The sequence below is a fragment of the Rattus norvegicus genome, chromosome 16, assembly GCF_021556685.1.
Source record: "Rattus norvegicus strain SHRSP/BbbUtx chromosome 16, alternate assembly SHRSP_T2T, whole genome shotgun sequence".
Lineage (NCBI taxonomy): Eukaryota > Metazoa > Chordata > Mammalia > Rodentia > Muridae > Rattus > Rattus norvegicus.
Genome location: NC_141549.1, coordinates 87537501 through 88552500, shown reverse-complemented (window position 1 = coordinate 88552500; position 1015000 = coordinate 87537501). Strand labels below are relative to the sequence as shown.

At 42.8% G+C, this 1015000-nt stretch overlaps 4 protein-coding genes, 3 long non-coding RNA genes and 2 pseudogenes across 20 annotated transcripts; 6 read left to right on the top strand and 3 right to left on the bottom strand.

The window, feature by feature from the left end:
* The first annotated feature begins 45183 nt into the window (after window positions 1-45183).
* On the top strand, window positions 45184-54327 carry Slc25a5-ps1 (solute carrier family 25 member 5, pseudogene 1; annotated as a pseudogene).
* Window positions 54328-215866: 161539 nt separating this feature from the next.
* Window positions 215867-738428, bottom strand: Nalf1 (NALCN channel auxiliary factor 1). Of its 2 annotated transcripts, NM_001402489.1 has the most exons (4): window positions 737340-738428; window positions 242404-242575; window positions 219297-219342; window positions 215867-217893 (listed from the first exon to the last, which is right to left on the bottom strand). In NM_001402489.1, the coding sequence occupies exons 1-3, from the start codon at window positions 738279-738281 to the stop codon at window positions 219320-219322; spliced, it is 1137 nt and encodes a 378-aa protein (NP_001389418.1). In that variant the 5' UTR covers window positions 738282-738428; the 3' UTR covers window positions 215867-217893; window positions 219297-219319. The 2 variants fall into 2 exon arrangements, with proteins under 2 accessions (NP_001389418.1, NP_001389417.1); NM_001402488.1 differs by lacking the exon at window positions 219297-219342.
* On the top strand, window positions 665606-667737 carry LOC120097419 (uncharacterized). The gene is made up of 3 exons (XR_015640482.1): window positions 665606-665681; window positions 666539-666711; window positions 667486-667737. It is a non-coding gene; the product is annotated as an uncharacterized LOC120097419 (long non-coding RNA).
* Window positions 738429-800482: 62054 nt separating the features above from the next.
* Window positions 800483-800901, top strand: Rps23-ps10 (ribosomal protein S23, pseudogene 10; annotated as a pseudogene).
* A 61508-nt stretch (window positions 800902-862409) lies between these two features.
* LOC120097573 (uncharacterized) lies at window positions 862410-876353 on the top strand. Of its 3 annotated transcripts, XR_015640122.1 has the most exons (4): window positions 863097-863961; window positions 866985-867057; window positions 873137-873241; window positions 874721-876353. It is a non-coding gene; the product is annotated as an uncharacterized LOC120097573 (long non-coding RNA). The 3 variants fall into 3 exon arrangements; XR_015640123.1 differs by lacking the exons at window positions 873137-873241; window positions 874721-876353 and adding an exon at window positions 862410-862928 and having other exon boundaries at window positions 863299-863961; window positions 866985-868397; XR_015640121.1 differs by lacking the exons at window positions 873137-873241; window positions 874721-876353 and having other exon boundaries at window positions 863063-863961; window positions 866985-868397.
* Window positions 876354-925986: 49633 nt separating this feature from the next.
* Lig4 (DNA ligase 4) lies at window positions 925987-933559 on the bottom strand. Of its 2 annotated transcripts, none has more exons than NM_001106095.2 (2): window positions 933273-933559; window positions 925987-929702 (listed from the first exon to the last, which is right to left on the bottom strand). In NM_001106095.2, exon 2 carries the CDS (start codon window positions 929671-929673, stop codon window positions 926938-926940), a length of 2736 nt encoding a protein of 911 aa, NP_001099565.1. In that variant the 5' UTR covers window positions 929674-929702; window positions 933273-933559; the 3' UTR covers window positions 925987-926937. The 2 variants fall into 2 exon arrangements, with proteins under 2 accessions (NP_001099565.1, NP_001421363.1); NM_001434434.1 differs by having other exon boundaries at window positions 933405-933559.
* A 1725-nt stretch (window positions 933560-935284) lies between these two features.
* Window positions 935285-950118, top strand: Abhd13 (abhydrolase domain containing 13). 5 transcript variants are annotated; one of them, XM_087588548.1, is made up of 3 exons: window positions 935301-935568; window positions 938124-938195; window positions 945120-949830. In XM_087588548.1, the coding sequence occupies exon 3, from the start codon at window positions 945140-945142 to the stop codon at window positions 946151-946153; it is 1014 nt and encodes a 337-aa protein (XP_087444674.1). In that variant the 5' UTR covers window positions 935301-935568; window positions 938124-938195; window positions 945120-945139; the 3' UTR covers window positions 946154-949830. The 5 variants fall into 5 exon arrangements, with proteins under 5 accessions (NP_001258001.1, XP_087444674.1, XP_087444676.1 ...); XM_087588550.1 differs by having other exon boundaries at window positions 935301-935731; NM_001271072.1 differs by lacking the exon at window positions 938124-938195 and having other exon boundaries at window positions 935285-935568; window positions 945120-950118.
* On the bottom strand, window positions 949596-959565 carry LOC148000659 (uncharacterized). The gene is made up of 2 exons (XR_015640120.1): window positions 959042-959565; window positions 949596-950252 (listed from the first exon to the last, which is right to left on the bottom strand). It is a non-coding gene; the product is annotated as an uncharacterized LOC148000659 (long non-coding RNA).
* Window positions 959463-989582, top strand: Tnfsf13b (TNF superfamily member 13b). Of its 6 annotated transcripts, none has more exons than XR_015639529.1 (7): window positions 959463-959965; window positions 960053-960137; window positions 966323-966418; window positions 973512-973626; window positions 984474-984586; window positions 984667-984817; window positions 988909-989582. XR_015639529.1 is itself a non-coding variant. In XM_087588989.1 (7 exons), exons 1-7 carry the CDS (start codon window positions 959603-959605, stop codon window positions 989019-989021), a joined length of 978 nt encoding a protein of 325 aa, XP_087445115.1. In that variant the 5' UTR covers window positions 959463-959602; the 3' UTR covers window positions 989022-989582. The 6 variants fall into 6 exon arrangements, 4 of the variants coding, with proteins under 4 accessions (XP_087445115.1, NP_001382650.1, XP_087445116.1 ...); XM_087588989.1 differs by having other exon boundaries at window positions 973512-973568; XR_015639530.1 differs by lacking the exon at window positions 966323-966418.
* Window positions 989583-1015000: the final 25418 nt, after the last annotated feature.

The following is a 1015000-nucleotide window of genomic DNA, read 5'->3' as shown; positions in this document are numbered from 1 at the left end:
TCCCAGTGCCTTCCTCTACTATTCTCTGCCTTATTATCTTGAGACAGCATCTCTCAGTGGGCCAGAAAGTCTGTTTTTTGATTAGGCTGAGCAGCCAGTGAACTCTTGGGATCAGCCTCTCTATACTCTAGAATACTGTAGTTATAGGTACACACAGCTACACATGGCTTTCTGGCTGAGCCCTGGGATTAGAACCCAGGTCCTCATCGCTGTGCAGCAAGTCCTCTTACTCACAGAGCCACTCCCTAGCCCCCACCTGTGACTTTCCACCACAGATTTTCAGTATTTTTTGCTAAACTTCTTCCTTCCCAATTTCTCTGTTAGCCCATGTCTTCCACCTTGGTTACCTGCTGGGTCAGATCTTGCCTTCGGTTCTTCTCTGAGTTGTGGGTGAGGGCAGCAGAGATGCGAGACAGGCAGCCACAGCTGGGCATTAGCAATGCTCTCATACCTGTTCTGATAACCAGACCGGCACTTTCATTTTGGCTTGTTCTGAAGTTTGTATTTAAATATCCGCCTTTACCAGCAGGGCCCACTCCGGGCAGCACATCCTCTATCCTGTAGCATTGGAATACACCTCTTCCTTGTCTGGGTTTGGGCTATCTATTTCCTAAATTCTGTGATGTGGTATCTTGTCCTTTCCCAGTTGCTTTGTCAGTGTGTGATGGCAAGGTTTTTCAGAGAAGGCTGTAGGGAAACGAAAGCTTCCTGGCCTCTCACAACAGACTGGCAATTCTGAGTGCCAGATATCTTGAATGATTAGAGTTTGATCCCCTTAATCCCACACGGTGAAGGTAAAGGACCAGTTTCCATAAGTTGTCCTCAGCTGTCCACATGTATCCTATGATGAACCCACATACAAATAAAACAATTGTTATAATTTTACAAAAAAAGTTGTCTTTGCTGTCGTGAACATGGTCTCTGGCATGCTCTCACCTGTTTTCTGACGGCTTTCTTTCCTTCGATGCCCCCACCTGCCCCATTCTTTTTGCCTTCTGCTGATTTGCTCCACATTCAGGGAGATTTCCATGCTTTACTTTCACTCTCCTTCTGTCAGGAAGGAAAACATCATGACCAAATGTAAGTTGGTGAGTGAAAGGTTTATTTGGCTTATACTTCCATATCACTGCTCAATACAGAAGGAAATCAGGAGAGGAACTCAACTAGGGCAGGAACCTGGAGGTAGCAGATAATGCAGAGGCCATGGAGGAGTATGGCTTACTGGTTAGCTCCTCCTGGTTGGCTCAGCCTGCTTTCTTACAGAACCCAGGACCACCAGCCCAGAGGTGACCTCGCCCACAGTAGTCTGTGCCCTCCTCCATCAATCACTAATTAAGAAAATGCCTGCAGGCTTGCCTACAGTGAAATCTTATGGAGGCATTTTCTTAGTAGAGGCTCCCCCCCTGCCCCCTTCAGATGACTTTAGTTTGTCATAGAGCTAGCCAGCACACCTACACCACCAGTCACATGACCCACTTCGCCAGTCACATGACCTACTTCACCAGTCACATGTGATTCCTCATCTGTTCTCTGAATATAACTTTGTTACATTAGCCATTGTAGATAGGACAGTGGTTCAAGCTTCACTGATTCTTATTCATGAAAGGGTTTTAAAAATGTTCATTTTCAAGTCCTTATTTTCTAAATGGCTTACCTCTTGGATTCTGTGTTCCTTACTTCTGGGTCCTGCCTACTCCCCATACTGATGGCTTTCCCTCTTGGCAATCCACTCACTGATGAGACTGAAAGCCGAAAGAGTTAACTGGGACCTTCCCCACCTCTCTCCTTGAGCTCTCAGACTTTCTTCATGTGACTGTCACACAAGGAGCCCTCTTGATCTATTTCCACATGGTCTATGTTTAGTGAGGAGGCCAGGCACTGGCTCTCCCTAGCTCCTGGCCTCAGCTAAAAGGCAGGATCATGAGCTACAACATTTTACACTGAATTCCCAGGGTCACTGCTGCTTTTCCTATGTCATTTACTGGAATCAAATTCCCAATTAACTCTATGCTAAAGATTCTCAGTTAAGAGGATCTTTGGTGTGGTTAAAGCCAAATTGTTTTTGGAAACCTCCACCTCCCTGATACCCCACAGCCTTTTCATGGGAGACACCTTTTTCCTGAAGTCCCATCATAGCACTGTGCTGTGGGTTGTTCTTAGGCCTCTACTCCTTACACCTATAGACTTTGCTTGCTGTTTTCCAGTAACTCACGTCTCTAATGACTTCCTTTCCTTTCTTTATTGCTATGGATTTATTTCTTTTTATGCTTGTGATGGACTTAAAGAGAAATGAGAAGCCATCTAGTCCCCCTTTTTGCCAATTTGAATTTGAAGCTCTTTTAAGGAGTTAAAAAATTCATGAATGAAGACTTTTTAAAGGAATTATTAATTATTAAATACAGCTCTCAGAACTTATATTTTTTTATTTCATCCACCTCTTATAATGTCCCTAAGTATCTCCATTTTACAAGTGAGAAGACTGAGGCCCAGGATATCTCTTTATTTGTCTGAAGTTGTATGTCTGGTAAATGGTTGATCCAGTGTTTAAACCCAGGTCTTTCAAGTCTAAATTTATGCTTTCTGATACAGCTGGAAAAAAATAATAGCAGGGCTCATAGATTAGGGGGAAGGTTATACATAAGGAAGATTATGTATAGAATCACCTCAGTGACAGACAGTCTCCAGGGTTGTTGCTGTTGTTTTAATTACAAATGAACAAACACCAACCTCAATTGTGTCCTTGGGAATTCACTTAAGCAGGATAGTAACTTACTTGACAGTCAGGAATAGAAACAGTAAGTGTGAGAGCCAAGAACATTTGAGGACAGACCCCAGGTGCAAATTGGACCCAAAAAGCCTGGCTAGAAAAACCAGATCAGATCCAGACATTTCCATAGGGCAGGATGGCTGAATTTTGTAGATATGGCCAAACAGTTAAATTTGAGTTTTGGAAAGACACTAAATAACTTTTCTTCACATAAGTAAGTCTTACTTAGTGTGTGTGTGTGTGTCTCTGTGTGTGGTGTGTATGTATGTGTGTGTGTGTTTGTATGTGAGGTATTTGTATGTGTATGTTGTAAATGTATGTTTGTGTGTATGTGTTCTATGTGTTTGTGTGTGTATGTTGTATATGTGTGTATGTACGTTTGTGTATGTGTGTTTATGTGTGTATCTGTGTGTGGGGATGTTTGTGTGTATGTATGTGTGTATGTATGTGTATGTGTGTGTGTGTATTTGTGGGGGGCGTTTGTGTGTATGCGTGTATGTATGTGTATGCATGTATGTATGTGTATGTGTGTGTTTGTGTGTGTGTATCTGTGGGGGGTATTTGTGTGTATGTGTGTGTGTGTTTGTGTATGTGTGTGAGTGTGTGTGTGTGTGTGTGTGTGTGTGTGTGTGTTAGCCTTCAGATTTTATGGGTCACCTATATTTCACCTGTCAGCACTCCACAGGAGTAATGTAACCTTTTTCAATTTAGCCTTTAACTGTGGTTAGGGTATTTGGTAGGGTCTGTGTTAGATGTTCAGGTTGGTTGACATCAGTCTAGGTCTTGAAGCACAGTAGAACTAAAGAAATGGATTGAAGGCCACATGAGAACAAACCAGGCCTCTATAAAAACACTTCTCAAAATAATCAGAGTTTGCTCCTGATTGTTTATTTAAAAAGCAGCTTTCTGGGTCATTAGAAATGTGAGTTTCTAAGAAGAGGGCTTAGATGTGTCTATTTTTAACCAGTTGCCAAAAGTCATTCGGGTGTATATAAGTGTTTTAGAATTGCTGACACAGGTGAGCCAGCGGCGTCACAATGAACACACCGCTCAGTTCCCAGAGCTGTAGGCTAGGACCTTAGTGAGTGAGCTGTATGGCCCTAGTGCGGCTGGGGTGTAGGCTAGTATACCGCAGACACAGACAGCCATGGCTGTTTAGCCTGGAGAAGTTTCAAGATGACTTGGCTGCATTCTCTGCATACTCTTGCCGAGGAATGCTTGTGTATTTTTCTGTCCGGTGCCCAGATGTTAAAACTTTGACCAATGAAAATGAAGATGAACAAATTTGGGCTTAGGAGAAGGGTCCATGGGCCAGCCATCCTACTGTCTGACAAGAATCAACCTCTTTGGGAGACTTCTCTAGCTCCAGGCTTATTTGGGAAATGGAAGATGAGGGCTTGCTCAGGACTCTGTGGCTTTGCTTCTCTCTGAGTCTGGCCTGAAGGTCAAGGCTTTGAGTCACTGCCAGACACTTCCTAAGGCCGTGACCCATAAATCCCTGTCGGGATTGGGAACCAGTGTGTTTTCCCTGAGATCAGTGGAAGTAATTACAACGTTGGAACGTACGAAACAGAACAAGCCCACAAAGACGCCCTCTGGATTTTGACCAGCAGGAGAAAACGTTGACAGTGACTTTCAAAATCACTCCAGATGCAGTTGAGAGCCTACAAAGCCACCAGGTGATCATTATTCGAGGTCCTTTGTTCAGGGGCAAACAGGAAGCCCTCATCTGGCATGAGATCTTGCTGAAAGAGCCAAGATTTTTGGAGTAGGGGGCAGGAATCCTGTTCTCTGGGCAATGTGAGTTTGTGCTGCTCCTAGAGACCCCTGTTTAGTTTTATTTATTTTTCCCCTTTTAAAAGTAAATGGGCACAACCAGAGTTACAACACAACATTTCTTTAAATAATAAGAGTTCTTATTCTGCTTTGACTTGGAGTGTTTGAAAATGCTGGCTTCCAGTTGTCCTTCAGTTCAAACCAACATACGACCCCAAAGACACATTTAAAGCCAAAAGTGCCTTTAAAAAAAAAGAAAGAAAAAGAAGGGAATGACTTTTTTAATCCTTACAGTTCATGTCGACTTCAGTGGGAGAGGTAGCTACTCGGTTTTTTTTTTTTTCTCCTTTTCATAATACAATGAATTTTAAAAAGCAAGCCCACTCATTACTGAAATTACCCCAGTCCTACTCACCGAAGTCAAATTGATTGACTGCAGTTACGTAAGGCGCAGCTGCCTTTGTTTCACGCCACCCTTCCTGTGCTCATGTTAGTCCTTGGCCTTGGAAGAGACCAAGCCAAGGAAAAATCCCGTGTGTGAACAAGGAGAGAAGCAGAGGCAGGCCTTAGAACAATGGACCGAAAGTCGGGGACCCACCGACTTGCAGTGGTCGATTTTTGAAGGGGAAGGTCAAGGGAGAAGCTGAGTCCGAAAGAAAAGGCGGGTGAAGCCTGTGGGAGGGAGGCCCTCATAAATGTTACTTGTGCATTACAAGAGACAGGAGACTCAGGGGCTGAGCCCCAAGAAATGTCTAATCCAGTATCTCCGTTAAAGTTCATAGGAGAACCTGAGGCCCAAGGGCGAACCAGAAGCCTTGCTTGGGATTGCGTTTCCTTCAACCCTCAGTGAGCAGCAGGCAGACGGTTCCCATGATGTCAGGTGTACAGTGAAAACCCGGAGAGGGAAGACAGTAGAGAAGGATGCTGCTGTAGGAGGGAACCGGGTCAGCTTCCCGCGGGGATGCGAACACATCTCTATACTCTTGTGGGCTGCTGACTGCAGGCCTAGCTGACATCAGCCCCTGCTGATGCCTGTTAACACTGAGCAAAGACATCCTGAGCTCTTTCAGAATACAGCCCCGGCCCTTTCTGCTGCTTGGTAGGTTGCTACTAAATTAAACCAAAAGCTAGGAGGGGAAGTCAATTTCTATTTCTGGCTGCTTTAGACAATATGGAGTCCTGGGTGGGAAGGTTCACCAACACAGTGGATTTTCCAGGAAGTGCTGAGGTCTTCCTGCGTTTTGACGCCAGAATGTTGGCAATAGCTTCACTTTAGGACTTTTTTTTTTTGCCTACTAGAGTAAGATTTACCTTTTAAGAAAGCAGAAATTTCCCTGGGATATACTGCCCTCTGCTGGCCATGGCAGGTACTTCCCTTCTCTTTCATCAGCTGCAAAGGATAGAACGAAAACTGAGATAATTTAATAACTCTTCTGGACAATGAAGAAGTCACATGTGAAATCTCTTAAATAAAAACGTACTGAGTTTATAATAAACGAGTAATAAATAAATAAATTAATTAATTAATTTGGCTCTTTACCTCCTCCTTGGCAACTCCTCAAAACATAAACAATACCATTCACAAATTCTCACTTCCCCCCAGAAGTTTAGGGATTTATTTTATATAACAAATTGATAAAAGGATTCTATTCAGCTATTTATAAATCTTCCCACAACCTCCTAAAACATAACAGGGGGGTTATTTTAGGTAAACTCTGGCTGTCTTGTATTTATGCTTTAATGAGCTCCCAGGTGGACAGTTTCATAAATTCACTGTCACTGTGTTCAGCACCTCCTTGGTTAGTTAATATTTACTGAAGACTAGACCATTCGAGCTCCCTAAACAGTAGATTCCATCCGTGCTCCTCACTTCGCAGAAACTGCTATAGTCAAACAAAACAGGAGAAACCCCAGAGCGTGTTTCAAAGCCCGGCAAAACTCCCCCCACCGTCTTTGAGTCACAGCGCTCAAGCAGGAGAGACCGTGGAGTAGCTCACCTGCAGCCAGGGACTGGTTTAGAACACTCTGATATGATCAAACAAATGCTCAGAAACTGGGGTAGATCAACACTTACAGGAACAAAGCCGCAGAGAAAACTCGGCAGCAAAACCCGGATGAGAATCAATTGTCTCAAAAATCCTCAGCCCATGGCTCCATTAGCCAGACGAGGCTGTGTCTTTATTAGTAATCAGAAGGAATTTGGTACATCGAACACTTTACCACCTGCCCATGCTCATGGGCGAGTTCTAATTAAAGCGGTTTTATGGCTTGAGAGACATATTTCTTGAAAATATTTTTAAGAAGAGGAAGCTGCTGCAAAGCCAGAACTTGTGAGCGGATGGATCTAGGTTTGTTTAACCCAGGTGGACTCTAGAGTCAGTTACGTCCTCTTGTTTATAATTATTTGGGGGTTTGGAGCAGCCTCGAGTGCCTTTCTCCTCTCTTCTTTAAATTAAAGAGCAGCGCTCGGGCTGCTCCATTTGGTTCTGCTTGGGTAAGCTTCTACAGTGAATTGGGGTGTCCCATCACTTCCTGGAGGAACAGTTGGCTGCCAAGAGCAGGTTTATTTAAAGCAAGAAATTTCTTTAAATAAGTCTTTGGTCACGCTGCGGAGGGGGGTTGCAAATGCGGCCTGACTGAGTCTACCCATGCATGGAGAAGCATGTAAAGGCATCTCTGCTTGTCTGGCCATGTAAGTCCTAAGGAAGGCTTTATTTTAAATGCAAGACTTTATGTTCATTTTATTATACACAGTCTTAATTTGCCCCTCAAAAGAGGGGCTCCAGGGCGGACATAAAATTAACTTCTCTTTCAGTGTGCTAACCTTTTGGTTTTAATTTATTCACTTGTCAATCTTATGAATGCCTGGTGAACTCAGGCTATTGATTTCCGTGGCCAATGCTATTTTTCCTGTTTATTATAATATATTGTCCCATTGTTACCGGCGTTTGCACTCAGCTAGATTTCCCACACAGTGGACAGGAAACCGTTCCATGGCATCAGACTTCCTTAGATTGATTTTCCAGAGGCTGGGAGGGACCTACCCACTCCTAGCTCTTTGTGCTGGGACTGCCCAAGGGCCCCAGCAGGCCTCCTTGGACACTTCCTCCCAGGCCCCAGAGTGGGGGTGGCCTGTCGCCCCTCCCGAGACAGTCCCCGCAGCCCTGGGAAACGCTCCTTATCAGTGCCAAGGTTATGTCATTTCTTTTTACATACGATGTTTATTGTTTTTAGAGCCAGCACTGTGGGAATGTTCTTTTCAAGCAGGACAATAGGGGAGCCACGGAGACACACTGGTGAAACCCCAGCCCAGAGTCCCGCAGGCCTTCCATGCAGCTGGGTAGGGTGGCTGTGCGCAGGCTCCTGAATTAATTGATTCAGAGATTTAGCACGCTAGTCTTTAACCAGGATCTTGCCCGTGGGTTGCTTGAAACACCAAGAACGCGTTTAAGGTGGCCAGGAAATGAATCTGTTCCTTACTCCTCCTCCCTTCCCCATACTCTAACTCCTTCCGCGCCCCCCCATCTCTTCTGTCTCTCTCCCTCCTCTGTCTCTCTCCCTCCTCTGTCTCTCTCCCTCCTCTGTCTCTTCTCTCTGTCCTCCGTTCGCCTTTCCTTCTCTTCCCTCCTCCTCCCTTTCTCTTCCCTCCTCTCCTCTTCCTCTCTCTCTCTTCTCTCTCAACACTGCTGTTACTATTTTTTCCCCAAATACCCCCAAGCTTTGAAGGCAAGTATCAGCACACACCCCATGATTTGGGATTTAAGAGACACCTGCCCTACATATAGGCTCCCAGTTTGAAATAATTTGAAACTCAACAAATTGCCTGAGACAACACATGTGGGGTTTTCATATTTCAGAAAAGTAGGTCGCTACAATTATTGACTTGCTCAAGTATGCACCATCAAACTAAAAAAATCATTATAATTTTTCTTATCATAAATTTGCTTTCTTAGGAATAGTTTACTGTGAAAATTTGCCCACACCACATAGTAGACAATATTATGAAGAAAAAAAACTGGGTGCCATCCTTTGGAAGGAGTTATTAATTTACAGCCCGAAATCACATATCCCCCAAGGAATTCATTGTCAATTAGAGAATCTCCTCCAGGAGGCGGGCAGATAAAAGAGTTCCAACCACAGGCTCAGTCCTCTGAGGCGCTGATGTGTGAAAGGCACTTTGGAGTCTCCTGGTTCCTCTGTTTTGAAGTGCAGGGGTTTGCATTTGTTCTAAGGATTCCATCAAGGGGAACCCAGCTTGGGCTTCTGTGAACACATCCTGGGGCCAGGGACGTAGCTTCTGCTCTAAGATCCCAGTTGTCCAATGAGCCCTTGCTACTTGAGAGAGACCCAGGGAACTCATTCAGATTCAGATCAGTTGAAAAAATAGATCCCACTTGTTTGCCTCAGCAGGGGTGGCACTCACAGGGGGTATTGCTCACAGTGTTCTGCAGAATTTCTGTGAACCCTCTTGGGGGTTTAAACTGACTAGAACTGGAGAGATCTCAGACAGGCTTTCAGACTTGTATACATTGGAGTTCTTCTTTGACTTATTTGGAAACAGGAGATATTTGAGACCCACTTTTGTCTTGGGAAGAAGCCACCAAATACATGGTTTCCCTCTTATGAGAGTACGCATTTCCTTCTTAGTGAACACATACAATGAGTCATACTGGGTTTAGCTTGACTTGACTAGGTATAGGGGGATATGTGGGTAAGTTCTGCTTCACTGCAAAATAGGAATATCCACAGAAAAGATGCCTCCCCTTTCTCCCTCCATGAAGGGGCTGACATTTACCTCACAGAGCTGGACTGAGTCACAGGAGGAGCAGGCCAGAGAACAGGTCATTTGTGGAATTCAGTACTTCATTTCTAAGGGGCATTTCCCGGAGGACTGGTCTTTATCACTTCTTTTTAAAGACATAGTTGTAAAGATTTACATTCTGTTTACCTTTGCATTCCTGTGTGAGTGTGTGTGTGTGTGTGTGTGTGTGTGTGTGTGTGTGTGTGTGAGAGAGAGAGAGAGAGAGAGAGAGAGAGAGAGAGAGAGAGAGAGAGAACATACCCCCATGCATGCAGGTTCCCACAGAGGTCAGAAGAAGGTATTAGAGCTCCTTGGAGTTGCAGTTAGAGGTGGTAGTGACCTGGATGCTGACAATGGATTCTGGGAACAAAGTATTGATTCTCTTAGGGGGAAGTCAAAAAAGCAGTCTGTCTCTATCTTGGGTTTAAAAGCCATTTTACAGTAACAACAAACTAAGTTCATCCTTGTTTATAATTAAATCTCTGTTTTTCAAGGATTGGGTGATACCTGACCTGTGACCTTACAAATGGTTCTTTATGGCTTGGCCCAGGAATGGAAATCATGTTTTGTTTGTTTGTTTCGAAACATTGTTTATAACCATCTTGCAACCCTACCTTGGTTTCAGAGGGTTGTATGACCACCTATGATCACCTTGCTCTTACTACCTGCTATTATGACTGACTTGTTATGTCCACCTTGCAACTGTGTCTGTTTCAGGAGGGACTAACTTGTTATGTTTATGTTCCGCTGCTCTAACCCCACCTGCTTTGCCCAACAAACCGCCCATTTGGAAACCCCTGATCCCTGAGCTATAAAAACCTTGTCTTTCTCACATGCAACGCTGACCTCTCGAACCCGAGGTGGGGAGGCAGCCCACGCACATGATAAGAAAAGCTTGCCTTAATTAATTGCTTATTTTAGTTAATTTGGCTGTGATGATTTGGGTCAGTGGTCTTTCTCCTGCCATCTTTGGGACTAACACAGAAAGTGCCCTTAACTGCTGAGCCACCTCTCCAGCTCATTTGCTTTTCCCTTACCCCTGGTTTTTCTCTTATATAAGCCTTAAGCAGCAGCCTGGCTGGTGGCTGGCACACATCTAGAATCAAAAGCACTTGGGTGGTGGAGGCAAGGTCATCCTTGGCTACATAATCAGTTTCAGGACAGCCTGTGTTACCTGACACTCTCAAAAAGGAGCATACAAGGAGGGGAAGACTTTGACCAATATTAACAGATCCACAGATTAAAAGGACTGGATCCAGAGGATTTTGTTTACAGTTTTCATAGAACAGCCCCCAAGAGATCCCCACCCAAAGGTTACAAAGATGCCATCTAGAGGGGTTTTGTGGAGTGGCCATTGTTCTCCTGGCAGAGTGTTCAGCCGCAGACTTCTCAGGTGTTTTCCTTCATCTGTTATTTTGAAACTAAAGATGCATCCAGGAAGGGTGAGGAATTTAAATATGTGGGGAAGGAAGCACTGGAGCATGAAGGGGTCGGGGTGTAGTCAAGACCTGGGGCACACAGACAATTCTGCCTTATCCACATGGCTGTCATCTAGAAGTTCTTCCCTTTTCTATCCCGTCTTGCTCCACATCCCAAGTCCTATGAATGGAGGTGCCGAGGGTACTAGGTAGTCACTGGGAGGCACTGACTTGGGCTGGGGCCTGAGGGAGTTCACAAGCTCAGCAGAAGGGACCCTGAATCTTCACTGACAGACTGATGCTCTGGGTGGTGTGGGAATGTAAGGTACTAGGATGACAGGGAGTTTCCGAACTGTGATGTCAAAACCTTCAAGCTCTGTGAGACCCCCTGGGTGGAGCAGATCAGAACAAAGAATCCAGGGACCATAGAAACACAAGCAGACCAACGGAGGGCCGCAAGTCTTAGTTAAGTGGGAGAATGACAAAAAATCTGGCAGAGCCCTGACTGAGAAGGCCCATTTGTCATGGAGCAAAGTGTCTTTTATCTGGAGATTTGGTTAAGGCCTGATGTGGGAGTATAGACTGTCACATTTGATCCATTCTGTGTTCCATGGATGATTTACAGGGGTTTTACAATGGAGGGAGGACGTCTTCAAACGAGGGAATTCACCTACTGCTCTGGGGACTTGTTCCATGCTCCGATCTCCATACGATGTTTTGCTAAAGAACAGAGGAAGCCCGCAGCTCAGAGCCCCCATATATGCACAAAAGGTTGTCATACCATATCCTTAATGTGAATCATCTCCAAGTCAAAACAGGAGGCAGGTCACCTCACAGGGCAGAACATCACACCTACCAGGACAGGCAGCAGGCAGACTTCTTTCCTTAAATAGCCTTTGCTCTGCCTCAGTTAAGGAACAGTCCAAGGAAAAGGATGTCACCAACAAAGGGAAGAGGAACCAGCTCAGGCTTGAGCAGGAAGTAAATAGGACTTGTTAAAGACAAACAAGTCTGATTGACAGCTTTCTTTGACTCTTTCAGTGTGGTGTCTGTCACTAACTTTCGCAAACAGAGCAGGCTAATTACTACATGGACATTGGAGGGGAGAGAGAGAGAGAGAGAGAGAGAGAGAGAGAGAGAGAGAGAGAGAGACTAGAGACCATCTCTTGAGAGTTGTCCAAGGGACATTTTAAAACAGAAGGATTGTAGTTTCTGGGAAGGTAAAAGCTGGAAAATGTTTGCGGGCCCAGATGATACACGTCTCAGTAGCACTTTCCAGAGTCATTTCTGTGAAGTTCTTGAGGCAGAAAAGGGAGGGAGGAAAGGGAGGGAGGGAGGGAGAGAGAGGGGGAGGACGGCTTGAGAGTCACTTTTATCACCTGGAAGCAGCAAGTCTGAGAAAAGAGCTGAAGATCTGCATGCTGGGGGGCTTTGTTTATTTTATTTTAGGGAATAATTGAGGGTGCTCAGAATTGAGAATAGGAGGGTGGGGGAAGGAAGGGAGGGGGGAGGGAGAGAGAGCGAGAGCGCAAGAGAGAGAGAGCGAGAGAGAGAGAGAGAGAGAGAGAGAGAGAGAGAGAGAGAGAGAGAGAAGGAAAAGTAGGGAAGAGAGGTGAGGGGAGTAGAAAGGAGGCTTCATCCTCAGGCTACTGATGTGTTTATAGTTATAGCAAGAACCCATATGAACTGATAAATCTTAAAGAGCATACATTTACTTTTCTCCATTCTTAAGTCCTCAAGGTCAAGGAAAGCTCTTTGATAAGGATGCTCTTCTGTTCATGGACAAAATATCTGGCTACCACTTTGGCATGGAAGACAGGCGATGGAGTTTGGCATGGTCTCTGTCAGAAGAAACGTGAAGATCCTGCTTTACTGGTGGGTTAATGACCCCATTTCTCAGGCTGGAACCCTGTGGCCCAATTACACTCCAGAGTCTTCTTACCTTCAAACGTTGCTGCGTTTGGGAGACAAGATTTCAAATGTTCAGTCTGTCTTCGCCTCAAATGTATGTCTTTCCCATGTACAAAATAACAAAAGTGATACATACATCTCAAGCCCCTACCCAATCAAAACTCATTTTCAAAATCAACTCTAAATTTTTAGATCTGTACAAATTTTGAGCTCCAGGACAGGAGTAGAACATGCATGAAAAAGGTATTTTTTAGTCCAGATGGGAACAAGGGAGATCAAGAAACAGAAGTAATGGGAAAGGGGTTGTCCTAGTTAGGGTCTCACTGCTGTGCACAGACACCATGACCAAGGCAAGTCTTATAAAGGACATTTATTGGGGCTGGCTTATAGGTTCATAGGTTTGGTCCATTATCATCAAGCTGGGAACATGGTAGCATCCAGGCAGGCATGGTGCAGGAGGAGCTGAGAGTTCTACATCTTCATCTGAAGGCTGCTAGCACAATACTGGCTCCCAGACAGCTAGGATGAGGGTGTTAAAGCTCACACCCACAGTGACACACCCACTCCAACAAGACCACACCTACTCCAACAGGGCCACACCTTCTAATAGTGCCACCCGCTGGGCCAAGTATATACAAACCATCACAGAGGCCAACTATGGTTAACCTTCAGATAGAAGTCATAAATCTGTAGGACTGGAGAACCATCTTCTTTGGCTCCATGTTGTGACTTCTAGTCCCACAGTGTCCACCCCATGATTAGAGACAGTGGCCTTGTGGCCATTCCCTGCTTATGACCTGCCTGTGGTTGTCTGTCTTTAGTGTCTGCATTCATCACTTTTCTTCTGGCTGTGACAAAACACACAGCAGGAGCAACTTCAGGAGGAGAGGTTTATTTTGGCTCAGAGCGTGAGGCCACCCTGTCCATTGTGGTGGGGAAAGCATGATGGTAACATCACGCAGCGGCTGGGCGCCTTGCACCCATAATGAGGAAGCAGAGAATTGGATGCGTGTGTCCAGCCTGATACAACTTTTACTCAGGCTCCCAGGCCATGAGATGAGATGGTGCCACCTCTATTTGCCATGGTTCTTCCCCTGTCACTTAAAGTTTTCTGGAAACACCTTCTTAGACATGCCCAAGAGCGTGATTCCAATTCTAGTCCAGTTGATTAGCCGTCACAGTGGAGGTGGCTGTGAGTTTCAGATCTCTGTATTCTGTGAGCCAGCGGAGGGTGCTGCATGTTGACACCACTGTTTTGAGGTGGCCATATAATTGTAAGACGTCCTGGTACTAACGTAAAGTAGGTCCTAGTACCATGAGTGAGGAGTGGAGTCTGGGATGTGGTGAGGCACCAGATAGGGGGTGTAGGGTTGTGAGCAGTCTATTGCTTTTCCCTAGAGACTAGGCTTCACTCCCTCCCCTACTTCAGGCTTCTGCACTGTGGGCTGCGACATGGGAAAATATCTCTTGAGACTGCAGGAGGAGGAGTGTCCTCTGTGTGCCACCTTCAGAGTCACTCTTCCCCTGCCTGAGAGAGCCACATGGGATCTCTGTTGAGATGGCCGATTCATGCCGATCTTTATCCGTTGACCACTTGGTAGGATTTTAATGTCTGGCTGTTAAGGAATGAGTAAGCAGAAACAACCCCAGGGTTTAGCTTTCTGCTTTTATCTTCAGATCATCCTTCTCCATTCACTGTAAACGTCCAAGGACCACCCATTCAACACTGGAAATCAGTCCCGCTCAGTGTCTATAGTCCCTGCTTGCGAGCTATGCCTTCCACAGAACATTAGAACGCAGACACAGTTCATTATTCTCTGCAGGATTGCCCAGTCTCCAAAAATGGCTGACTCTCCCTCTGCAGCTGTCTGTTTCCTTTTCTGAGTTTTGTCAGACTTCCCTACTGGCTCATTTTCAGAGTTAGAGATTCTTCCCCAGAATATACCTCAAGCATTTCACCCATTTGTCCCCTGCATACCTTGAAAGACACTCAGGAGTTTGGTCTACATGTTCCAGAACACCCACCCTGCTCTTCCATGAGTCTGTCCTGTAGCTGGATATCACAGACTATGTGGCTTTGGAACAAAACAGTCCATGACCTAGAAGTCCAAGGCAAAGGCTTGCATGGCTCAGACATCTATCCATGTTCAGTAGACACTATCTTCTTGCTATGTCTTCACACAACCACACAGTAGAAGAGACTCTCTGGAGTGTCATGTAAAGAAAGCACCAATCCCATTCCTAATCACCCACCAAAGGCCACTTTCAAACGCCTCACACTAGGAACTAGGAGTCAGTATTAGAGGTCGGGGAGGGAGGCCACAAATATATCTATAGCAAGAAAGAGAACATGTCTGCGCAGGTGACATGTTGTCGCCATTCCTCTAACCCTGAAACACATCCCCAGGGTTCCTGATACAGTTTCCACCCCAGTTTTCTCGCCTGGATGCACCCTCTGGCTGTCCTCTCCTGACGAATGCTCCATCTCCTCATGAACTTTGCAAAGGAAAACCCCACCGTGTTTGAGGAATCCTTCCCTGCAGCACAGTTCTCTTAAGGTTCATCCCCACCAGATTGAAGAATGATTGCATCTCACTGTCATAGTTTCCCTGTTGGAATTAAAATACCCAAGAAAAGCCATTTAAGAGAGGAAGGGTTCAAGGTTACAGTCTGCCCTGCTGAGGGAGCCAAGGTGGCCGGAACCAGAAGCAGCTGGTCCCATTGCACCTGCTAAAGAGAAGTGGGAAGAGAGATGCATGTCCTGTTCTCAGCTCCCTGCTTTTTATTCCATTCAAGGCTCAGCCCCAGGGAATGGTGCGGCTGTCCTTTAGGGTGGGTCTTCCCTTCACATCTAACCCAGGGACTTACAACCTTGCTGATTCTAGGTTCTGTTACACTGAAAATCAAAATTAACCACCAGAGCTGCTGACACAGCTTTATTAAAGGGTATTAAAAAAACAATTCTTCATTAGCTACATTTAGATAAAGCCCAGTGTCTTACCTTGGAAAGAACAAGAAATGTTACTCAAACCTCTTCAGGATCTTGTAGCCTTACTTTTTACACTCCTGGTTTATGGCCAGACTAGACTGTGCCCTATTTTTAAGCATGTTACGCAGACCCTAGAGAATGTCAACTAGGGTCAGAGCTCTCACTCACTACCTGTCAGTTTTATAGAGCTAAGCAATAAAAATATTACCAAGTTTTCTCATCTGTAGTGTGAAACATACTGTATGTACTCTACTGAGTCATGGGGAGAATTAAATGGATCAACCCAGCCCAAATGGGGAGCTTCCACCTCAGTGAAAAACTGTGTCTTATGGCAATAAAGTGGACAGCAATAGAGGAAGACACTGGTGACTTGCTCAAGTACAGGTGCAGGAAAGCCACATTCACAGGTGCACAGACCCCACACTCACAGGTGCACAGACCCCACATTCACAGGTGCACAGACCCCACATTCACAGGTGCACAGACCCCACATTCACAGGTGCACAGACCCCATATTCACAGGTGCACAGACCCCACATTCACAGGTGCACAGACCCCATATTCACAGGTGCACAGACCCCACACTCACAGGTGCACAGACCCCACATTCACAGGTGCACAGACCCCATATTCACAGGTGTATAAACTCCACTCTCACAGGTGCACAGACCCCACGCTCACAGGTGTATAAACCCCACTCTCACAGGTGTATAAACCCCACACTCACAGGTGCAGAAACCCTACACTCAAGGTCACATTACAAGCACAAGCCCTTCCAGACAAACAAGCAGACATGTAAATAGAGAAGAATCGTGTCAAAATGATACCTCCTTATTTTCTGTGGCCATCATGACAGTTGAAAGCAAAAGTTTCAACCCTCTGGTGAAATAAAACCAAAACAAAACCTGTCGTGAGTCCTGAAGGTAAGCAGCAGAGTTGGTAAGAGAAAAGAATCTGGAAACACGGGCCCGTTTTCCTGTTCTACAAAGGGAAAGTCCCTTCTCTGTCGGACGTCACAGTGCATGAAGTATGTACAGCAATCAGTCCTGGAGGCTACAACAGGAGTTTCCAATGCTAGATGTCCAGCACAGATGGAGGAAATCATTTTGGGAAACTTCTTAAGTTGTCATTGTACTGACCTCCCACTGTCTTGGTAGGTGACTTTCACACTCAGTGTCACTTAAGTAAGACAATATGGACTCTTCACACACTCTCTCCCCAGGCTAAGATTTACCTTCATCTCTCAGAGTTCTCAAATAATCGTCTGTGCATGGTTAGTAGTGACAGCCAGCACAGTGCAACCTGGACAAGAAGAGTGTCTAGTATGGCAGGTCAAAGGCCAGAAGAAGGTATCTCTAGAACTGGAGTTACAGGTTGGGAGCTGCTGGGGGTTGACTGAGACTCAAACCCAGGTCCTCTGCAACAACAGTCTGTGCCCTTACCTGTCCGAGCCATCCCTCCAGCCCCAGGTCATTAAGGATACCTTTGCCACTTGAGTTTGTGAAACAAAAAGTAATCAACATTGTGATTTTAAGGAGCACACACAGATGTGATTGCTCTCATCTGAGAATAAGGAGGCTAAAATTGGACTCAATTAAAACTTTCAATGAATTGAAACTTTGTGCAAAATTAAGTAACACTTGAGCCCTTTCCTGCTAAGTTCCTTTTTGCAGAAGCAGTGAAGGCAGCTGGTTCACTACTGCTGTGCTCTGCACAGGCTGACACGACCCACAGTCCCCTCTTCTCCTTTCCCCAGTTGTCACCATCTTTTAGATCCTTAGGAGCAGCCCACAGTGGATAGCCAGTTCTAAACCCAACTTAGTCCCAGGGAAGTTGGGTATCACTTTGAATCAGCAGGTCCGGTGTTCGCACATAGCTCTTGCCAGTAGTGTTAGGGTTACTGACTTTATAGATGCCATGGTTTGAGTTGGATGTGTCCCCTACGTGGTTCCTAGTTGGTGGCACTGTCTAGGAAGTTCTATGGCATTGGAGACCTGATAGAAGAGGGTCACAAGGGTGGACTTTGTGATTCTATAGCCATGTCTAATCTCTGTCTCTGGTTCAGCTAGGACATCAGCAAGAACCCTCATTTCTGTCAACTATGGTCGTAAGCCCTGACCCCATGCCTACGACTATGATGAACTGACATCAAAGCACGTCAGAAATAAACCCTCCCTTCCTCAGTTGCTGTTCTACAGGAGTCTGTTTGTAGCAAGGTAAGACCCAACCTGTACAATTGGACTGGTTGACCTGATTTTACCTGGTACCAGCAATTTCTTGTTTTCTCTCTTGCCCACAATGCATTTTCTCTCAAATATAATTGTTTCCCACAAAACGAAATAAGTAAGAACTTGGTTTTGTTACAAGCAATATCCTAGCCTGAGGTATAGTGGATCTATTCCAAATTGCTAACATAGACAATGAGCTTAACTGATCAGAAGTGTGTGTGTGTGTGAGTATATATGTGTGTTTGTATGTGTGTGTGTATATGTGTGTGTGAGTGTGTATGTGTGTTTGTATGTGTGGTATGTGTATGTGTGTGTATGTGTATGTGAGTATGTTCATGTGTGTGTAAGTGTGTATGTGTGTGTCTGTATATGTACATGTATATGTATATGTATGTTTATGTATATATGTGTGAGAGTGTGTATGTATGTGCATGTATGTGTGTATGTGTATATGTGAGCATGTGAATGTGTGTGAGTGTGTGTATATGTTTGTATGTCTATGTATATATGTGTGTGTGAGAGTGTGTATGTGTGTATGTGTATGTGTGAGTATGTGTGTATGTGTATGTATGTGTGCATATGCATGTGAGAGTGTGAGTGTGTGTGAAAAACTGTGGAGTGAAATATCAGCACACAGAGACAAATTACACACTGTGAACAAGTGACCACAGCTATAACCACAACCAAGGAAACTTTGAAGAGGAGGGAGGTCTTAAAAAGTTGAGGGAGAACTGGGAATCAAACTTTGAGGTAAGGTATGTGGAGGGAGGGGATGCATGATTCAGTTCTCAGCACCACAAAAAGAAAAGAAAAAGGGTCAGTGAGGTGTAAGTTACTCTTCCCTGGCAAATAGATTAATACTGCAAGGGTTACGTTAAGAAGGGACTGATTTGGGCTGGAGAGATGGTTCAGCCATTAAAGGCTAGGCTCACAACCAAAAATATAAGAAGAGACTGATTTTACTGTTCAACTTAAGTCTGGAAGCTTCACTTTTCTTAGGAGAGACTAAAGCTTCTCCCTGAAAGAAGACAGTGTCTTGAGTACAAGTCCAGAGAAACCTCCTGCCTGCCCTTGGGCATGGAAGGCAGGGAGAACACAGACAGAACCTGCTTCATACTGCACAGACTTAGAGGGCTGGAAAAAGCTGTCTGCTGAGGTATTCTTCCTCAGGCCATCTCAAGATCATGTGCTCCCATTGCAGCCTTTGAGAAGCAGCCCTGGGCTTGGTCAGCTAACCAGCCAAGGTTAAAGCAATTAGACTCATCCTGCTTTGACATCCTGGAAAAGACTGGATGAATGTGAGCTAGCCTGGGGTGCTGGGAATGCCATTCTTGCTGACTCCAGGTCTTTTATAGCCTTCTCTTTTTTGGGGACTCAACAAACAAATGAAGATTGGTCTTGTGGATGTTTTAAAACATTTATCCCTGGACTAGAAAACAGGGAAGTTGATTCCAAGGCACACTCTACTGATTAATCCATTTGCTTAACTTGATTTTAGCACCTTAAAACATTACAGATGCAGCACCCGGTTCTAAAGATTTCTTCTTCTTTATTACTTTCTAAGTCTTTGAATTTGCTTTTAAATCTATTCACTATGTTGCTGATGAGTCTTCTTAAAGAATAGTCTCCTTTGGAAAAAAAAATCATAATTTCCTTTTCTTCCTGGAAGTGATTGAGGGCCTGAAGTGTACTTGAAATATTGTAAGGATATTAACCGCATAAAATGAGAAAATGGGGACCGAGCTATGAATTTAGAAAGAGAATTTTTGTCATGCGGATATGTGCCAACTGGAGCTGTGAGGGGAAATCAGGCATTTGATGCCTGGTTCTCCTCTGCTGCCCCTTTCAGAGAATGCTTCCTTCTGTGAAAGGATGCTGCTCCAAATTCTTATTTATGAGTACAGATTCTTTCTGTTTGTCTAAGTTCAAAGACTAAGCTAGTTCCTGATTCACTTTCTCTTTCTTCAGAGACAAAACCAATGAGGTTACAGGAGGAAAAAGATACACTCTGATGATGTCATTGTCAGCTGGTGATGACATCATCTTTCCAGCGTTCACATTACTTTTTCCAGGTAGTTGTAATGGCTGGTTTTGTCAACTTGACACAAGCTGGAGTTATCACAGAGAAAGGAGCCTCCCTTGAGGAAATGCTTCCATGAGATCCAGCTGTAAGGCATTATTATCTTAATTAGTGATCAAGGGTGGGAGGGCCTATTGTGGGTGGTGCCATCTCTGGGCTGGTGGTCCTAAGTTCTGTAAGAGAGCAAGCTGAACAAGTGAGGGGAAGCAAGCCTATAAGTAACATCCCTCCATGGCCTCTGCTCCTGTTTCCTGCCCTGCTTGAGTTCCAGTCCTGACTTCCTTTGGTGATGAACATCGATGTGGAAGTGTAAGCTGAATAAACCCTTTCCTCCCCAGCTTGCTTCTTGGTCTTGATGTTTTGTGCAGGAATAGAAACCCTGACTAAGACAGTAGTCCTCGGTGCAAGTGTTGATGCAATAGATGGAAACTCTTTCTTTGAACTGGATAGTTTTGGGAGAGATAAATACAGCTGTGGTGTGGCAATGGATCTCATGCCATACTCAAGAAGTACAGAGCAAAAAGGCAAAAGGGGGTGACCACAGAATCGCCTGGAGAGTCCCAGGATGAAACATTTCTTGGGAGAGGCACTGAGCATCATCATTCATCCCCACTGGTGTTCTGAGACACATGTATGTGATGGTTAAGGTTCAACTCAACTGTCAATGCGATCTAGACTCTCCTGGGAAATAGGTGGGTGGAAGATGATTGTGATTAGGTTAATTGGGGTAGTAGGGTCCACTGTGGGTGTTACCATTCCTTAGGCTAGATCCCAGATTATATAACATGGGAAAATAAACTGATCACAAGCATCCATTCTCTCTTTCTTTTTTTTTTTTTCTTTTTTTCGGAGCTGGGGACCGAACCCAGGGCCTTGCGCTTCCTAGGCAAACGCGCTCTACCACTGAGCTAAATCCCCAACACCAATTCTCTCTGTTTCTTGACCATTTATCAGTGTGACCACCAGTTTCCAGTGTCTGCTACTGTGGTTTCTCCCCAGGATGGACTGTCACCTGAACTATAAACTAAGTCAACCCTTTCTCCTATCAGTGGCTTTTGTCAGCTTATGTTATTACAACCACAGGTAAAGTAAGATGTGTGATGCCTGTGTCTGAGCTACTATGACATGAGTTTTGATATCTCAAATTGATTTCTGTGAATTTAACAACAATTTGCATAATCTCAGGGTTTTTTTTTTAATTTTTATCCTACTTTAAGGAATCAAGGTAAAAACTAATAAAGCATAAAGAAGAGAAAACCTAGACAGTTTATGTTATCTATACTGGTTTTTTTTTCTTTAAAAATTGTAGTTCAGGGGTTTCTATGACAACTTCTTGGACTTTCACACCCCTCCCCTTTTGTCAAAAGACAAATACATTTGTTTATTCCTGTGTGAGCATTGCTTTCCATTAAAAGACAGGGTCTGAAAAAAAAAAAAGACAGGGTCTGTGAGTGATCCAGCCTTCATGACACTTTTCATATAGTCTCTAAAGCTCTTCATGTTTTCTGTTAATCACTCAAAAGCGTTCCCTCATAGTCAGGGCAGCACAAGAACGACTATACTGAACAAGAAAAGTAAGCTTTCCTCTAAGGCCATGTAGGAATTGGAAGAGTTCCTGTCCTCATCTCTCAGAACAGATGCTACTCAAGAAATTGACTCATCCCATCCTTCATCTGGGACACTTGTCTGAAAACTCACAACGTCCCTCGGACACTCGGAGGCTTCCTTAATGTCTCCCCATAAACTGTTTCTTAAACTCTTCATCCTGTGTATTCATCGTGCGTGGCCGCGTGTCACAGAATGACACTTTTACACAAGTCTGTGTGCGTGGCAGTGTCAACATGATAACGCTTTCACGCGAGTGTGTGTTCACATGAGTGTGTGTTCACACGAGTGTGTTATGTTGAGTACCCCCTGTGACCACTGCACAATCCCTCTCCTCCTCGTCTCATCCACCCCTTTACCCCTTCTGTTAATCTTTCTTCCCCATAGATTGAGTCTGCATCCACTTTCATGACATACATACATACATACATGCATACATACATACATTCATACATGCATACATGTCATACATGATCTTATGCATCTGTACAGGAACCACATGTGAGACAAACCACACAGGCTTGTCCGAGTGTGATTACCATCTCCCCCTCCCCATTCCCCCCAATGCACACACCTTTCCTGAGAAACCTCAAGCAGTTTTCACACCATTTGCTCCTTCTGGCTGATTGGTTATCACACAGGCCAGAGTCGATGAAAAGTGAACTTGCTTGAGAGTAAAACAAACCGACCCTCAGGCTGGAATGGTGGACTGCTGAGCTCAGCGCTTCTAATCAAGTTGATAAACCCGTTATGTTGGGGCCATGGAAAGTACCGTCCTTCAGACTTGTATCTGAATGACTTCCCTTTTCCAAGAGATTTTTGACTTCCCCTGTGCTCCCTTCGGGCACCTCATCCTCTGAGGGTGTCAATCTTAGGGGGAAGGGACTTTCCACAGGAGCAGTTACTTCCCCAGTGTTCCTTTGAAGAGTTGCCAAGCCATCCCATGGCTCTGTGAAAGCAGGGTCACTCGGTCCTCATGGTCACTCATTCACTCGGTCCCTGTGGTCACTCATGTCCTTGATTTCAGGGCACAGTGGAGAAAGATCGAGGCTTGTGAGGAGAAGTATGCAGAGGGACTCTCTAGACATGCTGGCTCCTGACAGGAGGCGATGGTGCGAGAGACAGTGAGAAAGAGGGCAGGGGAAATAAAAGAACACCTGACCCCAGTTTGTATCCACAGAAACCCTATAAATATAGACCAAGGAGTATTTTTAAAATCCATACAGGCCAAGCTAGGGTATGAGGACCTGGTGGCAAACCATGAGTAAAGCCACCGCACAGCAATGTCTGTGACCTGTTACCATGGCAAAGTACTTAGCTGAGGAGGTATAAATTCTGAAAAGACACAGCTACCCTATTTCTGTAGATGCTGGGGAAAGTTCACACACAGAGACCCTTCCTGTAGCATCTGCAGAGGACAGGGAGGAAGGGTTTTCTTCTGACTCAGTCTTGACATCATGTAGGATCCAAACTCACTGCTTTCTGCTGCATGGACTGTGTTCAGAAGCTGCCTGCCCTTGTCGTGGTCCCTCTGCCTGACACACACTGGGTGGTGGGACAGGATTGGACACACAGTTCCGTGGACTGTACCCTTGGCCTTTTCTCTTTCTGATGGTTGACTCTGTGTATGTGAACTTGGCTGATCCGTAGTTCCTGTATACTCAGTTAGACACTGTTTTAGATGTCTCTGTGAGAGTGTTTTAGGATAAGACTAACATTTAAATCAGTAAGTTTTGAGGAAAGCACATTGCTCTGCAGAATGTGAATGGGCCTCATCCAAGGCAAAGGTCTGAAGGGCACAAAACTGACCTCTCCCAAGCAGAACAGAGTTAGTTTTCCAGCTTGATGGCCTTCAGACTTGAACTGTGAGGTAAGAGCATGTGTATCCCATGCACACAGACATATACATGAACATATAAACACATAACACATGTGCACACACATACATGTATATATGATGGTTGCTGTCAGTTGTCACCTTGATAAAATATAGAATCACCTGGAAGACCAGTCTCTGGCATACCTGTGAGGGATTACCATGCTTGTGTCATTTGAGTTGGGAAGACCAATGCCACAAACAAGAGCCCGAATGTTCAACTACTGCAAATCTTAGAATGAATAAAACTATGGCACTGTATTTCATAGAAGAAATCAGGGATAACTGTGAAATTATGGAACTGGGAACCTGGGGTTGGGGATTTAGCTCAGTGGTAGAGTGCTTGCTTAGCAAGCGCAAGGCCCTGGGTTCAGTCCTCAGCTCCGGAAAAAAAAAAAAAAAAAAAAAAAAAAAAGAAAAGAAAGAAACTGGGAATACAAAGTTGCATGAAGAATAGAGCTCTGACCTCACCCATCTCAAAGTAGCAGATGCCGGGGTGGGCAGTGGTGAGCATTTGAGGATTTACCTGGACCACAACTGAGGTCAGGTATGAGCATTTCAAAGAAACAGAATTTTGCATCTGAAACATTTATAATCATTCTTACAGACAAAATTTGCAAGAGTAAATTCCCATTGGTCTCAGTGTTTGAACCAAGGTTTTATTTTGGTGTGATAAATACATTTTTCAATTAAACTTTTTATGGTTCTGGAGAGGACTGTAAGTGTTGTACTGTACAAGGCAGGTGACCCACTGCTGGCCTTCATCGCAGCCTCCTCAGTGGCCACCTCATCTGAGAATTAATTAAAGTTGGTTTTACATGACTAAACTGAGTGAAGCAAATTTGCTATGTCTGGAAAATATCACACCTTTTTCTTAATTACTAATATATAGGGTGCATCATGTTGAGCACAAACTGGAGTTGGCTGTGGTGGAGTTATCAATAGTGTGCTTATTAATTTTATGTCAACCTATCACAACCTATAGTCATCTTTAGGAGGGAGCTTCACCCGAGAAAATGCCTCCTTAGGATAAGGCTGTAGGCAAGCCTGTAGGGAAGTTTCTTAATTAGTGATCGATGGGGTAAGGCTCAGCCTACTGTGGGTGGTGCCATCCCTAGGCTTGTGGCCCTGGGTTCCATAAGAAAGCAGGCTGAGCAAGCCATGAGGAGCAAGCCAGTAAGCAGCACCCCTCCTTAACCTCTGTATCAGCTCTTGCCTTTAGATTCCTGCCCTGTGTGAGTTCCTGCCCTGACTTCCCTCAGGGATGGACTGTTGTCTGGAGGCAGAAGCTGAATAAACCCTTTCCTTCCCACATTGCTTCAGTCCTAGTGTTATTTAATCATAGCAATAGCAACCGTAGCTAAGAAAGGGAGTGAATACCTTCTGAACTATGGGGTGAGAAGTTTGTCTTTGTGGTTCTGTCCCCTTCTGGGAAGAGGTGTGTTGTGAGTTGGCTTCTTGTCATGTGTTTTGGGGGGAACTTGAGTCAGCTCTCTGTTCTGGGTGGGTCTTTATGAAAGTATACACTGGGAGCATCGTCCTGTCTGCCTCCTGTATGAGAATGGGAGTTTTCTGACAAATGGTACCGTACTCTGTCTGTAAAGATTGTTCCAGAGAGATCCTGTATGTATGCATGTGCCTTCTGTCAGGTGACTGGTTATTTCTGCTCTTGGTCCCTGTCAGACCTCCCTCTGTCCTGTCTGTTGTCATGAAATTCTGTCATGTCCTTCTGCTGTAACATTTCTTACCTTCCCAGCATGATGCACTGTGACCCTCTGAAGCTCAAAGAAATCTTTCCTCTCTTAGGTTGTTTCTTTCAGGCATTTTGCTGTAGCAACACACAAGTTAACACCAAATATTGGTACCAGAAATGGGGTTATTTTGATAAAATTGACCATGTGTTTCTTGGACCTTCAGAATAAAACTTATGGGAGAAATTTGGAAAAATTAGGAACTGTGGGCTACAGATTCCGTAGAATGTTGTAAACAGAGTTTGTAATTCTAAAAAGAGTCCAGGAATCCAAAATGCTGAGAGGCATGGACTGTGAGGGTCCAGAGCATGAGATTTCAGATAGGAACTTCGTTGTAGATTAGCTTAGAGGTCATTCATATTAGATTTTTATAATGACTCTTGCTACATTCTGTTCATGTCCTGAAACTCCGAGTGAGGCTGAATTTTAAAAAGATGGATTAATTTATATGGGAAAGGAAGTTTCAATATAGTATCTTATATAGTGTATTTCAATCTACTCGATCATCTCGCCCATGGTTATTGCTTGATGCTATTAGCTCTGTTTATGTAAGAACAGGGAACAAAAAAAGATGAGAATGATTTGGAAAGTATGCAGCTGGGCAAGGGAGAGAGGTGGAACACATTCAAAGTTGTGTACAGGATGAGTGTAGGTGTGGTGCTACAATTGCTAATGAGCTTAGTACCCTTTAAGAGAAGCCAAACACCACGCTGGATAATAGACAATGAGGCCTTGGAGGTGAGGCCTTACTCATACGTTACTAGAGTATAAACATGGATACACATTTGAAGGATTTTCTCATTGAAGAGAGGCTGGTGGAACTTGGTCAGGTAGGGATATGTTTTCCTCGGTTCAGACATGTGCGTACTGTGGTCAAGGAATACCAGGACCCTTCCTGATCTGACAGGGGAACTTAGCACTGTCCGTGTAGTGTTGGTATTGCAGACATGCAGAATGCAGGAATTATGAGGTCAAAAAGACTTGCACCTAGACTTCAGATAAAAGCTGAAAACATCAGGCAGTGTATAGCCTGGATGTGCTGGGTATGAAGCTTTGAGGATGAGACCTAAGTTTCAGTGGAGATGCCAGGATATTGGAGATACTAGGAATGTGGAAGATCCTCCCAGGAAAGCCGTAGTCAACAAGTATGGCTGGACCAAGAGAAAATCCATGGTACTACAAATGGCAGGGACACAAGCTTTCCAAGCCTGTAAGAACTTCGAGGATGGCCACTACATGCTCTGAATGCCAGGAATGGAACCGTAGCTTGGGAATTTATCCTGATGGTTTTCAGTCTCACTTCATCCCATTCACCACCCTCCTGATGTTTGTCCCTCTCAGGAAGGATAGCTTCTCTCATCCCATTTCATATAAGAAGCCTGTGGCTTGGACATTTCTCCTATCCCTTTTAAGTTTATTGGACCTTGCAGCTTTGCCTTGAGTCCCAGAAGAGACTTCAGGCTTGTGAACAGTTTTGGTATTGCTAACGGTTTGAGGACTTTTGAGGTTGGATTAATTGCATTTCGTATTATGGGATAGTTATGAGATTATAGTGAAATTTAGTGGTTTAAATATGAAATGTCCCTCACAGGCTCACATCCTGAATGTTTGATCCTTAGCTTGGTGTGTTAATGTGAAGTTCGTGGGAACAGACAGAGAGACAGAGAACAGACAGATGGAGAGTAGAACATATGAATAGATGGACAGATGGACAAGTGGAACAGACGGACAGGTGGAAAAACAGACAGACAAAGAGGTGGACAAATGAAGAGACAGACAGACAGAGAGATGGACAGACAGTTGGACACACAAATAGATGGGCAGACAAGAGACAGACAGAGATAGCACAAGAGACAGAGAGTTAGTGGGAAATTAGGGAAGAGACACATCTTCCTGTTTCTAACCTCCGAAACACCCATCTTATGTTTCATGGAGGAGATGAAAATCTTACCACTCATTATCAGCTGAAATTCAAGACACCCTAGTGACATTTGTTCACATCATGAAATCATTTCGTGCTGCAAGCAAATCACATGAAATCTAAGATTTCTAAATTGGAGGTCACTGGTTTCTCTATTTCAAGTGCTAAATTTCTACACATCTTAACGTGGCCATCTGTATTTTACCAAGTCACAGAGTGCTGCTTTATTCTTTCTTTGGTGATGATTTAATTTTCGTACCCTTTTGGATCTGCATGAGATAGTTTCAAAAGTCGTTATTTTTATAGTTCCCTACTAGAATCCAGTGACCCAGGGTGTCTACTATCACTGATGCCCCCACTCCCAGACTCTTCCCCCTGATCTGAGGTCTCCTACAATAGTGTCTTCCTGCGTCAAAGTCTTGGATCACCCCAAACCAATCATTGTAACACTCCCATATTCTGGAGAATATTCTGGGGATAACCATATTTTGACATGGTTTTTCCATAGAAACATATATTGCCTTTTTCGTGCCAGGGTTATTGAAGTATTTTAAAAGAATGGAGGTAAATGAGTCGGTCATGTGTAGATATCAGTCCCACTTAAATAAAAATCAAACAGCAGTTTTGATTTTAAACATTTTAATTTTCACGTGTGAAATATTTCAAACATGCAGAAATCATCTGGAATAATACAACAGACATCCAGGTTCTGACCACCCACACTTAACAGATGTTAATTTTTTTTTATAAGTGGCTTCAGGGATCTCTTTCACGGTTTAAGAGAAAGAGCGGACGTAGAATGGAGCCTGGGGCCTCCATCCGCAGCTCTTTCCTTCCCCGTGAAGGCCAACACTTTGCATACCATCCCTGTGCATAGCTTTGAGTTGTTCCATGTATTTATATTCAGAAGTGATTTGTATTATTACTCTGCTCAAACTTCTACTTCGAATTGTCTCATACAATCTTTAACCCCCTTCCCTCTGCTTTTTACAGTGAGCCCAAGTCTGTGCATGTTGACATAGCTAATTTAATCACTCCTTCTATGGAATTGTGAAGTCTGAACAAACCAGCTCATCTATACACCTCTCAGCTGAGGGGGTAATAATCTGGTTCAATTATCTCATTATGTCTTCGTTAGAAGAACTTCCTTTTGGGGGAGAGTCTCCCCCCTTTTTCTTTTATTGGATTTTTTTTAATTTACACTTCAAATGCTATTCCCTTCCCCAGTCTCCTGTTCATCAGCCCTCTATCTCATCCCCCTTCCCTTCTTCTATAAGGGTGTTCCCCTCCCCATCTACCCCCCTTCACACCCACCCCCACATTCGCCTACATTGGGTGTCTAACCTTGGCGGGGAGAGATTTAAAGTGAATTCCACTATAGGTTTATAGATGGGAATGAGAGCGGGGAGGGGAAGGGGAAGAAAGAGGAAGAGGGGGAGGGAGGGAGAAGGAGCAAGAGAGACACTATACTACTTGCATAGTAGGAGGGTTCTAAGGAAATCGGCTACTATCAAGCTTCTAGTATGGGTTCCTTTTGAAGGATCAGTGTTTTAGGTAAAGATCACATTTTATTCCCAGCAGGTGTGTGCTGTGTGATTTTATAGTAACTGATGACTAGCCTGGAATATCTCTACTGCTATGTAATGAATGTAACATCTGCCATGTATCATGTTTCTTCTAGAAGTGGGTTTGTGTTTGATCCAAACACTTAACACAAAATAACCTTGAACAGAAGAAACCTTAAAAGTGTACCTTTGTGCGCTACGTGTCTGCACGCACATATATGCACTATAGTTTATGGTGAAAGTATTTGAATCATAAGCAAGCTAACAGTATTTAACAAACGCACAACACCTTGTCTGACCTTCAGCAGAGTATGACTACGTTGTTTCAGGTTAACATATCGCTCACCACAGGAAAAAGAGCTGCCAATTCATGTTGTTTCTTTCCCTCTGACTTTGTTAGGATCATCTATAGATGTAGACTAATCTAGACACAATCTGGAGCAAAGGCTATCTGAATGGATACTTCAGCCTCTCTTCTTTCAGCATCAGAAAATCAGATACTGTAGAGACAGGTATTCCAAATCATATCAGCACATAAAACGTAGCATAAGTGTAAAGCTCTTTAACTTGCACTGGGTCCTGGATGCTTTTACCACGAGCAGCGAGATTCTCTGAGAGCATCTGAAAGTTAATAGGTCCCTTACATAAGACAGCTTGAGTTCAAACCCTCTGGAAGAGCATTAGTACCGGTTCACACCTTAGTAGAGATGTTTACTGCTTCCTGAATATCCATGAACTCCCTACATCTAACTACACTCTCCCAGAGATGTGTGGCCACATGACCAGTTCTAGAAAATGGGTTGTGAATGATGAGAAATTCTTAATGCTGTGCACACAGCAATGGAGAGTCCTGGCTGGCACCCTGCTGCCCGACTGCTCTGGTCCCCCAACACTGCAGGCAGCACCATCACTGGGAACAGAGCTGGACCCCTGAGCCAGAAAGCAGATCCCGGGAAGAACCATACCAGTGTACTTTAACTCCAGAGGTAGTGGTCTTTGTGGATAGAAAACACTGTGCCTATGAGCTGAGCACTCGTACCTCATGAGTTGTTCCCTCATGTAAGAGCATCACACACACTACCCAGGTCACGCATGTCTTACTAGACTGAGGTGAATGTGGAGGGGGTTATGGGAGCTTCATAAAATCACTGTGATGAAAGTATTCCTATCATCTAAAGAGTCTCAGGCTGTACATTTAGCTTGGGCTGTATGGACCTCTCTCTTCATACATAGCCGGGTGACATCATCCCACTAGGGAGGAGCATGTCCACACCCAGGACTCTGAATTTTGACAAGACATCCAGGTAGCTTTTGCGTACACTAAAGATGTAAGGTATGGTCAGCCTCTTGACGTTGCAGCACGATTTTGTCCCTTGTAAAGTTTGTGCTAAGTAAATCATACTGGGTTATCAAAATCTCCCCAAATCCTTCAATTTCCAGTAGGGCCTACAATTGGTTGATTCTGGGGTACATGTGAGCCATGGGGCAATCCGTTGCTGTAAATGTCTGTTATTCCGGTCACCATTGGGCTATGTTGTTACTTACTGCACAGCAGTGTCTCTGAACTACCTGAGCTTACAAGAAAAGAACAGAGAATAGTGTGTGTGTGTGTGTGTGTGTGTGTGTGTGTGTGTGTGAGAGAGAGAGAGAGAGAGAGAGAGAGAGAGAGAGAGAGAGAGAGAGAGAGAGGCGGGAGGGAGAGCGAGAGAGAAGTGTGTGTGGCACACAGAGACAGACAGACACAGACACACAAACACAGAGAGTAGATCAACTAGAGGGAAGTTTTCACTCAGGTGAGTGTAACTAAACGGTTAGACCATGACCTTAAGAAATCTGTTCAAAATGCCAATTGGTGTCATTGTTGCAGTTGCGATGTGTTACCATTGTGAATGAGCTTCATTGGTTGTATTATCCCCTTTTCTCTCTGTTTCTAAGTTAAAGGGATTTTGGAGGTGTTCTTTAGATGAAAGAGAAATACATTTTATATGTTATTTGCCACTTGAACATCAACTTTATATTGAAATGATTCTTGAGTGTCTTCACTTCCTGTGGGTGTTGTAACAAGTCACACATATTGGTGGCCTAAAAATTAATTTGTTCTTTTGTGGGTGGAGAGCCAAGTCTCAGTCACTATCTCTGCGTGAAGCCGTGTTCTCTGGGACACGCCCTTGCCACTTTAGGTCCTGCTGGCAGTGCGTGGCTGGTGGGAGAAGCTTGGGTTCTCTTTTTGGCTTCGTTGCACCTTTCAGAGGTGTGTATCAGGAGTCCCTCTCCTCCCTTCCCATCACACATCTGTGTTTGGACCCTGTCCAGATAATCTAGGACTCTCTCCCTGTCTGAAAACCATCAACTTTACCACTCATCCAGGCTGCCTTCGCCTTGTCTGCCGTTGATGGTAATATTTAGTTTCTGGAAATCAGGACGTGTATATTCTGGGGTTTAGAAGTGTAGTTTTTAAACCTCTACAGTAAACAGAAGAGTTCTACAAAGAAGAGTAGGATACCATTTGCTGTTGTTGTTTGAGGAAAACATATCACCTCTCTTCAGTTGTCCTTGGTCTATATTTTTCTGCATCTTGGCTCTCATCTGCCCCTGAAGCTCCATTTTTTTTTTAGTTAACTTCACATCTGTCTTCTCCATTGCCTCTATTCACACCCAGGTAGACCTTGGCTTCCGTGTAGGTAAACACTGTGTGAGGCAGCATTGGGAAGTAGTTTAAGCTGAAGCTCACCAAGCCCATCCAGATATTAGGAGAGGGAAGGAGGAGACTTATTAAAAATAAGCCTTTCAGGGGCTGGAGAGATGGCTCAAAGGTTAAGACTCTGCTCCTCCAAGAGGCCCTGAGTTCAATTCCCAGCAACCACACGATGGCTCACAGTCATCTATAATGAGATCTAGTGCCCTCTTCTGGCCTACAGGCATATATGCAGGCAGAAAGCTGTGTTCTGTATACTTAATAAATAAATATTTTTTTAAAAAAATAAGCCATTTAGGTAGCAGAGCAGAAAGTGAGGCTAGACTCCAACACTCTTTCCTGCATGTGAGGGAAAGCCAAGACCCCAGCACCACTCAAGAGTTGCACACTGCATAAGCATTTTCCTCATGGCTCCAGAGGAAGAGGGTCATGCTGGCAGTCACGTTCTCAGCCTGGAACAGAACCCGGCACATGTCCACTTTTGGACTTGTCAATCTGTCCGTCTCTCCTGCCTAAATATTTGGAGAGAAGTTATTCGTGAATTTTGATAAAATAAGAGTTAATCTTCACTTTGCTCTTGTATCGAGTCACACAGATTGAAGTGCTTGACACACAGTAGGAGCTCACTAAAGCATTCACATCTATGCTGGAAGGGAGAACACCAAGAGAAAGAGTGAGAAGAAGGTGGGGGAGTAGAAAGGGAAGAAGAGGAGAGCAGGGGAGGAGGGGGAGGGGGAGGAGGGGGAGAATGGAGAGGAAGGGGAGGATGGAGAGGAGGGGGAGGTGGGAGAGGGGGCAATCAAAGAGGAAGAAGAAAAAATAATATGGAAACCAACTAACTATATGATATAGAGGCCAGGTTAAATATTTTTTTGTTCTAAGCAGGACTTATGTGTTTTGGCCCAGGTTGAAGACAAGTACCACTGCCATATAGAGACATTTACGTCAGGTGTGTGGTGTCTCTTACTGAATATGCCACCATTGAAATTGCCCCCCCCCCCATATACCATGTGAAGCTTTGTTTGGGGTAGAGTATGGTCCAATACAAATTGATTACAGAGAATCACTTTTCTCATGAGGAATTTTCAATACCCATTGTTACTTGAAATAGAAGAAGGATTTATCCATGAGTTAAAGAAAACAGAATCACAGATGCGGAGAGATGAAAGGAACCCCAGGAAAATTTCCAAGCTTGGTAGTTTTTATCTTTTTGTTTAACATGATAAAAGTTAACACTAATGATAAAAGAAAATGGGCTGTTTGAATACAGTTCCCTTTACCTACCCTATTCTTGCTTGTGGGAGGAAGTCAATGTTAATGTTCATGTTTACTTTTCTGAAGTACTCTATTCAAGCGTATGCATTTATGTTCATGTATGTACATATTATATATGTATACACAGGTGTGTGCCTATATTCATATACATATTCCTGCACACAAAATGTTTGTGTGTACAAATAGAGCTAAATATACTTTCTAAAATGTTTCTTCTTTACTTTATGTATCTTGCTGCTCAAACGTATGGAATAGCAGTTTTTAAAATGAGCTTTGCACAGCCCTGGGCTCTGCACAGGTGTTTTGGGGGCTATGTAAATTAAATATTTTTTCTCCAAGAAATTAAAAGGCATACTGCCAGAGGGGTTTTCTAAAAATCAGTTTTATCTATTTTTTATATTTGGGGGTTCCTTAATAAAATTTCGCTTTAAATTAGGAAATCTTTATTGCAATGAGAGGTGAAATAGAGAAAGATAAACAGAATTGTTGAAAGGATTTGTCTGGTTTAATCTTCTCACCATATTGCCCAGGGGCTGGAGACCCAGTGAAGGGAACTGAAAAGCTATTGGGGTTGAGGAGTGCATCCCATTCGGCTTGGGATCTCACTTAGATAGTGTTTGGTGGATGTCTGACAGAATGTTGGTTAAATATTTTATTTTGCTTCTCCGAGGCCTGCAGACTGCTTGAGTCTCTGACCTCGCTTCAAGATTCAGTAGAAAAATGAGGGCTGGGCTATCTTAGAGAGTTATCTAGACAAATGTAAGACCTTCCTCAAGTTGTCCTGTGCAGACATTGCTATGGTTTTACTATGAAAGTGCTAGAGGCCTGGTGTCGGGTGCAGTGTAGAGAGGCAGAGTCATTGATGACACTGGAAGGTCACTGATGACACTGGAAGGTCACTGATGACACTGGAAGGTCACTGATGACACTGGAAGGTCACTGATGATACCGGAAGGTCACTGATGACACTGGAAGGTCACTGATGACACTGGAAGGTCACTGATGACACTGGAAGGTCACTGATGACACCGGAAGGTCACTGATGACACCGGAAGGTCACTGATGACACTGGAAGGTCACTGATGATACCGGAAGGTCACTGATGACACTGGAAGGTCACTGATGACACTGGAAGGTCACTGATGACACTGGAAGGTCACTGATCACACTGGAAGGTCACTGATCACACTGGAAGGTCACTGATGACACTGGAAGGTCACTGATGACACTGGAAAGTCACTGATGACACTGGAAGGTCACTGATGACACTGGAAGGTCATTGATGACGCTGGAAGGTCACTGATGACACTGGAAGGTCACTGATGACACTGGAAGGTCATCAGTGTCACAGGCAGAAGGGATTAGTGTAGTTTTCATTGCACCCTGGCTGGTTCTCGTGAGTCTAGTCTTAGATGGAAAGGGTGAACTTGGCCGCAGAAGTCCTACACTCAGAGCCACACTTCAGCCATGACTACCTGTCAGGAAGCCTTCACCAGGGGTCAGACTTCCGATAGGATCGGACCTTGAACTTCCTGCCTCTTGGCTCAGTGTAATAAGCCTCTATTCTCTACACATCACCCAGATTTCTGCATCTTCTGCGTCCTTATAACCAAAGGAAACACACTAAGATACAGATTAATCTGTGGCAGGGTCAGGTCAATAAGGTAAAAAGAGAACGTACGCTGGGGAGAAATCCGAGAGGGCGAAAGCTGAGATTTTGTAAGTTGAAGGTCTAAATGATGAAGAGAAGGAATCTTAGTGAGGGCATCTCAGCTTTTGTTACCGTAGTGAGGGGTGGATGGGGAGGGGCAGACTTGGACGTGCCACTGGAAGAATGTATGGCACGATTTAATGCTGTCACCTTATGATGAGAGGACCAAGAGGTCGGGCTTTGTAGAGGACACTGTAGATGGGATGAGGGAGTAGCGCTCGGACACTTACAGAAACAGACACAGCACAGGAGCGGTAGAGACAGAGAAAACACTCCAGAGAAGTGCTTAGCCCATAGGTCGGTGTCTCAGTGCTGAGGCTTTGGAGGGAAATTCTAAAGATGACTATAAGCATGAAATTTCCAGATGTGGCCAGGAAGAATGGAGGATACTGTCCCCAAGGCTCGGGCACACAGACAAGTGCATTCCACAAGAGGTGCAGAGAGGGAACCTGGAGAACAGGTGAGGACTCAGAGATGATGTCATTGTCACAAAGAAGGCTGAAGACCAGGAAGTGGCCGCCTAGAAGGTAGCACGAGGGATCTACACACAGCGAGGCTTTGTCTCGGGATGTGGGGAAGTAAGTTTGTCCCTAGACTCCTGATGGAATTCCCATGTAGAGATTCACCACACAGCTGGCTCAGTTTGCTGCATCCAAGCCCAGACTACAAGGAAGCTATAAGTAATACAAGTAAGGCACATGTCCCTACCAGCATGTGGTAAGTACCAGAACAAAGGGGGTTTCCCAGGCCTATGGAGGGGCTGCACCTGATGTGAAGTTGTAGAAGTGGATAATAAAGATCCCACATCATAGTGTAAGCATGTCACTGGGGCGGTGGTGGGAGGTTGATACAGACAGGCATTCTGGAGGTTTTGTAGACAAGACATGATACTGATAATCTTGGAAGGAGGGGTGCGATGGAGTTAAGATGGTTCTGGGGCAGGGGGAAGGCATCACCAGAAAGGCTGGAGGGCTCAGCACACTTGGGCCATTTGGGTGGGCTGGAAAGAGACTAAAAGGTGTCAGGGCCATCCATAAAGGGGTGCTTAAATGCAGGCTGCAGGCTGGGGACAGGCCTTTGAGAAGGAATGGAATAGCCCTCTGAAGTGTTTTTGGCAGGAGTTAACTATAATGAGGTCCAGCCACCCTAAGCGGAAGACTGTCCTGATTATACACAGCTGCTCTCCGGGTATACCCACTGAGAATCCTGAACAGGGGCTATAAGACACAATACATTAAACCTTTCTGACAAGTGTTCACTTGGCTCACTTGGGCATCTGCCATTCAGTCTGCAAAGCCAGGAGAATCTGCACACAAAGATCAGAGCTGCTCGTGTGTGCCTTCTGCCCATTAGCTGAGGATTCTAAAGAGTGCTGCAAAAATGGTAGTGTAGTGTGTGTGTGTGTGTCTGTGTGTGTGTGTATATGTGTGTATGTGTGTATGTGTCTATGTGTGTGTCTCTGTGTGTGTATGTGTGTGTGTCTGTGTGTGTATGTGTGTATGTGTGTGTGTCTCTGTGTGTATGTGTGTGTGTGTGTGTGTGTGTGTGTGTGTGTGTGTGTGTGTGTTGTACCCACTATCAGCATGTGGGAAACCTCCCATTATGTTTTTTTTTAATTTTTTTTTATTTTTGAGAAGTGATGTGCTGAAGATGTGGCTTTTGATGAAAAGTGCCCTCTTAGTACTTCAAAGAAGACTCTGTCACTTCTGCCCTGAGTGACAGGTGAGGCTCCTCTGTGGTCCACTCCATCTGCGGTCTGTGAGGACCTGATAGGAATCAGATAAGGGGAGACGCAGAGACAGTCTGGGTGGATTTCAGGCTTTTGATCAGGGGCAGCTCCTGGCAACTGCTCTTTAGTCATCTCAGAGGTAAACAGTGCTGTGGCCAGGGCGGCTTAATACTCTCAATACATAACCTATTAACAAGAGATATTGAAACGGGCTTTTATGGCCATCGACAATAAAATGGATATGTGTGTTGTAAATGTTCTGGAAGAGGGGGATCCATTCTAAAACAAACCCTGAAGAATTAGAAGAAGAAAAAAAGAACCGTGGACCATCGAGGTGCCGGAAGAGACAATTTCATACTTATACATTTATTTTTCATTGGTTGGCTTTATTTCTAACACTTGAGTCATGTTCATAATACTGGATCCTCTTAATGTTTTCCCAAACACCGCAATGGCTTTTTTTTTTCTTTTCATTTTCTGGAAGTGATCTTAAATAAACCTGCCACACCATTTATACGACAGAATGCGGTTTTCCCCACTGACTGAATATCCTCTCAGGTTTTTACTTCCTCCGAATATCTGTGGTGAAAAGGTAGGGTATTAAATTCCAAAGCTGCGCCAAAACCATGCAACTGAAATGACATACCAGGAAGAGAGAAGCAAAAAGAGAAGGAACGGAAAGCACAAGTGTCCCTTTTTAAAAATTAACTTATTTATTTTACGCATGAGTACACTGTCGTTGTCTTGAGACACAACAGAAGAGGACATCTGATCCTGTTATAGACGGTTACAAGCTACCATGTGGTTGCTGAGAATTGAACTCAGGTTCCTTTGGAAGAGCAGTCAGTGCTCTTAACCACTGAGCCATCTCTCCAGCCCCACGAGTGTCTTTTCTTTTCTTTTCTTTTCTTTTCTTAAATTACTGGATTCACCAGACCTAACTTCACTCTGTCACAAGGCTCTAAAGATTTCTAAGTGGTGACCCAGTCACAAGTCCTGATTAGGAGAGAAGGTGACAGTTCTGCCCTGGTGTACTGGGCCAAGGCGAATGCAGAGGCATTACAAATTGAGTAAAGAGGTCAATATCCTTCCTGCCCCAGTGCCTGAGCCCTGGCTCAAACCCGGCTCACAGTCAGAGGCTGAGTTTCTGATGCCTGCTACCAGAGACCTCAGCCTGATACAATGTAGCTAGAAGCCTCTTTCATTAGCTGATTATTTTTAACATCAGATGATGAATCTGGTAGTATAAACATGAGGCCTTCCCCACACCCGTCCTCTCCTAGAAGGATTGCTTGGCTGTATATCCATCACACACATTCTTTTTTTTTTTTTTTTTTTTGCTTTTTTGTTAGTCATATTGATTTTTCTTTTTTTTCTCTCCATCTTTATTAAATTGGGTATTTCTTATTTACATTTCAATTGTTATTCCCCTTCCTGGTTTCTAGGCCAACATCCCCCTAGCCCCTCCCCTTCTATATGGATGTTCCCCTCCCCATCCTCCCCCCATTACCTCCCTCCCCCCAACAATCCTGTTCACTGGGGGTTCAGTCTTGGCAGGACCAAGGGCTTCCCCTTCCACTGGTGCTCTTACTAGGATATTCATTGCTACCTATGAGGTTGGAGCCCAGGGTCAGTCCATGTATAGTGTTTAGATAGTGGCTTAGTCCCTGGAAGCTCTGGTTGGTTGGCATTGTTGTTCATATTCGGTCTCAAGCCCCTTCAAGCTCTTTTAGTCCTTTTCTGATTCCTTCAACGGGGATCCTGTTCTCAGTTCAGTGGTTTGCTGCTGGTATTCACCTATGTATTTGCCATATTCTGGCTGTGTCTCTCAGGAGCGATCTACATCCGGCTCCTGTCAGCCTGCACTTCTTTGCTTCATCCATCTTATCTAGTTTGGTGGCTGTATATGTATGGGCCACATGTGGGGCAGGCTCTGAATGGGTGTTCCTTCTGCCTCTGTTCTAAACTTTGCCTCCCTATCCCTCCCAAGCGTATTCTTGTTCCCCTTTTAAAGAAAAGGTGAAGCATCCACATATTGGTCATTCTTCTTGAGTTTCATGTGTTCTGTGCATTTAGGGTAATTCAAGCATTTGGGCTAATATCCACTTATCAATGAGTGCATACCATGCATCATGCATATTCTTGTTTGAACTTAAATCTGCTTTTCAAAGTGTACTCTGGGAGTTCTCTCAGTTTCCTTTCTGTGGGATTCTTGTTCCATGGTCCCCTAGGCTACCAAACTCCGTTCCATTTGTAATGTCAATACTAGTTCGAAGTCTATTACTGTTGTTAAAGGAATAATTTTACTTCTCAGGTCACTGTTCGTTTAATTAACACGTGAAAAGTCTATGTGCTAGGTAGAATTGGGTGTCTGAAACCAGCCCTCTGTCTCAAGTAGACTCCTAACAAAATCCTACTGCAGTAGGCTACAGAAATCTAAATGTAAGTACAGATTGATTGGTGTTTCTGTGAAACACTGCCACCATGCCTGTGTCCCTCGACTTTATTATGACCTCCAGTCCTAGGCAGATTGATTCAGATTACACGAGAATGTTACAAGGGACAGTAAACTTTATTGGTGAAGAAGTATGATGGCGTTTCTGCCCTCTAATTTACCAGGCTATCACAATTGCAGGGAGGAATTATAAAGCCCTGACAGCCCTTCTCCTCAGCACAGTCCCTGAGTTATTACCAGGTCCTGTATGTTCTCCTCAGAGCTCGCAAATTGATTTTTGGATGATTTGTTCCCGGTTTTCCAGGTAAGGAAAATAAGCTCTCACCTGGTGTTCCAGGGTCATAGTTCCTCCTGTTTTTAAATATAGACACATTTGCCCTTTGGGTGTCCTCTGGAACTCCCTGGTGTCCTCCAGGAGTTCTTATAAACGTTTCTGGTGGTCTTCCGCCATGCCCTTAAAGTGTGGCGTATGGAGTTGTTACTTCCATGAATGGGGACAGATTTATTTACTTGTTAAAATTATGCTTTTTGCCCCTTACTCAAATGTAGCACGCCGAACCAGCAGGGTAAAGACGACATTTAATGGTAGTTTATCCAGTTTTGAAGAGAACTCACGTACGCCAGGCACTGTGGTAAAACTCCCAGAGATGCCATTCCTGCTATTCATGTATAAGCAAAATGTTGTACCATGCTGCGGCAGGATGACTGTGTCCCCACCCTCATGCCAACATCTGTAGAAGGTGGACTAGCTCTTGTCAGTCTCATCAAAACTTGATCCTGATGGCAGATCCTGGACACTGGGGAGGTGCAGCCTGGGGCAAACACTGTCTCTGTGCATAAGAATCAAAGCTTGCTTGCAGTGCAGAAAGGACGGTGAGAAACAGAGGCCATGTTGGGGGTCAGCTGCAGTCCAGGACATATGGGGGACCCTGGATGAATGATGGCCCGAGGTGGGAGGTCACTGCTGGCCAGGGTGAATCAGGTCACCACTATATGGGGTTCTGTGTCCAAGAGCTGCAGGATTTTCAGAACTTGGTTGGGATGTCACAGGAGGCTCCTTCAGAAAATGGTTCTGTGCCTGTCCTCACAGTGGGCAAAGCAGTATGTCTCTACTGGTGGCAGATCACACGGTCAGTTCAGGACTCGGTTTAGATTTCCTACTAAGAGCAACCCAGTGAAAGGCTTGGGCCTTCAGAGACTCTGACATGTTCATGAGATTTCAAGGTGGTTCGTAATCAGAACGGCGGTGCGAGCCTGAGGAACCAGGGCCCCAAGACTCAGTTTCATTTAACTGTGTTCTCTGGAACCTATTCCGGAAAGACGCTGAACCAGTCATTTGGCAAGCTCTGTTTATGGGTTAATTTGCTTATAAAATATTTAGGGAAAGAATATCTGTTTCCTGAAGCATATAGACATTACCATACATAAATCTGGCTGCTTGGAGCAGATGCTGCCGCAAGAGTCTTCCTAACTGCGTGTCTGGGAGACACAGTATGCACACTTTCTAGGTTTTCAAACCATCTGGAGTCTGAGGGAAGGGAAAGTACTGAATTTCCCTGAGCGAAGTTCTAAAGCCCTTTCCTGAGGCCTTTTCTCCTCACCCACTTCCTCCCAGCAAAAGCAGGTTGCAGGTGCAAGCACAGCCAATGTCTCTTCTACAGTGTCCTTGCTGCCTACGAGTTCACTACCCGCGATCCACTCTATGCAGATCCAAATCGGCCACATGCAGTCAGAGCAGATGCGTACAGACGCTTCCTGCTCAGTCGCAGACCAGCTACCCATTGAGCAGAGCTGGGCCGCTGCTCTGTCCAGGACAGTTGAGAAAGTTACGGTCCAGAGGGCCCACCGGCCTCCCCTTTCATCTGTTAGCTGGCTCCGCACTTCCTTCCTCCTGGGGACGCGGAAGCCCTGAGGTTACAAGTCACCTGTTTGGCTTCATTTGGCTCTGTGTAAGATATGTGGATTCTTATGGAAGAACTTCCATTCCCGATTTAAATCTGAGCACCACTGGTTATTGTGCCTCACACGCATCCCCTCCCAGCCCCCAACCCTTACGTGCATGATTACAGCCTGGTGCTACTCTCATTGAGAATATAATCATATCTGTCGGGAAGCCTATAGGCATCAGGTTTTGCGTTACCATGGGGATTTGATCTTCAAGTAAAGAAAAAAAAAGGATAATGACAAAGGTAAAAGGAGAAAGAGGGCGAGGGAGGAGGAAGACGGGGGGGGGGGGGCGACGCAGAGAAAGGAAGAGAAAGGGAGGGAGACACGTTTTATCTTTTATCCAGTTGCACTGAAAAGAAATGGGCATCTGACGTGCCTGAACTGAGGGTGACCTGCCAAGCCAGCAGAGAACGTGTTTTGTTCTACCATTTAATGATCCCCAAATACTTCTACCAAGGTGTCCGAGGCACTTTTTCTCGTTCATAGAAATCTCATGTCAACCTTTGCTCCCCAGTGGTTTAAATCACATTCTTAAGGGATTAAACTGTTATGACAAAAGAAGAATGTTTAGATATTGTGCTTTGCAGCTCAAAATTTGTCAGATTAGAAATTGTGTGTTTTATAATCTTTGGATCAAAGACACTCTCCATCAAAGCTTTGTGTCTACTACAATATTTTCCCAACCTCTGCCGAACCTCAATTGTTTTGGATTATCTCACGTTGGGTTCACTGAGTCCGCCTGGATTAACGAGAAGAGAAAAGCTTTCTTCCAGGTATTTCAAACACTTCGCATGCACAGGACTTGGGTGCTAAGCCCCAGGAATTAGTTTGCAGACCTGTGTAGCTGCCTTGACAGTCTTTTTAACTCTAGTTTTATGCTCGATGCTTTCCGAGATTACAGTGACAGATACAACCCTATAGGGCAACCATTTATCTTCTATTAAGAACACTGCTTACTTTCCCTAACTGGCTGGCCAGCAGCTCTGTAAGGGGGCCTTTTTATAGAGTTTTTACATCCCGGTGGATTAAGTATCATTACCCCGTTGGAAAAAGAACAGTTCAATTTCCTCAGAAGAATGGTTCGTCAGGGTACAGCCGTTTGTCTCCAGCCACCTCTAAATCCAGCAATCATGTTTCCCAAGCAAGCACAAAGCAGTGATCACTCAAAGTTGAAATTGCCAATGAATTTAGAATTCGCTTCCCAAATTCTCTTATTATTATACTGCCCCGAATCCAGTGAGGAGAACAGAAAGCCAAGTGGATGCGATTGGTGATAAATATCTATGCAGCAGAAGAAGAACCGATGTGATCTTTCTTTCAGTGAAAGACAGGTTAAGAATCATAACCGTTGTAGGTGAGAGACTTTTAAGGAAAACTCACTTTACCATCCAGTGCCTTAAATCCCATTATTTTGATATAATCAAGGGCACAGCCTAGCACGTAGAAAATATGATTCGGTGTTATTTATTTCTGTACCTGCTGCCTTTCACTCTCATAAGTAATTACTGACTACTCAGCGTTGAGAGGTGAGTGGTGGCTCATTATCTTCCAGAGAAGCAAGCATTACAAATATGGACGCCGTTTCCCCTGAGTTCAGTCCTCTGCACTGTGACACACAAATGTCTTTCTCAAAGCATCAGCAAGGACCAGTGTTAAAAGGGCGCTGTCTATCCAGGCCTTTTGTTATGAGTAGAACCACGTCTATGATGTGAAGCTCATATTTGTCTCTGTCTGTCTGTCTGTCTGTCTGTCTGTCTCTTTTGAATCATAACTGCTTTGCTTCTAATCCAGGAGGACCATGCCTCCCTCCTGGCCAGCTCTTCCCATCTCCGGTCTGAGCATTTCAAGTGGGGCTTGTGCTAAAATTCTAACAGATAGAGGGACACGTGGCATAGACTCAGTCGTCTACCCTCAACTGCAGCCCAGACTTGAGTTTTGCCTTTCAGCCTCTCACATTCCATTAGTTTTCTGTTCTTTTTATCACCTGCTCTATATTAATAGACTATATAGTGCTGTACACATCTTTTAAAATGAGCACACAATTGGGAACAAAGAAAAAGTTGTGTTGCGGGGGAGGGGGGAATCTACTTGTGAATTGTCATGTGCAGTAAAGGTAAAAATAGAAAATGCCAAAGCAAGCACTGGAAGGACGGCCCAATGGTTAAAGCAAGGGCTGGAGGGATGTCTGTCTAGGTGGTAAGAGTGCTTGGTGCTCTTTCAGGGGGACCTGGCTACTTATGTCAAACAGTTATGAGCCTGACGCTCTAGGGAATCCAATGCCGTCTTTTAGCCTCTGTGGGTGGGCACACACACACACACACACACACACACACACACACACACAATATAAAGGTAAAAATAAATCTTTGAAAAGATAAGGATGTAAGACTGTATACTCATAGATGCATGGCATGAGGCTATCCTGAAATAGAGTGAATATAGTTCCCTCCCTTACTTTAATCAGAGCAGCTGGACATGAATTTTCAGGCTTGTCCACAACCCTAAGAGGCTTGAAAACCTTATCAACCAGTTGGGCATGAAGAAGTCGCATTATATAAATGTCTGTACTATGACTACAAGTGGATTCATGCTGTCAGAAAATCTCATTGACCACGAATTCCAGTGCTCTACTGAGAAAGACTGGAGATGCAGGGACAGAATCGAATCAGTGCACCACACAGCTGTGCAGAGACAAACTGATCATAGTTGGGTAGAAGAGCCTTATACCTACCAGAGAAAAACTTCCGAGATGGCTGAGGGAAAAAGAACCAGGGCACCGTGTGTGTGTGTGTGTGTGTGTGTGTGTGTGTGTGTGTCTGTGTGTGTGTCTGTGTGTGGTGTGTGGTGTGTGTATGTGTGTGTGTGTCTGTGTCTGTGTGAGGTGTGTGTGTGTGTCTGTGTGTGTGTGTGTCTGTGTGTGGTGTGTGGTGTGTGTATGTGTGTGTCTGTGTCTGTGTGAGGTGTGTGTGTGTCTGTGTGTGTCTATGTGTGTCTGTGTGTGTGTCTGTGTCTGTGTCTGTGTCTGTGTGGGGTGTGTGTGTGGTAAGTGTGTGGTATGTGTGTCTGTGTCTGTGTGAGGTGTGTGTGTGGTAAGTGTGTGGTGTATGTATCTGTGTGTGTATGTGTGAGTGTGAGTGTATGTGTATGTGGGGTATGTGTGTGTTTGTGTGTGTGTTTGTCTGTGTGTATATATGTGTGTGTGGTATGTGTGTATGTATGTGTGGTGTGGTGTGTGCATGTGAGTGTGTGTGTGTGTGTGTGTGTGTGTGAGTGTGTGTGTATGTGTATGTGGGGTATGTGTGTGTTTGTGTGTGTGTTTGTCTGTGTGTATATATGTGTGTGTGGTATGTGTGTATGTATGTGTGGTGTGGTGTGTGCATGTGAGTGTGTGTGTGTGTGTGTGTGTGTGTGTGTGAGTGTGTGTGTGTGACATTGGAATGATAATTAGAGGTCAGGGAGAATATGAGAACCTCAGAGGACACCTGCCATGCCTGAATGACATTGCCAGGCTTAGCACACCTGGACTGTCTCCATGACGGAAATCATTGAAAAGTAAACCTGATTCACTTTAGGAGTTAAAAAACATAATATGGGATGTTTCTGAAATTACAGACCGTGGAAACGACCCTCTTGCTAATTTGAAAATTAATGCCCATAGCAACTACCATTACTAAGGATTTCTCTGTCCTGTGGTTCCCATCTCGTGGTCGCTGTCCCATGCAGTCATTAAGTCTGTCCTGAGAACTAGCTGAGGGTATCTATTTAGAGATGAGGAAACAAATATATAGTCTCTGTGTCCCTCAGAGTTCTCAGGATAGACTGGAGGGATAGGATGGGATCTATTATAAATCCGCTACAAGGCACCAGCTCATGCAACTGTGGTGGCCCAGAAGCACACGGTAGATTGTTGACAAGCAGGAGATTGTGTTATAGTGTGAAGACTCCAGATCCAAAAAACGGTGTGTGGAAGCTTCCTGTCTGGGTCCAAGGGCCTAAGGACCAGGAGCGTCAAGATCCAGAGAATACAGATACAGGGCTTCATGCGGTCAGGCAGAGAAATTGACTTTCTCAGAGTGTGCTGGTTCTACTCAAGACCTGTGTGGACTGGGTGCTGCCAGGCTGTGAAGGCTGAACCCCTACGCTGCTAAGGCTACTCTTAGACAGCTCGTGACCTCCAAGAGGATGATTTGCCCCCCTTTCATTTCCCTACGCAAGAGTAGCTAATCACTACACGTTTCAAGAGTAAATTTTAGATGTCTCTTCATAAAAAATGACAGGCAAACCGATGGGATGGATATGTTAATTAGCATGATTTAATCATTCCACGTAGCGTTTTTATTAGTTGCTTTTCCTGTGGCTATGACTGAATATCTGGCAGGAAGAAATTTAGGGAGTAAGGATTTTTTTTTTGATGCACAGTTCTATGATGGAAAACGCTACGTAGTGGTGATGGGGACGGAGCTTCTGTCCATATGGTGGAAGCTTGCTCTACATGTCAGTACACCAGGTGGCAGAAAGACCAGGCTGAGACCTGAAGGAACAACCCTCACATCCCCAGATTCTCCCGCCTCTACTTCAGCCCCTCACAGCCTCCCTGAAACAAAACCACCATTAAGTGTAAGACTTGCACCCAGCCTGACCTGTCTGTAAAGCCCACCCCTTCCTACTCATAAGGGCACATCCATGGGCGACTGACATCAGTGAATAATCCACACCTTTCTGAGTCTTTTCTTAAAGACTGAAATTTACTTGGGTTTGCTTGCTTTACATAGTTCTCATAAATTATGCAACAGGTGATGTTCGATAGTTGAATTCTTGCGTGAGGTTTATTCTTAGTATCAGTCTATCAAGTATTACGTATCAGTTAATTCACTTTTGGTGCCATTTTCCAATTAAATTTATTTTAACTGGATGTCTTAGTTAACTGGTGTCTGTGAACGACCAAGGTAACTCTTATAAGGACAACATTTAATTGGACTAGCTTATAGGTTCAGAGGTTCAGTCCAGTATCCTCAAGGTAGAAACATGGCAGCATCCAGGCAGGCATGGTGCAGGAAGAGTTGAGAGTTCTACATCTTCAACTGAAGGCTGCTAGGAGAAGACTGACTTCCAGGCAGCTAGGGTGAGGAGGATCTTAAAGCTCACACCCACAGTGAGTGACACACCTAGTCCAACAAGGCCACACCTACTAGTAGTAGTGCCAGCCATGGGCTGAGCATATACAAACCATCACACAGGGATAACAGAAAAATATAATTGTTAGGTATCACCGAGGAAACATGGGTTTTCAGTACATTCCTGTCTTTGGAATCCTCATACAAGAGTGGACGTATTGATCAGTTCTTTACGGTGGAACGTTTTTCTGAATCCTCACCCCTCAATTTCACAAGTGCACAGAACAGCACAGCCAATAACACAGCAGAATCTCTTTGGCCTCCTACTATAACTTAGACCCCTCTCACCATCCTTCCCTGTCCCTCCTTTGCTGCTCCTCTCTTAAGCACGTGACAATCATCCTCCTATCCACGAAATTCCACGTATGTGTCTCTGTGTCTGGCCTACTCCACTTGACTTCACTTGTCTGGCTTCACCCACGTATTCATAAATGACTGGGATTCATCACTTATATTGCTCAGTGGTAGCCAGTTACGTGTGCTTCTCCTTTCCTGTTCACCTGCCCTTCAAAGGACATTTAGGCCTGCCTAGCACCGTCAAATTAAAAGACCATCCCACGTATCTACAACTGGCCCACTTATTCTACAGTGCACATTCAAGTTATGTCTAAACTTTGGTGATTATAAATATTTCTAGTGCATTTGTCCAAGTTTTGACACTTTTTTTCTTCTGTGTATAAACTTAGGATTTGAAATGGTAGGCTCAGCCTGGTGAACTGTAAACTTGTTTCTGGGTACCTTCAGAAGTGGTTGTTAGCTCATTGGTGTCCTGGTCACCTTTCTGTTGCCGTGTGTATCTTCTCTGTAAAATGTGTAATGTTGGCCTGCTTTCAGTAGGGCTATTTATATTTTGTTCTTTTCGTGAGGCATGGTGTTTCATACTGCAGTGTATGCAGGATATATGCTCATAAGTTAGCATGTGCAGCGGCTATAAAATTATAAAAAGTCTGTCTTTTATCCCACACTAGATCCGGCACCCTAGTGCCCCAAGATATCTGCTAGATGTCTTAATCTCAGTCAGCAAAGCGTCTCATCTGCTCTGCTCCATCCCATATGACAATGCCGATGGCTTCTCTCTGAGCCTGGCAGCCATTGCTCTACCCATCCAGTTCCCAAGGTAGGCTGCCACCATGCCAGTAATATACATCCCAATTTCGTGGTGGCCTAGTGTCTCTAGCTGCCACACACTCTTTTGAACTTAAATAGCCACATGAAAAAACACACAACACAATAATCTCTGATCTAATTGATATTATATAATTGCCTATTCAGACATTCAAAATCCTGTACACATCCATCCCATAAGAATATTCACAACAACCTGTAAATGTGCGGAAAGGAATCTTTTTTTTTTTTTCCCGGAGCTGGGGACCGAACCCAGGGCCTTGCGCTTGCTAGGCAAGCGCTCTACCACTGAGCTAAATCCCCAACCCCTAGGAATCTTAACATCTACCTCCATGTTCTCTTCATAACTTCTTCTGCTTCCCTTTCAGTCTCCTCCTCCTCTCTCTCTAAAACTCTTCTGCCCATCCTTCCTTCTCGTCCAATGACAGGCCTCTTTCTTTCTTGTACCGGTCTTCACCTGTATGACATCATCCTACAATGTGCCCTAAGTTTTATCTGGTATATGACTGGCACATTCTCTCCTGTCCCTCCTAATGTGCCCTCACTGTGTTGGCTTGCTCTTTCGCTGGCCAGGGTTTTGATTGAATGTCATCCTGTTTATTTACTTTTGCTTCAGTTGTCTCTGCTTGCGATGGCCCCTCCTATGAGGGCAGGAGGTCTCTTCTGTCTGTTTTCTTTTAGGGCTTCATAGCTTTAGGTCTTACATTTGGGGCTTTGAATGAATATTTTCATATATAATTTTGATTGTTATAACTTGGTCATATGTTCTGAATAAGAAAAATTGAGGTTGTCTTTTCTGCCCTCCCCTTCTTTTTCTAGAGATGCTTTTGATTATTTGGGTTGTTTTGTGTTTCCCTGTGTTTCAGAGTTTTTTTGTTTTGTTTTGCTTTGCTTTTGCTACTTTTCTGACACTTCTTTTCTCAAAGAATACATACAACCTTGGATAGCTTCTTTGTGATATTATTGTCCCTGTCCCCTCACCCCCAAGGAACTTTGATAGCCATTTTTCTGTGATTTCTAGGCTGTCTGTCTTTGCTGGCACCACACAAAGATTCTAGCCAAAAGAGTTATAGGGTGCTGTTGTTGTTGTTGCTGTTTTGAATCCTATTGTTTGCACAGTGGCCTGGGTCCATGGTCTGATCCAATTTGGGGGTCCTTATCAGGGAAGCCACTTTGAACATCTTTCAGCCTTATGGTGCCTTCTCTTACCTGTTGCCTTCCGTGGCGATCTCTGGTGAAGCAGTTGGCCTATAGTTTTGCTCCTTCAGTGATATGTCACCTTCTTCTAGCTATCTTCCCTCAAAGAACGCTATCTCCCCGTCAGTGTCCTTAAGCATTAAATACTTCCTGCTCCACTTTGTTTCAAATGAAGCCAGTGCTCTTGGGGGACAGCACGGAAGAACTCGGCCTAAAGTAGCATGTAAGGAGATATAAGAAAATAACTCCTCTGCCAATAGAATAAGGAACTAACTCCCAGATACTTTTTATTATTTCATTATTGGATTTGCTAGTGTCCCACGTCAGTCATTAAATGCAAATTGCACCTATTATTAATCCCAAAGTTACCTTTATGATACAGTGCACACTGACGCCAAGCTACCAGGTGGCATTTTTGTGACACCACTTATGTAAAGTGCTCAGCCACATTTTGTAGTAAATGGCAGCCATACCACGCATCCTTCAGAAAGAAGGCAGTAACATCACAGAGTTTCAACCTTACCTGTCCCTGCTGCTTATGGCTGCTCATTCCTTATGACTGACACCGGATGCCTCAGGAAACAATGGCTATTACCCACCGACTATCCCATATGAGGGGCCCTACACACAGAGACTACAGATATGCCATAATAATTTAAGTGGAGAGGAATTTAGGGGTGGTGCTGGCACTGTTCCTAACCTGCATCTGGATCAGGTACCTTTCTCTACACATGTAAAGGACTTCATAGAAAGAGTAAACAAATTCTTATGGCCAAATTAAAAAAAAACCGATTCCTATGCTAAGATATTTGTCAAATTTGGTATCGATTTCAGCATATCATCATCATGTTTGTATTCAAGTGTTCCCAAATAATATCGGTCTTATGTTTTCAACAGCTTATAGACTCCACTGCCGTCTGAGGCTCTCTTTAGATAAGTGTGCACAATGAGTTCACGTGTGTGTGTGTGTGTGTGTGTGTGTGTGTGTGTGTGTGTGTGTGGTGTGTGCCTGTGTGCGTACACATGTGTGAGCACAAGGACACCACTTTTCTCTGTTTTCCCCTTCTATTCTTTGTCAGGGGTAGGTATGTTCATTGCCCATGGGAAACCCCAGGAAAGTAAACCTATGAGCTCTTCTCCTAGTTCACTGGTTCACTGCTGTTGATGCCTCCTCAACTTTCATATCTGAGGCCATTCAAGAGCTATGAGATAATAGAAACTAACTTCATCAACATAGAGAGGCAATGCTTAGTTACCAGCTCTGCTGCCCATGAAAAGCTCTGGGCCTTGAGAATTCATGCTTGCGATGATAAATTTGTTGAGTTGGAGCTGAAAGGCTAACAAACTATGGTGGCCCTCAGGTACAGGAAGGCCTTCAATGCCATTCTTGGATTTTTGTCTTTGATTTTTAAGTTTGAATAAGGACAGACTTCCTCCGGGGGTGGATGATGTCATCTTGGCTCCATTAATTTCAGATGTCACCAATATGGAGCAAGACGGATAGCAAATCAGAGCGGCAGAAGACCAAAGGGCAGAAAGAGTTAGTCAGTCTAGGCACCTAGAGCTGACAATTGGGATCCCAGGGCTTGAGCAGTGCTAGATGAAACAGAGTCCAGTTCTCTACTAAACCCTTCAGAGTCAGGAGAACTGAGAGGCACCTCCTTGGGTTTCCGTATGGGCAAAGGAACCGAGGAGACACTGAGCTTCTTACGTATCCTTGACAATTACTCAGATCCCAGAAGCCTTTGCTCCAGTTTGTGCCATCACCATCAGGTAACTAGCATGGAGCTTAACGAACCTCCAGAATATTTGCAAGGATAGATCTGTTCCTCACTTCAAAATATATCATTTGCACCTCTCTCTCTTCTCTCTCTCTCTCTTCTCTCTCTCTCTCTCTCTCTCTCTCTCTCTCTCTCTCTCTCTCTCTCCCTCTCTCCCCCACAGTACCCATAGTCTCCACGGGACACAGTTAGGTTCTAGTCTCATATAGTATGTGGCCATCTAGGCGTGGTAACTTGCAGAGACAATCTAAGTACTTGGGAAACTGACACAAGAGGATTGCTGTGAGTTTGAGGACAGCCTTGGCTAAAAGTGAGATCTAGTCTGAAAATAACCAAACCCAGAAACAAACAAATACGCATGCATGTCACCATTGTGTCTGTCACCAACCTTCATTCTCCCCTCATTCCATCATGTCCAGATTCTGAAGAATGAGTAGCTGTGTCATCGGAAGAGAGGGACCTATCAGTCGTCCTGAGAATAATCACTGTTCAGATGAACTTGACATTTTAAAGGAAGGAACTGGTGTCTGTTGACCTTTCCTACTGCAAAACAGGACAAAAGAAAACAAAATACAGTCTCGTTATTTCTCATTTCACTCTGAAGTTCCCATGTCTGTGCTTTGCAACTATGCACCAAGTTCTCATTGCTCTCCTACAGTATTTTTATATATAAGCCTTAGAAAGTCTGTTTGGGAATTACTAATATAAACTGACCCTGACTTGCCCTGGAGGGGATTCCACAAATACTGGCACCTTTTACTCCCACCTATTTTCTCTTAAGGAGATGTTGCCTCTGGGAAAATACATATTCTTTTGTTGTCATAGGTCAACGTAAGAGTCTTTGGATTCTCATTCACAGTTTGTGTTGCGATTTTAAGGTAATGACATGAATGACCAGAGAGTTGCAGTTTTCCTCATCTGTAAGTCAAAAGAGAGCAGACAGTTCCCCCAACCCCCCACCCTGCAGCTACTTCCCTGGAATGCTGGGTTATGTCATCTTGAATGAAACTTAGAAGAAAAATAGTCCATTAAATGATGACATGCTTGATGCACATGAGTGTATACATCTATATAAGCACTGATTTGTGAGGTAGGAAGTTTTTTTCTTTACAAGTGTCAAAAATAATAATGCTTCTGAAACGTTTCACACACTCCAACATTCTGAACAAGTAGAAGGTCTTGGTCTTGTTATCATGATTTTTTGGTCTTTTATCTTTTGCTAGTATATATTAATTATACATAATGGCATGATATCCTCATACATATACAGACTATGTTTTGGTATTTTTCACCTCCCATCTCCTATCTTGTTCTCCCGTCTGCTGATGTACCTCTTCTGTCCTCCAGTCTGTTGATGCCCTTTCTGGTCAGTCTACATTCTACTTTTGCGTCTTCTTTTTTGTTTTAATGACCCAACAACTGTCGTAACGGTTGCTTATGATCTTTTAGTGGAGATTCCATTTTTATGCACAGTGTAGGTTTCTGCCCCATCTAATGACTTTGCCTATAATACAGATGCGAAGAGACAGCGTTTTAACAACTTGGTACTAAAGACATGGTCTGTGTACTTTCAGCATTGACGGTACGTGGGGATTGTCAGAAACGCGGAGTTTCTCCCTGACCCTGGTTGAACACACAACTGTCTCTTGTTAGTCTGGTTAACTGTCTGGTTAGTCTAGGAAGCATGAGTTTAGCAGCTACTAACCATTCCATTTCCACAGCCCTGTGGAAAATGGCACAAGGCTTGCAATCAGAATTGCTCAGATTGAAAAGCTGATACTAGATTTTCATGGGATGAACAGGCTGTGGTTAAGAACCCAACTATCTGCCTAAGACCCACTGATTCTGTAAGATGGCTGGCAGTCACCTTTAACCAGCAAAACTGGTTAAAAGAGGAATATAACATGGAGAGAGTTGGGACTTGTTTTCATCTGTGTCTCAGGCGTTGGTGACCATCTGCTCCATGTGCCCAGGGTCACTGTTCCTCCCAGGTTACCACTCCTCCAGCCAAACTCCTCAGGAGTGATGAGATACAATTCTGTGTGGCTCTCGCTGCCGCCCACACTGAGAGTGGTGACCTCCAGTTGATTTTTCTTTTTTCCACACACGCGCCTGAAGTTCTCAGGCTTGATCTTATCTTCTCTACATTCTTCATCTTGAGTCTTAAAGGAGATTCAAATTGACTCAGAGTTTCTGTAACTGTGAGCCTAGACCCACTCAGCAGGCCCAGGGTGCTGGAAACCGCTAGACCCCACTGGCTACTGTACATGTATGGCTACTGTGCACTTGTGGGGCTCAGTGGTTTCTTCTGTGTGCTGGCATACTGTGTTTGCTTATATATTTCTTTGAAAGCCTAGAATGAGATGATTTCATATCCTAAACTTTAGCATTTCATGCCACATTTTTTTTGATGTGACATTTTATGTTTTGTGTTGGCCTTCACATTCCAACTATTCTCTCTTGAACAAAAATAAAACGGTTTGCTACCCAGAAAGCACATAAGGGATAAAAGGCAAGGGGATTCAGTCCCGTGAACATTTGTAATCAAACTACCTCAGTAGTCTGTGAACACTTGTTATGAAAACAAGGCTACAGAAACACGTATAAACTGTACCATCAAAGAATGCTCTGTGCTGCATTCCAAAATAAATCATGGCACCTTACACCAGTGGAATACTCAAGAGAAGAACCTTCTTCAGACATTAGGGCCAATCCCAGAACAACCCCAGTCCTTTGCTCCCTGGTAGCATTTTTAGTTCCATGCTTTTGGAAAAAGTTACAATGTTTCATAAACTAAAGAGCTTTTCTTTGCTTTCCTCTCATATGCCCAGTCCTGTGCTGACACGTAAGTTTCAGCTCTTAACATGTGAAGCTCTTAACACCGGCTCTTCAAGCAGATGAAATCTCGTAGACTCAAAACGAGCTTTTCAGTAAAGACAAGACTTGAGCCTTCCAGGCCTCTCTTTGTTTCGGAAGACAGGAGAGTGAGTATTCATAATTAGAAATCCAGAGAGAATTCTGTAAAGGAAGCTAGCCATTTATTTCATGTATTGTTGAATATTTCATTTTTTTGAGGGAGAAAAAAAATTGCTAATAGCCATTGCTACCTTTATGATAAAATCAGAAAACTGTTTCTCAAAAAGAGAGTTATCTCCTCATATAAATTAAAGTCAGTGGCACATCTCTCTCTCTTTTTTTAAAGGTTTATTTATTTTATGTATGTGAGTATACCATCACTCTCTTCAGACACCAAAAGAGGGCATCGGATCCCATTACAGATGGTTGTGAGCCACCATGTGGTTGCTGGGAATTGAACTCAGGACCTCTGGAAGGGCAGTCAGTGCTCTTAACCGCTGAGCCATCTCTCTAGCCCCAAGACTTTTGATTGTTTTTTTTTTCTTTTTTCTTTTTTTTTTTTTTCGGAGCTGGGGACCGAACCCAGGGCCTTGTGCTTTCTCTGGACAAACAGCTCTGACTCTTAACCATTGAGCTATCTTTACAGTCCTGAACATTTACATTTACAGAGTCCAGGAGTCAAAGCTATTTGTCAACCCAGTCCTAGCCTAGCCGATACCTCTCTCTCTCTCTCTCTCTCTCTCTCTCTCTCTATCTCTATCTCTATCTCTATCTCTATCTCTCAACACGACAGATGCCGCTGTATCCTTGCTGCAGTATCTTCCCCACTGTGTCCTTCACCAAGGACTTCTTGGCTGGTGGAATGGTGGAGGTCATCTCCAAGATGGCGGTAGCACCCAATTGATGGGGTTGAGCTGCTGCTGCAGGTGCAGCATGCCAGTTAGCAAATCACAGCAAAGAAGCAATACAAGGGCACTCTATACTGCATGATTCGTATCCCCAAGGAGCAGGGAGTCTTGTCCTGGTGAGGTAACCTGCCAATGTCATCAGATACTTCACTACTCAGGCTCTCAACCTTTCCTTCAAAGATAAAGAGAAGCAGATCTTTCTGGGTGGGGTGGACAGGAGGACCCAGTTTTAGCGATACTTTGCAGGGAACCTGACATCGGGTGGTGATGCTAGTGCCACGTCCTTGTGCTTTGTGTACCCTCTTGATGCTGCCAGTACTTGTCTAGCAGCTGATATGGGCAAAGCTGGAGCTGAAAGGGAATTCAAAGGCCTTGGTGACTGCCTGGTTAAGACCTACAAATCTGACTGGATTAAGGGCCTGTACCAAGGTTTTAATGTGTCAGTGCAGGGCATTATCATCTACCGAGCTGCCTACTTTGGTATCCATGACACTGCAAAGGGAATGCTCTCAGATTCCAAGAATACTCACATCTTCACCAGCTGGATGATTGCACAGCCTGTCACTGCTGCTGCTGGCCTGACGTCCTATCCTTTTGACACGGTTCACCATCATTTGATGATGCAGTCTGGACACAAAGGAACTGACACACTTGACTGCTGACATAAGATCGTTTGAGATGAAGAAAGCCAGGCTTTTTTTCAAGGGTGCATGGCCCAACATTCTCAGAGGCATGGGTGGTGCCTTGGTGCTTGTCTTGTATGATGAGATCAAGAAGTACACATAGTTATGTCCTCGGTGTTCTCCCCAAGAGCAGGCTTGCTGTACACTATACCATGTTCTTGAACATTCTGGACAGATTCTCGGGGTTCATCTATTTTATCACTGACAGCTGTTTACCAGTTGAAAAGTGGGAAGCACTAATGTTCACCTGATCAGTTTTCTCTTAAAACCATCTCCATGATTACAATAATGGCAGGGCTAAATTATATTTTTTATTTCAGTCACTCCTGATAATAAAAATGGAAGAAATAAAATATCCAAAGCCAAAAAAGAAAAAAAGAAAAAAAAAGAGACTAGGCAAGTTGTGCAGAATTTGGCTAAAACTAGGTTTGCCCTGAAGGAAGAAATGAGGATGGACCATGTTTTAATTTGTGTATGTAATCACTGGTCATGGATGTGGTCACATCCTCTGGATGTCGTTCAGAGGTTTGTATATCTATTAGTTACTACATCAAATTATGAAGAGCATGATCGTTCATTTCAGTGTTAGAGGAAGCCTTGTTCCACCAGCCTTGCTTGTTCTCTTGGTATCACGTTCGGCGTTTGCCTCTGTCCGCTATCTCACACAGCCCCTCTCTTAAGCCTGTCGATGCTGCTGGCCAGAGTGTTGACAGAGAGGCTCTATCTGGCAATTGTGTATGCTTGCTACATTGTACTAAATCACCACTGTAATGATTAGAATCTTAGCGTTGACAGATGTGACATATATGCAATATATACGTTTATGAGCACATATTATAAACACAGATATACACATCTGTATTTATGTCTTTTTATGACTTTTAAAATTATAAATATTTGATGAAACATTTAATCAGGCCCCTTTGAAAAGCAGATATAATGTCACATCACAAGGGGTGACAATAATAGCCCATATAAACAGTAATTCCCCCCCCCCCCCAATTTGGAACCTAAGAGAGAAATCTCAGAAAGGAAGGAGTCAAGGTCAGTAGTGTAGGAGCTCATGTACACTGATTGCTTTGTTCAAGAAACAAGAAAAAACATGGTGATTTGATCAAAGGATTTCAACTAAGCCAGAACTCAGAGCAGAGGACACAAACCAACGATCCTAGCTAAAAGAGCACGCTCTGTGATGCGTTGATTTAATGAGCCCCTCTCATTCCATTAGTGCAGTGGAGATAACGAAGGACCGGACTGCTCTTCCTGGGTGACATAGACATCGCAGGATGGGTGACTCACCGACAGCTTGCCCCTTCGGGTGCTCTTTGCTATAACGTCTTCGTGTTTAGTGTCTTGGACGCAGACGTTTACGTAAAGGGCAACAGCATTTCACCTGGCAGCTCCAAAATGCTCCTGGCCTGATGTTACCTAGGAGCCACTGCCAAGGCTGTTTAGATAAGGAGGCCCCACTATCTGCAGTTCTGACCTTAAGCTGAGGCTGATATGATTAGATGGCTTTAGTTTGTAGTCAATAAATAATCTTGGTGCTGGGAAAACTATCATCTCAGGACAGACCTTGGATGGAGAGCTGGACAAAGTGGGATGTCAACACCTTCTCTGTCTTTACTTCACCTTCTTGTCCTTGTCCCCAGACCCTCACTCTTCGATTAGGAAAGATACAGACATGCTATCTGGGTTTATAACAGCACAGCAGACGACAGCAGACAAGCCGTTTGATTTTTGCTTAACTTCTCCTCCTCCCCTTCAGTTCTCTTGTTGCTAACAATCTCTTTGTTAGTGGATCTGAAATGCATGTCAAAACTGGGAGACCAGGAGAACATTGTTGAAACTCAGATTTATCGTGGGAGTCACCCTAGGATTTCGGAGTTAGGAGGTCTGCTTGGGACTGAGGAATATGTGTCTCTGACTGTGTTAATGTGCTATCCACGATTCCGAGCCCCAGAGAGCATTGTGAGCACCTCTGGTCCCTAAGGAGGGCTGTATAGGTGATCTAGGTGTTATTTCTGGGCTCCGTTGGAGACAATTTAATATCATATTTTAAAAGAATGTGTAGGGCTTGTTTTAAAAAAAAACGGTTCTGGGTTTTCCACAAATGACTCACAAAATGTTATTGATGTCTTCACGGATGTTACCACACAGCCCTAGAATACCCGAAAAGGTACAAGTATAATTTTAAGTAAAGCCTTAAGGTGAACATCAAATAGTTTTTTAGCTGTATCTCAGTGATAAAGTTGCTATATTTTGAGACCAAACTGAATCAAATAAAGTTAAATCCCTTTCTATTTGTTTTGTCCGAGAAAAGCATAACGTTTTTAATGAAGCAAACGTCACCATTTACAGCTCTATGACTTCAGTCTAGTGCTGTTAAATCCCTTTATGATCTTCGCAAACTGTAAGGCAACATTGGCAATTTTTAAATTTAAATAATAATATAAATTTCAGAGAATCACTCTGAATTAATTATAAACTCTAATTTCATTCCTTAAATGTCTCTTCCAAATGGTTCTCCCTGAGACACACTACGGATGGAAAGCAGCACGGTGGCTTAGTCTTCTTACAAAGCTCAGAACATTGAGAGACTTGGTGGATAAAAGAATATGAAGACCTCCAGATGCACCTGAGTGGTAATCAGTCTCTGTGGGGCTTCACGGAATCCATGGTGTCCATTTCCTAACTGGTAGGGTGGGTTTCAAGGGAACCACACTGCACATTTGGTAAATATTAGACTTCAGAAACGCAATGTTGAATTGGGACTCCTTGATCATAGTCGAGTTGATGGATGACAATGCTCGTTACAAAGGTGTTGCCATGTGGACTTGAAATGATGATTGAGTAGGAGGTCCTGTTTCCTATTGATGTGCAACTTCTAATAATGTTGGTGGGAGTTTCAGAAGTCTGCCCACATTGGGCCCACAGTTTCTGAAACGAATCACAATCTTACTGCAGAGCCGAGTTGTAACGCACTCCCTGTGTATCTCATTGATGAAAGAGAATGAACTATTATTAGAAAGCATACATGTGTACGTGCATGCGTGCTCACACACAACATACACGTGTTCTGAAATAGTATTCCTTTAATCACATTTATGTATCAACGGTGAGGTTACCCTTCTATTTATTTCTATTTACAGGTATAGAGTCCTAGTATAATATATTCCTTTTGGCATAAATGTTAGGAATCAAGTCTGGTTTCTACTAGTTTAAAAGCATCTCTGACTCTTGGTCCTAAAACCAATGAGTGAGTCTGACACCTTTTGTTTTCTCAGATTACAAATCCAAGCACCTCTCAGGTTCAGAATGTTTCCGACAGCAAGCCGTGCGAACCGAGAGAAATGCTGGTTTGATTCTTTGGTACTTGTTTGTACTCGAGAAAAATGCTTTAAGGTTATTCCTTGTAAAATAAAGATGCTAGCTTTCTAGGATTGCTTAGTAATCATACTCCCTCCTGTAATTCACAAGAAAGAAAGGCCTACAGCCTCTGGGGCTAGAGACTACATGGTGTTATTCTGGAGCATTCTCTTGGAAGAAACTTCACCACTGGAAACTTTGGAAATGAGATGGCAGTTGTTAAGCTGTTCTTGTCATTACCTGGGCTACACATATGTCCTTGTATCATTCAACCACATTTTTCTCAAAGCAAAACTCTTGTTGCCAAACTGTTAATTGCAAAGAATTTAAAGAAAGACAGCCATGATATTTAGAAACCAGCTTTGTCTTTCTCCTTTTTATTTCTCAGGACTCATGGCACCTGAATTCTCTGCCACATTCATCCTTGGAGTTTGATTGTAGACAAGCTGCCACTAACTATTGCTGAGGCCATGGCCTGGTGGATCCCCAGTCACCACACTGGTTCTCCCATCAGTAGGCAGGCACTTTGCCTCACTGTTCTCTCTGCTGTTCTCTCTGAGGGCTCCATTGCTTCCTGAACCACCTTCCATCACCTCTTCCCTAGGCTTCTCTGCTAGGTTCTCTGTCTTCCAAACATCTAATTCTCAGGGTTCACACCCATCTCTTCAGCATTTAACACCTGCGTGATCATATTCAGATCAACAGCTTCACCTTCTAAAGTGTCCCTACACTCACTTCTCTAATCCAGGCTTTTCTGGGTTTCAGAGTCAGTTTCTGGAGATTCTCATTTGATTGTCACACTGAAAATATCTGACCGGTCCTGCCTCTTGACCTGGCTGCCACCTCAGAACTCAAAGGGACCTTCCATTGTTCTACACAGTCAAATCAAGTTCCAGAGTACCATTCCTGAGTGGTCTTATCTCTTCTCCATATGTGGCCATTTTGCTTAGCGTGACTTTTCATCCTCTGTCATGTTGTTCTGTGCTCTGTTTACCATGACCTCTCAGTCTCTGTCATGTTGTTCTGTGTTCTTCTTCCAGTTTTAGTATGTAGGATTGCCAGTGTGCTGTTCCATTAATTTTTTCTTTTTCTTTTTCTTTTTTTTTTCGGGGCTGGGGATTGAACCCAGGACCTTGCGCTTCCTAGGCAAGCGCTCTACCACTGAGCCAAATCCCCAACCCCTCCATTAATTTTTATTTCGTCTTTGCCCTCCACAAAAAAGAACTTGTATCAGATCAGAGCCTTGTCTCTACTGGTCACTACTGTACTCTAAGGCCAGGGACAGTTTCTTAGGAATAGCTGCGAAGTATTTATTAGATGAATGGATGAAAGGATAATAAATCATACCACAGAAAGACTTACTAACTTGAAGTAAAATTTAAACATCAGAGAAGCAATATACTGGTCCCTTACCATCCCAGGCCTCATCTCAAATGCTGGTGTTAGGGAGACAAGTGAGCCATGAAAGATGAGAAAGACACAGGAAGCCACTGCCACTGTCACAGAACAAAAGACTTCACAATGACTGGTGAGTCTGTCCCCGAAAACACTCCCCCTAAGACCTGATCATCTCTATTGAAATCAGAGAATCCTGTAGACTTCTCTGGCCTCTTTAGTCACTGTCTCCTTTTAGCTGATGTTTTTACAGAGGACATTAATATTGAAGCAGAGTAGTTTTACTGCCACTTCAAGGACATGTGGAATTAGAAGCAATTAGGAGAAACTGCTGAAACCACAGAAATATGTTAGGTGATGGCTGTGTCATTTAGAGGCCTGCTGGAGATAGAGCTATGACGAGTGTACTATACAAGGGACACTGCCACCCCGGTTGAGGGATTTGACCCCATCACAGGATTGCTGAGAAATGATTCCAAGAACTAACAAGGGAAGGCATTCTTCATGCTGAGGACTGAATCCACAGTGGTCATTTCTTACAGTGTGTTCCCATTTTAAATTTTGTAGCATGTCGCTTACGAGAACTGTCGCAGCTTCTGACTTTCTTATCACATAGATGCTTTCAGTGAGAAGCTTCTAAACTGAGTGCATCGTTCCTATGCTGGTACTTAATGAAGGAGAGGGGTGAGAGGAACTTTCTTACAGAACAGCAAACAGGAGAGATCTCCTACGTGTGGAAGGCCTGTTCCTCCATGAGTAGACCACAGTAGTCAGAACGTTCAGATAAATACACGAGCATGCTTAAAGAGAAGTAGATAATACAATGTATTGGCTATTGCTAATCTTAATCAATAGTTAGCTACACAGTGGGCTTTGTAGAGACAGGCAGATATACACAGTGTGAGTCAGTGCTCATAGCAACCCAGGGAGCTAGTGCAAGAGAGAGCTTCAAGGAAGAGTCACTTGCCACAAGTGTGGTAAACAGAGACTTGCTGTAGCTGGTGCTGGGAACATTTCTAGAATCAAGGAGGCCATGTTTGGAAAGGAAGGAGGCCATGTTTGTGCATGAAGGCATGGCTCTGCTGCTCCTCTGTACCTCTCCTCCTCTAAGGTTGTCCTCATTTCTGTTGTACTTAAGTTCCCAGGATCTGTTTTAGTGAAAACTTTCTTCCCAGCATCACCGATCCCATTCAAGAGCAGGGCAAACGGTTCTTGGGTTTTGGAAGTACAGAAAGAGAAATTGCCAAACAGAGTCCAAGGGAGGACATAGGTGGGAGTTCTATGGCCCTCACTTTGTTCAGCATCATCGTCATTGGAGACTACCATACAATATGGTCCAGCCACCTGTGTGCATTTGACCATTGTATGGGAGAGTCTCTTAGATCCAAGTGTCCAAGTGTGTGGAACCATCTTCAGTCCTGTGACTATTTGATTGACTCTAAAACAGCAATATTGCCCAACGGTTGCATAAGTTGACTAGCCGTGATGCCTACCAGGTGTGGCTTATATTGCCTTATCTCTGTATCTACTATTCATTAAATGCCATTTTGTCTTGAAGACTTAATCTCTCCTCCTTCCCTGAACAAGTCTCTTAACTATGATCAAGAGTCAGGAGGTTAAACATCAGGGGTTGCAGAGATGGCTCAGGGATTAAGAACATTTGCCTCTCATTCAGACAGCGACGACGGGACTTCACTCCCAGCACCCACATCAGCAGCTCTCAACTACTTCTCTCTCCAGCTCCAGGGGAACCTGATGCCCTCTTCTAGCCTCTATGGGCACCTGTACTCTCACTGCATATGTACACAAAGACATACACACATACACATAATTAAAATAATAAAAGTAAGTCTTATAAAAACATGCCAAGCATTGAAAAGCTCGGCTCAGCAAGACAATCAGTAACTATAGATTAACTTTATAAGGCAGATTCCTGCTTCTCTTCCTGCCTTCTCCCTGCCCACCACCCCAACCCTGCCATATTGTACTGTACAGTGCTTTGCACACAGAAGCTGCCAGACCTGTGTCTTTATTACACATTTTAAACCATTTGTGGGGGGTCCGTTCTTACTGTTATTGCTGCCAATAGAAGGAAAAACGAGGAGTCATTTTACAGTAACTTGGTGTTACTGCAAAGCACAGGGACAGGGCTTTTTTTTTCCGTTGAAATATTTCTGAATTAATGGGTGATGCTTTGCTGGATATGACTTTGAACACAGTGATAACTTCTGAGGGAAATAAATCACCGAGTCAGATGGTGTTTATTAGCCGGTGTGCTGTCATTTCCTAAAGCACCCTATCCCTGTGATGGAATTGGCAGCCAGGGGCCACAATAAGACACACGGAAGTGCTACATCCACAGGTCCCGAAGAGTTAAAGACCTGTCGTGTGTGCTACATGAAAATGTCTGTTTGCTAATCTCACCTAGCAGCCTTAGAGAACATGATTTCAAAAGCACCCCTTTACTTTTCTCTACCTCTCCTTAATTAAAACATTTCACAATTACAATGTTAAGAAAATCAGAATTCTCTCATCCCCCTTCAACAACCAGCTCCTGGTGTTTGCAAATTGCTCGGTGGTCTATTATCTGGTTTCAATTCTGCAATAATTACTCATATGGAAAATTGCTGTCTCCTCAGTCATGGGAGTGTATTTCAGCTATACCATGTTGCTGTTGTTGTTGCAGCTTGAGACAAAAAAGGACCCTTCCAATGCCAGGAGACTGTGGTTGATAAGTTGCAGATTCACGTAACAGGTGGGAAGGATGCCCTGCTGCTTGGTCCCCAGAGGCTTTATGTAATGTCACCTCCTCTTGCTCTGATGTGCCTGATCAAGGACCCCCTAGATTTTGGGTTTTTGTAAAGCTTCTTGTGCTTAGAAGCTCAAGAAGCATGCAACTCAGGATGCAATTATCAAGCCCACGAGAGAGGCTAGCTTGGTGGCCCTGCGTGTTCTTGTCTGCTCACTCGTTTGCAGCTGCCTCCCCGGCATCTCAGTCTGCCAGCTTGCCTTGGCAGCACCTCAGATCTGTCGCCATCTTCCACACAGCAATTCTCCTTCCTGTCTTTTCTCTGTCTCACAGGATTGCGCAATCAACCACAGCACAAGGAACGCACGTTGCGAGGAATGAGTTTGGGTGAGTGTGTGTGTGTGTGTGTGTGTGTGTGAGAGAGAGAGAGAGAGAGAGAGAGAGAGAGAGAGAGAGAGAGAGAGAGAGAGAGAGAGAAGCAAGGAGTTCCTACATGCAAAGATGAGAGGACACTCCACATTCAAAGTCAGATGACATATTGACCTTAAAAAAATGTATCCCTCAGCATCAAAAGCATGGATCTCAGAGGTGTCTGACTGTGCAGAGGTGTCATCTGTCTGACCACGCTCACAAGCGGGCGGAATGTCTCTGACACTTTCTCTGAACCTGTGGGTCATGCCACTGGGATCAGGCAATAGGTCATCACCCTTCCTGTGTCATGAACCATCCAGATAAGACCGGTCCTAAAAGTGCTTTCTGTATTTTGAAATACATTTACGCTCCTCTGGATTTCAGTCAGATATCCTCAGCTCTTTGTTTTGTTTTAAAGAATTTCCGTCGTGTTTGGAGCTTTCTTTTGTCAGAAGCGAACTAGCTAAGGTAGGTCTCACTGTCCAGAGCCCTCCCGATGGGCAAACAAGATGCCATTGATTTCTTGGCTGAGTGTACTTGGGCTTATGCTGGCTGCTGGCTTCTGGCTGCACCCACAGCAGTGAACACATTTACAAATCTCACGGCAAGTGCAGGGCTGGGGTCTGTCTCTCCCTTCATTTGCCACTCACGGCTTGCAGCCCCGTGAGCGCTTCTGCCATCTTCTAACCACTTTCAAATGTAACCTCCTATTTGCAATTGGACCTCGTTGATAGGTAGCCTGCTGTGTCATGAGGAGATGCTGCCTGGAGAAACTTGTGCTGCTGGATCAAGCTGTGAGGAGGAGTGGAGATGCCTTAGAGGGGAGATGGGCAACCAGCAACATCCCTATCCTTTCCTCTGCGTAGCAGCTGGGAGGAATCGGTTCGTTCTCCAAGCACAGGCTGTGGCTGGCCCAGCTGGCAAGGATGCCACCATGCAACAGCACCAGATACTTAACAGCTGCATTAATGCTTATCTGTCTGTAGAGTGTGCCATATGCCAAGCCCGGGAGTGAGAGGGGAGAGGGCCCTTCTAAAGAGACATTTTCAAAGTCACCCAGAAAAAAAAAAAAACAACATTTTCCCATGTTGTAAAAGGCTTTGATTCTGGTACCCAGGGCTGGTGACCATGAGTTCCTCAGAGCTGATGCAGTGTGATGATGGGATAGGTTACCAGGCTGAAGTCAGGACACCGTTTCATCGGGTAACTTATAAGGAAGCCTAATACTGAACCCATTGAAATCTTTAAAAAGAAAAAGAATCATGCCACCTTTTCATTCAGAAATGCTTCTTGTGAAGTTCGAAAATCATCGTGTCGTAAATGTCTATACTCTGTCACAGCTTGAGCTTTGAACAGAGCCCTTCAAGTACCTTTGGGAAACTGTCTAGTTTACTAAATCTAAGTAATTTTAGAAGTTGGTAATCCACAGCGAAGGAACACTCTATCCCTAAAAGATCTTCTGGTAGCATTCTTTTCCTTTCCAAGGTCGCAGGAGATCATGAGAATTGAACTTGTGTGACAAGTTGATCAGACATCCCATTTTGTAAAAAATATGCATCCCCCTTAATGAATGTGAATTCTGAATTCTAGGATGAAGTCTTTCCAGTCAGGCTCTTATGAGATTACTTCCTCCTGGAGAGAAGATACTTTCCCACCCTTATGAACATCTCCAAATACAGTTGGCAAGCAGCCAGTGTTCATGAGAATGGGGACAGGACAGGCACGCAGTGGTCACCCGGGGAGGGCAGAATCATTGTTGGACTCAGAACCCAGTCTTCATGTGGTGTGGTTGGAGGTTTTGATGACCCTGTAGTTGCTGCCTGTCATGGCCTTCGCCACTGCAGTTCTGTTAGTCAGGGCACCAGTATCTTCCGTGCACATATCTCCTTTATTTCTTACTTCAATTTCTGAGTTTCCCATAACAATTAGTGGGAGTATTTTATATTTATAACCTACATACACATACATGGACAGATGTAAACACATGCATGTATGTCTTCCAGCTTAAGCATGAATTCACATCCTTGTAATGACATGTTATTTATCTTAGGACGCTAGAATTATAATTAATTTGTTTAATTTTTATTTTCAGGCATTCTCTAAAACTCTCCAACAGATATATTGAGAACACAGTCCAAATGACAGCAAAAACCATCCTCTTAGTCACAATTTCCCAGCATGCCACAGGAATGTATCAATAGGCCAATATAGGCAGCGAGACCCCAGATGAAGGAGATATCACCGGCCGCATGTCCAGAGAAGTGCACACAAGGCCAATAGTGTTGATCTCTGTTTTGGCTATGGCATCTTGGTCTGCTGAGGCTGTCATAACTACATGCAGAAGCAGATAGGATGTGCGACTGAGATTTGTTTTCCAGGAGTTCTGGGGACTGGAAATCTGTCATCGGGGTTGGTTTCTGGAAGACGATCACCTTGTCTCTCTACCCTCAAATGATGGGAATTGGCAGAATGGGGAGGGAGGGAGGAGAGAGAGAGAGAGAGAGAGAGAGAGAGAAAGAGAGAGAGAGAGACAGAGACAGAGACAGAGACAGAGACAGACAGAGAGACAGAGAGACAGAGAGAGAGTGAGAAAACCATGTAGATCACACTGATGCTTCACTAATTTCTGTCAGACAGAAGCCCTGTATAATTGACTATGCACAACATGAATTATTTCCTGAGATTCTCATCTTATGTATAAGTTTGGGAAGAAGCACAATTAGCTAAGGCAGACACATCCATAGTTCTACTTAGCAGCTTTTGTGGGTTCTGGTTCAAGAACAAGTTCAATATCTGGTTGGATAAGAGGCTTTCAGGGTTGTGGGGCATCTCGCCTGGAAGCATCCATACCATGACAGGGCTGCTTTGCAAAGAGCAACATGACCAACATGGAAATAGCATGGCTACCCCTTTGGAGCATCCTGGGGTGGTATTCTTCTAGAAACAGTAAGAGGTTCCTCAACTCAGTATGTTATTTTCAATTTGGTGCAGATAATAGGAAAAAGAGAACTATATACAAATTAAAAGAAAAACAAATTGGAAACAGATGTCAGGAAATACTTTGTTCCCAGGAGGAGAGGACTAGAAGACTATTTACACAAGGCACTTTACTGAATTAAGGAACTGGGGTCATCATTTAGAAATAGAGACTGGCTGCTGAGAGAGGTAGGCAGGCACAGAATCTAGAGGGCGAAACGCGACCTTCCATAGAGAAAAATGCAGCCAGTATGAGTTGGTTCTATTTATTATCCCACTTGCCCATGGCTGAGGTCTCTGCTTGGGCGTTTGAGAGGTGTACTAAAAGTGTGTTTACGAGACAGGAAATACAGGTTTTAGCAGGAAATAAATCTGTCCCTGCAGACACAGATGGCTGTGTATTTCATTAGTCCAGAGCCATTGTGGCCCTTTCACCTTTGTTTCCACTTCAGCCTCTACCACACTGAGTTTTCCAGACAAGAGTCTCAAGGCTGATTTTCTGAATGACTCCAGGTCAAGTTTACAGACCAAAATTTCCTGAGTGATTATCATGGGTACAGTCCTCGTGCAGCTCAGTGTTTAACACTGTCTCTTGTTTCAAGCATGAGAGGCGTGTGGGTTCAAGTGGAGGGGAAGTTTGGGGACCGAAAGAATGTTCATTTATTTTAGAGAAGCTTATTTAAGAAGACCAAACATTGTGAAGTACTCCCAGACTTGGCTCTGTGGGTACCATGAAGTCATGCCTCAAAGGGACTCAAGAGATCAGGTTGCTTATTGATGATGTATGAGGAGTGAGTATATGATGTTAGAAATGGAAGGTTTTTGTGAACTCTACGTGCAATTGAAAACAATGTGATGTCAAAAATACAAGATGATTAAAAACCAATAAAGCCCCTGCACCATGTAATTGTAGGTCCTATAAAACTCCACATATAACATCACTTCACTCACAGGCTTCCTCTCCGTGTCTGCTACAAGGCCTAGCATGGAATGGGGCTCTGTACCTTGCAATGGAGAAAAGATCCCACAGGGCTTGACCTGTGCTCAGATCACTTCTGTGTTTTGTTCTCCATGCCACATACTATTTAATATTTCCACTGTCCTTAAACTACATTTCCCAAAAGTACCCAAGAAGGTAGTCCCCTGCACCCGCTGTTTCTAACTTGAAAATGGATTTATCTTTCTCTCCTGAGCTCTTATAACCCACTGGGTATAAACCATCATAGCCATTGTAATATCTCACATGATAACTTGTATATCTGTCTTCCTCCCACAAAACAGGCTTGAGATGGGAGAGTGTTTCAGAATGGAGATTATATCCATGGATTCTGATATTCTACTGTAGAATTAGTGGCCAGTGGAACTCTCTGAAATAGTGACTTGAGAAATTGTCTTACTTTGGGTGTATACAAGGAAGGGAAGCTGGCATAAGGCCTTGAGTATAAATAGTCTTGTGACCAAGCTCATTCCAGGAGTAAGTCAACAGGGAGGAGATAGACCAACACAGCAAGCTTTGCATAGTTTATTTTGGTGACCAGCTGAGGTTTGAGTCCTGCAGGGACCCTCTGAGAAGTTATGAAGCGGTCAGCTCAGATTTTTTTTTCTTAGGGAGGGGAGGAGAGGCTAGAGGAGTCTTACTCTCTCTCTCTCTGGCATGGTAATAATGGTAGTTCATACTCTACACATTCCCCGGATGGTCAGTTTGCCAGAAAAAAAGCAAGTTGACAAAGCTGAGAGTCACACCAGATCACTTTGGATGAGAAGCTGTCAGCAATTAGGCTCAGCCCATCCCATCTGTTTTGGAGGGCCCAGGGAGGATGAGGTAAAATAGCATCTATCCGATATTTAAGAGTTGATTTTTAGTGGGTTGATGCTTTAGGAGTAAATGAGAGGCATGGAGATTGTTGAGATTGGATGTATTAGTCATGTCTAACAGGCATCACGTGATGATCACAGAATGATGATCTCATAGACGCGGCTAGAAGCAATCTCAAAAGGGGGTCAGAACATCCAACAATAAGAACAACTAAGCAGATTGCAGATGGGCACGTGCACACACATGGAAGACAGGGTGTCTGTTGCTGCCTCAGGAGATGACGAAGACATGCCTGTGTGTTTTCAGATGCTCACAAACATCAATTTAGGCCCACATTCATCACCCACGGGCCTCAGGTACTTAATGTTAAGTTGCAGAACGTGAGAGTTTGTGTCATACTTGTCTGGTGTATGTTTGCAAACTTACTGATCCCGTTGTGTCTTCTCTCAGACACCTCTGTAGGACGTCTCGGGTGGGAGACACCAGTTTGCAAGATGCACACTGTGGTGATGAGAGGAGTATTTCTAATCCTGGTGCTTTCAGCTGGAGTCAGCGGCCACATGGAGGCGGCAAATGAAACAAGCAGTAAGTCACAGCAAAGGCTCTTGCTGAGAAATGCTGGAAAATGTCCAAACAGTGGAACTATGGAAGTTTCGGTGTCTACTTGTGGTAGACTTTCACCAGATATCTTATTTATAGAGTATCATACCCCAACACCCCCAAAGCCACATTTGACTTTGGAAGCTTGATATTGACTTGTTAAAGAATTAATCTGACTTAGAATCTAAAAGGTTGGGATTACATGGAAAAAGAGAGTGCGATATTTAAAGGAGAGGATTCCAGAAATCTAATTAGAGCTGTAATGCTGCCTTTAAAAAACAAATGAGCCCTGCCTTTTCTACAAAAGACATTCAGAATGATGTTACACGTTAACATGTTCAGATCAAATCAGTAACAAATAAAGTATTACATTTCTAATTAGGATCTGTGGTGGCTTGAATATGCTTGGCCCAGAGAATGGCACTATTAGGAGGTGTGGCCTTGTTGGAATAGGTTTGGTCTCCTGAGAGGAAGTGTGTCACTGTATGCATGGGCTTGAAGACCCTGCTCCTGGCTGCATAGAAGCCGGCCTTCTGCTAGCTGCCTTCAGAACAAGAGGTGAAACTCTCAGCTCCTCCTGCACCACATCTGCCTGGACACTGCCATGCTCCCACTTGGAGGACAATGGACTGGACCTCTGAACCTGTAACCCAGCCCCAATTAAATGTTGTCCTGTATAAGAGTTGCCATGGTCATGATGTCTGTTCACAGCAGTAAAACTCTAATTAAGACAGGATGTATCATGGGTACAATGCAATGGAGACCCATTCATGCAGCAACATCAAGTTCCCCCTGGGACTACATGTGGAAGAAATCTAGAAGCCTAGTAGAAAGTGAGTAAGACTACCCAATTTATGAATGCCCTAATTCAAGAAATAAGGAACATTTGCTAAGAAGCAATCTTAGAAATTTGCCTTTCAGGTGACGGGGTCTTCTCAAGGCAGCTGCATCAAGACAGCAATATTGATGGGGGGGGGCGTGTCAACCCTGTCTAATCACATTCTGAGTGGTGACCTTCTCATGGATAAAGTTGATCTTGTACAAATAATTATGGACTAGGAAACAGAGATTAAAGCTATTTAGAAAAGATAAATTCTGGGCTAGTAGAACAGACTGGTCAATAATTTATTGGATCTGAAATGTACTCTGCATATCTTCAGGAGCTAAACAGGATGAATACCTTGTTCTTAAGAGAATGAGATAGTGAGAGACCAGCTGGGCTTTGCAAAAGGGTTCTCAGTTGTTGGCATAAATTTGAAATGTGTGCATGACAAAGTCCACACATGGACTGTCCTGTCCCTCATTAGAGCCAAAGAACCCCTTCCCCTGTGCTCTTTCAGCCCTTTCAGCTCCTTAAATAGGACACAGAGGGAAAAAATTACCATCTGAAGGAATTTCATCTTCTCTGGATTGCAAAATTCATTGATTTTCAAGTTTAATTGCTCATATGAGATTGGGGAACTTCTTATGACACATCTTGGTGGAGTCTGGGCATCTGTTGGGCATTCTGTGTTATTTCAAAGTTAGAGTACTCTTCAGACAGCAGTATTTTGTGTCTCGTGTATCTGAAGATAGTTTCATTTTTTATTGGGATGCATGAGCTCTCGGAGAGTTTAAAATTTCTTGAGTATTTCCCAGTATGTGGTTTAGTATTCTTAAAATACAGTGTCAGGGCACTCCAGAAGTGAACTGGATATTCAGAGCATTAAAATCACCATATTATAAATTATGCAACTCCTAATGCAATGGATAACAGATTTGCTGTGGTTTGGCAGTCATTCACATTGCACTGTTAATTTATAAAAAGCTTAATCTACTTATGACCCCCACAAGGTTCTCTTACGCCTGCTCCACTGAGCCATGAATTTTCTACTGTCTCCTCACAGACATTTTGAAAATCAGAGACTCTCTTGCAATTTTGAATTTGTATAATTTTTCTACTTATATAGCAAGTCAACTGGCATGCCAGGTTCTGTCTATGCCCTGTGTCAGCTCCCCCCTCTGAGAATCATGGCCTGGACCCAGAGGATGTGACTGGCATGGAAATAGGACAATGTTCACCTTTTGATGTGCTTGCCTTTACAATAAGCACTTGACTTTCATGCATCTGTATTGACAATTTTGTCCCCAGGATGCATTTGGCAATGTCTGAAGATGTGTGGGGGCACTATTGGCAACTAGAGGACAGAGTCAAGGGACAGAACAGAGTATGCTGAAGCGGAGAAGTTAGCCCGCCGCAGAGTTTGCATGGCCTAAAATGAGAAGAGGTGCAGGGTTAGAGCCCCTGGTGTCAATCATCAGAATTAAGATCTATAGTATTAATCAATGTCATGCCTGTGAACTCTTAGCATTTGGGAAACCCGGGAAGGAGAGTCGCTATGAATTTGAGACCAGCCATGTTTCCCAGTGATTCCCAGGCAAGCCTGGGCTACAAAGAATGTCTTTAAAAACCAAATGTACAGGGGTTGGGGATTTGGCTCAGTGGTAGAGCGCTTGACTAGGAAGCACAAGGTCCTGGGTTCGGTCCCCAGCCCCGGAAAAAAAAAAAAGAAAAAAAAAACCAAATGTACAAAGCAAAAGAAGATGAGGACCCTCGTTGACTGGCGTCTCCTGTAAGCCTCACTGTCTCTAAAGGGTTGGGATTAGCACCTGTCACCACATTCACACCGCCATAGCAGCCGCTCCTGAGCAGTGGAGTGGAGGTGGCTGCATCGCGGAGCACCTCACGAGGGCAGGAAGGCGCGCTGAACACCGCATTCCACACTGACACATTCTAAAATGAAGTTACAGTTTCTTCGGAGCCTGTAGGTGTCAGAAGTTCCTGATGTTGGCCTTACAGTTCCAACCCATGGAATGCAAGGACGCAATCCCGCACTCGACTCTGGAGAGCTAGCTACAGTGCGAGCTTCAGGTGTTAGGACTTAATTATTCACACTGATCTGGTCTATAACTCTTTACACCGGCAACGCTCATCATAACTCTAGGGAGTAAGACTTGTACACAAACCGTGTACAAAATTATATATATATATATGTATGTATATATATATAAATATAATATAAAATCTTACTGTTTAGGTTGGCCTTAGAGGAACGATGCTTCCCAGGCAAACATTAATTGTTTTCTGCAGGAATAAGAGCATGCTAGAGGATTTTCAGAAACCCGAGATAGCATATGTCTTTTAAGTGATACCCATGCATTGCACTGCTGAGGTTTCTCCACAGCAGTTCTGGCTGATTGAAATAGGAAGTATGTTTGAAGGACAGGACCTTGGAAGAGACTTCCTCTGGGTCTCATGTAAGCTGCCACCCACGCAGTGTTATTCCTTGGACGTCAACAGGAAGATCAGGAGTTCAGTCCTGTCATATTCTCAACAGAAGCTTCTGGGATGGAGGATAAAAGGTTCCAGCTACAGAGCTGGATCTAGAACTCAGCAAAGAAACGTAGGAAATGCAGGCCAGGCCTTACCTGAAGAGTGAGGGGACAGACAGTAAGAGATTATCTTCTGGAAACATAAAACACCAAGGAAGTGAAGCCACAAAGGGAGGCAGACAGAACTGGTGGACACTCAGGAGGGTATGCAGGCTGGGGACAGAGAGCAGGGAGTTTTAAGTTTTAACCATCTCTTAAGCTTCTTCACTTCCTTCTCCTGCATGGGATCTCACTCAAGGTCAAGGAAGGACTCAGGAATGCGTCTTAGATATTTTGCGCTTGTTAAAGATGATACACTGAGTTGCTGAGCTATGGCCTCTGGCAAACTGACATCAGCCCTAGATCCTTTTTTATTCTATAGTGATATGAAAGGGGATGGGTATATTTTTATATGGAAGAAAAATGTTAATCACACTTCTGTTATGCCAAATATAGTAAATATATAAATATAGTAAAAAAAATAGTCAAGAGCTAAATGGCAAATTCCTTTTTAATATTTTTGGAACATCAGAGTAAAACGGCTCCAGTATGTCTTTAAATACCAATGAACTAATAGTTATTTCCATGGCACGGTGTAGGCTCAAGTGTTTGAACACTTGGTCCCCTGATGGGAGCACTGCTTGAGAATGTTGTGAGACGTCTAGGAGACGGAGACTCACTGGAAGAAGGGAGCACTGGAGAGAGGAATTTGGGGTTTTAGTTCGGCCACACTTGTTCATTCTCTGCTCACTGTTTCTTGCTGCCAGGCCTTCTCACCGGATGCCATGTCTTCCTCGCCATGGTGAAGCGCATCTCCTTCAACCGTAAGACTGAGTCAGTACTTCTGACTTTAAATTTCATGATGTCAGCTGTTCAGTCACAGCAGAAATAACTAATACATCCAGCAAACACCACCGGGCATGTGCCCACAGGATCTGAAACCAGAACATTAAAGGGATATCAGGCTTTCTTCAGCAGGATCCAAAACAGCTAAGATATAGAACCATCCAAGTGTCTAGCTACAGATGGAGGGACTGAAAACTTATATCTCAAGTCTGGCACATCAGAGTCCTCCTGTATACGGTGTAAGCCTCTGTCTGAGCATGGTAGCCTGGTCCCAGAGGATGTGGTGCACTAGGCCTGGTGTTGGAAATAAGAAGGCATCTAATTCACTCCTTTCTGTGCATACAATGGAATGCAACTCAAGTATAAAAAGGAATAAAATCGTTTTTGTCGTTAGCAAATTTAGTTTTTGTCATTAGCAAAAACCGGAGGGCACTGTGTTCGGTAAGGGGTATCAGACTCTGAACACAGATACCGTATATTCTCACACATAAATGGAAGCCAAAACATTGGTCTTCGGTAGAGAACAGAATAGTGGCTGCCACCCAGAATCTAGAAAAAAATTGGTTAGGGAGGACTAGAAAGAGAGCAGCAAGTGGGCACAGGGCTGCAGCTGGGTATGAGGGCATTCATGATGCTCTTCTAGCATGGTAGGAGACTTACAACTGATGACAAGTGATTGAATCTTCAGAGGAAATTCATAGAAAGAATATCTATGATCCCAGCACAGAAAGGATTAATGACAAAAGTCATGGGTATGTCAATTATCCTGGTCATTTTACAGTGTATGTGTGTGTATGTATGTTTGTATGCATGTATGTATGTGTACATACATACATGTTTATATGTATGTATACATGTATGTATGTACATGCATGCATGTATGTATGTCAATATCATACTGTAACCCTCCGTTATGCATAATTTCTGTGTTGTTTAAATACACGTCTTTATTTTAACAAGATTCACAGACTGGTAACAGTATCCCTTTGGTGTTTCCCAGAAGGGGTGGTCACGGTTTCTGTTAATCTGACTTCAGCCTATCACATGTGAAACACTGGGATTCTGACTAGTTTATAGAGTGAACTATGTGTTCAGGTCAGTGTTAGGATTTCAAGAGGGTGACTGAAATGTGACATCCTGTTGTACTGGAAACTTCCATGTCTCCAGGGTGTGTCATTTCCCAGTTTAATGCTTACCTGCGAATGATTATACTGGGTACAGGTAATTCTCTTGGTAGTCTCTTTGGTAATATGCTTACATTAGGACAATTTCTGGTGACTTAAAAGTCCAATTACACAATTTGTTAGGTAGAACTAGTACTTGCTTGTAATAGCATTCAAAACATGAGGAAGGACTGTTTCATGGGGTATATTGGTCACACTGACAGTTGGTTAACTAGACCAGCCCACAGTCTGTCACTGGTGGGAAAGGAGTTTGGAAAAAAACCCTTTATTTTGCTTCTTGCCTTGGAGACCTTTCCTCTTTTTTTTGCATCAACAATTTGCAATTAACAGACTAAATGATGTTTCTGTTTTTGTTTTGACTGAGGTCAAATCATTAATGGCAAATGGGCTTTAGGGAGTCCTCAGCCAAATGTCTTGCAATGTGCAACTCTCTATGATTAATTGAGGAAAAAGCCCCTATACAGAAGATTGAGAAAGAGTTAGTTGTTTTCCCTGTGAAAAGAACTGAGATTTCAAGAGGGTGACTGAAATTTGAAATCCTGTTGAATTAGAAATGGGAACATGCCGTGTTTCTGGGGGTTGTGTGTGTGTGGGGGGTGTCATGTCATTTCCCAGTTTAATGCTTGCCCTTAAATACTGGATACAGGAGAGCTTGGGGAAACACAAGCTGAAGCTCTATGGTTGTGCTCTGCACACTGACCCCCTTTTAACTATGTCTCTTGATTCTTCATAGGTCACTTCTCCAGTTCTCTGTTGCTAGAACTCCCAGAGGTAGTGTAGCTCTTGTCCATGCCTTTGCCTTTTCCCTGAGATCATGATGGACCATGATTTGGGTGAGCCTTTTATTATCTGGACACCTTTTATTATCTGAAGTTATCCTCTTACTCATCTCTCTTCCATTATAAACCCAAGGAAAAGGCAAGGTCTTTAAGGGAGATGGGTGTTCAGTTCTGATTTTTCTGACATGGCCCTGGATCCACCAGGTATAGTAACCCCTCTCTCCTTACTTTCTGGGCATGCTCTCAACCTCAGGGCTCTCGGTCTTACTGCTCTTTCTGGTTTGAATGCTCTCCTATACATTTTTATGGACGTATGCTGCACTTCATTTTGGAGGGGACAGGGCATCTCCTCCTAAGAGATGACCTAAGGGCGAGACTTCCATTGAGTCTCTATTTAGAGTTTCAGATGCACTTATGTGTATATACACATGTACGGTGCATTGAACATTCCACTAAATCGGAGAAATGAAAAGTGTTAGAATCTTAAACTAACAGTACACAAAGCAGACACATATATGCAACAGGAAAGCATACCTAACGCCACTGATCTCTAACAAGTAAGTCTAAACCACACTCTCAAAGCCTTTCTTTGTCTGCCTTCTGCCCTCCATGGTTGTCTTGGAGACACTGAATGAGGGCTTCTGCCTGAGTGCTCTGGTCAGTCTTGTTTCTCCATCTCTAACCAACCAGGATGTTTTCCCCTACTTTCTGAAGCCTGCTCAAGCTAGTCAGATCTTGGACAATCATTGTTCAGACTTACACATACGCTAGCTAGTTTTCTTCAGAATAGGAACATATCTAGGTGTCACCTAGTCATATCATTGTCAATATTTTATTCAAAGAGCATTTGCTGGCCCACCAAAGAGAGACAAGAATAAAGAGACACAAAAGACTGACTGGCTCTATAGCTTTAAACCAGGATTTGTAGTGTGGAATCTGGAAAGAATTTATCCTTGGGCATATTAGAAATATCCCCCAAACGCCCTGATGGATTAGGCAGCTGATAGCTTTTAATCACACCCAGCTTGAGTGCTTTTTCTTCTGATTGAACTTCTTTTGGAAGAGATTATCTATTGAAAACTTACATTATCAAAGTAAAGAGCCACATTTCGAAGATGAGATTTCTTCTCCCTGCCCCAATAACGACTCCTCCTTATCCAATTGAAACTTTTCTTATTCTCATTAACCATCTTCAGCTTTAGTGCATTACTGTGAAGAAGGTTTCTAAACAGAGCAAAGCCATATGACAGACCTGTGTAAAGAAAAATAATGTCTGCATAATAACTCAGGTGTTCATTAGAAACATTATTTGTGTGAAACAGAACAATAAGAACGTGCATAGCCTGTAGTCGGGCTTCTCTGAGGAACGGCAGAATGTTGGGCAAAGCTGTGCTTGTCTGCAGGACCGGGCGCATACTGACTGCACACATACTGATGGTCCTTAGAACAGTAGACACATGCATTTGTGTACTTTAGTGGTGTGTTTGTGGTGTATTAGCAAAGGGACATTTGTTGATGAGTATAGGGAAATTTGTTTAAACGGCACCTCTGTCCATTGTCACCTGTGAGAGAACCATTATGTGGGAGGTGTTCCCACCTAGAAGTGGAACGCAGGTTTCTAGATGGTAACATTTAGTGAGTACCGCTGTAGTGGGTACTTTTGGGAATATGCTCAGGAGAGATACAGCTGGATCATGTGGTTGATCTATTTTTATTTTCTCGAGGCACCGCCTCACCGACCTCCACAGTTCTGCACCATTTTGCCTTCGTACCATCAGTGAATAATTTCCCCTTCCCCCAGAGCATTTGTTGTCTTTTTGTTTTAACTTAGCTGATCCGAGTGGGATAAGGTGAAATCCCAAAATAGTTTTAATTTGCATTTTCTTGATGGTTAATGATGCTGAATTAAAAAAAATTCTATGTCATATGGCTTTGCTCAGTTTAGAAACCTTCATATGTAGTGCACTTAGGCTGACGAAGGTGGTTAGTGAGAATAAGGGAAGTTCACTTTCAACTGAGTAAGAAGGAGTCTTTAGGGCAGGGAAAGGAAATTGCATCTTCGAAATGTTGCTCTTGATTTGTGTATCCTGATTTGAGAACTCTTATTTAGGTCCACAGTCAGTTTCTTAGTAGGGTTACGTGTTTTCTTCTTCTTCTTCTTCTTCTTCTTCTTCTTCTTCTTCTTCTTCTTCTTCTTCTTCTTCTTCTTCTTCTTCTTCTTCTTCTATTTTTCTTTAGCTCTTGGTTTATGATATATACTGACCCTCTGTTAGATATATAGTGCATAAAGATTTTTTCCCCATTCTATAGGCTGCATTTTTACTCTAATGATGATGTCCTTTGCTGTGCATAAGATTTTTAGTTTCCTGGGATCAACTGTTGGTCTTAAGGTCTGCGCTATTAGGTCCTTCCTGTTCAGAAAGTCCCTCCCTGTGCCTATAGCTCGTGTCTTCCCTGCGTGCTCTTCTATCAGACTCACAGACTGTGCTCTAGTGTTGAAGTGCTCCATCCATTTGGAGAGTTTTGCAACATGAACGATGAAGATCTAGTTTCACTCCTCTGCATGTAGTTTGACTGGCATCCCTTGTTGAAGATGCTGTCTTTCTCTATCTCAGCTCTAAATGGGACATTGATGCCACATTTCCTTTCTCCAAGGGTCAGGAATCACCGTAGAAGAGGGACTGGGAATATTGTACGAACCAGAGGGAATACATGTCTGTAGCTAATCAGTATTTGCTAGGCACGACAGGAGGTTACACAAAGAATTCACAGTAGCTGGGGCTGCATGCACAAGACATATAATATCAAGCCAGGGGAAACGGATGAGCAAAATGGATGAGATATTGACATTTCTCAATTGATAGCTTTTAGAGGTGACTGAGTCATTTATTTTTAGGGATTGGGGTCCTGAGATATTACCCCAGTTCCAGGAGATATTCATGCACATACATGCATCAATAAGTGGACTTGATGAGTATATACATATATATCCATGAACATATATGTATATGAATGAGAGATATATAGAGAAGAGAGAGAGACAGAAGAGAGCATGAATTGAATGAAGTTAGGAGGAGAAAGGGTTGGAAGGAAAAGGGGAGAAACTGCAGGGGAGTGAGTCAGAATTGGATTTGATCTAAATATATTATGTGAGTGTATTGTTAAATAACATACTTCAAAGTAAACAACTAGATACATATTTAAAAACAAACAAAGCTGATTTAAAAAACAACAGTGTTGCCATACCGGCAACTCCTTGTTGGATGGGTATTTTGTGACAAAGAGCTTCACTCCTCAGTAATAGTCCAAGGGAAAGTGTGAAACAAAGTCTGTGACTCCATCTTGCCGGAAAGCTGGGGCTCACTGGAAGCTATGGAGACAGTGAAGGTTAGTATCCTGACACAATCACAGTGGACCATGTGACTGCTGTGCTCGTGCTCTTCCAGAGACTTCGCCACCGTGGCCTAGATCACCTCCACTAATTTGGGAAAGTTATCTATTGGGTGTCATCCAGTTGGTCTCCCTGGAGAATAGCTGCTACGTTGTGTGGACCATGACATCTTATCTGCAAAGTGAGGAAGTCTGAACTGTCCAGTTAACTCTCTCACCTGTGCTGCATTTTCCACACCAACTAGGGCGTGACTGTCATTTAGCTGTGTTCTTAAGACAACCCAGAGTTTCAGGATAAATCATTGTGTGTGTGTATGTGTGTGTGTGTGTGTGTGTGTGTGTGTGTATATATATGTATATATATATGTGTGTGTGTGTGTGTTCAGCGTAAGTCATTATATATGTGTATGTATAAATATATATGGTTAAGTAACATGTGTGTGTCTGTGTATAAATATATGGTTAAGTCATATATATATATATATATCGTATATATATAATTTTTCACTAGTATGGATACTGCTATACTCAACTAAGAAAACACAGCTCTTTCCCTCTCTCATATTCCTTTGTTATAAACCTGAGTGCCATTTGATGCTCAAGCTTAATGTATGTCTTTGTCTTTTATTTCAAGAATAAGAATGAATTGATCTCGGACTTGTCCTTGATTTTTTTCCAGAACATACTTAATTTCTTTACTTACCAAACTAACCAACAATGAAACATTTGTTCTCCACACTGCAGTCTTCTCATTTCAAATCATTTCAGAGTACACTTTTGGTCAAGTGGAGCCGGGGAAATAAAATAATCTTTTGTTCCTATAACTTCACCCTGCCTATTTTTAGGTTGAAATTATTTAAAGGATTTAATCATTTGCTTTGCCACTGACTACAACTATTTGAAAAATTTCTCTTTTATGAATCAATATTTTTAATCTACTTTAAATACACTCACAAGTGTGGGTTCTTTTTTTTTTTAATAAAAGCTTTAAGATGCACAGTGTGTTCAGTGCTTTGAAGAAATCCTGTTGAAAAATGGGTGCTTCAGATCTCCACTAAGATGTATTTGTTGTGTAACCATCTGGCAGAGAGGGACAAGTTCAACTCCTGAACTTTGTGGCTGGCCTTCCTGTTCACCTTCCCCACTAGGACGATCCAGATCATTCCAAGGTGCACACCATCCTGAAGCTTGGTGGGGGCAGGGACACAGGTGCTTACCCACCTGTGCTGCAGCTGCGGCTGCTCTTGCCCAAGTAAAACGGGTCTTGTGAGTTCTCTTGGACAAATCACAAGTTTATCTTCTTGAAAGATTCTCCTCAGCTGAGATCTGCTTTTGACCCTCACCTCATGGTTTTTGTATGTGGACAGTGGTGGGGATGTCCAAACTGTCTGATGAGAGCAAACTTCAGTATCTAGCTCATGAATCATGGGGAGACCCATGCCTTGCTAAGGCCACTAAGAACTGTATTTAACTTAGCATTGGCAACTGGCTTTCATATAGTATATAAATTGGTAATAATGTAGAGCTTCTCTCTCTCTCTCTCTCTCTCTCTCTCTCTCTCTCTCTCTCTCTGTGTGTGTGTGTGTGTGTGTGTGTGTGTGTGTGTGTGTGTGTGTGTACTCTGTGTGAGAGGAATTATGCCAGCTTTGTCTTACGGTGTTATTAACTGTAGAGTGTCATCCAGAATCTTCTACTGTCCAATATTAGGACAATAACCCTGGGTTTTGTTGGGAGAAGAAGGGAGCTGACACCTGTTGTCTCTTTCAGGCACTGAGGCCTGTGCTAGTTTGGATACAAGTTAATTAATGTCCAGAAAGAATGAACCCATTTTCAGTCTCAATGCTTTTTTTTTTTTACCATATCCTCATAACTGAAAATCAGTAAACGACAATAAAGTCATTGTAATCATAGTTCTAGTGGTTTCAGAAGCCATAACCTTCATTGGCCAACCATGTCTGAAGAGTGATGCTCTTGCGTTTCACTCTTTCAGGGTCTTGAAACTTGCATCTTGAGGAATGTGCTACTGAAGTACCATGCTGAAAGAATTCAGCTGGAGCTGGAGCACTGACTGTAGCAGATGTCCACACGTACACACCAAAGCAGAGATGTGCCTCGCATTCTAAATCATGAAACTTTGCGGGCAGAAGTAAGTCCACAGTGACATGCATTCTCGTAAGCAAAATAAATTTGTTCTGCAAAGGCTTCAAAATAGATATTAACAGGTCGAAACGAATATAGCTGTCACAGCTAGCTTATTTATGCATACAATTTAAAAGGTGTGCTTATGCATTTATTTTGGAAAACAATGTGCACGGTCATATGAAGGCTTTGGAAACGTATTTCTCAATACACATTGTGTTACTAAGTAGAATTCTATAAGAAGCCACACATAAAAAAATCAAACATGGAAAACATTAGACACGATAATTTAAAATAAATGTTTTGGTACAGATTTGAGAAGATACACTCTTGAAGTGATGTAAGTGGAATACACTAATGTACAATGTGTGTGTGTGTGCACACAGGAGTAGTGCAAACAAATACATGTGCACATACAAAATTGGACAATAGAAAGCACCACTGAAATCAAAACTGGTAGTGTTATGGAAATACTCTTTTCCCTCTAGTTTGCTTGTGGTTTTGGCCAGCCTGATTCTCAGCACAGATTAGGAATAGTGTGTAAATATTTAATTTTAAGTGAGGAGAACTCGATTGGTGAGTTGTGAAAAGTCACTTTTGGCTGTGATGTGCTAGATGGACAACCTAGAGTTCGATGTCAAGTTCGATTCTGCTTCTGTGGTGTGTCCAACTGTTAGACTCTGGGAACTGGGAAAATAGCCCAAAGTTTTGAAAATTCACAGTTGGTAGCTCTCAGGGGTCTGCGATCTAAAACGCCACGAGGCCGAGACTTCTTTAGATGGAAACATCGCCTGTTCATAAGGTCAGCGTTTCTGATGGTCAGTTTCACCAACATAGTTCTTGTTTAGAATGAAAACAGTGTCTTTAGAAAGTGAGAGGAACTTTTGCCTTTCTTACTAATAAAGAATATATTATGTGACCAGAGCCGTAGTAAAGCTAGCATGAGGAGGGGAAATTGTAGCAACACTGTTGCTGTGTGCGAATATCCAAATCTGGCTTCCGTTTTCCATGTGAGGACTTATGCACAAACTATATTTCTCCTTCAATACTATCTTTTAATTTTTCTTCTTAAGCAGAACCGTACCTAGAGCTAGCCTTTAGCCAGTCAAAGGACTTGACTGCCGGTATCCAATCTCAGCGCATTTCATGTGGTATCAACAATTCGCAGCCTGTGGATGGAGTGGAGGTTCCTCCCAGCGGATGTAAAAGTGAGATAGGACTCCTTCAGCAAAACCTTCTAAAGTCCTAATCTAAAGTAAATAGTGTCTCCCTGTTCTCAGGTAGAGTTTGCATTCCTAGGGGCTTTCCAGGGCAAGGAAAAGGTCAGTAAACATCACTGGAATAAAAGACAAAGCCCATAAGACTACCTCACCAAGAGCAAAACCCTCACAACCATGCATGGTTAGTGGGGGCCTGGGGATGTTGGGTCAACTCCCAAGCCCTGAAAGGAAGCGGGGTGTCTCTGGAGTTCACTGCTCTATAAAGACAAAGTATTGATCAAGCAGGCAATTCCACCTGATAATCTTCAAACACTGGAGAAGTAATTGGTAACTGATTCGAAAGATACAATGGATAAATTTTTAGTAATTGCTTGGATGGGAAAAACAGTTTATATGTACGGTAGCCCATAGAACGGGGCTGATTCCAAGAGGCAGTTCTCTTTGTGTTTCAGGAAATTCTAAGACAAGAAGAGAAAGACAAACTCAAACCCAGACATGTATGAACACCTCCGCCCCGTAGACAGCGGCAAGGAAAGAGGCCCCTTTCTTCCATGGGCCATAAAATATCTGAATTACAAAATAGGTTCACTCCGCCTGGCATGTGAATCCAGAATCTAGAATCTTCATTTCTAGGCAGGGTGCTAGGGGATGGTGTGGTCAGTAGGAAATCATTTTCATAAAAGCTAGGGGAGGGGTTCTGTTTCACTTTGATTTGGGGGCCAAGACAATGCCAGAGCTGCTCTGACACTAGGACCATTGCTTTCCCACCATTAGGTCAGCTGACTTGAGAAGTCTCTAGCGTCTACCAGATTGCAAGAACGCACCTTCTGCCCTCCATGTCTCTAACCTACTTGGAGTTTATTATGAGTTCTGAATTTGTGTGGAGCTGGCAACTTGATGAAGGGAACAAAAAATACTGAAAAGATCCTTTTTTGCTTCTTTGTTTAAAATTAACATCTGCTGTCTTCCTGACCCGAATTCTGACAACACAATTGCTATGAAATATCGGTTTGAACTCCAAACCAGAAATCCTGAGTGTAGCTCTCTGCCAAATAGGTGCTAGTTAGAACCAGCTGCCCACAGCGGAACTGCTGAATGCTTCAAGGCTCCCTGTGATCTCAGCAAACCCTGGGCTCGGCCTTTCAAAGGGAGATTGCCATTTTGCAGAATTCTCCGGGACGGATGATGTCACCTGTGATAAATCAGTGTGTTATCTCTTTCCTTCTTGAATTCATCACTGTAAGGTAGGCATTCACGTGTACTTGCATGTGTGTGCAACACACGACTACATCTGTGAGTGTGTTCCTGCTTGTGTGCCTGAGAGCACGCATGCATGCTTGCATTTGTGTATGTGTGCATGTTCATATGTGGGTATATATGTGTTCGTGTGTGAGAATGTGTCTTCGATGTGAAACTCAAGAGCTAGAATCTCTGAGGTATTGATTGAGCACAGAGGCCGTGGCTGGCAATATAGGAGCAGTGCAGATCCCTGATGCTTGCTGTCTCACCTCTGTGGCCCCATCCCATCCACGTCTCCTGAATTTTACTAAGAAAAGGAATTCTCTGAAGGGTGACAGTGGCCATGGTCATCTCATTAAGCACAGAGTTCTGTTTTCGACATAATTAGTCATCTAATTACTCATCCAAAATTAGTTAGCGCATTCATATGCCTAATTAATTAAAATTTCATTCAAAGTACCCTGTTGGTAATGCTTTTGTTCTCTTGTTCTGACAAATCAAATTACTGAGGGACAGATTTGATTTGGAAATTGGTTTAGGTTGAGTCTCATCATAGGCATATTAAAATATTAATGAATAAAAACAGTGAGATATTAATTTCCATAATTAAGATGTACCCCCCAGATGTTAATGATTTCTAAGGAACACTGCTTTCAAGCACAGGAACCGTAAATCCCCCAGCATTTCAGATTGAGCCTGAGGTTGAAGAGAAAGATCTGAGTTCCACACTTCCATCCATTTCTAGAAACGAAGCTGTGAGCTTGGGGGGGTGAGGAGAACAAAGCTTAGAATGCAGAACCTGGGGTGACTATCAAGGCTAATTGCTCAGTATTGCACGCCCATGTTCCATGGCTACCAGAGGAGATACTTCTCAAAGACAGCCAGCCTCTAATAGTCAGTTTACACATTATGGATTTTCCTAGGACAAAGCAGTGACCAGTGGTGTGCAGGTCTGACCACATAGACAGTGCTGGACTCTCTGGTGCATATGAGCTCATCGAGTCTCCCTGAGAACCCTGTGAGGTATGTGCCACCTCAGAGATTCTGCAGAAGAGCAAACTGAGGCCCAGAAAGGAACCTTCCTGAAGCTAATGCATGCAAAGCAATAACGAGCTGTCTGCCTAGAAAACCACCCTCAAAGATGCAGTGTATCGCACAGGCTTTGCTGTTGCAGTGCCACAGAGACAGACGCCACCAGACGGAAGACAGCTGGTGCGGAAGATTAAGGAGGAATTGTCCTTTGCAGGGGAGAGTCATACTTCTGACCAAGGGAAGACATGGAGGCCCACTGCCTGTCTGTAGGTTAGCCCACAGGTCAAGAGGACAACACCTGGAGAGTGAAACCTGACATTTTCAGAAGTTGGAAAATAATTTTTCAGGTCATCTTTATTGATGTGAATATGTTTTAATAAGATATGAGAAGATTAAACAAGGGAAGCAATACTGGCTGCTTCCAGAGTGGCTTTGAGAAAGACAGGAGAAACAGAATATACCTGAGTTCTATATTCCATTTTGTCAAGTGTCCGTTACTAACCACTGAACAATACCAGAAACAAGCGCTACGGGAGTGCCTCGAGGCTCACGACTCATCTTCCATTACTGCCTCTGCTTTCTGTAGCTGTAGACCTCATCCAAGGTTCGCCCTCTACTTTCTGACCCAGTTGGGAGGTCTGATTACTGCTTTTAAGTTTGTTCTCTAGTTTGCTGTGTGTGCTGGGCTGGGGCCTGATTTCCCTGAGCCTTCCTTCCCCATTTGCAAGAGACAGGGTGGAGTCGTTTTAGATCTAAAGCAGAATTTTCTAAGTGATCTTGTAGTGACTAATGAGATTCAGTGTCCTCACATTGAAATGAGAACAGAAGAGATAACACACTCCACAGCAGAGGCTGGTGAGCATAGTGGGCACTGAGTTATTTCTCTGGATAGTGCAGCATCACTCTACAAACATCATTCGGACGCCCTACAACATTGTCATCTGTATTTACCTTTTCTCCCTTCCTTCCAAGTCAGAGAGCGAAGTGCATTCTCAGGAGGGTTCATTCACAGAGCAGGCTTTGGCATACATTGGGGTGATTTCCTTTATAACTATACTGTAAACTCTGTTTAAAAATCTAGCTCTGAAATACAAAAAGAAGGGCCACCAACTCATCTCCGTGTCACAGTCACAAAGGGAAAAATGTAAAACCAAGGGAAGGAGATAGCAGCGACCCCAGTTACCCAGCCACACAAATATAGGCTACCCGCCCAAGCTCAGACCGGTGGCTGTCAGGAGTCTTGTCTCCTCTTGGAGCCTTGTTTGGATCCGGCTTTGCTGTTTTCTCCTAAGGCAGCCCTTGCAATGCGGCTAGAGAGAGGGATGCTGTTTCTACTCTCAGCTGCACCTCTCAAGTTGGGCAAAAAAATATAATGCTTCCCTTTTCACGTTCATTTCTCAAGAGGGGTTTTGGTTTTGTTTTTTTGTTCGCCTTAGGGATTTTTTTTATTATTTATAAAGAGAGAAAAAAGTGAAGATGAAGTTTCAGAGTAGGCTTAAGCAATTCTTACAGAGGCAATTGGGTGGAAGGACAGAGGCAAAGGAGGGAGTCTGAGGGAAGAGGCTGGAGTGGACAGCAGGGTGGGTGGCGGACTGGAGGTAGAAGGGGGTGCAGACTCCCCTTTCTCCACTTGCTGATGCTTTTTATCCCTCCTCCCCTCTGTCTCTGATTCTGCCCCTAGAGCTTCACGATCCACCCCACAGTCACTGGGAGTGGGAAAGCAGCAAACAGCAGGTCCATACATAATTGCTCTGGGCTGCTCAAAACTCTCTCTCTCTCTCTCTCTCTCTCTCTCTCTCTCTCTCTCTCTCTCTCTCTCTCTCTCTCTCTCTGCAGGTAGTCTCACAGATTCCCTGCTGCAGTATTTCCATGTGTATAATATGCCTCCAATCTAAACCGTTTTCTCACCATTTTGCAAGTGTCCAGGGCTTGCGTGTTGGAGCCGAGACACTTTAATTATCAAATTAACACAATTTCATGGTCGATATGTTCAATTTCTCACCCGACTTTATTTCGACTTTATTTTCACTTTTAAAAACCAACCATTGCTTTTGCCCCAGTGCTTTAGAGAAGTGTATGGTGCCTCTGCGTCACGCTCAGGAATACTGAATACTTACCTCAAATCTCTGTACACGGAACCTTTAAATGCTCTGTCTTCCTAACCGTTCTTTATCCATGGCCGTTCCTCAGGTGCTTAGCATATTTCTATTCAGTAACATCCCATAAATCATACACACAGCGCTGGTAGACACACCAATATTCTTATATAACAAGTATGATATATACCCAGTTGCTCTTTTCTTCAGTTACTTGATATTTTAAATTTAGTTTCATGCGAAGTAGATTTTTCTTATACATTACTTTGTGAATTTTTCTTATATTATAATAATTTGTTCTTATTTACCTACCCTCATATATTGTCCTCCAGCATCCCTCTTCTCACCTTGGGCGCCTCCTTCCTTATCTCTCGCTCCGTCCCGCTTTCAGGATTCACGCCCTCCACATTTGCTAACAGGTTGGGAGCTTCAGCTCCGTTGGGAACAGCAACGCCTCCTAACGTTTCCTACTGCAAAACTGCTTGAGCTCAGTCTCATGGAGAGAGAGGAAAGAACTCTGCTCATGTAAGGAGGCACCAGAACTCCTGCTATTAAGTGACCAAGAGGTGTAGGGAGTTCTTTTGTTTTTAGGTTATCAAGCCGAAAAGATAGGACAGGACCGACCCAGTGGTGGTCGGATCAAAGCAGCAGTGAGTGCAGTGGCCGGAAGTTTCTGGAGTTCTCTGCCGAGCTTACTCAGTACAAAGTGCTTCGTAGGTTCTGTCTGTCCTGTGCGGGGTGCACATTCGTCTGCAGACACATCTACTTGGATATTTAGAGCTGTAGAGTGGACCAAGACACACATAAACAGAGGAACTGTGGTGCGCCTAGATTCTCCTGGAAGATGCCGTTTGGCTGAGTTTGGCGACCCACACCGCCATCTTGGTAACCATCACCTTCAGAACAGCTTTATTGAGGTGCCATTTCATTAGTGCCAAAGTCCATCTTTAAGGGTAGAGCTGGATTAGATTTGGCAAGTTTTCAGAGTCATGCAGAGAGCACATGATCTAGATTACTGTACTGGTCTTCTGGATTCACTTCCAGTGAACACATCCCTACCCTGCCCAGGACGTATTAAACTGCTGTGCTCTCCTTAGGTTTGTCAATACAGACTCTTCATGTAAACGCAGTCCTAAAGTCTTCGGCATAGTGATTCTGACGTTCATTGCATTATAGACACAGATTTCTTTTTACGAACCTGAGTTTTATCCTTGCACATGTTCTCGGTTCAAACTATCTGTCTTCTCATCCGTTTTGTCCAGGTGTCTACACAGCACAGCCCACATAGGGTAAATAAAAGATCATGTTAAGGCAAAGAATTTGATGAAGGAGATTCAGGAAGAGTAAATGAGTAGAAAGGGCATGCTCATGTGAAGTGCTAGTAGTTCACCATGAATCACTCACTCAGGAGGTGGCCAACGACAGAAAAACAGACCTACATAACTCCAAAGCTTTCGGTGGACAGGAAGGGAAATGGGAAGACCCTCGTTGGAGTCCTAGCTTCCAGTACATCCGCTACCACAGAAACAGCAGACAGGAAGTTTCCACAAACTTGACAGATTTCTCTATAAGACCTCGGGTCTCACTAAGATGCTTTATTAAAGATGTGTATTACTCAGCCAGAATACAGCAAATACAGAGGCGAATGCCAGCAGCAAACCACTGAACTGAGACCGGGACCGCCGTTGAAGGAATCAGAGAGAGAACTGGAAGAGCTTGAAGGGGCTCGAGACCCCATATGTACAACAATGCCAAGCAACCAGAGCTTCCAGGGACTAAGCCACTACCTAAAGACTATACATGGACTGACCCTGGACTCTGACCTCATAGGTAGCAATGAATATCCTAGTAAGAGCACCAGTGGAAGGGGAAGCCCTGGGTCCTGCTAAGACTGAACCCCCAGTGAACTAGAGTGTTGGGGGGAGGGGGACAATGGGGGGAGGGTTGGGAGGGGAACACCCATAAGGAAGGGGAGGGGGAGGGGGATGTTTGCCCGGAAACCGGGAAAGAGAATAACACTCGAAATGTATATAAGAAATACTCAAGTTAATAAAAAAAAAGATGTGTATTACTATACCAGGGGCGTTAGCAAAAGAAAGAACTTTTCAAGTTGGTAATATTTTAATTTTAGGACAAAATTGCTACCAATATAGTAATATTTTCTTTTTATGCCAGTATGTGTGTGTCTGTGTCTGTGTGTCTGTGTGCTTGTGTGTCTGTGTGTCTGTGTGTGTCTGTGTCTGTGTGTCTGTGTGCTTGTGTGTGTGTGTGTGTGTGTGTGTGTGTGTGTGTGTGTGTGTGTTTGTGTGTTTATGCTACAGTGGATTCTGGGATCTAACTCAGGTCATCAGGCTTGCATAAGTGGTTTTACTGACCGAGCTATTCTGCTGGCCTGCTGGTAATATTTTCTAAATTTTTGTTTTATTGTTAACAAGTCTGAAATTGGCTCATTATTACATTATGGGTTTTTTGGACATATTTTTCTTTTATTGGATACTTTTTATTTTCAAATGTTATCCCCTTTCCAGGTTTCCCCTCCAGAAACCCACTTTCTCCCCCTACTTCTCTGAGGGTGCTCACTCGCCCACCCCACCCACTCCCTCCCACCTCCCCACCCTAACATTCCCCTACACTGGGGCATCTATCCTTGACAGGAATAAGGGCCTCTCCTATTGATGCCTGACAAGACCATCCTGTGATACATATGTGGCTGGAGCCACAGGTCCATCCCTCTGTACTCTTGGGATGGTGGTTTAATCCCTGGGAGCTCTGAGTGGTCTGGTTGATTGATATTGTTGCAAACCCCTTCAGCTCCTTCAGTCCTTTCTCTAACTCCTCCATTGGGGACCCCATGCTCAGTTCAATGGTTGGCTGTGAGCATCCATGTCTGTATTTTTCAGGCTCTGGCAGAGCCTCTCAGGAGACAGCTATATCAGGCTCTTGTCAGCAAGCACTTCTTGGCATCCACAATAGTGTCTGGGCTTAGTGTCTGTATATGGGATGGATCCCCATGTGGGGCAGTCTCTGGATGGCCTTTCCTTTAGTCTCTGCTCTACACTTTGTCTCCATATTTCCTCCTGTGAGTGTTTTTGTTTCCCCTTCTAAGAAGGGTTGAAGCATCCACACTTCTTCTTGAGCTTCATGTGGTCTATGAATTTTATTTTGGGTATTTTGAGCTTTTGGGCTAATATCCACTTATCAATGAGTGCATACCATGTGTGTTCTTTTGTGATTGGGTTACCTCACTCAGGATGATATTTTAAAGTTCCATCCATTTGCCAAGAATTTCATGAAGTCATTGTTTTTAATAGCTGAGTAGTTCTGCATTGTGTAGATGTACCACATTTTCTGTATCCATTCTTCTGTTGAAGGACATCTGGGTTCTTTCCAGCTTCTGGCTATTATAAATAAGGCTGCTATGGACATAGTGGAATATGTGTCTTTGTTGTATGTTGGAGCATCTTTTGGGTATATGTCCAAGAGAGGTATAGCTGGGTCCTCAGGAAGTACTATGTCCAATTTTCTGAGCAACTTCCAGACTGATTTCCAGAGTGGTTGTACCAGTTTTCAGTCCCACCAACAATGGAGGAGTGTTTCTCTTTCTCCACATCCTCGCCAGCATCTACTGTTTTGATTTGCACTTCCCTAACGACTAAGGATGTTGAACATTTCTTTAGGAGCTTCACAGCCATTCGATATTCCTCAGTTAAGAATTCTTTGTTTGGCTCTGTACCCCACTATTCACACTGTGTATTTATTTAGCAAAGTATTCATTTATTTATGACTTATACATCTTCCAGCCCAGCACACACTAGTATCTTCTCAGACTCTATGAAAACAGTGAGCACATGTGTACACTCTAGGTGGGAATACTCTGGACAGGGCACCTCCAGTCACATAAATTGTAGAAACAGCCACTACCTCCAGCAGTCACGTGGGAGTGCAAGGCTAAATAGAAGTGAGTATTTTTTTTAATATAATGTCTTTATTATTTAAAAGCTAAACCTTATTTTTAAAGGCCATTTTAGAATCATAGGAAAATTAAACATAGAGTACAGTGTTGCCATGGTGTCCTTTCCTGCTTCCTCTTAGAGCGATGAGTTTGTTTTAATCGATGAATGAACGCTGATGTATCGTTGTTAATTAAAGTCTGTAGCTTACTCTGCTTTCCTCAGTTTTTATCTGCTGCTGTCTTCCTATTACAGAATCCTGTCAGGAATTAGGAATTTCACCTGGTTGTCATGCTCCACCAGGCTTCCCCTGGCTACAACACCATCTTTGGGCTTTAATTTTGGTGTCTTTGAGAGTTCTGAGAATTAGGTACAAGCTTTGAGAGGCCATTTTCTTCCTGGGGTTTATTCATGGTGGTAAGAATGTACTGGGGGCAGATTGCAGAGGTAAAATGTCATCCTTATCCTGCAGTGTGAAAGGGATGTGTGAATTCATCACTGTAGATGGTGTCTTCCGGCACCTGGCTTTGGTCATGTTCACCAGGTGTCTCAGCTGCAAACTCACTGCCCTGAGGTCCCCTTCTGTCTTAGGAAGTTGCTATTTCCAGATCACAAAAGAGGAAGACTTGTGCCCCACTTCCTTGAAGGCAGACTAGGAACATAAATCACTCGGGTTTCTTCTGAGTGAGGTTTAGTCTTCCTCTCTCTTATGTCACTGGGTGCTCGAGTATCTTTGTACCCTGCTGAATTCTGCTGGTTATTATTTATTACTTTACGTTACCACTTTATTTTGCTGCTGTTTCTCAAACTCATCTACTCCCAAACTTTGAGTTTTTTTCCTCTGCGTCTGTATCCCTCTGAAACATACCATCCCTGTAAGGATGTTTTGGTGGTGGTGATTTTCCTTGATTTTTTTTTCCCCAGGAAGATGTGGTTGTCTCATCATGTGTATTTCCTCTTTTTGTTACTGTTTACCCAACCTGGATCAACTCAGCAAGCCAGAGAACTCTGGTTCCTCTGTCAGAGAGTTGTATGAGGAGCACTGAGTGTTAATTGTTCTTTTCCATTTCTGGCACATACTTTTCAAAGGTAATTTCAAAAGACAAAGGAAAGAAAATATATATGATAATATTTTGAGATTATGAAAACGACTTTTTATACAGGTTGAGATATCCTATAAATCCCAAACAAATTTTTATTTTTGACACTAAAACATTGAAATATTCCAGACTAAATATTTTATCTCTATTGAATGTCTTTCAGTAAACAAATGTTTTCATAAGGTTCTTTTGAATGATTTTAAAGGAGTAGATTTAGGTGCTGCAAATTCATAGCCCCTTTGAATACATTCTGATTTACTAAATAAATGTATTAAATTAATCATACTATCCCAACAAGCAAAATTCATATAAAGACAGTTTCTCTTGTGCACTCCTTGGTGATAGAGATAGAGAAATTGTGTTAGGTAGTTTTGCGTTGTTATAATATCTTAGGATATCGGGGTTATGATATCCCTTGGTGATATGACCTTATGAGAGAGTAGTGAATCCTAACCGCTAGATGACAGGAAAGAGAAGCAGCCAACGTTTATATAGGTTCTTCTTGACTAATGTGTGGGTAGACAGCACATCATTACAGGATACTCAGGATATATTTTAAATGTAGGAGTGCTCTGTCTGCGTGTACACCTGCATGCCAGAAGAGGGCATCAGGTCACTTTATAGATTGTCCTGAGCCGCCGCGTACTTGCTGGGAATTGGACTCAGGACCTCTGGAAGAGCAGCCAGTGTTCTTAACCACTGAGCCATCTCTCTAACCCCAGAATGTTTTATTAAGCCTTGCCAGTTAATTTGTTTATCTTTTTCAGATACTTTCTAAGGAAAATGTTTTAATATCATCTATTAAGAAATTTTGCTTTAAATTATGATTTGCTAGAAGCTTCATAACCTGAAGATCTTGGGAACTCTTCATATTAAATAATATGAATAAATTTTTTCTACTGATTTTGAACAAGGTGAACATGAATATACCAAGGATCAGGATATGTCAGTTCAGTTTCGGAATGATTCTTCAAAGGCTCGTGCATCACAAAGTATCATGGTGATGGAGCACAGAGAGCCAGGGTGTTGTTATATGTACAGCACAACCAGACCTTTGCTCCGCCCCATGAAATTCTTGGCAAAATTTCTATTTTGTTATATCATAGCGGTAAGAACACAGACCAACGCACATGAGTTTATCTTCAACGCTGGACTTTCAGTCGGGTTTCATAGTGATATATTTACAATAACACATCACCTTGGTGAAGTAGATTTCTCTGACTCTGTGAGCAAGATTTAAAAGCAACTTCATTAAGGGAGTTACGGTCAGAGGCATCTCCTGGCACTTGTAGCTCAGGACATGGCAGGAATTATGTCTCCTACCTCAGGTATAGGAAAACCTGTAACACAGATGAGCGAGAGCTGTTTAATTGGAAGCTGCCACCAACCGATGAACAGCCACAGATTTCACAGTGTGTTAAAGGATGGGGGAACTCATCTCTGCTTTCTTGGGACTCCTTGGCTACTCTTCATTTCTAGAATCTTCTCACCATTCTAGAATCTTTTCATCATTTCTAGAATCTTCTCATCATTCATTTCTAGAATCTTCTCATCATTCTAGAAACTTCTTCTCAATCATTTCTAGAATCTTCTCTTCATTCTAGAATCTCCTCATCAATTCAATTATTTCTATAATCTTCTCATCATTCTAGAATCTTTTCATTTCCACAATCTTCTCATCATTCTAGAATCTTCTCATCATTCCTAGAATCCCATCATTTCTAGAATTTCTCATCATTTCTAGAATCTATTCATCATTCATTTCTAGAATCTTTTCTTCATTCTAGAATCTCCTCGTCATTCATTTCCAGAATCTTCTCATCATTCTAGAAACTTCTTATCAATCATTTCTAGAATCTTCTCTTCATTCTAGAATCTCCTCATCATTTCCACAATCTTCTCATCATTCTAGAATCTTCTCATCATTCCTAGAATCTCATCATTTCTAGAATTTCTCATAATTTCTAGAATTTCTCATAATTTCTAGAATCTTCTCATCATTCATTTCTAGAATCTTTTCTTCATTCTAGAATCTCCTCGTCATTCATTTCTAGAATCTTCTCATAATTTCTAGAATCTTTTCATAATTTCTGGAGTCTTACTTCTCACATCCCCCGCCAAGCCTGTTTCCCTGCAGTGCAGGACTTCCCGCCCCTCTGGTATGACTGCCTGATGTACAGAGATGGCAGTTTGAAACAGCCATGCTAAATACATTCCCTGCCCTCTTGCACTCCACAGACCAGAGGATTCACTGACCCAGCAGTCATTACTGAAGCCATGTTTTTCATGTGTATTCTCCTTGAAAGGAAACTGCTAGAGCAAACACTGTTTTCCTTCTTGTCTTTGTGCTTCAGCCTTGGGAAGAAGGTTTATGGGAGAGAGGAACCACTAGAAAACCACAGTTTTCCAAAACATACATAATGCCCACAGTTCTTAACATTTTCTCAAACTGTAGAGCTGGAGAGATGGCTCAGCAGGTCAAACACTTCCCGTGAAAAATCTGAAGGTTTTTGGTCCAGCCCTGGAATTCATGGTGGAAGAAGACAGTTAACTCTTGAAAGCATTCTCTCTCTAGGAATAGCATGACATGCCACACATGTGTTCTCACATGCACACACATGCTTGTATCCATGCATATATGATAATACTAATAAAATAATTACAATTAACAAAGATTGTTTAAAATCTAGAAATAAGGTAAAACATCACACCAAGGCATTGTCTGACCATCCCACCCAGTGTCTGTTTAAGGTTTGACTTTGTTGGTCACTGTCTGAGTGAGGCTTACTCTGAAGTTATATGTAACTGTAGACTTCTACCAGCGGTGAATACAATTCCCCAAGGATTCCCATCTGTTACTTAATGGGACACTAACCAGTTTTGACTGCAGCTTCCCCTGTTGCGAATATTCCCTGAGGGTCTGTCCAAACCTCTGACCCTCAGAGGTTGTAGGATTTGCCTCAAGTCCCCCACTGCTTCCAGCACTTGCCTGGAGCTGGACTCTCCCAACAAACAGCTTCATCCTTTACTGGTATGCAGAATGTGGTTTTAACCCATGACAGTTGAATATTTAATTTTTAATTTGTTTTTATTGTATGGTATGGCATGTCTGTATGCATGTGTATGTGTATGTGTGGACGATGCAGGGCAGGGACCTCAGAATACAGATTATCTTACTTTTGAGGCCAGGTCTAAAACTCACCAACTAGGCTAAGCTGCCGGTGCAGTACCTCTGTCTCCCCAGGGCTGGGACTGTGAGCATGTACCCCACACAGGGCTCTTTTAACACAGGTTCTGGGACTAGACCTCAGCTTATAAGCTCATAAGGCAAATGGATGTTTTAACTCCAGTTCAAAGGTAGAACTTTGATATTAACTGATATTATATCAATTGATATTAAGAGCCTACAGTGCAGAGAGCTGAATAAAAGATATAGTTCATCATGTGGTGAGCCTGCCCTTCCTTCTGCTAACTCCTGTCCGACCCATCACCAAGCAAGGGTGGGAGTATGGCCTTTTTAAAAATAAAAAACTTGATGCAAGCAAAAGTCTTCTGGGAAGAGGAGCCTCAACTGAGCAAACACTTCTACCAAATTGGCCTGCAGGCAGGGCTGTGGGAGCATTCTCTAGATTCATGATTAATGTGGGAATGCTTAGTGCCACCCCTAAGTAAGTGGAGTATAAAAGCAAACAAACCAAGCCAGCCATGGAGAGAAAGCCAATAGGCAGAGTTCTTCCACGGCCTTCTGTGCTGGTTTGTATGTTTGCCCCAGGCACTATTAGAAGTGTGGCCCTGTTGGAGAAGATATGACCTTGTTGGAGTGGGTGTGTCACTGTGGGTGTGGGCTTTAAGATCCTCATCCACAGACAGAACAAGTCAAATACAGAGGCGAATGCTAGCAGCAAACCATTGAACTGAGAACAGGACCCCTGTTGGAACAATTAGAGAACGATTCAAAGAGCTGAAGGGGCTTGCAACCCCATAAGAACAACAGTGCCAACCAACCAGAGCTCGCAGGGACTAAACCACTACCCAAAGAGTATTCATGGACAAAACCATGGATCCAGCTGCATATGTAGCAGAGGATGGCCTTGTTGGGCACCAAATGGGAGCAGAAGCCCTTGATCCTGCCAAGGTTGGATCCCCCTGTGTAGGGAAATGTTGGGGGTGCATGGGAAGGGGGAGTGGATAGGGAGGGGAACACCCTTATAGAAGAAAGGGAGGAGGATGGGATAGGGGGTTTATGTCTGGGAAACCAGGAAAGGGCAATAACATTTGAAATGTAAATGAAAAATATCCAATAAAAGAAAAAAATTTTTTAATTCAAAAAAAAAAAGAAAGAAAGAAAAGAAAAGAAAAAAGAAAAAAAAGACCCTCATCCTGGCTGCCTGGAAGCCAGTCTTCTCCTAGCAGCCTTCAGATGAAGATGTAAAACTCTCAGCTCCTCCTGCACCCTGCCTGTCTGGATGCTGCCATGCTCCCACCTTGACGATAATGGACTGAACCTCTAAACCTGTAAGCCAGCCCCAATTAAATGTTGTCCTTATAAGAGTTGCTTTGGTCAAGCAAGGGTGGGAGAATGGCCACAGCAGTAAAACCCTAATTAAGACAGATGTTGGTACCGGGGACTGGGGTATTGCTATAATAGGCCTGACCAGGCTTTTGTTTGGAAGAATGTGGATTTTGGGACTTTGGATTTGGAAAGCAGTGGAGTGCTTTAACTGGGACTTAATGGGCTATCCTAGTAGGAATAGGGAAGACTTTGTAGCTGAGAGTGATTTGAACTGTGCCAATCTGTCACAAGAGATTTCATTGGAGAAGAATTTCAGTGGCCTGGAGACGGTTTTATTTTTGTAGTATTTTGATGAAGAATATGGCTGGGTTTTGTCCTTGTCTGAAGAGTCTGCCCGAGGCTAAGGTGAGGAGATTTATATTAATTACAGTGACAAAGGAAGTCTCAAAAAGGCGCAGCAGAGACTTTGTTCTCTGGTAAAGTCTTTTGAAGAGCATTTTGGACAAGCATAGCAAACTTAGAAAGGAAAATATACAACAAATGGTTTAAAAATTAAAGGGTACCAGGAGGTAGAATGGAGCTGAATTGTATATTCTAGGAAATGGCAGATGAAGGGACTAGGATTTGGGGGCAAGATTGTACCCAGCTATATTTAGACCCAGGCATGGAGGTATACACCTTCAATCCCTGGAGATAAAGCCAAACAGATCTCTGAGTTCAAAGCCAGCTTGGGACTGAGCAAGTTCTAGGTGAAGAAAAGCTTAGGTCCAGGTATGGCAGACACCTTTAATCCAGCACTGCTCAAGTAATAGAACAAGGGCTTGGTGTGGGGGGCATGTTCCAGCTCCAGCAAGCAGCAGAACTCAGCAGTTTCCACTATTTGGCTCTGGCTTTAGTGTCAAGAATAGAAGGGGCTACTGGGATAATTGATGCTGGTTAGCTGGAGCTAAGGAAATGGTGATTTAGAAGTGACTGGCATCACTGAAATCTTCTGGGATGAGTTTTCTGAGAGAACAAAGGAACTGTGTTCCAGCGATAGCCAAGATTGTACCTTGTGCTGCAGCTGTACTTGGTAATGAATTACCTGGTGGTGCTGGTTTTGAAAGCATGAAGGCATCATGAAGAACAGCTGAGGCTGGGCTCTGTGAGAGGCCAGGGAAGGCCATTAGTGGAGAAGGTGCAGCCCCAGTTGCAATTGAAAACCCAGGACTGAAGAGGTAATGCAATGGAGTTGAGACTTGGCACCATGAAGAGAGCCTATGAGAGGCTATGGGTGAAGCCTAGTGGCAGAGGAATACCCCAATGTGTTAGAGATGCCAGTACCATGAGATGACCACCGAGAACAGCAGTGGCAATGGAGTGGACAAACCTGAGTTTAGAGTGCTACAGAGGCAGAGCTGGAAGAGTGAGGCCAACCCTTTGGAGGAGCCCAGAAGACTATGTATGGATCCCAGATCTTGGAACAATAATGTTGAAGTTGCCTTGGAGAAAGAACTTTGTTGCAGCCAACAAAGATGAAAAGGGAGTTGGAGTTTTAAATCAGACATGGAGATGCAGAGTTTGCCCAGCTGGTTTCCTGTCTTGCTTTGGGGATTAAAGTTAAGCAATTGGACAAATGTCAGAAGAGACTTTGAACTTTGGACTTTTAACATTGTTGTGACTGCTATTAGACTATGGGGACTTTTGAAGTCACTTTGAATGACAAAAAAATGTATTTTGCATTATGCTATGATTAGGTATGGCCCCCACAGAATCATATGTTTGAGCAAACCTATGGAAGCCAGGGAGTGGAATGTTATAGTTTGTATATGGTTGCCCAGGGAATGACACTAATAGAATGTGTGGTCCTGTTGGAGTAGGTGTGGCCTTGTTGGAGTATGTGTGTCACTGAGTGTGGGCTTTAAGACTCTCATTCTAGCTGCCTGGAAGTCAGTATTCTGCTAGAAGCCTTCAGATGAAGATGTAGAACTCTCAGCTCCTCCTGCACCATGCCTGCCTGGGTGTTGCCATGCTCCCGCCTTGATGATAATGGACAGAACTTGTAAGCCAGCCCCAATTAAATGTTGTCATTATAAGAATTGCTTGGTAATGGTGTCTGTTGACAGCAGTAAAACCTTAACTAAGATACTTCTGTTCCAGTTTCTACCTCCTTGCTCCTCCCTTCAGTTCCTGCCCTGACTTACCTCAGAGATAGAATGTGACCTGGGATGTATAAGCCAAAGACACCTTTTTCTCCCAGGTTGCTTTTTATCACGGTGTTCATCACAGCAATAGAAAATCAGACTAGACCATTTCCTAAACACAGCTGTAGTAAAGAAGATGGGTTTCGCTTTAGCAAGCAACTGATGTCTATATACTGTGGAGATAGCCTGGGGATTGGGATTCCCAGGTTCTTTCTTGCCAATGTCACTCCCGCTGGAGCATGTGGGCCTGTAAGAGATATGCTCTTCAGGGAAGCCAACAACCATAGTCTCTTTCCATGTTGAAAACACATTTAAGCATACTTGCCCATATGGGGCTCAAAGTTGCTGTCACAGGGAAGAGAGAAATGTATTATAAACTATGGAAGATCAGAGACATGTTCATCGATATCCTTATTCTGTCAAATATTCAGTAGTTAAACATGTATTCAAAAAGTATTTGTGAGAGTTTTCTTACAAATACTTACAAAGAAAGGTACATCTTTAAATGTTGAGATGTCAAAGTAGATGTCATTAACTTCAGGCCTGGGGAGTGAATATGGAGAACTCACTGGCTGATAACCTAGCTGAAATGCTAACTTTTTCCAGTTCATGGAGAGACTCTGTCTCAAGAGAATATAGTGGAGAGTGGGAGAGGAAGACACCCCTTGTTTTCTGATCTCTTCATGTGCATACAAAGAATTAGCTTTAGAAGGCTGTGTCTGGCTGGCCTGTGAAGGCCACTGAAACTAGGGAATGGATTACTGTAATAATTATGGTAGTAGGGGCTTGAATTATGCTGAGGGCAGTGGAAGCTACAAAGAAAGCAGAGATGAACAGCTGAAGAACTGAAGGAGCCTTAATGATTGGATGTGTTTGGAGAATCCAAGCCCACTTGTGGTCTGAAGCCTGGGCTGTTTATCACTACATATGTTTCTCGCTGAAATAGAGGGCTTGACACATCACAGGAAATACCAGTGCTTTGAATGAATGGATGGATGGACTGAATGGATGGATGGATGAATACAAGGGTGACATTGAAGATAACTCTATTATTTTGACCTACAGAACCTGGAAAGCATGAGACTGCCAGAAACAGAATGGTTTGAGAGTAAATCAAATGAATTGGATCCAAATGCACTGAATTAGAAGTGAAGGTATTTTCCAAGAGAAAATGTTCATTGAGCAATACTGCTCATGGAAAATCCAGGGCTGTCGCAAAAGCCCTGTGATGTTTTTGCATCAAGACAATCCAGACTGGGTATAAACCAGAGAGAATAAAATCAACAATAACAACAAAAGACTAGATTCTGGTGTGGATGGAAAATACCCTCTCCTGAAGTTTATGCTCGCAATGCACTTTCTCTTTAAATCTTTGGGACAGATCCTAGGAGGCCAATCAAAATTCACCTAGGGCCAGGAGGAAGCTGGGGGATGTGGGGCTACCTCTGAGTTCAATCCTCACTTTTCAGGTCCTTCTTCTCACAGGTTCCTATCTTCTCCATGGAGTATTTGTAGTCAGTGGTAGACAGATATCACTTTAGTTATAACATGAGTCATTAAAGTGACCAAGAAGGGCAAGGTAAATATTTTCCCACCAAGAGATTATACATTTTCCTTTTGAAAATACTTAAGGCTTACTCGTGGTTTCAGATCCTTCTTTTCCGGTGTATACTATTAGATCACTCTTACTGAGTGATATCAGAAGGACATCTTTCAGCCTACCAGAAGAGAAGAAACTTGTATCGAGTCATATCTGATGTTAACCATGTCTTGGCTGTCTGGGATCTTCTACTCGTTGCCATTGTTTAGCAATGAAGCCATGAGAAACATTCCAGTCTGACAGTAGAGAAGTTTATACATTAAGAATGGAGTGGGTCTGTTGAAGTATAGAATTCTTCAAATCATAGCACATCACCAAGAAGAGGAATCCATAGCTAATGTTGACTAAATCCCCCAAAGACCTAGAGGCATAAAACCAAAGCATGATTTGGAGGATGACTTACCAGCTTGGCCTGAACTTAAATTTGCACAGAACTTGGGTGTCGTAGGAACTAATCTTTTTTCTGCCAGGTGGAAACAATATTTCAGCAGCTTTTAATTTCAAAATGGTTCATTGCATGGAGATACCATTATAACTCAGATGGGGAAACTGAGGCTGGGCAGTAAATTGATTTTTTTAAAAAAATATCTCCTAATTTCCCTACATCTTTCTCTTTCCCAGATCAGAAACATTTACAACAGAAATCTAGATAATTAGAACTGCAATGTGAGTGGTCCTCAGAGGAGTCAAAAAGCAGGGCAGAGGTCTGGGAATGTTGCACTGTATGTCATCCTGGAGGAATTTTAATCCAGGAACATGGCTGCTCTAGCAAGGGATCACATCCAAAGATAAAAATCTGTCTGGAATGCAGACAAACCGCACACCTTTAGTCCCTCCGGCTGGAACAGAGACATGCCCTTAGTACATACCTTTGTTCACCCTGGCTGAAATACAGACACCCCTTTAGAACGCAACTCCAATCCTAAACAATGATGTTTAGCTGAGGGGCAAAGAAAGTGACGAATCAGAAAGATTTGTCAGAATGAGTCACAGATAGGATGTAGCAACTCTCACAAGAACAGACAGGAAGGAGAGGCTACAGTAAGGGAGAGAGAGTTCAGTTCAGTTCAGTTCACTTTAACTCAACTCAACTCAACTCCTCAACTCAACTCAACTCAACTCAACTCAACTCAGTTCCGTTTGGAGCAGTTCAGTTTTTGGAGTTCAGAAGCAATCTTTCCAAGCAAAGCAATACAGTCAGAAGCTGAGAGAAGCTAATTGAATCAGTCAGCTTGGAGAACAGTTTGGGCCAGAACAGCTGAGTTGAACCAGCCATCCAAAGTTCAAAAAGAGCTAGAAAGGGTAAGTTTATTCAGCAGGAAATCTCAGAGGCTGAAACATTCTAGGCCTAGGTTTGCAGACAGAGGCTGGAAGTTGAAGCCTTCATAGCTTGGGCTTGCAGATTGTATAGAGAGGCTAGAATCCTCAAGGCCGAGGCCTAGAGATCTTTAGGACAGAGAAGGAAACTCTCTGGGGTCAGTGCAAGCCATGTATTTGTAAAGCTTGGACATGTCTCTCATCTCATGCCTTTCTCTGAAGAAATAAAGAACATTTACAGTCATTAATCTCATTTACCTTCTGTTCATCTTAAAGTTTGCCTTTCAGTCACCACCATAGTCACACAGTCTACGAGTTTTCCTTGCTAGTAACATGCATATAACGCAGCACCAACAAAAACTAAAACAGGAAAATTGGTCAAATGATAGAGTGTATAATATGCAAATAAAATAAAACCTGAGTGAGACAGCAACGAAAGACAGTGTAAGAGAGAATATGTTAAAGTGCAAATAGAAAGGTCTAGAAGACTTTAATCCCTGGGCATGGTTAAATAAATGATCAAATGAGCAAAAATGGATCAAGCAGCATAACAGTATTTACTCTGTGTTCTCTCTTCCATTTCACTATAGTAGACGGTGACTATCTGTGATGTTTCTCAGAATGTGACTGAAGCCTGAGACTGTTGACTAAAATGCTTTGTGGATTGGATCCATATCGTGGAAAATGAGTGAAGCATAGTAGGGTAGCGATGAGACATAGTAGGGTTCACTTACAGATCTATAACTGAGTAGGTCATGATCCTAGCTGTGGTTGAAAAAAAGGAAAAGGAAAAAAAAACAATATAGAGGAACTTTACAGCAAATTGTGCATTTACAGTCACGAAATGTAACTCTATCCTGGGTCTAGATAATAGGCATCCATGTTTTATGAGTGATCAATCTCCCAGTTTATAGCTAACTCTGACAAGGGGTTTCCTGATTAATGACATGATATGACACAGATATGGCCTCTCTTGACATGATACAGACTAGGCCTCCCTTGATATGACTCAGACATGACTTCTCTTGGCATGATGCAGACATGGCCTCCCTTGATATGACATAGAAATGGCCTCCCTTGATATGATATAAACTTGACTTCCCTTGATATGACACAGACATGGCCTTCCTTGGCATGATACAGAGAAGGCCTCCCTTGATGTGACATAGACATGACCTCCCTTGATATGATATAAACTTGACTTCCCTTGATATGATACAGACATGGCTTCCCCGTGTAGAAGATACTGCCTTTCCTTTGTGTTTCTTTATCTATTTATTTGGAAATTCTTTAAAACATCACTGTGGGGAAGGCCACAGGGACTCTGTTCTACAGCAGAAAATCCTGCTAAGTTCACACTGAGCACAGAATACTGTCCTTACCTCCTCACCCACATGCCTCTCAGCTGACAGGGAAAGGCTTGGAGCACTTGCTAAGTGCCTCTCTGAATAACTTAGAGGCCCACACTCATTGTCTGAATGCAAATTGTGACTGTAATATCTCAGGGAAAACCGACCTTCCTTGCAAAACTGTTCATTAATTTCTTAGGAGACCTATTTTCAGGCAGCTTGCTACTAAATAAACTATGCCCATGTTTCTGTTATGATTTCTTGCTATCTATATTAATAGCACTTGGGTACTTTCTGTGTGTATGCAGGGCTCGCTCATTTGCATTCATTGCAGTTTTATCATATTCCAGGCCAGGAGCCACAAGGCCTGGCAGTGAGGAGATGGAGTTTTTACCTTTAGTAAGGATAAACAGAGCAGCCACAACCAAAAATGGAGTCGAATTCCTGAGTCACGGGCCAGGAGAGTATTGAGGAGAAATGTGTAAATAAGATCAGGTGCCAGAGAAAGAGGATGAAGGATGCAAGTTGACAATTAAAGAAGAAAAGTTGGTAGTCTGATAAAAAAGGGGGATGTAGGTGTGGCCTACGGGAGTGCATGTGTAGAGGGAAGACTTCTAGTGAGACCTGGAACATTGGCAGTGCACCACACTAGAGAAGCGATCCTTGTTCCATAGGTCCCCACAGTTTCCAACTGGTATTCTTGACACCTCTACAATTTATTCTATACCCCATGGACATCTAAAGGTCCCAATGGCTTTGCTATTGGCTTGTCATCCACCTCATTATGGGAGATGCATATGATACTCACAGTTCCATCCAGGCTCCTCTCTTCCTAACCTTATCTTCTTGCTCAAGCTTCCCTGCTGGCTGGCTCGTGACTGGTCTTTCCTTACTTCTAGTTAATTACATTAAAACCCTTACCAGAGAAAAGAGAACACACTAAAATCATCAACAATTTCACCTCTTGCCAGAAAACATTTTAGCCATGTTTGCTTAGGTCCTTGGTACCATCCTCCTAGTTCTGGGGAAGGACACAATCCCTCCCCACTCTTCCTGTCCTGACTAGAGGAGTACTCTGTGGAGTCAGCCTCTTTCTTACTGTGATACAGCTGTGTACTTAGAAACACATATGTGCACATGAAATGGCGGCTCCAGGAAGGAATTTAAGGTCTAGTAATGCGTATTATATAGCATGAGCAAATAAAACAGAAATCAGCACAGACCAAAGAGACAAAGATTTAAGACATTGATTGCCTACACACACACACACACACACACACACACACACACGGTTGTTGGGGTGACTTCCCTTACATTGTATGAAGGTGTTGTCCTATATTTTCATTTGTTATTTCTGTACAGTCAGAAAACTAAGTGCCAGCTAAATTTTGGTATTGTTATTTCTGTGACCCATTGGTGGTTTTCTACATATAAATGCTTGCCCTTCCTCACCTGCCCAAAAGATGAAGGGCAAGCAGTTCTCGTTACCTAAAGGCAACCCTAAGAGATGGATCAGGCACTGTGTTACTATTGACTGGTTCAGAATGGCATTTGGCTTTTTGTGTAATAAATAGCCAACAACCAGAAATGGGGCAGGACTTCCAGACAGGCAGAGTCATGGGCAAACTCAAAGAGAAGCAGAAGGGAGACAAAAGGAACTGAGAACAGGCAGCGATAACTGTGCGGCAGATGGCATGGCAGATAAGTCCGGGTAAGTTAGTAGCTAGCTGAGAGACAACAGCTTTAAACAGTGTAGAAATCTCCACGTCTTAACTAAATCACAATCAGGATCTAAGAAAACCCTGCAATACTAAGTTTCTATAGAAGCAAGGATCAATAATGAGTTAAACCATTGAAGAAGACAACCTGCCTTTCTTTTTTCTGAACTATTTTTTTAAATAAAAATATTTCCTTTCAGCGCTTTATGAAGCCAAGGCATTTGTGTGTGTGTGTGTGTGTGTGTGTGTGTGTGTGTGTGTGTGTGACTTGTTATCTGTGATGACAAAATGAAGTATTGCTGCATAATTCATTTCTTTTTCCCTAAAAGAGCGAGAGCTAACTGCTAAGACAACTCCCACGATGAGGCAGATAACACAGGCTTTAAATGTCAGAAAGAGCAGAAGTATCAGAACGTTGTTACTCCTGAATAGGCACTGAGGTCAGAGGACAGACTCTTAGAATAGTTGGTGAAGGTTAGCCGGAGGAGCTGAGTCTCCTTCTGGTGGACATATCTAGCTGTTTCCTGATCCTGTGAACTGGCCCACAAGGTCAAAGAGAAAAGAGTCCTACTTGTGTTATTGAGGAATCCAATCAAAATGACTCTAAAGCACTTGTCTGGAAGGGAAAATAAACAGGAAGACGTAGAAGAGAAAAAGATAAGTGCTGTATTAGAGAAAGCTCTTCCTGATGAAAATCCTCTCATGGGAAAATTTCTAGGTATTTTCTGAGCCCCACACAGAAAGGATGTCATTTTTCATGATCCCCAAAGTGACAGATTAAAAAAATGTAGCTAAATATAATTTGTTATCAGTATTTGCATTACATTTGCTCCCAAAGGAAACACTACTCAAATTCCCTAACTTTATACCTCTGTCCAGACATTAGTTCCAGAATGTTCCAGACACGTCATGATTGAACCTGGTATGTGCGTTTCTTGGACTTTGTTTCACATCTGCTCAGTGTTCTTTGCTTCCTGCACTTTGGGTGGAGAGTAGAATCTCTGGGTGACTTGCATCCTTGTGCAATTGCTCTGACACCTGCAGGCATCACATACTGAAGACAGGAGGCACCAAGTGCGTGGCAGTCACAGACACAGATAACCTCCTGCTGACCAGAAGTGATGATTTTCAGTGCAAGCCTCGTGGGTGATGCTCTGGCTGGGTCTGTGGTTTGGAACTGAATTATCCTTGAATAAGAGTGTTTATGCTTCCTGGCCCTGGACCATTTCAGAGTCGCAGCTGTCTTGATTTTTCCACACAGTGTTTCATTCTGGCTGCGTGAATGCCACACTATCAAGTTGAAGTGTGCTTTAAGAGAAGAAAGTGAGGCTTTGCTAGAAAGATTTTTTTTCAAGCGTTTTAAAAGAAATAAGTACATTCAGACACCAACTAACAAGTAATAAGCTGTCAGTGTCCTGCCAGAAGTAGTCTGGGGTCAAATACTGAAAGAAAAGTGAAAATTGTCAGAGCAGGAACCACACATGAAAGGTGGGATGCATTGCCTGGAAACCTGACTTTCTAAATGCATCAAACATTAAATTAACTGTGAAGCCCAAGCTCGCCTGCTCACACAGCTTCTGTGTTTCCTTTCAACAGCTACGGATAATGATTGAGAATGGCAGCCTATGCAGGAGACCACGAGGCTGACCCTCCCAGAAGTCCTGAATGCCTACCTCTATGCCATAATCACATCCTCAATGCTTGTGTTTCCTAGAGAACCAACACTGGGTTCTTTCAGAAAGAACTACCCCATGTAGCTCCTGGACCTGTGTGCCGACCGTTCTTCACCTTCCACTCGCAAGGGCTTCTGATTAATTTTAACAAACATCCACTCCTCTGCTTTTAAAGGCAGTCAAGTACTGCAGACTGATCAGCCATTCAAGCCATTCTCCCATTTCCACTCAGCCAGCTGTGATCCCTTCTTGCCAGCCAGCTGTCTTTCATCCTCTGTCCCAAGCAGAGTCTCTTCCTTCACTGGGAAAAATCCAAAGCAGACTTCATCTTCAAGGCGTCCTTTTTTTTTTTTTTTCTACTATTTTTGTGACGATGCAACCGAGGGTGATCTGTAAGTGTAGAGTGCCGCTGAGAAAGAATTTGAGAAGCTCACATTGACTGTAGTGTGAGGATCCCACAGTTAATAGCAGCATCTACCCACAGAGAATTTGTCAAAGTTAAAATCATGGTTGATGTTTATCCAGATGGACAGATTTAGGGTCAGAAAAGCCTAAAGGATTTGCCCCAAGTCAGCTAATCATCGATTGAGTTGGGAACCAATCCCAGGACAGTGTCTTTATAAAAGCCAATATTGCAAATACCCTTGTTCACCTGACAGCTAGTGTACAGAGATTACATAGAGCTGTAGACACCCAACTTTCAGAACCATACAATGGTTTAACTGTCCTATCTATCATCTATCTATCTATCTATCTATCTATCTATCTATCTATCTATCTCTGTAATTTACATGCTATATTATTGTATCACCTATATATGAAGAGAGAGAGATTAGGTGTAGTTCAATGGCCCCAAGTTTGTAGGGTTAGCAGTAGTATAGTGCAGGATTAAATAACAGGAGGAACAGAGGCTGCAGTCTTGTGTCTCAAGGCTGTTTTGAGGGAGAATCCTCTCTTTCTCATGGGAAGTGAACTTTCTAGGAATTTGCCATGCTTGAATGAGGTCCACCACATTGCAGAGGGCAATCCAATGTACCTGAAACTTACAGGTCCAAATGCAAATGTCACCTAAGAAATTCTGTCGAGACTGATGAAGATGAACCAACACTGGGAGCCACATAGCCAGCCAGTTGGACACAAGAAGCTCAGCATCACATTGATGGTGGGTGGATGTATGAAGTCAGTGACTTTTCAGAGAATTTATGATTTTACTACTGATTCCGTGAAGCAGAAGGCAGGGTATAGGCAACAGGATAGTGTGAGTATCTATACCACTGTCAGAGTTACCTGATAGTCTGCTAGAAATACAGAGGCAGATGCTTGCAGCCAACCGTTGAACTGAGAATGGGGTCCCTGTTGGAGGAATTAGAGAAAGGATTGCTGAAGGAACTTGCAACCCCATAAAAACAACAATACCAACCAGAGCTCCCAGGGACTAAACCACCATCCAAAGAGTACAGAAGGAAAGACCCATGGCTCCAGCTGCATATGTAGCAGAGGATGGCCTTGTTGGACACCAATGGGAGGAGTAGCCCTTGGTCCTGCTAAGGCTTGATCCCCCAGTGTAGCGGAATATCAAGGCGGGGAGGCGGGAAGGTGTGGATGGGTGGGGGGACACCCTCATAGAAGAAGGGGGAGGGGGAGGGGAAAGGGTTTAAGGAGGGAAACCAGGAAAGGGGATAGCATTTGAAATGTAAATTAAAAAAATCCAATAAAAATAATTTTTAAAAGAAGAAAGAAATCCACCAGAAGAGAGAAGGAAAAAGGGAGAGGGAGAGGGACAGGGGGAGGGAGGGAGAGAGAGAGAGAGAGAGAGAGAGAGAGAGAGAGAGAGAGACAGAGACAGAGACAGAGACAGAGAGACAGAGAGAATAAGAATACAAAGAAGTATTCTTAAAGGGCACATGTAAAATGTTTACTACACAAGTTCGAGATCTGAGTTTGACTCTTTTTTTTTTTCTTTTTTTCAGAGCTGGGGACTGAACCCAGGGCCTTGTGCTTGCTAGGCAAGCGCTCTACCACTGAGCTAAATCCCCAACCCCTTGACTCTTAATAGAACTCATAAAGCCAGACACAGCAGCATAAACAATCAGTGCTCCTACAGAGAGATGGGAGCCAGATGGAGAATTCCTGGAAGCTCATGGACTAGCTAGCCTGGCATATACTGTCCTGAACTCCTGGAGACTTTGATAGAAAAGAAGGTGGAAGGAGAGAACCATCACCTGAGGTTGTCTTCTGATCTTCACATATGAATACACACACACACACACACACACACACACACACACACACAGAGAGAGAGAGAGAGAGAAAGAGAGAGAGAGAGAGAGGGAATTAAAAGGTGAAATGTTTTTCTTTCTGTCATAAAAACTACAGGAGTTCATAGTGTTTTCCTGCCTTGACTCCTTCCCTGAGCTGAGGTGATCAGAAGAGGCTTTGCCTGACTGAAGATTTGTCAATGTGGCTGAGACAGAGCTGTGAGTATAATCTCACTCCCTGTCTTTGTCCTGCTGTCCTGATTTGAGTTTTGTCAGCCTACTGCAGTCAAGGCGAATAAATGATTCTGGGCATGAAGTCAAGCCTTGTGCATTACTCTGTCTTGGACTTCTCGTGGGATTGTAGAACTATGTATGAATCCCTGGCCATGTGGTGACCTGTTTTAGGTGGGGTGCTGTCATTTCATGTTCTGTTTCAAGGAAAAAACCACCTGTAGAGCAAAGAAGGGAGATCAGCCACACAGTCCCTCTGCAAATTGGCCATGCAAACAAATGACCTTCATGTCCATGGTCACACGAGAGACATGTATTCTATACCATGAAGATGGCATTGCTTACTGTCCTAGATCCCTTGATGACACCTAAGCCTGAGAGTGATGCTGCACATATTTTAGGTGTGAAATTAGCTCACAGCCAATGTGACTAAACATGGTCTCTGACTCTTGCCTACTCCAGAATTATTCTTCCAGGAAATCTCAGTTATATCTGGAAAATAAATGATCCCCTTGTATTCCTAGCCAGATTTATTGTACGACCTGTTTTATGACTCCCTCATCTTGGGAAAGGTCGCAAATCAGGACCCGAAAGAGACCGGCACCTTGTTATAGGAAAGGGTGCCTTCTAATAATAAACAGTTCTAGTTTACTTCTAAAGTGAGTAAGCCCTGGGCATCGTGGTGCACAGCTTCAGTCCCATGCAGTGAGGTGCAGGCCAGCCAGGTTACATGGTGACATTCTGTCTCCAAAAAATAAAAAAACCCAAATAATAAGATAAAATAAATGCATAAATAAAATAAGATAAATAAACCTGTAAAACGAAGCCACACTTTTGAAATAAAAGCAGCTCTCAGCACCTTTGGCTTTCTAATGTAAAGATAAGATTTTTTTTTGAAATCAAGTTACTTAAGAATCTGAGCAGAAACTTCACACCTGCATGTCATCTTAGAAATGTGCAAAATGCAGACACATTCTTCACAAATATAGAAATAGCATCCACACGTTGGAAATAGCAACTGAGAATCATGGGATCTTAGTAACTTCGCAGTAAACTTTTGAAATGGGAAAATTAAATGCCCCCCAAAAGAACAGATCAGTGACTTTTAATCCTTCCAATGCTGAGATGGGAAAGCATTTACCATAATTTCTAACACATTAATTTTTATCTGAAGACATTTGAAAAAAATGCTTGACTGAAAATATAGATGTAAAAATGTTTCTACTTGGTACTAGTCTTTGCTATTCGAGTCTTGCACTAAACTTAAGGAGTGAGATTTACTGCGTGCATCTCATTACATTGTAACAACAAGTCACCTTCACCTCCTTGAATTCCTGATGGCATGAGAAGGAAGGTTTATCCACAGGAGTCAGGAACAGTGCATTGGAGGATATAGAAGGATACATGGCAGATACATATGTGAACACAGAACCCAGGGACCAGCAGTGGAGTTAACGGCATATCACCTTGGTCATCCAGGGACTGACCTGTGCCTTTGACTCACTAATGAGCATCCATCTCTAAGCAACCTTATTGTCCAGGGGCTTTGAGTTAGTACCAAGTAAATTAAGGCTCACGTCTTCTCAGAATGTCACTCATGTTAGAAGGGACACAGCTGTTAAACACATGGATTTCATAGCAGTGGAATGAGCACATTTTAGCAATTTTGTTTCAAGTCGCAAAATTTAACGAAGAAAATGTTCAGATCAATGTTATAATACCTTTTTATATTGTTTCCAAATTTTCTACATGTTGGGCTCATCATAGCCCATGCCACTTCTGACTTATCTCACAAACCCTTAGATTATGCAACAGAAGGCTTCTTGGGGCTCTCCTGAGGACTAGGCTCTTGTCAAGCTACTGTCCTCTCTGGGAGTCTTGCTTCTCTCTTTTCACATTGCAATTGATTTGCTAAACTGACACAGTAATCACCACACAATGTAGACCTGACCTTCCACCACTCCCTGTTCTAATTCTGTTACTTTCTTCTTCCTTCCTTCTTTCCTTCCTTCCTTCCTTCCTTCCTTCCTTCCTTTCTTTTCCTTCCTTCCTTCCTTTCTCTTTCTTTCTCATTTCCTCTTTCTTTCTTTCTTTCTTTCTTTCTTTTCCTTCCTTCCTTCCTTTCTCTCTCTTTCCCATGCCCTCCCTCCCCTTCCTTCCTTCCTTCCTTCCTTCCTTCCTTCCTTCCTTCTTTCTGTCTTTCTATCTGTCTCTGTCTTTCTTTCAGCTATCCAAGGGCTACACCAAGTTGGGGTGGGGGTCAGCCTACCTGTCCCTCAACAGGAGGAATAGCATTGCAACATGTGCACTATAAAATTTATTCAGTAAGAAAGAATAAAAGGATGTTGTTGGTGAGAAAGTGGATTCCTCCTGGAGAGCCTATTAAATTAAGTGAAGTAATCCAGACTCAGGGAGGCAGAGAAGTTTCATGTTTTCTCTCATTTGTGGGTTCTAGATCTTGCGCAGGCACTCAAAACCTTGTATAGATGTTACACAGAAATAGAAGGGAGTCAAGGTGAAGGATAAAAAAATAGTAGGAGGTAAGAGAAAAGGGAGGGCATAGAGGTGTGGTCAGAATTTGTCCTTATGAAACAAGCTCTAAAAGTAATGAAATATGTAAAACCTCACTGAGTTTCCACAGATCCTCAGCCTTCAGACCAATTACTGAGCTTATCACAATAACACTCAGACTGCTTGTCATAGATTTTAAATTTTATTTCAATATTTGATGAGTACATGCTAGAAATTCCTGCAGAACCAAGAACACCAGGCCCTCCTCGGTGAGCCCCCTCCCACCTCTTGAATTCTAAGCTGCCCTTTCCTGTGAAGATTTCCCTCTTATGGTTCCTCTGTCACAGTGATGGCTTTCTGCAGCTGGTTGTGCCTCTCGTCAGCTTTGGCACACATGTCATCTCTGCTTTCTTCCTTCTGTCCATCTGCCTTTCTTTAAGATCCATCAGAATATCAACATTGCTTGCCACGCTGTGGAGGGCGGGGATCTTGATGGATACAAAGTCCTTAGGACAGTGCCCAGCCTACAGCAAACACTTGCTAAGTGCACCGAGAATGAGTGAATGAATGAATGAGTGAGTGAGTGAGTGAGTGAGTGAGTGAGTGAGTGAATGAATGAGCAAACCAGTATTGCTTTCCTCTGAGAAGCACCTGGAGTCTCTTGAAAAGTGAGTGGGGGTGGGAGTAGATGCTTCAGGACAGGACAGAGCGGCTCCATAAGACTTTTCTGAGGACTAGCTTGTGAGGAGGCAGAGGCAAGCTGAGGGTGCAGATCATTGAGAAGCTGCCTGTGTGGTCTTCAGATGAAGCGACCCGATCCACCTGTGCTTCCTCTGCGGTCCACGTTATTCTACTCATCCGTGATTAAAGTCGAGAAGGCCTGTGAGGAGAAGCAAGCTCCCCTTCTCTGTAGAACTTACAGAGGCAAAGTGAAGTGAAAACTTGAGGGAGGGTGGCAGGCCGGCAAGAGCAAAGCCAGAAAAGCCTTAGATCCATGACTAATAAAGTTTATGGAAAATACTGGGAAAAAATAGAGTTTAAAAAAAAAGAGGAAGCGCAGGACTTTGGATAATATGATGTAATGTTGGTCAAAGGCAATCCGTGCCATTCCCAGTTGATGTTAAAGCCTTTAACCCAGATAATTGTTCTGAACTGTAAAGGGCAAGGCAAATTTAATGGAAAAACCCCAAACTCAAACTGAGCTCAGAGAACATGTGCAACAGAGAAGGCCTTGTTGAAATCAATTCGGCTTTCTGAGTTCGGGCGCATCCCATCGGCCATGTGCTCGATGAACACAAGCCCAGAGACCTTATTTAACGTGCTTAAAAGTGTGTGAGTTGTACGAAAGCTTATTCCACTCCTGACTAGAAAATGGTAAACATCTTAAGTATTCTGGGACTCTGAGGAAGTAGAGACTGTTTTAAAGTTTTGTCATAACGAACCAGCTGACTCATCTGGGAGGGGGGGGGGGCGGGGGCAGCTGTATCCAGCTCTATCGTCGTCGCTTTCGGGCGGGGCGGGGGGACTGCTTTTGAGAGTTTAGAAAGGAACCTAGCAGTTCTGGGTTTTATTAGGATGTGCCATTACAGAATTTTGTCAGAGTTAAGAGGGATGGAAGCCACTGGGGCCACTACAGAGGATGCCCACAGCTGCAGTCTGCCTACTATTTAATTCTGGGCTTGCCTATGAAGGAGCTCACTAGTCCAGCAAGCCTCTGCCGTACTTTCCACCTTTACCAAGATGTCCATCCATAGCCTCAGGGAAGCACCGAGGACAGGAATCCTTATTCTACGCTGACAAACTATCTGATGCGTTACTAATACACCAAAGTGGATGCATACTGAGCCCTACTGCTCGTTTCAAAGTTTGAGAGATAATATCCAATTGATCATATTCAAGGGCTTGCAGTCTTTAATACTTTTGAAAATTGTAGAATGCTTTTGTTATTAAATAGCTACCTAGGTCTTAAAAGTTGTACTTACACAGTGACACTTTATAGATGGATTCATTGATAAAAGACTGTGGCTTAAACCATGGCTGTCTATCAGACCATTGTATCTCTCTCTCTCTCTCTCTCTCTCTCTCTCTCTCTCTCTCTCTCTCTCTCTCTGCAAACTCCCTTGAGTAGAAGCAGTTCATCTTGTCCTCTTCTTTGGGTCAGTGCCACAGATAACAGAACAATGGCACAGCCATTTGATGAAGAAGCTGATGATTACAGAACCATAGGAAAAAGAATCAGTGGAAATGAACCTCCAGAATTCTGTTCCTGATTTTCAGAAGTCGTGTTGTAAGATTTCAGTCAGGGAAATTGAGAGGGTGGAACTGCCAAGCGTCCTCGATGCTAAGCCAATGGATAACTCAGCAAGGCAAATGCTGTTTATCTAAATGCTCCACACTGGGGTAAACGTTAGTAATCCCAGCCCGGGAGGGCATCGTGGGAAATGTGAAATACCAGTACAGACTCATGTGTCTTTACGCTTCCACTTTTACCCACCCGCCTTAAGGACAGCTCTCTGAGCCTATTTTAACAGGAACTGTGGGTATCTCCCCTCTTTCCCTCTTTCTCCCTGCCTCTGCTTCAAGTTTTTATCCCAACTTTTAATTTCAAAGTCCCCAAAAGGTAGTTGCATCACCAGAGGACGGATTCCTATGTTTTGTCCTTCTAAAATTGGAAGTTATTTATTTAACGCTTTTCTTTTTTTCTTTTAATGTATGTATTTTAGAGTTATGTGTACATACACATGTGTATACATGTCTGCAGGTATGTTTACAGGCATACATTTCCATATACTTGGGTGACCAAGGTTAATGTAGGGTGTTTCCCCCATAGATTTCCATGTTATATATTGTACAAGGCTCTCTCACTGAACCCTTTCAGTTCATCTGATTAGCCAGCCTGCTCCTGGGTTTCCCTGTCTCTCTGCCTCCGATCCATGGCAGCCTACAGGTGGGCCACTCCATCCACCTGGCTCTTTTGTGGGTTCAGAGTTTGCATGAAAACTCTGGTCCTTGTACTTTCATAGCAAACACTTCACCAATGTTCCCTTCCTGAACAATCTTTTTATAAAGTGTTTAAAAAAATACCAATGCTGAATTTGTTTTGTTTTGTTTTAACCAAAGGAGCATATCATGTCCCCAGAAAGTTCAAATAATGGCAAGGAACTGAAAAATATAAGCCTACAATAAACTCAGAAGCCAAACGATCGACTTTCCCTTCTTGGCATAAAAAAGAAAAGCCTCTTTGCTTTGGTCAGGGGAGCCCTGTGAAATCTTCTAGAGTAGTCAGAAGTCATAACGTTCTCTCACTTTGGATTCAACATAGTGTTCTGTCCTGCAGGAAGTTCTCTCATGGAGACGTTCCAAACATCACCCTTCGTTAGCGTACATGCCAAGTTGGGTCATGCGCACTGCTCAGTCGAGTCTCAGAAAGAGTTGGGGGCACCTGACAAAGATCACAGGGGCAGCCCCTTGTTGACATAGAGGCACGATATCAGGTATCATGGTATCATAGAGGAGGTATCAGGAAATGTCAATACTGAGCGGCTGTCCTGAAAGCGCGGTCGGAAGAAGCGGGATCAAAGCCCCAGTGGGGGGAAGAGTCTCTCATTTAGAAGCAACAATTCAGCTGTTTTGAGGAAATGGAAGATCTTTGAAAAATGAAAGATCATGATTTGGGGGGAGGTATTCACAGAACCAGAACACAGGCTGGCTTTTACTAGCCAGAAGCTGGAGGCATAGAGGCAAAACCTGGAAGGGTGGGGATTAATGCTGAAAACCCACCATATTCCCAAGACACAGTACATGGTGACACACTAGAATTGCTTTATCCAAAGTGGAGTTGGGGCATGAGGTTTCTCACTTGGAAGTAAGAAAGTGGGGCGAGAACAAATACATGTGTTTTCACCCGGGTTCCTGAATTCGCGCGGAATCTGAATGACTGCTGGAAAGACAAAGCGATCGGTTCTCAGGTAACAGTGATGTCCTCACTGCAGCATCTTGTCCCTGACAGTAGGTGAGGGAGATCATTCAGGCACTTCTCAGTTACAAGCTGCAGAGGTACAAGATCACAGTGGCCAACTGGCTTTTCTCTCCCAAACTGTATTCTTGGCAGTGTTGGGGCTTAAACTCAGCTGGGAGTATAGCACCACATATCCCTACAACTTTCTCTTTATTTAACATTGTATTCTGTTTATTTTATTTAATAATTTACTCTTAAACAATGTAATATATGTGTATACACACACATATATATACACAATACACTATGTATCTATGTATGTATGTGTATATGTATGAATCTATCTATGTATGTATCTATGTATCTATGTATCTATCTATGTATCTATCTATCTATCCACCCACCCACCCATCTATCCATCCATCCATCCATCCATCCATCCATCCATCTATCTATCCATCCATCCATCTATCTATCTATAGTGATCCAACACCATAACGAAAAAGGACTTGGGGAGGAAGGGTTGGCTTATGTGACCTAGTCAAAGCCTGTCAAATATAAGCTTCATCATACTCACCTCACTCTGTATCTAGATCCCATCTCACCATCTCCTTCTCAACTCCATGTCCTCTCTCTCTTTTTAAAAATAATCCACCGAGATGAATTAGTGCTGTCAATAAGCACATGAATGTGGTATCATCCTCAGGTGGGGGTGGACAACCTCTCAGTGGTCACGTCCCTCAAAGGAAAGTGACTCTCCCTCACCCAGGGGCTGTCAGCTGCCATTAGCTATGGGTGGGACCTTAGGACAATTTTATTTTTATTTGGCAGCAAAATAGATTTATCCCAGAACCCTGTAAATATGCTGTCCTGTTCATCTGAACCCTGAATTCTTCAGTGGTGATCGTTTTCAATATAAACAAGGTTACTCCTCCATCAAACCAAAATGAAAACATCAGGTCAAAGCCAGGAAGATAGCATTCATACTTTTTTATTATTATTAAATAACATCGGTAGTAAGGCCCGTCAAACTAGTTTTTAATCTTTCCGAAAACATCCCTACAGTAGAGCATCACGGTCACGAGTCATATATTTCCTTAGGTTGTCATACGCAGTGAGCACATGGACTTTGGAGTCTCCCTCCATCTTTCTTTGGCATGCAGGACCTTGACGGTTTCAAAGTTTACAGCTTTGTCATTTGCAGTTCTACCTCAGTTGGAGTGAAAGCTGTCTGGACTGAGCTAGCTGGAGTGAGGGTTGCCTTGACTGAGCCCCAGTTCAGCAATTGTCTTAGTCAGGGTTTCTACTCCTGCACAAACATCATGACCAAGAAGCAAGCTGGGGAGGAAAGGGTTTATTCAGCTTACACTTCCACATTGCTGTTCATCACCAAAGGAAGTCAGGACTGGAACTCAAGCAGGTCAGGAAGCAGGAGCTGATGCAGAGGCCATGGAGGGGTGTTACTTACTGGCTTGCTTCCCCTGGCTTGCCCAGCTTGCTTTCTTATAGAACCCAAGACCACCAGGCCATGGATGGCACCACCCACAAGGGGCCATCCCACCCTTGATCGCTGATTGAGAAAATGCCTGACAGCTGGATCTCATGGAGGCATTTCCTCAAGGGAGGCTCCTTTCTCTGTGATAACTCCAGCTTGCGTCAGGTTGACACACACGGCCAGCCAGTACAGCATGTCTATGACAGGAGGATCTTGGCAGCCACACTATCATGCTTACTTTCATCCTAGATGGGACACTTCCATCCATCCTTCCTTTACTAACCTTAAGCATTTGGTTACACGATTGTCTTCCAGGTGTCTCCGCTCTGAAGACTTTCTCCTCCTTCATAATGGATAATTATTTGTGCGTGTAGTGAAGAGCACAGAGAATTTGAAGTTACATACAAAAGCTGTTCCCACCAAACTGCCAGTGTGTTCCCATGTGTGTGTTATCAATAGGCACCTCAGGATACCAGAGGTACTTGTGAGTAACAAGCTATTATAATCTTTACTGATTTTAGTGACCTAGATTTTTCCAACGCAAGGCTCACTCAGATGGCCCTGCGTTCCTTTGACTTGTTCCCATGATCTTTAGAGAACGTTTAGTGCTTTTTCGGCTCCAGCTTAGGGGTTAGCCAGGGTCCTGCTTCTGGGACGGAGGAGAGAATATATGAGAAGGAATGGTCAGTTACACTTCTCCTTGGGCTCCTCCTTTGGGGAGGCTGCTAACTCAAGCCTGCTTGTGGATGGAGCTACGGACTGTATCAGACAAAGAAGTGAATTGAGGATTATACGGTAGTTTCCTGTCTGTCGGGAGGAAGGAACTGTAGATATACACACAAATTATCATTTACATTACCAAGTGTGTATACATCAGACACCATGAGGCTACTCAGTGCCTCCTTGCCAACTTCATTGCACAGAATAAGTTCTAGAGCTTTCTCATTTCAGATTGGCTGTCTTCTCACCGAGCAGTGAGAACCAGGGAATTATTTACCCTTAAGTCTGCATTTTGTGGCTTCCACACCTTCCCAGCCAGTTGTGCTGTCCCTTGCTCATGTTTTAGCACTCACCAGGCTGGACTCGTGATCATTGTTCTCATTCTGTATGGGTACAGACTCTCTGGGTGGGGTTGCCACCTGTCCAGATGTTTCCTTTCTTGCTCCTCACCGACTGCAAGTTTGATGGCTCCTCAGGCTTTTAATTTTTCCTATTGTATTTTACATCAAATTCAGGAGAGAGAAAGTGACGATTTCATTCCCGTTTACAAGGTGCAATAATCAAATTAGAGTACTTAACATTTTCCGTCTCCTTAAATACTGTAAATGCATTGGAAAATACATCTTGATTAGACATGTTTATGGGCTATAGTGGGATATCGTATTATTTCAATAAGAGGTTTCCTCCATTCTCTGGGACTTAGAATGACATGATGTCAGGGTCATCAGCCAATATTACCAAGTGTCAGATGTGCACTGTTCAAGAAGTTTCTCTTTCTGCAAAGTGATAATCACATAAAACTAATCTGATGCTGACACTGTCAAAACTATGTATTAGGAAAATGTCCAGGTTAGTGATGCTGGCATCAGGCACTTTTGTTCTGCAGCTTAGAGTGGACAGCTGAACATTTGTCAAAAAGTGCATTTTCACCTCCTTGGTCTCTGTGTTTACGTTTCGGGATTTTTGTTATGAGGCAGTAATGCCCTAGTCATGTGACATTTTCTCTTAAATATATACAAAATCAGTCTCTGGTAATCGAGCATATTTTAAAGTAGATTTACATTTAAAAGAAATACTCTAAAGAGCAATTTTGCTTTGAACGGAATTAGTTTTTCATATAGTGAAGGAGAGTTCTATTTATTTCCAAAGCAGATGTGCTGTTCAGCTTTGGGCTGGACCCTCACCTCATGATCCAGCCTCCACCCAAAGCTTCCTCCCAAGCTCCCCCTCACCCTGCTGACCTGTAGCTCTGTGGTCACCAAAGAAAGGCACCATAGTGAGGAAACTGCAAGACGAAGTTCCCTTCGTGATTCGCCATTCAACGTGCTAAAATTTGTTCCTTTAAGAATGTAACTTTTAGGAGAAATCTTCAGGTCCAATTAGAGGGAAGTTTTACAGCCTGGTCTGTTTCAGAGAAAGGAATATCTGCATCCTGCTGGCCATCTTGAGCATAACTCACTGTGACCACAATCCTCAGGGGGAGCGGCCCATTGTTTACTTAAAAGAGAACACTAAGCTAGCTCAGTTACAAGGAAGGTTACCATGCTCTGGAAACACAGAGTTAATGTTATCGTGCTTGCTTATATTTTATGGTCAATACATCTGAAAAAGAATTCCACCTCGAGCCAGTGATTTTCCATCAGACTGAAATGAAGAGGAAGCTGCATGAGGACGTTGGCAAGGGGGAAGTGTTCTTCAGCATGTTGGGGGGTGAGGTGGGGCAGAGCTCTCAGCTCTGTTCAGGCAAGGAGTTGCCCATTTCCACACATTCCTCTGTCTCTTTCAAAGTATTTAAACTGGAAAGGGTAATGCCAGGGCGTTGAGTTTGGAGTGGGTGCATAGGAGTGGGAACATCCTCGTAGAAGCAGAACGGGGCGGGGGGCAGATACCATTTGAAAAGTAAATACATAAAATATCCAAGAAAAATAAAATTACAAAAAAAGAAATTATAAAATCATGAAAAAAATAAACTGAATTTTTATAAGTGGGTTCCGTGTGATCCAGATTTCACATGACAAAGGCCATAGAGGAGGTCAGTGTTGGACAGTAGCTCACTTATCCAGCACCCACAGTTCCAAGCCTTCTCTCAGACCATAAACCATATTCTATCTGTTGTTGGCTCATTCTTTCTTTTTACTGCCCATTGACCTGTGGTGGATTAAAATCAAATTTAAGCAAGTTATATAATGTATATATAAATAGACTCACACATGGGGTAGTCATTGGGTAGCCAGGCACCACAATGCCAAGGTAAGATCACGAATAAAGTAAAAAGTTGATTTAAAACGTGACGTTCATTAAGCATGCATTTTTCAAACCGGTGGGCTGAAATTTGGAGAACGATTATTAAAGGCCACACAACTTATAAACCTTCCATTCAGATACAAATGCAGACCTACCTGTGACTGAGTGAGCCGTGTTGTAGGCTGGCCCAGGGCAGAGCCAGCCTGCTGCTTCTGTTTCTTTTCAGGCTATCTTTTTCCCGGTGGTTACAAGAGGCAGCTCTTTTTGCAATCTTTTCTCCGTCTCTTGGTACAGATGCCATCAGGACACACCAAACTTCCATTTCAGGAGTCTGATCACCATCATGAAAAGATGAAGATGAGATAGAAGTTTAAAGAACATTCTGTGATAGTGACAGGAAGCTTTGAGTTCAGTAAGCCACTAATGATGATCTTGTTCTGATGGTCTGTCTCACAAATATAAATTGTTTGTTTTTGTTTATAAAAGGGTCTTATGCAGCCCAGGCTGACCTTGACGCTATACTGGCTGGAATGATTTTGAAATTCTAATCCTACTCCCTCTACCTCCCAAGTACTCAGGCCACAGGCATGCACCACCACTCTACTTTGGTTTTATACACTGCTGGGATCAAATCCCCATCACGAGTGTTTGACAAGTATCCTGCCAAGAGAACCACATCACCAGCCTAATTCTTACTCTTTGGAAAGATTGATTGATTTTTACCATTTATTTATTTGCTAATTACTTTGCTCTGAGTAAAAATGAACTTCTGAGTTTCGTATGACCAAGCGCAGACATTTTCCCAACGGGGTCATGTAGACAATCCCAGAGATCCCTCTCCAGGCCCCTCCTCATTTCCCAAGTCTTGGCCATAGGACTGCTCTGGGAGATTCTTGTAGTCACATGACATCCCCATCCCTCAGTAGAGGGTTTTCTCAAGTAAACTCCTTGGTTTGACTTGTTGTAGGACTGAGAGACATTGTTGCTTCTGTGTTTTTCTCCTCAGTGAAACATGTCATTTTCTCTGTGTGATTCCACACACACATAAAAAAATGGCAAGAGAAGATTTACTGGGCTGAGAAACTCTACCCTGCAATGAGAGGAGATTGTGAGGTGGAGAGGACATTTTCTCTAGGTCGGTAACTTTTCTTGGCTCAAAGGACTCTTCTGAAATATGGAAACGATGAGTTTGAGGGAAATATTAAATTAGAGAAAACCTGTCTGTTGTCCTACACCTGGCCATATCAGAGTCTCGAGGAGGAGAAGGTACTGTTAACCAGATAAGAGTGAACATAAAGGGTTCTATGAGTGAACTCTCATTTGTCTGCTTTGATCCACCGTTCTTATGCAATTACATCAATGAAGGAAACAGGAACGCGGCAAGTGGCGGGCGGGCCTTGGTGTTTATAGACATGGGGCCCTCTTTCAAGGTCCTCAGTGGTCTGCAGTACTCAATCTACGATCTTAAAACGAAGTGCACAGATCAAATTAGATATACGTGATTTAAAGTATCCTAATTGTAAAGGAAATATAAGTTCAGAACAGTTTAAAATACAAGAGTCTAATTACTAGGAGAATTCAGAAACTACTCAGCCGTGCCATGCTCCTGCAAAGGAAAGAGTGGGCAGACGCTAGTTCCTTGCTGCGGTAGAATGCTCGTTCTCCCAAACCCGTAAGCTGAAATCTCCTTCCCAAGCCATTGACATTAACCCACAGGCTGGGGGGAAGTGAGTAGAGCCTTAGTGTGGAGATTTTGTGGATGGCAAGTTATAGAAGAGGCCTTAGAAAGCTTGTATATCCCTTCCATGGTATAAAGACACAGCCATGGATACATACCATCGAGGAGAATTGGCCCCTTGGGACACAAGATGTGCTGGGGTGGGGATTGTAGATTTTTCCAGACTCGAGGATTTTAAGGGATTACTTCTGTTCTTTACAAATGACTTAGTCTAAGGCAAATTGTTTTCCATTATCCAATAGTCCTTTATTTAAAATGTTTAGATAGAGATAAATAGATAGATAGATAGATAGATAGATAGATAGATAGATAGATAGATAGATACAGATGCAGATGCAGATGCAGATACAGATGCAGATGCAGATGCAGACAGGTCCAGTTGCTCTTGTGATAGCCATGTAAGCTTCAAGGAAACTGTCTAAAACAATTCCTCTGCTATGGCTAACACAAGTGAATGACAGAGTGAGCTTGAAGGTTGTGTCTACTTTTGGTCTGGTCTTGAGACCTCTGGCTCCTCATCCACCCAACTCCACAATGGTCCAGCCACTGGGGACTCTTATCAGAGATTTCCCACCATGAGGGGCGGGAACCATGAACCCAAATAGATGTTTTTGCTTCGAGTTGATTTGTTTTATGATGGCAATGAGAATAGTAACTAACACAGGGGAGACTACGGGTAGAGAAAAATGTTGAAAAGAGAGGAAGGTGACAAGAAAGGCAGTTACCTGAGGACAGGACCTGGCCCTGTCCTGGAGCTATGGACTGGAAGAGATAAGAGGTCTCCAGTTGGCTCTCCACAGTCACTTCCTTAGGCTTTGGGGGCAGTTATACCAGAATATCATAAACTTGGCAGTTTACAACCAAAATAAGGTAATTTCTCACCATTCTGCAGCCTGGGAAATTTGGTGTCTGGTAAGGACCTTCTTGGTTTATATACAGCAATCCCTCATGGGGCAAAAGTAGAGGTAGAGAAGGAAGAACCACTGGGTGCCTTTCAAAGGAACCCAGTCTCCTAGAGGAAAGCATCAATAAATGAATTTTGATGGGACATACATACTACAGGGAGACAAAGTGTGTCTCAGTCTCAGAAACCAGCCCCAAGTAGTGTCTGTTCACCAAAGGCAATGCCCTCAGCTGGGAAGCAGAGATAGATGAACCAAGGGAAATAGAAGGAAGTTCCTTCATTTTCCTCCTCAGGAAAGTGTGGCTGGAAGTCCTTAGGAATTATATTTTTGCATTCAGGGTCTTCCTTAGACAAGTGACTGTAAGAACGATTTCAGCATCAAACAGCAGAATTCTGGCACCCACAGAGCCTGGAGACAGAAAGGGGTACCATGTCCAGTTCATCTACCTTCTGAGGTGTCTACCTGGAAGATGTCGAAAGACAGCGAGGACCTTTTGTCTTTTATATAAAAATCTGATTGTTTCTTCTACTAGTATTCCATTAATTCATCCCATTAATGGTCAGTTGGGAAAATCTAAGGTTATGGTTGTTGCTATAAAAGTTTTAGCTTGGCAAGCAGTGTAATTGTAGTATGTATGCATGTATGTATGTATATATGTATGTATGCATGCATGCATGCATGCATCTCTCTATCTCTCTATAAAAATAAATGAATGCAAATTGTCTAAATTTGTGCTAACATGTACATCTAAATATCAACTATTAAGTGTCACAGAAATGGTCTCAAAAATAGAAATATTGGAAATGCCAGTTCTTTCCTTATTTAAGGAAGCCTCTACATTTTCAGGTTATAAGCTGTACCCTTCATCAATCCTAACTTTCTGGCTGCACTGACTGGAGATCCTGCCCCAACAGGCCTGATTTCTGACATGTACATTGTCATACTGTGGCTCATTTACTACAGATGACACATGTCTATGTTCTACATGCAGGGTATCAGGAAGCATGTGACAGGCACTGCAGACCTGCTGGCACAGAAGCCATGGGAACATTCCTTTCCTTGGTATCAAGGTGACAGGGAACTGCCGACTGTCTTGTTCATTCCCATACCACAGCCTCTAAAAGAGTTACAGTCATGAATTAGGTGCCCGTAACTATCTATTAAGAAAACTAATGGCAGCAACTAATGTTTCTAAATGCTCAAACTTCCAAGCCATCTATTTAGATGTTTTAGCAGCTTTATTGGGCATAAATCACACACACACAATCCATGCACTTAAGCTGTAGAACTCAATGATTTGTAGTGCGCCCACCATTAGGCAACTGAAACAATCCATCTGAGAACATTCTCATCACTTTTCAAAGAAACTTTGTACCCAGCAATGGAAATTCTGCATCACTTCTCCATTTTCCCATAATCCTCTGCCTACCCTGGATAACACCGTAGGAACGTTTTGAACAAAGGTTCTATATACTTCCCAGCACATACTTTTGAACAGATGTATATCTTCAGTTTTCTTGTGTGTGTATGTATGTGTGTATCTGTGTGTGTGTATGTATGTATGTATGTATATATGTGTATGTATATATATATATACATTATTAGCATATATATATACATTATTAGCATTTGTAGGCCATATACAAATTAATGTTTTGACAAACTGCCAAGTGGTTTGCAATTAACTGTTATTTCAAATTCATACAGGCAAAGTATGAAGACCCCCAGCTTCTCCACATTCTCACCAACAATTCCCAGTGTCTGCTTTGTTGTGATTACTAAGATCAGCTGAGAAGATTGAAGTGGTCTCAGTGCGGTTAACTGATGCACTTCCTTAATGACGTGTGTGGTCTTTAGTAATTACTTACCAGTGCTTAATATTCATTTGTGTGCCTTTTATGAAGACATGCTTACCCAAACCACTTGCTAATGTTTAAATTGTGCCTTTTAACTCCATGGTTTTTGAGATCAGAACTCAAGTAGTCTAGGATTGGATTTCTGAGTCTCTTGACTCCACCTCTGATATAAACTACAGGAGTAGCCCTCTGTACCTATCGATGTGCTTTCTTTATGATATTGAATTGTCTGTCATCATTGTGGGCTCATTCTGCCTTGTCCTATCTATGTTTTGAAATATTTTATGTTCTGTGGGAAATTCTTTTTACCTTCTTGGTGTTGACTTTTGCAACAGCAACAACAACAACAACAATATATTTCTAGTTTTGATGAAGTCCAACATGTTCTATCTACTTTCCCATGTTTTGGTGTCTTGTCTAAGAAACTGTTGCCAAACTCAAGAACACTAGGATGTATACACACATTCCTTCTACCAGTTTTGTATTATAATGCTACCCTTGAGTCTTTGATACATTTCAGTTAGTTTTGAAAGCAACAGAAGGCGAACAATCTCATTTTTCTGTGTGTGGAAATCTACTTGCACCAGCACCATTTGTTGAAGATTTTCCCACTGGATTTTCTTGATACCTTTGTTAAAAATCAGTTGAACACAAGGTATGGGTTTCTTTCTGGGCTTTGGGTCACATCCCATGGCAGTGTTTCCATGCATGCGAGGGCCAGTAACTCTTCCCCTCTTAGAAAAGAACAGTTCTGTTTCCCCTTATTTTGAGGTTGCTATGCATCCTTTAGAAATTCTTTATAAATTTAAGGATGAGTCTATTGATTTCTGCACCGTTGACCCTGGGACTTTGGTAAGAATTGTGCAGAATCTATACATGGGAAAATTTTGCTACATTAACATGGTTAATTAAGACTTTTGTCTGTAAGCATTGCATGTCTTTCCTCTTATGCGGGTCCTGAATATTTTCAGTAACATCTTGTGGTTTTCAGGATACGAACATGGTGTTTTGTTTGCTAAATCCACTCTGAAGCTGTGTTCCCTTCCCCACCCTGTGCTAGAGACTTTACCCAGACCTTATAGGTGCTCTGAGTGGAGCACATAGTCTCTGTGTTCTTTGATGCCGTTGTTAATGGAATTGGCTTCTTAGTTTCAGCTTTGGATCACATATGGCAGAATCAATCATCCCTGCATTAAGTGGTTTTTCTCAGTTATTTGTCAAAATGACAGAAAGCAGCATAGCCAACCTACATCTGTCTGTAAATCCCTCCTTCAAGCAATTCTCCCGTTTCATTCTGTAAATTCTGAAATGTTGTGGGCTTTGTTTTTAGTTTATTTTAAGACTTTGTTGACTCAGTAGGTATTCAGGAATGCATCACCTCAACACGTTGTAAATGTCTCAAGTTTCTGTCCCTCATCTTTCGCTTCCTCCCATCCTGTTGGGAAAATATACTTTTGATTTTTAAAAATAAATTTATCGATAGACTTGCTTATGCCCTAAGAGATGGGTTGCCCCTGGGATGACTGAGAACCTTAGAGGTGGGGGATTTCCATCCCATTATTATTGTTGCTGGAATGTTCTACAGTTTTCTGAGAGAGGTAAGGCAAATCGAAGTCTTTATTTCTGCTGAAGTCACTGGGTTCCAATCACTCTTGCCACTAGCATGCTCGGATATTGTTTTGGCTTCATTTCTGTTATTGGGATAAAATACCCTGACATATAGCAGCTAAGGGGAGAGTATATTTTAGCTCACAACTCCAGAACACAGTCCACCATTTCTGGGAACCTGTCACATCACACCCACAGGCAACAGCAGAGAGGAATGAATGCATGCTCCTCGATCAGCTCCCTCTCCTCCCTTGTCTAGGTCTAGGTCTAGGTCCCAAGTACATTAATCAATGTGATCACAGACATGTCCAGAAGTGAAACTGATCAGAAAATCCATCATGGAGACTCTTTTGCCAGGTAATTCTAGATCACCAGCTTGACAAGTAAAACATAGAGGACAGATGCCACTCTCAGGTTCTCTGAGTTTTCCTTCCTTCAGTCCTGCTCATTTTCTCTTGTGTGTATTTGTAGAATCTGTGGTTAGGCACCACACGCCCATAAGCATTCTGTTTCCACTGTGGATTGACTATCATCATTAGCCAATGTCATGACTTAGATATAGTCATGGCTACATGTATCCCAGGATTCAGGAAGCTGAGGCAGGAAGATCAAAAGTAGATTCCTTATTTTTTACATTCTATCCACAGTAATTAATGACATTACTTAGACATTGAGAATACGCATGGATAAAATTAGTAATTAGTCTACCTTGAGAGCCAGCTATATCACTCTTGGTCAAACATCATAGAGGATGCTCCATCCTATCATGAAGACACTTGAACAACTATGTTCCTTGTGCCTTTATTCATAACAGTCAGAAGCTGAGAAACAGCATAGATGTCCCTCAACAGAAGAATGGATAAAGAAAATGTGGTTCACTTACACAGTGGAATATTACTTAGCTATTGAAAAAATTACATAACGAAATTTTGCAGGTAAATGGATACAACTAGAAAAATACATGCTGTGTAATTCAGACACAGAAAGACAAACATGGTATATATTCACTTGTAAGTGGATATTAGATGTTAAGTAAATGATAAACAAGCTACAAGTTACAGATCCAAAGAGGTTTAGGGAGGATGTATGCATCTCCCTGGAAAGGAGAAATAGAATAGAGTTTGTTTGAGTGGACTGGGAACATTTAGGGATATAAATGGGAGGGATCAGGTGGAGGTATAGAGGGAGAGAAGTGTGGTTGGGATATATTATATGAGAGATGAATCTATGTTCAATAAAAAAATGAAGCCTAAGTTCAATGAATCTATTAGAAGATAAAACAGCAATAGGAGATGGCTTCAGGATGAAGGTATAACTTTAACTATATATTACCTGGAATAATTGTTGTCTAATGCCATTAGGGTTGAGATTACAGATTTGTCTTAATATTTAGAGGACTGCAATCTCATGGTGTGTGACTGTATATTGTACATGTGCAGGAAAAGGTAGAGAGGCTCATCACGTGGGCATAACAAGACAACAGCTCTGATGAATAAGAAGCTTCTCAAAGTAGAGAGATGTTTGCAGAGATGCAACATCTCAAAGATGCACCTTGCACGAGGTGGTGAGCTCCTTGCTGCTGTCGTGTTCACAGATGCCCTTGAGTCTTGTAGAAGTTTCGTCTCTCACAGCAGAGTGACGTTTACACCCTAAAACGTGTCCTTACAGTTTCTGAATTAAAAGACAAGAGCTGAGACTATAAAGCTAGTGATGGTGTTGACTTTAAGAACTAAGTTTCAAATATGATGGGATTCAATATGGATCTGGGTGACTAAGGGAAGGGACATCTGGAGGAAACTTAGGAGGAGCCTGAAGTCACACTGTTGCTTTAGTGAAATCTACAGGAGACAGAAAACTATCGAATGTAGCCAGGGTCAGTGTGACTCAAGATTCATGTGGAAATACACACACCCCAGGAAGGCATCACCTCAACACATTGTAAATGTCTTAAATTTCTGTCCCTCATCTTTCACTTCCTCCCATCATGTTGGGAAAGATAAACTTTTGATTTTTAAAAATAAATGTATTAATAGACTTGTTTATGTCCTAATAGATGGGTTGTCCCTGGGATGACTGGAACCTTAGAGGTGGGGGATGTCAGTAACATGTATCATAACGTAAGACATGAGAGGTGGAGAGATTTGTCCCCTGAGACATTATGTAAGTGTGTCAATTAAGCATTCTCCTATTTTACCAGATGATAAATTTAGAAATCTTGCCACACATGATGCCCAGATCCATGAACTCAGCCTAACGCAAGATCACCAGTGTTCAGGGAGCAATGGGTATGCGAAATGTTGACACCCAAGGATGGGACACCTGAAGAAGAGAGGAGGAAATCCAAATTCCCACAAGAGTGTTATGCCCTCAGCGCACTGGACATCAAGGTGTGAGTTCAGATCGGGCTCTGTGGTCACAAAGGTCACAAGGAACAGTGAGAACTTCAGACACTATAAGGTGGCACCAATAGGTATCGATATTTTCCTGAGTCTATGAAATACTAATCTCCTTACTCCTTAATCATCACTGGGGAGCTCAACACCAAAACCTGGGATAGTAGTGAGGTAGAGAGGTTCTGGCCACTAAGGCTAGAAATCATGAGAAATAGGACACTGAAGAGCAGAGCTGTTGCCCACCCTACTAACCCTTAGAGGTCGGAGCAAACTTGAAGGCTCAGAAGATGGTTACTATGTCCGGTGGTGGCACAGGACAGACATCGGTTAATGAGCCACATGTTCGTCATGTTTTCACAAGACGGGTCTAAGCTAGAGACAGAACTCTGGAATGGATCAGAGTGTGGTGGACCTTCAATACCAAGGTGAAGTACAATGGCTTTTGTCTGAGAGCCATAGGCAATCCCTAGAAGATTGTGACTGAGAGTGGTGTTCATTTCTAATGTTGGTGGGGTGATTCTGCGGGTATACAAAAACCAAAACCAAAGCAAAACAAAAACACCAAACCAAAAACCAAACCAAACAAAGAGGCTGATGAGAAATAGCCTCATTTCTTCAGTATCGGTGTAGCCGCAGCTCTCTGGTTTCACCCCGGTGTGAGAGATGGGATTCCATGCCCTCATGTTAAATTTTCTGTGCACTGAGTTGTAAAAGCAATTGCCAATAAGAATTATTTCATGTACACATAATCCCCTGTGCAGCCCGCTGCAAATTTATTCATGATCTTCTCCAGCTAATACGAGGGAAACCAGCCGCTGTGCCCAAATGACAGGATGATTTATACGGAAAACTGAAATACACATTAAAATTCTTCATTTGATCTCCTGCTCTGGAATCTGAAGGGGAGCGCGAGGGGTGGTGGAAAAAAAATAACCGGTCTAAAGGTGAGATGCACTGGGAGATGAGCCGCACTGACACACGAGGCAGAATTTATGCGTTGCTTGCGAATACACCGGATAAAGATACCAAAGCAGTGCCTCCAGAAGGCAACAGCTAGAACAAGTAAGAGTTACAGACTTCTTTTTTTTTTTCAATAAAAAAAAAGTCTCAAAACAAGTCATGCTGCAAGCCCATTTTATTAAAGAAAGGGAGCCAGGCGCACTGAAGTTCTGTCGCTTAGGGACGAGAACGTGACTCGGTGATCCATAGATGCCCGTAATGCTGTATTGTCTCCTTAAGGGTCCCGTCTCAGCAGAATGTGCTTTGAGCCCTGTTCCGTAGGGTGTGCGTTCATTAGCGGCGGTTGCAAGGACTGAGCCTTTCGGTGCTGGTTGCCTGAGCTCACTCCTCCTGACCGTCTCCTGACCCTTGCTGCTGCTCTTTTGCGCACCAATTTATGCCTAGCTGGCTGATGACCCGGCGTTCGCCTTTGACTCTTCCGTTCTTCTTCATTTCCTCTTAAATTTCACAAATGGGCTTTGGTAAGATCATTCTAATGAGCTTGGGGGGCTCTTAGATGTTTTCTGTTCGTTATATCCCATAAACTACTGTCATATTTATATTTATAAAATGGATTTCATCCTTCTCTCCTGGGAGCAAAGCCTCATTGCCATCCAATTTCTTTCTGATTCAAATCCAACTTCATTATAGCTGTTCCTTCAAGGACAGCGCTCCACCACTGAACCCCAACTCACACCCTATCTCCAGAGAAGCATACCCTGGCCATGTATGTATGACTCTATCTGTGCGTACATGCGCACACACATAATACATACATATGTGTAGATACTCCTCACTTTATACACTTGTGTGTACTAATGCATCATTCCACTGTGCCAAATACCTCTTATCCTAGTTAGGGTGACTGTTGCCATGATGAATCGTCATGCCCAACAGCAACTTGGGGAGCAAAGGGTTTATTTCGCACACAGTTTCATGTAAGAGTCCATCATCCAAAGCAGTGAGGGCAGCAACTCAAAACAGGGCAGGAACCTCGGGGCAGAAGCTAATGCCAAGGCCATGGAGCTATACTACTTACTGGCTTGCTCATTGTGGTTTTCTTGGACGAGAATCACCATCCTAGGCCAAGAACCACCATCCTGGGCACGGCAACACCCACAATGAGCTGGACCCTTCCACATCAATTACTAAAGAAAATGCCTTACAGCCCAATCTTATGGAGGCATTTTCTCAGTTGAGGCTCCCTCGCCTCCAATGACTCTCACTTGTGCCCTTGATATAGGAACTATCGGGAGTACCTCTCATGGCTTTCATGCCAATCTGTTCCCAGAGGATTTGTGCTCCATAGCAGATCTGACTCAATTGTGACCATCACCTAGCTTCCTTCTTGCTACCCATAGTTTAGTGAGTGGGTGGAACTCTCCTCCCACCTGCCACTTTTACTTTATGTTTAGCATTCATTCGGTAGGTTTCTGACGAGCTGCAAAGTCTTTGGCATAGAGAAATCAAACACGTGGTACACGGAGAGATCCTAAGGAATCCAGAATGGCTGCCTGCTGCCCTCAACGCACCAAGACGCTCTGCATTTACTTCAACTGCGAGCTATCACTGCTTCACTGCCATTTTACATCCCAGAAAGTGATTTGACACTTTGTATAGGATGATCTACCTTATGAAAATTTTATTAAAACTTTGTGTGGTGTTTACGAATTTATAGGTGTGTGAGGGAGATGTTTTCTTCTAATTTCAGCGGTTTTCTTTTTTCAATGTTATTGGCCTCTTCCAAATACATCTGAGTAAAATCTTCAATAATGCTTAATTGAAATAAAGCTTTCTGATCTTCAAAACATATAGTGCAATTGCCACTTCATAAAACAGAAGTTCTATATTGAGTAAATAAGTGGGTTTTTTTTTTAACGTGAAATAAATATTTTTAACACTTTAGGTCTTGCAACCAGAAACAGATTTGGATATAATGTGGAGATGAGGCAGTTCCTCAGCCTACCCAATGGCTGTTTTCTTCTACATCTTAAAATTTAAAATAAAATTGCCCTGTTTATTTAAATTTAGAGTTTCACTACTTCTGAGTAAATTAAGTGAATATTATTATACATGTTTGCCATAAAGCTATTTCTCCTCTGGTTTTTAGGGGAAAATTAAACCACAAATTAAAAAAATGTATATCAAGATTCAATAAGAACGAATTTCACTCCAAAGGCAATCTGTAATCCAAGCTCTTTAGTTTACTGATTTAATGTGAAACATTCAAGCACAGCACAGCTTATATACACTGTATATCTATTTCCTCCTAATTGAAATGTTCCCCAGTGGAAGCAGAGGGCTCATGGGGTTCACGAAACCAATAACAGACTGAAAGACTCCTGGGTCCCCTCCGCATTGTAAGATGAGCGACTGTGTGGTGAAAGAGACTCTCTTTGGTGTTGTGCGTCTCTGGAGCTTGTGCAGGAACTTGAATAAAGGTGATTTCATGAGGGTTTTCCATGTTAAGACGGACTTCTCACCGGTCAGGTTGCCTGGATGACTCATGCTCTTATCAGTAACCTCAATAAACTTCTTAGTTCACTAAGGTAGTTTGGACAAAGCAGTTCTTCAATCTACCATCCCTCCCTATGCCTGGTCTGAACAGGAAAAAAAAAAAAAAAACGTTTCCGTCAAATTGCAATACTCAAGTCCACAGTGTAGAGAGCTGCCAGAGTCTTGGCTGCTCTGTGGTAAAGGGCAGGCTGGCATGCTAGTCTGACCCTGTTCAGCCTCAGCTAAGATGAAACGGGTATAGATTATCAACCTGGGGTGGAGAATGGCAATCAAGCTCAATGGGGTTAGGGATACAGAGTTGGCCATTTCTTGGGTTATCGTTTCTAAGTTTAGGAAAGGGAATATCATATTGATGAGATTTTTTTTAAATCCAACCTAATGTGTTAGGATCATCTGAGAAGAGTGAACCTCCACTAAGAAGAGGCCCCCATCAGATTGACATGTAGTCAAATCCGGGGGGGGATTTTATTGACTAGTGACTGATTTGAGAGGGCTCAGTCTATTGTGAACACTGCCACTTTGAGGCACGTGGTCCTGGCTTGTACATAAAAGGAGACTGAGAAAGTGTTGGGGAGCAAGCCAGTAAGCAGCATGCCTCTGCTCCTATTCCTGTCTGTGGTTCCTGTTTGAGCTCCTGCCTGGACTTCCCCTACATGTTCAACTGCAGGCTCTCAGAAATAATGGAAGTTTCCTTTGCAAGTCACTTTTGATTATAGTGTTTACCACAGCAGTAGGAAACAAACTACCCTAGGAATTGCACTTGTGAGAAGGCCATTGCCGCAACAGATCTGACCCTGTTGTATTTGGGGAGAGTGTTTGGAACTTTGTCCTAGAAAAGCCATTAGTGCTCAAAGCTTAATGGACTCTTCTGCAAGAGCTTCGAAAGTAAAAGTGCTGAGAGGAATGCAGACAGTGGAGGGCTGGATTGTGAAGGTCCAGAGGGAAGCTTGAGAGTCCCTCAAAGACTCTATCTACTCATGTCATATTTTGGACTGAGAAGTATGTGGTTTCTTGTCCACTGGGACTAAAAAAAAAAAAATCAGCTTTGATTAGCAAGAAACAAGCATCGTTGAGGTGAAATCTTCTGAGAAGTATTTTCTCAGGGCCAGCACACAGAGCTACCCAAGGGGCCAAGCCTTCATCTGATGCTGACAGCCAAGCTTGGTAATGTGTAAGAGTCTTTCATGAGGTACTGGTTTTGATGGCACACATGAAAGCTGTAAGACTGAGGAGTATTGGAAAGCAGAAGAGGCTTGGCAGTGTGAGAGGCCAGGAGGGGTCACTGGTGGAAGTAAGTAGTCTCCGTGGTAGAGAAGAAGCAAAATTTAAAGGGATCATGGAAAGAAGTTGAGGTGTGGAGTCATGAGGCAGGCTCCAGAGGCTATTGTGAAAGTATAACCTCAGTTATAGTGAGTATTCCAAGATATTGGAGAGGCCAGGATTATGGGAGACCACGAAGGACATCAACAAGTGTGGAGTGGAGCCAGGTTGAGCTTAAGGGACAAGTTGCATATGCTGAGGGAGGCATAGCTGGAGGAGCTGTTTTACCCACCTGGAGACCAGAAGATCATGAACCAGTCCCATATATTAGACATGGCTGTTCAATGCTGTTGGGTTTCAGTTCTGCATTGATCTACTTGTAACCATGCCTTAGTCCTTCCCTCTTGGAATAAGGAAGTATATAATTGATTGACTTTAGACTTTGAAAGAGATAATTGTTTTTAAGAGACTGAGCTCTCTTTAAAACTTGCTTTAGTTTTGTCAACATGACATAAATGAGTCAATGGTGAAGAGAGAAGCTCTTGTGAAATGATGCCTCCAACAGACTGGTCTATAGGTGAGTGTGAGGCACATTTCCTGCTTATTGATTAATGTGAGGAGTCTTATAGTGACTGATCTGAGAGGGCTCATCTTACAGTAGAGTGAGTCACCTCAGGGCAGGTGGTCCTGGGTTGTATATAGAGCAAGTCTCAAGCAAGCCAGTAAGCCATGTTCTTGCATAGTCCACTCTAGTTTCTCTCAAGGTTCTTTCCTGATTTCACTCACTGATGGATGGTGATCTCTGCCCTAAGAATCAGGGTGAAACTGATTGACCATGACCTAGGCCCTGAGAATCATAGGGTGAAAGAAACTCACTACTTCCCAAGTTGCTTTTGGCCATACTTTTTTTTTTAATCATAGTAGACTAGACTTGTAGAAAAATGCTAGTAGGTGAAAAACAAAATCCCTAGTGTTAGAGATCCCCTGAAAAGACGAAATACATCATTGCAACTTCATAGCAAAATATTTAACCTCTTTGACATGTAGTTTTCTTGTCCTCAATATGGTAACCACTTTTACCCAAATTTTCACTGCATAAACCTAATATAAGGCAAGACAAATGCTTTTTTGCAGAGCCAAAGAGGGCAGCCAATGTCTGAGTGTATCAAGCATTAAACACATGTGTTAAGAGCCCTGTTCCCCGTGGAAACCAGGGAGCCTGGCCTGGAAGGAGATCCTGAGAGCTGGCCATCTCTAACGAGACGCATTTTCACTTCCCTAGAGAACTGGCATTCTTGTGGAACAGGAATTTCAGAGTGGTTAGATGTTCAGAGAACACTATTGACCCGATGCCAGAGCAGAAATGTTCACAGGGGGGTCATACAGAAGTTACAGACACAGAAACCACCAAGGAGTGGAAGGGGCCAGAATGCTGGATTTGCCCCTCTCATACAGACTGCCAAACTCGGGATACAAGCATCTTGCTTCACACCCATGCCTATTGAGGCTCGAGTGTTTTCCCCCGTGTCCACCAGGCTTCACCACACTCCATTCAAGAGACTGTTGAGCAAAATGTACAAGTAATGGCTGTCCACTGTATGTTGGGATGGTCGATAATTTTAAAAAAAAAGTCCTTCTTGGACCACACCTTTTAAGATTATTATTCAACTCATTTAATGCACAGCCAGGATAGAAAACAACCGACGCTGATATGGTAGTCTCCAGCCAGAAGGAGTTGAAAGATTAGTGATTACAAATTGATTCTTTAGTTATAGGTATGCTTAATGCTGGTTATGGAAATAACCATTATTTTGGGTTCAAAATAAATTCTAATTTCATTTAGTTACTATCGATGGAACTTTCCCTTGGAAAATTCCCTATAACATACTTTCTTAAGTTCTGTTTTAATTTTAATGTGTGTGTGTGTGTGTGTGTACATGTGTGTGCATGCATATTCACACAAGTGTGTGTGTGAATGCATGTGCATATTCACACACACGTGTGTGTGTGTGTGTGAGAGAGAGAGAGAGAGAGAGAGAGAGAGAGAGAGAGAGAGAGAGCGCACATGCATGTATGTGAGAGCAGGTGCACATGGAAGCCAGATGAAAGGTTCAGAGCCCTTGGAGCTGAGCTCAGAGGCTGTTGTGAGCTGCCCGATAGAGATGCTAGGTACTGATTTCAGGTCCTCTGGAAGAGAAACAAGTGTTCTTAACCACTGGGCCACCTCCCAGTCCCATAACATGACCTCTTAAAATATACTCAGGATAACAGAGAATATCTGCACAAAGTATGAGGGAAATCTAATGTTGCAGGAACACATGAACTTGATTCTAAAATTAGATCACATTTGATGAATATCTTAAAACTTTCTCTTATTATTTCAAGTAATCTACTTGAAAGCTCTTGTGAGCACATGAAAGACTCTAGGATTTTGTGAGCCTTGCTCCCAGAAGTGCTTAACTTTCAATAAGGCCCCGTGCTACCTTCCTGGTGACATGTCACCATAAGTGACTTCTTGGGGCCAGTGTCTATGACTTTCATGGAAGTGTGTTTCTAGCTCTACTCCCATTTCATGCTTACCCCACAAATTTGTTGTCATTAAGAGTTATATATTTGTGGGCTGGGGATTTAGCTCAGTGGTAGAGCGCTTACCTAGGAAGCGCAAGGCCCTGGGTTCGGTCCCCAGTTCTGAAAAAAAAAAAAAGAACCAAAAAAAAAAAAAAAACAGAATTATATATTTGTATATTTGTTTATGTGATAAAGGTTAAGACAAGATGTCTTCCGAGTCACCCATCTGACCCTCTTTTTCCATGCTTTCCTCTGCAGCACACACGGAGGACTCCAACCCGCCCGGTAGGGAGCAGCACGCTGACTCACCTAAGTCCTGCATCTATGAGCTGTGGCTACAGTCTGTTCATTTACTATCAGTCCATATGGCCCATTGACAGCTGATAGCAACTTTGCCCATCATTATAGTTAAGTGGTTGACAGATGACAGATGTCAGCTCGAGATGTCTCCTTACAGAAGGACAGCCTATCACCAGCCCCTCCCTAAGGAGGGGACAAGAACCCAGGTAACAGACGGCTTGGCCCGCCTGGATTAGGCGATCATTGAAAATTCTGGCCAGGAACCTATATTTTAGGGTTTCCTTTAGGAACTTGTCACTCAACTCCATATGCACTGCTCTCCCACATCCCCAAACATTTTCTCACTGTCATTCAGACTCTTGACAGAACGTCACGCAAGTGTGTTCTCACAGATAAATAAACTGCAGATAATCGAATGGAAAGGCTAGCAGTATGCAAGGCACCACAGGGAAACACCCTTGCTCTGGAGAGCAGCTTCCCAGGGTGAGAGGTGCTTATTCACAGAGGCTTAGTCACTTTCCTTTCAAAGAGGAAGTTCTAAAGTAGTTCCTCCGTCTTCTCGTGGCTTCCTCCCTGTGCTGCTAAGGTTAAAGCTTCCAGAAGTCTCCTTTGTCCTTAGGTGGGGTTCTCTTGTTGATCATCTGGCACAGGCTGTTTCAGATTGTGTCCTCAGGGTTCCACACAGAGCACAAGCCAGCAATGGAAGGGATGGCTCTGCTCAGATGGAAAGAGGTAGCCTTCCTCAGACACCTGCCCCATCAACCCTTCCGGACTAGGTTGGGAAATGCTACCCCATCACATCTTGGAGACCCAGGCTGCTTCATGCTTTCTGTTTACGTTACATAGATTCTTTTTACACCACAGCTCTCTATTTAGCAACAGAATCTTTTGTTATTTGAGCTCTTTGTACATGGATACAATGTGTTTTGATGAGATTACCCCATTCCCTACCCTCCTGTCCCTCCCAATGCCATGTGGTTTCCCAGTGAGTCCACTCTGTGCTACTTGTGTGTAGGGGGGTGCAGTTTGACCCACTGGAGCATGGGAAGCCTTGTAGGAGCTGCATCCTGAAAAAACACTGAAAAAAAATTTAATATACATCTATTGAAGGAATACAATGTATAACTAAAAGAGCTATGACTATTTTGACATTAAGGTATGAAAGAAACTATTACAAAACCTGTGTGTTATCTATTAGTAAGTAAAGAAACAAACTTCTCCAGAACAAAAATGATTTTGTGTGTGTGTGTGTGTGTGTGTGTGTGTGTGTGTGTGTGTGTGTGTGTGTGTGTGTAGGTTTTCCTAGGAAAAAGAAAGTCCCTTTAGTAGGCCTTCCAGAGAAAATATATGTTAAATAAATGCATAAGCTTGACAAATCAAAAAACTGATATATAATCATGATTTTACATTTGTCATCTGATCTTTTGTTTCACAGATGTTTAATTCAGCCTAAGTATTTCCTTAAATAAAAGGACCAACAGAGGTACCTTGAATAGGACTACATGTTTGGTTTTTCATGGTGTTTCTTCTAGTGACTCATGTCTGCAGTTGTCCACATTTAATTTGTCACTGACATGTTGGGGGTTTGTAGCCTCCTCAAGTCTTACAGTGTGAGGCAAAGGTATACATTCTGGTTCTGTCAATCCAATGGTCATAAATAGTGCAAGAGCCTTACACTTTTTCAAATCCATGTCACTGCAGCCGAAGCTATTGGGGCCATGCAGTCACTTGGCAGCATGCTGTCCCTCCAATTGCTCTTACCTGAAACAATTAAATGTACCCAAGGGCTCACCTGTACACTAGTACTAGAAGCCTTTGGAATTTATGCAGCTCACTGAACCCAGAGGTTATGTGACCCATGTATTGGCAAAGGTTTTAGAATTCACAGGGGACTTCCAGGTCCACTTTCTATGCTGACCTTGGGAAATTCCTAGTTCCTTACCTGCTTGTACAAAGATATCACACGAGATATGATGCTTTGGTAAGAATTAGCATTGGTGGCTACTGTATACAAGGGTCTAGCAGGAGTCTCTAGTATGGCTGTCAGTTAGCACAGGTTGCCTTCTCTACATACATGCCGTTGCTTGCTTAGGATGCTTCCTGCTGGTGAAGTTCAATAGAGCATCTCCCTTTGGCATTTCTGATCAAGAACAATGAAAATCCAATACTCTTGCCAATTGTTCTATACATCAACACTGTTTAACCTGGTGTGTTGGAATCCATGATGTCTATAGAAACTGTGGAAGAAAGGCAAGCTGCATGCTTTTCCAGATAAAGGAGAGGCAGGATCAGATTTGATCTTCTTAACTGCTGGTTGACGTTGGGTTAGCTTTGCCTAAAGCATTTGTGCCATTTAAAGGATTTAAAGGATTTGTGGGGGTACCCTTGAGGATTAAGCTAGTTGGTATATGAAATATAAGCACGTGGAAGCAGTTCACTGGACAACACTAACACTGTGCATGCTGTGGTGCACACACTTGGTATTATTGCCGTTGTGCATGCATGCACCATGGGTATGTGTGGAGGACAGAGGTCAACATCAGATGTTGTTGTCGATGAGAAGTCTAAGTGGGTACTTCAACACGGGGTCTCTCACTGGTCTGAGGTTGGCTGATTCCACTATGCTCTCTGGCCACTCGGTCCTGGATTCTCCCGAGTCCTCCTGTCTCCACCTCCCTGGTTTTAACTATCATGGTTGGCCTTTCAGCATGGGTCATGAGGGACCCAACTCTGGTCCCATTGCTTATGGGATGAGTCGTTTGCTAGCTGAGCCATTGCTCTATCAACACCATCAGACCTTCACAGGCTAAGGGGTTCTATGGACAAAGCATGTGTGGCAGTCACTGCCGTGGAGATGAGATCTAACCAAGTAGACCTGGCTTACATGTGTGCTACGTCCTCTCCTGCAACTTGCCTTCCACATTGCTGTGTATTGTATACATGTCTCAGAGGTCAGACATCTTGCCCCTCCTCATCCGTGGCCTCTCTATCCTTTGAACTTCCTATCTCATGTACACTATAGTGAACCAGTTGAACAAAGCCTGATGCCCCATCAGAATTCCCAAATGCTGTCTCCTCCTACTTAGGTGGATATACACTGGGAGGCAAGTCTTGCTTCTCGGCTCAATGTTCTACTGGTAGCGCTTGTCCTAAGTCGCTGAATTTGTGAACAAGTCACCAATGCTGATGAATTTTATGGTTAAAGGTGTCTTAAGGAGAAACTGGAAATGAATAGACTTTTCAGAGCAGGACCACTCCTAAAGTGGCTGTGTCCCTATTCCAGAGTGGGCTGCGGTGAGGCAGGAAAATGACGGTCACCATGGGGCTGGTTAATGGCACCTCGTTAGTGCTGGGAGATAATGTGATAAGGACAAGATTCATTGACCTTTCAGAGGCTTTTGATTTACTAAATGACACTGTTGGATAAGCTAATTAAATTCATCTCTTCTCCTGCAGTGATAGCTGGGTTCTGATCTTATTTGATTAGCAAGAAAAATCCAGGGTTGTTGTAAGGCTATCAGCCTGATTTATTGCTACTCCTATCTGATAGTGCCTCGAGGCTCAGTAACTGATTGACTTTATTTTATTTATGGTAAAATGATCTTTCTATCGCTGGAGATAACACAGGGATTTGCTTATAGAGCAATGATAATGCCACTTCAAATAATGTTTCTCTGAGTGTCTCAGGATGCCTTCTTACTCAATATACTTTCTTTCTGATCCACTACACCTGCCGCCAAGGGAGATTATGAAAGATAAGCTTGCTAATGGTGACGATCTGGTGTGGCGGCAAATGACCCGGACACACAGGGAGACAAACAAATCAAAAAATCTAAGGATAAAGTAGAAAAGCAAACATGCTGATGGTGGTTTAGCATGTTACCGAATTATTCTCCAGGTCATTCTCGGTGTGTGCCCGCATCTCTTTTCATTTCTCTCAGCTTTTAATTTCCTCAGTTTTTAAAGCCAATTCGCCACTGTCAAGTCAAGTCACACACGGAAATACAGAGCTCTCAGTATGGAAAACAAAATAGCTTCATCTATTTTTAGGCCGAGACATAGATTTAGAACGTTTGACATCCACACGGAGCTTTTAATTCTATTCTTCCATCAAAGGAAGTTTTATTCTATTCTTCATGGACATTAGATTATAAGGAATATAAACCATCACGCTTTTCACATGAAAACAAGCTTATAGCTCAAAGCTCGAGAGTACGGATTTTTTTTTCTTTAGATGTTGAAAAAACACACCTGTAAATAGTCATAGAAACATTCCACCAAACTCTAGGAATGAAATTAATCATAGCCAAGAGACAGAAGTGTCAAAGAACAATGGATGGGGCTTCTGGTCTTTCTATTACAACGTGAAGGGACAGCATTAGATTAAGATATCATTAGCCAGCCACACAACAACCGGACAGTGACGTACCTATCTGCTTTGCCCGGGGGGCAGAGAATCATGTAGCAACACAAACGCTTGTACAGAAACATTCACAGTAATTTTATTCCTAGTAGACATGGCCTAGAAAGTAAGACCCTGGGATGGCCACACACAGGTGAATGGGTTAACAGCAAAGGAGGCATGGAGATACCTCACCTCATGGCTCTGGGGTTAAAAGAAGTCTAAGAGGACACTCTTAATTCATTTGTATGTTCTAAGAGATATGAAACCACTTGTAGGGATGGAAAATAGGCCAGCAGTTGCCCGGGGAGCAGCTATGAGAATGGATGGAGACAGGGTAGGGAGCTGGGTGTTTATTGAGGCCACAACAACCATGGTGCATCTGAAGAGTTTTTAACTTTACTGAATTGACTCACATGACTTGGGATTCATGGGAACAGAATCCAGTGGAGAGGGAAGCAGGCTGATGCCCAGGGAAGGGTCCATGAGATTAGCAGATTTCCTCCTGTCTTGAAAGAAGCTAGTCTTTCTTCTCTTAAACTTTCTACTAATTGGATATGGTTTCTCCACCACGTGGAAGCCCAGGAGGCTTATGGGAAGTCTACCTATTTAAGCATTCAGTTCATTCACAAAAACGCTTTCAAAGCAATGTGCAGAATAATGCCAGCCTCTGGCCCAGCCAAGTTAGCATGTAGAATTAACCAAAGCAACAAGGTTGGAGGGTTCCAGGTAAACACTGGTTATATTGGTTGTGTTGTTGACTTTACGGGTGCATACATCAGTTAAATTCATAGGCTTTATACTTCACACACATCAGCTATATTCCAATAAGTTTTTAAAAATTGATAGGATATAATGTTCTCATTATAAAATGATAGGTAACGACTCCCATGCTTCCTGAATGGACTGGTCTGTCAGTGTTTCTATACTCTGATGCTGTCATGTGGTGGTGGTGGGAGATAGGACCTTCTGTTATTGATCCACTGGAAGTGGACCGCTGTCATTATGCCTTTGAAGCATATTGTGTCCGTGCTTCCTTCTGTCTGTCTCTCTGTTCTCTGGTTGCCACCAGGTTCACAGTGTCTGCCACCCACTCCCACCTCTACACTATTATTCTTTACCTCAGATCCAAAGAAATGGAATTAACCAACCTTGGACTGAACCCTCTAAACTTATAAATCTACACAGAGGTGTGTCTCCTTGTAAGGTTTTTTTTTTTTAAATTATAATCTGAAAAAGAAAACCATGTTTGGGATGAATAGGATTCCTGACACCCTTTCTAACATAATTGAAACTTTTAAATTTCTAATGTTTCAATTTGTCATAAATAATGTAGTTCTTGGAGCCTGCTTCTTGGGCACATGGCTGTGTGGTGGTGATCAAGAGGTAATGGGCTTATCATAATCTGCTCACAAATCTATGCTGATAGGAGCCCTGTGTGTCAGGGACCATGGCTTCTGATAAGATAATTAACCTAAAAAAAAATTGGATGTTCTGCACTTTTCCTATCCACTTCTGCCCCTGCTAGCAATTGGCCAATAATAGTTTTAGTAGCAAAGCAAACATTCAAATTCAGTCCTCTTTCTTATGAATAGAGACAAATTAAATTCATTTCATGGTCATAAATGCTAATGAGAATCTGAGCCATGTGCTAAACGGAAGTTCAAATGCTAAGTTAATATTTTGTAGGCCCTGTGGGTTTGGGGCCTTCTGCAAGGGTGATCAGTGGATTTCACACTGAGGGGAATCATACTGTTGAATTTTAAAATGTGTTTTTAAGGACTTTTCTCATCTCCTAGGCCATCACTGAAAGTAGACAGAGCCTGCAGTGGCTATGAGCCCTTCTAGGGTGCCTTCTTCTACTGGGTTGAAAATCACCCCTAGTAACTGCCTACCTCAGTTCAGGTGAGGACCCTTTCCAGTCATGGGCCTCGGTATCTACTCAGGACCAGGTCACTAACCATGTGCTCCAGAGTCATAAATGATTTAGGACAAATTATCTACAATGAAAGAATATATCTGAGCCCACATATGGAATCAGAGGTGGAAAGGTTAATCTGTGAACAGTTTCTTACCGTCCAAATTCCAGTCACTCCCTTCTGAGTAGACACTGTCTAACCAAGGCCTGAGCACAGAACTTGACAGGTTCACATTGGAGGATGCTCCCTTTGCCTGGGAGAGAACCTGGCATGAGGCTATTCTGTGCTGAGAGCTCAAGATGTAACCTTGGTCCCAGGAGTAACCCAAGGGGCAGGGGCAGGTGGGGTGAAGGGGCCGAGTTAGAAAGCTGGACAAGGAAGAGGCAAGCGAGGAAAGCCTTGTGTTATAGACTGTCTTGCTCCTCCTGGGAAATCCAAATACCTTACGCTTTTCCACCACCCTCTGGTCTCCTCCTGCAGGAGAACCCCATAAATATCTGTCCTCTCCCATCTAACATTGCAACTGTGGCTTAGAGCAATGAAACCCCGAAGGATTTCCCCAGAGCCAGTCCATTGATCGACTGCTGTTTTTTCCTACAGCACTAATGACCACAGTGAGGCCCAGACCATCTTTGAAATCCAGGCAGAAGCATTGTGGGTATTTCCAGGGAGCTGTAGCGGTAGCACAGGGAGTCATTTGCTGGTGGGTCATTTATTCTTCATCACCGCGAGGCAAGGGGAGCCTTTCTAAAATGCTTGTCTACTGTCCCCTGATTAAAGCCCACATCTCTGTACAAGCCTTCTCTTTCTCACCCAGAATGTGCCTCCCGTGACCACTTCACTCCCTGACTGGAGAAAATGACTCTAGTAATTACCAACTGGATCGGTACGCGTGGCTCCACAGGCTGTTTAAGTGCCCCATTGTAGCAAGTGGCCCCAACACTCTCAGATGCTCCAGCAACATGGTAGTCCCAGGATGGGTCCTATACAAGACTGCCCTTAACATCCATCATATGAAATCCCGTGCTTTGCTCTGGTTTCAAAGATCTAGGCTTGAGAAAGAGCAAGAGATACTCATAGACAGACAACGAGGCATTTTGCAATGGGAATTATTTGTGCGTGCGTGGCGTGCGCGCGTGCGTGTGTGCGTGTGCGTGTGTGTGTGTTTGCGTGTGCATGTTCACACGTGCAAGCAAACTCCATCTCTGAAATCAGCTAAAAAATAGTAAGCGATCTTGGGGTGATCATGGTACCCTGGCACCATCACGTTGTAGGCAGAGAACACAGGTACAGGATTTCTTACCAGGAAGATAATGAAATTGCTCATTGAAGTTAGAAATAAAAATAATCTAAGGACTTCTGAGTTGAAATTTTGGTTCTGTGATGAAAACTGATTCAGAACCTGAGGTGAGGAAACAACTTAAGGAAGGCCAATTTCATGTTTTCACTTGCTTGAGGGCTTAGAGTAGTTTTGTCTTGGAGTCAGCTCTTGGATACACTTGATATGTAGGTGGACAAAGGGGGGAGTATTACCACTTACATCTCTACTGTGGAACTTTCCACACGGCATGCGATGTTTGAGGGATTCAGGGTGCTTCCTTTGGAAGCACTGCCCACTATAACTACTCTGAAGTCACAAAGCAAGCTGTTGGGGAAGCATTCTGCATCTAATCCTCTCTTCCTGTTTAAATCTGATTTTCTTTTTCTTCTTTTGTTCACCCTCTCTTTACTTAAAGTAAATCAAATTAAGCTTTTCAGGACCATAAATGGCTGCCTCTTAAAGCTCTCTGAAATCACTGTGTATTTATAATGCTGTTAAATTATATATTTATACATTGTCTCTAATGCACATCACGCCAGTTACTATGGAGAAGAAATATCAAAACCTCAAAGCTTCCTGGTTCAGAATCCATTTTTAGAGAGTTAGTGTTCTTTTAAAGCCATGGGGTTTAGATTGATCCAACAGCAACAAAAACGACATATGTGGAACTTTTATTTTTGTATTTTCCTTTTATTGAACATATGTATTTGCTCTATATAACATATAGTATATTATACATATACTATATATAACTTTATATAGTTATATATTCTAAAGGATATTAGTATTTTGGGGGGAAAAAAACCAAAACAAAACCAGTCTTGTAAAAATGTCTTCAAAAACTGATGCCATGCTAAAGAATAACTAAGAGTAGACGTCTCAGGTTGTATTAACTGTAGGAAAATTAAAGTTCAACGTAAGACACACTTAAAGATTTTTAAGCTGAATTGACAACCGAGCCTATCGAAAATGTCATTTTCTATCCCATGATGCCTTTAGTGACTGAGTTCTCTGAAAACTGCCACAGCAGCAGCTCTTCGATGAAAAACCACAAGCTTGGAGGAGAGGCAAACATGCACATGGGAACACTCTTAGGGAGATGTTTTACTACTTTTTATGACTTCAGTAGAATCGAAATTGTTCAAGCATGACTAAAATAAAACACTTTCTAAAGAACAAACGACCGAAAACTATCGAAAGCGAGCCAAAGGTCAAAGTCAGAACCCACGTGAGAAGCGTATATTTTAGGAAAAGCAGAGTTACGTGACAAGCTTGCAACGCAGAGATTTAAAAAAAAATAAATAAACGGTGTGCATCGGACCTTGAAAGCCCCTTACTCTCTGAGGAAATACCAGAGATGCCAGAGGTGGAATGGTGCAGGATGTGGATGAGCAGAGTCTGTTAGCCCGAACGTCTAGACCTGACAGGGAATGGAAGGAACACGCTTCATTGAAGCACAGCTGTACTTTAGTAATTAAGCAAAGTCGGGCAAGCACAGGAGCAGTTCATCCTACACGCCATTTGGTTTGATTAGGCCAGCTCCCCTTTCGTAGAAATGCACTTGGCCATCTAACTTCTTCACCCTTGTGCACTGTACACATACATGTACACTTTCCACACACTGTAGCTAGCATCCACAGAATCTCTGAGATTCCCCTCACCTGCACTGAACGACATGTACACCCACCTTAGAACCATAACATGCCTCGAGTAACAATACAATTTAGACAGTTTCCACCCAAGCGTATTCCCTAATGTGTCTAGGTACAAGGAATAGAAGGGCTGGTTTGGGGTGTATTCGCACTGAGGCAAACTGTCCTCTAAGTTTATTTTCTTTAAGGAAAAATCCCTTACTTACCACAATAGGGTGTGTATTGACTGAACTCAGATGCGTTGTGAGAAGGGACATGTGCAATAGGGAAAATAAATGTATGATTGAATCTATCAAAATAGAGAAACACCAAAACCACGTCCCTTAGTAAGCAGTTCTCCTCATGCATCATAAACAGAGGCTCTGAACAGTAACCAGGGGACTTCCCTGACATAGCCAACTGTCAATTTTGACAATGAAGGACCCTAGTTCTTACTGGAGTGTAAGAGCTATTAAGAGGCTTGGCCTGGCAGAAAGTAGGTAGGTTATGGGGTTCCCGTGAAGAACCCTAACGGCTTTCACCAGCTTTACACTCACAGCTCAGGTCAAGATTAGGCCAAGTACCAGCTTCCCGCCTCGGGTCAAGTCTAGGCCAAGTTCCATTCTCCACCCACAGTTCTTGGGAAGATCAGGGACATTCTTGAAAAACCTCAGAATGTACTGACTGATAGTCACCTGACCCTCTGGTCCCAGACAGAGTTTGAATACATGTCATATGCTTGCTAGCCAACAGATTCAAAGGCTGATATGCTTAGCCAATAAGTTTAAACTATAACCTTGCTGATGTAACCTGTACCCCTAGAAAATACAAAGGCTGCTTGTGATAGCCATTTGGGGACACCTTCTAGTCACTCACCACGAGGGGCTGATTGAGGGTCAACTCCGACATGCTGGAACCTCTTGCATTTGCATCGAACTCCTCCATGGTGGTAACATAGTCTGTGACCCTACACTGCTATAGCAGGTGGGACCAGTTGATTCAGCAAACCTGCTACCAACCAGGTAGGGGTTGGTTGGCATCAAGCCTAGATGGGTAGAGTGATGGGTCCTGCCATAGATGGCTGTCAAGGTTGTCATACCTAGATAGAGTGATGGGTCCTGTCATAGATGGCTGCCAAGGTTGTCATACCTAGATAGAGTGGTGGGGTCTATTGCACACATCAAACTATTTGGATAACATTTTATTATGAGTCCCGTGTCTCATTGAAGGCTTTGAGGTGCTTCATCCTTGTGAGGACGCAGGAGTAAGTTATTGGGGTCAGTGTGTATTTAAAGGGGCATCCTAAAATCCCTTCTGAAAATATGCCTCCAATAATTCAAGGATCTCCCCTTATGACTCAAGATTCCACTACCTCAAAACAGGGTACCTTGCCATTTGAGAAAAAAAAATAATGAAGACATGCCATTTGGGATGATAATGCTCTCCCCCCCCCCCAAACCATAAACAATCAAACAAAACCTCAGTGCCAGGCATGGGAAACCTCCTTTTCTACTGTTGTTGGTCAGAGTGGTTCAAAGAACTCCCCAAATAATATAGGCTGTTGCTATTACCCTTGGTCGGCTCCCAGAACTTAAAGACACACCACACATTTTGGACCCAGAACTTGGAGAAACTGAGCTGGAACTGACTTGGAAACCTCCTCCTTGAGGACTGTGTCTCACAGTTCTATGTGAAGGTTCTATGTAAGTTAGCAAAGGAAGGAAGCCATCAGTAGTCCTACCCAGCCATGATACTCATGAACCACAGCAGTGACCTGCACAGCCAAATATCCCTAAAGGTACAATACCTGTGTATTGATAATAAGCGGTCTGTCTAATTAGGCTTATGATCCTTTCACTAGGAGGAATTTCATGCCTGGTAATATAATTTTAGCCAACTACTCACAACTGGTGAGGTCATAGACACTAGGAGAGAACTCAACATTGCCGCTTTCTTAAGCCGTGCAATTCCTCTCTGCATTCTAAGTACTTAGACTTACTCGCTTAGGTAAGTGTGGCTCTCAACCCTCATTAGAGAAGTTTTTGTTTCTTCTTTGCAGTAGATGGAGAGTACTTCAGAGAGTTTCAGCTGGTCAAAATGCACAGAATAACTCTTCCAACCCCAGATACATCTGCAACACAACCCCTGCAAATTAAGGTTCATTTGGGATTCTTACACAGCCAAGGATGGATAGAAGAAGAAAGGGGAGACCTGCTGTTTATTGGGGTAGGGATCCTTACTGTGAAGAGTGCTCCAGGGGATGTATACACTGTGGTCATCCAAACAATTTCAGAGATGTGAACACCGTTGGTTAGTAAGATATTTGTTTGAATCTGGTCAAGTGGGAAAAGATGTTTTTTGTTGTTTTAATCATTTGGACATATAGAAACTCTATAATCTCGGTGAGGTCTCCCTTAGAGTGGACCTCTCCTGGCAAGCAAGGTTGCAGAGCTGGGGCCTTTCCTGTGCTCTTGATTTTGGTTTTTCAAACAAGTAGGTAAAGTAAACACAGAACCTCTTCTGTTGCCACTTGAAATGCGTACATTTGCAAATGCAACCAAGCAGTGCCACAATGACAATACTGAGCTTAACGTTCTAGCTATTCAGTCTAGAGATTCAGACAGTCCTCACTGTGAACTTGACCCTCCATATCCCTCTCCCACCCACCCTCCTCTTCTCTGCAGTCCCTGAAGGGCTCTATTCAGAGGCGAGAGTGAGCATTGTGTTGGGAGTTGTCTTTCTCTTTGCATCCTTTTAAATTGTACAAAATGTTCAGTGGGTCTTCCCAAGATCAAATGCTCCCACTTTGAATCAGTGGCAAGCCAACAGGGATAGGGTAATCCAACGCACATAGGTACTTAAGTCCTCGAGAAATAAACCGCCAATGGTAACTTGGAATTCGTTAAGCAGAATTTTGTGGGCATGTGAATATATGCTCTTTGTATAGTATGAATCAGACACATCTATGCACATCTAAAGGGCCAAACTCCACACAGGATTGACTTGTACTATGGAAAACCACTCACCAGTGTGGAGAGGTTAATGAGACTCTCTGGCCCGAAGGCTGTGAGTTAAGTTTGAAATGGGAAAAAAAAAGAAGTCGAGAGGTGATTTATGAAATCAGATGTTTTCCAGCTCAGTTTGACTTTCAATCTGAGGCTGACAGACCCATGTCAAGGTCCTCAGAACTTCAGAGACAGTTAGAGAAAAGATGTAGACATGAGAGACTTTCTGGTTACATAGAGCACACAAAAATTGGTGATTTGTTCCCAGTGAGCTGGAGGAGTCAGAATGGAGGCCAGAGCTTGCTGGCAAGCTCTTTCCTACTCTATGTGGTCAACATTGAGGTGGGCTGAGGGAGGGGGCCTGTGGGAGCATCAAAGTCCACATCGGGATCAGAAGGCTAACTCACAGCCTACCTCTGACAGGACAGAACCAGCTGCCAAAGACCTCCATGATTTCCACTGAGAGAAGACACCCTGTCACTATGACAGAATGAACATCTTAAGAAATTACACTGGACCCAAAATCTCTGTCCAAGTCTGAAGAGGTCTAAGGGATTTGAGCCAGTTTCTGAATTCTCTAGATGGGCCTGAGCCAGGTCCTATTATCATTACCCCAGGAGAAGATGGGACACTCATATTCTTGGTCTAGGCCAGGATTTTTTTTAAATAAAAATTAATGTTTCTGGTGTCTCTAATTTCCTATGAAAAATAAACCATTCCAGTTTCCTTCAGCCAGGGCCAGGGAAAAAAGACTCCCCAAGGGCTTGAAAATCTAGCTCTGCTGGTCACTAGCCATCTGGCTTTGGTCAAGCTATTGGAACTTGCAGAAGCTCATTTCTTTCCTCTTGAAAATAGGATAAATAAAGCAAGTGTTCATTAAACAAAATGCATGAACAATGCTCACTAATGCAAGGAGAGCCAAGGTCCTCTGTCGTCTCTCAGACGCTCCGCATCCATGCTTTGAGATGCTTCTGGTGATGCCTACATCTTCATTTCCTCTCTCCTTTCTTTTATTTTCTTCTTTTTAATCTCACCCTTCTTGGGTAAATCCATTTCCCTCTTCAGGAGACCTCCTTTGTCATCTCCTGCTCCAACCATACTCCTCAGCTCGGCACTGCAATACTTACTGTCTGTGGGGTCACTGGAGAGATTGTAGTAGGAGAGAAGGCTTATGTACTGGCTGGTTCTGTGTGTCAACTCGACACAAGCTGGAGTTATCACAGAGAAAGGAGCCTCCCTTGAGGAAATGCCTCCATGAGACCCCAGCTGTAAGGCGTTTTCGGACTTAGTGATCAAGGATGGACCCCTTGTGGGTGGTGTCATTCCTAGGCTGGTGGTCTTGGGTTCTATAAGAGAGAAAGCTGAGCAAGCCAGGGGAAGCAAGCCAGTAAGTAACATCCCTCCATGGCCTCTGCATCAGCTCTCACCTCTAGGCTCCTGCCCTGCTTGAGTTCCAGTCCTGACTTCCTTTGGTGATGGACAGCAATGTGGAAGTGTAAGCTGAACAAGCCCTTTCCTCCCCAGCTTGCTTCTTGGTCATGATGCTATGTGCCAGAATAGAAACCCTGACTAAGAAAGGTTAGGATGCCCTAAACTCTTATCCAATGCTACATGGTGCTCTGAAACTTGGCCCCTGTGTCTGAGCTCTTTTATCCATTAAGTGGAATAATAAGATATTGTTGGTAGGTAAGTTAGTTAAAACAAATGTTCCACAGATTACAGTGGGGTCAAGTTACATCAAGCCTGTTACTTCAAGTCATCAAGTCAAATGAGTTTTAAGGCCAACAAAAGGCCAACACAGTCTTGCTGCTAAGTCTGATGTCCTGGGTTTGATTCTCAGGACTCATGGTAGATGGAGAAAACAAACTCCTACAAGTTTTCTTCTAAGTTCCACATGTGCCTTCCTGATATGCATGTCCCAGTAGCCTCTGAAAAAATGGGTAATAAAAAGTCTAGATGCATTTTAGTTTATCAGATCCTACAGCTTGGTCTAACCTGCTATATATATACAGGCTCCCAATACTCATGATTGTTGGTTAGGTACTGTGATATAGTGCAGGACTTTATTTCATTAACTTACAAAGATGAAAATTTCAACTTCCTTGTGTAATTTCTACGGAGTGTGCGCCAACTTCGAACCAGCACACAATGTAAAAACCTTAGGTTGAGTTGTTTAACGTTGGGGACCTGTCGGTATGTATGAGGTAGTCACAGCATGTTGAAGCTGGGGGCTGTCTGTTACAGCATGTTGGACTTGCAGGTGGGCCTCAGCACATTTCAGAGCTCATGTCTACTGCATTTCAAGCACCCATTTCAGGTTCAACGCACCAAAACACCCCTGGGATTCCCGCCATGTTTGTGTCATTTAGTTATCAGCAAGTGTTCATAAAAAGGTTCTTTCATGGGCCTGGGGTACCCAGTAAGAAGTTTCTTATCACTTCAGTGCTGACGTTCTTGCGAGAGATCACTGTCCTCACATCTCCCCCCAGTCTCTAGTCCTCAACTTGGACTGGGCACACAGCCATTCCCCATCTCTTCTCCACCTAGCTCTTTCTTTCATGCTGCTCTAACCGCATCGGCCTGCTTCTCTCTGGCTCTTGAAGAGGTTGGAGATGCTCCAGAGCAGACACGATTTTCATCCTCTTCCTGGAATGTTTTTTTCTAAGATCTCTGTATGGCCAGCTCCCACTTGGCATCCGTGGCTTGATCCCAGCACCGCCTCCACAGTGAGCATTCCCTGGCCTGCCTGCCCTCGGCCACTCTGTCTTCTTTGGGCTCTTTTATTTACTTTCTTCCTAAGCCAAAGCCATTTATGCCCTGCATGATTTGCATTAATAGCCTCAGAAAGACAGGACTGTGTAGGTATGGATCTAACCTCTGACTCAGAGCAGGACTTGGCTGTGAAACTACTCAAAAGCTCTTGCCCACAGAAGAAGAAATGGCTGCCTAGGTAGTGAGCATTCCTCCTGCATGATGTCAATGTAGTATATACACACGGATCAGGATAGATCTTAAGGAAAGTATCCAAATTTATACTTTCATGGAACAAGATGAATAATTATTACGTTTATCTTGAGAAATCACTAACTCATTTTAAAGGAAAGTTTAAAACATCATAATTGAAAATTACATGCTGTTCAGGCATGCTCTTCCCCTGCCACTGCTTGGCCTTGCTCACCAATGCCTGAGATCCACCATTAGTGTCAGACATCATCTTGAGTAAGAAGGCTCGCACTCTATTGAGTCCTGTGGAATCTGTTTCTGATGTGTACTTGTGGACCAGTATGCATCTAAAAGGACTTTTCACATCACTAAAAGCAAAGGAGACAGGACTTCACAGTTCACATAACAGACATCTGGGCCACCAGAGTCTGCATTTGCAGGAGAGCCTCAAAGGGAATGATAATCTCCCTAACAAGGGCCATCACAAGATCAAATGCACCCTGTACAGTCATGGTTTTGTGAGCTATAGGAATGTAATTACAAATATCCTCGACTTGAGGTCACAAATGGGGTTTGGAGAATTCTTTAAACCCCGTTTACTTTGAAGCCATTGAGAGAACATGAAACTTGCATATGCTCAACTTGTGACCAAACTAAGGCATCAACAGAGCTCCCAACATCAGTCTACCTGAAGCTTTATGTATCAGGCCTCTTCCCAAGCCATGGGTGGAAAGGGAGGGGAGCCACTGATCTTGAGGGAAGAACCATGCTTCCAACCAGTAGAGCAGCTTACCTTACTGAGGGTAGGGATTCCTCAGAGTTCTGTATTAAAAGCTCAGCTGTCCAGCTGTGGATTCCCTAGGATGACAGCGACTGGTCAACATCGTGTGGTAAGTCTTTAAGTCAGATTCAAATCAGCACCCTCAGAGAATGCTCCTCACTGGGGTCAGGCCACACCGACTTGTCAGTGACTGACAAGAAAAGATTCTTACTCTTCCATACCTGGCCTTCCCAGACATATCCTAACCAAGTTCCTACCAAACATTCAAATAGTCTTCAGTGTCCCCTGAGTCCGGCCACCTTTTAGAGTCCTTTACGAAATGCCTAATAATATAGGCTACTCACTGGCATGCTGCATTTACAAATCAAGTATTTGGTGGATCAAACTTGAGCCCATTTCTGTAATTAGATTTCCATGTTTGTATCAATTCAAGATTTCCATCTGTGAAATCGCCTATAATTTGGCTAATTAAGGCTTGCTAGATGCATTTTCTATGAGTTCTTTCTACATCTTTACATGTAAATTTCCTGTGGATAACCTGTGTTACCCAGAGATCTAGCATAATAGCTACCTACTGCCTGGTTAAAAAAGAACAAAAACAACAAAAACAAAAACTGCCACACACTGAACCCCTAAATGCCATAATTTTCAGCATTTAAGTATAAACAACATTTAGTTGAGCCTCTTCTCAAGTTCCCAAGAAGGTATGAGAGACAGGGTTTGGGTTCAGCCTGTGACATTGGAAGCTTGTCTTTCCTTCTCAGATTCATTGTTAGGTTTCAGTACTGTCCTGCACAGTTATAGGACTGGGCCCCCTCAATTCTTGGGGGTTACCAGTCTATGGCCTTCTCCAATTTCCAGATCTGTCACCTCCTCTTTTGCTTTGAAGCTCAAACCTTTTGACTCTTTTAAATTGTTCCTCTGATGAGGTTTAAGGCCAAAACCACCTATAATAATCTTTTGATTAACTTAAGGTCAACAGAGTTAGGGACCTTATTGATATCTGCCAACGATCCTCCTTTGGTTCATGATGCATATACATAACAGTAACAGCATCTCGCCATGTCAGCAGTGTGGCTCATGTTCAAAAGGCCCAGACTCTGCAGTGGGTGCACACAGGAAAACAGAAATCTGGAGCCATCTACAGAACAAAGAGACACTCTTTGCTCTGCTCAGAGCAGTTGAATATATTATACTTAGCCGAGAATGTGTGTTATGAATTTGAAGTGATTTTCAGTACTGAGTGATCCTAAAGCACTTACCAACAGGACTGTGCTCACTGTAAATCAGCAAAATAAACGCCCTAACACTGCTGGGACTCTGTCTTTGCCTTCTGCTCCTGCTACATCAGGCATCATGGTTGGTGTCCCACCCTCCACTCATTCTTTAAGAACCAAAGAGTACACATGTAGGGAGGGACCCATGGCTCCAACTGCATGTGTAGCAGAGGGTGGCATTGTATGACATCAATAGGAAAAGTCCTTGGTCCTGTGAAGGCTTGTTTTCCCATTGTATGAAAATGACAGGGTGTTGAAGTGGGAGTGGGTGGGCCTGAGGGGGAGTATCTTTATAGAAGAAGGGGTAGGGGGAATGAAAGAGGAGGGAAAAGGGGATAACATTTGAAATGTAAATACATAAAATATCCAATAAAAATACATAAATAAATATAAAAAAGAAACAAATCAGGGAGGGAAGTGGTTATGGCACCCCCAGAACAATTATAGGTAAAATGTAAATGATATTCCAGGAACACTCATGTTCTGAGGCAGGACAGAGATGCGTAGAAGGAAATATTTTAAATATTAAAATTCATCAAAGCCCGATGAACACAGAGGCTGCGTTGATAACTGGAGCCGAACCCAAAAAGCCTTCTGAGATCAGAATCAGTGTCTTAATTTTAACATGGTGTCCGTGATACCTGCCTTGATCCAAAGCCTGTAGCCCAGGGCTTGCAAACATCTGGTCTACCAAACCATAGAAGTATTTGGATCTTTTATCAAAGGCATGGCTACTTATTGACTTCATTTGTAGCTGGAGAATATTTACCTTCTAAGTGCATGCCTCGAGGAATATTCCACCAAGAGATTCTTAGTGAATGATTAGGGGTTAAACTACCGGGTATAGAGAAATACTTCTTTACGTAAGCACATTTATCTGGCCCAGTCTGACTCCCTTATGGTCCTTTGAGAGCATCAAAGACTTTGCTTGAAGAACCAGACCTCTACTTGCCAACCCGGAGAGACCCACTGTCACCAGAGCCAAGTGGGAGCAGAAGAGGCTTTTAGAAACAAAATGGGTTGTCCTGGGTCCACCCAGCTCACCTCCTCTTTGACTTGTTCTTTTCCCAGACACACTGTTAAAATCTGTTACTTGCATCAGCTACATTGCTACAAAAGCCCTGGTGCTGCTCATGCATTTTAGAAAGTTGTAGCGAACTGGCTTTATTAATTAGCGTGCCTGTCCATCGGAACGGCCACCTCCATTCATAATTCATTGACATCCTTGCTAAGTAAACATTGGGTGTATTCACTCATCCCAAGGAATTATCGAAAAGAAGCTGTATCCATCATAAGGATTCATAAACTGGGAGACTGGAGCATAAAGAAATTCTAATTGAAAGAAGACTGCTTTAAATAGCAAATGTCTCCATTCTCATTCGAAGCGTTAAGTGCTTACCCACACTGAAAGTGGAACACCGGCTGGGATGGAGCAATGGAATACAGGAAGCAGCTCGCTGTGTGCAAATAGCACCCTGTCATGCTGAGAAAGTGTTCTTTGTCCCACTGGCAGTGGGCAGAGGTCAAGGCGAAGGGCCATGGAAAAGAGCCTACGACATGAGCCTTCCTTCCTGCGTTGAGGTGGGTCCTGTGGCACCATGGCATGCTCACACCACTCGGACGCACAGCAGCCATGCTATGCTGCATTTGATCTTCTATGAAAGTCACACCAGGAACCCTCATGTTCAAGTATCAGAACCAGAGGTGCTCAACGGGATGCTTTTGTCTCATTCCCCCTCTTCGATCCCCTCGGGAAATCTTAAACACAGTGTATGTATGCAGCTCCCAGCTCTCTGATTTTGAAGAGAAAGTCATGAGGTTTTCATCTCATGCTGTACCAGCTCCTGAATTGAATAAATCATACAACAGGCAGCCTGTCCCCACTTGGTTCTGGTGACAGTAGGTCTCTAGGGGTTCACAAGTAGGAGTCTGGTTCTTCAAGTAAAGCTTTTGATGCTCTCAAAGCTGTAATTCCTGTGTTGGGAAATGGCTTTCCTCTTTCTGATGACCCTCAAAGCTATTACTGGTCTTTACGTTTGGCCACGTGCAAGCATCTGTGTCTCAATGAGAGCAGCAATTGTTGCTCCAAGCATGCCAGTGTTTCATTCAGGTGTGACGCCCTCTGGCTTCTCCATGTATTCACTGGACACAACATGCTTAACCCTTGATATGACTGAAGGAGTCTACTCAAAATTACCCTAGACATTCGTGGTGATATGTTGTATGACACAAGGAGTCAGACATCCCACCTTCTTCAAAAACGGTATAAGCAGGTGTTGTAGATCAGGCTTGTGAGTATAGCAGTTGGATCACTGTTGTAGGATGATCATCAAAGGATTAGCCAGGGCTGTAAATCAAGAGCCTATCTCAAGAACCAAACCAACTAACAAAACAACTGAGCAGAAAATAATGCCTAGATTCCATGTGGCTCCCATCCATACCCAGCGTAGCTGCCTCGTGCAGCAGCAGTTGTCTGTTTGATTTCCTCATCTTAAACTGCAAAGCAATTGCTGCCCGCCAGATGCCTCTAAGAATTAATGAAGTACTTTTGTTTTTTTTGTCACTTGTTGTTTGTGTGTGCGTAGAACCTTAAATGTTTGAGTGGTTTTGTGTTTTGTTACTTGTTTAAGAAGATCTACAATTGAAAGCCTCACAATTGAAATTCTTCAGCCCTTTACAGTGAGCTTCAGCTGTGACTAATATTCTTGACGAGTGGGCCACTGCACGTGTGGTGCTGTGTGGGCCAGGAGTGCTGCTCATCCTGCTCATCCAAATGACCAAACAGTAAGTCTTTGTTGTAACATGAACACAGCTGAGGTGCCACCCTCAGGTTCATTCTTTGGAAACTAAAGCTCAAACCTGTCTCAAACCCCACCAGCCATCAGAACCTCACAAGGCTTCTTACAGAGCAAGTGGCCACATTGCCGACTCTTTCCAGAAAAGCGTGTTCCTGAGAGGACATGACCGTCTGTGTGCAAAGTATGACTTGCTGTCTTTATAATGGGTCCCTTCAAGGTGTCAAGTGTATGATTCAAAGGAGCGTAAGCAATCTAAAGCCACTGGAATGATTTCTTTAGCTTACGAGAATTTATTCTGAGGGAAACTTACAATCGCATAAGTCTTACTTTGTTGTTAAATCCCTGAGAGCAGGGTGGACTATTTTGAAAGAGAAATACAAAGAAATGGCTGGATAATTCAAAAGCTGACACTGAGTTCAAGGTAGAGTCTCGGTTTTTCTCTCTTAAAACTATTCTCTGACAAGAGTTGTTTATAAAACACTCAGGGAAGGAGCAGTCGGTTTCCCCGATGCCTTTCCCCTCCTGTCATTTTCCTTCTGTTTCACAAGTACGTATTCTACTCATTTGCTCACATCCGTTTATTATTCAGTGGACATTTATTAAGCATCTACTGGATGCTGTGCCTTGTTAGATGTTGGGGCGGCTATGGTGAATCAAGGAGGAAAACCCCATCATTGAACCGAGGGACTGAGGACAGTATACATCTTTCCTGTGTCTCTCTCGCCCTCACCTACACACTGGCCGTTGCATGTATTTATGTGTTTTATATGCATATCCACAGTACCTGAGATAATCACAACTACTACAGAAGGAAGTCATAAGCACGACGTCTGGCAGTAACATTCTCCTTTAATATAGCGCATGTTTAGAGGGACTCAGGACCATATGGAGCCAAGCTCTGAGCCAGAGAGAGGGCGAAGTTCCACAGCTCTCTTGTGTGGTGGGATGGTGGACGCCAAGGAAAACACTGTGATGGGGATTACTAAGTGGATAGATCTGCACAGACGCCTCCTCTTCTGGGATGATGGGCAATCAAACCTTCCACATCCCACCCTTCCTGACTGCTTCTTAAAGTCATGTGGTCTGTTCCGGCCAGTGAGTTTGGATCAGAAAGCCTCTGAATAATATTTTCTCTCCTTAAGGCATGTTTACAAAGGAGCATCCACCCTGTCTTCTAATATCATCCAAGAATAGTGAGAGGATTCCCTGCCGGCCAGTGTGTGGTGGTGACGGTAAAGAAACAAAGACTTCCAGGGATGGTAGAGAAAAGTAGTTGGTTTTCTTGTAATACATGTGCCCAGGTAGCTCTGAGATATCATAGGTGCTAAACCTCTTTTTGTTTTTTAAACATGTAGGGTTTTCTTTTTTTATAAGTATGAGGGGTTTGTCTACATGTATGTCTCTGTACCATGTGCATGCCTGGTGCCTTCAGCTGCTAGAGAGTAGATTAGATCCCCTCGGAGAGTTACAGGTTGTTGAGAGCTACCATGAGGGTGGTGGGACTTGGAGCCAGGTTCTCTGGAAGAACAGCCAGTGCATAGCAATTGAGGCATGCCCCGAGCCTCTACGTCTGTACTGAAGAGAAAATATAACTCATTTGGATATCAGAATAGTTGAATAGTATTGTTGTCCAAAATAACTGCAAGCTGAGAATGCAAAAGAAGACAGGAGACTACAAATGCACTGTGGACATTTTGCTGGGCATGGTGATCACTTTTCTATGCTAAGGTGACTGGGTCGAGGTGTACTCGAGTATCTGGTTAGATAATACTCTCAAGCATGACTGGAATGGTATGTAGGAATGAGAGGGTCACTGAACAGGCTGAGGGTAGAATAGCTCTTTATTGACTAGACCCTTAGGAGGCAGAATAGAGCAGATCTCCTTAAGTTCCAGGCCAACTGTGGATAGATAATGAGACTTTGTCTCCAAGAGAAAGAAGAGGAGGAATTCTTGGTTCCCCATGCTTTTGTTGGGGAACCCCATGCAGTAAAAGCCTGAACACAGGGATCTTTTTTCTTTGACGGTCTTTAAGCTGAGGGAACCAATGAGTCTGAGGCTTCAGACTCAGATGGGAACTTGGGCTAGAACTCAGACTATCAGTTCTCATGCCTGGGGCTTAGCCCCCACAGTTGTATGTCAATAACATGTGTGTTATATACATCTATATGTAGTCTGTATCTACACATAACACTTGTGTATTTTGCATATACCATATTCATTCTGTTCTTTGGAGAAACCATAAAGATGACCATAGTACTTTATACACAACCTCTGATAATGTTTTATCAATGACCTACAGAGGTTATTTCAAGGACTATGAAGCATTTTTTCTCCATTTCCTTCAATGAACAGGAGCCCAGAAACTGCCTGAATGTGACCGGGTAACTCACAGAAGCACACTCCCCAAGAGGCTGGTCCTGGGGTCTAGTACTGATGTCCTTTGTTGTCTGGTGGAAAGAGTGGGTCTCTGATCTTATTTTACTTGACAAATTAAATTCACCGGGATAGGGCTACTTAACACGGACTACTTTTCAAAGTTACTATACCTGAGTAACTTTCAGATTATTTAAATTAGTGAAGTGGTAGGGAGACAAGATCTGGTGGCAAACATGAACATAGCTCAAAATGTCCGCCCTTTAATTACTTTCATCAAGCCACACATTTCAGATTTGTCGAGTTCGAGAAAGGGTGGTCAAAGACACGAAAGATGGAAAATGTGTTTTCATTCCTGCGATGATGAAATGACATTGTTTTTTTCTCAATGCTCTGCCGTTAGCTGGTTTTTCAAAATTTATCGGCACAATTTCCCAGTCAGTCCCAGCATCGACCAACTTTATTAAATATTTATTTCCTGCCAAGGAAATAAACTTGAAAGTGAGATATTCTAATATTCAAGAGCATGAATGACTATCAGGGGAAGGGATGCTCAAGTGTCTAGTTCTCTGTTCTTCACTTCACCAAGGAACGGCATTTCTCCAATTTCTCCACACACATTTACTTTTCTCATAGATAAAGTTTCTATTAGAAAATTACAAATGCATTTTTATTTATTAGAGCTAGGTGCTAGGGCATTCACATACCTTTGATATACGGAAGTATTTAAGTGTCAAATTTAACAATATGCCATCAAATAAAGAGAAGACAGATGTGATTCTGGAAAAAGAAGAGATTAAATCATGTAATTTAGCTGCAGTGGGTGAATAAGTTTTAGGGAAGAATAATGTCCAATTTCTTAGGCTCAATGAAGGTTTTATTTGTCCAAAATTATCACTACCTGCATTGACTTTCAGAAAGTCAGCGAACTGGAAGAGGTTATTCTGTGCTATTCTTAGTAGTTTTCAAACCAAAAGATTGATATATTTAATTAGCAAACCACCTAGAATTCTGTCCTATCTCATGTAAAACTCTCTAATTGGTGCTATTAATAGAGTCATACTCCTTCAGAGGATTCCTTGCCTTGTGTTGCTTTTTGCGTTGATGTTTATTGCCTCACTGGTGCTCGGGGCCATTGACAAGTTTCTGGAAATTTGCTTTTCGCTGGAACAGACCTTGCATACGGTGAGGCTCTTCAGACTTGCACATCAAATCTCTGGGCACCGTTTTCCCGTGAAAACACATGGTGTGTTGTGGTTGTGGAACTGTGCATTGCATCTGTCTTTGCTCATTTGAGCTTCTGGCTATTTAGAAACACACGTGAGAAATTAGTTTAATTCAACAATATATTGAGAAAAAAAAAATAACCTCAAGTAATTACCCAACAGCAACAGCTATGAAATAGTCCAACATGGATGGAATTAGGCGACTCTCCTTACCTTGTTCTATCTCTCCCTCTGCTCATCCCAGCCTCCCCTCTCCGGTGTAAAAGCCTGTGATGGAAGCTGATAGATGAGAGCCCCTGAGCAGTTCTTGGTAAGGATAAGGTTTCTGTATGCACTGCTTTAGGAGACAGTTTTTAAAAAACTTAACTGTTGTGAAAAAGAAAGCCAATAATGTTCTCATTAGAAAAACAATTGAGAGTCCTTGATGTAGAGTTCTGTGGGACAAGACCCTGAGGCTGTCAAGGTCTGGTCCTAACTTCTCAACATTAACACCATGCCCATTCCTGAATGCAAAGAGGGAAATCCAGCCACACAGATATACTAAAATTCATTAAAATGCCCAGGCTTGTTTACTGGGTAGTGAACAGAAGAGAATTCTTGGTGATTTTTTTAAGACCTATATAATTTGATCAAATTAGTTAATTCTATGAGAAACAGGGAGAGGGATTTCATGTTTAGCATCTGGGAGATCAGGGGCAGAATCGTGTCTTGGGCTTCCCTCTATGTTCAAAGAATTGTCTGGTGATTGGTAGTTACACACCAACAGAGAGCAAGAGCCCTCTGAGAAGATAGTCCACCATGCATCATATGGGGCCCATGCATCACGACCCTGCAGATTACAGGTAAGTCAAGCCCTTCAGAAACCACCCATTAATGGTTAACTTGGGGTGAGAATCATCTAAGTCCAGGTGACACCCTAGGGAAAGGAACATGTCAGTCAAAACTGAGAAAAGCAGAGGGTAGAGATATGAAGGTGAACTATTATGAATTACCAAAGATGCAACCAGAATATTAACCTATAGGAAGAGATTCTATGAGCCAAATATGTGACTGTAGTACTCCCCAGCTCATGGGCTGGAGAGATGACTCAGTTGCTAACAGCCCTTGCGGAGGACTGCAGTTCAGATAGGACACACCTAAGAAGCTGAGCATCTAGAGACAGGAGGATTGCTGGCTTCCAGCATAGTTGAGACAAAGGTGAACGTCAGGGTGAGGAGGAGACATTGCCTTACAAGGTATAGGCTGAGTCCAGTGAGATGGTTCACAGATAAAGGTACCTGCTCTCAGTTTGCTTCCTAGATCCCACATGATAGAAGGAGAGAAGGGATTCCTGCAGGCTGCCCTTTGACCTCCATATATATCCTATCACACACACACACACACACACACACACACACACACACACACACACTAAAGTATATACAAACATGTCAATCAAGACATGGTAACATACATAGTGCATTCAGCCTTCAGATGAGAGAAATAACATACTTACCACGTGCAAATAACTCAACTTGAGGACTTGGAGATTTGCTAAGTGTGTAATTTTGGAAAATTAATTATTTATGCTCCTAAAATTTTGCTTTGATTCATGTTCCTAAGGCTTGTAGAGGTGGGTTGCTTATTGAAATTATGTCTATTTGGATCTTAGGAGAGCATTCCTCTCCCTTAAAAGAACTTGGAATACGGAATTGTTCCTTGGTCTCCTATTGATCTAGCCCCTTCAACGCTTACTTCTAAGTAAACAGATAAATACCAAGCTTCCAGGCAGGAAACCCAGAGACCTCAGCTTTTTCCTTCCAGGGAGGTGCAGGCTAGCCGACAGCAGTGCACATCCTCTCTACACTACCTGTGCTCCGAGGTCGAGGTCGTGATCACCAACACCCAGGCACCTGTGTTGTGTACTTCTGGAACCTGGAGGAGAAAGGAAGCTAAATGCGCCCACCTGCTGGGATTTTTACAAGCTCTGTAGGGGTGGTTTGTCTCTTTCCCAAATGCCATGTCACAGCAAGGATCAGCGAGTCTCCTCTGCACCTTCCTCATGAGGCTGTGCAGCATGAAGAGTGCTGTTCTTAGGAATCCATCCTTTGGGGAGCTTCTGGAGGGAGCCCTGTTGCCACATCCTCTGGAAGTTATGGCTGTTTTCTTTCTTTTTTGAAGACTGATGAGGTGCAGCCACAGGCAGGGCAGTCTGTCTCTACCGTCCCATAGGGTGTGCGCTATACTGCCAGTAATTTAGTGGAATCATGTGACCGCTAGAAGCCACTGTTTACATCCACCTTCTAGGCAATATGGCGCCCTGTTGGAGTTATTGGGATTGCCGCTGTGAGATGCTGATCCACCTGATGAAGGGGACTCTCTGCTCAGAAGCCTGGAATGAGGGTGTTAGAACTACAGTCGAGCCAGTAAATGACTTGGCAGTTTACAAATAGTTGGCATACTGACAACACAGTCCCTGAGTCCATACCGGGAAAAGCTCTGAAGCTGTGTCTGGCCTCTGTGGTGGTTCCCTGTGGGCTAGCCATATACACTGCCTGCAAAGGGGCATCGACCTTTCCTACCTCATTCAAGCCACTCACTTTAATGTGAGTGACCTGAGATTGAAGGGCAGAAGCGCCTCCACGCTGAACTTTCGCACCCAGAGCGCAGCATGCTGGGAAGAAAGACAAAGGGCTGCCTTATCAGCAGTGAGGAGAGCTGGTGCTCTGTTGGCCTCCTCACCATGACTGATAAAGCCTCCCTCCTTCAGGGAGTCCAGTTCTGTCTGAAAGCCCAGTGCCTCTGGTTTGGATGTGGAATACTTACAAAAGCCCGAAGCTGCACCTTGGATCTGATTCTTCACGAACATTTAGAAGAATAAAGATTTTATGTCTAATAAATTGCTTTGAAAAATGTTTAATTCTGGTCCTGCACATTGCTGCAATTGGCAATTGGCAAGGGACGACGATATGTAACGAGGGTGCCAGGGACAGGTTTTGAAGGGCTGTGCTGTATAAAGCGTGAGTGTTTGATGAGAGGCTCTGAAAGCCAAGGGGGATTTGGAATCGGGGACCACAGGGATGTGGGGCCAGGAAATGTTTTGAAGTGAGGGTGCTGCTACAGATGTTCTGGGTGTTTATCAACCTCCCGGCTTCTACACATGAAAGAAATAGCCACCCTCCCCACAAAAAGGGTATTGAAATCAGAAATATCTCCGGATAGTGCCAAGGGTCCCTTTGGAAAGAAGATAACCCCCGTGAAGAACCACCGATCTCACAACGGTAGTAAGAAACCCGTGGGGAGTCATCGCAAAGGGAAGGGTACCATGGGAATTTTCAAAAGAAAAATTAATCTGTCACCTGCAGCAGAATGGATTATTTATTTACACTCTATGAGCCAGCCATAAGATCGTAGAGCTTTTTAAATGGATACTTTGAAAGGAACGTAGGGAAGAAGATGTCATGTGGGAAGTGGCGCTATGCCTTTTGCTTATTGAAAAACACTTACCGACAACTCAATAAGGGGCGGACGGCAGTGAGAGTGGAGTGATGGAGTTCTTACAGAGGAACTCCATCTGCCTGGGAGGTCACGAGACAAGGGACCACAGTGAATTAGTGTTCTCACGAGTGCGGCAGCCCAGCCTCCTCCTGGATTATTTTTATTTAATTTTTATTAATCATTTTATTCATTTACATTTCAAATGATATCCCCCTTCCCGATTACCCTTCCGTTAACACTCCTATCCCATCTCCCCCCATCTCCCTCCGTTTTGCCTCTACGAGGGTGCTCTTCCACCCATTCATCCACCTCACCCCTCTAGCATCCCCCTAGTCTGGGGCATCCAGCCTCTTGCCCCTCCATTGATGTTAGATAGGGCACTCTGCTACCTACATACTTGGAGTCCTGGCTCCTCCATGTGTGCTCTTTGGTTGTTGGTTTTAGTCCCTGGGAGTTCTGGGTGGTCCAGTTAGTTAATGTTGTTCTTCTCATGGGGTTGCAACCCCTTTAGCTCCTTCAGTTCTCCCCCTAGCTCTGCCTTAGGGGTCCCCAGGCTCAGTCCTAGGGTTAGCTGAGTTTCTGCATCCGTATTGGTCAGGTGCTGGTAGAACATCAGTTGAGGAATGGGGCCACCCACACATCTCAAAATTTTAAACCAAGAAATGTTCCTGTTCAAAAGAAAGACAGGGATTAAAAAAAAAAGGAGGACTCAGAAAAAAAGGAGACCATAAAAAGTAATAGTTAAAAAAAAAAAAGAAGAAAAAGAGTAAGTTTTTTTTTCCAAACCAGAGGTATATTCATATTGCAAGGACACTTTTCGCATGCACCTGAGGTTCTGCGTGTAGATGCTACTACCCATGTAAAAATGTAAGGCACAGCCATATAAACCCGAAATCCTGGCATTTGATGCGGGGACATTGAAAATTAAGAATGTTACTGAGATTGATGGACAGCCAGCCAGGCTGAAACATGGTGATGGGAGGGGGAGAAAGAGGGAGGGGAGGGGGAGGGAGAGGGGGAGGGGGGAAGGGAAAAGGGGGAAAGGCGGAAAGAGGGAGAGAGGGAGAGAGATGGAGAGAGCAAGTGAACAGGGCACACAGCATCCTCGCTTGACTTCTGTGTATGTAGTAACACACACACACACACATATACACACATACACACATACACACACATACACACATACATACACATACACACACACACATATACACACACACATATACTCACACATACACATACACATACACATATATACACATACATACACTCACACATACACACATACACACACATACACACACATACACACACATATACACACACATATACTCACACATACACATACACATTCACACACACATACACATATATACACACATACATACACTCACACATACACATACACACATACACACACATACACACACATACACATATATACACACATACATACACTCACACATACACACACATACACACACATACACACACACATACACACACACACACATACACACACACACACACACACAACCCTGTCTGACTTATTTCTCTTAGCTTATTCTCCTAACACTCGCTGACATTGTTGCAAATTCCATGATCTCTCCTTTATCTCGGGGTGAGCAGTGTTCTATTATGTCACATTATATTCTGATATGCCATCTTTATTAATTGCTTGATCATACTCTTGAGGGCAGTGGCCCCATGGTACACAGAAGACATTATGTAGCTCCAGTCCCCCTTGATCTCTAGCTCATACTTCTTCCCACCTCTCTCTCAGTTGTCCCTATTCTTGGGGAAGGATACATTACACGTGTCCCATTTGTGGCCGAGTAGTACCTTTCTCTCTGCACTCAGAGCAGCTGTGCGTTATTGCTTTGCTCATCGTCTGCTCCTCCAGAGAATCTTCTGGGGTGAGCAGGGACCTGCCAGGTTACATCACATTCTGCCGGTTCCTCTGCAGGTTTTTAAAAAAGCCTAGCCAAGACGGAGTCAGATCAATTATCTTACTCTCAAACCCCAGTTTTAATACCTGACCCAGTGAGGTTGTCCTTCCACATGGACAGCACCAGACATGCCTTGGTCATTTTTAAGCCTTCTGATTATCCAGTGTCCGTGCCCAGTACGTCACAGTCAGTTTACAATGCCACCATTGCTGTCTGTCATGGCTCGCTAAGAGCACACTGATGCTTCCTCCTTCCTCCCGCATCTGCTGATAATATAAGGTAATGTCCCGTATCCCAGGAAGACCCAGCTTCAATATGCAGCCTTTACAACTGACTTTGGTGACAGCTTCATCCAATAACCTCGGCATGATGGATGTCAAGTGGTCTAATGAGCCATACGCGTGTGACCAAAACTATACAGCTTAGGATATAACTCTGGCATTATCAGGGTCAACCTGGTTACGTTTGGTGAGATAGTATAGAATTTGCTAACATTATCTGGGTGGTTAAATTCTAAAAGAAAAATTCTATGGATTTGATGCCCTTCCCTCAAATATCCAAGTCTGAGCTGCATCTACCCTTAAGGTAGTTTAAAACGAATCCATCTTTCACACCCTGTGGCAGGGGCGCCCCTCTATATGTTCAGTTAGGTGCTTCTGACCCTGGGGATTACAGACTGGGTCTCTGCAGTCTTTTTCTGGGCCGTGTACGCATGCGCGTGCGGGGTGCGGGTGGGGCGGTGCTTTAATGATGGCAAAACTTGGTATCCTGTTCCTACCTCAGGACCTCAAGCTTGGTTGAGCTAGTTTCTCCTTTAAATGTTTCTTCCAGGTGCTTGCAGGACACCAGAGGACAGTCTCTGGGTATGTTGGTTGGGAACCTGCTCTTTCACTGAACACACTAAGAAACATTTCAAACTATCCTGCCCACGGGCAGGCAGTCTGTGGTCCTCATAGGGAGTCGCTTCTCGCATGATCCACAGGCTTTCCAGAGAGCTATGCAGGATCTAGAGTTCTCTTCACTCGGTCTCTGGGGTTCATATTCATCTCCCATCTTTGAGCAGGAGTCCTAACCACCCTCAGACTCTGTGTTTCTAATTCAAACATGAAGTACCTCCAGTAAATCTATCCTAGTGACGTTCTTTTTATGAGAATATTAAAATCCCACATTTTGAAAATTGCGAAGGTTGTGTCCTAACATCTCACCATACCTTGCGCTTTCTAATTCAACAATCGAAACATTTACCCCACATCTTTGAGGGTATTGTTCTCCCAGGCGTCCTGTAATTCTTCAAAATGCACTTCTTTTAGACAAATCCCACAGAAGCCCTTTATCGGGTGCATGGTAAAACGTTGTGGAGAGAGCAATGAGAGAACAAAGACCCTTTCTAGCTCAGCGCTTCATTAAACAGACTGAAGGGCAAGGCCTCCGGAGGTCAGGTTATCACAATGAAAACTGCAGCTTCAGGAACCCACTGCAGCTAAAGACCCATCGGTGCCTGTGTGGGGACGATAAAAAAGAACAAATGCTGTGGCCCAGCCGGAGAGGAAGCCTTGACCCTGCCAGGCTTGGCTAGAAGCAGATTTGAGGAAGGTGAACCAGAGGGGCCGTTTACTTCCGTGTTACCGCACGTGTGGGGTGGCGCCAGGGTCAGACGTTGAATCGTGATCTTTGCAGGATGGACCCAACCCTATTCCACCACCATGCAGACGCCACGCTGCTCCCAGGAAGGATGCAAAGGCTTTGAAGATACTGCCTGCGTGCTTGTTATTAATAAAACAAACTGCAAGGTGACCAAATGACAGGATAATATCTAGTGGTAATAAATCCCTCCCAATAAATTCATCCTGACAAATGTTATAAGAAATCTACCGTGCCAAGCAGCACAGCAAAAGAAAGACCTGGAGGAAAAAAAAAATTACCATTCACCTTTACAGGGAGACAGTTAACTAGCTCTTTGCTAAGTTAGCATAAATCACAAAATCTTTTGATCTCTCCTCAAGAAGATAGAAAGAGTGGATTAAAAATATGTGCGGAGAGTCACAAGTCCCGGGCAGAAAGGCTGTGAAATATTAGACTCACATAGCAATAAATAGCGATTCCCAGGAATCGTTTGAGAGATTGCTATGCGCCCCAGCTTTCCCAGACCCAATAGCAAACAAACCCATGCCAGGAAAGTGGCTTAAATATATAATAAAAATATAATAAGTAATGATTTTTCTTGCTGTTTATCATCAATCTGACAGTTGAAAAGTTAAATTTTTTCTGACTTCGTTTACATAACGATCAGAGCTTTGCTGGGAAGCCCCATTGCTAGCAGTGTAGGCAGGCGACAGCTCAGTCCCGGGCACTGTTTGTCTCAGTGACAACTGCTCTCGGGGTGCAATACTGAATTTGAGACTCCTCATTGGAAAGAAAGTGATGGTCTAGTCTACCACGATAGAATCTAAATTTTATTACTTTTTTTATTATTTTTTTTCTGGTGGGAAAGGGAGGTTCACAATATAGGTAATTTTTAGATTGACATCTAAGGAAATAAAAGCCTTGTTTGTTTGTTTGTTTGTTTGTTGGACGCCTTAAAGAGTAAATAACCTCCCGAAAGCGTCCCACTAGTGTGCCCAGCTGCCTCACACCCTCCCAAATGCATCCAATTCCCTCATTTCTGAAGCTCTCATCCCACCAGATTGCCTCTCTTCAGCTGCTCAGCGGGGCCGAAAGCAAATTGAACTGGAATGGAAATCTTACTAGGCATAATTTTCTCCACCCTCACAAAGGAGAATTCTCAGGCAGAATCTGATGAACGGATCTCGCGGCTCCTGCAGCAGCTAGATAAGCTTAGAACCGATTCCCTCGCAGCCGGAAGTCGGGAGAGTCAAGCCTCAGCCTCTATCAGAGCAGGCATCCCCTGTTTACATGCACTCCTGTATCCTTCAAGGAAAAAAAAAATAATCCAATTCGTGCATACGTCATTGCCAGTCACAGTCTAACGGTAAACTCGCATTCTCGGTGTCATTGGCCTCCATGTCTCTCACTGGTCCTTGACATACCTTCACTGCTACTTTGCCACTGAAACCTCTGGAGACTGATTGTGCAGACCTCCCAGGATTTTGAATTAGCACATTCTTGGCCCCCCTGCTCAGAAATCTACAGCATTCAGGTTTATCCAGACCACAAGAGCTTCCCCGGGGTCTGCCATGTTGGTTACTTTCTGTATACCGGCCAGTCTGTACAGGGTTGAGCAGGTAATGTCATACAAGATGCTGACAGAGCACAAAGAAAAAAGAAGTTTCAGTTGAGACTACTGTGCTTGATTTAGGACTAGAGAAAAAGAAGTAACTGTTATTGACCCGTGTGGGTGGAATAGGCGGCCATTTTGAAACTTCATTTGGCTTGCAGCTGTGTGGGTCTCATGGGGGTAGGGCTGTTATCCGATCTCTCTCCCTCCCCCTGTGTGTTGTTACTGAAACCATCAACCCCAGTGCCTTTAATTCGGTTTACTGTAGTCAGTGACAAGAATCAATCAATCACTCCACACATGATTTATGTCTGACTCCAGCAAAAAACCTAATCTCGAAATAAGATAGGGAATTCACACAGGGTTTCTCTCCTGGACTTTTACTCTCACCCCGCCCCCACTTGGGCCAATATCTGATTATCATCTACCCTACCCTGAGTTATCTGCAGCTCAAGACACACAGATTGTTTCCAAGTTTCACTGTGGCACATATAATTTTTACATTTCATTAACAAAACACAAAACAGCCATAAAGCACAACACACACACACGCGCGCGCGCTGTGCAGCCAGAATGAGAGTGTGCAAGACGTTGGATCGTTCTGTGTCAGCTCAATGCAACATGACATTTGACAGAATCCGCCTTGCAACCTGCAGCGCTCAGGCCTGCTGTGGCAGCTTCCTCACCGCTAAAACATGGCGCATGTCCTGTGTGTTCTCCGTCGCTGAGAGGAAACCCTGAACAAATCCCTCGCACTGTGTATCTAGGCCTTCCACCTTATTAACAATGTTTTGTGGCATGGAGGAGTCACTGCTAATAACTGCTCTGTATGGATTGGGATAAGGTGATAAGCAATATTCTCCGGGGTTGTCCACATGCAGACTCCTGCCGCTTAGTGTTATGTGCAGGTAAGTGAAAGCATGTGCACAGGTGGGAGCCAGGACTCACACAGACGATGGCATGATACCATCAAACAGTACCCGTGACCTGAGAACCATAAAGGCTGCATATCCCCTCTTTTCCCTCTCAGGGCTATCTCTGAGTAGCATACACTTGTCTATTTTTCCTACGTCCTCGTCACTATATCACGTGCCTTTCGTAAAATCTGTTTATTCAGGCACAAAACCTTTGCACGGAATTAGACTGCCCTGCTGCCTTGATCTCTCCTCCGCTTAACCTTACTTCACAAGCCCCTGCTCAATTCCTAAGAAACACCTCCCAGAAGCCACCCTGACTCTGTGGGCGGAATTGTACTTGGGAGCTCTCTATGGTGCTAGGGGATGCTGTAGAAACAGCTGGGGCCAGGATGAAATACATCGAGTGGCATTGTGAAGAAACAAGCAATTTTGCAAGCAATATCTGGGGCCGTTTCTGGGTTTTAAATTCTAGCAAATGTGCGAGCGTTTAGCTAGCTGCTGGGCACCCAGCACAGCTGGAGCTGTGCCCTAGGAGAGGGGCCCGTGATTTCTTCACTCATTGTAAAGACAAAAGCTGGGTCTCTGAGGCAGGTGTCGCTGCACCCCTGCGTATGATGCCCATGGCATGGCACAGGTTGCTCATTGGCTGCTTTCTGACTCAATGACTTACAGCCCCAGTGCTCTGCTCAGTTGGCAGAGGTTAGATATCTCCAGAGCTCCCTCTGATACCTAAGCATCCTGTGGCACGGCAAACTTAGGGAGCCTGATGTCTTCCCGGTCTCCTTCCAGAAGGGTACAACACAGTTCCTAACACTGACACACATTTGATGTGTATCATAATGCACATAGTTATGTGTTCCCTCCAGTGGGTGATACATACTTCTTTGTTAGGGTTACTGTGAGGAAACACCATAACAAAAAGCAATTTGGGGAGTAAAGAGTTTCCAAATCATTGTACATCATCAAAGGAAGTCAGGAAAGGAGCTCAAACAGGGCAGGAATCTGGAGGGCAGGAGCTGATGTAGAGGCCATGGAGTGTTGCTGTTTACTGACTTGCTCATCATGGCTTGTTCAGCCTGCTTTCTTATAAAACTCGGGACCACAAGCCCGGGGTGGCCTCACCTACAATGAGCTGAGACCTCCCTATCAACCACTAATTAAGAAAATGTTCTATACTTGGATCTTGGAAGCATTTTCTTTTTTCAGTTGAGTCTTCCTCCTTTCAGACAACTCTACCTTGTGTCAAGTTGACATCGAACTAGCCAGGACACATGCTTAGAACGGGTAAACACAATCATATAATGGGTGGAAAGGGTAACTCAGCTATTGTTTGCATAAAAATCAATGCGTAACCTTTTAGCACTTGCTGACACTCCCAAGGAACTCCAGGCAGGTTGATTTTGAGAGACCCAGTCTCTCAAAATTTTCAGGAACCCCAGTACAATCTGGAGGGCTTTAGAAATTTATAGCAGAGAGATCACGAAAGAGTTAGTGGTCTGATACACCAATTAGACAGTTCGGTTCGTGAACTCTTTTGTCCTAAATAGAAAACTGCTTTGGAATGTTTCATCTTAGATTCTGAAGTTACTTAATGATGCAGAAGATTCTACTTGGAACGCTGCTGGCGTTAGCCAGCATTCTAACCCCCTCTTTTCTACTTAAGTTGTTGAAAACTGAAGATGTTTGTTGGGTAAGGTCAACGTGTCAAAAAAAATTTGCTTTGTTGAAAGATACAATTGACTTGAACTCCTTCAGTAATAGGCATGGTGATTTAACTTTAGGTGAGACAAAACATCAAAATTTCATAAGTAAACCTAATCAAAAATAGTTAGTAAAATTGACCATTTCGAATATTCCATATGGCAATTGTCTTTTCACAGCTGAGCACAGTTCATGCTGGCTCAGTGACCCCCAGTTTTTCACACTCTTCTGCAGTGTCTGGGGGTGAGGGTAACCCTTCCATTCATGGCTTCTCTTCCCTGTGCCTAAGCAGACCCATGGGATGTGTGTTTATCAAGCTGTAATTTTCCCCTGTTCTCCACCATTTTTGTTTAGTCTGTGGCCAGTGTCTGCACTGACTTCCTGTCTTGTACTGTTGTTTCCCTGTGAGACTGGAACTCTGCCCTAGACTCCAGGGACCTCCGGTGTGGCTTGATGGCCTTGTCTCAGGAGCTGGACATTTGCCCGTGTTCCCAGCCACCCACTGCTGGAGAGCACAGTGTGTGCGGAGGAAAGGTCTTGGGGCAGGGTGCCATGGTTCATTGCTGCATTTCCCCTGCCTAACACTTCATCTAGTACAGATTAGTTGATAACTATCTAGCCAATGAGTAGAAGAGTATATTAGATCCTTGTCCTGTCAGACAAGGACCCTGACTGCATCATGCCCTTCCCATAGTTAAAGTCATGAAAAGTCTGCCTCACGGGCTACATTTACAGTGCAAGGATTCTAATCAATTTTCCTGGAGGTGTTGAGTGCTTCCTTAGGCTTCAGTCTTCCACTGTACCACATTCTGGGATTTTCTGGTTGTCTATGAAGGAAAACATAACATGAAGCCAAGAACTTGTGCCTTCAATGGGTAGTCACCTTGGATGGCTAGTCACCCTTGGACCTCAGCTCTGTAGTCAGGCCCAATTCAAGTATTACTCCACAATCCTAGGACATCAATGATTAGTCTCTGGTGTCCCTAAAATGGGTCTGATGTGCAAGCTGGAATTTCCACTGCTTATTGGGTTTCAGAAAGTTTCCTGGGGGAAGTAGATGCCAACAGTAAGAGAAGAGATAGGAATGGACAAAAAAAAAACCCAAACAAACAAAAAACCCCAACAAAGCAAAACAAAGCAACAATAAAAAATCCCTCAAGGTCCTATTGCTAACATTGTAGGGCCACTTTCTTTCTATGAAATATGGGTACTATAAAGTTAATCTCAATATACCCAATGTAGTACCATAAGGAAAAATGTAAAGTGTTATTCAAATTAGGCTCAAATTATCAAATATCTCCTAAAGCCTTCTATGAAGAATTCTCCAAAACCCACTCATGAGATGTGAAATTATGTTAAATATGGACTCAAAGTATTCTCAGAAAAATCTTTAAATACTCATCTGTTGAAATGATCTTAGGATAAATGAAATAATTTTAACTATCAATTATCCTTGATTTTAATAATATAATTTAAGTACTCATCATTTAGGGAGTTCACAACTGTCTGTCTGTCCTCCCCCTCTCTTTTTAAATGTGGGGGGGGGGGGAGAGAGGGGAAAGTGTATACACATGGACACAATAGGATACTCCCGATCTTATATTTATTTTTTCTTCTACACCATTCTCTGAACCTTGGTGGTGGTGGGATTAACATAGATATTCTATTCTCTACATTGTGAACAGTTCTACACATCTCTGTAACTGCTGCCCACTACAAAATGAAGCTTTTCAGACCAAGGTTAAGAACAACCCAGATCTATAGATATAGGCGTAAATACTTAGAAGATTATCCAATAGCACGCCTATTCAGTAAATTAACAATAGCAGGTTCTTCCCTATGACCTCCCCAGCCTGGGACTTTAGACCAGGATTACAGTACCAGGCGTGTAATTCCCTTCTGTGGAGCAGGCCTACAATCCACTGAAAAGAGCTTTGTTACCCAGCAATATCTATCCCACTGTTGTTCCAGTAAGAATCCTTTGACTGAGAGCATTGCAACATGTAACATCTGGTAAGACCACTGATGTCTTTGCTCCCCCAGAAGCCTGCATGAAAGCTGACCGGCAGGGAAGACATTTCCTGGTGTGGTTGGAATTGATTTCTCTATGTCCTGCAACCTCTCTGTATAGGGTCTTACCATGTGGTTATGGTGGGAAATCACGGAATATGGCAAAAGCCAGTATCACTTTGGAGACCTTAGGAAGGTCTATAGGCCTTTTTCACAGACCCATGGTTTTAGTTGGTCTGCCGGTGGTTAACCAATTCCCCATACCCACTGCTAACCTGCTTAGTCATTTAACTTGGGGTACTTAACAACTCTTCAATTTCCCCTGTATTCTACTATCCCTCCTGTACTTTAAAAAGTGGAGGAGATGGTAGCTCCCATGTGGCTTGGCTTTTCCTGTTCTGTTAGATCAGTATCCCTCCTCCTGTACTCTCTGATTTCCTCACACCCCAAGTCCCTTCCACCTTGAGCTTTTTACACACAGCATTCCAACATTTACTTCTTTAACATATGACCTATGTCTCCCTCCTGTCACGAGCACCCTTGCTACTTCCCTGCCTTCCAATTACGCAGAAAAAAGATGGGAAGCTGGAATCTGCATATGAGAGAGATCACATGGCCTTTTTCCATCCAGCCGGCACACACTTTTCTAGTTCTACTTACCTGAAAATTTCTTCTTTTCTTCACAGTTAATAATCCACTGTGTATATATGCCACATTATTTCTTGTCCACTCTCCTGTGGACGGACTTCTAGATTTACCCACCCCTTAGCTGCGGTGAATAGAGTAGAAAAGAACAAGCCTGTTTCCCTTTGTCCACATGAGCATTTGCTGCTGTTTGTACTCTTGGTGGTGGCCATTCTGACTGAGGTGAAATAGTCTTAATTTGCATTTCCTTAACACCAAAGATGTTGAGTACTTTTAAGAATGTTTCCTAATAATTTACATTTTTTTTCAGAATTCTTGTTCAGTGCTATAGTTTTGTTTTGTTTTTTTAATTGGATTGTTGTTTATTTTTCTCAATGTTTAGGTACCTTTTCTATTCTTTGCCTGAGACACTAACCCTCTGCTTGGTGAACAGCTCGAAAAGGTTCTCTTCCATTCTCAGGGTTGGCTGTTAAGTCATTTCTGTTTTCTTTGCTGTAGGGAAACTCTCATGAGATCCTATTTGCTGTTTTTTGTTTGCTTGTTCAGAGACATCTTACCTGTGCCTGGAAGTTGAGGTGTAACCCTTACTTTTTTTTTCCTCCGGAAGATTCAGGGAATCAGGTCTATGTTGGGGCCCTGATGATGTTGAATTCTTTAGGGCATGGTGAAGGTTGAAGACCTGATTGCATCTTCTGCATGTTGAGATCCAGTTTTCCCAGCATTGTTTGCTGAAGATTCTTGTCTCCACTCTTGAAACCTTTAGGGGAAAATAGGTAACCGTTGTTGTGTAGGCTCCTTTCTGGGCCATCGGTTCTATCCCATCCATATGCTGGTGTGCCAGCGCCATGCTGGTCTTATTATGGCTCTCAGAGTTTGGAGTCAGGCATGGTCACAGCTCTCACAGTCTTCTTTTTGTTCAGGTTTTTTTTGTTTTTCATCTCTTGGTCTCTTACGTCTCTGTAGACACATTTGCATTGCTTATATTTTGCATTTGAAGGATGACACTGGTATTTTAACTAGGATTAAGTTGACTCTGTGTATTGCTTATGGTAGCATGAACATTTTCATAATCCCACCTCTTTTAATCCTGGAGTACATGTGAGTTTTTCCACCATCTGGTGTCATCCTTGATTTCTTTCTTCAGTGTCTTAACGTTGTCACTGTAGAGGCCTTCTATCACTTTGGTTTGAGGTGTGTGTGTGTGTGTGTGTGTGTGTGTGTGTGTGTGTGTGCGTGCGCACGAATCTGTGTAGGATGAGATGATCATACAATTTCTATATTCAAATCTATTTTGTGATAGACAGATGTATTGATTTATGTACGTTTGGTGAATAATCTTTTTGGCATGGCTTTGAATGTGGTTGGCCAGTATTTTATGAAAATTTTGAACCAATGTTTATCAGCTCTGTGACTTTTGTCTTTTGTTTTGCTTCTGCCTTAGGAACCTTCGTTCATGTTCTCTCTGGTGGAATATTTGAGTGGTATTGATGTTAATTCTGGTAGGATTCTCCTGTGAATCCATGTAGTTCTGGGAATGTTTCAGTTGGGAGGTGTTTTGTTATTTCTTCAGTTTTGTTGGGGGTTATAGATTCCTTTGAGTTATTCATTAAGTCTTGGGTTAATCTGGGTGTGTTGTTTAACTCTAAGAGGAACATAGGTTTTAGAAAGTTAAGTCCTAACAGTTTTCTGAATTTTGTTATGTGTGGCAATTTCTCCCTTTTCACTTATATTTTTATTGTGTTTCTCTCTCTCTCTCTCTCTCTCTCTCTCTCTCTCTCTCTCTCTCTCTCTCTCTCTCTCTCTTTGGTTAATTTAGCTAAGAGTCTATCAGTCCAGTTTCTCTTTTCGGAGAACCAACTATTGGTTTCACTGTGCGCAGGATCCAATTTTTGCTGACTTATACTTTGGTCTTGCCGGGTTGATAGTACAGACATTGAACTGTGCAATCCCCTAAATTCCTAAATTGTAGAAACCAGCAGGTCTTGCACATTCTGCTCAGTGGTCACCAACCACCCCTCTCCCCACCTTCTCTAGCCAAATCAGGTCCTGCCACTTGCTTTTATAGAAAAAGTCTTACTGGAACACAGACATGATTACTCGTTTGTGTTTTGTCTGCAACACAAAACTGTTTCTTTTTAACAGAGTTAAATAGTGCCAACAGAGACAATATGGCTTCCCAAATGAGCATCCTCTGTCTGGCCTTTTATGACAACTTTCCCATCCCCAATCTCAATCCTGTTCCAAGCATCTTTATTTTGAATGACAGCCCTGTCTCTGTTATTTCTGTTTCCTTAATGTGTACTCACAAACCCTTTCTGCAAATGTCTTCTTTTAGGTTTCTTACATCCTCCCAGTGTTCTAGAGCTCCCACACCGGTGCACATCACAACCGCAAAGCCACAACAACTACTCAGTTCCTGCGAATCTGCGTTTTTGCCTCTCCCGCTCACTCTGCACCACATCTCACCTTCAGAAGTCTGAGGGTGCTAATCACAGAGTAAGTCACAGGCTGACTGCATCCCTATATATAACGCAATCAAATGGCGTTTGATCTCTGAAAGATTTAGTAACCACTGAACTTTATATACTACCATGCTGCCTAACATACAAAAAAGTCCGCTGAAAGAGAAGACGTTAAATAACTTTTAAATAATACAGCTAGTCTGACTTCCGGGGCTGACAGTATGAAAGCACTTCTCCCACGGAGCATCCCTGACTTTTCTTTCCCTGTCTGACCTCAGAGAAAGCTCTGAAGGCTTCCTGATAACCTCTTCCAGAGACCAAATAGTTCTGAAACATTTCCATTTCCCAATTTGCACTTTAATTCTGATGTTTGTTTCATGCTTCTCGCCTTCTCCCTTTATTCCCCGGGGCTGCTCTAATGCCTTTCTCCATCGAACTTCTACCAGTTGCTTCCCCTTGTATGAGATTTATTGTTTGTAACAGGACTATAGATATAGCTTATACATTTCATTGATATTTTGCTGCTTAATGCTAACGATATGGTTATACTTTCCCTGGGTAGGCAATCTGTGGTCAGGATGTGTTGCGGGGCATGCTGGGACCCAGGAAGTGAGTGTGTTGCAGGGCATGCTGGGACCCAGGAAATGACTGTGTTGCGGGGCTTGCTGGGACCCAGGAAGTAAACTCAATAGTAAGGTGCTGGGAAGAGGCCTGGAGTAAATAGGATAAAGATTATAAAGAAAAAAGACTGACCACCAGAGAGCGCCAGTGAGGATGATGGCTTTATCTACTCAAATTTCTTTTTGTTGAAGGTTCTCGTGTATGTAGTTCCCATCTTGGCTGTGAGCATTCTGTCTGTGATGAATGGTCAATGTGAAGTGTGTCACGGGGAATGTCGTCTGTCACTTCAGCAGATAGTTCAAGGTCATGTACAGCCTATGGAGCCAATGGGACACGGGGGAAAGTATGACGACTCGGGCACATAAAGTCAGCCCGTGTATCCAAAAGGAAAGCCAGATGGAGACATGGAGAAAAAGCCGCAGTCCAGTCAGACATGATGAGTGAGGTAAGGTAAAGGTGCTGTGATTTGGTGGGCACATGGCTTCCTAATTCTCCTGGTGTCAGCATGAGAGTCAGTCTGGCTTGTGAGTCAGTCAGGAACAAGGTCTTCGTTGCTGGTGGTGCGCCTGCGGACCATAGGGCTCATGGAAGATGTGTCCATGTCCTCTCCCCAGCACCTCGATCCTGAGTACTTTCCTTTGAGTTGTCCGGCTCTCCACACACATCTGTCTCTGCCACAGATAAGGACTTCTCGTCACCTTGTGGGTATTAACTTACTGAGAAAAGAGTGATATCCGTGAGGGCCATAGAAACAGAAGAGTCAAGACTGAGCGACGGTACAGATGGAGGCTATCAGCCATTTCTGCCAAGACTGAGCGCAGCTCTTCGGTATCGTGCATTAACAGCCACACGTTCTTAACAATGAAAGGGAGACAGATCAGAGGAGGGTGCACACAGGGCAGGATGAAGGAGCCCCGACCTCAGGATAGAGAGAAGTGCCTGGGAATGTAACGACTCACTGAGGGAAACCGAAGAAAGGGGAAGGGATTTGATGAAGAAATGCCCACCTCTTGTGCTTTACCACACGGGGTTCACGCCTAGTATGTCTTCAGAGACACCGTAGGTAGGAAATACACTGGATCCCCTCCTCAACCCAAGACACCTTCTGTGAATAGGTACATGGCAGACTAGATGGTCTGATCACCGTCACCAAACGGGTCAAGTGGATTCAAGAACTTTAACATCTCGCCTTAGCTGGATGTCACGGCCTTTTACGCTTTCCCTGTTAGAGAAGCAAATAAACCTGTGGTCAGGGTGGAGAACAGTATTCTTCTATTGAAGGAGTGAGCGTGGCAGCAGGCCCACAGTAGTTGCCGCTTACCTAGAAAGTGACTAATACATAGGCAAGGGTAGAGAAGCACCTGACTACACTATGGGGAACCCAAGCTTAAACTAAAGATGTCACTGAGTCATTTTGGGTAGAATAGAACCCACAGCCAGCCCTCATGAAACCTCTGAGCCTGGAACCCGGACCCCAACAAAAACTCTGTGTTTATTCTAGTTGTTCTCTTTTAAAATAACCCCGGGCGTACCCCAACAGCTGCTGATGGAACGCTTTAATTTACAAACTGGTTTTCAGAAGCTTCGTGACAACTACTAGTTCTAGACACGTGTCTGCAGTGTCACCGTGCTCTGCCTGCTTAATACAGGCGATATTGTAAGCAGCACTCTGGGGAAGGTTTCAGAAGTGCATTTAATTGCATTTCACACTCTCAGAACAGCAAGGGATTAAGCTGAGACGGGCCAGAATGGAACCTGCCTCATCCTGTTGCCTGTAAGGGGAGGGAGAGGGATAGCCATGGCAAGTTTCTCACAGAGCATTCTCGTCTTCAATTCTGTGAGTCTGTGGGCGATTAAGAACCCATAAATTAGCTTATCCCTTAAGATTTCTGGTGGCCATGTTTCAGTGAAATTTATCAAAAGCAAGTCACATTCATTAAAGGTAATTTCCATTTCTGATAATGGACTCTTGATTCCAGAAATACATAAATTGTAATGGGTGTAGAATATACGGCACTATTTAAATTGTTTACTCTGCACCAGTCCACATACTGTACTGTAATGAATGTGGACTAAAGAGGAGATAGATCTTATTTGCTGAACCCGAGCTCCCCCTGAGCCACGATGGCTCCAGGAGCAACAGGAAACAGCAAGGTGACATGGGAGCTGGTTCCTAACGTTCTTGTTCCATCTCTCTGGTTTTGTCGTTTCTGAGATCTTGACCACATCGACCTCTGCAGTGCATACCCACCTGTCAGATCGTATCACATGTTCTTCAAGATTTACTTATCCGTCTTTGTGCACTTGTGTCTGTGTGAATGTGTATTATGTGTGTGCAAGAGCCGATGGAGGCCACTCGGAAGAAGACGTCAGGATACCGTTGACCTAGATTGACAGGTCACTGTGGGCTGCTTGACATGAGTGCTGGGAAACAAACTCGGGTCCTCTGAAAGAACAGAACGTGCTCTCAGTCTCTCTCGTCGTTATAGTCTTGCATTTTTATATTTAGTCGTGCAACGTCTTGACTGTATTCGTAAACGGGAGTTTAGGAAGTTGTTCTTAAACGGAATTAGCCATGACCTATCCCTGTCCACCTCATTTAAGAGGCCAGCAAAGGCAAAAAAATCAGGTCTCAAAATTTTGGAATTAAAGTCTGAGTTTTTCCCCAAAACCATTATTCTGCACACCAGAGGTAAGGCCTGGTGCTCCTCAGAAATACTTCAGGCCCTGCTGTTTCTTATCAGATTCCACCAGCCACCCAGAAATTACTGAAACAAAAAGATTCCCGCCTGGTCCCGAAGTAGATGGGAAAAGGTTCACAGATTTTCAGAAGTTCATGCCAAGCAGATGGACATTCCTTAATTGTATTCACGACTAAGACTTTGTAACTCGTTAGCACCAAACTGAATTCCAATCTCCTTAGGGTGAGATGCTTAAGCCATCCCCAACACTCTGGATCCTAAGCCCACGAGGCATCATTTCTTCCCCTGTGGCTGTTTAGAGACTAGAACATTGTCCCTGGGGTGGTCATGACCTGCCGTAGACCTCATCAGTGGATGTGCCACTGCGGAAGATGGCTCTGACCCTGGAGACTCATTCTTATGGTCCCATGTTAGTCACCTGGGCTCCGTATTCTAAGGACTCGACAATCTCACAAAACAGCATCCCCAGCTGGGGTTGAGTGTTCAGACACGTGAGGCTGTGGGCATCTTCCGCACTCAAAAGGCATCAGAGCCCTAAATCATGTTCCTAACCATGAAGTTAGTTGAAATAGAAAAGGCAAAGTGCCCCAGTGTGTTGGATGACATGCCCTATATACATAGTATAACCAAATCTCCCCATTTCTATAGTATTTACCAAACAATAGTATTCTGAATAAAATCATACTATAGGGAATGTTTTTGTCTATAGACTGTCTTCTATTTTCTCCATGGTAGAAAAACCCTTTGAGTTTTACATTTTAATGCATCCCCAATGTCCACATTAAAATTACAGAACTGAAGCTCCAGGGTAAAAGTCCAGTGCCTGCTGGCCCCTCTCAGGGTAAAACGTCTAGCACTGGCCCCTCTTGGCTAACAGTTTTTATTTCTAGGTTCCCATTCTCAAAGCCTACACCCAGGATGGCTATAATCCCCACTGTGTGCGACTGAAGTACTTAGCAAAGCATCTAGTAAATAACACATCATGTGATGCCTGTTTCAAGACAAGACATTAAAGGGCCAGCGTGCTCTGGTGCAGCATTCTACCCAGAAGTATTGCTGTGAACTCACCATAGATTTTCACAAGCATAGCACAACAGACAACTAACTAGGAGATCTGAAGTATTCAGGAACATAAACACAAATGGTACTAAATTGTATTCGCAAAGCCACAAATGCTGTATGACTAGTTACACTCTGTTCCTTCTTTTAATTAGATTTTTACATTCATTTTGTCATATTGTAAAAGTTAAATTCTATTTAAGAATTAATGATCCTGAGTCCTTGATGTGGAAGTTGGAGAATGACATGACAATTCAGAAATACCTCCGAGTCACTAGTAAGGAAATTTTAAAAAGTAATGTCTAATAACGTCTTTAGAAAGTTAATTTCGATCTATCATTTAGAACGAAAGTGTAAATCCTGATAGCATTTGAATGAGAAAGATCAGGGGAAAAGCAGGTAGTGTAATTGTCAGCAGGCAAATGTGATTTAGAATCCGTAATTATTAATATGTCAAAGTGGACTTGAATTTTCTTAAGCCTCGTTAATGAGAAAACCTTTCTTTTAGTTTTTTTTTTAATTAAGCATTAGCCTGGTATTTTTCTGAACAATATCTTATTAGAAATCATGATCTGGGCCTTTGTCTCCACAGATGATTTTATAGGACTATACACACACACACACACACACACACACACACACACACACACACACACAGAAACATACACACACAAATATACATACAAACACATACCTGCACATTCTTATACACACTTGCACACACACACACACACACCTGCACACACACACAATAGACACAGAAACACAAACACACCTGTCTGTCATACACACATACAAATACAAATACATCTGCACACACAAACACACACACACAAATACACATGCAGTCAAACATCATGCAACTATGCAGTCATATACACATGCACACAGGTGCACATACACACACTCCATATATGCACACACACAAGCACACACAGCCTAGATACAAAACAATTGACTCTGACTAGTGAAGTATTTGGCATTCAGGCTCAGGAGACACCTGCTTACTTTATCTTGAATGCAACCACAAGGACTGGCATAAAACTAAAGAGAAAAAAATAAAAACATTAGCTGAAGAACTCCATCATTAAATATAGAAGACCGAGATAGCTTGACTCTCCTTCCATGGAATGATCACAGCCTTCAGCCTAGGGACCTCCAGTGTCATTGTCCTTAAAGAAGCAGAAATGCTAAAGACAAACAGTGAACACCAGGAAATGTCACCGCCCAGTCGCATTATTCTACCACCATAAGGAAACTGGCCAGACCTGCAATATGTAGTTAGGCCAGGACACCACACTTGATCTGCCAGCTCTGATCCCTTAGGTGTAAATAAAGAACAGTAAGGCTCCTCTAGAGTTTTAAAGCCATTTCAGAGCAGCTGTGGCCTGAAGCAGTTACAGGAGCAATCACAAGCTCACAGGGACTGGGACAGCAGGGTCAGCCACAGCCTGCAAGGCAGCCCCTCAAGACGTCCATGGCACCTCACTTGGACATATCTGTTCAACTCAATGCATTCCAACTCGGTCTTCTTTCCAAAGTTCTTAAGTGACTCGTGCACCGTTATGCACCAACCTGGTTTTGTTCCCATCACGTGCTGTCAAGCCCAGTGAACAGTCACCCAGCTTGTGAGACACGCCCCAGTGCACGCCTGGCCAGCTGCTTCTCAATCAGCAGAGCAGCTAGGTTCTCTGGTTTGGAAACCAACAAGGTGTCTTCGTGCTAAGTAACATGACCGGATGCTGGAGGTTGAGCACAAACACTTGTTCTTTTTTTCCAGACTTATTCGTACCGGCCACCACTGAAGCCTTGCTTTCACGCGAGTGGGCTGTATATATTCTTAGGCAGCCTGAGCAGGACCAAGCTTAGGTTGGTGTAGAGTGAAAAGCATGGTTAGGGGCCCTCTAGAAGGCCTTGCTCGGAAATGGACTTGTTACAACGTAGAGAGTTCTGCTGCTCTGCCTGCAACCTTAGGAAACCCACCCTGTCTCCTCCTCATGTGACACAGATTCCACAGGGTGTGATTATCAGGGAAGTCCCAAAGGCATCAGAAGGATTATTTTATCTAAAATTATTCTTTTCCACACTGTTGGAGTTACTATGGTAATTATGGCAACAATTGTCATAGTGTTATTTATTATACTGCATAATTTTTTCTTTTTTACTTTTATTATATCCAAGGACTTTCCCACCCATCAGCCTTGTCTCAAATCTCACATAGAGGGGTTTGATCAGTATGGTCATTATCTCCACTGATAAATGACACGGCGGTCACATACCCTGTGAGTACTCTGTGAGTATCGTGCTATTTGGGCCCTGCATGCCGGCGTCTCTAATCTTATGTGAGTGCAGCTAACACTGGGCACAGTGTTGGGTCCAAAGTCACAGCCGAAATTATAGACACAAACACTATGGCCAGAAATGGCCTGATGCGACCACTAATTGTATCAGAAGGCGACACCGACAGGATGTTTACCATGAGCAGAATACTACGATGATTTCAGCTATGTCACAGTCTCTAGGAGCCGAATAACATTTGGTTGCGTTTTCCCACAAGGCACATGCTATTTCTCAGTGCTGCACATAGAATTTCACCGACAGGAAGAGATAAATATCTTGTCTTTGCCCTGCTGAACCTCAATGAATCAATCAAAATACTGGCATGGATCAAAGTCAGTCCATTTCACGTCTCCTTCAACTGTGCTAGTGAGTTAAGCAAACCAAGAGGTCTTTTTTACTAACTACCCAACGTTTTGGCAGATGAGTACATTAATGTCTGTTCTCTATGTACTTATAGTCCAACCAATTGCTACAGGGGGTCTACCCTTCCAGGTTAGATGTATTGTTTGAGGCTCACAGTATTTGGAACACATTAATCCTCAGTCCCTTAGACAGATGACGTACAGCGTGCAACGATTCACCGAGAGCCTGTCCTAGACGCTGGTCTTTACCGAGTGAAATGGGGCTGATGAGGAGCCTCTGGAGCCGAACACTGGAAGATGCTTGGGCACTGGCTGGGAAGAGCCTTGCGTGGGACAGGAACGGTGGGATGAAGGCTGTACCAACGCTGCAGTTTCATCAAGAAGGTCCTGTGATGCAAAGGGACCTGTATGAAATGGGACTACATACTGGGGTATTTCAGCACGTCCTATGTAGGAAAGTGACTGGATCTGTGGTGGTAGATGGGGGCTTTCCATAGGATATCCAGTAGAAACTTTGCTCTTTAATGTCCACAGATACAGGAAGGCAGTCACACTTTCGAAGAGAGTCAGAAAGTCAGCAGAGTGTTCAGAGAACAAAGTCAGTCCTTCAGAGACACACAGCTAGATGTTGCAACATTGGCATTTGGGACAGACTGAAGTCCTTGGAGGTTAACAGGAGCAGTGCCCATTGTGTAGATGTAACACATTTTCTTCATCCACTCCAGCTGAGAGACATCTAGGTCCCTTCCAGGAGATGCCCTCATGTGAAAGGGATAGCCCTCGATGATCCACAGCGAAGGTTGAGGTAAAATCTTCAAAGGGATGGCGAATTTGGAGGACTCTGCTCTATTTGCCAGCTCTATCCCTACTTAAAACAAAGTCAGCAGGACCAGTCACAGAAGCTGGGTGGGAGCTACAGAAGCCGGTATCAGGTAAATACAGACTGGGATTTTCAATCAACACCATGCACGTGGGTGGACGTCTCTATGAGAACTTCCCCCGAGATTTAGACAAAGATCATCTCAGCAGTCCAGGACAGGCAAAGGGCTGCTGGAGTTCAAGAGGAAATCTCTGAGTCATTTGCGAGGTCGGGATGTGATAACGCGTACTCCCAGGGCACCATCCCCACTGCGTACCCGGCGTTCCAATTAGCTATGCCGAGTCTGTAACTCCGATGCGGGAGAGCACAGAGTGCCCAGACCAATATTCGTCTTTTGTGTATATATTGAACTGAACAATATAGAATTACCCTTCCCAAAAGAAAACACTAAATTCTCTTCTTATTTTAACCTTATTTCATCCAAGCAGCTTTCATCGTCTTGCTAGGCAACCTAGAAGGTCCCAAACCCACAGGGCAATGGGACACGGACTGTGAATGCTCTAAATCATGGAGACAGCACATTCACATCCCCAGGCTAAAACGTGATGTATCTTATGTAGCTTGGGAAGCCACCTTGTCTGTGTTTTATACTGGTGTGTGCTAACTCATTGAGTCTGAGGACGGAACCTGAAAACCCAAAGAAACAAGCATCTCTGAGCCTATCAGACTCATTTTACATGTAATTAGAGCTAACAATTTCTTTCATTTATAAAACATACTCTGATGACCTTTGAGGTTGGTGGCGGGATAGGACATTAGCTTATAATTACGGTTTGATTTGCAAGGAAATGTTGAAATAACTTCCTGTGGAACTCAAAAGAGTAGATTTGAAGCGGTGAAGCACCACTGCCCCCTGCTGGCACACATTGTCACAATCCTTCCAGAAAAGGTTTCAACAAGAAACCAGAAAATTTTACGTGAAAATCAGTTTGCAAGCTAGAAACGAATACTTTCTGTCCAGGATTGCCATCTTAAAAAAAAACCGCTCCCATGCTTTCCTGAAAATTGTTCTTTTCCCATCGTTTAAAATGCAGCTGTAAATCGCCAATTCAGAAACTCCAGGGAAAGTCACGGTGGCCCGCCCGCTAACACCTTGCACTCACAGAGCCCTTTTAAAGAACAATTGGTGTGATCTGTCACTCACCCACCTTATCCCCAGGAAGAGGGAAGTCATCACCTTTCATTTGCTCAGCTTCTTGGGTCTGCTGCTGTTACCCCCAAATGCTGCCTCAGTACAAGACACAGACGTTTAATTTGCATGCCTTTACAGGCCAGTGTGTGTCCTTTTTTTTTTTTTTAATTTATTTATTTATTTATTTATTTATTTATTTATTTATTTATTTATTTATTTTTTATTAACTTGAGTATTTCTTATATACATTTCGAGTGTTATTCCCTTTCCCGGTTTCCGGGCAAACATCCCCCTCCCCCCCTTCCGTTCCTTATGGGTGCCCCCCTCCCAACCCTCCCCCCATTGCCGCCCTCCCCCCATAGTCTAGTTCACTGGGGGTTCAGTCTTAGCAGGACCCAGGGCTTCCCCTTCCACTGGTGCTCTTGCTAGGATATTCATTGCTACCTATGGGGTCAGAGTCCAGGGTCAGTCCATGTATAGTCTTTAGGTAGTGGCTTAGTCCCTGGAAGCTCTGGTTGCTTGGCATTGTTGTTCATATGGGGTCTCGAGCCCCTTCAAGCTCTTCCAGTTCTTTCTCTGATTCCTTCAACGGGGGACCTATTCTCAGTTCAGTGGTTTGCTGCTGGCATTCGCCTCTGTATTTGCTGTATTCTGGCTGTGTCTCTCAGGAGCGATCTACATCCGGCTCCTGTCAGTCTGCACTTCTTTGCTTCATCCATCTTGTCCAATTGGGTGGCTGTATATGTATGGGCCACCTGTGGGGCAGGCTCTGAATGGGTGTTCCTTCAGTCTCTGTTTTAATCTTTGCCTCTCCCTTCCCAGCACCCGCAAGACAATCCCTAAACTGCACAAACAAACGATGGGCCATTTGTGGAGCAGGATTGGTCTCCATATAGACAGAGCAGAACTATGAGACATTTCCCAGGTCTCCAACATCACATCCTATTAAAGTGGGAAACTGCGGTCAAAACCTGAGAATGGTCCCCACTTCTATTTAATTACGATTTATGACCCACCCAAGCATCCACATCTGCTACAAAGACTAGCTTACTCCTTATTATTTTGTATCTAGAAAGACAATCTCATCTGTTCTCGGCTTAAGGGTTAGAGCGGAAAGACTGCCTTTAACCTGGTTTGTATCTGTCTCTGCACAAGAAAGACCCAGATGGGCACTATTTGCTCTAGATATACAGAACATATTTTTGAGAGTTTTGTTTATGTTTAGTTTTTTTTTTTCCTCCTGTCTTCTGGCAACCATATTTTTTTTTTCAGGGTCTACAACTGTTCCTGAAGAAGGATGTTCCTGAAGGTCTAGTCAGACCATTTCACTAATCAGATTCACTCAGATGCTACAGTGACCTCATTTGAAAGCGTTGTCCTATCAGCTGCTCACTAGAAACCCGACTGCCTTTTGCAGCCCAAGATTGCTGTCCTGTTGCAGAGTGATCCGTTTTAGCACTAACGGCGGAGCTGTGCTCGCAAGTTCGTGTTTCTTGGCTTTCTCAGCTGCACCGCCTGAGGAATGGCGCACCCACGGTTGTCTAGGCTCTCCTACATCAATCAGAAACTAAGAAAATGCCTCACAGACCTGACCACGGAACATCAGACCTGGGCACTTCTTCAGTTGAGATTTCTTCTTTTCAAGTGACCCTGCATTGTTTTGAGTTGACAGTTGAAGCTATGACACCTCCCAACCACGAAAAGAGAAAAAATAATTTAAGCTTGAGATAAGCTCTGGTGAAGCAATGAAGAGAATCCTTGCTAGAGGAAATGACAGATATTTCGACTTAAGGCTGTGGTTGTGCCAATGAACCCTTCACATCTCAGACGTTCTGATTGGCAGACACGCTTGTACTATGTTTTCCACAAAGAAAACATGTGGCCAATTAAACCATGACCCCCATGATTTCCTTCAATTAGAATCCTTATACTCATCAGAAGTGATTATTCTAGATATATTTAGATGCAGCTTTTAAAATCAGGTGTCACCTTTAGGTGAATGTGCAGAAGAAAATGTAAGCCAAATAAATTAACTAAAGTAATTACAAAACTTTTTTTTTCCTGTTTACAGTTTAGCGGGGAGTGAGGAACAAGAGGAAGCTAAAAGACCAGACAAAGAGCATATAGAAAAGGCCTGGCTTATAGAAATAGAACCATGGTTGTCAGAAGCTTGCAGCCACCGCACTGTAAAGAGTCTTGGCGATTTGGATGAGAATGACTCAGAAGAGAATAAAGAGGTGGGCCTGAGCCCTGGAGCAGCAGAAGTGCTGTGCTCATTCATTCTCTCAGCCCCGCAACACAACACCCGGAAGAAGGAATGTAGTAGAAGGAAGGTTTAGTTTTATCTTACGGTTTCATAAGGTTTTCATTGATGGTGTCAGAAGCACTCCTCCCTGGAAACAAGAGACACCTGACTTACAAAATCAAAAGGAGCAGGAGAACTCAGGGTGTAGCACTCAGAGGCCTGACCACGAGAAAGGCCTAACCCCGAGAGCCACAGTGCACCCCTAAAGGTTCCAAGCCTTCAAAATAGTGCCCCAAGTCAGAGATTAAGTGTTCTGAACATGAGCCTCTATGAACATTCAGGTGGTATCACATCTCCTGCCCCTGCCCCTCAAAGGCCATCTCATAATACACAGTGAATTTGGTTGAATTTCAAAAGTCCTTGAAGCTTTAATAGTTCTCAAAACTTGAAAATGTTTATGTTTTTTTTTTAAACTGAGACTCAAGGCACCCTCTAAGCTATGAGTGCCTGCAAAAATCAGAGTTATATTTCTAATATTCTGTGTACAGACTAAACATGCCCATTCCTGTAGGTAGAAATAGAGTCACAACAAGAAAGACTGGACCAGACCAAGATCAAAACCCAGAAGGGCAGACAAATTCTTGCAGCTCCATGTCCAGCACTTACATGGTAGAAGGCCAATGGACTTAGCTGGCTCATACTACAGCCCTAAAATATGCAGTCCACATGGCATCTCTCTTGACCTATGTCCAGTAGGGTGCCTGTAGGTTGCTCCTGCAGACATCATCAGACATTCCTGAGGCGTCCAGCATCCTGAGACCTTCACTATAACTTACCCTTCCCTTTCAAAGCTTCATGAACAGTCCTCACGTGTGGAGTTTCACCAGGGGAAGGATGCGTAGCATTAATTGGTGGTAATTTAGGAAATTGCACCTGTTCCAGGAGGTGTGTAGCCAGCAATGATTTTGAAGATCTGGGGAAACAGAATATTCCTCCTTTTTTTATTGGACAGTACTGGTGGGCAGTTTCTCTCAGCCACATAAAATGAAGAGTGTAAGGAGGGCCACCTCCCTCATATCTCTCACTCTTCTGAAGAACTCTTCTCGTTAATTCCCATCTGAAACCTCCTGAACTCAGACTGTAGTATGTGTGTCTACAATCATCCAGGACTTCTGAACACCCTCTAGAATAGAGGGCGGTGAGATTTTTCTCATGGTGACACTCCCTGTTTCCTGTTCATATGATAACAGTTGAAAGTGTATAATGGATTGTTCTGTGATGCCCCTGTATGTGTTATTTCTATAAACCGACCCCCCTCCCCTGAATTTCTGTGCTCTGTTGATGGTCCTGTCTTCACAGAAGCTCTTGCCAGAGACAGCCTTTCTTTTGCATAGCAAATAGCTGTATGACAAGTCGTAATCTACTCTGTGTCTTTCTAGAACTCTCCTACAAATTTGGAACCATTCTACAGATGATGATGGTGGTGGTGGTGGTGGTGATGGTGATGATAAAAGAAACTAGCTAATCCACACCTTTTCAGAAGCATTTAACTCCCACGTATCCATCACAAACACCTCTGAGGCAGAGAGCAGCACACGTTCTATTTCACAGAGAAAGAAATGAAAGCACGTGCGGCGAAGGCGTGCCTTGTGTCACACAAGAAAGAAATGTCACCTCCAGGCTTCAGATTAGTCGTGTGGCTCCGGCGAGTAAGCCTATGAACTACGAACAATGCTATACATGGAGCATAGCAATTGCTGCCCGACTGCAGCATGACCTTTGAAATAAAGTTATTTACCATCTACAATTCTGCATTCTTCTCTCATGGGTCTCTGCTAGCCTTGTCCCCACATGAAGTCACTCATAAGAAGCAAAACAACAGGGCCACCATCCTTGGGTCTGCTCGGGATCACTCTCCACAATGAATCATTTACAGCACTTCAAATGCAATGTCCTGCATAGCCCCCTCCAAGGGTGCTCTGTGGGTGTTCCTGATCCTACATGTGCTGGTATGGTCTGTTTTAATCCTCCTTCCATCTGGCTTCAGAATCTCCAAGCTTACCAACCCTCTGGGTTCCCTCTCTTCTCACCTCTGTGTGCAAGGCCAGCTGAACTGATCTAAGAAACATGTCCCCACTTTCATCTCTTCTCCAAACTTCCTCTCTCACCCGGAAGCCAAAACAATCTCTAACCTCAGCGGTCTGACCTTTGCTGGTTTGTGAGTTGACCGGATGGCTGTACCAGAGTCCTACAGACTGGTGGCTTGGAAAGAGGGAAGTTTTCTTCCTAATTCTGGAAGCTGGAAATCCAAGATAAAGAGGTTGGTAGTGTGGGAGTCTCTGAGACCTTCCCCTACGGTGTGCAGGTAAGCTTTCCTTCCGCCCATATGCATGGGTCTCTCTTTGTATCTCCTTATGAGGAGAGCAGCTGCGTTGAAATAAGCCCAGTCCTTAGGACCTCACAGCTTCATCTTTAAGACCCAGTGCTTGCCGCGCTCTGAGATAACGGAAGTTCGGATTTCAGTGCCATTCCCTGTCGTCCCCTGTTAACTGGCTTTCATTCTTGTCACATTAATCTTTGCACAAAACTCCTCAGACCCTATCACCTCTGGGGCCTTAGTTAGAAGGCATGCTGCTTAACTTTTCAGTCACGGGAAACCATGGGGCCTGCAAGACCTCAGCATTTGGAGCCCCACAGCCTCTGCTCCTTGGAGAAGTGACTTGGGTTTAATTAAAGCAGCTCTATCGCTTGTAAATAGGAACAGCGGAAGAGTTGGTTCTCTTGTGCTCCGATGACGTGTGGATGTGCAGACACGGTTTATCAGCATCTCTGGCCTTGGTGTTAGCCCATGGATGTTAGTGGTCCGCAGGCTTCATGACATCACTCAGCATCTTGCGGGGAGTCTGCATCAACTCCCAAATGGTTCAGCAGTCTCTAAACTGTCTTTGTTTTTAATATCTCTCAACTGTTAGTCTTCTGGTCTCATTTCTTTGTAACTTGACCTCACTGTCTCAAAATCTCCTTGGTGACTGCAACAGTTTGGCATAAATGCCATGTCATGCTAATCATCAGTGATGGTGTTCACATCTTGAAACTACCTGGCTATCCTCACCCAACTCCTTCTGACCTGCCCTGATCTGCTCGTAGCTCTCCCCACAGCTGCCGCTCTCATTCAGGACATACCTGAAACTGTCTTACGTTCTGTTTTGAGGCTTCTCTTTGCTCAGAAACTTACACTTTTTTTTTCAAAGCCTCACCTCACTAGGAATTTCCTAGCATCCCCCTTGGCCCATCTCTTGGCCATATTCCCTGAGCACCATGAGGGTAGTCTGCCTCACTTCACCGAATAGGAATATAATGTAGAAGAACTGGATTATATGCTAAGACCAAGGACATAAACCTTTTTCTCACTTTATTATCATCATCATCATCATTATTACTATTAATTACTATTACTATTATTCTATATCCTCTCTAAAGTTTCCACTCCTGCCTCTCCTCCTAGTCCCTCCACCTCTACCTCCCCTCTTCACTCCCCCATTCCACTCTTCCTCCATTTCTCTTTGGAAAAAGACAATCCTTCCACGAATATCAACCAAACATGGCATACCAAGTTGCATTAAGACAGGGCTCCCCTCAGTTAAAGGCTTCCTGAGGTACCCAGTATGAGGAAGAGTGTCCCAAAAAAACACCAAAAGAATCAGAGACAGCCGCTGCTTCCACTGTTAGGAGTCCTACAAAGAAGATCAAGCTACCCAATTATAACATTTATATGCAGAGTCTAGGTCAGTCCCACATAGACCCCTGGTTGTCATCCCAGCCCCTATGAGCCCTTGTGAGCCCAGGTTAGTTGATTCTGTGACTTTTCTTTTGGTGTTCTTAACCCCTGTGCTCCTAAAATCGATTGAGAATTTCATACATCATATTTTTGAGTTTTTACCATCACCACCTCCTCCTAGATCCACCCTTATTCTATACGCACCCAGCTCCATGTTCTTGTTGTTAAAAATCCTTCGAGCCCGATTGTGCTTCAGGTTAAAACCATCTACCTTCTAAATTCCCTGTCATGGTAACTGTTCTATCATCTCTTTCTCCCAATGCCTCTTCTGTCTCAGTGTTCACTGTGCAGATTCCCAGCGACCAGAAGGCTCTCCCTAAGTCTGCAGCTCAGTATCTACGAAATTCCCCCCATGCCAACAGGTACAGCCCCTTCTCTGCCACCCTACGGATAATGGAAATACAGTGATACGGTTTGAACGCAGAACAACCCCCCAGGCCTCTTATACTTGGACACTTGGTTACTATTTGGAGAGCTTGTAGAACGCTTGGGGGATGGAGCCTACTTGGAGGACCTGGATCTATATGGGATGTGGCCTGTGGCTTACAGTCCAGGCTACTTCTGGTTCCACCTTTGCTTGCTGGTTTGTAGAGATGTAAACGAACAGCCTCCTCTTCCTCCGGCCACCACAGATGTCAACCGGTCCCCTGCCAAACCTTCTTTGTCATGATACACCATAGCCCCAAACTGTGAATTAAATAAAGTTACCCTTCTGCCTTTAAGGTTGTCCTTGTAGGGCATATGGTCAGTCAGTGAGGAAAGTGACTCCCATATGTGTTGTTTAGCTGTCGAGCGTCCAGTTACTGGTTAAGGCCTGGTCTGAACCATTTTAGTATATATGGAATTACCAAACATGGGTTAACGTGGCAGAATGGAGGCCTGGGAGAACCTGACTTCAGCATCAGGATAAGATATCTTGTCTACCCGTCTCTTGTAGACAGATGTCCAGCAGTGAATATCGACATGACATAAATAGCTTTTCTCTCTGCTCCTGCACTGGACGCCCTTCTGCAAACCTCGTCCCTGTCTCTCTAGGCACTGGTCTTTATTATTATTCATTTCCTGAAAGCAGACCCGTTAGCCACGCATCATAAATCAGTGCCAGCTTTTGTCTTGCGCCTCCCCTCCTTCCAAGGATGGTGCCCAGCAAGATTTATTGGTTTCCTTTGCCATTCCCCTCTTGATGGGACAATCATGGAGCAGAATCTCCATCTAGCTGGTGGCAATAAAATGTAAGCTGTGCAGAATGTTTCCTTCTTGGTCCACTTGCCACATAGAACACCTCATGAATACACGGGTGGAGCCGAACGACAAATCAGTAAAAGTCAAAGAGATGTCTCGGGAATATGAACCTGCGATGACACAGCTTGGTACAGAAGGAAAATCTTGGTACTGGATCTGCTGTGTGTGCTGCACATAGTCACTCACTGTAGAAGATCAAGGAAGCGATGATCTTTACTCGGCTAGAGTGACAGGAGAGCAGCAGGTTTCTAAAGCATGAGTCATCTACAGGAAAGACAATGAACCAGTGTCCTAATTCCACAGGTTCTTCTCTTGCTTTGTCTACCAGAGCCTATTGGGCTTTTCTGTATATGATTTTAGCTTTTTTCCTGTTAGGTTCACTGCTGGCTAGAGATTTTTTCCCTCTCTCCTATTCTGTTTTCATTAATTCCTCCCTTCCAAATATTCCGGTCTCTACCACCAGTATTCTCTCCCAATTTTACATGTTACACTGTTTGTTTGTTTAAGCTCACCAATATCCTTCAGTGCTGGTAGCATGTGTGGGTGTGTTGTGGGACTAAAGCCCTGGTAGCCTCTAAGGCCTGTGATTCCTAAACAAACCTGACTCTCTGTCTCCCAGTGTCTCCCTGGAGTCATTCACTGCCAACAGCTCCTTATCTAGGAGTGGAGTTCCAAGCCCACCCCTGCTGAGCAGGCTGGGAATTTGTTTCACTTGACGTCGGCACAGGTCTTCTGCATGCAGCCACAGCTCCTGCGAGTTCATATGTGCAATCGTTTTGTTGTATCCAGAAAACAGTTTGGCTGTAGTTATCCACTGACTCAGACTCTTATACTCTTTCTACCCCCTTTTCCAGTGACCTTGGATCTTTGAAAAGAGTGGGTGTGGCTTTAAGGTCCCACTCAGGGTTTAGCATTCCACAGTCTGTCTTTCTTTATGCATTGACCAGTTGTGGGACTTTCCATTAATAGTTATCTGCTGCAAAAAAGGCTTCTCTAATTATTGTTGAGAGATGCAATAATCTCTGCCTAGGTATAGGGATGCAACTTTAGAATTTGTTTGCAGAGTACTTGTAGGCTTTTGCCTAGAGTTATGACCTCCTTAGTCATGAGCTCTTGGCACCTTTTCTACTGTCAGGAGTGAGTTCCATCTTGTGGCGTGGGCTTTAACTCGTAACATGGCTGGTAACTCTCTTGACTATGTAGACCTCTGCTGAACTACTGAATATATCTACCCAGGCCAGTCCTTGCTGTCTCTGACACGGTTCATAGATGGCTACAACAACTAATTAGTTTTCTCCCCTGGTAGGATGAGCATGAGTGTCACGTCCACTCTATACAAGCTGGTCAGTACTATAGACCTTTTCAAGACTTCACCAACTTGAATTTTCCACACTCGGTGACTCAAGTGTTGGTCCCTTCAGCAATAGGATCTTGCCCCCAAGTTATAGAGAACAGGCATCGTCCTGTAAAGTTTGGGGACCTAGGGGACCCCTGCTGATCAACAACTCCAATAAAGGTTGCTCCAACAAAGATTTCTGAGTTTTCTTTTGATAGACTGTAGTGTCCGGGACAGGGATGGTCCTATACCACTCTTTCTATAGATGTGTATGTTTTAGGAAGCTTCTAGTTTCCCTGTGGCGTTTCTCAAAGGTCTGTCCTTGCCACTATACTTCTTCCTTTACCCATTCCTCAGCCACTTAATCCCCCTGTCTCACTTGCATTCTATTCCCCTCTGGAAAGACTCCCTACCATGGCCTCTTACTGGTTTTCTGAATCACAGTGAGCAAGGTTAACTATCCATTCCTCCAATGAAAACCACCAATGTTTATGACCAACCAAATTCAATTCCATCAGTTAGGTGAGGGGCTTACAGGCTCATTACAGGGATTCCCATGAACAGCTGAGAGATTATATAGTTAAACAAATCAATTGGCACTCCAATGCACTGCCCATCAATTTAGTCCATCATGTCTAATTAAGTGCCATGGCTCCTGTCATCTGTTACTGTCACACCATGTTTGTGTCTTTGCCACTTATCCCTGCCATGTGCCTCAGCCACTGGGGATGATTGACACTGAGACCAGAGAACCAATTTTAATGATGTGGTAGCCTCATCACGCCATCCCCATCCAGGAAGCACTTACCTCAGAACTTTGCAAAGGAGTAAGGTTCTTCCTGCTGTTTTCAGTTGTCTTAGTAGACTAAACATCCAGTTTTAGTCTAGCCTATTCTACAGAGTCAGGGCTACACAGAGAAATCCTGTGTCAACAAAACAAAACACCCCTATTAATTCTACATGTTACACACATTTTTTTTCCTTGAACAAAAATTGTTAGAACTTGTACCTACTGAAATCATACATCTACAACTAATCTATATTCCTAGGGAAGTTGGCTGAAGCATGCTCTACAAGTGCCACTCTTGAAATGCTGCTCTGGCCCCTATACCACCTGTCTCTGCATATTTATTAAATGCCAGGATTTCTCTCTGTATTAGCTTTCCACAGCTGAGTAACAAACGACCACAGACAGAACAGCTTAAAGCAGTCCCCACCTACCTTTGTGCGGGAAGCCCTTGTGACTTAGCTGGGATTGCTGCTTCATTCCTCCTAAGGTCATAATGTAGTGTTGGCCACTGCTGTACCATCTGAGAGACAAGTGGCACAAGATCTGCTTCCATTGGCAGAATTCAGTGCTTGGGATGTAGAACAGAGGTCATCAAACTGCTGCCAGTTACCGCTCCCCCCAACCCCCGATTTCTGGGGACTATCTCAGATCCCTCACCATCATGGGCTTCCCACGTGGCCTTCTTCAAAACTATCAGATGCTGAGGAATTGACAAAAGATGGCCACGACCGGTTCAGTTACAAGAGATGAAATCATTTTGTCCTAAGCACACACATTTATCATCTCTCCACGGTATGATTAGAGCAAAGTCACACACCCCTTCCCCCAATGTGTGTACACTCCAGAAGGGCATCACACAGCAGTATGCAGCAGAGGATGGGACTGGAGTCTTCCTCTTTTTCTCTTTTGTGAATGACTCTTTGTTTCTCCCGTTCCCTTGCCTGTTGATTACCTCACGAAGGTCTGCATAACCCAGTACCTGGCTGCTTGGAGGAAGAAAAAAAAAAACAGACACCACCATATCACAGCCAGTTCAAGAAACGAGTGGCTTTATTTCTTTTCTGCAAGGCCCCATTACCTACTATTCATGGCACAGAACCTTCTGCTTTGTCTCCGGATGCAAAAAACCTACTGGGAAGGTGAGTGTAAAATCAGGACTGGACTGTCATGGGCGCGCACCGGTGTGGGGGATGGAGCAGGGTTGGGATATCTCGAGAATTTGCATTGCCAAGCAAAAGAAAACTTTCCAGAAAACCTCCTACGGTTCTCTTCCCGGCTCAGCTTACTCTCGTTTTTGGGTAAAGGACGGCAGCTATTGATAGTCCAATTTGCTTTTCAATATTGCCAGGCAGTGTGTACTTGACACATTGTGACAACACATTTTTAAAATTCAAGGATTGCCTATCTCAGCTGATTCTGCTTCTAGATGGCTTAGCCACGTGGTCATTCATCAGAGCCCAGGGAGCATAATTTTCAGTGGTGAGCAAACATAATCGTCCAGGTGAGTCAGGTGCCAAAAGCATGAACTGCACACCGAAGCACACCAAAGCACACCAAAGGTGGGCGTGTGGCCATTCTCCATGCTCTTGTGATGTCTTGGCTTCTTCACTTCTCCTTTGGCATGGAAAAATATCAGCTATTAGAACTTGGAGGCAGCTGCTGTGCCGAAAAAAATAAATAAATAAGTAAAAATAAAATTTCAGCTCGTAGCATCCAATAGCTTCATTCTTTACAAATATTCCCCTAACTAGTTTGCTGCATGATTATTCCAAGATGTGTCCCTTCCGGTCCGATGTGCTCAACCTGGAACAAAGCAGCCCATTTGGCTTCGTCTAGCCTTTTTTTTTTTTTTTTTTTTTTTTTGGCTCACACAATATACACAACACACAATTGACTCTACACTTGGAGGAGAGAGATTGTGTCGCCAACTTCCCTTAATAATGCTATTGGTCTCTGCCACTGACTGCTAATTATCCTCTAGACAGAAGCAGGGAACTGCAGAGATGCTCAACAATTTTATAAACATTTTTTAAAGCCAGTTACTCTTCTTCTTTTTTTTAATAACAAAATAAGCTTTGGGGAAGAAAACTGGTTTGGGTCCAAAAGCTGATATTAAAATTACTTGCCTGGGAAAGTCAATGTGTTTTCCTACAGTGTAATACTGGACGCCAATGGCCAGATTCTTAGTTGACTAAGGAGCTGTCTCCCTCCTGCCTCACCAGCCTTTCATTGCTCCTCACTTCCTCTGGTGCCTGTTTCAACTCCTTCAGAATGTTCTAGTTTTGTTTCTGGTGCTGCGATAAAATACTCTGACCACACAGCTCAGGGGAGAAAGGGTTTATTTCAGCCAACAGTTCCAGACTAGTCATGTAGCTTGAAAGTCAACACAGGAACTTCTCTGGGGACCAGACTGGACTCATAGAGCTTAAGATATTTCCTCTTTGGAGGGAGGAAGGGTTGCTGGGGTCCAGCATCTCCCTTAGCTCCCAGCCCTCCTTACTCTTCGCTCACACGTGCTGATCCAGGATTCTCTCTGTTCACAGCACAGGCTTGTCTTTTTCATGGCAGTGTCCTTCTCTGGGACCAAGAGGCAGTTCTTTAGTAGCATCCTCAAAAAGAGTAGGAAGAGAGTCTCTGACGTGATTAGTTCTGAGAACTGTTTTCCTTGCATCTGCTTCTGGAGCCAAGAATCTCTGTTCCTAGTAAACAGGGTGGCAGATTAAAACATTAAAATCCATCTCCGTGAGCTCTGCAATCCAGAGCTGCAACTCAGACTCTTGGCCACGGTTACAAACAACCCCATATTCTAGAAATGCTCAGAACGGGAGCTCCAGAAGCTCCCTAGAAGAGCAATTCTGAACGGGCGTCCACTGTGGTACACCCAAGACACCAGCACCATCGATGTATAGAGGACATCCATTTACTAAAAGTACATTTTAAGAAGTCGCCGTAATCATACCCTTTTGGAAAATGTTTGTTTTAATTAAAGAACCAAGCGCTTCTTTTTTAAAGCATGGTTATGTAAAATGATTTCTTTGTTACGGAGACTGTGAAAACGGCTCCGGTGAGTTATTCACTCCCTGGCTCCAGATTCTGTTTAGCTTGTCCCTGCTTCACATTCGCAAACAAGTCTCCGACTTAATAATGTGTTTGCGTACTTCCTTCTCACCCTGCTTCTCTGCAGTCCTTTTTCTGAGCTGTCAGTTGCCTTGTGAATCTGTGTTTTGTTTCCTTTCCTGTTTGCTGCTGGAGTCTCCAACAGTGCTTATTGGGAATGAAGCCTCCTTTTAAAAATCAATTCTCTTCTCTCGAGCTCTTTGACAACCTAAATTTCAGCTTCAGCTAAATGTTGATATGAAAACCAATATTTATTGGCGTACATATGAGTTTCAGGGGGCAGCATTTGGAAATAGCCCATAATACTTGCTAAGACTTCCTGAGGTTTTAGATAGGTGGATGGACAATTCGAGAAGGCCCGGGATGGTCTTGACATATTTCACTGAGACATCTGGACAGGAAGCCATCATGAAACAACTCAGTCCAGGGGACTCTGGTTTGCCACAGGGCTCGTAGCCATTGTTCAAGAACAAGAACTCCCAAAGTGCGGATTCAGCACGGGCAGGTCAACGGTTTTCTTCCTTCTGCATCATTCCTTCACCTAAAGGAAAAGGAAACGCAAAGCGAAACCACGCAAGTTCCAACCGTTTCAAGGCTTCTCCTCACCTCACCATTTATCATTCTTCTTGCTTTATTTATCTTACCCAGCCATAGCTACGGACTCAGTCATTTTAATTCGGAGGCAATTATGTTTCCTCGGTTGTCTTCCTAGCTCTGGCTCATGTGTGAGAGAAGAAAGAATTCATATTTCATCCTTAAACACTGTTGAAGGAAGTGACTTCAAAACAACTCCAAATAAAATACTTACCAATAAATAATGCCATTTTGTTAGTATTAATATTGTGCTACCCATATCCAATAACTAAAACTAGACAGTCGTGGTATATATGTTCTTCTTCAAAGGCTCACTTGCAAAAATAAACCAAGAAGAGGTGTTAGGAGCAGTAACATTTCTTTGTTTCAACAAGTGTGGGTTCAATGGGCTATAACACGGTCTAGGCTGCATACCTCAGTCAGAGACAAATTTGATTCTCGAGAAATTTGGGAGATTGTTAACACAGTTTTGGTTGTCATGGCGGGGGGGGGGGACAAGAGTTCTGTGACATCTGGTAGGTAGAGGTGGGGGCACTGGGGCATGACTATCCCTGTGATAGACAAAAGGACAACCCTCGAAGGATGACTAAACTCAGAATATCAACAATACTGAGACTGGGAAACATTGAATAAAGACTTTGTTCAAGGAAGGACATCGGAGGACATGGTGAGGTGTTGTAAGGTTTTGTAATGTGAATAATCCCCAGAGAGGGGGGTCTAGTCCCAAGCTAGAGAGAAAATATCGGAGCTCTCAATATCTAGGAAGAACTCATTTTAAGTTCAGCTTGGGCTCGGAGTGAAGAGTCAGAAATGAAAGACTTTTCTGCAAAGTCAGTTCATGATCGGGCGATGGGCAGAATACTGGAGTCCAGAGGGGCCTCCAGGCACGTGAGATCAATGGGCGCCGCTTGCTACTGTTAACAGAGCCAACACCAGGTAGCTGAAGCATTATTCTTGCTTGTCAGCTTGACACACCTGGAAAGAGGGAAACTTGATTGAGGCATTGCCTCTATCAGATTGGTATTATATGGGCTTATATGTAGGCATTCTCTTGATTGATAATTGGTGGGGTAGCTCCTAGTCCACTGGATACAGTGCGACCCCTGGGTTTAGGCTCTAGGAGGAAGCTTGCAGAGCAGAAGCAGGAAGTAAGATAGTCAGGTGTGTTCTTTCCTGGTTTCTCCCTCTCATTTCCTGCCATGAGTCTTGGCTTCCCTTGGGGATGGACTGTAACCAATAAGCAAAATAAAGCCTTTCCTCCCCAGGCTGGTTTTGGTCAGTGTTTAACACAGCAACAGAAACCAAACTAGAACATTTACAATTCTTATTGACAATGAGCATTGGTGTTGTAAGCTAGTCATGTCAGCTCTAAGCTGCACTGCTAACCTGTAGATATTGACTTTATTCATTTGATGTTGAGATGGTTTTCTATTTGATTTTGTGTATAGTGTTTTGCCTGCTTTTATGTCTGTGCACCATATGCGTGTCTGGTCCTTGTGGAGGCCAGAAGCGGGGATAACATTCCCTGGAACTAGAGCTATAGTTCATCTTGAGCTACCACATGGTTACTAGAAGTGGAACCTAGGATGTCTGGAGGAACAGCCAGCACTCCTAGCTGCTGAGGTATCTGCAGTCCCTCACCCTTTATATTAAAAAAGAGCCTTTGTTGAGTTCTAGTAGGGGGTGGAGATTAGTCTCAGACACCAGTCAAATGATGCACAAGTCTGCATAGAGTAATGAGAAAGACAGTAATGAAAATCCAGTTCTTTTACTAAAAGCTAACATCGAGTACATGGATTTCTTATTAGCAGCAGTCAACACTGAACAGGAGGGGAAAATGGTGTATACTATTTCCGAAGCTTAACTGTAGTCGCCCAGAGGCAGGTTGCAGTCCTGCCTCTACTATTTCTCGTTCCACTGTTTATGTCTACTACTTGGAAACCAAGACTTTGCAGCTGGACTCCAGCTAAGATGAGGCCACTGGAGCGGTCCTCATTGAACTGAGGGGTGGAGGAAAGGGGAGTGTGTCACAAGAAGGACAAAGCGTGACGACAGACCTAGGGAGGCTAAGGGCCTTGAGGCCACAGGATCCTAAGAGGCAGGAGGAATCCCCCACTCTGGACTTGTCCATAGGATCATCGTCTTCCAACATTTTGATCTTGGGATTCTAACTTCTTTGCGTTCGACTGTCGTTTCAGACTCTTTAGCTTGTAATACTGTGCTTGGGCAGCCCTGTCAAGTGGGTGAGATAGATTAATGTGCAAACATTTGGGAAGGTGGCCTGGAGAGTCATTTTTTATTTATGGGAAAACTGAAACAGTCAAAATTGTAGAATTAAAAAGTCCAGTAATTTTCTTCCCATGAGAACTGCTCAACTGTAGTTCTGGAGAGACACAGCACCATCTCCTGGACAGCTGTTTTAACTACATCATTTGTTGAAAGGGTCCATCAATGCTTGTGAGAATTAAAAAAGAAGAAGAAAAGAAAAATACTACAGAGTAATTACCCACTAATTTCAAGGTATATTTAGGTTTCTTGGGAAGAGAGGTCTGTGGGCAAGCAGTCACATGACCAAAGTGTAAGAAAGAGAAGGAGAAAGGCAGAAGAACTCAGGAGTACAGCAGGCCAGTGTTAAGGGGACAGTTACAATCCTCAAAGGGAGTCCAAATCTCCTTCACAGCATATTATCTCAAAAGCATCAAACTGATAAGCCCCTTGCTTGGCAAAGTGTCTTATTCATACTATTTAAATCCAATTATTTTGTGTTAAGTCACACTCATATCTTTGGTAGCTGTATTCTAGAAAATGTATAAATCAATATATATCATCTATGTACACGAAAACATTACGTTCTGTGCAAAGTCACAGCCATTGATTTCTAAAGAAATACTAAATTCTAAAGTAAGTAAATATTGACAGTCTGCCTTACACTGTGAGCTTCCAAAAATCACACAAGAGGTGAGGAAACAACTTGTGCATATATTTCACTCTTCCTGCTCTGGTCCAAAGACTGCTTTACTCAATAAATGTGAAATTACATGGATCGCTCCACGCAGCTCTTCACATGTGTTAGCGACTATTCTCCAGAGTACTATTTGATTCATTTGCTCTTTGTGCGATGCCCATATGAGGAAATACTGATCCCTCCTGATGTCTCCAGTTACTAGTCATTGAGATGAGGGAAGGAAAGAAATGTGGGGGTGAGTGATGCTCTACCTCCATTGCTGTGTTTAAATTAGCACTTAGAATCAAATTAGACCAGGTAAGTTCTGCTACCACAAAGCCCCTCTTGGAGCTTAGCGAAGAGTAAAGTATTTTTAATATGGCTAAAATTCTTATAAGTTATGCTCTTTTTTGTGTGTACTATTCCATGAATACAAAATCCCATAGAGATGTAACTAATCCATATATTCATTGATTATACCAATAAGGCATTGAGGGAAAGATCAATCCAAACAAATAAAAAGTATCAAATTCTCTGGAAGTTGTTGATAGCCACAAATTAGACCCTACAGAGAAATAGACCTAGAGAGGGGTATTGACTGCTCTAAAGTGTTCAGGGAACAAGGAAGACCCGATAGAACCTTTGGGGTAGACATCATGTCGCTTGCACCTAGGGCTCTGTCCTTCCCAGTTCTGAAATATGGGGCTCTGTTTGGCTCTGCTTCGTTGTTGATACCTGAGAAGAAAACGTGAGACTGGGGGTACAGTAGAAAGTTGGGGCCAGAGCAGAGGCGGGAAGACCTTGGACTTCTTCCTGAATTATTTCTACAAAGAATTGAATGAGGAGCTTGAGTGATCTGCACCAGAAAATAGTATGTGTTTAATTCTCAGTAACTGTGTATGTTAGCATTGCCCAGTGCACTCTTAATATTTATTCAGAGGTCATATGGGCTGAGGATAAACTAGGAGACTGAAGGGCCTGACAAAGGAAGGGATGGGCAGACTTGGAATGACTACTGCACCCCACGGCTAACGCACTCCATGGCGAGAGAACCCACGGTCACTGCTTGTGTTTTCACTTGTTGAGATAGAGACCATTGGCCAGCATTCATCACTGAATGTAAGAGAGAGAGGTTAGGACCTGAGGGGGAAGTGGGGGCTTCGGGTGTGGATAAAACTCATGAAGTCACGGGACTGGGCAGGCTGACCAAAGAGAGAGTGTCCCACGGAGACCCAATTTTGGCTTACTTGGAAACGCAGAAATCAAGAATGCCAGAGAAGTCTGGAAAATGACTAGGGGAATGGTAGAGAGCTAGGAAGCAAACGGGAGAATCTAGCATCCTGGTAGCATATCGGCAAGAGGCACCGATGAGCTGAGGTAACTGAACTCTGTGACTGGTTCATCACTGTAATAGCTGAACTGTTCCAGTTTCTGTATGTTTACCTGACCTAGGAACTTTGAATTCTTCTGTGTTTTTATCTCTCCCTCTATCCTTCCTTCCCTCCTTCCCTCTTCTTCTCATCCCCCCTCCCTCTCCCTTTGTGTGTGTTGAATCGTGAGCACCGCAAGTGTGAGTTCCACCTCTGAGCTCCACTCCTGTTATATTTTTTTCTGTTCGCACTCCTGCTATGTCAGTACTGGCACAAGTGAGGATCCCCTCCCGTTTCTTCATCCAGGAGCTTTTGTTTATCCAGGACAGCCTTCATTTCATATCAATTTTGAAGACAATTTGTTGAATACACACCTTGGGTTGTTTTCACACATCCTCCGGATGTTTGGTTTTATTGTTGTTTTCAACAGTACTATTTGAGGGAAACAAATAGTTTCTCTCTCTCTCTCTCTCTCTCTCTCTCTCTCTCTCTCTCTCTCTCTGTGTGTGTGTGTGTGTGTGTGTGTGTGTGTGTGTGTGTGTGTATTGAATAGTATCATGAATAGAATCACATGTTACAAGATAGGATTAACCTTTCTAATATTCTTGGCTGAGTGTGTATAACCTCTGGCTAATGATGGAGGAAGAGCAGACAAATTCAATCCAGGAGTCATATTCTAAGAAACAACTACCTCATAGATTCTGCAAGGGTCAAGGTTATGGAAACACGGTTGTGCTGAGGAGCTTTCTTGATAAGGATTATGAAGGAGCAGTCACTCAGTGTTCCACTCAGTACTGACCTAGATTTTCTCCAATCGTGGTTTTGATGACAAAGAGTGAGACTTGGAGGGGACTGAGCTAGAGATGGCAATAATCCCCCAGCATGTGTTTCTGGTTCTGAATGTTGCATTGTGGGTATGAGGAAGCATGGCTTAGGCCTCTGAAAGACTGGCACCTCCATTCAGAAGTTTCACATCAGTAACTTACCATCAAAGGTTTGGGAGTATCTCTTATGATATTGCTACCAAGGCAATGAAGGGACACCTCAAAGGAACCAAAGGCAAGTCAACTCTGGCATTTAGCCTGATGCTGAAGGATTGTGTGTGCTTCCTTATGCCTCTGTGCTTGGAGCCATCAGTATTTCCTTCATTAGCACAGGATTAGGGCAGAAGGCAAGAATGTTTGCACCTTATCCTAGTGATAAGAGCAGATAATGATGATGGGAATCTTAACATGGCCACCCGGTGACCTCTGATAGCTGCCTAAACCCTCGAGATTAGGTATAGGACAGAGGGGAGAGGAGAGGAACCGAGGAAGTCTCTCCTGAAACATTCTCAGTAAGCCTCAGTCATCAGTGTTCCAAGACCAGTCAGAACAAGATCATGCTTCTTCCTTAGTTGGTTAAAAACCAGTACCTGTAGGGAACAAAGAGGAAGTGTTATGTGTTTTAGGTCATATGCAAGCATGTATATGAACACACACACACACACACACACACATACACACACAGTGCCATGAGAACAACAGATGACTATCAGGTAGAATAGTTGAAATGAAGAATAATGGGCATCGAATAAAAACAGTGATTCCAACTTTCTTTAAGTGACAAACCATGAAGGTTACATAGCTGGACATGACCTCGTTAGTCCACACTAGCTTTGCCATAAATAACACCTTTGATGAGAACACTGCGATTGCAGGTGCCTAGGTCTGTTTTGCTGGAACTTAACATTCATTGAAAAATATTGACTTTTCTGGGGTCTCCAGAGACTTGGCTTACATGCCAGCCAGCACGAGAGGCTGGGTGTTTCTGTGTCCGTATTATATATTTCCTTTGGTCTCTTGATCACTGTTTCGGATTCTACCCCCTACTGCATGCAGACTTAAAATATTTGCCCACATCGACAGCTCAAGACAAACTTGGCCTCAGCCTTTCGGTGGGGTCTCTAAGCATCTTCTTTCTACCTTCCCCCTGTACTTTTCCCACAACTTCAGCACCAAAGTACTCTGGGGTTGCAGTGAGGCCCAGACTGTAAACGTATTTGTTGAGGGTGAAGGTGCCAACCACACAGGGACTCAGTGGTTCTGGCGTTAGGCTGACTCATCACCAAGCGCATCTCAAGCCCTAAAGCTTGTGAACAAGACGGCCTCTTTCAACATGATCCTTGTGACCTGGGCAAACGTATGGAATGTCAGTCCACCAAGGCTGGTCTGTAGACTTGGGTTACTTCCTCCAGGGTGCAGGCTGTGTTCTCTGTCTCTGCCGCCTCCCTATGATTCAGCCCACATGAACTCCCTCTTCTTCCAACTCACCTGGGTCTCATTTGTGTTACTTGCACAGCCCAAGCCCCTGCCATCTGATGTCAACCATTCTGTTAATCTGGAGTCAGTCACAGGCTAGAATGTTACCTGTAATAAAAATATATGTATTTTTAGTAACTGCTGTCCTAGATTAAAGGACTCTAATTAGGTGAGAGTTCACCTTCACATCGTTATATTTAGAAGTAGCACAACACAGCTTTGGGTAAGTTCTGTACATTTTGTACCAGAACTATGAAATCTGCTTTTTCTTTTCTTTATATTTGATAGTATTTGTAGTTCTTCTCCCCCTACCCACAGTGGGAAAACCAAACCTGCAATATTCATTTCTTTTATCCAGTGTATTGAAGAGTGTTTCCTATTTACTATGTTTCTATCTTTGATATAGTTCTTTTCCTCACATCTCTGTTTAGGGATGAGAAGTTTGCCTTCCTCTGGGGCAGTTAAGTGGTAGCCGTGTACCTTGTGACTACCACAGCAGGGCATTCTTCAGTTACTGACGTGGATGGAGCAGACAGTTGATTTAAATGGTTAATTGTCTAATGCAGGGAGATAGGAAAATAAATTTCCATTAACCGATTTTTATCACATTATGTGACATTAAATCACCATTAGCAAACTGCAGACTCTCTTAAGCGTGCTCTGAAAGGGAGACTTCTAATAAGCGAGGCTATATAAATGTCAAACTGGAGATTGAGTCTCAACCTTTCCACAGATATTTTTAATAACAAATGCTTTTAAATGACAAATACAGCTCCATCAGTTCACAGTTCCCAATTTATTTCTCATCTGCATTCACATCCAACAAATTAACTCTGATGCCAACAACATAGTGACTGTTTCCTAGAGAGGCTTTTAATTTCGTTTGAGACAGAATCCCCTATGTCTCAGGCAGGCCTCCCACCCATTCCTGCTTCTGTAGCTTCATCCCACTCAGTGTAGAGTTACTACATCCCCTTGGCCAGTACATGCAGTGGTAAGGCTTGAACCCACAACCCCATGCATGCCAGGCAAGCACTTTACCAACTGAGCCCCACACGCCTGTTCTTCTTGTTTAGTTTTGTCTGTATCGCTGGTCATGGAAGCCTGGTGCTTGTGCATACTAGGCAGGCATTGTAACACGAGTTAATCTCGGGCCTCCACGGAGTTCTAGTTTCGTGTACTAGCCACAGAAAGACACGTCCTTCACCCAGTAGGACGCCCATCACCACACTGTTTACGGTACAAATGATTTAAAATGTTTGCACAGGAAAACTAGCAGACCTTTTTAAATATACATAATTTTGGTTTATGCTCAGAATGTAGGATAAAGCTGGAATGATGCAGGATGCCCGGAATCTTTGGAGCGTTCACATAATGAACAAGGAGCCAACTGTCATCACAGGTTTGGGAAGGTCAGAGGCCCAGTACTTTCAAGGTGAAACACAGTCCGATGGGATCAGTGGTTAGGAGGACTTATTGCTTGCCCTGGCTGGTTTTATATCAGTCTGATTCAAGCTGGAGTCATCTGAAAGGAGGGAGCCTCAGCTGAGAAAAATGCCCATAAGACACAGCTGAAGGGTGTTTTCTTAGTGATTGATGGGGAGGGCCTAGCCCGTTGTGGGTTCTGTAAGAAAGCAGGTTGAGCAAGCTTTGATTAGCAAGCCGGTAACCCCTGCTGGCCTCTGCATCAGCTCTAGCCTCCAGGTTCTTGCCCTGCGTGAGCTCCTGCCCTGACTTCCCTCAGGATGAACTGTTGCCTGGAATTGTAAGAAGAAATAAATTCTTTCCTCTCCAAGTTGCTTTGGTCATGGCTGCATCATCACAGCTCTAGTAACCTAACAAGATGTGGCCTGCAAAGAGGACCTAGGTTCATTTCCTACATACATACACACATAGTGTCCCATGATCTGGGCTCTGACCAGGCATGCATCTGATGCGCGTAAATGCATGCAGGACAAAACACACAATACCATTCATATTAAAAATACAATTAAAAATAAACATGAATAAATACCAATTACATATCTTGCCATGTTGTTTTTTTAAGTCTAGGAAAAAGAAGACCGAACAATCACTAGAAAAAATTAAGTGTTTTTCCTTCTGCAGTGCTGGGGTTAAAACTAGTCTTTCACACACACACAGGGCACACATGCTACTCACTGGGCTACTTCTTCAGATCTTTTGTTTAGTTTCCATTTTGAGAACAAACCTCACGGAGTCACCAAAGCTGCCTTGGATGCTGGCTGAAGCCCAGGCTGGCCTTAGCTCATGGTCCTCCTGCTCCAGGTTCCCTGGTCGGCTGAGGCTACAGCTGCACCACCAAGCCCTACTGAATGTTATTTCCTAAATAGCTCGTTAAGGGGCTCACTGTATCTCAAGTGATTGTGCTTTTGCTCAACACGTATGAAGCCCCGAGTTTGATCCCTGGAAACAACGACAAACCAGTATTAACTAACTAAAAACAGAATTTCACAGATTGGCAGCAGTTTTCATAAACGTGTAGATTACAGGAGAAAATTCAACTGGCTCTACCAATCACCCCTGGAGACAACGAGGTGCAGACAGCTTGAGTCTTCACAAACCTCTCCTGGGTTGGTCACTATTATTAGTTTCACTACTGTGCTGTCTTTAAAACATTTCCTTCTGGAGAGCAGTGTTTTTTCCCTCCACGAAAATTGAGAAAATGAATTATGAACAATAAGTTATTTCTGTGCCATTAAGGCACAAAGGTTCAGTTTTTAGCAACAACAAAAAATTGTTTTTATTTGTGTGTGTGTGTGTGCATGTGTGTATGTGTGTGTGTGAAAGACAGAGAGAGAAAGAGAAAGAGTGTGTGTGTGATTGTGTGTATGACTATGTGTGTAAGTATATGTGTGTGTGAGGGAATGTGTATGAGTGTCTGTATTATGAGTGTGAGGGTATGTGTGAGTGTGTGTATGACTGTGTGTGTGAGTGTATGTGTGTGAGTGTGTGTGAGGGTGTGAGTGTATGTATGACTGTGTGTATGTGTGAGAGAGTGTGTGTGAGAGTGTGGGAGAAAGTATGTGTGTGTGAGTGTGTGTGAGTGTGTATGTGAGTGTGTGTATGAATGTGTGTGTGAGTGTGCACACAAGTGTGTATTTCACAGGTAGGTGCCATGAAGTTAGAAGATGGGGCTGGAGTTACCACTGGTTGTGAACTTCTTGAGGGTGCTGTTGGACCCTGAGTCTGAGTCTCGAGAAGAACATCCAGTGCTCCCGATCGATGAGCCATCTCTCCCGCCTCCTAAAGATCTTTTGATTATGTGCTAACAGACATAAGATGGATTGTGTGGTGCCATCGCTTCTCTTCTGGATGTTCCCTGTAGCTCAGACAATTTATAAATGTCACAACAGAGATGGCCCATATCACTCACCTTGACCATCATCCTGAAGACTGAAGTCATGCTTCTAGGTTAGTATTGACTGATTTTTTTCCACAGTAATCCATAAATATATGGTATGCTCATTCCTGCTCAGTATTGAACACAATTCTCTTTCTCTGTGTCACACACACACACACACACACACACACACACACACACACACACCACATGCCATACACACATACTCAGACATACATACACACACCTACACACACACACTCATACACACCTACACACACTCACTCATACACACATACATACACACTAACATGTACCACACACACTCACACATACACACACACACACACACACACACACACACACACACACACTCCTGAAAAATATCACAAAGTCACCACAGAGGCAAGAATATAAGAAGGGTGATTCCTTTAATATAGTCCCTCATGTCGTGGTGACCCTCCCCAGCCATAAAATTATTTTCATTGCTATTCCATAGCTGTAATTTTCTACTATTCTGTAAACCTCTGACATACAGGATATCTGTTATTGTGATTCCTAAAGGGGTCGAGACCCATAGGCTGAACTGCTGCTATGTTGGGACATACATATAATCCTGCACATGGGAGGCTTCAGTAGAAGGGTTTCTGAGTGCAAGGCCAGCCTGGGCTTCTTAATGAGGAGTGGGCCAAGCAGAGGTACACAGTGAGACCTCATGCGTTTGTTAGAGAGTAGTTGTCACAACCTTATGTGCACTGAGAATAACAGAAGCCCCCTGAGAGAGGACAGCAAGGTTCGGTTCCTGGCAGGCGGACCCTCAGATAAACTGTGGGCGGGTCACTTTCATTCTTCCTTTGGGATTCACAGCAGACTAAGCTTGTGCACAGACTTGCAAAGGTGAAATCACACATGCAGAAATCCCCACAGTCACCTCTAAGGAAGACCTTTTCCAAACACCCCTCCACCCCGTTTCAAACCTCTCCTACCCAAGTCTGTTGGGAATATCCCTGCACAGACTCCCATGTGTTCCCAGGACTCAGGACTTAAAACCGCACCTGTGCCCTGTGTGGTGGCTCTCCCTTATCCCCCTACCTTTCCTGTCTTGCATGTAACACAATTCCCATCTGTCCTCTGTTTGCCAAAGTCCTAGTTAATTGTTAAATAAAATGCCACGCTGTTTGTGAAATTTGACTTCTGCTAGTCATAGTCAAATGCTTCCACAACATGGTGTACTTAAACTATCCATGACCAAAAAGAAAAAAAAAAAAAAAAAAAGGAGGGCCTTATTAATTTACTAATTGAATTTCCTTACAAGCCCAGTATATTAAACACATATTTTTTATTTGCTTTCCTGAAGCCTAGGATGGTTCTGGATATGAATAAAGGTTTTTTTTCTACTTTCTATAAACAATCCACAGTAGATATGTGTTTTGTGCCCACCTGGAAAGGCTCTAGGATCTGGATTTAACATTTGTAGGATCCTTGACACCTAAAAACTGCAGATACATACATAATATTGCTACCGCTGAAGATCAACAAAACCCCCTCCTTCGAGCTTTTATTGAAGCAGTTTTTAAGAGGATGGACATGCACTGGTGGTCTGACTTGACTCTTGTCTCCCTGTGTATGGCTGCAGCCTTAGGAGCCGATGGTCTCTGAGTAGTTCAGCCATAGGAATAAGGACTACTGCTTCAGCCCGTGAAGATGCAGCATTGCGAAGGCTAGGCTGACTCCACGACAGGCTTCACACAGGCAGTTTAGGAGACGAGGCCTACATCTCTATTTCAAAATACTTGACAACTCCAGGCAAGTCCAGGCCTCAGCTGCGGCCCCACCACCCAGCCTCAGGCAAGGACAATGGGTCACTAGCAATTTTCAGACTTCCTCAGCATCAGCTCCCAGCCCCCACACCCTGGTAATGGAATGTCCCTAGATACAAAGCAAGATAAAGGTCACCTACCACAAAATTCCCCTAATGTGCTCTAAATCAGGCCTGCGAGCTCAATTGGTTGTCTATTTTGGTAATGGGAGACACCAGCATGCTGGACTTCTACAGAATAAAACACTCTGCGTTTACATACTCTTTGAGTCCAGGCCATGATTCTTCAGCAAATCATGAACCCTTACACCATCAACCCAGAAATGCCAGCAGGCAGCATCTTTGTGACATGCCCAGATAAGATTGCATCCATGTCACCATTTCATTATCATGAAAATGAATTTTCAGTTGATAACTCAAATTTGAGAGAAGCTCAGGAGTAAATCAGGAGACCAACTAGCCAAGTCCTCGGTAAGGAGGAGAGTGAGTTCACCCGAGTCTGGGATCTCAGTCACATGCTGATCACAGACCTAAGTTGCACACACAGGATCCCGCCCTGTCATATAATTGCATGATAGTGAGAATGACACATACACTTATCTTCAACGAAGAAGCACTTTGCGAGCTTTTCTTAGCCTTAGACGTCTTAATGTATCTCTGAGCTTCAAAAAATAGCAGCATTCCCGCATGGTTTCCGAAGAAGAGTTTGGATAAATATAAAATCAATGGGATGGCTGGGAGTGTGCACATCAGTACAGACGTAAACATTCCAGGATTATTTAAGCGACATATGCAAGAACGGATTCATGGTGAAGAGCCGGTTTCAATTTTAGCTGGATTTGCTTTACTAAATTCAAAGCTGTGGAGTAAAAGTTTTATATTTACTACAGTACGTGAAAATTCCAATGGCCAATGCAGAAAACAGTCAGTTACTGTTCGCATCTTTAACTCTCCCCATGAGAATCGGGTGCTTCTCACGGACGCCAATACCTTCCTTAAGTTCTTATAGTTGGAAAGACTATTTCTTCTTAGTCATCGTAGTACATTACAGCGCCAGGGTTTCCAGTAGACAATTGCCAAGTCTTGATTTATTACCTAAACTTTTCCCAATACAATATTGAACGCATTTCAGAGCACTTAGTGCCATTTCCTGGTGGAGTCTTCTTTCCGACTTTAATGACATCTGAACAGCTCATCAGCAGAAGGTTGACCTCTGGCCTCCTCAGGGGTACCCTGATCTCTTACTGAGATCTCCACATGTGCACACCTGCATGCACTGTGAAACTCATATCAAATGAAGCTCTTCCTGAAGGAGAGGTGAGCAGGCAAAGGGAGGAGAAAGGGGACAAAAGGAGAGGGGGGAGGGGCAGGAAGAGAGGAAAGGGGAGGGAGAGCAGGGAATGGGATGGGGGATGGGTAGGGCCAGGGTGCTGGGAGAGTGCAGTGGGAGAGAAAGATACTAAAAAGGAGAAAGAAGCAGGATAAACAATGAGTGAACAAATAATATAATTATACTGGTGATATGAGAGGTTTCATCTACCAGATTAAAGGGCTAAAAATGAATGAGGATGTGTTAATCTAAATTTTTAATTGAGCATAAAAATCAAAACATGAAAATTGAAGATTGTGTATCTGTTAAAAGTGCCTGCAGCCAGACTTAAGACTTGAGTTCCATTTCTGCTACCTACCTAGGAGGAGGAAAGAACAGGTCTTCAGGTTGACTTCTGACCTCCTCATGTGCACTGTCCCTCTTACTGTGACCCCCACATGTGCACACCTGTATGCACTGTGCCCTCCACATGTGTGCCCCCTCCCACTTTGACCTCCACAAATGCACACGCCCACACTTTACTGTGACCTCTACACGTGCACACCTTCATGCACTGTGACCCCCACATGTGCACACTTTCATGCACCATGATTTCTACACGTGCACAACTGCATGCACCGTGACCTCCACATGCGCACAACTGCATGCACTGCGCCTGACTATTTTGCATATGCCTTTACTTGTATAAATATAATAATTGTCATGATGTGTTTTTACATATTCAAGACCTGATCTCTGTATACCAGTTAAAGGAAAAGAATTGCATTAAATCCCAGGGCTTGGGCTCAGCACTCCTTTGCCTGGAGCTGTAGCAGATATCCCACCGAGGTTTTTAGTGTGTGTGTGGGGGGGTGAATCAATGTGCAAGTGCTTGGGGGACAACTGGTTAGACTTACTTAATACACTTTTACACACCTTTTAGATTAAAAGGGGGAGGGAAAGGCACAGTGCATTCAATCTAGTCTCTCTGAATAAGAGGATACTTGGCCAGTGCCAAGTAGAACCCATATTAGATCACTAAACTGTCACTTGACTGGTCCATGTTCTCTCCAAGACAGATGCTCAACTTTGGAGCCAAATTTGCAACATTCTTCTCCTAGTCCCCCAGGCGTCTTCAGCTAGCAGTTCTAGGTCTTCTTATTAAAATAATAAAGCATCCAGTCAGCACGCATCACTCCTAAACGGCCTTGACTCAGTTCTCTATGCCATTCTAAACACAGCCAAGAATAAGAAATAAAAACAAGACCTGAGGATCAGATGTTTTCAGCTATGCTCTGGGAACATGTAGGCATCAAGGTACGGTAGTGAGACTGAATGAACTGCTCGACGACATCTGAGAAGAATCAATACTTTAATGGATTACTTTGTCCAGTTCTGTTTTGCCATCAGTCATTTAGATGGCCCACAGGGAAAGAACGGTATGAGGGGAAAAAAATGCAGTCAAGTTGTGGAATTCCAACAGGCAAAGGGCCATGGTGTCTTAGCTGGGGGCTCCATATCGCCTTAATATTTTATTGATTTTTATGTTCAGTATATTGGTGTTTTGACTGCTTGTGTGTGCGTGATATGTGTGCAGGGCTGGAGGACAGAAGAGGGCGTTGGATGCCCAGAATTGTTACAGACAGTTGTGAGCCTCCACATAGGTACTAGAAATGGAGTTCAGGTCCTCTGAAAAAGCAGCCAGTGCTCTTAATCTCGAAGCCTGTATATTAATGATTTTAGAGTCTGAAATTAAAAAAAAATATATGGCATCCGTTTTGCTGCTTGACAAACATTTATTATGATGCTTTGATTTCTTCCATGTTTTTTTCTTCTGCTTGCAGGTTTGATGTATCAGCACCTTGGCTGTTCGTGAATCCTTATTTGGAAACTGTGTTTGTGTAAATCCAGCAAAAACAATGTAAAAATAGTATGTTTGTATTTGTACCTGGTTTAGCTGTATCACACCTCATCAATAAATCTAAGAAAAACTGGAAAACAACTTTGAGTAAAAATGTTAAGAGGATTACCAGAACATGGGGATGAGAGGCATCTGGAGCCCAAACAAGGAGAAAAACAAAACAAGACAGAACAGGAATTGAAGAAGTCGCGGGGCTGGCCTTCTACTTAGACTATTACAGAGCTTTCATGTGCTGTAAATTTTACTTCCTAGTATATCATACATTTTGCATTGAAACATTCCAAGAAGGATGACCATGGACGAGACTTGTATAAGGTGAAATCTATGTTTGAGTCAGCTAGCTGTCCAATGCTAGAATCTCAAAGCCATCAGAGTGACCGTGAATGGGAGTCCTAAGGTAAAGTCACACGAGAGTCTTTGTCAGAGATCAAAGTTCACAATCTGTCTATCAATACAAACTGTAAACCTGAGGTTGGAGTGAGAAAAATATAGTGGGCAAACATTAACACAAGTGTATTAAAATATCCAGTGATTGCATTGAAGTCAGAGAGATAAGAGGTCTAGAAATAAGAAGACGTAATCAGTAGTCCTGCTTAATCCATTCACTCACTTCTCAAGAAATTCGTCAATGTCCTATTTTTCACACTGTGCTTCATTCTATGGAAATCATAGTATTAACTGAAGACAGAAGAATTACCTGTTTACTTTAGGATACATTCTCTCAGAATACACTGACATTCTGCACTGCTTGTTGTCGAAAAAATCCAGTCATCAAAGGTGTACAAATTAAAGTATATTTCTTTTAGGCTGTATTCTTATTTCTTCTACTATTATAGATGAGTATTCTATCTATCTATCTATCTATCTATCTATCTATCTATCTATCTATCTATCATCTACCTACCTACCTATCATCTATCTATCTATCTACCTACCTACCTACCTATCATCTATCTACCTACCTACCTACCTATCATCTATCTATCTACCTACCTACCTACCTATCATCTATCTATCTACCTACCTACCTATCATCTATCTATCTACCTACCTACCTACCTACCTATCATCTATCTATCTACCTACCTACCTACCTATCATCTATCTATCTATCTATCTATCTATCTATCTATCTATCTATCATCTATCATCTATCTACTTACTGGGACAAGTTACCCAAGCTTGTCCTAGATTCCTGGGTTCAAGTTTTTTTTTTCCATCTCAGCATCCTCTGTGGGAACAGTGCACACACATGGCTCTACCCCCTCTGTAGTTTACTTGAGTTTGAAAAAATGGTCCCACATTTTCATTTATAGGGACTTCAACTTGGATCAGTCTCAGCAGTTTTGAGAAAATCTAGAGAGACTAAACTATTTACACAAAAGGTTATCGCAGCTCACTTTCATCCTGTAGCATAAAATCTATATGGCTGTGGTCACTTTACTAGATTAACCATGTCAGTTATTTCTAAATATGTGTATCATAGAGATTAACCAGTGTAGTTTGGAAACAGAAAGACTTCCTGGCCCAGTTAATGCATGTGAGGTGATCACTGTGTGTCCATAGGGCCCTTAGGGACCTATAGTACTTCAGAGTGTTTCATACTTATTTGGTTGGAGCCCACCACAATTTCAGGAAGTGTTTTCATCTTTGAGGTTTCCAGCTATAGTCAAATGGCCAGCTCCCTGATCCACATATGAAGGGCCATAATTTCACCCCTGCCCTGGCTTTGGCTTAAAGTTCTGGGCCTCTTCTTCGTGTAGTCCCACTACTTTCTTGCAAGTACTGCTATGACCACAAGGTCTTCCTGGAGACTCTTCTGTGACCTCCAGAGTAAGATAGCAACAGACTAAACAGGAGTGTAGCAATTTGTCAGGAGAGTGATACATCCTGTAGACTTGCTGAATTTTTTAAAGCAATTAAAAGATATTTTAGAATAGACAGAGAAAACATTCAATCCCCAAAAGATTTAAGCACCCGTCATAGTCAGGAGCTAGCTAAGGTAAACTCTGAAGTTCCCGAGTACCTCTGTCCCACCAACCTGTGTGACCAGGGACAGAGCAGGCAGGAGTTGTTATTTAAAATCTCACTAGAATGTCTTGAGACAGGAGAAGACAGCCTTGAAGTGCCTCAAGGAAACAGATACATTTAACATTTTAGTCCTTGCCTTGAGTTGTACTCCAAGGGAGAAAGGAGTCTCTACTGGTTTTATTAGGATACTTTGTAGTAGTTTCAGTAGTTTGTATCAGCATTGGGGGGAGATTTCTTTAAAAGGAGCTCAGGGAACCCTTTTCCTTCCCTCTGCTTCCAGTCTTGTTTCTAGCATAGTCCAATACCTACAAGCCATATTCAGTTTGTCCTAAACATCATTAAAGCTTGGAAAATGGAGGAGATTCTGGTTATTTCAAGACTACTTTGCTTTTACTAATGGAGACATTTTGAGAGTCTGCTTTCCATATCGAAGGAGGCTGTCAGACAAGCACAATGCGCAGATGTTTGCACACCAATAGAAATAATTTATCATAATGCTGTACATGTGTTGTTGTGGACAGAGTGATTATGCTGCTGAGGTTTTGCTTGTGATGTTTACACATGAGTTATATATATTTATGTCTCTGTAAGGCTGTGCCAAGTATATATAATCTATTCCTTTTATGTATACACATGTATGCAGGTGAAATCAAATACATGGCTTCAGTTCCTGGAAAACAAGAAACACCTTTCATTTCTATGTATACTCAGTACTGCCAAGAACTCCAGTTGACTCAGTTACCTAAAGAGGGTGAAAATCAAAACTCAGAAAGATTAATGTTTGAGTGTTTCTCCGATATCGAGTATCACCCGATAATCCGTGCCTTTTGCACATGGCTCTGACATCTAATTACGTCTTTCATTTACTGCCCTCCTCCAGCAGGAGTTAATGATTCATTCACTTTAGAACCAATTTCCCTCCTTCCTTCCTCCTTCCTGTCCTTTCTCTTTTTTTCCTTTTTCTTTCCTACCTTCTTTTATTTAAGAGGGCAGGGTCTGTTGCATAGAAGCATGAGTTCATTAGTGAGGGACTAACGTTTTTGGTAGTGATCACGCAGAGGAGTAGCTTTTCATCAGTACATTGTGGTAGGGGGAACAATACTACCTTTGTTATGGTAGAAAATCCAACATAATGAGTTGCCCAAATGTAAGCGGCAGAGTGAATGACCTCTATGACGTTACTTGGTGATCTGCTTAGCAGAACCACTGTGGTTCATAGACTGGAATTCCCTTCTGCTGAAAAGGAGACAACAATGAACTCAGGGACACTCGTTCCATATACATCTACGAAGCAGGTACTATTTTCTTGATTTTCAACATGCCTGCACGGGTAACTGTTTTAATATTGCAACTCATTATCCAGTGTGCAGGGGATCCCTGCTACAAGGCAAACAGAACGAGATGATGGTGCCAGAGAGCAAGGCTGGAATTTATTCTACCACAATTAACATGCGTTGAAGTTAAACGCAGTCAGCGTACGCTGGGAAACCTGCTATGAATGGCTGTATTGTGGGCTAACCGCAGCCTGTTTAAAACCCTCTTCTGCTGGGATCTCCTTTCCTGCTTTCCTTTGTTTCTGGTGGAACTGTGTAAAGGGGGACAGCCATGGTAATGATAAACTTAAGGCATAGGGGGGGCCACAACTGAATGTAGCAAGGGCAATATCCCCTGGGAATTACAGATTACCCAGTAGATCTCAGCATTGACTAGGACAGGGTTCCCCTCCAGCTCGCTTGCCCTCTTTTTACCTAAGTCATGGTTTTGTGTTCAGACTTAGCAATGTAGGGTTTCAGCTAACACCTACACTTGTCTTTTGTGTGAGCTCAGCTCCCAGGAAAAGTAATGTAGTTTTTCTTATTTTTCCATTTTCACATTCTAAGAAGGAAAGCAAAATTCCTGTCTCTTTTATTTGGGGAGAAAGCATCTTTCGTGAGTTGCAAGAGGATATTAAGAGAAAGTAAAATCCTGTCCCTTCCCCCAACTATGTCCAGGGTTCTAGAGTTCAGTTGTTATCATGGTGTTCTATATTTACAAAGAATAAAATCTTCTCTTCATACCAGCAAAAGGGTTTTGTTTTTCCCCTTATGGCAAAATGTAACCATTTCAAGAATGCAATGGCTACAGCACAAGCCTGAAGGAGCTTGAAGGATATTGGAGAGATCAGGTATGGTTTTTCCACTGAGGGGCAGGCAGTCTTCCCAGGAGATGTAGCCACTTACCTTCTGTTGTTTGAGTACAGCTCTCTGGGCAAGTCTTCATTCAATAAAACACTGATAGGGATACTCAAATGCTTATTTCTGCATGTGTTTGGCTGTCAGTAATACAGTTACACTGTCTCCCCAAACCCATATTGCCATGTCTCATATCCCCAAAGAGTACCATGTCTTCACAAATTAAAATATAGTACGTGTGTGCGCACACACCTGTAAATAATTCTCTATGTTTAAGGGGGAAAAAAAAGAGAGAAAGAATTGTTTTTAAAGAAAAGGAAAAAGAAACTGAAGAGTTTTGCACTTTGGTGTTTTTTTTTCTTTTTGTATTTATGCAGACCATTTTAGGGTTTTCAGTCTCAACAAAACACTAGTAAAACAAAGAATCTAGTAAAATATTTGTGCATGTACTGCTAAACAATTCTAGCAATTTTATTAAGCAATACCTTTATTATTTAATATTCTTAACAGACTGGAACAAAACATTTTATTCAAAACAAAATATGCATACTGTACGCATGTCGCAGGGTTAAGCATGATGCAGAGGTTAGATCTGTCTGAACGAAAACAAACACCCGGGGGGAATTTTATAGCTATAAAGTTAACAACTAAATTTTGTTCACTAAGAGGACCTTGTCCATGGATTTCCTTCATCTCTCACCCACACAGCAAACCCACCGGAAGTGCACTTCCCACGTGTAGTTAGAGAACAGGAAGGAATGTGAAGTGTCTTTTTAAAATTATTAGTTTCGTTTGTTTGTTTTGTAAAAACAGCCCTTATTAACTCTCCCTTCCACTGGCCCTACTGTAAACCCATAAAAGCCTTTTTAGAAAGCAAATTCATACACACTCAGCAGGTGAAATGTTCCCACAAAGGAAAAAAAATACGAACAGTGATTAGACTTCTTTTTCTCAGCCACCTAGAGCTCGCTGGAGTAAGGACGCTTCTTCGCACTGTGGTAAAAATGGCTGATCTGTTGATTGCTTTGAAAAGATTCTCCTCTGTGATAACGCAGAGCTGTATACATTTTACACCTGAAAGAATCTGGAACCCTATGCTGGGGGCAACACTGAGTTAAAATGGTACATATTCTGTATACTAGGAGCCCTTCCACCATGAGAGGGGAAGAACAGAAGTCTGGATTTGCGTTCTTGGTCTCTGCTCTCATCCCTCGAGGCAAGCGCCTGATGTTGAAGAGGGTCTGCTTGCCCACATCTCGCGGGCAGTAGGCCATGGGCCGCTCCTGTCTGCCTGGCCAGGAAGAAAGAACCCGGGATGGGCACCGGAGCGACTTGTCCACGGGGGCGTGCTTCACTCTTCTATTATGTGTGGTGTATATGTGTGTTTCCCACATAAAACTCTGAACTGCCTGACTCTGAGCACACCGTTGGATCACCCAGAGGAACTGCTAGGCCCCTGGCTCTCTCTGCTCCGGCTTGTGCAGAATACACACCCACCATGCGAGACACAGACAGAAGCAAGCGGATGTTGTCTGCTTAGGGACAGAAGAAGGCGAGGGCCAGCAGGGCCTGCAGGGCGTGGCGTCCATGGGTTGGAAGGAGGCTTAGGGATTTTTTTTTTAATTTTTGTTGTTTTCCTTTTTTTGTCTTTTTTTGTTGTGTTTTTTTATTCTTTTTTTGATGTTTTTTTTTTTTGCTACACCATGAGGTTATAGCGGTCATTCCTCTATTAGAAACTGACAGGACATAGACAGAATTATCTGATGGACACACGATGACTAGAAATCGATAGATAGACAGTGGAGAGACTTAGTTTACCCCCAAAGAAACCCTGCATTAACAAGTGCAGAAAATAAAACAAACTTAAATTAAATTAAAATAAAAACGGAAAATAAACCCAAACCGAACTGAAAGCAAAGAAAACCTCCAAACATTAAAACACAGTGTATAAAATGGTGTGAGAAATTGAGTCACTTGCAGCCTTTTAGTTGGTAAAAAGCTGCGACTGTGTCCATGTTGGGGATCGGGCCCATCTTGTTAAATATTACCCACAGGCCTTGCGGGAAGTCCAAGGGTAGAGCACCCGGGTGGGTTCAGTCCCCGGGCTGCAGCAGGTGAGCATCCCGGGTGGGTCGCTGCTGCTCTGTGCACGCGCCTGCCCCTGCCCCTACCCAGTCCCGCGCTGTGCGCATGCCCCTGGCTGCGCTCAGTCCTCTCGGGTGGAGTTGTCCTCGAGCGTGGGGAGGCCGCCCAGGCCCAGCCCCGTGGAGTTCTGTGCCGCAGAGGCCGTGAGCACTGTGTGGAGGAGGATGAGGACGAGTACACACAGCTTCAGCCTGCCAGGGCACAGTCTCGTGGCCGAGGACACTGTGAGCGACGTCCTAGGACAGGAGTCTCTTCTGTCCACGGTCCCTTTGGGTCTGGGTGTGGATTGCTCCTCGCTCCTGATGTCACAGCATTCGGGTTCATCATTGGTTAGGAAGGTTTCGTAGAGCCCTGGGGGGAGAAGAACAGGATAGTTAGAGGCCAAGGATGCTAAGGGACTGGGGAGGTTGCAGGGGACAACCTCATCCCAGGGGGTCCTTCAGGAGGACTGTAAGTGTGGTGAAGTGTGCTCTGGGTTTCTGTGTGCCCTAGAGTGTGCCCTAGACCGACTTCCAGTTCCAGATGAACGTGGATATCAGTGTATTTGGCAACCATTCAACCCTTAACAGGTATGAAGTCACTAACCTAACCATATGCTAACACCAACAAGGCTTGCCAAGTGAGAGAGCCAAGAGGTCAGAGCCCTGGAAACCTTGCTTGTCCACAGTTCCCCGTGAACCTCATTCTGTCTGTGACCCTAAAAGAATAGGAGGGGCCTCTCCACATCTAACCAGCAGCAAGTCCCTGTTTGCTATACTTGGGTGACCCCAGGGATTGAAGATTTAATAAGTCAGTGTGGATCCTCACACACTGAAGCACTTGCTGCTGGTCGACCCCCCTCTTCCTCTCTCCTCCCTCTCTCTCTCTCTCCCCCTTTTCCTTCTCTCTTCTTCTCTCCTTCCGCTTATCTTTTCCTCTTCCCACTGAGTCCTGCTTCTTTCTCTCCTTTCTCTGAAACACGCATTACTTGTATATTAAAATTGATGCGTGCGAACTTTGGAACTGTCAACATGATGAGTAAAAGCTGTAATTTCTCTCATTTGTGTCTTGCTGTAGTGTGTACACTATAAGATGCTGTGTAAGCTGTCTGGCGGCCAGTGTGCGGTTGCTGCTTCCATTTTCTTTTCTGATTTTTCTCATGGGCCTTAGAATGAACATCCAATCACATCCCAGTGTTTAAAATCTTAGCGACAAGAGAAGAATTTGGTGACTTTTTTTTTTTTCATGTAAAGCACTTGGCTTGGTGAATAACAGAAATAGATGGATAATTTTGACTAACGTTAACAATAGTGGTTAGCCATGGCATTTCACCACCATACACCCAGGTCCAAACACCTTTCCTGTCTCTCACAGCTCAAAGTCCTACAGTCCTGGCTCTTATAGAACACCCAGTGGGGCCAGGCTGCCCTTCCTTCCTTTGACTTCCTCAATGTCTGCCTTTATCTCGATATCCCTCAGGAGTAGATGAGAGGAACCTTTGTGTGAGGTCATACTAATAGTAATTTACTCTTCAACACCACGATTGTTTTCTTTCAATCACAGTTGCCCAATTTTGTGTCAATTTCGAAACCCAATCATCAACTTCAAAGCATGAACTGAACATTTTCACCGTTACATTCCCAATATAAGACTACCTAGACAAAATACACAGTTCATGAGCACTTATTGCATAAGGAACTAAACACATCTATTCACTTAACTACAAAGAAGCTTTTCAATAGTGTACACCTCAATATGTTTATAGTGATGCTTACAATAGTCATTTCTTCTTAGGCATTCAAAGGTAAACTTCACCTTCGCCTAGGAAGAATATGGAAAAAAAACTGAATTAATGAGATCTGTAGCTCCGACATTTTTAATGTATATTTTCTTGCATATATCTCAGTGATAGACCAGTCATTTATTAAAGTATATGTTTACAGTACTGTACACTACAACAAGAGCTGTTATAGATATACAAGTAAGACCCCAAAGATCATTTGATCATTTATCAAAGCTAAGAATTGAAAAAGTTTTTTCACAAGGTCATCAAAATAAGAAGTAATTCTTGTTGGAAGTCGTCACTCAGAAGTTGGATTCCAATTTAAACCAAAACTGCTAGAGACAAAATAATACAATTGGTGTGGGTCAATGGCCCTTGCTTGGGACTGCCACAGCTCCCACATTCTCTCTTTCCCTCCTCATCTGGAGAGTTTTCACTGGGAGACATGTACACATGCTGAAGTTCAAATTATTCCCCAGGACATTTCAGAAAAGGGAGGAAAACAAAATTTCTGAAGCATTAAGTTTCAGGTGCTATCTTTTCAAGGGCAACATTGTAAAATCCTTCAGCCACAGCTCAAGAAGAAACAGTAGCCTCTACAACTTTGCTCCTATGGCTCTCTGATTTCCTTGGAACTAGTATTTCTTCTTGCACCACCATCCTTCCAGCCTAGCTCCAGACACACAGCTTCATCTACAGGGGATTCATGACAGCTCATCCTGAGGAAGAAACCACTGGATTCCCCACTCACTGCCCTGGAGGTTCCCATGCCTGTGTCTAACAACCACTCTGGAAATTAAGAAGCATATCTTGCTGTTCATTTTAGAAAAAAAGAAATGTATTAATAATATATCTAGTTAATACATGTAATTGCATTAATAAAGGAAAGTACCAGGCAGTGTTTTAATACATGTCTGTGTTGTACCAGGTTTGGATTAGGTTAATCATGGCGATCCTTCTTTTATCATCTCTCTATGGGACGATGTCTTTCTCCTTTTTGTTGCTGGTGGCCACCCCACTGTACACTATCACATCAGTACGTACTCTTGCTTTTGTTTGGAGTCCCCTGCATTTGGAAAACACCATTCTACTCACAATGTCTACAAGACCAACTGCGTTAGAGTCATGTGGTAGTGGCGATGGGACCCTGTTTATCTTCTGCACCAGGTTTATTTCTCTTCACAGGACCGTGTCAGTTTTTATTTACATTGCTGAAATGGCAGGGTTTCCCTAATTTCTTAGAATTAGAATGGTATACATCATCATCATCATCATGACATCATCATCATCACCATGACATCATCATCATGACATCATCATCATGTCGTCATCATCATATCCTCATCATCACCATCATCTTTCTAATCATATCATCACCATGACATTATCACCATGACATTATCACCATGACATCATCACCATGAACATCATCATCATTGTTGTCAGCATCATAGTCACCATCATCACCATCATCATCCTTATACCATATCATCATCATGTCGTCATCATCGCCATCATCTTTCTAATCATATGACATCATCACCATGACACCATCATCACCATTATCATCCTAATCATATCATGATCATATCATCATGACATCATCATCATCAATCATCATCATAAATGGGGGGAAGACACTATTATAAAATTTACATTTTTTTTACCAAGGTAAAAAATGGAATGAGCATGATTTGCAGATTTCATATACAAGACATTTCGATGAGATCATCTTTGGCATTTTCATCCTCCCTTTTGTAGTTGTTTTATTCTTGCATGTTCATTATAAGTAGGAGAGTACAGAGTATGTCTGATATATGTAGTTTCAGTAGCGTTAGGTATTTATGCCATAGCAGCAGTGATGTCTGCACGGAACCAGCGTTTGCTTGACAAGAGTGTTGTGCAGCTGAGCTCACAGCAAGTGGAGGAGGTGCTCCTGGACTCCCATCCCATCTAAGGAGTTCATGGCAATGCATAGCTGCTGGGTTTGTGGGTCCAGCAGTGCGGCCTCTGACAGGCTGCCCATGCTGCAGTGGAAGTTCCAGATCCAACAACCTACAGGCAGCACTCACTGAACTCTGTGTGTGTACAAAAGCAGTGTTGCCAGGAAAAGTGGTTCAGGGATGAAGAGGAAACAAGAGGGGAGATGGTTAGGGTGGACTACAGTGGAGACACTGTAGTCAAGTAGGAAATTCTTACACAATGAAAAATTTAAAAGGAAAAGCAAAGGTTAATAGGGGGAATTTCTAAACTTCATGAGTCTATTTTCTTAAAGGTAATTATAATGCGTTCCTGTTTTACTTTCTGATTACTAATGTGTTGAGGTGATTTTTTTTTAATTAGGATAGTTTGTGTTTTAAAATGATTCATGCTGTAAAGTTTGACACTTACAGAGTTCAAACTCTTAATTTATCTCATTGCCTCTTTGTGGTTAATGTTTCTGTTCTTCTTTTATGTCCTTGGTGAGATTTGAGTGTTGCATTTATTTTCTTTGTATTATTAAAGATGTACTCCTGCCCTTATCACATTATTCTTTCTGCTAATGCATTGATTTCTGTCTTTGTGTTGTTTTAATTTGTTTTATATATTTTAGAGAATACTTTTGTCATTCAGGAAAGTTTTATTTGTATTAAGTTCAGTGGCCTTTTCTTATACAGTCAGTTCTCCAAGTGTTTGACAAGTGTCTTGTCATCTCTTCTGCTTTTTGTTGTCTAATCTCTTCTGCAAGTGCTAGCGTATTATTGTCATGATTAGCATCTGTTTTGATAAATTTCTGTCTACTCAGAATACTATCCACTGAGAAATGTGTAACATAGATGCTCCTAATTATTTTTCCATATTTATTTTATGCATATGAATTTATAAATAATAACCTGTTGCTTCCCTATTTATTTTCCTGTTATGTCAGCAGGTACAAGAATTCATCATTTATGTTTCTCAGAAACATTTACTACTAACCAAGAAGACTGGAATTCCAACATTTTAGTTATAAGTTACATTTGTTGAGGTGTTTGCAATAAGATTTCTGCCTTGACTTTGGGTTCATTTTGTTTACTATCAATATTTCTTTTTATAACACAGCACATCCGCTGTTGAGTCTTGTTTTAATTTTTTATGCCCTCCCTGTATTTTTTCTCAGTTGTGTCCTATATCTCAGAGTTTCACACTGGCTGAAGAAGTTGATCCGTTATATTTATTGTCAGATCTGTAGTGCTTTGCTCTGTCTTCATCCCATAATATGGTTTCCGAGAAATTAATATTTTAATCATTATTCTCCTTCCCTGCCATTTGGTGTGTAAACATACTTAAGCACACAGTTTTAAAATTTTAGGAGTTCACACTGTCATTGTTTTAGATCCTGCCTTTAATTGTTGAATGAGTGAATTGACATGGATTCTTTTTATTTTGAGACAGTATGTGGCCATGTAGTCCAGAACAGTCTGGATCACATGATTCTTATGCCTCAGCTGCAAGGACAGGTCAGTGTGACTGCACCAAGCTGAAATTTTACCTTTTTGGCTCTAAGTTAGATATTTCAAATCTATTTATTTTCAATTATTGACATTTTATGAGCCCTCATTGAGCAATTTTTAACAGCATTCCCGTATCACCTACATGCCATAACTTCTCTTTCATTTGTCACTTAGAGATGTCTTGGCTGGAATAAATATCAGTAGTAGTGTTGTAGGCACACAAGACACAGCCAGACCCCATCTGTGAGCTCCTTCTCTGAGGAGACACCTCACACCATTCTGCAGTTTTCACTGTGGATTCCCTGGACTATGGAATCTGCCCTTTTCAGTCACATACAGGTTTTAACAGTCTCAATCCTAATAATGAACCACTTTTCAGGGCTTGTTATTTCTATAAATGAAATACTTTTAAAAAAAATTTTTTTACTTTAGATTCAGTAGAATTTAGAGAGAGATGAGAGGTAAAATTTTGGCTTCATATCACCACTTTGAGGCAGGAGCCATACTCACATTTAAATGCGATGACTTACTCATTGCTAAGACCCCCTCCCTCCCTCCTTCCCTCCCTCCCTCTCTCCTTCCCTCCTTCCCTCCTACCGTACCTCCCTCCCTTCGTCCCTCTCTCCTTTTCACCATTATGAGAATCCTGACGTAGTGTTGCAGAAAATGGTTTTGGAAATGGATTTTTTGATCTTGTCATTCCCTTTCCTTTCGTGTCTACAGCGATAGTTACTCTAGTAGAATCTAGGACTTTAAATTCACTCGCCACATTTTTTTAACTGCTCAAGTATTCAAATTGTATATTTTTCTCACAAACAGTAAAAAGTAAAATTTTTTTAACTGCTCAAGTATTCAAATTGTATATTTTTCTCACAAACAGTAAAAAGTAAAATCTATAGAGAACCGCTAGCTCTCAGGGGTTATTTTGTAATTGAGAAGTCAAAATAATGTGGCACGTGTTTCATCTTAACTGTATTGGCCTTCTGAAAAGAATCAGATTTTGAGTATTTAAATAGTTATAGTTTTTAACCAAGTCTTTATAAGCAAGATCAAATTTTAGTACAGAAGTTAATCTTTGAAAATGGCCAGTTTGAGGGTAGGAGACAGGGGCGGGGCATAGTCTCTAACTGGTCAAAGAGGAGACAGGGGCGGGGCATCATCTCTGAGTGGTCAAAGAGGAGATGGGCGGGGCAAAGAAAGCGCTATCACTACACACAGCCGAGTTAATAGGATTTGTTTTCTTCCAGTTGGCAGTGTGGATAATGTTTGCTCCTCTTATTCCTGTCCATTTTTGTATTCCAAGCTCATATCGAGGTAAAATTGTCTAAAAGGAAAAGTAGATATTTCTTTAATTAAAGAACCAAGGGAAGATTTGACAGTCGAATTCCTTGAATGACAAAATTATCTGGGCATAGCCAGAGAGTGAAAAAAAAAAAACTGCTAGTATGATTTGGCCTTTCAAAGTCACAGCTTCCACACCTGTGTATTATGCCATCATAGACAGAAACGTTTGAAAACCACTTCATCTGCGTTAAAAGTGTGCACACATTTTCCCAATATCATTCCACAAACAATACAAGGTGACAACCCTTTACATGAAGTTACTTATGATAACTTCTCTGGAGAAGATTTCAATAGTAGGGCAAGATTAGGATAGGTTACATGGGAATGTGTTTCTCTCTGTAAACACGGGGCTTGAGCAGCCACAGATTTTGGTGGGAGACCTGGACATTCTCTCTATATAAAGGGAGAGTAAACTTCCATCAGAAAGAAATATGACACGCACTCTTCAGAAAGCCAATACGTGAATCCCATTATACCAGGGCCACAGAGAGCTCACTGCATATTAGATTATAGATCACTTCTAAACTGTAAATGATACTCAGTGAAATTAAAATCAAAGATCTGCATTGGAAAGCCAGAAACGTGACATGGAGAATTTGCTCATTCATTAAGACTACAAGAATAAATTGGGCGTTTGAAATGGCTTGAGGCTAAGCAGAGAATTTCCTCAACCAGTGTTCTCAAGTTTTCCAGCAATTTACCGGAACAAAGACAGTTTGCAGCCAGAGAAGTACAGTCTAAACAGAAACCAATGTGCGCTGTTAAATATCACATTTCACATTGTTATTTTCCTCAAAGTCCTCTCAGTGATACTTTTTAATTATGAAAAATGTACTCTGAGAAAACGGAAAAAATATTATTGGACTGGGAGAAAGTACACTCACCAAATATATCCTTCATTTCTTCACCCCACCCGGAGTAACTCCTTGGTGAGCTGCCCGAGGGCTGCTTGATGATATGGGATTGTTGAGTGCAGGAAAACCACAAAGGTTTCAGAAGAAGTGAGCATATATGCTAAACCTCAGAGTCTTGTGGGTCTCCTCAACCAGTGTCTGGTTGGGGAGTGTGGAGCGTGAATGGGCACTTTCCCCTGGAATGGCTCCTGTCTTTCCTTGCCCTTTACCCCTTGACCGGAGGCCTCCAGTGGAGGCTGCCTTGCTCTCACACATTCCGGGAGAACCGGAAGAGCTTGGACTTGTCTGAGGATGTTCTGGCCTTTGTGCTGAACCTCAGCAGGGGTCATTCAAAGCGCCCCTTACCCAGAAGCCCTGCACCGGAAGGGAAGCCATCTCTCTTCCTAAGCATTGCCCGTTGCGCTCTGTTTCTATTTATTCTCTTTCATTTTCTCTGGGAAATGGCATATATCGCATATTGTAAATCAGTTTGGCTCACAGAGCATTCTAACCTGGAATTTCCCCATAACTAGGAGTCTGCTAAGGAAATATTCTTGAAAACAGGAAACTGTACGAGTAATTCTGCAGCTGCTGTTCTTCAAACGGTGAGATGTGATGGAAGAGGCAGCTTCGCTAATGCTTTGATCCTTCTCGGTATTTACTGCGCAAGCAACATTTCCTGATTTGTTTTTTGAAAGAAAACCAGACTCTGTATAATCACAGAACACACACAAACCTCCCCTAGGTCTGTATACACTCAGCCACACACAGACCCACAGTCATCATTTCAAATACCTTGTAAATAAGCTTGCATTTTAGATATTTGCTTTGTTGACTAAGAAATTATTTTCATAATTTATTTCAGTTTTTGAAATGTTAAACATTTAAATAAACAGTTGAGGCGTTAAGAAACCAATGCTAAAACTTAAGTTGGTAAGACCCTAGCTTGGAAAAAAAAATCCCACTAGTGTGCTACTAAAATAAAATAAATTATAGTAGTTTATAGACAAAGTAAAAAAAATTTTCAGTGTCAATTATTTCACAGTGAGTACTATTTGGGACTAATGTTGCTGTTCAGTGGCGGTGTACAAATTGCCAGCATGTATAAAGTGCTGGGTTTGATCTCAGTATCACCAAAACAATGAAGAAGAAAGAGTCCATATATAAATTAGCCAGAAAAAAACAAAAACAAAAACAAAAACAAAAACAAAAACAGAAAACTAAACCCACTAAACAAAACGACTCCTAGAGTAATTACCTATTGTTTTCAGATTTTAATTGAACTGACACCAAGTAGTGTTTTTCATTTATTTATATCACTTTTTAAACATCAATCAATTAATAATTAACTTTGCTGTGTAGAAGTGTTTTGCCTGCTTACGTGTCTATGAGACCACATGTAAACCTGAAGCCCTCCTAAGCCAGAAGGGGGCCTTGGCGCTCCCCTGGAACTGGGCTTAGAGACATGGTCGTGAGGCACTATGTAGATGCTGGGTATCGCACTCAGGTCCTCTGGAAGAGCAGCCAGTGCTGGTAACTGATGAGCCATTGGCGTCTGACGTCCAGTAGTCTTAACGCGTACGGTGCTTTCAAATGAAAACGTCCTAAGATAAGAAAGCAGCTTCCAGAGAGGGGTCACAGACATTGGAAGTGTTGAGTGTTCACAAGGAACAGGATAGGTTTCTGGGATGGTGGACCGATCTCCGGGATGGAGGACCTATTTCCGGGATCAAGGATCAATTTCCTGGAAAAGGCTCTCGCTCAGGCAAACTCCATCATTCCCTGGAAACTAAGCTGTTGTCTGAAATACCTGAAGGAATAGAGGTATTTATTTCAGATCCTGACAGGTCTTGTCACAAGGAACATCTTGGAGGCTTACACAATCCCTTAGTCACGGCATCCATCGGCCCCCGGAATCGCTTTCCTGTTTCGTTACTGGCTGCTTCCCTTGTCTATGAGAACTGCTGAAGACACAGCATCTACAAAGCTTAGCATAATGGAGCTGAAAAACATTCACTAATTGGCCAAGAAATAAAATTAAAGTGATAGGGTTCAGTATCCAGAAATTAATCTTTAAAAACTAATATTTACTATCCTTATTGCAACCCTTAATTGAGAACCAGGTTATACATCCTTTAAAACAAGAAAACAAGCCATTCCTGAAAGTTTCTATAGTTGTGTTTCTCCAGAATGCTCCCCAACAAACAAACAAACAAACAAACAATAAACCCCCTTCCCTAAACCTCTGGAAGTTCTATAAAACTAATAAATATGTCTAAGTGGTGATGGAGAGAGATAGACTGGGGGAGGATAGAGCAGGAGAGAGAGGGTTGAATTAAGAATCAGACATTAAGGCCAGGGATAATGGCACATACACATAGCCCCAGCACTAAGAAGCAGAGGCAGGAGGATTCCCATAGTGAGTCACTGTATGAAGAAAACAAATGAAAGAAAAGGGGTGTGTGTGTGTGTGTGAGTGAGAGAGAGAGAGAGAGAGAGAGAGAGAGAGAGAGAGACAGAGACAGAGACAGAGACAGAGACACAGAGACACACAGAGAGACAGAGACACAGAGAGAGACAGAGACACAGAGACACAAGAGAGACAGAGAGAGACAGAGACAGAGACAGAGAGAGATGAGACACATAGACAGAGACATAGAGAGACAGAGAAAATGAGAATATGCGTGAATATGTGGGAGAGAGAGAGAGAGAGAGAGAGAGAGAGAGAGAGAGAGAGAAATAGAGAGAGAGAAAGCAGCACCAATCTATGTTCTGGTCTCTCCATCAGTGCCTGCCTCCAGGTTCCTCCCCTGTTTGATTCCCTTTCACAACTTTCTTCAGTCATGGACTAAAATGTAGAAAGGCAAGTAAAACAACAACAACAGCAGCAGCAGCAACAGCAACAATGACAACAACAGCAGCAGCAGCAACAGCAACAATGACAACAACAGCAGCAGCAATAACAACAACAACAGCAGCAGCACTATATGTTTGAATGTCAGGTGGACAAGGGTCAGTCAGTTGTTCTGGCTAGCTTTGGTTTAACTTGGTACAAGCTAGAATCATCTGAAAGAAGGGAACTAAATTGAGAAAATGCCTTTATAAGGTCCAGCTATAGGGCATTAATTAGTGGTTGATGAGGGGAGAGCCCAGCCCACTGTGGGTGTTAGCATCCCTAGGCTGGAGGACCTGAGTAGTCTAAGCAAGCCATGAGGAGCAATCCAGTAAGCAGTACCCTTCCATGGTCTCTGCATTAGTACCTGCCTCCAGGTTCCTGCCCTGTTTGAGTTCCTGCCCTGACTTCTTTCAATTGTGGACTAAAATGCAGAAGAATAAGCTAACTAAAGCCTTCCTTCTCCAGCTTGCTTTTGGTTATGTTATTTTATCTTAACAATGAAAGCCCTTAGTAGCACAGTGATACAGTATGGTTTTTCTATTTTTTTTCACTCACCAGCAAGGAGCTGAATTCTGTGTGTGGGTGAAGGGCTCAGTAGATAAAGTGTTTTCCTTGTGAACACAATTACCAGAGTTTGATCCTCAGAACCCATGTTAAAAAATGAAAGTGTGGTCCCAGACGCTTTAACCACAGATCTGGGGGAATGGAGATGAGAGGAGCCTGGGGATTCCCTTGCCAGATGTTTTAGCCCCCGATGGTGAAACTCAGGACCGAGAGCAACTCTGTCCCAAACATGCGAGATGGACAGCAGTTGAGGAGTAGTACTTGAGACTGATGTGAGATCGTCCTCTGGCCTCCAGACGACTGTACATCTGTACATGCACACATGGGCACAAATGCATGAATGCATGCAGAGAGGTGGGGAGGGAGGGGGAAAGGAAGGGAGAGAATTCTGCTGACTGCCTTAAAGAAGGGAAAACTGTCCTAGGTGCTCTGAGAAAGTCTGTTCCCTGTTTGATGTTACCCAGGGAAGACCTTTGCTATGTTCTGGGCTACAAAGCTCTACAATAATAGCCTCATAACACTCAAATACTGGGCATTTTCAGCGATTTTTTTTAAATAGAATATGTGAAAACCCAAGAGTAAAGATGTAGGGTATACTTCAAAACCAGAACAGGAAGAAAAAAAAAACCATTATTATGAAGAAAGAATAGAAGGCTGACATGTTTGTTTGTATGGGTTACCTCCGACCACAGTGAGAGTTTCATTATCAAAGCAGGAAGGCAGTTTATGACCCTCTGGAGTCAACTCAGTAGCTAATTGGAAGGATGTCAGCTACTCCTGTTACAAAACCACATCCCTGTGGATCAGACTCGCAAGGGACTCCATCCCTGTGGATCAGACTGGCAAGGACTGCAGCTTTCTGATGAAAAAGCAAGGAAACTTCTACTCTTTGCTTTTCTCATTTGCTGACTCTAGTGCCTGAGCTATCATGGTGGAGTAAGAAAGCCGCTGAGCCCCTCTTCCCTCAAAGTAGACCTTTCTTTTCCAATATCATCCTGAGTGAGCACATCCAGCCCAAGACATCCTGAGTCCCTACAGTGTGGGAAACCAATTCGAGGACCACTGATCGGAGTTCGCAGTTGGATAAGCTGGCTGGTCTGTTCGGAAACTCTTGATAACTCTTATGGGGTCACCCTTTATTCTGTTGGTGTTAATTGATGAAGGTCCTGTGGCTCCATAGACAGGACTTTCCTTATTCTTGGGATAGTTAGAATAGACAGAGGTAGAAATCATCCCCTTGGTTAGAACTGAGGACCTTAGAGATGGGGACTGTCTCAGTAGCTAAACCCTTGGTCTTTAAGACCCACAGTACTAAGGTGTCAGTGGGGAGACCCTGTCTTCTGTATACAGCAAGAACCAAGAACCACCAGCAGCCAAGAAATCCTAACAATATGGTAACCTAAACAAGACCAAAACAATGACAAGCCAACATGGATCAGGGAAATCTCATGAGACCCCATCCCTAGATGAAGTGCTACAGTAGGTCAATGATAAGAGAGAATTAGTCTTCTCAATGCAATAGGTTGCCAATTCCAGATGGCAAGCAACACACACACACACACACACACACACACACACACACAAGCATACACACACACTCATACACACACTCAGACACACAAACACACACACACTCAGACACACTCAGACACACATACACACTCAGATACACACTCACACACACTCATACACACTCATACATACACACTCATACACACACTCACAAATACACACTCACAAACACACACATACACACACACTCACACACATACACACTCATACACACACTCACACATACACACACACAGATATATACATATCTCAAAATAATAATTAAGAGGGGGTGGAGGCGCAGATTAATAGAGGCTGAGATGTCAGTGATACAAATACAACACTCATACATACAATTCTGAAAAGAACACTTAAACGTGCATGGAAGTAGAGTGGATTTAGGGAAAGTGAAGTAAAAATAATAGATATTACAAAAATTTCAACCTATGAATTCAGTTTTAAAATGACAGGAGGGACACATCTCCAAACAGAAGACATCTTCTAGAGGTGACAAAGCTGAGGGCTTCCATTGCTGCCTACACCCATGCAGGCACGGTTATCGCTCTAGTCAGTCTTAGTGGATGAGATGTTTAAGAAGGAGGATGAGAAGATATGGATATAGAAGAGGGAAGCTCTAGGGGGGTGGGCTAGAAGGAGAAATAGGGGGTGGATATTGTTAGCATCCTGTCTAAGTTCTGCCCCACAGTTACCTGGCAACAGTCAGATATGCCTGACACTATAAAAGGGGCTGTTTGCCCCCTCCTCCCTCTCTTTCTCTCTCTTGCTCTTATCTTCTTCCCCCTTTGTCCCTCCTTTCCCCATTCTCCTCCCCCTTCTCTCCCCGTGTTCATCTCTTCCTCTCCTCTCCTCTCCTCTCCCCTTCCCTCCCCTCCTCTCCTCTCCTCTTCTCTCCTTTTCTTCTACTTCATTTTCTACTTCTTCTACCTCCTCTTCTTCCTCTTCCTCTTCCTCTTCCTCTTCCTCCTCCTCCTCCTCCTCCTCCTCCTCTTCTTCTTCTTCTTCTTCTTCTTCTTCTTCTTCTTCTTCTTCTTCTTCTTCTTCTTCTTCTTCTCTCTCTCTCTCTCTCTCTCTCTCTCTCTCTCTCTCTCTCCCCCTCCCTCCCTCCCTCTCTCTCCCTCTCTGCCATCCCTCTCCCTTGTCTCGTCCTTACATTAAACCTCTCCACATGGAACCATGTTGGCCTGGTGTGGTTTGTCCAGACGCAAGCCGAGATTTCTGCCCCAACAGACATGGCCATATTTCATTGCATACATATATCAAGTTCTCAAAAAATAATTCTCCAAGAACAAGAAAAAGTAAAATATAACAAACAAGAGTACACATGACTAGGTTTTCTCCTGCTTTTCTCTTCTTTCTGACTTTCTCTCTTTAAAAAGGCACTTTTACTTAGAGCAGTTTTTGTTCTCAGCCGTCTTCAGCAGCGTGCTCAGAGAGGGGCTGGGCTGTTTGAAGAGTATTTTCTGCTGTCTTTTCCTGCACTGAAGGGAAGGTCTCTCAGACTCAGGGCTAAACCACTCTAGTGACTGACAAGTGGGATTCTGGATATCACACACACAGCACACTGCAGATTCACTGTGGTGCTAAATTCCATTAAAAAAAAATGCTCATGGAGTTTCAGAGATCACTTTATTATCCAGACTAATGAGATCTGTAACATTGTGCCCTGTGTCCAACAATACCACTTAATCAGTCTCACTGCCTGCGTTCACCCCAGGGCCCAGGTCTCATAGCTCCTATAATCACCTTGATGCTCCCTGCCCTGTAATCTGGGTGAATTTTTGAAGGGTATGTTGAAAGTCTCTGTTTTGCTTCAATTTTGCAAGCCATTACTCCTTGACTAATCAGCGGGAGTGGGCAACAGGTTTCATAGACACAGAAGCCCTGGGTTTCCTCATCTCCTGGCTTGAAGAAGAAGCTACTGCTCTCTCATATGGGGCTGGAGTGCAGCTGACAGTGTTGTTAGTCATTCCTGGAGGTAGTGGGTGGTTGGTCTCGCCATACCAGAGGCTATCTTTTACACAAGTCTTCTTCACACTGTTTTCTTCATGATGTGTAGGTGTGCTCAAATTCCCTCCTTTCAAATACATGTCTGAGTTCTGAACAGTGCCCCTAAGACTCACACGCCTAAGCCCTAAATTCAATGTCCCTAGGTATGACTGTCTGTGGAGATAGTTTTCTCTTGAGTCAGTGAGTAACCTGCCTTTGCCTCACCTACCAGAACTCACACCATCTCTGTATTTTACAAGATTCTCCTTAGCTCAGGGGATACAGGTATTCACCACACACACACACACACACACACACACACACACACACACGCACACACGTGCGTGTGCGCGCACACACTCGATACAAGTAGATACATGTATGCACACTACACATACACACATATGCAAGATACATGTATGAACACTACATATACATAAAACTATACAGGTACAATACATGAATGCACAATGCATATACACACATACACACATGTGTGCACATGCACATACAGGCAAACATGCAATACATGCGTGCATATTACACAGACATACACATATACATACACCCATGCACACACATATACGCAGACTCACACACACTGTGTTCATTATGTTGAAATTCTAACTCATAGACTCAGAATTAAAGTTTATTTTAAAATAAACATTTCACCTTGCATTTACCTGAGTTCTGTGTCAGATGTACAACTTAAATTATGTGCCTATATGAATTATACATTAGAATTTTATAATGCATTAGTTACAAGTTGCTATAATATATAATTAATATATAATATATATTATATATATTATATATGGGGGTTATAATACATAGACTAAGGTCAGTCAGATTCACAGCAATATTTAGAGACAAGTATAGAAAGCTTTGTCTGACTTTTGACAGTGATATAACTAATACATCTATGTATTTATGTATCTGTGTGTGTGTGTGTGTGTGTGTGTGTGTGTGTGTGTGAGAGAGAGAGAGAGAGAGAGAGAGAGAGAGAGAGAGAGAGAGAGAGAGGGATGACAGGGGATGGGGCAAGAGCCAGGAAATGTGGGAGAAGCAGAGGGTGGGATCTGAAAAATCTCACTTTCCATCTGTCTAACAGAGCTGGCCATCTGACCACATGCCTTTCTAGGAACAGAGAGCTAGACAGTCTTGGTCTTTATTTAACCTAAGAGGAAAAAAAAAAGTCCATCAACATAGCTTCCTAGCCACAGCATGGCCCACACACATCAACATGGCTTCCTGACAGCACAGACTACAGGCATCTGCATGGCCTTTGGCAGTAACGTGGGCCACAGACATCAACGCAGCCCCCATCTGCAGCAGGACCACAGACCCAGACATGGCCCTGGGTAGCAGCACTGCCATGACTTATGCACCCACTGCCTGTAAAGAGTGAAGAGGCTAATTTTGTCATGGTATTGATGACCGAAGATTCACGGGAGGCTGTGCCACAAGTCCTACCAGCCCTCCCCCACCAAAAGTAATAGCCTAGACAGGAAACTGAAGAGACCTCTTAAAGGTTGTGATATGGATGCTGAAGTGTAGCTCTCCACCACTGATAGCTTCTGGCAGGGGGTGTAGGTGGGGAAGGATTCAGTCTTCTTTAAAGGGCTGGCCACTTGGAGTTTGACCATGCTCTGGTGAGTGTTTGGGCAACAGACTGGACTGGTTTTTCTTTTCTTCTCTTTTTATTGGGGCGGGGAAGGGAGTGGTCCTGGGAGGACTGAGAAGTGAGTATGATTGGGGTTCATGATGTAAGATTCCCAAATAATCAATAAAGAACTTCTGTGTCAAACTAGTCCATGTTGCACAATACTTGTAGCATCTGTTTTTTGATGTGATGTGTGGTGTGGGGGGCCATGGAGTGTTTGTGAATCCCGTCAACCTGAAGTGAAGAGGTGAGAACCATGGGCTTCCAGTCCTGTGAGCACACGGAGAAGCTCTGTCTTACCGAACACTAGAGACACTTCTCAGGAGCTGGTTTCAAGTTGGCTCACTGGCAGTTCTATCCCACTAACGATATGAACGCTGGACCAGTAGTTGTGACATTTGGACTTACTCTTGCTTTTGCAGTAACAGACTGGGAAAGGCAATCTCAGACTAGACAAAGATTCTTAAACACTTCCCAGTGTGATCCCTTTTATTCTACACATTTTCTTTTTTTGCAAAGCAAATATTTACACTGTTGGGGTAGATGTGCTTATTTATTTTTTGCATAAAGAATTGAATTGGGTGAATATTTCATACTGCAAGGTGCAACGTCTCCAATATTTCCCAGAGCTGATCGAGATTTTAATTCTACAGTCACAATTCTGAAAATGTCACATTGCAAAAAATCTTTAGTACAAAGTGACAGAGCAGTTTAAGGCCCATTTCAGAAATCTATGGAAATTTTGCCCTCATCTGAAGCCATGAAGCCATAATTATTCTGGTAATTTTTTCTGGAACTAAAGTTGATACCTCAAATAGCAATTTCTACAACCAAGTGTTACAAAACAAAACCACCCTATCTATCTATCTATCTATCTATCTATCTATCTATCTATCTATCCACACACATATATACACAAATATATACATATATATATATACATACACACACATACATATATATATATATACATATATATATATGATTGATATTGGTATATTGAGAAATGATGGTGGAAAACCTTTAAAGTTTTTCTCTTCTGTAACCAAGCCATCATGCCTCTATAAGAACAGAAAACTTCGTGCAAAAAAAAAAAAACACTGAAATTCATAGCATATTACAGTCTCCCATGTGAGCCTCAGTTTTCAGCAGGTTTGGTTGATGGTACAGAGTGGAGAGTGCAGTCCTACTGTGTGCTGCTGCATGCTCTTTGGAGTTACAACACAAGACAGGTGAGCTCTGAGGGCAATAGCTGGAATTCATTTCACAATTGCTTTTGGATTGTTCTGGGGGTGATTGTATTCAGAAACCTTTTACTTTTGCTGGTTTTTCATGGTCCCACATACGGCGATGTATCCCGTGGTTTAAGAAATGGTATACCAGATGGACCAGGTGACCCAGACTTGTCCTGCTGATGATTGGCTTTATTACTTGTGTGTGATGATAGCTGTGATCAAGCAAGTTCAGTCTGCAGCACCTACAGGCTGGGAATCAACTCTTCACAAAGTCTTCTACAGCACAAGTGAGTCAAGCACTAAGGGAATGAAGTCTCTCTGCCCCATTAAACCTGGCTTACGACACTATCTCTCCTAGTCTGAAAACCCTATACTCAGCAGACCAGCCCAACAAAGCTAGCTCTTCTAGAGTCTCCACACGGATGCCCATGGCTGCCAGCTACAGACAATGTCAGTTCTTTGCAAGGTTAAAGGGTGGCTGAGGCATGATGTCATCAGTAAATCCTCCTCAAAGGTACCGACCACTGTTCTCGCATGTCCCCTCATGGCTCTGAACATAGCCTCGCTGACCTGGAGCAGTGACCTCTGGGTCCCTGTGATTCAGCTCTTCTTGGGAATAGCTTGACTCCAGTTCCTGCCAGTGTTCCAGGCTCCAGTTCTTCTACTCTCCCAGTCTATGCCTTTTGATTTAATTCCTCCATTTAAATCACCCATGCTGTAGGATCCGAAGCAGAAGGTTCCCCGGAGGCGTGTCAGAATCTCCCCCAAGCTGTGGGGAGCAGCCAGCTTGTGGAGGGTAGCAGACCGCCACCTACAAATCTGGAGCCTTGTGAGTGTGCCCAGGCTCCCCTGGGCTCGCCCAAGCTCCCCTGGGCTCTCCGTCACCACACAGGATATACCTCAGTCCGTGCCCTCTGGTCTTCAACAGACAAGTGGGGGAAATCCCCAGCCTCCACTGCAGTGATGTCATCTCCCTGAAGCCATTAGATTGGGCTGGGGTGTGTGTCTGTCTGAGGGGAAACTCTTCCGAGCTTAAGGACATTCACTAACTGTAAAAAGAAAGGGGTCTTACAGTGGACACACATTTCCAAAACCCACGGATACTGGAAGGATTTAGACATCCTAAATCTTGTTCCCCGTGATGTGACCCCTTGCCAAAAGCAGATGTTTGAAGGCAGAAGACAAAAACCAGTCATCAGTAGGAAGGATCTGAACTGGAACTGTCAGACACCTGTAAGCACCAGGTTCTACGGAAAGGAGCTAGCACAACCATGCAGTGGCCACGAGTTCTCCACACTTTATTTTGCAACCTGTTGTTGGTTTGTTTCTTTTCATTTTGTTTTGTTTTTTTCATTTTATTCTGGAAATATCTTACTTCTTCAAATTTGTCTTTTGACTTCAGGGTTCATAATATTATTAAGTTTTTGGTCTTCTACAAATTACTTGGATTCTTTTCTCCAGAATTAAGTTTGGAAAAAAAATACTTAAACAAACGTGCATACACTTTAAATGTGGAAATAGAAAGTGACTGAGATACTCACACTAAAATCTGTAGAAAGCGTGTTTTCTACTATATTACTCCTTTAATGAGAATGGTATACATGATCTGTGTGTGTGTGTGTGTGTGTGTGTGAGTGTGTGTAGTGTGTGAGCGTGAGTGTGCATGTGTGTGATTATTGGCTTTCCTATATGCCATTCAGATGCCCTGCAGTAGCACGTACCTGCCGCGAGGCGGCACCATCCACCGCTTTACCTAACCCAGCAGGCAAGGGCGGAACAAAAGCAGCCTACGGTGTTTTCCCCAGAGGCAGAAACATAACCCTATCCTTGTCACAGCTAAAAGAATGGGATGCAGAATTTACACGGAATTCTCAAAATATGTTTTATCTTCGTTGTCAGTAACCCCCAAAGGACCAACTTCTACTTTTGTTCTTGGGATTTTGGAGCAGCAAATGACATCAGGCCTATTTTATCCATCAATCAAAGGGTAATTTCCCATGTTTGTTACCATAGCACCCACAGCTGTGGTACTCTACTGCGTCTGTCTCCTTAATCTCAGCTCTCTAGTGCCTGTAAGCAATCAAGGATTGCTCTAGAAGCCCTGGACCCCGGTGAGGAGGTGGGGGCGGGGCGGAGCAGAGAAGGAAACACTGTAATTACTACAGCAGAGGCTGGGTCACCGGTGAGACTCTGGTCACAGAGTCCACAGACCCTAACAGGGCAGTGTGTGATGGGATCCACAGCAAAACTAATGGTGAATAACTGAGATTCAACCGCCCCAGCACCGAATGACTGTCTGCCCTGATAACACCCGGAACTTCTTTTTTTTTTGGCTCTTTTTTTCAGAGCTGGGGACCGAACCCAGGGCCTTGCGCTTCCTACACCCAGAACTTCTTAATTACTCCTCAAATGCTCCTGCGGTCATGTCAGTTTTGCTGAATTAAGAGGCATCTCAGTTCATCGTCCACCTTTCTCCCAAAGCAAAATTAAACACAAGTAGAAGCCCTCGTGTCATGGTCAGAAGATTGGGGCATGCGTGCAACACACTGAATTGGACGCTTTACCACAATGGACGGGGACAGGTTTTCTTAACTCTTAAAACACAAATCTCTGGCTTAAACAGGGTCAGGTCATTCTGTAGATGATCAAAGCATTACTTTTGAGAGCTAAAGTTCAGGACATGTCTAAGTTTTGTAAGCACCAAAGGAATGATGGAGCAGGGGTGAGGATGAAGGTCAGGTAGCCTAGCGTGCTCCAGGCTCTGCATTTGATTCCCAGTGTCCTGTAATCCAGTATGTAGGAGATGGAGGCAGGAGGATGGGAGTTCAAGACCACCTTCAACCATGGAAGGAATGCAAAGCTAGCCAGAGCCGTATGAGACTACACCTCAAAACAAAACATGGGAGCAGACATGTGCTAAAATGTTGGATTTCATTCTAAATACCTCATCATCCTTTTGAGAAATTTTACGTTTTGAAACTATTGACATTTCACTAGCCACGGGCCCGAGCTCTACCATGTCTGTGGTTAAAGAAATCGGAAGCCTCCACCGATGTCTAAGGGAACTGGAGGGCTCCTCAACAGTCTGGGTCACCATCCTGCTGCCTTTCAGTAACAGTCCTGGGCTGAATGGGTCCCTCAGTATCATCCAGAAAGGGGCACATAAAGTCAAGGGCTCGATGGATACCAGTAGTTCTCACAGTTTGGAGGTTTAGAGAGGCCTTCCTTGTAGAGACCAGAGAAAACCACTTACATCAGCATTCCTCTCTCTCTCAATCTCTCTCTCTCTCTCTCTCTCTCTCTCTCTTTCCCTCCCTCCCCCCTTCTCCTCCCCTTCCCCTCCCCCTCCCCCTTTCCCTCCCCTTCCCTTCCCCCGTCTTCCTCTCTCTACTTATTTGAGAATCTTGCCAATATACTCTGATCATATCAACTCCTATAGCTCCTTTCACATACTTCTAGACCCTGCCTGCCCAGCTCTGTGTCCTTCATTTAATGAACCAATCAAGCCCAATTTCTGTTGCCCTTCCATTGGAGTATGGTTGTCTAACCAGGAGACACACACTAAAGAAATCGAACTCTCTGTCCCCTAGAAGCTATCAACCAGCTGTAGCTCCTCAACTGGGGCTGGGACTTTGTGCTCACCCTCTCTCTGCATGCTCTGACTTTATTTGGTTTAAGCTTGCATGTTCTTGCACACGATGTGACAGAAGCTGCTAGTTACTCCCCAAAACACTATTCCTCCTTAGTCATCTACAAACTCTGGCTTTTATAATCTTTCTGCCTCCTCTTCTGCTGTGATTCTCGAGCAGTGTGTGTGTGTGTGTGTGTGTGTGTGTGTGTGTGTGCGTGTATGAGTGTGTATGTGTGTATGTGTGTGAGTGTGTATATGTGTGTGCGCGTGTATGAGTGTGTATGTGTGTGTGAGTGTGTGTATGTGTGTATCAGTATGTGAGTGTGTGTATGAGTGTGTATGTGTGTCTGTGTGTGTATATGTGTGTGTATGAGTGTGTATGTATGTGTGAGTGTGTGTATGTGTGTATATGAGTGTGTGTGATTGTGTGTATCAGTATGTGAGTGTGTGTATGAGTGTGTATGTGTGTCTGCGTGTGTGTATATGTGTGTGTATATGAGTGTGTATGAGTGTGTATGTGTGTCTGCGTGTGTGTGTGTGTGTGTGTGTGTGTGTGTTTACGGCTGAGCATTCCCCAGTCTCCTGTTCTCTGCACCTTGGCTGGTTGTGGATCTCTGTGTTAACTGCAAATAGAAGCTCCCTGGTGAGGGTTGAGAGCACCACTAACTGCAGGTGTAATGATTAACCACCAGGATTCTATTTAATACAATGTCCATTCGTCAGAGTGATGGTGGTGGGTTCTTCCAGCATCGGTGGCCTGCCCAGTCTCCTGTTCTTAGTCTAATAACGGTGCTAGGTCCGAGTGCCATCTTGTGAGCAGAACTTAGATTCTTTTAATTCTTAATGATACATGTCTGTAGTTTTCAATCTATGGGTTAAAATAACCTTATTTACTACTTTTGTTTCTAAAGACCGGAATGAAGGAGCAAAAGTTCTGACCAACTTGGATGGTAGATTCATTTTATAGACAGGCTTGTTTAATGCTTGTCCTGGGCCCTGTGCTATATGTCTTCCTGTATGTCTGCTGTGAGGGACCATCCAGGTGGCCATGACAAACCTTCGGCCACAGGAAGGAGGTCATGCATCACCTCTCTGTTGAGCTTGTTCTCTTCTGAGTTTAGAAAACCTTTCTCTCACAGCATATAGAGGAATCTGACTGACTCACATTCACTCCAAGGTGGCATGTGGCTCTATGTCCTTGTCAGCATGGGGGTTCGGCAAGCATTTGAGCTGTCTTGGGAAGAGTTCCAGCAGGCTGCTCTTCCAGAAGGAAGTCCAGCCTGGGCTCATTGAGCTTCTGTAGCGGTCTAGGTTTCTTGCTTTTCCTGAGATGCAGTCTGTTTTTGGTAGTGTCTAGAACTCTCAGTCACACTGCCAGATAGCAAGGTGAGCAAATCAATTCAGCAAAGCTCCTGCTATGCAACTCAATTTGAACTCTGCAACCTCGGGTACGGATGACAGCCTGGACACAGTCTTCCCCAAAGCCTTGTCCCACCCCAGAAGAGAGCCATGACTCTTCCTGCTGTGTAAGTTCACAAAAATCCAACTTTAGAGCTCTGAGCTTAGTAGCATAAGGGTCACAAAGCCCACAGAAAGCCATCCACAGACAGGCACCAGGTGACTCTGAAGTCCTCATGGAGCTGGCATTGTCTTCTGGGCAAGTGACAGATTTCTCTTTCTGTCACCTTTCCTTAGAGATGTCACTATAACTACACACACGCAGATTTTACAAAACCTATAACAGCTAAAATCCAAGTTGCCCATAAGCCTTTGGGTGCAGAAGACACTTGTGCTAGCCCTTTGTGTCCCAGTAGCCTTGAAAGCATCTAGAGAGAAGAACTCTGCAAACACAGGTAGACGCTAAACGATGATGAAGGTCATGAACTGCAAATCTTCCTTAGGGCTTTTGTCTTCTGGGTTCTTGGTGGGGGCCCTGCTGACCAGTCTGGAAGAACCACATGCCATGGGGGCATGCTGCACAGTTCCCTTGAAGTTTAGACTTTTAGACGCATGCTTTCATTTTTTTACAGTCAGTTATGGAAACATCTATGGGAAGGTCAACATAATTTCTGGTGAAATAATATTTTTTTCTTTTTCATTCATCCTTCTGAGAATGTTTCCTTCTCTTTCTTTACTTAGCACCTCCTTTCCCCTTGAATCCTTCCTTCCCCTTCTTCTTTTGCTCTCTTCTCTCTTCTTCCTCTTCTTGCTATCCCTTCTTAATTCTACCCTTCATATTCCTCTTTCCCCTTCTTTCACACTCTCCTCTCCTTCTTTATCCCAATCCCTCTCCCTGTACCCAGCTCTCTCCTCTTCTTCATCCCAGCCAGCCCCTTCCCCCTGCCCCTGACCCTGCTCTCTCCTCTTGCCAACCCTGTACTTTTCCCTCATCTATATCCTTACAGCATGTATGGTGTCCTGGGCTGGCGACAGTTCCTATGATTCACCAGTGAAAAGCCAGGTTGTGTGATAGGAGTAATGCCCTGCTGTTCCTCAGGGCTGGCTCTCAGGGCACTCACTATATCTTGATAGTTTGTTACACTGAACAGTGAGGGCCTGTACACCACTCGATACATTGTTACAATGAGCGATAACCACTGGATACACAGTCACAGTGAACATTTCAACTTGTCCTTATTTTATCTATTTATGGTATATGGTGTTTTGTCTGCATGTATTTCTGTGCACCCATGCACACCTTGTACAGCAGAGGTCAGAAGCAGGCATTGGATTCCCCGGGAGCAGAGTTATAGATAGTTGTGAGCCACCATGTGTGTGCTGGGAAACAACCCATGGTCCTCTGCATAAACAAGTGTTCTTAACTGCTGAACTATCTCTCTAGACCCTTACCTTTTTATTATATTCATTTATCTTTATTTATTTTGTATGTGTGTATGAATGTACCACAGCATGCATGTAGAGGTCAGAAGACAGCATGGACAACTGGGTTCTGGCCCAGACACTGAACTCTGGAATTCAGGACTTACAGCCGATGCATTCAGTCACATGGCTGACTGAATTGGTCAGCCAGCATTTAGTGGAGCTTTTATAGTGACACATTATGCTGTAATGATATAAGATTGGATTGTTACCAAAACCACTTGCGCCTAACGTGGGGCTCGAACCCATGACCCTGAGATTATTAGTGGAGCTTTTAAAAGCCCAATATACACAGAGAATTTTCTTGTTTCCCCAGACTTATTTTTATGTTTAAAATTCAATAGTTAAGCATGCTATAAATCGAGTAAATTGATTTTAAAATTTGGGTCTTCCCTCCCCCTGTGAATTCCAGAGCATCAGCAGAGTGCTGTAAAGGTGCTCTCCCCACTGATGGCCTGTCAGGTGAGTCTGTTCTTAGCTTTGACCCTGTATTCTCTATCTGCCTAAACTTACATAGCGCTCATGGATTTCTGGACACCAGAGCTGCTGTTGACATCCTGCCTGTCTCAGTTCTTTACCAAAAAGGGAGATTTGTTATCAAAAAACATAAAAATCACCTGTCCTGGCCCCTTATGCACCAATGTGCCCTTTGTGACCCAGGCTGACATTTCTTTTTGTCTTCATACTGATTGGATAAAGTGAAAACATTTATCACAAGATACACAGGAGTTGTTAATATTTCCCCCTTTCCCCTGCAACTATCCTCAGGACACATTCACAGAGAGCCTCAGTTGCAGCACAGCTCTGTGGTGGCGACATCGGCCCTTGTTTAAACCAGTTTGAGGGGATTTTCAGATCTCAGGAGGCCACATAAAAATACCTTTGTGCAGTCTCAAGGCTAGGGGAACCGAAGGAAACAACAAATCGATGGAGATCAAAGGAGGGCCCCACCCAACCTGTACCTGTGCAGATGAAGCTGGAGAGGCCTCCGTAAATGACTTCGTCATTGTCGGGCAATATGAACGGACACCTCGTCTGCACCTCCAAACAATATTGCTTGCAAGGAATGGTCTTTCTGCAGTTAAACTGTGTGACTTCAAAATACTGGGAGCAGAGCCAGGCTTTGTAGACAATCTGAAAAGCAAAGAGAGAAGAATCAGAGATGTGGAGGGAATGCTACACAGGTCTCTTGTAAGGATGCGGCTGGGCTGGGAGAGCATGCTTCATGGGTCATAGACAACTCTGGGGTAGTGTTGTTTACAGCGCCACGCGTTAAGAATGCTGCTAATGAGTACCTGCCTATGGAGAATGGAAAAGGTATTTAATATAAAGCACTGTTGGAAAACGGTGGACCTCAGCAGATTCGAAGGTTTTCAGGATCCAGTGATATATAAAACAAATCACCCCCCCTCCACCGCGCCCCCAGAGGATAATGTAATTCAGTGCAGTGGCCAGGGAGATCCAGTTGCTTCCCTAGTTTTCCCACCTCTCGTACCTCGATTGGGCACTAGATGGCGCGCGCGAAGCGCTTTGCAAGGACTCCTGCAAGGGTGCAAAAAGCACGTGGGCTGGTTGCAGCTTGCTTTCCTCACTGCACACAGCAACATGAAATGGGTGTTTGCATCCGTGACTCACAGGGACTGCACTGAAAACCTCACCGAAAACGGAAAACACTCAGTACAGATCAGACGTAACCTGCTCCGTTTGATTAGAAGAATGGTCCCTCCACCAGTGTCCAGCAGTTGACCTTTGACCCAGTGCAATCTGTCTTTGCTAAGCATTGATGAGCTTTAAGGGCGTGTGGATTTCACTGATCTTTCTCTGTGTGATTATGGGAGAAGTAGGCATTGACGATTCACCCCCGCCCCGCAATGTGAAATAAACTAAGTCTGAATTTAAACAAAGCACAAAGCAGCATAGATCAGTGAAATTCAGTTTCTTTCCAGGTCTTTAGGAACGAGATTCTGCTCGTTTCCAGGGGTAAATAGTCCTATTAAGTTAACATTTCATCCATCACATACTACCTTGAAAAGCAGACGGCTTAGCAATAAATGTGCATGAAGAAAACATAAAACAGAATGAAAATGAAAAGTAATTAACAAACTTACGTATTTTTCCCAAGCGGGTTACTATTTTTTTTTCAGCCCCGATTCTCAGCATACATTTAGAATATATTGACTGATCACGTCTTTCTCAAGACTAGTATGTATGTACGTAAATGGGAATTTTCAGAACTTGAAGCCCAAATATGTAGATTTCCCAACTTTTGTCTTAAATGGTTATGCTGTGCTTGGTCAGAAAATGCTTTCAAAAGCATACGGCCCACAACAGGGTTTTCAGACAGCTGTAAACGACTTGCCTCACATACCTCATCCATCATTTATTATAAGCTGATCGTTTGTTCTGGGGTTATCTTACAATCTCTTGTCAGTTTCATAAAGATTTAAGTTTTATTCTTTGAATAGAAAGTCTCTAAAGGTGGCAAAAAATGAATATGAGGTCCATTAATAAATATAGATGATACAAGTAGCTTTTCTAGTAGTCAATAATGATCCACCATCATTCTGGTCACCTTATGCCTGTTTGCGTGGGGTTTTGGGTGACTCCTAACATAACAATGACTAAGGAGACTGCTGAGAAACCTTGTCTTTCAGCTGGGAAGTCCAGGTAGGACGTGGGTTCCCAGGGTGGTAGGTGTCCGGGTAGACCAGCTAGTGCCACAGACAAAGGGACAGAAACATTAGTTTCAGAAGAAGAAAAGGAGAAGTGATGTCTGAACTGGGCTTTGGGGTAAAGCTTTGGTGGTAGATGCTTTTTGACCAACCTAACCAAGTGTGACAAAATCTGACACGGGTACAGCATTTATGGTGTCAGTGGAGCGGTGGTGTCTGAGTGCCCTATTCGAGCCACTTTGTGATTTCTGGCTTAGGTCCCTTTGCTAGGTGTTAGAAGCAAGTGGACATGTTTGTATATACTGGCTAAGGATAAAACCGCATGCTAAAGAAAGCCCTCATTACATATTTCTGGGACTCTAAAGACTACAGTGGTTTGTTTTACTTGAAGAACTATTCCTACACATGCTAAAACACCCCAGGTATCCCATAGTCACCACTGTACGATCTGTTTCCAGTCCTGCTCAACTGGCTGTCAACCTCTTTTTTTTTTTTTTTTTAAACTTAAGACAGAATGTCAGGCTGGCCTTGAAATCACTGTATTATCAAGGATGATCCCCTCGTCTCCATGTCTCTGGACTTGCAGCATGGCAGCATACCCAGTTGTGCTGTGCCGGGGATAGAACCCAGGGCCTTGTGCATGTTAGGCAAGCATGTTACCAACTGAGCTATACCCTCAGGCAGCTTTTATATTCCTTCGGATCTGTAAGTCTCAGTGTCAAGTTATAACCATATATGTCCCCTCTCCACCCACAGACCATGGGGTGACATTTAGTGAAGCATTTTGTGACATGGGGGTATCCTTTGCATCCTTCCCCTGGCCACAACCCAGCTGAGGTGGACCCATTTTTATTCTCACTGGGTCATATTTCCGTTGCAGATGTTTTGTTTCTGCCTAAGCAGTGGCCGGAAGCAGGCTTTTCTCATCACCAGACTGCAGGCAGAAGAGAGCTCCCCACACCGTGGTGAGCTGCCACACGAGCAGCCAGCTTCCCTGCCCTTCGGTTTTCGACAGGCCTGAATGTTTGGACACGCCATAGAAAGCTCCCATCTGAGAAATACATTTCAGTTCCCAGGCTTCTGGTGAGAATCAGTGGAGGGAACATAACACAGAGAAGAAATATTTTATCATAACGTGAGAGATTAAGGCAGAGGAATGGTTTTATATAATGAAGGAATTTATCTTTTCCCCGTGCAAACATATTTGAGAGAAAAGAGGCAGCACCAGCACCGAGGACATTTGCTAGAATGTTCTAGCATTAACCAAAAAAGATTTGCCTGGGAGAAAAGGCAATTTCATAATTTTGCGAAAGGTGACTTGAAAAGTCAAACAAAACACATGAACAAACAAAAACCAAAGCACGTGCTAGCAAAAATCTGAATATTGTTCTAGGAAGAATGGAATCAACCTGAGACTATGCCGTCAAGGATAGGGGATAAGGGGTGGGTGCTAATAACTATCTCTGCTTTCACAGGGAGCTGCTGTGGGCTGTGGGCTGTGGGCTGTGGGCTGTGGACTGTGGGCTGTGGGCTGTGCCCATGGTGATGCTTTATTTATTTATTCAGCGTTTTTAATGTGGGGTCAGAATGGCAGGATACCCAGAAAGGAACTTCTGTCTTGGAATCACCAAGCAACTGTGCTTAAGGCTCATTAGGAAGGAACCCATGACCTGCACTGTAGACCTAGTCTGGTACCTGTGGTGAAAGAGGCCATGAGCCCTAGAGGATTCCCACATGGTAGAAGAAGAAGGCTAACTCTGCTAGGTGTCCTCTGACTCCCATGTGAAGGTGTGGCATACACATGAGGGAGTGTGTGTGAGCACACCCACACACACACACATACACACACACACATACATACACACACATATACATACACACACATACACACACATACATACACACACATACATACACACACATACACACACATATACACATACATACACACATACATACACACACATACATACACACACATACACACACATATACACATACATACACACATACATACACACACATACACACACATACACACACATACATACACACACATACACACACATATACACATACATACACACATACATACACACACATACACACACATACACACACATACATACACACACATACATACACACACATACACACACACACACACACACAGAAACCCCCCGCTACACACAGGCACAAACACACACACACACATTAAGTAAATAAATGCAACTAACCTTTTGTCTGCTCTCGATGAGTCATATCTTTGGATCCTCTATTCCAAAGGAGATAATCTTGCCTTTCAGAGCTTCCCATGGTGTATCCCTCATTTCTAAGCCTACCCAATCCAATCCAATCCAGTCTCTATGCCAAGATGTCTCCCAGGGTCATACAGGGGCAGAATTGTTCTCAAAGTTACGAGGTCACCCTACGCCAGGCTGCTACTCTGAGTGTGACAATCTTGGGTTCACCAACATGAGACCACAGGGCAGACATAAAACTAGTCACCCAACTGGCTTACATAGCAAAGGTGTGGTCTCGGGGTGACCTGTGTGCGTGGGGAACAGAGAGACTCAGAATGAGTTTATCAGTCTCTAGCTCCATTCAAGAGAAATTCTGTAATTTTTACAGAAAGTTGTGTTTCTTACCACTCCTACTTATTGAGAGAATGTCATTCTGCTCTGAGTCTGTCTGTCTGTCTAGTCTCTGGTTGTCTTTCCTCGCTCTTTCTCCCTTCTGACTTGGCTCTAGCAGGCCCCTCCAGGGGCCTGATCCTTTCCTGGCTGCTTGATTCCTCTGCTGTCATATCTAGTCACAGAAGTCACATGTTTCTTAATTGACCCCTCACTGACCAGGTTCAAAGGGCAGGTAAATAAATTCCTGAAATGATAGCATCTTGGCTTTGAGTCTTGATCTGTCCAGCCCTCTTCACCTAGAGCTTCCTGTTCATCCCTTACTTGCCCATCCTTGTTGACAGTGTCTATTGGAGCCTCTTTCTCGTCCCCCAAAGTAAGCATGCATACAGCCTAACTGCCCACTCTTAGGATTCAACTGTTCTCACAGTAACGGAGTCTACATACTTATTTCTACTCTTACAATGACCCTCCCTCTACCTCATGCACTGAGCTACCTAAAGCCTTTGTCCTGCCCCTCTTTATTACCCCAGGTTCTACAGAATCCAAGACAGAGGCTGGCCTGCTCCTTTCCGAGGACTGATAACCCATCTTGCCACTTCCACACTCTAGCACATCACAAGGCTTCATCTCTCACAAGTGTGTCTCCTGCCCACAAATTTCCAATTTCGCCTGGCACTGGCTTTGCTGCTGATGTCTCTCCCTCTCACATACCCAGTGGGTGAGCCCAACCAGAGTGACCTCTTCCTCCATGCTGCAGGTAGAGGAATCCAGAAGGGTTGGCTGATTTCACTACTCCATTTTATCAGCCAGGCTCTGAGGGAAACAGAGTCTAGCATACAGTCAGAGCTCTGTAGCCTTATCCTGTGAGCATCCTGTGGGCTCACAGAGAGGAGGAGGATGTTCTGTGGTAGAGAGTGGTTTGGGCAAAGGGACCAGAGCAGAAATAAGAGTGACTGGGGTAGAGAGAATAAGAGAAGGGCAGAGTGTGGAGGCCGGTGAAGTAACTGTTATCAGTTACTATTAAGTGTTACCCATGTACACCATATACCTTCATTCCAAACCAAAACAAGCTCAGAGAAGTCACAGAGTTTGGACAGGATCTCATAGCACAGACAACAGTTACGAGGACTTGTTTTCTGGCAGTTTTACTCTAAGCCAGATTCCACATATCAAAACACATCACAATCTACCGCGCTGTCAAGTGATAGTCAACGTTAGCTCCTGTTACTCTACAGCAAGTGTTTGGAAGTGGCAGGAAGCACTTCTTCCAAACTGGGACTCATGGTGTTGGCCTGTAGTCTTTGGTATTCCCAGAGCTGAGGCAGGGGAATTGGAATCACAAGTTCAGACTGGCCTGAGCTATATAGTGAGTTCAAGGCCAACCCGGGCCACTTGGTATGACTCTATCTCAAACAGCAAACAAAGGAGAAAACACAAAACGTGCCAGGCACATGGTGCCCTGTTACTGATCAAAAGCAAAAAGAGAGACGAGGAAGAAGGAAACTGTCCTGCTAGGGAGGAACTCTGGATATGGGACTGTGTTCTGCACATCTCTGATAGCCCAGCCACATCCTTCTGCAAGGGGCGCAAGTGTTGCTCCCCACAGTGAAAGACTTAATGTACGGCGAGGCTCACAGTATTCATGAGTTTATCGACACAGGCTTCCAACCCTATGAATTGCTGACATGAATAATGTAGTGGATAATGAGGAGGGAGCCAGAAATGTACCTGGAATTGTCTATTACCCAAATTAACAACCACCTCCAATTAAGAAGTATGTTTCTCCAGCTCTGATTTTCTGATGCACACGTGTGCCCTCTCTCCCTCGCCCGGCCCCCCACTGCCTGCTTTTTCTTCTCATGGATATTTATTCAGTCATTAAATTACGCAGCCGTGGGATCATTTGTATAGGTTTTAAACAGAACTTGCTAAGCATTTTTAGTACGCGTTCCACACACTTAAAACTTTTAGAATATGGTCTTCCCATAAACAAAAATGAGTAAAATACACATAAGACCTACGAGTGTATTCATCATAGACCACGACAGACTCCAACAGCTTCCCGAGACTGTGCAGCCGTGACTTCGACGTGCCGTCCAGGCCTGTACACAGCACTTCTGAGAAGCCCAGCACGATTGAACCGGGACTTTCACTTTCTTAAGTGATGAGAAAAATCATGTGCATTGTCAGATTCTATTGCATAAAATGTTTAAGACAGAACTTTTAAAAATGATGCACGCTGCTTTTAAAGAATTTTACCTATGACCATACAAAACACTGACAACCCCTCCTAAACCTCAGAAGAACAGACCTTGGTCTGACTTGAGTCACTTGAGGTTGCATAGAGACATGGTATGAGATTCAGCCAGTATCCTGAATGGGTAAGTGAGTGAGTGAGTGAGTGAGTGACTGACTGACTGACTGACTGACTGACTGACTGACTGAATAGTTGGAAGCATGCTTGCCCCGATGAAGGTGAATGCAAAGAGCACAGCTAACGCAGGCTAAGCTTGTCCTTCCTATTCTAGGCAGAGAGACCCAGTCTCCTTGGCCAGTCTTAGGCTTGTCTCTATTTTAATCTAGAAATGGATGAGCTCCATGTCCTCTGTTGCCCTGCTTTTTAGGCAAGCGGATAGGCAGCACATTCTGCGTCAAGTCAAAGTGTGAGGTCTTTGCTCGGGGATGACAGTTGTTCACACCACGATCCTGTTCCCAGAGGTATGACTCAGCAGTTCTAGAACCACCTAAATCCTGAATACTCAGCCATAAGCATGCCTTCGGATTGATGGCTGGATTCAATAAAATACAATCAACAGCCCATCCAGTGTGTCCTAAGTGCCTCACCGACTTTGGGAGACGGTAGGAAGGAGACCACAGTACTGTATTTCTTTGTAAATGGTGGGACTCAGAAAATGTAAGCTTCAGCATCTTTAACTCTTCAACTGCCTAGGAAATCAGGGTGAAAAAAAATCTAATAGGTGTTTGAGGTAAAATGGAAATAGAATTAATTTATGTAAGCTAAGATGGGTAATTACCTTGACCGGGGCTATAAGCATGCTGAGAACCAGCCACTGGAAGGCAGGCAGGCAGGCTTGCAGAAAATGGATCCTTCCTATTCCTTTCTCCTGTCTTAGCCAGAACTAGGTACCCACCAGATTGTGGCTTAATAACAAAAACAACGAAACGTGTTGCTGGAGAACCATTATCTCTTCCTCGGCGTGATTACTGAAGACTCTAACTGAAGGGATCCCTGATAATTAATAACAGTGTTCCCAGCAACCTGCAACCTGCAGCTTGCAGCAGCTTCAGAGCTCCAGGCCTCGGCTTCTTCAGAGCTGAAGCGTGCACGTTCGGGAGGGCAAGTCTGTACCCAGTTTCATTCTCAGTCAGAGTAAATCTCCACCGAAAGTGTGCAAGACGCTGAAATACGCCTTGGTTAAATCCAGCCAAGGACTTTCCACAGTTTGTACAATTTACATCGGGAAGTCTGGACATTTAACTCTAAGAATCATCTGTTTGGGAAATGAATATTCATACCCACCATAAAATAGGTCACTGCACAGATGAAGAACTCGCAGTTTTGTCTGTCAGACGCATGTTCGTAGCACAAATGGTTTCAGCTGACCCAAAACCCAAAAAGCATGTGCGCACAGTGAGTTCCTTAACCGTTAAAACTAGCGACTTGCCTCCTCTCGGTTTATATGTTTTGTTTTGCTGCCGTCGGGGTTCTCGAAATAAGCACATTAATAAACTTTATTCAATTACAGATAACATGAAGACTTAAGCAAGGTAAGGACCTACGGTTCAGAGCTGACAAGTTAAGGATTGTTTCAGGATTACGGATGGGCTGAAAAGAGAGAAAAGGCTAGCCAGTAAAGATTGTTCCCATGTAAGGAAAGTAACATCCGTCACAAAGGAGGCCACTCTCCTCATGTTTCTTTAAAAAAGAATGAAAGAAAGAATGAAGGAAAGAAAGAACGAAGGAAAGCAAACAAAAATTGCTTATAGAAATGAGCAGATCCGGGCAACATAAAAACTTAACTATTGATCAGCTGATGGGGAGGCAACCAAGAAGAAAACGGGAATATTTATTGTTTTTGTTTACTTCTTTTTAAGATGGGGGTCCCTTTTTAAACCACGCTGGCCTTGAACTTCCGACCCTCCCTCCTCAGCCCCCTAAGTACTAAGATGATGGATGATTCCTAAGTACTAAGATGGCGGCCACCACTCCAGGCTTTGGGATAGATTTAAAATACCCGCCTCTAAACTCTAAATTAGAATGTGAGCCTATTACTTAATCTTGTTGCTGCTAGAGATACTATGAACACACCCTAAAAGACCCACCTTTTCTCTGAATTCTAGTCATAACCCACCCTGATACTGATGTATTTTATCCTCCCTGCCCCGCTCCCCATCTCCCTCTCCTCCTCCCTCTCCTGCTCTCTCTCTCTCTCCACATTTGGCCAGATTGTATTTCTATTGTCTTATTACAAAGCACCTTATGCCTGTTTTTCCTCACAAAGGAGTTGAAACGACAAACACACAAAACACTGCTTGGCACATGTATGAGAGGTTCCAGTTCTCTGTCTAGGGTGAACTATGACCCCCCCCCCACACACCCACCCCTAACCCCTCAGGATGTTCTCTTGAATCACTGAGCCGTCAGTCAAACAGTCTGCCTTAGTGAGTGCCTGGAGTTTCCCCTCACAACCTGCCTAAGCGGCAGAACACCAGACTGTAGATTTCACAGGAAGGGAGCTGCCGCAGAGACCCAGAGGGAGAGAGCGAGCATATGGAATTATAAGCGGAGAGGAATTGGCACAGGTGAAAATACAGTTCAGTTTTATTCCTGTGACTTTAAGAACCTCCTTATAATTTAAAATCAGCAGGAATCAAAAGAAAAAAAAATCCTTTGTATTTTCCCCTGCAAGTAAAACAGTTGCTCAATCTGCACCTGTCAGCATGTGCAAAGGAAGAGACTCAGGAGACCGTAGAAATCTGAGAAGCCAGAATCCAATTCCTGTGGGCCGGACATGTGGCCTAAAGATATCTGTCACTACTGGACTCTGCAATTATAAACCGTGCCTTTCCGTGCCCAACCAACAGCTTGTGCCTCGTGTGGGATTCTTGCCGTGCATCATTGTGGCAAAACAGGTGAACCGTATAGGCTGGGTCCCTCAGCCTTGGCCACCACAGGAAGTTCTTTGAGGCTCTGTGTGTTCCCTACTCGTACTTCTGCTCCAGTTAGAGCTCAGACCCCCGTCTCCTTCCCTCCACTCACACAGCATAAATACTGGGCATTTTAAATTAGATTGAAGCTCATATAGAATGTTTTTCTCAGTACCTTTTCATGTACTGGGGTCCTCTTGGTTATGCAAGCAGTTCTGATGCCTTCGAGCCCCGCAGTGACCGTGCCCCCAGACCATCATTGACCCTTGTGCTTCCAATGTCTCGGCTCCTCGTTGATAATAGAAATGCAAAGTCATATTTTCAACACACCATTTTGTTATATAATACTTCTACTGAGTCTTCCAGCATTGATCTGCGTGTAGCCGTGAATGGGTTTGAATGGTGCAACGCCTGTGTGAGTCCTAAGGAACGTGCTTGGAAAAACCGTGCTTGTGGATTTGGCTGCAAAGCAGCAAAGTAATGATCGCCTTTGCGTTTGGGTCATCTGATCATGTAATCTTGATAATTTCATCAAGTTATAATTTTAGCCACAGGTTTTTCTGATACATCTCCTTCAACTCCAGGCTGTGCAGGACTGGTGGCTTTCTTGTCTTGCACGCAGTAAAGTAGATATTTTGAAAAGCAGTCAGCAAGTCTCCCGAGTGCATGTCATGTTTTACACCATGAGACTGAGGACAAAATGGGAAGAAGGTATCTGTGCTGAAGGGACAATTCCTCCAATAAGGAATTCCTGCATTGGCTCCCGTGTATGTGGCGGGAGGGTGTGCATTTGTGTTATCTAAGACTCATTTGGCAACACCAAACTTGCATGGACAAAATAACAGTCTATATGTCAGTTAAAATGAGTTCCAGTCAAGTTTAAGGAGGTTTTGCTGATGATAGGAGTTTGCAAAGCCCCATTTGTCAAAGCACAAGCTCTTCTGTGTGCATGTGGCCCTTCACAGTACATCAAATGAAGTCAGTCCTCAATGAACTTATTCATCTCAGCAATGGGTCCATTGCCTGGGAAGAACATAAGCCAGGCTTGTGGGCTGACAGACTGGCACCACTATTGACGAGTGCTTAATATAATATACTATAATATAATATTAATATAAGTAAACCTAGAAAAACAGTATTGGTGGGGTTTAGTCTCAAAGAGGGGCAATGACAACTATCATCTAATACAACCTATTTGGAAAACAAACTAAAAGAATGATGAAAAGAACGTTTAAGCCTGGAATCACTCAGAAGTTTCCAGCCATTTCACAGACATGGCCTCCTCTAGCTCTTGTAGCAGATCCTGGGTATCAAAGAGTAGAAAGTTTAAATCCTAGGGAAGCAGGAAAGTCCTGTTTCTTACCAGTCATGGGCTGGGAAGCTCCATGCAGAATCACTCTGCTTGCTAGACAGACCATGTATGTACAGAGGGCTGCTCCCTTGTGGCACCAACCCCTAGGGTGCCCAAAGCACTCCTTCAGCCATTTGGGCTGCTTACTCGGATCAACATCAACCATTTAAGCAAAGTGAGGGGGTTGGTTACTCTAGGTTGGCGGTGGATGCTCCTGCCTGCAAGCCAGGGCCTCCTTCCCCCATTTCAGATATTAAGGTCGCCCCTGAAAACTGATCATTTTCTCCAGCTCAAACAACCAGTTTCCTAGAAGCGGTGTTTCTGGATTGTTTTGTGGAATTTCCTCTCATTGTTTGGCCTAGGGGCTTCCAGTAGAATATTATCTGAACCATAAAGGGCTGAGATAAAATACAAGCTGTGCTTGAGACACCCCCGAGAATTTTGAAATTCTAACAGGCCTAAGTGAGCCCGTTTATTTCTGGTCTCGTTCTAAAACATTCAAATGAGGCCATTGAGGGGATACCCCGGATGCCGGTGTAAAATCAACACCAATCATGTTGATGGGGGGGCCCATGCTGCTGAGAAGTGCTCTGGGGAGAGCACTGTCTCCGGAGCACGGAGGGGCTTTCATTATGTCGGTCCGTGATAAAGAAAGCGTTCTAGACCTTTCTCACACTGGGGGGCACAACACCTGCGGTATAATTAGGTACTCAAAGTCCATGTATACTTTAAAGTGCTTTATATAACCGTTATTGTGCGTCGGGGGACGCCGTTGGCTCGACTGCTAACCTTTTCATAGCAGGGTTCAAGAGCGCCGGTGAGGGAGGTGTCCACAGGCGAGGCAGAGTGGATGAGGAATGTGGAGAAAGGCTTGTTTACTGAGAGAAAAAGGCTTGCCTTGCCCCGGGAACAACCACAGTCTCACCCCTGGTGTTAAATCAATTCCCCTCTCCACACCCTGGCTCAGAGCAGGGGTCATTAAGAAGCTGGGTAAGTGCTTAATTGGGTTCTGAAGGAGGTTCCTCCATTAACATTAATTAAGGCCTCTCTGGGTAGAGAGAGAGAGAGCATCTGTCAGGTAGGGGTTTTGGGTTCACCTGTCTCGCCTTGGCTGTCTCTGCAAAGCTATTGCGTTTTGGTTTTGCCCAGATTCTAAAGGAAGCTTTCAATGCCGGCAAGGATCAAGGGTAAAGGAACTCCTTCCACCTGAATGGAAGGCTTGGCCTACCAAGGGAAAGCAGTCCTTTCTCACCTGGGTTTGCCCTTCAGAAGAGAGATGACTGAATTGTGGAGAAAGAAAGTGTTGGCTGCTGCCATGAGCTGTATTTCCTCTTGAGGAGGCCCTGCCTTCCAAGTTCTCACGTGGGCACTTTCAAGTTAAGGTTGCCATTCTGAGCATTAATTAATTTCATTCGGTAGATTCAAACGGCATTCCTGATAGTCAACCCTTTTGGCTAAAAACTGGAAAGTTCATAAGATTCAATATAATAAATTCAGGAAATTCTCATTTTAAAATAAAAATGTAATCTCCTTAGAAAACATGGGGAGTCTTTTCTCTCTCTCTCATTTCTGCACCTCCTCACAGTCCAAAAGCAATTCTGCATGCACAGGAGCAAGAAGAAGTATAGCATAAAGTCACCAATTTTATCTCTGAGGACTGGATGGAGCAAAATGTCTTGTGCCCAAGAGAATTGGGAGGGTGCAGAAGAAAGAGACATGAAAGATGGGAAAGAGATGGATGGGTAGGTAGGTAGGTGGGTAGATAGATAGATAGATAGATAGATAGATAGATAGACAGACAGAGAAAAGGAGACAGACAGAGACAGGCAGATAATAAAGAAATAAATCTCCCTGAACATTCTGATGAAGAGACTGCATATGCAGCAACTGAAGAGACCCAGGTCCATGGCCTTTCAGTGAAACTTAAAGAGCATTGATTTTGACAAGGAAAATTGACAATTTAAGGCTTATAATGAAATTTTCTCTGTTTGGACTAATAAGGAGAACGGAATAGGGAACACATGATCTAGAGCTGTCTGCATGACAAGCTACAATGTATCTTCCAGTAAAAAGCTAGCTACCATCCTCCAGTCCTCTGCATATCTTGTGGTATCTCTAATTTCTTTTCATTTTGTCATTAAAAAGTGATATGGGAAAGGTATAGCAGAAAAACCTCTAGGAACAGTTAATGGTTCCTGTAAATTGTGTTTTCTCCCCTGTCCCCTATCACCCAACCAGGTCCCCTGTGCTGCGAATAAGTGACAAAAGTTGAAGTTATTATTATCAGACTAGGGCAAATAAAACTCTCCAGAAAATGTCACCAGAAGAAGCTATGTCCCATGCTCTTTCCTCAACGTTTTTCTTGCTTCTAAGCCCACACCTGGTGTTCACTGCAGGTGCTCTGGCTGTAAGACAAGGGAAGGATGTTCTCTATGTTTGAGAGGGAGCCTCAACATCTTTCTGAGAGCCTGCGTATCAGAGGTAATTGATGTCTTTGAAACTCAGAACTGGCAAACACGAGGTCCAACGGTGAAATCTGAAAGGTCTGGATGGCCTTCAGGACCCATCAGACCCCACCTTAGAGGTGACTGAGTCAGCATCCTCACCAGTCGTGGGCTTTCATGTTTTTATCTCATGAAAGCACCCTGGGATCTCTAAGTACTTGTCTGTTTTCTAATAGATGTCAAGATGCTGGATGTCAAAGAAATGTGTTATGACTACTAGGAGAGTTAGGTCTCTCATAGCAAACAAACCCTGATCAAGTCTAAATTTAAACTCTTACAAAGAGAGTCTGGAGAGAACGGAGACCCGACCCATGCGTCAGCCCTACAAATCAGCTTCCTCTTTTGTAGTCACCCTGACGCAAGCATTCGGAAGCAAAGCCAAGGTAATGAAGGGCATGGCTCACTGCCCCTGCTGCCTGGCATGGCCTTAGGGCTCTCAGGCCAGGCAGCTCAAAGCCAGGGGCATGTGGAGCTAATCAGTGGGGCTGCCCGCTAATGGAAAGCCTGTTTCTGAGAGTTGAAAGCCCTCTCTCCAGAGCTCATCTTTGGGAACACAGGAAGTCTTAGAGAGTCAAATACGGAGAGCAGGAGGAAATGTATTCGATGAGTAGATTTTGGCTGGTTTTAATCTTCTAGGCTAGTTCATCCAGACCAACCTCATCCCCCACAAACCCTCCCATCAGATCCCTAAGTACCGGGGTGGAGGATCTTAGAGCAAGATTGGAGCACATAGGCTATCCTCACATCCCCTGTGCCTCTCTACCTTCCACCCTGCTGCTTCTTTTGTTAACGTCAAACTTGATTTTATGCTCTATCCACTCAGGGATCGGCATAAAACAACTAAGATAGTTACATTGACTGGGACTTAACTTTTATTCTGAATTTTGAACAAGTACCAACGTAAAATCAGCTGTTTCCTGCACCGTAATTTCTCTCTCATGAAGATGGCACAAACAAGAATCTGGGAACCCAGAAACAGACATAGAATATGCCCCAAGAAACAAGCCCAACCAGAACTCCATCACATAGCTCAAACCCTTCTGTCGCTGGCATATAGCAAGAAGACTAAGCCAGAAGACGAGGTATTTGTGATTTTTCTCGATGAGATATCCTTTAACTCCTTTGATAAGAAGTATGCAGGTATTACCTTCCACAGTGTGGGCCTACAGGTCTCCAGTCTTTTAATCTCCAACAAAATCTTGAGTCAAATACTCCTCGGTTACTGAAATAGAACTCTGAGGTGGGGACACCCTCACAGATCATTACTGCTAGGAGTTGGGGGAATGGGGAGGACAAAAATACATGTGAGCGGTTTGCTTACAGAATTCCCAAGGCTTATTTCTGTCTGGCTAAGCTGCCTCTTACATAAGCAGATCCTAGTCAGGAAGAAGAGAGGCAGGATCGATAGCAGTTAAATTGAGTCCAGTGCAGGCACAACTCCGTTTACCACCCAAGGCCATGGAGTGAAGGGGTGGGGGTTCACAAATGGTCAGAGGCCTCATTACTCCATACTTTAATTACCAAATAACTAAACTGGTAATAACTTTATTCCTTTATATTAAAAAGCCGTATGCTACTATTGAAACAGTGTTACACAATCAGACTTAATTTTAGAAACTATGTTTCTATCATATGTTTCTAATCAATGCAAACCCCACATCCTTAGTGTATCTTCTCTAAAACTCTTTGTCTAAAAAAAAATCGATATTTAAGAATGCATAACTCTTAAAGACAAAGGAAATTCAGGAGACAGACATTTTACAATACAGAACGGACCCAAGCATTCATGATTGAGAGTACAATGCAAGACTGTAAACTGGATGCATAAAACTTACTTGTTAAAAGTTATTATTCATCACTAAATAGACTAAAAACGTAGATGATCCTCCACCCCCACCCCATCATTGCAGAAATTGGAAGTGAATGTACGCCGGTCATGTCATTTTATTACTTATGGTACCACACGGACTTATCCTGTTACCGCCTCACTCCTGTTATATTGTACCTGAGTAATCCCAATACTATACCAGCTACACATGGGAAGGGAGCAGCGTGGTGCTGGTAAGTCTTTACTATGTTTTCAGCATTCAGAGCTTCAAAGGAGAAATTAAAAGTAGAGGCGGTACTGTGTCTTAGACGGACCCAGAACGGGGAAGGGGAGGGATGTCTGTCTGTCCTCCTATTTGTAAGACTGATAGACTGACATTTTCTTCCAGCTGCTGTCTTTTTCTTTCCTCTTCCTGTTTATAAGGGAGCCGAGGTCCACTGTGTTAAACTCAGAGGTTGAGCGAGAGCCTTGGCAAGCCCCCTTTTCCAGGAAGGGCCCTAGACAGACCACGTGGTCGGGGGCAGGCGGAAAGTCCGGCTAAGCGGAGGAACAGTGACCTGATTATCCTTTCACAAGGTAGCAGGTGTCCTTGAGGCAGCAGGATTTTGTGTTCTCTGCTTTAATGAGGTTGCTGTTTTTATAAACATCAAAGACAAGTTAGACAGCCAGCCCCAGTAGGCAGGCTGCAAAAGGTTCTGTGAGCCAAACACAGGGTCAGACGCAAAGTAGAATAATCAATGTTCCCAAGATGTCTGCTGTCCTTGGCTAAGGGTCACAAGGCTGTGTTAGCAGCCACCAAAAGCGGTCTCCCCTGGACTTTGGCACAATGTTTGGCATAAGCTGAGCAGGGAAGCCATGTTGAGCCACCCCCAGTCCTGACAAGGTGTTTCCAGAGAACCGGCCTCTGACTTCACTATTTTTGGTAATTACAGTTTGACTGATTGACAGTTAGAATCCATTCCTTGGATTTCAGACAGGCGGGCTGACGTGAAAATCCGTGTGCTGTGCTTGCCTGAATGCTAACAAGCCACCGTAAGCCTCTCTTACCCACTTCGTCTCCACTTCCTGGCCAGTGATTCTCCAGGCAAATGAATTCCCAGTCATCCTTCTTCGTCTGCAGGCCTGAGAACACCGACTACAGCTGTCTCTCAGTTATCATCTTTTCCTGTATAGCTTTGCCGAGTTAAATTAGTTTAATTGACCAGTGGACTAAGCCACTAGCTATTACGTAACGTATCAGAACTCTCCGTAGAAATCAATAACACAAATAATGATATTCGTTATTAGAATGCACCCTGCCTGTTATTCAGATGTTTCCCGAAAGGACTTTGTTAATTATTTTGTTAACAATTTCACCCCAATTGGAATCTCCTGTGCCTGAAGCACAACTAAGATAAATCAGGTTTGCAAACACCAACTTCTGTCTCAAAATTGAATGCATACCATGCCGTGGAATTCTTGCTTTTATGACGCGGACATCTACAGAAGCACTTCCACCCAAACAGTTTTTTTTTAAAAAAATGACGACAATTAGACAATTACACGCACGCACAGTGGTCCAGACTCATATGCAGATGCTTGTGGTAGATGAACTCACTTTTCAAAGGAAACATACAAAAGAATACCACAGGGATAAAATGGCCTGCCAGTGTTCACCATCTCCTATGGTTGCCTGGGTGCAGTTTGTGCCTACCTGCTACTCCTCTGACTGTCATTTCCTGTCTGGTCAGGATGGGATGGAAAGTTAGCATGAGCAGACGGTATTCCCCTTGGCCTGCTGACTGCCACCTGTGTAGGTCACAGTATCCTGTCATATGGAGAAAGGACGTGGGTGGGGCTGGAAGATCAGTGCCACAAAGTCTTTGCTAGGCTATGAACAGTGAAGCCTTTGCTCTGTGGGGGGTTAACTTTAAAATGCTCTGGGGAGATGCCTTGACCAAAGGTCAGTCTTTTTGGCATCTTGCAAGGCCCCAGAGGCTAAAAGGTCTGCATCAGCATGCTTTCCTTCTTTGGCAGAAATAGCATAAGTTCTGGAAAAAATACCTCCATTTTGAAAGTTAGAACCCTGGCTTAAAGGGTCATATTTCTTGTCATCAAAGGAGCAGGCCAGGAACTGCAAGACCCTGTGTCTACTCAAGTTAGCCATGTTCTACCTGATAGTTAATGGGTTTTGTTCCTATGATGACTCTTCTGAAATGACAGTGTAAGCACGTGGTTAGGTGGCTGGAGGTATAACTGGATAGAACTAGATAAGAGAGCTTAGCTCTGTGGCTGGTGCATCAAACCATAGTCTAAGTCTTTAACATAGAATAAGGATGTTAGTCAAAAGAGCCAGAAGGAAAATAGAAACTATTAAAAGTGCTCAGTGCTGTAACTTCTCAAATGTATTATACCTTCCTTAGTCACATCCCAAAGAGACATAGACAAGATGAAAACACACGAACTATATGAACTGTCTACCCAGGTTTAAGATAATCTAGGATCAGTCAAACTATACACTAGGTAGATAAGTGGCTGGGTGTCTGTGCATACACACATGTATGTACATGTGTGCATGTGTGCATGCCTCTGTGTGTATATGTGAATACATGTGGCACATGTACTCATGTGTGTATGCATGTGTGTATGCATATATGTGTGTGTGCATATACATGTATGTGTGCATGTGTACATGCCTGTGTCTATGTGTATGTGCATGTGTACATGTATGTGTGTATGTGTGTGTGCATGTATACATGTATGTGTGTGTGCATGTATACATGTACATGTGTGCATGTGTGCATGCCTCTGTGTATATGTGAATACATGTGGCACATGTACTCATGTGTGTATGCATGTGTGTATGCATATATGTGTGTATGCATATACATGTGTGTGTGCATGTGTGCATGCCTGTGTCTATGTGTGTGTGCATGTATACTTGTACATGTGTGTATGTGTGTGTGCATGTATACATGTACGTGTGTGTGTGTGTGTGTGTGTGTGTATGTGTGTGTAAGTTCCTGTCCCCCTTTACACACTGTGATGCACAGATAATCTAGAATATGGAATGTGTATGTTAATGGCCCAAGAAAAGGGTCATTTCCCCAGAATGTTCTAGACTACCTTCAAGAGAGTTTCTACCTGTTAGGTAGATATTCCTTGTTGCCAAGGTCAAAGTTATGAAACAAGGAGCCAGCGTAGTGCATCGTACTGTCCTCAGGGAGTGAAGTTACTACTGGCTCCGGGGTGATAGTCACACAACTCCTGAGGGTTCCCTCTCCCTGGGCATTTTGCTTAGCATCCCTGAATTAAGGGATGCACAAGAGAGGGAAATGGTAGGGCACGACTACTTTCCTAGGAGGGTGGCTAGAAATCGCTCAGACTCAGAGGGCCTTGGGTAGCATGGGCTTTGTCAGGCTTTGCTGTTGAGGATGGCTTCTGTCTCAAGGAGCTCCTTGTCACCCAGGGGGGAGACAGGCAAACAATGATTTCAATGTAGGATGTGGAACAGTGTCTGCATGCAGCATATGTGGCCAGCGGTGGATGAGTTCACGGTACCTCATGTCCCAGAGTACCCTGAGCAGCAGGCAGAGACCATCAACGGGTGTGTTCCTGGGACCTGGGAGAAAAGAAGGCTTCCAGCCATACAGTTAGTACAAGCACAACACAAAGGCATCTTGGACACTGCCAATTTTTTTTGCAGTTAAAAACAGCAAGCCATTCTCCAGAGGACCTAGGGGCACAGATTTGGGGGTGACACCTACAGTTGGGTGGAAATGGCCTTATGATTTCCCCCATGAAATGTAGTTTTCCTTCCATATTTAAATAGGAATCACAGAAAATACAGCATGCTAGGAAGTAGGGACCTTTTTCAGAGATATTTTAGTTAGATGACTTGAACAGCTGTGTGGGGGATGGATTTTAATGTTGCACGATTATGGAGAGAGAAATAAAACGAAGTTCCCACAGCGAGAGATGAAGGCCCTCAGGAGGCTGCAGGGGTGGGGAAGGAAAGGGAGAGGGCCCTAAGGACTGTATAAGGTAAATAAAGACAGAAAACAGGTTCGATTGGATGCAGAAGACAAAAGAAAAATAAAAGATACTACCTAGAAGATTGTAATCCCCTTTCTAGTTCTAGCAATTAATTTCTACAAACTGGGTGGCTTAAAATAGAAGGAATTCACTCTGGATTCTTGAAGCCAGAAGTACAAAGTTGAGGTGCCAGCCATGGACACAGTCTTGCTGAGTAGGACGACTGCCCAGGCCTTCTCCCTGGCTGGCCCTGGCCACTGTTGCCAAGCCTCTGTGACTCTCAGGCTGCAGCTGCATGCTCTAATCAGGGTGACTGTCACATTCTATAGGTTTCTCTATGTGTCTGTCTTCAGTGGCTGCTTTTCTTATAAAGACACCAGTCATCACGATTAGGTCCATCCTAACGGCTTCACCCTAATCTGATTACAAGTTCAAAAGTCCTATATCTGAATAAGACTGCATCACAGACTCCAAGGATGTGGCTACAGTGTATCTTTTGGGGAAATACACTTCAAAGATTTCCTAATTTGAATAGGTTAGTGTCATCTATACTATGAATACATTTTGACTCAGAATGATAAGGGACCCAGTCGTGACCCCCGCTGAGAACCATGTGCCCAGACACATAAACCCATGTGGAACACTTTGCATTGAAACTACAATGGCTTTTCCAACTTTCTCAGACCTTTTGGCTTATGACTGGCAGGAGTCTATTTTTTCCCCATGTAGAACATTTCTGTGAGCTCTGGATTCATATTTGCCTCTCACTCCCCTTCTTCTTCCTCGTCTTTCCCACCTGCCAACATTACTTTGTCATCTTTCATTTAATACATCAATTATTACAGTAGGCCCTTTATATCACCAGCTACTAAAAACACTACAACCTGACTTTCTCAGTTGAATGAGGTTCAAACTCTACTTCAAATCATTTTCCTCCATGGTCGTGTTATTCCCCTAAATCTGACATCATCATTGGCTTTCTCCTGTGTAGGGCATGTAGGTTGATGTCATTATGCAGGTGAAGGCAGGTACAGGATAGAATGAGGCCTCTCACTGGATGAGAAGGAAGGATGGGCAGGTGAAAAGTTTTAGAGAGGCAGAGGAGGCTGGAGCAAGGAGTAGGCACCCGAGAGAACATGGTGGCAGATGTTAAGATTCCTCTCTGCACGCCTTACAGGTTGTTATGACTATTCTTAAGATGTGTACAGAATTTTGTGTTGTCTAGATGAGCAAATTATATCTTATCAATTGGGTCAGAGGATATTGTGTGATGTGTTCGTTCATGTGGCGACTTAATTGAGTTCCAGAGAGTGTATGGTAGCAGGATGCACCGGGCCCACCACGAAATTGGGATGTGTATGCCTGTCATGGTGGAAACCCGCCAAGAGAGCTGTGAGTGAGGGCGGAGCAGCCTGACAGGGAACGGCTCTCAGACAGCAGGTCTGAAAGTAGATGGGGGCAGTGTGGAGCTGCTAAGATAAATTAGTGCTCGTTCTAATGGCTTGCTGGAGCCGGAACTAGTGAGAGAGCACAACTGCCAGGGTATGAGAGGGAAATGGTTCCACCCCCCACCTTTTTTTTTTTACAACAGGAGCATAGACTTATAATCAACTAGAGCTGGGAGGGGTGTGGCATTACACAAGAGCCCAGTCATAAACCTGGGTTTCTATCTGATCTGCCTGGGTTGTGGTCTGTGGCATTGATTAAATCCTCCATTCAAGACTGAAGACATTGCTTCGTCCACTCGGGCTGTCACTGGTTCAAACAAACTCAGTATTTCCCTGGTGCCCAGGCAGTCTTCCTCCTCTGATGCTCTGTGGATGACTGAATGGCACTTAAACATAGTCCCACACACGGTAAAGCCCACAGTAGTAGTCAATGTCTTTGAAAAGATAGGAAGGCCTGCTGACTTGCAAAGGCCCAGGTTATCTTCATGGTCATATAGTTCTTCAACAGAGTGCAGTAGATAAGAGATAACATCTGAAAGACTTTATTCTAAGTAATTCTTCGGAGGTTTTTTTTTTTTTTTGGTTTTTTTTTTTTTTTTTTTTTTTTTGTAAAACTAATGACGATGACAATCTGAGGTATCTGGACTCCTGTGCAGCCACTGTTCGCTGGGTGGTAAGTCTTCTGTGCCTCAGTTTATCTATCATGTCAACATAGGCCACTTGTGGTGTGGAGCCCATTTTGGTTGTAAAGATCTACTTGTTAATACAGGTAATGTCCTCATAACAGTGCCTGACACACAGCTGTCTGTATTGTGTCAGTTTGCGTTGCCAGTTTGCTCTCTGTGAGATCATGGTGAGAGGCCAACAGGATTTGGGGGAGAGGTAGGTTCCCTTCCTCTGGGAAACAAGCATCAGGCTTCGAAGGCCTCCCAGCCTGGCAAACAGTAAAGCCAGTGAGAAGAGAAGCACCTTGGCTTGGTGTGGGAAGGGCCTGGTGGCTTAGAGGAAGGTGAGAATTATTTTCCAATTAGCTGCTTCCCACTGTGAAAAACAAGAGCAAACCTCCAGATTTTTGTATCTTCAGGCAAACAAAACAAGAAAACTGTCTGTCCACCCAACCTGACACCTCCTATTGTGTATTCCCATCCCAGAGAAGCACGCAAACATTTCTTTGAAGACAGCCATCGCCTATGATTCTGAGCCAAGAGTGCCTGTCTCTTTCCCTGCCTCCTCTGCCTGTCCACTTCCTCCTGTAAGCCACCATTGTCCTCAGCAGTGGCCACATGCAAGGGTAGGTGAGCCCTTGATGGGAAGGCCATTCCCTCACCCACTTCCATGCCCAACACCAGGTGAGCACCCAGCAGGCGCTGTCAAATTATGACAACCTGGAGGAACGAGGTACTTATTGTGGTGTGGTTTCTTCTGTGTGTTCTAGGGATGAACCAGGAGCCTCACAACCAGAGCTCTACCATCCAGTCACACTGCTGTTAGGATTAAGTAACATTAAGGCGCTGTCGGGATTCCATACTAAATTCATGTTGGGGTATTTCCATTTCCCATATTGAACAAGATTATATAGTAACCAGATTTTGTCTCATTATATTCCAGTAATTTTATTTTAGTTGATGATAGTAGGTACATTTTTAAGGTAAATAGAATTTTTCTTTTGACCTTAAAATTTTTTCTCTGTCGATATCAAATGAGAGACAATAACCATGTTTCTAATGGCTCATATGCTACCTCACCATCAAACATGTCAACCAATAGATGATGGATTAGTTAATTAACTGACTAATTGATCGTACCATCTCGAGAATTAAACCCAGGGCGTCATGCATGCAAGGCAAGTGAACTACCTATGAACTATGTCCTGAGTCACAAACAGATTGTTTTTCTGTAGCAATTCAAATTATTTCCTTTTTTTTTCTGTTTTATGTTAATCCAAGCAGATTAAAAAGGCCAAACTAATTTAAAATTAAATTAAGTGAGGAGACCTTATTCCCCTGGCTAGAAAATGCTCAGTTGTAAGTCTTGAGTAAATTACTACAAATGAGAAATAAACCCTTTGCCCTTGGCTGTAGAACACTGGAGTTTCTGGAGTAAAAGTTCTCTTCTGGAGATGCCTCAGTATGTGAAGGAATGTGTTTCTAGGGCTATGTGGTACCATTTAATTAGTGGCTCATTATACTGTACACAAAGATCATTGAAAGATGAAACCTTCCATTCCAGTCTGCATCCAAACATAGCATTAGGTCATTTATCATCAGGAATAGTGTTCGGAGTAGCACATTTCTTTATAAGCATTAAAATATTATATGTATACATATATATATACATATATACATATATATATATATATATATATAATTTAAGTAGTCTTACATCATTCTGTGTTAGCAGCAGAAGATTCTGGAACAAACACTCTGAAAGGAGAAATTTAGACCAAGCAGTCTTCAGTTGACCCCTAGAAGGCTTGAACTCTGAGGACGAGGTTGGCTTGCCTCTGAAAGGAACAGTTTCATCTCGAGACAGTTCTATTTAAATTTTTTTTGATCTTCAAACTGAAGAGTGATGAGAGAGTTAACGGGGCTCTGCATTCCTCTGTCTGCCTTGGTCTCATTTAATAATAAGGGAAACTTATACTTCCTATGTCACAGTTCCTATGGCGCTGACATAGGTAGAGCAGTGTGTCTGTTGCACTGTAGGGAGGACTTGCTGGTCAGTAATTTACATTGTTCACTATTCATATAGAAACTATATAAAAGCTCCCAGGAAACTCTGTGCTTCAGACACTGTGCTGGCTGGATTTGTGTGTCAACTCAACACAAGTTAGAGTCACCAGAGAGGAAGAAACCTCAGTTGAGGAAATGTCTCCATCAGACCCTTCTTTCTCAATGACCTATCAATGAGAAAGACTGCTCATTGTAGATGGTCCCATCCCTGGGCTGGTGGTCCTGGGTTCTACAAGAAAGCAAGCTAAACAAGTCACGGGAAGCAGCACCCCTCTATGGCCTCTACATCGCCTGCTGCCTTCAGGTTCCAGCCCTGCTTGAGTTCCTGACCTGCTTTCCTCCAATGATGGATTGTGATCTTGAAGTATATGCCACATAACCCTTTCCTCCCCAACTTGTTTTCTTGGTCATGGTGTTTCATTGCAACAATAGAAACCCTAAAACAGCCACACTTAGTCGTGTCCTCTGCACAGGAGACAGGAGTGCAGATGCCTGCTGCAGGAGAGTGGTAAATAACCAGGGCAAGATGGTTTGAAGAGGAGGTGGTGATGCTTGCTTTTGCTCTGTCAAGTTTAAGCACCAGGCCATACTTGCTCATGTAGGAAGCTCTATATATCCAGATGGGTAGGCAGAGCAGGCCTCAAGAGACAGATGAAACCAAATAGATCCGGGATGACAGGCGTTATCCACATAGAAGGGACGTAGCTCTGAGTGACAGGGGAGAGTTCTTACGTGCACCTTGTCAAAGAGATAAATCTCCCATACGAAAATTTGTGAGATGAATTATTTTTGGAGAACTTATTCTCAGAAAAACCCTTCTCTCTGCATGAGTGATTGACAGGCAGCACCCCAGCACAGCCTACCTGACATGATATTCGGTTTCAAAATAAAATGCAACACCTTGAGCGCAGAAACACCGGCCATATCAGCTTATAAAACAACATTTTTAACCATTACATTACGGAGAGAGTATATTTTATACAAAATCGTTTTTTAAAATGAGACACTTTGGAAATCACAGCTACTCGTGGAATGAACTACGTCTAAATGTAGACAGTAGATGGCACAAGAAGATCTTTTGTATTTATTTTGTACAGTGTAATGAAATAACACTTTAATTGGTGTTCTTCACTCTCAACTAAAATCACAGTGAAAAAGGATCTTTCAAGATCCCCTACCTGAAAACTTCGCTTTTCTTTATAAAAACCACTCGGGTGAAAATATAGTCATTTTTCACTTAACAAAATGCTTTCTAAATGCATGCTCAATTTTAGACACAGAGTCTCTAAGTTTCAAAGTGATAGCAAGAAACCAAACTATTACACACTGGCATGTCTAGTACAGCTCCCTGATTTCGGTGCCTCAAAATTAATTAGCCTGCCTCTAGATGTTACAGGATGTGCTTCATAAATTGAAAAACGCCAATGTTTTACATAAAAACCCCACTAACAGTTCTTTGTTACATAGGACATTCTAACTTAGTTAAATAAGGACTAGGAAAACCACACCTATGCATCTACCACCTGCCGTTCGCCACCTATGACCAGCTATAAACTCTTAGCACTTATCAAAACACAGCCCAAGGAAAAGCAGGTAGATATCATCTGTGAGCAGAGCCTTGGCTCTACTGCGAGACTATGATTTGTCATCCTTAAAGAGGGGTAGGAGGAGAAGCATCCAGGGTTGAAACCAGACCGTCCAACCTCAAAAGCAGCTGCTGTGACTGCCACAGAGCATCTTCACCAGAGGAGTAAAACATGGCGGCGGGCTTGATGACAATGTCCCCCATAGGTGTCCCCCATTGGTCCCACTAGGTGGCGCTGATTGAGGGAGTGTAGCGGCTGCAGCCTTTATGGAGGAAGTGCGCCCCTGGTAGTGAGCTTGTGAACAGGAAAATGCTTCACCTATGTCCAGCTTGCTTGCTCCACCCCGTGCTTGTGCTAAAGGATGTGACCGCTCAGCGCTGTTTATAGCCATGCCTGCTGCCATGCCTTCCCACCGTGATAGCTCTCTTATCCCTCCAGAACAGTTAGGCCAAATAAACATTATCTACCTTTAGTTGCCTTGGTCACAGTGTTTCGTCATAGCAACAGGAAATTAACTAACATCTACCTGTGCAGAAAAGTCCCATCTATTTCTGCATTTCAGATGGAAAAGGAGCCTCTGAGGTCGTGACAAAGTCTGGGAGGCACTGGATGGAGAAACAAATAGATTTGACACCTATCTCAGTCCCAAAGTCCGACTGGGTCCAGTGTACGCATCTTTGAATGTAAGACAGTCGTGCTATGCAAAGGAAACACTCCGCATTTAGCAGAGTGATTAGTAACTCCTTCCAGGCTAAGTCTCTTAACTGTGTTTGGGCCCAGGGTTTTTCGGTGTCGTTGGGCAGTCAGTATAAACTCTGTAGCGATTTATTCTGAATTTGAAAGCTTCTCCAATAGTAGGGAAATTATACAGCTAATTTTGACAAATAGCAGAGCACAGATGGCCGTGAGGGCTTTGAAATGCCTTTTGGTTGATAAGGTTCAACACAAAAGGCAACTTTCACATGGTCCCTGTGACTAAACTCATCTTCCTGACTTTGGAAGCTTGACATTTCCTCATCCAAGGTTTTCCCTCAGGAATTACTGAAGAGAGACACGAGGAACAGGACACAGAGCAATTCTAACAAAAAATGGAGATGGGGCTCCGAATACAAGGTACAGGATGCAGATGGTTCTCTGTTTCCTGCATCCACAGCAGAGTGACCTTCAGATTCTAATCCCTGACCATCATCCCTGCTTATCCATAGCATATTGCCCTCTGCTCCAAGTTACAGACAAGATAAAACATAATGAAGTTTCAAGACTACTGAGAGCTGAAGGAGGTAGTGTGTGTGTAAAGGCTCCCACACAGGTCTTCACACCTGCCCAGGTCTTTACACGCCCCAGGTATTCACACAGCCCAGGTCTTCCTACTGTACAAGTCTTTGAGCCTCCCAGGTCTTCGAAACTCCCAGGTCTTCACATCTCCAAGGTCTTCATACCTGCCTAGGTCTTCACACCTAACTAGGCCTCTATACCCACTCAGGTCTTCACACCTGCCCAGGTCTTTACACGCCCCAGGTATTCACACAGCCCAGGTCTTCCTACTGTACAAGTCTTTGAGCCTCCCAGGTCTTCGAAACTCCCAGGTCTTCACATCTCCAAGGTCTTCATACCTGCCTAGGTCTTCACACCTAACTAGGCCTCTATACCCACTCAGGTCTTCACACCCTCTCAGGTCTTCACACCCCCTATAGGTCTTCATAAGTCTTCACACCCACTCAGGTCTTCGCACCCACCCAGGTCTTTTCACCTGTATGAACATCCACTGCACTCCTTTTGACATCATTTCCTTACGCTATATCTGTTGAGTTTCTACCTCAGCTGAGGTCCCGTGTTGGGCAATAGGTAAAGACAGGTACAGCGTTGACTTAGACCTGGGTCTTATGGAGTTCAAGTTGAAGTAGAAATCAAATGGAAAACCCCAAGGACAGCCAGCATGGTTGGTGTCATTGAACAAAGCGGTAGAGCTGTGACAGGGAACAGCAGGACTGTGCACAGGCTGACACTGACTGTTCAGTCTAGGGATATGGGCTCTTTGACTTATTGACCTTTTTGCTAAGGTATGAGTAAGGAGAAGGATGAGACATGAAAAGGTGGCTGGTATTACACGTACAACCTGTAATATTCAGAGATCTCTGACTGTTCAAAGAATGGATCACAGAGAACAGAAGTTACTAGAAATGAAGACCCCATAAGAATACAGAGGGCAGCCACTGGACAGACGGCATGCACCAACAAGAGAAGCAATGAATGGTTGACAGGGATAGTGATATCATTGGGGTCATATTACTATCTGCTGTAAGGACAGCTGCCTAGAGACTAGAATGAGAGAGAGTGGCTAAAAGCACTGATGGCTTTACTTACACCTACAGTGGTAGTCCACAGAGGGTTCCTGGTGATGTTTTTATATCCTGTGAGATGATTGCCAGGTTGCCGTGTCGATCCACTTGCTCAAGAGACAACAGATATGGCACATTGTAATAGAAAAACTGAGAGCATTCACACAACTATGGTTCTGTCATCCCAGAAGGGAAGCTGGAGATATCAATGTTTTTTTTTTTTTTTTACCCATTGTTTGGATTTATCATACCACCCAGTAGAGTGGGATCTTTGGGTGAGCAGGGGGCCACAAATAATATGCCCACAGCTATCACTGTGAACTACTTATGAATTTTGTGTTAATTAATGTTACTCGATTAATGAAAATAAATGTAAATTAATTCAAAACAAACCACTTATGATTTGTCCAAATACCACATAACAAAAGTAATTCTCCACACAATCAATGGGTCCCTCTGTTCCATAAATGAGAAAGTAAAAACCCTGTCCTAGATATGCCTCACCGTTCTGCCGTCTCCAGTTCATTCGTTCCTCCAGGTTGTCATAATTTGACAGCGCCTGCTGGGTGCTCACCTGGTGTTGGGCATGGAAGTGGGTGAGGGAATGGCCTTCCCATCAAGGGCTCACCTACCTCTGCTGTGCATGTGGCCACTGCTGAGGACAATGGTGGCTTACAGGAGGAAGTGGACAGGCAGAGGAGGCAGGGAAAGAGACAGGCACTCTTGGCTCAGAGTCATAGGCGATGGCTGTCTTCAAAGAAATGTTTGCGTGCTTCTCTGGGATGGGAATACACAATAGGAGGTGTCAGGTTGGGTGGACAGACAGTTTTCTTGTTTTGTTTGCCTGAAGATACAAAAATCTGGAGGTTTGCTCTTGTTTTTCACAGTGGGAAGCAGCTAATTGGAAAATAATTCTTACCTTCCTCTAAGCCAACAGGCCCTTAGTAAAATGATAGATATTTTATTTTTCGGAGCTGGGGACCGAACCCAGGGCCTTGCGCTTGCTAAGCAAGTGCTCTACCGCTGAGCTAAATCCCCAACCCAAAATGATATTTAACATAAGAAAAAAAAAAAAAAAGAAAATGCTGTCTCAAATACTAGGCAAAAAGACTATTGTATATGTGTTAAGTGCAAACTGGGCTCCTAGCCTCGGAAGCGGCCTGCTGTCTCGTACGGTACTTGGGAGATATCTGATACGTTATTTGGACTGAAAGGGAATTTAATTAATTCAATGTAGGAAAGAAAAGACAATGATTGTGGAATGAGATTAGAACAGAGCAAGAGAGCCACAGATATTCAGAAATGACTCCCGGCTTTGGACGCAGGGAGGCAGAAACAGGAAACAAACAAAAGATCCACCCCTCAACCCCCACCCCAGCCCCATCGCACACCACCCCTGCCATTGTCTCTCTGAGGCCTGGACAAGGGCTGGCTCCGGTTTGTGAACTGTGAGATGCGCCTTGCAGGGCCTGCTGAGTTCTCATCTGCTCACAAGACAGGGTTAGAGGAAAGGAATAGCATTATCAGGCATCTTGAGGGGCCTTGACAGGAAAGCTGGGTAGACATACTCCTGTAAACAAGCACTTCCTGAGCGCATAATACCAGCCTGTGGCTGCGCTTGCCGACCCTCTGAGCAGCCCTGGGTGGGAAAGGGCAGCGCCTCTAAATGGTAAAGTGAAAAGAGGCAGTAAGAAGTTAAACCTGGCTTCCCAAAGGGGTGGGGCGACTGTCAGAACAATAAAAGGGGAACCTACAAGAGTGGTGGTGGGGTGGGGGTGGGAAGAAGATGTTTTGTGAGGGCTTTTACTGTATAATACCCAGGTGCTGTCTGAGGCGAGAATAGCAGGCTCAGAATTCAGGCCACAAGCTATCATTTCCGTGGAGCTCTTGCTGGCTTAGTTATCCAAATGATTAAGGCTTACTCAGGATTGCAGACAGCTCTTGAAAGTAATGTATTCACGAGCAACTCAAGATTCAAGATTCCCTGTGGCCCAAAGAAGAGTTAACCAAAGAACTTTTTAATTAATAAAATTTCTGCCTCTTTTAACTTTCTTTGTTTCTTTGTTTCTTTGTTTCTTTGTTTCTTTGTTTCTTTGTTTCTTTCTTTCTTTCTGTCTGTCTGTCTGACTGTCTGACTGTCTTTCTTCTTTTTTCTTCCCTCCCTCCCTTTCTCCCTCCCTTCCTCTTTGTTTCTTCTCCTTTCTTTCTTTCTTTCTTTCTTTCTTCCTTTCTGTCTGTCTGTCTTCTTTCTTCTTCCCTCCCTTCCTTTCTCCCTCCCTTCCTCTTTCTTTCTCTTTCTTTCTTTCTTTCTTTCTTCCTTCCTTCCCTCCCTCCCTCCCTCCCCTCCCTCCCTCCCTCCCTCCCTCCCTCCCTTCTTTCTTTCTTTCTTTCTTTCTTCCTTCCTTCCTTCCTTCCTTCCTTCCCTCCCTCCCTCCCTCCCTCCTTTCTTTCTTTCTTTCTTTCTCTCTCTCTTTCTTTCTTTCTTTCTTTCTTTCTTTCTTTCTTTTTCTGTTTCTTTTTCTTTCTTTTTTTCCCCAGGAGCTACCCCAAACCCCCATATGGTACCTACCCATGTGGATATTTAATCACAGACTAATGTAGAGTTAAACTCTAGCTCTTCTGTTGTACCAGACCTACTACAAGTCCTCCATCACCCACTGGTCAACACAGATACACAACCTTGCCACCCCATAGGGCATTCTAATGGACATCACTGTTCCAGTTTAATGAGAGAACCTGGTAACACGGGGGACTCTGCACATACAACTTAAAGTTCAACTTCCTATCACCACGGTATAAGACACTCAACCAGACAGCTTTTAAACGAATTAAGAGTATGTGAATTAATGTGAATGAAGACATTGACCACAGGGCTTGCTTTAGGACAAGCTAACAGGCACACTGATAACACATAAGTATATGTTGTGTTACTCATTAATGCGTGGTTATTTTAAACAGTACAGGGTGCAAGCAGAGACATCAGAACACTTCCTGGTCCAAGGATTTTTTGTCTGTTGATTTGAGACAGGGTTTCTCGTGAGCCCTGGGTGTCCTGGAACTCCCTCTGTAGACTAAGTCTACCCTGAACTCACAGAGATCTGCTTGCCTCTGCCTTCCAAGTGCTGAGACTAAAGGTGCATGCCACCACCTCCTAGCAGTTCAAGAATTTTTATTTAATTCCTCTGCAGAGAGAGTACTACTTCTGTGCTATTTAGAAGTGTCATTTAAGGTGACAAAAAACCCCTTTTTATTCAAGTGGTTATCAAAGCAACTTTTGACTTTTTTTTTTCTTTTTTTTTTGGAGCTGAGGACTGAACCCAGGGCCTTGCGCTTGCTAGGCAAGCGCCCAACCACTGAGCTGAATCCCCAACCCCTTGACTTTTTTTAAATTAAAATATTTTATTGTTTTGAGAATTTCATATGTGAATTGAGTATGTACGTCATTTCTATCCACCCCCTCCCATAAAATTCCTCCTATGTTATCCATCTCTCCCACAAACTCATGACCTCTTCTTCTTCAGGTTTTACATAAGAACAAAGCTGTGACAGAGAGGTCATTTTACTTTGTTACCGGCTTATAGTGGGAGGTTGTGACAATTCATGCCATAAAATGTTTATTAGATGGGGTTTATCAATCTTTACTGAAAGAATCCATCTAGAAAAATCGTCTGAAAAATCACACTTCAAAATGACCTGTAAACTCTGTCCAACAGCAATGTATAACAAAACGGTGGGCATTTGATGCCAATGAGCCGAACAGCTTTACGGAGTCAGAGACATCCCAAGTCTAAATTACATTTGCTAATTACTCATGGCACCTTTCAATTTCTGTTCGTGTGGACAGACAATCAATCATGCTCTAAGCATGATCTTCAGAGACACTCGGTTGACGTTAATCACCGCCTCTTAACCCCACATGCTTGTAGCGTTTCTTCGTACTTAAGATGATGTAATGCCTCTCAGTGAGTGCAGCAGGGGAGGCTCACTGAGTGCATTGCACTGGCCTTCTCTCCAGGTTTGTTAGTGAGCATGACACTCCCTGAAACTTGAGTTATGTGGATCAGACCCATTCTTCTCTGCCACTGGGGCGACGGACTTGCAAAGTTAACGGAAAGTTTTGCTTCTTTGAACTACAGGAGGGGACGGACCCACAGCCTTCACCAAAGATGACTAATGACATCACTTCCTACCTAAAACTACTGCTAGCAGATGCCAGCCAGGGGACCTGACCTGGAAGAAAAAGGGAGAGACTTTAATGAGGCTGTAAAGAGAGCTTCAGCCTGCAGAAACTGGAGCATACAAGTATATCATGCAGGGTCACAGAGATATAAGTGACACATGGACCGAGGGTCCAGGTGGGGTCACCTGGATGGTGACACAGTAGAAACACTCTCATCTATATCTCATCCATTAGGAATTTCACATATAGACTTTGAGAGAAAAGAGGTTGCATGTGCTTTTTAAAGAGTGGTGCCTGGAATGTTACTTTTGATCTCCTTGAATTACCCTGTTTTGTTGTGTGTGTTTTCCAAAATCTGCATCGAAGAGCTATAAACAGATCAGATCATGAAGATGAAGGCAAAGAAAGACATGGGATCTATAGGAGAGCTTGACTGGGTGACAAGGTGTGTTCCACTGGTAGGGGCCCCTGTGAGGAGTAAATCGTCACCTTCACCATTGGGTATCAGAAGGTAATGAGGGATTGGGACATGGGGCTTGTTGTCTTCCCATAGGAAAAGAAGATCTTCCCACACTTACATGATAGGATTGTGGCAGGAGTCAGTTTGTCACAGGAGCTGGGTAGAGGGAGGGCTTCAATTTTCATGAGCTATTGACCATGTGATATGGTCTCTTCACACAGAAGCTCACAGCCTGGTGGCTCACTTCTGGTGAAAGAGGCCGAGAAAGAGGGATAGTGGGGAGAAGGTAGGATAGAAACAGGGTAGAAGAGCGAGAAGAGAAAAAGGAAGGAGAAAAGGGAGACAAAGAAGGTGTAATCCTAGTGCCTTCTCAGCCAATACCCACAGTTCTGTTCTCTTCTTAGCTTCTATTCTGCATTTTAGAAGGACAGCTCACAGTCCAGGGGATAAGATTAGACAGGGCCCTGAATATCAGGACAGCACCTGGGGAACTGCTGCTGTAATAGTGGGATCAACAGCAATAGCGCAGACATGTGCTTGTTAAAGATGCCACACCAGTTCATTCTAGTCTCTGTCCTCAAGCCTATGAAGGACTTTGCAACAACAAGCACATTGGCCATAGGAAGAATGCAAGGAAAAATGACGTTCTTTGATCCTCCCTTCAACGAAGCGACTCACAGACCATTTCATATTCTATTCATCTCTGTTGACCTCAATGGACTACTCTGAATTGTTTTCATTTTAAATTCCTCTTTAGTCTCATATTTATGAACATAAGTATTCCGTAAATTGGAACTCACGAACTAAAAACTTAAATCCCTTTCAACTTTTAAAAATTTTCGGGTTGGTTTATACCCACAAAATTCTTTGAAATGAGCCTCTTGTTTTCCTCTTCCAGTCCCTCCTCTCCTTATTCAATTTTTCCCCTGTACTTGAAAAGTTTTATGACTTCCATTTACCCAGGGGCAGCTTCAGTTTTGGGGCACTGAAGCACAACCACTTAGTAAGACACCCAGCAGGCTCTTTCCAAATCGATCTGCCCATAAATCAAAAGTGACAGTGTATGACAGACATTAGTGCTTGCTCGCAGGCAACACCAGAGTGGTTTTTTTTTTTTTTTTTTAGATTCATGTGTCCTGGGGCTGTCCCCCCAGCTTCTTACCTTCCTCCCTCTAGAAAGGTCCTAAAGAGCCCACAGGACCAGTGAAAGCACTCCAGTCCTTTCTGCTCAGTTTTTCAGCATTTCTGAGAGTTGCTTTAATCTACTGCAATCTATGCTATTTCCTTCTAAAATAGTACCTGTCTCTCCAGTGGGCCTGCAGATGCTTAAACACAGGCCCCTCAACATCGTTCTTGCCTCAGTCTCCTGAAGCATTCTTTACGGGTATTCCATTCCAGGCATGGTTTTGATGAGTTCCTTCCTGATATAAAGCTTCTGTATGAACCCCTCCCTCATTTCTGACGTGCTTCTCATGTCCTTGAACTTGGCTGAAGAGCATCATTCAGAGAATCCCTCTCAGTGTCACCCTGGATCTCTCTCAGAAAGACAAAGAACCACATCACATTCTCCATCCATGCTTTTACCCCTACAGTGTATGTCTCCTGCTGCAGATCTGTGTGACAGATGAGAAAGGCCAGCAGACTACAGCTGCAACAATGTAACAAGTGTTCAACTAAGTAACAAACAACAGATGATGATGATCCATCACCTTAGCAACCTTCAAGGGTCAACTCTACAGACAAGACACCCCTGCTGTCCTCATTTCCTGAATCAGAGATAGAAAACCCAAAGCACAGGGTCCACAGAAGAATGGAGTGCAGTCAACATCTGGATTCACATGGTCAGAGCTACAGTGTATCAGAAAGCATCTGGTTTGTCCTAAGACTCAAGTAGGCTCTGAGGGTTATATGAAGAGAGGAGACAAACCAGGAGGTCATGGAAACTTTCCACATTCCAAGATTACTAATGTGGGCATGGAGCAGAAAAGCATTTGAATGGTACAATGAAAAGATCTAGCACCATAGCATAAAATGTATTAGTCTTGGGAATAGTGACTGGTGATTACTTATACAACTGCATGGGTCACCACTGCTTCCAGAGAGAGGGCTTCCTGTGTACTAGTCTGAGCTAACACAGGGAAAAAACTGTCAGACAGTACAACCTACGTAAGAGGACTCTCCCTGTTGATTCTGGTTGTCACCCTCCCAACACTTTTTTTTAATTCCTGATTCTATCCTTGCCAATGAACCTAGAATTGAGAGAAACAATGTAAACCAAAATAATACTATAATTACAAGCATTATTAGACTATTGGCTTATAACACAAGAATACTCAGTCTCATTGTCCTGACTCACAGTAGTGGGTGGTAAATATTATTTGACATATGGGAAGTCACATTTATGGCATTATTCATTTTCAAAATTATTTTAATTAAACGATGTAAGGTTGAACTCAGGATGCATTCAGTGTATCATAATTTTCTTAATCACAGATATTTAATACAATTTTTTCTACCCTCTGGCTCATGGGTAGAAAATGTAGGCATTTTATTGGAAGTATATGAACAATTTGCTCATAGATCTGAAATTCTTATTTTAAGGAGAATAAAAAGGGCATATGCTTGAAGACTTCTGATTTTTCTGCAGTGTTGTTTTAAGCTAGTGGAAACACAGCCAGGCTGACAGGCAGCTCCAGTTCCCCCTAAATTATGGACAAGAAGATTCAATTGATCTATGAACACATGAAGAAGATTCAACAAAAATTTACAGATTTTAACATTTATCAATATCTCATCTGTGCTAGGCACAAACCTCACACACAGTACCCCAGTTAATGCTTACAGCATGATTTGATGCTATCATAATTTATAATTTGAAGTCATGTAGAATAAGTGGTGATTTGAATAAGAATGAACCCCAAAGACTAATATGTTTGAATGCTTGGCCAATAGGGAGTGATACTACTAGGAGGTGTGTGACCTTGTTGAAGGAAGTCGTCAGTGTAAGGATGGGCTTTGAGGTCTCAATTGCTCAAGCTATGCCTAGTATGGTACACAATCTCCTTTTGCTGCTTGCGGATCAAGGTGTAGAACTCTTAGCTCCTCCAACACCATGTCTACCTGCATGCTGCTGTGCTTACCACCATGAAAATAATGAACTGAACCTCTGAACTATAAGCCAGCCCCAATTCAGTGTTTTCCTTATAAGAATTGCTATGGTCATGGTGTCTCTTCACAACAATAAGACATTAATGGAGACACAGCACATCCATGTTTCAACACGTGCAATAAATGACATAGACAAGATCCTTCAGTTTCATCTTCACTGAAGAATCTCTTAGTCACTTTTCTCTGCTACCTTCAGATAAAGACATGAAATCTTTTCCGTTAAGTAATGCCTCCAAACATATGAAGAACTAGAGAAATATTATACCCTTATAGGCCATGAAAACTAATAGTATTTAACACTTATGTTTTCTTCAACAAAGTATAGTTATTATACAACTCTTGGGACCAAGCCCTCTGCAACTCAAAGCAGCATTCTTTTTATCAGTGACATACATACAAATATGTGTGTGTGTCTGTGTGTGTGTGTGTGTGTGTGTGTGTGTAAGTATAAATGCATGTGTGTAAATGCATGCCAAGGTCTTCCTTGTAACTGTATTGCCATGGCTGAACTCTTCACAGTTACCATGGTCTCCTCTCAACTAGCACATGTGATCTTCAACTAGCACATGCTTGAGGATAGAATGGTAGTATATACAGCAGCTGTTGAGAGGCATGAAGGTGGTTTCAGCAATTGCCCTTGAATTTTTTTTCCTTTCTTGATTTTATTCTGAGATGAACTCTCGTAGAAAGCACTGAGGTAGTTATGCAGGACCTCAGAGAATCACCGAGAGATGAATTTCCCTTTGATCCTGAGGAACTGCAGCAGGGAGCTCTCTCATGTGTGAGGAGGCCAGCGACCTACTCTGGCTACATGCTGTCCCAGGTGGCCTAATGTCTGGGCTGGACTGCTGCCCCTCCCACCACAGCATAAAAATAATTTTTAACTGGGTGCTATAAATCCATATTTAAAGAAAAACAAAGGTTGGTTGTGTTTTTACAACCCAAGAATCCTCTTGCCTGCATAGGTTGGGAGCCAATGTAAAACAGAACATTTTCCATCGACTTAGCTGATCCGTTCCCAGTTTGTCTAAAGACGGAGCTAGGAGAGAGCCTGCAGGTCTGAAGGTCATAATGGTTAGCATTCTACGGGGCCTGAAACTTAATTAGCATAGATGTGAGGCTGCAGGCCCATCTCTGTAAGTGAGCTGCTCTTTATCACAGCTAATGGCAAGCCTGTGGTGAGCTCTCTCAGGCTGACGTGGGAGCGGGCACGCTTGCATGGTCTTGGCCTCTCACAGCTGGAGGCATTTCCACCATGAACAAGGAGGGGCCCACACTCCTTCTTCATGAAAGACATCACCTAGAGGAGCACTGCGCTACAATGACCAGAAGGAAGCTCCCTAGAGCAAGCAGTGATAGGTAGTGTGTGAAGGGACAACACTGGAGGAAGGGCTAAAAACCAACAGCACAGAGACACCTCTAAGCCACCTGCCAACGCCTAAAGGATGGTCACAGTGGAGTGGAACAACTGGACACATGGCTCCACATGACGAAAACTGTGACTTCCTAGAGTTCACTCGCCACTGGAAAGTGAAAGGTGGAATGGACTTGGGCAGGTTCTCTGAAGCAGGCATGGTTTCCCCCTTTCAGTTCAACATCTGTAAAGGAGTTTACACAGAAACAGAATGTTGCTTCACAAAGGACTCAGAGACTTGAGAGCTGAACCAGAAAGTTGTGGTCCTTTTCATATACCAGATCTGCCACTATACAAACTCTACCCAAATGACCAGACTCAGAAATGACCCCTGTGAGAGACGGGTGTTCAGGCTCATGCCGCTGGAAACTTGGCACTTAAAAGCCAATGAAGGGCGTTTGAAAAACATACAGAGAGGTTGGAGGGGCTCAAGGTGGGGAGAGAAAGACAAGGAAGGCCATGATGAAGCAGGCATAGTCAGATACCAAAACCCAGTATTGGTGCCATAAGGAGAGACAGTAAGGGATTAAGAGAAAGTATCAAGGGCAGAAGAAATGGACAACGATTACGAGCTCATACTGCTACTGCAAAGGACCTAAGTTTGGTTCCCAGCACCCACTTTGTGTGGCTTACAACTGCCTGTAACTCCAGCTCCATGGGAAATGATGCCCTCTTCTGGCCTCCACAGGCACTGCACTTACATGGGCCTACTTGGCATACATATACATGCACACATCATTTTAAAAGAGAGTGAGAGAGAAAGAAACAAGATATTCCTGGCCTAGTGTGCAGAACAATGGGCCCTATTTAAAAGCTGGTTATATCTTCCCACCTGCCCTCTGTTTACAGGTGACCGATGGACACCAGGCTCTATAGGAAGGATTCGGCAATCTTGCATTTTAAACGAGATCTTTCCTTATAAACAGATAGTACTGTATGCAAGAATAATTGTTCCCCTTGAGCTCTGGCTACCTGGAGGGATCAACCACATCAAAGAAAAGTGTGCACCACAGTCTGTGCCTTTGCTACTAAGGTGTGTTACTTTCTCCACATGCTGAAGATCTAATGGATGCTAAGGCTTTGCTGTCCTCCTCTGCTCTGTGTGCTGCACCTTATCAGGGGACGTATCCAGTTGTGTGTGGGGAGTATGGGGGGGTGTTTCTGTTTGCACTGGAACTGCCCCCCCCATCTGTGAGTCCAGAATCCATGGATCTGACACTAAAGAAGATAACATACCACCTTACCTCTCTCAGTTCTGATTTGGAACCACTTTTTTTTTGGTTCTTTTTTTTTTTTTTTTTTTTTTTTTTTGGAGCTGGGGACCGAACCCAGGGCCTTGCACTTCCTAGGTAAGCGCTCTACCACTGAGCTAAATCCCCAGCCCCTGGAACCACTTTTATGGGTTGGAAATCAGTAAAATTGGAAACATTACTTATAGTATTCACATTTTCACCTAGCGACAGGAGTCTTGAATGTCGTCTGCCTGCCTTGCACCTGTCACTGTGCTCAAAAGGGCTAAGACCAGTGTGAGTGCTCATAAAGTATACTGGACTTGATTACTGATTAATTTCTTCCTGTATCTATACCAGTTCCCTTTATATTGTTATGATAAAATATCCCATGAAAAACAACTCAAGTCAGAAAAGGGCTATTAGGGCTCACAGTAACAAGTTACGTACAGTCCATCAAAAGAGAAGTGTTAAAGAACTTAAAATATCTGGTTACATCACATCCTCACTCAGAGGCAGAGAGAAATGAATGCATTCGTGCATAGGGTGCAACCAGATTTCTCTATTTTATCCACTTGAGGACACAAAGGCTGAGGAATTGTCACATGTAGGTCTTCCCACATCATGTTATCAAAATAATTGTCCACAGGCATTCCCTCAAGTTAGCCATCCAATGCAGGCAGCCTCTCACTGGGACTTTCTCCATGGGGGATTCTAGATTGTAATACATTGGCCATTAAAGCTAAGCACACAGGGCTTTTGTGTAGTAGAAAAGTAATGCTGAACCACAGAGATATCTAGGAGTCTATCAACACCCTGTGCCTTCAAGATATTTGGAATGTAGGCAGCATAAGATATGATCTGAACAATGTCACCTCTCCCCACCCTCAGTCAGAAACTCTCTGAGGACACAGTGAGCCTTACTTTACTGCTTTGTTGAGACTGCATGTACTTATAGGAACATAATTGACTTGTCTCTTATGAATTGCTCAATGGTATCAGAAGACAGACAAAGTTTAGAAGAGTCGAATAGGAGGGGATTACATGGGGAACCCCATCTAGTTTGGACTTTTTTTTGTTCTTCTACATTCTGAAAGCTATTCTCCTCGAATCCTGCTATGTCAGAGGTCCATGGGAACCCCAATAGCTCACATTGTTAGTTACTTGTATAATCTGTCCCCTATCAATACTTCTTTCATTATCAGAGTACTTACTGAGCACTTTGGGAGCTGGTGCCTCTATACCCAAGTTCATGAATGGTCATAGGACCTAAATGCTCCTGCCAAGAAATTCTCAGAACCATTGATGGTGGTCCTGAGACAGAGGCGTCCTTCCACTTCCCCCTAGGTATCATAGTGTATAGGATCTGAAGATCAACAGCTACTTAATGAAGCTAACATATAAGAGGGGGACACCAGAGAAAATGGCAGGACAGGGAGAAAAGAAAGGGAGGGGCTGGTGACTTAACCTGGCTTCAGGAGATGGCTCACCCCCACGTGCCAGTTACTTGAGTACATCAGAGAAAGTATCTCAAATATTTCCACTTGAGGATGTCAGTGCCAAGGCCTAGCCTGACAGTCATAAGAACTTATCATTCTTCCTTCCTCCATTTTTACTAAGTATTGAAGCATGAAAATACATCTAAGCTATTTGGGTTCTTGACGGCACTTCTGGGACCGTTTGTCTATGGACAGATCATTAACTTCTGGAACTTGGATTAATTCTCCCAAGATTTCAGCATTAATGCCTACTTAACTAATTTTAAACCTGCAGTGTCAGATCTGGCTTTTCATTTTATAAATGCATCTTCACATAAAACATTAAATAACATTTGTATGTTTCAATTCAGTAAATGCGACCTACCGACAAGCCGTGTTTATTAATAAATTCGACACTTTTATTTCTTTAAATGCGTCGGAGCCGCATTAAGTGATAAACAAGATTGAATGAAATTCTCAACCCAAATACCACATAAAATTAAGCACTGTTTATAAAAATGTACCACTTAGATTATCTGCCTGTATGAATGGCCTACTTTCACGTTTTGTCCCATGTCACCATGGCAAAAGAACATATCATGAAACTATGGGCACTTACAGAGCACATGGGCACTCTCTTTCACAGCTAGACAAGATATCTTGGCTAGATATGGGTGGCCTTGGTATAATATGGGAGTCAAAGGGACAAGTCACACTGTCTGCCATCATTGCAATGTATGTGCTTGTTACCCAATGTGCAAGCATTTCTTAAGTTACGAGGATCATAAACAGTAGTGGGTAAGAGTTATGCAGGCACGTAAGTGTCAATATTATCAACCATGGCCTTGTATGGGCAGTAGAGGCTGGAAAAGGCCAGAAAGACATTGGTAAAGTCCTGTCTGAATTTTCCAGACTCTCCAGGGTCTTCTTTCAGGACCTATAAGACTACAATAGGTTTTTTTTTCCGGAGCTGGGGACCGAACCCAGGGCCTTGCGCTTGCTAGGCAAGCGCTCTACCACTGAGCTAAGTCCCCAACCCCAAGACCACAATAAATAGTGACCCGAGGATACTTCTGAATCATCAACTAAACTCTATAGTTTATATGTATATATTTGTGTTATATCCCACAAAATTACAAAATATATGGACGCACTTATTACTCACTATCTTGAAAATAAAGACACACAGGGTGGATTCACTATCCTGATGTCATTGAAGTCCTCTAGTGTGGGGACAGAGCATTCATCTGTCAATGGTCCATAGAATCCATCCTGTCATATCGCTACACTATGGGAATCATTCCAGCCCCTTTCCCTAGATGCGAAGGATGTGGGAAGAACTGAAATCCTAACTTTCATCTCCACTGGTTTCCCCAGCCTCCTCCTAGGAGCAGCCAATGCTAGTTGTAGGCAGGTTAAGAGTTTAGGAGAGTACTGTGCAATCAGAGAGAGCCTTAATCTGATTAATGCAAAGAGTGCATTTGACAAATCCAGAGACTAAATAAATTTGAGGGCGGAAAGTATCTTTAAATCATTTTGTTCAACGTTGATAGTCAAACCCTCCCATTCGAGGAGAAGCATGTTATCATAAAATTAAGTGTGTGTTCACGAATTGCTTACGATCCTGCCTTCTGTGAATTGATACATGCTCCTCCCACCTGTCTACTAAGTTGCTTTCCTTTTCCTCACTGGTTCATTTAATTTCCTTACGCATAACTTTTCTTATAGCTAAGTTACCAAACCTATCAAGGCATGCCACTTGATTCTCTTTATTTTAATGTGTTTTTAAAAAGACAAGTTTATCTGTAGATATAAAAATATTATCTTTAAACAGAAATTTAAGGCACCCTACAGGTTTTACTTCAAAATTAAACGTTTAGGGAAATAGCTGTAATTTCTTTGTCCTGTTAGCATGAGGTGCATTTTCACCATGTGGGTCATCTGTCGGATGACCTGTCCTTTATCCTTGAAGGGCATGATATAAATGTAATCAGCATTTTAAAGACGTGCTTGGACAAGGGAGTGTTCTCGATCAGCTGAACCCAGGGAACTCTGCTACTCTAGGAGGAGACAACTGAGGTACTGATTCACGAAAAATCACCGTTTTTTAGACTTGTTTTAAAGACAATGTTTCATGTGGCCTAGGCTAGCCTAAAACTCTCTGTGGCGAAGAGTGAGAATGACTTGGACTCCCGGCATTTCTGCTTTCGTTTCCCCAGTGACAGGATGAAGTCGCCGCTGCATCAGATCTGCACTGCACTGCACCTACGTGGTCCTGGATGAAGATTAAACTTGGGAATTTGCCCTGCTATACAATGCCCTCTCTTGACTACTGAGCCACACCCCAGCTCTGCATACATTATCTTATTGACTTTCAGGTCTGTGGGGAGTGGTCTTAGGTACGTAATCTCTTTCCTGATCTCACCAAATCAGAGCAAGAGAGGACAGGTGCTCTGGCCATGTCATGTAGTCAAGGGGATGTCATGTTGGGTGATGGGGAAGGAGCAGACAGATCATTTGCATATACTGCAGACAGTATGGACCTCCCTCTCTCCCATGACAGACACCAGCCACCAGGCTAGTCTTGGTTTCGCTTTGCCACCACCCAGCAACAGCGACAAAAACCCTCACACCTGTTTTGTGTAATTAAGTGCCATCTCCTGTTATATTCTCTTCCCAACACGAAACAAATCATAGCTTCACTGTATTAAAGCACATGGGTTTGCTCTGCTTCCAACTCCCCAGGGAAGTAGACGGCCCCTTGCTTAGCTGGTAAGATTTTCATTCTCTGTACACAGGTCTGCTTTTGTGGTTGAGTTGATTCTCTCCTAGCGTAGCACTTTGTTTGTTTGTTTTTCTGTGAGTTTCAAAACCCGTGGTTTGTGTTTTGTGGAAGAATCGGGTACTTATTACCTGTACCTGTGTATGATCGTCTGTCTGTGTGTACATGTGTCTGATTGTCTGTCTGTGAGCACATGTGTCTGATTGTCTGTGCATGCATGTGTGTCAGTGTCTACTTAGACTATGAACACTGGTGTACAATGTCACATATAGAGTTGAACAGGGTCAGAGCGTATCTCATTAAGTAGGATTCTCATAAAATGCCCTCCACTGCCCAGTGATGCTGTGGTCTTGACCCTGAGGTTAGGCTCACTCTGATCATCTTCTCTGTAGTGTAGCTGTAGTGCTGTCTGGGGCCCATCAGCAGAAGCTGCACCTTTGATATCACCCATAAAGCACAGCCTCCCCAACAGTGAGCAACCAGATGTTCCTGCCAGTGCTGGCTCATGTCCCAGCTGGTTTCACTGTGCGTCAGAGCCAATGGGAATCTCATGTGGAAGATCCAGTGCTGGGGTTTGGTTTGGTTTAGCACATTGGTTTCTGGGCATCACATTTCTGACCATGCGTTAGTTACTTTGTTGGCCTTTGAACTGCAGGAACAGCTGGACCAATGGAGTGATCTCCTTTGCACACAGCAATGCAGCTGAGATTGGAAGTGAGCTGCTCAATGAAACCTAAGCAGGACAGTGGCCACCTCATGAAAGCTGACAGGGAATGTACGAGCAGAGCGGCAGCAGACATATACATGGATGGTTAAAAAGGCATGAAAGGTGAAGTGAACAAATGAGTAGGTGTCTAGAAGAGGAGAGGAGAAGGTGGGGAAGAGTGCAATAGAGCAACACAGGATTCCTGAGATGAAACTGCACTATGTCTGTGGGGGCATGCACAAAAAACTACACATGTGAAAACACAGAACATGACTACGCACATGTGCATACTCCTTCCCTACCCTGCCACACACACTCACACACTCACTCACACTCACACACTCTCATGCTCACACACTCACTCACATACACATACACACATACATACTCACATACACACACATATATATACACACATACATACACACATACACATATACACATACACATTCATACACACATACACACATACACACATACATACATATACATATACATACATATACACATACATACATATACACATACATACACACATATACACACATACACATACATGCACACACACATATATATATATACACACATACATTACATACACACATACGTATATACACACACATACATACACACACATTTGCACACATAAGACACTCACATTCACACATAGACACGCTCACAAATATGGGGATGCACGTCAGCCACCCTGGGATGATCTACAGTGTTACTGTTGAAACCATGGTTGTGCCATTGGAGGAAATTGGGTGAAGGATTTGTGGAATTTCTTTTCATCGTGGCTGCATCCCTACCTTCTATAATTATATAAACAAAATGCTCACTTAAATCTGAGAGGCTATCTAACCAAGTCTGCTGAAAACTAGGACACTCTAAAAGAAGTCATATTTTTTTGTTTTTGTTTTTGTTTTATTTAAAGAACCAGTTGTGTGGGTGGGGAGGCACGGGATACATGAATGATTATCTGAATGATATAATTATCTGATATGATCTGATATGATGATTTGATGATATGATTTTCTGTATGATGATTATCTGATATGCTATGATAATCTGAATGATGTGATGATCTGAATGATTTGATATCTGATATGACATGACTATCTGATATGATAGGATTATCTGAATGATATGACTATCTGATGTGATAGGATTATCTGAATGATATGACTACCTGATACGATTAGCAATAGAGTAATCTGAAGATACGCCATGTTCAATAGTAAGGGCAGCCCAGACCACTGGGCTAGAGACAAAAGAATGAGCCAGAAAGAGTTCTCCAGGTGACTCTCCGGGAGCACAGAGACAGCACCCAAGCAGCAATATGTGTTGTGATTTCTCTTACTCCACTGGTAATTTACTTTAAGGTCGGGGGGGGGGATATGATGGTGAGATGAGTGTTTCTATTATCCCTCTGGCTGCAGAGTGGAGATAAGATGAGAAAGCAGGGAACTGAGAGTGGGAGGATGGTTTTAGGAGATGGAGCAATCAGCAGGGGAGGCCTTGAGAACTCGATGGGGTAGGAGAAATGTGTGCAGAGGAAAACAGACTTGGGAGGTGTTCAGAGGCAAACGAAATAGATTTGGAAGTGGATGGAACATTTTGTTCATTAGCTCAAGGGTTGTAATGCTATTTACCGAAAACAGAGACACCTCAGGAAACACTGGGGTCACAGGCGGGCCACTGCATGTAAAATTTTTGTGTAGGTTCAAGGTGTTTTAAAGTTAAGTTTGCATGTCAGGTTTAAATGTATCGTTCCGTGTAGGTAAGTCTCTTCACAGCCACTCTTCTGGAGTCCTGAGTCATGTTGAGGAGGATGATGGCTGCATCTCATTTCCACTACCCATCCACTCAGAGATGTCAGAGAAGGCACATTGCTGGTCCGCAAGAAACAGCGTCATGGGGAGGAAGCAACATCTACAGAGTCAATATGGGTGGGAATCTCTCATAATGTTAATACACATTCTATTTTGATAGACAAATAATATGAGGAAGAAATCTGTGCCACATGGTGGCACTCCTAATTGAATGGTGTACAGTTATTTAAGACTAGCCAGCTTTCTAACGTCCCTCTTCCAGGAATAATCAGTTTTTCAGAATATTGAAAATTTAATATCTTTCTGTCTCAAACTTTGGCCGTTCCTTTAGTTGAATTATTCATGGTCCTTGTCTCCGAGGCTAACTACGCTGCAGTGTTTTCCCTGGGGGTGATCCATGTGCCATGCACTGTGGTAATACTTCAAGTTGAACTTCAATACAAAGTCTATAAATTTTAATACGTGCATGGAGATATGGCATAAATTTTGATACATGTTACCTGAAGCTATCAGCCTTCCTGTTATGAGTTTTAAAATAATTATAGAGACCCCATTGCTATTCACTGCATATATAAAGACACATGCTTTATTTAGGGTTCATAAACTAGCCACAAAGAAGTAAGTTTTGATGTTTTATTCTGATCTTAAGGGCCCATTGACATGGTTCCCTAGAGGTTTTTGCCTGTCCCTGTCTTTTACAAACACTGTTAGTCACCTTGACCATTGTTTTTACTGTTCCTAAGGTTCTATGGTCATTCCTCCATGGCAACCCTGCTCCTTTCACAACCATCTTCTAGGTTTTCAGGCCTCAGATTTCATGAGGTCCCTAAGGCAAATGTGCAAGAAACTGATTAGGGCAATACAGTGCATCTGTCAACATATCTATATTTTTTTATATCTAACTGTTATCTCTGTCTATCTATCTATCTATCTATCTATCTATCTATCTATCTATCTATCTATCTATCTATCATCTTCTACATTTCTTTTATTTTTCATCTTTATTAACGGGTATTTCTTATTTACATTTCAATTGTTATTCCCCTTTCCGGTTTCCAGGCCAACATACCCTAACCCCTCCCCCTCCCCTTCTCTATGGGTGTTCCCCTCCCCATTCTCCCCCCATTACCACCCTTTCCCCCAACAATCACATTCACTGGGGGTTCAGTCTTGGCAGGACCAAGGGCTTCCCCTTCCACTGGTGCTCTTACTAGGCTATTCATTGCTACGTATGCAGTTGGAGTTCAGGGTCAGTCCATGTATAGTCTTTGGGTAGTGGCTTAGTCCCTGGAAGCTCTGGTTGGTTGGCATTGTTGTTCATATGGGGTCTCAAGCCCCTTCAAGCTCTTTCAGTCCTTTCTAAGATTCCTTCAATGGGAGTCCCGTTCTCAATTGAGTGGTTTAATGATATCATCTACATTTCTATCATCTATTCATCTATTTTCTATCATCTGTCTACCTATCATCTATCCATCTCTCTATTATTTATCATCTAGAATCTATTCATCACCTATCCATTTACCTACTATCTATAATAAAGCTATTTATCTATCTACTTGTTATCTATCTATTTATCTGTTATCTATTGTCTTTCTTCTATCTTCTATCATCTTTCTATTTACTATTTATCGCCTATTTGTCAATCTACTTAGCATCTATCATTGATCTATCACCTATGTATCATCTATCTACCTGTCTATCCATCATCTATCTATAATCTACCTATCTACCTGACTCTGTCAGCCTGTCTATCTACCATCTATTTTTCTATCTATCATGTATCCATCATTGATCAATCTATTGATAATTTTCTTCTGTCTGTCTATCATCTATAATATGCCAGTCAGAATACTCTACTTTGCACTATGAGAACACATGCATGGTTTGTTTTTATTCTTCTAATAACATGGCCGGTTTCCTTCAGACTTAGATATGCCTAAGATGATTAAATGTTAAATACTGAAGTGATGATATGAATCGATTAAATCCATGATTCTTTGAAAACTGGGCATGATTTTCAGTGTAGACTGTTACATTCCAGTGTGGATGTGAACATATCATTGAACTATCTTGATGGAATGGATTTTTTTGTTTCAGTCAAAGGGAAAACAAGGAAAATAATATTTTGACAGTTTTGTTTTTTGGAAGTTTAAAGCAGAATTTGCTGTGCTGGATATGAGATGTTATTCCTGTGGACACCAAAACCCATCAGTAACCCTGCTTTCTTATGTATGAAATCATGAGGGTATCCTTCATTTGGTAGCCAGTGGCCAGCAGAATTCTGAGCTATTCCTGAGGCTTTAGCCTTGATGTAGCTATAATACTATATGAAATTGATTAGAAGGCAGACAAAATTATGCACATTAATCATCTTATGTTGATATCAAAGACTATTTTGGACCTAATTTAATCTCTTAAACTCATTGAAAGCCTGAGGTTCTGACTGACTGGTAAAAGAAGTCAAGAAGATTCAGAGCATAGAGGTAGTACATGTTATGTAGGAGTTTGGCTGAACACAGAAGAGACACATGATAAGGAATGGGATCTCTGGATACTGAAGGCCCCAGCTGCTGATTCAAAGAGAACCCTGAGGTACTGAATTTATCCAAAAATCTGGGTGAGTTTCAAAGAGGGCTTAAGCTCCTGTTTAAAACACAGCCCACCATGATACTTGAAACATTGGGAAACCCTGAGTTAAAAAGCCAGCCAGTAGCTGTCTATGACCCATAAAACCGTGAGCAAACAATTGCCATTTATGGTAGTCAAGTCGGAGGATTTGTTAGCCACCGGTTAAGCGTGCATGCATGGGTTTTAGTGGTGAGCCACAACCACAAAGCTGCACTGACACAGACTTTGTGAATCTGCATCATTATTTTATCATCTCGTGAATCACAACACAAATATATTGGATTCTAACATCATACTAACGATTCATGGTGCTTACATGTTACAGATGAACTTCTTAAACATGAACTCTCACAAAACTGTGACACTCTACACATCATAAGTACATTCACATGACATTAAGACAAGCTCACCCCATACTTGGTTCTAAACTACATGCATTTATGATTAACATAGGCATGATATCAAATATGTACAATATGGTCCCACAAATATATACACATGCATATATAAAATTAACATGATTGCTGAAAAATTAGGCTGAACTTGGAAAGTTTTGCAAATGAGAATATTATTTCATCTATAGAGGCTTACATTTGTGTTATGAGTGTGAGTGTTTGCCTGTATGCAGTTATGTGCACTGTGTGTGAAGTTCTCACAGAAGCCAAAAGAGAGCATCAGGTCCCTAGAACTGGAGTTACAGTTTGAGTCACATGTGGGTTCTGAGAATTGAACTTGGGTTGTCTGAAAGAGCAGCATGCGCTCTTGACCTCTCTATACCCTCATATCTCCATTGTTAAGATTTTATTTACATTTGATAGTTCCTTATAAAATCCTACACAGTTTTGCAATGGTAATGAAGTTAATTGATGGAGATGTTTTGTGATTTGCAACCCATACTTCTTAGGTCTTCAGGAAGCTGTAGGTCAATATCAACACATATTTTCCATGATCTGGGGGCTGACAGTACTTGATAGACTGTCAAGCAACCCAAACTGTTAAAGAAAATCTCCAGGTAAGGAAACAAGTGCAGCTTTAAAATGCCCCTACCTCAGGAGGGGACCAGAAACAAAGACAACCATTAGATCAGATATGAAGACTAACACTTTTATGTAGCCCAGGCAAGCAGCATAAGCTGCAATGTAGTCATAGGATTATAGGCTACCCTATACAAAGCATTACAGTCTATAATATAAGAAAGGCATACATATGCACTTATAAAAGAGAGGAAGGCATGCTAATGTCATATCAGAACATGCCACTCCACTATACAACCCTATGACATTTTAGGAAAGACAAGCAAGGGTGTCCTCCACCTTCCTTGCTGCTGTCCCCTGAAGGTGCTCATAGGATCTAAGATATCTTGAGTGTCCTGTGAAACACGCCACAGAACTCTTATGTAAGGACTGGGCCTCCCTGAGCTTGGAAAAAAGCAGTGAAAGTCACAGAGACAAGGCTGGATCATAGGCCTTGCTGAGATTCCCTAATATATTAATTGCTTCTCTCATGGCTGTGGCAAAATGCTCAACTGTAGCAACTTATGGAAGGAAAGGCTTATTTTGGTTCACAGTTTGAGAGGATTTCAGTCCACCATAGTGGAGATGCTCAGTCTGTGTTAATGGATCTTGAAGAATCTGGTCACATTGTGTCAAAGAAACAGAGAGAAAGAGAGTGAGAGTGAGAGTGAGAGTGAGAGCGAGAGCGAGAGCGAGACAGAGAGAGAGGGGGAGGGAGGGAGGGAGGGAGGGAGGGAGGGAGAGAGAGAGAGAGAGAGAGAGAGAGAGAGAGAGAGAGAGAGAGAGAGAGGTGGGGGGAGGGAGAGAGGGAAGGAGGGAGAGAGAGCAGAACCAAGGCTAGGCTGTAACACATAAGGAAGATCCATACCCTGTCGCCTACTTCTGCCACTGAGAATCTACTTCCTGAAGAGCTCATAGCACCCCTAAGAGGCATTGCCAGCCATCAACCAATTGTTCAAGCACATGTCCTGTGGGTCAGATATTCTCTCCTTTTCCTGATCTTTTTATTCTGGAACAACCTGTCTTCATCAAACCTAGTACTAAAATATCCAAATTTTCTTTCCCTAAGGTTCTCCTTTTCTTTATAAAAATGCATGTGTCACATACAACTTATAGTAAACAAATCAGTATCCCGTACTCTTGTAGGTCACTCTTTTATTAAGGAGTCTTCAGCTGCAAACCTATAATATATGAAAATATACGTTCCTTCCCCAAACTTCTATACTGAATACAGAACTCTCATTTTCTATATCAAATATTCTGTTTCTAAAGAATTTCGAGAGTGTTTGTAACATCTATCTATGTTATAGTCACTTTTTATCAATGTTGTTTTATCAATCTCAAACTCAACTTCTTTGAAAATAATGACCAAGGATTATCAGAGACTGTGCCAAGAATCCAACTGTTACAAGTGCCTATCCTGGGAGAGATGTTGGGGACACACTGTACCTTTGCTCCTGGTGATTGAATAGCCTGTTTCCTAGATTCTTTAGTGACACATTATATCAACGGAAGAAGATGGACGGGAGAAACACTATGTGCTAGACACCACACAATATAAAAAAGAGCTGCCTTGGAATTAGCATAAAAATGCTACATCTAAAGAGAAAGTAAACAGGGGTCTACAAGCTCAAAACATGGAGCTTCTATAGCCTAAGCTTCACAGTGTTCTGAAGGGCATACTGTCATGTAATCATCAGAAATGAAAACCTGGCCTTGAGGGCTATTGACCTCCTTCCATGACAAATAAAGTAATAGAAACTGTACCCAAAATCCCTACAACCATATATCAAAAAGCAGCAAGAGAACTTTACATACAACCTGGTTATTATGACTTGTACCAATCATGTTAGGTGCTAGTATGTTTTAGACAGTGTTATGCACTGATCATTTATGTGTCTTAAAATGTGTGTGCTGATGTCTCAAGACCCAATGTGATGGGGTTAGCAGATGAGATCCTGAGGGCTGTGGATCTTGTTGCTTGAGTTCAGGATAAAGGAATTGTCATGATGACATCATTGGCCTTAATGAACTAACCAGAGTAGCCTCTTATAATCCTTCCTGCCCCCCCTTCCCACATTCATTCCTTGCTATGTAAATCAAGGCACATCAAGAAGGCAGGCAGTAACATCATTAACATTTTAATTTATAGTTTCATAGCATCATTGTCAACATAACAAATTTCTTCTGAGCATTCTTACTCTTTTACCATCGGGAAACATATACTACTCTATGTAGAATTGAACTATGATTAATGTAGCATAGTATTTTACTTGCTCTTTTGAGAGGACAGCTTCTAGATATATTTCTCAGCATTAATCAGAGTTACTGCTCGGTGCTGTGAACAGCAGTGAATGGATAAATGTAGAGGTTCACAGCTGCTCAAGGGGCAGAGACAATGTGTTGGTTAGGCCCTCACACTTAGACACTGGTTACATCTCCTCTATGGTGCAGGGAACATTGGTAGAAGGAAAAGATAGAGCTTAAGAATGACAAGACAGTACAAAGGACTGTGAATGCTGTTTTCTGGGCATGACACAGTCATTGCAATAATGTTTCTTGGCCTTTGTGACTGCTTACACTGGGCTTACAGGAGATTGGGCTTCTCAACAGTCAGTCATGGGTTGGGTGGGGACTCACAGGCCACATCCCTTCCTATGTATTACTGGCTACTGAAGGATTCTAATGACAGTCACTCTCTTTAGTTGTGTGTTCGGTGGTGAGTTCAGTAGGCTCACCACTTGGATGGTTCCAAGCTCATGATTGCACAGATTTCCTTGTTAAAATCAGTGGGTCCTAAAACAAAGCCAAATGGGGTGAATACAGGAAAAGAACTCACAGGGTGGAGGGTGTTTGATGGAGAAGAAGGAAGATTGAAGAGAGTAGAAGGGGGAACAGCCAGCACGCATTATGTACCTGCACAAAATTATCAAAGAAGAAGTAACTTTTAAAAATTAAACTATTAATTTCCCCATCATGTTTCTTACCCTTTTCTTTTACAAACTATTAATGAATTCATCAAGGCTCACACACATCCGCAAACCAATAGCTGTTGCTACCTTCCTTTCCTTTCAAAAAGTGCATGTTTTCTTTTTAAACGTACTATCAGGTTGATTGTAGAACAAAGACTTAAAGAATCCATAGCACTGATAAATAGAGCACGGTCTCGCTAATTACATTTTACTCCATGCAGACAGGAAGGGGAGCATTCTTATAGGCAGCAGGATGTCTCCTTAGCATCGCCATCCCCCAGTCACCCCAGAGGACATCATTGTTGTGGCTACTCCCTCCATCTTTGATTGTATGCCTTGAAGACCCACAGGGTCAAACATTATATAGAGAGGCAGGCATTTCAACTACATCAAAGACGCCCCATGTGTCTGTGTTGTGTGCTTCTACTTCATCTTGTGGGGAAAAGACTTCATTTCTGTGTTGATTATAGCCCCCTGGCAAGGTCCTGCTTGCTTGAAGAAAAACAATTGTAATTATTAGACCTGCTAACACAGGGGCAGTGGAGATGGGAAGGAAAGCAATTATGCAAATGACTTTGTAAATAAGTATAGTGTTATTCTCAATAGTCTTGAAGTCTATTTTTACTTATGCACAGGCTTATGCGCAACACTATGCGAGCTGTGGTAAAATTCCAACCACAGGACAGATAGATCAATGTTAGAGAATCACACACAACGATAACTGGGCTGAACAGTTTTAACCTTTCTATGTTCTCATACACCAGATGAGAGTGAAGAAGCCCCTGACACATCTGCTTGCAGACTGAGGATTTATTTCTCCATCATACAAAATAAAAAACCTCTGTTTCCCACCAGGAAAAAAAAAAACCATGACATTAATGTCATGAAGATAGATATTCAATAGGGTTAAAAACAATCACTGAAAATATTGAGCTGGGACACCTACAGTATGTACTCCTTTTTGGGGTGCAAAATGACAGGGTCCATTTGAAAGAAAAATGACACTGGGAAAAGGAACAAAAGTCACAAATAAAGAAAAATGACATGGAGCACCCTATGGAAATAACCTCCGTTTAGCGGGGACCCGCAGAGTACAACTGGATCATCCTGCCGAATGATCAAAGGCAATTTCCCTGCAGTGTTAATGTCGGCATCAGCTGCCCTCCAGCACCACAGAGGTGGGGGGAATCCTTGGAGAATGATCTCTGAAGTCTGCAGACGTCTGGAGGGACTGAGAGAGAGGAGTGAGCCTTCCTGTCGTCTTTCCGAGGCCTCCCTGACACCAAGGACCCAGCACTGCAGGGATCTGCTGTCCTATTTGAATTTCTTTCCCTTGAGTTTGAACCAGTGCTCCATCTTCATATACAATCTGGTTCTGGGAGGTGTGAGTTCTCCTGCAGGTCTTCACAGTGCCCACACAATGACATAATAAATATCCAAATGCAGGAGGAGGTCACATCGCCCACGCACATGTGACAGCAGAACCTCATTCTTAGATGAAACGTCTAGACTATTCTAAAGCAGTGTATGCCTCACTGCGCACTAATTCAATATCATGGCATAAAACACTGTGGGAAAGCAAACAGAAGATTGGTTAGGAGGTGCTGATTGATGTCCACTATCTGTCCCACCATTACGTTCCTCCTTCTACCGTCTACCTGTTTTTAACTTTCGAGATTATAATAATATTACATTTCTTTTTCCTTTTCCTCCCTCTAAATTTTGCCAAATAACCCTCTTGCTCCCCTTAAAACTCATGGCTTCTTTTTTCACTAGCTATTACATATATACATACACACACACACACACACACACACACACACACACACACAAATATAACCTACTCTGTTTGTATAATGTTACTTTCATGTACATTTTCAGGGCTGACCACTGGGGACTGGTTCTCTTTGCTCTGGTTCAGAGAGGGTGATGGCTGGAGGTTGGTATCCAATGGGAGCCCTGGTATAAAAGCAGGGATGGTAGGTGATCAGTCACAAGCCGTAGGGATCAGCAGACTCAAGAGGAACTTGTTTGCTGGGCAGGGAATGATTAGGAGAAGACAGAAAGGTTTTGGGAACATTCCTAAGACTAGCAGGATAGTATTTAGTGATTCATAAGATCCAAAGGGAGGAAGAGAACATTCTCAGGGACACTGCAATCAGTTAAAATTGTACCACCGATGGATTACTCTCATGTTCCTAGTGCAGGCACTAACTGTAATAAATTGCATATAGTTTTCATAGTAGCTTTGTTTGGTTCAGAATGGTAAATATTATTTGAGGTTTTTTTTTTTTTGTTGTTGTTGTTTTAAAATAATCCACTTCTCTGTTTACTATATATAACAAATACATTTTTAAAAACAATACAAATTCCATGCTACCCTTACCATCAAAATAATAAATTGTGTTTCCTCCCAGAAGAAAGGGGGAATGTAAAATGCTTACCACTGGTGCTGTATTCAAATTACCAATGAAAACCGGTGTCAGTAAACTGAGTGGAGTATGAGGATTGCTTGGACCCTCCAATAATGTTTATGTAAGATTTGTTACTTGTTCCTGAACAAATTGGACAAGACTTCTCTGCTTGAGGGAGGGTCATGAGTGGATGTGAGGTCTAGGAGGGTCAGTGAGTCTCAGACGCTGTATATCCCCCACAAAGGAGAGATTTACTCAGAAGCTGTCAAAGACTTATCCGGTCTTTCCTAGAGCTGCTTTTCTTGAAAAACAGACCATATAGAGGATCAAAGCCCACCTGTACTTTATAAAACCAGTAACAAAAAAGCGTAAAAAGAAAAGGCAGCTTGACTGGAGCTCACACATCTGAATTCTGGCTCTGGTGTAAGTGCTTTTAAGATGTCATTTCTATAAAGCTAGTTCAACAGAGATATTTTTATGCCTGGTGTCTGATGATTATCAAATCCTTTGACATCTCATCTTTGCTATCACATGAAATTAAGCTGTCTGAATCCCAAAATGTAAACTCACCAATGGTTAAGAAAACCAAGCATCATGTGTTTGTTTTGGAGGAAAAAAAGCATCTATAATTTGGAAAACATATTTAAAATTTACATAATATGAAAGTTTTAACTCTCAATTCTTTTTTTTCTTACTATGTGTATGGATGTCTGATTTGTTGACCCAACAAATATGTTTTAATCAAAATCAATAAAGAGGGAGAAAAATGTAAATGAAAAATCTCCCAGGAAACATTTCCAAATTAACAAGATGATGTTCCTTCCCGTATTTGGGTGTTATGCAAGATACAAAATGTTGTATTCACATTCTAGTTTTTCACCGAGTCTTGGAAATTACTTGCGCTTTCTGGTAATTTAAGATAATTGTCAATTTGAACTGTCATTTAGGAGTAGTGTACTCTGGATATCTTCCAGAAACACTCGATTTACCACTTGAAAATGACAAAGCCCTGTTTCCTGTTGTGATTACCTTCTTTATCTAAAGTAATATTTATTATCAAGCAGCTAGAACTTTACTTAGCACACACAACATGACTCTGAGAGTCAGGTCAGAGGTTATTATTTTTAGCTTCACCTCAATTCCCTTCTTGAGGAAAGGAAGCCTGGTGCAGCCTTTTCTACTTCAAGCTATTTCCTCTGAAAATTCAACCAGCAAGAAGCAAAGTTTCCTATCCTATGCCCCATCAACTGTCCCTGTTTTAAGATGTCTGCAAACCAAGAAGAGCCATTATGGGTGTCTAAATTTGGATCCAGGCTGTCAGGACTCTCATTAGTACTGCCTGGGAGCATGGCCACTTAAAGTCACTTAGCCTAGTAATGATACTGGCTTCTAAAGCCAGGGTCTGAGTGATGTAACAATGGGTCCTATTTCGGGCTCATTCCTTCTCCATGTCCCTATCTTCTACTTTGGTCACTGCCTACATAACGTCAACCTGTCCCTGTACTTCCAACCTGTTATTCAGAAAGCACCCGCAGGCCTGATTTATGAGAAAGATCATGACCTAATATACATGCCTTTAAGACAATGAGCAAAAAGAGTAGCAGGTGGGAAAGGTATTGCAAACTTGGATAAGCACTGCTTATTCTGTCCTACACAGTCTTTGTGTGGTCCCTCTCAAACCATTTTAGTGGATAATGCTCATTTTCTTTATTTATAATGATGATTATTTTTTCCACTGTGTGAAGAAGCAAGCCTACGGTCACATACATGCTAGGTGACCACTATTAATCTCAGAGCCACATTTCAACACGTCATGTTATTGTCTCTATACCTTTAACCATACTAATTTCATAGTTGATGAGAAGATTTGGTCATCCTTAGCCACCTGTCTTCATTTTCTATCGTGATTTATAAGTTAGCAGTAGTTTCTACAGGATGCATAAACCTATGTCATGAATTATCAGTCACCTCATCCATCAGAGGTCACATTGATGTCAAGTCATTTATCAGGCCAATTCGTAGTTTTAAGTGTGATTTGTGGAAGAAAAGTCAGCTACAGGCATGAATGTTTAGTCAGATATTTTACTCATGTCCCTGCTCTCAACCAAAGTTCATGGTGCAGTGTTCTTCCATTGATCATCAGTCAAATCAAATTGTCACAGAATTCCTTGGATTCTGTCATAATCCACCCACATCACTCAATATTTGCTCTTGTAGTGCCTAAAGTAAGCAGATTGCGGAAGACATGGGACTGAACACTTTTCGGAATCGGGAGTGCTACGTTCGCTCTCTCTCTCTCTCTCTCTCCTTTGTCACACCTCTTTATTCAACAGCACCACCGTGGGTCATGGATGGGTGGATGGGCAGGTTGAGTCTACCACAGTTTGTCATGTGAGAGCTCAGAAGGAACGAAGAACATCATGTTTTCTAAACACATTTGGATTCTCGATAAAGTAGCTTGTTTATACAAAATGGAACCAAATGAAACACACGAATTGCCAATTTAAAACATCTAGTAATGTTTGGGTTAGAGACATGGCTCAGGGGTAGAGTGTATCCAGCTGCTTTGAAAGCCCCGAGTACAACTCCCACATAGGAGGAACGGAGGTGGCCACCTCTACAAGTAAATGCAAATGTTGGGCTATGCCTCTACAAAGGCATCTCCTGTAGGAGGACCTAAATGAGGGCTTCCTGAAAGACCATGGATTGCTGAGGCAGACAATGCCAGCCAATCAGGAACTGCTGTTTAGAAGAGATGCTTTGTTGGGACCATTGGGGCATGAGTGGAGGGTATTACAGGAGCTTGCAGCAGTGTTCAGGTGAACTTGTTGAGGTGTTTCTTACCTGCTCACAGGGTCTGTGTCATTGAGCCTGCACCACCTCACCTCCAACACTCAAGGGCAGGTAGGGTTGGGCTGCAAGTTGTCCAGGGCATGGGTAGCAGCTCCCAGTCATGTCAGGTGGCTCTTAACTGCCTGTAACTTCAACTCCAGAGGCTCTAACTTTCTTACCTTCTTTCAATAGGCTACTGAATTTGCCCTGCTACACAAAAATCTTCCTTCTACTTTATAGGAAATACCTAGGAAGCCCAGAAGTAATGCTGAAGGCAAAAGCATGTGATCTGCCTCCAGCTATTCACCTGCTTGTCTGCTTATTCAAAACATTTCTAAACACTGCACTCCCTCAAGTTCTAAATACCGTTTCTAACTCATTCGAGATCAATATCACCTATTCCTGTTTTTAGTCTTAGTGTTGTCATCTGCTTTGCACTCCCCCCAGATCCTGATAAAGGTAGGGAGGGCCATTTCCCAGCCCTTCCAAGTGGGATATCCTCCCAGGATGCTCCCAACACTCCTCCTAGGCACAGGGCCACACCTTCATCTTCTCCTATATCTTCTGCTTTCCCCTTTCTGAGACTCAACTATGGCTACAAAATCCTCCCTGGTTCTAAAATCATGGTGCTCTTAATCATGGGTTTTGCAACATGCTTTTAAAATATGTTTAATCCTCCCATCATCAATCCCTTTAATGTCTAGATCTACTTCCTCAAAAATGATCTGTCATCAGCTTATTGACATTAATGGAAATTACTCTTGTCAGGGTCTCTAGTTGCTTTCCAAATGGCCACAAGAGCATAATACTTTCCAAGTCCTTCTTCTCCATTCTTCTGCAGCACCTAGCTGACATTTCTCTAAGCTCTCTACTCTCTCTCCACCCAGATGCAATGGACACAACCTTCCAATTCACCATGGAGCATATCAAGCTCCAAAATGTCCCTCTTTATCACCTAAAACCCAGCTTCGATGTTTTCCCCCCATGAGATAGACCCACTACTCTAAAATTTCAAGGTTCTTAGTTTTATCTCGTTAGTTACATTTTTAGTTGTTTGCATAATCAAGATATTCTTTTGCTTTTATAGTGATTTGCTTGATAGTGTTTAAGTTTTACTTGCCATTTTAAACAGTATTGTACCAGTACTATTAGAATTGAGACCCGAAAAACTCTTACAACTGCCCTACATTTAGTCATAATGCAGTGGTTGACTGATTGAATGATAAATGCAAATGTTTAACTATTGAAGCAAAATGACATGAATTGGCACTGAGAATAGGGACTGATTTTAAAGGTTTTTTTCTTAGAATTCTGCATTTAAAATTGATTCTTGGTAGTTCATCTGCTTTTATTTTAAGGAAAACTGATGAAATTTAAGAATATTTACATCTAAATTGCTACCTGTAGGAGCATTTTAATTATACTTTATTAGAACTAACATTCATAACTTTATGAGGTAGACCAGATGGCAATTTAGGATTTTCTACAAGTTGCCTTAAAGAACATGATGTGAATTTTTATGTCAAAATGAAAGTCTCACAACTAGAAATTGTCCCTGGTAGTGTCCTAATTGGCTAAAAGAAAGCACCTACTTTAAAAATGAAGGTTTTAGTTCTTTGTATTAACAACCCGGTAAAACAAGCTTTATGTTTGCTTATGGAAATGCTTTCACAAAATTCTCAATAAGGAATGTACATTATTTTCCATGTTAGCATCATATGCAAATAAGTGCTTTGCCTATCCATGAGATTCATTTCTAAATCTTGCTCATTGGTGAGCATTTTATTAATATTCTAAAATTATCTATTGGGTACCTGATGATGGAAGATACTGCTAGGCAACCTACGGCTATAAAGACAAATCAACCACAAAACCTACTCTGGAGAGAGTTTCCATATAATAGGAAACATAAGAAATGTCCACAAATAACTCTGCTGCTGGGTTGACAGTAGTGAGTCCCATGAGTGCTTCAGAGAAGAGACTAAATGTCTTGGGAGTTCTTGAAATAATGAGATACTTTCTACTTCAGGAGAAAGCAAAAAAGGCACCACACGAGGAGGTCTGGAGCTGATCCTGTTATAACTAGTATAATCTGAACATGAGGACAAAGTGCTGAACTAGAGGCAACACAATAAGGAAAGGCAATTAGGGCATTTAAGACCACACTGGATCCTGTTACAGGGCCAAGGTGCAGAGCAATGGAGCCCAAAGGCAAAGGACTGTAGAGAGCTGTAGGGATTGGAGCCTTAGGAGGTGAAGGGCTATCTCTCCTGGCAGTGGTCTAGCATCTAGACTTCCTGGATCCTGCTTGATACACAAAGATCTTTGTGATACAGTGACTAGCTGCACTGACCCCTAGGCTGTGTGTCATGATGAGAGAATAAGGTCGAGGTCATGGGAACTGAAGTCCCTCTGGTGGAATGCACATTTGGCCTTGCACATTAGCAGGTCTATCTGGTGACCATTTGATGGAAGCCACCACCAACATAGCCTTCCAGACAAGCCTTCAGTCAGGCTTACTCTTGCAGCAAGCAGCACTCCTGGGTGCTTCAATCAAGTGTTCCCAGGTTCTGGGCTGGGAGCTTTTAATCATACAGGTGAGTAGGGCCTGGGTTTGTGTGGTAACAATGGGGCTATGCTGTAAGGGATTGTCAGGAAAAGTAAAATTTTATGTGTGATTATCAGTATGAAGTATGCATGGAGTGGTAGCCATTCCCCTCTCAGCCTATCTCATTCTTGGCTAAGGCACTCACATCCTCACACAATTCCACCCCTTATCACTAGGGTTAGTGAGTTCAATCTAAAGCAGCATAGGTGCTGACACTGTGTTATTTGCTGTTTTGCTGTGTTCTGGATCATTCACTGTGAGAGAATGCCACACATGGAGGACACCCAACAGACCTACAGAAGTACCATGTAAAGTGTGTGTGTGTGTGTGTGTGTGTGTGTGGTGTGGTAAAGAACATGTCTCCAATCTCCAATACCCATGAGTAAGCTATCTTGGTGGACTCTTTTAATTTAGTTAAATGTTTAATATTGTTCAATCTCACAAGAGACCCCAAGCCTGTATGCGCCATTCAACTAATCTGTTCCCTAAATCCCCACTTACACATACTGAGTCAGAGGGCAAATACTGTTGTACCTGCCACTACATGTGGAAACTGAGAAACATGTTGCTCTACTGAGAACGTTATATCATTTTCCAGTTTTCATTTCTTTTGAAGAGAAAGCCCATTTGAAAATTACTATTTATCAGATTATATGTTGTAGGAAGTGTTAGCAGTTAACTGGATTCCTGTTCTCATGACTTTTGAGATTATCCGTATTAGGAGAAGAATTTCTTATAAAGAATTCTTATAAAGAATCATAGTCACAAGTTTGGTCAAATTGCTACACAGCCAACATCACAGTTGGGAACGTGCCCTGGAGTTGGGGGACAGTTCATTGTGGGGGGAAGCCCGGAAGCAGGAGCTTAGATAGCTGGTTGCACTGATACACAGTCATGAAGCAACAACAGATGGATTCTGGTACTCAGGTTATTTTCCAGTTTTGATTCAGTTTAGGACCCGAGAATGTCTAGGATTGGTGCAGCCCACAGTTTGGGTGTGGCTTTTTATCTCAGCTAACTTTTAGCTAGTCTTTCACAGACATCTAGCAAGAATCTAGCCTCTAATTATTCTACATCCCATCAAGTTGGCAATCAATATTCACCCTCACATTTTGTGACAGAGACATGATGTGACACATGCATACATACATACATACATACATACATACATACATACATGCACACACATACATACATGGATAAATCCGCATATCACATAAATGCATGTAGGAATGCCTTAATGTGTTGAAAGCTATTTACCGGTGGTTTAGAGGCTAGTGAATTTGAGGATAATCAGTTTCCAATTTCCCCAAGCTTTCCTTGAGGAGACATCTGAGCATTGCACACAAATCCATCAGGCGCCATCAGCTGCCATCCAGCTGAGAGCCATTTGGGGATAAAAGGAGCTATTTCCTGGATGAATTCGTCACCAACACTCCACCAGAATAGCTTGGGGTAGGGATGTTTCAATGACTAAAAGAACATTAAAAAATATGGTCATTCATTTGACTCACAAAGCATATATGAATAGACATTCAGGAATGAGTGAATTATAAAAAACAAGCCATTTCCTAGGGCTGTAATGAACCTGGGTGTGAGGAGGAGGAGAGAGCCCAGTGTCATTAATGAATGCCAAGGGTAAGAAGGATGGCTGGAAATGGTGTTGGCCCATCCATGTTCGGAGAGAAAAATGGAAAAAAATATTCATAGCTAGTGAGTGTGGACTCAGCAGACTTTATTAGTAGTAATGTCTTCATTGTGTTTTTAAATTTCTGAAGTGCCTATCTCTAGTCTCCCTTTGCTATTAGGGAAGTGGAAATGTATTTTGCTAGAAATTATGTTTAATGAATTCAGCGATGATCATGAACATTTTTATTGAGTTCAGCAGTCCATGGAATTTTCCCCTCCCCTTCTTCCTTACAAAAGAAGAGTAGAAAGGAATGAAAGAGACGCTTTGATGAACATGTTACTTTAAAGTGAACTCACTGCAGCGTGAGCACACAGTCATGTGGAGTCATGTGTTCATGCACACCTCACCTATAGTACTCATATGCTAGCATTGCCTCTGAGTTTATGTTCAAAATTTCACGTCACTGAATGGAAGAGAAAGCAGTGTCACAGAAAACAGTTATTAATTGAAGGGTTAGAGTACCCTGACATATCATATCAACCCATGAAACAAATTCCAGAAAACCAAGGCTTTTGATTGCTCCAGGTTGGGTAAACTTGGTCTTAATTCCCAGCATGGTACTTCTGTCATTCATTCCTCTGGGCTGATTACCAGTTTTCTACGTGTACAAATCACATGTGTGGAATCATTTCTCCAAGTGTATTTCTGATTCCTGGAAGCTAGCTCTTTTCCTGTTAGCAATATTGAGGCAAAGAACAAGTGGCACATGGTGTTCAAATGTCCTGCTTTCCAGGCCATGTTTTCCAGGGCTGAGAACTTCACGTTACTCTTCATCATGGCTTCTACTGAGAAATGGTGACCCAAGAGCAACCGAAATCCAAAGATTTGGAGTTGTTCACCTTTTGGGGGTTTTGGAAATTACTTTTAGTGAGAAATAAAGAAAATGCTTTTTTGGTTTTGTGTAAGTACATGCAGCTGTGCTCAAGTTACTGTATGTATAAGGGATCAGAATTCAATCTAAAATGTCACCCTCGATTGCTCTCTACCTAACTTTTGAGGTAGGATCACTCATTTAGCGTTGTCCCCACTGTTTGTGGAGTATGGGATGGCCACCAAGCTCCTAGGCTCCACCTATCCTATCTAGTCCCTCCCATGAAGTTCCTGTGCTTTTATTATAAGTAGACATGGCCACACATGCACACACGGCTTCTAGCATAGGTGCTGACTATCTGAGCTCAGGTCCTCATGGTTACTCAGTAAGCACTTTATCAACTGAGCCATTGCCCTAGTCCTCAAATTTAGTGTGTGAATGTGTGTGTGTGTGTGTGTGTGTGTGTGTGTGTGTATGCATGCCTGTGCATATGGGTGCACCTGTGTGTGTGCATGCACGTGTGGGTGTGTGTATGTGTGGGTGTCTAAAGTACTTTTTCAAGCCGGATGTTTTTATGCAAATAGTTATTTTTCAAATGCCTTAACATTAGTATATATTGTAATACTAATGGTATAATTTAATAATCAAATAAAGCACAACCTCCAAACTTATGAGTTTCTCATATAACCTACACTGAAATTTATAAATGAAATATCCCACTTGTGATGGCCAATTGTATCCACTGCATTGTCTGAAGACACACGTGGTACACTGGTGAGGAATGCCTTTGCATGCACATACGAGGACATTTCCTGGGGCATCCCAATCAGGAAGAGGAAAGATTCACTTGAGAAGTGGTGGCCCCATTGCCACTGACAGGATAAGTAATAGAAAAGGAGAAAGCTTCGCGTTCACGCTTCCATTGCCGATGAGCCACGTGCTACCACACCTTCTGCACAGTGATGGGCAGGATTCCCTTAAACTGTGAACCAGAATAAGCCCTTCCTCCTTTGAGCTGCTTCTGGTCAGGTGTTGAAAGCTAGCAAGGCGCTGTTACAGCAATGTTGCTTTTCATAAGGTGATATGGCCCTGAAAACTATGCTTTAATCTTAATTATTGTTTTAGCTTTTATCAGCAAATACAAAACATGTTATTCCTCCTTAAACCAAGGCAACATAATCTTTCATCAGGGCTTCTTGGCCTCATCATGGCCTCCCCACTCACTGGCACAGACATGGTTGGTCTCCACTACAGGAAAAAGTCAGTGGTGGGCATTCTCAACATCAAGGGATCCTCATGCCAGAAACCACGTGGACTTGAACTTTACATCATGGCTTTGGCAACTGAACAATCTCTTGGACTTGTAAATATATAAATTCTTGGACAGGATCCAAGAACCATGTCGTCAGAGGCTGCATTTGCAGGAACCTCAGTGTTTGAGTCAGGGATTCAGAGGAAACTAAAAACAAGGCCTTTATGTTTTCCATAGGAAGCATTTACAGAAATTTTATTTAAAGACTTGGAGAAACAAGCCTTGTCATCTATAATTGGAATACTTTGGTGCATGGAGAACCAGCTTATAAGAGAAAACGAGGGGAATTATGCTTCTCTAGACCAGCACTGCTACAATCCTAGACCAGAATATGGCAAGTCCCTTCTTTTGCCAGGGAAGTAACCAAATGGACTGTGTTTGAAACATCTCCATAGCCCTACCACAGGGCTGCACAGGTCACCCTGTGCACTGTACCCATGAAGGGCTTTTCCCCAAGGACTGTGTTCTAGCTCCTGACCTCTATTCAAGTAGAAGGGTTTTGACGTTTTATTACATTATCGAACTTCATATGCTGTTAATGGTCTCTGCCTTGTCTTTCCCCATTGCCACCTAAATCACCTTATACCAGTTGACCCCTTACCAATGCTTATGTAGCGATTTGCCATCTGATCTAAATTCAAGCTTTAGTCCTTACCATGGTATGAGCTATGGAGTTGAAGCAGCTAAGGCAGGAATGGCAACAGAAGGAGTTGAGTGCACGTGAACTTCCAGCCCCTCTCGGAGTTACTTCCTGCCTGACTATGTCAGGGACTCTCTGGAGCTTTGCTTGTTAGAATTCTCACAAACCATCAGGCCCTGGCATGCATGCATGCTTGGATCACAAGCAAGATAAAGACTAAAGATGAGGAAACTTGGAAACCGAGCTTGAGGCAGTTGAACATGCTTCTCAGGAGGTCTAATGCTCTAAGCTCTGTGGTACCCGGGCTGCTCACCCCTTCTTTATGTTCTATCTGCATAGACCTGGCTTCCTGACATCAGGGCCAGATTTAAACCCTTGGCTACTGTGCACTGAGTCACGGAATGGTGGTCAACACATTCTGTTGAGAGGACGAGAACATTCAGAGGACCTCAGGCTGGGCTTCTCAACAGCCTGCCTCGTGCCCACCTCACCACACTGTCTGCCATCTCCCTCCAGCGAGGAATGATGTCAGGAATCAGCAGTGCTCTCGGAGTTCTTGTGTGGTCACTGCCAAAGGCCTCCCTCAAATAATTCCAGTGGATGGAAAGGAACCCAGGAAAGAAGAGTGAGGAAGAGTCAACAAAGAAGGAAGAGGAAATAGAGGAGGAGGATGAACAGGAAGAGATGGGAGGGAGGAAAGAGAAGAGGAAGATGACTTTGTGGGGGAAGAGCAGAATCTGGTGTTGGCTGCTGGCTTTGTAAGTGAAGCACTGTGTGCTTGTGGCTTTGAATGTTCATTTTGTTTTTATATCACATCTTATTACTTTGTTTCAGACTAAACTCTAAGGTTATGATGTTCACCCTCACCTGCAAAGATTCAAGCCTTTGTACTTGGGGAAGAATAATTTTAATGTTTTCCAAAAGTTCTTGTAGAAACCTCAGGACTGATACAAGGTGAAACTCTGAACTATCCCTGTAAATTCTAGAAGAAGCCAGTTGAGGTTTCTAGAATGGGCCAGAGCTTACAGGACTGAAGAGAAATGCTTGCCAAAACACATTCTGAAAATTGTTGTATAAAGCTCAGGGGAAATTGAAAATATACTGCTGAAGAAAAAAACCATTGCAGTTTGGCTCCGTGTCTAATTGCATATGAATTTCCTTACCTGATTTTTTAAAAAAATGGATTAATTAAGCAAAAACAAAAATATACACTATCAAATTAGCAGCAGTCCTGAAGAATTTCTCCCTGCCAAAATTCACTGCTGAGGGAGAACCTATATCCCACAGCTACGGTTCACAGCGGAATCAGTTCCTGTGCTTATTTTTAAATGCATCAGAACAATGACTAGGCGATACCCTAACACGGTGCCATTGAAAGCAGTTACAACTGAATTGTACACAGCTTAGGTGGTGCTAAAACTTTACAGAATCTATGGTGAATACTCATTACCACAGTCCCAAGCCTGTCAGAGTATGTCATGGTATACTCTAGGGGTGACTGGGTTAAAGGCTGACTCAACTAGGAGCCAGTATTGATGCAAAAAAAATCCTTTTTCAAGTTTTTATTTTTGGCATTAGTTTCTGCAACAGGGAGGAATTTGCTCCCAGACAGTGTTTCACTTTGTGTACAGACCCTCAAGGGGTCAACAAGAGACTCTGAAGAGGTCAGCTTTAAAATGGACCTCTCTAGTATACCCTTCCTCCCAAGGCATGGACGACATTGAACAAGAGGGATGGACTCAAGAGGCAGGATGAATGGACAGCTACAGCAAAATAATATTTTCTGGAAGCAACAGCTCTGTGGTCCACATGGATTTACAGAAGCCAGGACTGTGTGCACAAGACTTGTACCAGACCATGGCAGCCAAATCCAAGTGTGGTGGAGAACCAAGTTCTGAAGTTCCACTCCTATCTGAGGAGCAGTTATTAACAATTTATGTCTTCTAGGGGAGGCCTTTGCTTCAGGGATGTAGGCACTGCGTGGCTACACGCTCCAGCAGACAGTCCTACACCTATAGATGTACAGGCAGTAAATGCACTCGATTTTATTGTTGTTGTTAAAGAGAAGGAGGACACATGAAGGAAGGAAGGAAAGGGGCTAAGAGTAAGGATAAGAGTAAGCATAAGAGTAAGGGTAAGAGTTGGAGGGGAGGAAATGGAATGGATTTGACCCAAAGAGATTATATGCCTATATGAATATGTAAGGAAATACTCTAAAAAGTAAATTGATATGTGCTGGATTCGACCTGAGGCTAAGGTGCTTTTACTTTTGCAAATGTTTACTCAGGATGAGTCGGACAAGGTCTGTGACCACAGCAGCACAGAGAGTGGAAAGTCTGTGCTAAGGCCAGAGGAAAGAACCCGGTAAAATGTAAATGAAATGTAGCCCTAGGGTGCCAAGAGCTGAGAGAAATGAGCAACGTGTACAGACTGGATAGCAAGGTGCGATTTGGTCCTCTGAGCCAGGCTGGAGTCACCCTCTCAATGACAATGACTGGTGGCCCCTCAGGTGACACTCAGGCTAAAAGAGATGTGCAGTAAGTTAGAAAAATGAAGGCCGCGTTGTTAGTCACAAGCCATTGCTGTCTGCGTCGGAGTCTCATTTTGGGCCTCACTGATTAATAAGCTGAGCTGGACACGCTGCTGAGTGGTGCCTTGGCTGGGCAACCTGGAGCACTCAGGCTGCACATGAGGCTTCTCTTGGACGCTCTGACTCCATCAGGACAGCTGATTCATTTCTGTTTTTTCCCCCGGTCTCTGTGGGAGGAAGGATCATGTTTTTCCATACCCCTTTCAGTGTGTTGTCTTCAGTGCTGACGACACATGAGGCATGAACTAGACCTTGGCTGAGCACTTTAATGAGGACCTTGAGGATGGAAAGATGTAGCCTTTTCCTCTGCTCTCCTTGACTAACATGGGGGATCTTGAGCCATGCATCCGAGTCTCCCTGTGAGACACATCTCTGAAATTACTTCTACCTCCAAAACCTGAAGAGGAGGAGGAGGACATCTGGCCTCAGAGGACTGAAGCAAAAGCCTAGCTTTCATTTGTGTCCAAGAAGGCTGACAGTAATTCCCAGATGGCACAGATTTCAGAAAATATCACTTGAAAGATGTCTTGAATGATCCTCAGTACCTCTGGAGGAAGGTCATGACTGTCAGAGTGACCATCAAACATTCAAGGGCAGTCTAGCCTGACAGCTGCCATTCAAACTGTCACTAAACTGACTTACTGAAGAGTTTCTCACTTCGAAAGTTAGGTTTATTTTTATATGGTTATAATAATGGCTTTTGAAGAATTTAACAGATGGAAAAGTGGAACTGACTTAATGTATTATTGTTGAATAAAGTCCAGACACGTGAATGCATACTCTGTGATATAGTAACTAAAATAAGAGAGCAGACCATATTTGCCTGTATCTTCACAGATCTATAGGGGTGAACACATTGTCTGACTCTGTGAGGAATTTTTTTATACAATGTTAGAAATTATGTGTTACTGTAAAAACCACCTGTTAGCCATCCTAATATGCCCTGAACTGTGGTCTAAATTGTTTCTATATTATTATTAATATGCTGAAACTTGGGAAAATTTAGTAAGTCAGATTTTGGCTAACATGAATCAAGAAACATGTACATACATATTCATTGTAATTCATGTGAAGTAATTTCAAACGTGAAGGAATTGAGGTAAGCAGCATCAAGATTTTGCATATATTATTTTCTATATAGTATTTAAACAAATTCTAATGACGACAACTTATAGAGCTGAATTGCTATCATTAAGACAAGACACTTTTCACTGTTGGAATAATATTAAGATTATTAAAATTTGCCCGGGCATGACTATTCACATTTGGAATTACAACACTCAGAATGTGGAGGCAGGGCCATCAGGAAGTCAAGACTAGCCCGGGCTATATAACATAATGCCTAAAAATTAGAGAGAAAGGGAGGGAAGAAGGGAGGGAGGGATGGAGAGAGAGAGAGGGGGGAGGGAGAGGGAGAGAGGGAGAGAGGGAGAGAGGGAGAGAGGGAGAGAGGGAGAGAGGGAGAGGGAGAGGGAGGGAGAGGGAGAGGGAGAGGGAGAGGGAGAGGGAGAGAGAGAGAGAGAGAGAGAGAGAGAGAGAGAGAGAGAGAGAGAGAACTGGTTAGGACGAATTCCCTCCCTTTCGGCCATTATTTCTCTGCCATCTGGTCTCTGCTCCAAGAACAATCTGGGACACACTACACTCTATATAGTGATTAGGTCCATTGTCCTTCTGTCTCTCATAGCTCATAGCTCATAGCTTCATTCCACATTCCTCTGCCATGAGCCGGATACCTGTAATTACCGGCTATTGCTTAGATCATGCTATTTGGGATTCCCCGACATCTCTCCCAGCTCCACTGAGCACATGGCAAATGCACTGTGGGGTAATAGGTCTTTGCTAGTGCACTTTCCCCAGAGCGCAGGGCACATGGCCATACCAGGACTATGGTGTGCTGGACACCCCATGGGGGCGCTACCATTCCTATCCCAAGGCTGGCCAGCAATGCCACATCCCTGTTCCTCCTAGGGACACTCAGACTCATCTAGGAAAGGGTTGTCCCTCCCACTTGTTTATTTTCTCAATGATTTACCCGCATCCCAGCATTCTGCGGATCTGACATCGTTTTATAAATTATCATGTAACGACCATTATTTTGACTGCTCAATTGTCTTACCGTTTTAAATATAACTACTGTTAGTTTTCCTGCCAATTGTCTTAGATTTGGCCTCTGAAAATTTCCTAAGGTTAACTTGTAGGTTAAAGGTTTTGTTTTGTTTATTTGTTTGTTTTTTTTTTGTAGTTTTTTGTTTGTTTGTTTTTAACCCTAATTTCTGTGGGAAGTTTCATAAGACAGCTATATCACAGCCCCTCTCCCAAGGCTGAGGTTCAGAGCAGAAGCGGCGGTAGAAGCCGTGTACGGGACAGAGAGAGTGGACATCTACAGTGAAACAGTATTTGCCAGACAGGACACGGATCCACAGCACAGGAACTGCGCGCACCGCACCTCCACAAAAGCCAAGCAGACCAGCCCCAGTGTGGAGCTGGAGGGGTTCGGAATCCACCCCTAGCTGAGGAGCTAACCAATGGGTGTTGGAGGAGGCCCTTGGTTTTCTTCATGGAGGTTGCCCTTGCTACAGAGGACCGCCCCACAGGATGCGTTATGGGCGGTACTAACTGAACTCAGTGGTGTTTCAAGAAGAGCACATGAAGTTGGGAAGGGAAAGTGGTGGGTGTGTAAGAGTATAGGGAGGAAGCTGAAGTCCAGGGATAGAAGGGTAGAACTGATTAAAACGCCTTATAGCACGTATAAGATTCTGAAGTTATATAAACGATAAAACTCATAAAGGAAAATGTCTCAGCCTCATTTTGTGGGCCCATATCCTAACGCCTAGACTCATTCACTTCCCAGAAGCCTTGGGTGAATGTTTCTTAGAACTAGAAGTTCAGGGAGGATTTAGAAACGTGGAATTCACATCTGTAAAAGCAATAGACTTTTACAACATTTTATTTACTTCAAGGTGTGTGAATACCATGCCTCTTGTGGAGGGCAGGTTCTACCTTTTCCCGACTTGTGCCCTAGGGTTGAAACTCAGATCCTCCAGCTTGGGGGCAAAATGGGTTCACCTGCTGTGCCAGACCGCTGATCGTAAGGCAAATTACATGCAGAATCCTGGAAGCCGATTCTTCTTCAGATTAGACATTGTGTCCTGAGTTAATAGCCAATCATTGTAATAGTATAATTATGGTATTTGCTTGCATTTGAACGTCAAGAGGCTTTATGTCTATTTATGTGATATAAGCCTTGAAGCTCAGTCTAAAATATTGCAGCATCGTGGGTAAGTCAAACAGACTAATATCAATATTATCCTAAAATACTGTTTGTTGATGGAAACACTTTAGGGAAGTTATTTTTGGACATGCAACTGTGTGTGTGTGTGTGTGTGTGTGTGTGTGTGTGTGTGTGTGTGTGTGTATAGGGGCCATACGCCTCTATGAAATGCATAGGTCGGAAATTCGAGGAAAATGGCCTCCACCTACCTGAAAAAAAAAAGCAAAAGGAAAAACAAAAAACAAAAAACGCTTCAGTTATGTGAAGGAAATGCTCAATCCAGAATGGGTTTTTGTCCCCTGTGAGGAAAGAAAGGCTGCCACTCATATCAAGGTCTCTAAATCCTGCCTGTTTTTATGCTGAAGGAGCAGAGATGACCCAGTTTACCCAGAACACAGGGGACACAGGTGACATCCATGCCATTAGGGGACTCGCTGCTTCCAATGAAAGGGTTTTATTTCTTTGTCCCTGCCACGGTTTGTCAATTGGATACAACTGGATACAATGTAGAAACATTCAGAGAAGTCTAAATGTGGGGTTGTCTAGATAAGCTCACCTTTTGCCAGTGTCTGTGGGAGACTGTCCTGATTCTGTTAACTGATATTAGACGAGAGTCTAAACCCCTGGCATGGGACTGGTGCCTGTGTAAGTTTAGAGAATTCCAGGGCGTCCGTAAGCATGCATGCTTTCCTTCTTCCCCAAGGGCAGGTATGATGTCGCTAGCTGTTCAACATCCTTGACTTCCTTGAAATAAGGGAGCATCACATGGAATATAAGTTGTATAAACCTTCCCTCCCCTAAATTTGTTTTGCCGGTGTTGTCATAGCAACAGAAGTAAAGCTAGGGCAGCCTGTATGCAATGGCCCTGTAGAAGCTTTCAAAAGGTGTGCAGGACTGGAGGCTTGCTGGGATAAAATATCTAGTCAGTGGCTGAAGTCTCACCCAGTGCATGGAAAGGGCATGAAGATGCATTAAATAGTCAAAAATACAGCAGACAAAATTCCTGCTCCAACCAGATCAGTCTGCATGCCACAGCTCTGTTCTCCTGTCTAACTGCCAACAAGACAGCGGGACCAGAAACTGATCTGAGATGTCTACAGTACAGAATAAAGACAGTGCGGACAGTTAGCCTCAGGCCTACATTTCAGTCAGGTGTGCTTGTAAGTTTCACTGAACAAGGTGAGCTGTCACTCACAGGGCTGGCTACTTTGAGCTCATAGAGACAATTAGAACGACTCATACCAGTATCTGCATTTTGAGGGATGGAAAGAGGTGAACAGACCTCCCAAGGACCTTGTTCTATGCCAGGCTATCTGTAAAGGATTTGCATTTGGTTGGTCTTGATAAAAAGACCAAACAAATAAACAAAAACAAAAACAAAAACAAAACCCCAGAAAAAATATTACTTTCTTCTTGTATTTTACCTGATGGCTGAAATACTTTAGAACACTTTAACAATTTCTATTTCCTTAGCAGTGGATCTCAGGATGATATATTAAAACATCCCTCCTAAAGAAAATGGGAAGCAGTGTGATTTACTTACTGAACAGCTCCTTGAAATGCCTGGCTCTCCTAAGGGTTTACCTTCCACTGGCTGAATTAGAAATGGATTCGCTGAAGTATGGTCTTAATGAGGAAGAGATTAGCTGTTCAAATGTTAATTTATTTCAATAAATCCCATAAAGCTAGAGGAATAATCACCTCGAGCCACCAACACTCGCCTCTGTGCTGGCAGAGACATTGAAATCACACGTTTCGTATAAATCAGATGAGAATGTTACAGGAGGCAGTGCTGGGATTCAACTTTGGGTGGGGCCAACCGGCCCTGCAGGATTTGTCATTTTCCTGCAATCCTCTCCTTCTGTAGATGTCTCTGTAGAATTTAACCTGGCCTTTGAAGGTGTTTCCACCCCATTCCTGAAGGTTTTAGTTAGTCCCTCGGCTGGCCTCCATTCACTTATTGTCCAGTTATCTGGTCATCCGTTTATTCAATAATTCATAAAACAGACCACTACTGAATACCAGAATGTGAAGACTTGAAGAAGAGAAACTAAAATGCATGCAAGAGGAGGGCTTTCAATCTGGTAGCAAGTGCAAACGGAAGTTAAAATTATTAAATGCAATCAGAAACATGGCATACCCTGCAAACACAGACAACAAGAAAATTGAGTGTGCTATAGAAATATTTAAAAAAAAAAACAACCCTCTTGCTTGTTGGGTGTAGGGGTCCCATGTATTTAATCTTAGCACTAGGCAGAGAGGCAGAGAAGCAGAGAGGCAGAGGAGGCAGAGGTGGAGGTGGAAGTAGGTGGATTTCCATGAGTTCAAGGTCAGCCTGGTGAGTTCCAGGTTAACCATGCTAAAAAGTGAGACCTTATCTCAAGCTAAACAAATCAGACAGGCCTCGCTCCGTGTTTCTGATGCTATTACTGTTGGGGAACCCAGTGGAAGCTGTTTCATCACTAGGGTCTGGAGTATGTAAGCAAGCCCCCCTTCCCCCACTGAGCTGCATTCCCAGCCCATTCCTTACTGTTTTGATCTCATGTTTCTCAGCACGAGTTCCAATATGGGATGGCACGCTAGGACACCATTACAGGCTAATGTATTCTGACTGCTTGCTCGAGTGTAGCTGTTTCTAAATAGCATGATAGTCTGTGATTTCTTTTTTTTCCCGTTTTTTTGGCTATTCTTGTTAAAATCTATATTTACATACTGTCTTTGCACATATTTTTCATGACAAAATAAACAAGTGTACAAGTGACGAAGGGAAATCCCTATCCTGGGGTATCTGAGTTGGTCACAGCAGTACTGCAGCCTAGAGCAGCTAGAAAAACCGGAATGAGATTTGCAAACACTTGGATGACAGAGCAGTCAAAGAGACACAGCTCCAAGTCTTACAGATGCTGCAGAAACTGGAGAGAGAGAGAGAGAGAGAGAGAGAGAGAGAGAGAGAGAGAGAGAGAGAGAGAGCGCCCTCAGAATTCTGTTATCTCCTTTGACCATGTGGATTTTGGGGAATCAAAATAAGGTTTTGGGCTTAGAGGGAGGCACCTTTACCAACTGAACCCTCATGTGAGCTGTGTGTGTCGGGGCCTTTGTCTTGAACTTTACCTAACTAAGCTCTAAGCTGCTGCATGCAGTGGTAATGGGAGCAACCGTATGTCCCGAGAGAGTGAAAGCACAGCTAAGATTTGAGAGTTCCTATATAGCTGCAGAAAAAGAAAACAGAACGAAGCATGTTAGAATCCAGTGCGGAGAATGAGACCTGGCTAGTATCTCCAGACACCAAATAAACAAACATATAAATAAAATAATGTGATAAACCTGAAACCCATGCTCGAAGCCATTTAAAATGCATTGGATTAAGGTGACCCTCTTAGGAGCTAACTTGCTTTCCAGAGCAAGAATAACAATCCAGTAGAAATCACGTGAGCGTTTGCAGGGCACGCACAGACCTGGTCCCAGGCAGACACACATCTCGAATATGTTTCAAGAAAGTCTCAGCTTGAGAACTGTGAAGAGAAGCTATGGACTGAAACGTTCTACCTCTGGTCTACCCTCTCCTCCCCTCCCCCTCCCCCTCTCTCTTCTCCTCACTTCTTCCCATCTCCTCTCATTTCCTCTGCCCAGTGCTTCCCTTCCCCCTCTTCCTTTCTCACTCCAACCTCTCTCCTGTCCTCCCTCTCTCTTGACCATCCTCTCTTGTCCTCCCCAAGTTCATCTTGTCCTACCAAGATGAACTTGTAGAGGGAGCTCTGCCTGCTTGTACACATCGGAAGTCCCTGCTGCCTTCTCAGTGAGATGCATATTGCTGTTGTCAAATCCCAGCTATCCTAATTATTTAAATGAGATTTCCCAGGATCCTAAGCGTCAAGGCTCTCTTGTATTCTATACCATCCTGGGACTTCATTTCTTCTAACGCCTAACAAGTGATTTCTTTTCTCACTGTTCCTCTTTTATTTATTACTTATTTACTGGCCCTTCCTTTGAGAGCAGGATTAGTGGCTGTTTATCTGTCCAGTTGACAAGGTTTTCTTTGTTCTTAAACAACTGGATTAAGAGAAAGGTCAACTATAAAACACAGTTTCTGGTACCTGTGAGCTGACTGGGAGGATTTTTCTTTACATCTCTAAGTGATAAACTCAGATACCGGCAAGGACAAAGTTTCATAGAATTTTAGTTAGGAAGCGTTAAATTGTTTCCTGATTTTATAATTCATCATCTGAGTCCCTTTTTAAAAAATGCATTGAGGGGCTGGGGAGATGGTTCCACATTTATGAGCACTTGCTGCTTTTGCAGAGGACCCAACTTCAGTTCCACATGCCCAGGTCTGATGGCTCACAACTGTCTGTAATCCCTGCTCCAGTACCAGTTCCTCAGTAAATCAATGGGAGACAGAACTCCAAGAGGGAATGAAATTACTAAAAACCCACAGAGAGAACCCATTCTACACTCTAAGGAACTCGACGTGTCCAGGGTGTTGGGTGCACCTTCTCTCAATGGGTGTTGACAGCCGTCTTCCAAATTCATAAAGGACACGTAGAGGCTCTTATTTATTTATTTATTTACATTTTTTTACAGCTGGCAGTGACTTTCACCTTAAATGTCACAAGCGGAGCTGAGCTCTCAGCGTTTATTTTCTTGTTCCTAGCCCACTGCTCCTTAAGAGGCCTGAGTAATAGCGACACTTAATATCAAGAGAAAAGTCTAATTAATGGGGGCAGTGTTGAGTGAGACCAGACTGACAAGATATGCATATGGCAGGGAGAGGCAGTAGCAAGCAGGTGGGGGTGATAAGAATGCTGACTGCTGGGAGGGTTGGGGTCAACCCCATGAGCGGATGCTGCTACCCATAACTACTCACTGATATTACTTCTCCTCTAACTCACCAAAGACATTAAAGAATTATTAGCAAAGACTCACCCATGGGAGATAAATGTGGGAGTCTGGGAAGCTCTTACTGAAAATTTTCCTCTAAATATTGAGTGATAAGAACCAAATAAAGTCACTCAGTATGCACCATGATGATGAACATTTTACTGAAGGGGACCATGGTTTATAGGTAAACATAGTAGCATAATGTAATCACCTTTCCTTTTCTTTAGATTTTATTTGAATACATAGTTTGTTCCTGGTTTTTATTAAGACAGTGTTTTACTGCCTAGTCAAGGCTGGCCTCAGAGCTGTAGTAATTCTTTTGAATGCTGGGCTGTGATCAGTGCATATTAAAAGTATCAATCAGTTGGGTTTAAATACAGGTGACATTAATAATGCCATTTACCTGTGTATCTGCCTTAGCCACTTTCTTCTTCCCTGTGAAGGGGGGGGGGGAGGTTTATTTGGTGCTCACCTTCAGAAGGATCTTTAGAGCAACCCACAGAGAAGGCTGGCGGGGTGGCTCTGTCCGTGGTACTGAAATCCAGTTAGGTAGTCAGAGCAGGAAGATGGGATTTCAGCAAGTCTAACCTTCAAAGACTTCTGACAGCTATCCACCCCACAAAGATTCCACATACCCCAGCAGGGACCAGGTGTTCACAGTGTGAACCTGCGGGGACATTTCATCCTAAATAATCAGTGATGGATTCTGACAGTGAGGTGATTTGCAAACCCACAGGCTTGAGTCCACTGCCTTTCATGATTACGCAACGTAAATGAACAAGCTAAAGTGCAAAGTGTCCATCCACCACAGCAATGCAGTTGCAGCCATAGTCACAACACAAACATGCTGGGCTGCCTCAGCCTGGGCTTACTTTTTGTCAAACTGACACAAACGTGCGTCATCAGGAAGAGGAAACCTCAATTGAGAAACTGCCCCACTAGGCAAGATGATGGGGCATCTTCTTGATTAGTGATTGACATAAATGCTTAGCACATTGTAGGTGGTGCCATCCCTGGGCATCTGGTCCTGAGTTGTGTCATAAAGCAAACTGAGCTAATCAAGGAGAGCAAGGCAATAAGAAGGCAATAATAACTCTTCTATGGCCTCTGCTTCAGCTCCTGCCTTGAGTTCATGTTCTGACTTTCTTCAGTGATAGATTGTGACCTTAGAATTGTAAGATGAAACAAATGTTTTCCTTCTCAAGGTGGTTTTGACGTGATGTTCATCATATGAAACAAGAACTACAAACTCAAGCTTGGCACAGGGATAGTGTCTGTATCCAGTCAAAAGCTGATGGAAAAGTTCTTGATACTGTTACCTTCAAAATTTTTAAAGCATCATGTCCTCTGTTAAATCTTATGTGGAAGGTCTGCTTAGACACTCACTGGTAGAGTGTATTCATAGCTATAAGTCTGTTTGTGAAGCTGTAACTGTCCACTCACCTAACCAAGACGTTTGGCTCTTTATGGCTGCGAGCTTAATTGTCTGCATAAAAATGAGATGTAAACCTAAGACAAGTTGTTCCATCCTTTGCTATGACTGGACTCGCTGGGGAGCTCAGAAGTCCCAGAGTCTATCTGTACCCCATCAAACAACAAGGAAGGGAGCGAGAATCTCTGGTTTGGGACTAGAATGCAAGTGATATCATTGCAATGTGTAGCTCCAGTTGTAAAGCACTGGCTTCTACCAAGCATTGTGTCACTCCCAGCTGACAAAAGAAGGGATGCGTGGAGTTCCGTTCTATTTGCAAGACGGCATATTATTAACCAAATGAAGAAAATGCATTCACTTAAGACAGAGAAAAGTACAGAGAGGAGGGAAAGTAGAGGCTCAATTGAATCGGTTGGACTCCCAAAGACAGCCATGCAAAGAACAGGACCTAGTTACCTAGGAACTAGGAATCATCTCCCTCTTATGATCCCTCTGTTGATTTCCTGTGTTTTCATATTTAATATCCTCTTCTGCGCCCTAGTCCCTTGATCGCTTGGATCACATTTTCATGGTTCTTTTCTAATTTTTGATGTTGTTAAAGCCACAGTGGCAGACACTGAACTTAATGGCAGAACATTAGGCAAGTATTTGGTCTCAGTGTTGGAGTCCCTGGTGTGCTTTGTCTTCTGCGCTGTGTTGTGGCTGTAGAAAGTGTGGATGATTAACTCTTTCACAGCTGAGGAACTGGCCACTCTTCATTCAGCACAGACAGAGGGCACATTACTAATCATATCTATATCTATCTTTCTATATATATGATTATAATTATATATACTATACTCAGGTGTATTTAAAAAAGAGTTATCTTCACATATTTTACATAAATGCTTTCAGTGGATGGTGAAGTTGCAATTTACAATTTACTTACCAAAAAGTGATGCGCTAGGCTCTATCCTGTGATTTTATTTATAACCACCATTAATGAATATTTCATTATTAAATATTTCATGCTATACTCTTGATGTAATTGTGTAAGGGGATGTGTACGTGGGACAATAAAGGCTGCACCTGGGTGGTAATGACAAATAATTTTCTACATTTCTTCTTACACAGGAATCATCTTCCTCTTATTATGCCCTGCTGATTTTTTTGTGTTTTCATATTTAATATCCTCTTATGTGCCATTTTCTTAATGTCCACAGTAATCTTATGTGCAAAATACTACAAGCTCAGAGTTGTTGGTGACAATATTGATTTTCCGACAACTTTCCATACCATTTGAAATAAGTAACGGTTTCCAATTCTGTATTTAAAAGTAAACCAAGTTTCCAAACCTGTATGGATAAGTGCAGCTATCAATCATTTGGATCAGAGGAGATATAAATGCCAACCATCTCATGCTTGAGAAAGAGATCAGTCTCAACTGAAACCACAGGAAGTGATTTATCTTATTGACACAGAAATATAAATACAAATCATGTATCACTTTTCCCAGGCAGAAATAAATATACACACCTTACTGACTACAGAGGAAAGCAGCACCCTCAAAACTGGTGAGCAAGGCACATCCTGGGATTCTCTTTCAGAGAGCAATTTCTAAATACACCAAGGGGCGGGGGCAGATTTCGATGTTCACAGCTATGATGTATTTAGTAACCCCTTAGAGTCTCTCCTAAAAATCAGGCTTGAGTATGGAAATATCCATTAACCAAAGAATTATCTTCAATGTTCTCTGTACTAGAAAAATATGGCATACTTGAGCAAGGGTGGACATCAAGCCAACATCCATCCATTATCCCCAGACTTTCTCCTTAGACCTTGGAACCACAGTTTTAATTTCATTTCTGTAGCTATTATAAAACACCCCAATAAAAGTAAATAGGATAGGAAATGTTTATTTTAGCCTGCAAGACAAGGTGACAGTCCATCACTGTGGTGAATGGAAACTTGAAGCAGTTGGTCACATGCATAGCCAAGAAAGAGGGAGAATAAGTGTTTGTATGCCCAGTGCTTAGGAACTTTCCCTAGTCTCATACAATCCGGGGCCCCAAACTAGGTAATGCTATCACCACCTTTGAGGTTGGTTTGACTTTAGACAATCAAGGCAATCTCCCACAGGCCAACCTGAAGTAGACATCCCTTATCCTACTTTCTTCCCAAGTGATTCTCCATAGTGTCAAGTTAATAGTTAAGGCAACCCATTCAAATTCGAATCTCCCAGTGATTTTAATTCCTATTTTTTGACTTAGAGCTTAAATTAATCCACTTAGTCTACAAACCACGTACCTGATCTCCCTGTGTATGAGCTTAGCAACCACAGGATCCTATTATAAATGCACCTATCTGCCTAACTAACTTGGTAACTCCCAAATAATGCCTTTTTCATTTTCTTTTGTATGTGACAATTTGCAGATCCTCTATGATGCTGAAAATGAGGAAACAATTCAGTAGTCAACAATACAGTAGTCATCAATGCAGTAGTTAGCAGTGCAGTAGGCAACAGTGCAGCGGTCAACAGTGCAGCAGTCAGCAGTGCAGTAGTCAGCAGTGCAGCAGTCAACAGTGCAGTAGTCAACAGTGCAGCAGTCAGCAGTGCAGTAGTCAGCAGTGCAGCAGTCAACAGTGCAGCAGTCAGCAGTGCAGCAGTCAGCAGTGCAGCAGTCATCAGTACAGTGGTCAACAGTGCAGTGGTCAGCAGTGGAGCAGTCAGCAGTGCAGCAGTCAGCAGTGCAGTAGTCAACAGTACAGTGGTCAACAGTGCAGCAGTCAGCAGTGGAGCAGTCAGCAATGCAGCAGTCAGCAGTGCAGCAGTCAGCAGTGCACCAGTCAACAGTGCAGCAGTCAACAGTGGAGCAGTCAGCAGTGCAGCAGTAAATAGTGCAGTAGTCAGCAGTGCAGCAGTCAACAGTACAACAGTCAACAGTACAGCAGTCAGCAGTGCAGTAGTCAGCAGTGGAGCAGTCAGCAGTGGAGCAGTCAGCAGTGCAGCAGTCAGCAGTGGAGCAGTCAGCAGTGGAGCAGTAAATAGTGCAGCAGTCAGCAGTGCGGCAGTCAACAGTGTGGCAGTCAATGATGCAGTAGCTACCAGTGCAGTAGTAAACAGTGTAGCGGGCAACAGTGCAGTAGGCGACAATGCAGTGGTCAGTGCATTTGCTGGGCAGAATGCTTTCTCAGTATGCAGAAAAGGGAAGAAAAAATGGACGTGGTAAGAGTAGTTCCTAAGACAACACCCAGCACCTCTGACTTTCCTTTTCTTCACTGGGATTCTGAGCCATTGGGACTGCAACCAGACATGTTCCTACTGCCCGTCACCAAAGGCCATTGCCCTTACTTATTGTGCTTTCATCAAAATTCTGAGGAAACTCCTGAAGCAACTGAGCCTCACATACTGATGAGAAAGGGCAATGCTTATTAGCTGATATTTAATGCACAAGAGCTCAATGTAAAGGCCGACTGTGGGCATGAGGACAGGAGAAGCAGACCCAAAGATCGCACTCAAGCACACGTGAAGGTTGCTTTATTGGAAGGAAGTTGGGGCATGAATAAGACAGTGGAGTATTTTCTACATCCACCCTGCAAACCACAGCACTGGCTGTACCCCAGTTGGAATGGAGCAAGTTCCTCATTGAAGCACTTAATTATTTTGTTGAACACGTGGCTCCCATTTCTCCCTTATGTTTAATGAGGTTGGAGTGACTTCCTTCTGTTATTATGACCATCTCAAGTTTCACAGAGATGATGGTCCCTCCTCTTCTCAGCCGTCTTTACAGGCAGAGCACTCCCGAAGATCGTCTCTGACACTTCAGGTATCAGTCCCACAGCCTGCTTGGAAGCAGGGGTTCCAGGCAAGCTGACATCGTGGTAAACTTTTAGCTTCTAAGTCTTGATGCTTCAAGCTAGTCGATGCTTCTTGATAGCTCTCCTAAAATACTGCAGAATAAGTAGATTTCCCCCCTACCAGTCAAGCATCTCCACGTATCTCATTCTGTCAAACATAGAGGAGGAAGGTCGCTCTCCCGATATAAAATTTATGCTATGAAAATAATGACAGGCAAGAAGGAAGTCTGGGTTTCTCTTATTTACTGCCAGATAAAAACATCAGTCACTAAGTCACTAAGCATGGTGATGTCATTTGTGTTCAGTGAAAAACACTCATAAGTGGAAACAATTCTAGGAAGTCAGAAAATGTGGCTACAGAGACAAAGGCATTAGTCTGATAAGGGAACATCTCCACGCTGGCCAAATATCCTGAGTGATGATTGGATTTTTCCTAAGAAATGATCGACCTGCCTGCCTGCCCATCTCTGCCATCGGTACCGCTTGTATTAATTTTGCCAGAAGAAGCATAGTCTAGAGACTGAATGAAGAAGAAAGAGAACAGTCTAGGACAGACGCTCAGCTCCCAGGCTCAACCTCTTAAAAAGATAAATGTGTCCTCCATCAAAGCTTAAACTGCATGGAAATCCACCCATCGGTTTAGAAATGTCTGAAGCCTGCAGTTCCTTTGAACCGAACACTGTCAGATTTTAAAACAATAATGTCTGAGAATATGTTAGCTCTCCATTTAATAAACATCTTCCTCCTCCATATTTACAGGGTTACTGGCTTCCACAGAGGCCGTGGTTCATTGCATGAAAAGTTTCTTCAGCCACATCACATTTAGTAGTTTACTAAATTATGATATCTCAGCAAAACCAGCCTGGCTGCCCTAAAGGCCCTCAATGAAAAATTATGAACAATTAAACCACAGTCATCTGGTTTTGAAAGTGACAAAACTTAGACTTCTTTAAATGTTGTCTTTTGAAAGTTATCCTTTTACATTAGAAAAATATGGGTGACGACACGCTGTTTTGATATGTGTTAATTTAGAAAAATGGTTTGCTACATTTGGAAGCCATGTAAATAAGACCAATTTGGGTCAAGGAGGCTCAGAGTGAAATAAAACCCACAGCTTGTATGAATATCAAACCCTTAAGATTCAACCTCGAGGAGCAAGAGCAAAGGAGGAAGCCATTGGCCAACCCTCCAGAAGAAAGCCTGACCTTGTTAGCATCCTCGCAGAGAACCCCACACAGCTTTCCGAAAAGACACAGAACTTACACCTACCAATGGAGACTAAGCCACCATCGTGACCATTAGTGTCTTAATTGATCATTAAAAAAAAATCATATCTCACAGTAGGTCTGGAGTGAAATTCCACCCTAAAATTATTAAGACCAAAGTGAATCAACAAGAGAAAATAAGGAGAAATTCAGTATTAGGTGAAGCAGAGAAAACGGCTAACCCCATAAAACCGACCTTCTCAGGAAACAAACAAACAAATTGTAATTATGCCATAAGGGTCAGAGAGCTGTGTGCTGAAAATAAGGGGAAGATTGTTTGAAACTTTAAAATCTAGTGGCTAAAGCTTTAATTCCCTGTAAACGAGAAGTTTGGAGCTGAAATGAGACGTCTAGGAACTAACAAGGATGAAGCTAAAAGGAGGGAGAAAGGGGACCTGCAAGATCAGGAATGCAGAACATAGTCGACTCATGTTCTCACCTCCTGTCAAAGCAAAGACCCCTTTTCTATGGACTGACAGCAACTCCTGTGCCCACCATGGCTGTGCCAGAGCTCCCACTTAGTTAATTGTTCTATTGCTGTGAAGGGACACACTATGGCCAAGGGAACTTATAGAATGAAAGAATGTATTTAGATCTTACCACTTCAGAGGGTTCCATCCATGATTATCACGACAGGGAGCAAGTCGGTAGGCAGGCAGGTATAGTGCTGAGGCAGTAGCTCAGAGATTACATTTGGTCCACAAACCAGAGGCAGAAGAGAGTGCCTACCAGTTGCTCACCGGCAATGAAATGGCAAAGCCTTCTGAACCCTTAAAGCCATCGCAGTGACACGTCTTCTCTGACAAAACCACACCTCCTCATCCTTCCCAAACACTTCTAGCAACTTGGGGTCATGTATTCAAAAATATGAGACTATAGAGGCCACTGTCATCCAGACAACTGCAGCTCCCTTCCAGAGCAGAGGGATTGCTTTCTAGCTACGTGTTGATTCCCAGTTTCCCAGTGCAATGCATCAATTAGACTAGGACAGGTGCAAACCCTTCTGTCCCCGGTAGCCTTGGAGCAAGCAACGAGTTTGCTCTGTCTTTGCACTGCTTAGCTTTCATTCAAGACATTCTCTAAATGTCTAGCTTCTCCCATATATACTGGTCTCAGTTCTGCACAGTTAGCTTCCTTTATATCACATCGCAATAAAATTATCTTTCCTATCCTATATCTTCCTGCGTTACTTTCCTTTCAATACATCCCACTCTTTCCCTCCTGTCTTACTTGTAAGTTTTCTTGCAAACATCCTTCCTCCTACTTCTTCATTAGCATCTACTCTATCTGCCTTTGAGTCCACCCTGCAGGGTTCACCATCTTCTCTTATATGTTCTCCCTTTAGACTCTGAGCATAGAAAGAACTGTGTATGTTCCCCACTGATACGGTCTTCAATGTATCTTGTGAAACGCAAAACAGTAGGCATTAAAACATATTGAATAAGGGGCTGGGGATTTAGCTCAGTGGTAGAGCGCTTACCTAGGAAGCGCAAGGCCCTGGGTTCGGTCCCCAGCTCCGAAAAAAAAAGAACCAAAAAAAAAAAAAACCATACTGAATAAAACTGTATTTTATTCATATAATAAAAATCCCTATCAAATAAAAAATCAGTGAATAAAATTGTCCCCTCATTCCTATGATCCGCCGAGACACAGTTTCTTTGCTTTAGCAAGAGTGCCAGGCATGGGTTCTAGCCTGTGAACTGTGCTAAACCCGATCATAGAATGGCCGATTACTTCTCTGACATGCCAGGCACTGTTGTACCCACGAGCATATCTTTCCCGGCTGGTCATTCTTAGAGCTCGTAGGCCTCACAGTTGACAATTAATTTTATGCAATTAAAATAGTGGAACCAAAGCAATACAATTGTTGTGCTTGGAATAAAGCCTTTGAATAGAAAGTGCCTTACTGTTTCTTTGTTTTCCCATGATCCCTGCACATCAGCCCTGAGAGGATGCCTGTGGGTTTCCATAAGCCACGAACGTTTGTGAATGCCATGACTTCCCCTTAACTTGAATAAGAAGAAAACTATGACCTCTCCCCTTATATTTATTCCTTTCCTCAGAAAAAAAGTAGCATTAAAGAACTGAGGGATCCTAATTCGGAGTGCATGGCTCTTACCAGCATCTCTCTGATTTCCCACAAGGCTTTGCTCCCAAGCCTGGCTCTCCGCAGGGCTCCCGAGGTGCCACTCTCCTCACAGAGAAAGAAAACTGTCAGATTCACTTTCTGACTGGCAACTTTTGATAACTCTTTCCATCCGCTTGTGAGTGTTACCTCCCTCTGTTAAAACACTGTATGGCCACCTTTATTGCCTTCCATCGAAACTGATTTTTGTCACAAAATGAAAAATAAAAATTATGAACTATTTCATTCTGGCACCGAGAAAATGCAATTTCCACTTTCCCCCACTTTGGAGGTTTCCCTTTATTGGCGCTTTGAATTTATTTTTGAAACAGTGATTTCCAGCCGAGAAATTGAAGTCCTGTCTTCCCACCTCTTGTAACCTCATCGAGAGCTAAGCTATAAACACTTCTGCGGCCTGTTCCTGTTAGCGGGATCTACTTTTCACTCAGGGGTGTTTTAAAAGTGTCCACCATCTTTTGATGCTTAAGAAATATTTATTGTTGTGGTGAGGTGTTTCTTGTTTTGGCCCTTCTCCAGAGTAGCAGACGTTAATGGTTTCTCTTTCCAGTTAAATGATAAACAGTTAAACACGGGAAAGGGGTGTCTGAAGCTAGGTAGTTTAGGGAGCAGAAGTGGAGAGGGGGCTTGACTAATGGAACATGGCTTCAGCAGGACTCAGCTAATCCTCACTGCCTATAAACAATTTCAAATGCTTGGCAGGCACACCAAACTGGACTTTAAAATTAAAGTACATGCATGTGCTAAGGTTTGTGTTTCTACACAGGCTCCTGAAATTAGTGGACAGTGGTTTGGCAAGTTCAACTTGCTAAGCCTTTATAGGCCTGGCTTTTCATAGGTGTTGGGTGGAGAGAACATGTATTGTTCAGTATTCTTCCCAGAGAAGTTTGAGGGGGAAAGTGTCAAGGGGTAGAAAATCGGGAGCAACCATCGTGGTGGCCAGTCGTGAATGTGCTCAGGGCAGACACCATGGAATCTAGGTGACGATGTAGAGATGTAGGAACTGAGAAGGGTTGACATGTTGGAAGATCTCTCTACCAGGAGCATCAAGGTTGGGCTCAGGCGAGATGAAGGGAAGGAAGAAACTAAAGTGCCATTTGTAGCGGGGGGCGGGGGCGTTGAAATGGCAAACCTGAGATTAAGCAAGGCATCCAGTAACTTTCTGGAGAGACACACAAGGAGAAAGGAGGTTTCCCATTGCTAAAAGCCATGAAGTAAAAGAAAGGGGACCTGATACATGCTGCCTTAGGCTATACGTGTAAACCACCAGGCCACAGTCATTGATACACTAAATCTAATGTTTCTGTAAGGCAGTTTCCAACAAGTCATCCTCAACGTGCAGGGAGCAGTCATCAGCATTGCTAATCTTCGGACGCTCATTCAGGGTGGTGCACAGGCACCTGGGTTCCACACTGAGCAGTGTGAGGATGTGCTGTGGGCATTTCACCACTAGCTTCCTTGAAAACTGAGCAGCTATGATGTGGGTCAGAGTCCACTATGCATGGCCATGGTAGCGGAGTAAAAAGACCCACCGCTATTCCAAACCAGAACACTGGAGGCCTGTTAGGAGGCCATTGTGACATGCTGAAGTGACAGATTTAAAAGAACCTTAGGACAGAGGGCAGGACACCATTGCAGATGTATATGCCAAGACTCTCAGTGGGTAAGTCATAGATGGAGATGTGCTCTCCCAGAAAGGAGATCCTTTGTGACCTGTGGCTGTCATGCTTTCCACTTGGGACACTTTCCCTGATGTTCCCCTCAGCCACAAATCCACCCACTACCACGCCCCATCCCTGACTACCTCACTGACTGCTCACAGGCTTTTAAGGGTCTCTGTCCTCTCCTCATATCAGCCGTCTTTACAGGGGATGAAACCAGAAAACCACACAAAAAGTTAGTTCATCACAAAGAGGCAGGTGGAGAATAAGCAGAGACTACGGAAAACTCAATTGTGGGACCCCCCCACCCCATTCTGTACTACAAGACTCATCCCATTTGCACTCAGGATTGAAGGTTCAAAGGTGTTTACTAACTCTTCTGTTCTGGGTGTTAATCTGCGGCTACACAAGCTCATCTATGTCACTGTAACTGATGGTGGATTTCCATGCTATAGGCTGTGCTCCATAGCTTCTGCCTCTGGGCCTGCAAGATTATATTAATACAATTACAATGTTGTTAAAATGTTATTCCATATCAATATTTGTAAAGGAAAAAAATCTAGAAGTTTACAATATGATTTGGTGCGTACATCACAAATGCACGAAGAATAGCTAGGGCTGGAGGTGTGGATCAGTAGTCAGAAGCACTGGCTGCTCTTGCAGGTTTAGCTCCCAGTACCCACAAGGTAACAATCTGTGCCTCCAAGTCCAATAGGTTTGATGCGGTCTTCTGTCTCAGTGGCAACCATATGCATATGGCGCACGGACACACATGCAAGCAAAACGCCATGCACATAAAGTGAAATAAAAATTAAAAAAGTAAAGCTCGAGGACGATATTTGTCTAAAATAAGTGATGCGTGTTTGTATTTTTCCTGATAATGTATGTATTTTGCTTTCCCCACCAATATTAAGCATCCTAATTATGGGCTTTTAAATCCGAAAAGTGGAATTTCTGAGATAAATTAACGAGTTGAGGAGAACAGCCTGCCTGAGAGAACAGAACAAGCAATTTTATTTTACTGAATATTGAGACAAAAATCCGAGAACATTGCTAGAGATTGATAATGAGTATTAATCATTTTCCCCGCAGTTTGTGCAATTTTCCCTGCTAGAAGAACATCTCGAACTCTACTGGAAATGTTACATTTGCTTTGTCAGTCGAAGAAAGAGCTTCACTTTGCAAGTTTGTATCCAATGTTTAAATGCTGGTTTCAGGAAGAAGCAGCCCGGTGACAGTCTGAGAGTCTGGCCACTGGCCACAAGTTGTCCATGGAAAGCAGCTGGCCCTGGGGAGAGGTTTCATCTTGCCCTGAGCCTCACCCTCAGCTGGGCAGCTGGCGCAGAACAGGTGTTTCCCATGACATACCTGTCGGACTCAAGTTCGAACCCAGGGTTGTAACTCTCCCCTGTGAGGGCAGCACTCAGGAGGCTGAGAAGGGAGAAAGCTGTGCGTCTGAATCCAGTCAAGTCCTCCCTAAATGGCATTATTGTGATTCACTCATCTACTACACACTTTCTTCTGTTGATCTTTTAAAACTCTTGTCTGTTTATAATTTGCTTATAATCAAGAGTCTGTGCATTTTGGTCTTGCTTTAGCATCCCAAGATGGGTGAGTTTACTCCTCTCCCTCATCACCTGAGCCTAATAGTTTAGTTCAGCTGAGTTTTGTGGCCATGGTACCCACTCTGTCTTCAGGTAAAAGAGTTTCCTCGAGCCAGGCCTCCTTGCTTTGTTTCAGAAACTGCTTCTAGACTTGGAATTCATCTCCTTTCTTCCTTCTAAATGACCTGCCCTTCATCTGGGGATCACGAGGATGGGGCTTTCTTTATATTTTCGTTCTGAGATATGTCTGGTACGTGTCTTTTCTTCCTGTAGATTAGAATTTTTTTATCCCAACTCAACTTAAAGATAATTTTTAAGCAGCTATAGACTCATGTACACCTATGATGAACAAACGTATATCTGTTATGCAACAGGCTGTCCTTAGACTTTGCTAAATGCTTTACTAAAAACAATCAAGAACTCTAGAATACACATCTTCCATGGCCCCATGTGACATAAACCAATAGTTACATTGGATTTTCATGACCTTCGTCTTTACCAGAGCAATTCCCAACACTAGACACCCACTGTGAATCCTCACTAGGTTCCCTGCCAGAAAATCCCTCCTGTTCTCCCCTTTCTCCTTGCTCTGACCAAACACCTGACAGATAATGACACAGGAGTAACAGTTGATATTGGCTTACAGTTTGAGTGGGGTCGATCCATGCTGGCGAGGAAGACACTGTGGTAGGAGTCTAGGTAGCTGTTCCCATTGCAGTCAGGGAATAGAATTTGGACAGAAAGCATGGCCAGCCTAAAAACGTTTAAGTTTCACCTCCAGTGAGCAGTGAGTCACCTCCTCCAGCAAGGATCCATCTCCTACAGGTTCCACAACCTTCTAAAGCGGCGCGAACCAGCTGGGAGCCAAGTGTTCACATGCACGAGCCTGTGGGGGACATTCACATCTAATACTCTTGTCTTACGTTCCTGGGGCTTCTTTCCTAATCTCTGGCTTATGAATGAAAACCAGGAGAGATGTGGGATGCAAAGGGATCACCACGGTTCTTCCAGAGTCCCCACAGGTCCTCCCAGCTTCTCTTTGGGTCTGGGTCCTTAGCTTGAGCTGTTCTCTGCTGACTTTCTGCACTCACCTCTGCACCCCATCTCCACTTCCACAGGCCGCTCTGTCTCCCTTTTTAAGACGAAGTCTCGAAATCTCGCAAGAGCAGAAATAGCCCAGGTGCGGGTAGGGTGGCTGTGCTATCTATCTCAGCGGAGCATGGTTCTCCATCAGCCGCAATTTCTGCCTGCATAGCAATGTTCTCCAGTGGTGTCCCTGTCATATCATGCAAATGTGGGGCTCTGAAGGACACATGCCGGTTTGATGTTTACAGAGTTTTGTGATGAACACCGCTGACTTCATTTTCAAGGAATATTAAATTAGCTGCTCATTGCTTGGGCACCTCTCTTTTATAAAGACAGGTTTGTTTTTCTTTCTTTTGCATGGCATGTCTATGTGTACATGTGTGTGTGCCTATGCATATGTGTGCTTGTGTGTGTGTGCCTGTGCATGTGTGTGAGCATGTGTGTCCCTGTGTGTGCATGTATGTCTGTTGGTAGATGTGTTTGTGCCTGTGTGTATACATGTATATGCATATGCATTCATGTTATGCATTCCTAGTTGCACCTTCTCCTGGGAGGGGAACATGTGTGGAACTGCACATACACCTGTGTGTGTATGTTTATAGGATAGAGGTTGATGTCTGGGGTTTTCCTCTCTCACTCTCTCCTTTATTGAGGTGGTATCTTTTGCTGAATGTGGCGCTCTCCAGTTCATCTAGTCTAGCTAGCCAGTTTGCTCTGGCATGCCAAGGGATCCCCATGTTTCTGTTTCACAGGTTCCGGCTGCCATGCCTGCCTAGCTTTTACATGGGTGCAGGCATCTGAATTTCTTCTCCTTGTGCCAATACAAGAAGCACATTAGTGACTGAGTCACCTCGCCACCCTCTGACAGAAGTGTTTTATGGCTTCACTAACAGTCTATGAACACACACACAAGGTCTCCATAGAGGAGTGCTGGCTTTGGGTTTCTTCCTTGGTTTTCCTGTGGCCAAACTCAAGTCCAGATCCCAAAAGGCATGAACCTACTGTGTGCTCTGGAGCTTCCCAGGAGTTTTACAGTGTGCTGCCATGCGACATAACGTTCTTTGTGTCTGCTGGAAACGCTACAAGCTCACCTGCTTGGAGGACACCTCACCCGTCTTGCTTGCCCTTAAACTTTAATCTTCAAGTTCCAACTTCATCGTTTCTTGGAGAAGACTCACCTGCACTCTTTCTGAGGTCACAACCCGAGCTCACTGCCACTCACTGGACAGGCGAGTCCACCAGAAAGGGTTTGAATTAATCTCTCATGTCTCCTTCTCTGTGCTTTCTGTTTTAACCTCAGAGTGTTCTCTGTGAGATGCAAGCATGGCCATTACTTCTGCTCACCGATCTTCCTGGAGCAGCACCTCACTGCCCACTGGTGTCCCCGTCATTGCCTCCCTGCCCCTTGGTGTGTCCCATACTAGACTATGGAGTAGAAGAGGATCTGCTTGTGTTCCGTGCCCAGAGCCCCCAGTAAGGGAGTCAGCAGAAATGATGCCGACAAACCAAAGGTTTGATAAGTAAATTGAGAAAAATCACTATTGTGCTCTCCTCGGCCCTCTAGTTAGTTTTACTATATGGATCCCCCACCTTTATTTTTCCTTTGAAATTGTAGATTATCAGGGAGACTTTGTGGTCTGTCTGCTATCTATTTCCCAGAAAGGTTGTCTTTTACTAGGGGGAAAAAAAAGAAGAGATCTTAAATAATTTCCATTTCTTTTCTTATCGTTCTAACTTGCTGAGGTATTTTCTACTATTTCCTATTTTGTGCATCATAGCACCTTTTCCGTAGAAAGACTATTTTCACATGGGTTCCTCTCTTTACCCTTGAAATACTCCTAAGAATTCATTCAGCACAGTATATGGATATTGCTTGATAGTGTCTGCTCTTTTGTTATCTGGGTCTCTGAGCCCGTGACTTACTCCCTTGTAAAAGTCTGTTAAAGATTTCCGTTAAGCATACCTCATTCCTTCCCCCATGTGATGTTTTCAATAAATGTCTAGCAAAAGTTAAGGACAGACACACAGACGCAGGTTCGGGGGCAGATTTGTAAGGTAGCATTCAGGGACACGCAGGTTCCGACTCATACAAGGCAGGAATAACAGAAGACTCAGGGAGAGAGATAGAAATTCAAATCTGGGCATGTGCCTTGTTAATTACACCAAGGGGAAGTGCTTTCAAGTTTCTTTTCCTTAATGAGACACTGGTGCATTGCTGGTGCCTCTGAGTTTGTGGTGAATGAGTTCAAACCAATTCATCTCCGTGCCTCATGTGGAGAATTACTGATGCATTCAATCTGTGCATAGCAGCAGTCACAAGCAGAGAATGCGTGCCCTTCAGTGTGACACTTAGACTGGCACCTCCACAGACTCTAGACCCACTCTTTATCAGAAGCATCACTCATATGACCAAACCTGACTGGGTGGATCAGATCACTGCAGTGTCTCCCATGACAAGCTTTCATCCAAGTATATATTAACAGGATTTGGCCAGGCAACTGGAATTTACTTGTTTTATAGACTGACTAGAATGGTTCTCTTTACATCCAGTTGTCAATATCTACTTCCTTAAAAAGGTTGATTCAGTTGTCATACACTCCCTGGAAGTTCTCTGGAACAGTGACCAGAGGCAACTGGAATTTAGAAGAGGCTCATCCAGTGACTGGCTCAGATCCATTGGCTACACCATTTGGACCTGCTTTTCACCTTCCGTGGCAGGATTTTGGGGGTGATCCATGAGTGGCATTGGTTTGTATGCTCTTCCAACCTGCACCTCTCTAGAACTCTACTTGTTTAAAACCAAAGCAGGATGGATGAGCTCCTTGTGTTCAAGTCATGGGTGTTTTGTAAAAATTCACCATCCGCATGCTTTAACACTCTTTTCTATCAACAGACTTGTGGCATGAGGACCACTTAATCAGATGTCACCAAGTGTCTAGATAATGTAATAAATCAGGCTTGTGAATAATTCCAGCTTGGGGGAAGAGGACAGCAGCTACACTGCTGGAACTTTTGACTGAATGAATCCTTGGGATCTTGGATGGGTCTCACCTGAGCATGACCCTCCTTCTTACCTGTGTGGGACCACATGGCCAATGTGAAATGATCCAGGTTTCTTCTTCAGCACGTGGTCACAATCAGGCTAAGCACACAGGTGAATCCCCCCCTTGTGACTTTTTGTAGGGGACAGCAAGTACAACTTTGTCATGGTTGCTGCTATTTCTTCATCTTAATAGGCTGTCACGCCCTCCACCTCAACCCTAGGGTGCTTCAGATCACAGCCAAAGAGGATTATTACCCTTCATTTTAATAAGATTAATTTTATCTTAGTGTGTGTGTGTGTGTCTGTGTGTGTGTGTGTGTGTGTGTGTGTGTGTGTGTTGGTGTGAATGTATGCCACATGGCTTCAAGTATGCACTGAAGCCAGAATTGGGTATCCGATCTCCTAGAGCTGTAGCTCCTGGTGAACTGTCCGATGTGGGCACTGAGTATCAAGCAGATCTTCAGGAATAATAAATACTCTTAACCACTGATTCATCTCTCAAATCTTGATATTCTTTTCTTCCTTAAAAATGCTTCTTCATGACTTCATGACTCCAACATACACATACATGCACGTGCACACACACACACACACACACACACACACACACACACACGGCGTGTGTTTTTATCCTGTGTCCCAGCCCACTCTGAGGAAGAACTTTGGTGTCCATCCTCTTCCACCCCTTCTGTTGGTTCACGGTATTTGAAAGAACAGAATGCCCCTAAGTGAACCACACACAGCACCTACAGAGGTTTGCGCCTGAGTTCTCAGAAAACAACTTTCCTCATCTCCTTTTGACCTTGCAGCCCACACAGCCTAGTGTTGCCATCACAGTGGGGAGTGAGCTACAATGGCTTCCCTCTTCCTGGGCTCTCACACAGCAGCTGTCTACAGAGCCAAGACTTTATCCCCTTTAAGAATCTGGAGCAATGGCAACCTCAGTGTCAATCAAAAGGAGCTTCAGAGGACACACATCCAGTCAATATGCCTCCCAAAACACCATTTTAAATTCCAGATGCAGGGCCTCTACCTTACAGACTTGAAACACAGTTCTGTGATTCAGAAGGGCGTCTGCAAGGAGCTGAGATATTGGTTAAGGTCCTGAGATATACAGTATTCAGGCAAAAGGTATGACATACATATAAAGTCCCTACTTTCCATATATATATATATATATATATATATATGTAAAATATAGATTGAGTTTTAGACCAAAACTATGCTTTGTAGAGTATAAAAACCACATCTCAAGGATAAGTGGCATGATGTGATAAAAGGGACAGACTTCGAAACTTTTCTCTAAGTATCTGTGTAGAAGTTTAATACCCCACTATTGTGGGAAAGGATCATTTTATAGAAGTAAAGGCGTGTGGTATTTGGATAACAATGCCCCCCTTAGGCTTATATATTGAGTGCTTGGTCTCCAGTTGATGGAACCATTTAGGACAGATTAGGAGGTATGGCCTGGTCAGAGGCAGTATGTCACTGGGAGGTGGATTTTGAGGTTTCAAAACCTCACATGAGGAGCCCCCCCTTTCTCTCCCTCTCTCCCTGCCCTGTGTCTTTCTGTCTGTCTGTCTGTCTGTCTGTCTGTCTGTCTGTATTTCTGTCTTTCTGTCTGTCTGTCTGTATTTCTGTCTTTCTGTCTGTCTGTCTGTCTGTCTTTCTGTCTGTCTGTCTGTCCGTCCCATGGTTGTTATCTCAACATGTAAGCTCTCAGCTACTGCTCCAGCACCGTATCTGACTGCCTGTTGTGCTCTCCTACCATGACGGGTATGGACTCTAACCTCCTGGGACTGTAAGCCACTAATTAAATGATATCTTTTATAAGTTATCTTGGTCATGATGTTCTGTCACTGCCCTTGAGTGGGCACCATGACACCAAGCATTAAGACTGACTGTTTTGCTGTACATGGGTGTTCACCTATCAATCACCAAGGCAACAGTTTCACTCCCAGAAGGTCTACCTTGATGAATTCACTTCACAAGCTGAATAACCGTCCCCACAGGTCATACTCTAAGCTCAGAGTTCCCAGGGAAGATATTTAAACAGGGAAGTTCTCCTTGGAGAATACTGATTCACCCTCCTTTTGCAGCCTTTAGTTGCCCATTGCTCTTCACTGGTGGATGGGGTTGTAGGGATTTCCTTCATTCACACTGGGACACCAACTGGGGTTGTCATTGTGCAGATCCTAATCCTATATATATGAGTAACGCTAAACAGACTGGGCAGGCTATATTTATAGAGTATAATTTTATTTATATATGGCCTATATTTATACATTTGTGTGTGCACATATTACTATAATAATTGAAGAAGTCACTAATTTGAAAGGGAGTGGGAAGACAGACGAGTAGGAGAGAAGGGGATGTGGGGTTGAAATGATTTAAATATAGAACTCTTATGTGACAGTTCTCCAACAATCTTTAAAAGTTAGAAAAAGAAAGAGAGAAGGTTTTATGGAAGCCTTGTGTATCTGGCAGCAATGTTCAACAGAGCACAAGGCCAGGAAGGTGGAAGACCCAAGGTCCCAGTAGAAGAGCGGCTGACCCAAGGCTTCAGCAGGACCAGGATGGCAGCCGACCCAGGGCCTTGCAGGATCTAGTTGTCTTGGCTCTGAAGAGGCCTTTGAAACTCCACTTAATTGATTTTGAGAAGAAAGCAATTCTGAGGACTGTGTGGGTGTTCTCTCTAAACTAGATATACACAAAGCTTTAAATTTAGTAAATGTACACAGGGTCACAATAAAGTTATGGGGAACAACACCCTAGATGAAGTTAATTTCCATTTCATTTTAATTAGGGTTAATTTCATCTGAGTGTCTAGAGGAATAATTTATCTTTCTAAAATGAAATTAGGAAACAGAAGCTAACAGGGCTGCACGGCTTGAGGCCTGAGTCCATTATGTTTTCAACCCTTCCTGAGCTGGTCTCTCAAGCATGGATTTCTGCATGAGGCTTCTGCATGAGGCTCTGTCTCCATAGTTACAGAGGATGTCAGGGTAAATGTGCTTCCAGCAATAATTGTTTCATATTTGTGTACAAACAGCTGAACTGAAATTTTTCAATTTCAAATGTGACCAGTCCAGATTCAAGCTCAGATAAGAGCACCCTCGACTGCTCAAGCAAGGGCAGAAACAGATTTATACTGGTGTAATTCTTCCAGACACACAATGGTTTTCCACTGTTATACGGAAATACAACATCTCTTTTCTTGTTTCTGTATTGATACTTTCTCTATTGATGAGTCTTTTGATGGCAAACTCTAACCTGTACTGTGGATAATAGAACCTGAAGAAGGTCTGAAGCTTTATAAATTACATATGATGTGATAACTGTGAGGTGCACAGAGTACAATAGTAAAGATACATTGATGGTTGTAAATACATTCTGTAAAATGTTTCAAATCAATTTTACAGAAGAATAACTAATACTACTCTAGGAGCTTTAAGTTTATAATGATGAGTCAAAATATTTGTATTTGATTGATGAATGAGGAAGCTCTCACTGAGTAGTTTTGCCTCCTTTCTCAGTAATGTCAAACGGAACACTGAAACAGTTAATTCAAAAATAAAAATTATTTGACATACGGTGTAGTGGTTCAAGCCTATAATGTCAGCATTGAGACTATGTAAATATACATGACATAGATATAGATATAGAAAAAGAGATTATAGATATATCTAGATATACATGTATCTATATATACATATATATTATAGTTATATAGATGTATGTACATAAATATATAGATATAAAATTAATGTATAGATGTATAGATTATATAAATATATACATTATATATAGATGTGTAGATTAGATATATAGAGATGTATATACCTATATATCTCCATGTGTATATCTATATGTTTATATGTTTATATATATAGGCATATCTATAGCTCTAGATCTACATACATGGATATATAGATATATGGGTAGAATACATATAGATGGTATAGAAATAGAAAGAGCTACATCTAAATATAGGTATGAAAGTAAATACTTAGAGACAAAGGCACATAGATGTATAGATATTGAGGCAGGAGGATTACTGGTATCCTATTAGCCAAGCCTACTGAGTGAGACTCTGCCAAAAAATATAGATAAATAAAATATAGATAAATAAATAAATAAATGTGAATGAAATTATAAAGAGGTTAACATGATGTGATTACTTACTAAATTCACAGCCATGGATTTCCATCAGTGGTAAAAACTCAGACAGAAACCTAGCCTCACCACCACGTCTCTTACATTTGGGATATGAGAATCATAAAATCAAGGAACCTGGAAAGTCTATAGAGTTCTCTAGAAGCAGAGCCAGGACTGAAAACCCATCCACAGTGTGTTCTTTCTCTGCACGTCATCAAGCACAACAATAACTTTTAATTACTCATTAGAACATGAAGCTGCTTTTACACAATAGAGACAATTTTCTTTCAACTAATAATTGGAAGAGATTATTATGCATAATTTAAAGACTCATAAGGGATCACACATTTTAAAAAAGAGAATTAAAATGTTTATAGATGTTTTCATTAGACACTATAATTTCCTATGTCTCCAGATATTAACTCTTGAGCCCTGAAGAAGATGTGATTGAAAGACAACAAGTTAGTCAATAAGAGAAACATGAGATAAACTAAGCACTTTGTGCTTATTGTCCACTCTAAAGAGTGTTAGCCCTCAAATATTTCCCTTGTAAAGACAATGGACAGTAAGTGTAAATTTTAGTCAGAGAGAAATCCACAGTCTCCTATTCTCTGCATTTTGGCCAGTTGTGGGTCCCTGTGTTGACCAACATCTATAGAATAAAGAAGCTTCTCTTTGACTGTCAAGAGATATGCTAATCTATGGGTAGAACTCATTAGGAGTAAGTGGGATATTATGTCAGCGAAGCAAAATAATAGTCGTAGGTTCCCCTATGGCCTTTGACTGCTCTAGGCACAGGTTCTTGCCCTCAGTAATGGCGGCACGTATGGGTTCCATACTGAGGAGTAAGGTTTAAACCAGGATGTAATTGGTTGTTCCTATGATGTTTGTACCTCTATGGCACCAAGGGCATGTCTTACCAGACCAGTTATTATTGTAGTTTGCAGGCCTCACACCTGGGTAAGATTGGTGATTATTTTTCTCCTTCAGTATGATGGACAGTATCTTCCAGCAGTATGAAAACTGGAGAGTATGAATGAAGATTCCATGCCTGTGCCAGCTTCATTTCTATGCTCTATGACTCAAAAATATTACCCTGTGAGCAATAGGGCCTTACAGCTCAGCATCGACTGTGTGTATCACACAGCGCTCCTTGCAAGGCTTCATGAGAAGAAAGACAGTAAGAGTTGGAGGTGATGAATGGATATAAAGAGCCTGTTTCTGTACAGATGGCACACACTAAGGCATCTGCACATATGAACTCACGGTGATTGGGATGCCATGTGTAAGACCTGTTCTAACTCAAGCCAGACAAAATCCTGGCATGGAGAAGGGTGATGGGTGCCAATCACACCCGTAGCCAAGTTGGTGTTGCTAGCGGATGGTTACTGGGGCAGCTTTCTTTAAGGGTGTGGTCACTGGTAGGTTGACCACACTCCAGTAGTCATACCTACAAATATATTGGTGTCATAAATTGGACTTGATGGTTTTTTCTAAAAATGAAGACAAAAATGGACTGGGATGTGGAATAGGGCAGACAACCTGATAGGGAATAGAGCATTCAGCCTGTGAGGTTTTGTGTAGTGGGAGATGAATTCGACCAGATAAAATGTGTGCAAGTCTTAAAGGTTTATGAAACAAACAGAACAAATAATATACAATCCAGATTGTGGTACCAGACTGTGCAGTAAAATTAATACACGCTTAAGTTAAAATTTCAATGAAACACAACTGTTAGACCTGGATAACACTCTTGACTGGTAGAACTGGGGCTCTTCAGAGAAGTGTAGCATTTCTAGGCATAAAATAGTCTGTTTTCAATATGTAACTTTTCTTAAAGTAACGGCGGTTTGGATTCAAAAGTATCCATCACAGCGCAAAGATGACTCTGCTATGGCCCTGCCTCATGCAAATCTCAGCGTCCGTCCAAGGGTCAAAGGCAGTAATGCTTGACCACGGGGTCATGTAGCCTGCAGATCCAGGATATAAACAGGAAAGGCAATTAAATGAAAACTGTTGGAATAAGGGGGAAAAAACCTGAAGTTCTGCAGAGGGCAGCAACTGTAGAAATAGAGTGGGGGAATTTCTCTTCCTGCGGGGAGCAGGGGCTCCTCATAGCCAACAGCAGAGATGGGATCACCCCTGGTGGAGGAAGGCCTAGTCTCCCAGTCAGAGCTGAGGGGCCAACTGTTCCAGCTAAATTCCCACCAACATCCAAAAAGGATTTGAGAAAATAAAATATCACTTTTAGACAAAAGCTCAAAAATGGCTCCAACGCATGCTCCTCAGTGGTAATGGCTGTTCTTCATGGAGGGTAACTCTGGAGCAGTCAACACTGAGCTGTGGCTCCTGGGGACAACGGTCAGTTTTTCTTACCATGTGTAGTCACATCTACATCAACCGCATTGCATGCCTGCCTCTGTTTATACATGATGTCATCTATAATGGTGTTCATTCCTCAACATGGATCCCAGTCAAGATCCCAGAGCTCTCCTTGAAGAAAGGTATCCTATCTCATGCACTTTCTCCATGAGGTATCTGGCTGCCTTTTTGAGCTTAGGGGCGCTGGGCGGGCTTGGCAAAACACTTGGGGGCCACACAAACAGTGATGTCATCAATGAGAAGCAAATCAAAAGTGAAAGAGCACTACCAGACGAGCCACAGAAAGGATTGGTGCTAACAACAGACGAATTGAGCTCAGAGGCCTGTGGCTGGGGGTGTGGGAAATCAGGTCTCCAATTCTTCTTGCTCTAAGGATGACTTTGAGCCACAGCGTCCTGCTATGAGCAACTTTGCAGGTAATGAATGCAAGTAGGTGAAATGTCAGTTACCAATTCATCTGCTAATGTGAGTGGACCATATCTGAGAAGAGCATACTAAGTATATGGATCTTGGAGGGGGTAAATGGCTTAGACAAAACTCACTGCGCACAGGGACTCCAGCACTGAACAAAGTGAAGTCAAAGCAGAAACCATCCACACCTTCCTGTCCTGTCCCAGGGAGGAGTGGAAACATGATCTTATCCATGATAAGATGGTATTTCCCTGCTCCTCAGAAACTTAGGGTGTCCAAGTTTCATAGATTTCCTCTCTGATGAATAATTCAGAAAAGGATGTGTTTTTATTTTTGTGTATTTATTTTCATTCAAGTTGTCATGAATAAAGGAGGTATATTCTGTTCACTCATGCCAACATTTCGTTTATGAAGTTGTGCTTAGAAGTTAAAAATGCCTCAGAAAATTTATGAATAAGCACCTAGAGGAAATTAAATATAAATATCCTCATTACGTTTCAATTAATGTGATAGCAGATTGAGTTCACAGAATTCAGCTATTTCCAGATTTAAAAAAAAAAAGCAATTTTTCTAAAGGGATATTTTTATGTGGGGAATCATTTCCATGGTAGAAATATCAGAACACGCATATTATAATGTCCTCCACCCTGATGTGTAATGTCATCTTTTAGTTGAGGACAACTAGCTCACTGGGGGGAGGACTCCCCATCTGGTTGGATGCCTCATCTGAATGGTCCCTTTTATACCCACATCTTCCTCACAGCCCTCTGCCAGATAAAGTCTGTTTATCTAGAAGTATCCTTCCAGATGATTCTGTGGCCCTCAATGAAGCCTTCCATGAGGCCACATGCTGTAAAGTTATTTCTCCAACTTTAAGAAGTGAAACTGAAGAAAACTTTTGAAATTTGTGTGGCGCTTTTGCCTATTCTCAGGTTCATGCACTTAAAAGAAAAAGGACTATGCTCCTTGCAGAAGGGAAACAGTAACAGTCTTGTGTAGAAGAGAAATAATGGAGCCACCAAAGCATGTAGGCTGTTGTCTGTGCTGCCTAGGCCTTGTCAGTGGCGCTGTTCTGACTGGAGAAATGATAGTGATATTCCTAACTCAGGTAGTATTCAGGGTGGGGGAACGGGGCAGACTCAAACTGCCACTGTTCCTGGTGGTGTTGATTTGTTTGTGTGTGAGTACCTGGGTGGGTGCACATGTACATGTTTGAGTGTGTATGTACATTTGTGTGTGAGTGTTTGAATGTGTGCATGTGTGTGTCTGTGAGTGTGCCTGTGTGGATGTGTGTGTGGATGCATGCGAGTATGTGTGTGTGCAAACATGCACAGGTATGAGCATGTGCATGTGTAGACATGTACATGTGAGAGCGGTACGTGTGTGCAGGTATGCATGTGTATGTGCGTGTGCATGTTTGTATGTGAGTTTGTTAGCATTTATGCATGTGCATGTATATGTGCAAACATGTGTGCATGTGCATGTTTGTGTGCATGTATGTATACATGTACACATGTGGGCATGTGCACGCATGTGTGTGCATGTACGAGTGTGTGTGTGTGTGTGTGTGTGTGAAGTTGCGACTTGAGATTTTGCAAGCCACCCTCAAAGATAAAGAAATGTGAGTACTTGTGCACTCATACCCTAGCCCCTGAGCCAGGAGACAATGTAAAGGGTTGGAAAGAGTATATTTCCATCATGGCGCAGTTAATCTTGACGGTCAGCTTGATGTGATTTAGGATCCCCATGGAAACAAATCTCTGGGTAGGTATTTGAGGGATTTTCTAGACTAAGTTAATTAATGTGGAAAGGCACACCCTAAATATGAGCACCACCTCTCTCTGGGCCCTGGAGCTCTGTGCTGCATAAACAGGACAGAGTTGACAGGACATCCATTTCTTTCTGCTTCCTAACTTTGGATGCAGAGTGACCAGAAGCCCCTGCTCCTGCTGCCATGATTTTTCCTGCCATGCTGGATTGTACCCCCAACCCATGATAAAAAAAGGCCCGCCTTTCTTTGGTCACTTATGTCAAGCGTTCTGTTAGAGCAACACCAAAGAAAGTAAAACGCCCCAGATCTGCCCAGCAACAGCAAAGAAAGTAACACACCTGAAATCCGCCCAGAATGAGCATCAGTGTGTTGGCTCCCAGCAGAGCCGGAGAAAGGACAGCTTCTGGAGAGGAGAGAGCAAGGGGACAGGGGCCATGGCTATCACCGTATCAGATAACCATGAAGTTAACATTAGTGGTACTGACTGTATAGAAACATTGTATCCCTTAGGCTTTTGTAGCGTTTCTCCACTTCGCAGGGCTTTTCCACACTAGCCTCAGCCCCTGAATCATTAGTTCATGTTATACAACCTGCAAATAAAACTGATTAAGTGTTTTGAGGGTACAGCTGATCCCCACTGGTCTTCATAGCAGCTGGAGGAAGCAACTGAGTGGTATCAGGTCTCACAGAGCAGTGGCCTTTCTTTTTCTTTCATCTAAAACGGAGCATCTCCTTCTAATTTGCTGCCACTTTAAAGGTAATTTAAAAATTCCGTTCTGGAGGTGTGTTTGTGGCTTCACAGCTGTCTCCAGGTGCATACCCACTAAAAAATATAATTGGTCGAATTTCCTTTAATCTTCAGCAGGATGTGCTGTTCTTCCATTAGTCTCTGGTTGACTACAAAGCCCTGCTTTGCTTTCAGTGGTTACTAAAGAGAACAAGCAGCTGGAGCAGGAGACAAAGTGTAGCCACACGCTCCCTGCTGCACGCTCTCGCCCCTGCTCCCTGCCCTGGCCTTTGTAACACATGCCCTCCACAGTTAGATGTTTGACCCATGGGAGAGGTGGGAATTCACTGTCTTCATTATCAGAGGTAAAACTTCCGAATGTGAACAAGCATCTCTTTCCTTATTAATAAATCTGTATCTCTCTGAGTTTTAATCAAGCTCTCTTTTGCAGTTTTACCCTGTTTGAGAGAGAGGTGGAGATTGCCCCTCAGCTCTGATTTTTTCCCCCCTGGGGAAGATGTTAAGACAGTGGAATTTTCCATGATTTGTTTGTTGGAGGGCATCCAGAGCAGTGACCACATAGCTCACAGTAACACATCCTCGTCCTGTGGAGGCAGCACTGTTCCTGCCTCCCAGATTGCCATGGGAGGTGTGTGGGGGCACCCACACTGTCTCTCCCTCCCAAGCTACGCTTTTATTTAAGATATGTGAACATTCATTTCATGTGCACAACATCCAGTTAAAGATCATTAGCAGTCATAGAATTTGTTGGTTTTATTGGCAAAAGACATGCAATGTAAAGGGTTGGGCTTTGTCCAACAGTGTGATTCAAATAGGATCCCCTAAAAGGAAGTGAATAAGTAATCCCAGGTTTGAGCATGAGCCAGAGGTAACCTTCAAGACATTCTGTTTCCTGTTACTGTACAGTGACAGTAGTGTCAAAACAGGAAATTTAGGACAGTCATCTGTGTCGTGATTTCTAATCAATACTAATCCATTGCTGTACAATGGATTAATTTAGCCAACTAAATAGAAAGAGTCCTCACAGAAAACAAGTCTAATGTCTCTGTTAGAGAGTGACGTTCATCTATGTCAAAGAATATATTCCATTTTCCTGGAGATAAATGTCAAAGAACACATTTCACTTTATTTCCAGGAAAACGAAATGTTACCTCCCATTAGCCAAGAAAACACTCCAGATGAAGAGACTGTAGTGGGGGAGGATGCCCAGCGTGAGATGGGCAACACCTAGGCCACACCCAAAGCCTATGCATCAGACACACACACACACACACACACACACACACACACACACACACACATACCCCTCTGGCCTACAGCCTGAACATAAATTCATTCTGTTGGAGAGAAACCTGAGGACCCATCTCCACACTGCTGATGAGGGGTCTGGGTCAGATCTCAGCTACACAGGACTGCACAATTCCATCACATCTTTATGAGTAGTAACAGGTTAGGTTGCAGCTGAGTAAAATTGATTGTCAACACGTCGGGGCTGAAACCTGGAAGCATGTCAATATCGCTTTGTAACGTCCTCGTTTATTTTTAGATTAACCTCCATCTGTTTAACCGATTGCATGCCTTCTTGGTTCCTGCAGGAGCGAAGGCATCTTTCGAACAGCTGCTTATGGAGTTTGGATTTGCTGGTGTGGGGCTTCCTTCCTGGATGCATGGAGCGCTAATGGCTGAGGAGAAAGAATCACATGGGACCCTTTCTATGTCCTGTATCTCACTGCAAGACCTCCTGTCTCTTCTCTCCCTCGATCCTAGAAACTGATTTCAGGCCACTTCTACAGCTACTCCTCTGTGGAAAACTCAGGATCCGAGAGCAGACCACCTCGTACAGAGAAGAGTCAAGGAAAGTGTCCTAAGATGAGCGGCCGCAAATGTGACCTGGCACAGCACAGGAAGAGACTTCAATCATAGGATGTCTGACTTTCAGTGAGGGTGTGAACTGACCTACACCTCCGTTACCATATTGGTGCAACAAAAATAGCAATAATGTCCCTGCAGATGGTCCTGGGAGCTGAAGGCAAATAGACGTGGCCCCTACCCCGTGATGTGCATAATGGCAACTCTACAGATGTGGCTGCGAAGGTTTACTGGAAAATCTGACACTCAGAGGGACTGACAAACTATCCAGCTAGAGTGCACGCTTCCTCCATTACGTGGTGCGTGCATTTGCATATTTTAACATCTCTTGAGTTGAGATATGTCTTACTGAAAACAGCTCCAGAAATTCAACGAACTACAGAACGCTCTCAATTTTCTTTTACTTCGTACAGCAATTTAAACAACAACAACAATAACAAGTTGCCAAATTTGAACTCTTACTGTTATACTAAGTCCTGAGCATTTAGTTTGGCATGGGTCATTCAGTCCAGTTGTTACAAGAACACGGTTGTAAAACCATAACCAAGATCCCTTCACAATAGAGCTGAGCATCTTTTGTGTGGTTGAAGCTCAGAATGGCAGAATGGCAAAATGGAAGCTTACATGAGGTTCGAGAAGAGGGACTTGATCTCTCCCTCTCTCCTCCTCACTCTCAGTGACTCCAAGTAAATTACTTACACACAGCATCTCCATTAGCAGTGGGCTCCAGTGTGGGTCTGGCTCAGTGTGCAGCCTTGTAGATGGTGTGACTCTGGCATTTGCTTAGCTCTGCCTGTGGCTTGTATTACTTATTTACAAAGCGGCAGAAATAACAGAACCTGCAGTTGTGGTAAACATTAACAAGAACAAGGATATGTGTACGTGTGTGTGTATATGTGTGTGTTGTGTCTGTGTGTGAAGTATGTAGGCATAAATATATAAAATTATGTTATTATGTGTGTGCCCTATAGATGGATGCATGAAATACATACATATTAACCAACACTGGCAGAATCAGTCCTTGATAGCTATTATAAAGTGGTTCTGGATGCTCCAAAAATGAAAAATACACACACACACACACACACACACACACACACACACACACTCAATCCCTTGTACGCAGTGAGGAATATCCTCACAGATGCTTTAGATACTCTCTAGATCAGTTATAATTTTTAAGAGAATGCAAATCCTGCGTGAAGACTTGGCGTATGATATTGCTTACACAATAATGACAGGGAAAAATATCTACACATCTTCATTCCAGATGCAGTTCTTTCCCAAGGGTGTTGACAGCAGAGGTGGCAAACTCTCAGATATGCAGCATCTGATTGCAAACACACACACACACACACACACACACACACACACACGCACACACACACACGCACATGCGCACGCATCTTTCAGTCTTACTACATTTTAGTTTAAACTGTCTCTTAAATACAGGAAGTGCTCAATACATGCTAGGTTGTAACAGGTATCAGCTTTTAGTTTAAGGCAGCTGAAACCTCTTGGCTCACTTAAACGGTTAAGAGTGTGGGTCTATTGCCAGGAAGATCAGAAATTTGCATCACTTGCCAAGCAATGCGTTAGGTCCTCACTTACTGTGGCAGTGGTTGCTCATTAAAAAAGTAATTCATGGGATGCAACTTGCTAAAAAGATAGCATGAGAGCATTAAGCACTTTTGGTTTAGAAAAATATGAATGAACAAAAGGACCAACAGCAATAATCCTGTTCTCAAGTACATTCTAATTGGACATATTATGTATTCCAATGTTACTAGGCAATTTTAAAAACCCTTAGCCCTTCATAAGATGACAGAGGTGGACATCTTAGCTTTTATCCCCACAGAGGGCCAAACTACCCTTACATGAAAAACCCAGAATTCAGAGTGAAATTAAGTTGAAAATCCTAGGGGAATGCAAGCACAAGGACACTCTTACTGAAATGGGTGCAGTAACACCGACTGGGGCTGGAGAGATGGGGAAAAGTAGAGCTCTATCAACAAAGTTCATTTGTTTTTTAGCTCAGACTGGTTGTGAATACCACAATGAGTTATAGGGAAACTCAGAAAAGGCCTGTGGTTTATACACAAAATTCAATGGAAATGGACCCAAGCAGGACATCGAACACCAAGAAAACACAGAGCAGTGAGGAAGGAAGGGGAGATAAACTAGGGAGACTGTAAGAAGAAGCACCAACTGCAAGAGTGCATCTGGGTCGACCAGTAATCTCTTTAAACATAGAGCAACTGAAGTGTCTGAATCTAGAAAAAAAGAGCCAACAGGTGTAACCCACATCGAACACAGGTCTCTGGGGTGAAATGATAATTGTGCAGAAGTGAAAGGGTGGAGGGAAAGGTTCCAGGAAAAGTATCGAAGGTAGGGTGTCCATATTTAGACAAAAGAGCTAGGAAAAAAAATACTGTGGAGGTGACAAAGAATGATGGTGTAGAGAGATCAACAGGACAGTTGAAGGGGAAGCTATAACAACTGCAGACTAGTGTGCCCCCAACAATAGAGCACCCAGTTATAGGAATCAAACAGCAACAGAGCTAAAGGAAGAAACAGAATTACAGTACCCCAGTGCTTCCCTTTCAGCAAGAGGACAACCACATGGAAAAGCCTATAAGAAAACAGAGATAGAGAAAAGCCCTCTACTAACCTGTCCTAGCATATTACATCCAGATAACTATTAAAGTAGCAAACCACAGATTGACTCTTGATGTGCACAGGACAGTAAAAGCCCTAGAGGGGAGACATGTTCCAAAGCACCTTGACATTGATTCTTGCCTGCTTGGTGAAGTTTAGTCCTGAGTGTATGTTGCTTTATTTAATGCAACTTTAAAGAAAACTGCTCTTTTACTTCCCATTTCGGGTCGTTCACTGTAGACAGAAACACAACGGATTTCTGATAGTTGGTCATTCGTCTTTGCTAATACAGAGAGCTTCAATTCTCTTTTGTAGACTTTATTTTTTTTCTTTTTCTTCTTTTCTTCTTCTCTCCTTTCTTTGCATATAAAGTGAATTCTTTTATGAACAGACATTGTTTCCTTTCTTTGTTTCCAACCCAGAGTGCCTTGGAGACAAAGACAAAAAACCGTTACTGTAAAATAACTCATATAAAATATGTCCTTACAGGGAGAGAAGAAACAGGCACATGCTGATTTATGAGAACCATCCATCATGTGATCTGCAGGCTAGTCTGCAATTTATACTCACATGGGGTCCAGGTCCCCACCAATCAGCAGAAGTCAAGATGGGGAGTACAGAACAGATTCTTGTACATGAAGGAGGAACTCTAATTATTCTTGCTGATAAGGAAACTGAGGCAGTGAGAAATGTGTGTCCTGTTAAAATAAGTTATCCGAGGGCTGAAAAGTTCCCCAGCCCAGGAGTGTTCTTATCTCTGTCGTGGGAGTCTTTCAGAAGCTGCTGTAGACTCCCTATGGCAAAGGAACAAGTCCAACCACTCGTTGTCTCTGACAGAGCAAATACCAGCTATGCTTTGAGCTACGAAAGGGGTGCAGGGACCAAGGCGTGTGAAGATCAGAGGCCTGAGGCAGGTCTGCATAAAGCTACAGCACAGTACTAAAACTTCACCATCTGCCTCTGCTGGTGTCTCCCCAGCCACATCAAATGACAGGGAACATGGAATGGCCCGTGGTGAATAATCAGTGGACCTGTCTTTTATGGGTTCTTGCTTAATAGCACACAGCACAAATAAAAATCTTGTGTTGAGTCAAACAAGAGGAAAAGAGACTTTCTAATCACTAAGCACACCTCTAGAAGTGACTGTAAATATTGTCTTACACTAATAACAATGTACTGTCTCAAAACTTCAACAGTGTCCACTGAACTTGTCCTGATGACAAGAGTTAATTATGGGTTGTCCTTGGATTCTTCCCAAGCTTCCAAGATTCGTGGTGGTTATGACGCACAAGCCACAGCAGGAGCACACCCCCAGCCAGCAGCTACACTCCCCCAGCGTGACTTCGGGACTCACTTGTCACACTTGGCAGGAGGAAAGAACAGATTTGAAGAAGTATCAGGTGCCACCTACGTCCCTCCTGACACTTCCAGAAGAGAGCAGCTATTTCACAGGCTGCACACCGTTACCCAGGAGCAATCGTCAGTTGTTCTAATGGGGTCCATATCTAGCCAGAGAAATTTTTTTTAATTTATCTCTGTAGAAAACAGCTGCATAGAAAGAGCTCTCAGAAGGATAGGATTGCTGAGCATTTAGTTGGATGTTTCAAATGAGCATTTCATTCTCATTAAAAATGTGTACACATATATGCATGTGATAACAATTCATGGAAAAATCAAGCCGTGATTTTGAAAGAGAGTAAGGAGGGGTATATGAGAGGTTTTGGAGGGAGGAAGAGGAAGGGGAAATGATGTAATTATATTACAATCTCAAAATAAAAATAATTAAATCTATGTGTATGTATAGACATATATATGTTCACATATATACACACATACATACACATGAATGCATGCATGCATACATACATACATACATACATTCACATGCATACATACATACACACATCTAGGGACAGCAAGATGGCTCAGTGGGCAAAGCACTTGTGATATAAGCCTGTCAATGTGTTCTTCATGCCCGAAACTCCTGTACAGGTGAGAGGAGAGAGAATCCAGTGACATGCACACATGTACCATGGCAAGTGCACACATGTGCCATGGCAAGTGCACACAATAATAATAAATAATCACGAACTATGCATATGCTCAGTAGCTACCTTAACACTGTAATGTGTGTGCCTAAGAACTTGGAGAACTTTTAAAGCTTACCGTGAAAACCCTTTTTTATAAAAAGAAAAAACATTAATAGAGGGTATTTTCTTATTTCATTTACTGCAAGTCATATTTTCATAAGAGGACATGAATTTTACATCCCGAGAGGCTTGTACATATGTGTGAGGTATTTTCAGAAGGATGCCAATCCACGACAGCCACTAAAATGGAACTTTGCCACGTGGTCCATGGCCCTCTCCCTCACAAGCTGCTCTTTCTGCTCAGAGGGGAAGGACGGCGAAGTTACAGGGACCCCGGGGTTGTCTTTAGTCTAGCTTTTCTCCGTTTGGCAAACTAGGAAGCAGGCTGTGCACTGTCAATGCCACAAAGGCATCCAACATTCCACACCGTGTGTGGGGGATGGTGGCCATCGGAGGAATGCTTGGGGTTTCAGGACATCTGTGACTTGTAACTGTGAAATGGGGTTTTCTGAGACACTCTTATCAACCTGACTCTATCTTCCACCTTGCAGCCCGTATATCTTCAGAAACTTCAGAATGGAAATAAGACATCTTCTCTATCTTCCTCACCAAGCTTCCTTCGATGAACCAATCAATCACATTCAGGTAAATGAACCACAGCCATCCAACCCCTGGTTCCTGGCCCTGTGGATTATCTCCATGGCTTTAATAGAACCCATTTTGCTCTTTGCTGCATTAGAGGTTCTTCCCTGCCCCACATGCTTCTCTGGAGAGCAAACTTGTGTGAAAGACAGGCCTATGAGAGGAGATGAGAAAACAGATATTTTATCTCCTTTTTACAAGCTATCTGCAAGGAGTCCCTCTTACTAACCTTCAATTGACCCCAAATTCACACATTGCCGTATACAGTCTCTGGTGTACGATAAGATGGTTTGTGAAATCAAGGCAAATACACTCATTATAACTAAATATACTTTCATATACTTCCATGCGCAATGGTATCTTAACCGTGTTGTAGCACGGTGGCTGGGGGAGGCTTTACATATGAAAACCGCAGTGCCTTGTGGGAAAAATCGCGGCAGGCATATTTTCAGTGTGTTCCCTGAAATTAACATTCCTTATTAAATTGAGAAAACAGTCACTCAGAGCTAACTTGTGCTGGTAGCCATCTTTCTGGCTACACAAGAGAGACAGAAAAGAGCATCTAAGAGAAGGCAAGCGCCTCTTTGATACTCCTCTGTCACTCAAGGCAAATGGGGAGCTGTGTGTGAATGTCCACTCTGGTATCCCATGCTGCCTCTCCAGCATGAAAGAGGAGAGGTGCCAGCTGCATAGGCTGAGTCGTGCGTTAGTATTTATTTCGGATGATTACCATACCTGTGTTGTCTCAGGTTCATGGTAATAAAGCTCTGTCACTTTATGTTCCTATTTTCTGAGTATCACACTCCCTCCATGGAGGCATGTTGTCAGATACTAAAAACTACCACTGTATGGCTTCACCAGGAGAACCGACCACGGGGAGGTTCCCATCGCAATCAACATCACTCCCGATTTTAATTCACTCACTTGCACACTAAGGAGCGACTTTACGACCCTCGGAGCTCTGTTTCTGTCATGATAAAACTCGCTTCTGTGAAATTCGAAGTCATTTCCACTATGGGCACAAGGGGGAAATTGGTTTTTTAAAGTTGAGGGCCACAAGTATTATTAAGCTATTGTGGTGATGTGCAAATTGGCAAGCGGCTTGTGGCAACATGCAAGAGACAATTACGGTTAGATGCCTGGCAACCGAAGTCCCCGCTTTCCGTGGTGACTATGTGCTACCAGGGAAGAGAGAAGAAACAGGGGGACTTGTGAGCACTCTTATGTCAACATGCTGCTCTTAAAAATAAAAGCAATAGGGATTTAAAGAAAATGTGCGGAGAGAGGTTAGCAAAGGCAGACAGGGTACTATCCTGAAGTATAAACGAGTCTAAACGCAGCCAACGAGGCCCAGGTGCTTACATCTCATCAGAAACCAGAGAGTGAGCTTCCTCCCTTCCATATAAAACCCACCGCAGCCATTCAATCCACTTGTGGAAAAACTGCTAATGAGAGAGATATCGCACCCTTTCACACTGACAAAACTGCTGGAGGCTTAGTCGCTGTCTACCAAGATCGGCTAATCTTTCTGTGTTTTAAAGTATGGAAATTTCCAGCTCAGGAAAAGTGAAGAGGATTCCGTGTGAACTCTCATGTACCCACCACTCAGCTTAACTCACACCACCTGACATTTGCCCAGGTCCTATACACCTCTGAATTATTTTGAACATCGGTTTATTTGTAAATAACAATTTGTTTTGTAAAGAAGATATCTTGACACTATTTTTTTTAAAGTAAGGTCAAAAATGTATTAGCAGAAATTGCACTGTCAACCTGCATAGTGCATGAATAAATGGGAGAATTCTGGGTCTTTCGGGGTCTGTCCCTCGGGGTCTCTCGTTACTAGAACGTGACCCATCGACACTGAACGATCAATCAAAGACAAGTCTTCTGAAAGGTGATAACAGAGGTTGATCATGGTATGCACGTGATCATGGGAAAACGGTTCTATTTAATCCTTAGCCTTCTCGTGTTGGGAACAGAATACCACTATCTGGCTTAACACTGCTCACATGTGTTGTGTCTTAGCTCAGTGGGGAGGGAGCCTGAAAGTAATGAGTTGTCAAGGATGACTCCAGTCTTTCTCCTGTCTGTCACCTGTAGGGGACAGTCTCTGTCCCACCTTCTGCTGACAACCCGAAGTCTTCAGTGTCGTCGGCTTGCAACTACACCACTAAGCTCAGTTTTTGCTGTCCAGAGACAATTTTCTGTTCTTATATGGACAGCAGTAACAAGAGGTTGGAGCTTCTCTTAATGACCTCGCCTCAACTGAATCATCTACAAGGACTTTAATCTCCAAATGAGGTTTCACATTCTGGGGGCTAACGGCTCAATGCATCTGTTTGGGAGAACACGATTCAGCCAAAACCATGGTGTTCCAGGCCTGTGTCACCGTGCTTCCATTAGACTTTCCCATGTGTAAACCTACATTAAAGTCTGGCTCTGCCTTGAACTGAAGGGTCCTGTGCTGAGCTTCTTTCCTGCATGAATGTTAAGAACTCCAGGCTCACCTGCCCCAGGAGACTGTCTCCAGCTCTACATAGGTGTAAGTGTTCTGTACCGACATTCAGTATGGACACATCACATCTAAAACCATCCCCACTGTCCATTTAGACACAAAGGACTGGGTGCTAAGGCTTCTGATATGCAGACTCACTAAACTCCTGTGTTCTCTGCATCCAGTACAGTGAGTTCTGTGACACGTACTGCACGTGTTTTGAACAACAATAAAAAAAAAAAAGGAGTTTAAATTGTGAAATGGGTTTGAAGCCAAAGAGCCAGAATTTCTTTGTACAGAGGTAAAGGAGCTTAACTTTCATATGGAAATGAGGCCAGGCACAATCTGTCACAAGTTCCTGCTGCCTGACAGCCTGACCTTGGAGAGTGTCGTTTCCACATTCAAACAGAATGGAGGTGCCTTTCATCATTTGTGAATTATGGGACTTTATTTCTTCCTATCTTTGCCCCACAGAAAGACTGGTAGCAAGTTTACTTGAAAAGGTCTCCCCAACCATATCATAATGGTCATGGATTTACTGTGAAAATGGAATGGACAAGTTTGAAAAGGTACAAAGGTGTACGCTGCAAGGCATCTTCCTCACAGTCTGCTTGTAGGAGGGAAACAGGACTAGGTACTGGCCTCTTAGCCCCTAATCTCTAGAGTTCAGTCACCAGATCAGTGCATTCCTGGCTTCTCTATGGGCAGCTGTGAAGGGTTGGAGTTGTTTGTTTGTTTTGTCTGTTTGCTTTTAAGAGAGGAAGAGAGAAAGGATGGGAGTTGGAAGTGTGGGAGGTGTGGAAAGTATCTGGGAGGAGATTTGACCAACACCAAGGAACATGAGAGCTTGACTCGACACAAAGACACAGGGAAAGTAGTAAAGCTGGGAGCTGGGAGAAGTGGTCTCCCCAGGGAAGAGCTCACCAATTCGTTGTCTAGTGTTAAAAGCCCATCCCTGAAAACATTCATATAAGAAACTTTATATGGACTCAACAGGTTAAAATTAGGAATATATACACACATATATAATTATATATAATTACATACACACATTCAGTAACAACTGGTGACAGAAGAGGCCATGAATTTGAAGGAGAACAGGGAAGAGCATGGGGGGCGGGGCGCTCCGGTGAGGAAGAGTTTGACAGGAAAGGATAGGTGTTTTAATTAAATTATAATCTCAATAACAAACAAACAAGTACATACAAACCCACAAGAAGTGAACCTCTGAAGGACTTTTAATGAAAAGCAGTTCTGGGCTCTTAGGACAACAGGCTCAGGCCTCCTGGGAGAGGAACTGGGTTAGCATGGGAGTGTGTAACATAGAGGAGAAGCCAGGGCAGACTGCCGATGCAGGATGGAATCGATGGAATCGGTCATCTCACAAACTCAGAGGGCCTGCTGGATGGCTTGCCATTCCAATGAGAGAGGACGTTACTCTCCAACCCAGACTCTGTGTTCTGCCGCGTCTCCCTTAGCAGGGGGAGGATGGACTCCATCAGGAATCATCCAGCTGGCCTAGTAGCATTTCTAAATACATCCAATTAAAGCATCTCTCCAAATTCTCAAGAATCACTCTTTTGACCACAGAAGGGATTTTTCTCCTGTCACTCTGAGCCTCAGCGTGGTCTCTGGAATAGCCACCAGGGGGCAGCATGACCGTCTCTGACCCTGACCCTCCAGGCCTCCTCATCCGAGGTAACACGTCTGAGTGAACACACGCAATTCTAACTGAAAAGAGCCAGCATTGTCTGCTAAGCACAGGAAGAAGGCTAAATTTACCACCCAAAAGTGTGTGTAGCTGGTGTATTGCATTTTTCGCTCATTATAAAATATTTGAAAAACATGTCTCTGTGCTCCATACTTTTAATACCATGATTATACCTTAAAATGGAACAGATTTTCCTCTTGTCCTCTAACACATCTTTATTTGAGTTGTCTTTCTCTTGATGAGGTGATTACATTATATTCAAATACCTATTTTTGTGCAACATTATTATAGCTCTCTAAAACATACAGTTCTCAAACAGTTTTATGACAATGAGGAGCATCCAGGGTGCCCTGAGCCCAATGCTCTACTCCTTCTGTTCCACCACGAAAGCCCTGCTCTGCTCCAGCCCACAGAAGCCAAGCAGCACCTCACAAGCCACCTCTATCCCCAGCGTTCTTGGAAGAATAATCTGTGGCTAAGTTCCTCTGAGATCATGGGGCTGCTCTCACGGGCGGGTTTCCCTGCGGTAACTACGTAACTACACTAGAGAACTTTCAGCCTTTCCCCTTAGAGTCCAACAGGAAAGCCACAGATAGTGTATCAAACTTCGAAACATAGTATATGTCGATGTTTCAGGGGCGTTAGATTGGAAGCTGCACCTAAAGGCCAACAACTTCAACAACACCCAGCAACTCTCCGTTTTAAATATTCTCTAATTATCGTGGAGTCACCCTCTGGAAAACTGAATGGGGTGCTGAGATGTGTTCTCCTCTTCTGGGCACGGAGGCTGACACTGACTCTCACTGTCCACACGGGCAGGGTGGAGAAGGTTTGTTCCATGATGTTTTGCTAACTTATTCCCTGGGATAATGCGACTGACAGTAACTAGATGAGAAATGGCGCCTGCCTGTTGTGCAGGTGTGGCAAGAGATACATTTTGGTGACACCACACCATGCTTTCTGCTGCTCCTTAGTAACTAGGCTTCGTATAGCTTCTACTCACACGTACAAATGTCATCATTTCATCTTCCTGGAAAACATACTTGCCTGTAAGTTAAACACATGCCATTTAAATAGAATGGCACACCTACTGTCTTCACAACTGTGATCCAAAGACTCGAAATCAGCGAGGATTACAAGTGGCGTGGGCTCTGCCATCGTGGGTGGGGATGCCAAGTGGGAGGTTGGAATCAACATCCCTTCCTACCTCGGCACACCATTAAATATACAAAGGCTGCCTGTGACATTTTCTATTTGGCCAAGCTAATGAAGATGCAGTGGAAATTCTTTCAGTATTTCTCATGTTCTCAGAAATAACTAGGAAACACTTGGTCACATCCCAAAATGTATCATTAATTTTTTTTGAAAATATGCATTAAAGAAGAAAAAGCAACCCAGAAAACATCTGTCATGGCGATAATTAGGAGGCGCTTTATCTTTGGAATTCTTCCAGTGTCAGTCGTTAGTTACTGAGCTCCACTGGCTATCATCAATCGGGGGAGACAGAGAATAATGACAATATATGGAAACCTTAGGGTGGATTTTTTTTAAAAAAATGATTTAATACTGCTGCTGGTGCTAGGGGACGTTACAGAGAGGAGCAAAAATGGCCTCAAGTTTTCACAACCAATTGACTCGTGCCTCCTGATAGACTCTTATAGCATAAGTAGAGAGAAAGGCAAGAGAATAATCTAGAGAAGGTTTAGAAAGGATAGAGCCAACTGGAAAATAGGACGGGCCCAGGGAAGGAGACAGGCCAAGCAACCATCCTGCAGGACTTCCACACGCTCCTAAGATGTATGAACCCTGCAGATACGAGAACCACTTGGATTCCACAGAGAGGACTGTGTGTGTCTCCAGGGCTAGGTCAAGTAGAATTCTATAGCTTTAGCCTCAATCTCCCTGAATTTCTCTTCCAGCCAATCAGAGCCTGTCTGGGGACAGGCTCTTCCCATGATCCTCTCCATCCTGTAGTCCAGTCCTAAATCCCCAGGGAGTCTTCAGGTCACTGCGGCTCAATAATGACCTCTGTGGGGGATCCATGGCACAAAAACCCATTGAGGGAACAGACATGGAATGCTTTGGGACACTGACTTCTAGAAGGGTAGATGTCGTGACAGGCAGATGACCTCTGAGGCTAAGATAACCATCTCATCCCATCTGAGTGTTCTACAGCATGGTTTCATGTAAGTCCAGTAGCACTGCAATGTACTCATCCCATTGGCCTGTGTCCACTCATGCCTGCCTCATCGGTGGCTCAGTGAGTGTCTGAAGAACCAATCTGCCTCCATCGTAGGCTCAAAAACCATCCTAGAGAAAAGACAAACTAGGTTCATTCCTGTTTATGATCAAACCTCTGTTTCTCGAGGATTGGTGCAGGCTTCACCAGTAATCTTAAATACAAATGGCCCTGCACTGCCTGTTCCAGGGAGCAGCAATCGCATCTTTGTTTCAAAGAGTTGACTCAAAGCATCTTATAACCAAGCCTACCTTTGTTTCAAAAGCCTTGTTATGACTACTTCGTTGCTACTCTCTTGCAAACACGCCTTTGTCTCAGGAGGAACTAACTTGTTATATGTATGTTCTGCTGCTGTGACCCCATCTAATTTGCCCATCACACCCCCCCCCATTTGGAAACTCCCTATCCCTGAGCCTCGTCTTCCTCACATGGGGTGCTGACCCCCCTCAAACCCCACCTTAGAGAGAGGCAGCCTGTGAACAAGAATAAAATGCATTTGCTTGCTTTAACTAACTTGGTCAAGATGATAGGTTTGGTGGTCTTCCTCCTCCCACCGTTAGGGTTAACACACCCTTGAATAGACTCAATTTTTACTTAAAATTGCTGCAGGTGAGATGGAAAAATGAGCATAAGAATTTTTTTTGCACATGTGACCTGATGCCCCTTCTCTGGGGAAGGCTGTTGTATGGTAACAGAGTCCACGGCTGTGACCATGGTTCTCAAGTCTCTCAGCTCTGATTTCGGAATAATGAGCTAGAAATCTATCGAAGTTCAATAATGAAAATCGAGAAACCCACTTATTAGTAGCAAGGCTACAGCTCAGACCTGGGATGCAGACTGCTGATTTACCTACCTTGTCAGGACACCTTAGAATATGGACTGCTCTGGGCATCTGCTGTGGCCACTGACTTAGATTAGGCTTTGCAAACTGCTCTGCAAAGGGACACAGGTTCTCTTGTCTCTAACCTCTGCTTGCAAAGCACAACAGCAGCCAAAAGCATTGCCTTTATTTGCTGGCAACATTTAATAGTGCAGCCTCTCTCTTCTCTCCCACCTAGAGCATTAGCTTATTCGTTTCTTACTGGTGAAAGGCAAGTGTCTGAAAGCAGCTCTCTCACTACAGCCCTCTGGGAGGTGCAGGCAGCTCTATCCTGAGACCTTGCACCTTTTAAAACTGGCGTGTATCAAAAACAAGGGTGAGTGCTGTTCGCCTGCCCTAAGGAGGGCTCTTTCGCCTGTGTGGAAGTTCAACTAAACCCTGACGGCTGGGCTTACGGTGTGGGGTCCGAGTTGGGAATGGACAGTTTCTATGGGTTGCTTCATGGCTCATCCATGCAGGACTTGCATCCCAAAACCGGGAGAGAAAGGAAAGAATGGCCAGCAACGTCTTCCCAAAGAGAGCTCAGAGACTACAGAGAGAGCCAAACAGGAAAGAGACAGAGGGACACCCAAGCCCTCCGGACTCTACTCCTAGCCTGTCCTGACTGGAGACAGCTTGAATTTGTGAGCATAGTGTCAGCTGAAGTGCTTCTGTGTATTGAAAATGACCCAGCAGCTTAGATGAAGCACTTTAGTTTTAAACGTTTGGGTGAACGTTATCTCTGACTCTGACTACAGGTGAGAGACCGAGGCTATGCAGCACGGGTGTCTGTGGACTCTGTTTCACAGTGTAGTTAGCCCTTTTCTCACTGTTCTCATTGTGGAGTTTGTCAGGCAGGATCTCTCTCCCTCAATCCTACCTTCCGTGTCTCCTGCTTCCTTCTCCTCTCTGCTCCTTCCTATTTTAACCAGACAGAACTCGACGTGTACCAGACAGTAAGTTCCGGGCTGTATGAACCGCCTCCCGGAGCTCAGCGAAGCACCTTTTGTTTTATTCTCCATGGAAATAATCAGGAGGGTGATTTAAAAAAAAAAAAAGAATGAAAACAGAAAAAGTCCCCCCTCTCTCTCTCTCTCTCTCTCTCTCTCTCTCTCTCTCTCTCTCTCAAGAGTAAACCAAGAGGTATTTAAATGTGAGTTGAACATCCCTGTAGCTCTGGTCCCTGAGAAAATCCACGAATGTCCAAGAATCCTGGTGTAGAATATGTGAGCTTTAGAGGAACTGTGAGTGACACTTATTGCCACATATCTGCTCTGGATCCAGTTAACAGCTTGTGTGCCAACAGGAAACATGTGATACGGCAAATTAAATGGTCGTATCCAGATATACCACACTGTGAGCTTTTGGGTATTCTGAAGTTAAAAAAAAAAAAAAAAGATTTCCAAAGACAACTTTTAATATTACTAGCTATGCAGACTGTAAGAAATTCTCTAAAATTCTAATTCAGCGTGGTAAACATTTAACCTGCAGGTTTTTAAAACCCGAAAACCAAGCCTCCGAAAACTGAAGTTAGGCAAGGAGTTTCTAACTAACTAAGCAACCAATTAACCTTGCAGGAAGCATGAAGAACTTCAGTAGACCCCCCCCCCCACCAATTTCACATCGCTGTTGAAAAACTGAGGAAGTTATTACGGTTTAAATGGGGGTGTCACTGACGGAGAAACAAATGCTATATTGATAATCCCATAACAAACATGTCAGGTAGCATGGTTGGGTTTTGTTTTTGTATGATGTTTGAAAATTAAGACTTCATTAAGTTGTACCCCACCCAGCCCCCCACCTCTAGCCATGAATGAGGGGCGATCACCACTGTGGGGTTGATAAATCATTGTTGATAGCACTTCTGCAAAGCACATGTACATGAAGGGGATCCATTTTCCTTAGAAAATGTCTCTCACGCTTCAGGTGCTTTTGAATGGGTAGAAACCCCATCTCCTTTTCAATGAGGAAAAGGCACTTCATGTTCTTCAGAGCAATAACTCAGAAATAACCGTGGCAGTAGATTGCTAATTAATTATAGCTTCTTCTATCACCAAGGGAACGGCCAACAACAACAACAGTGACTTTCAGTGTCCTAGTCCCCAAACTGGGTCTGATTTCGTTATTGCTATAGTAACTCTCGACTGCTTCCTCAGAAGCATGAAGAAGGCCTGTCTCCACAAAGCCGGGAGGATCCCACGTTTTGATCTTCCGCGGACTTTACAGCATTTGCAGCAAGCACTAGGAAGCTTCAGCCTAGGAGGCAATCGGAGGGAACAAAGGCAATGCACACTGTAGGGGGAATCCATCGCTGCTCCAGCAAGTGTCTGTCATGGGACCTGGCTGCTTCTCACCGGAAAGATGCTGAGACCCACAAAGTCTCTTCGGCTCGCAGCCACCCCTACCCAGGACTCACAGAGATCTTCTTCTAAGCAGTAACCCACTTGGAAAAACCCCCTCCCCTTCTCTCCTTCACTCTTCATCCAGGAACCTGTCTGATTAATTGCCTCCCAGCCTGATGCAATTTTTTATTCAACACCTGTTCGGAGTTAATCAAGCTTCAGACGAATGACATGTCCTAAGACAACCCATCGCAGAGTAGCTGCTATTCAGAGACGAACGGTTGACTGGGCGGATCTCGTGAGAGTCCCCCTCGGGGGGCGAGAGAGAAAAGTCTCTGCTAAATCGATGCCACTGGAGACACCACCAGCGGGCCCGGCAGAGATGAAGCCTCTCCCAAGACCTGGGGTTCCCTGAGTTTAGGAGGAACAGCTTTCGATGTTTAGGAAAGCGAAGTTTACCTACGTCGGAATTATTGTTTGTTATTTTAATGGCGGATCGGAGCCTCGTTTGCGCTGCTGGAAAAATCATGCGTCTGAGTAACTTTATGCTCTTGACTCTTGTTTATGCTTCTAAGTTGTCACCATTTGGGGCCCGTTTGATGCTTCAGCTGAATACACCTTATCAAAATAAGAGTCTTAAAAGGTAGTAGTACTTTAAAAAAATATGGTTCTGCAATTAAAATTAATCTAGCCTGAAGGCACCCACATTTCCTGGATTCCTTTGCACACCTAGAAGATGATGAATCTTCTCTACTGTTAATGTATTCCAAAGCCCCGGATGATCTCTTACGTGGTTAGATGACAAAAGAACGGAATGATAAGGCTGGACAGAAGAACCATCCTAGGAGAAGACATGAAGACAAAGGAAGAAGAAAGGTGACACAGACCTCAGGCGGTGAGAAGCAACCATGGGGACCGCAGACACGACACACCAGCTTAGGGCAGCACATGGGCACGGGCTAGGACAAGCTGTCCCGACCCCTCTCAGCAAAAGACACAGACATTTCTAGGTTCACTGTTGCTCTCTGCTGTGTTCACATTTCAGAACTGGGTCTAGCATATGGCTCACTCCACAAGTAAGCTATTGAGACGTTCTCTGTATCTTTTCTCTTCTGCCATTCTCAAATTCATGATGTTTTTTTTTAACATTTTTATTTATTTATTTTATATATGTGAGTGCGCTGTAGCTGTCTTCAGGCACACCAGAAGAGGACATGATAGATGGTTGTGAGCCACCCTGTCATTGCACAGGACCTCTGAAGAGTTGTCAGTGCTCTTAACCGCTGAGCCATCTCTCCAGGCCCTCAAATTCATGTCTTAATTAAAACCCTTCATACAATATATTTTGATTGTGTTTCTTTTCCTCTATCTCCTCCTAGATCCTCCTTATCCACCAACTCACCCCCTCTCTCTCCCTCCCTCCCTCCTTCTCTTTCTCTCCTGCCCCGAGAATATCTCAAATCCCTGCCATCTCTCTGGGTTTCTGAAGGTGGCTCCCCACTGAAATCCTCCTGTGTTCACCATCACCCTTGTAGCATCCTTGTTTTTCTAGGCCCCCAAGGGATCTGTCCAGCATTTGCACTCAGTTCATGTGACAGCCTGTGCTAATATCCTTCCACGGCTCCCTTTGCAAGCAGAATTAAACGCAGCCTCCTTAGCAAACATTACAGAATCCTACTGTCTGGACCACTCTTAAGTTTTTCAGGTTCATCTCCAACTAATACAATCCTTGCCACCTTCACTGACCACCATGCTGGCTTTCCTGTTGGTTGTCAAGGCATTTCTCTTAAGGTCATGGCCTTTCCTTTTCCCACAACCTAGAATGATTTCCATTTAGATCGTTAAGCAAACGTCGCTTTCAACAAGCAACCTTCCCATGCAGTTTACCCAGGCTTTGGAACCTTATTAAGAATTAAGAGAAAAAAAAATCATAGCTATAGTTTAGCACATCTTTATTACTTAAGACTGTAAGCCATTTTTGAGAGTTGGGAAACAGTATGCCGCCCCTTTGTTAAGCCATGGTAAATAGCTATAAATGTCAAGGTTGCTCCTTTTCTTAATTCATACCCAATAGTTACTATCACGCTCTCCTGAAAACGCTAGCTGACGATGTAGGAAGTGTGAGACCCCTTAGGGCAGTGGTTCTCAACCTGCGGGTCAGGACTCCTTCGGGAGCTTCCAATGACCTTTTCACAGGAGTCACATATCAGATATTTTGCATGTCAGATATATACGTTATGACTCATAACAGTAACACGGTTACAGCTATAAAGCAGCAATGAAAATAGCTTTATGGTTGGGGCTCACCACATCCTGTGGAACTGTACCAAGTAAAGGGTCACAGCATCAGGAAGGTTGAGAAGTGCTGGCATAAAGTGTGTCAGAATAACACTGGCTGGCCTTTGCTCCTCAACTTCTTAGCAGAAGGGAGTGCGCCAAGGGTCTGAAATGGGATATTTGCCAAAAAAAACAAAAAACAAAAAACAAAAACAAAACAAAAACAAAAAACAAAAAACAAAAAAAACAAAACAAAACAAAAAAACCAACAACAAAAAAACCCCCAAAAAACCCAGTTTTCGAATGAATGACATTTCATGTTTATAAATATAGGATCATATGTTCTTTGGCACACGCCACATGTACTCGGTGCATGTATGAGAGTGTATGCCAACATGTGGGTCATAGCCTCTACGTAATCCTCATCTCTCTTGATAACACCATCAGAAAGGAAGAGCTTGGCTCAATATCCTCATTAGTACCCTAGATCTGCCTCTCTTCAGTACTGTGGGTTTCTGTTAGCTTCCGAATTATTTTGATTTTCCAGCAGAGTCGCTGGATCGAGATCTTCCTCCAACTCCTGATGTTGGTACCTTACATAACCACAGAAATGTTTGTCAGAACTAAGAACAAGAATTAACGTAGCACTTTTAGCTCACAGTAGTTTACTCCTTACTGCCTCCATGATGACCCTCACACTGTCCTGATGCCCCTTGTCCTGAGGCTCCTCCTACCTGTGAGACCGTTCTACCTTTTCCTGTCTTAATCACTCTGAATTTCTTTTGAGAGCACACTAGGTCATTTGCTAGAATAAAGCGCTATTCACACTTTACCCATAGACACTAAGAGCAATTATCGACTGAGGGGAGTCCATCTTGTTTCCTTCCTCGTGCATGAACTGTTCTGCCCTCCTTGCGACTCATCAGCTTTGGGCTAAGTGGCTAGAGTGAGCTCTGCCTTAGAGTGCAAACACTGTGCGAAGCAGACTGAGGGGAAACTGCAACATCCAGAGGAATTGATTGCCCAGGTGCCCAAAGAGACAGTTCTGGGGCAGGGTTAATCAATGACCACAAGTTAAGGTGAAGGCAGATCTAAGATTGACAGGCACCACATGTCAGCCCTGCTGCTTTCCCCACCGGTTAAAATGCTACAAGTTAGTGGGTATCCACATTCCAAGTGCTCCGTGACCCCATTAAACTGTAAGCATTCTTTTTAGCGCATACCTACAGGACATCTGCGGCTTCTAAACAGCAGCTCTACCCTGGAGAAAACAGCAGGCCCTGAAGTTCTGTGCTGTTACTGCTCACAGCCTACTGGAGGAAGAAGTTGGCTAATGATCTCCTGAACCCTATCTTTAGGAATATAGCCATTACCTTTATAATAAACAATTAGGCTAGGCAGTCTTAGACTATTTATTGCACCTAATTTGCCATGTCAGATTTCACCTCATTCGCAAGCTAAAACTTTCTAGTAGTATTCAGCTGAACAAATTAGGGCCTCACAGGCCTATTGAATTTGCATAATAGCAGCCACTGTACACACATCTATTCTGTGCATCTGACATGTAAGGGCTACTTTTGATCTTTTTATTTAATTCTAAAGCTATCAAAAGTACAAGTTTAGCATGCACAGAGCCGCCATGCATTCCACAAGCAAATTACCTCTCTTCATTTCAAAGGAAATAATTCTGCCTTGCTGATGGGAAGTGTGTCTTTCAGGAATCACAACGACACTGGGAGGAGACAAGTTCCAATGTCTGGCTGTAAAAAGACAGTTTGCCTGGGAACATACGTCACTTCTATCCAGAAAAGCAAATATCTGGACTGTAAGTATAGTCCGCTTAAAATAAAAAGTACACTCCCGAGAACCAAGAAGAGCAACTGTAAAATTAAGAACAGCCTGTCTATTTACCTGAGAGATAAATTTGTTGAGTCATTTTAAATTCACTTTCTCCTTACAAGCTCAAAGCATTTGCTTTCCGGTTACATTCTTTGCAAATCATGCACTTTATGGGCTCTGTGAGACCGAGTGCCCCCACCTCTGCTGAAGATGAAATTGGCCTTCTCTTTGTGTTATGCAGAGATCTTGGGAGTCCATTAGCAAAACAATGCAGTAATTACTAAAGTTTTAAAGAAACAAGTTATTTATTTCCCCCCACATTTTATCAATTTGTCTCTCCTTAGCAACTAAAATAAAACCACATTTGTTGTACATTTACTAGCAAATAGATTATAATCTAATTAAGTGCATCTGAGCAATGCATTTCTTTCCTAATCAGACACAGGTAGTGTGAATATTCCGTATTGATTTTTTTCCCCTCAATTAGATACCCTGCATTTGCATGTAAAGTCTGAAAAAACAAAGCAAACTGGGCCCGCATGATAGGAAAAGAAGATTAGTGCAAGCAGACTGAATCCATCTGATCCAAAAACGTGAAGAAACTGAAGACTTTTGAGACATTCACAAACGGTGTCCTTGCTAAGGCAGAGGCCGAGGGAAAGCTGGTATCTCCTGATTTCACTGTGTGACTTGGCCTGAGCCTGCCCTTGTTAGTCTCCGCCCTACCGGTGGCCGCAGAGTTTCTAGCAGGCCAACCCTTCCCTGAAAATCTGTCTCCCTATCTGTAGGAATATGATAACATCCACACCTGCCTTATATGGTTGTACAAATCAAGTTATATAACCAACGTAAAGTGAGCAGTGGTGCTTTGGCACAAATCAAGGCCTAATTAAATGCTAGCTCTTATTCCCACCATGGTTTCCAAAGTCCAAAGTTACATAAATGCATCTTATCGTGTTAACGCCCAGCTGAAAATATGAGAATTTCTTCTTTATTCCGCTCTTTCTAAAAGTCCCTGATTTTCTTAATTTAAATCCACAGTGTGTCTGTTGTGAAGCAGGATAAAGATTTCTCTTTTAAATTCCTGAAAATTAATTACACTGAAAGCTCTTTTAAAATGATAGGTTTGGGTTGGCGAAAGCAGGTAAAGGCATTTGTGGCCAGGCTGGCAGTTCTGAATCACCTACGTGGTGGAAGGAGACGAAATTTCCTCTATTTGTCTTCTCACCTCCGCAAACTCGCTGTGGCATGCCCCCACCCCACAATCAATCAATCAATCAATCATCAATCAATGCAATATGTTTTAATAACAGGCTTTCGGGTTATTTATTGTTCAGTAATATTCTATTTGTGTTGTTGAGGTTTTGTCTTTTTACTCTTTATTGCAAAGTACTGGCCTCCAAGATTTGGAGTCTGCACATAGCCTGAGGGATCCTGCCCCCAGTTAATTCTGATTGGGTAAATAAAGATATCAGCAGCCAATAGTTGGGGAGAAGAGACATAGGCGGGGTTTAGGCTTCCCAGGTTAGAGACCATGAGGAAGGAAGAACGTGAGGAAGAGAAGCCACCACGGGATAGTAAGAACGTGCACGAGAGAACCAAGCAGAGCCACCATAGTGGCCCATGAGGACTGCCTTACGGGAGCTAAGAGCAGCCCAGAGGAACATAGTAGGTAACAACTTATGTTATCAATAGGAGGTAGATTCTAGCAGCATGGAGGGTGGGCAGGTACCCAGCTATCGTGCTGCCTAAGGAATCGAGGAAATCCCGTATTTCCTCTCACCATATTACGAACATATAAAGTCCGTTTTTGTATTTTGGGAAGGAACCCGCCCCAAAATTTTTTGGATATTATTTTTCTTACAACATTGTGTGTGACGATCTTTAGTATATAACTCTAATTTCCTCATTCTAGGCCCTACTAAGTACTGCTTCCTGGGGGGGGGGTAGTTTAAATTCTTCTGACTTAAGTCTGATATTATGTTGAACAGAAACGACTTTTCTTGATTAAATCCACTCACAACAAGAAAGAAACGATGACTCACTCGTGAGCCACAAACCACTCCTCTGTTATTCACAAATACCAGATCCAAGACGCAGGAGAGGGTACTGAGTTGTAAAACAGGCTGCAAATGGACGAAGCTTCCGTGGTCTGGCTCTGAACCTGGGAAGAATGTCCGCCCCTAAGTTCCTCAGCACCGGTTGCCATCAAGCATGCGGTGTGTGACATTGCTATGCTTGCGTAGGCTCACTCTTCAGTAAGAACTTGCTTTAGTCTAAACTGGATATCCGAAGTGATTGCTTCTTAGATCTCAGCCATAGCCTGCATGGATTGATCACTTCTGGGATCTCTGCCATAGCCTGCATGGATTGATCACTTCTGGGATCTCTACCATAGCCTGTGTGAATTGATCACTTCTGGGATCTCTACTGTAGCCTGTGTGGGTTGATCATTTCTGAGATATCTACTACAGCCAGATTGATCGATCCAGTTCCACAGCCACAGGTGACTTGTAACATGCTGTCCAACTGAGTATCTGCTCTGTGTTTACTCCCCCCCCCCCCCCCCAGCTGGGGACCGAACCCAGGGCCTTGTGCTTCCTAGGTAAGCGCTCTACCACTGAGCTAAATCCCCAGCCCCTCTGTGTTTACTTTTATCTCACCAGGCTCACCAGCAGTTCCCTCGGAAACTTCCTAAAGCTGAAGCAGCCCAAATAAGAAATGACGTATCATCATCACACATTTAATAGGCTACTGTCAGCTTCAGCTGAGTGGGGTTCTCTGCTCCCCTCTGCTGTTCTCTTTTATGACTTGAGATCAGTCTGCTAGATTAGGAAAGGGTGGGAGGAAATTCCAAGGGAGTCTTCTGGAGACCTGTTCAGTATCTGGAAATTAATCCTCCTGCCCCAGCACACTATGACACCATGCTACAGATTGATTCTGATCAGAGATGACCCGGGTATAGGCGACATGTCACAAAAGACCAAGTCTTCCTGGACCTGTTGGTAGAATGTGTGCCTCCTTTGCAAGTCTGGAAACCGAGCAACGGCTTAGGCACATCATGCTTCCTGTTCAATTAAAAAGGGGGTGCCCGTGTCGTGTCCATGAGCAGTCTCCAGGGCCACTGGGTCAGGCTCGTCTTACTCTTTGCTGAGGTTTCCATTGTTTCCTTCTTCCTTTTCGCTCTCTGAAGCCGCTGGCCTTCCCTGCCTGCCTCCTGCACACCAGTCAGCATTCACCTTGCTGGCTCTGTTCCCCACTGGTAACACCTGAACCAGTCAGCCCTGCCAGCCCCCCCACCGATTTCTCCAAAACAAACAGGTTGCTAATCTTTGGTCTTGGTATTAAGGGATCAGAGGCACAGTGTAAGGCTCCAAAGCTTCTCTTATAGTACTTAATCATTTATAGCGCAGAACACTTGAAATATACTCAAAATAGATTTCCTCGAGACTCTGATCTCATGTAGCAGAAAAGCCATCATGCATATTTTATTACCCAGAATATTTTATGTCCGTTGACCAGGGCACTGCGCTGAGATATGAGAGCTTACACATCTCTATTTTTTTCAAAAGCTCCGTGACAAGAGCTGTGTTCTCGCCTCCTTTGAAAACTGCCGGGTGCAGTAGGCGGTCAGCCGTGCTCATACATAAACTCGTGTTATTTCTTACCCAAAATGCTTGCCCTAACTTGGGCTCTTTTCAAACACATTACAATTGGGAAGACTGGTTCTTTAAGTCAGAAAAGGGAAGCATTTCATTTAAACAAGACACGGTTATCCTACTCAACAACCAGAGTTTAACCCAACCACAAGGGACAGCCACCTCTCTCCCTGGATAGAGATACTGCAGGCTTCTCAGTTAACGGACTTTCAGTCAGCTTATTCTGCCCAGTAAAAGTAAAGCCTGCTTCTCTATGGCTTCTTCAAAATACACAGATGTTTGGAGAAAGAAAGAAACCCGGGAACAAAGCTGTCAATGGCCGCAGTTCCGCATGAACTGCTTTGCCTTCCTTTGTAAGGACAATAAGGTATTTCTGGTGAACAAAGACAAAAACTAAAAATATAAAAACAATAACAAAACCCATCTCAAGACAAGGCAGCCTTATGTCTAGGGATCTACAGGATGGTAATCGTGTTTCTAAGTGGTGTTTTCGTGCATATGAAAAGCCAGAAGCCAAGATAATTCCATAGTCAAAAGCATGGTGGCATTACTAGGAAGAATGAGAAAAATGCCTAACAGATCACTACATGCAGCCTTTCCCCAAAGCTTATGCAAAGGCTAACCTACTGGTACAATGATTACCTGAGGTGTAGATGAAGGATTGGGATGCAAACGGGACGGCCATCCTGAGCCAGTGGGATATTGGTTGACACATAATAAAGTTTTTTCTTTGTTTTCTGTTTTGTGTCCTTTCATATCTCTTCTGGGTGAGTAGTTTCCTCCCTTTTGTGGAGATAACATTCAGTCTGTTTTCCAGAAAGTGCACCTGTCTTCACAGGGATTGAAAATGCTGTCAACACCTTGTGACTTCTAGCCACGGGTGCTCATTTAGTAAATAAAATTCCCACACCAAAGGAACAATAGCAATGTAGGTATGGCAGTCTTAAGCTGGGAAGATGGTGGGAAGTAGGTATTTCTAGCTCTGTGCTCTGTGGCACATTGAAGCCCTGCTCTTCCTCACTGCACTGAGTCCTCTCACCTCGGTCTGTCCATCCATGGCACAGTGGGGAAAGGCATCCTTGACGAATCAGTCCTTAGTCATCTAAGTAGCTTCCTTACAAGCAACTCTCCATTCCCTGCACACACGTAAGTACATATGCACATGTACTGTAAGTCTTTAATGCATTTTAACGTTCATGTGTGCGTGCATGCGGGTGGCTGGAGAGGGGAATTGCTTCTTATCATCCTAAGCTTGTTTCTTTTCTGTGTGTGTAGTTCACAGCCTGTTTAGAAAGTGGAATGTTTTGTCTTGCATCCTTGCCAGGTGCTTGGCAAACACGCTGCTCTTTGGTGTTCTGTTACAGGAAGATACAAGAAAGATCTGTACCAACCCTCCCTGGCACATCAAGTCACTGTAGGACTAGGCACATGGGCTGAGTGAGGAAGGGAACAGGAGGAATGGGGGCTTCAATCAGGATATTAACTGAAGGAATGAACGAACGAACGAACGAACGAATGAACAAACAAACAAACAAATGGGAAAAAAGAAAGATCTGTAGAAAGCAGGCAGGGAGGGTCAAAGGCTCTAGGAGGGAGACAACTTTGAAGGTCTGGTAAATAATAGCTAATTTTAAGAATGCTGAGATGTGCTCATGGCAACATTCCAAAGTCCAAAAGAAGGGAGAGAAGTGAGGGAAGAAGGGCCGAACATTTCTCTTGTCCACAAAAAAACGAGTAACTTGCTTTTCTCAAAGGCTTTTCTGTGAGGGCGTGGTCTCCAAGGAAGCACCAATGGAAAGTGGAGGAAGAGATGGGGCCCAGTGGAGGGTCCTAGGTCACTGGGGGTCACCCTTGACCTGGTTGCACTCATGCTTTTCTTCTTTTCTCTGTTTCCCGCGCAGAGGTGGGCGTTTAACCCAAGCCAGCAGCGGCAGCCAATGGGATCTTCCGAAATCTTGGGACCTTGCTGGTCTCAAGACTTTTGTCTGGCTTGAACTTGCGCAGGTTTGGTGCATGCCGCCACAGGATCTATGAGCCCTTATATGCACCAGCCCTCCTGCTCCAGACGATACAGTTTCCGTGGCGGTTTTCTTGGAGTCTTCCATCCCGTCTTCCTCCTGCTCTTCAGCATAGCTTCCTAAATCCTGAGGGGTGGGGCTTGATGCAAGAGTTGGGACTAAGCATTCCCCAGTATCTCCATGCACATCCTCAGGCTGTGTGTCTGTATGCTAATCGCCATTTACTGCAAAAGGAAGCTGGGAAAGTAGGCGTTCTCCAAAGAAATGTCTTTTGGTATATCGACCAAACTCCAGAGACAGCCACACGCTCAGTTATTGGTCAACTCAAAAGAGAATTCATCATTTTGTTGTGTGTGTGTGTGTGTGTGTGTGTGTGTGTGTGTGTGTGTGTGTGTGTGAGTTTTTTGCTTATTTATTTTTGACTTCTTTTATTTGTTTTATTTTAAGCTTGGTTTGACGTTATTTTGTTTTTAATTTTTTCTCATTCACTTGTTTGTTTTGAGAAAGAAAGAAAGAGAAAACCTGAAGCGGATAGGTTGGGTGTCAGATGGGCGAGGAGTTAAAAGCATTTGTGAACTGCCTGATGGGTGCGAGGACCCAAACTCTGGTCCTCCCACAGAACAGTGAGCACCTTTCACCTCGGAACCGTCCGTCCCTCCAGCCCTTCCGTGTTTTGAGCATCAAAAATGATGAAGAAATGATTACAAAATGTCCAAGATTTCGGTGAGAGCGATAAAAGGAAGCAACTGAGTAACAGGTATGGAGAGGTGTAGGAAGAGCCTGCTAAATACAGTCCGGGTGGAGGGACTCTCATGCAGGGCGGCACGGTGCTGCTGGACCTCCACAGATGGTGCAAATCTGGAGCAAGTGCTTTAATAAATCGCATCTCCTTTTTTTGCTTAGTTACACCCTATCCAGTGAATTGCTCTTCCCGGGCCGGGCATGCTCATGGGAAGATATTAATTAGAAACTATAATCTCCATTTTGCCAGAAAACTCTAGTTCACTAAGTTATGGGAAAAATACTTGGACCTATTTCTGCAGCTTTTCAACTCACTCTGTCAGTGAATAGCGAGTGAGCTTGGGGGAAAATGTGGTTTATAAAGGGTTTATCGTATTATTTTATGCATGCGTGTGTGCACATAAGTGTATTCCTTTGCACTACATGAACAAAAGTGCCCGCCGAGGCCAGAAGAGGGTGTTAGCCCCCCCACACACCCGGTAATTGGAGTTACAGGCAGCTGTTAGCCACCCAGCATAGAACTAAATCTTTGTCCTCTGCAAGAGCAGCAAGCGCTTGTTGACTGCTGAGCCATCTTTTTCAGACGCGAATCCAATATTTTAATGTCAAAACTGCCCTTGTAACTGTAAGAGATCTGTAGTGTGTCCAAATAATATGTCTCTCAAACTGGGACACTTCAGGGTGCAGAGAGGCAAAAAAGTAAAATGAGGTCTTCCAGGACCTTAGTCTATCTGATGTCAGGGTGAGTGATGTCATAACATCTAATTTCATTAGGAACATTTTTCTTTAAGATTTATTTCTGAAACAAATATACCTCCAGAGTCCTAATGCATTGTTAGCATTCGCAGTTCTCCGAGAAAAATCTTTGTTGCAGATTCTTGATCTCACAAAAGCGTCTGTTGATGGGTTTTCATAGGAGAATATACAAGGAGATGATTTTGGTGGTGGAGTGCCAGCACACAATGCAGGGGTCATTCAGGGTGGGTGGCAGCAGCCAGCTGGAGTCTGGAAGAAGCACTGTGCACAAAAAATTCAAAAAGGAAGGAGAAAATGGAGAGCAACCAGTGGTTTTTCAGTTACATCAGCTGGAGCACCGGGGAATGGGACTAATGGGGAATGGGCAAGTCTGATAACGCCATTTTCACTGAATTAGATGGCATATTTTAACCTCCTACTATGTGCAGTGTTAAGAAATATATATATATATATATATATATATATATATATATATATATATATATATATCATTGCTGGCATTGCTTCCTGTACTAAATAAGTGAACGAGATGTTGGAAAGTCACATGTGCAAATGAAGGTGCTGATTCTAAAGAACTCTTCCATTTAACAACAAGGAATACTAGGTGTCTGTCAGTTGCCTTCTGTCCATAGCAGTAGCTAGCTGAAAACGCTTCTTTAGACCTGAGATAACCTTACATGTTATGCTGATTGCTGTTCATGATGTGCTGCTGACTGAATTGACTAGTTTCTGCTCTGTTGTCAGATCTGGGGTGGGTAGGGGGATCAACGTCCCACAACACTACAGTTACAGCCATGTCCCAGGAAGCAGATGACAGCCCTCGTAATGGCTCCGAGATGTAAGTAGCACACAGTGACCTGGAGAATCTCTAAGGCCATGCCTTTATAATTTGCCACCGAGAACTGTGAATATGTTGGTCTGTATGCAAAGGGACTTCTGGATAGATGACGTAGTAAAAAGTTGTCAGAATTAGTTGGCTTATTTCAATCAGACTACTTGGATATAAACATATATGTCAGGAAAATATTCATAGAGACAAATGGCAGCACATAAGGTCATAAGAAAAGAAATCTGAGAGACCTTAGGGTTGCACTTAGAGGATAAAGTCAACTGTTAGTGGGAAGTCTGGCACATGGCACTCTTGAGTCTGACTTTGTAGCTGGCATTGCCTTCTCTGCTGCCCCTCAGCTGACTGGCTCTGAGGCAGCCATCCCAACGAGCTGGTCGTCAAAGGGGACCATCTTAAGTCAATGCTCCATATTCTATACACAAGAATCTCCTTGTCTACCCAAGAAATAACTGGAGGGAATAACTGCTCAGGACATTTTCCAGAATCTGTGTGCTATAGAATGTGAAGAGGGCACAGTTGAAAAACATACGTACTTCGGACCTAAGATAAAGTTATAGATGATGTTGAATGAGTGGAGTTCACTGTTAATCTGCTTACACTGTATGCTGTTTGTTGGATTCTCTACTCTCTGTTTACCTGTTAGACCTTGGGGAGACAGTAGGGTGCTAGAAATCAGGATCTTCCCAATATTCATTGTGCCCATATGGTAGTCCTGACTTAGACAAGCGCGTTCAGGAAATACCTTGATATAATCCAATCAAGAATGACTCTTGGGGGGTATGGCTTTGACCCTGGAGGAAAGTCCTAGGATCCATATCTAACATGTTTCCTGGTCTGTCTTAATTTCCATCCACATACCATATATTAACGAGTGGCTGTGCTTTCTTAATGTTGAGTTTGGAACCTCCCAGACATGTGGCATTGGGCTCACCTCTTACTTCATGTTTGACAACAAAAAAAAAAAATATGCAACTTCCCTTAACTTTAAGAATAGAACCTTACCCACAGCATCAGCCAAATTTTCTAGTGGTCAAAGATAAAAAGGGGATTAAGAAGACACTTTGAAATATAATATTAATATGACTTACTATTTATAGGAAATTTAAAATCCCTAGATAACTCAGGGATTGGCATATAAAGCTGATGAGATAAATGATGCCCGTCTTGAGAAGCTAAATCTGGAGCAGTTACTCCGCAGTTATGTAATTGAACTTGTTACAAATGAACTTGATTGATTCTTGCCCATTCTCCTTCAAGAGGCTTGACAGTGTTCCAGGATGGAATTTTAAATGGTCAATCCTTGCTTTAACACTACTATCCTGTTCAAAATATACTCTTGGTGCTTTCTTTCAACTTCCTAGTAAAGGGCACATTCTTCATGCCCAGCAATCCATTCTGAAGGACAAAGTATGGAAAACAGAATTTGCAGAATAATTGTCTTTTACCTGTGCTCTTAGTATTTTCAGATTGCTCTCTAGATCAACAGTTACAAACTAGTCAACATTGCAACTCTCCCCTTGATCCAACATAGTCAGAAAACTGATGGCCTTTTCCCACTTCATCTAGGAAAGGAGATATGGAATCCTTTATGTGGGTCCTTAGGACCCATTTCACATAAATAAGCACACAAATACCTCAAACAATACAGAATGAGAATGAATATGAACTATACTCTTCGGTAGTATAAACCCTCCTCACAGTTGTTTCTGGAAGCTAAAATGGATGTCTCACTGTTGTCTTTCTTGCATAAGGTAATAGAGCGAATATGGGAGTTGGACTTTACAAAAAGAAAAGTCAATGCAACATCCATCCACCTGTTATCGATGATAAGCAAATGGCTTCTAATCATGATCAATAACTGATTATCAGGAATGTATTGATCATCAGTGTACATCCAACACACAAGACGTAGGTTAGTATGTACTTGGAACTATATGAACACAATCATGAACTGAAGGCTAGCAAAGCCATGATCACGTTATTCATCCAATTTCAGGAAATTAGAGAAACATACCTTATCCTCAAATATCTTAGCCATTAAGAAACTCTTTTCGCTTATGGTTCCAATTTTCCTATCTGGAGGATGACTCCAGAGCTTGAAAAATAGGTTCTATCATTAGAACAAAAGGCTCAGTGGATCTCTCAAAGACCAATTCTTCTGCCTGCTGCTAATGCCTATCAGTGTCACCCCACTGTCTGCAGCAAGCTCCATTCTGCCACCTCAGAGACTACAGATACATGGGGATGAGGATGGAAATGTGAAGATGGGTCTTCCCAAGCCAATGATGATGGGAGATGGCACGCAAAATGTAGACCCCCAAGGAAGATAGGAGGGTGCTATTCTAGGAGTGTAACAGTGCTATTGAAGCCCTTATCTAAGCATCTGATTGTGTGTCTCTACACAAATAAGCAGTTCTTTGGGTGTAAACAATAAGAATTCAAAATGTAATGAGATGTTTGAGAGTCATAATTCATAAACACACATACACATAAACACACACACACACACACACACACACACACTTTCTGCTGCTAGCTGAGCTCCAAGTCTTCTCATGGTTCCATGATTCTGGCTAGTTCACCATGGTGACACATTTATCTAGATACGTGGTTCTTATGCAGTCAAAGAACCCTTCCTAGGGTCGCATATCAAATATCCTGCAAATCAAATGTTTATATTATGATTCATAACAGTAGTAAAATGAACAATCAGGAAGTAACAATCAAAAGTATTTCATGGTTGGGGGGTCATCACAACAAGTTAAGAATCACTAATCTAGAACATTCTGACCAGCCAAACATTTGTTGATCTAGATCCTTTTGTTTCTTATTCCTGAGAGGGACCAGATCTTTATAAGTCAGTGATATCCTCAGAGTTTAATGTTTAATGAGATAATACCCTGAGAAGAATGATGAAGAGGAAAATTAAGTAGTGAATACTTGAATTCCTATCATTGATTTATGTAAAATGTACAATTAACTTGTTATAATCATCCCTTCATGAAAATATCACTAAAAAAAAGAGACATGCTGGCTAATATGTAGGTGGAAATTTCCAACACTTGGGAAACTGAGGATGTAATGTGAGTCAAAGGCACTCTAGAAGCCAGAATTAGGTCTAGACTACAGTAAAAAAGCAAAACAAGGAATTTGCAAGAAAAAACAAAAATAATAAAATCCTGAGGTGAACAAGAGCAAGAATGCTCTGGTAACCTCTAATTTCAAAGGTGAATTATTTATACTGAGTAACTATTGACTAGAGTTGTTAACTACTAGCAACCTTTTAAAAACATGATAATGAGACAAGGATGTTTCCTTTTCCATTATAAGTCAAGGCCTCAGTAAATCATATAAAGACCACTAGAATCCAAATTTTGCTACTTATCCATAATGACACTCAATATATACTCTTTTTAGTTCATATTTCTATCTCAGAGCAGTACACTCAAGTATTTAATTTAGATTCACCATGATCCTCTATTTTTCAAACACAATTAGATGGATTAACACATCTGAATTCATCTGACTTTCAATTATTTATGCAAATTTAAGCATAAGTTATTCAATAGAAAAGCAAGCATTTTTTTGTTTTGTTTTGTTTTTTGTTTTGTTAACATCCGATCATTTTCTTACAAAACTATGTTTCCCTTAGGCACACCTTAGGAATAGCTTTCATTTAAAGGCTAAACATCAAGGAGATTCTGGAATTCAAGTGCAATTCTTGGAGGTCCAGGCAAAGACTTCAGGCTCCAGAGTTAGGATATCTGGGCCAAGCCTGAAAACTTGTAAGTTCCAAGCTGACACCCCAGTCTGGAGGCCTCATCTTAATGAACTCAGCCCAGTCCGAGGCCTTTATTTCTTGACTCTTGATGTTGGAATTTAAATGTGACCAGTCTCTGGTGCTTTACAATGACTAGTGTCATCAGATAGTTCAAAGTAAAAGTCTATCAATTCCAGTTGTTTTATTCCCAACAAACATAAGAAATAGAAGAAGTAACATCTTAGGAAATTACTTCTGTAAATAGTGAAACATTTCATTCTTTTCTAGCTGTCAGTTGAATCATTTATCTTTAATTTCAGTTTGGCGAACATTGAGGAAACGTTTTCTCTGTTGGGTAATCGTCATAGTCAACTTGACTGTTTAGGATAACTGAGGAGACTACCATAAAACACATGGACCTGTGTCTATGAGGGAGTCTTCAGAGGGGATCAACTAGACTAGAGGGAGACCCACCACAAAGGAGTAGCACCGTCCATGGACTGAGAATACACTGTAATAAAAGGAGGAGAAGGAGGAGGAAGAAGAAGAGGAGGAGGAAGAAGAAGAAGAGGAGGAGGAGGAGGAGGAGGAAGAGGAGAAGGAGGAGAAGGAAGAGGAGGAAGAGGAGGAAGAGGAGGAGGAAGAGGAGGAAGAGAAGGAGGAGGAGGAGGAAGAGGAGGAAGAGGAGGAGGAAGAGGAGGAGGAGGAGGAGGAGGAACCATTGGAGACATAGGATTCCCTTTCCCTGTAGATCCCTCTGAAACTGTGATCCAAATCACACTAGTCTTCAGTGGTTCCAGGGACACAGGGGAAAAGTAGCCAATGTATCAGATGTCAAGTTTGAAAACGTGTCGGACCCTGTAGACTTGTGCTGTCTTTTAAACAAACAGAAGGATTAATTTAACTTTTATATTGACAAAACACAATGGAGGTCCATTAACTGAGGTGCTGGGTGTGAACGGAGGGCCTGGCTCCTGTCTGCCAATGCCTCCCCACTGTGTTGCCTTCTGGCTGAAGCGGAGAGTTTTCAATCATGCCATTTCATACGCATCTCTCTAAAACATCTCAGCCTCTGATGAACCCTGTGCTGCTGAGTGTTCTAGGACGCTGAAAATAAGGCCTGTTGGGAAGGAAAAATGGAATTCTGTCTCTACGGAGGCCAGAAAAGACTAGGAAGTGAACTCGCTAAACAAAAGAGTGAGGAGATCACTCCGACATCATTCAGAGTTTAATTCTGATTTTCTAATAGTATGTGTTAAATCAAATATCTCTACTCAGGGAAGCATTGCTGCAGGACTGTTTTTAATTGATGCTGAATTTCTAATCTGTATCAGAACTGTGTGATAGGGCAGCTCTGTACTTCGAGGCATCTTGAATCATCGAAACGGTTAAGAGAATGAGAACCGAAATTTGGTAAGTTTTTTTTTTTTTCCACAGAAAATACCTCAGACAAAGATGGTATGGATTGAAAAACATCAAAGCGCGGTCATCTGTGGATTCAAATGTTTAACATTTGCATACAAACAGCAAATTTCAGAGTAACTCCAGTTTAGCTGATTCCGTTTACCTCAGCACAGGCAATGGCACGGGCTCTCTGTGAATTACTGTGTGGGATGATTTGAGTTAATTGAATGAGACAATATTTTCAAATCATGTGAATATTTTGTTTTATAAAACAAGAAAATGAAGCTTTGGTGAAGATTGAAAGCAATTATATATTTTTAAAAACCTTGAAAAACCCTCAGCAAAATAAGACAGGCGTAATATTTGGGGAAGATTGGCCGGGATACAAGCTAACAAGTGCGTGAAGATATAAGTATCTTCTGATGTCACTGCTCAGTAGTGAAGTGATTCCTATAAAGCCGTGAAGGGATGTTTCTATTTTGATATGTATGAAATCCCTTAGCTTTTAAGCTTAATTCATTAATTTCTATTTTTGCTCATAATCTTTTAAGGTCCACTGATCTAAAAAAAATCAACTTTTGGTCAACACAGAGACATCTTTTTCGAAGTGACATATTTTAACAGTCTCTTCCATTCCCGACGCTATATCTAATTGAGAGCTAAATTACACTGTTGGTGGAATTTTAGCAGGCATCTGTAATTTTCTGAAAAGTATGTGTTTTATTTTTACCTCTGAACTGCCCTTTCTTAGGACTCTATAAAACTTAATAAAAACTGATATTTACCATAACGCAGAAGAGGATTTGCTTTTGAATATGAAGAAATGCCATCCTCTTGGGCTGGAGAGACACTCGGTTGGTTCACAGCATTGGCTGCTCTAACAGAGGACCAGAGTTCAATTCGGAAAACCCACATGGAGTTCCCAGATACCCTCCAGTCCTAAGGGATCTGATGCGCATCTTCTGGTGTCAGGCTCATAAGTAGGCAAACCCGTGTAGGCAGAATACCCCATACATATTAAGTGATAAATAATAAAATAAATTTTAAGAAGGAAATGACATTCTCCAGGCATTATACAGCTAGTCTGACTTATGACAACTGTAGTAACCCCCATGGAGTCCCATGGTTAGACTTAGTAGCAAGCTTCCATCCTTGACCTTTGAACTATGAGCTGTAGAGAGATTTTGGGATAACCACTGTCTTTAGTTATGTGCCCTCTACTTAGCTCTGGACCATGGTCAGCCTCAGTGGGTCACAAAACGAATAGACATGAACATAAATAGGGATTTGTTGGGGGAGGAGGGCAGCAGGGTTGGTAGGGAGGTGGCAATAGACATGGTCTGTATACATGGTACATATGTGTGTCAACTATATATGAATCTATCACACTTCCACTTCCCCAGTACTGGAATTAGAACTCTTAAAGTTCTAAAGAAAATGGTAGTGCATGGCTTTTAAGATTCCCCTCCCCCCACAGGTATAACCATTTTGCCATTCTGCCAGGGTGCCTCATGACCTCTTAACTGTAGTCCGTTTCCACAGTGCATTTGACCTGAAGCAGAGCTGTAGAACTCGCCTGTCAGTCACACAGAAAGCCTCAGTCAGTGGTTTTGTCGGAATGACACTCCAGTCATGCTCCTGCCTTGCACATAGACCCTGGTGTCCCTACCTCACTCTGGACTCTCCATTTGCTCAGACTTCCCATCACAGATCCATAACCCCTTGCAGCTGCATCGAAGGAGGGATGCTGAGAACCCTCAGAGACACCTCAAATCCACCTGTTCATATTCTCCGAGGCGTTTGTTGTATTGACTGATCTCTAGCATCAAGTGCCATACGCATGCCTCCTCTGACACCGTCCCTTGTCCAGGGGCAATGTGGGAAGTGGCTCACTCACTAGCATCTGTGAACAACGCCAAGGTCCAAGATGAGTATGGAGCTCTCCGACAGGTCGGGATGCCTAGACCACTTCATCCCGGGCTCTTCTGCCCTTGTTTTAAATAGTTAACTCAACATTTCAAATGCTGAAATCAGAAGATGATGTGTGCCTTTCACACTCACACGGCAGACCTAAACACCACGTGTAAGCTAGTGACCACGTCAGTCCTATCAAGCAGGGAGAAGAGGTATTCCATTGTTTTAATAAAATATCAAAGGTATGGTCCTCTGTGAGAGAGCCAATATCTTTTCTCCCTCCAGACTAAAGAGCTCGGATCATTTCCAGGACGATTATATTTATGACTTTTTCCCAATCTACCTGAGACAACAGAGAATGTTTCTTCACTTAACCATACTCCTATGTTATGGACAATGTTGTAAGAATTCTGTAGTCCACAGAGAGGATAGAAACAGTGTTACGTCATGCCTTGGCAACTGCATCAATGGAAGGGGGAGGCTCATGATACACTGATGAGTTCTGCTCTCTGGCTTTTCTTCTTTCTCATTTCTTTACAGTAGTCCTCCCTTTGGCTTTTGCACAGCATTTAAGGTAGTCTGAGTTAGACATGAATTCCTGCCTCTACCCTGTGAGTCCTGAGGAATGCGCTCACTCCAGGTTCACCAGTATTGATGGTGGTTTTCATCTGAAATTCTGTACCCCAGAATCCCACCAATAAAAACTTAAACAGTAAAGGGTTATCTGCCAGGTACAGGGAAATCTTCCTGTAAGTCACAGGCATGGAGGTTGGGTACTGTCACAAGAAAGAATACCCCTGAATCCCAGCTTCATTTATAATTGATACAAGGTAAGAGAAGACCCCCTCATCCAAGGAAAGTTTTTCTCCTAATTAAAACTGATTCTTAAAATTTTTATGCACTATATAATTCTGTTACTATAAACATTGCAAATTGGAGGTAAAAATGTCTCTTCTCCTCCTCATCAGAAACTGCTCTAGGGTAGGGCTAATTTTAAAGTTAATGGTCATGATCTCTCTGGGTCTCTCACTGACACTGGGGTGATAAATCCTCTAAATGATGACAATTTCAAACAATTTGCCCACAAGACGATGTGGCTTATTGTCGAGAAGAAAAAAAATAAATGCATTAATTAAGATCGAAATGCTCACACAAGACTGAACATATTTTTCATGTTAAAATCAGTGAAGAAAATGAATCTAAAATTCCAAACAGGAAGTCATTTTCTGAGAAATGGGAAGTATATAGCAGGTGCTCATGAAAATTTAGGGAATAAAAAATAAATAATAACAGACATCACCAATCATGACATAAAATCAAGGCTATTTCTGAATATTCCTTATGATGTATCCTTATGATTTTTTTATCTTTCATGTTTTTCACTACAGTTCCATATATGAATAAAATCAATTTTAATGACCTATCGCATTCTTCTTTCTTCCACTGAAATTCACTTTGTCAACATTTCCCTACTTTCTTACCTATGTGCTTGTGTGTTCGGTATGTCTGTCTGTGTGTGTGTGTGTGTGTGTGTGTGTGTGTGTGTGTGTGTCTGTGTGACTGTGAGTATGTGTCTCTGTTTGCTCACATAGGTGTGGTGGTAGAGGTATTAGTGTGCGTGTCCATCACTGATTAAGTTACGATTGCTTGTAGGAATTTTAAGATTGCTGCAAGATTAGCTCTATGACTTCTTCTCATTCTTGTGCATGCTAACATCTGCTTTACAGCCCTAACTCTGAGGGGTGGGGCAGAGATGGGTGGGTTCTCCATGGCTGCCACCTTGCACAGCCTATCAGTTAGTTCCTGTTCACTGTTCTATGCTCAACAAACAAACTAACAACAGTCAGGCACCTTTAATCCTGGCACTCACGGGAGGCAGAAGCAGGCAGATATACTCTCTGACTTCAAAGTCAACCTATTCTACAGAGTGAGTTCCAGGACAACCTGGCCTACACAGAGAACCTTTTGCCAGAAAACAAAACGAACAAAACAAAAACATGGTGTAATGTGACAGAGGAAAATACCAAATATTGTCTTCACACACATATACACACACTCACATTCACACACACACACACACTCAGAGACACGAACACACACATGGTCACACACACAAACACACATAAACACAGACACATGTACATGCACAGATGCACACATACAAACACACATACATACATGCACTAACACACATGCTTGTGCACATATACACATGGACCCATTTATATACATACATACTGATAGACACACACATACACACAAATACCCACATACACCTACACACACATAAACACACATACATATAAACAGAGATGCACACACAAACACACATAAACACCAACAAAAAACAAAATAAGACAAATGGACAGCTGTCTTATTATCTTAGTATCTCTAAGTTCCTACTGCCCCCATCCTGGATGGTCATGTGTTCTTTCACTGTTGAATATGCTTCATGGAGTGTGTTGTGTGGCTAAAGGGAGCCATTAGACAAGTGAGTCTTTTCTTACTTGAACAGTGTCCTTGCTGGTGAGTCTCTTGTCTCTGCCAGTGAAACACTGATGTTCAGGCAAACACCTATTCTTGAAAGCAGGGACTTATAACAGCCACTGGGAAGACATTGGCGATGACTTGTGGTCTGCATGATCTACTAGGTGGGCCTGGTTTTATAAGAATGTGAACAAGTATTTGTGGAGAACTTGACCAAAGGATTAAACACACCCACACATATGTGCACAAGCACACACACAGGCATACACATACATGTATGCATTAAAGCTGTTAAAACTCTTGAAATTTTCTTGGGCAACCGAGAAACCAGACTCTAAATGTCTCAGAGGATGTATAAAGCAGGTTTTGTGTGATATTTAGGTGCGCACAATCTGGATTAAATGTCAACAGGTTTCAGCAGTTTTACGTCAGCTGCGTTTGTGGATTTTATTTAGACTTATAAAGGTGGGAGAGGACAGAGGACACAGGGACACATGGCAGCTCGATATGTACTCTAAGAGGGCAGTTAGACCCTGCCTGAGAGCTATCTCTATATCATATTAAGTCCATACTAAGTTAAGGAGCTCAGGCTGAGGAAGTAAGAGTAAGATGCCAGGCAGTAGAGTTTCTGCAGCCGTAACAGCTCCACGGACAGCAAATTTAAAGTAGGTTCAATCTGCAACAGAAATGCTTAAACCCGTTCTTCTGGAGTCCCTGGGTTCCTGTTGCAGGTACAGAAATCGTGCATTTCCTCTTACAGAGTGGTTATTTCCCTTTACGGAAAGACTACTTCTCAGGCTCGGGGCTCTCAGGAAGCACACATTCAAATTTCATGCAGGTCAGACTGGATGGGTACTTAAGGAAGGCTGTAGGGCTCTACACTGTGGGAGGTTCTTGGTTTACCTCAGCTTCTTCGTTTCTACAGATGCTAAGCTGTCAACTGACCATAGGGTGTAGGCAGAATGTACAATATTAATTAAGGGTTTAGTACTCATCAGACATTAGGGGTCTCTGCTCACTGCAAACGCCCCGCTGGACACTGTGATAATGCAAGGGAAGTCTCCATGGCTGACTCTCCTCCATGCCTCACTAGCAAGAGACACGAGTACAGCATGGCAGTTTGCAATTAGCATGCTGCCATACCTTATACCAACACACTTGCTGTACTATAGGCATATGTGTACACACACACACACACACACATACATGCATGCACACACACACTCACACACACTCACACACACACTCACACACTCATGCACTCACATACATACTCTCACACACATGCATGCACACTCATACACTTACACACACTCACACACTCATACATGCACATACATACTCACACACATACACGCATGCACACACACTCACACACTCTAACATACACACACACTCACACACACACTCACACACACACACTCACACACTCATACACTCACATACATACTCTCACACACATGCACGCACACACGCACACACACACATGCACACATGCACACATGCACACACACGTCACTGGTCAACATGATGCCAGAAAGGAAGAAACATTACACTGAAACCCTTGCTGTACCACATGAATATACACACACACAACATGCTCGCATGCATCCACACATGGGTGCACACACATTTCTGCCTCTACTACTGTGCTATTACAATGATATGTCCTTAAACTACTTCCCCAAGCATGAAAGTGGCATATGTAACTCCAAGTGCCTGCATGGAGCCATCCTAGGCATACAGAACAGCTTAGAGGGGGGAGAGAATGCAAATGGGGAACTGAAGAGACAGATCAGCAGTGAGAAGCATGTGCCGCTCTCCCTGAGCACCGGAGTTCAGTCCTCAGAACCAGTGTCAGGCACAGGGGCTCACGGTGAGCATCTGTAACTTCAGTCACACATGTCTGTAACTAGCCTTCCTGGGCACTTCTACACACACACACACACACACACACACACACACACAGAGCACCATATGCAGAAAAAATACACACAGCACCATTTGCAGACACACACACACACACACACACACAGCCACACCTAGCCACATGCAGACACTCTCACACAAAACCAAATACGTATGCACACACATACATGTATAGCCACACATAGCCACATGCACACACACACAGGTACACACACATACACACAGAGACACACATAGCCACATGCACACACACAACACATTCATACACACATACACACACAGAGATACACATAGCCACATGTGCACACACATGCGTGCACACACACACAAACTTACACATAATTAGAAACAGTAAAAACAAACCTTTTGACAAATGCAGGAAATTCTACAGAAGTGGGGAATACCTGTTGGGAGCAGATTGGTGGGGTTCACTGGGATACAGTGAAGAGTGTGGGAAAACTGATCTGCCAGCCTGTATCTACTGACAAGTAGCCTGTGATGTGGCCTGATTTTGATTTTTGAAAATCCAGCACTTGTCTGATAGTCAGTATATTCTGTCCACAACCCCAGCTAAACAGTCATGGGAACAAGTTACTGGGACAGACGCCCACTTTGAAACCTTATTGTCTCTCTAACAATGACAACGTCAGCTCAAACCTGCTGAGCATTTGTTTACACCAAGCACCAGGCTGAACATGTCACAACAACTGTCTCATTGTACTGCCGCACCTCAACTTCTGAGAATCCATTTGTCCAGGCACTTTCATCTAATGGAAAAAATGTGTTGTTGGTGGTACTTTAAAAAAATTGCTCAATTGAAAAAGCCATTTCTGCTTTGGTGTCCAGGATGCCTGGACACCCACTCATCACCTATTACAATATTGATTTGTTGTTGCCACTACAGTGCCATCACTGCTGGACTCTGGGGCTGTGTATAGCTTCTCTTCCCTCGTACTCTGGTCTTCTTTCACTGAGGTTTGTAGTTATAAGTTGCTTTGTTTGGCCCTTGCAGCAAGTCACAATTGCTGGGCTAGTTTCTTACACCATTTGATGTGGCATACACACCAGTGTCACCCAAAATGAGGCTGTTTTACCCCAGAAAATAAATTGTCCATGCAGTTGTTGCTTCAAGAGTACTTGCAGACAGCGACTAAGGGAGACTCTGAGGGCCGCATGCCTCCCAGAGTCCCGACTCAGAGCTGTAACTTCTCCAGTTACTTTACTCTCAATTTTAGTGGATGCAGGACAGAGTCTAAGTGTGCTATGCCTTTTCTGGGGTTTTGGGCTTTATGAGGCTACCTCACTATTGCTGTGAGGCTATTTAAAAGCTCTATGCTTAACTGAACACACACACACAAACACACACACACTTGTGCGTGCACGAGAGAGAGAGGAGAGAGAGAGAGAGAGTACACGAGCATAGATACACATAGACAAAAACAGACAGACACACAGATATACACTCACACAGATAAACATGCACATAGACACATCAAGGGGCACACGCATACAGACAAATAAACACACAGACACACACAGAGAGAGACACACAGACACACAAGACAGTGAGAGACAAAGACATAGACATACACACAGGCACACAGGCACAAACACACACACATACACACATACAAGAATACATAGACACAGACACACACACACACATACAAGAATACATAGACACAGACACAGACACAGGCACACAGGCACACAGACACACACACACACACACACACAGAGGCACAGACACACAGACAAACACATACACACACACACACCCGAATATACAGACACATACACACTTTCTCCTCTCCCTCTCCTTCTAAACAGTTTTCCAGCACTGAGGTTCTGCTTTTAAATTATAATGAAGAAGAAAATCACAACACAATAAGGTACAGAATAGAGATTTTTCCATTAAGGAAGAGCTCCTTCGTGGGTTCTCTGCCAGCGCTATCATCAGAGAGCATCCTTGTATGAGAGGCTCATCTCAAAGTGGGACGTGGTGCAAGGGTGCATATGTTTTGTGAGCCAGCAGGAACATTTTTCTTATGCTAAAATAAATGATGAGATTAAAAACAGACTATCTCCTCTGCTCTAGGCTTGGGGAGTCACTTTTTGCATCAGGAGGATAGGATAAGAATCTCTCAAGGAATCTACTTGATAAAAACTACATTACAGTTTTAAAAGCTCAAACTGAACTTGGCAAATATGTTAATATTAGTCTTCTTGCCATAGGCAGGCATGGGGAACACAATGTAATGAACGAATAATCCAGTTTTTAATCTTCCGCCAAATTGAAAAGCAGCCTTTAACTTCTGAATGAAATACATTTATTCCTTAGGTATGAATATATTTAGCCAAAGTTTCCTGAATGAATAAACTTTATGACTGATAGTGATTAAGCACTTAATTATAATTCCATGCCTTGCATAGTAATTAAAAGATGAAGTAATATGAATGCTCAGATTGCCCTTCAGTGGGTGAATCGTTCCTGAGTTTTAAGACCCGCTCCAGTCTGAGCATGTGTTGTAATAAAGTAATAATGAACAAAATGATTAAAGTAAAGCCATCCATCCTCATAAGTAACCACTGCAACATTTTCCATCAGATGAGCTGGAAAACACAGCAGTACATAGTTACCAACTCGGGTTAGTGTGTGGGAGGCTGTTTAAAGGGTAACACTGTAAACCCTCATTCACTGGCTTCTTTTATGGGTCACTCTTCATACATGAAACAGTGTTTCCATCTGAGGCTCCTTTTCCCCCACACTCAGCACACACTGAGAAATATTAAGAACATTAACACAGGGCTGCAGGATGGCTCATGGTTAAGAGCACTTGTTGCTCTTGCAGAGGACCTAGGTTGGAGTCCCAGCACCCAGATCAGGAGCCTTCACGACCATCTGTGACTCCAGTTCTAGAGGACCTGACATCCTCCTCTGGCCTCTGTGGGCACTGCACTCGTGTGGTGCAGATAGAATATGTGGGCAAATGCTCATACATGGAAACATACATAAGGTAAAGGCTATCATGCATGTCTTTCCTTCAACTTTAGATCTCTTAATGGGGATTTTGTTATGTGGAAATATTTAATATTCTATTTATAAAAATTATGTGCTCAAAATTACTAGAACAATCTCTTGTTTTAATTATATCCACTAAAACTTTTCTCAGTGAAAATTATTTCAAATGCTTACACACACACACACACACACACACACACACACACACCCCACCTCCACAATGTTATTTTAATGCTGGTTCTAACAATTTGGTAAAAGAAAAATGTAGCAATCCTATCTAGACCTATCCCTCTCTCTTTTTTTTTTTTTCATTCTTTGAACTTATGGATTCCCCATGTTCATTTTTTCTTCCCTCCCTCCCTCCCTCCCTTCATCCTTCTGTCCCTTTCCCTGCCTCGCTCCCTCCTGCTGTGCTTGCTGGTTTTTCTATCTCTCAGTCCTCTCCCTTGAGATGACCATCTGAAAGGTTAGTTTAGTCGAGAACTATGATGTTCAGTTGACAGATTCACCTAAACAGTTTCTTGGAGGAGACATAAGGAATTCTGAGGACCTGAACCCAGATACCCGGCTCTTCAGATTTGTCTTCATATCCTCCAGGGCCCAGGCTCCACTTTGCCCAGATGTTTCCCTGATCTGGAGGAAGGGAGAAGTATGATGTCATTGGAAATAGTAATATGAATACTCAAAAGGCACAAAATATACTAATATCATTCTACCCCAAAACATTTACACCAACCTTATACCTGTTCCATATTGTAAGAGCCTTTGTGGAATTAGTAAATTAAAAAAAAATCATTCTGGAAACAGCAAACTTCTCCTAAAATTGATAAAGGATAAGTGGAAAATAAAAAATTTTATTTAATTTAATTAAAATGATTAGAAGGAAAATGAACTATTCCAAATATCAATGAAATCTTTTATTTGTAGTAGCAGTAGGACCATCTTATTGTTCTCACATGGACTGATATAAAAGATATTAATTATTCAGATACAATGAAACAATCTGAACATGTTCCTGTTGATCCTACTTGTTAAAAGTCTATGGTAACTACTGTGTGGTGGCCACTGTGTGATGAGTGATGGTCACTGTGTGGTGTGTGAGGGTCATTGTATGATGGTCACTCTGTGGTTGTCACTGTGTGATAATCACTTTGTGATGGTCACTGTTTGGTGGTCACTATGTGGTGGTCACTGTGTGATGGCCACTCTGTGTTGGCCACTGTGTGATGGTCATTGCATGATAGCCACTGTGTGGTGGTCACTATGGGATAAGAATAATGTGATGGTAGCTGTTTCAAAACCTAAGTATCCCTTAAAGAGTTAGAACATTAATGAATTGAAGTTGTCTGACCAAGTAACCATCCATCAAGGGAGATAACTGTTACCCAGTGTGTGCTTAGAAGGAGATACAATTCAGTGATTTGGTCAGTTGAGTCTTTGGACAATGTCTGGTGTGCTACTTTGAAAAACCACCCTGATTTCTTCATTAACTTTGTAGCTGAATTATACAATCCAATTTGTAAAGATAAACACATTTTTTAAAAAGAGGCTCAATCCTCTCCCCACTCCTGCTAAGTATGAATAAGATGGTTGCTTCTCTGTCCTACTTCAGCTAACTTACATAGCCCTTCTCTCTTTGAAATGTTAGTCTCTTTAAAGGATAAATGGGCTTTGCAAACCCAACTCAATTTTTGTCAAGTTTATACCCAGGAATGTCTTTCCGAAGGCCTCAGGAGCTGTTTCTTTGAAATGTGAATGTAAAAGAGATAGCACTCAAGACTCTAGAGTTATCTCAGGTTCATGGACACTTGTTAGAAAATGACCTATTCTCATGAAGAGCTGAGATGTTTGTAGCTGCCCTGGCCAAAACTAAGTGGCTAATACATGTGACCAACCAAGCAGGTGAAAGTGTGCTGTGCTGTGCACCAAGGGAGTCCAGTTCTCTTACTTGAAAAGCAGTTGTTTATCTGGCAGAAATATTCAGGACTGGAGAGATGACACAGTTGGTAAAGTGCTTGCTGGGTAATCACTGAAGAACTGAGTTTGATCCCTAGAACTCTTTAAAAAAAAAGCCAACCATGGTGGCTCCTTGCTGGGGATGGAGAGATGGGCAGATCACTGAGTTTTACTGGACAGACAGACAAACAGACAGCTTTGTCAAATCAGGGACTTTGGAGTAAAAATCAAGATCCTACTGCACCTAAACATGGTTAATCCTGTGAAGGACAAAATCTGAGGTTGACCTCTAGCTACCACATGAATGTGTGTGTACAAACACATGCGCGTGCGCACACACACACACCCACCACCACCACCACCACCACCACCATCACCACCAACAACAAAAATAACAACAACAGAACACATGCAACCGACTAGACTATTTTGCTACCCCATGGGATGAGATGTTTCATGTGGCCAGAGTCCCTGCCAGAACGCGCATTCTGAGATAATTCACACTCAATGCTAGTAGCAGTCTCCATCTCTTCTAAACTTTGGAGAAAAGTATTGAGTTAACAGTAAAGCTGAGAATTTGCTTTTACTGTATTTGTCCAATAATTGCCAGATGAATGGATTTTGTCTACCAACTTTTCATTCTCTCCCTGAGGTTCAAATATTCATTTCCCTGCTTTATTTTCCTATATAAAGTTCATGGTTATTCTCTGGTACTCATAACAAGAGTGAGACTTAGACTGAGATTCCGGTGGCACGTATAGCATTGATACAATAAGCTAGCATTTCTGTCCTCTTGAACTTCCTACCAAGAAAATGCTGCTTCTTCATTTACTCTGGTCAGTTTCATTTTCCCTCAATTCTTTTGTAAATGTTGGATACTTGTCAAATGTGATCCTGTGTATCTTAGGGGAAATTGCTATCATGAAGTTATAAACTTGCCTGCCACATTCCTCCTGCTATGCGCAGGCAGATTTCCATATGTAAGTTTGAAGCTTCCTTATTGATGTGTGAATGAATGGTGGGTCTTCTCTTACTCTTTCCTCTCAGATCTTCATTCGGTTGCTTTGATTTTTCCTTGGATAATGTGACATTATTCCAACATCACTGTGAGTGGATTGGGGTTTTATTTGTTTTACTTTATTTTATTTCTGTTCCTTTTTATTTTAACATTTTTATATAAACGTTTGATCCTGTTCTTTCCAGTTCCTCCCAGATCCATGCCATTTTAAAGCCTTTCTCTCCATTTCTCAAGAGTCACACAAAAATTAAGAACAAACAAAAATTAGAGAATACAAGCAAAACATAGAGCCATTTTGTGTTGGTAACTGTTCCCAAGCATGGGATCTTCCCTAGGGGATGGCTGAGGTACCCAGTGTCACTCGGTTGAAGAGAACCAATTTCCCTCTCCTAGCAGCGATTCCATTGGAAATAGTTATTTTAATATTTTTATTCACAATTTTTATTCTATTTCATTTTATTTATAGGACACACTGCCATAGGCAGTGTTTTATTTGAATGTGTCTGGGGTTTTGGGGACTTGATCATTGCTGTGGGCATCCTCCAGCAGGCTCCTGTGGGGACACACAGTGATGGTGACTGTTTGACTACATGAGGCAGCCACTAGAGGCAGGATGAAGCTTCATATGTGTAGCACAAGATGCAACCAGTCAGCACAGCCAGGTAACAGATGCTATGGCAGCCAGCTAACCTGAGCACTCTCTTTACTTTTCAACACATAAATGATTTCTTTAAAATTTGACTGTCAGTTTCAGCCATAATTTTTTGTAAAATCATAGTTCTATATGCATAGAGGTATTATGTATATATGTATGTGTATATGTATTTAGTTAGTTAGTTTTGACTCAGTACTCAGGAGTGGAAGTTATAAATATCTAAGCCATGGCAACAATTTGTTTTAATGCCTTGGGATATAGATCATTGGTAGAGCACTTGCCTAGCAAGTACAGGTCTTGAGTTCCATCCTTATCACTACAAAACTTAAGTAATTAATTAGTAAATTAATTAAAATATTTAAACAATCTGGCTGTATATTGGAGTGTCCCAGAAGTGTTTTATAACTTCAGCCACACCAAAAAAAAAATTGGAATGTTAAATTGTGGTGTTTTATTTAAAAAAAAAACATACAAATGAAAAACTGAGAAAATTAGTCATCAAGAAACACTGGCAGGTTCTACAACAAAGTTATCCTAAGAATAGCAACTGTTCTACAAAATCATTTTTTTACAAAACAGGTTTACAAAAAAATTTAAAATGTATCCTAGATAAACAAGGACACACATTTTAATTACAAACTTGCACAGACGGATTGCATCAATGGAGTTTTCTAGTATTGTGCACCCAGTTTGGCAAATAAAAACTGCTTTACTTTATTTTCTACAAGGACCATAATTCATGCATTAGAGGAATGCAGTCATTGATCAAAAGATGATGATGAATAAGTTAGGATTTATAAACATATAGAGGCATCTGTGTGGAGGTTTGTGTACAAATAGCCCCCCTAGTCTCTTAAACCTCAGTTGGTGGAAATATTTGAGAAGAATTTAGAGGTGTGGCCATGTTAGAGGTGTGTCACTTGGGGGGGAGTCAGTTTTGAGGTTTTGAAAGCCTATGCAATTCCTAGTTAGTTCTTTCTGTGCCTCTTGCTTGCGGATCAAGATTCAAGACTCCAGCCATTACTCCAGCACCATGAATGCTTGTCCACTTGTTGCTCCCCAAGATGGTGGTCATGAACTCACCTTCTGCAACTGTAAACCCCAATAAACTGTTCTTTAGGGAACCTCGGTCATATAGCCTTTATGCAGCAATAGAAAAGTAACCATGGCAGCCCAGCGATCAGAAGATAAATAAGGACCAAAACCAACAACGACTTTGGAGAAACCACAACTCTCTGCTTGGAAACAGCAGAACATACTGTGCCACCTAGACCGAAACAGATTTAGGATCGGTCGTGGGTGAAAGCTGGCACACTTCCCGTGCAGGCATCTTGCTCACAACATAGCTGATCTCATTATCTTGAAGTAAAATCCTTGAAACTTCTCAAGCCAAAATAAATAAATAAATACGCGAACACATACTTGTGACATTTCACCTACAACAATTACCACGGCCCTCATAGTCACTCCACTCTGAGCACGTGGATAATTAGGTTGCACAACCCCTCATGGGGCATTATCATTCGTCTTTCCCCTAAACTATAAATAGAGAAATTAGATAGCCTAGTTTTGATTTTTAAAAAAAATTTTTTTTTACTTTCCATTTAAAATTGACTCGTGGAAAAAAACCAGCTAAATTATGTGTTCCAATATGTTCTGATTCTTCAGTGTTCCCCATATTGTCGAGACTCACTTATCGGGTGCAGATACCCTAGAGTGTTCTAGGCTGCATCCTGAGACCCTCTTCTTGAAGTTAAAATCACCTACAGTGACTGCTTCTCACAGAAACACTACTACTACTCCTGAAGACATGCTCTCTCGTAGACCTCCCTCTCTGTGAGCTAGGCTCCCAAACACAGGTGCCGTGTGCCATGTGTCACAGTTCATAGGCTCTTTCCCCTCTCACCCTGACATCTCATCCTTCACTAAGTTTCTCACATGACTGGCCTGTCATAGGATGCATTAATTTGTTTAAACTCTCCTTTGGAAATAACTTACATTCACTTTGACAACTGATATATTCATGCAGAATTTCTTTCCTGGGACCCAGCTATATAATTCTGAGTAACCTCATCCTACAGTCACAACCTCCTAGGACAGACATGGAGCTAATCCTGAAGTGTGTTTAGGAAGGCCTATTAGTGTAGGTGACAGAAGGAAGGAGCTGTGGGGAAGGGGAGAATGCAGAAGGACCACAGAGGCCAGAGTTTGGAGAGAGGTGCTGTGATCAGCATCTCCGGGACAGGACAAGGCTGGTATATCATGAGCGCCCACCCCTCACTGAGGAACTACGCATCGTTAATGAGGGGGAGACTCTCCCTCTTGTCAGTGGTGCAGGCACTGGTGGTTGCCCACATTCCAGGAAAGGATGCCTCCACCCACACACTCATGCTCATAGTGTTAACTGTAATTAGATCTTAATGGATGAAAAGGCATCAAAGGGCAAGAAGAGTGGGATAAATTCTGTGGATATGTGTATGAACTTAGGGGGGAAAAAAACCCTTGAAATCTGATCAGATATCTTATGAACAAATATGAGAATGCTGCAGTGAAATTTACAGTATATAATTATATGTGATGAATTTAAAAATGTCTTTAGAAAACGAAGGCATGGAGCTGAACAACAATCAGTTCTGTAGGCCTTTGTGGGAGATAAATCACTCGAGAGCTTCCTGCTCACGCTGGGGGACAAAGGAGAGGCTGCTGGGGCAGAGGGCAGAGGAGAAGGTGCTGGGGCAGAGGAGACAGACGATCTCATGTCCTTGGGCTTGGTATCCACTTTCCATTTTGACTTCCATTCAAATAACATTACTAAATGGTTTGGTGACTTTAATTTATTAGCTTAGACCCTCTCAGTTATTAGCTTCAGAATAAGAGTCACATCTCCACAGCATTCCATTAAGAAAACAAAGAGGCCATACTTTAGGTTTTCTGGGAACAATCAATCAGATTGGTAGACGAAATAATCAAATTATGAAAATGCTTCTACGATGGCAAAGGCCTTAGCTCTCGCATGCGTGGCTGCCTTAGTCACAGGTCTGTCTGGAGGAATGAGACCCCCCACTCGCCATGGAGGGTTGGCAGACGGATCAACTCACATTCGTTTCTTGGGAGAACTGGATCCAATTGTGCTTGCAAAACTTTTAGAGGTAGAAGAAGAAGGGGAGGAATGGAGGTGACTCTCAGTTTAAATTCGGAAAAGACATTTGGGCTCTTACTTTAGATTTCTATTCCCTGTCAGTATTAGGACCGTACAGTTAAATAGAGTCAAACCTGAGTGCTTCCAAATGAAATTAAAAATTGAATATTCCATGGGATTTCACTGATATTGGGAAGCGTTTTGAATTTATTGCAGGTGTTTATCATGAGCAATGGCAAAAAAGCATTTTCAATTGTAAAAGGAGTAAACCAATACACTTAACCACCACGATGCCTCGCCTGGACATTCGATTTGTTTAGCTCATTTCTAAAAGGGGCACCTTGCAAATACATCTCGATCCATTGTACGTTGGTAACTTAACTCTGCAAAAGGAATCTCTCTTTGTGTCAATGAAGCTGCAGCTATACTGCTTACATCGCGTAAAACATGACATATTTCGGGGTTTTGTTTTGTTTTGTTTTTTTTGTTTGTTTTTTTTTTTGTCATGAAGTCAGATACTTGCCTCTAGCAAAAGTGAACTCTGCTGAAGCTTGCGCATCTAGGACGCTGTTCCTAGAGAGTTTATAGCTGTCAACTAAGATCACGATGACTGTCACCAAGAAGATGACAACTGCATTTATGCCTTCATCTAGAGATGACAGTGTCTCCTTAGGGTTTCTAACAGAATCTGTTCAGCACATCAAAGGTAGGTTGTCACCCCAAACTCACAATCCCTTCTTACTGTTGTTCTCAACACACAATGACTGCAAGCCCAGGGAAACAGGAGGATAATAACTCACCGAATGTCCTCATTTTTCTTCCGAACCTAGGCAAAAATACATCTCACAAGACAAGTAGACTTGAAGATCCCTATGAGACCTTGAGGTATAGAGTAAGCACAGGAGGCAGAGGATCAATCAAGGAAATGTGGTGATATAAGCTAAGGTCAGAGAGATGCTATTGATACTGTGCGGTTCACCAACTGGAATACCAGGTAGCTGACGGAATTGCATACCTCCCTGCGGCCCTCTGAGGTGAAGAAAGTCTTGATGACTTCTACTTGTTAACTTACTGAAGCTTATCTGGACGTTTTGGCCTCTAGAACTACATAATAATAAAGTGACCAGCAAACGTCACAACATCTGCAGTGATCTGTTACAGCAGCCATGGGGAAACTAATACAGGAACTCTCCCCTGAGCCTCGTCAATTTTATTCACACATAGGATATGGCTAAGGGGATCTCTGCCCTGAGAAATTGGAACATCCTGACACATGCTTTTCAGCAGATTTAATGAAGGAAGCCCAATTCAGAACTAGGGACAGAGTTACTAGAGGGTTGGGAAGAGAAATATTATAGATGAGACATTAACTAGAAGCCAAAGGTTCTAAATCTCTAAGAGCGAGTCGCAGTGAGAGGCCATGGGTCAGAAGCAGGAGGAGCCGCAAAGCATGTCTCTCTCTGCTCTGCAGTCTAGGCTGTGGCCTCTGGTGGTGCTGTGTGGAATTTTCCACTTCCCTTGGTGGGGAAAACCCATTCTCTCAAGCAGGTCTCTTTCACCACCAGAAGCTGCTATTTCAACATGATCAAACCGACCTAGACCTTTGAAAACATTTTTCTACATTTCTCTGATGAAAGGAATGTGGATCATAAGATGGTGGGGGTCGCACAAACGAACCCTGCATTCAGCTTTGCCGGCGCTGAATCCACCTCAGCACTGTTGTTTTTGACTGAAAAAAAAAGAAAAAACTACATTCTCACGTTAAACCTTCTCAGAAAAATAAATCTTGGAATCCTAATAGCATTTTTTTTTTGAGATTTGAAATTACTCTGAAATGGCGATAAATTATTATTATGAGTTTACTTAAGAGCCACGCATAATCCTGCATATCTGCCAAAGGTTTAGAGCAATTTTGTATGCTGGATATCAATCTTCAAATTATTTCCCTGCGAGATGTTTTGTTGCAAAGCTGGATTGTGCTGTGCGCTTAGGATGCTCTCCTCAGGTCTCCGGAACCATAGCCTTTCCTGGCTGCTGCTGTTTTGTAACTAAAGTCTGTCTCCATTCTCATCATGAGCGTGTTCAGGGTGAGCTCTTTTGGGATGAATTACACAGAGAACAGTCTTACCGCCCCACTCACATCAGGGGAGTTCAGCCTTTTTGTAACCTGATGTCTGCTGAGTTTCTCCATCACAGGTTATTATTTTCTCTTATGTAATTAATAGATACCCCATGGGAAGCTACTCCAGGACCACAAAGACATCTCGGTCTTCACACAGAGAGAGCTGGCAGTTTGGCATTCCTGCGTGCTAATTGTCTGACACACTTGTTAGTGGGCCATTCCTAAGTGGTGGCTTTCTATTCCCACCCTTTGCCTGTTTGCTGAGTTACAGTAATAACACAAGATCAATACTCCTGTGATCATTAGAGATGATGGAGAGGGGGCTGGGCATACTGACATCCAGAGGGTCTTTAAGGGAAAAATGCAATCAACCTATCTCTTTCTATCTTATGAGACACCCCCCTTTCCCCCCAAGCTACTAGAGGCCATCTCTACTCAAACTGAATAGGCTGAAGGCTGATGGCCTTTCATTCCTTATCTGACATAATTTGCCACAGAGACAGTAATGACTAAGGTGTGATGGATGCTACCACTTTACAGGGTATCATTGTGTAGAGGATTTTACCCGAACGTCTAAGCATCAGTATCATACAGGAACTTTTCCATCCTTACTATGAAGATAAGAATAATGCAGTCAATTACAGTTTTTGTATCTTATATCAGGCCTCCAACTCCCTCCTTACCACTGCACTACGCCAACTCTAAGAATATCTGCTACCTACAGAGCAATCCCGATAGATTTAAAGGACTGCCACCAATGGTTTAAGAGCCATTACCATACGTGCAGTCTATTTAAGACATCCCAAAGGATGCTAAGACACTTACTCACGTGTCTTGTCATCTTAAATACACAAGTTAGCAGTTTACTTAACCGTTATTCAGTAAGAAACTCGAACTGGCCTTGGAAAGGTTATTATGATATATACTCTGTACAGTACACATATACTATACTGTATGTATAAACCTATGCACACCTTAATGCACATGCGGATGTGGTTTAAGACTGAATGAGATTTTCTCAAAGCATCAAATACATTTCAGTAGGTAGAGCAAGGAAGTGCCCCATATTACTTATTTGAAAATGGTTTTGCCATGCTGGACAATAACTGTGCTGTATGAAGGTTGATTGTTTCTAAAGAAATCTTTAAAAGGTATAGTAAAATAATTGTCATCCACTAATTGAAGAACCAGAATTGGATTGTCCTGGTGAGTATAAAGCAAAATGCATATGCGTACACACTTGCACAGCCATGCTTGTACACCCATATACACACAAACATGCACATGTATACATGCACATGAACATATAAACTTGTACTCTCACACATGCATACACCCATATGCACACAAACATGTACATTCACACATGTATACACATTCACATACTTACATATACACAAATGCATATTTGCAAACATGCACTTGCACACACATGTACGTGCACATATGCATACATACACACTGATTTGCAAAGCACGATTCATATTTGTCAGCATTCCAGAGTAACCCAACATTTTTCAAAATACCCCCTAAAAAGAACTAGCACATGTATGTACATAGAGTATGTTTGCATGTGATTACTAGACTGACAGATGGCTACTTAATTTATTCGTGATCTCGTAAAGCTAATGTATGTGTCTCATGCTGTTGACCAAAACTCTATTTTGTGTGTGTAACTGATGCCATGTTGGAGAGCACGCTAGCATTTTACATTTCCCTACGATATGCATTAGCAATCAACATACTTCTCTGGGTTGAGTCCCATAGATCTCAAGAAGACTGCTCTAAAGGGCTTCCTGATTTTTCAGAACTTCTCCAGGGAATCTTGATAATTGCAGCAAGATCTCTGTCATCAGACTATGGAAATTCTCATTTATAAGCACATCAGCATACTAGAAACTGAACAGACACACAGATAGGTGTTGTGTGTATCTCTGTTCATTAGCCTTTCCCTATATTGTTGGGGGTCCATGGAGAAAAGGCTAAAGGCATGCAAGGGGGTTTTCTGAACCTGGAATCCCCATTTTGCAGGGGTTCTGTGGGCAAGCTTTGAATTGTAGGACCTTCAGAGACTTGTATTTCACGATTGCTTCTTGCTACTGATCTGCCTTTCCTGTCACTAAGAGCCTAATGATTCCTGGGCATCAGCCCATCCTATCGAACAGATTTTCTTCAGATCAATGAAGATGTTCTATCATGTAAGAGTGCTGTCTAGACAAACTGACAATTTCATAATTCCTGACAATGATTTTATAGAATTTCTAAATTTATACAAGTGATTCCAGCTGTTTGAAAAGCTACAAATAGAGCTCTGTAAACTCTCATGTATGCGTCATGGGATAATTGCACTGGACAAGAAAGTAGGGTGGAGACAAATTGCGATCAAGGAAAAACATTTATTCTAGGTTGGGTCCAAGGATGAAGCCACAGGTGTACACTATGATAAGGCAAGGCCATGTGAAACTGTTGCTTTGAACTTATAATGAGCTTATAGAAGAAAACACTACATTGAACTTAATATCAACATCCTTCTGTAACTCCCCTTTTGTGTAACATTTTCTCTATGAGGTACTTTTCTTAAGAACTTCTGTCTACGAAGATATAAGGAGGCCAGAGAGAAGAAGTAAAGTGTGAGTTGGGGATTCCGTCCCATCCACCAAATGTATATGTCTGCTTGTCCATACATACATGTGTAGGTATATGTGTATATATGTAAGTATGCATGAGCCCTTGTAGAGTTGATGAGAGGTACTCGGGCCTGAATATGTGTGTGTGTATGTGTGTGTGTGTGTGTGTGTGTGTGTGTGTATGAATGTAGGAGTATGTGGACATCTGTGCATATTGCCTGTGTAAAACATTTTTTTCTGCATGCATGACTTTCTTTTCCTTTTTTGTTCTGATTCACAAGAAGTTAATGAACTCTGAGTTCTCTTGCCTAGATCAGTGAGGGGCATGTGAGAAAAGAACTAAGAACCAGAGTAATCAACTTCTTTTCTTAATTCCCCTGCTGCTGAGCAGCTGGACTTAATTACCAGAAGCCGAAGGCTTTTGGTTTAAGAATAGGAAAGAGTTAAGAAAGGTAAATACTACTAAAAGCAAGCAACTTTTACCTTTACTAAACCAAGTTTTGCCTCTGAAAACCATCAAGGCACCCATCACTGCTTTCCAGAGAGACCTGTGCTGGACAGGTTCCCGGTACTACGCATACATAGATACAGATAAAAATCAATGCTCTGCTTCATGGTTATTCCTCCTTGAGTTGGGGACAGGAGTATACCCGTAGACTCTCTGCTTCATAAAGCCAACCAAATTGTCTTTAGCTAGAGAGAGCTGTGTTTTGCTTTTACATTTATTCGCCTGCTGGTGCCATAAGAAAAGTGGATTTGAACAATGCCCAAGGTTCTGAGTAAGTATAACACGGGCAGAAGAGGAAAGCCATGATCTGGGAGGGAGAGGGGAAGAGAGAAGGAGGTGGAGCTGGAGGAGGAAGGAGGAAGGGAGGGGGGAAGCAGGGAGGGGCTAAGGGAGAGGGAGGAAGGGGGTGAACAGTCAGAAGAATGGAGATTTCCCAGGACCACCATAGGACATATGAATGCATGGTGATTTCACAACAAGTGTGCTAAATATATATTAATATGTTAACATACGTTAATAGGAGAAAACCACACTTTTAAGAGAACATTTTTGCTTTTTTTTTAACAGTGGCAGAGACGTTTGAAACCTTATTGACTGAAGCACTCTGTTCAGTCACAAATCAAAACTAAACAAAAATATGGATTCCTGTATCTCATTCATCAGTAATTAATTGAAATAAGGCAATTCATCCTAAGTGGGGAAACTATAGGACTATTCATCTATAGGACTTAAAATGCAAAGCTTTTTGTAATATCAGAGAATAAATTTAACATAAAGATCTTAAAGAACAAAGTAAATGGCAAATGTTGGGATAAATTACTAGAAAGCCTGGTTCCCTGCTGACTCTACTTCCACTTACTGATTTGTCTGTTTGTTTTTGGGGAAAGGAAACTTTGAGTAATTATGAATGGGAACATCAGTTTGGAGGGGCCCTTATCCCTGGAAACCCTCCTAGGTTCTGATAACCACAGGGTTTGTGAATGTTTCTAGAGAGGCCCAGCTCACCAAGCACACACCTGGACAAGAGTGTTTCTGTAGGAACACCTTCGGGATGGGGGCACACTCTTCTTCCTCCCCCAGACTTTAGCTCTCTTCCTTAGAGGAGACTCCCTGCCCCTCTCAACCCAGGTCAGGTTTCTTCCTTGTTTGTCTGTGGCAGAGACACATGTTACTGAATACAGCCCCTCCAGAAGTTCTAAGTGGAGGGGCATATGAAAGTTGATTTCCTCATATTTCCAGCAAGGACTCATTGAACACAGCCAAATGAACAGTGAATGCAAACAGGATATGAATTTGTAAAGTCAAATCACATGTACCTTTGAGAGACTGGTTGTGCCCTCACTTAAGGCCTGGGTGTGACCAGGCTGTGTCCTGGAAGTGTTAGTCTATCTTGAGGGCATTAGTCTTTCTTTTGACCAAAACAGGCTTTATCTTAAAGCATCTGCCCTAATTACATTCTTCAGACCGATTCCAGATGGCCACCTCTGATCTTTCTCTGTGGTGACAGTGCCACAAACTGCTTCTTGGATATACTTGCTCCCTAATACCAGATTATCCTGAGTCACATGGAAATTTAAATTTGGGTCCCTCATAACAGAACAAAAAGCAATACGAGGTTGATGAAAATTGATTGCTGTAAAGATTGCAACGCTTAGCACAGCAGGGGCTGTCTTCTCATACATACATACATACATACATACATACATACATACATGCATACGTACATACATCTCTTACAACCAGCACCTAGAACATTGTAGAATAATAATCATGGTAGCTAGTACTTCAATTTTCTTCACAGACTCTAATTTTGCATTTGAGAAAGCAACACAAAAACTAAAAGTATATGGCAATATCATTATAACGTTAAAGGACACAGTTAGCGTGTTTTAAAAAGACTATGAACATTCTAATAAATACATGCAAATGAGATCATCAACTTTGCCTTTTGTGATTTCTTATTCCATTTTACTGAAATTACACAATTTTGGGGCTTCCTATTATCTTACAAGCATTCTTGCGTATACAACACTGTGTTTGTTGTCCATTTTCATTGATTGACTGCACTGCATGTAAAAAACTGGAACATAGATGTCATCTTTTTAAAATAAGTTCCTTGACCAATTTTCAGCCAACCAACTTTGGGCGACAAGGAGGATGTAGAGGTGAAACAGAAAGAAAATGGAACCCTGAAGACCATCATAGCACGCATGCATTTTAGCATGTCAACAAAAACGCTGGAGACCATCACAGCTGGTGCATGCTAAGAATGTCAACAAAACACAGGACAGTGTGCTCTCTGGACTTGCTCAGGTTTGACTGCTTTGCCCAGAAAACTAAAATTTACTTTTACCCTTAAAACAGATTCCCTTCTTGTTTTGAATGGTCCAGAGTTGTTCACAGATTCAAAGAAAATTAAAAAGAATAAAAGGGGGGGGGGCCTTATCACCACCAACAAAAAACAGAACATCCTCAACCTCCCTAGAATAGTGATCCGAAGTACAATGCAGTTTAATTCGACAAGCCTCTGTTTGGTTTGAAATATTCCACTGGGTCTATGGTTCAAGCCACCCTTCCCAGGGAGAAGGACTGTGGACTTGGGAGATGCCTTTGGGCTGCCTGGTGAAGGAGTGTGGGGCGGGAAGTCTTTTTATAACAGAGCTTACTGTTTGGTGTGCACGGAGCTTCCCCATCACAGCTCCTTCTGCGCTGCTCCTGTCTGTAGCCCCAATCAAGTCTGGAAAAGTCTTGTGAGATGAAGCACGGGGATGTGCAATGCATTCCCAAACCCCAGATCTTTACCAGATACACTGAAGAAATGCAGCCTTATCGGCAAACGCTGAAATTCCAGGTCTTTGAAGAAAGTTCTTAGATATCTACTGTTGTTGATAATGGCCCATGCTCCTTTAAGGTCACCTAATTTCACAAACTGTGCATGCTCAGCTGTCGGTTCAGGCAAGGACAACTCTTCCCCTCTGCACTCTGTATCACGGCTGCAAACATCCTCAGACCCTAAGTCCTGCAGCTCACCCACTGATTATTTTATAAGGACTCAGGGCTTTGTTGGATCTTGACTATTATGCCATGTCTTTAGATAATTATTTTCAGTGTGAGTTATTCAGATCTTTTTTTTTTAATTATAACTACAGAATAGTCAAAGTATTTTAGGTGTTTGCTATGCTTTCTTGCCAAGCATCAATTAAAATTCCTAAACAGAACACCAATCTCTAAAGCTGTTGAGGGGAGAACAGGGGCACTCATGCCTGCTGTGCAGGATATGGTTGGACAATAGAGTAGACAGGCGGCCACACAGGTGGGGTTGAGTCACGTGTCACAGAATAATCACACCGGAGGTGATAACTGTGGAGAGAGGGATGAGTTCACAGTGAAGACACTTGAGTTCCATCCTGGGAAAAATTGTGTTGTCAAAGACTTCAGAAAACTTAATATGAAGAGACAGCAAGGTGAAGGTTTTACCAAACATATTCTATAGAGTTTAATGGGCACGTTAAGGAGTTAGGACTGTGGTACTATTACAGAGTACTTGGTAAGAGTCCTAAGTGGTAACCATCAGATGTTAGACTGGAGTGGGTGACATTTCCAGGCTCAGAAGAACTGGTAGCATGGTGAGAAGAAAACACAATACTAAAATCTCTATTTCGAAGCCTCCTTCTACAGTTTAGTTATTTAACCTCTGTAATGTGTTTGGATAGTAATGTGGATATTATCCTTTCCCTTGACAGAGAAAACCAAGGCTTTAGAATATGAAATAACTTATCTGGGGTCACTATCTATCTGGTAAGGGGCACAGTTAACTTACAGTATGCTGTAAACATGATGCTTTTCTCAGAAATATCGGAATGACGTGCTCAACTGTGTCCCAAATGTCTAAAGGAACCTGCTAGTTAGGCCATGAAGTTGCATTGGGGTTCAATGCTCCAAGCACCCAACTTGATCGATGCAAACGTTCCAAGGATAGGGACTGAAAGGCTGAGCCCATCAGATTGCAGGTAGTTACCAAGGGGAGAGGAGAGAAGGCCTCAGGAAGAATTGGTCATAGAGCTCCATGGGATCAAGACAGTAGTGTCTTGCTTTCTCTTACCCTCCCCCTCCCCCATCCCTGCCCCTATCCCTGCCCCTATCCCTCTCCTTTTCCCTCCCCCTCCCCTTCTCCCCTCTCCCTCCCCTCCCCCTCTCCTTCCCCATTCCCCTCCCCCTCTCCCTCCCTCCTCCCCTCTCCCCTGCTTCTGTTTTTCTCTCTCTGATGGCTTATGCAGAGAGGCAGAAGTATGTATGGTTTGGGTTGGCTGGTTTTTGCAACCTTTCCTGAGAAAAGTATGACTGACTGGGTACACCAGGCAGAGTGGGTTGGCAGCTGTATGTCTCAGTACTAGCTGAGAGCCACAGGGGTCACATTGGCCTACACTGACAATGAGGAAGGTCATCAGGAAATCTTCAGCTGCCTCTGGATGAAGCAGGTGCAGCACGTGCAGACCATCGCACAAAGGCATCTGGACCCTAATTCTCACACAAGGGGGCTGCTTTCTCTTCAGTGTGAGAGCTGGTTTCTGTCAGAGCCCTGCCTGCCTCGTGACGGGCCTCCAGCTTGAAAGGTCTAGCAGCTTGTCTTTCAGAAAGCTGATGAGCTGTCCTGGTGACAGACCATGAAGACTGCGGCTACCCAGAGCTTAACGCAGCACTTTAGCATCAGCCAAAGCACACATGACCTCTTTGGCAGAGCTCTGGGAAGACCTGTCATAATTAGACGTGGGGCAGAAGCAGAGGTTGCTTAAAAGGATGAGCATGTTCTGACAGTAGCCACATGACCCGTGCACTCTTCTGCCCCAGGTAGTGTGTGGTCATCTTATCTGTCTTAAAATAATGGCTGGACTACTTTGTGATCTGAATAATTTCTATCACATCTCTGTGTCTTCATTTTCACAGAGGAGAATTGGAGATGATGCTCTAGGTCATCAGGTTATGGAGAGATTAAATAATACAGTATTTGTGGTGTTATTCTTTTTCTTAAATTTTATTAAGTTTTATGTGTACATACATGTATGTGTGTACCTGCATGTATAAGTCAAATGGGAACCTTCTAGAGGGTTTCAGCCTTCCACCATGTGGATCCCAGGTATCCAACTTGGTTTTCACCCTTGGGAGCAAGCTCCTTTACCCACTGAGTTATTTTGCTCACCTTTGTCATTCCTAATATTAATATTGTTATTATAGACTCATAACTGGCATGCTCTGTCCTTCCCAGGCTGACACTGCTTTGTTCTTTTCTGTGCCTGTCCTTTTCCACAGTTTCTTGGGTTACATATTTCTTTTAAAATTAGCAAGTTGATGCTCTAAAAGCGCTGGTGTTTTGAATTTGGTAATGGCAAAGTCTTTCTGCTTTGGAGAGGCAGGCTGAAGGTGGCTTTGCGGGTCCATCTGAGGGATGATGTGTCAGTGCTGCGTTTGGTGACAGGGCACGTTCCCGAGTAGCTTCGGGACTCTTCTGAATGTGCATCTGGTGCGGGGAACCTCGTCTCCTCACGAAGTTCTCAACTGTGCCTTCTTTTTTTCTTGAAGTTATCCTTCCTTTTTTCTTGGTTATCAATAGTTACCTCATCCTCTTTGGCTTTAACTATTTAATCACTGGACTTTGGTTTGAGGTTTATTTCCAGGAAGATACCTACTACAGAAGATGTCCATCAGAAAGCAATAATGTGCGTAGGACTGGCTGGTGTAGCACACAAGGTCCTCTGTCAAGAAAGACACCGGAGGGTCCTTTTCCCTGGGTTTGCACTATCTTGGCTACATGTGCTTCTGGGGATCCTGAGGCATAAATGGCTCAGAACATTGGCCCTCATACCATGTCAGTAGACCTGCCCTGATCCTGTCGCCCTGCTTCCTCACAGAGTTTCATGATCTTTGCTAGGAGGATTCTCAGGGCCCTCCCAAAAATTTCCCTCTAGTTTCTGTATTTTGGAAATAAATACATTTGTCAAATTCATGTTAGCCCGTGCTGCTGAAATGAGAATCCATATGGAAGACTTGATTCTTCCAGGCCCAGGATGACCTCAAGCAAACGTAGCGCTGTTTTCCTGTCCTTGTAAAAGGGGTCATGTTCAGTGATCCTGGGGAATCAAGGATGCTTGTGACTGATATAGTAAGTACCTACTCATCATAGGTGATGACTTCTGATTCCTACATTATGGAAATGTAGGTAACACACACACACACACACACACACACACACACACACACACCAGCAAAATTGTTACTTTGGTGAACATGATCCACACAGCACAGAGGCTCCCGGACACATGCTGATTACTTCTCTTTGTCTTTCATAAGTTGGACGGATGACCAACAATATAGTTTAACAGTCAGCAATCTACAAACAAATGAAATATCTACATCTGTGTATGGGCATGTATGAGTTATCTGGCCCAACGAAGTCTCAAAGTCTTTATCCCGATTCATCTTACTTACCGTCTTTTTGTTTTTTGTGGTTATGGTCAAATACATGACAAATACATGGGAGTGTTTGTCTTGATTGCTTGATTGACAGCTCAGGGCACAGAAGCAGATCTAGCATAGGTGTGGCCATGGCACTAGAATAGCAAGGTCCCAGGCAGGAAGCAGATGTCACCTAGTTTCCTCCTCTTTCACTGCATTCAGTTAGGACCTGGGTCAAGGGATGCTGCCACCCCTATCAAAGTGTGCCTTCCGCCTCGGTTAATCCTCTCCAGAGCTGTGTCTCCCAGGTGATCCTAAATCCAGTCAGGTTGACAGTGAATGTTAACTGTCACTCTGCTTATGGGTCAAGTGCTTAATGGGAGACAAAGGCTGTATGACCAACCCAAAATCATTTCTACTAGGGAAAGTCCCCTGCGTCAGCAGGGCAAAACATAATCCTGAACTTGATGTTTCTTACTTGGCTGTTTTTAATTATATGTATATAAAAGTAAGAACAAATTTTATTTTCTGAAAAAGTGTCTGTTTCCAGGACTACTCTTAAGCTTCTGTTTCTTTTACTTGGAAGCATAGCATAAATATTTCTTGGGATCCTTTAAAATTTAAGAGTTTCGGTCCTAATTTTGTAGCAACATTTTTAACTCTTAAACTGTGTTATTTAATATTTAGTTGTCTAAAGACTCTGTGCGATCTTACCATATGTTCTATCTGTTGACACAGGAAGCTCCATTATGGGTAAGCAAAGCTAAGATTATAATTGAAAAACAACTTCAAAACAGATAGTGGGCCAGTGAGATGGCTCAGCGGAAGAATGTGCTTGTTTCCAAACCCTCGAACCTGAGTTTGACCCTCAGAACCCACAAATGCACTGTGGCACACATGCACATGCCATCCCCAGCAAATAAAAAATTAAAGACAAATATATTAAGGACGCCCCAGTTTTCTGATAGTGAGAAAGCAGGGAACATAATTAAAGGGAGTATCCCAGGGTTTGGGGAGAAAGCTCACTGTGTTAAGCTTGCTGTACACAACGGGATGATCCAGGTTATGCTGCTCACTCTCACAAAAGAAGCTGGGCCTTGTGTTCAGTGCTTGCACTGCCAGCACTGGCAGAGAGAAGCAGACAGGTGAAGCATTTGGATTCACCTGTCTGCTAGCCTAGCTTACCTAGTGGACCCCATGTCCCATTAGAGACCTTATCTCAAATGTCAAAGTTGACAACACAGAGGGAATGGTGCCCAAAGCTGACCTACAATCGGGCACAGGGACCCATATATTGTATCATATATACCTGCACCCACAAGAATATGAACACCTTAATTATTCACATGCATATAGAACCGATGTCATGGCCAAGTTTCATTGCAAGGTTTTTACTATTTTTAGGAGAAATGTGAAGGGCAGTCATATTTTAACAAATTCAGATATTAAGATAAGACTTGGTGTGGAGGTTTGAATAAGAGTGGCCCCCATAGGCTCATATATGTTAATGCTAAGTCGCCAAGGAGTAGAACGGTGTGGAAGGATTAGAAGGCATGACCTTGTTGGAGGAAGTGTGTCATTCGGTGGCCTTCCAGACGTGCATCCTGTGCCATTGTGTGATAGAAGTACGCTACCTGCTTTTCCATTTTGATTTCTACAGGGGGTTATCATTAGGACATCGCCATGAGTCTCAGAAGAGACTTTTAAAATGCTGAGACTGTGACAAACTGTGGGGACTTTGAAGTTGGACTGAATGTTTTTTACATCATGATATCCCTACAAGCATGTGGGAACAAGTGAGTGGAAAGCAGTGGTTTGAATGAGAGCCGCCCTCCCTCCACCGCCACCCTCCCACAGACTCAGATACTTGAGTGCTTAGTCACTAGGGAGTGGAACACTTTCCAAGGATAAGGAGTAATAGGAAGTGTGGTCTTGTTGGAGGAAGTGTGTCACTAGAGGTGGGCTTTTAAGGATTCAAAGCCCATGCTAGGCTCAGTCTCCCACCCCACCCCTTAAACACACACACACACACACACATACACACACACAAACACACACACACACACACCACAATTAACAATTAAAATTAAAGATGACTCCTATAGAAATATATGAAAACTAGAATTTATAATGGTGCATATAAGCAAAACGATTTAACGATGATGTTTAAAATACAGTTTACTATACACAGATAATAATTTATATAGGAGAGGTAAGATTTTTTTGAGGGTGTAATTGTTAAAAGGCTTACAGTAAACTTGCTTTATAGAAAGATATTTGTTTAAATGTCATTAAGAAACTCACAGTTGAAACTTAAATGTATACAGCTGTTAGCAGGAGAAAAAGAATTAATGTATATGTCAGTCCACATACGTAAAAGAAGCTCTCATCTAATTCTGTCTTATTTGCAATTTTGTCCCGCTACTAGTAAAAGTTTGAGGTCTATGGGCAGAAAACTTAGTCTCTGAGGGCATTCATGGCATATCTGTGATTAAACACCAGCAGCCCTTAGGAGGTCTCAGAAACCAGGTTCTAAATAAACAATTGTAGGAGGTTTCTGTCATAGAAATCATGAGAAAGCGTCCTGGAAGATATTTAAATTGTTTGCCAGTGTGTGTGCAACATAATTTCAGCAGTTCTTCTGGTAATATATTTAATCTATTTAAATTCGCAGGTTCCAATTTTATTAGTGACATGAGGCTTTATTCATATTAACCACCCCCAATGAGTTCTTCACAGTTTTAATTTCCCATAATTATATTCTTCCAGCTTTTTCTGCACATGACTTAATACTTTGACATATTGCAGATTTAAAAAGGTGATTATAAAATTGAGATATTCTTTATCCATGGAAAAACACCCAGAATCTCTCAGTCAGAAAATGATGATTTTTAAAAGGGAGTTTTGCCTGACACCTTCCTCGACTGGGCATTTTAACTTAGAAATGTTATTTTCTACAGTGAATGTTCAAGAGGGTTCTGATTCTTTTGAAGCATAGGCATGCAGGTAGAGCAACCTATGAGTGTTCTTGTCACTCTCCGGGGTTCTAGGTGACTGACAGGCTGGAATTTGACATTTCTATTTCACAGACATCAAAAGGCTATGTTCTAGCAGCCCCAGTATGAGAACCAGTGGGAAACCATGAACCAGACAAGCAGTTCACTTTCATTTTCCCTGGGTCTGAAGATGCTTAAATTCCACAAATTAAAAGAGAGTGTTGGGAAAATGGGAATAAGTTGTTAATAAACAAATAACAGAAAACAAAATTGAGAACCTAGGAACACACCTACTAGCTAACCATGGCCAGCAACCCTTACTGTGCTGTGCAGAGGTGAAGGGTGGATGGATCACCCAGCAGGGTCAGCATGAGGTTCTCTGTCCTTTCACAAGCCCCTGGCCTTAATTTCTAAGGACCAAAGAAATCATTGGGAATAACGTCCTTTTGCTTGACAACTTTCCAAATACATGGGAAAAGAGATATTATATAATAATAACACTTAATTCACTTGCGGCTCATTTTGACTCAATTTTTTTTATCATTGTGGGTTGCAAACATTGACCATGTTGCTTTGTATCCTTAATTCAAATTATCATGCTATGTTCTTAATGAATGTTTGAGTGTTAGCATCCATTTCTAATTAAAAGGTAATATGCATGTACACACACACACACACACAACTATACCTTATGTTCTTAATGAATGTTTGAGTGTTAGCATCCATTTCTAATTAAAAGGTAATATACATGTGCACACACACACACACACCACAGACACACACACACACACACACACACACACACACACACACACACCAATGGAGAAAGCAGAACAGATAGAACAGTGGAGTGTCTGAAATCCCCTCTTCATGAAATAACCCTGTACTTAAGTTGATACATTTTTTTATTAAATTGAAATTACCCTTCACATATTTCTTTGCCTATAAAAATCTGTCACCTTATCTTCATCCTTATTATCCTACACCGTGATTTTACAAGGCAGCATACACTCCACTACTTATTATCCAATATATTCATTGTATTTTACACTCAATATACATCAGACTCAATATAGTGTATTGAAATGGTTCTGTCCATCTCACAACCACCGGTACAGTGCACCTTCATGTACTATCTTAGCCATTGTTCTACTTGAGACACCATGACGGCGGCAGCAGCAAATCTTATATAGGAAAGCATTTAATTAGGGCTGGCTCACAATTCAGAGGTTTAGTCTACTGTCATCATGGCTGGAAGCATGGGTGCCTGTAGGCAGATATGGCGCTGGAGAAGCAGATGAGAATTCTTCATCCAGATCTACAGGCAGCAGGAAGAGAGACACACTGTGTCTGGCTTGGGCTGCTGAAACCTCAAAGCCTGCACCCAGTGACACATGTCCTGTAACAAGGCCACACCTCCTAGTCCCTTCCAACTGGCCAAACATTATTGGGCACATTCATTTATTCTCTAAGGTTAATATTCTGGAAATGGCATTGTTTTCTCAAAGGTCATCTTTATTTTCTAATATTTATTTTTAATTATGTGTCTGCATGCGTGTTTGTGGCATGTGTACATGGGTACAGTACTCAAGGGGTCTAGGAGAGCAGAACCCCCATCCCTCAGCAGCTGTGAATGACTGGATATGAATACAGGGAATCAAACCCCAATCCTCTGAAAGAGTGGTGAGCACTGTTACCTTCTGAACCATCTCCCCAGTCAACAAGGATGACGTCATAAAGATGGTGTCCTTTCCCCAGGGACACTTTGTCTTTTATCTGTTTGTTTTTTTCTTATTTACATGTAAAAATGAGAGCTAAAAATGTTTCAGAGGCTAAGTGGAACCCATGGCAAATCCTCATCACCTGGTTTGGTTCGCAAGCTTACCAGCGTCCCCTGCAAGAACAGAGACACACTGCTAAATAGTCACACAGTAAGTTGGTAGCATAGGAGTGAAATTTCCCATGAAAGTTCTGAGACGTATCAGAAGAATCAAACAGTGAGTGAAAGGGTAGGCTTGGTGTGTCAACATGACCCAAGCTGGAGTGATCAGGAAGGAATAAGCCTCAGTTGAGGAAATGCTTCTATGAGATTCAGCTGTAAGGCATTTTCTCAATTAGTGATTAGTGAGGGAGGACCTAGCCCATGGTGGGTGGTGCCATCCCTGGGCTGGTGGTCCTTGGTTCTATAAGAAAACAGGTTGTGTAAGGCAGGGGAAGCAAGCCAGTAAGCAGCACCCTTCTATGGCCTGTGCATAAGCGTCTGACTCCAGAATCATGCCCTGTGTGAGTTCCTGTCTTGACTTCCTTTGGTGATGAAGAGCAATGTGGAAGTGTAAGCTGAGTAAACCCTTTCCTCCCTAATTTGCCTTTTGGTCATAATGTTTTGTCACAGTAAAAACCCTAACTAGGACAGTGAGTACTAAACTGATAGATCACTGCCTGAAAGTCAAGATTGTGGGCGGCGTTCCTTCCCTGCATGCTTAGAACTTAGCAGAGGATTTGACACAGAGTAGATGTGAAACCCTCATTTGTCCTGTGAACAAGTGCAGTGCTACTTGGATGCGTGTGCTCAGCTGTCCCCCTGTGTCTGAACACTCTCAGTGCCTCTCTCTGGTTTCATGAGCTGGTTAAGGCAGTATAGAACTATAGTAAATATAAGCGTGTCAAATATTTCTTTTCCAAGCTTCCTCATCAATTTTCAATTCTCATTTATAATTTGGACTCTCCGCTGGCTCCTTAGAGCTGTCTGGTTCCTCTTTCCCTACAGAGTGGCCTTGATCTGGTCTATATTTGGTGTAATTCCCTGCCTCTTCTCCCCAGCCAAACGAACAGAAACTGTGGAACATCACTGATACTGACCGCTGGACTCCACCAGATTCATTCAGCGAGTGTATTGTGATCAGTATGAGAGCCAGCTTTCATTGGACTTCAACAATTTGCAAAGCTCTACTCGTAGTTTGCTTCATGTATTCCTTACCCCAGATCCCTCAGAGGTCTGTCAGAAGCATGTCCATCTCACAGGGATAACAGAGAAATAGAGAGAAGAAAAAGATGGACCTGAGTGGTCCAACCAAGCACCAGTACTACATTGTGATTTATCCTACTCAACATCAGGTAGTTGGTCAAATCTACTTGCCTGCCCTTGAAGCCAGACATCCAATATCAAAGCTCAGTCATGACGGTGCCCTCCAGCAGGTACAGGCTGTGTCATCAGAGCTAATCATCTGCCATCTTGCTGAGAGAGTTCAGGCTCTTCCTAGCTGTCCTTGACTGGACTGCTGCTTAGCAGTTTGCAAATCTCTGCTTCTAGGGACCCTCAGCAGGCTCTGTAGCTAATGTTTCTTTCTAAGGGTGTGAGGTCTGCTTATTTAGAGAGGGGTGCTGTCTTAAATCTGTGCCTTGTATCTCCCCACACCTACCCCCAGCAGCTCCTCTGGCTTGAATTTGTGCTTTCACTTGTGCATGTGATGGGTTCTTGGCCCTGCCACGCTCCTTGATTGGGTAGTGTACTTTCTTGAGTTCTCCTTGCCTCCTGTGGTCCACACTGAATGTCAAATAATTCTGTCTTTAGTCTTGGCTGGGAATTGACTTCAGATGGTCTCTGTCAACTTGTGCTGAGACCATTAACCCTGTAACAATGACAAGAGATAATCCCTCAGAAAGAAGAAATGAAGAAGAGATAGATGGGAAGGAGGAAAAGTTAAAAAAAAAAGAGGAAGAGGAGGAGGAAGATAAAAGAAGCGAGAGGGAGAGTGGAAACGGAAGGGAAAGGAGGGGAGAGGAAGGGAATAAAGGAAAGGGAAATGGAAAGGGAGGGAGGAAAAGGAAAGGGAGGGGGAAGAGAAGAGAGGGGTAAGGAAGGATGGGCAAAGGAAATGGAGGGAAGGGGAAGAGAAGGGATGAAAAAGAAAGAAAGGAGAAGGGAAAGGAAGGGAAGGGAGGAAAAGGGAAGGAGGAGAGAAGAGGGGAGGGAAAGGAAAGGATAGCTGAGTTGAAAGAAGGGAAAATAACACATACAAGAAAAAGAAGGGAGGAAGGCAAGGAAGAAGAATGGAAAGGGAAAAATGGGTGTGGAAGGGGGAAGGGGAAAGAGGAGGGAGAAAGAGCAATGGGTGTATACAATATATTAAAGAGAACCTGAATGTTACCCATTCCTGTTTCTCATTCATCTAACGCAGTAGAGGTGAAGTGTGATGGGGGGAGGGGCATGCTGATTACTTTGAACAATTTCACAGTACTTTACCATAGACTTGACCTTGCCCTGTGGGAAGAGGACAGATGTGTATTTGACAGATAATGCCAAGAGATTTGTCTGATTTCTAATCAATATGTATGTGGCATACTATATGCTTTTTCTTGTGTGTCTGGCCATTTAACTATTTTCTCCACACAACCATTTGAGAAACAGGATGGTCACCTGTCAGGAGCAGTCTTGGTGCCAGGTTCTCCCTTGGGTGGTGAAGCACTTATGAATGCAGATTGGATGAATCTGCCTGCATAAAAGGAGCCTGGGAATTTCTTTTCGTAAGGTCGAATGTCTATAAATCCCACAATGAACAATCTATGTCAGTGTCTCACAGAAATGTGTGGTCACCTTGTCCTCAACACTAGGCAGGCATCAGACTTTCAAAACTGACTTAACTGGAGGTGACAAACCTCTGCCTGGCTGGTCTGTGCCCTCACATGGGCAGATCAGAATAGCATAGTCAGCATCTCACACGGCTGCAGGGGCAATAACCTGCAGACTGTGTTGGTGGGCTGGAGCAGGACAACCAGATTACAGACTTCCCAGTAGCCTGAACAAGGGGAAGTAGCCTGATCTCATCACTGAGAACAGGAGAATGCAGAATGCCATGGACAGGAGAGGAAGAGGTAACATTTGGAGGGCAAAGAGGGGAAGAAATTAAAAGTGACAGACTTCAAGCAAAAACCCTGAGGTAGGCATATGGCACCTTGGAAAAACCTGAGAAGGCAATATACAGCAATTTCTAGAAGTAGATGAAGGTAACTTTTCCTTGAATCTCTTGTGACATTCTTGAAGTTTGAGACACCTTGCCTTGGTCTTAAGAGAGAAAGTGGAGCTAGAAATGTAGGCCAAGGAACAAAGCTGAATTTAATAATAATAATCACTAATCATCTAGCTCCTAATCTGTGTTACACACTACTCTTAGTCCCTGAAATACAGTAAAGGATTGTACTCTTCTGATAATTATATGAGGCAGGGCTTATTAATTCTCTTAATTTGTTCATTTGGAACAGAGATACCCCAAATCTGAATCCACCTTGATCTTGAGGCAAGGGTGTCAGTGTAAGAGCGCCTGAACAAACCACGGCCCATCAGTCAAGTTTGATGGGATTGATTTTCTTCAAAAGAGGTGGAAGTTGAGAGGAGACAATAAAGGGATGGTATAGACAGGGATAATATTCTTAGAAGGTGGGACAGACAAGTAGCCTTCCGCCATGTGCACCATTGGGAAACCACAGCCAGGGGCCATCCAATTGAAGCTCCTTGAAGAGAAAGGTTAGAATCGATGCTTGCAGTAGAGCAAGCCACCCAGGAAAGTTTAAAACTCAGCACACCGGAAGCAGTGGTAAAAGCAAGAAGAAACCGGAAGCAGTGGTAAAAGCAAGAGGAAAGCGGAAGAGGATGGAGAATGAGTCAGAACAAAACGCCCATCACAGAACCCGAGGACTGAGCATGAGCACAGTTGTGGGGAGACGGGGGACAGAACCTACCAGTGACGGGGGAGACATCTGGAGATGGCAACGGGCAGCCTGAAGGCTGATGATCTCCTTGTGCTGCGGGATATGGGAAGGGCAAGAGCAAAGGAGGAAGGACTGTAGGGAGAGCAGAAGTTCTGACTCCCTGGAATAAGTGGTGTGGGCGCGTCCTTGAAGGGGGAATAGAGGCTTTAAGGAGCCCGTGTCTGGGGCTCCTTAGGGACACCTGGGGTGAATTACCCAGCCTGCAGGGGCTTCACTGGCTTAACAGGGAAAAATGATTGGAGCTGGGAGTTTGAGAGGAAGCCTGTTTATTGCCAGCCTCATTAGCACCACTAATCGTTATAAACAGATAATTTGCAAGGAGATGAAAGAATCCAAATTTATGTTGCCAATACTAAATATTTAACTAATGAAAAATATAGGTTCTGAATTGGCCGTGTGTATCTCAAATGATGAGTTAAATTTTAAATACTCTCCGTCCTGGGGATGATATTTCAGCTCCTGATTTGCCAGATGGGCTGTGAGTCACAGCACAGGAAATGACACTGGATTTCAAACGGTTTGGCTTACAGGAAGGAACGAGGACCTTCTGAAGCCGATTGCCCTGTGGAGGCAGTGAAAACCCAGAGAGAGGCAAGTGCTGAACAAAGCAGGCCCTGAGCATGGACGTTGGGTTAGAGCTCCTGCAGAAAGACCAAGATGTCAGCTTGCCAGCAAGGAGGCTGTGGATGTAACTAAACAAAGGCCATCAGTGGGGTTAAGGGCGCCACTAGGACTTCTCGGCAGAGAGGGAGACAGCAAGCTCTGGGGTCCGTTAGCTTTTCCAGCCCCCTACTAACTTACCAGCCTACTTCTGAAGCCTGTACGTGATGTCAGACAACTGTAGGGCTTTAGCATGGCATGCCATGTCCCAATCCTTTGGGGATTAGAACACTCAGAACAAAGATTTATTAATTTCCCCGGTGTGTGAACTACAGGAGAGGAGACTCACGATTCTCCTCTCACTGTTTTTAGGCACTAAAAATGTCTGATGTTTGACACGCACGGTTCTCCTGGCGATCGCCAGTGCATTTACTGTCTGCTTCCGGCAATACCACAGTCAGAACCCTACAACATGCAGACTTTGGGGACTGTCCTTTCTCTTAGGAACACACATTAAAGGTGCCTCCATGCCTTTTTTGTAGCTTGATAACAATTCTTTGTACAATGAATAATCCTCTTGTCTGGATGGACCATCGTTTACTTATCCATTTACCTAAAACAATTTTTTTTTGGTTTCTTCCAAGTTTTGGCAACTAAGGAAAACACTGCTATCAACAGTGGTTTACATGTGTGCCCAACAGGACAATGAGTGACAGGCACCGGTGCTTTCTGGGTGACAACCAAGGAAGCAGAAGATGAAGACTTTGCCTCTTCTCTGGATGCTGCACTTAGTACACAGCTCAAGTACAAGGCATTTTTCTGCCAAAGTGTGATTGTATCAGTGACCCCGGAGAATTCTCTTACCCAGATTTGGCCCATGACAGTCACCATTTATGTGCATTTATGTACAGGATATATATATTCAAATCTCTTTTGTGACAAGTTAAGAATTTATTACTAAGAATTTCCAGGAGTCATCCAAACTAGTCTCACCATGTCTGAATGCAGGTCTCTGTCTGGTAACCTATTTCAGGATTTCAAACAGCATTGACAGGTCCTGTGCCATTTTATCCTACACTTTCAGAGAAAACAGTCCCACTGTTTTTGGTTTTGGTTTATTTGTGTGTGTATATGTGTGTGTGTGTGTGTGTGTGTGATAGTAAACAATGTTTTTTCTTGGCTTTACAATCTCCCTCAGAGTCTGAAATTTCTTACTGGTTTGTTCAGAGGACCTCATTAGACTTCCATTCTGTGGGAGAACTTGGCCATACACAGTAAGTCTAATCGCCTGCTGACATCTTCCAGAAATAATACTAAAAATCATGATATACAGGGGAGGGATGTGTCTCATTAAAGGGCTGAGATCTAAGAGGGGATCTTTGCCCGTAGTGCTTAGTGCTGAGAAGACCCCATGGAGAGGTTGAGCAAATGACCCTGACTTTGGTTGGCTAACTTAAACATTTAAAGAGATGTTCGCTGCCGTTGCCCGAAGGAGGCTTACAAGCAAAGAAGCTCTGGCTTTAGATAGAATTTTCACAAGGAGTCCTTCATGACTCAGCTTTCCTACTGAAGTTGGATAAATGCTGCCTTAAAGATGTTTCCATCCCGACAGTCTGACTAACTAAAACCTCTGCTTACATCAGACGCCTTAAAGATATGCGGAGAAGATTAGCATTGGAAGGACAGCCAAGGCCTTTTTGATCTAAATGGTTCCTTCTGTTGGTGAAGAATCTAAAACTCATGACTGTGAGGTTATGTACCAAAGGTCAGACCAACATCCACTAACCAGGAAGAGAAATGGCTCTCAGATGACCTGGATGTCAAATAAGCCAACTGCTGAGAGCTGGAGGAAATGAGACTTCAGACATCAGAACCAGGGCTGGCTTTGCTCCAATTTAAGAGGCTGGCTGCTTTTGATTGTGTCAGCACCATACTGAGCCCAGGGCCAGGGTCATAGGCTGCTAAGAGGCAGGCTTGCTTTATGCTCTGAGCCCTCATGTTCCCAGGAAAATGTCTTATCCTAATAGATCTTTGAGAGTGTTTAAGCATTTCCCGAAAAGATAAGTGTAACTTTTTAAGTCTAAGATAAATTAAAACCCTACATACACATGTGTTCCAAAGACAGCACAATGTACTAACTGGCCAATTACACATAAGAACAGAGGAAATGGGAAGCTAAGAGTTGGTTACTCAAATGGTTTAATATTTGTTTTCCTAAAGGAAACTGCACAACCAGTCACTTTCTGAGCAACCCGTGGTTTAATTTATTTATTTGTCTCCGGCAACCTCTGTCCGCAGTTGCTTTTCTGCCCTAGCAACTGAAGATGGTAGAACTCTTTAAAACACACTTCCAAATGTAAACACAGATGCTGCTCCCACCTCTCCTCTCTCATTCTCTGTGTGTGAATCTTGTTAGGTTGTGCAGACTGCATTGTTTGCCTGACAGACAGATACTCTCTGGCTGCTGCAGAGCCAAGCTTGCACCCTATACCCTTATCCTCCCCATTCAAAATCCAGAGAGGAAGCCACAACTAAAAAAAAAATGCCTTCCCCTGATCACTTCACAAACAATCCTTCAATACTGTTTCCTTTTGGGTGTGATATTAGAGAAAGTGAAACATAAGATACCCTATATCAGGAAAAAAGTCGGGGGGTGGGGGTGGGGGATAACAATAACCAGGTGAGACTTGGAACAGTCTAAGAATCTGCTCCTGTAGAAGAAATAAAAGAGTAGCCCGGGGATGGAGGGGACCTCAGGAAGTTTCCAGCAGAGGGTTAATCTTGTCTCCACCCAGCAAGTGTGGAGACATGCTCCTCTGGGAGGCAGCACTCAACAATGAAGGGAACTGCGAGCCAAGTCAAGGGCAACATGGGAATCTCCGGATAGGGAGCACACACAGGAAGGGATGAGCCTGGTGAGGCAGGGGCTTGCCACAGGGCAGGAGATATAGCCTCGGTAAAGAAGTGGCAGACAGCACAGGAGAAGCACGGTGGAGGGGCAGGCACACAGGAATCTCAGGACTCTGAATGTCTGCTAATGTCACTCACTCACGGCTTCTGATCATCATCAGAACATCCCGAGGCAGGGTTGGTGTTCGTGAACATTGGGCAGGTGCGTAGAAAGTTTCCTTACAGCCCCCAGGGTCTGCCAACCCCCATCTCCCCTTTAGGCATGCATGACCTGACGTTGGAGTAATGTGTTTACTACAGTCAAAGACTCAGAGTTGAGTGGCAACCTTTGAGATTCAACACTAGATATGTAACGCTGGAAAGAAAGAAAAAAGGTTATTGTATGAGTTCATTGAGTTTCAACACTTCTCTATGTGGACACGGAGAGATGCAAGGGAAAGCCAATAAGGCGAGAAAGATACTCTGGAGCAACTTCATAACATCTGCAAACTTCATAGCATATGTAAACTAGACAGTCTGTAAATCTAAGAACATAGAGAAATGGGCCTTATCAGAACATGGGCCACCTCTTAACCAAATACTTTGCAAGAATGAGTTGCCTTGAAGTTGACTACACCACAGTCTAGAGCGTTTAATAAATTACAACGATCACTTTTTAGAGTAAAAGAAGATAAAAGCGAACTCAAGATGGCGGCGTTGAAGGTGGAGTTGACTGGTTAAGAGTGTATGCTGCTCTTCCAGAGTATTCCAAGACCAGTTCTGGCACCCAGAGCAGGTGGCTCACAACCACCTGTAACACCAACTCTGAAGCATCTGATGTTGCCTCCTGACTTCCACCCACACTGTCCCGCACTGTCACTCATGTGCACAAGCCCACCCCCACACACACCCTGCACACAAATACACACAATTAAAAATAACGAACCTAACGATCTAAATCAACAAAAGAGCCGTTTTCTGAGCATGCAGTAGGGGCCCTTTTCAGCCTGAGCACAAGAGGTAATAAAACAAAAGACTGATAATATTAAAAGCTAACATTTTTTTACAGAGGCCTTTCTAACATGACAGTGCTTCTGGTGTTATGGAACTTCACTGACTGTCACTGAAAAGTTTAAGGGACATTTGCATACCAAGAGCACAGTGCAGAGAGCTAGCAAAGCAACACCAGACACCGGCACAGACTTTCTTCCGCAAATACCAAAGTAAGCCCGCATCCCTTGTGTGGAAGAAAATCCTCTCTAAGCCGTTCCCGCCCTGCTCCCACTGTCCTTTCTGTGCCTGTGAACTGAAGTCTTGGGTTTTTGGATCCAAACCAAATGTTTAATTAAAAAGTGAAATGAATATTCCTTTCTATCTCACATCTTTCATCTCAAGCCCAAGGAGGCAGAAGTGGGAGGATGACAAGATGATGAGTTGAAAAGCAAGAAACCCAGACATCTCTAGAGATGTGCTAGCTCCTCATGTATTCCTTGCCAGCACAATGGTGTGTCCCTCCAGCGAGCCTGCTGTGTCCCTACGGAGAAGCTACGGATGGGTTTCAGCAGCCTGGGTTACTGACTCTTTACATAACATCCAGTCGTTTCCCTAATTTAACACACATCTCAGAGTGCTTAGATCTAGCCCCTACTTCCAATATTTCGACTGAAGGAGACTGACAGTGTTCTTTGTCAGGAGTGGGTGCTACAGACCCACTGTCTTCACCTCCTCCTGGGCCTCTTGTTCCAAACAAGATGCTTCTGCACATCAAATTATACGTCTGCTGCAAACCCTCTGGATAAGGAGAGCATCGATCTGCTTTGTGCCCAGCAGATCTGGACAGAGATTTTGACAGGTGCTCTCTTTTGCGAAGTGTCCTGAAAGATCAGTCTGAAACTCCACCAGCGCTGTAATTTCACCTGACAAAAAATGTTCCAAAATGATAACTGGGGCAGAGAAATTACGTTTTCAATTAATATTCTGTATCTCTCTGGTAAATTTCCAAACACCTGCTCTATTTAAGAATGTCATGAGCGCAGCCTCCTTCTGCTCAAGAAGTAGATAGGATAATAATAATAATAAAAAAATCGATGATCCTTTTTTTCATGTCTGTTTTGTTCCCAATTAGATCAGAACTGCGTTTAGGAAATTGGGCTTCTTCCTTGCATCCTCATTCAGGTACCACGTTCACGAAATTCACTCCGTGTGTTTTCAGAGTCTGTATATTTTTTTGATCATTGCCTCTGAGATGTAGTTCTGTAGACAAACACACATCAGCAGCTCTCTTCCTTCCTGCAACCCTGGGCTCTGTCCCCAGCCTTCCCCATCACCTCACAGCCTTTGCCAAAGCAGCACAGTAACCCCACTCTGTATCAGTCACTTACATATAGATGGTTTCCTGATTATCCGTACTGCCTGTGACCGCTGTGTTGCTAACAATCAGAATTAAGCCAACTGTCCATGGAATTGTCTGCTGACTTTAATTCCATGCAGTTTCTCTTCTAAGGATTCGAAATTCATTGTCTGAATTGGGTATAGAGTTACCCTGGGTTGTGCTTTAACCACAAATTGCCAACCAATGTCCTTTTATTCAATATATTTTGATCATATTCTTTCTCTTCCCCCAACTCCTCCAAGGTCTTTCCTCTCTCTACCCAACTTTATCCCCTTTCTGTCTCTAAAAACAAATAAGAAATAACTAAACAAAAAAAGAGGCACAAACATATATCAGAGGTGAGTTTTCTGGTTCTTCACTGGTCAAGTTTCAGGTCATTTCCTAAGCACTGTTGCATGGCTGCCTGGTACAGCGAAACACCCTCCCAAGTTGCTGGAACATGTGGGTTGGCTAAGCCTAAGGTATTGCCTGGAGAGGGGCTGATTATTTACTATAGCAGTAAATGTTTAGAAAATGCTCTGTTTTGAACTTGTGAGGCCCTGGGGCACATGGTGTCCCTTCATTAGTAGGGCCTGTCATCTTCTATTAGTGAGATCCCTACACGTCCAAGCCCTTTACTCTCAATGAGTGCTTGCACAGAGAGGATAGGGCGAGCCTCCTTGATTGGATGACATCACTCAGGTGCTCTCATTTCATTCCCAAAGACACTACTCGGGTTGAGGGCCACCTGAGCTAGCTCCAGTTCTCTTGACTGTCTCATTCTGTGCCAATGCCAGTTTTATTATTTACCTTTATAATGCTGTGCTAAAACAGTGTTACCGAGGCAACATTCTGAAGAGTGTAATTCAACTTACGGTTCCAGAGGATTAGAGTTTATGATGGCTGAATGAAGGCCTTGTGGGAGGAACAGCTGAGAGCTCACATTCCAAACCACAAGGCAGAGAATGCACACTAGAAAGAATGGAAGTGTTTTGGAGCCTGAAAACCTGTCCCCAGTGATAGGTATTCTCCAACAAGGCCTTACCTCCTTTTGAAAGTCCCAAACACTTGCACCAATTGGAGGAACATTCAGCTATATGAACCTACGGGGACCATCTTTACTCAGAGCACTTGAGCTATAACTCCACAAAAACCAAGAGCAGGGCAGCTTCTACTGCTGAAGATCCATCCACAGAAATATTGGGCTTTTGGGTAGTCCTAGGGTCTGCAGACATACCCTTTCAGCTGTGCACAAAGGAGAGGTGGCTCTCGCTAGACACATAGGGAGGATGTCCGATAGATGATGTGCAATCTAGACTTTGAAGATAAAATAAATAAGATCCTCCCATTCCCCAAGGACCACGAGCAACTCACAGCTGAGAGGGCCTAATGGTCACTAACTTGATTTCGTACTAATTTTATTTTTGCATACTCTTACTTGTAAACTATTTACTTCTTTTTTGTTTGAAATTTTAACTGACTCTCCATAATTGTGCACGTGCAGGAAGTATGTCATGACATCCCAATGTGCATGGCGAATTGCGGTGATTACGTTGGATCACAATTAATCTGTGGAATTGGCTTACCCACATTGCTTCCTGGTGAGAGTGTTCAAAAGCCAGGCCTGGAGTCCCAGAGTTCTGTTCCCAGCACACAGTAGTGTCTGCAAGTCCAGCTACAGGGGAACCAACCCCTCTGGCCTCAGCAGGAACCTACCTGCACACACACACACACACACACACACACACACAAATATAAATACATCTTGGAACTCCACCTGTCTAGTTCTTTTGCCGTATACAATATATTGTGACCAGCACCAGTTGCTGTCCCTCTGTGCAATAGAACATTAGAATGAATGTTTTACTTTCTGTTCCTTTGCACCCATCTCTGCGTGAGTCCTCACTGTCTCTCCCTACTGCCCTCCTTAGCCTCTGGGAACCACCATTTTGCTTCCATCCCTGAAAGACCAACATTCTCAGATGCCACAGTGAGACCATGCAGCGTTTCCCTTTCTGCTCCCTGCTTATTTCTCCCAACACGGTGTATCTGAGACTCATCCAGAAGGCTTCTAAAACAGGATTCCATTCGCTGTACAGAGGAAGAAGGCTTCATTGTGTGTATGTGCCAGAACAGTTTTACAGATCCGCCCCACCGTGAACACGGAGGTAGCTATTGCCTCTCAGTTAGGGTGGACAGAGCCACCCTGGGTTGGATGAACTTGCGAGGCAGATGTCTTTAACAGACACCAGTTTCCTTTTCCTAGCCTACATGTGCAGTACTGGGTCAGCTGAACCACTTGACAGTTCTATTTTTAGTTTCTGGGGGAACCTCCATTCTGTTTCAGATAGTGGGTGTACCAATTTACATCCCCACCAACAACATTCTCATAACCATTTGTTATTCTTTCTATTTCTGTCAGTAGTGATTTTAACCCGGCTGCAATGATGTATCGGTGTGGTTTGCAATTCCGTCTCTCCAGTGATTAGTGGTGCAGAGCATTTTAAATATGCCTGGAGAGAGCCTGTAAATCTTCTCTTGAGAAATGTCTCTCTTAACATATTTATTGATTTGACAGTTTAGTGAGGTCGCATAGGGAAGTCTCACCTCTTCGTTGATTTACATCAACTAAACTCAAATATTTATGTGTGAAAGGATTATGAATCTCCTACCTCTGCGGCAGAATTTATTTCTCATTCACACACTGCAGATGGTGGGGACACAAGGTGACTGTGGGCTACAGATGGTGATGAACCTCTGTTCACAGAGAGGGTCTGTGCAAGGTATTGTTTATTTCCAATAAAGTCAGAGAAAACTGACCCGAAATCTCATATCCTCAAGCTCTCTTTTAGGAGCATTCAAATCTGTGCACATCTATATACAATCATAAAAGCTTACAGGTACAGTACTTGGAGTGTGTGCATCTGTGCAAGGTGTGCATATGTGCATGTCTGTTTATGTGCATGTGTGCACGAATGTGCACGCACAGGTATGCATGAACACTGTGCAACCTGATGTAGAAGTACAAATACTAAGATGATTTTATATAAAGTGACAGACTGAAAGAGAAGCATGTCAAACCTATTTATGAAGATTTATTTATTTTTTATTTTATGTCTACGAGTGCCTGCATGTGTGTATGTACACCCTATGAGTTCCTAGTGCCCGTCAAAGCTAGAAAAGTGTATTAAAGTTTCTAGAATCTGGGTGCCAGGTGGCTGTGGGTTACCATGTAGATGCTGCTGCTTGAACCCAGGTCCTCTGGAAGAGCAGCCAGTCCTTAAATGATATTTTTTGAGTCAGAAAAGTTTTTATGCAGTCCTAACATGGATCAGGTAATATGCACGCATACATATGTGTATGTCTGTATTTATGCTCATCCATAGAGAAATGCATTCATTCTTGGCAATTTACCAAGTAATTCAGTCAGTATTTTATTATTTTTTACATTGACAAGTTTTTGTAGTGAACGAGCATACATGCTCTTGCAGTTAAAAAAAAAAAAACACTGTGATTAAGCAGGAAATTACTTCACATATTTTGAAAAGTGGAACTTTCAGAAGTGTGGTAATTTCATGGCTGCACGCACTCTGTATATGGAACTATCTATTGTTCTAGAGAAAGACTCCATAGTTTCTGAATGCAGCTGTTTGGGTGAATAGCATGGTGCACTTGGTGAGGTGACTACTTTTTGGCTTTAGGCTTTTACTGTAACCATAAAATTAGAATTTTAAAAGAGTTGTGTTATATTCTGTCCTAAAATACATGAAGTTAGGAATTTCTACACTCGATCTTAGCCAAAAGGCCGAGAAGTGATAGGAATTTCAAACTAAATACATTTTAGTGACTTTCTAGTAATTGATGTTTCAGCACTTTTTTGCAAAATTAAACCTCGTGTACTTATAAGGAAGTAATTTCTAACAGCGCCTTTTTGAGCGCTCAGGGCAATAGCACGTGGCCAAGATGAGATGGCAGATAGTTGAAAAGCCCATAAATTTGAGAGTTCAGGTGTTGGCTTGATCACAGTGAGGGGTGTAACCACAGCAGTTAGTGTGAAGGTAAGTATTACACACAAGTTCTGCTGTGTGGATGTATTTAAGGGACCAAACATGGATAGAATATGATGCTAATATAATTTCCAGAATCTATTTTATTTCAGTCGTGTGCGTACAAGCGTGTGCATGTGCGCATCCATGTGTTGGTGAATGCAAATGTACAGGGTGCTGTGGTGTATTTGTTCAGAGCAAAACAAACAAACAAACAAACAAACAAACAAACTCTGCAACTGATTCCACCCTTCCACCCCCTGGCTGCTTGGGATTGAGCAGACCGTCAGGCTTCCTTGGCAACTGCTTTTACCCACTGAACCTTCTTGCTAGAGCCTCGTCATGATTTGAATTAGTAGGAAATTACTAATAATCTGTTATAGGCGGATTTCATACATGTATACTTCTGGTTTAGTATTAATTACAAAAGAGCAGGCTATAATCAGTATAGCCGTCGGTTAAAAAATTGCGTGCTGCTATTTGGGGGAGTATGTCTCTCCGTTCACAGTGTATAGAAGGAGACAGAACCAGCTCATGTCCTAAAACAGGCGTCTCCCTGGGGCAGTTTTACATTATTAAAGTTGTTTTTAATGATAGGTCATCCTGGAGTGTTTTTATTTACTTCTTTTCTAAAACTTTCCAGGGAAGTAGAAAAAAGTGAGCCTCAACAGTGCCACGGAAAATCTGTGCATGTGGGGCTGGAACAGTACTCGGCAATTGCTGGCCATCAAAGTGTAAAGTCACGAGTTCACTTCCCAGGAACCCTGAGACTAGCAGGGTGCAGTGGTGTGTACCTGCAGAGACTGAAGGACCCCAGGGTTTTGGGGAAGACAGTAGACGAGACACATGGGTAGGAGGCAGTGGTTGGCCCTCATATTTGAAAGTCTATCACTAGATTATCTTGCATTTAGCTCTTGGTTTCCTATAAAAAGTTGTCAATTCCAATGCCGTATCTGGCGCTGTCCATTTCTTTATTTCCCTTATATTTTTATTTAAATTTTAGACCCAGTCTCTAATGTAACAGGACAGATATCGAGCACATGCCTTTGCTTCCCCAGCGTTGGTTTTACAGATACACATCGCCGTGGCTCAGACTCTTGACAATAGGTTTATTCGGGGTTTCTTGTGGTCCTCAAAATTCTCTGTTTAAACCATGTTTGGAAGGTGCTCTTGAAGACCTGGGGCATGATCATAAAACTAACCCTAATCATGCTCTAATTTTATTTTAGAAAATGTTAAAAGAAATTCACAGATGAATTATCTTTTTTTTTCCCTGTTCATTCAAATGGACACAATAAAGAAAGGAAGTTGGGGTAGTCACGTGCTCCGAAGAGCGCTTTGATGTGACGCTCAGGCTGGAAGTTACAGCCACTCAGTAGGATGAGGCCAGGGGATCCTAAGCTTAATCTACCTGAGGTGTAAGAGTGAACTGCCACTTAGTGAGATTCCAAAGGAAAAGGAAAAGTGGCTGGAGATGCTTCCAGTGGTGTGAGAACCTGGGACCGATCTCCAGTTCTGCTGTACAGATGATATTTTATTGGCTCACAGATGACCACAGGCCGGCGCTATGCCAAGCCTTCCTCTGGAGCTCTGTACAGCGCCCTTTTGGTTTCAGCCATGATGGGAGGATAAAGGAAGAAAGATACGGTGGCCTGCAGTCGCCAACCCTGAGGCTCTGGGAAGCAGAAATTCCAGACCTGCAGACAACAGCGGGCTTTTGGAAAACGGACCAGTTCAGTAGACACATGCAGGCTGTGGAAAGTAACACATTTCAAAAGAAGGTATTTTAGGGTTCACAGTATGACTCTTGGGGTGGATCCTTTGAGGCCTGCCTGTGAACACTGCAGGTTGTATAAGGGGACTCTGACCGTTCCCAGACACTAAGACCTCTCTTAGTAAAACAACAGACAGTGATTATAAAATAGCACGTGCTACCAAAATACCAAGTAGTCAGTCCACAAGTCATATAAATACAAGTAAAATTATAACAGACCGAGAAGTTACGTTTGTGTGTCTAGAAATTTATACGCATATCAACAATAAAGAAGTAGAAGCCATGAATTTGAGAACAAGCAAAAAGTTGGTGCCTGGGGGGAGAAAAGGAGAAGGGAGAAATGTAATTATAGTCTAATCCTAAAATTCATTTAAAAAATAAAAAATAGTCAAAAATAAAATTTGCTATGTGGTTTAAAGAATTAGAATATGCAGGCTCAGAATTTCTGAATTCCCCCTCTGCATCTGACTGTAGCCTTAACCATCCGAGAATCTTTGGTTTTCCTCAGCAGAAAATTTAAGAGATCAAATTAAATTCATACCCACACGCATACGTTCTGCCTGCAAAAACAGGAGCAATATTACGTAAGGCTGATAAGTTTCAGCAGAATGTCAGCACATAGGTAAGTAATTTTAAGAACCTTGCAGTAGACTTTTGATATCTCATGGGTATCAAATCACCGGAGACATTTAGAGGGATCTTTCCTACCACGGGAAGAGCGTAAACAAGCTTTTCCATTTACCTCACGCTCTGCTTGGGACGTGGGGAGATGGGGATGTCTGGATTCAGCACCACCACATTACCACTGTAGACTTTGCTGTCAGAGCACTCAGGAGAATCACCTAGCATAATTCTCAAGCAGCCGAGGCGACTGCAGAGACCCTCTGCTGAGTCAATTAATACAAGTGTTCCTCTGGTGAGTGAAGAGGTGTGTGTGTGCTCAGGGGTCAATTAATTTATAAATCAACAAACAACCTAGAACGTAATTGAAGCATCTAAATGGACAGTGATTTCTTTTTAATAAAAACCATACTAATGTGGCCTCAATAGGACCTGGGGGTGCTACTGATAGCTATCAGGGAAACTGAGTCAGGAAAGTGTGCTAGAAACCAGCCCCTCTATTTTCTACAAGTCTATGTATGTTCAGCTAGACTCTTTACATGGAAACCCCATGACACCTCACAGTTTAACCAAGACCAACCATCAACTCTTTTCACAGTTACGTCCTTCCCTGTGTTTTGAACCAAGCATTGCCCAAAATGATATGACTGGAAATAAATCAACAAATCAGATTTTGCTACAGATACACTCCTGAACCAAGGAAGTGTCCCAACAGCCCATCACGGCAAGCTGCTTCCTTATCAAGTGAATTTCCCAAGATAATGCATCGAGATCTCCCTGCTCTGGGCTCACCAATCCTAACCACGGGAAGCCAGAACATTCTCGGATCACTAGAGGACAAGACTCAGCTTATATCCCTCGAAGTGCATAAAAAAATACACCCCTGGCTGCTCCTGAAAATGTCAGTTGGATTTGTCCTGGGCTGTTCCCAGTAACAGTGAAAAACAAGCTTTACCTGAGCAGAGATCCCTCCAGGTATCTGACTCAACCACCACACTTCCCTTCTGGATTTGGAGATAGGTTTGGGAAAGGCTACTTTCTGCTTTCATGCCCCAGCTTCCTTTTGCAAGAACTCATTCTTTGCCCTGTAAGAATATCTCAACTAGGTCTGTACAACCAGACAGGACTTGACCTCACTATGTGGTCCAAACCAACCTCAAATTCACTCTTCCTGTCTCTATACTCCTTAGTGCAGACATCACAGCAGTGCATCACCAGGACAGCTTCCCCATCCCTCTGAGATGAAGTTCTTTCCCCAGCCTCCTGACAGCTGTACAAGCTCAAGGTATTTTCCAAGAAGTCCCTGGGGAACCATCCTTCTGTCTATTAAATCTGCTAGAAATATTGACAGGCTGGATCTCTCCCTTTTAACTCCTCTGAGAAAGCAGAGATTAGATTTTAGGACTCCCTTGTACCGGTTTCTGAGGTGTCTTCTATGCAACAAAGTGTCCTTTTTTGAGGGAGAACAGTCTCTAGCTCCATTCCTCAGCCTTGTTTGCACCCAGCTCAGAATTCTCTAGCCCTGCTGGGCAGAGGTGAATTCCCGCTGTGCTCTGGCCTCTTTGCCTTTTTCAGTGGTGATGTATCTTGTCACCAAGCTGTTTCCTCTCAGCTTGTGCAAGTTTTGCTGTGTCATGCTCTTTCATGGAGTCTGCAGACAAATGGCATGTTCTCATATGAAAACTGTATTTTGAATGAATACAAAACACTGTCTGCAAAATTCATGCTTTCATGTTGAGATTCATTAACATGATTATTTTACAGCTTGTTGAAGTTTGCTTCTGCTTTATTTCAAATGATCCAAAACATACTTTAGATAAAATTGTTTATCTAAAGAAGGACACAGGATTGGTATCTCTATTCAGTGAGTACTTAATAGATGCCAGGCATTTTTCTTTTGTTTTTGTATATTTAACATTCACAAAACACTACTTTCAATTACAAAATACACATGCTAAACACCAAATAAGACAGTGAAGGGGAGAATATATCTAAGGTCATGGTAGAAAAAGCTGCACTGGGAGGGGGAGCAGGAAGTAGTAGAGGAAGGATCTTACTCTCTGCCTACCCTGGCTTAGAGCTCACTATGTAGCCCAATGTGGTCTGCAGTTCTCCTGTATCAGCTTCCCAGAGGCTAGATTATTGGTGTGAACTGATATACCCCTCTGATAGATTTTGTCTTCTATTTGTACTTAAATCACTATGTTTTCTGTCTTCTTTTCACCATGCTTTTTATTATGTGTGTACAATGTTATTTATGTGTGTACAATATTATTTGTGTGTATGTTATTTATGTGTGTACGATGTAATTTATATGTGTACAATGTTATTTATGTGTACAATGTTATGTATGTGTGCACAAGGTAATTTATGTATGTAAAATGTTATTTATGTGTGTAAGAGTAATTTATATGTGTACAATGTTATTTATGTGTGTACAATATTATTTATGTGTGTAGAATGTAATTTATGTATATACAATGTTATTTATGTGTGTACAATGTTTTCATTCCACAATTCTTTTTGCTTACCTGGGGCATATAAACAATATAAGCCTTTTTATATTTTCACTAAAAAGTTTAAGATTCCTTTCATTTCTCAAAAACAGCTCACCAAGATGTAAGCTTATCATAGAACTATATCAAATATTAAAAGCATCTGTTTGCAAAAATATACAGAATCTTTCAAAAACCAGCATGATCAACCAGATCCTAAGATAAAATGGTTTCTGATCCTTCCTGGGTAAGTTAATTTTAGAGGGGTCTTCAGAACTTCATCCAGGCAGAGCTACTGGCAAAGCTTTGGTTTGAATCAAAGTCCCTTTTTAATTCAAATGAGGTGCAGGTGTCAAAGGCACAGCTCCCCTGCCAATCTCTGGCTTCTTTAAAAGGCCCATCCAAACCAGTTTTAAATCAAGTAAGGAGGAGCCACCCCAGCTTCCACACACCCCTTATTGCTCCTCCAGATTGCCCCCCTGATTTTCGAAGGATCCTGGGTAGTTGGAGCATCTTCTATGTGTCCTGCAAAGTCTCCAGACCACAGACGCTAGAACTAAACCGGGCTTTGCTGCATGAAAACCTCTGGTGTTATAGCTAAAAGATATTCACCCCATAATCTCTCTCCACCCTTACCCTCACAGAGCTTCCTGTAGGAACATGCAAGGCATTTCCTTTGGTTTCATGCAATTTTGTTCCTCGGACATTCCTTTCAAACTCTGCCTTCCTTACACTAACTTACTGAGAGACAGAGAGAGACAGAGAGAGAGAGAGAGAGGCCTGCCACCAGCACACACTCTCTGTCATCCTGCTGAATGGTGTCTTTGCTTTCTGATAATTAGGAAGCACAGGCCATTGCTATCTAACCCAAATATCAAATGGAATTATCAATGAGATCTGTTCCAGAAATTATATCAGCTGAAGAGCAGTGAAGCTAAAGTGTCCTTTCCTACTGTAAACATCAGTTAAAACAAACAAACAAACAAACAAACAAACATAAAACAAACCAGCCTCTCAAGCTGGTCACTGTGCTCCCTTAGCTTCAGCTTCACTGTAAAAAACAATGTATAACGAGAAATGTTATGTATATGTGAATGTGTATATGATGCATATGTATATGATGTACATGATGTATATGATGTATATGTGTATATGTATGTGTATGTGTATGTGTATATGATGTATATGTATGTGTATGTGTATATGATGTATATGCATATGTATGTGTATATGTATATATACATATATATCTCCAAATTGCATGAAACTTTCCCTGTGGTTAGGTAGTATTTAAAGAAATCAGGAAGTGACTAATGGTCTTTCAAAATCACATGCATGTCTATGGCTTCCTCTCCTTTAGGTCTCACAAGAAGACCCAGAGGACGATGGGCCATTTGGTAACCTCAGGAGTGATGTGAACTACAAAGAAATTTTGATCCAAGGAATTCGGTTTCAAAAAAGAACAGCATCCACTGAAAAACATCTCATTAGCAGAGGGGTTCTTTTTTCATCACCTACATGTGGAAAGATGAACAGTCTAAAGCCAAGTGGGGTTACAGTGCTCATAGTTATACTGGTAAACTTATGTATTTGAGACCAGAGGTCAGGCAAGGTTGACTGAGAGGACCAGGGCTACACAGCTAATGAGTAGGTGAGCTGAGATGTGAACCAAGGCACACTGACACGGTACAAACACTGCAGATGCCCGCCTCCTGTTGCTTTTGCTTAGCATTAACTGAGCCATCCTTTTACCAAATCACTCATTATATAAATCTTCCTAGCATATCAGCCTCATGGTATTTCAACTCACTAAAAAATGTTACCATGTTGCCTGGATGGATCGGGTCTGAAATGCATGTATATGACAAGATAGTGACATTTTTAGTCTGGACCAAAGGGAAATTTTAAAGAAAACAAATAAAGATCATGTGACTACTAAAATTCTGATAATTATTTTTTTAACTAAAAGTGGTATTTTAAACATAATACACTTATGAAAGCTTTTCAAAATCCTTTGGCTAATGTCACTGTAGTCTGTTTATAAAAAAAAATTTCCAAAGAAAACATAAAACTAAGAAAGCTTGCATCATCTGATACTGAAACTGTAGTGTATGTTACAGTAAAGTTGAAGAGAGACTTAGTCCTCCTAGCAATTCATGGGAATTCTAGGGAAACACCTGTGTTTTGAGGTTGAATATTTTGTGAATTAATGTCAACCTGATCTGAAAACCCATCACCACTACATTGTCTGCTAAGGACTTGCTTAGCACCATTGAGGAACCGTTGGAACATCATGGAGAGAGATCTAGGGGAACTCACTAAAGGATTCAACATCTTGAGACTTTGCCTTAAGACTAAAAAGTGACCAGCCCTAAAGTCCCTGATAACTATCATACATTGAAGTGCTGAGTCTCTCTCAGTCACCAGTAAACACCTCAGGAGACATAACCCATAATAACTCACTCTTAAACTTCTTCCAAACTCTTGAAACAAGCAAGGAAATCCAGCCTTGTGTCCTCTTGTTTCAGCACGTTATTATTCTGTAAACACTATTATCTTATGCCAACAAAGCTTAGAAACAGATCCTCAGAGTTGAATCTGTGGCTGGTCTTGTGATCCTGCATGACAGGAGCTCTGAAGCATTTATTGCATAAAGGCTGTGCCCTGGGAAGACAGGAGATGTCTGACAAGCTGCCTTCAGCCCAGACTCAGCACAGTGAGATTCCAAGGAGGACATGCTGGGAGGGCTGGAAGAATAGATGGGCTCTATCTAATTAAGAGCTGACAAGGGTCCCAGAGAATGTGGTATTTGAAGGGCCATCAGGAGCCAAGATGTCCGGCTTCCTTTCTTGCATGGATATTGTCGAATTCTTACCTAAAGATGACATAGAATGTCAGGAACCTGAGTGGGGGCAGAGATTCTGACATTATCAAAAATGTCCCACTAATGGTGCCTCTGCTCTCTGCAGTAAACTGGTTAATACAGTATAATGGTTAGTCCTGATATCAACGTGGCTAAGCCATGGTAAAAAGATATGTGATCAAATACTAAACTACAACAAATGTGCCATGACAAACACCCGCCCAGTTTATAAAACAGATAACCCACCAGAGCATGGAGATCCTGCTCTAATCCTTTGAAGGCTTTATGAGGAATAAACTGACTGCCCTTGACAAAGAAGAAATTCTGTCTCCAGGTGACCTTTGGATTTGTTTTCCCCAGTCTCTAGCTTGCTGACCTCAAACTTCAGAGTGTTGGACCTGATGTCTCCACAGTTGCTTGAGGCAATTTGCCTGCTGATCATGACCCTCTGTAGAACTCTGACCAACACAGTTAATGAGAGTGTCACACTTCAGTAAGAAAATTTCCATAATATACTTCTGTGTGTAGAGTGGGGGGGGGGGAAGCAACAACCCAGGTAGGGTGTGGGGAATATTGGAAGAAGATACAAGTCAGAAGGAAGAGAGAGGGAGACCCTGCTGGATGCAGGCGCGTGTCCCAGGACCTCTGAGGAATGCCCTGGGCTTCTAAGCTATTCAGTTAATAAAAATGGCACATTCAACTCATGCCCGGTGTAATCACGGTAAGTCACCTTGAGTATTTCTCCCAGATGAGCATGGAAAAATAGCTGGAGGTCACATGTTCCAGAAAAATTGGAGGGCATGCAGTCAAAGCTGAGGAGCATATGTGAAGAATAATCCCAAAGAAACTACTCTGCAAAGTTCCCTATAAGTAATAATGTCAAAATATGAACTAATTGGCCATGCCTGCTGGTTCAGATTTGTAATTCCAGCTGTTCCAGAGACTGAGACAGGAGGATGGCAGGCCTGGGGACAGCTTGAGTTACAGACTGAGTTTAAGAACAACTTGTACAACTGAGGAAGTCCCTATCGTGTACAAAGTCTAGGGTTCAATTCTCAGCACCATAAAAAAATGTATGCATCTATACGACAAGCTCCTTTCCACTAAATGCTCTACCATGTTCCTGTCTCAGGTCAGGGTCCTCAGCTCAGGGGGACTTTCCTGTCTGCAGGCTGGAATACTGCACTGAACACACTCCTGGAGACTGCCTGGCCTGGTAACACTCAGGAGACCTGCCTCTGGGTCTTTAATGGGATTATGTGGTTGATAGCCACCTCCTCTAAGGCTGACTCTTTACCTGACTAAGCAGAATGCCTAGATAGGGCCAGGATTCAGTGTGGCTCTTCATGGAAAGGAATAGGAGTTTCCACTTTACTCTGTGTCCTTTCAACACTGCAGCATTAAAATTGCTATAAGAATTGTGAAACTCCAGCAATCGTGTAAGTATAAATAAGCTATATGAATGTCAAAACTGAAAAATTTTAGAGGTCAAAAATCCTAATTTAAGAAAATATATATATATTTGCTTTGTTCACAGTTTTATGCAATTTGAATTTTGCTTTATTCAGAGTCCATTAGTAAATAAATGGGAAAGTCATCGTTAGAGAGAAATACATTAAATTCAAAATCTCATCTTTTTTCTACCAAACCACCACAACATGGGGAAGAAATCCAAAGGAGCATAAGAAGTTCATCATTTCTTATATCTCTCTGACAGACAGGAGATATCAAAACAAAGAAATATCCATTTACTGTTACTTTACATCATATAGATTCTAGGAAAAAGTCTCATTTTCCTGAATATTTTATATTCCATGAAGAATTGATCTATTTCATGTCTGTGGATCTTTTGCTGTATAAACCCTCTTTTAAAAATTACTTTGCGGAATAGTCATACTTTCAATGAGAATACATCCCTAACCCTAACCCTAACCTTAAATCATTCTTTCATAGTTTGAAACTCTCCAGAGAATGTTATAAAGGAAAATACCAGGAGCAGCAGAGACCCCCACTACCACCCTTTCATCCAGGTTAACAGAAAAGCAGTCAGAACTCAATAGTGATTTTACTAGTGATAGATGTGAGAAATTCTATTTTGTCTCTCAAGTCAGATGACTCAGCCCGTCATCCAGGCAAGGAAGGAACAAACGCTCAGCTCAGGGCCGCAGGAATCTCTGACCTGAGTTGTTCACACCAGCGCACAGTCGGAATAAGAACTCAAGGTAAGAACCCAGGCCAGGTTTAACCAAAGACACATCCCAGTGGCCTGCTTCCTTCAGGGAGGAACTACAACTTAAGGTTCCCAGAACGACTCTAAATAGCGCCACTACCTGGAGAACACATTTTGAACCTCAGGAAATTTGTATTCCCTCATCTTTGGTTATCCAGTATCATCCTGCATAAATTTTGTTAGTGAATAGTTAGCTTTCAATTACTATTAAAAAAAATACCTGCTACAAAGAACTAACTTATGTGTAAGGGCTTGTTTTAACTCGGGTTTGGAGGACTGAAAACACCAGCAATGAGCCCCATTGTATGAGGGCCTATACTGAGGCTGCATCGTGACAGAAGTTAGCAGCCTGAAAACCACTCACTGGAGAACCTGGCAAATAACAGATTTAATAAAAGAAGGAAAGAAAGGGTGAGATTATAGTCTCCCAAAGAACCCTCACAGATACTGTCAAAATTCTCATCACTTCCCAACCTTAGGAAGGGAACTTTATCTCCTTGCCTTTGGAAGACATTTAAGATCCAAAGTATAGCCAGTGGTTATGCACTTAGATGCCGCAATCCTTTGACAGCTCTCCCCAGCATCCTGCAGGACTAACCCAGCATTTGGTGCTGTGGTTACCAGAAAAAGACTGGGAGGTAGGCCAGTGAGGTTAGTCACATACTGATACTTTGTTACTTGTTCAGTCTTAAGTAACAGGAGTTCGGAAAACAGCTCCTCTCTGGGTAGGGAAGCATTTATTGTCTGTGTCAGAACTCCATAAACCTTCAAGCATGGAATTCCGCCAGAGAATCGAGCATTCCAGGCAGTAACAATCTATTTGTAGTTAGATATGTTCTCAGTGAGATCCCTACTGCTGAGTATTTGTCTGTAGGGTATTTCCAGTGATCAAAGTGCTTGACCAGAGGAATACTATGGGGAATCAAGTTCGTTTATGTTTTCCCTTTCCAGGACTTGCAAGCCTAATCAGTGTTAGTTAGCTCACCCAGTGCCTGGGAAAGCTACATTTCTGCACGTTTCCTAAGCGAGCAGCGATGGCCTTGGTGCTCTGAGATCACTTCATACCCAACGTGTATCTTCTTGGTGACAGACCAGTGTGATCTTACCTGTGTCCAGGTTCATTTGGCAAAGGAAACAGAGCAGATTACTCCTGTCTCTCAGTGTTGGCCAATTAGTAAACCCTAATGACTCACCTACCTGCCACTTCTGATACCCTCTGCCAGCACAGCACTCAGATCTCAATCGCTTTCCTCAAATCTCCCAGCAACTCTAAGGCAGAAGACATCGGCAGTGACAAGCTATCCTCATGTTTGTGGAAGGTGCTTAGCAGTTCTCTGCAAGCAAGAAGTGAGTGAATGTGTGGGGGAGAGACTTGTCCTTTCAAACAAGGACTCTACCTCATTTCTTGGCAGTAGTACAGTCCTACTTATGGGCTCGGGTACTCAACCAAGACATTCTAAGGACAGGTATAAGTGAAAATGGCATACACATAAAACGAAGTTTTAAAAATCTAAAAGAAAAAAGCTGGACCTATTGAAAACCTGCCATTCTTTTTATATATATGGAATATTTGTTCACATGGTTTCATATACACATGCATGCTCGTACACACACATGCACACATGTATGCACACAGACATTTTTGTGTGCACTCACGTACACACACACACACTGACACATATTCACACACATACACAAATAATCTCTCACACATATGCACAAATGCATATACTCACACACTCACACATATTCATACACACATGCATACACACTTTCTCACACATGCACACACTCGAACGTGTACATATACACTTGCTCACACACTCACACATGCACACACACTCTCACAGACACATTCATACACACATGTGTACACACTTTCTCACACTCACACATGTATAACCCTCTCACAATACATTCACACACATGTATGCTTACTCACACACCCACTCTAACACACCCTCTCACACATATTCATGCACACATGCATACACACTCTCACATACATGCACACACTCGTACACATGTACACACACTCACACATACATGTGCATGCACACAACTCTCTCATACACTTGCGTACTCATGCAAAAATGCACATGCACTCTCACACACATTCACATACACACACACATATGCACACACACGCACATACACAAACTTCTCTTACATTATCTTACCTATGAGAATGGGAGAGAAATGTGTATGTGTAAATGGCTTCCTTGACTTCTATTACTTTGATCTAACAGAATTATATCATGAAATAACCATGATAGAGTTGTAGACTAGCAAAAGCACTGCTTTAAGATCCATAATCCTTAACCCATGATCATTTTCTATTAATTTGTGAACTATTCTGTCCTATGTGTCTCTATGTTCTGTATACCCTAGTATAAAAAAAAAAACCCTAGCAAATTCTGTATTTACAACCCAGTGTATCCCTACAAGATAGCTCAATTCTGGGTATAAAACTTTGTGCTCTCAACAACTCTGGGCTGCCCATCATTAGGAGGCCCCTTACAGCCTTACCCTGATTGCACACTCAGCCAGAGTAACCATCTGCCCAGCAGATCACATCTGCTGCACTGACAGGACACAGTAAGCTCTGCTTTAGGACCTAGATGTCAAATAGTAAGGCTCACCTAATAATCACCAACTGGCAAATACTAAAGAAGGCTTTGCATTTGGTGTGTGTGTGTGTGTGTGTATGTGTATATGTGTATGCGTGTGTGTATGTGTGTATATATATGTGTGTGTGTGCGTATGTGTGTATGTATGTGTATGTGTGTTTGTATTTGTGTGTGTGTGTGCACATGGGTTTAAATAGGTAAGCAGCATATTAAAGCATAAATAAGTAGAGGGAGGTCAGGAGATCATTGGAAGAATCATTAACAACATAGGAGAGCAAGCCAAACAGGATCCCAAGAATCTATAAAGACATAGATTGTTATTACTACTATAGTTTGCTGTTTTGTTGTGTTGTTGATGTTGCGGTTATATCATGCCCAGCTCTTCCTTTTCTTGTCCTTTTGATATCAAGGACGAGTCTGGGACCCACAGGGTTCAGCACCTGCCTTTCAAGTAGGATCTACTCTAGCTGTAGGAAGTCTTGCTGTCACAAGTATAACCTGGCCAAAGCTGCCCATGCCTGGAAGGACCCCCAGAGGAGAAGCACTGTGAGAGCCTGTGTTCTGGTTCTTTGCTTCCTCCTTCTCATCTGAGTTTATGGAGAAGCAGGAGTTAATAGGCATGGCTCATATGGGGTCTAGCTCTCCAGTTTATTATGCCCTAACACAGGGCACCAAGTGGTCAAAAAATAATAATGCAATGTTCTGTGGGGCTGAGGGAAAACATTCAGTGGAACAGACATAGCCCCAAGTATGCTGAAGATGACCCTTTCGATGTCCACTAGACAGAAAGGTTCTAGGAGCCAAGGAGCCCAGCCAGGGTTCTGAAAAGGAATTGATCTGCTTTTGCAGAATAAAGCCGTGTGCATTCTTATTCTCAACTTGGACAAGCAATCCCACTCCCCAGCACACAAGCAAATGAAGCACTGCTTAGGGGTCTGCAAGCCAGGAGATGGAAATGATGGAGACGCCTGCTCCTGCCAAGGAAAAGAATGCTATGCTGCTGTGACTATAACCCCAGCACTGGAAAATGAGGCAGGAGGGCCAGGAGTTTAAGGCTAGCCTCAACTACACAGTGATTTTGAGGATAGCCTGGGCTACATGAGAACTGCCCGCCCATCCATCTCAAAACTAAAAAGGACAAAATAAGGAACTATCCGGAGTTGACTCTTGGGAAGGCTAGAAAATGGGCCTCTGATAAAGGGCAAAGCTTCATTCCCTGCCTTAAGATCACAAATGACTTTGTCGGTCACAAAGGAATGACAGACATGGAAAGATCCTTACAGAGGATTGGTTCTGGGTGTTGGAGTCAAAAGGAGAAGGCAGACAAGGCATAGGAGCACACGACCTGTTACCCAGCACTCAGATGGAGGACACAGGCTGAGGTCAGCAACAACAAAGATGAAAAGTAAGAATTACGCCCAGGAGGACGAGGATTCAGGAACAGGGACAATGCCGACCGTTGCACCACAGGTTGGAAGGATCACAGACACCCAGAGTGAGAGGAAGACAAGGTCCTGGACAGGGAAAGAGCTATTAGAACTTCACTCCCGTTCGAAAGGCAGCCCTCTCTGCCTCTGACTGCATCACAAGTACAGTGGTCAGAGCAGAAAGGAAAACCAGAAAGGCATGAAAAGGGCTCCACCAGGAGCTTTTTGTCAAACCCACATCCCTCCAGAGTGTACCTCATAGTCAGTGGCCTCCCACCCCACATTCGCAGCTGCCCCTGCTCCCCGTATAAAGTCTCTCCTTTCAGAGCATGCCATAGTATTTTAGCAACCACGAAATGAGATGAGAGTAGCAGATATTTGAATTCCTACGAAGATTCCTGAAGAAAGGATAAAGAGGAAAAAAGGTTGTAAACATTCAAAAAATACAAGTCAAAGTAATAGAATGATATTTAAATGACATTTTCATTCTTCTAATTATTATTATTATTGTCATTATTATTATATCGTTATTATCATTGCCATCTTGTGGGACATTAGGAAGGACATCACTAGGCTTCCAAGGTGTTTGTCCCTTATTTTTATTGGTCTCTCTTAACCTTCACCTGTCCTAAAAATTGGTGGCACAAAACTTGTCTCTAAAGCTCACCTGTGTGCTCCTGCCACATCAGCTTTACAAAACCTTTCCAGGTACCACCTCCTCATGTTTCTCTGTGTACCAGACTCAGTTCCAGGGCTCCCTCTTTGAAGGTTCCCTTTCTGTGCCTCCCAGCTGCCTGGTCTGCATTCTGCCCAGGACAGCAGAGTTTCCCTTGCTTCAGCACTGACACAGGACCACACAGAAGTTGCCCAACAGGACACACTTCTCCCTCCCTAGTTTAGTCCATTGCTGTGGGTGAATGGGGCATTTTCAGAATAACGAAGCTACTACACTGAAACAGAACAGAGATGACTCTGCTGATGGATGGCCATCACGAGCAGGCAACAATAGATACCCCAATGTTTCTTTTGATTAAAAAAACAAGACCAATCAAAATTCAGAGAGAAAAGACAGCAATTTCATTTTCTTTGAGGGTAAAACATCTGTGACCAAAAAGAGACAGCTGTTGTAATGACTTCACAGTGATATTAATATGTACAATAATTATGAAAAACAGAGCAATCTGTTCCTGAGAACAAGCAGAGCCAGATGAGAATTGATCAGTGGGGTTTTACGTAATAGTGGACCGTCCACCGCCGTATAACCTTGAGGTTTGTTGATGGTGCTCTCAAAGTGACAGGCTGTGGCTTTATAGCCTTAGACTTCTGTAATTGTCTTCATATGCACCCCCCGCCGAAGACATTGCCACTTTCATTTTATGGACAGAGAAGTTAAAATTCATTGTGGCCAAGAGGCTCTCCCAAGCTGAGACGAGGTAGAAAATGGCAATGAGTGGCTCAGATAAGGTACCTACTGGACCAGAAATAGAACTCCAGAAAGAAATCACACCCAGTAAAATGTACTTTGAATCCCCACTCTCCCACTTCACGTAGGGTTTGAAAAGCAGATAAGAGGGCTCCTGGGGGTACATCACCTCAGTGGGGTGCTTTGTCCCCAATGCTGGAAGGGGCACAATGGAGAAAGCAACACTTTAAATTTCTAAAAGGAGCCGGCATCTTTATTTAGCTTTCAAAAAAATCACATATCTGAGACATAGATTGTCAGAAGGATTCATGAACAGGATTATAGATAGATTTATGTCCTGGGGGCTGGGTAAAGAATGTTACAAACAAACCAAGACTCTAGAGCTGTGGTTCTCATCCCCTTTGGGAGTCCAATGGTGCTTTCACAGGAGTGACCCAAGATAACGTGCGTATCAGACATTTACATTACAATTCCTAACAGCAGCAAAATTACAGCAACAACAAATGACTGTGCTGGTTGGGGGGTCCCCGCGACTTGAGGCACTGTATTAAAAGGTGGCAACCTTAGGAAGGTTGAGAACCACTAATCTAGAGGACGCCAGGCTTGGGCATGTATGCTTAGCTAATGTGATTTCCTGTAAGCAGTCTAATGATTTCATTATACCACTATTCTAGAGTTTAGTTTTCTGTCTTAATAACTGCAGTTCTGGAACTTTCTATGATTCAAAAGCCAAGTGTTTAGAAAAGTTGAGAGAAAAAAGGAGAAGAAAATGAGATATATAACTCAAATCACTCATACAGGACGGCTGTGTACCCCTTATCAATCACTCATACAGGACAGCCGTGTACCCCTTGTTAATCACTCATACAGGATGGCCATGTACCCCTTGTTAATCACTCATACAGGACGGCCGTGTACCCCTCATCACAGTTAAACAGACAGAAGTTGTCACGGTTCTAGCAACCTTGCCATACTTTGACAGTTGGTTGAGGATAGGCACTTGCTATGCTAGGCAGATGAAGGGGTAATTATGTGTTTCAGTTTCCTCAAATACAAGAGGCGTGGATGTAAAGAAGAGCCTGTTACCTGTAGGTTGATGTCTTTACCCAGGAAGGCAAGTACCGGATAGAACTAGAACAAAGCCTGTCACTGAATGAGAAGGAAAGATGGGTGGGGGAAAAGTTTTAGAAAGAGGAGGAGCTGGGAGAACAAGACAACAGGTGTTAAGATTCTTCTCTACACAGATACAGGTTGTTATGAATAGTTTTAAGGGAAGGGTGTGTACAGGATTTTGTGCTGCTTAGATGGGCAAATAATATCTTATCAATTGGATCAGGGGTTATTGTCTGGTGTGTTCTTTCATGTGGCGACTGAATTGAGTTCAAGAGAAGGTGCGGTGGTGGGAACGCAGCAGGCCTACCACAGATTCGGATGTGTGAGCCTGGTGTGGTAATTACCCATCAAGGGAACTGTGAGTAAAGAGAAGCTGCAGGGCAAGGTGCTATCCTGGGACAGCCTGAGGACCACCTGGGTCAGAGAGTACTTGGGGGCAGCGTGAAGCTGCTGAGATAAATTTGCACACTACTTTCCCCCTCATCCTCTCCCCTTCCCCCCACGCAATGGTTACCATTTTTAATAACAGAGAAAGAGAACACAGAACCTACAGCTGCATTTGAGAGTGCTGAGATAAGGAGGCCTGAAGTCCCTCTCTGCTCCATTATGCCTACTTTCTGTAAAACTGTGCCTATTGGGATGGTCCCCTGCTCCTTAGAAGGAACACACCACCACCCTCCTTGCTGTGCTATTCTGTTGGCCTAGCTTACTCAGTTTCTCTTCAGATATCAGCTCATAGGCTTATAAGTGTCCCTTGACTCTCTGACCAGGTCGTTTTCACCACCACACCCTTCTCTGCAATACTTAGAGCTGTATTTTCATTATTCAGGACATAGTTCTGGGAATAAAACCTTCTTCTCCATGATAGACAGGAGCCACATGAGGACATGAAGTGCATGTTGTTTTGAACTCGATGTGTGCTAGCCACCCCTGCCAAGAGTTTCCCTTCAGCCTTCCAGCTGTGGAACGCTGGATGATCCTCATTGCCAATTGTAAGGCTAATTGCTCCTGTCCTAGAAATCACAATCCTGTTCTTCACGCTCACCAGTTCCCTCATAAATAAATGAGCGTGATATCCTAATGACCATATCCAGAAGGCATTAAGGCTCCTCAAATAGGAAGAAACCCTGGGCAGCATTCTGAGATGGAGCTTTGTTGAAGACTCCCCTTGATCTCTTCTCTGGAGTTGCCAATGGCTCACTGACTCAATGCCACCAATATTCAGAGCTTTAGGAACCTCAGACTCCAATCTCTGCCAAACCCATTTACAATGACGGGCAACCTGCACACTTCCTGTCCTCCGTGAGGATAACTCTTCAGCAGAAAGCAAGAACTCACGGAGCAAATGGTCAGCTGTGGGATTTCAAACTGTGGGATTGCCCACCCTTTAGTCATGCTATTCTAAGGCACCAATCAATCAGCTGACCAAGACAATCCTTTTGCTTTGCCAAGGACAGGGTCATTTTTTAGGAAACCCTTCAACAAGACACAGGGGGTGAAGTTAGGCTTTGATACAGGTACTGTGGACTGAGAGAAAGCATGACGCAAGAACGACATCTTGTGGTCCTTGGCTTCAAGGACTCTCTCCTTTCCTTAGCTACCGGGACTGTTTTCTTGCCAACCTGATGCTGACATCTGTGCTTGGTCCAAAGTGATCCATCTCTCCTTCCACAGTTCTGAGGGGAGACTTAAATCCATCATAGTCTGGAATCCTGATGATTGGTTACATTACCTATGGGCTATCTACTGTGCTCATATAGAGATAGTACCAATTAAATGTCTAATGACAGACATTCTGAAGAATTCTGGTAGTAAAACACGTAAGAGTACATCATGCTAGCATGTCCCAGACACAGAAAAGTGCTATATGCCTGTGTTACTGCAATGACAGATAGGAGGATATGAAAGTTAGTGGAATAAAGAAGTCAGCGCCAGCCCAGACCAGACTGCACCATGCATGAGAACACTATGTTTGTGGGCATAGAGAAATGGGAGTGACTGAGTCTCACAAATCCGGCCTAAGACCTAAAACAGCTTCCAATCCCAGCCAAGCACCTGTCTCTTTAAAAACAAAAGAGGCTACATTTGTTTATTCATACCAGCAATATAAACAGGTACACTCTTCAAGATTCCCATTGTTCTGCAAAATGAAGTAAAGCTCCCTGAATGGGGAACAGGTTACAATAACTGAACAAAAGAGAGAATTTTGAAGACAGCTGTGCTGGGTACTCTTGCAGTGAGCTGATTCTGTGAGATTCCAACAGTTGGGTTCTTCTTCTGTGTGGAGATAAATCCACTCATGCATGGTACAACCATTACCAAAATAAAGTGCCTTCTACTTCTTAACTATGGATTTTGATTCAGAAAATGAAGTTTTGAACCACCAGCTCACTCAATTTCTTCTGGAGATGTTTTAAGAAGTTAATATTTTAAAATTCATTATTTGAGAATTAGAATACAAAGAATTGTGAATGAATACATCCTCAACTCACCATCCAGCTCCCTTTAAATCAACTCCAACATCTTCCCCTCCTAACTTCATGGCCTTTAAAAAAATAGCCCACTAAATCCCATTAGCACCTCCCATATATGCTGCCCATACACCGGAGCATGGACAACCCAGCCGAGCACACGTTCCCACATGAAAGCTTCTTTCTCCCATCAAGGCTAATCCCAAGAGCTCCTCAGTCAAGGGTGTGGCCTTTCAAGCTCATTTCTCCATCTTCTTATGAAAATTTTTATGAAGCCATCAGAAATATTGTCTATTATTTTACTGTGTCCACTGCAAACTAAACTCATATCATCTACCTATAAATTTTTCAGGAAACGCTAATGTAAATGTTAACAGTTTACATTGAGATTATTAAATCTTCAGATGGTTTTCAATGCTGTAATCCCTGTATGCCATGTTACCTCAGTGGGGTGCTATAACAGTGTTGCCTCAGTGGGGTGCTGTATACAGTGTTACCTAAGGAGGGTGTTGTATACAGTGTTGCCTCAGCGGGGTGCTGTATATAGTGTTACCTAAGGAGGGTGTTGTATACAGTGTTGCCTCAGTGGGGTGCTGTATATAGTGTTACCTAAGGAGGGTGTTATATACAGTGTTGCCTCAGTGGGGTGCTGTATACAGTGTTACCTAAGGAGGGTGTTGTATACAGTGTTGCCTCAGCGGGGTGCTGTATATAGTGTTACCTAAGGAGGGTGTTGTATACAGTGTTGGCTAAGTGGGGTGTTGTATCCAGTGTTACCTAAGGAGGGTGTTGTATACAGTGTTGCCTCAGCGGGGTGCTGTATACAGTGTTACCTAAGGAGGGTGTTGTATACAGTGTTGCCTCAGCGGGGTGCTGTATATAGTGTTACCTAAGGAGGGTGTTGTATACAGTGTTGGCTAAGTGGGGTGTTGTATCCAGTGTTACCTAAGGAGGGTGTTGTATACAGTGTTGCCTCAGCGGGGTGCTGTATATAGTGTTACCTAAGGAAGGTGTTGTATACAGTGTTGGCTAAGTGGGGTGTTGTTTCACTCCCTGTAATGCTTAGGCTTTCATAGTGAAGAATTCACTCACTGCTCAGCTTCCTTGGAATGAATACAAAGCAGTCATGAAGGGGGATCTAAAACCCTGACTGGCTGAAAGTTTGCTCTTGCATATGTGGGGCAAGGAAAGTGTCCAGTACTCATCTGCTTCTCCATTGAGCCTTGAAATAGAAGTAGTAGTGAGAAAGACACATATATGTCTTCTGTGTAGCTGATGGATGAGCACTGATGGGCCAGAAGGAGTAAGGCGTTGGCACACCTCAGTGGCTCCATATTACAGGAGGCTGAAGTAAGGAGTTAAATGGCTGATGGGGCACAAGCCTTTATCCTAATGGATTGAAATCTGAAAACCAAAAGTATTTCTGGAAAGTGAAGAATAGAGTAACCTTAACTTCTATATTGATCATGTAACTTAATAAGGAATCAAGTTTGATTCTATAAGTTCAGATCAAACCAGGAGTTTAACTATGTTTTTTTTTTCCTGCAGAAAGCCTGGTTTACATTGTCAAGCTCCTGGTGTTTTGGAACATTTAAGATTGTCTACCCTCTTAGACATATGTAGGTGGAGTGATGGATTAGTAGAAGCAAAGGGCCAGATTGACAAACAGCTGGTCATCATCTCAAGCCTGGGGACACAAATGGACAGATGTGTGCAGTATAGGAAACTCAGTCTGATGAGTTAGAAGTTTGCCCACGATACCCACAAAATCCCAGCTAACTCAAGCATTGGTACCTTTGCTGGAAGCTTGTTCAGCTTGGAATCTCACAGAGCCTCAGGGGCAGAGGCCTCAGCACTGTTAGCTAAAGGAAAATTGAGTTCAGATGCGTTTCAGTGTCCTTACAAAGAAGAAGGTTCGTCTTAAAGGCCACCGTCAGGGAGGGGAGATTGCCAAAGGAAGCAGAGACATGTCCTGCTTGCCCAACCAAACAGAAGGTGAAGGAGCACTGCATTTGACCTTTAATTTTCATGTGCTGATAAGATCAACTAAATCCGGCCTGTTTTCATTTCTGATCCTTTTATCATGACTCTTAATAATATATTGCATATGCGACCTACAAACACGCCCAATATAGTTCTTAAAAAAAAACAAACAAACAAAAAACAACTATGTTGTTATAACCCAGAATAGCAATAGCATTAAATGTGGTCATAGCTTAATTACACATATTATTTGGCTAGTTGCTTTCATGGTGATTTACTGTTAGCTAATCGTAATATTATTTTGCCTAAATTATGACATGTACTTAGCGAGAAGCGACTGACATAGCCTTAAACAAACATTTGTGTTTCATATTTCGTTTGGGCCACAATTCATATGTGCATAAATATTGTGTAATATTACATTTTGTTTACCTACTGTGATTGTATTTTGTCTCTAAGAATCCAGTCACTATGGTTACAAGCTTACCAGTCACTCTCAGAAGGAGTCTCTGATGTACACATACTTCTGTTGTATCCTTCAAGACGATTTAGGACGCATGTTCAAAGACATACCAATAAAAGGTACTTACTTCATTTTGTTTTATTTTATTGTTTTTGAGACTGTTTCCCTGTGCAATGCGACAGACCTTGAGCTCCCTGTGGAACACAATCTGTCCTATACTCATTGGTTGTCTACTGCCCCAGACCCCTGGATGACGGGATCTGGCTCCAATGGAGGCTGGTTTATCAGGAAATCCAAGGATTATCCTGTATGTCTCCATAGCATTTGGGCTATGGCTTTGTTGTCATTGGTATCCCTTAGACACGCTTGGCTTTGGGAGTATCAGACCACAGAGACAGTTATACACAGAGATTGTCTATGTCTATCATATAATCCTAGTCCAGTGCAGACCACGGACTGATCCCAAGCAATTTCCCTTACACACAGGATCGCTGGTACATGGAGGTCTTTAATGAATGGCAAATGCACTGCTATTGCCTTGAAAATTCAATATAAGATAAATCGTATCACAAGTGAGAAAGTCGACCATATGCACGTGTGGACGAGGATTTACAAGCTTTTTCCTTTCCCCTGTCAGCAGAATGTCTGCTCAGGGGGAACTCACGATTTCACGGAACAAGACAACACTGACTGCCTTACCGGCTTGCTGTCTATTGCAAAAGGACAGACCCATTGCAATGCCGTGATGCTAGCTGTGGGATGGAAGCAGTATTAATTATTTAACTGGCCACATGCCATATAAAGCAAACCTTGACTCCAAATGTATATAAATAAACAAGGATCGGAAGACGCGGAGTGCAAAGCGGACTCACACTTAGAGGGAAAACCTGGAGAAGCGATAATCAGATGGACAAAGGCAGACAGACAATGTGCATCAGGAAGCTCAAAGAGACGCTTTCCCACTGTTAAGCCCAGGATGCAATAACTGCCGGTGATGAATGAGAAGGCTGGGAAAGAACAGTAGCAGAGTGGAAGGGACTTACGTCAAGGGAGGGCCCCTTCAAGATGTCTGCTTTCTTCGTTAAAAATGGCCTCAGCTTTCTAAAAGTCAATTAAATTTGAGGAGCTATGTTAGAAGGTAAGCAGGTTTTGTGCAGAAAAAGGTGAGGGGATGATGATTAATGATCAGAAGGTAAGATTTATAACCACAATTTAAGGAGAGGAAACAGAAGGAAGAAGACAGAGGCAAAGAAAGAAGAATTGAGAAATAATTTCAGAGCAGGGCCACAGGTCCAACCAGAAGTTCTTAATCCCAAGGCAATGAACTAAGTTAGGACGGAGATTAGACAGTGGTTGGCTTGTTCACTCTTGCTGGCATTATTGTTTAAAAGCCAGCCCCTGTTTCTGCAGAACGGCAACACTGCTGAAGTACAGAGGCTCACAGCAGCACCTCCAGGTCAGCTCAGCAGCACTGGGAGGACCAAGCAGAAGTGGGTTTTATCCAGAACATTTGTGGAGAAGCTTCCTTATGATGCTATTAGGGCTTCATGCAGGCAAGTGTATGTCTAAAGTACGTGTATAGCATGTGTGTGTGCTTGCATGTGTACACACATCTACAGTATGTGCCTAATACCCATATATAAATGCACAGAATGGTGGGACACTGGTGACAGTTAGACCTTGAACAAGTCACCATCAGATACTATTTGAGAACATGACTTCTGTCATCTGGTTATTAGAAGATGTATTTGAGAGCCGAAGAGGGAAACACAGCAGTGACTTGCCTGCGCCTGGCTTTCTCTCCTTTTTTCTAAGCCCACTATTATCCTGCAAACACTGCATTCTGGTTATGGGCATGCATTTTCTCTTTCCCCCAGGGACATATGACTCTGGGATTTACCTTCTCTTTATACCACCTCCTGTAATTCTGCCTGCTGCGCTCAGTGTGGTCAGAGACTTCACTGTTGCCTCTTGGCAGCCGATTACAGTCCTTGGGAGCCATTCTCACAGCACCGTTAGAGGTCATGTACAAAAACTGCAAGACATCATCTATACATCGACACAGACACAGGCGACCTGCATTGACTATCACAGAAACCATAAATTTACAAGTGGGCTTCCGGCGACACGACCCTGGGTAGATTCAGTCTCCCATATAATGATGATACCAAGGAACAGGAGAGTGCCCCGCCATCTTGGTTTTACTGTTCCATTCCCTGGACCCATGCTGCGTAGCTCAAACCTACTAATGCTAACTTTAGGGGATCCAAGCCTCCTCCTGGAATTGTGGGCACCTACATGAACATGCACACATATACATATGTACACAGGCACACACATACACACACTGGGACATAGACACACACTCACACTCATACACACACACATACACACACACATACACACACGTAGACACATACATAAAAACACATGCATGCACATGCCCCTGCATACACACACACACACACACACACACACACACTCATACAGGCATACACACATCTTGAAATTTTTATCTTAAAATGCCACTTATACCTGTCTCAGACCATTTAAGTATTAATATAACAACACCAGAGACTAGGAAGTTTATAAAGAATGGGATTTAACTCTCATAGTGCTGGAAAAACCAAACCCAAGGCAGACACAGGTTAGGACCTGCTCTCTCTATTTCTAAGATGTCACTATGAACATGCATGCTCTCAAAACAGAAAATTGCAATGTCTTCACATAAGAGAGAAAGAAGGGTGCATGTGTGCATGTTTCAGTCATTTACTTTGATAAGAGAAAGAGAAAAAACCCGCTTCTGAAAGCCCTTTAATGGGATTCTTAATCCTTATGACCTTCCTGCCTCTTGTTGGACACTCTCTCTCTCCAGGTTCTATCCAGTAAATGGCACACTGAGACAGCAGTCACTCCTGTTTGCACTGTCTAGAAATTCATCTCACATTGTCTAATCCTTCCTTACATGCATGAGGCTATCTGCTAAGACTGATGCTATTGCAGCAGCAAATACTGTCAACAGCAGCTCAGGAACTTGGAGGGTTGAAAGGGAAGCTCCATTTGCAGAATGTCAAACACAGCAGGCAGGAACGGTTGAGGGTATTCACCAAGCCCATGTCCTCACACAGTTTTAAGCACAGCTGTATGAATTATTTACATGGTCACTGATGGGATCAGAGATACGCTTTCTAATTGAAAGCGTCTGGTTTTGAGGTGGAATAAGAAAAAAAAATCAGAGAAAGCCGTTTTGGCATCAATCTCTCCCGGTGCATATGTAGTTTCAGACACTTCATTTAATATGAATACATCTTTTCAATACATGGTAGGAATGATTAACAAGGTTTCTATCTAACAAAGAGAGTGGAAACCCTAAGGGCCTTTTATTGCATCTCCAATAAACAGATGTAAAAGTTGATTTGTGAGAAAGCAGGGGTTCCTTCAGAGTGGGGGGAGTAAATGACCCATGGCTGTTTGCAGACAGCATTTGAATGAAGGTAACCTGGAGAGGGTTTTGTGTTCACCGCTGGCCACCTGCTTATTCAGGACCATGTGATGTGTTCTGTGTGATGGAACTGAATCTCCCTCTTTCTCCCCCTTTTTCTCCTCCCCCTCCTCCTCCTTCTCTCCCTCCTCCTTCTCCTCTCTTATCTTTCTCTCCTTACCCCTTTCTCCTCTACAGTCCCTCCCTCTTCCTTTGTTCTTTCCCCTCTCCCTCTCTCTCCCTTTTCCTCCCCTTCCTCCCTTCTTCCTATTTGTAAGACAGTGCTGCATATACTCCCAGGTTGATCACCACATATTAAAGGTTTAGGTTGAACTCCTAATCCTTTAGCCTCTCTACCTCCCAAGTGCTAGGATTACATCCATACCCCCAATGCATCAGGTTTATTTTGTGCTGGGAATTAAGCCCATGGTTTTATAACACACTGAACAAGTGCCCTACCAACTGAGATATATTCTCATCCAGGGAAATTATTCGAGAGGGAGAGAGAGGGGGTAGGGGAAGGGGAGGGAGGAGGGGGAGAGGGAGAGGGAGAGGGAGGGAGAGACAAGTTCTTTGAAAATCCTTTGTACTGCTAGTATGGAAATTAAAAAAATATAGCTAGGGGTTGGGGATTTAGCTCAGTGGTAGAGCGCTTGCCTAGCAAGCGCAAGGCCCTGGGTTAGGTCCTCAGCTCCAAAAAAAAAAAAAAAAAAAAAAAAAAAAAAAAAAAAAAAAGCTAGTATCAATGTTTGTGTTTTTAGAAGGAAATTTTAAGAGAAACTTGCTTCCCAAGCTCCTTCTCTCCTGAAAATATTCCATCCTTAGGTAGCTACTGGCCTGAACCTCCTTTCCCTTCCATGGTCCTCTAACTTAACATCCCTCTGCTCTGTAGAATCTGTTTTTCCAGTTTACAGTTCTTCTGGAGCACCATGCTTTCCACAATTTTCCAAACAGTAAATTTTAGAAGTCACATTTTATCAAGTGATAAGAGAAAAGGCAAGATCCTGAGTGAATCTCGACTGCATATGTATCCCCTCGGACGCGCGCTGTCTTTGATGTGTACTCTCTTGCGTTCATGCTGCCTTTGAAAGCTAACTCCCTAATCACTTTTGCGAGGTACACTTGAATTAATACAGTTACTGTTACTTGATGAAGTTTTCTTTTCCAGCTTAAACATATCGACGAAAACGGCAATGGGCTCTGCTCACATCTGTTCTTGTGGAAAATAACCATTTACTGCTCTGTGGTTGACAGTTTCTGGAAGGTAGCCAGAGCACATCGAGCAGCTGCCCCCAGGGCAGCTAGAGACTGGTTAGCAGAACCTTGGTGCCTGAATCGCCCTCAGGCCCAGCTCTACCAGTCGCTGGCTTCTGTTCACCTCCAGGGTCAGAAAACAAAATTGAATGTCATGCCTGTAGGGAAGGCAGTTCCTCTCCAGTGCCACCCCCCCACCCCCGCAACTCATTTGTTACATTCCTGCCGGGTTCAGCCTTGCGGGCATTTGGAGCAGGAACCTTTGCAGAAGACAGATAAGACAAAATAGGCCAGCTTTTGAGTAGACATGTCAGTAGCTGTATCACTCAGTGTAAGTGCAGAAATAGCTATTTATTACCTCAAAAGCACAACTGCACCCACATGAAGAGTCCTTTCCAGTCTGCATCTGTTTGTAGAACGCCAAGTTCTCAATACCGATGTCTTCCGAAATAGAACTTCGATTTACTTTTTAATTTATAATTTAAATATGACTTCGATCTAGTTCCTTTTTAATATTATGCTTGGCAACATCTCGTCTCCTTTTATCGACGGCAACACCTCCCTCCACTACAGCCCAGCCCTCTTTGTAATTACTTCGGTTGGGTTGCCATCTTCGCCTGCAGCACCGCTCAAACTGACCTTGATGGGTCTTCGTGCATCCCAAGTCGAGGAACAAACAGGCTCACCCCGAATGAAGCTGATCCCAGGCCTGTTTCCCCTCGCTTCCTCCTGACCCATCAGCTAATTCTGTAATTTTTACCAAACAGGGATTGCACCAAGGGCCTCACTTTTAGACTCCAAGAACCAGCCCTGACAGAGGCAGATAGAGGTCCTGCCTTCAAGCGGGTCTTGCTCCAGACAGGCAAGCATGTTAGTTAACATGTACTAGAGGCAGCCTCAGGAAGCACATGGCAAGGTAGAGTTTAGAGCGAGCTCTGGAGCGCCTAACAGTGGCGGGGGCCAGGGTAGCACCATGCAGTGTGTAGATTTCAGTACAGTGCTGTGGCATTAAAATCAGCGCTGCCCATTTAGCGTGATGGGGGCCGGGGGGGGGGTGTCTCTGCAGCGCCTCAGTACAGAACAACTGCTTTGCTTAACTTTCTTAGGGGTGCATCTCATTCGGATAAATATTTCATTTAGTATCTCAGTTATATGCCTCCAAGACTGATTTCACACCATATTAAAACCTCAGTGAGGGGGATGAAGAAATTGATGAGAGTCTTGTGTTTTCTCCCCAAGGACCCAGGTTTGGTTTCCAACACTCCCGTGGCTGCTTACAACTTTTTCAAACACCAGCTCCAGGACAAAAAGCCCTCTCTACCTGTTTATCCGGGTACTGCAAGCAAGTGGTGCACAGACATGGAAGCGGTAAAACATTCATACAAATAACAGTAAGGACAATAAGATACTTAGAAATAACCTCAGTGAAAAAGGCTTTGCACACTGACAGATAAATGTGCAGATGTACCATGAGAGAAGCTGTATAACTCCTAACTGGGCTTATGACTGTACATTTTTCTTCATTGGTAATTTGCTTGCTATATTAATGTCAATCCTAAAGTCTTTGAAGCAGATTTACTCTACACACAAGCATTATTCATTTAAAATTATGACTCAAATGTCTTCCCATTACAGTTCGTAAACATGTAGACTATGATGTTAATTATTATAAGAACAGAGAGAAGTTAAGGTTCTGATTTTTTTCCCTAGGAAGTCCATTGATTAGCAATGAATTAAGAAAATGTAGATATACTTAATTTTTTCCACTAGAGACTTGTCACTTATTTTTTAAATGTCCTAGAATTTAACAAAAATAGAGACTTTAAAAATGAATACAATGTGATGGTTAATATTGATTGCTGACTCCAGGGAATATAGAACTGTAGGAGATAAGCTTAGACTAAGGTCTTGGGTTGAATGAAATGGAGCAAGTGAACTAGGTACTTTCTGATTCATGGTGGTTGACCAGTTGCCTCAAAGTCCTCACCATGATGGGCAGTAGCCTTTAGCTGTGAGTTGAAGCAGACTCACATTCCTTCCTTCTTTCCTTCACTCTCTCTCCCTCCTTAAGTTGCTTTTGGGAGGCATTTTATCACTGCACCAGAATGTAATTAACATGCACATTGATCGAGACATAATTCACATACAATGCAGTTCACTGATTTAAGGTAGGGTTCCACAGTAGACATATTTGTGTGACTGCCACTGAATTTAAATTTTAACACAGGCTGTTCAAACCTTCCAGATAAAATTTGTTTGCCTGGCACAGACATGTCACTCACCAGGGGACAGACAGACATCTGCAGCTTTGCTTATGTCTCTATCTCATGTCCCAGAGAACTCCTGTAAGCATGATGGTAAAATCATGCTCATGTATGAGTGTTGGAATTGACTCCTTTCAGTTTGACAATAGTGTCAAGATCCATCCATTTCATAGCTAGAATCGGTACTTCATTCCATACCATATTCACGTCTTCACGTCATCTTCAACAATCTCCATCACTCATGTTTCTACAACAGTTCTTCATGATTCCTGTTGCTTTTACTTTTTACCATAAGGATAAAATAATGTTGCTACAAACATTTGTCTAAAACTTTTCAATGCAGTTGGGTCCTTTCAGTTTTCTTAGATATATGCATAGTAATAGAACTTCTGGGTGGTTGTAGCTTTTAAAAAAATGGATACTAAAAACTTATCACATATTTTAGAAACTTTACCAGGAAAGTTAGCATACCTTAGTATTCTAACATGAGGGACGAAGTAAACCGAAGGTCTTGGGACACTAGTTTCTAAATACATGAGCTCTCTTTTCCTGAAAGCTATAAAACAAAAAAAGTAGCCCCTCTCAACCTTGAATTGAGGTATAGAGAACATGAAGTCATTTATCCAAGGGGAGACTGGAATTCTGATATAAAATAGAATTTTATGCTAAGCTAGGTGGGCTTAAGCATTTTCATAGAGATTTATTTCCTCACTGGTTATTCTGAGGTATTTGCACACATGTACTAGAATGTGGCAACAAGATGTAGCAGGGAGCTAAGACTTCTCCGAATTTACTCTTTAGAATATGGATCTTTGTTTATCAGCATCAGCAGAGGTCTGGGCCATTTAAGTACCAGAAGTTTGGGTGTTTTTTTTGTCATGATAGAGGAAAGAAGGTTATGAAGAAAAAACAAGCAGCACAGGCCACTCAAGTAGGACGCAGGTTTAAAACAAACATTCTGTATCTCTGTTTCCTTATCTTACGCCGGTCATACACATTGAAAACATACAACTGGTCTCTGTGTTTCCTTACCTTAATCTGGGCATAAATGTCCTAGTTTTAAGTTCCCATAAAGAAAGGGAAGGTGGTTATCCTCCACAGAAAGATCTACAGGACTGGTCAAATTCACACTCTTAGGACAGACAATATACTATAAACTCAGTGCTGTGTGTCCTTAAATTGTCTTACTTTCTTTATACTAATTTTTTTAAAAAAATTATACCATGTTGGGTTTATGGAAATAAATGCAGAAGCATTAGAATTCATTGTTGAGTAGATTATCAAGAACCAAGTTAGTAGGGAAGGGGGTGAATAGCTGTGTTAACAAGGACATAAAACATGACACAAATTGACTGTATGTTCCCAGGATGCACTACCCACTCATGCCCATGTCTGAGCCATTTCCCACACCACCCACTCTGGGTGCTACTGTCTCATTCTAAATCCTACTTTATACATAAAAAGAGATTAGCCCGGGGATTAGGAAAACAGAAATAATATCCACTGTGCAGTGCTATTTAAAAATGCATCCATCATGACTCATTGTATTGGAAAGTTTTACATGACTGTTTGGCTCTGGGTGGGAACATGGGAAGCACTTTTGCTGTTTTCTGTGATGCTCTAGAGCAGTGGTTCCCAACCTTCCTAATGCTGTGACCCTTTAATGCAGTCCCTCATGTTGTGGTAACCCCCTGCCACAAGACTATTTTCTTTACTACTTTGCAACTGTAACTTTGCTACTGTTCCGAATTGTAATGTAAATGTATGTGTTTTCCAATGGTCTTAGGAAACCCCTGTGAAAGGGTCCCTCGACCCTCAAATGGGTTGTGGCCTGGCCTTCAGGATGAGAAATGGTGGGCTAATGGGTGAACAACACAGATAATTCTCCACAGTCTGTAAAAGATCCAAACCATCAGAGCAGCTCCTCAATATTGCCGGTGCAATAATGAATTGTAGAATCTTTGAGGTTGGTCATAAATACTTCAAGCAAATAAGCAACAGAAGGAGATTACTAATATTTAACATGGTAATGCATATTAATATGTACATGTATTAATATATTTGTACACTAGTTGCATGATGTGATAGAATACACTTGAAAATGTAATAGTGGGGTCGTTGATTAAAATAGTAATGAACTAAAGTCATTTCAATGATAAAACATGAGTTGAGCTATCTGAATGGCAGGTGCTGTGACATTTCCCAGATCTGGTTTCTTTAGCAAATTCGTTCATCTCTCAAATTGCTCATTTTCGTCAGTACTAGAGCTTGGGATGAATTAATTGCTGCACAAAAATAGTAAAATGTAGACACAGGTGTCTTGGTCTCATTTTCTTTTTTTTTTTTTTCTTTTTTTTTTTTTTGGTTCTTTTTTTTCGGAGCTGGGGACCGAACCCAGGGCCTTGTGCTTCCTAGGTAAGCGCTCTACCACTGAGCTAAATCCCCAGCCCCTTGGTCTCATTTTCTTCTGAGTTAATTCTGCCTTTTATACAACAGTTTATGAAAAAGGCCACAGAGTAGGTAAACATTTAAAGGAAGAAGCTGGCTGGAGCAGGGTTACATCTGAGCCAGTGATGGTTGGAGTTAATTGTCAAATTGACACAATCTAGAATCATCTGGAAATTCTCAGTGAGAAATTCTTTAGATGCATTGGCCTGTGGGTATATTTTGGGAGATTTTCTTGGTTATATTAATTGATGTGGGAAAACCAAGCACCCTTTGGGCAGTGCCATTCCCTAGGCAGAGAGAACCTGTATTACATAGAGGGAACTGAGAAATGATAAGCATGCGTACATTTCCCTATACTCTGGAGATGTGACTTAGCTGCATCAAGTTCCTGCCTTGACATAATTGCAAGAATGGACTGTAACCTAGAACTATAAGGAGAAAAAAACCTGTTTCCCATAAATTGCTTTTTGTCTGGGCATTTTATCACACTGACAGAAATGAAACCAGGACAGACGTAAATGTCACAAATCTCCAAGAGCAGGCCAACCACAACAGCCTCAAAAATGAAGAACAGAGGGAGACAACTAAAAGGCAAAGAAACCCTAAGAACTTCCAACTTCAGACTTACACTTATGAAGTCTTTATTTTTTGCTATTGTTAGAGAACGCCATGAAATCAGCATGGCATGAAAAGCAAGTGATTATTTTCAGATTATACTTTAACAAATTAGATTTTAGCACTTCTCAAATGAAATTATAAATTATATACATCTTGTTTCCAAAAACAAATCAGATTTTTGGTTTCAAACGCAAATCATCTCAAATGTAGAAGTTCAGTCTGCTGTTTATGCACACATGAGCTGTCCAGGACATGCACCAGTGCACACAGTGACAGTAGTAATATGATAACTCCATGTCCTGGAGCGTCTTACAGAATCACACAGACACACAAGTATTCATGCACACACAGGTGATCCAGGATGTCCTGGACATTTTGGTCCCTATTCATAATATTATGTGGACACCCTAGTTTTCACAATTTATTGGTTTTATTCCGGGAAACTTTTTAAGAAGCAGGTTAGTAATCAAGGAACTGCAAAATAGTCTTTTTTTTTTTAAGTGGGAAAAGATGTTCTAGTACGTGGTTTGAAACTGGATACAGGGGTTTTCTGAACAAGCTGTTTTTTGAGATCACAGAAGCTCTGGTCAGTTTGTCCTTGAGTAGTATCTTCTCCCCACTTTCTACATTACTTCTAAGTTTTCTCCTCAAATGTCAATATTACTTATCACATGCAGTTTTCTCTCCTTCCTTTAGCCACTGCATAGAGAGAGAGAATAATACAAGAGACACTTAGCAAGACATTACTGTTCTTTGTTTACAAAATTTCCTTACCACTACCAAGAAAGCATCTTTAAGTTGAATCTCTTTGGAAAATTTTCAAGGAATTATTGGTTTAACTAGATGTAAGTTTGTTCTATTTGCCTGTAATTCAGGTGAGCAGCATGAAGTCAGAGTGGGGGTGTGCTGATGCCCCCTTAAGAGGTACTGTTCCCACTCCTACTTCTAGGGAGCATCAGAGTGAGGTTCACAACTTTCATGATTCTCAAGAGCTTCTTTTCAGTAGGCATTGAGAGTGAACGAGGGTTACCCCAATTAAACCCATAACTGAAGGCCCGATTTCATAGCTCTCAGATCGAAAAGTCAAGAAGAATCAAGGTAAGAGCAGGACCACGTGCGAAGCACTTTTCATTCTGCAGATGCCTGAGGCATCACAAAAACACAGCCACATTTTATTAAGTACTTAGTATTTCTTGGACACTCTGTCAAATATGTACAAGTATCTACATCTGTCCTATGGGTCTGTAACATCAGCATTATTATGTGTAGTTTATAGGTAAGGAGAAAGTGAACGAAGAAACAGCTGCTGTCTCAGGCTTCCTGGCCTGGCCTTCAGCTCACAGTGAGGCCCTGGCAGCCATGGATGGCCACCATTTCACAGAAATCATCCCAGAAGAGGCCACCATGGCCACAATAAATCAAAGGATCTCTGTAATCATGTCTAACCTCGGACAAAACCACCAACGCTATCTGAGGTTGAAAGAGGATCAAAGATCTCTCTGCTGGCCTGTATAAGCAAGTGGCCACCATTGTGGCAGCCTACAGTCTCCCCAGAGTTAGAAGTTAGGAAAAGCCTCAAGCACAGATATCTCAACACTTTTCTTGTGTGCTTCTCCAAATCATCCAACCCAGAACAAATTTCTACTCTAAATCCTGCCCCATATTGTATAACACAGCCCAAATTTCATAATGAAATGTCCCAACTCCCACCTTCTGGTAATTCTCCATTTTCCAGAATGAATTCTTCTTTACTTCTGCCACAAAACTATCATGAGCTGGCAGGCACTGACACAGAAAATCTAAAGCAGTTTTAATACCTAGTGACCAAATTATAATTATGGAAAGCAAGCCCCAAGCCCTGGTGTTTAATCATCTGCACTTGGGATGACTAGATCCTGTTGTAGCCCAGTGTTGGCTACTCATAAACCTTAGTTTATATAATATGGGATTGAAGCCACACTTACAAACAGGTTTACAGATATTCAGATTAGAAAGAAATCAAGAGATCTGGTAAAAGGAACAGAGAACAGAAAAACTTAGAAGAGAATTAATAATGCACAGAAGACGATTAGGTAATGCTACAGTATTGTCATTATTCCAAACACTGGTCAGTGACGACAGGGATAATAATCCAGGAATGCAGCACTCTGACTGCTTTACACACATTGACAGACCTTTATAACATGGTGCATCCAAGAACTAAGAGTTTTTTGCCTGCATATATGTAGGATGTAGATGTTTGAATGCATGTTGTATGTGCACATATGTGAGTATGTGTTCTCCACAGTAATGCAGAAAGCCTTAAGCTGACTTTGGGCATTCTTATCTGCTCTCCACTTTACTTAAGGAGGCAGGATCTCTGGCTGAAATTGTAGTTTGACAATTTCAGCTAGTCTAGCTGGTCAGCTGGCCTAGGGGATCCCATGTCTCTGCCTCCTGACTGCTGGGATTACTCTTAGCTACCACATCTGCCTGCTTTTACCTGAGGCTCAAGATCAGACCAGGTTCTCGGGCTTCTGCAGCAAACACCATCCCTCTCCCCAGATCCCAACAAATGGGGTAACCAGAAAGTTAGGCACTTTTGCTAAGGTATCACTGCTCTACCCAGAATTCACAGACATAGAACGAAACTGTGGCATATCACCGGACGGATATTTATTAATTTCATTTTGTGTGTTGAAGGTTGGCTAAAAAAGGGGAAATAGTTTAACATGCTGTGGCCTCGGGGGCTCTGTTTTATGGTATTATTGATATTAATTGTTATAAGAATGCAATATGAGAACCATTGTTTCTAGCGGGCGATACCTGAGCCTCACATCGCATTGGTGATGTGGTGCTTATGAAAAGCTGGGTCCCTTTAAGACCTAAAACTTTCCCCCATAAAGTCACACCTACAACCAGTAAGTAATACCCTCCACGAGAAAAGATAAACGTCAGGTGGGTGACCTTCTATAACTCAACACCAGAAGGTACTAGTTGAATTTGATTAAAGTCGGTTTGTTCTCCAATCATCTTACTCTTAAATAAATCACCCAGAAAATGACTCATGGGAGGAAGGACAGACTTACAGGACTTCAAAACAATGCCATTTCTGAGGCACGAGGCTCCAGAGTCTAAAGCTCTCTGTGGCACCAGGACTGGGAGGCAATTACTAATTCTGCCTGGTGACCATTCACCACTGTCCAAGATGCCATGTGGCAGAGAGGTTTTGGGTTTACTAACTCAGTTAGTGTTGTTATTTGACCTTTTTAGTTTGAAAACTCCAAATGACCTGTTCTTCGTGATGTTCTTGTACCATGAATCTATATCCTATCGTCTCTTCTCCAAGCATGCAGCCAGCCACATTTACTTCCTCCCTCTGACGAGATGGTACTGTGGGAAAAGAAGCCTCTGTTCAAGGCAGGAGCAGCCTGTCTTCAGTTTTGTTCGCTGGGTTAATTAAGGGCTGCTCCTGTCTTTGTGCTGGAGGAGGGACTCACCTTTCAACAATGAAGGATGAAAGACGTTAATCAAGACAAAGGAGAATTAATAAATGCTGGGGCGCTGAGCAGAGACCGTGGGTTCTCTTTCTCATTCTGTCCCTGCTTTTAGGAAGTGGCAGGTCCTCTGGGAAGATGGCTGCAAGTACCCAAGGGCTTGCTAAGCCAGGGAGAGGTTTGGACTTGTAGGATGCTAGCGTATAAATAGGAAAAACCGAGGTTGAGCTAAAACCGGAGCGGCTGCTCAAACCTGTCTGTCCTCCCTTCACTCTCTCAAGAACTGTACATGGGGAACAAAGACAAAAGGTCCCCACACATCCATACTCCCAGAACTAACCCTGTAGACAACCACAGACCTCTGCTGTCTACAGAAGGTTCCAAAGGACACACACTAATGAGCTTAATTAACCAGCCATTATCCATCATTCATTTATTTTCCACGGTTGCTTCCCTGAGAGATCCAAAGCCCGTTCTCTTTACCTTGTCATTTCTCTGAAAATGTGCAAGAGGTGCTCTCTAAAAATCAGAATTTAACACCACCTCCTGGACAGCCACTCATTCTGTCAATGTCTCCCAGCAAGAAATACAGATAGTAATGGGTTCAGTGTGTTTTCCTCTTGTTAATTGGCCTTTGCAACTAAGAGACAGGTTGAAACTAAGAACCTACAGTGTTAAGGGAAGAAACTATAACTCCTCCTCACAGTCTGCAGGCAAGTGGCCTATGTAAGGCACTATCTCCAAGAGCACAAGGAGAGTTTGTCAGTGGAGAATGGCTGATCTGGTGACTGATAAATTTTGATTTAAGTCCTTCCTTCCTCCTTCCTTCCTTCCTTCCTTGTTTATTTTATTTTGTTTTGTTGTGTTTTCATTTGGCTCAGGATAAGAACCTTAAGATCCATGAATAACTCCAAGTTCATGGATCATCTTGATCAAGAATAAAATTATCAATACTTAGAACTCAGTGTTCCACATGAATGTTAGATAACTTCGCTCAGGCCATGGAATTGGTTAAAGAGTTGCACCATCCACTGTGGCAGTTTGGAAGAAGATTGGGAGTTCATTTTACTTGCTAAATCCTGCTTTTTTCTTTGGTTTGGGGTTTAAGAGACTATGGCATAGCAAGTTGAACTTCAAATGCAAACCCTGGTTTGTCTGATGTAAAGACTGCATTCTTACCCAGACCTCTTAGCCTTCAACTCTAATATAACTGAATCATCAGCTAGATGATAAGACATAAAGAAGGAAAAGTTGTCAGGCTTAGAAACCATAGTCCTTTGGTAGGTAGTAGATATTGTCTTCATATTTCAGCAGCTCTAAACAATGGGGGTTTTAGTATATGTTTTCTGTGGACGATGCAGACATAGCCCCTAGTAAAGAAAAGTCACTGCTATATGCTCCAGGAACATCAAATGGCACCTGCTTTCTGGGAGTTCATAGGCTTATTCCTAAAGTCTCTGAGTGATAATTTGCTCATTTGCAACATTTTACAAGTAGACACTGACTCTGAACAGAAACTTGGCTCCCACATATAAAAGTAGAGTGTAGCCACCACAGAAACCACTCCTAATGAAGAAACAACCATTTTTAGGCATGGGGAGTGGTTTGAGGGGAAGATGGTTAGGGTTTTAGGGAAGGGATAGACATCATTAGCAATGTATCTTTGGAATCAATATCACACATTGAACATTAAAAAGTATGAGAGAACTTATGATGCCAGGCATCACAGAAGGCAGAGTGTATGAGCACTGACCCATTTGGAACGTGTGAAAGCTCATATGGCAGTTACTACCATGACTTACACAACAGGGAAGGGAGCAGTGTGTAAAGCAGAGAAACTTGCCTGGGATCTGATAAATGTGTTATCAACAAGGGCTGGGTTGGAACGACCTCCGTCTGGCCACAGAGCTCCCATTCTCAGCTGTCACAATTATCACTAATAACAAAGTGTCATTAAACAGACTTGTTGTAACACAGCCACTGTGATGGTGTGACAAGACCCAGCTCTGGACACAGTACAGTGGGGTCTAGCTTCATCTCCTCACCATCTGCTGAGCCCTGAGAACACCTTTCCAATGTTGGACAGCTCCCTTCTGAAAAGCAGCAGTGGAACTGGTTTGCTTTCTCTGTGTGAAGACAGACTAGGAAGAAGAAATAACTCCAGGTCTTTAAGACGGAAAGAGAAGGTAGCCCCACTTATTTAGAAGGAATTGTACCCTTGGCATGGTCTGTGGTATAAAAGGAACTAAGAAAGCCTCACAGGAAGGACAATGAATGGGATATTTTGGGCAAAGTAGAATGGGATAAAAAGCGTGACACATTTTCAGGATGGTCCAACCGGGTGGTTCTGACAATAAAGGGAAAATATTCTTTCTGAAGCTGTTGGGCATTGCCTGCAGGGTTTTAAGAGAGGGGAAAAAAAGACTTGACAAAGCTCTTGTAAAATGAGTGAGTCATAAGGGCTTTGTTGACCTGCGGAATTTTAAGGGGAAAAATACTCTTGGTGGCGCTCTTGTAAAATGACTTGGGCACAGAGGCTCTGACTTTGGAAATGGAACCATCCCCTGGAGGATTAAAAACTCAGTGGTGTTACTGGGAGACTGCGCAAACCTGTGCTGCTCCAGGTTGAAGAGAGCCTGGCACCAAAGGTATGCTCCTGTGTATTTTCCTCCCCTCCCCTGTCTCTCCTCTCCTCTCCTCTTCTATCCTATCCTGTCTGTCTGTCTGTCTGTCTGTCATCTATTTATTATAATCTATTATCGATCATAATTTATCATCTATCTATTTAATCTATCATAATGTACAATATATCATAATTTATATCTTATCACCTATCACCTATTTCTCTATATCTATCAATCATTCTCTCTCTCTCTCTCTCTCTCTCTCTCTCTCTCTCTCTCTCTCACCTCTATCTTTTCTTAACCACCATAATCTCATGAACTTTAATTCATGATGTCCTGTGTAGAAGTTCTGTCTTGACACAAGCCCACAGCAAGGAGGTAGCCAATCATGAGATAAGACTTACAAAACCATGAGCCCAGAGGCCTCCATCCCCTTAAGCCTTCTTGTTTAGGTGCTTTGTCTCACTGATAAAAGCATAACCCAGATATTTTCTTCAAACACAGTACACAGCATGCAACAAACAAGGGAGTTTCACTGACTTCGACAACTGAACTGAACTTTGCATGATTTGATTAAAATGTACTGCTTTCATAATTAACAGGCAGCTTCCAGATACAATGACATAATAAAACAATTTGAGAAATATCGTGTGCACAACAATCCCACTTTAGAAAAACAAATCATGATTGTGCCTACTCTATTATCATAACATGTTAAATCACAGCGAGTACAATCACGTTCCTAATCTTCATTTTCGCAAGTTTTCAGTTTTTAACTGTATGAACACTTGGCCTGCATGTGTGTGTGTGCACCATGTGCGTACAGTGCCTGTGGAGGCCAGAGCTGTCCATCAGATCTCCTGGAACTGAGAATTGAACCCTGTTCTTCTGGAAGAGTGGTAAGGGCTTTTAACCACTGAGCCATCTCTCCAAAACCTACTCCTACTCTTTAATCAAGCCACAGTGACTCCTGACTAAACATGAGGTCATTTGCTGAAGCTTTCTCCAGAAAAAGAGGCAACTTTGTGTTCTAACTGCAAGACTCAGTGTGAATTGCGCAGTAAATCCTAGATTTAAGATGCTGCGAACTTCATTATTTTGGATGAGCTTTGAAGGCTTTACAACGAAGGGGTATCCTGAGGATTAGGATAATGTCTACCTGTGGATAGCCTGTAGCCTTCCTCCATGACAGTGAAGTACAGAGGAAGAGATTCTTAACTGTTCCTATTTCTTAAATTTTTAATATTTTAGGTGAACTTGTATTATGTATATAGTATGCATGTGTAGATATTTATGTGTAAGTATGTATGTCTGTGTATTTGTATGTATGGTGTATGTATGTGAGTGTGTATATGTGTGTATGTGTGCATATTAATATTTATATTTAATATATTAATATATTTATTTTAATATATTTAATAATATTAATTGATATTAATATTCAATGTGTGTATGAATGTATTTCTGTAAATATGTATAGTGTGTATGTTTATGTACACTTGTATCATATGTTTGTGTATGTATTTTTGTATAGCATGTGCATGTTTATGTATGTTTATATTTTGTATGTTTATGTATGCTTATACTATGCATGTTTATATATGTATATAGTATGTGTATATGTGTGTGTAAATCTGTGTGTCTACTGAGCTTTGACCTTATTTAGGGGAATGTGAATTCTACTTAGTGTAAATCTCATTCAAAGTATATTTGAAAAACCTATCAGAATTTTTTGTAAGTTAGGTAAGATATATTTGAAGCCTAAAAGAAAAGGAAAAAAATTACTGAAGTAAAGCATGGCCAACAATGCTTGAGGTCAACCCCTCCTGTATTGCCGTGATTGATTTTTATAAGTTTAAAATGAAACTAAGACTTGTTGTCCATTCAAGAGCATAGTGTGAACTTTGGGGAGCATCAAATGGACAAGAGAGAGCCAGGACTCATGGGCAGAAGGCAGGACAAAGTACAAACGGTTGTTGATGATGCTGGACAGAGGTTTTCTGTGATTTTGGGCTTTTGCTTGTTTTCATGTTAGAGAATCAAATACTGGCATGTGATGAAGAAAAGAAAGCTGTTTCCGTTGATAAGCTAAAGTATTCTCTAGCAGGTATGAAGTAGATAGCTTTCTGGGGGCCAGACTCGGCTGAAGCTATGTCCAATTGCTTGTCTTTTTTCTACTTAGCAGGTTTTGGTGTTAGAATTTGGGGCCTAGGCTTAGGCAAGGGTAGGAACAATATTCCCGAAATTGTTGAAAAGAAACTTGAGGTTCTCATGTATGCACTCTAGGAGAAAAGGGGTGTCTAACCACACTTGGAAATACAACATCTTCATCATACTCTCATACAAGTCGGTGTTTATAGGTGGCAGAAAAGTTGTATGCTCTTCAAGTTCCAAAGAAAAAGTATGGCTTTCTTGAAGCTTTCAATGTAGGGGAAGCAGAAGGGAGAGGCAGCCATGTTTGGATGAATTCGATTGCGTCAGAAAGTGATGGCCGCTTCTCTTGGAGCATCAATAATGGAATGGAAGACAGTGTCAACTAGGGAGTAGGTGTTGGTCTATGCTCAGAGGGGTCTTTCATTGTCTATGGCTAAATAATTGCAAGTTTCTGTGAGTATGCTAAGGCTGTACATTTACTTATTGGGGGACTCACCAGGAATGCTCACTTTCAGGTGAAGTACCCTAAAACACATCTGAGAACATTTCCATCCCATAGCCCTCCATTTGGGAAGTGAATGTGAAGTATATTTGCACAAGGTAAAAAGACAAGAATGCTTTCTGAGAGAATAAGAGCAGGCTAGGAGACCCAAGAGAAATACACAGCCGGAGTAGCCCATGTGGGGAAAGAAATCGAGACACATGAGAGAAAACCTACAACACTGTGAGTAGACATTCAACATGGCGGTCAGGCCTTTCAGTAGAACCTCCAGTCTGTAGACTCACATGGTGCCCGGAGGACGGCTTTGACTCTATCCCATTGTGGCTTGTGATAAGCATTTAGTTGATAATAAGGAACAGGAAATCAGAGTTTGTGCAGGTTTCCAGCTAGTGTATCTACGCCTTTCAAAGGTGAATGGAAATGTCTCTGGGCATTAATTCCAGTCCTTTTGATCCTGAGATATCCACGGAGAATGGTGTTAGCACATGATGCTGATAAGGAAGATACTTAGTGAGACCACAGCAGAGAGACAGGGAAAGAAGAGATTAATGAACTCAGTGAGAGCAACTTAGAACTACAGGATTCAGAGCAGCATTGGGGTCTGGTCCAATGGCTCCTATGGGACATTTTACAATGATAATCACAACCAGCCTGGGTCTTTCCTATTCTCTATCACTATGAGCACTGTGTGAGTTGTTCTGTTGCCGTTGACTTGGACAGAAAACATTGCAGAAGGTCTCTCTGCTGTAATCTCGACAGGTAATTTCGTATCAAGCATTTCATTACATTTAACCTGCATTGTCTAACCAATGCTCTAGTCAATGCAAAATTTGCCTTTCACTCAAGTGTCTTTTCCTGTTACCAAGAGGAAGAGGGTGACGACAATGAAGTCTTCTGTGAAACTGTCTTCCAGATTCTTTCGGATTACCTGTTAGTTTATACAAATACAGAGATCCTCATAAGCTATAGTTTGAGAGTGGGCACTTTGACAAACATAATAGGCTGCTTGACACTGCCAACAGGACTTGGGGGTTTGCTCATAGGCACTGTGGTTTTCTGGACTAAGAAAATAGGATAAGTCATGTGAAAATGGACAGAGAATCTCCTTTAGTGCCTCATATCCAGGGTCGGCAGGTTGGTGAGCAATGCTGAGCCCTACAGGGGGAAATGACAGCCCAACTCGCATCTTTGAAATTGCTTCAGATAGGTCAACTGCATTTTCACATTTATAGAAGTGGGGAATGCACACGAAAAATAAACCAACAACAACCAAACCATAATCACAGCTGCCAGACACACTACTTTTCACTTGGGTGAGGCATTCCTCTCCTAAGCTTGTGACTAAGATGATACTAGCAGGAGCCAGGTCTCTGTGAGCTATGATCCCCTCGTCCCATGTTTCCTAAAAGTCAATGGACAGAAATAATGTTAACGAAATGTAAAGTGAAAAATCACCCAACAGAAAGAGAAGAGTCTGTCTGAAAGATAATTGAAGAAAATGGTCCCAGGAACTCCCAGCCGGAGTTAGGAAGCCAGGAACTCTTACAAGACAGTAATAGTAACTACAGCAGCTAACACTTATAACAGAACTACATGGTGCTGGAGGCCTAAATAGAATTCTAAATCGTCCATTCAATCCATAATCAGTGTTCAAGGCTCTGTCCACAGGTTCCTTTCTTCACTGGGTGGGGAAAGCTTTCACTGTTCATGTCTACACACTATTGGGTTCCTAGTGCCAACTCACAGCCTGATGCCTGAAGATTTTGTGTTAATAGTAAGACTCTATGGTCCTTCCTGAATCAATTCTATTACACTTGATCCATTAAAGAGTATCATGTGTAGAACATAATAGAATAGCTTCAAACAACTGTTTTGTTCTCCTTCAAACTTTGCAAGATGACGCCTCAACACAAGCCCTCAGCTTAGGAAGGGAAACACTCAGTCTGAGATCCCTGCAAGCTACACTCTTCCCTTTGGTCCATCTACTGCCCCAATCCAGCAAGAGACAGGTTCTTTCTTACCCGGATCAACCCTGCAGCAACACTAAAACACATAACAGAGGATTATCCCCCAATGTTAGCATGGTTCCCTAGCCCCAGTAGACCTTGGGAAACAAGAGCACGGCCATCCCCCAGCTCTAGCAGTAAACCCAGGACAGTTAAAATCATGTCTCTGTGGGCTCATAGGCACTCTGCTTGTCTCCCAGTATCTATGACATGACAACGAGAGACAGGATACATGGCCTGCAGTTTGACATGTGCTTTCTAAGATGCATTTATGGACTGTCTCTAAGGCATGGTTTTGTATCTCACAAACTTTGCAGAACACAGTAGGAGTGTGCAAACACAGCCTAAGCAACAAGGCAGCACACAAGAACACATCTCACCTGAGAACCTGCCTGCTGTTCCAAACCCCATGGAAGTGACAGATCAGATCCAAAGCCAAATATAAATCATGTAGAAGTTCCCAGTCCATTCTGTCAGAATTGACGTATTTACAAAACCCTTTAAGGGAAAATTATGAATTGTAGCGCATTTCTCTACATTTAAGTGAACCATAGACCCAATAACTCCATGCAGTGTCAAAGAAGTGACAGGGTTACCTTTCTTCAATTTACATATTAATAGTATAGGTAATTTACATGGATCTCCCCTCTAATAGCTGCTTAAAATTTAACAATGATTCTACCTTTGTGATTCCAGACAAAATTTTCCTATTCATTATAATTATAATTACTTTATAATTGTAACATAATTACATGAATTAATACAGTATATTAATTGGGTTGAATATCAATTACGTGCCCTTTGATAAATTACCAGTTTGAGTACCAAATTCAACTGATCTATTGTATTAAAGTGCATTATCACTATGGTTTTGTATCTCTACAGTCAATAACTAGATTAGACCTATGCCTTTATGTTTTCATGGGGGTCTATGTGTGGTTTTAAATATGAAATGGGTAACTGATGAGACTCCCAACATGGCTTCTGCTTTGTGTTGGCCCTTCATGCTGATCCCTTTGCCTAGAGCGTGATGTGGTTCATTCTGGCAGCGGGTCTAATTCAGCATGTGGCAGGCTCTGTCAGAGACGTTCAGAACACGACGTGCTAAAGTAAGGAAATTGATCACTCTGGCTCTTCAGAGAACGAAGCAAATAAAACCAATGTCTCGTAAAAATGGTCGGAGGAAATGATGTCAGCAGAACTGACACGGGGAGTCAAGCTGCCTTTCCTCTCCTGTCAATCATCCCACACACGATGCTTACCAAGACTCTAATGTCTACTGGAGCTACAGAGGAACTAGGAACAGGCCCTGCCTGCATTCTGAAGCCAAGGCATAGACACATTGTCTGGAGCACTCCATAGGGAGTGTATGTATGTCAGCCCCACAGGAAGCCTCTGTAAAGAACCTAATAACATAGGTGTTTGCAGATGAGGAGATTTGGGTATGAGAGGCTGGGAGTACAGTAACTAGAAAGTCACAGAGCATGAGTCCCATCCTGCTGGGGGTGCACCAGAGTCAACTCCTGGGTCCTCCAGGGGTCAATGACCTTGGAAATCTATACTAGGATTGTGCTACTAAATAAGAAATTTTCTTAATTAAAAATAAGTACATGATTGAGCTATGGCCATGACCTGGAAACCCAGAAGAAAGTATACACAGTCAGAAAAACTCTGAAGTTCATGTTTCAGTTGTTATCAGATAACAGCAAGGTGCTGGGTTGAAGTCTGCAGTCCAAGGAGACATTCCCCACCATCCCTAAGAACCAGCCTACCCAAGAGAGGGTGAGGAGGTAACTCATCAGATCTGTGAATGAGCAAGACAGCACGTTCCTCCCTCTTCTCAATTATCACCACCTCTGTCTGAGGCTTAACCCTGAGAGCCTACATTCAGCTGTCCCAAATCCTGCTTCTCAGATACACTTATCTTTCCTACCTTGTTTCTGCAGATTTTATGTACAGTAAGGAAATACGCATGCGTTTGCATGTTTTACATTGTTCGTAGGTATTTTGTATTCTCGTCTTTTTATTTTTTATTTTTTTCTTAATTTTTCTTTTTTAATTTATTTACTTACATCCCAAATGCTGCTCCCCCTCCAGGTCCCCTGCCCACAGTTCTTCCCTCTATCACCCCTCCCCTTCACCTTTGAGTAGGTGGCCCTCGCCCTGGGTATTCCTGTCCCTGGCGCATCAGGTCTCTGCAGGATTAGGTACATCCTCTCCCACTGAGGCCAGACAAGGCAGCCCTCTGCTGCTGTGCGTGCATTTCTTATCAACAGGCTTCTGGAAGGTGGAGGAGCAGGGACTGCTTTCCCTGTGGCTTTGATGCTGCAGTTATGGCCCAGGAGAAATCTTCCCAACAATTCATCATCTAGACCTGGTCCTGGGGCTAGGGTCCTGCTCCTTTCCCATGTGCTTAGAGTTTCAATTCACAGTAGCTACTTATCAAAACAGATGGTGCCTGCCCGTAAGTGCAAAGAAGACTTTTACATTACACAGGCATGGTCTACTTCCAAAGCTACATCTTCCTGAGGTAGATTTGCTGAGAACTGGCTAGAGAGAAAAGGGTGCCAGGATCTCCATGTTTTCCTCCATCATCACTGGCTTTGTCTCCAACACACACACTCCCACTCTGACACATACACATACACACACACACACACAAACACACACACATACACATACTCACTCTCTCTCACCCTCTCTCTCTTACACACTCTCTCTCTCTCTCTCTCACACACACACACACACACATATATTCATACATAACTCTCAAACACACATACTCTCTCACAATCTCTCCCTCATACACACACACACACACACACACACACACGAGCATATCATTCATCTATTATCTATGTCTATCTCTCAAAAGGATAAAATCTCTTCAGCTACAAAGGACAGGCATAATTAGAAATCATAGTTGAGGCCATCAGGAAGCAAATCCTCTTCTGATTGGATCCCAAATCCTTGGCGGCTCAAGGAGAAAATAATGGATTTATCAGTTGGCAACAAGGAAAACCTAATTTCTGAGAGGCTCTACTTATTTTTCTTCCTAATCCCATCAGGCCTCCTTCTCCCTGACAAACTGAAAACAACAAAGTGTTCTTTTCTTACTTCCTAAAGTCCATCTCATTTTCTCTTAGGGACTCTGTCACCGACCCTTAGAGTTGGCATCTCTTGTAATCAGTACTCATTCTCCATTTAACTTCATCTCTCAAAGGTTTTCCAGAATCTGCTTGTGTACGTGGGGGTCCTTCCCCACAAAGTACCACAGCTGGATTTAACACGTTCATCTTGTGACAGAATGTCATGCTGGGTTCTTCTCTAGAGGTGTAGTCCCTACACTCTTTCCAAAATGATTCTGCAAAACAAAACCATCAGCCAGACACACACAATCCGAAACCGCGGTCTGCCTTATCACCACACAAATAGCTGAGGGTGGGTAACGGTAAAATGTGGGTAAGCAGGTTGGCATTTGGAAGGGAGGATGGATGAGAGGACTTGGAGGAGAGAAAGCAAGTAGGTCATTTACAAATGTTTCTGGGGAGAAGCACTGGGTGGGAGCCGTGAGGGAGCAGGAATTCCAAGCTGCAGCTCTCTGCAGTTGCCCTGCCCATTCACAGCTGTCTGCGCAGCCTGCAGATACAGACAGATCAGAGCAACACAAGTGCGCACACCTCATACACTGCAGAACCTTGGGGGCCAGACAGCAATGGACACCTTCGCATGATGGTTCACTGGGTCAGCACTCTGGAAGAACCCCTGATGGAAAATCATTGCTCCTAGGTTTCCAGTTGATTCCTGCAGATCTGGGTTGGCCTGCTTCTAAATGGAAGTAAGGCTTGCCCTAATGGTGTCTGGGGAGTGAAACAACGGCTGTCATTTAAATCATGCCCTCAGTGGAAGAGCCATTTCATGTTATGAAAACATTTCACGATGACGTCAAAACTGTTAATATTAAAAACACATGATAGCTTGACCTGCTGTAACTTGTTGTTTCCATTGAAAACTACACAGGTGTGTCTTTATTTATGTCAATAGATATGATCACGAAAGGGATGTATAAAATTGTAATATATAAAATTAACTGTAGTCTATATAGACAAGTCCCTACTGGTGGATGTGGAAGTAGTATGTTTAATGTTTGCCTTAGAAAATAATGCCTTGGGTATAAATCTCTGAATGCTTATTTCATTTTCTAGAATACTAAGAATGTGCCCCCCAAAACGCTGCAAGTTTAGCTCCTAAATAGGATGCATGACAACGTCTACTGCAACCTTCTGCAGGACTGTGACCTAATACAGGAAGTGACGAGTCTTGTCAGAATAGACATTACCCAGTCGGTTGGCAATGGATCCCTAGAGCTGAATAAAGAAGCCAGAGCAGAGACTGTGAGGAACGCCGTGACAAATAACTGTTCTTTAAAGAAGAGCACCTATGGAGGGAGAGATCCGCTCCGCCCAAGCTTCTGTCTTAATAGGACATCTATGCTGAGAAGGTGGAAGGTGGGCGGCATAGAGATGAACGGGGATCATTAACCAAGTAAGAAGAAAGTGGAGGAAGGTGGGCAGCCTGAGAGCCAGTGAGCACAGGGGTGATTGGAAACTGGAATTGGAATAGCATGTAGCAGTAATTAGCACTTGAATCACTCCGGATCCCCAGGTCTCAAAGCACTTTGCAGTCTAATCATTTGAATTGTAGAATACCCTTGGCACTGAGGTGGTGATTCGATAGGAAAGTTGGATCAAAGGGAGGAACACCGGTGGCTTAAAAGTTGCTTGACATTGACAATTTCAAGAACTCAGGAGCCTTGAGTTCAGAGAGGAAATGTTGACTGGGCTAAGTTGCTGTGTATGTAACATTTACGCATCTTGCCTTTGAGATGATTTCCAAAGCCAGAGTTCAGCAGCTGTGAGTGGAAAATCTGTGAATTTAAACATCTTGGGAGAGCAGCCTAGAAACTTGCTCTCGGGAAGAAAAAAAAATTTAAAAAAGCAGTTTCCAGCCCTCACAATTTCCGAACATGGGTCTTCAGAGGATAGACATATAGAAAAGTCACTGGATCCTAAATAACCCAAGAAGGACAGTGGACCCCCTTTATAAACGCATATTAAGATTTAAATAAAGTTAAATTGGTCTTGGGTGTGTTGTGCTGCAAACCATAGCCACATAACCATTGTCTTAGTCCAGGTTCTACTGCTGTGAAGAGACACCATGGCCACAACAACTCTTATAAAGGAAAACATTTAACTGGGACTGGCTTACAGTTTCAGAGGTTAAGTCCATTGCTGGCATGGTCTGAAACATAGTGGCACGCAGGCAGACATGGAGTTGGAGAAGGAACTAAGAGAGAGTTCTACATCTTGATCTGAAGGCAGCTGGAGACTGTGACACACTGGGCAGAACTTGAGCATGTAAGAGCTCAAAGTCCACCCCCCACAGCAACACGCTTCCTCCACGAGGTCACACCTCCTAATATTGACACTCCTCTGGACTAAGCATTCATTAGGTATGGTGGCCATACCTATTCAAACCACCATAACCATCTTCATCAGAATATAGTTCATTACTCTCAAAGTACCCTTAAATATCATCACATGATCACGGTAACTGCTCCCTACTGAGACCCTTGATATATGCAGCCTTGGGTTTTTTCCTATAATGGAATATGGATGCAATCACATGTCATGTAAGTTTTGAGAACACCTTCTCTACTCATTCGCTCCCTCCCAGGGATGACTCTGGTTTACTAATACAGTCTCCATAGTCATTTATACACAGCTGTGTGAGCCAACAACATGTGTTCTTATCTTCCAATATGAGCAAATTCCTGGGATTAGGATGGTCAGAATGTAAGTACGTATTGAATTTGTTAAGAAATTGACAAACAGCTTCCCAAACAGCTCTAGGTTTTTTAGGCTGTTTCTGTAATGTTTCACTTTAATTATTGCTCCAGATACCTAGACACCCTAGTTTATCTGAAGGTGATTTCTCCATAGTAAACACTAAGAACAAGTGTCAGTCATTTCCACAGGCTGCAAAATTATGAAAGAATGTTGGTTCGCCTCTCTGATGGCTCGAGATGCTGAGTATTTTGTCTTGGGTTTACTTTTTAGTCATATCTCTTCTCTGGAAAACATCTATGTGTACTTCGATTTTAATTGTCTTTTCATTTTTTTTCTCATTTTTATTGAGTTGTTTATCTTTATTGTTCTGTTAACTCATAAACATTAATTTTACATTCTGGATGACTATGTCTAGACACATATGTCACAAATGATCTTCTTCTAGTTGGCAATTTTTAGTTTTATTTTTAAATTGCCTTTCTCAGAGCTAAATCATCTTCTTTTCAGTGCTCTGGTGTTGGTGATCAAACTTGGGGCCTTAGGCATGCTAAGAAAGTGCTCTACACTGAGCTATGGTCCTGGGCTGGTTCCTCTTCTATTGTCTTAGTTTCCATGTGGTTGTAATAATGACAGCCACCTATTCCCAATATGGTTTTTTTTTTCTGATAAACATCCATGTGGAGAACTGTTGGCCACATGCAGGACTGTGAGTGTCCATCTACTCGAACATTGCCTGGTAGAGACTGGCATACCACTTTTGGATAACTCCTTCTATGAGTTCAATTTCTCTGAGTCATTATACTTTCTGTGGGTCTTCTTGATCAGAAAAGGGAGCCCCTTATACACAATGGTCACTTGCGGATCATATAAGGTCCTTTGGTTTTCCAGTGTGTGGTGCAGCAAAGGGATGACAATTCTTGAGGATCAAATTGCATTCCAATCGCTGACAAGATTATTGTAGTCTAAAAGGTTGTAGCGTAATGAACAGTGGGAAACTACTAACAGGGGTTCCTAAAACAACAGCAGGAATGTCTGAGTCACCCATACAGCGGATCTGATAAAAAATGTCAAGATCACCTAAGATAATTTCCAAACCACCCATCTGGAATCAAATACAGAGATATCACACATGACTGTTTAGAGAACCTTAGAGTTCAGATGACAGAAGCAAGGCAATGATTGCAGAGTACCAGAGATCCTTAAAGGTAAAGAAACCGCATTTGCTACTTAGGGAAGAAAATGAATCAAGAACATACTTGACGTGAGCCAGATTGGACAGGGTTTGTCTGGTTAATGGAGGCATGAAGCTAAATTGAGAACAAGAGGGTCCTGACCTAGCGATGAGCCAGACTGCCTTGTGGTGCAGGCCCACTGAGATGTTTCAGTCAGAGCCCTAAAATCTAGGCCGGCAGGAACTGAACGAGACAGTTCTGTAACATGTCGCTTAGCATTCTCTAATTAACTCCAGTGAAATCCAAGCATGCTTTTTTTTTCTACTGTGATAAATGTTAAATAAATAAAAAATGTCGGATTTGACTCTGGTGTGTTGGTCTTTATTTGGGGAATTGGATCTGCCAACCCAGCGCTGTGGACTGGGTGGGAGTTCGGGTGACTGGATTGGGGACATCCATCCGCCTGCTGACCTGGCCTTCCTCAGCTAAATTGTTAACGCTTGCAAATGGTTTAAAGGAGCTGTTTGAGGACATTAATTCATAGCACACCTGGGCACATACTTGTACATATTTCTCATGGCTCCTAACTAAATATGGTCCCTTTGCCTCAATATGGAAGGCTACAGGCAGTGGAAGCCTACCGGAGCTCCCATTGTTTAAAAACACAAGATTCCTTATGGTTCAGAAGCTGAAGTGTTGCCCTCAGTGCACAGAATGTGAACATCACCGAGGCAGTAAGACGGAAATGATCTTTCCTCTTGTAACTTAAATACCCCTGATTTAAAAACCACACATGTGTAAAGACACAGATAGTCTTAAATCATACAGTGTTTAATAAGGCTGACTCAAGACAACCTTTGAAATTAATGCATATGGTACTGTGACACTTTGTAATGTCAGAAATGGCTATTTTGAAAATTAAATTAGGGGCTGCTATTAGCTCAGCAAGTAAAGACGTTGCCAGGCAAGTCCTCCAACCTGAGTGTGAGTATCAGAACCAAGGCACCATGGAAGGAGGCTCATGCACATAGACACACAACCTAAGTCAGTGAACTAAAGAGAAAAGCACATCTGATGGCAGAAGAGGCATCACGTCCCAGAGACTTTCTGCTCTTCAACAGTCATTCCGGTCACTTCTGAGTTTCCCAGTGTCAAATTTCCAGAGGCATGAAGGAAAATGCCCTGTCCCTACAAAATACAGTGGGAACAATAGCCACCACATAAAGATACCTACGCACCCAGTGGAACTGTAAGTTCTGACTAAGTGTGGGCCAATACGCCTTCCTAACACTGACTAACACCTGTACTGACTGACTTACGTAACAGTTGTCCATATCATGCTTAAAACCCAGAAAGCTCCAGGCATCCATCAATATGTAGTCCTTATAACTGGGACTCATTGACCCTTGGCCTCTTCTTCCTTGATCACTCTGTCTTCCATTATTTGTTGGGTTGTCTGGTTGGCTTTGCTTTATTACCTTTTGTTGTTGTTGTCTCGATTCATGTACAAGAGCCGATACCTCATCCTAAGGGCTACTAAGCGCGGCCTCCTGTAGGAGTCATACTGTCATTAATATTCTATTTTGCGTCCCCTACCTCCAAACAGGAAGCCACTAACAGCAGGACTTTGTGTGCTGAGGTTGGCTTTTCTGAGGACACAGCACCGAGAAGGCAGATTCTTGGTATGATGAAGAAGGAATGATCACCAAAGGTCAAGGTAGATGGGAGTCTGCCATTATCCGACAGTGCACTTTGAGAAATGATTAAATCCATCTAAGGATTTAGTGGAACAGCACATGGTAAGGAATTAGACACTTAGGAACAGAACAGTCCCGATAGGAAACAAGATGGGAAATGAACACTCAGGTAAGCAAGCAGTGTTCACGACAGAGGTGATGTCTAGAAATCTTAGCTGCTTCTCAGAGTCCATGGTTCTGACTCTGCTGTGAAGGAAACCTTTCATGTTATACAGAGACAGAATTCACCAATCTGCCCAGGACATTGGTGTAAAAAGAGGATGATTCTGAGGGTCCAGGTATTTCAGACGAGCACAGCACAGCAGCCACAAGCCATGGCTAGACTCGGAAGTGTATGGTGTGTACCTTAGTGGGTGGAGATAGCAATCCTGTTACATTTTCCTTTTCTCTGCATCTTGACTCAAGCTCTGATTGCCATTGATGAAGCCTATCATGGGAAGGGTGGGAAGATGACCCAGGAAATGTTGACAAGGATGGGACTTACATCCTACTGTTTGGATTTCATGGGCACTCCTCTGTGCTTTAAAATCCCCTCAGAAACCTTTGGACTCCGAATAAGTTTTCCTGAGAAGAACAAAGTACAGCTCTTGTCTTGACTGCAAGTACTCTTTCCATATACCCAGTGCTAGCGAGCACGTGAGATCCTGTGGCAAGAAACAAAGAGCCCGCTGAGCATGCTCTGCCATGTACCCACGGCTCATTCAGCTGTAGTTGGTTCACACAATCCAGCAACACCTCCGATTTCTGCCCACTGGGCCTTTCACCTACTCCGTGGAACACTGGCTTGGTTTCCTTTATATCTCAGTCACTGGGGAAAGGTCCAAGTCAACTGATTTCTTTACCCATAAGACACCCTCCTTTGTTTGCTTCTTAGCACAAACACAGGAGCTGAAGGACATCTGCCTACTATCTATGTCCCTCAATAGCATGGATGGAGTGAATTAACTGCACCACTCTATCCCCAGAGACTTAGGGCATAGTTTGTGCCCAGTGAATACTTACTAAGAGGATATTTCAATACATCCTTTTAAGAATATATAAAATCTATTCTTAAATGTATTTTATATAAGTAATATTTATATTATTAAGTAGAATATATAAAGCATAAAAGAATATATAAAATATATTCACACAGAGTGAAGCAACGGCCAAGCAATTATCTTTACTAAAGTTTAACTAAAGTTAAACAAGTAGCCTGTGTTTTCATGACTGAGCTGTGAGTATTTTAGCTCCCTGCTTGGGAAGGCACATATGTAGATCATGGACCTACTTTGAATAGAAGTAACATGGCATAAATTCCATCTGTTTGGGCAAGCCAACAGCCACTCCATGACAAACACCAGGGTAAATCCACAGAACTACTGGGTAACAACATTAATTACTTCTCATCATAGAACATGGCGTGTGTTCAGGGATCAAGGCTGATCACCCATGATAAGTTGCTGACAGCATAGGACAGAAAGCAAGAGTGTAGGCGCAGATGAGCTACAGACTGCTTCTGCCCTGTTCTCAATAAAATTCCAGAAAATAACACGAGGATCCTCATAGTTTCCAGAAACACGCAGAGTACCCGGACGGTTTTAGAGTGACTTATTTTATTGAAGTATTTCAGGAGCACAGACACTCTGAGACTGAAACCTGCCTTTCTACACTTACTATAATATCTTGGTTTGGGCATTCTCATCTGGAAGTATTTGTCTACATTGGGGCTATAAATCAAAGACGAAATGTACACAACACATATTCCAAGAGAAATAATGCTCTGGGTCATTGGTACTCATTGTCAATATTCTGCACGTTTTTCTTCTCAACTGAACATTTTAAAAATTGCATTTTTGATTACTGAATGTTGAATTTATATATTTTTTTATTTTAAAATTTTCTCCATTGTTCTTCCAGAATCTTTGAATATGCTGCACATTATTTTTCCAGCTTTTTACCTACAATTTTAGATTCACTGTGCTGTATTCTGTGAGGCTGTCTGCTGATATTCTCCCTTAAACTGTGTCTTCTTGTGTTGCATTCACTCTTACCATGCTTCCCGGTGTTTTGTGACTTGATGTTCACGCATTTGTCTTCCAGGTGACGTGGCATCATCTTTCTTCCCCCACCAAACTTTACAACATAGCTAATTAGTGTACAGCATTTACTGAAACATTTCCTTTCAAATGGTTACCCAAGAAATAATTTTTGAAAAATGCCACATTCCTCAATGGAATTAGAATCCACTCTACCAGACAGATCTAGTGAAGTGCTGGGACCTGGCTGAGTTCAAGGATGGTCAACCAAGAACAAATAATGGAGGAAGGGGAAGCGGGAACAGTACTGCGTCCCAGGAAGCTGAAGGAAATTTCCAAGTTTTCGAGAAAATGCTTCCGTTCCTTTGGAATCTTGGGACTTCGCTCTGTGCAATGTTTATTTCCTTTCAAGGCTCAGTTGATGAGGAGCCCACTTGATTTCCAGGGTTTCTGGTTACTTTCCTTTCACTTTAATGAATAAATCTATGCCAGGAAATTGTCTTAATACTTTGGTGAAAAATAGCCATTCTTATGGCATGTGCTCCTCACAATAAACATGAAACCTATACTCCTGAACATTGATAATTCAAGTGATAATAGTGTATTGGGCTTTTCCTATAGAGTAGACAAAATTCATATTCCATAAATTCCATACCTCTGAAGAGTTCATTAATGGGCACCATGTTAGCATTTTATATACTTGTTTTTATTTCAGTCATTTAAAATACTTGATTATTTCTCAGGAAGTTCATCACAGCTTTGATTTTTTTTTTCCCTTCATACATGCTTGGCCCAGTTATAAGAGGAGCCTTGGATACTTATAAAATTCTCAATCGGTTCAGTTTGGAGAAGGTATATAGCCCTGAAAAGTTAACAATTTAGAAATTAATTTAAAGATATGATTATAATTTCACGCTGACTTCCAACATAAAATCTCAATTACGTCATGCAAAGACAAATACTGACCCCTAGAAATCTCAATTACGTCATGCAAAGACAAATACTGACCCCTAGAAATCTCAATTACGTCATGCAAAGACAAATACTGACCCCTAGAAATCTCAATTACGTCATGCAAAGACAAATACTGACCCCTAGAAATCTCAATTACGTCATGCAAAGACAAATACTGACCCCTAGAAATCTCAATTACGTCATGCAAAGACAAATACTGACCCCTAGAGATCTCAATTACGTCATGCAAAGACAAATACTGACCCCTAGAAATCTCAATTACGTCATGCAAAGACAAATACTGACCCCTAGAAATCTCAATTACGTCATGCAAAGACAAATACTGACCCCTAGAAATCTCAATTACGTCATGCAAAGACAAATACTGACCCCTAGAGATCTCAATTATGTCATGCAAAGACAAATACTGACCCCTAGAAATCTCAATTACGTCATGCAAAGACAAATACTGACCCCTAGAGATCTCAATTATGTCATGCAAAGACAAATACTGACCCCTAGAAATGGCTCAAAATTGAATTAAACTCAGCAACAGAACTAGTAAGAAAACTACATGCAAATTATAGCCATTCAAATGTTTTAAAAATCCCACAAAAACAAATTAAGGCTAAATATTAACTTGAAAGTAGACCTCCATCACTGTCAAGGGTCTAGTCTGGGTCTCTAGGCTGTTGAGGTCAATGCTATTCCAAATAAGCCCTGAGAGTGACTGAAGGAAGGTCATCGTTGTCCTATGCAAAAACACTTAATGTTTAAAACCTGGAGACTGGGGAAAATGTCTCTCCCATGTTAAGCATGAAGCCACTGTAGCCAAGCTTAGTCCTATTCTGAATCAAGTTTCTAAGGGACTCATGCTGAGTGCTGGGCAGTGCTCCTCACAGCTACTGCCCTCCTCTTCATTGGAAATCTTAACTTCACCCAAGAGCATTTACTCACTCAATACATTTAGCTTTTTAAAGAATCATTTAGAATCAGCCATCAAATACATTATTTTAGTCTACGTTATATGCAGGCCAGAAAGAGCCACAGCATTTTTTTCCAATCTGTTGAAAGTGGAGGGCACTATAGAGGGTAGACAAGTGTCAGAGTGAAGTTCAGTAATGAGGCTGTATGCTCAGCGCAGTACTTCTAAAAAATAACCACTCAGATATCAAGTCGTCCCTGGTTTGCATCGCTTCTGAGGTTCTTTTATGAACCCCTGTGAGAGTGCTCAGCCTAGTTGGCTTTCCTCTTAAGTGAATCTAGGGGAAATGATGACTTTAGAATCGCCATTGGCAATTCTAGTCATTTATAGGTTCCCCTGAGGGAGAGCTACTTCTCACCGCTCCCACTGGTGCCCGGAAGGTAAGTGACGAAACATTTGATATTTCAAGTGCTTTCATTGGCCTGGAGCTGTCCTTTATTGTGGGGTTTCCCTAAAGTAGTCAGTGGGACTTGTAAGAAACAGCCCCTAGTTCCTAAGCTTGTAATACTCCCTTTAATGATAACTCAAAAGCGTTGGTTTCCACTCTGAAAGCACAACTTTGAAATCTATAACTTGTATCAGCAGGTCGATATAAGAAATATGATCCCAAGCTACACTAATTTCCATATTAGAGACTTTAAAGTATAGGTATCTCAGAGATGATAGACCTTGCATTACTTCTCAGTTCATTATGAACAACCACTTCCTGCCTGAAAACAAGTCCAAGTAACTATGTACAAGACATATCAACCACAAACTTCTGTGAAAAACAATAAAATATCTTCTTTATGAAATAAACAACAATGAGTGTTTTTTTTCATTGTTTCCAATTTTATGAAAAAGGAAAAACTATGTGGTTTTGTCACACTTCCTTTTCGCGTGAATTTGCTGACGGACGCTTGGGTTGATTCTGTATCTTAGCTGTCGGAGTAACGCTGAGTTACAGCTTTCTTATCCCTGAGAGCGAGAGACTGTATCTCTTTAAGGGATTACTGTACTATGCAACGGCTAATATTTACACAGGCCTAGAGTAGAGTTTAAATGCAGTAAATGGCCAGTATGATTAGCTTTTATGAAGATGATGCAGGGATCATTTAACAAAGACTGCCACCCTTTCTTCATCCTCTCAGCCCTTCTTTATTTAAGTATATGTGTCTGTGTCATTGAAGTAAATTTGCTAAGCCCTAAGTATGTGTATGAGTGTGTGCATACACATGTATGTGTGTAAAAAGGACAGGAGATATTGTCTTAATATTTTTACTTGTTACCTGAATTTTAGCATTTGACCTTTCCATACTTCATGGTCCTGTAAGAGACTCCCCTAAGTCTCACCCTTGCGTCCATGAGGTTCTGAAATAGCTGACAGTGAGCTGGACACAGAATCAATGCTCGCTCAAGTCAACTTATTTTTAGACTATTTATTCGTGTTATACAGAATGAGATAAGACACGATTTATCCAATGCATGTCAAAAAAAAAAAGAAAGAAATCAGTCCCAGTGTGTTGATATTTAGGAATTACAGGAAATATATCATTTACGTTAAGTATGAGAAATGAAAAAAAAATGTATCAACATCAGTTGAGTGATTTGCTTGTTTTTATGGCCTTTGCAATGTCAATGTACTTAACCATTTGACAGATGTTCACACTTGGGGTAGCCATGGTGATTATTGATGTGGGGATCAGGTACAGCTCCTCTGACTCCAGTCGTATACTTCAGGATCTTGTGTGTCTTTGCCTCTGCATCGTCAAGGTGTGTAATCTTACAAAGCCTTTTGCCTGACTCTATTGAACATTGTTCTAGTTGAATAAAATAAGGGAAACCACATGGAGCCACCTACTCTTGTTAACCTAGTGGAAATCTACATGTTAGCCAGACACAAGAGAAACGCGCACACCGAGATGCTCGTTACCACTTCTGAGAAATTAGTGTGGTCATTCGGCCAGTGAGAGCTCTCTGTCGGTGAAGGTGCCTGCCGCCAAGCTGGACCTGATGGACAGCCACTGATTGCCCATGACAGAAGGGAAGGCTGACTCACCTCAGCCATCCTCAGCCTGCCACATGCACCCTGTGGCACACATGCCCCTGAGACATGTAGAGAGAATACAAAAGAAGAAAAACGTGATTTTCAAAAGAAGTTAGACTCATCTAATGTCTCAACTCCGGCTAACGCAGTGTCTTTTGACAGGCTGGAAGATGTCCATTCTTGTCTCGTCTGTACAACCCTAATTAAGCAAAAAAGGAAATTCCAAGTGATGCTCCAATAATAACAATTTTAAAACACACAGGCTTGAACTTAGGAATTAATTTAGATGACAGGAGTTTCTGATTGAGGATCCATGAAAGCCCATGGCATTCTTTTTATAAAGACAATTCCAATAACATACCATTAGGGTTTACCCCTGTTAAATTAACTTTACAGACTTCTAATGGATTTCTTAATTAGACTTGTTATTAACAAGAATATTAAATGAATTTGAAACATCACTGACAGCCACTTGCAATAAACAAAAAAGTGAAAACCCAGATTGATGCTCCCCACTTTCTTCTACTCAGTCCAAAGCTTTTAATAAACTCACGAATATATAGCAATTAGTTACTCAGCCGTCAAAGGGAAAATAAAACAGGGTTGCTGCCTGTGTGTCGGAAGAAGGTATTCTCTTCACTTCAAGGATGAGGTGGGAGAGAGCAGCTATTGCTGCTATTGAAGAGGCCGCCCCAGCCTCACAGGGCATTGTCTTCAAGAAGCCATGCTGAAGGATACCAGTTAGGAGCTGCACCTGCAGGCTCCTCTCCCCTCCTCTTCGGAAGCAAAGGACATAGCATCGAAAGAGAGATACGCCTTAGTCTCTAATTCTAACTCCTGAATGAACATTTTGAATTTAGAGAGAGGAAGGAGGAGGGAAAGGATGCTTCCTTTTGGACCACAATGCCTCTATGATTTGATATTAAACTTCACTTTGTCTGGATGTGTGTATTTCTGTGAGTGTGTGTTTGTGTGTCTCTGAATATGTATTTATGAGTCTGTGTTTGTGTGTGTGTCTCTGTGTCTTAGTGTGTGTGTCTATGTGTCTGTGTGTCTCTGTCTGTGTGTGTCTGTATGTATCTGTATGTTTGTGTCTCTCTGCTTGTCTGTGTTTCTCTCTCTCTTTCTCTGTGTGTGTGTCTGTGTGTCTGTCTGTGCTTCTGGCTGCAGTAACAGTAAATGTGAATGCAGCAGACAGAGGACTATATCAAAGAACAGAGGTGTATGTGTTTAAATGAATGACCAAGAGCGAAGAATCCTTCAGCTGGGAAGTCTTTTCAGATCTCAGCAACAGTCTAGCCATGGACATGTGACAGTCTTCTCATATAAACATGGGACAACAGAGCGAGAGGGGACAGAAAGGCTTCCCCAGGACAGAGTGGCAATTGTCTCTGCTCCTCTCATCTCTAGAGCCTCCAGGGGATGACACTGCTTCTATGGGACTTAGAGAACTGCATGAGGCTATGCAAAAGGGCACAAGTGAAGCCCAGTAGTTCTGCTCCTATAGAATGCCCAGTCTATTGTGAGTTAAAGGGTGCCTGTTGTCCTGGTGCTCTGGGAAGGGAACACATACATGGCTGTCACAGGATGCAAGATCTGATGAGGGTGTCAGCTTGAGTAGCATATTTCCCTAGCATGCACGAGGTCCAGGCTTCAGCCTCAAGCAGTAAAGAAACAGTAATTGAGAATGAATTCTGGGAAGAAGGCAGTAAAGTGGGAATCATCATGGCTGCGTCAACGATATGATACAACAGGTGTTTCAAGAATTACCATATGATCCCAGAGTGCCCTTGGTAGAATTGCACTCTTAACAGTTCAATGCAAGTGTGGCAATAAAAACTTGTGTTGAATATTCATAGCACCACTCATAGTAGCCAGGCATGGAATCAAACAAAATGCTTACTGATAGGCGATTAAGTTTTAAAATGTGGTTTATTCATCTTGCCTGGAGTGGGTACAATGAAGTTGGCATTATCTAATGTAGAGTCCTGAACACCTCCTGGATCCTTGATGTCACATATCATAGGGATCGGTTCCTATGAAATAGCCCACAGATCATAAAGTGGACCAGTAATTGCTTTGAAGATTTACTTCAAGTAAGTAAATTTTATGGCATATCAAACACATATCAATGAATATAAGTTTAATTAGAACATAGTCCAAATGCATTTCCATTACAAAAGAATTAAGACTTTTCCTGGCACTTCCTTCCCCCAAAGAAGAACCAGTTCTCCATATCAATATGTCCACACAACCAGGTCCATTCATTGGTTTGATATATAGTTCATTGTGGTCTGTACCCATGAATTTTCATTAACGCACCATATTAGTCGAAAATGAAATGAAGACTGCACACGAATCGCTCTATATGCAGCTGCCGAAGTAGATGTGGGTGAACCCTCGTGGCTACTATAAAAATTGAGAATAAAATTTGAATTTCCACTTGGGGGAACCACTTAGGAAATTTGCTTGCACAGGCCTGTTAGATGCTAGTCCTACTTAATATTTTAATTTTTCTTTCAAGAGCAGTAGAAGGCATAGCTTTGGGTGGCTTCCTTATGATAACGTAGAGTGGCCATCTTTGTCTGTCCATTCATCACAACTTCCTCTTCGTTTGAGTTAACAAACATACATCCCTGGCACTTTGACAACACAACTGTGCACATCTATCTTTCCTAAAGAACCACCATGCAGACACTATCATTATTTAAAAATCACTCTACTCGCATTATGAAAAAATGATACTTAACAAAATACCCAAATATTAGTTTAAAAGTCAAAGCACAGAAAGTGAACCTCATACCAGAAATATAATTAATTACTTCATAGTTATTGCATCCATGCTTACCAGGGCCATCACTAAACGTATACTTTGAGACACACAGCTTTTTTTTTTTCCAGAGTGAAATTAAATCCAGAATAATTAGTTCTCATATCAAGCGCTCAACTTGAGTAAATCTAGCTCGAGATGTGTTTAGCACAGAAGCCTGCAGCTAATGGTACGTAATGTGCTGTAATTTCATTTCGGCTTGCTTTATATAAAATTGCAACAGCCACAAAACAAAACCCACACGTCTTGAATTAACTGTAATTAACTTTGAGATGTTACATAGGCCCTCACAGGAAGAGCAAATCCAAACTACCTCGTTCCTTTTCCACAAAGACACAATTATAATTCAACCATACAGACTTTTACTTACTAAATAATTTCTTAAAGGATAAAATAATTTCATCAATTTTTGGAGTTCTTAACATAAATTCAGAGGTGCAAAGATAGGCATAGGTCAAATAATGACAAACTAACATTGAAATATGTTGACCGGGAAGCTATTTTTATCACCCATATGGATAATCAGACATATTTACATAATGTAATAGCAGCATAGGTGACTACTTTAGTCAGTGAACAGTAACCTAGAAGAAGAAAGGTAACCAACACATTTGGGATTGCTAATCTACCAGAACACATCATTCTGCTAGAATTAATGAGATGGTCCAAGTGTGTAAACGTGAAAAAAGCATGGTAGTGTGAAACCATCTAAATCATGAAAAATTATCCTACACAAACTACCAATTTTCTAGAATTAAGAGGGTTGGCTGACATATGCTTTTAGCTAAGTGGCCTCAAAAATGTTCAAATATGCCCTGTAGGACATCCAAACAAATTGTACCATTTCGAGTTAAAAAAAAATCATTTTAGGATCTTGGCATCTGTGAAATTTTAATAAGCTCTAACCTCCTGGTTCAAAGAATACTTGATTTGAAATGAGTCTAGCCATAAATGAGAATAGATGTGTACACTATCCCAAAATAGCAATTTCGCTCAGACTTCTCCATCAGAATAAACAAAGTTATGTCCAATACACTAATGGCTAAGCAGAAGAGCATGAAGTTTTTGCAAAGTCAAAATTCTAGCTTTTTCTCTTCCTCTTTGTTCTGCTAAACTCAGATCAGTCTCGAGCCCAGTGAACCAGATCCGGGTTGAACTAAAAAGAGTGCAGTTGAACTGGACCTTGGGAGCAGCCAAGATCCTTGATGAGCTTTGGTTTTGCCATTTTCTCTAACATCCATGCAGGAACACATCAATTAAGCATGTGTACCCACTTTCCTGTTGACCTTGAAAAAAAGACTGAGGAGTCTTCAGTCATAAGCTGAGAAGCAGAAAGGAGAGTCACTGATACCATTTTCTGAACACCAGTCCTGTGCTAATCACTGTGAAGGTGAACAGTAGGAAAAGGAGACAAAATAGTGGAGAATACATCCCTTGCTGGACATAGGCTAGGACTAACAGACTTCATTATGAGTTGATAAGGAGATCCGTGTTGCTTACTGAAGAGGAGACTCAGACGGCAGTGTTATTGCCTGAGTCACCATCTCCCAAAAGATGCATTGAGATTCTAAACTCTGTACCTGCACATGAGACATTATTTGGGACAGAACTCTGTGGGTGGGACCAAGTTAAGATTCAGCTCTTTCGGTATTCTCCAAGCCTGGGTGACTTGGTATTCTTATTAGAAGAGGCATGGAAGTGACATGAGGTGAGGAAAAAATGAAGAGATTCCAGGACAGTGTTTCTGGTAAGGATAAGTATTCACAAGCCAGGAAATGCTGAGAACCACAGCAACCTGGGAAGCTGGTAGTCACAGGCAAAAGCTCTCCTAGATACTTTCAAATGGAGTGTAGTTCCCAGTATTGAGAGGTATGGAAGAATGGGATTCTATTGAACTGTTGTCCCAAGCTTCTGTAGGACAAAGAAACTGATGCCTGCTTTCACCTCAGTAAAAGAACCAGAGGCCAGGAGAATATCTGTGAAAATAGAAGGGGCTGGGGCCCATAAAGCTTACATACACAAGCATGCATATGTGTATATACACATGCCCAGAAATGTAATTATACTGGTTCATTCTAACCCCATAGTTACCACTGGTGAAAAAGAATTATTCCTCAGCCTAGATAGGATAGGATCTGTAACAGGTCATGTGACCATGAGATAGCAGACACAGTTGGGAAAGTAGGCACTCATTCTGGCCCTTATGGCAATGTCTGAAAGTCCTTTGGTCAACGTAGTAAATGCTCACTCCTCTTCCACATTCTGTCAATGCCAATCTTCCTTGACAATAGCGTGTTTAGCAATCCAGGCTGTTTCATGCTCCTAACTGCTTTTCTTTTAGATTTCAAAACTCTCTGTGTAACTCTGAGCACACCCTAGAGTCAGGGCTGATGTTTTTCTTGTCTTAGCCTCTTGTAACCCTACAATTCAGAGGAGAATCTAGGCTATTCCATAATGGATGCATATGATTTATGATGATAAGAAATAATTTGGTTAATTGAAAAGATAGCCTTTGATGATATTTTCAGAATCCAAATGTGGGGTTCATGTGGCTGCTTGGTGATAAATGTGATAAAGAAAATGGATTTTAGTAAGGAAATGTCCTAATTTCACAGCAGGCAGATACTAAAATAAAGGATCGGGTGCTGTATATACCTACCACTCATATTTGTGATCCAGGATCCTTAGTAGATCCTTGAGTATATAATAAATAATATATTCCTGTTACAGTATTGGGGTACATCTGACCTTTTCCTCCTTTACAATAAGTCTATATTGCTGTAAATGTTATATTCCTTTAACCAGTATCCTATTTGTTCCTGAGTCTACATCTGATGTTAAGGCCTTTTGTCAGACTGCATCTTATTTAGGGAAAGTCTGAGATACAATGTCATTTCTACACAAGTATAAGATACCATCATTCTATATAGAAGTGTGATTATCAATCAGGAAATTAATATCAGTACGAGGCTGTCCCCTGACTACAGAACTCACTGGGTTTGGACAGTTGTTGCTGTCTATCTAACATTTGTCTTAAAAAGGTAAAATAGACTTTGGCCTCTGTGTGCACATACATACACATAAGCACTTTCCCACACAAACACAACACAAGAATGTCAAGACCTCTGACAGGAGAGTGTTGAGTGCTACTCCAGAATAGAAAACTAAAACAAGTATTTGCGAACTGTTTCAGGTTGTGTCTCAGTAGAGCAAATCCCTGCTCTGGAATTGAAGGCGACTTTTGACTTGATAGGTATTCTAAAACCAATACTGTTATTGCTTCCTGTAGTGGACCTACCATGCATACCTTTTCACATCAGACAGATCCCTCCATCTTGATGGTCCTGCATGTGGTACGCCATAACCTTTGCTCAGATGCTATACATCCATCACCCCTACCTTCTTGCCCACATCAGCATCAGCCTCTGCTCCTTTTGATCATACCCTCAAGTAACTGTCCAGAATCAAGGTCTAGCACATCTCACACTGCCCCCACTAAGCAGAGAACTCTCGGTGATTTGGGTGTTTATCCATTTCCTCCTTAAATTTGCAGTATTCCAGCCCTGGGTGCATGGTTATGCAACATCCTTTTCCTCTGCCTCTGTGATCCTCGGCAAGAGTACATCGTTGACTAAAGAATAAAACAAGCAAAGAGCCAACCTGCCGAAGCCCATTTCCTTCTAGCATTGCCGAAGGGAGAAATGGATGACGTAAAACATTTGGTTCTTCTTACTGCAATCGTGGATGTGAAGGATGTCACACTCATTTTGTAAGGACCACAGAGAGGCTGTGTCTGCGGAGACAGAGTGACTGAAAAGAGCTGCAGTAATATGGAGAGATAGGAACTTTGCAGGCCCAGGGGCTAATTACCTCATATTGGACTAGTTATAACCCTCTGGAACAGGTCATTCCTTGCCAGTGTCTCTGTCAGAACTAACATCCTGTGACTAACAGATAAACCCTTTTGAAATCTAATAACTTGTCAGACCCTGAGCTTCCATCAGCTCCCAAGCCAAGAATGCTACAGACAGCACTGAGGCCTATGGCAAAGCTTCCCCTTCTTAGTGTAACAGCCTCTCTGATGTACTTGCTGACATATTCTAAACTTGCCTTCATTTTTGATATTCTTTGTTCTGCATAACCATAAAACTTCATGAAACTGCTCTTACAATGGAGCACGGAACTTAGAGTAACCTAAATCTGCAATCCTAGGTCATGAGTAGGCTTTAAGATGAGAGCTGTGGTTTGCTTTGTTTGTGTGTGCGTGCATGTGTGTGTGCTTGTGTGTGTGCTTGTGTATGTATGTGTGTGTGTGCTTGTGTGTGTTTGTGTTTGTGTGCGTGTGTTTGTGTATGTATGTGTGTGTATGTGTGTGTGTTTGTGTTTGTGTGTGTATGTGTGTGTGCTTGTGTGTGTGTTTGTGTATGTATTTATGTATGTGTGTGTTTGTGTTTGTGTGTGTGTGTTTGTGTATGTATGTGTGTATGTGTGTGTGTTTGTGTTTGTGTGTGTATGTGTGTGTGCTTGTGTGTGTGTTTGTGTATGTATGTATGTATGTGTATGTGTGTGTGCTTGTGTGTGTGTATGTGTGTGTGTATGTGTGTGTTTGTGTTTGTGTGTGTATGTGTGTGTGTTTGTGTGTGTGTATGTATGTGTGTGTGCTTGTGTGTGTTTGTGTTTGTGTGTGTGTGTTTGTGTATGTATGTGTGTATGTGTGTGTGTTTGTGTTTGTGTGTGTATGTGTGTGTGCTTGTGTGTGTGTTTGTGTATGTATGTATGTATGTGTATGTGTGTGTGCTTGTGTGTGTGTATGTGTGTGTATGTGTGTGTTTGTGTTTGTGTGTGTATGTGTGTGTGTTTGTGTGTGTGTTTGTGCTTGTGTGTGTGTTTGTGTATGTATGTGTGTGTGTATGTGTGTGTGTTTGTGTTTGTGTGTGTGTGTTTGTGTATGTATGTGTGTGTGTTTGTGTATGTATGTGTTTGTGTGTGTGTTTGTGTTTGTGTGTGTGTGTTTGTGTATGTATGTGTGTGTATTTGTGTATGTATGTGTGTGTGTATGTGTGTGTACTTGTGTGTGTGTTTGTGTATGTATGTATGTGTGTATGTGTGTGTGTGTTTGTGTTTGTGTGTGTGTGTTTGTGTATGTATGTGTGTGTGTTTGTGTTTGTGTATGTATGTGTATGTATGTGTGTGTATGTGTGTGTTTGTGTTTGTGTGTGTGTTTGTGTATGTATGTGTGTGTATGTGTGTGTACTTGTGTGTGTGTTTGTGTATGTATGTATGTGTGTGTATGTGTGTGTGTTTGTGTTTGTGTGTGTGTATGTGTGTGTGTTTGTGTGTGTGTGTGTGTGTGTGTGTGTGTGTGTGTGTTTTTCATCAAGAATTTCATACTACGTCATTAGGAAAAAGAATGTTACCTTGAGTAAAGTAAAATTTTTCCTTGGGCTCCTTTATTTCCTTGGAGAACTATGAACTCTTACCCAAACTCAGGTGTCCACTGCCTTCTGCAGACACTGAGAACGTATCTGGATGCTGTCTAGACTGATGACTTTACTCCTGCCATCTGTCTCCATGCTGGAGTCGAACAGTAATCACTAGCATTTTAGATTTTAATCCTCTACACATTTCTGTCAATGGAAGAACATATTTCTCTTGAAAGAGTATATTACACCGGCCCAGTTAGGTCCACGTCCCTTAGTGTCACTTTAAAATTGTGGCCATTTCTTGACTGGTAGGTTTTACAATCGCAAATAAATTATTTCAAATAAAAAATGTTCTTTAAAGTCCTGGGTACTCTCTAGGATTATAGTAGAAATCATAAAAGGACCGGAATCTACCTGGGCCCCCTTGTTTATTATAAGGTATAAAGAGATTTAAAAATCTATCATGCTGATATTAGAATAATAAATATCTTGTTTAAAGTGTGCTAGGAGGCACAGGTAACATAATGGAGCATAGGATCTCCCAGCAAGCCTACATCGCTCTAGAGACGTGCTGAAGACAAATGTGTTTTCCATTTGAGATAAGTGGACAGATTCTTTCACGCTGCATTTAGGGTTCAAAGAATTCAAAGTTAAATTCTGTGATACATATATTTTTATTAACAGATAAAGTATACATATAGAATCCATACTTCTAAAACCTAGGACCCTGTCAATCCATCACAGTATCCCCCTGGCATTCCTGATGTTGTGTACTACTTCTCACCACACCCCTCAAAGTTTCCTGAACAGAGAAAGACAGAATGGAACACAGAGTGCAGAGGTAAAACGTGTGTGCATTGAATGTATTGTTCAGCAATTCTTCAGAACCAAGATATTACCCTGTGGTTTTAATTAATGCATTGGGGAAGTAATTTACTGGCAAGTGAATTTACAACCAAAAGTACTGAAGGTTGAATATGGTTTCTTTCTTTGCAAGAGATAATTCGGTGATTTTAAGCATCATCCCTCTGAGTTCAGGAAAACACACACATGAACCGCATTCACTGGACTATTTTCTCATGACAGATATCAAAGGCACCTGCTACAGGCACGGCCGACACCTTAAGGTCTCTCAGTTTCACCTTTTTAAGGAACATCCCAGGTACTTACTCTAAGGACTCATAAAGGTGCTAACAATCCTACGAAATCACATCTGAAAACGTGCATCATTAAGTCACGGTTTTGCCTAAAAGTCACCTAAGTGTTGCGCACGTTTTTACTTCAGAGTGTGGAAAGCACATCAGTGGTATGTATTGTAATTAGGTCTTTACAAATTGGTGTATGTTGTGGGCCTGTAAGACGCCTCAACAAACAAACACAGTTGCCTCCGAGGTCAAAGACCTGAGTATGATGTCTGGTGCCCACATGGTGGAAGAGAGATTTAACCTCTGTAAGTGATCCACCGACAGTCACACCTGTGCATGCCACCTACGCAGGCACAGAAGCGCAGATAAACCAGCCGATGAGTCGATATAAAATGTTTTAAAGGAGCAGGTTTTGCCAGTATTTTTTTCCTTTTTATATAATGTCAAAATATGATGTAAAAATAAAGCTTAGAGATGGCAAACCAGAACTAACTTCCTTTAAATATCCCGAGTTGTTTTTAAGCGAGTAAACATAAACATATCAAAACCAAATATGTAGTAAACACCCCCCCCCCCGTTTAATTTGTGAGGCTGGAGGTTGAGGGTGGATACAGAGGGTGGAGTCTTCAACGACATTAAAATTTAGTAAAAGGAGCTCAACACAGGCTTGGTGGAAGGGCAGAAATGCTTTGCAGAGGAAGTGATTCCCGGCTTACAAATGCCGGGAATGTATCTCTCGATCTTTCCACAGAATTATTTTATAACATGCGAGGACACCACTGTATGTGATGCACTTCACTCTGTAATACCATACTGTTCTTTATAGTCTTCAAGCAGTCACCAAACCCACACCTCCAATAGCCCATCCACTGTTTGACAGGCTGTATCGTGAAGCTCTCAGCACTAGGTGGTTTTTCTTTATAAGATAATTTTTAATTTATATTTTAAATGTTATCCCCTTTCCTGGTTTCCCCTTCAGAAACTCGCTATCCCATCCCCTCTGCCCCTGCTTCTATGAGCGTGCTACCCCACCCACCCAGCCACTCCCTCCCTTCCACCTCCCTGCCCTGACATTCCCCTACCCTGGGGCATCAAGCCTTGACGGAGCCAAGGGCTTCTCCTCCTATTAATGCCCAACAATGCCATCCTCTACTACATATGCAGCTGGAGCCATAGATCCATCCCTGTGTACTCTTGGGATGGTGGTTTAGTCCCTGGGAGCTCTGGGGAGTCTGGTTGGTTGATATTGTTGTTCTTCTCATGGGGTTGTCACCTCTAGGTACCCAGCTTTGGATGCTGCACTGTGCTAAGAACATTGCTACATACTTAGAAAATATACTTCAGGCACTGGAAGAGTCCCTTTAGATGCCAGACTTGATCTCTGAAGAAACCTGACTCTTGTTTCTGAAATTAACACAGTGATGTGCTTCCCGTTGACATTGTTTGAAATGTGTTTAAAAATAGTGAAATTTCTCTTTTCAACACCCTGGCTCTATTTTTGCATCAGTTAAACTTTTCCAGTCAGAACATTCACTAATTTATTTTATATTGAATTAATATGACTAAGTTAATAAGCTTCACTAACTCATACCCATTCGTTGATATTGTTAGAACCCCATGTTGGTTATGAAGGAAGCTACCTGCACCCATGTCGGCGCCCGGGTGGGACACGCATGTGCTTGTTGCTGGCACCCCTCACCTAGTCAGCTCCTCCTTCTCGAGAAGCACCTGGCACGATCCCAGTCTACTTCCAAAGAGCCTGGTTTTCAATGAAGTCATGTGTCATGCAGCCTCTAAGTGCCTCAGTTTCCCCATCAGCAGGTGGATCTAGCCCTGTGACCTAATTCAGCACAATGGGCAAACTGGTGATCTTATAGAAAAGTCCTCGTTATGACCCAGGCTCTCCTGACCCTGTCAGACTGCATGTTTGTAACTAAGCTTGAGACCTAAGCTTGATTGTATCAGGGCCTAGACTTCTGAGATCCTGGGCTCATCACTACACAGCGTCACTGTCATCAAGTCTCCATAAAGTGGATTTGAGTGGCTGCTGTTCCCGGAGTAAAAGCCTACAAGAGTCTAAGCATCCGATGCTTTAAAGTTCCATTAAGGGAGGGCAGCACCAGTAAACCCATCCTGCATGGAACACAGCTCCATCTAAGGTATGGCTGTCACTGAAGCTCCTCCAGCCTTTGCTGGTTGGCAACGAGGAAAAGCCTCCCCACTCATAAAGCCCATTTTGCACTCGGTGAGCAGGGGCAGTGGGGCCCAGGGAAGCTGTAAGGGAGCTCAGAGTGAGGACAGAGGCTGGAGGAGTTATCAAAGCAGGGTCCTGGCCTACAGTCAAACTGGGTATACTATTTATAATAGTTTTAGATTCCGAATTGGAAACAGTCTCTGACAGGGCTTCCCTGAGTGCATTGGCTGCCCTGGTTTTATGCTGTGTCTCTATGAGTGCTACCAAGGCTGGATGATAAATATCGCCATGCCTTCAGTGAGGGAAAGGGTGCTCCTCTGCAGAATGCATAATCAGGCTGGCACACCTCGCTGGGTGAGAGCCTCAGGAGCTGACCAACCATGTACAGAATACTAAACCAGGGAGAGCAGAGCAGCCAGGCCAGAGGAAAGCCCAGTACTGCTGGCCTCTGGGGAGGCACTCGGGATCCTGTGTCCTTTTCCGGAGGGTGGAAGTACTCTGAGCCTCAACCAGCAGGAAAGCTACTACTGAGGGCTGTTTTGTCTCCTGAATAGCTCAGGTAAAAACAGACAAGGGTGAGCCGCAAAAGAATCACTTTAATTGGAGTGATTATTACTACCCCCTAATTATTCCAGCTGGTGGCAAACAAAGTAATGCAATCGATCATTTAGCAGACTGCTTAATTGCATGGTGATTCACTGCCCCTAACCTGGTGGACAGGGGAGCTCACTGGATAGTGCTAGTTTCTTCAAATTATAGCTCAGAATGCATTCTGTGATTGGAGAAAATGTCTGCTTGTTATTACATAAACCTGGAAGACTCTCTAGAAACCTGCTTCATTGGGCACTAATCATTAATTTTCTCTACTTATCAAGTGATCTCTTCCTTAGCCCATACATGATCCAGCCAATGTCCTTTCTGGGAATAATTACAACTAATTGTCAAAATATATGGGGGAAAGAATTAAAATCGAGGGACAAGGTTAAGAAATTAAATGGCTACTCATTTATTACTCACAATCATATGGTTATGAAAGAGCAATAGCTACAAAATAGATTATTAAATGTAACTTGTATTACTTATCAATAACTGTGAAATAGGGATCTTGAAAGCCTTAATGTCATTTAGAACAATTTATTTTAAGTATAGTTTTTTAAATAATATTAATTCAAGTTATTGTTTAACATTATTAAATTCTAAGACAGTTAATTTAAATTTGAACCTATGAGCATACTCTATTTTCAAAAATAAAGTACTTTCTTTCAAACTATCACCTTGGTTTATATGTTGTGCTGAAAAGAAGATAACCAATTTCTTGAATTTACAAAAACGGTTGGAGAATGATCAAGTGGTGAAAAGAACACAGATGCGATGTAGAGGGAGAGGTCATGCTGGACATGAGGTGTTTTATCTAGGCTCGAACAGAAGCCGATGTTGTTTGCATCTGTGTGGGAAAGCATCAGTAAGGAGTATTTTCGAGGAGTATTTGCATTAAAACCTTTCTCATTTTTCTTCAGTGGCTAAGTCCGGGAGACCATACCATATAGAGAGACTACTGAATGAGTAGCTGTGTTGTTGGTCAATAGCTTCCTTTGATTAAGTTCTGTTCATCTGACAGCATTCAGTAAATTCAAATCACAAGGGAGAAGGATAAGTACACAAGAAGGAAAGGAGGGTAACAGAGGTAAAAGAGGAGAAGCAGAGAAAGAATAATCTAACAGGTGTATAGGAAGAGAGTATATTCAGCAGAACGAAATCTGCAGAGTACAAACCACCTTCCTTCTGTAGCACTGCAGTGTGTTATCCTCTGCAATACTGTAATGTGTTATCCTCTGCAACACTGCAATGTTCTGTTATCCTCTGCAACACTGTGATGTCATCTTGTGCAACACTGTAATGTTACGTTATCCTCTGCAACACTGCAATGTCATATTATCTTGTGCAACACTGCAATGTTATCTTCTGCAACACTGCAATGTTGTTATCCTCTGAAACACTGTGATGTAGTGTTTTCCTCTGCAGTGTTGTGATTCAATTTGGTGAGCCCCAGTTGACCTTTCCAAACTACAAAACTGGATTAGATTTATCTATATCACCAAAAAGGTAATATCTGTTCTTAAACCCTTTTAAATATTGGGTGGTTGTTATTTTCTAAACAGGATTATTGTTTTCTTGGCTTTTGGTTGATTTCCCTTACTTGTTTGAAGAACATAACTTACCATAATTTCATGTTTACAAGGCCCATGTCAGTGTATGTCATGGCAACATACTAGTTAATAAGTACACAGACAAGTGTAGCATGTGCTGAGCCCATACCTTGTTCACAGAAAGATCAGATGTCCAGTAAAGGGTTTGGGTTGAATGGTGAAGGCCCACATGCTGCTAGGTGGGAGAGATAGACCATGTTTGTTATTGGTGGTAGCCTGTCTCAAGCAGCCCTCCCTATAATGTGTCACAGTGGGACCTCAGCCTACACCTCCCAGTTTAACTAGGAGTATTACATTTCCCCTTTCGTATTTTTGTATTTAGCAAAGAAGCTTAGTTTCTTGTTAGCATTAACCTTAATAAGTAAATTCTTTGACACGTTTTACTGTTTTTAACTGCATATTCACTTTACCAGCTTTAAAATGAGCTTTTCCCTGTTCTGTCCTTCAGCATATAAATTAACATCAACTCAGATTAGTTTGACAGCTGCTCGGGAGATGAGTTTGGGTATCGTTCTTCCTAATGGGAAATGAAAGCAGAACTCTGGAGTCCCTGTGTGACCTGGGCAGTCTGTCCTCTGATGGAAAAATCTGAGCAGCATGCTGGAGTGCCCATGACCCAGACGCAGGACCTCTCCTTGTCCTAACTTCCTTCCTTGGTGAGATGTGAGCTGGTTGCTACAGCTAGAAGTCTGTCTACTGAAACTGACAGCTGGAAGATGGACTTCTTCAGAAACAGGCTTACCTCTGCATCGGGGTTGATTTCCAGGGATTCAGAGACTGTCTCTACTATGAACACTTAATTTACATGCTGTCTTTTAAGAAGACTATAAAGAAAAAATATTTTTTGAGCTGAAGACTAAGGTCAGTAGGATCCATAGAACTCAGAAAATTTTCAACCAATCTAAAATACAGTTAGATGTTGGTTTTCACCGCATTCTTCTTACTTCATGTAGTATCCCCGTCATCACCAACTTCACTAACTGTCATCATTGCTATAACGATCATCACCAGCAGCAGCAGCAGCACCGTCACCAGCAGCAAAAGCTGCCTCGGCATCCGGACCTTGAGCACTGTCATCTTCATGCCCAGACTTATCGCCAACAGGGTCATCATCATCTGTACTGTCAGCCATACTGGTTGGTTATCTATAGATACCAAGATCTATTGTAGCATTGAACATTAAATGTCCTACATACCTTGACCCAACCCCTATCCCAATCATCTCTGGACTACTACTGACCATAAGAATCTCAGTATGCGGACATTCTAACTTTCAGGCAACAAAAACAGATCTTCAAATTGCCCAACATCCTGAAGAACTAGATGCACAGAATGGGGACAAGGAGTCCAGTTTCTGGCCAGGTTCCACTACAGAATCAACTGTCTAAGAACATGGATCTTCTTTGTGCTGTGTCTACCCAACAGAAGCATGGCTTCGGGCTTCTTAGTTGTTCCCACCCTACCGACTGGAGGGTGGTTACTCCTCCTTTCACCACATAAGTTTCTCGGAGACATGGTCCCTTTGAGAAAGAAAACATACTTTGTTGTACAGAACACTTGGGCACAGGAAATTCCAATGTTTTTCCTAGGGAACAGAATCCGCAGATCCCAAGCCGCATTTCAATATGCTTGCTACATACCATCCCCGTAACAAGATGCAAACAACAAGCGAATGACGGAAACACATATGCTTGCAGGACAGAATGGAGACTCCGCAGTGACTCTCATTATCTCCCTTCTACAAGGCATCCAGGGAGGAGAAAGGATGCTACTGTGATTTATTCTAAAAGTAAATACTGAGCCTGGAAGTGTGGACGTCTACTACAGTGAATGGTCTCGTCATCACTGTGGCACTCTGGGATGCCCTGGGGACTCGGAGACACTACGCTGATGAAACAGAATCCCACCACAAATTGTAACTTGGCTCATGAGCCCAGGCCGCACTACATGGTCATTCTGGAAGTTTCCCTAAGGAAAGGAGGAGAGTTTTGTAAAGGGTGAAAGTGAACTCTCAGGAAAGAAAAAAAATTCTTGGTTTGAATAATTCCGAAAATTTTGGTAAATCTATAAAGAAAATGTAGGGTTCTTCTCTGTACCGTATCCCAACTGGTACAATGCACCACCATCTTAGCTATTGTGCATTTCTTAAAAAAGAAAAAAAAATACATGGCCACATCATCTATATTGCTAAATTGGGGTTTTTTTTCCTGGTTCTTTTTGGGCTTGTTCACAGTGGATTCGATCATCTCTCTCCTCTCTGTCTTTGTCTGTCTGTCTCTGTCTGTCTCTCTGTCTCTGTCTCTCTCCTCTCCCCCCTCTCTCTTTCTCACTCTCTCCCCCTCTCGTCTCTCTCCCTTCTTTCTCTCTCCTCTCTCTCTCTCTCTCTCTCTCTCTCTCTCTCTCTCTCTCTCTCTTCCTCCCTCTCCTCTCTTTTCTTTCCCCTCTCCCCTCTCTCTCCTTCTTTGGATTGTGAGAAGATTTGAGCAGGACTTTGGAATTGTAAGGTAGAAAGGTAGTTATTTTTGTGCCAGCTTTACTGTGTTGATATCCAGAGAGTTCATCAATCATCACTTTCAGGGGACTCCAGACAGGGATACAGAGAAAGGTTAAGGTCAAGGATGTTTTCCCTTAGTGTCTGTGGAATCCAGTGACGGGCTGCAAAGGAGGCAGAGGAAAGGCCATATGCTCTTCTCTAGAAACAGGGCATTGGCACTCTTGGTCTTGGTCTTTTAGGCTCAGAAAGGGGTTTAATCAAGTGCTTCTGGGCCAAGGGACTCACACTGGGTCTAAAACACTGGCTGCCTTGGATCTCAGATGTTAGAAATCTGCTGTCTTCAAAATCACAGAAAAATTACTTGGGAGTAAGGGTAATTACAGAATGAGGGGAAACATGAAGATTTTATGTAATTAGATGTAATTAGTCTTCATGCTTCGAGGATAACAGAAGGATCAGCTAAAGATGTGACCAAGAGCACATTGAACAAATGATAATGTATATATACAAGTGGAAATGTGTATGTGTATATATGTGAATATATATGTATGTGTGAGTATATGCATGTATGCAATTCATGAGTATATGCATGTGTGTACATATGAATATATATATATTGTGTATATGTGTATGTAAGCAAAATGAACATGGATACATACATATATATGTATATGTAAATGTGATATGATTATACATGTGTGTGCGCGTTCGAGTGTACATGTATGTATGTGTATGTACATGTGTATATGTGTTAGGGATGATTTATGACTTTGTTCTGTAAAACTGCAAAAACCTCATGACTGCTTCCACGTCGGAACATGGAACTTAGGATAACCTCAGTCTGTGTTCCCAGACCAAGGTCACTCAAAATGGGTCCAAAATAAACTTCAATTTTCTTTCAGTGAGAGCTGTGGCTTTTGTTTTTGATTTTTCTTTATCGTATCACCATTGTGTACCCATGTGTACATGTGTGTATGGTGTGCATGCATGTATCTGTGTAGGTGTGTGTGTGTGTGTGTGTGTGTGTGTGTGTGTGTGTGTGTGTATGTGTACACAAGATAATTAACCTGGAGAGCACAGAGCAGTTGGAAGAACACTAGTTACTAGATATCTGCATGGCCTCTTTAGTCTGATTCTTTTAGCACTAGTAGCTACTACTAATAAATATTTGTTAAGCAATAATTCACCTATTTTTTAATATTTTATATAAAATATAAATATTTTATATTGGTTACTATTTAGGACATCACACATGCTCTAGGTGTTGAATGTCCTCATTATTATTTTAAATCCAGATCATTTGGTCCTTAAGATTCATATATGTTCTTCTGCCTTAAGAGTAAGGGGGCAACTGCGTCTGTGACTTCGGCTCTCTTCTAGCTAAAATACTGCATCAGAATTTGCTGAATGTCCTAACAACTACATTATACTGTTGATCTCTGCGGGGGTGTGATTCTGAAATGTCATCACCCCATCCCTGCAGCTCAGGTTTTGAACACTTGTTCTCTATTTAGAAGCTTGTGGGATATTTAGGAATAATGTATTAGAAGAGTTTAAGGATTGGCCATTAGGATCAGATTCTAAAGGGTCAGCATTTAAGGCACAAAGGAGGCTGAGTCCCTTGTCCATAGTGACCCAGGCTGATGGGAAAGTGACAGTTTCCTGGGAGCTTCAACTGCTGATTGAATTCAGAAGCCTCCGGGGAATTAAAAAGAAAAATCAGCATTTAAAGATCTATAAACTTAGGGATGCTGGAGGACACTGATCCAGTCGGACAAACACAGAAGCGCAGGCATACCTTAAGAAGAGAGGCCTGGCAGGACAAAAAAAAAAAAAAAAAAAAACTCAACCGGAAATTCATGAACACCAAACACTATTCTAATGGCCTCCTACGTGGTCAGGACCCTGAATATTAGCAGCATGGGTTGTGCTGTTATTCTCTGCATTTATCTGAATGGCAGATGAAGACAAACTGAAGTTAATGTCACGGGAGAGCATATGATGGATCCCTAGGGAGCCCAGTGCCCTTGACCTCTGGCCCTCTCTGCTGACCATCTTTGATGATCCTGCAGCTAAATAGCCCTGTGATTCCAAGGGAATCAAAAGCAAACACTGTCATTCTGGACGCTGGTAGCAGGGCCAGCTGGCACGTAATTTTGTTACAAAGCTATTTCCTGCTACAGGAGGGTTTGAAATAACATTTACTTGTATAATTCTAATTCTATTTAGTTTATCCATCCGGGGCTAAATAAAAAGCACAGATTAATCGAGCATGAATATGTCAGGCAGAAAACCACTTTAGGACATGAAAGAATTCAAAGTTGTTTACAATACTTTATAGTCATATATATATATATATATATATATATATATATATATATATATAAATTCTTCCCCAAGAGCTCTCCATTAACTATCCGCCCCATAGTTGATCAGTAGAGCAATAGCTTCTGGACCATTGGGGGTTACGAGCACATGTCAGCAAATCTGAGACAAGATGGCTAATAAAGATGAAACTGTAGAAAGAATACAGGTGTCCAATACGAACAGAATCGGGACATGAGACATCCTACATCCCTGTAATCTAAAGGTTCCTTTCCCAAGCTTGAATATATCACCAACCTTTTAGCTCTGAAAGTCCAATAACTCTAAATTCCGTTTTGCTTGGTTTAGGTCTTAGAAATGCATGCTGCAGCATACAGGGGAATGTGTTCACATACGTGCGAGGAGACAGTTGGCTCGGCTAAAACAGCTGGATATATTTAATCTGAGGAACTGTGTAAATATCACCCGTGAAGTCTCTGCCAGGAAACCTGACCTGGGCAAAGAACTCATATCCATCCCTTCCTCAGGGAGGGACTTGGAGAGTCTGAGACCCCATCACTCATTAGGAAGGAAGTAGGTGCTTCCCTCCTAGGCTGACAGTTCATGAAGCTCAAGTCTATGATACTTTGTGTAGACCTTAAAAGTATTTTCACAGAAGCTTTCACAATGATTTTCTGGAAACTTCTGTCAGCCTCTTCCAGGAAAACACTTGGACCATGGAAACATCTACTCAAAATAAAACCAAATTCTTCTCAGTCCACCCAGGGCATGGGTTAATGAATATGTCAAACAGAAAACTGAACTTTAACAACTGAAAAAATTTACAGATATTTTATATTCTTATAAAGAAAGCTTCTCCACCTCTCTACTCAGTATTTGGCCCATATTTGATCTATCTATCCATCCATCCATTCACTGTCTGTCTATCTATCTATCTACCTATCTACCTATCTATCTATCTATCTATCTATCTATCTATCTATCTATTTATCTATCTATCCTCTACCTATTATTTATCTATCATCTTTCATTTATTGTCTATTTTATGGCATATTGTTTACAATAGTACTCACTGAGAAGGGTTTGCTTAAGGAGATCTGCCAGCAGAGAACGAACATGTCCCCATAACATAAAGACTACAGTGTATTCTTTCTCACCCAATGTCAAAAATTGTTATAAACACATTCAGCCACAGTGACAGGGAAGAGTTCTCAACAGGCATTTCAAAAAACAAATTTATAATTTTATAGGCAAAGCAGGTTTAGAGGAAGACTTGAGGGGAGCATTCTGTTAGGAATGGGGGTACACTCCCAACACCCCCACCACCACACACACACACAATGAAGGCTTCACAGCAGCAAGCATGAGTGTTAACAGCCACAATAACAGACACTAGATTGAGTAGTCTATCACTCAGAAGGATCTCTGTTTTGATAACCATCATGGGAGCCATTTCAGCAAAGCCACAGATAGACAGCATTTGCAGAGAGCAGAGGAAGCATGCAGTACTCGAAAGGGGCTGCAGGCAGAGAATGAATGCATAACGTGTGTGTGTGTGTGTGTGTGTGTGTGTGTGTGTGTGTGTGTGTATGTAATGTATGTGTATGTGTAATCTGCATGTATATGTATATGCATATGTATGTGTATATGTATGTGTAATATATGTGTATATGTATGTATAATGTATGTGTATGATGTGTATGTGTATATGTAATGTATATGTACGTGTGTGTATGTTTATAAGTATATATGTATGTGACACATATGAATGTAAATGTGTATATGATGTATATGTATATGTGTATGTGCATGTGCATGTGTATATGTATATGATTATGAGCATATGTATATGATTATCCTCACATATGTGAGGATATGTGCATATGTTTGCCTTTGCATGTGTCTGTGGAAGACAGAGGAAGGGATTGGATGCCCTGGAGCTGGGAATGACTGACAATTATCAACCTCCTGACATGGGTTCTGGGAACCAAACTCTGATCTTGGCATTCTGTCTTATATGGTAAGAAAGTGCACTAACATTAAGCTCCCTCTCCACCCCCATGGTTCCCAATGTCATAGGTCACCATCATGAAAATGCAGAGAGCTGTGTAAACAGGGATATGGAATTGGTAGGTATGCTGAGCTCTCATGAATGAAGACCCCAGGGGTGGGGCGGGGCAGGGTAGGGCAGGGCAGGGCAGGGCAGGCAGAGATAGGGATCTCTGCCCTGTGATTCTGCTGTCCAAACACAATTACATTACTTGTGAAATTCTCATATTTGCATAAATACTAAAGCGATTTGGGTTATAGGTTTGCAACAAGTTTCATTTTATTTCTTCTTAAATTTTTCCTTTTTTCTGATTATAAGATCTTTGCTCACAGCTCCAGGTCCAGGGGACCCAATGACTCTCTAATCTTCATGGGCTCCTGCATGCACATGGTGCACAGATGTACATGCAGCCATGCACAAATATACATAAAAGCAAATACATAAATATTTTATATTGTTATTGGTAAGACATACAATTGAAAAATACCAAAGAAATATGGAATATAGGAAATAAAACTATTTCAGTAGTTTAATGTATAGTCTTCCATATAGTTACATGTTGTTAATTATTTTAAATACTCTATTATTATTAAAAAAATAAAAATGAGCTACTACCAATATATGTACATATATAGCACTAGATTCTCCATGTATATATATATGTTTTTCCATTCTTATCAAATTATATTATACATATTTTCATTGGTAACAAAATTTAAATCAGAGGACATATGACCATCATAGCCAAAATTAATATAAAAGTTCCCTTTTAATGTATAGGTGTATATAATTATATAGACTTAATATCTATTAGACTATGTAAGTAGATGTGAAATTAATGCTCAAGTGGACTTAATTATCTATTTAGGACTAGACAAATCTTTCCAGGTCTTTGCTAACTTTTGTTGTCACTGTGGTTTGACCCAGGGTCTCACTATGAACCTTGACTGATCCAGAACTCACTTTGTAGACCAGGCTAGCTGCCAGCCTAGAGACATAGAGACTTCCTCTGCCTCTTTGGTACTGGGATGAAAAGTTACCACTCCCAGCTCTTTGCTAACTTTTTACTTTGAAACAGTTGCTGATATACAGAAGTTTCTAGAGAACTATGCAGCTAAACCCTGTGCATGATACTTTATACAAGGAAAGGAAGACATTGTATCCAAGAGGCTGGCATGCCTGAGAAATATCACATGTGTACCAAAGTCCTGATTACACACACTTCTGTGTGTGCAGCTGTGGCTGCGTCAGACCTTCCATAGCTCTTGGACATCTTAGAGCACATGGAGATTTGTGGGATCAGAAACAAAATAAAAATTCTCCAGAGAAACAGCTCCATCAATTATCCCTAGAGCCAGTGCTATTCCAACCCCCAGTCAAATCCCTGGCAATGGGACACTCTCCACCTCTCTGGCTGTGTGGGGTCTGGAATATGACTTAAGTAGAAATTTGCACTTGTATTCTTTCAAAACATTTTCCCTTCTGTAATTTACTTGAGAGTCACCTAAATCATTGTTAGCAATCCCTCCTTATTGCTTATAAAAAGTAGTCCATATTAGGAATGAACCACATAATATTCAAACATTCACACAATTGCAGAACATTTAAGTAGCTTCTACTTTGGGGGCATTTCATGTACACATTTCTAAAAGACTGAACTACTGACTTTTGAACTGTTTGGTAAAAATCTTGGAAAGAATTTTTGTGTTACAAATGAAGACAAAAAAATTAATAATCTTAAATGGGGTTTATATTCTGCCTTATAGCAACCCAAAAATTGAATGCATAATAGAAAACTTTTGGTTGGTATGAAGATACCTTCAGAATCATCAGTGTAAATAACAAGAATGGGCACTGTGGGCACATAACACCTGGATGTAGTCTCTGTTCGTCCAGTCACTGATATTGTGCTTCTAAAAACCACTACAGTGTCCTGAGTTATTGGGGTGAGAGAAATGTACTTCGTCACATTAACCACTTTGCTTTTCATACTTTATGCTCAAATGATGACCCACAGAAGACAAAAGATCGATGCTGGCTGCTTCAAAAGTCGGTGCTAGAATAGAAAGTGTGAGCTTTAATTCATTCTGTCCTTGTAGAGCAACTAATCACCTTGTACCAGTGACTTAATGAATCACTACTAGGTAATGGTGGCTCACTAAGATCTACAGAGCTTTGGGTTATTGGATATGCAGATGCTTGGAAAGGACAGGAGCCTTGGGAACAGGTCCCACTCTTCTCACTTCCATTTAGTCTAAGCTGTGAGGTTTACCTTTTTATTCATTTATTTTTAAATAAATTACTAGTAGGAAGATCTTTGAGTTCCTTCCCTTGTCCAATAAATAACAGAGGCTGAGGCAGACGGATGAAGACCCTGACTTCATCAGTGAAAGAATAAATTTGGGCCTTGCAATCGGCGTGTGCAGTGTGTCAGTAGTGTGACCTTCAAGTATGATACAGATGCCCAGGCAGGCAGCATATGCTATTGTGAAATCTAAGACATTCCTGAAGCTTTTGTTTGTCAGGTTACAAAGAATCCTCTATGTGTCTATGGTAGCGTCACATTTCAGCATCAATTTAAGTAGCTTCCTATTTATGAATTACAATAGAACAAGTACAGACTATCATTTTTATTATAATGATAATACTTAAATCATTAATAAAAATATCTTGCAAACATACTTTCAAATGGTAGGATGAAAAACCGCAATGACAGGAGGCAATTCTCCAGGACTTCTTGGTAATTCTGCATGCTTGCAGAGAAGGCAGAGGCTCCATTTTTCAGTTTCACTGGTGTGACTTTTTCCCCTCTTTGGTCTTTTTTTTCAAGGGCAATGAACAAAGGAGAAAAAGATTCTCCAGGGGTCAAAGACAGGGTCATGCCTAATGCACATTATCAAATATTGTTCTCCCCTGTTCTGACTCCTGTTCTCATAATGGAACCTCCTGGCACCCTACTTCTCGGAATGGCCCTCTCTGTGCTGCACCGAGGGTACAGACTGTCAGGACCAAAGGCAGGGTGGCTTCTACTGTGAATAAAGTAACACCCATCCCTTTGTTCTGATCCAGGGTCCTTGTGACTTTTACAAAGCCGTGGCAGGCTACTATACCAGCTTCCAAGCCAGGTTGACCTCAGATTCCTCATGTTCTTGACTAACACATGATCCCTACCTTGAGCAAAATAATTAGCAAATAGACTTCAATTATGATGGCTTAACGTCCCTAGAAAGTGACAATTTATATAATGGTGCACTCATGTCTGGGAACCGAATTTATCGTTCAGTTTGATTTTAATTTTTCTATTTTTAAAAACTGTTCACGTAAGAAATACTTTTCTCCTAAAATGTATGTCAAATCATGTCACTCCCTCAAAACACACTGGTGACAGTGTCTGCATCCCACTCAGAATAATATTCAAGGTGCTCCTCACAACCTACAGGCGCCCTTCGGATCTAGTCCTGGAATCTGCAGGAGCTGCATTCCCAGTGCAAACTGTGCACAAGCCCCAGGCCCGCGCTCTTCCTGCCCAGGACCCTCACTTGGTACCCTCATCCCCACCCTTATCCCCACCGGGACAATATCTGTGCCTTTGTTTGCTCTATTGCTGCTCTAGCCCAGGCAACCACAGAAGGAACAACTCAGTTCTCTGCTTGAAACAGAATTGCTTTGTGTGAAAAGAAACATTTACTAACCTACTTCCAATTATTCATGTGTTTTTTTTTTTCTTTACTTGGTGCATTTTGGTGTAGACACTTCTTATGGAGTAACCCAAATTTAGCTTTCCTTCTAGGTATTGTTCTGCCGAGGGTGCAAGTCAGTCACTGACAGAGAGAACCAAAATATCAGGTACTTAGAATACCATTGGTAGTAATTAGGCAATCCCGGCCAAAATGTGGTCTTACCCATCACTGTCTCAGCTGTAGTTCTGGAAGTTGATCAGAAGTCCTCATGAGAAGACAGAATGTTTCTTAGGGGACAGTCACCCCTGAGGGTAATTCTCCAGGGTAAAGATTCACCCTGGGGTTACTACGCACACTTGGAGGGGGATTGTGTGTCTGCCCTGGACTATTCTGCTCTTCAGAGAAGCTGAGGTGAAACAGAGAAAAGGTGAGCGGCAGTGTCTTATCTTGGATCATCTGCCAGAGTCAAGGAGAGTGACGTAAAATGAAGGCAGAGGTACCAGGCTTCACTCATCTTGTGGGCTCAGTGCTCAGCAGAGACAGCTTATGGGTGCTTGTGCCATGGGGAAACCAAGGCCAGAGGGTACAAAGAAGCCACAGTGAGGGCTCATGCCTTGTTTTTCAGATCCACAGTAGAAAAGAAAGGCAACTTCCTGTCCTGCCAGTGCCAGGGTCAACTAGGGATTTCTGATTGGTGCTTCAGCGTGGATCTAGAATGGCATGCTCCACCCTTTCCTGTGACTCCACCCACATCGTTTCATTCTGTAACTCGCCAGGTTAAACGGTACACCTGGCTTCTGTCAGTTTCTTTCCACCTCACAGGAGCTAGAGTTTGAATTCTTCAGTGCCAGAGGCTTTCTGGGTGCTGGGTATATTCCCAGACCTTGAAAGCAGTCAGTCAGAGAGCGTTGGCGGTGTGGATGAAAGCATTTCACTTGGTACTAGCATCACCACTTTTGCAATAAAGACGTGTGATGGAGTTCATGCTTTACTTTATTATGCTAAGTGAGGCTCTCAGACAAAGCTAGTGTCTCCTCCCCAGCAAATCAAAGCCCCTTCTTCACAAAAGGCTCAATGACCTTATTGTCTCCAGTGCTCCATTTCAACTTACAGCTTCTGCAAGGACACTTTGATTCTCCAATCTGCATATCTATAAGTGGCCTTTCTTTGGGAAGATGTTATCTTTGAATTACAAATGGAAACTTGCCCTCCAAGGAAGACAAAGGCTTGGGAAGAGTGCTTAAATCTAAGTTAGGAACCTCGGAGGAGGTCTTAACAACTCAAGTTGGCAGGTGACCAATTATCATCCTATACTTCTAGTGTCTTGAACTGCAGCTTTATGAACACATCTTGATTTTATGACTAGTGAGCTCCAGGAAATATAGTCTGTAACTTTTCTTGAGATCCAGGCAGGGGTCAACATTTTCCAAGGTTTGATTTCCAAGATCATAGTTGAGAATGTTAGGAACAAGGTCAGTGGAAAACTCTGCTTTCTACAGGTAATTTGAAACTGAGAAAAAACTCAGACTCTGATGAGACATCTTATAATTAATGGAGACTTCGGATCATAAATGTTTCACATCATCATAGGTCCAGGGGAAACAGAAAAAGGTCCCAGTCTCTAAGGGGAGGCATCACTCTGGAGGCATTCACTGCGTACTTGAAAAGACGAGTGGAAAAGATGGAATGAGTGAACCAGAGAGATCTGAGAACACAACTCAGGCTGCCTTCCCCACTCTACAAGCCCATCACAGGAACTCTGTTCCAATGGACAATTGGCCCAGCTTCCCTGGTGTGCGTGCGTGCCTGTTTCTTTTCAGATCTTCATGAGGAAAACTAACCACAAGATCCTAAACACAATTACACTGTCATTGAAACCAGTTCCCAGGGTTCCAACATTGGTAGTTAGTAGTATTGCTTCATGTGATGTGTTTTACCCTCCTGGGAATGGCTTTGTTCTTCTTTGCTGTTCTCTCTCTCTCTCTCTCTCTCTCTCTCTCTCTCTCTCTCTCTTTCTCTCTCTCATACAATAGATGACTATCACTTTTAACCATCAATTAGTTGGCGGTGAGTGGGAAAGCATGAAAATACCAGATTTTGGAATATTATCTAAATCATATTTTTTTCTATCCGTAAGACAACCTCGAGATGTTTATTTCTAGTTCAAGATTGATGTAAATCATAGCCTTGGTAAACCGAAAATACATGAATATATGTTTGAAATGCAGTGTGTGTGTGTGACATCACATGTGTATGTGCATATATGTGTACATGCACATAGAACACTTAATATTGGGAACTTGATCCTATGTTGGGACATGAAGAAAACTGATATGCCAAGTCCTACTCAAGTCAGGAAGTAAGGACACAGTCTATCATCTTTTCCAGATTTTACCTAATAATGAAAGTGACTCTATTGTCTCACAGGTCTTACCATTGTAGGAACACCTCAGTCCCTGTCACATCAGACTGGAAAATACCAAAATGGTTTGCTTTAGAGAAAGGCCCAAATTAGTAACTTTTATGTAGACACTAGTGTTAGTTTCTGTTTCTACAATTCCTTAAATCTGGAGACCATTAATCTAAAGAAGAGGAACTGGATATATTTTCCTGAGAAATCTTTGTTCAAACAAAAATTACAGCACATGCTATGGACTCCAAAAACAGCAGGGTACAGCAAAGGATTCTAAGCTTGGCAATGTAATCAACAAAAAGAAAGTAAAGTAAGAGAAAGATGTCACGCAACCTGAGAAACCACAAACTCAAGTACGAAGTTCCCATGAGGAACAGTAGGTAGGGCTACTGAGCCTTTAACGACAAAGCAGCTTCAACAAAACACTAGCCTGAGTAAAGAGACCCTTGACCTCTATCGATTGTCTGTAAGGCAACAGTGGTGGCCTTAGAAGGTTCTGATGCTGTAAACATAGAGAAGAGACTTACACTTGGTACTAAGACTCCAATGACAGAGTCATCCACACATCCAACACTCATGGCCTGCCTATGGGTACCAGTCACCCAGAGAGAGCATTTGGTACTGGAGAGCTTCAAGTCTAGTTCCAGCGAGGTGGAAAGAAACAGGCAGCAGCCTAGTGCACAATCCCATCAGGCAAGGATAATTTACAGGATGAAATGATGTAGGGTGGAATCATAGGCAACATCCGGTCACGTCTCTGAGTATCTTTGAGGACCATTCCTAAGGCGTGAATAAGGAATCTCCAACTGGCCCTGGCTCACCTGGGACAGGAAGGCTCCTCCTTTCCCTGTCGTGGATGTGTAAAGCAAGGCCATGAGCCCTTGCAGTAGGGCTCTGAGTACCTTCTGGTGCACACTCCCCCTGTCTCCCAATACTCTCACTCATAAGGGCTTTTGCTTTGCATTGCACATACCGCTCTTTATGGGCTCTAATGCTCTACCTGGTGCCTACTCAATGCCTTCACTATACACAGCCCACTTCTGATGACGCACCCCCAGGAACTCACCCTGGCTGATTATTGAAGAATACTTTCCCTCCCACTGGTTTTTGAACTTCTTGTTTCTCCAAGTCCTTTCAGTCTCTCCATTTATTAATCTTTGATATGATTTTAGTGTGCCTTCCCTTGTGCTTGTGCATTCTCTGGAAGAAGGCACCCTGCCTGGTTCCTTGCTTCATTTCTCTCGGTAGAAACAATTCTTGGCATATGTAAATTCATCAACAGATATTTGCTTGATGGGTAAAACAATGAGCAGACATTCTTTATGTGCTGGATAAAAAGTTTAATGTCATGGCGCGCGGGGGGGGGGGGTGGATCATGTAAGTGCACAGATACGCTCCCATTCTTTCTTAGTTATAACGGAACATTCCAGCAGCAGCGGAAAGGAATGACAGATTTTCTTCCATGAGAGATAGAGACTGAGTGGTGAGTCACAAATCAGGGAAACAATCCACTACCCAACAAAAGGAAAGGAGTCATAGGGACAATGCAAGAAGCCCCACCCTTTCCCACGCCAATTTAAACAGGAGTCAAGAGGCATAAACGCACTGAAAACTAGAGACAAGTGCTCAACGGGATAAGCTCAGGTAAGAGCTAGAGAGCAAAGGCTCTGGCAAGCAAAGACTGCAAAGCGAGACTAAAGCAAAGTATCAGATTAGAGCTCCCCCTGCCTTGTGCACAGTTGCTAATTACTTGAAGGCATCTGAATGAGGCTAAGTCAGGCAAGCTGTTACTTCAGAATAGAGCTGTCAAGGCTGGGGAGCCTCTGTCTTTTTTTTTTTTTTTTCCTTCCTTTCTGTTTCTTTGTTTCTTTATCTTTCTGACTTTGTTTCTTTCTTTCTTCCTGCCTCTTAAATGTTGCCATAAAATTAGTTTTCACATAAAACAAAATTAAAATCTATCCAGTAAAGGCCACAAAGACATGGCTGAATTGAGACAAAGCTCTTCCACTTTACAATCTATTTCTGACATCTGACAAATCAAGAGTTTACCAGTTGTTACTTCTTGACTATTATGTCATGAATATTTAATAGTGTTTGTTTTATCAAGAAAGAAGCAGACCACAGGACCTGGCCTTGTTGATGAAACTAATATTCGACCTATAAAACCTTGAGGAGTAACTAAAAATTATATAAAAGTAAAGATACTCAAATTATGAACAAAGTAAATAGACTATTCTATCTTCATATGGGACAAAGTTTTAATGACACAAAAACAAGACAAAACAAAACAAAACCCCTGCATTCCCTGCAAGAAGTCTTCAGGATCTGATGACTCTTTTTCTATAAGCAAACTTGATCAATTCTCTTCTCCTACAAAATCCCCATCCTCATCTTCTTCCATGGTTGTTGGATATTCTCTTGCTAACTATCCTCATGTCCCTTATGAAAGCCTATAACAGGGCCCCATCCTCTCATGCAAGCCTGTACCTGGGGGTGAGGGGGAAGCCCCATCCCCTCATGCAAGACTGTAGCAGTGCTCTTTTGCTTCTCACACAACCATCATTGCCTCATTGTTGAAGGACCCTCCACCGCCTCAGGCACCCCTTCTACATTACATACAAAATTAGGAACATGACTGGAATTTTAGTTGAGTCATGGTATCTAAGAATTACTATGAATCACACAAATCCCAAAGAAAAAACCTCTAAACCTATTAAGAGCCTACTATGAATAGATAACAAAAATTTTGTGGGCCTATATATGTCCTCAGTCCTGTCATCATTAGGATAAGACTACTGGGAAACACACAAACACCTCATAAAACAACTATTTCAAGTACCGCACAAGCACTAGATTGTTTAAGAAGGAAGAAATGAGTGGTGAAGAGGTTGCCTACATACCCATTATCACATACTGTCTAACCACACTAAGAGGCTAGCTCTGGAATTGAGGTTGGGCTCTCCTCTCTCACACCCAAGCATATGTGATCTAATATCCTTAGACTGGAGATAGGCTAAGCCCCATAATTATGTGGCATGGAGAAAATGACAGCAAAGCAGCCCAAGAGTAAAACCACATGACAACAGGGAGGAGGTAAGCCTTTCCAGACATGGATTACAACTGTTGATTCAATGATAGGAACATGCCTGCATTGGGAACAGAATGCTGAAAGTTTGGCTATGGAGAGGAAGCTTAATCAAGAGTTCTAGGGAACAGCTTCAGCTTCTCCAGTCAACTCCTGCTGGATGTTCTGAGCCTGCAACACATGGTGGTTTGTCCACTCCTTTATTCTGCATACTCTAATGGACACTCTTGGACTCTGTAAGAGTCTTATTTCATAATGTTTGACTACCAGCTGCTTCTACATGGTGGTTGCTGCTTTTTCTTTTATTATGCTTTAATTAACAAACTCAGTCTTCTTCCAAATCTATAATAATTACAGCTGTTATAGACCATAGTCTAGACTATATAGAGCATGTAAAAATTGTCTGGTCTCAAATACTGAGTGTGTTCTGGATCCAAAGGACTTAGGGCCAAGATAAAACACAGGAAAATGCAAAACTGTATGTTGTTATGTGATTGCATATACATTATACTATATGCACAGTGAAGTGTAAATTGAATTTGTGTTAAGAAGTACAGTTAGGCAGACCAAAGTTGACACAAGCTTCTTCTTTGATCCATAGTTGTATAGCATTTCTATTTTAAAGTTTTGCTTGGCAGTAGATTTAAAGAAATTTTCAAATTATACATATAGTAAATTTTAGATATAAGGAAATATATAGCCTAAGTAAAGAAATTTACACTTAAGGACAAAGAATTAGAGGGGTAAATCCTTAGTGGTGAATATTCTCCCTATGTGGAAAATGAAGAGAGTGGTGTCAGGAACACTTAGAGACCAAGTCTGTGCTCCACACTGCCCCTCCCACGCTGCCCCGCCCACACTGCCCCGCCCACACTGCCCCGCCCATACTCCCCCATCACACAGCCTTGCCCACACTGCCCTGCTGCTGTGCTGTTTCTCTTGGTATTGCCGAGAAACCTGAAGCTTTCTGCTCTTTGAGTCTCTGGGTGTCACATTGCTCCTCTCTCTGGAAGCTTTTAGCAGCTGCCATCCATCATGAATAGCTTGGCCTTTCTCAGTAATGCATCTAAGTAAGGGATGATTTTCACGTGGCGGAAAGATTTCTGGGTCTCCTTCACTGTGAACTCCTCCCTCTCCTCTCTGCCTCTTTCACTGTGACCCTGGACCTCTGTAGCAGAAGGAGAGAGCATTTGTGAATTGGGTAGATGAGGGCTAAGCTTCTCTGCCCAAGTACAGACCAATTGTAATTTCTGAAGCATAGTTTAGTGAAATGTGTATGATCTACTTCTACACGATAAGGACTTTTTATGTTCTTAGTTGTGTTACGAGTGGTGATGGAATACAACACAAATGACAGACTAAGAGGAATTAAAAAAAACAAAGAAAGAAAAAAGAAAACAAAACAAAAATAACACCTTACTTAGACTTGGGATCCATTATGGAGACTTAAGAAGTAAATGCTCTGTGAGCCCTCACCTCAACCGCAACAGACATGCGCAGGGGCACCTGGGAGCAGGAGACATTTCTCCAGATTTGCAGGGAGGGCAGATGAGCTTTCCTAAGTGCCTGACACCGTTCTTGTCCTTTTCCTCCGAGAGAGGACAGACATAGCTGAAGAATTGTCCTTCAGAGCTGTCTCTTACTTGAAAAGGAAGATTTTCTACATCTCAACCCCAAGAAGGAAATAATCGCCTTAATGCCAGCCTATCTTCTGTGCAAAAGGACCAAATGGCAGGCCAAGCTTCAAATCAGGACCTTAGGTTAAACTTGGAAAGATCGGTGGTCAGTGATATGCACAATGCTTAGCTTTAAGATACAAAAAGAACCCAAACAAACATCCCATGAATTCTCCAATAGACAACTCTCCTCTGTATGTTTTTAAAAGTATTAAACATACACACACACACACACACACACACACACACACACATAAGCACATACACACATAAACACACACACATACACACATACACATACACACACGTACACACACATACATACACACACATACACACAAATACACACACACACATTAAATGACACACATGAATAAAATGTCAGTAAAATAATCACTTGTGAAATGAAGATCAGGATAAATATATACATAGTAAAGACGAAAATCATATAGGCCTCACATCATTTAAGAGGTCCGCTGGCAGCTGTTTTAAAATATCAAATCACCTAAAACCTCTACTTACAAGCCAAGCCAGGTGCTTACAGTCAGTCATTGAAAGTATTTATTTAAACACTGGAGAATTTGTTTTTTCTTCTGAACCTTGGAAATCCCTGCCTTTCCCATCATTTGACCCACTGCTGCTGCAGTTAAGCATCCCAAGCTAAAACCTGGAGGAAACCCTGAGGAATGTGCGACACAGGAACAGCAGTGGCCTTTATGCCATTGCCCTTCAGCGAGTCAGCTGTGCTACGTGGTATTAGATAATGTTAAGTCATGACGGTTGTTAACTGCCTCTTGTGCTGCTGAGCTGTTTGTGCTTTGCACTTATGGTAGTGACCAGGTCATGCCCACATCAGCAAGTGTCTGTACTCTGGAGCCTGTTCAGTTGACGGGGAGGGTGCTCTGAAGTGCATCTGTCTATGCTCTGACTCAGCCCCGTGTGCTAGTTTGAGTCTGTTCTTTCTTCCATTACATCTCCCGGCCATGATGAAGAGGACTACCATCATTAATACTATTTAACTTTAGGGTGCCGGTTCTTAAGGATCCACCTCCCACTTCCTGGATTTTAAAATAATTAAAAGTAATTGTACAGGACAGACAATCCTAATTTGCATAAAAGCTGGACTATAGGAACACTGATGAAACCACGATCTGAACTCTTCATCCTTCAAAGACTTAACTAGGTACTGCCCCAGTCCCCTTCAGACAAAATAGATATATGTTATGCTTCCCGAAGTCCCACACCTAACATTTCTTTGAAAAGACTCTTAACAAGCAAGTCTTAAACCAAATAATAAATCTATTTTATGCCATCTGAAAATAGATACAAATAAACTGTAGAAAACTACTAAAACTTACTTTTAAGCAGTCGGGCAGACTAACCAGCACCAGTGGGGCCAGTTGAGCAGAGTGAAATGCTCCGAAAAACCATGTGCCCGACAAGGGAAATAAAAACTTTATTAATCTTGTAAGAAGTGTGAGGTAAAATCTCAGCCACAAATTTTACCTAAGGAGCAAGCAAATGATTGTCAGCTTTCTTGAGATTTCATAGAGCCAAAGGACAAGACATTGGTCTTTTGTCTACTTGAAGGAAAAAATGAATTATTGGAGGAGAATCCAGAGACGATACTCACATCTATTCATCTCAGCTCAGCCTCTGCACAGTGGCTCCTCTCTGGGAAATTACCAGACATTTATCATCACCTACTTCCTGCTTGCAGGGGCCCCATAACCCAGCTGACAGTCTCTGCCATCTGTTCCTGGATAATAGTCAAGGAGAATAAATACCCAGGAATAGCAGAGCATCACTTTTTGTGTTTATTCTTTTCTGTCATTACCACATACTGACCTCATAAACACTCTGCATGGTATTTAATTAATTTAATCACTGACTTCACAAAACCCACTCTGTCGGGGACAATATCAATTCTCTGAAATCTCAGGCAAAGCATGTATTCCATTACTTTTGTGCATACATTTAGCACCAGAATGTTTGTCTTCGATGGAAATGAGAGTCAAATAGTGCTCTAAAGCATCTAATGCAGACGTTGAGAATCTTCAAGGGCACAGCCACCCCAGGAGGCGACAAGGACAGAGGGGAACATTTCCATTCATTCTGTGCTTACTGATAAGCAAGGTTCATGAGCACTAGAACTGGCTGAAAGAGGAGGGAAATTCTAGTCTCCCATGGTCCAGACAGTCCAGAAAGTTCCTGGAACTTCGGTTCCATCATTTACAATGCTGGACTTCAGATCTAATTTCTTCTTTAAAGAGTTGGATCATCATGTTACCAACTTCACAGGCTGGTAACAGCATATGGCTCTACAGAATGTATTGTGAATATTACCACTCACAGTCATGGGTGTCAACAAAGACTTAAGCCTAGTGTGTCTGTAACAGGCTTCAATTCTCTGTAGATCCAAACTCTGAGAGCAGGAGATTCTGCGTTCCCATAGAATACCATCCTATTTCTTATTCCTTTGCAATCACTTCTATTGAACATGTATATTTATGGATTTATGGGAAGCAGGCTATCGCTAGGTGTGATTTAGGCACGTATTTTTAAACGTAACACACAGAGATGGCTTTAGTTGAGCATCTCCTTTACCAAGACTCAGAGCACGCATTATTATCAAATGTGAGGAACATTCCTCAAGGTGCCTCCACATCACCACAGGCCCCTGCTACTCACTCACAGTGACTCCTCCCAGCACTGCATAGTGCCTGACTACACGGCATAGACTCCATGTTCAGAGAAAGAACATGGCTTAGAATTATGAATAGATAAGTACCTAAGACATCCTGATGGAAAGAGAAGTGAAGTGCTTTATAGTTACCAAGGTAGATGCTATAATAATGTACTTCTGGAGATCTATGCATCAGAAACAGGTTGAAGAAGTCTCTTGAAATTTTCAACTTGAAAAATATATACTAAAGATTTTTTAAAAAGATTTATTTCTAATTATGTGTATAGACAGGGAAGTTACATGCACATGGGGTCTACTGACCCATGAAGACCAGAAGGCACCCAGCATAGGTGCTTGGAACTGAACCTTGGTCTGCAAGAGCAGTGCAAGTTCTCAACCACTGAGTCATTTTTTCCAAACACAGGGGAAAATATCTTAAATTTATCTCAGACTCTTGCTTCTGAATTCAACCATCTTTCCATGGAGATAGCATCTGGTCCACGAATATCAAAATCCAGATAAATAGTTCTGTTGTATAAGACAGTGGAATATGTACGTATAACCTATATGCAGAGTCATACCAGGTTACTTGTGACTCCCAACACTGTAGACAAAATACCTTTACCTTATTTATAGCATAATGATGCAAAAATGTATGTATAGATGTAGTAGAGACGCAATTGGTTCTCTTCAAATAGGTTTGATCTAGACATGGGGCATGTTGGTTGACTCTGCAATGGAACTCAGGTAGACAGAGGTTGAAACATCTGAGTCCTCCTGAGAATGTGTCGTGTCACTGTGTGGAGATATCCCCAGGATTCGTGCTGATGGTAGGAAGCTGAGCTTAGTCAGATTTTCAGTGGTTTTCCCAGTGGCTCTGAGGGTTGAGATGGAAGAAAGCCCTGTAAAGGAGACATATCACAGGCTTATAAAGTCATCTGTCTACATGGCTCTTCTGGCTCGGGTGTGCATTCTGGGAGAGCAAAGGCCTCAAATGTGAGGCAGCTCAAAAATCAATAACCAGTCTATGGAGACTCAATCTAACAACAGATTAAAAACACCCCAGCTTCCAGGCCATTCCGTTCAGTTCAGTCCCGCTCCAACCTTACTGCGGTGCGATTTAATCTCTGCGACGTCGCAGAGAGTATAAGATTAAAATACAAATGTCACGTCAGAGATAGTGATTGTGACCAGAACTTCAGTTTAGTTCTTTGATTTGGGTGGAGGGGAGTGAGGGAAAAAAAAATGAAAGAAATAATGAATGCTGCACCAGGCAGATTTTATCCAGTAGTGGGAGAAAGCAGCACATTTGATTCTGCTGTAAAGGGAATCATGGGTTTGGGGGGCAGGGGATGTTAACATCGCACAAATGAGTCTGGGATTTCGAATTTTCCAGAAATTTGCCTAGGAATGAAAGAGACATGTGTTCTCTGATTCAACAACCCAAAAGTTGTACTCATCTGGATTTTTATTAACAAAATTCTCATCCCTTACTTCATTGTGAATAGAACCATCTTGTGAGCAGAGGAGAAATGTATGGAACTTTGTCACAGGTCTGTCCCACTGGACAGCAAAGTCCATGAGGAGATCACCTGTGTTGCTCTGTGGTGTGGTACAATAAAGACTGAATCAGTAAATCTGAGAAAGAAACATCTGTGGGTAGTTTTTCTTGCTTTCCTGTAATATTTATTTTCTTATATTTATTAATTAATAAAACACTGTCCATCCATCAAGGGCTTTCCCTCAGTTGTTTCCTGAAGTGAGCCAACATGAACATCTTGCTCTTATCTCCTGTCTCAACCATCCCCGATAACATCCAGAAGCATCTACAGAGGCCACTGCTGATAAACATCCACTTTAGTGGAGAATTAGGCCCAGAGAGGCTTAACAGCAATTAATACACTAAATAAATTAATGACCTATGTTACTTTAGGCAATTTTGATCCCCCTCTCTTTATGTAATATGACAGTGTGCGTGGATGTGGTACAGGATCTCAGTAAATGAGTGGAGAAGCATTACCATGACGACCGTAAGTGACTCAGACCGAAAATCAACCTCTGGGAAAGGGAAACAGCTTAAGCAAGCCTAATAAAACAAACAACAAAAACAAAAGCACAAACAAAACCAGGCAGGCCCCAGGGAATTGGCCAAGATTAAGTCACTGAGATATGATGGTTTCACCCTAGAGGTGATAAAAAAAAGACCAGGGCTGGCCATTTCTGTGTGTTGGTGAACACTGTTTCATATGTAGAAACCTGTTACTCATGGGTAGCAAAATGCAAGCCAATGCAAATAAATTTTACTGGGCAATCTCTGGTGTGTCACCTTTTAAATATCCAACTGCATAAATTGTGGAGGGAAAAAAAATGCCCTTTTAGTTTTGCCCTTTTCTTGCACTGGCAACACGACAATAGAATTCTGCATGTAAGTAAAACTAAATAAATTGCATTTCTAGGGAGAGAGGAAGAAAAGGAGATATGCGCTGAGCTTCTGAACTTCTACACATGGTCTATTACAGCTTGATATCATTTGAAGAAATAATGTAAGTATTTGAAAGTGCTGAAGTGATCGACTTAATCAAAGGTGAGAAAATATTACTTCTCCAAATAATTAAATTACTATCCACTTTAATTGAAAAATTGCTTGAACTCTCAATACGCAGAATGGTAAACGTGATGCTGCCGAGATATTTTGGACCAAGGCTTTTATTCCTGGCTTCTCTCTGTTTGAGGAGTAGTGTGTGTAATGAAATGTCAGCAATCAAGAGTCAAATGCCAGCTTATGAATTATACAAATTGCTGTTTATCTATTCCTCTCCTTTCTGCTTTTTCAACATGTTTTATGAATATTGGCTCAATAGAAGTTGTTAGAAAAATCCGGAGATAAATTTAAATGGACTATTTTCACCACAATTAAAATTTTAGTTACGTTTCCAGGTCACAAGAAAAGCCAGAGGCAAATTTCAGCTGCCCGAATATTGTTGGCATTTAATAAATAGAAAGTAGTAAATACATTTTGTTCTGTAAGAGCTCACATGGGAAGTCGACTCTTGAAGCATTTGTGATTTTATGCATCCTGCATCAACAATGATGTATTTTTGTTAAGTATTCTAAAGGTTAGAATTTCATTTCAGGGATATATTTTAATATTTAAAGTGGTATGTCCTCTACATTCATTCGTTCGTTCATTTGTTTATTTCTTTATGACATCAGAGTTTGTAGCCAAGCCTGAACTCTCAGTCACCCAGCCTTATCTCCCCGAGTACTGAGGTTATTGTTAGACCCCCATGCCTGACCAGGGAGAGCATCATTTTGATAAGAAATTTAACTAAGAAAATTTCCCCTTTAGGTTAGATAATTGCTTCCATTTGTCTCCAAGCCTTAAATTAATTTTGTAAGAGCTCAACTGCTATTGTTTAGTTTTCATAACATTTCATATGAATCCCCCTGAATTATATGTAATTAGCCCGTGATTGTGATACAAAACATAGAAATGAAATATTTCCAAAACATGATAACACACGCACAATTAGATTCTGATTAGGAGTAGGGGTTATCTAGTAGGCTGGAGTGTTCCTTGACTGCCTGAGTTTTAGAAACTCTCCCGAGTCACTGCTCCTATGATACAGTCAATGTCAAAAGTCATTTGCAAAATAACCTGTCAGCGCGCAGAATGGTCCGACAGAACCTACCTCTACAGCAGCAGGAAAAGTGACACATGGCCGAGAGGAAGTCATGGTAACCCAGGGCATAGTCTCACCCTTGCTGTAGTTAGCAGAGAACCATTAGAAAGGAATAAAGGCTCCTTGTTGTCCCTCTTCTCTGTTGACAGAAAGGATGCTGGAGGTTGCATCACTGAGATTCTAACTATAGTCATCATCCCACGAGCATTTTGACAAATATTCTTATCATGACTAGTATCACCCTCATACAGTGAGCAAACATATAAAGACGGATGTAATGATTTTTATAATGTTAGGTGAAGAGTAAGGATTCCACGAACATTTCCACGCCTGCCTTGCGAGGCAAGGGTTTTTGTGTTATGTATGCTATTCTTATGTCAGTGACAAGTGAGTTCATTAACGCCTCCGTTTCTAAAATGTTAGAGCCATTTTGAATGGAGTGCAGCATCCAGGATGCTGTTGTGAGGCATTCTGTTGCCTTAAGTATGATGCACTGAACAAACCTGTCTGCTGGTTGAAAGACAATACAGCTGTGTAAATTATAGACTGCTACTTGAAAAGTGAACTATCAGCCTGTCTATCAATCACTGAGAAAATGTCTGCTTGCAACAATAATGAGTACGGTGAAACACTTTGCATATTTTCAACTCTAAAAGGGTTTAGGACAAAAACGATTCATGTTTTAAGTGGCAGAGATATTCTCAAAGGCTCGAGCAAGCCCTCCTCGCTTCTTTCTTAAGCATTTGTGGGTCCATCAGGAGTCTCTGGGATGCTTTTGTTAGCAGAGTGTGATTTGCCGATGCCTGACAACTAAGTTCAGTGTGTGCCAGCTTCCAGGCTGAGGTGCAGTTATTGCTACTGATTTTAGCAAGGTTTCCAGTGAGAACTAAGGACAAAGAGCAAGTAGAGAGACATCCGGCACGGTGTCAGACAGCGGGCATGTCGGCGAATAAATTAGAGCCATTAGACAAAGCTAAAACACATACTTGGACAGTAGAAACTGAGTGAGTTCCTTCCATGACACTACTGTAAGCTCAAGTGTCTAAGAGCAAAGGCTAATTTCAAGGAGCACCTTGTTTAGATTTCCTACCCTTGTTTTAGGGTATGGAAATTCAGAGTCCTCTGCAGCCACAGCCACTGCTCAAGCTGAGCACCCAGCCTTGTAGATAAGAATCCATCCAGTCATCTCCTCGCTTCAGACCCACATTTTCTAAAGTTTCCATCAGGGGCCTTGCTTCTGCTCCCTAATTATAATTACGTTATATGATGAGGCCCTTAGCAAAATCATTTAGGTGCACAAGACTCTGAGGGTGGAAACTCATGTTTTCTACGATTGTCACTAAGCTGGCAGTGCTACTGGTAGCCAAGTGAAGATGATGTGACCTCCTCTGCACATCACTGCTGTCCATGATCCATCATCTACCTGAATTTGATTTCATATCCAGCTAAAATAGCTCAGATTAAGAGCGCCCAGCTCCATTGCTGATGTTTATTTTCACAATAGTGGGAATGGCTTTGCTGCCAGTGCACATTTTAAACCTGTTCCATTTCATTGGCCATGGCTTAAGATATAAACTCCTCGGTCTAAATAACCATGTCTTAATACGTAACTCTCCCAAGTGTCTACCTTGACCCTGAGTGATACAGAGGTAAAATCATAGCAACTAACTGCAAATAAAAACAAAGTTAGGGCTCAAAGAATTCCACCTATTTTCACACCAGCAGAAGGAGGGTCCCACTCTACAGATGGTCACAGAATCTGTCGGCTGCCATTCTCGGAGTGTTTCCCACTTATTAATATAGCATACCATCCGTGCTGTCTGCTTCGATTGTGGGTATCCCAGAGGCTCTGGTTCACATATTTAGCTCTTAGATACTGGTACCAAAAAAAAAAAAGAAAGAAAAGAAAATATAAAAAATGTGGCAGATATTGCAAGAATCCAACATCGTTTGGGGCAAATGGGGTAGGGGAAGTAAAAAGAATCTCAGTAAAGGAGGGACAGAAGTAACCATAAAGCCAGAGGTTACCTTCCTGCACTAAGCTCTCCATCTAACCAGGAGCAGGTCATGTATATCAAACCCAGCCTCTTGGTATAGAGAAAGGCACGTCTCCTTTCCTTTGTTCTCAAGCTGGCAACTGGTTCTTTTAGAACAAGCTCTCAGAGGCTGCCAATGTCCCATAAGTAACAGGGACTGGGTTTCCTATGGAAGTTGCCCCATCTTTCCTCTTGTTCATAATATCTATTTGAAATTCGAATAAAATCATAACATTTCTCCTCTTCCCTTTCTTCTCTCGACCCCTCTTTCATGTACCCCTTTGTTCCCTTGCAAATTCACAGCCTCATTGTGTTATGTGTGTGTATATTTATGTGTATATATTACACATAATATATATTATACATCTATACACATACCTACACATACATATGCATACATGTAACAACATGTATATGTTGTGGACATATACAACAATATATTGATATATTGTATATACATTATATACAACATAGCACAACATATATACATATATATTTTATGCACATGCACACAAATAAATACAACCTACTTAGTCTCTATATTACCCTACATCTTCCTTCTTTTGGTTTGATGCCTGTTTGAGATATTTTAAGACATACTTAAATGAAGACAAACCTTAAGTAATATTTTGTATACAGTGAGGGTGAGAGAACCTTTTCAGATATTCCCTCTAAAATATTTATAAGGGAAGCAAGCAGTTTTATGGGGCAATCTTTGAAATGGGAGTTACTGTCAAGAACATTGTTACATGGTAGGTGTGCATGGTCTCATGGCTCAAACCATTGCTATACAAACTCATACACAGAGAGACACACATAGTGGTCTCAGACACAGAAAGGTAGCAAATCAGAGTAGAATGGTGTGTTCTATGCACAATTTAGGAATTATGTTCAGCAAGCCATCCTGTGTCCCTGGAAAAAATCCATCAAACTCTCTGTTGTGTCAACAGGACAAACAGGATGTGTAGGTGTTGGTTTGTACAATGGGCTCCAGCTGAGGCCGGCTCGTTGCCACTGAAATTATTTTCTTCCCAGAACTTTTACTCTTGTATAATAGAGGAAACATCGAAGGTATTGAATTGTGTAATTGACTTGGGATCTAGGAAAACATGCAAAAGCTCACCACAGGGAAATAGTCAGTGGTTGGCTGTTCAATACAATTACAAATGAGAACAGATTGTATTCCGAGCCCAAGACTAGGAATGGCTGGACGTCTAAAGTGGAAGGAGCTTTTGCTGCTAACTAGAAAGAATAATACACAATTATTTAAAAAGTCAGTCAACACTATAAGAATAAAGCACGAGTAAAATCTTATGCCCCATCACTTTGATAGGAAATATCTCTGTCTCTCCTGAGTACACAGACATTCACACACCCACAAGTGCGATTTGCTTCTCAGTAAGATTTGTGTTATAAAAATGAACTTTCACCAATCCCCATCTTTGTCTTTAGTGAAAACTTCTTATAGTTTTTGCTGAGCCATCATGTTTTCTAATTTCTAAAGATCTGAGCCACTGAAAACTCAGTCCCAGTCAGGCAGTTGCAGCCAGGCAGTTGCAGCATGTCTCTGCCTGTCGGAGCAATTCAACTCAACAGGAACGCTTCCCAAATACTCACCTCCAGTCCTGATGCTATACCTTGAATGGCAGCTTCACAGAAACCAGGCAGACACCATTAATTGGATGCCCATGGGCCTGTCAAGGGCAATGCTACCAGAAAAAAAAATCTAGTGAAAAATTAATTTTTGTTTTACCTAGTCAAAAACTTTACTCTATGGTGTCCATGCTTTGGAATTGGTCTTACAAGGAGAGATCGTCTTTCTCCAGGTAACCATATCGCGTGCATGTTTACTGATTTCAAGGGTCGGGTCACATGTCACATTATCACAGAGCACGGCTGCTCAGATCATCAGAGGCAGTGTGGTTGTGGGCTTGTGTGTTTCCCGCTCCCTCTGCATCAGTCACTAACAGGCCTTTCTTTTTTCTTCTCATCACCTTTGCCTTATATAGTTTTCTCCTCTGAATGCATATTAATCCAAGCCAGATTGCACCAGAGATGTGTTATCCTCTCTGTGATTCCTGACATTTATGTCAGACCTTAGAGCACCTGATGTTCAGTAAGTATTTGTGAAATTATCCATGGGTCCAGTTGTCCACTTGAACAGATTTCTCTGCTTTCCATTAGAATTGGAGTCTATCAGGAAGAGTCCTAGCGAGAACCTTAGGGTCTATTGTAAGTGGGAGATGACAGCCTATGGAAGATTGCTGCTGGCCAGAGTTAGGAGGAAGAGGCGGACTCTCAGCACCTCTAGCTATTGCAGACTATATGTATATGTATATGTATATACATTATATATATATGTATATAGCTCAGTGTATATATGTTGAACATATTCCTTAGTAAATGTATGGTAAGTCTCTCTATTCAGTATGAAACACTTGGCAAAAATAACTGCTTAGTGGGAGAAGAGACAGGGCAGGTTAACAGCCATCTCAGTACAAATTCTCTGACCAAAGGCATGTGTAGAAAAGAACGTGTTAGTAGAACCAAAACTATTTTCATTGAGCTTTGTTTTCTTTTAAAAAAATTTCTCATAATTGTTTCATAAGGCAGTCTTGAACAATCTAAATGAGCACTTTAAAGTTGTATTTATATTCAATTTGATAATCAGTTGTAGAATGTGACATTATTGCAATATTCTGATATGTTATTATAAAACCATTTCTAAATTAAAAACATTTTTATTCACATATTCTAGGCAAACTGTGGAATCATAGCTCAATATCATTCATGGAAAGAAACTTTGTAGGTGTTCAGTTCCTTATTTAAAAAGAATGACCGCATTGCATCTACCTTAGAAAATATACAACTGGGTTCAATAGCTTTCCCCTCCTTCTCTATAAGGATTTTAGGCATTTTTTTTCATTCATATGGTTAGACCCTTTAGAAGACTCAAACCCAAGACACTTAAAGCAGCATCAATCTGACATTGAGTAGTAGGTTTGTTTTTAATTTCTTAGGGAATACATCTGAACAAAGCATTGCTGATTGCTGACTTCCGGAAGCATAGGCTGCACTGCTGTTTGTGTAACTGATACTCTTTAGGGAGGCCATTGAAGTCGAGATGTCGTTCTATGATCTGTATATCAGGCTGTGGAAGTACAGCACAGAGTGAGAGAGGACAGCAGAACCTTGCTGGCTATGTCATTCAAATCCCATGTTTTGATTTTAGAAATTTAAACTCATGACAAGAAGTTTATTTTAGAAAGGCTTCTACTACACTACTTTCAAGTTATCCAATGAACGAATACATATATATGTATATATATATACATATATACATTGTGTGTGTGTGTGTGTGTGTGTGTGTGTGTGTGTGTGTGTGTGTGTGTGTCTTATAAACATTGTAATGCTACAAACAGTAATGGCAGCAGATCTCATTTTTCTGGTGCTTATATGCCAGTGCCTACACTCAGTGCTTTCCAAGTGTCTTCTCAAACAGAATAGCAAGTGTGCCCTGAAGCTGATAAAGTATCAGTCCTGATTAGAGATTTAAAAAAAAATATGAAATTCATCATCTACTCAAGGTCACAGAACGATGAAGTTGTGGAATTGATCACAGGCTGTCTCTGAGGTTAAAAGTTTCCATTTTGCCTTGTTGTGCCCTAAAGGACGTTGGAAAGAGAAGATCTAAGCCTGGCTTCCCTTGTGATGAGAGCCTTGTTTCTCACAAACGCAACTGATAAATTGCTGTATTTTCCTTCCGTCACAGTGATAAGAGCGTGGTGTGTGCCTAGACCTGAGCAGCTGTTTAAGAAGCTAGTCTTTGCACTGAGCAACGCCGTCATTACTACATCCCTGTTCATTACTCTAGGGATTTGTGGACAGATTCCTAGTAGATTCAACAATGAAGACTAACTCAGCCTCAGGCACATTTACTTCCTTGTGCTTTAGGATTCTGTCTTATGACTTATTTCTTTTATCTCTTAGTTTTACTGTGGTTCATAACTATGAGTTTTTTTAATAAAATGGTTTATTTATAAAATGGGATCCTATAAATGGAGGACTGATAAGAAGAGCCTTCTTGGAAATCCATTTACACGTGACATAGAACATTCTGCCATCTGGAAAGGTGGACTCATTTTCCATATGGCATATTTCCTGAGAGCTAGACACAGGTGTCACAGCCTAAACAAAGTGGATCCGGTCACCGCTGCTGAGAAACATCCCTCCACACAGGGAAACACATTTGATGAAGAAAACATTTGCTCAAACATTTTCTAGCAGAGAGCTGTTCCCATGCTGGGAAGATAATGCCTCACTGCTAAGTATGGCTAATTCATTCCAAAGACACATGCAGACCCAGCCAGGCTGCACTACTGAAATCACAGTCCATCAGGGAACACAGATCTTGGAATGTTTTAATTTTAATACTCAAGAATCAAATCTCCAATGTATTTCCCAGAGGAACATAATTCTGGGCTCATGTATTCAGAACAGACGGAGTATGTTTTTAAATGCTCAAAATCACTTGTGTAGTATGGTGAGGAACCGAGCACTCTGGGTTGTCTGATGTGTGACTGAGTCAAGGGCACCTACGGCCAAGGTGGCACCACAGGGCTCTCTTGTCAGCCTGCTGTCTGCCTATCAGTCTTGCATCCCTTCACACATTTTGAGATGAAGTATTTGAAGTATTGATAATTAAGAGCAAAATCCCAATTAAAATGATTACTCTCGGTACAGAGCCAAACAAAGAATTCTCAGTTGAGGAACATTGAATGGCTGAGAAGCACCTAGAGAAATGTTCAACTTCCTTAGTCATCAGGGAAATGCAAACCAATACAACCCTAAGATTCCACCTCACACCAGTGAGAATGGCTAAGATCAATATCTCAGGTGACAGCAGATGCTGGCAAGGATGTGGAAAAAGAGGAACACTCCTCCATTGTTGGTGAGATTGCAAATTGGTACAACTACTCTGGAAATCAGTCTGGAGGTTCCTCAGAAAATTGGACATAGAACTACCTGAGTACCCAGCTAAACCTCTCCTGGCTTATACCCAAAAGAAGCTCCAACATATAACAAGGACACATGCTCCACTATGTTCATAGCAGCCTTATTTATTATAGCCAGAAGCTGGAAAGAACTCAATGTCCTTCAACAGAGGAATGGATACAGAAAATGTGGTACATCTACACAATGGAATATTACTCAGCTATCAAAAACAATGACTTTATGAAATTCGTAGGCAAATGGATAGAACTAGAAAATGTCATTCTGAGTAAGGTAACCCAATCAGAAAAAAACAAAACAAAACAAAAAAATGCATGGTATGCACTCACTGATAAATGGATATTAGCCCAAAAGCTCAAATTACCCAAGATACAATCCACAGACCACATGAAGCTCAATAAAGATGACCAAAGCATAGTTGCTTCAATCCTTCTTACAAGGGCAAACAAAAATATTCATAGGAGGGAATATGGGGACAACGTGTGGAACAGAGACTGAAGGAAATGCCACCCAGAGACTGCCCCATATGGTGATCCATCCCATATACAGCCACCAAATCCAGACAATATTGCTGATGCCAATAAATGCATGCTGACAGGAGCCTGATACAGCTGTCTCCTGAGAGTCTCTGCCAGAGCCTGACAGAGGCAAATGCTCTCAGCCAACCATTGAACTGAGAACAGGGTCCTCATTGGAGGAGTTAGAGAAAGGATTGAAGGAGCTGAAGGAGTTTGCAACCCCATAAGAACAACAATACCAACCAACCAGAGCTCCCAGGGACTAAACCACCATCCAAAGAGTATACATGGACAGACCTATGGTTCCAGCTGCATATGTAGCAGAGGATGGGCACCAAGGGGAGGAGAAGCCCTTGGTCCTGCCAAGTCTAGATGTCCCCCACCTACCCACAGCGTAGAGGAATGTCAGGCAGGGAGACAGGAAGGTTGGGTGGGAAAGGGGAAAACATTTGAAATGTAAATAAAAATCCAATTAAAAAATCTATTACTCTCTTAATGAAATACTTGTTTCAAGACAAGCAATGCATTTGCTTGTATGACTGGCTTGGCATTGCCTGGCATGACACTGTCTCTGAGGAATCCCTGAACAGAGTTTCTTTAAGATAAATTATACCATACTGGAAAGCAGTGTGATGTATTGGCCTTGATTTGTTTTCCTTTCACAGCTACCTAACTTCATTCAATTAACAAGGACGGTGTCTGAAGCTCAATCTGCCCCTACCTGTTTGTAACTAGAGGTGATGTTCTCTGCTGCTTTGAAGGCTGACATTTAAGACTCTAGTTCTTGAGATGCCCTTGGAAAACATGCAGGGAGTCAGCAAGTGTAGCATAGCTCAACGATAAGGATTTCGAGGTTCAACTGAAATAAAGTGTTAAGATAAAGCCATAATGACTTTTCAAATAATAAAATCACTGCACAAGGAATCCAAGTTTCATCTGGTTTACACAGGTTAAGGCCTTGGTACAATATAAGAAAAAAATTAATCTGAGCATATCATTGACAAGGTTAGAAATTAAGTACATGGAAAACCCCAAAACAAAGAACAAACATGTAGACTTAATGAATTAAAAGGCAAAGGAATATATATGTTATATATGCACACATGTACACATGTACATACATATTTATAATTATATAACATATACATATAGACTATATGTACATATATATTACATACTATATAATTTATGTACATATATACATATGCATAATACATATAGACACATACATGTATGCATATATGCCTATATATGCATACATATATACACATATATATGTATACACATACATGTGCACACACATAAACATGCATATACATATTTTTTCAAACTGGTAGTGACACAAAAAATCTTGAGGCCAAGACAATACATAAAGAGCAATGACGCCAAATGAACAAGAGCTACAGCTCTTTGATTTTATCATTTGGCTAAGGAGCAGGACCCATGTACCCTTCCTCTGTGATTCTCCAACCCTGTCCCCGGGAGTCTCTGTTACTTCCTCTGTCTTCCTCTGCTCAGCATTAGCTCACAATGTCTCTGTTACATAGCTAATAGGAGACTACACTGAAATCTTGCATGCTGGGTTTTGACCGAGCAAGGCTGAACTCTGGCCATGTTGCTGACTAAGTGTGTATCTCAGTGATATCCTGGTTTTATTTCCATTCTTTAATGTGAGATTAATCTTAGAAACTCCCTCATCAAATTCCTGAGGATCAAATGAACATTGTGTGGGAAAGAGTTGGATCCAAAGCCGCACAGAAATAAGTCATTTAGCCAATTCTAACTTTTGTGGGAAGAGGAAGGTAAGTGTTTGGGTCTCATTGTCCGCACTGGAGATTGTTGGGCTATGGATATGGTTCTACAAGAAACATCATTGCCTTAGGAATGCTCAACACTGCCAGTCAAAGATAATAGGCAATGCCCTCTCCTCTGAGTGTGGACTAACCTCGGTACTTATTTTAATAGGTGGAATGCTGAAAGAGCTGAGGCAAGAGACAAGAGCTGAGATCATGTGAGCTCTGTCTTGGATCCTATTGTCTGTCTCCCAGGAACTGAGGCATAGTACTGAGAGTAAACCCAGACAATATGGAGAAATCCTTGGGCGGCATCTTAGTGGCAATTCAACTCACACATCCACCAACATCTGGTCTCTACCATTTGGTGCACAGAGAGCACACAGAACCAAGGATGATTGCTGGGCCCTTCCTCCTCCTCCTCCTCCTCCTCCTCCTCCTCCTCCTCCTCCTCCTCCTCCTCCTCCTCCTCCTCCTTCTTCTTCTAATTCTTCTTCTTCTTCTTCTTCTTCTTCTTCTTCTTCTTCTAATTCTTCTTCTTTTTCTTTATCTTCTTCTTCTTCTAATTCTTCTTCTTTTTCTTTATCTTCTTCTTCTTCTTCTTCTTCTTCTTCTTCTTCTTCTTCTTCTTCTTCTTCTTCTTCTTCTTCTTCTTCTTCTTCTTCTTCTTCTTCTTCTTCTTCTTCTTCTTCTTCTTCTTCTTCCTGCAACTGATGCAAAGCAAAGCAGCACTGGGCTAAGCTGGAAGTTCTGCTTTGTTTGTAGGTCAACTGCTATTTTGTGCTTTACTTGTGTGTTTGTTTTGTTTGCTTGTGTATATGTGCCCCGTTGGACTCTCCCTCCACACTGTAGGTTATGGGAACAGAACTAAAGTCTAAAGACTTGGCAGCCATCTTTACTTGCTCACTTGAACTCATTCTACTCAAGGCCAGTGTTGAATGCTAGTGGATGATAAATATTTAAGTTCGTAAACATAACTAGCAACTAGAAGCTATTCTTGGTGATATGCAGCTCTCAGTCTAAGATTATTCGTTGGGAAGGGGTAGACTGGACTTCCTCAGTTAGGTGCAGGACTATGTTGGTGCCAGCTGAGGATAAGGCAGGTAACACACTCTTTTCTTCCACAGGTAGTTGCTCAGAAATGTAGGTTGAGGGTTGGGGATTTAGCTCAGTGGTAGAGCGCTTGCCTAGCAAGCGCAAGGGTTTGGTCCCCAGCTCCGAAAAAAAGAAAAAGAAAAAAAAAAAAAGAAATGTAGGTTGACAGAGAGAAGCAAAGAATAGCATTTAAATGTACAGTGTTTACAACATGAATGCCAACATCTTCAAGTATGGGTCTCTGAGGTATGCCTATTTTCATATTGCATTTTCCCTTGTTATTTCAGCTTCCCCTCCCATGCTATATAATAGTTCTTTATAAAACACAACAGCCTATCCCTGCTATGTTAGGGAGAGATCAGGAGAGGTGTTTTCATGTAGAGCTTGTAAAACAAGAGCTTTGTAAGATCTCTGATGATAGGACAGGGACAACTACAGTGTAAAACAAGAGGCTCACAAAATTAAAAATACAGAGTTCTCATATCATACAGGAAGCACACATAGTGGGCATTGTGAGGTCCAGCAGAAGAGGACAACTTTCAGGAACTGTGTCTATCATATGAATCACTTGGATATACATCTATATTTTCTTTCTATTGCTTTGCTTTTCTTATTCTGACCCCACTTTATCTGTTCTGCTCCCCACCCAAATCTTTGGAAGTACATAATCCAGGTCATGAATCAACCTTAGTTGGTCAACATTGGTAACCTTATTATCATGCTTGGCATAAAGAAGTCATTACACAAACATGTTCAAGTTAAGTTGAAGTAGTTTTCTTTGGGGGGGCAACACTGAATTTAATCAGGAATGAAAATGTCTCATTGGGCAGAAGATAAAGGAAGCTATAGGGAGCTAGTGTCTGTGGGGTGGAGATTCTGCTCATTCTATCTGTGTGAACTTTTATTTTAAGTCCATTCTAAGGATGAATCTAAGGCTCTCAGAAAGGTAAAGCCTGTGTTTTTGTACTATTCCTTAGTTAGCAAATAGCACCCTGCAACTCCCATGTTGGTACATATTCTCATTACCAGCAGGTGCTATAAAGGAGGATTTATAGATGGGCTCAGGGCAAGGCTCTTCCTGTCAGAATGAGTTCTAACATTTCCATATCACAGCAAGATCAAAATATCTTGAAACAAAAATTTCCTGCATCTAAAAGTGACCAAAGTGACTTTAAGCAATGTATAACCGAGGCACCCCATCTCTACTGACTGACTTCTGCTCTCTATGAAAGTTTCCCTGCCACACCCAGGTTAGTCTAAAACATTTGTCAGGTTTAGCTCTTTAGGTGTTATCTTGTAACCAGAATTAAAACTAGCTAAATAAAAACACATGTAAGCCATTAATTTCCTTCCCTTCTGATGGGAAAACATGAGGTGAAGAGCTAACCACAGATGTAGGTTTGAAGGAGAACTCAGAGATGCTCCTGAAGACACTGTTTCCGGGCTGAACTCGACAGCAAGGTCCTTTCTCTTCCCTCTTAGTCCAAAGCAAATGTCAGTAGCTGCCTTTCACCCACCCTTCACAGAGCAAATGCCAGACAAGCTGACATATAAGAAGGCACATAGCGGGTTGGGTCATCAGGAGCCTGATAGATGTAAAAGGACAATCAGTCTGAAGCTGCCTGGGAATACTCCCCAGCAGAGGATTCTAAGCAGGGTCAGGACCACTCTCTCCCCTTGTTTTGTCTTGTCTCCCTGACCCCAGAGCAAAACCTCGAACTCTTTCTAGTCTTATGTCACCATAGATAGAATCGCAGAAATAAAAACTAAGTATTGAAAAATAAAAACGCTCCCAGGGTGGTTTTTCACAGTCTGGCCCTTAGCCATTTTGAAGACTTTGCTTTTAAGCCAAACACAGCAGGGCACATACAAAAAGAGACTTCTCCAGAAAATATAAATAAATGCATATTTTTCAAGCCAAGGCAATACAGATGCATTTGATTTGACACGTTTTTCTCTGAATTATAGCAATTGGACATTTTACACCTTAACTCCTGCATTCCTAAATTTAAACACATACTCATCATCATTTTTCCAAGTTTAAATAAAAAAAGGAGGAACCTCACTTCCATTCTGACAGGTTACTGCTCCAATGGAATGTTGCTTCTTTGAACATCTATTGGTTGTAATTAGCAGCCTCTATGGTAAATCATTTATTATTGATTACCCAGGAACTTGTTATATAATGTGCCATGCCTTTCTACATCCATGAAGAATACAGATTTTCTTTACATCACACACTGAGTAGGGAACAGCATATAGTTTGATGCACATTAATTTAAGTACACCCCTGTGTAATAAATCACAACTCTCTGTACTTGACCATGTCTGACCATGATCCCACAGTATATGGTAAATGACTCCAAAGGAAGAGTGATTCATGGAAGCAGAGGCTGGGGACATCAGTGTGTGTGATGGTTGACATGTGCTCAGCCCAGAGAGTGGCACTATTAGTAGGTATGGCCTTGTTGAAGTAGGAGTGCCACTGAGGTTGTGGGCTTTAATACTCTAGTCCTAGGTGCCTGGAAGTCAGTATTCTGCTAGCAGCCTTCAGATGAAGATGTAGAACTCTCAGTTCCTCCTGCACCATGCCTGTCTGGATGCTGCCATGCTCCTGCCTTGATGATAATGTTCTGAACCTCTGAACCTGTAAGCCATCCCCAGTTAAATGTCGTCCTTATAAGAGTTGCCTTGGTCACAGTGTCTGTTCACATCAGTAAAACTCTAAGACAGTGTGATAAAGAGAACGCAAAAAAGGAAGCCAGTCACTGAATAGGGATTATGATGAGGCAGGACAGCCTGGTAGGAGAAGGAAAACGAGACTAGTAAAGATGGAGGCCATGAAAAGTCAAGCCCAAGGGGAGTTCCTTGTTTGCCGGCTCTGATACATTCCTTTATTTCCCTCCTTCATCTTCCTACTCAGAATTCCTATGTCCCTCGGTCTCTTCTGCTTCTATGCTCAACTTCTGACAGATTGTATTCTAAAAATAGCCAAGGGTTCTGGTCAGTTGCGATCACCTTCCCTCAAAAACATTTAGGTGCAGTTCATTCTTAGAATAACTAGAAGGAAGGCACATCTTGTTCTCTCATTCATTCATTCATTCATTCATTCATTCAGTATCTATTAGGATTCTCAGAATGATTTTAGTAAACATGAGGCTGGTTCTCACCACCGTGTAATAAGAACTTAACACGAGGACACTGGAAGGATCCTAAGGGCTATCAGTGCAATGGGACGTATCACAGATAGACGAGACAGTTATAAAGATATATGGAGGTCAGGAAAACATCTTCAGCAATAGGTGAGCTTAGCTATAGGTCAGAGAAACCAGTGGAACCATTGCAGTGTTGTGAATGCTCCTATAGGGGAAAATGCAAACACTTTCCAAGTCAGGAAGGAGATTGGTACAAAATGAAGAGAAGGGTACACAGCCTCTGTGGTTGCATGCTGGCCACGGAGATACACATGGAAGATGGGACAATGGATGGCCTTTGGTTTGTGCTTCATCATCATTGCAAAGGAAAACCCCTGGAGTTCAAATTGAAGACATTCTTACTTGCATGATGAAAGGATCCTGTAGTGATCACACAGGAAATTAGAATCCAGTGAGAGGCATCTGGTGGGCTTTCCTCAGATGTCTAAGTGAGGGAGTTTGGAGGCATGGGAAGCAATGGTGAAGGGTGTCAGATTTGAGTGTGCTCTGTAGGTCTCTAAGGATGTCAGAGTTCAAAGATATGGGTTGTGAAGTAAATGTGAGAATCTGTCTGTCACAGAGGTTCACTTAGGGACACAGAGAATGTAGGAGATTGTGGGACTGTTAAGGATAAGGGATTTCTATTAGGGATTCATTCTTGTATTAGGCATTAGTCTGAGATGGGGAAGGAAACAAGACCCAGCCATTGGAGATGAGTCAACCAGGGGCAACAGATGAAATGCACTTCTTCATAGCGGCCACAGTGAACCCTCCTCGTTCCTCAAAGTGTTTCCTCCCTATCACATGCTCATTGTCCAGATCTGAAGCATTTCTGCCACAATGGATTTTCTGATGATATAAAGGTCTACATTTCTAACATGGTGACCAGCAGGCATATGTTGCTACCCAAAAGGACTTAATAAGTTCTGTTCATTCAAACGATTGTCTAGAGTATTCCCCTTGCCTGATAGTCTAGAGATAGGCAAAAATGATGGTCAGCTCCTGTAAGAGAAGAAGGGAAGATTCATCATTCTGTCCTCAGTCCAAAAGACCAAAGCAATGAGACACCTGTAGCTTGATAACTAGCCTGTCATGTGTAGTATATAATTAGCCTGTCATGTGTAGTATATAATAGGTAACTTGTCTCACGTGTCACGTGTGGTATGTAGTATGCTTCACAGTGATACCATGTACCACCTGACTCCACTTTTTTGAGAATATCAGGCTGATTGGACTAGATGTACTGAGAGATCTGATCCTTCTACCTCACAGGCATGGCAGCTGACTGGAGAAGGTGCAGTGACTTGAATCTTGTACATGCTGAGGTAACAACAGAGCAGAGCAGCTAAATAGGCATCCTCAGACTTATTGGGTCAGGTAGGATTTACTGAGGCCATGTAATGAATGATAAGAAGTAGCCTAATGTCAGAAAAGAGAACCCCTCCCCTAGAAACCAATGCAAAATTTTCAGAAGCGTGAATGCATAGAAACTTTTTGGTGGTCTGTCCAATTTGGCCTTTTCATAAACAGAGCGGTGAGGTAGAAAGAAGCAAGTATCTTTCTGTCCGTGTGTCTGTCTTTAAGTCATCTGGCACACATTCGTTGAACACTACCCTTTCTGGCACTCTCCAGCTGGCTTCTGCAGACCTTCAAAGCAGACTGATCTATAATTGTAATGTTTGAAACCTGATCCAAGGAAAATTTTCCACTAGGCCTTGAAGAAAAGGTGCCAACTCTTGCAGGGGAGCTTATCAATGAAGCCCAAAGTACACATCAGGACCAAATTTGACGGTAGGCCAGGGGAGAGATTCAAAACAATGGTGCTGATTTGGTCAAGTGGGAAACACTCCTGGCAATGAAGGCCTGAGCTACAAAGGAACCTATCATGCTCTGATAGAGACAGTCTACATGAAAACTGTATGCCCTTGTTTCATCCTGACAGAATAATCTCTGTGTGTGCATGGGACTAAAAATGCACACATATATTTAATGTTTCCAACTCCTATTACCCATGGGATGTCTTTCCTATCCCAAGATCCCTGGTGGATGGGATCCTTAGAATGACTTTGATATGTTGGAGAGACCCTCATATGTTTACTTTTAACCACTCAAACTTTGGCTAAATAGGGTATCAATCCAATAAATCAGTATTTATATACCGTATGTAGTAAAACCAAACAAATGAGCCATATAGGTAAGGCAGTACTAAATATTAAATCTATTCCAACACAATCAAATTCTTTTGGCACCCTAACCTCAGAGGACCACGTGACAGAGAGCACTGGAAGAAGCATCAAGGATGGACAGAATAAGGGAGGACTGCCTAGCTCTCTACCTCCCGGCTAATCCCTCATTCTTCTACATCCCCATACCTGAATAATTCTGAGATTTTCTAAATGCCGTGGGTTATTGGAAGACAGATTTCAGTTTTCCCTACTGTAAGTTCTCCTGCAGCTGTGTGTCTGTGTGTGTGCATGGTAAGCGAATGCATGCTCATGTTGAGTACACATCCATTAGTATCTGTTGGCTAATACCCGCTCCATCCATATCTCATCAGGCGCCCTACCAAGAAGAGCAGGTAGCTCAGACCAGCCTCTTCATGAGCTTGGAAGATTGGTGGCCTGCTCAGACTACCATAGGGGGCGATCTTCAGGTTAGCGGCTACGATTTGGCATCTTAAGCTCTCCCTGCTGGTTCGTCGCACACTTCAAGCTCTAAATTACAGTGTTAACACTGCAGTCACTGCTAAATACTTTGCACATCTCAAGTTCAATGAGATCCTTTATGTTATACCTTAGATTTAATAAATATTTTCAAGCACTGTTAGTAGTACGAGAAGTGTCTATATTTTATCAATGGGAATGGTATCAACCTTCTAATCTCTATCAAGAAGCCATGACTTGAGAGGAAGAAGACGTTAAGGAAGTCTGTTTAGAGAACTCATAAGCTGTGCTTGACAGACATGAAATTACAAAGGGAAAAGCATTGAGTCATCACAGAAATTTCCAGCAAACCAGTGATGCTCTTCTGGTGCCTGCTGGACCTATCCCTGTGATGTGAGCTTTCTAGAAGCTTTAGCTTGAAACTGTTGCCATTTTCCCCCTCCGATGTCTGGCTGCTACCCCTGTTCCCCTCAGACAAGTACATTTTTCCTAACCTTGCTCAAAGTTACTATGTAATAATTTCACTTGTCACATCTGCCGGAAAAATCTGCGAGAAAAATGCAGTAGGCAACAATTCTGAAGGATAATGAACACCTAGAAGAGGCAATGACTATCAGTGGAGAGCATGTTGGAATCCAGTTCCTTCGGTTCTGATCACAACTTTGCCAAGTGCAGCTGAGCCGCCAGCGCACGTGTTTCCCCGATTGCTGTGAGCGTCTGTTCTGCCACATGTGAATGGGGTACTGGAATCAAGGCAACACCAATCGGATGTGGGACGGCATGCAGAGTACAGCAATGTAGGGAGTGTTCAACCAACACTGTTTTGTTGATCCCCTCTCTCTGTTCAATCCTCCTGCTCATCTCACAGGTAAGGGGAGAGAGAGAGAGAGAGAGAGAGAGACAGAGACAGAGACAGAGACAGAGACAGAGACAGAGAGACAGACAGACAGAGAGAGAGACAGAGAGGAGAGAGAGATAGAGACAGAGACAGAGAGACAGAGAGACAGAGAGAGACAGAGAGACAAAGAGAGACAGAGAGACAGAGATAGAGATATGATGCCTTAAAGTTGATTTTGCTCCAGAAGGGTTCAAATAAATGTCTCTTTGGAAATTTTAATATTTATCTAGCGAATAAGCCTCCATCCATCAATAAAATCCATTTCAATTCATATCCAGGTTAGATCAATTAAATCATATTTTTCTTTCACTAAACAGTATATGAATAGGAAATAATGCTCTGTAGCTATCATGAAGCCCTTTAAAGGAGGAAAAGTGAAAATAGTTGATATTACCCTAAGGTTTTACTCAAAGTAATATATATATATATATATATATATATACAAAACAATATAAAACAATATTACATACAAATCCATACATATTACACACACCATATAGATCTAAAAAAGAGATTCATGGTAAATATAAAATTATGGACATATCCAAAAAAAACATGATGTGGTCAACAATATCCACATCAGTTCATTATGGCTTAAACTTCTAGTTAGGTAAAAACTGTGATCAGTCACTTGCTTTCGAGGATCAACTGGGCTCTATTGCGAGCATAGCCCAGTGACACCATCCCCTAGCTGCACAGCTGCCTCAGCAGGATGCATGGATGGCTCCAGTGACACATGCACGTACAGAGTCAGGCCCATGTGACCTTTCCCTAGTCTACTAGTGTACTGCTATTAGTATTAAGCTGAGGGTTCATCAAACTGTTGGCATTTAACACCTTCTTGGCTTCTTGGTTATGTAACTGTCATTTAGTTCAAGGGGGAAAAAAACACAGCAATTTTATCTTTCCAAAGCCCTTTTTTCATAGAAGAGTTTTCATGTAAGATCAGGTTGTTTAAGGTGATGTTTACTTTACCAAAATCTCTCTCTCTCTCTTCTTTCTCTCTCTTCTTTCTCTCTCTCTCTCTCTCTCTCTCTCTCTCTCTCTCTCTCTCTTTCTCTCTCTCTCTCTCTCTCTCACACACACACACACACACACACACACACACACACACACACACCCGGGATACATCTTGAGTTACTTTCTGGAGAACTTTGAAAGCTCTGAAACATGTTACAAAATTACCATGCCTATGGGAAACACAAATAAATGCTTTTCAACGTAACTGGTCTTTGTTTTCTGCAAGGTTCAACTGAGTTGCGTAGAGCAAACTGGGAAACATAGACTGTGCTACGCTTGCTGTGAACTGAGGACTAGAACTCTCTCTATTTGGTCCTCTAATAATCCAGAGAAAGTTAAAGCAGGAAACAGTCCATGCCCACTCACTGTTCAAGCAAATGCAATGTTGATATACGGGAGGAATGTGAACGAGGAGAGCCTTTGTGGCGCACATATTTGTCAGAGTATAGGAGAAAGAAACTTGGCTGGCTCAAAGGTTCCTAGTTAGGACTTTCCTGAAGAATTAAGTCGGGGAAGAGTCTTAGATGAAACTGGATGAAAATGTGCAAAGACACATATGCACAGTTCATCAACATGTGGTCATGGCTAATCAAAGTGCACATACTGTTCAGTTATATGGGAAATGGCTCTCCTGTCACAGCACTATAATTCTGAGCAAGTGTACTTGACGTGCCACAAACACCAATCATCCAATAACAAATAGCTCAGTGATTGAGAAAGCCACCACCTCAGCCTCGCCTTCACAAACACAGATACCAGGGGTAAGAAATGTTCATGGTCTAGAACGTCTTCCAGGGACCCTGCAGAGGTAACATGATTGTGACTTCAGTGACTTCTAGCAAGTCACAGAATTTTTTTTTCAAATGCTAGTACTTGCATAATGATCATGTCCTGCCTGGTTAATGAGCGGGGAGAGGTACCTGGAGGGTGTTCCTTTGGCTCTGAAAATTGAAACTGCTCATGGTAACTCTTACTTCCCAGAGTGCATGGGCTCCTCGGTAAAGGTCTTATGAAAGAGGGAACTCCTGTCTGTCATTCTGGAGAACACCACAGGATGTCATCCAGTTTGATGCTCTGTTTGTGTGAGCTATTATTTCTTTTGACATTGATTGTATACATCTCTTTAACCACAGCACAAGACACAGTGCTCTACGACAAATTCTGGACAGTGACTCATGCCTTAGGAGTCAAAAATGCTTTTATAAAGGACAGATCAAAAAGCCACACTGACATTGCGATTTCTGCTGTTCTCAATCCATCCACCAGCCAGCCAAACCCTCTCCCTCTGCAGTAAGCATGTCACAGTGTGTTACACAGTTACACACACACACTCTCTCTCTCTCTCTCTCACCCACACACACACACACACACACACACTCAGACATAAACACATGCACATATAAACATGCATGCAAATGCATCCTCTCTTCATGCACATACACACAAATACCTCCCCTCTACTACACAGAACTTAAGACATGTGACTCGCCTGGTTCACATTCCTTATGTCCTGGACGTTTTTGTCACCAATTAGTTGAAAGGGAATTCCTCTGCTTTCAATGGCTTCTGACTAGTTCACTGTAGGGAGATTCATGGAGGAATTTCAAACTATAGAGCAGAAAAAGAAGAAATATCTACCTGGGTCTGTTCCTATCCTAGCCTCTGAGGTTAGATAGTGGTACCCACATAGTTCTTCTCTCCCGTGCCAGTCTTCCGATGAGCACTCAGCTGCCCACTGTCCTTTGCTGCCTTCTTGATAAGAGAGGAGGAGGTCAGTAGAGGACAGAGCGTCAGGAAAAGATGCCCCAGTTTCAAGCATTCAAGGGAAATGCTGCGTAAGCTGTTTAAGCCAGCGTTAGAGGCAACACATTCAAATGTGCTAGAACATCAACATTTACAAATCTCTGTTGTTACACGTAGATCTATGCTGAACAGCCTGTGACTCCTCAGCATGCACCAGGCTCCCACACGAGCATGATTCCTGTCACCTGTCTGACTCCTGAGTCATTTGCTCTGAGGAATTATTAACTGCCAAAGGCAGAGAGAGAATCCCACACAGAGGATCATTTCTTCCTGCCTCTCAAGATTAAATTTCACTGGTTCCTGATAAGTTGATCCTAACCTATCTCTACGTAGCTTTATGTAGAAACAATATTAAACTCATCTTTACCCAGCGGCAACACAACTTTAAATTAAACAGGGCGGGGTTGGGGGGGGGCGGCTGTGAAATGTTTTAATAAAAGAGGCTGAAGGAAAAAATACCCCTGTAATTCAGAAAGGATAGTTTCCTTAAGTTGAGCAGAAACAGTACAGAGACAGGACCCGCCTAGGACAAATAATGAGCTGGAATATAGCTCATTAATATAAAATATAGTAGGTTTGTGTTAGATATATATTAGAGCATGTCCAGAAGGCCCAGAGGGATAGTACAGACACTGATTACCCTCCCATTTGCTGGTGTTAGACAGATCGTGCGAGCGGGTCTGATTGTAAAACTGTCCAGGAATACCGCAGTTTAGCAGTGGCATGGGTAAGAGCATAAGTGAGTGGGGGCTTGTCTAGCTCAGTGTCCATTCAACCACCTCTCCATCGAGGCCTTGAACATCCCTTCATCTGTCTTCAATGCTGGGGAATGGTGCTGTTTCCCAAAAAGGATAATAATTTTGGAACACATGTGCCTTGAGTCAGCAGCTCCGTGACACCAACAAACCCTGCTGAAAACGGAAAATTCATTTCTACCTGACACCAAATAACTGTTTTGACTGATTATTTTCTCTGAGCTGACAGGTTGTTTTGGCAATGTAAATATAAGGCTTAGTCAATTTTGTGCATGAATGATACATGAAGCTTCTGTATTCGAAGCAGGGAAAAAAAATCTGCAGTTCTTCACTGAATACTTAAGGTACTTGTCTTTCTCAATAACAACTATTTAAAAAAGTATTCACTATGTAGACTCTGAAAGGCTTTAAAGTAAAAACCTCCTTAAGCATATGTAAAGCATATGTAAAGCATATGTAAAGCATATGTATTGGAAAATATTGATGACAGCTTCTCAGTAGAATTCACTAAGTCTGATGAGGGAACTGTTTCTTCAAAACCTTTACAAGTTACTCTGAATGGCTGCTTCGGTCACTCTGTCCCAACTGCACACACCGAAAAGGAATTCCATGCAAAGACATGGCATCTAAAGTTCTCTCTAGAAGAAATTTTATTAAATAGAATCACTTTATTATGACAAATTTGCAAATTCCAGTGTCACACAGATAGATTAAAGAAGACATTCAAATGCTTGTCCAGTCTCAAACTAAGGCAGGCATCTTAGTAAAAGTCTGTCCAGTTAGAATGGCCTTTCTGAGGCCATGGAGTTCCACATTTTGTTTTACACCCTTTCTATCAATTGAAATTTTATTCATTAGTCCAGCACAAAAAATGGGGTGGGACAGGGGGATCGTGGCAGGGTTGAAATGGGCAAAAATTAGTTTTCAAGTATATTCTTTCCAGCCACAAGAGTGCACATAACCAGAGAGAGAGAACTAAGTCAACCCTTCTTCTGGCACTGGACAGAGATTCCGAACATTGAGCCGCATGTAGCAGGGCTTGCCCATCTGCACACTTCTCCGTCCCATCCCTGCTCTGCAACCATTCCATTTCAAACTGTTACCAAAGAAACTGGATCCAAACCTGAAGGCTAAGGTGATTTCTGCCCCCGGCTCTAAAATATTTCTAATCTGGCTGATTTCGTTGCCACTTTGTGTTCCAGTGAATGCAGGAAAGTCTTAATTACATGAGAACTATATCATTATTTCCCCCGGGGTATGGGAAATTAGAGAGCGATTTTCAGAAGAAAAAAAAATTACACGAAAGGAAATGAATACCTTGCAAAGTGAAGCCTGGCGCGGGTTCGATTCTACTGCAGTCATTACTAGAATGTATTTAAAAAGAACAGATTTACTGAAGTCTTACTCTTCTCCCGGTTATTATTGAGGAAAGCTATACTGAATCCCCTATAACATGCGGCCAAACCCTTCCTAGGGTTATGGACTAGAGGGGGCTTTTAATAGGGCCACTGAAACCTTAATGATGGTGGGTCCATACCTTTATTTTCTCTGCATGCAAGCTGCCCGAATGTAAGCAACCAGAACACGGTGTTCCCGATGACGCTCAGAGTGCAATTTCCTATGAAATGTGTATTTCAAAGCCTACACACAAGACCGGAGAACAATGCCACTCAGAAAAAAGCAACTTGGAACAAAACATCTGACAGAAAAGAACCATGGGGAAAGAGCTGCACCCACAGGGGGCTCTCTGTACTCAACATTCCCTCCCCATCCATTGCTCGGCGATCCTCAGCATCCTGCTTGCCAGAGAGAAAGCGCAACTTTGTATGCGCTCAGTGCAAGCAAGCACCTCTCTGCACTCAGTACCTCCCAGACCTGCTCCTAATTTTTCTTAAACTCCAGGGTACTTAAGCTGTTGATTCTAAGTTGTTCTGGAGACAGGGCTAAGGGAAGGTGTCTCCCATCTGGAAAGTAGGAAAGGGGAAGCAAACCGAACCTTATGAAGTCCGTACAGAGTCTACATGTGTTGTATATGTAAAACATGCATGGACATGTGGATCTGGAAACAGACGCGAGAGCATACAAAATCGAACCCTACCTCTTCTAGCGTACAGACCTCTCCATTCTCATATGACTCAGGCTTAGACACAAGACTGATGTCTGCTTGCCTTTAAGATTCAGTCATGAAACTAGTCACCCTTGTAACAAATACCATCTCCCCAAGGTGAGGTGTTTCTTCTGAAAAGGTTCAAGCTCCAGCCGTTTGTCCTGCCTGTCAGTTGGGGTTCCAGCCTCTTTACTTTGTGTCCTGGCCGGGCCTAGCTGACCGAGGCACAATCCAAAACTCTTTCTGTGAGAGGCAAATTATGTGCCCCCAACTCCTACTCTGTTTCACAGGTGTCCCCCCCCCCCCCTACACACACACCCCTGACACTACTTCCCCACAAAAGGATGCCAAGCAATAAACCATCAAGTTTCTTGATGTCAGCTGAGCCCCACTTGCCCATGGAGGCCCGGGGCCAGATCTAGGGAGAAGATTTTTCCTTAATTCTGCATGTTCTCTGCCTCGTCTCGCACTGTACTGCCGAGATGCCTGAAGAATATTTCACCATTTTTACATTTTATGAAATATCTTTTGCATTATTAAAAGGCGCATTGACTCCGTGTCTTCACAACTCTACAGAAAATGGAAGGGGGGGGGGGGCGGTGATTAACTAGAGTGAGTTTGCCAGCACACTTTGCATTTGAAAAGGTAAACGTTTCTTTTCAGTTTGCCCGAGGGCATTCTCAATGGCCTTTAAAAAGAGATACACTGTCAGTTTTTAATAATATCCCAAACGTGATTGCAGTCATAGCTCTTTCTCCTCGTTCAGGAAAGGAGCCATTGTCTAAAGGGATCCTGCCAATTGGAAAGTGTTAGGGAAATAAAACAAAGCGAAACTAAAGCCGAAACAAACAGTAGCTTCTACGCCGACGCCAGAAAGGATGCCTTTTGGAAAAGGCTTGCTCATGCTTTTATTTCAAAAATGCTAGTAAAGGGGGAGGCTTTAATAATTATAACCCCTGAGAGATCAAAGAATTCCCAAGACAAACACATGGCTGGGGAGTTAAGAAGCTGCTGTGCTTTTTTTCCCAAAAGACTTGTCTTCCTACCCAATCCCTAGTCAAATCTCTCCTCTCTGACAATCCACTGACCCTGCCTTTGACTCGGGATGGGGTACTCAGGTCTGACCTCTGGCGCAGCAACTTCACTGGAGGGAAGCCATGTTTCCTGCCTTCCTATTCATCCCACAGACTCCGAGACCTACAAATGACCAGAAAGCAGTAGGACTGTCCACTGACACCAGAGCACACTGGATTCGGCATGTGGAATCTAAGGCCACGGAGAGGGGAGTGGCTCTTCCTATCAGCAATGGAAGTTTTATTTATTTAGACATTTTTTTCAAGTGGCTGTCTGTGGAAACCACACCAATACAGTTCTGATAACACCTACTGTGCACCTACACCCGTATCAAGATTAGAGAGTGTTTTAAAATCTATTTTAAGCTGTGGTGAAGGAATTTATAATATTGTTCTTTGCGGGATGAAATCATTTCACAAAAACAGAGGTTAACATATTTGGCAATTACATAATTTTGAAAAAAAAACCTTTTCCTTGTTTTGATGTTGTTTCCGGTTTAGTGTGTCTATGTAGTGTGTTCTGTTTGTGCAGTGTATGTTTGAGGAGGGTCTTGTGTATCCATGTGGTGTGTGTGGAGTATGGTATGGGTGCCTATGATGTGTGTATGAGGAGTGTGCTGTGTGTGTGATGCATGTACATGGTGTGCATTGTCTTTTTTATTTTTGAGAACCACAGTGACTAATTATACATATTATTGTTGATATATTTTGATTTACATGTACATGGTATAATAAAATCCAGGTAATTAACATAAGCAAATAATGGGACCTGCCTACAACTCTAGTCCCAGGGGATCTGACATACTATTCTGACAACACGGGCACTGCATACATGAGGTGCAAGTGTGGCCTGTGTCCACAGCCTCTAGAGCTGCCTCTTGCTTTCCTCTGTTAGACATGGCTCCCATTACTCTACAAGTGAAGGCCGCAATCGGAGCACATTATCTTCAAGTCAGTGGACACAGGGAACCTTTAAGAATTCAGTTAAACTTTCACCTTAACCTTTTAGTTAGTTAAAGCAGATTACTTTCAGAACCTAGTAAAAATCAGAAGCCATGACACTGAACCTACACTTATCCAGAGTACATACTGTAAGACCCAGGTGGGCTTTGAACGTAGGAAGCTGGGAGCAAGCAGGCTCAACACTCCACATCCGGAAAAGGCATCACCTCATCTCATCTGCTGTAGTCCAACACAGACCTGCAGAAGCCAATATGAACCAATGGCTTGTTTTCTTTATAATAGCCCCCACCTTAATATGTTGGCTACAAAATGTAGGAGAATTCACTTTGCATGGTAAAGGTTTAATGTTGCTACAATGTTACTAATATTTTTTAACTTCTTCTAACACCACTGATCCCATAAAAGATTTACAAAAGAAAAAAAAACTAATAGACCTTGAAAACAAAAATGCTTGTTTTTATTCTCTGTATTCCAGATGTTTTAGACTCAAATTTTTAAATTTATATGTTAATAAGTACGGTTATATCTGCATAGACACATATGGCTTATAAAACTTCTTCCTAAAACATTCAAACTGGACCTGATGTACCACCCTCTAGGTTTTGTAAACATCTGTGAGAGAGAGTTTATTCTTTTTTTTTCTTTTTCTTTTTTTCGGAAGAGAGATAGTTTATTAACTAATGTTGGATAAATTTTGTGTTACTCTCATGGTTTTTGTACCTCTTCAAAACACACACACACAGAGAGAGAGAGAGAGAGAGAGAGAGAGAGAGAGACAGAGAGACAGAGAGAGAGACAGAGAGACAGAGAGACAGAGAGACAGAGAGACAGAGAGACAGAGACAGAGAGACAGGGAGACAGAGACAGAGAGAGACAGAGAGACAGAGAGAGTTATATACACATCTCCAAGGATCAACTCAGCAATTGCCTCCTTGGGTGATTCTGATCTTGGGATCTCGAGACTTTGGTCACTAAAAAATTAAGAACAGACACAGTGGGTTGCAAAGATGGTACCAAGACAGACGTCCTCACAGCCCCTTTCTGTATTTTTATCAAAGCCCTCTCCCCTCTTTGTCTCTCCCTTCTCTTCCTAAGGAACATGTGTCCCTACCTCTGCCTGTCTCTCTTCCTTGGCTATCTTGTGGTAACTCTTCTTCACTGTGCTCTCAGTTGCTTCCTTCTCTTGGTCAATGTAACTTGTCCCTGCTCCCTCACTAAAACCCGCAACTGAGAAAAATATGCCAATTTTAGCTAACTCCATCCTGATTTCTATGTGCAAGATGTACAAGTGGGAATCAGAGGGCAGCTTTCAAGAATTGTTTCTCTTCTTCTACCAAATGGATTTTGGGAATCGAGCTCAGGCCAACAAACTTACCTACTGAGCCATCTTGTTAGCCCCCAGATTACTGACAAGTGTTGTAATGTGAACACACACACACACACACACACACACACACACACACACAGAGAGAGAGAGACACATACACACACACGCACATCTCTCTTAAAGATTGAAAGTAAATATTACATTAAAATGAATGAGACAAAACTGGAATATACTTGTTGCTTCATGACTTTTGGAGAAAACAGGTCCAGGAAAATGGAAATTAAATCAGAAACATTTGAAACAAACTTCACCTTGGAAGTCCAGGTGTCTAACTTTCCATGACTGATTGCCAGTGTAGGGCTTTTTAAAGGAAGTCCTGGACTAGGGTTTCAGCAGCAAGGCTCTAAGCTGCCTGACTTCTCAGGTTGCTGTGTCACATGTGAGTTTCTAAGTCAGTCCTTCTGAGTCATTTTGAGCTCTGTCTTCCTACCACAGGCTTCTGTCTTTCCAATGCACAAACGTTATGGGGTCATTTAGCTCCATTCCGATCTCATCTATTCGACACCCTCCAGCTGGACTTGGTGATATTCATTGGCTTGGATTTGATTGTTAAGATTTACATTATACCTTCCTAGCTTTTTCAGATAATCTTTTCTAATCATAATAGAATAAAATGAAACTTAGACATTTAAAAAATCGACTATGTTTGCCAAATATTTTATCCTTCATGTTTACATGTGTGTGTATAATATCTGATTTAACAACATTGTTCTTTTATATGGTCCTATTCACTAATAATTTCATAATACGGATCTTTCTAGTATTTCAGAGATTACTTAGTCATTCATGTTGTAACAATCCAAAAACAGCCTCTCAAAATGGCAGTGCTGGTGGCAATGTCTTAAACAGAAAGACTCTGGATAAACAGAAGGATTGTTGTTGGGTAAACAGAGTCCTAAAAGTGAGTTTCTGTTTACCTGGGACCTCCCTTAATCTGCCTTCACATGTTACCTACCTCAGGCAAGGTCCTCTAGTTCCCAGGACAATCTGAATGACTTGTATCAGCTCAAAGCCTGCCATCTACCCTGTATCTACCCTGCTGCCACATAAAATCCACTTGCTTTTTCATCATTTCTCTTCTCTCTGCCCCCTGAGAGGTAGCCTGGACAGTTTTGTCTGTAATAAACCTTTCTTTTACTCTTGGAGTTGTCTAAAATGTGTAGCTGTCCCTTCATGAGTTTATGTTCCAAGGTCAGAAGAAAGCACTTCCTGGGGTTTAATAATAATATTAAAGAATTGAAATATACTAACCACCAGTGTTTTAGTCTTCTATGACATTGTGATAAACTGGGGGGGAAGGGGGGCTGGGTCTCTCTATTTCTTCACTGATCCATACATGGGATCTTATTGTCACAGAGAAAGGACATAGCAAAGAGCTTCCAAGAAGCAGGAGACATGGTGATAACCCATGCTCCTCAAAGACACTGAGTATACTGATGCACTCTTCACAACAAACACACTTCAATTATCCTAAGTTCCCCCAATCAAAATGACCCCAATAGCAGTGCTGTTTTCATTAGAATGTGTTGGAGTCTTAACCACAGATTTATAATTCTGGTTTAGTTCTCACTGATTATATAAACTTGCTCCAGACTTGCATTGGAAGGAAACTTACATACCAAGCTAGAAAGGAAGCTTCTCTTGTTTTAGTGGATGAGGGACAATGGAAAGAATGTCACCGGCTGTCCCAGTTCAAAGAACCCTGACCCTGGTTAGTGTACCTTGAATTTGTACCAGAGAAGCAAAAGGCAGAAGGTCAACCAAGTCCCACCTACGTAGTTGGGGGGAAGAGACAGTGAGGACAGCTTACCATTGAGTTATTGAGTCAATTATCTAGAATAACGTCATCCAAAAATAAAAAAAAAAAATCCAAGTTGCCAAACAGGAAACAACTTGGAATGAAATGTGGATGAGCTTCCCAAGCATCCATCTATCGAAACGCAATTGTCTGGACGTGGCTGTGCCAATTCCACAGAACACAGAACACACAGAGTCCCACAGTGCATGGTGTGAGCTTGAAGGGGCTCGAGACCCCAAAAGTACAACAATGCCAAGCAACCAGAGCTTCCAGGGACTAAGCCACTACCTAAAGACTATACATGGACTGACCCTGGACTCTGACCCCATAGGTAGCAATGAATATCCTAGTAAGAGCACCAGTGGAAGGGGAAGCCCTGGGTCCTGCTAAGACTGAACCCCCAGTGAACTAGTCTATGGGGGGAGGGCGGCAATGGTGGGAGGGTTGGGAGGGGAACACCCATAAGGAAGGGGAGGGGGGAGGGGGATGTTTGCCCGGAAACCGGGAAAGGGAATAACACTCGAAATGTATATAAGAAATACTCAAGTTAATAAAAAAAAAATAAAAAAAAAATAAAAGATTGATTTCTGCCTGGCTCAAAAAGACATTGATCAAAGAGACTCTACAACTCAACCATCAGGTTTCAAGATTAGACCTTGCAGGACAGGTCTGTCCCACCCCTTCTCTGGCTAGCTATGCAGAACGCAGCCCCAACTCAGGCATGATTTTTGTGCTGTTGCCAAACGTCATTTGTTTGGCTTCCTGGTTGCTTTTCTATGCAGTAGAAGCTAGTTACCCCATAATTCTTCTTAGACACTTTGCCGTGGTAAATGAAAACAGAGTTCTACATAAGAATCATGGCATTTTATTTAATTTTGTAGTATATTTAATTAACTGCCTCCATTAATGTTGGGATCACTATGCCAACCATTTTACATTTTTCTTAATATTTACGAATACGATAATTCATTTGAGTTTTCATTAGGTGTACTAAAATTTCATGATGTGAGGAAAAATATCTCAATTACTCCATGTCGTTTCCTCCCTTTCAAAAATTATTTTCTTCTCCTTCTTTCTTTTTCTTTTCTTTTTACTATGAGGACCAGGCTGGCCTCAAACCGCCTGCAGTGGGCTGTGATTAAAGGCTTCTGTGAACATGTCTGACTAATGCTATTCTCTCTCTCCCTCCCTCTCTCTCTCTCTCTCTCTCTCTCTCTCTCCCTCTCTCTCTCCTCCCTCTCTCTCAATTCATTAAGGTAGAACTTTATTTCATAAATTGTTGAGGGAATTTATTATATAATTATTGTGATCTTTTAAAAAAAAGTTTTCTCCTAATTTCAAATCTCAAACAACAGGCAAATAACAGCTGCAAACCTGATTCTTAACAACCATTTCTTTTTCTTCCTCCTCACAGGGGTCTCCCATCCAAGTACTAACCAGACCTAACCCTGCTTAGTTTCCAAGATGAAATCGGGTGTGTTCAGAATGGTATGACAATAGATTTAGCTACTAGTTCAAAGCATCTGCTCCTGAGAAGTATAGGCTGCCCAGGTCTGTCACAGCCCAGTCATGCTACAGTGTTGTCTATGAGGAAAGCCAGCTGGTCTGGTCTGCTTTTCACCCTTTGACTCTTCAGCCAGTGAGCAATGCAGGGTCAATCCTGCATTGCCCTCCTGTCAGGAAACATTCTTTCTGAATGTACTGGGTGCACTTGGCTCTCTTGGAGCCCTTTCCCTGCCTTTTAATTTTCAGCCAGGTTAGCAGCAACACTCTGCAGATGGATGAGTGACACACCATGTGTCACAACTCAAGATTTTGAGAAGGAATTGCACAGTGATACAGACTTCTATTGGTCATGTTAAATATGTCTGTCGGGGCAAAAGAACAGGGAAGCAATTCTGACCAAAGAGAATAGTGTTGGATGAATTGCCACGCCCATTTCAAACTATACCAGTGAATCATAGTAATCCAAACTGTCTGGTTGTACTGGCACAGAACAGACACATTGATCCATATGCTGGGCCTGACAACCCATATGTAATTCCACAAAACTGTAGTTACCTGATTCTTGACAAAGATACCATACCCACACACGTTTAACAGACAGTGCCAGGGCACCCAGATTTCAGCGTGCAGACAAAGGGAACAACAGCCTTACTTCTCACTGTGCACAAACTCAACTCAACTTTCCTCAGAAGTGCCATCCTACAGGTGCATCTTCTTCCCGTTAGGGTTGTCCTAGAAACCAATGCAGGAAAGGAGCCGCCGCCGTATGAATATAAAATGCTGCGCAGAGTATATGTTTATACCTCACAGCGAACCACCTGAGGAAAACATTCACAGTGCTTCAAGCTCCTGTGGAATTGATACAGCCAGGTTCCATTTTGTAGGCTAAACATTCCTAAGCCATTTGTGGAAGTAGAAGACTCCAACTGTGTAGCGCCGATGAAGAGTTTCCTCCCCTTGGTTCACTCATTCACTCACATAATCACCGTTCAGAAAGCACCTACTCAGTGCTGATTATGTGCCAGTACTGCCCAAAGGGCTGCTGCACAAATGTGCCTAGGCAGGAGGTGTCCTTGCTTGGTATGAGTCCTGAGGTATGTGTTAGTGCATAGGGCAAAAGGACAAAGAGGGTCGCCAGACAGTAGCAATGGATATCGAAAGAGATGAGGCATTGCCTGAGAATGGTTTCTCAAAAGAGACAGCAGGTCTGGCAAAGACAAGAGGTCTAACAGGGTTTCTGCGTTGGGGAAGAACTTCTTGGGGAACTGAAGCAGGCGACTCATAAGGCAGTAACAGCAGATCCTGGAAAAACCTTCCGGGAAGAGGAAGCAGATGAGACAAAAGGTGGAGACGAGTTGGAAGGAGGCTGTATAGAGAACTGGACTTCAGTGAGGTGCATGGTGGCATATGGGGTGACATCACAGGTACAAAGGCATCAGAACCAGTTCTCAAGTGGAAGATGCAGGGACACCTGAGAGCTGATAACCTGGCTTCTGTACACTCGCCATACATGAATCCTTCTCGCAACAGAATTTTAATAAAGAGCCATGATTTGATTATTCTCAGACCAGGTATTTAATTAGATTGTGTTCCCAACGAGGCACATCCCTCTTCTGAGAGGAGCAAGGAAAAGAGTCAGCTGTCCACATGGAGGAGGGAACTTACCTAATTTATGTCATTTCCTTTGCTAGGGACCAAATGGTGGCTCAGTGGACGTGCAAGGCAGTGGTGAAAGCATCAGTCTCTCCTGCTTCGTCGAACATTGCCGGATGCTTCCACCAGGAACGCAGACCCTGCATCAGGTGAGTCCTGTGTGCATTTGCAGGTCTGTCTCTCAATATCTCTCAACACACTCATCTTCACTCACTGTTCCTGCGGGGGCTCCTCAAAACCTTCTACTTCAGGGACACAGGCTGCCACTTCTGCATTTGCTCCTTGTATCTGCTCCGAAGGCAATGTCCTTACCATAACCAGTCATCATAAACTTTAAAAGTCAGGTAAAATTGTGCTGGTGAGCTCCATTAAGAAACTCTCCCAACACCAACCCAGCCTTCACCCTGACTGTGGATGTCCATGCCAGATCAGCATGACGGTCAGTGCATTTGTTAGTTTTTATTTCCCTAACAAGTTTCATGAATTCCTTTAGTGTGGGACTGTTCACCCTATTCACCTCGAGATTGCTGATATCTGAGGAAGGCAGTTTTCACCTAACACATCAAGCATACACATGTTTGAGAATTATCACCCAACTCACTCTTCTATTATGGTTGCTTTGAACTGATTCTGATCAAACGCCCTCAGGAACACATTTTATCTCCAGGAGTATTAGACTATTGGGATATCTAAATATTTATAGACGCCTTCACCTTATTTATCATAGCATTACCTAGTGAGCAAAGAAGACAATTGTTTAAAATTATAATTGTCAGATCTTCTTGTCAGAGAAGAAGACATATTTACGTGGTGTTGGAGTTGATGAAGACTGATATCTCAACCAACAAGTATCACAGTGTTAGTGGTGGAATAACATTAAAATTATAAGAAGATAATGTTGTTAGAGCCCAGGCTGTGGGAAGAAGAGCTGGTGTGACTATGAATGCAGGTCATTTCAGCTGTAGAAAACCAAAGATTTTGGAGGACGATTTAAGAGGAAATATTCCTGAAGGCATCAGTTGTCTCCTCTTATGTTAATATTATATTTTAGGTCAGAGTAATAATGTGTTGGCATGATTTTATCAACTATCCTGGTATCTTCTCATAGTCAATTAGTTTATCAAGTATTCACGTTGCTATATAGGACTTGATATTGAAAATATAAAAACAAAGAAAGAATATATCAGGGCTGAGAAGTGAACCCCATCCATCACTTCATAGAAATTCATCTACTCTTTATTTGACAATTTTTCTGGAGATTGTTTTTCCTCAGGACTTCATTTGCATGAGTACTCTTGGAGAAATAATACCTTGGTGAAGGAAATACATTTTGCATTTGTGATTCATCACCAGGAGAGACATAACAACAACCATAAAGGAACTAAAGGAAAAACCAAGTTTCCCACCTCAGTGGAGCCCCTGCTGGGCCTTCAAGACAGTATAAGGCCCCTTGGCAGACCCTAACCAGAAGGGTAAGGCTGCTGGCATTTCAGCTTTATCCAGCCCATCAAATCACTGCACCATGTCCCTCACAGGAGGCATTCAGTTCTCTAAGTGAGCCCAGGAGGTGGGCGTCTTATGGCTTCATTTCATGTTTACAAGAATGACACTACGGAGCTCAGCACCATGCCCAGGATCATGCATTGGAAGCTCTGATATAAGGAAACAACAGGGATCCAAGTCCTGAATTCTGGCCCACTGTATCAGCACAAGTGCAAAGAGACAGCAGTAGAAGGCTCTGCTGAGATCTCAGTGGTGCAAAGCGCTTTCACTACAAATGCATGGAGCTGAGAGAATGGAACATACTGAACTTTAATGGTTGGTCCTTGTCACCAAGCCATGTGCGCTGCTTTTTTTTTTTTTTATAAAGGATGATAATAGGTTTTCAAACTTGCACACTTGCACATAAAGCATTACATTTCATTAAAGATTTTTCAAACATATTTGGTTGTGCCGACACCCCTGCTCTCCTCTTCCACCACACACTCTTTCCCCTTCACATCCTTCAATACTCTCCCTGCTTTAACCCAAGTGTGGTCTTCTGACCTCTTCCCTTCCTCCCAGCTCCTGGTCTCCTTTCTGCTGTTGTGAACTATACTTATTCTCATATATATGTGCTTAAAGCTAAGATCAGTATAGGAGGAAGACTAGACTCTCTCTGAGTCTGGATTGCATTCCTTAATGAAATAATTTTCAGTTTTCTCCACTTGGCTACAAATATTCTAACTTCATCTTGCTGCACAGCCAAGTAAAGTGCCATGGCGCACGTGATCACATTGGCAGGCCTTCTCCCCTGTTGGTGGACATCCAGTCGAGCTCTACTTCCCTGCTGCTGTGCACGGTGAAGCTGTTGGACCACAGCTTTAAATCTAGGTGTGTCCAGTCAAACTGGCATCAACAGACATTCTGCCCTACAGTCCTGCAATTTGGTAAACTGCCTGGAGGCTCACACAGCTTGCGTTTGTTTCCCTTGAGGATCCTCTGGCAATCATCCACTCGTAGGTACCAGGGACCCTTACCAATAGTAGAGACGTGCCATCTTTTTTCCAGAATCCTCTCACTCCATGCCCCCTTTTTTATTTTTTTCCATCAACGATGCTACTTGTGCAGTGTGTTTCCACAATAAGTGTGAACGCTTGCTCTCATTTATAATTCAATAAACAGTGGGACTTTCAAGCCTTCACACTTAAATTGATCAGCTATTGTGTGAGTTAAGATCCATTTGATAACAGCTAAGGAAAGAACAGCTAATCCACAAAGGGGTGTTTCTCTACGAGATGTAGAGATATTTCCTGTAGAATAAAGGCATTTAGAACAGTTGGAGCTCAGAAGATCCAAACCCCAGTGCTCTGATAGCTTAGATTCATTATTTAACCTCAATAAAGATATCATGTCTGCTCTCTAAAGACCAGAAATCAGCTGCAGCTTCAACTTGCCTGACTAAATTCTATGTTGAGGAACAACAGTGTGGCAGAGCCTTGACTTTACAGGGAGGAAGAGTACAGCACAGGACTCAAGGCTCCTAGCCTGGACTTCGGTGGGGAGCAGTTCCAGAGAAAAAGTCAGCTATCTACTATTCCTATATCCTTCCATATGATTCTCTGTATTAGAACCACCCAGGAAACGTTAGCAAACTTGAAACCCAATGTCATGCAAAGACCATGGATGCCAAATAACCCAGAGTGGTATCAGCATTCAGCACTCTTCAGTACTGAGTATTCAACACTCAACTGAGTATTTAGCAGTCAGTACTCTGCACACAGCACTCACAGTCTTAATTATCCTAGCTTATTTCCAATGACAGCCCCACCTGGCAGGCCTAGCTCTGAGAGCAGGTGGAGTTTCCAGTCCAGTAGTATCTACCTTGTCTGGGAACATACTGAAAACCAGAGTCTTCTTTGAGATTTATCACCATTTCTAGGTGATTTTCATGTGTAGTTAACAGTCAAAACCATAGATTTAACTCTTTACAGCTAGTGAACACTGACAGCCCTAATCTATGAAATCCTATTTTCATGCCAAGCGAAGGTCAAGTTTCATGCCTACCCTTCACAAAGACTCAGTTAACTGCACAACAATATTTCTGGGAAATAAACAACAGAGTTCATTATGTTTGGTGCAGAGGAAGGTGTTTGTTGCATATGTTGCATGATATAGACTTTGTTCAATCACCACAATCAATTTCTCATCTACACCAACCTATCTGCCTCTCCTGAGTCACTAAAGGTTTTCTCATGGTTGGTAAGATGGCCCAGCAGGTAAAGGCATCTGCCATCAATCCTCAGGACCTGAGGTCAATCCTCTGAGCCACATGGTAGGAGAGAATCAACTCCTGACAATTGTCCTCTGATTCCCACAGGTACATTGCGACAAGGGTGTACTTGTATGTGCACACACAAACACACACACACACACACAAACACACACCATATAATAAGTGTAGAAAAATCAAAACTGTATCCTAGATAAATGCTCATGTATTTTAGAAATGTGTACAGTTTCCATGACAGCACATACCTGTGCATTGTAATGGTTTGTACGTACTGCACACATAGAGACATAGAGAAATGATATCAACCACAGCAACTCAAGTTGGAAGAAACAAAGGGAAGATGGAGAGAGGACCTCCCAGCCTGAGAGCCTGGGAGGGAGGACCACATAGCCTGAGAGCCTGGCACTCCAGGGCTAGAGCCCAGAATGTATCCTTACAAAAGTGCCTCAGCCACGATCCTTACCTCAGAAGATCCCTGAGAGTTTCAATTTGAAAAGGCTGATGTGCTCTGCCCTCAACTAGGATTGTCAGAGAAAAGGAGCTTGCCCCAAGACCACACGCTGGAGTTCCTGCCTTGTCACATTGTCCCATGAACATAGATGCAACAAGGAAGCAGGCAGCACATCACATGTGCTAACATGGCAGATGCCATGGTCAGCTGTCAGCTCAGGAGTGGGTTTCTGTGGTTGGCTCTGAAGTTCTTTCCCAGATCAGAGCACATGGCCAATAGAGCTCCTGGTCCTGACTCGCTAACCTGACCTTCAGGTCTGAGCAGGGGCTCGGTGCTTCATTCTGTCCTGTGGAGAGGCTTTGGAGGGCACTCATGATTGACGGGAGGGCAGAGCGCCATTCAGTATGAGTTACAAAGCTCAGATAAACACCTGGGAAGACAGGATGGTTTCCACAGGTGAGGCAGCTGACTGGATGAAAACAGAATGGGGGAAGAACCATGGAAGGACGATATCTGCTCAACTTAAAAATAAGGCGTAGAATGCACGATTGGCAAGCCACCGGTAAATAAACAACTCCAACCCAAGCTCAAAGAACAGTGTCACTCACAATTAGGTCACCAGATACAGGGAAACTGGAGGGAAGCTTCCACACAATGAGGAAGGGCAAGTTCAGAGCATACAATGAGCAGACAACATGTGGACCTACGGGGTCTCGGAAGAGTCACATTGTGTGCAGAATCGACAGAGCGGGAGACTTGGAGAGAGGGAAAACTACTCAATGGAGACTTGAATGTATGTGTATGATTTAAAACATGGCTGCCTGGGGCAGAAGAATCTATACACAGGGAGAATAAGTGAAGAAAGAATGGTTCTCTTTTCTTCTCTGTCATCTACTTTATTCCAATTTTCCTCTAAAATGAGTCTCACAGCAGGCATGCAGACTCCGGGCGGCAGTCTTGTAGGTCTTTGCCTTTGACTTGTTGGAGACAAGGTCTCTCGGTTTAATGCTAAGTATGCCAGGGTAGCTCCTGAGGAGCCTCCTGTTCTTGTTGCCCATCTTGTTCTGGAAGCTCTAGGACCACAAATGCACAGTAGCACGCCCACATTTCAGTGGGTGCTGGGGATATGACTCAGGCTCTCACCATTGCTGACTAGCACCCACTGAGGCCCCTCTTATGAATAATTAATTCCTCTTCATGCACACAGAGACTAAGGTAATAACCACCAATGCTAACTAAAAAGCCCACAGTAGAAGAGCTGGATTTGAACTCTAGTCTCATGGACTGTGAGTCTCATAGTTCCTCAATTTAATCACAGACGTAAATTCTGCCAAGCAATTTCAGGATCCCAGGATGGGAAAGGAACCATTTAGATGATGTGTTTGCTGGGAAGCAGCGATTCTTAAAAAAAAAAAAAAAAAAAAAGAATCTTTTCTGAAGAAGACTAAAAGATTATCTCAAATATTTCAGTGTTTAGTGCTTCTTTTTAAATAAGCATGGTTTTAAACAAACACTCGTAATGAAAACTGGGGAAAAGTCTGGGACCACCCATGTTGAGTCACCATCCCTGCCTCATTCTTCTTCTGCCTACATGGCCACTACTATGAATTTGTTTTTGAACTCCAGACAAATATTTCTGGCCTTCCTATTTTCATCTTCTGGACAGCAAGAGACTATTCAACCTCATTCATTGTTTCCTGCCATCCTATGACTGCACTGTGTGATCTCTTTGCTTAACCTGTTTTTTTCAGAGCTTGGCGGATGGAGATCGGCGTTCCCGAGATCACATTATTATGTTTGGGACTATGAGTGGTCACGTTGGTGGGCAAGGAGTACAATTGCTGGATGTTAAAACAACACAGAGGTTTGCCATCAGAAACTGACACGCCTTCAAGAGACTCTCCTCCTTCATAGGCCCCCCAAAAAAAGTTGTCCCACATGCTCACCAACACTTAGCAGTGCCTGTTTTAATTTTAGCCTGTCCGCTAGGCAGTGAGGCAGTCAATTGGCCTTCAGTTTGCAGTTGTTTGGTGACAGCAGCAGGCAGTAGATTATGTCCACACGAGCTGTGAAGATATTACATCGCACACTGACGTAGTTCCAGTAGCTGCAATGGCGGTTGCTCATCAGCTCATCCTCACAGACGGTCTTTCTACTACGTTCTTTCATGAATAGAGGACTTATCCCCTCAGTTCTTTGGGGTTCTGTTTCCTTGACTGTGTCTGCCAATCTTGACAGTTTGTATTTCTTTTGGAAAAAATTTTCCCTCTGTTTGAATGATTATACTAATTTTTGTCAGGTGAATTCGATGACTTACTGGGAATTTTTCAATATCTGTAGAATGTGTAGTGGGTTGTTTTCTCTTCCCAATATTGACAATATATGAGGACGTGTGTGTGTGTGTGTGTGTGTGTGTGTGTGTGTGTGTGTTATTCTTCATCCTGATTAGTCTTGTAAACTATTTTTCCAAATTTCTTTATCACCACAGCAACCATGTTTAGAGTTACAAACAGCTATGTTCTATATTCAATTTAATATATACCAGCTCTTATATTTTAATCTATGACTCTACATTTTCATTCTGCAAGCTTTATCTAACTTATGAAATGAATATTTCATTCATTGATTTCTTTCTCCTTCTATCTTAGTAGCATCAGCTTATAGATATGCACACTTCCTTCTAAGTATAGATTGCATGATTTTCTGTAAGTTTTTATCTGTTGCTTATGTGTTCATGTGTTTACTGTGTTTCAAACACTCCTGACTTGTCTTGTGACACAGCTCGTGGCTAAGTATAATCTTTATACTTACTTACTAATGAAAGTATTTTATGTGAATCGTGATTGGCATAATTGATACAACAATCCCTTTGATTTTCAATAGAGAAAAGGAACATACTTCCACTAATTGAATGAAATTTCTTCATTTAGCTCTATTTAATCATGTCAAGGGTAGAATATAAATTGTGTAACATTGACAGCTGTCTTTAAGAACTTGTCAGTAAAAATGTGGTCTCTATAAAAAATCCATGCAACGACAGAAACTCCCAGGGCAGTAATACTCTAGTTTGGATTGATTCTTTTCTGAGGACAGGGGTGGGGGGGACGTGGGGGGGAAGGTTTGGTTCACAGCATTGGAGGACATCAGACTGTGCTCTGTCTCCACTGAGAAAGGTCTCAAACAGCTCTCTGAGGTGTCATAAGCCTAGGCAGTAGCAACACTTGCATAAGCAATTTTGAAAATATGTTGAGAGGGTGGAACCCTCTTAATCCTATATGTTAAATTTTTGCTGCATTTAAAATAAATAATTCAGATGTTTTCCTTTGGCAAACACCTGAGTCCAAGACATGGGTTATAAGATTAATCATTTTATACTCAGTTGCTTTCACTATGAGACGTACTTACTGAATCTTGCATAGCACGTACTTTTACTGAGTTTTTGTATGTAAATAAAACTTTTCATGGAGAAAGGTCAGAAAGTATTATGGTTCAATCTTGAGGAGTACCCCTGAAATGTCATGGTTCTGTTCATGGAACTTAGGAGAGAGGTCCTTGCACGACAGTGACAGTTCTGTGGATTCATCAGTTTATGTAACAGACTCTCTCGGAGGAGACTTTATATTTTGTGTCATACTGGGTCCTGCAGCAATATCGAAACAATGGGTTTCCAGCACAGTGACACAGACATGTCAGGTCCTGTCCACTCGAGTTACCCATTGTGACTGCCTTCTAGGTCAACCGTGTATATAAAGGAAGGCCTACAATCCCTGCCCATTAGGCCAGCCAGGGTCTCAGGGGGCACCAAGGACCAGATGCAGGGTCTGTACAATGAAGTTGCGCCATCTGCTGGCTGTAGTTTTGAGTCTTTTTTTAACAAAATGAGACCATTTCTAGACACTACCTAATCATTGTTGAAGTTGACGCTTAAAAGCATGTGGAGACCATTGGTTTCCTTGTTACATGTGTAGAGAGAATAAACTCGGTGAAAGACTTCTCGTGTACTCGGCAACTTTGCCTTTGATATTTAATCTACACTTTCTTAATCCTGATTTTCTTTTATTTGAAAACCACAATAACTAGAAAGTAATGGCCCTGAGCATGCCCAGATACTTTAATCTCATGCTACCGTAGTTATATGGTATCAAGTGTCAAACCACAAAAACCAATCTTGGTTTACCTTATTCGAACGGATATCCAAGGTTGCTGTCAATGTTTATATCTGACTTGATTCTGTGTGTGAAGGGGTTCTCTACAGTAAATGCACACAGGGAAGTGTGAAAACAAAACCTCAGTCTACGGATACAAAATGAACCTGGATTGAAAGCTAGCAGGTTCCATGCAGCAGTGAATTGACTACCTTAGAAATGCAAGCAGCATTTCTGTTTACTTCTCTCTTGTCAGGACGTGCCACAGTGTGCCCACCCACACTCTCCCGTTCCAGGATTGATGCTTTGTATAAGTTCCTAGGAACCATTCCATGAAGCCAGGCCTTCAGATAACATGTGTGAGGGTGACTGGGCTTCAAACACTGAGAGTCTAATTGAAGACATCAGGGCTGAGTCAAAGATAGGAAGATGGATGGGTGCAGGCTTCCATATCTGTGTTCAGAGTCTTGGGGTTACTCTCTAATACATCACACATAATTTCAAACTATGGAAGTCAACCATATTGATGCACATGAGGTCCTCCACTAAAAATTCTAGCATGACATCTTCTAAACTTTATTTTTATTTAGTGTGAGGCTGCCAGGGGTGGTATGCTTATGGTATGATGTACGCATCAAGTTCTAAAGGAAACATAGGGGGATCAGTTCTCTCTCTGCACCACATGCATCCCAGAGATTAAACTCAAGTCATCAGGATTGTGGGCATTAAGAACCTCTAGCACCAAGTCATTTTAGCCCACTAACAATACTTTAAAAATTCCTTTGTAGATATGATCTACTTACTTATACAAAGATGATTAGACTTTCCCTGGAAAAAAATTAGTAATCCAAATGATGATGTAGGACTTGGTCTTTAATGCCCCCTAAAAACTGAGGACTCTCTGTGAGTCACCTAGTTCTTTGACAGATTCATGTCAGCTTTTGAACTAATCATCTAATCTTCGTACTGAGGTGACTGGACTCCCTGGGAGCTGACAGTGTTCTCTTGTTCCACACTTGTGGACATGTTCTCATCTCCACTCTAGCCTCAGGTACATAGCCTTCTTAAAGGTCTAGTGTGTGCTTCATGACCTTTGATTCATTTAAACATATTCATTAGACAAACAACTCTTTTGTGTGTGTGTGTGTGTGTGTGTGTACCTTAAGATCATACACTATGAAATAATGTAGTCACAAATTTGGGGCTTAGCATATAGAGATTTGGGGAGCAGTGCCCTTCCCAAAGCCTGCACTACAAGGCTCTTATCCAACTCACACATGAGTTGCCTTCAACTTCCTCCCCATTCTCCTCAGTCCCTACACACCATAGCATCTATTTAAAAGCCTGAAATTCTTGTCATAGAAACCCCTTGCTTTGCTGTTTACTACTTCTTCATTAGGTCTCTGTGAGAACAGGGCTTATCCATCCTGAAAAACAAGTATCTTCCTCTGCAGATATGGGACACTCGCAAGCAATATTCTGCCCCTCAAATACTATAAAAGGCCAGTGAGCTCATAAGAGTTGTAGTCATTTCAGTTTAAAATAACCCTTCGAGGTAGGAGGCAACCATCACAGGAAACTCAGAAATCCAGTTTTGGGGGTCAAAGAATAATCCCTTACACCTGAGCCCATCCCTGACCTGGCGCTGACACATGCTGGCAGTTAGAACAAAAACTCCTACTGCTTCTGCTAACTGGAAGACCTTTTGATGTTTTAAAGACATGGGCTTCTATGACCCAAACAAAGTATACCAATAGCCATCAACCAGTATGATTTTTCTGTAGTGTGAGTTGCAACGTATGTTGGCAATCCAGTCTGTCCCCATAAATAACACCAAGAGGCTCATTTCTTGACCCCACCTTTAATTTCTGATGATGGAGAAAATGGATACAGTTTTGGGGCTTTGTAACTGACTTTGATTGTAGATGAATTCATATCAGGTGGTGTTCAGTTTAGCTGGACAGTAAAGGGGGCAATTATCAGGAGCCTCTGGAGGATACACTATCCCTACAGACTTAGACTCCAGTTAACTCTCCTTCGTGATCATGATGTTAATGAGTAATCTAGTATGTTGTTACAAAGTACTATAATAATTTATGCTGTGGTGTGTGTGTGTGTGTGTGTGTGTATGTGTGTGTGTATGTGTGTGTATGTGTGTGTGTATGTGTGTGTGTGTAGGTGTGTGTGTATAGGAGTGTGTATGTGTGTGTATAAGTGTGTGTGTCTGTGTATGAGTGTGTGTATGTGTGTATGAATGTATGTGTGTATGAGTGTATGTGTGTGTATGAGTGTATGTGTGTGTGTGTAGGAGTGTGTCTGTCTTTGTATGAGTGTTTGTGTATGAGTGTGTGTATGTGTATGAATGTGTGTGTGAGTGTGTGTGTGTATGTGTGTGTGTATGGGGTCATGCACATGCCATGACCTCCATACGGAAAGTCAGATGACAACTTGAGATAGTAAGGTCCCTCCTTCCATTATTTGAGCACTAGATATTAAACGCAGGTCATCATGCTTGGCAGCAATGGCCCTGAACCATTTTGCCACCCTTTCCTTTTTTTCTAGCTAAGAGACAAGAAGAACCTAAAAGCCTATCTGTAACTAACTCCTTGATCCATGTCAGTGGTATACAAATAGGGTTGGGGCCTCAATTTCCTGGAGGATGTATTATAACAAGAAGGTCACATTAATGTGTATTTGTTCAATCCCAATTCTGAGAGATCTGCTAGGCAAGTTCTTAATTGGCTTTAAAACACTTTGTTTCCTAAAATCCTGGAACAGATAAGAACAAAATCTAAATGCATGAAGCTATGAATCAAACAAGGAAGGTCTTCCCATCCCATGTTTACTCATATCATCTGCATTATGGGTTTTCAAATCCCCCCCAAGAAAAACATATTTGTAAATAACTAGTTGACATGACACCTCAGAATTCTGTTTGGAACTCAGTGTTGGCCATCTGTTCACCAGGAAAGGATTGTGTTTACGAGACTCAGTCAACAGTATCCCTGAAGTGAGGGAGGGAAGTAGGTTATTTATTCTTTATGGTTATAGATTTGATATCATTGTGACTTCCTTCATTCATTGGGAACACATTCCAAAGGGAAACCACTGTTGATTATGTAAACCCCACTGATAGTGATAATTCCAAACACCTGCAGAGGTAGCCAGTCCTCTTATTAGCTTCATGTGTTCCTTCTGGCTTCTATCACTGGACATTGAGCCCCGAGGATTAAATTCACATGTACCATTAAATTTGCTGAAATCTGTCAATGGAACCACTGCACAGTGACTGCTTTGTTGCTCTAGAAACTCCAAAGGGAGTCTAACATTGTGAGGTACAGAATAAGTGAGCCACATTTATAGCTTTGGTTTAACACCTGAAACCAAATGTCACTGCTATTGTTACAGTGAAGGACAATGATGGTCATATCTGGGAGCAACAGGACCATCAGGAAGCTGTGGTGATCAACAGAAAACCTTACCCAGCAGTCAGGAAAATGGAACAATTTCAGCAGAACAATTCAAAGGCTTGTGTATCATAGTCTAGGGTAATAACAATGATTGCTGATGGCTCCTCAGGTGGAGGAGCTGGGTCTGGAGTTCTTTATCTGAGAGTCCAGTCACCACTCTCTCCTGATGCAGATGCATGGGATAGGTAGAACCTTTAGGACTGAGGGTAAGAACTCTCCCGTGCTGCGATTACCCACCAACTGGAAATCCTGGGCAACAGAGTCCCCCTGTGCTCTTGCTTTTAAATCACCCATGCTCCTCTGAGTAACCTCATCAGGTGGACTTGAATGCAGTGGTTCCTCTGATCAGCTGGACCATTATCCAGGCAATATGCCTCTCTGTTCCTCTACCTGGGAAGATTTAGGCAACTGCTCCTTTTCAAACAGTCATATATGGAAGAACTTCTCAACAGAGACAAAGTAGTCATAAAAGAAGTGAAGAAACAGATATGGTGTGGTCTTTTCAAGCATAGACTCGACATATACATGACATAAAAGCAGAAGAGGAGCTTTGCAGGAGGACAAGAAGCCAACCAAGGGGAGTCAGGAGGCTAGACCATGGTTGGCGATAGGAAAGAAGGTAAATATGACCACGATGGAGTGATGTAAAACAAAGAACACACCATCGTGGATCCAATTATTTGTAGACTAAATAAAACATTTAATAAAAAGAGCATTTGAATTTGGCAACACACACACACACACACACACACACACACACACACACACACACATCAATAAAATCTCAGCAGTGATTCCCCAAATACTCAGATCCTATCAAAAAATCCCAAACTGTAATACTGGTAGAAACTGCTTTATAGTACAATATTTTTCTTCTCATTTAGTGTTTATTGTGTTACTTTTCCTGTGAATACTAAAGAGCATTAATCCTGAAAAAATAATCTTAATAAAGGCCTTTTCATCAAAAGGGAAATCCTAGGAGAATAAATGTCATGTATTCCTACTAGTAAGAGGCACTCTGTCAGGAGAGAACATTGGGTCTCTATCAACAATATGGAGGTGCTTGGGTTGCTCATTTTTCTCTACCAGCTTTGGTTTTCTCCTCATTCTTTCACCCCTGAGCACTCTCAGCCAGACTGAGCATTTTCCTTAGTCACTAAATCTACCATCTTAAAAATGGGCTGTACCCATTTTACTCCTTTATGAATCTAAGACATTCTAAGATCCTTGTTCTTGATGAATAAGGAAAATAGATTAAAGAAACCATAACAATGACCAACATGGAAAAAAAGTCCGCTTTATACCTTAGGAGAAACCAGCACCCATCTGGTTGGACTTAGGCTCGTTCAACAGGAAATACATGCCTGGTAATGTCAACCTGATTAACTACTCATGGCTGGTGAGGTTGTAGACCCCGGAGGAGAACCGGATACTGCCAGTTTTGTAAACCAGCTTAATTTCTAATTGCATCCTCAGATTTATCCTTACATGAGGAGTAAATACAGCTCTCACTCCTCACCATAGAAGGAGCTTCATTTGCCAGCGGACAGAGACCATTTCAGAAAGACACAACTGGTCAAAATGAAGAGAACAACTTCCCTACGGGGCATCCAACCCCACTTGATGAATCTCCAACACGATTCCTTCTATTGAGCCCCAGAGGAGATGGTGGAAGACAGAGCAGAGAGAGGCCATGGACAAGGCTAGCTGTTGGAGACAGTGTCATTGGTATACAAAAGGGAAGCTTCATCTATAAAATCTCAACAACACAACCACTTAGGCAAGACTGGCACAATGGCAGCACCCGTTGGGATATAGATATGGACATGGAGAATTTTGAGAACATGGCTTCGCTCTGAGATAAAGAGGTATAGACAATGGCTGCCAAGAGAGGAAATAATCAGGTTACCAAATACCAAGTGATTGGTCCTAAATGCATGTACATATGAGCAATACTGAATGGATTCAGGGAATATATATATATATATATATATATATATATATATATATACATACATACATATATATTCACAGAGGGGGGAGGCAGGAAAGAAGGGAGGGTGAAAGAAGAGACACTGATGGACAGAAGTGCAGATCATCAATGTGAGAGGGTTTAATGGAAACGAGCGAGGAGTCTAAGGTGGGAGAGGGAGGGAGGAGTGGATATGATGAAATATGATACTCATGGACTAAAGTCTCAAACATATTTTATCTTTTAAAAACAGTATGTCTTTGGATTTTATAACAACACTATATATTTTCAGGAACCTCCATCTCTCTGATTTTCACCTTCTGCCTCTATGAAAACCAGACATCTGGATGAAATAAACACTTCTCTTTTGATGTATGAGACTTTTACAGAGACCGCACAGCACTGTTGGCATAGGATAACGGTCTTCTCATTCTGCTATTTACTGGTATACATGTGTGGGAGTCTGATATGTAGAAGGGGTCAGAGAAAAGCAAGAGAAAGCTACTGGCTATGCAGAAAAAAATGCAAATCCATCTCTATAAATATCCCTCAACACAAATGTCCAAGGTATTGAAAGGCAATCTCACCTCCCATTTTCTCAAAAGATATGCTGCCAAATGGAGAAAAGTATGGTTAAAAGAATAAATGAAAATAAGAAAAAAATGGTGAAAATAAAAGTTCAGCTTTAAGTTGGATTAAAATAGTATCTTTTGTCAGGAATAATCTTGCCAATGCTAGAAGGAAAAGTGAGGTGTTGGCTGTGATTTAAACATGGCGAGTAGAAATCGCACTGTCGTGATTATGTATAAGAGGAACCCATGCAATGTCAGGGGAGCAGGCACAGACATCCAGGCAGCACCTGATTGTGGTGCTTAGCTTATTAACTTGCTCCATTAGAATCCCTTGCTATTAGTCAGCAGATTTTTGAATGATAATAATTTAGAAAATTCAAGTTCATCATATAAATCTTTTAAACAAATGAAGCCCACTTTAGATATCTTGTGAAATTTGAATATCTACTTTGAGGATTGGTGTTTTTCTAAAGCATTATTTAAATTGCACAGTAATTCTTAGATTGCATTACTTAAATTTAAATTGCAAAATTATGGCATAGATGCTGTAATGCACAGAGGTGTGTATGGTAACTTTCTGCCTTGTTTTTATTTCTTCTCTTGAGGACGCCGAGAGCAGTCATATTTGAGGCCAATTATATGGGGATGTTGGCCAATAGATTTTAGGAGGAATAAATATTTCTATCTACAAGTGTTTTCATTAGGGTTTCCATTGCTGTGAAGAGATACCATGACCAAAGCAACTCTTACAAGCGACAACATGTAGAGGTTCAGTCAATTATGATTGTGGCAGGAATTATGGCAGTGTCCAGGCTGAGAGTTCTACATCTTGATCTGAAGACAGCCTGGATAAGTGTCTCTTCCACCTTGGGTGGCGCTTAGCATACACATCAAAGCTCACCCCTGACTCCTGCTGACACATTTCCTCAAACACCTATTCTAGCAAGGATATACTTCCGACTAATACCACTCCCTGTGGATCAAGCATTAAAACCCCTGAGTCTATGGGTGGCCAAACCTATTCAAACCACTACAGTAAGTGAAATATTTAATATTTAAGACAGTTCTTCTATATAATAACTGTATAGTTTTACATAAAGTAAAAAAAAGTTGAAATTCGAATAGGTTATCATTAAATATGTTGAATTAATAGATATTAAGCACCTCAGGTTTCTTTCTTTTGGCGTTTTCTGTTGCTTTCAGGAAGCAAAAGTGACTTGAACATTTATCCTTGCTGTTCAATTGAGGACAGGGATGGATGCCAATGGAAACAAGGTGTAGATAGGTCAGAGCATTTAGCTGTGCTCCCTTGGTGTGGGGATAGATGAGGATCGTCAAGTATGCAACACGTCTACCCTGACACGTATCCTTCACAAGCCTGTTTGTGTAACAATGTACTTCTGGATGAATAATCCACGGGGAAGGATAATACCCAATTATTCATTGTTTGGTTCCCACCTCTTCCAAATTAATTGCACATAGGCAAGGCTGAGCAGTGTTTGTTGAAAAGATCCATTCATGAAAAGTGTGGATTAGCTTCTCAAGGGAAAAGATGAATTAAGGTTTTATGTTCCAGAAAAATGGGTGTCTTATTTCAAAAAGAGAATAAATAAATAAACAAATACACATAGAAATCACCTGATTTGTTTGTTTGTTTGTTTTTAAGGAGAAAATGTGTTCTGTGAGGCTAAAGAATAAAATTGTAAACAACGCTGAGTAATTTAAAGCATTTCTGAACCTTGACAATCCTGAGAAAGTAGTCCATTCCATTTTATTTTGGCCACACTCAATGTGTGTAAAGTGTGTGTTCTGAGTCACATGTTTAATTGGTGACTGGATACCTTGTCTACACTGCCCGTGTTCTCAGTTTTATTTGCAGAGGAGAAGGTAATTGGTTAATTGCCAGTCCAGACGCACTCCAACAAACATCTGCAGACAAAAATCAGCTAATGGGAAGAATTATCTACCTGTTTTTGCACCAAGACACCATTTCTTTTAACCCTTAGTTACCTAACATAAATAAATACAGCTGTTGCTTCTCTTAACATAAAGCCTGAAAAAGCACATAGAAATATGTCAACTATCCTCCAACTCCATTGTTTATGGATTCCCACGAGGCTTGTGCTTTTCATAGAAATGGGGCATGCATGCCCCATTATATATTTTCTTGACTTCTCCCAACAATACTTGCAAGGTGCCTCTGAAGATTTCTATCTGCAAGCATGACCTTCAGAACAGCAGGTGCCCGCAATTACAGCAACTCGTCTGCTGGAAACAACCTGGAGGTAGTTTCAAGGTTAAACTTGCCTGCCATTTTTAGGAGCTCTTGGCCCTCCCCCAACAGACACACTACAGGAAGCAGGTAGTAAATCGAAGCTTAGCCAAGTGAAAATGGGAGAGTCCATGTTAACCACTGGGCTCCCAGATTCTCCTTGTCATGGCGTTGGAAAATAGGAGTGGCCAGTCTTTCTTTCTGGGGTCTTCAGATGGGCTAGAAATAGCAGCAACATTGATCAGTTGTCAACACATCACAATATGGCAAGGAAATGCAAGTTGTGAGGAGGAAGCTAGCAGAAGCAACAGATAAGCAATTGTTAGGTACTCCTGACTAGAAAAACAGTCTTCGGGACCTAAATTTCCATCATCACCAAACCATACAAGTTACTTTTCTCAATGCTATGGCATAATACCTAACTGAGGCAGCTTAGGAATTTGGAGATGTATTTCAGCTCACAGTTAGAGGATGCAGGCTACTCCGCCAGGGCAGGTGTGGAGGCAGTGTTGTGAGGTAGTCGGTTATCAAATTGCATCTGCAATCAGGATGCAAGAAGGGATGATCGCTGGGAAGAAAGGGACCCTGGCAGTCAGTTGGCATTCTTCTGTTTCACTTTTGACTCATGCACGGACCTTAGCGCCACCCACAATCTTCTCTTAGGCTAAACATCTCTAGAAACACTCTCATCGTACTCTGTCTTCTAGGTGGTTCTAAATCCAATTTAAAATGAAGATAAATCATCACTCCAGGAGAGAAAAAAATGATTTTTGCAACTTAGAAAATTGCACGGTTGTGCCCCAAATTAACAAAACAGAGAGTGCTGTAAATACATAACATTTATGTGTAAACTAAACAGATATCCACACCCATGAGTCAGGGATGCCGTGTGCCTGAGTATTGAGTGGTCCCGTCTGCACAGTAATGAGTCTTAGAACCAAACAAATTAAAGGAGCTGAGTTTGAGGGGATGTGGGTGCATCTTCCTGGTCACAGACACAGCTACTGCTGACTTTCAGATCCTTTCTTGGGCGGCTGCTTTGATGGATGGCTAGTTTTGTGTCATGTTGCCTGGGACTGACAGATAGGATGGTTCATCTGCAGATGTTTAAATTGAATTCTGTCACCATGCCCCTCACAGCCACTAACGGAGAGTCTCTCACGTGTGACTAGAAATGACTAACTACTCAACAGCTAAAACCCTGACTAAAAATTAAACAGGTGAGTTAAACGTGGGGATGAGGCCTCCAGAACAATTACATAGATAGATCAAGAAAGAGATATTAAATTGTATAGATAACTGACAGCGAAGTATCACGATGAATTGATTAGACCACATTTCCGAAGATTAAAAAGAAGAAAACCAAAAGGAGTAAAGCTGTACTGAACTCAACTAGCACATTCCTCGTGTGTCTTGGTAGATGTCAAAAGATACGCTTATTTTTGTCACTGAACTACAAAATATTCTTTTGTTCCAGACAAAAGTAAACTTAGAAAATACCAAAAAAAAATGATGGGAAATTTAGACCATTTTCTTTCATTTAAGCTACAGAAACATGAATTATTCACTGGTTAATTGTGAATGCAAATCTGTTGATATGCAAAATAAATTTTGTGTATATATCACTTGGGATATATATATATATATATATATAATATCTTTTATTATTATATATTACATAAATGCTGCAAGTATTTCCCCAAGTTGAGTAATGCCTTCCTCCTAAATATTTCCAGAACAATCTACAGACAGGAGTTCTTTAGACAGTATCTTGGTCGATGATAGTTCCTCTATGATTTTGCAATTATGTTGTAGGCGTGTAAAGACTATAAGATACGGTACTTATGGGCAAAGAACTCCTTAGGGAAGTTGCCAGCAAATGCTCTCTCTCTCTCTCTCTCTCTCTCTCTCTCTCTCTCTCTCTCTTATGCACTCCATCTTTCTTCTTTCTCTTTCCTCTCTCTCCTCTCTCATATGGTTGCAATCCTGTCCTTCATGGACACCTCCACATTGCAGACCAGTGCCTATTAAAACACCCTGGAGTGATATGCTCATACCTACTTCTAATTTAGCCTAGGGTCTGCCACCATTTTGCTTCTTCAAAGATTATGTTTAAACATTGCCATTTGCCAATATTGAGAATACCCACACCTACACAACTTTATTTATATTTCTCAGCATTTTCTAATTTTTCTAGCTCACCTTCTATCTGCTACGTCTTACCTCCACGCTGTCGCACAGTCAGGATTCCTTTCCTGTAGCATTGACATTCAGTGGGAAATCCAGTTTGAGTTGAACTGAAAATGGTTTTCTGTTGCCATCCTCCTTGGAACACAATTCCAGGGGCACACATTAGGAGAGGTGCATTAATTATTTTTCCTTGGCACTTGGTCCTCCTGTTTCTACTGATGTTGTCTAATGCTAATGTTCACTCTTAAGCTGGCACTCATAGGTGACCCTAACACCCTTCTCTTTCTTGCTCATAAATTTTGTTTAAGGCCTCCAGCTGTGGACTTGGCTTTGCCTTTGTCTTGGATTTGAAGGCTCCTGTGTAGCTAAATAGGTAGATGTTCCTGATTCTATAAAACCCTCACCTGTCTTTGTGTTTTGCTCTCCTGCCATTTGTCTTTCTACTTGCAAACTTCTTTTGTTAGAAAAAGAATTATCCGCCCAGCCACTGTCATTTTTCTTTTCATATTCTTCCCCTCCTTGCTCAGTCTAACCCCTGGGGCTCACATCACCTATGCTACCATCTAAGACTTTCATGCAAATGCATGCTATCTGTTATCTGCCACCACAACACCTCAGTGGTGTCTGTACAGAACTCTGACTTTAAGTACCTGAACTGTCTCATTTGCTATGGCCGCCATCTTGATTTGGAAGCCTGGCATGCCTCACATCAAAAGGGGGACATTTTCTATTTCTGAAACTCAACCACAGATTCTCACTCTTCTCTGTAGCTGTGTGGTCTGGGGGCCTCCGATCCGTTCAGGCCAGTTACAAAAGCTCTTTCTCACTGGGGATCCCTTGCTCCTGACCTTACGATTTTATTTGTTAATATTTTAAGTGCTCCTACCATGAAGCATTTCTCAGGTCCATTTCTTCTCCTTGATGCCACCTGTCATTACAACAAACCTGTCATTACACCATTTTTCAACTCAATTGTGTACATGGGTTCCCATGCAAGGAGTCCTTAGGGAAAGCTAGCTTGCCTATCTATGAGCCCTATGATTGTATAAACAGCTAGTAGTATATGGAGTATGTAGTATGCAGTATGTAGTATGTAGTATGTAATATGTAGTATGAAGTATGTAGTATGTAGTATGTAATATGTAATATGCTATTACTTCTCCTTATGCTTTGCCCTCGAGTATTCTATTGGCGTATCGTCCTAATTAAGTTGTCAGATGTCCACATGCATTTTTCCTTCCGACCAGTTCAGAGCCACTTTTCAATGTGTCACCAAGGGTCCCATCTGACCTCACAGGAATGTGCTATCTCCATTTCTCTTATTCAACAGCAAGGACTGCTGTGACCCTTGTTATTTCTTTTTCTCTTTCTAGCACCCAAAATTATGAGTTCTAAATGGTTTGACCAACCATTATTCACTGCAGGTTAATAAATGAAATTATTCTTTTGAATCATAAGTAGCATATACTTTGGCAAACATTAGACCATATAATCAGTTATGGGTATCCCTCATTCAAAAAAAAAAACCACATTTCCTTCTGTTTGCAGCAGAGTTGAATCCATTCTCAATCTAATGAAGCCCTAAAGTTAAATAATTTTTGGTAATATAAACCACGACTTTACTCTATTTCTTTAAAATATTACCACTAATATGGATTTTTAATTTCCTAATTATTTTCAGGGTTTTTTTGTACTCAGTCACTATCTAAGAGTTTTTATTGTATGAAGAACTTAAAGACATGTTTTGCAGGACAGAATGGATTTTAATGATACTAGAAATGCAAAGACTATCTTCTGTGTAATATTCACCTGCTGTTTAACACCAATGTACACTTTGCAGATGTTAGTGTTAACCTCAGGGCCTGGTGGGTAGTGTCAAGTCATCAGTCAAGGCAGGTTCACGATGGCTAGGAGCCCAGCAGAGCTGAGGGTATTGCTAATAGAGGAGGGTGTGTTGGGGTGGGTAAGTAAGGCAGTCTCTGTCTTTCACTCAGTTCAGCAGAAGACCTAAAAGTTGTTCTAAAGTTTTAGTCTGTAAGAAAATAATAAGAGATTCCTCTTTTAATTACATGATTTCATTTTGAAAACTCCGTGGAGCTAATGGACAATATTTTCTCAGGAGGGGAAATAGAAAACTTCTCAAGGCTCGAACAATATTACAAATTCCTAGGAATAATGGACAAATAAGGGGAGCATGATTGGGTATAGAGGGCAGGAAAGAAGTCCCGAGGGACAGCAGAATGAATGGAAATATGCAACCTTGGGAGGTGGGAGGTGGGGGGCCCTCTAGTAACAGAGACCTGGGAGGTGAGAGGCTCTCAGGACTCAAAGGGAGGGACCTTAGATAAAATGCCCAACACAGTGAGGAGAGGGAACTTGTAGAGCTCACCTTCAGCAGAAAAGCAGGATATCAAGTGAGGGATGGGGTTGCCATCCCAGGTCAAAAACTCTGACTCAGAATTGTTCCCGTCTAAAAGAACTGCAGGAACAAGAATGGAGAAGAGACTGAGGGAAAGGAGGTCCAGGCCCACCTTTTGATCCCTCAAGGGGCGGCTCCAAGACCTAACACTATTACTGATGCTATGATGTGCTTAACACACAGGAGCCTAGCATGGCTGCCCTCCAAGAGACCCAACAAGCAGCTGACTGAGACAGAGGCAGACACTTACACTCAACCAGGGGACTAAAGTCAGAGTCCCCTGTGGTTGAATTAGGGAAGGGCAGGAAGAAGTTGAGGTGGAGGGTGACCAACCCCAGAGGGAGACCAGCAGTCTCAAATAACCTGGACTCCTGGGATCTCTCAGACACTGAGCCAACAACCAGGCAGCATACAGGAGCTGGTCTGAGGCCTTAGATACATATACAGCAGAGGACTGCCTGGTCTGGCCTCAGTGAGAGAAGATGTACCTAACCCTCAGAAACCTGAAGCCCCTGGGAGTGGGGAGGTGTGGGGGATGTGGGTGTAAAGGGAGGGGTGGGGGTGGGGAGGGGAGGAAGGAGGAACGGGATGAGGAACTCTCAGAGGGCAGAAAGAATGGGAGGGGAATAACGACTGGACTGTATAAAAAAAGATCAAAGATAATTTAAAAATAAAAAATAAAGATGAAAGTCAATAAAAATTGAAAAAAACAGATTTTCTGTTGAGATGCTGATGGTTGCTATGCTGTTTAATCTGTTCTTTTTCTGGAGGGGGTGAGTCTTCCTATGTAGCCTTGGATGGTATGTTACTTATTATATAGTACAGGGTAGTCTTAATGTTGGTGTAATCCTCCTGCCTCAATCTGTTGTGGGCTGGGATTACAGGTAAGCATCACCGTTACCCAGCTACCCAGTATGCTTCAGCTCACGATTTAGAAATGATTACTGAGCAGTGCAGTGTATATTGAGTCTGAGGATTTCTCAGCCACCATCAGCTGTTCCCTGGTCCCTTTGTCTAATCTCATCACGATATAAATAAATCCCTTTCCATTGTGACTAAGTGGATGCAGCAAGCATTCTCCCTCTGATATTTTTAATTGGAAAGCACTCTTATAGCTTGTTTTCACCTTCACTTTGGATGCTAATAATATTTCCAAGGGCATGGAGAAGACAGCCCCAGTCTAGGTCCTGTGATAAGAAAAATAATTAGTCACGCTTTTGCAAGTGACCAGCCTATCTAGGACTGCAGATAACCAGATAGAAAGTGCACCGAGGAGGATCTTTCGAATAAATAAAATCACAAAAGCAGAAAACAAGTTAAGCAAGATATGCCACATCACCCCAGGATTAACGCAATTAGCGTTACATAAATGCCCTGTGGAAAACGAATTATCTCCTATCTCACAGTTGGAGATAAATATCCTGTCATCCACCATCACTGGGAAAATCATGGCCTCCCAGCCCCTCTCACGTTGAGGTAATTATGCCGAGCTAATAAGCAATGTCAAGGAATAAATATATGCTACAACACTAATTTTGTATATATTTTAAGCTTGTGCTTGAATGCGCTAGAACCCTATCCAACAAAGCAAGACAGTAAAAAGGGAAAACAAGAAATCCACGTATGTTCAGTTTTTTTTTTACTTTTCAAAGTATTCTATAATTTTATAATTCCCATGGATTCATTTTAATTAATTAATAATTATTACGTAGATGTGTGCACAGTGTTGTATACGCAGTCTGTGTATGTGTGTGTGTGGAGGGGGTCATGTGTGCCACACAGAGTGTATGTGGAAGTTAGAGAACATTCCTGTGGAGTCGGTTCTCTCCTGCTATGGGTTTCATGAGTCATCTGGCTTGCATGGTAAGCACCTTTCACCCAGTAAGCCACTTCACCACCCCTACATGAATTATTTCTGTAACTACAATCTTAAAACTTTCGTTGTCACTATCAACGTCTTATTCTGCTTCAAGAACCATCAACTTCAAGACTCCTCGTAGACACGAAGGAGGTTTACAGGACAAGCTTTCTGATATTCCACTAAAATCATGCCTCTTCTTCTGCCATCTCGGGTCGCAGGGATCTTCTGACAGATCTTCTCTTCTGGCTTTGCAACCTCTCCTCTGATTGGTTGATGTCTTTAATTGTGCATCCTGGCCAGACAGGAAATGTCAATTCCTCAATGTCTCTGCTTATAGCAGGAAGTATCCTCAGGGGCTCCTTCAGATGATCGGCAAGATGGCATGAGAGATCTGTATCTGTCTGTTCAACAGACAGGAGAGCTTTGTCCAGCATAACACCTACCAAACCTTGACATGCTATTCAGTAGACATAACACCTACCAAACCTTCACACGCTATTCAGTAGACATGAGAAGTGTTGATATTATAGGTAATATTTCCTTACATAGAGACTACTAAGCTCTAGTGTCTATCAGATCCACAGACACCAGAGGGAAAGAAAACAAGAGGGTAATAGTTCAATAAACCTTTTGTGTTTCCTGCCATCAAGCAACACTTCGCTTGAAACAATCTGAAAACTAGTCAGCTCCACACAAGTCTTTTTCCTTATGCTCCATGGCTCTAAAGATTTCTAAAAGTTGAACATTTCAGCAAAAGGACCAGCACATAAGGAACACAGGAAGGAGAGCTGTGCCTATGTGCACACTCTGGTTACATGATTCTGAGTCCATCACTAGCAGTAGAAAGACGCACTTGGCAGTGTCTTAATGGCCATGTGGAGAATTGAAGACACACTCGAGCCAACCAAATTGAGACTACACTTTTTTGGAATAAGATATTTCAAAGATGTTTGCAAATGAAAATTGGCTGAGGCCATCTAGCACTAAGTCAGAATTCAACTTTATTTTTAAATGTTAGATATATGCATATAACCCACATTAATCTGTCCCTTAAGCAAATAAATCCACTCAATAGAAGGAAAGATGTACCTCTCCTCTAGTTTCTATGATCCTCAACATGCAGTCTGAACGACTTCACATGACCAAAAAAAAGAGTTTTGTTTGTATCATGACCAGTGAGTCTTCATCTCATGGTAGTGAGATTTCACACACACACAACACAGGCATACACACACACACACACACACACACACACACACACACACACACACACACAAAATGCCCCATGACAGCACTTTCTTGAGGAAAGCTCCTCTATGTTGCAATATGAAGATAGAGTCCAGTCGCTCTATTGACAGCTTACCACATAAAACACACCCTTTTAATAATCTTTAAACAACAGAAATTTCTAAATAAAATTTACCAAGGTTAATGGTTTCTTTAGTTTATTTTCATTGTTTAATCTTCATGTCTCAGCTTTTTAAATGCTGTGAATTGAACCCAGGGCCTCCTACTTGCAAAGCAAGCATCTACCACAGATTACTAAATTCTCAGCTCTCTTTAAGTTCCTAGTATAGTCTTGAATACCTCACACTACAGCTGATATTGTTTATATTAGGCACAATGGTCTATATTAGAATCTAAACTAGTTTGCATTTTGTGCAGAGTTTTCACAGATAATATAAAAAGAACTTCAGCACTGAGCCAGTGAAATTTGGTGTTTAGGACAGCTAAGGGGGTTCCTAACGTGTTAGTCAACAGAAGACCTTTGTTCATGTTATGATAGATCTTTTTCAGGATAGTAGTTTTGTTTCTGCAAAATGGACACTGTCCTACTGATAACTGACAGATTTCCATGTTACTTCTTGTTTCAATAAAGCTTAAGGACAAATCTGCAGCTCCTTTTCAAATAAGTATACCACTCCATGTCCTCAGAGAAGCACCTGCCCACACCTATATATTCGAGCTAATTTGTTGCGTTTTCTTTTGCTTCCTTTTTGAGACAATGTTTCACTGGCTTAGAGCTCCTTATGCTGTCCAGGCTGGTTTCATTTGAAGCAATGCCTTTGCCTTCTCTTCTCATGTGCTGGGATTACAGACTCCAGCTGCTGCTCTAGGCTCTCTGGTTCCAAGAGCGACTTCCTACTGGATACATGCTTGATCTTCTGCGTCAATTTATTTGTTTTTATCTTATCACATCCTATCATGTCCTTTGCATTTTCCTATTTTTTTAAAAAATATTTATGTTACTTTTAACCAGGTATGTGCTGTGTCCATGTCTGGGTACATGCACACAAGTGTAGAACCCACAGAGGCCAAAGGAATTGAGTCGCCTGGAGTTGGCATCATGGGTGCTGTGAAGTAAACTTGGTCCTGTAGAAGAGGAGCAAACGCTGTCGAATCCTTACTTTAAGAACATTAAGAATAAACAAAAATGTAGAGACACTGCAGGAGAGAAGCAAAGAGCTGGGTTGTGTCTGTTTGTCTGTTTTGTTTGTTTTTACAAAGCCCATTGCTCCTACACTTCCAAGCTCTGTGGTGACTCCTGGATGCCCGCTCTCCTTTGACTTGTACTGCTTGATCTGAGATGTTTCCCCTGATAGGCAGACAGCCAGGATTTAACAGCATTTAAGACTGCATTGCTATTATGAAGGATACTTTTTACTTGTGACTGACTCTTCCCACAGTACACTGATCAGTAACCCTCATGTCACAAACAAAGGCACAATGGCAAGGACGTTACAATCATAGGCCAGGCCCAAGGGCAATGGAGCATCCCTACGTCCTGGGAGTAGTTCCCAGAGCACCAAGGTGCTACAATAAACTGACCAGATTTCTAATTAACTAGTCTAATCTATGAGCTCAGGAACAGAAGGCCAAGAGGCGGCAAGGGAAAGGTACCCCAGATCACCATAGTTTGTTCTTTTTTTTTTTTTTTTTTTTTTTGGTTCTTTTTTTCGGAGCTGGGGACCGAACCCAGGGCCTTGCGCTTCCTAAGCAATCGCTCTACCACTGAGCTAAATCCCCAACCCCTAGTTTGTTCTTTTTATGTCCTGGATTTTCCTCCTTCTCCATCTGCTGCTGGTAGAGTTTGAGATCTTACCTCATTCACCTATCAGGCTCAATAAACACACACACACACACACACACACACACACACACACACACACGCACACAGGTTCAGCCCCAACACAAAAGAAGTCTACTTGGCCCATCCCGTCACCTTCACTCTCTCTCTGCACAGTGAGCTTATAGCTTGTCATCATCATCAGAAGTCAGCAGATTCAGAAGCCACTGGCTTTGGTCACTGAACACTTCTCTAGGATCCTGGTCCCCCAAACTAAGCCCACTAAGAGCTGAGGAAGGCTCCATTGTTTTCTAAGAACTCGACAACAGCATCATCACCACCTCCCGCCTCAATCATCTTACTTATCCTTGAAGAATGCCCAGTGGAGTTCCAGCATTGACAAGCAGGTACAAAGGAAAGGACTTCTGATTTCAATGTTGTTTTTCTGGTATTTAAGAAGAAGTGGGGATGTTCACTTCCTGTCTTTATTCCTACGTGTGTGGTAGGTCTCATTTTCCACACAAGTGTGTAGGGATTTTAAACTCTTCAAGGTCAACTTTTAAATTTTTGTTCTTCTATTTTATATTTTAAAAAAGTAGCTAAAAAATGTAGCTTGATTTTTCTTGTGGGACTCCTAACAGTGGGAGCAGGAGTAGTCTCTTACTGACTGTGCTGCCTGTCTCTGGGATCCTCTCCTCCTACTAGATTACCTCATCTAGCCTTAATAGGAGAGAGGTGCCTAATCTTAGTTTAACTTGATACAACACATCTGGTTGATATCCTTGGGAGACCTGCTCTTTTCTGAAGAGGAGTGAATAGAGGCAGGAAGTAGAGAAGTTGGGGGGAGGCACTGGGAGGAGAGAAGAGGGGGAAACCATGGTCCGGATGACATAAATAAATAGATAAGTAAATGAATAAACAAACAAACAAATAAATAAATAGAATCGCTATTTTTTTAATCTAACTTTCGTAACATTGTATCAAACATAGCTAAGTTGGGGAGGTTTTATAGAGGTCAGAAACAGCATTCTGTAGAAATACAGACACTGTAACCCACTGACAGCTGAGCAGTCACTGGAACACAAGACACTGAAAAATTAGAAGAATTTTTAAATGCTCTCTTCTTTGTAATGGAAAATATTTTCCATGATAACAAAAAATAGGAACCTATTCTTGTTACAAACTTATCCCTAGGTTTATTATCTAAAGGTGGCCATATTTATAATAACATACTTGAAATTATGAAACTAGATAGCCTTGGGTACATTGGAAACAGTATTACTTCTAAACAGGCATGACAGAATGCATATTTAACTGAAAACTTCTATTAGTATTTCGAGTAGCTCCTAATTTATTTCGAGACCACATCTTTAAAATTAACTGGAGGGCAGGTAAGCCCAGCATTCTAAGCAACTCCTCAGGTGAAACTGAGATAATTGTTTCACTGTGCCTAAGCAAAGAGAAAGCATGCTATATTTAAAGTGAAATTAACCATGCGTCTGCTGAGGTAGTCTCTTCTCCCAAGCACTGCCAGTCTCTTAAATTTGGTCATCCCTAGGCCGTCTTGCAACACCATAGAACCAGACAAGCCTATCTCCTCCCTCTTCTTCCCTTTCCACTCTGACAGTCACTCAGCACCCTCTTCCCTAGGACTCCTGAGACAACTTTGCAGTCAACAATGGTCAGCAATAAGCCATAGCTGTTCTGATGCCAACATCACTAACTCCAGCTGTGTCCTTTCTATTGGCAAACTGTATATGTAATCATCCTAATGAAGGACTAGAACCTATGAGCATTCTGAGCTCATGTGCAAACACCTAAGCCAGGGGCATCTCTGTCCTATAGTTTTCTAACATGTGCCTATGGGTTGTCCAAATCTGCTCTGAGATACTCCAGGGGTGGAATACTATATTACAAAGTCAATGACTTCCATTTACAATTCAGCTGGGCTCATCACCTGCCCCAGAGGTATACCAGAGAATATAATAGGTCAGGTCTAGTGAACTAGGAGTTTCCTGGAAGTCCAAACACCCATAAACAGAGGGATCCGAGCTTTCATATTTTGATAAAAATTTTAAAGGGTGTACCAAGAAATCACTGAGTCATGCTGGGAAGTATCAACAATTCTCTCTACATGTTGTTTTTACCCCAAAGAAAATTTTGAAAATTTTAATTTTATATTCAACTGGGTGTTTATTTGTTTAAAGGGAGTTCTCACTGTGTAACTTGGCTCTCAAATTCATTTCTGTAGCTGAGGCTGGCCTTAAACTTCCAGTCCTCATTTCCTCCACCTCTTGAGCCCAGGAGTAAAAGCGCAAATAAAGGACTATGCCCAGTAGAAATTTTAATCCATGCCATTCACATGAATTTAGTTTCTTGCGGCTTTTTGTACACTCATTCTTACAATCATCGAAGAAAAATTCAGTGATAATCTGTTACATGTTGAGTGCTATTCATGGCCTCAGACAAAACGTAAGGAAGAATAAAAGAAAGCTGACTCAAATTTTTGGGAGATAACTGGTGCGAGTAGAAAATGCTCACAAGAGTTTTTGTTGCACACATTTTCCACGTCTATCTTCTCCCTATAATAACAGACAGCCTGGAATCACGAGAGACAGCCAGTGGAAAAGACTGAGCAGAGCTCCAGAGAGCACACGAAGTTAGAAAGTCTAAAACCAGGAAGCTGACTTCCAAAACTCTTTCTCATACAGGAGCTCTGCAGACTGCTTGAGACGGAGTTGCCTGCAACCGATTTTTAAACCCAGACAAATTCAAAGAGGGACACGTGATTGTAAACCCAGGACAACAACAACAACATAAACCAATTTAGCATCCTGTACATGAGTCACCAGGGTCTGCTGAACACAGTGGATTCCCTGAAGGAGCCCAGCACTGTTGCAGGAACAATCGAACATCTGTTATTTACAACAGGTTTACAAGCAGCATTCCTGTGAGCTCATCACAATGGTTTTCCAACACAGCCATGTTTTTCAGAGATGAGAAGCAGCTGGGCATAGTTTCCTTCTTACATTAACAGTGCCTTTTTGAAAAATAAATGGTCATGTGCTCAGTGTAGTATTCCCAGATTGCCGTAACAGTCCTTGGCTTGTTTGGGAAGGGAAGTGGACTGGCTTGGGGATATAGTACAAACCAGAGCAAACCCACAGGCTAGCCCTGAGCCACATGCAACCTTTGCTGGCCACTTTCCAGGACTGCAGCACCTTGTTCTTCTTGGTCATAGACTTGTTGAGATAGTGATGTTGGCAGTGCTTGCTTACGAAGCTGGAGTCAGCTGAAATCATGAGTGGAATTATTTGACTTTCCCCCATGACTTTTAATGAATCACAGAAAAATTGAAGAGCGCTGTTTCCACCACTTTCAGGAGACAGTGCGTTTGGGTCTGTCAGTGCACGGTGGTAAACTTACGTATCCAGTTTGGAGTCACTTACTGACACTGGCTACAAAGTTTGATACACCTAATAGCATCTCAAGATAACCTGCAGGTTCCTGTGCTGGTGGAAACTATTGTGCGTCAGTGCATCCCGAAAAAGACAAGATGAATTGAGATGTGGTTTCTGGGACCAGTAAGACCACTGTTCCCTGAAACATATACCTTTGTGTTCGTTTATATGTGCTGGAATGATTCACACACACACACACACACACAGAGTCACCTTATACATACACACACACAGAGTCACCTTATACACACACACACACACACACAGTCACCTTATACATACACACAAACACACACACAGAGTCACCTTATACACACACACACACACACACACAGAGTCACCTTATACACACACACACACACAGAGTCACCTTATACATACACACACAAACACACACACATACACAACACACAAGCCACCTTATACACACACACACAGAGTCACCTTATACATACACACAAACACACACACAGAGTCACCTTATACACACACAAACACACACACAGAGTCACCTTATACACACACACACAAGTCACCATACACACACACACACACACACACACATACACACACCAGAGTCACCTTATACATACACACACACACACACACACACACACACACACACACACAGTCAAAAAGAAAGGTAATAATTTTATACATACCTGTATTTTCAAGAGAAGTGTCCACAACATAAGAGACATAAGAATGTTCTCCCAAAAGGATTTGACTTGGGGCCTCTATTCCCAGTGAGAACTACCACAGTACTGCTGCCTTAGGAGGCTGCTCAATGCTTATTTAATGGAAAGTGGTATAACACACCAATTTCCCTCTGGAGAATGTCACGTCCCTGCAAGGACATGTGTCAAAACACCAATTGTGCTAAGAAGAAGTATTACATTTGTATAGTTTTCTAGGCTTTTATTTATCAAGAATTATAGTGAGTTTTAAAAAAGAAAAAAACCCTTAGATGCCTTACTTCTATTTCAGGGGACAAAGATGCCTGGAAAATACCTACCAAATTGCTCTGTGAGAAGCAAAATCAGACAAAGCTTGGAAGATGCTAAATTGCTGACTTAGCGATGGCACTTAGGCAACGGGGGTCTTCCTCCTGTCTTTCTGAATGCGTGTCAGCAAACAGGCCTACGGGTCCACTCTCTTAATGAGTCACCATACAGAATCATCGGCTCATTGCACTCTAACATGTCCACAAGAGAGACATAAGACTGAATAGGCTACTGAACAGAGGCAAATCGATTATTAACAAAAGAATACTTCCGGTCCACTAGGCAATGCGCATGGCTGTTGGGGGTTTTACGGTTTAGATATCAGTGTAACACGGATCCTGTGGCTCAAGTCTCTTCACAGTGCCCAGCGCTGGGCAGGGCATGGAGTAGATGTCATGTAGACAAGTTACCAAGATATCAGAAGCCACAGAGCTTGGAGTATCAGGCTTTTGGGACCCATCTGATATGGGTGCTGGAAACTGACCTCAGATCCTCTGCAAGGATAGTACATGCTTTTACCTGAACCAGTTCTCCAGCCCTAATATCTGATATTTAAAAATCTTTTTTTCACGTTTATTTGAGCATTCCTACGCTTCTTCATCTACTGTAGCCAATGAGGATAAACATAAAACTCATCAGCGCTTAATCCCCCTCACGAGCTGCCCCATTAAACTCAGGCGAAGATCCATCAAGTAGAATCTTGACCTCTGACCTGCCTGCTCTAGACTTCCACAGCTCACAGCACGGGTTAAAGTTTCACAGAATTCGCTAACGCAGGGTCCTGACTTCCCTTTTCTCCCATCCTTCATTCCTTCTCGTACTTCAGCAGTTCAGCCTGTACTTCCTCCTAGCAATACGTTCGTTCCCTCAAGCCCACATCTCCCCTCCTCACCCAGCAGTACAAACAGTGGGTGCAGACCCACATGGGCCTCCGGAGTCATGTAGACCACCACCTTTAAAATAGCCTTTTCTCTCCTTTCTGCCTTTGTGCGAGGGCACGGTGTGTTCCTCCGCAGACTACAGCCGTCAGGTGCTCAGCCTCCTTCCTCTTCCTCCCTGTCCTTCATCTGTCCCCTCACGGGTCAGTTTAATGCGTTATTTTTAAACCTTGTAGCTCTCAGTGTTGGTGCTTTCATAACGTCAGCAGAGAAAAATAAACAACAAAGCCTCTTCACCTCATCCCAAGGAAACAACGCAGGTGCTGGCTTCCGGGAGAACGGAGGTGAGCTTTGCTGCAGAAATGTTATAATGGCATCCATCATCATAACTAGATGTGTTATTTTATTTTCTCAGAACCAAGGAAGCTAATAGTTCCTTCTCCAGCCTACAGAAGGGGTCACCTACACATAAATAAAAACAGTGAGGAGTAAGGCACGGGGGCTGACACGGAGTTGGTACTGACCCACGGGTTAGCAGAAGGCATAGACACAATGGACAACTCCTACCATTGTAGCCAGCAGAGCAGTGTCTGCAAAACACAGGGGGCTTGCTCCCCTAACTGCCCGAGGATGAGCAGGAATTGCTCACCCTTGAACAGTTCTCTGCATCATGTTTCTGCCTGGAGCTCAGTAAGTCCTGCTTCCAAGAAGTTCTAGATCCCTAACCCTGTGTATTGACTCAGAAGGAGGCACACAATTTAAACAGAATTCATGCTTCTAAGTCCTTGGCTGTCTCATCACCCTGCACGGCCATCTCCGCGTAACCTGTTAAAGGATAGGGCGCAGCACTCCAGAGTTTGCCTCACAGCAAATTCTGCCCTCAGGAGCACAGACCTGCCACCAGCCACCTTCAGCAAATGCACGAACTCCCTCATCTCCTGGATGTCAGCCCTCCTGATATCACCCTTAAGCCTTTCACACTGCACTGCGCCAGGGTGAGCCTTCATCCATGCAGTTTCCAACGTACTGAATACATTCGTTGCCTGTGTGCTTTCCCCCCCCCCCCCCTTTTGTAGTAACATTTCGTATATCCATTCCTCTGGCACACAGTGTTCTCAAATCAAACCCACAGCTTCCTTGGGGGAAGGAAAGCTCTAGAGGAAGGAAGGCTTCCTGAGGCTCTAGACTGGGAAGGCCTTACAAAGAGAACATAACTAATGAATAGCGAGTTCTCCTGCACACACTCATGAGGCAGAAGCCTGAGGGCTGAAGAAAGCTCATTTCCAATGCACATGAGGACCACAAAGCACTGACAAGAAAGGAAGACCCTTTCCTCCCTCAAACGCCAGGGAAAGGACTGAGGTGACACAGGAGCCAGAGGCTTGTGGCAGACACTGGCACCTTCCCCACCAGCTGAGGAGAAAGCAGCTAGGTACTGACAACATTAAGACAGACTGAGAAGGAGTCAGGCAGGATGTCACGGCTGGGGTTAATTAAATGAGGATCGCCATGGCCTTCAGGCTGGCAAGCAGGCCAGAGACCACCTTCATACTGTCAGCCACACATCAAGAGCCACAAGGTAACAGCAGTAAAAAAAAAAAAAAAAGCCAAGAAATGAGGTCTGGGAGAGAAATTCTACAAGGTTCTAGAGAAGGCTCCATCCAAATACCATTTTCAATGTTAAATTGGTTCCTTCCAGGAAGAAACTATTGCTGTGACAACACGAGCTCTCCCTGTTCTTAGACTCTGTTCTTAGTCCCTGAACACCATCACGTGGATTCAAGTTTGGCCCCTGCCAGAGACACACCCTGAGGCCCTACAGAGTCTGCTCACAGGAAATACTGTGACTGAAAAGGCGCCAAGGAGCGAACAGAACCAGAGCCGTTCTCGTGGTTTTCCTATTCGGGAAATATCCTTAGCTATCTGCTCAAAATGCTGAAAACGTCTTTATTCTACGGTTACAGCTTGCCTCTTCATCGTGCTCCTTTCTCTAGAAATTCAAAACTGCATCATTAATCACACTGAAATCCTGAGGCAAGTGCCACCATGGCGCCCTATCCAAGCAAAGAAAGATTTGTTTCAGAGCAAGAGCAGTCCTAAGAACACATTTTTTTAAACCAAAAGAAAAAAAGAAAAAAGAAAAAGCACAATGATCGGAGCCCGGAACCCTCGATTACACAATGGTCGTCTTATCCATCTTTTTATTCATAGGAAGCTCCTTTGTCTTTCAAAAGTAACCTCAGGCAACCAGTGATGGCCAAGTAAACTGCCGGGAAGAAGGAGTGTCTGTGCTGGGGAGAGGGCTCGGCAGTTAAGAGCACTGGCTGCTCCTGCAGAAGACCCAGGTTTGGTTCCCAGCACCCACGTGGCAGTTCACAATTACTGTAACCCCAGGGCTCCTACACCTTCTTCTGCTTCCCTGGGTACTGTAGCCATGTGGTGCATAGACACTTATGCAAGCCAAAGACTCAGACATATAAAACAGTGAATCTTTTTCAAAATCGAAATATACTGGTTTTTTTTGTTTGTTTGTTTGTTTTTTGCATAAAAGCCTTTGTACTGACCCAGTGACACACAGATATCTTTACTCAGCAAGGAAGTCTCTTATCAGCTGCCAGTGATGTAACCTAGACCACTGAGAACAAGATGAAACTCCCTGACAAGAGCTATTTTCTGGGAGTGGAGCCCTGACAGCTTCTGGGGAGAAGTCAGAGCGAGGTATCTTTGCCGATTCCTTGGAGACTAATGCAGAAGAAAGAGTACAGGAGTCATGAAGATCATCCGTGAGTCCCAGTCAGAGGATATGCACATTATTTCGCAGGCCTGGATGGGTATGCATGTACGTATGTTTGCACGTGGGATGCAGATGTGTGTGCTAATGTATAGGTACCTGCGTGTAAAGCTCAGGACAACCTTCCATGCCCACTGTCCTCTTTAGTTTTTCACTAATTAAATCAATTCTTTAACAGTTTCCCCCAGCCATTTCTTACCCTCTGTTCCACCCTCACCAACATCTCACTCTCTACAATTTCTTCTACCAGATTCGCGACATTTTGCCTTGCTTTGTGACCCCTCCGCCTCTCAGAGACACCCTTGTGAACACGGGTGTGGGGCTGTCTATTGAAACCTGCTACATTGTTTCTTTGCTTGCTCTGATTTGATTGTTACTTTGAAACAGGCTCTCGGTTCTCTGGATCTTACCAAATACTCCAGGATGGCTAAGCCGGCAAGCCCCAGGGAGTAACCTGTCTCTGCTTCCACGCAACTGTGATTACAAATGTACTACCACAGTTGGCCCTTTTCAATGGATCTGGGGATGGAACTCTCCTCTTCATGTTTGCAAGAGTTACGCTTTATCAACTGACCCATGTCAACAGTCCCTCTGTATACAGTATTCTATCAGCAAAAGTTTTACTCAGAGAGACATCAGGTGACCCTTTCCTCCAATTCTACAGACAGTTCCTGTGCTCAGTAGTGTTAACCCTTCTGGTTAAGAAGAAAAATAACAACAGGCCTACTCTTAAAATGTGGTGCTGGCAAAACTGTACATCCACTCACACATAAATGATGAAAACTTGTTCTCTCTCTCTCTTTTGCTCTCTCTTTTGCTCTCTCTTTTGCTCTCTCTCTCTCTCTCTCTCTCTCTCTCTCTCTCTCTCTCTCTCTCTCTCTCTCAACTTATACAGAAGTCAACTTAAAAGAGATCCACAACTCGAAACTTAGAAAATACTAGAAGAAAAAATGGGGAGGGGAGAAGGATACTTAAGCTATGGGAATGGACAGTGGCTTTCCAAACAGGACTCTAACAGAACAGGAAATTAGGTTAAAAACTGACAGATAGGAATGCATCAAAATAAATATTTTTCTACATAATAAAGATAATCTTCAGAGTAATGTGTACAGAAGGGGAGACTTTGTTAAATATTCATGCAACAGAATTACCTAGAATTCATTAAAACCTAAAAAATTTAAACAACTAAAACAATCCACTAAATGCAGGTATAATAAATGCTAACTTTTCAAATAAATATACAAACCCAATAAACACAGGAAAGATGTTCAATATCCTTGGCCACTAGGGAAATACAAATGAAAACTAGAACACAAGGCTATCTAGCCAGTGAGACTAAGCATGATCAAGACGGCTCATCTGAGGTCCTCTCTCATCCCGTGGTATTCTGGGCACCATGCAGACAGCAGATGTTCCACTTAGTTCTATCCGAAGGAAACGTGGCTCTCCATCCTGTCTCCCTAGCTGATGCCTCCTGGCTTTTCCCACAGCTTTCTAAATACTGCTGCTTCCCAGGGTTTCTGCTAGTATCCATGCTTGGCCATCTCCACAAGCACAGGTCTTCTTTGCACCTCCACAACTTCCTGCATTATCACCATGTTGTCTCCTCCTCAGTAGCTGTCCTTTCTAATCCCTGCTCTGCATCCTAGATGACAAACGGGAATAGCCCTGATTCTTCAGCATTTGGGTTGCCTATATCTTTCACCTGTTCTTCTCATCTCACGTCCCAACTCAACTCCCCTTTACTAGGTGGGATCCTCACTGCAGCTTCCGACCTTTGGATTCATAGCAATACGGTCGCAATGCAGTCCAGCTGAATGAGAAGTTTCCGTTCCATTCTAAGAATTGAGCACAATGGCGTTGGGGGTAGAAATGGGTTTCTCATCTTACACAATAAGAGAGCAAAGGCATCACGTAGCACTGAGCTCCGTGCATCCTGCGTCTAACACAGGACCTACCCAGGAAAAGGCATCCCTGGTCCCACTCACATAGCCAGGGCCCTCCCCGGTGACTTTATATTTCAAATTGTGTTTTAAGTGTCTGTCACCTTCCTCTTACACACTCGGTAAGTAGTGTGCACAATGGAGTTGGCACACTGTGAAGTGTGGGAGAAGATTCTACCTTCCCTTAGAGATTCAAGATGAAGAGACCTGGAAACAGAAGGTGAGGGGCATGGTTTTATCAGGCTTCGAAAACAGATGCTTAGGAAAGGGGGGTGCTAGGAAAACATAAGGCCCCATGTCAAGGCTCTAGCAGGCTTAGGACAGCTGCCAGCCTCTATTCCGGACGTTTTTCTTTTCTACATTTTTTTTTAATATGGTGCAGTGATGTGGGACCGTGAAAGGCACCCTGGTTCCGGTTGAGCTAAAGCTTGAAACCCCAGTGACCCTGAAGGGATGGTAGGTGCTTTGCCTGATTCACAAGTACTAGGACTCTGTCACTAGCTGTAGCCCTCTATAGATTTGTGGCCTTCAGCCACATAAGGGCAATGCCCCAAGCCCCTCCACAGATAGAGGATGTGACCTATGGTCAGTTAGGCTCAACACAGATCTCCATTTTAGTGAGATATCTAAGGCCTGGAGGCTTAGCCAATAAACTTTCCTTCCCAGACATTCCTCCCTGCGAAAGGTTTTTAACCTCGGGCCCACTCTGAGAAGTGGGGTATGGTTCTGCACATCTATTTTCTGCCATGACATTAAATGCCTTAAAAGCATGGACTGTCTCTTTTCATTTGGATCCACCAAGGGGAGCCATGGAGAAGGCCTTCTTCTAAACCTGCCATCTAATTTCCCGTATAAGCCCTCTCTTTGCTCTCAGGCATGGCCACCCACCAAGACATACCAAGACAAGCTAAGCCAAGCAAAGTCAAATCCAAGACTAGCCATCAAGTCAAGGACTTTCCCCATGGGACCAGCTGGAGCGTCCCCTTCTTTCCCCCTCAGCCCCAGGCTAGATCCAGCTTGTGGGCCCCCACTCCATTCTCAGCTCTTCTGCGGCTCCCAGTGGTACCTGAGTGTATGAAAGCCTGAGAACCAGATGGCCCAGGCCTCCTTGCAGGCCTGGGGACCTTCGAGCCAGCTCAGGCTGTCCCCTGGGACCTCAGGCTGTGCTTCCCCACTCCAGGAGCAGTGTCTTGAGGCTTCCCTACAGCCTGAAACCCACCCAGTGACAGTAAGGGGTAAGTACAGTCACTTCCACATCCTGGATCCAGGAAAGGCCAAGCCCTGTGGCAGAGAAGATGCAGGACTCCCACAGCCCTCAATACTGATTTGAATGAGAAAGGCCCCCATAGGCTCACATGTTTGAATTCTTGGTTCCCAGTTGGTGAAACTGTTTGCAAAGAATTAGGAGGTGTGGCCTTGCTGGAGGAGGTCCCTGGAGCTGGGTTTGTTTGTTTTAAGGGTCTCATGTCCTTAGCATTGTGCCTCACTCCTCTGCCTCATGGTTTTGTCTCAAGGTGAGAGCTCTCAGCTGTCCTTCCCACCACCATCATGGACTCTAAACCTCAGAAATCGTAAGAGAAATTAAACTCTTTATACATTGCCTTGGTCATGGTGTTGTGTTTCAGCAACAGAAAAGTTACTAAGACCATTTAACCTTTTAAAATTATGAAAACAACCTTAGTAAGCCAACAAAAAGAGTAAATTACATATACAGCCACCAAACTAGATAAGATGGATGAAGCAAAGAAGTGCAGGCTGACAGGAGCCGGATGTAGATCTCTCCTGAGAGACACAGCCAGAATACAGCAAATACAGAGGCGAATGCCAGCAGCAAACCACTAAACTGAGAACGGGACCCCCATTGAAGGAATCAGAGAAAGAACTGGAAGAGCTTGAAGGGGCTCGAGACCCCATATGAACAACAATGCCAAGCAACCAGAGCTTCCAGGGACTAAGCCACTACCCAAAGACTACACATGGACTGACCCTGGTCTCTGACCTCATAGGTGGCAATGAATATCCTAGTAAGAGCACCAGTGGAAGGGGAAGCCCTTGGTCCTGCCAACACTGAACCCCCAGTGAACAGGATTGTTGGGGGGAGGGCAGAAATGGGAGGAGGATGGGGAGGGGAAGCCCATATTTAAGGGGAGGGGCACAGGCTAGGGGGATGTTGGCCCGGAAACCACCGGGAAGGGGAATAACAACCAAAATGTAAATAAGAGATACTCAAGTTAATAAAGATTAAAAAAAAAAGAGTAAATTATAGAGAGGAAAAGCAAGTTCCTACAGACCCAGAATACCCACTTGCAGAGATGCCCTTCAGACATGTTTTGGGTGAACCCCTTCCTTTAACTAAGCAGACAGAATCAGAAAGGATTCTGCAGGTTGTGTGGGTAAAACCAACAACTGCAGCCAAAGGAAGCCATGTTAAGCGACACCATGTGAACACACAATGCTGTAGCTCATGTTGAGTTGGGCACATGGGCATACGATCAGCTATTTAGAAACAGTACAGTTTATATACACACAAATAAACAAATGATCAAGACAGGGGCGGAGGGGAATGTCATAGCAGTCATGAGATATCGCAAGAGATACTACACTTGATTTTAATTTTTAATAATTTATTTTTATGTGTTATTACTATTATTTACAGGTATTATTATTTTAATAATTTTATTTTCATGTGTGTAGGTGCTTTGGCAGTTTGCGTATATGTTGCTCCTGCAGAGGGCAGGAGAAGGCACCAGAGATCCTGGAGCTGGTGTTATAGAGGATTGTGAGTTTGCCCATGACTTCTGTGGCCAGAACCCAGGTCACGGAGAGCCACTGCTGCCATCTTCTCTGCCACTGAACTCAACTGGAAGAGAACGCTTGGAATGCAAGTCACCGAGCCACAAATGTTCCTGAAGAAAGGTTAGTCCGCAGAGAGATGGCACTTACTATGCAAGCATGAGGATATCAACTTAGACCCCAGAACCTGTGTTTAGAGAGCTGGATTCAGAAGGACATGTCTGTCATCTCAGTGCTGCTGTGGTGAGTTTGAAGACAGAGACTGGGGAACCTCCAGGCCAGCTAGCATGTGGTACACAGTGGAGAACAAGAGATTCCTATCTTAGACTGGAAGGCAAAGATTGACTCAGAAGCTGTCATTTGACATCAACATGCAGGACATAGCGTTGATGTGCATGCGTGGGAGTACGTATGCCCACATGCACACACACTAAATAAACATCAAACATCTATCATCTATCTATCATCTATCAACTATATTATCTATTATCTATCACCTATCTTTCTATCTATCTATCATCTATCTACCTATTATGTACAATGAGTATTGCCAAGGTATACTAGTATTTTAAAAATCCTTTTAAATAATGTTACACCATTAACTTAAAAGAAGATGTTTATTTTTATTTTGTGTGTATGAGTGTTTTTCCTGTATGAATATATGTGCAGCCTGTACATGCCTGGTACCCTCAGGCACTGGTCATGTGCCTAAGGTGAGGAGAGAGCACTGGGTCCTCTTGGACTGGAGTTACTATGGTTGTAAGCCACAAAGTGGTGTTCAGAACTGAATTCCGGTCACCTCTGAGAATAGCCAGTCAGTGTTCTTCCTCACTGAGCCGTCTCTCCTGCTTTCACAACTTACTCTTAATATCTCCCAGAATCTCCTCAGATGGTGGTTGTGTCCTAAGGAACTATGATGTAAAATGGAAAGGACACAAATGTACCCAAGTACACAGTAGGGGCCTGCCACACGGAGATCTTAAGGAGGTTCAAACTGAGTTTATAGAACTTTATAGGTTTGAGCTTACAATGGCAGCCTCTCCTTTGTTTTGTAAAACTCTACAACCATTTCTGTGACAGTGTACTCTGAAAATGCCCGAAGATTCAAGTGGCCTCTTTTTAGTAGAATTATTAAAATCTTGGATTTTGTATTAATCACACCATAAATAATTATGGAAATTACAGAGCTGGTCTTACTCAGGCATGTCAAGATGAAGAACAGTCCTGACCAGACTATGATTAAGCAGTGGCCACTTTTTCTCCTAGCACATGGATGGCTTCTCTCCTTCCTTCCAAAGGAGGTCAAAGACTAGAAGGCTTTCTGCATGTGGGGGGTTACTGGTCTGCTTGACGTGAGTTTGGGGGTGGTTAAGAAGGTGAGAAAGGGGGAAAACAGAAGCTAGGGATTTAGTATCAGAACTGCATACATACACACACACACACACACACACACACACACACACACACACACAAACTTCGTTGACCCACTTGTTAACAAAAATGCCTAGCTGCCGCTATTTTTGCTAAGCTCTGTCATGACCAACAGACATGGGACATGAGATGTAAGCTGGAACCTGCTTTCAAGCAGTGCTGTGCCTTGTACTGCTCCACATTGACCCCATACCTGACCCTCAATGTCTTCCCATTGCTGACATCTATGACTTCTTCAATGCAAGGCGGTTCTTTGTATCCCCACCAACCCCACAGTATTCATGGCTCCCCAGTTTAACTGTAAGAATTACGCTGTTTGACAGTGATGCATCTGAATCTAGAGACAGTTGCTCTAATACTGAGAGTGCTTTCTTCCTGGCCCAGCTGGTCAGTTGGGGAGACTCGTCCCTTCCTTTGGTTGTCTCTAGTGCCTCTCCAAACCTTCTAAGGGTAAGAGGGGAGGGAGAGAGGTTCCCTTCCACACTGCCCTGATACAATCCCAGCCATTTCCCATACAGCCTCAGCTGCCAACCCCCTTCTCTGTGACTCTCTTAAGAAGTGCACAGAGTGATATTCCTTAAGCACGAATGCCTACCCTGATGAAGATGACTGGGCTGCCCACTGATGGACTCCACTGAGGCTGTGTTGCTCAGAGCACAGAACTTCTGTTCCCTGGGCTCCAAGGGCTGGTGTCTACTTATGCAGTTGCTGACTCCTGGTACTGGTAAGCTCAGCCCCGTGATTATGGGAAGTCTTCACACTTCTATCTCAGTAAGTGAATGCTTCAAGATGTGAGCTCTGAATGGTTGCTGTCAATAAGCTGTTTGGGACATTTTGTCCCTGTCCTTTTATATCTTCTGTCTGTCTGTTTCTTTAAGAAGTATCCCAGGTCATGCCTCGAACTCTTGGCTTCTCTTTCATTTCAACTTCCCCAATGGCACCACAATGGCTGTAGGCCACGCTTGCCCCACAATAACAACAACCAGGTGAGGGATCCCTGTCGCCTACTTCCTTATGTATTTGTTGTTTAAAGTACTGACTTCAAAGAGCTGTGTTGAATATCTGAATGAGATAAAGGGACTGCTGGTACATGAAGTCTGGGCTGGGTATTGGGGCAGGGGCTATTCCATTCATCTCTCCTGTTCTCACATTGTTTTGGGTATCTGTGCTGGAACCCCCATGACTTCAGGAAGTGAAGATTGAGAGAATACCCCCATTTTATATAATCTCTGTGCTCTGAAAGCTCCTATTCTATCTTTATCCAAACACTGTAGTAAAGGCTCAAGGCTGGGTCAGAATCATCACTGGGGCAAGCCAGGTGGATGAGTTCAGTGGAAAGAATAGAACATACTGTCCTTGTGCCACAGGCCAGGCCGGGCTGTGACAAGCAGGGCTGTCACCCCTTGGCAAGAAGCTGCTACAAATGCCCCTGTCCTCCTCTGTCCCCAAAGCCTCAGCTATTTCTGGAGGCTTGGGAACAGCCAAGGATGAGGTTAAGTGAGAGAATGGCCTGGTTGTGAACCCCCTCCCCAGTGAGCCTCTCTGTCCTCTTCTCAACACACCCACACCGTCTGGACTCTGCTGAAAGCCTATGGCCACAGAGAAGCCCCAGCCTCCGGCTACTCACTACACACGCACACACGCACACACACACACACACACACACACACACACACACACATACACACACACACGGACAATTCCTCGATGTGTTAGAAACACTGCAGTGACAATTTCAGTATACATGGGCTACCTCTGAAATAGTCAACCAAACTAGAGTGTAAAGAGTCAGTGTTAGCCACATTCACAGGGGCCTGGGCCACCTTCTCCAGTATACACATGCCTCTTAATTCCTCTTCTGTGAAAGGGACAAAAAGTGTCGTTGGTTCAAGACAAACCCAGGATGCACTGTAAGAGGCCAAACAGCCAGCAACTCTGCCAACTGCAGCCTCTCAGCCAAAACGAGAACTTGTGAAAAAGCCAAACTGGCCTCCCTGCCTTGCCCCAGCCCACCTCATACAGTACCTTCTGTCAGGAACGGGCTTTTATCGGAGTCTCTAATCTGCCAAAACCCGTCAGCATTCAACCAATTTCACCAGTCCATATTCTTGCTCTGTTCATATTTTGCAGTGGGTCACCGATATGTATGTAGTAATTTGAGTAAGTAAAACCAGTGACGTAAGGGAGCACAACCTGATGTCACTTAGCTATCACTCATGAGAAAGATACTCAAAAATGACAAAGAGGACTTTATGCCACATGCATTCAGCGTTTGACATCTCTACACTGTCACAGCAGAGTTATAAGGCTTGAAGGTGCCCATTTTACCATGCTGTCACATTCCTCCACGTACAGATACTGAATTTTAGTATTCTGCCCTCAATAGATAAGCAGGATCTTTGGGGGACATGAAACAAGTCCCAAAAGGTATAAGAAAGTGCCCAGGTGTCCTCCTGGGAAAGCATTGGGCCAGAAAAGGACTCTCTGCCCATCTTTCCATCCACCCAAAAACAGGTTTTAAAAATAGAATACTATCAGCAGACCCTTGGGCTGGTAGGAGCCTTCTGCTTGGCAAGATATGTCACATGTACATTTCATTTTAGTTGAATTCCTTAGATACCAAAGAGGGGTGATTTGAGAATATGGACTATGTATAGCGAAGGGTGATGGAGGCATATATCTCCACTTGTTGCAGATTCCATAATCAAAATGACCCATGTGCCTGACTTTGAACAGCTAGGACTACTTCCGAAAGTCCTTTTAGGCCATGTATTGCCCTGCTGCCCAGCTGTAACCCTTATCTCTTTGCCATGTGGGGCTTCATCTGCCCACAACTGATGTGAATCTGAGAACACTCACATCTGGTCATTGGTATGCATGACTCTTGTTCCTGAGTTCAAAACAGACAGAACACAACTTTTGGTGTTTATGTGGATATGTTCACTTCCCCTCAATAAAGGTCAGGAAGGGAGAAAGGAATACAGGGATACACATGTTTGAATCACCCTGTGGCTTCTCATGCTTGAGCTCTGCTCTGAGCTCCTGGTATTCAGTACTGGCTGATTTAGATATGGTTCTTGCCTCAGAAGGAGGGGTCAAACAGTTGGAGCACCCAATCCTATAAGCAGATGCCCAGGATGGTGGGACCCTTTTAGCTGCAAGGTATGGAAATATAACATTTAATTTTAGTTGCATTCCTTGGTTACCAAAGAGGAGGGATTTGAGGATACAGAATATGTGTGGAGATACTTATCTTGGTGAGGAATGTTAAAAGGGCCAAGAAAGAAACCAAGGCAGAGAGTGAGAAGCTGGCAAGGTGGGAAGTTGCAGCCATTTGAAGGGGATGATGGTTGAACCAAGAGCTGCATAAAAGGTGCTGCGATTCCCGACAGAGGCACTCCAGATTAGGCTTCCCTATGGAGCCTGGGTGTAGCAGACAGCAGAGATCCAGTCGGACCAGAGCAGACAGGAAGAACAAGGAAGGGTTAGGATGCAGACAGGACTTCAGTTGAAGGATCACAGGGTCTCATCCTTGGAGTCTATGATTTCACAATTTTCTCAGTCCATTGTGTGCAAAAGACACTCTTAAGTTTCAACGTTGTGAAAATGGGCCAAGCACAGAGGTCTCACAGGGGTCCATATGGTCTCAAGGATAGGCAGGGACAACTATGGAGACCGATCAGAGGTGACAGGGTGGCTGGTAACCTGGAGCTATGCAGAAGAGAGATGTGACAGGAACACAGAGGGTCTGGGGCTATGAGGAATGATTATCCTGATGATGATTTAGTGGTATTATAATGTAGGCTTATAGTGAGTGCCCCTCCTCCATTCTTCCCTTCAAGTCCGTCTGGCACCCAGGGATGTTTGACCATGGTCAGTTCGCACCCCCTTCCCCACCTCACCTCATGCCATCTTCAGTCCCACAAACTTCCCCCATTGCCCAAGAGTTTTGGTTATTTAGCAAGAAGTAGCATGTTAGCCATTTTTTTATTCTGAGACCATAAAATAATATACTTCATGAGTTGTGTTTGTGTAGTGATAACCATTTGATAGTATTTATGAAGATCAAGAAACTCTACAAAGCTACGAAACAGAGGGCGGCAAAGCACCCATCTCCTCTCTCTGCTCTCATTTCAGAGCCCTCCCCAGTGCTCTGCTACAGTAAGGAGCTGTTGATAATTCAAGTTTCTTACTCCTTGGGTTTATGTATTTAGAGAACGAAGGGGTAGATGTTTCTGGATTTGATTATTTAGCCCTTGGTCTTTTTCTACCCTAGGGCCATCTTTATTGATCCGTTTTCTTATTCCATATTTGAGGCATGTTGTTGATTATTCTGTGTAATTAAAGAACAGAAAGTGAACACTAATACACGTATGTGTTCTTTCTTCACACTAAGTAAGGAGACAATGTTCAATTCAACTTTATTCAAAGTGTCCTGTCAAATCATCCGTGAGCTATTTTATTGTCTGAAGAAAATGGGTCATGAAATGAGGTGAGAAAACTAATTCTAGTGATTTGTGTTCTTGCTGAGTGGGTGTGGTAAGTTTATGTACTTTTAAAGACAGACCAGTCCATCTAATAGCATGGATAGGCATTCCTTGAAGGTGCTTTGGGTTTACAGATAAAGTACCTAGGTAAGTACATTTCATGCAAGCATCAGTTAGGTTTCTACACATAAACAAACACATCTGTTGTTTGTCTAGCTTCACAATTAAGCTGGATGCCCAAGGCCTTCTTTCCTAAACCCTGCCGCCCCCGAGGGTATTTAAATTAAAATGAAGTGAAATGTTGTAAAATTAAAGACGTGTGTCAAGAGCTGCAGAGCCTGAGGGATTACCGCAAAACAGATCAGCTCTATCACTGGGGAGGTGTCCAAGAGGGAAGCCCTGGGGAACAATGGAGTCCTTAGAGAAGAAATTCAGCAGAGGGGAAATTCAAACTCCTCAACAAGACAAGTCATAGTTTGAAATAAACACAGAGGAGCATTAAGTCCACCACACCAAACACCATAACACCATTGCTGAAGGATGGCAAGGAGGCCAGGATAGCCTTACACGCCGCTGTGTTGAACATCTGGGATATATTCTCAATTATCGTTTTCATTTAAATCTAATGGCACAGGCACTGTTATTATGGCTGCAGAAAATGAGGCTTGGAGTAGTCTTTACTCCCCCACCCACACTTCCAAGGCTCAGGAATGTTTAGATGGCTCTGCATGTTAATGTCGAGGATACTCTACTTCTGTATCCTGAACCATCTCCCTCCAAGGAAATCAGTGAAGAATAAACACCCTTTAAGGAGGCTAAGGCAGGATCTAAGTGTTATCACTGAAATATCAGCTTTGGAAAAGACTGGCCCTCGTCTTGCGAATTAATGTCCCTTGGACCTTCTCAGCAAAGCTGGGCTCTCTTGTTGTCAGAGCTCAACAGGGAAACTGAACATTTTGAGGTGTTAAGCTCTATGGTGGGTGCTTAACAAAATGAGAAGAGAAATGCTTTGCCTACCTTCCCCCCAACACACACACCAAAGGAAAAAATCCCAGTGAATAAACCTTAGAGATCCAAGGTAGCATTAGCCTTGGCATAGTTCCTTAGCTCCTGTGATGGCCAAGGGCTCTGAAGCTAAGACCTGTTGCCAGAGAAACATTAACCATTGGAGAAATCTGCCTGGAACATTGAGGGCTCAAAGCCAGAGGACTACGGAGACATGACTGGCAAGTCCTCTGGCTTAATGGCATTACTGAGGAAAAAACTTCACAGAGAGAGGCAGAGAAGCTTGACACAGAGGTATTTTGTGGGATTGGCGGTGATGGGGTGAAACGGGCAGGCACCTTCAGATGGGTTGGAAGGACATGGTGACACAGACCAGAAGGACCCACTCTGAAACAAATGGTCAGCATTCCTCTCTGTCATTGGACTGGACAGGAAGGTTGATCGGTGAGCTTCCCTGGGGACACTTTCTCTGTGGTTCTCTTGACAGCTTCCAGAGAGAAGTCACCCTGCCAAGATGCAAAGTGAGGGCTGTGGAGCTGCTCCTGGGGAGAGCACTCTTTTTCCTTTCCTCCTGGCCTTTGTCCTTGGGTAACCTCCCTATCTGGCTGCCCTGCCATCCTCTTCTCTGCCTCTCCTGTGTTTCTTCAACCCCTCCTGTCCAAATTTCATGATGAAACATCTTATAACTGATACGTATAACCCTTAACTTTTCTTTTAAAAAATAATAAAGTAAATAACAAAGCAAAAAAGATAAATTAAATGACGAATCACACTGCACTTGAATTTCCGTAGTCTTTTATGAGGAATAAAATTCAAACACCGTGGAAATATACTGAAATTAAAGATATCTACTCTTTTTCCCCTCCTATGGCCTTTGCAAACACAACATTTTGGGAGATGATTGCCCTTGAGTTTTTAAAAGTATTTAGACATCAAATAATGGAAGGCACTTTTAAAGGTTTTATCATTATTTCCGTGTGCATACATGTGTGTGTAGGTGTGTATGTGTGTGTGCAGCAATCCATGTGCCTGCCAGGTTCAGAAGAGGGCTTTAGAAAGTCTGGAACCGAAGTTAAGGGTGGCTGTGAGTCACCTGATGTGGATGTGAGACCCGAAAGCTGGTTGTTCTCAGGAGCAGATAGTGGTCTCGATGGCTGACCTGTCTCTCCAACCCCTGTGCCAGGTTATTTTTTTTTTCTTTTTTTCGGAGCTGGGGACCGAACCCAGGGCCTTGCGTTTGCTAGGCAAGCGCTCTACCACTGAGCTAAATCCCCAGCCCGCCAGGTTATTTTTTAAACTGGATTAATTTGGGGACTATTCCAGTTCTCCATGCAGATTTAGCAACAGAACATTACTGTCCGAAGAATAATGTCTTTCCTAAAGAGTGATCGTACTCTTGATGTGTGGAGGTAAAACACTCCAAGGTTTCACTGTGCACTTATGTTTCCGGTGTGCCTCTATTCCTTTGGTGAAGACATCGTTAAAGACATTGGTGCATAAAGAAGACTCATGTGTCATCAGTTAAGAGCAAGCAGTGAGCTCTCTACAGCACGGACACCTTAACTTGAGTGTGGTAGATATATTACTACCTTACCTCAGCATTTGTGTGATGAAAGTGGCTATCGACTTAAAGGAACATTTAAGAGATCAGCTGAGCGCGTCTTAGCTGCCTGGCTTGCTGGCAGCACTTTAAAAAAATTCTATACATGAAGATAAAGAGGGCAAAAGGAGAAGTTTCAAAATGACTGGACTTGGATTTTCATGCAGGCCTGCTATGGTCCAAGATCTGTGGGTTGCTTACATGACACCTCCTGGGTTAAGGCATTCAAAGCTTCAGGGGAGAGTGTCCAAATGGAGAGTGGAGGTGGGGTGAGGGGTGGAGAGAGAGAGGGGGGGGGGAGGGGGAGGGAGAGAGGGGAGAGGGAAAGAGGGGGAGGGAGGGACAAAGAACTTCATTAAAAATGTAAATCAAGAACAAAATGCAATATTCTTAATGTTCAGTTTGCAGATCCAAGACTTGACTTCCTTAGAGTAGGAGATCCGGAATAAGTGTGTGTGTGTGTGTGTGTGTGTGTGTGTGTGTGTGTGTGTGTGTGTGTGTGTGTTCTGAAAGTCAAAGTGTCAGAGTGGCTACTGTGGTGCCTCTGAGGAAATGATGGAGTGATTTGAAGTAGTAAAGAAGTCATTAAGACATGAGAGCCATTTTGATTAAGTGAAACAGATCAGCTGTACACTAAGAATGCTCATCTCAAACTGCAGGAATAAAAAGTAAATACCGAGTGACAGAGCTGTCCTGTTAGCCTGGCTGAGTAAAGGAAAACATCTTTGAGAACAGATTATCAAATGTAGGACCAAAAACAAGGATGACTGGAGGGAGGGAGGGAGGGAGGGAGGGAGGGAGGGAGGGAGGGAGGGAGGGAGGGACTGTGGAACCGGGGTGGGGGGGCCTGGAAGATGGGCGGTGGGTGTCCCCTGTCTGTCTGAAGATTTAGATGTTGCGATTGAGAAAATCAAACAGGGATGAGAAGCAGAAACTTAATTGTTCACGACGGAAGTTCCCTCCCGAGGAAAAATCGAAATACTGGTCACTCATGCCTTCCAGCCACGATGGGAACCTACTCCGCCAATAATTCCTTGTTCCTTGCTGGTTGAATTACTTGTCGCAAAATTCACATGCTGAAGTGCCACCAAATGTGAAATGATTTTGTAAATGCACCCAGCTAATTTAGAAGGAGGTTTCCCAGGAGAAGGGGAGCCCCTTCACAACCATAAAATGGAGGGTCTGGACTCAGATGAGCATCCAGAGAGAGCATCGGGTAAAAAGAAATTCAGAGCCCCATCGGCTGAGAAACACCAGTGGCTGCTGGCAAACAGCCAGCTGTTGGCAGGGAGACACAGTAGACCCTCAGCCTCAGGAAGAGCCAAACCCCAGCACCGTGACCTTGAACACTCAGCCTCCGGAACGGAGAAGCAATGTGTTTCCTTTGTCCCTGCCGTTCCGTTTGTGCAACTTCGTGGTGGCAAGGAGTGAACAAAGCCTCTTAGATGCACTTCACATCTGATTATCCGCTCGCACGGAGTCACAAGGTCAAGATGGGACTGGCACACGCCCTTCGCATCTGAAAAAACGGAATCAGGTCACACATTTCACCCCAGCCAGTCCCCCACTGTCAAGCAACAGCCTCGTGACTGCGCATTGGAAATGGCAAGCCTCCGAAGCCCACTTGCCCAGTGCTGTGCCATGTATAACGGAAGGCTGTCACGGGCGCTGTGCTTCATTTAACGTGGCTGTGGCGTTTCATTAACGCGCTAGTGCAAAAAATGAGAGATGGACGACTAGGCAAAAAGAACCTAAAGCCGACTTCGCAAAAGCAAAGAATGGCTTTGAAAAACAGCACTGCTCCACTTCCTAGCGGTTACCCATTCCCATCCCCCCACGGCTACAGATTTCTATTCAATTTCTGGACCCTTTGCACTTCTGTCCTGTCCCTTCCCACACCTGGTCCTGTCCCCTCCCCACGGCATCAGTGAGACAGGAGGCCCTTGGTCCTGTGGATGACCCAGTGTAGGGGGATTGCTAGAGCAGGTGAGGCAGGAGGAGTAAGTGGGTGGAGGAACACCCTCATAGAGGCAAGGGGGAGGGGGATGGGATGGGGGATGGGTTGTGGAGGGAAAATGGGCAAGGGGAACAACGTTCGAAATGCAAATAAATAAAATAACCAATAAAAAGGAAAAAAGTAAAGCGGCCACAGCAGGATAAGAAGAAAACAAGTGTGCAGGGAGGAATGCAAATCTTTAAAATGTCAAAACGGAAATATGTGATGACTTCGATGACTTCGGGAGACGGCTGCATTGGACACACATCTCACATCGGTCATAGTTCCCCCCGTGCCTCACAGTCATCTCGTTCCCCTTCACATCTGAGGTTACTGCTCTTGTTCAGTAAATGCTTCCCCAAACCTGGGATGATCCAGAGAAGTCAACGTAGAATCTCTAGTTCTCGAAACAATTTGTATAAAGGGGAGATTTGTATAAAGTACTGAGCTTGTCATCGGTTCACTTTGCTTAAAATAATTTATGTTCAAGCATGTGATTTTGAACACAAAAAAGTTCAAAAAACGTATCACTTTATATTTCTTTAACTTACACTCTGTTAAGAACAGATTCCAATCAATGCAATGTTTGGTTACCTCCATTTGGCTGAAACCTGAATGAAACATCTGAATTGATTACACGGGAAATCCAATGGTAAGTTCTCCCCTCCCCCCAAGTGCTAGCATTCTGTGAACTACTGAATGGAGAAAAGTAACTATTGTATACTGTATTTGGATATAAATATTCAAGGTAGTCACATAATCTTTTTTTAACTTAAAATTTCATTTTATTCCCTTTGGAGAAACCAAATCTAAATTGATTTTGCTCTATGCTAATCTGGCCCAGTTTGAAGCAATCAGAAAACATTACTTTAATTTTGTTTATTTATGGATTAGAATCTTAGACTCACGGCTACAGAAATCTGGACTGTGTGATTCCCGATAGCTACATTTAGGGTCCTAGCAGAGTTAAATGCAAATGGACATCCAAAGCTGAACTATCTCCTCTGAGTAACATCTATGTCAGAATCCTTGAGAAAGAGTTGTACAGATGACATATTAAAATCCATTTTCTAACTCTGCCATGCCTACCGAGCTGCGCTAACGCAGTGTCTGCTGGTCATGTGTTTGAGACTGGAAGGTTGCCCATTCACTTGTACCTCTGTAACCAGAACTGCAGTGTCAATTCTAAGGTGGACTTGGATAAACCGAGTTTCTGGAAAGAGTATGACTATTTCCAGAGTAAACAGACATGGAGGAACATGTTCATCGACAGCTGCCTGGGATCCAAATTGTCCTTGCGGACAAGCTGTTCCTCCAACACAACTTTCTCTTCTCCCGAGTTTCTAATAATGGGGGCCAGGGATGATAAGAGATACCCGACCTCATCCTAATGGAGCCACATCATTGTGCTGACCCTGGAGGGATTTGGTTTGTCAGAAACACACACCCGGAACTGAAAAGCAGCCCAACTTTAGAAATGTTTAGGTGCCACTCGGATTCAGTAGCCATGGTCTCTGCTAAGTGTCTAACTTTAATGAAATAGGAGGCTGGAGGCTAAGTGGTCTCAGTCACACAAGTCAGTTCACAGTGGTGAAGTCAATGTAGAAAACCCTTACTTCAGAGTTTTTTCAAGCCGTGTGTGTGTGTGTGTGTGTGTGTGTGTGTGTGTGTGTGTATGTGGTGTGTGTGTGTGCCTGTGTGTGTGCCTGTGTGTGTGCCTGTGTGTGTGTATGTGTGTGTGTGGTGTGTGTGTGTGTGCCTGTGTGTGTGTGCCTGTGTGCATGTATGTGTGTGTGCCTGTGTGCATGTATGTGTGTGTGCCTGTGTGCATGTATGTGTGTGTGCCTGTGTGCCTGTGTGTGTGTATGTATGTGTGTACAGGTGCACATGAATAAAAGAAAATGTCTAGGGAGGTGAAAGGTCAACTCAGATGCCTTCCTCAGTTGCTCTGTACCACATTTTTTGACACAAAATCTGCGCTTAAACTGGATGCTTGTAAACTGGCTACTCTGGCTGACCAGCAGGCTCCAGGAATCCTCCTGCCTCAGCCTCACAAACACTGGGATTACAGGTTCATGCCCCAGAACCCGGCTTTTCATAAACTGGGGATAGAGATGCAGACCCTCATGTCTGCTGAGCAGGCACATTGCTGTCTGAGCCATGCTCTCTGCCTTCTCACCTCTCCTGACTCTTTTAGATTTTACTATTAGCAAGACGACACTGAGGAGACAGGCTTTGGGGACATGCAGCAGCCTGCAACAGGGAACGGTCATAATTAAAAACTCAGACACATTGTTTGTCAAGCAGATACTAAGTCTGGGAAGGACGAGGGTTGTTGGAGATGCAACCTTATGCCCTGGGAGCAGTGCATTGCATTTTTGACTTCGAGTCCCCTCCTGAAAGTGTTAGCCCATTCCTGACCTTCTGCTCCTCCGACCCATGCACCCTCCCACACACCTACTTTCCAAATTCTCCCTTCCTGCCTCTCTCCCTTGCAATTTTAATTTGACAATTTGATAAGTTGGGGAAAGGCAGACTGGATCTGCTTCCAGTCTCTATATATAGCTCATTGTAGAGTCAAAAATCAATCTTGAAGCAAATGACTGGCTGGCAGGAGGATTTCTGAGCATTCGGATTTGGTTTATTCTATTTCTGTGATCAGTGGTTACGGGGAAGGCTAGGGCCTGCCCGCTAAGTGTTTAAGCATTGCCAAATCACTAGCAATTTGTTTGAGTTACGACATCATCATTATTATTTCTAAAAGTTTTCTTACTCAAGTCTCAGGTCACTTTTTAATTCTAGCAAAATAACCGTGATTTCTTCAGTTAGGAAGAGCCATGCCCTAAGCACAGTCAATGTCGAGTAGAAAGGAGAGATATTCTTCCCTCCTCTGCCAGATCTCTGCCTTTAGGACCATTTCTGCAGTTGACTCTGACTGAAAATTGCAAATCTTTAGTGACCTTGATCCTGGAATCAGTCCCTTCCTGTCTAAGTCCCAGGTACAAAGGAGCCAACACTAATCCACTTTGAGACAGGTGGAGATGAAACTGTGAAAAGTTTCCCCCACAGGTCAGAGGGCCGTGGAGAAAAACCCCCATGGCTGTTGCTTCTCTGTGCTGCCTCTTCGGGCTTTCAGAAATCCACATCATGAAACCATCACTCGCCACAGGACGTGGTCACCTTGGTGCTGAGGAACATTTTGTGGCTGTCCTCTCGTATATATTACTGTAGAGACAGATTCATGATTTTGTACCCAAATAATTTGGCTTATTCTTCCCTGCTGAGAGTCGTGTCTCATTTAATTTGTTTGCTTGTTCCAGATCCAGAAAAATGTTTATCATTTTAAATATGGATGTATTTATACAGTTCAAATTTATGCAGTTTAAATATAAATGTATCGATATAGTCCAATTATCAAAGAAAGAACTGGGGTTTTATACCCTGGGTCGCTAGTCACTGACTGAAAGACTCAGCCTTGGGTTCTACTTTACTATTACTTCTGTGGCCTCCTGCATCACTAGTGGATTACTATTTTGATATTCCTTTTTATATAGCTTTTAGTGAAGAAACATATGCATTTAAACACACCTTTACCTAAGGTATAAATATCATGCTATTCCCAGCACATTTTGAGTGATTGAATTGGTGTAATTGCTTGGTAAATATATGAAATAGGCTTGCTTATCTGAAAATTCTAACATGGGCCAGCTCTCATTAGTCTTCTTTGAGTCTGTGAGAATTAAAGCAGCGGGGTCCACAAATGTCCCAGGCTAAGATACATTGTGTAGAATTTACATTTCAAATTCTCAGGCACTTGGGGAATGTTGATCCTGGTGGATGTCTATGTGATAAGGGCTGATTACAGATATAATTTCCATTTTGCCACCAAGGACCTCACACAAATGCAAAACAGAATTAATAATATTCTATAGAAGTGTTTAGAATTTAAATTAGAGGGTCTGAAGAGGGCTCAGTAGGATCCGGTTGCAGCAATGCACAGTAGAGAGCAGCTGTCTGGCTTCCCTAGTTTATATCATGCGTATATCCGGAACCATTTTTCAAAATTTCTATGAATGTTTGCATGCATTTGTGTGTGTGTGTGTGTGTTTGTGTGTGTGTGTGTGTGTGTGTGTGTGTGTGTGTGTGTGTGTGTGTGTGTAAAGCTAGAAGAGGGTGTCAGGTCTGCTGGAATTAGACTTAGATGGGACTATGAGCTGAGCACCTGATGTAGGTGTGGGGAACTGAACTCCAGCCTTTTACAAGAGCAGTGGAGCAGCCTTAATGGCTATGCCATTTCTGAAGACCCTGGCATCATTGTCACAGTGGGCATACGTATTGAGTTTCATACTCAATGCTCAAACCGAATGTCATTACGTGTGTTCACACATGTAGCTTCCTTCCTATCCCCCAATCTGTCACAGTCTCTTATTAATTTGTTTTCATTTTGAGTTAATAATTACAAAGAAGGTACACTGCTACTTAAAGTCACACACTGGGTTGTCCCAACTAGGGCAGGAGATATACCAGATATAACAGGAGACATAAGGGCCTACATCACAACGGTTCACACACGGAATGACTGTTTTCACAGAATACTGCCGTGATGGGCTTCTGACATGTTTTTAATCTACTAAATGATCCTTACTTATGTTGGTTTCATGGTGAATAGCTCATATGAAGACATTAAATGGTCTACAAAATATCTCATGTAAATGAAAGACATCGGCTTCAAGTACTGGAATCACTGATTTGTGTGGAACTTCAGCCAAGGACAATGATTATAATCTTATTTTCCACACAGTGAGAGGGATAATTTTATTTCAAAGCTTATTTTTGATGTGGAGATGTATGTTGTACAGTCCATACATGTGCTTTTCTTATGTTCCTCCACATGGCATCTCAACTCAGACAGTTCTCCCACGTAGCCTTCCAGGGTTGTTGTATCAATTTATTGATCCTAGATCTCCTATCTTTTGTTTTCCTTCTGCCTGTCTGCCTCAGATAAGAACTTTCTCCCCCTACCTGGTGTGTGTGTGTGTGTGTGTGTGTGTGTGTGTGTGTGTGTGTGGTGTGTATTTGTGTGGTATGTATGTGTGTGTGTGGTGTGTGTATGTGTGGTATGTATGTATATGTGTGTATCTGTGTGTGTATCTGTGTGTGTGTGTGTGCGTGTGTTACAGTATCCCCTGAGATCCTTCCTGTCTTTAGAGGCTATCTCCTTTACCACCATCTGTCTTTCAAGCACACCAAATATCAACTAACACTGTCCCAAGTACATTCTTTTTATTTTTCAGCAAAACCCACTGCTAAAAAGGTTTATGTGTGATTCATGATTATAATCTCTAAAAACATATGAAGATATTGTCTGTGCTTGAGACGATGAGCAGTTGCCAGAATATTTAGTAAGACCTCCATCTTCTTGATCTATCTGTAGCCCAGGCTAGCCCTGTTTCCTCATTAGACAAACAGGATTCAGCTCCCACACTTCTGCACGCCTCTCCCCTGGCCATAGAATAAGGTTGGGAACCATATCTGTAGCTCTGACTATGTAGGACAGCAGGCCAGGGAGAACAGTATAGCCTGGGATAACAGTGACCTCATGAAGGACAGGCTCAGCCCTTGTGGGGCGGAGAATACAATTATAATTCTTCTTGTTTGGACATGTCATAGTCCATAGCCACCACTCACACCTGAGTCCACATTAGCACCAGCACCCATTCCTTGACATATGCAGAGTTGGTACACTGCTCTTCATTCAATTAGCAAGTCAAATCCTAGTCAATAGTTTACTGGGAGTCGTTGATGTGACGTTTGGTTTGAAGAGTAGCTGAGTGACTTCCTAAGGCAATAGCCATTCATGCTTAAGTGAGTATACATCATCACACTTAATGTACATGGCTACTGAGGCATGTAGGGATATTGTAGAGGGCTGACCCTTGATAGGAAAGTTGAGCTCCCTGGTACAGAGCTCAACTATTCTAAGTCACTTGGGAAAACTCTCCTCTCATTTTCATCATTTCCGCATTAGGCAACTGAATGGTCACAGCCATGATCTCTCGTGTATCCCCTGAGCAAGAAGTGTCTCTGAGTGTGCAAGTCTACTTTGACTGGAGGAAGGGAGGTGAGGAAGTGTATTAATAAAATCGTCCTTGTTAGCGCTGAGGTTCACACAGGTGGGGAAGGATCAAGGACTCCTAAGACCATGCAGACATCTGAGCACCTCTGGTCACCAACTGAAACAACAAGGGACACACTGTCTAATGCAACAGCTGTGTGCACCACTGTATGAAAGGGACCATGTTCCGTGCATGATTAACTCAAACTGAGCAAGAAGAGTACACACGGCTGTTTGTGGTGTCCTTAGCTCCAGTCTTATTGAATGCAGGACAGAGACTTGATTCAAAGTACCATTCTCTCCCTCTCTGAAGGTGGTTACAAAGTTAAAACATCTTGGCTGTTAGTTTTTCATTCTGACAGGAACAATGAGAGCCCGTGGGTTGTCACATTTATAAGACCAACAGAACACTTAAAGTATCAATTTTCCTGTAATGAAACTCTCTAATTTATTTAAACTAGATTTATGTTGAAAACCAGGAGTGATGGCTGTACCCTGAGGCCTGTCTTGTAAGATATTTTAGTCATGGAGGGGCCCAAAGTATCAGCTTTTTGGTTGTGGTCAGGAATTTGACTGCAGTTGATAGGGAAGCACACCCAGGATGAGCTTGCTTCTTCTGCTGGGCCACTAAGATAGATGCAACATGTTTGCAGCTCTGATGCAAATAGAACTGCAGTGGCACAGGGGTGTAGGAGCTCAAAACAAGATAAAAACTTTGAGCAAGATCATAAGCAACACCATTAGGTATGAACAAAATACTGGCACAGGAAGAAAGACTTCGGGAAAGCGATATAATTATCTGTTCAATTTTTCTCCCAGACTGAGGCTATCACATTAAAAAGGTTTAATTAGCAGCCAACCTCTGCTGAGAGCAAAATGAAAATAATTTGGCTTTTTGTCACACACACGCATATAAAAAGTGTTTTGGTGGACGACACTGTGCAGTTCAGGAGGCATTGCTTTTCTTCACCGCTATCTTCATCATCACCACCATCATCACTATTACCATCAACATCATCACCACCACCACCATCATCACTATCACCACCATCATCATCATCACTCTCATCATCACAATTCCATTGAGAATTTATATCTGGAAATAGATTTGCAGTATGAGAGGGCTTGCCTGTTTATTTTTCCAACTACCAGCACTGGAGATATATAAGAAAGAGCAACAACGTTTAGAGAGAGGAGAGAGGAAGCAGGGGAAGGAGAGAGAGAGGGAGGGGTGACCACAGTATTTACTGGAGCTGTGGCTCCAAGTACTGAAGGTTTGTCAAGAGAAAAAGACAATGGGGAGTTGGCATTTTCACCAGGGTAGCACCACTGATAATAACTAAGACATCTAAACAAAAGACAAGCTATTGAACTAAAAACATTGTTGCTCCTGCCTTGTAGCCAGCACTAAGGAAGCAGGCAGATCTCTGTGAGTTGGGTGCTAGGCGGGTCTACACACCAACTTCTAGGCCAGCCAGCACTACAGAGTGAGGTAGTCTGAAAGAGGCAAAAAGGGCATCATTGTGATCTGTTAAACTAGGGAAAGAAAAGACCGGAAGCTGCAGAATTCGAAGCAGTAGGATCCAGTCTGCCTTGACAAAAAAGAAAAAAGAAAAAAAAATCTACAAAACGTTTTCTCCTGACTCTCCCAACAGAAGTACACACCATTTATTGGTCCTAATGGTAAACAGATTATTTTTCTGACTGCCAGACAATACAGAATGCTTATTTCATTCCAGTCTTTTTCTGAGATGTGTGTCCCACGAGATACCTAGACAAGCAGTTGATGGAGGCAGAATCCACTAACAGCTGCTTCACCTGGTTGAACGTAGCTTCACGCTATATCGTGGTGCCTCATATGAACTCCACAGCATCAGGCTTTTGCCCTAAACAATTCACTATCATATTTATTTCTGTATCTCTAATTTGTTTGCTTCCCAACCCTGGATCTGTATTCAATTTAGATGGAAATTCCGCTTTAAAGGCATTCAGTTTCACTTTGTAACTGAAAAACAAGATCAGTCCCGGGCAAAACAATGTCATCCAAAAATATTAAAATAATGCTGAAAGCAGAAGGGAGGCCACGAGAGTCCTGGCTCACACAGAACAGGCAGTGCTGGGGAGGGTAGATGTGCTCGGCAGGCTCTGACTGGATCTATATAAAGCCTTCTGGTCTGCTACCTGTGACATTTCTGTATTTTGACCTAAACTGTCAACCAGCAAGAATTTCCTCTTAACATTTCTTCTCCCATTGGCAATTGAGTTCGGTTGCATAGATGTTTATTATGGATGGAACAAAAATCCAACACATTTCAGGGCCTTCGTATTAAATCATATGACCCCTTCAGATTTGCTGCGCTCAACCTAACTTACTTTTAATTCACAAATATAGATGCCTGTTATTGATGATAAACAATTTAATTAGACTCCATGGATAGCGGGGCTTGCCTGTTAATCTCGGTTGCCTGATTTAAGAATGCCTTGTTTCTGTTTGGAAAGTTTTCTAGATCCATTAGTCCTTAGTTGTCGAGAATGGAATTACGAGGATGAATGCTCTCTCTCTCCCAGCTCTGCATGACACCTGTGGAGTATTCGTTTGATGTAGGTCCCTACTACACCACACTGTAGCTCGGGCATGGGCATTTGATGTAGGTCCTGAAGCTCAAGTACGCACTTCCTCCAGTATAATAAAATTTCAGCTGCATTGTTCAGTACATGAAGCATGTGTTGGTAAGTTTGCCATTGCATCTACAGAGCTGACTCTGGAGTGACATCGTCGACATAAAGACTTTGGTGGCAAACTCCACTCTTCAGAGCTCTCCAGTAAGTCCTCTCATTGACTTACTGAGCTTCCCTTAGTCTCTCTTCTATGACCAACTGATGTATTCTGTTTCCTTGCTTGAACTATCTGTGCACTGACCCCGCTATCTCTTCCTACGAACTTTAAGTGTCAGTGACACTGTTTACCTTATGGTCCTAGTTTTTTCCCTTGCAATGTGAACCCTAAGAAGATATGCTATCCTTTCTGGCATTAGAAATGTGTGATTTTCTTATCTCAAATATTATAAGGCCCAATTTATTTGGACAATTATGCTTGTGTTATAAATGAATAAGATCGATCCATTCACCAGGAAGTGCTTGTTTGAAGGTTTCAAATTCAGACAATAGCCAGAGCCTTTGGAAGTCGTGGTAGTCCTTCTTTCTAGGGGCTTGAAATTAGGGTTTGTTTTTATTTGTTTGTTTTGTTTTGGGTTTTGTTTGTTAGTTTGAGAAGAAAAGCAATTTTTACTTGAAACAAAAAATTACCCTTTAATGTCTTCCTTTCTTCCATTATCCCTCATTCCCCTTTTTAACACCCTGAACCACCTGTTATGCTACTATCAGATCTCAAAATAGTGTCTGTCCTTGACATGTGCATGTTGCAGGCATAGTGTAAAGACCTGAACATAAGGTGAGTAAACAAGGCCACAAACCTTGACTTTAGTAATCTTACAACACGGCCCTTATGGAAGGATTAAAACATTTTTAAATGTTCAAAAGATGAACCAACACGTTCTTGAAAGATATGTAGGCCAAGTTCCTTGTTGGTTCCAAGAAAGAAGAAACTCTCACTATTTTTGGAAATCGGGGGAGAAATTGAATGTTTATCCTGAATAAAGGGTTTTGAAACATCCTATTGTTGAGACATTTTCAATCATTGATTTCAACTGGCAATCTCACCATTGTTCAACTCTCTTCACCATGTTACTCTTGTTCTCCATTTCTTAGGAAGCCTCCAATTTTCAAAATAAAACTGTTTATCCATAGCTAACGATTTGCCCTTTATATTAATCAGAATTCACAATAAGCTGAAGATCATGGGAAATAAAAATAAATTTTATAAGAAACCAAACAGACCACAGTAATACTAACAATGGTATTTTAGCACAAAATATAGTCCAAACCTTTTTGTAAACTATAGAATAAAATAGTTGACTGAAAAGAATGCATTTGTTTTGTGAAATATTGAAGGCAAGGCCACAAGAACCATTCACAACGAATCAGTCTCATTTATGTCTACATTCAAACGTTGGTTAATTTTCACCAAGACAGAAGTAGAATGAAGTTTATGTGACCTAAGGAGACAGGAATGGTTGTGCTGGCTCTGTTTGTACTGTCCATGGTGCTGGGCAGGCACTGCTTACATTGCACTGTCCGTGGTGCTGAGTGGGTTCTAGGGTTAATGCGAAAGACAAAGATCTACCAGAGAAGCAGACTCCTCACACAATGAAGCTAGTGGTATAAACGCTTTTGACTCAAGAATGCATCCTAGGAAACGTGATGTTTGCCGATCTGCATGTTTCTCATCAAAACCTGGAATAAAACACTTGATGCTACAGCAACATATAGTAATGCACTCATGGAGGCCATATCTCCTCCAGAGAAGTTTGTAACTCTGATTAATCTTTACAAAGGAATTCCTTTTATTTTTAAGTGATGACAGCAGATAGGAACATACACACAGGGGGAGAGAGAGAGAGAGAGAGAGAGAGAGAGAGAGAGAGAGAAAGAGAGAGAGACAGAGAGACAGACAGATAAACAGAGACAGACAGGCAGACAGAGACAGAGAGATTCAGAGGTAAAAGTCTTTTAGATCCTATAGAATTGGGATTATAGATGATTGTGAGTCACCAGACATGAGCACAGAACTTGGACTCCCTGTAAGTTTACTTCATGCTCTTAACTGTACGCCATCTCTCCACCCCACCCACCCCACTCCTGTCAATCTTTTGTGAACTTGATTCTTTCCACTCAAAACTACAGCAGCACCAATAGTGTCAGCACAGCCTATGGACTGCAGAAACCCTTCTGAGACATTTCCTCTCTTGGGAGCCACATATTAAATACTCAATGAGACATTCTCCTACACATTTTAAACAAAGCACTGAGTAAATGTCTTTACAACATGCAATTTAAACCACTCATTGGCACTGGACAATGAAAGTGTTTTTATATGTGAGGTCTATGATATGACACTCAGTTACAAACAAAATCTTTTAAATTCTCTTGGACATCTGGAATAGTTGGAAGGAAGTTGAATTAAACACATGCAATATAGGCATAGTGGTTCTCTATATGTCTCTTCCCTTCTTAAGGACTTTACAACAATTTCCTATAAAATATAACATTTATAGACATCCAGGGTGCCTCATACATATGATAGTTTTGTAGGTGTCATTATCACCACAAGCCCTACCATAATGATATTTAATCATCACCACCAATACCAGCATCACCCTCATGTCTCATTGTCCATTCTTAATGCTGAAATGAAACTCAGATTTTCAACCCCTGAAGAATCGCAAATATGTTATGGGAGGCTCCTGTTTAAGACTTTATTCCTGTACCTTGACAATAAGTGCATTACTATTTTATATGATTATTTAATATTCTAGACAACCAAAACTCTGGCCTTGCTCCTGAGTGATTTGAAGGATCATCTATTTCTGCTATCAGATCAGTCTCCATATCTACCCTGCTTTATAGAATCACACCATGGGCTGTGCCTTCTGAGCACCTGCGAGTGGGTAGTGTGACTGAGAGAGTTAACGTTTGGTTTTAATTTTTTAATTAATGAAAACTAAGATCTTGATAGCCAAGCACTGCTAGTGGATACTACAAATGAGGATGATGGTTTCGTGAACCACCACTAACATGACATAACAACACATCTCTCAAGTGTGGTGTCTCCTATTTTCAGCATCTCCTTCTCAAGACATAGATACATGCTAGTTTTATCCATTTTGGCTCTGTGGTGGAACTGCTGTACCATTGATATCAGAATGAGACAATGAGTTCTCTATTTTTCTTCAGCATCTCATTCCATGAGACTTACACATACTACTACAAAAGGGTAATTTGCGGTTGTAGGTGGAATATGCACTACTAATTGGATGTCAGTTCTTCCTAGGACACCTTTGTTCAAATCTGATACTTGGGTCAAATATGTCAGGTGACTGGCACTGGAAAGAGAAGACACAGGTTACCCTCCTTCTAATTGTCTTCTCAATAACCCAAGCCTGTTGGTGTGAGCTAATATGTTTGCATGTGGCATCAGTGTGTAGTTTTGTGAAGCAACAAAGATGATTCCTTTCAGCATGCATTTCACGTGGATTTTAAGTATAGAAAGAGGACCTGTGATTCTTATGTTTCAGAATAAAATAGTCTAGATTCTAGTAGCTTCTTGAGAAATCATTTCAAACAACAGCTTTTCTTGCATTCTTTTTCTTTCTTTCAAAAATTGATTTCTCCTTCTCATGAAATGCTGTAGCAGTTGATGATTATTTAATCATCCATTTCCCCCATCCATTCACAACTTTAGGGAAATTGTTGCATCTTGCATGTCAGTGTGTTTCATGGTCTAAAAGACTGATCTTTTATTGGAACATCACATAATGTTCACAGGACATTCTTCTAGGACTCCACCCACACCAATCTCGGCCATCACTCCTCTGCTGCATTCGCTCTAACCTAGCATGAAGTGAATGTATTCATGAAGGAAATTCAGTTAGCTGTATAACATCCTATCACCTTGGGAACATCTAAGTTTGTTCAGAATTTGCTTGGCAGATCGTACAAAAAGAAATAATATTAGGGCAGTTTGCAAAAATTTCAGAGTGTTCTCCATACTACTTCTAAACACTGCCTTCTATAGGAACATAAGTGGAAGGGACAAAAGAATGTTTGTTTTAACTATCGACATATCTTTTCTTTTCTTCAGTAGGAAACATGCCTGGAAATAACAGATAGATTCTAATGAAGATGGTCAACAGTGAAATAAGGATATGGCAGGGATCCTACACAGCTATGACACCTATAAGCCAGAATAACCACCATCTGGTACAACCACTTAAGGGTGCAGTAATGGTACACATGCTGTAATAGCAGCCAGCAGCTCTCCAGTCCTACACAGGACCATTCAAGATGAAAGTCATCCCTGGTACTAGAAACCAAGCCAACTCTCCTGGACTAGTGGAGTCACGGATCTTAGAAAAGAATTTACAACGCCACTTTTTAAAAACAGCATACTCCAGCATTACATGATAAATCTTTGTCCCTTTGCCTATGTATTCATCACTCTTCATGTGTGAAACATTTCTTACAACAGACAAAGACCACTATAAGAATAAAAAAAGGACTACCGATCAAAATGTGGAGCCCAGTCCCAATTGATACACATACAACACAACTCTCACACTTAACGCTGAAGGAACATTGCAAAAGGCAGAATGGAAAGACTGTAGGGGACAAAGAAAGGAACAGGGAGTTTGGTGTGACACTGGGATGCTTATGAATATCAAAGAAGCTGTGCCCATGATATGGGGTAGTCTGCCCTAAGGAAGAGCAGACAAATTGATTATTCAATCCCAAATAATACACAAAACATTATACAGACTGAAAAATGCATATTATAAACAAAAGAAAAAGAGGCCATGAACTTGACTGGGGGGCTACATAGGAAGGAAGAAGGAATAATGTAATTGTATTTTAGTCTTAAAAATAAAAGTATATGTAAAAATTAGAAGAACATGCTAATGGAGAGAGGAGAGTTTAGATGGACTTCAGAGAAGCAAAAGCCTAACTTTTATATGGAGGATCTGAAATTGCACAAAACAAGCCCCAATAAAATATTCAAATAATCCTCTAATAATATCAATGTACTGCATGCCAAAATATTTTAAACTATTTTCACCTAACTTAAACTGAACCCTAAAATAAAAACAATGGCTAAAAATTTCATCCCAATTTGGCAAAAAAAAAGTATCTAAAATGTCCCTGAATTCAGAGATTTCTACCAGTCTTTTTGACTTCCACTAGAAGAGATTGTAGTAATAGATTGTGAAATTTCCAGGAATGATTCAAAAGGCAGAAGGAAGAGGCCCAGGACTAACAGACAGCAATAAGGGCAACTGAAGAGAGAAGGTCTAAGATTCTGTTGGACAAAAGTCATAAAAAAACTAATTCTGAGAATCTGAATCAAGCAGAGATCCAGGATGAAGCACAGAGTCCTTGGGAGTTAAAGGAATTTTAATGTAAGAGGTTATTTCTTCAGGGTTATTGCTTGTGTTTAAAAGGCAGAAGAGACAACATAGACAAACCCAGTGGCATAAACCACCCAGCGTCGTCTCCATCTCCCTCTTCACTTCTGGGAGGGGAATCTGACCAGATGGTGCATGGCTACACTGATAATCTTACTGTGCTAGAAAAGGGGGGGAAAGGCAGAGAGATGTCATGCCACGTAAAAGGCTCGGGTGAAAAGGTGCAAAGCTGTTTCAGCAGATGCTCTTCAAATCATTTCTCACTACAGCTGCAGCACCTTAATGCCTTAAATCCAAAGGCTTTCCCTTGTACGCTTCCAAAGATGGCATCCGGCCTTGCCCACTCACAAACAAAGCAGACAATGAGCTTGCAGGTCCAACGAGCTACACTTTACCTACATGGAGAAGACCCCCAGGCTGCCCAGAAACCTGAGGCCACAGAGAGTGCTGCTCTGCTCCCCAACAAACTGAACACTTGAGGTAGCACTGCAGCCCCAGGACATGCCTGACCCAGATCTGCTGTATGAAGATCCTGTACCCTTCACTGCACCACCACTGCAGCTTCTGGGTTATGCTAGACGGATCTCTTAAATGCACTGTTAATTTAATTACATTCTTTGGAGTACCCTCACTCTTCAGAAGACAGCACTTCACACACTGACTATCCAATGAGATAAATGAAGACAATGGATGCTTCTCAACTTCAGATGACAAAACGATAGGCTGCCTCTACTTCTTAATCTGTGGAATGCAGTTTCACTCTCTGTGCTTTCTTAAGGAATCTAATTATGTCCCAGTGAGGGTTTTGATATAAACAGGCAATACTAGTAAATTGTTGAATACCTACATGGCTTATATCTTACCTGCTCAGCACCCTGCCAGGAGCCTCATGTGATTTATTTTATAAAATATTCTCTATAGGGTGTCAGGTCTACACAGTTATTATCTTTTCTCTCATAGGTAAGATAAATGTTAGAAGGGGTGAAGAGGATAAATCCAGCATCCGCCAGAGGTCAAAACACTGTTTTCAGGACAAGTTAGAGGATGGGATTTCATGGCTGGCATTGAAGGCTCTAGGGATGACTCCTATGACCAGGATAATTCCTCACTAGTAACTTCGGCTGACCTCTGGATAGACAGAAGTCACCGGAACAGAAAAGTGGCAAAGCTTCTCCCAGCTCTTAAATCTTTCATGATCAATTTTAATGTAAAGTGTCCTTCTCCTGGAGAAACTCACAGATGTTATCCAGCCCAGGAAGTTGTGATGAGCACATCCCTCAGATCTCAGCAGGGAAGGTCCTGCACCTTCCCTGACCCTTCCAGACTAGCATTTTGCTAGTCACTGTGAGTCATCTTTTCCTTGGAAAACTGAGTTGCCATACAGAGAACAGCTAACTGTGGGGTGCCTGACCCCACTTGATACACCTACATCACACCTACACCTATGCCTACACCCTAACCACACCGTACACCACACCTATAGCACTCACATCACACCCTATACCACACTTATATACTACACCCACATGACACCATACACCACAATTACACCATACCCTACACACCTACACCACACCTACAGTGTATCTATACCACACCCTACAGTTATGGCTCAGTAAACACCAGAGAAGAGGGAGTGGTAAGAGCTGGAGGAATAAGATGCCTGCTGCTAGATAGACCTGAAGAGGAAGCTGCAGCCATGAAATTACAATATGCTGCCTAATTAAACACAATGCATAACGATAAATCCAGCTGACCCCACGGGAAAATTTCACAAGGTCCCACCTTTAGAGGAAGAGTAACAGGCAGTCAACAGCTACTGCAGAGAGAAGAAGAAATAGTCTTTTCCTAGGATGAACCTCCAGATAGGTCATTGAATCTCAAGTACCCAGAGGTCATCCCTAAACACACACACACAGATGAGTAACAGTGAATGTATTCTACAGGATCTATTTATTGATACATATGTATAATATACATATATATGTATGTGTATACATATATACACATGCATACAAATATACATATGTATAATATACATAAAACTGTGCATACATATATACATATGTACAATAGACATATCTATGCAAGTGTTTAACAAATATAATTACTAAAAATCAGCTATAAATCTGAGAGGTACTAAGGGAGGACACAGGTGGAGTTACAGTGCAGACAGCAAGCTAACTATTAAATATAACACTTATGCATGGGATTCCCAAAACATATGGGAAGTACAGACTTCTAAAATTAGAGGAGATTTTCTGTGGCGTTGTGTGTTACATCTGAGAGGAAGTAAATGAGCCTCAAGTGGAAGACATAGAAGATCCCCACCCCCTGATTTCTCTGACGATGCTTTGTCCAAGTCTGAGAAGCTAAGTGTACAGGTTGCAGTTGACCTCGGAAGATGAAGAGCAGGATGTGCAGCAAGGGATGTCCACTGAGGGAGCACTTCAAACCCGTTCCTGCCAGTCTCAAGGGAGACATCAGTATCTCCCATCACCATTCATCAATGCTCCTCCCTCAAGACCATTCAGACTGTCTCGGAGGCATCAGACTCATTAGCATTTCTTTCTGTGAAATTATTAGCAAGGACTGGAGAGTGCTGAAAGGTTCAGGGTTAGCCAGAATCTTGGCATTTGGAAAAGGGATTTCAATTCACCTGGGTCTGTGCTTCCTGATTTCAAACGGATGTAACAATCACCCCATAGAATGAGTCTCTGCACAGTCCCATGGAGTTACACCTCAGTCTTGCCTTTCCCAAAGTCTTTAAGGGCTGGGTAGAAAAGAGTAGCTGTCTTCATTAAACTCCTTCTAATTCCTTGCTCAGATCCACAGAGCGCTAGAACTGTGCTTTGAGAGAGCTGTTTGGTATCCTGACTCTTCAAGTTCTGTGCAGGCAAACAACATTGGGAGACATCATTATGTGTTGCATGCCAAAAATACTTCCTTCCATAAAGTGGCTGTAAAATGACCGGGTTAGCAATAGAGAGGGGATACGGCAATATTTAAATAGGAAAGTGTTTAGGAGGAATGGTTTATTGACTAAGATTACTGTACACTAGTTGCAGACCTGGCCATAGAGTACAGTCAAGTAGACTTTGGTATAAAGAGAACCAAAGCCTCCACTGTTCTTACCAAGAGCTGTAGAGAAAAGGACCTAAGAAATGTTTCTTGGCTCTTTTTTGGGGGGGATGCTCATTTTAATAATTTCTTCTGTAAGGGAAGAGGTCAAAACGCCATTAAGTGAGAATATTGAACGTGGGGAAACCAACTCCCTGCTGTGTTTGGCGGAACAAGAATTACCAACTTTCACTGCACACTTGCTGAGGCCTGCCCCCAACATCCACAAGCAGCTCTTCCACCAACCTCAAGACATGCCCACACGCCGTGTCCCTCACAAATGTCCTGTCAGAGCTGTCTTCCTCTGAGCCAGGCTCTTTACACAATATCTGTCTCCTCTCAACTCCATAACAGTAGTCACATCCACTAGGGACTAAAAAAGTTAGAAATCACTTTTCTCAATGACAGCCACAGATGTATCATGCAATCTGCCTTACTCTCCGGCAGCAGTCCAATGTACTTTGAATCTATAATTGCATGAGTACTGCACTGAACTAGAAATGTAAGCCTCACCTGGGAAGTAATAGAACTGAAAGAACTGAGGTCTGGCCATAGAACTACTAAGTGAGCAAACCTGAGGGTAGTGCCCAGTGATCTCCAGTATGGATCACCTTTCACTCGCAGAGCAAAGGGTGAGGACAACATGAACTGGAAGCCTTATAAAGAAGAGGAGAACTCGGGAAGCCTAGAAGCATCTCTGTAGAATCAGCAGAGACAAGTGTGTTGATCAAAATAAAGCACAGCCTGAATATGCTATATCTATTGTCAGTGTATCATAGATATTGCCAAGGTAGGCAAAGAATGGATGAACTCAACAAGCCAGGATAGAGCTGGTGAGTATCTTTAGCCTTTATCCCTCCTATTTCAAATTCTTTCAGAAATCTGGGGAGAAAGCAAAGCACCATGGGAACATCTGCTGCAGATGTCAGATGCTGGTTTGTTCACTTTTGCTGAGGCAGCCATGTTTATGGCGTGGCAGTGAATGGGATTCAATGTACTTAGCTTTGCTTCATTTCTCCTTCTTAACCCATTTATGTTTGACTTTTGTCTCCAAAGCTGAAGTTTGCAGCTCCGATATGCTCTCTCACAGTTAGACCCACCATTCTGCCTGCTTACGGGCCCCAATGATGGAACTAGCCTTTCCCTTCTGTTTCTGGATTCTGCAGCTGAACTGTATCACAAAGCAAGGCTCTGCAGCAATGACTTATCCCTCCATGAATGTCCAAAGCTTCAGCCTAGCCTTGTCAAGAGTGTGCTGCCCAGCTGTCTACCCACTACAGAGAACTTTTCTCTCTTCAACTGTAATTGGCCATATTCTCTATCAGCTACGACCCAATCATTTTGTCTCTGAGATACAAAAATATGATGCATCATGTCCTTCTTCCTAAGGGTATTATTCTAGATGGTATCCCTTGGATATCAGCCTCCCTACCCTGTCATTACAGTCTACAGCTGCCCCTGATCCAAGCCTATGCAGATCTGCCTCACTTGAGGAACAAAAGGCTCTCTCCCCCTTACTCTAAACTCACCCATGCTGCTATACTTGGGGATATATAAATTGACAGTATCTTCAGAGATCATTTTGGAGAAAATATCTAATCAGCTTACTTAAACAGGGACCTTAAGGAAACAGGATTTTGTAATGCTGCAGAGAACAAATGAAAATAATACTTAGAACTGTATCATTGTTCGAATGTGTAATGTCCCTCTCAGGCTCCCATGTTCAGACATTTGATTCCCAGCGGGTAATGCTGTTTTGAGATGGTGTAGAGCCTGTAGAAGCCATTGACTAGCTCAATGATACGTGTAGGAATGAACCTAGTTCTATAGACTAGCTCTGCCTCATATCCCCACTATCCCTGTTGAGAGCTACCATGCTTTCCCCGTCATGATGGGCTAGATCCTCAAAATGTGAACCGATTGGTCCCTGAAAGGAGAAAGGTAACTAATGAAAGCATAAAGGAAAACTAAATACTGGGTCATACAAAACATGAGAATTTTTTTGGTCAGTAGACCTGAGTCTTAGGTTCAGCATCAGCTTCAGCTTCCTTAACTAACAGAAGATTAACCCCCACCACCATCCTTGTTCTTAACCAGGCCCTTCACTGCCTCATTTGTGACCATTAGCTATGAAGCTGTGGAAGTACAAGAATGTTAAAATTAGCTAGTATTTAAACTCTAGTCTCTCAGTCACCTGGCCCACCCATGCTTGCTAACCGTGTGTATCTAGGGAGTGCCACTGGACAGGTAATTATATTTCAATTATATTACAACTCTATTACATTACTTTGCTGTCAAAACAGTTTATTGGTAGGTGGTAAGCATTTTCCTGGCTACATGGTTTTGCCTAAACACTTGAGGAATTCATCCTAAAAACATTGTCATAGTCCCAACTGTTCGCCTTTGAATTGAATGGTGAGAATTTGCAAGGCTGCCTTGTCTCCAATGGGTACAGGCAGCTACGATCTCTTTTGAGACTCTCCCCTTGTCCTCTGCAGGGCTGCACGATCTCCAATATGTACTGCATAAATATGTTTACATTTCAGGTTACCAATGTGTCCTTATTTTAGTCACCCTTGACAACTGCTGAATGCCTGTGGAGGTCAACGATGGATACATAGCTTCTGATCTAGCTGGATCCTTTGGATTTCCTAGTGTTTTATACAATTAATCGATGCTATCGCCTGATCTGTCTCCCAGCTTGTACTGCAAGGCCTTCCTACCTCTTCAATCGGCTAAATGTTCTTCTTTGCTAATCTACCATCCCAGCTCTCCATTCTCCACAGCCCTTCTCTCTCAGGAGATTCTTAAAACCCCAAAGCTTACTTAGAAAACTCTGCAAAATTTAATCCATTCTGATCTCTTGCTCAGCTCCAAATCCCCACTCTACCTGTAAATCTATATTAATAACTAATACCCAGACAGAACTTGAAGCATAGTCAAAATCAAGTCCTCACTCTTCCCATTCTAACTAAATTTCCCTCTCCTTTTCTTCCTCGTATGTTACCTGGAGACATGGCTGGAACATCCTGCTGTATCTCACTCAGTGCACCCACTCCCATTTAATCCTGGTCTTGCACACCAGGCATCCCTCCCTGTCTCTAGCAGATTCCAGCAGATGCTTTGCAGAGAGGGTGTTATTCATCTCATCCTGTCAAGATTACTATACATGTGACTGCAAGGCCGACCTCCCCAAACACAACAACTGCCCTAGGCTATCTTGGGTCCTCTTTCCCTTGAATTGCTTTCTTTCTCTTCAGATCACCCCCATCCCTGCTCTCTCCATCTCCAGCCTGATCTACTCCCAGACTCATGACTCCTTCATTTGTTACCAACATTCAGATGCCTCACCCACCCTCTCCAACTTGACACATTTTTCACTCTGTGGCTCTGAAGCCTTCTTCCTTATTAATATTCTACTCGGGAAACTCACATGAGATATCTCTGCCTTATTAAATCTCCATGAAGGCACAATGAACCTGTTCAACACTGGAGTAGTTACAGTTCCCAGCATAATGTGCTGTAGTTTTGATAACAGTCACAGCCAGTGAGTTGGATCTTTAAATTCTTCATGCTGCCTGATCCATGACTACAGTAGTGTGTCAGCTAAACCCAAAAATGGGAGGAGTTGGCTGAGGACTGGGAGACTAATAATTGACCTAATCATTGTCTATTTACACACACACACACACACACACACACACACACACACACACTGCAGTTGAGACCATGTCCTCCTAAGGACAGACCACTCAAAAGAGAAGTCACATTGGGTTGAGAGTAGTGGTCACAGCAACCTTTTTTTTTCTGCTTTTATTTTTTTTTAATTTAGAGAATACTTTATTAGTTTTTGTAATCAAACCCACGTAGATAAGACCTTACATATTTAATACAGTGTGTTATCCCTGTACAAATGGAAAAAACTTAAGTTCAACATTTCTAGACCAATATGGCTGTTAATTTCTGTACAGTGCCAACTCAACACAGTAAACAGGGATACTTTTTTCCAAAGGTGACAGCACAGCTAAAGTTTCAAAAAATTCAAATTATATATCTGTATATATATATATATATTTATATTTATATAAAAAGACCAATAATAGCAGTGTGTTATGCATCAACAGCAGCAACAGCTTTTCCAGGTTCTGCAGTCATCTGAACAAAACTGTAGAGACATCCAGCACACTCTATTAAAAAAAAAAAAGTAAAAAAACAAAACCCGAGAAAACAGCACAGTTCTGTTACTCTTGTAGTACCTGGCACCATTTTTTTTTTAAATTAGCTTCTCAATCATCATCTGGAAAGAAAACATTCTGAGCAACATCATTAAAAACAGCTCTGATAAAGCACGGTCACTACTACGTATCATAAAGCAGGTACAAGCTATTTTACATCCACAGAGGTATGATACAGTACTGTCCTACATCTATAATACTAGAGGATACAATTTAAAAGGCATTATTTGAGACTTGATTCTACTTTTCCAGCAGAGGGCCCAAAGGATGGTGTGACACAGCTTTGTAAAGAAACATACTCTAGACAGGATTTCCTTTCACTAGTGGCACAGTTCTAAGGATTCATTCTCTCCATGAATATCAGCTAAAACCGTTATTAAAAAAATGAAATATCCCTAGAACAAAACCGTATAACCACTGGATTCACATGAAGATGACCTAGTGGAGACAAGCTGGACCTCACCTTACCAACAAGCTATCAAATCTGTTATGTTTAAACAGTGAGACCTCCAAGGAAGGAGATGCCAAGTAGTGCTTCAAAGCTTCGGACCACAATCAAACACAGCATCCTTTTCAACAGAAGCAGAAGCTCATCTGAATATGCTCAAGGATGCTGACATCAACATTTAATCATCTCCTCACTCATCCAGGAAGAAGGGGAGATCAGTTACTACTGTACTTTATTGTGTTCAACCAAATCACCATGTTACAAAAATAGCAAGCTGCCATAGTAAAAAATAAGGCTCCTCTATCCAGCACCAGATAGCATCATTTTACTTTCAAGCCTAGAAATTGCACACTTGTATATAAACCAACCGATGATGAGGATTGAGAGTTCATCTTGGTGGATTTTTCCTTTGATGAATATGAAGTGTCCTTCCTTACCTTTTTTGATGACTTTTAATTGAAAATTGATTTTATTTGATATTAGAATGGCTACTCCAGCTTGCTTCTTCTGACCATTTGCTTGGAAAGTTGTTTTCCAGCCTTTCACTCTGAGGTAGTGTCTGTCTTTGTCTCTGAGGTGTGTTTCCTGTAGGTAGCAGAATGCAGGGTCCTCGTTGCGTATCCAGTTTGTTAATCTATGTCTTTTTATTGGGGAGTTGAGGCCATTGATATTGAGAGATATTAAGGAATAGTGATTATTGCTTCCCGTTATATTCATATTTGGATGTGAGGTTATGTTTGTGTGCTTTCATTCTCTTTGTTTTGTTGCCAAGACGATTAGTTTCTTGCTTCTTCTAGGGTATAGCTTGCCTCCTTATGTTGGGCTTTACCCTTTATTATCCTTTGTAGTGCTGGATTTGTAGAAAGATATTGTGTAAATTTGGTTTTGTCATGGAATATCTTGGTTTCTCCATCTATGTTAATTGAGAGTTTTGCAGGATACAGTAACCTGGGCTGGCATTTGTGTTCTCTTAGGGTCTGTATGACATCTGTCCAGGATCTTCTGGCCTTCATAGTTTCTGGCAAAAAGTCTGGTGTGATTCTGATAGGTCTGCCTTTATATGTTACTTGACCTTTTTCCCTTACTGCTTTTAATATTCTTTCTTTATTTTGTGCGTTTGGTGTTTTGACAATTATGTGACGGGAGGTGTTTCTTTTCTGGTCCAATCTATTTGGAGTTCTGTAGGCTTCTTGTATGCCTATGGGTATCTCTTTTTTTAGGTTAGGGAAGTTTTTTCTATGATTTTGTTGAAGATATTTACTGGTCCTTTGAGCTGGGAGTCTTCACTCTCTTCTATACCTATTATCCTTAGGTTTGATCTTCTCATTGAGTCCTGGATTTCCTGTATGTTTTGGACCAGTAGCTTTTTCTGCTTTATATTATCTTTGACAGTTGAGTCAATGATTTCTATGGAATCTTCTGCTCCCGAGATTCTCTCTTCCATCTCTTGTATTCTGTTGGTGAAGCTTGTATCTACAGCTCCTTGTCTTTTCTTTTGATTTTCTATGTCCAAGGTTGTTTCCATGTGTTCTTTCTTGATTGCTTCTATTTCCATTTTTAATTCCTTCAACTGTTTGATTGTGTTTTCCTGGAATTCTTTCAGGGATTTTTGCGATTCCTCTCTGTAGGCTTCTACTTGTTCTCTAAGGGAGTTCTTTACGTCTTTCTTGAAGTCCTCCAGCATCATGATCAAATATGATTTTGAAACTAGTTCTTGCTTTTCTGGTGTGTTTGGATATTCCGTGTTTGCTTTGGTGGGAGAATTGGGCTCCGATGATGCCATGTAGTCTTGGTTTCTGTTGCTTGGGTTCCTGTGCTTGCCTCTCGCCATCAGATTATCTCTAGTGTTACTTTGTTCTGCTATTTCTGACCGTGGCTAGACTGTCCTATAAGCCTCTGTGTCAGGAGTGCTGTAGACCTGTTTTCCTGTTTTCTTTCAGCCAGTTATGGGGACAGAGTGTTCTGCTTTCGGGTGTGTAGTTTTTCCTCTCTACAGGTCTTCAGCTGTTCCTGTGGGCCTGTGTCTTGAGTTCACCAGGCAGGTTTCTTGCAGGGGAAAAGTTGGTCCTACCTGTGGTTCCTAGGCTCAAGTTTGCTCGTGGGGCACTGCCTAAGTCCTCTCCGCGGCGGCAGCAACCGGGAAGATCTGCGCTGCTCTTTCCTGGAGCTTCCGTGCACCAGGGTTCCAGATGGCGTTTGGTGTTTTCCTCTGGCGTCTGGATGTGCACAGAGTGCAGTCTCTTCTGGTTTCCCAGGCGTGTCTGCTTCCCTGAAGGTTCAGCTCTCCCTCCCACGGGATTTGGGTGCAGAGAACTGTTTATCCGGTCTGTTTCCTTCAGGTTCCGGCGGTGTCTCAGGCGCAGGGGTCCTGCCGCTCCCGGGCCCTCCCCTACGGGAACCCAGAAGCCTTATACAGTTGCCTCTTGGGCCAGGGATGTGGGCAGGGGTGGGCAGTGTTGGTGGTCTCCTCTGCTCTGCAGCCTCAGGAGTGCCCACCTGATCAGGCGGTGAGGTCTCTTTCCCACGGGGTTTGGGAGCAGAGAGCTGCTGCAGGCCGGGATCTGCGGGTGTGGGACTAGCAACCTTCTTAATATATGTTGTAGTACCACCATATATAGCAAAACTGATGAACACACCTGTTTCTTTTCTTCACAGAGGCAGCCATCTAGCTTATCCTACTTGGGTACACTCAAAGCCACACTGAAGCTGGACGTAATAAAATAAATTGCTTATTTACTCATTTCTGTCTGTGTGAATTTAGTGGCATTTGTGGGCAGTCCACATGTAAGAGAGGTAGCAATTGGAATTCCAGAATTGTTTTATCCTAAAGCAAATATTAGGTTAACAGCGTTGAACTTCTATTTTCACTGGATCTTGAGGTATATTAAGTGACTTAAAGTAACCAAAACATTCATTTGGAGAATAAGAATTAAGGATGGGCTGTCAACACCATGCATGGTATGAACTAAACTTGATGAAACAAAGTCAACATGCATGAAAAAAAAAAAAGATCAGGCTCCTTAATGACAATCCAAGTAAGCCTGACATGGCCCTGCTGACCTATTTTCTGCAGTCATCATGGGAAGTAAGCAGGTTTCTGGGTATCTCACACTCCTTCCATTCAGTCTAACTGGGTGAGTGCTTCCAGACACAGGGAAAAGGTAACTGAGTATGCAGAACCACGGGAGCTAAGCCGCAACTCCAGACTCCCCCAAAGGCTAGGAGCATGCATTTCAAGGGAAGTAAGGAAAAATATTTCAGTTCTGTATATGAGAATGAATTCAGCAGCCTCCATACTGCAGTGCCAGTCTCCTTGCCTCTCCTCCTCCTCTCTCTCCATAGACAGACAGACAGTCAGACAGACAGACAGACAGACAGACACACACACACACACACACACACACACACACACACACAGAAAGCACCTTCATTTCCCAGGATTCCCTGTTCTTCACACACACACACACACACACACACACACACACACACACACACACACACAGCACCTTCATTTCCCAGGATTCCCTGCTCCTCAATCCTGTTGACCGGATTTTCTCCCTGTGATCTGCTCAGAATGTGATCTGATTACTTCCTCCAGCAGTATTCTGGGAAGTGATGGAACTGCGCTGTGTCAGTCCCCACCTTCTTCTCCTAGAACATGTGAAGCTCAGTGAACAGGGGTAGAGGAGCTGGGGATTGACCGAGGATGTCCAGTAGTGATGTCACACCCCCAGTAGAGTGTCTTACACGTTTCCAAGCTTCTTGTAACACGAACCTGCTGTGCTCTGTGCTTCTGTATACTGTTTGTTAGCGACAAGATGAGGAAGCCTCCATTGTGCATCCAGCCCTTTATGCTTTAAAATGATTAAAAGCTCAGAACACTGCGTTTACGAAATTAGTAGTGACTTTTAGGCAGAATTATGTTTAACAATGAGCCAACTACAAAGAGAGAAGAGGGACAGAGAGAAACAGAGACTGGGAGAGGGGTTGGGAGCTTATTCACTCACTCATTAAGATGCCTAGAAAAGCACGATCTCATGAGACAAAACGTGACACCTACATGTCTTCTGTAGTCACAATCCAAGCTGAGAGGAAACATGTCTAGGAATGGGGAGGGGGTGAGGGAGGTGGAAGCCCATGGTGCTCATATGACAATCTTAAGCTCTGTGTCTTGCTATAAGGCTGCCATGTCTTACATGTCAAGAGTTCAGACAGTGAATGCAGTATAGTCCTGACTCCAGAATGAAGCTAAGACACACTCCTGGGAAAAGAACTTCCTGCCCCTGCTCTCGGGGGACTCCCCTATTAACTGCCAGGTTCCTTGTTAAGCAGTCTGCCTGACGTATCCAAACCCAAACTAGATTCATGGTTCATGTATTTGTAATACATTTTTCAAAGCCAAATAAAATATCTAAAAGCTACATCGCCCAGGTTCACACTCGTACCTGGATGCCTTGATCTCTGATTAAAAACCACACTTATTCATCAGGAGCCTGAGGACTAGATGTGAGTGAGTGAGCGAGCGCAAAGGCAAAGTCCCAGTTTTAGATGTGTGGGCATCCTCCCAACCATGATTCTAGCCCATCAGCTCAAAGAGTGCAATAAAAACACCTGGAAAGGGGTTGCCTGGAAAGACAAGAAGTCACCGGGGATATGGACATTTGTCTTATGGGATTTTCTTTAGTAAACTCAAAGAGGCTTTAGAAATTGAATCTTGACATCTGCTAAAAAAGGATACTGAGGTAACCTGCTCAATGGGAGAGATATATCAGCCATGGTTGTAAACCGAACAATTGTCATCTTGCTGCAGATTACCAGCTTCATCTGCCTTAGTAACAGATGAATTACACATGGTATACACACACGTAATAATAGTGTATGATGCTTCCGATGCATACTGTATGATATAAGTTCATAGCCTTTTCTATGTTTATGTAATGTGAATGTTAACATATGTTAACATACATATCTATTATACATAAATTTCAGTGTGTATAATATAGTAAAATGTATGCTCTAAGTATAAATTTTATGTATTGAATTAAATATGCCTCACAAACACATTTTAAAATCAACAGGGCCAAACCACCTTAAAGTAAGTTGCCTCCTCCACCTTGTTATCCCTTGTAAAGCTACTGCCATATTAGGTATTGTCTTATTTTCCCTTCTGTGTGTGTGTGTGATAAAACACTCTGAACAGAGGCAGCTTAAGGAAGAAGGGGTTAATTTTACCTTGAAGTTCTGGAGGGAAGCAGCCCATCATGGAGAGAGACTTGGTTACAGGCAAGGAAGGCACAGAAGCAGGAGCAGGGAACTGGCTGGTTAAAGTGTATCCAAGCTCAGGAGGCAGAAAATGAGTAGAAAGTAGAGATGGGATATAAAACATGAAATTCAGTGCAGGGGAATAAGGGGGGCAATAAGGGGGATGTATAAGGGGAATACCTGTATGGGGGAAGGGGAAAGGATGGAATGGGGGCTTATGGACAGGAAACCAGGAAGGGGAATAACGTTTGAAATGTAAGTAAAGAGATATATCTAATTAGAAAAAAACATCAAATCCCATGCCCCAGTGACCCACTTTCTTCAATGAAGTTGGTAAATGTTCCATGACCTTCCCCCACATCTTGCCCAGCTGTAACCAAGAGTTCAAACACATGAACCCATCCAGGACACTTCACCTCCAAACCACAAGCATAAATGCATCTTAAATTTAAAAAAAATATTTTAAAATGTAGTCAAACTAACATGTCCTATGCAAGTGCCTTTGGCATTCTGGTGAGTTTCTTTATGGTGAACTTCAGGGGACAGATGTCCCAAGAATAATCCCAGTCACCTCTTATATTTACTGATGTCTGCTGAGGATAATACAACCAAGAAATTCTCTTTACCCTAATTACCTACCACTTCGCTTCACAGTACCTGCTTAGTGTGTCTCCTACTGTGTGGTACTTGAAGATCAAGCACCTATATATTACATGAACAATGAGAGCCTGCCTGCTATCTAATTCCCTAGGCTTCAACATGCAGAAAACGATCGAGCTTCTACTTCATATTACTATCCTTCACTATTCAAAGTGACTTCTTTGCAAAAAGCTATTGAGAACTTTGCTGAGACAAATATATTAGTATTTCTCCCATTTTGTATGTCAGTGGGACTCAGGCTGAACCAACAATCCCACCCACATAACCAATGATTGCAGCTACCACTGTGTGAAAATAAGATGATTCTGGTCCCTCTGTTGGGTTTCATTTGTGTTTTCTTGGGCTTTGTTTATCTTTCAGAGTTGTGCTTGGGATAAAACTCAATGCTTTGGGCATAATAGACGAGAGTTTTATCACTGATCTATACTGCCAGACCTTGAACTAAGTTTCATTATTGGGGTGCCTGACATGAGTTTCCTTTTAAAATCATAATGAGCATGGTATAAATTAAACTCTGGAGTTTAATTTGGTGTGAGTCATTCCCAGGAATTCTGTTACTGGTTCAGTTCACTCGCTGGGGTCAAGCCTGGGTTATGTAATTCCAAGCATTCTAAGTACCCATTAGTTTCCTCCAGAAGTATTGCCTGGTATGAAATCTGTGATATCTCTTTAAATGTTTACGGATACCTCCTATCAATTTGCACACTTGGTGTACACTAACACTCGTGTGGATGATTTCGAATGCGTTACAGCCATTTCCTTCTTGTAAATCAGTGTGTGAGCAATGTCTGATAATTCCCATAGGACGGCAGGCTTGGAAACAGTTGTTCTCAGAGTCTGTCTGTTCGGAAACACCGTCATCCCACATGACAACTGGTCACACCTCTGGCTTTTCAACCCAGACCAGTGACAGAATGCTTAGCATCTTTCCCCACTGTTCCGCTTATCAATGCTGATCTCCGAGAAAACCCAGCTTGCAGAAGGTGTGGGGAAGGGATGACAGCCGGCTCTATACATCCCTCACGGGGGTGAGGGGACAGGAATGGAGGCATATTGCTTTATTGTCAATGGTTATGATTGGTGGTCTGAAAATAAGCCATCGCAGGACTTTATAGAGCAATTGGAAAGAATCCATAAGCAAACAACCTGACTACATCCCTATGTACCCCACAGACATTTCATCCCTACACATGGTGCTGCAGGCGTCCCACGCCGAAGTCATCCATACAGCAACATTATCAGGACTCCTACTCGGCTTTAGCCCTTAATTTGTGAATTTTCAATGAGAACTTATGCTTTGGGGAGTTTATTGCCAGTAAATGTTCACTTGAGGATATACGTCTCAGATTATGTTATAATAAATTTAAATGTTTACTATTATTTAAATTTTCCTACAATCACTGCAAATTAAAACATCTTTCTTTTGCTTGCAGTAGTCTCTTCGGGGCTACTCATAAATAGGATAGAACAGTTTTGAATGATGGAGAAAAGAAAATAATCCATGGGAAACAAGAATGCTCACTGGGGTGTGCTGCTGAGGAACACATATACCTGCAGATTGAGTCTTGGTATCGCTCTGTGTGGATGTGGCGAGCCTTTATTTCCACTCAAGCCTGAGGGCACATGCAAGAAGTTCACTTACACTTCCTCCTGGAGCTTTTCTTGATTCCTTCCCATGACTTTAAATATTGCACACTCTCTACCACACATTGGAATTAATTATAAGGACATTCCAACCAATATGTTTATGGCAAATACTATGTATATCACACCTGTAACAGACATGACTCACGGTAAACACATAAAGTGGATTTTCACATTCCCGTAGAACTTGAAATGCTCTGGGCACCAGTAGTGGTTCTACCAGGAATATGTGCACTGCTCTAGACATGGAATTGGGATTCTGTGACCAGCCCTGTACCAGATCTGGGAACCTGCAGCAGTCACCCCCGAGTCAGCCTGCTCTTGCTATTGTCCCCAAGAATCGCCCAATATGTTTAGGACATAGGACATATTTCAAATAGCAAGAGATGTTCTGTGAGCATTACACAGGTCTGCAGGAGGTCGGGAGATACAGCCTTCTGGCATTGGTTGATTGTGACCTACTTTTCTCAGTCTTAGGCTTGGAAGTTGTTCACCCTCTTCCTTTACCCACTTCCGTTGCCATGACAAGCAGGGGAGCAAAGTAATGACTCCTTTTACAGAAAAAGACACACAGGTCTAATTCACCTATACAGGCAGACGGTCCTAGTGATGTGTGTCAGTTTGCACACATAGCCCCCTCAATTATAAGAAACTTCGCTTCCCTAGTTAATTATTTAAGGAGTTCAGAGAAAGGTAAGAGGTGGTAAGCAAGGCACCACCGTTTGCAAGCATACTATGCTAACTTCTCGGCTTAACATGGGAAGTCACAAAATAAGACAGACCCTGGAAAACAGGGAAGTGCCTAAATTAAAAGCATAGCAGATCAAACGTTCTCTAGAAATATTGAGTATTCCTCTAGGTTAATAAGTCCCATCACAGCAAGAAAACACAGTGGGTGTAAGCCTTTCACTTTCACCCCTGTGAATACTCTTAAATGCCCACATTTGGTTAACTTGTAACCTAGTGTGAGGTGAGTATCTCCAAGGCTACAGCAGCCTTGACAAACTCCCTCTCTTCCTTATATGCCGGTCCAGGCAGCCAGTGTGTGCTTAGGCTCTGAGGGAAGAGCCTGCTGTAACAATGTTTCTGAGTTTACCTCCCTGCCGCAATTTTATAGAATTTGTATCAGAATTCATCATACAGAAGATTTCCCTGGGGGTCAGTCATGTTCTTTAGTTTACCTAGATAAGTATTTTGAAAACAAAGTGACTCCCCCAGCCAAGGCAGGCCCAGAGGCCATAGAAGAGGGGTTGGAAAGAGCTGGAGGATGGGAAAGAGTGCCATGAACCACTGCTAATGAGATGTAACAAGGCCTTTGCTCACGGAAGACGCCGACCCAAGGGAGGGCCCCTCAACAGTCCACGGAGGATAGAAGAGGAACCTGCATGGACCACTCAGTCCTTCTTGGGGTACTGCTGACTGATGCAGTTGCTATGGGAAGAATGACATCCTCTGCTGTGGTGTAGACACTGAAGGAACAATCGGGAAGAAGACGGAATCAGACAGACAGCAGAGGGCAGCGGAAGGTGGCTATAATGTCATCATACTGCATGCATGCATAAAGCCACCAAAATGGTAAGTCAGTAAAAGCACACTTTAAGCATATTATGTTTTAAAGGAAAGGCTCTGCTTCATGCTCAGTTGATGGTGAATAGGACCAAAACCCAGAATACAACATTCTCAAAGAATTGGTAAAAAATTATGTTTTAAAATAACAAAATCACACATTAGTATTGACCTAAAATAGAAGTCTTTGCATGAGCTTGCTTAAAATGAAATATTTTTATGAGTAATTGCTCTGTATACTAATGAAACTAAACAATAGTCCACCCAAGCTCAGTAGAAGTACTGTGACCTCTGAAAGGAATGGGAGTCTCAGTGGGATGTCAATCTAAGGACACCATTGAAGTGATGTTATAGCATAAGTAGCTTCTGACATGCAAGTGGTGCCTGCCTCCCTCTACAGGAACAAATGTCGGCAGATACCTCAGGAAGACTTTTTCTGGTTTCTGAACCTCTTTGATATTTCAGTTCCTGTATGTTCTTGGTCCTGAGACCTACTGAGTATCTTAAAGGAAGGCCATCCTTAGGGAATTCCTGTGACATTCCACCATGAAATAAGAAAATCCATGTATCATCCATCTCAGATTAGAATTTAGTCAGAAGCCTGGAGCCAGATGCAGGGCAGGGTAAATGCACTCTGTTGTTTATGCAACCCCAGTGGTATTAAGCATTGTCATAAGGGATGCTGGTTCTCACACTGTGGTGCAGGGAAGCAGCTATGGGATGGTGACAGTGAAGGAGCTTCAGACTTAAACCATTCCAATCTTGGGTTTTCTTAGGAGTGCATGAGTGAGCTGGATAAGACATTCGAGCCTGGAGCCCCAGGTTTATCATGAAATATGGTTAACAGTTTCCTTGCGTGTGCATGGAGATGAACTATAATCTTATGTGTGTGTGAAGTGTTCACATTCATGATAACAGGAAACTTCACAACAGTAGCCTCTGGTGCTGGTGATGCATGCAAATCACATTTAAAGCTTCTAGAACTCAAAACATTCTAGAAGTTGATAATTCCCTTCCTTCTGTACGAGTCCTTCACTACATATAGAAGTCAGTGAATAGCCTGGTGAACTAAAACCCATCTGTGTGCCTGGAGAATCAATGACCACCACCCAAGGGGACCAACGAACATTTGGTAGAACAGACCTCCCGTCTATCAACTGAACAGTTTTTCAAAAGTAAAACTAACCAGCTGAGATCCCAGGAAACCCGAGCTAAGAATTTTCTCTAGCTGCATGTGCCCCAATGGAAGATGTCACCGACCCTCTATAATTCCTTGAGTCCCAGGAGAAGACATTTAGCAACAACCTTTGCTTTACTAAGTTTTAGCTTCCCATATGACAACTAGCAAACACACCCCAAAGCCAGCATGCTATTTCGAAAGATAAATAATGGGCATTTATGAATTCCAAGTGATCAGGAATATAACATGGTTTGATGAATAAAATAATTAATTTTCGGAGCATAGCCAAATGTTTTCTGCCAATATTTGAGATGTGGCAGCATGCCGATTTCTGCTGGCTTTGGAAAGTTATGCTGCCTTCCTCTCTCACCATCCAGGATTGATGCTGGAAAATAGGAAACCTTTCCTCTGAATCCCCATCTGAATGCACATGTTAATTCCCCTTTCCTTTTAGATTAAGCTGTGTGGAGGTAACAAGATCTATACCAATAACCCTTCCATAGAGTCACAATGATAAAATAAGTCTCACTGAAATGTTGTGTCACCATATAAAGATATTTAAGGATGAAGATGTTATTTGGACCCCATTGGAGGAATTAGAGAAAGGATTGAAGGAGCTGAAGAGGCTTGCAACCCAATAAGAACAACAATGCCAACCAACCAGAGCTCCCAGAGACTAAACCACTACCCAAAGACTATACATGGACAGACCCATGGGTCCAACTGCTTATGTAGTAGAGGATGGCCTTTTTGGACAACAATGGGAGGAAAAGCCTTTGGTCCTGCCAAGGTTGGATCCCCAGTAGAGGAATGTCAGGGCAGGGAGGAAGGAAGGGGGTTGGTTGGGGAGGGAACACTCTTATAGAAGAAGGGGAGGGAGATGGGATGAGGGCCTTATGTCCAGGAAACTGGGAAAGGGAACAACATTTGAAATGTAAATAAAAATATCCAAGAACAGAAAGAAGGAAGGAAGAAAGAAAGAAAGAAAGAAAGAAAGAAAGAAAGAAAAAAAGAAAGAAAGAAAGAAAATGTTCTTTGTGTATCTTGTATGTTCTTCATACAAAAATCTGTGGAGAAATAGTAAATATTGTCTGAACAGTTATATCCTAGATCTAAGCTTATTTCTCCCTTCCCAGCATCCCGTTAGGCACACAGGCTTTCTAGCATGTAAATCAAATATAAGTGTAACAAGCCTTTGGTATCTTCCAGCTCTCTGCCCACCTGCTTTTCCTGCCCACGAGTGAACATCATGGATCCTTCTTGGGCTCCTGGCTCTGTCATTAGTAATTTCCTCATCCTCTGACTTTCGTGCTCTTCTTAGAGAACTCATCATCACTCTAATTTTATCTAATCTGAGGTTAGTGTATATTAGCCTTACTCATCAAACTACAAGACAATAAATGGTAGGATAATAAACGTGCCCAGACAACTCAACTGAACTAACGTTGTTATGACGGGATGTGCAGAGAAATGGAATGTGATGGAAAAATTAAGGGGAGATGGCTCAGTTAGTAAAGAGCTTTATGCATGAGCCTCAGGTCGTGTCCAAATCCTGGCAACCTTGTTAAATATTGACTGGGGGTCATACATGTGCGTAGTTCCAGTAAGGGACAGTGCAGAAGGTGCGTAGTGCTCTGGTAAGAGACTGATGTTCTAGCTGAATTAATGAGTTGCAGGATCAGTGAGAGGCTTTTTTATAACAACTAATGTGGAGAACAACTCTGCGCCATCCAATATGGACCATGATTTCCACACGTATGCTCTCACACATCTAGTACAGGCATGCATGTGCACACACAGCACACACAGCACACACACACACACACACACACCCACTACTGATGAAAGTTGCAGTGTAATCATACACACACACACACGCACACACACACACTCACCTACACATGCAAATACATTCACACACACGTGCATGCACACACACTCATATACTCACACACACACACACACACACACACACACACACAGTTGTGCTCTGTCTACAAGGAACACAGGCATATCTATAAAAAAGTGCCTTGGTGTTGAAGGCAGCAGTTTTTCTAGGTGACGAGATATTTCCTTACCGCTCACTGCTTGCTGAATCCCAGTTTGATCCTGTTGCTGCTGTTGTGAGTGGGTTTTCCTGACAATAAGCATCTGTAGTTCAGCAGGTGGGAATGAATGAGTCACCAGACAAAAGCAGCTACCATGGGGGAAAAGCCAACCAATAACCGGCAAAACTTGAGACCCAACCCATGGGAAAGAACCCATCTCTAACACAATGATACTCAGTTATGCTTGCAGACAGGAGTCTAGCATGGCTGTCCTCTGAGAGGCTTCACCCAACAGTTGACTCAGACAGACCCAGACACACACAGCCAAACAGTGGACAAACTTGGGAACTCTTATGGAAGAGTAGGAAGAAGGATATCACAAAGGGGATAGGAATTTTTATAGGAAGGCCAACAGAGTCGACTCACCTGGACCCTTGAGGCTCTCAGAGTCTGAACCACCAACCAAAGAACATACACAGGTTGGACCTAGGCCTCCCTACACATATGTAACAGATGTGCAGTTTGATTTTCATATGGGTCCTGACCAATTGGAGTGGGGACTGTTCCAAAAGCCTACACATGGGATATGTTCTCCTAGCTGGGCTGCCTCTGGCCTCAGTGGGAGAGGAATCACCCAGTATTGTGGAGACTTGAATGCAGGTGGGGAGGGGGGAATACCTGGGGGGAATACCTAGGTGGACTCCATTCGCTCAGAGGAGAAGGGGATGAGGGAGGGGGAGGGAAGGATTGTAAAAAGGGATGAGTGGGAGGAGGGCGGTGAGCTGGATGTAGAGTGAGTAAGTAAAAAGCATAAAATTAAATTTTAGAAAAGCAGCTCCCCCAGCCCTTGGTGCACTGTGGGAAGGTTCTCGGCAGAGCCTTGAGCAGAGGCACCGAGTGTGAAGCAAGAGTTCACACTCCCACTCTTGCTTCAGACGCTGTGTGAGGACACAGAGCTGGACAGTTAGGCTCTCCATTGCAATTCGGACGGGGTGCTCTGAATCTTAGCCACTTGTGTTACTTCTTTTGGTTCACACAGTGGTTCTCATGTTGGGGTGACCCCCCAAATATAAAATTATTTTCATTGCTACTTCATAACCGCAATGTTTCTACTGTTAGAAATTGTAATGCAAATATCTGTGTTTTCTGACGGGCTCAGGCGACCCCTGTGAAAGGGTTATTCGACCACCAAAGGGGTCAGAACCAGCAGGTCGAGAACCACTACATTAAGTTGTGAAAACGCAGCCCGGGGAATGGTTGAATAATCACAACTGGTTTCAGGAGTGAAGAGAAGGGAAAGGAAGACAAAAGGAAGTACCTGGGGTCAACCTCTCGTGGTCACCTCTCAGTTTAAAACCAAACAAAGCAATGGCAACAAGCAGTAGTTTTCTAGACTAAGATGAAGGGAATCCCACACAGAGGGGAATGTTAAGGCTAACTAGACCGTGAAGGTCTGGCTAAGCCCTGGAGCCCAGGCTAGACCTTGGACTTGTCTGTGTGTCCAGGTTCATATGTCTCCATAAAATTCCATGTTGTGTTCTATTTGCTTAACCATCTGAGGGCTACTATGACTCCCATGCTCTCCCTAATCTCTTAGGACATCATGGTCTCTGCAAACACTGTTGGCATCCGTGCCTTACTTGGCAGAGGCCAGTCGGTGCATTTGGTCTTGGCCGCAGTGCATATCAGCGTTTCATAGCCATCAGTAGTGATTTAGCAGTACCGTCAATGGTCACCACAACTAGCAACACAAGGACAACCCAAGTCACAAGTCATGGCTCTTTAGACACCGGGCAAGCATAACTGGTGAAATATCTTTTTTCAGTTTTCATACTATTATTGAAATGATTTTTATCCACTGAGATCAAATTAGCACCTGACAGACTCCATTTTAAAACAAATCAGTTTTAAAAGCATTAATGAGAAAGAAAATAGACCCTAGTGTTAAAGTGCAAAGTTCTTTGATAAGGACTGGCAATCATTTCAGTGGTTAGCATTTACTTTTGCTACCATTTGTTTTTTAATAGTGAGGATATTGATTGCTTCTGAGCAAAGCTGCTGGAGTAGAACCCTGGAGTTTATTTGGCAATCCTAACCTTTATTTAGTTTTATCATATAATCTTACATTAGTGATTTTCTGCGGGCCATATAGGCTAGAGTGGAAAAACATGCCTGTCTTCTGTATATTGTTGTTGCAGCTTTTTAAACACGAAATCAGTCACCTATAATTACTGCATATGATCAATAGCATAGCATTGAAGAGTCCCTTTGTTATGTAGCATTCTGTGCCAATCAGAAAGTTTTCACTTCTTTCTGTTTTCTCTGTGTGCTTCATGTATGTGCATATTCATGTGTGTGCAGGTATGCATGTGTGTTTATATGTATGTGTAGTCATGCCTGCGTGGGTGTGCATGTGCAGTGTGTGTGTCTGTGTACACCTGCCTATATGTGTATATGGCTGTGGTCCTGTGTGATTGTATGTGTGAGGTATGTATGTGATGCATATGTGTGCAGGTGCACTTGTCTAAGTGTATGTGTATGTGTGTATTTGTGTGTGTACATGTGTGTATGTGTGTATGTGTGTGTGTATTTGTGTGTGTGCCTGTGTGTGTTTGTATATGTGTGTGTATTTGTGTGTATTTGTGTATGTATGTGTGTGTGTTTGTGTGTGTGTGTATACATGTGTACATGTGTACGTGTGTGTGTGTGTGTGTGTGTGTGTGTGTCTGTATCTGTGTGTCTGTGTGTATGTCTGTGCATAGTCTGGACTTTGGGTCAGCTCTTATCATCTGTCTTCTCTACCTTGTTTTCTGAGACAGGTTGGAGACAGGCTCTCTACCTGAACCTGAGGTTCACTGGCTGTCCAGACTGGCTGGGAATCCATATCTCCAGGTCCCCATCCCTGGGGTCACAGGTGCAGGCTGCCGATCTCATTTGTATTTTTGTTATTGTTTGGATGTGTGTAGTAGGAATCAGAACTCAGGTCCCTGTGTTTATAGACCAGCCCTTGCTCACTGAGCCACCTTCCCAGCCACCTTCCTTCTCTTTCAATGTGGAGTTAGAACAGGACTTATGCAGGATTATGAAAAGAGGACAATATCCAGTCCCTTCACCCTAGTAAGAGCAAGCTTATAGGAAGCAACAAGGGCATGCACGATACAGCTCACTCCACACGGGGACCCAGCCCTGGAGCAGTCTGACCCTCAGGTATGCCGGCACTGTTCTCTCAGTTTGGAAAGTAATAAGATGAAAAACAAGACAGTGTTCATCATCTATCTCTTCCATTTAAATTAAATTGGGAAGTATTTTTAATTATCATTAGGGTCAGCACCATAGTCTTTTGACCACTAAAGGTCACAGAGAAAAGGTCACAGAAAGACTGGGTATGGTGGCAAGACTTAGCAAGCACAGGCAGGAGGATCAGTGTAAAACTGAACCAGCTCCGTATGATGTCTAGTCACCTTGGCTCCAGCCAGCAACGACTTGACAGCGTGCACAAAAGCAGCACCAACATCGCTTGATGCAGTGCAGATGATAAAGAAGACAAAGCTGATGAATAAAAAATGAGAAGTGAAGTCGAAAATCTTTCAAAAAGAGTCAAATGATTTCAAAAGAACCGTATATAATGTACAAAGAGAAATTATTGGTGATAAATGTTACGGTCAAAGAGCATGTTTGCTCGAAGGGAGCTTGAGTCAGACATGGCACAGACTGTCTGACCTGCTGACATTGACCTCGCAGAACCATCAGAGCATATGCTGACAAATATATATCTAATGCATCACTGGAGTGATGTCATTGGATGGGGGAGGCCGTTCTCACAGCATTAGAGTGACACCATTGGATGGGCTAGACCATGCTCACAGGATTGGAGTGATGCCATTGGATTGGCTAGGCTGAGCTCACTGCATTGGAGTGATGCCATTGGATGGGCCAGACTGAGCTCACTGCATTGGAGTGATGCCATTGGATGAGCTCGGCTGTGCTCACATCATTGGAATGACACCATCCAGATAAGCTAGGCCAGGCTCACGGTCTGTCAGCATCCGGGGGAACTAAGCTCTATCCTCTATATATCACAGCATACTCTATAAGTAACCTTCAGAAGTCCTCTTTAAGAAATGATGTTTGCTAGGAGTAAAGAAAATGTCACACATGTGTATGTAGACACATATGAAACCCTGCAGTATTTTATTGAAAATGATGGCCGAAGAATGGGAGTGTCCCATTAGGAACAGAAGTAAAATCCACAGACTAGGGGAAGGAATCATGAGATACAGATCATGAGCTCTCTGTGACTAGCGGTTTATTTTCCCCACTTGAAGCTATGAGAATGAAAATTTCAAATAATTTTTACTTAGGGAGATTACTGTTGAAATGCTTAAAATCCATATGAGATGTACTAAATTCCTTCAAATTGTTTGATCAATCCCTCTCCTTCAGATTCCTGAGCAAACATTAAGACAGTAACTATGTGTGACAGGCAAACTAAAATATTTACTGCAAATCACAAGTCTCCCAGGTGGTGCCCAGATGAACAGGTCACTTTTCTTCACCTGATGCTTTTAAAATTAGACAATACGCTGCATGCAGCTCTGGCCCAAGAACGGTTTTTGGTTTTTTTTTTTTTGTTTTTGTTTTTGTTTTGGTTTCTTTTATGTAGGTAAAGTATACTGTAAATCCCTTCTAGTCATCTTGAGTACCAGTGAAGACAAATCCCCCATGGAGGAATTAAAATGATTCCACTAGCAAATACGTGCTTTTTATGGAACATGAAGAAAAGAATGGTTAATTCTTTCTGTGGGACCATGGTAAGGAGAATGATCATATTAAGGTATATCTTTGAGAATCATTAAATGAGAGCTTTAGCAGCTGCGAATTCACCCACCATTCCATCTGTCCATCCATTCATCTGTCCATCCATCCATTCATCTGTCCATCCATCCATCCATTCATCCATCTATCCATCCATTCTTCAGTCCATCCATTCATCAGTCCATCCATCATCTATTCATCCATCATCTACCCATCTATCATCCATTCATCCATCATCCATCCATCATCCATCTACCCACCTTTCATCCATCCATCATCCATCCATCATCCATCTACCCATCTATCAGCCATCCATCATCTATCCATCCATTATCCATCTACCCATCTATCATCTATCCATTCATCATCCATCCATCTTTCATCCATCCATCATCCATCCATCCATCATCCATCCATCATCCATTCACCTATCTATCCGTTCATCCATCTGTATGTCCATCATTTGTTCACTCCTGTTGTCCTACACAATGCCAGGTGTACCACTGAGTCTCCTGTGTAACGTAAGTGGCACTCTGCCAATTAAAATACTACAAAGTAAAGTGGGTGTTAAGGCAAGTCCTGTACAATACTTACAGACTTGGTAACAGCACACTGAACAAGAAATTCCAAAGCTTCTTGCTTTTATTTTAGATTATCACTAAGCACATTCAGTAAGTCTAACAACTATTGAAACTTTCCGTAATAAAACAAAGACACGCCAGAAAGATCAACTGAAAAGAAACAGTAGAAAAGGCCCTCAGAGTGCTCCCCACTATAGACACAGGAATGTCTGAGGAATCCAAAATCAGAAGAGATAAGTCAGCCTGGGTCATGAATGAAACATATGACACAGACAGGGACTGAACATTTTTGTGGTCACACCATAACCTTTCAGAGATACTGAGCTTATTTCTGGCTTTCTTAGCTTATAATCTAAGTAGAACTCTCCACTGTAGGACATCATAAGCTCAGGAAGGAGGAGAGATCCTACACGGCCAAATTTGAAGTAATCTGATGAGAAATGTGTGCAGGAAATTTGATGGATGAGATTGCTGCCACAGAGGAAGAAGCCAAAGGTAAAGAGATCCGTTCTTTAGCTAATGGGTGGGAAGGTGAGAACAGAATGTTTTAGAAAAATCTTTGTATGGATAACGTTAAGAACTAGGATGGTACACTAAACCTCTCCTGATGGTGCACTACACCTCTCTCCTTGTGCTCACAGAAGCTCAATGTGCCCTGAAGCAAAGAAGAAAAACAAATAGTAGTTGATACTTGTAGTGTAGCTACACAGCTTTTATGACAAGGTCTGTCTTGGGGACACTGTGTACTGTGTTCTCGGGAGCTAATGCAAGATGCTGACTGAAAATAATTTCCACGTATTCCTCAGTATGATCCAGGGAACTGACTTTTAGGAAGGATACAGGTCCCTCTGCAGAACCCAAATCACCTTTCCTATTTATGTACCCCACTGTGTGGAACTTGGACTCAGCTAGCTTTTATTCTTCTACATGTCTTACCTCAATTACAACTCCTAGGGACTAATCATTCTACCTAGAAGTTATCCCTCTGGTTATTTCCTGAACAATCCATATAGTGTAAGCCTTAGGGATACAGATGTACAGGGCTGTGTGATTCATGGATGAATTCATACCTCTTAGCATAAGGTCTCGAATCAGGCACTTCTTTTAAAGGAAATGAAATGAGTGAATGGGTCAAGCCAGGAAGAATGGGCACCATGGAGAATCTGTCTGTATATCCTCACAGATTTCCCTCACGAACTATGGAAGTTCTTTGCCCCATTCTTTCTCTACTTAGACCATCTCTAGACACTACCTACACTAGAAGTTCCAGGGTGTTCTTCTTGAACAGTGTCAAGGTGAATTCAGCATGTAACTAGTATACTTGCTTTCCTCACTCCAAAGTCTTCTTTACATTCCCAAAGGAGGTGAGCTTCACCTTCCCAGAGCATGAAGCCATTCATTAGTACACATGCTTCCTTCTCCTGCCCCACAATTCCCCCAAATGCGACTTCCTTAGACTTCAAAAGAAATTTCATGCACTCAAGCTTTGTTTCCATCTTGTCTGCTGAAGAATGTCACCAGCAGTAAGGAAGCTCTACCAGTTAAAGTGCAGGATGCTCAGGTATTTGACAAAACCAGGTGAAGAAGAGCCCTGTAATGTGTGGATCTTGAGTGTCATCCAAAGCCCATGTGCTACAGGCTTTATTCACAGGGGGGCCTCGTTGAGAGGTTGTGGAACCCTGTGAGGGAGGGGTCTTGTGGTAGATTCTCATGTCATCTATGTTATGCCTTCTCAAAAGATGATGGGACACCATCTTTCTTCTTCTCCTGTTTCTCCACCAAGGAATGTTTTATTTTAGTCTACTATGCTCCAGCTATGTTGTAGGAAACATTCCAAAACTATGCAGGTAGACAAGCATGGACCCACAACCTGCAAAACAGTAAACCAAGAAACCCATGCAACCTGATCTTCTACATCTGAGGGCCTGAAGCCGATTAACATTAATGACATTTAAAGAAGCAACGTTTGTCCACAGAACAGGAAAGTCCTGCTTGGTTAGACAGGCTTATCAGGGATCAGGAGAGTGGAGGTCCGAGAGGCTCTTCTTGGGCATGCTACAATCCTACCAGCAACTTGACTGTTGTGACTGAACACTCTGGCAATGTAACAATGTCTTTAAAGGTAAACATGTGGTTAGAACAATTGATTGGTTCAATGTATAAAATGCATTATAACTGAGAAAGGGGATTAGGACCCTTGCAGAAGACTAATCTCAAAGTCTAAGTAGAAAATACTGATGGCCAGAATTAAGGGCATCACAGAGTGAACAGCAAAGTAAAGCAGAAAAGAAAATCACGGTGCACACAAGACTCAACCTGGTTGGCTGAGGTAAGAAACGGCCAATGAAAATGAAGTACAAGAAACTCATCAGAAGGAACTCTAAAGTCCACATACTGGGTTTTAGTTGAAAAGGGTTCTTACAAGCTGTTTAAATGCTCCAGGATGAGAGGCAGAGTGTCGTTTCCAAGAGGGGGAAGACACCCTACCTGCTCCCTGCATTTGAAATAATGCATTACAGGGAAGGTAAAGAAAACATGGTGGCTGATTGTAATTATTTCCACTGTTGTTAAGCACGGTGTCTGCTTTAAAAAATATAATTCCATGCCTTGACATAGACAAAATTATAACATATAAATTAGAAACTTACTCACCAAAAGATGAGAACAGTGTACTAATGTAAGCTAACTATTGAAGAGAGGAGGCAAGGGACACACAAGGGCATAGCTGACCTGTTCTAGAGTCTCCCAAGGCCAACTGTGGGGATGGGGAGGCTTGTTTCCTGGTGACCTTGAGACAACCTTGAGATTATAACTCTGTTTCCCATTATGTTTGACTCCAAGATACAGGCTAGATCAAGTTAAGAAACTCGCTTCTGGGAAAGGACAAATTCAATAAATTCTCATTTTAAATTCATGTGTAGCCTCTTATGACACAGTTTAATATGATTGTGTTTTCCATATCAAGAAAATTCACGTTTCAATGAGCAAAACCCTTAAGATGAAACTCAAGGATGACGGAGAATTGCTAAAAATATCTGCTGTTTACGTATTTTCCTCGTCTCACCCCGAACAGTCCTTGTCCCTAGACACCCTTGAATAAACAATTTAGCCCATAGCTTTTTGTCCTGCCCCATTTACACAATCTGTGCCACAAGCATGCTGGGACCAATATTACATCTAGTCAGAGGCCCTCATTAGACACAGTACAAGGGGCATTTTTCCTTCATATGCAGAGGGTGTTCTAAAGCATTAAGACCATGGGCTATAGCCAGGGAGCTTCCACTGAAGAAAGAAAAATCCTAGACATGGTCATGGTTTTTCCAGTACTTCTGTAGCAAGACTTTTCCTGTGTGTGCATCTGCAGGGGGAGCAATAGAATGAAAATCAGTGGGAGGAATGGCTCACAAGCATCCTCTGCTCTAAGCAGTCACTCTGTGTAATATTAGTGAGATGTCAGGCACCCCACACACATACTCAGTTTAACAAAAGTTCCTGAGACTAAGTAGATGACTTTTAAAAAAATCCATGGAAATCCTAACATACATCTCACACTGCTATTTCTGTCTTAGAGAGCATAACTCTGACCTGAACTCTCATTCCTTTTGTAGGAGGTTTCAACAGATAAATAACATAATCATAGTACAACATTTATTGTGACCTCTCTACATTCTGTGGCATAAGGAAAACTCAAATCGAGGGATTTCTTTCCTCACACACATCAGAGAAATAAGGTAGATCCAGGGCTTTTCGGAGATACCCAATAAGTACAGATGCCTGAGTGTGCATGCGTGTGCATATGTGTGCATGTGTGTGTGTGCATGTGCAAGCATGTGCATGTGTGCAAATGGAGGTAAATACATAATCTGTAGAAGGAAAAACTCAGGTTTCTTTGAAAGATACTCTAGAAAACATTCTATTATTGCATATGCTTTTTTCTACTGTTTGACACTATCCTGTTTCAGTGGTAGTTTTGTGACTATGGAATATTCTTGAGTTCTACAACTGCATGCTATTGTAGCACAAGCTATAGAACATTTATACTGCACAGGACCTTGACTGCTGAGAAACATCTGTATTTTTCAGCAGTTATTTTCTACATCCTTGCAAGAGTTACACTAAATTTAGAGTTCCTTTTCAATACTAACAGGAAAGGAAGACTTGGGTAAGGACATCTTTGAAAGGGGCCTTTTACTTGGATGTAAACAAGTGGATTAATTCCTGGGGTGTCTATTCTGTTCCAAAAACTCATGATGAGGAAAGGCTAGATCCCCCAGTAAAGGGTATTGAGGGTATTGGATATGTACATGCAGAAGAATTAAGATCAGACCTCCCTTTCACACCAGGTAAAAAAATTAATTCAAAATGTAAAGTAGCTAGAAGGAAACCCAGGCAGATGTTGTCTGGGATGGCATCCCAGGAATGTCCTTACTAGCAGACAGACCAGCAAAATCATGTTTGAAAGAAAGCTTCTGCACTGCAGAGGAGAAGATCTTGGGATAAAGAGACCCTGGAATGTGTTGAGGAAACCTTAGACAGAATGAAGCTATCCTACAGATGTAGTTTACAACATAGAGCTTGATACAGCAATATGTCATATTGCTGAAAATGGCTTAGAGATCAGATCAGAGATCCCCTTCTCAGCAAAAACGAGGAGGTGGTCACTCACATCAACTGATTTCATTTAATCATCACGTAACTTATCTCTGCCCAAATAGAACAGTGTGCACCCATTTTTATTGATCGAACATGCTTTAAGAGTGCTGGGAGAGAAGAAAAGGCCTTTCCAGTAAACACATCCGTATTTCATAACATGAGGCAGACTAAGTCTAAGCTCTGTTCTTTGTAGGTACTTGCCTGTCCTAAGGTAGAAATTGTTTCTCCCTTAATAGGTGTGGGAGAAGTCTACTGCAGAGACACCTACACAGCTCTGCTTGTGGTTATTCGAAACAAACAGCAATTATAATGAGACTAGATTTCTAACCAAAAGACAAGCAGATAAAGAAAACATGGTACAAATATCATGGGGCCTATATTGTGGTGTTTACAGAAAATGGATGTATATGAAGTACGGTAAGCTAGGCTAAAAGGGATATAGGCACAACTTTTCCCACATAAAGAGTCTGAGTTTAACTTTACACATAGAGGTATCTATAGGGGGGAGGGGGAGACTAAATGGGAGGGCAAGGGAGAATATATATGACACAAACGCAGAAGAGGAGAGGGTACTGGGGGAATACAGGGATCAGCAATCAGGACAGCAGTGTAAAGTATGGAGTCAGTGTGGGAGAACAAATAAGAACACTGTATCATGATACATATGTGTGGATGCATGCCAATGAAACAAAGCATATGTAGAATTATACATATGTGTGGATGCATGCCAATGAAACAAAGCATCTGTAGAATGATACATATGTGTAGATGCATGCCAATGAAACAAAGCATCTGTAGAATGATACATATGTATGAAAGTGATACATATGTTAATACATACTATGAAACACTGTATGCTAGCCAAAATAGTAACTTGTGAAATGGCCATGGATACTTGTGCAAAAACCCAAACCTATTGCAAAAAGCTCACAGTGAAAATAAAACATCTCAAATATCTAGCACCAAGACAGACTTGTCAATGCACCTGTGTGTGAGCTTGCTGTGTCCTTTGATGATGCCAGTAACTCAGGCACTTACAACCTATGTAGCCTGTGTCATCACGAGCTATAGGGTGGATGGGGAGGAGCCTGTGGACTGAGATCTAGAATGGTGCTTCTATGGTTGCTAGGGACAGACTGGGGTTACCCACATCAGCAGGTCCCACACACCTGGTTGTCCTCCAAGTTCTTGCTATTTATTTCCCTCTTAGAAGTTATCCATAGATAGAGTTCTGCCATGAATATGGCCCCCTTTTTAGAGAATAACACTTTAAAAGCGAAGTTTAACTAAGCCTTGTGACTTTTCAGTTTTCTTTATTCCAAGGTGTGCTGGTTTGAATAGGTATGGGCCCATTAGTCTCATGTGTTTGAAGGCTTAGCCAAAGGGAGTGGCACCATTAGGAGGTGTGGCTTTATTGGAGTAAATGTGGTCAGATTGGAGGAAGTGTGTCACTGTAGGGGCAAGCTTTGGGGTCAAATATGTTCACGCTACACCCAGTGTGGCAGTCTCCTCCTGCTGACTATGGATCAAGATATAGAACTCTCAGCTCCTTTTCCAGCACCGTGTCTGCCTGGACACCGCCATGCTTCCCTCCATGATGATAATAGACTAAACCTCTGAAACTGTAAGCCAGCCCAATTTAATATTTCCTTTTATAAGATTTTCCCTGGTCGTGGTGTCTCTTTACAGAATCAAAACCCTAACTAAGTCAGAGAAGAAGTATTCCCTGTGGGTGGGGGTCAAAAATACCTTGTCTTGGTTTATCTGTGATTTTTTTCTGGTAAACTGTGAACAAGGTAGTTCATAGGATAATTGTGTGGCCTGCCAGACACTCACTGGTCTGATCCCTAAAGGGTCAGGACTTGACTGAACAAGTGCTGGGCAATGGTGTTTGAGCTGTTTCTGTAGCTAAGGGTTTTCACATGTGTGTCTCCAGAGCAGTAGCCTAACTGTGAAGCGGTGTCCCTCCCTCCTTCTGGGCTCAAATAGGATATTATGTATTAAATCACACCGATAGGAACAAGGGCATGAAAACCCAGGCAAATCTTATAAATCATAGTCAATGGGTTTGTCCATAGGTAATTTTATATTTTCTACCAATTTGAGTTATATAAAGAAATTTCAAAATTTCAATGGCAGAATGTGAGGTTTTGAATACTTACTACATGCAAATAGCTGTTAAAGTTTCACTATATATATATACATATATATATAATTTGTTTACTACTATTATCCACAAATTAAATTATTAAATTCTAGGTAGATTCATTACTGGAAAATCTCCAGAGTGTATAGCACAATTTCATATGCAATCTAAGCTCTTAATAAATGTTTGTTAACTGACCTGCAAGCTAATTAATACTCATTAGTCAAGAATTATTTTTAATCATTAGCATAGAAAGCCCTCTGCTATTTAACTCAGTGTCTTGAATATTTAATCGAAGCAAGTGATAAGAATTAGAAATATTTAGCACATGAGGCTCCCCGACTAAATGCCGCAATAGGAAATTCACGCACACACCTCCTTTAATTCAATTATACTATTTGTTCTTTTACCCACTAAGGATGGGCTGGAAAGTGAAGAGCAAGACAAGAGAAGGAATCCAAGTGATTCCCAAAGCTCACTGGGAATTTACTGTGGCATTTTCCCTTCAGAGGAGAACCTTAGCCAAGGTACCCATCTCAACCGAGGAGCCTCAAGTCAGAGAAGTACAGAGACCATTTGCAATTGCTCCCGCAGGGGCATTTAAAACTCACAAGGGAACAGCTCTATTGATTTCATTTCACTTGATTCTCACCAACTTTCCTGAGACCAGGACTCCGTACTTGAGCCAGGAGAGAAATCACCTTGAGATGCCTCACTCCCTCCTCTTTATACTGTATTATTAAAATCTCACATTTTGCATGCATAGCCTTTCTTAATCAGATGCTAAATGTTCCACGTGTAAATGTAATATATCTCCAGAAAGTCAGTGATTCATCCTCAATGTGAAATAGTACTGTATCCACTTTTAAGTTGAAATTGATCGAAATGAAGAGAATGCTCTGCAGCCTTTCTGGTCCCATTTCAAGTGTTCTGTGGACACATGTGGTGGATAACAATCATGGCAGAGACATTCACTCTGAGGGTCAATTGTCTGCAGGCCATGAGAGCCTGGCTCACATGAGGATATCATCCTCTGAGGCTAGATAATTCAGGGAGACTGCAGGTTGTCAGTCATTGTCCAGCCTAAAGGAACCAGGGTCCTGAATATCACAAAGGGACTTAGATTATTTAACACATGACAAATCAGGCTGTATTTCATGATTTCTATTAAGTTGCAACTTTTTTAGCATTTTTCTATGTAGATGTATTTCTATATAGTATATGTGTGTGTGTGTGTGTGGAGTATTCAGTTTCATTTCATATATATATATCCTTATATATATGGAAAGTGAAAGAGTAAGAAAAAATAAAATATACTACTCCCCCAAAGATTAGACTGCATTAATGTGAAAGAAAGGAGAACAAACAAAAGGCAACAAGACAAACCAGGTTCCCAGAGAGTGTTGTGAAAGGGATGTATAACAGCATATTCAAGTAGATGTGGTCATCTGGTGCGGTAAAAATAACACACAGCCATGTATTCAAAAACTGTAGCAGAGAATAGCCAAGCTAAAATGATATTTGCTTAAATGTTACTGTGAAAGTCCCTCGTAGTAAAGGCCATAAAATCGTATTAAGAATTCGTGATGCCAGAGAGATAGCTCATCAGGTAACAGTACTTGGTGCCTGATGATGTAAGAATGACCATGTGACTTCAACCTCTGGACTGAGTGAAAGGTAAGAAAAGAGAACCAGTTCCTCAAAGTTGTCCTCATCCTCATGCACACAGGACAGAGCACATGCCCGCAGTACACATCATACACACATGTGTAACTAAAAACAAACAAACAACAAACAAACAAACAAAAACACTCTTTAGAGAATTCAAAGGCAGGCTTGGAGCTCACACCTGTAATCTTAGCACTTAGGAGATTGGAGCCCTAGAACTGTCACAAATGCAAGGCTAATGTGAGTTTCACAATATGGTTTCCAGCTGAGCCTAGCCTACAGCCTACCTTATCTCAAGACAAAAATATTAAAAGGAGGAAAGAAGAAAAAAGTTGAAAACAACATGGTTCTAGAAGAATATCACTTTAAATTTGGAATGCTGAGTCACTGGATGTGAAGCTGTTCATCTCCTTTGTGTCTTCTGCAGAACAGGCAATTCCAGACAATAAACAATGGGACATGCAGAGCCCATTGTGATGACTACATTCTGTTGTGGACAGGAGAGAGGCTCACAGGTGGCAATTTTAATTTCAAGGCCTCTGGGCTGAGTCATAAAACAGGCTGGAGAAATAGCCTGGCCTGGTGGTCATGAGCATATGCTGCTCTTCCAGATGACCCACGTTTGGTTCTTTGTACTCACAGCAGACATCCTACAAACACCTATAAATCCAGCTCTACGGGGATCTAGTATCTCATGGCCTCCGTGGACACTGCAGTAGTATGCATGAACCCTCCCTGCCAGCATAGTATAGCTAAAAGTTTTTTAATGCAGGGCAGAGGCTGCTTCATTTCAGATCACAGAGCGGAATGGAATGAGCCAACGGACACTCTAAATAGACAGCTTCATTTTTATTCCATTGCAGTCCTTACTAGGAAGAGTCATCTATTTGGAAGACTTGGGAGGGCTCAGCTAGGTGGCAGACCTGCTCTCAAGGGGTAAATTACTATAAGGCTCACGGTGAACCCCAAGCTCATATTGCTGACACAAAGCCAACAGCATTCTTAAAAGTAGCAGACAGCAAACTCTCACACTGTTGCTGATGCCAAGAAGCACTTGCTGACAGGAGCTTGATATGGCCATACCGCAAGAGATTCTACCATGATGAACAGGAGTGGGTAAATGGGACAGGCAGTGTTGCCCAGCATTAATTTAACTGCATTTGAAATTGTGTGTCCCTTCACCTGTGCATGCTTGTTCAGGGGAAAGTTAGACCTCACAAGAGGCTTTGGGGTGACTGAGGTCTTGGATGATAGCAGCCCCCTAGAATATTAACACAGCCTCATGGCCAGCAGGCCCATCCAGTCTCTAAGCAGCAAGGAGGAGCAGACCCAGCGAGCCCATTACACAAACTTTATTATTTCTAAGTAATTCCATGACACAACTAGGGAATTCTGCATAAACTATATATTATTAATGGAAGGCCAAGTGGTCACAAGAAGAAAAAGATGTACATCAATATCTACTGTAAAGAGATCTTCCAGGTTTACTGAAGATAGCCTGTCTGCTAGTCCTTTGTTACAATTTGTTGACTTCTAAGATTTGTCATGAAAAACATGAAATATCAACTTCTCTGCACCCTCTCATTTTCACAATGATATTAAAGTATCAAGCCAAATACTAAACTGTCTACACAGAGAAGGATGGAGCACAAGGGGAGCCCTGCTGTGTACAGAAAGAATGAGGGAGAGATTTCCAGAAGAATCAGATTTTTCACTCTGTTCAAGTTTCACAAGGATGCTGCATTTTTAAAAATCTCCCCTGGGAGACAACAATGATCCTGTCTAGGGGCTACAATAGGGGGAGTTAGATTATGAGAGAGAAATGCTCGTTTGAACCACCCCTAACCAAATATCAAATAAATTAGGGTCAAACACATTTCATAAAAAGTACATATAAACACATAAAATGTGGTTTATGCACAGGCATGGTCTAACAACATCAGCCCAGGCAGGCCTTTTCCACTTTTTATGTCCTGACATCATCATCTCAAAATGTTATCCTCCATAAAGCATGCCTGACCAGTTTGAACACTCCAGGGACTTGTCACCATTTAATTTATTCCTTTCAGCCAATAGGCCATGAATATTGATTTCCACAAATATGTCATGGGTCAGAAGCAGTCCTAAAGGGTATGAGAGGGTGTGTTGTCAAGGAAGACACAGTTAAAATGAAAGAGGAGGTGCTATAGGACGCAAACAAGGACAAAAGACACCTAGCATCACCAAGGTAATTGTATTCATTACACATGGGGGTCTCGAGGTCTGACTTGGTTGTTGACATTGGACGTACTCCTCACAAATCTTTACAATTGGTTTGGTGGATTTATGGACACGGAATTATTGCTTTTTACTGAACAAATGCATACAAAATGATATATGCCTCCGTGTAAATATTCACTCGAGCACACAGTCTCTTTGTAGACAGTCTAAGACTTGTCTCAAGTTGTCTATACATACCCTTTACAAGTTTCTGAAGAGACTCCAGAAGGCAACCATTCTGGATACTTTTCTAACCACTGACAAAGTGCCCAGCAAAAACAACTTAAGCTAGTAAGGGCTTAATTATGGCTCCCGGTTCAGGGTAAAGTCTGTCACGGCAGTGGGAACAAGAGGAGGCTGGTCACATTGTATCCATATGAATGTTGGTGCTCAGGAATGTTTATCTTCTTTATTTCAGCTCGCATTAGGGAATGGTAACAACTTCCTTCAAGGTGGGTCCTTTCTCCACAGTCAATCCTCTCTGGAGTCACTCTCACTAGCCCTCCAGAAATCGTACTTCAACAGCACCCCTCATGTTTCCTCATACAACTAAGGTGAGCTCAACAGTCACCACTAAACAAGGAGAGAGGCAATGGCAGAGGCATCCACAGGGTTTGAAATTTGTATGGACCAGTTCCTAGCAAGGAAGGACTCAGTGTTATCAGGAGGGAAGAAGAGCATTCTGGGAAGGCCAGCAGCATGAAAGGAAGAGATGGTGACCCATGAGGAGGGAGGGCTGGCTGGGGAGAGGCTTCACTAGGACAAACATCCATTTGGGTACAGGAATGTGGAATTTCTGAGTTCCACATTCCAGTTAATGACGCTGGTCTTGAATTTTTACTTTTGTTCAACAGACAGTATTGAAAGTCTGAGAGGAACATACGGAGATGTTAAAAAATCACTTATGATACAGGCTCTAGAACCAAAGGGACAAATCTTTTTTAATAAAAGCAAACAGTTGTGCTAATTATAAAGAGCTGTGCAATCATTCTTTCCTAAATGCCCAATATTTTGAAGCTATTAATTAAATACACATCTATCACACATACTTACACATGAAAACATGTTGTGTCTCTCATAATTGATTAAATGTTTATGCCACCGAGGTACAGACCTGCTTGCTCTAAGATCTTAAGATAAATTCTCGTGAGTTTTATTGATTAAAGCAAGACAACTGGCCCAGTGAACCATGAGGCTAATCTGATGCTTTTCCAACTAGGTATTTCATCGCATTAAACTGTCTAAAGATGATGATTCCGTACTTACAGGTGACAGATCACCAACAATGTCTTGCTTAATCATGCAATGGGACTAAATTGTTTTCTACTGTCTATCGATTATTCAAGGGCTGATCAGAAAGAGGCACTGACTTACCTCTGCCCGAATCACATTTTCATACCCAACTGAGGGCAGCTTCACTCGTCACAACCAGAAAAAAAAAAAAAAAAAGAGGGGAAAAAAAAGAGGGGAAAAAACATGGCCTCTGTTCTGCTCTACCTTTGGCGGGAATGAAACGATCCAATTAATAAGTGGATTAAAGAGATTAGGAGAACTCTGAAGGGATCTTATCTTCAAGTGACACTATTTAGATGTCTTATTTCCTTCCATGCTGCCACAAATAACAAATAAATAAGTACAAATGCTATAGACACTTAAAACAGAAAGTTCCCACAATAATTCATGTGCAGCTTGACTCCATCATGCTCATAAAATTATAAAACCAGGCTATCCAATTTTCAATTTTATAAAAACACACACTCATTTTCTGATTGCAACTCCTTTGCTGAGCCTAGAAAATAAGGCATGGTTACCATATTTCCCACAAAAACATTTCTAGTCAATAAAAGAAAAGAATTCAGGTATGAAAATTTCCCTCAGATGTCTACAGAGAACAGAAACACCACCACCAAAAACTATGTCTGGGCTATGGTAGACAGCTTCATGGTAGTATCATGGTAGGTGCATGGGAGGCACAAGGCAGGTGCATGGTAGGTGCATAGTAGGCTCATGGTAGACTCATGGTAGGTGCACAGTAGGTACATGGTAGGTGCATAGTAGGCACATGGTAGTCACATGATAGGCATGTAGTAAGTAGCTCCATGATAGGTACATGTTAGGTGTATGGTAGGTGCTTAAGAGGTGCATGGTAGGCACAGGGTAGCTCCATGGTAGCACCACGGTAAGTGCATGGAAGGCACATGGCAGGTACATGGTAGGTGCATGGAAGGCACATGGCAGGTACATAGTAGGTGCATGGTACATGCATAGTAGGCTCATGATAGGCTCATGGTAGGTGCATGGTAGGCACATGGTAGGCATATGGTAGTTCTATGATAGATGCATGTCAGATGCATGATAGGTGCATGTTAGATGCATGATAGGTGCATGGCAGGTGCATGGTAACTCCATAGTAGGTGCATGGCCTTAGGGTAGGTACATTAGCCTAGCATGCTGGGTTGAATCCTTAGCACCAAAACACTGAAAAAGAAACAAAAATAACACATGCTTCATAATTCAAATGACCAAGCTCAGTGAAGCCATGTTAGACATTTTTAGGCTGAGCATGTGAGGACAATGGATCTATGTAATTCCATTGATAACATGCTTTTTCCTGACCATAGTGCCAGGAAGTGCAGTTTAAGGTGACTGGGGGATTTTTTTTTAATCAACGTCTTCTTAGGTAGAAAAGTCAGAAATGGAGGACAGCAAAATCAGGAAAACACATGTGACAGTCCACTGGTACTACTGTCTTAGACATGGGTGGGGTGAGTGGTCTGACTTTGCCTCTGATTTCTTGTATAACAGTCGGGTTCTTACAAAACCAGACAAATATTCCCATTAGTCCAAGAGGTCTGAGAGGTTTGTCTAGTGCATGTCTGATTAGGCTGTGAAGCCATCCTTCCATTTCTCAGAATATAATATAATCAATACAATTTATAACTGAGACAAAATTAGGAAATATGTACACTCCCACAAAAGTGCCAGTTAAATATTAATAAATCCTTTGAAGATGTAAAATTATTAATCTTGGCAACACATTTTGGATATTTTAGCAACATAAATACCCTGTCTATAAGATTGAGCCTAGCAATCGCCTTTCACCCCTAGGAATGGAGGAGCCATTGTGGGGTTACAGCTTCAGCAGACGATTTATTCTCAAACTTCCTTGATTTTGCTGAAGCTCAGATTAGTAGGATTTTGTCTCTATAATGACTAAGCAAGTATAAATCCAACTGGTGCATGAACGGGAATATTGGTTGTTAGCGCTGCAGCTTCAAAAGTCAGCCTTCCCCTGTTCCTGCAAGCTATGTTGAATGTCTACCCTCCCTGGAGTGTGATCTTTGGGCAAATGGGGTTATTATAAAATACTTCATAACATGAGTTTAGAATTCAGTCCACTTTTGATGCAAGATAAACAGCAGGTCTCCCAAGGATGTCCAGGTAGAACAATATGTGGTAAGAGGATTGTAGTAACAATCTCATGTGCTAGGACACACCACCAGAATAGCCTCTCTCAGGATCCACTACACCAGAGGTTCTCAACCTGTGGGTCGCAACCCCTTTGGGGTTGAATGTCCCTTTCACTGGGGGTTACCTAAGATACCAGAAAACATAGATTTTTACATTGGGATTTACAACAGTAGAAAAATTACAGCTAAAAGGAAGCGATTTCTGGTTGAGGGCTCACCACGACTTAAGGAATCATATTGAAGAATCGCAGCATTAGGAAGGCAGAGAACCACTGCTCTACACCAATCTATAAGACTCCTAGAGTTTGGACGAAAGCCTTAGACCTGTCATAATAAACCTCTGCTGATTCCAGCTGTCCCCACAACTTTAACCTTGGCCACATTGCAAAAGCAAGTAGAGGGGAATGGGATGAGGACCTCCTGAAGAGAAAAAGAGAGCACACCACATGCTGTGCATCCTGGATGGTCTTGATGGTACTCTTCCCAATTTAATTGTCACATGCCCTCTTCCAGTTTCCAGCTTATGTGGTGAATTACATTTCTATAGAACAAATCATCACCAACTGTAATTTCTAGGATTCAATAGGATGCGCCATACACATCTTTCAGTAAGCCACAGAGGACTCTCTGGTAAGTGGTTCTTGAGACAGTTTCTTTCCTAATCCTAGTGTGAGTTATAAAACAAAACTTCCCAGGTGATGAGGAAAATTAGCGCCAAAACCCCAACAAAAAGTTAGCACCCAGTTACAACATCATGTTTCCTTCATAAGTCCATCCTAATCTCCTCTGCCTTGTACCAATTATAACTCATTTTCTTGTTGGACGTTGGGACATCACTCTGACGTAATTCCTTCTCACTAGTCATCTCAGCTTGCTCTAATTAATGGAGGAAAGGGAAGAGAGCAACCAGCATCTTTGAAAGTTCATCCATTGAAAGTGTCCCTCACTATAGAGCAGGGTCAAGCACTTTGGACAGACCCTGAGATCAAGAGCTGAGCTTGCTACGTAGCCAGCTCTGTGCCACATGGCTCATGAACATTAAAATATTCAATATGACTTGCTCACTTTTGAAATGTCTGAAACAACTTTTCTTAGTCAGGGTTTCTATTCCTGCACCAACATCATAGCCAAGAAGCAAGTTGGGGAGGGAAGGGTTTATTCAGCTTACACATTCACATTGCTGTTCATCACCAAAGGAAGCCAGGGCTAAAACTCACACAGAGCAGGAAGCTGGAGATGATACAGAGGCCATGGAGAGATGTTACTTACTGGTTTGCTTCTGGCTTGCTCAACTTGCTTTCTTATAGAACCCATGACTACCAGCCAAGGGATGGCACCACCCATCTTGATCACTAAGTAAGGAAATGCCTTCCAGCTGGATCTCATGGAGGCATTTCCTCAAGGGAAACTCCTTTCTCTGTGATAACTCCAGCTTGTGTCAAGTTGACACACAAAACCAGCCAGTACATTGTAAACAAGGACATTAAATAATCAAACCCTGGTATATCAGAGCACACTCCATAATTAAGTACAGTACCTAATTCCATCATGCCTCTTTTTTTGTATGGTGTCACGTGTGGATGACACAGAACATCCCCATCCAGCCATCCACCTGTCAGTGAAATCACAGTATCACCACCAAGAATTACTGTGACTCGTTAATCAATAATTGAGTTCTCACAATGCCCTGTGCATAATGTGTGCTTCATTTATAAACACAGTGACCATCACAGCAGCTACTGTACCTACAAGTGTCATGGTCATTTACACAAAGGAAAATCCTATCTGATAAGCGATAAAATAGTTCTAATCCCTTGACTTGGTCAAAGAGTACTGGACGTTTGTTGTGAAGATAAAAACAATGAGTAATACTGTATGCCTCTCTGTAGATGTTGGGGTGGGTTGAACAGGCTGAAACTGCATGAGAAATTGATGTTATCATTGCAAGAGCTGGAAACAGAGGGACAATATGACACCCAGCAGGCTGAGGCACGAAGGTCTTGTCACAATGCTAAACCCAAGCTACACAGTAGGTTTGAGGTAACCCTACATAGCCTCTCTCGAAAAACATAAAACAGAAAGATCACAATGTAAGAGTGCTGCTTCCATTCCAGCCTCTGTATCTGGACAGTGACTCACATGTTTTTCACACAGTGGGAGGAAGAGAGAAGACTCTGGGGCTTTAGTATGCGGGGATCAAAGATGCCGTGTCTGGTAGTGAAGCAGACAGTGTAAAAATAGAGGGAGGAGAAAGGTTGTAGAAGGTGCCAGGGGCAAGAGGGATGAAAGAGGGGTGGATGTGTTTCAGGTTCATATGATAAGCAGGCATGGATTTAGGTGTTCTAGTGCAGCAATATCCCTGGAATGTAAAAGGATCTTCCTTAAATATGCATGCAAAATGACGATGCACTGTATTTATGCTGTATAATTCTCACCACGGTTAGCTGATTTCTTTTTAATATTAAGAAGAAAATGACAATAATCCTGTGAGCTCAGTTGGGAGGTTTTGAGTTCACCTAATCAGTGACAGGAAGCTGTGGTGGATTTTCAAGATGAGTGTCGCCATAAGCCAGGCCACTGAAGAAATCGTTGTCTTGGCTGCAGGCTGTGGAGGCAGTGAGCGGCCAAAATAACCATGCTAATTAGCCTTAAAATTCAGCTTAAAGAACAAAGAGAAATTAATGTATTTTTCCCTAGCAGTCAACAAATTATTCGAAATTGTTCGATGCGTCTCATAAACTATTCTGAAGTAAACATAAAACCTTATAAATTTTAACAATAGAAAATCCATCTCTGCATTCTATGTAGAAATGGGTCACTCAAGTTGTTCTTTGTCTTCCTCCTCTTGGTTTTCCTCCTCCTCCTTCCCTAGGAAGTAGACAGCGGATGAAAATAGCAACACCAGTCAATTCTGGGTCAGTGGACTGCGCCCTCCATGTAGTCCCCAAATAGTTACTGAATAGTTCTATTATTAATGTTGTCTGAATAAATCGCTGGTTCTCAAATTACAGACTTTCAGGACATCTGGAATCTCTACCGGTGTCCCCCCACTGAAATTTCTCTTTGGAAACGCAGGAAGTGTGAACTCTTCCAGTTCACTGGGGAAAGACACATGGAGAAGACTGAATCCTCCCTAAGTGCCCTTCAGAATATTCTCTCAGGTCTGTTTCTCCTTGTCTGAGGCTAATAACATTAATTCATTAAAGTGGCTTAAGGAGGGAGTCAGAGACAATACTCAAAACTTAAGAACATTGGAGCCTCCTGCAGAGGACAAGGGTTCTATTCCCGGCACCCACATGACAGCTCACAACCACCAGTAGTTTGTTCCATGACTCTGATGCCCTTTTCTAACCGTGAGTAAGAGGCACCAGTGTGGTATGGGCAAAACACTCAATCTAAACCATTTAAAGTACCGCAAGACAATGGAAATAAGCAAATAGATCAAAGGAATGTTTACATTGAGTCGAAGTGACTCCAATGAAATGTTTAGAAAGGCATGTTTTATTAGTAAGACATGCTATGTTGTCACTGAATGAATACAACAATATGATGCAAACTCAGAAGGGGGCCCCAGGCATCGCAACCACACTGACTGTCACAGATCCTAAGCAAGCCACCTCTTCCTTTGCAGTGACATTTAAATTTTTCTAGTCTTGATGATTGTGTCTTCTTAATTTGCTCTGGCATCATCTTATTCATGAGCTTGGAAAGGTGGCCAGGCAGGCAATTTACACAGAGGGACTAGAACATCAATGATTTCCTGCTACCCCACACCCTTGATGTCTTCTACCTTCTCCTCCTCCAACCCTGGTGGAAATAATTGAAACTGAGCAAGTTAGGAGAGGTGACAGGCTAGCTAGATAACACAGGACCACCAGGCCAAGGCTTATCTGTTATTATGAAATGATGCAGCTGACACATGCATGCACAGAGTGGGGAGAGGAAGGGAGAGGGAGAGAGGGAGAGAAGGAGAAAGGGACGGACAGAGAGATGGATGGACAGATGGACGGACAGACAGACAGACTCTGTATGTATATACATACTGTTTAGGGCAGACTCATAAATGGAACTGAAATTGCATCTCTCATGAAGCTACCCAGGAAATAGGAAGAACTCTTGCCTGCCAATTTGCTACATTAATGATAAATAAAAAAGAATGCCTTCGCCATATCATAGTAAAGCAGGCTTTCACTGGATAGCTTTGTAATGCCATCTGAGCTTAGTTAAGCCTATTTAATGATAAAGATTGAAACTAATAAATACCATGTAGTCTTCGGGGACTTTGAGAATGACATATTCAATGAACACCTATTAAACCTTTATCAATATTTGAGGAACACATTACGTCCATGACGAATTGCATGCTTGAGGGTATAATCAGCTAGCTGTTTTAAATTCCTCTTTTTCTAGGTCACACTGCTCTTTATTTTAAAAATAGCTATATATTTTAGCTGTGTTTCCTTTGCTCATTGTAAAAATAAAATGCAGCAGGACAGAAAGCCCACCTGTAATGCTCCATCAGAGGAAGCGCTGTCAACGTGTGAGGAGAGCCCTTCAGATTGTGTTAGGAAGTGGCTGTCAAGATGGGTGTGTGTGCAGCTTACAGACTTCAGATTGCTCACCCTTTCCCTCAGAGGGACTGGGCTCAAGCTAAGAGTTTTATCAAACCCTTGGAGTGGGTAAAGGAAAAACACATCTTCCAGAGTGATAAAGCGGTGATTGGACAGGTATGGGGAACTTTAAGGAATCCTCCTATACCCCCAAAAATCTTACCGTTAAAAATCCTACCTCTTTTAATGAAACAAAAACCAAGCCTGAAGTGAATTGCAATTGGCCACTAAACTAATTTTCTTTTATGCTTTACTATATAGTTTATTAAAATGCGGAATCATATGCATTAATACTAACAATTTTGTTGAAATCTTGAATGTTTGTACTATTGAAGAGTACTATTGCTTGCTATAGCCCGTCAGATACACAGAGATAAGTTAATGTCAGGTACATGGTATGATTTATTTTTTACTCACCAGAGGACTTCCATTATGGGGGTGAAACCAGAAATCCCCACCGATAAGAATATACCAAATCCTTTGCATTAAATCTACAGGGACCTAGTCCAACGTAAAATGCAAGCCTTATAAGATTTGTTAAAATGATGGGAATGTAGTACAATTTATAGATTTCAGGTTATTTTACAACTATGTCTTGTAGGCAATTTAAAACTGTTTGTGAAAAGGCAGGGATCACAGAGTGCTGCCTTTAATGGAGCCTGACCTCAAACAGAAAGGCCTCAGAAGTGCAAAGGAGTTTGTCTGTACTGATGGATTAAAGACTTGGTCCAGAATGACTCCTTGATGTCTGTGATTGTCTGGTAATTTGGCTGAGACAAAGGCAATGACAATGACAATGGAAAGAATCAGAGACATGGGGATGAGGTAGGGAAGAAACCAACCGCAGTGTGTCAGGCAGACAACCCAACAGGAAAGGAAAATTGACAGAGAATTAAAGATTGAAAAGGCTGTGAGGTGGTTCAGCAAAGCGCCTGCTGGACAGGGATGAGGAACTCCTTGGTCCCTGTAACCATGTGAAAAGACAAATATGGGGTCAAGTTCTTCTATCTAGTAGCAGAAACTAGAGAACAAATGTATCCTGAAATGTCCTAGAAAGTTACACAACATTTTCATCAGTCTACACCAGGATATGTCCAAACATCTACATCTCCATGTAAATAAGGGAATAACTACATTCTTATGAGAAATGTCCTTTACTGCATAGAGGAAAACTCTCACCTGAGTCCATGCCTTGTAGTCACATAAAAGTTCAGGGCAGTGCTAATTGCACTTCCTTCCTGTGTCTCACACAGAACCATGGTGTGTGTGTCTAACACAGAACTACAGCAAGTCAGTCCTGAGGATAAGCTAGCCATCTGGTTTCTCTTCACAGCCACCTGTTACTTTGTCCTGTGCTCTGTAGCCACACCCATCTGTGTCTAGTTACTTTGTCCTCTGCTGTGTAGCAACACCCCTCCCTTTCTTGATACTTTTCTGTGCCGTGTAGCCAAATCTCTCCCTCTCTTGATACTTTGTTCTGTGCTGTGTAGCCATGCCCGTGTTTCTGGGGTCCTGTCACTGCTAAGTCCTTCTAAATCATAATTCACACTTTTGTGCTTCTATATAATAAGAAATGAATTTAAAAAAATGGGATATGAGTAAAGGGGAGACAGCACAAGAAGAGAGCACTACCAAGAAATCTTCCACGAAGTCAGTTGAGAAAAACTTTTATAAGAAACTATGCTATGGATAGGGAAACAAAAGCAGTACATACTTGGATGCTACCAAGTGACGTCTGTCATGTCAAATGACATGTGCTCTGTGATCACTTAGTGAAGCCTTAGGATAAACTTAGATAATAAAAATATTAAGCCAGGTTTGGCCCTGCCAAGAATTCAACAAATGAACAATGGTTTATTTTAGCATTGTGACTCTGATTTGCTCAACAATGTGAGACTGTGATAAGCTTTTAAACTATTGTGGTCTTTGGCTTTTCTTCTAAAAAAAATAAAATAAACGAATGTATTTGTCTACAGGTGAGACTCATTTTAAGAATTGGGGTAAACGTGGAAAAGTTTCAGCACAGAAGTTTATGATAGTTTTAAAAAACACTGAGTATGTCAATAGAATTATTGAAGTTCTTTTTTTTAATTAAATGAGACTCCTGAAAAATACCAATTAAGAACAAGCGAGTGGCATTTCAATTATATCTTCATTTTTGAGCTCGGAGATGAAAAAGGAGTCCAATCTTTCAGGGACATATGAGCAAAAATTCTCAAAGCTAATAACAGCAATAAAATTAATGAACTGGGGGTTGTTTGCAGACACTTTTAATTTAGAAGTAAGCGTAGTTCTTCCCACTCAATCTGTCCAGTGGGTTTAGTACATTGCAGCAGATACAGCAGTGAGACTACTGCTCAGGCAATGACCATGGCCACTTCACTGAGGCCTGATAACCTGTAGCTTACCCTGACTAAAGTGGGCACTGTCATTGGCTAAGGAATCTTTTCACTGGTGTACCTCAAACTTCAAAATTATCTTTTCTCTTCTGTAATTACAGTGGATTCCAACATTAGCCCGTTATGTAAAAAAAAAAATGTGGTCTTTTGATTATTTCTTTTGTTTGGAGTTGCCTCAAATCAGAGGTGGTTGTTGCGTTCTGATTATTCATTGAGTTTTGTACTTTTAGAGAAAATTGGGGGTGGACACCTTTATATGGGACATGCTCTTTGAATGCCTCAAACTTTCAGATGGTAATGGTGTTTCCATTGTTTTTGCACAGTCCACAGACCTAGATTTTAGTTAATCTAGAAGGCTACATACTGGGTGGAAAAATCTGTGGATTATTGGGTCTTAGCATTTGAAATAGATTTCAGGAGTTGGCTCTAGTAACTCAGATTCTTTTGTGCAATGATCCCTGTAATTGCTTTCAAGCCATTACCTGGTGACATTGGTCCAAATGTAGGGTTGGCTCACAGCTTCCCTTCAGGCCTTGGTACTTAGAAGATGGCAAGGGAATAATGACCCCTTAATTGTCTTTGACTTTACCAATCTGTAAAATCCTTAATGATGAAACTTTATGGGGTTTTTTGTGTTTTGTTTTGTTTTGTTGTTTGTTTGTGTTTTGGGCTTCATAACAAACATCTTTTCACCTCCTTGCTTTTAGCAATTCTTCTATGGTTTCTTGCTTTGGCTCACTGAGCCACTGAGTTTCAGGATCCTCAAGTGTGTGTGGTCTGTGTTCTTCTTTCTGAAGTCTGGGGAACCTGAGCTAAGCACATAAAATCCCATGTGTTCTCTCGAAGGCACACACACACATCTGTTTTGTTGGAAAATGTGAGTACAGAGAGAAGTTGTCTCGCCACTCACACTCCCATTGTGCTTATAATTGAAGTTTGAATGGATCAAATTAAAATGTGAGATTTAAACAGTTTACTTTGTGGTTCTTCCCAATGGACTGGACCTATGTTTTGTGCTAGAGAATTTTTTTTAAGCTGGTATAAAGGTAATCATTTAGACTTTTTAGAAGTTGTGTGAAAATTGTCATAATTAATAAATTGAATAGTTACTGGCTTTGCAGAATGACTTTTTACACACACAAAAATCACTTCCTTTAATTGCATAACCAAATAAACACATATTTCTATCCGAAATATATACCTATGTAGAACAAAGTGCAATCTTAAATAGTATCAGTCAATGTAGACGCAACATTGCATCCAAACAATTTACTAGTATATTCCTATATATTCTGGAAATTTCTACATACAAAAGAACCAGGAAACTTTCCTATCACACACCAGGCCACAGGCCTCCCTTTGCTGAGAAAAATACAACTTTTAACATAGGTCTGACTATTTCTTTGGGGAGGAATATGGACTGTTATGCAAAACAAAATTAATTGCTTACAGTCTTGGGAACACATCACCTGGATATCACTCGCTGATGTGAATTCTAATGTTCTGCTTGCCACAGGACTACTATAAAATATACTCCCCCAAAGCCATTCTGTTATTTCATTTAAGAGAATTTTCCTCTTAAATGATCAATTCTAAGTTTTCTTAAACTATTCCTTGTGAAGGTAATTACTTAATTAACTAAGCCAGTCTGTCACACTTCTCTTTATCAACTATTGGTTGAGCAACTGCCATACTCCAGCAACCATCCTGGAACATTCTAGACTGAGATAACTGGAACAGAAGTAATGACAGTTGTCCCATGACACATATGTGCTAGCCTGTTAGATGACAGGTACTGAGACTGAGTCTCTGTGTCACGTAGACACTGACTAACAGAACCAGAAACTAGTGTCTGTTGAAGAGCCCTCCAAGGTAGCTCATCTGGTAAAGAAGCTTGCTCTTGGGCAATCCTCAAGATCTGAGTTCACTCTTCATGATCCCAATAGTGAGAGGGAGAAGTCAATCCCTAAAGTAAGCCTCTGGCCTCTGCATGCATGTGTGTCTTGGAGCACATGCCCTCCTTCCAACCCCAAAGAAATTAATGTAAAAACTATTACATTTTAGAACAACTGTGGCTGTTCACAATTACAAATTCATATTCAAACCGTATACAATGTCAAATTTCAAGATGGTCCTAATTACTTATCATATTACAGCCTGTTTACACTGCTAAAATTTACCTTACTGAATGAAGGGTAAATGAATGGAGATGACACCTCACCAACACACTGGTTACCAGACCAGCAACTCACGGGGCTACTAAGGGCCTCCATGTCACCACACGATAAAAGCCTATTAAATATGGTGAACAGCATGTTGCCTGTACGTCTGCCAAAGCTATTTCAACCCGAGATGTGGTTTTTGTTTGTGTGACATCTTTCATTTGGGCTATATTTAAGTGTGATTGATGATTCTCAATGTTGTCATCGGAAGCATGAACTGAAACAGACAGTACTGGAATACGTGAAGCTGCTTTGCTATCCATGATAAATCATACCATGGGTCCATAATAAATCAAATGCAAACAAACTAAGAAACAATGCAGAGCAGAGACGAACAGCTCAGCGTAAAGTTGCTGTCTAGACCTTGGCTCTGAAAATGGGATAATCTCCTGAGGGCTTTGCCAAGAATTTAGTAAGTCAATTCCGAAAGATTTACATATGGTTCTTATCCTAATTATTTCCCTCCATCTCTTCATAAACTTTCCAAAGCAAAATAAGCTTTCATGTGAACAACTCTTGTTTAATAACAAAGTTGCAACTGCTGATCACTGTATCAAGATGAGAATGAGCATTAGTTATTTTGAACACACTTAAGGTGTGGAAAGGTGCAGAGGTCGTTTGATTTTCTCAATCTTGCTGAAGAGAATTTCCTCCTTATATGGTCAATTTCCAGTATTTTAAACTATACATCAAGAAGCTAACTGCTTACTTAACTAAGCCAGTGTGCCAGGCTTCTAGTCATCGACCATAAGTTGAGCATCTACTGTGCTACACACCCCATGCTAGAACATGTGCTCCGTAATAGACACGTAAGGAAGAGCCACATCAGCCATTTTGAGGTTATTCCAGGTAGCAATAAGCTCCAACCCCAATACTTACTTTTGCTTCCATATTTATCTTTGTTACAGAGCTCCAGCTCTGTAAACCGTGCAACACACTTTCCTGGATTATCTGCAAATGTTAGATGCGTCCCCAATCCTTATCCAACATCGATGGATTTGTAAACAAACGAGGGCAGCACAGTCAGGTTGTAACCAGTACCAAACACTTAATCGGAATATTTAAGTTTGACATTTCCATTCTGGCTTCACCGATGGGAGCAACCAAGAGATCACTGGTTGTCATGGTACTCAACTTATGAAGACACCGCATAAAATGAGACTTTCCATCTGGTTTACTGGCTTCCAAGCATTGATCTGATCCCCATGTGCCTTGCTGCTTATTGGAGGAAGGCAAGGAGCCTCTCTTCCAACTAGGAATCCCTTTCCACATTTCCTCTAAGGTACACCATTAGAAGCCACACAGATGCATGGGTTCTCAGCAAGCCAGTGTTCTACACTGTGCTCCCTTTACACTGTCCCCTCTCCACCCTGTCCCCTCTCCATACTGTCCTCTCTGCTCTGTGGACTGAGCTTTGCCTGGGAATTTTTTCATGTCAAAATGAGATCACAACACACAAAGAAGGCTTGAGGATGTTTTCAGGAGGCCTTTTCAATCCCTTCTCCTACTCTTCTGATCTCCACCCTCTTCCAAAAATCTCAGCAGCTTTTCTTTCAGTTGTGGAGGTAAAACTGGCAAGCACAGCATTCCTCTTCTGTCTCCTACTGCTGCCTTGCTAGTCGACAACATCTACTAAAATGCGGAAGCCTAGCTGGTGGACTGAAGGCCTTGGGGAAATCGTGCACTATTTTTCAAAGTTAACATAGCATTTTATCTTCTTGTAACTGTGCCGTTATTGCTGCATTCTGTGAGGTCGGGCTTTAAGGCTCTCTGATGTCCGTGCTTTGTAAATGCTGTTAGTGAAGATGGTTTTGTCCTTGACCGACCTGCACAGGGCCCATCAGCTAGCCAATCCCAACCTCACACTCAGTGTTGTCGTCATTCTGTTTGCTTTCTTCATCGCCCCTCCCTCACCTTCCTATGTTACTGTTAAATGATGTCTCTCCTTTGTTTCAGAGTTTTCCTTGCTCCCAGTGCAAACATCTGGCGTTCTTTTCATGCCTTAGAAAAATCGTTCATTCTGATTAGTTTCAGCCTCCTGGTGTGCAAGATGAAAGGGATAAAAATGGTCACTATTTCCCAGAAATGATGAAATGGTCAAATAAGCCGATCTCTGTGGAGAGCACATACTTCTCCAGCATCTGCAGCAGTCCTGAAAGCCATGTCAGCCATGTTCCGGAAGTCCACACTGACTTAGCTCTCACCCTGCATGACACCCCCGCCCCTGGAGAGACCTGCACATGGTTATTGGCATGAAGTAAGTGTCAATCATTCACTGACCAGCTAAGATCCATTTGCTGAGTGTTTCATCATTTAATAACCCAGGCCATAGGAATAAAGCTGCATACTTATCAATTCATACTGGGTCAACATGTTATTGTATATTAGTATATGATTTTGATCATAAACTCCTCCCTACTCCCATCAACTCCTTCAAGGTCCTCTCCACCCCATATTTTCTTTCAAATGCATGTCTTTGTAATATATATACAAATATGTATTTGTATATACATACATAGGCATATATAAGACTGAGACCAAGTAGAGTTGCCTACATGTGTGTAGGGCTGACCATGTGGGCATAGAGAACCTGTGAGTGGGTTCCTGAAGAAAACTGATTCTCCCTTCCTCAACAGCACCCATTGGCTTCTTATCTAGGAGTGGAGCCCTGGGAGCTCATGCCCATCCACAGAGAGTATTGATTAGCACAATTTAATGGAGACTATCATAGCTTTTGAGAGCTCATGGGTGAAGCTTCCTTGGTACAACCTGAAGATGGCATTTCACAGCAGATATCTTGGTCCTCTGGTTCTTAGACTCTGTCTACGCCCTCTTCTGAGATTCTGCCCAAGCCTTGGATGTAGGAGGAAATGCTGTAGTGTAAAGGCCCAGTAAATAGGAGTGAACTCTGACCTTGTGCTGTAAACCCAGCAGAAATGGTGTGAACATAGACTCTAGAGGAGAATCCACTACTCTATTGATGTGGCACCCCAGCTACCCTCTAAGTACTTCTCCAAATGCCCTCAGATCAGTGCTGCTCTGGGTCATCACCAAGGAAGATGATTTTAGCAGTAGATTAGGCTGTTACAGAGAATGACAAGTGATTAAAGTGCAGAGAGTCAGTGACTGCAGTGTTCTCATCCCTAGTGTGTGTGTGTGTGTGTGTGTGTGTGTGTGTGTGTGTGTGTGTGTGTGTGTGTGTATTTCTATAAAATATTATGGTATAAAATATACTACAGTGTGCTGATAATATGAAAACCATTTCACTTCATTTCTGCTTATTTTTTGAGTTCTGAGAAGTTTGTGCAACAAAAGAACATTCATTTACTAGCAATTGCCATTCTCATATTAACTGTATAGTGTTGTGGTTTGCCTTGGAGTTCTCTCTGAATTTGTAAAATAAAGGCAAGAGCTCGAGATTTGGGCAGAGGGAGGAGTCGGGAGCGAGAGGGGAGGAGTCAGGAGAGGGGAGGAGTCAGGAGGGGGAAAAGTCAGGAGGGGGAGGAGTCGGGGGAGGAGAGTGGAGAAGGGAGCAGAGAGTTGTCGTGGGAGAAGGAGAAGCTGGAGACCTGGCAAATAAAAGGTGCAAGGGATGAGGGATTTGGGAGCTAGGAATAGGACAGTGTAGGGTGGATCTGCCCAATCTAGATGCTAGATTGTTTTCATATTGAGTTGCGTTTTCTTTGTACTGGCCGATTCCGGTTGGAGAGGAAACTGCAACAAACTGTAACAGTGTAGAACACAGGAGCCGTGAGAGTACGTCATGGCGGAGGCTTTGAAACACAGGAATGGAGAAACTGGTAAGCTAGCCTCTCTGAGATGAGTTACTCTGAGTCACCAGTGCCTTTCACCTGACATGCACTGTTGGCCTTCAAAGTCTGAATACCACCCTCACTGTAAACTGTCTCTTTTCTAACTGTGGATGTCCTGTGACTCTGTCAACATCTCTTCCTCCTTTCATAGTAGCATTGTGTGTTCAAACCATGTTCTGGGAGGGTGTTATTTGATCATGACATTTTAGAGTTAACAGCAATGAATTGATCCAGTCAGAAAATGACCAATGTTCCTGAACAGATTAAAAACATGCCCACCCTCGAATTATCTCCTTGGAGGGTTTAATTAACATGTGGGCATATGACATGTGTATATATTATTATTCTTACATGGTCACATTTACCACTGTTTTCACCACATAAATCTGGCTTCCAAAGAACAGAGCCCCCTTCAAAGCTTTGGATTTTCATTTTGCTTTGTTTTTGATTTCTTTGCTGAAGAAACTTATAGAAGGATACTAAGTTTCATTTCTTGAAACCAGTTTCATCAGGAAATCATACTGAAACCCTTCCATCATGAGAGGTGACTTACTGTCATTTTTTTCCAAACCACCAGGTTAGACCTGAGCAGAAGATGATTCTTGGGGGATGGGTATGCCTGCTCCTCCCAGTGAGAGCAAATGCCTTACAGGGGGGCCTGTTTTCCAGAGCCATGGGAATACTGTGCAGGTAGCAAGTAGAGACGGTGCTATAGATAATGTGGTGTAACACAAGAGGAGGAATTCCACTGACTGCTTTCAGCTCTACACAGTCTTATTTGTTTCAGAAGAGTGGATTTCCTTACAGAGACACAGAGGACACCATAAATAACTTCTGTCTTGTAGCATTTGAGTGGTGACTCTCTGCCCGAGATTGTGACGTCAGCAACCAAGACAGGGGGTGGAAACGTGGAAACTACACACTTCCAGTAACCATGGAAACAGCAATTGTCCTGTAGCAGAATCTTCTATAAATACAAGAATAACTATTCTTTGAGTCAGTCCATAAAGACTTCTTTGTAAGTTACTCTCCATTTTTCCTCAAACCTTTTAGGCAAGCTAGCAGGTCTCAAGAAACCATTTTAAAACTTGCACTGTTCAATCATTGAAATCAAATAGAAAAAGGTGTTGTTTCACTGAAACACAGAAGATCTTCAAGAAGGGTGTTTCTCCAGTGCTTTGATATCTCACTCTGCTAGGTTAAAAACCCCACAGAAGTACAAAGTAACTTTAGAATTGGGGCTCTCACAATATCAAAAGGATAGGACAGCATAAGATGATTCCCAAAATGGGAAAGCACAACATGGGAGACCATAAACCAAAGGATGTGTGGCAACAGGAACTGACATCCTAAGAAGAAAGACAGAAGTCATGGGCCAGTGAGAATTCATTTGTTTATACACCCATGATCCAAAAGGAGAGTGGATTAAGATCAGGAAGAAGTCCAGGTAATGCTTCCTGTGTAAGACCCAGGACTTTGACAGGGCAATCCACAGAATAAACCTGACCCTCAGGCCTCTCCTCCCACTCTGCTCTGCAGGAATAGCGTCATGCTTAACAGAGAGCTTAGGGGGTTAATGGATAGAACTCAGAGAATGGATGCCACAGACTCTGCCCAGATCTGAGTAGGTCAGAGAGCCCCTGTGAATGGCCTATCAAGGGAAGTCAGAAATGCCCTTGTTTCAGAGAAGGAACAAAGTTCCAGGAGGTTGACACATCCACTCAGGGGCAGTGATAACCTAGAATGTGACTGGGATCATTCCATCCTGCTCTTCTATGTTCCCTTTTTACAGATACCCTCTTGGCATCGGCATGAAGAAAAGAAGATGCACTGTGCTCGTGCAACACTGCTGTTAGTAAGGTCTTATCACCACTCATCGCTGACAGCTTAAAGTCTTCTCTTAATCAATCCTTCCTACGTTCACAAATAAATTCCGTGTGTGTACACCAGGTCTTTTCAACAATATGAAATTCTAGCCAATTTTCCAATAATATATTTATATGCCAGAAAATATGATCCCCACAATTATAAGATACTACCCTAACCATCTGTGTAATTTTGTTTATTCCAAGAAAAAAAAAAAACTTCATTATAGGCTCAGAAGTCCTGCGAATGCTTCACAGGAGTTGAGTCTGGAATACGCCCTGTGTTCTCCTAACAGTTCAAGGTTTATATGACTTCCCTTTTCAGCCACTGAGACCAGACTTATTGCTGTTTATAAAGTACAGGTAGGTAGCTAGGTAATACGAGTAGCTTGGGAAGTCACTAGAGATCAAATCCCCTATGGCTGCCTTTACTTCGCCCCTCATTTCCTTGGTAACACCAGAAAGGAACATTATCACACTGTCCCAACTCAGACGTCTTGGTCAAAAGAATAGAATACCTCTGGTTTTGGATAGATACAAGACATTGTGGTGGAATTTACAGATTATAAAATTACATGTCCTCTCTGGATCCAGGGCCTGGAGAGATGGCTCAGTGGTTAAGTCGATATAGATTAATTCCAAGCACTCTTATAGCAGCTAACAATCTATAACTCCAGTTTTCCCTGGACTCAAAACCTGCTCCACAAGCACTGTACACTCATGGTGCACAGAAAGACGTACATGTAGAAAAAACATATACACATAAATAATAATACTTAAAGTTATTATTATTATTATCATCATTATTAAATCCATCTGTACCTACCAATCACCTGCCTAGTAGACCATCCTACAGAAAATCTGACCCACCTAAAGACATTCCAAGAAGATAGAAGAAATACTGATCAGTGAGATAATATATTTCTCCTTCCCAGAAAACACTTTCCATAATGCAGCTGCTGTCTGAATTGGTGGTTCAGTGGTAGAATTCTTGACTGCCACAATGCAGCTGCCTACAAGCCTCCACCATGCAGCCTGCCCATCTTTGTGAGGTTTAACACAGAAGGGCTTACTGTATCCATTCCTCCTTTCCATCTCTCTGTTTCTGAACTTCCCTAGTCTCTCCCTGACACTGCCTTCCTCTCCAACGTGCAACTGCTTTCTGCCTGCCATTCCTGAAGACTATTGGGCTACTCTACCCATCCATGCCCCTGTTCCTGGCAGCTGCTGAGGTTAACAGCTAGCCCGATTCATTGTTCTTTCCTCCAACTCCAATATCATCCTCACTTTTTCTTCTGAGACAGTTTCTAAATTATTTTATTAGCAAGACTGGTAACTTACTAAAAGAGACTTGATTTCTCCAGCATCAACAATACAGAAATTAATGTCACTGTCCATGTCTCTATTTCTTAGGTATATCAGACAACAGGATTCAGAACTGCTTTTCTCCATATGCAGTGATTTATCTGTAAAGTAAAACAATCTGAGATCGCTTGCCCATTTACGGTTGTGTCTTGTAAAGCATTTAAGTCATTCTTCCCTTAATTCTAATTTATGTGCTTAAATTATTAATAAGCGTATCTGCTAATCAAATCTGGGTGATGTAATTCAATTTTTTAGACGCTGGTGGTTTCATTCATTTCTGTGATTTATGAAGCTGTAACTTGTATTTACACACTTATCTCCCTATTAAATATTCATCTGCCAGCCAGCTGTCCCCCCTAGTTACCTAATGGTTTTTTCAAAGCTGATGTGCATTTTACCTTTGGGTTAGCATTCAGTTCTCAATAGAACACCTGTGGAAACTTTCAGTAAGACTGTGCTTTCAGTCCCCCCAAACATGTAAATCTTTCACCATATCTCAAACTTGTCATTTTTCATCTAACACCCAATCCTGCCATTGTCAGGAGCCATCACAGGACAAGCTAGTAACCAGCAGGTGATCTTCCTGAGATGTCCGCCTAAGATTAAAATCTACAACAGAACTCCAGTAGGTAAGGCCTAGGAGAAAATCACTTTAGGAAAGATTCCTGCTATTAATATGCTTTTCCTGTTATTCTTAAACATGTATAACAATCACCATGAATTAGCCCCTCCCTTTTGAGCAGAACCCTGCAGTTCTACAAAGATGTACTATCCTATAGTGATGCTATATAGACAAATGGATGACTTTGTAATTCTTAATGATGACCCTATTAAGAATCCCTAAAATTATATCAGTATTTATTAAGGTCTTTTATAGTGGGACTGATATTAAGTCCCTTTCTGATAGTCAAAACTGCAATGAGAACTGTCAGCCTCCCATGTGTCACCAGTTAATTGCTTCTAGATAGTAACAGACTTTCTACTACACAGAGCACACTCCAAGAGATGGTAAAACCATTAATCAAAGGTCATAAAATGGGACTAATGATTTATTAGAGGTACTAGAACAGAAGATAAAATATTAACTGGCTTACTGGTTTATCTAAACAAAATCTCACTAATATCTTAGTTACAATGAACCTGTGGAGCTGAGACAGGTGACGAATGTTTAACGGGATAATTATTCCTAATGGATATTCATGTAAACATTCACTGTTGTAAACTTCTTATTTGATTTATGAACTTACTTGAATTTGTGTGTGAACTTGTGATGAACTTTTTACCGTGTGATTTGTATTCTGAAAGATGTTTAAGTGCTGAGAACAAAGAAAAGAACTCAAAAAAATATTTTCCTTGCCACACTTAGGGTCTTCCCCCCTTTTCTTAGATAGCTTTTATAGGAAACTTCTTACAACTTAGTTGTAAATGCTATAATCATTTTTCAAAGTGTCCCTTTTTCTGCCCTGACTTCTACTAGCAGGCTGAAAGTTAGAGCCCCGCAGTTCCTGCTGAGATAGAACAAAGGGCACGTTACTTAATCTCCTGCTGTTAGGCTACAGGTGTCAATCCCCTAAACCAGCCGCTTTTTATCCTTAGAAAGAGCAAGAACATTTCTAGGACTTTTTAGAAGCTATCATCAGCATCTCAGTACAGTTAGAGAGCTAGAACATCCAGAGAACATCAGTCTTTAAAGCCACATCAGAGTCCCACTCTGTGCCCAGGTTCAACCCGCTCCAGGTGGGGAGGCTCCTGGCATAGCATCACCAAGTTAACATCTTCTTTGTTTTCCGCTGGATTAGTGATTGTCACCAGGATTCTATATTGGCCCCATGATCAATTCTCTGTGTCCAGGCCATGGTACTCCATTTTTAAGAATGAATATGATCACAGTGTTTTTATTTTTAACCCTTTTAACCGAGAAGTTCACAACATGGGTTTGCCATTCTTTCCCTGTCCCTTCATGGGTCAGTCTACCTGAAGGAGTATACTCTTTCAAAATGGTCATGATCCTCCCTCTTTTTCCTGCAATCCATCTCTCCCCTTGCTTCCCATGGTACTTTACTATTTCAAATCCACTGAACCCTCCTCTTAGTGATATAGGTTTCTATCTGGTGGCAACAAGTTCCCCTCACTAATGATGACAATGTGCTTAGACTGACCAGACAATTTAGATAGAGTTCCACAAGGCAACAGCTGCTCCCCAGCTCTGCTTGGCTTATCTCTGTTACTCTGCAAGGCAAGCTCCAAGCTCTTGAAAGTACCGGTGAAAGTAATTTGGTTATAACCTTTATCTTCCTCAGGATTAAAGACCATATTCTGTAGAAGGAGAAAAGCTGTCAGAAAGAGTCATAAAGAAAACTCAGCAACATGTGCTATTAGAGATATTGGGTGGAGGCTGATTACAAGACAGAGCAAATGGACCTCGCCTGTCTCAGTTAATGGAAGCTTAATTAGATCAGAGCAAAGCCCCAGTGCTTGCCACAAATGGCCTTGAGACCTCAGTGAGCAGCCTGACAAGTCTCACGTAACTGCTCCCTTAATGATTGGGTATGGAACAGATCACAGCTCATCAGAACTGGACCCAGAAACAAAGGAAAGTGTGTGTGTGTGTGTGTGTGTGTGTGTGTGTGTGTATGTGTGTTTGTGTGTGTACATGTGTGTGAGCATGTGTATGTACATGTCTATATGAATATATGTATGTGCATGTGTATGTACATGTATATGTGTGTTAATTAAGGAGAATTAAAGAACAATGAAAATTACTATATTAAAATGACTTTAGTGGCTTTGCTCAAATATCTCTTAAAGTGTGACGCTCCCTGTCTCTCTGCCTCTCTGTCTCTCTCTCTGTGTGTATGTGTGTGTGTGTGTGTGTGTATGTATGTATATCTGTGTGCCTGCTTCTGTGTCTGTGTGTCTGTTTCTCTCTCTCTCTCTGTGTATGTCTCTCTCTCTCTCTCTCTGTGTGTGTGTATGTGTGTGTGTATGTATGTATATCTGTGTGCCTGCTTCCGTGTCTGTGTGTCTGTTTCTCTCTCTCTCTGTGTGTATGTCTCTCTCTCTCTCTCTCTCTCTCTCTCTCTCTCTCTCTCTGTGTGTGTGTGTGTATGTGTGTGTGTGTATGTATGTATATCTGTGTGCCTGCTTCTGTGTCTGTGTGTCTGTTTCTCTCTCTCTCTGTGTGTGTATCTCTCTCTCTCTCTCTCTCTCTCTCTCTCTCTCTGTGTGTGTGTGTGTATGTGTGTGTGTGTATGTATGTATATCTGTGTGCCTGCTTCTGTGTCTGTGTGTCTGTTTCTCTCTCTCTCTCTCTCTGTGCATGTCTCTCTCTCTGTGCATGTCTCTCTCTCTCTCTCTCTCTCTCTCTCTCTCTCTCTCTGTGTGTGTGTGTGTGTGTGTGTGTGTGTGTGTGTGTGTGTGTCTCCCTGCCCAGACAGGGCCTTGCAATGTAGTTCTAGAGAGGAATTCACTATGTACAGCCTTATGCCTCTTCTGACTCATGGCAATCCCTCTGCTATGCACATCACCTTCAAAGGCATCAAACAAAAGAAAACTTAACAGGTTGGCATCAAAATACAAAGAGATTAATTCTGTTTAGGAAACGTGTGTGGGAGCTTCTGTAGAATACATTACATATTATAATAATAACTTAAGTATATTCAGAAAATAACCATGCATCAAGATGATGAATTGAATACACAGGACGGAAGTGACAGAGGGTCAGAGGGATATTCAATGACAGTAATTTAGCGTGAATCACAGGGAGGTGTGTTGCTTGCCTTGGTACTGAACAGGATAGGGCTCTTCATTGTAGATGTGAGAAGCCATGGCTTCACTGTGATTACAGATAATCAAATGTTAACAAATCCAGCTAAATATGTGGATTATACTAAGTGGATTTTGGGGAAATGTACATAAAATGCTGTGGATAGAGGTAATAATTTAAGAATGCTTTAGTTTTTTTTCTTAAAGATATAAGATAGATAATAGATAGGAAGGTAAGTAGGTAGATGGATGGATGGATAGATAGATAGATAGATAGATAGATAGATAGATAGATAGATAGATAGATAGATAGATGATAGATAGATATGGTTAATTGAAAGTCTATACTTGTAGACTTATACCGTGATAGATACAAGAATCCTGGGATATTTTCTATAATAACCTCACAGCATCATGAATAATCACAACCAGACAGCACGGAAACATGGCACTTAAAAAACACAGAAAAATGCAACTATGACCATCAGTCCTGACAGACAGTTATGCTCCTGTGGGAAGAAGGCCAGGAGCCAATTGTACTGCCATACTTGCCTTTCTCATTGTCCTGACAGAGAACAGAGTGGTTCTGACTGTGTTTGTTTGTTGAGGGTACAATAGGACTGTTGGCAGAATAGCTGTAGAAACCTTGCTCAGAGAGTTGGTGACAACAATCACTTTCTGAAGATACTTAATAAGATTGGAACTCTCATTCTGTAAAGAAAAGAGAGGGCACAATAGCCTGCAAGTTACCATTCTGTTTGTTAAACTGTCCACCCTTCCTTTCTCACATTTTTGCCTTTGTGGTGATTTGAGTAGGAATGGCCCCCATAGGCTTTTATATCTGAATATTTGGTCTTTAGGGAGTTGCTCTACTGGACAGGGATTAGGAGATACGGAAGAAGTATGTCACTAGAAGTGGGTTTTGAGGTTTGAGGGCCCAAGACAGGCTTAGCGTCACTCTCTCTTCCTGGTGCCTGTTGATCCCAATGTTGACCTTTCAGCTACCTCTGCAGCACCATTTCTGCCTGCCTGCTGCCATACTTCCCACCGTGACAATAATGTATTAGATCTCTTTACAATAAACCACCCTGATTAAATGTGTTCTTTTGTAACAGTTGCTGTAGTCATCAAATTTCTTCACAGGAATAGAACAGTGACTAAGACATTCTTCATGCCAATCCTTCTCTTTGACATTGCCGTTCCTCTCATTGCTTCCTTCTCTCCCTTCCTTGACTACTATCATCTGTCTGTCTGTCTGTCTGTTTATCACTTATCTATTTATTTATTATCATTCATCTACTTCTAGTCTATTTACTAGTTATCGTCTATCCTATATATCTATTATGTATCATCTCTCTAAAGCTTATCTATTTATTATCTATCATCTTTCTATAGCCTACCTATTGTCTATCATCCTTATCTATCATCCACCTACTATCCACCCTTGTCTCATCCTACAGTGACTAGTCTTGGGTATGAACGATTATTATTTTAGACTTCAAGTTGTTTTACATTTTACCTAAAAATTGACATTCTTGATTAGGTGATTCTGACTCTAAAATAAAATTTAAAATTAGAGTAGCTGTCGACCCTTTTGTTTCTCATGGTTATTTCCCTTAAAAGAAAAAAAATACATTCCCTTCCTCAATAAGTCATAAAAATGAAATAGAATAATTTCAACCCTTGAAACTATGTAATCTGTCATGAGAAGAGGATAATCGGTTATCTTTAATTGTGAAATGTGGGAGACACTAGTGCTAAGATTGATGAGTTTGGAATCTGGATCAGGAAGTAGAATGTAATTTGAATTGCATTTCTTATAAGTTTACCAGCAAAGGGCTCAGGTGTTTAATTCTAAAATGAGCCATTCGTCCCCGAAAGCTACGAGCTTGGCTTGGCTTCTCTTTAAGTAAGTCACTCTTGTTTATAGAAAATTTTAGTATGAGGATCCCAAGTCACCTCTACCTCACAGCTACAGACACCAGTGGGTCTCATGCACATGCTCCTGAGCAGAGCATATGTTCGATTTATATCTGCAAACCATTGCTGCAAAGAGCCACATGGCATGTCATTTGTAATGTACAACAGAACAAAAATAAAGGAGAAATAAAAGGGTTATTATATGCCCTCTGAACTTTGGGCAAATTGGTTTGTTTCAGTGAAATGGCCTGTTTATTTCAAATGCTACTCTTGATATTTGGTACCATTTGAAGCAATGTCTGCATGGCTCCCTCAGAGGTTGAATAAGGGCTCAGCCACAATGACAGAATTAGTCAGGGCATTGAAAGTATACTTCACCGACTAGAGCGACACTGCCAAATATCGTGCCTTTGAATCTGTTCTCAGAGTTCCCCCAAGACCCTCTACTGAATTCCCAGCACGGAATAAGCCTCACCTGGTTCTGGATCTTAGAGAAATAGATTAATGTCAGAATTCCAGTACTGGTGTTTTTATAGCTCATCTCCACGGTCTCTGCAGTGAGTGTGATGTAAGCTTGAGTCAGGCTTATCTGTTCTGAATCAGCCTCTCTTCTGACTTGAGGGTCATCGTCTCTCCTACCTACAAAGTCTATTATCCATTCGGTTACCCAGACATAAATAAACCCATGTGGACATCACTACTTCCCTTACTGTATGAATTGGCATTGCAATATTAATCTCGTTACACATTCAATCCTTGAAAGTTGCTCCAAGTCGTCTGAAAAGAAGTGGATCACAAATATGAATTGTATCGTTGTATCTTCTTCACCAGCATCTCTGAGTTAGCTAATGCCCAAAGCATCCACAGGTAAAAAAGCAAAAGAATAAAACATCTTCTTTAAGTAAGCTACTCCCGCAGTCAGTTTCATCCTTCCTCCGGAAGCCTCATACATCTGTTCCCATGGCCTTGCATGGGAAGAATAGCTGTCTATCACCTTCCACTCAAACTGGGCTCTGAAATTCCTTCAGCTTACCTTCCCAGGGCTGGCCTTGCTAATATTTTTATGGAATAGTTCCCTTTTCTCCAGTAATTATTCTGCTCTGTTTTCTCCAGTTCGATCTTAATGGTTCAAACCCTGGAGGAGGCACACAAGTTCTAACGGTGTCACTGATTATAAAAAAAAAAAAAAAAAAAAAGTTGGTTTTGTTCCAGGTAGATACATACATCTTGCTTTTCACTGAAATATAATATATTGTCACTTTTAAATGGAAAAAGATAAGTCATTCATTCTCCACTACTAACAACCCCTGCAAATATAGGATATGAAACACGAGCATTTATAGATCTTTGGAATCAAATAATAAGAAATCTGTAATTTGGGCATGAAGGATATCAGTGAAATGGTAATGTCTTCACACAATAGTCACAAGAGTGGCAGATACTCGGGGCTAATAGCTGCTTAAGGGCACACATGGAGTAACTGTTTCCATTTGTGCTCCTTGAGTTGGATTCTAAGGGTGATACAATACGTTAATAACTAATGATATGTGTGGATTGTGCCAAATAATTGGTGGAAGTCATTAGTCATGAAAAAATACTTTGCAGAACAAAATTTTTTAGCAAGAAAAGTCATTTTCCCCTGTTTCCTAGCCACCTTCATGACTGAGTGTGGTTCTGAAAGAGACAGGAATTCAGAGACAAAGCAAGTGTGTGCATTCATCTCCCAAGAGTTTCATTTCTATGTGCAAAGGACTGAGGGAAACTTACGTGAAATACATTGAATAGAATACATGAATTGAGTAAAATAGGTAAAATCCTTCCTCCTGTTAGTGTTCTTTACCTCAGCAACACATCCATATTAATTCTGTGAGACTTTTATAGGAGTGTGCTGTAATCGTTCTTAACCTGCCCCCTCTTACATTTGCCTGGCATGTGTCACTTCATACTGATGACTGACAGATCTCAGATGTCACTGGCTATGTTCATATGTGTCTCCAGATTATAAAGACATCATTTTTAAGTGATCAGTTATTAATGATTCAGTCATTTATAATGCCAACCTCTTGGACCCTACTGTAAATAAGCCATGTGTTTACTGTATTGCCTAACAATTCTTAAGTATATGCCACTCTTAATATCTACAGATACACTGGATTTTCTTTATTCACTTCTATAGCTTGGTCCTTACTAACTTTTGAGTCCAATAATAATTGTGCACAATTTTCTACTTGTGCCGGGCGGCATATAGCCCACCCCTTTCTGACGTGCCTTGGTTATGATTCTTCTGGCCCCAATTTATTCCATTTTCTAGCATCTCTCATTTGCTTTCTGAGTTTCTATTTGCTTCTACTGCTCCCAAGTTTTTCCTTCTGCTATGAGATGGCTGAATGATTCAAACAGGCCGAATCTGTTCTCACCAGCCTGATAGGGTGGCAGGGCCTGACTATTTCAGCTTTGCCTGAGATTTCTGGGAACAGCTTTCTCCTCAGGATGATAGAATCTACCCGCATTTATCACCACACTGTACCGATATCTGCCTCTACCCCCACTCTCCACAGATATTTTGAGTTCCTTCTCTTTTCTGACAGCCTACTTCCCCCATGCCCACTTTTATTGCAATCTCTCTCCATCCACAAAGTCCTCCTGCAGCAATCCATCTGCCCACACCCAGTTTATTAAGCGGTGCCATCAGAGTTAACTTCTGAGACGCCTTCCTAGCTCAGAACTTTAGTTGTATGGAGAGAGGTCACAGGGATCCTCTTGACTGTAAAACAAAGAGAATGAGTCTTAATGGTAAATAAAAGATTTTGACACTGGCACAACTTTACAGGAATTTTACATCATAGACACGGGCAATGCTCTCTTTATTGTTTTCTGGTTTTTATACAAAAGAGTTTTCACAGAATCAACGATGTGTTTAACATCAGCAGCCCAAGGCTACCTTGACAGCTAAGTCAGTGAAGTGGTAGCCTTAAAAGTGGGGGTCCCAGCTCCCCTGGATTCCATGTTAACAAAAGGCCAGGTGGGATGGAATGCCCTCAGGATCCCATGGAGGAGAGCTAGAAGCAGACAGGTCTCTGGGGATCACTAATCAGCCAGCCTGGATCACGGTGAGTTCCAGGCCAAAGAGAGACCCTGTCTCAAAGGCCAAAAGTGGGTGGTGACGTAGGAACCGTGGCTTGTCCTTTGGGGTTGACATGGAAATGCATATACGAGCATGTGTGGACAAACATTAAAAATAACTAATAAATAAATAGGTAAATGACAGGTAAATGAGCCTTTGCTTGGTGTATCTAAACCGTTTGAAAGCAAGCGAGTCCACGTGAAGAGGACAGCTGCTTTTCCTCAACTCTGGCTACAGCAGGTTGCGTAGACCCATATTGCCGCAACATTCTTGGCCACAGAAAAACGTGGATGTGTAACAAAGGCTCGCAACTTCCTTCTGAATGCAGGGGCCTCTGTCATCCTTCCATTCGTGAGAACTGAGAGCCAACCAACCGTTTGGTGGAGTGACTTTAATGTTGCTCCTTTGTTTGTCCTTTGCATGGAGAATTATAATCAACGAATGCATGTCAAATACATGTTTCCATTTAAGTGTGCTAACCCGTGGTCTCTAGCAGTCAGTGCATTTCCATTCCTAGTTGAGGCACAGGCTTTGAAATGAGTAACAACCCTGCGTGTGGATCCACAGAAGGTCTTGACCTGTCATAGCAAACGTTTCTATGCAAATTTCTGTCAACCATGGCACTTCTCTCCTGTTCTCTCCTTTCCTCTCAGCAAATTCCGTCTTCTCTTCCTTCAGTTTTAGTTTTGTTCATCTCCTTTTCCCCTGCATACGTGCAAGAAACAGAGGAGCCAAGCCCGTGAAAACCATTAGATACGGAGCCCCCAGAGAGGGAAGACTTTGACTTTGAAGACTCCTTGCGGTTCTCCTTGTAACTTTTCAAAATAGAATTTACAGGCGTAAGGGGAACCAGCTGCTGACACTTGGAATATAATCCAGAGTTCAAGGAGTCTTGGCAATCGAGACGAACACTCTCTCCAAACACTGCAGGACAAAATTCACCACTGTTTTAAATGATAAGTAATAAGGAAGTCTGAAGACTAACCGTCTGGGTATCTATTTATGTCAAGAACTTTTCTCATTAAATTCCATGACAACTCTTTCCTAGTCTTGCCGTAGAGGAAAGCAAAGTGTTAGCGAGTATAAGTTATTCAAAGTCTCACGACCTGGACATGACAGGGTTAGAGGCTCCTCACTGCCTATTTCCCTCTGGACCTCCTCCGCTAAGCGTGTACCCTCTGCCTCTAACTTAGTCCAGCCCTGAGGGTGCCTTGAAAACTGACTGTGGCTCGAGACATCACCTCCCGCTCCTACACCTTCAGTAGGAAATCAACGCAGGCAAAGTCACAAGCAGATGAGGAGGTAGAGCCTCAGCCTCCGCGCCGTCTGTTCTGCTGACAGCTTCTTTCCCGGGGCCGGCTCAGCAGACCAGCCCTGCTGTTACTGCTGTGGCCGTGACACGGGTAAAAGTGTGCAAACGGCTGAGCTCAGAGCCAAGGACACACCAGACACCAGTACATTCTAGCTTCCTCCAGCTTCCTGGAGCCACCCTGTTCTGTCGGTCTTTAGAGGGTGAAATGATGAACATCCCCAGCCAGCGCTGCCTTCATCGCCTTTTGTTAACAGCCCCTACACCAGCATCTCCATTCACTCGGAGACCGGCAGTCTGGACTCAGAGTTCACTTTTACCTACCAGTGGCTCTAACTTTGTAAAAGGCTCGTATCCCTCACAACTCTCATGAGAGGGTCTGTGGGCTGAGCGTGAGAATCACTTGAAGATAGAATTAACAGGTGTTAAAGCACGTCACGCCAAAGAGCAGCCAATCAGAAGAATGGTTTTAAAAAGCGATTGGTTGAGTGCGGGAGATGAAAATGGAAAAAGTGGGGGTCTAACTGTGTGCACACTCACTTTGCAGGGGGCAGAAACAACAGCCACAGTGCCTGATGCAGACAAACGGGGAGCTCCCGGATTCCATGCACATGTCTTTTCTGACCAGTGAGAATAAAATTTTCAGGGAGAAAAAGTAAACAGATATTGAGAGAGAGGGTTGCGATCAGACAGGAACTATCTGTCTACATCATATGTTAGAACTTCACCTCTAAAGAACAGTTGGGGCTAGGGATGTACTCTGTGATGGATCATTTGCATATCATTTGCATATCATTTGCATAGTATTTGCGTAGCATGTATGGGGCTCCAGGTTCAACCCCCCCCCCCCAGGACCACATTCAAAGGAGGAAGCTACACCTGATATTTGTTAGCTGACTGAACTGTAAATCTAAGAACTATACTTCTAAGAGGGAAGGAGGGAGTGAGGAGACAGGAAGGAGTAGAAATTTTCTTTGTATAATTTCTGCTTTTATGTGTTTGTGGGGGGGGGAGTAGATGTGTTCGCATATGCACATGTATGGGCCTGTGTGTGTGTGTGTGTGTGTGTGACACATGTGTGCACATGTATACTCATATGCGCACATGTGCACACGTGTGGATGTCGAAGGACGACATTGTTAGCCTTCTCTGAGCAGTCTCCCTCCGTCTCACTCAGTGGGCCTCACAACTGTACCCAGAACTCAGCAGCAGGTGTAGTCGAGTAAGACTGATAGCTTTAGGAATCCCAGGAATTAAAAGCTGACATCGCACCCACCAAGGATTTTCGTGAGCGCTGAGGGTCCAAACTCTGGTCCTCACGATTGCAGATTGCACAGGAAATGCTTTCTCTGCTGAGCCGTCCCCCTCAGCCCCTCTCAGGGTTAATTCTGGAATGCATTTGACCTAACTTTTTTGAGCAAAACGATGAATGACCAAGTAAAGGTTACTACTATTCAAGGGTTCTTGGCTTTCAGATATTTTGTTTGAATTATTTTCGTATGTTTATTACTCTCTGCATTATTTCCATTTACTTGATTTGCATGCCTTCCCATTAAAATAATTTCTAAGTTGCAGGTAGAATAACACCCGATTTCAACATCATTACTTGGATGTAGTGCTTAAAACTGGAAATCTCACATTCACTTCTGAAATAATATAGGTATTTCAGACGAAGATATTTATGTCATGGGGAAAACCGTCCATGTGATCAAAGTTTCTTTCTCCAACTTCTCTTGTGCTAACTCCAGCAATCCCCTCACATTTCTGGAGCACAAGTTCTTAGACTTACCTCGACCTAGGTCTCATACATCCTGTCAATTAAACCGAGTAAACTTCTTTAGATAATGCTTGGTTTCAAGCCTACCACCTGATGACACGGATTTTCCTACACAACGAAGCATCTTTAAAGTACCTTCCACAGCGTCACGCAGGCACATTTGCCAAAAGAGCGCCAAGTGTGTGAGATTTGCTGTCAAAGAAACCGAGACGTTTCAAAGTGAATGAGTGGAATTATTTCGTGGGAATCATTCTGTGCTGCCTCCACAGACGATTTTCTCCCAATCACCCGTGCGCGCAGTGATATTTCACCCAGGTATTTCAGGGCCGTGAATTAAGTGTGGGATAACACGGTGTCATTTTATTTTAAAATATTTGCAAGGAAGGCTTCGAGGAGATGAGCAACTGCTAAGGCGGGAGACGGAATCAGAACCCAGTTATAGGTGAAGCCCCGGGTCTGCTGCCATGCTCGCAGAATTTCAAGGAAACCCAGTTCGGGGAAACAGTAATGAGGCAGATGGTTTGGGCCGGATCTTGGCAGCTGTCAATGGGAAACATGGATCACTCAATCCACTCTTCACGGCTTTTCCTAGAAGCTGGCGGCAGACAACTAGAACCCCGTCCAGGGCTAACTAAATACGTGCCCTCAGTCGCTCATATATTACTCCATTGGATGGGAGCAGGTTTTAATTCCATATCCTAATTAACTTTGATACAGAGCAGTTTCAGAAATGTTTTGCAGGGAAGAATCACATCTAAGCAGAACACGCTGAACTTGGCCCTGGGCGTCTACAGAGACCGAGTCCTCGCCGCCACCTTCCCTGTACTGTGCTTTGCATCCTGCTGGATGAGCTGCTGGCTCCAAAGTCCCTCTCTCTCCAAATGGTGCTGCTGTCTGGATTCTATTACTGTCTGGGAATCTGTTGAGGAATCTTTCCCCCCCTATTATTTTAAGTAGAAATTTATTTTAGAAGTTTCAAAAAAAAAGTGTATTTGCAGAAAATTGTCTCTCCCAAAAACACTAGTGAGTGAAACCTTCTCTAAGGAAAAAAAAAATGCATGTTTTCAGAAACCCACCAGTTAGATACTCCCTTTCCATAGAAAAAGAAAGACGTTTGTGTCAATGACCAATCAAAACCCTCTGTCTCGTGGCACATTGTTGATGCCTTTGTTTCATTTCATATATACGTACATACAGACAGACACACATACATACACACATACATACAAACATACAGACAAACAGACACACTCATATATACACATACATACACACGAATACAGACACATATATACATACATACATACATACATACATTAATGGTTATTGAGCTTACTATCAGTATGATGTAAACAAAAGATACAAAATTAATCTCAAATATTTCATTTTTCCTTTAACGGCCCACATCTAATATATCTGTATCTATTTCACATGTAAAGAAAATAAAAGCCCAAACCAAAATCCTTTATTTATAAAGCATGGGATTCCTTGTAGATTTCAATCATAAAATTATTTCATAAGGCTTAAAACAATGAAATATTTTTATGTCTATTTTTCTATCTTGCCTGTGGTTTTGTTCAACATTCTTTTTAAATGTTGAGTGTGTGTGTGTAAGTGTACACCTGGGGAGGTCAGAGAACACCTTGAGAGACTTAGTCCTCTCCTTCCACTGTGCTGGACCTGGGGCTCCAACGTTGGTTGTCAGGTTTGACAGCAAGTGCTGATACTCACACAGTTATCTTGCCAGTCTATATCTCTTAATTTTCGTTTTCTACCAGCTACCCAAGCATGAAAAAAAAACTTATGTACAGATATTTTATAGAGTTTAAATGAGACACGCAACAATCAGTTTTATTTCTGTTTGGCTTTTTAAAGTGCTGTTGAAAAATCATGGAGTGTACACTTATTTTAGCATACTCTGTAATGTTTTGATGCATATATATAAAAATCAGAGTCTTGATGCTTCATATGTCATTGTGCTACATCTAGCAGAATTCTCAACAGGGAGTATAAATGCAATAAAATGTAAAATGTGAATATATTGTAATATATAATATATAATATATATATAGAGAGAGGGGGGGATTGAGCACAAACATTTGTTTAACAGAACTAAAGAAACAGTTGTGGCAGAAATGTGGGCTCAGAGAGTCTTTATTTAGTCACCAGACAACTATGCTAGTCAAGCTCTTCTCCTCCCTCCAACAAGGACGCCTTTTGGAAGTGCCCAGAGAGTTTCTGATTCTGGTGTCACTCATGTTTATAGGTGATCCTTCCAAAAGCACGCGCTCTGCACTGCCAATGTCCTGCAATGTTCTGTAGCCAATAACAACCCCATCCCTGAAGGAAATGGCTTGTGCGCTCTTTGATTAGAAGATGGGCTATGCCTGTTATTTGAAATGCAGATAAACAGCCCAGGAAACTAGAGGAGACCAGATCCAATTTACAAGCTATCTTGGTATGAATTCAAGGGGAAATTACAATTTAATGATGGTATATTTCTAAATTTAACACAATTCAGTAAAATTTTCTCCTCAAAATTGGTATCCAGGGAATAACAATTAGAGCTAACTAGTAATTTCTCAAAAGTAGTTTACAACTTGAAGGACACAATTCTATTTTATAGCCTGCTTTGAATTAAGAACCTTAAAATGGCTTCCCAGTATTCAGGGTAAAAAGCTCTCAGAAGCATTTGATGAAAATGCTTGACCCCCTAATTGTTTGCTTTAAAACTCCTTACCTCTACAATGTTGTCTCCTTTCTCCAAATCATTCCAGCCCATTTTTCTGTCAATAATACTGTTGCTCAGAAAAGTACTCAGCTTTGAAAGTTGCTTTTGGAAAGTCAGCCCTAGCCCATAGGAATCATGTCTGCACTTGCGATTTTGATTCATCACCCTCACCAAAAGTAGAATGACCCTCAGAACAAGAAATGTAGTACATTTATCTTAGTGCCCAGGTAAATCAGTCAAACTTCAAAGTAAGAACTGTGGAGTTACACAAAGGAACAGAGAGGAACATCTATAGTAGATTCAGACCACAACCATTTGAAATGTACACAGAAATCCCAGTGGCCTAAAAAGGGGGCCAAAGGCCACCATGAGAGCATGGTGAAGGACAGCTGCATGGTTCTCTGTTTACATGTCAGTCCATGATCTCTAATGCTGGGTTACATGTCACTCCATGATCTCTAATGCTGTAAGGTTACATGTCAGTCCATGATCTCTAATGCTGGGTTACATGTCAGTCCATGATCTCTAATGCTGTAAAGTTACATGTCACTCCATGATCGCTAATGCTGGGTTACATGTCACTCCATGATCTCTAATGCTGGGTTACATGTCAGTCCATGATCTCTAATGCTGGGTTATGTGTCACTCCATGGCCCCTATGCTGGGCAGCATGTCACTCCATGATCTCTAATGCTGGGTTCCATGACACTCCATGGCCTCTATGCTGGGTTACATGTCATTCCATGGTCTCTATGCTGGGCTGCATGCCACTCCATGGCCTCTATGCTGGGTTACATGTCATTCCATGACCACTATGCTGGAGTTACATGTAACTCCATGGCCTGTATTCTGGGTTACATGTCGCTCCATGGCCTCCATGCTGGTTTGCGTGTTGCCCCATGGCCTCTCTCTGGAGTTCTGTTAAAATGCCCACTGATGATGCACCTCATTGGTCCACAGTTTACTCTAAAGGACAATGAAATGTTGACAGCCCAAAGTGACAGCACGCTCAGGATGAGATTAAGATAATCTCAGAAGAGCACCGGAAAACGGAATGAATTTTGAGGCATGTCTAATTTTTCATAGATATTCCACCCACGTGTCTATACTTCACGAAATCCAGACGCGGTAATAAGATGCTTTATTTCTCTGCCTCTGAAACCCTACATAACCACAACTCGTGATTAACTATGATATCTGAAGGGGACAGATTATCAGCAAAGAGAAATGTCTGTGGGGACTCATCAGAAAGGTGAGAACTCTAAAGTCCCCCGAAGAACTCTATGCTGCTAAAACTCGCTTCCTGAGCCACGACCCACAATGTCACTGAAGCCGTCTGAAAGTCTCAGAGCCTCACTTTCTCAACAGAATCCCCACCAACAATCAAATGTTGAAAACTTAAGACCTTGTCGCTCTTGCTTTGAGTCAGAGCTGTAAGTCAACATTGCACACTTCACTCACCGGACTCGCTGACACTGCTTGACATCAACTCTTTCCTTTCATGATCTTCCTTGCAAATTAAGTTATCTTTGCTAGTCAGGACTCTGCCCAGTCTTTCTCTAATTTCAAGCTTCCTGTTTATGTTTTGGTGGTTCTCCTATGTGTTCAATGGCATAAACATCAAGCCAGCAGACCCTTACTGGGGTGCCTTGTACTGACAGCGACCTGCATAGGAACAAGACAGAGTGTTTGGACCCTGCTATTCCTCTTCCCTGGTCTATCCCACGTAAGCTCAGTCATAAAATACTCGACATGTAATTGTGAGCTCACTGATGTGAGGCTTTGGGATTCAGCGTTGAAACTCATTGAGCACTACGAGAAACACACAGTCCTTAGCGTCTAATGCTGTGCAAAGGCAGTTGGAATGCAAAACTTACCAGGATGATCATGCGTATTGTGACCTGTTGCTAAGTTCCAGCACCTGGTGATGTTACAGACATAAAGGTCCGAGAAAACCACCCCAGAGGTCCAGGAAATGTGCAGGAATTCAAGAGTGCTTCAAAGTAGGAAATCTCCCATCAGACAGAAGCTACACCTCCAAGTCAACAGATGGTTCCCTCCAAAGCAGCACATTCAGGTGCTTCAGGATGCTGTCTAAACCCACTGTCTAAGGTTTGCTATAAAATGGGGGAGTTGTTAGTGCTAGAGGAACTCCGGAGGCCTTGCTGGAGGCTCTGCTGGATAATTTACGGCAGAAGTGCATGTTACCTACTGCAGCCTACGTCTCCCTTATGAGCAGGCTGTCTGATTTAGGAAAATTACCTTCTTCTCTCTAGGCTTCATTTAATTTACTTATCAAAGGGGACCATAATGATCACCTAATTTGCAAAGGTCTAGTGGGAGTTAGGTACTTTGGCAGACTAGCTATGTGCCCTGTGGGGAAAACCTCTCCTAAGGACAAACGGACGAATGTGTACGGCAGAGTGTCTGCAAGGTGATGTATCCGCGATTTGGTCTTGATGAAAGAAACTGTCCTTAAGAAGCAAACCTATTTATTTATAGTTGTACAGTTCTTCTAAGATTTTTTTTTCCTTTTGGCCAGATGGAAGGGGCTTTCTCCACTTCATTAGACTGCCTATGGGATATATCAGCCATGAGTACACGCTTTAAGAAAAGGTCATGAAGAGGGAAAATAGGCTCCTCCTATGAGTTGAGTGGGCTTGCTGGACCCAAGCTCCATTTTCTAAAATGGACTCCTTGTGTGAAATATATATATATATATGTGTGTGTGTGTGTGTGTGTGTGTGTGTGTGTGTGTGTATTTTTAATATGTAGGTACATATGTATATATATATTATTTAATATATAAATATATGTATATATTATATATATTTATATATGTATATGTTTTATGTATTTATTTATATATTATATATTTTTTATATATTTATATATATGGAACAAGGGAGGGCCCTCTGAACAATTCTAGACGACTCTCTGTGTCCACTCCTTGCTCTGATCCTAACATTCCTCCATGATGGAGAACGGATTAGGTCTACATCACAGTCCTTAAACAAGATTGCCCCTCCCCTGCCCCAGCTCTTCCCCAGTTCATAGGACATCAAATATGTAGACCCGCTTCTATCACTTAACATCCAAGAAGAAAGTTTAGAAACCTTATTTATGAAGTCACGAGTGACATAAAACTTGGGACACAAATGATGTCGTTGAGGTAAAAATCTAAAAAGCTCGAAGTGTCGGTAGTTCCGACCCAGAGAAAACCATTTATTTTTAAAGACACAAGGTTCTAGAGTGAGGATTGGCTCCCACATGCTGTCCAGTTTGTCTCTGCCCTGTATTTTTTTTCAGAGAAAGAGGCTTCAGTCTCTAATCTAGTTTTGAAACATTATTACTTTCAGTTTTGTTAGGAACTGAAATTACACTGATCAACAGTAGTGTTGGAAGTCTCTCTGTCTCTCTATCTCTGTGTCTCTGTCTCTGAATCTTTCTGTTTCTCTATCTCTGTCCCTCTGCGTGCGTAAGTGATCAGAGCACTGTAGATAGTCAGCCATTCTCTCCTCTTTCTATAAGTTCTGGGAATTGAACTCAGGCCTGTGATTCACACACCTTTATCCACTGGACCACCCCATCCTCAGGCCAAAACCTTCAGCTGGCTGTCATATGTAAGCCATTCATTTCCCCAAGTGCACCAACTCCTTTCTTACGGCCACCGCTATTGGTTCTTCCCACAACTAAGCTAGGAATGTTTTGGGCAGAATCCTCACCACACTGACTGTGTAGAATTTATCCCCGTCTTATTCACAACATATGGAGAGCTTTACAGCAAACTGCTAATCCCTCAAATTACACGATTCCCTGCCCTTATCTACTTTCCCTTCTGCTCCTTACAGTTTGGAATGGAAATATCCCTCACAGGCTTCCACTGGAACACTTGGTCCCCAGATGGCAGCACTGTTGTAAAAGTTGTACAGCTTTTCTTTTTTTCACATGCATTTACTTTGTGTGTATATGTGTGGTGCCCATGGGAAGACAGAGGTCAACTTGTGAGAGTTGGTTCTGAGACTCAAACTCAGATCGTCAGGCTTCCTGGTAGGTCCCTTTCCAGGCTGTGCCACTTGTACAACTTTTAAGAGGGTTCATTAAGGAAGTGGAGCACTAGAGATTGACTATGAAGCTTATAAACAGGTCCCGGTTCCATCCAACTCTGCACCCCGCTACATGGAGATATGAGCAAGCTCTCTCTATGATGCCACACCCCACGTTGAGCCAAATAAAACCTGTGGCCCTTCAGTTGCCCGATGGTGCATTTGGCCTTGGTAATGGATGGAGGAAGTAGCCCTGTTCTCCTGTAAGATGGGCACCATTTTTATACCAATAGAAAGATCAGATGTGGTCTTGATGGGCTTCCGTGCATTATGTGACTTCAGTTGGCAGAAGACTTTCCCTGTCTCCCATCTTGACCTTTAAGTAGCATACCCGCATTGTATTCCTAGAGACATTTACAGAAACAACTCTCACTCTACAAAATGGAAACTCCACTTCCTGGAGACTGGCTCTCCTCTCGGCTCGTGTCTACCCATACACACTTCTAAGAAAAGAATGCCCGTCTTATCTGTGGAGTTATTAATGTGTAGAAACTCACATTTTCAATTTAGTATTTAACATGCAAATCTCTTCACCACTGTAAGTAGGATGCCCTCCCACCTTTGAAGAAGTTTTCTCCTGTATCTAAGAAGGACAACTTTCTGGAAAACATTAAATGACGTTGTTATGTCTATATGTGCTATTGTGACATTTGGAAAATCTTTCCCTCCTTTGGCCTCATTATGATAAGGATAACAGCTTTCTGCATAAATAAATACTGCGGGACTGGCTTTCTATAGCTTGTGAGTTGCCCTGTTTTGAGTAAATATTCTTATTTGTGTGTGTGTGTGTGTCCCATGGCCATAATAAATTATCACATGAATAGTGGAGCCAAAGCTATAATTAACTTGATACAGAATGGCTGCGTAACAACAGTACAGGTCCTGAAGGTGACCAGTTTATGGACATGAGCTGTAGCACATAACTAAATACACCACAAAATATATCAAGTCTCTGGAGAATGGCAATATATTTAATGCCACCAAAAATAACCGCAACACAATAAATTGCAGGAATCAAAGGGAGAAAAAAATAAACCTGGATTCTATGATAGCCCATTTCCAATATCCAAGGAAACAATTAGGCATGGATTAGCAGGGAGTGGAGAGTTAGAACCAATCAACATCGAACTGAGGAACTAGCAGACATTTGCAGAACATTCCTCCCTACCCAACAACAGAAGCGAAACTCTTGCCCCCCTAACAGAGCCCATATCCAGAGAAGCAGATGACATTGTCATAAAGTAAAAATGCTTGAAATAGTACAAATCATGTTTTCTAATTTCCTGTAAAAATTAACTAAAATTTCATCATTAATTTGAATAAGAGTAGCATTTCAGAACACCCCCCCCCCCGGGAGAAATCACGGGTGTGAGTTTCTGTTGCTTCAGATCACACCCTGGCTTCTCAAGTGAAAAGAAGACAATAAAATTGACTTTGTCAAAGTAGCAGATGCCCATTGAGCACTATTAACAGGCAAAAAGACAACCCCCAAGTGGGGGAATTCCTTTAGAATCGCATATCTGATCGGGACCTTGTACCTGGAACACAAGAAGAAACCCTATAACTTAATAATAATAATAATAATAATAATAATAATAATAATAATAATAATAACCCAGACAAATAGACTCATTAGAATCCCTCTGAGGAATGTTCAACTGGCCAATGAACACACAGAACCCAAACATCATTAGACATCAGTTACATCACAATCGGTGAGATGCTGGTTCCAACCTGCTGGGTTGCCTTTAAACAAACAGGAAATGACGAGTTCTTATAAAGAAGTGGAGATATCATAAACCATTTGTACTAACGAAGAGTAGGCTCTACTGTATCACACACAGACACAGACAGGCCTTCCGTTTTCACTGTATACCAAGAATCCTGAAAATTTGGTTTTATTCTTAGAAGCAGCATTCGTAATAGTAAAAAAAAAAAAATGGGAAACAGCTAAAATTAACACAAGCTGCAGAATGGACAAAATATCATGTCACTGTCTCATATTTAGAAAAATTATTTGGTGGAAAGGTATAACTATGCATGTATGCTGAAGTAGAAGGAAGCAGGCAGTGAAGGCCACACCTTCTCTATGACTCCGTTTATATAAAATCTTCAGGATGGGCAAGTCTCTGCTGGCTGATAGCTTAGGAGTCATTTCACTCTGGGGAAATTAGGAGGAAAGGGAGACTGGGTTTCCCTGTGGACTGAGAGAAATATTCTTAAGTTGATTACGGTGATAACCGTGCAGGTCTATTAATATAGAAGACAGGGTAAGATGGACACACGCTCTCAAAGATGACCAAATGACATAAATCATGTAGCAATAAGTAAGTTATAAGTGATTTTTTTTTACCACAAAAGAAGACTGACACACTGGTGATTCAGATTAATCCGGAATGCTCGACATGGCTTTTTGATTGGTATGTACACCTGCTTCAGAGATTTTTAGAAGTAGGAGGGATAATGAGAAGCAAACTGAGAGGCCGCTAAGCAAACCAAGCAGATGCATCTATGAGAGATGTTTCAATTTCACTTCAATATTTCCATTTTTCCTCTTGCTTTGTCCATAAGGATTTGCCAGAATCTAATGCAGACTGGGCATTGTTAAAACTCCTTGATATTCAAATGGTTTTTTGTTTTTTGAGTTTTTTTGTTTTTGTTTGTTTTGTTTTTTGGGTTTTTTTTTTTTTTTTTTTTGAGAATGAGATGAAGCCAGAGTATAGAGTGAGCATTAGATAACTGAATTCCGACCATCTTCATCATCAGTAAAGGAAGAGGCAGGCATACAATTACCTTATACGGGGGTACAGCAGTATGTAACAATGTTTTTTCCAGCTAAAATCACTTGGAACCTACATCATGGTAAGAAGTAGAAGCTGTTATCCCTAACAGAATGCCATCAAGTGCATGCATACTGAATTCTGATTTCTACAAATTTACCCATTATAGGCACAGAAGCAACAGCGTAGAACAGCTTCAGACCTTCAGAGTGTCCAGGGGAATGACACGCCTCAAATTACTTGTAAACACGGACAAATGTCTGTGCTCCAGTATAAGCCAGCTAATACGACAAAGGCTCATAAGTGAATGCAATCTTCTTAGACACTGGGGTTGGATTGTGAGGTTTCAGAAGTTCAAGCCAGGCCCAACGACTCCTTTTCCTTCCTGTTGCCTGTGGATCCTGATGTAGAACGCTCAGCTCCCTCTCCATCACCATGTTGGCCTGCCTGCCGCCGTGCTTCCGGCCATGGTGATAATGGACTAAATCTCCAACATAAATGCAAGCCAGCTCCAAATAAATGCTTCCCTATATAAAAGCTGCTATAGTCTTGGCATCTCTTCCCAGCAGTAAAACCCTAAGGCATGTATCTGTCACCTCAAGATTTATTATGAGGGAAAAGATGCAAAATCCTGTCCTTCGTTCTATGTTTTAAATAAAATGTTATTATCATCTATAGTCACCCATTTGTGACACAGCATGTCAGAGGTTTCTTCCCATGGCCACACTTACTCACACACACACTTAGACACACACACACACAAACACACAAACACATACACACAAACACACAAACACACACACACACACACACACACACACACACACACACCCCTAAGCCCTTCCCTCCATTTATCTAACTAGTCTAGCTCTTGTTTGCTGCTATTGTTTGTTTGTGAAAGTATCTCCTTGTAGACCATGGAGGCCTGGAACATCTGAGCACCCCCGCCCTCTGCATCCAGAGTGCTAGGATTAGCTATCCTTGAAACAACGCTCTATACATTTCACCTCTTGTAAAGTTTGTCCCAGTCCCTTCCGCTCCAGAGGACACCCCATATATCTCCACTTCTGTTCAAATCCCCTAGAGTCCAGTGGCTCCTCCAACCTTCCCACTCTACAGGCAACCCCTCCCTCAAACACTGGGCAACTTCCAGGTGAACGTAGGCAGGACGCGACATTAAACCACTTGCCTCGGGACCTGTGATGCTAACACATAAGTGATACCCAACGAATGCTTCAGACCATTGAGTGTCTTCACAAATACTCAGGTTTATCAGGTCCCCCTCAATAGCATCTCTTCTCTCCCTGTCCCTTCCCTCTCTCCTCCTCATTCTCTTCCTCCTCTCTGCTCTTTCCCTTGGCTCCTTCTTTGCAGCATACTTCTTAACACGGGCTTTTCACAGCCCTGTTGGGTTTGCGGGATCTCTAATGAAGCCTCTCTCTTCCATATAAGTCATCAGTTATTCGTAGTTCCATCATTAATGGTGGATCTGCTCATAGAAAACAGCTGGAAGCTACACCCTTGAAGTGAGTGCCCAGATTCAGGTTTTCTGGGTTTTACAGCCACTGCTTTGAGCTTGATGCCTTCGCCCCCTCTGGCTCTAACTTCCTGTATCCCTGTGTGGTATAACCCTATGCTTCCATGGTGGTGTCTCAAAAGCACAGCCACTTTCCTCATACGGTCAGCAGCGTGTCTAACTCTACATACCCATAATCCCCTTGGGAGCAACTACCTGAAGTGGCATCTGCATTTCCCACAGTGCTAAGGATAGCGTTTTGCCCATTCGAGGAGTTCAATAAACACAGGTTTCATGAATGAGGCACTGTGTCAGGTTTTGTAAACCTAAGAATCTTTTTCCTCCCAAAGAAATTTTGAAGTCAGCAGAACTCATAGCTACCCCTATATTTCCGTGAGCACGACTGTCTCCAATTGCTCAAATCACTTACATATTTTTTTAAGCTGAGTGCACACACAGCACTGACATTTCCTTTGGATGGATTATTCCAAATTGTTGACGGTATGTGGCACAAGAAGCCTTAAACAGCCTGCAGCCTGTTCCCTATGGCTCCCCAGTGTGCCCTGTCAAGGACTGATATATTCAGACCCTTCCTTAACCCTGCTCAAGCAGTTTAGGAATCCAAAAGACTGAAAGACAATTTTCCGTTGAACTTTAGGAGAGCTCATCAATTTGTTTTTATTTGCTGCACAGACCTTTTTCTCCCTGCTTAAGGGCTTCATACTTTAATAAAAAATGCACGTTTTCTGAGACTCGCCGCATTGGTATTTCTGTCACAATTCCTGCTGCTTCAGTAAGTTTCCAGGTCTACTCTGTAGCTTAATAACCACAGGAGGCCCAGAATTGGACAAATATGACATTAGTTCATGTGGTCTATAATCTTCTTAGCTTTCTTTCCATTGCTGTGATAAACACCTTGACTAAAAGCAACTTGGGAGGAAAGCTTTATAGCTATCATTCCATCATGAAAGAAAGATAAGGCAGGAAATCCAGGTAGGAACCTAGAGGCAGGACCAGAAGCAGAGGCCATGGAGGGATGCTGCTTACTGGCTTTCTCCTTATGGTTTACCCAGCCCACTTTCTTATAACCTTCAGGACCCCCCATCCAAAGGGTGGCATGGTCCCCAGTGAGCTGAGATCTCCCAAACGATCATATCAGGAAAGCCTGTCACAGACATGTCTGGAAGCCAATCTGATAGAAGCATTTCCTCAGTTGAGGTTCTCCTTTCCCAGACAACCATAATTTTTGTGAAGTCACAAAAATCTAGTGAGGTCATAAACTTACAGCATAAACTTGATAGCAAAATATTCTAGCCACATGTGCACCCAGGCATGGCCAAAATTCACCTGTGCCACTGCTGCCCTCATGTCTACGGGCAAGAGTCACAGCACACTCCCTCGCTTTATGATGGGATCAAAATCAGAAGTTGAGTCGACAGGTAAAACTTGCCACGCCTAGGTACATCCGCACTCATGTTCTGTAAGGACCATGTGCTGTAGGGCTAAAAGAGGGCTTCTCGGAAAGCTAATGCAAGTTCCCAATGGTCATGACATTTATTTTCTTGTGCGTGAGTAGTCTCAAAAGCAAAACTTATGAAACTTTGCTTGCTCACAGTATATTTTAACGAAGTATTTAATGTGCATGGTTTGCGAATAGCCTTCAACCCAATGCCCATCAATGACTGAGACGTTAATTTGCTTGGGCCTGTTCTTAGGAACTGACTAGACCCCAAAGAACAGAAGCATTCACTACTACAAAGCCATGCTAAAACATTTCCTCTCTTGAGGAATTCTCTCACAAATTCTCCAACTTCAACATAGTACATAGAAACACACAGACAAATCTGTATATTTTAACATCTCACTTGTAAAAAGTAGAGACCATGAAGAAACTGTTGCACCACAGAGGAGACAGGGGCAGAACAACCAAACACAAGGTGGTTCCTTGAATTTGCTCCTAGAACAAGAATAAGCTTACGGGATTACCGATGAAACCCAAATAAAGCCATATCATGCCACGAATTATGTCAACGAATAAAGGAAATAGGATACCAGACCACTTGCTAAGATCGTATAAAAACACCTTGTCATCTTTTCTTAAACCTTTTAGCAAGCTACTGTTGTCCTGTTGGACCTAATGCTTACAGTTCCATTTATTTAAAAGCATTTGTGAGCCACTTGACTCAGGGATGCTAGAACGCTCCATATAACTAAATCACATCAGAGAGATAATAATAATGTGTGGATATAATTTATTGCCTTGTACCTTTTCTATCCTCTGCGTAATAGCAATATTAATTGTAGACATGGGGGCCTGGTTTACAGTTTTCAGAAGTGGGCATCATGTTAAGGCTGGCTGGCTTTTTCTTTGACAACGATGTCCCTTGTCACAGTAGGATAGTAAAGCTAAGGCCCCCACCAGCTCACTGCTGCAGTAGGAGCGATGACATTTGACTGCCGTCTGAATCCCTGGAAGTGCATATAGGTGTTAGAATTGTGGTCTCCCTCTGACCACTTATCTGAGGTCATCAGACAGGAATGAATTGGAAGACCCCCTTTTCCTCCACAAGGGTATTTTTGATACTTTTACTGTTGCTATGATAAACTGTCCCGATGAAAGCAACTTTAAAAAAAAAAAAAAAAAAAGAGGAGTCTGTTTTGGTTCAACAGGTAAAGACCATTATGGTGAGGGAAATATCAGTGGCACAAGTCGGAGGAAATTGGTCACATTAGGTTCATAGTTAAGAAGCAGAGAGGGTGAATCTAATACGTGGCTTGATTCTTCTTTATATCCAGTCAACGGCTGCCATCTATAACCCAAGCAGAGCCCAACAATTAAGTGGATCCAGATAATCCCTTGCAGACACACTCGGAAGCTAATCCAGTCTACAAACTTCTTTATGCATGCTTCTATGTCAAACTGATAATCAATACACATGCTGTCTGTGGGAGGTCCCCGAGATAGCTGTGTGAGTTACCAACAATGCCTCACAGGTGTTGCTGTAAGACGCATGGAGTCCTAACTACAGGCATGAGACAGGAATGGGCACTAGCTAGACCCAGAGGTGATGCTGCTTAACTTCCTGAGGTGAATGAGTCGACCCCTCTTTGCCATTAACACAACATGATAACATGTATAGCGGCCAGCAGATTACAGTCTTATCAGGCTCCCAAACATCTACACATAACGGCCAAGGTAGGGATTGCATCCCTAAGTCTGTCTAATTTTTCCCCTATCTATTAGCATTAAGAGTGACTAGGGACATCATCCTTCGGAAAGAGGTGGGGTTATTGCATTTGAAGCTGAGATCTGGGCTGTTTCTCAAATTCAAGTGTTTAAAAGGCTTTTGCAACCAGTCAAGGGCACCGCTGTAAGGAGATGGATGGAGGCTGTAGGATACAGGACCAAGTAGAAGTTTTGTCATTTGTTGTGTGCTTGGAGGAGATATTGCGGTCCTTTCTCCCCATTGTCTTTGTGCATTCTGGGCACCGTGTAGTGAGTACCCCTCTCTGCTACACATCCATGCCCTGGTATGCTGTATTGTCATGAGCCTAAAGAAACAGAACAATCAGCCAAGAAATGAAATAAACCCTGTGTACTATTAAGTCTCCAGTGTTTTGTCCTCTCATGGACCAATGACTAGCCTGACTCTTCACGAATAACACTGTGGACCCACTGGCCCATCCTTCCCGCCAAACCTCTCTTCCACTGACCTGTGCCTCCATTAAAGTGTACCCTGGCCTCGCCTCAGCTCCCACAGGCTGTGCCCTTCACCTTTGCTTAGTCTATGCTATTTCCACTGCATTTTGCTTTACAAATCCTTCAAAGTTTGGTCCTTTCATAAAGCAATTCTATATTGGTTTCTGTTTTAACCACAGAGCTTGGAAGCCAGAAAACCTGAGTATTTTGTTTTTTGTTTTTGTTTTGTTTTTGTTTTTTTTAAAGATTGATACCCTACTGAGTAGCTGAATGTTGGGGGCACCAACAAGGCATTTTCCTGTATCCTGTCTGTAGTCTGGGGAGGAAGCAATGTTATCTCTTAAAGACATTTGTGTTCTCTAACTTTTGTAACATGTTTTCTATAGAGTTGGCATCCAGAACATTTATGCTACCACTGTGGATGGTAGTCTAGATCATAATATCATCTCCTATCCGACTACTCATCCCTCGCAAGTAATCCTGGTTTATAGTTTTTTAACTTTGTGACAAATTTGTCATATGGATGTTTTCAATAAATTGCTATTGAATTGATTTCATTATTGTATTTATCACATATTAAAATAATTATAAGTGCTTAACTATATTTCATTTGTCACTAGCTGGTCATATTGCCTACCATAATGGCTATAATTTCTAGGACTCAAGTAAGATACAACCTGGCATTTAATAGGTGTTTGTTGATATAGGAAACACTTGGAATCCACAAGATACAATTCACAGACCATATGAAGGTCAAGAAGAAGGAAGACCAAAATGTGGATGCTTCAGTCCTTAGAAGGGGAAACAAAATACCCATGAGAGGAAATACAGGGACAAAGAGTGGAGCAGAGACTGAAGGAAAGGCCATCCAGAGACTGCCCACATGGAGATCCATCCCATATGCAGCCACCAAACCCAGTCACTATTGCTGATGCCAAGAAGTGCTTGCTGACAGGAGCCTGATATAGATGTCTCCTGAGAGGCTTTGCCAGAGCCTTACTGATACAGATGAGGATGCTTATAGCTAACCATCAGACTGAGCATGGGGACTCCAATAGACTTAGAGAAAGAACTGAAGGGTCCAAATGGGGTTTGCAACTCCATGGGAAGGACAAATCATATCAACCAACCAGACCCCCAGAGCTTGTAAACTTCAGTTTCTTGATCAAGTTCACAGGCACCTAAGCAGGAGATAAAGGAACAAAACGGATATGACCTCTCCTGGAATCTGAGGTGTTTCTGCTGCTAAAGATGGAATTCCCTCAGCTGGCATTCGCTGGCTACTTGCCTTTTCAGTGGTGTTTCGAGTGTCTCAGAAGCCATGACCGATCACAGCAAACTAGCTCACAATTAGCAAAGCACAGATGCCTAGGCTCTCTAATCACCACAGTTATCAGAAATTGGACTAGATTGGTATAGTTAATGGATGTGGCCAAGGTGGCTAACCAGCTTTGCTGTGGTGTGACAAGTGACTTAAAGCTTGAAATTGTTTCAGGTGAGAAAGAAGGATGTTTTACCCCGGTGGTCTAACAAGGCTTTGTAATTCCCACCGTTTATGTGTTGCTTCAGGCAGAACCCTGCCTCTGACCTCACATAATGGAAGCTATTTAATTGATGAAATGTCACTTTTCAATGTTAATGCAGGAAACAGATTTGTAACCCTACTAGAACCTCCATTGCTTCAGGGACGTGCTTGCCTCAATATGTAGTTAGTGGTGTAATTCTGTTGCTCTACCAACCTATATCTCAGAGGCAGCCGCCTGGATACCTTACTTCATCCCCGGATACCACTAGGCATGCCAGGTGTGGTGCATAAAAGGGCCCTGCTATCCTCTCCCCCTCCCCTTCCCCTTCCCCCATCCCTCTCTCTCCCACTCCTCTCTCCTTCCCTCCCTCCCTCTCTCAAGCCTCCACTCCCCCTGATAAGCCTCTTACCCTAGATCTGCTGTGTGGTGGTGCGGTTTCTTAGGGGCACAACTCGGCATGGCCCTGACAAAGGTACCCCTCCCCTTCACTGCTTTATCCTAAGAGGCCCGATCTTTGTGTGCCTCATTAGAGAAGCCATTTCCTCTATGCCTTAGCTCAGACCCGCTGAGCAGGTGAATTCATATTCAGAACCAGCATGAATAAAAAGCAGTCTAATAAGAAATAAGCAAGTACAATTACCCCTCAGATAAATCATTTTCCATCCACATCAAGCTTAGAAAAAGAGAGAAATGGAGTTCACTTCCTGGGTGGGCAGTCACTGTTTCCACAGAGCAAAATGCCGGCTTTTTGTTGTTATTCTTGTCGTCGTCTGTCACTAGTATAATAAAACATCCACCAGGTAGTTCTTCCATGCAGCAACTTTCCTGGGACTTGTACAGTATTTTCTTTTGAATTTTTAGTGGGGTCATGGTCTCATCTACCCTGAGTTGGCCTTCTTCTCACTGCAGATAATCTCGAATATTATATCTCCTGCCTCTACCCTGTAAGTGCTGGCATTGAAATATGAAGACATCACACATAGCTTGAGAAGGTGTTTTACAGGATGGATATCATCAGAAATAGCTATTCTGGATCATTCAATTTCTATGTAGGTGCTGTATTTTTTTTTAGGCATGTTATGTGTGAACATATAGATCTGTTTAAGTGTATGTGAGGTTGTATGTTTTTGTGTGTCTCTATGTATGCATGTATGTATTATGTATGTGTCTCTGTATACATGTGCATATGTGTATGTCTAGGTATGTATGACTGTGTTTGTGTATCTCTGTGTGTATCTGTGTGTGTCTGTGTCTATGTGTGTATCTGGCATGGCTATGTGTATCTGTATATGTATATATGTGTGTCTGTGTCTCTGTGTGTGTCTGTGTGTGTTTATGTGTGTGTGCCTGTGTTTGTGTATACCTCTACCCATAAGATGAAAAATATCCTCATTCAGTGATATAACCTGAGAGAATGCCCTGAGGGGATGATAACAGTAGAAAGCCTCCACATACAGTCTGAGGGGAGTGCACTGCAGAGCAGGTCACATTATATGAGCAGAAGACCACACTAGACAGAGGCAAGGTGTGCCGTGTGAACAGACTAACAGTGGGAAGCAATAAACCACAGCAGAAGATAGATGGAGGACATTTCCCAGGAAGAACTACAAGACCTTTCAGACCACTCCTGGCAATAAAGTCAGAGAGAGCTGTGTCTGCAGCAGTCATGTGTGGGACATGTAGAGAAGACCCCCCAGCAGCCCACACAGAAAGATTTTGCCCCTAGAAAGAAGGCGTTATGCTCCAAGGCAGAGCAACTGAAATTCCCCACCTCTTTACTGAGGTTACCTTGAAGAAGTGAGCAGACCAAGCTGGGGTGAGCACTCTTACTAGAATAGAAGCACCATCCATCCATTCTTAAAGACTGCTAGGAAAATTTAACGTAAGTGGAATTTGCATCTGGCTGCCCCAAGGTAGGTGGTCAATCTTCTAAGAACAGGACCTCATAAAAACAGCTAAAAACATTGGGGCAAAGAGAGCACACAGACCTATGACAGAACATCAATGTTCCTCAGACTAACTAATCAGCAGACAGTCATTGACTTCTGAGGTGTAGCACCTCCAGCACTCCTGGAACTGGACTTCACCCTGAGCACAATTTCCTGTTCACCTCAGGACTGATTAACGAATGCTCCAGAAACCAAGAGAATCACAATGTATTTGTCTTAACCAACTGAATTTCATGTTTCCAGTCAACTTAGAATTTAAGACATAGTCATAGGATATATACTGAAAACTGAAGTATTTTTCCTGAATGGTTAAATGGACTCTCCTGCTGGTCTCTTCAACTGTGTTTATAGACTTAATTCTTCATTCTCTGTTTATCATTTCCTGTCCTTCCCCTTAATTTCCTAAGAGCTTACTACTTACATAACAAGAAGGGTCCTAAGAACTCCTTTTAATGAACTGTCTTTCCTTCAGAATCATTCAACCAGGAACTTAGGAATCACGCACCAGTCAGAGGCTGACTCTGGATCACCAGAACAGAAGAGTTCTTCCTTGGAAAGAAACTGGTGAGTTCTACTGGAGTGAACTGCCCCACATCCCATCCCAGCCAAAACAAGACCTCGCAATAATAAAATCAATGGGAGCTGTGTGAATTTGGGTGAGTGAACTTTAAAAACGTGTCTTTTTAGCTTTGAAATGAAATGGTAAACTTATCTGAGAATATCATACTCTAAGTTTATTATTTCAGGTAAACATCAGCAGCCTGTTTGGAACAGGGACAGTTCTGAACCTGTGCTTTCTGGTACCCAAGCCTTCCCAGGCCTGAGCAAATTCAAGGGTTCTGTGCATCCAATTTTACATCATTTCTCACATAGACAATTTTCAGCTTGGTCTTAGAATGCCGGTCACACTTTGATTAAACTACACAACCCTGCATTTCCCTCCGGATTCTGTGATTAGAATTCAGGCTGTCTTTAGTATGCATGGTCTCTGACTCTGTGTTGGGGTCTTTCAACCTTGATCCCCTCACTGCCCTTGACTCTAATCTACTGCTTCTACAGAAAACATCAACACAGAAGACATCAAAACAGAACACAGAAGCATAGAAATGCACTGAACTGTCTCTCCACCCACAGCAGCCTGCATATGACAGAGGGGGCTGACAGTTTTCTGTGCCCAGCTCGGCTAATTGAGCTAAATCACGTCTTTCAAAAAGTACAGTGCTTCCTGAGAATAGAACCACAGAGTCTTTACACACACACTCACACAATACTCACACACACACTCACACAATACTCACACACACACTCACACAATACTCACACACACACTCACACAATACTCACACACACTCACATACACATGCATATGCACACACTCACACACTCACACACACACATGCACACACTCACACACACACACTCACACACACACTCACACACACACTCACACACACACTCACACACATGCACACACTCACACACACACACACACACACACACACACACCCCTCCCCAATCACCAACATCATTTTCATCTCCCCCAATTCCCTACCCACTGCCTTCTTTTCAGAGAAGTTATTTCTACTTGGAGAAGATAAGGGAAGAGAGCAGAACAGTTAGTCAACCCACCCCAAAGGTTGACCTGAATAGAATCCACCATCTTTCTTACTAACTAGCATCTCAACCTACACGAATACAGAGGTGGCTTCCAATCAGCTTTGGGGACAATGGACAGCCATTTGGTTGTATGTCTAGCCACCTGGATAAGGGCAATTCTCTAGAATTTTTGTTGTTGTTGCTAGGGTTTTGTTCTTCCCCTATGTCCAATGAAACCTGTGTTAATTGTTTCCATTAGGAAAGGCTTCCACTGGCAGCCAAATCATTATTTTTCTGCACAGAAAACTAGAGCCGTGCGAAAGAACAAAGGTAGAGGCACATGGCTTACCCCAGAAAAGTCAGAAAACATACAATATGATTGATTCATGGCAAAGAATACATTACAGACATATCAGCAAGAAAAGAAAGCAGAAGTAATTCATAAAAACCAGGTGAGAGTCGGAGAAACCTACATATTTTATTTCACATGTACCTTGGGAATTACCAAACCTGCAATGTTCTGTGTACTTGGAGGTAGCCTAATATCATGGTATATGGCCTTGTGTCTGTCTTTGGCTGAATCACATGACGATAATTTTCAGTCTTAGATGGCCTGTCCTGCTCCTTCTATAGTGACTGTAATATTTTACACTCTGATGAACACTGCAGAAGAACTCCAGTTTATCCATATTTTTGACAATACTCTTTATGCTCTGATTCTGAGATGGTCATCACACTAACAGACAGGAAGTAGGTTTGTGTTGCTCTTTGCACATCCCAGTGACTCGCGATGTTGATGGCCATTTGTGTATATCTGTCCATCTTCTCAGGAGCAAAAGCTGTTCGTGCCTCCTGTCTGATTCTTAAATTGTGTTCGGGATGCCTTCCTCCCAACTCACTTTTCACTCTAGCTACTTCCTAAGCTCATCTTCTTCTGTAAACATAGTTATCTTCCAAACTGGTGGTCTCAAAAGTAACGGATCACCTTTCACATGTGCAGCAAAGTCACTGGGAGATGTTTAGAAAAATGTCAGATCCTTTATACTATTGGTTTACAGGTTGTTATGCATATTCTTAAGGGATGGATGTATACAGGATTTTGTGTATGTAGATGAGTAAACTGTATGTTATCTAGGTGGGCAATTATACCTTATCAATTGGATCAGAGGTTATTGTGTTGCGTGTTCTTTCATGTGGCGACTTAATTGAGTTCAAGAGAGTATGTGGCCACCAAGGAATTGGGATGTGTATGTCTGGCATGGTGGCAACCTGCCTTGGGAACTAGATGGGTAGAGAGATTGTTGCCAGGCTAAGAGCGTAGCCATCGGCGGTGTGATATGGGACAGATCAAAGCAGGTGAGACGCTTTGCTGACTGAGATGAAGAGATCTAGGAGATGTCATGGGGCCCTACGGTGCCAGATCTAGTGTGAGTTAAAAATAAAGCATATTCTAATTTTACCGCAACAAAGCAAGGCCGTTTTCAGCACCTATACTTCTGGGTTAAAAGCAAGACTGTCCATAGCAGAATAGACAGCTACAATTCAAATGACAGAGAAGACGAAAAACTCTGAGTTTATATTGACTTGCTAAACTTGCACCTTCAGGAAGTGGGGTTATTATAAAACTTAACACTGGAAGCTTCACTGTCGATGTTGTGTCTTGACAAAATCTCAACCACATAAACAAGACCTGTGTAATGAACACATTGGTTGTCATGCCAATATGGATAGGGGAAATTTTACAAGGCCCTACCCATAGGTGAGGAAATACAGAAAATCCATGTCTTTTGAGGGAGGGAGGGTCAGTTTCTCCAAGGAAGTATCCCCTTAAGTTATTCAAATGGTCAGCCTTTGGATACCTATGAGCAACACGTACTTGTAAATAACATTAAATGAACTCTGTAGGCTGTGTGTGTGTGTGTTTGTGTGTGTGTGTGTGTGTGTTTGTGTATGTGTGTGTTTGTGTGTGTGTTTGTGTATGTGTGTGTTTGTGTATGTGTGTGTTTGTGTATGTGTGTGTTTGTGTGTGTGTGTTTGTGTGTGTGTGTGTGTGTTTGTGTGGTGTGTGTGTGTGTGAGTATGTGTAAAACAATTGAGGAAGAAGCAGTCATGAATTTGAGAGGGAGTAGGCAAACTCGGGAGGAGTTGGAAAAGTAGAAATGTTATAAATATCATAGCTATATATGACATTCTCAAAAAATTAAGCCTGAGAAATGAGCAAATGTTGCTGTTGATAACTCATAGATGGAAGGAAGGACTTACTAAAGCTAGGACCCTTGGACTCCTCTGTCCATCATGAATGTTAAAGCTCTTCCTCTGTAATTCTTCTGTCTCCTGTCCCCTAACTCAGGCCATTTCTCAAGTCTCAGTAGTGGCTCTCCATCAGCCCACTGCCTGCTGCTGCCGTCATCCCCCTGCCTCAGATTCTACCCTCCCACATAAGAACAGGCAACAGTCTCCCGGGAGTCATGTGCCTATTCTGTTGCTCAAGTTGCCCCTATCCTTGATGCTCTAGACAGAGAGGGAGTCCTAGAAGAAACCCTTCGCTATTTCCTGAAAGTGTCTTCTTTCTCTAAGGTGACGTTCTAATGCAGGCATGACCTATATGTCATAGCATTTCTTCTGTTAATACTAAACTGCTACATACGAATCTTTCTATGGTGGCGACTGGCTGGGTTTACTTAATGTTTGCCTGCACCATGCTTTGGTTTGGTTTTTCTCCTCACCAGATCACCTTGTCATTCATCACTTTTGGGAAGATGCTGAAAGGGGAAGATGCTTTACATAGCAATGCAATGGCGGGGTAAAGCACATGCCAGTGATTGAAAGTTCCTTAAGCTTTCATCAGAAGAGCTGGTGTGAACATTATAGCCCCTCTCCCTGGGGTCTCATGTGATAGCAATGTTTGGTCTTTAAGGGGAATATCCCAGGCATCCTCTAACTTCCTTCTCAAAATAGGTGTGCACATGTCCAGTAATGTGCAAATGTGAGACCAGCTGCTTTTATTTTGATAGCACCATTCATTAGTATACATACAATGACATCAATGCCAATGAAGAAATTGCTAACCCTGTATAAATTGCTAACCCCATGATACTCAACTTTCATGTGTTTTTTTAATAGCAGTGGAGCTCTCACTCTTGGGAGGAGGAATGTGGGGGGAACATAATAAATCATGCCCTGCTTACCTGCCTAGCCATGAGGTCGAAGCCACCAGGGTACCAGGCCAACAAGGTTGCAATTAATGGTGCACTAACTGGGTAAACAATTAACTATCATAATTGAACAGATTCTGAAGCTCACGTCTAAATGTTACCCCAGACAGCAAGAGCCTTTGCCTGCAGGACTGGTCTCCGCTTCAATTTTGGTTAAGAAAACTACAATCAATTTCATGCTTATATCCCCTATTTGGATGATAAAGATGCCTCTCTCAGGGATATATACATTAAGGTATTTCAACTCTGCTAAGATATGGTATGCAATTTAATTTGAAAAATTCTGTCAAAACATTGCTCATGTGTGGCACTGCTTTCTGTAGAGTGGCAATTTGGTTTATAACGAGTCCCTTGGAGATGTTCCTAAGGAAACCATGCAAGAACACCAACTGACTCCAGTTTAATACGGCTATAGACAGCCCACAGGAAGACAGGGAAGACACCATAGAGGGAGACCACACTCCTCCCCACACTAGATTTGAAAGAGAACAGTAGACTCGTGCACACCAGCCCCCCACTGCTTCTCTAGTTGGATCCTTTGCGTAGATGTACAGTCAATCTCTCACCGTGTGCTCCTGACCTGGGGTTAGTGACTACTCAGCTAAGGGTTTTGCTTTGATGTACAATGGCACTCATTGATAAGACACTCAGAAGACACACTAAGCAATGGGTTAAACTCAGAGACTAGGAGCAGGTATTGGAGTGCTGGTCTACCCTTGCAGTAATATGACAGGACAGTTTTCTATTCTTAGAAGTGTGGGAAACAGAAAGCTTTGAATTTCTCTTCCATTTATCAGCATCTTCCTCTGTACCCAGGGTTGAGACAGAATACTCCTCCTTTCCTCTCTTAACTTTCTACCCTATGACAGATCTTTCAAGAAACACCCAATCCCCTCCCACCTACCCCCAACAGCTCCAGGTTCCCAGCAGAAGCCTCCCAAGAGCAGGAAGGACCTCTCCTGGCTTTTTTAGTTTTTTTTATTCCTTGCCACTCATGGCCCTTCTTCCAACCCCCGCCCCACCCCAGTTTTATCTCTGTCATGTTTATAAAACTATTCTGACAAAAACCAATTTAAGATTGAAATGGGTTATCTGACCTACAGCTCCAGACAACATTCCATCCATTCAGGGAAGTCAAGGCAGGACCTGAAAACAGCCTGTCTGGGGGTATCCACCATGAATAGAGGAGAGAAACGGAACGCATGCAGGTCAGCACTCAGCCAGCATTCTCTGATATACTTGGGGGCCTCCAAGACCAGGAACAGTGCCACCCACTTACATCCTGAGTGTTTCTCCCTCCATTCAATCAATCAGTACAATTCCTCACAGACATGCCCCAAGCTAACCTAATCTAGGTAATCCCTCATTGAGATTTTCTTCCCAGTTGATTCAAAATGACTTCAAGTTTGCAGTCATAAAACAACCATCACGCCCTCGAGGCAACCAACAAACTGCTACAAATGACTCCACTTGAACTGTTCCCCATGAGTACAGAAGAGGTTGGACACAGTGACACCTGGGAAAGGAGGAGAGATGCTGGGTAGCCATTGAAATGCCAGAGCACAGACGATAGAATGACCTAGAAGGTGAGGGTCTAGTGTCCCTAAATGCTCCTGGCTACACAGACTAGACCAGGAGTCCGTGTAGCATCTGCCTTTCTATCGGACATAGCACCTCGTGGAGCCATGGAGACTTCAAGAAGACATTTGCTGTGAGCTGAAATGACACTCCACCAGCCACACCAGCAGAGAAGACTTCAAACTTCAGGCTCCAGTCATGGAAGTTTCCATTAACAAAACAATTACATGGACATACCTAGGTAGCCCAAGTTACTCCTTGCACTGAGATTCTGAAACAAGAGACTGCTGCCAGACTTTCTTCTTGTAAACTTTATGTTTATATATCGGCCACCTATACAGCTGCACGTAGAGGCCAAAAGAATGTCAAGTCCCTTGGAACTGCATTACAGGAAGTTGTGAGCTGTCTGATGCGGAAGCTGGAAAGCAAACTGAAGTCCCATGAAGTAGTGTGCACATTTAACATCTGAGCTATCCCTTCAGTCCACAGCAGCCTCTCTCACATCTTGGAAGTTAATAAAGGCAGCTGGGTTCAACAAGGTCAGCCTGAGCTTGCAGAGTCATCCTCAGGAAGAAGATTCACTTACACCTGACTCAAGCATTGCAGGAAACAGGAACAGATGCCAATAGTCCCCCATTGTTTTAACAATTGTTACACTTTGTAGATCGCTTGAAACATAGTTCACAAAAATAAAGAAATGCATACAAGCGAAGGCACTACATACCAGATAGATCAGAACCTGCATTCCACGAGGGTCTCAAGTTATTCACATCTGAAACACCGAAGTGGAATTTCTATTTTCCCTGAAAACAATAGTATTTTCTCTCTTCCGTTTCTTATTCTGTGCTGAGCAAGCTGCATTTGGAAATCACTTGGCTCTCCCCCAATCAAAGGGTGTGTAAGGACATATTCCTTAAGGCATTTAAAACCGTGCTGATCTTTCCAGCCAATGGATGGAAACAAAGTTGCATGAAATGTAGCCAGGAAGTGTCACTGAGGAAAGACTCCTGAGCAGAGCGGTGGAGACTGCAACAGTTTTTAAAACGCTTTGTGAAATCTACTTTATTCAAGCCAAACACACCTCCACGGTAGACTCCCCCTTGTGATCTCACTTGGCTTTAAAATAATCCCTGCTTCAGGGGGCTCCAGCTCTTCCTGAGCAGGTGGGAGGACGGTGAGGAGCTCCTCAATCACTCATCTGTAAGGAGCGAGGGATGTTTTGAGTACAAACGTCATTATGCAGAAACAAATCCTCTTCTATCACATTCCATTGGTGAGTAATTATTGTGTTCTAGCAACTGAAGGATTAACAGTTCTGCCTTACCGGGAGAGCAGGCTTCCCCCTCCTGAATCTGCAGGTGCCTTATCTTTAGCTGAAAGCCTCCTGCTCTGTGTCTGATTCTAAGCCTTGCTCTCCCTCTCAAGATGACAACTTTGCCCTATGAATTAAGCTAATAATCTTCACCCTCCTGTAAATACATACATACATACATACATACATACATACATACATACATACATACATACATCTTAAGACCAGGAATAAGGGGCTGCTACGTTTTTTGCCTATTTCTCTGTTTAATTTGTTCCCCATGCACATGAAAATGATCTCACTGCTTTCCACCCAGAGACCTCGCGTAGTGCATAGCTAGTCAACAGTGTACTGACATTTCTACTTATTTTATCTTTCCTGACATCTCTACTTACTGTATCCTTCCTCTGATCCATGCCCAAGACCCTCATCTCTTTAACTCTGAAAGCCAACTTGCTCTTCTGCTCTCTGTTCCAGTTTCACACAGAAATCGGGTCTAAACTCTGCCTCCTGTAAGAGGGTTTAAGTTACAGTAACTGCTGAGTACAGGGCCTGAGGCAGCACAGGAAATGCAGTCCACTCTGAGGTCAGATCCGCCCTTCTCCTTGATGCCAGTGAGAACATGAAGAGAGAGCTAGAAACTTGCTCGAGGCGGCTGAACTGGACTGAGACACAATACAATGTGTGATGATTTAAAGTTTTTTAAAATATTATTTACAAGCTAGATAAGCAATTGTGAGCCCCGGGACATTTAGAAGACGAGAAATAAATTCTGGAGACAAAAAATGAAAAGCAAAAGGCAAATACATTTTGTGAACCCACATTGCTTATTGGGTTATATCAGAATTTAAGGCTGTTCTGTGGCTATCTCAGAGTCTGAAGATGCTGGATATTATCTTCAATTTACAACTTTTATTTCCCTTTCCCTGATATATTAAAATGAACAGATGTTGCCCTCAAAAGTGTCCTCATATGTCTAGTATGCTCAAGTAGAAGGTAAATATTCACCTTTATTCTGTCCAAGTTCTGTTGAAGTTGAGGAAGAATTTTGGGAACAGCACTTCCACACGCATTGAGTTTAACCCATTCATTTTTTGATTGCTTAATTCTAGCTTTCTTGTATCTAAACTCTGAATAAATCATCCAGGGTAGAACTCAGGGGGAGTGGCAAGATATACAGAATGTATGTATAGCTATCTCCAGTTAATGAAGCAGCAAACTCCTAAAGAATATTGGCTTCAAGCAACTCATTTACTTCTTAAGTCTAAGACATAGAGTTGGACCACATGCTCCCAGGTCTCCTGGCTAAACAGTACGAGCTGTTGGATCCTGTGGTCCTGGTGTAGACCCTCAATGTCTGCCAGAACTCCTGAACCCCACTTGTATATTCCAGGTAACACATAGAAAAGGAGGTGTTACTACTCTTTAAGAGGGACTCAAATTTCAGTAAGTGTTTTCTTGGTACTGTATATTGGTATTGAAGGAGCACATACAAGGGCTTTGGCATTCTGCAGATCTATTCATGAACACTAAAGAAAGAGTGGCTATGAGGAAACTCCAGATGCTGATGAATGATGCTAACCATAACTTTCGAGACTCTGGGCTGAGTGCTCAGCGCACCTCCCAGCTCCAATCCTCGGTCCGTGCTCTGCCATTTACCCTGAAGTGCTTTCCTTCCTCTGTGCTTCGAGATTCCTCTAATCCTTGCTGTATAGTTTTAGAACTACTTCCTAACTAGAATCACTTCTAATCCTTTCCCCCTGATGCACAGGAGGAAAGTTTCCTGGCTTAGAAAACAGATACATCACACAAGTCTGTTTGTTCCATTAGGGAGCATTCCTGAGGAGAAGGGTCGCCAGCCCATCCATGCATTCATTCAACAAAAGTGAAGTGGGTGGCCCTTTTACCTCCCTAACTGGTGTTCTGCCTATAGAAAATGTTTGACAAGCTGGGCAACCCTATGCCTGTAATTCTAGTACTAGAGATGGTGAGACCAGAAAGATTGGAAGCTCCAGGACAGACTGAACTATAGCTAAAAAAAAAAAAAAACAGGAAACATTCAATAACTATTCACGTGTACCAATACAATAGACAGTTTCCAAGTAAGATTTTGAGTCTCGCAATCAGATGAGGGTCAAGGCAACAAGAATTGTCTGTCCCTTCACATGGAGGAAGATTCCTGGCTCTTCCCAAGGCATTGTCCTAAGCAAGCCGAGCTGGCGGCAGGTAAAGCCCATGACAGGAGGAAGCTGTTCAAGGGCTTTAATTTTTATGTAATTTATTTATTTATTTATTTTATTGGACATGAATAAATTTATTTATTTGTTTATTTATTTATTTATAGGAATGCATTATCGGTGCATGTTATGTGGATGTCAAAGGACAACGTGTGCAACTTGGTTCTCTCCCTCTCTCAGGGGCATCTCAGGGTTTGCGGTCACCAAAGTTGGCCACAAGCCCCTTCTACCCGCTAACTCCAGCAGTTCAGGAATGACACAGAGCAGTGTCCGGATGGGCCACCAGTACCACTTCCTACTTCTCTCGGGACATGGATGTAAAATGTTGTTCTCCATGTAAGAAAATGTAAAATGCAAAATGTTGTTTTTCATGGAAGAAAATGTAAAGAAGGAAAAAAAAATCTCTCTCCAGGAGGAACAAAGCCTAAACTATAGTCTCCTCAAATCTTCTCTACTTTTGTTTTCCTTGTTTCATTTTGTTCTGCACAGCACATTCCCCAAAAACTATCAACATGCTGCCCTGAGGAAGTCACATGGTCTGAGTAAGTTCTTGGGGAGAAGTTGTTGCTAAGACAGTCTTACATCCCATAATAGTTCCTGAGTGCTTGAGGTAGCACTGGAACAAAGTTTGCAAGATGATGCCTTCTCAAATTTTAGGTAGAGATCTGCATCTCCATATAAATCACTATCAGTTGTAAAGAAGACGATGTATAGGTAAATTATCAAATAGAACGTTTCCTTTTCTTACCTTTATGAATCTTTACTAGTGCCTTGGTGAAAACTCCCTTGTTTCCATATGCTTATGACAATATTTAAAATGATCTCATTTAAAAAAATATGTTACCTTTTAGACTTCATCTGTGTAAGAAAGTAGCATAAGGGGCTATGTGCTTAGAGCCAGGCATGCTGGCACATGCCTTAGCAGCGTTCAGCAGTCAGAGGCAGGTAGATTTCTGATTTCAAGGCCAGCCTGCTCTAAAGATCGAGTTCCAGGACATCTAGGGCTACACAGAGAAAATCCAAATTTCTTAAAAATCCAAAAAGAAGAGAAGGAAGAGGAGGAGGGGGAAAGGAAGAAGAGAAGGAGGAAAAGAAGAGGAAGAAGAAGAAAGAAGGAAGGAGGAGGAGGAAGATGAAATGTTCTTAAACACAATATAGAACACAATCTAGGCACCCATATTACCAGAATCAAGAAAATCATTGGGGTTGGGGATTTAGCTCAGTGGTAAAGCGCTTGCCTAGCAAGTGCAAGGCCCTGAGTTCGGTCCCCAGCTCCGAGAAAAAAGAAAAAAAAAAAAAGAAAAACAATATTAAAATTTGGGGTTGGGGATTTAGCTCAGTGGTAGAGCGCTTGCCTAGGAAGCACAAGGCCCTGGGTTCGGTCCCCAGCTCCAGGAAAAAAAAGAACCAAAAAAAAAAAAAAGAAAATCATTAAAATATTCTTATGACATCATTTGAATGAAATGGAAACAAGGTACATGTCTTTGAGAAATAAGAAAATCAAAGCCTAACCAGATCAAATTATTTGTGAGGGTGTGTTATATAATTTCATTGCGCTGCTTTTATGACACCATAAGTGACATTTAGTATGATGTGCATTTATATTTGCTTTGGGGAGCAAATGTGTAGACAGAAAGAAATTAGATGTAAAAAGTGAAGACAGTTATTTGCACTGACCAACAGATAAGGCCGCATGTAAGCTAAGCTCTCCTTGTTCATATTAGAACTAAACTGGACCCCAACCCTTCAAAATGACTCATCAAAGAGTTTAGTGGTTTAGAAGAGATTCACGAAGCACATGGAGTACGTATGGAACGGATTTGACACCAAGAAATGGAACTCTCTTTTCGGGCTAATAATTCTCAGACACACTAACCATACAATGGTTTATCTTTAAACAATCTCTTAACTTTGTAATTTAGTCATTTCAAAATCATTCTGGAAGGAACTTGAGAGTTATTTCACCCAGACGTAGCCAGCCACTGGAAATAAGATTCCTGTCTGTGTGATATTTATGTCTACCGTTTCGTTTGCGTTACCATAGACCCAATCGTCTCTCCTTCGGTCAAGGTCATCTAAGTGATGTTGACTCCTGTTGGGCACACCTCTCGGAGCATTGATGCCTATCTAGTTACTGGAGATCTACTTCACATTCAACAAATGGCTACAGCAAATCCTGGTGACATCTGGTGTTTGCTGTTGTGTTCTACTCACAGAATATGTTTTACTAACCTAATGGGCACTTCTGTGGGAAGGACAAGACTACTAGTGTGAGTTGCTTGCTGTTCTGAATCTATTTAATCTTTGTAAGAACACCCAGAAGGTGAGTGTAATAAGAGACGCTCTTATTACAGAGGGTCAGAAGCGACTGCCTAGGTGTTTATAGTTTGTACCCTAGGGCCAAAGTTCAAATTTTGGCAGCCTGACTACATACAAGCCTCATGGGTTACTTGAAGACTTATGTATCCAGTCTTCTACTCCATAGAAGAGGCTACTGTGCCATGGTATGAGCTCCTCAAATCTCACTTTCAATAGCCCAACCTTTTGAGGCACAGATGGTAGCTTGATGAGACAATAACAGATGCAAAGGCTCCTCTGGAAACTTTCTTCTACAGGGGATGCGTTCTGATTTGCATGGGCAGCAATGGTTGGTGCTGTGGATTTCAACTTCACCTCTTGCTGTTAGTCACGGTGTCAGTACAGAATGAATAGCTTCCTGACTCCACCGTAAAGACGGGAGCAGGGATCCCAGCATTTCGGATCCACAGTTGGATTGCTCCCACTGCCTGGATGTGTACTAGCTGGACAGTAGCCAACAGCCCTCTGCAGATGCTCAAATTAAACTTTAAACAACTAAATTTAAATAACGGCAAAGATTATGTTCAGTGTCATTTTAGATGTAGATGTAGATGGGATGGCAACCAAGATAACAAACTTTGGATGACCTTGGATGGAATATGGGTAAGACGCTGTCACTTTCTTCACACAATAAAGGGCGGTGGAAGCATTATTCAAGAAGTTTCTGTCTCTCACATGGAGGGACTAGTTTACATTTCAGAGAAAATGTCACCAATATTTTAGGACTATAAAAAAATAGTCAATTTTGGAAAATAATTCTTATTTTCATATTTAGTCTCTAAACGAGAGCAGGGATTTTTTTTAGCTTCTATTCACTTTCTTTTAAGTTGCTTAAATGATTTCCAGGTGCCTGGGAATTTCCTAATTTTGCCTCTGTTACTCAGCTGACCCTACTCCACTCACAGGTAGTGTCTCTGTAACTTCAGAGTTGACTCCTTACTGCAGGAAAGTATGGTGACAGAAGCATTAGGCTGTAGCTGTAATGCTCATAAAAATTTACAAAGCAGAGAGAAATGGGGCCTTTCCCAAGAAGTATGGGTAATTTTGATCACATCCAACTTACAGGCAAGGAAGGCCTCCTTTACATTGTGGTAAACAAAATCCCCTGAGTGGATGGATAAGTTAATTCTTGGGTTAGAGTGAGAAAACCTGGCCACTCCACAGCTGAGACATGGGCTCTTAAAGCTGCTTTATCACAGGGGAAAAAGAAGCCACCTGTCTCAAAACCAACTTTGGCCCTTCATCTTCTTCTGTCTCTGCAAGGCCAATTCAAGCTAGGTCCAAGGCCAAACCTGTCACCAGACATCACAGCCTAATCCATTAGAGTCTAGACCAAAGTTTCATCATCTGCCAAATGTCCAGAGGAGGCAGGGAGTGTGTGGTGTTCAGTGGTCCACACACACTCCAAACCACCATGTGAAAATGCAAGGTACAGTGAGAAAATAGCTGTTTGGCTACATCCTGCACAGGAAAATTATGAGACTGGATGGCTATGATAGTCTTGGAATCTTTGGGATATTTGCCACCAGAAACGCAAGCACTTATTTAAACAAAGGAGCAGGACCTAAGAAATCACACACACACACACACACACACACACACACACACACACACACACACACACACTCAGAATATGTAAGCAAATGAAAACTCTGACACTGGTATATTCCCAATATAAAGTAAGTAATGTCTCAGATGAGGAGCGAGAAGCCTGTCTCTATGTGGGACAGGACCTGTTGTTTTAGTAGCATCGGTTAAATAAACAAAAAGTCTTATTATCATCCCAAGGGCTACATTTATAGATGCGTTTGATTTAGTTAAATGAAAACGAAATGTTTAAAAGACTGAAGGCAACAAGCTGAAAGTTCAGTAACATTTAAAACAAATTCTTAATTGGTGACTTAACAGCTTATTAAATTTACTTTCACCATTTTATATGTGTCTACCCTTTATTTTATTTACTTTTAATGGATAATTTGCTAAATGAATGCTATAAAATTATAAAACAGAAAATAACACCATCGAACATATCAACTATCATTCGAATGCACAAAAGCTACTGAGATAAGATCTTTAAAAGACTCAAGAGATAAACAGTCAAAATCCTGCCTTTCCAAAAGCAACCCATGATATTGACACTGAATTGGGAAGGCCATGTGCTGTTGGGCTGACTTATATCTGCAAGACTCGCTGTTTTGTTCAACTAGATTGTGAAGCCAAGTAAGAAAGCATGTAATAGCGGAGTCTCTCACCCTGTTCCGTGAAGCGGTACCACATTATTTAACCCTGAGGGAACATTACTAACAATGGCACATCTCTTGCAATATTTGGATGGGAGTATCACAATAATGAGGGATTCTAAAGAGACGTTGATCCTGGAATAACCTTGTGCAAGGATAATGGAACCCTAGCCGACCCATGTCAGCAGTGGCATGCTTTAATCCAAAAAAACAACAGGACTCCCAGCAAACAGTGGACCGTCCTCATCACTTCCAAGTTGCAGAGCTCCTAACAGTTAACTAAAGTCACAAGAAACTCACTGCCTTTCAGCAAACCAAACCAGACCAAACCAGACCAGGCCAGACCAGGCCAGACAAGACCAGGCCAGACAAGACCAGACCAGAACAGACCAGACCAGACCAGACCAAACCAAACCAAACCAAGCAAATACCTGAAGGATGACTTCCCTGGTCTTCAAGATCCTCCATTCTTTGAGTGTGCTCCTCTGGGTCTCACAAGATCAATATCTTGGAGTCTGCTAAATGCTCTTGCTCTCTCAGAGCCAAGTTTCCTTCACTGAGCAACACAAGCAGCTTGCTGATAGACATATAGAGACCAGAAAATGATGTTGTAATGCACTGTTGGGGAAGGGATGTGGCAGGCCTAGGTGAGGCTTGAGTCTCTTACGAGCTCCAACCTTGTTTCTGTACTGTTGATCCAAGGATCACATTGTAGTTAACAAGTTTTCACGAAACCCTATTTACTCTTCTGCTTCCTCACTGCCCCTTTGACCCCTGCTGACCTCAGGCTTCAGCTCATATATTTGTTCACCTGTGTAGACTTTAAGTCGCGCATAGTATGCAAACATCACCTACAGTAGCAGTCTCAGATAAACTGGTAGTTTTCTACTTAATTAAATCATCTCTACCTTTGCTGCCCGGCATCAGAAAGAAAGCTGACAGTGTTTTTTAAACTGTGAGTTACTCTCGGTTTGTGTCTTAGTCAGAGTTTCTATTCCCGCACAAACATCATGACCAAGAAGCAAGTTGGGGAGGAAAGGGTTTATTCAGCTTACACTTCCACATTGCTGTTCATCACCAAAGGAAGTCAGGACTGGAACTCAAGCAGATCAGGAAGCAGGAGCTGATGTAGAGGCCATGGAGGGTGCTGCTTACTGGCTTGCTTCCCCTGGCTTGCTCAGCTTGCTCTCTTATAGAACCCACGACCACCAGACCAGGGATGGCACCACCCACAATGGGCTGGGTCCTCCCTCCTTGATCACTAGTTAAGAAAATGCCTTACAGCTGGGTCTCATGGAGGCATTTCCTCAAGGGAGGCTCCTTTCTGTGATAACTCCAGCTTGTGTCAAGCTGACACAAAACCAGCCAGTAGAGTATGCAATTCAATATTATCTATTAGGAATAGGACAAACTAAATGCATAAGGAATGAACTTTTAAGGTATAAATGTTTAATTTAAATGCCCAGGATGTGCAGCCCAAAAGCAAGTTGGATGTAAGCTCATCCTTCTGGGATGTCTGTCTATCCCAAAGCCCATGCAATGGCAGCACAAAGCATGCTCTAATCTTCTTCCTACATCATGGCTTGGAGACTGACTGGATATGCAGATGTCAGGCTCCCTTCCAGACATACAGAATCAGACTTAACATTAGCAAGAACCCAAGTGGTTACCTTGATGAACAGAAATAGAGCTAATTATCTTGATCCCTGAGTATGTTCCTTTTTTTTAAATCAGGTAAACCCTAAAAGTCCGTGTACAAGTAAGTACATGCCTCTAGGTGAGCTTGCATGTATGTGCATGTGTGTGTAGACCACAGGTTAACCTTGGCCGTTGCCCCTCAGTACCTGTGCCCCTTGTGTTTGCAGTCAATATCTCTCATTAGTCTGGAACTTAGCTATAAGACTAGGCTGGCTATCCATCAAGCCCAAGGAATCCTTCTGTCTCTACCATCTTCTCCCACCCATCCAGAATTGGATTTCAAGTGGGCATCACCATAGCCAGGATTTTATTTGAGTTTTGGGGGGGCCTCAAACTCCAGTCCTTGGGCTTGTTCACTCTCTCTCCATCGCCCTGAAACTTACACCATGTACACAGAAACCCACCTCCCCTGGAATGAAGGACAGGTCGACTGAAAATCAACTAAGAGAAGGAGAGTCGACAAAACCATAAGCCATGTACAGATTCTACCAAATCTAAAATAAATGGAAGATAAAGTCAACAGCAATTTAAATATCTTTATATAAAAAAAGAATAGATATCAGTCGAGATCTGGAACCGGCTGTGGCCTGCTTCTTTTCTCACACACTCTCTAAACAAGTCTGTTTCAAAATGGGTCCGGCAAAGAGCTGATACTGAACACCATCTAGAATTCCTTGTTCTGATACAGTCTGTAGAAAAGTTGTAAAGGGCTACAAAAAAAAATAAAATAAAATAAAATGAAATACAGATTAATTGCACAGAGGAGGCCTTTAAAACACCCAGGGGGAAATCTGATTACAGCGGGTCATGAGTTTAAACTGGAAAACCACACCGTTCTGCTGGGTTCCTTTCCTTGTGTAGTATGCTAATAAGAACTTGAGGATCCATTATTATATAGGTCATTCTTAAAATAACCGTCAGTGAAGTTCTAAGGATCCAGTCTTCGTAGACTATTCAACAATAACTGAGTTCAGCCGTCAGAACTTCTGTCTTCCTATTCTTTTCATTCATCACAAGCCCTTAAACCACCTCAGTCCTTTAATAACGATGATGATCGTAATACACTAATGATATGAATCACCACCCGTTGAGTTGAGGAAATCCAACAAGCACCAATGGTCTGACAATGGGGAGAGCGTGCTTGCGAACGAAGGGATGGGGCTGCTGAAATTCTTTTCCTCTAATTCAAATAAGATTTTGACACTGTGCTCCAGCAGAATTTTGTCTAAATTGGCTACTGAAGAGGAACATAGCTGAATCCCCCTCATCTCTTCAAGAGCACACGTTGCTTGGAGCGCTTCTGGTCATGTTAGTATTTCCCTGCCCACCAGGAAGTCTTTTCTTAATTCATGGGATGAAAACTAACCTTTTAAAATGAAAACTATTCAACAGGTCTTCCCCTAATACTTACATACCAAGTACTCTGAAAGACCATTCCACGCGGTATGCTAAATCTAAATCAGAAGTTAAAAATTGGAAAGAGCTGTGCTCGAAAGCCAGGTCCATAACCAAGAAGACCCAGATTCCATTTGTGGCCATTAGAAATTCACCTGGGTGCACTGTGTACACGTAGTGCTGGAGAGGGGGCCCAGGGCCTTTGGCATGTGAAGCCAGGAATTCCTCACGAAACTGTATCCTGCAGTTTCTCAGAGCCAAGTCACAGCACTGTGTCTCTCTTCATTCTTCCACAAGACTGAAAACACTCTGGAATAGATGGTTCTTTCAGAAAGGCTGGAGTATAGAAAGACAGCAGAACCATTAAAACCCATAAAAGGTATAGGTTATTGGGAATGGAGAGATGACTCAGTAGTTTTAAGCAATGGTACTCTTCTAGAGGACCTGGGTTCGGTCCCAGCAGCCACATAACCACTCACAACCACCAGTAACTCCAGTTCCAGGGTATCTGACATATTCTCCTGCCATCCACAGGCACCCGGCATGCGTGTGGTATACAGACATACATTTGGGCAAAGCACCCATACACATAAAATAAAAATAAATATAATCTAAGAAGGACAGTGAATGACATAGGGTATTAACAAGGAATAAAAACCTTCAGCTGAAGTATTCCTGGTCACCCTGAGTTTGGAAGAACACTTAGGAATTCAGTAACATCTGATCCATCCTGATTGACAAGTCTTTCTGCCAGTCAAGCCTGCTGTAGGACTCCACTTCCAGCCCCTGAAGCTATTATCTCTTTCCCTCCAAAACAAAACCACATGACCATGGTATGTAAGTGAGTTCACTTAAAAGGAAGCATAACCAGGACCCACACAAGGACAATGACCAAGGTCTCAAAACAAAAGGTGTGGTCTCTAACATCCCCAGCAACCAGGCTCAGTGGGAAAAAGTGTTCCTGTCAGCACAGGGGAAATGCTTCAGAGTTCCAGGCCTGGAAACAGTTTCTCTAAGACCCCTCCATGTTTACCTCAGATCCCACTGCTGCAACCTTCAGTCAGAAAGTAGAGGCGTGGGTAGTGGTCCAGACAAATGGATCCGATCACAGTAAGGCTGACAGACATGTGCAGTACTGGTCTAAATAAGTCAGTCTAACTAGGACAGCAAACACAGTTCTAAAGGCACCTTAATTTCCCCCAAAAGACAGTTTAATGAAACAGATTGTATTTTTCTAAAGTATCTGCGTGACGTTTTTAATGTTATAATTTTAGCGAAGTTAAAACAACAATAATAATTTCAGGGAAAACTTGAAAGTTTGTTTCACACACAAACAAATTTGGATGAAGGACCTGAGAATGGCTGTTTTCCGTTCCACTCATTAAAAATTCCATTTCCTTGTGTAGAATAATGCCTATTAAAATCCTATCTGCCTTTGTGGAGTAAACTCATTTTGTATTAAAGGATACTGATGATCCACTTTGTAGTTAAATTTGTCAACTGAATATTTTTTGAAAGTAAGAAAATAAGCATGTGTTTTGCCCAAGATGATTAGAATGTTTAATTCCCCGGAGTTGGGACCATGAAAGGCTGCACAGGTAGAATAGTCTAGAAGCTGCTTGCCTGCCTCTCCTCCATTAATCCATTCCTGCTGCTCCTCCTGTGTTCCTCCCCTCAGATTGCGCAGGCCCTAACACAGAGAGGAGCAAACACTTTCAACACTGCCTTTTATAAGAAGGCAACATCTGTTTTGCTGATAAACTTTTTTCCCTTGCTGCCTTTAAAGGAACAAACTGCTAACTGTGACTCATTACAAGTGGTGCAGCTAGATGGTAGGGCAGCCTTCAGCAGACAGTGAGGAGATGAGGCCCTTAGTTCAACAGAAGTGTGCTAACGCCCTTTAAGCCTGGGGACTGATTCTTCTTTCAGACTTAAAGGTAAGACTTGGTCCACCCTGGCATCTTGATCAGCCTCAGGATACAGTTCAGCCTGGCCAAAACTTTCCGAACTTTAGCAATACGGGATGATAAACACAGTTAAATCCCTGTGTGTTGTGAATTTCTTGCATAATAATAGATTTCTAATATAATGGAATTCCCTACATTTTTTGTAAAGCAAGAAAAGTAAATAGAAGTACTATTAATCTAAATATTAAGGAAGAATTGAGTGTTATAGTATTCTATTCATGAAATTACTTGTAAAAATAGTGATCATGTTATTGAATATTTTTAATAAAAATCCTTCTGAAAGGTCATGATGTTTTCCATCATGACAATTAACTAGTATCTCTTCGTCATCTACACAACTATTTATTAGATGACATTTCTTGTTGCTAATTATAGCATAATGAAGACTGGGGGCTTTGTTTGTTTTTTTGTTTTTTATTTGTTTGGTTTGGATTATGGTGATTTCTTAGAGTGTTAACCATTAATATTCCTCAAAAAAAGTTTTAAATGGATTGAATGGAAAGTTTTCACAAATGTTCCACACCACTGAAAAGCATAGTTCATAGGTATGTCACCAGAGACCTTACTCTTAGCATACAGGTAAAACCACAAGTAACAGACTCCAAAGTATGATCCTTTGCCCGGAATGCCCCATTCGTAAACGCTCCATGACACAAATGCAAATCAGTGAACTGACTTCAAGATAAAGAGCTTGCACACGTGTGTGAGTATATGCATGTGTACAGGCATGTGTATGCATGCCTGTAAGTATATGTGTGCACTACTGTGTGCACACACTTTGTGTATCTGTGTGTGTGTGTGCGCGAGCGCGCGGTGAAGTCTGCCAACATTCCACAGTTAAAATAGCCTCTAAATTACTTTCCTTCCAAAATGTAAGCGTGTTTGATGCCCTAATGGTCCAGGGAAGAACTGCCCTAAGATTTCTTTATTATTATTATTATTATTATTATTATTATTATTATTATTATTATCATTTTTATTTGGTGCGTAACTCAACAAGACCCAGAAACCTGCTGCGAGACAGACTTCCCATGCTGCACCGGGGCAGCTGAGACTGCTTTGCTATTTCATGTACACAGTATCCACATGTGCTACTAGAAATGTTCTCTAAGCTGATATTTTAGCGGTCTTGTTCCGTCCTTTTCCATTATCTATAATGTTTGAAAACGTACTCGTTGGCAAAAACATGGCTGCTAACTATCTTAGTGAAGAACGCTGCACTCGGGTTAGAGAGACGACTCAGTGGTTAAGAGCACTGGATCTGGGTTCAAATCACAGAACGGCACAGCCGCCACTAAAAACTCAGGGTTAACTCCAATCCAGGAGACCCATGCCCTCTTCTGGCCTTCTTGGGCACTGCACATATGCAGTGAACATGTATACAGGTAGGCAAAGCACACAGCCACATAAAATAAAGATTATCTTTTGACAGAGAACTCCATGCTCTGTGCCTTAGTTAGGTCTGAGTTCCCTTTTCTGACAATTGTGGCTAATTATCCAGGTGATTTCAGAGGATTGAACTCGTTTCCTTGGTGACATCACTAAATGCTGTGAACCAAGCTGTCCCATGGGTCAGAACATATTGAGAACAAGAAAGTCACTCTTTGAAGAGTTCTCAAACGCTTACTGAGAGCGGTGTGAGGTATAAAGCTACTCAGCCCACACAGGTGGCTTCTCAGCCACAGCATCTTGAAGCCCTGACATTCTAGGCAAGATGTCTGGGTAGGATCTTTTAAAATAATTATTTATTTACGCTAGCTTGCATAGATGACACACAATCGCGGTAGTTTATTTACAAGCTGTATGCCTGGATCGCATAGGTTTTTGAGCTATTCTAACTTACATAGCAGCCACATTTCCCGGTAATTTGCTCTTTTATTCCCTCCTGGGTCATCCTCAGGACGTATTCCTCCTGGCCACATGCTCAGGATCCAGTCAGACCTCATAGGGACCTTCTCCTCTCCCTGTCCCTGTCTCCTCCCCTTGGTCTCTCCTGAGACCTCTCACACTATCCTCAAGTCCCTCCTTTCTTTCTTTAGTGCCCAATCACAGGCTGAAGCCTTTTATTAACTAATTAACTTCAAATCAATCAGGAAGCAGGGTTTACATAACAAAGGCTGGTGCACCTGGGAATTCCTTCATCCTGGGACAAACAGATCTTGGGGTGAAGAATTTAGCGTTTAAATGCATAGCAGCCCCAGACTGAACCCCAACAAGATATAAATAACATGTAACCAAAATTAATTAATTAATTAATTAATTCACATCCACATTTCTATTCTATCAGCCGCATTAATCAAAAGGTTGCAGCAACTTGCCAATTACCATTCGAATTTTCAAGTTGACTTGAATGCTTTCTGACTTAGTCAATTGCTACTTCATTTGGGGAACCATCAGAGTAGTAGAGCACCTTCCCAGTTTCCCCAGTTGTAAATTAAACAGCAGGAAGCAACAGGGGCATATTTTTTCTGTAGTCTACTAAACTTAGAAAACAGTTGGAGGCAGCTTCGGGGCTGACTCCCCGGCAAGGTTCACAGATGAACAGATATCTCTTGTTTTACGTGGCCAGATTCAGGAACGCACAACCCCAATGTAGGCTGCCGAGTAATTATGCTGCTATTTGTAATTTCAAACCCATAATTAGCCATGAAAAGGCATGTACAAATAAAATACTGTGTTTACATTTCTCCCATGAAAAGCCCCGTTGTTCAACAACAAAGATATCGAACAGCATCCTTTATAAAACTAGTATTTTGTAATTACGTGACTTAGGGCTAAGCGACATCCCAAGGGGAGACCTTCGGGGGCGCTAGGGAGAGTAGTTTCAGGCTTGGACGGCATCCTTGATCTCAACGTTCTTAGTAGGATCTACTTTTCTCCTCGTTGCTGAAACCAAGACCATGTGCGAAGGAAAGTGAGTTAAAATCTTTTTTTTTTTTTTTTTTTGTCACTCAAAGACAGCGGTTCCTGGATGGAGATGTCTAGGCCCTTTCCTCTCAGTTTCCTAAGCTGTCCTTCCATGTCCTCCCCTCTCATGCTTAAACAATCACCCTGTTTACAGATAAATTCTGTGCCTCTTCCACATCCACATATGAGTCACACGTACAAAATGGCTGACTATTTGTTCCTCTTCTAACAAGGTGCACTGTGGGATATCTTTTATCTTGGAGACTAAATTACTATGGCTGTATAATAACTGGCCTCAGAGTATCTAAGAGCTGCTTCCACTACAGATCTATTTTTAAGAAGATATATGTATTTGTCCCTCTACTTTGGGTCTTTTCGCCTATAGGGTACAAACTCTAGATATTGAAATACATTTCAAGAGGAGAGGTTTGCACATCAAGATACTAAATAGTTCTGTAGTGTGTCCAGCTAGCAAGGGTCAAAGACTTTAGAAAGAGCCTGGGTGATAATTTCACGAAGACACTTGGGTTCTCTGGAGCACCTACAGATCTTGGTCCCTCAGACCCACATGCTACACTCATACATGCAGCTGAGGGAGGGTCCTTCACCGTTAGCAGAAGTTGGAGGGAAGGTGGTAGATCTTTCACTTTGAGAATCTCACTCTAATGATTCACTACGTTCAATGCATCTCCTAGAGACACGCTATTTCTTATCTACAATAAAAACGGGCTCTAGGCATTTAAAAAACCAAGTGGAGAAAGGATGATACTAACCAAAAGTTGATCTAAACGATCACGGGGTGACAGAAAAGGACTCATGCACGATTTTGTGATTTCTCTGCTCGACTTGTGGGAAAGATCAGGAACTTACTATTGTCAACCATGAGGACATTTAGGAATGCACATGTATGGATAGGCCCTGTGTTTTTTCTGTGAACCGTGTATTTATCAAGTTAATGTTTCTATGGCTCTTCAAACTCGGGAGAGTGTGGCACAGAACTGCCAGCCACCTCTGTTTAAGATTACAGTGACTGCCGGGCACAATGGCTCACACCTTTAGTCACTATGTCTGGGAGGAAGAGGCAGGCAGATCTCAAGGTCAGCCTGGTCTCAATCATGAGTTACAGCACCCCAGGTGCTACACAGAGAAACCCCGACTCAGAAGAAAAACAATCAAACAAAAAATATATATATTACAATGATTAAATTGTGACAATTACCAATTTTTATTGTCAGGTTTTTGTATTATCTGTTTAAACTGGATATCGTGAGAATATTAGACATCCGTTTGATTAAGCCTTAATTACTAAGGTATATGAACAAGTAGTGTATACCATTTCCTAGAGCGATTCATAGATTCTAGCAGGTACCAAAAATGAAAATCTATGCATGAAGCTTCAGTTTCAAGCTTTGGACATTTGCTATCTCAGCTGTGAACAGCTGTTCTTTTCCTATTCTGCGCACACAACAAATCAAGAGTTCCGAAAAGCCCATGGCACTAAACCTGTTTCTTCCATGGGAACCAGATCTTAAATTCCCACCTCTTAAAAATGACTAAATATTCCAATTGCTTGTTTTAAAAACAAGAATCGGGAAAAAAAATCCCTGAAAATTTAAGTCTTAAAGCAATGCTACCCTCTTATTGGCGCAATCCAATCATGACAAACAATTTTAAATCAGTCGATATAATAAAATTAATTTTCACCAAGTCTGGGACAACATAACAGTCCGTAGGATTTCTTAAATTTCCAAATTTTGGAGTTGTTTAGAAATGAGAAATTACCAAAGAATAAATAAGACACACAAAGGTGACCTTGCACCCTCTCAGCCAGCATTTCTTGTCTTCAAAAAGAAAGCTGAGCCCACGAGTACACATGGGTTCTCCGCAGGTCAAACGAATAGGAACCTGAGTTTAGGGCCAGCCTGGGCTACATAATGAAATCCCCTCTCTGAAATCCAAAGGTTTGTAATATAGTTCAAGAGGCACAGAAATCCTCCAGGATTCACAAGGTCCAGATTTCAATCCAAAACCCTCAAATAAAAAAGAAGTGAAAATAGGATAAACAGAAGGAGTGAAAAGAGAGTGAGAGGAAGTGGTACAAGTCCAGTCCTAGTCTTAAGGACAGCAAAACACCTAAAGGCTGCTCAAATATTCCCATCATTTCAAAGACCCAGTTTCTGAGATGGAGAAAAAACCACATCCTCAGCTGCAGAACTGAACAACTGGCCACTTCAAAAATGAAGAGTTTCCACAACCAATCAAAATCCAGAGAATAAAGGAGGTAGGGAAGGAGAATCCCCACATGTACCGTGCAACCCTGACATCTAAGTCTCAGAGAAAACCAGAAAGGAAGGGAAAGATTGTAAGACCCAGAGGACCCGGATTTCTTCAATGGTAAACAGTGATATGGGTGTGCAAGCCAAACCAATCCTTTCTTCCCCAACCTGCTTTAAGGTCATGGTGTTTTGTCCCAGCACTGGATCCCCTAACCAAGGCAGTAAGGAAGATGTCTTTTTCTGTAAGGACTAGCCTCCTGATAGGTTATCAAGTTCCAAGTAGTCAACAATAAATACATATGCATAAGAGCAGCACTAAGTGGATTGTGCATATTCATGTATGTATGCATATATATATGTATATATACATATATACATGCATATGCATTTTACATATGTAGCAATCATAACTTAAGAAGGAAGAGTTTTCCATCTCCCTTTGACATCAAGAGAACATGGCTCACTGAATCGACTAAGCAGGGCCTACAGAGACTGAGCTGTCAAGCACGGGGCCTGCGTGGGTCTGCAGCCGGTCCTTTGCTTTTATGTAATGGCGGTTGGGTGCTTCTGCAGGACTCTTTAACAGTGGGATCAGGCATGTCTCTGATTCTTTTGCCTACTGTTGGGGTTCTTTCTCTACTATTGGGTTGCCTTGTCCAGCTTCAATATCAGGGTTTTTGCTTTGTCTTACTGTATCCTGCCCTGTTATTCTTATTGTGTCCTGTTGGGTTGTTGTCTTTTAAAGGTCTGCTCTTTTGTGAAGTGAAAAAAAGAGTCAGAGTGGAACTGAGGGAGGGGGAAGTGAGGGAAGTGTGAGAAGTGGAAAGAGGGGAAACTACAATCTGGGTATATTGTATAAAAGAAGGATCTATTTTCAAAGAAGGAGGAGTCATGGATTTGGGAGAAGTAATAGGAATATGTGCAGAGTTGGACTAGGTGAAAACGCAGGTCGAAGTTAGGTACATATGATACTTGTGTATGAAGCTCTCAAAAATAAAAATGTCAGACCACGCAACAAACACTTTCACTTCTAGAGAGCCCACAGGGTAGACCAGATGAAACACTCCCAGTCCCACTGTGCGGGTCCTCTTATCCTCACCACTGTATTGCTTGGACTTGGACATGATGCCAAGGCCTCAGGCGGTTTGTGTGTGGACCAGCTTTTGCCTTGAGTCACAGCAGTCAGTGTTCATTCTATGCAAGGGTTTCCTGCTCTTCCATGGTTTAAAATCCACACTAACCTTTCAAAGAACATTTGTTCTTCCCCAGATGACTCCCAAAAGCTTCTGTGATTCTTAAGGGTGAGCTTATCTTCTTGGCCTTTAAAAATAAAATCGCTCCTGGAAACCAAGTTCATGATCTCTGCCCAGCATGCCAACTAGACTAGCGAAAGAGTGACTTGGGTGCAAAGCTGTGTGGAGGACAAAGTCTGTAGCGTCTGCCCCCTGTTCATGTTTCAGGCAGTGCTGAGGGTGTAAATTCTTCAAAGTCATCGCTGTTCTCAGAGTAGTCTGGAAGGAATGTGAATGCCCGGGAAAAAGACCCAGTGGATATTCTTAGTCAAACAGGTAACCTGCTCTTCCTCATAGAGATCACCTGATCTAGGACAGACCTCTCAGACAAATGGCCAAGATCCTTCTATGTGCGGGAACATGTTAATCTCTGACCTTAGGTTGGTGTAACATTAGCAATAATAAAACATGAAACAGCAAGTTTGTTACTTTTATGGGCAAAATTATTTTATGGCCTTTCCACTCTGGTATGATCCTCCCATCCATCTGCTTCAAACCAACAAACTGAAATCCAAATGGTCATGAACACAAGACGGGTGCCAGAGTGGACAATATATATAATTTAAAACAACCCTATGTCTTTGAGAGCCCAATGTTCATAGGTTGAAATCCTTGGTCTGTTGCACTGAACTATGAGGTCTTTGCACATTCCTTAACCTCTCTCAGCAGAAGGCACTCCATTTGTTGATGATGGCTAACTCGACCCTGGGTGTGGATGGTTGTGGGGAATGACTCGTGACAAAGCCAGAATTTCCACCCACTGCCATATGGCTCTTAATCTATGGGGCTATTTTAAATTGTCTCACAGGAGTAGAATCTTCTGTATAGGACAAGCAAGCTGTCTGTACTCATTATATCTCCACAATACAGTTGCCCAAATAGGACCCGCATAATACAACATCAATAGACATACAATGTGTATGGGGGAAATCTCAGAGGGCCCCACTTAGATAAAGAGCTAATGGCTGCTAAGGAAGGGGGAATCTCTAGGAATGAGCCTCTCCATAGGTTATTCAATCCCAAGCAGTCAGCCCTAAACACACATATGCATGTGAACAACACTAAATGGACTCAGGAGTGTGTATGTGTGTGTGTGTATGAGTATGAGTGTGCATGTGTGTGTGCCAGTGTATGTGTGAATGTGTTTGTGCATGTGTGTTTGTGTGTGTTTGTGTGTGTGTATGTGAGTGAGTGTGTGTGTGTATGTGTATAAGTGTATGTGTGAATGTGTTTGTGCATGTGCGAGTGTGCATGTGTGTATGTGTGTGTGTGTGTATGTGTGTAAAACAGTAATAAACAAGTCAATACTTTTAGAAGCAGAGTTGGGAGGCACAGAAGTTAGGAGTAAAAGAGAAAGGGGCAGAAATGTTGTAAACACAGTACCCATGTGTGGAATTCTCAAAACAATAAAATAAAATATATAATAAAATCAACACATTGTGTGACTCGGTGGTTGTAAGAAACAGGAAAAAGAGTGGATTTCATTATAAAGTGACTTCAGTGTTGTAGACTCCACAAAAATTAGCTATAGGATTGCATCCATGTGTCAAAATTAAGTATGGAAAAAAAGGGAGGGAAAGATAAAACTTTTCTGTCTACTACACACCCCAGGGCTGTGATGACAATGGGTCCTACTTGATCAAGGGGATTATTTGATGATGTAACAGTGATCAATATGAGCAGAAGGCAGGAAGGACTGTGTCAATCAGAGTGTTCAATTGCACATTAACCTCAGTCTTTTACCTCTCCCAGGAGAGGAATATATGCTGGGTTTACTCATGTTTTCAATATTCAGACCAATAAATACAGAAATGGGAATTGAGACTAACATTGCACTGACATTGTTATGACCTCCCTGTCGGAGCTCAGTGCTGTTACTAGGAACGAGGCATTAGAGTATGACAAATCATCCCTGTGAAGGACTCTCCTCTCTGCCTGGGACATTCTCACTGAAATTAGTGTATTGAGCTCCTGACTGTGAGCTTAAAGTGTCACCAGGAAAATTTAAGACTATCCTGCAGCCGTATATCCCAAGGCAAAGATGCTATCTATCGAGGGTTATGGAGAGCAGTACCACACATCTCATCCCGCTAGCCCATCTTCAGTAGCAAAGTGCTCCTGATCTTCCCCAAATATCCCTCTGCACTGGGATCCTTTTATAGAACTGTTCTGTTGAGTGTAGACTGAAGAAACACCTACTGAGATTCCTTCACGTCCTTGAAGCAAGTGGATGTGATGACGGCAACCTTGCTGTGTCTCATGAGCATCTCCCCATTCATGGAGTAGAGCACAAATGAATCTTCTTCTGACCCCATTTTGTCCTCTGAGTTCAGACACTTGCTATGTTCTGGTTCTGCTAGATTCTGGTTCAAAGCCAAGGCCATCTGCTACTAGACTTCTTTCCCTACTCCACAGTTAAAAGAATACTAATTATTACAAACCAAGTGTGTGTACAGCAGTGAACACAGAATTTAACAAGTACTGTTCAAATATAGGAGGCCAACATTCAGGACACTGTCTCCAACAATAAATCTGGGTGCATCTGACCTTTTAATTCCTGTCAAGATACATACATCACCCAAACCTTTCCTCAAGACCAACCCTACCATTGAACTGAGGAGGTAGAGAATAGCACCCCAATCTCCCTCACCTATCCCCCCAGATAGTTGTCTTGTGTAAGTCACCTACAGGATCTATTCAGGATGAAATACATCCTTTATTATTTTCTAATATGAAAAAAAATAACAGCAACCAAATAGAGTGCAACACTCTTATTCCAGCCAAGGTTTTGCATAAGATTTTATTGGCTGTTACTGAATAATTCAGTCACCTTTCTCGGAAAGTCAAACAGAGGCCTGTAAAACACATCAGGATTCCATTATGAGTAACAAAATGTCTACTTAAAACCTGCAAATGAGTAACCAGAAGTTTTGTCAGACTTCGGGTGAAGGCAGCGTTTGTTTTTGCTGTGTTTGTCATGGGTTTTAATGAGTTGTTACCACTCACTGGGCATTGCTACATGCTGGCTAAATCTGTTCATGTAAACAAAAGACATGGTCTATAGAAGAGACGGGTAGAGCCCCTGTTGTCAGTCACTTGGGCAGCGTAGTGTGACTAGAAAACAGTGAAACAGAAAACTGAAGTCAATCTATGCTCAGTCTCTCTACTCTTCCCTAAAAACTCAAAGCCTTTTTCTGCTATTGAAATACACAATTTAGTTGGCAACACATTCCCAAAGAGAGTAACGTTAACAACATATTCTGTATAAGGATTTCATCCTTAACACCAATCAATATTTTATACTACTTTGAAATGAGATTTCTATTTAATCGAAGTATATTCTAATTTAAAGTTATGTCTATTTTCTGAACTACTGCAAGTAAATCATTGTTCCTTTTAAAAACATAAGTGCTAAGACGAGTCTGGATACTCATCATGTGATCACACACTCACACATGTGTACACACACACATAAACACACACATATGCACATATACACATACACACATATACACATATACACACATACACATACATACATACACATACATACACACATACATATATACATACACATATATACACACACACATAAACACACATACATAAACATACACATATATACACATACACACACATAAACCCACACACATACACACAATACATATACATACACATAACATACACGTACACACACATATACACACATACACACATATACATAAACATAAACACACACATATACACACATACACACACATACATAAACACACACATACACACATATACATAAACACATAAACACACACATATACACACATACACACACATACATAAACACACACATATAAACACATACATACACACACACACACACACACACACACACACGCACACACCAGAAATCTTTAGCAATGATGGAAGTGTAACACCTTTCACTTTGATGAAAAGATCAAGAACTATGTGTATCTTATTCATCTTGTTATACTTGTTTCATGGAGGATCCTGACCGCCATTCATACTCTCTTTTCTCTGACAAACTTAATCAAAGTAGCTGGATTTGTTTTCATTCACCAGCAACTAAACACTTTCTCTTACCACCTCTTGGCTTATGTTCTTATCACACACTAAATCTACAAGTGTAAGGTCACCAAGACACAATTGTCAAACTCATTGACCAAATTTTAAAAAATATTTTTGCATTTGGTGAGAGAGAGAGTTGGTATGTGTGTGTGTGTGTGTAGGAAAAGAGAGAGGAAGAGAGAGAGAGAGAGAGAGAGAGAGAGAGAGAGAGAGAGAGAGGCAGAGAGACGGACAGGCAGAGACAGAGGCAGACAGAGTCAGAGGCTGCACATCCGTGTAGACTGCCCACAGCACTGAATGTGAAGATCAGAGGACAGCTTGTGGAGTTGGTTCTCTTCCTCCACAACGTAGGACTCAGCACTGACCTGAGGCGGTCAGTCTTGGCAGCAAGCACCTTTATCCAGTGAGACGTTTACCAGTCTGCCCCTGACCTAAATGTCTGCTCTACAATGTGTGGCACACTTTTGACTAACTCTGTATCTTTCTCAAAATAATTTGCCTTTTTCTCAAGTTTGGGTTTGGCATGCTCCCCCAAGACCCATCCAACAGAAGCTTGATTCCAAGCTTGGCCTGATAGGCAATTGATGGAATCTTCAAGAGATGAACTCCAGAGGTTTCCTGGGCCTTGGCAGTGTGCCCTTAAAGAGAGAAGGGAGCCCAGCAACCGTCATGTTTTTCTTTCTTTCTCTAAATATGTTAGGCAGGAGGCAAAGGACTTTTGACATATTCTGTTCTGCCTCACCAGAGGCCAACACTGACAAAGCCAGCCAGCCATGGCGCTTAACTCACAGAGCAGACTTAAAAATGGAAGGAAGTGGTTTCTGGTCTAAAAAAGAAAAATCTCTAAGCCCTATTGGTTGCTCCTAACGCTTGGTGTCTGGGTCATCAACAATGCAGTGCAGGAGAGAATGCCATGACACCACTGCCCTTACAGCTTAGTTCAATTTCCATTTGGAATGAACAAAGTCAGTGGCACTTCAGTAAGAAAAAGACCAATCCTTTTTAAAGGGAGTTGCAGAGAAGAATTCTAAACTTTGGATTTCCCATGAGACCATTTCCAGTAGGACAGATAGATCCATTTCCAAGTGGCAGGCAAGGACATGCTGGGTGACAGAAAGCAGACACAGCAATAAGAAGAGAGGAAGCCCAAAGGAAGGAGGCCAGAAGTCATAAACATTCACTCTTCCCACACAAGGGTGGAGATACCACTAACAACATCAACGCTATCCTTAAATATGAATGGGATATTAACAGAGAATAAGGTATTTACCACAGGGATCACAACCATAGCATCTTGCTTATACATATTTGACTATAGAAGCAGGCTTTCAAGAAGCCTACTAATAAATCATTATCACTTACAAATAAATATTTCCATGCCTCTATTATAATATATAGCTTATATTATTCATTGCTTATAAGAAAGGACACACGTTAAACTTATGTTCTTATGAACATTAAATATCAGAGTAAATTAGAATATTTCATTTAAAAAGTATATTAAATATGTGATTAAAATGATCGTTATTCACAATTGCTTGTAGAGGGAGCAGTTTCTGTCAAAAAAGTATTTCCCAAACTAGAACTAAATCAATCTGTGTTCATTAGCAGTGTGTGTGTGTGTGTGTGTGTGTGTGTGTGTGTGTGTGTTGTGTGTTTAAAATGACCATATATAAATTTGTACTGCTATAGAAAGCAAAAAACAAAAATGTGGCCTATTAACATTATTTTTAAAGAGTCAAAAGTGAGAGATTTTCCATGTATGATGAAGCGAGCAGATGTGAAAGGAACAGACATGAGCTGGAGGAAGTAATGCAGAAGGCCAACAGGTTGTCTTGGAAACCAGTCATATACTTTCCAGAAAGTCCAGGGTCTGTATATTCCTGTCTGATAGAATTAGAAGAAGAAATAATGAGGTGGGTGCATCTCCAATTGTTTCTGAAATACAGCAGTCCTGTCCTCAGCCCATTCTGTGAACATGGGTCTGGTGACTTGGTCCAGCAGGAAGCCAGTCCACAGCCAGCCATTTCCTTAACTCTACGATGGCTTCTGCCTTCTCCTCCTGTCTGGCATCAGGTAAGCTCACTTCATATCTTTTCCCTCAACCTCTTCACTAGCCTGTTGCCCCGTAGCCTCTGTGTACATGAATGATACATTTCCACAAAGTTCAAATTTACTGGAATTATTAGGCACAATGGGCATATGAAGACCAAAAGAACTCAGCTGAGTCTAATACTCACTGACTCCATTTTAAACACACCCAGGCACATGACACATATCAGATAAATGACATCAGAATCTCTGGATATCAGGGCTTCTAAAGATGGCCAGGATCCTCCAACATGATCCCACAGGCACTGACATCTACTCTATGTCCAGTGATATTGAAAAAAAAATATCTTTATGACCTAAACCAATATGGGGCTTAGTCATTATATGATTGACATTTTTAATGAAAAAAATGAAATTAAGCAACAGCTCAGATAATCCAAACCAAAATTTATGTTCCTTGAAACAGTTGTTTATACTTTGTTCTTGTATAGTAAGTTTAGCAAGAAAAATTAACATCGTGATTTGCAATTCCCACAAGTGGGAGTGTGGGGTTCAAATCTCTGCTTGGTTTCCTATCCCTCTGAACTTTGAATTCACCTTGCATAAGCAAACACTGACCTCATCCAACAGAAGTGATTAAAACCAACATACATCAGCTTCTGGGTTATGTCCTATATAGCGGCTAATCTGACCCAGTTACAAGCCCCGAGTAAAAACATGCTCTGGAATACTACAGACCGTTCACACTGACACATACTGTGAAGTGCTTTTTCTGTAAGGGGGAACTGCCGGTAATAAATCGGCAACTCCATACTGCGAAATATATCTCTAGAAACCACAGATCTGAGTCATAAAGGGATCTTGATGGTATCTTTGACTTTAAGGCAGCCCTGTTCATCTGCGTGACCAGACTCTTTGATCCTGCAGAGAAACCATTCGATCACAAACATGACTGAGGATAATCAGGTAGCAGAACGTAAGTAGACATCTACACTTGGATGTGCTCTCCATCCTAGACGTTGACATGTATGCAGTTACTGCAAACAGCAAGATGATGCTGGGGGGTTCAAACATGGAGGGGAAGCAGTTTTAAAGTACTGGATTTTCTTTCCAGAAACTGTTTTCTGGTGCTGGAGAGAATGGTCCGTTGTTTAAAACACTTTCTGCTTTTTCAGAGGACCTTGATTCAATTTCTGGCATCTTTGTGGTGTCTCAACAACAGTGTTTAATCCGGTTCCAGGGGATCTAATGCCTCTTTTGACCTGTGTAGAATCTTATGTGCACATGGGGCACATACACACAGATACACAGACACACAGACACACAGACACACACACAAACACACACACATGTATACACACATTATATGTATACACACCCATATATGTATACACACATGAACACACACCACACACATGTTTACACACATTATATGTATATACTCATGTACACACACACCACACACACATGTATACACACACATTATATGTATACACACATATATGTATACACACATGTACACACACAGACACACACACGTATACACACACATTATATGTATACACACCCATATATGTATACACACATGTATACACACATTATATTTACACACACACACACACTCACACACACGCAAATATTTTTAAAGAAAACATCTCTCTATGACCTTAAAGAACACAATATCAAAATAAGTGCTATCGTTACCCTGGTTTGCACTTCTGTTGCTGTGATAAAACACTGACCAAATCCAACTTGTGGGGGGAAAAATGGGTTATTTGACTTATATTACCATGTCTCAGACCACCACCAAGGAATTCAGTGCAGGAACTCAAGGAGGGAACCTGAAGGCAGGAACTAAAGCAGAGACCGTGGAGGATCATTGCTTACTGGCTAGCATCCAGACTCACAATCTGGCTCTTTCTAACACACCCTAAACCCACCTGGATGGCACCTCAAACTGGACCGGGCCCTCCTACATCAGTTACCAATCAAGAAAATGCCTGGCAGTCATACCCAAAGGCCAATATGCTGGAGGAAATTCTTCAGTTGAGGGTCTCTCTAACCAGGTGTGTCACGTTGACAATGAACTTTAGTTACCACAGGGACTGTTTCGTCGGCTCACCTGTGTCAAAATCCACAGCCCATAACCCAAACTCTGTGATTTCAAAAATGGGTGGTACTGTGAGCAACTGGGAGTGGAAAAGAAAATCTAAAGTATTAGGGAAACTTCGAGTCGTTGACATGCATGGCGTCACGTGTAGCCTGTGCCTGCTAAATGCCAGCAATTAACACGCATAATATGATGTCATAAAAATAAAACAATGAGAGCTCACGCACTCTTAGGGTCCTGAAGATGACAATTTACACAGATATAACTGACCTTTAGATTTTGCCATGCCCTATGCTAGAATTCGATCTCAAATATATGTTCTTTCATCAAGTATCTGAAGGCACATAGGTAAGTAATGCAGCAAACACTTACAGGTAGCACAAAATATATGTAACCGCAAACCTCTCATACGTAGGATACATTTTCTAGAATGCTCATGGTCTAACTTAAAACTGTGATAAGAAGAGAAAAACTTGTAAAAGCCAAGCATGAAAATTATACGTATTTGTAAATTGGCTCTTGGAAAATGTCATTTTTTTTATAATGTCCAAGTTGAAGATTTTGACACATTTATCAGATTCTTCTTATAGGCTGAAGACACTGTTTTTTTTTAATAACGCAATAAACAATGGGGGATATTACCCAAAGCTTCCGCTACCTAATTTATATAATGCAGAACCTTAAATGGTAATGAGTTACATATTTACATGTTTTGCACATTTCTTCATAGATGCAAATATTTGCTTTTTTTTTTTTTGGTTCTTTTTTTCGGAGCTGGGGACCGAACCCAGGGCCTTGCGCTTCCTAGGTAAGCGGTCTACCACTGAGCTAAATCCCCAGCCCCAAATATTTGCTTTTTTTAATAAAAGATAATAAGCCATTTATCACAATGATTTAAAAAGCAGTACACCAGAGTACATATTTTTCCATATGTTACAAGAGTTTTCTCAAGTAAAATGGCTCTATTTGACCTCTGCTTATGATGAACTCAGGACAAAGAAACTTAAAGAAATAAAAACAAACCAGAAGTTACTTCACAGCCATGTGGCCTGGTCTGGAATTCAATTCCTTCTGCCTCATCCTCTCCAGTGACATAGTTCCTAAGACACACTGTGGTGTTCACTGTTCAGTCATACGAAATGTGACTGACAGACTTTTAAAAGGCATAACGGGTCCAAACTGGTCCTCCCCCTACCCCAAATAAAACCTCCTTAAGAAATTTACATCGGATTTTAGTTTAAACCTCTCTTATTTTATAGAGTTCATTTCTAATGGGGAAGAGACTATGAAACTAAATTCAATAATATATCTTAACTTCAAAAAGCTAGATGTCATTGCTGCAAGTCAGTTAAAAAGTTACATGTTTCTCCTAAAATGTAAATACCAGTAATTTATACTGCTAATGGGATGTTATGTATCTTATCTATAATAAATATATTTATGAACCATTGAACTGCATTTTATGAGGACGTTAGTAACCTTGGAGACATAATATGTTTACTTCTAACTAGCCCTTTTAGATAGCCTATTCTTCTAGCCTCTCTCTGGCTTTGTAGCTGCCAAAAGGGGGGATTTTTGCATGAATTTGAGGAAAGATCCTGACTGTAGTCATTGTGCAATTGCAATTGCATTGAAATAAAAAAAAGTTTTTAGAAATTCAGTAATAATCTTCAAAATCAGCAATCACTTTAAAGCATCTTTCATACTTTGCATTAAAGTGTATATATATGGCTTTTTCAGAATCAGAGAAAATTATTCATTAAACTCAGGAAATATACACATGTCATTTTCTATGCATAACCATTAGTTCACTTACCTTAAACCAACTATGCTAATGCTTTCAACTTAAATCCATATATTTTTTTAAAACCATCTATTATGAGATTATTATATCCTACTGGCAAAAGTAATTTGCCATGTCTCTACCACCAAGAATTGAATACAAGACACCAGGGCATCACAGGTAATAAATTCTGCTGCACCGAGAAATATAAGCATTTATGTTTACTTTTCAGTGGAAAGAGAGATGGTTTTTAAAAGTTAAGTATTTATAGTGTTAGCAAATTCTACTTTATCCAAAAATGTAAGTATAACCTTAGAGTACCCCATAGCATCATGAAATATTTACAGTCACTGTTTCCATTATGATGATATAGAGTCCATGTTGAGAATTGATTTGGATAAAGAGAAAGAGAAACACTTGATGTATTTGGACGCTTCCTCTGAGGTAGGGAATGACTCCACTCCACTGACAGCACAGACTCTCTTTCAGATACTGAGTTAATCAAATTAAAATTACGAGACGTGTCAATGAGAGCTTACAGTCAAGGGAGCATGCAAAGTCAAATTTTTATCATGGCTCCTAACTGTAAAGTGTTGGAAATCTATGCCATATTTTTTACTAGTAGTAGAATTATCCATCATTTCCTTATCTTAATGTTGTATGCAACAATCCTATCGGGATAAATATCAGTTTAGTATATGCATTAGTCATTCGCTGTTAGTTTCTATCATTAGGGTTGATTTTTCTTCCTAGGAATGAATTGCAGGAATTTTTAAACCATATATAGAGATCATAAGTGTTGGCTTATCCACTGAAATAAAATTTTCATCAATGTGATAGACTATTTTTAATTGCAGCCCAAGTTTCTGATCTAAAAAAAAAAAAAAAAAAAAAAAAAAAGGAAAGAAAGAAAACCCATAAGCAAGGCCAGCTTAAGTTTAGATAAACTGTAAGGCGTGGCTTGTAGTTGAGCTCTATGGCTTCAAATAAGATCCGCGTTAAGCATCACACTCCTTTGATCTGTATGACCCTTGATCCCCTCCTCCACAGAAAGCAAGTGTAGGAGGCCCTCTGGAAGGCTGGGTGTTGGGGAAGTCGGAAAGGAAAAAGTTATTTGTCAAATTTCTTTTGAAACAACAATACAATTTTCTTGTGTGTGTGTGTGTGTGTGTGTGTGTGTGTGTGTGTGTGTGTGAATTGCTTTGAAAAGCTAACACCCACACCTACAGAGATCCTGTCCTCATATCTTCCCAGCTAAAGGTCACTGCAGCTTCTTCATCTTTAGGCCTCTCTTGGACAAGCCCCGTTTCAGCACCACGGACAGCGGCACCGCCAGCAGCTAAGGGATGCATGCACCATTTCCAAGAAACTTGCTTAGACTTCCCCTTTGCTAATCAACAAGGTCACCACAGTCCTTGTTGACTAGAATACAATTAATTGTTTCCCCGAATTTTAACTCGTAGCATCAAAGATGTGACATTTACTATTTCTTCAGAGTATGCAAAAAAATATAAAAGGCAATTACGTAAGGTGTATGATTACCAGTTTAACATTGAGAATCATTAATAGATAGCTAATTGCAACCATCTAGTCAGATGACACCCAGGCCAATACTACACAGATTTCTAGGAGAAAACGGGAAGCTTCACGAGAACAGGCCTTCAGACTTACTGAAGAACAAGAGCTAGCCCATAAGATGTGTACATTTGGCTGTCTTCCCCCTACACCAACAGCTACACTTTGTCTGATTCCTCCGGCCAACCAACCTCGTTATGTTAGAAGTGGAGAGATAATGTGGGCAGATTCACTACAAGATCCTTTCTGGCTACCTGCGTGCGTTGGTCCCCTCTCTGTTTTCCTAACGAGCAGTAAAAGTATGAGCCAACTGCCAAGACTTGACTTTGTTATCTTGGAAGATGGACTTTCCCTGATTGCCAAGGGCGCTGGAAAGAAGGCAGCAGCCCAGCAGCAACCCACCAAATGTCCCAAATCTTTCAGAAAGTCGAGTTCTGATAGCCAGATAAACAATGACTAAACTTACAAAACCGGAACCAGATAAACGAATCAGTCATGAAGAAGCCGCAGCGGAGGGGAAAGGAACCCACTGTGCCTACCTTGCAGTCCTCAGGACAGGACTTCACCGAGTACTCATCCGACTGTAAGTACTTATGCAGCACGCTTTCAAACTCTTCGTACTTCTCCTGAGCGTGGTGGTCGTAGTCCTGGTAAGCCTCGATGCACTGTCTACACGTGGTCATCTCACCGCCCTCCGTGAGCACCACGTCCAGACTGCAGTTCAAAGTACTGGGGCTGGACAGCCCCGAGAACAACTCCCAAAGTGTGTAGGAATTACAAAACGAAAGGTAAAAATCCGACAAGTTCCACAACGGAGTTGGCCGCGAGCCCCTGGACGACTGCTCCTCCCCCGCGGCCGCCCCCCGACTCCAGTTCCTGGCGCACACAGCGTCCGCGCTCTCCACCGTGAAGCACTGGCCGGAGGAGGCGCCCTGGGGGTAACAAGTCTCTAGGCGCCACACCGGCTTGGCAGAGTTTCCTAGAAAAAGAGCCCTGCTTCGGTTGTTCTTGCCTCGGTTGCCCTTGCTGCCGCCGCCGCCTCCCGGGGAGGGGGGCAGGGTGGGGGACGAGGAGGCGGAGAGGAGTCTGTGTGCCTGGGCGGCGGGCGAGGACTCCCCCATGCTGGCCAGGAGCGCGGGCCAGGAGGGCTCCTGCTGTCGCTGCCTCTGCTGCTGTCGCTGCCGCTGCTGCTGTCGCTGCTGCTGTTGCTGCTGCTGTTGCTGCTGCTGCTGCTGCTGTTGCTGCTGTTGCTGCTGCTGTTGGTGATGCTCTTTGTCCCGGGTCCGGGTCAGCTTGGCCTCGGCGCAGAACCACAAGTGATCAGAGAGCAGGACTGTGAAAAACAAGAGAGAAGCCAGAGACAGTCGCCATTTCTGAGCCCGCTCTGAATCGATGAACGGTTTCTCGTTCTCCCGGGGTGCTGCCAACCAGATTTTTAAGCCGTCGTCATACTGCCGACACATCCAAGCACCCCTGGTCATATTTTGGGAACGCACAGCCCTGGCCGACTCCACCGTGAGGGCTCCTGTGCCGGTGTCACCACAATATGCATTGACTTAAAGGGTTTAATTTCCGTATCCCCTCCTCCCGTTTCTTCTCTCTCTCTCTCTCTCTCTCTCTCTCTCTCTCTCTCTCTCTCTCTCTGCCTACATAAATATTACCATACTTTAGAGGAAGATCTTGCTTCCGACCTAATCATCAGCCGACCCCATCCCCTGAAGAGTGGGAGACAATAAGAGAGAGAGAGAGAGAGAGAGAGAGAGAGAGAGAGAGAGAGAGAGACGCGGAGGCTGGTGCTGTGCTGGCCGGTGGGGAGGCTGAGTGCGGGAGGTGATGGTGGTGGAGGTGGCGGGGTGGCTGGCGCTGCTCCTATCACCCCGGCATTGTCAGCGCGCGGGTCCCCATGGCCCAGCTGAGGACAGCCCGCTCTCCCCTGCCAGGGGCATGCCGCGTCTCTGCTGCCCACTGACGGCGACCGGAGCGCCTCCCCTCCTCCTCTCCTCCTCCTCTTCTCCTCCTCTTCCTCCTCCTTCCTCTCCGTCGCTGGCTTCTCCTCCGCCTCCCGCGCCTACTTCGCGCTGGCTCTCCCCGCGCCCCGAGCTTGGGCGGCCGCCGGCGGGGCTGTCCCTCCCCCCCACCCCCCACCCCGCGCTCCGACTGTTGCCGCGGCCGCTGCAGGTCTGCCCGCGGGCGCCGCCGGGGGCCGAGTCGCCTGCTCTGGGCCTCCGGAGGCCACAGTCATCTTCAGTCCCCCGGGCTAAGTTGCCGCCATCTTCGTCCTGGAGGCACACTTTTTTGGGGGGGAGCGCTGGATTTTGCGTCATCTCCTCCCGCCCCGAGGTCTCTCCATCCTGGTGCAGTGACAGCGGTTCAGCCCCGGGAGGAGGACGAAGACGCGCTGGGTGGCGGCTTGGGGTCCCGCTGACCGCCGCCCCCTCCGGGGCCCTGGGCACCTAGGCTTTTGCCTAGGGTTTACGATCCCTCCCCACTTTTTATTTAGGAGTCAGGACGTGGGTCGAGTGGCCAATGCTGCTGTCCTGGGTCTCCAGCTTCTCCAACCCTCTGTCCAAGGGACAAGTACCAGACACCGGAGGGCGGCTAAGAGGTCCCTGTTGGGGACCAGGGACTGGGTATCAGTCCCCTCGCTTGACAATCTTCTGCAAGCGGAGGCTGATTAGAGGAGGGGCGAGGTGACTTTGCAGACTCAGTCTGAATGCTCTTTGGGTCTCTAGAGAGCTACACTGCATTCGGGTTTTGTCCTAAATCGGTTTTATGGGTCAGAAAGGATGCGGGGTATGAGCGTCTGTGTGTCTACCTGCATGGTGCTGCTTTCTCGGCACTGTGTATGTGTGTGTGAGCTGCAGCTAGGACCACACTATACTCCATGTCTGACCATGTCTTCTCCTCCAAAGTAAGCGACAACCAAAGGTCTCCACAGCCCGGGGGAAAGAACCAGCACTGCGGTGCACCCCACCGGCATTGAGCTTGGGGGCCCAAATCTCGGAGGATTCCTGCAGAGGACCCCTAGACCCTGAGGCATCCTCTCACTGTTTCTGCCCAGCCCCGCCGGGTGGGCGCCTCTGCACCGGGACTTCCGCAGCGCCCTCCAGACTGGCGCTACAGTCCAAGGCTCTGGTGCCCCTTAGTGTTGGTTCTAGGAGTTCCAAGAAGAAAAAAGCAGACACACGCCGGGAAAACCTGGGGTCCCCTGATTTCCGGTGGACAGGGTGGGGGCGGACAGGGTGGGGATGCCAGGGGCAAACATCAGTCTTCTGAGATCTGGGTAGGTCTTCCACACCCGCCTAGGTCCCCACCTGAGCCCAGAGCACCAGACCAGAGGATGCCAAGCACACTTAGCAACCACCATGTCGCTCTTTCCCCTGTATCCCCAAGCCAATGTACATTGGAAAGAGCCTTACCAGATACCCTGAATCTTAAACAAGAACCCTAAGAAACCCAAAGGAAGGCTCAACAGAATTTGTTTTCCTACCAGAGGAACTGTGTGTGCTGGGAACACAGAAGGATTGGAGAATTTCAGACGGGAAGTTGGGCTCATTCCTTTCATTTTTACAAATTTTGCATGTTTAAATTAGATTCTGTATATGCATACATAAAAACTGTATGTAATGGCCTCTAGGAACTGAGTCCAGTTTGACAACTGGTTTATGTGGAAATGCCAGTTGGGGGTTTAGTGGGTCATTTAAGTACATTCTAGTACTTTGGGTTTCATTTTGTTGAATTTCTGATTCATGCCGGAATTTTTCTCCAAACGTAATTTCAATAAAATATCAAATGATAGCCAGTCCATCCGGAAGTGCTCTGTATTTGTGTATTGTGCTCCTAAGCCATATCACACTGTAGATAGAGAGATAGATAGATAGATAGATAGATAGATAGATAGATAGATAGATAGATAGATAGATTCAGGGTATTATATATACCCTCAATCATTTTATACTAGAATGGCATGTGTGTTAGAGAAATAAACATAAATGAATGGAAAGTAAAAGTTATAACGGAGCCAGGCACAGTAGCATGTGCCTGTACTTGAAGATATTCCATACGTGAACCAGGGGGAGTCATTTGGGCATGGAGGGCCCTACCAGCCTGATGCAACATGTCAAAAACGGTCCAAGTGATTGCAAAGGCATCTCTGATCCCTGTTTGCTCTCTCCACCCCTGTGTCCTGATTATCTTATGTTGAAAGGCCTCTGTTCTGTGATATTTACTAACTTGTATATCCTAATGTTGATCATAGACTCCACAACTACATTTATTGGGTGATAAGCGTTCTTTCCCATACGCCCCACTCCTACCATGTTGCTTTGCTAACTTGAATCCAGATGCATGGATGCAGTGCTGGGTTAAATGAGTAGCTTGCCTCACCATGCAAGCTGAAGATTCAGCCTGAAGAGGAACTACAGATGGGAGGCAGAAGAAACCGAAACACAATAAATGAAATTAGGAGACTACGCATCTCCACCAAGGAAAAGCAGCAAAGTTTTGGTTATTTTTAGCTTCATTATTATGGAGATGTAGCTAAATTACATCTCAAAAAAATAATTCCCTGGTGCTTACGATAAGTTAAAACAACAATGCTTATGCTTGATCCCGTAAAAGATGGGAGCTCATTGTTTTATATTAGAACAACCTGGGCCTTTCTTTTCTCTAACACTTCTCATGACCTGAATATTTTAAAAATGAGACAATTTTCAGAATATAGCTGTGTAAAAGGAAGTCATTATTATTAGCTTGTTTTGTTAGCCAATGATGGTTCTAGAGTGAGGACAGTCTGGGACTTCTGAGGAAGACTCTGTGAGTGCAGAAAAGCAGGCCAGCCTAGACACAGGGGATGGAGAGTGCACTGGGTGAGTGGTGCTTGATGCATTGCAGCACCCCAGGGTTGGAGGGGGACCAAGATTGAGAGACTATGGGCAGCACTGCCTGGGATCCAGGAGTCTTCCTTTAGAAAGTGGAAGTCTCATTGTGGAGAATGGTAGGGGGAAAAACAAACGAACGAACGAACAAAAAATACCCCCAAACCAAAAAACAAAAGCAAGCAAACAAATGCATCAATAAATAGCTTAAACTTGGGGGTGAAAGACTAGTGTATAAACCATAGAATGTTCATGAGGAGGAGACAGAGAGGCCTGGGACTCTAGCATAAGCTGGCCTCTGGGGTCAGCAAAGTCTGCTGCTGCTGCTCCTGATGATGATGATGATGATGATGATGATGATGATGGTGGTGGTGGTGGTGGTGGTGGTGGTGGTGGTGGTGGTGGTGGTGATGATGATGATGTCCATGGTGATGTTCATGGTGATGAGGATGCTGTTATTATTTCCCAGAAGTGACTGGCACTTGTTGAGGAGAGAGACATGAGAATTTGAAAGTTCTTTCTCATTAACTGCACAGTGCAGCTAATGTTAAATCAAAGCAAGAAGCGGGTTCAAACTCTGTGCTGACCAGCCTAGCCGATGCTGATCCTCATTTGGGTTATTGAGTGAAATACTGCACGCCAGAAGAGGAAGGCAAATGGCACGTCTGGGTGTGGAGTTCATTTATCAGGAGAAGTAGGCTGTGGAGTCTAGGAACTCCCACACAGGTTTTTACCTCAGAGTGTGACTAATGGCACAGAGGAACCTCACCGCACCAGCAGGAGAAGCCGTCTGGTAATAGAGAGTTGCAGGTGCTGCACATCCAGGAGTCAGGTTTCAGGGCGAACACCGCACACCTCTGTTTCCCTGTTACAAAGATAAGACACCTTCCCGAGCATTCATCTTCACCACTGCAGTGAAAACGCATTAACAATTTCACTCTGAGAGACCAAACTGAAAGAAAAAAAAAGAGGAAAAAAAAATCATCGTCTAGCAAAATCCATTGTTAAGGTTTTCCTTTTCCACTCTGAATAATTCTAGATATCACACGCTGATGTGTACCCTCTATTTCTCTTGCATAGTTTATGAGTCACAATAGATTCCTGTTACGTTCATTTTGTTCCAAGAAAAAAAAATAATAAAAGCAGTGTTTTCAGCATTCAGATACTGGAGGGAGGGAAAGCTGCACCAGTGTGACTACTTAAATACAATTAACTTGTGGGATAAGCATGCGCCAGTGTAGGGAGTCTGATTTCCCACTCCATTACTTGGGTTTGGGGAACAAATTCAGGTCATTAGGCTTGGTGGTGAGCGCCTTTACCTACTGAGCTACCTCGGCGGATGTCCTAGGTAGGGTTTATGCTGCTGTGAAGAAACAGCCATGCAAATCAGGAGGAAAGGAATTATCTGGCTTATACTTACACATCATAGTCCATCACTGAAGGAAGTCAGGACAGGAACTCAAGCAGGGCAGGAACCTGGAGGCAGGAGCTGATGCAGAGGCCATGAAGGGGTGCTGCTTACTGGCTGGTTCCTTATGGTTCACTCAGCCCTGCCGTTTTTTAAAAAAAGAGAACCCCGGGACCAATAGTCAAAGGATGGCACCACCCACAATGAGCCAGGGCCTCCCACATCAATCACTAGTGAAGGGAATGCCCTACAGCTAGATCATATAGACCAATTTAGGTTCCCATCTTTCAGATAACTCTAGCTTTTGTCAAGTTGACATAAAACATCTCAGTTGCCCAATATGTCTACATTTCTTAAAGATATTAGGTATAAAGTGCTAACAAAGAATTTTAATTATTAATAATTAAAAATTAAATACTTTTATTATTAAGATAAATAAGGAACTGGGCATACTGCTCAGTTGGTAAAGGCCCTACTGTGCAAGCATGATGACCTGAGATCCAGTCCCCAGCATTCACATAATGGATTGGAAAAAGTGTTGTGCATATGTGACTCTAGCATTGCCAGGAGGAGTAGGTATGTCCATGAAGCTCACTGGCCAGCAGGCTTAGTTCAGCTCATGAATTACACATTAAGTGAGCATACATTCGCATACACATATATGCTCACACTCCCATGCACACACACTCATGTGCACACATGCATACACACATGCACACACACATGCATATATTACACACTCACATGCATATACCACCCACACTCACATACACACACCACACACACATGCACACACACATGCACATACACATGCATATATCACACACTCACATGCATATACCACACACACTCACATATACACACATGCACACACACATGCATATATCACACACTCACATGCATATACCACACACACTCACATATACACACATGCACATACACATGCATATACAGTCACATGCACACACATGCTCACACTCCCATGCACACACACTCATCTGCGCACATGCATACACACATGCCCATACATGCACACATTCATTTGCACACGACACACACCCTTGCACACAGCACACACACACACACACACACACACACACACACACACACATAAGCATGCACCAGAAGAAATGTAGGACTGAAAAATCATCTCAGTTCCCTATGCCGATTCCTTTCTTCCTAGACCTAAGTAGACTAACTTGGTAGAACCAGGATTTTCCATTTCTGTGAATCCACTACATTCCAGCTTGGTGACTTTCAAACCAACTGAGCCAACCCATGAAGAAGCTAAGAAAACTTAGTTCTCTTGGGGAGCTGCTCAATGGAATTCAGGAGACATCTGAGGAAGTTGGATTTTTAACAAGTGTTCCTTGGCAAGTCTGGATATAACCACTGCATCCATACATCCAGCGCAGTGAAAGCCCCTGCCGAAAAGCTCACTCTGTGCAAGTCAAACAAGGGAGCATGCTGTAAATTCTCAAGCAGTGCTGTCACAGGGAGAAGAGGGCCACTGTGGTGTGTTTGCTAGAACAGTGAGCTCCTGCATTGTTCCTTTGTAGAATTTTTCATAGTGTGTACATAATGTATGCTACCCCTAACACTAGCAATCCACAGTACTTCCTTTATCATTATAGAAATGACTTAGGACTTGCCAAACATTGTTCTAAGAACATGTGCACTCATGTACTCATACAAATACACACACACACACACATACACACACACACATACACATACCCCCCCCACACACACACACACCATGGAGATATAGAGAGGGAAGGGGACAGAGAGACTTATTCTATAACCTAGAGAAAACAGAGAAAGGAAAAGCTCACGCACACAAGAAAACATCTGAACATAGGAAAGTCTGCCTTCACCTACCTGAGGAGCAGGGATTCTCTCCTGTGAGATTGTGCTCACCCTAAAACTAGGTGAAAGCACCATGAAGGGGTCATGCCTTTTAAAGTTCTGGTCTCCTTCCCTCAGAGTCCTCTTAGAATGTCTCATATTCAAGAGGCCTCTCTCTACTTTATTTCAGACTTTGTTTTCCCCAAAACAATGTCCACAAGTAGCCTGATTACCTAATAGAGCTGGTAATCTTCTAGGAGATGGTTTTAAAAAGGATCGTTTACTCATATGCATCGGAAGTATGGCATTGCAATAGCTAATAATAGACTATAATCTTAAACAGGACTCTTTGAAGACCATAAATAGATTGAATGATTATTTGTGATAACTACAAGAAGTTTATTGCCCTGACACTCGGGTTTTGCTCAGATGGATAAGCAGAGGAAGACAGTGAATGTGGTAACTGTGCCAGGTGCTTAGTCAAGCTTCCGGGGAAAGGAGGTGCAACTTTCCCTGGTTGTTAAGGTAAGAAGACTTAAAAACAATGGGAAAAAAATAACACAATAAATTACAATTTATATTTGTGAAATTATAACAATTTGGCTTGCCCAAATCGATACTGTCCAAATGGAAAGCCGACCTTTGCCTACTAAGAGATTTCCTGAGCATGTTGCACATCCATTCCACAGGAAAACAAACACAGTCCAAAACACTACAGAACAGAGTTAGGGTCACCAAGCACTGAGGAGTGTGCACTCATACATTCACGCTTATTAGGGGACACTGCTTCACTCCTGACACTGGATGGCAGGAGAAAAAAGTGGCCAGTGTTAACATGCTTCTTTACCCGAACTGGTTTACAGTCTAAACTATAAAGGAAACCTTAATGTGAGAATATGCAAATGTAACACACAAGAACACTTAGGTCCAACCCGGGCTACTTTGTTACCTTCTTCTCATTCATGGTCTCCGCGCTCACACATTATCTTTCCTTGCTGTCTTTCTAGATCACCTCAGAGAAAGGGAGTTATTCATTAACTCCTTTATGTGAAGCAGACTAAGTAGCCACCGAATGTTTTACTAGGAATAGTGGCAGAAAACACTCTCCATGCACTATGAATGCAGTTGAATTTTCCTATGAACAGCACGCTTTCTGATTATTCACATGATAATATAGGGATGAGGACAAAGGGGTATGTTCTTCTCCTGTTGAATATGTTTGCATGTGTGCATCTATGCATATATATGCATAAGTAAACATGTGTGTATGTGTGATGTGCATGTTTGTGTATGTGTGAGTGTACCTGATTTTGTATGTGTGAGTGTGTCTGATTGTGTGTGTGTGTGTTGGGGGTTATATATGTCTTTACATATGTGTTTGTATGTGAATATTTGTGAATGCATGAATGGACACGTTTGTTTATATGCTAAAACATGTTCATATGTGTGCATGTGTTTGAATTTTGTAAATTTGTGGAAAGGAAGCATGTTTCTGTGTAATTGTGTTTGTGTCTGAAGGTGTCTGACAGTGATTATGTGTGTAAGTGTGCATTTATGTGTGTGTACAAGTGTGCATGTATGTGTGTGTGCATATGTATGTGGTTATGGATCTATCCTAAATTTCCTATATACAGTTGTAATTCTGAGACATTTATAGTGAAGTCCTACCTATCTGTGTCTCTTATGACAGCACCTCACAGTTTTGAGATAGGTCCCTGGCCATCACTCAGCATGCTGCTGTAATTGTGACTGTCCTTAGATTTCCTGAAACTCCAGCCTGGGTGGGTACATCAGGTTATCAAGACCCAGTATGTAGAAATTTCCACCTTGGTGGTGCCATAAACAGACTGGTTTTTTTATCCACCTATCTTTTAGTTTTCTTATTTGTTGTAGGCTCCTCTTAGACAACCCATCTTGTTGTATTTCAGTAACGAACAGAGTAACGGAACATATCCCTATAGATTGAGCGAAGCTGATGTGTGCAAAGACATCAGTGTGTGAGTTCTCCTACCTTCTCCTCTGACGGACCCAGAGGTCCCTTTTCTCATACAAATACCTTCAAGACACACACGTGTGTCTACTCTTCTACCAACAAGATGGCCTCTGTCAGGGAGGATGATTTTGCTTTAGAGTAAGAGAACATCTCAAAGTGAATTTGAATAAAGATAAAGAAACCTTTAATATCAAAAGTCCAGGACGGAACTGACTTCCTCCAAATCTATACTCATCGAGAACGATGGTGTAAAATTCAACAACAAAGATCTCTGAAGCTCTAGAAATCGGTGACTAAGCACAGGATATGAAGTAATTTCATTGGCATGTTTAAGAAAATGGGTGATAATGCAGATTTGTTAAATGAACCCTGCGAGGGTTAAATGGCACTAAATGGGTTTCTATCAGCTGGTTGTTGTGTTTTTCATGAACATTTACTGATGGTGTTGGCTTATCAATGCCTGACAGGAACCACCTAAAAGGAAAGATTTATTTTGACTCAGAAGTTTCCGTCCACCATTGCCTACATCCATTGCCTTGGGCTTGAGGTGAGGCATACCTATAGCAGAGTGGCTGTGATGGAGCAGAGCTCCTCAGCCCAGGGGTCAGGAAAGGGAGTCAGAGACAAGAGGAGCTGAGGACTGGGTATCCTTAGCACATGCCCCCCAGAGAGCTACTTCCTCCTAAAACTGTCCACCATTTTCCAATAATACTAGTAATAATAGTACTAGCATACTATGACTCCACTGAGGACTTAATCAGTCCAACGGTGTGATCAGGGCTCTCTGGATCCAAATCGTCTCTCAAAAGACGATGAGTCGGCAGCCACACACTTGATACATGAGCCTGTGGGGACATCGCCAATGATAACTTTATCTCTGACCAGTACTCACCAGGGAGTATCTGTGATCTCTGCATTCACCTGGCCTGTGGGTGCTTGTCTCTTGCCCTACACCAGCCTAAGCTGAGGCTGTGAATTAGAGTGAACTGAGCCAGCCTAGAGGCGATCCGAACCGATGCTGTGAAGTTAGATGGCGTAAGTCTTGCTCTGGTCCCAAGCTTCCTTTGGCAGCCTTCCAGGAATGACTAGGCAGGCTTTGCACACGGTGGAGATGAACATTAATAGGCAGTGCTGAGCATTAGCCTTGAAGAGCAGGGCTTTCTCCTGTTCCCAGCACATTCGAATGTCATTTCTTCTTATTCACACCTTCTCTACTCTCAGCTCGGGCTGGAGGCTTTGGCTTCTCTGCCTCTGTGAGTTTCCCAGATATTATATATCTAGTTGTTTCAAAGAGCAGGCTAAAAATGGAGTGGTCTCTGTTGTCTGGTCGATTGGTCTCAAGGAAGACATGGCATGTACAACTTACGGGCATAGAGACAGAGACATAGGAGTGGGCCCTGCACAGTGTGATGGCTGAGTTTTCCCGACTAGATTTCCAGTGGTGCTCCCCAACCTGCATCATCCCTGTCTCTGTGTGCATAAGGCATGCTTACATATTGATCCATTTTTTAAATGACTCTGATTTAAGCCATGCCTACATGGAGACTAACCCCAACAAACTTTAGGAATGAGTACAAAAGTCCCATTCTTACACGATATCAGGCCAACCTCTCAGTTCAAACCCCTGGATGTTATGGTTCACAGGACTCAAGGAATCGAAGAATGGCCATTGCTATTGGTCGAGTTAGATTAGTGTGACAGTGTCTTTCTAGTCTTTGTCACTGGGTTCCATCTCTGCTTGTTGTGTAGGTTATCAGATTGACTCACAGTAATCGTAGAAGCCCAAGCTTCTCGCTCACTTCAGTTGCCAACATCCCCAGAGAGAACTTTGCTGTATTCAATTGTCTCTGACATGATTAAAAGTCCAACTCTGAAACTTACTCTGGGAAAAGGAATGAGACACTTGTGTTTGCTGCCTCAGAGTCCTAACCAGACTGTAAATTTCTGGTTTGTCCAGTCCAAGATTGTAGGGAAGAAAAGTAGACGCAGGGTTTCAGATACAAGTATCTTCCTGCTCCACTGCCTCTGGACTTTATCTGCAAAAGGACATTAGGGACACAATCAATGGTGGCACTGGAATGACAATCAGTTGCAGCTAAAGGGGCCAATTTTGATGGCATTGTGAGAGAGGTGTGTTTGAGCACATCGTAGTTAGGGATCTTTGTAGGACAGAGGTCTAGGAATACACAACAGACACCCAAGATTCTACTCACTGGAATGTGGTTCTGAATCGACCTGGTTATTGATGCTTGCTCTTTTCCCAGCAAGCCCTTTCGTTCCCCCAAGGTTCAGAAAAAGCCTTTGTGTCAGTATGTAGCAGAGTTCCTGCCCCAGAATTGTTCTCAGCCGAAGTGAAATTCCTTGCTCAAAGGACATCCCAGTAAATGAGTGTTTTCTATGAGGGAAAATGTCTCAGCACACACTCACTCCCCACCAACCCCACCCCAGCCTGGTCTCAGTGAGAGTAGCTCTGGAGACATGCATGGGTCAAGATCTCTCCATGGAAACTTCTGAGATGGCATCTACGTAGAGCCAAATCCAGCTTCTCCTCCTTCCTATTTACCTCATCCCTTGTCTGACACCATTTAAGGGTGGGATACTCCTCAGTAAACCAACGCAGGCACATGCACACTTAGAATGAGTCTAAGGCAACAAAGAGATCCTAGGAGAAGACAGGGTTAGCGCCTGGAACGGGGAAGGTGTGCTGTCTTGGGTATTGGGAAGCACTTCACCAATCTAAAACACTTGATGATGATGAACATAAAGGGGTCTGCTGTAGAAAGGATTCTTCTTCTGAGATTTCCAAGCATTTGACAGGGAGTAGAGGCTACAGAGACTGTGGACACGGATAGCTGGAGCTCAACGCACTGAAGAAAGTCAAGGACCAAAACTCCAAGTCAGAATCTGCCAGGGCAGCACACAGAGAATCCGGTCTCCTGCGTCTATGAAGTGGCAAGACTCCCATCTGTGACAAAATCCCACACTGGGGAAGAGGAATACTAGAAATAAACCCAGAAGGATCAGAAACACAACCAAGGGGGTCGGGAACAAAGCCTGTACCAGAACATGTGAAAAACATGGAAAAGATGCTGACATGGCGTGGACATTGCTCTCTGAAGCAGGGATGGACTCTGCTCTCAACTGGCCAAAAAGAACCAACATGGTAGACGAGGGGGGAAAAGCCTCAAATCTCACTGACAGGCACAGGAGGGGATGAGAAAATCTGTCCAGAGCCTAGCAGTGTGTGTCGTGGCACAGATCTCTGCAAAGATGATTAAAAGTGTCTATCGACATTTCAAATATGTGCAACATCAGCCCCAGATTCTAACTCTAGGACTCAATTATTTTTAAAAAAAATGTCATGTCTGATTTAAACACTTGGAGACGTTGACTAAGACAACGTGCTCTCTAGTTCTCAATGTTAACTTGACACACGTGAAAGCCACCTGGAAAGGGAATGTCCATTGAGGAAGACTATAGGGAACATTGCGACGAAGGTGTTATCCTATGGTCTATCTGGGCTGTGGCCTTAAATTCTATGCAACAGCTTAGGCTGCAGTCAACTGCTAAGTATCTTAGCTGATATTCTGAGGTAACCCTGACGTTCAACAGCAGACTTGAATTAGCAATAATCTGGTGGAGAAAAAGATTATACCAAATGCCAGCATCATTTTCCTCTTTTCATATATTTGAGAGTATATCGAATACGAACCTTTTCTAAAATAACAACCCACTGTACAGTTGTGCTGAGCCAACGTCCCATGCCCTGTCCTCTGGAGCACAAAGGATTGGTTAATATTCTTCCCACTTACCTACTTCATGTACTCTGAAATCAGGAAATTCGGTTTATTGGTCAATTTACAATTGACAATCTCATGTTTAAGTGTTGAGAGTTAGAGGAGGTTTTGCTTAATTCTGTTCTGCTCAGAGCATAAATCGTCCCCGTTAAAATGAAAAGTTCATCAAAAATCCTTCTCACGACCCAAGATACCCCAAGTCGTAATCATGCACATTAAAATTTCTATAGATCACCTGAGCATACACCCTGCCTCAATCAGCCTTTCCTACCTCTGGTCCGGTTGACTTTCAATGTTTCTACTTCTCTCAAAAACTACTCTGTGGGTATATTGATAACAGCATAGCCTCAGAGGAAGAGAGGGCTGAAGATACGCACTGCCCACCCTCCTCCCAAACAGACCACCCTCTTCCCTGATAAAATCAACTTGACAAGATATTACCTTTGGCTTGGTAAGGTTTTGATATTTATTTGTTATCAATTAAATACCTGTGGGGTGATGTGAGGAAAAAACCTAATCGACAGATAGAATATGGAATGTTCTTAATTTCTCAATAAGTTGTTAAGAATGATTGTGCAAAGAGACAGAGAGAGGGAGAGGGAGGGGGAGAGGGAGGGGGAGAGGGAGGGGGAGAGGGAGGGGGAGAGGGAGGGAGAGAGAGAGAGGGAGGGGGAGAGGGAGGGAGGGAGAGAGAGAGAGAGAGAGAGAGAGAGAGAGAGAGAGAGAGATTACTACATGATAGAAATGCTGGCAAATACAAGACACAGAGGGTAATTACAGTGCAGGGGCCAGGAAACATGGTCTGGATAAAAATATTGAAGAAGGAAAACGTACAGAAAAGCAGGTGTGAATGTGTGCATTGCAACCAGAATGTGGTTGGGTTGAAGGACTATGGATAGAAATCAAATGAAAACCCCTGATCACTATCCAGGTTGCAGGGTCGGGGTGGGGTGGTGCAAGAACAACGGTGAAGCCTGAAAGTGTACAGACGGCCAAATGATAAAAATGCAAAGCCCTGAAGTCTCAGGTCACAACACGTGGGACAGAGAAACACAGAGACTTTTGCCATCTCATGAGGAAACCAATATGATTTCTGTCATCAAAATTTCTAATACGTGCAACTTCAGCTCAGAGTTCTAATTCTAGGATTCAATCTTTTTTTTTTTCTCTCCTTTTTAAAAAAAATGTCAGTATATGTTGTGGGTTGCCCTGGCGATGCTTGCATTCTGATGTTAATTCTGTTTCCTCAAGAGGGGCTGTCCCAGGGAGGAATGGCTTGTGCTCTCAGGTGATTTCCTGTGAACTGATCAAATAAAGGCTAGAGCCTGTAATTGGGCAGTGGAAGGAAAAGGTAGGGCTGGAGGTTTTAGAGAGGAAGAGAGGAAGACAGAGGAAGAGGAGTTAGAAGGAAGATGGAGCAGAAGCACATGGCCCAGAGAAGCCGCAAGTAGTAAGAGATCTCTGCTGGGGAGCAGAGAAGTATAGTGGTGAATCTGCCCAGTCTAGGTGTGCAGTTTGTAAACATTGTAACTAGTTGTCTGTTTTTGTTACAGGGTTTATGGGGGTTGGAGATTTACTTAAACAATTATGTCTGATCAGAAGAACTTGGAAAAGGTGACAAAGACAGTGTGCTCCATAGTTCTCAGGTTAACTTGACACAAGGGAGAGGCACCCAGAAAGGGAAGGTCAGTTGAGGAATACTATACAGAAATTAGAGGGGAAAGTTTAGTGTTACGTGCCTACAGTACCTTTCCTTTAAGACAATGGGAATGAGAATTGTCTCCAGAGGTGTGTTCCCTGGAAGGGTTTGCCTGCTCTGGTGAGTGGATCCATACCTGTGTGCATACAGGCACACTGACTGGACTCTGGGTTTTTGAGAAGGCATGTAGTTGAGAAGGAGACCTGTTTGTGTCGGGTTCAGAAGGAATTGGAGGGAGGGAATAAAACATAGTTTGATTAAAATACATTGTGCACATCTTGACCTGAGTGATTTTGAAATATATACAAGTCAATAGAGAATCAAAATCAGGTAAAGATTGTGGGAACATATTAGGAAAAAATAAAGTTGAAAACCAATTACTTAGATCTCTAGCGTGCTGTGCACATGCAGCTTAAACTAATACAAAATAAGACAAAAGATAAAGTGACACACAAAAAAGTCAAGCACAAAGTAACACAACTGTATTCATTTAAAATCAAGGTCAAGATTTGATTATCTAAGCAATTATATTGCTACTGGCAACAAGTTATCCATACAGAAATTATGAAGAAATTATTCATAATTCCACAAGTACTGAAGACACTAAGAAAGAACTAGAAGATGCTACAAACAGGTTGGTAGATTTGAGGAAATGGAAAATTCCTTAAACCAGAGCAGCTGAAGCTCCTATAAGAAGGTAAACATTGACACAGTCAGACACTTGCTACCACAATCTAATCTACAGGTTCAGTCTTCACATTTTATGTCTGTGCATCTGAGTGTTTGTGCATGTCTGCAAATGTCTGAGAATGATTTGCAGAAGTCACTTTTTTTCTTTTTCCCATGTGAATCCCAGAGATGAAATTCAAGTATTCAGGCTTGATGACAAAGTAGCTTTATCTACTGAAGTAATAACTTTTAAATTTTCAATTAAGACAATTCTAGATCCAGGGCTTGAGGGATGGCTCCACAGTTAAAAGCTCTGTTGCTCTTTGAGGACCCATGTTTGGTTCCCAGCACACAGAAAATGGGCCACAACTATCCATACCTTATGTTCTGTACACACACACACACACACACACATATACATACACACCACACACATACACACTACACATGTACACACACATACACACACACCACACACACACACCATTCACACATATACACACCACACACATACACACAACACACACATACATACACACCACACACACATACACACACCACACACATACATACACACCACACACACACATACACACTACACATGCACACACACATACACACATACCACACACACATACACACACACCACACACATACATACACACCACACACACACATACATACACACCACACACACATACACACACATACATACTCCACACACATACATCCATACATACCACACACACACACACACATATATATACATTACACACACATACACACCACACATGCACACACAAACACATACACATACATACCACACATGCACACACACACATACATACATACACACCACACACGCACAGGCAAACCCTCATATGCATCAAATAAAAATAAAAATTTATTTTTAAAAGAAAATTATAGATCCAGGCAATTTCAGTAGTGAATTCTTTCCAGTATTTAGGGAATGAGTCACATTGAATTTTCCAGAGAAAAGTTAAAAAAAAAAAGATAAATTTCATCTTGTTTTCTAAAGGCAACATAATCTTACTACAGATACCTACTACAAGTATTACAGGAAAAATTATAAAGTGTTTCAGTAAACCTTACATATAAAGATGCAAACAAAATCTACATGAGTTTTTAGAAAATGCACAGCTGCAATAAATATGACCAACATAGGATTTACTTAAACTATTTATAACATGTGACATAAAAAATTTTATGATTAACACATGAGAGAATCATAGTTTGATGACCACATGCAATATATATATATAATTTATTATTTTATATATTTATATATTAAAATATTATATATACACACATATACACATACACACAAACACACATATATGTACACACAAATACAGCACACATTCATATATACACATATAAACACAAACACATATACACCTACACACACAAACACATATACACACGCATACACACACACACACACACAATCTGACAGACAATCTGACTGACATTAGAAAAAGTTAGAGCCTGAAGAGGAAATAATGATCATGTGATCGTGACAACAGGGAGAGACCATTAGCCCAGAGGTCAGCTTATCTAGCAGTTAGTTGCCTGGGCTAAACAGACCCAGGTGTATGATTGTTGACCATGTATAGTGCTGTCACCAGCAGTGGTTCACACAGAATATGGCATATGTCAGAAAGCAGAAGGTGGCTGCTGGCATGCGAGCTGTGAGGTGAGCAGGATCGAGGCTGAATTGGGAGTCCCTCCACATCCTTCTTAAGTGGAAGGAGGGAAAGGAATCCCAGGCTTGGTGCCTGCCGACTGGCATCATGTCAGACGCATTGCATCTCCCATTTCTGCCTTGCCTCTCATCATCACTGAACCATGATACAAAGAGACAGATGTCCTGGGAGGAGTGTGTCAGCCCATTCCCACCTGAACTGGAAGCGTGCATGCAGGAAGCCACAGTGGCACTGGGTTTCATGGGCGAGAGATCTAAGGAGCTCAAGTTGATGAAGCATTTGCCAGTGTGAGCTCTCGTCTGCACAGTAGATAGCTTTCCGAGCAGAACACCGATGGCTCAGGCACAAGGTCACAAATTAATAAGTGGGACCTCGTGAAACTGAAAAGCTTCTGCTAAGTCAGCAATACCATCTTTAGGACAAAGTGACAGCCTACAGATTGGGAAAAGAACCTCACTAACCCTACATCTGACAGAAGGCTGATACCTAAAATAAATATATAAAGGACTCAAGAAGTTTATTGTTTGTTACACACAAGCAAACCAAATGACCCAATTTAAAAAATGGGGTGCAGAGCTAAACAGAGGAATCTCGCATGGCTGGGACACACCTAAAGAAATGTTCAGCATCCTTAGTCATCAGGGAAATACAAATCAAGCCAACTCTGAGATCCCACCTTACACCCACCAGAATGGCTAGGATCAAAATCTCAAAGGGCTATACATGCATTCGAGGTAGGGGGACACTCCTCCATTGCTGGTGGGAGTGCACACTTGTACAAACACTCTGGAAATCAATCTGGCTTTTTCTCGGAAGACTGGGAATAGTTCTACCTAAAGACCCAGCTATGCCACTCCTGGGCTGTTGCGGTAAATATTAAAAAAACTGGTAACCTTTTATACCATGCTAGCACTAAAACCTATGGGGCTGCATGGCACTATGGGGTACCTTTATCTCAGCGGCTCCACGCTGCCCCCAAGTACTCTCAGACCCAGGCGGTCCACAAGCCATTCCACCGTGGCGCCTTGCCATGCTGGTCTCCAGAGTTAGTTCCGGCACCGGTGGGGCCATATGGAACTAACCATAATTTATCTCTGGTTAGAATCTCTCCCTGTGACTCTCTGCTAGCCACGAACTCTCTGGTTCCAGCTACCCAGTAAAATCAAGACTCAACAAACTGTAACCCAACAATCAGATTTATATGTTAAATTCTCAAGCCACAATACATCCACACAATAAACTCACAACCAATTGATAAAGATATAAACCGTCCACATGGATAAGGTAAATTGAAATATTTATCTTAAGAAATATTCCTTAAGAAATATTCCATAACAACCTGTATCTATGTAGAGATGCATGGTGAGGATCGTTTACGTCTGCCTTCATGTTGCTTCTCTCTTTCTGCTTCTCCCTCTCCTTCTAAAACCTCTGTTCCCACCTCCCTTCCTTCTCGTCCAATGACAGACCTTGTCTTATCATTATGTCTGCCTTCACCTGCATAATGACATCAACCTACACTGGGCATATACCCCGAAAAGATGCCCCACCATTCCACAAGGATATTTGCTCAACTATATTCATAGCAACTTTATCCGTAATAGCCAGAAACTGGAAATAACCTAGATGTCCCTCAACTGAAGAATGGATAAAGACAATGTGCTTCATTTACACATTGAAATATTACTCAGCCACTAAAAACACGGACATCATAAATTCCACAGGAAGAACATGGAACTCCTTATGAGACATCACTAGTGAGATAAACCAGACCCAAAAGGACATACATGATATATACTCACTTATACGTGGATATTAGCCCTAAAGCACAGGATAAACATGCTTCAATCAACAGACCCAGAGAAACAAATAACAAGGAATGGCCCAAGGGAGATTTTTTTTTAATTCTTCCTCAGAAGGAAAAAAATAGATATCAGAGGTTGATGGAAAAAGGGAACTGGGTGGAAGAAGAGGGGTTGGGGAGGGGCTCAGGGTTGGGGAGGAAAAGAAAGAGAGAAGACATCAGCTGGCAAGGGGGAGGTAATCTTTAGGATGTGTCAGAGACCTGGGATGGAGGGCGACGCTAGCCCAGAATCCTAGCAGTGGCAGATGTGGATCCTGAAGTGCCCACTTCCTGTAGGCAGCCAGGAAGAATAAGGACAGCATCCCACCCACAAAACCTTCAACCCAAAATGTGTCCTACCTTCAAGATGTACAGAAACAAAGACAGAGTAGAGACAGTAATGACCAACTCGTGGCTGCCCCAAACTGAGACCCATCTCATGGTCAAGAACCAGTCCCTGATGCTGTTCATGATACATCGTTATGCTTGCGACAGGAAACTAGCATAGCTGTCCTCTGAGAAGCTCCACCCAGCCATTGGGAAGAGATGCAGAGACTCACGCCCAAACGTTAGACGGTGCTCAGGAGTCTTACAGAAGAGCTGAGATTGAGGGGCCCGGAGAGGACAGGGACTCCACAGGAAGACCAACAGAGTCCACTAACATGGACCCCTGGGGGCTCCCAGAGACTGAGACACCAACCAAAGAGCAGGCAGGGACTGGACCTTGGCCCCTGAACACATGTAACAGATGAGCGGCTTGGTCTTCATGTGGGTCCATCAACAACTGGAGCAGGGACTGTCCCTGACTCTGTCGCCTGTCTGTAGATCCTGTTCCCCTAACTGGGTCGCCTTGTCTGGCTTAGAGGGAAAGGATATGCCTAGTATTGCAGTGACTTGATGTGCCAGGGTGGGGTGCTGTTGAGAGTCCGGGTGTTAGTGGGAGGTCCTCCGAGGGGGACCTCACCTTCTCAAAAGAGAAGGGGAAGGGCTTGCCCGAGGTGGTACTAGGAGGAGTGGAAGGGCTGATGTTGGGTTATAAAGTGAATAAATAACTAAATAAATTTTTAAAGTGAAAGAAAGAAAGAAACAAAAGGGACTCACTAGATCATCTGGGACATTCAATCCAGCATGGTTCTGTGGCTGGAACTTGTAAACTAAACTCCACTGACTATCATTCTGGGCCAAAAGAAACTATATTTCTCACTAAAATGTTACTTTATTTCTAAATAAGTACTTGTCAGGGGAAGACAACTTAGTGCATATGAGCACCTAGGGTACATACACAGGGCTAAGTTCAAATTCCCTGCAAATATGTTTTTAAAAATAAGCCAGAGTATGCCTGTGTGCTGCTGTAACCCCAGTCTTAGGAAGCTAAGGGAGGAGGTGGGGAGCAGGAGGACCACTGAGTTCTGCTGGTCACCATCCTAGCTCCAGACTTAAAAGAAAATATCTCTGGTCATAGTAGGAACAAGACAGCTGATATCCTCCTCGGTTTCCATCCAGAAATATGAGTGTATGGATAACTATGTGGGAACCATGCCTATGCATGCTCACACACATACACACACACACACATACACACACACATGCATGCACACACACATGCACAAACTGCACATGTGCATACACAAATATACACACATACACAGGCAGAGAGAGAGAGTTCTCACGTTTGACATAATGTCTCTAACCATCCCTGACCCTTCCCGTGTTCTTTTCAAAATTCAGACGAAACTTTTCCATCCTGTTCAGGAAGACTTCAGGTCCCCCGGGTGTTTTCTAAAGATCACACCGCAGAGCTCTCAAATAGCAAATGTCCTCTTTACCCGGTGCCTACGTCTAAGCCACTGCTCTTCCTGAACCGGCTCCTCTCACGTCTACTCATCTCTACATAAGGATAAAGCTGGCACAGGACACTCTGCTGTCTTTGTAGGGCTTTGTTATTGCACAAACCTGACCTTTGCTTGATTTTTAATATTTCATCACCTCCACCACGTTTCTTATGCAAAACGAGGAAAGGATAGACTCTGAGGGAAAGCTCTAGCACTTTTAACAGGCAGTAACTTGGCTGAGCGTCTGCTGAGCCTGACTCTGAAATCCCATGGTTTAGCTGCCAGGCTCTCCCCCTCGGCCCTCAAACACTCATTCCCTTCATCACAGAACGCATCAGCCAGAACATTGCCTTTACAAATAGGCCTGCATTTCATCCCAGGACTGAGACACTGCCATTCTCCTGGGCAAAGGAGGAAGAAGAGAGAATACAGAAACGGTTTAACGTGGTCAGGTGTCCCCTGACCTAACCTGCTAGTGCACAGTCCATTTAGCTCCACTGGGCAGTGCTCTCTGAGGAGTCAGACTGAGAAAGGGGCTTAAGGAGGCAGAGAGGTCTGAGAACCCTGGGAAACTAGTGACTCAGAAGACTGAATTTATTATTCAAACTGGATCTTTTCTGAACTCATTTTAAGAGCAGACTTTCCTTTCGCTTGTGAATTTCTTACCAAGAGAAACCTGGATGCTGAGAAAGTCTTCTCCTCGGGCGGTATGCCTAATTCTTACCTAGTGCGGGTGCTTCAGAAGTAGACGGTCGAACGTGGTTGCTTAACTGGGGATGAAAAGTTGCTCTGATGTTACTCTGTTCCTTCCTGGAAACGCCAAACCATGGGGCTGAGCTGCTCCCTTGTAAACTGGTGGCTCTCTATCCGGGGCTATGTTCATGTATATTTTTATTTTTTTTTCAATGAAATGGTACTTTCACAGCCTCTCCCTCATAGCTGCAGGTACCTAGTGCACAGCATGCAGTCATGACACACCTGGAAACACTACATTTTCCAGCTTTCTTCAACATCGATCTATACACCCTTCAGTCGGAAACGCTGAGTGAATAAACATCAGGACTTTGTGTGAAGATTGGGTGGCAGGATTGTAAGAAACGGAGGTGGAAGGGAGCCACAGCAAAATAGCAGTTTCTTGTTAAACTGGTCCAGGTATACATGTGAAACACAACATTTGTGATGGCACAGAAGAAATCCTGTGCGAGATCAAGTCGGACAGAAGCAGGATGGAGGAAGGAAGTGGCCATGAAGTACTACCTTTAGCTGGGGGCTACTGGGAATGGACAGCCACTGGGAAAGGGAGGGTCAAAATTAGCTTTATTCAAGGATCGGGCCCCTGACAAGTTACCCATGACCAAATAGGTGGCCCAATACCAACTCATGTATAGGCAGAATTAAATGGATTCGATGACTTTTTTTTACACTTTTTAATTAATGAATGTATTCTTTTATTTACTTGCTTTGCATCCACCTCACCGCCCACTTCCCACCTCTGGGAATCCTTCTCCCACAATCCCACTCCCACAATCCTTCCCCTATCCACTCTCCCCTTCTCCTCTGAGAGAGTCGTACCCCTGCCCTGACACATCAAGTTTCTGCAGGGATAGGCACATTCTCTTCCACTGAGGCCAGACAAGGTAGCCCAGCTAGAAAAGCATACCCCACATACAGGCAACAACTTTTGGGACAGCCCCTGCTCCAGAAGTGCAGGACCCACATGAAGACTAAGCTGTACACCTGCTACATATGTGTGGGGAGGCTTAGGTCCAGCCCATGCATGTTCTTTGGTTGGTGGTTCAGTCTCTGAGGTCCAGGTTAGTTGACTCTGTTGGTCTTCTTGTGGAGTTCCCATCCCCTTCAGGGCCCACAATCCTTCCTCCTATTCTTCCTTAAGACTCCCAAGCCCCACCCACTGTTTGGCTGTGGGTCTCTGCATCTGTCTGAGTTAGCTGCTGGATGGAGCCTCTCAGAGGACAGCCATGCTAGACTCCTGTCTGCAAGCATAGCAGAGTATCATCAATGGTGCTATGACTTGTATTTTAAAGGAGAACTTTTGAAACTGGAAGGAAATCACAGTTGGGGTGGGGAGAGTTGGGGAGAATTTAAGAAAGAAAAGAAACCAAAAAAAAAAAAAAAAGAAAAAAATCTAAGCATGAGTTTCAATTCCATCAGGCACATCATTCTGCATGAGGTGCATGTGATTTCTTTCTCTGTGGTCCAGGTGAAAGCCAGTGGCAGGCAGCTGTAATTTCATAACAGGTTTGCTCTTGATTTAATATTTCACTTTCATTAAAAAAAACAGTGTACAATATCCGTGAGGAAATTTCTTATCATGGGTCCAATGCTGCCTAGTTTCTGTTTTATTTTCTGTTTTCCTTCGTATCCACTCATGAAGTGAGCAGATTCTCACCAATCCAGCCAGGGAAAGGGGATTTTCAAAGGCAAATGTGGATCAATGGATAAGACATGCACACACACACAGACACACACAGACACACACAGACACACAAACACAGACACAGACACACACACACACGCACACACACACAGACACACACACACAGACACACACACACAGACACACACACACAGACACACACAGACACACACACACAGACACACATACACACACAGACACACACACGCGCACACACACACAGACACACACACACAGACACACACACACACAGACACAGACACACACACACACAGACACACACACACACAGACACACACACACACACACGCACACACACACACAGACACAGACACACACGCACACACACACAGACACACACAGACACACACACACAGACACACACACACAGACACACACACGCACACACACGCACACACACAGACACAGACACACACACGCACACACACGCACACACACACACACACACACACGGTCTTGTTCATCTCTCCTCCCAACTCTGCAATACTCAGAATGTGGAACACCCTTCAGCCATGTCAAAGAACACCATGTGTCATCAGAATGAAATATTTAATTAACTATTAAGTCGGATATGATAAGGATTATGCTACCACATAGCAGAAATTATAAACTGAAGGATTTTATCTTCTGCAGCATCCAATAACTTGGAGGCACACACGTGGGCTGTGATTCATGGCTAAGACAGAAAACGTTCTGAAAAGAACTGGCAGCCGTCAGCACCTGGGCCTCCAGATACACTTTTAGTGAAACATCTGTTCTGGTGCAGGGCTCTGCGTCACAGAGAAGCTTGCAACTTAGGTGTTCCATACTTGGCTTTTAATAACAAGTCTATAAATGCATCACGGTCCTGTCTGCACACACACACGCACACTCGTTTGAGAGGAATTTTTACATTAGACATGGTAAAGTCGAAGCATGACGGGCCGGTTAGTTTTATGTCAACTTGATACAAGCTAGACTTATCTGAAAGGAGGAAACCTCACTTGAACCATAAGGATTTTATGAATCTTCTTTAACCAGCTACGGGGTATTTTCTTAGTGAATGATCTGGAGGGCCCAGCTCATTGTGAGTGGAGCCATTCTTGGGGCAATAGTCTGGGTTCCATAAGAAAGTAGACTAGGCAAGCCACAAGGATCAAGCCAGTAAGCAGGATCCCTCCATGGCCTCTACATCAGCTCCTGCCTCCAGGTCCCTCCCCTGTTGGAGGTCCCGCCTTCACTGCTTCGATGATGAACTGTTGTTCAGAACTGTGAGTAAGACAAACCCATTCTTCCCCAAGTTGCTTTTGGTCATGGTGTTTCACACAGCAATAGGGACCCTGACGGAGACACGTGGCTTTGTCCAGCTCCTAAACAGGTGGCTTGATCAAATCCAGAGTCAGAGAGCTACTCACGTCGGAAATACTCTGTGAGACTAGGGATGAGTAGTCCTACGGACCCACTGGAGGAAGGCGGCTCACTAGTGAATGTCTAGTCACACTCTCCCCACCTCTGAAGACGGTCCAGGTGGCCTGGAAGATGGGATGAAAGAGGCCAGAGGTGGTGGGAAAATTATGAAAGGCAAAGGGATTAAAACCTGCTTTAGCAACCTGACCAATCTATCTTAATGAGACAAGATGGAGGGGGGGGGGCCACTGGAAGCAATTCACACATGCGATGAGAGGGCTATGACTTGACACTTCTTCACCAGAGGGATGACATAGTGCACACTCAGTTTAAGGGTAAACTGAGTAAATGAAGCTGCAAACCAGCTGGCTCTGAGTGATGTAAGACAGAAAAATACGTCTAGTCCTTCAACCTTCCACCAGCCCATCGAGGAAGGTCAAAGACACTTCCTGTGGTCTGGCTTGAAATGAGAGGAAAAGACTCTTAAAAGTAAGAACCCCAGTTCAGTTGGCCCCAGTACCCTGGGTCTTTTGCCTGAGGAAACTCTGTATTTCTTACAGTAAAAAGCAATCAGTGAATAGCCTGTCTCCCCAACTCAAGGGTTCTCTCTGCTAATCTTCATAAAAATTGTTAAGCATACTGTAAATTTGAAACGGGCAGATAGTCTGGGATACTACAATAAAAAGTCCAATAATGCTATAGTTTGAAAAACAGTCAATAATGCCAGAACAAAGATGACTCGAAGGTTGAAATTATTAATAAGGAAGAAAGCCATAACAGATAAGCACTGTGATTAAATAATTGGTATGTGTGCGGTTGTGAGACGGGGTGATGTCAGACTTTAAAAAAGGAAACTCCAGACGTAACTTTGAGCGAACTCTGAGGGCATTTGTGTTTCTTATACGTGCATTTAGAGCTGACCACTTGGAATCAGATAACCTACAGGAGACTAACTCTCGTTCTCTGAGCAACCACTAATGGCATACAGCTCTTTGTCTAGGAACCGGGCCTTGTGAAATTTCTCCTAGGCACGTTGACATGTTAACTGCTGTTGTCATCATATGGGTCTTCTTTAGACAGCCATACTGGTGAGATTGTATGGGTTCAGCTTTCGTGTCATGTCTGGAAGCCACTATGTCATAGCAGACACCCTGGTTCTCTGGCTATTATAATCTTTCCGGCCCGTCTTCCATAATGCTCTCTGGTCTTTGGGAGTAGGGGTTGTGTGCTGTACACATATTACCTTGGGATGGATACCTGATGGTCAGTTCTCTGCACTTTGACCACTTGGGGCTTTTGACCATTTGCTGCAAAAGTAGCTTTTTTGATGAGTGGTGGTGGGGGTTACACTTACTTTTGGGTATAAGGGTAAATATTAAAGATGCGGTTGGAGATTATACTGGTTTAGGAAAGAACCAAACCGGGTAGTATGTTCTCCTCCAGGTTCCTTGGCCTCACAAGCCATGGGTACTTGGCATGAAGTCCCTCTTTGAATGGGTTTTAAGTCCGATTAGAGAGCTTTTCCTGACTGCTGAGATATAAGTACCCCTATAGCGTCTTTGGGGGATATTGAGCCATTCTGGTAATTGTGGTTCACATGTAGGCTCCACAACTGAGCAAAACTATTGATTGCGGTTCTTTACCACCTTATGTAATACTTTCAGGGAGCTAATCCTCAAGACGGAGGCATCCAGGCCTGCTCCACATTGACTCCTCTCAGTTCTTTGTCAAAGGCGCCCATTAGAAATGAGGTCTCAGCCTCAGCTACTGGGAAGAGCTGAGGGAAATCCCAATAATCTACATTGTAAGTGGCTTCTCCTTCAGAACCAACAACTTAAAAGGATGCTCCCCTGCCCGGTGCTGGTTTTTTTGTTACATAGTCTACAAGTCTTTGGGATGGGTATTGTCATCCTAAGTGGCATAACTTCATATATATATATATATATATATATATATATATATATATATATATATATATACATATATATATGTGTGTGTGTGTGTGTGTGTGTGTGTGTGTGTGTGTACACTTACATAATGTATTTGTATTTTTAACCCAATAAAGCAATGCGTTCCCTATGGCTTTTATATTTAAAAAAAAATTCTATGTAATACGTATAATTTAACCCTTCATCAGGGATAAGAGAAAATCTCCGTAAATATGAGAAAATACGTTTCTATTATCTAAGTCGCCAGTCTACATGGGTCCTTCATTGGGTGGCAGCCCCGAGAAGCTAATATATCATACGATTAAGATAATGCCGAGAAAGAAGACAGAAGCGTCTGATTTTATGTTTTCTTGGGAGCCACAGTGTGGACTTAGTCCAGCCTGCAGAGCAGCACTGCCCCTGGACAGTGAGATACAGATCAGAAGCAGAGGACTGATATTCAAAGGAAACAACCAAATAGACTATAGTGGCCGACAGGCAGCCCAAACAGATGGTGTTGGAACCACGGTCTCCACTTGTGAAACCATGTAAACTTTTAATTTACACCTCTTAAAAACATGAGGTGACCACACACTTAAACAGTAAGTCTAAATACGAAGCTACAGGCAGCAGTCACCAGAACTGGAATATCCTATGACCACGCGGAGACAGAGGCCCGCGGGACAGCACAGGAGACAACGGTCGTAAGAGGGCAACCTCCTAGGTTGGCTTTATTACTGTTGAAAGCTAGATTAGGAAAGACACCACCAAGAAGACAGAACTGCAAACCAAAGAACGTGCTTCAAGCGAAGCCCTCTCGCAAACGCCCTCCATCCTCCGATCCCTTCAGGTCCTGTTGGCATTCTGGACTTCTTTCCCTTGTCATTACTAGAGTGCCTGTATCTCAGTACAGAATTCCACAGTTCTTCCAGGCTCTCCTCTGCTTGTACCTTTGTCCTTCCTGGGTGTCTACAGTCCTATTTGCCTGTGCCTACACTGCACTGTGCCTACAGTGCTTACAGTGTAGCACTGTAGTGAAATTTTCCTTAGAACTCACACATCACTGCCTGTTTCTCCTGTGTGTGCAGAGAAGGCAGAGTCATCGATTAGACCCAGTGCACAGAGCCCAGTGCTGAGAGCTCACTTCATATTAGCATTCGCCTTATAGATTTTCATTTCTGACTAGAAATATCGCTTCAACTCTATTCACCATGGCAACACAACAGCTGAAGATTCTTACAGCTTGCTTAGTGAAGAAAAATACTTGAAAATATCCTTTGATGCTAAAATTGGCTTTGTTTTCACAGCGCCCCGTGAAGTCACTGAAGGAGGATAACAAAGTACATTTCAGATGGATTTGCCCACGGGGAGCATTACAAACACCAGAGCGAGCAAAGAGAGAGAGAAGAGAGGGAAGAGAGGGCACGAGGCTGCTGCACCCCCAATGCTGCACTGCACCCCACAGGCCACTCTCCGTTCACATCACCCCACTTGCTGTCTAACTTGATGCCTGCATGGCTCTTCTGAGGTCAGAGGTCATGGCTCATTCATCTACAGCCCCAATGTTCTTACTATATGTGGACCGGAGAAGTTAGATGAACGTTTTAATTTAATAATCAAAAGAGTTAAGACAAAAGAGTTATATGTCAGGGGTTAAGAGCACGCAGTGCACTTACAGGGAACCTGACTGAGCTGACTCCTAGTGCACACTCACAGTTAGGAAGCTCACAACTGCCTATGACTTCGGCTCCAGAGGGGATCAGAGGCCTCTTGCTTCCGGGGACATTGCGCTCCCTTATACGTCCCCCCATACACAGACACATCAATACTTCATTAAAAATGGTAAAGGTAATATTTAAAAAAAGTAAAGTGTAGAAAAGAAAAGTCAGTGTCACACATTTTTTTTTAATCTTGTCATATAATAAAATGTAAGTACATAATTTTGTTCATTCTCCTGTTTTCGGCGTGGGGACAACTTTCTTAGTGTTTAACAGAAATGCAAATGAAATCAAACTCCAAATCATGGTGGCTCCCCAGAGAAGAAGAAAGAGGAGGAAGCCATATCATTCGTGTGCTATTGACACAGAGCTTGGCCACATAACAGACAAGCAGCTATGTAGTTAGGAGGGGGACTTTAGAGAAAGGAAAGGAAACCTACCATGCCAGATAGAAATCAGACACAGACCCTGCAACATCAGAAAGAAAGAAACAGAAAGGGGGAAAATACGACTCAGGAACTGAACCCTGTGGGGACCTGTAGGGCTATGCAAGGGTAGGTGCTGTTCTTTGAAGGAAAAGTCATTTGTCTCATTAAGGGAAGGGCTTCTCCAATCTCTTTAGCATAGCTTCAGGTAAATCTACCTTTCTGAAGGGTGGTCCCTCCGCCAGAGACTTAGCCTGCAGAACTATATTGACTCTTAGGGAAACAGGGCATGTGCTCACCCAGAGAGAAATCCCATTCTCTTGGCTTGGAGCTAGCAGCTTTTCCCGAAAGGTCTGTAATGATGCTCTAACATCTGGTTCCTTAAGAATACCACTTCTCACAAGACTGTGTACAGAACACCTCTAGAACAGCCTGTGCCCAGACAATTAACCTGTGATCAAATTTAAGGAAGCACATTTAGAAAAAGTAAATGACAAGCCTGGGTTGAGGGTCATAGAACCACTTTAAAATGCCTGTTTGGGTTCTCCTCAAGGCTAGTCCTCATTCACATATGCATATATCTGAGACTTGAGAACATCGCACAAAAGGGAAAGTGACCGTTAGATGGTTTTACTTAGGATCAAGTTTTCATTCTGATGACTTTGATGGTAATACGCTTCTTAGCTTATACTGATCAACAAAATGTTTCCACTGATCAGAAATATAACAGATTATTATCCAATGTTTGAAAACCAGCTTTCGGGGAGAAATATTAAGCAAGCCTATGGTTGTAGCATATGCCAACTTCTATGGTATAATTATCATATGATGTCCAACATCGGGGAGGTGACACAGTGTGGGTGGCTGAGGAAGTGAGATATCCACACTGGTCCCAAGTCAGCTTGTTCTCTGCCCCACAGATGTGTCAGGCCTCAGTCGTACATAGATACTGGAGAGCAGAAACATAACCAGTAAATAACCAATCGAAGGTGACCCTACTTTGTCTTATTAGAATGGACTTCATCATGATTTTGTATACATTTTTTTTAATGAAGGACTGCGTTTATGAACTCAGCACGGAAGTCAGCGAAAGATGTGTGTAATGCCAGATTCTCCTGCACTGCTTCCTGGCCCAAGCAGGTTTGCATTTTTTCTCCTCTCTCTAGAATAGAGGCATTGGCTCAGAACAGCAGCTGTGCTGCCCTCAGGAAACAGGCAGGAAGATGCCTCCCATGGCCTCAGAGCCTCCTGACATTTTATAGGCGCGTGGATCATGTTGGGCAGGGATTAACATGCTAAGAAATCTGGATGTCCCCGAAAGTGGAGAACAGACAGCATGAATGGGCCACCACTGGGCAGAAGCTACTGATACTCGTGGTGTGTCCTTGGTGCATAAGTATAACTTGGAAGTCAGGCTTGAAAGGATTCAATTCTCAGTATTTGCTGCCTCTTTGTTGTCTGGGCTTCTGAATTAAATGGCTGAACTTTGCATGCATGCACTCACATGCACGTGTGCACACACGCACGCACGCGCACACACACACACACACACACACACACACAGGCTTGGCTTCCTTCTTGATTGGCAAGCTCCACCCACCTGGTTTCGCTGAGTCAGTTTCCTTTATGGTTTACTTAAGCAGTTGTGCTTTGTACTTTGATCCTATCTGGGCATGGTTTTCATTCAATAGATGGCTTAAAATAATTAGTGTCTGGATATGATAAAAGCGGCCATTCTTGAATTTGCATTTATGTTTTATGTTATTCTACTTTCTGTTTGTGTTGTTTCTTAAAATTATTTTTAGCACGTTGTGTTGTTTGTGTCTGTTGGTTCACATTTTTTTTTCCCTTTTGATTGTTTAAGAGGTCGGAAAATCGGTCATACTGGCCATATTTACAGCCACAAGTCTATGCTGTGTAGATAGTCTTTCATTTGCTGCCTACAGGTTATAACAACATTTAACTTTGTAAGTCATGAAAGCCAGAAATATCTTGGCAATAAAAGTAGAATTAAGAAATAACAGCGGTGAGTGGTGACTGTCCAGACGTGAAATTATTATACTTATAAAGACCTCCCTGCAAGGTGACCTCTCTACGTCACTAATTTCCTGATTTTTGAAACAGACAACACTGCCTGTGTTCTTCAAGATGTTTGCCCACTCTTTTCTCAAGTTTGATGAGGCTAGATCTTAGAGAAAAGCCTCACTGACCAGGGAAGCATGGTCAGTTTAAATGGCATTAACTCTGATGTGGCAGGGCACAGCCTGCCTCTGCTACCATTGGACAAGGAACATGATATTTTCCTCAAATCCTAGCTTGCTTTTCTTTCCTCCCTTGCACTCTTTTTTTTTGCCTTTTTAAAATTTATTTTTATTAGTTATTTTATTTATTTACATCTCAAATGTTATCCCCTTCCCAGCTTCCCCTCCACAAACCTCCCATCTTATACCCCCTTCTCCCTGCCTCTATGAGGATGTTCCCCCATCTACCCACTCCTGCCTCAGAGCCCTAGCATTCCCCTACCCTAGGTCATCAAGCCTCCACAGGATCAAGGGGCTTCCCTCTCAGCAATGCCCATTAAGGTAATCCTCTGCTACATATCTAGCTAGAGCAATGGATCTGTCCATGTGTACTCTTTGGTTGGTGGTTTAGGCCCCTGGGAGCCTCGGGTTAGTTGATATTGTTCTTCCTGTGGGGTTATAATCCCCATTCAGCTCCTTCAGTCCTTCCCCTAGCTCTTCCATTGGGACCCCTGGCTCAGTCCAGTGGTTAACTGTGAGTATCTGCATCTGTATTAGTCAGGTGCTGGCAGAAACTCTCAGGGGACAGCTATACCAGGCTCCTGTCAGCAAGAGCTTCTTGGCATCAGCGATAGTGTCTGGGTTTGGTGGCTGCATATGGGATGGATCCCCAGGTGGGGCAGTCTCTGGATGGCCTTTCCTTCAGTCTCTGCTCCACACTTTGTCCCTGAATTTCCTGTGATCCTGGGTATGTCAGAGCACCTGGGAGTTGAGCTTCCTCTGGGTTTTGTAGGAGTGGGTGGGGTGCACTTTTTATTTCAATTTGCATTTGTATCTGTGCATGGATTTGCATGGTCGCAGCTGCTGTGCACATAGAAATTGCCACTGGTATATCCTTCTTTGGTCACTTTCCACCTCATTTTTTATTGAACCTTAAACTGGTTGGGGTTCTTTGGTGGTTTAGTGGATTTGTTTTGACTACACTCACTGACCAACAAGACCATGAGATTTGCCTGCCCCTGTTCCTCTCCCTCTGTTCCCAGCACTGGGCTTACAGGCAGAAGGCACCATGACCACCTTTTCCTTGGGCTCTAGGAATCCACACTCAGGACTTAGCGTTTGCAGAATAAGTGTTTTACCCTCCGAGGCAACCCCAGACTTTACACCCTTTACCTATAGGGCACAGAATTTGGACAGCCCACTTCTCTTTCTTGCCACACTTTTAAGTCTATTAGATTGGCATGTGTGTCCCACTCCAGCTCCATTTTGCAAAACCATTATTAAAAACAGTATGGACTACAGAGGAACACAGAAATATAGACACTGGATTAGGTACTATGTGATTCTCATACAGATGGTGTAAGATTTGACCACGGAGGCACCAGAAGAGCATTGTAGGTTTTGGTAGTGCGTGGATACAAATTTGAGGAAAAAGAGCTGAACACAAAACCAAAAGACACATTGTTTAATACCTAGTCAGAAAAAAAATGTACAAACTTTTCAAGGTATGATACCAGAATAAATGGTATAACGTGAGAAGAAAAATTACATATTTTTCCTCAGAAATGTTTCTCTCGGTGAAAAATTTATTCATTTATAAATCCATTCATTAAATATACATTGAATGCCAACTGAATGAATGCTTAGGGCTGTATCATAATTATGGATATGACATAGCCTTTAGAATATTCTTAATTTTTTAGCAAAAAAATAAATCTTTACTCTGTGGCTACGGGTGTCACTAGTCACTAACCATTTTCCTTTTCTCAACTTCACTAACCTCTTTCAGCGAGAAGTCAAAGTTCTTGAAGGATGGTGTGATCGTTACTTTTCTGTTGCTGTGAAGAGACACCATGGCCTAGATGACTTATAAAAAGAATATTTAATTGGGGGCCTTGCTTACAGTTTCAGAGGGTTATGATATGGTCATCATGGTAGTCACCTCGGCAGCAGACACAGGGAGGGAAAGTTGTTGGGAAGTAGCTGATCAGAGCTTACATCTGATCCACATGCATGAGAGAGAGAGAGAGAGAGAGAGAGAGAGAGAGAGAGAGAGAGAGAGAGACAGAGACAGAGGCAGAGACAGAGGCAGAGAGAGACAGAGAGAGAGACAGACAGACAGAGACAGAGACAGAGACAGAGAGAGAGAGACAGACAGAGACAGAGACAGAGGCAGAGAGAGACAGAGAGAGAGAGAGACAGACAGAGACAGAGACAGAGGCAGAGAGAGACAGAGAGAGAGAGAGACAGACAGAGACAGAGACAGAGGCAGAGAGAGACAGAGAGAGAGAGAGACAGACAGAGACAGAGACAGAGGCAGAGAGAGACAGAGAGAGAGAGACAGACAGAGACAGAGACAGAGGCAGAGAGAGAGAGAGACAGAGAGAGAGAGACAGACAGACAGAGACAGAGACAGAGGCAGAGAGAGACAGAGAGAGAGAGAGACAGACAGAGACAGAGACAGAGGCAGAGAGAGACAGAGAGAGAGAGAGACAGACAGAGACAGAGACAGAGGCAGAGAGAGACAGAGAGAGAGAGAGACAGACAGAGACAGAGACAGAGGCAGAGAGAGAGAGAGAGAGACAGAGAGAGAGAGAGACAGACAGAGACAGAGACAGAGGCAGAGAGAGACAGAGAGAGAGAGACAGACAGAGACAGAGACAGAGGCAGAGAGAGACAGAGAGAGAGAGACAGACAGAGACAGAGACAGAGGCAGAGAGAGACAGAGAGAGAGAGAGAGAGAGAGAGAACTAACTTGGTATAATCCACTTCTCCATTCATGCAGAAATGTTGATGGGCCCAATCTTGTACCTGTCTGGTGCACCTAATTACCGCTATTGTAAGTTCATGAGTGCAATGGCTATGTTGTGTCCAGAAGACCACATTTCACAGAACCCTTTCCTGTTGTTTCTCTCACATTCTTTTTCTAACCCTTCTTCAAGGATGACCCTTGTTCCTTGACAGGGTAGATGTCCCATTTCGAACTGAGCACCCAACAGTGGCTTCTTTCTGACATCTATACCAGCTCTGAGGCTCTGCCACAATCAGTGCCCATGTCTTGTCTTGCCAAAGCTGCACTAATTTACAGGCATAAATATAAATATTTAAGAGGAAGTTTGATAGATACAACACCATAGCAGGAGGTCTCCCCATAGGGCCTATGGCCTTCTGTTTCTCAGACTCTGCACCACAACATAAAGCCTCAAATACAGTCAGAAAGCAGCTGGTGATTTCCGTAACACCATACCACTGTTGCAACAACGGACACGAGTAAGACTGTGGATGCCTTTTTTTCTCCAGTAGTTTAGTTTTCATAGAGCCTTCCATTACCATGGAAGCTAGCCAACGGGGAGGATATTCCCCACTAAGGCCCAGTTTGATTTCTGAGTATCTCGAAATCAATGTACAAGGTACCTTAAGCAATAAAGTCTTGCCATGTAGTTCTGATTGGCAACCAAACCAATTGGCCATACTTGAGCCATGCTTATGTGTACCAGAAAATTCCTGGTTTCTTGTTCTTCCTGTGAGGTTTTATCCAATCCAGTAGCACCCTTTTCTATACTTTACAACAAATTAATATCCATATTACTGATATAATTCATGTAATGTTAGCCCCTGTAAAAGAAGAATATTAACTTTAGAATCAGTTCGCAAGCAATCTCTGACAGCTCATAAAAAATCAGAAAGGATGATTATAGGTTCGCTGGTATTCTTTCTGTTTAAAATACTATTTTTCAATAACAAATGTGATAACTACTCATTGTATAAAATTTTTAGGAGAGCATGAAGAAAATAATCATTTATATTGCTACCAGAAAAAAGAAATTTTTACCAGTTAGCATTTCTACTTCTAGTTTTCTCTGTCTATCATATATATAAATATATATATATGTGTGTGTGTGAATGTATATATACACATATATATGCACATATATATGTGTATGTATATTTTGTGTATACATGTGTATATATAGATATATATATAGACATACACATACATGTAGATAAATATAGATATCTTGATTGACAGATAGATATGTTATGTGAATAGACATAGAAGACTAGAAGGTGCAATACTAAATGGTAAACATTATTTTATTGGTAGGAATAAGAAAATGATTATTTTCTTCCTATTCTCCTAAAAATTTTATACAATGAGCAGTTATCATATTTTTTATTTTGTAATTTGTTAAATATATACACATATGCATGCATGTGTGTATGTGTATGTGTATGCACCTGTGCATGTGTGCATGTACACACATGAATGTGTGAATGTAGCATGTGTATGTGTGCATGTGTGTATGCACATGTATGTGCACACAGTGTAGATGTGTGTGTGTGGATGTGTGATTAGATGTGTGGATGGATGTGTGTGTGCATGCATGTATGGATGTGTATACACTTCTGCATGACATTTCAGAACAGTTGGGCCATTCAGCCATGTCTTCTCAGTGCTATCCCTTGATGCCACAGCTGAGTGTGCTTTGTGAAGTTGGCAGATTAGTGGCCATGTTAGTGTGAGAAATATGGCCCCCAGATCCCTGCTAGCCTGCCGGTCTTCTTGTGTCTGGGTTTGGTGGGAGACAGCTTCAGCACAAATGCTGTCCTGTGTACCAATATGGAGACATGGTTGAGGCAGCTGGGAACCTCCATTCTCTTCTGGGAGCTTCCACATTTGGTTCAAATTTTCACTCTTAATTCCATATCACATTGTTTATATAGAATTTTAACAAAAATTTCTAAGAATCAATATGCTGGTGACTAAGGATACTGACCCCCCCCCCTTTTTTTTCATTTCACCCCACTCAAAATAAATGTTCAGCACCAGGAGTTCAAACAATAACGGATTCTGGCCCCGATGTGGCCCACATGGATTTCTCATACACTGTTGGATGGAGTCTACCCTAGCACGGTCAGTGTAGAAATCCCGTGAAGATTTCCCAAAAACTGGAAACGGAGCCTCCATGTGAATGAGCCATACCTAGTTCCACCATGCAGAGCGTACACTCACCCAACTCTACATCCTACCACAGAGACATTTGCCACCCCTGTTCATTGATGATCCATAGACAATATGTCGAAAAGACTAGGCGGGGAGAGGTGACCAAAAGGAAGAAGACTGAGAACCCGAAGGCTTGCCTTTGACCTCACAATCCAAATTAAAAACAATGATAGTAAATGAAGGGTTAGCAGAGCCCCAGTGAGATAGAGGTGGAGGGAATACAGTGGCTTAAATAAACAAGTGCGGGTGGCACAGGAGCATGGGGGAGAGGAAAGGACAGTGGGGGTGACAATGAGACCCGAGGAGTTATGTGCAAACCTTGTGCAAACACACTAGGTAGCAAGTTCGGTTCAAAATACAATGCTACCTCCCTCAAAAAAAAAAAGTTCAAATATAATTATCATGTCTGGGTGAATGTCTTAGTCAGGGTCTGGGCTCCTGCACAGACATCATGACCAAGAAGCAAGCTGGGGAGGAAAGGGTTTGTTCAGCTTACACTTCCACATTGCTGTTCATCACCAAAGGAAGTCAGGACTGGAACTCACGCAGGTCAGGAAGCAGGAGCTGATGCAGAGGCCATGGAGGGTCCTGCTTACTGGCTTGCTTCCTCATGGCTTGTTCAGCCTGCTCTCTTCTAGAACCCAGGACCACCAGCTTAGGGACAACACCATTCACCCCGGGCCCTCCCCTACTGGATCACTAACAGAGAAAATGCCTTACAGCTGGGTCTCATGGAGGCATTTCCTCAAGGGAGGCTCCTTTCTCGGTGATAACTCCAATTTGTGTCGAGTTGACACACAGAACCAGCCAGTGCAGTGGACAATGCCCTTCCCAAGAAACGCAGGCCATTAAATGAAAATCACACTGCAGGGTGTACTTTACCTCCCTGTGAGTTATTGGACAGAGAGGCTCCAGAGGACTTTAAAATGACACAGGCCATTGCCTTTGGCTAACAACCCTAAATGTACCATAAGAGCCCAGTGCTGTAGGCACCAGACATTTTTGGCATAAAGAAATCAAACCGGAGCTGATCAGACAATGTCCTTCCTTCTGGCTAGCTTTCATGGTCTCAGAAGGTGCTATGCAGGCTGCTGAGAGACAAACCTCAACAGGCTTACCAAGTGCCGGGCCCTGCAGGCTGCCACAGGGAGCTGCCAGACTAGATGTGCCTCCTGCCCTAGGGTGCCATGACTATTATGGGATAGCAACTACTTTCCCTTGGGATTTGGGGACTGCTCCGAGGGAGGAAAATTCACCCATGATACTGTGATCCTGGTCAATCCTATGGCTTGGGAGGACATAGACTGAATGTTCAGCCTTCAGTGGACATTAATGTTAACCCCACTACTGCCAAGGCTCAGGGGACAGCAAAGAAGACCAGACAGAAAGAATGTGAGCACCAGAGAATGGGGAAGAGAGGCGAGAGGCACAGCCTTCTGGTCATGATGCGCCTATCACAGTCTGGGCCCCACCCCCAGCAGCTATGGTTATCTGAACACTGTCGGGGCAGCCCAAATCCTGGCATAGATGGGAAGATGACCTCTGGGCCCCACCCCTTACTGAGAAGCTATTGACAGTGAATAGTTATTAGAGAGGAGAATCTTTTTCTTGTGTGTGTATGTGTGTGTGCATATGTGTGTGTGTCTGTGGTTTCCCTTGGTCCACGCACACATGGGCAGGACTAACTGGATTCAATAGGTAATTTTTTAAAACATCTAAGTTTGGGAAAGGGCATATTGGTGGGGACAGGAGTGGAGACATGAGGGGAAACAGGAGGTGAATATAATCATATTTTGTTGCATATGTGCATATAAATTCTCAAAACATTAAGAAGTATATCTTGTTTCTCAATCCATTTTTTAAAAATTAGATCTTAAGTATTTATTTGAACTTTTAGAAGACCATCTTTCTCTTCATTAAATGTATATATTTTATTACATTACTTGTTTTATTTTATTTGTGTGTGTGCAATGCATACATATCACCTATAGTATATGCATGTATGTATGTGTGTGTATGTACATGTCTGTGTGTATGTCTGTGTGTGTGTCTGTGTGTGTGTCTGTGTGTGTCTGTATGAGTATATTGTCTATGTGTATGTCTGTGTGTGTCTGTATGTGTATATTGTCTATGTGTATGTCTGTGTGTGTCTGTGTGTTTGTGTGTCTGTGTGTATGTCTGTGTGCATGTGTGTGTCTGTGTGTGTATGTGTGTATGTGTGTGTGTCTGTGTGTGTGTGTGCCTGTGTGTGTGTGTAGGTGTGTGTGTGTGTGTGTATGTGTGTGTGTGTGTCTGTGTGTGTATATGTGTATGTCTGTGTGTGTCTGTGTGCATGTGTGTCTGTGTGTGTGTCTGTGTGTGCCTGTGTGTGTATGTGTGTGTGTCTGTGTGTGTATGTGTGTATGTGTGTATGTGTGTATGTGTGTGTATGTGTCTTGTGTGTCTGTGTGTATGTGTGTATGTATACGTATACATGCTCATGTGCACGTGCCCCTCCACTCTGTGCACTGAGATCACAGTGGTTTTCTGTTCACACGAGCGATAGCATCTTAGCAGTGGCCCTCGTGATTGAGCAGGAAGTGCTCTTACCCACCGAGCTATCTCTGCAGTCACCTAGAATTATACTTCTAAATCTGCTCTTAGAACTACCTAGCAGTCGTTTAAAATGTCTGCTTTACTAAAGCAGATCTCTGGTCAAGTCATTTCAGATCTGCAGTGGGACATCACAAAGTTCCTCGGTGTTCCTGAGCATTTGTGTCTGGTGGATTTTGTCTGGGGCCGCTTTGTTGCTTGAGGTGGGATCATGTCTTTGCTTAGACAGCTGAGTGTCTGGCACCCTCAATAAATGACATATAGGCATCTTACTACTGCTGTATGGAGGTAAAAATAGAACTGTAGATGCACCCATACCTTTACAATCTAACTTCCTCTCATCATCTATCAGTCACTGATAAATGACATTCACAATTCACTTTAGAATTTCTCAGGCAGGGCTCACTTCCTCAAAACTGGTGGCTCAGGGGAATCACAGAGCAGGACGGCCAGGACCAGGACTGGAGTATTGGAGAGGCAAGGGTTCCTGGTGGGCTCTCTGTGCAGCTTTGCGGTGGGAGGAGACCACTGGTGATAGAACAGTGGCAGCGTTCAATGTGCAGAACACTGACCCACAGGCCAATTAACTGACAGACCCTTGTACATGTGTCCCAAAGTTCCATCAACACTTCAAAAGCAAGAGGAGCACAGCTGGGAATCGCTGCTTCGAAAAGGCAGTGAGGGAAAGGCATAGCGCACGCAATGTTTCCATGTTGCGTCTGGGGTCCCCCAACCAATCCTGAAGCTTAAAAACAATCCAGCTTTGAATGAAATCCTTATCAGCCCATACCAGCCATACCAAAGCCATTTAAAGATCACAGCACTCACCTGTCATGAGGCAGGAGTCTGTCAGCCCAATGCCTGAGATTCTGAGGCGGGAGGATGGTGAGGTCTGAGTCACTCTGCCCCATCTAGTGAGACAACGTCTCAAAAAGTTGAATTAAGTCAAACAGAAGTTTTAAAACAAAAACAAAAAGTAGAGCCAAGCTGCACGAAAGAAGACAAATAGAACCACAGATGCCAGGCGAAATAGATTTATGAAAGAGATAATTGAAGAATTTAAATTAATTCCCTTAAGTATTCTCGAGGAGGTAATTGGATTATATAGGAAAGCTGGAGGTCTGCGAAGCTATGCATTATTGTTAATGAATCATGGGGCACTAAATGTAAAATTAAGCAGAGTGAAATAAAGCAGAGTAAGTTTAAAGACAGAGCAATGAATTCATGAGCTACAAGTTGTTTGAATCCTGGAAATGGCTGGAGCAGAGGACGGTAGCGGGAAACAGGAGAAACAGTGGAAGAACTGAGGGTGGAGAGAGGCACTGTCTCGGCAGCAGAGGAAGCAAAAGAAAGAAGTTCTGAGAAATTGCGGGGCAGTTTTTAAAACTGTAGTGGGTGGCCAGAGCGTGGTTAAGCCAGTCTGAACAGTCTCTTCCACTGAACTTGGGATTGATTCGCAGCACCCACATGGTGGCTGGAAAATCTCTAACTCCGGGTCCGGGGGATCCAGTGCCCTCTTCTGGCCTCCACGGGCATTGCACTCAGTTGGCGCACAGCCCTATGAGGGGAAGCCACTCCTACACGTAAAGGGACCGACTTTCAAAATGTGGTTGGCTGATTGTAAGGCTTTAAAATATTTGAGGAAATAAATTACACGAGACAGGGATGTTAAGACATTTGAGCAAAGTGTACAGAGGACTTTTGTGACTCTCAGGAGGAAAGAGACCTTCTACTGAGAGCAAGTTTCATTAGCTCGTCGCCCCCTACTTTCTCACAGGTGATTGCAATGAAAAAAGAAAATGAGTATTTTCAAGCCTTGGATTTAAACAACTTCAAAACCAGCCTTACAGCCAATGCAATTATTACTGGGTTAAGCAAAGATATTTTCAAAACAGCAGACAGTTTTCCGCACCAGGCTGTGATTTACAAAGTCCCTGGGAACCGTGCTGCAGGAGGAAGACTGCCTGGGTAAAAGTCAGCGGAAATATTGGTTCCACATAACTTAGCAACATGTAATGTTCTTTCATAAATAAGAAGTCAGGCAAAAGGAGGAATCACTATTTCCAAAGGCCAGTCCACACTTGTGCTGGGTGGAGTGCTCTAAACTAGGGGATGGTGTAAAGAGTACTCCTAGCCCGAGAAATTTTTTGCCCAAGCCTTGATAAATTCATGCCATTATATTTAAAATTTAAATTATATTATAATTTATGTTACTACTAATCATATATAAAATCATATTTAACATATTTAATATGAAATAATACAATAGCAATTTATACAATTATAATGTAATAATTAATATAAATTTACATGTTATGATTGTCTTGTATAAAATTATATTAGCATATTTAATATGAAATAATACAATAGAAATTTATACAATTATAATATAATAATTAATATAAATTTACATACTAAGATTATACTGTATTGCATAAAATTATATTAACATATTTAATATGAAATAATACAATAGTAATTTATACAATTATAATATAATTAATATAAATTTACATATTATGATTATATTGTATTGTATTATATCGTATGGTACATTATACAATATTATTTTATATTTCTATTATCTTAAATATGTTTATATTTATATGTAATTTATATAAATAAATAAAATATATCATATATAATAATAATTTTAAATTATTTTAAATTAAATAAAATATATAGTAGCATCTATCATATATTTCATATTACATATCATATCATATATTATATTATGTACAATGATATATAACATAAAATATGTAAATTATATTTGTAATTTAATTCATAATTAAAATGTATATAAAAACACCTTTCAGTGAAGCAGTGATATTGCCTATAAACTGAGATTAAACCAATAATTTAGAGACTAAAGTAGACAATCACTGAACATGCTGAAAAGCTGTCTGCATTTCACTTGAGCTAATGAGCAAACTTACAGTCTCAGGTACTTGTGGCTAAAGAGATTGCCTGTGTGTTTCCAAAGCTATTGTCATTTTAGAAAAATCACCATGGCATCTTCTAAGGCTGTTCCGTCAACCCCACTCACAGGTATCGGGCACCTTACTCTCTAAGCTACCAAAGAACAGACAGGGGACAACACAAATGCTATCCTGGCGTAGAGACCCACATAGTAGCTGGAGCCTTGGATATGGGAATTCTACATGGGATGTGGTATGTGACTGAGAATGAAATGATCAATTAACACTTGACATACAAATTAACAATTAAATACCATTCCAGGTAAGTTAACTTGGAGGCTGTCTTAGTCAGGGTTTCTATTCCTGCAAAAAACATCATGACCAAGAAGCAAGGTGGGGAGGAAAGGGTTTATTCAGCTTACACTTCCACATTGCTGTCCATCACCAAAGGAAGTCAGGACTGGAACTCAAGCAGGTCAGGAAGCAGGAGCTGATGCAGAGGCCATGGAGGGATGTTACTTACTGGCTTGCTTCCCCTGGCTTGCTCAGCTTGCTTTCTTATAGAACCCAAGACCACCAGCCCGGGGATGGTACCAGGGATGGGCTGGGCCCTCCCATCCTTGATCAGTAATTGAGAAAATGCCTTACAGCTGGATCTCATGGAGGCCTTTCCTCAAGAACGGCTCCTTTCTCTGTGGTAACTCCAGCTTGTGTGAAGTTGACGCACAAAGCCAGCCAGTACAGAAGCTAAGATATGAGGTTGTGGATGTAAATGTGTGCCTGTGTATCTTTAATGGGCGGATTGAATGTTCACCTCTCAGACTCTCTACCGTGTCCATGGAGATGTGGTTCTTCCTCACTTGCATTCTGAAAATCATCCTCACACTGGACCAATCCTTTACTAACCCACTCCAGGTTTCCCATTGATGTCACTCCTGCAGGTTAGAAGCAGACTGTTGAGTCAGAGCAGAGCAGATCCTGGATCAGCCAGCCCAGAGCGGTAGGGCTTGTCAGCTGCTGGCATGTCTGAGAGAGGGTTGTGTAACTAACCCTCCTTCAGGCATCCTTAAAAATCAAATTGAGATGCAGATTTGACCCGGAGCCTCCCATTTTCAATGCTCTATAGAGCTAGTCTCAATAACATTCTGGCTTACCCGCACGCCACATCAGTGAATCACCAGGGAGACATTCAAGGTAGTGTGAGGGCAGGCCGCCTACTTCCATTCACGCCTGAGACACTGAGACACTGAGTGTTAAAATGGCAAACATGCACACCCCTTCCTCTGCATGCACAACTTTATGTAACAGAGAGTAAACAAGCATGCCCTCTCCAGAGAGTTCTGTGGTTGATGAACAAAAGCCTCCTGTTTACAGAGGGGTCGCAAAGCTTCCCACTTTATCTCCACTGTTGAAGCAGTCTGTCCGAGTTAGAAAACATTTTTTTTCCTTTTACATAGGATGTCTGTGACAACCTGTATCAATATGGCTAACCTTCCTTACGTGAGGAGCATTAGTCAAACCTTGATGCCCAAGGCATGGTAAAAGGTGAAGAAGCATTCAAAAGCAATCAAGAACTTTAATTAATTTAATTAGTGGTTTATGGTACTATAATATAACAAGAATATTCAATTGTTTTCGATGATTAATTTTTTACTATTCTCTAAACAAAATTATTTGGAAAGCCTGCCACTGTGACTCTTTAAAATGCGTTCTTCAGAACTTACAATGACTTTGTAAACAGTGTGTACACCAAATCAATATAGTTGTTACTATGTGTCTGTAAGCACATGGGCATACACGGAAAGTAAAAGTCATCTGCGGAAAAGCATACAGAACCCGTAAAGAGAACATTAACATTTCTGCAAATGCAGGCAGCATCTCAGCACACAGAGCATTATTATGTAACCTATGCATAATTTATTTCTCACATTCAAACACAAAACAGAAGTATTGAAGACCAAGAGGAGAAAAGGGGTCGTGAGAGATATAGAAAAAGTTAGCAAATCCAAATATACTCCATGTGGATTAATCTTCCTGAATGAGAAGAGACGTGCTGAAAAACGATCCACCTGTTTGATTCTACAGGAGACTAACTCTGAGTCCAAACACACCCCCGCATGCCTGTTGTTAGAAGTGGAGAGTGTGTAAGGAGATTCGGGGAAAACAGAAACAAAAGTATCTTTCCCTCAGCAACAGTAACGTAAGAGACCAGAAGCTAGAAAAGGGTAAGAGAAGGCGTTGTTGGCCTGGGAGGTGACATCACTGCAAATGTGCACGCACACAGTGACTCCCCCTAAAACACATGAGCACATGTGTTGGTAAAACACATGCTGGTTGGTTTACAGATACGAACAGCTCAACAGTAATAGCTGAAGACTTCTACCTGCTTTCAGTCATAGATAAAACCTAGGCATCGGCTAACAAAAACCATGGAGCTTGGCACATCCAATCGTGAACTAGACTTCACAGAGTCATACAGAATCCATTGCCCAACGAGGCTCACATGTTTCTCTGGCAGACGTGGAGTATTCTCCAAAGCCAGTCACACCTCAGGCCACCAAACAAGTCACTATTGTGTCAAAAGTTCTGAAATCAGAAAAAAAAACATGACCCCATGAGACACAGTGGGATAGCATTTGAAATCAGTAACCTCGGGAAAACTGAAGAATCCCACAATATGTGGAAATCGAACAACCGGTTTAAAAAAGAAATCTATCCTTAGAGAATATAATTCAATCTCATAATTTCCCCTTTTCTTTTCTCCCTTCAAAGCCTTCCCTATACCTCTCCTTGCTCTCTTTCATATTCATGTCTTCTTTTCATTAATTTTTGCCATACATGTGCTTCTATGTGTGTGAATGTAACATACAACCACATGACATTGTCAATAGTAAGTCACAGATGCAAAACTTCAGAGCAGGTTTTTAATGGTTGTTGACCAGAAGTACAAAATGCTGATATTAATGGCCCCTACTGTTACGTAATATGTAAAAACTCTCCTTTTGTAGCTACTTTGAAATCTGGTGACATCAGACTTAACTGAAAAGATCGTGTAAATTAAGCATACAGGTAGCCCTAATAAATCATGGTGAATATGTGTGTGTGGTAAGGTAGCCACCTAAAAACCAGTCCCCTCAGACATATTTCTGTGTCTCTGAAGTTGACTGTTTACTGGCAAGTGAGCTGAGAAGGCCAGATGGCCTTGGCCAAACAAGAACATTAGACAGTTCCTGTTAAAATTTTGGACAACAATTAACAGAAGCCAGCAGGACTTCCCCACCGCTGACCCCCTGAAGGGTGGATAAGCAGCAGCATATGTGTTTATTTATACCAGCAGGCCCTTTTAATTAACATGTCTGAGGTGTGCACACTCACTGAATTTGTACAGTATATTACAATCGGGTCTTTAAAGACCCGGTTATAGAACGTAAATGCTACTGAAGTTAGAGGAAAACAAGGACAAGATGCCTTGTGATGGCACAGCGATACTGGCTCTACCGAAGCCCTGCTATGCCTTTCTCTAACTCCATGGGCTGCCAGCTGTTCTTGCCTACCCAGTTGGGGCCAGTGCACAACTGGACGCTATCAGCACCAATGAGAAATCAGCTGGAAGTAGTTAGGCACAAGGTTAGTGTGTGCTGGCAGTGCCATACTGAGCACCCAGCAGCAAGGCTCTCACTCACCCAAAAGATGGACATATAGCATTGTATAGACTGCTTGGTCTATGTAGGGAAGCTACATATACTTTATTGTGTGCATATTATATTTGATATGCATATATCATATTATATTATATGTATATTATATTCAATAACATACTGTTAATTATGTTATAGATTATATTTAATATGAACCTAATCATGATGATGATGTTGGTGATGATGATATGTATTCCCTACTTGTTTTTACCTAGTATTTCCTCCTTAAGTACCTGAGGCTTCTGATGCATGAAGTAGCAGAAAGGAGTGACACAATGTAGCTGTGTCCCAACCTCCATGGCCTTGGCTTGTAGGAGCTTCCAAGGAGAATGGCTGGCCTTGTGTTCAAGCCTCTCATATGCAGGACGTCAGATGCAGAATCACAGATGCCGATGCAAACGTAATCAGCACTAGTAATGAAAAGATTAACATATACTAATATGTTCTTACTCATTTCGATTTGTTTCAGAATGTGTGCTTCATTTCCTCCTTTTAGTTTGTCTTTCTGAAAAGCATGTTGGTGCCTTGATCTTTGTTCTATGTATCTTTCTTCTATTAAAATGTCTACTAATTATCAGGAAAATTCGTACATTGTATTTCTATCAAATTTGCCCTTCTTCCCCTACTCCTCCAGATCAATACTTCCTTCCACCTCACACAACTTTGGACCCTTGTTTTCTCTGAACCCACTGAGTACACTTTGTACTGATGAAGTACTCTTCAGTGTGGGACTATCTACTGGAGTGTGGTTATGCCATCAAGGGCTCCACCCTTACAGAGAACTAACTCCCCCTGTCCCCAAAGCTATAATCAATAACCCCCTGGTCAGGGGTGGGACTTTGTGCCTGTCTACCCCCCACTTCATGCTGGGATGTTGTCTGGCTTGTGTTTACCCACGTTTTATGTATGCTGTTACAGTCTCTGAGTGCAGCTGCCCAGCGGTGTCTAGAACCTGTACTAAGGAATGTTACTGTGTACTCATTCACGACCTCTGGCTCTTGCCATCTTTCTGCTCTCTCTTCAGCACTGATCCTGGGCCCTGGAAGGAGGGCGTGCACGCTATAGACATCTCATTTAGATCTGAGCACTCCCCGTTCTCATATTATCTACACTTTGACCAGCTGTGGGTCTCTGTGTTAATTACCGTCTGCTGCAAAACGATGCTTCTCTGATGACGGCCTAATGATAAGTCATTAGGAGCTGGTCAACTAAAATGCTCATTTAGCAGCAAGAGAAGTAGGTGCTCTCCGAGGGCCTGTGTCCTGTCTAGCCTCAGGTTGTTGGCCCCCATAATGGTGCCAGGAGTAGGCTCACTCCATCTTCAATCACTTAGCTCTGTATATCTTTCTTTGAACATGAAGTTAAATTTCAAATACATGAAGTAATCTCATATATGATGATTCAGAGGGTATCAAGAATAATAAAAGTTAGTAAATTATTTATCTTAGTTTCATTCATTTAGTGTGTGTGCATGTGTGTGCATGTGTGTGCATGCATGTGTATATGTAGAGTGTGCGTATGTGAGCACTGTGAGCACATGGGCAGGTCAGAGGATGTACGTGTAGAAGTCATTTCTCTCCATCTATCTTGTGGGCCTCAGAGATTGAACTCAGATAGTGAGGTAAATACTTCTACCCACTAAGCCAGCAGTCCTCAACCTTCCTAACATGGTGGCCCATTAATATAGTTACTCATGTTGTGGTGACCCCCAACCATAAAAGTATCTCATTTCTGCTTCATAACTGTAATTTTGCTACTGTTATGAATCACAATGTAAACATCTGTGTTTTCTGATGGTCTTAGGCGACCGGAGTGACAGAGTTGCTCAACTCCCAAAGGGGTCGCGACCCACAGGTTGAGAAGCACTACTCTAAACCCTCTCATTGACCATCAGCCTTATTTTATAAAAGGGGAAAATGTGTCTAACAAACCCAGTGACATGTCGGGAGATTCTACTCCAGGCCCCAATTCCATTAGGGATGCTGTCCAGCCTTCCATGGCTGCTTCCTGAGTCCTTCATTGCCCGCAGGAGCCTGTAACCTCCCCATCTTCCAGATTCAGTACGCACACCTCCTTGAAATAGTAGTTATTTGTATGTCCTTACATCACAGAGAAGCAAGACGCTGATTTTAGAATGATCCAACAGGACTCCTAAAACACAGTTAGTCCACACATACATTTTGGTTAGGCTATATGAGAAGCTGTCTGTCTGCATCCCAGAGAGTGAATGCTAGCATGCTAAACCTCCATTGCACTCTACAGACTGAGCCAGTGGAGCACTGCACGGCTGCCCTTCACAAGGTAAACTATGGATAAAGCCCCATTATTTACATTGCTCCCCCTCCCCCTCCTCCAACTCTTCTCACAACCCCTCTCAAATTCCTGAGCTTAGTGTGCTCTGGCTGCATTTGAAAGTCTGTACTTTGCATCTTGCAGAGGGACTGGCAATGTCTTGGCTGCAGGATGAAGCAAGAGTCCTAGCCAAACAGCAAGCTACCAAACAGCAGAGAACAGACAAACAGACCATAAGAAGCTCCAAGCGTTGTCTGGGTCTCAGTAATAGTCCAGCAGAATGAGTTCACAGGCTCTATGTTCTACCTTCCCAGGTAGTTATTTTAGCAATGGTCTAAAGTTGGTCTTGGTGAGGCAAAGTTTGTGACCCAGATATTATGACCAGCATGCTCATATATCCCACTTATCAGAATCTCTCAACATTGGGTGGTCCAGAACTTGCTCATGATCTATAAATTAAGTATAGCAAAATACCATTTTACCTTAGAAAATTGGTCCATATACTAATGATGACGTATTAAGATAATTCTACAGAGAACATATACTAAAGGGATACCTGATACATTTTAAGCACTTAATAAATAAAACCAATTAATTTTAACTGAACATTTAAATACATATTTAAGACAATGTATCCTTGTGAAAGAGAAATATAATCTTAGTAAGTTGTGGTTTATGAATGAAATCAATGCTTTGCTAAATAGGTCTAAACTTGTTTTCTTGCAATTACTCAATTATGCATGTGTATATTAAGCATACTTATCTTGAAACAGATACATTATTTCCAGAATTTACCACCTTTGACAATTTGTTTCTTCCTTTCATTGTTTATGCTTAGTATTCCAATACACAAGTATCAAAGGTGAAAAGAAACACATTTAGAAAATATTTTCACGAAAGTCTCTTATAGTTTGCACTTACAAATAAGAGGCTATTGTAATGCCTCTGGCAACATGGTGCTTAACCTGCTTATAACATGCAGCAGGCATCCTCTTGAACTAATTCTGACTGGCTTTAGTCCTCAGCATGCAACCAGGTGTTTCCACTTCCTTTCCCTTGAAGCTGTGTTTGGGATGAGCTTTGACTGTGCCATCCAGGCCTGAGAACTGGGCTTTGCTTAGATTATTTGGGGCTGAGGTGGTTGAATAAACGGATTTCTTTAAACTAACCATTGGTAGTTCAAATGTGGACTCACATACAACAAAGCATAAGGGAGGGTTTTGGATGACAGTGCATTTACATTTGGAAACATGTGAAAAGGAATAAAAAAAAACTCCAAGAAATCATTCTAAATGATTTAAATAACAACCTATCGAGTAAGGCCCAATATCGTCATCGGGGCAATTATCAATCTGATGAGGAGGATTGTTCCCGGTTCTTTCCATTCAGAACATCAAGAGTTCTCATGCTTAATCTCCTCACTCCCATAAAAACATACTTTATGCAAATGTTGCCCGCTGGATTGAGGCGTTGCACATCCAGTGCATGGTCATTGCTCTTCCCTAAGACAGAATTTGGGGCCTGATTCGTGCATTTCATTTTGTTTCCTTGGAATTGAATATGCTCAAACAAAATATGAGGCCAGGAAAAAGCAAATGCCAGCTGCCAGTCACTTCTGTTATTAGAGCTGAATGCTCTGAGCTATAAATTGAAGTCACACCTTTTTCTCAGATTAACCCAGCAGAAGTCACAGGCTCAACAGCACATGGGAGGTATTGAGCACCAGGTCCGTCTTGTCTCAGTGACAGAAGGGACTGCACATTACGGTCAGCCCTTCGCTGCTTTTCATTTCTAATCTGGTGATTGCCAGCCGGACCATTAATCACAGAATCATTCGAGCTAATGAGAGGCAGTGATTTTGCTGATGATTGCTCTTTGAATTTTAGCATTTCTTATGCTCAGAACTCTTGCAAAAATGGGGGGAGTGATACTGAAATTTTGTCGCACAAAATAGCCTTCTATTACTGTATGCAAAATATAAAATAGAAATAGAAAAAAATTATTTTGTTGATAAAGGCAAACCAAGATGTGGCTGAAGGCACATCCACTGATACACTTTAAAGGATTGAAATCACTGGCTTTGACTTTATTGATATATCTTATTTACATCCATGTTTGTTCTCATATGATGCGTGAACACTGCTCAGATGCTGCCTGATGTTGTTGATAATACTGGTGCACTGGCATTTAGTTTTAAGTGGAATTGATTCAAAACAAATTAGAAATGCACACTGACTTAGACATGCACGATAATTGTTAAATGTTAGTAAAGACCAGGTATCCGAATTGCTTGACTATTACTGGGAAGAGACACCATGACCAAGGCAAATTATAGAAGAAAGCACTTATTGTGAGTCCATAGTTCCAGAGAGTTAATGTCTAGGACCATCAGGATGCAAACCGTGGCAGCATGCAGGCAAGTATCAGAGCCGTTGTTGAGAGCTTACCTCTTCAATTCATAAGCACAGGGCAGAGACTTTTGAAACCCCAAAGTCCATCCCCTAGTGACAATGTTTTCTTCAACAAGGCCACACCACCTAATTCTTCCCAAACAGTTTCACCATCTTGTAGGGACTAAGTATTCAGACATGTGAGCCTACGGGGCCATCTTTGTTTAAATCACAAACACAGAGTATGGCATATATATATATATATATATATATATATATATATATATGCACATGAAATATTTAAATCATTAAATTGGCTATTCAGAATTTAAGGCATGTTCAGCGCGGCAAGTCAGAAGTGTTTTAAAAATATTACTACAGGGGAATTGAAGAATTGCTAAAGAACAAGTATGCTATGGTTTAAATTAAGTCTTTGAAAAAGAAAAGATACGCTGAACTTTTAACCCTCATATCGTCCAGCTGCCACCTTCTTTGGAAAGAGTCTTACAAGAGTTACACTAACATGAATTCAGAGTGGAATTAACCCCTTAAGGCCATCCACGTGCCTGGGAAATTCAGAAGAAACCTGTGAGAAGACAGGAAGGTATCCAATGCCTGAGAGAGCATCATGAGATGGAGAGACATACCTCTCAGCCAAGCAATGCCCTAGAGAGCCAGCAGCCACCAGAACAGGAAGAGGCCTCAGAACCCAGCCCCTGCTTCACTTGGGGAATGGATTGTGGCTGATAAGAGGTGTCATCCCATGGGTGGAGAAGGCTGATCAAATCAATATGCTGTTATCATATACGAATACAAATTATATAATTTCTCCCCCCCTCTCTCTCTCCCTCCCTCCCCTCCTCCCTCCCTCCTTCCCTCTCTCTCCCTCTCTCTCTCCTTCTCTCTTTCTTTCCCCCTTTTCTCTGCATGAAGAGAGACTCACAGAGAGAAAGAAACACACAGAGGGAATAACAGTAAAGGGTGGGGAAGGGCAACAAAGATGAGAAAGTTATTTAAAATGAAGCTGAAAGAGAGACATCCTTTGTTGTGGTACAGAAGAAAAGATGTGACCAGTTCTCACTTGTACCACTCTGTGCTTTTCTCTGGGGCTCTCTCTCTCTCCAACCAGGTGGTCCTCGGGCCGTTCCAGTGTGGTGCCTTGCCGCACTGCTTTGCTTTCACTCACAGTTCCCTTGGCGGGTTGTTACCACGCCAGGCTCACACATCCCAATTCTGTGGCGGGCTTGGTGTGTCCCGCCACCACGCCTTCTCTTGAACTCAATTAAGTCACCACATGAAAGAACACACCACACAATATCCTCTGATCTAATGGATAAGATATAATTTGCTCATCTAGACAGCACAAAATCCTGTACACACCCATCTCTTAAAAACAGTCATAACAACCTGTATCTATGTGCAGAGAAGAATCTTAACATCTGCTGCCATGTTCTCCCAGCTCCTTCTCTCTCTCCAGCTCCTTCTCCTCCTTCTAAAACTTTTCTCCTGCCCATCCTTCCTTCTCATCCAATGACAGGCCTCGTTCTATCCTGTACCTGCCTTCCTGCATAAAGACATCAACCTACAATCCTTGGCTCAGAAAGAGCACATCTTCTTAGCATGTGTTATTCACTTACATTCGTGGTCTCTCCATGAACAAGCAGCGGCTCAGTCTCATTAGCAGACAGCAGCTCCTTTATAGAGAGTGTTTAACACCACATCATTTATAGATTTTAAAAAAATACATGTTATCAGCCTGCCTGACACTCTCTGTCTCCTGCCTCTCTGCCCACAGGTGTCAAGTAAGAGTGAGGTAGCCTCCAGCAAGGGGTCTATGGAGAGCTGTGCTTCCCTTCTCTGCCCTAAAGCTGACAGGTGCACATCAATTCTGCCAAGGCTGCCAAGACAAAGGTACACGTGTGCCCATCAGTGAAGTCCATGCTATGTTGTCTTACTTGATAAGAATCTGGTGATCTGTGAAGACTAAATCAAAGGCATGCACCAGGCCTCGCTGTTCTAAGGAAGGAAGGAAGGAAGATATTTGTCCTGGAGCCAACTGGCTCCATTATTTTACAAAAAACTGAAAGAAGAACAGTATGAGTGTGTGTGTGTGTGTGTGTGTGTATGTGTGCATGTGCATGTGTGTGCATGTGCATGTGTGTATATGTGTGTATGTATGGTGTCTGTGTGCATGTGCATGGTGTGTATGTGTACATGTGTGTGTATGTGTGCATGTGTATGTGTGTATGTGTGTATATGTGTGTATGTGTGGTGTGTGTGTATGTGTGCATGTGCATGTGTGTATATGTGTGCATGTGTGTATATGTGTGTATGTATGGTGTGTGTGTGCATGTGCATGTGTGTATGTGTGTGTATATGTGTGTGTGTATGTGTGTGCGTGTACATGTGTGTATGTGTGTGTATATGTGCGTGTATGCGTGTGTATGTGTGTGTATGTGTGGTGTTATGTGTGTATGTGTGTGGTGTGTGTGTTTGTGTGTGTGTGTATGTGTGTGTGTTTGCAAAAGGTATGTTTGAGACCACAAGTATATGCTTATCTACCACAACAGGGCAGATGAGCCTATGAAATCATAGAGAATGTGACATCATATACAGGATTTTCACAAGCTTAAGCCTGATAATACTCCACCAGAAAGATATGAAGTGAACACAAAGTCCCACAGCTCACCAAGAAGGTATCGCTGTTGATTCCTGTTGGTGTAACATTGAAAAATCAATGTTCTCCTTGGGAATGGCACAGGGAGTATCACACACTCCAAGACAGGCCCCACGCCAGGGCTTGTCCTCCAGGACACAACGGAATCCATGTGTTTTATATGTGCTTCTTGTTTTGTTTCTTTTTGATGATTTGTATTATGGTGTTCTGTTCCTTTTATTTTAATTTTAATTTTATAAGAGAGAAGGTGATAGATTGATAGAGAGGGGAAGATGATCTCGGACGTTGGGAGAAAGAAGAGAGTATGATCAAAATACGCTGTGTGAGAAATAAACAAAAGACCATCTGCTAATATTGGCAAGTAAAAAAAAAAAAGACTCTAGGTGTCTCATTTCGTATCTGCAAAGAATTCGGTACTGTGAATAAAATAGTGATTCCGAGTTAGACATTTGCGCAACATCTTTGGCTCCCTTGGAAAGGGCATCTGGTTTTGCTCATCTAGCTTAACGGGCAAAAGGGGGGAAGATTTCCACAGAGGGCATTGGCTAAGGCAGAATGAGTCTGGGAAGTGCCACCTTCCTCCTGATGAGATTTCTTTTGATTCTGCCTGTCTAATTTGCAGGACTCAGTGAAAAGATGAGAATATGGGCACCCTGCTAAGACGTTATTAAGCATGTCAAGGTGGCAACGGAGTGTTAACCCAAGTCTGGCCCCTCTGGGTCTGGCCTGGTGGGACTGCAGGACCTGTGCTCCTAGCTAGCCCTGCCTGTGTGGTTTTACCAGTCCACCTTCTGTTTGCTCACACAGTCCTGTATGTTTATTTAGCACCGATCCATGCTACTTCTGTCAGGCAGAGTGCCCTCTGTTTCCACATCCACAGTCTCTCTTGCAGAGGGCAGACCAAATGCTCTCTCTCTCTCTTGTTCTCTCTACAATCCACAGCCAACATTCTTGGTAGGTATGCAGACTTACTGCAACAAATCATAGCTGAGAATTACCACAGGAGCCTTTTAAAGTTACACACAAAAACACAATAATCGCTATTCTCCGACAGCAATGTTAGCACTGATGTATCCAAGAGTAATTCAGAAATGACTTTTCGATAAACCCGCTTTTTTCATTAACATAATTATTGTGATGGTTAGTTTTTGCTTGGCCCAGGGAGTGGCACTGTTAGAAGGTGTGGCCTTGTTGGAGTAGGTGTGTCATTGTGGGTGTGGACTTTTAAGACTCTCATCCTAGCTGCCTGGGAGCCAGCATTCTGCTAGCAGCCTTCAGATGAAGATGTAGAACTCTCAGTTCCTCCTGAACCAGGCCTGCCTGGATGCTGCCATGTTCCCGCCTTGATGATAATGAGGATAACCCCTGAGCCTGTGAGCCAGACCCAATTAAATGCTGGCCTTATAAGAGTTGCCTTGGTCACGGTATCTGCTCATAGCAGTTAAACCCTGACTAATACAATTATGAACCGAGGACTGACAAACAGAAAAGTGATCTCTCCATTTTTCCATTTATTAATTCTGGGGTTATTCTGGGGAATATGGGTTACAAAAATCACAGGAAGTTAGAAACTAAATGTATTGCAACCCATCACCTCGTACAGGCAGATAGGTAGACTCTGCCCTGGCCGTCAGCCATGTTCTCATTTGGTCCACTGGCCTCTGTCTAAGTGAGGAAAAGAAAGCAGCTAATGCCCACATTAATACATCTGACAGATGTATACTAGTTTCCCTAGGCACTTGATATGCCAAGAAATTTTCCTGTTACAAAAGTATGGTGCAGTTGCTTTAGCAACTTTACTACAAGAGAAAGCCAGCATTGCAAACAAGCCCAGAATGCTTCACACATCCTCTGAAGACTCAGCTGTCCGTTCAGAGCAAACTGGACCAGGAGTCCATCACTGCTCTATCCCTACAGGTTTACCTTGGACACTTGACAGTGGTGGACTTGTGGGCTTCATGCGCTCTGATGTGTGGCTTTTCCAGCTTGGTGTCCGCATCCGCAATGGAGGACGTCAGTTCTCGGTTCTCGTAAGTGACTTGTTTTGTGTTGTGTATTATTTTGGCTCTGTTTCCTACAGGGTTAATGCGCTTTTCCACTTTGGAATGTTGCTAGAAATGCACTATGGATATTCACATGTACAACTTAATGTGGGCACAATTTTATTCCTCATAATATAGCATTTTCATTAAACAAGCCACTGGGTCTAGCTTATGCTGCCCATATACTCATGAGTGTGGAGCTGTCCACTGAGGTAAGATCAACCTGCAGGGAACTGCCACATCTTTCAAAAACCTTACCCACCCCCAAACAAGCCACCAGTTGTCAGTACCACCTCAGCTGAGGGTGACCCTCTTGAGCCCTCCCCACCTTGGATGGAGGGTTGACCTGCTTGATCTTGTTTTGAGGAGACTTCTAAGAGTGGCATTTTGGGGTCTTAAGGTATTTTGTTGTTGTTGTTGTTTACCTTTGTGAGCAATTTGCCCAACTCTTTTCCAGAGAAGCTACACCACTTGGCATGTCCCAGAAACACTTGTGTGAATCGGTTGCTCTGCTGTGGTCTTACCAGCATCTGTATCTCGATGTGTCCTTAGTTACAGCGTCTCTGTAGGTGTGAAGTGGTTTCCCATTGTGTGCTTAGTTTCCTTTTCCAAACGACTGATGATGCTAAAATACCGTTTCTTGGGTCTGTTCGCCAGAGGCGCAAAGCCTTAGGTGTGTTTGTCTTTACCTTTCCCTGTTTTCTTTTCTTTTTTTTTTTAAAAAATAGATTTACTGAGCCGTGAGCGTTCTTCTTAATTTTCTAAGGGACTGCTGCAATACAGAAGTTTCTTTCCTCTAAGGTGCATCATCTCACTTACTGAACGCTGGTCGTTTGTTATGTGTTTCGTGAACGTTGGCTGGTTTGTCATCCTTCTTGGATTAACTGTACCTTTGACATCCTGTCAAGAAATGGTTGCCTGAGGCGAAGCCTGAAAATCGCCCTCCTGTGTTCTCTCCCACAGGTAACTTCGTTAGAGACCTCACTGAAGTCTGTGCTTTGACTGAATCTCGTGGGTGGTGCAGGTGTGGTCTGACTTTGCATATGGTATCCAGTTGTCCCAGCACCATCTGGTGAGTAGACTCTTCCTTCCCCCCAGTGATTATTTTTGGCGCCTTTGTCAGAAATAAAATGACTATAAATATAAATATTTATTTCTGGAACCACAGTTCTGTCCCATTTGTCCATATGTCTGTGTGTACAGACTCGACAGCCGGAGGCTCACATTAAGAGGTTGTAAGTGGAAGTCCTCCGGCTTTGTCCATTCCCAAATTTCTTTGGTTCTTTTGATTTAAGCCTGTTTGTTAGCTTCTGTGGGCTAAAGGTCTGTGGACTGAATTGAAATTACAAATCAATTTTGGGGTAACTGCCCTCTCTGAGTCTAGAAACACAGGAGTACATCTCTTTGTTTATGTCTTCTCTGATTTCTAACACGAGGAGTTTTGTGGCCCGTTTCACATACAAAGATTTTCATCTTTGGATCCCATTGCTTATAATCACACCTTAAGCGTGTTTTGTATCTGAAAGAATGGGATGGCAAAGGGTGCTGGCTGTAGCTGGGAGTAGGAAAAACCTCAGGAAGAACAAAATCATTGCGGGAATGAATTAGTGTGTCATATAGAACAGTCTCTCGGTATTAAAACAGAAAACTAAGTATCCCCTTATATTTTTTTTTATACTTTCTTGAGCATTAAATCCCAACTGTGGGGATGGAGCAAGGACGCCTGACCCACCCACCCACTGTAAGCTGCTGCATCAGGTGCAGGGGCACGGCGCTTTGCAAATGGTGTCTGGTCAGTGCAGCGCCACCTGAAGATCACATTGCAGGGCACGCACATGGGATTGGGGGTGGAGCCTAAACCGGAAGCCCTACCAGTTCCAGAGTCTTGTTTGCAGAGGCAGAGGCAGTCAAGCTGACCTCCCACAAGCCCTGAGTGGCACCCAAAAGGGTTGCCTCTTCTTTATTTCCATTTCTTCTCAACTCTTCTATCCTTCCCTCATGCCCATCCTTCTCCCTTTACTTTTCCTCCCTCAAATCTCCTGCTCCTGCTTTTCCTTTCTCTCCTCCTATTCTTACCATCTCCGTCCCTCCCTTCCTCCTTCCCTTCTTCCTTCCGGTCCTTGTCCTTCTTTGCCTGCCCTCATCCCTCCCTCTCTCAGGTTTGATTATTCATTCAACTCCTCTCTCCTAGCCATTTATCCTTCTCTTTGTCCTTCCTTTATCCTCACCCCACCCCTGCCTCTTTGCTTTTTTCTTTTCTTTCTCCTCTTGCTCCTGTTTCCTTCTCTCCTCCCTCCCCCTCTCCCTCCTCTCCTTCCTTTTACTTCACTCCAGGACTCTGCTAAGTGCCATATAGAGTTCTCTGCCCACCGTAACTCCTTCTGAATATCACCTTAAACTCTGAGATGCCAAATTCACTGTCTCCCATTTTAATCTAATTTGAGGGCAATGTTACCACATTAGTCCTTATACCAGGTACTTCTTGAGAACAGGTATATGGTATTATTTAATTTCTCAGGGATCAAACATAGGTATACGATATGAAAAGGAACTCAAACAGGAACAGGACACAAACTTCCCCAGTTCTCACAGCATGGAGAGGGTGACTGGATAGCAGCCATTCCTCCCCTTTCAAAATGAACGGCCATCACCTAGAAAACAAATAAAACAAGCGCAGGGCCTCTTGGGCACTGTAAACCAGCCCAGTCACCGTGGAAACCGGTGTGAAGGTTCCCTAGGAAATTACAAACAGTTCTGTCATGTGACTGAGACTCACCGCATCTCGGGATTTACCCAAAAGATTCCACGTCAACATATTGCAGACACTTGAATGCCAGTCGTTTTAAGTTATAATTTATTTCCACCCTTGAGAATTTCATATGTGTACAGAAATGAAGTCATTAAATCACCTACCTAACTCCAATAACTCCCACCACATGCCCCTAGCACGTGCCCCTCTCAGTCTCGTAACCTACTTAGTTTTATGTTTTGATCATGGACCGAGTCTAGTTACTGTTTCCTATTTGCGCACTGACTTTAAGGCCATCCTCCAGAACACAGAACCTCTACACCCTCAGAAAACTTTTCCTCAGCAGCCTCCCCTGCCAAAGGTTGCAGAATTTTGGCTACCACAATCATGTGCAGGCAACGGAAGCAACTATGAGTTCACGATTGTAGCCATTTCATGGCCAGAAGACTGCAGACTGCAGCCCACAGCCCGCAGCCCGCAGCCCGCAGCCCACAGCCCACAGCCCACAGCCCGCAGCCCGCAGCCCGCAGCCCGCAGCCCGCAGCCCGCAGCCCGCAGCCCGCAGCCCGCAGCCCACAGCCCTCCACCCCAGCGACTGGCTCTCGCATTCCTTCCACTCAGCCTTCTGTGAGGTTCCCTGAACCTGGCAAAAAGAAGTGAGAAAAATGCCCCACCCAGGGCCGAGCACTCAGTCCCTTATCCTCAGAATTCTGCCCGATTGGTGAGTCTGCCCTGACCGATGCCCATTGCAAACAAGCTGTTTCCGCCAGGGCTGGGAGCAGCCAGCATCCGTGGGTGGGTATAAATACAAATATCATGATGGTGACTTGACAACACAATCATTTAGCAAAGTAAATAGCAACCACAGGTTCTAGCTCAGAGCCCAGGGCCTTCCTAGCCACGAGCTGTTGACCAGGATTATACGACCAGCCATGAGATTCTCGCCTGTAGAGCAGGCCTTACATCCATACCAATCATGTCGTTACTGTACCAGTGGGCACATCTTGACTGTCAGGCTGGCACTGCGGCATGCAGAGTCAACTGCCGGGTAGGATCACTGCTGTCTTTTCTCTCCCTGTACCTTCTGGAACATGAAATCTAGCCAGCCGGAAGTGATTTCCAGATCAGTTTGAGATTGTATTCTGTGTCCTGCTGATGGTACACTCAGCTAAGACGCCTTACTGTGTAGTTGTGGTACATAGGTATAGCCTGTTATCTGGGAGACCTCTGGGGCCTCCTGAGCAACAAAACGCACATCGGTGTTTACAGTGGCACTATGCAAGATAGCTGAATTCTGCAGTCAGCCTAGGTGTCCATCCACAGAGGAATGGGGGGGAGAGAATGTGATGTTTACGTATAATAGGTTTTTCACAGCCCTAAAGAAGGAAATTACGTTGTTTGCAAGGGAAATTGATGTGACTAAAAGATGATCCCACCAAGTGAATTAAGGCAGTCTTAGAAAGACAAATATGTTTTCTCTCACCTGTGGCTCCTAGACAATATAGAAATCTAAAGGCGTGTGTGTGTGTGTGTGTGTGTGTGTGTGTGTGTGTGTGTGTGTGTGTGTTGGTAACATGGGAACAAAGAAGACTGAGGAAAGGAGAGAAAAGAAAACAGGGGAGCTGTGTGGATGGAGGAATGTGTGAAAGGGTATTAGACTCTTACACGAACTACTCTTAGATGGCGCTGTAGAACAATAAACAAACAAATATAACGTTTAGCGAACAAAACCCCCCAAGCACCAGGAATTCAATCAGCCCAGTGCTATAAATGGAGATGGAAATATACATCTAGAGAAAGCCAAATCTGGGCTGACAGGGGAGGCTAAATGTTGCATGAAATATTTAAAAAAAAGCAATCCATGCTACAGCCAGCAAGGCACCGGCTACAGGTCGACCTGGCCTGTTCTCATCTCCAGACTCTCTGATCTGTAACTCTGAATTCTCTCCACCTGGCTCCTAAGTTCCCATGGCAGGTGGCTGCCATGACTACCGCCAGCCCCAGGCTTCCAAATTCCCATGGTGCACTTTTCACAAACCCATGCTTTGTCGCCATACCTTTCTCTCTGGAACCCGGTTGAGTCGCCTCAAAAAGCAAAATACCACACAATCTTAGTTTAGAATCAACAGGTAACACAATCTCTGAGCACAGCTACCAGCATCCTAATTTGTAAGCTATTAAAAGTTACAAATCCTCCGGTAGCGGATACTGGCAGATCTGCCACCTGAACAGGGGACCTCTGCCACCTCCATTTTGTCCTCTGTCATCTCTCCCGTCCAAAAAGCCCTATCTTTTCTCCTGCTTCTCTTCTTCCTTCCTCCGACCTGGAAGTCCCACCTACCCACCCAGTGATTGGCTCCTTGAAATCTTTAATCTGTGGGGGAAGGTTCTGCCACAGCTAAATAACTTGAACATGAAATTCTTCAGCATAACCATCCCCTTCACCCTATCCCAGCCTCAGGTGGACAAGCTAGGCAATTTGTAAATACAGTCTAGAAAATATTCTCGTAATTCTATTGTATGTTTTTTTTTTAAAAAAAATTATTTATTATATATAAGTACACTGTTGCTGTCTTCAGACGCACCAGAAGAGGGCACCAGATCTCATTACAGATGGTTGTGAGCCACCATGTGGTTGCTGGGATTTGAACTCAGGACCTCTGGAAGAGCAGTCAGTGCTCTTAACCACTGAGCCATCTCTCCAGCCCCTATTGTATGTTTTTAATCTGTTCACTTTGCATCCCACTCATTACCCCCCTCCCACAATCTTTCCCCCATTCCTCTCCCCATCTCCTCTGAGCAGATGGGGACCCCTGAGTATCCCCTCAACCTTGGCACTTCAAGTCTCTGGGAAGCTAGGTACTTCCTCTCCCACTGAGGCAGACAAGGCAGTCCAGCTAGAACATATTCCACATACAGGCAACAGTTTTGGGGACATCCCTTGCTCCAGCTGTTCAAGACCCACATGAAGACCAAGTTTCTGTGAATTCAGAGGCCATTATAGCTATGCCTGGGGCTCTCTTATCCCGTGACTATAGAAAGCATGTGTGAGACCCTTGTCCCTAGACTTATGGATGATGAATTGTAGCCATAGCAAGGGGCCTCAGCAATGCTCTGCTGGAAACAAGGGATTTCTGCTGATTTTCAAATTCTCTTGTTACATACTTTTTCCCCTGAAGAGCGTATGAGTTTTGTAAACAATTCTCGACGTAGCATTATTGTTAAATTTTAAGGTCAAATTTGAAGAGAAAGCAGAGAACACACCACCAAACGATTCCCGTGGAGTGGAGCTTGTCTTGTGTTTATGAAGGTTTGGGCGGTGTTTCGAATTGCCAGCAGGATAAATCACCACCAACATCCAAAATGTTACCATTGTGATCTGGGATTTGCTCAAGCGAGGCATTCTAGGTCTAAATGTAGAACAGCCAGTTCCTAGAAACAGAAGTATCCAAAGAAATATTCTCTAGATAATGTCTATGTTCCCAAGAGGTATGTTTTGATGCCATGGTATTCACGGGCTTAATATGCGCCTCTGACATGAAACCCCTTAGCTCGTGCCCTTCTTAATGGTGAAGTGCTTGGTGCCTGTTTGTGAGGACCAAGACAAGATGGTGTTGTCACTTATTAATTGTAGAGCTGAGATGGGGAACAATAAACAGCTTATAAGGAATATTCAGAGATGAGGACTGTATTGCTTGAGCATGGATAGCATGTCTGAAAAGAACAGACTGGGTCTAGAGAGATGGCTCAGAAGATATACGCACAGGCTGCTTTTGCGGAGAACCTCACTTCAGTTCCCACCTGGTAGCTCATAACCATTATTAACTCTAATTCCAGGTGATGCAGTGCCCTCTTTGGCCAGGCCAAGAGACTCACACATGCTGCACAGATACACATGGGCAAAACACCCGTACTCATAATGTAAAATTAAGAAAATAATTTCTAAAATTGGGAACAAAAATAAAAGTAACACTTTTTTCTAGGTGGAGAGAAACTAGGAGGAGTAGAGGAGGGGAAAACCACAACCAGGATATATTATATGGGAAAAAACAAAACAAAACAAAACAAAACCCTATTTTCAAAAAAAAAATCTCCCTTTAGTAAATCCTTTATTTTTTTTCCAAGAGGATGAGTTATGCATTAAATAAGATGCTAAATTACTATTGTTAAATTATTCTCAGTAACAAATTTCTCATTTACAAATCTCCTGTTATATTGTATATACATTTTTATAAATTATGTTTCAATAAAACGAAAAGGATATATATGAAAATAGTAAAAGTAACTGTGAAATCATGAAATGTAGAATGTTTCTGGAATAATAATCTATGATGTAGTTTAGTTAGAAAGTGGAAAAATGGGAAGAATTCTTAGGTTCTGAAAAACAAAACTAAATGACTTTTCTATGGAGAATAGGAAGTCTACTAGAAGAGAAAAATCTCATTTTTCAACAACAGGAAATATTATAGAGTGAAAAGCTATCTTTAGGGCAGTTTAGGAATTAGGTTGACCCCGTATCTCTGAATGAAGGATACAAAGGTTTTTAGTCCTTTGAAAGACTACTTTGAAACTTCAGGATGTTCTGCACAAGCAGGGCCATCCAGAAAAGTATTTCCCTGAACCCATCTTCCCAAGCACCCAGAAATCCTTGCAGCTACCATGTTACCAGCCAAGCTATACAAATGCAGCTCCAGCCGGCAGCGGATCCTGTTTTTATTCATGTGATGCTGCTTTTGCAGTCATGCACAACGCACACAGTTTGAGATAATTAGTTTTTCCACCAAGATTTCAAAGAAAAGCTCTGGGGACCAGGCAATTTATGGGAGGGTCGGGATCCCCAAATGCATGAAGCTGAGCCATGAGGGCAAAGCTCAATGGTGACCTTAAAGGTGGTAGAGATGCCAGGAACCGGGAATGTGGACTGTCTGATGAAGGGAGCAGAAGATCGATACCCATTCAAAAGAAGGGTCATGTGGGCAGAAAACGGCAGCCTGCACATCCGAGCTGCTCAAGCCCTTTGATGCTCCCATCATAGCACTGATGACCTCATCTCCAACCTAGATTAAGGAGTTGATGTTTGCAAATGCAGAACTCCAGTCTAGTTTTGGCCCCATCCTTCCAGAAATGTCTGTCCCCTTTGCTCCTTTTGTAGAAATGAGAATGTTCTCTCCATCGTTGTGCATGAACAATGTAAAGTTATTTTTACGGTTGACTACAGTTAAGAGTTGGGTTGAGTTTTGACTTCTAAACAATTTTGGAACTGTTAAGATCCTGTGACTCTTTGAGAGGGGCTAAACAATTTGCATGCTGAGGTGGGCATGAGCCTTAGATCCTGTGCTTTGAAAATGAAAAGTCCCCTACAGGCTCATAGTGTTCCTTTTTGGAGGTGTGAGAATTTTAGGGGGACAGACCTACTTAAAGATGTCGATGGATCACCCTCTCTTTTCTCGGCCCGTGGAGCCGGCAAGATGGGCAAGTGTTTTGGTCTCTGTATAACCCGGAAGCTCCAAGTCACTGACAGGACCAGAAATGGCATGATAAACAGTATAAGAAAGCCTACTTGGGCACAGCCCTGAAGGTCAATCCATTTGGGGGTACCTCTTGTGCAAAGGGAATTGTGCTGGACAAAGTAGGGGTTGAAGCCAAACAGCTAAATTCTGCCATCCAGAAGTGTGTCCTTAAGAAAGGCAAGAAGGTCACAGCATTCAGGCCCAATGATGGCTGCTTGAACTTCATTGAGGAAAATGAAGAAGTTCTGGTTCCTAGATTTGGTGAAAAAGGTCATGCTGTGGGTGATATTCCTGGGGTCCTCTCTAAGGTGCTTAAAGTAGCCAATGTGTCTCTTTTGGCTCTACACAAAGGCAAGAAGGAAAGGTTGAGGTCATAAAATTTGACAGTGGAAACAAAGTAATAAATTTTCATATTCTGAAAAAATAAAAGGATGTCAATCACTAGTAGTTTTGGAAGCTGTTTCTCGCCCTGGTCCATTCCCTACTCTACGTTGTCTACCATGAGATGATGAGCCTCATCTGTAGGTTCCTATCCATATATTTAGCCACCCCACAAGCCCAGACTCTGTGGGACCAAGGGCAGTCAATTGAAATCTCCAAGATGAATACTTCTTATTCCTCTTAAGCTAGAATATTGGGCATTCTGATCACAGTGTTACTATTTAGCCATTTTTAAGTCAACTAGGTGCTGGTATGAGAGTGGACTCCAGGCTGGGAAAATTTATGCATCTCCACGTGCAATACTGTTTATTCCAATGAGGACAAACTGCTACCTCCTACAAGAGGCAAGCGGCTTTCCCTTCTGGCCCTGGTGGATTGTGAGTCAGGATTTTCTCCGCTGTTGACACAGGAAGCATGACCTTCAGAACACTCCTGCTGGAGGTGAGTTACACATGGGGTCCATGAGCAGTTCTTTCTGCTACTGTAGATTTGAACTTTGCCTAGTTGAACAAACACTGGGAAGTCAGAAACAGAAACTGGCCAAGAGCTCCTGACACTCTCTTAACCACCTCCTGGGGAACCATTGACCACTAAAAGAGGTGAGAAAAGAGACATTGCCTTTAGGTTGGTGTCCATGGGCAAGCCCACCCAGCTCCAGCGATTACCTCCACACCATGGTCACATAGTGGCCCTGGATAACCTCGGTGGGTCACAAATAGAATAAAAGACTTGAAAGTGTAAAATGAACTGCCAGAGGCAACAGAGAGAAAATCGAGATAAGAGAGTGTGGGAGTGAGAATAATCAAAGGAACATGTACAAATATGAAATTGTCTGATAACATTAATTAATATAAAACCATAGGATATAATGCAAAACAAATAAATTTAGTTAGTTATGTGAAGAATTATTTTGTTTTTTGAGAGAATGAAGCAGTAGATACATCTAAAGTCAGATTTTATAGCCAAACACAAGTATTTCTACTTAATTTAATAGAAAGATTAAATTGACAACATATAAAAATAAATTACAGGAAAACCTGACAATTCATAAATGTTGTGGGATAGCTATCTTAATCTAATAACATGTTTTAATCTCAATAAACATTTCTGTGACACTGTTTTAAAATTTTTTTTCCTAAAATGGATATAATAATAGATATCTAAAAGGCCCTGCCTTGTAAAATAAATATTCTTGTAGACAATGTTTTAAGCACAGTATTGTGAGCATGGGGAACATTCCCAGTCTGAGTATTCTGAGGTGTTAAAAGTTTTCTTGTCAAAACTTGGTGGAGCCGAACTACGCATGTTAATGCATTGCCCCGAAGCAGGTGCCCTCCCACAAAGCTGGTTTATGAGCATTATTAAGCTCATTTGCATGTCTTGTGAGTAGAATTAATATGTCTCTCCATGTTGTTCCCAGGAAATGAGTAAGTATAGTTATGAACAATAGATTGAGCTCAAAATATTAAATAGAAAGAATAGGTTAATACGCGAGGGAAGAAAGGTCAGCCCTGAGTAATTTTCAGACATGACTAGGGGCTGTCACACAGCATTCAGGGACTTACAACCCTAGGTACAGTGAGAAGATTATTAAACATATAATCCAGTTGTGTCTCTTGGCTTTCGGTACACTTCTGGTGCTTGCCCAGATAGCCTTTCCTGCCCTTTCGCATGGCAAACTTGCAAGCCGCTGCAGTTTTTGGTGATGTTACAGGGTTCGGGTTACCGGCTTTTACACCCTAAAAACACTGCAAGTTAAAGCATCATGAGTAAAGCTCACGTGACCTGAAGAGTCTTCATGGGCTTGCGTCCCTGTCATACACAAGATATCTGGGTCTGTGTCATACAAAAAAGCAGCCTTGCAGCCCAGCGTGCTGCCTTGGATGTAAACGTGAAGTCAATGACCTGCAGAGTACGAGGAGGTCTTAGGGCTGGGGTTGTTCTTCATGATGGGCAGAGACACAGTTAACCCGTACTGCAGACTTCAGTGGTGTAAAGGACATAGCAATGTCACCTCCACCAGTCTTTCAAAGAACACAGAGCTTTGAGGAAGACAAATATTTACTCCACAGAACACCAGATGGGAGGCACAATAGATACTAAAAATGAAAAACAATGTTGCAGAAGTCATCGGGAGTTACATTTTATAATAAAAGAGTATCAACCTAGTATCTACCACACTGGAGAGACTTCAGTGTTTGACCCACTTAAATATGCTGCTAACTTATGAAAAAATGGCTTGAAAGACTGGCAAAATGGCCCAGTGGGTAAAGAGGCCAGCTGCAAACTGAGGACCTGAATTTTATCCCTTAGACCCACTGGGCAGAAGGAGAAAACAAACACCCAGAAGCTATCCTCCAAACTCCACACATTTACTGTGGCATGTGCAACTACATATATTTATGGTAAATAAGGACAGTTTTAAAAATTATGAAAAAACACTGAATTCTGTAACAGGCAGAAGCTAATTGTTTGGTTTGGCAAAAACTGCACATTAAACTACTTAATTTAACTCCACTTAGAGAACAGGTTAGAAATATAGAGGAAGCATTTAGACCTGTCATTTGGACCTAAAAATACTTCTACTAACATCTTAATTTGGGGGCCGGTGTAAAGAAAATTGCTCAAAGGAGTAAATCTTCAACCAAATTAAATTCTTTTCACAACAGCGGAAGCACACGTTAATTACTGCCTAGAGAGCAAGGGTTTGGTTGCAGTCTTGGGAGAAGTGTTCTGGGAGATGCTGAGTCAGGATATTTAACTCAGGGCCACCTATGGCTCACTTGGCTATGTCCTGAAGGCAGAGGGGACGCTCACCCATCAGGACAGTCAGGTCTCCTCCAGGCCTGGTCCTGTGGTTAAAAAATGTGAAGAGGAATGGAGAGATGGCTCAGCAGTCAAGAGCACCGGCTGTTCTTCCAGAGGTCCTGAGTTCAATTCCCAGCAACCACAAGGTGGCTCACAACCATCTGTAGTAATATCTGATGCCCTCTTCAGGTGTGTCTGAAGACAGCTACTGTGTACTCATATATAATAAATAAATAAATAAATCTTTTTTTAAAAAATGTGAGGAAACTGGCAACACTAGGAAAGAATGTCTGACTACTTCCTGATGGATTCTCTCCAGGAACCACTGGCAGAATGATTGTGCAGGAAGTCTCGCTGTCTTTGTAGTGAACACAGTTTATTTATCTAATGTATTCTTTTGGTTGGCGTATAAACTGACAGATTTTAATGTGTGCTGTCATAGAATAGCAAACATGCTTCATGTCTTCTTTGGTTTCCCACGCACTTTATGACAGCTCAGAACTGTTTTTTTCTAATTTATTGATTATTTTATTTATTTACATTTCAAATGTTATCCCCCTTCACGGTTTCCCCTACCAAAACCCCCTATCCCATCCCCCCTCCTCCCCCTGCTTCTATGAGGGTGCTCTCCCATCCACCCACCCCCCCACCTCACCAACCTAGCATTCCCTACCCTGGAGTATTGAACATTCACAGACCAAAGGCCTCCCCTCCCATTAATGCCAGACAAGACCATTCTCTGCTACGTATGCAGCTGGAGCTATGGGTCCCTCCATGTGTACTCATTGGTTGGTGGTTTAGTTTCTCGGAGTTCTGTGGGGTCTGGTTAGTTGATATTATTGTTCTTTCTAGGTGGTTGCAAACCCCTTTGGCTCCTACAGTCCTTTCCTTAACTCCTCCACTGGGGTCCCTGTGCTCAGTCTGATGGTTAACTGCAAGCATCCTCATCTGTATCAGTAAGGACTCTGTCAGAGACTCTCAGGAGACATCCATATCAGGCTCCTGTCAGCAAGCACTTCTTGGCATTAGCAATAGTGACTGGGTTTGGTGGCTGCATATGGGATGGATCCCCAGGTGGGGCAGTCTCTGGATGGCCTTTCCTTCAGTCTCTGCTCCACTCTTTGTCCCTGCATTTCCTTTAGACAGGAGCAATTCTGGGTTCAGACTTTTTATTAGACCGTTTCCTCTTCTATGCAACATATTTTCTTTAATAAGTTTATTGAAACCTTTGGAAATTGAGGATGTTTCTCTTGTTTATTATAGATTCTGAAAACATATTTTAAGATATGGAATTCTAAGACGTTTTGTGTTGAACATAAATTTTCTTTCTCTGAACGCTTCCCTTGTTGTGTGGAGGATGCCAGGTATCGTTGAAGGTATTTTATCTCCCTGTGGTTTGTTCAATATCTGAATGGCATGACTGATGTCTTAGGTAGGCTGATTCACGATCTTCCAAACACATCCCCATTTCTCAATTCCTGGAAACTGAGTGTGTCAGGTAGCACAATGGTCAGGTAGAATTAAGGTTGCCAACCTGCTGACTTTGCAATGCGGAGGTCATCTCTGTTAATCATCTGGACACAAGTAACCAGGATCTGTGTGAGTAAGGGGGTTTTTAAGATGCTCTATCACCAGTATGGAAAATGAAGGAGAAGTTGTGATCCCAAGACTGTGGGAATTCCCCAGAAGCTGGGACAAGGAAAGGAAGAGATTCTTCTCTAGGCTACAGGAGCCATTACACACAGCACTGTGAAGCCCGTTTTGAACTAGTGATGACCAAGGTCTGACTTCTTAAGTTGCTCATCTGAGTCACATTAGAAGTGAGACCCTCGTGCGGAAGCAGAGATTCAACAATTTTATCAGATCCGAAAAGTCTCAAAAATTCATATACCTTTCTTATTTTACTCTCTCATGTGATTTTTATTAACTTTCCCTTATCATATTCTTTAAAGTATTGTCTGTCTTAAGTTCAATTTTTGCATGTTCCCATCGAAAAGGTTTTAATACTTTGTTTTCTTTTCAAGTACACCCAGGTGTTTTCGTTTCCTTCCCTTTTTCTTACTATTGACAAGACTGCTCTTTTTTCTTCAAGCATGCCAGGAAAATTCATTTTCAGTCTGCTCAAAAATCAAAATCAATCCTTATGCTGTTGTCTTGAGGACTCTCTATAAGGTATTTTGTTTCCCAGGATTTTCCTATGGTTTCTTGTTTAACGTTTCTCCTCTCATCTCCTTTATACTTTGATTTCTTTTTAAGCCTCTGATCCTTCAAACTTTGCCTGTGTCAGTGTTTTGAAACCTGGGCTTGAATTCAAGAATGACCCACAGGAATTGCATTTGCTTCTCTTTCAATATTTATGGGCACAAATAAATCCAGGAATGTTTCCTGGGCCTGTCTGCTAGACATTCTCACAGACTTTTACACCGAAAACTAAAATTCCCATGTAAGGGGACTTGACTTGTAGAATGAATGTTTAGATTAGGTCTCTTTCCCCTAGACAGATGATTATGAACCCACTTTCTCTGCCACCCATGGGGGAGTGAGACACTAGTATCATGATTAGTGACAGTGTCAGCTGTCCCTCCTCCCACAGCTCTCCACGGTCGATGGGATTATCTAGCCAAAATGTCTACATTGGACTTGGCCAAGACTTTCTCAATAACTGGAAGTTTGGATCATGGGTTTGGAAGAGGCCACCTTCTGTATTTTTCTGAGGGTCAATATTTCATGAACTCCCTTGGGGCTGACTTTCTCTCAGGTCAGTAACTCCTCAACTCAATTGAGATTGCCTCCAAGTCAGCATGTGGCAACCTCAGACAATGCTGTTTGTAAGAACTCTGAAGGGAAGCTCAAAGTGTTTTGAATGGCCAAGCCCACAGCCCTCAGTGTCTGGGTATCTAAAACATGAAATGCCTGACCATCACCTCCTTCTCCAACTCCTTCAAACCACCCCTCACCCTTTTCTGCTTCCATCCCCCATGTCAGGTCACTGCCCCCTCCCCCTGCTGTCCTGGGAAGAGATTTTCTGCTATAGTGGGGGAGATAGATTCTTGGGGTGTGCATCACAAGACTGGAGCTTTAAGACCCAAAGTAGAGGAAGCAGCAAAGGAAAGCATTAGTTTCCACACAGTGGCTGGGCATCCACAGCTAATGCACTACTTTGCTGGTCGTCCAATGCCCTGAGGATCAATGGTTGGTCAGTATTCATCTTCTCGTGTGACTGTTTTCTGCAGGTAAATGAACTTCTGGGGCAACTGTTCTCAAAGGGAGGCATAAAGGAAAAGCTATGCAAAAACATCAATGTTTATCAACTTGAGACATGGCATTGAAAATCTGTTGTCGGTCAGTCTCAAGTCAGAAAACTCCATATTGGAGACAAGGGGAAAATACTAGCCATTCAAAGATCAGACTAGAATAAGATAAGCCCTGGGACACTGGAGATTCACAGAGCAGTCCTTAGACAGTTCCCTGGGGGCCACAAGGAGGAGCTTGTGAAAATGCAGCCCTAACCATAAAGGAAGTCCTCTGCACAATCATAAGGAATCAGAATTCCATTTCAAAGAATCACATGGACACACAGGCACACATATACATATATGTACATACACATGTTCCTACCTCTCTGAGCCATCCCACTTCCCAACATACCCCACAACTTAGGAAACCCAGATTTGAGATCATTAAGGAAAATATTTCTGAACACTCTGATGAAAATGATTCCTGAGACAAGGAGCAGAGTCTATGTGGCAGTCGAGGCTGTTCTAATAGACAGATGGGGGCTGAGCTGCCTTTCTGTTATTCAGCGTCTGATGAACATTTGTTTTGACTATTGCCACCTTCAAAAACCAGGACATATCCCTTCTGTTAACTGTCTAGTACTATTCTGTCCAACACCATAGCTACTAAGCCCCAGAAACACAGCCAACTTGAACTAAGAGGTACTGAACGTATAAAATGCACATTCGTTTTCAAATGCTTAGTATGAAAATATGTGTGGAGCAATTTCATAATTGCTATATACCATCAGTATTGAAATAGAAATAATTAAACGCTGAGTCATTGTTTTCATTATTTGTAGCTAAATATGATAGAGTGAGTTTTGCATGATCATTGTACATTTCTTCTGACATGGCTGCTAAGAAACCTGATTGATATGTTGCTTTTATTTCAAGTTCACTGATTTTTTTTTCTTATTTTTTGTCAATACTTGTTTATATTTTGGGAGGCAAAGGATGTGTCTCGTCACATGTGGAGATTAGAGAGAAACTTGTAGAAGTTGGTTCTCTCCTTTTCCTATGTAGGTTCTGGGGGTCAATCTCAGGCACCTTTCCTATGTGGGTTCCAGGGGTCAATATCAGGTATCTTTCCTATGTGGGTTCCAGGGGTCAATCTCAGGCACCTTTCCTATGTGGGTTCCAGGGGTCAATCTCGGGCACCTTTCCTATGTAGGTTCCAGGGGTCAATCTCAGGCACCTTTCCTATGTGGGTTCCAGGGGTCAATCTCAGGTATCTTTCCTATGTGGGTTCCAGGGGTCAATCTCAGGCACCTTTCCTATGTGGGTTCCAGGGGTCAATCTCGGGCACCTTTCCTATGTAGGTTCCAGGGGTCAATCTCAGGCACCTTTCCTATGTGGGTTCCAGGGGTCAATCTCAGGCACCTTTCCTATGTGGGTTTCAGGGGTCAATCTCAGGCACCTTTCCTATGTGGGTTCCAGGGGTCAATCTCGGGCACCTTTCCTATGTAGGTTCCAGGGGTCAATCTCAGGCACCTTTCCTATGTGGGTTCCAGGGGTCAATCTCAGGCACCTTTCCTATGTGGGTTTCAGGGGTCAATCTCAGGCACCTTTCCTATGTGGGTTCCAGGGGTCAATCTCGGGCACCTTTCCTATGTAGGTTCCAGGGGTCAATCTCAGGCACCTTTCCTATGTGGGTTCCAGGGGTCAATCTCGGGCACCTTTCCTATGTGGGTTCCAGGGGTCAATCTCAGGCACCTTTCCTATGTGGGTTCCAGGGGTCAATCTCGGGCACCTTTCCTATGTAGGTTCCAGGGGTCAATCTCAGGCACCTTTCCTATGTGGGTTCCAGGGGTCAATCTCAGGCACCTTTCCTATGTGGGTTCCAGGGGTCAATCTCGGGCACCTTTCCTATGTGGGTTCCAGGGGTCAATCTCAGGCACCTTTCCTATGTGGGTTCCAGGGGTCAATCTCGGGCACCTTTCCTATGTGGGTTCCAGGGGTCAATCTCAGGCACCTTTCCTATGTGGGTTCCAGGGGTCAATCTCAGGCACCTTTCCTATGTGGGTTTCAGGGGTCAATCTCAGGCACCTTTCCTATGTGGGTTCCAGGGGTCAATCTCAGGCACCTTTCCTATGTAGGTTCCAGGGGTCAATCTCAGGCACCTTTCCTATGTGGGTTCCAGGGGTCAATCTCAGGCACCTTTCCTATGTGGGTTCCAGGGGTCAATCTCAGGCACCTTTCCTATGTGGGTTTCAGGGGTCAATCTCAGGCACCTTTCCTATGTGGGTTCCAGGGGTCAATCTCAGGCACCTTTCCTATGTAGGTTCCAGGGGTCAATCTCAGGCACCTTTCCTATGTGGGTTCCAGGGGTCAATCTCAGGCACCTTTCCTATGTGGGTTCCAGGGGTCAATCTCAGGCAACTTTACTATTGAGCTACTTCCATGGCCCCGTATTTATCTTAGATCGGTCAGCTGTTACATTTCAATCCCTCTATGAGTGCCATTTAAATAAAACTATGCTTGTGCTGAGATGTGTAGGTCAATGTCTTATTTAAACAAGACGTCGGGCAGATGCACAGCCAATGGAAGTGCACGGTATTTGTAGCGCGCTGTAGGAAAAGTTCAAGTGCCTGCTTTGAAAGACAAATGTTCATTAAAACTCGAGTCAGAGATGATTAACACAGGATGATTAAAGTGTCCTTTGTGCCTAGAATGCGTGGCTTTTCCATTCTTTTTCACCTTTGTGTCTTGACCAAGGCACACGCGGTTGTGTGTAACTACATCAGTAAGAGAATCCCATCTTCAAGGTGGCCATGACTGACTGTCCTGTTTAACCCCCCCCTGCCCCCGTGCTCCATGGCACATCAGTACACAAACACTTGGTGCATGACACGCACTTCTCAGTCTTGGCCTCACGTGTGTCAGCATACATGTATCTACTATGTACTTCCTCATTCCACACATGCTGACCACTGTATGTACATCAGATAGATGCCTGTGTGTATTTCTTTGGAAAATGGATTCATATGCACAGTATTCTGAATCTTTCACATTTTTTAAATAGTTCCTTGGTGCCATTTCTTCTGGGTTGAATGTGTATATTCATGTTTTCAACTGCTTCAGAGCAAAAATAAATAAATAAGCTGCAGGTAAGTGTGTCGTAATATAGATGTCATGTGGTTGTGTTCCTCTCTTATTGCACATGCTTGTGTTATCTGTTAGACCTTCCCCTCTCTGCTACTTCTCTTCCTTCCCTTCCCCCTTCCTTCTTTTCTCCTCCCCCTTCTCTCTTTGCCCCCCTCTTCCCTTTTCTTTCCTTCCATTCTCCTTCCTTCCCTTCCCCTTCCTTTTCCTCTCTTCCTTCCCTTCCCACCCTTCTCTTCTCTTCCTTCCCTTCTTTTACTATTAAAAATGAATCTTTAATAAACACCTTTATATGTATCATTTTGAGCATTGGCTTTAATTATGTGAGAAGTATTTCCAGCAATGAAGTCACCATCAGAGAATTTAGGTTTCAAGTCTGCACACACATGATTAAACATGTTGAGTAGAGGTTGTTGCTTTGCCTTTAAAACTGCAGAAGGAATCACAATTCCATAGTTGGCGGGAGAAAGGGTTTACCCAGAGAGATTTCTACTCCTCTCAGGGTCCCCCACGGCGACGACAACAGAAGACTTGAGTGGTTGCTGTCGCTGCTGACAGATGTTTTTCCGGAGCTGCGGGCTGAATTTAGAGTTAGAGATGTCCTCCCGACAGTGACCACCGGAAAACCAAACCTTCGCATTCGTTAAATTTCCATTAACCTGAGTCCAAATGGCACCTGCCGTCCTGTGGGCCATGAAAACCATATCCCGCCTTCCCGGCTTTGTTCATCTTCCTGTTAGACTCAAAGATTGGCACAAGAAATTAACATTAATTATAGAAATTAATATTCATTATCACTTGTGTTTATCTTCACATTTTATTCTCGATTGCTTATTAAGCTTAGTCTTGTGAGAGAGGCTAGAAGATTTTGTAAGTTTTAATCAAATTTCATCTGTAACTTTCCTTGACAGACCTTTGTATCTTGGCCAATGGGAGAAGGGAGAACAACAGCCCACCGTGCCCCACTGATTTTCAGTGTGATGTTTCCAAGCTTCCTTTTGTATTTTAGTGTTTGTTACTTGCCACTACTTTAGTTTTAAACTGTCCTCTGATCCTTTTCATATCTTAGAAACACCTTTTCCCTCCGCCTCTGTCTCCTTCTACTGAAGATATGAGCACCATTCATATGGTGATGCATTGAGCTCTTAACTGAAGAAGTGATCCAGTAACAACTATGTCCAATACCTCTTGTTAATAACACACTCACTAGGATATACAGGATATCAAAACCGTCCTGTGACTTTACTTTTCTATAGATTAAATGACTATCTGTGCTATAAATTCTTACACCAGATTGCTGAGCAAAAAAGCTGAGGCTGCAGGGTGTATAATCATAAACTTATTTTGAAAAGTATGCTATTGTCTGGGACTCTTTCCATGGGAGTGCATATGAGAGACTGGGTGTGTATAAGAAAACAGCAGAATAGAGTCTAACTACCAATCCTCCCTTTCCTCACCACACAGTACTGAGTCCAAGGAAAGGGAAAGCATAGCCTTCTGGTAACGAAGGAACAATTAAAAATAAAGCAATTATACTTTTTTAAACAAAATATGTTTAGGCACATGTCCAGAATATTACTTGTGCAAAAAAAAAAAACCAACACAGTGTTGCAATTTTTTAAAGATGTTAAATGCTAATTGACTATTCAATCATACATTCTATTTATATAGCTGCACTAAAATAATTTGCATTTATTTATTTTTGAGTTAACAGATTTGGAGATTTAGCCTTCCTTCCACGGTTGCTTCAGTAATAAGCTTCTCATTTATAAAATTAAAAAACATGCTTATTGAGAGATATTCAAAGGCTATGAAAAAGCAACAGAGTTAGGACCTAAAAGTAAAAAATGCAGGAAAAAAACACTAGGAAGAGTGAAGTAAATGGAACTATTACTTTAAATTACAGAGACACAGTAGTTACTGAATAGCATGATATTAAAAAAAAACTATTTTAAAGTGCGTCAATAAAGCAGGAGAGAACCTGTATCATTGAGAAGCGCAGTTTTGTCCTTTCTTGTCAAAACGTTTCACATAACACCACCGGAAAACACATCCGTCTGCTGCCAATGGGAGATAAAAAATCCTCCTCGTGATATAGCAAGGTGAAGCTGTGCATCGCTGAGCAGACTCAGAGGTGCAGCAGTACAGTGGTGACTGTGGATAACATTAGGTGACGTTGTACTTACTCAGTCTGGTGATGCCTGGTGCCCTAACGACCAAAGCTACTGTTTTAGAAAGTCATTGCCGGGAATAAAACTGAGTCAGGTCTGAACTTCAGCAAAGCCCACATCCAAGGCTGTCACCTGTCTGTGTGTTCATTTCTAACCTTGAAGGGTTATTTTCTTTTCAGGTTCAGTGCTTATGTTGCGGCGATCCTGTGCCCTGTGTGGATGTATACGTGCACATAAGTGCTAAGCGCAGACTAAAGTCTCAAAACCCTTCATGCGACAGCTGCTTCTGAAAGTGGCACATGCCAGGAGACGGACACTGGCAGGTTCTCAGGACTCACTGAAGCATGAAGCAAAATTGGGAGCCACTCACAGCTGCAGCTGCAGCAGCAAGACGCCACACAGGAAATCAGGTAGCTCGACAGTTTCAAGTGTAAACAGTTGTTTGAGTGTCTCACGACTTTGAGCATCACAGAAGATAAGTTGCTGAAGATCTGAAAATCCATGGGGTTTGAAAACAGTCAAGGGACATAAAGCAAGGCACTCAGGGTTGGCTCATAAACGTAATACGGGGGAATTTCTAACTAGGTAACAGTAATTTATAAACTATACCACAACTCAATGTGGAAAAGCCTTCTTAGTCTAAAGAGTAAGTTTGGCCTCCTTAGACAATGTAAACTGGGGCAGGTAGTTCCTGAGGCTCAGCCAGGACAGATAGCTAAGGGAGGAAGGACTTCTTACCCTGAAGTCAGGGTTGGTACCTGTCCTGGTATCTTTGTTTTTCTTGTCTTTGGTCCTTCACCACACAGTGTTTCTCTAAAGAACCCCCAAAGCACTTTCTGTTTGGAGTACAGGTGTTGTGGTCAAATTAAATAAAGTTTCTTTTAACCCGCACTAGATCCGGCACCATAGTGCCATAAGATATCTGTGTGATATTTGCATCTCAGTCATCTAAACGTCTCACCCACTAAGCTCCACCCCATATCACACTGCCGATGGCTACGCTCTGAGCCTGGCAACAATCTCTCTACCTATCTAGTTCCCAAGGCAGGTTACCACCACGCCAGACATACACATCCCAGTTCCATGGCGGCCCAGTGTGTCCAGCCACCACATACTCTCTTGAACTCAATTAAATCGCCACATGAAAGAACACACAACACAGTAACCTCTGATCCAATTGATAAGGTATAAAGATAAGATGTAGTTTGTTTGCTCATCCAGACACACAAAATCCTATACTCATCCATCGCTTAAGAATAGATATAACAACCTGTAAATGTACAGAGAGACATCTTGACATCTGCTGCCATGTTCTTTCTCAGCTATGCCTCCTCTCTCCTCCAGTCTTCTTCTCCTCTGAAGCTTTTCTCCTGCCCATCCTTCCTTCTCATCCAATGGCAGGTCTTGTTCTATCCTGTACCTACCTTCACCTGCATAATGACATCACGCTACATACTCTGTATAGGAGTATGTCTCTCTGTATAGGAGACAGTTTAACACACATCTGAGTATATCATTCTCTTATACCCTTCAGCTCTGTTTGGACTATGAAGCTCTTTGGTCTTGTTCCCATCTGGGATAAATGACAGTGTCAGGTCCAGGACTTCAAAACCAGGCACTGGCCACTTGGGTGTGAGCTGGTCACCTCCCCAGGCTCCCTTTACGGTATGTGGTAAGCACAGCCCTCCATCCTCAGGCACTCACATGCCTAATGTTCCTCTCAGCCTCTGCCGCAGTCTCACCTTCAACACTTCTCTTCATTGCACACTTACCACTGGCCAGACTTCTGCCAATCAGCCCACCAAATTAGATAGGTTTGGGGGGCAATTCAAAGATGAGAACTTGCCTATAATATTTAAGCTTTGAGTAGATGTTTTTTCTTCCCCCTAAACCTAAACCTCCCCTAGGATATTTCAGCGAGTTCAACATACCAATGAAGATGCTGATCACAATGGCTGACAGCAGATGTGTGGTATCCAGTGCTCCCTGCAAGTTGTCTGTGGAATTTTTACTATCTCTGAGAAAAAATTTAAACTCGTGTTTTTGAGGTGAATTGCAAATTGCATTTAACCGAGGATCATTTATTTCCAGCTCAAAACTTACATATTATGTGCCAAGTGGTACCTAGCTACCATTTTCATCAACACATTAGAACTGAAAGGTCAGCCCACCAGATGTGAGTTGTGTCTTTTCAGGGATGTGTCCAAAACCCAGCTACTAGTTGCTGGTGTGGCCAATAAGGATCTCTTTCAAACTCTGTAGACACTATATTTATTCCTTTAATATTGAACAAAAACTTCAATTCTACCTCCATATTCGGTTTTGCTATACAAGCTTCTGTTTTCAAACAAATAAAAATATATTAAAATATAGGGGATATAGAACATGAATGGCAGATGAAGGATCCTTGCCCCCATGGGATAACCGAGTCTTCCAAATTACATGTCAAGCATGGGATGCCTGCGGCCAACCCTGAATTGGGGAGATGTCCTTGCTCTTTTCCTTCCTTACTGTTTTACTTTCTCAGGAAGCAGCGACTTATTTCCCTTCAGCCAGAATTGGCACTACGTTTGTGAATTAAACATAAGGAGGCTTTCTGCTCAGGGAAGATAAAAGCCATGTGAAGGGACTTTGCCAGGTTTCATCTGTAGGATGTTCACAGAATCAAGCTAAAGAAAGGGATGACTTAGAAGTTGGCAAAAATGACAGTTTGCTTCCTTTGACACTGCCCCCACACACACACAACAGTCTTCCTAATTAAATAAACTAGTAAAACAAAACAAAAAGTTGAAATTCGGAGTTTTACATTTATGGAAGACCAAAAAAGAAATGACTGCCAATGAATGAATGGGTCTGTTTTCACGGAGGAAAGTAAATCCACTTCCTCCATTTTCTGGTTTGGTTTCTTTGGTTTTCTTTCTGAAAAGCAGGTTGAGACATCCATTTTCTCCATTAATTAGATAAGTAATAACATCAGGTTTGTTATTATTCTAAAGACCTAGTTCCAAGTGTCACAACTGACTTTCCCTGAAGAGGCATGTTGGTATGGCAAACAGCGCATTCCACAGTGGGAGTCCTGTCAGGGCAACATGGTTTTTGCATTTTACAGTTGTTTTCTGCAGCGATTTTGTGACAGCAGATTCTAAGGTCTTTAGAGACGCTTGGTTTGTCAAGCGTTGGCTTCTGTTAACTAAAGGAAGGAAGTTGAGGGTAGAAAGGGAGAATAAATACATAAATACATCTTCCAAACCAGAGCTGACGGTCTGAAGGCTTGGAGGCTCTTGTGAAGTTCTCTGAAGAGTCATCGCAGACGTCCACTTTGGTTAGGACAGAATGGCTGCCCTCAACACCTGGACAACAGAGACCTCTAAGGACAGGAGACACACAAAATGAGTCCTGCTTTCTCCCCGTGCCTATTTTTGAGAGATTCCAATGTGATATGGCAGAAAGGAGAAACTAGCCAGCTTGACAAGCTGAGGAGGCAGAACTGAGACCTGGATTCCAGGGTATACAGCTGTTATAAAACAGAAAGAGGACGAGGGAGGGAAGAGGGAGAGCAAGAGAGAGAAGGGGGAAGGGGATATAAATCTGAGAGATTTGCAGTGTTGCTCTAATCCTCAAATACATATGAGAATGGATCATATAAGTAGGAAAATTGCTAAGAATATGTAATGGGAGAGTATATTGCAGAACAGGGCAATTCACAGAAGCCATACTGGAAAACCCACGGTTTGTGGAACAATGAGTTTTTTCTCCGCAGTGAGGAAAGTTGAGTGTAATCACTGATCTCTGCATGGCTCTGCAGCCCTCGCTTGAGTCCATTTCTAGAGCTTTCTTATCATAGCACATGGAAACTCTACATCCTTTCATCCTCTCCTCCATCCATGCCCTTGACTCTGCAGGCCCTGGCAACCATGGCAACCATTCTACTTTACCACTAAAATAGCTATCCTAGGTACCACAACAATATAACTATCCAAAGTACCTCAGAGATATGCAACAATATAACTACCCTAGATATTTCACATATGTACAACAATGTAACTACCTTAAGGACCTCTCATACACACAACAATGTAACTGCCCTAAGTACCTCTCATATACACAACAATGTACCTACCCTAAGTACCTCACAGATATGCAACAATGTAACTATCCTAGGTACTTCACATACACACAACAATGTAACTACCCTAGGTACTCCACATATAGGCAACAATGTAACTGTCCTAAATAACTCACATATACTCAGCAATTTATTTGTCAGTTTATATTTCTACCTTATTTTATTTAGAATGAAATTTACATAGTCTTTGAAGGCCATGAGTATTGTGGCACATACCAAAGTTTCAGTTATATAAGACTAAATAGTCAGAGGGCTGAACATAGAGAGCTGATGAGCCTTGCTTGAGCAGGTAGCCATATAACAGATCAAATCCCTTGACTTCTACAAGTCACCCTTCTCTTTAATATTCGGTTAACTTTCCCCTCAGAACATATCAATGAGAGAGCTTGTGTGTGAATCTTAATCTGTAAATACAGACATGTCTTAATATAAAAGGGTATGACTATAAATAGGGCTTTAAAAAATAGAAAAGAGAACAAGAGAGGGTGAAAATCTGAACAGTATAAGGAAGGGGGAAAGAGGGGAAAGACATGGACAGACGGAGTATGAAAACAGAAGGAACATCAAGGTGGGGAAGTTGTAAAAAGGGTCAGAGAAGAGGGGTGAGGATCTGAGGGAGGAGAATTTAGTAAAGTGCACTTTGTTAAAAAACAAAATTCCACAATAGTACCTTATAATGTGTAACTACTAATTAAAATAAAAACAATGTAGGTATGAATTCGGCAATGCAGGACAGCGCTCCATCATGATTTAAGGGAGAGCCCTTGTCTGCTCCTGAGGGTCTGCTCAGCATGCCTGTCTTTGACATACTCTTCCTACCTGCAGTGCTCAGGCACCCTGGTCCTCCGGACTCCTGCAATCCCCTGCTAGCTCTCTGTCCCCTGGCTGAGCTGGAAGGAGTCTGTCTCAGGCACTCAGGTGCCTGTTCTCCAGTGACTAGAAATGCCCCTTTCCTACCCTGGCATTGTCTAGGTTTACTTTACAGTGAGGAAAGAAGCCCACACCTCATGGTAGCTTGACGTGAAGATCCTGTACCCAAGAATATTGCAGACATCTTTTTATACTCATAAATACTCATTTTTATTATCAATCCCATGCCTAATAACCCAGCTCAGTGGGGACTTGGTATTTTCATTTTACCATACATATCAATTGGGTTCATTACCACAGTATTCAGTGTGTCTATCACTCAAATAATGCTAATTATTCTAAAAGAAAAAGCAGCCACACTTTTATCTGAATATTCTATAATGAGATGATTAAGTTATAAAGTTGTCTGTTAGCCATATTCTTATGTAAATCAATAATGGGAGAGCAGTAGATAATTAGCACACACATAACAGGTTGCTTTAGTGAGGTTCATGTTGCTAGGACAAAATACCAAAGCCATTAACTTAGAGAAAAAAAAGTTGATTTGGTTCAAGGTTTGGGGGGTTCTTTTCTAAGAGAAGGTGATCTTTGCAGAGAGACTCACACTATGAGGAAGGGGCTATGTCACAATAACCCCGAAGACACTTTACCAATGACATGGGAAATCCATACATAAAATAAATAAATAAACATTTTAAAAGGCCACAATACTCCAAACCACCCTCCTCTCAGACCCAATCCTGTAACATGTAAACCTTTGGGACTCATTTCTCACCTATACTACAGCATCTTTCCATGTTTCTTTGATCCATAGCTTCAGTTTTCACTGTGGTATGCTGTGGAGACTTTCTTTTCTGGTCTTGTCTATTTGATGTTCTGTGTGTTTCTCTTGCCTACATGGGTGTGTACTTCCTTAAATTGGGCACATGATTTGTGAACGTCCCCTCGGTCCATGCCGTTGCTGAGGGACTCTTATCCCTCATCCATGGTGTGGCTTTTATTGGATCATGGCCTTTTCATGCTCTCTGCACATTTCTTCCACAATCCTTTCCAGGTTATTGAATGTTTTCATATTTGTTGCTTACGTGCTCTGAATTCTCTAGTCCATCTTTGAGCCCTGATTTCAGTCTTCTGCTCAAATCCTTCCAGTCTTCTCATTAGGATTCTAACATTCCTTTTTTGTTATTGATCATTTTATCATTTTATTATTAATTAATCATTTTATTATTAATCCTTTTACATTCCAAATGATCCCCCTCACCAGTTACCCCTCCACAACCCTCCCATCCTATCTCCCCCTCTTCATTCTCCCCCCCCCCTTTGCCTCTATGAGGGTGAATTTCCATCCATTCACCCACTCCCACCTCAACCCCTAGCATCCCCCTACTCTGGGGTATCAAACTAGTTAGTTGATATTGTTCTTCTTATGGGGTTGCAATACTCTTCAGCTCCTTCAGTCTTTCCCCTAGCTCTTCCACTGGGGTCCCCAGGCTCAGTCTAATGGTTGACTGTGCGTATCTGCATCTGTATGGTCAGGTGCTGGTAGAACCTCTCAGAGAACAGCCATATCAGGCTCCTGTCAGCAAGTGCTCCTTGGCCTCAGCAATGGTGTCTGGGTTTGATGTCTTCAAATGGGATGGATTCCTAGGTGGAACAGCCTCCGGATGGACTTTCTTCGGTCTCTGTTCCATGTATTTCCTTGTCTTTTCCTTGAACAGGAACATTTCTCAGTTAAAATTTGGAGATGGGTGGGTGGCCCTGTCCTTCAACTGGGGTAGTTCCTATCTACTGGAAGCGGCCTCTATAGGTTCTATCTCCCCTTTGTTTGTGTATTTCAGCTAAAGTCATAGCCATTGGCTCCTGGGAGCCTCCTTCTTCCCTGGAGTCTGGGACTGTCTAGTGGCTATCCCCGGATCCCCATCCCCCATGGCTACATGTTTCTTTTCAATTTCTTGACCCTCTGTACTTCAAAGCTTTTATCCCTTTATTGAATTTAATTTTCAAATCCTGCTTTATCTTCGTCATTACCCTCAGCTGAGCATTTATGTTTCCTTGAACATCACTCAAGCACTCATTACTTGCCTCTCAGAGCTCGAAGAAGTCTTTGTTCATGCCATCCTTAAATTCTCTGATTTCTCTGATAAAGTTTATGCTTATTCCTTTAAATCCCATGGGGATCATCTAAGTAGTTCTCATTAGAAAACGCTTCTATCTGACTAGTGGCTTTGATGGGAGACATGGTGTCTTGGCCATTCATGGTTTTTGGTTTTATAGTTTGAACTGGAGTTTTCTTCTCTCTTTAGCTGTGTGTCTGATGCAGGAATTGGGCTCATCTTATGTTGGGTCAGAGCAGAATATTTTTGACCTAAGCTAGGTCTGTTAAGGCTGGAAAATGAGATGTTTATTTGGACCAGGCAAAGATGGCTCCCAGACCAGGGGGTCTGGGACTTGATCTGAGAGTATAGATATGGAGGCCGGTAAAATGAAGTGGAAGCAAAAAAGAAGTGTCTTACCAAACAGACATGGCTCAGGATAAAAAGCAGGTTAGAAGTCATGTGTCAGAAGCTATGCCTGTGGGTGTGGAGATGGCAACAGGTGGTGGGAAGGGTGGGAAAGAAGAGCAACTTAGGGCAAGTGCGCCTCTGAACGAGCTGCACAGCAGCCCAGGTAGACAGCTGACAGACAGACAATAGAGGTACATGGAAGACAGAATGACATACAGAGGAGATAGATAGGGAAAGATAATGTAATGATAAACGTAGAGATAATGGGTACATCAATAGATAATAGATGGATCAATGGGAAATAATGAATAAGTGAGTATGTGTTGTGGAGAGAGATCCATGAGTAGATAGATACATGAATGGTGCACAGAGAGATGATCGGTACCACAGCTCATAGGTACTGCTATTGCAGTAGGCAATTTTGACCTCAGGCAATATATTACTGAATTATGAAATTGTAGTGACAGTCTTTAGTATCTTGTTATACACCATATATATTTACAAATAGGTAATATACCATGTAATACTATAGATAGATAGATAGATAGTCACACACAAACACACACACACACACACACACACACACACACACAAATAGGCAACAGGCAGCCAGGTAACTAGACATACATGTATATGAGATTATACAGAAAGACAGAACAAACCAGAAAACAGCACTCACAACAGCCCTGCTGTCAAGTAAGAAGCAAATGATTGGCACCCACTCTGGCCCTCGATACTGAACGTGGTATTTATAGCTCCTTCAGTCATGTCCATTCTGTGAGCTGTTAGGCTGCACTTGGACTTTGATTAGGAGGGATAAGCAGAGTCATTGCTGCAGAGCCTGGACCCTCGCACACCCTGCCTTGCTTCCACTGCTGCAGAGGCTTTCAGCTAATATTTACTCTTCAACCTGGGGGTCTGCAGCATCCCTTGCTCATGGGCAGAACCAGACATCTTCTTTTCCCAGACTCTCACCTCACACAGCAACCTGGAAGCAAGCCTTCAACGTATGAGCTTTAGGGAGCAGTGGGGGATTTAGGATTCAAACCATCACATAGGATCATGAATGCTTGCAGAAAGCCTCGTGGATAGCCAGAGCTGGATACTAAGCTGTTATCCTACCCCCTCAACCCTTTCTCTCTCCCTTGCTTTATGATGCTGAGGATAAGATCCATGCCAGTCTCAGTCAGTTAGCACTCTCTGTGTGTGCACAACAAGGGTTGAAAGGAAAAGCACAGGAAGCAGAGGGGGCAGGATGGTTACTTCCTGGGTTCCTTCATGTGGACTGTTTTCTCCCCATGTGACCTTCTTAGCGGCAGTCTGGGACTTTTTGTGACTTTGTGATTCTGTTTCAGACACAATGCTTTTGGCTGGCATTGTGTCTGAATGCTGGTGACCTGTCTGGGTCTGGAATAAGCAGACAGTTGTCCCTGTCTCCTTAGAGAAAGCTCCCAAACATATGTGGACCGTGATAGTTGCCAAAGAGTGAGGGTTGGGGGAAAACTAATCTACTTAAAGGGATAAACAGCTTTCTGTTTACAGGCTGGAAGAAACCATGTCTCTTCTTCACTGATACGTATCTAATCCCATCGCTGGATTCCGGTGCCCCACATGGCTTCAGCATGAATGTGTGGGCATAGCCAAACTCTGGCTAGGTCTTTTCTTTCCTTACATTTCGCTAACATTTTAAAAATAAATATTTTGGAATTATAATGATATCATTTACCCTCTACTTTCCTCCCTCCAAACCCTCCCAAGTATAATCAATGCATTATATGTCTTTGTTTTACACACACAGACACACACAGACACACACACACACACAAACACCACAGTGTGTGTTCCTAAACATACAATCTGTCCAGTCTATATAATATTGCATCTTAATTACTTCATTTCCTTCCAAGACTGCATGACGGCATCCTCCCCCTCGTTCTTTCTTTTTAAAACCCTGTCAATAATTGATTTCAGTTCTTCATCTGTAAAAGGTAGCCAGATTAAATATGGATGGACTTTATGTCCTTGTCAGTAATAGGAACAGAAATTATAGTAGTCTCCGGAGGTTTACAATGACTTTTAGTGTTCTTTATTCGAATTCCGTATCTTCACACATTTAGGCAACCTAGCGTGCTATTGCATTAGGTAATCTCGACCTCGTGCTATATAGTATTGAATGACGAAACTGCAGTGATAGCCGTTAGTATCTCGTTATACACCATGTGTATTTAGGGATATAAGGTAAGTGCTACCTTCCAGTAGAAACATATAAGCCCTTTATGTTTTAAGAGAAAGTCCATAGCATCTGCTTACAAAACAGTGCCAAATCTGCAGCATCTCTTGGACTTAATTAATTTTGCTCTATGCAAAGGCAACTTGTCAACACCCATTATTTCCCAAATCGACTTGAGCGCGTCCCTGTTGAAGAACAGGATCCTAGTACCCCAGTGCGTGCTCCTTGATGGGGGTCCCCTTAGCCAGCAGGTGGTTGTCGACACCCAGGATCAAGCAGATGGCAGCATCTGGGTGGCCCCACTGCCTCCCTGCCTGTTGGAACACACTGCTGGCATGATTTCCCCCCCCTTTTTTTTCTTTCTCATACGCTCTCTTCACCTGCTGCAAGCACACAACACTCTTTGTTCTGTAACACTTGTCAAAATTATCATGAAAGTTTAGAGAAAATACGGAATTGTGATGTCAAAGCTCAGGCATCCTGCTGCCTTCTCCGGCTGGTGTAGCCTTGCCAGCTACTCACCAGACCTGCCTTGGCACAGTGCAAATCAGGGGAACGGGGCCATTGCCCTCGGAAAAGCTGCTGGTGTCCTCCAGGAGACAGCTCAGTGCTGTGCATAAATCGAAAGACAAACATGTTTAGATCCTGGTAATATATGAACACACTGCATATCTGTACGCCTGTGCCCTCCTCCCCCCAGAAACTTCCACCTCAATGTCAGCCATAGCTGCTGAGTGACAGTCTGAGAACCATGCCCTTTGTCACCGTGAGACAGGAGTTGGGGTGCTGCAAAAAGGAAGACAAATCTCATTTTAGAATCACTCATTTTGATTTGTTACATTTTACCAATGCAGCCAAAATGGAAGTGAGTTTTTGGAATGACCAGCTCGTAAACTAAAACGAATAGCTAATGTGTAAACTGAGCAGCCATAGTCCCATTCCACACTGTGTCACATAAACACAGTATGTTTTGATTATCATATAATCACCACCACACAACCAATTCTAGGATTCATTAGCACTATTCTCAGGTCTATTGCTAAATCAATCTCGGCAAAACCTAGAGTGGGAGAGAAAAGCCAAGTGCCTTACTGTGCAAAGTAGAAGCAAATGAATACTTTAACTAAGCAAAATGCACCAAGAAATATTTCATGTTCACATAATGCCTGCATCTGTCTTACTAAGCATTATGGCCTAGACGTCCATCTTTGACTTTGTGTCTGAGACGTTCCTCTGTGACACATTTAGTAGAAATTTATTTCTACTAAGTAGGGCCTTTAGTAAACATCCTACCAACCACTTTCATGTCAAACGATCTAACAGAATCATTTTTCTGGAAAGGCCAAACCCATTACAAACTCGTTTTCAAAGGTTTCAAATACTTAATAACAGTTACTCTGCCCACAAGATAACATCACACTTCGTATATAGAGAATGGTCTGATGAAATTCATCTTGTAGCATCGGTTTGTGTGGACAGCCAACAAAGTTGGAAATGTAAAAGTCACATGATTCTGCTAAGAGGTTTTCTAGATTTAAAACATTGTCTTGAAAAGTATAAAGGACAAGGGTGGAAACAACAGAAACATTTTAGGGACCTCTAAAATCATGGCATCCATATTACCCAGCAACACGATACTATCTCACCTCCCTTTCCCGGAAGAAGTACACTGCACCCAGGAAACCACACAGTTGCTTAAGAGCAAAGGATCTTCTCTGTTATTAACAGCAAGATGGACTAGGGCTTCACTCAACATTACCCTAAGAAGAATAATGAAATCTCTAAGTTAAACAAATGGTGCTGGGAAAACTGGATCTCCACAAGAAGAAGGATGGCATCAGGCCCTCATCTCTCATCCTGAAAAGAATCAATTCCAAATGGAGTGCATTGTGGCATTTAATGCCCTCTGGCCGCCTCTGGCACTGGACAAGCACAGGGTACACAAAACCACAAAAACTTCCTACAACACTCAAAATCTGGTAGAATTAGTAATGTGAAAAGGACCATCCTGAAAATTACCAAAAGTAGTTTTCAGGTTCAATGCAATTCGTATTTACAACAAACAAACACTCATTGTGCAATTTATATGGAAACTCAAAAGACCTCAAGTGGCCAATACAACCCCGAGAAAAAGAACAATGCATCCCTTACCTCAGGTTATACTTCTGAGCCTTAGTAACAAGCAAAAAGCCATCACGGTACTTCACAAATTCAGATTTGCAGATTAATGGAATAAGATAGAGAACTCAGATAAAGTCCATGTAATTACACCTACCTGGTTTTCTACATAGTCTGGGAATAAGGACAGCATCTTCAACAAAGGATGCTGGAAAAACTGGATGTGCACAAGTCAAAGGAGGACATCAGACCCTTATCTCTCACCCTGAAAAAAATAAGTCAATTCTGAATGGACCAAGATGTCATTTTGAAGCCAGGAATTCTGAAACTGCTAGAGGCAAAGGCGGAGAGCATGCCAAATTGTGGCATCTAATGCTCTCTGGCCGCCTCAGTCACCAGACAAGCACATAGTACACACACACACACACACACACACACACACACACACACACGGAACACAGGAGTACTAAAGAAAACAATCCAGTTAAAGTAGGCCACAGGTGACCACTTAGTAACGAGTAACGATCAGGTAACTTGTCCCTGAAGATCTCGTCTCCCGCTCCCAGCGTCTCCCAGTTGCCTGTAATTCTTTGTCTAGGGTTGAGGCCCCACAAGCCTCCACGTTTCCACATTAGCGTTGGTCTCTTTCTATAGGTCGTCTTTGTCAGTCAGCCATATTGATGAGACTTCATCAATGGATGTGTCCATTTTGACATTTCTAGGAGACATAATCTCGCAGCAAGCTTCCTGTTCCTCTGGCTCCTACAGCCTTCCCACCCTCTTCTGCAATGGTCTTTGAGTTTTAGTGCAGCAATTGGGTTGAACGTGAATCTGCTGGGACTGGACACTACCCTGTCTCTTGTGCTCTGCATGCCAACCAGCTGTGGTTTCAGTAACGGTCTCTGCCTGGTGCAAAGAGAAGTTTCTTTGATGAGGGATGAGAATGTCACGTTTCTATGGGTATTAGGATAACTATTTGAAATGTAGTTAGGAATTTATGCTGTTTTAGTAACATCGTGGTTGAAAATTTTCCTCCAAGATCCTTGACTTCACTAGGTTTCCTGTACCAGACAAGGTTTTCCTCTTGTTGAGTAGGCCTTAGTTCTCATTACTGAGTTATTGGTTACTGTCAAGGTGCGTGTACCACTATTGCTTCTTCAGGTTCTTGTGCCACACTGGGTTTTTATATCTGGGTAGGAACATTGGGTGCTTCCCTCCTTTGGAAGTTTTCATGGGATCTTCTGGTACCAAGAAGGCGAGTTTTCATGGAGGAGACTCAGCTCAAATCCATCTCGGGCCCCCTGGGTCCTGTGCCTAAAATGCATCATATACATACAAGTAAAAAGTAACATTAAGCAGAGTGAACAGATTGTAGTTATCTATTTAGATATACGTGTGTGTATGTCTATACACGTGTGTGTATATGTGTGTATATGTGTGTATGTGTGTTTGCATACGTGTGTGTAGTGTGTGTATGTGTGTATATGTATGTGTGTATGTGTATGTGTGTATGTGTGTGTAGTGTGTGTATGTGTGTATGTGTATGTGTGTAGTGTGTATATGTGTGTATGTGTGTGTAGTGTGTATATGTGTGTATGTGTATGTGTGTATGTGTGTGTGTGTAGTGTGTGTATGTGTGTATGTGTATGTGTGTATGTGTGTGTGTAGTGTGTGTATGTGTGTGTGTAATGTGTGTATGTGTGTATGTGCATATATGTGTGTGTAGTATGTATGTATGTGTGTGTATGTGTATGTGTGTATATGTGTGTGTAGTGTATGTGTGTATGTGTATGTGTGTATGTGTGTGTAGTGTGTGTGTGTGTATGTGCATATATGTGTGTGTAGTATGTGTGTATGTGTATGTGTGTGTATGTATGTGTAGTGTTTGTGTATATGTGTGTATGTGTGTATGTGTATGTGTGTGTATGTATGTGTAGTGTTTGTGTATATGTGTGTATGTGTGTATGTGTATGTGTGTATGTGTATATATGTGTGTGTGTAGTGTGTGTGTATGTGTGTATATGCATATATGTGTGTAGTATGTGTGTATGTGTATGTGTGTGTATGTGTGTGTAGTGTTTGTGTATATGTGTGTATGTGTTTATGTATGTGTGTAGTGTGCACATTCAATAACAATTGAAGACTAAGAGACTATAAATTTGAGAGAGATCAAGGGGTGCATGGGAGGGGTTGGAGCAAGAAGAGGAACAGGAGAAATAATGGAACCATATCATAATTTTTAAAAACTTATTGTAAATTGGGGGTTGTGGATCTGAACAGAGAATTCACTCGCATAAGAAGAAAATGCTGAGGCAGCTTTAGAACTGTGCAATATCCTTAGTTATCAGGGAAACTCAAATTAATGCAACTTTGATATCCTAGCTTATCCTGGTCAGAATGGCTATGATCAAGAGAACACCTGACACCAAACCGTGGTGTGGATGTGGTGAATGGAAATCCATCCACTACTGGGGGCAGGGCATGGTGCATCCTGCGTGGAAATCGGTGTGGAGGTTCTTCAGACACAGAAATAGATCTAACATGTGGCCTGACTCCACCACTCCTGGGCATCTACTCAAGTGACTCCACACCCTACCACAGAGACGCTCAATGGTCCACATTCACTGCTGCTCTAGTCACAGTAGCTGGAAAATAGAATCAGCTTAGATGAGGACCCGCTGATAAATAGGTAGCTAAATTTGGAAAACTCAGGCAGTGGAAGACTATTCAGCTGTGAAGAAATACAGAGTTGTAAAAATTGCAAGTCATTGAATGGAACTAGAAAAAAGAAAATAAAGTGAGAAAAATAACCCAGACAACAAAAGAAAAATGTTTTGTATTCTCTCTCATATGTGGGTTCCCTTCCTTCAAACCTTTAAATATGTAGAAACCAGGGAGAACAAAAAGGGGCTACTGTGAGAGAAAGAGAAGAATATAGTGAAGAGAGGCAGGGTAACAGAGCACAGGTAGTAGTAAGTGGGGGCAGAAGGGTAACACAGAAGAAGGCTTAGTTAGGGAGGGGTTAGAAAGGTAGGACAGGAGACACATGGAGGGAAGAATGATCAACATCCCTCTCCTTTCTACTTCTCTATCTCTCTGTCTGTCTATCTCTCTATCTCTCTGTCTGTCTATCTCTCTGTCTCTCTCTGTCTCTGTCTCTGTCTCTCTCTGTCTCTCTCTCTCTCTGTGTGTGTGTGTGTGTGTGTGTGTGTGTGTGTGTGTGTGTGTGTGTGTGTTTAGAGTTGCCCTACCTGGGCAAATAATCCTCTTCCCCAAAGCCATTTGTTACAAATAAAACATATGATGAGACCCCATGGATGAAAACACCATGCACACCCACATCACAGGATATGGAAGAATCAAGCTGATATTGACCTGGAAGCTTCCACCTTATCGCCCAGCTTTCAGAGCACTCAAATCTACTTTGGAGGATGCTAGGTAAGAAAACCCATCAAGAATCTTACCCAGCAGTGAGTCCTATGTGCTACAATGATCGCCATGACAACAAGATATACATATGAATGCCAAAGTGGTATGAATGTTATGGTAAGCAATAACTTTCTAATAGAACTTGTGGCCCACTATATGGGGCAAAAAAAGAAAAGAAAAGAAAAACTAATCCCTGGCACCGGAAACCTTGCCAAGAAGCTGGGGGAGGTTAAGGGCCCTATTACTATTATTTTGCTAAAGGAATAAAATAATAGTCTGCCTTCTGAATACTCTTCACTGCATCCTTAAGCAAGTGTCATTGTTACCTCTCACCAAAAAAATTGCTCTATGCCAAGGCTTGTGATTAATGCAGTGTCCCACAATTGGTCAAAATGTAAGACAATAAGTTATGTAGAGGGCTCATTGCTGGAATATACACAGACAAAGAGACAAACACATATGGGCATACAGACACATGTGCATGTGTGTGTACACAAGCGTGTGCGCATGTATACACACACACACACACACACACACACACACACACACCCTAGGGAATGTCATGTAAAAGGGGCAGAAGCCCTCAAGGATTATTTCAAACTACTGTCCACGAGACATAGTAGAGTCCTTCCAGCATGGAGAAGGGAGAAGCTCATGAGTCTCCATCTCCATCAGAGGAGCTTCCAGTAATTGAAGGGAGCTGGGTGAAGAGGAGTGATGTGTTCCACGGTTGGACAGCCATGATCCAGTGGATGGTACCCCATATGCTTGTGTGTACAGGCAGTGTTTACCAAATGGAAAGCTGGGGAGATGACTCAGTCACTAACATCCTTGGTGCCCACAACCATCAGGACCTTAATTTGAACCCTAGCACCTACATGAAAACCTAGGCAGGATGATACAGTCTGTAACCATAGCACTGTGGAGGCAGGGACAGGGGGACCACTTGGACTCACTGGCCAGCAGGTCTAGATAAATCGAAGAGTTCTAGGCTTGGTGAGAGAGAACCTCAAAAAGTAAGGTGGAAAGTGCCTGGATAACAAGCACCCAATATTGATCTCTGGCTTTGATACATTCACATATATTTGTGTGCACACACGTGAACACACACACACACAGACACACACAGACACAGACACACACACACACACCTTTAAATCTGTATGATAAGATACATATATCCTCAGTGTTGTGGGATCAGGTTAACTCTAGGACCCATAGTGTAGGCAGTCTTCTCCCATCAATAGTGTCTACTTCTTCATAATAAATACCAAAGAAAATGGTATTCATGGCCTCAGTGGGAGAGGATGAACATAATCCTGCAAAGACCTGATGCACCAGGGTGAGGAGACACCCAGGGGCCGGCCCTCTCAGAGGCAAAGGGAAGGGGGGAAGGGGAGGGACTCTGTAAGGGAGGACCAGGAAAGAGGCTGTATTTGGGATGTTAATATATAAATAATTTAATAAAAAAAGAAAAGAAAATGGTATTCAAACTCTTCCCCAGAAGAACAAGGCGCATCGTTTGTCGAGGTCATGCAAAACGATGGCATTAAAGCTAAGAAGGTAGGACCACAGTTGGACACCTTGTATACCTTGGGTTCAGTTTTGATCCAAACTGTGTGCTTTGGAGGGTGGTTTTGGTATCTCTTCTAGAAGACTCTGCTAGATGCAAATTCAGAACACCCTTGCCCCTGGCCTTTATTGTCTGCACCAACAAAAAAAAATTATTTGTCCCAATATTTGAAATATAACTAAAGGTAACTAATCTCATTTCCATAGCTAAACCATGTAAACTCATACAGAAGAATTCGAAGAACTACAACACTATGTTGGATTTCTTAAAGATAAAGCTGCCTCATGGACAGATAAACAAGTTTGAGAAGAAGTGGAAAAAAGAGACTATAAAAATTAAAAAGAAGGTTTGAAAAAATGGTTAAAAAAAAGCCCTGGGTCCTGCTAAGACTGAACCCCCAGTGAACTAGATTGTTGGGGGGAAGGCGGCAATGGGGGGGAGGATGGGGAGGGGAACACCCATAAAGAAGGGGAGGGGGAGGGATTAGGGGGATGTTTGCCTGGAAACCGGGAAAGGGAATAACACTCGAAATGTATATAAGAAATACTCAAGTTAATAAAAAAAAAAATAGAACCTTTTTTACTTGTTGAAAACATACGCACTAAAATTAAAAAGTCGACGGACAGGTTTAAGGACAAGCTGGATACCCAAGAGGGGATTCACTTTTACCACTGGACCTATCACACTCTCTCCTGGCTCTCGCTGAATCTGTGAACATCCTAGCTAGCCCTGGGGTAGCAGAGCTGCCACAGAAGAAGGGATATAGCAGGAAGTCGCCAAGAGGCAGCGTAGGAGGAAAGAGTGAGGAGGAAAAGAACAGATGGTGAGGACTGGATGGGAGTGAGGTAGGACCAGGGATGGTAAGGAATCACCCTGCCACAGAGGAACTGTAGACACCACACAGCCAAGAATATGGTACGGAAAAAAAGGTAAAAGAACACACTGTTATCTTGCTCTCTTTCTCAGGTTCTAAATGTAAAAGTCTGGAGATGAGGCAACACAGATGAATCCATGACACAGAGTATCTCCAGACTGTGGTGCCAATGGAAGTAGGGAATCTCCGAATACATCAGTTCCCAGGGCTGCTTTACCAGAGGCACTCAAAACAATGGACATTATGTGCAAGCCTGAGTGAGGCGGGCAAGCGCAGGGAATAGTGCAGCTAACTGGGACTCCCCTTGGTGTAGGTTATTCATACTGCCCCATCGTTGGTAGCCTGAAGCCATTATCTGCATGACTGATATGGTCTCATAAGCAACCTATTAGCCTGTTAGCAACCTATGATCCTCACTTGCACACAACTGCAGGCCCCTTCACCTCTGAACAATTGCTTGATTTTCTCCCGTCCTTAATAACCACAAAACTGAGACTCTCTTCAGCCTTGCTCCACCTATGTCCAGGTGCAAGAGAAGGAAGGCTCTTTGAGGGCAACTCTCCCTCAAAGTTCACAGAGAATCCCTTAATAGAAAAGAAGACACCTTGATCTGCCAAGCAAAGTAAAGAACCTCCCACATGGATCCCCAGAACAAACATCAACACCATAAAAGGAAGCCCCATCAGTAATTAGGCTCACAAGCATCTGCACTCATGGGACCCACTCCTGTGACCCCCTCATGTGACCCACTATCCACCCGGAGAGTGTATGCCTCTCTAATCTGTTCTACCATTTTTCTTTGATTAAAATTCCCATGATGCTTTGCAAACCTCTGAGAGTTTACTTCAATCTTGGAAAGGTGCCAAGAACCTGAAGAACCTGGCCCTAACCATGACCACTAGGTAGCGTGGGACCTACACGTCTGAACATCCAGGGGAGAATTCTGCATGTTTTCTAACACCGATGTTGCCAGTCCGTGGGGGACAACATGCTTTCCCATGATATTACTTTCTTCCCTGTCCTCATTTATCTCATTTATCTTGGTGTTGTGATGTCCCTGATATCTCTCTCTCTCTCTCTCTCTCTCTCTCTCTCTCTCTCTCTCTCTCTCTCTCCCTCCCTCCCTCCCTCCCTCCCTCCCTCCCTCCCTTCCTCTCATCCCCCTCAATTAATTTACTTTACATCCTGATCATTCACAATCCCTCCACCTCTCCTCCAATCCCTCTTACCTCCCCTCCCCTCATCCACCCTCCTCCCTTTCTCCTTGAAAAGAGGAGGCCTCCCAAGGATGTCAGCAACCCACTTGGCAGTAAGACCAAGTGCATATTCTCCTACTGGGGCCAGACAAGGCAGCCTAGTCAGGGGAATGAGATCCAAAGGAAACAATAGAGTCAGAGACAGCCCCCTCTCCTGTTGTTAGGTGTCTCACATGAAGACCAAGCTGTACGGCTGCTACCTGTGTGCATCGGGCCTATGTCTGTCCCAGGTATGCGCTCTCTGTGAGCCTCTATGGGTCCAGCTTAGTTGATTTTGTAGGTTTTCTTGTGTTGTCCTTGACCTCTCTGGCTCCTTCAATACTTCCTCCCCCTCATCCATAGGATTCCCTGAGTTCTACCTTCTATGTCTCTGCATATATTTCCATCAGTTGCTGGGTGAAGCCTCTATGATACCAGAGTATCATCAGTAGTGTCAGGGGTGAATCTGTCTCATGGCATAGATCTCAAGCTAGGCCAGTCATTAGTTGGCCACTCCCTCAATTTCTTCTCCATCTTTAACCCTGCCCATCTTGTAGGCAGCACAAATTGTAGGTCAGGGTTTTGCTGCAGGGTTGGTTCCCAGTCCCTCCTTTGTTATGGGAGGTATCTGGTTCATGTTCCACATCCACATTGCTAGAAATTTTACCTAGGGATACCCTCATAGATTCCTAGGAGTTTCCATTGTCCTAAGTTTCTATCTAGTCCCAGACATGTGCCCTCCATTTGGTTGTCTCTCCCATCATCCTCCCTCTACTTTATCTTTCCTGTTCCCATCTCTTCCCTCTCCCCTACTCAGTCCCTTCCTTCCCTTTACCCCTGATGACTATTCTATTTCCCCTTTTCAGTGAGAGTAAGTGCTCTCCCACCCTGCCTTGTTATTTAGCTTCTTTGGGTCTGTGAATCGTTGCATGGCTACTTTACACCTACTACCCATTATAAATGAGTACATACCATGGTTATCTTTCTGGGTCTGGGTATCTCACTCAGAATGATCTTTTCTAGTTCCATCCAGTTGCCTACAAATTTCCTAGATGTCCCTCAACTAAAAAGTAGATAAAGAAAATGTGGTACATTTACACAATTGAAAATTACTCAGCTATTAAACAGTGATATCTCCCATTTTGAAGAGCATGTGTTAGGATGAATTATGACCTAAAATAACAAGAGACCCTATTTCCAAGTAAAACCACATATTGGGTTCCTGAAGGTACTGATTCCAAAACACACAGTTTTGGATGCCCAAAAGATTCAGTCTCCTATTTAATCATACCGAAAAAACTTTGGCAGAAATTTAATTAAAGGAATATATAGAAACCTAAAAATAAGAGTCTAAGCATAATGTCGGATTGTGGTAGCATGTTGCTTAAAGTTTCCATGGCAGGGACAAATGCTGGCTGGAACCAGTTTTGAAGTGGATGAGCAGACATCAACTACAGCTTTAGATGGTTCAGGCCTCAGCAGGGAGGGTGCAGGAACCACAGGGTGGTGGCTCATTTTGCAATGCTCAGGAGCAAAGGCAGGGGAAGCTTGGGTTATTACATGTACATGTAAAAACCATGTACATTTCATTGGTAAAGAAAAAAACCCTGTATTTTAAAAATATTTTACCTATTATCAGGTCAGTGCTTTATAAAGTCATATCAGAAGTGGAATGGTTTGAAATATTCTCTGTTTGTATAGTGATGGAAGTTGGCCCCTTTTAGTACAATAAAGCATTACGAATAGTAAGGACCCCCTCCAGCAATGACAGGCCACCTCACAGACCCCCGTGTCACATGAACAGCTGGCCGTTAGGAAGCAATAGGCTTTGTGTCTGCAGAGGTTCTTCTGGGGAAGCTTCACAGTTGAGGAGAACGGCTCTATCTTCACCGACGTGGGTGAACATCAGACGTCCACTGAGACCAGCACAGTGCAAAGGGAGATAAATGCTTCCTCCCCTCCCCAGCAGTTCATCACCTTGTCCTGCCACGGAGCATAGCCTGTCCTTGCCCTCAGCCACTGTATTACAGCTGAGTCATTCTAGCCAATTTCTTGCTTCTCCAGCTTGAACTCAGCCCACCAGGTGACTCATCCTTGTAGCTGTGTGCAACCATTCTTGCAGTCTCCTCAATCTACTCTTACATACTTACCCACTGGCCGTGACGCTGATGAGATTCTATGAATTTTTTTAGATAAGGAACGTATGCAACATGTAAGACGTTGGTGATTTTGAAGATGTTTAAGCTCATGAAGGTAAAGGAAGATTTTGCCTAATTCCTGAATTTCTCCTAAATGTGTCCAGCAGTACTGTTCAAGAATCAATAGGAATTTAAACAAAACACAATAAAAAGATAGAGTTGCCATGGTAGAGAATGGATCTGGATATGATATCAAGGATACAGAAAAGGCCTGGAGAGGTAGGTGGCTCGGTGGTTAAAAATGTGGGCTGCACTTTGGGGAAGAAACAAGGTCAGTTCCCAGCAGCCACATTGAGCAGCCCCCAAACACTAGTTCCAGGAGATCAAGTGCCCTCCCTCTTCTGGCTTCTGCAGGCACCTGTATTCATGTGCACATACTCCCACACAGATGCACGTGAGTGCGTATACTTAAGCAAATAAATAGAGTACAGATGAAAAGTCGATGGGCCTCTGAAAATATCTGAAGAGTGGATTAGACAGTGAGTGCCAGCTGAAATGAAGCTCCAGAACTTTCCTGGGGAAGAGTTGAGTCTTTGTACCAAGAAGAGAAAGGAAAGTCTATTTGTAGTGTGGCCCAATTGCAACAGACTTTGGAGATGTCAGTTCCATGGCATGACTGCCAAGAGCAGCAGCAGTCGTAGAGTAGAGCCAGCCAGACGCTAAACGACAAGCTGTGTGTGTATGGGCAGACGGAAGAGCTGGAGAAGTGGCCCAAGCCCTTTGACAGAGTCCAGGATGGTGAGTGAATCCCAGATAATTGGACATCGAGTTTTTTAAACTTCTGGAGTTAGGTTTCCAGTCTTGGTGCGGTTCATTACTCTTGGAAAATTGGAGATGGTACTATTTCTCTCATCATAAAACCTATTTGCAGGGTGGGGAGATGGCTCAGTGGGTAAATCACTTGCTGTGTGACAACAAAGACTTGAGTCCATATACCCAAATACCACATAAAAATGCCAAACAGGAAAGCAAGTGACTGTAATCTTAGTGCTGGGAAGCAGAACCAGGCAGATCCTGGGGCTCTCTAGCCCAGGAGTCTAGTTAATCAATAAACTCCAGGTGAGTGGAAAAAGGGTCTGTCCACTCCACCATATTAGGTCATAATTCACTGCATCAAGTGCCTTTAAAGATGGGGTATCGTGACACCCATCAGGACAGATGAGCACACATGAGAAAGCTACATGGAATGCTTTCTCCAAAGACCTCAGGCAACATCAGCTTCAGGTACATCCCCATGTTACCTACATATCAGGGTCTGGGTCAGGGGCTACCAGGGTTTGGGCAAATAGGAAGGGAAGAGTGATAAAGACAGTGTGGTGGTTTGGCCAAGAATGACTCCAGTAGGCTCATATATTTGAATGCTTGATTACTTGGGGGGTGTACTATTTAAGGATTGGGAGGTGTGGCTTTGTGGAAGTAGGCGTGGCCTTGCTGGAGGAAGTGTGTTACTGGGGATAATTTCTGAAGTTTCAAAGACCCACACCAGGCCCAGTCTGCTTCTGTTTGGTTGTTTGGTTGGTTGTTTGGTTGGTTGGTTCTTTCTTTCTTTCTTCCTTTCTTCCTGTCCTTCCTTCCTTCCTTCCTTCCTTCCCATCCATCACCTATCTATCAATCTACTGATCTATCTATCATCATTTCTCTGTGTTTATCAGGATATAAGCTGTCAACTGCTTTTTATGACCAAGGTTGCATGCATGCTCCATGCTCCCCAACATGACAGTAATGGATAAACTCTCTGAAACTGTATGCCAGCCTCAATCAAACCCATTCTCTCATAAGACTTGCCTTGGTCATAGTGATCTTCTCAGCAGTAGATCAGTGACTAAGACAGACGTTGAACCTTAACCTTCACACACACTCACATCTACATGTGTGTGTGCACTCACACATACACACACATAAACATGCACACACATAGGCATGCAGGCACGCATGTATACACCAGCACACATATACATGCACACATGTACACACACACACACACACACATAACCATGCACACGCATAGACATGCGCACACAGGCACATGCACACACACTCATGTTTACACCAGCACACATATACATCCACACACATGCATACATATACATGCACACACACATTCCTTCAGATATTTTATTATCTCTATTTCCTTCAGTTACACTTCATTTTGCCATATATCAAATTTTTTCCTTCTTTAAAGCTTGGTCTAATTATCTTTTCTTTTTTTTTCTGCCCTCCCTTCACCATCGGTCCCAAATATGTCCTTTATATAACCAATATGGCCCCTGATATCCAAGACCCCTGCCCAGGCTCCCGCTTGTGTTTTCTGTCTGTTTCCAGCCTCACCGTCATTTCCCATACAGCATTTCAGCTTTGTACTTGCTCCCATTTGGTGATCCGAACACTTTCCTTCCTAAGGACGCAAAGAAGCTACATTGTTTGCAGAAACTCCACTTTGAAAACACACATTTCCCATCTTCTCTTGGCATATGCTCTCATTGCTTTCTTTGGCAATATTTTTCCATATATCCCAGTTGGATTTTTCTCTGTTTACTCAACAATACAAAAAGACATCTATTTTGATGGCTAAGTCTTCTCCGCTCTCCCTAGAGCATCTTTTCAGGCAATAGCAGCATGCTATGGAGAGAAAAGCAGAGCCAAAATGATGCACAAATATTTTGACTTGTTCACAGTGCCCTGCTGGGACCATTCAGCAGGAGAAATCACCAGCAAGACTGATGCTCAGAACAATCCTGGAAAGTCCCCACATTCAACAAAGTGTACCCCTGTTTATCTGCCTCACACACACACGGTTTCCCCACTAGTTCAGACATTTCTTCCTCATCCGCCCTCCATAGCTGTGCCTTAGTTCTTCCCTGTCTCGTGGTTGAAACGCTGTATAAACACAATGCTTTACTCAGTTCAATCATCATGTCATTTTCATGTCGCCAAGTGTCTCCCTGGGGGAATCTTTCATATGCATCTAATGACTCTGTGTATTCTACTTTTAAAAAGTTCAGTGCAGTGCGTATTGTAATTGCAAATGTATGAGACCAAATGATGTGCCTCTCACAGATGTATGTCTTGTTTTGTATTTCAACAAAATATGTAATATTACGGATACTCTTCAAGTGAAGAGTTTTACGTGTGGAAGAACCGGATGTGTGAATGAGTGTGAGCATTTGGCAAGTGTAGAAGGAAAAATACTTTATGAAATGTGAAGGAATCTCTTTGATATAAACTAAGTGAAGTTATCAGTTTGAAAGGCAGGCAAAATGCTTGAAGAAGAAAAGAATTTCAATTTGAGAAATGCATTGGAAGAAGTATAAGAATAAAAACTGCAATTTTCCTATATTATAAAGGAGCATGTATGATGTCACTTGACCATAAGAAATAGAGTTTGACAGCTGGTTGTCCTATCCACTAAGAAGACCCTTTGGAAATGACAGAAAGGGGATTACCACCATAATCACCATCATTACCACTACCACGATCCCCATCAGCATCACCCTAAATACCATCATGACCATTACCACAGTATCCATCAGATCACCATAGACAACATCATGACCACTACTACAATCCCCATTGACATCACCATCATGGTCACTATTGTCGTCATCAACAACACAATGGCCATCACTATCACCATCAGTATCAACATCACAATTCCTGTCACCGTCACCATAACCAATGTCTTCATCAGCAACGTTAGCACCCTTGTGACCACCATTGTCATCTCTATTGCCAGCTCACCGTGACTGTTGTGATAAGCATTGCCATTCACTAGTGCCACCATCATTATCTTTAAATTGGTTTGGTTTTAAAACGTCTTGTATTTGTAGATCCTATGGAGTGTTCCTCAAAGTCCTGGGTGTGGCGGTGCTCACTTGTAATTCTAATACTCAAAAAGTTGAAGCCGAAGGAATCTAAGGTCAAGGCTAATGTGGACCATGGAGCAAAACAATCTACCCTGGAAATCCTGAGGGTGGTGGGATGGTGAGAGTGGTGATGATGATGATGATGATGATGATGATGACGACGACGACGACGACGATGACGACGACGACGATGACGAGGACGACGATGACGACGACGACGATGACGAGGACGACAACGATGACAGTAAAGGTAGGTCATGAATGCAGCTGTAGATTGTTTAAAACGTGATCTTGGTCAATAACTTATGTCCTTCTGATAATCTTCCCTCTGGAACAACACAAGGCATATCAAGGTGAAGCTGTAGTGTGGTTTTATTCTCCATCTCTGAGTGGCAAGGAGCTACATAAATATGGGATACAGTAGCTCTAAGGCCTCCTGTTGCCAAGCTCAAGCCTGCTTCATTCTTCTTCTGTTAAGGACTTTAATTTCACTTCAGCACTTAAAACTATCAGAGGATTGTGAGGAGAGGTGTATCCTTGTAAACCTGTCCTGAGGACAGAGGATAGAGACACTGGAAGAAATCACTACATCTTTGAATGAGGTGTTGGTAAGGGACCCAAACATGGCAGACCTATTTTGTGTGTTTATCAAAGCAGAGCCTGCTGAACTGACAAATCACATACAAGATGTAAAAGACAGAATTGTCAGTATGGTTTCAGTATTTTCCTAGATCCCAGAAAGGAATGGCAGCAGGCTGGAGGACATGAGGCTAAGTAAGGGCACACCATGTATGAAAGGTGAACACCATATTCTCTAATACATGAGGACGCTACAACGAAGACTAGAAAGCATAATCGTGATTACTAGGGATGCAAAAGTCTGTGAGAGAGGGAGTGAGGAAAGGCATTTGCATTTGATCATGGATTTATAATTTGAACTCTGTTAATATGCACGATTAATCTAAGTTACTTGAAATGAAGCAGTTTTTAAAATATGGGTGATATTCATTGATGTGATGGTCACAAAAAGCAAATCTGAGGAAGAAAATCAAACTGTGTAAGGTTATAAGAGGTATTGGTTTGCTGGTTGACTAGTTAGCTTGATGTGGTGTACTTTGGGTTTTTTTTGTTTTGTTTTGTTTTTGAGACAGTATCTAACACTGAAGTCCATATTACTCTGCACCTCAACCCAGGCTAACCTCAACTTCATGGCAGTTTTGCTACTTCCCCATTCAAAACAGTAATTCCTAAGCACTTTTGACTCTGTGTTACCTATTCACTGCGATTTTCACAGGAGGATTTTACACAGACAATAGGATGCAGTGCTGGTGATTCAGTAATGTGCTCTGGACTATATAGACCCACATTTAGGTATCATTGACATAGAGGGCGGATTTATAACTCTATAGCCAGAGAAGATGACCCCCAAACACTAGTGTGATGAAATAGAGTCTGAACATTTAGTTCTTAGACTTCAGTGGAAGGAAGCAGATGATGAAAACCTCCAAGAGACTGCTTCCCCCAAAGCCAGGAAAAGACGGACTTGCAAAAAGCGGTAAACTCTATAGTGATGAGTGGTTAAAGGGGGAAAGGAGGGGAAGAAGGAGGAAGAGAAGGAGGGTAGGAGGAGGAGAAGGGAGAGGAGGAGGAGGAAGAGCAGGAGGAAGAGGAAGGAAGGAGGAGAAGGAGGAGGAAGAAGAGGAAGAGGAGGAGGCACTTAATGAAGATGAGGAGGAGAAAGAGGAAGGGAGGAGGAAGAGAAAGAGGAGGGGAGGAAGGGGAAGAAGAGGAGAAAGAGGAGGAGGAAGAAGAGGAAGAGGAGGAGGAGAAAGAGGAAGGGGAGGAGGGGGAAGAGGAGGGGGAGAAGGAAAAGAAAGGGGAAGGGGAGGTTAAGGAAGAGGAAAAAGGAGGAAAAGGAAAAAGGAGAGGAAGAGAGGGAGGAGGAGAGAAGGAGGGGGAGGAAGAGGATCCATGACTGGTCCTGGCATCTGTAACATCAACCGTAACTCTTTGGGTGAATCCTCAGAGATGATAGCACTGTAGCCTGGGAAATGAGGATGTGTACAGAAAGCTCTTGTGTCAAGTGGCACTGTGCCTGGAAGCTTACGATGGAACCATAGCTGAGAAAGGAACAGCAGAGTGAATTCTATATACTAAAAAGGAGAAATAAAATGCTTCTCTTATAGAAACACGAGTGCTCAAACCTTAAGGCACAGGTATTGTTATACAGCGATACAAGCTGTTAGAACACTTATGGTAGAGTTTGTGTATGGTGTCAACTCAAAAAGAAAGCTGGACAAGAGGTGTGAGGAAGTCCAGTAAAATTGGACTGAGTATCTAGCAAAGCATGGGCTCTCTGCTGCTGTCTGTTAGACCACCTGAAGACCCAGTGACTTTCAAAAGGAAGGTTGACAAATGGTGCCCTTGCTAACATGCTATGAGCTAGGGATGGTTGACAACAGAACAGATCTGTGGTCAGAATGACTCACTCACTGGTGAGAGTGCAGCTGTCCACGTGGTTTTTGAGTCAAGATCTCAGCCAGGGGTGTGTGCTGCAAGCTGTCCATGTGGCTGCTCCAGAGATTGTTTGGTGCTGGAGGCCAGTTCCAGCAGTGTGTTCAGCAATCATGGAGGCATGGAGTCAGAAAGAATGCAAATCAGGTACACACACACACACACGCACACACACATGCACACACACACACACACGCACACACGCACACACACATGCACACACACGCACGTACACACGCACACACATACACACACATACACACGCACACGCACGCACACACGCACACACACACACATGCACACACACACGTACACACGCACACACACGCACGCACACACATACACACACATGCACACACACAAGCACACACACAAGCACACACACGTACACACGCACACACACGCACGCACACATGCACACACACATGTACACACGCGCACACACGCACGCACACACGCACGCACACACGCACGCACACACATACACACACATGCACACACACAAGCACACACATGTACACACGCACACACATGCACGCACACACGCACACACACACACAGGTACACACGCACACACATACACACACATACACACGCACACGCACACATGCACACACACACATACACACACATGCACACACACACACACAGAGACAGAGAGAGAGACAGAGACAGAAAGAGAGAGACAGAGACACAGACAGAGACAGATAGACAGACAGACAGACAGAGACAGAAACAGACAGAAGCAGACCGAGAGAAGGAGGGAAGGGGAGGGGAGGGAGAGGGAGAGATTGGGTAGAGGAAGCAAGATTCCAAAATTTTTTTTCCCTTAGCCCTTTTATAACACCAAAGATTAAAAAAAAAGTCTACATAAGAAAAAAAGATCACCTCATAGCCACAAATTCCATATTCTCCAAAAACAATCACTACAAAAACATCATATTCTTCAAAAACAGATAAAAATCATTACACACAGAGAAATTACAACATGATTATTGATGGTATAATTTTCCTTTGAAACACAACCTGACTGGACATTTCCCATCTGTCCTTCTGTCCACAAATTCATCCTAACTCAAGGCAATAAATTTTTTTTGTCATTGACTAGCGAAGTTTAAGCAAGTCAAGCCTCTTACAGCTAGATTCTCCCTATGCTAGCAGACGACAGTTTGCATTTGCCAAGAAACAAATCATGTATCTTACGTCTTAGTTTGTTAAACCATATCTAACTAAACTGGCTAATCAACTATTCTCTCTTCTTATACCCAAAATAGGACCATTTACTCTTTGTTCATAATTCTGCCTTTTCATGGTGCACACTGAAACAGGGATCACATCCTGGGATCGCAAGATCAAGAAATCCAGAGCCAAGCTAGAATGAATGCTTTCTTTGATCGCTAACCTGTATCGAACTTATTTTCCACTCCATGAGTACACCTATGTGCTTGTAATGCATGAGAGCTCACTGGGGTCCTTTTCTAGTCTGTGCATCCCTTACTGTATGGATCATAAGTCTCCTCTACAAGGAGGGAGCACATTCTACGCTTGGTTCCTATCTTTGTTACATTTCCTTAGTAAAACAGCCTAAACCATCTCTTTAATCTTTCTCAGAAACTATTCTAATTGCCTAAGATTATTTAAATCAAAACAAGAATTTATTAAAATGATTAACTCATCTAGAATATTATTCCATGAAAGTTCACTTTCACATTGATCTACCGAAAAACTGCCCACTGGAATGGGCCGTGTCCCAAGAAGCAATCACAGCAGACTAGGCAGTGGCTGTCTGCATGTTTGTGCTCTCATAGATACAGGAGGATACAGCAATGACAAACATGAGAAAGCACAGCAGTAGCCAGAAGCCATCCTGGAATGAAGCCCCTAGGGCTGTGCCTCTCCGAAGTACATCCATCACAGCTCTGTAAAACAGTGGGATCTCCAGGAAGCTTGCCTTCCCATGGCAGCTCCTCCTGCATATTGCCAACCAGGATGGGGTTTACCAAGTTGCAATGTCTGGGTGCTCAATTCAAGCATCCCAATAGCAGCAAGTGGATGCCATGTTACCCTGGGCATCACTCGGAGTCAGTTTATCAACAGATAAGACAGTCTCAAACCCTCAGCCAGTTTCAAGGAAAGGTAAAATAGGTCTCCTGGCTCTGTGTGGAAAGGTATTGTCCTTGTTAGCTTTAACTATCAACTTTCCACGACCTAGAGTCACCTAAGATGTGAATCTCAGTTATGGAACTGACTAGATCCAATTGGCCTATGACATGTCTGAGTGGGATTGCCGTGATTGTTAATTGATATAGGGAGTTTCAACTCTCATCAGGCAGTACCCTTCCTGGGGCAAATGCTCCTGAACTGCAGGAGAAAGGTAACTGGGGTTAAGTTGGCTAATCACCTCGCCAGCAAACACAGTCTTCCACCATTGCTACTACAGTTTATTTGTGAGTTACGCTCCTTGGTTGGAGATTAAGCTGTTTGATATAACAAGCAGGCTTATACTCAAGTTCCTGCCTTGAGTTCCCCCACCCCAATGAGGTGATACCTGAAATGGTAAGCCACATAATCCCTTGTTACCACAAAGTTCCTTTAGCACAGGATATGTGCCACAGGTAAAACTAAGCAGACAAAGAACTCAGATCATAAGAAGGGCACGTGGTGTGATGTTTTCATCACAGCACATTGCCTGGAAGTGACTTGCTTGGATGACTAGACTATCGAAAGGTCTGAACTCCACTCAGATTAATTATAAGGTGTTTACAGGATTTTAAGGTAAATATATTTTACTACCCACATTGGAGCATAAAAAATCTTGTTTATTCTAGATACTCTTTGTTTAAAAATATTTATTTATTTATTATATATAAGTACACTGTAGCTGTCTTCAGACACAACAGAAGAGGGCTTCAGATCTCATTACAGATGGTTGTGAACCACCATGTGGTTGCTGGGATTTGAACTCAGGACTTCTGGAAGAGCAGTCAGTGCTCTTAACCACTAAGCCATCTCTCCACCCTCCCCACTTTTTAATAAATGGACCCTCTTACATTTTTTATTTATTTTTTTAAGATTTAATTATTTCATGTATGAGAGTACACTGTAGCTGTCTTCAGACACACCAAAAGAGGGCATTGGATCCCATTACCGATGGTTGTGAGCTACCATGTGGTTGCTAAGAATTGAACTCAGGACCTTTCAGATTTTCCCAGGAAAATGTTTAGAAAAGATACATATGGAAAAGAACAGGACATCCAACGTCAGAAAGTGGGGAGGCAATGTAAGGAAAGGGTCAGACACCATACACAATGGCTTGAAAGCCCCAGTGACGTCATGAAAGCCTGCTAGGGTTGAGAGATTAAAGTTAGCCGGCAGGACAGATTTGAAAGCTAGATTGACGGTGAAGTAAAATAATGATGCCTGCCATTAATAATAGTGACGTCTATGCTACTATCATGAGAGGGATTGAATAGTAAATTAATTAACAGGAAATCAAGGAGCTAAGGGGCTGTGACAGTTCCAGAGTAATCGTGTAGATACTGAAAACACTAAGAGTAGTAGAGGAAAGTAGTTATGACGAAAGTGGTAGAAGCCTTGTGTCGTGGGTAAACAGGAAGTCTGCAAGTGACTGCTATAAGTCTAGGGGCCCAGGAAACATGATCTTACATTCTGGTGCTAAAAGAAGCAGGGCCTGAGGTGGTATCAGGTAAAAAGTCCAGCCTTAGCCTCACTCCCCCAGTTCCAAGGGGCGAACGTTGAGTCACACCTACCATCTCCTTCTTTCAAGCAAGGAAAAGAATCAAGGTGTCTGATTAATGTCATGTGCATCTGATTCTGTAAGCCACACTCTACGTCATAACATCCCCAACCTTTCAATCCTGTTGTCTGGCAGCATCTCACCATGTGTACATTCTATAATATCAAGTGATGGTCACATGGTTTAAGCTATTTAACAGACTACCTCAATGCCATATACATAAATTCATTAGCACCTAATATATCATACATGTAAAACACACTCAATACTCCCAATGCCCTTAGATATCTTTCTCTTCTAGAGGGAGCTATATGCATAATTACATATCTGTTCTATGTATTCATGACTGCTTCCACTGAGAGATGTACTTCTATACACCAAAACCTATATACTCATCCATACCTGGCAGAAAAGCCAAACTCACACAGAAGGCCTCCATCAGCCCCAGTGACAGGTATCAGCTGCACATACTAGCCAAAGACACTGAGTCCCAGAGCGTCTCCTCCCTGGGTGTGATTCGGGTTTTCTCACTTCAGCCTGGTGATCTTAAAACTGCCTCAGAATGTCTTGCAGAGGCCCGAACGCAGAAACAGAAAGGGTGAAGCAAAACCCACCAGGACACACGTGACTTTATATTCCAAGGCATGGAGCTCTGTGTGTGTTTATGAGGGCATTTGGCAAAAGTACAGAGAGCTCTTCCCCCACAACAGCTGCTGTCTGCAAACCCAAGTGCGCCCTGACTGTTGAAGGTCAGCGGTGAACCAACACGAGGAAACAGCTCACCCGCACAGTGCCCCGGCTTCCCCATAACAACTCTCTGTAAGAGGTATGCCTCGTCTTTTCTGCTGTTCTCTTGACGGACAAACCACAGTTCTGCAGGGCTTTCTGTGTGCATTCCACTTAGACGGGACAGCACTTCACATTACAGCTCTGACACCTGTGCCTAGTTTTACATCCTCCTTCCTCTTGCTAACACAATTAAAAGACATCTCGCCATCTTCACAGTAATCAGGACATGAAATGTCACCCTGTGTTCCAAATACAACCCATGGGGTTGCCTAGCATGTCTCTACAAGACTCTTGGGGGGTAGGGAGGTTCTGCACGAATGTTGGGAAAACACATGCTGCCAATGTCATTAACAGAGGAAGAAAACAGATGGTTCTCGGGCCTGGATTTATGCAGGCAATTTTATGTGTTCGGGACAAGTTCAATTAAATAACTATTTCATTATGATTGCAGCTAACCAGTAATGGTCCACCCCTCCCTCCTGTTTCAGAGAAGGTGATTCGCCCTTCCCCCCACTTCTCCCTATTATCCTAGCCACAGTGAATATCGCTAACATTTTTATTCTGAGGCCAGTAAAACATAAATGAGTTGACTTTTTTCCTGATGCCATAGTGTTGTCCCTGGGCTTAGGGTTCTTGCAAAAACTAAGAAGACTAGCTTCATGTTCATATCTCAGTGTCTACCTGAGTGGCTCACCACTCTAGCTTGTCTTTAAACAGAGGCAAATGCCTGTCGTGCCAATGAAGACGTTTCCTTATGAATAACGAAGAGTTACATCTCCTTATCAATAATGAACCCTTGAAGCCTCCTCAGGATTCTCATCGCACACTGGAGCTGAGACGCATATGTAGCCCAATCATGGTATGGTATCTAATGGGGAGAGAAATGAGAGAGTTAATAATCAATGGGTTGGGAACAGGGAGACACGTGCCCGGGACTTTGCTTCATCCTCTCCCCTCTGTACTGCCAGTGAAGATCTGTGAGCGCTTGTTAACAGGTAGAGTTTCTAGGGCTTGCTCTATAAAATAGGAATAATAGCACACATGAACGGATTCCATCCAGCAAGGGGTCTATCCTGCAGAACTGAAGACCTCACTCCCCAGGTGCCTGTCCCTGCTACTTCCTCAGTGACTCCAATTACAAGGATCAAGGAGAATTTCTTTAATGTTAACAAAGGAGTGGCTTTCTGTGGGTCTTTCCTGGGATTTGTTTTAATTTAAAAAAAAAAACCAACTATATATTTTTTGACAGCAGGACAAGTCTCATGCCTTCATGTTTTCAATGCCCTGCAGCCTGAGAAGGGTTTGGGCCACTCACTGACTTGAAGCAGTTGGCTGTCCATTACCAGCCAAGACCATGCAGCAGAAAGCACACACCCAGAGTGATATCTTGTTCTCTGTGTGCTTCATCTCTTCTTAGACAGATAACAGTACGTGTATTTCTCACACACAACATGACATTTGAAGGGAGGAACTAGTTAACAAAACGCCATCTTACCTGGCCATTGTTCAGGGCTGTGAGCGTGCTACCCTGCTCACAGGAGCACCATCATTGCCCTTTTACCCTCCTACCCTACACGCCTCTTAGGAATGGAAACCACAAAAACACTGGGCGATTTTGCTGAAACTCCTAAGTGCACCTTTGAAACACTCGTGTGCCTGCCAGAATCCCAGGTACCACTGACAAGGCCTCTCTTGGGAACATGTTACATATGTTCCTCAGACGTTTCTCTATAGGACGACCTGAATAGGGCTCAAGAGAATCATGCTGCACTGAAAAAATAGGCTTTAAAAAAATGTCTGTTCACCAAGTAGGGAAGGACATTGATTTCTTATAACGACCCTGAAGCCTGGCAGTGAACCAAGCCACGTTGATGAAATCTGCAGAGGCTGTGCCATTTTTCGGAGTGCAGACGGCACTCGCTGGACAATGCATTACATCATGCTTGCTGAACTTCCAATGCCCTTAGCCAGGATGCACTAAAAGGCTAATCGCCTGTGTTCAGGGTATTGACTCAATGATAAAGTATGCCACCAGGGCATATGAAGCCCTGAGTTTGATTCCTGGCACTTCAAGAAAATTATGTTGCTCAACATGTCAGTAGTCTGTTCTACTTCTGTCTGAACAGACTACATTTTTTGAAAGCTCTCATAGCTGGATGTTAACATAAGACAGTGTGTTACAGATCTTATTAAATATTTTCAAAACAAACATCACCAAAAATATCACTAGAAATGTAGTAACACACACATATACACACATTCATGCTCACACATGCACACACATGCACATGCACACACATGTGAACATACACACACACACACATACACATACACATACACACACACACACACACACACACACACACACACACACACACACACACCATGGCACATGCTACTCTTTGTCTCTTGGTCCCCAGGTAAAGTGACATCTGAACAGCTGGTCTCTTTGGGTAAAATTTTTCTAAAAATTATTTTTAAATTTTCATCAATTTAACATTCCATGATCTGAAATGACAATAATCAAATAAAGAACAATCTTCCTGTGAAGCTACATAATTGAGGAATGATGTTGCATACATAATCTGTTAAACTGACAAAGACAGAATGAACCTCATAAGTCTCTTGTATTCACAGCCAAGGACTCGGTTGTTATTACATTATTAATGCTGTCTTGAAGATTTAGGAGGGTGCTGATATTTGTTTCCACTTTTATTTACTCGTATTCAAGACTGAAATATGAAATTAGTATGAATATGTTAAAATGTTCACAGACCTGAAATATTGCACGGTACATGCAAATAGTGAGAGTACAGGTCATCATCTTAAACTATTAGAAGTAAGGAACTGACGAAAGGAATCCATGTTATATTCCTAGCAGTTCAATAGAAACATTCCACAGTGAGGATTTTACAGAAGAGAGGAGGATAGGAAACAGAAAGCAAACTGATATATCTTTAAATATTTGTGCCTCCATCCATTGTGTACTATCTACCACATTTCCAAAGCACAGCCTGCCCAACTTTTCTTGTTTGTATCCCCCCTCCCCACACCTCCTTCCTCCATGTCCTCCCCATTTACATTTTTACTATAGCTTTACATTGTATTCCAACATCTCCCCCTCCTGCTACTTTCCCCATTGATGTAATACTAATCCCTCTCCTTAGCCAATTCTACTGGTAAACTTTGCAACTAAGTACACACTGTATCATCCTTGTTTCTTTATACATCAATAGTTACCTAAGTTAAAAGGAATGGCGGTTTTAACTGTCAGGATACCACAAGCAGAAAAATGAAATCCCCATCTCTCTCTGTCTCCCTGAAAGGCTTTCTGAAGGAATGTTGGTTAGTGCAGCACCTCATACAGGACACATCCTGAAAGTAAAAAGCTTCTGCACAGTGAAGAAGAGATGAGTTAATCAAGTGAAGAGGAAAACTCCAGAAGAAGAGAAAACCTTTGCACCTATATATCCCACAGAGGACTGATATCTGAAATACATAAAGAACCCAGAAAATTCAATGCAAAAACCTCAATGACTGAATCAGTAAATAGACTAGGGAAACAAATGGAAAGTTCTCAAAAGATAAAGCACAGATGAGCAGTAAACACAAGGGGAAATAAATGTTCACCTTCCTTAGACATCAGGGAATGTGAACTAAAACCATACTACAGTCCAGTTCATTAATAAAGCAAGTAGTGACCACTCATGGGGGAGTGGACTGAGAGGAGCCCTTCACCACTGCTGGTGGATTCTCTGGCTTGTGCTCCAGTCACCACAGTCTTATACACAATATCTTCAAATACCTTTCTCTTCAGGTTATCTCCTCTTTTGTGGGCAGTAAATCACCCTGTACTTCCTGCTAACAGGAATGCCTGAGATAGTGAGGTAGTTTGTGGAACCCACCTGGATAACCAGGAATTATCCCCTTAATTAGTTACGTATCTATCCCTGACTGTCTTAGGGTTTTACTGCTGTGAACAGGCACCATGACCAAGGCAACTCAATTAAATGTTAAAGGATAACATTTAATTGGGGTTGGCTTTTAGGTTTAGAGACTCAGTCATTATCATTAGGGTGGGAACATGGCAGCATATAGGCAGGCAGGAGGAGCTGGGAGCTCTACATCTTCATCTGAAGGCTGCTAGTAGAAGACTCACTTCCAGGCAGCTAGGATGAGGGTCTTAAAGCCCACGCCCACAGTGACACACCTACTCCGACAAGGCCACACCTTCAAATAGTGCCACTCCCTGGGCCAAGCATATTCGAACCATGACACTGCCCATCTAAGGCAACATTCAGTAGGCAGAAACAGCAATACCTTTCAAAGGCATGGCTAACACCCTATAACAAAGACAGATAAATGAAAGACAGCACATCAAATTTATTTAACATTCTCTGTGCTGGAGTAACCTTCTGAAATGAAGCTCTTAGCCCCCTAGTCAGAGTGTATCTTATGAAGAAACCATCAAGAAAAGCTCATGAAAACACTGGGAAAGGGTAACCCTTACAGACTTCCAGTGGAAATATAAACCATACACTCAGTCAGTATACCGCAGAGACACCTACCTGCCCACTGTAGGTTTTGCTGCAGTTGAACTACAGAGTTAACATGGGTGTCCATCGACAAAGATACAGATAGAGATTGGGTGAGTGCTATACACACAATGGACTTTTGACCAGTTGTCTGGCATGAAATTCTATTGTATGCACGAAAATGGCTATTACCAGAGATTTCCTGTTGGCTGGATTAAATCATTTGCATGCACTTCTCATGCTGTGATCCCAAATTTCCACAACCGGTGCATGAAATCATGCGAGTCAAAGCAAATGTGTCTAAGGAAGAAGGGGGCTGATGGGTGAGAGAGAGGAAGCAAGGTGGTGGAGGACGAATTATCCAAAGCACATTGTAAAATGACCTTACAAAACTCCCTACTGTGTACAATGAACGCACAGCATGGAAAACATGATCTAATCTAGCAATGACTAGATAAAGGGAGAAAAAACTCCAATAGCAAGGCACAGGGGCAGAACGAACTTTCCTTTCCTTCCTTCCTGTGGCTTGTGAATTTGGATCCCAATGTTTCCTGTGAACTTATTTTTGTAAATGTGCTAAATAAATGCAGAGTTGAAACGAGCCATCTAATTCTTTGAGAGAGAGAGAGAGAGAGAGAGAGAGAGAGAGAGAGAGAGAGAGAAAATCGAGTTTAACATCATGGGTCTCCCTATCAGGGCTTGTACTGACCACCTGCTCATTGTATGAGTTATAGATAAAAAAGAAGTGAGAGAGAGGGACAAGGGACTATCAATACTAGTGTCTTACAGGTTAAAACACTTCCAATTGTGTGTCTCTGTCATTATCAAGCCAGACATAGTTACCAAATGTATGGATACAATGTTTATTGTTTATGCTAGAATCTTTCACTAGTTATCCATTTAAGAAGAGAATCAATGTAAATTCAAAATATCACCACTTAAATCAATGGTGTGAGATTACTATTGCTTTAATAATAAAACACTTCCCATACAACCTTAATATTGGGGGCATCATCACGGATTTAACTGTATCCTCAAAGGAAGCAATGGAAACTCATTGTGATTAGCAAGACATTGGCGCAGATAGCGTCTGGCTGTCTACTCTTGTAGGCGTTTATTTGTCCTTGTACAGTCTTGCTTTTAACATTGATTATTTCATTTAATGTGCACAAGTGCTTGCCTGCAGGCATGTAATACTCTACATGGGTCTGCCACAGAAGCCAGAAGAGTGTGCGAAATCCCTGGAACTAGAGATAGTTGTGAGCCCCTGTGTGGGTGCTGGGACATGAACTGGGATCCTCTTCAGGAACCGCATGTGCTCTTAATTGGTGAGTGTTCTCTCCAGTCCCTCATAACATTCTTTTGATATCAATATTATTAAACACACTCTGTGGATGAAGACATGGATCTTCATACAGCCTATTTGTATAAAATACCAATGTCAAAATCACTAGAGTATGCCTACTTCAAGACTAGCAAATGTTTTATTATATCAGAATTACAGCAAAGGCGTTATTGACAGGATGAAGGTGTCCAGGGGAGACAAGCCCTCTCTGTCCTGGATATGAGTCCTTGGGAGCATCACATCTTGTGGAATACTCACAATTTTATGCTGGTATTGGCGAAGGTTTCTTCTAAAGCAGAAGGGTATTAAATGCAAGTTGATTTTGGTTGTCCACTTGATTGGATCTAGGATCAAGAAAACATCACAGCTCTGGCTGGATATGTGAGGGTGTGGTGGTTTGAATAAGAGTGCGCCACCATAAACTCATATTTAAACGCTTAGGGTGTGGCCTTGCTGGAGTAGGTGTGGTATTGTTGGACAAAGTGTGTTACAGTAGGCTTTGAGGTTTGAGAAGGTCTAGTCAGGCTCAGTCTCTGTAGTGGTTTGAATAGGTTTGACCCTATGGATTCATGTGTTTGAATGATTGGCCCACGAGAAGTGGTACTCTTAGGAGGTGCGTCTTGTTGGAGTAAGTGTGTCACTGCGAGGGTGGGCTTTGCCAGTCTTCTCCTGTTAGCCTTCAGGACAAGATGTGGAACTCCCAACTCCTCTGATGCCATGCCTGCCTGGATGCTGACTTGCTTCTTCCCATTATGATGATAATGGACTGAACTTCTGAACCTATTAGCCAGCCCCCATTAAATAAGGGTTGCCTTGGTCATGGTGTCTCCTCACAGCAGTGGAATTTCAAACTAAGACAGTCTCTTTCTCTTTCCTCCTGCTCCATACCATGTCTGCCTGAATGCTGACCCACTTCCCATCAGGGTGACAGTGTAATCAGCCTTTGAACTCTAAGCTAGCCCCAATTAAATACTTTCCTTGATAAGAGATGTCGTGGTCATGCTGTCTCTTCATAACAATGAAAGCCCTAACTAGGGCAGAAGGTAATTCCCAGAATGATCAATAGAGGAGGGAAGACTTTCTCCAAGAGAGGAAGACCTGCTTCAGTGTCAGCTCAGATATGAAGAAGGGATGAGCTGGGTTGGTTTTGCCTGTGCTTTTGCCTTGCCCCTTGCTGGTAAGTGTGGTCCCTTTTCTGTTGTCACTGCTGACATCCTTTGCTGACATTAGGACTCAGATTTGTTGCCCTTCCAAGTGGGCTGAACAGCAGTAGCCCCTAGGGACCCTCCAGGCCTTGACATCGCTGAGGTTTGCTCTGTAGACTAACTGTTCTCAGCTCTCAAACATATAGACAGCCGTTGTTGGATAGTCCAGCCCTAATGTGTGCAGCATGCCAGGAAATTCTCTCTCAAGAGCCATGGCAAATACAGCGTGTGACACAAAAACAGAAAGAGAAACTTGAAGACACACATTTGAGCAGAATCGGTGACAAACATTTGAGCGGGATCCATGTCATATACATAGAAAGCAGCCTTGGTGACAGGAGGCAGACAGCAAGTGCAGGAAAGTGCACTGGATTCCAGGGCTTACGTCATAGACCCCAGTGGCAAACCTTGCTAGTGTTTGCTATGTCCTCAGGTACTACAAATCAAGTAGCAGTTTCTATGAATAGCCATGGTCTCGCGTGTCAGTGGATGATAATAAACACAGGTCCATGAAGGACATGTGACAGGCTGAATGCGCTCTGCCCTACACACTGCACTCTATAAACAACACTGACATCTAGACACAGCATGGTTTCCTGGCCTTCTGGCATTCAGCAGGACCTGAATGTTCAGCTCACCCTGGATGTACTGGCCTGATGGATTCTAATGGCACATGTGTGAAGCATCTCTCTGGGGGAGAAAGTACTAAAGGGCAGCAGACGCTTTTGAAAAATGTACATGATGGCCTCTAAAGACAGTTTACATATATATATATATATATATATATATATGTATGTGTGTGTGTTTGTGTGTGTGTATGCACAAAATATACAATGAAAATAAGAAACAAAATACAGTTCCAGAAAGAACATTTATCTCCACTGTTAAATATTGTTAACAAAGTACAAATTTAATTTTCATGCATCAAAAGCATACGATTCCAAGTCAGCAACAGGCCCGTGAAGAAGAGGCACACAGCTCATGACAAGACCTGCCATAAAGGTGACTGTGACTGTCTTGGGTCCAGCCCATCCACAGAGCTTGAATTCAAGGGTGGAATCTAGCTTGGCTAAATGCCTCTCCCTTGTCCAATAGACCTCAAATAAATACCTGTTAAACAGTATCATCTGTTTAAATGTCCCACCAGCTACTCCTGTTCAGCCTAGTCTGATCTAAACTCTTTTTTTTTCTTTTCCAGAGTCTGTTTTGACACCCACTTATCCTGTCTTAATCTTATTTTCATTCTCTCAGACACAGAACCAGGGATTTCTACGTCAAATTTACTTTATCCCTTGCTTTTATTCACTCATAAATAATTCATTAATTCTACAAATATTGCTGCTAAGAACGAAAATAAATGCAGATGACACACAGTCAAAGAAAATGCAGCCTCTGTGTCTAATGACAATTATATCTTGGACTAAAGGAGGCAGCACCAGGAGTCTAGCATTACAACCTGAGGAGCACGGTGGCAGAAGGGACCCTGGGACAGCCTGGGTAAGGCAGGGCATCCTCTCTGTAAGAGGTTCTTGTCTGATTGTAGGGAGGGGGCACAGCAAAGAAGCATAGAGAGGCTCACAGGAGCTGATGTCCAAAAATGCTGAGTGGTTTGGCCTGAACACACTCTGGCAAGGTGTAAACAGTTTGCGGTCCCAGAGAGTGATGCAGGCATCAGGACATGTGAATACCAGGCAGGCAGGCCTTCTTGATATGGCACTCATGGGGAAGATGGGGAGGAGCCAGGCAGAAAGATCCAGGGATTCAGAATGGGCAGGTAAGGCTTCATCCTGACAACTCTGGAGACTTTATTCAGACTGTAACTGTGTGAATGCTCTCCCCCTCTTTTCCCCTCTCCCCCTCTTTTCCCTTCTCTCCCTCTCTCCCCCCTCCATCTCCTCCTCTCTCCCTCTCTCTCTTTCTCTGTATGTGTGTGTGTGTGCCTATGTCTGTGTGTGTGTCTGTGTGTATGTGTGTATGTGTGTCTATGTGTGTGTATGTGTGTGTATGTGTGTATATGTGTGTGTATGTGTGTCTATGTGTGTATGTGTGAGGGTGTGTCTGTGTGTGTGTCTGTGTGTGTCTGTGTGTGTGAGTGTGTGTCTGTTTGTGTGTGTCTGTGTGTGTATGTGTGTGTGTGAGTGTGTGTCTCTGTGTGTGTGTGTGTGTGTGTGTGTGTGTGTGTACATGTACTCACAATCCTAAGACTGTATTCATTGTGTGCAGGGATCTGGGCAAGTTCTATGATTTACTGTATGGTGTTCACAGTAATTCCCATGTTTTCAGAATAAGTGCACAATAGAAACATCTCATTTGTTCTAGGTACCAAGGACTCAGATCTGGTTCCTACCATTGGCTCTTCCAAATCATAGTTAATCCCTGCATGCATGGTGTGATGTGAGAAGCATTAGCAAAGCAATGAGAGGGAAGGAACCGTGGGTCCTGGGGACCAGGCACAGATCACAACCATTTAAGAGTCTTCAGCAAGAAGGATAGCAGCATGTCTGTCTGCAGAAGGCATAGTTTCTTTCTCTGGTGTAGTTCTAATGAAAACTCATTTTTCTTGAGATATTTAGAACTAAAAACTTAATTAGAGCTAGTACTTCAGTAGTATGAACATTCCCGTGTACAGAGACAAAAAAACACTTTGACGCTAACCCCACCATCGGCAGATTGGCACTGTGCATCTCTCTCCTGGCAGAGATAATTACAAGTTACAAATTACGAGTCACATGCTGTAAATTCCACTCTGGTCACAAGTCCTCTGAGGAAGCATCTAAGGTCATAGTTCTCCGTAACTAACAAAATCATTATGTAAATAGTATTGTTAGATAATTAGCAGGAATCGGCTACATGTTGCTATTTTCCTTTATGCTGCTGCAGTGAAATTCCCAATAAAATAATACTCACCTTATAACCATTTAGAAGAATCAATTGTTTATGTTGCCAAAGCCTCCAAAATAGTCCATTATATATTTGATATCTGATAACACTGATTCAAAAAGCAATTTACAATCTTCCGGTTAAGGAACACTTGAAGACACTCAAGTATTTGTCAGTGGAATAAATACAGTCATGACCCACATTGAATTAATTTATCCCCAACACAATGCCCTCCATGGGAAGGACAGACACCAAATCCTAGCAAGAATGTAGAGAAGTAGGCCTCATCGGAGAGGCAACATGTAACCCATTCGAAGCGGTCCAGATTTTACAATGATCTCCATCTTCCTCAACACGGGACCCTCATGACTGTGATTACCAAAAGTATTGGTAGGTGTCAGAAGCAGATGTTGCATCAAAATGTTATGAGCTGGAAAAAAAAACCATGTAATTAGACTGTATTATAAACACTCAACTGTATTTTCAATTGTTAATCATTATGGTTACAATACTTATGGTGATTAGACAACTCACGTTACATTTCTGACTTTGCGTGATGACGATGTATGTTTAAGAGAAGCATGATAATTATTTTAAGCTAGTGTTATTGGGTAAGTGGGTGTGGTCCCATTAAACAGTGTTGGCTTGGGTTTCTTGGTGAAGACTAGGAATGGAACGAACGCCGCAAGAAAGATGAGTAAAGCAAGGTCAAAATTCACCGGAAATTCTCCGGGGTGCCTTTGGGGATGGCTGCTGCCACATTCACTGCTAAATACTAGGTGCCAGGCAACAGGAGATCTTATTCACTCTCTCATTGGGCAAAGTAGAAAGGATGGGGCCTTATGGAGAAAACAAGAAAGTCACTGGCTTCAAATATACTAGGGGGTTTGGCTCATGGAGATTTGAATTCTAGTTTGAAAAATCAAGAGAAACAGAGGAGGGGTGCATCAGGGCGGAGAGGGGAACTGGGAGGAGAAACTGGTCAGGATGTTATATACAAGAGAAGAAAAAAAATAAAAAAAATAAAATAAAAAGCAGAGGTTCTGTTGGCATGCACAGCACAGTGCCATGAGGGACGGATTCGAGATGCTGGAAAACAGTCCTTGAAGGCCAAAGACAGCCAAGCTGAGTCTGATGCAGATGTCAGTCTGGGCTTAACCTGACAACAGAATAGTCCAGAAGGGGCGACCAGTGGATTCTGTGAGAACAGTTAAATGAAATATGAAGGATAGAATGTTACCGTGAGAAAACGACGGCAGATCTCATCAGTGAGATGGCCCTTGATAAGAGGACATGACAAACCCTATCCCCTGTAAGAATTAAAATCTAATGGTTCATTTCCATGGGGCCTCAAGATAGCTTAGGTCCAGACGGATGAACAGAAAATGTCATACATCTGCTAGAGTTGCCTAGTCTAACTGGCCCCTCAGACACCCAAACTAAAAGCTGGTTGTAGAGAACCGCTCACAGCCGAGCTTGCCTGCAGGATCCTGTGTGGAAGAGCTTTGAATGAATAGGAAGTGAGGTGTGGGGTTGAACCCAGGAGCATCGTTTGTCCATAAAAGAACAGAGGCAAATAATCAACTGAAAGATAAGAGCCAGGCATCTCATGAGGTTGGTACCTCCCTGCCCCCTTAGGAGAGGCAGGAAGGGGCTCACTGGGCCCAGGCTTTGAGGTCAGCTCTCTGCATCCCCTCAGAAACACCTGCCATCCAGGGCTGATGTTCCGATTGGCATAGACATAAAAATAACTACTTCAATGTCATCACTCTGGGTGTCCAGGGCTTTGTTTCTCACATGCCCCGCCCCCAAGATTTCCCCCTTTTAAGACTGTGGCCCTGTCTAGGGGACAAGGAAAGCGGGGCTGAGAAATGTCAGGGTAAGTAATATCTAAAGAAACGGTGATGCTCCCCACCCCCACCCCGGGGAACCACTGTGCCTAGAAGAGGACCGGTTGGCTTGTGTTGTGCATATAAAAGCAAACCCGGTGTCTGAATTGGTACAGCCAGTACGAAGGTGGGCTAGGAGATTAGCTGCCCTGAGCAAGCGCACCTCCATTGGCTGTGGGACAGTATGGGCAGCGAGGAATCGCTCCTTTGTTATTGTTAGAGCAGATCAGGGTGCACAGGTCTCTGTGCTGCGTTACCCGCAGGCAGCAGTTCTTCCAAGGAAGCCACTGCTTTGAAGAGCACAGCTCCTGCGCACAGGATGCCAGGGCTTTGTCTGAGCGACCGTATCCTTTCACCACCAGCTTACTTCACACCCTTCTTTCACTGGATTTCATTGCAAACTCTAAGCATTCTATAATGTCTGCCTCGTGTTACTTTGTTGACTAGTGTAGCTTTATTGGTGAGCTGGCTCTTTATGTGATGAAACTAATAACGCAGAATCATTTCCGTAAAGTCCAACCTTTTCTTTGGACTAACGCCACCTGGAGATGATGAGGATTCGGGGCCTCTTTCCTAGTGCTGGCAGATCTCACTCCGCACAGCGTACGTGGTGAGCATTGACAACCAGCTGTAGCCGGTTTTTGTGGAGGCCATCACTCCTGTGAGTCTGTTAACTCGGGAGGAGCCCAGGGTGGAGGTGTCATGAGTGTCCAAATGGCAACCTTTGCTGGGAGAGTCCCCAGAGCTATGTCTTTCCCAGAGCTCTGATTGCTTGTCTTCTAGAGTCCTGTTTTGCATCGCTCCCTGGCTGCCTCCGGCCCCTGTCGATAGTGTTCATTCACACTTCTGTTCTCTTTGCACATCTGATATCACAGGGGTCTCTGGTCTGCAGAGAGCACAAAGTGACACATTATCATAAGTTAAGCACTTGGTATTTATTAGCGCTAATTTGCACAAGTGTCACTCTCCACATTCTACAACGATTAAAAATTACTCAGGTTTGAAGAACCTGAATATTGCAGCTGGAGAGGTAGCTCAGCAGTGAGGTGCACTGGTTACTGTTTCCTAGGGCCAGGGTCAGAAGTCCAGTCCCCGCTCAGCCAATCACTACTGCCTGTAACTCCAGCTCCAGGGGATCTGACACCCTCCTCTGGCCTCTGTGAGTATACCTGCATATGCACACACACACACACACACACACACACACACACACACACACACAAATGCATGCACACACACACATGCACAGATATACACACATGTGCACATACACACAAACATGCACACACATGCACATGCACATGTACACATAAACACATATGCACATTCACATGTGCACACACACATACATACAGGTGCACATACACACATACACATGCTCACATACACATTTAATAAGAGAACTTGAATCTGGACTTGGTTCTGCTTGGTTTCCAGTGTATGTGCTCTTTCGACATTGATTCCATAGTTGTCCCTATCCAAATTAACCAAATGATTCATGATGACATATAAAAATTCATTCACTTGTACCATATTTCTATATCCCAGATGACACCATGTATTAACCCTCTTTGATTGGTTGTATCTGTCTTACCTATTTCAATATCAACTACATACTTAATGTCAGTAGTAGGCCCTGCCCTAGGGCTTGGGACATCTCCAGTTATAGATTCTTCCCTGGGTTTGCAAGACCAAGTAACATTCCTTCCTATGGGTCTCAAAGCCAATCAGAAAATGGATGGTGCCACTCATAGGATAGTATACACTACAGAGATCGACTTGCCTCTGCTGGGGCTAGTTTTCTTTTGAGTGATGAGATTAACCTTATTTTTAAATAGCTCATACAATTTTATTCTATAAATATCTTTACCATGTCATGAGACAAACGTAGGGGACTGAAAATCTGAGCAATTCTACAAAGTAAATATTCCTGCTATATAGTCCTTAAAAAATAACATTCAATCCCCTTTTTCATTTTTAACCAGGACTCAGAGATTGGCAATTCTGTATAATAGGTCCCATATCAGACACCGCTAAGATAATCTAAATATATAAGCAGGAATGAACGACTTTTAATCACAACCTAAAGGCTTGGGAGTGAATCCTGAAATGGAAGTGCTTTGCGATGCAGACGCATGAGGTTCTGCCTCTTGGAAGCAAAGAAACTGTGAAAATCTTCATTGTAACTCGGAGGTGGAATCTCTGCGCCTGAATTCCACTGTGTTGGAGCAGAGAAAAATTTCCATCCTCTAAAATCTGTTAAACCTTCTGAGAGACAAGCAGCCCAGCTTCACCCCCTGAGCTTCAACTGAGTGGGTGAGGATGGCAAGCAAGCCAACGGTCCACTGTGGATTCCCCTCACGGACGGGGAGCCTGAGCTTCCCCAAGCACCAGAGCGCTGCTATATGGGCCATACATTATTTTATAAATGTGATACTGTCCTCCATTTCACATGATTCACATGTACCCTGTTGAAGGCTAGCAATATGGGGGAAACGTGACCAAATACATTGCACATACATGTATGCAATTTTGAAAGATGAATGAAGAAATGAACAAGACACACATGTCTAGGAAGAAGTTCATTTTGAAGTTGAAGGGGGTTTCTGAAGTTTGGGATTAGGTGTTGGCAATATTCGATTGGTAACAAATCATAGAGTGAGCAGAAGGAAAAAGAGAAGGCTGAGTTCAAATCCTGGTTCTCTTCCTAAGGATAAAAGTGCATGTTCCTTAATCTATCAAGCCTTGGGGTTCTTCTAAGTGTGCTTAATGAATTAGGTCAATCTCTTAGCCCTTACACTCTTACAGAGTAAAACTGAATGAAGTGTTTAAAAATAAGGTTAATCTCATCACTCAAAAGACTAGCCCGGCAGGGGCAAGTCAATCTCTGTAGTTTACACTATCCTATGAGTGGCAGCCAGACATTTTCTGATTGGCTTTGAGACCCATAGGAAGGAATGTTTCTTGGTCTTGCAAACTCAGGGAAGAACCTATAACTGGAGATGTCACAAGTCCCAGGGCAGGGCTTGCTACTGACATTAAGCTAAGTAAGTAATCTTCCAAAGTTCCTCCTTAATACCTAAATACCTAGAGCCTTAGATCAGCCCCGATATCTGCCCTGCTCAGCACAGTTTCATTGCAGATGACGGCCAATACAGAGACCCATAGATTATCAACAGCTGAGAATAAACAGGACATCTGGGTCAGCCTCTCAAATGCAGGAGACACTGCAAGAATGAGTGAGTAAAGAGTTAGAGCAGGGGTGTGAGAGGGAGGGATGTGAAATTCTGTCCTCTAAACATGACACATTAACACAGGCAACATGCACACACATGTAAACACATACACATGCACACACATGTGCAGACACACACATATGCATACACATATGCCCATGTACACATGTGCACATACACAAATACACACATACATGCATGCACATGCACACACAGACACACAGACACATGTACATGAGTGCACACATACACATGACACACACATACACACACATGCATACATATGTAAACACTTACACATGCACACATGAGCAAACACACACATTCACATTCACATATGCCCATGTATACCTGTGCATGTACACAAATACACACACATGCATGCACATGCATGCACACAGACACACATACATGATTATACACATATACATGACTGTGTGTGTACACACATGTACACAGACACACACATGTATGTGCATACATGCACAATCACACAGGCACACACTCATGCATACACATGCACACACTCACTCTCACCCAGTTACACACACACACATACACACACATGCACAGGGATGAATGTGCCTTGTCTCTAATTCTGTGTTTACATACTATAATTGTAATCTATTTTAAGCATGAAAGGTAATTTTGTTTCCCCTCTTTACTACCTTCACATTTTACATTTCCCAGGTCATAATTTATATAGACGTTAATCTTTCAATTCAGCCATCCATACTGTGTGTTTCAAAATCATGTATCATAATATAAACATATGTAATCCCTACTTAAATAAAAATACATTTTAAAATATTCACTTTTTCTTGTTTACTATAAATAATTAAATCAATAAATGATTCAAACTCAAAATTTCTGATTTTACTGTGCTGGGAAAGTCATGTGCATTCAGTGGAATACATACTTTAAGGTTTGAATTCAGACCTTTCCGTGAGGCTGCAATGGGAGGTATGAGAGCCACTTGTACCAAGAGGCAGGAGCTCCCAGTCAGCCTCGTGGTCACCGTGGAAACCAGATGTTCTCCAATGCACTCTGCTGCTAAGTGGGATGTTCTTTCAGTATGGTAAAATAAACACATTTTCTACTTACTTATTTGCACCTTCCTGATGGGTTCTCAGGATGTAACTCATCATAGCCTAGAGATATCTATAATTATTCAGTTTATCATTTGTAGTTACATGTGCCCAAGTGTGTGTATGTGTATAGTGTGTGTGTATATTCATGTGTGCATATATGTGAGTATGTATGTACATGTATGTCTATGTGTTTATATGTGTGTACATGTGTAAGTGTGTGTCTATGTGTGTGTCAGTTTATGTGTGTATGTATTTATGTGTCTATATGTGTACCTGTGTATGTGTGCCTGTGCATGGCTGTATTAACTATGTTAAAATAAGAAATAGCACATGCTTTCCCTCCTAATGATTAAATTCCAAGCTGATTTTTAGAACTTTAACATTTTCTCCTTTTTTTTTCTTTTAAAAAGAGTTGAAATAAACCAAAACCCCCAAAAGGTTCTGCATGTTTTCTATACCATCTTGAAATGAAGACCCTCCTACAGGTCTTCTCGGTGATTGTCACAAGTGCTGCTCCACATATGGAAATCAAAGTACTGTACATGGACTTGGCGAACAATGAGGCCCCAACCCCAACACTTCTCTTGTGGATACCATGCTCCCCAGACAAAAGAAGTTAGGAGAAACAAGAAAGACAGATTTACATGGGAACTCCCAGTATGGAAAAGGTAGTCCAGGGTATCCCTCAATGTATGGGGTATGTATGACATTAATCACAAATTGAATTAGTGGTCTCTTGTGTATAGAATTACAGTGTATATTGATCACACTTACATGGCATGCCTAAAGCAATGAAGAATGGCCATTCACATTTGTAAATCTGAATGTGGCAAGGGCAAAAAGAAACATCAGGAAAAAAATTACCAAGTGCCATTCCCTACTCAGACTCCCTAGTCATGGTAGGGTCTAAATAAAGCCCTGAAGGCCTTGCAGGTTGCCCCATAAACACTTCATGAGGCTGAGTTACAAATTCTGCCAACAATGTCACTGACTGGAAGCTGGGGATCTTGAGTAGGGATAATCAAGGCAAAGAACATCATGACTGAAAGACAATTGTCCCGCCTACCAGGTGGACTTCCTCAGGCTGAACTGGTTCTTTTTCATAAATCAGTTAACTTGTGGCATGACTTTGATACTGGTCGTTTCCCCATGAATGGCCACACCTCATACATTGTTCCTAAGGTGAGTCAATGTGCAGAACTGACTAGCACTGCCTAGTCCTTACATGTAGACCCTCAAGTCTGCCTTCTTGAAGACTGACTGTCTTTCCCTCTCCTTTTGAGCATGTTAAAAAAAAAATAGAATCAATTGTCCCTGTGCCCTTGTTCTTAAAGTGGCCCTCTATGCTGCAACACCCCTGCATTCAGGAAAAGCGTGTCTCTTTCTGCTTTTGTAGCATCCCTGTGACTTCACTAGGGTCCCATGAGATGGTGCTTGGATGCTCTGGTCATTTTCACTATTGCTGTATGTAGTATGCCGTGTGTTATCTGTAAACTACTTGCAAGCACGGTGAGCGGTGGGCATGTCACGTTCTCCATCTATTGTGCTAATTAGTTTCTCAATGAAGCATCTCATTAAGAAGCTTAAAACACTTCTCATGTAGACTTAATGATAACAAGTGAGACAGAGTCGGTGGAAATGGTTTATCCAGAGAAGAGGAAAGAAGCAGAAACCCATCTTCAAACTATAACTTCTCAGAGGAGGGAGGAAGGCATAAAGGTCAGGAGTAAATGTGAAAGATACCCTGCCACTATGAATAACACCACTGACTTTCTGTGCCAGAGTGCCTTTCACGTGACACACAGCTGACACCAAGTTGCTTACACAGTGACGCAGACTTGCCAGCACATGGCTGAGCAGTCCTGGGCTCTGCTGTAGTCTACTCCTGGCAGGCTGCCTTCATGGTGTCCATGGTGAAGAGCCCTGATGGTACTCTGGCAAAATGTTTGATGAGTATGCTGGAAAGGCATAATCTCTCCAGGATGGCAGGTCCGTCAAAAAAGCTCACAAGATCTGCCTCAGTGTTCTCAAACACTGATTAATACCCAGTGTCCTGCCCTCCTTGGAACGAGCTTATCATGGGCGATTGCATTAAGATTTCAGTTTTTCTGAGTTCCGCAGACATCCTAAGGGGCAGCTGCTGTCTCCCAGGTCTGCCAGGAAGTTGCTCTCAGGCAGGTAGTGCCTTGGAAAGTGTTCTTCCCCTCAGAGCAAGGAGCTGCATGTACTAAACAGTGACAAGCGACCTGAAGACACAGAGAGCATCTGAACCAAGCTCGGTTATCTTTACAGCGTTCTGTATTTTCTGGTTATAGAATTGTAGAATAAAATACAACTCATAAGGTAAGGGTGTTGGGGTCTAAATCTCCGCTCACGTCCAGACAGAACACACCAAATCAACATGGTTCCACGTGGAGAGGTTTAATGAGAGAAGCAGAGTAGAAGAGGGGAGAAGTAAAGGCCGGCCATGAGCAGGTGGAGGGAGGTGGGGGATGGGGAGAGAAGGGACAAAGAGAAGAGGGTGAGAGAGGAGCAAGAGTGAGAGGAGGAAGAGAATGAGGAGGGGGCAAGAAGCCCCCTTAATAGTCAGGCACGGCTGGCCGTTGCCAGGCAACTGTGGGGCGGAGCATACCTGGCTGTTGCTAGGTAGCTGTGGAGGCGGAGCTTAGACAGAATAATAACAAAGGGGTTTTTTTTCTTCTTCTCAACTTAGCAAGGCAGTTTTAAGTTCAATAATTTGTATACAATCGTGATTCCAAGAAGGACTCGATTATGTTTAGTTAACAAACTGAGTGAGGACTCGAGACAGTTGAAGTCCCCTTAATACGGAGCAGCAAGCAAACACAGAACGAGCTACCATGATAACAACCTTCAGCAGACAACATGTTCAGGATGAGTGTACTCAGCTATGCGCTTGAACTACACACAGCCGCCCAGCCTTGGCCAGGAGACCCCCGCAGCCCACAGTCCCTGAAGGCACAGACATGAATGTGCTCACTGAATTTCATCTCTGTGTCACTAGAATTTTGCAAGTGGATCAGTTGGCCTGAAGACAGAAGCATTTCCAAATCTCACTGTGCAGGACGCCTTGCAAGTGAGCTGTTGGGAGATCAGCCCTGGGCTTTCTGTACTGAACCGGTGAAGGAAAAGAAGAACAGAAGCATTTCCTACACCAGTGACACCCTGAAGGAGTCATCTTCAAACATGGTTTCAAGTCTAAAAAAAAAGTGCCCAGTGCTGGGCTGACCAAAGGAGCAGCGTTTGAAACCGTGTGACTTTCTGTGACAGCTTCATGTTGACTTCCCACTTCTGAGGACCACCAGCAGATAGACTGGCTGTCACACTTATGTCCCAGCATCCCTGGGAGACAAAGGAGGTATGTAACAAGACAGTGCCTGACTCTAGCTTCTCTGAAAATCCTGTTCTGTTTCCTTCTCCCACAGTGTTCTCTGTCAGAAACTGGGTACAGGGCTTGCACTTAACTTCAGCAAGTGAGACAAGAGCTCGTGCCCTTGGAATATGATTGGCAGATGTCCGGATCTGTGCCAGGCAAGTCCAGCAGTGCCCAGCAGATGTTATTATCCCAGAAAACACGACAGCACAGTCCTCGTCACCCCACATCTGACTACCAAAGCCCAGGAGAGGGAACACTGAAGTGTCAACAGACAGTGCGAGTTGGTGCAAGATACTGTGAAGTTCAGTCTCTATGCCGAAGGGAAGGGAATTCTTAAAGAAGAAAATAAAATACATGTAAAATGGCTGAAAGCACACTCTTCCTTCAGTGATGCTTCAGTAGTTTGTCTTACTCTCAAAGCACAATTGTGCTGTAGGGTTTGCCATTGAAGGCAGAGTGCACATAAAACCTCCCCAGAACCTCAGAGCACAGCTTTCTCTTCTTTCTTTCTTTCTTTCTTTCTTTCTTTCCTTCTTCCTTCCTTTCTTTCTTTCTTTCTTCCTTCCTTTCTTTCTTCCTTCCTTCCTCTCTCTCTCTCTCTTGCTTTCGTTATTTATTTATTTATTTATTTATTTTATTTAATTAATTAATTAATTTATTTATCTATTTTTTAAAAAGGACTCTACAGACAGTTTTAGCAATGGCATCAGCCTGGGTAGTGGCTATGAATGGGGAGGGGGGGAGTTGGTGCTCAACCTGGGTAGTATGTGTGTGTGTGTGTGTGTGTGTGTGTGTGTGTGTGTGTGTGTGTGTAGGCGTGATGCTTACTCGAGACTGAACATAAGAAATACCGAGAGAACAGTCTACGAGGTAAGGCACACCAATGGCTATCAGCAGGGACAAGGGATTCTGCAATGGAGTCATCAGGAGTGAAGCTTCCCTGGGACACACAGAGTGAGACTATGAAGGGAGGAGATCCCACTACTTGAGGATGTTTTTCAGAGCAGACCTGGACAGGGAAAGTGTATGCTTAGGTAGGAGGTGAACCCTCCATGAGAAAGTCTCAGGCAGCTGTGGAGCCTTCTGCCAAATGCGGGTGTTTGCAGAAAGATTCACTAAGCTCAATCAGATGTAGAATCTTGCAATCCCCTTTCGTGGATGAAAAATCGAAGGCACAAAAAAAGGGGATGGAAAGCACAAGTATTTAAAAGGGGGGGGGAGACTTACAGTGCATCACTAACATGGCCACAGTGATTCTAGGAAGCAATGCAGACTCGAATTACTGGAGAAATTTAACAAGGAGCAGAAGTAGCACGTGCAGGACGTGCCGTACGCTATTTATAGGATGGTTGAAGGTATTACTTTTAAATTCTATGCCTGGTAAAATACCCATGACAAACATCTAAAACATAACAGAGAAATATAACTTCCATGAAAAATAAAACACAGGGAAAAAAGAAAGCAATAAAATGTCAGAACATTCAAAACATGAAGTAAAAGGGAGGGGGGGTTACATGGATGAAGGTTCCACACAGACAAGGCTTCAGCAGCAGGTAAAGACTCCTGCAAGTTTATATTCAAAAGCAACTTTAGAGATATGTTTACAAAAGGCAGAAACTGCCCTCAGAAAATGGGACTCCATGGGCTCTGAACCCAAGCCTCAACTCCAGATGTAGATAAAGGGCTTGGCCTCACTGGTTTTCTGAGTCTATCTGCACACCGCTTTCTCATTTCCCTGCAAGACTTCTTTTCCTCTTCACTTTATGTCTGTCTTCTGCTTTGTGGCATCCCTGTCTGCAGCAATAACACACTTAGAGTTCCGGATCTGAGAGGTTCTTGGGAATGGGCATATCCTAGCTGTCCATGTTTAGGGGCAAATAATATGAAAACTGCTGTGTGCACTTGAGAGATACCTTTAGGTGTGAGCTGTGTGCACAAGAGAGAGATACCTTCAGATGTGAACTGTGTACACACAAGAGATACCTCTGGATGTGAGCTGTATGCACATGAGAAAAACCAGGTATGAACTGTGCACACATGGGAGATTCCTTCAGGTGTGAGCTGTGTGCACATGAGAGAGACCTTCTGGTATAAATGGGCAAACCCTGAGAGATGAAGAAAGCATAATTCCCTGCTCCCCAAGGCTTCCTGTGAGGAGACAAGCATTCTGGACCAAGCCCGGTTCTGGTGGACTTCCCACATGGATGGGTGACAGAGGCACGGCTCTTTCCATTAAGGGACTTCAAAGTGAATGAAAGAGTAGCGACTTCACTGTCTGAGAATTCACATAAGAAAAAGAAACCCTGCCTGATTTTAGACAAGATTGGTTGTTTAGTTTTGTTTGCTTGCTGTGTTTGTTTTGTTTTGTTTTTATTCTGATCCTGGTCTTTGTTTCCACATAAAAATGAAAAGGGGTTGTTTGAAAGAGTATCCTCAAGTCTCCAGGGTAGAAAGCCCATGTGCATTTATAGCCAAAAGAAGAGAAAAGTCTTTTTTTTAAATCATCAAATGTGGCTGCTTCAGCAAACAGAACAAGGAATCACAGCTGATGGAGCTCCTGACAGTTCAATGTGTTGAGCCATCTTGGAGCCGGAAAGGACTTAGAGGCCGGCCATCCAGAGAGCCCCAGATGCAGGCTGCCCGGAGGTCCGAAGGCAACCAGGAGCCCTTCTGGTTCTTTTTTTTTTCCGGGGCTGGGGACCTAACCCAGGGCCTTGAGCTTCCTAGGCAAGCAGTCTACCACTGAGCTAAATCCCCAACCCCCCAGGAGCCCTTCTGAAGCACTGGTTTAGAATCTGCCTTTTGGTTGCCATCCTGTAACCCGATTCAGGTGCTGATTGCAGGGTAAAGGCTCATAAGTAGTATTCTTATAATATAAGAATCATCTGAGCTATTTAAGAAGCACGTTTCCCAGAAAAGTAATCGATTTTTTAAAAAATTTTTGCATGCATAAAAACAAGGCAGCAAAGTTATTTTTCTTTTGCTTTGTTTTACCTTTTTTTCAGACTTCAGAGAACAATAAAACAAGAGTTCCTCGTGTGTCACTTGCCTTTCTCAGGAAGAAATAAAAAGGACTGGGTATGTAAGCGCATTGACAACTTCAGCTTCAGGGGAGAAATTCAGATTTCTCTTTCTAAAGGTTAGAGATGTTTGCATGAGGGATCGACTTGCAAATTTTCTCTACTCCCTTTTCAAATTTCTCTGTGGAATCTCTCTGCTGTTCCTGCACATTGGAGGGGACTGGGACCCACCTGTGTATAACCTTGGGTTGTAGCAAGGCAGAACATCCAGAAAAGGAGCCCATACCCAAGGCTACAGTGCTCAAGCACAGTCAAAGGAAGCAAGTGTTACCTTGACAACTGTGTTAACATGAGAGGTAAAAGTGTGAGTTAGGAGAAAATGAAAATTTAAATTAAAATGTCAGCAGTAGAGAAGCAACAATCTTTTATGCGGTTTACAGTAAATGAGAAAAGAATTCTGTTAGCATGTAACTCTATGGAAGAGCAGGGATACAGAAAGGGAAAGACAGAGAAGGAGAGGGAGGAAGAGAACAAAATGGAGAGGAAGATGTTAGATGGATAGACAGATGATAGACAGATGATAGATAGATAGATAGATAGATAGATAGATAGATAGACAGACAGATAGATTAGAAAACAGATAGAAGATAGATTAATAGGTTATAGATATAGATAGATTATAAATGATAATAAATGATAGTCAGATTATAGATTATAGGTGATAGATGATAGATAATACATAGTTGGATAGATAGACTATAGATAAAAATATATAGTTGGATAGATAGGTAGATTATAGATAGATGATAGTAGAAATAGATATATTAATAGACATGATAGATATATAGATTGATTGATTGATTGATGATAAAGAGATGATAGGGATCTTGTGTTTCTAAGTCCATTTGGAATTACCTACAAACCCTTTTTACTATCTATTATATATTATTACTATTTAGTGCCCTTTAAAATGTATCCTTAGAGGGCAGGTTATTTTAAAAAGGAAATTATCTTACAACAATGATGCATTAGAGGATATTTTTCCTAAGCCCAAGTTACCTTAAAGCAAACAGCACTGAGATGAGGTTTGTTCTAACATAATTCAGGGGCCAGGAGAGCCTGGAGTCTGATTCTTCTTGGAAAGATGAGGTGCTGCGAAGAGAGAGGTGGCTTAAATATGTGCTCCTCAGTAATGAGCAGCATATCATATAGAATCTTCCTTAAATGCTGCATTCTGTGACCTGAGATAAGAGTAAAAACACCCGATAGAGGGGCAGGAGAGCGGGACAGCTCTCATTACACACGCAAATGGCGTGTCACATTATGAATTAAATTCAATTTTCTTATTGAATATATTCTTCATCTTATGAAGGATTCAATAAAGTGTGCAACTGGCAATTCTGCTGGTCCTGGTATTGTGTCTTATATAATAATATTAAAAATACATGTAGGCTCACAGAAAAACCCAGTCCATACAATGCTCTCCTTGCAAGCTCAAGGGGCTTGTGATCAGTTCCTGGAACCCACATAGAAAAAGCCAGTGTGGAGATATGGGCTTGTCATCTCAGCACTGGGGAGGTTGGGACAGGTGGGTCCTGCAGATCTGGGGACAATCAGTCTAACCTACTTGGGAAATCCCAGGCCACTGAGAGCTCTTGTCACAAAGAAAAGGAGAATGGTCCCTGAGGGAGAACACTGGAGACAACCTCTGTCTTCCACGTGTACTCATACAAGCACACGTGAACACTTACCCATACATGAAGGAGGGGACACAGACCCATTATAACAGCTGGAATAATATCATGATATCCAACAATAACAACGACAATGACAAAATCCAAAGGTCAACAAGAAGAAGCTTAGAAACAGTTGTCTGAGTCAAGAATCGGGAATTGAAATTTCTCAAAATATGTTCTCACACAGGGAGGGTTGGCGGCATAAAATTTTTTACCACTGGAAATGTGTAATTAGTAGAAGAATATATTTATGCGTGGTGTGATTTTTATCTTATTCCTATCACACATAAATAGAACCCACTCCATGGTTTTTGAACCCTGACTGACCTAAGTAAGTCACCCTGTACATCGCCATCGGCATTACGCTGTTCTCTGTTTCTTACCCAAAGCCAAGATTCATTCACAGACTTTGAACTTTTTTTAATGCTTATTTTAAAGGCTGTGCTTTAATTAAAAACAAAAAATAAAAACAAAACAGAAGCAACTCCCTTCCTTTTCCCCCTTCTAAACCCTCCCACACACCCCTCTCTGCCCTCCAATTTTATGGCTTTGTTACTGTGTGTGTGTGTGTGTGTGTGTGTGTGTGTGTGTGTGTGTGTGTATTTGTATATACATATATATTCCAAAATATAACCTATTGAGTACAAGTCATGTGACTTGCACACATGTTTCCAGGGCTGACATAAGTGCCCCCTCCCTAAGGACTAGCTTTCCTAGTACCAGAAGCTACCTTGCAAGCAAACAACAGTCCTACCTCGCCATGATGCCTGTAACCATATCAACCACCAGCATGGCACAATAACCCTAAGGGTGTGGTATTGGCCTGCATACCCTGGTGGTAACAAATCGCTCTCTAATTGAACTTCAGACCTGTTCAACACGAAGGAGGGTATGCCTGATAAAGGAAATCTAAGTACTCAGTGCCAGTGAAGTCCTGGTCTTTAGAGGAGAATCTCCAACCACTAGCTTACTAAAGCAGCACCATCCCTAATAAGAATCTATAAACATGTGTCCTTATACCAGTGAAAACTGTAGTCTTCACCCCTCGCTAAAGAAACCTCTCATGGCAGCAGAGACCTCTGCAGAAAACCACAGCCAATCAACATGCAGAGCTGCAGAAACCACAGCCAATCAACATGCAGAGTTGCATAAACCACAGCCAATCAACATGCAGAGTTGTGTAGCCCGGGATACAAAGCCCTGCCACATCTAAAGGCTCAGGGAGCATTGCAGAAGAGGGAGTGGGAAGATTTTAAGAACCCAGAGGATCAGTGACTCTGTCCCCTAGTAATGTCAGACGCCACACTTAAAAAGTCTCCCAAGATGATCTCCTGAACTTGGAGCTAAACAAAGAGAACACGAATGAACACGTGAAATTGTACAGGAAAAAGTCTATGAGGCGTCAATCCTGCACAAAGAGTCACAGGCAACTGAGGCAACTGAACAAAGCTGGGAGCAGGAAAGGTGGCCTTTCCGCGGGGAAAGAGCACGACAATTAGTTGTCTAGTGACTCCCCGACTTTTACAAATCAAATTTAATTGAGAGTCGACCGTGTCTCACTGGTAACTTGTAAATTTTCAAGTCTGAATTTTCTCTGGGCTTAATGATAACCAACTTTCAACAACTATAACTTCTTCCCTAACCTGTTTAGCGCCTGTGATAACCAGGTGCCTTCCACCCCGGTTAGCTGTTAGTACATCAGAGACTAAAACAACGCAATATAAATTTCAAATCAAGTCATCTTCATTTCCCTGGAAAGGTCGGTGTTGCATTCCTTTGTTTCCGTTACCTCTCGGTTTATAAAGAAACAAAAATAGCATAGGTGAGTCTTCAGATTTTATTTCCTCTATTCGGGACTAGAAAATTAGGATATCAGTAGAAGAAACTAAATATATAATTGATGTTCTAAACTCTGTCCAATAAATCATGCTACTTGTGGAAATAAAATTAGATGCTCAGCTGGCAAGTCTGAGAAAGATGCAGGACGAGGACGGCTCACAGGGATACCAGTGCATTTGGAGTTACCGACACACCCCCATCTCAGTTGTTCATTTGTCCAGGCTTCTCCTGGAAGCTGCCCGGAGAAATGCCGTTACCCACACTGCATTTTTATTATTATTAGTTTTCATGCTAATGAGCATTGCAAGTTCAAAAGCAAGCCACAGAACCAAGAAGGCAGAGCCTGAACTACCTGGGTCACCTGCCTCCTGGCAGAGCAATCCAGCTGTCCTTCTGAAATAACAGGACAGAATATATTAATCGTCATGCATTTGTGCTACTTCCCGGAAGATCAATGTTTGTCAGCACGATCCTTGGGCCATGTAAGAAGTAAATGGTGGGGCTGGGGATTTAGCTCAGTGGTAGAGCGCTTACCTAGGAAGCACAAGGCCCTGGGTTCGGTCCCCAGCTCCGGAAAAAAAAAAAAAAAAAAAAAAAGAAGTAAATGGTGAGAGACGGTATCCTTTCAATTAACAGCAGGTAAGAATGTTAATGGGCTGTACCCACAGCCCCGCTGGCGAGCCAGGCCAAGAACAGCGGGGCCTGCATCCCCTTCTGGCCAAGGAAAATCTCTTTTGGACCCTAGGAGATGTTTTAAATGGCGTGCAGTGCCTGCAGACCAGTCATTGTAGCATGTTGGGAGAAAAAACGGAGTCAATCTTTGAAGAACACCGTGTCACCTGTGTTAAATGTGGGGTTGGCAACGGCGTACAAAAGCGTGAGCTTGGGACACAATCACTGATCACTGAGTTTTAAGGGAACTTACGAGCCAGCCCTATCTCGAATCTCAAAGACAACCCTGACTGTGAGGGTACAGCTTAGCTCATAATGGTTGGGATTTCTTAATTGATACAACTCAGGCTACGGGGGACAAAAGCTGCCTAAGCAGAAGCAGGCTGACTGTAGCCAATAGATCAATGGAACAGTGTGTTATATCGGGGAAGTCGAGGCCGCAGGAACTTAGGGCAGGTGGTCATATTGCATTTGCAGGTAGGAATTAGAGAGAGCTATGAGTGTCAACACTCTCTACCTTCTCACTTTCAGCCCAGGGAATGGTGAGGCCCACAGTTAAGGTGGGGCTTAAGATCTCAATTAACCTAATCTATACTAGTATGTCAGAGGACGGACCTCTTCGGGGGCTCTAGATCCTGCGGAGTTGGCAAATATTAAGCATGACACTGGAGAAACAAGGTGATGAGCCACACCCCGTCTTTCTGCCCTACGTGGCATTCATTGGCAAACGCACTAGTCTTTGACTTTGTAGTTTTCTTCATTGCATCCATGGGCACATTCCAAACTCAGCGAGAAGTAGAGAATGTATGTTTGTGTGTGAAAAATAGTGGGAAAGAACACAGAGAAAACAAAAACAATCTCATCTCATCCTCAAGGATGCTTGGCCCCCAGTCCTTAAGTTAGGATGAACATGTGTGTGTGTGTGTGTGTGTGTGTGTGTGTGTGTGTGTGTGTGTGTTATTTTTTCATACATTAATTAATAAAATGTTGAATGAGTCCTGGTTTCTTGCCCATGAGGACTGCCTTTGTGATAGAGTGAAGAAGAAAGGCCTTGAGTTCAAATCCTATACACACTCTATTATATAGTACATACAAGACACAGAAAAAACACTCCAAGGTCGTCTAGAGTGGCCTTCTGAGGCTTCCAAACAGCACAACCCAATTCTCCCATTTTAAAACCACAGTGGGTTTTAAAATAAAGATCCAGTTGCTGGCAAGTTACTCTTTGGACTGTTGTGATTGTGCCACAGAGAAAGCCTTAAACTGATCTCTGGCCTATATGTGTGTTACTCAACGACTATAGCACATGAGTAAACTTAGGTTCCTTTATTTGAAAATCCATTCAGTTCTCTGGGCATGCTGACGTTGGAGTCTAATCCCAGCACTTGGGAGGCAGAGGTGGGAAGATGTCTAAGACGGAGGCCAGCCTGGTCTACAGAGCATGTTCTAGGACACTCAGGGACACACAGAGAAACACTGTCCCGAACACTCCAAAATGAATTCATCAAGTGAAATTAAAAATTCTTTCCATCTGCCCTATAAAAGTGAAAATATTTAAAACTCCTCCAAATAGCCATAACCTTTAAGGTTCATTTCTTTCAAATGGGACTTTCGATATGTCCTTATAAGTTTATATGGTTCTGTTCCCAGCTGACTATCGCTCTGGGGAGCAGGCATGTCCACGCCGTGAGTGCTGTTCGTCTGTCTTTCCTGCCCCACGGTTCAGCTGTGCCTCATCCTGCACTGCATGAGCTCTCCACAGCGCCTTTGCACACTCTGCCGTCTTTGTGTCACAAACGCTCCTTCATTTTTTTTTTTTTTGTGATACTGAGAAAATTCCTACTCACTGCTCAGAACCTTACATATTGTATTGTTCTTTTCTTTCCTCAGATAGCTGCTGAGGCTGTCTACTACAGCCCTAACCAATGTACAGTGAGAGACACCGTCTGCCACTGTCTGCCTAACCTAACTGGGGCATGAGGCTTCAAAGCCAAGGTGAATTCTTCATTTTTTGTATTCATGGTGATTTAGGTTTAGTCAGATGGATGGAAAGTGTCAGGGATTTTCTGAATTTCAGAAAACCATTGTAGGTTTCTCCCAGCAGCAGGAGACATAAAAGGGGATTGACTCAAAGAAAACAACATCAGAAGTTTTTGGAATAAAATTGTACAGATATTCTAACATGACCTTGGGGAAATGCCTAGTGGAAGACACTTGTGTAATTGTATAGGTTGTTCCTAATGAGTTAAGATGACAATAGGTGTACACTGCTTGTCACAGAGGGCAGAGCTATTGAGAGAGGGATGATGACCAGGGCAAGGTCTTCATTCCTGTGACTAATGGGTTCATGGCTGAGTGAGAGTTTGGAAGAGCTTAGTTGGAGAAAACTGGCTACTGGGGAAGTGCCTTTGAAGGCTGTGTTTTGTTCATTTGTATCCGTATCTATTTATCATCTATCACCTGTCTACTAACCACCTATCTTCTATCTTCTATATAACATCTATTTATCTACTATCTATCACCTATTATCTATCTGTTATCCTTCATCTATTTACCTATCATCATAATCTATCATCTATCATCTGTCATCTATCTCCTATCTTCTATTTATATCTATCACCTGCTAACCATCCATCATCTGTTTACCTTCTATATAACATCTATCTATTTATCTATCATCTATCACCTATCTATTATCCTTCATCTATCTACCTATCATCTATAATCTATAATCTATTTATCATCTGCCATCTATCTAGCTAACATCTAACATCTATATATCTCTCATCAATCTATCATTTATGATCTATTTATCTACCAAATATCCTTCATCTAACATCTACCTATCTATCATCACCTCTCCCTCCCTCCCTCTCTCTCTCTGTCTGTCTGTCTCTCTGTCTGTCTTTCTGTCTCTGTGTCTCTTTCTCTCCCTCCTTCCCTCCCTCCCTCCATCCATCCATCCCTCTTTCCTTCTCTCTCATCCTCTCATCAGGAAGGAAGTGAGTTGCCTCTTCTCCACACATTCACAACAGCTTAATACTTTGTGCTGTGTTGGTTCCAAAGCAGTGGGTCCACAGATCCTCTGAAACCATCAGTCAAGTGACCCTTCCCATAGATTTTCAGGTATACTTCTGACAGTGACAGGAAGAAGACTAGCATGGTTTCAATCAAATGATTGTTATATCCTGTGATGTAACAGTGAGGAGATGTTATATCCTCATCTCTCCCTTGTCACTAAGACTTCTGAACAAGCAGAGCCATACTCATGGAAGGCAAAACAAGCATCACATGCATGGGCCTTTGGGTGGCAGCTTCAGTGCTTCCTTCCACATGGGGCAGACTGAATTCTCCCTTAAAGACCCTTCATCACACACAAGACATCCCCTGTGGTGACATCCTTACTTACAGAGTGTCTTTTCCAGTTGACATTAACCTTAACTGTTACCTTTATTTTGGATGGGGCTTTTGAAGTGTTTCAGGGGGAAGAAAAAATGAAGACAGGCAAACAACTACAGGAGGAGAAAGGGCTGAGGTACTTGCTGCTTTCCAGACTCCATTTTCTCTCTGCTTAGTGAAGAATAACATCCCTGTGTTCCAAGAGTCGCCCCAAGCTAGCAGTGTGACCAACAAGGAGCTGCAACGTTTTCCCTAAATTCCACAGGAAGGAAGAAGCCCTGTGCTCCTTCTGAACACCGGTGGGTTCAGACAGCCTCAGGATTCCTTTGGAATAAAGGGTTAGATGTAGCAATAGTGAGACACAGCCTTTTGTTTGGCCTGGAGTGCTAAGGGAAACCATGCCTTCTCTTTCACAGACTGGACACGGCAGCTTCTGGGATCACACAGGCGAGGGTGGGGGTCCTTTCATTTGTATTTATTCCTTCAGCCCACCATAGCAATCCTAAGAAACCTTAACTTTAAAAGTCTGTGTACTGTATAGAACCGGGGAGCAGGGGAACCCAGATGTTGAAGCAAGTTGGCTTTGAAGAGGGATGCCACTCCTTCAGTCTCTGCTCCATTTTTGTCCCTGTATTTCTTTCAGACAGTTACAATTTTGGGTTGAAAATTTTGAAGATGGGTTGTTATCCCCATCCCTCCACTGGGGCCCAGGCTAACTATTGAAGGTGGTCTCTCCATGTTCGATCTCCCCACTGTTGGGCATTTCACTTAAGATCACCCACATTGAGTCCTGGTGGCCTCTCACATCCCAGGTCACTGGGACTTTCGAGAGGTTGCCCCCATTCTCCCCAAGTCCCGCCCGCAGCAGTTGCATATTTCAAGTCATTATCCTGGCCTTCTGGCTTCTCTTCTGATCCTGACCCCCTTTCCCTTCACCCTCCCCTCTCCCATCCAGGTCCTCCCTCCCATGATTATTTTGTTCCCCCTTCTAAGTGAGACTGAAGAACCTTCTCTTGGGTCTTCCTTCTTGTTAAATGTCTTAAGGTCTGTGGATTGTATCATGGGCAGTCTGTATTTTTTTTTTTGGCTAATATTCACTTATCAATGAATACATACCATGCATGTCCTTTTGGGTCTGAGTTGCCTCATTCAGGATGATATTTTCTAGTTCCATCCATTTGCCTGAATCTTACATCTGACTATAAGAGGATCATGTAATTGAGGGAGGTCAGGAATCATGTGACTTCACCTTCTTCATTTGTCTGAGCAAATTTCTATATGGCTGGCTATTTTATATCATTTTTATAATCATAAAGTAACAATTATTATTCACTACAATGTAATATTTTACACTGCATGTTTGTCAAAATATTGTTTGTCCCTTAATTTCCCATTTGCTGGAGTCTGGATCCCGGTGAAGCTGAACTGAGAAATGGTGGGCATTTTAAGAGGTAACTAGGTCATGTGTGCTCTTCACCTTCAGGAAGGGATTAATCCAGTTCTCCTGAGAATGGGTGAGTTGTCATGACAGCAGATGTTACTCTCCAGCCTGGTGCCTGTGTCTCACTTTCTGACCAAGCGGCCTCTATTCCACACACTCCCACTTCTACACTTTGTGCTGTGGCGTTCCCAGCCAAAACCAGAAGCTTGATGCCTTGTTTAATGTGTTTCCAAATCTGTAAGCTGAGTAAATGTTTGCCTTTATGAATTATTTAGCTTTCATTCTCCTCGTACAGACTTTTAAAGAATAGGTCAAGAACACTGTTGAAAGGGGCTCATAACATCCGCCTCATCAGGGCCCTGACACTTTAAACACAGGCAGCAGGCTACATCACTCTCAATGCCAACGGAAATGGACTCACCTTGTCCCTTCAACACTCCAAGCCTACGACACACCCTGTGCCAGTCAGTGGCATGAATGTTTCTAGTCCACTAGAAATTCACAGTGACTCTTTGAATAAAGAGCTCTCACCACTCCATTTCACAGACAAAGAAACCAAGGCTGACACACTTTCTATCCAGCCCAAGTTCCTACAGATTGCATAGTGGGGCCCTAAAGCCAGTCTGAGACATTGCTGTTAACCAATGGTGACCTTGTATATATGCAAATCCAGTTATTGGTGTGACAGCATGCTCCATTTGTAGTCTGATGCCTAGTTTGCAAGTAAACACTATGAGTAACTGTAGCAGTGAGTTTTTGTTACAGTGCTACAGGGCTTTGGCTCTCGGCTGGTCCCATGCAGGCACGCACCTGCCCAGGAGCTATTTTTGGATCCACAAATGAAACACACACACACACACACACACACACACACACACACACACAGAGAGAGAGAGAGAGAGAGAGAGACAGAGACAGAGACAGAGACAGAGACAGAGAGACAGAGACAGACAGAGACAGAGACAGAGAGAGACAGAGGGACAGAGAGACCTAGACAGAGAAGAGACCGACAAACAGACAGACAGACTGAGGTTAGCTTATTTTTAACATGCCTTACTAGCTCAATGGTTGGGCACTTCTAAGCCTTTCTTGGCTAGCACGACCTTCCCTCTGGTACTCCTGGCTTAACGCTTTCTAAATCTACTTTTAACTTTGCTCCCCTGTTTTTTTGCCCTGTAAAGCCTATTGGTCTTTGCTGCCTCAGACGTTTCTGGGCAGCCCTTCCGGGGACCGCTTTCCCTTTACACCTACATGTTGGATGAGCTCCCCTCTGTAAATCTGTCTCTCCCGGGCCCTGGAGATTGTTTCCTCCTACATCTTAGCCCAGGCAACTCTAAGGGTCCCACCCATTCTCCCTTTGCCCAGCCATTGGCTGTGCCGCAATTCTTTATTGCCAATCAAATCCAGATGGGGGCGGGCTTCCTTTTAGCCTGCGGCATGCTGCGAACAGGTTTTTTGGATAACCCAGTTAGCAAGAGAACACCAGCCGCTACAAGTAACCTTTTTTTTTTTAATTTACCGTGTGGTTGGACACAACCAACAGCGACAAGACTGGTGTGGCTTTAATCTTACTTCAGCCACACTTCAAGGCTTGAGTGTGTACACTACATGCACAACAACAGCGTGAGACAACATTCTAAATCAGAAAGCTTTAGAATTCATGGAACCCCAGTGGGTATACACTAGCAAGAGCATTAATCCTTGTCCTAGAAAATGAGTCAAGACCCACCCTAACTGCCACCTCCCTGGTTCGTTCCCTCTGTGGTGTTAGGAGGCCCCATTCGTGGCTGAGGATTCCAGCTATGGGACTTGGCGAGAGAATTTGTTTGACTCAGATGGACTTCAGTGGAAACTGTCGATCTGAGATCCACAGTGGGTAAGATGCCTGAGTGTGCTTGGTCGTCCATATTGGGAACATCCCCTTGCCACCTGACGCCGTTTTGTGCTCTTCCCTCTAAAAGGCTTATCAATACAATTGTAGAGCGAATGGTAGTTTGTTCTGTTGTGTCAATAGTGCCTGGATATTTTACTCAATGTGAGCTGTAGATGTAGAGCTCTTAAGGCGAACAAGAAAAAGTTATTGCTGTGGTTCTGCCTTTCTTAAATGCATTTCAAATACCCAGTGTGTAACCGTTCATGTAGCTGTAGCTCTCACCTCTCAACAAAGAAGCTTCTTTTTAGCATCAGATAGGCAGGGCCACAGAGATCCAAAACCACCAGAAATTCGTCAAGTAAGTGACCCAGGGTGCCCATTCCCAGTGATACATCTCAAGCGCAAGCTCGACACCTAAGGTTCGGGGACATGACGGATGATGGGGCAGGAAGACTGTAAGAGTCAGAAACTGGTGTGAGACAGCATCTTCTACACGTGACACGGATTCCACACACACGAAATCTCAACAACACGGTCACATAAGCGAGACCCGAGCAATGATCACACCCATCGACAAGACAATATGAACGGGGAAATTGCACAAGGTCCACCCTAGATGAGTGAAGGCAGAGAATCGCTGGCTGCTGAGAGATGGGAAATCGGTTTTCTCCAGGGAGGAGCCTCCCATAGGTTATCCAATCCCAGTGGTCAGCACCAAAACATGTACATGCAAACAACAGTACATGTAGTCATCTGTGTGTGTGTGTGTGTGTGTGTGTGTGTGTGTGAATGTAAAACAATAATTAAAGAAGACATCATGAATTTGAAAGGGAGTGGAGGAATTAGAAGGAGAAAAAGGGTAGAAATTATGGAAAAACCATACTCACGTATGAAATTCTCAAAAACAAAAACTTTTCATTAAAATAACATTTTAAAAAACTTTAAATCATTTAGTCTGTATACTTAGAGAAAAATGTCTCAACCTGGAACAGGAATGGTGGGGCAGCCTCTATGTAAATGCAGGAGACAGCACAGCCACAAAAGCATCTCCTACAGAGGGACCTAATTGAGGAGAGGGATCCTGAGAGAACAAGGATTGCTGGTGCAGACAATGCCGGACAATCGGGAACTGCTGTTTAGAAGAGATGATTTCTTGGGACCAATAGGGTGTGGATGGAGGGTGTTAAAGGAGCTTGCAGTAATGTTCAAGATCAGCGTGGGGTGTTTCTCACCTGCTTCCAGAGTCTGTGTCTTTGACTCTGCAGGACCTTACCTCCAACCCCCAAGGACAGGTAGGGTCAGGTGGCCAGCAGTCCAAGGCGCAGGCAACATTAACCTGCTTAATATTCTCAGCCCTTTAATTATCTGTAGCTCAGTGGTGTTTGATTGGCATTGACTTCTGCTTCTTGCAATTCGCGCACACCAAATGAATCAGACAGACCCTCTAGGAGGTAGCTATAGTCAAGAAGCTGCTTCTGCTGCTGCTTCTCCTGCTGAGAGACTTCTGTGCCCATAACCCCAGTCTCTCCCAGCTTCCCTTTCATGCTTTCTTATCCTGTTTCCCACAGTTCACAGTGACATCATTTCCTTTCACTCTTGTTCTCTAATGAGGTCGAGGGCTGTTAGAGTTTTCTGTTCCATCCACCTGGTATTAACAGGCTGTGGCAGGCACAGCTATGACTAAGGGCCAATGATGATTGGGCTGAAAATTATCCTCTTCCTTCTAAGCATCCTTTTAACGTACAATTCCTTTAGAGCTCTGCCACACACTCATAAAGCACATAAATATCACCAAGCATTCTTATTGGTAAAGACAACGTATACTTAAAAGAATCAGCCTAAGAGGAGTATGCGTGAAAATAATCAAACCCCCAAGGAATCCATCAGTTAAAACTTGTCCCGTGTGGTCCTCACCCAAAGAGACCGTGTGAGTTCTATCGACATCTGTCCACTGAGGCAGAGACACAGACACAAGGACCCCTGGAGTTGACGAAACTCCAGCCAAGGTTGGAAACAAGATTGTTAAAATAAAGAGCCTTGATTGCTAAGAATGAAACCAGCTACTGTTATAGTATGACGTGCACTGTTAGGAAGGAAAAGAATCATGCTTTAAGATCGTATAGCTCTCTCCAAATCCTAGATCACCAATGTACCCCTGACTTGTGACTTGAAGTCATCATCAACTTAGCTCTCCAAGTAGGTGATGTTCTTTTCAGCTGTAGCTGGTATGAGGGGAGCTGAGCTCGATCAAGACCCTCATGGATGCGTGGCACAGTAGCCCATGTGAACTGTGAGATCCAAGTGTAATAATGAATTCAAATTCCACCTCAAATATGTGAAATGTCCCTCTCTGCGGTCACACTGGGCACCAACACACATCATCCGAGCTCAGGGAGAACTGAGGGTAAACCTGAAACAATAGATGGTGTGAAGTGTTAAACGTATTATAGTTGACTCTGGGATGGTTCTATTACTCTTGACTATTTCTCATCCCAAGCTTCTGTGTGAGTTATTTCTTGTAGCGCTGGGGTGAAGTGCCTTCCAGGAAAAGAGAAGAAGAGGAAGAGGAAGGTACGTGTGTCACAAACAGGGTGAGACGGGAAAAAGTCTTTGTCAAGTTCTCTAGTTTTAGCTTACAATCACCTAGGCAACCAAGGCAGCATGGGATTACAAGGGTCCAAACCCAAGACCAAAGCATCCCAGGCCATGGTCCCACTTCATGGTGGTTATGAAGGGGGATTAGAATAATACTAGTAGGCAGAGAAGGCTAAGGCAGGTTCCCATAATCAGCCACTTCTTGTTCTCAGAAGACTAAGGAAAAACAATGGGCAGACACAGGGTCAATATCGAGACAGGGCTGATAAAAGGGGAAAGACCCGAGGACCCTTTAAAATACCATTGAAAGGACTTCCAACCTCAGTCTTCTCACAGCCCGGTAGTGCAAAAGCTTCCCTTTCTCCATAGCTTGGTCTTCTATCTTTCCAGATGTTCAATTCTTTGTTCATGCCAGGGAACAAACTCGAGAATCCCTTAGACAACCATCCTTTGCAGTAATGGTGTTAGGGATTAGTCTTGCTCCATAGTAGACGTTTACATGCAGAAACACTGAAGTGAATACCAATGGCAGATACAATAACATCATATCCATAAAAAGAGATAGCTGTGAACTAAGGAATCGACTTGTGTTGAGCTTCAGTAATCAGCACTGAGCTCCACCCCAGCCTTACCCAGCTTAGCGCTCATTAACAGTCTAAATTCAATGAACCCCTGAACCCCTTCAGCACCCAGCTCATCTATAGCTATTTCAACTCCTCACACCTCGAAAACCAAGGCTCTTCACCTGTGCGCCTGCTACAGCCACGGCGTGCTCGTAACTCCTGTTCCCTGGAAGCCTTCCGAGCATCCATTGCTTACACACGCTGTCTTCGAACGTGCACCTACGGCTTCGTGTGGCCAGCCGTGGCTTCCTGAACCTGGAACAGGCTGATTCTGCTCATCTGCTAACGGGAATCACCAAAACGGATTTCTACTGAAATAGTCCATCTGTGAATCTGCTGCCTCCACCTGGTTATCAGGTCTCCGCACTATTTCTGGTATTTGTAATCTGTGTCTGTAATATTGTGGGGGATGATTTTACGTTATTAAATATGAGAGTATATTTTTAAAAAATGGGTAGGCCGCGCATTTTGTCCTTCGACTTTAATTTTGTCCCTGCAGCATCTTGCTCAGTTCCAGCGGACAGCGGGCAGTTCATATATTAACACGTCTGACATGAATAATGAGCCGTGTTATAATAGGGTGAAATTATATGAATAATTAAAGTTCCAGTCAAAGTCTATAATAGAGAACAAGGCTTCCTTCCACTTAGAAAGGGCACAGAATACTTGATAAATGATGAGATCGACAGCTTGTTAATACTCTAGGAAAAGTGTGGCCATTAACACTTGTCTAAGTTGCCTCCCGGGGAAGGGCTGTGTCCTCTGAGCCTTAATATGTTTCATGTTGGCTCATGAAACCCAGTTCTCTTGTTACTGTGTGTTTACTTATCACATGTTCGTCAGCACTGATAGCCACAAATCTAGTTCGATGATCCACATGATGGAAAGTGCAGTTCCTTCTCTAAAACTGCGGAATCTCAGAGAGAGAGAGAATAAGGGCGAAAAGGTGTCCTTACTGGAGGCTGAAGGCCGAGGCAAGGACTGACACTTCTGTTCCATTAAAGAGCAATACCTTCACGGTTGGAGGAGAAGGTCTCCTAAAAATAAATATCTAAACTAATGATTGTGATGGGTGAAGTCCTAAGGTCGTAAAGCATAATAAACATTGGAAATAGACTTGAATGAAGTCACTGGAGCAGAGGACCTGCGTGTCAACACACTACCCTTGTGTTATCTGCATTTTGACATAACAGGATAATCTCTTCCCTAAGTATAATGTACAGACCTCAGAATCCATTTGCAGAAAACCTGTAAAGTTTCCTCCAGACTACAGTGATGGATTGCTGTTATTAACGAACCCAAGGACTGTCTCCCACACTGACCTCTCCTTCCACAATTTTACCCACTGGTAAAATTTCTTGGAGCTGACCAGTGGATGCACCCCCACTGAAGTGCACACTGTAAGTTAGATATCTCTACAGATCACTCATGTCTCAGGAGAATCGGGGTTTTCAGAACTTCATTTTAAACTGTAATCACTTTGATTTCCTATCTACAGGCAGTTTTTTGATCCAAGGACTAACCTGCGTGGTGTTTACAGTAAAGGGTCTTACGTGCCCTGTCCTCAGATTTCATTTACCCAGCTGCTCTATGCCTTAGAGGAACCTTTATATTTGGGGCAATAGCCTTGCAGAAGCTCATGACACAGTCAGTGCCTCTTGAAATAGATGTTCTCCAACATCTGGAGTTTGTAGTCACTTGCTTATGAGAGTGTATTGCTTTGAAATATTATCATAATCTATAATGACTATCTCTCAGACTTGTCTGAGTATGGCCTTGAGCTAGGTGCTCTGTATCTGGCTCCTTTATCTGACCCCTGTAAACGCTCCACAATCAGGAGTCCATGTGGTCCCTGATTCGCTTTCATTTCAGCATTTCGAAAAGCAAACACCCTAAAAACACATCCCCCATGAAACGAGGATGGTAAATTCCACATGGCAGAACATCATTCTCTTTCTGCATAGCCTATGGTTGAAGTATTCTGATTCAAATGGAACTTCCCTCGATGTGTATATGTATGCGTGCACATGTGCGTGTGCGTGTGCATGCGTGTATGTGTGTGTGTGTGAGTGTGTTTAATTCTATTGGAATGGGTGTTTTGCTTGCATGCATGTCTGTCCACCTCATAAATGCCTGATGCTCATGGAGGCTAGTCTTCTAGAGTGTGGGATTTTTCTGGAATTAGAGTCACAGGTGGATGTGAGCCACCATGTTGTTGCTAGGAATTGATCCCAACTCCCACTGAGCAATCTCTCCAGCCTCTGTCACATATTTTTTTAAATATGAAATTGTGAGGAGAGATAAGTTAGTGGTTAAGAGCACTGATGCTCTTCCAGAGGTCCTGAGTTCAAATCCCAGCAACCACATGGTGGGGCTCACAACCATCTGTAATGAGATCTGAAGCCCTCTTCCGTTGTGTCTGAAGACAGCTACAGTGTACTTATTCATAATAAATAAATAAATATTTTAAAAAATTGTAAGGAGTAAGTTCATAGAAGAAAAACAAGTAACATTGAACCACATAAGATAAGAAGACCTTGTTAAAGTTGATACAAGTTCAATAAGGTAATATGGTATTTCCTCTCCACATGGCAAGTCCTTGGCTTGGTTACTAGGACGATGGAACATGGAAGTGAGTGTTCTCTTGTTGCAAGACTGTAGATGTGAAGCTTCCTTAGAGTGTCAGTCAGAGGGACAAAACTGATCCCACCTGATCTCTCAGCGCTCTGCCAGCCTGTAAGATTCCATCCTGCCAGTTTGCTCACTGGTGATTTGAAAATGTCACAAGTATCAAGGCTCCTGGAATATTACAAATATGCGGTGCATTTTAAATGTCCACTAAGACAGCTAAAGAGGGATGTAGCTATTGGGAAGAATGGATAGTTTAGTTGCTAATGTGGAAATCACAGCAGATGTTCTTAACTGTTGATATTGGTAAAATGTAACGGTTCCTAACAATGTGCAGGGACCTCTCCTTTGTGTGGTTGCCATGGACACCTGGATGGATGAATACCAATCCCACCTGTTGTCTTATCTGCAGTCCTCCTAACTTCCTAGTTTAGGTATTTCCAGACACCAATTACTTTCTCTGGGAAGTGGGATGGGTTCCAGATACAGAAAGAGTTCTTGCCCTACATAAACTTGGTTTTAAATTTACCATGCAAATATCAGGAACAGCCTGAAATGAACACCAGGAGTGTGTGGTGAGGCCATGGGAATGGCACAGCCCTGGTGCATTAGAGCCAGGATCTAGAACTCCTGATGCTACATTTCTACCCATTAAATCCAAAATCGCCTTGAAGTGAGTCTTCCTTAACTTAAAATGCAAACTATCCTAACAAATGCATGTGACAGTGGATATTTTCTCAAACAATCTTATTTTTCCTTTTTAAAAAAATCTTTTAGAGACTGCTTTAGCGTCATCCACAGACAGCTCTAAATTATGGAAATCCATAGTTATAAAACAGGAAGAAACCCCTCTGTTGATAAATAATTCATGATGGGACTCCACGGTGCTGTAATCCATCCTGGTATACTTTAAGTGGAAACTGAGTTATAAAGGGTTTCTGTTCTCTTGATGTAAAAGTAATAGCCTTTGACTCTGAGGATCCCACAGTGAGTAAAGATATTTTATATAAATTGTCTCCCTCAATCGAGGAAAGCAAAAGCAGCTGGTGTGGGCCAGGAGGATGCTTTTAGAAGGAACTGACTTCCGTCCTCAGCCAGATGACACTGATACTGTGGCATGCGCCCAGGGTACCACTCACTTGTCACCCCGTCTCCTACACTGCAAACCCCACACACTGTCTGGCGACCATGGGTTCTGCAGCCTCGCTGCCAAGTGAGTTTTGGACCTCTGTGGAGACAGATTGAGCTTTAAAGTGCCCACACTTACTGAAGCTACAACATGCGGGAGGGAATTTAAACACGTGGAGTCTTTGGTTTAACATGAGAAAGTGGGAATAATAAACACCCACATCTTCTAAGGCAAACAAGAAGACTCCTTGCATTCTTTTACTATTCCTTTGCTCTGTCTGAGCCGCATTACTCCTTCTCTTCCCCTATTCTGCTAATTTATAAGCATGTATTTCCTGACCATATATTTCCCAAGTGTAAAAATCTCTCAAGGACTCCTTAAAGAATACAGATTAGTCCTCAGATCAGGGTTCTCATGTCTGTGCATGCCCTGGCCTAGCCCCCGACTCAGTTCTGCTCTCTTGGCCACCTTGAAATGTCAGATACACCCATGGGCTACAAGGCACAAATCCTACCTTAAACAGCCCCATATTTTCTAAGTAGAACTGAACTTCAGTACCCAGGCCCCCTTCTCAGAGTACTTCCTCTGTTCCCTCTGATATAAATCTCCTCAAAGCACCAGCTAGGTTTTACAATTCAGGACTGTCATTCTGGAGAAACATGGAGTCATTCTTTGAAATGTGAGCATCGGGAAAGCGGCCCTGCACCTACCAGCACATCTTTAACATGTCCTTAGATGTTACCACAGATCACTGGAGTATATTTAAAAAGTAAGATACGGAACAATTTAGTATAATAGTTGCAGAAACGTGAAGTGGGGCAAAAGATGAAAGATGAAGTAGTCCTGAGTATTAGGAACCATATTAGTTAGTTCTGTGTCGCTGTGATCAAAATACCAAACGCGAAAACTTTATCAAAAAAGTGATTTCCACTGTGTTTCCCAAGTAGCTATAGCAGCTTGGACCTATTCAATTGAGCAAAACATGATGGTGGTAGGTGTGAAAAGAGGGGAGATCCTCCACCTCAGGAAGGAGAGGAGGCAGAAAGAAGAAAGATATGAACCATGTGTGAGCTCTAAAATTATCTGTAACAGTCACCTACTTCCTCCAGGTAGGAGCTCATATTAGCAAGGATTTTCTAGAGAAACAGAATTTATAGAGTGCATAGGTGGATAGATAGATGTATACATACATAGTTAGATGCATAGATAGATACATAGATACATAGATACATAGATACATAGATAGATACATAGATGATAGATACAGATAGATAGATAGATAGATAGATAGATAGATAGATAGATAGATAGATAGATACATAGATACATAGATACATAGATACATAGATAGATACATAGATACATAGATAGATACATAGATACATAGATACATAGATACATAAATAGATACATAGATACATAGATACATAGATACATAGATAGATACATAGATACATAGATAGATACATAGATACATAGATAGATACATAGATACATAGATAGATACATAGTTAGATACATAGATAGATACATAGATACATAGATAGATACATAGTTAGATACATAGATAGATACATAGATGATAGATACAGATAGATAGATAGATAGATAGATAGATAGATAGATAGATAGATAGATAGATAGATAGATAGATACATAGATACATAGATACATAGATACATAGATAGATACATAGATACATAGATAGATACATAGATACAGGGATGATTCATAGATGCATAGATATATAGATGATTTAGATTAGATAGAGATAGGTAGAAGGGAGATTTATTAGAATGGCTTACACGCTTTGGTCCACCTAGTCCACCAATGGCTTTCTACCAATGGAAGGACTAAGAATTCAGTAATTGCTCAGTCCACAAGGCTGGATGTCTCACCTGGCTTTAATGCCAGTGAAGGAATGAACTTGCCAGCCAGAGTAAGGGCAAGCAGGCAAAGAGAAAGCAAGCTTCCTTCTCTTAATCTACTTTATATAGGCTTCTAGAAAAAGGCATGGTCCAGATTAAAGATGGATCTTCACACCTCGAAAGACCTAGATTAGAAATGGGTCTCCCCACTTCAGATGATTTAAGAAAAAAATCTTCCACAGGTTTACTCAGCAATTTTTGGTTTTAGTTAATTCCAGATGTAGTCAAGTCAACAACTAAGAACAGCCAGCAACGGGTCCACCTCCTAATGCTTCACCATCTCCGAACATAGTGCCCACAGCAAAAGACCAGCTGCCTCATACACGAACCAGAATAGGAATTGCAGGCAAACCATAGCCAAAGGTCTGTGGACATGTCGCAATGGAAAAATGCATTTATTTGAACTGCATACATCTTGAATCTGGATGGAATCCTCCAGGAGTCTGATAGTAAATTACCCAGATGTCCCACTAATCACTGTTTGTTTGCAAGCATTGAGTTGGCAAGAGAACTGCCTATTGAAGTCTGTCTTCAGGAGAAATTGAAGTTAAACATTTTTGGATCTTTTTAAAAAGATAAAGATTCACCTGAATATCTTTGTTTTTCTCCAAAAATTATTCAGAATTCTGTATGAAAAATATCTTTTTATCTATGTATTTACATCCTCAGTTATTTGTGCACATCTAGCATGATGACAAGTGTTTACTTTATATGTTATGTTCTGTGATTCCAACTGCCCCAACCTGAGAGCTGGAAGTCCTTTGTGTTTTCTTCATTGTCTGTTGGGTGCAGCCCCATCATTGTGGGTTTCTCTGATAATCTCATGCACTGTCTTAATTAGGGTTTTACTGCTGTGAACAGACACCATGACCAAGGCATCTCTTATAAAGGACAACATTTAGTTGGGGCTGGCTTACAGGTTCAGAGGTTCAGAAGTAAGAACACAGCAGCATCCAGGCAGGTATGGTGCAGGCAGAGCTGAGAGTTCTACATCTTCATCTAAAGGCGGCTGGCAGAAAACTGGCTTCCAGGAAGGTAGAATGAGGGTCTTAAAGCCATGCCCACAGTAACACACTGCACCAGCAAGGTCACCTCCTAATAGCGCCACTCCCTGGGCCAAGCATACACAAACCACCACATGCACTTACTTCTGCTTCTCCAATAGATGCTCTACCTATTTGCTGCACTGATTCTGAAATTGGCCATATTCCCAGAAGCCCTTAGCTCCTCTTGTTGGCAACAAGACCTGGAACTAGCTATGCTCAATGGTGCTTGGGCACTAATTTTCTTATGCCCGCTGAGCTGACAGAGCAAAGAAGTATGTAAATCCAGTTAGGGTGAGATAGTTCACTCTTTGGCTTGTGGAGTGAGAACAGTTCAGTGTTTTTGACACTCTAAGAGTTTTGCTCTCTTCTGTCTTGCACACCCCCTAGGTCTGGCTCTCAAACTTTCAGATGCTCTGTGGAGAGTCCAGGATGTCTAACAAATCCTTCCTTATGACAATTCATTTTTCTAGTACCTTGGACCTTAGAAAAGTTCTCCCTACTCCTCAAATAGAGTCTTTTGGACAGTAAAGTCTGAGGGTGGACAGGTGACTCAGATTGCCTATGTCCTTTCTCCAAGCCCTAGCTGGATTTATTAACAATCTAAATCAAAAGTTGGATCCGGACGGCTCTGAGACAGCCTGAAGCTGTGCCCAGCTGCTCCTTTCTGATGGCGATTTTAAGCCTTTTGTCCGGCTTCATTTCAAAACCACTAAATGCTTCAGAGGAGCACATGGTGTAGAATGGCGGGATCCACACAATGCTGTGGTTTGCTCTCAGGCTTTGCTGACCTTCAAGTTCAGTGGCCTGGGTGGATTTCCATTGCCTCTGCTCAGGGTGACTGTCAGGGCATTTATTTTAGCAGAGAGGATACCTTACAGGGAGCTTAGAGAATGCTTTAAAATGTTGCATTTTGCATCTAGGATGAGAGACATTTGCTCTGCTATAATCCCATCCATCATAGCTAAAATCAGAAATCCCAACAAGATGATCATGAAGCCTACCCCAAGCACCTGATCAACCCGGCCTCAATTGCTTCAGTATGTATTTTCATACTTAATGTGACTCTGTTAGAACAAAACAACAAGTGCCTCTTAATAATCTATGCCTGCATTCAGTACTTCGAGAGGGTCTTTGGACAGAGTTAGATGCAGATGAATTTTTAAGCTCGGCTTGATGTTTCTTTTAATCTACTACAGCCCCACCTCGTTTTTAAATTAGAAATAAAAGCGGTTCATTTTCCACACAACAACCCTCATGGCACAGTAACACTAAGGGTGCAATGGTGACATGAATACTTTGGTGATAACCAACAGCTCTCTAATTAGAATTAGGGCATAATTACCAAGAGGAAAATTATGCCCAGTACTGGAAAACCCAGCCAAGTACTAGTGAAACCGTTGTTGGAGAAGCGCCTACAACCACCCCTTTACTAAACCAGCATCATCCTTAACTACACTGTAAATATTTCCCCTTGGACCCACTGGTAACTGTAGTCCTCACCTCTCATCAAAGAAACTTCTCCTTGCAACAGATGAATATCCAGAAAACCATAGCCAATCAAAATACAGAGTTGCAGAGCACAGTTACAATGGATAAATCTACACAAAAACCCTCCTGCACCCAGGCTCAGGAAACATTGTAGAAGAGGGGATAGAAAGACTATAAGGGTCAAAGGTTCAGGGAGTTTGCTGTCAGATTGTGTCTCATAGAAATATCAGAAGTTATACTCATAAAGTCTCACCAGCATGACTTCCCAAACACGAGCTGAACATTGGAATGTTCATGGAATAGACATGCCACCATAGACTAGAGAAAGACCAGGAGGCCCCAGCCTATACAAGGAACTAAAGGCAGCTAGGGAATGCTTGCGGTAGGAGAAATGGTTCATACCAAGGAAGAGCACACCGATTGGTTATAAAATACCAAATGGCCAGCCCTGAAGACATTCGTACAGTTAATATTATATGACTGGACAGGTTATATTTAGAAGCGTACAGCATGCATGCGTGCGTGCACGCGTGGGTGTGTGGGTGTAGACATTAAGTAATGGTTAGTTTTAAAAGAGACAATGAATTTGAAAGAGAGCAAGAAAGGCTATATGGGAGGTGATGGAGAGAGGAAAGGAAAGGGGAAGATAATGTAATTATATTATAACGTCAACAAATAAAAGAAAAAGGTGATTTAAAGTGGTTCATTTTGCACGTGAATTTCTACATTTCAGCTTTGATGCTCGCTTCCTCTTGTCACCGTTGAAGGTGTTCCTGTTCCCCAGATACTGTGTCAACTGGAGAATAATACAGGTTCCTGATTATAATCAACTATTTTTGGAAAAACATTTCAGAGGATACTGGTCATTTCTTCTTTCTGAATCTAAATGATGTTTGTTGTTTGTTTGTTTTTGATTGGTTGGGTTGCTGTTGCTGCTGCTGCTGCTGTTGTGGTGGTGGTGGTGGCTGCTGCTGTTGTGGTGGTGGTGATGGTTGCTGCTGTTGTTGTGGTGGTGGTGGTTGCTGTTGTTGTGGTGGTGGTGGTTGCTGCTGTTGTGGTGGTGGTGGTGGTTGCTGTTGTTGTGGTGGTGGTGGTGGTTGCTGCTGTTGTTGTGGTGGTGGTGGTTGCTGCTGTTGTGGTGGTGGTGGTGGTTGCTGCTGTTGTGGTGGTGGTGGTGGTTGCTGTTGTTGTGGTGGTGGTGGTGGTGGTTGCTGCTGTTGTGGTGGTGGTGGTGGTTGCTGCTGTTGTGGTGGTGGTGGTGGTTGCTGCTGTTGTGGTGGTGGTGGTGGTTGCTGCTGTTGTGGTGGTGGTGGTGGTTGCTGCTGTTGTGGTGGTGGTGGTGGTTGCTGCTGTTGTGGTGGTGGTGGTGGTTGCTGTTGTTGTGGTGGTGGTGGTGGTTGCTGCTGTTGTGGTGGTGGTGGTTGCTGCTGTTGTTGTGGTGGTGGTGGTGGTTGCTGCTGTTGTGGTGGTGGTGGTGGTGGTTGCTGCTGTTGTTGTGGTGGTGGTGGTGGTTGCTGCTGTTGTGGTGGTGGTGGTGGTTGCTGCTGTTGTTGTGGTGGTGGTGGTGGTTGCTGCTGTTGTGGTGGTGGTGGTGGTTGCTGCTGTTGTGGTGGTGGTGGTGGTTGCTGCTGTTGTGGTGGTGGTGGTGGTTGCTGTTGTTGTGGTGGTGGTGGTGGTGGTTGCTGCTGTTGTTGTGGTGGTGGTGGTGGTTGCTGCTGTTGTGGTGGTGGTGGTGGTTGCTGCTGTTGTGGTGGTGGTGGTGGTTGCTGTTGTTGTGGTGGTGGTGGTGGTGGTTGCTGTTGTTGTGGTGGTGGTGGTGGTTGCTGTTGTTGTGGTGGTGGTGGTGGTTGCTGTTGTTGTGGTGGTGGTGGTGGTGGTTGCTGCTATTGTGGTGGTGGTGGTTGCTGCTGCTGTTGTGGTGGTGGTGGTGGTTGCTGCTGTTGTGGTGGTGGTGGTGGTTGCTGCTGTTGTGGTGGTGGTGGTGGTTGCTGTTGTTGTGGTGGTGGTGGTGGTTGCTGTTGTTGTGGTGGTGGTGGTGGTTGCTGCTGTTGTTGTGGTGGTGGTGGTGGTTGCTGCTGTTGTGGTGGTGGTGGTGGTTGCTGTTGTTGTGGTGGTGGTGGTGGTGGTTGCTGCTGTTGTTGTGGTGGTGGTGGTTGCTGTTGTTGTGGTGGTGGTGGTGGTTGCTGTTGTTGTGGTGGTGGTGGTGGTGGTTGCTGCTGTTGTGGTGGTGGTGGTAGTGCTGTTGTTGTTGCTGTTGCTGTTGTTGTTGTTGTTGTTGCTGTTGTTGTTGCTGTTGTTGTTGTTGTTGTTGCTGTTGTTGTTGCTGCTGTTGTTGTTGTTGTTGTTGTTCTGGCCTGCAAATGCATGTGCGACCAGCATACAATGCTGTAAAGGGAAATAAAGGCATTGTAAGGTGTTTGCTCTGTAGCTCATTTCCTCTCTCCTGTGTGGAGGGAGGGGCACTTTTCAGATGATCCTCAAGCTTTGGGTTTCTCCTTTCTCGTGGGGTGTTCAGATAAGTTCCTATTCAAAGAGCTTCGAAGGACACATAAACTGATCTCACAACAGTCCATTGCTATTGGCAAGACAGTGGCTGGCATAAGCACTCCAGATGACGGCAGAATCAGTCAGGTCAGTGCCTCCTAATGCTGAGGTACCAAGTTTGGTGGAACACTTGCACATTGGTGGGAGATTCTCCCATTGCAGTCAGTGGACACTGTGGACCTTCGACTGATGTCATTGGCGGGTGCCTACCCAGCATACCTAAGCTTCAGCAATGTGTTAGAGCTCCCACTCCCATATCTGGGAGGTTCTGGTCTCTTAGGGCATGGCTGATTCCCAGTCACTTCCAGACTGGAACAAACAGCATCTCCCACTTAAACATCAGCTTTCCTCGGTGCATTTTGCCCATTCAAATACCGCTGTGGGTAGGGTGTCTTGGCGGTTAAGATGCCTGCTGTGCTAGCATGACCACCTGACTTCTGATTCCCAAGATTCACACAAAAGCCTAGCACAGCTGCTTGTGCCTATAGGCCCAGCAGTGAGTGATGAGGGAGGTGGGTAGACAGGAGGTAGGACAATCTTGGAAGCTAACTGGCCAGCTTAGCCAAAAAGGCGACCTTGCAATGAAATATTTTGTTAAGTGATATAACAGGACACCAGTGACCTTTTTCTGGCCACAATTATACTCAGGGATGTGAGCACACACATGCGTACAACACACATACATGTACCAACATACAGAGAAACACATATACATATAAACACAAATACAGTTAAAGGGTCTGGGAAGAGCTCAGGGCTGGGATGTTTGCATTGCATGTGATTGAACAGGGTTCGTTCCTAACACTGAAATTATAAACAAATGGGTACCATAGAGGAGACATGCACTTGTCTTCTTTAACTGTCCTAGCTTCACCATGCTGAAAATTGGACCTGGGCTCCCTGCTCCCTGCTCCTTGTTCCTTCGTTTTATTTTTTTCTGAAGCTCGGTGAGCATGGGTGCTGAATGCTAGCCTCTCTCCATCCCCATGCTTTCATAGCTGCTTACTTCCTCTCTGAAATGAGACACAAGGACTGCGGCCTGATTCCAGCTCATTCCGGCTCCCATTGGCCGTGGCTGCAGAATAGTCAGGCTGGGTCATGCTTGGGCTCAACAAAATAAAACAAGGGTCGCTTGGGCTGACCGGGCTCTTTCTGCCTGCTTAGAGCTAGGCAAGAAAGGGTGCTGTGTTACACTGTACAGACAGCCACTCTTAAAAGAGAAAGTGCAAAGCTAAGTCACGCCCAGCCTCTTCTTTCAAGAGATGGTGCAATGCATCCAGGAAGAAGGGATGAGGAGTACAGAGAGCCACTGGGAAGGAGAAGGCTCTAAGTTTGTTGGTTTTTCTGGCCAGGGTGCTATTTATCTCCACCCCTAACATTCTTCGGCTGAAGCTGCCTTTCCTTAGGCCAATATTGACATTAGTCCAATAACCATTACTGAAAGAGCCAGGGAGAGACGGGCTGTCTCCGGGTTCAGATAAAAAATACACAGGAGAGGGGTGAGGGATATGCTCAGATATCAGTAGGCACAGTGAGGGAAAATAAGGTTTCAGAAGGTGAAGACATCCGTAAGTGACTACTTTCAAAAGTGAACATTGTTATTCAGGGTTGGGAGAGTGGGGGGGGGGGGGGGGCGGGACAACAGAACAGGAAGTTCTGTTACAAAGTAGCGAATCGTTATCCCGTGCTGTGGCAGCAAAGAAACTGCAGGACATTTCACATTCAGAAAGCCAGAAGGAAGTGTCTGTAACGTTTTCACCACATACACAAGACAAACATGGAGGAGTGGGAGCTTCCGCTTGATCTGAACCTTAGACAAAGCAGGGGATGGTGTTATAGTTTTAAAATGAGCTTTTTATGTCTTAACATAGCTGTTAGAATGTTTAACTAGGGAGATTTTTGAAAACAGTAAAAGTAAAGGGTCCTTCCCAAGTTCGCTTGCTCTCCCTAATACTCACAGAAGGAGAAACGGGGTACTGAGACGGGAATTTTCTCAGTTCCTTCGCAGCTGTGAAGCTGAGTTTCCGCATAGGTAAATTAAGTTGAAGAAATCCTCTTGGGTTAGAGGGAGTCGGTGAAGTTCAAGAACACAATAAACATGGACTCTCCCAACAGACCCTTGATAGGAGACCATCCCCGCTTTCAGGATGCTCCTCCAGGAGGCAGATGTCCACCGAGTTTCTGCTGTTCTCCCAGCCTGGCCCTGCCAGACACCGGGCTTACCCAGTTCATACTGATCAGCCCTCGGCACCCCGCCTGTCCCGACGATTTCTTTAGCATGATTTCTCTATAGCTACTAATTTCACCAGCATCTTATAGTTGTCTCCATCACACAGCAACGTTTTCTGGAAACCCACCCGCGGCTTTTCTATCCCTTCGAATTCACATGTTTTCAACAAGGAAGCATCTCAGTTCAAAGGCTGGACTCAGGGGTCAGGCTGTCTTGTTTGGAAGCTGTCTGCGTTCACTTCCTTGCTGCAAAGCAAATGGGCCCGTGGCTCAGTGTCCCTGTCAATTAAACAGATGTCATCCGGTATCATCGACGAGGCTGTTGGAGCCCGCCCGCCGGTCCATCAAAAGTACAACCGAATTGCAACACTGGGCAGCACAGGCTTAGGCCCAACCCTGACGTTAACCTCCGTGTGACGAACTGACTCTCCAGGTATCTCCTGCTATCCCCACAGTAAATAGAGAAGAGGAGCCCCTCAGTCACATCAGAGAAGAACCAGGCAGTCTGGTGGTGCAGTTTTTCTGAGATTCTTGCCTCTGTGGCAGTGTATGCTGCCACCTGGTGGAGAGATAAAGAATTGCTCCAGGTGCCTGAGGCGATTGGTTGTGACCAAGGTTGACACAATCTTACCTTCTCAGGAAATAAAGCGAGCCAAGTATGTCAGTCAGAGCTTTAGAATCACAGGCCTGGCGTCAGCGGCTGGCTTCACTGATAACTCCGTGGAGAGTGGAAATAAAATATCTAATTAGGAGAGCACATAGGTGGTGTGTGAGGAACTCCGTAGTGGTTACAGGAATGTCGACAAACCCACTCCCCCCAATTCCCAGTCTGCATTCTTCCCACAACCTAAGACTGTATTAAGTGAAAATCCCCAGAGATAAATAATTCACAACCTTTCTGAGGATCATAGTGAGATACTGTGGGCTCCTGACTTGTCCCACTTGGGCACACAGGGAACCACACGCGTTTGTGTGCACTGTGCCTAGGCTGTACATGACCCGTCCCACTCAGGTGCACAGGAAAACACACACTTGTGCACTGTACCCACACGTGCTCGCTGTACCCACCCTGCACTGCTGTCTTCCTGTCATTCTCCCAGCAGCCATTTTGAGAATCGCAGCAGCTGTCACAAACGTCCCTATGCTTGTGTCCCAGTAGTCCCCATTTTACCCAATAATGGTCTCAAAGTGCAGTGTCGGATGCTTGTGATTTACCAGTGTATGACTCTAAGGCCCCGCTTTTGTTATTTTATGTGCACTTCTCCAATCCTAATGTAAGGCTATATCTTCCCACGAATATCTCCATAAGAGAGGAACCTAGAAGATCCGGTCCTATCCAGTCCCACAGCTATGTTGTGCCTGTTATCAGAAAGCAGGCGGGGTAAACGCTGGGGTAGTTATAGTCCACTGGTGTGGTTATAACCCACACTTTAAAGAGCATTAGAATAAGACATAAAATATAGGTGATGGACATTTAAAACTGAGTTTTCTTTTAAATTGGGAGAAATTAAATTGTCGATATCATGAAATACTTTAAAATTTTAGATGGATGGAAGGCAGAACAAAGCTGGGAAACCAGCAATCTCCTCCCAGAGCACCAAGGGAAAATACTAAACTTATTTTTACGTTTTTCCACTAGTCCCCCTAGTTATCGGCTTTCCGTCAGGGTGTTAAGCTCTATAATGAGAACCATATTTTTGATATATTCTATTTCGGAGCTTGGCTCCCAAGCCGGAGACAAATTTATATGAAATCCCAGAATATGATATGCCACAATTTCATAAATAATGCTTAGAAAAGATAGCACTTCACGGTTCCAAACTAAACTACTCACCCTCAAATAGGCTCTCACCACACACGGGATCCACGAAGCCAGGAGCGCTGGGGACAGGAGGTGCCCATTTCCAAAGGTGACAGAGCTGCTTGAACGCCGGGACTCACTTGACTCACTTCCGAGAGTTCTGCATAGCGGTGACCAGCATGCATCCCGTAATAACCCCTGCAGCCATGACTACTCTGTCTGAGAGGAGCTTAGGTGAGGACCAAGATGCCCAGAGGATGAAATAGACTTCTCCCAGTTTACTGAGGAAGAGCATATTTCTGCATCTCTCAGGACTCTGCTGCACCGTCATAATATGTGCTATTCATGTGGTGGGTGTTAAGGACAAAGTAATAGTGAAAAGCTGTCTTTGTGGATATCTTCCCAAAATTCTGATGAGCACACATACAAACACACACACACACACACACACACACACACACACACACACACACACACATACACACATATACACGCATACACACACGCATACACACACAAACATACACACATACACACATACACACACACACACACACACACACACACAGAATACTAAATATACTCTTAGGCAAATGGAATTATTGAAAAACTTGAGTCCGTTCAAAGAGAACCATGTTACCACTGGCTTGCCCTACCTCATATACTCCAAAGTCCTGAGATGCGACTCAGACTTAAGTCACAAAATCTATTTTGGGGAGGATTTGATGATGAAATCTTCAAGAACAACTTTAATACTTAGGCTTTAAATAGTGTTGGACAGTCTATCCTGCCCAAGTCTAGTCTAGAAGTGGCCTGTGTATGAGTTTCTTTGTACAATTATAGCCATTGCAGAATGTTACTTTAACAACAATTAGTCTGTAAACTATCCTGTCACTTAATTGATAGATAGATAGATAGATAGATAGATAGATAGATAGATAGATAGATATCACATTCATTTCTAGGTATAAGCAAATATTTAATCAGCCAAATTTAACATGGTTATCTATCAAGTCTTAAATTCAAATAAGTGTTTCAGATTTCTCTCAGGATGTGAGGTTGGTGGATGTGCTGCTACCAAGGTTTGAAAATGAAGGGAAGATAGAGTAAATTTTCCTGACAGTGTTTTGCAGAATTGATAAGGGTCTGTGAAGTCTGCCCATGAGTCTGTGGCATGCCACTGTGGTGGTGGCAGGAGAGTGAAATGTGAGAGGGAGCAATAGGGCACATCCCCATGTAATAGTGGGAGACAGGGAATGTAATAGTGTAGTAAAAAAAGACATTTAAAACACCCCAGTGTGTGTGTGTGTGTGTGTGTGTGTGTGTGTGTGTGTGTGTGTAGGAGGGGGGTTTCTACCCGCCTTAAACCATTTATGCTCCTAGATGAAAGACACACACAGCCTTGTATTTTTACAGATGCCTTAGGCAGCATAATGGCGAGGTAGCCTACCCTCCATCATCCTCCATGGTGGCTCCTATCTCCTCTCTTTTTTTTTTCAATTTTTTTTAATTTTTTTTATTAACTTGAGTATTTCTTATATACATTTCGAGTGTTATTCCCTTTCCCGGTTTCCGGGCAAACATCCCCCTAACCCCTCCCCCTCCCCTTCTTTATGGGCGTTCCCCTCCCCATCCTCCCCCCCTGCCGCCCTCCCCCCAACAATCTAGTTCACTGGGGGTTCAGTCTTAGCAGGACCCAGGGCTTCCCCTTCCACTGGTGCTCTTACTAGGATATTCATTACTACCTATGGGGTCAGAGTCCAGGGTCAGTCCATGTATAGTCTTTAGGTAGTGGCTTAGTCCCTGGAAGCTCTGGTTGCTTGGCATTGTTGTACTTTTGGGGTCTCGAGCCCCTTCAAGATCTTCCAGTTCTTTCTCTGATTCCTTCAACGGGGGACCTATTCTCAGTTCAGTGGTTTGCTGCTGGCATTCGCCTCTGTATTTGCTGTATTCTGGCTGTGTCTCTCAGGAGCAATCTACATCCGGCTCCTGTCGGTCTGCACTTCTTTGCTTCATCCATCTTGTCTAATTGGGTGGCTGTATATGTATGGGCCACATGTGGGGCAGGCTCTGAATGGGAGTTCCTTCAGTCTCTGTTTTAATCTTTGCCTCTCTCTTCCCTGCCAAGGGTATTCTTGTTCCCCTTTTAAAGAAGGAGTGAAGCATTCACATTTTGATCATCCGTCTTGAGTTTCGTTTGTTCTATGCATCTAGGGTAATTCAAGCATTTGGGCTAATAGCCACTTATCAATGAGTGCATACCATGTGTGTTTTTCTGTGATTGGGTTAGCTCACTCATGATGATATTTTCCAGTTCCAACCATTTGCCTACGAATTTCATAAAGCCGTTGTTTTTGATAGCTGAGTAATATTCCATTGTGTAGATGTACCACATTTTCTGTATCCATTCCTCTGTTGAAGGGCATCTGGGTTGAATCCTCTCTCCTCTCTTTCTTCCTCTCCTCGTGGTCCCAAGCCTGGAAAACCCCGACCCCGCCTATCTCTCTTCTGCCCAGCTATTAGCTGTTGTCATTTTATTCAGCAATCAAAATTAAACCCGGGTCAGGGTCTCAGAAAGCATATGCAGCTTCCAGATCGTAGAGGCCAGCATTTAGCATTACAATAAACAGTAAAAACACAAACAAAAACAAAAATCCTCATCATAAGGGGACCACCCACCCCTGCACTGAGGGGCTGGAAGCCAGACAACTTAAAACTGTTGCCTGTGCCTCTCCCAGCATGTCAAGGAGCACACTGAAGTACCTCGTGTATGAGGGTACATGGCGGTGCTCTAACAGGATCCAACTTCCTCCTTGCTATCAACACTTGAAAAATAGTCACTTGGAAAGCTCAGAGCATGTGGGGTGAATGCATAACATGTGTTTGTAAGTATCCTCAAGTTGACTAGACTCACCTGGAGACAAAGCTCCCTGCATGCCTGAGAAGGAGTGTATCTACCGGGTTGATTGACACAGGGAGAGCCATTCCGAGTATTTGTGGCACCATTCTCTGGGCTCAAGTGGTCTGCACCCTGGCATTCAGCCCTCTCTGCCTCCAGTCGGCAGGTTTGGTGCATCCTCGGCCCTCATGCCTTCTCTGCCATGACATTCGCTCAGCTGTGAGTCCACATAAACTTCCCTTGTTTACGCTGTTCTTACAAGGGCCGTTGTCATGGGAATGAGAAAAGCAACAGAGATACAACATGTACACAAAACAATAGTGATCTGGGTGTGGCCCCCTCTTAGCGATCCGGGAGTGACACCCACCCCCCTGAGGAAGTCACTGCCCTCCATCCCTGTTTCTCCTGCACCACTCACAATAGCCAAGACACAGAACCAGCCTAGATGTCCCTCCATCCATGGTTGGAAAAGCAAACTGTGGTTAACAGATACCCCAGAATGTTATCTGGCACCAAGACAAGTGGAATTAAGCCATGTGCAAGCAAATGGATGGAAAGGAGATTACATCCAGCAAAAAAATGTCGCCACGTTCAGAAGGAGCTTTCTCCCGTAAGTGAAAGCTAAATCTGAGTATATGTCCGTGTTCATATGCATATGTATGTAGGACATGAAACTAGAAAGTGCGTATGAGACAAAGGGTTTGGAGGGAGAGGATGAACAGGAAAAGGAATGGAATATATATTTCCATATACATCATATATATTACAAAAGCAGAAACAGGAATCTTAGAGGGGAAAGTTGGTGGCCATCCAGTGGCGAAGAAAGGACAGAGCTGAGGAGAAGATGTTAATATGAAAAGTCTAATGACATAGAGTAGAAAATTTTACAATCATTCCTTTGTGTGTTGTAAACAAAGAACAGTGGAGAAACCACTTTGCCCCCCAGCACCCCTGCCTTCTACGCCTTTGTCTCACTCTGTCAGACACAGAGCACTGCTGTCCTTCTAGCCCGAGTTTCTGTGGAGTCTTCTCACCCTTTCTGTTCCCAGTGCTCTACAAAACCACAGGTCAATAACGTGGACTCAGAGCTCAGCCACTCAACACCCTGAGTCCCGCAGGAACATGGCCATTCAAGACTCAACTGCCAAGGCAGCTTGAGAGAGCCTCTGGCCTCGATTCTGTGAGCTGAGTCTCCTAGGCTGTGACTGTTGTGAGGGGGTGTGCAAACGTGAAGAATCCACACATGTGGCTTTACTTGGGTCCACCAGTTTTCCTGATTCCTGAGGTCACTTTCCTAGAAGAAGGGAGCAGGGGTAAAACCCCAGCAGTGCAGTCACTGAGCTTCTGAGTCACAGGGAAGAATTGCGCAAGGCCCAGGGAAACAACCAGTAATGAACTGAAGTGAAGGAGACAGCTCAAGAAAGGGTCCCTTCCGTCACTGTCCTTTGTATCTTGTGAGACCCAGGACTCTGAGGGGACACAGTGTGAGGGCCAAAAGCAAGAAGAGATGATGGACGATAAGTGGCCCACAATGATTTTGCCTGAGATCCCATTCACCTCCAGTGAACTGAAATTCAGTCACAGAAACAAGTATTTTACTACACATTTTTTCCCAGTTAAAAAGGGGGGAATAGATAAAAAGACCTGACAACCCATTCTTCCTAGAACAGGAGAGAAAGAGTCTAGTTTTCTGGGGTTAAAAAGAAAAAGATACAAACAATACTGCCTTCCACTGTGTGGCTTTTCTCTAGGAGACCCGGACATATGTTTACTGACCCCAGGTAATGCATCAAAACATTCCAAAGAAACAACTCCATCCAAATTCTCAGACAGTGAGCATATTGGGGTTACTCACGGGATCAAGAGTGACCGCGTCCACAAGGCCCACCCCTGCCTGAGGAACATCTCAGGATCCAGTTTCTTGCCCAACATGTGGAAAGCCCTACCACCTCTTCTTCCTTGGGGAAGGGGTTCCTGCATGAGTCTCACAATCTCCTTGTGAGTTTTGGGAGCTTCGCCCCTTTCCCTCTGTGGGGAATGCTTCAATCTAGAGGAAAATGCTACATAACACTCACTCCCTTTTCCATGGAGGGTGGTTTATAATGGCTGATGCTCACACGGAGACTTTTTCTTGCACCCCAGGAAACCCCAGAATTCTGCCTGGAATTTCTGTTTAAATGGTGGCATGGATTTGCTAAAAAGAGGTTTCCTAGCTCTTGGGTTTGGTTTCGCTTATGTCATTACATAGTGGTTTGTGTGGCTTATCCCAGAGGGACAGCCTGAAATACCCCCACTTCCTCTTAGAAACCTGTGAACACACGAAGCCACTGTGAATTCACTATCCGCTACTGGCTGACTTCGGGCCAGCAACAGTGACGGCCTAGGCCACAGCTTCTGTTGTATAAGAGCCTGTTCACCTGGTTGTCCTGTCCACATCCAGAGTCATGCTCTGCTCAGGTACTGTCTGTCACTCATCATAAAGACAAGACTGAGGGGAACGGTGGGCAAGCGTAGCCTGAAGCTCTCAGCAGAAGCCACTGTTGCTGACAGATACACAGAGAAGCAAGGAACGGCTCAACTTAATGTTTTCCCTAGTTAACCACCTTGAACACATGAGACGCCTGAGATATATATGTACAAAGGTGGACATACTTAGGACAGTAAGGTCTGACAGCAACCTTCCCAGGAAAGGGATGGTAGTGATTGGAATCAATCTCCAGCGGTGAATATCAGGCTCAGAGAGAGATCACCTACAAGTGGCTTACAGACCAGTGATCTGAGTGTGTCTGGAAGACAGGACCCCGACATCTGGCAGTCATTACGGCTGAAACCCTGAAGGCACACTAAAGCTCCTTGCCTCACTATATGCATGAGCGTTTAATGCCACCGAACAACAGAATCTAATGCCTGCAAGCCAAACGGTCACGCTCGTCGGAAGGAACACTCATAAGTACCAAACGGAAGACCTTCTTACAATAAACTTGACTCGTTCTTGTCGGACGCCACGTCCCTAATTTTACAACGTATTTTGGGGAAACGTCTAAGAGAATGTCAAACGTTTCTTCATCCCAGCTCCCTAATAGCTGCAATCGATGCTCTCAAAAGTGCGGTGCATCTGCCTTCCCTGCCCATAGAGGAGAGTCCAATTCCCTCCTCGAAAGCATCGTTAAGACCCAAAGCAAGGAAGCACGTGTTAGCACACCTAGCATGGAGCTCTTGAGCCCAAGCCGTCTTTAATGTCTGGATCATGAATAACGACAGTTTTCTGATAAAAATGGTTTTGTTAACTCAATCTTGTTTTGACTTCTTATACCATTATTGACATCACCATTCCAGAACAAACAGGGAAGAATGCTGGACCGTGTCCTGTGAGGCCCTTATGTGGGGGTAGGGGTGCTGCTGACATAGCTCTCAAGGGGCCGGTGAGCTTGTGACCTTGTTGGCTGACACAGTATCTTATTTTGCAGCTGATGAGGAATCTGTCCTTTCACAGGCAGACAGGTAGACAGGAAATCCTTTTCCGTGTGACTCATGTTTGTATGTCCATGAAAGAGGAGAGGGCAAACTCCAGTAAATAACAACACAGAAATAGTTCAATGTCTGGAATATATTCCACTATAAAAATGTCTTTTAAGGGGTTGGGGATTTAGCTCAGTGGTAGAGCGCTTGCCTAGCAAGCGCAAGGCCCTGGGTTCGGTCCCCAGCTCCGAAAAAAAAGAAAAAAAAATGCCTTTTAAGAGTGAGCTGAACTGCCCTCTTAACTTCTGTATGAAAATTAGAGACATAAGTCAAAAAATACGGGATTTCCTGTGGTCCAGGTCTGGCCATGATGCCGTGACATAGCTGGACAAAAGGTAAGTTTCTGGGATTCGATCTTTACATAAAACCCTCGGTTTCTTTTCTATACTTCCATTCTCTCACTAGCTCCTAAAATGTCAAAATGTTAGGTTTCTGTTTTGCACTTTCTTCCTCTTTCTAAGCCCTAAAATGTCAAAGTTTCCATCTCAAACTCTCCATAGGATCACAGCCAATGCCATCATTGCAAACCCAGCCTCCCACACTGCTTACTTCCTGGTTCTTTCTTACAAACCTTCTCTCCACAGCCCCCGAAGTCACATCATCTCCCCGCGTGCCCGTCTCTCTTTAAGATTCGCAAGGCGTCTTCACCTTAATGTGTGTGAGGCAAGATGTCAGCTTCCGTGACTTAGTGAAGTCGCTTTTCTGGATGTGAGGTTTGCACATTTGGTAACGTTAGAAAATTATATTTCATCCCTTAGTAATGATGACCGTGTTTGGGTCACTTCAAAACAGATTCTTTTGTACAATATAAAATAATACAAATATGAACTCTGAAATGTGGGTTAGGCCGGTGGTGCTCTCGTGGGGCCAGATGGGGAGGGTCAGAATGAAGCAGAGCTGTAAGTAGGACAGAGACCGCAGTGAGCTGATGACTACAGCCATTGGATCATGACAGTGGAGTTCTCACGCATCCATCTCCTTTCTAACTCTCCCTTAGGGAAACCTCCATTTCTACCCTGAAGACAGGCCACGACCTGCTCCTGATCCACGTGTGCCCTGTGCCTCCAAGGTCTCCATCACCGGCAGGCTCTCTGGCTGGAGTGATCTAGGCATGTAAGTCAGTACCAGGCTTGGGGTGCTGGGCCTCTGGAAGACACCAGGCATGGCGTTAGGAATGTGATCCAGCAATCCCAACAGGATCGCACAGGCCAATCTGTCTTTGCCTTTTCATTTTCATCTAGCTGTGTATCTGAGGTAAAAATTAGCACACACAAGGAGTTGGGGATTTAGCTCAGTGGTAGAGCACTTGCCTAGCAAACACAAGGCCCTGGGATCAGTCCCCAGCTCCGAAAAAAAAGAAAAAAGAAAAAAAAATTAGCACACGGTTTGATTCGAACAGGAAACTGATTGGATTTACATTCTATCAAAACAAAAAACAAACAAACAAACAAAACTCCCTCAATCTAGCATGTGAGCAATAGATAATAAGGGGCCGTAGGTGAGACAGGGACGCCAGGAAGAACCGCAGCTCCGTGTCTTTACTGTAATGGCCCCACTACCTCAGCCATCAGTGATACAGACCCTGTTCCCTTCCTGTACTAGATGACAGCAGCTCAGTGGAGTGAGCTGGGTTTCTTGGTACTAATGACATCATTTTCGGCGAATAAACGAACAGAAGATGATATTGTTAGCTAATCCAATTAGCCTGTTCTGCTTAAGATGTCGTCGTAGCGACAACCCTCTAAAAAATGGTGTGTTCCTTAAGGTTTTGATCTTGGCCATTCTCTGGACTAAGCATAACAAGTGCTACAAAGAAGAAACTGAGACAGGCAAAGTCACGCCTCTGAGGTTCACACAGAGCAAAGACCACATAACCACATGGCCACATGACCACATGGCCACATGACCACATAACTATATGACCACATGGCCACATGACCACATAACTACATGACCACATGGTCACATGGCCACATAACTACATGATCACATGACCATATGACCACATAACTACATGACCACATGGCCACATGATCACATAACCACATGGCCACATGGCCACATGATTACATAACCACATGGCCACATGGCCACATGATTACATAACCACATGACCACATGACTACATAACTACATGGGATCACAGTGGGCAAGCAACCTCTGCAAGTCTAGGCGCCTTCAGAAGTAACCAAGCTAGATAATGCCCGGATCCTGGACCTCTGCCCTCCTAAGCTATGAGAAAATAAGCTCTGCTGTTGTGCCATTTTGCTTGCATCGTTCTAGGACCTGATGTATGTAAGTCTCTGTTTGTCAGGGTAGACTTTGAAAAGGAAAGTCTTTGCCATCTTATAACAGTTTTAGATTTACAGAAAATAGTTCTTTCAGGTTTGTTTGCTTGCTTGCTTGCTTGCTTTTAAGTTTCTACCCATGACACCTAGTATCCCGTAGCACTGGTATCACAGCCACATAGTGTGCTTTCCATTATTGTGAACAAACAGCATGACCAAGGTCACTTATGAAAGGAAAAGTTTAATCTGGCTTACAGTTCCAGAAGGTTAGAACCTATGACGATGGAGTGGAATGCAAAGTCATGGCAGCAAAAGCAGATGAGACAGCTTCATTCTGAACCACAAGCAGGAGGCAGACAGCACACTGGGAAATGCCACCAGACTCTTCAAACTTTAGAGCCACACTCAGTCATGCAAGAATCCTTCCCAAGCAACCCCACTGGCTGGAGACCAGGTTTTCACATGTGAGCCTATGGGTTGGGGAGGGAGGGATTCTCCTTTAAATCACCACAGAGATACTAAGAAGACTCTCACCATCATAATTGATGAGTCATGATCATTTACTTGGGTTTATGGTCAGACCACACCCAGAATATCTTTCCTTTGGGATGTGTCTTACGTTTCTCCTCAGTTAAACCTTGGCTTTGCTCGGGGGGAGAAGATGAGTCTTGTGGTGCTCCAATGCTGATCCATCACACTGAGGCTCCACCCACTCAACGTGGCTTTCCCTTGCTTATTTTACCGCGGTCATCTATATCTGTCAATAAAACATTCATTTTCCCCCATTACCATAGAGCAAAGTTAACCTCTCCAACCCCGAGGCCTCCGTTTCTTCTAGTAAAAGGGGTGGGGATCAAGTCAGTGAAAGAGCAAACTTCCTACCTAACATGAGGCTCTGGGTTTAATCCCCAGAACATAAACAGAAACTTAGAATGTGACTCCTTTAATTTTTGTAGAAGGTGGTGGTTGTCAGGGTGCTGTCTTGAAAGAAAATTCTTGTTTGATCCTCATCACAATCCCAGGAAGAGAGTCTATATCATCACAATGCAATGTAGAATTAGACACCAGCTCAGAGCTACTAATAGCTCAAGGCCACTCTGCGCTGGCTCCAGAATTGCACATGGAGCTGCTACGCTAGCCACTACTGCTCAGCCCAGGCCCACGCCAAGCTCCCGGTGAGGCATCTACTCTCTGCACAGACTTTTCAAAGGTGTCTTGGGATACCTTCTAGAGGTATCCTATATCCTAACTACCTTTTCTTCCTTACCCCAGATATTTGTCCATTGGAGTTAGATTACACATCACAACCCTTACACAGCACTACCTTAAGCGCACACTTAAGATGATGGATTCTGGAACACAGTCTTTTCCAAGTTCCAATCTCAAGAAGAATGTGCTCACTAACTCCTCGTCCCTACTTCTGTTCTCACAAAGACAGAGGTATGAATGCAGCATGAGGTTGCAGTGCCATCCGATCCGTCCAATAAGAATTTATATAATGCCAATATAAATCATAACTGAGGAGAGAGTCGTGGAAATGTAAGCAGGAAACTAAAATTCCCCGAAAGAACCATCGAGATGGCTTATTTAAAACAGGGAAACATTAAGTTTCCAATCATATGATTCAGACCCAAAACACAGCGAAGGGAGGGAGTAATTAGAAGGCAGTGTGCAGAGCGAGGGGGTCCAGAAATGGACACTGCCTACCGCAGGCCTTCCTGATCCTATCTCTGTCAACACAGGCAAGGTTACAAATATCAAAGTGCTCTTGTCTGCTTTTTTTTCTTGCAGAAATGAGAGCACTAAGCAGGTGGGAAGCCTTGTGAATGGAGAAGAGATCTCACAGTGGGAGACTGGAGCATAGCCTGAACTTTGGAGAGGAGGGGGTGGATCAGAGGGAATGGGGTAGCTATTTTGGATCATTCCTCCTGGCCTCAGGGGTAGGCATCCTGCATCATAAGCTGAGCGCTATTTTACGACATTGGGAAGCTTCCTGGTTTTTCACTATTACAGAAATTACTGTGGTAAACATCATGGCATATGTTTCTTTCCATTTATAGAGAATTTCGTTCCAAAGAGTGGTGTTAACTAGGGAGATCATGAACACTGGAACTTCCCATTCTCACAACATCCAAGGAGGTGAATTTGACTGAAATCTACATGTCACCTCTACCCTTCCAGTCAGGCATTTGATGGTAGCTGATACCAGCAATTGCCCCTGCCGTGACCTCATTTACACTAATTAACAAAGTCAGGTAAGCTGAAACAGGTCGTCCTATTCGATGAATCTCAAATCTGGCAGCCGTCAGGACTAAGGCCGGCTCTGTGCTTGTCAGGGAACGCATTGTCTACAAAGGTGTTTTGCTGACTCCTCCTGATGACCAACGTAACACAACCATGTCATTAAGTGTCTCTGTTAAAAAATACTTAAATTGATTTAAAACTGGAGTTTCCCATACTGAAGACATGTCTTTAATTAATAAATTCGTATAAAGGGAGATGAGGACACCTCGGGTAATAGTTCTATGTATCTTGTTCTTCTGGTGGCAGAAGGACAGTCAGAGACAGGGGGCACTGGGAACACATCAGTACTGTCTGACACATCACCTCACTGTCCGTGCAGACCAGCACGTATTACCTCACTGTCTGCAGACTAGTTTCCGTTAGAACTTACCTTTTAAATCATGTTGCTGGAAGGAGGTCATTAGTGAGATGTCAGGTGTGTTCAGTGTTCCTACAATAATACAAGGGGAGCTGAGGAGAGGAAACAGTGGCTCTGTTGCTAGAGAGTGCTGACGAGATTATTTATGACATGATCTTAAAAACAGCAGCATGCCAAGCACAAACGCTAGTGCTTGTGAGTCACCGGAAACAAATGTTAGTCCACGCCAGTCTTTATAAACATGTGCCTGAAATATCGCTGGGGCTTCCCAAACTAGTCTGCTCCAACTTGATAACATCCTTCGATCCCTATAGAATTTCACCGTGAATACATTAGTCTTCCCTGCTGTTTTTGTTTAGTTAGTTTTACAGGTTTTATAGTACTGGATAACCATATTTGATATCATTCCTCAATGACAAAATCAATGTAAATACAAAGCGTCTATACCAGGGAGAAAGTCACCACAGTCATCACATTTCCTAGAGAAGCCATAACATTTCCTATGTGACATCACTCCACATGACATGTGTGTTGTGAAGCTCCAAGGACTCTGGAGAAATATACAGAATGAGGCTTCCAGACACAGAGAGCCATGTGCTTTGTCTTCTCTCTTGTCTGTGGATCTCAGCTCTAGAGCTTCTGATCTATGTGTACACACACACACACACACACACACACATATAAACATATATATACATATATACATATATATATATATATATATGTGTGTGTGTGTGTGTGTGTGTGTGTGTGTGTGTGTGTGTTTCCAGAGACGCAAGAAAAATAGAAAGAGATTGTGAGGGAAGAGAATGCCCTCCAGAGAGAACAGAAGACATTTCTGTAATGAAATGGAAATACCGAAACAGAGGAGGGCACTTTAACTCTAGAGTTCCACCACAACTCCCCCAGGAGACATGGACAGCCCAATAAAAAAACCCAGTGCCAGACACAGGAAATCTCCCCTCAATGTGCTGGGTAGGGTTTTCCAGGGGACTCCCCAAACAATGCCAACTACTGCTGCTGTCCTTAGTTGCACCCCAGAACTTGAAGGGAAGACTCCATGCTGAGAACAACACACCTTGTATCGAGGGCCTAGAGAAAAGGAACTAAAACTTGCCTGCAAGCCTCCTCCTGAAGGACCAGCTTTCACACTATTAGAAGATGCCACATAAGTTTCCAAGAGAGGGAGGCCACCAATAGCCCTACCCAGATGTGACAGCTATGAACCACAATGGCCAGCATGGCAGAATTCCCTACAATAGTGTCTTAGTGCATTTATATCTTAAGGACAACCAACAACCATCTAATTAGATTTATACGCAGTTCAACAAGAGTGTTCAACAGTGCGTCTGGTACTGTAAACCTGGTCAATTCTCAGTTGCTGGAGGAGCCATAGGTTCTAAAGGAGAAACTAGTCTATCCATTTTCAAACATTGTTATACTTTCTAACTATATCTGAGATGGCTGTTCCTAGCCGTCATCTTGACTACTTCTGGAATGACCTACAATCCAGAAATGGAAAGCAAACCTGTGATCCAGATATTGAGGCTGGAAGACACAGGTTTCCAACCCAGATCTTGAGATGTAGTGTCCATGACCCAGGCAGAGTAGTACATGCCTTTACCCCCAGGAGACTTAGGCAAGCAGATCTCTGAGTTCAAGGCCAGCCTGCGACAGAGCAAGTTCCAAATCCAGGCATGATGGACACACCTTTAATCTAGGCCACACCTTCTGCTAGCGACCGACATACGGATGGGACTGATGGAAGAAGGAAGAGTCATTCTTTTTTGCCTGTTTGCACTTACCAGCAACATCTGTTGGAACCTACTTTTTCAAGACTCTAGCTTATACAGAAAACAAGCTGAAACAATTAGTCCCGTGGGACTGAGCAACTACTAGATTCTTGGACTTCCTACTGCTGGGTTAGTTGGACTGCAAACTGTAAGTTATCACAATAAATTCCACTAATATTTAGAGGCGTTCCATAAGTTCTGTGACTCTAGAGAACCCTGATAGGATTAAATATTTATCTTTCTACCCATAGATAAGTATATACAGTTTACTTTTTGCAATAGTTTACTATTGCAAAGAATCATAAATGGCTAAAATGTAGAAAGTAAGTAATACTAGGGTGACCAGCCTCAGTTGACACATCTAGAACACAATCCCTACACCCAAGGCTCATGGAATATCATGAAAGTGAGGCAGGAACATTCTAAGAGCTAGAGGAACAAATATTGTCAGACAGGTCCTTGCAAACATAATAGGGAAGAGGCACCCATGAAATCTCAACAATATGGTTGCCTGAACACAGGCGTAAAGACACTAGTCGGTACGGATGGGGAAACTGCACAAGTCTTACAGGAAGGGCACAGGCAATTATTGGTTACTAAGCCTGGAGGGAGATCCAGTCTTCTCCAGGGCTAAGCCTGCTATTAGGCTGTCCAGTCACAAGTGGTTAACTTTAAACATACACAGAGGAGAGCAACATTAAATGGACTATCAAGTTGTGTGTGTGTTTGTGTGTGTGTGTGTGTGTGTGTGTGTGTGTGTATAACAGTGCTAACTTAAGAAGAGGGCGTGAATTTGTGAGGGAGTCAGGGGGCACTGTGGGAAGAGTGGAGAGGGAATGTAAACGGTGAAACAATATAAATACAGTACTTGTGTATGAAAAATAAAATAATTATATTTTTAATTAGTAATTTAAATGATTACTTTTAAATTTTAATAAAATTAATTAGTAACATACTACATTTATATTAAACTTAAGTAATTAGAATTAAATTAAAACATGAATGCATTTATAACCCTAGCATTCCTAGGGCACTAAGGGAGGCAGATACAGAAGAACTTCCTGATATGGGCCAGCTTACTTGGAATATCCAGAGAGGCAGAAACAAGAGGGACCCAATAAGTAGGAGAAAACCAACACGCAAAGGGCTGCTCTCTGACTTCCACAAGGACACTGTGGCATATGTGTGCAACATGTAGGAAAATCTGTGCTCCTTCTCTCCCTCTCTCCCCTTTTCCCCCTCCCTTCCCCCTCTCCTTTCCCCTCTTCTCTTCTCTTCTCTTCTCTTCTCTTCTCTTCTCTTCTCTCTCTCCCTCCCCTCTCTCTCCCTCCCCTCTCTCTCTTCTCTTCTCTTCCCTATCCCCTCTCTTCCTCTCCTCTCCTCTCCCCTCCCCTCCTCTCCTCCCTCCCTTCTCCCCTCCCCTCCTCTCCTCCCTCCCTTCTCCTCTCCCCTCCTCTCCCCTCCTCTTCCCTCCCCTCTTCTCTTCTCTTCTCTCTCTCCATCCCTCCTCTCTCTCTCTCTCTCTCTCTCTCTCTCTCTCTCTCTCTCTCTCTCACACACACACACACACACACACACACACACACACGCACACACACACACACACTGAAGGAAGGAAGGGAGGGAGGGAGAGACAGGGAGGGTGAAGGGAGGGAGAGAGGCAGGTAGGCAGGCTCATAGAGTTGAATACTTAGTCACCAGGGAGTGGCACTCTTCCAAAGGATTAGGTGTTGCAGGAAGTATGTCACTGGAAGTGTGCTTTGAAGTTCCAAAAGGTCAAGCCAGGTCCAGTCTCTCTTCCTGCTGCCTGCAGATCAGAGTGCAGACCTCTCAACTCCTTCTCTAACACCGTGTCTGCCCGAGTGCTCCCACACTCCCTGACACAATGAAGAGTTGCCCTGGTCATGGTGTCTCTTCACAGCAACAGGGCACTGACTAAGACAGAAGCGAAGCTCAGAAGGGTTTTGTGTTTCTTAAAAGGACAAATAGGGCTGTTGGTGTAGCACTTCCTGTGCATACAAGAGGCTCCAGATTCAATCCCCAATTCCCCCCTAAAAGGCACAAATCGAAACAAGCTCCACCTAGTGTCTTCCTTGTTCCCGCTTACGATATACTTGAGATCGTTCTGCATCAGTGCACATTTAATTATTCCGTTTTTATCAGTGACATATTGTTCTGGCTTATAGACCACCACTTACTTGTTCAAACAGATTTCTGGTCGACTACATCTACTGCTGCTTCTTCCCTAACTGTCCTTGTAAGTAGATCTTTTGTTTTTAACATGGTCAATTATATTTGAGGTAGATGTCTATAAATGAAATTCAAAGCGTACTTAAATATGACACTGGTAGCAACGGGCCATGCATATAGAAATAGTATATATATTATGAATGAATGATGTCAATGGGAGTGCTGAGGTCATCACACCAGGAGGGGATATTCTGTAGGCACAATTTGTCCACCTCCCATAGGTTTTTCTTTCCTTTGACTATATATATATGGTACGTGGTCTTGTTGGTTACAGCTGTTCTCCATTCAACAACAAAAAAGGGTCTCATCTGATTTTTCGTTGTAAGCATTATTTTTCCTTATCGTCAATTTTGTACAATAAATGCAGCAAACCCTTTCTCCTCCATTCTACTTTAATTTGATTACAGAGCGAAAGAACGTCCCCCTGAGTGTGTATCACTTGCATGACTTTGGGCACTTTTTAAACTTTGAAATATATTAGAATATATATTTTGCTTTGTGCTATAAAAGAGAGTTTTAAAATCACTATTTTCCGGATAATGGCCTCTTTGTCCCAGTGGTGTCTCTATAACGACCTGCCTGTCCTGCAGCTTGAGACGAAGCCTATACTACATGCTGGAGTGGGTATCCAGAGTCCTCTCCAGCCCCTGGAGGACCTTGGTTTTCTGTCTGGTCGAATGCGACCACTCATGCAACATTGGTGACTAAGCTACTTTACACTGTGCTACAATGTTTCCACAATGTCTCCACAATGTTTCCATAATGTCTCCACCGCTGATATGCAGCTTTACAACCTGTATGTAGTTGTCTCCCTCATTCCCCTCCCCTCCATAGCATATATTCAAACTCTCTCATGCAACTTCCCAAGAAATGTTTTGATTCCTATCTCCTGTATTTAAAGGAGAAAAAAGGATGAGAAGTGTTTTTAGGCTTCTTGGTCTTGTCTGGCACCGTGCTGCTTGCTGTGCTCGGAGAGATACAACGATCTGACCCTATCCATCTGGTAACTTAGCCAAGTGCAAGAAACACAGGTCGGCTGATTCTGTGGGCTGTGTTCTCGCCATGTCCCTGCCCCCAGGTTGATTCTGTGGGCTGCGTTCTCGCCGTGTCCCTGCCCCCAGGTTGATTCTGTGGGCTGTGTTCTCGCCGTGTCCCTGCCCCCTCTGGTTTCCCTGATCCTTCCTCCGACTCCTTGACAGGACTCTCCTAGCTCTGCCTAATGGCTGGTTGTGGGATTCTGTATCTGCTCCCAGCAGTTGCCTTAGGGAGTCTCTGTGGTCTCTCCGATAATAATTACGCTATGCTCCTGTCCCAGAGAACTCGGCCGGTGAACAAACTATAGGCTGAAGGTTTTGTGGATGGGTCGGTGTCCCAATCCCTCAACATGAGGCCTGGCCTGTTTACAGAAGATGGACTCACAGTAGGCTCACAGATATCAGGGAGCCTGTAGGGATCCTGAGTGGCATGGTGTTCCTGTGGGAATCCTAACAGGGGAGCAGGGATTGTCTTTCACTCTTTTGCCTGCTTTTGGAACCCTGTTCCCCCTGCTAAGTTGATATGTGCCCGGTCTCATTGTAGCTTGTTATGCTGTGTTTGGTTGATGTCCCTGGGAGGCTTGATCTTTTCTGAGGGGAGGCAGAGGTAGGAGGGAGGTGGATCTGGGAGAGAGGAGAGGAGAGAAGAGAAGGGAAACGGTCGTCAGAAAGCAATATATGAGAAAAGGATAAAAATAAAAAATAAACAGGTCAATTTAAAGCATATTCAGACTTGATAACTTTTTATAATCAATATATTGCATGTACTAAACACACACCGGTATATTCAGGAGATTCGATAATATTTTTCCAAATAAGAACGTGTTTATTAAAACGGATAGGGACTAGAGAGATGCCTCAGTAGTTAAGAGCACTTGCAGAGGACCCGGGTTTGTTTTTCAGCACCGCCCCCAATGGGGCTTGCAACCTTTTGTAACTCTAGATCCATGGGATTCAACACTCTGCTTGTCTCCGTAGGCACCAGGCCTGCACATAGTGCATATACACACATTCAGGTGCACTCACACATACATATAATAATACAATAGAAAATTTAAAAAAAAACATTTAAAAGCTTGGTGGTCTGGATGGTAAAGTTTGACTGCACCAGGGTACTCCCACTGACCTTAGTGACAGCCAACACCGCAGGCATAGCTTGCAAAGCACACAAGCCAAGATTTCCCTTGCTTACTGTCCAGAAATGTCACAGTAATGGAATCCCAAGAGAATGTTCTGCCTCACACACAGCACACATCCACACATGAGCCCTCACACACACACAGGAGCACGCACACCCACACCACGCGCTGCCTGTCCCTTTCTAACAGCAGATTCTCGGTGATGAGGTCAGAGGCAGACAGCATACATAGCTGGCTAAATCACATTGGATTTGTGACTTCTTTTTTTTTCAAATGTATTGGTGAAAGTCAATCAGAATCTCAAATTTTTACTATTTTTATTTTTTATTTATTGTGTATATGTGTGTGCATGCATTCATGTCTGTGTGTGTGTGTGTGCGCGCACACGCACGCGCGCGCATGTGTGTGTAGAGGGGTGTCTTTTCATGCCTTTGGAGTCGATAATATTTTATAATCAATATGTTGCATTTTTGGCAAGACCTTGGTCAAATGGGGCATACCTCTCCGCTGTTTCATTTCTGAGCGATTAAATTTGTATCAGACACTTGCTACTGCTTCCCATATACCCTGGCTGAATTGCTGGAAGAAACCTGCTCTAACACCCAGACACTACAAGCAAACCCATGGTTTTCCTGACCTCAATGAGCCAATTTACATGCATTCATACCCTAGGGCCTAACATTATTTTAGGCCCTAAAGTTTGCCTCCCTCAATGTAAGTATCCCAGCTAACAAGGACTAACTCAGCATAGCCCAGGTCTGTAAGGATTCACTGGGAGAGAGAACACTGGAAGCCTTGCACTGGGACACAGCTAAGGTTTTCCAAAGGTTGATTAATAGTAAGTGGTAGGTGGGTAGTACTTTAGAAGCCCAGAGAGTGCTGCACATGGCAATTAACTTGTAGACTAAGAGTTCTAGATGGAGTAAGCAATTAGCATTTGTTTTATGAATGGCTGTAGGACTCGAAATACCACCGAGATTATGTATGGTCAAGGGTTAGTCATGCTAATGAAAGAAAGGTCTTTTCTCATTAAGCTGTAGAAGCTTCTGGACTGTGTTTTCTTGACCCACTATCCTCTGAGTTTGGATCCTTACTCTTTTGTTGTGCTTGGCTCTTCTAGTCCTCATGAGATACTTAGCAGAACTCTTTTCTTAAAAATAAAAAAAAAATTATTTCTTTACATTTCAGTCGTTTTTGCCCTCCCAGGGTTCCTTATCCCATTCCTCCTCCCCCTTGCTTCTGAGAAGGTGCTCCCTCCCCACCAGACCTCCCCCTTCCCTAGAGCCTCAAGTCTCTCAAGGATTAAGAGCATCTTCTCCCACTGAGGCCAGATCAGGCATGGGGGTGGGTGTGCTCCAACCAGTCTGTGTATACTCCTGATTGGTGGCTCAGCCTCTGGGAGCTCCCTGGGGTCTGGGTTAGTTGAGGCTGCTGGTCTTCTTATAGGGCCTCTCTCCCCTTCAACTTCTTCAATTCTTCCCCCAATTCAACCATAGGAGTTCCCAACTTTCAACCATAGGAGTCCCTAACTCCAGTACAGTGGTTGAGTGTAAGTATCTGCTTCTGACTCAGTCAGCTACTGGTAGGGCCTCTCAGAGGACAGCCATGCCAGGCTCCCATCTGTAAGCACATCATAGCATCAGTAATAGAGTCGGGCCTTGGTGACCCCCCCCATGAGGTGGATCCCAAGTTGGGCTAGTCACTGGACCTCAGCAGAACTTTTAACTCTGCTCACCAGATTCCAGCAGCACCAGCTCAGCATGGAGGGGGCAGGCAGACTCTTCCCCACTTCTAGAAGGATGAATGGATTCAGGGCACCCGGGAAGGCACTCCTTTGCAGTGTGTTTCTATGCTCCTGCCCACCCTTCCTAGATATTGCAATAGTTCTGCACACATCATGTGTGGAACTTACTGGTACACCACAGCATTTGAAGCATCAATCCAATGTGTGTGTTCCTTCGGTAAAACAATTTAATAAGCCAAACACTGATGACATTGTTTTACAGGAGATGGAACTGAGGAGTGGTAGAGATAGGCAACCAGCCTATACAGAGAAATGAGGTTTCAAAGCTGGGCTTGTCCCTTCTAAAGTCCGTACTCTCAAGGCACCGGACAATAATACACTCTCTTACAAAAAGTAAGTTTCTCTTTTTCTCTTGATGGAAAAAAAATCCCGCCAGTGCATATGATTAATTAATAGAAACACTTTAAAGTAATACACTGTAATAGTAATCCAAAGATATTTATGAAAGTTGAATAAACACAAGACACACTGAAGATTCCTATGGACTGTCTATGTACTCAAATGCCTAAAGGAAAGAAAAAAAAGGTAATGTTTGCCGAATAGATTATGAGGCAGAAAATTACAAGGAACTCACAGTCATGCATGGTGAAGCAAACTACGCATGCTGTAAGCCAAGGAGCATAGAGAAGAAATGGGGGTGGGCTGGGGAGGGGATCACAATTCACTTCAATAATGTGCCAATGACCTCAACATCTCCTAGCAGACCCCACTTACTGAAGGTCCTACCATCTACCACACTGCCACTCTAGAGATAAGGCCTTTACATGTGCCTTTGAAAGATAATTAACATCCATACTAGAGCAGCCAGCAAAGTGGGAGAGAAATAGGAAGAGACTTGAATTAGCCCACCAGTAAGAGGGAGACAGAGGATGTAAAAGCAGGAGTAACATGGTATCGCCATCATATTCTACTAATTAGAAAAAATTCACACTCCTGTCCTGAATGGAGGGAGCATAAAATGGAGCACAATAGAGTGAAAACACAAGGATCATGAGTTCGAGACCAACCTATGCTACATAGTAAGACCCTTTCTCCAGTGTGTGTGTGTGTGGGGGGGGGTGTCTGACCATCACAATCTGTCCTTTCTCCAGTGTGTGTGAGTTCAAGACCAGCCTATGATACATAGTAAGATCCTTTCTTCAGTGTGTGTGTGTGTGTGTGTGTGTGTGTGTGTGTGTGTGTGTGTAAGTGTGTGTGTGTGTATGTGTGTGTGTGTGTGTGTGTGTGTGTGTGTGTGTGTGTGTGTGTTTTGGTGGGGTGTGTATGACCATTACATTCTGTCCTGTAATGTGTTGTGTACAACTTCTTCAGTATTTTGTCATGGATAAAGTGGTCACTCCTTTCCTCACCTACTTATTGTGTCTGCAAACTGTAAGAGTCACTACCAGAGTTAGGTTCAATGGCAGATGAGGTTCTAACATAGTATGTTAAGCAAAGCTCTCAGTCATGGGTCGGTGAAGCTGAGGAGAAGTGTTTTGCTCTCTAAACAGTCAACATGCAACGGTGACAGCACAAACATAAGACTTTCTGCTTCAAAGAGATAAGGAATAGGAGATGAATGGAGACTTTTCTCCACAGCAGTCCTGACATTCAACCCAACACATGATCAGAACTCCCCTCCCAGTCTCCTGTAACATTGATAAAACCCACTGGGTCACCAAGCTGGACTTGGTGGTATCCTCATTTTGGCCTGCTCTTGGTTCCCAATCTGGGATGGGTAAGTTGTAACTCTTTGTAAGTTCCCTTAAAGAGCATCCCATGGCAGATGGTCAGCATGGCTTTTCTTTTGTTCACTATTGCTCTGGGGACATATGCCAATCTGAAGACATTCCAACATGGATTAGTAATCTGATGTGTGCATGCTCTACATCATAAATCATGTCACTTATTTTTCTTTCTTGAGAGAAATTAATTTATATGCAGTAAACAGTAGCTTCTCAGTTGAATAATGAGACTGACCCTTATGTCAGCAAAGGCTGTTCACCTGATTGATCCCATGATTCAGTAGCTGAGTCATGAGGCCACTTGTCAGACCTGACATTTGCAAGTACCTGCTCAGCTCAACCCAGAGGCTCTCACAGTGCTCCGTTTTAAGGGAACATTGATTATCTGATTTATAATTGACATAAAAAGCCAAAGACGTTAAAACAATTGCTAACTTTAGATGGAAAACATCTTTGTAAATCCTTGAGGTCCCCAAACTATCAGCTGGAAGAGAAATGAGGCTCTTCCATAAAACCACTCAACCAATCATCTATTTTCACTTAAAACTCGATTGTGTGACTCTTCGAATCCACTACAGCTATTAGCAACAGCAGCTTTCGAGCAGAAAGGACATGGGTGACTGAAGCAAACACAGACGGCAGCAGCAAAATGGCCCTGCTTTCTTCTAGGACTCTGATGTCAGAATCATTACATATCGAACAAAATATTATAAAAAACAATAGAGTCGTAGTAGGGAGAGTGTACTTCTCTGATTATACCAACTATATATTTAAGCACCACACGATGCTACATATGTTAGCCCCTGAATAGTATGATGCAGTTTGTAAAAATGCGAAGACCTGAATTATTCCTTCAATTCAGCTTTCCTGAAAGGCACGCTCAGCTATTAGGGCACTGACTGCTCTTCCAGAGGTCCTAAGTTCAAATCCCAGCAGCCACATGGTAGCTCACAACCATCTGTAATGGGATCTGATGCCCTCTTCTGGTGTGTCTGAAGGCAGTAACAGTCTACTCACATAAATTAAATAAATAAATAAACAAACAAATAAATAAATCTAGGAAGGAAGGAAAGAAGGAAGGGAGGGAGGGAGGGAGGGAGGGAGGAAGGAAGGAAGGCAGGAAGGAAGGAAGGAAGGCAGGCAGGCAGGCACATCTTGTATTCAGGGTAGTTCTTAGGTATCTTTTCCTTCACTAGCAAATAGAACCATCAAAGAAACAAGGCCACCTATTAAGCCTATTAATATCTGTGGTGGTTCATCTTGACTGTCAACTGATAGGATCTAGAAACATCTGGACTACACACTGCTGGGCAGGTCTGTGAGAGGTTAATGACTGGAAGGAGAAGCTCTTCTTTTCCTCGGAGTAGCGAAAACCTTCCAAGCATAAAGCTAGCTGCCTTAGCACGTTCACTTCTCGTCAACAGACTGTGTCTATTTCCTGAAGCTTCTTCAGCTTCCCAACAGACAGAATCCTAGCAGTTCTCCAGGAACTGATTTCTTCAGCATCAGATGGGGTCTGCGGAGGCATCAGCTTTGTGGTATGTGCAGACGGACATATAGGACTTCCCAGCCCCTATACTGTAAGCAGATCTAATACATCCCATTTTATAATATATATTATAAAATATATGTATTCATCCTATAGATTTATTTATTCCTCTAGAGAACCATGTCTAACATAGCAGCTTTGGATCTTATATCACAATTAATTGAGTATTATATTTTAAAGTGTTTGTTGATTTGGGTTTATTTCTCTTATCCGCCCCCGCCCCCAAAAAAACCTATCACAGCTGTATGACTGATAGTTACCAGATGAAATGTAGTGCTCACACTATAGTCCCAGCACTTAGCACTCAGGATGCAGAGACAGACAGATCTCTAGGACTTTGAGGCTGGCCTAGTCTATATAAAGAGTTCCAGGTCAGTCAGAGCTAAATAGTGAGAGCCTACCTATAAACAAATGAACAAACAAACAAACAAACAAACATTGAGGCCAGTAGTGATGGCATATGCCTGAAACACCAGCACTTGGGAACTACAAACAGAAGAACCAAAGTTTAAACTCATCCATAGATTAGTCGTGAGTTTGAGGCAGTATGAGACCTGTTCCCAAAAATAATCACAAAACCAACAACCACTTGTATTACTTTAATATAAGTAGAGTAGTAGATGGCTGATAAAAAACCAGCTTACATTTTTGGAGGTTCTTTGTCTCATAATGCTTTGCCAGGGCTTCCTCCCACCCCTCCACTTCCAGGTCCTTTGTATATATATTATGGTATCCTGTTTTGGTTTTTTTATGGCATTTCTGTGTGGGAAAATGTGTGCGTCTCTGTGACTATTTGTTTCTTTACTTGCTTTTTCACTGAAAGCTCATTTTAATATGTGTATATTTTGACTCACCGAACTGCAACAATGGAGTTGTGTTCATGTTTTGCAGGCAGCAAGGCAGGTTGGGTATCTCCTCTCTTCAGCAGTCCTTGTTGTTCATACAGCCATGAGGAGGGAGGGTCTTGGGAATATGGCAAGTTTCTGGGATTTCCTGAGACTTTTGAGTTGTGTACTGCCTGAGTCTTAAGAAGGCACCCTTTAGAACTTCCTAAATATTAAAGAGTTTGCATTTAGGAAGTTCATAAAGAATATTGATTGGAGCCTACTTTTTGTTTCTTAATCTATTTGTTTGGCTTTTTTCCTTCTGTTTGTTTGCCTCGTCTTATTTTGGCTTGTTTTGTTCTAATTATTGTTACTGCCATCATCATTGTTGTTTAGATTCACTTTGTATCATAAAGAGAAAGACCGGGTATGGAGTTGGGTAGGCGGGGAAGTGGAGAGGATCAGTGAGGGGGCTTCAGGAAGGGAAACCACAACCCAAATATATAAAATATTTTCAATTAAAAAAGAGAGAAAAGGGCTGGGGATTTAGCTCAGTGGTAGAGCGCTTACCTAGGAAGCGTAAGGCCCTGGGTTCGGTCCCCAGCTCCGAAAAAAAGAACTAAAAAAAAAAAAAAAAAAAAAAAAAAAGAGAGAGAGAGAAAAGTTTATGTTCATCGTTTTCTTTAAATCGCGGTAGCATGCTAACTTTGAAGAGACTTTGCAGGATTACAATGGCTATTCCTGAATCTTAATACAAAATTCATTTAGTGAAAGGATTCAGAGACATCAATTTCTTTCCCCTCTTTCTGTGTAGCCCTGGCAGGCCTGAGACTCACTATGTAGACCAGGCTGGTCAAACTCACAGAGATCCAGTCTGTTTGTGCTTGCACTAATGTTGAAGGTTAATGAAGCCAAGACTGTGGAAAGCACTGTGCATGCAGTAACATACAGAAGCAAGGACAGAAAGACCATGGCAGGGCCAGCAGAAGAAAGTCGCACACCTCACAGTGGTCAGGAAGGGTAATGGGACAGGAGAGGGGAGAGCTAGTAAGGGCAGGGTTAAAATACCAGATTATATTCTTCCTTCTTGGACATACCTTCAGTGACCCACTTCCTCCAATATCCCACTTCCTCTGTTTCCTACCACATCTCAATTGGTTATGAAACGATGGATGCATTGATCCATTGACAAGGCCGTGATCTAGTAACTTCCCACAGTCTGACTTTGAACTTTGTTACACTGGAAACCAAGCTTATGTTCACATGGGAGCTTTTAGGGAGGCAGTTTTCAACCAGTGGGTCGAGACCCCATTGGGGGGTCACATTTTAGATATCCTGCGTATCAGATATTGATACTACAATTCATAATGGTATCAGACTATAGTTATGAAGTAGCATCAAAAATAATTTTATGGTGGGGGGGTTCACCACAACACAAGGAACTGTTTTAAAGGGTCTCAACATTAGAAAGGTAGAGAACCACTGCTGTGTGGTTCAGTGTGCCATGGAGTTAAGCAAACTAAACCCCCAAATCATGTGTGAAATGCTTTGTGCCTAGGTCAGCAGGACTGGGGAAGGGTGGGGCCTTTTCTAGTCGGGCTTATTGGAATGTTTAGGCAGTTGAAGTTGTGAATTCTTCTATTTTTCAACCTAATTCCTGAATTCTGTTACATTGTTTTGCTTCTTTTAATTTTTAAATGTCATTCTCTTACTTACCTCTTAAAGAATCTTTAAGTTTATTTCGAAATTGTTATTTTTGTGTTTATATGGTGTAGAAGCTTGGGTGTGTGAGAGCCCAAGTGCGAATGTATCCATGTGAAGGGGTCAAAGGGCACAGGGTGTCCTGCTCTATCACCCTTTTAACTGTGCTGTTGTTTTGTTTTGTTAAGTTTGTGTATTACCCAGAGTTCTCTAGAGTAATGGAATTTATAGAATGAATCTCTCTGTATTATAAAAAACAGGTTTATTCATTAGAATGACTTATAGGCTAATGCAAAATTGGCTGTTTATGGGTTGAAGGTTCAATAATTCAGTAGCTGTTCAGTTCCCAAGGCTGGATTTTATCAGGAGCCTGCGCAGCATCAGTTCTCTCTGGAAGGCAGGGGTGGGAAGCATTGGTGGTTCTCAAGATAAAAATTTAGTTTTGCCAGGACTAAAATGTTGCTTACTTTCTGTAATATTTACTTTCTGAACTCTATTCTGGGGCCAGAAACTGGTGTGTGTGTGTGTGTGTGTGTGTGTGTGTGTGTGTGTGTGTGTGTGTGTCTGTGTTTAGGGGGTGTTTAGTAAAGAGACCCTTTTCTACTGTTGTTCTTAGTCCTTCTACTCTCCCCGGATTATAGATCACACATTTGCCCGAGCATCTTTTCATTCCAAAAGTTCACAGCAAGTTTAAGACACTGCTTCAAACCATAAAGCATTACAGCAGAAGTGTTGACAGGTGTTTCCATCAGGACTAGTACCTAACAAAACATTTATAATTTATCTTCTGGATCTACAAGTTCTTTATAACTTTAAAGCAATACTTTTCATAAATCAATACAGTTTTGCCAAAAGGCAAAGCATCTGCCTTGTTTCCCATTCATCTTGAAGTTTTGTATAGGTAAATCACCCAGTATTTTATTTTGTCTTTGCACTTACAATGAATTGTCCATTCACAATTTACAAACTTTAGTCATCAGATAATGGTTACACGGCTAGCCTAGAAGGGATGTTTTCCCTGACCATAACTTTCTTATCCTGCTTTCTTATCGTAGTGCAATTAGCCCATGACACATGAAGGTTTACAAAACATCAATTGCAGCTTTCATACTACAGAAGGCTCAACATCACTTGTATAAATTTAGGAATTCTATAGAATCGTTATAAGGAATTATGAATCATTTGTCTACATAGTATTACTAAAAGGTAGATCTTCATTGATCTGTAGGAAATTTGCTAAATAGGGTGGCCTAATGCCCAGTAATCATCAGACTATGTAATGATGACGGGACAGGAATATCACCAAGAACCAATCCTGAAATGAGCTCTCTGAAAGCCCTGCAATTCAGAGTTTACTCATCACATACACAAGGCCATCTCCACAAAGACACTTGTTTGTTTTTACCTCTCCTAGATGGCTTCAGACAGGATTTCTCAGCTGCTCCTCAGTATATGCTGGAATCCCAAAGAAGTAGGCTCCGATGCCAGTGAAGAAACAGACTTGCAGCCAGAGTGAGGGCAAGCAGGCAACCAGAGAGGGAACATGCATCCTTCCTCCATGTCCTTTATATAGGCTTATAGGAGAAAAGTGTGGTCCAGATTAAATGTAGATCTTCCCACCTCAAAGGATCTGGATTAAAAATATATCCTCACACCTCAAAGATCCAAATTAAAAGTAGGTCTTTCCACTTCAAATGATTTAATTAAGCAAAAACCCCTCACAGGTGTGCGCTGCTTATTTGGGGTTAATTCACTAAGATAGAGTGAAGTTGACAACCAAAATGGCCATCGCAGTTGGAAATAAATAAAAATATCCTCTGAATCATATTTCCTTGAGATGGGGTCTCTCTTTGTTTGCTGGCCAGGAAGCTGGAGTGATCCTTTTGTCTCTGTTCCTCTCAGTACTGGGGTTATAGGCATGAACAACCATTCCCAGATTTTGTAGAAGCCAGGGATTGATAATTTAGGCCTTCATGCTTGAGCAAGCAGCCCTACCCACTGAGCCATCTCCCAGCCGCATGGGTTACGATTGCGACCCATGGAAATGCTGTTCTACCACCTCCTCTGATGGACCTTCCTGTGTTCTGAACCACGGTAACTTGTGGTTTTTCATCTGCAGGTGAGCAAGGTTTCTCTACGCATTCAGAATTGAAGTATTAGAGTTGAATGTTTGAATTCCACACATCTCTTATATGAGTTGCTTTAAAAAAGCCATATACACTATTTTGCTTTCTGAAATTTTTGTTTTGCTTTCTATGTTCCTGACTCCACATTTCCTCTTATCTATATTTCCTCCTTGTATCATTTCTGATTACTCTTCAAATGCCTTCCCTACGTATGGGTACTGTCCTGGAAAGGTCTCCATCCCCTTAGCCAACAGCATGGAGTCTCAAACATGGCAGGTGGTTCCCCAGTTTGATAACTGCCTTTCCCTAGCAACTAGAACCATTCCTAGAGCTCAGGAAGAACTCTTGGTTTTGAGAGCTTAAATAAAAGGGAAAGACCAGCCAATCAAAAATGGGTGGTAGGTGATTTGTCAAGGAAAGTTAGGATCCTAATTGTAAGGATCTTGCACATGTGATTTACCTCTAAACCCATCCAATTTCATGCACCAGACATTGAGTGAGCAGCCTTTTGCCTGCTAGCCATATCCCAATAGCCTAAAACATAAGTAAAATATACTTGTCTCGTGTAACCAATACAATCCACATTTACAGAATGGAATTAAAGGCCTTTAAAAAATGGCCCTAAGTTGCACCTTCACACACAAATGTGAGCATTTTATAAATATTTCCACGTAGATTTGTATCCCTTCTGGTTTTATGAATTCACTTCCTCTTGCTATGAAAGTTCATCTACAACACCACACTGTTGAAATTCTACTTCTCTTCTTAAATATACTCAGTTGGATTAATCGATTCTACTGGGAGGGACCCGAGTAGGAGGCACGTAAACACTAGAGGTCATATGATAATGCTAGATGCTGTGATTCTGCCCGTTCTGGGGAGATAGTTCCATGTCCTGTTACAATGCTAGAGTTGGTGACAGAACCAAGACAGAATCGAGGACTGCCAGACCCCATCTCCTGTGCTCTTCTCTTAGCTCTATGACAGCTTTCTGGGGCAATTCCAAGTATGTGCCACTCAGTAAAGAGTTGCTGGATCCCTAGGTCTGTTCTCAAGATCCCAGGCAAAAAGCACAAGTATGATGAAGCTCTCTGACTTTCAGTGAAAGAGCCCCTAGCCTGAGGAAATAACATTTTTCTTTGGCAGTGGTAGGCCATGAGGACAATGCAGTCAATGGTTGAGCTCCTAGTGAATGCATCTGCGGAAAGAACTTGGTCTGGGAGGATTAAAGTCAAATGTACAGCGTTTCAGTGTATTTATTCCAGAAAGTGCTGTGGCTGACTGTCACTAAAAGCAAACAAACCAGCAGCATCCATCTTGGTGAAAGGAAATAAGCCAGCAGGCACTTTTCCCTAGGACAATGTCTAGGGAGGATCTTGAGACTTCCAATTTACTAATCAAGGTAATCCCTCACAGGGTTTCCTAGAAGAGTGACTCATGGCTGATTCTAGATCCTGCGAAGATGACAATATTAACCATCACAAGAGGCCAATCAGACTTCACCTGGTGGTACTGTGAAAAACAAAAAATAAAAAATAAAAACCGCAGAGTGATATTTAAAGCCAGAGACAGAACACCCTCAGTCAGGCAGGGAACAACCAAATCAACAAACATGAAGAGAAACTGACAAATGTATTTCACTAGTGTTTCTCAACACTCAGCAATTGTCTCATTAAACAGTCACTCTGAGTCAGCCTTCCCAGACTAAGTGTAGCACGGTTCTCCAAAGTAACAGAATGGACAAGAGAATTCCATGTATTGCAAAGGGATTTATTAGACTGAAGTACAAAAGTGTTTCACAGAGTCCAAAAATGGCCACCTCATACTGGAGACTGATTATAGTAGTCGTTTAGTCCATGAAGGCGGATGTCTCTGAGGAATCCTGGACTGCTGGTTTTCAACCTACATGTTTCTGTCTTCCATGACCAGAAGGTGCCACTCACTTAAGGTGTCTTCTGACTTTAAAAACCCCTAAAGAGAATGCCCAGCAGCTTGTGTTTTAGTTGATTCCAGGTGCATTCAAACTGACAACCAAGATTACCCATAACAAATGTACACAGACCAGGTAAAAGATTTATCAGGACAGGAGAAGGAAAATGTGAATGGAGTACAAGGAGCTAATTTAAATGCTGCAAAAGGCACATTAGGTGCATTCAGTGGAGTGCTGTGCCGCAGTGAAAACCGATGAGGTACTTTTGTGGCCTGCAAGTATTCTCACAACTTAATAAGAAAATAAGGAAAACACAGTAAGCTTTAGTATTGTTACCCCAAACAATGGCTTTATGAGTCCTTTACCATGGGTACCCTGAGTATTACCTTTAAGTAGGAAAATTATAAACTTTTAATTCATATACATTTAAATTATAAAGTTACAAATCTTCAACTATACTTGTGCTTTGAGACATGTCTCTCTGAACACAAAGCAGTACACACTTAAATCATTAAAGCTCGCTTGGTAATGTGAAACCCAAAGGATCCAGGAGGAGCTGTGACTAAAGCTCGTCTGTAGGTATACCAAGACAAGAGCAATGGCTGTCTTCTACAGTCTCGGTACTTGGGAGGTTAGAGGTGCAATACTGTAAATTCACAGTCATCCTGGACACCGCCTCACACAAGGACACAAAGTGTAATGACATTATTAAATCTGATTAAAAGAATTATGATGAATCGTTTTAAAATAAAAAGAACATAAATAATGTTGGTATTACATTAAATATTTAATAATTTTATTTAAGTTACAATAATCACAAACATCTCAATTGCTTTAAAAAGAAGTCTAATTACTTAAATAGTTTATACCCACTACTTCAGGCCCCACATCCCTCCATGTCAGTGCTGCCATGGAAGAATAATTCTGAACAGATCTAATACATACATCACTGTGACTTCAACACAATCATAAAAGCCATCTCTAAAAGCGACAGCACCTAGTCTCTAATGAAATTGACAACAGGTTCATTGTATGGACAGCTACTCAATGGCTCATCAAAGGAGACAAGTTCTGTCAACATTGTTAATACTGGAGTGCAAATTCACGCAGAAAACTTCCCCATGAAACGTATCTTCAAAAAAAAAAAATTCTTAGCTAACTTATACTTGTAAGGATTTTTTTTTAAATAAAATTAATTAACATCTAAAGTGTTTGGTGTTTAGATGATTATCTCTCAACTTTCCCCATATTATCAAAGCACATTTGGCAAACCTTAAAAACTTATTAAAATATTTCATGCTTATAGGGGGCATTTGAGACCTCAAATAAAAAGGCTTATTCTTATAAGTCTAATTGTAACAATTTTGGTATAAGCCTTTTATTAGCTAAAAACTTTAATCTTTAACTCTGGGAAATTCTATTTAGAAAGTCAATAGCAGCAACGGTTCTAAAAGGTTCCAAATATACTTTCCTTAATATCCAAGTCAAAATTCTAGCTTCAACATGAATACCACACAAGCACCTCTTCAAGTTGTCATTGTATGTCAATTGTAAGTTATGTTGGGAAAAGGGTTTTTTTGGCTTTGGCCTATTCAGTTTCCTTTCTACTTGAAAAGTATTGCCTTCTGGTAACTAATCCTTTTGAAGTATTAGGAGATAAAATGAAGGCCACTGGCTATTCCATCATCACTGCCTGCTGTTGTCTGACACGGTTAACATTTTCCTCTAAAGCAAATACAGGTTTTCTTCCTGCAGTTCACACTTGTCTACTGAATCGATCACCCAACGTTCCTGCAGGATTTTAAACTTTTTCTTAAGCGTTCTTCTGAACGTTTTAAAGTCACTGACTCGTCTCTGATCTTCCCCGATGATTACGTGAGACACCCCTTCAGATAAGCGGGAAACCACCTTTGCTCCACGAAACCGCAGCTCAAGTGCTGTAACACCTAACCTTGTGGCTTCGATTTTGGAACTTAAGTCATTAATAACAGCATACAAGTCCAAATAAACGGTGTAGTGTCGAAACATACTGAGAGGAGAGTGATCCCAGGAATAACGACATTCTAGGTCAGCAATCACAGGGGCCATTTCTTCAGGAGTCTGCTGCTCACTGGGTTTAATTCTTAAAAACACTTCTTTCAATTGATCCAAATCTGCATCAACGAAATAGCTATCACCATAGCAGTCATATTCACGGGCAAAATGCTGCTTTGTTGATGGGCACATGTGAATCATAAAGCGGGGTTGCCATGGCACACATGTTTTTGTTTTAAAACACTCTAAAAGCCACTCGGGCTTGACAACATCATGCCTATCTGAAGAGATGATGTTTCTGACCCTAATGTTCTCAGAACCTGCAATCACACAGTATGTATCTGGGCCTGGATTCTGGACTATATAACCACCAAATTCTGCAATTTTGTTCTCTAGGTCAGGCTTTGGATAACCATCTAATCCACTCATGACACAAAACTCAACATCTTCAAATACATTAGAAACTTTGTTTATGTTAGAAAGGTTAGGCGCTTTTAGGTGTTCAATGATTCCAATGGTTTTCTTCGTCTTAGAGATGGGTTTCCGCCTTTTTTCTCTGGGTTCGTCATCGTCACCTATGTGAAGGTGTTTTGTGGCAAGCTTCCCAGATGCTTTCCCCCTCAGCTGCTCCAGGTCATCCAGCGTCATACAGTCATGCCACTCTTTGTCATCTCTGATCTTCTCGATGCGTGGGAAGCGCAAGGTAGAGCCAGTCTTGTACATGTCACTGGGGACGATCTCTGCCGCCTTGATCTGAACGATGACAGAGTTCTGGGGTTCAATGTACACTTCTGGCTTCTCTGTGCCACACAAAATACAGCTTGGTGGAGATTTTCTTTGGAAAGGCTTCCAGTATTTTGCCAATTTCAAGCCCAGGTCATAGAGTTCTTTCATCGTGTAACCCGACCCAACACGGCACAGAGTGTGGAACACAGATGGCTTGTCACCAGGAGGTGGTGTCTCTGCCACTGCACACAGAAAGTGAGACATCATGCCACCTCGAGAACCTTTACCCCAGTAGCCCCCAACAATTAAGAGGTCTAATTCATCCATCAATCCAGTGACATACTCTGGTTTAATCTTTAGCCACCCTTCACCTCTTTTGTCTGGCTTGTAAATGGACAGAGGGTGTTTAACCATGATCCCCTCTTCTCTCTTGTCTATGGCATCATTTAATGCATCCACTACTTCCTGCTTTGTCTGAGCTTGAGTTTTCTGCACTATCTCTATTCGACCTTGTATGGGTGTGAAAGTGCTACTAAGGATATCATACCTCTTCCTGAGAGTCTCACGCCCTAGCTTCTTATTATTAACCATCAGCACATCGAAAACACAGTAGCATGTCTGTAGGTCAGAATCTTCGACCATCCTTTTGATATCAAACTTGACCCCCTTCTGCATGAAAGTCTGTGTCGTTGGGTTGTAGGCCATCATCTCGCCATCAAGGATGCACACTTGCACATCTGTCTTGAATGCGTTGTGAATAAACGGGGTGAGAGAGCCTTCCTGTGGAGATTCGCCGAACTGATCGGTGTAGTTGTAACCATTTCTGGAGAAGTACCGGTACAGGGCGCCATCCTTGTGCATCTGCATGCGCTCGCCATCGAGCTTAGTTTCGATGTAGAAACTCTGCTGCTTCATGTCCTTCTCCACACGCTCCACATCTGCTACAGCAGCTAGCATTGGCCTAAAGGCAGAGAACAAAGTGATGGAGATGTCGCTGAGCCCTACGGAGGGGTCATGTAGCTGCCTACAGACCTTTTCCAGATCTGTGGTGACATTGTGCAACTCGACTGCATCATTGTGGAAGATGGACAATATCGTGTGCTGACTGACACCAAGCTTTAAGTCCTTAATAATCATGCGAATCAGCCACTTTTGCTCGAGTGCTGAACACTGGGTTATTAACTGAAGAAGGCTCTTTTTCACTAGATCTTTTCTTTTGCCAGAGTTATTGCTGGCAACTAAGTCTAAGAGTTCATTCACCTTCTGTATGGTTAAGCTTCCTTTCTGTAAGCACCTTGGCTTCAAAACAAAGTATGCAATCGTGGCAAAGTCCCCAGCATCTGAGCGAGCTCCACTGGGGGTTCGGTAATTCAGGAGCTTCTGGGCATCCTTGCCTTCTCTTGGTAAATTGAGCAATTCGATGTAAAGCTTAGCCAGCATGGTTTCTTTGATTCCGTAAGCCATCCTCTCTCTCTCTAGCTGAGGGAGAATAAGTCTCATTGCTGGGTAAAAAGAGTCCGGAACATCCTTCTTGTTCTTATGAAGGGCATCATGAAATTTTCTCCAAGAATCCAGAAACTCCTTGAAGTGCCTGATTTTTTCTGCACGGTCTTTACCTTTCTGTATTCGTTCTAAGGTGGAGCACAAGTCTGCAAAGGGGACATGAGCTGCGACAGTTCGTGAGGCTTGTGAGGAAGCCATAGAAACGACAACAAATCCTCCGGTTTTAACTGGTAAAGCAAAGAGAGGGTCACTTTAAGTGGCAGTTGAGATTCATCAATATTTAAAACAATGAGCTTATAGAAGTGATTTAGGCCATAATAACTATTAAGTTTACTTAATAACAACAGATCAATGCAATAAACAGATAAATTTCCATTTCATCCTGACCAACCCTTCCTATTGAGTCTCAGCTTCAGTTCCTGTGACTGAATACATCAATTCATCAATTTACCTTACATGCTGACATTCAATGGTATTCTAATCAACTTACCTTACATGCTAACATTCGATGGTATTCTAATCAATTTACCTTACATGCTAACATTCGATGGTATTCTAATCAACTTACCTTACATGCTGACATTCTATGGTATTCTAATCAACTTACCTTACATGCTAACATTCGATGGTATTCTAATCAACTTACCTTACATGCTAACATTCGATGGTATTCTAATCAATTTACCTTACATGCTAACATTCGATGGTATTCTAATCAACTTACCTTACATGCTAACATTCGATGGTATTCTAATCAACTTACCTTACATGCTAACATTCGATGGTATTCTAATCAATTTACCTTACATGCTAACATTCGATGGTATTCTAATCAACTTACCTTACATGCTAACATTCGATGGTATTCTAATCAACTTACCTTACATGCTAACATTCGATGGTATTCTAATCAATTTACCTTACATGCTAACATTCAATGGTATTCTAATCAATTTACCTGACATGCTAACATTCAATGGTATTCTAATCAATTTACCTTATATGCTAACATTCGATGGAATTCTAATCAACTTACCTTACATGCTAACATTTGATGGCATTCTAATCAATTTACCTGACATGCTAACATTTGATGGCATTCTAATCAATTTACCTTACATGCTAACATTCGATGGTATTTCAATCAACTTACCTTACATGCTAACATTCGATGGCATTCTAATCAACTTACCTTACATGCTAACATTCGATGGCATTCTAATCAATTTACCTTACATGCTAACATTCAATGGTATTCTAATCAATTTACCTTACATGCTAACATTCGATGGTATTCTAATCAATTTACCTTACATGCTAACATTCGATGGTATTCTAATCAATTTACCTGACATGCTAACATTCGATGGCATTCTAATCAACTTACCTTACATGCTGACATTCAATGGTATTCTAATCAATTTACCTTACATGCTAACATTCGATGGTATTTCAATCAACTTACCTTACATGCTGACATTTGATGGCATTCTAATCAATTTACCTTACATGCTAACATTCGATGGTATTTCAATCAACTTACCTTACATGCTAACATTCGATGGCATTCTAATCAACTTACCTTACATGCTGACATTTGATGGTATTCTAATCAATTTACCTTACATGCTAACATTCGATGGCACTCTAATCAACTTACCTTACATGCTGACATTTGATGGCATTCTAATCAATTTACCTGACATGCTAACATTCGATGGCACTCTAATCAACTTACCTGACATGCTGACATTTGATGGTATTCTAATCAATTTACCTTACATGCTAACATTCGATGGCACTCTAATCAACTTACCTTACATGCTGACATTTGATGGCATTCTAATCAATTTACCTGACATGCTAACATTCGATGGCACTCTAATCAACTTACCTTACATGCTGACATTTGATGGCATTCTAATCAATTTACCTGACATGCTAACATTCGATGGCACTCTAATCAACTTACCTTACATGCTGACATTTGATGGCATTCTAATCAACTTACCTGACATGCTGACATTTGATGGTATTCCATCTACTGACTGTTTAGCACAGAATACAAAAGCATTATTTTTAGTGATGAAAGTCAAATCTGATATGGCACATTTCCCTTCTGGGTTTCCAAGTGAAGTCTGTTTATGTTTCTCGTACAATTACACTGCACCAGGACAAACCAACTGCCGTCAGTCAGTGATCTTAACAAATCACTTGCTCACTGAAATGGAACCGGTTCCTTGGGCATTCTGAGACCTGAGACCTGAATCACAGCTGATAATAACAAACAGTAGCCATCCTTCTCTTCCAGCCCAATAGAGAGCAGGTCCACATTTACCTTCTTTCCTTCACTGCTGTGACAGGTCTCTCTGCCAGTCAAACCTCAACTGGAAATCTCCCAAAGCAGCCTTGTTTTTATTTTATCAGTTACACACATATTAATTTATCATTTTTTGTTCATATCTTTCTGCCTGTTATCTCCCAAATATTCAGTGGCTACGGATGAGCCAGGCCGTATGCTCTAGTCAATAGGTATGCTTTTGCAATATTTACGACAGCATAGATAAAGTAAACAATGGGCACAAAGAGAGCAAATTATGATAAAGAAATCAAAGAAATAATTTGTATAGGATCTAGAATGTTCCTTAACATGGGTTACCACAAGCAGCGTGAAATCTGTTTGAAGTTTTAAACATCTCTGTAAGATCTACCGGGATGTTATATCAGTTACCTTCATATGGCTTAAACTTCATAACAGTCAAGCAAGTATTCTAAAAATGATTTCAAGTGAAATGCCTGTTGCAGGAAAAACAGTCAATGCTTTGTTCTGTGACTTCAGACAACAACATCTGGCCAGGCAGCGTAGCTTATGAAACCCCTCATGCTCTACTTCCCTACTTCACGAAGAAAAGTCTCACATCAAGTGGCAATTTGTGCTTTCCACGGTGAAATCTAGTTCACGTTTGTTTATGGAAGGGAGAGGGTCAGGGCTGGGCTGGTTAAACAAGACACCAGCAAAGTGGGCTGCACGCCCTGGAATTGATTCACAGCATTAGTAGTTCATGGGGGAAAACACAAACATCACTTCTCAGTCTTATTTCTGACTGAGGGAACACAGCTAGCTCAGCAGGTCAGATGGAAAGAAGCCCCCCTGGCACTGTGTCTTCTGACATATGTAACAGATACTTGGTTAACTGCTTCCGTTATTGAAGCTGGTTTGCATAACTGACTGTGCCAGCCACCTGGTTCCTTCAAGTGGGTACACGGTGGTGCATACTACTACAGTTGTAATTTCTGTTCAAAGACTGTAGAATGAAGTATACTAAGAAATACTCTCTGAATGTTCCAATATAGGCATAACTGTAGAATACATATAGTCTCGAACTTTTTTCTCAACAAACTGGAGCAAAGGATTCAAGATGCATTTGTAATAATAGTGTATTCTAGGCGACGGTGTGAATACATATGCATCTCAAAACAAGTATAAACACAGAAAACCAAGGATTCGAATTTCTATAGAGCACGCAAATTTTGTTCAACGCAAATGCAGGAGTTAACTATTTGAATTTCTGCTGCTGTGGCTGCTCTCCGGTTTTATTTTGTTTTATTTTTGCACTCAGAGGTTTGATAGTCTGCTTTCCATTCGCAATAAAACAATTATCGCTGGCAGGCTTCAGGTGCTTAAGTCCAAACACACTCTTAAACATTTTAACTCGTGGTAAAGTCGATTATCACAGGCTTTCAAAAGCGCTCAACGGGGTAAGCCTGCGTACCTGTTACATTAGTGCTTTGCTTACCTAAGCAACCTGTAAATCCCAGTCCAGCCGAAGGAAGCTGGAGGAGTGCGGCCGTCCTAGGTAGCTAGGCGGCAGAGGGAGGCTTCACTTTCAGAATGTACACAACTAATTATCAGAACAAGATTTCCTCACCCGGTGGCTGCCACCTGAAACGAGTCCGCAGCGAGCCGGCTGCACCGCGGAAGGCGTCGCCCCACGAGAAGCTCCGGGGTGGTGACGCTAGGACCTGACAGCCCGCCACACGACTTGCCTAGGCAGCCTCCCGAGAAGTCGCCCACTTTCATTCCGACCGGAAAACGTCACCGTCGGAGGCCAAACCCGCGTTTCCGCCAGCTGTTTATTGCGCAGGCGCAGTGGAGGCCAGAGAGCCTGGAGGCGTTTAAAGGCGCAGACGAGGCAAAGGCGGGACAAGGGCGGGGCCAGAGGGCGGAGCAGGGGCGGGCCGACGCGGCGGCTCAGTGCGCCTGCGCAGCGCCCCTCCACGGTCTCTGCCGAAAGCTAAGGAGGTTCGGTCCCACGCCGCTGGATGTCACTGTTGAGCCGAACTTGAGGAACTTGGAGCGTGGGTTGTTCTGCCCCGACTTGATTGATTTTTTAAAGACTTCCAGGACAAAAGAGAATCCTCCCTCCTAAAAAGACTCCAGAAAGACTTTTGCAAAATCATCTGAGGTCCAGTGTTCTTCGTAGCGTTTTCACTGTGCAGAATACCACATAATTCGCAGTAATACATAATGCATGGCACAGAAGCATGCTTACATGGACTAGAGGCTTCTCAAAAGTGCTCGGTGATTTGGAATAAAGCTAGCCCATAGTATTGTTGAATGCCTTACTGTCACTCAATAACTATACTAGATACTCAAAGTGGGAATATAAATGTATGCCCCACGTCCCAGGAACTCTTACTGCACACTGGGAATGGTGGCTATGCCCTGCCCTACTCCACCAATAAGAATTCAGAAGTTATGGGCAAAGTGTAGGGAAGAGTTTCTTTGAAGGTGAAACTTTGCGTTACTGGTGAGACGCTAGAGTGTCAAGTGCTTTCAGGGGTTGTATAATGTGTTTATACCGCATTTCACAAGGCCGGCAATTCAGGGCTAGTTGAAAGTGGAGCCAGATCCCACGGCTCTTTGTGGCCAATTGTTTTCTCTGTAGTTTCCTTAAATCTCTGATTGTTGCCTGGGATGTTTCAAAGTCACACGTTACTGTAGAGGGGCATCAGCGGTGCCTGTACAGTTCTCATTTATCTGTGCCTGATTCAACTGCTCCTGAGCTCCGATGTCAGGCGCAGGTGGGACTTGGCATTACTTATATGAGAAGCTCGAATTATGAGATGAGAAAAGGCAGAAGTTAATTCAAAGCTCTGGTGTGTTTTTTTGTTTGTTTGTTTGGGTTTTTGTTTGTTTGTTTTTTAGCTGCATGGTTAATGGAGAACCAATTTTGTTCTGTTTTATCCTAATTGAAAGGGGGGGGGGAGTAAAAAGGAAGGACGGAACTATCTGGAAGTTAGGCATGGTCGAGGAGAAAGTTTAGTGTGGATAAAAGAAAGAGTATAGCAGGCACCTTTGGGAGAGTTCAGTGAACACGACCCTGAACTGGACATCTGGACTGTAAAAAGCCAGGTGTGCATGTATGCACCTTAGCAAGTTTACTTCGATGGAGGTGGGAGAGGCGGAGGCAAGGGGAGAAGGAAGGGGAGAGGGGCGGGGGGGGGGGGGAGAGGAGAGACAGAGAGAGACACAGAGAAAGGCAGAGAGATAAAGAGAGACAGAAAAGGGGGAAAAGAAGAGAAAGAAAAAGAAAAGAAGTGGAAAGAGAAGAGAAAAGAAAAGAAAGAAAAGAAAAGAAGAGAAGAGAAGAGAAAGAGGAAAAGAAAAGAAAGAAGAAAATGAAAAAGAAAAGAAGACTTCTTGCTCTCCGGAATGTGCTCAGACAGCAGCTGACTGGAAACGCAGAGAATCATCTATCTTACTCCTACGGCCACCGTAGCGCGAGGGCGGAGCCCACTGTGCTGCGCATGCCCAGAGGGGTGAACAGGTTGGCTTCGCGCTCCGGGAAGGAAGCCGGAGAACAGGTTATGTGGGGGCTGGCGGTGGCATTTGCCAGGGACACCGCACGCGAGCCGGAAGTGCAGGCTGCGCCAGCCGCGGCGCAAGAGCTCCGGGCTAGACGGTGGCGACGGCGACCCCTCGGCGGGAGGAGGACGATGAGGAGCGGCGGGGGCGGCGCGGGGCCTCGCTGCTGCGCGGAGCCGGGTTCCGAGCCCGCGGCCGACTGCGCATCCCGCCCGCGAGCCTGAGTGAGTGCGGCGGGGACGCGGGCCGCCTCTCCGACCTCCCCACCCCGCAGCTCGGAGCCGGGAGCCCGAGTCTCCCTCCGTCCCTTCCCCTCCCCTGCCTGGAACAGTCGGTCAGCAAACCCCGGGCTTGGGTCGAAGGGACGGGCGCGTTTGTCTGTAACAGGTGCGGACCTGCTAACCGCGCAGCTGCCAGGGACGGGGCACACTGGAAGTCACTGGGCCAGGAGTAGACTTTTTTTTTACCATTGGTGTGAAGGGAGGATGCATCAGGGAGTGTGCTTGGCTGAGCTGTCAACCTAAAATAAATCTCCCTCAGCTCTTCTACACTGGTTTAGTAGACAGCAGGAACCAAGTGGCCCGCTGGCTTTAAGTTTGACGTTTGGGTTTTGCTTGTTTTGTTTTTTGTGGCTGTCCCCTGTCTTTCGACATGAATTAGTCCTTGTGTGTGTGCGTGCTTAGACATGTGCTTTTCTAAAGCACTGCTTCACCTCACTGAGATTTAATGTTTGTCCGTGCAGAGTTTATGTCACAACTGTGCTACGTACCCTGTTGAGCTGTGGTTGAGTTGGACTTGGCTCTGTGTGTACTTGCTGTCTGTTGAAAGTGTACAATGGAGTAACCTAAGGTCACTGCCGTCAAGGAATTCCCATCCCAGCCCATGAAAGCAGGCTCATCACCCCGTTAGTAAATACTGCCACATAAGTCGGCCCAGACTACGGGATGGAACTGGTGACACTAGGGACAAGGTCCAAGGAAAGCTTGCTGGAAGATCTGTAGTCTGAGCTGGATCTCAGCAGAAAAATAAAGCTTCACCCGGAGACTATGCTTCATGCAGCAACAACTAGCGAGTCACTGCTTTGATTTAACCGGGATTTGCAATCCTTATTGACACTTGCTGATAGATAGTAAAATGCTTGAATTTTGTCTCCGAGGTGGCAGCATTTTATCACCTCATCTTAGCCACATTTCAACTAAATGCTTCCTCCTGCTTTTGTATATTAGGAAATAGATATTCAGAAAGACCAGGCAAGCTGAAGGCAAGCTGACTTCTATGTGTACAACTACAGGTAGCACTTGGCTTGCTGCCTTTCACGGGTACATTGGAGGCTCTCCCTGATTGACAGCTAGATATAGTGCAGAAACTCAGGCACTGGGCTGTTAATCTTTGTTTCTCTGGTTCATTCATCCTCCAAGATTACAATATCTTTCTAACAATTGTTGATGTGCCTCAGGAAAAGCCGAGGCCCCTAAAACACCTCACTTTAGAGTAGATTTGTGGCAAGCCCCAGTTATTGTAATTAAGATGTTTGCCCAGTGGCACGCTTCCCAATACCTCATTCAATGTATGCCACTCAGTCTTACAAGTCTTAGATTAAGCAATGCATTCTCCTAACATTTGCTTGCTAGAGGCACAGTGTTTTCTACAGCAAGAGCGACCTCAGAGTGAGCCTGGGTCAAGTACTTGTGTGAAATCTACTTAATATAAGAAAATAAATACCAGCTTATGGTAATATCTAAAACCTGTCCCGTCTACAATACCCTATCATTCTGCAGTCTGACATGAGAGTTGCCATTTTCCTGCTCGAGTTTCTTTTTGATGTTTACCATTTTCTTTTTTCCTTTTCTTTTTTTCGGAGCTGGGGACTGAACCCAGGGCCTTGTGCTTGCTAGGCAAGTGCTCTACCACTGAGCTAAATCCCCAACCCCGATGTTTACCATTTTCTTACAGATCTTTATGATCTCAGAACAAATTGTCATTGACTTTCCTGGTGACAGGTCTGTCACACAAGCTTTTGCTTAAGATGGCTGCATTTCCTCGGCCTTTGGGGTTCATGAGGGTGAGCACAGAGACGATACTGCCTTCTCCCTGGTGTAGGGTAGAAGTGTCCCCTCCACAGGTCCCCATGCTCTCTGGACCCTGCAGCATCTTCACAGGCAGATCCTGCTCATCTGCCCCCCGGGACTATTAAAGCATACTTTCTCATTATTGATGGCATGTGGGTAGCCATCAGCGAGATGGATAGCTTGTTCTGTGGCGTCTCCAGCACACCACGAGCAGCTATTTGTGTTTGCGTGTCAGCTGTGCAGCTGGCAAAAGGTCAGAATTTCCTTCCCAGCGCTTAGCAGCAAAGGAGGAAAGTCGATGTGAGAGTGGAGTTCCGTGTTCTGTGAGATGTGAGTGGAGTCTGAATCCTTGGAGTAATTAATGAGCACCTTGAGGTTGTCCCCTTGTGATGTGGTCATCAACAGTGGCCCTGTTTTCACAGTCTTCAGGTAACTCAGCTTCGTAATTCACAGAGGGAGTCTTCAGAGATCTCTTGCTGTAGGTAGACTCAGTTAACACACACAGACTGCACCTTTTCCACTTTAAAATGGATTAAGTAAGGAGTAATTTTATTTGGGGGATAGTTTTGAACCTTATTAAAATATAAACTTGACTATGATAAAGAAATAGACCTGTCCAGTTTCCTCTCTAATTGATAGCACATTGACAGTTAAAACACATACATTCCTCTATCTGAGCGTCAGTTACTCATGTAATTGTTACTCTTTAGGGTGAAATGTTGCCGGATAAAGAGCCTCACAGAACTTAACTGCTCTAATTTCTTCTCTGCTGGCCTTGGCAAGTATGTATTTAGATTATTCTGAATCTTTTGTGTTTCTATGAATACTTGTGCTAAGTGGATAGAAAGAAGTGGTGCAGGCAGGTGCTTAATGGAAAGTAAAGAATCCCAGCCCTGCCGTCAGCTTTGTCCTGTTTTAAAGTATTTGTTAGGGTTTTTCTTGGTTTATTTTGTGATGGACAGGTAGTGAAAGTTTGAGTTGTTGTGCTGTATTGTGATGGTGACCTTTGATTCCTTACTCTGCTCTGTAATTGCATGACCTTGTGTTCTGGGTCTCTAAGTGTGTAACATTGTAGGTTGTATTGGAGTCTGACAGTTACTGCTTAGATAGAAAGCTGGGAAGCGACCTGTTGTAATGGTATTTTTATTGGGGGTTTTCTGGTCATCTAGCTTCTAAATAGGAGACACGGAAGCCTGGTATTTTTATTCACAAGTCATAAGCCTAGACTGGGCAGGTTCTGAGCTTTCTAAGCTTAATCCCATTCATAGGCCCCTGGTTACTTGCTGTTGAAGTCTTACCCAGCTTGCTGTATTCCACCAGTGCCCTCAGTTTCTCTTGGCCACATGCTCATGGTCCATCCTGCCTAATGGCAACCTCTTCCTCCCTCTGACTTCTCTCTCCTTCTCCCTCATGGTCTCTCTCAGAAGCCTCACTCCATCCTAAGGCCTGCCTTTTTTCCTCTCTGGACTGTCATAGAGTTGAGCCTTTTATTAACCAGTCAGGGATTATTGGGGAGCATTCTTTACAGCACATTGGTTAACACTTGCCTCAAGACTGGGTTGTAGTCTGGCTTCTGAGTACACAAAGCACAAGTACCCTAACAACGTGTGGTCATCTCCAGTGGGTCAGATGGGTTTGACAGCACCCATGGGGGCTACAGCGGTACTCTAAAGGATAGGCTTAACTTTGATATTGAACTCTCTTTTTTGAAGCACCAGTTTATAGGATAGTTAAATGTCTGTTTCTTATTTTATGTGTACATGTGGGCGCCTACGTGAGATTATGTTTACTTTATGTGTGCAGGAGTCTGTGGAGGCCAGAAGAGGAGTTGGATCCCCTGGGACTAGAGTTTGGAGCGACTATGTGGGTGTTGGGAGTTGAATGAGCATAAAACTACTGAGCCATCTCTCCAGCCCATAAGTATATTTTCTTAGAAATAAAACCATTTGTATCTTTCAAGACCATACATCAGGAAGATAATTCAGGGGTGATGAGGTCAGATGAGCATGGCCAGTATGCTTAGTATATTAAGTGAGCTTTTCTTGTCCCTTTCTGAAGCACCTTAAATAAGGGACAGAAATTGCATGGCAGTACAGAAGCCCTTATGACTGGGGTAAGCTATGTAGCAGTTTCCCCAGTGGCACTCACCAGAAAGCACAGAGCTTCTTGGGGCAGAAGTCGTGGTGAACTATAACTTTCTAGGCCCACACCTAGTAGGCCTACATCTGCCAGCCAAGTCCTAGGTTCAGAAGGTTCCATAGTCTCCTAAAATAGTGCCACTGTCTGGGGAGTAACTGTGAAACCTGTGAGGCTGCGGGAACATTGCATGGCTAAGTCATAGCTGAGTATGCCCACCTTAGACAGGAAGCATCCAGAGCACTGGAGACGCTGAAGAGAGGTAAGTGTCTTGAAGGAACTCACCAAGCGAGTACTGTAATTATTAGGTGCATCCTGATTGCAGTTCTGATGCAGCCTAAGACATAGTTAATACTGCATGTTCATGTCTCAAGAACAGTTCTCTTATAAGAAAACAATCCTATCCACCCTAGTTTTGCATCATAATATATTCTGCAGGTATTGTTTCCTGAGAAGTGCTTACTAACAGCAGTGCCATAGACCAGAATGCTCTGTCCACAAGGCAGGAGTTACCTCTAATTGCTATTTTCTCATCCACATACAAGTCAAGCATATTATAGTATTTTTTTTTATTGTGTCATGTATGGTTGGTGGCATTGATACGCTCATGCCTAAATTCTCATATGACATACCTTATTGATCATAGCCAATATGATGCATGCAGAACACTTAGTGAGGAGGAGCATGTGTTTAGCTTGGGCAGCTTGAGCTGTCAGTGAGGCATCAGGTATTGGAGAACAGAGATGGAAAATATAAAGAACAGACTTGCTAATAAGGACTAATTCATTCTGGACTGTGCTAGAGTCTTCAGAATGGAACCTCTTAGGGGGAAAGGTACTTGCTTTGTTTTTCTAATATAATACCTGAGAAAATTAATATTAAAAGGCAGAGAAATCTGTGGCTTATGGTTATGGGAGTTCACTCTGCTACTTGTTTTGTGCCTGTACAGGGCAATAAACTATGGAAAGGCCTAACTAATAAAGAAGACTGTGTCCTTGTAACCTATTAACTTCCTTGTAGCAGGCCCACTTTCTGAGGCCCCATGCCATCATCCCAAGGGATATTGGGGACAGCTACATCCAGACTGTACTAGCAGTAAGCGAGCAAACATTAGATGGAGCCTGCATAGTGAGAGAAAAACGTTTGGGGATGGTGAATATTGGAGTTGTTGACAGTGGTTGCCACCTTAATGAGTTGGATGTGATGGCCAGTGAGTAAGGTTTGTTCTAGTGTCCAAAGAGCTCACTCAGACTCCCAGGAGTTTCATGCAGTTAGTCTGCCTCTCTCTGGTTTCCAGGGAAATAAGCCTGAAGGTTAAATGAGTCCACATAGTGCAACTTTTCAGAGACACGTGGTGCTTTCAGGTCATGTCTGACCACATGGCAAGGACAGCATTGAGAGAGATGAAATCAGGTATTCCCTTCCCTCAGTCACAGGCTGACATCACACAGCAACGATGTGCAAGAATGGTGTGGAAGAGATTAATGCTTACTGTTGTGTTCTTCATAATCAGGTCTAATGCTTCCTACTGCACAACCCCATTGTTGGTAAAAATCTCAACTGAGAGTAAACCATCACTTCATGCCAGCATGCAAAATAGCTTGACAAGTGCTGACTCCTTTCTAGTGATACCTCATAAATGTTTTGCCATGTGGCATACATACTCTGAGGAACACTTGCTGACCACAGACATCTTGCATGACCAAGTCTTGGGTTAGCTGGGTGTTTCAGACTCAGCAGACCTAAATACTACACCAGGCATGAGCCAAGGTCTGCATTATTCAGTGGTGTTGGCTAGAAAGCCATGTTGGCACCAAGTGTATCTTTCCCATTGGTAGCTCAGGTATAATGGAAAGATGACACCAGAGAGGGAGTAGGTCCCACAAGGTGCGGCTGTTCCCTGTCTTGTTAACGGTCCAACCCCCAGCAGAGGACAACCTGTTCCATTTTGGCAATCAAGGCATCCAGCTCAGAGAAGCCCTCACTTAAACCTGGCTTGTCTATAGCCCTTCACTGTCCTCATAACCAGGAAAGACCTTGCCAATAGGATGCTTTTCACATCCAATCACAGTGCTACTGAGAAGCTCAGCTAGTAGCCCGCTCTTCTCTGGTTTCCAGAAAAATAAGCATGAGGGTGAAATGCTGAAGAAGCAGCTCTGGTTAACCCTGTATCTGATTAGCAGACTAGAAACAGCCTCATCCAGTGCTGGCCATAGTTCTGTGGTTGACTCAGTCCTGGCAGCACTCATTCCCATTGTCAGAATGCCTGGGCTGTATGTGTTGACGGGAGCTCAGAGTTGACTGGTGAGGGACAGTGTCACTGAATTTAAAAGACTGCAAACCCTTGAAATTACTTTCACACGTTGGAACTCCTCTAAGAGTATCTTTGAGGTGAATGGTGGATAAGGCAGAGATTGCCAACAGGCTGGGTCATGTGGTATCGTTTTGACCCACAGTTTGTCAGCACAAAGGAAACATCTGTACATGCTCATTTATTAATATGCTCAAAAACTTGAAGTTTCATTGGTCTTCTTCAAAGTGGGCACTGTGATGTAACAGCCCATTGTAAATTATGTTTATCAGATTTTTGTTTTCAGAATTATATTATTCTCTAAGGTGACTTCTGAGGAAGGTTTTGTGGAAGGAAGTTTATTTCTTACTATTAATCAGTTATACAGTCAGACAGATGGCCTAAGTACCCACTGCTCAGAGTAGGCCTCACGTTTAGCAAGCTGATGATGGTGAAACGTTACTGGTTTATTGGTAAGCGTTATTAGTCTTGAGGGCATAGCCATGAGGGATGCAGTACTTAGACAAGAGGGGCTCAGGCTGCAGTAGCTGAGGACTGTAACTGTAGAGTAGCTTCGACAGATGTAAATATGGGTGTGGATTTCATAATGTGCTTCTGTGTATGTTGGCCTTTCTGTCTCCCCTTACAAGGTTTTCTTTAATAAGAACTTTGATTTGAAAAGTAAGTCATTTTATTAATAATTATTCAATTGCAGGCACACTTTTTATAGTTACATGTTTTTAGATTTTTGTACTAAGCAAATTCTTATATTGATAATTAGCTTCAACCAAAACCAGAAAACTATAGAGCCAAAAATATCCATTATAGGGGCAAATGGAATTATCATGTCTATGACATTATAAGTGCTTTTATTTATTTTATTGCTTGGTGTAGGAATTAGTTTAAATCTCATTTATTGAAGAGAATATTCAGACAAGAACTAGGTGACAGACCGGGAGGTATTCACTCAGTAAGGCTGAGCGGGACAGCAGGGTTTCGGTTTGCTCTTTGCTGCTAAGGAGGAGTGGAATGGGGGACAGATGGGGGCTTATTTACAGAGAGAGGTTTAAGGGTGGTGGGCCTACTGGACCACTGAAATGAGCTTTGGGTCTTTTATTGTTGGCCACCTTCATCAATGACACCTCTGTCTGATGAGAAGGTGGGCTATTTAATAAAATAACAATAAAGATTTTGACTTTTTAAAACTGAAATTTTAAATGGTATTTTATCAAATTTTGCAGTACTCTAATATGCATGTGTGTGTCATTCCAAACCTTTTAAATCAATTTTTGGATCAAAGCTAAATTTGTTATCATTGTTGTTTCTGTTCCTTTACAGAGCTGAGGATCAAACCCCAGGCTTTACATGTGCTAGCAGACAGTTTACCACTGACTTATAACATGTGCTAGCAGACAGTTTACCACTGACTTATAACATGTGCTAGCAGACAGTTCACCACCAACTTATAACATGTGCTAGCAGACAGTTTACATGGACTTATATTTGCTTTCTCCACATTTTTATATTTCACATAAAGTTGAAGACTGAGCTCACATGACCACGTGTCATCACATGTGTCGTCAGTCACATGGCATGTGTCTTCAGAGCCTACTCCTGTGTGCGAGCTGTATGTACAGGAGACAGGAGAGCATAAAATGGCCACACAGCACCCCTTAGTACACTAGTCTGTTGTGTGGACTTCCCACTGTGGTCACCCAGACTCAACCTGCTGTGCTTGGATTTTGTTTTTTTTGTTTTGTTTTGAAGTTTTGTTTTTATTTGATCTTCAATGCTGCTTTTCCTGTAATAAAGCTTGCTACAACTGGATGGCAGTGTTTATTTCTGAGAATCAAAGAAAAAAAAAGTATTATGCTGTTGTTTCATGTTCGAAGTGATTCATTTGAATAAAGTTCAAGCATGAAGACTGAGAGGGTGGGGGGAGTTCAGTTGCCTAGCATGCCTAACTGGGCTTAGCTCCCAGTTCCAGATAAAACTGAACATAGTGGTGGAAGCCTGAAATCCCACCCTGGAGATGTAGAGTCAGGAGGATCAGAAGTTCAAGACTGTTCTTGACAGTATGAAGCAATAGTAAAAACTCATCTGTGAAATAACAGACTCTTTCGACCAATCTATAAGTTTATTTTTGTCAGTCAGTCATTAAATACTCTCGATAGCTTATTAGACTTTTTAAAGCATTAAAAGAAACTTAAGACACTGTCTCAGGTTCTTTTTCCGATTACGATAATATGCATAAACTTTATTTCTGAGATACAGTCTAAGTGGTCAGCACTGGCCTCAAACTGAAGTTCCTCCTGACCTCTAGAGAGTTCACTTGGTAAACTTCCATACAAAACTGCCTTCTGGTGGGGTGTCTTCTTCATTACTGCCTTCTGGTGGGGTGTCTTCTTCATTACTGCCTTCTGGTGGGGTGTCTTCTTCATTACTGCCTTCTGGTAGGGTGTCGTCTTATAGTAGCTACTTGTTTCAGGATTCTGTATTACTATTGTGTCTAGCACAACCTCTTGTATCCTTTATCTCTGGTTCTCAGGATCTGCGTTCATAACAATTTGACTTTGTTAGCACCGGCTCTCTTGCTGACCTATGACTGACCTCATTGAGCAGCACAGAAGCCTGTTATGTGTTGCGATGAATTTCTCACAACATTTGCAATAAGACTTGTTTTCAGTCTAATATTGAAGATTATGGTTTTTCTGAAAGTAATACAATATTAGAGTTCATTACCTTGGTAAGTTAAAACCTGCTAGTCCCCTCTTTCTAAGTACAGTTTGCCCAGGACAAGTATGTGTAGATTAGCCATCCGTATTCTTGTGATCCTGTTTCTTTGGCCCCTGGCTATTACTATTTTTTTTTTTGTATCAGAATAAATGTAGATTTTTTTTAAGAAAGGGGTTTGAAAGAACTGAGGGTAGGAGGGTCTCCAAGAAGCTTGCTGCCTCCTGATGTCTTATAGAGCTATGATGGCAGCCAGTGAGCTAAGCCTCCATCTCCCCACGTGGAAAGCTGGGAATGGCATTTAAGCTTTGTTTGTTGTTTTGTTTTGTCAAATCACTGAGAGAGAGGGATACACGAATGACCACCTGGAAGCAGAGAAGCACCGTTTCACAGTGGATGGGTTGGTAACGTGGTTTGTGTCTACAGGTTGAAAAGAGGTAGGACGGGGGCTAAGGACGGTGTAATGGTGCAGAGCTGCATTTTATGACGGACCTGACTTGTGGGGCAGAGGTGCTCGCTGAGTCACTGCTTCTCTCGTGTCTTCCAGGACACCTACGTGGAGCTGCCATGGAAAAACCCTGGATGCTGTGGAGCTTCATCGAAAGATGGCTGCTGGCCCTGGTGTCCTGGTCTTGGGCTCTCTGCCGCATCTCTCTCTTACCTTTGATAGTGACTTTTCATCTGTATGGAGGCATTGTCTTACTGTTGTTAATATTCGTGTCGATTGCAGGCATCTTGTATAAATTCCAGGATGTCTTGCTCTACTTTCCAGAACAGCCATCGTCTTCCCGCCTTTATGTTCCCATGCCTACGGGTATTCCCCATGAAAATATTTTCATCAGAACCAAAGATGGCGTGCGCCTGAATCTGATCTTGGTGAGATACACTGGAGACAATTCCCCCTATTGCCCGACAATAATTTATTTTCATGGAAATGCAGGCAACATAGGCCACAGGTTACCAAACGCACTGCTTATGCTGGTGAACCTCAAAGTGAACCTCGTTCTTGTTGATTACCGGGGGTATGGAAAAAGTGAAGGGGAAGCCAGTGAAGAAGGACTGTATTTGGATTCTGAAGCTGTGCTAGACTATGTGATGACGAGACCTGATCTCGATAAAACCAAGGTTTTCCTTTTCGGCCGCTCCCTGGGAGGAGCAGTGGCCATTCACTTGGCTTCTGAGAATTCTCACAGAATTTCAGCCATCATGGTGGAGAACACGTTCCTCAGCATACCACACATGGCCAGCACTCTGTTTTCATTCTTCCCAATGCGTTACCTTCCTTTATGGTGCTATAAAAATAAGTTTCTGTCCTACAGAAAGATCTCCCAGTGCAGGATGCCTTCTCTCTTCATCTCTGGCCTCTCTGACCAGTTGATTCCACCTGTGATGATGAAACAGCTCTACGAGCTCTCCCCATCCCGGACTAAGAGATTAGCCATTTTCCCAGATGGGACGCACAACGACACGTGGCAGTGCCAAGGCTACTTCACTGCACTAGAACAGTTTATCAAGGAAGTGATCAAGAGTCATTCTCCCGAAGACATGACAAAAACATCATCCAATGTCACCATCATCTGATGCCACCCTCTTGATGGAGGGTGATGGTGTCTTTTCTGGGTGTGTGTCCATACCGGTCTGCACAGTGACTCTGAGCTTTGAAAGGCCTCAGCATTCCATTCTGACGATGCTGTAACTTTCCACATTTTCAAACTGGGCTTCTTAGAGTGTTTGATATCCCCATCAGAGCTCCAGCCTGGTGAACTACCCTTAACTTTGTTTAACATACCGGTTTGATAGATGCCATCCAGAGGTTTCTTGTTGGCGAAGTGGTAAGATCTAGGTTGTACTCAGATGGAGATGCGCACAAGAAACCTTCAGGTGTCTGTCAGTCCTTTAGTGATAGTGGGACAATCACGGGAAGCAAGCAAGTGCTGCTGCGTTTTCACCTTAAACGTTAGGATGAAGTGCATGGCGGTGTTTATTCCTCACTTATGCAACGCGATATTTTCATGTAAATAGCACTGGTCACATGCCAATGTACATGGTTTCCTGGGTTATATCTATTTTTATGTAAACTCTATTTTGTTTTGGTGAGGAATGAGTGTGAGGCCTGTGAGCAGATTCCATGTTCTGCTGCTACTGAGATCCGGCTTTTCCTAATAATAAACAGGACCTTTTTCCAATATAGATGTGCTGTGTTTTTGTTAGGAGCTGTCTGGAGCGTGCCTAGTGGGATAGGAAGTTAGCATTGTACTGCAGCTTTCTTTGTATACTGAACATTTTAAACATTTGTGACTTTGGTTGCAAACAGAATTTTAGCCTCTGTCAGTTTGAATCTTCAGATAAACAATAACAGCCACAGCAAGGGCTAGAACTAGCCGATAGTTGAGTGAGGGTAACTCAAGACATGTGAGCACACAGCCTTATGCAACGCTTTCATCTGAATGAAGTCCCAGTACCTGGATGTGCCTGACCTGACAGAGGCAAGCATCATTTATTGAACTTTTTGCAACTTTTTCAAGATGAAAGAAAAACAAAAAAGCAAATAACCAAGTATGGCTTAATATTCCAGTTCTGGGTAATGGACTGTATAAAGGGACAGTCTTAGGAAAATTTGTCAGTCTTTACTGGTGGGATTGAAGGATTCCAAAGCTTCTCTCTGCCTCTTATACAGGTAGCAATTAAGGAGCTGTAGGTGGGAAGTTGTACTTGTCAACATGAGCCCTTTGAAGCCTGGAAACATTTGGTAACATTCCAGTCAGGAGGTGGAACCTGCCAAGTCCTTTCCCACAGTCCTCACCAGGTAGATGGCTTGAGCCCTTGCACATTAGGTCAGCTCCAACCCATGATTGCAGATAGCTTAGCTGTGTTTTTTGACCTTCCACAAGCAGCTAGAGCACAGTAATAGTCTTGACCTTTATTTAAAACTTTCCATGAACATAGGGCTAGAAGTACTTTTGCCAAGTAGCATTCTTAGCCTTCATTTTATGCCAATGTTTAGAAAACAATAATGTATAGCAAGTATAATTTCTAAAGAATAATGCTTTTCTATAAATTATTAATTGTAAAGAGTCTTGTTTTTTAAAGAGTTGGTAACTCGTCATGGAGGGTGTATTTTGTATGTGTAAATTCACCACAATTAAAGGCTGCTTTTCACCTTGTCAATCATTGCTGTAGAATGACGATCCTGAGTACCAGCCTGCTGAAAGGGCAACACGTAGCAACAGCCAGAGTGTAGACCTGAGCTGTCATGGCATACTTAGTTAGTTTTTACATTTACAGGGTACTGTATTGGAGTTCTGTTTTCATTCATTTACCAATGTGTTTTTTGGATCATCCACTGAAATAGGACAGCTGCTCCTTCCTTGATGTTTTCTCTGCTGCTTTCTGTTCAGCTTTTGCTGATCGGGACCTGAGGGGTAGAAGAACGGCACTCAAGTGTACCTACCACCTTGCCCTACGAGAGCGAACACTTCACCTCAGCAGAGACAACTATGTTTAGGGATGTAGAACATCTCTCATTACCAGCTATGTATTTGATATGAGTACTTTAGATGAATAGGCATAGAAAACAAACTCATACTGTCAGGGGCCATGATGCACCCCTGCATCATTTCTGAAAACTCATGTGGTCTCAGTGGAACATGACTACTGCAGGCGTCACCCCTTCACTTCAGACTCATCGTTGGTGGGGATGCCGTGGTCTGTCAACTCCTGGCTCATTGAGAGATGGATAAATGATCTTAAGTTATGCAGCTACTATGAATTTGGAAATACAAAAATCATCCTAAACAGGACAAGATAAACTTAGGGGAAAAAAATCTTAAACTCCATATTTTAAAGAATGATAGAGAGTGAGAGAAGAACTTAGTTAAAAAACAATCTTAAATTCTGTATTTTAAAGAATAATAGAGAACAAGACTTAGGTGACCCTTGTGCCTCATGTAAGTGTCTTAAAAGTTTTGATTGTGGTGACACATCCATTAAATGTTACTATAAAATGGGTTACTCAACAGCTTATGTTGGCCTGAGACACTTATGGATGAGCTGAGACACTTAGTGTTGAGACAGATCATGGTTCTGGTGACATCACTGGAGTGTCCCTGAAGTTTACACCTACTGATGCTTGCCCTTCTGTCAGGCTTGGCTTGGGTGGGAGTTGACCTGGTAGACATGTTTCACATTGGATGCATATCAGTCAGCCTGCACATCAGATATTTACATTATGATTCATAACAGCAAAATTATATTTAGGAAGTAGCAACAAATAATTTTATGGTTGGAGGGTCACAACAGACAACATGAGGAAACTGCATTAAAGGGTCACAGGCTTGGCAAGGTTGAGAACCATTGATCTAGGCTGTCATTGACATATTTGAGCCCTCTGATTATCCCTCAAGCCTTTATCCTATCCTATCATGTTTGACAATTATATATTTTAAAGAGAACTGCAAAGAAAAATTAGTCATAAGTAACTCTTTTGGAATGTCTACTTAGGTATTGTCATGTGACTCAGGTAAAGTTAGAATTGATACAGAACAGGGGTCTATTTTCTAGCTTGCTAGAGTAGAAAATGCAAAACTGTATTCTCATTGCATATGCACCTCCCTTCCCCTCATCGGAAGCACTGCTGCCTTGTCTGACAGCAGGTAGGCGATCATCCTATTCTAGTCAACATTTGCCAATGACACAGATATACCTCCATTTATATTTTGTATTTTAAAAAAGTAGACAAAAGATAGAACTGTATAACCCACACTTTTTGACAAAAAGTGCAATATAAACATTTAACAGATGTGTGTGCAACATCATTTATGTCAATTTCTGTCAATACAAGATGTACTAAAATTCATCTTCCATATAGGAGCATTCAGTATGAAGTAAGTTAGTTCAGTTTCATAATCTGAGCCATAATTTTGTTGTTGCCATATTTTCTTTGAAATAGTAATAAAATTTTATAGCTCAAATTCTAATGTCCTCTTAACTATGTGCTTACCCTGGCAAGGAAACATTTGTGGGGTTTTGTGGTTGGTTTTTGGTTCATTTTTCTTTCTTTCTTTTTTTTTTTTTTTTACATTTCTCTTAAGGTATACTATCTATTTTTCTGTACTGACATGCAATAAATTGATACATGAACAGCTTGATTAATGTCAGATAGTTTGTATTCAGTCTTTTTAAGAATTCTATTCATGTAAAGTCTATCTTAGGACGTTAAGTTATCTAACGGTTCAATAAAACCACGAGTTTCACTGAAAGTAATGAATCTTATTCTAATCGTGTGGATGAAAATGTTTGCATTTCCTTTTCCCAAGAATATAGCAGTCCTTTGTGCATTTAGGCTGATAATCAAAAACATTTCTACATATGAACTGCTGCTGAGTTCCTAAGCCCCAAACATCTTTTCAGTCATATGGTTGTTGTTGGACTGTCTCCTTGTCTTCAGACTTCATAAAATACTCTAAGAAATTTTGATGGTTGTTTTCCTCCCATTTGTGTTTTAGTTGATGATTCCAGATGATTAAAATAGTCTTACAGTTCACCATTATGGGTCTGTATCTTGCTTTCCCTTAAAAGACTTTGAGTAGTGCCCATCCAAGATGGCTGATTGGAAGTGTATGGTATGCCTTAATCCATCCAAAGGAAGCATCAGGATAAATCACTTTTGCAGACTGTCGTGCTGTGAAAAAATGTAATGGAAGCCGTCACTCCTGTGCTGTCAAATATACACAGCCTGGACTCAAAATGTAGAAGACTTTGGATCGCTGCTTTGAACATTTCATATTTAACTCTTCAACTCTGTCTTAACTTCCTGCAACATTCTAGCAAGTTAGGAAATTAATAGAGCTGATTTACTGAGGGATAGGGATGGAGAAGGTCGTGCTTGAATGCTTAGAAACAATGCTTAGAAACAAGGTGTTAATGGGCTCCTGTCACCACATCATAAGCTTTTAAACAACAGGTAAGTAACTTGACTTGGGGCACTCACAGAAAGATTTTTCTCCCACCACATCCCCGCTCAGTCTCAATTTAGAACACCTTTGCTAACTTACTCAATGAAACACTCAATGAAAAATGGAATGGATGCTGAAATTTGAATCCAAAGTGGACTCACTAGATCACTTCAAGCAGTTGCCAAGAACTGGAATTTAGAAGTTAGCGTGTGACAAACTATTTACTTAAGTTACATGTGTGGCTTCTTGCAGAGACCCAGCACACTCAACAAACCTCATGCTTTCCTGATTCTCTTATAATGACAGGCTGGAGGAATGGCTGAGAAGTTCTAAAATGCTTCCTGCTAACTTGAGAACCAACTTGCTGCCTCCTCCTCTCTACAGTTCTGCTATACCATTGCTGAAATTATACTTGACATTTATTGAGAACTTATGACCAATATTTCCATTCTGTCATTTTTTAAAAAATTTTTATTAGATATACTTCTTTACTTAAATTTCAAATGTTATTCCCTGTCCTGATTTCCTGTCCATAAGCCCCCATCCCCTCCCCGCCCCCTCCGCCATACGGGTATTCCCCCCCATACATCTTCCTTACTGCCCCCCCCATATTCCCCTGCACTGGGGGTCCAACCTCAGCAGAACCAAAGGCTTCCCCTTTCACTGATACCCCAACAAGGCTATTCTCTGCTACATACATAGTTGGAGCCCTGGGTCAGTCCATGTATAGTCTTCTGGTAGTGGTTTAGTCCCTGGAAGCTCTGGTTGGCGGCATTGTTGTTCTTATGGGGTTGCAAGCTCCTTCAACTCTTTCAATACTTCCTCTAAATCCCCCCAGGGAGATCCTGTTCTCAGTTCAGTGGTTTGCTGCTAGCATTGACCTCTGTATTGGACATGCTCTGGATGTGTCTCTCAAGAGAGATCTATATCCGGTCCCTTTCAGCATCATTCTGTCATTTTTTAAAAAATATCTTTCACATGTATTACCTGCCAGCATGTCTGTCTATTGAACATCTGTATAGTGCTCTCTGAAGACAAAGGAGGGCATCCAATCCCTTGGAACTAGAGTTATAGGTGTTTGTGAGCTGCCAAGTTAGTGCTGGGAATCAAATCTGGGTTTTCTGGACAAGCAACAGTGCCCTTAACCATTTAGCCACCTCTTCAACTGCCATTTTGCCATTCTTATAGCTGAAGGGACTACAACTCAATCCTAACCTTGAAGGGTACTCCTTCACCCTCTACCATGGGTGTTCAGTGGCGCATCTCAGATTGAAGGCCATCTTTCCTGGCTGTTGGCTGCTTCATAAAGGTGTATCAAACTTCACATTTTTATTCATGAATTGGACTTATTCTCTGACTCAAACCTGGCGCTTCTGTCTGTAAGTGCCTCTGAGAGCCTGGCTCAGTTTTGTGGAAGCTCAGAACATGGTTTCTCTTTTTGTGAGTGTCCATCACATTCAACCTAAGGTTGCTTATACTCATGTAGGTCTCTGCTACATACCTGTTTTTCTTTTCCTCCTGCAACAGTTATTCCCTCCTAACCTGACAACTGCTTTCTATTTTCGGCACCTAGTGGGTCCTAGACTCTTTGTCCTCACCCGCTACTAAGCCAGCCCCCAACACCAGAAGGAAGGAAGCACAAAGAAACAATTAGTATAAAAATTCACTTCATACAGTTTGGAACCTAGAGCAACAGCCAACAACTAACAAATCTGGAAGCTGAATTCACACACATTTTACATAGAAATGTTGGAAATTCCTCATGTGATTAAATTTCCAGGAAATGCTGATAGCTCCATCGTACAGATGAGGAAAAGACAAAAGCAGAATATACCAAGGAAAAGCCAGAGCTTGTGAGATGGATACTGGTGGGCAGATGTCAATAAGGCTAGAGACAAACCCAGAAAGGGCACACTGAAGGAAGGTTGTAGAGGGAAAAGCTGGTGGACTGAAAATCAACATCAGACGTCAGTAAGCCTAGTAAGACAATATTGATCAGAAATGGGGCCACGGGAGGAAGGTGATACACACAAGAGGTAGTCATTATGTCCCAACTTGGATTTTTTTTCACTGTACCTGTAGTTCTCTTAATGTTATTGCCATTAATTTTAAAACACATGTAAATGTTACTTGCTGGCATTTTCCTGAGGTGAGTTTGGGCATGGCATTATAAAACTGCGTAAGAACAAGAGTCAGAGCCAGCAAGGGTGGGGACAAGGGTTTGTAATCTTGAGTCAGGACTGTCGCACTCTGCATGTTGGACTTTCCAGGGCGTGTACTGGTACCTCAGTTTTCAGTGGATGGCATTAGAAAGGGACTTTAGGAGGTAATTAGGGCAAGGAGGAAGTGACAGCTGGGTTTGATGTGAGATGAAAAAGAGGTGGGTAGTCCTCTGCCTTCTGGAAGCTGAGAAAGGAGGAGGGATAGCTGCCTTCAAGCCCAGCGGCACCCTCAGTAGATGACCTTTCACCTTGACCTTGGACTTCCAGGCTTCCACAATGGTGAGGAACAAAATACTCTTTCCTTAGCCCCCAAGTCTGTTGACTCATATTCCAGGAGCCCAAAGTGGTAAAAGTAATTCAACAGTGGAATTTTTACTGAGTAGACCTACAGATCAGTGAGAACTGACTTCCCATTGAAGTCCATTTCTATGTCAACCCTCTACCATGACTTAACATTTGGGTATCTTGTGAATTAGTCACTAGCATCTTGAGTTTCAGACACCAAGTGTATATTTAGATCATAAAACCTGTATTATAAAATTTATGAATTTGGAAACAATTCCCTTTTCTCAAATAGGGAAGTAAGATTCCATAAACAGCGAATGAACAAACGCTCATATAAGAAGGCCCCACTGCATGGATCAGCCATGGGAGATGTGAATGACTGCATCTCCCAGCACATTCGCCGGGAACAAAGTTCTTGGACTCAGTGGTCTTTGAGTCACCATCATGTTCCAAAGCTCATGAGTACCACAGTGTACAGGTCAGAGCTAATCTAAGAGTAATGATGATCATAAAGGCCATAGCCCAGTGTAAACAGTAATTATGCTTATTAAAGCAGAGTCATTCAAATAAACATGGTTAGGAATAAAAATCACTAGTGCTGAATTCACATAACCATTTTACTAGGATACAAGATGGGGAGTGGCTTCTGTGATCCATATATTCAAAGGAGAAGTCTCATATTAAGACTTTCTATGCAAATTTATTCATGTAAATTATGTATGCAATCATGTTTTGTCTTCTAAGGGGAGTAAATAAAGTTTCCACTGTGATAGCATAATTTATTTCCCTTTCTAGAATAATTATTCTTGCTTATATCTTCAAACTTAAGGAAATAGGTCACTGGGTAACTCACTGCCTTCTACCAAGTGACTGAGACTTTTGAAAAGCAAGGCCAGAAACCTAGCATGTACTTCTGAGAACCAATCTTACCAGGTTCATTAAGAAGCCGATGTCTGCAAAGTATGTTCTACTGAGAAGCAGAAACCAGCCAGAACAAGGAAGTAAGATGTTGGAATGTGACGCTGAGCTGTCCTGTAGAACTTCATGGATTTTTTTTTCCTTCCTGCTTGAGCCTCAAATTGTCAGGCTGTTTGGGGAGCCCATAGGTCCTGTCCCACTTCCTTATTCTGTACACAACTTTTTACTATGTTCTTTCATAGTTTTTGAACTTTCATGAACTTATAGAAAAGGGGGAAATACTGTGTGTGTGTGTGTGTGTGTGTGTGTGTGTGTGTGTGTGTGTGTGTGTGTGTGTGTGTGTTTTAATCTCTCTGACAAAGTAATGGAGAAAAACTAAGGAGTGACAGTTTTCTTTGGCCCATGATTTGAAAGTCTCGGTCCATGGTTGCTCAGTTCCCAGCACTGGGAAACAGCTTTAATGCCCTGGAACAAGAAAGATCCTGAAAGCATGCTCTTCTACTGGGCCTTGCCTCCTGATGACCAGTTCATCTCTGAGTTCAGTGACCTTATCCATTGACAATGTTGGCACCGTATGATCCATCACCTTTCAACAGTACCAACAAGCCTCCCACAGAGGGCCCTACGTGAGAGATGCTGCAAACCACAACAAACAATAAAAGTAACTTCTCCAAAGTCATACCTAAGCTGTCAACTTAGTGACCAGTCACCCACAGCCAGTTTACTTTCATATATTTCAAATATTCTTTCATAAACTCAATTCATCCCTTAAAACCAAAACACAAACTGCATTATTGCCATTGAATTTTCAGCTCCCTTTCAAGCCTTCTCTATTAATCTGAGCAATGTCTTTTATAGAAAAATGATTTATGATATATTTAAATTGACAGGTGACCCTTGGTTTTTTCAGTTGGGTATAATGCCCCCAAAGGTAGCAGTTTCCAATCCTGGCAATCTGCATCTGACTTGTGAGAACAGAGTTGTGCCAGAAGTGATTAAAAATTGTGACTTAGGAAGACTTTCCTGGCCTGCAAATGACCCCTGAACCCAAAGAAAGCAGAGACTTAGCACACACAGGAGGGTAGGGTAGTGTAGAGCTGGGGAACTGGTGACCAGACCATGACTGGATTAAATCTTCAAATGGCACTTGGGCCATCTGCAACATCAAGGATTATCAAACGTGTAGCATCGAGTTTGGAGTTAGAGGGCAAACATTACAAATGCTGCTGTCGTAGGGGCCAGCATAGATGACATGTGTGGGGTCTGTTGGCAGCAAAGTTCGAAAGTGAGGCAGTCACCCACTGACACCTTCCTTGGGGTTCCAGTTGCTTTTCTTTTGCTGCGGCACCAACTACTGACTTAGGATTTCCTTTTGGTTCCTGATATGAAAGCACAGACCATCATGGTGGAAAGATACTACAGCAGAGGCCTAAGGCAACTGGTCACTCCTTTTTGTCCACTATTCTGGTGAAGTCCCGAGGCAAAATCAACCCTCTCATAAGTCATTTTTTTATCTTGTGTTGTGATTGCAGTGATGAACAATTAGCCAGCATGTGTGTTTAATTCTTTTGAACATATTTTTCACTATAATTTTGTTTTCCATGCAATAATTTTCTGTTCAAGGTGTCTTAGAAACTCATTTCAGATTCACAGACTAACATGAACTATAGACTCATGCTCTCACATAATAATAATAATTGTTCTCAGAATAATTATTGTTCTAGTAGACATGTTATTATAGCTTCAATTTTGAGTAATGTATCGAATATTATATGTAGTCATACATAATCAATAATGATGATACCACATGAAATTTCCTCAGTAACCACAAGGAAAAAAACACAGAAAAACATGGTAGCTGTGCAGAAAAATAATTACGTATGGGAAACTTTCTCTATTGGTTAGTCTGATCATACAAACCAAAATTATTTACTTATTAATTAAAGGAGATATTTTAGATTGGAATTAAATGAGTTGTCTTATGTTAGAATAAAATTATCAAGGATATGTCTTGCCTCCCAATATCTAAAGTCTCATAAAGGAAGCAGTCTGAGGAATAATCTTAATAAAATACAGGGAACTATAAATTAACGAGAAAGGTCATAAACATTCCTAAAAATTAAAACAACACCCTACCAAATATCTTTGAAATAACATCTCAGTGAAAATGAAAATTCAAACTAAATTTTCATATTTTTATATATCAATAATAAGAAATCTCTCAGACGGAATTGAATTTTTACCAAGCAGTTTATGGCAGTTAAATAGCCTAGTGGTCTTGTCAACGAACAAGAAAAAGAGTGACCAAGGAACACTGCTGAAGACCCACAATAAAGGACAAAATAAAGAGGAGAAGTAGAACGGAACCAACCATAAAGACATACCCAAAGAGACACATCTGGACGGGTGTCAGGGCATTCTCTGGAAGGTCTGACTGAGCATAGAAGGCCCTCCTCCAGAGTGGGTGACACCTAAGGCACGAACCACACATTCAGTGAGGCACAGGAAACAATGACACATGAGAGCAGTGCAGGAAGAAAGGAGAGCTTGCATCAGCCATGGTCAATCAGTCAATCAGGACGATGCCAATACTAGTAGAGGAGAAATAGCAACATCCCAGCATCCCGAACAAACAACAAACCCACAGGAAGCGGCAACCCCTTCTCAAGAAAACCGAGTATGAATGTCCTCAACAACCCAATGCAGACTAACTCAGTGCATTAAAACAAGGTCGAACTATCTGGCGTTCCAACTGACAGGCCTTACGTGACGGACACCCATAAACCGCCTAAGGACAACGGACACACCAGTGCTGTGCTGAGCTTCACCTAGCAAAGCTCTGATTAAATCATCAAACCATTTCCTGTGCAGGAAACAAACCTTTGAGTTAGGGAGAGATAACTTTGTCTTGTTCATCTCCTAAGAAACCAAAGAGTCATAAATGTGAAGGAGCTGTTTTGGTGTGAACTCTGCAGTGGTTATGCCAACAATGGTGCCTGCCAGCCAGAGGGAGGCTCCCTGGCAACCATTTTTTTTTAAACAGTAGCCATTGATACCCAGTGACACCACTCCCTGAATCAACATCGGATGCTTATTCTAAAATGACCTGAACTCAGATTGCCTGGGCTTTAACTTAAGGAGCTTGACCATGAAGTTCTTTCCCTAATCGAGTAGAAAAGATGAAGGGTGTCCTTTAGCCCGGCTAGATAACTCCCTCTGAATAAACTATACAGAGACCCAAGAGGAAGGTGCTGTGTCTTGGTCTCACACTCCTTCTAGTCATTTAATTTCTGTACGTCATTTGGTAATAAAACATGACTGAGATATGTGCTTGATTTTGAAGCAGTGTTTTACTATGGAGCCCAGGCTAACATTGAACTCACAATCCTCCTATCTCGGCCTATCATGTGGTGGAATTCTAATCCTACCATTAAGTCTCATGAGTGAGTCTTAATGTCTTAGTCTCTGAGTGGAGGTCCCTATTACTACCAGTAGTCATTGCCTGTGATGCTGGACTGAAGCTCAGTCACCCAAATATCGTTTGATGTCAGACCTAAAGAAAAGTCACGGGGCTGGAGAGATGGCTCAGTGGTTAAGAGCACTGACTGCTCTTCCCGAGGTCCTGAGTTCAAATCCCAGCAACCACATGGTGGCTTACAACCATCTGTAATGAAATCTGATGCCCTCTTCTGGTGTATCTGAAGACAGCTACAGTGTACTCATAGATAATAAATAAATAAAATATTAAAAATTTAAAAAAAAAAGAAAAGTCACCCACATACTTAATATCCTATTTTCACTTTGGAGATTAGAGAACAGCTCGTTTGGGGGGTAAAGATTGCAGCCACTGGCTTACAAAGTTCTTTAGAACTCACATAACGAAAGAAAGGAAAGCCTGCAGTCCCAATGAAGAAGACTCCTAGCATCACTCGGGGATGAGTTGGGAAATGACAATCCAACAGCATTTCTTTTTGACACTTTGCAAAAGGGAAGATGTGTCTTGGTGGGGACCCCCTGCAGATATTACTGTGACAATCATAAAAATACCAATTTTAGCACTGAGTACCACAGCAAGAATCCTCCCTCTGTGCTGTGGTGGTGGTGCATACCCGTAATCCCAGCACTTAGGAGGCAGAGGCAGGTGGGGTGGTCTCTGAGTTCTAGGCCAGCCTGGTCTATGGAGAGAGTTCCAGAACATCGAGGGATATGCAAAGAAACCATGTCTTGCAAAAGAAAAGAAAAGAAAAGAAAAAGAAAGAAGGAAAGAAAGAAAGAAAGAAAGAAAGAAAGAAAGAAAGAAAGAAAGAAAGGAAGGAAGGAAGAAAGGAAGAAAGAAAGAAAGGAAGAAAGAAACTGATCTAATTCTGTAATTGACATAGGGAAAGCCAGGCACAGAAGCAGGATGGGTGGCTGGGAAGCCTCCCTCTGGAGTTCTTGCAGCTGTGCATCCTTGTTTCTGAGATTTTCTTCTTAAGCTTAGGAGGGAAGGCAGCATAAGGCTAAACCCCAGCAGCCTGAAGTTTATACAGTGACTAAGCTAAATCCTCAATGGCCTATACTGAAAGATAAATGGATGTTGAGGTACCAGGCCCCCAACCAGCCTTCCAGACCAGGAAAGACTAAAATGAATGAAACAGTGTCTGCATGTCACCAAGCCCAAGCACAGACTGAAGACATTCTGTGTCCATAGCTGTGAAATGAGTGCCATCAATGTGGAGATCCTACATCAGCTCCTAGCACAGGTCACGGTGTGTGCGTGTGTGCATGTGTGTGCACACGTGTGTGTGTGTGCATGTGTGTGTGCGTGTGTGCATATGTATGTGCACACATGTGTATGTGCGTTGTGTGTGTGCATGTATGTGCATGTGTGTATGTGCGTATGTGCGTATGTGCGTATGTGTGTGTGTGCGTGTATGTGTGTGTGTGTGTGTGTGTGAGAGAGAGAGAGAGAGAGAGAGAGAGAGAGAGAGAGAGATCTGAGCCTAACAGCTCTCTGACACCGAGTCTCAAAGGCAAAGAGGAAGCCATGCTTCCCTGTAATCCACCCCACATTTAAAGAGTCCCCAGTGTGGCCTTAAATAGATCTCTACCACGTTCTCTTCGTTGTCATGTCAAGATGAGAGCAGAGAACTTCGGGTGGAGTTCACTCCGCTTTATGACACTCCATTTCGTCTTCCACCGGGGAGCTGTTAGCTTCCTTGTCCTGCAGCCAAATGCAGTTCATGCTCGAGCACTGGGCTTATCTGACTTGCACATTAATTATCCTTTATTACACCACTAGGCCTTCAGTGTCCCCTTTCCTCTTCCTTAGAAACCATGTGGCTCCAAGTAGACAGTTCTTAAGGGCATGCCGAAGGGAAAGCACCTTCGATAAACTTGTCTGGAGTAAGCCAGTCTGAATCTCAAGCTGCTCCCAGCCGTCGTGTCAGAGGCCTCATATCTCCCACAAACAGGACTATATTGAGATAGAATGAAAAATCTTACAAAAACTGAAAGTGAAATGCGGAAGACAGATTGAGCAATCAATGGAAGGCCAGAGCCAGAGAACCTACTTCAGGGTAGCAAAAGATGCAGAAGAGAGAAAGTCAGGAGAGTGCCATGCTCTGAGGGCAGCCTCCTGAGACACAGATGACAGGAAATGACCTACCCCCATGGTCACTTACTCCAAAGGCCCAGACCTTCAAAGTGCTCCTCTTGGAATGGATAAGTCTGCAAAGAACCTGCCACCACCGCGCCTCTGTTTTTGCCCTGAGAAAGGAGAAGATATGAAAGTGGGATATGTTCCCATCACTCCGCAGAAGGAGGGTGCCTGGGTTGGGATCTGCAGGGACAGACGGCTGCTGGCTGCTACCCTCCTGCTGGCTCTGTTGTCCAGCAGTTTCACAGCGATGTCCTTGTACCAGTTGGCTGTCCTGCAAGCAGACCTGATGAGCCTGCGCATGGAGCTGCAGAGCTACCGAAGTTCAGCGACACCCGCCGCCCCGGGGGCTCCAGGGTTGTCCGCGGGAGTCAAAGTGAGTTCACTCCCCCGCTCTGCCTGTGCAGGAGCACCAGGTATGACACTCTGCTGCTGTCCAGTAACTGGTTGTCTCTATTCCCAGCTCCCAACACCCGCAGCTCCTGGACCCCACAACTCCAGCCGAGGCCAAAGGAACAGACGCGCTTTCCAGGGACCGGAGGAAACAGGTATGACTGGGGCACAGCAGTTAGGAGCTGGGGCGGTGCTGTGCACACCTGCACCCGCCCGGCGGCGGCGGTGAGCAAAGCACTTTGTGTGGCTTTGTAGCAAATGCAATAGGCTGCGTGGCGTGCCTTCCCCTACACTGAGCAGGGCATGTGGACAGGAGGATAGGGTGCACGTATCCCTCACAGTGATGGTGTGCTCAAGAACTTAGCAGCAGAGTTCTTCCTGTCACCGCAGAGTCATGTGACCACCTGGATCTTGGTTAAGAAGCCATTCCCTAGCATTTTTCAGATTTCCCTTGTTCTAGCAAAGTTGAGGTAGGACAAACCCTGCATTATGAGGGTTTACTAATTTTTTTCTTAACACATACACGCGCACACTCACACGGTGGGGGCAGGTGCAAACCACACAGAAATGGCAAAGACTGTAATGTACCCTTGCCACATGCAACATAATTCCCGCGTAATCATTCTGCTGTGGCTTTGGTGATTTCTGTCCATTCTCTAGCGTTTTGCAGAGTTGGGAGCTACTAAAAATGAACTTTTCTTCTTACTTCATGGGGGAAAAAGAAGCAATACTTGTCTGTTAGCAATACGATTTAACACATCCCTGCTGTTGTCTGCTTTTTTATTCTTATAAAAAATTTACCCGATAATCCGAGTTAAAAATACCTAAAAATAAGTTAAAATAATTTCAACTGAGTTAAAATTAACTTTAAGTTATTAAGTGACTTAAAAATAAACAACAAAAATTATTGAGTTCTAAGTTACATGCTAAAAGAGTGCGTGGAGTTATTACATGCACTGCAGAACTAAACATTTTGCACAAATTTGAAATTTACTGTATTCAGTGTGAGTGACCTTCTATCTTTTTTTGCTGAAATGATTTTAGCATATATAGTGCGATGTATACAATACTAGCACACATGCCACAATGAGGGAATAATAGCACACAGTTACAGAGCATCACATGCTATATATTACGGTGTATGTAATAATAGCTCATAATCACAGTACATATAACTGTATAAGCACTATACCCTGCTTTATTCTGTTTTTTATTTTACAACAAGTATCTCACAGACTTCTTAGTAATTCCCTTGGTCTAATCTACTATTTGTCTTTTAAATAATTATTTTATTGTTACTGTGATTGATACAAGATACACACAAATTTTTTGTGTATCTCTTGTTTCTGAGGAATTATGCATTCGATAGAACCATAGTTTATTATTCGACTTTCTTACTCTGAACTCTTTGGGTCACAGGTTTCTATGTACTCATTAGCATTCCGTCCTTATACCTTCATTTTGATAGTTTTATAGCTTCGCCTTGCTTCTCAAGTTTAAGTGTGAACCCCATTCTCTAATTGTAAATATTTTTCACGTGTTCTTATTTTACTTTCAATTTTATGTTTTTTTTAAGTTTTGTCGATTGGCTGGCTATCTAGCCTATGTTTTTTTTTTTTTTTTTTTTTTTTTTACAATTTGACGTTGATGTAAATACTTGCACTGCGTCTTGTATTTTCTTCAAACCTATAGAGAGGTGTGGTGTGTTTATTAAAGAGATTCTTGTTTCCGCTGGTTTAAGTTAAAGCCCCTGGCTCCCTAAGTAGCAAGCTACGATCCCCTTTACTTGCCTCTTGTTTTGACTAAGTGTCCCTTTGCTCCTAACCTATTAATCCTGTGTCTCTTATTGTGGTAAAGCCTCTCACACTGGTATAACTTCCTCCTTTCTCCATCCCGCTTCAGGCTGTTGTCTCAAACAAAAGCATGAAAGTGTTCTCCAGAATGCTTGTGCTGGTGAACTTGGGGCATCAAGTTCTTTATACGCGACTGAATTTATGTGAGATAGTTTTATCGCCAGCTTCTTCCTCTACCCTTCTGCTTCATATGGACTAAGTAGTTTTACATTTTAGTGGACATCAATACACAGTCAGGCAGGGTGCCACAGTGATCTTAAGTCATGTCTCCTACACTTCCAGGCTTCCTAAAGACTGGTTTCAAAAATAACTTTGCCATTCTAAAGAGGACATAGACTCATTTTAAAAGGTTTAAGAGTAAAGAATAGGAGAGAATTATGGTGTATGTCTTTAATGCCAGCACGTGGGAGGTAGAGTCAGGCAGAACTTTGTGAGTTCAACACCCAGCCTGATCTATATGGAAAGTTCTGGACCAACAGGGCTACATAGGAAGAAAAAGGAGAGGGGGAGTGGGGGAGGGGGGGAGAGAGAGAGAGAGAGAGAGAGAGAGAGAGAGAGAGACTAGGTTAAATATCCTATAATGATATATTTTAAATAATTTTCACATTTGCATATTTTATAGGTTTGTGATTTTGTGCATCCAAATATTTCAGGCTGACGAAACTGGAAGAGGAAAATTAATTAATAATTTGTAAAATTTAAAGAATAATGTACTGTCAATATATGATACACATATTTTGTTTTTTCTTCATTTATATTTCCCCAATACTCATAAATCCAAGATAAGAAAGTTGCAGATCTGAGTCTCAAGGAAGGGAAATGTCTCCTGTTCCTGGACAATTAAAGTATCGACTCTTGTTTCCTATACTCTCCTTCTGAATTAGGGAAACGTACTTTATCAGTGACCACTGTGATTATCTACTAATCCACAAAAGTTATCTGAAACACAAGGATTTTCTATTGGTTTACTGGAGTCTTATTTTTTTATTGATAAAAGCGTGTTTATTTTTGTAAATTTTGTTACACCTGGTTGTTCTGACTGTTTTCTTGGACTTGAACTAACCTTGGTGTGTTCCTTTTACTTTCACAAGTGTCCGCTGAGGCTTTTACTGGGAACTGCTTACATCTGTTTCTGAGCTGTGGGTATCTCCATTCTCTCTCTTCTGACAGCAGTAGAAGAGAAAGGCAGACCCACACAAGTCCTCTGAGTCCTCTGGGGATAGAGTACTTTTACTTAATTTTAAAACAGCATTTTGGCATACTTTTTTAAGTTATTTTGAATTTGAATTATATTTTATTAAGCTTAGTGCATTTTATAAGGTCATTTTATTGCAATACGATAAACAGAAATGTGGGGAAATCCAGGATTAAACAATTGCCAAATAGCTTATCATAACCAACAATTCACTCTTAATCCTTTAAATGTGTTTGGAAAGATTCTTAATAATAATAAGAGAAAAACCTAAAGCAGCATAATCTGAAAATATTACATAATCCAGTTTCCTTAAAACTGCCCTCACATTGGCCTGTGCTTTGACCCTTCACAAGCTATGATTTTATCCGTTTCACAGTCCACATAAGAATATCTTTAGAGCCTACGAAGGTGACTTCTTTCAAACAGCTTATGGGCAAACGAAATTAGCCTGTCATCCCAGCTACTCTGGAGCTAAGGAAGGAGGATCACATGATGAGTTCAGTCCCTGCCTGAGGCAGCCGAGTGAATCCTGCCTCAAATCAAAATAAAACAAGGAAAGAGGAGGCAGCTCAGTGGTCCAGCTTCTGCCTCGCATGCACGGGACCGGAGGAGGCAGCTCATTGGTCCAGCTTCTGCCTTGCATGCACGGGACCCCAGGATCAAACTTCAGCATTTCCTCACTTGTCTGTCTACAGGGAAAGTTGAAATAACTGTTTTAGATTCTAAAAAGACAAAGCTCTTTTAAAGAAACATTGTATTGACTATTCTGCGCATAACATTTATCAAAGCTCCTGCAACAGTAGCAGTGGCAAAGCAGAGGTGGAAACAGGGACAATTATGAGACATAAGGGAGGGCAGAGGGGCCCAAAGATCACAAGAGAACAAGGACTAGGATCATTTAAAATTCACAACCCTGAAAGAAATATCTGTACTTTATTGCCAAATAATGATCGGACAACTTGGGTCACTTTGCCTTGTTTTTTATCCGTGTTACACAGACTTCTCAGTTTGGAATCGGTTTTGAATTATACAGGGTTGCAAAGATAGTTCAGAGCCTCTGGGAATACTTCCGTCCAGCTTCCCTTAACTCTGTGGCACCAGGCCACACGAAGACATCCAGACTCATGCTCATCTAGGAACGCAACACCAGTTGCAACTTGGGAGTTGACGTTCCGTCCAGGATGCTATACTGCATTTAACAACCATGAAATTTAGAAATTAGAGGGTAACACAAAAATCTTAATACCTAATATTGTAACACGAGTCCTTTCTTGGATGAAGAGAAGTGCCAATACTATTTTTGAGTGGCCTTTCTTGATCTCCATAATCCAATCCAAGAGAGGGAAAGCTGTGATGTCTTCCAAGTGGGAAATGTTGGCTTAACTTTTTGCAGAGCTTGACCTGCAAGCTGCACCATGTATGTGAGGAATGCAGCAAAGAACTCTACCATTTAGGTGAACTTGAGCCTCCTACCAGGCTTGGGTGGGTCCCTTCCTAGAACAGCTGGCGGCTGCTAGGTGACCTTTGACCCAGTCTTTGCTCATTTTTTTCTCCTCTTTTTCAGTGGTAAGGCTCCTCTGAACCCTGCCCTGTGTGTGTGTGTGTGTGTGTGTGTGTGTGTGTGTGTGTGTGTGTGAGTGTGTGTGTGTGTTTCGCAAGAGCTGGCATCTGTTCAGTTTCCAAAAATGTCTTTGAAATTGGAAATACTGATCTGATAACCAAATATCTAAACCCTGTTCTGGTTAAGCTAGAAGTTTTGGGAAATAAGAACGAGGAAGCCAAGCCAGTCAGTGCAGCCAAAGGTAGCAGTGAAGTCTGTTCTCTGGAGTCAGGCGTTGTGGTGAGACACACAGAGAAAACAAATGAATGGCATATGTAAGTTGACATAAGACTGAACAATAATACTTTGAAAAAGAATATAGGTAAGTCGGCTTTCTGAGTACCAGAACTAGGCAGGATGCCGGGGGGGGGGGGGGGGGACATCTTTCTAGCTCTCCTGGAAACCTCAATAGTTCTTCGAGATTGTAGCTCTTGTGCTTTTCAGGCGTGAGCATTTGTTATCAAACTGACTTTATAATTTCAAGCATTATACTGCTCTTATTAATAATTCCAGATGCCCAACGTGTAGGTGAGTTTTAAGTCAAACCGGCATGCCCTAGAATTGCCTGCAAAGAGAATCTTTTGAGGAATTATCTAAATCAGGTTGGTCTGTGGTCATGCCTCTAGGAGAGTGCCTTGGCTGTTAATTTATGTGGAAGTCTCAGACCATTCTGAGTGTCACCATTCCAGGGGTGGGAGGCTCTGAACTATGGGAGAATGAAGAAAGATAGCTGCCCGCAAGCCCGCAAGCGAGGAAGTGTTCTCTCTCTCTCTCTCTCTCTCTCTCTCTCTCTCTCTCTCTCTCTCTCTCTCTCTCTCTCTCTCTCCTTTTGACTGTGAGTATGATGGAGCACCTGCTTGAGTTCTACCTGGATTTCCTTTAAACAATGATGTGTCCCATGTAATTGCGAGCCTCCTCTGCTTGGCCCTCTGTCAGGGCATTTGACATCATCAGTGAACCAGGAAAGCTGGTAACATCTTTCTATTTAGTTTTTTTTTTAATAGGTGAGCTCCTCTGGGCAGGTGCAAGTTCATCTGAGCGGTGCTGCCCTTTAAAGGACACACCTGTCTCTGGAGAGCTAGATCCTGTCCAATTGGGCAGACAGCCATTGTTTGTATGCCATGATGTAGTCAATCTGAAGTAAACAAGAAAGGGAGAGAGAGGAGCCAACGTGGTGGAGTATGCTCCCTGTGGATCTCTATATGGTGTCCTTCGCCCTGCAATAAAGTTTTTCATTAGGAAAAACCTGGTTTTATTTGAAATTAAAAATTGATGTATACTACCTAGAAAGAGCAGAGGCTTCATTATAACAGTTTCATAAAGTATGCTGTGCACTTTGATCCTATACATACCTACCCCTGCTTCCTCTAAGATTAGAACATTCCATCCTGCAGGAAGCTACCTAAATAGGAAGGTAAATATTCACATTAGTTTCAGGAAGTCCCAGAAACTGAACAAAATTCAGCAGGCCCCTCCCTGCTTGAGTAGACAATAAAAGTTGAGAACACATCTCAGAGCAAATAAACTATCCTGGTTTGGATATACTTGACACAGGAAATGGCACTGTTAGGAGGTGTGGCCTGGATGGAGTAGGTGTGGCCCTGTTGGAGTAGGTGTATCACTGTGGGGGGTGGGCTTTTAGTCTCTCCTCCTAGTTTCCTAAGAAGCCAGTCTTCTCCTGTTTGCCTTCAGAACAAGATGTAGACCTCTCAGCTACTCCAGTGCCATCCCTGCCTGGAAACTGCCATGCTTCTCACCATGATGAGAATGGACTGAACCTCAGAACCAGTAAGCCAGCCCCAATTAAATGTTGTCCTTTATAAAGAGTTGCCTTGGTCATGGTGTCTGTTCACAGCAGTAAAACCCTAACTAAGACAGAAGTTGGTACTGGGGATTGGGATATTGCTGTGATTGGCCTGACCATGTTTTTGTTTGGAGGAATGTGGGTTTGGGAACTTTGGAAAATAGTGGGATGCTTTAAGTGAGGCTTAATAGACCATCCAAGTAGGAATATTGAAGACATTATAGTGCTGAGGGTGATTTGCACTGTGCAGACCTGGCTCAAGTTGTTTTAATGAGGTAGAATTTTAGTATGTGTTCTATCTACTGTTCTTGTGATATTTTGATGAAATATATGACTGCTTTTCACCCGTGTCTGAAAAGTCCACCTGAGGCTAAGGTGGAGAGACTTAGATTAATTGCATTGGCTAAGGAAGTCTCAAAACAGGCTGGTATGAATTCTGTTATGTGGCTATTGAAGCTTACTCTTATTAAAAGCATTTGGATGAAAAGGAGCAAGCCAAGAAAGGGAAAATACAAAATGTATGGTTCAGGTATTAAAGGGGCACCAGGAAGCCGAAGGGAGCTAAAGCCCGTGTTCCAGGAGATACATGGATTAAGGGACTGTGAGGAAAGACCCCACCTTCGGAGTTTATTATGCTTCTGCAGTTGAACAAGGGACTCTGTGATTGTTTTCATCTGGACTTTCAATCTAGAATGAAGTACAATCGAGAAATGAAGAGCACAGCTGTGACAATACATCCTGAGTCTGGAAGACGCAGGCTTCTGATCCAGAATTTGAGGAAAGGTGGCCATTGAAAATCTTAGGCCCAAGCGAGGTGGTTCACACCTTTAAACCCAGAACTCAGGAGACAGAGGCATGCAGATCTCTGAGTTCAAGGTCAGTTTACAGAGCAAGTTCAAGGACAACAAAGCTTAGGCAGGGAAGGAGTTGAAAAACAGAAAGCTGGTGATAATGTAATAGAACAATGGGGCCATGTTCCAGCTCCAGCAAGCAGCCAAAATTAGCAGCTTTAGCCATGTGGCTCTGGCTTTAGAGTCAAGAATGGAAAGGGCTACTGGGATAATTGATGATGCTTAGCTGGAGCTAAGAAATTAATGGTGATTAAGAAGAGACCATATTACTGAGGTAAAAATCTGAGAAGCATTTCCTGAGCATGCAAAGAAACTATGTTCCAGAGATAGCCATTGCTGTACCTCATGCTGCAACTAGACTTGGTAATGTGTACAAGTGACCCAGGTGGTACTGGTGTTGAAGATATGAAGGCGTCACGGAGAGCAGCTGTGGCTTGTCACTGTGGGAGGTCAGGGATGGACATCGGTGAAGGTGCAGCCTCAGTTGCCGTTGATGGCCCAGGACTGAAGGGGTCATGCAAAGGATTTGTGGCTTGGCACCATGAAGAGAGCCTAAGAGAGACTACTGGTGAAGCCTAGTTGCATGGAACAAATCCAGCATATTGAAGACACCAGTACCATGGGATGACCACCAAGAACAGCAGCAACAATAGAGTGGATCAACCGGAGACCGGAGTGCTACAGAGGACAGAGCTGGAGAAGTGACCCAGGCCCTTCAGAGGAGCTCAGAAGTGTTGATCCCAGACACTGGACTAAATGTATTCTGCATTATGCTATGTTTAGGTATGGGCCCCATAGACTCATGTGTTTGAAAAACCTGTGGGGGCCAACGAATGGAATGAGGTGGTTTGAATATGCTTGACGAAGGGAATGACACTATTAGAAGGTGTGGCCTTGTTAGAGGAAGTGTGTCACCGTGGGAGTGGGCGCTTAGACCCTCCTTCTAGATGCCTGGAAGCCAGTCTTCTCCTATTTGCCTTCAGAATAAGATGTAGAACTTTCAGATCCTCTAGTGCCATGCCTGCCTGGATGCTGCCATGTTCCCACCATGACGATAATGGACTGAACCTCTGACCCTGTAAGGCAGCCCCAATTAAATGCTGTCCCTTATAACAGTTGCCTTGGCCATGGTGTGTCTTTAGAGCAATGCAAACCCTAAGACAGAAGCCGAGCTGCAAAGAAGATTCTCAGAGGAGAAAGGCAGCAGACAAGACTGTGAGACCAGACCACCTGCCTGAAAGAAGCAGAAACCAGCGGAGCTGCCTGCCAGAGATTTAGACCAGCTGGGGCATCTGGAAAGGGTTCTCTCCAACCTGTTGGGCATCCTGAAGGCTGTACAGTGAGCTCCAGGTTCCCAGCTTCGTGAGCTGTCACCCATGCTGGGAGTAGGCTTTGGTGATGTAGCCGTGATGAGTCATTTCTGCTTTAGAAGTAACCCCAATAAAAATGGTTCATAGTTCACCAAGTTGGCCTTGGACGGCATCCATACTTTGGTCTGTCATGGGAACTTAATCCTGGGTGACTAGATGTGCATGTTGCATTTCCCCAGAAAAATTTTGTCACACAACAGTGTGTGAGATCTTTCCTCTTTCCAAGTAACCCCCTGTTTACTTTTGTGTTATGTGTGTTTGTGTGACTGTGAGTTATAATATACTTGTGTTGTACACGTCATACCATATATAAATGTAGATTTCACATATACATGTTTGTATTTAGCAAACATACATATTTATCTCACCCATTCTGCCATATTTCACCTAATTTGGCAAACCACCACCCATCCGCTTTTCGGAAAAGTGGCATAACTTGTTTTATGCCTGAATAAAGCTCTATTGTCTGTGCATCCCACTTTTTAAATGTTCATTAGATGCAGGACAGTGAGACAGCGTTCCATAGCTCAGCCGGCATAAATAGCTGTACAATACAACATGAAAATGCTGACTTCTGCCTCGCGTGCTGCACTAGACTTGTTTGTGAAAAATCCCAGGAGTGATACCACACTTTAGATGAGCCGAAGGGAAGCCCAGGGTCATTTGGAGAAACGGAACAAAGTTAGCATAAAGTTTAAAGTAATAAACGAGAGGTTCGGTATCTATATTTATACATAATGTATAAAACAAACAAGTTCCTGTAAATTTCACTATAATCTGGCTCTGCTAACACTGCATCTGTATGAGATAAGGGGCAGAGCTCTGATCTGACTTCCTTGTCTGTCGGTTGTCCATTTCAGCTTACAGAAGCTCTGCATGTTCTCCACGATTGACAGTGTGCAGTGATCCTAATGTGTGATGTCTGTCTCCCTGGCAACAGCAACAATAACAGAGCTAGTTACTTATTTGGGGAGCCAGTAATTATTTTCAAATATAGACTTTTACTTCCCAAGAAGGAACAGACTGCTTCTGTACTTTTCCCCTGCACGGACAGGAGTTGTTCAGTTGGGTTTAAGGATTTGTGTAGGCTTGGAAAAAATGTGCTCAAGATCCCAGGTTATGGGATCTAGAAAGAAACAGGAAGCATTGAAGATTTTCCGAGCTGCCCGATGTTTATAGGCATGGAGACCCCAACCCTCAATCTTGTAAACAGGGAGCTATGTGGGTGCTCCTCTGTTGCAGTGTCTTTTCGAGAGTCTGGCTTTTCTCTGTCCTTGAAGTGATCGCAAAAGTAATTGTCAGGGCTCACTGGGAAACTGTGCTGCAGAAGAAAAGCTGTGTGTGACAATCTTTTCTCGTGAGCCAGTCATACCCATCCACAATTACCTAATGATTACTTTGCTCATACTGGACTTTGATTGGTTGACATATTCTACAGGCAACCAGATTCAGCTTGAAGGGCTTTGGTTTCTGATACAGAAAGCAACATAACACAATAGTGGCTTCCTTCCTGTTTCAAAGCACATGCTTCAGATTTTCTTGATTTAAAAGTGTATGGATGTTATATTGCAAGTCACAGCTTTTAGATAGGGAGACAAGGTTTCCTAATGAGTAACATTCAGGAGCCCCAGCTAAGACTGAAGAATCTTGGCTTTCCTCACCCCACTCTTGAGGGCAGCAGCTGTGTTCATTCTTCAGGAATTTCACTTTATAAACCACTTACTTCCCTGAGCCAATCTTTTTGGCTTCATTATGAGTAAATATTCTTGAGATCTAAAATGTGACCACCCTCAGATTATTCACCATGGTTCCATGTACCATTATGTCATGATTTCTAGTTTTTGATGGGTTTCACTGCCAACTTAGGGGAGAAGGAAAATCTGTTAAATGTTCTATATAATTTCAGTTGTGGGAAAGGGAAAGGTATTTTTATACCCATGAAATACTAAGCACTACTGATGAGTTTCCCAGTTCTTACCAATAGGCGCTCCTTTAATTAGACTGTGGGCCTCTGAAATGGGATGGCTAGCTACCTACACTGTTGGGAAACACTGTAGCTGTCTGAGTTTGGTTCACTATGCATCAAATCTTTTATTACACTGCTATAGATATCACAGAATAAGATCTGTGTTGAGTGACTCTTACAATAAAAACTGGAAAAGTTTACTGGTAGATTTCAAATTTCTTAAAAGGAAAAAGAAAGGTATTCAAAAGGCCTGGAGACTTTCTTAACCCGGTGCCACTGATGGACCTGCTTATTTGGAGAATATACCTGAGGCACTGGTACTCAGCAGACAGCCTGATAGCCTGCTTTGATCACTGAGGAACACTGTTTGCAACAATATTTCTCTTCTAAGGGTTATATTTCATCCAAGGGTTATATTTCTCATGGTACATGCCAAAATATTTTTTTTCAATGTGTAGGCTAGAGCCAAGTTTCAGTTCAGCTAAAATCAAATTATGATATTTTCCTACCAGGTTGGTGGTGGGTTCTAATAGATATGTTTGATAAGACACCGATATTAGGGTCGTGGCCGTGTTCTACTGAGCTTAAAGAAATAGTCAGAAAGTAGTTCCAAGAGGAACTCCATGCATCTTGCCTGCATTACCTTCAGTTAGTATGAAATGCTCTACCAATGTCCTCCTAGCATATTCACCGCTATCCAACTGCAATGTGTTAAGCCTTTAGGCTTAGGTGCTAACACTACTACAGTGTTACTTTGTGCTTTCCTATACGGGTATAGATTCTAAGATTACATCAGCATCCCTTCACTTAATCATCAGGTGTGCAAGCATGCACACACACATACATACATACATACACACACACACACACACACACACACACACACACACACACAGTAGAAGGGGAATTAATTGGGTAGAAGAGATTAGCCTCATAGGAGAAGGCAGGAGAGATTAATGAGAGAATTTGGTCAGAGTACATAGTATATTGAAGAAAGATGAATTTACAACAGTTGTCACTTCGTACAAAGAATATATACTAATAAAAAGCTTTATTATTAGTTTTTTAAAGAAGTGGATGGGGTGTGGGAGTCCCACTGTGTGGCCTAGAATTCAGTATGTAGACCAGGTTGCTCTTGCATGCATAGAGATCCCTCTGCCTCCTGAGTACTGGGTAATCTTTATTTGTGATGCATGCTTAGATTTATGATTTGCATTTGCAAAGACATCTTTACTGCTTCTTGTGGTTCTCCTTACACTTCAGCAGAAAGGCCCTGCATTTGTTTAACAATTATTCTTTGCTCCCTGGAGATGTGTGGTTTGACCTGATGATTTCAAGAGGCTTTGCTGACTGTGTAGCCTCAGAAAACCTTACATCTCATTTTAAGGTTTTTGTGTGTGTGTGTGTGTGTGTGTGTGTGTGTGTGTGTGTGTGTGTTTGCTTGGGTGTTTGTTCGTTTTCTCTTTCATCTAAAATATTCTACCTACAAAACTTGACTTTGGCTCTAGAGCAAAATAGAATTTAAATTCTGGTCCCTCTGCATCTCTGAGGCTCTGAACAAGCTGTCTATATGCTCTAAAGGAAGCCTCCCAGCATCTGATCTTTAGAGTTCTTGTCAATATCAAAACAGAGGTACACATCAAGCCTGAGGGTGGTATTTACCACTTCTGTCCGTCAGTAAATTCTGACAGTTACTTTCATTTTCAGACAAGGCAAAAGTTGTTGTTTTTTTTTTTTTTTTTTTTGGTAGCAAGTCACTATTTAATGTTAGATTTTTTTATTAAATGAAAATTATTTTAGAAAATCCTTACACATGTAACTCTTCAAGTATATGGCATACGTAAAAACCAAAGGACCCGCCTGGGTTGATACCAGCTCTTCAGTGTATGTTACAGTTTCCAGTTTAGCATTTTCATGGGATTTCTGAGTGTGCGAGTGAACGCGTCTCTGTCTCCTGTGCCTTCTCTTGGGCTCTTTTCCTTCTGTTGGTTTATCCTGTCCAAGTTCAATGTGGTAGCTTTTGTTTTATATTATTATATTTTATCTTGTTATTTTTTAAAGAAAGAAAGAAACAAAGAAACAAAGAAACAAAGAGAGAAAGAAACAAAGAAACAAAGAAAGAATCAAAAGCTAGCCACTAGGGTAAAGGTTATTTATACCTGCCATTTATACCTGCTGGGAGAAGGCAGATCAGTTTTCTCTGAAGAAGTGACACTGGGTGTATCAACTTCTCAGTGTAGACTTCAAGTTCAGGAGTAGTTGACCAACACGTAGTGGACACCACAGCTTTTTGGTGTCCTTTTATTTGGTTATGGCTTGCTGGAGTTTTTGTTTGCTTGTCTGTTTGTTGTTGTTTTCTGTTCAATGTTCTGTTTTGTTTTCTTTGTTTTGAAGGGTTTTATTGTATTGGGTTTGTGCTTGTTGGATTTTTGTTTGCTTTTTTTGTTTGTTTGCTTGTTTTGTTTTGTTTTTTGTTCTCTTGAGAAAGCTATTAAAGTTTGGTGGGTAGTGAGGGAGAAAGGATCTGGAAGGACTTAGGGGAGGGGAAGAATAGAATCAACATAAATTTCAATTTATTAATTGTTTTATTTTAAATAATAAAAATATTTTAAAAAGTCAAAATGATTAGAAATAGTTTAATGGAGCCGAGACTGAATGATTGATACAGATGGCCTCTCACTGCATTTCCAAAACACTGAAGTCTCACCTTGGGTGTCAAAAACTCTGTGTGTTTAAAGGGGACGATTTCACAAAGACGCCGTTCTTTAAGCAGTGTGAGTGCTCCTAGGGACACAGGGTTAGCCATATCTTCTCTCTTCTTCATGGCCTTCTTGCTTCTGCCAATAACTAAAACACTGTGGTTTTTGTGTTTTTGTTTTTTACTTTTCAGTCATTCAAGACTGTCTGCAGCTGATTGCAGACAGCAACACGCCGACTATACGAAAAGGTAATGACCGGCCAGCCTCTGTGTCTGCTTAGGATTCAGTCCAGCGTGGCTGATGCTTGTAAGTCTCAAGTCTAAGGTAGTGTTTGAACTGCGGCTCCCATCAGCCACCCTCCAGAGTTCTTACAGCACACGGACTAGTATAATCATGCCGTAGACGCACAGCCTCAGATTAAGTTTCAGACAGTCAGATCACATTGAGTTCAGCTTTTATTGTTCGGGGAAGTGTTGGCTTCTGCAGAGAGACATGGCTCTCGTCCTGTGTCTGCCTGTGCTCCTTGGCTGGAAATCTCCTCAGGGGATGGAAATGGGGCTGCCTTGTTCTGAAAGCTGTAATTGTATTGGTTTTTAATGTCCACGGGGAATTTAGTGACAGATTATGGTTTCAATTTGATTTTGTTCTCTTGGAGCTTTGCTAGTTTTAATTTTAGAAAGAAAACAAAAAAGTGGTTTCTCTAACAGCAGCCGGACACAAAAATACACTTTTCACCCCATTTCCCAAATAACGCCACCCACGATTTTGAGCCAAAGGAAGAGCCAAGCACAAGGGCTCTGTTGATAACCCGAGAGCAGCTCGATGCTCCCTGCAGGCCTTCAGAGGCCTCCTGAGGCCCTCCACATTGCCAACCTTGGTGTCTCCTCCCAGAAAACCTTTTCTCTCTTTAATTTAGTCCAATTTCTCGTAGATTCGCATAACCGCGCCACTCTTGCATGCAGCAGCGCCCTGAAAAGTAAATATTTGGGAAACATTGACGCATTGCAGTCCTTGACAAGATAAGATAATCGCTGAGCAAAAATGTTCAAGGAGGAATGATGCAGTTGGTCTGCATATTTTATCTGTGGTCTTTTCACTGGGGCACAGAGAAATGAGCAGCACCACAGTGGCTTTTTTATGTGAGTGTGTCATTGCACGCTCAGCTGTAAGATGAAGGAAATTATTTACACTCACAGGAAAGTGGATGGGACTAGGGTCCACAGACCTAGAAAGACAAATAGAGTGTGTGTGTGTGTGTGTGTGTGTGTGTCTGTGTGTGTGTATGTGTGTGTGTATGTGTGTGTTGTGTGTGTGTTTGTGTGTGTTTGAGTGTGTTGTATGTGTGTGTGTTGTTCTCACTCTCTGACAGCCTGACCTGCCCACCCTCCCTCTCCAGCTTGAGATCTGCTTCCTCCCTTCAGATTTATTACCACACATGTTACCACAGGTTTTCCTCTCACTTCCTAAAGACCTCCTCCTTATTCATAGTCTGCTGCATTTGGCATGCATGCACACACACACACACACACACACACATGCACACAGGTACACACACACACACACACACACACACACACACACACACACACACATACACAGAGCCCAGAATCATGCTGTATACAAATACAGGCTTGTGTCTCATTCAAGACAGGGATCTCTGGTCTCATCCACTTTCCTGTAAGTGTAAATAATTTCCTTCATCTTACAGCTTGATAAAATCAAGCCACGTATACGCATTACACTGCCCACTTCTCTGTTGATGTATTTATTCAGTTTACATACTGTGACTGAACTGCTGAGAATATGGAATGCTTGTATTGAAGAAAATGTTTGTGGGTTTTATTTCAATGGAGTTTGGCCACTAATGACCAATGGGGGGAAAAGAAAATAGAAGAAAGCCCATGAATTGACAAGGAAAGACTGTACACGGACAGCTGAGAGGAGAAACAGCTTGGGCAAGGGATTTATAAGTCCTGTGGCTGCAGCTGGAGTTTAGACCACACTTGATGACCAGGGATGGAGAAACAACTTAGGGTAGATAACACATGCAGGCTGGCCTTCCCAGTGAGTCTCTGGTTCTATTTTGCATTTATACTTTTGTACATAATTTTAAAGGTGCTAAAGGCCAGACAAGTACCAGGCCATCTGAAAAGCTATGATTGCTTATAGCCTTTTGTTTCCCAAAACCATCTTTGCAGCATTCAGACATCAGCAACCGATTTTTCTAAGAATAGAACTTAAGCCAGAAGAACCACCTAAGGACTGAAGACAACATTTAAAACGATGCTTGGGGAAGATTCACCAGACACATTTGTTTGAGGGGAAACCAAGCCTAAATCCACACAAACACCGCACCCTCGATGTTTTTGTGCCATGGGTGCCTGTGGACCTGGGCTACAAAAGGCCAGAACTCCATGGCATTTTGCATGGATGGGCCAGCTTCGGCCAGCCAGCCAAGGACAGGAACACATACTTGAGAATTGCATCTAACTGAGACATGCCCTGGTATTCTAGTTGAGCAGGCCTACATGTGAAGAAAGTCTTCGTGCCATGAACCACTGCCTCTTGCAGAGGGCATCAAGCCTTGCTCAAGCAGTAACATGTTTATCTTACTGCTAAGCCCTATCATCCGGGAGTCTGAAGCAAAGTCTCCTATGCTCTCCAGAGCACAAAGAGCGGGATGGCTTGCATTTGGTATGCAATATAGTCACCCTCAGTGATGACCACATTCTGCTGATCCAAAGCACCTCGAAGGAACGCATATGTATTCTTATCCGTAGTATGGGTGGTGATGGTTCAGGAGCACAGACTCAGGTTGCCCTGGGAGATGTTCCAATGCAGATAGCTCCGTGACAATTTTATAGTGGCAGAACAAGAGACAGTCACACGTCAAAGCATTTTCCAGGTGCTTTGCTGCAGGTGGGAGCAGCGCGGGGAGAGTTAGCTGTTGGCATTCCTAACCTCTGGGTGGGCACAAAGAGTCGTTTGCTAACACATTCTAAAGGTTTTGTTGGATGACCACAAGGATGGAGTTTAAACCTGGGGTTGGGGGCAGGGCAATGAATGAGTAGAAGGGGGCTAACTGAAGTGTGGTTTGTTTGTTGTTTTTGCTTTCCTACATGTTTGCATGGATGGGCTCATTGCCCTACTGATTTACATTCCCCTCTTGGGTTGTGATCTTAAGCATCACTTCAAATTTTACTGAATTTGGGGGTGTCTTCTTTGGGAAAAATATCTTCTATAATCCTTGACTACTCTCTACTTCTTAGTTGAGCCATTTCTCTCTCTCTCTCTCTCTCTTTTTTTTTTTTTGTTGACATATGAAACTATATTTTAGGTGACAAACCCTTACAAAAATGCTTGATTTGCAAATATTTTCCCTTGCATTGAGGATTATCTGCATTTTATTTTGTTTTATATTGTTTTAGAGATAGGGTCTACAAGCTAACTCCCGAGTGCTGGGATTACAGCCATGGTGTCACCATGTTGTTCAGAAGTATTTAATTTGAGGAAATCAAACTTCCTTATCAATCCCCTTCCTTTTCTCACATTTTGGTTACTACCGTTGCCAAACATGTCAACAAACTCAACAGTACAATCGACACCTATGCTGACTCTAGATAGCATCAAGTTCTATTGCCATATTAATGATTTTATGGTTATCAGTCCATGAACGTGAGGTGTCTTCACATGTACTTATGTCTCCTGTGTTAAATTTAACAATATTTTATAACTTTTAACATATGTGCCTTTTAGTACATTGAATAAATTTATTCCTAGCCATTTTCTTCATTTGAATTCAGTCTTAGTTTAGGTAGCTAAAATAAATCACCACAGGCTGGATTGTTTAAACAATAGATTGCTTTTCTACAATATTGGAGCTAGAAAAGTCCATGTCCAGTTGCCAGGAGGATCTCTGTGAGTTTGAGGCTAGCCTGGTCTACAGAGTGAGTTCTAGGATAGCCAGAGCAACACAAAGAAACTCTGTCTCTAAATAAGTAATAAGTAAGTGTGTGTATGCAAGTATGTATGTATGTATGCATGCGTGCATGCATGTGTGTGTCATACTTCCTGTTGACTCTTCTTCTGAACACATCACTGGGACAAGGTGACTTAGCGTGTGGGTTCCGGGAAGACATTAATTAGCTCATTGCATAACAAATCATACCAAAGACGGAATTGTCTACTTCTGTTCTCCATTTTTCCTTCTTGGCTGAAATGAAAATGACTTTGGGGAATTGACCCTTTGTGAAGCAACTTAGCTAAATCCATTTGTTAATTTTGCTAGGTTTAATATCTGTTCCGTAGATCACTGTTTTGTGGGGCAATACACAGTTCCACTTTTCTCCTTTCGGTTGGACGTCTTTCCTCCTATTCACTTGGTCTCCTGGCTGCACTGAGCAGCAGTAATAAAAGTCCTGTCCCTGATCATGCCGAGAAACACTGCACTTACACTTACATGACCGATGTTTGATGTGCGGTTTCTTGTGGTTTCTGGCTTCAGGACCAGGGTGATTCTGGTTTCATGGCATGAGTCAATAACTCTCCTGGTTTCTAGAAGAATTTGAGGAAGTTATTGGAAGTGTCTGTTTATATGTCACCATTCTGGTTCCCTTCAGTTGTATAAACATGTTTAATTGTTCCATGTCTGGCATTTTTGGGGGACGGTTTCTGTTAAGATTTTATTTTCTCTTGCGGTTGGTCCATTATTTGCTTACAGTTTTATTTGTCTTTTAACCTTTTCTTGAAAATTAGACAGTTTAGAAATCATAATGCGGAGCTTCTAGAAGTGAGGTACCCCACCTATCCCAGAGTCTTCTATGGGTTGCTATGATATCATTAACATACATACATACTTTCATAAACACATTTACTTGTTCAGTTGATTTTCATCCATTTATCTGTCTATCATCCATCCATCATCCATCCATCCACCCATCCTTCCATCCATCCATCCATCCATCCACCCACCTACCCATCCATCCATCCATCCATCCATCCATCCATCCTTCCTTCATCCTTCATCCATCCTTTATCCATGTATCCATCTACGCATCTATCTACACATCTATATACATACTCCATCCATGAAGTCTGTTCTGCTATCTCTGCAGTCAGCCTGGTAAATGCTTCACTCTCTGTAGTCCAAACCTCCGTAGTCATTAATCATAAACACTTGAAGCCTAAAGTCACCAGAAACTCTTCTCCATGATCTTCACAAGTTAACTTTGTACTTGAGCATTCTTCTTGTCCTAGTCATTTGGCCTTTGCTGTCAGTTTTACCATGTCTTTACCTGAGGAGTTTAATGGCGCTGTAGGAACTCACCTCGATGTCTCCATGTTCTCTGCCCTTCACATAGAACCAAGGCAAAAACCAGTTTCCTCTCAGAAGTGCCTTTTCTTTCCCACCTGACTTTATAAGGAATTCTTTCCTATTATTAACAATTTCCTTCGTTTTTTGAGATTGTAATATAATTGCATTACTTCTGCCTTTTCTTTTCTTCCTCCAAACTCTCCCATATTCCCTCCTTGCTTTATTTCAAGTTCATAGCTTCTTGATGTGTGGTCTTTCCTTTTAAAAATCAACTTATTCTTTTAAGTCTCTGCGTGGTTATGATGGTAGGGAGAATAATGGCTGTCAAAGACAGGCACACCCTAGGCTGTGAGGCCCCCTGGTTGGTTCCTTCTGCTGTGAATTCTAGGAACTGAACTCAGGCAGACATGGGTCTCGGGAGATTACTGGGATGAATGGCTAGGTGATATTCAACAAATGTGTTCTTTCAGTCACTAATTTCATGGTGATTTGTTGTGGTGGCAATGGGAAGTTCACAGTGCTACCTCAAGTCAACCTTCCCAGGGTTCCGTAGTACACAGAAGCTGTAGTATGTTCCTCAGTCTGATCTCTTCTTTTATCTTTCAGGAGTCCAGTTTTATTAATGCTGGAAATCATTCACCTTCTACTTCTATTTTGATTTATTTCCGAAAGCTTTTTCCTGTTTCTCTCCCTCCCTTCTCGCCTCCCTCTTTCCTCCACCCCCTTCCTCCCTTTCTCCTTCTTCTTCTTTCCTTGCCTGTACTGTTCAATTGAGCACAGGTAGGTTGACCAGACTGGCTTCAAACTCCCAATCATCCTGCCTCAGCCTCCCTTTTGTGGGATCATAGGTATGGGAAACCCCCTGCTCACTCTTTCAATTTGTTTTTCACAGAATCCCTTTCTTCTAAAACATCTTTTGTATCAATTAATTGAGTTTTTCTTTTTCTAATTTTCCAGATTCTTTGAACTAGCAGCATTTTTTTTTCTGGACTGCCTGTAAAATTCTTTGGAGTGTGTATATATTTGAAGGGCTCTTAACCTTTCAAAGTAGCCTTTGGCCTCGAGATGTTTGTTGTCGATAGGTTTCACATTTAAAAATGACTTATTGGGGCTGGGGATTTAGCTCAGTGGTAGAGCGCTTACCTAGGAAGCACAAGGCCCTGGGTTCAGTCCCCAGCTCCGAAAAAAAGAACCAAAAAAAAAATGACTTATTTATGTATGTCTGTATGTGTAGATGTATGATACGCATGCAAATGTGTATGTGTCTGTGGAGGGCAAGAGAAGATGTGTATATAACATGGGTGCATGTTACTCTTCTCCTGATTCCCTCAGGATAGGGTCTCAACTTTCTTGAGTTTTCTCTTGGTCAGACTATAAGGCAGTCAGCCCAGTGGCCCTTCTTCTGTGCTTTCCTCAGAGCTGGGATAACTAGTATCTGGGAGATGACTGGTTATCATCTGGGTACTGCAATCTGAAATCCAGCCCTTACAATTGTGCATGAAATAGTCTTCACTGCCATCTCCCCATCCCACATCTCCCACTTCCCTATCTCAGCCTCAGGGCCCTCGGTTACTTCCACAACCTTTGCAGCTTTCCTTTGCCCTACAGCTAAGTGCTTTCTTCATATCACTCCAGAGTAGAAAGGGACGATGATTTCCACTCAAAAGGGCACCTGGATTCTTTTGTGTGCTTATATCTTTCAACACAGGCGTTTCCCGGAGGTCAAGGAGAACTTTAACTCCCAATAGACTCTGAAGAGGGCATATGTATACCTTAGGGCATGTGCTTGCCCAATGCATGTGAATTATCTTTACATATCAATGCTGAAGGTTTTATTCTATAAATATTACTATATGTTAACATAATTATTTTCAGGTACTTTAATACATCAGTGACCTAAAACTGAGTTCACACACTTTACATGAAACAGTGTTTACTGACAACAGTAAGGGTCAGGACTCTTGACACCAAATCTTCACATTGTTTGACACAGGGAGTGAGGTGTGCCAGCTTAGAACGTCTCTCAATAGAGGGGCATCGACAAAACCCAAAAGGTAGCACTTTTGTTTATCTGTAGTCTGACTCCTATCCTGAAGTTCTAAGTGTGTTTTAAGTGGGCCGTGATATTTATACTTAAGTTTACAACTCCTGGAGCTGTTAACGTGTCACTTGGTTTACAAGCTTAAAGGGTTTAGAATTAACTCATCAGGAAACGTGCCATGCTTTGGTGGCATTTGAAAGCACAGTTGACCTTAATCAATTCTGATATTGGAGGTTATAACTTGTGTTAGTGTGTGCCTGTGTATTGTATTATGTGTTGGGTGCACCTGTGTTGTGTGCACCCATGTTGTGTGCACCTGTATTACATGCACCTGTGTTGTGTGCACCCATGTTGTGTGCACCTGTATTACATGCACCTGTGTTGTGTGCAACTATGTTGTGTGCACCCATGTTATATGCACCTGTGCTGTGTGTATGTGTTATGTGCACCTATGTTATATGCACCTGTGTTGTGTGCATGTGTTATGTGCACTTGTGCGGTGTGCATTGTGTTGTGTGTACCTGTGTTATATTCATGTGTTGTGTGCATATGTTCTCTGTACCTGTGTTGTGTGCACCTGTGTTGTGTGCACCTGTGTTGTGTGCACCTGTGTTGTGTGTACCTACATTGCATGGACCCATGTTATGTGCATCTGTGCTGTGTGCATGTGTTGTGTGCACCTGTGTTGTGTGCACCTGTGCTGTGTTCATGTGTTGTGTGCATGTGTTCTGTGCACCTGTGTGGTGTGTACTGTGTTGTGTACACCTTTGTTGTGTGCACCTGTGTCATGTGCACCTGTGTTATGTGTACTGTATTGTGTGCACCTGTGCTCATGTACACAGTAGAAGAACATGTAGAGTGAATGAAAAAAAACATGTATGACCTCTGTCTTCTTAATAAGCGTTTTTGACAAAAAAAGCTACAATGTAAAGAGCAAATAAATAAATTTAAATTAACATAGAACAAGATTTATTAAGTAAATACTGTCCCCCAGAATAATTTAAGAGTGCCTTTAGAAATCTATGTTTTACTTCACTTCTGGTGTCTCTGCCAACTCCGTGATAGGTGGGGTTTCACATTCCAGAATTTCAGTAGCGTGTTTATCCAGACGTTTTACAGAGACAGACTGTGGCTGATTACCACAGCATCGTCAATTCCAATTGTTCTACTTAGTGTAGGACTTACTGACTCAGTGATTATTAGGTGCATATCTGCTGTGGGATAAAAAGTCCTGGGAAGTTATAGGCGGGCAAATGAGCTGGCCTGACCATGGAGGAGTTGTAACCCCAAGGCGGGGGAAATGTCCTCTATGTTCAAATTATCCACTCATTTTTAATAGACCATAAACATAATCACCTTTGACACAGTCATTGTTTTTAACTTTTATAGCAACACTTTTTCCATTGTTTGCTTTGCTTTCTTTGAGACAAGATCTCTCTTTGTAACCCGGACTGCCCTAGAACTTTCTATGCTAGACCAGGCTGGCCTTGAACTCCCCACTTGGGATCTAGAGGTGCATACCATCATGCTGGACTGGTAACAATCTTTACATTAACTCTTTCTCAGGTAGTTCAGTACTCAATGATCTAACATACCTTGGGCATATCCTGTCATTTAAATAAAATAAACACTGACTTGTTGGAGACCTCTCACTAGACTTATGCTGTGCACAGATGATAAAGAGGGCTTGCCTTTGATATTTGCGTTTGATGGAACCTGCTTCTCTGAGCCTGTTATTCTGATGAGCACTGGGTAGGGGGGTATTTTTAAGAAAATTCTTGGAATTCCTACTTGTGAAGAAAAGTGTGGTGGTCATTTCCATTCACCTCAGGGCCACGCCACTCTGGGGAGCACACGGAGTGGAAGTGGCTCCAGGGAGTGAGTGCACACAAGACTTAGACTGACGAGAAAGAGCACCCATGATGCTTCTGTATGTGTCTGCCCATCTCCAGCATTGACACCTTTCCCCCACTTTCCCCCAGGAGCTTCCCCCAAACCTCATCCATCTATGGTAATGCTTCCTTAAGGAGCCAGCTCAATGATCCTTATGCACCACAACCTGAATTCACAGTGGTCTCCCCTCTGTTTTACTGTTGATGTTCTTAGCCCCTTCAAATTTTCAGAAACATGCTTCTTGTTCAGTGTTCCTCTGGACACTTATTTGAGTCAGGAATACACATTAGTACATTTCTAGTAAATTCTACACTGTAGAAAAAGAATAAGGAGGTGCTCCTTCCCCTTCAAGAAATTAAAAGTAGAACTGCAGTGTGATTTAGCAATTCTACTCCTGGGTTTATAGATAAGAAAACTAAATCAATACTCTAAAGAGACAACTGGACTCACAAGTTCATTGCAGTACTGATCACAACAGCCAAGAAATCAACTTGATGTCTGTCCATCACCAGAGGAATGAGTAATAGTGTCATGGGGCATGGGCTACTGGATGAACCTGTGAGACAGGCACAAAAATATGTGTCACTACAGGATCTCTTCTGGACTCATTTGATTGGTTAGAGAACCCATAACCCCTTTTTGCTTATTGAGATGACATTTTAAGACAGGCTTAGTAATTCCCATTGTACAAGAATGGCCTGGCATGTTTAGACTTTCCACAGCATGGCTTGGTATTCTGTGATCCATGTGCTATGGCCCTAGTCTTCTGCCAGCTGCTTCTCTTTGTTTAGTGTATAGCTCTTCTCATTGTCTAACCTTGAGGCTCAGCCTAATGCCAGTGTTTACATGCTGTGTCTGTGCACACTCTCTGTACGATAAACTCTTCCTATGAAATGCATGTTTGTTCTCTCTCCCTGGGTGTGAGCTATAAGAAACACCTTGCTCCATTCTGGCCTGGTGCCTTGATTCCCTTTCTTGTTGCCCTCTCTGCTCTTCCTGTAAACCCTGAGCACAGTGTCTCTCTGTCATTCCGCATAGGATTAAGGAGATTTCACTGTACTGAACAGAAGCCCCTTCTGCTTCTGAACTCTGTAGTATTGGCACATAGGTTCTGAGCAGTTTCCGGTGCAGGGCACATCCCAGTCACAGTCTGCATTTTCTAGTTGTGTTCTGAAGCCAGGTTGGGGGTGGGTTTACTTTCTCTAGACACATTTTGCTAAGTTCTTCGCCAAATCATTTAGGAGATGGAAGACGATGTCCCAGAGTGCTGTGCAGAGGAAGGTGTATTCTCTCATTCAGATCCTCCCCACCACCCAGCCTTTGTAAGGAAATAGCCAGTGTGCAGAAGAAAATGTGGGCAAACATGTGGGATGAGGTCTCTTAGACACCTGCACCCAAGTTCCCCATGCTAAAACATCTATGGCAGATAGTCCAATAAAGAAGGTTCTCCTCCTCCTCCTCCTCCTCCTCCTCCTCCTCCTCCTCCTCCTCCTCCTCCTTCTCCTCCTCCAAGTCTTCTTCCTCCTCCTCCTCTTCCAACTCCTCCTCCTCCTCCAAGTCTTCTTCCTCTTCCTCCAAGGCTTCCTCCTCCTCCTCATCTTCTTCTTCCTCCTCCTCCTCCTCCAAGTCTTCCTCCTCTTCCTCCAAATCTTCCTCCTCCTCCTCCTCTGCCTGAACTCCTCTTCCCCTCCTCCAACTCCTCCTTCTCCTCCAAGTCTTCCTCCTCTCCCTCCTCCTCCTCCTATTTCTCCTCCAAGTCCTCGTCCTCCTCAAAGTCCTCCTTCCTCCTCCAAGTCCTCCTCCTTTCACTTTTTAGAATATGTGGTGTGCTGTTTTAAATTTAGTGGGAGGGAAAACCGCTTTTCTCAGTTTACTGTCTCATGAGTAATTCTCTCTCTGCTGCAGGAACTTACACATTTGTTCCATGGCTTCTCAGCTTTAAAAGAGGAAACGCCTTGGAGGAGAAAGAGAACAAAATAGTGGTGAGGCAAACAGGCTATTTCTTCATCTACAGCCAGGTAGAGTCAGGCTCTCCTCCACCCTGGTCCAGTGCTTTCACCGTGCTTCACGTCTGGTGACATCCTGGTTTGTTTCTCAGGTTCTGTACACGGACCCCATCTTTGCCATGGGTCATGTCATCCAGAGGAAGAAAATACACGTGTTTGGGGATGAGCTGAGCCTGGTGACTCTGTTCCGATGCATCCAGAATATGCCGAAAACACTGCCCAACAATTCCTGCTACTCCGCTGGTACGTAGCTGTCCTAAGACCTGCTTAGCAAGATGATGTAGACTAAGCTGTGGCATCTGATCCCCCCAAAAGTGCTGCTTTGTGATCTTAATGGAAAGGCCTTCTGCCATTGATTGTGCTGTTTGTTTTACAATGATCTGTGTGAACTGAGAAAACCGATGTCATTACTAATGGTCATACCATTTTTATAAAACTTAAGAGAGAGATGGGAATGAAGAGGCAGCTCAGGAGTGAGGAGCATTGGCTGCTCCTCCAGATGATCTCAGCTTCATTTCCAGTACCCACATGGCAGCTCCCATGTACCTCTAGTCCCAGGGGACCTGACCCTCTCCTCTTGCCTCCTTGGGCCCTGTACATACATAGTGCACACATAGCCATGCAATACCAACACACATAAAATAATTAAGTCCAATAAATATGCTTTTAAAAAATTAAGAATGAGTGTCACCGAATTTGACATTGGAGCAATTCTTATTTCTCTTCTACTCTTTCTCTGACACATCCATAGGTGATTATAATGTTTTTTACCACTGCTACACTTTTTAACCACATTCCACTTCTGCAGTATTTCTTCTTCATCTAAGCACGGCCCCTTCTACTTTCCTGTGATTGTCTGTGTTAGCCCCACTGAGTTTAGTTAGGGTTGCTTCATGAGCATGGGAGGAAGGTTATTTGCTGGAGCCTGGGCAAGTTTTAGTGGTTACACCGCTGGAAAAAATGGCACCTCCCAGAAGCCAGTCACTGTCAATAGTGTTTCATGGAGGGATGTGGATTTACAAGCCATGAGGCAAAGCTGAGGGTCCCAGTCTTGTTCTGGACCTGTGCAGGTAACCACAGCTGTGGAATGTCCACAAAGGGACCAAGTCTAAGGTCTTACATTATAAGAACAGCAGCAGGGACAATGTCTTCTCACCGACAGATGCAAAACCCTGAGAGCCCTCCGGGTTTTCTTTTCCTGTTCAGTTCTCTAGCAACTTCACCATTAGTAGTCACGCTTCCTTACTCTTGTAACCTCCTCGTCTCTGGAGTCTCCGAGACTCAGAAATGACATGACAGGATATGATATCATGGCATGGCATGATGTAATATAATAACACAGCACAGCACAGCACAGCACAGAAGTTCCTCAGCTTCAAGCTACAGCATGCCTGGCCCAGCAATATGAGCATGTCCTGGGAAAAATAGCTCCCATCAGTCCTGAGTGCAAGGAAGGGCATATTGCAGAATGGTTGGGTTAGTTCTCGTGTTTAAACAGGTAGATACCTCAGACACCTGACTAGTTGGGAGCTCAGAATGGCAGCCTTCCATCAAGCACAGGGACACAGAAGCATAAGGGAAGGCACGCTGACTCCGTACCAGCCTGTCCACACTGGAATTGCCAGCATTTTTCTCATTTCATTTCAAATTATCAGCACTAGTTTTAGAAAACTGTGTTTCCCTTACACTTGTGTGTGTCTCTCTGATGGCTTTGACAAATCTATTCAGAACCCAAATAACCTCTCTAGTCTTGGCTACAGTTGCCACCAACAGTGGGGTGAAACCCGGGGCTGTGAATCACCCCTACAGTACTTCAAAAGTTGCTACGCACAAACGCTCTGGAACCAGAGCGAACATGGTTCCACTGCAGAGGCCATGGCCCACTAGGTCTGCAGCCCAGTGACTTCCGTGGCCAGGAAGAATTCTGTCATGTTGAAAGTCCCTAATTTTCATAGAGGAGTCTGCGTCTGTGCCCAGTGCTGACCAGCATTTTGGTGTTGTGAAATATTTACCCATGGCAAAGCCTCTCTACTCTGTTGCCCACACTTGCTACGGGATGTCACAGTGTCACAGCTGATACCCCACAGACATTTCCACCCACTGGATTTTCCCTTAGCTCCCTCCCTCTCGTGGATTTCCACAGACTCCCCAGGTACTATTCTTTTTAAAGATCCTTTAAACATCCTTTGATGTTGAAGATACATCTCAGTATCAGTAGGTCGAGCTGAACATGAGAAACAGCTCCAAGACATTTCAGGCTTGTCACTTTAATTTTGAATTTGTTTTAGGACCCTACACTAATCTGCCCAAACCCAAGTGGGTTAACTTGAGACAAAAGCATGGTACCGAGGAACTATCATATGTACAAAGATGAGTGATTGTCTTTGATAAGTTGAGTAGGCTTCTTGTAGTGAAAAGTGTCACAGCTTATTGCTACAGCCTAGAGGAACAAAAGTAGCCAATTACTCAGTGTTGGTATTTTAAGTAGAAGCCTATAGTACAAGCAGCAGTTCTCAATCCATTGGTCACGACCTCTTTGGGGGTCACATATCAAATACCCTAGATATCCTGAATATCAGGTAATATACATTACAGTTCATGACAGTAGCAAATTTACAGCTATAAAGTAGCAACAGAAATTAATTTTATGGTTGCACGTTACCACAACATGAGGAACTGTATTTATTAAGGGGTTTCAGCGTTAGGAAGGTCGAGAACTACTACTGTAGTGGTTCACACCCATTTCTGGAGCTTGCAGAGTTTGCCACAGTCCTGTCTGTGGTATTACATCATGCTTAGCACCCAGGGCAGTCACAAATCCACGCAGCACATATGCTATGATCGTCTCCTAACTACATAAGGTAACTAATTCCTTAATGCTTTGCCAATTTCAAGACACAAATGTAAGGCATGTCTGTGGAACATTGCTTTGTCTGTGTTGGTTACCTGATGGATAGAATTTGGTTCCTGAACAGAACTTTATACTTCTAACTCACAGAATACATCCTTATAAATTAGCCACAAACTAACATTTCAAGGAGTTTATAACTTTGTTTCTTTTGATCCTAAAGATAATCATGGTCATTTAAGTAAGTCCATAATATAGAAGGCTGTGAGAAGAAACTCAAATGATAAAAAGCAGAAACCTGGACTCAAACAAAATCTGTTAAACAGTGTGGATTATTATTAAATAAGCATTTTATTTTTAGATATTTGCTTTTGGCTTTTTTGAGGCAGGATCTCACTCTGTATCCTGGTCTGAGTTTTCATTTCATGTATAGCCCAGGCTAGACTTGAACTCTGAGGTTGGGAATACTGGTGCCACTGTGCCTAGCTTATTTTTTTAAAACTTCAAAACTATTTAGAGTTTAAATGCATAATTTAAAAGTATGATCACAGAGTGGTAAGGTTTCAACTGAGTGAAGGCATTTGCCACGCTGCAAGCTTGGCAACAGGAGTTTGATAACAGAACCTGTGTAGAGGAAGGAAGGAAAACCAACTGCACAAAGTCATCCTCTGACCTTGTTTGAGTTAGGGTTAACTGCTGTAAACAGACATCATGACCAAGACAACTCTTATAAGGACAACATTTAATGGGGCTTGCTTACAGGTTCAGAGGTTCAGTCCATTATCATCCAGGCAGGAGCATGATAGCATCCAGGCAGACATGGTGCGGGAGCTGAGAGTTCTACATCTTCATCTGAAGGCTGCTAGGAGAAGACTGGCTCCCACATAGTTAGAAGGAGGGTCTCTTTGACCAACCCACACTGACACACCTCCTCCAGCAAGGCCACATCTACTTCAAGGATGCCACTCTTCCTAATAGTGCCACTCCCTGGGCCAAGTATATTCAAACTACCAAAGACTCCACACATGTGCTGTTACCTGTGTCCATAACCATCTCTCTCTCTCTCTCTCTCTCTCTCTCTCTCTCTCTCTCTCTCTCTCTCTTCCTCTCTCTCTCTCTCTCTCTCTCTCTCTCTCTCTCACACACACACACACACACACACACTATTAACTAATACAAAAAAAATCAATAAAAAGAGATTACCATAATGCTGGGTTTCTCTCAGTGACTATATGATATCCTCCCAAAGAACAAGGTTTGATCTACCTGACAGTGACATTTGCCACTGGAAATTCGGTCTATGTACAGCAAATACACATCTGCTGGTATCTTTTGGTTGTACCCACTTAAGTTTAAAGCTCACAGGATTGTGAGTAGTTGTTGAACAAAGTGTGAATGCTGCGTTGACGAGATACAATAGCTTCTCCTAATGTACTCTCTAGTGAACAGCAACTATGGAAAACTCTTGTCGCCCCCTTTCTCCCAGGCATCGCGAAGCTGGAAGAAGGGGACGAGATTCAGCTTGCAATACCTCGGGAGAATGCCCAGATTTCACGGAACGGAGACGACACCTTCTTTGGTGCCCTAAAACTGCTGTGACCCACTTGCTGGAGTATGTGACCCCTTCCCTCCTCTTCTCTGTACCTCCGAGGGAGAAACGGACCACTGGAGATAACAAAAGAGGGGGAACGTCGTCACCGGAAGTTTTCCCGTGAGCTGTTGAATCTGGTCCAAAGCAGGAAATACAACAGGCAGCCACATCCAAAGTGGGTCATGTGAGTTATGAGAAATGGAGCCACATCCAAAATGACAGGACTAGGAAGGCTGTTTACTCCTGTCCTATGCCAACACGCACCGCCGCACCCTTGCTTTTCGCCGTGGGAGGCACACGTTCCGAATGCGGGGAGATTTCCTTGTTTTGTGATTCACCGTGAGAAGAGGGCCCACCTTTCCAGGTCACTGAAGCATTCACGCAAAGTCTCAGGATTTACCCTCCCTCCTCATGCTAAGTACGCGCGCCTCTTTCCCAGGTAACACTTTGGAAAGGTTTTGTGTTGGGTTGTTTGTTTTTAAATCTAGGAGTCTGGAACTGGCTATAGACAAGAATACTTAACAAATTCAACTGTAAAATAAACTTAATTAAAACCGTTTAAGTGTTAAGTAATTGACTGTCGAAGTTTTCTTGGTTTGGGTCAAGCTGGCAATTGCTTCTGATTATCAAAGCGTTTTTGACAGAAGGAAAGAATTCGCTCCTTTCGGATCACAGGTGTATTTTATAATGACTTCCGGTTGCTTTATAAAATGGTATAGAAGATACATCTGACCTGCACAGAGATCACGAGTGTGAAGCTCATGTAAGCTTTGCTTTCAAGGGTGTGCTTGTGGCGGGGAGAGATTTCCTCCAGGTCCCGTGTGGGGCGGCGGCGGCTGCTGCTGCTGCTGCTGCTGCTGCTGCTGCTGCTGCTGCTGCTGCTGCTGCTGCTGCTGCTGCTGCTGCTGCTGCTGCTGCTGCTGCTGCTGCTTCAGATCAGGTGATAGAGTCCAGAAGGAAAGAGCTGCCCTATTTGCTCCATAACATTTGGGGTTTAAGCAAGCTCCATAGCACCTGGTGTAAAACAGAGGCATATATGCACACCCCGTGAGGACCCTGCCTGAGAAGTGGCAGGTGGGGAACAGCATTCATTGCCTCAGAGGAATGGCTTAATGATCTCCCTAGCATTGCCGCTGTGGTCGATTGACAAATAAAAGCACTGTGCCTTCTGACCATCGCCAAGACCATTGGGTCTGCCTCTGTCACTTTTGAGAGTTCTTTATACAACCATAACTTTGAAAAATCAGGTGAGAAGAAGTGCTGGGGCAGTAACGTTAAAGTCTGGATATTTTATCCATCTCCAAGGAATCTTTTGATGTCTACCCATCATCGTTACTGCTCAGAGAGCGAAGTTCAACAAACATGCTGGGTTTGACTAGGAGTGTTTAGGGAAAGAACCCAGCGGTGGTACACGGGAGACATAAGAAGACTGATTTTTAGCTTTCTCTGTAATCTGCACACTGATTTCCATAGTTTCTAGACTAGCTTACATTTCAGCTGCTGCAATGAGAGTTCCCCTTTGTCCTCGGCCCCGCCAGCGCTTGCTGGCACTAGAGGTTTTGACGACAGATTGATTTGACTACAGCGAAATGGGATCTCGCTGTGGTTTTATTTTCATTTCTATGGTGGCCGGGGATGTTGGATATTTCACATGTTTATTGGCTGAGCCAGCTTAATCTTTTGAGGAGCGGTTTCATTTCATTAGCCCATTTATTTATTGGACCGTTCAGTTTATTAGTACCTGTGCATTTATTTTGCTTGGGTTCCTATATTGTTTTTGGAGTCCGGAGTCTGGAGCCTTTAACTACTAGGGATCTTGTCACGAGTTCTTATATATTCTGGGTATCAAACCACTATCAGATATTTAGCCTTCAATTTTTTTCTCCTACACTGTAGGCTGTTCATTTGCTAGATACTACGGTTTCGTTGGCACAAAGCAATCTTTTAATTTCACAAACTCCCATTTTTGACTGACAGGTCGTTTCCTGAGCACCGGGAGTCATGCTCTGAAAGCACTAGCCTGTGCAGGGATTTTGAGGTGTTTCTCCGATTTCCCTCTATCACCTTGAATTTTAGGTCTCGACACAATAAAGGTCATACTTAACAAACCTACAGTTAACATCATGCGAAGTGAGAAAAACAGTCTAAAAGCATTTCCACTAAGATCAGGGTTAAAAAGAGAGAGTATGCGTGCTTCATCCACACCAATTTCATGCTGCACTTGAACTCTAAACCAAACAGCAAGTGGAGGAAACAAAGGGGATTCGAAAAGGAAAGGAAGACCTCAGAGCATCCCTGTTTGCAGGTGGTATAATTCTCTATTCTAAAGCATAGATATTCAACCAGAAAAAACCTGAGGCTCATGCATTCCTTCAGGAAAGGGAAAGGACACAAGATTATCAGACAGTAGACGTTCTGTAGACCAATGGTAAACGTGCTGATTTGTGGGTTGAATGAACTGGTGTTGGAAATGGTTATCAAAGAGGTCTGCAAATATGATGCCATCCCCATTCAGACTCCAAGGTTCTTTTAAGGCATTTTAGAGCTGAGCAGTCTTTAGAGTCTTATTCCCTGTACTTTGGCCAGGCATGGGCCACAATGTGAACCACCGTTCACTGCAGATAGAAACATCTAGGCTGATGAGGGCCTAGAGATGCCTTAATCTCTATGAACCTAATGGTAAGTCGTTAGGAGTTGGTCTAATATGACATCCATGCAGCAGAATATCAGTTGTAGGTTCTCTCCTAGGGCCTCTAGTCTTTCTAGCTTCAGGTTCATAGGCAATGCTATTATTCCCAGAAGTAAAGTAAAATGCAAATCGTAAGGACCCTAGATAAACAAACCAAGCCAGAGAAAACTGAACCATGGATCAGATGGTACTCAGTGGAGCAGAGCAAGAGACAGATACAAATCCTCAGCTACAGCATCTTAATTTATTTTATAGAGGTTCCAGAAGTATACACTGGAGGAAAGATAGCCTCTTAATCAGAACTAGGTATCTGCATAAAGAGTGAAGAAGATCTTTATGGCCCACTTATACATCATATCGATTAAATGGATCAAAGACCTTAATTTAAGAGTTGAAACCCTTAAACTATGAAACAGCTTAAAATAAAATAACCCAAAAAGAATGTCAGAGATGAAAATTTCCACATGTGACCAGTCATCGTTAAAACACAGGAAGACGATATATAAATCCACCCCATGGGATGTAAGTGCACAGGAGCACAGATATAGAAACAACCCTTTTAAAATGGTGGAAGTAGGGAATCCTCTCTCTTTTCCCTTCTTCCTCTCCTCCATGAAGGATATTATTTTGTTTAGAGCCAAAGATTATTTTTTGTTCTAATGCTAGCTTCTTATTAGATAATCTATAACAGGGGCACTCAGATCTCAGTCCCACTAAAGCTTGGTGTTGCTTGGACAACTTCATGAATATGTACAAGTTATGCTTTGCATGCTGCGTATGAAAATCAAAGGGACAGCATGACCGTATCTATATCCATGGACATAGAAAAAAATTAAACTATAATACCAAAGAAAAGGGAACAAGTCATCTGGAAGTAAAATTTACAGAATTTGAAGTTCATGGTTTGGATGTGAGCTGATCCTTCCCGGGCTCCTGTGTCTGGATACTTGGTCTCAACTGGTAGTGCTGTTTGGGGAATTTGTGAGACCATTAAGGTAGAGGTTCGTTACAGGAAGTGGGTCACTGCGTCCGGTCCTACACTGATTCTGGACTGAATACCCTCTGCTGAGATTTGAGGATCTGTAACCACACACTCTAGCTGCCAAGAATGCTTCCACACACCAGTGATGAACTGTACTCTCTCAAACGTGAGTCTAAATGTGTCCTTGCTCCCTCTCTAAGTTGTTCCTATCAAAAATTCAGTTGTAGATACCATAAAAGTAAGCTATAGACTAAATATATTGTCCTGAGGCACCTTGAGTAAGAAAGGGGTGGGGGGAGGAGGAAATGAGGGGGGAGGAAATGATGGGAAAGAAGGAGGGAATGATGGGAAAGAAGAAAGTAATGATGGGGGAGAAGGAGGCAATGATGGGGGCGTAGGAGAGAATAATGGGAAAGAAGGAATGATGGGAAAAAGAAAGGAATGATGGGGAGGAGGAGGGAATGATGGGAAAGAAGGAGGGAATGATGGGAAAGAAGGAGGGAATGATGGGAAAGAAGGAAGGAATGATGGGGAGAAGGAGGGAATGATAGAAGAAGGAAGGAATGATGGGAAAAAGGAGAGAATGATGGGTGAAGGAAGGAATGGTGGGGGGAGAAGGAGGGAATGATGGGGGATAGGAAGGAACTGAGGCAAAGTAACCTCATGGTTCCAAACAGATGTTCAAGTATTCACCTGAGGGCCCCACCTCTTGTGACTGTCCAGTTGTGTCAAGGACTTCATGTGTAGGTCAAAAGTTGCTTGGCATTTAATGTAATCTAAGAGAAAAGAAACCAGGATTTGGGCAATAGGAGACATCACGAGATGGGTCTGTTATCAGGGCTGGATGGGGAACAACCATCCAGGTAAAGGGTCTTCTGGAAACTAAAGAATGTCCAGACTGGATCACCCTGTGAGTGTGGACAGGCCCTCGATGCCTGTGCCCCACCTTCCCCAGTCTTCTCTACAGATAAGAGGAATCCCTTGGGTCTTCCTGTGACTCTTCCTAGGGAGGGAGTCTGTGTTGGGGCCCAGCTCACCAATGGAGTAGGGTACACAGTCAGTGTGAGCATCCCAGCAGGGAGGGTGGGAAAGTTATCTCATCCACATTAATCTCTCATTTCCAATAAAGTCATTGCACAACATGTTCAGTGTGACCCCTGGAAATTAAAGAGAAATGGTTTATTTTTTTGCCAAGTAGAAGCCACAAACTTAAGAGGGCTTCCAGACCCTCTTCCAAATGTCACAGTGAAAACAAACAAGGCATTTCTAAATCGAAGTATCATTAACCAAGGAATCCGCTTGGCCAATCACAGAAGTCAAGGGTTGGAGTGGAGACCTGCAGAAGTCAATCTGTTCACGCAGCAAGGGGAACCCTTATCTTCTGGTGGGAACTCAGACATGGTTGGCATCTTTGGGGTTTCATCTCGGAACATTCCAGGTCCTGCTGTGTCTGCATGTGCTCCTTACTAATTAATTATACAGTGTGTGTGTGTGCATGTGTGTGTGTTCATATGTAAGTGTGTTCTACATGTATGTGCATGTGTGTGCACATGTTGAGTGTACACAGTGGAGTCACTGACCTGTCACACGGTGGACAGGGTAAGTATTACTGAAAAACCTCAGATGTGTAACTTGTCTTGATGATTGGAAAGACATGTGCTGACCCTTCGTTTCTTCTGAGAAGGTGTACGGCCCAGCCAGAAACAGAGTTGAGACTGAGGCCAAAGCTGAGGCAAACAGGGTGAGAGGTCACATGGCAGAGACGAGGGAGCTGCTGAGGATCAAACCCAGCCCCTCCCTCATGCTAAGGGAGTGTTCTGAACAGCCCCAGCCACAGACGATAGACAGGCTGAAATGTGAACTTGGATGCTGAACATCTTGAAATCACTTAACAAGTCGATGTTTGGATTCTGCGCCCAACGTTTAAGGTCAGCCTCCCGATCAAATTTCTGCTATTTCTGTCATTGCTTCCTTTCATGTTACTAGAAGTGGAAGGACTTCAGCTCTGGGACACGGAGTTTCTTCAAGTACTCAGAGTTGTCTAAGAGATAATAATGTGACAGAGAAAAACTTGTAAATGTCCAGTGACAGAGTGGAGGGTGTCTGGAAGCCAGTGTGTGGAGAAAGGAGGACCTTGGACCACCACTCGTGCTGGCCATTGCTTCTGTGTTGCTGTGATGCAAGCACACGGGAAAAACAAGGCAGGTCAAGTTCATGCTGGGTACAGCTTCAGAGAACTTTTATCCCACTGCACAGGAAAGGCAGGGTGGCAGAAACTTCAGAAGGATGTGTCCCTTTCTACTGTGTATAAGCAAAGACCTTAACTGGAACTGGGCTCTTGGTTTCAGAGGGATTTGCGTTTATCATGGACAGCAGGACAGGTAGGTTCCACTCCCTACTGATGGCTGGTCCAGTAGGAGCAAAGAACTGACCTCAACCAGAATCATCAAAGACTTTAGTGACTTCTGCCAATCCTGAAGGCCTGACTCAAAGGTTGCACAGCCTTCAAAGATGGCACTGGAAACTGGGAATTCAGCATTCCAAATATGAGTTTGGTGGGGTGCATTTCAGACTCAAATCGCAATCCTCTGTCCCTTGCCCCGAAGGCTCATGGTAGTCTAATAGTGAGAAGTTCCGCTAGTCCAAATTTGAGAGTTCCAATCATACTAACGACAACTCCAACTCATGCAAGTATTCAATGTTCAAGTCTCTTCCTGGTCTCAAAACCATGTCTGAGCTACGAGGCTTTGTAAAATGATCTTCTAGCACACGGGAGCACCAACCAGGTGGTATCATTTCAAAAGGGTCGGATTGCAGGTAGCAAGGAAATATTGGACCAGTCGAAGACAAACAGGACAAATGTTAAATCTTGTAGTCCTGGGTCTGGTTCTGTGGCACATGTTATCACAGCGTGATCCCTGACATCAGGAGCCCTGCTTCTGAAGGGCCCTTGCTAAGGGCAGCACCTTGGGCCAGCTCCACATGGTACCTGTGGCTTTCTGTGCCAGGCATTCCACTGCTTAACATCCTCAGATTCACACTGCAACCCAGATTTCATGTGCAAAGCCCTGTGAAGGTGCTGCAAGGGAGCGCTGTGCTGCAAGGGAGCGCTGTGCTGCAAGGGAGCGCTGTGCTGCAAGGGAGCGCTGTGCTGCAAGGGAGCCCCGATATACAGACCCTACTTGTGCCTTAGTGACTTTATCTTGACCCAGTACTTCTATGGGGTCAGCATGCAGAAAATGCCGGCCTCTGCTGTCACTCTGAGATGTGTCTGGTCCCTTGGACCATGACTGCTCTGACCTCTGAGCGCCTCGTGTATCTTCTGTTTAATGGTGCTGATCTCTTTGTTAAAGCCATTTTATCTGCACTTCTTTTGTCCACAACATTCAGTTGCTCCCCTTTCTAACCATGCATTTGCAAATCCTTTTCTGATGTTTAGGCCTGAGTCTTGGAGTCCATTTGGCTTAAAACTCTGGGAAGTAGCAATGCTGAACCCTCCATGCTATATGCTGCGTCAAAACTTCCTCCACAAAGCATCAAATTCAATAGAGTTCGCACTCACTCTACTCTGAAGACACGGGAAACATAGCTTGGTTCTCGGATAAATGTGACACCCATGGTCTAGAGTCCAGTCACCAATAGAGTTTGGTTTCCACCTGAAACCACACATGCTGTCATTGTGGTTTTTTTGACACATTACAACAAAATACATGGCAGAGGCAGTGTAAGAGAGGATTTTGACTGATGGTTGAGATTTCAGCTCATCCTGCTAAAGGTGTTGCAGGAGGAACCTGAGCAAAGCAACTAGTGCTCACATAGCACAGGTCTGGAAGGAGAGAGCCTGGCCACAGCTGTGGTATGTAGGCTCTAAAGACCTCCCTAGTGATCTGCTCCTGTCAGCCATCTTGAACCTCCTAAAGTCCCCATAGCATTCAAAACAGTATTGCAACCTGTAGACAGGGTTCAAAACATGGGACCAAAGGCACTTTATACTCTCACCACGGTACTCGTGTCCAAATAAGGACATCAAAAGAGACGAAGAGAAGCAGGAGAGAGGAGAGAGAAAGGGAAGAAGAAAAAGCGTTTTCAATATTTAAAGAGTGAAATAGCACCAAATGCAATATTAGCAGAAGAAGGCAGAACCTTTGGATTTTTCCTTCTTTTCTTTTTAGACTACTTTTTGGGATACAATATAAATCCTATTACATTTGGATACATTTTAACTTTAGATGTAATTTTAATATATATACAGTGTTACTTGAAATGTTGTATAATTGCTTTAAAATATCCAGAACTGGAGATTAGAGTACAGGATAGGTAAGGATAGAGAGAAAGATAGTATCAATCCTTCCGTCTCTCCTTAGTTTTTGCAGCTTGACAATGGTAAGCAGAGATAGTCAGATGTTTTGTAGAGTGGGTGAGGTGAATCGGGTGCTTTTTTCCCTTTTCCTGTGTGTGTGTGTATGTGTGTGTGTGTGTGTGTGTGTGTGTGTGTGGTGTGTGTGTACACATGCATGCATGTATGCGTGTTTAGTGTAGTTGTGCTATACAGGTGCAGTGTCTTTCTCATCATAGTGCCTTCCTTTGCCCTGTTGCTCACACATGCAACCACTAGAGGGAAGCACTCGAACACCTAATGAAACTTTATTAACTACAATTAAGTAAATGGTAAAAGTTGTGAGGCTGCGAGAAGGAACAATAAGCTACCAGACAGACACCACCAGTGTTCCCTTAAGGTATATTCCATGGGCACCGAAAGTCCGAGATGTTGCCACATCTACTGTCCCTCTTTGCTGGAAGTTCCATTGTATCAAGCCACTCAATGCCAAGACCTTGCACAGCCATAACCCACCCCCACCCCCAGCAAAGATGTAGCTAAGGCTTCTAGAAACAAAGCCACTCTGTTTCTCAAGAGTCTACAAGGCCAAGAGACTAAACATTGTGAGTGTTGACATTTAATACTTCTGCTTTTCTCAGTCACACAGAAAAATTCATTGTTCATTCCCATGTCTGATCAAACCTTTTGTGACTATGAAAACCTTAAACATGCATCCATAGCAGAGTATGAACTTCCACCAGCAGCAAGCTGGGGGTACTGTCAGATAGCATCTGAAACCTATAGCAGTTCCCCCTTTTTGTAGCTGCCCTGCCACCTGCAGTGCCCACCGATGCGCATGGCATATGCCCTGGTTTATAAATGACTTGGTTTATGACTTTCCTTGTTTAGTAATTAACAGTGTCTTGTGTAACCACTTCCACGGTGGGTCACAGTCTTAGGAATGACCCACATTAACGTTTGCAGCCCAAGGTCAGATAGCACACCGTAATTAATTTCTTTCGTGCTTCCATTAAGGCTTGTAAGACCCGTGGTGAGTCCTATGAACTCCACATTCAATTGAAAGTCCTTTTCTCTTGACATTTCAAATTCTGATATTCTAAAAGCTGTCCAGATCACCTATCACAGTCTGACCTATAAACGTGTGGTCTTGATGGCCCTCTCACCCACCCCTCCTTGTTGTACCAGGACACCCGGGACAGCGCTCCCTTCTTGCAGTACCACACATGCCGTGCCTCCTTCTCTGTATGCAACCATCAAGCACTTAACACTTTTTTTGCATCAAAAATATTTCTGCAATGTATCATGAGATTGATCTCTCCAGTTTCTGTCAGTGATCTTGGAAGAAAAATACACATTCACACATACATCATCTCCAGTGAGCAAATACTAAATTCACTTTCCTATAGAGCCTGGCCTGTAGGCAACAGGACATTTGTGGTCGTAAAATTGGTTCATCTTTGCCCTGTAGGACATGTGGATGGACATCGAAAGCCCTGCTTCCCAGAAGTCAAGGCTCTTGCCCACAGCTCCCTGTCTGGACTCATTCTGACTTGGGGTGCCCGTGGATTCCTATTTCTCCTCCATACATCTGTTTGGAGAGTGTTATTCCCAGAGGCGATGTCTAGGGTTACTGAAAGCTCTTGGACTTGGGCAAATGCACTTATGATCTTTGTTTTAAGAAGTAAATTAAATACAACACAAATGGCTTCTCATTATAATGGAGCTTGAACTTCTCACTTTACACATTCTACAGCAGGAAATAACCTGAGGACTCTTACTTTGAGCAGCCAAACATGCTTCTCCTGCCATGGAGATGCACGTACATAGGACGTATTTCTCCATGTGACCTCACTCACTTCATCTGTGAATCGATGCTTGATCTTGCTCAAGGATAAGGGTAAAACGATGGTTATTAGAAGCTGGAGTGGGGCAGAAAGGCTGCTGCACGGTACTTGGCTGCCATGTAATGAGCTACAGGTACACAAGAGTGATAGAAAGTGTGGTGTGCATGGTGGAGGTACCACGGTGTTCACATGGTGTGACTGTGGTGTGCACAGTCCAGTGACTATGGTGTGCAGAGTAGTATGACTGTGGTGTGCCCAGTGCAGTGACTGTGGTGTTCACATAGTGTGACTGTGGTGTGCGTAGCAGTGTGACTGTGGTATGCGGTATAGTGATTATGGTGTGCATAGTAGTGTGACTGCAGTGTTCACAGTGGAGTGATCGTTGAATGCATACTAGTGTGATTGTGGTGTCCACAGTGCAGTGACTGTGGTGTGCACAGTAGTGTGACTATGATGTATACACTAATGTGACTGTGGTGTACACAATAGAGTGACTGTGGTGTGCACACAGTGGGGTGGCTGTGGTGTGCATAGTAGTGTGACTACGATGTATACACTAGTGTGACTCTGGTGTGCACAGTGGAGTGACCGTGGTGTGCACACAGTGGAGTGGTTGCGGTTAATAATGTTCTAGGGAGTATTTAAAAGAATCTACAAAAAAGAATCCAAGTGTTTTTACCACCAGGGAAAGATAGACAGGTGGACAGACAGGTTCGTGTAGACAGACTTGGGCATTCATAATGACAACATGTATCAAAAACGGCACAGGCTCTGCATATGTGTGCATAAGGATGATATTTTACAAGACACTGAAAGGGGAAATATTTCTATGTTGGGCTATAGTTAGGTCAAGAGGAGATGAATATTTTATTTGCCTTATGAATATTTATAACTGAGCGGTGTAATCCGTATAAACCCGTTGCTCCCTTAGTTGCTTTCTGTCAGAGGTTTTATCACAGCAGCAGAGTTAGCTAAGGACAGAGGAGTGGAGGGGGAGGATGCTGGAGCTGGAGGGGATAAGCACCAGGATACAGCTACAAAGGAGCAGGTCCTAGTGCTCAGCTCCATGCTGCAGTACAACAGTTTACAGCAAATGTGTTATACATCATCTAAAGAAGTAGGAGAGAGGAGCTCAAAACCTCCAGATCAAAGAAATGGTGTGTGTGTGTGTGTGTGTGTGTGTGTGTGTGTGTGTGTGTGTGCGCGCGCGCGCGCAGGAAGCTGGAGCGTAGTTCACTCAGCTGTTATTCCTTGTCTATCAGTCCTGAAGTTTCCACTGTCCCCTCATACCGGCACTACTGTGTGTGATTTAAAAGTAGTAACAATCTCTAGAGTTTTGTCCTTCCAGGCTCCAGGGAGCACAGCTCAGCAGAGGGGTCCTTTGCTGGGATGTGGCACCCAATCTGTGGTGTCATCTTCCGAGGGAGCATTGGGAGATGGGCACAAGGTAGGATATAGGTGCTTCAGAGATGTGCCCTCTGATGACCAGCTTCAGCATTGAATCAAGACATGAAGACTGCCCAGGGAGGAGGTTTGGGAGCTGTGGTCAAGTGCACACGTGGAGGAAGGAAGCTAGGGAAAGTGAACAGTCCTGCATGTGCCTCGGGGAACACACATACTGCAGAAGCTGGGCAGTGTATGGATTTGGACAAAGAAGCACATGGTGGCAGATGGGTGGATGACGGGAAGAGAGGTTTTCAAGCAGTCTGATGGAAACAGGACATGGTGTAGTCACTGTAGGACTTCGGCAGGTACACAGGCTGAACACAGTACTACTGTGGGGAGGGAACCTAATGCAACATCCTTGGGCGGGTGAAGGCTGTGGGAGGGGGCAGAGAGATGATTCACCTAGTAAAGCTGTTGCCGAGCCTGAGTTCAGTCCTAGAAACCCACATGGTGGAAGGAGAAAACAGATTCCACCAAGTTCCTTTATGACCTTTACCTGCGTGTCTTGAAAATACCCCCTAAATAGTAGTAGTAGTTAGTAGTAGTAGTAGTAGTAGTAGTAGTAGTAGTAGTAGTAGTTAGTAGTAGTAGTAAGTAGTTAGTAGTAGTAGTAGTAAGTAGTTAGTAGTAGTAGTAGTAGTAGTAGGTAGTAGTAGTAGGTAGTAGTAGTAAGTAGTAGTAGAAACTACTACTAGTAGGTAGTAGTAGTAGTAGTAGGTAGTAGTAGTAGGTAATAGTAGTAAGTACTACTACTAGTAGTAGGTAGTAGTAGTAGTAGTAGTAAAGGGAAAAAGATTTATAAACAAACTCTACAGTTGGCTATAAAATGAGCTACAGTAAAGAGAAATATTTTTATTTACTTGTTTATTTGTCCTGGCTTTCCTGGACTCAATTTGTAGAACAGAACTCACAGAGATCCACCTGCCTCTGCCTCCTGAATGCTAGGATTAAAGACACGGACCACCACTCTCAGAAAGAAATATTTTTTTTAATGTTCCCAACACAAGAACTGATCTATTCATAGACATTGGAATATCTGTTTTTCCTGATTTGGTCACGTATTATATGCCTGTATCAAATGTACACACACACACACACACACAGTGATTACATATGAATTGAAAAGAGTGACCTATGATATGACTGGATGGTTTTCTAGCTATCTACCCAAAACTGGTGACCCAAACCCTCTCCCTTTTCTGCCCTTGAGCGCTCATCCCAGTGAGGGGCAGCTTCTCACAGCTGTACTTTCTGCCTTCTGAGGGTGACAGCACATTTTCTTTATGCTGACTCCTGTCTACTATGTGTTCTGCTGTGATAAGCACGTTAATCAAAAGCATGCAGAGGAAAGGGTTTATTTGATTTGTGTGTCTGGACCATAGTCCATCATGACAAGAATTCAGGGCAGGAACTCAAGCAGGAATCTAGGGGCAGGAGCTGGAGCAGAGACCATTTAGGCTATTTGCACCTAATGGATCAAGTGCAGTCTGCTTTTGTAAGCACCTCAGGAGCGTCTGTCCAGGGAGGCACTGATCACAGTCGGCCACGCCCTCGCACATCAGTAACGATGCATGAGTAATAATTATACCACAGACTGTCCACAGGCCAATCGAGGGAGACTGCTTTTCAACTGACATTTCCTCTTTCTAGGTGTCTAGCTTGTGTCCAGTTGGCAAAAAGGATCATCAAATCCCCAAGTCTCACTGAAGCTCTTAAATGTGGTGCTCCATGCATGGTCAGAGTCTTGCCTCTCCTTCTAAACACAAACTGTCTTCATTCATGGGGGAGGGCGCATCCACACTGCCTTCTTATTCAGTTACAAAGAGCTTTCAGGTTTAACAATAATGAATAAGACCTAATAGTAGCCACATTGAATTTACTCGTGACGGAGACAGACCAGCCAGGTGGGTAGAAGGATTCGTCTGGGCTGTGAACAGACACAGACCAGGGCCGTATTAGTGACTGTGTCACATTCACATTGACCTTGGAGTCTAACCCCATCAGTTCTTCACGAGTGTGCCAGACCACAACCACGAGAAGTCACGGGTCTGTTCAGTATTTCAGGAACCCTGCACAACTTGCGCTACAAAAAAACTTTCTGTAAATCCTCACCCACACACTCTGCCTTGACCCACAAACTGTATGCTGGTAATTTTAGAGAGTGTATGTATATGTAGCGGAGTTGCGGGGGTGGAAGGACTCTTGTTTTATCTTCCTTGTCTACAAGTGGATGTCAGCATCTCTGCTTTGCCATGGAGATTTTGCAGGCCTCTCCGTTTAGTACTGCTCAGCTCTCCTTTGGAAATACTGGGGTCCTTCGGGGCCAAGGCTAGTTCCAGCCCAGCCCTCTCACTATCTCTGTGGCCTGGTACAGGCTTTGGCTCAGAAGAGCTGTCCATTCACGTTCCGAAGTTAAGAAATGGCTATGTAAACGGCATACGCATCGACACCAATAAGGACAGCTATTTCTTCCACTCCGTTCTTGGATCTGAACATCGCAGAGCACGGCTCTGGTAGAGGAATGGGAGCAATGTGCTTGTTTGTTTCCTCAGAGACTCTCAGTGTGAGCGCTTCGCCACACTTCACTCACCTTCTGAGTCCACATCACCTTCCAGTGATCTGTAATACCCATGGGAGGGAAGTACTGAAGGCAGACTTGGAAACGACCTCCAGCCAACCCTGATACAGCATTACTGAAGTGCACTTACTCTTGGGGGAATGTCCTGAAGAACTGAACCCAGGCAGGCAGAAAATAATATGTTGCACATGGGGGCCCCCGAGGAAGATGAGGGCACAAAAGTATACATGTGCTTTTCTGTTGGGGTAGGGGTATGTTTCATTCTTTTTATATTTTTTTTTCTTTTTTTTTTTTCGGAGCTGGGGACCGAACCCAGGGCCTTTCGCTCGCTAGGCAAGTGCTCTACCGCTGAGCTAAATCCCCAACCCCCAGTGTTTTTATTTTTAACTCTGTAGAACCAGAGAAGAACCAGTAAGGTAGGACCTTGGGGGGGGGGATTAGTAAACCCTCAGAGACACATACGATTTCCAAATCTGCTTGTGGGCATCCATGGCTGAGTCCTGAGTCAGCTGAGGAGCGATCCAACCCACAGAAGCTAAGGCCAAAGTGTCTCAGGTAAGACCCTGGACACTTCTGAGAAACTGAGGTTACAGATCTGACCCGGTTGTCATGAGTACATAAGTCCCCCCAGCTCCTTAGTCTGCACTCCCACACTCCAGAATGCTGACACACAAACATGCTACTTTCAAGAAATAAAGATTTGGTTCAGTCAGGGACAGAACTATTTATGTATAATTCATAATTTTCTCTGTCTTGTAGACTCAAGTACTTTCAACTATTTATATTCAAATATAGTAAATTTATTCAGGTATTTTCTATTTTTTTTTCCTAGAGCAAGCGTCTTTAAAGGGATGAGAAGTCGGGCTTACCCTTTTAACTTTTCATTCTGTATTCCTATGGGTTAAAAATATATGCAATTATCTCTGTGTCCCTATGTGTCTGTAGTTTCATTTATGCATGTTTAGCACACTTCTCCTGGGAAACACTTAGGTTTGCCTTTCACTTACGAGTTTAGCTGTGTTCTCTCAGTGATCTAACATCAGCACATTCGGCCTTTTATCTAACTGCCCAATGAGGTAGACAGTGTCTGAGACATGGCTGCATCTGCTGGACACCAGCGAGGATGAATGTGGTACCTCACAATCGTGGTCCCACCCTCTGTGCCAACATCATTGGGTTTTAATAATTAAAAGACGGCACCTACTGCTACCCCTGCATATGGTAACAAGAAGGAAGGATAGCAGGAAAGCGCTGTGCTCCCAGGCAGACCCAGAGCCAAGCTCCTGTTGTCTAGAGCACTCTGACAGGCAGCTTGTACAGGTTTGCAGGTTCGTATTTATGTACTCCAAAGGGACGCTGCACCACTGTTTTGAAAATTTGGGCCATGGGATCAACCAGAGAGGTGGATCTTTGGTAGGCATTTGGGGAGGTTAACTGAGTGACTTTGTAAGAGTGGGGAGACATCACTGTTCTTAAACAGCAGTCATTTCTCCAGTGTATATTATATTCTCTTGAGACGAAGCAGCTGTTGTCGAGAGCGGCTGAGTTACACTGCTCTGAGAGCTTTCCATACCTCCGGAACTCTGGACTCTGGAATGCAGACCAGATATTTTAGCTTCCCACCCAGGATTTCTCCCGAAATTATTGTGCCACCCTCCTTCATTATGAATGAAAGACAAGTCTCTCTCTCTCTCTCTCTCTCTCTCTCTCTCTCACACACACACACACACACACACACACTTCACTGTCTACACAACATTTGTCAACGACTGACAGATCACATAACACCATTAAGAAATGGCAGTGTGAGAGAATAGCAACATTAAAGCATTTTTGACTTTGCAGAAGCTGGCAGCTGACTCCCTGAGAAAACCAGGAAGATGCGAAGAGGCAAAAGAGGGCTGTGGCAAGGAGGCCCTTGTGGAAGCAGAGTGCTCAGAGTGAACGTTATCTGCATGCGTTTTGTTTTGTTACAGTGCAGAGCTCCCTGTCTAAAAGCAGTACAGGGCAGAAAGTGTTTTTTTGGTTCGTAATTCAAGGCTACAGCTCATCATTGCAGAAAAGCAGCTGAGAATCAGCTTCAGAAGCCACATCCTGGTTTACTGTTTACATAGTAACAAAGCCCCCTTGTTTCCAGACTGGGTACAGATGAAAATTTGGTTTAACAAATGCTGCCTGAGGGATTCCTTTGTGAAAGCTTGGTTTCACTGTGGCAGAAAGGTGGAAGTTTGTTCTGAGACTGTTTCTGTAGTTTATAGAACACCATTTGCTTGTTACTGTTTGAACAAACTATCCCATTCAGAGAAGCCTTGTTCCCACTTCAGTCCTTCTAGAAGCCTCTCATTCTCCTGATCCAGACATTTGTTCTCTGCATCTCATCTCTAGCTCTCTCCCCCCATTGCTGCATGAGCACAGGTGATTGGATGAATACTGTTTAACCAAGTGTGCGCTTTGCCCCAGGATGATCAAGTAAAATCACACTCACTCACTCCTGTACCGACACTTCTTTTAGTCTAGGCTTTGTAATGTCTTATCCTTCATTATTCCCACATCTTCGACAATTTCTTAAATGTATTTTCATAATTGATTTAAATCTTTGTGATATATTGAAATAGAAAAATTATCTCCTCTCCAAATAGTATCCATAAGATATCCAGCTGGTTGGGGATTTAGCTCAGTGGTAGAGCGCTTGCCTAGCAAGTGCAAGGCCCTGGGTTCGGTCCTCAGCTCCAGGAAAAAAAAAAAAAAAGATACCCAGAGTGTCGCAATTACCAAAGTTTGGGACCTGCATCTGTCCATATATTTGTAAATACAAACAAACAAAAATCCAGAATAAGTGATAAATTTACAAAAAGAGAGTAGAATTTTGTCCCCCAAATTCTTAGTAGACTCAGATATTTTAGCAATTTATTTAAGAAGCGCTATGATTGAGAAATCATTTGCTAAATATTCATTTTCAATTAGGCTTTTAAGTGGAGTGTCTCGTGTTCACCCCAGTTGTAGTGAGCCAAATTACTTTGGCTAAATTGCTTTCAGCCTAATCAGATGCTTTTTCTTAATACAGAGCCTTCTGTAACTACTAGCAATTAATTGAAGCTGCCTTAAAGATGCTCTTCCATTAGAGAGATTGTCTTCAGGGATCAGTCATTTTTATGGTGTTTGTGAGGAAAAAACCAACCCAGAATATGGAAAGGCCCCCTACTGTCAGCTGTTGGGGTATTCCCTCTGTTCTGTTGCTTGCTTAAGAAGGCTCAGTGGGGTTGGGAATATGGCTCAGTGGTAGAGTCATTGACTATCATGCACAAGAGCTTGGGTTCAGTTCCTAAACATGAGGGAGGGAGGAAGGACGAGGAGAAGGAGGAGGAGGAGGGGGAGGAAGAGGAGGAAGAAGAGGAGGGGGAGGAGGAGGAGAGGAAGGGAGGAGGGGGGAGGGGCAGAGGGGGAGGGAGACCAAACACCCTTGAGGATAAAAGACTACAAATCTCACTTCCAGTATTAGGAGCTGGTGTGAAAAGCCCCTCTTCACAGGAGAGAGGCAAGACTCTGTGAAAGAGCACTTATTCAAGCTCACTGAGCGCAGCAATACTGCCCTTTGAGAATGATGTCTTGTGTAATTTTAATATTACAAGAAACACTTTCTCTGTTAATCACACATTCAAAACTTCACAAGAACGTATTCTCATCATAAAAAAAGTTTATGTGATTTTTCAAGCGGCTTAATATATTACAGGGAAAGAGATTAAGACCACGAGAAAATTGGGCTTCAGTCCCATCCCGCGTGTTAATGTTGAACATAAAAGGCTTTCCGGTGGTTGCCACCAGGTGGGGGCAGCACAGCAGCTGCTTCTGCACAGAGCATCTGAGAACAGAAAGCTTTTCTCAGAGAGAGAGAGAGGAGCCACAATCTGGAATGCTTCTGCTGATTGTAAGCAGCCTCTTTGAAAGAGGAATTGAATTGAATTACAGGGGCCCTTTCCGTCTGTGTCACCTGTCCTGTTTAGGGAAATCCCATTGTCTGGCCGCTGTCCTTTCTTCACTCTTTCGTTCATCCCTTCTAAGGGGCTGCAGCAGGTGACAGCCATGCTGAGGGCTGAGTGAGGGCAGAGCAGAGCTGGAGACATTGGGAGAGTGTGGGTGAGCGAGGGCAGCAGAGCAACAGCTCAGTGCTGTATCTCAAAGACAGGAGACCTGACGCTAACACTGAAGAGCAGATTCATTTTAATACTGTGTGTCCATTGCCAAGAAGGGGCAAGACAAAGGAAGCCTTTTAGAAGGCACTTAGGACCTGACATTCTAGATGAGAACTGTAGAAATACAAACTGACCTAACCTTGCTTTTGCTTTTGTATGTTCTCTCTCTCTCTCTCTCTCTCTCTCTCTCTCTCTCTCTCTCTCTCTCTCTCTCTCTCTCTCTCTCTGTGTGTATGTATGTGTGTGTGTGTGTGTGTGTGTGTGTGTGTGTGTGTGCATCCGTGCACATATGTGAGCTGCCTGACCAGGTTCTGGGACCCAAACTCTCCAGGGTTCTTAACTGCTGAGCCAGCTCTCTCTCTAGCTTTGTCTGCTTTTGATGTGACTAAGAACAAGGGCCCCAGAGGTAAGTGTAGCGTAAAGCTAGTGACAGGCCAAAAACTGTGGTGACCATTAGTGGCTCTGGCTTCCAGAATACTAAAACTGGTGATATCTGACTATGGTCTGCATAAAAACTTGTTATTCTCAAAGTTTTACACATTGAACATTGTGAACAGCCATAACTGCTTGGAAGATAATTACCATTTCCCATCAAGATCATGGCCTGAAGCACAGTGGCTACTCTCGAAAGGACTAGGGTTCAGTTCCAAGCCTCCCCACAAAGGCTCACAACTGTCTGTAACTCCAGTTCCAGGGCACCTAACCCAATAACTTTCCCCACTTGTGTGTGTACCAGGCACATAAGTGGTTTAGTTACATATATGCAAGCAAAACACCCAAACATATAAAATTAAAATAAATTAATCCTAAGACATAGAGTGGCTGAACGGATTGGAAAATTCAGGCTTTAACTGCGTAAGGCAAATTTGAGGGATTTGACCATTCTCAACCGATAGGTAAGGGGTTGGCCCTCTGAGCTACTCTGTACCCCTGAGTGAACTTTATGCTTGTGTTACACAGATTATACAGTGACGGAAAATACCTGTCTTTTGCTGACCATGGCGTTCAGAGTGCTTCGAAAAGAAGACACGATCAAGTTCTTACTCTAGTCTCCTGTAATGTAATCTTATCTGGAGATTTAGAAATGGGTGTTGCGGCATTCAAGTCACCCCGAATTCACAGGGGTGAATCTCAATCCAATTGGACAGATGATTAGAGAAGACCTTGATCTTGGCCTCACATGAGGAGAACACCACGTGAGCAAGAAATGAATCTCCAGCGAAGAGGTGGACACATGGTAGTCCTTGCCTGTGTGCCCTCTGAGGAGGCTGGGACATGCTGAGTTGACCGACTTCTCTGGTCTTCTCAACTGTAGAGAGCCATTCAGTATTGTTCCTCCATCTGGTCTGTATGGTTTCACAGCAGCCCTTGCAGACCAATGAGGATCAACAAAGCTTATTCTGAAAGCAGAGGTTTCTTGTAAACATTTCAAACTGAAAAGATCTAGCGTAGGAAATTCATGCTATGAAACCCACGGACCTCCAGTGAGCAGCCACGGGGAAGAAACATAGTTGCTAGTCTTAGGGAGGAGGGGATCTGAGGCTGTATCGACATAGGGCTGCTGGTCTCTGATAAAGATTAGCAGTAGATTTCCAGCGGCTGATGAAGCTCACACATTGGCCTGCTCTCCATGGGCTAATCCTCGCTTTTTGCTTCTAGTGTTTTCCGTGGGAAAACCCAGGTGAAAACCCTGTTGGCAGGCCAGGAAGTGTAGTTTCTACACTCCTATGCCCCACTCATACAAGGAATAAGTTGGAAGTAGCTAGGAGTATTACCGTGAGTAAAGTAAAATTTACTTGTGTTTCTTGCCCGTATGACTCGAGGATTAGATATTTCTGCATTTGCTCCTGTGGAGACATCTGCAAGCTGGAGGTCAGCATCTAACTTTTCTTCCGATCTTATTCTAATAAGCACGTGGTCAGCACTTGCTAAATATCACTGCCAAAGGTATTCTTGTCACACAACACGTATACTTTTAAAGAATTCCAAGAGGTTTGAGCCAATTTTTCAGGTTAAAACTCCTAAAACCCAATTAAACACCTGAATTCTGTCATCTTTCTATTCCTGTGTGCCAAGGGGTTTAGAGAACAGTGTGGTAAGGCTTTAGTGAGAGGCTAGGTACCGAGATGGGAGAAGGGAGCCTCAGATAAAAGGTGTAAGAGAGCTTGGAGAAGACAAGGATGCTGTCTGCATGCTGTGTCCTTTCTGGTACAGTCGGCTTAGCTGGAGCAAATGAATGATTTATTTGATCAGAAACACAGGTTGTTGTGTAACTTGGATTTGTAAGACTATCGAGACTTCCCAACCATGGTGAGAGAAAGCACTACAGGAAGCCTTGGAAGGCAGGCAGACCACATTGAAGACAGTGGCTCAGAGGAAGCAGCCGGTGAAGACACATAACCCAGAAGGCGGACATAGCCTACTGCAGACTGTGGTGTTCCTTCAGATCCATTCGACTGAAAATGATGAGTGTGACTGTGGGTGTGACTTCTTTGGCTCCTGCAGCCTCACCTGACCACAAAAGGTCCTGTGCACCCATGAGGACCTGTGGAGGCAAGCAACCATCATGTCCACCTGAGGCCTTACTGTGTCTCTGTAGCAAGAGTCCCCTGGATTCATGCTAAGCTGAACTGGAACAACCCCACTCCATATCCTAATTGTCCTTTCCGTCCCTTCAGAGCCCTGGCCATCTCTTGTCGTTGGTTCAGAAGTTTTCCTGTCACCTGTAAGATTGGCTAACACATCAGTAAGCATTCCTTGGCTGTCCATCTCAGCCACTGTGGTCACCATGCCTGAAGAGAAGCAGGTTTAACCCCGCAGGAGCACTAAGCTGAGCGCAGCAGATGGAGGGATGTGTGAGCAGAGGGAAAGACGGACTTCCAGACAGATGCCATGACCTCCTGTCTCCCAGCCTGCTCAACTGAAAGGCTCTGTGTCCTGTCAGATGGATGATACTTTACAGTGCTCACCGCTTCCCGACGGATGGGTGGCTCTTTATTTTAATGCTTTTCTATTTAATACTCAATTGCATGATTAAGTCCTAAATGCTGATAACATTGACTGCATCTTGTTATTTCCTAATTCATCAAATTACTTACTTCATAGCCCAAGCAATCCTGAAACCACATACACCAAATTCGATGTGGGATTTGGCCTTGGGCAAAGCCGACATTTTGTTGTTTGTTTGTTTGTTTGGCTGGTTTTTGGTGTTTTCTGAGACAGGGTCCTGGTATGTAGCCCTATGTTCTCTCATACTCACTGTGTAGCCTGTATCGATCTCAGAGTCACTGTAAGCCTCCTGCCTCAGCCTCCTATGTGTTGGAATTGCAGGGTTTTACTACCATGATCAGCTGAGGTCAAACTTTTTGAAGCATGTTATAGCTTTATTCTCTTTGTTCTTTTAAAAATACTTATTATGTGTTTAGTGTTGGGGAAGGAGAGCGCTCACCTAGCAGGGTACACATGTGGCAGTCAGAGGACAGCTGTGGGTGTCAGTTCCCCCTTTCTACCATGGGGGACCTGGTGAGAGAACTCAGGTAGGGTTCTCATAGGTTCTACACGGTATGCAGCTATCCGTGAGCCACAGACGATGCTGTCCTGTGTCTTACCTAGTGCGCCTTCCCCAGGGCATGCTTGTCTCAGTCCACACTGTGCTGCTGAAACAGGACTCCACAGTGAACACGTGTGTGCTGTCTCATAGTTCAGGACTGAGAGGACACAGCTTCCGGGGTCCTTCACAATGGGTCCTTCCATGATGCAAGATACCTTGTGACCAGAAAGAACCAGTAAGAAAGAGGCTGGACCCATGTCCAGCCAGGGTAACCCATCTGGACAGCAGTAGCAGAAGCCCATTCAGGAGAGCAGAGTCCCTTGACTGATCTCTAAAGGCAACTCTAGGGGAAAATAGTCAAGCACAGCACTTCATACAGGACCATTCCTTCTCCTTGACAGACTCTTGCAATGTTCTTATGCTATCCTTGTGAGTCAGGATCTTGACAGGCCTGGGTGTTTCACAACATAAGCCTGCTGAGCTTCGTCTGGTGTTCTCATGAGAACAGGGCACTCATAGGTAGGTACAGTTAGCACATCACACCCAGAGATCACAGAAAGTGTATGATGCTTCATGCTGGATGCGTCCTTTGAGTGCTGCGAAGGAAGCTGATGTCTGCAGCCTCTCAGGCCTGTGGAGACACAGTGCACTTTCTGGAGGGTGGGGAAGTTACTTAATTGTTTGGAATTCTTCCACATGGTAGATTGATCCCTTCTTCAATATCTGTTAGTGTGTTGTTAATGTATTTGCTGGTGGATGTTTAGAGCATATGAACCCAGGGATATTTGAGTTATAATACTGTGTGTGTGTGTGTGTGTGTGTGTGTGTGTGTGTGTGTGTGTGTACATGTGTGCATTTATGTGCGGTTCTGTGCACTTGTATTTTCATACATGTGGATGCCAGGAATCAACCCTTTATGTTGTACCTCAGGAATATCACCATCTGGTTTTTCTGAGACTGATTCTCTTCACTGGTCTGGGCCTTGCTATTTGGATAAAGTGAGAAGGCCAGGGATCCTGAGGGATGCGCTCATCCCCATCTCTATAGCCCTGGGGTTTAATGTGCATCTCACTTTCCCTGACTTTTTACCTGGGTTCTGGAGATCAAGCTCAGGGCCTCAACTGCGAAGTAAATCCTTCCCTGAGCCACCCCTAGCCCTTACACGGTTTTTGTTCGTTAATTTTCTTTACTCTTGGCCACTGGTAGCTCTCTGACGTGTCCCCATTGGGAAATTTTTTTCTCAAGTTTTTGAACACTTCCATTTACACACACACACACATATGCACACACACACACACACACACACACTTTTATATACAACGATTTATTATGGAAGAGTTACCCTTGGGTTCCTGAATGTCCTTTTCTCCCCTTACACTTGAATGTCGCCTGCACCGAGTTGTGCGTCTGCCTTGTCTGGATCCCCCACCGCTCTCACCTTTTGGAGAAGCTGATGTGGTGGTTGGTATGCACATCTTCCTCCTCCCCGTGTCGAAATATGAACCATTGATGGCAATTTGTACTTAATCTTTCTGATTAATATTGATCCTTGAACTTCAGCTGATGGTGCGGGTCATCCTCTTGGCTTTCTCATCGGCTGTTTCCTTCTGTGTGTATTCGTAGATTCTGGAGCGCTTCTGTGTTATTTGTTTGTAGCATGCAGTTGGCTCTGCATGAGAGAAATGGAAAATGTGGAAATGACTGCAGTCACTGACCTCTACCTCGTCACATATGTCGTTGTATGTCACACGATGTGGTATCTAGGTTGCACACGTGCGTATCTTCTTTGTTCTTGCTGATGGTGCATGAGGTGTTTTAGAGGCCATGGACAACAACTGAGATATAAATAGTCATTTATATCAATCCCTGGTGCCCACAAATATTTCCTTTTAAAATCTTTCTATCCATGACTCCTAAAAAAAAAAGAAAGAAAGAAAGAAAAAGAAAACAACAACAAAAAGCAAAATAGCTTTGCCACGCCCAAACAGCTACTGTGATTTGTTAAGCTTGTATGGGAAAATAACTAATAAGGCTTTAAGTAAGGAAATTCAAAGGTATCTGACATTTCAAAAAGTCAACTACAAAGACAAGCAGTATCCATATGTCAATAGTTGGTTTCTCTCTATATAAATATGGAAATCTAATTAAATCATAATCAAACTTCCAAGAGAATTTATTTGGCTTCCAATTGGATAAATAGTTTTAAGATTTGTATGAAATGTAAGCCTCGGGGAATAGCGAAGAAATTCTCCTGAAATCTATTTAGCAGATGTCAGCAAACACAGTTAAGCTGCTGGAAGCAGCTCAATACGGGGTTGCCACAAAGACAGATAACTAGGTTTGCTTAACCAAATAGTAAATCAGATAGCATTAACCACATAGACACCAGAAACTGAGTTCAGTGCCCATGGGATGAGATATTAAACACAAATGGTATTTAGCTCTTCACTAGGGATTGGCTTCTCCAACAAACAGTGTTGGCCCACTGCCTGTCCACAGGAACAGGGACACTAAGGTCTAGCCAGGAAGAAACTCTTAGCCTGGACTCAGAGGTCCCTTTGCATGGGCAAGAAGGGGTGACACTGGCCATGGGGAAGTGTTATTATATACTATAAAATTCTGTATTTGGCAAACAAAGAGTAAACACAGTCTTGGAAAACTTTATCTTTCTTCTATTTAAGGGGTGGGAGAATGCCACTAAATAGAAGAAAGATAACCCTATGTATGTTTTAGAAAAACATTGAGCAGATACAGAGTATTCGTTGGGGAGAATTAAGTGTTGAAGACGGAGAGGTTGAGTCGGAAAGTCTCAGGTGTTTTAGGACAGGAGAATGGTCTCCGTCGTGGAGGGGGCCATATTGTAGTCCGCTGTGGCTCGAACTCTCATCTTACCCCTTCTTCCCGCAGTCTTGCTCCATCTTCCTTCTGCGCACCGGTTCGTTTCCATTTCTGCAAATCAACTCCCAGTGTTCACATCTCCCTTCCTCCTGTGATGCCCAGTGGATGCACAGTAGGTGTCCACTGGGTGAAGCTGAAGTTTGAGGTTCAAACCCCTCTAGAGGCTCCCGAGAGGAAGGGTTACTACTCATCCTGAAGACACTGTGTCTGCGGAGAGAGGCAACAGCTGACAGGACCACACTGCCTCTGCAGCTGTCCGCCATCTGAAGCAGCAGGTGAAAGCCAGCTGGGACACACAATGACTAATGGAAGGGCTGACCTGGAAGTCTTTGAAAGCAGAAACAAGCTTGGGTTTAAAGTCCATTCAAACTGTGGAATGCCAAATGTGTCTGGGCAGGGTCGGGAGGGGACTCAGGGCAGAGAAAGCAAGGGTGGCCATTCTTAAAATTGTTTATTTAAGTTTTTTGGGGGTTGGGAGGATATTGATACAGAGTTTCTCTGTGTAGTCCTGAAACTCACTTGGTAGGCCAGGCTGGCCTTGAACTCACAGAGATCCACCTGCCTCTACTGGGATTAAAGGCGTGCACCACCTCACCTGGCTGGCTAGTCAGGTATTTTAAAAGCTTTTATTTTCCATTCTCAATTCATGTTGGTTTTAGAGCTCTCCTTATTTTGTCTATGAGGACCCTGAACTCTCCATAGGATTAAATAATTTTTCCAGAGTCACATAGCTCCGAAGCAGAAAAAAAATCTGTAATTTTTAGTTTTGCAGACTTATTTACATGTGTTTTATGTGTGTTTTATCCACATGTATGTGAATGAACCATGTGCACGCCTTGTACCCACAGAACTGGAGAGTTATGCACAGTTGTGAGCTCCTGGGTCAATGCTGGGAAACAAGCTGGAGTCCTCAGCAAGAGAAGACATGGCTCTTAATAGCTCAACAATTTCTCCAGCCCCCACAGTTTTTAATTACTGAGGAGCTGGTACTCCCAAGATGATCTGTTCCCCAGAGCATAGATCACCCCAAACATACCCACCAACTAGTTTAAACAAAGAAGCAGTATTTTTTTTTACCGTTAGCAAATATCAATTCAGTGTCCATATACTTAATTTACTTGCATGATTTAGCCAGTGATATCGAAGTGAGCCTTAATTCTTTTCTGACATTTTCCCTGAACCCCCCCCCCCCCAGTAACCAGTCTCTGAATACAGTCCTCATCAGAGGGCAGTTTAAGAGAGGCTACTGAGGTATCTGACCCCGAAGGATCACTTATAAAATAGGCTGTTCCACATATTAAGTAAGAATAAATTAAACACAGAGAGATAAGATCCACTCAGTGAGGGAGTCTACATCACATAACTAGTGGGTTTAGACCTTAACGTTTATGCATCACAGTTTAAAATAAGTCCGAGGTGAGGATGGCATGGGACCCAAGGGGGGGCGGCTGAGTATCGTGCAGACATTAAA

Coding starts and splice junctions, on each gene's coding strand:
- Nalf1 (NM_001402488.1), bottom strand. CDS start 738,281: ATGACCAGGGGTGCTTGGATGTGTCGGCAGTATGACGACGGCTTAAAA. Junction 242,576..737,339: donor CCTGTCCTGAGGACTGCAAG/GTAGGCACAGTG, acceptor TTTGCTTTTCAG/ATTGTCTACAAAGCCTGGCT. Junction 217,894..242,403: donor CTCCAGCTTCATCTGCACAG/GTACAGGTTGGG, acceptor TTCTCCCCCCAG/GGCTCTACGAAACCTTCCTA.
- Lig4 (NM_001106095.2), bottom strand. CDS start 929,673: ATGGCTTCCTCACAAGCCTCACGAACTGTCGCAGCTCATGTCCCCTTT.
- Abhd13 (NM_001271072.1), top strand. CDS start 945,140: ATGGAAAAACCCTGGATGCTGTGGAGCTTCATCGAAAGATGGCTGCTG.
- Tnfsf13b (XM_087588989.1), top strand. CDS start 959,603: ATGGTCACTTACTCCAAAGGCCCAGACCTTCAAAGTGCTCCTCTTGGA. Junction 959,966..960,052: donor GGTTGTCCGCGGGAGTCAAA/GTGAGTTCACTC, acceptor CTCTATTCCCAG/CTCCCAACACCCGCAGCTCC. Junction 984,587..984,666: donor ATTTCTTCATCTACAGCCAG/GTAGAGTCAGGC, acceptor TTTGTTTCTCAG/GTTCTGTACACGGACCCCAT.